Below are 1,153,433 nucleotides of genomic sequence, written 5' to 3' on the forward strand. Positions count from 1 at the left end.
TTGATTTAAAAGCAATCCCAGACATGGTGGTCTACTGAGCCCAGCAGGCCACCATTCCTGGGAGGGCCTGTCATTCCCAATGGGCTCGCAAATTGCGAGAGGCTCATTAATATTCATGAGCCTCGCAATTTGCGACCCCATTGGGAATCGCAAACAGTGTTCAACACACTGTTTTACATGCAAAATAGCGCCTCACAAATTGCGAGTCGCAAAAGACTCGCAATTTGCGAGGCGCTATTTTGCATCGTACATTTGGCCCTGTATGTCTACTAAGATCTTCGGTATAGTGGAACAGTACAGGTTGGGAGTAACACCTATAATCTGACAGGCTTAAAAAAATGAGCTCGAAGGGCAATATGCCTTTCATCAAATACTAATTTCGCAATCTTCAAAGAAAGATTAACATACCTATTCCTCCTCATAATTGAACACAAAGTAAGGGATAGGGTGACATCAGAAGCAGGATTTCAGATTTAGAAAACACTTGTACACCCCACAAGCAACATTCAAAACACTGGAAAAACCCTGGCCAAGGTGATTGTGAGGTGAGTTAGGGATCCCTGAGTCCGCTGCCATGGGAAGGGTCAAGTTGTTGTGGAATCCCTTCTCATTGATCTCTGTGGAAAATACACTTTCCAGCACATGTTTTGTGGAACAAGCTTCTGGGGCGGTGGTTCCGAACCCACCACTGGGCACTAGCACTAACCTGATCATGAACAGACAGCAGAATCAAGGAAATAAACGCTCCATTTTCCGGACTTCATTACAGGAGTCCAAGATGCTAGATAAGCCAAAATGGCTGGGGAAGCTCATGGCGGCTGAAATCAAATACACCATGTTGCAACCAGCTAAACTGAAAGTAGACATTGACAAAAAAAACATTGTTTCACTAACCCAGCTGTTGTCTCACACTTTAAAATTTTTTTTATCTAGACATGGAATACGGGGAAGGATCCTGGCTCAATGCCCTTGATAAGTCACCAGAGGAGGGAAATCATAGTGTGAATGACTAAAAATATCCAGTTGTTTGCTGTATGTTTAGGTTGTGATCCAGGTTGCTGATGAGTCAAAGGGCACTTATAGCGGTGGGAATGTCTATCCCACAAGAGGTCCTGTAGAATTAGGCTAATTCTGTCGTCACATTTGTGCAATTTACAACTGCTATGTCATAGTGCTTAGTATTTACTTTCTTTTGGAGTTTTAACACCAACAGAGGCGCTAATTTGTGATTATTGACATGTGAGGGGACTGCAATGACCCGCACTTATGTATGTATGTCACTTACTTGTTTTATTTTGTTTGTCGGGCTCTGTTGTGGGTACTTAGCAATGACAGTTGAGAGAATTGGTATGGGTGGTGGGTGTGGATGGTTGTTCTCTTCGTATCCTTTCACAACACGATTTTAGGCATGCTTAGATGTTCACCTGCAGGTGCAGTATGTGCATCCCTGTCAGGCTGTTGACATACGCCTGACATAAGCCATATGAAGTACACACTCAAGTTAGCTTCGTTGAATGTGAAAGATCTTAAAAATCACAGGAAGGCTATAATGGCACTTGCTTTACTGGACAGGTATGGGATTGAGATTGTGTTTCTTCATGAAACCGATATAGTCCCTGGCACTGCTTCCCAATTTGCCATGCAATGGTATCCAGTTTGCTACTTCTCCTCCTTTAGCACCTATGCCTACGGAGTGGCAATTTTAATATGCAAAGCTGTATGATTTAAAACACAGGAGACCCATGCTGATCCACAAGGCAGATACTTGGACTTAAAGGTTTATTGCCTGACACCCATGTCATACTGATCAACGTTTAAGCATAGAATGTGGACTCCCTAGAGGTTTTTGATGTAATTTATACTTTATGCAGCAAATATGATGCTATCTATTTGATCTGGAGTGGGGATTTTACCTTTGTGCTTGACACAATCATTGATAGATTGAGTACGACTGACATACAATTGTCAAAAGCGACTGTCACACTATCTGAGATTATAAAGAACAAAGCTTCAAGGGCGGACTGATGGTTTTGCACCTCACGCCAGTTTCCTCAAATCAAAAGTACTGCGCATTGAAAACCCGGCACCAGCCGTTATGTGGTGCCTCTGTGTCCCAGATCCTGAAAGTGCAGTTACGAGTGGGCGTGCGTCATGCAAAAGAAGTCCAAGACAATCTTGTAGTATGTAACGTCTTTATTTCCAATTCCTATTTCCCAAATATTGATGACACATTCAGCTCGGCCAACGCGTTTCGTTCTCGCACGGAGAGCTTCATCAGGGCCGAAAATCACATGTAAAAGGACACAAAATCAAAACACAACAATTACAAATAAAATACAGTACAAAAAAGCACAGGACTTGGACAGAAACCACTATGAAACATTTCAATAAAAAGCACACTTTAAGACACTAGTAATGAGACATGTGATAGGACCGAAAAACACCCTTACATAAAAAGTGACATTTAAACTGATAAAGACACATAATCCAATTATCAAAAGGCGTACAAAATGCAGACAAAAGTCACAGAGAAATTACTAATGTGATAGGTTAAAAACATTGTGCAAATTAATCACAATAGATGGTAATCATATTATGAGACAAAACCCCTCTCAATTGCATTGGCACTATTGTAAGCGTATTGTCAGTGAAAAAGCCTAAAGGTTGCATGTGCCGTGAGGCAGACAGACATAGAGTTAGAGACAGAGAGCATAGACAAAGCAGGCAAAGCAATACATTCCATGCTCTTTGCTCAGGGGAGAGCCATGAATTATCAAAGTACATTAGGACCGTGACCTCACCTTAAGTAAAGCGTAGCGAAACCTCGATAACAACAAGCAGATAGGGTCCAAAGTAAGCGCTCCTGTGTATTGCGCTGGACGCACAAGGACTAGGAAGTAGCCGAAGATCCATTGTATAAAAACAGGGGCTCTAGTTCAATAGTGATTTCTAGTAAAATTCACTAAAAACAAAGTAGTCTATTGATCAAAGTGCATTAGGACCGTGACCTCACCTTAAGTAAAGTGTAGCGAATCCTCAACAACAACAAGCAGATAGGGTCCAAAGTAAACGCTCCAGTGTATTGCGCTGGACGCACAAGGGAATCCCCAGGGCCAGGTAGTGGCCCAAAGTGAAGATCTAATTCTATAAAAACAAGGAGTCTATTTCATTAGTGGTATCTAGTAAAATTCACTAAAAACAAAGTAGTCTGTCTATTAGAATGTAATGGGACATCAAGGTCATAGGCCTTTACTGTGCGCCGTCATCACACGATAAAAATAAAGAGAGATAGGTCCCCATCATGGTCTAGTATCAAACCAAATAACTTTAACAGTGCCAGACGAAAAGTGGTCCTATTAGTGCTGGAACATAGACCATTTGGACTGCCTCCCTCAATATAATCACTGCCATCCCCTACCCCCTTTTTTAGGAATATATATTTTTTCTACATTTTCCATGATTGGTTGCCATAGTCTTACCCTGGCACACCTTTCCTGCTTGTTGTTGTTAAGGATTCGCTACGCTTTACTTAAGGTGAAGTCATGGTCCTCATGCACTTTGATAAATAGACGGACTACTTTGTTTTTAGTGAATTTTACTAGAAATCACTATTGAACTAGAGCCCCTGTTTTTATACAATAGATCTTCGGCTTTGGGCACTTCCTAGTCCTTGTGCGTCCAGCGCAATACACAGGAGCGCTTACTTTGGACCCTATCTGCTTGTTGTTTTCGTGGTTTCGCTACGCTTTACTTAAGGTGAGGTCACGGTCCTAATGTACTTTGATAATTCATGGCTCTCCCCTGAGCAAAGAGCATGGAATGTATTGCTTTGCCTGCTTTGTCTATGCTCTCTGTCTCTAACTCTATGTCTGTCTGCCTCACGGCACATGCAACCTTTAGGCTTTTTCACTGACAATACGCTTACAATAGTGCCAATGCAATTGAGAGGGGTTTTGTCTCATAATATGATAACCATCTATTGTGATTCATTTGCACAAGGTTTTTAACCTATCACGTTAGTAATTTCTCTGCGACTTTTGTCTGCATTTTTTACGCCTTTTGATATTTGGATGTGTCTTTATCCGTTTAACTGTCACTTTTCATGTAAGGGTGTTTTTTGGTCCTATCACATGTCTCATTACCAGTGTCTTAAAGTGTGCTTTTTATTTAAATGTTTCATAGTGGTTTCTGTCCAAGTCCTGTGCTTTTTTTGTACTGTTTTTGTACTGTATTTTACTTGTAATTTTTGTGTTTTGATTTGGTGTCCTTTTACATGTGATTTTCACCCCTTATGAAATTCTGTGTGAGAGAACGAAACGCGTTAGCTGAGCTGAATGTGTCAGTAATGTTTGGGAAATATTAATTGGAAATAAAGACGTTACATACTACAAGATTGCCTTGGACTTCTTTTGCCTGGCGCACGCCCACTTGTAACTACACTATCCGAGATTGTTGACATGTTTAAGTTGGTAGATGCGTAGAGGGAGCAATTTGGTCAGAGGAGACAATAGTCGTAGTACTCGACAGCTCGACAGTTCATGACTCATATTCACATATTGGCACATGCTTCCTCCCCAAAACAGAATGTTACTTAGTTGATTGGCATGGACTTTCTACCACGTACCCTCTCTGACCACTCACGTGTGGCTTTGACTCTTGTCATCCTGACTAGTGTACCATCCTGTTGAGGCTAGAAGTTTCCTAAAAAGCCTTCTTAGGTGCTGTATTTCAAGAAGAGTTACATTCCAATATTACAGAATTCTTTGACATAAATAAAGTCTCAGTAACTAGGCAGCGTATGGTCTGGATGGTGTTTAAGACCTACATAAGTGGAATTGTAATAGCAACGCATGGAGGGTTTTTGAAATCCATTAGCTACAATACACGGACTATCATGTTCCTTCAACATGGACAAGGGACCATCTCGAGTCTAGGCATCCAGACAGAAATTGTTGAACTGCTGACCTCCAACAGGGATTTTACAGAGTGGGAGGCTAACTTACTAGAAAGCGCAGACAGGCTAGGAGCTAAGGTGGAGGAAAATGACCCAGTAGAACCTTTGCATGGACAATTCGCCCAGACAACATGAGATCTATTCTCATCCATATGTACATCCCAAAATGTTAAACTCTACACTCACAAGGACATCCTTGCGGCATTTGTTGAAAATTATACACAACTATATTCCTCCAAAACAAATCTCAAAGCATATTTGAGATGTGTTAGAAGGCGACCTCAGAGGGGCCCGGAGGGGGCCCTGACGGTCCTGAGACCCACCCTCGAGGTATCATAGCCGGGCACTGGCGAGAGACTCCTCAGGGGAGAAATCTCGTATCTAGGATCGTACACTCGGCACCACACGACAAAGAGACACCACACCGAGAGTTCTTAAGAATAGATCTTTATCAGATCGGAGTTTGTAGGATCTTTATGATCAGCAAGGCAAATATATACAAGTGGAGCGCGGGCTCACAAAGTCTTGGAGGGGGGTTAGGAGGTAGCGGGACAGTTTTTGGGGATAAGGATCAGATGCAGGAGCGTACCCGGCGCACAGCTCACAATCCTCGAGCTGGGAGATACGCTGGTCGTCGTGGGGTCCGGCGGGACCAAGAGAGTCTGTGGGAGCCGCGAGTCGCTCAGCAGGGCTCAAGTACAAGTTCGGAGGTCTTACGATCTTCAGGGAGCCGCGAGTCACTCAGCAGGGCTCAAGCACAAGTTCGGAGGTCTTACGATCTTCAGGGAGCCGCGAGTCACTCAGCAGGGCTCAAGCACAAGTTCGGAGGTCTTACGATCTTCAGGGAGCCGCGAGTCACTCAGCAGGGCTCAGGTATTTCCAAGGCGAATCTGCCGGACAGTCCCAGAGCACCCCTTGTTATAGGGCGACTCCTCTTTGATGTCCGGAGTCTGTGCAGGCAGGGGTCTTGTCACCTGGGGGTCGCTTGTTGGGGTTTCCTGCCATTGTCCTTTGATCCTTACAGGGCCGGGTCGGGAGGAGTCCCAGACACCCAGCAGGCGTGGAGTCAGCCCTCGGGGAGGCCGGCGGGTCGATCGAAACCCACCTTCCCAGGGAAGCGCAGAGGTGTGATGGAAACTGCTCCTCCCTTTCTCATCCCAAGGGGAGCGCGATGTCCTCCAGCCGGAGTGGCGCCTCTAGGCCAGGGTCGCGCTGGGGCCGGGCGGCCATCTTGGTGCATGAAGTGGGCACGCGGGCCTGGGGTGGCCGAAAGGAGGAAGGCCACGGACGGGGGAAGTCCGGGTCGGGTGTGTGTGTTCTGGTGGGAAGGATCGGCTAGGCCGTGGGCTCGGGGGCTGGTGTGAGGTGCAGGGGTCAGGTCTGGCTATGTTACGAGGGCCGGGTCTAACACGCGTCCCCCCCAGCTGAAAGCCGGAGAGAACTACCCATCCTCTTGGGGATTCTCTTCGCTGAGGCCGAAGAACCGGGAGAGGCCATCGGCGTTGGCGTGGTCCGTACCAGGGCGATGTTCCACGGTGAAATCCATCCCCTGGAGGGAGATTGACCACCGCAGTAGCTTGGGGTTTTCTCCTCGCATCTGCATGAGCTATCGCAAGGGGCGATGGTCGGTTTGGACCTTGAAATGGGTGCCGAACAGGTAGGGGCGTAACTTCTTGAGGGCCCAGACTACGGCGAACGCCTCGCGCTCGATGGTGCTCCATCTCTGTTCTCTGGGCAACAGCCTTCGGCTGAGGAAGGCTACGGGCTGGTCTAGGCCTTGGTCATTCACCTGGGAGAAGACTGCCCCGATGCCATGCTCGGAGGCATCAGTTTGTACCACAAACTCCTTGGAGTAGTCGGGGGCCTGGAGGACGGGGGCAGTGCACATGGCCGCTTTCAGGGCATCGAACGCCTCTTGGCAGGCAGGGGACCACTGCACTTTCTTGGGCTGTTTCTTGGACGTGAGTCCCGTGAGGGGACCGACCAGGCTGCCGTAATTCCGGATGAATCTCCGGTAGTAGCCCGTGAGGCCCAGAAAGGCTCGGACCTCCGTTTGGGTAGTGGGGGGTTCCCAGGCTAGGATGGCGTCGATTTTGGGCTGTAGAGGGGCGACCTGCCCGCTTCCGACCTGGTGCCCCAGGTAGGTTACCGAACCTTGCCCAACCTGGCACTTGCTGGCTTTCACGGTGAGGACTGCCTGGCGCAGGGCGGTTAGCACCCTCCGGAGGTGCTGGAGGTGCTCACTCCATTCAGAGCTAAAAACTGCGATATCGCCGAGATATGCAGCACTGAATTTATCCAGCCCGGCCAGGACTCTATTTACCAGTCGCTGGAAAGTGGCCGGGGCATTTTTCATCCCGAAGGGCATCACGCGAAAGCGATAGTGCCCATCCGGGGTGGAGAAGGCGGACCGCTCCTTGGCTCCTTCTGTGAGCGCAATTTGCCAGTAGCCGCAGGTGAGATCGAAGGTGCTGAGGAACCGAGCAGCACCGAGCCGGTCAATGAGCTCGTCGGCTCGGGGAATGGGGTGGGCATCGGCTCGGGTGACTTCATTGAGTCCCCGGTAGTCCACGCAGAAGCGGAGTTCTGGGGCGACACCGGGGGCAGCTGCTTTTGGGACCAGGACCACGGGGCTGGCCCAGGGGCTGTCTGAGGGTTCGATCACTCCTAGGGTCAACATTTTCGAGACCTCGGCTTGGATACAGGACCGGACCCGATCAGGGACTCGGTAGGCTCGGTGTCTCACCGGTGGGCTGTCCCCGGTATCCACGTCATGGACACACCAGTCGGTGACCTTGGGGACCAGGGAGAAGAGGTCAGAAAACTGCCCTAGGAGCTGGCGGCAATCCTCCCGTTGCTGGGGAGTGAGGGATGGGGAGAGGTTCACTCCCTCTACGGAGCCGTCCTTCTCTTTGGTGCACAGGAGATCAGGGAGAGGATCCGACTCCTCCTCGGACCCGTCATCCGTGGCCAGTAGGAGGCTCAGCTCCGTCCGCACAAAGTGGGGCTTGAGGCGGTTCACGTGGAGGACCCGGAGGGGGTCCCGGGGTGACTGGACGTCCACCAAGTACGTGACCTGGCTCTTCCGCTCAACCACTTTGAAGGGCCCGGTCCATTTATCCTGGAGGGCGCAGGGTTTCACGGGGGCCATGACCCATACCTGCTGGCCCGGCTGAAACTCGACCAGAGTGGCGTTCTGGTCATACCAGCGCTTCATCTCCTCCTGGCTTGCCTCCAGGTTGGCCTCGGCCATCTCTCGGAACTTCCTAGTCTGGTTTCGGAGGGTCAGGACGTAACGGAACACATCTCGGGGGGGGCCTCGGGGCGCCGCCTCCCACCCTTCCTTGACCAGGCTGAGGGGCCCCCTGACGGGGTGTCCGTAGAGTAACTCAAAGGGGCTGAACCCCAAGGATTTCTGGGGAACTTCTCGGTAGGCGAATAGGAGGCAGGGGAGCAGGATGTCCCACTTACGCCAGAGGGGCTCTTCCAAGCCCGCGATCATCCCCTTCAGAGTCCGGTTAAACCGCTCTACCAGGCCGTTCCCTTGGGGGTGGTACGGGGTGGTGAATTTATAGGACACCCCGCATTGTTGCCATAAGGACTTCATGTAACGGGAGATAAAGTTGGTACCGCGATCGCTCACGACCTCGCGGGGAAAACCCATGCGGGAGAAGATTCACATCAACGCCTGGCACACCACGGGGGCTGTGACGGTGCGCAGGGGGATGGCTTCAGGGTATCGGGTGGCATGATCCACCAGGACGAGGATAAAACGGTGCCCTTGGGAAGTTGGGAGGTCCAGCGGCCCCACGATGTCGATCCCGACCCGCTCAAAAGGGGTACTGACGACAGGGAAGGGTTGGAGGGGAGCCTTGTGCTTTCCTCCGCTCTTCCCACTGGCCTGGCACGTGGAACAGGACTTGCAGTGGGCTTCTACATCTGCTTTCATTCTGGGCCAGTAGAAGTGGGTCACGAGGCGACTGTAGGTTTTGTCCTGGCCCAAGTGGCCTGCGAGGGGAACGTCGTGGGCCAAGCCCAGGAGGAGGTTTCGGAAGCGTAGGGGTACCACCAGCACCCGGCCGGACCCTAGCTCCACCGACTTCTGCTCACTGTACAAAAGGTCATTTTCCCAATACACCCGGTGCGTCCCAGTCTGGTCGCCTGCGGCCTGGGCCTCTGCATGTTGCTGGAGCCCGACCAGGGAAGGACAGGTAGCCTGCTCTCGGCAGAACTCCTCTCGGGAGGGGCCCCCCTTGTGGTGCTACTGGGCCAATTCGGGCAGATCGCCTAACTCGGTGACCTGGGCGGAGTCGGAAGGCGGGGGTTCGTCACTGGCGACCGACCCTTCTGGTGGGGGGATGTGGGGACCCTCGGCAGGGACCATCCTATCTTCAGTGGTCGGGGCGTCGTCGACTTCCCTCAGGGGGGTCAGTCGGGCCGCCATGGATCGAGTGGTGGCGCACACCCACTCAGGGAGGCCCATCATCCCTAGGTGGGTCTTGCGCTCGACTTGTTTCCAGGGGGAACTTTCCAGGTCGTTCCCCAGGAGACAGTCAACTGGCTGGGAGGTTCTCACTGCGACTCTCAGTTTACCGACCACCACTCCCCACTCAAAAGGCACCAGGGCTACCTTACATAGGCTTTCCGTGTTGTCGGCGGAAATGACCGGGCAAAAGACGTTGGGGAGGACCTGGTCTTCGTGGACTAAATGACTGAGGACACCGGTGATGCTGGCCCCGGTGTCACGGAGGGCTTCTACTTGGTGGCCATTGATCGTTACGAGCTGCCCATATTTCTTCGTGTTGGAGGGCAGGAGGCTTCCAGGGACCATTTCTCTATCTCCTAAGGATACTAGGGCCATGGCTGCGGGTTCCCACTCTTCGGTCTCCTCAACCTCCTCCCCCAGTGCTACATTGGCTATCTGTCTAGCGGGGGGTGCTGCCTGGGTGGTGTGTGGGGCCATGGGGCATTCAGGGTCGTTGGCGTAATGCCCGGGTTTCTGGCAACGGAAACAAGTGATGGTCACCCGGTGCCCCCGTCTCAGGGGGGGGGACGGATACAGCTGGTGGAGGTGCCGGGAAAGGCGGAGGTTGGGACTTCGGGGGACTAGACTGGGACTCTCTCTGCCCTCCCTGGTCCCCCCCCCCCTCTCTGGCGGGGTGGTCCCTGACTGGCTCGGGGGTACTCTCCTACAGGGCCCCGGGAGACCCGGGTGTTGGTCCAGCGATCCGCCTCGACGGCCAGCTTTCTCGGATCCGTGAGCTTGCTGTCGAGCAGATGCTGGCGCAGTTCCACAAAGCAGTTCGCAGCCAGGTGTTCCCACAACATAAGGTCTGTTAGTTCTTCCAGGGTGGTTACCTTGCTGCCCTTGATCCACCCATCGAAGGCGCGGCTGAAGAAATTCACATACTCCACCCAGGTGGTACCCGGGATCTTCCTGCAGTCCCGGAACTGCTGGCGGTACATCTCCGGGGTGAGGCAGTACCTTGTGAGGAGGGCCGCTTTCATGTGGTCATAGGAGGTCTGCATGGAGGTTGGTAGGTCGAGCAGGGTGTCTCTCCCTTCGCTCAGGAATCGTCCCCACAACCCGGCCCCCCAATCCTTCTGCGGGACCCGATGGGAGGTCATGGCGACCTCGTAGGCTCGGAACCACTGTTGAATGTCATCGTTTTTGTAATATTCTTTGACCACATCCTTGGGAATGTGGACCTTCTGCTCCGCTGGGGAGGCCGCCTCTCGGTTCCCCGGGGGCCGCGCTTCTTCGCTTTTTGCTTTCAGCTCCATTTCCTTCAAGCTGCGTTCATGTTCCAGTTGAAGTCTCCTTCCTTCGTGTTCCCGTTGGAGTTTCTTCTCTTCTAGTTCTCCCTGCACTCGCAGCTGTTCCACCGCTAGCTTTTTCTCGGCTAATTTCAACTCGCCCTCAATTTTGAGTTTGGCTAATTCGAGTTCGTGATGGCGACTTCTTTCTCTGTCTGCGAGTTCCTCCGGGGATAGGCCCCCGTCTGGTACGAGGCCTCGCACCTGGTTACTGCTGCGTTCTCCTTGGGAGGGTCCAGCTTCGTCGTGGGGCTCCCCTGTTCCTTCTGTGCGGGAGGCTCCAGAATCCACCCAAGCTTTCAGTGCCTTTTGCATATCTTCTTTGGTGTTGAGACCAGTGGTAGCGATTCTGAGTTCCTTACAGAATTGCTTCAGTTCTTTGTGCGTGTACTCTTCCAGCTGTTCCACCTGGAACACGGTACTGGTGTCGTTTTCTGTGAGAACCACGGCGTTTCCTTCTGCCATCTTTGTCGGTAGTGCGTCAGCCGTTCACGGTACGATCTCTAGATTATGGGCCCGAATCCCGTCGCTTGCCACCAATGTTAGAAGGCGACCTCAGAGGGGCCCGGAGGGGGCCCTGACGGTCCTGAGACCCACCCTCGAGGTATCGTAGCCGGGCACTGGCGAGAGACTCCTCAGGGGAGAAATCTCGTATCTAGGATCGTACACTCGGCACCACACGACAAAGAGACACCACACCGAGAGTTCTTAAGAATAGATCTTTATCAGATCGGAGTTTGTAGGATCTTTATGATCAGCAAGGCAAATATATACAAGTGGAGCGCGGGCTCACAAAGTCTTGGAGGGGGGTTAGGAGGTAGCGGGACAGTTTTTGGGGATAAGGATCAGATGCAGGAGCGTACCCGGCGCACAGCTCACAATCCTCGAGCTGGGGGATACGCTGGTCGTCGTGGGGTCCGGCGGGACCAAGAGAGTCTGTGGGAGCCGCGAGTCGCTCAGCAGGGCTCAGGTACAAGTTCGGAGGTCTTACGATCTTCAGGGAGCCGCGAGTCACTCAGCAGGGCTCAAGCACAAGTTCGGAGGTCTTACGATCTTCAGGGAGCCGCGAGTTACTCAGCAGGGCTCAAGCACAAGTTCGGAGGTCTTACGATCTTCAGGGAGCCGCGAGTCACTCAGCAGGGCTCAGGTATTTCCAAGGCGAATCTGCCGGACAGTCCCAGAGCACCCATTGTTATAGGGCGACTCCTCTATGATGTCCGGAGTCTGTGCAGGCAGGGATCTTGTCACCTGGGGGTCGCTTGTTGGGGTTTCCTGCCATTGTCCTTTGATCCTTACAGGGCCGGGTCGGGAGGAGTCCCAGACACCCAGCAGGCGTGGAGCCAGCCTTCGGGGAGGCCGGCGGGTCGATCGAAACCCACCTTCCCAGGGAAGCGCAGAGGTGTGATGGAAACTGCTCCTCCCTTTCTCATCCCAAGGGGAGCGCGATGTCCTCCAGCCGGAGTGGCGCCTCTAGGCCAGGGTCGCGCTGGGGCCGGGCGGCCATCTTGGTGCATGAAGTGGGCACGCGGGCCCGGGGTGGCCGAAAGGAGGAAGGCCACGGACGGGGGAAGTCCGGGTCGGGTGTGTGTGTTCTGGTGGGAAGGATCGGCTAGGCCGTGGGCTCGGGGGCTGGTGTGAGGTGCAGGGGTCAGGTCTGGCTATGTTACGAGGGCCGGGTCTAACAAGATGAAGTTGCTTTGGAACTCATTGATTGAGTTAACAGACTTCCCCTAGTAAAATGAAGCATAATAGATCACCGTAAACTGGCAAAAGAGGATATTTCTGTTGACAAGGCCTCATGTACATACGGCTCAACAGGTGAAATTACTAAAACATACACAGACCAACTTGCCCCTCGTTTGCTTTTCAACTGTGACAAGAGCTCTTAACCTTCAGAATCCAAGTTTCTTTAATAGAGTGTAAATCTTTGACACGTTCACATATTGTTACAATTGGTTCATGAACACTCACAGAAATATTGAGGATGAAAATACAGCCCTCAGTTCCAGTTCAATCACGCATGCCACTTCTTACAGCCCCTGTACTAGATTGCACGCGGATGCCTTTGGTGCTGCTGAGTGATTAGGAGTTTCCTTCTCCTGTGCTTTCATCTGGAGAGGTTGATCAACTCCCCTTTTGCCTCCCAGTATCTCTAAGCTGAACCTGACTCCACACGTATGCCTTTGGCACTGTTGTGCATCACAGGAGTTTTGTCCAGAGAAGCAGAATGTTTCTCTTTGCCTCCCTTTCTGGTCACCACCACAAGAGCCTATAGCATGACCCAGGTATAATGTTACATTGTTGAAGAATAGTGTCCTGACGCTTTCTGTTTGTTTTCTGCAGCAATTACAGTGCAGCCATCTTGTCATGTATTTATTTCCATGATTCTACTGAATGAATGTTTGGAGGACTGCTCTACCGTTATCTCCTTCTTCCGAACGTTTTTTGCCTGTCTTTGGACTGGGACACTCCCGGCTTTAACAACTGTACTATACAGAGCCTGATAAAAATACTGCTCGGCTGATGATTTAATAATGTCCTGATAATGACTCTAAAACCACAAAGCAGGGTTGAAACGCCGTTGACACCTATTTGGAAAATTACTATTTCATCTTCCATTGATTTTGCTGTATTAATGCTAAGGACTGTTCCCATTTGTAGGACCAAATACGTCAAGACAATACTTGGGTACCATTGCCTTATTTGCACTATACACACATCAAGATTCTGTTTGAACTTTTTCTTCTGCATGTTGTGCTCAAAGGAACACTGAGCACATAGTATGGACAGGTAGTTCTCATTCTTTATATAAATATTGCTACGACCAAATGTCTTTGTGTTGCTGATTGATTCATTTGATTTATTCTAAGATGTTTATGTTGTGTCCTAGTCCACTAGGAACCATGGTTTAAATATGTCAATTGTCCCTGGATCCAAGTGGTTTACATGGGCTGCTCCTGTTCCTTATATTCTTTTTTTTTTTAAAACAAGGGCCGTTCGATTTTGTATGATCACAAGTAGCTGAGTCACCACCTTATTGGTTGGCTGCTGAGAGGCATTTGAAGTTAAATTCGCTACCTCATCTAGTACTTTAGTAAATCGTAGGATCTCATACCTGGATGGACCAATTCTGCAGCTTGGAGTCAAGATAGGCAAGAATAGAGCAGCTACCGAAATGTCCATCATGTCCACCTCCCATGCAGTGCAAGTGGTCACATAGCAACATATCTGATAACAGGCCTAACATAAGGCCGGCCCTTTGGAAGCCACGCATAAGCATGATTACCACAGATGCAGTAAGTTCCAATTTGATCAGATGTACTACTTTGGGTAAACAATACTCAGGAAGGACAGATTATTCTTGGAATCTCAACTTGAGTACACACAGGAAAGGGAATTGGATGGTAAATTTAAGAATAGATACATTACACTTGATCTGTCCCATAGCGATGCTGCGGTTTCCAAATTCATAGATCAGTTCAGGAGGGGAAGTTGAATAGCATGGGTCACCTGCATAACTTACAAGCCACAGTTCTTCAAATGCCCATTGTGTGTCACCTCAGAGGACAATTTCATACATATTGTATGGGCCTACCCCTCTGTACTTGGGTACGCATGTCCTCATAGATAAATCCTGCATCTTGTGGAAGGAGCAATTGCTTTTAAATCTGAACGCTGTCCGAATGAGTTACTGCCAAGCTCTAAATCAAAAAAGCAGCGTTGTAGGTTTAGCTCTATTATCCATAAAAATAAATATTGCAATGCAGTGCAAATCTCACAACCCACCAAAAGTCTCAATGTGGCAAAAGGAGTTGGTAAAATGGGTTGAAGACGAGAGTGTGACCCTGCATTGCCTCTGCAGCACGGATGGCTCTACATTGATAGTCAATGAGAGGGATACACAACTGTCCAGAGCAGTTACTCAGACCTTAGAAGGTTGCCCGTGTTCTTCTACCACAGTCAACCAAAAAATCCCTCAGTACTTTTAATTAGTGTACACTTCCGTATACATTATCCACTGAGTTCATTTGTAATGTATTAGTATGGTCTTCTGAGATTTTGATGCTCTTTTATTCATTGCACATTTACTGGGTTAGATATTCCACTAATGCAGAATGTGTTGTAATCACTGATGGCAAAGGTTGTGTGACTTAACTTCCACAAATGTCCTTAGAATGCTAAGTTGGAAGCTGCGAGGGTATTGGGACTTTAGAGGAAATCTGCTCTACATCTCCACAACTTTACAAAGTTAACAAATTGTGGCAAAACACGCAAGTTTTCCACTCGCTCATTCTGTAATGCTTCTTCCCTAACAGATCCTCAAAAAACCTAGGCCAGGAACAAACCCCATTTGGTGGCACTATAGAAGCAGTCGTTGTTCGCGTCATGGACTTTTTTTGAGTCATTGAACGGTGAGTTTGACGCGAAGCAGAGGAGAGGCAGGGGCTCGTACAGGCGAAGTGAGGTGCTGTGGAAGAACATCACGTGCAAAGTACTTAGAGGCTTGTTCACCGCTACGGCCATCTTGGAATGACCCGCTTACCGGTTAAAGTGTAAGAAACATGTCAAGATTAAAGAGCTGTAGAACAAATTCCTCAAAAGTAATGAATTAAAAGGATATCATCAGATTATTTCGAAACATTTTAACAGCGGAATTATTTTGAAACACGGTCTGATGTTTAAATCAGCATGATATTTAAAGCATTGGATTAAAATGGATCCTATTCAATTCACGTTTTCGAAACATGGATATTTGTACGTATTACAGCAAGCTTCCCTTCCTCTCCTTTATGCTCAAGAAGGCCATCGAGCTCTCAGTCTTTTCCCCCTTTTTGGCCCGCCGATGCAAGTCTTGATTCCACAACTCTGCCCCACCCAGGCTCTCGCCCGCCCCTTGCTTCATCCCCTCCTCCTCCCCTTTTGAGCGTAAAGTTTATTGTGAATGGAGCGCTGGCGGGGGTGACGTCACCCTGCGAATGTCAACAATGTAGCGATTGAGGAGCGGGCGGAAGGCGTGTTCAGCCGCCGCCGGGGGAGGGCGGCAGGGACGGGCAGCGAGAGTAACAATCAGAGAGGATCCGCACGCGCTGCGGGAGGAGCGGCCGCGCGAGCCACCATTTACACACAACAACAAGCGCCCTGCAGCAGCCGCAGCCCCTCCGTAGTGAGCGCCACCGGGGAGGCAAACAACAACAGGGGAGGAGTACCAGCCGCAGCTCTGCAGCCTCCCTCTCGCCGGCTGGGAGGGGGCATCTGAGGGCACAGCACGCACCCCGAGGTTGTAGAGGGCATGCACACGCACAGACACACACTGCCACGTGACCAGGTCTTTCTCTTATTATTAATAACCAAAAACAATCAAAATATAAACCGCCGCCGGCCATCGCCAGCCCCGCGGACAGCAGCAGGGTGTGAACAGAAAGTGAAATCAGGCTGTGTCGCTGGTGAGTACCGCCTGCCTCCTTTTATTTTTGCAGTGTGTTGTGCTGAAATGTGGGGCGTGCTGAAATGTGGGGCATGGGAATGCCGGGGGGCGGGGGGGGGGGGGGGGGGGGTTCTGCGCGAGTAGCCGCTAGAAGACAGAAATGTTATGCATGAATTTGACGCTGCTGAGCACTGCTTTCTGGTCTCGGTGGATTTTTCATGTGGGCGCTTGAAGGAAATTATGCAAGTTTCGCGGTCACCTCACTCGGTGTGTTAGGCTTCTAAACATAAAAACGCCCCGCAGTTTGGATGTTTATAGTCCTATGTATTTGATTTATAGCCCAAATTCTCTCCCCGGGCTGTGTTGCCCGTGCTTGTTTTTGTGCGGTCGCGGTGGTGCCCTAGCGTCGGGCAGGTCTTCGGAGCGCTGCTCGGACCGGGCCTGCGGGTATGGGGGCGGCTAGGGATACCCTGGCTGCTGTGCTGCATGCTGATGGATGTTTTCATGAGCAGCAGGGGGAGGGGCGACGCATTAATAACTCGGGCGTGCTCCTGCCTCCTGTTGTGTGCTTCTGGTGCAAGCAGCTGTCAGATCGAGAGACCTTTAACAGAATTGCCCCCCCCCTCCCCCCCATGGAGTTCATTGCCACCCTGCCTGCACTACAGTATGCTGATCGATCATGCTGGCTATTCATAGTCTGGGGCAGCTGTCTGATCTGTCACAACCTGGCTTGCACGGGAGCTCGTGATGGGACGGACATCCGGTGTGAAAAATCACGGTTAGGAAACAGGTTGTTGCTTTGGTTTCTTTATTCGTCAGTTTGCAAGGAAATAGACTGGTCCGTTTTTGCCCGGGTTAACAGCGTCCCACCTTACCCAGCCTCGCGCTGCTTTGTTTACATCGCCCTGCAGGTCATGTGTAGCATGGATCTCTGACAACAGCCCTTCTTCGGGTCACACTTGCCTATGGATGGCTGAAGTGCGTGGGACTGGGATCTGATACGAGGTCATAATTTGAAAGGGATCCTACACGCCGTGGCGGTGTGTGCAGTGTTGTTGTTTACGATGTCCGGACACGTGCATCGCGGACGCTGTCCCCGGGGGCAGGCATGGTGTGTGCGGGCGCATCCTTTCCCGGGCTGCCTTCAGCTGTGTCATGGACGGGAGTGCTGGATCACGGAATGAGGCTGCAGCCTGCACTGCTCTGACACCGCGCCGTCACTGCACCTGTCGCGTGCTGACTGCACGGAAACTGAAAGGTCAGCGCGGACCGCGCCGCAGCCCGCAGGGGTGCGCAACGCAGCATTGCACCCACAGACCACTCCGCTCGCATCTGAATGTACACACAATCTAAATAGATATTACGTGTACACACGCCCAAACTCAATGGGTTATTTTAAAAGAGCTATTTTCTTGCACTGCATTAAAATGTAATTTTAAGAATAGCACACTATTGTTTTGCGGATCTAAAACAGATGTGCCCGCGTTTTCTTATTTACCCTTACGAGGATATTGCTCTAAACGTATTTTTATGGGGGTGTTTTCCCTGATCCTGCTTGCCCCTGCTTACAGTTGCGCGGTATGTATGCAAGAAGCGGTTTGAAAATTGAACGTGCTGTTTGTCCAGTAAACCGTACTCGGGTCCCCGCGCTGAGCGCCCCTAAAGCCCCTGGGCGGTGCCCGTGCTCCCGGGCGGCCCTATGCACGCTAGTGGCAATGTGTGTGTGGTGTGTGTGTGCCCGCGCTCTGCGGCGGCTGACTGTGCAACATCTCATCTTCTCTCCTTTTCAGGATCAGGCTATTTTTGGTGCCTCTATCGCAGGCTCCGGTGAGCGTGAGATCATCGCCGTCCAATCCCGAAGCCGGCAGCTCGCCCCAGCCCGGGGATTACGCTTTACTTCTCATTCTTACAACCGGAGCCCGCAGCGCGCGCGCTCGCCTCCCCGCACCTCGCGCAAACACGCCGGGCGTGCAGTGTAAGCGGCACGCGGGGCTCCGCGCGTGCCTCGGCAGGCAGTGCACCGCTATCTGCACCTCGCTGCCCATACAAGGAGGTCTGTGACTGCGCTGGCACGTTACACATCAGGGACACATTCGATGATGCTGCACTCTTCGCTGCAACACGGGCTGCTTGGCCCAGATTGTTCCTGGCAGCTGCCAACGATGCATGGGTGGGCAGATGTGCGCCATATCTTTGGCGAAATAGGATTTCACCGCTCACGTTCAGTTTCGCCAGTGTGGCGCGAAAATGCGACATTTCAAGCTGAAGAGACGCAAAACGCCCTTTCACATACCAGTGTTTATTTTTATAGATTTATTTGTATGCATAGGGAAAAGAGTGCTAATTAGACTGCTTGTTTTTCCATGTAAATAACAAACTGGCACAATAGAAGTATGAACTGGTAACATATGGATTATGGGATTTTATTTACGTGGATATGTGATTATTATACGTGTTTTAATGCAGACATCTGGAAACAATCTTCCGTTACTACGTCTTTTATAGAGTAGTTAATTGATTTCCACTGGGTTCTGCAAGTATCGGTTCTCCTCAGCGCCGGTGCATGGAGTCGGCTTCCCTGGCCCCGGTTTTTTGTGTATTATTGTAGGGGACTGCCACATAAAGCTATTATTTCTGTTATTTCGTATTTGCGCAAGAAAAACAACAGCGGGTTTGCATTTTTTGGCCATGAACGCCAGAGAGGCGTGATGCGGGAAGCAGCAAGTGTGGGAGAGGGCGCGCGCAGCTCCCAGGCCTCGCGGGGCACCGGTGACCTCTGACCCACTGTGGCTGCGGGAGAGCGTGCAGGGAGCAGCTTACTCAGCGCTCCACAGGCCCCGCCCCTCCCGCCGCCTGTCACTGTTGTGTCTGTCAGAAGCGCTGGCCTTTTGCAATGTCAGGAGCTGCGCTGGAATGTACTAGATTTTAGTAGTTAAATATGAACAACATACTAGACCTGGTCTAAATCTGCGACTCTGCAACTCAGGGGCTAATTGATATTGAAGTTGTAGCTCATAGAATACATCGCAGTTGTGATTTGGCGCTTTTGTCTGTATCAGATTCTAAAATATTTAAATAAGGCTGATTAGTTTAAGTTTGTTTTAAATTGCACATCTCATTTTCATTACTTTTTTCTTAATTTCTATGGCCATGAAGACAGGTGGTTTGTTTCTGCTTTTCTGAATGCCAAACATTTTGTTATTCAAATTTACGGATGTTTCCAAATTTATGTGCAATACACAACGTCTTTAAATAAAAAAGTGCCTGCATCTGCTGCTTTAAGATTTATTAAGAGGTAACTGAAAGCAGCACATTTATTTTGGCTTTATGTAAACCGTGAAAGCTTGTTTAATAGCAATAACTGAATGTGCAACATTGTGTAATTTTGTAGCGAAGGCAGGAAACTCACTTTTGACATTAAGATGGTAAAAATATTTTTTGATTTTCTTATTTTTTTCATCAAGTGGGTGCAGCAATGCCCTTACGAAATAATAAGAGAGTACTTGCGTCCCCCCGCCTCCGGGCCTGAAGTTACCCCCTGAGTCATAATGTGTTATTCAAGTTAAACATTTTGGCGGGTACTTTCAGAGTAGAGGGGGCAAGCGAGGTCACCCCACTCAATTGACATGATTTTCAAGAATCAGTAACGAGCTGCAAAAAAAAACAAACGACTAAAAGTGTAAACTCCAAAACAAAACAAAAAAAAAAAGAATCCACTAGGAACTGAGAGAGAAACTACGCAAGGATGAGTGTATGTTTAATTCAATAAAACATGTGTAGACTTTTCAGAGTCTATCGTTTAAACTTACAACTATTAACATTTCAAAATGTAGCTCCTTGTCTACATATCCATTCTCGGGTTTCTTGGGAAACTATCAACAAGGAAAAGCCAAGCTGGAAAGTGTAACACAAACTACATAAGGGTTGTTTGTTGCCTTCTCGGGTTCACACACTGACCCATTGTAGACATTCCATTCATTGTTATGAAATTCACACCAACCAGTTCAAATCTGCTGAATTGCCCTGTAACCTTCAGTGTTTCACCACTATATCTGCTAAATACAACAGATAAAACAAGCAATACTTCAAAAACGGAATGGCGAGATCCCATTTCCCTGGACATCTTAGAAATGTGGGCCAAATGTAATTTTAAATTAAATTAACAAGGGAGTGGATACTGCTGAAAGTTAAACGACGCGTACAGTCTCACTGTTAATATGTTGTACTTGATGGATAAAACTGCTTTGTTGGTGTTCCAACAGTGGGATAGCAAGGGGTGGGGGGGGGGAATTTTGGGGGGCGACGACCTCTACACCCCTCTCTCCGCTCTTATTGCCGATACTGGGCGGCAAAGGCTGGGACCCCCACAGGAGGCAAAAGGCCTAGCTACGCCACTGTGTTCAATATTATTTTTGTTTTCTCGCTATTTTTTGGTTTAGGAAGCACGCTTGTTTACAAAGAGGCCTTAACCCTTTCGCTGCGGCGGGAATTCCGCCGCAGCGCTGGGGGGGGGTTTGGGGGCAGCGCGGTGGCGCGGTGCTCATGACGGAACCACTCCGTCATGAGCCGCGGTTGAGCTGTGCTCATGACGGAGTGGTTCCGTCATGACTCCGCCCACTGCGCTAATCGCCCGCACAGGCGGGGAATTAGCGCCGCGTGGGCGGCGCGGCCGCCAACGGCCGCAGCATGACGGAACCACTCCGTCATGAGCACACGGCGACCGTGGCTCATGACGGAGTGGTTCCGTCATGAGTGGGGAAGGGGTTAATGGTAAACACATGTAGTAGTTCACTCAGTGACCAGCGTGTAGGGCTCAAAGAGAAATCTTTGTTTACATTTTTAATCTGCTCCTCATTTATAACTTTTCTCTAAGCTCTCTTCATCTCTTCAGTGCCACCGGGTCGGCCATATAACTTCCTTGGGGTAAAAGGGGAGCAGAATGGGGGAACAAAAATCAGAATCCACTATGAAACCCATTCTTCTTTATAACTGATTTGTAAACAGTCTGGGACAGTGTGGAGCCTAATGTAAAACATAAAACAAGCAAAAATAGCTGCTAGGTTGTTGCAGTTGCCCTGTGAGGAGTAGCTGTAAGAATTTGCCGCTCGCATTAAAGTTAGTTATCTGAGCAGTACACATGTAACCTTTTATTTTTGTTGATGGTCGAGACATCTGAAGAGGAAAAATTTGTCTTTTAGTTTTTAATTTAATGGGAAAGCACTTCACCAGAAGTCATTAAAAAGTTTTTAATCTATTTTTACATGAACTATCGACAGTTTTGAGTTTTTTACGAAATCTGTGTGTGTCCCAAAAAGAGTGGCATCTATATCTTGTTAGGATAGCTTTTTTGGCAGGTAATGTGTGCTTTCGGTCTGTACTGTTCCCATGAGGTACAGGGTCAACACTGATTTGCACATGGCTGGGTCCAAACTGGAATGGCATGGTGAGCAAAAAACGATGGATTTAGGTCCAGATCTCTGTACTGGGGGTGAATGTTAGACATTGTTCAGCATTCCGCCCATGAACAGTTCTTTTTGCTTTGGTCAGATAACGGTGTTCATTGTTTACTGTCAATCTTTAAGAGTCTGATTGGGAGGGTAAGCAGTATGCATTTATTTTGCCATTAAATTGTTCAAGTTTTGAGATGGCATTTTTAACCAGATGGCTGCATAGTTGGGCTGAGCATATTCTATTAAGTAAATGTTCAGAAATAACTTTTGCCACTATCAGTTTTCAGTGGATCACAGACTAGACTGATCTTGCATACCTCACAGTTCTACAAAGGAGCATGCATAATGTAAAATTGAATCGAGCACGTAAATTATTGGCGTACTCTTGAAAATCACAGTATCATGACCCACATTTGGTATCCAAAAAAACCCCATGCCTTTGTGGCAAGATTTGTACCTTGTCCCAATTATGCAATTGAGCTATGTGTATCCATTATCTAGGGTGGTCTGGTGCTCTGTAGCCTGAATGTCCTGCAGTCCTATATTTTACAATTCTTGAATGGCGTCTTTTGGATCAAGAAACCTTTGTTGATACGTTAGTTCCATGCACTGCTCTTGTCTCTCCCAATAAACACTGCTGATAAACATTCTACCTTTGGGATTGCAATTAGCTGTTTGCAGGAATGCTTATTTATACCTGAGCCCTTGGGTTTCTCGCTCAGTAATATATTTATTGGAACACCTGCTCCTCTTAGCACACGCATGCAACAGTTATGTTAGTGAAAGTTGTACAACGTATGCGCTGTCTTTGGTTTGGCCTTGTCGCATTTTTGTCAGTATATGTGACTTTCAAATATGGTTTAGAGATTCGGTTGCAAAATGGACTCCTATTCAACGTGTGCTGGCGTGCTACTGATGTTGTGTTCAGGTGCATTGCTTTATTAGAAGACTGTGTCTTATTCAATGAGCTGCAGGTGTATTACTTTGACGTCTATTGCTTACTCAAGCTTTCGGCCTGGCCTTTGCCTGGCAGATGTAGATGTGTGTGACACTTCTGGTTCAGTGTGGTTGTGAGTACAGCAGTTGTTAACTGTATGACCTATCAGCGTTATCTTGGATGTGTGCCTGGTATTCGGTTGGTTTGCATGCGGTGTATATTTATCAATTGCTGTTGATACTTGATACCCAACTATATGGCATATCTGGACTTAGTTGGCTGCATGAAAGATATTCTGACTGATATGTTCTTTTGTACATGTGTATGTTTTGACCTAGTGGTTAGTAGTGCGTGGGCTACATGATAGCTGCCTGAAACCTCATCTGAGGAGTATTCGTTTTATGTAATGTGTTAAGGCTAAAGTAAGATGAGGGGTTTTCCGACAGTTAAAGTCACAAAATCTGAGTTGAAGGACAAAATAAGACTTTTTTAAAATATAGACCGTAAACTACAAAAGCTCTAAAGCGACTGTTTACGCCTTACTTGTAGAATTTTCAGGAAATATTTACTGGTGTCTATTTAGTGCCTCACTACAAATACATTTAAAAATGATCACATTCAAACGGAGTTCAGCCTTCATAGGTCACAATTTTACAAATATTTACAGCTCCGACACGCACTCTCCCCCCAGATCCTTAATATGGAAACCCTCCCGGATTTCCAGCCCTTGGAGGGCCGTCTATTAATGTGGGACCTCGGATTGCATAAAATCAGGCAAATTTATCAAACACTGACGACACACCCCCCCACCACTTTGGACAAGACCCGACTGGCCTGGCAGGCTGACATCCCTGAATTGACGGATGACGACTGGGCTGAGGCGATTGCCAGCCCTAGGGGCGCGGCTGTCTCCACACGCTACAGACTCATCCAGTTTAAATATCTGCACCGAGTTTACTACACTAGGGTACGTCTGTGGCGAATGGGGGTCATTCAGTCCCCAGTGTGCTTGCGGTGTGTCAGCGAGGAGGGGTCCTTCTTCCATACAGTGTGGACCTGCACTGCCCTGCAACCCTTTTGGAACAGGATTCGATCATGCCTCAATGAGGTATTGGGGTGGGTGCTTCCACTGGACCCACGGCTGTTTCTCTTACACTCCACAGATGACATTGAGGGGAATCGCTATAAACAGCATCTACTGTTCCTTGCACTCGCCATCGCCAAAAGAGACATAGCGCAGTGTTGGAAGGCATCATGTCCCCCGACTATAGGTAAATGGAAGGCCGCACTTGACAAGTGTATGGGGGCGTAGATCGCTGTTTTTGAAGCTCGGGGCTGCCCCCGGAAACACCGTAAGATATGGACACGATGGCCGACATATCCGGAATAGACTTGCCCTGAGGATGACCCATAAAGGCTGCCCCTCGACCCCCGCCCTACAACGCTCCCAACCTTATCGTATGCTTATATCATTGTCTTATTGGGATGACTCTAGGAAACTTGCTGCATCATGTACTGAATCTGGGGATCTGACCACTGTCTGCATATTGTTTTTATTTTGTGTCGATCTGCATGTTTGGTAGGGGCCATTTATTTTAGTGGTAACAGTTATCGCTGCATATGTTGTCCAAATGCTCATTTATGCCACTGTGGGGCTTCGGCCCGATATATTGAAAAATGAACAAATAAAATTTGCTGTTAAAAAAACAAACGATCACACTGCGGATAAAATGTAATAATTTCTCTGTAAATTCTCCACTATTAATCTCGTTTTGCCAAACCAAAATTAAGTCTATCTTGGCAGAGATTTGTTCTTTTGCATAATATTTTTGGGCCTCTGTTTGTTGTTTGGGCCCTGATTTTAGGTAATGGCTGTGGCAAGACTGGAGGCGCTCGTGGTGTGGAACTCTGCCCATGACAAAGGAGATATTGCTCCTTTCCTCTAAGCCATGGCTTGAGATTGATCACATCTTTTGTTAAGTTTTTCTACTTTGGGGACTACAGTTGTCATGTTGGTGGCAGAGTCCGTCAGCCTTCCTGATTTGGAAGGAGACATGAAGCTTTTCATAATTGTTGGAAGATGCCTGAATATTGTGTTCCATGTTCTGTAGCTCAGCTTTGATGTATCCTTGAGTACCACATAGGTGGATTACATGTTGGAAAGGGTAGTTTGAGTCTTTAATGTTGGTTGTGATTGTTTCTGTTATTATTTGTAGCAGTCTGGGAATCTTTTTGTTCGGTCTGTCTTCTTTAGTGCTGAAGAGTCCTAACATGGTATCTAAATGGTTTGTCTTTAAGGAGACAACGGAGAAGAATATGAGAAGTGACGTTTTCAAAATGTCAGAAAAGATAAAGGCATACCAACAGATTGATAACACAAATGGACTGGATAATCTGACACGCAATGTTGAAAAATTAAAGCACTGTTCAGGGGATGGCCGCCCAGCTTGACGATGTACATGAAAAGTAATTCATTGGGGCATGTACATTCTGTCGACCAGAACCAGATGGGATGCACACTTAAGAGATCTTGATGTTATGCTGAATCATCCAACAGTGTCTAAAACATTAAAAGTCACTAAGAGAGCAATAGGAATGTTGGGATGAACAGTGAGAGGCCGATTCAGTAAACATAGGGATGTGGGATTAACATGCTACTCATAGCAAGTAAAGTCTTAGTCTGATGTATTGTGTTAAGTTTTGTCGGCCACATTGCTGGAAAGATCAATACAGTTCAAACATGGCCAGAGAGACGGGCTAGTAAACTCCTGAATGATTTAATCCCTAAGGGCTTGCATTAGTGTTTCAGGAATGGGTGCCCACATCTCCACAACCACAAGGGCCTTCTTTGGCCAAACACTAGATTATAGCAATGCCCTCTTGAATGGTACTCCCATAGACAATATACACCAAAGGCCATTTGTCCACAGGTCAGCAGCCTATGCAATGGTTAACTTGCTTCAATGGGAGCACAAATCACCTTCTCTGAAGAAATTACACAGGTTGATGATAGATTTGAGAACTAAGATTAATGCTTTGACCTTTGTTTGTAAAACAATTTATGAGATGGACCCTATCCGCTTAAAGTGACTGAAGTTATACACTACAGTATGTTTTTTGTGTTCTGAGGAAAAACGCTCACCTGTCATCGCAAAAGTTAATATTTTTTTGGCTGGTGGCTATTCTTTTGTCCTGGGCAAATATTTTTTCCGTAACAGACTTCTCGTACAACTCAAAACCCTGTTACGAAACTCTCGGGGAAAGTAGGAAATAGCAGTAGAAAAAAAATGTTTAACATAATGAAAACGATTGGAGCAACCTCCCAGCAGAAGTGGTGGAGACCGACACAATAATTTGATTAAGAAAAGCTTCGATGAGGTCCATGACAACTTTACTGCTCTGTGCACAGTGGAAAAGTTGGAAAATATGAAGGGAGGTAGGTGTTAAGTGTATTCTGTGTTTGTCACTAGAAATATAAATAAATATCATTAATTGTCAACAGCTACTTGGCTATGCACAATATTATCCCCTGGTTTTAAAAAAAATTCTTAGTGCAATCCTTCATAAAGTACCCCCCACTCCAGGTCATCTGGTTCCATACCTGGCCCCATGGCAGGCCCTGAGTAGGATGAAATATGCAAAGCGGCTGCGTTTGGCAGTCTCGATTTGCTGCCTTATTTTGTGTTTCTTTCTGGTAAAAGGTATAAATTTTAAAGGTATAGAGAGGTTTTAATTCATTGATTTGGCTTTCCATGACGAGTGAGTGGGCAAATTAAGTAGCAGTGTAATGTTTTGACTTTTTGGAGGGGTGAGTGGTGAGTGTCCATCAAGGTCACATGGAGTAGAGGCAGCACAGTTTTAGTGTAATGTCGCTGAATCATACAATAGTAGTTAAGCTTCTGCATCATCATGCCTTCATCCAACTATGTTAGTGATGTACCAACTCTTTACCCCCTGTATCTGTCTAAAACATGCATCAAATCTGTCCATTTCTCCTTGTGCATATCTATAACACATCTAAACTGTCGAATTTAAACATATTGTTCTACATACATTTATTCGATTCATTTCTAAAGCTGTCTAACGTAAACGTTTTTGCCATTGAGTTTTGTCTTTCCTACATCTTCTTCTACCATTCAGGTTGTCACTTGGCTGCATTGATTGTCATGTTATCTGGCTGTCTGATGTCCATGTGTAATCGATGTGCCGGGGATCTTTGTTTTTGTGTGTCCTGCAGTCACTTCTCCAAGCCTGTGAATGAGTGGTATTTTGTGTGGTTTGTTGCTTCTGTTGTTGCGTCTTGGTAATGGGGTTGGATTCCCGGGATCATGTTGGGATGAAAACAATGACCGTGATCTAATAGTGAATACTGTGTGCCAGGAGACATGACTTTTATACCTTACAAGCTAAGAGCTAGCACCATGTTCCCTCCACTAGACTAACTTTTGTGACCTTTGGCAAGTCTCTTTCTTGCTCTGTGCCCTTGTTACCTTAGTTCCCAGCATTGGAAGTACTTACAAGCAGCCTAACCCCAAACCCAACAGGGAGATTCCACAGCTTGAGACAAAATAATATACAATTATTATTGTTTTCCTGGGTTTTGCAATATATCACTTCTTTTAATTCACTAAACACAATTCATTACATTTCGAAAGTGCACCTGTGTGCCCATATAGCATAAACATGGCACAAAAAATGATTCTATATATGATCTTGATTCCTGTATGTAACTCAGAAAAGGGCTTGACTTCTATATTGCACATATGTTGCCTGGAAAGATATGTTATGCTGATAAAAAGCCTTGCTGGTTGCATGCTGTCCTGGGGGTAAAGGGATTGCCTTAGGCCCCCATTCTGACCTTTTCTGCACAATTTTAGCCTTTCCCTTGTTTTGACCTAAAATATCTAGACCCAAACTATTTATTCCGGATGTGCTGCTTGCCCCACGTGAGAATCTATTTCCCTTTATATTTCTTTGAGAGGTATGCTGTATGGAACATTTTTTTTCTGGCATAAATACCCTTGCACCCATTTTCAGGGCTGTCGTTGGGGCATATCATTTCAACTCAAAGAGCCTGGGCACCCTGAGGGGAGAGTTTACCTCCATTGGTTTCTGTTGCAGGCAGGCTGCCACCATTCAGTGTATATCAATGACATGCTTTGCCAGTTAGCAATTGGGCTCTGAAACACCCCGCTGTTGAATTACTCGTGGCGATGGTCTATGTCCTTAAAGCCAAGTTATATGGTTTCTTAAAGAGGCATGGCGTAGGTGAATAGAATATGTCACTGTGGTGTATGTCATTATTTTGCAAACCTATGCAATATCCAAAAACGTTTGGCCAACATCCAGGCACACCAGCTCAGGTGCTGAAGTCAAATGACTGAAAGAGAGTCTCTGTGTGTGTGTATGTCCACATTTTTATGTTTAGTATTATTAGCTGGAAAGCATGATGGTGGCGCGGCAACTAACACTGTCTCTATTCCAGTCAGACAAGGGAGCTACATTTAATTTTCAAGTTCAATTTTATTAATGTTTAGACACTTGTCTTTAAAGCATACTTTTTAAAACAGAATAAAAACATTTAATTTATGGAGAGAAAAAAGTCACAATTAATATTTTTCCATCATCAATAAAAAGCAACATAACAAAGTGCTGCATAGGTTAAATTAAAATGGACTGTGTTACTAATAGTTAGATTAATGGTTACATTTTGGATTAGTGCAAATGTAACTGTAATAATTTCGGTTTAGGTGTTTGTATGGGTGAGGGGGGTTTAAATGGATCTTCATAAAGGAAAGCATTGTAGAGGTTTCAGTATTGCAGTCCATCTAAAGTTAATTTAAATCCTTATTTTGAGGCTTCTTCAAAGGGACTGATTTGTAAATGTGTTCCTTCGTAAATGTATTATTCCAAAATAAGTCCATGGGTAGATGTTCCTGTTTATGAGTTTGAGCTGGATGAGCCGTTGTTTGGATTCCCATTGTTTGCTGGCAGGAAGGGATGTTTCTGTTTTCTTTTAAACAAAACTTGCTAGTCCTAGAGATTTTACATGCATGAAACACTGGTTCCTCATGACTAATGACAAAACCTCGTCTCTGTAACACTCTACTGCAGACCAAGCCTTTTGTATGTCAGAATGTTATGCACAGAAATATCATCTGAAATAAACAGCATGTCTTATATATTGTTTACGAACATATTTTGTAGCTTTTATATTATTCACTGTAGTGAGGTAAACGTTTTGCTGACAATGTTTAGGTCTCTATTTTCATGTCAGACGATATTTTGACAACAATATTTTGATACCACGCCTTTAAGAGATTCTTTGACCTGCCCGCTGCCAACAGAACATTCTGGAATCAGAATAGGACATCCTCCTTCTTCTAGTTCTAAATGCAGCATAAGGTTTACAACGAGGAATTTTTTTTATTTACTTTTCTCTGGATCAGTATTAAAAAAAAATCTCCGAATCTAATTACACCTAAAGGACCTAGGGTCTTTGTTCAACACTTTTATCTATGTAAAGAGGTAGCTGGCGCATGCTCGCCCAGATCTCCCCTATTCTACATACTTTCTTTTTTGTCTCTTTGTGCCCTTCAGCAACTGAAAGACATTCAATGATGGGAGTTTTTCCCGCCTTATTTCAAAACCAGTTCATGGCCAAGAGACCTTGATAAAGATTGTGTGCGCCAAGCGAACGTCCTAATTAATAAATTTGTTTATTCATTTGTGTCTGGAGCAGATCGGCATGCTATATGGAACTTTGGTCCGAGACGTTTGTTGTGGATTGCATTTATTTTTATTTGTAATTATCTTTCAAAGGGTACGAGAACATGTAAATTTAGGCACAATAATTAGTGTTTTGAGCTCTATCTTTGATCACCAGAGATTTAGTTTGTGCCCTTATAGTGCAGGTCAAGAAGATGTTCAAGTTGGAAAGAAAGGAGCCCTTTTTAGTGTTCCTGCTGTTAGAGAATGTGCAATTGGATAAACTGCCTTGTTACCTTGTTTTAGGGCCTGGTAGAAATTTCTTACAGGCTACGTTTAGTAGCAGCACAAAGCACATAACAGAAGGAATTCTGTCCTCGAGCCTTGACGGAAAATGCTTTTCACTGAGTCACGTAAAAGCTGAGGTTCAAAGTTCTTTTACCGCCTGTCAAGAAGAGGAATTTTAAGAGGCTGGAAACAATTTAGCGTTTCCATGTCTGAGTGACAGGCGGGCCCGAGCTGGACATTCTGTTGTCTAACTATAGCAGGCCCCTTCCCCCTGGCCCCCCTTTGAAGTCTGAAGCGCCTTTATTTGAAGATTGGAGATGGCTGCCTGAGTCAAGGCGGGTGGCATGTGACTTGCTTTATGTCTAGCATCACACTACTTTCAAGTTGAAGGTGTTTGTGGGTTTTAGCTTATTGACAATCTTCTGGGTTCTAGCTTATTTATAGTCCTACAAAAACTGGATGTTAATGTTTCATTTTCTGGAGAGAGACATACAACGTATATTGCCAAAACAAAAAAACACTTTAGTCTGGTTCGATCATTAAAATCTGAAATAAGAAGAATGGCCTTTCTAAACAGAATTAAAGTCAAGGACCACTTTGTACGAGAAAGGAATTGACATCTACCACTCTTTATATAACCTGCACTCCTACTGCGTATAAATTAAAAGAGCGCCTAGAGGTTGGTCTGGTCGTGGTATGCGCACTACAGTATCCTTGGATAAATGGCTGCCATTCGGACATAACTATTAAAGTAACATTTTGTGAAACCTCTTTCTGGCGTGTTGTAGGGTGCAACTGTAAATTGTGGCTGCTATAACAGCTGTGAAAGAAATCTGCGCTCATATTGACCTGAAAATGTTTATTAACAACAAATATTCTGTGAAACAATTTAGGGAGAAGGGGATACCTCTGCATCCCATGAGGATACAAGCAGAATGCAAATGTATACATTTTCATATTCAGGACTCCAATGGAGATCATGTGACGAAACACAAACTAAGAACTTTACTGCTGGCAGAAACCGGAAGTGTGTCATAGCACAGGCTCGACCTTCAAACTGATGCTAGAATGTAAACTTTCAGAGCTGAGCATTCTATGAGACAATTCTCGCCTTAGATGCTAGACATGATAATGATGCTTTATACATCAGAGAGGGGCACAACCTGGTTGCATTGATTCAGCACTGAGCAAAGGTGGCTGCCACTACTGCAGTTACGCTAAGGCAATATCTCTAAAGTCACACAGCTAAAACAGTGTTCCCATAAGTCAATCCATGTAAAGACCGCCCTTCCTCACCTTATATAAGCCTAAATAGGAGGCCTTCAAAGTGCCAAACATCCACCACTAATATGAAAAACTAGAGGGCGACATTCAAGAGAAATTGAATGGGTTGTAAAACTAAGACCACCATCTACCCTTCTGGTCTAGAACATACATGCTGGACTATCTGCCCCCTGTCTTTGCTGGAGATGAGAATGTATTGCAAGTTTATTCTCTGCCTTTTCATGGTGGCATTGGCAGGAGTTGATATTTTCTTGTTCCTATCCAGTGTTTTTCCTTTTTAAATAGGACTTCACAATTGTGTCCAAGAGTATGGTTTTCTATCTCATCCTCAAAATATGCATGGCTTGGAGACAATGAGGAGATCCTAGCTAGTAGGCATATATTGGGAGATAATAGCGATCAGGCACCACAGGAGATGGAGAAAGTGGTATGCAGTAGTTTAAGAGGGATGAAAAGGTTGGGATGAAGGGGGTCTCTAAAATGGGTGTGGCCAAAGAAGCTTAACTAGGAAAACTTTTCAAGATCGAACATTTCACAGCATGCCACCTGACCAGAATGTGGTTGCCTCTCTGCAAGGTTTCTGTTATTGCATCCAGAAATGTCACCAAACAACCAACACATGCGAAAAACAATCTAGACGTAATGGTTGTGCCAGTGCTTGCTTGCAGTATCAGATAAATAAAAAACAACAATTGTATTGAGAATAATTGAAAATGTTCCAACTCTGAAAATCTGAGACTTTTAATTAATCATTACTGAGGTCTCTGGGAGTGTAGAGGTCTTTGGAGTGAATCGGCCACTCCAGTTCACTGCTTCACACCACTTTCTACCTCAGTATCTCACTCTGTTAGCCACTTGTGCCAATTCTCTCCCCCACACCATTCCTTACACTTTTACACAGTTGCAATTGCCACACATGCGGCCATCAGTCTGTGTGCTCAGCAGAGAGGCCAACAATTGGATGTGCATGTAGCCTGAACTCCTTCATGACTAACTCTCATGCCCTATGAGACACTTGCACAATCTTATGCCTAAAATCCACAGCTCTCACTCATGCCGTCATGAACACTCACCCACAACCTAAACTCACTCAGACGCCTGGAGGCGACATAGTTCTATACAAGAGTCAATCTTTACTTGAAAGAAAACTTCAGAAGCACATCTTTAAAAAAGGAAATATTCTTTGGGAATGAACTATGAAGTAAAACAAATGACGTAACCGAGATTGCTTTGTTGATATGGCATACTTTAAAAGTTTTTACAGTCATTGTTGACAAATAACATTTTTGCCAGTAAAGTTAAGGACACTAATATAGAGCCTGTTGGGGAACTGTTTCAAAGTTAGTTTTTAATATTTGCCGGGTTTGAGATCTAGCAAGACCCCACCCCACTTAAAGCCCTGGTGGTAGGCGCTTCTGACAGATCTGATGTGGGCGGCTAGCATCAAATAGCTGAGATAAAAGTCATTGGCAGGGCCGGACTGGCCGTAGCTGGCACCAGGCGTTTCCCTGGTGGGCCGCCAGAGTGGGGTCCGGTTTTAGACCCCTGGGGTGTCAGGTTTTGTTATTGGCCCCAGGCAACAAAAGCGGCACAAAGCTTTCCGCTAGCACCCCTGCCGAGCTCTTTTCCAGGGAAGGTTTCGGTTCCCAATCCGACCCTGGTCATTGGTAGGTACACGACTGTAAGTCTCCTGAGATGGCAAGTAAGGTGCAGGTGGTGCAAGGTTAGGCATCTGCTTTGTGGTTGAGCAGCAGCAGTCCTATTCTGGAGACACTTTTTAGACAGCTAAGATAAAGCTGGAGAGAAAAGAGGGCTTCTAGGTGCTTCGAGAGGTACGGAAGCGAACACACTGGATGGTTAGTTGTCTTTTATTTCCCTTGAAAGTACTTCTGAGAACACCACGGTGCGCACTTTTATCTCAACGAACTGCTTGTGCTCAAGATGCATAGCTCTCACTTACCTGCAGACCTCTATACTTTTTGAAATATTCTATTTTTGTGTTTGTCTACTGTCTAAAGAAAACAGCCTGAAGCCTGCATGCTGCTATGGTACCTCTGAGTCAGTATAATATATTCTTAGAGTTACCTTGAGTGGAACAGTTTATTCAATTTTAATATCAGTTTTTAAAGTACTCCTCCGTCCAAGAGCTCTACGATGCATATGCATTTCCCTTTTCTATTTATTTTGTTGGTTGCGCGAGAAAAGTCCCCTCTGAAAAAACAGGAACTGCTTTTGAGTGTGACTACGCATTAAATTGCGGTCAAGAGAAGAACGAATTCCTACGGTTTTAGGGAAGGAAACACAGATGAAACCACTTCGGCAAAAGCTACACTGCATCCTTTGAGGTTCGGACGCAGCTGCCCCTACCCTCTCGCGACTTTCCTCTTGAGGAAAAATAAATCTTAGATTCGTGATGCGTTCTGCTTTCATTTCACCCTTGAGTAGGAAAACAGGAACCGCGCGTGGAGGTGAGGCGTTTGTGCGCCGTCATTAGCATGCTCCCCGGGCTGGTGGTGCAAGGCTGAGGCGCGCGCAGCGCCGCTGGCTGTCAGCGCGCGCTCTTCTGTCAGCAGTTTCCCGCCTCCACCGCCGCCGCCGCTGCTGCTGACTCACGTGTCTGGCGCTGCCCTCGCTCTACGGTGTCCACCGGCGGCCAGGAAGCACGGGGTGGGAAAATGCGCCGCCTGCATAGGATTTCCAGCCACCTGCAGTCGCCCCACCGCGGTTCCATCTTCCCTTCCCTAAAATATCTCTCTGTTCCCAGACCATTGTTTTCCTCCCTCAGCCGAGGGAACGTTGCATCATTCTGTCCGCCGCCTGCTACCTCACTTGCCCTCTGCTACAGCTCGTGTTTTGTCGAATTCGGCGCCTTTTTTTGTTCCTCATTTTTTTATTATTAAGAGTGTCTTGTGCACTATTCACTGTTGCGTTCCGCTTTACTGCGCTCTATGTTTATTAAACATTGTCTGACCATTTGTTATAACCGCTGTAGCTGGATTAATAAACGCCATTCACATTGCAGGTGTTTCTTTTGTTGTGCTTGTTGCTTGTAAACAAACATGGGGTTTCCTTTAATCCTGATCCCTACAGGTTGCCAGCTGGCTGGGATATTCTAACAGATGTGCCTCCCCCATCGCTGTACAGCATGCTTTGTGTTGGCTGTTTCTCCAAATGTTATAAAAGCTTTTATATTTTTACACCCATGATAAATGGCTCATTTTGAATGGTAAAGTCCCCTCTAGCACCGCCACAGAGATGGCATACATACCTGTCCAAAATTGATGACAAATTTCCCTTGATCCTTGAAAAGCCCTTGAGTTGGCAACACCATGCCGCAATGGTATTTTTGCCTTTTAAAAAAAGAGTGAACTTGCTTCTATCATGGGTCAAATCTTTGCTAAATAATTGGATTCCTCAGTTAAACAAATAGTTTAAACAATTTTACTATTCTTGAACAAGTGAGTCTTCGCCCTGAGTCTCTGTGCAGAAAATTGCAAAAGCCCGTGCGGATTTACTGATTGTGTTGGAGTTGTTAATAGTGCAGGGCTTGCACATTAACCCGTGGCCTGTTATTCAACACCCTATAAAGTACCTATTATTTGCCAATGCCATAGAATATTTTTGCCTTTTATTTCCGCACACCATTCCCCCTGTAGCTGGCCAGTTAGTCGTCCAGTACAGTAACCAAATTGCTGTATCCAAAAGCCGAGTCACTGCAGCATGTAGGGCCCTATAAATCACCCAAAAAACGCGCACGTAGAGACAAGCATTCACTTTAATAAGCATGGTGTTTCTCATGACATTGGGGGTTTCTGTAACTGATGCTTTTTCATTTATACTGCCTATCATAGAATTGTAAAAGCTCTCCAGATGTGGCTACTACAGTACAGAGGTTTCTCTTTGTTTTCTTGTGTTAAAAAAAAGGGTGTTTCTACTTGCAGGCGCAGTGTAATGCGACACGCAACCTGCCCCAGCCATTGATCCCTTAGAGGGTAGTGCATGAAAACAGATGGAAAAAAGGCTTGAATTGCCACCTGGGGAAATACCTTAGGTTTATCACATCCTGCTTTTTGTACCGTGTTTCATATCAGCACAGCTAGCGTGTAACTCCTGGTTAAAAAAAAATAATACAACCAGCGTCTGATGTTTTTGAGTATGACGCTTCTGTATGGACTTTCCGTAGAAAATACACAAATGAAATCAATTGCAGCCATGTTAAGCAACTGCAAGTAAAATACATCTTCATTATAAGACCCTGTGGTTCATACTGTTGCATTTAATGGTTAAACCACGCTGCAAAAGTGTATTGGTAAAGGTACTACTTTTTGCATATTGTTTAGTGGACAAACAAAATCTACTGGTGCAGACAGGTGAGAATCAGTGAAGCTACTGCTAATTAAAACCCCACTTTTAAATAAATCACTGTGGTGTATATAGAGGAGAAATCCCTTCATAAGTTGAAAAGTAAGAAGGGTGATTTTGTTCCCCAGGAGGAGAATTTCTGAGAATCCCATATTTTACCTATCAGGCATCTTAGACTACCAGGAATTAATGTATTAACCATCTATTTATAGAGGCAATAACAGTGTTTGTAGATTGCAAAATAACATCTCATAAACCAATCAAAAATAGTTCTGCACTCATGTATCCTACTTTAGTATAAGGTGTGACCATGATCGTATGGAGAACATTTTAGAACGGCTTGTGGATTCTTTGCAACAAGGAGGGCGGGGAGAAGCTCATGGGCAAGAGAGAGCAACATGGAGTTAGAATTAGGGGAGAGCCAGAGAAGCACTGGGAGAGACAGCAGTGTGGATCTGGGAGTGGGGAAGAAGCACACAGGTAGAGGGGTGAGAGCGCAGGGAAGCACACCAGCGAGAGAGCAACACAAGCATGGGTGTGCAGATAGAAGCACAAGAGGGAGACAGCTGAAAAACGCATGCAGTCTTGAGGAGTGGTTAAGCAAAAAGAAAAAAAAATGTTAAAAGGGAGCAGTGGAATGACATAAGTAAAGAGGATATGCTCTAGGGGAGGACAAACAGAAGATGGACAATACAAGTTATTGAATAAGAAGTGAGCAAATGAGTGTGACATTAATGCAAACCAATGGAAAGTAGTGGATCTATACCTAAAAAGTGTTAGGTGAAATATTTCAATTAATCTTAACCACTGGTAAATACCCTGGGCCACGTTCTAACGAGTTATGTTTTTGCTCACGGTGCTTCTATAGATGAAGAACTAACCAGTATGGGCACAGGGTCTAGTATTCACCACCCTTTGTTATTTTCTGGCACTGGGCCTGCTATCCACTGCCTCGTGGGTTTTGTTTCTTTCCTTCCCATCAGTCATGAAGTGTATCTATGATCATCTCAAAGTGTCCATGTAGGTGAATATCCTCTGACTGGTTCTTATTCAAGGAACCCTTAACATGTTTTTGCAGACAAAGGATCCCAATGGTAAGACTAACACCTCAGGCCTGCTCCAGGGTTTATCATGCGAAAATACTCAGTTATGTGGCTCTGGTGGTAAAGATCCCAAGTTTTGTAAGAAAAGTATGGAATAAAATATGGTTCTATGTCATCAAGGGCAAAAATATAGACCCTGCAAAATATGGTAGCAAACAACAAAATATTGACTACCACTACACTACAAAGCCAGGTACATATGTGCAAGTATGGATCTGCCGTACTTAACTTTACCTCTAACCACCTTGAAGATATATATTGTTAAAACAGAGTTAGGATTGATGACAATGAATCTCTTTCCTAAGGCAGATATAATCTCTACTGTGAGGAGCAGTAGATGACCTTTATTTGTCCACTGCAATTTCCATTGCAACAACTGGTATTTTTTTCCCTGGGTGCTGGTGTGGGAAGCTGACTGGGGTAATCTGTAGTCCAGTGGAGAGGTTGACCGTTTATGAAGATCCATCATTGTTTAATCCACTCAAATCAACCCCAGAGGCAAAATGGTTAGTGGCCACTTTTCTGTGCTAAATCTAGTGTCCCACCGTCTTCGAATTAATAGGCTTTAGCAAAGATCGTCTATATCCAGACTCACTGCGTAATGATTTCCTACTCAGACTTAGGAGGGGAGTCTTGAGTCATTTCATTTGACCAGATCATTTACCCTGTACACTCACTATACATGGAAATGAGTTAATAGTCTAAGAAAGCACCTATGCACTCACTCGTTGTTTAGTTACTCAGTTTTGTCCTAGGCTGGAGGGATGGTGGCGAGTCAAGCTCTCATAGAGAGATAATTAGCTATGCATTGCTTTAATGGAGATCTATCATGCAAAACAGCAGAATCTGGCTGCTGTCAATCACTGTACCGTCACACCCACTAACCACCAAAGTGATTGTTACCTGTTGTGACATCACAGGGCTTGCAAGCCATTCCACTACAGCTCACTGGTTCCCACAAACCAGAAGGAATTTGAGAAAATGTTGCAAATGGAGATAGGACATTAGCAGTGGGATAAAGGAACCAGAGGCACTAGGTGCTTTTTCTATATTTATGGACACCCCATGATTCCTTTCCTTACCCCTTCCATTGCTTGTCCAGGTGGACAACTCATGGAGGTGAGAAAGTGGGGAAGAGAGCAAGAGAGAGAGAGAGAGGGACCATTCAAAGTATGGGAACTTTTTGCACTAAACCGTACTTCTTCCACTCTATGGAAGGGAGAGAACTTGTGATATCCTTCTCCAAATAACTTTCAAGTGCTGTGAAGTGGCTGCTTGGCAATAGACTAACTATACATGGGGGATAATATCCAAACTCATGGTACCGCGTGATGTTATCAAATGAAGCTTTCCTTTCTTCTCTGATGTCACTTGGAAATCTGCTGGAACACATCTCTTTTGTTGATACTTACCCATGTGGAATTGTAAATATTGTTCCTATTTATAACTGGGATGGTAGAGGCAGAGCAGGTGGGCAATCAATAAAGACCTCTTGTCTATTTGAGAGTTAAACTGTGGTAATCGGAATAAGCAACAGAGACGTAGAAGTACATTTCATAATGGATGCCCCCTCTTTAAATCCACTTACAAAAGTAATGAGTTGGCTAATATTCATTTCAATATGAATGGTCATTTCCTGTGCAGTTAACACTACCAACATTGCGGAAGAATGATCTTAGTTAATGCAACCTAAAAAACACCAATAGCTTAACATTAACGAGGATTCTGAGTTGGGCCAGTTTGGATTTAATAGTAGCTATGATTCTGGCGATAACACCATTTGGCTGTGGTTTATTATTTTTCATTGGTTGTCTTCCTCGTGTCCTGTTCAGGTAAGTGAAGTATTTGCTTAATTGATTGTACACATACTAAACCATAAAAACTTTGCTTCAAAATACAAGTCAGTAACACATATGTGAACCATACACTTCTCTGTAAGAGAAGACACATGAGCAGGTCCAAACGGATAGACAATGGATTAAAGGATCTTCCTTTGTTCATGAAATGGCATGCCTTGTCACTGTATGGAGGGCATCATTTTATTATCTTAGAGTTCCATAGCTCACTTCCTCTTGGTCCTTCTGAATGTCACTCTGGAGCCCGATCAGATCATTGGGTGACCTGTCTCAGCAAAAGCTGTATTAAAGAAATCCCTATGAAGTTAAGCAGAATATAAAAAATAAAAAAAAAGCAGGATGCTTACTGCTACGAGAAGGTTATGCTCTAGCCGAAGAAAAAGAAATTCAGACTAAAAGCTTGCAAAACCAAAAGAATTGTAGACAGTTCAAAAACTGCAAAGCTATGAGAGCAAGTAGTAAGCATGCATATATAGTAGGAATGTGTGTGCCGAAGCTGATGTAAGAAGATGAAGCTATGATATTTAAAAATATTCCTAATAAGACAGCCCTAAAACCGAAGCTTTGTAGTATATTTATTTAATGAAAAGGTTTTCTTATTTTACTTTGCTTTATTTTTTGGCCTGCCGGCTGCACCTTCATGTAAGCTGGTGTCCTTTAAAACCGCCTCGCTCCACCTCTTAAAAAGAGTGGAATTTGTGGCCATGTAACACCTATCTGTAGCGTCCTTCCCAGCCTGGGTACCCGTTCATGACTACGCGACACACGAAGCTTAGTATAACATGTCTTCATTAGTCTGTGTGTAAGCAGTGAACCCAACATTCTAAACCCGCATTCACTTCACTATGCTTTGACACTTAACGTCGCAGTTCTGCGGAGTCCATGAGGAGCCAAGAGGGTTCAGTCATTGCTAACTCACACAACACTGCATCTCCTCCTCTGTTAAGTAAAAAAAAATTCGTACAAATATATACAATCATAGCTCTCCGATGAGTATTCCTGGCGCTCTGATCACACTTCCCAACGTGTCTTTGGAAACACGGCACCAGCAGTCAAAGTGTGCATGATCTGCATTGGCGATGTAGGAACAACAGCAGTCAGGGGATCTTCAGTTGGCATTTCAGGCCCAGACTCTACATTGACATCAGTGCGTGACGAGGGATGAGCCACATGTTGGAAATGCGAGGAATCTTGCACAATGGACTTTCCAGGACGTTGGGCAGTCACCATGGATTCTTTGCTGGCCACAACATGAAACGTCTCTACATCAAAGGGAGCATCATATTTATATTTTCTAAACTGACGAACAAGCACTCTGTCTCCTCTAGTAAAAGTGTTGACGCTTGTCTGCATAGACCTACATTTTTCTTTTATGATCGAAGTCTCTATATGGGTTTCTTCTGTTGGTCCATTGAGGTAAATTGGTCATCATGGCTCTCCGAAAATCAAGGTTACATGCCTTTCACCTGTGGTCGAGTGAGCGGTGAAACGGTATGCTCGAAGAGTAACATCCAAGACAGTTTTAAGGACGCGCTTTTCCAATACAACACGCTGAACAGCTTTTTTGATAGTACTTGTGTGGCCAAAGAGGTGTGCTCTTCTTATCCTTCACATTAAGAGGACTGAGAAAGTCTCTGATTTCTCAACTGGTGAAAGGTGGGCCGTTGTTACATTATAGGATCTCAGGAACACCCCATGTCGCAACGATGCCATCTAATCTCTCGATGACTCTCCTGAGTGATGGATGAAAGATCTTCTATCAGTGGAAAACTGGAGTATTCATCAACAATCGCCATCAGGTGATTTTGATTGTCAAGAGGATGAAGAAGTCCACGACAATTCTTTCCTATACATGCTTTAGCAACTCTGACATGTCTACGGTGTGTTGAGTGGTTTTTGATGAAAGGCAGTTGCATAGATGACAGGCCTTCAATTCTCTATCAATTCTCTCATCGAGATGGGGAAACCAGAATCGGTCTCTAAAAGCTTATTTTGTGGCAACGATTCCACAATGTCCTTCATGAGCCACTTCCATTAGCTTTTGTCGCTGACTCTCTGGAATAACAATTCTCGTACCTCTCCTGATAATGCCTTCTTAAGAAACAGACAGTTAATCTTTGACATTTTTAAACTTTTGGTATTCACTGTCCCTGGTACGAGGTCGGGTGTGCCGGTTCTAAGACTGATGTGTAATTATGTCTTTTTGTTAATATGTCACTATATTGACTTGTGGCAATGACAATTTGTTCCAACAAAAAGGCAACTGGTGTGCTTGATTTCACCATAAAATTTATGTAGGCTTCAGCTGTCTTGGAAAGAGTACCATGGCGCTTTAGAGACACTAGTGAGAAGTTGTCTGCAGGATTTTGATCTTCCACTGGACGGTGCACGATTCTGTAGTTGTATTCTTGCAATCATAGACCCCAATGTTCAATAAGAGGAGGCATCTTGGCCTTTGGATTTCTAAAGATGGTCAACAATGCTTGATGATCCATCACAAGAGTGAAGGGCTTTCCATATAAGAATATGTGGAAATGTTCACAAGCCCACACCACTGCTAAATGTTCTTTCTCAGGTTGTGAATAAGCATGTTTAGTTTGGGACAATCTTCTGCTTGCATATGCCACAATATGTCTTCGAGCATTTGGGCACCCGCTGTGCTGTACAAGGATTGAGCCTAACCCGACTGGGCTAGCTTCAATAACAACCTCTGTATGGAGCTTTGGATCAACGTATTCCATTTTAGTAGCATTCCCAATACCTTGTTTGATTCCCTTGAAAATGTGCTCGCATTCATGTGACCGATGAAATGAAACATTCTTTTTCATCCAGTCTCTCAAAGGAGCACTTACGGTGGCAAAGTCTCGTATGTATCTACAAAAGTACCTAGCCATGCCAAGGAATGAACGTAACATGGAAATATCTTGTCAGGGATTGCCAGTTGACAATGCTTGCACTTTTCTGGATCTGGTGTCATACCCCCATCAGGAAAGATATGGCCAAAGAATTGTAGTTTTATCTTCTGAAACTCACATTTATTGGCATTCAAAGTCAAACTTGCATCTGCAAGTAAACAACACACTTGTATGAGAGCTTTATCGTACCCATTCTATGTAGCTCCGAAAACCAATATGTCATCATGATAACTAAACGCATTCATGACAGGCTGTATGAGACGTCAAATGATATCTTGAAACAGCTCTGCAGCTGATGACGCATCGAAACGTAATCCTTTGTTTCGGAATAGACCAATATGTGAAGAAACGTTGCAATGTACGTGCAGCACTCAAGTTCCAATGGATGATTTCCTTTATTCAAATCAAGGCCCGAGAAGACCTTCACGCCATTCAGTTGTGTTGTCATGTTGGCTATGTTCGTACCTGGATGTCATTCTCGTGCAATTGCCTTGTTCGCTTGATATATATCAATGCGTACTGCTCCTGTATGTCTTTTTTAAGCACTACCTCTATGGGGGAAACCCAAGGCATTGGACCAGTGGAAGGTTCAATGATATCATCTTTGAGCAGTGATTCGAGTACTTTTTAAACAGCTTCTTGTAAATGAAATGCAGCTTGTCTGTGTCTTTGAGCACGTCTTCATTAGTGTGTAATTGCACTTTCACAGTCTTGAGTTTTCCTAACCCATGAAACAAGGAAGGGAACTGACTTACTATTTTGTGATGAGCATTCATGTTCTAGATCAGTCCAATATCAGCAGCTGTGCGCAAACAGTCACTTGACGCCGTACCTTGAAGTACATGAAATGGGTGCTTTTACTTCAGTTTTCCTGTGTTTCATCGCTGCTCCAAATGAACCTTGACTTTTTAATGGCGTTGATGCAGCCCTTGCATACACTTTAGTTTTGATGGTGTAAGCTGTGGCAGCAAAGATAGCATTGTATTTCTCCTCAGGGATTTTGTGTATTGATGCACTACTGTTGATAATCAAAGTTATGATTTAGACAACGATTGAATCGTTTGGTGTTGATTGCCTAAGTTGCTGTGGTCGCCTGGCCTTGTGGGTGTGCATCGAACGTCGCCTCTGAAGCGTTCAGGCGACCATTTTGTCTTCGCACCGTGACACACTTATTTTTTCCTTTGCCTTGTAGATCGTTACTGGATGGTTCTCCTTCCGGCAGCCTTGGCAAACCTGTCCAATGGCGGGAAAATTACGGATTCAATTCAAAGCCTTGTGCTGTGTTCACAGAGCAAGATCAGGGGTCGGCCCTCTACACCTTCGTGAAATGGTGAGACCATATCAGTCAGCTCGTCCCCTGTGTTCTAGTGACCTCTCCCTGTGCACTGTCCCCAAAGTCAAACAGACACACATGGGAAGCCAGTCCTTTACATACCAGGTTCCCAAGCTGTGAGAAGCTGCACCTGGCTGACCATCTTTTGAAAACAGCTGAGGCCTGGATGTTTTGAGTCAGTGGGGCCTGGTTAGACCCATCCTGCTGCTAAAGTGCTGGGAAACCACGTGTGGGCAGCTGAGCACTTTATAAGACTTTCTAATAATAATAATAATTGCCTTCATGTGGTAACTAAAATCCACACCTGAAGCACAACTTATTTTTCTGTGGAGACATCACTCTGTGTCCCTCTTCCTTCTGGCAGCCATTAGAACTTGCTTCAGACTAAGAGTTTCTCAGCATTCGTCGTCTGAATGAATCTGATCGGCATCCGTCAACTCTGAGACATATAGCTTCCTCATCATTAAATCCATTGAACTTACAGTGTTTGAGTGTATACAGTCTCTCAACAAATTTGTTGATGGTTTCACCAACTTTTTGTCGTTCTTCACTGAACATGTACCTTTCATAAACTATATTCAACTTTTGATTGAATTTTAGAATCACTCTTCTTTGATTTGAAGGTATGTAATGTCATCATCTCACATCATTTTCTTTATGCCTTCTTTTACACCATCACCAGCTAAATTCTTATAGTGTTTGATAATCTTCTAGTTATCTTTTTCTTCTAGCGCATCAATGAAATCATCAAATGTCTCTATCCATCAGCCCATGTTTCGCCAATAGTCAGCTTTTTGGCACTATCGAATGGTGGTAGTTTCAGGAAGACTGTGGCATTGAGAGTGGAATTCTCTCCCACACTGTCAGCTGTCTGCTAGGACCTGCTTCATCCATATGATCTCTAAGGTCCTGTGCTGTTTTGGCCTTTGGGTCACCATGGACAGTCTGTGGAACCTTGACCTCTCTCTCGGTCTTCATTGGAGCTCCTCACTTTTCTGGAGACCTCTGGAGTTGTTCTGAGCCACCACCCAGCAGCTTTGGTGATGTACCACTTCGGGTACAGACAGCTCTGTAAGCACAACAAGGGACTTTGTTAGGGGGCCACTCCACCCAACGCTGTGGTATGTTGCCTCTCCGGTATGATGCCTCTCTTTACTCGGTTCTGCTAAGCAGAGAATCGTTTCTTGTATTCATTTTGCTTTGTTTTTAGGCATCTCTTTGTACTGTCCTGACACCTAGTTGATCTCTACCTTTAATGTTATATCTCTGTATGATGTATAGCTTTAGGTTGTGCAGTAGCACAGTACCTCTCTTTACGGCCTTACCAGCCGGTTCTTGGCCAACTATGTGTAGACTTCATAGTGAAGCTTTCATTATCTTCCAGTGCATTTCACAGGCTGGAGTTACGCTTCGACTCCACATATACCAAACGTCAATTCTGCACTTCGAAGGAGGGGCACGTGGCATGCACAAGCAGTTCGCTGGACCACGGCAAACTCTCTGGCAGAGCACTGTCGATCTCTTTGTCACTTATCCCCTTTTTCGTCGCCATTTGTAGCATTCTCCCCACCATGGGTACCCGCTAATGACTACGCCAGACACAGACTTTGTATAACACGTCTTTTTTGTCTGCTTGTAACTGCAAACCAAACATTCTAAACCTGCATTCACTTTACTACGCTCTAACACTTACGTCACAGTTCTACTTAATCCATAAGGAGCCAAAAGGGTTCAGTCATTGCTAACTCAAACAAAACTACGCTATATTTTTAATGTTTTTAAAATTTAAGTTTTAAGGTGCAAACAGCAAAATTTGTCCAAAGACTTAAGTGTTTGTGCATTATATTTTGTCAAATACGGTAATACTAGATCGGCAAAGATAAAGGGAAAATCACACTATTTCAAGTTCCGCAAAATCTCCACTACAAATTACTGTGAAAAAAGGGACACATTGTTGAGCTCCAACCAATTATTTCTTGTGTTACGTTCTTCGTCATTGCTGTATAACCTAAACCGAGGGACACATGCCCTCACACGGGATCCAGTCCCAGCAGATACCTCAGCTTAAAGTGCAGCGCACTGAGAGACCTAAAGCCATGCCCCCAAGTCACCAAAAAGCACCTTCAATTACTACTAAAAGCACGCCCTATTGTGAGGTAGGGCAGTTCTAGAATGTTATCAGTTTATTTATATAGCGTGAACAAGATCCCGAAGGATATCAGAGTGCTTTACATTAGGATGGAAGGAGGCCATAAATGCAATATCGACATCGAGTAGGAGTAAGAAACAGGAATGATCGCAATTACAGGGCAAATGACATCAGGGGAGTAATACTAAATTAAAATGATGATAATACAATGATCAAGTATATAGCGAGCTACGCAGGAGTGCTGTAAAGAAGAGCAGTATCGAATCATGGTACAATGGTTGTAGGATCAGTGACTTCGAGTAGGTGAACCTAGCCCAATTAAGTTAGGAATTTATTCATGAAGAATCTTTTAGCTTCCACTTTGAAAGCCATCGTTGAGGAGATTCTGCGTACTTCCGGTGGAAGAGAGTTCCATATCTTTGGGGCAGCGCCGGTGGGAAGAGTACTATATGATGTATTTTATAATGCAAAACAAAATCTGGAAATGGCTCTATTCTTAGAGGGACCTGATGAAAACTATCTAAAGTCCTATTAACCCTCTTGTATGTAAAGGCCTACGGCTGATCTGCACAGTAATGCTGCATCACCCACAGAACAGTGTCAGAACGTAAATTTGCATTTTCAAAAGCGTGCATTTATTAACATTATCTTTTTTTGCAACAAAAGTATCCTTTTTCCCCCTGGTTGTATAAACGAGTCAAAGGTTACTAAGCATCCGGTGTGCATAAAGGTTGATCTTCCCCTCTGTTTTGTTTCTCTCTCGCTCTGTTTGATGCATAGTGGTGAACAAAAAACCGCACTGAGCGCCGTGTTAGCATTTGAAGAACATGGTGTTTTCAGTTTCCGCCAATACTGGTGACTCATGAGTATCAATAGAGTCGCTGTTTCTAATAATAAAATAGTGCAAGACCTTTAACGTGTGTGGTTTGGGCCCCAGCACATGGTGAAAGGTTGGAAAATATTACTCTTCAGCTTTCGCACCTCCGAGCCTCGCAGCAGCTAGAGGGCCTTTGAATTGTTTTCATGGCTCAGCGTGACTGTTCCAGCTCTGCCTGCACTATGACAGGGCCTCTAGGCGCTCTGCCTTCTGGAGCGTAGAAAATCTGTGCACAACATTTTCCATCTATGGGGCTTTCGGTCAAACGAATGGAAGTAGTTTTTAAAAATAAGGGAAAGTTTGGCATAGACACCTCATTCTCAGTGTTCACCCCCCGCTTAATTCCATCTAGCTGAAGCGCTGGAGAGCTATATGTATATATATTTCATATGATTTGCGTGGGTGCAGGGTTGAACCTCAAGCTAAAATTAAAAGTTTGTGAACTAAAACGTGCACTGTGTAATATGTTCCTTCAATAGCATTTGTTCCACAAATATCTATTTAATCTGGCTTTTGTGCAGCCAGTGTACGACTGCCCAAACGTTTAAATCACATCTATCCATTGTCATTTTGAACCACAACCTACAAATTTGTTGTTGTGCTTCACCCATTGAATAGTAAACCATTTGCCAAAGATTGGTACAACACCAGTGGCGGCTCCTCCTCAGTGGCGGAGGAGCGTTGCCCTACTGCCTGGCTCAGAGCCAGCAAATGTAAAATAAAACGATGTTCTTGCATCGTTTTATTTTGCAGTTGCCGGCTCTTAGCCAGCAGTGTTGGGAATGGCAGAGCCTAGGCATAGGAGGGGGAGGAGGTGCGCATATGTGTTTTGGCCGGCCGTCTCAGGCCGACCAAAACACACATGTGCACTTAGGTTTTCCCCAGCCCAGCTGGATTGAGCAGCTAGGCTGGAGAAACCCCATAGACTCCCTGATCTGAGCACGGCGTCTTTCCTGCCTGCTCAGACCAATCCCCGCGTTGCTCTGCAGCACGGGGATTAGATTAGAGTCTGGGTCCCAGGGGCTGCTGAGACCCAGGAAGAGGAAAGGCGGCGAACGTGACGCAACACTGGAGGCGGCCAGTGGCAAAAGGTACGTTTTTTAAAAATAATGTATTTCTAACCCCAGCGCGACTCTACCCGACCACCCTTTGTTTATGGCGACCACTGCTGTACAGCACTGATCATGATACTCAGTATAGACCTCAGCAGGCGTGAACAGTATTATGTTCACACAGCTGGGACACCCCATCAGTCTACATTGGCACATAATGCTCTCCTGGCAAGACAGTGAAATCACTGTACCTCAGTGAAAGTGTGGCCTATTAAAGACGACAGACTACAGATTATCAATGTTTTTTTGGTCCTTCCATAAACACTCTGCATTTGTTAACCTGTGAGGAGGATGGAAACTGGAATGGGGAAGGGAGATAGAAAAGGTTAGGAGGGAGCTGGCCCAACAGGCAACTACTAGAAGTTACATTTCTCACAATTTCTCCCTTAGCCCCCAAATAATGGCAGGAGCAGTCATGGAAGGGGGAGCAGCAGCAGAAGAGCAGAACAGGCGATACCTACCTTATCCGCCCAGCCTCTCGACCCCTCCCCCAGCTCTCAAAATGCATGAATCCTACACACAGAAATGGGATCTCTACAGCATCACTGAAGGAAAATAGAATAGAACTATCAGATGTTACTACACACATAGAATCGGAGTTGCTATAATTTGAGCTAGCCACCAAAACATCATGCCTGCACCCTTTTTTAGGCCTCGCCTAAGAGCGAGCATGTGATGTCTCTTGTGATACCGTTTGTTACTTTATAGGGGACCCACAGGCCGTGTATTGCTTATCATTGGTTGACTTAATTGAAAAACCATCAGACAAGTGCATTGTGTCTCATGTGAAAACTAACCACCCTAAAGCAACAATCAAAACATACCCAAATAATAATGAACAAAAAGTGTGTTCCCCAAGAAACAACCAACTAAAAAGTATTTTTTTTAGATCCTTAAGAATAATAAGCCTTAGCCTGTTCCTGAATCAGGCTTATAAGATGTATTTGTGTATATACTGACCAATCATATACACATATCCATATCATTGCTTTAGGGTGGTTCGTTTTCACATGAGAAACAAGGCATTTGTCTGATGTTTTTTCTTTATGAATATTGTACTTATTGCATAAAATGCTATAAAATTTGCAATTTGGAGTGATGGTTTCATTTCATTTTTTGTAAAGAACATTAACAGTCCTGAAGAAAGCCTGCTGACCCAGGGTGGCACCTGTAACAGGCTGTAAAATGTCGACCCTACTGAGCTATAGATGTTAGGGGTCATTGCACTCCTAGAACATCACAGTGTTTTTAGTCCAGATAAAGGACCTTATTAATAAACAAGAATTAGGATCCTGAGGGTTTTTTTAGCTTGCACTTAGGTTTTAATAAGCGCTCCGCTTGCAAACCGCGTAGGTGCAATGGGTGAGGATCCGATGGTGAAACATGCCACTGGTGGTACTAGTGGGTGAGGATCCTACTAATCTAGCCATGTGATGCAAGGGTTGCACCGATTCACCTGGGTGCAGATCCCTTTCCACCTTGAGCCATAAATTAATTTGACCTCTTAAAACACTAGGAGTCCATCAGTTGTAAGGCTTTCCCTCTTTTGTGTACTGATTATGATGTCCCAATATGCCAAGGCACAGTCAGGCCCTCCAGCAGCCGGTGAATTTCCAATCAGGTGATGCACAAGTATCTGGAATAACGTCTGCAGCTCTAACAAATTTACTTTAACAAAAATACAAGTGAATATTACTCATTTTATCTGTACCAGAAGGGTTAAAGTTTGAGTTAAAAGTGCCATGATCTTAACAAGTGACCTCTGGGTTGGAGTCCTTTAGCCCGCCAATAATCGTATTAAATTTACATAATTATAAGCATATCGCTGAAATAGCATTATTTTATTGCAAATATCCTATGACACCATAGGGGTTTAAACGGTAAGGGCAGTGATCACCATTTTGCTTTCTTTGGTCAGTCTTATGTGATTTCTGTCTTTTAGTGTGTGATACGTTTAGGCAGATAGAAACCAAATACCTCTTGGGTGTCATAAATGTCCTATTAGAGTTAATGTGAATGTCCTCAAGCAACAAGTCTACATCTCCTGCAATTGAAATTGCATAATTATTTAAAAACATGTAAGAAACCTAGCAAACCAGTCTAAATATGTACTCGATGCCCCTGAGAGGTGGTATTGAGTTAAAAATCGACATGGCTGGCTATTTGGACCGTTCAGGTACATGTTCAAATTTGTCTTTGGCTCTAGTTAATCTGGGTGATCTTCAACTCGAACCTAAAAATGTATGATTTTTGTCACTTAGCCCCACCTGTACTGCTCTGTCAGTATACGTGGTGAAAGTCAACAATGCAGATGATAACAATGTTATGTAGAATAGAACTGTGAGTGATTTCTAGCAAGTGCAAACCTGAATAAGGACTTACCCTCAACTAAGTTCGATTGAGAAAGAGACTAGAGGTTTATCACTGAAATGAATAAATATATGCATGTGAGAGGAAGAGCAAGCATGAACATATGCATAATGTAATGTATATCAAAAGTATTTGTCCAGAATATTAAACTACCACAAGCTATGTTCAGCTTCTTCAAACCCACCAACCTCAAATTTTAAGGCAGAAATGTCTGTGAATGGAGCATTATGGATTTGGTCTCTTCTGCCTTAACGTAGAGTTGTGCAATTGCTCCTTGAGATGCTTTGGGTCTCTGTGACACTTTGTCCAAGAATGAGAGGTATTGAGATGTAAAAATTGTCTGATCCTTGCCCGAGATCAGTGAGTCCTCGGCTTTTCAGCCAGAGATCAAGGAACCAGGATCGGGGCCTTTTCCACCGAAGACTAGTAGCTGAAGTAAATGGGGGAAAATGGGAACAGGCCAATGTGCACCCCCCCAACCCCCCACCCCTTTTGGCTGCTGTGACAGAAGTCGGTGGGCAACATCGCCTGATGTAACAGTAGCACGTCTCTGTGCCAGGTTAGTTCTCTTCAAACGCAGACTCCATACAAATGTGAGCTTTTTATATTTGCTTGAAGCCCACTGGTCTGTGGTCCTCTGTAATACAGAAATCGTTGTACAAAGGAAACAAGAAGCTTTGACACAGTATTTTATTTTTTATTTATAAAGTTTTGTATGGCACGAGCGTGACCCTAGTGGGTATCAGAGCGCTTTACATGACCGGGATTAGTGTAACCTTTGGTCTGACAAAAACATTAAAACCAAGAAATACATGCGTGAAGAATCAAACAAATCATAAAGTATAACAGTATAACACAGATTCGTCTAGAATAAAGACAGTAATAGGAGGGGATAATCCCCATAAGAGTTTGCTGACTATACATTATCAGTGAGACCGGTATATTGTCTTAAGGTAAAACCTTCTTCAGTAGAAAAGATTTGGCTTCTTTTTTGGAAAAGGAGGAGGTAGAGGATATTAGGCGGACATCCGGTTCCATATCTTGGGTGCAATAGCCGAGAACGCTCTGGCACCCGTTTTCTTTTTGTGAGTACGTTGGGGTTTCAGAAGCAAGGTGAGCGCGCTCACAGTAGGTTGTGTTGTGATATGGTCAAAAGTAAATGCTGCAGGGAAGCCCTTTGGACCATTTTATGAGATTAGCGCTTACTTTCCATTGCAAACACAACATTGTGCGTGGCTCTAAAGTCAGGTACATCAGAGTGGTGTTTGAGACAATTATGCTATGATACAGCTGTCTGAAAATATTCGGTGATGTTAAACCTGTTTAGGGACTTGCCTTAAATATCTAGCTATGGTCTGGTGGCAGTGTTCCATGAGTTGCTTGTCTCGGGTTATTGAGTAGGCACAAATCCTGCCTGTGAATTTTAGGACACCGCAGCATTCATCTTTATCCCTACATTGTGTTTTTTCTCCACCTCAGAACTAAGGTAAGAGCTAAAGTTATGGACGTTTTCAGTGATGGATGAATGATCAAATAATTCAGTATAATTTTATAATATAACGCAGACCACAAGCTAAGTTGTGTGCGGATATTTCCATAGAAACTGGCAAATAATCCTGAACAGAGAAGCCTTCCCTCACTCCACCATCGGTGCTTCCCTCTGTCCAGAAGCATTCTCTTTCTGGTGGAAATATTGTCTTGTTTCTATGCCAACTCATCCCATTGCTCTTTAGCACAAAGCGCCACTTTAGGGACTAATGATTTTCAGCTGGAATTGAGATGTGACCTCTCATTTGAGGACTACATGGTGGCCATAAAACGATTCAGCTCATGTATTTAAGCTTCTTGGTGGCGACAATATTTTGTTTGGTCTAAGCCATGTAGGAACTAATTCACAAAGGTATATGCCCTGCTAAGATAAACATTAGTGCACAAACAGCTTTTATTTACAAGTGTTGACTTCTTATTAAAAAAATTTAACATAATATTGAAAATGAATTTGCTCACATGTAGGGGTACACCAGTATAATGTAGCATAAAGTCTGGGCAGATCTGCTCGAGGTGGTTTGTGGGTGTTCAAGGACTGCTTACCTACCAAAATACGTTTGGCCAACACACTTCCACTGTGTGTCCTAGGGGCGATTTACTCCCGGCAAGAGTAGGAGCTGGTCCCTGTGCAGGGTGGGAACAGGGTGGACATGTCTTCACATTTTGTGATGGTGTCAGGAAAGGGATTTTATCTCAATGGCAAAATATTTTCATCACGGAGGAACAAGAAAAATAAAATGTTTAAAGTGCATTATTTTTAGGCATGTATACATGGACACTTGTTTTATTTAAGAGTTTATAACTATCAAAGGATATGAGTATCATTAGAAAGCTGAAACAGTTACAGCTTCCCCAAAGTACTCCTTTAATTATCGGTGAACGCCCACGGAATCAGCTAACATTCTAATTTTGAATTATCTTATGTGTTTTATCAGCCGAGCAGCTGCTACCTCCCAACTGCAGTGGGGCGGGTGGGGGAGAAGGGGCGGGTAAAGGAAGTGGATCGGGTGCCAAAAAAAAATCACTTACCTCCCGGCCGGCCGCCACTTCTCCTGCGTCCTCTTCCTTCTTGGGAGAAACAGGAAGCAGGAGGCGCCAGGGCTCCCACGCTCCCCGCAGCCAATCACAACGCTGCAATGCAGCGTTGTGATTGTTCTGAGCACCATAACACGGCGCTCAGCCAGGTGCTGGAAGGGTGGGTATGTTCTCCATGCTGGCTGTAATGCAGCCTGCATGGAAAACAGGGAAAGTGCGCATGACTGTTTTGGGCGGCCCGAGAGGGCCAACCAAACAGTCATTGCGCACTAAGGAGGGTTGTACCCTCCACCCCTGCTCTGCACCCCCGCCTCCTCATGCAAGCTGCCGCAACAGGAGGACTAAATAAAATGCTAATAACATTAGTTATTATCATTTTACTTTTTCCTTTCTTCTGCTGTATCAAAGTAGTGGGGTGACGCTCCTCCGCCTTAGCAGAGAAGCCACCACTGTTATCTGGGTTTTCCATAATAAGCAAAGCAATTCCAATGCTTAATTTGTGAAAGAAACAGTGACGGTGCACCAGGCTCTGCTAAGGAGCTGGCGGCCGGTGAAATTAAATGTCGGTGCGCCAGATCCCAAGGCTGGTAGTCTTTAATCCTCCACCAGACACTCCGTCCCTTTTTCTCACTCTTGCAAACTCCTGTTTTTCTCCCTTTGTGACGGTTTTGCTCTCGTTCTCTTCCTCCGCCTTTTCGATCTGTGCTTTTGCACTCGGTAAACATCTGATGGGGGTAAATAAGGGCCGGTGGGGGCCAGTGGCTCAAATTTAAGCCCTGTACAGTGAGCCATTTAGACGGGTGTTTGTTTACCAGTGTGTGTGAGAAGTGAACTCTTTAATTGGCTGTGGCCTGGAATTGAACTGTCAGTACGCTTTTTATGGTGCTGGTTTGTTGGTACGTTTATTTTTAGAGCCTATTTTTACCACAGTTGTTGCCTGACGGAGCAACGATGCCCTGAAAAGTATGTATGTGAGTTTGTGAAGCGTGTGGCTAGGGGTGGCCCTTGAGGCTGGGCCCGGCTGCTGCCTTTTAGACCGGCGCAGGTGGTCACATAGGCGCGGCGAGGGGGGTCTTAAGGAGGGCAGAGGGATTGTTGTTGTTACAGTACAGAGGGGGCGCACCCACTTCCTGCGCCGCGCGCACCGTGACGTACTGTAAGCCACGCTCACGGCTCGAGCTTTTTCATGACCTCTTTTGCGGTACGCACTGTTCCTCTGCCTGCTTTAGGTCGAGGGCTTTTGAGTATGGTTGTTATTAGGTATGGAAATCTGAGATATGGTTTGGAGTGTTCGTGTTTTTTTATTCTCTTTACCTGTTTTACCCTCAGCAAGCCTTTTGAACATTTGTCCTTGGTATTTCAAAGATGCATTGTTTTAAAGCAGAACAAAAAAACGCGACTGTCATCTTGTGACTCATGATGGTGTTAATGGCACCAAAGAACGCACATTTAACATTTCAGACATATTGGAATTTTCTTTGGAAGCACTGTCATTACTGTCTTCTGTATTATAAATGTTATTAAAGGTGTTATTTTTTTAACTTTAACCTGTATCTTGAGTTATTTGGTCGATATTGTTTGATGCACTTAAAGTATTCAAGATGCCTTTAAAAAAAATTTTTTTTTAAGTTTATGCTTCTACATATTGAACAGGCACAAAATAAGCAGATCACCACCCTTTCTCATTTGAGCCGGGAAGCATTCATGGCAGATCCTAAAACAAGCATTGGCAAAGCCAATAAGTCTGTGTTGGGTTTTGAGTCCAGGCTGCAACGTTTAAAAAGAAAACAAAACATGATAGTTTTCTGATTACAATGTACTCATGAGCGAATAATTGGCACGATGAGTCTGTGTACTTATGAGATGTAAAATCGTCTCTTAGGCTTCACAGTGGCTAGCACAACACTACATAGGAGGGGGAATGATACACCTATCAGCCAACAGCAGGAGGTGAGACAGAAATACTCCTCTGGTCAGAGCAAAGTACCACTCTATGGGTTACAGTAGGTCTTGCAGGCAACTGTGCTGTCAAAGCAGACTTTAAAAGCTTTCCTCAACAATTTAAAAAACGCCGATCCCCATATCTCAGATTGCAAAAAAAGTGAAGTCCCCCAACTATTGAACATGAGTAAAAACTTAATATCTTATGGGAAAGGATTGAGCCAAGCTTTTTCTAGAAGTTCTGCTGCAAGAAGCAGGATCTGTGAGGTGTTATGTCAGAGTATGTTGCCTTCTTCAGAGAGTAGCAATTAAAAAAGATCTTTACCAGGTCTTCTCGTGGTAAATGAACTGACATCCAGAAAAAAACATGGTGTTTGCCACCAACACTAGCCCTGGCTTTCCATGACTACCAGTTCTTTAGAGGGGGTGGCATGGCTGTTTTATTGTTGTTCCAAAGTGACAGAATCAGGTGGTTCCACAAAAGCATCTCTGTATAGTCCAAATGGTTAAGAAGCTGAAATCTATGCAGGACGAAGAAAGGTTCAAAGGAACACCTATTCTTGTAGGCACACGCAGGACCGCTAGCTAGCCATATCTCAAGCTCACAATATCTCGAGGTCTTCTCCGTTGCCACTTGTGTGCCAAAGACAATAAATCTGAGTGACTAACATAATCTTTCTTTGGCCTGTCACCAGAATATTGAGCACTATTCGTTTAGGATCGACTACCATGACTGGTCACATCTTTGTGTGTTTTCTCTCTAACACTCTCATGATTGCTGCTTTTCCTTAATTTCTGCTTTGGAGTCCTCTATTCACCATCACCAAGGCCTGGCTTCCTTACAACTCCAGTAGTAATACCCTGACTCTGGAATTGAGCCGGGTTAAGTGGCTACCTAGGGGCCTGGATGAGAGGCCATACTTTACTTTAAAAAAGTAATGAACACATATGAGGAGGAGAGTTGGCAAGGACAGAAGGGCTGGCGTCAATATCAAGGATAAGCAGCAGTTGCTTTCAAGTGATGGGAAACTTAGTGTCCATAATCTCGAAAGAAATGCACTTTAAGCTAATTAGAGGCCGGTAGTAAATGCGCAAAGGATGTTGAAATTATTTAGGTGTTTTTAATGCACCAGTTGTCATCTTACTTCGGAGCTCTGAAGCAATAATAAAGCATCGTCAGATATACCCCATTTGATTATTTGGGGCACACTTTTTGACTTGCGTCCTTGTTAACCCGCCAGTGTGCCTCGAGCCTGCAAAAACTTTAGTTTCTCAACCTGGTTCTATCTCTTGATGTTCAATGGGACTAACTAGAATTCTATATATTGTTACCCTGGGTTCTCTGTCTGAACCTCATCCTGAATCCTCCAGGGTGCAGATCCCCTCGGAAAGCACAAAGGAATGGTTTGCATGAAGTTGATTCTGAAGATGGTAGGCTGCCAATTGTTCTGGTCTGGGATGAGAAGAAGTGCAGGTTTTGGCACCTGGGCTTCTTAAGGATGCCGTTGATGGCATAACAGATGACCACGTGCTTTTCATTGAGTTCTTGAGTAGAGACCCAACACCAGTAGCGGTTCCTGGAGGGAGTGCGGTGGGGTGGGGTGGGGGATGGGCATGGTGGGGGGTAGTAAACTCCGGCTCATGGCCAACTGGAGTAATGTAAATAAATAAATAAATAAAACGAATTTCATTGCACGCGGTGAAATGCCAAATGGCGATGCAGCGCGCGCAATGAAATTAGTTTTATTTGTTTACATTACTCCGGTCGGCCGTGAGCCGGAGTTTACTACCCCTCACCTTGCCCCTCCACTGCCCCGCCTCACCACCCCGCAGCACTCACTCCAGGAGCCGCTACTGCCCAACTCACTTGGCATTACACATAAACAACCATTAATATGTAGATAATCAAAATTACAGGTTCACCTTTGAGAGTATGGGTGCTAGGCTCAAAAAACCCGCATCTGAAGCAGACTTCTTTTGAGCCTGGACAGGATTTATAAGAGTGACTCAGAGCCCGTCATCCAAAGTGAAAAGGAACACAATTGTATGGTAGAAATATTGATTACTCACTAATAATTCATCATCTGAAAGAATTGTGAATAGAATAGGCATAGAGGTATGCAAAAGAGGTGCATTTCTGTTTCGCTCTATAGTTATGACATATTGTGATTTTGTAATGAGACAGTACCTGCCTTAGCTGTATATTTTTGTTGGCCGTGCAGTCCCTTATTACAATTATGGACGTTTTTTTGTGTTTCTGCATACTTTATGAGATGGGACAGTGAGACAATTCTGTGTTTTTGTGTGGTGCTTTTTAATTTTTTTGCACACTGCAAATGTCCTTAATGTATTCCCGCATATGGCCAGTGTAAGACTCCTTGCGAGGGTAGTGTTACCAATGTCTGTTAAATTGAAATGTGTGTTGGTTACCCCCTTTGTTTGTCTGATGCCCATTGTATCTGGCAGTATAAAGATATTTCAGGCCACCATCGTGCTAATAGCTCAAGCGTGGATTAGTACTTCTGATTGTTCAAGATCCCCTATTCATACTCCTGGAATGCTAAGATCTGCACACAGTCAATGGACAGGATTTTTAAAGCATGTGTGAAATCTGTCTTCTTGTGGGCATGCTTTCAAAGGCCCTAGAAGTCAATGCACCTCCACCTTTGGAGTCCTTTTAGGTGCCTTGAGAGAAACAATGATGTCCTCTACTAAGATGGCTTGTAAAAGGAAGGAATGTTCTTGTACATATTGTGATTAAGACAGTCTTTGAGACGCTGATGTTGTAGATTGTTTGTTGTGTTTTTAAACTGTCTATCCCTGATCGGGGCCTCACACTTCTTCTAACCTGCAGTTGTTTGCTTTTTGTAGGTCTGCATTAACACTGATTGTGTCTCTCTGTTTTTATGATGTTGTAAATAGCTGGTATGATCAGACTCCTCATCCTTGGAACCAGAATTCAGATTTAAGTGCATTTTTTTTTGTATTTATGATTTTGATAAATTGTCTTCTTTCTCTCTTTTTTCAACAACCTAATTGTTTTATAGCAACAAAACTGCGGTGTGACAGTGAATCTCACTCACAACTCCTGCAGCAGAAAAGTTCAGTTTTACAAATTCTTGAACACTTCCACACAATGGTATACATTGGGCAGAGGATGTAGCGTAGCCTTACAGCTAGAGCGGTCGACTTTAAAGCTGGGGAACCGGGATCGAGTCTTGGCAACGACGCTCAATATCCTGTGATTCAGGGCAAATCGCTTAATCCCCCCGTGCCTAACAAAACAAGCATTTGCAATGCAATAGGTCTCGCCTTTGCGAGAGTTTGAGCTATTGGCATTGTAAATGACAATGCCTTTTATTTATGTGTTTTGAAAACCGGTAAGCGGTCCGTAAACACGCAGTTTGTACTAATAGCTGGCAGTAAAAGAGGCGCAGTTGCTGCCAGCCTTGTAAGCAACAACTATAAAGTACAAAGTGTGTGTTTACACACCGCTTGCAGGTTTTCAAATTACATAAATAAAAGGCATTGTCATTTACAATGCCAATAGCTCAAACTCTCGCAAAGGCGAGACCTATTGCATTGCAAATGCTTGTTTCATTAGCACTTGAGACCATCATCTTGTGCAGAGACGTGTGATAGAGGGTCCGGTGTGACTCTGAAAATGTGAAAGTGCGCAGCGCCACAAAGAAGCTTCACAACACACTGAATTCTTTCTAGGACCAACAGGAAAACAAGCACATTTGAAACATTTATTACAGATTCCATGTCAGAGGAACCTCACAGGGAATGAGGCAGCTAGAAGGACTCTCTGCAACTGATGACACCTACAGTGATGCTGCCGACATTACACAATCAATCGCAGTATTAGGTCAGTGAAGGCAGGAGGGCAACCCATTTATTGTGATGTCACAGTATCAAGCATTGTGATTGGCCGTGAAGGCTTGGTCTCTAGTCTATTATGACATCGCAAAATCAAGCACTCACTCAGGATAGGGAAGATGGGGAGGGGGAGGATTGGCGTTCAGTGTGACATCACGTGAACACAGTCAGGATAGTAAAAGCAGAGGAGCGTTTCACTGTGGCGTCACAAACACTCAGACAGTATACTTAAAACGCAGGAGATCAAGTTGTGACGTCACATAGTCAAACATAATAGGACAGAAAAGCTTTTAGATCTTCTTGGCTATTATGACATCGCACAATCAAACATTCTTACTGGAGCGTTTCAATGTGACGTCAAATGCGCCCAGACAGGATAGTGAAGATGCAGGAGAATCCCATTGTGACGTCACATACTCAAACATTCTGATAGGCCAGGAAGGCTTGGACAGCCTCTAGTCTATTATGACATCGCACAATCAAACATTCTTACTGGAGCGTTTCACTGTGACGTCAAATGTGCCCAGACCGGATAGTGAAGACGCAGGAGAATCCCATTGTGACGTCACATACTCAAACATTCTGATAGGCCGTGAAGGCTTGGTCTCTAGTCTATTATGACATCGCACAATCAAGCACTCAGTCAGGGTAGGGAAGACGTTATAGGCTGCTATAGGTAGACACAACGGGCCATTGTGCCCCCTTTTCCCAAATAAGCCGTTATCATCCAAGGTTGAGAGAGAACCAATTATTTGTTTTAGGATATTTTTAAAGTCTGTTCCCCAGACCGTAGCATTTTATTCTGGCTTTATCAGCAGCTGGATGCCACGGAGTTGTATTTACATATGCAGGAGAGTCAAATTTTCGTCATTGATCATCACTGAACGTGCCTGCAGCTTCTAATTTGAACCAAAACGTAAAGGATAGCACCTGCCAAAGATGCTCAACAGTCACACACACTGACACCTTTCAGTCACGTGCTTATCACTTTCAGAGATTGGCAGATAATGTCTTAATTGAAACTGTGACCAAAGGGGGGGGGGGGGGGGGGGAGGTAATCGGCAGCAAGAAGATGACTATTAGCGTTTAAGAACCTTTCCGGCTTCTTCACAATCGCATACCTGCATCTTTCGAAGACGTGAAGGTGAGTGGAAATGACGGCAAACGGGTGACACACAAAGATAAACAGGCACGCCACAGTGAAAGGATAGTGAGTGCTGGGATAGGTAGCGTGAAGTAGATGACAAGCGACACAAAAGAGATGGGCATTGATTAAAAGTCACAGAGGGTTCAAGGGCCTCCTTCCTTGTTCGCCAATTTCTTCCCCCAACCCCCTAATATAACTCCAGTCTCCCCAACAATGTACCCCTAAACATGCCTCACCTTCCCTGCTGTTCTTACTGTACAGCGGTCCCCCGCTCCACTGCACAAGGCCCGGTCTCTGCAGCAACAACCGCTGCCCGAAAGACACAACCAGCGAGACACAGAGGGTGCGAAAGATGGCCGCTCGCCAAACGCCAGCATGTAACGTCACCGCACTCCCACGGTAGAAGCTAAAATTAAAGGAGGGACAAGCTAATACGCCTTTTCATAAAACATTAGACACTATACGGCCATTTTAGAGTTACATTTGTTCTCAGTGCAGAACGAGAGCTCCATTATGAATTGGGAAACTATAGGTACCTATTTAAAAATCAAATTTTGACAATGCCGTAATGCCCTAATAACGAATTATGTAAAAAGTTGCTTTATTATTGAATAATTATTTGTAGGGATTAGACTCGTAACTTTAAAATACAATTAAAATGTGTTGTTGTGTAATTTCATATACGTAAATTGTAAATGTCCGAATTTAGTGGCTGTTTTCTCGGTTGATGTAAATATTCACGTGTAGTTAGCCCCTTTCGGCAAGGCTTTGGTTCCGCCCCCCTCACCATGAAGGAAACGTTCTTCTCGGCATCAATGGGGTAGTTTCCACGGAATTAAACTGTGTCGTCGTGTAATTTCATATACGTAAATGGTAAATGTCTGAATTTAGTGGCTGTTTTCTCGGTTGATGTAAATATTCATGTGTAGTTAGCCCCTTTCGGCAAGGCTTTGGTTCCGCCCCCCTCACCATGAAGGAAACGTTCTTCTCGGCATCAGTGTGGTAGTTTCCACGGAATGGCGGCCATCAACATCGCAATAAAACGATAACAAATGCTTTTACGGCAAAAGTAAAGCAAACGAGTCTGTCTAAATGGGACGGCTCGAAAAGCAAAGCAAAAACGTCATAGACACCTCTGTTCCAATGGCAGTCCACCGTTTAGCATAAACGGTGACACCAGCCAATGGAACAGAGGGGCGTGGCTTAAAGTCCCTTACTGAAAATACCCTGCTAACACTAAATCTCGCGACTGCGCATGTCTGCGCAGCCTACGCCAGCCGAGACCTAAAAATGAATGTGTCCATCTGTAATGAAACTGGTGCTCATGTAAAGCACTCTGATACCCGATTACTCGGGTCTAGTTCGCGCTATATAAAACTCTAAAAAAACATTTAAAATTAAAGCTGATTCAATACAATAAGTCATTATTTCTAGCACCAACAGTCAACCTAATAGTGCTTTATCTGATTGCACACTAAAGTTCAATTAAGGCCTAAATTGTGTATCCAGGGTCCAATATCTTCTGCCAGTTATTGAGGTACCTTATTCTTGTGTATGTTGCCACCTCAAGTGCTGTGTACCAGTACATATTTAAACACAATGCTTCGAACGAAGGAGGCTTTAGGTAGCCCCAAAGTCATGCAAAATTCTTGTGTGTCACCAGCATGGATAGGTTACAGCCTGCGGTATCTTGGCAGGTCAGACTCTTCACAAAGAAAATATGTTCTATCTGCAGGTCCTCAACCAGCACTGACAGTGGGACTTCTGGCCTCTTCCTTCAATGACTTTGGGGTTGTGTTTGGTCCTCTTTAAGGCGGGATACAGAGCGCCAGCATTCATTCGCCTCCAACTTCAAGTACCCCATTGCGATGAGAATCACCCATGCTTCAAGGTGGTTTCTACGGCCATACTCCCTGTGAGAAATACTCAGGATATTGTTTAGTTACACCCAGTTGTGACCTGAGTTCCTTTAGAATGCAGCCACATTGCTGCTTGTGAGACTACATTTCTGTTACACATTGCTGCTGCCCGATGGGCCACCAACCCATGCTTCTGTGCTACGTTCCTTTAAAACAACTCTCCGTGGTTCTTGAGGGAAGTGCCAATAAAGAGCTCATATTTCCGTGGAAGGATAATTGAATTAATTTATTCCACCAAATATATGCAGGAAGGTCTTTGAAGCTCATTGTTCTAAGACAAATACATTACTTTTTGCTTTTAACAGAGCACCGCACCGTATGTAGTGGAAACCAGAATAGCTGTGGCTTAGGTTTCTGGTCTGTCTTCATCTAGCATTACTGAACGGGCTATATGACTGAATATTATGACACATTTAGTCATGCAAACTTTTCAAATCTTGTATACCAAAGGTTTGCCTTGAGCAGGCCCATCCCGCGCTGCAAACCACATCCCTCCTGACCTGCTGCTCTTCATTGCCTTCTGCATTTTTTCGTCCTAGTCCAGAAGTGATAGACAGCTGTCAGCAAAGAGTCTCCAGTGTGTAGGGCATTTCGCTACCCATCCCCAGCACCATGGTGCAGGAGCAGGATTTGCTTAGCGGAGAGCCCTTGTGTTCTGTGAGTGAGTTATTGGCGGTGGCGATTTGTAGATTTGCACCCTTACTAGCAACTCCGGTAGGATGGATGGATGGTGTGACCCCATTCTCTTTTCCTACCGTATTTCGGGCCTCCTGACTAAATAAGAAATGTTGCTGGACAGCCTGAAGTGATCAAGCTTGCAATTTGACAAGGATAAAACAGCAATGTAAGTGGATTCAAATATAAAATCTAGCTAAGCGTATGAAATGGTTCTTTAGTTGACAAAACATTTAGCTGCTGCAATAAAGTGTTTGAGCAGGTGGAAGAAAAGGAGAGGGCAGACCCCTATGTACCAGCACTTAAGCAGCTGCAGAGAGGGGACGTTTTGAGAATCTATATGAACTGAAGTTCTGTTTTAGAGGTGGCTAAGAACATGCAGCGCAGTGTGCTCTTCCCTACCTTCTCTCCGGTACAAATCACTTTGCCACAAATTGAATACATAAGGACAGATTGCTTGTGTACCGTGGACCACGGTTGCAGGAGATCAGAGATCCACATGAAGATTGATAGGAAATCATCAAATGCCGGAGAGCTAGAGTTTGACAGGTTTGTACCATCTTCCCAGTACTGGTGGGAGACGGGTAGAGTAAGGTCCCAGAATGTTTCTGCGTGTTGTTTAGTGCACCTTTCACACCTTTCCTACTCATGCGTTAGCCACTCACCTCCACTTTGGCTATAGATGTACACATATTGAATGTTATCATTGCCTATCCCTTTTCGGCACAGGACCGATGGGGGTTTGCTAGTGCTGAATGGAGTGTTATATTCTCTCCATTTCTTCATAGATTCACCAATGGGTCAAGAGACTGAGCATCAAGTGGAAGAAAATTGCAGTCCCTGTTTATAACTATTGGAGTTTCCAAAATAATTTCTTGTGGATGATGGTGAGTCCTTAGTGGCTAAGAAGCTACGCAGTCACACTGAGGGCACAACACAAAACGTAAACAATCATGTTTTAAGCTTGGCAAACTCTGGTCACTGAAGAGACTATTGAGTGGGCGGTATTTTTCTCTGTCCAGCCCACCATGCTAACATAAGATCAGCTGTGTACATGAAGTGCCTCTATCGGTGCATTGCAGAGCTGCAGGTGTCGCCATCGTGTCTTACAAAGCTGAACACATTCAGTAATAGTCTGCTTGTTACAGAACAACAGGATGCCCTGATAATCTCACGAGGCAAGTTTCGGGTACCCCATGCTGTTTGAAATAATAAAAACAGGTGCAATTTTCTGCCAGTTGAACAAAGCGGAAGTAAAAGATGCTACGCTGGCGGCAAGCCTGCCGCGTGCAGTGCTGTAGGAGACCTTCCGGAAGTGAAGCCGTGGTAGAACGTGACGTTTCCCCTTTGATGCCATTACGCGTAAATGCCTAGAACGTAAACACTACGCTTCATACTCACTGCTTGCACCTTGATACTGGACTGAAAACACTTGTTAACGTACTGCGGAAGGGGGGATGCGCGGGGAAGGTGGTGACATTTATAGATCATTGTGAGGAAGACTTGTTTATAAAGATGGATTCCAAAAACGGTATTTCCTGTTTGAGAGCAAAGCTCGGTAGACTTTCAGAGAGGAGTTTGGAGGTTTGTTTATTGAAGACCATACTACGGGCAGTCTGATCTTGTTCATGCCTTCCTTAGATCGATTAGTTGTCTACCACCTTGTCCGTGAGTTGAATCTAAACTACTCTCTCTGACGTTTAAATGTCTTTGTGAATTAGTCGCAACTTGTTAAAGGAATATTTGGCGCTAAACACCTGGTCGGGTGTTTCTGCTGATCATTTCGTTTTGGATGTTCCAGAGAAGGCAGATGTCGCCGAACCACAGCTGTAGAATGTCTTGCTACTATTCCTCCTCAAAATTCGTTCTCTGATGAGCATTTGTCAGGCCTCAAAGCCCATATGTTCTAGAACGGCTGCCTCCTTGCGGATCCTAGGGTTGTTACCTTTGTACGAGAAACATACCGTCCGGCTGATGTCTGAAGAGGCCCATACATGATACTAAATAGGACTTTAATCAAAATCGTAGGTATTTATTCATAATAGGACTTTTCTGCCTTGGTTTACTTCAATTATTAATCAGGTTCATTTCTGCAGCTCTAGAACACATTTAGAAGGACTTTCTATTTATATTTGCTGTTTGAAGTATGTACAGAGACGGGGGGTAAAAATACTGGCTGTAGGTAATTCTGCTTATTTTTGTGACGGCTGAGACTACCGGTGGTGGCGGTAAAAAACCAGCCAGGCGGCAAAGCTAGCTTTTCCCGGTGGAGTTTTGGCATCTGCTGCAGTGCCTTGGAACAGCTTAGTTTGCAGTTGGCGCTACGGGTTTCCAACATAGTGCAGTTTATCGCAACTATGCACACACAGTGAAACAATACAGGGGCAACGTTGACGCCGGGTTCTCAAGCTAGCCACAACAGTTAATTATTCATACTGTGTATTTAAATGAGATTCAGTTGCATAGTCCACGCCATTTGAATAGCACACATAATGCCATTGGTATGTGCTGGTAGTGTTTAGGCAGTCCATCATTTTTTCTGGTGACGCAAAAAGTTGGGCGTTTTTGTAGCCACTCATAATTGGAGCTAAAAGCACTGGTTTGAATGAGTTTTGTAATAGCACTATTTGTGGTTAAGCCATAAAGAAGGCAGATAGCCAGCGCTTTCATTATATAAGTGCTGTAAAACCCGGTGGAATTTCCACACTTAGCATTCCATGAGGTTTGCACATTTTTGCAATTCTCAAAAAACATTGATTGTAGAACAGTTTTCTTTCCAAAGCTATTCTGTTAAAGGCATATCCCACTGAATGTGAAATATTGCATTAAAGCCACTGTGCAAAAAAGTTCCCAAAATATATACATCACAGGTTTTGTGAGCTTTCCAAAGTTTGTAAAAAAGTTCAAAAAGGGAAAAAACGTAGTACACTGTTATACATGATCTTTCCACCATCACACTGTTATGCAGGGTCCTTCCATCATGTCTGTTCCAGGTGTCTTTTCCAAAGTACTGGCTGGTTTGCCAGTGCACATCAACCATATGAGGTACACTGACTCCCCTACCTAGATGACTGACAAAGAATGTTGTTTCCATTTCACAGACCACTGCTGTTTCTGGACACCATTTCACCCGGATATTGTTTCTGTTATCTAGTTCATGTCTGTTCAGTGTTTAACTCAAAGGCATCAGGCCACAGTATCGGCCTTATAGCAAGGGCTAAATTAGCTCTTTTTGTCCCTGCTGATGACCTACCACATCACTGAAGCAGGCATCCATTTCACAATATGCCGTCCACTTGGTCTCACCGGACAGTCTGCTTGATGGCCTTCTGCCTGCATGTAGCTAATGCCAGCTTTCACATGAGTGCCTGGCAGCCTATTATTGGGACACACAAGAAGATCCTGTCTTCAGCAAATCAATATGAAATTCTGTCCCTTCCTGTTTTAAGCACTGTTCTGGTGGACCCTGAGACAACCAGTTTTTTTAGTTCAATGTTGTTACATCATAGTTCTTCAAGTACCATCCGGATACTCTTTGAATGTTCCAAAGAGCATGATGTGCCTGGAGAGAGCCATTTCCTTGAGCTTCAAGTCCTTTTTTCTGAGCTAAGATGTGTTTAATCTGTTTTTCTAGCGAAAGGATCTTCATGATTCATAACATTAATGTTCAAATGTAAGGAAACAGTTTTGCAGCAGCATCATATAAGTATAAGCTATATATTGTGAGTTATTCTGTTCCGTAAGACAATGTAAAAAATATTTTAAAAAATCTTTTTTGTGTTTGAGTCCCTTTTTGTCACAGGTGTTCAACAAACAACCAAAAAGTTGCAATTCCTGAACGTTAGCTTCTTTGATATGCTACGTATAACCAATCATTCGAACATTTGCAAAACAGCTGCGATTCTAGCTTATTGGCGTCTGCAAAATACATCCAAACAGATCAACATATACAACGTAGCAAACACATGTTTCACAAGAAAAAAACGTGCTTATTCAAGGCACAAATTAATATTCTCGCTACTCACAGGTAGTTCACAGGTAGTACATCCGACCTCATTATATAGATTCTTCAGTCTTTGTCATATTATCAATATTTCACATTGAGCAGTATGGAGGTACTAATAGGAATGCTGATCACTGATGGATTAAAGGTATAGTGAGCTCCTTCTTGTGTGTCTATGGTGAAGATAGTTGTCTCGAAGAAGTGCATGAGCAAAATAAATATCTTCCCTGATACCTCAGTTCTGGTGGACCCTGAGGCAACACCTTTTTTAAGTTCCATCTTGTTCCAACAGTCTTCTTGAAGTACCTTCTGGATCCCCCATGAATGTTCATAAGCTTACATAAATGTCCAACTTCGAGCTTGATTTGGTTTGCCCCCCCCCCCCAAAAAAAAACCTGTGGGGTTGCTATTTATCTTGCCAGAGTAGAACATGCTTAGACATTTATATTAGGCTCCACCACAATGCTTGTGATGTGTAGCTACAGGAGTTGATATCAACAGGAAAACCTGTTGTCCACTGAAAAATAAATTAAGTGCTGTTATAATGTCTCCTTGTTTAGTCATGGAGTTAGCCGACTAAATGGTGCTTTTTCTCTTTTGAGGTCATATAACCCTGTATGGTAGGGTTCCCGCTCACCCCTATGATGCAAATAGTGCTTCAAACATGCTGCCTCATTTGACCCTAGTTGATCACACTAGCTTCAAGCTGCACCCGTTCTCATTTTCTATCTCCTTAAGAGTTGCAGATAATCTCCCAGCCTAAAAGACCATTTACTCTGTGCCTGAAGCAGTCAACATCAATTTTAAGGTCTTGCCTAGTAGACTGCCCAAGCTGTCTGGTTGTGAAAGACCTGTCGTAGGCTTATAAAGGACTTATGCTGGGGCTTTCAACCCACCCATTGCTTACCATCAATGGTTGGCTTTATAGTCACTCTCATTTGCTTGCTACTTATTTGTTGGCTTGTCTAACTCTTCTGGTGTTTCTTCCTCCTATCAAACACAGTCTCCTTACCACCCCTGACTGGCTTACTCGTCTTCTTCTGCCGCTCACTTTTAGGAAACGGCTGTGTTCTCTTTGGTTAAGCAGTCCATGAGAGTGAATGTGTTTTCCACCTCCCTTCCTCCTGTGCTTAATCCCCCACCTTCATACTGCTCTCTCTCTCTATCTCATATGCTTCTTCCTTCAAACTCCCCTGCCCTCTGTGTGGATCTCTCTCGCTCTGGCGCCTCTTCTACCACCCCGTTTGTTTCTCTCTCTTGTGTGCTGCTCAGTTTCTCTCTAGTGTACTTCTCCCCCAACCATGTGCTCCTTGCTATTCTCTCTATTGGTACCTATTTGCCTGCCTCCTGTGTGGCTCTCTTCCTCGTGTGCTGCTTTTCCTTACCTCCTCCACCTAGTACACCATAAAGAGGAAAATGGTGTGCATGCGTGGTGATGCATGTGTGTGCCGACTGCATGATGGGACTGGCAACAGCAGTCACTTCATTGCACATTTTTTAAAAAAAAGAATTATTCCCCGATATTGTGGCGCATCGGAAATAGCAGGTGCAAAGCTGTTAGGACGGAAAGGTGAGACCTGTTGGCTTTGCAAATGTTTGTTCCTCAATGCAGCAAACATGCATATTTTCACGCATGTATATCCCTGTAGGTATATAAAGGGAGAAACAGTACACCGAGAAAACGTGCCAAAAGGACACGTCAACATGCACTTTTTGAGCCTAAGCCAAATAATTTAGTGGTCCTATGTATCCCAGGACCTGAGTAGACCTGCATTACTTGGGTCACTAATCTGTTAGGTATGGGAGAAGAACATCTGTGATACGTGTTTTGGTATCTTGCCTGGGTGATGAAAGTGTGGACAGGCTGGTGAGCCTTGTCGGTGTCTTGGTGGCAAGTGCTACAGTGATAGGCAGTTATGCAGTTTATCTAGGCCTTGTTGGATGCATGGTAGAAACCAGTAACTCTTGCCTAAGTGAGAGAGCACACTAGGAGTTTCTTTAGCTTCCATCATTAAGAATGACCTGGATTGATTGATTGATTGCAGGATAAGATGATATAGTTGGGATTGAAGAGTTGTTATGTTTTGTTAGCCAAGAAAACCTATTATAGCCCTTGCACGAGGAAAGCTGCACACCTCCACACCTCTTACTCACGAGTAAGATGGCAGCTGTTAGAAGGAAATGAAACGCGCAACAAGCCCGGTTGGTTGCCTTGACCAAGTAAACGCCTAGCCAGACGAGGAAGGTTGTCACTCAAATCTGGTTATAGCAACTGCCATCTGGCGCTCCTGCCAGAAGATATGTCCTGCTGTGCTGTGCGGAGACCCCTAGAAGTCACAGATTACTTTCTATTTATGCACCAATTTTATCATTATGGAAGGAATTGAAACGATTACGAAATTAGAGAGCCACGCGAGGCTGCCATCTGTTATCCACTACCAAAAGTGTGAAAGTGTTATCTGCTACCTCACAGTTCCTTAATGAAATCTATCTTGGAACGGGCTCGAAACACTGCCTTTTTCATGGACCGCCAAGGCGCATTTTATGATGTCGCTTTCCATAGAAAGGATTTTAGTTGTTTGTATTGGACTGTGCTTTGTTTTTTGTACTTGGTCGAAGAGTTCTCTGCCAAATAAATTCTCCTTGATGTAAGGGACTGGGCTTGGTAAAATGTTTAAAAGTTTTCATTATAATAAAACCCCCTTTATATGTACTGTAACAGCTTGTCACAGCTCCGTGGCATAAGAACCTGCCTGTAAGAAATATCTTATTGTTTCAGAACGCACCGGGTCTTCACAAGACTGTGAATAAACAGGACGTTTTCATTTTGATAACGATAAAGGCGACCAACCCATGCCTCTCTTGTGTCTGAATAGCGTGTTTTGACTCACACCCAAACATCTTGCTGTGTGTTCAGTTCACAAAACAATCATAGTACTATATGTCTGTACCTTTTTTTAATGACTCAACTACAATTTGGGGCATTTTGGAAAACACTTGCTTTTTTGTAGTTTAACTTCTCGGTGGTGTCGGTAAATCGGTTTCAAAGTTTTCCTTTAGCTGAAAGGCACGTTTCTTTCTTACGTGCAATGCATACCAGACTTACGTACATGTCAATTCAATCCCCATTCATCGCAGTCTCATCATATTTTGTGCTGGCTATATGATCTGATCACACCTTCAGCTTTTGCCTACCAAGTAATCCCATATTAAGAAGTATATAACAAGCATTTGCAATGCAATAGGTCTCGTATTTACGTGAATTTGAGCTATTGGCATTGTAAATGACAATGCCTTTTATTTATGCTTCAAAAACCAAAACATAAATATAAGGCATTGTCATTTACAGTGCTGATAGCTTAAACTCGCGTTAATGGGAGACCTGTTGCATTGCAAATGCTTGTTTGTATGTGCTATACTGAACTGATACGGACCGCGCACTGAATTAATTAAATAAAGCAGCGCGGCCGCTAAAGTGAAAGTAGACCGCGCTGGAATAAGGAAAGACCATTTAAAAAAATAGTGCTCACCCAATAAATAACGGAGACCGTGTAACGAGCCAAGAAAACAGGTCCAGTTGTTATGGGCGTTAACCAATGCAGACAAGGCGGTACCAAGGCAGGACTAACAAGCCTATGTACAAATCAGAAGCCAGTATTTTCGAAGGACAATGACACAAGTCAATGACAAATATGGGCGGAGAGTGGGCAGGGCTTGCACTGCATAACCTAATACAGCATGCCTTGCAAAGCAAGCAGTGCATGCACGCTGCCACTAGGCTCGACCTAAAAACCACAGGAGCAACTTGTAGACGCAAGTTGGACCTAGGTAGGTATCATAACAACAAGGTCCAGCTAGGTAACATTCAATATAACAAAAATAAATCAATTGTTCATAGTAAGGGATAGTCCAAAGAAGTCTATCCCAATGCACCAAATGTGAAGAAAATGCAGATTAGGCCATAGATAGAGGGAAACATATTAGTTTTATAGTTAAAAAATAAACAAGAAACAGACTGCAGACATGAAAATTAGTGCTCAAATGTGATGGTGAACGCACAGTGTTAGTGATGGCATAAAAAGCTCATAGTCCGAAAATGTGATTAGAGCGCACATAATATAAAAGCATGTAACACAGACAGAATGTAAAAAAGGGGAATGATTGTCAGAGCGTGGTTTGAAATTGAGTACAAATTATTATAATCCTTATGCTCTCTGTTGAATGAGTTCATGAAGGACGTCATTGTGGTTGTAAATGTCAGTGGTGTTTCAACACTCCATCATCAGGACAGAGAGCATGATAGAGCACTGAGCTGATCCTGTGTCACTTATCATTCAAGCAGGAGGTGATTTTGGGAACTAGAACAACAGAAAGTCCACCTATGAGCTATCTTGAAGGAAACTGAAGGAGCATATTACATGCGGTAAATATGCTGGACATCTGCAGTGTCCCAGATGGAGATCCAAGAATTCCAAAGTCAGAACGGAATAAATCAGCTGAAGAGAGCAGCAGGTGTGGCCGCACTGTGCACCAAGGACAGTTTCCTGGTCTGGGTGTCGAAGACGTGAACAGGGTGGAGTAGGCAGTAACAGGTCCATGAGCCAAAGTTGACTTGTGTGGGAAACCTGCAATAGTCAGTAGTGGGTGCTGGAATGAAGCCAGCAAGGGCCAAAAAACGTCGTGAATCGGAAATGAGGCCTCATTCACGATTCCCTCCACGTTGAGTGGTTTATTCCGTTTCAATCCAGTAGGAGAACCTCTGTCCATTTCCCCCCTTTCTTCTTTTGGGCATGCGTTTTAATTCAATCATTTTCAACTTATTTCCATCATTATGATGGTTATCCTCAGAATCAGACTGCAAACTATCGGTTTGTTTTTCTATTTTTGGGAAATTTGGAAATGGGTCTCCCTGAAGGTCATCAAAATCTGCTGCTGCTGGTTTTATAGGAATCCATTCAAGAGTGCATTGAAACTAACTGTAATACATGAGCTATGACCCTTGAAGCAGAGACATACTTTGTGTAGCCAAGCGCATGGCATTCATGATTGCTCTGTCATATGTCACTTCTGTAATGTTGCATTGCCACACAGGCCTCTGAAGTCTCTGTTAGTTGATGTGTTGGCACTATGAAAAATTCATTTTTCCTTCTGTATCATGATTTCTCTGGCCCACTGCTCTCCCCATCTATATTTCTTCTCCCTAATTCCTACTGCCTCCTGTTATCTTCTCTTGTCCAGCTTAATTCCAATGCTCAGCCCACTTTGATTTTTGCAGCCTCCTGTCTTCTACTGTTCTTTCTTCATGTCTTGCAACTCCTCTGTGGGTCTCCCAGTGTATACTTCCATCTCCCTTGTCCCCACCTTACGCTAATTCACATTTATTGAGTTTCCCTGGACTGTTTTCGGCCATCTTCATCAATTTCACTCCTACCCCATCAACTACCCTTCTTTACTTCCTGCCTGACCCTTTCTCCTGTACTTCCATCCACCTTATGCGACCACCTTTTGGTACCCCGTAATTTCTACTTTATCCCGGAATTCTTGTGCTGTGTTCTACCGGTTTCCAAACTGCTTTTTTATTGGCTGAAATGTTAATTTAGAATGCTACACAAAATTGCTGGAAAATGTAAGATTTCTGATCCATATTCCCTGTGGTTCACCGGGCAAACCCCGCCACTTTTTGAGTAATGATTTTTAAGCTGCTAGTGCGTTTTTCAGGCGATTTATAAAGGAGGCATCATCTACTTCTCAGGAGAAGCAATATCACACAGAAAGGTGGTTTAAATGAAAGACCAAGCTCTATCACACCAGCACTTCCGCCGTCGATGTAGAATGGACGGGGTGGGGGGAGGGGGGGCGGTAAAAGTATTCCGTTGGGGGCTATAGCTGTGTTCCGCATTCAAGTCCTGTCTGAACGCAGAAGCCTCTTCGGCCTTCCCTCTGGGGTGGCGTTTCCAAAACGTCATTCGTCGCCAGATTTACATTTTCTTCTTTCAAGCAGGAACATACATATTCTTCTTTGGAAAATTGGGTTTCCTGGCGCTTTAGATCCGGGCAAATTGGATTTTCTTGTCCTCTTGGGTAACTGCTCTATGCATCAACGTGTCACAGGGGCCAGCAGAGAAAATTGGTTCATTTTTACTGTTTACTGTCTTCCGCATCCAGATTTACTAAAGTAAAAACAATATTGTGCATAAGGTAAGTCCAAGAAAAGTAAGGAATCAATAGGACTTGGATAGTCTAAACAGTGAGAAAAAAAGAGGACTTATTTATTCTTTCTGAACAGTAGATACATTGCTAAATGCAATATTTAGGCAAGGCATTCCTGCTTATTAGGCGATTCAAATACGGCAAATACAAACAATAAAACCTGTTAATCTTTCTCAAAACTTAACTTGAATCCCAGCTTTATTTGAACATGTGTATCATACTGTAATATTTATATCACATTTACTGCCCCTGTGTTTGGCGCTGAAACCCTTGCTTACATGGGTAGTATGCTACTCCAGGTAGAGTGTGTGGTTGTAAAAGTGTTGTCTTTGTTTTTTTAATTTGTGGGAAGTGTTTCCATGTTGTGAGCAATGACTACTCTGGTGCAATTATCATGTTATGGTATGCAGTGCTTACCAGTGTGATGGGTAAAGAAGTATTGGAGAGAGACATGCAGTTTATGGTTTTCAGGAAGCTGGCGGTTTTGAGCTGCCCACAAAGCTGGTTACGCACTGGGTTGCCCATTCTGAGATTTTGCTTTGGTCCTGAGCAGGCATCGGTGGGACAGAGAGGTGATCAGGAGATCTTCTGATACGAACTTCATTACAGTCATCCCTTGTATGATTGTCATAGTGAGATGTGGTGAAGCTGTCCCAGTATGTAGTTATTTGGAACCTGCCGTCATAGCCAGTGGCATGTGGCAGGTGTCTTCAGTTATTCCATGCCTGTTCAGTTGATGATAGGTGGCTTGTTGCTTTGGAATGGTACAGTATTGCCAGACATGACCTGTATTGGCTCTTCCTTATTTAAGTTTAAGCGGGTCAACAATATAAGGGCATTAATTTGCAGCTTGTTTGAACTACAGTGCGCTGCTCGACCGTCAAGTGTCATGGTATTTGTTTTTGTGATGGCTAGGAGGGTCATATATGAATTTAATACAACAAAGAGAAAACGACGGCGGACTAATGCTTCTGCACCTCACGCTAGTTTCAAATATATTACAAGTCCTGCGCAACAAGACCTGGCATCAACCGTCAGGTGACGCCTCTGTGATCCAGATCCTATGCGAAGCTGAGTTTAATGTTTCTATATCGTAAGAAAATGAAGAATTGATAATAAAGACTTTCTTTCAAAATCCAATATCAATCTCTGGACTTCATTATCTGGCGCACGCCCACCCCTTGCTTCATGTATGAATTTACCTTAATCTATAATATCCAAGCTCGACTCCGGTCAGCACTTCAGAACTTACCTTGACATAGACGTTGTTGCAGTGTTTGCCAGTAGGAAGAGACTATGATAGTTGGGTTTTCCCATATCTGGTAACTGTAGGTTTCATTTGAAGGAGTGATTGTTATGATTTCTATTGCAGGGTTATGGGATGGGGTAGTTTTCTTGGAAACAACCTTGTTTCCATCTTCTTCTGAACTGTAAATACTCTTGGATGCTTCCAATCTCGGCTGGTAGTCAGTTCCAGAGCTTGGTTGCTTGTAACTTCAGTGTGTTTTTTAGGGTCAATTAATTTAGGTCTCAGCAGCACTTTTTGGAGGGTATTGGAATAAGAGAGCGAGCGACAGAGAGTGAGGCAAATCTTGATTGAATTTGATGTAGATTGCGCACTGTTCTGCTCAATGAAAATGGATGTGCCGCTATCCTGTGCAATGTTCAGATGGCACTGGTTCTCATGTACGGGTGAGGTACTAGCATCTACCAGCTGTGCATGTCTGTTTTTACCCCAATGATACTTCACTTTGCATTATGGTTTCAGTAGACTGAAGCTGAGATTAGCCCCGTTTAAGAAATATTTCATTCTTTTGGCATTATGGCTGTATTTCTCTTTTGTTACAGATTGGACGCAGTGAATGTGATAAAGAGATGTTTGTTAACTTATTATATGTGTTATATTTGGCTTTATCGGCAGTGCAGTTCAAGGTAAATTGAGAAGCAGGAATGCATGCTAAATGGCGATTTGTGCTGTAGCTTTAATGGGGATTTCGTCATGCCAGGAGGTGTTCACAGGAGCCATCGTGGGGCAGGCGTTTGCTGTCGTTGCTTCTGTGCATGTCACAGAATTCTTTGGTAAGGCATGCACTTTCTTTTTCCAGCAGGTTTTTCCAAGCCTATTTGTTTCACATTCAAGTCATTCATTTTCTCACACCTTTCATATTGAAATAACTTCTTGAATATTTTCATTGTTAGATTTGCCAAACGAGCAAAATGTAGCCAACATGAAACAATGTACCTTTAGTTATACCCGCTCTTGATACAGAAATGACAGAAAAATATCAATTTAGGAAACAACCAAAATCCTTCAAGTAGCATAAGAGGCCACTAGGGAGAGAACTAAAACATGTGTACTCTCCCCTGAAGTGCTAAAAGAGAAAGAAAAAAGGAGTTCCCTCAGTGTGAAGCAGTAAAGGATAAAAGTCCTTCAATATAAAAGTATTGTAAAGAAGCTATGCTCCAAGGGAAGGACATACACAAGAAGAGGATGGGAAGCCATCAAATAAGAAAGAAGCAAATAGGATTGTCAAGCAAGCCAACCAATGCTAAGCAGTGGTCTGGTCCAAAGCCCACTTTAAGCATTGGCAGTGTACAGAATAGGTCTTTCAACAAAAGTGGTCTTTAGGCAGACCTAAGCATGAAAGATTATATGCACAAAAACACACTATGCATGTGGTTCTATCAAAATAATAATCATTCCATTATATTTATCCAAAAGTGACACATTTCTATAGTAACATTTCTTACATCCAAGAGCCAGTTCTCCACAGAGGGAGTTGTATCAGACCTCCACCTTTTCAACATCTGTGTTTTTTTTTCACAATGCGTCCTTAACTATCGATAAACTTCGATAAAATAAAAACTGGTGTTCTTGACACATCTGAGGACACTGATGGATCCTGATGAGCAGAATACGTAAATCCTCTTATTACGCCAGACGCAACACACAGCTGGAGTGAAATCTCACAATAATTTTTGTTTTGGGGGGAATGGCCGTTGTGCTCATTTTAAACTCAAATTCTGATAATGTAGTCCTTTTCATCTATTTAATGTTCATTACAGGTGGTGCATGACTTGAATGAGTGTTGATGTTGTGCCACGTTCTGGCATGAGGTAGATCGGAGGCCAGAGGGCACATTTTGTCCCCCGTTCCTTCACAGTATTTGGGGGTTGCTCAGTAAATGTGCTTTAAGGAGCTTATGAAATGTGGAGTAATTGAGTTATTTCCGGGGTGCCATTAGGAGATAACATAACATGTATTTGTAAAGCGCATGTTCACCCGTTGGCATCTTGATGTTGAATGACAGATGTTTACTGTTTCACAACTCAGTGGTACTGTGTATGCAACAGAGTTGCCAATATTCTAATCAGTGATCTAGTCAAAGTCAATGACCTTATCAAATATTTTAATCCTGACAAATCTTAGACTCCGCGTTTGGTATTTAGGTGACATGATGAGCTCTGGGTTTGTTAGCAGTTGTAAAAGCAAAACTTAAACAGCAGCTACTGTATACAACAATAGAAAAACAAGGGCAATAAGAAATTGAAATACAATGATGAACGAGAAAGCGCTTCTGAAAACGAGGACACTATAAAAATGTGGGACACTTAAGGATAGGTTTAGCTTCTGCTAGCACTATATTATTAACAATATGAACCAGTTTAATTTTAAGAGTCTCTGTCAACTACTTTCTCACTTCCAGTGCAGAAAGCCGTGTTTGCTCTTAATACAAGACCTAATGGTGGACAGGGTGGTTGGTGATAGGTGTCAAACTGGAAATGTTTCATGACCTTCGTCTCTACATGAAAGCTCATTCTGACTGAACTCTTCAGTTTCTGCAAAAATGTCCAAGGTGTCCACGTTTTTATTTCTTGGTTTCAGATAAAGTGGTCCAGGTGGCCGACCATTTGCACGCTGTTTCCCCTTTAGAACTCGTGTATGCAGTTACTCCATTTCGACACTGCCTCACTTAGAAAAACAAAAAGCGAATGTATGGAATGGTTGAATTAATTTCAGCACTGATAATTATTCTTGGCCACATTACAGTCCATGATTTTGTTATTTGACCACCATGCCACACTAAACAAAGACCGATCAGGAAAATCAGACCTGGTTCTAATCCAGACAGGCAGAGCTGAGACCAGTTTTAGCCTATTGTGCCTCACCAGTGAGGTACAGCTTGAAGACAATGGCACAAGGAGCTTGAGAACCATGCCCATACACCTTGTCACACTTAGGGCATCTCAAATAGAAAAATAAAAAAGTGATGGTTGGAATGTGTGAATTAATTTCAGCCACTGGTAGATACCCGGGCTACGTTCCAATCCATTGTTTCTTTCCCCCATGCCTCTTTCGATCAAGACCAGCCACATGCTAATCAGCATTGGTGCTGCTCCAGTAGGTAGGAACATTCTAGTCTGAATTTCTCAGGACGATTATCTCCATGTAGGCCAGAAACCAGTTTGGGGTTGCCTGTGTTCCCACTTAGAGGAGAGCGGAGCTGGCAGTTTGGGATGGCCTGTCTGTATTGCAGCAGGGCCAAGCCCGGTTGTCATATAGCTAGTCTCTGTTGAGATTGCAAAAGTCTGTGCACTGAAATGATGCATAAGTTAACTATCACTGGCTGGATTAATTCAAGGATGTCACCTATCACCTTCTTGTTTTCCCATTCTGGTGATTGGCATTGTGTTCCATGCATGAGCTTCTTAAATCAGCAGGTCATGACCGCCAGGTGGGAAGACAGAAGGCTGCTGGGGTCATCTTGTGTAATTTTGTTGGGTTAAGTCGACCTATCGGGAAACGGCCACTACAACGCGGCCGTTTCCACGCATAACTGTAACCACGCATGCATTACAACGCATGCGTGGTTACCACAATAGCCTTTACCACGCATACCTTTACTATGAGATACGTAGTAAAGGCATGTGTGGTAAAGGTAAGGGGGCTTGGGGTCTCCCCCCCCCCCCCAAAAAAAAAAATAAACAGGAGAAAAAAATGGGGGTTGGGGGGTCCCCCCCCCCCCCCCATAAAAAGTCACCAGTTGAAGTCGCGATGTGGAGGCAATCCACGGCGTTAGAGGAACCGGAAAGACACTTCCGGTTCCTCTTTACGACGTGCGACATGACATCGGAAGAACTTGGAGAGGTAAGGGGGATATTAGTATTTATTTATTTTTTAAAAAGGGATGAGGGGGTTGTGTAGAGAAGGGATAAAATATTAGGGTTAAAGGGAGGGGTATTTAAAAAAAGGGTTTGTGGGTGGGAATCGGAGCGGTATATGGAGAAGGGGAAGGGATCGAAGATAACCTTTAGCAAAAAAATGCAATTAACATGCATGGTTTAACAACGAAAAACGTTGTAAAAGCATGCGTGGTAAAGGCATTTTCGAGGTAAAGATTATGCGTACTAATGGCATTCTCGTTGTAACGCATGCGTGGTAAAGGCATGCGTTGCAACGGAATGCGCTGTAAAATCATACAACCCGACCTATCATAAGGGAATATTGATAATTGACTCAGGTTCACAACACTACTAAGAAAAAATGGGGTTGTGTCACTAAAATATTTGATTAGACTCTCGATAGACCATTGTAACTTGCATCTCATTTGACACACTGAACTCCTTGTGTTGGTTAATAGCTTTTAAAATATTCGATATTATGTATGACAGTGATTTGGCCTTCGAGTCCCTGTGGAACTGATTATACAGAAGCATCACATACTAGTATGAAAACCGAACACATTGTGAGTAAACCGCATCTGGACTAACGTCTAGTGTACTTCTGGTAAACGGCAGCATGATTAGACATTCATGAATGAACCCAGGTGCTTGTTTCAATCCTCCACCGAAGAAGCGGTGCAACCATGAGCACCAGCCCATAGACGACTCACTCATACAGAACAGAGCAGTTCATGAGCATAAAAAAGCTGCTGCTGTGTGCATCCGGTTTGGTTCTATGACTCACTCTAAAGTCTGCACCCTGTGTTTTTTTTCTTTCCTGGGTCAAGCTGTGACTGTCTGGCTGTCAGGAGGACACTGATTTTAGCAGGTAGTTGGGATGGGCGTGGCACTGTTCTCTGACAAATCTCTGCCAATGCTTTGGCAGGAGGCACAGTCGTTCTTGCCCTAAGAATGAGATTTAGTTTTGAATTATTTGAAAAGTGCACTAGACTGCGGGGTGGAGGGCATTTTCTGCCATAAATAAGAACAAGCATTGGCAATGCAATAGGTCTGACTTTAAAGGAATGCTGTATGGTAATGTGAAACATTACAAGTAAAAAGCACGGAAATCGATATGCATTTGTGTGGAAGTAAAGAACTATAGAATAATATTGCTGTAGGTTAAAAGATCAGGTGACAGTTGTACTGTCGGGCTAGACCTGAGAATCCATATAGGGTAAGGGCTGCCCACCTCCTATTTATGCTGCTGCCAGATAAAACCCACATAAATGATCTAGTTATCTAAGACGCTCTAATAGCATTCCAATGGCATGTGCTTGCCCCTGAAAGTTCAAGTCTAGGCAGCTGAATAAATAAGCAAAATGATCACAGCGGCGTGGAGGGCAAACACTTTTTTGGTGGAAGCACACAGCTTCCTCGAAATCAAAACATGCACTCCTGGCACCCAAATTGTGGGCAGAGCCAAATCCCCTCTCTAGTGATATTCACATAATTGTCTAGTGACAGCTGCGCTGTCAAGCGAGACCATAAAAAGCGGTATGGGGGCCATTTGAATTTGCAAAGAAACTATACCAACAAAAAAATAATCAGTATTCAAAGTATAAGCATGTTTTAAATATGAAAGCCTAATTCATACACTATTTGTACCCTATTATATGGAGGACAATGGCCTAATCTCCAAGCACGTTTGCGAAAAACTAACACGAATATGGGTTTTCATTGCATTTCTGCAGACCAGTAATAAAGCGCTAGGCATCTCATAGCAGGCAATGAATGACATCAAAGAGGAGCATTTCAGTGTCTTGAAGCAGGGCAGAGCCCATGGTATACACTATTGTTACTACTGGCATCGGAAGGCCTTCGGTACTATTTCTCTCCAGTTGGACAGCCAAGTTATTCTCTTGACTATGCTCGGTTAGCATCGGCCAACATCGATAGTTTACTTCAGGAGATGGTAAAGGATTTGGAACTTGGATAGTGTGTGACACTAGTAAATAAACTCAATAAACTCAATCTCCTGTCTGAGCTAAACCTTAGAATATGAAATGTCTTTTATTTGGAAATAAAAAAGCATAGAAGTAAACAAAAATGACTAAAGACACAAAAAACAGAAGATTGGATCACTTTTCGCAGGCTTAGCTATCCAACCCCAGACACGATTATGGTGCTTATTTGGTGAGGTGCTGCATCTGCGTGACCTGGGGCATTCTATAGACCCACCACTGCATCCGTTGTGACTGTAAAATGCAGTGTCTCTGAAACTGTAAGTATGAGAAAGGTAGTTTTACAGAAAAGACTCAGTTTGGCCTTTTCTCCACCGGAGGTTACATGCAATCATCTTCTACCAACCATCTCTCCTTGCTTAGTTGAGTGGCTGCTGCCCCATATCACACTAAGTGTGGGTGAGGCCTCAATTGGGGTGGGCCACCAGCCAGCAGACCCTTGTGCTTTGCTGATGAATGTCAATAAAAAGTCAAAGATGACGTAATGTTCCCTCCTCTTCTCATCAAGTTCAGCCATTAGTGCCCTAACCCCTTTGTCAGAATTGTCAATCTGAACACTGCCTGACCATAGTCTGAAACATCCATACGAAAGTGCAAGAAGAATGAATCCTTCTAAACATGCTCATGGCCAATGGATACATTGAAAAAAGATTGTGATTAAACTGCATGCGAGTTGACTGACCAAGAACGCGCAACTTGTTTTGAACGGAGAGAAAAGTGAATACGGGAATGCTCGCGGTTGAACTCAAAAGAATAAGAAAAAGTTCAAGCCGAACACCACCGGTGGTTGAGTTCAACCGCGAGCATTCCCGTATTCACTTTTCTCTCCGTTCAAACCAAGTTGCGCGTTCTTGGTCAGTCAACTCCCATGCAGTTTAACCACACTCTTTTTTCAATGTATCCATTGGCCATGAGCATGTTTATCTCGTTTTGCTTTATTCAACACGTCTTTGTTTTTCGTTTTGTTGAACCTGAGCACGTTGTATAATAATAGTTTGGCAGTGGTTACAGTAAGGACTGTAAGATAAAATGCCTTTTGTTCTTTTTTGCATTACAGTATTGGCATATATGACCCCTGATGAAGGGTCATGATTGGACCCGAAATGCATTGGGTTTGCAAATATTGATGCCATAATTGGATTGCCAAGAATGATTTTCGTAATAATTGGATTGCCAAGAATTACTTTTGCTTGGAGTTTAATGCACCATATTTGAGAATAAAATATTGAAGTCATTGAACATTTGCCTCAAGAGTGATTTACAAAGGTTTATTAGAATAATTGGAAGAAAGCAATACCATTGCTTTTGCAACAGTGCTCACGCCAACAGAAGGATTCATTCTTCTTGCACTTTCGTATGGATGTTACCCTAGCGACGCCTCTGGACAGGCGCCATGGTGTTTGAAGCACATCACTAAAAACGTACTATGCAATCATTTTTTTTTAATATATATCACGTGTGCACATTGGCATCTAATTGGTATTTCTACATAGTTCGAAACATGCAATATATGTGTAAAGCTCAATCGCCGATGTAGAGCTTCACATGCCTACTGCCACTCAGCAGTCCAGATACAGGATCCGTTGCACCTTTCCAGTACTGTTAAATCCTGGCATGGAGGTACGCAACATCGAGAGTAGGGACACACATGCCTCTAAATAGTACTCGGCAGATGACAGTAAGGTGTCCACTACTTGAATGACTAAGAAATAATTGATTTCCATGCTGTGTAGGTGGGAAGTGATAAAATAACTAGCATATCTTATGACACCATAATTTTGGTACTTTCTTTTCCATAGCTGTCACAGAGTTATGCTCTTGAAAAGCAGAAGAGGTAACAATGCAAATAGGGTCATCTGTTTGCACAAAACATGTACCATCATGCTGGTGGGTGTTAGATGCTGGGAAAACCCATACCAGTGTAATTTTAAGTCAGATGACCTAAGTATACACTACCGGGGTTTTCGCCTAGTTGGTGTGTATATATAGGCCATCTTATCTAATAATCATCCTGTGTACCTTTTTATCAAATAACTACAAACAGCTGCCTTCAGTAGCAAAAGGTTTAAATAGAAAGATAATCAAGCAATAAATAAAACATACAATAGCCTTCAACTGATCTAAAAAAAAAAAAGAGGTGAACCTTCTGCAAGACAGCATCCAGTTTCCACGACCATGCATTTCAAGAGTTTAAAGGTTGGGCTATAATGCATGAGAAAGACAACATCAAAAAACAATTAATTATGGGTTGTAAAATTAAACAGAATGTGAAGATGGAAAAGCAAATTTATTGAATGAATAATGTTAGAATTTTGGGGTTTTATTGTGTGTGTGCATAGTTCATTGTTTGTTAAAGCAATACAAACATTTATATTTACTGTAACATTAATTATGCAAACACCAAGGCGCACAAAGTAAAATCAGACAATGTTATACTTAAATTGATCAAAGAAACTAATAAAAATTGTCAGTTCATATTTTGGTGAAAGTATTATAATCGAAACATCATAATCATGAACTATGATTTCATGGGCATTTACTACATCCCTTAAAATAGCTTGGTTACTGCTTCACTCTGCCACATTCAAGTCTCTCTGTCAATACCAACAATGACCCAGCTAAAAAAATCTTTCCATTTAGCTTCCACTGATCTGTCTCTCTAACGAAATGTATTCAGAGATGCCACCGTAGTATTATGTAACATGTCTCATGTTCAGAAGATATGTACTCGCATGCCTCTTTCGTTCTGGCAATGCCAACAGTTCCCATTTATCATCTTCACATGCACATTCTCTGTGAGAACCAAGGGGCACTATTTATAAATCTCTTTGCAAACACATTTTTTAAATTTAGAAAAACGAGAATGCAAGAAAGCGCGCTTTTTTATAGTTGCCGGTGTCTGCACTGTTTTCTTTGACCACTTCTATGTAACGTGATCTCATTTGAGGGAGAAGGTTTCTCACACCTAGCAAAACATGGTATATTGACCATATTGTCAGATGACTCACTACTCAATCTAGGCGTTTTGGTGGTGATGTTGCTCATGTTGAGTGACATTTTTTTGCATCTAACGGAGCAGAATCAATTTTTGTCTAGCTTAATAGATTTACTTAAGCTTAAAATGCTTAAAATCACCAATGTCATTGGATAGCCCAAAGAGCGAATTTGTACTGTAGCTGAAAAATGTATGATTTACAGACTCCTGTGTACAACCTTCTGTTATATTACACCCAACCCTCCGTTCCTTCACTCCCGTCTCTAAAATGAGTATCAAAGAAAGCACGGGTCTATGAGCTGGAAATATCTAGGATTATAGATGCGTCTTGTTGTTTCAGGTTTTTTGCAAATATCAGCATTGTGAGTAGCCAATGACGAGTGGAGAATTAAAGATCATCCAGAAATATCTTCCTAAATCAATTTTGAGCAGCACCTGATCCCGCAATCATTGCTCCCCAACGCGCCAGGGCAGCGTTTGGCATAGTAATTTACGGGACCTGGGCTGCGGCCTGGAACAAAGACTTGTCCTTTAGAAACAACTCTCTACCAAGAGAAGATGGCAAGAGATTCATTCTCTAGAGCGAGAGTGTTCCATGGACTGAAGTTGAAGAATCACTCTGGTTTCTGGACTGGCTCTAGGTATTAATCTGCACCTCCTCAAGCTGCTTCTGAAATCCTGGATGCAAGGTAGCATATGAGAGAGAGACTGCCATTTTAGGTATGTAGTATTGCTCCCACCTAAGACTTTTGGTGAATCTGTAGTGCACTCTCTGTTTCCTGCATATGCATAGTAAATGATACCATGCCTTACCAGCATTTGCCGCATCATTTTTACAATGAGGGAAAGAACTATTTGTAAATACGTTTTGCAATGTATTTGCATCATCCATAGTGCAGTGCATTCTGGGACGAAAAGATTATGGGACAACCTCTAGGAGAATTTTGGTTCTAAAAGACAATCTTATGTTGTCAGTGTTCAAACCTGTGATTACTAAACCTAAGCTAAGTGGTTTGCCTTAAATTTATGAAGATTAAAGCAGTGAATAGGTGTGCTATCATTTTTACGTTCAAGATATGATAATTGTATGTGTCATGTGAAATCATGTTGGGTGCAAGTACTTGAGAAGGAATGGGCCCTTCAGTTCTGGATTTCAGAATATGATGCCTTTGCCATGTCATACAAGAACTGTGAATGGGTCACTCTATTCTATAGCAAAGCAATGGCGTTAACTTAATCAAAGGCGAGACCTTTTGCATTTTCAATGCTTGTTAGTTCCTGATGCCTCAAACTGATCATTGGAAAATTGTGTCTCAAACCTAAGAGGCGTTTTTCAAAACTGGTTTTCATTGCTAAAATGAGTAAAGATTTATTGTCTTCTACTTGGTTGCCCTTTTCAAAACAGATTATCTTTTTTATAGTGAGCATAGAGTTACTTTCTCACACTTGCCTTTTTCAGAACTAGTTCTCAATGCTTAATAAATAGAGATGTTCTATTTTGCCCTTAATTGACTTTTTAGATCAGAGCCTCTGTCTGGCATGCTAAAAACTTCTTGTGGGCATTCTGAAAGTTTCCCTAAGAATGCTCTTCACTAATTGCTTAACATTGGCTCTGTGGTTTGTAGCTCACAGTTGCTTGCTTTCTATTTGCTGGCTTTATTTGCTTTAGGTTGTCCAGCTTAGGTTTGTCCCTCCCAAGAGCATATTTTGTTTACTGTATCATTCCGAGTACTTGTTTTCAGTAAACAAGCCTTTAAATCTGGTTCTCATCTAGTCACATTTGCTGTGCTATGCGTTAAAAGACAGAGGTCAAATGGCAGGCTCTGTATTCTGAGGGAGCTTGGTGTTTACTTTTCTTTGTCTGATTTCAGAGGGAGAGAATTTATGTGAGAATCCTGCTGAGTATGCAGGTGAGAGGGGACGGTATAAGATGGTATTTTTTTTAACACCCAACCAAAAACATTCTGTGCTAATATTTCAAAATATATCAGAATTACAACAGTACAAATGAAGCACATTTTTTAATAGTTCAGAAGTGTGGTAAAAACAAATATTTGAATACGATCAAAACACATCAGTACATTAGCTGATGACATTTCCACACATTATCGTTTGTGCACAGTAAAACTATATGTCTCTGCAAATGTAATGGTAATTTCAATTGAAAATGTGCTGTCTGTAATGCCTGTAGGTTACCACTTCATGCATACTCAATACTACGCCATTCCACTTTACAGCACTGCACTATACAACACTCACCTCCACTCTATGATATTTCACTCTTCTACATGCCACTCCACTCTACGTCCCCCCACTCTAAGACTCTTTACGACACCTCCCTCCACTCCTTGTCACAACACACCGCTATACTCTACACCACTCCAATCCAAGCCCCTCTACTCTCTACCCTTCCACTCTATGCCCCCCACTCAACATCACTTACCCCACTCCACCTCACCCCACTTCACTCCAATCTACCCAAACCAATCCCACTCCACTCAAGTGTAGCCCAATCCACTACACTCCCTTCTACCCCACACCAATCCACCTCACTCCAATCTACCCCACTCCACTCCAATATATTCCACTCCTATCTACCGCATCCGTCTCAGTCTACCCCACTCCACTTCAATGTACCCCACACCACTACAATCCAGTCTAAACCAATCTACCCCAATCCACCCCACTCCAATCTACCCCACTCCTCTCCACTTCAATCTACCCTAAATCTATCACACTCTACTCTACCCCACTCCACTTATGTTCCAATCTAGCTCACTTCAATCTACCCCAGTCCACTCACTCCAATCTAATCTACCTCAATGTACTCCACTCCAATGTATACTGCTACAATCTACCTCGCTCCTCTCCAGTCTACCCTACTCCGCTCAGTCTAACCCAATCAACCCCACCCCGCTCCAACCCAATCTATCCCACAACAATCTACTCCACTGCAATCTATCCTGATCTACACCACTCCACTACAATCTACCCCACTCTACTCTACCCCACCCCTCTCCACTATCCCAGTCTACCCCACACCAATCTACCCGACGCCACCCCAAACTATTGCACGCCACACAAATCAACCCCACTCCAGTATACCCAACTCCACTCCAGTCAACCCCACTCTACCGAAATTTACCCCAGTCCAATTTACCCCACTCCACTCTACCCCAGTCCAAGCTACCCCACTCCATTCCAATTTAGCCCACCTCACTGCAATTTACGCTCCACTACAAACTATCCTACTCCACTTTACCCTACTCCAATCTTCCCCAGTCTACCTCACTCCAATCTACCACAATCTACCCCACTCTGTTCCAATCTACCCCACTCCAATCCACCCAATCTACTCCACTCCAATCCACCAAATGTACTCCACTCCAATCTCCTTCACTCTTCCCCAATCTACCACACTCCATTATACTCTACCCTAATCTAACCTAGTCTACCCCACTCTGTCTAATCCACTCCACCCCAATCACCCTACCTCACCTCACTCCAGTCTACCTCGCTCTAATCTACCCAACTCCAATCTACCCCACCACAATCTACCCCACTCCAACCTACTCCACCCATATCTACCCCACTCTACTCTAATGTACCCCATTCCTATCAACTCCAACTCAAGCTCCCCAGCTTCATTCTACCCCACTCCACCTCTCTCCAGTCTACCCCACTCCACTCCAATTTACCACAATCTACCCCACTCCAAACTACCCCACTCCAACCTATCCCACTCCAGTCTACCCTACTCCACTGTAATCTACACTGCTCCAATCTACCCCACTCCATTCCAGTCCACCCTACATCAACCCACCCAATCTACCCCACCCTGATCTACCCCACTACGCTCCAATCGCCACTCTACACCAGTCTATCCAACTCCACTCCTTCCCACCCCAACCAACCACACTCCAGACTACACCAATCTACGCCACCCCATCCCACTCCACTCAATCTACCACACTCCACTCCATCCTAATCTATCCCACTCCACCCCACCCCAATCTACCCCACCCCACTCCCATCGACCCCACTCCTCTCCAATTCAATCTACCCTAAATCTACCACACTCCAATCTACCCCACTCCACTTAAATTCCAATCTTGCCCACTCCAATTTACCACAATCCACTCCACTCCAATCTTCCAAAATCTACCCCACTCCAAATTACCCCACTCTAATCTACCCTGCTCCAATTTACCCCACTTCATTCCAATCTACCCTATATTAATAAACCCAATCTACTCCATTCCACCCTAATCCACCCCACTTCTCTCCAATCTCCACCCCACTCTACACCCTCTATCCAACTCCACTCCAACCAACCACACTCCACACCAATCTACTCCACTCCACTCCAATCTACCACACTCCACTGCACCCTAATCTACCCCACTCATCCTTATCTATCCCACTCCACTCCAATCTACACCACTCCAATCCAGTCTACCCCAATCCAATCTATCCAACTCCACTCCACTCGACCCCAATCTACCTAACTATAATCTACCACAATCTACTCCACTCCAACCTACCCCACCCCACCCAACCCCACTCTACTTCACTTCAATCTACCCCACTCCACTTCTGTCCAGTCTACCCCACTCCAGTCTGCTTTACCCCAATCTACCGTACCCCAAGATAGCCCACTCAATCTACCCCACTACACCCCATCCCAATCTACCCACATCACTTTAGTCCACTCCATCCTACTCCACTCTATCCCACTCCAATCTACCCTACTCCAAACTACCCCACTCTAATCTACCCCACTTAACCCCAATCTACCGCTCTCCTATCTGCCTCACTCTACCCCACCATACCCTACCGCAAGCTACCTACTCCATTCTACTGCAATCTAGCTTATTGAACTCTACCCCAATCTACCTCACTCCAGTCCACACCACTAACATTTAGCTATGCTGAACAGCAGCCACACTGGTGAACAACATGACATTGCCAAAGCCAATAGGTCTCAGATAGGTGAGACCTTTTGGCTTTCCCAATGCTTGTTCTAATCTGGTTCTCTTGCTGTAGTAAGAAAATGTATACCATCCTTTCACTTGATAGGTGACAATACCTGAAAGCAGAGCTCATTTTGATTTTTGTCTAGTGACGTTTTTATTTTCTCTGGATTTTTTGAACTTTTAAAAACCATATGTGATTCAGGGGAACCCCCACAAAATACTAAAAAACAAAACTGCTGACGTGAATGGCTCAATGAAGCCCATTGCCGTCCAATGCTGTTGAAACCACAGATCAGAATAGTCTTGGTCTTCCATGCTGACATTCACTGCAGTGAGCGAACAAATCTGCACAATTGTGCTTGTCTGTCAGAGTGGGAACCATTACACGGCAATGTGTTTATGTGCCAAGTCCATGAGGGAGCGGGACCAGGGCCCTCACGGGTGGCCAGATCATTTTGACAATGGGGAGGCAGCCTGAAATAAAGAAAGTGTTTGTGGTTTCCTTGCCTTAGTTGTGCTTCGGAGAGTGAAGGGAACAACAATTGCCCCAATAGACTTATTCAATCTTTGCAGGAACAACTAACAGTGTGTTCTTGTATGTGCATGTTTCTATGGGTTACTTATGTATTTTGGGCCCAGTCGACATGTGTTATGCTCAAATGGAGGGGAATCGTGTAATGGGTTATTGAACAGGAAACCACGACCTGTAATCCAAACATATATTCATTAACAATTTGAAGCTATTGTGTTATAATATTATTATTCCCAAGGTCTTCTGTATAGAACAATAATCAGGGCCGGACTGGCCATAGCGGGCACCGGGCATTTCCCCAGTAGGCTGCCAGGGTGGGGGCAGGTTTTAGGCCCTGGGGATCCGTGTTCGTTACCGAGGGGCCGGCAATATCGACCCCCGTAACAAAATCGGCCGAAATCAGCCGTTTCAAACAGCTCGGCCGCATCCCTCACCTCCCCCCATGGGGGCCGGCGTAGCAGTTTGCCAGGGCGGGTTTCGGTTCCCAGTCCGGCCCAGATAATAATCACAATAAATTCATTGTCTGAGTAACTTTTGATGTAAGAGGAGATCAGAGATAATTCAGTGTGTCGAGTGTGACACTCTCCTAACAGTAACAATTGTAATGTATCCTGGTCAGTTGCATTATCGATGTTTCAGCTCAATTGAAATAATCAAAAGTTCATCATCAGGACAGAAAGAAAGAAATGCGCACTTCGAGCGTCAGTTCTAAAAGATTAAAAAAGGGGCTAAAAATGTTTCATTGCTGTCATTAATTTAGGGACTCTATCTATTTTGCCTCCTCTATATTCTCCAGAACTCAGTGGCAGCTGGTAATTTTACTGCACACGCACACATACCAAATCATCCCCATTCATGCACACAAACACCCATTCACAAAGCTCACTAACAAATACACATATATTCAAACATACATGCATGCACCAAACATTTTTTAAAAACATAAAACTTACCTTCACTGTAGAGAAGGATGCCTCGGAGGTCTCAGGAGGGTTGGGACTGCTGCCTTCTCTCATTGGCTGATCTGAAGTCAGACAATGAGAGAAGGCAGCAGTCTCTCACTCTTCACAGAGTAGGATGGTATCAGTGAGACTGCTGACCCCACCCCACTCTGTGATGAGGTGTCACTGATAGACACTTGGCTCTGGGCACTTCAGGGCTTAAAACTGAAGCACCCAGGCCCGAGGCAATCAGTGACTCTCCCGGCGTCATGAGGGTGAGATCCAAGAGGCTTTTTTGCCAGGCTGAGGAGGTCACACATCTTGCTTGGAAATCTTCAGAAAGGCAAATTTCTGCTCAGGCAGCCAGAAGCCTGCGCATTTAGCACATCTCTTGCTCAGTGGCGGCTCACAGAGGTAAAGCTGTGGGGTGGTTAGGTGGGGCAGGCGCAGGGCGGGTGGGGGGGTTGTGGGGTTCTACATACGATGGCAAAGATTAAATTAAAGAAAGAAAGAAATATAACCATTTACCTTGTGCTCACGGCATTGCCGAGTTTGCGATGTGGCGAGCGCAAGGTAAGTGGTTTTATTTATTTACTTTCACCTTTTCCGTCGTATGTTGTACTCCACTACACCCCCACCCTGATCCGCCCCAGCCCCGCGTCACTGCCCACAGCGTTACCTCTGAGGGCCGCCACTGCTCTAGCTCCTGGCTTTCTGACCTGAATAAGAAAAGTGTCTGTCAGGCTGACCTTTGATCAGCCTGACTGACATTCTTCTTGCTTGGAAAAATGTGGGGGGTTTGGTCCCCCAGCCCATATGGACATGCCGCTGCTGCCTGGAGTATATGTAATTTGACATCTTAAAATCTGTTTGTAAATCATAACTAAACATGAAATTCTTGAAACTGGCGCTAAAGACATTCGTCTGGATTTGATATGAGTGGTCATGCAGGGCACACCTCAAACTCACTCTCTCCAAGCGCTTGTGTCGCTGAACCGGCCATATTCGCAGACCTTTATAAATGGTGCTGGAACAGACGAGCTTTAAACTTTTTTTCTATCATTGTGCTCCACAACTGTGGCCAGCTAATAAAAACTGCATTCAGCTTTGTAGGCAAAACATCATTTTAGAACTAATATTCAGTCATGGACGTGGAGCAGATCACGCATGTGTTTAAAGTTTGACTCATGTATTTTTCTGTCTTTTTACTAGTTGTGTTAAAACATGCCTAGGATTTTACTGACCAACTGCAGGTCTTGTGGTGTGAGTTTCATTTTCCAGCGGTTTATTTTTTTTTGTAATATAAGCAACTATATTTTTCAGCGTCGCCACATGGTTGATAGATTTTTATCCTGTTTGCTGAAAACAAAGTCATTGTCTGTGAGGGTAGGGAGATCTGATTTGACTTCTTCCAGTTGTGACTTTGGTCACGTTGACACATTTCGTTTCACAAATATCTCACTGCCCCAATTTCAGATGCAATAAGAACCTTTATCAAGTGATCTGGATTTGCATGCCTTAATGGGTTACTTTCAAATAAAGCTCTTTCATCTGTGAAAATGTTCGTGAATGGCACTGCAGTGATTTAAGGTACACAATAAAAATTATTGTTGAGAGAAGGTAAGATTGTGACAAACCCCATGGACAGAGGCGAATTTAGAAAGAACTTGACTTGAGCGTAACTCTGCTGTTGGTTCTTCGGGAACAAATTCACCCATATGAATGCATTGGCTCTAATCTTTATAAATCATGTACAGGAGGATTGAATAATCAACCGTGCCAAGAGCTTGTTAGATGTGGAGTCTCAGAAAGGTAGTAACATTTATTTTCAGCAGAGGGCAGAATGTCATGCCAGGCAAGTAGCAAGGCAGACAGTACCAACTACAGAAATGTGTATCGTTTGCCACAGTTCTTCTACTGGACTGTCTTTGTACCTGGGCTGAGGAAATCAATGTTGTTCTGTTTACTCACTTCATGTTTAGGTTAATTAGGATCTGTAGTGGCACTCACCATGATGGCTAGCAGAAACCTTGACGGTGGTTCTGATCCTCTGTACTAGGCTTTCGTGGGTATTTCTTCTGCATTTGATACTGTTAACAGATATGAACAGAAACATGCCTGAGCTTCTGCCTGAAGTTGGATAAGACTAGATCAGGTTAGCAATTAGATTGTATGGGGCTCATCTGTATCAGTGCAGTGCACCTATTTAATCTTTACATTTTAAAGTTTTGTTCCAAAAAATGAGTCTTAGCGTGTTGACAGACTAAAAAGCAATTAAAAACACACAAAATAAGCCCAATTCCCCCAGACCCTTCCAGCTTGCTTCCCTACTCCTGCACACCACCCTGTGTTTTGTTTGATCTACAGCCAGCACAGCTTTAATATTTATGCATTTGACATAAATTATGATTAGGGACTAGTGTGCCTGAACCCTCTCAAAATGGCACTGCACCACAATGGAACAGTTTTTGGACAGCTAGCATCATCCTCTGTAATTTTACCCCAGTATGACTGCTGTGGCACTAAACACTTTGATGGAGTAAGCCCATCGAAAGAGTTAAGAGTCAAAATACAGAATACACAGGTAAATGATTTTTGGGCAGTTAGTAGGGTTTCCAAATTATAGGAGCCTTTGGAAGCCATATTGATATATAAGATAATATAGATAATAAATTGAATTGAAAAACATGTTTTCGAGTAAAATGTTGCTCTGGTATTGAGTTGAACAAGGCAATTTGGATATGTGGCTACAAATGTGGTGGTGATACCATACATACTCTGATGTAGCTGCATTATATGAATATCTTACCCAGTGCTTAATCTGTAAAAGAATAAGTGCTGGTGCCCAAAGCTCTGCTCAGCAGGCTGTGGTCGGTGCAATTAAATGTTGGCATGCCCAATACCAAGTGTGTACCATCTTCAATCTACTCCATGCCTCTTTAATCCAATACTACACTCTCTGCCACTTTATCTAGTTCTTGCAGGTTCCTGCTTTCTTTTTGTTTGTGATGATTTTTCTGTCTTTCTCTTCCTCCGTCTTTCTGTATGCTTGTTTTTTTTCCACTCTTGCGCTTTGTAAATGTTTGATGCAGAAAAATATCTGTCGGTCCCCAAAAATGAGTGCTGGTGGCCCTCACCGGCACCCACCGGATCGAATTAATCACTGACCTTCCCGTCTCTATGTGTACCAGTGCGTGTACTGTATAGTAGCCTTCACCTGGTTAAGTGGGGAAACTGCAAAGCTTGTGTTAGCTGCGGCAATCTTCCGCAATGGATGTAATACAGTTGGAATTGGATTTGGTTGCTACATGGACCATGCACTTTATGGAACATTGTGTTGACTCTTCTATCTCTACAGCAAAACTGCATTCTTTTTCTGTGGTGATCTGTGCGGAATTGCTCAGCTCCCATCAGTTGGGAGATTGTCATAACTCACTCTTTACTACAGGAAGCTTGATGTATTTGCTGACCTTGAAGACTTTAAGATAAATGCGGTGGCTTTCTTATTGGAGGGATTGCTAGGTTATTTCTTGTAAGATATTTAAAGTTTTGCATAACAACAACATTTCTGGGATGCAAAACCTAAATATTTGGATTTGTGTATGGCTAGAGAGAGGGTTTATCAATCAGTAGGTGTCTTTCTCATTAGTTCAGGTTCCAGCTAATGAAATGACTGGTGCCTGGAAACACAAACCCAGATCTGACAAATGTTGAAGGTTTTGGAATGCAGCCCAAAGGTAGCTGTTTAAGCAGATAGGGTTTTCACTGGGATAAAAGAAAGCTGAATATACTTTGTGAGAGGCTTTTGCAAGTTTCTCAATTTTGACAAACGTTTATTGTGACTGTGAAATTGCTGAGATAATTAAATAATTGGAGCACCGATCTGTTTACGTGGTTGTAATAAACTGATGTTAAATAATTGTCCTGATTTAGAGTTCATTACCCAGTGTTTAATTATTAATTTAACATATGATTATTCTGTGATTTTATGAGTTCTGGCGTAATTAAATCAATTGCCATGGTTGGGAAGACACCCTCTTGTTACAGTATTTATCTGGTGGGAGTTAGAACCATTCTTCTGTTGATTGTGATCAACCACATTAAGGCAAATGTTTGGCGTTGAAAAGACCATTTTAACAAACGAAGTCCGAAAAACACATTCTGAGGCAACAATTTAAGACAATAAATCCACCGCTAAGATTTGTAATTTTCAGAGATCTAGCATTTTATAACATTGCAGAGCTACAGATTACATTCTTAAGATAATTTTGCCACTTGTTCCCTAGTTTTCTGAATCTTTTATACATTAAGCCTGCTGTACGGTTTTAGTGTGTTTTTCCTCCAGTATGTTTTGTGTTTCTAAGCTACGGCTGTCCACAAATTTTTAGCTTATTGGCACGTTGGGGTAAAAAAAGAAGCTCTTAAAGCACTGTTTGGTGAAGTCTATGTACAACTTAAACAAACGAGTGTTGATGTGAAGTGGAATCTTAACCTTTAGAAGACCAGAGAATGGGAAAACCATTAGAAGAACCCTAGAGCATCCTAACGTAAGCTCGTTCTTCTGAGGAACATTTTTCATGTTTAATTTGGTTGGATCGCAAATTTGTAAATAGCTGTGGTTTTGCAGTTTTCAAAGTGTAGGCTTAAGTGTTTGGCATATTTATTTTAAAAAAAACTGATCTATGTTGGAATACTTAATAAAAACATTGTCTGCCTTAAATAACTCGAACGCTTTTAATTGAAGTAAAAACTAGAACTTTAGTGGGTGGCTGCAGGAGTAGTCTGCTTCATCTGTTCTTTTTGAAAGATGGAGATCCACTCGCTGCCCCCAAGCATCATAATTTTTGGTTCATTTTGTGGTGAAAAGGCAGATTACTCTGCCCTTTACTTCCACACAACCTCTTGAGTTTCTTGCTCCGTTGACTTCCCCTGCCCTCCCTCTTAGCAGATATGCAGAAGGAAAAATGAGTTGTATCTCAGAATACTGCACACAGAAATATCATCCGACGTAAATACCATATCTTAAATATTGTCTACAAAAATATCATGCCCATTGGTGTAGGTTTTGTATTATTAACTCCAATGGGGTGTTATTTCTGTAGGTGATATCTAGGACATGATAGTATCATTAAATTATATTCTGGTAATGATATTCCTATACCACACCGGAAAATGCTGCTTTGTGGTGTTGCCGCTAAATTGGGTATTTTCTCGGCTAAAAACAATAGCAAGGTGGAAAACTTGTTTTTTTTTCCTTTCATTAATTTTCTTTCATCTTTTTGTAACGTATTTGAAAGTAATCAGAATTTTAAAGTTTAGAGTAATATCTTTGATTACAGGTGTAAATGTGAATAAGGAAATAGTAACAGTTCTTACAGGTGTTTTCCATTGTAGCCCGTTGTAGAGTCGAAAGTGGGTACGTGATTATGCCTGAATAGGTGCATCGGCTTGGTTTGAATGAACCATAATGCCTAGAAGCACTGCAGGTGCTGATAAGCAGATCCCAAGCTCAGTCCGCTAGAGGATAGTGTGGAAGCTGTGTCTAATTAAAGTCCACATTCACCAGGTACTACCTGGAAATGTGGTATCTACCCATGTCCAGAAGATACACAGTGGATATATCAAAGCCACTCCTCTAGTTACTGGCTAAAAATCAGAGCTATGAGTTTGTAACACTGACACCTGAAGACATCTTTAAAAATGTGAAAGCTTACACTTGGATCACCTTAGCATACTATACTATTTGTATGAAGTACGCTGTTGTGATTCAGAGTTTTCGTATGCTGAGATTGAGCTAAAGCAGTGACAAACTTCTATTTAGAAATAATTATTTTGCAAAGCTTTTTTTTGCGTATTTGGGACTAGTCTCCCTCAAGTTCAGTTTCTGGGTATAAGTATTAATTTATTTTACTAGACTACTGTGACTAAGCAAAGAAGCACAGAAGATAAAGCTTTCTTGCAACAAGCCACATGATAGGAGTTTCCGTTCTGGCATCTTGTTTCTCCAACCCCCATGTTGTAGGTCACACTCAAGAGTTAGCGCCAGTGATTAATGCCAACCAGTACTCCTATTACTCATCCTCTAAAGCCTGGAATTACACAAAAGATTACCCCAGAGGAAAGGAATAAGATAGGAGGGTGTCCTAGGATTGCATAGGGAAAGCTATAAAGAATTTAGAGTGTGGATCTCAAGAAGTTGGCTCTGTGTAGTTGTAATTGGCAACAAACTCAACAAACTGTGCTTCTAGTTTGCAGCTAGTGACTATGGCTGAGACCAAAAGTCCAGCGACTTATTGAAGAGATGTTCGGTATGATGACAACTGCAGCTGAGGTAAGAAGAAAAATTCAGGAAGGATGCCGACGTGCCTACGCAAGTCAAAAGGGCAAACTTGGCAAGTTGGAAGAGCATTTACTTCCTGGCAGAAGCAATAGTGCAGCAATGCACAAGAGGAAATAATTAGCAAGAGCAATTCTGAGCTGGAATCCCACACAGCTGACACTAGTAGTGTAGGTAGATTTTTTATAATATGAGTCCAACTGAATGCCTGGGTCTGATCATTATTGCACAGGAAGGGAAGAGGCAAAGCAAATTGACAGGCAGAGCTTTCCGAAATCAACACGGATGTAAGATCCCAGATGAACTAGAGAGACCTGAGAACACCAGTGGCAGAATGCAGATGCCTAGATCACTGAAGACATTTTTAAATACAAATGTTCCCATCATTGCATGATTCAGGTCTCCTTGCTTGAGTGAAGTCGCCTCCCTGGCGTATCTGCTTGAGCATAGGCTTGTGCATGTGGCAGGATAGCTTTTGTCTATGTCAGTGGATCTTGCTGCTGACTTCGTGCTAGCCACGGGAAACCGAGCCATCCTACCCATGCCATCTTCATCTGTCTGCGAATGGGTGCAGTGCTTCCTATTGCTGCTTCTTTTGGCCCATCGTGCAGGGCAAAGACCTGACTGGACAACTTGATTTTTAACCCTCTTTTTGTCTTGTGAACAACCATTTTGCCTACTGCAAAGTCCAGAGCTGTAACTGGGGACAACGCCAACTGCCCTACCAAATACAACAAAATAGACAGTCAATCGATCTGTACCCCTTTCAAAGGAGAAATAGCCATTTAAATTTTGTCCAAGTATCAAATGCATTATTATGCTTACATTTTCCTTGTTTTATTTCTATTCTTTGCACCATATGCCCAGAAAGTTACTAACATAATGTCATGCTTTATAACTTTTTGTATATTGTGATAGAATTTCTACTTTTTAAGTGTGTAAAATGTGAATGACTGGAGACATGAAGTGGCGCTCTAGGTGTTGTTTGTCAAACAGTATTACAAGTTTCCACCTTTCATACAAACATTGCCAAAGCCAAGTGGGTTCAGAAGAGGTACCACTTAGCTTGGACAAAGCTAGACCCCTTCACTAGCATATCCTACTCGGGGGTTATCACCTTGCTGGGGATTCTGGGTGCCACCCGTCAGTCTTAGACAAAGACGTGTGATAGACTAGCCTGGTGAGAGAACATAATGTGCTGATTTCTCTAAGTTCCACTAGTTACTGTAATGTTGGCCTAAGAGACAATTACTATTTCTTTAATTGAAGAAGTGCCCATACTCTGTGACACTCCCTCATATATCCATACGTTTCAAGCAGCAGCCAACAGTAAAGAATTTCAGTGTATAGAGAGATATACTGGGGTGTCATGCAGCCCTCCATTCCTTCAGCAGGCGAGTTTATGCTACTGTGTGACAGCATCATTCAGATTTGAGATAGGGTTCTGCAGTAAAAGAGTAGCTTTTGCCAGGCATAATGCGAGTTTTTAAATTTCCCGCTTTCTCACATTCCCACACTTACTACAAGAGTAGCCATTTTGCTGAGCTTCCACTATTGACCTCTGTACGGCATTGCCAGCTTCCGGTTCATAGGACACTGTGATGAGAATGGAAGAACGAAAGCATAGACCAGCTAAGTAGTTTAGCAGTAAAATATGATTGTGTTGATTGTGGAAGGGATCTTTAGATGCTGCCTCTATAAAGTTACGACCAACCCTGCTTCTGACCGGTTTGCCTACCTTTTCTGAATTGCTCACAAAGTTTACAGGTGAAATAAGATTAATCTATAAGACGCCCGGGTTCGCAGTATAAAAATAATGAATAGCTATTTTTAAATTGTACATTGTTCAGCATAGTCAGTGTTTTGTTTATACAAAATTGTATTTTATTAATGAATTTCATCAGATAACTCAATTCCAAAAAAGTCAATTTAGCAAGAAGACACAATGCCTTATTTGGTCATGATCCTGGGTTACATGATGTTAAGTATGTAAAGTCACAGTATTTCACATAATAAAAGCTTAGAATTGGGTGTGCGTGTTAAAAAAAAAAAATGTTACAAATATTTCATTCTATTCTGTTAGTCTGGCCACATTGGTCAAATGATATAAAATAGCTTTCAGACTTTCTGAATGAAGGGTCTTACTTTTGTCGTAAGACAAGCAAGTTAAAATGCCATGCATATGAATCTTGCCAATGCTTGTGTAACTAACTATGTTGAAGTCTGTGAATAAGATGTGCAGTTGAAGTGAGTATCTGGAACTGTTGTGCAAGGTAGGTAATAGATAACCCTGTCCAGTGCAAGAGGCAGACCGTCACCGCTCTCCATCATGGAGCTGGCCATGACCCTTGCTTTCGGGGTCATTTAACTTTGGGGCAGTTACCAGCTACATGAGTCATTTGATGTTACTGAGCTCACCAGTGATTCGGGGGCAAGTAAAATCATAATAGAACTACTGCCAACTGTCTCAATTAATATCTACACATTATCGATTTTCTTCAAATTGTTATTTGCTAATCTTTTTGCACACATATCTCTGCATGAGGTGAAAAATCACTCTGAGCCTACCAGGGACCTGTGTTTTTGCTCAGGAACCAATTTTAGTATTAGAGGAAACTTTGTTTTTTGGAAGATACATTAAGTTAGAGAGAAAAGCCGCCGGTCTCAAAGAGGCAGGATATTGTTTGGTCCTTACTGCCAGGTGCATTCACATTTCCGGCTTGCTGTGAGCTAAGTGACTTTCTTTTTTATGCACAGCTGAAAAAATGTTGTGATGGCACGTAAGGACGCCGTGTCACTGAATATAATTGTTTTTCAGCTTGTTTTTTACTGCCTGAGCAATTATTGCTCACATGTGCATGCAGTACTGAAACAGCACAGTCTTATCGGTTTAACAACGCTGCAGAGGTTGTTTTGTTGATGTTGTCCTGCAGCGGAAGATAACCGTGGATGTGAAATTTGCTTTTTAAATACACGGATTTTTACTATTTAAAACATGCTTTGTGGCTAGAGGGGGGTGAATGCATCCTCCATCATCTTACGCAAACAATCCAATAAGTTAATTATTCAGCAAATGTAATGTAAGCTCTTATACCTGGCTTGTTTCTATGGTAACCTGTGAAAATGTGCCTATCCAGCACACATTTCTATTTTTCGCTGCGTGGCCTTGGCCTCAGGTTGTTAAGACAGGTGAATTATTCTCTAGGTTACGTGTACCATGGTTACAGTTACTTCCTTATACACATGTCAACAAGTAATGTCGTATAGTTAATAAACACTGTTTTTGGTGCGCCACCTTTAGCGATACATGAGAACGGTGGCGACAGTGTGAATTTAAAAATATATATATATTTCTTTGTGCTGCCTCTCCTTGGGTTACTTTCTCTTCCCATGTCTTTGTTAAAATGTATGTGATCTTCTCTTTGCCATGGGGGGAGGGGCATCACCAGTTACTGCATCATTGTGCATTATCTCGGCCTTCCTATGCGCGGGTATGCTGAAGGAATCCCTGAAAAATTAAAGCGGTGACATTGTGCCCCAAGGGTTTCCCTGTGAGACATTTACAACAAAGGTATTTTCTTATCTAGTGTTTTCACTGTGCTTTCGCTTGCACCTTACTTCACACAATGTGTCTGGCAGACTAACTCCGTGTTGCTGGAGGTAGGGTTCAGAGCAGCAGTGTTTAGTGGGGCAATTATTTTAGGTTTTTTGGCCCTTGTAAGCTTTGTATATGATGCAAAGAATCTTAAAAGGGCTAAACACCAAAACATGCTTTAATGTTAACAATGTGCAATTTATTCAGATTGCATTGAATATGCTATTTAAACAACGCATTGCCTTTTATTCCTTTATAGTGCATTTTAAAGTATGCCCTGGTAAATTCACTTCTTATCCAGCCCAGTGTCCTTGGAGACTATTTTGAGTTATTTTGCTGGCCGGGATGCAGCACCACACAAAGGATGTCCTCCCCAGCAAGGAAATAAGGGTACGGCGACATCACTTGGGTGCATTGATGCCACATCTGACCTCAAGTTCACTCGGATGGGCGAGGAGACAGCACCCCGCCACCAGTAGATATGGTCCAGTACATTGACATCTAGTCCTGGCTTAACCCAAAGTCAGAGAAGGACTCCCTTGTGGCATTTCCCTGCGAGAGTGCATTTTTTTCTTTAGGAGGTGAAGGACTGGAGTAGAGGGCCTGATATGGTCCTGGTTTCAAAGTCCATTTCTTTTCTTTGCGGGGCTCTGAAAAAGCTGAGCAGTTGGTCCATACACACCCCCTTCTTCAGCCAGTAAGGCGGCTTCACTATATATCATTTATTTCCCAGCACTGTCGAGGCCGCCAGCCTCATCTGTAACCTTAACTCTTTGTTACTCATCTTCTCTCCGCTCAACAACAATGAAGTCCCATAGGATCCCATTCCACATCTGGAGCTTTGCTCAGTGCGAGCGTTGCTGCAGTCCCATCATTTTTGTAAACTGTCTTCTTGCAAGTGGATCCCGAGGGTGTCCCTTATTGTGACTCGTATGTGTCCCTTGAGTGACTGCACTTGGTTCAGAGCCACCATCTTGGCAAGCACGCAGCGTGACAAAGCATCCCTGGAAGCCGCTGCCTTGCCCACGGAATTACTCGAATCACCCTTGATTCTCAGGAAGGACAAACAAGTTAAAGAACTCTTATATTTTTCTGGTGCCAATGACATCCCATAGCTTTTCACACACCCTAGTCTTTCTTCTCCACAAACAATAAAGCTTTCCTTAATTCCAACCACTCTAGGAAGGTACTGAAATCTCTGATTATTAAACAAAAACACAACACATGACAAGCCTGAACTGATTACCTGAAACCTGACACAACCACAGCGTTGACCCTTCCCCCCCCTTTCCAACAGCCTCACCAAAAGAATAGTATACAGCACAGGACAGTCTACCTCATACAGACTCTGATGTACTGAGTTTCCCTACCAGTGACGCAAGTGGAGTATCATCCAGAATTCACTGGCTCCATTTTCGGTGGGAAACTCAGCAATGACACAACATTTGGGACAGTATTTTATTAAAAAGGCCTCCAGTTCTCCACAAACTCATTTGCTTCAGAATCCCCGATTCCACTGGTATGTTCCCTGGCTGCCTATGATTTCTTTGATGTGTAGAATTCCAATGGCCTCTGCTTCTATTAGGGTTGATAAACATTCCATTGCACCACCTGTATCGCGTTGTTATCTCACACCACTTAATCTCTTCGGCAAGACCAAACCTATCCGCCCACTCTGAAAGTGCCATTTTAATACCCCATCCTTTTTAGGTCTCGCCTGACCCAGCACATGCGCTGGTCTGGCGAGACTTATTGAGAGGGCTCCAAAAAGTGCTATCAGGCCAGCCTAGAGCTACAGTGCATGTGCGCGGGCGCTTTACCGTGATTACTTTCACTTTGGCTTTGATGTTTGATCGTTATCGCGATCACTTTCGCGGCCGCTTTGTATAGTCAATAGGTCTCGCTTTTGGGACCTAATAAGTATTTAGTTATGCAACTGTTGCATGGCTAAACATTTATAAGGTCCAAAAGGCGAGACCTATTGGCTATGCCAATGCTTGTTAACTTTATTGCAGGCCACCTTTCTGTTCTGAAGATTCCTCTTACATCGCATCTTTGTGTTCAATAGGCACCTACTGCATTGATGCAAAGTTTCCGCACTGCCCCTGGCCTACACTGCTGAACATTCAGCTGCCGGTACATCCCTATATTCATGTGTTTTACCATGCTCTTGTCATGCACCATGTTGCATTGATAAAATCTATGAACCTCTTCGTGATTTTATGGCAAGCCAGGTACCAAGATCGGTAATTTCTCAAGCAACAAGTGTCATGATGGACCAACCACACTTCCAATTATTATCATCCGATAATATTTTGCACATATCTCTGAATGTATGTATTTAAATCTTAAATGTTTGTATGCTCTATGGTTCATGCAAAACCGAATAAAGCTTTATCATAGCTGCTAAGGCTTCAGATTGCTATGTGTGACATTTTCATAATTTCAGTGTAATTATGAGTGACATTTCAACGACTATGAGTGACACTTTCTCACAAATCAAGCAATGAAGATGAGGGAAACCTAAATATCAGAACTTACACCCATTTGAGCAACGAGAAACTAAGATCTTAAAACTACTGCAAAGCACCAGAAATCAGGAGAGTGAGGCACACATTACAGCCAGTCAGGATGCTGCATTAGACTACACTATAGTACTGCTTGTTCAACCCATATAAAAGTGATTACCCGCACTCCTGAGTGGTGTCTTCCCCAGTCGGCGCACCCCTGCCTGCTGTCCAGCCCCAGATCTACCAGTAGGATGCGAGTGCGGCTGTCACACAGCTACTACAAACACCAGGCTCTTGACTTCGACTAAGTGACGCCGGCCGAGCTGAAAGTTGACAGGCACCAGTTTTGTCACTGTGCGCTGGTGCCGTCTGGGGCTCTGGAGCTCTCTTAGTCCTGGGAGGAGGCTTCTCAGGCCAGTTCTCTATAAATCGCTGTGCAGCTCGAGCCTGCATCCCACAGTGGCTCGGAAGATTGTGGCAAGTGGTTTTGTGGCCTGGCAGGATAGTTTGGCCTAGTTGTGGAGTGCGCCACTGCCTGCTGCCCAGGCCCGCATTGCGAATCGCTCCGGCGGCCTACGGCTGTCATGAGGTCACTACAAACTCCGGGCTCTTAGATGACGCTGCTCCCAGCTGTGCGGAGGGTTAGGCCAGTGCCGGTGTGATTGCCGCACGCTGCCGCTATGGTTGGGCAAATATTACGTGGAGCACTCACTTACTTGGTTTTGCTTAGGCTAGGGGTGGGAGCGGCAATTTGTGCGGTCCGCCTCATGGGGGTGGTGATTGCCTCCATGGCAAGCGCTGGCCCGGCCACGATTCTGGACCTGGCTCAGCAACGTTGGCTACACTGTGGTGTGAACTTGTGCTCTAGGCTGCTCACTCAGCCGCCGGAGACTCTGGTAGGTCAGACAGGTCCCTTCGGTTGCTGTATCATTTTTAAACAATTAACGCGGTGTGGAAGGAGCATCGCTGCCATTGCCAGTGCAGCCGCTGTTTGCCAAAACTTTATTCAATTAAACTGTATGCTGGTCGTGCCGCCGCGGAGCAGGATGTCACGTGTCCTCACCTCCGCCTGTTGTGTATGCCACAAACCTCACCCCCAGGCTGTGATTAATGTCTACGTAGGAGCCATTGTGCACTCAGACTCACAGGAATTTTATGTATCGAAATATGCATACGACCCATGGTGTTGGGTGGGGGGAGGGGTCAATGATCCTATATTTTTTTACATTGTTAACAGCTGAGAGAGCTGCGTACTCTGAGCCAGCCCCCCAGGAGGACCGCGATCAGCACGCTGCCACTCCAATTTCGGTGCTTGATTATATTGATTTACTAGCACTCCCTGATCACTCAGGAGGCGCTATGATGCGTGACTTCACATTTCAGTGCAGTGATGCGGACCACCACACTGAAATGCGTTAGTCTAATGCTCGATGCGTGGTACTTGGCAGGGCTGCTTATTTACCTACCTGCCACACTTCCAGTTACTGTTTCTTAGGAGTGATTTTTCACTCCAAATACGTATCCTTCAACTGTGAGGTGCATTTCTCATCCTTTTCTCTTCTCCCTGACAACAGCATCAGCAAAGGGAATAGCTCATTGTTTAAACTAATAGGTCTCACCTTTAAAAGACAATTGCCAAGCTATTAGTTTTGCCAAAGCCTGTCTCCATTGCTGTAAGTAAAAATCCAAAATATCTTTTGTTGCCTCACAGTGCAAGGTCAGTTTTTAGCAGGCATCTTGGAATGTTTTTTCTTTATGAGAAGAATTGTTTCAAGGTGGCCTATGATATTTTAGTCTGCAATAGTGACCATCTTGGACTGGCTTTCGTAATAAAGAAAAAACCTTCAACGATGGCCACCCGGGCATGACTATGCATTGTGATGCACCAGTGGCCATTTTGGTATTTTATTTTAAACTTATAATTTTTTATTCCTAGAAAGCCAGCAGCCATTTTAGAATAGAAGTTGTTCATCCCAAAACAAAAAAAAATAAACGCACAATGCAATGAAAAAGAAGTGAGCAGCCCAGCAGTAATGTACAGCTGTCAGGAGGGCCTCACCATAGCAATTGTTTAAAAAAAATGTTTTAAATAGATGAGCGTACAGTACAGGAAAGTGAGGGCTAGGTACCAAAGGATGGAGCAAGAGGTGGCCAGCATCTAGACAGGAGGTGGGAATGTGAGGCAGACTGAGAAGATAGAGAGAGAGCAGGGAAAACCATTTTCTCCGATGGAGGACTAAAAAAATGTTAGGAGTAGATGAATACAATTCATGCAATATCAAACGGATGGTAAGCCGTTGTCCAAGGAAGGGGCAAAATTAAGGTGGAAAGACATCAAATTAAGAGCCTATGAAGATGCCCAATCATAAAATAGGGGATTCCCTGAAGCCCTCCTTTTTTGGTCGCAGCCTACCAGACAGCTAAAGACATACAGAGGACATTCAGAAAGCTGACCTAGGATTCCCTTCCGCCCATTCCATACAATTGGGTTTGTGATTTGTGACTCACATTTTATGGCTTTCTATTTGCTGGCTTTATTTGCGTTAGGCTGTCCAGCTTGAGTTTGTATTTCCTGTTGCCCAAACATTCTTTACTGTATGCTTTCACAAACTTGCTTTCTTTTTAGGCCTTTAAATCTTGTTCTTATCTTGTCACATTTGCTGTGCATTCAAAGGCAGATGGTCAAATGCCAAGCTCTCTTTTCTGAAGGGGCTTGGTGTTTACTTTTCTTTCTCTGACTTCAAAGGGAGATAATTGATGTGACAAAACTGCTGACTATCTTTGTATGAGGAGATGGTGTTGGATGTTTTTTCCCCTAGCACAAAAAAATGAACTGTGCTGTTGTTTCAGAATATATCAGAAATAGAACAAACGAAGCACATGTGATTGTAATTCTGAAGTGTGATGGAAACAAATATTTGAATACTATCAAAACACTATGTGATGAGTGACATTTGCATACATTATCGTTTGTGTGTAGTTAAACCACATTTCAATGCAAATGTAACGGTCATTTCAATTGAAAATGTATTGTCTGCAGTGGCAGTGCTCTACCACACCATGCATACCCCACTCCACTTTGCTACAATCTACTCCAATCCTCTCTGCTCCAATCTATCCCACTTCACTCACCCAATCTACCCCACTCTACTCCAGTCTACCCCACCCCAATTTACTCACACCACCCTAATCTACCCTACCCCACTCCAGTCTACCCCACGCCACTCCATTCTACTCCACTCAAATCAATCTAATTCAATCAACCCCTCCCCTGCTCTACCCCACTCTGCTACAATCTACCCCACTCCACTCAAGTCCACTCTACTCCATTCCAATCTTCCCCAGTCCAATTTACCCCACTCTATTCCAATTTACCCAACTCTACTCCAAACTCCACTACAATCTATCCAACTCCTCTTCACTTCAATCTACCCCCACTCCACCACAGTCTAAACCCACTCCAATCTATCATAATCTACCCCACTTCAGTCTATCACAATCAACCCTATTCCACTCCACTCCACTCTAATCTACCCCACTCCACTCTACCACACTCTGCTCCACTCTACCCATATCTACCCCATTCCACTTCACTGCAGTCTACCACACGCCACTCATATCTACCCCACTCCACTCTAGCCAAATCCACCCCAGTCTACCTCTCCCCAATCTAGCCTTACTGAATCGACCGCACACCACTCAAATCTACCCCTATCTACTCCCCTCCAATCTATCCCAACCTACCCCAATCTACCTCACTCCCCTGCACCCCACTGTAACGTCACCCCACTCCAATCCAACCCACTCAATGTACCCCACCCCACTCTACCCCACTCCATTCCAGTCTCCCCTACACTCCACCCAATCTACCCCACTCTACTCTTCCTCAATCTATCTCACTCCACTACAATCCTGACTCCACTCAAATCTATCCAACTCCATCCAATTCTACTACAATCTACCCCACTGCACTCAACCCCAATCTACCCCACTCCAATCTCCCCACTCTACCCCAATCTACCAGTCCATTTCACTTCACCCACTTTACCCCACTACACGTCATTCCAGTCTATCACATGCCACCCAAATCTACCCCACTCCAGCCCAAACTAACCCACTCCTCCCCACTGTGCCCCAATCCATCCCACTGCAATCTACCCTACCAGACTCTTCCTCAACCTACCCTACGCCAGTCTGCCTCACTCCAATCTACCCTTCTCCAAACTACCCACTCCTATCTATCTCACTCCAATCCACCCCACTCCACCCCCCTCCACTCCAATCTAATCCTCCCCATTCCTATCTGCACCACTCCAGTCTACCCTACTCTGCCCCAGTCTACCCCAATCCCCTGCACTCCACTCCTCCCCAATCTACCCCATTCCACTCAGTCTACCCCAGTATATCCCACTCCATTCTACCCTGATCTACCCCACTCCAATCTACCCTTCTCCACCCCAGTCTACTCCACTTCACCCCAATCAAACCCAGTTCAGTCGACCTCACTCCAGTTTACCTCATTTCAATCTACCACAATCTACTCCACTCCACTCACCCCACTGCACTCTACCCCACTACAATCTACCCCACACCACTCCAATCTACCCCACTCCACCCTAATCTACCCCAGTCTACCCGCACTCCAGTCCATTCTACCCTACTATAATCCACCCAATCTATCTCACTCCAATCTACCCGACTCCACTCCAGTCAACCCCACTATTCCCCATTCTACCCCAATCCACCACACTCCACTCTTCCCCAATCTAGCCCACTCCACTCCAATCTAACCAAATGCATTATCTCACTCCAATCTACCCGACTCCACTCCAGTCAACCCCACTCTTCCCCATTCTACCCCTATCCACCACACTCCACTCTTCCCCAATCTAGCCCACTCCACTCCAATCTAACCAAATGCATTATCTCACTCCAATCTACTCCACTCCACTCCAGTCAACCCCACTCTTCCCCATTCTACCCCAATCCTCCACACTCCACTCTTCCCCAATCTAGCCCACTCCACTCCCATCTAACCAAATGCATCCCACTCTTCTCTACCACAGACTACCTCACTCTACCCTACTTCTATCTACCCCACACCAATCTATCCCACTCCACCAGTCTACCCTACTCCACCCGAATCTACCCCAATTCAATCTGCCCCACTAATTTCCCCAATTCTCCCACTCCCCAAACCACCCCACTCTATTCTACCCCGTTCTATTCCCACTCCACTTTATGCCAATCTACGCACACTCCACTCTACCCCAATTCCACTCTACCCCATTTCTCTCTACCCCACTCCAATCTACCCCACCCAACGTCACTGATTTCTAGCTATGCTGGTGTACATAATGCCTAAAACACATTGCCAAAGCTCTCGCATAGGTAAGACCTATTGGATGTGCCAATGCTTGTACATATTGTATTGTTCACTGCAGGTGTTCAACAACAGGCAGCTAAAGCTGTCTGTAACAAAGCCCTAAATACTGCACTGCTGTATTACCATATTTTTGCTCAATTCACATGAACCATTCTCTGCTGTGTAGACCTGCATGTCATTCTGCTCCAAACATGGCAGCATTTACTACCCTGTGTGAGAAAAGTTGAAAATCTACATCACCACCTTTTTCAAGTACCATGGTTCTGAAAGGCCCATTCTTCCTCTTGCTACCTTATTTACTCTCTTTTTTAACCATTGTATTTTTTTCTTTTCTACCCTTTATGTCCACTAAATAGCTTATACCCTTCTTGTTACTTGTTTCCCTTTTCCACCTGCATCAGGCTTCCATCCAAGATCTTAGGACAGCTAGACCTTCCAGTGGTTGCTCTTGTGTCCGAAGGTTGGACCACACCTCCCTAAGTCCACGACAACACTTTAGTCCCACAGGGACCTAAGACACTGTACTCACCTTGTAGCTTGATGGTTCAGCCTCAACTCTCAACCCACCTCTTGATGGACTATCCCTCCCCAAAAATATACCTACTGTGCATGCTTCTGTGATGTGTGTTGCCTGGTGACTTGGCATCTCAACTATCTTGAATACTGGTGGCGCCCGATTCACCCCTTTCCCCTACCAACTATTAAGGTGTCATTTCCACTGGGTCCGATCCAGCTCTTGTGGTCGAACAACTGCTTCTTCATCCCCTGATGTGCTTGGCGAAGGCCCGGGATGCTGGTACTTCTAGGTAACTTTGTGGTGTTAATGTTGCTTATTCCTAAACCAATCAGGTTTTCTTATTATTAGGTTTTCTTATTAACAGTCCAACCTTCTTTCCCTGCCTTGGAGATCCTGCATGTTATCCCAACATCTAGGGAAGCCAGCTGAGTCGGCAGCCCCGATTGCATTCTCCCTGCAGGTCTAACCATACACAGCTTCCCTTGAGGTGGTGCTTCGTGGTCAAATTCTGAAGTCCAGTGTAATTGAACCTCAGGCAAGGACTAAAAAAAGACGAATCTGTCACCGAAAGTGTTAATATGGTTAAAATGGCAAGCAAGACTACTTCTCGGGCTCGGAAGTACGATCACCAGGGCTCCACGAACTGAGTGGTCGCCCTCCCCTCCCTCACAGCTAGGCTCTTAAACACGCTGACCCCAAGTCGAAACTGCATACTTTGGTCTGTGAATTCTGACCTTGAAATATGATGTGGAGGTCCAGTCTGTTTATATCGTACCAATGGGAGCCTGGGGGGCAGCCGAGCACCGCGAGGTCTGCCGCCCGGGCAGGTTGGGAGGGGGGAGAGGGGGGCGTGGCCGAACGGCCATTTTGTAGTAAATTGGGCTACATTTGAGGGATAGCCCAAATGTAGCCCAAATCCAGGGGCAGTAGCCCAAGAGGTATATAAGTAAAACGCGCGATATCCCAGCCACCATTTTAGACTTGGTGACCTGGTGGCTGGGTGCGCTAGTGTAAAAGTTTTCCTGCGTGTATTAGTAGGTGAGAGTAGGTGTATTTAAAGTACCTGGAGGCATGTCTTGCGGCGACTACCGTGTCCTGGAGGCTATCCGGTTGTTGAGCGAGGCGGGGAGGATGGACTTGCTGGTCCAGGAGGCCAATTGGACGAAGCGCCCGGCGAGGCGCGCGTCCGCGGGGGTGGCGGCCGCCGTCGCGGCTTGTTCGCCACCCGGGAGTCCGTCGCGTGTGGCGGTGAGTGTTCGAGGCGGCGCATATGCCAGGAGCGCCGCCTCTGGGTCTGCGTCGGGTGTGGATGGGAGTGTTAGGGGCCTGGAGGCGGGGAGGGGGCGGGGACGAGCGGCGCGACCGGGGACGGCCCAGGACGCCTCACGTGAGAGGCCCAGGTCCTACGCGGGCCGCTCCTCGAGCCGGGGAGCGGCCGTTGCCATGGTTACGGCTGGGGCGAAGAGACGCTCGAGCGAGGGCCGGGCAGGCCCGATGACAGGATCGCGGAGCGCGCGGGGGCGGGCGGAGCGGGAGGAGGGAGATCGAAGGTGTGGGGAAGGCCCTGGCGAGACGGCAGCTCAGGAAGGGGTTTATGGGGCAGACACAGCGGGGAGACACGAGGCCCCGAGTTGGGAAATAGCGGAATGGGGGAGGGTGGTGGGGGGGCGGGGGGGGGGGCGGCTCGGGTCTGGCTGGGAATAGAGTAGATTGGCAGGATAGGCGGCAGGCGGCGGGGCGGGGGAGGGGGGGGGGCGCGGCCTTAAGTGGGGGGGCGATCGCGTCGGGACAGGAGGCGACAGGGGGGGAATCGGGGAGGGGCGGGGGGGGCGAGAAGGGAGCTCAGTGGGGGGGAGCATAGGGGTCAGGGGCCTGGCGGAGTGCGACGACGGAGGGTGGGGCCCGGTAGGGGGGGTCCTGGGGGGGGATGCGACAGGGGGGGAATCCCCCGTGTTATTTGAGTCAGAGGGCAGCGAGAGGGACTGGGACGGCTTGGATATTTTTGAGTCGTGGGCGGAGGGTTTGGGGGGGGCCTCGGGGGTGGGGGCCGAGGGCGCAGGTACGGGGGAGATGGGGGGGAGGGGGGGGGGAGGCGTAGGGGGTGGCGCGGTTGGGGGGGGGGGCCGAGCGGGCAGGGGTTGGGGTGGAGTGGGCAGGGGGAGTGGAGTGACGGGGACGACGGAGCTGGGGAGGACGTCGAAGTGGGGGATTTGAGCGCGGTGGGCAAGGCGTGGGTCGCGGAGTCGTCGGGGGCTGGCAAGCGGGGATGGGATGGGAGAAGGAAGATAGGTCGGCCCAGCACACCAGACCATTCATTTTCTTTGCAGGTAGCGCAGCGACAGCAGGAGCATCGCGGGGTACCGGACTTGGCAGGGCTGGGAGCGGCCTGGCGACGCCAAGGAGAAGGGAGGGTGGAGCCTCGGGCGGCGTGCCCAGTACCGGCGAGGGATCCCGCCGCGGCTGGCACAAGTAGGCCCGTGACGGGCTCGCCAGCCCCAACACCCACGGGGTCACAGCGCCCCGGGGGACAGCGCCGGAGGAACGCTGGAGAGGAAACTTTGTTTGTATCACGGAGACAGGTGGCACCACCAGCGGGCAGCGCTGAGGGTGCGGGGCAGGAGACTTTGGACTATGAGGAGGAGAGTATGGAGGAAGGAGAGTTGCGTGAGGTGGGAGACGGTAGGGACGGGGGGCCGAGTAATGTTGTGGATAGTTTCTTACAGGTGTCACGACGCCAGGCGCAGCCCACGGGTCGGACATCCAGGTGGGAAAGCAGCTCGGCCCCCAGGACTGGACGCCGGGAGGAGCGACGGACGGAGACATTGGCGCCAGGTAATGCACATTTGCTCGGGCGGCCAAGGATGGTGTCGAGAGGGGTGGGGGGGGTGGGGGCGGAGGGGGACGTAGGGGAAAGATTGCGCAAAGGTACGTATGTGGTTGATGTGGCTTTGGGCACGGACGGCGTAGGGCAGGGCGACAGCGGGCAGACCAAGAAGGAGGGGACAAGTGAGAAGGGAACAGGGGACGCAAAGGCAGAGGAGACAAAACTGGAGAGTAAGGAATTGAAGGTAAAGCGGTTACCATATATGGGAGTGACCAAGCCCTTGGGGGCGCACTTGATGTTGACTACAAAGGAACGGATCTGGAAAGGGGAGTATGTGGAGATACTCAAACTCCTGCACAGGGAGGTCAGGGCGAAAGAGGGTTCGAAGGAAGAGGAATTTGAGCTCGCAAAGAGGCCTAAGGTGCCGCTGACAATAGAAAACTGGACAGCGGCTTTTCTGATATATGCCAGCGTGTATTGCGAGAAGTTTCCGGAGAGGTCAGTGGCCATGTTCAAATACATGGACGTTATTAGGAAGGCACAGATTACGGGGGGTGGATATGCCTGGGCTCAGTATGATGAGGAATTCAGGGCACGCATGGCATGGGATGCGGAGGCAAAATGGGGAGAGCTGGACACGGATTTATGGCAGCATACCATGGGCCTGGCGGGGTCGGGGAAGACTATCTTTACTGCCAGCGGGCTGCCGCTTGTGTACCAGCCCTTTCGAGGGGGTCCCACCCGCGGGGGGGTGGGGGGAGCCGGCAGAGGGACGACAGGAGACAAAGGGGCTTGCTGGGACTTTAACAAAGGCCTATGCACGAGAGAATATTGTAAGTTTCGGCACGAATGCTCGGGCTGCGGCAAGCGACACCCGCTGGTCAAGTGTTGGGGGACACAAGGTCCGGGCCAGAGCGGGCAGCATTGGCAGTCGGGAGCCCCTAAGGCTGGAGCCCAGCAGCTGTCACAGCAGGGGGGGGGAGGGAGGGGGGCGAGAGGGGCTGGGGCGAAGGGCTCATACGCCGGTTAGGGTAGAGCAGTTGATGGGGGCGTTGGGGGCCTATCCGGACAGGGCGGCGGCGGAAACACTGAGATTGGGGTTTCAAGAGGGGTTCAGATTGGGGTACGAGGGGCCGAGGGTCCGGAGATGGGCAGATAATTTGCGATCAGCAAGGGAGCATCCACAAGTGGTACAGGCAAAACTAGACAAGGAGGTGCAAGAGGGCCGCATGGCGGGACCATTTTGCGAGTGGCCCTTGCCCAATCTGATTGTGTCACCCATTGGGGTGGTACCTAAAAAGGAGGTAGGCCAGTTTCGCCTCATTCAGCATTTGTCATGGCCAGAAGGTGAGTCGGTCAATGATTTTATTGCGGAAAACGCGGCCACTGTGTCCTATTCATCGGTTGACGTGGCCATGGCACTGGTGGTGTCCGCGGGCGCAAAGGCTCAGATGGCAAAGTGCGACATCAAGTCAGCTTTCCGGTTGCTGCCAGTGCATCCAGATGACTGGGATCTGTTAGGCATACAATTCGGCGGTCACTGGTATGTGGACAAGGCATTGCCGATGGGCTGCTCCATGTCCTGCGCACTTTTTGAATGCTTCAGCACGTTCCTACAATGGTTGTTTACGGAACGAACGGGTCACCAAGGTGTAACACATTACTTGGATGACTTCTTCTTTGTCGGCACCTCAGACTCCGCGGACTGCCAGAAGGGTCTGGACAGCTTCCATGAGATCATGGGGGACATGGGCGTGCCGCTGGCCCCGGAAAAAACACAGGGCCCCAGTACGGCACTGGCATTCCTTGGTATTGAGTTGGATTCGGTACGCATGGAGGCGCGCCTCCCGGAGGAAAAGAAACGGAACATGTTGAGTTTGCTGACCGAGGTGTTGGCACGACAGAAGGTGACGGTCAGGGACATACAGGTGTTGCTGGGACATCTCAATTTTGCTTGTAGGGTGGTCAGAGTAGGGCGGACTTTCTGCAGGCGACTGGGGCGCGCACTGGAGGGGCAGAGGCCTCCGCACCATCATGTGAGGTTGTCAGCAGGGGTGAGAGAGGACTTGCGCATGTGGCAGTTTTTCCTGCACCAGTTCAATGGGGTGCCTTTGATGAGGGAAGTGGACATGGTATGGGACGTACAGATTTTCTCGGATGCAGCGGGGAGCAAGGGATTTGGTTTGTATTGGCAGGGGAGATGGTGTGCGGAGCCCTGGCCCGGGGACTGGTTGGAGGGAGGCAGGAGCATCGCGTTTTTGGAATTTTTTCCCTTAGTGGTGGCAGTCACACTGTGGGGGGTTTTGCTGGCACACAAAAAAGTCACGTTCAGGATAGACAACATGGCAGTGGTACAGGTGGTGAACAGGCAGTCGGCGCGGGATGCGCAGGTGCTTAAGCTGTTGCGGGTTTTTGTGCTGGGGTGTTTGAGGCATGATATTGCGTTTCGCGCGGTGCATGTGCCAGGTGTGGACAATGACATTGCGGATGCCTTGTCTCGTTCACAGTGGGGGAGATTCCGTGGGCTCGCCAAGGACGCGGACGTGAACCCGACCAGGATGCCGAACCAACTCTGGGAAGTAGGCAATACCGGATGCTACAATTGGTTCTAGGTTCATTGGCGCGGTCAACGAAACTAGCATACAGGGCGGCATGGGAGGAGTTTGTTCACTCAGGGGCGAGATGGCGGGCTTCGGAGGCGGAGAGACGGGAGGACGTGGTGCAATTTATTCTGGATTTGGTGGAGAGGGGTTTGACAAGGGTGACTATAGTGGGCAAATTGGCGGGGGTGGCGTTCGTCGGCAAATTGTTGTGGGGTTATGCGCCATCCGCGGGGGAGCTGGGGGCGCGGATTTTGGAAGGCTGGGCGCGGGAATGTGGGAGAGTGGCCAGGGTGCGGAGGCCTCTGTCCTGGGAACTATTAGGTAGGGTGATAGGGGTTCTGCCAGCGGTGTGCTGGGACGGTGGGGAGGCCTTGCTGTTCGCCACACTCATGTCTTGGATGTTTTTTGGGGCGTTTCGGGTATCAGAGCTGCTGGGGTCGAAAGGGGACCGGGGTTTGATCTGGGAGGAGGTATCATTTGGGGATCGGGTAGTGAGCATTTGGCTGCGAAAGGCAAAGACAGACCAGAAGAGTCGGGGGAAGTGGATTACGTTGAAGAAAGGGCGATCTCCGGGGGTGTGTCCGTTCCGCTGGGGTATGCGGTGGAGGGCGTGCGCTGGGGGTCTGGGGGGACTGGTCTTCTCCCATCAGCAGGGGCGAGGCGTTAAAGCTTCACAATTGCTGGCAGTACTGAGGAAAGCACTTAGGACTTTGGGGGTCGAGGAAAAGGGTTTTGGCACGCACTCGTTTCGCATCGGGGCAGCGTCGGAGGCGCATGCGAGGGGCTGGGACAGGGACGAAATCATGAAGTTGGGAAGATGGTCTTCAAATTGCTACCAGCGTTATGTGCGCAGCGAGCCGGGGGGTGGGGCGCCATTATAAAAAAAAAAAAAAAAAAAACAGGCAAAAGAGGGACTTTACACAGGACAGTGGAGCTTTTTCAGAGGTTGTGGATAGGTTTTCATTCTTGTTTTTCTTTTCAGGTTCGGTTATGGGACCCCTGGCCCGAGAAATGTCTATCTGGATTGTGGGGCACTCGTTCGTGAGGAGGGCCCAATTGCAGGCGCAGGAGAGCTATTTTGGGGAACAGTTGGGTTTTAATAAAGATGTGTTCTCTGTGGGGTGGAGGGGTAGGGGGGGGATGCGTTGGAAGGAACTGGTGCCGGTGTTGAATGGGATCTTACGGGCGGGTCGGTGCCCAGATGTATTGGTTCTTCATTTGGGGGAGAACGACATGGTAAGGGAGACTGGTTTGGCACTAATGCGGGCGATGAAGAAGGATCTGGCGTTGATCAAAGAGCGATGGGCGGGTGGTTCGATTGTGTGGACGGAGTTCGTCCCCCGGAGGAGTTGGAGGGGGGCGGTGAACCCAGGTGCGGTAGATAAGGCGCGGCGAAAACTTAATACTGAGATGGTGAGGTTTTGTCGGCATTTGGGGATTGACCGCGTAGCACACGGGGACATTCGTTACGATGCACGGGAGATGTTCAGGGATGACGGGGTGCACTTGTCCCGGATGGGAATGGATCTGTATCTTTTGGAGTTGAGAGAAGTGTTGGCGCGTCTGTTGGGAGTTTATAGGCGTTAGGTCCTGCGGGGTCGCGGTGCGTGGGGGGGCAGAAAAAGGGGAGGAAGAGGCGCAGTCGCCGACACTTCCCCCCTTTTCCTGGGTGGCGGGGTGGTTGACAGTTGGCCGGGATTGGCTAGAGTTTGTGGTTAGAGGTTTGGTAATGTGGGTCCAGGGACAGGTAAAGGGTAGACAGGTTGGATAAGTTTAGATTAGAGGTTTGATAGTTACAGTTGCATTAAAGGCAGGTAGGGGTTACGGTCAGGGGAGTTTGGGAGTTGGGAAAGGCTACATGGTGTAGGATTGGGTTATATGTTGGTTAGGAATGTTATGTTGTATTTTTGGGGGATGGGGGAAATGATGGGGGGATCGTAGGGGTGGGGGGAAAACACAAGGGGTCAGGAGGTTATTGTATAGCGAGGCGTTAGTTTTGTAAGGCAGTGGCCAAGGAGTTAAAATTGTGATATGCACCTGTTTCAATAAAGCGGCCTTTTTCACACACAATAAAGTGTTTGGTGTCGGATTGCCCCCCTCTCCCCCCTTAATCTCCCAATGGGAGCCTGGGGGGCAGCCGAGCACCGCGAGGTCTGCCGCCCGGGCAGGTTGGGAGGGGGGAGAGGGGGGCGTGGCCGAACGGCCATTTTGTAGTAAATTGGGCTACATTTGAGGGATAGCCCAAATGTAGCCCAAATCCAGGGGCAGTAGCCCAAGAGGTATATAAGTAAAACGCGCGATATCCCAGCCACCATTTTAGACTTGGTGACCTGGTGGCTGGGTGCGCTAGTGTAAAAGTTTTTCCCACCCTCCCTCCCTATGGGTTGTGGGGTTTAGGGGTCCGGGTTCTGGGGGTGTTGGGGTTGCATTTTTGCGGGTTTTGGGGCAGCATTTGTTGGAACAGGTACATAGGGGCGTTTTGGTTGTATTGTCGCTTGGAGCAGGTGCAAGCGGGGTGGTTGACAGTTGGCCGGGATTGGCTAGAGTTTGTGGTTAGAGGTTTGGTAATGTGGGTCCAGGGACAGGTAAAGGGTAGACAGGTTGGATAAGTTTAGATTAGAGGTTTGATAGTTACAGTTGCATTAAAGGCAGGTAGGGGTTACGGTCAGGGGAGTTTGGGAGTTGGGAAAGGCTACATGGTGTAGGATTGGGTTATATGTTGGTTAGGAATGTTATGTTGTATTTTTGGGGGATGGGGGAAATGATGGGGGGATCGTAGGGGTGGGGGGAAAACACAAGGGGTCAGGAGGTTATTGTATAGCGAGGCGTTAGTTTTGTAAGGCAGTGGCCAAGGAGTTAAATTGTGATATGCACCTGTTTCAATAAAGCGGCCTTTTTCACACACAATAAAGTGTTTGGTGTCGGATTGCCCCCCTCTCCCCCCTTAATCTCCCAACGCTACCCCTCGTCCAAAAGCAGAACCCCCTTTTCATTCCGGTTTATTAGCACTCGCTGCCCCTTGACTTCGACAGCTGGCCAGGGCCTCCTGCGGCCGTCTCCTCTCTCGCGTCCTTCTTCGCTTGCTACTCCTCGTCCTACGCATTCACGTCGGCCTCGTGCCCCCACCCACGTCACTTAAGTGCTGTGTCGTATCTTCCGCAGGCGCTTCACATGCATTGTGATTCTGTGTTGGTGTTTCCACAGTTTGCCCCCATGTTGACCTCCGCGCACTCGGCGGAGGGTGGCTTTCACCTTGTGCTGTCCCTTCCTGGCATAATGAGCGGCAGCCTCCGCCCCACAACTCGAAGCCTGACGGAAGGGTGTGTGAGCCAGCTCCCAGATTTCCTTCTAGCAATACTCCATTAGACCCGGGGGAGGATGCGTTGCCATCTGCCAGTATGCCGTTTAACACGTGGAGCTCTTAACATGCATAGACTGTCTTCTAAAGCAGACTTCCAAGCACATGTGGGCGTTTCTTAGTAAAGGAATTTGCATATGTATATGCATGCCAGGGTTCTCTGCCTGTATCCTAAGAGATGAAAATCTCTGCTGGGGTTGCAAGCGTGCAATAATGCGTGAGAATGATCACGGGAAATGACAGAATGCTAATGAATGGGATTATCGGGACGTCCTAGACAGACAGTTAGGAACCTGAGTGGTCACGGTTTATTCAAAGACCGTTTGCAATTGCTGCTTTCGATTAGAGGGCCCTGCTATATATAGCTCTGTGACGCAAATTGGAGATTCTCCTCTAAACATTTGTGGTTTTGTTCCCAACATGGTGGTGACATGTTAAAGTAACCACATTAATCCAGGGGGAGTGCTGTTGGGCCTTCAGGGGGAACATTTTGAACTTGCCGCATTTAGCGATATGTTCTTATGGCTCTTGTTGGGAGCGGCAGGCACCCTATCAGCTACCTTCTGGAAAAAGAGTACCATGCCGTGTATGGCGCATTAGATCGGAAAGCTGTGGAGACTCTTGGCTTCAAAAAGTGAACACACGATCTGAGCCATGCAGAAAAGCAGTTTGCAGCCATATGGTCCGCGCTGATTGGGTATTTAACCAGACTTTTTTGGGGGGGGAGTTTTATATAGCGTTAACTCGATCTGAGAGTATCAGAGAGCTTTACATGAGCACCAGATGGACAATTTCATTGTGTTGGGCACGGGGAGATTACGTGATTTGCCCAGAATCCCAGGATGTTGAGTGTCCCTGCTGAGACTCAAACCCAGTTCCCCAACTTCTAGGTCGACCGATCTTGATCATCAACACTTTGCTCCACCTAAGATAAAGGGCCTTGCAATTGTTTATGTAATGGGTTGACATCTGTACCACAATTGCTTTGCTATAGGTATTTGGGCTGGGGTGGGGGCAATATGTTGGGCCAGAGCTGCCCATGAGTAGACAATATATGTAAGAGTGTACCTGAGAAAAGGGCAAAAGGGGTTCTGGGGTGGGGGGGGGGGGGGCTCCACAGAAGGGATTGGGTGTTTTCGTGTTACCCACATGTTTTATTGTTCTGCTGAAATATCAATAAAAGGATTTGAATTAAAGAAAGCAACCACATCATTATTTGTGTCGAATCACTAATACAGCACAAGCACCTGATCTAATTCAGATAATCACTGATTCAGTTAAGGGCTTCCATTTAGGATAAATGTGTGTGAAAGCATGTTAAGTGAATCGCCTGGACACCTCGAATGAAACCGGCCCTCCTATATACGTTTGGATAACGCTGATCTAATCCTACCATGGCCTGCATTCCTGTGTCAGATGCCATCAAAAGCAAGTTGCTTTCAAACAGACCTCTCCCTCTGTAAAGGTTGCTTGCTGTGACACTGGATTCAAGCTAGCCTGGCTGATGAGGCGTAATCCCCGAAACTTGTCCCAGGATGCTTGTTTCCAGTCTAGGGAGGACCTGGCCTGGCAGTTCAGTCTGGACTGTTCCCATGGGGAGAGGGTCAGGACTGATTTGCATATGGCTGGGTCCAAACTGAGGTAGTGTGGTGAGCCAAAGAACAATGGATTTAACCCAGATCGCTTGACTGGGCGGGGGAGGGGTGGAGTGTTTGAAAAGTTTCTGCACTCCGTCCATCATCTTGTTGTGTTTGCTAGTGTGTCTTTGTTCCACAAGAATGAGACATCTATTCTGAGATTCCTAGATAGGATGGATGCTTGGAAATCTTTCAGTAAAAAGAGACTTCCACCCCAGCTTTCACGAGCAGTGGGCTTCCAGCTCACATCTAAGGCAGTCTTAGATGCCAGCTTGATGAGTGAAAGTACAGAGGTGGCATTACATCCCACATAGACATAGTGGCTTCACAACACCCACCAAATAAAGAGGAGCGGTCCAGGACAGTGGTCATGTTACCTGCTGTGAACAATTATTTTACAAGCAATCAGAAGTACAGTTCTTTCAAGGCAAATAGATATGATAACTTTGACAATTGAAGGGGGAACTGCTTTGAAAAATAAAAATAATAAGCCACTGAATGGTCCCCACCACTCTGAATACCTTCCTCAGCCAACTTCGACTGGGAACTATGTTTTTGTGGCCCTTAAGAAGAGAAACCTTGCCAGTTGGTATTGACCTGTTTTCTTCTGCAGGCATCTTCAGGGCAGATGACAGTTAATAATATACAGAGATATTACCGAAAAGACGGTGTTTAAGGGACGGGGCTGTCCTAGGAAGTGGGACCATAAATGGGGGAAGTGGAACAAGTACAGAGGAAATATTTGCATTTCCCCTATGGTAGAGATGCGGAGAGAACGACAAACTTTGATGGTTCAAATGACAGCAGAGGTAGGGTCTCCTTCCCTTTCCAATTAGCTGATGTTCAGACTCCTGTTCGTGTCCTTCCCTTCGTCATGTGGTATAACCTTTTATTTGCTAATTTCTCTTGCACTGGGTGGGCCTATCGCTGGGGACTGTGCACAGCAATACCACTTGCTTACCTCAGAGGTGAATGTAAAGCTCTCCGAAACAGGGGGGAACGTTGTGAATAATGTTCTAATGTGTAATGTGTACCGATGCAATGTTGTTGCAAAACTAATAAAACGTAAAAATAAAAAAATATATATATATATATACGGAGATAGCATATGCTACACCTAGTTCGCCCTTTGGAACCCCGGCAAGTGACCTTGCTACCCCTAGCATCAGGGCTCACAAAGGCAGCATCAGGAAAAGAAAGTATAGGGGTCTCCATTTTCATGTTTAGCAATCTTTGTCCATGGAAAGCTATAGGAGGCGGAGCGTGGAGCAAAGTTTCAACCCTGGGATGTCATCAGCGCATGATGTCACTTCCACTGCTCGTATTATGGTCATTCAATGCCCAGGCCCTGCAGTGAAGTGTTGGCAGACCTCAATAGATGTAGAGGATACACTACCCCCAGCATGACTGGCTCCTGTGCTGCCTCTGAATACAAAATTCTAATGAGGTCTCCTTGGGGGGAAATAATGTTAAATTGTTCTATGATATTCCTGTATTGTGTGGGTGAGTGACTTATCTGTGGTTGGAAGAAAATGTGGCTGTGCCTATATAGAGCTTCAATTTCCAGCTCATTTTTTAATTTTGTTGAAATGAAAAAAAAGCCTTAACCACCTAGCTGACCAACACACACTTGCTAAACCAATCTTCTAACTTTTAGAAATCACACCTCCATTTGTTATTCCTCTGGAAGGGCAGTTTTTAATATCCTTTACAGTAGGCAATAGGCATTTTTTGCCAACGAGCCATTCTCTAGTTTATCTTCTAGAGTCCCCAAGGAACCCATCCTTACTCTGGCACCCTTTGGTTTGCTTCTTTTTCCTCAGAAGGCATTCCCTTTCTCAGGACTCTGTGATGCCTGTCAACTACGTAATTCATCGCGCAGAGTACCATCTTAAGTCTGTTAACTTGTCTACTGTGTGAAACTATATCTGAACGCTGATTTAACATTTTTAGGCTTAGCAAGACTGCATACTTCATTGTGTTTTTCTTGTCATGAAAATTCATCATCTTTTAGCTCACGTGTGCCATTGCATTACACCGACCATCTGATTGATTGATTGATTGATGTGAAACTTATATAGCGCAACTGTCTCCCTACGGGCATCCTGGCGCTTTAGACTGGAGAAACATACCAAGGGGACAGTGGGAGAATCAAGGGAAGGGCGCAGGTTTAGACTTTGGGATACAGCCAGGTTTTAAGCCCCTTGCGAAATTCGAGCAGGGAATTGCACTGCCTCAGATTCTGAGGGAGTTTATTCCACATGCCAGAAACCACTATGCTGAAAGCCCTTCCGCCCACCCTGGAGCGTTTAAATCTCGGGACAACCAATAGCCCAGCTGTGGATGAACGGAGCTGCCTGATGGGTTGATGACGGGCAAACTTTGCCTGTAGGGGGACTGGACCCAGTCCATGCACTGCTCTGAAAACCAGACACAAGGACTTAAAGGAGACCCTTTCCTTGACAGGTAGCCAATGTAGGTCCCTCAGTGCTCCAGTAGCCGAAGAGCTGCGTCGCCTATCAAGAACTAATTTGGCTGCAGCTGACTGGATCCTTTGCAATCCCTGGAAGATATACTGCGGGGCCCCCCAATATAGGGAATTGCAATAGTCCAGCCTGCTTAGCACCGTACTGCGTACCACCATAGCTCGCAACTCCCTAGGAAGTAAGGGTAGAATGCTGCGTAGCAGACGTAGAAGGGCAAAGCAAACGTTAGCGGTCTTATTAGCCTGGGATACCATCTGGAGGTCATCATCAATAATCACCCCGAGATTGCGTACCTTGCTGACCGGAATCAGAGGTTCTTCCTCTGGAGTAAGTCTGAACTCAGAGGGAAGATGTTTAGGTATCCTGGATGGCGAGCACAAGACCACCTCCGTTTTTCCACTATTGAACTGTAAAGAGTTCCTTCTGCAAATTATTTTTTGTCCTCCCTTTAAAGCAGCGGTCCAACATACGTTTTTTGGCCAAGCCTCACTCAGAACAGGAGCCCAAGCAGCCTCAGATATCTTTTGGCCTTGCTGGATCTGTCTGTTGGTGGCACTGGGGTGAAAAAAATAATTTTACTCGAATGCAGCCTAGAATAATTACATTTGCCCAAAATTATTTCACACATTTCATCCACTCATCATTTTCTTGTTCTTTTTACTGAGTAACCCCATTTCAAGACTTATTTGTATTTCCTTACAGCTGGGCGGCAGTCTAAAAGTTTGGGATAGTGCATCTTTTTTGGGTGTGTTCAAGGCTGATTTGCATATGGTGAGTTCCCGTATGTAGTAGCGCAGTGAACAAACAATGGCCTAGAATGCTGCCCAGAGTAATTACCAGTGGCTGAGATTAATTCAAGTTTACGAAACACAACATTTTAAATCTTCGGGATACAGCTTCGCCAAACTATAACAAACATGTTTCTGTGTATAGTCGGCCTCATTGCATGTTTTTTGCTAGGTCTCACCTGAGGCAGAGGATTCTCTCACTTGCATGACCTTTTGTTAACTAACCCTTAAATGGGGCTAGAGACAGCCCGTTACTTTAACATTGGTTGGCTAAATAGTCACTCTTATTTCCTTGGTTCTTATTGGTTAGCGTATGCCGGTTTCACTTTCTCGTCGTGTGCTTGTCTTACCCTATGCAGCATGACCAAGTACTGACTCATTTCTTTATTAGTGTCCTTCCGCTGCTCATTCTCCACTTGAGGTACTTTTTTCTTCCTTTCCCCGTTGTCGTTGCTTACTTTTTGTTCTGTGGCTGCTTTTTGTTCCATTGTTTTTGTTGCTGCTCACTTCCCTATTTATGCAGAATCAAAGCTACCTTTACCTTATAGACTATATTTTATGTTTACAATCGTGTTACACCCCTAAATGAGAATACACTGCATTTAAATAGTGCATTTCAGTGACACTGGTCTGGACGTTGAATTTAATGGCAGCGCAGCAGAGGGCACCCTCTGCGTACTATTCGTTTTTTCTAATTTTATGTAGCAAGGCTGCTGCAATGACTACGCTGTGTGGACCCACTAAGTGAAATGCTGTGCTTACTAATGTTTATTTTATTAGTTATACCGACCTATAATTCAAAGTGAGCGTGTGTGGAGCCACAGTAAATTAAACAATAAAATAAAATGTGGCCTAAATAACCGATGTAGGCTCCACTTGCGCTTTTTTTTTCTCTTGCTTTTCCCGTCATCGTTGCTGCCTTGTTTAACAAGCATTCGCAATGCAATAGGTCTCGCATTTACGAGAGTTTGAGCTATTGGCATCGTAAATGACAGTGCCTTTTATTTATGTCTTGTTTTTAAAACAGATAAATAGAAGACATTGTCATTTACAATGCCAATAGCTTAAACCCTCGCAAATGCTAGACCTATGCGAATGCGTGCGGGCCCGTGCTATAAAAATAAGCGTAAAGTATAAGGAGACAGAGTATCCTGCCTGCAACAGCAGTCAGGACAAAGCTATTTGAGAAAATAGTGCTCAGAGGCTGTATTTAAAGCCTACTGAGTAACAACACATGTAACAGGGGATGTCGTCACGGAAGGTTACAAAATGAGACAAGGCGGCACTAAGGAGGGACTACTAAACCTATTGACCAACGAACAGCCACAGTTTACAGTGGACAATGACCCAAGCCAATGAAAAATATGAGCGGAGAGTGGGTGGAGCTTCAAGTCCCTACCTGAATACAGCATGCCTCGCAGAGCAGTTCATGCGCTGCCCAGGCTTGACCTCAAAAACTGAAGTTGTCAGTCACTCTCTTCATGTACCCAATCATTCATGCCCAGCCCAAGTCTGCCCCCTTAAGAGGTTAATGTCTGTCATAATCATGTCCCATCAATCTGACCTATAACTGAAACACACTTCATTTTCCTCCACCGGACCATTGATTGCATATACAGCGGTGAAGGGGATATGTTAGTATGCCACTCTGTGCGGTGCATTATGGTGTATAATTAATTACTTAAAACGAGCTTTGGCAAAGCCGGTCTCTCCTAGGCAAGATCTATTTATTGGCTTTGTGTTTTTTAAGCCGTATTGTACAGCTGAGTGTCTGAGGTGCAGCACGGCTGAAAGTTAAAAAATAAAAAAGTGCTATATCCCAGTCAAGTTTGGCTGTTTTGTCGCGCTTATTTTTAACATGAAACTTAGAGGCGCAAGACCTATGAAAATGGCTAACTTCTACACGTGCTTTGAATCTCCCATGTACTGGGGTGAGTGCTTCAATTAAAATAGAAAACATGTGCCTCTCATTCACTTGACATGCGTCAGAAAATAATAATGTGACCGAAACATAATGGCTTTATAGGTTTAACTTTTCACCTGAAAAGTTGCATTGAAAACAATCAAATAACGGAATGATTCTGGGATTTTTTACTTTGGGCCGTTCGGTGCCCAAACAAATGTTGAGTGGAGCATCCCAATTAATGCCTTGACAACTTATGATTTTTATAGGGTTCTCTTGGTATATATTTATTTTTCTTTAAAATGTGGTAATAGAACTACATGCATACGTGTCTCCTCATTGGAGCAACAGCAGTGGTTGCCATTCTGCTGGCTCAGTGTCAGGTGCTCACTCCTGTTAATTACTGATACTATGCATCTTTGAACTCACCTTCCTGTGCTGCTTGTGCTATGTTCTTGTTTGTAAAGCATTATTTGGGAAAGAACGGGGCCCCCGAATATAGGATGAACGTACCCTGACAGGGAAAATACAACTATGGGGAACGACACACCTGGGCACGGTGAATATCATATAGAGCAGGCACATCAATTCTAAACCATCAGTATGGATAACATTAGCTTGTTAAAGACAAAACATGAACTGGTATATGTTAACTTGATCTATTTTTTCATTTTTTATTTATTTTTTTATACAAAAATATATGTCCTAATTCTAGCACTTTTTTCAAAAAATGAGATTGTTTTCTAGTATACATGTTTTTTGCACTCTGATAAACAATTGTCAAAAGATCATAAACAGTTCTCACATTTTTCATGTCATTGTTTCAATGCAAACATTTCAGCGATATTGATGACCAAATAATCAATATTTTAAAACCAATAATCAAACTAGTGATGAGCAGAGACTGGCGGTATGTTGACAAACTACACGCGTTTCGGCATAGGCCTTCGTCAGGACTTCGTCACAGTGGTTACTAAATGAAAAATAGACAACAATGTAGTCTAGAGTTAATATACCTGCTCAGATAATTATGATGCTTTGCTAGACTAACAGGTACCAAGGATTTTGTCATAAAAATACTGTCCATTGTGTATCACGTTGAAACAGTGCCTAGAGTTTAGACACAGTGCTCAGAGAATAGAAGTGATGGCCAATAGAATGACCAAAGAATAGAACCATAAATCCCATCAAGTGATTTGTAATAAATCAGTGATTTAAAAGTTATTTCTTCCCAAAGTCAGGCATGCATGCCTCTAAGATAGATCTGCCTATAAAGAGATAGCAAAGATGAAGTATAGCATCTTCTATACACCTCTTCAAGACCCTCCAGTTAATGTTTGTGCTTGAAGATTACATTTCATTAAAAGTCAGCGTACCTATTGGGTGTTCACGATTTGAGACAGACCCAGGCAGACTATAGCAGATAATGATTCTGCTGCTGCCGTGTATTTGCTGTATGAATACAAAAAGACAATCCTTTAGGAAATTATTATTTCTATTTATATAGGGTAACTTATTGTTGAAAGAAAATCGTGGCCACTTTAACTTTTATATTACCTTTCTGATTTTAATTTCCTGTGATTTCTTTCCTGCGCCAACCACGTCAACTAGCAGATGTTGATTATTAAGCCACTAACTGTTTGTAAAGCATGCACTTCATTATTTCCTCATGATAGAATGTACATCGTCTAATTTGCAGGCATCATCTTGATATTTTTTTTTGTAATTAGTTTCTCTTTCCGTTATAAATTTGATTCACTCTAACTAAGTCACAACCAATTTAATCCTTCACATATGAGCTTAATATGTCCACCTTCTACCAGTGATTTAGAGCAGTGCGTACTGAGCCTTTTTTTCAAATTTCTCGATATTCTGTTGAGCATTCTGGGATGTTGGATGAAGGGCAGTTAACGGAGTAGGTGAGGGGAACTGTCAAGTGCAGACTCGCTGTGTCTGAATGCTGTGTTATCCTCCTCTGTGTGTTGGTGATGCTCAACTTCACAAATAAAGAACGTCTTTACGGATGGATAACTACATAGGGGGTGATTACGATCTTGTTAGGAAACCCCTCCAACCGAATCGGTTTCAGAATCGTTTCCGAACGAATTGGGTTCTCTTAGTCCAACCGACCGATTACAATGCATCGTGATGCTTCCGTATACGATTCGGTCAGACTCGCATTGACTTCAATGGGAGCCTGTGTTCCAAACAAGAACATAGGCTCCCATTGAAAAAAGGGGTTGCTGAGGAAAATCGGGCACCCTGTGGCCTGCACCCCATGGTGCCTGCCACACTGTGCATGGTTGGAAAGGGGGGTCCCTTGGGTACCCCCACGGGCCCGATTCAGAAGGCCCCGAGTGAAGGGGGGCCTGCTATTTGCCCCCAAAGACAAATTCCGACAAGCATTTCGTTTCAGGCAATCTGAATCGAAACATCTGTCCAAATCGGTAATCTCTCACTCGGAAAGCGTGTCCATAGAGCTGTACGATTCGGCTCTGAAAGACTCGACCTGTCTGAATGCACGTTGAAATTTATTCTGCAAAATATATTCAAATATAAAAATAACCCTTGGTCAACTTATTTAATGGCGGCAGCAGCCACTCTTCAAATAGATCTGACTGCTCTAAACACTTCATCACTTACTCGCACTGCAGTAAAAAGTATATTGAAAAAACAGATAAAATTTCTCTCGAAAACCGCGGACATGGAAAATATCAAGTCCACACCGCCGCTAAGAGCCCTGGCAGCATCACACAACAATGACTGCCATGTTGGCCCTCAGGCACAATCTTATCTTAATTGCACAATCGGCAAAACCTGCCTAATCCAAATTCTGGCAGTAAGGATGTTGGCATTACATATTAAAGACTTCAATCCAAACTGGCCACTGCTCTCTAAGATTCCTTCCGACACAAAGGGCAACCAATGAGATGATTTGTGCTATGTTCTTGCATCTGGAATCCTAGGATTAAGGAATAGCATTGAGGCTTATGAATGGCCTTGATTCTATCTTCCTGATAAGAAGGCGTTTCCCTCTGGTTTCTATATTCGTTTTTTTAAATCTATTGACTGTGTTGAGCCCATTTGTCTGTAGATCTGCAAGGTTTTGGAGCGGCAGTCTGCAACGCTCAGTTAACAATGGGCTGATTGTGATAGGATGTTCAGGATATTGGTCACCCTTCATGAAAACAATGCTAACAATGCTAACAGTGTGTTGTAATGCTCTCTTCATTTATAGGCATTGTTGTGCTTAGAGATTTTTTAGAGGGTCAGAAGCAAGATAGACTGAGGCTTCGCTTCCCTTCGGATGAGTTCCAGAAGTCACAGCAATTCTTTTTTTCCCCCACAAATGATCTTTCCTGTGAAATATGGGTTTAAAAATAATTGCTTTTCGTTCTGTAAATGTATTGAAGCATGTAATGTGTAGTTGTAATGTCTGTGTGTATAAATTAGTATATAGGCAGATTTTCCGAGTGCAATATGCTAGCAGCGTTGCTGAGTGCGAGGGTGGCCTTGAGCACGTCATGGTGCCCCTGTCTTCAATATTGGAAATAATCTGCATGTTTTTCTTAGCGGATGGTCACATATGGTTTACTCCAGACTTCTCCAACGAGTAGCTTGGGAGCTACTGGTAGCTCGCCAGCTCCCTGTTACTACGTCTGCTGTGAGCAGCCGTCTAAATTAGACGTTTTTGCTTGATTGAATTAATGCATTCATATCAAAACTGAAAAGCATGTGTTCAGGGCCAAAATGTGTGCATTATCAGAACTCAACAGCTGATGTTTAGAGAACAATGATTGAATTCCCAAAATATATTTAAAGCAGATATTTGAGGGATAAATTGTGCAGCACTGGGGAGACTTATTACTCCTATTCTTACCTTGGTACTAACGGCATTGCAGCTATGGCCTCCCCCACGTTCAGGCATCCCAATTTGCTAACGCGTTTTCACATTATTACTGGCAGGTCTGCCTGATGCAGTGAGGTGATCACTATGGTAATCATGCCGAAGGTGGGCTCTAATGTGAATCTTGCCTGCTGTGATCACGATTCCAGCACTAATAATACTAGTAGCATGGGATAGTGTTTATTGCGCATAAGTAGCTCCTATTAGAGACAAGTTTGGAGTCCCCTGGTTTACTCCATGCTGCTGTTTCATGTGTGGAAATTTAGCGGCAAAAAAGGGGATTAATACGTTTTACTGCCCCAGGGATTACATGCGTACAATGAGACCATATCTCATCAAAAAGCCCTTGTGGTTATGGGCCCAGTGCTTTTCCTCAGCAAAATTATTTTAACCTGGGATTGTTTTTTGAGCCAGCAAATGATGTCTCAAGTTAGCTAGCTTGTATTAAACGAATGAACAATGAATTCGATCTTTGCAGTGCGATCTGAATTTGTGAATGTGTATTTTTTGAGTGATTGTTCCAAATAGTTTGTTTTTCGAGACTAGATGTATCTGCATTGGTAAGGTATGGTATAGTGTGTGTTTATGAATGAAACATACACTAAAGGTGGTTAAGGTGAGTTCAAAAGATCTCTGTCTAGTTGTCACCAACACCTCGCCTATATTCTCGAAATACCTGCTTTCATAGCATGGGTATTGTGCTGTGTGTGTCAACCATAGTGAGTCCATTTCGGTTGTTTTTAGCGTTAGAGTTAAAATGTAATGACCATGGCATGGCGTATGTTCTTTTTTTTCAGTGCTGAGTTTGGTAGTGATACATTTATGCCAGCCTCACTGCTACATTTAAAGTGTAGTATCCCTTTAAGTATGTAATCACAGTAACATTTAAAGTCCTCAAGTAAACTTTCATATCCTGTCATTTTTCCAAGTTAGCAAACTTTGGGCTAGAGTAACGAAGGCTGTTTTTGGTCCCAAAGGGCCCGATTCGCAGAATTGGGCTGTTTGCGGCTGTTAAATATACGTGATATGTAAGAAACTAAAATTTCAATTCAATATCACATTACCAAATTGCAATTTGGTTTTGCGGCTACATACCGACTCGATATTTGGAAGGGCTGTGTTTAGGGTGCCCCTACCAAATACCGAATATGATTAATATGTGATAATGTTTTGTGCCTGAAATCCGGTGGCAAAAACATTCATGCTTTACCTGCAACTAAAAGGAGGTGGTTTGGCATTCGCAAACTGGAAGGGGTCATTTTGAGAAAACATACTTTTAACTCTTAAAACATGTTATACATTTACTTTTCTTTTAAAAGCGCCCCGGTTTCGTTTAAAGCAAAATGATTGCTTTATTTAAATATGGCGGTCAGCTGGCCTGAGCAGGCCACCGTCACTGTAATGTCAGGCATTCATAGTCTGCCGCAATTTGTGACCTACCTGATTAATATTCATGAAGTAGGTTAGTTTATGGCCCACTACAAATCGGGTTCTTGCCAGCTTACCTAGCCGACTTAGTAATTAGGTCAGTTTGCAAAAACAGAATGGATTCGGTAAAAGAGCGTGCACGATCAGAAACATCTTTAGCATGTTCATTCTTTTAACATCTGGCCTTTTGTTTTGATATCCGCAGACCTAAGAACATGGAGGGGGTCCTTGTTGTGACGAATTATGGCATTTTCCTCCATTGGAGTGTGTCCTGGTGTCCTCTGTAGTGATTATGTACCAGGCATACCTCCCTATGCAAGATAACGTCTGAGAACTTTAGTCCAGCTCTTTAAACACGATCAGTCAAAGCAATCTTCATCTCCAAGCAGCAAATTAGCCTGCAGGACCTCATGACGTCTGTGGATGTTTGCAGAATATCTGCTGTTCCTGGCCAGATGCACAAGCATTGCGTATATGTAAATGCAGAAAAAGTGTTCAATGTGACCAGTGGTACAGAAACCACGCAGAAGAAAGTGACATCTGTGCATATGTAAAATTTGCTAGCTTTATGTTTTGCTGTTTTTTTCCGCAAGCCTTTGACAAAAAATAACACAAAAAATGAGTTGACACGTCTCTGTTTTGTGTTTTGGAATCCAGTCCCCATAACATTTTGCTTCCCTGACCAATCTGTGCAAAACTTTGCAGCATCGACCAAAAGTGAATCTATATTTATGAAGTTTTGTGTCGTTGCAGTTCCTGCATGGTTTACCCTGAAAAAGGGGGCACAAATAAGTAATGGTTAACTCCATTACTATCCTTAGATGCTCCTGGATTTATTGTTAAGTGGACCTTTCCCACACACCCTAAACACCCTGGATTGGGAATACCTTCAAACCAACACGCTGCCATCCTGTCGACTTCTGGCATACTACATATTTCTTGGTTCTATGCTGAGCTTCAAACTACAGGGGAAACTTCAGCAAAAGACTGACAAGTAAATGACTGGTCTTCTGAAAAAACGAACAACATAACGGGTGTTTTAAAAGGTGCAAACGCATTTGCAAAAACAAAATAAACATGATACTTTTACTTGATTCCCCATAACTTCCTACACTCCTTGCAACACCACATTAACAAGTGAAATGAAGCAATCGAACTGGATGCCTCAGGTGACTGCCAGATTTCAGACAGATACCATATTTGAACCCAATACAAATGATTCCTACATGGTATAGGAAAGCACAGGTGAAGTATGCAAGTGCTGCGCACTGCCGCACCGTGATACAACATAATGTCAGCCTATAGGAAGGCTCATGTTGTGAGCTCTGAGGCAGCCATGCTTAAGTGGCTATGGGAGCCTGGTTAAACTAACTATTGCAATGTGATTTCTGTAAATAATATGGCATACATTTTTAAAGGGGGCACATTCCTTGTGGTTAGCATATGGGATGGTTTGCACTTGCGAGGCCAGAATATGTTCTAATGTTGGCGTAGTCTAATGTGTGATCACTTCAACTTGGGACCTGTGGATTCCACTAAGTTTGCTCGTCAGTGTGTTTAGGGTTCATTTGCAGTGACCGTGTGTGATACCCGTGTGATTACTCAGTTGTTGAAGGTAAAGTGAGAGCTGCTTTCTAACCTCTTGTTCCTTTCTGTAGGTGATGCTTGGTGGTAAACTGCAGACATCGGCCTGGAGAGGACTCAAATGCAGGGCTGCGCTGGGTGTTCTGCTGCTGAGCTGGAGAGGTGCTCATTGGAGCTCAACATCAGGTAAAAACCATCGACAAAATATCGTTACGTTTGCTGCGGAACTAAAAAAAATCACACGATTCTAGGGTGGGTGGGGGCGCGTTTTTTATGTAGTCGATAGCCAAAAGGCTCTTTTTACATCATTGTATTTAAGGCGGCTTGATTGGTGTAATTAAAACGTCTTTCCACATCCTTACTGATGTCGAATATTAAAATGGCGGCTGAACGGACAATGCGGGTTTCCCATGTTTTGCATCGTGACGGCGTAGCGGGAAGCTTGTGTTGGTTTACTTTTTCCTTGGAACCCGGCCCATTCCCTTTGGTTTTTTTCGGCAGTATTCAAGCGCCGGCCTCTAAAGTGTGAACTGTTGAAAAGTTGAGACGTTCACGCTGGGAGAAGGGAAGATTGTATTCCTTTTCTTTGATATTTTTGACCGTTACGTCGGTCTGCTCTGGTTATCATTTTTTAACTGTGCCTAATTCACTCGGGGCTGTGGCTGCATTCCGGCGTGTTTTCCAGATAACTCATGCCTGTAATCTAATCAGGAGCTGTCTGAATGTCAGGTTCACTGAGAGGGGACAGTGGGATTGGTATCATGTGGTGTTTTGGGTAGAGAGCTATGTGAAGGAATCTCTGGGGAAAGTTGGTGTGGGTTTGTTTCTTTAACACTCGAGCACACTGGCATGAAGGGGGGAAACCTCTGTGGTGTGGCAGGTTGTGTTTGAGAGTGAAGCTAGCCCAGCCATAAGATGAGGGGTGTGAGGTGCTGGGGGAATTGTGGGGATAGCAGAAGTCCTGAGTAGGCGCAATGCTATGTGGGGAGTAGTAATGTTCAGGCATCTCATGGATTGGGGTGAGACTGGCTCTGGGTTGTAAGCGTACATACCTTTTTGGTTATTTGCTAAATTAATGCAGGTAGAGAGGTCAGGCCACGAGGGCACCAGGAATTTGATAATAGGCCAAAGCAATTACAACCCTCTCTGTTTTAGAAATGGGGCTCTTCTGTGTTTTTGTGAGTTTTGAACCTTGGCTTCTTGAATGGTGGTGACGTAATTTTTCTACTGTCAGGCTACTTTTACCAGGACCTAAAGTGTACACTTGTTATATTCTTTTGGCCAGATAAAACTGAAGCAAAGGTGCAGCCGTACTATGTGTCGTAAAGATGATGCAGGGAAGGGGAGAACAGCGGTGGTAGCACATTTTGTTATTTTAGGGTGGTTTGCGGGATCTTTCCTGTGGTGGGCTGTGATACGGGAGAACTTATCGTGATGCTGATTATCGTACTAAGTACATGTGATGCTCTTGTCTTCTCTTGTTTCTTGTGTTACCAGGCACCTTCACTCACGTGATAATGTAGATTCAATCACCTTCCCCCTTCTGTACCCCTTTGTCAACTACCTCACCTTCTCTATCAAATTCAAATTGTTTATGTGTGCATATGTTACCCAGTACTAAATGAGAGGCCAGGCCATGCCAGCACTTTTTATGTTGTTTTGGTAAAATGGCCGCCTTTTCTTATTCAACTGTGAGCTGCTGAAACCTCTTAACACATAATCGGTGCATAAGACTTAGGTACCCACTGTTATGTGATACTACCTACTCTGGGCAAGGTGAAGCAGCAGCAGAAAATCTGACTTACTACCCCTAGGGATCTTTCCACTGATGTGAGACTAAAGCCCAGAGACCTCATTGTACCTGCTTGTACATTACCGTGATCAACAGTATTATTTTATAAACATACGAGGCTCGAAAAACTATAGAGAAAAGGCCTTAACCCACAGAAACCCTGCAACACTATAGAGATGATAAAATATTTCACTTTATTGTCTCACTTATAATGTTGTATTGAAAGTATAGGCATTGATTCCGTCTCTACTTACCTTCTGCATACCTAAAAGCGCTGGGACACTTTTTTGAGTCGACGTGCACTATAGCAATACTTAATTCAATCATTCAAAGTCAGTGATGTCAAGGGCATGATGTAGAGGATGGATTCTTCACCACTTTGTTTGAAGCTATGAGGAAATGGCGACCGCTTCCTATAGCCACCCTTTCTGCGCCAGGTGTAACATGAGATACAGAAAGGATGCCCTCTGGAAAGTAGTTCATTAAAGCATCCGGCAAAAAATAAGCCCAAAAACAAATAACGAAATTCCTTCAAGGTGCTGGGATTCTGTTTGTAAGCCAGATCTTGCAAGGCTGAAGTTTTGGATGTGGGTGAAAACAGGGCTAAGACGGGGGTGGAGAGTCCAAATACGGGGTGTGGCAACCCACTGGAACACTCTGATCAGAGGCTCTTACATACTGGCAGAACAGGAACCACCTGACAGGAAGGGGATGGTCTCTAAACAGGAACCACCTGACTGGAAGGGGCTGGTCTCTGAAGAGGAACCATCTGACAGGAAGTGGCTGGTCCCAGAACAGGAATCATCGGATACAAAGGAGCTGTATTCAGAAATGTACATACCGAAATTGTGTTTGTGTTCAGTTACCAGGTTGGAGTGGAGTACTTATATGTTGGCCATCTTGGAATGAAACCATAGCAAAAGGAAAGATCATATGACTTTTCTTCCTTGCAGAAATGCCTGTTGCTTGCTCATAACCAGAATAAATGAAGCAGTTGCCTATTTTTAGGCTTGAAATACTGTGCTTTGTGGCATGTACTAGCTTTCCTATTGCAGGTAGACAGTGGTGTGTTAAAGTAAAGTGCTCAATTCTTCCTCTCAGAACACCACAGAGCACTAACAACAAAATCTACAACATACAGCTCTAAAATGGCAAACATCACTTAAGACAGTGACCCGTCGAGCACAAAATCCTCTGCAAGTCACTGCACTTATGTTACCCTGGACCCGATACCAAAAGCTCATGCTACATAAACCAGTCCAACATTGCAACTCGAACAAAACATAAAATGAAATATAAATCACAGAAAAACTTCCATTAAAAAAAAAAAATAGCATGAAAAACTGACGGCACCGCCAAAACTTGTTCTCACTACTGCCTGCCGCAAGGGTTATGATTTCATTTACTATGTGTTTTTTATTCCTACCTATTTTCCCTTCCCTGTTAACTAAACATTCCTAATTCTAACCAAAATATTTATATTTTATTTGCTGTGAAGTAAAATGTGTGCTGTTTTTGGAGTGGTGTGCACACTTCAAACCTACCCGACCTTTCAAGTCTCTTGTTCACGGCAGCAGAAGCCCTCAGGTGAACGATAGCTTTGTTTTTCATGGCAGTCCCTGCCTGCCCGTGCCTCTGTTTATGAAAATAGGTTTTTGAAGCCAGATGTTCAGTAAGATAATGCGAATTATCCAAAAAAAAACACAACAAGCGTTTGCAATATCTGGCCTTTTTCACAGTAGGGTGGGCAGTCATCTGAACACAACTTAAGTGAGAGCCCAGTTGAGCGAGTGATGTCGAGGTTAGAAAGAGAACAGCACGTGTAGAACCTTATGATAACTGGTTTTCGCGGCTCAGATATGTATGTAATGTTTTTTGTTTGCGCGACTAAACAACGCGTCCAGTGATTTCCTCTATTGCCTTACTCCTACTTAATTTTTCTTTTCCTGGTTTTTATTGTGGAAGATAGTTAATATTGTTAAAATACTATTAACGCCGCTCATTGTTCTGGGAAGGGTGAATGACTCTTCTATGTCGGAGTTTGAATCACTATTTCCAGATTGGACCGATGTAAGCCGCTAGTGCTTAACCCCCGGCACTATCATGCTGGCTGTTGGACAGTCGGTTTGTTTTTAGAGATCATCTTCTTGAGTGACCTACGCCGTGTTGGGTCATGTTGATGTATCAGGTTTTTTTAACACTTAGACTGGTCTGCTTGTCCAGTTGCATGCGCTTCAGAGGGCGTACAGAATGGGGTTAGGCGCTGGTCTGAGGGTAAGGCAGCAACGGGGAGAAAAATACTATTGACATTGACTAATGCTTTGTCAAGGTCGCAAGTCAAGGCAATTATATAAAAATGTCAAGCTTCCTCTTTTACATTTTAGACGAAGACAAATTGTTAATCCTGTCATAGAAGTTTCAAGTTCCAACTTCCCCCCATGGGTATCACCAGCTTGATTTTGCCTTTGAACCTGTAACGTGATCTGCTGCCTTTGAATAGATTCTTTCTATGCAAAAACCACATACATACACACATACATCAATTTATTCCTTCTGTAATAAGAGGTGTGGGTTTTATACTGTCACACTGCACTTTCTTCATTTTGTTAGATGTTAGATTCCTGTAGTTATTACTCAGCGATGGCCAATGGTTGAAGGGGTTTTACCGGAGGTGAGGCAGGTAGATGTTGTACAAGTGGTTATAGTTTATGCATTGGGAATTTTTTTTGTGTGTAATTTGATTCTGGCAAGACATTGATAACTGTTTTTTTACCTGTTTGCTGCTGTGTGCAGTCACATTCTGCTCTTGTCCCTGGCCTGCGTCAGATGCGAAGAGAGTCCGAGCGAAAGCAGCCATTTTGGCTGTTCCTATTCGGAGTGACATTTTGTTTCGTGTGCGGTCTAGTTGTCCTCAATGCCCTTAAAAAGAAGGCTGATGCATTGATGCATGCAGCGGACGTGCCAGAGGGAAGCCAGTTACACCTGTCTATGACCGCATGGCACCAGTGGCCAGGCGTTATATCTGCTTCCCCACATACAACATAAATTAGATTTCTGCTCAGTTGCATGCACTTCACCCTAATTTGGTGCCAGGTTGTAGGCACTCTACAATCCTCTTACAATCCTGGCAAGTGGGAAAATCAGTGTAATGTGCGTGACTTTTTGCTAAAACCCTGAATTAATTTTGATTGTGGCCATGGAGGCGTGAACGCCAGTTATGTTATGTCTTAATTGCCGATCCTTGGTTAGCCATAGAGCAGATATTTTTGATCTCATTATGGGCAATGGTTCTGGTAGTTTATTTGTAACATATACATGGCTTAATCCAACGGGCAACCCTGATGCAGGTCTTGTTCTTCTGGAAAGATACGGCATTAGGAGGCTGGACAGAATCCAGTAGAAGGGGCGGAGGTATAGCCATAATCTGTAAAGAGACTTATGTGTGCACGCTAGAGCAGTTTACTATCCCAGACTGTGAGAGCACCCTATTTTCTATTAGCTACTCTAAACACTTTACTTTCTCTGGAGTCCTTGTGCATCACCCCCATCCGGAAAATAAGTTTTTAGAAACCGTGGTAAAGGCTATTGCACCACACACAATGAAATCAGCCAATTTTGAAATACTTTGAGATCTATATTTACGTTTTGATTCTGGTCATTGCGCCCATTTCTCTGGTCAGTGATTTGGAAGCCATTCCGCTAATTCAGTTAGTGAAAGCGTCAGCAGGACATGCTCTGGAACCAGTCTTTTCTAACTAAGCCTCCTTGAATGTTCAGACCCATTTTCCATTAGCCTGGATAGATCATTACGCGGTCCCCCAAAGGGTAAAACAATGAAGTTACCACCAAACAGAGCAAATCAAAAGAAACCTGTCTGTGGCAATCCATCCCAAAAGGCACTGACACCAGAGCTTAAGTACATCTCACGCTTGCCATATCTACTTGTACCTTCAGCTGTGACAACTTGGAGTGTAACCTCCATTTGTGATCAGCCACCATTGAACACTCTAATAACGATCTGAAGGAGGTATGAATATAAAAGATATACAGCCTCATGCATCAAGCCAAAATCCAGTCGGTAAAATACCGATTCGCTAATAACACCCGTTAGCGAGTAAATAAAACCTAATCCCAATGCATCAACCCAAATACAAAAATCGCTATTTAAGGAATCCTTAAATAGCGATTCCTTAAATTGCGATTGCATTTAAGGAATCCCAAATTGAGATTCCTTAAATGCAATGCATGAAAGTTAAAAAATTAGCGAATTCGCTAATAGGGGGAGCAAATTACCATGAAGATGAACTGCATGGTAATTTGCTAAAAGTTTGAAAAATGCACTTTTGTGCATTTTTCAAAGTTTCATGTTGCGATGCCCTTAGAGCATGTGTGTGTGCAACATATGTGCACATATCAATTTCAGGGGTGCAATAGGGTGTCATTTTGACACCCTTGCAATTGCATGAGCAATTTGCGAGAACCTACTGGTACTCGCAATTTGCTCATGCAATCTCCAATTCATTCCTATGGGCCTGGAGGCCCATAGGAATGATTGGGACGGCATTCCTTAATTGCTACTCGCAATTTGCTAGTCGCAATTAAGGAAAGTTAAGGAATCGCTATTTGAATAGCGATTCCTACATGCATAGCCTTTTGCTATTCCTTATTAGCGATTCCTTATTTTTCGCTAATAAGGAATCGCAAATGGCATTGTTGATGCATGTGCCCCATAGTGCGGGACAGGTTTAATAAAACCAGTGTTGGTTTGGTCACATGAACTGACAGAACGTTTTCCACAACGTGCTTCTACACTTGACACAAGTATGGATTGTGGTACTTGTGGTGGAGTGAAAACGTATTGGTTTACCCATTGTACTCTACAACGAATGGTCATGTTTTCAAATTCTTCAGCAGCACATTAAAGCTAAAAAGCCTGGTAATTGCACCAAATGAGCTTTTTTGTTCTTCATACATTTGTGGCTACCCACGTCTCACGCAAGGAGACACAGTTAGCTGAGAGCAGCTTAGCGCTTCATTCCCATTGCACCTCTCCTGAATGGCACAAAAATGGGGAACGGGGCTACCGCAAGACTGGAATTGTGCCCTCTGACCATTCTGACCGCTCCTCCTGGTTAGGTCACTTAGATTGGGGCCTGGAGGCTTAACACTGAGACTTTGGTCCAGCCCCATTGGAATCCTCAGCGAGCCCACAAAGACGTAATGTGCCTCCTCTCTGTGATTTTGATTTTCTAGTTATGTGTACAGTTTTATGTGTTGCAGGTGGAGTCACCTGGCTTTCCAACAATTACGGTACTCCAAATCAGACAAGAAAATGTGCCCAAAAGAATGGGCGTCATGACAATCGCACTCTAATAATTGGGTGGGCCCCAGAGAAATCAATGGCGTCCCTATATTCCCTTAGACAGCTGTGATCGCTCCTCCGTTGGTGGTAGCTATGTTTTCCTGGACTATGGTCTTCAAGTGCGGGGTAAACCTAGTAGAGGTGAAGCTTGTTGGTTAATAAGGCTGGCAGCCAGCTTAGGGTGTATCATCCCTGGCTGCTTTTGTATCGCCAGTTAGTTAACCCATTAGCTTGTTTAATAAACCTGCAACCTAATGTTCTTCCAAGAAAGAATTATGTCTTACCCCATTATTTTATTTGTTCTGCTTATTTTGTATGCATTTGTGCAATTGCTTTAATAAGATTGGGCTGGTTGTTTGGCGATCAAACATCAGTGCTACGTAGTATGTTTATCTCTGCGTAATCTGATGGCAGGTTGAGATGTCATTTTTAAATTTTTGTTATCTTGTGCTCTTTGTGTGCCAGCATGTCCTAATTGCCACATTATCTCATCCACTGTTCTGTGGACTCGGCAAAAAACAACACTATATGGAATTCCAGATGGCAGTGGCTGCCCGACCTGTAGGGTGTCCTTTTCTTTACCAGTGTGAGTTGATGAATATCTCAAACCCTTGCCCTCCGCCCTCCTCCTCTGGCTCTCCCCTCCCCCATGATGTAAGCAGTGTTTTCCACATACATTGGGCTGGTGTTTCCTTCATATTTTTTCCCATGGCGTGGTGGCCCAGTTTTCTTCCCAGAATGCAACGGGGCATAAAAGGGTCCATTGTTTCTTGTCGACAACTAGTGCGCGCATGCGCTAATCTGGCCCGCGCTGGATTCTAAGAGTGGGTGGCTCTTGAATGAAGAGCAGAGAAAGCCTGGTTGTACGCATGAGTCATGGTTACTTCATGCTCCTTTGTTTTGTAAACAGTTCAGTGGGTTGCAGGCGAGCGGCGTTCACCCATGCTTAACGTTGTTCGTTCCTTCCAACCACGAGAATAAACACGTTTTCTACTGAACTCGCGTTACGAGGGGGACTTTCAGCCTTTCCTGGTTTTACACCTAAGGGCATTATTTTTAGGCCCTAAATATAATAGTAAAAATGTTCCCATTTTGCTCAGTGCTTTTTCCTGAAAAAACATGGCCGGCTGATTGATGTCCACCTGACTTGTGAGCTGGTTGCAGGTGTGCAGAAAATATTGAAGACGCGGTACCTTTAAACCCATAAAACGTTTGTAGGGCTCCATTAAGTTAAAAAGCTGGAACATGGTATGCAAGAAAAAGTGTACGTATGTTTAATTCCCCAGGGCATTACATGCTTAGTTCTCATCACTTAATGACACAAATTCACCTCCATTGTCACAGGCAGTAATTTATGAGTAACCTTCCCATGTGAATATTTCTGCAAAAATCACAAGTGATCTCTGTAGTAAACTGAGACAGACACTTGACCTCTGTCCATATGCTATAATTAAACATCTTTACAGCTGCATATTTGAACTGTGGAATGAGAACATCCCATGGCCAAGTAAATTCCACTGCAGATTGCCCTTTCACTGCGGGCCTTTCAATCATCCCAACCTCAGATGTATAGTGTTAAGTGCTATCGATAAGCAAGTATGCGCCATTATGCACTGCTGGCTGCCAAAACACCTCTTGTGCCTGTACCTTGGTGAGGGTTTGCTTCGAGGCCATGGTGAGACTTAGTAATGATCTGGAATTATGCGGCACGGGAGGGCCAAAATATGCGGCATGGTTGAGGAAATTATGCAGAAAGACCAGGCAAATTATGCGGCATAATGTGGCCCTTTTTTGGTAGTATGGCTTCATTGTTTTATCATTTTTTACACTTGTTAACACTGTCTGGGCATTGGGTGCACCTCATTAGTGCCAGTCTAACACCCAAATATAGCAACAAGCAGCAGAAAGGTGACCAGTCAACCTTTACAAAGGGCCTTCCATCGCACAGCAAGACGTGTCATTGCGTTTTAAGTAACCGTTTAGGCTAGAAACTACGTTTTTTTTGTTTAAATCTGCAGATTATGCAGCAGAACGATGGATTATGTGGCAAATGCAGCAAATATATAATTATGCGAAAATCACCGCACACAGTCGCGTAATTCCAGTATCCCTGATAATGATTCTTTCTCTCAAGGGAGCATCTTTATCTGCACCCAGGAGTGGCCTGTTGCACAAATTCAAAAACTCCCTCTGCTTGCAAGAAAGATTTTAGTTTTGCGGGGATGTATTTCACACGTGTTATCTATCCTTCCTTGATGTACTTTCATATACATCTTAGTACAGGGCAATTCAGAATTGACTTCCATGACATGTTCCTGACCTACTCCTAAAAGAATAATCTTGAGAAATACCACCAGTTAACTCTCCTCTTCATCCACTCCCAGCTCATTGTGGCCAATGACTTGACACAGTGCAGTTTCACACGCCTAGCCCCATGCTGCCCGATCTCACTGTGGCTGGTGACCAGCTGCAGTGCAGCCTCTCGCTCCCAGAGCCACACTGAACCAGCTCACTGTGGTTGGTTACCTGCTGCAGTGCGCACACTCACTCCCAGCTCCAAGCTGAGTCTGCTCACTGTGGTTAGAGACTTGGCACAGTCTCTTGCTCCCAGTCCCACGCTGTGCCGTCTCCCTGCGGCTGGTGACCAGCCTCAGCGCAGTCTCTTCTCCCAGTCCTATGCTGTTCCGTCTCCCTGCTTTTGGTGACCAGCCTCAGCGCAGTCTCTTGCCCCCAGCTCTAAGCCTCACCTGCTAACTGAGGTTGCTTCAGTGCTTAATTTGAGCTGATGGTTTACTGGGCTTGGCACTGGCATCTAATTGTCAGCACCAGCACTCTGGGCAGTCTGCTGAATGATGTCACTGCTTGTCTAATTGACAGATGAGCATGAGAACAGTTGTTTATTAATTCAATATACATTAAAAGAGACCATTATCTGCTGCCTGAGCCATTCTTATGGCTTTGGGGGTCTGGAATAGTCCGAATTGTCACACCTGTAGGAGGAGTGCGATGGTCATTAGTTGTCACTGGCCATACTGGTATGTGAAATGGGCGATGCAGTGGCCTCCTGACAAGGGCCCTGGCACTTATTGTTTTACAAATTAAGCCCCGAGTTGCTTACAGGCCTCAGCGCAGCAGTCTCTGTAATAACCCCTCGCTCCACCATCTCACTGGGTTTGGTGGCCTGACAGTCAGTGTTTCTCATTTTCTCGTTCCTCGCGGCGCGGTGAGGTGGGCTGGCCAACATTCCATCAATGTCCACCGAGCCGCCATTAGCGCACGGGCCTCCGGCACACTGGCGCGCGCGGTAGTGCTTTGGAAGCGAGCTCGAGCCTCTGGTGACGTATTAAGTGAGTGCAGATTGTGTCGCGCGCTAATGTAATTCATGTGCTCAGATAGAGCGCTATCAGCACATGGGAAGCCGCCCGACAAGGACGGTTCATATGACAGATCCTCTGTTTAAGCTCAAGCCCTACAATGTCGCGCGACAATTAAACAAAGCTCCTTGACCTGTTTTTTCCCTTCTTTTTTCTGCGCGTTGAAGATGATTTCTCAGAATAAATCCCTCGCTTGCAAAGCACCTTCTCCTGGTTTATCCTTTAATGAAAAATCTAACCCTTTGTTCGTGACATCAGTTTGTTGCTATGGAAACAGGTGATGTCACTTATTCTACATATTGTGGGTCCTTCACTTTGTCATTGAGGACTGTAGCAAAAAAAGCACGAGACCGGATTGTACAGATCACTTGTCTGAATGTGTGCATTGGCTAGCATTAAGTCTGGAGTCCTGATTACAGAGAGTACTGTAAATGCATCCTTTGTTGTCAAGGGGGGGCCGTTGGTGTAGACGTGGCATCTGTTCTCACGCCTGGATTGCTGTTTTGTACTGTACATTTATCTCCAAAGGATATTGTTCTCGTTGCATTCGTTTGCCTGACCAGACCGGGTAACAGGCTAGCCACAGCCCACCAACAGGCTCATGGTGGGGTGCGCCATCTTCCTTGTGTCAAGCCTTTGTGAGAGGATGAAACAGCGGGGCTCCTCGGGGTGACTGAACTAAAAGGACAGACAACTTTCTGAGGAGATCAGTGGACACAAAAGGCTATATTACAATCTCCACACACTACTCCTACCCTTAGAGCCTCTCTCTCACCCCGCCAACCAGCGAATAATAGCCTACATTCCGACCAATCGGTGCTAAACCACCTATGGCACTTTCAACATTCTATCCACTCTGGTAGGATGGTCATAGAAACCTCAAGCCAATCCACGTGGTTTGATCAGTCAAGCCACATTATTCCTCAACATTCTTTCCCTTATCTCCAGGGCGATGAAGCGCTGTATCAATCCAGGCACAAGTACCCTGAAATGTAGCTCACAACTGCCCCATGGGGTGTTGCCCACTGTGGAAATATCCGTTTTCAAGTTTAGGCAGTAAGTTGACTATTTTGTGGGAATCCCTGGCGATCAGCAATTCGCAGTGCTAGGTTCTTTTCGTGGGCATTGTCAAACCAGCAGATAAGCAGCGTCCTAGTATGTTTTACACCATATACTCGCAGAAATAATGCCAGCATGCAAATAGCGTAGCTGGTACACAGCGGCCTTCCCAAACTGTCACCCGCGCTTCTAGCAGTGACATGCCGCAAGGAGGCGCTCTACTGTTGTTGTCGACCGCTCTGAAGCTTGGCTTTAAATATATTGCTTAATGTATGCAAATTACCAGCTACAAAGAAAGCACGGCTTGCTGGAAAGCATGCCCACGGTTTACAGGGAAAATATTTGTGACACTCAAAAATAAGAATATGTTTTTTGCTCTCTAAGAAAAGATTATGCTTCAAGCTTCCAAACGCAGGGAGTAAGATATTTCCAAATCAAAACACTATCTGGCTCTGGGTATACATGTGCCGAGGTGAATCAGGAAGGGACACGAAAGGCGAAGCCCGTGACCTTCGTTGTTGGCAGTCGTTGAACTTACTATGAAGCTTGATGCTATGACTTTACTGCCCCACGTCATTTACTAGTTAGTTATGACCGGTGGCATGTCATAAAATTAACTTCTGAGGCACTGCCATATGCAAATCCTGACTTGTTGAAACATTTAGGCCTTTTAGGCCTTGAAAATAAAAGGGACGTTTGTTAAGGAGTCAACAGGCTGTGTCACAGACATCCTTTTTCATTGATATTTCTCGCGATATTTCCGAAGTCCCTTAAAGGCAGACCCTATCCGCCTTTCCATCTAACGAATAACAGTAGAAGTCCTGAACTTCAGCTATACCTTTATACACTACGAAGGTGCAGCAGGGCACAGTCCTGGTTCAGGAATGTAGGCCAGCAAGTGGGTAGGTGTAAAGTAGGGAGAGGGGGGAGTAGGTTCAATGTGAAATTCAAAAAGAGCAGACTAGCCTCAGAAACATGGACTCAGCAGAATAACTGTAAGATAATGTTGAATATTGAACACAGGCAGCATTAAAGACCTGTTTGAAGCCCTATAATCTCATTGGAACCACTACCCTGCGTGATGCAAACTTTAACATAGCACGAAGCGGTAAGATAGCGATGGGGGGGGGGGGGGCAGGGGGAGAGGGGGGACATCCACAGACGACCCTCAGGGGTCAAACCCACATCCACCAACACAAATGTCAGGAACAGCCCTAAAGAGCCTGTAACTGGCAGATGCATGCAACATTAAACTCTTCTCACATAAGAGGTGACTTTTTACATGATTCAGATTGGCGCTAAAGTAAATATTACTGCAAAATAACAACCCAGTACACGAGTTGAACCATTTATTTGTTGAATAGTACACATTAAGGTAATTTGGCCTGTACAGTGTGTGTGTATGTTTAAAGGAAGAAAGGAACTCAACTTTCTGCTTACGGAGAAAAAAAGAACACAGTGCTGTTTCACTGGTTTATTTATGATATAGAAAACAAAGAGGCTCATTGCAACTATCAAATTGGAGAGTCAAATTGAAATTTAAATAGATTTTTTTTCTCTGTGTACTGTTGATTTTACACAGTCACGGTAATGTGTCCGATTAACGCTGACCCTAGACTTTTCCTGACATTTAATTTTGATTCGAAGCTCTCTACCAAGCGAAACTCTTTCCTTGTTGACACAGCTCTTACTTTGGCAATGCCACATGGCAACAAACTCTCTTTCTAATGGAAAAGTTACTCTGAATTAGCAGATTCTTGATATAACTCTTTGAAAATTAATTACAGAAGAGGTTGCTCTAAAGAAAATCGCAGCACGCTCACTAAAATAAGCCAGCATCTGCTTTGAAGTGACACCATGAGAAGATCGAATGCATTTTTTAAATGCTGTGAGATTTGACTCCCCGCAGTGGGATAAAAATAATACTCCATCCTTGGCTCAGCGGTGAGATTTACACAATCCAGAACTGCCTGTTTAATTTCAAACCTGTTTCAGCCCATAGGTACATTATTCAGTTTTGGCTGACGCAGAGTCCCCATATTTAACTGCCTAGATCAAGATCAGCCTAGGCCAGATGGGGAAAGGGGAGGGAGGGTGATAAGAGTTGACATGCCATTCATCCATAACAGAAACACACTACACAATAATAGTAGAAGAGGATTAAGCCTGTTTTAATTAAGTTATACACAGTAGCGTATCCTCACATAGTCTTTGTTGGTGACGAGGATCGCTCAGTCATGTATCTAATTTTATATACATTGGTGGCCCAGTGCGCTTGGGTTCAGGTCGTATCTACCTGTTCGAACTGTGCCCAAAGTTAATTTAAGACTCTTACTCGTATCATTGCCCTTTATTTCTCTTTTGAACTTTCTTTTCAAGATCCTGAAATATATTCGTCACTACTTGTTGTACTTCTTTGAGCCATCCTCACTCCTTTCCCTATCCGTTCTGTTTCGAGTCGCACACTCTTTACACGCTTTTAGCCCATGAATCTCCAACTCCCGTCACCATGCATGGTAACACATACAACACTTTCCCCCTATCACTCATGCTTCTAACCCCATGGAACACCTTTCTAATCCGCATTGATGTTCATTTCTCACACTCCGTTGGTTCTTCTCCAATCTCCTCACGGTGTCCATTACAGGAAAGGCCACTCCCTCCCCTCCTCAGTATCTTTTCTTTTATATTCTTCAGGGAATTTTTGTCTTAGTCACTTCTCTTTTCTTGTCTCTTAACCCCTTCCATGCTGCGCAGATTCCGCCGCTGTGCTGACGGAATCTTGCGCGGGCGTGGTCATGACGGAACGGTTCCGTCATGAGCACAGCTCAACCGTGGCTCATGACGGAACCGTTCCGTCATGAGCACCGAAGGGGTTAAACTCTGATGCCTTTGTTTAAAATATTTCTCCTATTCCAGTACCCCTAATGCCTGTGGAGATCAGGTTCTCAAACTTACCATATTCTGTTTTTCATTCCCTTCGATTTCACATTCGTATTTTGTGAAGACCCTTTCTGTCCATGTCCCTTGCTCACCTGTTTGCTTATGCTGTCGCTGTGTCGTCCACTGCTCAGTGCCCTGACATTGCTTCAGAGACTTCCTTTATCTGGACATTTCATTAGTCTCTTAAAAACTTACCATCTCAGTCAATTTAGATAAAAAATAATCTTCCCTGACCTTTTCTCGAGTACCGCAAATCTCGAAGGTTTAATTAAATCTCACCTTCACTGTGTCCTAGTTTTTCTTCTAGATTCATCCTTGCTGTTTCCCTGCCCCACTGATAAGGCCTGCGGCTGGACGGCCTTTTGAAACCTGTCTACTCTGCTTGGATCACGCGTCCTTAGGTTGACTTCTGCCTGCTTCTGGTTTTCAAGTTTTGCTTCTCTGTGTCTTCCTCCCCATCCCATAATTTTTCCATTGTCATACACTAACCTACTCTGCTTTGATTTACACAGATTTCACATTATCTTGCACCTTCCCGTCGCCCTGAAAATTAACACTGAAGTTGTTTTAGCCAACATTCAATTTTTTCTCTTAGTTTTTTACTGTTTTGCTTTCAGCTTACACACAATGTCTTCTTCTTTCCATGTGTGCCCATTACAGCCCAATACAGCATTTCCTCAATTCGGTCTTCTTGCATTTTATTGTTATTATGTTGTCAGTCTTGAGTTTGCAGTATGTATAGACTAGCTTCGGGGTTCCTTGTTTCTGCACTCAAAAATGGCATTTAGACAACAATTACTTAAAAGGTTGGGAATTTTTAAAAATCTTTTTAACTTTTTGGGAGATGGCCTTCTCCTTAAGCCCACACAAAGCTTCCCTGGAGTGAGTGGAATGTTTCTGCCAACTTGGTGTTCCTGCTGAGTTGAAAGTATTACTTGTGCGTCATTTGTTGAATCACTTTTGTAAAGTGTAATTCATGGCTTTCTGTTGCATAGAACCCGCTAAACTGACCCCTTGACTGCAGGAGCAGTGGGGATCATGAAGTGTTCTGGAGAGCCAGGGAGCTTGTGGGTGTGAAGCACAGTGTACATGTAGCCAGCAAAACGAACTACAAAGAGTCGGGAGGGCCCTTTGTGGCAGTGTGCCGCCTTAGATTCTCATTGTAAGCTGATGTCCTGAAATATACTCAAGTACCCTGGCCCCGATAATGGACTGCATTTATTATACACTAAGTGCTATTTGTCTTCCAGTCGCAAACGATATGGAGTAACTCCATTCGGTGTTCTCGTTGTTCAGGTATGCACAATTGTATGAAAGCAAATAAGGAGAAATTTATCAGCAGCTTACTAATATTACTAATTACTTATCAGTTCAGCAACATATAGTGGAGGGGTGAAGGATCAGCTGAAAGATATGTGTTGGAGAGACCGCTAAAGAAGTGTATTTAGCTGACTCCTAGTCTTGAGGTAGATAATTCAAGATCTTTGTTCCTAGGAGAGTGAACCATCAACCTCCGACGATGCTTCTGTACTTCTTGGGACCACAATCACTGGTTTCTTTCAAGAGTGCAGTTTTTCCTATCTCATCCATCGTGATGATGGCGAAGTTTTTTCTTTTGTTTTTTTAAACGATGCCCTTCTACACTTGATGGACGTCTCAACGAGGAAGATCCTGGGATAAGCTACCTCTGTTTTCTGTTCTTCCAAGAAACTAGAAGCCCTAAACCAGCTCCCGGATCCAGATATGCAGATGTTCAGTACTCAAGTTTGACTATTAAATCTCAGTTTGACACACTAAGGCTCACCGTATCTGGAGGTCCGATCTGTGTGATCTTCCAAAGAACCATCAGTATTCTTTAATGTGGCTTTAGTTATCTTGGCTGTGAGCACTATATGTGTCCTTAGATCAATGGTACATGTTGACTGCTTGATGAAGTATGAATTTTTTAACAGTTAGAGAAAGTTGTCCCCACTTGCTGCAGATAATTTTGCCCTACAGATTGTATTGGATGTTTTTAATGGACCATAATAGTGAGTCTTTAAAGTCGTGCTACCATAGTTTCATACCAAATAAATTGACAACCAAAATATTGATAAGGTAATTACGGGATTACTATACTTACCTCCACATATGTATACCTTAACACTATAGATACATAGATGTTGAGTTAAGTGAAGTAAATCTGTACTTACTGCCTCAGTATTTTGGTCGTTGATATTTTTGTTGCAATATCATGAGAAAATATAAAAAAAATCTACATTATGACGTACAAGCAGATATTTGTAGTCCTACTCCAGAACTGGGAATTGAGAATTATCCTTGTTACCTTCTTAAATGTGCTGTGGGCAAATAAGTATATTAAATATTTATTCACGGCATATACAAGTGCATGCAACAGTTACGTTTTCTGTACCTTTATCAGTTAACGTTTTATGAATTTGTCAAGTTCAGTTTGGTCTTAAAGATACAAAGTATTAGGAATGTATTGCTCAAGTAATGTCTTTTTTTTTTTTTTTTTTAAACTTTTTTTTTATTTAGTTTTGAAAAACATAACAATGCGAGAATATCGGCTGTGCAGATTTTTAGGAACAAGTGCGGAGATACATCATTACACTCCCCCCTCATATACAAACAGCAGTTCAACATCATGGCAGCAGACCATAGAAAGACCCCCCATCCAGAGCCCACCCGTCTCATCCGCCCGTGTCCACCAAAGGGGAATGACGCAGTCAGGACACACCAACCATGTGCAGCGGGCACCCCCATCTTCGGCTCAGCTCCCCCAATGCAGCCCGCCCCGAGAGCGCACATCCCCCCATTACCCAACAGGGAGGACTACCTGAGCTACCCCACTCCCGTAGGCACTATTCCGGAACTGGCTCGCGGTGGGGAAGAGCTCGGGAGGTTAGCGATATAGGTCTTGTAGGGGCCCCAGATATCCTTGGGACGCGCCACTGCAGGGAGGAGACTGGCGTAGATCTCGCTATTTGTGCTGCAATAAGCCATAGACGTGAGCCATGTCCCGGCCGTGGGGGCCGTTCTACCGCCCCAATGTTTTGCCACCTCACGCTTGGCGTTGCTCAAGTAATGTCTAATCTCATATTGTGTATTGAAGTGATACCTTGTTTTCTTTTGGGATTGCAATTTATGGTAAATTGTGACAAATGTTGATGTGTTTGAACTGTGATACGCAATCACGTTTGTTGAGCTGTCTTGTTTGTTACACGTTTGTTGAATAGTGACATTTGTCACCCTATGTGAAGTACAATTTTTGTTTTCCAGTATTAAGATATATGACTGTGAGTTGTCCTATGTAAAGCTGTGACACTTGATGGCATGTGTTACGTTGTTCCCTTCTCATATGTTATGCTGAGATGTTGGTTAAATGTACATTGAGTTCTCATTTATCTTGACCTGCGACATTTGACGCTTACTGTTCTATATTGAGCGTTGCCGTATAACTTAAGCAATGACTTCTGTTCAGTTGGTATTTATGAAAAGCATTGAAGTGAGTTTAGAACTGCAGTGGTTGGCACTATTAATCCAGTTCTACGCAACAAAATGCATCTTAGTTACTTTAATCCTTGTTGCCCAACAAAGACCTCCAATTATTTAGTTTTCGTGATCCATATTTCCCGCCTTATTTTCTCTAATGTTTTTCTTGTTGATTTCTATTTTGGAAAAAAACTCATGAATTCAAATTCTGTATGGCCGGTTGGCTAGAATGAACATTGTTGAATAACGCCAAGAGTAGGTGTAATGATAATGGCTTGACATCAGACCCCTACAGGTTTGGGTCGTGCCAAGAACTGGTTATTACAGTGGTTCTGTAAAGGTTCTCAAAATTCAAGTGCCATGCCCTGGGAGTAGAAGTACTGCCAGCTAAAAGCTGTCCTACTTTTTCTGGAAGTCCAGTTCCAAGAATGCGAAAGGAGTATGAAGCGCGCCACTGCAACCCATGAATGTACCAAGAATGTGCTGCTATTTTTAAACACCCGGGATCAAGTGTCGGGTTGGCCGGCTAGCTTCCCTTATCTGATGCAAAGGGAGCGAGCCCTTGGCTTGTGCAGTCTACAAATAGGAATGCCAGCCTGCTCTCCTTGTTTATACTACAGCCCTGCAGCCATGCATTCTTGGGTAATTATAGCAATGGCATGGGGTAGGGTGGGCATGGTTAGCGCTCTATGAGGTAAAATGTGTTTGAAACTGTGGTTGTGTATTTGTGAATAAGTTGCTTTAAGGATTCCGTAAAGATTATGCATTAAACTACTTTGGCATACTTCATTTTTTGTTGGTCCAACAAAAGATGTAGCGACTTGGGGTGTTTATTTTATAGCTTAAGATTGGGCTAGCACCGCCAACAAACTTTTCTTTGAAACCAGTGAACAATTAAAATGGCACGCAAGAAACGTCTGGAACGAATCGGCCAGAGCCATGCATCTTGGACCACTGCAAGCTTAACCACGTTGGCCCAAACAACGCATCTGCCTTAACCATTAATATGCGTGGGTAAGACAGATGCGCTCTAGTGTTCAGGATGGGCGGGGACTTGGGTAGAAGCGTTGGAACAGGTAGCTCCGGATGCAGCTAGGTAAGTGGGTCTGGTGGTCGCTTTTGGGTAGGGGGGGGTCGAGGTACATTTGGGAAGGGGGCCGGTTTTTAGGGCTTGGGTAAGGGGTTGAGGTACTTTTAAGAAGGGGCAGGTTTTTAGGGCTTAGGGCAGGAGGTTGGGGAGTTTTAATCGCTGGGTTTGGGTAATTATTTTTAGGAATGGGGCGATTTTAGGGCTCAGGTCGGGGACCAGGGTAGTTTTTTTTTTAATTGGGGGCAGGGTTTTAGGCCTCAGGGTAGTGGAAGGTGTTGGGGTAGTTTCAGGGATAGCACGCGGGGGCAGAGTAGTGTATGTTAAGGGGTAGGGTTTTAGCCCTCTTGGCAGGGGGAGGGAAAGTGGTAGTTTTCAGGGCAGGTTTTGGGCCTCAGGGCGGGGCATGTAGGGGGTTTGTAATTTAGGACTTAGAGTGGGGGGAGTAGTGGCAAAGTTAACCATGCATACTCCCTTACCATTCATGCCTTTACAACGAAATTGTGTGGTAAAGGCATGCATGGTAAAGGAATGCGTGGTTAAGACACATTTGTGATTTGGGATGCGTGATAGAGGCACGCGTGATTGAGCCATGTGTGCCTCAGCCCTACATCCATGGTGCACAGTTTGTGATGAGTAGAGACTATGGGCCTGATTCACAAAGGCAAACGTACACTTTTGTGTAAGTTTACGAGTGCTTGCTATTCACAAAGGGATTTACGAGTACAAGTAGTATCTTTACGAGTGCTCAGTAGCGGCTCCTGGAGGGAGTGCTGCAGGGTGGTGGGGCGGGGCGGGGCGGGGAGGAGCAGGGTGGGGGTAGTAAACTACGGCATAAATAAATAAAACAAAATTAATTGCACACGCTGCACTGCCAAATGTGAAGCAGCGCGCGCAAAGAAATTTGTTTTATTTATTTATTTGTTTACTTACCTCCGTTCGGCCGTATGCGGTAGTTTATTACCCCCCACTCTGCTCCCTCCAGGAACCGCTACTGCGAGTGCGGGGTCTCCACATATAAAAACAGAGGTCTATTTATGTGCAGGGACTCCGCAATCGTAAAGAAAGTACTCATAAATCCCTTTGTGAATTGTAAATAATTTTAAACTTGCACGAAAGTGAATCCGGCCCGTATGTTGCTTTACCAAAGCGAAAGTACCTTACGTTACCTTTATGTAAATAGATTACTTGAAATAAACGGTACCTGGCAGGTTTTGATTGTAAGTATGGAACGGGGTGAATGAGAAGGCATTGGGGGGAGAGAGAGAGACGGTAGTGTGGCTAGGAAGGGGGAATGCAGTGCGCCTCACGGATGCGTATGTGGATGGGAACCAGATGGCGAGCTGGAACGCCCCGCTCCATGGCGGCGAAGCCAAGCATATGGTTAATGGTTAGAAAAAAATGTCTCTCGGATCCATGGCTGTGCGGAAAGCTTCTCATTACGGATCGTTATGTCACTGCCAGAGTGAGTGCTTAATGCCTATTGCGGGCACCCGGCACACACAGACGATGCTTAGCCCCGCGCTGGCAGTGCGCGAGGATCTGACATCATGCGGTGCGCGGCTTTCAAGGACCTCGCGCCGAAACTGCAGTGTAAGCAGCAGCGCGAGCCTGCGGAGGTGAAGCATCGATCTCTCTTTCTGTGGCGCCTTCTATACTTCTCTTCTCAGTTCCACGCCTCTCGCCCCCTCTCAGAGAGAGACAGAGACCCCACCCTCCCCTTTGTCCTTGTAATTAGCTTTATTAGGTTTTACTAACCCACAACACTTTTGTCATAAGCACCAGCTGACTGGATATAGAGAGTCCCTTCTAGAACGACCCTCAAAAGGACACGACTCCTTTGAACCCTCCTGAGCACCTTCGACATCGCCACGCCCCCAGATCAACAAAACGTTGGCTCACCCTTACGGAGCAACATGACAAGTGGAGTTCTTTTCAAAAGCATTTGTGGTATTCTGTGTGAGGTCATGAGCCGTGCGTTGGCCCGAGGGTGGAAGTGGCTCAGTTATGGCTGCGAATGTTGTGTGTGATGTTTGTCTTGCAGCCTTAGCGACCCGTCAGTTGCCTTTCTCATGTAATGTACATTTTTTTAAATTTAGGATAGTATATGTGCCCAGTATGGACCTCATGACGCCCCTTAAGCTTTTTCAATCATTTGATTTTGTGAACTTTGCATCGGTTCCTTTCCTACGTACCTCTATGCAGTAAGCAACGCTCAGGGCATAGAGCCTAACCCTTTGTGTGGTACACACCGTAGTCATGCATAAGTCATACTACACAAGGCACAACCTACACCAGTCATAATAGGCACATTCTTCAAACCTGCCCTACCTGCAGTAAACGAACCTAAGTCTATGCCCTATATGTACGGTGCAGAGCCCATGAACTCTGGTCATGACTCGTCTGCAGTGTGCATAGAGCATAGTTGGCTTTCGTGCACTGCATACGCAGGATATACGCTCCAGGCGTGCACTTTCCACTCAAATCTGGAATAGGAACATCCCTCCTTACAAGTTGTGCCCTCTTAACCCGTGTTCCTGTGACTCTTATGCTCATTCTAGTCGACCAAATAACTTATCTAAACAGTTTGGTGAAGAGTTCTACCCCTTTAAAAATGGAAATTTAGGAACATTTTTTCGATCTTATTGTCATGTGGTTGCACCAGTCTGCCTAAAGTCAGCCAGATTTGCGAATATTGTAAATGAAAACATTTCCCACAACTCCCGGAGGCATTTTTCTGCAACTCTAGGCCATGCCCCAGCCCCCTGTGGTGTTTAATATGCCATGTTTTTGCCTATCATACCTACCTCACTCATCTTTTCATATTTTGACAGGTAGATTTGACTACACAGCCTCATGTTCAATGTAGTGGACTATCAGAAGCATCTGCCAGGTTTAGCCATTTAGATGCCTTGGGTATTGAGTAGGGGATGGTCGTATATTGCAATTGAGTGATTCTGATGAACTCACAAACCACAAGGCCAGATACTGAGTGGTTTGCAAGTGTCTCCAGAACCCTTGGTGCATGGTCAAAGGCCAGTTACACTGGTTCAGTGTGAGTGGATTCAGGGCCTGGTCATTGGTCCGGCACTGTGTTGAAGGTTGAAGGCCATGTCCAACTCATTTAGGTGGGAAAGAGACTAGGGCAGGTTTGGTTATAGGCAGGGCCCTGCTTACTAATATTTTTGCACGCCGCCAAAGGCTGTGCACAGCTGATTTAGATGGGACATGGGCTGTATATCCAGGCCCTACCACCATAGCCCGGTGCACTTGGCCAACGGCATTGTGTTGCTGGTTTGGATGGGAGAGGGGCCGATGCAGTGCCTGATTGTAGACCAAGCCCTGTACCAATAAGTTATTATGCATTGCAGAATTCCTTGTGCAGCTTTATTGCATGGGAGAGGTTTTGGCACATTGCGAAGGGCTCGCCAAGAAGTCACTATATACAGCTAAAAGCAATGTGTAGTGGTTTTCATTGAAAGAGAGTTGCAGAAGGTGCCTGGCCTTAGACTGTGCATAGATGAAGGCTGATCACAGCTGTCTGGGGCTGGTGCACAGTCAGGCCCTGAACCCAGGTGTCTGACTGCATGACCAAATGGTTTGTGTTGGATTGGGTTTAAATCTTTGTATTAAGTTGCTGATCAGAAATACCAGTTATGTAACCACATTGTTCAGATTGCCACTCATTTGAATACCACATAATAATCTAGATTTACTAGACACTGCAAATAAAAGTGGTCAAAATCCTCACCCTCCCATATTTGGGAGAAGATGAGTACATGTGGAAAGCGGGAGGCATAGACAGAAGGGACACAAAATATAATGCAACATCAACAGGAAAGGAAACTTTAGCTCTCAGACAACTCATCAATCAAGTCACAGAGCCCCCAGAGTGAGTGTTGGAGTACTTCCCACATCTAGAGTCCAGAGTGTCTCTAGCAGCTTGAACAGGTGTGAAAAAGTATACTCCACAAAGAAGCTGAGTTGCTTAGGCTACAGATCTTGCTGAGTCCTTTGAGTCATTCAATTGAGAACAAGGAAATATTAGAATTTTAAAGCTCACAATGTTAGTACTGGCTCCTGGAGTCTCTCGGTCAGGGCCTCTCATAGGAATGCAGAAGAATTTGCGTATCTTTTTTTTCAAAACTCTTTTTTATTGAGTCATCAAATAAAGTAGTCACTTTCGTTACAGAGTGGCAAGAGTATAGGTTAATCAGTGCAATAGTTTTCGAGCAGGTAACTTCTATATAGCATTTATGAAACAATTTGCGTCTGTAAACGACATCCCCTAACATTACAAACGACTGTGTCTTATACCGAATAATAGACCAGAGATCGTGCCCATCAAGCCATTCCATATATGTCATAATCTGGGGTAGCAACATTTTTTGTCCTGTGACAGGTCCTCAAATGGTTTCCACTTCTGTAGGTTGTGGTGGGGGAGGCTCTAGTAGGAAACCCCTGAAGTCTGCCCAACGTTTCCATATTTTAAAGTGCTTCTGCGGGCACCCCGCGCTTTAAAAATAGGCTGTTCCTGGACCAGACAAGGCCCGACTTCCAGAATTTGCGTATCTTTAATGAGGTTCTTGGATCACTCTGGAGTACTTCTACTTTTAGGAGGCAAAAGGTTAGGGTACTCAAACCCAGGAAACGGTTAAGAATCAAGTATGCAAATTGCTGGAGCCTTCATTACATTTTAAATCATTCAGTCTCTCTCTGTTTGCAGAACAGCCCACATTGCTCCCTCCCTAAATGGTTCATTTCGTTTTGCTTCTTCACTGTGGGTCTGACCACTGGCCTTCAGAGCTACCAATTACTCTACAAGTCCCTGGACACAAGTCTTTGTGCCTGCTGAGATTCGAGTCCAAGGACTCGAGGTGACTTTCGATCTCAGACATTCTGTGGTGTGTTTCGTGTGTAGTGGCGCTTGAGACTTTCTGTAATTCATTGAGAAGGAGTTCCCTTATAGAAAGTGAGCTATCATGAGATACTCCTATGTAGGTACCTCAATCCCCTGCCTTTCTGTGTGCCCTTAAGTGTGGAATAACCTTGTTTGCCTTTTGCCTTTAATTTTCTTTTTGTGGCTTAATTACAAAGAGACCAATCTGCCCCACGATGTACGCTTAGGTATATCTTGCCTCTGTATTCCTTGACAGCACCATTCAGTCCCATAAGTTGACTAAGGTTACAAATGGGGGACATCAGATACAGAATTACAGCACTCCTGCAGGTGTCAGGGGGCAATCCCCATGGTGCTGGTTCATCCAGAGGAAATCCAGGAGTCCACATTCAGTTTTCTTGTCCCATATTGTGGATTGAAGGGAGGGACATTTGTCCATGGTTCCCCTTGTGTTTTAGGCACAGAGATGCCAGAACCGCAGTGGCCATCTTTGCAGCTATAGCAGCCATCTTAAAGAGTTATTAGAGACTGGGCTGCTAAAGCACTCGGTTTACCATCCCACTTAAAAAGTTTGCTCTGCTTATACTCCCGAGTGTCTGGTGCAAGTCTGTTAACAGGGAATCTAGAAGGTACTGTTCCTATAGAAAAGAAAGAGGAAAGCTATGTTGGAAGTGGATAATCCTTTTGATTATTCCTTGGTACCCTCACGCATCCCATTGGATGTCATGCTTCATCATAGGGCGTGCGCCTCATCGGGCCGATGATTCAGTGCCCTACGGCCCTGGAAAAGGGCTCTTTGTCAGAGATCTTTTTAGTATTTAGCTGTAATGACAAAGGTATGTGTGAGGATGTGGAATGTGTAGGGTGGAGTGAGTGCAAATAAAGTGCCAAACAAATTAAAACTGTCTAAGGGATGCCTAATTAATTTTAATATGATGGTTCCCTTGACAAAGATAAAAACGAGCATTTGCAATGGAATAGGTCTTGCATTTGCAAGAGTTTGAGCTATTGGCATTGGAAATGACAATGCCTTTTACATTCTCAGAGGTGCCATCCCAGCAGGAATGTGGGCCCAGGACAAATGACGCTTAAAGGCAGATAGTTAAGTGCCATATACCGTTAAGCACTGCGAATGGTCTAAGCAATTACTGGGCAACGTAAGGAGCATAGAAGCAATGGCCACAGTGCTATACTTACTACACAGTCCCTGTAGTTGCGGGATGAATACTGTGGTGGTGCCGTGCGAGCAGCTGCTCTATTGCTGCACTGAGGGCTCACGGCGACTAGATCTGCACTAGCCTCACTGACACTCGGGTAAAGCACTGGTGGGCGTCGGGATCCATACTGCCGCGGTGAGCTTGCAAGGAATCCGGTCTCGTATTTTTTTGATTTAGAATAGGTAGTGGTTAGATGTGAACTGTGATTAGTAGTTCCGTCGACAGTGGACAGAGGAGCAGTGGGCTGCGGTCATGGGACCACAGTGACATCTGAGGAGTGCAATAGATGTTCCGTGTTTTTAATGGAAATGTTGTTACTCATGCAACAGACCAGATGGCACAGACGACGCCTTAGTTGAAAAAGCACCGCCATGAGTCGGAAGAAGCAGCGACCTCAGAGAGCTGGTGGGGGGAGGGCATGCCCTGTTGTGGGAGGGGTGAGGTGGTGTAGGGAACGGCACGAGGAGATTAAAAGATTAAGTGATGGGCCAAGCTAAAAAAAAATGAAGCGGCAATGAAGGTTTCAGGTCAGGATCATGAGTAGAGGCAGTGCAACCACTTAAAGAGTGCTGTTGAAGTTTGGGAAATAACCGGATATGTATTAGCACAAGTAACAGGGGCAGTTCTCATGGGAGGATACAAAAGACCAAAAGGAGGGATTAGTAAGCCTATCCACCAATCAAAAGAGGGCATTTACAAAGGACAATAACAGAGGCCAATTGAAAACATGGGCGGTGCTTAATGCCCATACTTTAGGAACAAAATGCCTCACAGAGCAACGCATGCACTGCCCAGATTCGACCTAAAAATGAAACGGGTTGTCATGAGGGCTCAATGGGCCAAGATAGCCTAAGTGTATGTGTGAGGTCAACATGTTTCACGCCTGTTGGTCCAACCAGAATCTTGGCATTTCTGCAGGTATAGCGCGCAAAAGGCATTTAAGGTGAAGATAGCCTCCATAATTGTAGCCAGGTGTTCCTAATGGTGACCCTGGTGTGGGCCAATATATTGTGAGTGGACGTCGCTGCCGCGGACCAGTTGTCTAACCGGGGAGATCCATTAGTGCAACTGTGGCCCAGTATGTGCATGAGTAAAGGTGCATGCGTGATGTACGGACAACAATGTCTAAATGAAGCCGCCATGTTTGGTATGTTGCGCACATCTGTGAAACAGCCAGAGTCCCTTATGGGGACGGGGGCCGTATATGTGGTGGCTTAAATATTGAAGAAAAGAGGAGGATAAATTTACATTGGGGCGACTGTAACAGGTGATTTCAAGGGAAATTAACCGTATTGGTATAAAAGGTAATGATGCGTCATTGGTTATTGAGCAAACAATTACCTACCAAGGGGAGGGGTTATCAGTATGACTGTGGCCCAATATGCGCATGGGCAAAGACGCATGATTGGTGAATGGACAACAACGTTTGAAAGGCCGCCATATAAGGAATGTCATTTAAAAGCAGTGAAATGGACCGAGCACCATCCGAGGTGGGTTACCGTATATGTGGTGGCTCGTATGTCTGAAAAAATTGTTATTAAATATAAGAGTCAGTTTACAAAAGGGATGCAACTGTAGAAGGTGTTCCAAAGGTGTATTCCCCTTTTTGGAAAGCTGATAGAGAGGACAATCGGTGTATAAATGTATCCACATCTAAGTGGGTTTAGGCAAAATTACCCCATCATTGAAGGCCAATCAGTTCAAAGTGCACCTGTATAAAATGCACAGTATGGGCTTAAATAAGTCAAAATATATAGCAGAAGAAAAGTCAAGAAATTAATTTTTATTTGTATGTATATGCTGAAAGCACACATGATGATGCTTGTGCATTCATCACTCACCACAAGAAAACCCAGAAGGTGTTAGTGAATCAGATCTTTAAGTGGTATATGGGCTCATGAATAGCTTCACTGAAGTGGTGTTGATGGGGCAGTAGTCCATTAGAAGTTCCCTCTTTAGAGGGTTGGTTCTGCAGAAGCAACAGTGAGGGAATTCTGTCCTACATTTAGGTACACCTCACATCACGGTATATCATCATTTAGTCCCCGAGTATTGGTGGAGAGCCGGAACACCCATTGTTGCTTTCTTCTGAAGAGTGTTGTACTACTCCATTAATTGTCAGCCTCCAAATTGGGCCACCTAAGATCATCAGGGGTGTGATTGGAATTGCCGAAGTGGGTAGACATTTTCGTTGTGCTACGTTTGAAGCTGATGTTACTGCGATGTTCAATCATTCTTGTTTTTACCGGTATAGTGGTCATGCCCATATATTGTAGGTAATGAGAGCAGGTGACACCATTTTTCATATTGCAATTAGTGTGACTCCTTTGTGTCCATATCTGTCTTTGGTTCAGTTGCAGTTAGTCAAATGGCATACCCCATAAGAACGCATGGGCTATAGCCCCTGACTGGTGGGTGAGTCCAGAGAGAGTGTTTTAGTATGGGTTTGGGCCTGGGTCTAGTGTGTTTTAAACAATCCTTCTAATTCTGGGTGTGTTTGAAGGCAAAGCATAAATGTGGAATATCTAAGGACCCTGATTTCATGATGATGCGCTGTATGCAGTTGGAGTTGGGAGTGAAGGTGGTTACACAGGTCAGAACTTCCTCTGTGGGGCTAGTGTTGGTTTCTAGCACGGCCTCACTGTGGTTATTCCATGCCCTCTTGCAGGCCTTGTTGATGGTTTTAGTAGGGTAGTTGCACATCAAGATTGGCGCTCAGATCCTAGGCCTGGATGTCGTAGACCTTTATGGTACTAAAATTTCTCCGAAGGTGGAGAAATTATCCATACAGTAATTTTTACAGCAGGGCCTTGTGGTGGTGGTGGCTGTCAAACAAAAGTTGCAGTCCATGTTTTGCTTGAAGGTTTTGCTGGATAGAGTACCCTCCATTGATGGAGATCACTAGGTCCAGGAAAGGTAATTCCTGATTTGAGACAGGTTGGGTACATCTCAGAAATGGATCAGATAACTGATCCATAGGCACAATTCTTGGCTGACAGGTGTTGTCCTTCCAAAAGATAAGAATATCATCAGTGTAGCGTCACCATGACAGGATGTTGGCCCTGTAGGGATTTATGTCTGTGAAGATATGTTCTTCTTCAAAACTAGCCATATACAGGCTAGGCTTAGGGTAAACGTACTGCCCATAGAGGTCCCTTGTTTCTTATGATAATGTTGATTTTTAAACTTGAAAAAATAGTTTTCCAGTGTGATTGTCGCACACTCAATAATCAAATCAATAGGAGTGGCTGAAGTCCAGACTTCTGCTCAAAGGCTTACCTCGATTACCTCAATGGTGGGGGTGTTTGTATAAAGGGCCTCCACATCAAAGGTTACCAGTAAGCCGATGCCCCGTTGAAGGTTCAACACATCCCTAGTTAGTATCTTTTAGGAAGTCTTCGCAACCAGTGTCTGTAGAAAGTGGTCACGAACTTGCTCAGCAACAGTCTTCCAGAAGGCTGGGGGACCCCTGTGTATTTTTGGTAGAACGTAAATGTAGGGTGTCCACGAAGATGGGTTAACCAACAATTCTGCTTCATGTTTGGTAATCCAGTAATTGGGCTCCGCAGCTGTCGCCATTAATTGGATCCTGGACATGAGTCTTTCGGTGGGATCGGATGTCTATTAAACTCAAATCCCCCTTATGCCCTCAGTCAGGCTCTGCCATGACCCATCATCCGGTCTCAGAAAGGGAGCATGGCTGGATCACTGGAACTTTTGCAGAAGATTTCGACCTCAACCACTAGCTGGCTGTGCCCTTGAATTTTACGTTGGGAAAATTTACCTCTGAATACGGTAATTGTAGCAATAATATGGAATTGCCACTTTTTCTAGGTTTGGGTAAGGTGCAGGATTGTGGATGTTTGTGGGCAAAAATAGGTACCACCGACTAACTTATACATTTACAGATGTTCACATATCCTTGGACTGTAGTTTCTGGCTGTGGATACACATAAGAATTTGCTCCTGCAAAAGGCTGCAATGTGCTTTTTTCCATATTGGGTGTTGGAATGGAACACCCTAATATTCAATGTTCGGTTAGAGGAGCACCTTTCTTCACAGAGTGAACATCATTTGTTCAGGGAGAAGAAAGCTGCATATGAAGAAGTAGACTTGAACTACATTTGTGCTTGGAGAATTTCCTACCTAGTATAAATTCTGCATGAGTAAATGTTCTGTTTTAGAGTATTCTAGGAAATCTTCGATTGCTGTAGAATTTCCTGGATTACTCTCATAATTCTTTGTAAAACCATAACAAATCAGAAATCTGTTTCAGCATGAAACATGTTTCAAAATTTCCTATGAGTAATCCTTTGGGAACTGATGTCTGACTTTTCTTTCGGGCTCTTCTGAAATCAAGCTCAAAACTATACAAATGATAGTCCTAACGTCATGACACAGCTGCCACAACATCTGAACAAGTGTGGCCTTCAACAACATCTTCTATCTGACTTTAGGCGAAGGTTGCTCATAAGCAAGGCTGTATATATACCCTGGAATGCTCTCTCCTTCTTATAGAACTAAATGATGACAATTCGTTTTTTAAAGAAGGCTGAAAAGCCTGACTATTGTGCTCAGACAGTGGTCTTGTGGCGGTTTAAGACTATCTTATCCTTTTACTACAGGTGTGCAAGTTTTTTAGGCAGCCTTTCAGTGGTCTCTGCAAAATGCTTCATTGGTTTACAGTTCAAGACATCTGTGATAAAACTGTGACTCCTGCTACACTATCAGGGTGAGAGTAAGGTTACCAAGCAGAGTAAAACATTTGCGAAAGTGAAGGAAAATGTGATACATTCAGAAGACGAAAAAGCAAAAATATATAACTTTGTGGGTGAAATAACGTTTCCTGAAAAAAATGTACGAAGGGACAGGGTAAGGGTACCCTGACCCCGTGGATAAGGTGGTGGGGTTAAATATATCCTAAAATTTGTTTGGGTTGCCGCGATCTTGGGAGGCTCTTGTGGGCGCCAGCCCTACTCCCGCCAGAGTCCCGCAGTTCGGAAAACCATTTAAAACAAGTATTTGCATTGCAATAGGTCTCGCAATTGAGAGATTTTGAGCTATTGGCATTGTAAATGGCAATGCCTTTTATAATTATGAAAGGCATTGTCATTTACAATACCAGTAGGTCAAAGTTTGGCAAAAACAAGACCTATTGTATTGCAGAGCGCGGTGTCCCTGAAGCGGGCTCCGCGCTTACCATTAAATTTTTTTAAAAATTAACCAGAGCACGGTGTTCCTGAAGTGGGCTTACCATGAAAGTAAAAAAAAAAAATGAAAGCTCAGCTTAAAAGTGGTCAAAAACTAAAAGCGTCTGCCATTGTACCGTGAGTACTGTGGGAGTAGGGGGCAGCCACTTTTAAAGTTAGAGCGGCACAGTGCTCCATATAAGAAGCAGACGCCATTGCCTGTGTGGGCGCGCTGCAAATACAAGAAACAGCCGCCATTATCCCCATTATTCAATAAACAAAATAGTGCTCAACGACTTATAATGTGTAAAAAGCCAAGTAAAAGGTCCAGTCATTATGGGAGGTAACAAATGCAGACAAGGCAGTACCAAGGAGGAACTAAGAAGCCTAATAATGAATTGGAAGCCAGCGTTTACGAAGGACAATGACTCAAGCCATTTAAAAATATGGGCGGAGAGTGAGCAGGGCTTCAAGTCCATACTCCAATACTGCATGCCTCACATCAGCGCATGCGCTACCCAGGCTCGACCTAAAGAGGGAGATCATGATTATCTGTGGTGGGTTAGCCGCGTATGGGCAGTTGGCCTTGCAGCCAACCATCGCTGCAAAGGCGGTGTATTCAACCACTCAATTAGTGATTTACAAACTGCTGCAAATCACCTGTGTGGGTCTTGAGGTGCTGGTGAGTTTGGCTACTGCCTAGTGGTCTTCAATTTGAACATCCTGGTCTTGAATTCTTTCCTGAATTGCTGGAGTGATGGGGCGATCCTGAGGGCTTAGTGTGGTGTTGGCTGCCCATTGGGTTTGGGCTCAGTGGCTTGCCACAGGCTATAGGCTCTGTATCCAGCCACACGCTGCATTTGGCCAAAGTCCATGTGTGATGGAGTATTGGCTGCACGGGGGGGCTGGTTAGGTGCGATCAGCCTCATGCTTTGCAGGGCCGAAGGCCATGCATGGTGGGGGGGGTGGATGGCCACCCACAGGGGTTGAGCATAGGGATTGGCCTTGTGCCCCACCCTGTGCCCAATCCCACAATGGGCATGGCTGATGGCTGTGCTTGGGGGTTGGCACAGTTATGTATGCTAATAACATACCTTAAAAAAGCCCTCTAGAAATTTACTGAAAAAGCAAAAGGTCAAAGTGACGTTATAGTTAGGTATTGTAATGATATTTTACTTTCTTTAAAAAAAAATAAAAAAAAACTCAGAAATTCACTGAAAAAAAACAATGGTTAAAGTGACATTAGGGTTAGGAGAAAATGTCAGTTTAAATTAACATTTTACCCTGAAAAAAAACATTGAAATTCACCAGTTATAATTATTTCATGTACTATAACTCGCGCCTTCTCCATGTACTGCTTATGACGTCGCATATTATTTTACTCATGACATGTTCTATGATATCATTGATAACATCACTGATGAAATCTGGAATGACATAATTGATGACAACACTGCATGGCGATGGAGTTGAGTTATAGTTACTTGAAATAACAACAAATGGTGAATTTCAATGTATTTTTCTAGTTTAAAATGTTGCATTTAAACAGAGATTTTCGCCTAACTAGAACAGTACTTTAATCAATCTATCTATCTATCTATCTATCTATCTATCTATCTATCTATCTATCTATCTATCTATCTATCTATCTATCTATCTATCTATCTATCTATCTATCTATCTATCTATCTATCTATCTATCTATCTATCTATCTATCTATCTATCTATCTATCTATCTATCTATCTATCTATCTATCTATCTATCTATCTATCTATCTATCTATCTATCTATCTATCTATCTATCTATCTATCTATCTATCTATCTATCTATCTATCTATCTATCTATCTACATTTCCTGGTGAGGTTGGCTCAGAATGCCTGCTTTTGCACAGTTACACCTGCATGAATGAGAAACATTTGCAGTTGATGTTCCAGAAGGTTGTAGGCCGCAGCACCGGTCGTGTTGTGTGGGGGAGCCGCTGCGCTCATTCATCTGCTTTTCAAGGGCCGCTTCCTTTTATTTTTAGCCAGATCCGTCAGGCCTGACAGGCGGGTAATCTGAGCCAGAGAAAGGGCAGAGCTCCAGGTCCTTTCCACAAAGCGGCCCCTCCCCTCCCCTCCTGGGAAGGCTCCGAACTTGGCCTGCTGCAGGCAGTTGGATTTGTTGAGTCATGTGAGATCATTTACACACACACAAAAAAACACACACGGGCAGCGAGGGAAAGGAAGGAAGGGGGAGGCCAGGAGGGGGCGGCGGCCTCTGCTGGTCTGGCAGTGGCGAGTGTGGGGAATGTGCTGCGAGGAAGCTAGACAGAGGAATGCAGCAGATTCATTCTTGTATAAGGTAATGTCTAGCTCGCAGCGCGAGTGGAACAAATGTGGAGACTCAAGTTGTAAAAAAAAAAAGCAAAGCACAAAAAGACCGCTCCCAAGCGAAGGGCATTCTGCTGACAGCACAGGATTCCATTAGCAGGAAATGTGCAACTGCAGGAGAAATTCAATTGGGGTTTTCAGTGATGTAATTGGAATCCGTTCTTTTTGATGTTAGCATGAATAGAGAAGCACTAAGAGGGATTGAAGGGGGAGGGGGCAGTGCGGGGAGTGCGATGGCTGTGCACCATTTGACAGTGTAGGAGACAACATTAACTGCAAGAACTCTGAAAAGGATGAACTCCCACGATGTTTAATTGAGAGTTGAACAGCACAGCTTCCTGAACATGATATATGTATGTTACTTGAAGAAAGCGTACAATTGAACAGCAATTCAGCCATTTAAGCAGTGGTGACTCCACTGAGCAATTAAAAACAGAAAATATAAAATGTAAATAATTTAACGTTGTTATCAATTTATTTAACCCCTTCCCTGCTCATGACGGAACCACTCCGTCATGAGCCACGGGCGCCGTGTGCTCATGACGGAGTGGTTCCGTCATGCTTCGGCCGTTGGCGGCCGCTCCGCCCACGCGGCGCTGATTCCCCGCCTGTGCGGGCGATTAGCGCGAGTGGGCGGAGTCGTGACGGAACCACTCCGTCATGAGCACAGCGCGCCCGTGGCTCATGACGGAGTGGTTCCGTCACGAGCATGGTGGCGCCGCGCTGCCCCAAACCCCCCCCCCCCCTCCCAGCGCCGTGGCAAAATTCGTGCCGCGGCGAAGGGGTTAAGCATACTGGCTCAATAGGTTGTGGGGCGGGATGGAACTGGGCTGTTTAGAGGCTGGGGGAGGAGTGTTAGGCCCTTCCTAAGTGCGCATGACATTTTGACCAGCCGTCTCGTACTGGCCAAAATGTAATGCACACTTTACATTTTCTCCACCCAGGCTGCATTACAGCCTGGGTGGAGAACATGCCCAGCCTCCCACCCCATGCCTGAGCGCCGAACCACAAAAGCAACACAAAACAAAACAACTACGGTGCTCAGAACAATTACAACGCTTCTTTAAGGCAGCGTTGTGAGTGGTCAGGGGAGTCTGTGGGGCTGCGTGCTTGCTGCTGCCATGGGAGAAGAGAAGAGGACGGAGGAGAGGTGGTGGCTGTCTGGCTGGCTGGCAAGCCACATCCAGGTGTGTTTTTTTTTATTCCACCCCCTCCAATGCCTCCACGCCCGTTCAGTACCTGCCGCTATTGCATTTATTACTACATAGAAAAATTCAAATCCTGTTTTTTCCATATTAGACCTGCATCTTCTGAGTCTTCTCAATCTGGATCTTGCTGTATGTAGACCTTCAGGTTTTACTCCATGTCTGCTTAAATAACCAAAAGCCAAAATCTGAAATACTGGTCACAAAAACTGGTTGCAATTTGTGACCGGTATTTTTTTGCGACCAGTTGACAATTTTATGAACTGACTTATGTACTAAGGGGGAGAGTCAGGACCGAACAGATACCCATGGAAAAAACGAACATGCTAGAGGTGATCAATAAGAAGCCGAACACTATCTATCCCTAAGACTATCACGGCTCTGGGGACCCCATTCCTCAGTACCCATCACAATATTCAGTGGGGAGGGGGTGCGCTACGCCCCCCGTAAGCCGATCATGGGTTTAGGTCTCCATCCCCTGGGGTCTGGCATAAATATACAAGGGAAGTGGGGCACACAGCCCCCCCACCTGTCCCGTTTATGGCTCCGGGGCCAGCACTATTGTGGTGTCCTGCGGAGCCCACCCCAGGACACCGTTTCCTTGCGCGCAAAAGCATGGGCAGGGAAATCTTGTCTTCCCCCGCCGGGTGAGAGCAGACATTTGTTTACTTCCAGTGCTCTTGCGGGCAGGGAAACTCAGATTGGTTCCCTCCCGGCAGGAGCAATGAAAAATACCTGCTTCCGCCAGGCGGGAGCAAAGACGGCCCAATCTGAACCCAGCATAGCTGTGTGCGAGGAGCTGGTGGGGCCCTCCTCCCCAATAATGATAAAAAGGGCATCTCAGATGGGCCCCGGAATACAAAAATTAATAAAGAGTGGCAGGAGCCACTCATTTATTATTCACTTCTCCTTGAAGGAGTGTCCCATAAAGACTTGTGAGGGCTTTAAAAAAAATATTTTTGTGATCTTGGTGGTGTCACTAGAATAGAGAGGGGCACCACCAAGCCTTTTTTAATGTTGTGTGAGGCTGTAGGCTATGCAACATAAAAAAGATAGTAAGTCTCCTGATTCATTAAATGCATGACCTTAGAAGATTTTACCATATTTCCTCAAAGCATTCCTAGATGGAGCTTTATGCTCTTCAGCTGGGGTGCAGAGCCCCCTTGTGGTTGGGTCTACAGCCACATTTTGTAGCCTGAAAACAGTTTTAAAAAGACTTAAAAACATGGACATCATTTTTTATTCAAATCAAGCATGAACTTTTTAAAAAAAACAAAGTTATAAATGTTTTTTAATGACGATCACTTTTATTAAACATTGAACTCAGTGAATTAATGAAATATACATTTCATTATAATTAATGGTCATTTTCTGTCAAGGACAATGCATATGTTTATATTCTTTCTGACCCCTTCATAAAGCCAATTGGCCCATTTTTTATGTTTTGGTGGTCTGACCCTTTGACAAAATCAGTAGGTCTGCCTTACTTAAAATCACACTCCTTATATTTAACCAAGTGCACCCACTGGAATGTGTTTGCCAGGCCCTGCACCCATCCCCCTCTGCACATAATCCAAGCACAGTGGGAGGTTGGGCTCAGGACTGTGGCTGTGTGCAGCGGGGAGGGCTGCCCATCGGATGCAGGGCCTGGCTGCAGCCCCACGCTGTGCACCATGCGCAATGGGGGGCCAACCCCATGCCATAACCTGACTGATGTATGGCAATAAAATATTACTTTACATTAAAAGATTCTTAGGAATTCACTGAAAAAAACAAAGGTTAAAATAACATAAACGTTAGGTGAGAATTTCAGTGACAACATAAAGTTTTAAATTGAAAAAAAACACTGAAATTCACAAGTTATAGTTATCTCAAGTAGCTATAACTCACGCCCTCACCATGCACTGCTTATAAACTCACATATTACAGCACTCATAACCGGTTCAGTGACATCATTGAAAGCGTTACTGATGACAGTTGAACTGACATCATTGATGATACCACTATGCATCATGGGGGGCGTGAGCTCTAGTTACTTTAGGGTACTATTTATAGTTAATTAAGAGAACTATAACGGGTGAATCAGTTTGCAACATTACATTGTTACTGACATTTTCACCTTAGTACTATATTACTTTTAACATTAGTGTTTTTGAGAGAAGAAATGATGTATATAAATATATATCAAAACAATACCCTTTCAGGCTTAGAGTGCTGCATAAATTATGCAAAAAAGTAAACTGTGTCCCATTCTAGCTCGGCGTGGAGGGCACTGTGCTAATCCTATGATTAAAAGCTGTTCTAGAAAAACAGACATTTGCGGTCAGTAGATTCAGAGGATTGCTGGTCTTGAAGGGTTCCTATACAGGAGATGCTCTCCACCTAAACATGAGAACTACCCAGAGTTCTCTGCTTCTTACACATACAAACAAGCTTCACCTCACAGTGACCTTCGTCCCCGAGGCAGCGGCACGGGAGTGAGACCCGAAATACATCAAAACAGCTTCTGACTCCTGAGACCCGAAATACATCAAAACAGCTTCTGACTCCATAAGACAAAAGGCATGCACACTTCAATAGTGCAAATCCAATTATGAATTCTTTAGTTGGCAGCAACCAACTCAACACTTTTTGGCATGGACCACCTTGATCACGAGATGGTTAAGAGAGTGAAAACAGATATTTTAAGCGCCCAAGTGAAAAATAAACAAAGGACTGCAACTAGTGAGTCCGATATTATGGAAAACAGGGCGCCAACTTAAAGAAATTAAATTACAATGCAGAACATTCCATTGTCATGCGGCATCGGTTCATAAATAATCAAAATAGTTTGCCAACTAATGAATTTATATTCTCGATGCAATGAGGACCACCCTGACGGATATGATTAATCGCGGAACATATTGCAGCATCACTTTTCTCAATTATTCATATTTACCAATCCACACCCTGATGGTGCTCCCATGTCTAGTTACAATTAATCATACAGTACATAGTGACAATTCACTCTACATGATCCAAAATAAAAAATCACTTAAATCGTAATGATACATCATGCACAATATCCCCTCTATAAATTGCATGTATATGAATATTCTCATGGCATATCATCAAAATGATCATATGACTCACGCCCAAGTGAACAAATTTTATACATTAATCATGATGACCCATGTGCATGAATACATCAATTAGCAAGCCCAACTGGACCTAATTTCACAGATTAAAACATAATAAATTGGATCAAAATTGATCAATCAAATAATGAACTGAATGATAAACAAAATTTGGTTTCTTAGCTCAATAGACCACATATCCATGTCGCAGACAACAAAGGGAACCTGTTTGAAAACAAAAACAATTATAATTTAAAGTTCCTGCATTCTAATTTAGCGAGTAACTGCCATAACTGTACAAAATTTCAAATACATCATGGCAATATATACAAAATGATCAACCCGAATGGACAGCCAATTCCTCATCCAGGCTGAACCCTGAAGGGCACAGTGTGTTAAAGTGAATAATTTACAGAGTCTTTCACAAATATAAAATTCTATTGCCCCACAAATATTCCTATCAAACACGTAAAATTGCTGTGGACTAATATCACTTGATTGATGTTCTTCAAAGTGTCTAGCTACCGGATATTGGTCATCATGCCAGGTGATAGCCCTCACGTGTTACAAGGTCCGTTTTTTCGCTTTGTGGACAGCACTGCCTACATAGTACTTGTTACAAGTACATTTAAGGACACAATAATGATTTATATGCAATAGAGTGAATTTATTCACATTCATATTGAATCTACATGCCTGTCTCTTATCAGCATTCTGTTAATTTGAAATCATATTCTTATATAAAATATCCTTTAGTCATTTGCTCCTCCTAAAGGAGATTTTATGATGCCTAGCTAGATCTTTAGATACTAGGTCATCGGTGTGTAGAACGTACCAATGTTTTCGAAAAATCCCTCTGACCTTCTGTGCCTTATTGCTATATGTGTGATAAATCTGATAGACTCTGCTTCGTTTGACTTCCTAGTTCCCTCTACTAATAGATCCTGTCTTTTGAGTTTGTCCATTTTCTGCACTGCTTTCATCAATTTATTAGGTTTATATCCTCATTTTTTTTAAATCTGTCAAGCAAGACTTTCTTTTCTTTCTGAAATGCCACATCGCAGCTGCAATTTGAATTGTATTCTTCGGGTTATTACTTGAAGCATATAGCAGACTATTGCAGGCTGTTTTCTTTCGAAACAGCGCCTAGTCTCCAACTTAGAATTGCAAACCTCAACCTCAAGACCAAAACATTCCAATGATGTATTGTGAATATGACTTGTAAAATTCAAATTACAGTCATTACTATTCAGTTCATAGACAAAGTCCACTGCAAGCTGTTTGGATCCCTTCCATATGATAAAAATATCATCTTTGTAGTTCGCCCAGAGCACCATGTGTTCATTAAAGAGATGAATGTTACTGCCAATCCTCTCCTCCCACCAGCCCATGTAGCCATGTTACTTTAGATAACTACAACTGGTGAATTTCACTGTTTTTTGAGTTTACAATTTTACATTGTCACTGGAATTTTCACCTCAGTTAATGTTACGTTAACCTCTGTTTTTTATAGAGAATATATATATATATATAATAAACTAATAGTACCTACTGGCGGTCACCAGTACGTAATTATAGTTAGGACCTAGTTTCCATAGGAAAAGCATTTTTGACTGCCTATAACTTTGGCGCCATTAGACAAATCTTCACGAAAGTTTCCCAAAAACATTTCCCACTGGGTCTTATTGTACATAGAAAGTAGCAGGGTGATCCGTCAAGCAGGGGCTGAGAAAAAGGGGGGGGGGTCAATAAAGTGTGTTTTCCATGTTAATTCCACATGGGATTTTCAACATGACTACAGCCCAAACCACTGGATGGAATTACACCAAATTTGGCAGAAAGGTTGTTCTTGGTCCGGAAAGAACCCTTTTTGATATTTGGTGTAAATCATATCGGTAGTTTTGGATACATTAAAGAAAATCCAAAATTTGTATGTTAGGGGTTCAAATATTTTGTGAATACTCCCGAATCCGTGCAAAGATCTGATTGGCTGCCAACACTTCAACCAGGAAGTGTTGGCTGCCATCTTGGGACTCTGCCTCAGCCGAGTCCCACAAACAAACAACATGAAAATAAAGAAAAGGAGGCAGGGTATGAATACCCTGACACCCTAGCATTGATGCTGTGGTTCCCCAGGGACCCCGCCAGGGCAAAAAAGCATTTAAAAAAAAAAGATTTGCCATGAAATCGCACGTTTTTGCAGCAAAAATAGAAAAACATAAAAAACAAGTGTGGTTTCCCCCCTCCCCAGTTGTTTAAAGATTGGCCCCTGGGTGGGCCAGGTCCCATGGGCATTGCATATGTAATAAACTTTGAAGGGGGTGCACACGGCCCCACTCCTAAGGGTCTTTTGATCCCCGGGGACCACCACCTCCCCAGGGCTTTATGTAAATAATGGAGAGGGGGCCACACTAACCCCCCTCCATGTGCTCTTTAAGTGCCATGGGGACCAGCACCTCCCTGGGCGATTAATAGAAAATTGGAGGGCAACGTGCGGACCCCTCCTTCTGCCTCTAAGGGCCTTGGGACCATCACCTTCCCAGGGCCTGAATGAAATTAAAAGGGGGAGGGTGGCCGCGTGGCCCCCTCCTGGGCCATTTATGGCCCCGGGGACGACCACTTCCCCGGGGCAGGTCCTTCAAACAGAAAGGAGCCATTAATGGCCCTAGGGTCCACACCCAGGGCCGGTTCCTGCTATCTCCCGAGGTGACCACCCACAGAAGATAGCAGTTTGCTCTTGCTTGCCCGAAACTTTGACAACTCCAGCTAAGCGAGCGCAAACAGTAACTCCGCTACCAGTGGGTGGAAGCAGAAAACTGGGAGCGGAGTTTTCCTCTGTTTCCCAGCAGTAAAACAGATCACAGAATTGCTCCCACATGCAGTGACAGCTTTTTTTGCTGCTTTCTACGTGTGGGAGCAATGCCGGCTCCCACTGGTGGCAGGGAGCTGACAGAGACCACAGGGGCATTGAGGCTTCCTTTGCAGTCCCCAACGTAGTACAATGGTTGAGATTCAGGGCACCCAGGAGACAGAGGCTGAGCCTTGGGAGATGAGGTCCCCTGGGCCCTAAATTGGCCTACAAAGGGAGAGGGCATGTTCCCCCCCTCCCCCATGAATTTTGGCCAGGCCCCTGGGATGGAGCCCCAGGGCCAAAATTGGCCTGGGGAAGGCGGCCCGCGGCCCCTCTCCCCAATGGTTGGAAAAGTGAGATTTTTGTTCTGTGCCGGTGAGAGCAGAGTCCATGGTTCTCCTTTTAAATTACTACGAGTATGCAAATGTACAAATCACCTGGAAGCCCTGCCCATTTGGCCCCACCTGTCCACCTTAGTAGAATGTAAAGGTCTTCCCGCCCTCTGGCAGGATGATGGACAGCTTAACAAAAGGCCCCACAGCGCATTTCCCGCCTATTTTGGTGACATGTTCTTGATGCCGAGGACTACGAGGACATCTCCACCAAACAAAAAACTTACTTCATATAGTTACGAGGAAGGACCCTTGTTTGGTGAAGATTTACCTCTTTGTAGTCTCCAGTGTCCTCTCTGTAGAAGGATTCTTGTATCACAGATTTCTGGATAAAGATGCACGGGGAACAATCACATTGGCAAATGGCACACAAGGTCACTGGAGACATTTCCTCATGGTACATTATGCAGCTGTAGTGTAGAATACGCACTAGAAATTTACCCAACGAGGTAGCACTTACTAATTAACCTGTAGAAAGTACTCCAGTTGGGAAGACATTTTGTGCAAAACTGTGAACTCTTGTTGGATAAACGGACAGGTGAGGTTCTGTTCTGGCCCTGATGCTCATTTCACAGAAATTAAACCTCAACAGAAAGCACTTACAAATACAAACATAGCAGGTGCCCCAGTTGAAGCTCTACTTCTGTAAAGGACTCTCGTATTCCACGTTGAAAAACTATATGAAAGCCATAATGGAGGTGAATTCATCATTGATCTATTAGAGCACAATCTGATGTGTGATGACTCTGATGAGTGGTTTCTTTCTTGTTGTCTCCTGGTGAGAGCAGAGTCCATTGTTCTCCATTTGAATGCTCAAAATCCATAGCACCACTCACAAACCCACACAGGCACTCACAGACCCACACAGGCACTCACACACCCACCCAGGCACTCACACACCCACCCACTCACACATGCACTCACTCACCCACTCACGCAGGCAGTCACAGACCAACACAGGCACTCACACACCCACTCACAGGCCCATACATGCACTCACACTTACACAGGCACTCACACACCCACTCACAGACGCACTAATACACCCACTCAGACCCATACAGCCACTCATTCACCCAGTTACTGTCCCATACGGCCACTCACACATCCACTCACAGACCTATACAACTAGTCAGACATCCACTCACAGACCCATACAGCCACTCACACACCCACTCAGACCCATCCAGCCACAAACACCCCAAAACAATCACACACCCACTCACCGGCCCATACAGCCACTCGCATACCCACTCGCACACCAAAACACTCACACACTAACTCACAGACCCATACAGCCGTGCACACCTCCACTCACTGACCTATACAGCCTTACAGGGATCTTATAGTTACGCTCAGATTTTACTCATAAAAACCAGTGAAATTCAGCAGTTATAGTTACGTGAGCTAACTATAACTTACACCCCCGCAATGCTCTGCTTATGACCTCAGATATTACATCACTAATGACCTGGTCAGTAACATCACTGATGACATCTCAAATGTATTGCAGTGTATATTTTATCTCATATGTTACGTGTTTATTTTGGGTAGTTGGTTGGAAAAAGCTTTTTTAATCAAAGTGCAGCTATCATTGAGCATTGGTTGGAATTAAAATGTTTAGGTTTTGTTTACATTTCATAAATAACTTGTTAATAAAACAATGGACAACGGTGAGAGCAGTAGATTGATGCAATTCTGCGTCTACAGTGCTTATTATATAAGTATAGCTTTACTGTATTTGCTGCATTTTTGCCACATAACTTGCATAGTTTAGAGAATTCTCAAAAAATGTCTCACTCAAATGGATGAAAATAATAATACCAGAGAATGTACAGCGTAATTTGCATTTTGTGCTACATAATTTAGATAACCTTGCCTGAACTTGGTGCTCCCTGCACTGGAAACAAGCATCCTAGGACCGGTTTCGGGGTTTCACCCCTCTTCAGCCAATGATAGCTTGTGCAGCAGTGAAAAAAAGGAAAATTTCATTATAACAACGCAATGTTATTCTCATATTATTTTTCCCTGCTGCTGCAGCATGAGGGCAGGGTGGGACTGCTCTGCTGACAGAGCACGAGAGGAGTGGTAGACACACTAAGGCCGCATGATGCTTTGACTGTCTCTCTTGGGCCGGCCAAACAGTCATGCGCACTTGCCACTTGAGCATGTTCTCTATGCAGGCTGCATTACAGCCCACATGGAGAACATGCCTAGGCCCCCAGTTCCCATCTGAGTGCCGAACCACAGCGCTCAGACCAAACACACGCTGCATTGCAGCGTTGTGATTGGTTTAGGGGAGCTAATCACAGTGCTGCACTGCAGTGTTGTGATTGGCTCTGGGGAGCTTTGCTGCTTCCTGTTCGGCGGAGGAGAGACTACATGGGACAGAGCGGCGAGGAGGTACGTGAATGTTTCTTGTTGTACACTTACCCCCTTGCCCCTCCCCCGTCCCACCATGCCAGATCTAGTCTGGCTGCCACTGCGCTCCTTGCCTTCCCTTTCTGGAGGAAATCTTCAGTTTTTGCTTCCCAGAAAGAAATCGAATTGTATTGCCTATATTTATGTAAGCTTCTTTATAACACATTCTAGATTCTCAGATACGCATTATTTTCACAAGGTTAACTGTTCATATGTTATCTTTCAAGTGCTCACAGAAGGTTATCTGTACACCATGCTCGCCACACATCTGTATCTCTGTCTTTTAGAGCATACCTCAAACATATTATATTGCTAGAGACCAAGGGCTAGATGTATTAACATTACGAATTCCTAATGTATGAAACTCTTTTTAGTTTCATTAGTAATTCCTAGCGGGTCGCAAATAGACCTACCTCATGCATATTAATGAGGTAGGTCGCAATTTGAGACCCATTAGGAATTGCAGCCATCACAGGGATGGTTAGTCTGCTGAGGTCAGCAGACCACCATGTCTGTGGTTACTTTTTAATAAAGCAATCCTTTTTATTTTTAATGCAGCCTGTTTTCCTTAAACGAAAACGAATGTATTTTTTAAAAAAATGAGATTATACAGTTTTATTTTTGAGTAGGAAATGGTCTGTTTGACCACTGCCTGCTCTTCAATTTTTTTTTTTTTTTTTACATAGGACCCCTTCCCTTTTGCAAATGGTTTACCACCTGTTTTAAACTGGTGGTAAAGTTTTTCTGTTTTGTGATCGGAATTCAGTCGCAAAACAGTAATCATACCATACCGATTCAGAATTTCGGAAGAGACCCCCTTAACACGTCCCTTCCAAATACCAAATCGCAAATGCAAAATGCGATTCTGTAACAAGTTACAGGATTGCATTTTGCACATTTAAAAAAGCATTTTTTCGGTAGCAACTGTTTCCGACCGAAAAATGCTCTGTACATCTGGCCCTAAAGACGCTACTTGTGCAAATCTAGAGACCCCACCAACTTGCAACGTACTTGGCTAAATCCTAAAGTTTCCTCAAATTACTCCAGCTGTTGCCATACAGAACTATGCAAGAATTCCATAGCTGAGGAAATTACGTAAACGTCTTTTGTTTCCAGGAGGATCCATGCCAGATTTTCACTATATTACTATAAAATAAATTTACATTAAGTGATTCTTAAGAAAATTATTTTACTTAACAGTTATCCTGAATATCTGTCACAGATCTCGCCTTCCTGGACATGCCTTGGACACCCCTTTTCTAAACATATCCCCTAATTGCGTATCAAGTAAATGTTTGAGGCACTATGGCTTTTAGCACTCCTAGTCAACTCATTTAAAATACTATTACTGTAATTACCTGCTATGAAAGTTAGTGCCTTCATAAATATCTGATGTAGCACAGTCTTTCTAATTTTAAATCATTATCCAGGGGTTGAACATTTGCTATTTATAAAAGGGCATTCCTATCTTCTGCATTACTTCTACTTATGTAATTCTATATAAATTAAATGTCCCATATTCTGACCAATTTTTGAATATTAAAGGTATTAAGTATTTGACTGTTTTGCTTATGTATTCATCAGGTGAAACATTGCTCCTACATTTTTATTTTAACTGTGTGAAGTTTTTTATTATATTTGTAGCATAATTGTAATGAATTCATAGTTATAAAAAGCTCAAATGCTTTGCCAGATGTGATTGTCGATGATGACTATTTAAGAAGTCAGGAATGAATCACATGTCCTGTTTTTGCCAGTGTCTTACAATCTTGTGTTATGGAGACCCTCATTCACATTTAACTCAGGGTGCGATATATTTTGATTCTCCGCTCTATGGGTTAGGTGAATAGCATCATTATTGGGTCTTTTATCACTTGAGTGTTCATTTCTCCAAGTGATCTGCGTTCCTCCACCTGGAAGGAGACTGTCTGGTTTTTACACAGTTGTGATTAGAGAGTGAAAAATTATCAAATAGAGGTGGGGAAAAAATAAAATTACCATTTCTTTGTTCAGTCTTTTATTTACAAAGGAAGGTCAATATTAAAAACAGGTGGGTGGTGCTATGGTGGAAGTGTTAATGATCCACCGCACCTGGTGTTAGTTCATGGTAGGTCGACATGTTTCAGCCCTCATTTGCCCTGATGGGTCTGTGGGCCTTCTTCAGGACCAAAGGTGAAGCTGGCTACCTTTTAGGTCGCTTGTAATGAGTAAGTGAATCACTTACCCCTCTTCATCAGTGAGCTCAAAACTCAAATTTATATGTGTGTTATAGGTACAACTTCTGCCTATAACTTTTCAATGAGACGAATGTTGCTCTGTTACCTGGGCATGAAATACAGAGTCGGCACAAGCGCGGACGAGACATCGCATAGGGCGAATCCTCCCCCGAAAGGAGCAACAATCGTATCCTTGAAAAGTTATAGGCAAAACCCGAATGAATCTCAGCTTCTCCCTCCCTCTTTTGATTAAACAGACTCTTAAAGAAGACCACATCTGCATGGTTTTCTTTCTTGACAGGCCCTGTCTGTGCTGGTGCTTCATGAGCCCACATTTTGTGTGCATGAAGGGGATTACCAAGTTTTCAAAAGGGGGAGACAAGGAAGTCAGATTTGAAAGAAAGAAAATAACAGGCAAAACGTTTGTCGGAGCAAACAGAGGGCTTACAAATCAATAAACAATTCCAGTAAGCACAACCAAACAGAAACCACCAAACATTTTCACAGTGGATAAAAATTGTGGTACTGTAATAGAAAGTCGACGACGTTTCGATCCCAAGCTCCTAATAATGTGGGATCATCATCAGGACTAGAGTTTGAGAGGAAATTGCCTGGTATGCATAGGCAATGCCTGTTAACATGAATATTTGGAAAAGAAGGGGGAGAGAAAACAAACAAAACAAATTTGTTCCACAATTCTGTTTGACTTGCATTAAAAACAATTGTGAGGTCCAAGGACGTGCCTCATGCTTGTAGTGAGTGCTGATGCTTGTTAAAAAAGTTCGTGGTCGGGAGTGTGGAGGAAGAATTCATTTGCGTGGTGCCCAGGTCGCCGTTGATGTGGCTGAAGGTAGTGGTTCGTGTGCGTTGCCATCTAGCAAACAATTGACTAGATGCTGTTCATGCGCTGAGCATCGTTGGTGAATTAATTCCTTTTATTTGGAGGAGTTGATAAGGGCGAGGTAGAAGAAGTTGTAAGGTGGAAAACAAATTACAATTTGAAAAATAAACAATTACCTAAGGTATCGACGAGAGGAGAATTCTCGCAAACGTGCTCAAATGAGCAGGGACATCAATGGCAGTCGGTGGACACTGTGATTAGGGAGGGAGAGGGAAAGTTAGAGTATTGCAAGGAACGGGGATGGACCTGATCGAGTGGTATGTCCGCTTACCGTTTAAAAGTGGAAAGGTTCAAAATAGAGAGGGCGCGGTTAATCCCGGGTGTAGTAACCAATTTCTGCGTCTTTAATTAGGATATGCAGAGCTAAGGGGATAAAGAGATAAAAGGCGGGGGGAGATAATTAACGGGAGATGAGGACGAGGTGTCCTAGGCAGGGGATAGATAGTTACAGGCTTACCTGCTATGGTTGGCTCTGCAGGCGATAGTGCAGGAAAACGTCCAAGGGTAACAACGAAAACGTCAGCTACAATGGCTGTCCGTTACATGGAAACGAGCTGGGTGGGAAAAGATGAGCTCATTAGTGGACGTAGCTAGTGTTGGGGTAGGAACGGGTGTGATGGGCCAGTTATCGCTTACCTCAACAGAGTCTCAGAGGGACGTGTAGTGGCGTCCGGTCCTCATTGTGGAATGATCTCTGAGGTCCCGGTGCGTTTAAAAACCGCGCGAGAGTGGAAATGGAGGTGGGACTCAATGAAGCCCCGTGCAAGGGAGTGAAAATAGTAATAGGACTGTACTGGGAAGTGAAAGCAGGGGACATCTTGGAGTGGTGAAAATTAAATGTGACTGTTTGAAATACAGTTATACTTGTTACGGTCAACATTGGTAATTTGCAAAAAAAGGGGTTATTGTCAAAAACAAATTACGATTTAAAACAGCTGGGCTACCTTTGTAGATAGAAAACGGCAATTTGACAAAGTGACAACATGATCAACCATAAAAAACATTGGTCAAAACAAGTACACCCCGATTTTTGAGCACTATTAGAAACCTGGGTGGAACAGTTCAGTTATTACTTCAATGGTTATTAAAGCAGTGTAGTCCAATCTTCTGTCCTGTTCAAGCCATTACGAATAGAGTCATAGGTAATGATAGATTTAAGTTCTTCTCGGTTCAGTAGTTGCACAATGTCTCCTCCACGATGTGGCAGTTTCAGAACTTTTAAAACAGTCCAGCGAATGTCATTCTCGTTGTGATTAGCCTCTGTGAAGTGCTCAACCAGCGGCGCATTTGGAGTCCTACATCGTATTCTGCTTCTATGTTGGCAGATTCTTGTCTTCACTTTCTGTGTGGTTTGCCCAATGTAGATTTTATAACATGGGCAGTAGATGAGATAGATCACATTTGATGTGTTGCAGTTAGAAAAAGAGTGGCAAAGTGAAGTAATGTTATTAAAAGTGAAACTTTTACCCTCCACGGTGAATGCACAAACAGTACAACAACCACATTTGAAATGACCAATTACAGGAGAGAGGCCCCAAGCAACATCAAGAGTAGAGGCAGTTAAAGGACAGGGCAAGGAGGCTCGGATAAGATGATCTTTCAAATTTTTGTTCTTTTTAAATGCGAATAAAGGTTTCTCTAGTTCTAGATTGCCTACATTCAAGATCGGCCAATGGTGGAGTATCATCTTCCTCAATTTATTTGAGACTGGAGAGAATGTTGTCACACATGCTAATCTTTGTGTTTCTTTTTTCGGTTTGGGGGTCAGCAGGACTTCCCTTGGGCAATACCATGCGCGTTTTGATGCATTTTTCACTATTTTTCTAGGGTAACCTCTGGCTTTCAGTTTCGCCGAAAGGTAGTTTGCCTCTCTGAAATAATCAGTTTTGCAAGAGCAATTTCTCCTAATTCGTAAGAATTGGGAGTAGGGCAGTGAGTCCCTAAGGGCCCTAGGGTGATTGCTAGTGTAGTTCAACAATGTGTTGCGCTCTGTAGGTTTGCGGTATAGGCGTGTGAGTAGTACACCTTCATGGTGAAAAATGGTGAGATCTAGGAAGGCAATTGAATTTTTATCCGTCGTGATAGTAAAGGAGAGGCCTGAACAATTGTTATTCATCCAATGTACAAAGGCGGGCAGGGTTTCTGTGTTCTGTTTCCAAATGATAAAAATATCATCTATGTATCTACGCCAAAGGCTGATACAAGGAAAAAAAGGGTTTGAATCAGTGAGAATAACATTTAGTTCTAATTGGTCCATAAACAGCACTGCCAGATTTGGGGCAAAAATTGCACCCATAGACGTGCCTTTGATTTGCTGGTAAAATTTGTTTTCGAACCAAAAGAAATTGCGTGTAAGACAAAGTTCAAGGAGTTGTAAGATGAAGTGACTAGGGACAGCGTGTGGACGAGGACGTGAGTCAAGGGTCTTTTGTATTGCCAAAAGGGCAGCTGTCTGAGGTATGTTGGTGTATAAGGACTCAACGTCCATGGTACAAAGAGTTTCAGATGTCGGATTGTACGGATGATGTTCAATTAAATTAATCATAGCCATGGAATCTCTAACGTAGCATTGTGTATTGGGGACAAAGCCTTTAATGAAAAAATCTACGTATGCCCCTAGTGGTTCCAAAATTGAGCCGCAAGCCGAAACAATTGGTCGGCCTGGGGGGTTGGATGTGTTTTTGTGGATTTTGGGAAGTGTATAAATGACAGGAATGCGAGGAGTTTTGACATTTAGGAAATTGAACTCTTTTTTGGAGAGAAAACCAGCTTGCAGTCCATCAGTGGTTGTTTTCAGGATCAATTCTTGGATCTCTTTCGTTGGATTTTTAGCCAGAAGCATATAGTGATCTTTGTTGTCTAGTTGGCGCTGAATTTCAGCTATATAAGCTGTTTTTTCCTGAAGGACTATTCCACCGCCCTTGTCTGCGCTTTTGATGACAAGAGTGTCGACAGTTTTCAAATGGCTGATCGCTTGTTTTTCTTTTAAGGAAATATTAAAGGGAATGAATTGCCTTTTAGGCGAATGCGCCTAAAAAATCTAAGAAGTTCTGTGTGTAGTTCCATATAGTCAGGTGCCACCTGACTATATGGAACTACACACAGAACTTCTTAGATTTTTTAGGCGCATTCGCCTACAAGCCTTTTTTCAGCTACACCCCACACCTGAACAAATTTGCAACACCCCTTTTCGACCTCCATCTACCTTCTTACCTTCAGCAGGAATGATTCCACCCGAAATATTGACATTTGAAAAAATGGTTATGAAAGACCTCTCCCTAATACAGAATAAAAGGCAATTCATTCCCTTTAATATTTCCTTAAAAGAAAAACAAGCGATCAGCCATTTGAAAACTGTCGACACTCTTGTCATCAAAAGCGCAGACAAGGGCGGTGGAATAGTCCTTCAGGAAAAAACAGCTTATATAGCTGAAATTCAGCGCCAACTAGACAACAAAGATCACTATATGCTTCTGGCTAAAAATCCAACGAAAGAGATCCAAGAATTGATCCTGAAAACAACCACTGATGGACTGCAAGCTGGTTTTCTCTCCAAAAAAGAGTTCAATTTCCTAAATGTCAAAACTCCTCGCATTCCTGTCATTTATACACTTCCCAAAATCCACAAAAACACATCCAACCCCCCAGGCCGACCAATTGTTTCGGCTTGCGGCTCAATTTTGGAACCACTAGGGGCATACGTAGATTTTTTCATTAAAGGCTTTGTCCCCAATACACAATGCTACGTTAGAGATTCCATGGCTATGATTAATTTAATTGAACATCATCCGTACAATCCGACATCTGAAACTCTTTGTACCATGGACGTTGAGTCCTTATACACCAACATACCTCAGACAGCTGCCCTTTTGGCAATACAAAAGACCCTTGACTCACGTCCTCGTCCACACGCTGTCCCTAGTCACTTCATCTTACAACTCCTTGAACTTTGTCTTACACGCAATTTCTTTTGGTTCGAAAACAAATTTTACCAGCAAATCAAAGGCACGTCTATGGGTGCAATTTTTGCCCCAAATCTGGCAGTGCTGTTTATGGACCAATTAGAACTAAATGTTATTCTCACTGATTCAAACCCTTTTTTTCCTTGTATCAGCCTTTGGCGTAGATACATAGATGATATTTTTATCATTTGGAAACAGAACACAGAAACCCTGCCCGCCTTTGTACATTGGATGAATAACAATTGTTCAGGCCTCTCCTTTACTATCACGACGGATAAAAATTCAATTGCCTTCCTAGATCTCACCATTTTTCACCATGAAGGTGTACTACTCACACGCCTATACCGCAAACCTACAGAGCGCAACACATTGTTGAACTACACTAGCAATCACCCTAGGGCCCTTAGGGACTCACTGCCCTACTCCCAATTCTTACGAATTAGGAGAAATTGCTCTTGCAAAACTGATTATTTCAGAGAGGCAAACTACCTTTCGGCGAAACTGAAAGCCAGAGGTTACCCTAGAAAAATAGTGAAAAATGCATCAAAACGCGCATGGTATTGCCCAAGGGAAGTCCTGCTGACCCCCAAACCGAAAAAAGAAACACAAAGATTAGCATGTGTGACAACATTCTCTCCAGTCTCAAATAAATTGAGGAAGATGATACTCCACCATTGGCCGATCTTGAATGTAGGCAATCTAGAACTAGAGAAACCTTTATTCGCATTTAAAAAGAACAAAAATTTGAAAGATCATCTTATCCGAGCCTCCTTGCCCTGTCCTTTAACTGCCTCTACTCTTGATGTTGCTTGGGGCCTCTCTCCTGTAATTGGTCATTTCAAATGTGGTTGTTGTACTGTTTGTGCATTCACCGTGGAGGGTAAAAGTTTCACTTTTAATAACATTACTTCACTTTGCCACTCTTTTTCTAACTGCAACACATCAAATGTGATCTATCTCATCTACTGCCCATGTTATAAAATCTACATTGGGCAAACCACACAGAAAGTGAAGACAAGAATCTGCCAACATAGAAGCAGAATACGATGTAGGACTCCAAATGCGCCGCTGGTTGAGCACTTCACAGAGGCTAATCACAACGAGAATGACATTCGCTGGACTGTTTTAAAAGTTCTGAAACTGCCACATCGTGGAGGAGACATTGTGCAACTACTGAACCGAGAAGAACTTAAATCTATCATTACCTATGACTCTATTCGTAATGGCTTGAACAGGACAGAAGATTGGACTACACTGCTTTAATAACCATTGAAGTAATAACTGAACTGTTCCACCCAGGTTTCTAATAGTGCTCAAAAATCGGGGTGTACTTGTTTTGACCAATGTTTTTTATGGTTGATCATGTTGTCACTTTGTCAAATTGCCGTTTTCTATCTACAAAGGTAGCCCAGCTGTTTTAAATCGTAATTTGTTTTTGACAATAACCCCTTTTTTTGCAAATTACCAATGTTGACCGTAACAAGTATAACTGTATTTCAAACAGTCACATTTAATTTTCACCACTCCAAGATGTCCCCTGCTTTCACTTCCCAGTACAGTCCTATTACTATTTTCACTCCCTTGCACGGGGCTTCATTGAGTCCCACCTCCATTTCCACTCTCGCGCGGTTTTTAAACGCACCGGGACCTCAGAGATCATTCCACAATGAGGACCGGACGCCACTACACGTCCCTCTGAGACTCTGTTGAGGTAAGCGATAACTGGCCCATCACACCCGTTCCTACCCCAACACTAGCTACGTCCACTAATGAGCTCATCTTTTCCCACCCAGCTCGTTTCCATGTAACGGACAGCCATTGTAGCTGACGTTTTCGTTGTTACCCTTGGACGTTTTCCTGCACTATCGCCTGCAGAGCCAACCATAGCAGGTAAGCCTGTAACTATCTATCCCCTGCCTAGGACACCTCGTCCTCATCTCCCGTTAATTATCTCCCCCCGCCTTTTATCTCTTTATCCCCTTAGCTCTGCATATCCTAATTAAAGACGCAGAAATTGGTTACTACACCCGGGATTAACCGCGCCCTCTCTATTTTGAACCTTTCCACTTTTAAACGGTAAGCGGACATACCACTCGATCAGGTCCATCCCCGTTCCTTGCAATACTCTAACTTTCCCTCTCCCTCCCTAATCACAGTGTCCACCGACTGCCATTGATGTCCCTGCTCATTTGAGCACGTTTGCGAGAATTCTCCTCTCGTCGATACCTTAGGTAATTGTTTATTTTTCAAATTGTAATTTGTTTTCCACCTTACAACTTCTTCTACCTCGCCCTTATCAACTCCTCCAAATAAAAGGAATTAATTCACCAACGATGCTCAGCGCATGAACAGCATCTAGTCAATTGTTTGCTAGATGGCAACGCACACGAACCACTACCTTCAGCCACATCAACGGCGACCTGGGCACCACGCAAATGAATTCTTCCTCCACACTCCCGACCACGAACTTTTTTAACAAGCATCAGCACTCACTACAAGCATGAGGCACGTCCTTGGACCTCACAATTGTTTTTAATGCAAGTCAAACAGAATTGTGGAACAAATTTGTTTTGTTTGTTTTCTCTCCCCCTTCTTTTCCAAATATTCATGTTAACAGGCATTGCCTATGCATACCAGGCAATTTCCTCTCAAACTCTAGTCCTGATGATGATCCCACATTATTAGGAGCTTGGGATCGAAACGTCGTCGACTTTCTATTACAGTACCACAATTTTTATCCACTGTGAAAATGTTTGGTGGTTTCTGTTTGGTTGTGCTTACTGGAATTGTTTATTGATTTGTAAGCCCTCTGTTTGCTCCGACAAACGTTTTGCCTGTTATTTTCTTTCTTTCAAATCTGACTTCCTTGTCTCCCCCTTTTGAAAACTTGGTACAGGATTGTGCCCTTGTTTATTTACTCTTTATTTCCTTATCTCTATGAATACCTTAGAATAAATGTTCCTTTGTCCGGCTGGACTTAGGAAAAAGACACATAGGTCTCATTGTAGTCTATGTTGCAATACTTCTTTCTTTTTTAATTGAATTTAGGCGAAGGACCATTGTTCTTTAAATTAATTGATATACCCGTGGTCCTAAGCTACCTTAATCGGGTCCCCCTTGTTAACCTTATCGTGAAGGGGATTACAGCAAGTGACTGCCCTTTGGATATAGCCGTCGAACAAGACGGTGTGCTGTACATATAGAGAGGGTCCTTATGTCAGTTTATCGCAACCTTTTGATTGAACTCTACATATACTGTAGTGTTGTGACAGCAGACCATATCATCTACAAGAGAGCACATGTCTTCTTTTCAGTATCCCATTGTTAATCGTAACAAGATGAAACCAGAAGGCCACCAAAACATCCTCACTCTCTTGAACGTTGACAATCTAAACTGTTAACTGGCTCTAGCATAGATAGTTAATATTATTCAAAATGACAACCTGAATCGTCTATTCCTTACTGAGACCTTACCCAAGATATCTCAACCCTTCACCTGACATCCGCCTCCCAGAAAGATGCCACTTATTACAACAACATTAACGGTACAAAAAAGAAAAAAGGGGAAGAGTAGATATTATCCACAAGACCTGCTTGACCTGTTCCATCCTCAGTAATCCCACAAACAAGCCCTTCCAGTGGCTTCTTAATTAAATAAAACTCAATACCACACATCCCACTGGATTTCTCTCCCAGTACCATTGTATTGGTAAAATTCTGAAATAGGTTGAAGACTGTAAACTTCCTTATGCACCCCTTGTCCTGCTGAGACAGTTTATTTGTAGGGGATTTTAACTTGAAATTAAACCTATAAGGTAACAAACAGCCACACCAAATCTCAAAGCCTTCTTTACCTACCACAACCCGTCAAAACATTAAAAATCCCCCACAGCAAAAGGAGCCAACCTTTTTCATCTGTCTAAAAAAAGGTACCTGTGGTTTGGTTCTCTCAGACCAGTTGAAATCAGTCTGGTTTCCGCTAATGCCACAGCACACGAACAACCGCCCTGAAACATGTTGACCACATACTCCACAAGGCTAACAACAATGAAATCTACCTTCTCGTTCTATGCAATCTGTTTGCCTTTGACACAGGAAACTTAATAAAAGATTTGAGTCCAATAGAACATTCAAATTATAAACAATTCATCTTCAGAGAGGAGCTTACTAGATTGTAGAGCCTTGAAGAGTTCCCTTCTTGCCTCTGTCTGGTCCTACGCCTATGTTGAGTCCCTCATGAAATAACTCTCCTTCAATGTTATGCAATACACTTACTCCACAGAATTGCTGATTACAATAACACAAGATACGAAAACAGCTATCTTGAAAAACGTTTTATCCAAATAAAAGCTTTGTGAACCCGACACTCAAGGCTAGGTGACATCAAAGCAGAATAACTCATGCTCTCACTGTACAAGAAATGCAGTTCCATTAACAGCTGGATAAATGCCTTCCAGGGGATTGGCTTTACTCCAGAATTGTTGATTCTGCCAAATCCTTAGATTTCATGCCGGACAAAAATCTTTGTCTACACCCTCATGTTAAAAATCTATGCAAAACATCTTCGACCAACTAAACCTTCTCGAACAATAGAAGTCTCTCACTACCGATGTTGATCTTAAAATGGCAGTTCCATCCCTGGTATTCTTGCTCTTGATTGTGAAAATGAACTACTGAATAACTCCCCCAAGTACCCTAACATGCAGTTCTACAGGGTGAAGCAAACGTAGTCTGGTTCCAGGAAAAAAATATTTGCACAAGAATTCAAATCTAGATTACCGTGCCCTTGCATACGAGGCTACCCCCATTATTTCACCTTTTCAATCAGCTACTGAAAGACGTCTCCTATTCAAATATCTTGGTATGTAATTCCAATGAACCTGCAATGACCATTACCTAATCCCAACTGGTTTCCTTTGTTGTACATTTATCATATTTTATTCTCTATGCTTCTCGAATTACTTTCTTCCAACGTGGAGACGATTTACATGGGCTAGTCCTCACTTTAGAAAACGTCTTAAATAAATAGTCTAACCCAACTAGAAGGGTAGGTAGTAGTGGGATTCAGGAATTTTTATGTGGTCTGGAAGTGATCTTTCACTGTGCCTCTGGAAAAGTTATACTTTCTCTTTTGACTGTGAAAGACACCTGGCGAGAGATGGTGGAAGATGGCTCTTCCACTGTGGCTTTGTGTGAGATCTTTCATAGTGACCTCCAGCCAGCAGGAGATGAGCTTGTTAGTGCTGCAGTGTGACGGCATTGCACACATTTCATTGTGGGCCATTATGCAACACCTGTTCAGTACAACAGGTACCATTGCAGCGTTAAATTCAACCTGTTTGAACTGGATGCATTACATGCAACACGCTAACAATTGGAGGATTATTCCATACATAGGTTTTTTTTTTATATTAAATCCCTCTTTAAGGCCGTGTTTTCTAAGTCTTAGTGGTCAAAGGACATCCTTTTCATTCACTTGTTTCAGGGTTCAAGCAAAGTGTGTGACTTTGGTATGCAGAGAAGAAAATGAAGAGACCATTCTCACGGCGGCTAGTGAGGCTTGTGGTGGAATTTTCAGCGGCATGAACTTGTGCAAGTTGTAAAATAAACCACATATATTAAGAGTCTGACAAAGATATGCCTATACCGAGAAGTGGGGAAAATTCTGATCCCTGTGTAAACAAGAGCTTTCACTCATATTGGAATTAAGAGTAGTGAGATAATTACCACTCTCCTGGTTTTCCCTGTCAGATTTCACCAGCAAAAACCTGAGAAAATTGGTCTGGGGTGAATGTCTAGAAAAAAGGCTATATTTAACAAGAATCATATATAAACTGTAGATAATCCTATATGCATTTTATTTATGTGACATGCAAATTTAGAGCACATCAGCCGTAGACCTAATAGACTAATTGGGTATTCCACCATCTGTTCACGTATTGACGGTTTTCATGTCCCTGGGGGTTCAAGGTATTTGTGTATATGATATCCCTTGGGAGTTCAAATAGAATTCGTTTTTTTTTATTCAATACACCCTTATTTGGGCATGAGATCCTCATCATTGCATCTAAACAAATCTTGTAAGGTTTACATGTTATCTCACGCCTGAAGAATCTCAGTAAACTTGACTTCTCAGTGTCTCTTGCTGTCTGCTTGTCCTTCTCTGCTGAAGGCCCTCTTCTCTGCTTGCAGCTGTGAGTGTAACCTTCCAGCTGGAGGCCCTTATCTGTGCCTGCTGCTGCCAACTTGTAATTCCATCTGTAGTCTCCTCATCTCTTTTTGCTGCTGGCCTCCTATTCAGAATTGCTCCTGTTTGCTGAAAACATTATTAAACACTGTCAGTGATATGTTCGATTATTTTCTGGTTTGATACCCTCTTTTTCTTCCGTGAACCTTTCTTCTCGGGCTGGTTTCAGTTTTCTCTTGTGTTTCTGATCTACCTGTCTCCGAAGAGGAGGCCAGCCTAACTGAAGGAATGAGCCACTGTTATCTTTGAAGAAAGGCAAGAAAGCCACCACCCAGCTTGGGCTTCCCATTGTTAAGGTTCTTTAGAGTGTTACTCTTGTGTTGACTCAAGTTACACAAGAACGCCACTTGCCATCTCCCAGTAATTTCCTTGTGCTATATATTTGACCCTTAAAGTGTATGTATGGGGTATTGTTAACTTGGTGCGTATTAGGAAAAAAGGAATTTACAACTCCCTATGGTTACTGTGAAAATGGGATTATGTCCACTGGGTTTTCTGCCCTCTAGCTTCTTTACAGGGTTTCTTTTGGTTGTAATTTTTCTGACATCTTAAATAAGTGTCTTGTACTATATCTGGATGAAAGGTATATTCTATACAGCAGTTGGGACATGTTTGAGAAGTCATTATAAATTTGTTGGTGAATAAATTTACAATTAAACTTGAAAAGGTGAATTTTAAAAGTCGAGGGACAAGTGCCTCTATTTATTTACTTTTCCCCTCTTCCTCCAGTTTAAGATAGTGCCAATCAAGATTCAGGGGTGCCAGAGGGCTCACAAACAGGTTTTTTAAATGTACATTGTAAGTTAAAGCAGATTAGGGAAGCAGTAAGGATGAATGGCAACAAACACCATACTGAAGCAGTAATAAGCATCAAAATAGCAACAGCCATCATAGTCATCACGCAAAATAAAAAATGTATAGGTCCTGGAGAAGGTGGATGTGGTGGAGAAAGATTTGTTTTTCTATGCCAAAGTGTATAACAGATAAGTGACAATTGTTTTGTGGAATGTTGTGGAATAAGTGTAATTGTTTCTCTGGGAAAAAGAACCACTACGGGTGTTCAAGAAGTTGGCCATTGCACCGATGGCAGAGTATGAGAAGCACTCGTTTTTGAACACCTTGTGGGTGACTGCCGAATCACTCCAGCTCACATCTCCCTCCTGAATTTCTGAGTTTTGATGCCAAGTGTGAATCTTGAGACCAATGAAGGAGTGTGCTCACATGTGTGAACAACCAAATATCTGTATGTGTTAACCCTATCTAGTCAACTCTACTCTATTGTTGCAAAATGTTTTCGACCCCCAATTTAGCATTTCAACTGTAACAGTCTTATGATCTGCTTTCACCAATGTATGATAAGAGTCCAACGTTTCCCCTTAAACTATTGTCTAATTTTTCCTAGCCTGTCCCAAAATGCAGACAAGAACCCATTTTAGAAAGTGCTTTTCAACAACTACTGTCTTTGGAACTGGAAACCCAGAGGAAGGACTTACAATAGAGAGAGCTTTCTGGTGGTTTAGTATATTATACCTATCTTGACTGGGTTCAGTGTCTATGGCTTACTTGTAAATTGGTAACAATAGGTCAAAAGCAGACAGCTGTGCTATCAAGCCAGACCCAACGAATACACTATTAGGTGTTATCATAATTGATAATTAAACATGTGTCTCTAAATTGGCTTCATTTCTTCTTTAATTAGGAGTCAGTTCATGTTTTCTGACTTTAAAGTCTTTTCGATGCAAGCGTGCCTTCACAGGATTCATAACGAGTATGTGATCATTTGGACCAGAGAAGGTGCTGTTTTATACCCGCACTTGTTATGCAAAGTACTTTGAATCCTTCACCTTAGTTTTCTTCATTATAATTTACTAGGAGCCACAAACATTAAATGGCGAGTTAAGCAGGTGATCTAGTTATACCATAAAACAAAAATGTAAAACCCATCAAATAAATGATTAGGTAAATCGTGCTACAGATGACATGCAGCAATGTAATAATAATCTTCAAAATTTGAGCTGAGGTTTCTATGTCACACAATTTGTAAATTAGACACACAAAAGGAGCTGTTTCAGTCCTTCTGCCACAACTCTGGAACCAGCTGCCCGACACCCTCCGTAAAGAACCTGGTCTGCTTCCCTTTCGGAAACAGCTAAAAACATTTCTTTTTAGGGACACTACCTAACACTTCCGACTACCATGGAGACTACCCCCGCCCGGACGCTGTCTCTCTTCTTCCAAGCGCTAAGAGACCTGTCGGTGTACATGCGCTATACAAAAACAAAATACAAATACAAAATTGCAGTGCCTCCTTTCACTACATTTACAAACAAAGCACAAAGCTTTCGCACTATTTTCAATCAAGCAGATTTGCAAAGTATATTGAGCACTTCATAAATCAGGGTTCTCCTAAGTCGATCCTGGAGGGCTGGATCCATGCCAGATTTCAAAGATAACTACATTTATGTAAATGGGGATATGTTAAAAATCTGGATTGGGTCCGGTTCTCCAGGACCGACTTTGGAGAACCCTGTCATAAATCAACCTGACGCAGTACAATACATATTTTTGGAAACAAGGGTGGCAAACCATATGGGGATCCAACCTACAATGGCAAAGAGCACAACTGCAACTAGCGGTCTGGAAAAAGCGTAGAAAATTCCATCCAGCCGACTACCTCTGTTAAACCCCATCTGCTTTGTTCCCCACGTTACAGAGTGGAGTGTAAGAACACTGAGCAATCCATGTGCTAGTATCACTAGCCTCCCCTGACTTACCAAACGTGACTCATGCAAACGAATTGCTCTTTGTCAATATTTAGAATAAAGTGGATTGGCAAGATCGAGAAGTTGTAGATGTCTTGGGGAGTTTCGTCTCAGACTGCAGACTTTCACTGATCTGTGCAAAGGACTTTTGACTGCATTCTCTAGCCCGCGCTTTAAGCAAAATATTTTCATTATTTTAAACTGTCATTGAATTGAAACCAGAAAAACACACCTTTCGGATTCGAATTATGTCCATTCTGCATTGCAACAACGCCAATTAATGTAACAAAACTGCATCTATCAATATATCCTCTACATCCACTCTCTCATTCATCCCAAACCCCATACCACTACTATGGTCCAAAGCGCTTCGACGCCTCGTCAGGGGTAGTAAGCGCTATATAAATGCAATTAGAATAGAATACAATACAATTTGGGAAGCGAGAGAAAGACCAGCGCTAGCTCGGCTCTGGCTTGGCGTTCAAATAGAACCTCGAGCCAAGTTGGAGCCAGACGAGTGGCTCGAGCCTTCCTTTCCCCCGCCTATATCTATCATATGTGTACATATGTGTAATAGGTTCTCTTACATTAGTAGCTGGTTTTAGGCCTATTTATCTTTTGTCCTAGGTACAAAGGCCTTGCTAGAAGCCAAACGAAATCAAGATTTTCCTTTGTATTGCTTGTAAACAATTTTTCTAAATCTGAAAAACCACCATGTTCGCTTTGCATGTAAGCAATTGTTGAAAAAGGTGTAAAATCGATGCCTTGCATTTACTCCAAGCGTAATGCCTGACTGAATGGTATATTTTTTAATTGCTAGCCCATCCGTGCTTCAAAGAACAGCTTTGTCTTCCGCCCTTGGTCTGGATACACGTCTTTCCTTCCGTTCTTGGAATCGAGGCCTGGTGGCCGAGAGCCATTTAAGGCAAGGTCCGGCGGGAATAAAAGACGGTTTTAGCAGAAAGCGGGAAAGCGAATGCCGCCCACACCACCAGTGGAAAAAATATCAACAAACCCCTTCAACGTAACACTCGAACTGCCCTTGCACTCGCCCTTTTCTGTTTACAACCACAAAGGGGGTTTTAGGTTGTGGACGGCCGTAGGATAGGATTATTCCATTCTGGCAGGGGGGTGCAGCTAAAAATAGACCTGCGGATTGCAGAGCCGCCAGAGGAATGTGGAACACTTGTACTTCGAACCACGCTGATTTAGGTAATAATTTCCCTAAAGACGAGTTACTAATGTTGCCAAATAGTGAGGCTTTTAATAGGCTTAAATAATATGTATCATGCGGGCCCAGCCGCACAAAGGCACCGAGTGTAGTTCAGTCATTATGGAAAATAGCAATGTTTCCCCCTGCACTAATGTGCCTTATGAAACCGTTGCTGAGCCAACGGTAACAACTTTCGAGTTTCAGGGTAGATTTAAAATTGGCATATATGGGCGATCTTCACTTAAAGGAACCAATTTCTACGGGTCAAATTAGGAAAAATACATGAATGCCATCTGAGGTGTTTGTGTTTTTTGGAGTAGATACTCGACCGTTGGTCAAAAAGGTGTACGGTTTCATTCGTTCTCATTATTACTTCATAGGCCTGAATATAAAGGGCTGCATCGAATTGGTATATGTGGTATCTGTTAACCCAAGAACAAACAAGCATTGGCAAAGGCAGTAGTTATGTGTTTTAATCTGCTAAAACAAGCATTTTAAAGCCATACAAATATAACAAATGAAAGTCGGTCTATATTGAAAAAGCTTTGCCTTTCAACCACTCCTGTAATTGTTTCTGTGTCAAATAAAGGTCAGATGGCAAGAGATCATATATTATAGTTAGCACTCCTGGTTTTATGGTATTTTTTTTTTTTTTTTAAAGATTTCCGTCTGTATTGATTGATTTTTATGGGGTTCATCTTTTTGGTATTTATCCATACGTATTTTGTGTTTTGAAAATAAATGGAGTCGTAAATGGTATATTTTCACATTTATTTAACTGATAAACATGCACTTATACTTTGATGACTGTCCCGTTTTCGAAAATTATGCAGCCAAATATAACAAAACATCACACATCCACAGGTAAATATTAGCATAATATATAAATATATGTTAATATATGTCTGTATTTAAGGTAATCTCATCCTGTATTTTTAACCCCACATGCTGTCTATCTGCTCAGCTGTTGGCCTGAAATTCATGAAGGACAGCATGGAGAGTCAATCATAGGAAGCCCAATTTTCTGTATTTTTCAGCTTTTAAAAATAAATATAGACAAGGAAACGTCTTGTTTTTTGTCTGTGTTTATCTGTGAAAATCAGTAAAAACAGAAAACTGGAAGCCTTAATTATAGTTCAGCTTTGGTTTCTGTGACATAGAGGGCTTTGTGGAGAGCCTTCAGTACAGACAGCCTTTCGTGTCTGTGTATGTGAAAATGAAAAATACTTAACAAAAGTGGTATTACCGAGATGCTACCAGAAGGGAATAGAAGACAGGGAAACATGCAGGTACAAGAGGGAAGGTGGGAAGCAGGAACTAAAGGGAGAAGTGTGTGGGAGAAAGAGCTAGACACAAGAGGGAGAGGTAAAAGGGAGGAATAAGAGTTAGTGGCAAGCAGGAGGAATGAGGAGCGAGACACACAGGAAAGAGGGAGGGGTGGTAAGAAGCCTACTGGACCTGATACAAGAGGAGAGGGAAATGAGAGGAAACCAGCAGGAGCTGATACAAGTAGGGAAGTGGAATATGTAGGAACAAACATCGAGGAATTGACAGAGAGGCCTATCAAACGCCGTTCCTCTAGATGTCCAATAACTCTTCATGCAGTTCTGTGCAACCTCTTTATTGTAGATAGGGAGATACAACCTGACAGCATCAGATGGGAGAGAAATACTGCCCTAGGCCAAGATATGTTTGACAAAATCGTAAGCCAACATCCGAAAGAGGCTAGTCAGAAATAGGCCAACATTTGAAAGTGACAGACCCAAACCCTATTCTAAGTATATAAGAGACAGTAGGTCTCTTTGCGAACTGCACTGTCAAACACCAGACCTAAAAAGATCCAAATCTCTAATTTGGTGGTGTTGGTGTTAAGAGTCAAGAGTAGGCCAGGGTATCATGGACAGGCAAAAAAAAGGCAAACACAGAAGAATGAGGAAATGGACGATTATGGGAGGATGGGAAATGTGGGAGTAAACCTTCACATACATGTTATCAGGTCCGGTCACCAGGCGGTGTATCTGATTATGATCCAGGAGCCATTTTCTACAATATACTAATACATGGAGTGGTCTTTGGGTTAGCCTGTTGCTTATGATTTTGATGGCTTTGTCTATCTCAGTTTGGTGCTCTTAATTTGGTGGCATTCCTCCCTTATCTTGTGTTTGGCCCACCACTGAAGAATAGCTTCTGTACCAGCATTTTGATTGGATAAATTGTATAATTTCACTCCTCACATTACGGAACTCCTTTTTCTTTAGTCTGTTAGCACTCCATGGGAGTCCAATGGATTTCCTCACTCTTTAAAAAACACATGCTTTTACGTTATTAAAATCCACCAGCTGCATAAATTACTACTTGGCTGCTTGCTTCTTTTGTTATGTGCTCCTGTGCATACTTATTGTTTATTGAAGGTTTTAAAATAGCTGATGGCCATCCATGCGCACAAACGGGCGACCATCTTGCAGTGCTGTCTGCATGATAAAAGCCAATGCAAAATGGCTTTTCATTTGTGCATGTGTGTCGGGACACACTAGTGGCCTCCTTAGAATAGATTTCAAATAAAATAAAAGCATTCCCAGAAGGCCACCTCAGAGTGCGCATGTGTGGTGATACACTGGTGGTTATTTTTTTTTTCCATTTTGGTGTTGTCAAATAAAGGAATTATTAGCAAAGTATATAGTTTGGCGGTCATTTTTTAAATACCTATTGGCTTTATCAGTGCTTGTTATATATTTCTTGTACACCTATCATCAAATATCTTTAAAGTGTTGAATCCCCATATTGAAGAAAGGTGGTCAAGGTGGTCTGTATTTATTACTAGTCACTGCCATTTGGAAAACCCCTTATCAATATCATTACAATGCATTCCCACCAGACAGGATTCCTTGGTTGGCATGCGATGGTTGCATCTGTTGGGGATCGACCAGGGACGATATCTCTGGTGGCGACCAGGAAATGGGAGGTTGAATGAGCCATCCTTGTGCATGGAAGGTGCTTGTAGATCTCCTTTGGTGTGCCCATCTGTCCCAGCAAAAATATCCTTGGCTCTGTAGCAATGTATCCTATTGCTTACAAGGCAATTGATTGGCCCTCATGTCAGATGAGATCCTGCTGTAGCTTCATGATGTCAGGGCACCACTTGACCAATCGCCCAGGGTGGTGATTACACAGGAGGATGAGACATCAGCAATGAGTGCAATCTCCTGTATTCAAACTTGACAAATTTACTGTCGGTTGAAAACAGATTGCTTAAATGTAACCATTCAAAACATGAAATGTTTCTTAATTCATGAGGAAAGCAGTAAGGAAACAAAAACTGAAAATACCCAGCCAACTGCAGCAGGGTATTTCACCGAGTCATTATAACCGATTCAGCATCCTGAGTATAGCATGATTTAGGGTTGATATCCGAAAAATTACCACTGGCAACCAAAGTACACACCTCAAGACTGGCTAGTCATGAGTCCACATACCAAACAACCTGAAAAGAGGCTTGTTGGGGTAGTAAAACATGTATCCGTTTTAATGAGATGGCATCATTAGTGCTGCCTCAGCATCTACATTCAGTATTTGGAATAGACTGTTGCTGCAGTGGTCGGGAGACTTCACAGATTCTTGCACTGTGTAGTCTCTAGAGGGAGGCATAAGGGGCCCTTCCCCAACTCTATTTGTTCGCACCAACTCTGTGCTCCACCAGTAGAGCTCCTGCATGTACCAAGAGGCAACATAAACAAGCATTGGCATAGCCAATAGGTCTCGCCTTTGGGACCTTATAAGTGTTTAGCCATGCAACAGTTGCGTAACTAAATACTTATAAGGTCCCAAAATCGAGACCTATTGGCTATGCCAAGCGGCCTTGCGGCCGCGAAAGTGAAAGTGATCGCGAGGGTGATCGTGATCAACATCAAAGCGGCCTTGCGGCCGCGAAAGTGAAAGTGATCGCGATTGCGAGCGTGATCAACATCAAAGCGGCCCTGCAGCCGCGAAAGTGAAAGTAATTGCGGTAAAACGGAGTGCGCACACCAGCGCACATGCACTGTAGCTTTAGGCTGGCCTGGTAGCACTTTTTGGAGCCCTCTCAATAAGTCTCGCCAGACCAGCGCATGCGCTGGGTCAGGCGAGACCTAAGTGTTGTCTGCATAAAATGTTTAAATCTGACAATTTATATATGTATTTATCTAAATATAGATATATTGGCACACATACACAGTCAAATTCAAATAGGTCTGTGGCCCAATGTGCGCACCCCTTAACCTACTGCCCTTTCATCCTCTTTTGATCTGCCTGGCTGCAAATGTTTATGTCCACAAGGCTTGACAATTACAAGGACTAATTTAGCCAGTCCGTATAATGATAGAACTGCTGTAGGGATACAGGATGTCCGTGAACCAATTCTGACTGTACTTAATATGTCTCAGTAGTGAATACTTTTTCGAAAACGAGTGAAGCATCCTAATCCTGGATGATTGAAGCATCCGAATCTGCCGCGCAGTTCTATCATTATACGGACTGGCTAAATTAGTCCTTGTAATTGTCAAGCCTTGCCATTGTTTGCGGAGACAGCGGAGACATTAGAAGCTCCAACCTTCGTCAGACATATACCATCTACCAATCTTCAAATTCTAATTGAACATAATTAGTCCCCAGATAATGTCCTGAAGAGACCCCGTACCCAGAGAGGGTTGAAACGTCGTCGACTCCAACAAAGGGAGAGCAAAAAAGACTCGTTACACTCTTATATGCTCCTCATTGTTTTTAAAAAAAAGACCTCTTATACACTTATTTCACCTTGTAGGCTACTACTATTCGCACTGGGTTCTATTTTCACCTTTCTCACCATTTCTCCTTGTGCCTGAAAACTAAATTGTTTTTGATATAATTGTGAATTGTGCAATAAATTATTCTTGTTTTTGTTTAAGTAAATAAGTACTCCAGACTAGTTAAGTACTTTTTCCTTGGCTTGGGGATTAAATCAGCTGGGAGTATAACTTCTACTCCAAAATTGTCAATGGATCTTTGTGAATAAGTTCCTTGTGGACACTGTTCTTACTTAATAGTAATACCCAGTTCACAGGGACATATGGGTTGCTCTTGTTTGTTATAAATATGCAAATGTTTATGAACAGGTTTTGCCCGCTCATCAGCAAGTTACCTTTTTTATGACCTTTTTCGGTGAGAGTATTGGAGTGTCAACCAATCTGATCTTTACGTGTTAGTTCATCTTGAATACCTCGGCCTTTCTTAAGCAGGGTGACGGCCTCTAAAATCCCTCAGTTGGTCAAAACGTGTCTTGTTAAGCGAATGACAGTGATAGCTGCTCCTGCTGTCTGGTATGACTGTTACCTCTGCAGTGGGACCTAGCGCCTGTTTATCTACACCTGCCTGTTGTTTGACTGTGCAATCTCCTTTTAGTTTTAGCTCTTTAGAAGAGAAAGCTCCACATATGTCAGGAGTGCTGCACCCATATTCTTGACGAAGACCCAAGAGGCAGTCGGCCAAGTCTGACTAGAGATGGAGCGCAGATAAACAGTGGATTTATCCAGTGTGAGATGTCCAGGCCAGAATTAGTTTGCCAGTAACCAGACCACCGCAAGCTCAAGGGTTCATGAAAGGACACAGTAGTTTCACATATGTAGTCACTGCTGGAGCCAGGCTCTTCCAGCGCCGGGAGACTACACAGATTTCCTGAGCATGGTTTGGAAAAGAGCAGAGTCGTTCTGTGCAGAATATGGTTTCTGTCTAACTGCACCCTGCGACATGTTTTTCGTTATATATATATATATATATATATATATATATATATATTATCTACTGGCGGTCGCCAGTAGATAGTTATAGTTAGGATCGTGTTTCCATAGGAAATCCGCAACATTCTATTTGGAATAACTTTGGCGCCGATTGACGAATCCTCGCGAAATTTTCAAAATAGGTGGGGCGCTCCGCTCCGCTCCTTCCCTGAAAGTCTCGGAGGGATTGGTCAAGCGGGGGCTGAGAAAAAGGTGGGGGTCCCAAAACGCGTTTTCCCCATGCATTTTTCCATAGGACCTTTAGTCCAAGCTACAGCCCGAACGGCTGAACAGAATTACTTGAAATTTGGCAGAGAGGTAGTCCTCAGGTCAGGGATGTGCCTTTTGCAGGTCTGGTGTAAATCTGTTAAGTATTTCCTGAGAAAATAGCATTTAAAAGCATATATATATCTATAAGCGCGCACCGTGCGCGTACGGTAAAACTTACCGTACGCGCACGGTACGCGCACGGTGAAAAACCTTAAAAAAAAATATAAAATAAATACATAACTTAGCATTTAAAAAAACGTATAAATTCATTGAAAAAAACATAGGTTTCACACACGTTATAGTTAGGAATTAGCATTTAAAAAACCTTGCAAATTCACTTAAAAAAACCATAGGTTTCACACATGTTATAGTTAGCTGGACATTTCACTCGTGAAAAACCATTGAAATTCCCCCGTTATAGTTAGTGCAGGCAACTATAACTCACGCGACCGCAATCCTCTGCTGATGACGACAGATATTACATCACTGATGACATATGTGTCTTTCTGACAAAAAAATATTTGTAATATATGTATAGCTAAAAATTAATGGAAGAAGACATGGGTAAATAAGTGTCTAAATACAGTGATGTAATATCTGACGTCATCAGCAGAAGATTGCGGTCGCGTGAGTTATAGTTGCCTGCACTAACTATAACGGGGGAATTTCGATGGTTTTTCACGAGTGAAATGTCCAGCTAACTATAACATGTGTGAAACCTATGGTTTTTTAAGTGAATATATATATATATATATATATATATATATATATATAAAATTGCATTTGCCTGAATTTCTGGATATCGTTCCAGAGACGAACGGGTACGGACCGCCAATTTCTTAAGTCTTAATGAAAATCCAAGAACGAAAGGTTACTGCTTCATTTTTTATTCAAATAGCATCACCAAAGTTAGTGCAGACAAGAGGTGTTGTAGACTAAAGCACAGAAGAGTAAGAGCCTGTTGTGTGAGCTCCACTGCTATAAGGGATTGGTGTCCTGAATTTCTTTGTCCAAATGGAGGAATCCATGAATCTGAGCAACGCTCATGGGTAGGAATTGCTGGAGTCCTGGCTGAAGAAGGTTCAGAGATGGTTAGAGGGGAGAGGAACATGGAATTGCTGTCGCAACAAGGCCATCCAACTTGGCCCGGGACTCAAAACCAAGTACCGCAGGCTATGAAGATTGGTCGATGATAGTTCCTGATCTGCATTAGGAGGAGAGGAAGTTAGGTTGCAGCCCATCCTTTGTCAGCTGTCAAGAAGCAGAAAAATGCTGCAGGAAACTCTTTGGGTCTCTCCTGTATGGCATGTGTGGATTCTCAATATAGTCTTCATAGAGTGCGGCTATATTCTGCAAGCCCCCCAAAAATTAAAAAGTCTGGAAACACAGAGAAGCGGCTATGATTTGGAGACCATGCCCCTTAATCAAGATTTGAGTGGATACACAGGGAGCCTCATGCGTTAATAACAGCTTCTATGGGCTATTGGCTCCAGTGCATTTGACATACAAAGTGTTTTCACAACTTTACCTCTGCTGACAGGCCAGTGTAGTCAGGCAAACGCAACTTACCTTAAAAAGCACCACAAAAAAGGTGGGAAGAGGAGGAGAGGAAAAAGCTAGCTTAGTAGTGCGGAGATGCTCTCTCCGAATCTACATATCACAGCAGTACCGGACCCAGCCCTACTCGCCTTGACCCGTGTTTACAAACAATGTTGAAAAGTGTGTGCTGCACCTTGTCTGATTAGTGTAGCATGTACTGGATTTCTGGCCACTGGTGGCAAACAGTCAAGCCACCTAGCTGGATCCGATGTGTAAATCGTACCACGAGTCTTGTGTGTATGACCGCACCTTCAAAAACCAGCATAACTGAAAGCAGTCAACAGAACCCTCCACTTGCCTCCATCACCCAACGAATGACAAGCTGTCAGCCTCACTGTGCTTCCCTGGTGCTGGTGCCAGGGTGTTCTTTATACAATTCATCTTCTTTCGCCAGATCCTAGAAGATATATTCATTTTGGCAATAAAAGGCCCTTAGTATACTCTTCTTCAATTTTCTTTTTTTAAATTTCATTGGAGTAGCCTTAGGGTACAAAAGGGTGAATGCTTCTGAGAATCTCTGTCAGCCATTGTTTACTCAAGGCAGCTCTGCTTGCCTTGCTGGGCATTAGCAGAGGGGAGCACTCGTAGTCAAGGAGGAGTGGCTATTTGTGTTTTCTTCTTCCTGAGCACTGGGTTATCAAAATGTGTTTCATATGGTCTCTGTGATGCTTATTCATGATTAGCGCGAGAACTTTTCTCAATCAATGTTAAAAGCATGATATTGTCATTCCTTTTCTCTGACCTTATTTTCTTCAAGGAATGATGCTTTTGGTTGAGCACTAAACCCTTCTAGAGGAATGTATGTTGTAAATCTCTTTCTGCCCACTCCACCGAAACAGAAGATGTGTTCACGCAATCTGTTAATGCGCTGGGTCTTGATGGTGAGTTCAGGGCTCTAAGGTCCATGATTGCTGCAGTCGTTGCACCCATCGGGTGTCTAATGTCACAATGCGGAGAGCGGGTCGGCCTCAGGGGCTGCACACATGATGCTCCCTGCAGTTCTCACGGAGACCGGCAGGCGTGCGGGGCTCTCCTACAGCGTTGCACACCTTATTGTTGAAAGAATCTGCCTGCTGGGGATTTTCATGCACACAAGTCCCACCTTGCAAAACGGACAACATCTCCACAGCCCTTCGATAGCACATTATAGGCAGGAATGCGCTTTGCATAAGCAAAATAAAGTGCAATGCAAAATAATGTAGAAACGTAATGCACCCTGGGAGTTGTAGTTTTTAGGTCTCGCCTACGCAGCGCGCATGCGCTGCATAGGAGAGAGACCTAATGCCATCGGCACAGCTTTGGGGACAAAAACGTGCACGTGTTGCATTGCTTGCAATGGCAACGCGTGCATGTCTGGCGATTTCCTTGCAGGAGCGCGCGGCGCCATATGGTGGCGCCATATGGTCACACGCTAGCGCAAGGGAATCTTGCAGGCCCCCTCCCCTGAGCGAAAAGTAAACAATCATTGGCACAGCCAATAGGTCTCGCTTTTGGGACCTTATTAGTATGTTTACTTTTGCTATAATCGCGGCACCTAAAGCGCGGGTGCCGCGATTATAGCAAAAGTAAAGAAATAGATGTTTTTTTCTATTTCTTTACTTCTGCTATAATCGCGACACCCGCGCTTTACATGCTGCGATTATTGCAAAAGTAAATATACTTATAAGGTCCCAAAAGCGAGACCTATTGGCTATGCCAATGCTTGTTTTTATTTCAATGGATCCTTTTTTTGGACCATGGTGGCCGTTGTAAAGTGAAAGGCCGTGGCTAGACAGTTGTGATTGCAGTGAAACCCAGTTACCTGGTAAAAGGATCTCTTGTCTGGACTAAGGGGTCAGGCCGGGATGATTGCCTCACAGAGTCAAAAGTGACTGTTTGTGGCTTGCAAGAGTGTGATAATGTCCTCGATTGAGGGGCTGCACCCCCCTCTGCTGTCAGATTCCTTAGATACTAAATCGATCTTCTCAGGAACAGATGACCGTTCCTCAATTCCCTCCTGCCGAAGCCAATGACAGGTGAGAGCAACTGCCAATAACTTCAACTCGGGGGAAAGGGGAAGTGGAAGACAAAACAAGAGAGACTGCTTCAGGACTCTGGCTCCTCTTCTATTCGTCTGGAATGGGAAACCTGTAATGGCAAGCACAATACGTTAACCCTCCCAACTCCTTAGGCGGGAAATATTGTCATGTACCTTTTGCCTTATTACCTGTGCTAGTCCTGAAAACTGCTCCTCCCTATTCTGTTTTGCCTGAATTGTATTTTTTAGGTGCTTCTTGTCTTATACTTATATCATCTGATTTACTGGAAGAATTCGGAGTTTACAGTTGCTGTCTGCTTAGAGGTAGTTACTTCTTTTATCTCAATTGAACACAGTGCTTAAGATGTTCTTGAGAGATAGCCTCTAAGACAACAACAAAACTATAAATATTTCCTTCGCTGAATGCTGTTAAAATTCCTGAGTGCACACTTTTCCAGAATAGGACTTTATCCTTTTTTTTTCTTGAAAGAGTCTTTCTTGACGTTCAGTCTTTAAATAGTTTTTTCATTCCAAAATAGCAATACAGTCCTGCTCACAATTAGGAAATTAACTGCATACGCTTACTTGAAAGTTGGAACGCCTCTCTTCACAGAAGACGTTCCCTGGACCAGGCGTATTCAGCTCTCACTGCCAAAATTCTGTGACTGAAAATGAACCTGCAGTTCCTGACTAGAATCTTTTCTGTGAAAGAAATTCCTCAGGTTAGAATTATTTGTACATGGAACTCAAAAGAAAAGCTATTCTCACTTTCCTAGTTAAACTCTCCACTACGACTAAAGTTCTTTTCAATTCTCCTCAGAATTGAAACGCGCTTCAAGAAAACGTTGCTGTCCGAATTTTCTCTTCAGTTGAAGTGCGCCGCGCGAGCAGCGCGCAGGCGCATTATCGATTCAAAAACGTCTTGGGCGAGAACAACTAGACCGCGCACCTCTACAGGAAGCGGGAGCGGTCAAGTCTGATCCCGTAATTGCCGCATGACACAATTGACGCATCATACAGCGAAGAGAGGCTCTCCAGGAAGGAGTCAATCTTTTCCAATGTGGGTATCGTCTCACAAGCAATTGAAAAGGGGTAAGAGAATGTCTTTTTGACTTGATGATGCAGCAAGTAGAGAGGTTTCTGACAGTACCCCCCACCAAAAAACGTCCTCCCAACCTTGGTTTTGTTGGGATTTTTCTGTGGAATTCTCTTATCAGTCTTGGGGCATGGACATTAGCACATGGCTCCCAAGATCTCTCTTCCGGGCCAAAATTCTTCCAGTCAATCAGATAATACAATTTACCCTTCCTGACAATTGAATCTAATATCTTGTGTACCTCAAACTCCTCTACAGCATCTACTAAAATTGGCTTGGGTGATGATTGAAGTCTTACATTAGGTGGACTCTTTTTTAGTAGAGAGACATGAAATGTGGGATGTATTTTCAGGTAAGAAGGTAAGTGTATCTTAACTGTGACTGGGTTTATCATCTTGGCTACTTTAAAGGGGCCAATAAATCTAGGCTGAAACTTGCGATTTTCTTTGATTCTAAGGTTTTTTGTGGATAACCATACTTTATCGCCAGGACAGAATTTTGGACATGTTCTCCTCTTTTTATCTGCTTGTTTTTTATAAGAAACCTTTGCCTTGATTAAATTTTCTTTGGCTCGCATCAAGGAATTTTGTACTTCTTTTACAAACTCTTCCACTGCCGGGACTGGGCCTTCTTCTTTATCCACTATCAAACTTGGGTGTCTGCCATAATTTAAATAGAAAGGGGAATTCCCAGTAGAAGAGTGTTTCGCATTATTGTACGCAAATTCTGCTGCCCAAACTAACTCTGACCACTCAGCCTTTTGATCTAATAAATAGAGTCGAAGGTATTGTTCTAATTCTTGGTTGACTCTCTCAGTTTGGCCATCAGTTTCCGGATGGAAACTGGTGGAATAACGAGCATCAATTCCCAACCTCTTCGTAAAGGCCCTCCAAAAGTGCGAAACAAACTGAGAGCCACGGTCTGACACCAGAACTCTCGGAATTCCATGCAATCTCACTATGTGTTGGGAGAATAACTGAGCCAATTGGCTTGCTGAAGGCACCTTTTTTAAGGGAACAAAATGGGCCATTTTGGAGAAGGTGTCTACCATTACTAAGATAGTATTATAACCTTGACTGGGGGGAAGATCCACAATTAAATCCATTGAAACTGTATGCCAGGGATATGGTGGGGTAGGCATAGGCAACAACAACCCCTGTGGAGCCATTCGGTCTGTCTTCCCTCTCAAACATCTCTCACAAGTGGCTACAAACTGTCGTATCTGCGGCTTCATCCTGGGCCACCAAAAATTTCTCTCCACTAAGTCAATGGTCTTTTGAACACCTTTATGCCCCGCCAACAGTCCATCATGACAAGACTTCAAGGCCTTTTCTCGAAGCTCCTCAGTAGGAAGAAACAGCCGATCTTCTTGATATGGAAGGTCATTTCTAATCTCCCTGCTACCTTGCTCTTGGGCCCATTGAATCATTTCACCTTTCGTCATAACCTTCTTGATTTCTGTTGAAAAAGCCGAATTACTGGTGGTGGAAATGATCTTCTCCTTTGGTATGATTGTCTGTGGGATCATCTCGGATTCTTGGGAATCTGAATTAATTCTGGATAGTGCGTCAGCCTTTGCATTGCTGGCACCTGGCCGAAAGGTAAGCACAAAATCAAAATCCGCAAAAAACAGAGACCAACGCAATTGTCGAGCAGACAAAGTGCGAGCGGACTTGAGAAATTGTAAATTTCTATGGTCTGTGAACACTGTGACCTTATGTTTTGCCCCCATAAGGTAATGTCGCCACTCAAGAAATGCAACTTTAACTGCAAGCAACTCTTTGTCAGCGATGGAATAGTTACATTCTGGGGGAGTTAACTTCCTTGAGTAATAAGCCACTGGATGCAACTGGCCAGTATGTTGATGTCGCTGAGACAGTATTCCCCCAATGGCTACATCGGATGCATCTGCTTCAACATAAAATGGATCTTCTGTTCTTGGATGTAATAAGATTGGAGCCTGAGTAAATAATTTCTTTAGACATTGAAAGGATTCTTCGGCTTCTTCACTCCAAATGAATTTCACACCTTTCTTCAGCAATTTAGTGATCGGGGTTACTTTGTGGGAAAAGTCGGGAATGAATCCTCTGTAAAAAATTGAAAATCCAAGGAAACTTTGAATCTCTTTGACATTTTTTGGGGGGGGGCATTCTTGCACTGCCTTGACTTTTGCCGCATCCATGCTGACTCCCTCCGGGGACAGCACAAATCCTAAAAATTCAATCATCTTGACATGGAAGGCACATTTCTCCAGTTTTACATATAAATGGTTTTCAAGTAATCTGGTTAAAATGGATCTCACATGAGTAACCTGATCTTCCGTGTTCTCAGAGAAAATTAAGATGTCATCAATATAGACAACAGCCACTCGATCCAAAAATTCTCCCAAAATGTCATTTACAAAATGCTGGAAAGCGGCAGGGGCGTTGCACAATCCGTAGGGCATTACTTGATATTCAAATAAACCGTAACGGGTTCGAAAAGCCGTTTTCCACTCATCCCCTGGGGCTACCCGAATCAAATGATATGCCCCTCGCAAATCCAGTTTAGTAAACACTTTGGCATTCTTAACTTGATCCAACAATACTGAGATCAAAGGAAGAGGATAACGATTCTTTATTGTTACTTGGTTCAGTGCCCTATAATCAATGCAGGCGCGAAGATCTCCATTCTTTTTTGGGATGAAAAAGAGGGGGGAGGATACTGGGGACTGGGAGGGGCGAATAAATCCATTGGCCAGATGTTGATCCAAATAGGTCTTTAAAAAGGCATTTTCCGTCTCTGTGAGGGCATATATACGACTGCAAGGTAACACCGCCCCAGGTTCAATCTCGATCTTACAGTCATATGGGCGATGGGGAGGGAGTTTTTCTGCTTCCTTCTTATCAAACACTGTTGATAAATCCTGATACTCACTGGAATTTCCTTGGTCTCTATGGCACAAATTTGAGCGGGAAATTGAATCAATCCCTGAACTGGTGACTCCTCACTGGGCCCTTGATGCCCGCCAAAGCAATGGTCTTTACAAAATGATGAATCCATAACTACAGTCCTTTTGCTCCAATCAATGCGTGGATTATGTTCAGTTAACCAAGGAAGACCAAGAATTAACTGAAATTGAGGTGCGTCTATAAGATTGAATGCTATCTGTTCGGTGTGACCATTTAATCCTGTCAGTAGAACTCTCTCCGTTTCATGTGTGATCGGCCCCGATGACAGATTGGTTCCATCTACTGCTCGAACCGCCTCCAAAATCTTCTTCTTAACGAACTCAATTCCAATCTGCCGAGCATATTTTATATCACAAAAGTTTCCGGTTGCCCCGGAGTCAATCATCACAGAGACCTTGCTTATTTCTTGTTGACGAAATTTTATTGTGAAAGATACCACCAAATGAGGCGCTGCTGACTGTAGTGTATTTGCTATTTGCTGTAATTCTGGAGTCGACTTGACCTTCGCTTTCACCTGTGCAACCCCTTCTACAGATGAAGCTGACCTTTTCCCTGCTGAGAAGTCTTGGGTCTTTTTGGACATTCTTTGACAAAATGACCTGCCAATCCACAATACAAACAAAGCTGGGAACTTCTTCTCCTCTCCTTTTCCTCCTTGGTTAAAGGACCTCTTGTGGATCCGATCTGCATTGGCTCTTCTGTTGTGGTATTCTCTGAGGCCTTGTGAACTTCAGATTTAAACCGATCAAAACGAGGAGGTAAAGGGCGAATCTCTTTTCTCTTTTCATTGCGTCGCTCACTCAAACGATGATCTAGTTGTAATACTAAGTCAATAAGTTCAGATACTTCAGTAGGTCTTTTAGGAATTTGAGCTAAAGCATCCTTTAGTTCATCTTTTAATCCTCGGTAAAAAATTGCAGCTCTTTTTTCCTCTGGCCAATTGGTTTCTACTATGAGTTTGTTGAAATGTGCTAAGTATCCCACCAAGTCTCTATTTCCTTGTCTTAGCTCTAATAACTCATTGTCGGTTGCTTGAGAGGCTGAACGACGATCAAATATTCGCAAAAATTCAATTTTAAAATCGTCAAAATTATATAACACTGGATCGTTTCGGGTGACCAAAGACATTGACCATGCCGCAGCATCGCCGTTCAGATACGACAGAATGAACGCCACTTTAGACTGATCCTCAACAAAAATCACTGGTCTGCATAAAAAATGCAAGGAGCACTGAGTTAAGAATATCTACGCCTTTTGAGGGTCTCCTCCAAACCTCTCTGGGGGGGCGAGGGGAATTATGGGTGAGATAGCATGAATCACCTGAGTGGAGATGTCAGAAGAGGATGGCAGACTTGACTGAGATTGGGCCCCCTTAAAAAACGAACCTGAAGACACTAGCTCATCTAGTCTTTGTCTAATTTGAGTAGATTCTTGACTAGACCTCCTGACTTCCTCCCTCAAGGTTTTATTTTCTTCTAAAGCATTATTCAATTGTTTCTGCATTCCATCTAAGATGTTTGTTAGGGTCTTTAAATCTAATCCTTCCGCCATACTGCTCAGGAGAAGATCTGTAATCCTCAATCAAGAGGAAGGCACTTCAATCTGTCAGATTCCTTAGATACTAAATCGATCTTCTCAGGAACAGATGACCGTTCCTCAATTCCCTCCTGCCGAAGCCAATGACAGGTGAGAGCAACTGCCAATAACTTCAACTCGGGGGAAAGGGGAAGTGGAAGACAAAACAAGAGAGACTGCTTCAGGACTCTGGCTCCTCTTCTATTCGTCTGGAATGGGAAACCTGTAATGGCAAGCACAATACGTTAACCCTCCCAACTCCTTAGGCGGGAAATATTGTCATGTACCTTTTGCCTTATTACCTGTGCTAGTCCTGAAAACTGCTCCTCCCTATTCTGTTTTGCCTGAATTGTATTTTTTAGGTGCTTCTTGTCTTATACTTATATCATCTGATTTACTGGAAGAATTCGGAGTTTACAGTTGCTGTCTGCTTAGAGGTAGTTACTTCTTTTATCTCAATTGAACACAGTGCTTAAGATGTTCTTGAGAGATAGCCTCTAAGACAACAACAAAACTATAAATATTTCCTTCGCTGAATGCTGTTAAAATTCCTGAGTGCACACTTTTCCAGAATAGGACTTTATCCTTTTTCTTTCTTGAAAGAGTCTTTCTTGACGTTCAGTCTTTAAATAGTTTTTTCATTCCAAAATAGCAATACAGTCCTGCTCACAATTAGGAAATGAACTGCATACGCTTACTTGAAAGTTGGAACGCCTCTCTTCACAGAAGACGTTCCCTGGACCAGGCGTATTCAGCTCTCACTGCCAAAATTCTGTGACTGAAAATGAACCTGCAGTTCCTGACTAGAATCTTTTCTGTGAAAGAAATTCCTCAGGTTAGAATTATTTGTACATGGAACTCAAAAGAAAAGCTATTCTCACTTTCCTAGTTAAACTCTCCACTACGACTAAAGTTCTTTTCAATTCTCCTCAGAATTGAAACGCGCTTCAAGAAAACGTTGCTGTCCGAATTTTCTCTTCGGTTGAAGTGCGCCGCGCGAGCAGCGCGCAGGCGCATTATCGATTCAAAAACGTCTTGGGCGAGAACAACTAGACCGCGCACCTCTACAGGAAGCGGGAGCGGTCAAGTCTGATCCCGTAATTGCCGCATGACACAATTGACGCATCATACAGCGAAGAGAGGCTCTCCAGGAAGGAGTCAATCTTTTCCAATGTGGGTATCGTCTCACAAGCAATTGAAAAGGGGTAAGAGAATGTCTTTTTGACTTGATGATGCAGCAAGTAGAGAGGTTTCTGACATCTGCACCCAGTCTTTCATATAGAGGGTAGATATATCTTCTTTCACCCCCTCCACCTATAAGAAGCAATAATAATTAACATAAGAAAGGAAAGTGCGCCCTCAAATGTAAAACACGCCGATTTGCAAGGCGCTTCGCCAAAAACGAGGGGAGCATTTTTTGAAAAATTACGGAATAGCCATGTTTGCATTATAAAAATGCTGTATTTTTTCAATACAGAGTTAGTTTCTGGAAGTTTAAGGCCTTTGGCAGCTGGGCTGTTGTGCTATCTCCAGAGTTTCTGACACACCATTTTATCTGAGAAGTGGGTGGGGCTAGGCAGAGTCAGCCACATTTCAGGATTAAATGGATCTGAGTGCATTCTAGATATTTGAATTCTGCAGATTTATCTGTTATTAACTGGCAACAAGTCATGAAGTCACTAGCGCACACAGCCACTAACTAACACACAGATATTAGTCTAGCATTCAAACCAAGCATTTACATGGTTTATGTTTTTTTACATTGCTCAAACTCTAACAGACCCTATTGGAACGCTTTATATGAGTACCAGTTACATTACTTTACAAAATATAATTTAAAAAATAATCTTACCTCGGCGATCCGCTTCCTTGCTTCCCACAGGCCGACTCTTCAAAATTCACCCGCACGTCGCTGCCTGGCTTTACTGAAGCCCCGAGAATGCCGGCACGGGAAACTAAAGCATCGCACATCTCAGCCAATGAAAGCACGACTTTCATGCTGTTTATAATAGTAAACAGCATAAGAGCAGTGCGAGTATTGGCTGCGGCAGATCAACATAGCTCTCCATCCGAGACAGATGAGGCGGTGCCTCTGCTTTCCGGCTCACTTACTGGGTAAGCCTGAACTACGTATGTCGGGCTGGCCTATAGCAAAATACCGGCCAACCTGACATGCGCAGTTAAGTTACACAGCCCCAGCTGGTTGGTGCAATAAACAACACCTAGAGCAAGTTACAGTTCCTGGTACCGCCCCGCCTCAAAGGAGAACAAAAAACCACTTGTGGTAAATAAGGTATGTGTATGATGTAATGGCTCGCAGGTAGGAGGTCATCGCCCCTACGCTTCTATGGAGTCTTTTCTTTGTTCGCAGTGTTGATGTCATAATTTTGCAGCCTAGTCGCTCTGCAGTTGTTTTCGTAGGAGATTGTTTCAATAGTCCTGTCCTTTCAGCACAGTTGTTTAAGTCCCCTTAAATGGAAATGCAGTTCTATTGTTCCTGATTCTGAGATGGATGCTTCTACACACAGGTTTCCATAGTCTCATGCTTCGTAATCCGTCAGGATTTGGTTACAGATGATCAACACTGACACACTCTAATTGAGTCGGAGAAGTGCACTGCAAATAGACAAAAAATCAGTTTCACATGCATATAGGGCTGAAGAAGATAGTCTAGATATGCAGCTCAGCGTGTTCCTATGAGCATAAACAAATAAGTTAACGTGTATTGGTTGCAAGTAATTGCGGGCCTCTTTACAAATTAGGATAAGAAAGGTTAGTCCAGTACTCAGGCCACTATTCTTGACTGGTGAATGAAAAATATTATGTGATATAATTCAGATTATAAGTAAAACAGAAGATCCCTGCTTTGACATTTTAAAGAATTAATACATTGAAGGGATATGTTCGATGATATATCCAAGAAGAATATGGAAATTAATTAATGGATGACTCATCGATTTATTGGAAAACTGTATTCGTGTCAAATTCTCTTTACTCACAGAAAGAAACAGTGCCGGAAATCCAGAGCAGATACAGCCAAAGCTATGGGAAGTGATGCCATTACCCCCCGCCCCGTCTCATAATATTATCATGTCTCTTTAATGTTTTTGCAAAAAAGGTAATTTAGAGGTTAGTGTTTGAAATGGACCTGCCTGCAATAAAGTCATTCCCACTACCAACATTTTATTGATTTTTTTTCCAAAGGTATCAAAACAACAACTCCAAAGTAAAGAGCACCATAACAATGTTGTGTTCTGCTTGTTTTTTTGCCACATCTGCTCCCTTTTTTAGGGGAATCACACTTCCCCAAACCGCCCTTTCTATCAGCTTAGTACCATCCTTTTTAGGTCGCGCCTGCGCTGCTTCACCTTGGTGAGATCTATTGTCGTTGCTTTTGTGTCCGGCTTCTGTGGAAGTGGGGTTGGTGTCCGCCCTGTCGGCATTAGGCCCCGCCCACCCGGGCTGGAGATTTCGCTCGCGCACGGCGTCTCTTCCAGACATGCGTACCGGAGGCTGCTTCTCCATGTTCACTTCTGGACGGCGTCTCGCGTCTCTTCCGCCTTGTTCAATGCATTCCTCTGCCTGCCTGTCTCCCCCATAGATTAACCCTTTCTGCCTCTCAACGCACATTGTCTCTTTAGAGGTCGTCTCTCTTCTTCTATCAAAGCTTACATCCCGGTTTCTCCTCATTCCCCGTCTGTCTCGAGTGCCTGTCTCCTCTTCAGCCATTATTTCGCCAGTCCTTGCCTCTCTCCGATGCCTGCCTCCTCTCCTCGCATTCTTTGTCCACCGGGTGCCCGCACCTCACGCCCGCCCTGTCCTGCCTGCCTCCTCTCCTCGCATTCTGTGTCTACTGGGTGCCCACACCTCGCGCCTGCCCTGGCCTCAGCTCTGCGTGTTCTGTTTATGCGTGCGAGCCCGCAAAGCGCCTAGAAGCGCCTCTATGTGGACACATGGACACCCTTCCCACGTTCTCTTCTGTCAGTCACCAACCTCTCCACCCAGCACCTCTGTACCTCTCCACCCAGTGCTCTGTACCTCTCCACCCAGCGCACTCTACCTCTCCATCCAGCGCCTCTGTACCTCTCCACCCAGCACCTCTGTACCGCTCCACCCAGCGCCTCTTTACCTCTCCACCCAGCGCCCTGTAACTCTTTACCCAGCGCTCTGTACCCTCTCCACCCAGCACCTCTGTACTTCTCCACCCAGCGCCACAGTACCTCTCCTCCCAGCACTACAGTACCTCTCCACCCAGTCCCTCTGTACCTCTCCTGCACTTTGCCTCTGCCTTTCTCTAACATTTGCATCCCTCCCACCCCCACCACTACCTCCTTTCCTCCACTGCCCCGCTACTCAGTCATCTGCGCTGACCCCCTCTCAAGCACCTGTCCCCGGACCCATAAATGACTCTCCCACCCAGGATGGGAAGTGATGTCAGCATCAGAATACTTTGTTGTGTCAGCGCCTTGAAGAGAGCCCATACAATATTACACATTTGATAACCTACCACAATAAGTTGCATGCCTCTCCGCTGCCCAAACGTCCAATCATAACTATAAACAACCAGTGTTAAAGGGCAGCGCTTCGTCTTCGCCGACGAATCGGCAACTGGTTGGAGGGTTAGTTACAATAACACCGCAGAGGCGCCATACAAGATCATCTAGGAAGTAATGCTTTAGGAACTCAGTGCTACTAAGGTCCTCTGGCGATGCTTCTGGACAGAAGTGCTGCACCATCAGCAACAAGCATTTGCAATGCAATAGGTCTCGCATTTGCTCAAGTTTAAGCTATTGGCATTGTAAATGACAATGCCTTTTATTTAAGTTCTAAAAACCAAAACATAAATAAAAGGCATTGTCATTTACAATGCCAATAGCTCAAACTTGTGTGAATGCGAGACCTATTGCATTGCAAATGCTTGTTGTGTAGTGCCTCAACTCTCTCAATTTCGCTTACTCACACCAGTTGTTGGCTTTTAGGGATTGTCGGATCCCTGTTTTTTCAAGGACTGTCACTTCACAAACACTGTGTCATGACCATCAGCCCCTTCAAGTATTTTCTAGTAGCAGAAACCCTTCCTAAAATGTTCCCAAATACAAACATTTTATGCATATTCAGTTGTAGGTCTGGCATTAGACAAAGCCTTTAGATTTTACTAGAATTATAAGTGTATTATACTTACTTATAGGGGCTTTTAGCCAGCCCTCTTCATTCATTGGCCTTTAATATTGTCATTCATATTTTTCTTCCATGCACTAAAGCTTACAGCAAGGGGCAGGGGATCAGCCCAGTTCAACCACTGGCTAACTTCACTGTGAGTGACAGCATTCTGCTCTCTCAAAAGGTGCAACTCCACAGAAAATGCCATCTCCTTCTGTTCCAAGGTCTGATATGCAATGCACGCTTTCTGTGAACTAAAGAATATTTTTGCTTCCAGCTAATGTTTCTTTAAGTTTGCTGAGGGCTCCTTAGCTTTGCAAACAATAAAGTTTTGTAAATCCCGGCAAAGTAAAACAAGCATTGACAAAGCCAAAAGACTGTCAGGCAACACTGGACCTACTGGCTTTGCCAATGCTTGTTTATGTTTGGAGAGAAGCTGACAATGTAGTGCTATGCTGCTTTGGAATATTTAGATGAATTGTAATATATTGGGTATGACCTCAGGAGCAACCCTAAAACACACTACTTATAGTAGACTCCTCTACCAGCACCCTCCCTCGACAATACACAACAAATGGAGTAACTAGTTATTTGAAAGTGCTTTGGTGACTTGACAAGCTGTAGTAAAGTGCCATAGAAATGCTACAGTGCAATCCAGTACTTAAACAAGGACTTTTACTGAACATTTTTGGAGCGTAATAGAAAAGTGACAAACTCTAGCTGTGTGGGAGGATTTGTTTACTGATAATTTAATGGAAATGCTTAATATGAGTATATGTAGGGATATTAGCACGCCCTGAGACTCTCATAGTATAGCAAATAATCAGAATTCATTCCAAGTAGGTGTACCAGTTATTTATATATTACTAAGAAAAAAGTGCACACATTTTCTTCAGTAAAGACCTGGCTCTTCTCTCAAGAGTAAGCGCCCTTTCCACTCTTCAGCGGCCAGTAGTCTCAGAGGAATTAGTTAGCGCCAGGACACCCCCGGGTATTTGTCGCGCTCTACAAATGTCATTAACATAACATTAATTATTGATAGATCTCCCCGACCTATCAGTACTCCTTCCCCTTGATAGCTATTTGAAGGTCTGAATTAGAGTCACCCGGATGTAGCCTGACCCACACTTTTTGCCCTTATGCCTCGCCTTTTGTTTTTAGTTGTTATTTATGTTAAATCTATGTATCCTGCTTCCCTAGGACTATCCGGAGCCATGTACGGGGCTGGGCCCCGGGAGTCTACTACTACCTTAACAACTGTATGATCCTTTCTGAATCTAGCGGCCGGCCCTGGTGGTTGTAGGCCCATGCTTGTAATTGACTTATTGTTCAATAAAATTTCATTAAAAAAAAAAAAAAAAATTATTGATAGATCTAATTGGATTTCATTTTGACAATTTGATGTGATATGAGAGAGACCGTGGGGTGCTAGGTTTTCTAAACCACCTTGTATAAACTACCGAACTAGGTTGGAAGACTGTGACCAGTAGAATCTAGAACTGTTTACAACCTCATCTATCCTAATCTTGAGGATGTGCCAGCTTTCCTGGGCAACACTGCACCCTAATTTGAAGAAGTATATTCACAATAGAATGTTTCTTACTACTTCATTTGCCTTTGATTGCACAGGGGCTACCATGCCATTTCTATCCAGCTCCCATTTTTGATGGTCTTGTATTTACCACTTGTTACTGTTCTGCTTATGTTTTTGTGGGGTGGAATCAAAGCTTTGGTGTTCATGGGTAAAGTCATGATTTTCGGATAATGCGGTTTACAGTTGCCTACTGGTCCCTAGCTTCGCGCCTCCATACGTATGGCATTTGTATTCTTTTCAGTCAGACCCTACTTATCAGAAAGTAAGCCCTCGCGGTGCAGACCGCCGAGGTTGTTTTGTTGTACGTAGCTGATATGACTTCCAAGAGGGGGTGGAAAGCGAGCTTATTGTTTTGGTCAAAAATGCATACAGGAGGTTCTGTTTTTGTAGATACGACCACCTGTTTTTACCTGGTGCATCGCTACTGTAGCTTTGTTATAATCCGCGTCTACGTTAATTTGCATAAAATCAAATGGGTGTGTCTTGAGCAGGAGGACAATTCCTCCGCCGTGGCTGGTGCAGATAGGCCTCAACAACATGTTTCATCCGCCTTGCTCTAGCTTTTACCTGCCTGTGTGTCACATCAAGAGTCCGCAAGGATCTTGTTCAACCACAGAACAATAATGTACCCATGTACTGGGTGTAAAGAGTTGTAATTTATTTTATAGGGAAGGATTTTAATTATAGTGTGAACAGTTTTACAACTTAATTCAGAGATCATACTTTCGCAGCCACTCTCAAAGTTGTATGCCCAGTTTGACAGAGTTCCTAGAAAGCCTTCGCGTCTCTGGGCACTACACCTTTTCAAGAAATCTCATTAATAAACATAGTTACCCTAGACTAATTTCGTAAACCTTTTTTGGAACTTGATTTACAAAAGATGCTTTCAGGTTTTTGTGTTACCCAACTATCACCCAGCAGATAGTTGCGGTGCTGCTGGTTGCAATAAGGAAAGTTGAGCGTAAGGGACCTTACTTCTTGCTTTAGTTGCTCCGACTATGTAAGGATGCACGAAAGAGCTGATGTGGTTTTCATCAGATTTTGAAAACCCTATCACATGTGGACACAGTTCGAAGTAGCAGGAGGTCCTCATTGGAGCCTTCACCACTCCCATGTTCTTCACCTTCTTCAAAAGAAACCAAGCCCCTCCTCCCCCATTGATCTGGCTGGTAGACAATGTTTCTTCAGGTTGGAGGGCCTCAAGACCCCTCCTGCACTGAAGAGCAATGCCAATATTAACTAACACTCGCCTTCACTCAACGGAAGGCAGTGCTGAGTGGGCGTAATTGACTTTTGCGCTCAGTTTAACGGCATCTGCTGTTGCCAAGTAAGCGATCCGTAGTGATAGCCTCAGGAAGAGCCCACGACAATGGCCCTTTCTGTGCAGGATGAAAGCACAGATGTTTGAAGTCTGAGTCCAACTGTCGATAACCATTTGCATAGCTTGAAGGAGAAACTCTCTGTCTCTGTTTCATAGTTTCTTATAAATACTCCATTTTGGTGTACTGCAATGGTCTGCATGGATGTTTTTGCTGCTTCTCGTTGCTTCTGGTCGGAGGTTTTAGTAATACTATGCTGTTATTGAAAGAGATGGCATTTTCAGTCTCCAGGATATTACGCAGAGTTGTATTTTGGTTCATATCTCATATTTTTTTTAAATGAAAAATGGTAATGGGCATAATGTATCTTACGAACCATTTTAAAAGAAAACATGTACCATAAATGTTTCAAAGGAAGGTAAGCTAAAATATTTATTTTTTATTTTTTAGAAACCGATATGAAAGCAACACTTAGGAGTTAGTACCATAGAATCTTCCTTAAAGAGAAGACTTGCCAGTTAATTTACAAACTATAATTTTCATGACTTAAATTAAATACATGCCTCTTTATTTCAAGATCACTCCAAACTCTCGAATTTTTGTTAGCTTTCTACTTTTTCTTCAAAGCGGTTTCTAGAAGAGACCCAATTCCTGAAACTTGCTTCATTGGTCAAATATTTTTTTCTAAAAGAGGTATTGCTTTCAAAAAGGACATTTGCATATGATTAAACATTTATTTATTTTTACTGTGTGATGTCAAAGACCTATCTGGGTGGTCCAACTCCTTTATTTATCTATCACTTCAAACCAAATAGGGGTTGTGAAACGCTCCGATCCAGGGACCGCTTATTCTTGGGCCATGGGCAAGATATATTTTGGGGCCCTCAGTTTGGCACAACTTTGAATTTAGGACCAAAGCCCTCATGATCCCAAACAAAATTTAACTATACCTTAAACTTTCGAAAAAGGGGCACATAAAAACTGCTAAAAACTGAAGCTGTCTGATATCTGCCAGCCCAACAGTACTAAAGAAAGCTTAAGCAAGCATTGATAAAGCTGTTTCCGCTTCCATTTGGATCTAAAAAATTTTTAACTTGCAACAATAATATTTTACATAGAATTCAGTGTCTAACTAGCCAGTTCCTTCCATTGTACTGAGGACAGGATAAGGGTAACTTGAAGGATGTTTAGTGTACTACAGAATACTTTTAAAATAAGTCATATGAGCATAGCACTTCAAATGTTTGCTTTAGTTGCCAGATATTCATAATGACAAATAAATCCTCCTTCACTACAAGTGTTCTAGCTGACCCAGTGCAACTCAAAGCTCTGCTGTGAAGAGTTTCACCACTGCATAGCGTTAAATCTGATATTTTTCTCCTTGTTTCTCTTCCTCTGTCTTGTCCCTCCTCTCCTCTTTCTATTTTTGCACTTCACTGGCTAGATATTTGCCCCAGACTCTACTGAATAAGAGAACCAGAGGGCATAGGTGATAGGACAAGGGCAAAAGTGTAAATAGAACAGTTTAGAAAAAGAGATGAAGGAGAGAAGGGAGGTGGAGATAGAGACCAGGTAGACAGATAGATAAGTAGAGAAAGAGAGACAAAGGGTAAAGAGAGAACAATGAGGTAGTCAGAGGGAAAGATACAGAGTAAAGGTAGAAAGGAAGTGGTAGATAAAGAGAGGTAGAGAAAATTGTACGGTTTTAGAGTTAGGCAGAAAGGTAGAAAGAGTTATAGTCGGGGAGAAGAAATGGAAGAGAGGAAGAGAAGTATTGTACACCAAGGGGTGCGGTAGAGAGAGGATAAGATAGAAAGAGAGTTGTGTGGACACGGAAGTGAAATAATCATTTAAAAGTTGTGATGTTGGCAGAGAGCTTTGAGGTAGACAGAGGTGCAAAATAAGAAAAGGTATTAAAATGTGGGTCAGATAGAGACAGTCAAAATGGGCAGAGATATAAAAATATGGGTCAGCTAAAGAGGAGCAACAAGAGAAGAGGTATATAAAGATGGGTCAGGTATACAGATTAGTGAAATGGAATAATGAGACAGAGAGAACTAGAAAGAGAGAGAAGGGTAGAATAAGAAAACAGGTTTAGTGTAAAAATAGTCAAAGTAGAAAACCAGATTAAGTAAAAAAAAATTGTGAGGTTCATAGATATAAAGCAAGAGAGAGGGTGAGATGGAGACAGGTGTGATGTAGATAAAGAAGTAGAGAGAGAAAGAAAAAAAAGAGGTATTGAGATGTATAAAGGAAGGGAAAGGGTAATGATAGACGTGAGTGACCGAGAAGTGGTAGTGATAGGTACAGAAAAGAGATAGAGGAAGTGATAAAGGAGTAACTTAGTGAGAGAGCGGAATAGATGGAACATAGGTAAAAATAGACAGAAGCGGGAGCCAGTGAGATAGCAAACGAAGGGCAAGGTAAATTGTGAGGTTAGGGAGTGAAAGAGCTCCAGGGTAGAGAGAGATGAGATAGGGAGAGGGATTTTAGGTAGAGAGAAAGTGAAACATAAATATAAGAGATAATGGAGAGTGATGAGGTAATGGCAAGGCTGAAAAATATGCGGTTTAGAGAGATGTAATGATTGATAGAGAGGTGGTGTAAAGAGGGATGTAAATTAGAAGGAGGAGAGTTGCAGGGAGGTGGGATAAAAACATGACAGTAAGAAAAGAGGGTAGAGTGATGTAGAAAAGATGTGAGGCAGAGAGGAGGAATAGAGAGTGAAGTATATAGAGCTAGCATGGAGAGTGGTAGAGAGCAAAAGGCCAATGATGTGATGAGAGAGAGGTATATTGAGAGAGAGAGAGAGGAGATTGTCAGGTTCCAGACTGGACTGTAGCTTCTGTCTTAACATCAGTACTGGCTGATGCTTGCACAACTACTTCCTGGATCCACTCTACCCCCATGCAGAGAAAACTGTGCATGGTAAGGTGCCCTCAAGAAAAGTCACACAGACAGAACAAATAGGCAGATGTAAGATGAACTTGAGAGACACAAATCAGATGTTAATCCAAAGATGAAAATTGGGATGCTAAACTATTTGGGACAAAGTAGTGAAGAATCCACAATCGGGAGTCTTCCAGGAGAGACTTGAAGAAAGGTATTGAATCCAAGGAAAATCTGAAGGTAAAAACAACTGGGCGAAATTCCAGAAAAAGGGATGAAGACAAATACTATCAGTTGGATTGCAGAGCACCTTACTCTGAATTCAGCTGCCTTTTATACTAAATGTTAATGTTAATGTTATGGATATTTGTAGAGCGCGACTGTTACCCGAAGGTGTCCTGGCGCTGTTGGAAGACCTAAAGAAAGGCATAAGGCATCGAGTAGAGTTTCTGAACTAAGTTAAAAATAGCCGTGTTTTTAGTCCTTTTTTAAATGCCAGGAGGTTTGTCATGCCTCTAAGATGCAACGGGAGGTCATTCCAGGCCTTAGCCACGCTGACGACAAAACTTCTTCCTCCCCAATTGGCTTTTGTTATGAATGGTACTGATACCAACTTTGCCTCCTTAGAGCGCAGTGTTCTCTTTGGGATGTACCAGTGAAAATGTCGTTTAAGATATTCGGGTCCAGCTCCTTGCAAGGCTTTATAGACCATGCATAGCGCTTTGAATTGGACCCGTTTCCTTACGGGCAACCAGTGGCGTCTACGGATCTCCGCCGATACTGATGCATGTTTTGGTATGCCCGTAAGCAGCCTAGCGGCAGCCTTCTGCACACGTAGCAGTCTATTCATAAGTCCTTGAAGATTGATGAAGAGGCCATTGCAATAGTCTAGTTTGGACATGACTAATGCCGTAATCACTTTTCGTTAAGTGTCTTTGGGTAGGAATGGCATTACCTTTTTGCAAGTTTTAAGAATGTATGAAGATGACGAAGCCACCATATTTACATGGTCTCTGAAGCTTAGTTTGTTGTCTATCCAAACTCCCAGATTTTTTACCTTTTTACTGGGAGTTGGAAGTGGGCCCAAATAATCTGGCCACCAAGCTGGGGACCAAAAGCTGGGGTCGTTCCCAAACACCACCACCTCCGTTTTTCCAGCATTAAGCTTGAGGCAGTGTTCTCACGGATGTCATACACTCCTCCATCTTTACCCCAGTTTCTGTTGCCCTTCCTGGTCTTAACGACACCACAATTTGGGTGCCGTCAGCATAGGAGGTCAGGCTGAATCCAAATGATTCTATCAGAGGTGCAAGTTGAGACACGTAAATGTTAAAAAGTCTCGGGCCCAGGAACTAGCCCTGAGGGACTCCACAAGGCAATGAGATGGATTTGGCCGAGAATTCACCCAGAGAGATTGTTTGCGTTCTATTTGAAAGGAAGGATTCTAGTAATCTCCAGCCACTGCCCTGGACTCCAATTTCCTGTAACCGGTCCATCAGCAATCCGTGATGGACCATACCAAAGGCCACCGAGAGGTCAAACATGACCATTACAGCTTTGCCTCCCTGGCCAATAATCATCCTGATCTCTTCTGTAGATTTAAGCAGGGCCAACTCCGTGCTATGTCCCCCTCTAAAGCCATACTGTGATTGATCCTATGCCTGTATTTCTTCCAGAAATGCATTAAGTTGACAGTTCATATTTTTCTCTGCGATTTTTGCAGGGAGTGGGATCCTAGAGATCGGTCTAAAGTTGTTGGGATCCTTGGGGTCCAGACTTGTTTTTTTTATTAGAGGCTGTACTGAGACTTTTTTCCATGCTTTAGGAAAATACCCTTCATTATACATCGCATTTATTATAGTGACCAGTGCAGCTATGACTGGCTCCGGTGCTTGTTTTAATATAGCAGCTGGGCATGGATCATATGGGGAGCCTGATTTAATTGCCCTCAGAAGGTTCTGAATTTCTGGAGCTGTTATAGAGTCAAATTTATCAAGCTGTAGTGGAGAAAATGGCCTCTACTTTGTTCATGAAAAATTCAGCAATTTTATCACATAGTTCTTTGCTAGCTGTGATTGTGGGAGGAACTGGGTGCATAAGGGATGTTACTGTTTTAAATAGTTCTTTAGATGAGTTTTTAGCCGAGTTGATTTTATTCACGAAGAATTCTTGTTTTGTTTTGTGAAGTATCTGTTTATACTGGCCTAAGCCCTTTTTATATTCTATCTTTTTGCTATCACAGTATTCCTTCCTCCAGTTTCTTTCGAGTTGTTTGCACATCAGTTTTTGGTCTTTGAGCTCTTATGAATACCATGGGGCAGATGGGCGTGCCCTCTCGGGGTGAAGAAGTCTTTCTGGAGCTAACCTATCTCTTGCTGCTTCTTGCCATTTCGTGTATGTTAAAGTAGCTTCATCCAGATTAGAATGAAGCTTTACTGATGAAGTATTTAACAGTTCCTGAAAACTGGGATAGGTATTTCTGCCATTCCTTGGTTTCAATCTTGTTCCATGCTCTATTTACCACCCGTTTCCTCATTGGTTTCCTGGTGTACCGTCAGGTGGGATAAGGTCAAATAGCACTGCCTTATGGTCTGATCATACTACCGGGAGAATGCCTGTAAAGATGAGCTGTTCATTGTTTGAGAAGATGCCATCTAATGTGTGTCCGGCCTGATGTGTGTCACCTATCACTAGTTGTTTTAATTCAGCATTATTCATCAGTTCGCAGAGATTTAGCGTGTCAGAATCTGAGAGTGCTTCCAAGTGGAAGTTAAAATCTCCCAATATCGTGTGTGATTTAGCGCTAAGATCGATTTCCACCATATTACTAGCTTGGATTAGAAATTTGTTACTGGAGCCTGGTGGTCTATAAATGAGAGTACCTCTAAAAGTGCAATGGGGTGTTAGATAAAAACAAAATTCTAGAGCTTCACAGTCGTTATTGGGCAGAGCGTTGAACGATGCCTTTATGGAGTTATGATAAATAACTGCCAAACCACCTCCTTTCCTAATTTGTCTATTTAGCGTAAAGCACAAATAGTCTGGGGGTGTAGCTTTAACTATATCCGGACCGGATGCATCGTCCATCCAGGATTCGGCAAAAAACGCAATGCTTATTTCCTTATCCTTGATCAGAGATGCACTTTCAATGCTGTGTTTGACCAGGGATCTAACGTTAAGGAGAACACATTTCCAAGGTTTAGTGCAAGAAAAACCATTCCTCTCCCTGCTGCTATCATTCAAACTGTCTGGTAGTTGGAATAATAGCTCAGGTAGATTGATTCCACAGCAGGGGCATATCTTCTGAGTGTTCCAAGACTCATCATCTTGATTGATAATCGTACATCCTGTCATGGCGTTTCTAAAGGCATGCAAATTATTGCTTGAGAAGCTAATGAGACTCTCTTTACCTGAGTAGCATTGGGCAGGGAGACTGTCACTAAGCGCGGGCCGAGCGCGGACGGGCGTAGACGGGCTTGCCTTAGGCACGCCTTTGGCGAGCCCACTGCTCACGTCCGCTGCGCGTCCTTGCCAGGTACATTTTAAATACAGTAAGGGAACCGAACAACTAGTCCGCTGACCTTCCTTCCCCCCCAATATGGCGGTCCTGCGCTGATAATGTGGACCCCGGTAGAGAATAGCAGTGAGTGCAAATAGGCAAGTAAAAACGTGAGAGCCTTAAAAATCAGAGTTCAAGTTCCTAAGCAATTCTAAAATCATGCGATCAAGTGTCTAAAAATTATAGTATCGTAGGTCGACTCCCGGATCAGGCCTCAGGAGGACTTCCACCAGCGTGTTCACCCCAACCTCTACTTAAATAGCGTAAGGGAACCGAACAACTAGTCCACTGACCTGCCTTCCCCCCCAAGATGGCAGTCCCACGCTGATAATGCGGACCCCAGGAGAGAATAGCAGTGAGTGCAAATAGGCAAGTAAAAACGTGAGCGCTTTAAAAATCAGAGTTCAAGTTCCTAAGCAATTCTAAAATACATGCAATCAAGTGTCTAAAATTATGGTATCGTAGGTCGACTCCCGGCTCAGGCCTCAGGAGGACTGCCACCAAAGAAATAGGAAGTGACATCACATGAAATACAGGAGCCATCTTGGATTGGGAAGCAGCCATAGGAATCCACTGCATCCACCGTCTTGGAATGAGAATAATGATATAGACATACTTTGCCTCTTTCTTGAGTGCTGTGGAAGAAAGGTGATAACATAAGGGATTCTAGTAGGCAAGTATATTGCTTACTGAAATAAATAAGGTTTCTCATACACCTTTTCTACCTAAGATGCCCCTTTCAGAAGTTTAGGCTTGCAAACTAACACACCAAATCCACTAATCCGGAATGCCATTCAGGCATTTTTGGCATCCTCGAGGCACAACAGCGGTAGACATAGGTGAGGTAGAGAGAGTTGTATTAGAGAGATACAGGAAGTATATACATGAAGGTGTACAGATTGCGCGAGAGGCAAGACTAGATGAATGAGGAGAAGTAAGGAGAAGTAAGAAGTCAAACAAGACACTGAAATATTATTTTTGATTTCATTGTCATCAACCTCCTGAATGTGTAAGATTGGGCAGACAAGGAAAGCACATTAGGTTTCTGTTGTAGGCATGAACCATGCCCAGCTGTGAAATAAAATATAATCAGATGTTATGTACAATGTTATTATAAAAGGACTTTTCATTATCCTAAATGCTTTGCCAGGGAACCGCTTGGAAGGGTGGAGACCCTAGGCAATCGCCCACTTTGCCCTTGCCTCGAAATGTCTATGCCCAGAATTGCATTTGGTCCCTGGGTGCCCTTCGTACTGCAAAGTTGAAAGGGGTTTAGTAGGTTGGCCTAGACTGGACATATTTAGTGAGGTGCATATGGCTCAGTAACATGGATTAACTACGGTGCGCTGAATGTTGTTGTGCATAAGCATGGGGTGTTGAGAAGTGTGTGAGAATAAATACAGTCACACATGCAGGTACTTGCAGTTTTAGGGACAGACAGTGTTATATGATGGGACCCACATTGATGTGGCTTAGGAAGGTCCACTAAAGTATATAGATAGAGCATAAGTATATGGGTACAGCATCACAACCCATTCTATTAGAGGCACTGATTACACCACCAGGAAGTACTGTCTGACGTCCACTCAGGAGCAACAGGGGCATAGCCCAAAGTAAACACTGTTAAATTGTCAGGGAGTGTTATGTGCGGTCCGCAAGTAGCCACCAGTGGGCCACATAGAGAGCCTGTCTAGTAGCATCAAGACCCAATCCATTGGAGGTGCTTTTAATCCATTATTGAGTCTGTCTAGAAGTGACAGTGGCCAACCCACAGTGGACAAACCAATAGAAAGCCACCAGGGAGTATTAGATGAAGTACACCATGGAACAAGCATGGGTTTCAGGGAAGAATAGCTTCCAAAGGGAGGTTAGAAGCGTCAAGGAGAACTTTGATACAGAGCTAAACCTGAGTGAGGAAAACAAGCAATCTGCAACATCATAAAGAAAACGGCACATGCATTTAGTGAAACTGTGCTAACAGCACACAAGGAGCCTTCCTACAGCAACACTGAAAATCAGTCCAACATTCTTTTCACTAAAAGACGTTTTTTCATGTAAATATTGCTATGCCCTGTCAGCCCATGTTTTAGACGAAAAAAACTCTGTCTTCCTTTAATGTAGTACATTTTGTTTTTGTGTTAGTCTGTATCATTGCCAAATATTGGCTTGGAAATGGACGGTGTACCTTGATTAGCCACTATCGACCTCTAACGCTACCTAGCTGCAAAGGCCAGAAAACAAGGGCAACCTGATATGTTACTATGATCATGAGCTTATGCCCACTGAATTTACATATTGTTAAAGCAGAAGTTGTGTTTTGTGGCTTTCCTACTCTGTGTATTTACAAGTTAACATTACCGCCTTTGAATACATGTAGGGTTCCAAATTGAAAATCATGTTGTCACCATGTCCGCACTATAGAAAAGTCCTCCTCACTGTACGTCATATCTGCTAAGCTTAGATCTTCATATGTTCATACAGATGATGACTCCCCTGCTTTGATGGCAGTTCTTAGTGGTTCCAGTTCTTGGACCTTAGATTACAACTAAAGAAGGAAGGGAGCACAGTTCTCAATCAACATGTAATCCAAAAGTCCTGGGTGCTGTGAGCTTGTCATTGGAGTAAGAGGACCGGCACCAAGCTGCTACTAATAAAAAAGTAGTCATTGCTGCCGTGGAACTCACCCTGTCGCCTACTCCTTGAAAGTCCAAATGATTCCAAGTTTAAGATATTAATGTAATTCGATATTGCCTCACCTTCATGGAATTTTTCAAAATATTTTTCTAATTTTGGGAAGGTTTGTACTTGTAACCTCAGTCTTAAACATTTCCAAAAGTTCAAAATGTTCTCAATTTTTTGCAGTAGCTTTCACACCAGGAAGAGTTTGGACATGTTGGATATTTGTTCTGAGTTGTGGCCGGGTTGTAAGTTATCTTCAGAATTGAAGTTGAGAAGAAAGCTGAATTTTATTAGGAGCCTTTATCTCTTGGAGTGTCCTTTAGGTAAAGCTAACTTTCTATACAGTGCTTTCCTTCCCAAATAATGACCCTGTCCATCAGAAAGAAAGTACTTCACTAAGTAATTTGTCTTCGCCAGTAGATATGACTTGAGTTGGCTTGACTTTCAATAACCCATACTCTAGATTAGGGTTTCTCAAACTTTTTACTAAAGTGACACTTTTTTCCCGGGTTATACAGTGTTGGGACCCCAGTACCAGTTACATGGTGTTGTGACCCCAAGACCCCCATTTTTAGCATGAGCAAGTTATTTATGATTTATTGATGGATTGATCTAAGTGCATTATTGATCCCATTACAGCCGTCTGCCCACCACGCGAAGCCCCTGACTCGGGGGTTTGAGAACCCCCTCCAGCACCCCGTGCTCGACAGTGGAGCCACTCTCACTGTGGAGCTCTGTGCAGTTACATAGAGGGCAACAAGATTTGAGCATGAGGATCATGGGCCACGGATAGCACTTTAGTAGATTGCCTTGGATCATAGAGCTCTGTTGCCATTAGGTCATTGTGCAGAGTGCAGCTGTGCATATTACGCTTCTTGTGCATAAAAACAACCATGCATCGAAATGAGCATGAGGCAGAATAAGAGCGTGGGTGCAAACTTGCCACAATATTCTAATGGTCTGCAACCAGCATACCAGACTAAAGGAGTAAGTACCTTTTCTATCCTGGACTTCGGAACATTTTTTACTAAGGTTCAAAACAGACAAGAATATTTTTTTGCTGGTTTTATGTTCGAACTACGAGATTGCCAAGCACGACTTCCTTAACAACAAGGTCGCAACCACGACGTGTCTAAATCACGATTTTTTTTATCACGCATTCCTTTTCCACGATTTTTTGTGGTAAAGGATTGCGTGTTAAAAAAAATGCTTCCCATCTAGTTCCCCGATCCCTCCACCCCTTAAAAACGAATTACGCCACCCTAAAAATAAACACGATTACCCACACACACTAAACTTATTCCTCCACCCTAAAAATATACAAGATTACCAACACATCCTTTTTAACAATCTCGATCACCTTCACCCCCTAAAAACGAACCCCCAACCCCTAAAACTAACCCCAAACCCCCCAGCCCCTGGATACTAACCCCGCACTCTAAAACCTTATTGCCCCACTCTTAAATTATACACTATCCCCGTTAAACCAAAATTACTAATTCCTCCACCCTATTAACATACACGTTCACCCACACACCCCTTAATAAACGTACTCAACCCCCATAAAACTAATCTCCCCCTCCCTAAAAAATATTCACGATCACCCCCACCGCCTTAAAACGATCTTCACACCTTTTAAATTAATTCACCCACCTTTTAAATAAATACGAAAGCCCATACCCCTAAAATCTAACCATAAACTCCCCCACCCCCTGATACATAACCCCTCTTACCTGTTCCTCTGCGACACTCCTCCGAACTCCGCCCTGCCCGTACACTAGACCGACTCAGCCTAAACCACTGAGTCGTTGTTCGGGCAAGTCATTGTTCGGCTTGCGTGACTCCGGAGTCGTTGTTCAGGATGTTTCCCGTTTTGGCTGTCAGAACTGCCTATTCATACTGCCTTTGGTATATGCCTGTGAATCTCGAAAACATGGCGGGTGCACCTGCCAGCTGCCTGGAGGACACGGTGTTCTCTGATAGAATTGGAACAAAACTTCTGAAGCCTTCTGAACAGTTAATGGACACCTACTAAACCTCAGTGGCCTCATGTGTCTATCGAGTAGGTGCACACAGTAGCGTTCGTCTACTTTTAAAAATTAGAGTGAAAGCTTTGCTGAAATACACATTTAATAACATTGTTTGGAGATTTTATTGAGCCGGATTTACTGAGTACGATAAGCTCCATATAATAATTTATGGTGTTTGTGGAGCGAAGTATATATTCTGTTTGCAATCATAGTGCCGCATATCCGTGGTTCCTTATATTATTCTTAACAAGGGGTCGGGCCAGTTGTAAATGTGTACCAGTGCACATTGAATATATTTTAGCTTCATTGTATTGATCAGCAACCAAGCTCCCTGGCTGCAGGGTGGGAAAGATGCAACATTCCAGACACGTTGTGTGTATGTTTTTAAGTTGGCCTTGAATTGGGAAGCTTGGCCAACTTGGAGACGTATACAAACTGATAAATGATCTAAAACTGAAAACTGCCCCATGTACAAGTCAGTCAGTCAGTCAGTCCACACGTAGACGCATCTGGTGTGTTTGAGTCTCTCATCTCACTTGACAATTCGAACTGTGTGTGTCCTTTGCCTGTCCTCACGCCCTGCTTTACTAGGCTGTCTTGGAACTACAGCGGGCATAAAGGACTGAACTACAGAAAAAGTGAGGGGCATAAGGAATGGAAACTTTACTCGCCTGGTATCAGTAGTCGTCATTACATTGACCAGGATTTTAATACAGCTCTTCGCATGGGCTTTGGTGTTGCCCGTTGCCGAACGGCACCAGTTTGGCAGACAAGACGCGTATTTGCCACAGAAAGCAGCATTTGGTCTAGTTGGTTTAAGGGGTTAGAACATAGGTCTTCTAGTTTTGCTGCTCTCTAATGAGGGTGAAGTCAGATGTTTTAAGAGGGGATCCCAATTCGTGTGTCAGGATTGGTGAATATGATTAGAAAGAGGGTGAGTTGGCAGGTTGAAGCCCCTAAGCTACACCTCCGCCCACTCTCATCCTTCTCTTTATTGTTAGATTTATGGGTCTGTGTCGAGAGAGTGACAACACATAGGGTACATAGTGATTTCTTTTTTTTAAATGTAACTTGCAGCTATTTTCAACGGTAGATATATTGACACCAGCGCGACTGCGTGGAGTGGTAGCCACGTCATCGCATAGTGGTCAAGTACAAAAATAAGAGGAACTTGAGCGATTCAAGAGGTGGACCAGCGAGATGAGGTTATTGCGATCCATCCTCAAAGAACTCACTGTCTTGATACGTTTGATTGGAGTACTTTAAAATGATATGCCAAAATTGTGTAGCGCATATACTTTCTTTTACGTACGTATGGCAGCGTCAAATTCCTCATGAGAATAAGAGCAGTCTTGGACACCAAGCGACCTCATCAGGCAGCTGCCTGTCCTCCTGGCTATTTTTTTTCTCCATCAAACTTCAAGCATTTCTTCCTCCTGGGCTTGGTGTTGTCAGTTGAACAAAAGCACAACAGGCTGATTTTAAGTATGAGTAGGCAGGGCCTTTCTTCGCACATGCTACTTGACCAATAGTCATCTAGTAACCGCGCTTCTGTCATGCTTACTGAAGGAATGCCTGAAGCCTTTTCAAAGTGAACATATAAAAGTTATATTTAACGGTCTATAATAAAGCAAATAACAGTCAAACCACTACAACTATGCACATGTGACTGCATTGGAGTGCGAGGTAGCAGAAACGTGTATCCAAGAGTTGCAGCCTTCAGAGCAACCTGCCTAAATGTCAGATCCTGTGTGAGCAGGAAAATAGATCAGCCTGCCTCACAGATATATTCCCCATGAGCGTATTGCTGCACCAGTTGTGGGATGGCCTTATTGGAAAACAAGTATTTGATCCATTTACACAGTGGGACTTGTTTGTGCCTTTGATTCAGTTGCCGGATTTGTGCTGGCTTATAGAAAGTATTCATAAACAAGCATTGGCAAATCCAATAAGTCTCACCTTTGTGATCTGTTGGCTTTGTCAATGTTTTTAGCCATGCTGCAAGCATTCTCAATACTGTGCAGCCTGGCTAAATAGGGGGAAAAAAGCCTATGATACAGCTATTTGCCTCAGTTTGTATGTGCCCTCACAGACGTGCATGTTTCAACAAAATGTATTTGCAATCCAAATTGGATCAGCAAATAAAAATAAACAAATGCACAAAAGCATTTTTTGAAATACAGTAATTGGCAACACAGGGCGCAGGTGGGGAGGAAAAACAATGGGCGCAAGACCAACTTGGAAAGGGTGGGAGAGAAGAACAGGGGTGAGAAAATTACAGTGAGAGGACACAAGAGCGTGCAGAATATGGAGGAAGTGGGGAGAAGCACACGGGAAACAGAGAGCAACACCGAATTCAGGGGGAGAGAAGACCATGAGGGAGACAGATGAGAAACACATAAAATCCCTTGGGATTCTTGATCTAAATGAAAAGCAAGCAGTAAAAGCATAGAAGCCAGCCAATCAAAAGGCATGGTGAAGAGGCTATGATCCATGAACGAGACAAACCCAAGACTGACAAAGTGGGACACGAATAAGAAGCAGGTAAATGAGAGTGACAGGAAGGCCAACGATGTAAATAATGGGTCGGTTGCAAGCCCTGTGTGTTCTTTGTAAGGCCACAATATGTCTTGCGCATACAGTCAACTGTGCTGTCTGGTAGGCTCGACCTAATGAGTACAGCACCTGTGCATTTTTTCCTCTGCTAATTTCCAGGAGTCACAGTTGAAGGAGCAAAAAAAAGACCAATAGAAAAAAGGTGCCTTAAGTGGAGACTGTAAATTGTGATCATGGAGCCTTTTTTATGACCCTGCATAAGCAGAACTTTCTTTGCTGTTAGAGATTCTTGTTTTCACAGAGTGTTATTTGTTTAACCCATGAGTTTCGGCCTCTATGCATGTGTACGTACATATGTAGAGGCTACAAAGCATAGGTATAGGACGGTAATGGTGATGCCTGCTGAGCCTAGATCCATCAGTTATAAGTCATGAGTGAGAAGGCCTCATGACCCCAAAGCACCAGATTGCGTGGTCCACGCTGTGATTTAGCAAAACATTGGGACTCATAGTCAAGGTGGGTACATTGTGAAGCTAGAGTTCAGCTCCCAAAAAGCACTGCTGTGTTTATTGCTAGAAACCCTGTCTTCTGGATTATCTGAGCACCCTACTTCTAAACATACTAGTTATGTTTAAAATGGAGGTAGGAGGAATCAGTAGAGTCGAGCTCAGTGACAAAAAGGAAAATATAGTCCCGTCAATGAAGGGTTTCAGAGACCCTTACCGTTACCATAGATTTTCCCAACCATCAGCATGTATCCCCTCCGGGTGTCGCTTTGCATCTCATTTACATTTGAAAAGGGCCTTTGTGACGCGCTCTTATGGGTGTGCAAATCTCAAACTGACAAGTTATTGCATCTCCGTCGATGTGGCTTAGCAGCATGCCTGTGGAGCAGCATCCTCCTGGTATGAAGAGGTTGCATTGAAGCAAAAGAAGGAAATTACTTGGGGTAGAAAAAGACAATTCTATCTGCCCTAACCCACACATAAGAACTGAGGGCCCAATTCACAGAACTAACTTAAGACAAAATCCTAAACTTATTACTTTTGGTATTCACAGAAGTTAGGATTTTGTCTTAAGTTTGTCTTAAGACAAACTCAAGACAGATTTAAGACAGACTTAAGTTAGGATTGTGTCTTAAGTCTGTCCTAAGTCTGTCTTAGGTCTGTCTTAAGTCTGTCTTAAGTTTGTCTTAAGACAAACTTAAGACAAAATCCTAACTTCCGTGAATATCAAAAGTAGTAAGTTTAGGATTTTGTCTTAAATTAGTTCTGTGAATCGGCCTCTGAGTCTATATTCCTGGCCTTGGGAAGAATATATGAAAGCCCAGCCAAAGAGGAGCGCTATTTATTTCCCCCTGCTGCACAGTTGCTAAACATATGCATTAGATTTAGCAATTGGATGTGTGCGGTGTTGGCATGCTGCACCAGCCAGCAGCACCACGGGGTTCAGAAGCAATCGCAGAAGCCCATCTGCGTACATGACAGTAGTGCAGCAAGCACGTTAGCCCTTTAGAAATAGAGGATTGCGTTGTGTGGTATGAAAAGGATGCCTTCAGAGTTTTTTTTGGTCCTACTCACCCCTGCAAAATGGAAAACCTTATTTATTAAACAGTCATTGAGGCTGACTAAGCAACTTACCACACTTTATAATGTAGATGTGAGAGGTGTTGCTGTCAAAAAGGTAGAAAAACTACATCCGACATTTGAAAAACACTATATTTTTGCGTAGTTTAGGCCTCGGCCAAGTCTCTTAAATAGACTTCCTCAAACCTTTGCTCAGTGGAAAAACAAGAAGCAAACCAAGAAGAGAAGTCTGCAGAATGTTGTGCTTTCTTTGCCATATTTCGATATTCAGCCCTCTGTCACCCCGCAGTAAGCTCCCACCTTCCTTGCAGGACAGGACAGAAAGGAGGCGGGTTAGGCAATTGTGCCCTAGGGAAATGGCGACACTAGCTTTGGTACCAAGTCCTCCCTCTTTCCTGCTGTTCGCGTTTCAGATTTATGGATCCCTCTCTTGCCAGTGTCAGTGTCTCTGACATGGAGGCCTCCCCTGGTATTGGGTGCTTCAATAGTCAATGAAGTCCCAGGAGATGTAGAGAGAGCTTGACGAATGTTGTTTTCATAGCGGTGTCTCAGAGTAGGCCCAACCATAGCGTAGAATGTCAGAACACTGGGTCCAGAGTCCTCATATGAATGCCTGCCGTGTGTTCTTTACCACTAATCAGCCTGTATAATTCTATTAATCTTCACCTGTACCGTTTCCTGTGGCTAAGACCAGATTGTGTCTGAATGACTATCCTTTTCCTCCAGTGGGAGAAGTGGCTGCCCTCACTGATTTCTCCCTTCGGCCCCAGTTTGTCCCCGTTGAATCCATGTACAGGTTGGAGCACAAGAGCCTACAACCTGAGGCTCCACAGAGTGTAGATGCTCAGTTTTCCCCACATGGCAAAACCTAAGAACAGAAACTAAATAGCAAAGGCGGAAAAAAAGCTATAGGGCTAAAAACTACAGATTCGTCTCCACATCCATGGTGGTGTAAGTACTACTGTAATAGGAGTTGGGAGAAAGCGTGAAATATTAAATAAACTGAGACCAGGTGTTTCTTGAGCCCCACCAGTGGAGTTATAGACATTGAAGACACTTAATAGTGAGCCATTTGGTGTAAAACTATCAGAATGAAATGAGGGCCACAACATGGTGGTTTAGTATGAAGGCGGGACGTGTATTGTCTTTGTAGACAAAAATGGAAATCTCTTCACCAGTTGGTCGGGGTTTGCAGCAATAGAGAATCTTTTAATATGGTCTTTGTCACTACAGTCTGGTTGTCCTAGCAAAGCATGCTGGCAAGGGGGCCTGAGTCCTTCCCAAAATGTCCGATCTCTGCATCCAAAACACCGATAGAAGTGATGGGTTACAAGCGTGGCGGTTTGCAGTATGTTTTCAGTGGCACCATAGTAAGATGAGAATTCAGGGTGAGCGAAAGTGAGCCGCCACTATGGGATATGTAGGACATTCAATTTAGAGTGATGGAACAGGTGGGATTCTCCAAAACAGAAGAAATAACCACATACTTGGGGACTCATTCAGATTGCTTGAACAGGATGCTGGTTGGCCATTTCTGACCCCCACAGAGACTAGAAGCATTAAATGGGCCTTGGCCTCTATCCAAGGAGGCCACACTTGCAGAGGCTACTATACTGAATAATGAAATGCTGTGGAGGATAATGAGGTGTGGGAATGGAGTGGGTGACTGACCAGGAACCTGGAGAAGCAACCAAGGTTCGAACTGCAGGGAAAAGTATAATGTAAGGTGGCACTCAGGAACAGGCTCCTAGGCGAGAAGTAGTTGAGGCATGGGATACAGTACATCACTGCACTAGAGGTAAATGTTATAGGGTTATGCAGAACCAATATGGATTGCCTTGTGGTGGATTCTGGGCCTTGTCTCAACAAGTGCTTCAAATGACATGTTGTGTCACCCTCTTTCATGTAGATATTCTGTTTGACTAACTGGGCCACATGAGCATGTACCCAGGATGGCACTGTTGACACCTGTCTGTGGGAGCCAACAGGTCCCACAAGTTCCTCCATGCTACACCATCAGGCAGGTAAGAACGGTGACTGGTGGCCATGAAACTGTGTGGTGGCAATAATCCTGACTTTGTTTGTTTGTACATACCTGGAATTTATCTCTGTTTAGACTCTAGAAAATACTCTTTCCATGACTATGACGGGAGCTATGGCAGCATCCGTGGCTTTCCATGGGCATCTTGCATAGTTTGACATCCTCAGGGCAGAAGCATGAATTTAACGTTCATGCAGCATCTGATCTTGTCTTCGAGCCAGCTTGCTTACTAAAAGAGTAGCTAGGCATTTGTTGTTTCCACTCCCAAATTGGAAACAGGAAAAGATATATCTAAGAGTAGAAGGTCTTTGTCCAGAGGCTATCTTATTCTCTTCACCTATGCTCCATTTGCAATTTAATCTGTTCTGACAGTCGTGGTGACCCTCCCTGTATTGTCTTGACGTGCTGCCATGCAGGATCCTTAATAACCAGTATAGCATAACATATGTAATCTAAAAACTCACTGATTTGCATCGGAGCAGGGTCAACTCAGCCTCTCACCTTTTCACAGTCGACGCAACCAGTACCATAGTGTTCGGTAGTACAAAAGGCTCTTGATACATCTCTTTAAACTGGAATATTAAAGAACTACATGAAGTACCGGGTATTATTATTATGATACAAATTTTATTCATCATTATGTGCAATTTGCAAGGGAAAGCTAATCAAGATATGGAGTTGCAAATAAATTAACTTGCGGGTTCCAGGCATGACACGGTTGGAGCGGCCTCGTGGAAAACCAGCACTTGCATACGAAATGCTCACAATTTACTTGTGCTGAATGCTTTCAGGTTACTCGCAAGAGAAACCGAGCCATGCACTCGCATAAAAAAGTTATAGAGTTATTGGTGCGAACTCACGCTCGCAGGAAAAATCTACGCGAGTGTGCAGGCGTGGGGAAAGCAGGAAAGAGTAGGCCAATAATTGGGGGCTCTGCAAGGGTACGTTGGCATATTTAAAACCTCACACAGCCCTAAGAATTGCCGCGTCTCTGGCCTGGGTTGCCACTTGCACAGTGTTATTTTCCGCCTTGACCAGTATGTGTTAAGACAGGTAGAAAAGTCAAGAAAACCGTTAAAATCTGGTATTTTTTCCCTTGATATTGTAAAGCTGAAACCCGCAAATATAAGATATAAACACTTCAAATGAATTGTACTTTTGTTTAGATTCTTCCTAGATGAGGATTTTTCATAAACTCATATTTCAGTACTATCACCTGGCCCTTGCAGAGCCCCAAAACACACCAACACGGCCAGTATTTTTCTGAGAAAGGTGCCTCTAGACCTATTGTTTACAGCCACATCAGAATCTTGGAAACTCGCTTTTGTGCGTCAAACCAGGGAGTCCTGTGCTGCCGAGGATGCAGGGCGCGTAACCCAGCCGTCACTGCTCGCTCGAAGCATTCTCCTCAGATAACAATGGCGGACTGCACTGCGCGCGCGCGGGACTGCCGTGAAGCGCCATGAATTCAGGTCTAAAAATAGCAGCAAGCGGCACTCCCCGGACCCTCAGGCTGTGCTGCAATGTGGGCAGCTGTAAAATTACATGTCACCCTGCAGAGCGAAAGAAATGTCTAGCTACCCCATTTCACGAGCCAGCCACCCAAGGCATTACCCCGCTTTAATTAATACTTGAGTCACAGTGTGACGTCAAGAAAACAGCAGGGTTGGTTTAGAAAAGGTTCTCCACCTCCAGGGCATAGCTCCGTCCAGAGGCGCAACTAGAGTCAAATTTCGGGGGTGGGGGGGCTAAGAAAAAATTTCGGGGGGGTGGGGCTGATTCTTCAAGCAAAAGGCAGAGTGGAGCTGCAGGGGCTCTAAGCAGGGGTGAAAACCATTAAAGCCTCATTAACAAGCAAAAGGTCTTTTAAAGACCTGTGAAGTACTCGGGTGCGGCTGTGTGTGTACCCGGGAAGCTGTCTCATCACGGGCTGCCACACACGAGGGGGGCGGGAGGGGGGGGCTGAAATCCTTTGAGTCCAATGGGCGTTGCGCGCCTGGCTCCGTCCATTACTAAGTTAGTAAATAAAAAAAATAGAGAATTACAGAGCTGAAGTCCAGCGCAAGGCGGCTCTAAGATGATAGTTACCCCTCTATCACAAATACTTTTGAAAGGTATATAAACAAATGAAAGCAACCCCTAAAGTAAATAATCCATACTGGAGTTCCTCCTTAATGTCATACATTTACATTAAAGAATTGAATGCCTTTGTGCGATAAGCGTGTAGTCCATTTAGAGGTATACAATGATATGACTGAACTATAAACCTTTTGTACTATTGTGATCGAACTAATTTTATCATTTTTATAGAACAAGTTATTTTATCTATCAGATTTTTTTCAGATTACAAAGCGTTTTGCACAATCAGGCAATAAGAATTCTGAACAAAGTATTTACTAGTACAGTCAGTACAGTAATAACTTATCACCCTACACAAACGGATATATAAATGTACATTTAAATGACGATCACAGAACAATAAAAAATATTTTAGTATATTAAATTCAGTGGTTCCCTAGGAATGTATTAATGGTTGTTTTTGCTCTAGTTTCTTATAGTCTTACTATTTCAGCAAGTTGCAAACGGGAAGAGCTCTTGAAAATGACATGATAAATCTAGATTTAATACCAATTATTTCTAGGGCTGTCCAGATATAGATGGAATTTCATTCAAATATTCAATAAAGGACTGAGGGAAAATTTAAGTGACAAATTCATACAGTGTATAATTATTGATAGGAGGAGCAATAGAGAAAATTCTCCACCAAGTATGACTGGAGGAGGAAACCCGTTGCCCCGTAGAAGGACAGTCTTAGTTAGTTCTTTTATCAAGGACAGTATTTGATCTAGTAAACAAAATAAAATAGGCTAAAATGACAGTCCGCAAAGAAATATACTAAAAGTCTGAATTCAAAGATTACTCCAAAACATAGTATCAGATGACAAAGTAGAAGTTAAAATGACAAAAAATGTTCAAACAAAAGTTTGAAAAAAGGCGCACTATCCACCTGCCCTATGAGGTGCAACTTAGTAGATCTATAAAAGTAAACAAGTGTATTTAGTACGTCACTCTATTAAACAAAGGTAAAACGAAAAGCACCTATGGTGCCTATTTAATTCAAGTTATAAACAGCATCTTGAGTGAAAAATAAAGTAAACTATACTATAGGTATGTTATGAAACAAATTTGACAATTGCAATTGAAAAAGAGACAGTAATGGTGAAACTTAGAGACAAAACAGTAGTTTGTGAATCTTCATGAATTTCTGAGATTCTTCTTTATTTTCTTAACGTATTCAAAAAGAACGTCAGGTGTCCCAATGCATTTCGGTGTGACACACACCTTCTTCAGGGGAATACTGTAACAATATATACATATAAGTATATAAGTCAATTCGAAATGAAAACAATACTAGTATCAAAACCAACTTATATGTATGTCCAACTGTAACATTAATTTGCATTTTATAACCCTTAGTATCCAGTGCTAACCAGCCATTGTGCAGCATGCAACTGCCGTGAAACTCGTTTTTTTAAAAAGAAGCGAGAAAGGAATGTGAAGAGTAAAACTAGAAAGAAAAGAAAAGAAGATTTTAATAAAGTTTATTGAAGATTGACAACCAAAAAAGTAAAGCTAAGAAATATCAGAATGACACCAGTGGGTTTTGAATCGTGATGCCTATCATGAAACGGTTAACTATCTCAAAAAGTGCCCGTCAAAGTGAAAAGTGGATTCTGGTGCATTAGGTGCTCAAGTGAAACCGAAGGAACCACCGTAACCAAACCATAATAGCCTGCGGAGGACTCACCTCCCAGCGTTCAAATGAAAAACGACACGCAAGAAAGGGTCCAGATCGTCACTCACACGACCTGTATTGCGGAAATAGAAAAGGGCGTTCTAGTGTTACCAAAAAATAGACTCGTGAATTAAACGGAAGGGGAACAGTGTGCCCAAATTTAAAGTGCAGCTTACTTCGCCTCATCCATAATGCGTATACATCCAACTTCAAAACGACTTGAGCGTAGCGATGAACCTTGTCCGAAAACGTCTAGGATTAAAAAATAGTGCACAAATGGTACCGTTAGCTAAATGCGTGCCGTGACCAAGATTCAAAGTGATTAAGGTTAACTGTGAAAAACCCATAAGTTGTCACTACTACACATACCTTTTAGTACAACGTGCTGTGCAATCTAGAAATGGTCACGTCTTCAAATAGCAAAGATTCGATGTGGCTAGAAGCGTGCAAGTGCATATTTAAAAGCTATGGATATCATGTGACCAAAAGGAAACTTGTGAACATCGAAAGAGGACTATATCGGGCGCCATGTCGGAACGGGTGCCTAATCATAAATACGGTCCCAGTGAAAGATAAAAGTAGACAATAGAGGGTAAAGAGAACGTGAAAGAACAAGAAAGAGAACATGAAAGAAAAAACCGTTTCAAAAGTATCTGAAGAAGTAGATGGCAAGAATGCCATGTAAGAAAAATTTACTGGAATATGCACGCCAAGTGCATAGATGAAATCACATTAACAAGCATGAAACAAATGTTAAACAAATATGAAAAAAATGCAATCTTCAATATTTAACAGTGAAACAGCTGTGAAATGTTGTTATCATGCAACCATACTTAATCACAGAAAATGTATCAGTTCTATTTTGTCATTCAAACCCCCAGGGCTCATGGTCTGTAAAAAACGTATCCAGAATGTTTCTCTTTGAGCCAAGTGCCTATTGGGGTCAGCATGTAAGAGATCGGATATCTGCTCGAGAACAGTGAAACGAAGTTGGGGTATGGTATGCTTGAGTGTGTTCCAATGTATTGCTAAACAAGATTTCTGATTAAAAGTGCGAATAGCACTTTTGTGTTCAGTTACCCGTATTTTTACTTTTCGGGTTGTTCTCCCCACATAAACTTGGCCACAGGGACATTTGATAGCATATACTACCATCGCTGTGTTGCAGTCTGAAGAATGTTTTAGCTTAATCGATTTGCCCGTATGTGGATGTGTAAAGGTATCACCCACCATGACATTCCCACAATGACCGCAATTGTAACATTTACGCATCCCTGAGTGTTTGAGCGTGTGTACATTGGAAGTTCTTTTGGCCAAAATCTCTCTGATGTTCTGAGATCTAGAGAAGGCGAAAATGGGTTTGGCATGAAAGACATTCGTGAAATCATTTTCTTGCTCTATAATCTCCCATCTCCTAAGGATACTCCGTTTAATCGCCATAGCTGATGTGGAAAATTTTAGAACACAAACTTCACGTTTGGACTCAGGTTTTTCAGTTTTTTTCAATAATTGCATTCTGTCCATACTGTACGCCTTATGCTTCGCCGAGTCCAGAACAGGTGCTGGATAACCTCTGTCTAGGTATTGTTGATACATAATATCGGTGTCAATTTTCCCTTGGTCATCATCAGAACTGATTCTGCGCACCCGAATAAACTGAGATAAAGGTAAATGGTTTTTCAGGGATTGTGAGTGAAAACTCCGAAAATGTAATGCGTTATTCCTATCGGTTGGTTTCTTGAAAATCCTGGTTGTTAATGTAGAATTGCGTTTTTCAATCTGAATATCCAAATAGTTGATGGTGGTGTCATTGATGGAATGTGTGAATTTGATTTGAGGATGACAGTTGTTCAAGCTTGAAATTGCATTCTCCAAAGCTTCTTTGGTACCCCGCCATAAAACCAAAATATCATCAATGTATCTGAGATACAATAGTAGATGTTCTGTCCAAGAACTGTTGTTCAAAACATGCTCGTCCTCAAATTTGGCCATGAAGATGTTGGCATACGTGGGTGCCCCAGTAAAACCCATTGACGTACCAGTCTTTTGCAGATAGACTTAAGAATCTGAAAGTATTGTCAATAATCAATTAATTAAGTAACAACTACCCTAAAAGGCCACACATATACATGCTTCCCAAGATGCATAAGAACCCGACAGACCCCCCCTTTCGCCCCATTGTGGCAGGTTGCGGTTCGCTACACGAACCATTAGGTAAATTCATCGACCATTTTTTACAACCGTTGGTTCAGAAATGGGTAACTTATGTACAAGACACCACGGATTGCCTCAACAAACTTCAAAAAATCGTGCTACCCAACACAGAAGATGTGCTCCTGGCTACCATAGATGTCACAGCCCTCTACACCTCAATCCCCCATGGGGAAGGAATTGAGGCGGTTGAATGGATGTTGCTTCGACATGACTACGCAGAAACCTTGAATATTTTTCTGCTTGAGTTACTTCAATTCAGCCTATACCACAGTTATTTTTCTTGGAAGCAACAGTTCTATCTGCCAAAGACTGGTACGTCAATGGGTTTTACTGGGGCACCCACGTATGCCAACATCTTCATGGCCAAATTTGAGGACGAGCATGTTTTGAACAACAGTTCTTGGACAGAACATCTACTATTGTATCTCAGATACATTGATGATATTTTGGTTTTATGGCGGGGTACCTAAGAAGCTTTGGAGAATGCAATTTCAAGCTTGAACAACTGTCATCCTCAAATCAAATTCACACATTCCATCAATGACACCACCATCAACTATTTGGATATTCAGATTGAAAAACGCAATTCTACATTAACAACCAGGATTTTCAAGAAACCAACCGATAGGAATAACGCATTACATTTTCGGAGTTTTCACTCACAATCCCTGAAAAACCATTTACCTTTATCTCAGTTTATTCGGGTGCGCAGAATCAGTTCTGATGATGACCAAGGGAAAATTGACACCGATATTATGTATCAACAATACCTAGACAGAGGTTATCCAGCACCTGTTCTGGACTCGGCGAAGCATAAGGCGTACAGTATGGACAGAATGCAATTATTGAAAAAAACTGAAAAACCTGAGTCCAAACGTGAAGTTTGTGTTCTAAAATTTTCCACATCAGCTATGGCGATTAAACGGAGTATCCTTAGGAGATGGGAGATTATAGAGCAAGAAAATGATTTCACGAATGTCTTTCATGCCAAACCCATTTTCGCCTTCTCTAGATCTCAGAACATCAGAGAGATTTTGGCCAAAAGAACTTCCAATGTACACACGCTCAAACACTCAGGGATGCGTAAATGTTACAATTGCGGTCATTGTGGGAATGTCATGGTGGGTGATACCTTTACACATCCACATACGGGCAAATCGATTAAGCTAAAACATTCTTCAGACTGCAACACAGCGATGGTAGTATATGCTATCAAATGTCCCTGTGGCCAAGTTTATGTGGGGAGAACAACCCGAAAAGTAAAAATACGGGTAACTGAACACAAAAGTGCTATTCGCACTTTTAATCAGAAATCTTGTTTAGCAATACATTGGAACACACTCAAGCATACCATACCCCAACTTCGTTTCACTGTTCTCGAGCAGATATCCGATCTCTTACATGCTGACCCCAATAGGCACTTGGCTCAAAGAGAAACATTCTGGATACGTTTTTTACAGACCATGAGCCCTGGGGGTTTGAATGACAAAATAGAACTGATACATTTTCTGTGATTAAGTATGGTTGCATGATAACAACATTTCACAGCTGTTTCACTGTTAAATATTGAAGATTGCATTTTTTTCATATTTGTTTAACATTTGTTTCATGCTTGTTAATGTGATTTCATCTATGCACTTGGCGTGCATATTCCAGTAAATTTTTCTTACATGGCATTCTTGCCATCTACTTCTTCAGATACTTTTGAAACGGTTTTTTCTTTCATGTTCTCTTTCTTGTTCTTTCACGTTCTCTTTACCCTCTATTGTCTACTTTTATCTTTCACTGGGACCGTATTTATGATTAGGCACCCGTTCCGACATGGCGCCCGATATAGTCCTCTTTCGATGTTCACAAGTTTCCTTTTGGTCACATGATATCCATAGCTTTTAAATATGCACTTGCACGCTTCTAGCCACATCGAATCTTTGCTATTTGAAGACGTGACCATTTCTAGATTGCACAGCACGTTGTACTAAAAGGTATGTGTAGTAGTGACAACTTATGGGTTTTTCACAGTTAACCTTAATCACTTTGAATCTTGGTCACGGCACGCATTTAGCTAACGGTACCATTTGTGCACTATTTTTTAATCCTAGACGTTTTCGGACAAGGTTCATCGCTACGCTCAAGTCGTTTTGAAGTTGGATGTATACGCATTATGGATGAGGCGAAGTAAGCTGCACTTTAAATTTGGGCACACTGTTCCCCTTCCGTTTAATTCACGAGTCTATTTTTTGGTAACACTAGAACGCCCTTTTCTATTTCCGCAATACAGGTCGTGTGAGTGACGATCTGGACCCTTTCTTGCGTGTCGTTTTTCATTTGAACGCTGGGAGGTGAGTCCTCCGCAGGCTATTATGGTTTGGTTACGGTGGTTCCTTCGGTTTCACTTGAGCACCTAATGCACCAGAATCCACTTTTCACTTTGACGGGCACTTTTTGAGATAGTTAACCGTTTCATGATAGGCATCACGATTCAAAACCCACTGGTGTCATTCTGATATTTCTTAGCTTTACTTTTTTGGTTGTCAATCTTCAATAAACTTTATTAAAATCTTCTTTTCTTTTCTTTCTAGTTTTACTCTTCACATTCCTTTCTCGCTTCTTTTTAAAAAAACGAGTTTCACGGCAGTTGCATGCTGCACAATGGCTGGTTAGCACTGGATACTAAGGGTTATAAAATGCAAATTAATGTTACAGTTGGACATACATATAAGTTGGTTTTGATACTAGTATTGTTTTCATTTCGAATTGACTTATATACTTATATGTATATATTGTTACAGTATTCCCCTGAAGAAGGTGTGTGTCACACCGAAATGCATTGGGACACCTGACGTTCTTTTTGAATACGTTAAGAAAATAAAGAAGAATCTCAGAAATTCATGAAGATTCACAAACTACTGTTTTGTCTCTAAGTTTCACCATTACTGTCTCTTTTTCAATTGCAATTGTCAAATTTGTTTCATAACATACCTATAGTATAGTTTACTTTATTTTTCACTCAAGATGCTGTTTATAACTTGAATTAAATAGGCACCATAGGTGCTTTTCGTTTTACCTTTGTTTAATAGAGTGACGTACTAAATACACTTGTTTACTTTTATAGATCTACTAAGTTGCACCTCATAGGGCAGGTGGATAGTGCGCCTTTTTCAAACTTTTGTTTGAACATTTTTTGTCATTTTCTAGGGCCTGTGTAGGGGTTGCACCGGCCACAAAAAGGCAGCACCTTTGATTAACTTATGACTACTGTCAGTACTTCTTGCTTAATTCTCATCTAAAACATAGGTGTGCAGTTTGTCTAATCTGTCATTAAAGTAGAAGTTAAGCCATAAACAAGCCTTGGCAGCGGGAAGCCCAGTGAAAAGGTACTGGCACTTCATGGGGTCCTGGGGAGTGAGGTAGCGGCCTGAAACTTCATGGCGGGCAGGACTGCAACTCCCACAATGCACTCGACCATCTGATTTCGGCAATCCCACAAAGGGCCCGATGGCCAGCGATTCTTCAGATCTGGTGAGTGTTTTTACCTGAATTTTGCAGGGGTCATGCTTCACTAGTCCTGGGGAGTCTGAGGGTGTTTTGGCTTCCACAGGAGTCCCTCTGCCAGTATGTGCCAAATTTTAGCCAAAGACGAAGCTCGATCAAGCAGTGCCAAGGCTGTTGCCACAGGGACAAAAGATCCCTCTTTTGCATTGGTGCTATGGGCAAAATACTGTTGTCACCATCACTGGTCTCCTCTTGGTCCTTCCTTGATGCAAGTTATTCAGAACCAAGGTTCTGGTGTCAGGGGGTCCCTTAAATCCTAGATTTAGGGGAGTTAGGAGTGTGGGAGCTAGTAGCCAATTGCAGCTGGTTCCTGCAGCTAGTCCGCCCCTGAGGTGACCACATCCGGAGGTGTGGGTCACCTTTTCTACCCAGAATCCTCTATTATGCCATCCCATATATGGCAGACATGAAATTGTAGTGTACAGACCAGGTTGTTAATTTTCTGCCTACCCGAGTGCAGATGTGCCTGGGGTAGGGGAGGGCTGTTTCTTCTATGGGAATCAGCTCTGATACATATCAGAGGTGGTGCAGCCTTTGAAGCTCACTGCCTTGATATGCCACTTCACTAGCCTGCTTGGGAGAAGGGAGGTGGGACCTCCTTCATGCTGAAGCATAGGCACTGGGGTCTGTTAGCAGACTCCAGTGAACAATCTGAGTCATGACCATCAGCATTTGGAGCAAAAAGTGTGGGAGGTGTGACCATACAAAAAGGGCACTTTCACACAATGATCTGTAGGCTAACACTAATCCCAAACCTGGGGCTAATGAGAAGGCTGAAACGAACCCTAGCTCTGGCCCGAAGTACAATGATAACCTTACAATGACACCGTACCTTGTGTCGTGATCCAATGACTAACACTAACCTTGAGCCAAAACCTAATCTTAACCTTGAAACTAACCCTTGCTCTGACCCTAAGTATAATGCTGATGTTAACCTGAACCTAAAAGAAATGCTTACATTGTTTTAAATTGTAGCAATTGTGGTAAAAACTGACTTACTCCCTGGTTTAAATGTCGTCAAATAAAAATATTTGTCTTTGAGGAATTTATGGGGCAATCAGTAATTCAGGTCCTAATTCCCCCCTGGTGATACCTCATTTTTCCCCAGAGTTTCAACAGAAGTCTCCATCTGCTTTCAGATCTGCATTAGTTACTGTAGATCATGTCATATTCTAAATTCTTGCAGTGAGGCCCTAAATATGTGTGTGCTATCTGCTAAGATTGAGCAGGTTCGGACCAACAGGGCAATCTGGCAATAGCCAAAGGGCTGGTCTGACAGGTTAGTGTGTGGGCCTGTTTTGTGTTCTGTGGGGCCAATATTTACTGTTATTTACTGTTATTTTCCCTGATATTACTACAGACATTTCCTGCCGCAAGCACAAATACTTAGTGTCCCACACTTAGCAAAACACTTGTACATGCATGTCCTTACAAGTTCAAAACTGCCCTGATTTGCAAACGTGGGCCACTTTTTTTTAGCTATCTAATTCATTAATGTGGCCACTTCGGTTTTGGTGCCTGGGACTATTTTCTGTCCCATTCCGACGTTAAGTGCAGGCAACCCTGCCAACACAACAAATTAATGCGCTTCCTCGAAAGTAGGTCAGTCACCGAGCTCGCTCCCAATAGCATGAGGCAGCAGTTTGAAGCACCGCTGACAGCTCAGCTGCAGCACACCTGACTGCTGCACCGGAAGCTTGCCACGGTGAATGTAAACACGTTACTTCCTGTTTAGCATCTGTATTTGTAGAACGGTAGGTGGTTGCAGTGCTGTGGAGAGTGAGCTGTTATGCTTCATGCGTGATCGGGCTTTGCAGATGTTACAGTGCACACCCGGAGCGCGGAAATTATTGTGTCTAAGGCATTCAAGAAATCAAGCTTGCACGATTACTGCACAATATAACCGCTGGTCTTAGAGTACTCGGCTTTCCACTTTGGCTATGCAGGGGGTGCTTTTTTTTAACCAGTGAAGTTCCCGATTTTTTTTCACACATCGCATAGTTGTCACAGTTTTCCAGTTCACCTTTACCTGAGCAGTTTAATTTTTACCACATTGTAAGAATTTTCCTCATGTGGCGAAATCATTTTCGCTCCAATGAAACCCAGACAAGCTGAAAATTGCAAACAAAACTTTTCTCCGCAAATGTTCCCTTTGTGAAACTTATCGATGCACAATAGCAAACGTTTATCAGCTCTGTTAGTTTACCTTTTTTTCAGAGCTTGTCTACTCACATTTGCTTTACATAGGAAAAGAAGACAGCCCGTTTCCTGTGTAACGCATCTCATGCGGAACCATCTTGTTATTGTTAAATAAAGACATGCAACAAAGAGATGCAAAGGTCATGATTTCCATGTGTAGCTGGCAAAGCAAAACATTTTGAAACCTCGCCGATGTTTCAAAGATTTCCACAGTCCTTTGAGAATGTTGCAACAAGAAAAAACATTTTACTGTTTCTTTTGGAAACCAGCTTCTTGCCAAGATAATTAATCTCTTCTAATGACATTTATTTTTGGAATTTATAAAGTGCATCGTTCACCCGGAGGTACCTTGGTGCAAAAACTCATTTGTGACTGAAAATATTGCTACCATAAAATGCTGCTTTATATTACGGCACAGAAAAACCCATGTTTTCAGTACCTTTCTGAATTTAAAAAGGTTGTTTCTTTTCATAAATCAAAAGGCAAATTATTCCACCTTTTTGCAGACTCATTTAAATTTTCAAATATTGAAAAAGAACAGCTCTTCAGACCTCAGAGACTGTCTGGATTTACAGAAGGTGAATATTCTTACTAGAAAATTGCGTGGGAGTCATGAAGCGTCACAGGGCATAATGATTTGAACTTAGCTCTTTGAGCACCTGGAAGCCAGAGTAGATTTGTCAGTGCAGATCCCAGTAAATCAATTTTTCTTAAATTCAGTGTCATTCTAACTGGAATATCTTGCACACGTTGGAATTTCTGTCCTGTTTTGGCAGGAAGTGTGAGGTACAATGCGTTACAATAGTCTAGTTTTTATTACACGAATGCATGCATTGAAGATTTGAGTTCTCTGATTTGTAGATCTTTTATCCTTTTTAAGACTCACATCTGAAAAAAACATGAATTGACAAAGAATTTACTCGGCCTTCCATTGTAAGGTGATTATTTGCGTGAACACCCAAACCTTTCACCCCGTACAATGGTTCTGGTTCTAGTGATGCTATCCAGAAAAGATGGCTCCAGATTGTAGTTTGCTGTAAAGGTGTCAAGATTCCTGTCTTTGAACCATTTAGCTTGAGTTGGTTTTGGGTCATCCATCTTTGCACATTGACCATGCAGTCATAACATTTATCGGACTTCAGTTTTGGAGGACTGTAAACCGCCTAGATGATCTGCCTATCATCAGCATAGATAAACAGTGTGAAGCCAAATGATTGAATTTAATGTGTCAGTGGAACCATATAAAGGTTAATAGAAAAGGGTGATAAAAGTGATGATGGAACTATATTAAGGTTAATAAATAAGGGTGATAAAAGTGATGATCCCTGTGAGTCCTCATTCAACACAGGCTTTAGATCTGACACATTGGGAGACATTTTAACCTGCATCCAAGTTAAAACTTTTAAACCAGGACAAGACTGTTCCAGTGATATCAAAGCCCATCATTCGCTTTAACAACACATGATTGTCAGCTGAATGAAAAGCCTGGAATAGGTCAAGTAGCACTAAAGCTGCAGGCATATTCTGTCCAGCACAGTAGTGTAGATCCGTGGTTCTTAACTTGTGGTCCGGGAACCCCTAGAGGTCCGCAAAGCCTACTCAAGGGGTCCGTGACTGCTTAGAAAATTAAATAATGTTAACAGATTAACAAAGTGTATATAAATTAAGAAACTAAATGTACAATTCAAAACTTCAAAATGTTCTGTAAATGTGAAGAAATTTGAAACTGGAGACTAAAAGATAAGTTAGTATTCTCAGATTGATTTGTGGGAGCAGCGCAAATGCATTAAACAGAAAATGATAGGGACAATGAGTGGCATCTATTGAATTTAGAAATACTGCAACCCTCCTATTAAAATTTCAGTTCTGATTTTTGTGATATGTGTTTGAGAATTAAATAAATTATTTAATCATTTGTGTCTTTGTTTTCTGAATGCTTGTTTCGTTATTGTTTGTGTATTGTTTTGCGTTTCAAATCATTGAAAATGCTTAGTCTGAGTTCCCTGGCATCCAGTAATGGCTTAGGAGTGGTCCCTGGGTTCCAATAATGATTCAGTGGGGGTGCCCAGGTTTCCAGTAATGATTAATAGGGGTCCTCAGAAGTCAAAATGTTAAGAACCTCTGGCGTAGATCATCTATATAAGCAGGCCTTCTCTGCTGCAGCCAGCACGAAAGCAAACTTGCACCGTGTGAAGTATTTTTTGAGGTTGGGCAAACTGGGAACAGTGATTAAACACTGCCCCCCTCAAGTAATTCGGATAGGTAGAGGAGTTGTGACACTGGTCTGTAATTGTCCAGACAATCCGACTAAAGAGTAGATTTTTGTTTTTTAATTACCCTACCTGAGCTTTCTTCAGATCTCTTGGCACAATACCAGATGTTACAAAATAATTAATAATGGCCTAAACATGAGATTGTAAAGCTAATAATAGTTTTTTATGGAATTGTGCTGGAAAGAGATGAAGGGTTGAGCCTTAAGCTTTACAGATCTTTTTCAAATCTTTGTTATCTTGCTCCTGTAAGGGTGTGAACTGGGTATACCCCAGAAACCTATTAGAGGTGGAACCACAGATAAGGGAATCTTTGCTAGTTTGAATTTTAACCAGAAAATAATCAATACATTGGGTGCAACAGAGAACTGATCCAGATTCAGTTTGTTGTGTTGCCTTTACTTTGAGCTAGTTTATTACTGAGAAAAATGTCTGATATGTTTGGCGCTGAAATGATTGTCTGTGAATAGTAAGATGCCTATGCTGTTTCAAAAACATTTGTTATAGACATTGTTAAGCTTTAGCTGACCAGGAACACTACAAGGGCATCGAGGGTGAGCAAGGTGGGAGAGGCGAGGCATATATTAATGAGGGAGTGTCACCAGACACCCTCTAGTAAGTAATATTGTATTACCTTACATAACATCCACGTCACATTCGTAACACAGCTCCAAGCAATATAGTTGGCAAAGCCTTTGCTGCATTAGCAGCACAGCATAGCACTATTCGTTTCGGACTTCACACTAAACCAATTGTAGGCATTCAACACAACATCTGACACCAGCAGGTGCACAGCACAGCACAGCCCTCTGCCCTTCTCTGTTACACGTCCACATCTGCTCACAATTCTATATGCCACCATCGCAGAAGACCTTAACATAAATATATCACTAAACAGTACTACCCTCCAGCCAATCTCCAATGTGACCGTCCTCGAAACAATGCGAAACAAACGGAGTGGAGCATAACTTTACCACTTTGACTGCACTCAACAAGTATCCCAGAAAGATTATTAAACACCTGAATTCCGAAAGCTTTGCGGGACTGTGCAAATGGGCCTAAAGAGATATCCAAATGTACATGAAATGTGAAGAACTATAGTTTGACATGAAAATAATATAGATGGCTAAAGGAGAAAGCGAACTAGATAATGCCCCCCCTGTGGAGTAACCTCAGTCCATACCTGTGTGTAAGACCTCCGAACCCAAGTCTTCTTTCACTTTCTTTGAGGGTCCATTGCTAGGTAGAAGTCACATCATGAAACAGGAAACTACTCTTGATAGTCCTTCATCATGAGCCTCCACCCTAAGGCTTCCGTTCTTTATAATGTATATCACACTTAGATGGGAGATAGAAAAATAAATAGTTAAGCATGTTCTTGGTGAGATTAGAGCTGAGTCTTAAAGTCTCAACCTTCACTGGAGGATTAGATGTTTGGTGTTGATTGTGGGAGCAGCTTTTTTGGTGATTTAAAGCACCCAGGTCACATATCAACTGTGATTGTCATTGCTGGTTCCAGAGATCAGTCAGAGGCTCTTCGAACGCACTTCAGATTCCCCGATGGATGCCGCTTGCTTGGAGGACCTCTGAGGCAACAGGACCACGAGCAGAGTAATCCTCAAAGATAGAATTATACATTTCTTCAGCTTTTGGTGTTTGCTACTAGAGATCATGTCATAAATGATTAAAAGAATAACAAAAAGAAATATAGGGAGAGGGTATTTGGGTAAGCCCACTTCATCCATTACCTTTCTCGTATTTTTCAAGGATTGTCGTTGCTTGGATAAGATGTCTGTCAAGCAAACAGCATTTCGCGTTGATGTACTTTGTTCCATTGAGTTTCTAATAAGGATTTGGTGATTGGGCATAAAATGTTTGTTATAGCACTTGATGAAATAACCGCACCCTCTTTCCTCATGCTACTGCACCCATATTTCCTCACCTATGCCAGAATCCCCATACACCGCCATTGATTTTGATAATGCCATGCGCTCCGTTCCATGCCGTGTGACTTGCTTCTGTGGCAGGTTGCGGTTGCTGGGGATGCCAAAGTCCAGTTCCTTTAGTGGTAGTGTTGTTCCCATTAGAAGAATGACACTTTGGGATACAAAGTAACCACATTTGTTACTCCGGCAGCTTGATTTCTTCTGCTGCCAAGTCACGGATAAGATTCACGATACCAAGCAGTACCTTCTCTCTTGCTGCTGGGCTGCTGCTAAAATACAATTGCAGGGTAACAGATGGTTCCTGCGATGTTATACCGAGACCTATTGACTTTGCCATTGTGTTTACTCTTTATAATAAGGGGGAAAATGCTTTAACATAAAAAATAGGATGTGATGGAAAACCTTTGTGCCCAGACCTCCTCCTGCACTGCCCTACAAATGTGCCTGGGTCAGTTAGAAATGAAGAGGTGTGCCACAAAAAGGTGCTCTAATATTGTTGTGCCAAAATGCCTGGTTGTTAGTTTAGGGACTCTTCATCTCTTTTTGTTTTCCTTTGCTGTGTTGCGGTACAGGTGTACAGTAAAGCGCCGGGACACTCTTTGAGTAGCCGTGCGCTATACAAGACAAACATAACATAACAAATTGAAGTGAGGCTTTAATGTGAAAAAGACCCCTTATTACTTGCATAAGTTGCAAGGTATAGAGAAAATGTGAAAAACAGCATTGAATATTCTTCTTAGATAATACTCGATCGGGAACAAGAATGGCATTCATACAGCTTAAAAAAATCCCTTTGCTCTCACCCTCTCCAAACCTGAAGCAAACTACTCCTCATTTAAAACCTTTTCTGGAGCAGTAATTTTTTGTAACTAAAAAAGGGCAAAGTTCACCAATGTTCTTTGGGAAACCCTGAAACATCACTCAGTGTTAGCATTCAACAATCATAGGCTGACTCGCATTCTCAAATATAAACGGACCCACCACAACAATTACCCCATAGTTATGGATCAGTGTTATATCAGATTGATGAAAATACCAATGTGAGGCTTATACTATCACAAAAATGATAACCGCCTCATGTCGGCCTTCACGCCTCATTCTTAGGCCTTCATTGGGACATTTCGTACAACAATCAACAAACTATGAATAAGCGTTACTTGTTGAAAGTTGTACAGTAATGGACAGAGATGATAATTTTCATGTTTGTTTGTGATCTCTGGTCTCCGTCTACATTGATTTATGCAGTATTTACTGAAGAATCAAAGTTGGGAAGACCCATTACCCAAGGATGGGACTAAATTGGACAATCAAACGTTTAGAAGAAATAATATAAACCAATCCAGGAAGCTGGACTATGATTTAAAGAAGTGAATACTTTGTACAGAGTCCTAAATCATATCAAATCAAGTTGTACTTAGATAAGCACATTGAGGAATAAGAAACTATGACCTAGGGTTTTTCTTCTGAAGGTCAGCTGAAAGTAGTGCTTGATGCAACAGCATTAACTCATTATTGTCTGACTATTTCTATGCATATAATTACTGGTAGTCTTTGGGCGCCCGATCCACTGATGGATTTCAAAGACTTGAAACTTAATAGGCTTGTAATGGAAATGCTGGCACCATACAGATGGAGTTGGCAGCTTGAGTGGCGCCGGTGCAATAAAAATAATTATCGCTTAATTCATGGTTTTCTCTCTAGCATTTTTATCAGCGAACAGCTCGATCAATAAGTAGTTTCAGTCGTACAAAACCGGGTATGGTTGCAAAGCAATTTGCAGCCCCATGAAGTCAAATGGGCGGGCTCGCACTCTTGCTTCCAGTTGCCAGGCTGCTGGGCTGGGGCCAGCGGAAGAGGATGCGATCAGAGGTCCTCTTAATATTTATAACCCCTTGATGACTTCTTTCACTTGATTGTTTTGCATTTGGAGATGTAATCTAGACTAATTGAGCATGGGTGATATCACTTCAGTTGGGCTTGCTGATAATGTCCTCCCAGCAGGCTGCATGACGTAAGGGTATAGAACACTCGCTAAGTAGCCGTCTCAATGTCTCTGCCTCGCTTCCATTTAATTTCAGAGAGTAATCATTTACATTTCAGGGAACACAATAAAAGATCTCAAGTGCTGCAGAAATAAATTGATTTTCAGCTACGCGTGCCTCTCACTCATCGCTCTACTTGCCATGTGTGCTGCTGATCTTGGCGCGCAGGTCGTGTGCTCTGCAAGCAATCCCCAGAGAAATATTACTTGATGTGTGTCTGTATTGTCTTAGTTGTATGGAACTATCATGCTCCCTGATAGGTTGTTTGTGTCCGTGTCTGTCATTAATTGTTTAGACTCTCGTTATCTTTAATCATATCCAGTTTAGCTTTTTTTGTAATCTACCACTCCTGTACATACATAGTTCCAACAGTTTGTTTCCCATAAGGGCAAAAAATGTGCACAAACTAACTAGTCTAGTCTCTTCCTTTCCATCATGTCCTTGGTTTATATTTGAATTTTGAGACTTGCTTGATTTCAGAGCTGGCATTTGCTTAGAGGGCGTCCTGTGCGAAACCACATTTTGTCCCCATCCCACACTTTTCATTGGACCTAATTGTAGGAAGGCTGCTGCTAGGAAGCGGTAGCGCCCCTCTTGAGTTCGCGCCCTGGGTGTGGACCCAGCTCAGACATGCTAAAGGCCAGTTCTGCTTTTTAATTTTTTTTAATTTATTGCAGTTTTTCAAGAAATATCAGGTAAGGATTGACAAAAAAGAGGAAGGGAGAACAAAGAAGAACCACACAGGGATATCCAAAATTACACATTAGAGCTTCAGTATTAGCACCACTATTAGTACTAAACACATCATGGTCAGTATAGGGGCAATTCGGCTATAGTCAAGAGGGAAGGGTTACCAAATGTCATGTCTCTATGGAGGAGTGCGTATAAAAGCAAGATTATCACATCATACAGTATAAGGCTTGCATTTCACAGCTTGAGATCACATTTATACAATTTCCATGAACATGTATATATGGGCCAACATACCAGATCTAACCAACACACGTTCATCCCGTCTCCTCGGGATGAAGTAATAAATAAGCAAAGTGGCTGCCAGATATTTTGGGGCCTGGAGGTGAGTGCTTGCAATGCAGCATAAGTATCGCTAGTGGTGTCACAATACATTAAATCTCTCATCCAAGCCTTAACTGTTCGGACTGTAGAGCCGCCCCAATGTTTCGAAACTTGCCTCTTGGCGAGGAGCAAGGCGATGGCAGTGAATCGACGAACACCAGCATTCAATGACTTAACATAACCTAACCAAGCCATTAATGGGGAAGGGGTTAACTCAGAGGCAGTCTTCAAAGCGAGAAGGTGAAAAACGTCCCCCATATGCTAATATTGGTGCGCAGTTCCCCGCTAAATGAGAGAAAGAAATCTGCGTGCTCTGCTGCGCATTTAGGGCAGCGGTGAAATTTAGAGGGGTCCATCTAAGGCCGCCTCTGCTTGATTTGTCCCAGGCTGCTGGAAGGCAGATGTCAATTAATATGTAGTGGTTTTTCTTCTTCTGAGTCTAAAACCACACATCCTACTTGGTATTCAACTTGGCCATTGTTTCAGGAGTGCTATTTATTGCCTTAATGACGACTTAGCGACTCCAGCTTACTCAGTATAGGTTTTGCCGTAAAACAATATAATGCGTATCTGTGCAAGACTATATTAGCGAAAAACACATTTGCTTTTTGAAGGACCATCTAAATATGTTATGGAATTCACAATGAACTTATTTTATATAAAAAACTTCAGTGGCACATTGGCTTTCGCAGTCCACACAGTAAAGCCATTTCTGTTTTTTTTTTTTTTAAAGGGGTCGGGTCAAGTCAGCTTCAGGGCTATATTCAATATCAACTTCAGAATCGGAACATATTTCCACTATCTTTTGTTATTTGCCAACACTGTTTTCAGTAAGCAATGAATCATCACAGATAGTCATTGTCCATGATATATGGATGACAGTGTGCACATAATACTAATTTATATTCACATGTACACACTGAGAAGGGCGTTTCACAGTTCCATAGCAGCATCGTGTTGAGACTAATGGAGCAGGCTTAGATTAGTCGGAATCCGGACCAGGACATCACTACCACCTTCTTATACAATCAAGTGTCCGCTAGACTATGATATTCACCTCATAGTCTCCAAATCTTCGGTCGGGTACCTTCATATGTTTCTTCAGCCATACACCAGTCCATATTGAGTTTACACTCATCTACTTTGGGGGAACATGCAGCTCCGACAGTGGTGAGCGACATTACGTTTCTCTATCATCCGGTCTAAGTTACATAGGAGCTTCACATAGTAGGGAGGAGCATCTTTGCCCCCAACTTCCAGCTGGAGAAAGATTGGCAATGATGCTCATGGAGGTTTCTGCCCCCTATGCCAAGCCACATCTGATCCCCTCTCAGAAGGGTTGTAAGCAGGTACACTACCACAGAGTGTTAAAGTAGATTCCAAACTGACTGAATAACCTGGGGCAGAGGTCAGACAAATTTGACCATCTGAGTTCTCATATGGTAAATTCTGTGCAAAATCGTAATTTAGGCAAGTCTAAAACTTTACTTAACTGCCATGTTCTTTGGGCACAGAGCAGCCTTTTCCCAGTCCAAGTCCTCCAGTTCACCGACTCATTTTTTCCTGAGCTTCCTCAGTGTATTTGGTGAGTATCTTTTTACTTATGTAGGCTTTTTCTTTTTTGTACAATGGCTTTACTGGTATTCTGTCCTCTACTGGGAAGCTATCCCTTAGTATGGTGTTGTCCAGACCATGGACTTCCAGGGCATGCCCAAGTTGCAAATATCAAACACTACGGTGTCCGCTAAATATACTCAAACAAAACAATCCCAAGCCAGTATGATCCCACACATCACCCAGACTGCTGATTCTTATGACATGACATGTTTAAAATCCTTACAATAGTCAAATTTATTAAATAAGGTTTATTTTCCTTAGTGGGGTGTACCTTTTGTCAGCGTGTTATATATGGTCAGATGCCCATTCATGGTTTTCCATGCCTTAACCACTGCCAACATGTGTTTGAGAATTTTAAATCCTTTCTTACACTATGACTGGAGATTCCTATCATGCCTGTCAATTCTCAGGGAGGGTTCATCTTTGGTGTACAAGACCTATTCATTTGCCATCACTAATTGGGCCAGCAAGTATTTTTGTATAAATGTCAGGCAATGCTATCCCTCCATCATACAGCCTTCTACTTACCGTCCAGGCAGATATCTGCAAAATTCCACAATCCCAGACCAGCAGGTGAAAATCAACTACTGACTGTCTGAAAAACCCCTCCAGGGTCCAGGGCTTCTTTGCCAAGGAGAGAAATTTCTTCCAGTGGTGCACATCTTCTCAAAGCGTATCTAATGCCATATATAGGTTGCGGTCAAAAAATACTTTTTTTATCGCAGGTGATATATATGCCAAGATATTTGAAGCCCTTTTGATCTATTACGAGTTGGCAACCGTAGTTCAGTCCCGGACATCAGTCAGACAGTGGATAGAGTACAGATTTCCCTCAGCTAATTCTGATTCTATAATATTGTCCAGAAATGCTAAAGATCTTCAGAAGTCTATGCAAGGTATTATCAGGCTCAACAATATAGAGAAGGATGTCATCAGCATAAAGCAATATTCATCTATCCCAGTGTCCTCTGATCTCAAGCCCTGCATGAAAGCATCCCTCCTGACTCAACACATCAAGGACGCCAGTGCCAGAGCAAATATCATGGGAAAAAAAGGGACACTCCTGCCCCAAAGGGTTCTATCAGTATGCCATTTACCTTGACCCTAGGTCAAGGGCGGTCATCACAGGCCCTCATCGGACCTTTTCTGTTTCCTAAATGCAGCCTTGTCATTGGCTGCATTTACATTGCTTTAAGCCATGACAAGTTCTCTGACCCAAAACCAATTTTAACCAAGATTGCAAATATATATGTTCATTCGACGGAGATAAAGGCTCTAGTCGCATCCAAGTGCAGGATCAATGCCAGTTCAACAGCCCTCTCTGCATTTACCATAACATCTGTACAACCACCTGAGATTCAGTGTCTTGCCTTTTCTGGTATGAACCGTGATTTGTCGGAATGTATGAGGGTTTCAATGGCCCTATGCAGGCAGGTGTCCACCAACATTTAGCAAATATCAAACTCTCTACATTGAGGAGAGAGTTGAGTCTGTCTGATGAGCACTCATTGTCACATTTCCTGTTTTTGTCTGTGACTACCGCCATGGCTAGCTGCAAATCAGAAGAAAGTTAACCTTCATCCTTTGCGGTCTCAAACAGTGCCAAGGGGTTATGGAGTCAGTTTGACACAGACTTTTGACAAACTGTGCTGGTAAGCCATTAGGCCTTGGGGCCTTCACTGATTGCATCTTCTATCGCCTCTTCACAAGTGAGGTCTGCTTATACGAATGGAAGCAGAATTAAAAAGAGACATGAGCAATGAACTCTGCAGAAGTGTTAACCCATTGCAATAGACTGAGTGAGGGGAAACATAAGCAACCTGGCCTCACTCAAAGAGGAAGGGACAAGGAACTGAAGGAAAGTGTGAGACATGAGGGGGGAAATGAATGCAATATACAAACTTAAAATCAACTCCTTATTTTGAATTTCTGATCCAAATAAGGAACACATATTCTACATTTAAATTGTCAGTTGGTCTTTATAGAATTTGGTCGAATAAAAGGTCTCCTATGACAGTGTTTTGTTTTACTTGTTCAGTATCTATTCCCTTGCCGAAAATGAATTTCTGTCATGTCTTTGCGAGCATAGTCTTTAAAGTCATGAATGTTTGGATTTCTTTGTCTAACCAGCTGGCTACTTTAATTGAAAGTAGAGGGGAGCCTGCAGCCTAGCACCATCAGAAAATAAAAGGCAAGCTATTTGCCCTGAATTATACTGCTAACAAATGTAAGCAAAGCAGAGGTGAGAAAAAAAGAACCAACAAAAAAGATTGTACAAGTTCACTTTTGTCAATCCATTCTTTAGTTTTGGTCTGAAGGTGTAAAAGTATTTTTAAGTCTCATCTACAAACAGCTTTTATCTGACGTTGTCGAGGACCTTTTGCAGACAGTTCCAATATTTGCAGTGAGCTTTGAGCCAGTTCATTGCTAGCACTGGTTGGCTTTCTTGTCACTCATGTTCTTGCTTCTAATTCAATAGCTTTCCTCCTTCTTGTGAGTGTCCCTTCCCTAGAGCATGTTTTTTTTTGTATGACTTGTACACTTTCACTGCTCACGTTCAAGGAACTACTTTATACTTTTGCCTTTTGCACTCCATGGAAGTGCATGTTTTCTTACTCTCTTTCCACTGTGCTACTTTACCGCTCACTTCTCCACCCACCTACAAATCCCTGAGGTTCCTGCCTCCTCCAGCCCCACACAAGTTCATCCATTGATTCCCTTACCTCTGTACATATGTACTTTTTAAAAATGTATTCTATTAATTCTTTACTGCCCCTTGCCACTAGGCAGTCTTTACTTGTCCTGCACCCTGCCTCACCTTTGTTGTTCATCTACCCCTCACCGTTGCCTCACTATTTTTTTTCTTAACGTTTTTATGTCTCGCCTGTCCCAGCGCATGCGCTGGTCTGACAAGACTTATTGAGAGGGCTACAAAAAGTGCTACCAGGCCAGCCTAGAGCTACAGTGCATGTGCGCGGGCGCGTGCACCGCGCTTCACCGCGATTGCTTTCACTTTCGCGGCCGCTTTGATTTTTGATCGTGATCACTTTAACTTTCGTGGCCTGTTGCAACTGTTGCATGGCTAAACACTTATAAGGTCCCAAAGGCAAGACCTATTGGCTATGCCAATGCTTGTTAACTTTTGCGCAGGACTCGGTAGTTGCAATTTGCTACAATTATTTTTGGGTTATGTTCACTCGAATTTCCGTTTATTCCTTATCAAGACTGAATGCTTATCTGTACCAAATTATGCTTTTGGCCAATCCGCAGTCACGGTATAGTAACTGACGGATCTCTGGTCCAGTCAGAGCATCCACTGAACAGATACCAGAAGAACAGGGTGGTCAAAACTTGGCATCTAGTAATGCTGCATGAATGCACTCACTTTCACTCATTAGATTCATTAATCATAGCTGCTTCTAAGATTTCTAAGGGCAGCTGTTGACTTATTACAGAGTGTCAGTCGTTTTGGTATTTTCCTGGAGTGGCTCGGAACAGGCCTCAGATGTATTATTCTCATCCAAATATCACTGCAGAATATTTGAGTGCTCTTGTGAAATGGTATTTTTTTCTTAAAACAATATGCTTGTTCTCTATGTAGCACTCAACACCACACGTCTGCCATTTTAAAGTGCTGCACTTAACAAGTGTGAATTTTACCAAATTTAATGGTTCTCAGCGTACTCGCTTCCAAAGGATGGACGGCTAAGCAGACCTTATTGGGATTCTAACTTGGGACTTGCAGATCAAAGTATAATTCACAGCCATTCTTGAACTTACCAAGTCATACTGCCTGCTTATGAGTTATTCATTAAGTCTTTATTTAAATGGCTGAACTCAGTGGGAATGAGCTCTTTGAAAATACAGAATTGATATCCACAGTTTCCCTGATGAACAGTGCCAGGTGGATTCTAGCATTTCTGTTCTAGGTGTTGTGTGCCACCATTGGCTCACCATGTTGATATAGAGAAATCTCTGAAAGGGATAACCATAACTGGTATGTACATACATTTCTCACTTAACTAAAGCGTGCTAGTCATAGTGCAGTGTAGCAAAGTTATGTTATGCGGTAATTTTAGTTCTTCTTAAATTTATTGAGTTTTTCCAAGTTTTGGGCAAGAACCTTTGAATATTAATAGTTGTTTGGGCCAAGACTGTAGTGTCGGCTACTAATGGCACTCATTTGGTTTTATTCACCCTTCTCCATCCTTTGGAGGTTGTTGGGCAGATTGTCTAGCTGATTGATAAGTGATTCTGCCTATTTGTGAGAACACGCTTGAGTAAGCACGGTCCTTTGTTTTTGTTGAAACTGCAAATTGGAGACGACAATTTTGGATGATGTATGCTAAAACAATTTAGGCAAATTCTGTTGTGAATAGGGAATCGAAACTTACCTATGCAGCCAGTCTGCAGACTAGTATTGCTATTGTTCGATTTCTGTGTGCCTTTCACCCGGAACTCAGAAAAAGAGCTCCCTCTCTGGCTGAAAAATGCTGGATGCACCTCTCTGGTTTCTACATTGTTTTGTTCTTCAAAGGATAAGCCACATTGTTGGTTCACCACTGATACACATATGCTCTGCACATGTATTTAGAGGAAATGACGTACCTCAGAACTACACGAAGTGGTCCACGTTAGTACACAATCTGTTGGTGATTAAGCTCTACCAGCTGCAATGCCTTATAACATTTTTAATTATTTGAGGTATGCAGAGAGCACACGCACAGCACCCATAATTCAGAGACTGACTCATGCATATCTCTGAGCACTTCTCAGCAGCTAAGATGTCTGCAAGGCTAGCACTGATCCCAACACCTCTGGATCTTTAGCAATGCTTTGGCCACATTTCTAGCTTCCCTCGAAAGCATTACATGTTAATCTACTTTACATTGTGCATTTTACTCTGGTTTGGTTTTATGTAGTGTTGAGTGCCGTCTTTGCTGGGCGTTTGGGGGAGGTGGAGTGGGTTAGTATGCAGAACCTTTTTTGGCTAGGAAATGTGGGATAGTGAATGCAGATGCCCCATTGGTGGACCAGCTTTTGAATATTTATTGCATTATGCAGTATATAGAGGCTTTCAAAATGGGACCATTGTGTGATTGGAAATTAATATAGGGAATTTAACGCATGGGTAATGTGGTCTGAGGTCTTTAGTCCAAAGATCAGCCGGGGTGAGTGGTTCTAATAATGGTTCTAGGGCCTCTGCCGCTTGTTCATTGTCATGGCAGTGAGGCCCAGGCAGATGGCATCATAATAGTCCAAACTTGAGATGAACTTCTCGAAGATCAGGATGGTCCATTAAGTCATGAGCAGGAGTTAAAGCCTGTGCACCAGACACAAGTGCCGAAACTCGTACACTGAGTTAATATGGGTTCTCCTATTGCATTGGATACTTCAGATTGGGAGCTAATTGGGAAATCTCATAGATTACTTTCTGACTGTAAATTACTTGTCACCTTATAATAAAATGTCATTCAAATCCAAGCTGTAGACATGCCCATCCCTCCCTCACCCTGTCCCTCCCTGTTGAATCCATTTAGACATGCCTCAGTTACTCTTAAATTTTAATGACTGGCGTTATAGAAAAGTAAGCGTTGGTGACACCAGTTGGTCTGCTTTGACTGCCAGCCATTTGATATGTCAGTGCTTGTTTTGTCAAGGTTTTTGTAAAACTGTACTTTTGCAGGAGGCCCTTGCCTATATAAAAGAAAGACATTGACTGAAAGGAAAACTGCTTTGGGAGTTTAAAAAAGTACACAATGGCTTAGTTGTCGCTGATGAGAACTAATCTGTGTGTGGGTTTGCACATTGTGAAAGATCAGAATTTTTTTACTAACAGTGAAGTTGGCCAGCAGCTGAATTTGGCCACTGGGTCTTCTGTATGCTGTAGAGTGAAGAGGAAAAATGGGATTGACACAACTACCGCCCAGTTAATGAAGAGGGCAGCTGGAGCACCGATAAGTAAATACGTTATGTATATCATTTTAATAAATCAAAAGATTTTGGCCAACACCAGACCTATAATCAATATAGCCCTCGACAGAGACGGGGACTGTGGGAGAGTATTGTTAATCAAAATGTTATGGACTGAGGGCCACATGTATCAACCAATATTGTGTTCGCTAAGGGGCCGATTCACAAAATAAAATGATGACAACATTATGTTATTTTCATTTTCTTTCTTTCTTTCTTTCTTTTGCTGCTTCCTGGGAGTGGGGCTCTGCTCCTCCGCCTGTGTGGAGATTGCTGGCACACACCATCTTAACATCCTGGCTCTAATCTGGCAGAGGGTGATTAACAATAAATGAGGAATGCTATCCACATGGACATGCAGTTGAATGATTTGCATAGTTTTTTGCATTTTAGTCATTTTCTACAGCTCCACGGATACACCAGGGAAAAGAAAGACTTATTTGTAATTTCTTTGCCTTATGCCTGTGAGCTCTAATTCTGCAGCAAAGCAAACAATTCACAGGTGTAGGGTTGGGTCAAAGGTGCAATCACACTTTCATATTTTCTAACAAAAAATAGTTTTCCACGTGAAGAAATCCCTTCTTATCCTCCTCCAACGTGGAAAAAATGGCTTTTGTGGCTCTTTCCCATGCTTATTGCGTGACTACAGCCAAGTTTAAAGGTGGAATGTTAGTATAAAGCTAAGTGTGTGTCTATGAGAGAGAAAGAGAGAGAGTGTGTGTGTGTGTGTATGTATGTGTGTGTATGTATATATTATATATTCACTGAAAAAATCATAGGTTTCAGGGGCGTTTTAGTTAGTCGGACATTTCACTCGTACAAAACCATCAAAATTCCCCCGTTATAGTTAGTTCAGCTAACTATAACTCGCGCGCCCGCAATGCACTGCTGATGACGTCACATATTACATCACTCATGACATGTTCAGTGACATCACTCATGACATCACTCATGACATCACTGATGACATCACCCAGTGAATGTGGGTTTTCCTGAAAATAAATATGTTTTATATATGTATATCTCAAGGTCGATGGAAGAATAAATGGGTATGTAAGTGTCTAAATGGATGATTCTTTTTTGTAAAATTAATTGTATGACTGATTATCTTAGTGAATACATGGGATAGTGAGTAATGTTTAAATATGTAAATATCTGTATCAGTCTCACTTTGTGTATAAGTGGCTGCATGGGTTGGTGAGTAGCTACATGAGTGTCTATATAGGTTATTAATTGGTTTTTTGAGTGTCAGTATGAGTGTCTGAGTGTCTGTATGGTTTGGTGGGGATGTTACGTAGCGCATAGATGCATGAATGAGTGACTCACTGTTTGTATGTGTTGAAGACAGCATGTGTGCAGGACTGTATGGGTGGATGAGTGTGTGTATGGGTGTGTAAGTGAGTGAATGACTGTCTCAATAGTGTCTTTATGAGTAACTACATATGTTTTAAAATAGAATATGTGAGTATTGTTGTATATAAGTGAGTATATGTGAGAGTGAGAGATTGGAAGAGTTCCTGTAGAAGTTAGTATGTGTTTTTCTACAAGTGATTGCTTAAGAGAGTAAGTATGTGTAAGTTTCTATAGAAGTAAGTGTGGTGGTGTGTGTATAACTGTATATGCAAGTAAATGGATGTTTGATACTTTGTTTGCATGTGTGACTATGTGTGTGAGTGACTCTATGGATGAATGTCGGTTTGTAACAGGATGTATAGGTGTATGAGTACATATGATGAGTGACTGTATAGGACTTGCTGAATGAGTGGATGTGTGTGTAGATCTTGGAATTACTGAATAGGCATGTTGTAACTGGTATTGGTGTGTCCATTGTTTTGAAAATGTTAGTTTCTATTTTTGAGTGTGTGTATCAAAGGTTATATTAGGGTGAGAGGAGGTCTGCCACTCTATCGCAAGGATGATGTCATCAGTGATATCATCAGTGATGTCATTTGAGATGTCATCAGTGATGTCATGAGTGATGTCACTGACCATGTCATGAGTGATGTAATATGTGACGTCATCAGCAGTGCATTGCGGGCGCGCGAGTTATAGTTAGCTGAACTAACTATAACGGGGGAATTTCGATGGTTTTGTACGAGTGAAATGTCCAACTAACTATAACCCCCTTGAAACCTATGTTTTTTTCAGTGAATTTCTAAGGTTTTTTTAAATGCTAATTTCTAACTATAACATGCCTGAAACCTATGGTTTTTAAGTGAAATTGTAAGGTTTTTTAAATGCTAGTTTCTAACTATGCCTACAGAGGTAGGACATGTGAAGAAAGAAGAAAAAACGCGCAAAAAGAAGCAAAAGAAATGCAGAAAGAAGCAACAGAAGTCCTCAAAGACGAAGAAAAGTGTAGGAAGAAGCAAGACATGTGCAGAAAGAACCAACAGAGGAGCAGAAAGAGCCTTGTTACAAAATCATTCTGTGCCCACAACCTTTTCAGACGGGTACTGGTGTTAACTGACTCTGACTAACCAGGCCTAGAGCCAGTGGTATGCTAAAAGACACAGTGAAAACACCTTCATACACTAGGGAACACTATGTGTTGGGGTACCTCTGTGATTAACATGACCTCCTCTGTAAGTCCCTAGTTCATAATAGGGCAGGGGGATTAAAACTACCTCTTAAAACGCACCACGGGGTGCGTTTGCACACTGGTGAAGGGAGGGGGGAGCCTGAGGTGACATGTGTGCAAACGCCCTGTGGTCGTTTTAAGTTGGGGGATAAAGTCCCCTTGAATCCCGAGGGTCCCTGGGGTCCACCTAGCCCACTAGGTACCTCCAGTAAGTGCCACAGAGCTGCGTTGCAGAGTGGTGTAAAAAGGGGCACAGCCTAGACCACCTCTCTGCAACGCAGCGCAGTGGCGCTTACTGGAAGCACCTGGTGGGCTAGTTGGCCCCCAGGAGCCCTCAGGATTGAAGGGGAATTATTTCCCCAACTTAAAACGCGCCACAAGGCGTGTTTGCACACGTCACCTCAGGCCCCGTCCCCTCCCAACACCACTGTGTAAACACGCCCTGTGGCCGTTTTAAGTTGGGAGATTAAGTGCCCTTAAATCCTGAGGGTCCAACTAGCCCACTAGGTACCACCAGTAAGCGCCACAGAGGTGCGCTGCAGAGAGGTATAAAAAGGGGCACAGCCTGGACCACCTCTCTGCAACATAGCACAGCGACGCTTACTGGAAGCACCTGGCGGGCTAGTAAATAAATGTCCTTGTATTTGGGAGCAGCAAAGCCAAAGATATAATTGTAGTACTGTAGTTTGATTCAGTCCACTTGCATATTTACATTGTAATTCTCTGATGGAAAATATATGCTTAATTTAAACTGCAAATGTACGTTCTAGTCAGCTTTTTACTTTTCATTACAGAGTAGATAAATACTACCTGTTTACTGCGGAGCGTATCATGAGCATCAACAGTTTTAATAATGTTGAAAATGTGATAAATTGTAGCATAAATCATGATTTTTACACTGATGTAGTGAAGCAAAAAACTTTACAAATAGCATTAAGTTTCAAATGTTTCCATTGAAGTCCACTTGAACAGAGGTTCTTAACCTGGGGTCCATGCACCTACTCAAATAATAATAGCAAATTATTGAAGCATTTACACTAAGAAAAAGCAACTTTGAAAACGTTTAACACTCTGTAAATGTGAAGTAATTTTAAATTGGAGACTAAAATTTAAATAGATGTCCTTCGCTTGGTTCATGGGAACAGTGCAAGCACAGCAAACGAAGTCTAGTGCGGCCGATTGGTGGCCCAATTCAACGAAAGTAATAGTATGCTCTGACAAAAAGAGAACATGCATTAGGAGGTCAAATGATAGCGATGGCTGGAATCTAGCATATCCTAGCAGTTTGAAAAGCTCCAACCTTCCCATTAAGGTATCATTTTTACCTTTTGCATACTTTTATACCTGAATTGCATAACACGTTTCAGACTTTTTGGATTTGTTTGATGTGTACTTGTTTCTGTATTTTTGTGCATTGTCTTGAAGTTCAAATCGTAGAAATGTCTTAGGCAGTGGTCCCCGGCTTCCGTCATTCAGTGGGAGTACACAGACGTCAACAGGTTAAGAACGGCCGTCCTAGTGATTTCACAAGCCACCTCATTTCTAATACTTGTCAGACACCCAGCACATAATCTCTGGTTGGCAAGTTTTCACAGAAGGAAACCTTGCCAAAAAAAGATAGGGATAAGAAATATTCACAGATAGGTGCGAGGCCTGGGAAGTGATGGTCAAGTCATTTTTAGGTACCAAAACAAACCAAAACATACATTAGCATTGTGACCTATGGCGCTTGATTTCACAGAGGCATAAGCATCTCTTTTTTGGATGCTCAGACCTAGACATTAGGGGTGTCTGCAGTCAGGAACAGTAATATAAATCTTGTTAAACATACTTAATTCATTTTGCAGAGAAATCTTAGCCATGATGCCCAAATGTTTTTTTTTTGTTGCAGTTTTATACAGCGTGGACTTGACCCGAAGGTATTGAAGCGCTTTACATGAGCACCAGTTACGTACACAAGGACACATTCATTTTGGGTAGGCACGGATGATTTAGTGATTTGCCCAGAATCACAGGATGTTGAGCCAATGCTGAGACTCGAGCCTGGTTCCCCAGCTCCAAAGTCGGTTGCTCTGGCCATTACACCATATCCTCTCCCCATAGTTTAATTACTGGCAGCAGATCATACACAGAAATACTGTTACTTGGGAATACAACTAACAAAACTATCACTCACATAGTGACTACTCTGTTGACCTCATTATTGACCATGGACAAATAAAAGACACAACTATTCAGTCCCAGCCCAGTGGACTGAAGGCTAAGGGTGTGAAATGTTGTCATTTCTCCCCCTCCCCCGTACAGTAATCATTGAAAATGACATAATTTACCCAAAATGTACTTTGAGGTATCTTGAATGAAAATTATACAGGAGTGTATACACGCATTCAATAGCTGCCTGAGGTTCCAGAAAGAGAGCTAGTTCATAGAGAAAATGTGTCATGTGACATATTTTACTCTCGCGAGACATTTGATTTCCTGCTGAAACCTGTACTCTGCACTCTGCTGCAATAAAAGTGCAACATTTTGCACTTTCATAATATTGGTCAATTTGTTAGATTTACCCATTGTGTGATTTATGCAAATTTACTGACAATTTTGGATAGACCTACTGCGGATTACACTGCCAGAGGAGAAGGATATGATGGTATATACTTGACCAAACAGCAGAATCGCAAATATCTTGATATATGATCTTCAGTTCGTTGCTTATGTAGACAAGCAGCACACCAAAGTCTCCTGGTCACCCAAACACCTACAAAGTTGGTTGAGTGGAGTCTGCAAGGAATACCTTTATATATATATTTCTATTAAAGGGGAGTCACTTTTCGCTAGTGGGTCCACATTCCACAAACCTGTCGATTTAAAGGGGCACAATAAACACCAACAACATCAATTATATTATACATCATGCGATTTAAAATTAACTTTATTCATGAGGGGCGTGTGAATAAAAATGATTCTTAATTGTATGCATTTATATAGCTGGAATCAAGCTACTAAGTGGCGTCTTATCTTTAAATGTAATGTACAAGTAGCAGTAAGAAAATCTGGTTTTTGCAATGATGGTTTGGAGTCATTCTGTAAACCCTCCTGTCGTCATTGGGTTTCTCTTCCCGTTGTGCTTTTTTACACTGTGGTTATTGCAGCTTCCTGGTAACTTGATATCATATGAACCACTCATCTATATAGAAGCACTCAGTATTTGTTACTCATACTTTAAGACCTCTAGAGAATAAAATGGATGGTAGCAGGGGGGGCTGGGGGCTGACAGTCCCCAGTGAAACTGTTGTTAAGTTTCTAGTTTTGCATAGTGGGAAAACGACTCTATTTATAGTCTCCACACCACCATCCTACACTGCCTACATAGAACACAACCACAAACACTACTCCCTACATCACCACCTAAAGCCCACATCACAAAACTTCTCTTAACCGAACAACACTACTACTTACATCTTGTAACCATTTACTTCCACTTGTACACCAACTACATCCTGCTCCTACACACTCCAGACATAAAATAACATGTGCATCTGTAAATCACACGTTCACCGAGAAGGGTATCTTGGAGCTGAATAACTGATATTTTTGTTACCCAACTCAATGGTACTCATTTTATCGACCCCAGATGGATGAAAGGCTGAATGGACCCGCTGAGATTTGAATCTGTGACCATGAGGTCGAACACAGGCCCCTATAAAGGACACATTAGTGTACTAAGCCACTTCTGGTGAGACTTCGGTGGAGGTGTTGGCCTCTGCAAGCTAAAGCCGTTAGTGATCCTTTAAAAAAGTGTTTCCTTACTTGTGTGTGTAACAGGGGCATTTAGGATATTGTTTTAGTTTCTGATTTGAAATACCTGTGGGGTTGCGACCAGGGCCTGTTAGAGCCTGTTCTCTCCGTTGGCGGCCATCTTAGTGTACACCGCACTTAAACGCTCTGCTGAGGGAAGTTTGCTAGTGTCTGACACTCCCTCAAGCAGGATGTGCTTACCCCCAGGATTTAAACGTGCCCAAAAGTGTTAGGCTCTGGGTTGGTGGGACAGTGGTGTACCTCTTCATCCAACTGGACCATTGGGAACCCTAAGGTTGGAGAAGCGCTGACTCCAGAAGTTGCTTCCTCCAGGAGTTCTCGGGAAGAACACACTGGGGGTGTCTCAAAGACTAAAGAGGCCCTATGCTGTGCATCAGTGAATGCACACTCCCTGATTAAACACAGCTTAGAAATTTCGAGTGATGATTGAGAAAGCCCAGTTGGACCGTTCATTCGTCACTGAGACCTAGGCCAAGGAGGACTCTGGCCAAGATTTTACAATCGTCACACCACCAGGTTATGGGGTGGTGAGACTTGACAGAATTGCATGAAGGGGGGCGGCCTAGCCATTATTTTAGAGAACAGCTGAGCTGCACACTCGAGTCCTCTAATACTGCCATTGAAGTTTGTGAGGTGGGGCATTTTAAAATTAAAGATAAACATTCAGTGATGTTAGCAGGACTGCTGACCTACCGTCCACCTGGTTCCAAAAAGCAGCTTATTGCTAATTGGCACCAAGTGCTTGAGCCCTGTATTTCTTGCAATAACATCACCATTCTGGGAGACTTTAGTCTCCACTTGGATGAAGAGTGTGAGCTGGACACCAGGGCTTTCCTGGATCTCATGCTCCGTTTCGGTGTGAGTCAACGGATCAATATCCCGACTCATAAAGCCGTGCATATACTAGATGGAATCTTTTCTAATCAACAAACCTTGACGAAAGGGAATGCATGCCAATAAGCTGGTCTGACCAAAGTGTGGTATTGTTTAAAGTCTATAAGGCACGGTTGGTGTAAAGCAGACGGAGCACCTCTAAGAGCATCAGAAACTGGGGGAAAATTGAGGAGTGGGAGTTTGCTAATGCCTTGGAAAAATTTAAGGAGAAGGACCTTTGGGGCTTGGGCTCATCTGCAGAGAATTTTAACAAATGAGTCAGGTCGGCAGTAAAAGAGGTTGGCCCCCTGATGACAGCCGGCTGCAGGATAGGAAGACAACACCTGCCCGTGGTTTTCAGGGGAGCTCAAGGAGCTCCAAAGGTAGCGTAGGAGGCAGGAGTGGAAATGGAGACTGGCTCCTAAACTGGAAGAGAGAGTCAAACTCAGGGAGCTCACTGTTAAATATAAAAGTCTGATTAAAGAAGCAAAATAAGTATACTTCTCCCAGAGGTTCAGGTCGGCTAATAACGGCTCGAAAGAGCTGTTCAATACGGTGTGCACTATTATGTCACCTCCTATTTATCAGTTGGTTGAACACTCAAAAGCTTTCTGCAGTAACGTGGCAGAGTTCTTCAAAGATAAGCTCATGAAGATCTATGCAGACTTCCCGGTTCCCATGGACGAACTCGTTGATTCTGGGATACAGTCACCCTGTTGCCAGGAAGATACGTCTTCAGAACGACCTAACCCCAGTTGCTTAGTCAGGTTCCCTCCGCTGCCTGAGCTTAAAATCAAGACCCTGCTAGGTGACACCACCTTGGGCTCACCTGACAAACCCTTGTCCACCTAGGGTCCTGCAGTTGGTTCCAGACCTTATTGTGATGGTATCATAGGCTACAGCATCTGTAGTGATAGCGGCGCTAACAGGAACACATGCAGACTCATGAGCACTGTAGTGGGCCGGAAGTCACGCGCGACCTCTGCCCGTTTATTTAAGCTCACTGGCCACTCCTGGCCAGAGAGTGAAACAATGTGTGCTTGTCCTTCCGGGCTTGGGGCCCCTTTCTGCAGGGACAACTAGACCGTTACATTCCATCCCAAGTTGATATTCAAAACCTTAACAAGTGATTAGCATACAAAGTCTGCCAGTCTCTGGCTCGGTCTGGGATTTGGTCTGGCCACGCCACGCCGGGCCAGAGAGTGATAGAATGTGTGCTTCTCCTTCCGGGCTAGGGGCTCCTTTCTGCAGGGACAACTAGACCGTTACATCTGTGGCAGAGGCCATGGAGAAGATCTACTCGGAGGTCCTGGAGTCCTGGGTGTAACCACAGGGCTATAAGGTGGCAGTAGTCATCCTTATGAAGACTGAAGGAGACTTCAGTGATCTGAAAAACTCGTACCCGATCTCTTTGTTGCTTGCTCCTGCCAAGATCTTGGAGAAGCGTTTAATCTACAAATTAGCCAAGTATCTCCTAGATTAAGAAACCCTGGACCCTTCTCAGAACAGGGTCAGAAGGAATAATAGCACCAAATCTGCACTTATAGCTATCGCGGATTCCATTCACAGGCAAGTTGACCAGGGATGCCTGGCTATCCTGGTTTTGCTTGACCTGTCAGCAGCATTTGACACCAAATCTCCATCATTGTTGGTGCAGAGGCTGCGGCAGGCCGGGTTGAAGGACGCGGCCCTTAAATGGTTTGCATCCATCCTGTGGGATAGAATGATTACAGTTAGCTGTGAAGACATCAGAGCAGCACCCTTTCAGTTCCCCAGTGGGATTCCCCATGGGTCTTCCCTAAGACTATTTCATTTGTATATTGCCCCTCTGGTGAAACTGGCGCGCTCTTTTGTTTCCAGATATCATCGATGACACCCAGATCATAGCCTCCAGCTCCGATGACTGGGAAGAGGTGGCGGGCAGGTTTAGGGCTTTTTTTGCAGGAGAGTAGCTGGTGGATGAGGGAGAACTGGCTCAAAATGAATGAGGATAAAACCGAGATCATGGCATTCGGAGTGGATAGCTCAGTTTGGGCCAACTATTGCTGGCCAGACACATGTGGAACTTTACCCGCTCCAGCGGCAAAAAACCTTGCTGTGATTTTGATAACATCTTGTCACTCAGGTTAATAGAACAGTGAGCTCCTATTTCTGGATGACTGGGATCTTGAAGAAAATACTGCCTTTACGCCCGAAAGAGCTCAGGGTGTCAGCCGTCATTGCACATATCACCTCTCACCTTGACAACTGTAATGCTCTATATTTAAATGCCAAACAATACTCTTTAAATAAGCTCCAAATCATTCAGAATGCTGCTGCACATTTTGTCCTGGGAGTACCTAAACGCCCTTCCTATCAGGGAAGGCTTGAGATCCTTCATTGGCTCCCAGTTAAGAAGCGGGAGTCCCTTAAAACTCGCTGCTTGACACACAAAGCTCTTCAATCTCCAGGGTGGAGTTATCCCAAGGACGTCCCTGAACTGGAATGCACCAAGGAGGCCTCTGAGATCAGCTGGATGATATATGGAGGTGATTCCTCTATGCAAGAAATTCAGGTGGGGGGAATGTCCTTTCCCAGTGGTGGCTGCCAGGCTGTAGAACTCCCTTCCTGAACAAATCTGGATCCTAAATTTGCACCTGATGTTCCATAAGAAAATTAAAATCTGTTTTTTTGCAGATTAGTCCCCTCTCTTAGTAATTGGATTGCTGAGGGTCTTTCTGCTTTGGGCTGTCACCGCTCAAACTGTTCTTTGCCACTCACAGCACTTTGATGTAGAAATACTACTAATGCTGTGATACTCTACCACTTCCTGCACCACTTCCTACACCACTATGTACACCCTTCACACCGCATCACTAAAACAATCACTACTCTGGCCCTCCACCTACACCCTAGCTTACACCAGACCTTCCCATGCACTCCACACCAGCACCTGTATAACCAGCTACAACACTTGATTGAGCCTACGTGCCACTTGCACACAACTTCATGCTTGTCCCAACATCTTACTGCTGTCCACTTCATTTCATCTCCTTTAACATCTTGTTTCCTTTCCATCACCCGTAAACCACCACTGCCACATGCACCCTCATGCCTAAATTCGATTTGCCACATGCATCCACACTCACTCTGACCTTATGTTCACACCCAACAAGTATATCATAACTTACATTTCTACCTACATAACCCTATTCCAACACCTGCATCCCCCACTCTTCGATTTATACAACTTTGTTTTGTGAAATATATACATTTTTCAAAGGGTAAAAGTACATTTGAGAGAAACTCAAGGAGGATGATAAAAAAAGGATAATCTTTCAAATTGACTTTCAAATCTTGCATGCTGAAAGATGATTTCCTAGGTAGCTTCTGAAGCACTTTCCTAATCTGCGGGAGGTCTGCACCAGTCATAGATCCCTTGGTTCTTTGATTAGTGTTTGCTTTGATTCTGTGGGGGACTAGTGCTGCTGTGAGATGTTGAACATTACCTTTGAGGCTTACTGTGGTTGGTGCTTGTGGCCGAGCCGGGAATAACATGATTCCACGGTGATTGCCCTGGACACGGACCACAATTGCTGCTCCACTTTCTTCTTTTATTGAGTTGACGGATGTGCCATGCAAGGCCATCGCCTCTCCATTGAGAACGCTTGAGAAGGGCACATTGTGACTTGCCTGAGGCTGGCAGTGATCAAGTTGTTCAGTGTCAGATATCAGAATCCCATCTAGGTTCTGTTTTCTTTCTTTGCATTCTGGAGCTCTTGGTTTTGCATTTAAGACATGTGATAAATAACACTACAAGGACCAATCTTGAAAGAACAGAACTAGCACCAAATACATTACTCAAGTCTGACCTTGAAAAGATGGAGCCCTTTGAAATGGACACCTGAAACACTGGCAGAACGTTGTTCCTTCTGGTAGTGAAGGGTGGATGACCGTGCTGCTAAGAACAAACTCGGGGTGCTGCCAATCTGCCTCCCGGTGTCCTTCGATCTACCTGTGCTTTGGAGTAGATTGTGGAGGAAACCTTGACTATACTTGAAGGTGTCTTATGAAGAGGTTCTTTCATTGGCTGAACTGCTACTCTGTCAGGACAGGCGCTCACATGTTATCTGATTAAGCCCACGTGGGGCTATTTATATGAAATTGGCAAACCCGAGCCAGGCCAGGAGTGTGAAAGAAAGGGCCTCCTTGGATTACGCGCCAAAAAGCAGAAGAACAGTATTTTTTGTGAATCAGCCAACACTTCTTTTAGTAAAACTGTAGCAAAATTATAAAGGAGGTGTGGCAGGAAAGGTTCATGTGAGGGGTACAAAAAGTGATGCTAATCCCCTGGAAGATAAACAGATTTACTGGCAACACCTCCTTGTCGCTGACTTTTACTTTAACAACAACTATAATGCTTGCAAGTATATTAGAACCTTCTAGAAACAATTAACCCTTCCATGGATACTGCCATCACCAAATGAATGACATAAATCAAGTACAAACACAGCCATCATGCAGAGCAAAGTCACCCGAATGGGGGTCAAATATACAAAAATCACATGCTTGGATGGTGCTTGAATGAGAGGTGTGACCACCCCTCCCCTTATGAAATACCTTTTGTATTCCCCACCTCTGCTGCGTCAGTATCACGAAGGATTGTCAGAGGACGTCTCGAGTTGCACTTTCACGGTTGACTCTCAATAAAATCTGCCCCTAGGTTAAATTATGGTCGCAACTAAAAGTGAATATTCGAGGTTTACAGTTTGCTGTTAACGAGGAAGTTACAACGAACACTTTTTTGCCATTGATAGACCCACAATATAAAACAAAAAACAAGGGAGCCAAAATGTTTGTTTTACTTTGATCCATTGTAACTTCTCTCACTTTCTGCAGAATTTAACAGCCGAAAGTTGACTCTTGACTGTGGCTATTTTTCTCTCATTGACACATTAGAAGTAGAAGGGAGGCATATGTTACTTTGTTCCTTTAAGTGGAGCGCTCACGCCACAATAACAAAATAACAAAACACACAGATACATAATAAAGTGCTTCTCTGCCACTTCAAATGTGTGTTTACCTCTTGACCCTGGTCCATGTCTCTGATGCTCCCCACTGACCCATGAGGGAATAACTCATCACCATTCATGGCGGAAAAATGTGTGAGAGAGCAGTCATTGTGGAGTGGGGGCGTTTTAGAAACTCACGAGGCAGTGGTCATTGTCGAAATAGGAAGTACGTAGGAGAATTCCCCTGCGTGGGCTATATATACTGTTTTGGCGGGGGTACCCCGTATTATCTACTAAGAAAAACAGTGTATAGGCTTTTGGAAGACCTGTCATTTAGTGGTGCCACAAACCTGATGGTTATAGTTAGATTAAGTACTTTACAGTTCTGAAGGTGCTTGTAGGGATGCCACAGAACATCCTGGGACCCTATGGCGTCAACACTGGAGATGCTCCACGGAGCTGAATCTTTTCCCAGATGAAGCGATTACTTAACTTGATGCTCTCCTTTAGGGTTACAGTGGAGTTAACAGCTCAACCCTATGTCTTCAGAGTGAGGGGACCAATCGTGGGGTGTGGGACAAGATCCGCCTTGTAAAAACATGAAGGCACCACAATAAGAAGTTGCCAAAGATTTAGTAAGGCACTTGGAGACCACTGTGCAGCCACTTTGCTGCTTTACGTACACACCATATAGCATTAGCATCACAAGGATACTCAAAGACATCCGCACTCATGCCAAATTTGAAGTCTGAAAATGTTTATTATCAAAACAAAATGGTCAGTGGATCACATAGCCAAGCGATAAGGGGTCCACTGGCACGCTGTGAGCATAAAGTTAAAACACATTCTCAGAATACAAATGTACATGTCTTCATTTAAAGGACTCAAATGTAGGTCATGTGACGTAACTGAAAGAACAATACAGATGGACACGCCGAAATCATGGGATAGTACCCAAACTACCTTAAAAACTGATATAAAATGTAAACTTTCGAAGCTGAGCAAGCTATTTAGGAATTCTAGTGTATGACACCAGGTGCGAGAGTGAGGCTGTACACGTAAGATACGGCACAGCTTGATAGTATTCTATAAGGATTCAGCAAGAAACCAGTTCAGGTTATTACAGTTATGCTCACTGAGTGTTTCTAAATGGCACAGGTGCTTATTGGATTTCATGTGTGAGAACACGCCCCTCTGCCACTGTTACTTTCCCCTCCTATCCCCGCACTTGTTGCCGACACTGATTGGGTATGTTTTCTGTTGCAGGCGGAACCTTCATATATTTATTTTGAAAAAAGTGACATGATGTCTACAAGAAATGTCTTAAGTGAGGACAATAATGGTACATGGTTACGTAGGCATGATGGAGCACTAAAACCAGAGCAGTGGTAGAGGTGTTGAATAGAGAAGCTGTTCTGTGATGAGAAAAAAGCAAAACACCAATAGAAATAAATCAATAGTAAAACAATTATGGATGAGATCGTTGCATGGTAAAGCTACTTACAAATTTGGTGTGTTATGTGTCGTCAACCTTGGAGTGCAACCTGGCTTTACGGTCTCTACTGTTTACACAATTGCTCAAGTGTTTGGTGCTATGCACCTATGATGTGTAGATTGCATTTCAGATTAATTCGGCTCGCTGTTTATCATGGTAAAAAATGAAGATGGTTGTGAGGTCAAAATCATTCAAAGTAATTAGCAGTGAGCCGATTAAAAGTTGTTAATTGCTGATCAGCGCTCTGGTTCTTGGCAGCCAGGCATATATTTTCTTATTTCCTAACTGAAAGGCAGTGCTTAATTTGAGCCGGTGGTTTTTAGTGCTCAGCACTGGCAGTTAATCATCAACACCGGCACTTTTCATGAGCAGCAGTTAAGGACACATTTATTTATGGTAGGCATAGGGAGATTAAGTGATTTGCCCAGAATCACAGGATGTTGAGCCGACGCCGAGGCTCGAACCTGGTCCGCAAGTGCCGAAGTCACCAGCTCTGGCCATTACGCCACATCCTCTCCCCGCTTTCATAGTTGTATTTTAGGCGGTGCTAACAGGAGAAACCGGCCTGTGCAAGCAGTCTTCTGATCAGAGCACCAGCACTTATTTTTTTTTTACTAATTAACCACAGCTGAAATGTGTGCATTACTGTTCTGCCATGCAAATCCTGACAGATAATTTCCACTATCTTCAACGATATGTAACAATATGTAGTCTTAAAATACAGCAGTAGCTAAACAAACCCTCCCTGTCTAGGTTATTTTGGACAGTGCTTGGACTTTGGAAATGTGAAACTCGCATGGCTGTGTTTGAAAAGAACCAGCATACTGGTCTGGATCACAGAAGGCTTTCCATCGTGAAAAAGCAGGATAAAGCAACATGCTGACTGACAGTGAAAACAAACACATACTCATGCACATCTCTATCCTCATCTCATTCCTTCTCTTACCACCCCATGGGTAGGCGTGTCTGGTTTCAGGAAGATGGCCTCTACCCCAAGGCCAGGGAGCTTCTTGGCTCTAGAGTGCAGATGCCCTCATACCTGTAGCCATTCTAAAGTGAAACCAGCCTTTTTTCTCACCCCTTCCTCCATCTGATGTGGGGAATGGTGACAGAAAACTACTGGCTGATGAGAAAACCTTCTGTCCCTCCTGGCCCACATTGACACACTAATGCCTTCCCTACACCCTCGTTCCTAAATCTACCAAGCTCCGACACCCACTAGGGTCCTGACGCGTTCTACAGAGACACAAGACAAGATCAACCTACACTGCGACGGTACACAAGCCACACGTGATCACGGTTTGCATGACCTTTCGTTTAATCATCCTGAGTGGGCTGGCCTACCTCCACACCATCTCTGATCAAATAAAGTGATGAAAGGCCAAAGGAACGCATAAATCATTTTCATGCTAGCAGCAGCGTGGTGTGATCTGGAGGTTTTTCCTGTGCGATGACAGATCAGCGCCTCTAAAATAGTGGGTGGATAGGTGCTAGGTAAATAGTTTGATATAGGCATAAGTTATGCCAATTCATTCATTGATGCCAACCCAAGACATTTTCTCTCTGTAGCCGACTTTGTCAGTGTAGTAGCTATAATCCCATTTTAACTGATTATTTTTGATTATTTTTTCTCCATATTTTCTATTTTAAAATGTCTAACCTTGTTTCATTTCTTGTAGGTGCTGCAACATCATTGAACCTGGACGCCGTGACCAAGTCTTCCATGAGCCCACAATGACGTCCAGGAGCAGACCTTTTCAGAAAGAAGGCCATCTCTTACATGAGTAGCATTTCTTTGGCTGCAAGAAAATGTTTACTAATAGAGAGAGGCACCATTTAAAGGTAACATTTCATTCTGTTCGCCTGTCCTTCCTTGCCTTATAATCTGATGTGTCTGCTTTAGATAGAGGTTCATTAAAGAAGTCTGAACATTGACAAATTGGGGTCCTAGCTTGCCTTGCACATCTTGTAGAATTTGTATAACTTGTGTATATCACAGAAGGGATGCATTACTAGGAAGCGGAAGAGCCTCTTCTGGAATCTGTGTACACCAGCACGCCGACCACCTAATGTCTTTAACACGGCACTCAATGGTCACAAGCCAGGCGACTAACCCATTGTTAGTTATTCCTGCCTCACAACCCTCCAAAGATAGCTCTAATATAGTGGTGTTTACTGGCTTATTCACACACCCATAATGCAGTTCACCTCTTACTCCTTTCGTTCCTTTTTAATATGTCTGCGAAAGGATGTGAGGGAACAGAAAAGAAATGCCAAGCGTAGACATTGGATAGCATAGTTTCTGTCTTCATGCATATCCAGTAGGAGCGAGCAGTAACATGCTTGCTGCCAGACAATGGTAGGCACGCTCCATGAATGCCGTCGCTGGCTAGCAAGTGAGCATGCAGTCAATTGGTAGCATCGGGCATGCATTATAGATTCTTCAAGCATGATTTCATTAGGTCCTCTCGCCTAGGCTTTTTGCCAGCTCCCTCTTCTCAAACTGAGTTTGAACCCAACGCGGATTCCATCCTAATAAAGTATAAAATATTCTGCCCTTGACAGATTAAGGCCACAGTGTTCTCACAGAGCTCATGCTACATCAAGCCACTGCATCCATTTTATTTTGAAAATTTTTCATTTTGCCATTCAGTGTGATGATACTCCATTATGAGATGTCACCTACCACAACAACACAGTAGCTACTTTGTGTGCCTGTAAAACTTTGCTAATGGATGCACGAAATAGCATCGCTGCACGATCACTGCGCAGCACTTACTGAAGGTAATTAGATTGCAGAAGGCTCTTACATGAGCATCTCAGGATGCATGTCAACGAGAAGAGCGAAAGCAACCGCACTTGTCAGGGGGACTAATAAGTGAAACGAGCAGCTCCGCCACCTCGTGTTTTCGGATTTCCGCTTCTTTTCAGGAATGGGTTGCGATTAAGGCTTGTTGAACGCCCTCCGATTTATTTCGAAAGCTCTTGCCATGTTAAGAATTTCAGATGCCGGAACTGGCTTTCTAGAGTTCTGACTCAGAATGGTAGTCTGGTGTTTGTGATCGTGTGCACATGTGTTTGTGCGCATCAGTGGCGATCTGTGCTACAAATGGTTTCTGGGAAATTGTGTGGCCAAAGTAGCCCTCAAATGAAAACTCGCCTGCCACAGTTGCCGCTGTCTCAGTAGAGCGCAAGTAGTGTTTTTAACTGAATGAGGGCCCGCTGCCATCAAATTGGCGCCACCATTTTTAAGCTGCGCGTCATTATTGGTCTGAGTCATTCTGGATCCTCTGCCTCCGGGGTTGTGACTCAGAAAGCGATACATGGAGGCCCTTTCAGTTTAGCGGCAGGAAGTGACAGCTTCAAAACAAGAAACACAAAATCATATGCTGACCACAAAGTCATTCTTTTCCAATTACCTCCAAACAGCATTTATAGGTTTTATTTTTAGCTTGGTTTGTCCCGTCCCTTTGATCAGAATGGTGCTCGCAGAATAACTCTGCCACTGAACCTTGTCAGAAGTGTCTGGCACCTATAATTTCTGGATCAGGACCTGAATTCCTTGTGCATGAGTTCATGGACGCAGGTTCCTTCTGATCTTGCTGTGATGTTTGATAGGACTTGTTGGAATAATGAGGTGAGACAGGATGTCGGTAGTTGTGAGGTCATTACACCAATAAAAAAAAGGAAACATTGCTACATTCCCCCGTGGAATTATCCTAAACTACACTGCTGGCTTTGTGCGCACTAAGCTGTGTTTGTGGTTAGGAGAGCGGTTCCCGCCGCACAAGTCGCTCTTTGTCAGAGGCTTTCTGCGCGTGACTTGGGTATCTGAAGGGCCTGTTGAAAGTTAGGCCTCAGGTGTTTGTTTTCCGGCTCCCAGTTACTTCAGGAGGTGCTGGGATAATAGACTACTTTCTCTGTTCCAAACGTAGGCAAACAAAGGTACTAGTATGCATTCAACTCTCTGTTTCTGCACAGGAGATACATCACTGGTCCCACCCGCGCAGAACAGCGAGGAGACAGCCTTGAGTGGATGGTGGTGTCGGCACAGGGGGTAGGCCTTTTGAGCCTCTCTGTAGAATCAGTGCACACAAAATCGAGTCCTCGAAGTCAGTCAATGAAAAGTGCATTTCACTCACGTTGAGAGCGTAATCTTGATAAGTTACCCTGTGCAAACGTTGCCGTAAACCCTGAACTACTCTGCCCAAAGCTGTGGTTGGCATGAGGGCCCAAAGCTGTCACGCTTACTTCAAGTGTCAATATTTTTAGTGATGATGTTCAATTTGATTTTGTTGATGTCTTGTTGAATTGATTAATACTGATTAGTTTTATGCAAGATATTTAAATGTAATTTTTGCTCACAGACGTAGGGCCTTTGCTTTTTGTACGTCCTTGCCATTTTCTGTACGATGGCGAATAAGTAATGTCGAGGGAGCATGCACATTGATCAGCAGGCGAAAAAATCCTGATAAATGGCTTCTCCATGATCTGTCCTGTGTCGCAATCAAAGAATTAAAGGCTCAAGTAGAAACATGGGTGGTCACACAATCTTATGATTTTAACAATCTATAACACACCGTAGAAGAAGCAGCTGGCAGTGCTGCAAGCAGAGCCTAAGAAGGGCCTGTACAAGGACTGTGGATTCCAGTTTTGCACTTTGACAATGTGTGAATGCAGGAACAAAAAGCTGTTCATTTTACAAAAATGCTCCTCGCCACAAATATGTGTTTACCACTCACATGTATTATGCTTGGAGAGTGAAGTGTGCCTCCGAGGACTTGGCACTCCTTTTTGATCCACCGGAAATTAAGCCAAGAGTGGGCGTAGATGAGTGTGAATGGCTACTGGCAAGATGTCTTTGCTGCTGCTGATGCGCAAACTGATGCATTGATTTCAGGGCCGCAGCGGTGATATTGAAAGAATAAATGAGTGATTAGAGTCAAAGACTTCAGTTGAAATGTGCACTAATGCATCCTGTTCAGCTCTGCTGTGGCAGGTCAGGTTCACAGCATGATGTTTATGCAGTTACTGATTTTGCAACAAATAACCCAAGAAAGAATCTTCAAGGAAGCATCAATAGGTGACCAGCAAAGCCGGAAATGACCATCGCCACACGAGCTTTACACTTGCCCTGATTTTCACCATTGGCTACTTTGAGCAGACGAGTAAAAATAGATTGAAGACTGATGGAATAGGTCAGGGATCTCCAAAATTTTCTGTATTGAGAGCTACTTATGTTTAATGAACTTATTGAGAGCTTCTAATATTAGCATAGTAATAGTGGCCACCATATGCAAGGTTCCAGCGGTTTACTATCCGCAATCGCCTCAGTTCATCAGCCGGCTTTGTCAGTATGAAATGCCTCGACATGCGTAATACATTACAGCCATAGCTGCAGTGCCTCTATTACCAAGGTAATAATATGTGTAAAATGTCTCTTCAATGCCACATGATTTATTATGGCAATATCAGATTTAAATATATTTTGGAAATTCAGCCATTTTCCTTAAAATATAAGCACATGAGTTCTGAAAATAAACACATTTTCATCTCAAATACTCACTCTCAATTTTGGTATCCGTAAATTATTTTAGCCAAACAATAACTTCTAATTTAGTAGGGTTGTCTACACACAGGAGTACTACTTCCAGGTAGCTGGAGAGCTACCAGTAGCTTATGAGCTGCTCGTTGGAGAAACCTGGAATAGGTGTCTCGGCAAATAGAATGACAAGCAGATTAATAACACAGAGGTAGCATGCGAGATAAGTGGATAAATAGATGCATTGGTAGAATGGTAATGAGAGAAAGGCGCTAGATAAATGAATATATATTGATAGTTATATAGATTGATAGATATAGATAGGCAGGTAGGCCGATAGTCGATAGTCAAGTTCATAGGTTGATCAGTAAGAAGGAATTTTAATTGTACTGATTGATAATAATAGCTAAATGGAGAATGTTCTGAGGGATAGGTAGCTAGACAGAGATTGATGACTAGATGGAGGTATGGCACCAAGAAATCTATTTGGAAGTGCCACACAGCACCATCAAGGGTACGCAAACACAGTTGTTGTTAATGTAGACCTTATGTTCTGATTCAAAGAAACTGTAGTCAACATTAGACTTCACTCCTGTAATGGGGTGAATCCCATGTAATCATTCCACAGCTACTCACTGAACATAGTGCTTACGACTTTCACAAGCGGTTGGATAATGAATCTGTTGTCAGTGTCATATGGATGAATGAGTGACGAGGACACAGTATTCTCAGTACCACTGCGGATGCTTGGTTGAGCACGTATTTTGTGCCGCCTGTATGGGTTATATCAAATTATATGTACTTTTTTAAAATACATTCTGAACAGATCTTTCTACAAACGTTAGGGTGACCCATACAAAGGTAAAAGGCAAGGCTGTGAGCTTCTTCTGGAATATAAAAAGCTCTAATTCAGTTTTCGCGGACACTATGGATGGTGAATTTGTAGTTAATCTAAATGAAGCAAACTATTCCCGTGAATATGTCAGTGAGTGACTTGCATCACTTTAAAGTGTATCCCAGATGGTCAAGGCAGTGCGGCTGGTTCCAGTAGACGACCAACACAGGGCATGTGTGCATTATCGGTGCTGTCAAGAATCATAGTGTGCAATAATCAAGCTAAGCGCCAGATTTCAAGGTAATAATAAATGTAGTCAGCGGATCAGAAGATGAGGGGTCTAAGCAAGTAAAACCAGTATAAAGCTTTGTAGAAAATTCCAAGGGAATATGGATGTTTATGGGGAAATAGGATCCCAAATGTTAGCTCCTTTGCTATGCAAGTCATCCCTAAATCTTCTACCAGTTCTGCATAGTGTAAACAGATTGCGTAGCTGTCTCAGGGAGAGGCACTTACAATATTAAATATGTAAATGTGTTGTGCTTTTCATTTGCAGCGTTCTTCTTGCTCGGAATTAAAAAGGGTTCCTGGCAATACAGGCTTGGGCTTAGGTTCCCCTGCTTGCTTTTGAAACAAATGCGATCTGCAGAATTAGAGGCAAGCTTAGCATCTAAGTGGCTGTAGGTTTACACCTGCAAGTTTCACATTTAGTTTGGTAGGATTGACTACATTTGAGTGTTCACACAGCCATACCCTTAATTTGTAAAAAAAAAACAAGCACAAAAAAAAAGAGCCAGGGCTCTTGTCAGGAGGCCACTGCAGATTGCACCACACATTACCCCTGCCAGAGCTGCCAATGATAGTAACGTCACAACTACTAACCGTCAAACTCCTACAAGTGTGACAATTCAGACTATTTCAGGCCCCCAAAAGCTGTAAGAAAGGCTTGGGCGACAGGTAATAGTCATTTTTATGTATATTGAATTAATAATCAACTGTTGTTATGGTCATCTCTAAATAAGCCAGACTGCGCCAACTTTTGGCAGATTGTCACAAGCGCCGGTGTTGACAATTAAGTGCCGGTGCCGAGCACCATAAACCACAGGCTCAAATTAAGCACTGCCTCTGAGTCACAGAGGAGTTTCAGGGTCAGAGGTAGCTACTTCAGGGAAGATATCTAATGTAACCAAGATCTTATCCTTATGCTGAACTTTTAGCAGTTCTGCTACTTTAATCTAACATGGCCACTAGTTGCGATGTCATTAGAAGCCTGGGTCTACTTGAGGGTTTATTAACCCCTTCAGCGCGGTGCGGATTTCCGCGCCACGCTGAAGGTTCCGTGCGCGGGCGGGGCCATGACGGAACGGTTCCGTCATGCGCACAGCGCAACCGACGTGCATGACGGAACCGTTCCGTCATGCGTGTCGAAGGGGTTAACAAATGATCCTGTTAGGTGATTGGGGCAGCTGAAGTATGTGAAAGTAAAGTCTCATGGGATCTGTGCATATGAAGTCTAAAATGTGGACCACACTTCAAGAGTCAAAACGTCTATCAGCAGAGGTAGCCAGAGAGTTTAAAAAAAAAAATATATAGCAAGCCATGTGCCGAAGAGCCTTGTGCATCATTGACCCATGATTGCAGAAATTGCAAACAGTTACACAGCAATAAAATGAAGGTTACTTCTTCTAGTGGTTGGTTGCAGAAAACATAGGTACATCTGCAATAGTCGTTATGAAACCATCCATGCACGAGGACGGGAGTTCAGCCATATCCACTTTGGGTTCAACAATCTATGAAGACTAGGCATTACTTCCTGATCTATGACCACCTCCACTCTCCCACTAAGTGGTTATTCTAGTTATGTGATGAAATGTGAGAGAGAAATTCAGAGAAGGTTCAGTTTAAAGACGATGTTCCTGGGTGAACCATTTGCCATGCATCCAACCAAATGAATATGCATTCGCGGCTCATAATATAGGGCGGATTTCCCCCTTTCTTTGTAATATGTTTTCCTTTGAAACCTCTTCGACGCGAGTGCCCATTCACTAGTACACTGCTAGGCTAGCAGTGCAATATTGCAGGTTTCCTTTCTTTCCTCTGGGGTGGCGTACTCCAGTGGCGTAACAGAAGCCCCTGAGCTCCATGGGGCTCCCTGCTTCACTGTGCACGGGCGGGCCTGAGAGCACTTGACTGAGTCCGGAGTATGGGGGCCCCCTTCATGCACTTTGCAGGAGGGGGCCTCAAGTTTCGTTGCGCCACTGGCTTACACTTTCACGTAGTTGTCTTACTTTGCATTGTCTCCTTGGCACCATGGAACTAGATATCTGAGTGAAAGGAGCTCCCATTCTCTGTGGGAAAGGTTCCTTTCGAACCAGTCTTAGCTCAGGCTTCACACGTCTTTACTTGTCGCATCCTTCACCTCGAGCTGCCCTTTGAACTCTTGCGATACGTGCAATGTTTCCATTGCCGCCTCTGCAGCATTGTGTACACCCACAGTCTTGCTTCCCCTTCCTTACTTGCACCCACATCCTAAACCTCTCGGTACGAAAAAAAAGTTATTTTGCTCAGAAAATATCCTACCAAGCCTGTGAAGGAGAAAACCAGTACAGTATAGATCAGGTGTGTCCACAATGGCCCAAACCATGCCAAAAATCTGGATGACTACTCACTATGTAAATGATTCTTATTTGGATTAGCTGTATGAAAATGCATTTTGTCGATGGAATGAAAATTTGGAGCAACAAGGCAATGCCTAAATGTTTATTCAGAATCACGTTCTTCAGTGTAAGCCGAGAGGAGCGCTGCACTCCCTGAATTCTTAAAGCAAGGATGTATCTCCCTAGTTTTTCTGCCTAAGCAGCCAGATATTGGAAGGTGCTCCCTGACAAGCTGAGCTCTACTGCTTACCCGAGTGTTTCCTGGAAGGTCCGAAAAACCAGATGTTTCAATTTTGCCTTGAATGGCCCTGTAACAGTACATAGTAATTTAACACAAATGTTTTCTTTCAAAGGGAGGCCGTGGAGTGAGAGAAGGAAATTAAATGCGTGGCAAAATCTCAGGGCACCCAAATCCCTCTGGGCTGCCTGGTTTTGGAGAAATCTAATCCCCGTTAACAGATAATGTAGTAAACCAAGACAGACTGGATTGGTGCAGTCAAGCATAGAGCCTATAGTAGGTGACACGGCCAATCTTTCCCCATCTTAATTAGATGACGTCAATCATTCCTTCAAGTTCTTCATTTGAAAGGCCCCTGTAGATACTGCTTGTGAGATTAGAGGTTAGAGAGGAACAAACTGGAATCTGTTTTGATGCACAGATTCCTTACAGCATCGACTGGCACAAGAAGGCCCTCATTCCCCGTGGTCAGTAGACATCTGTTGAAGTGTTTATGGTAAAGGCTGGGGGTTTCCATAGATATTGGGACTGAAGCCCTTCATTATATGCCAATGATAGGGTACTTGGAGATTACTGACTGCTTTAAAAATATAGCGCACTGAACTCGAACAAGACTGAGGTGCTCAATTTTTGGCGTGTTCCCAGTAGCCTCCTAGTTTTCCTCAGCTTTTTCATTAGTGATGTTGCGTCAAATCTGATACAGATCCACCCATTGATGTCAAGCATATGAGGTTCAGGGGCGTAACATAGACCCCGCAGTGCGGGGGGGGCCCCAAGGTCCAGGGGGCCCCTCAGCACTATACAGACTGGCTTAACTCTGGGACCAATTACCTTCCATATTAACGTGCTGTCACTGTCACGGCACGCACCGTTTGGCTGGGCATGGTCTCCGAGGCAGAAGAGCATTTTAATAATGATAAAGGCCTGCCGCCCATGCACCGCAAAGGCTGGCTCTGTGCACGCGTGGCAGCAGGAAACTAAAAGCATATGCTTACTTACAGGGGCCTTTACTTGAGGTGGACGTGTTCCTGCCTCTGGGTTAACTATTGTGGGCTCCGGAAATATCTCTGAACATACAGAAATATGATTTGTTCCTGGGATAGTTGAGCATAACAGGTCCTTGCAAGGTAGTCTGTCAGTTTCCTCCAAATCACAAATAGGGAAGAAGACATTTGCCGTTTCAAAATTGTATTCTGCGACAGAAGGGTTTTTTTGGTCTCCAATTCTCGCATGATGGGTGTCTGTGTAAAACAATCTTGAGGCCGGCAGAAAAACTAAGAGGAAGAGTCCTTATGCTATCAACTGTTGTGGGAGTTGACTACAACTGTGTAAGAGGTGACTAACAACAATAGTGTTCCTAAAATTAATCACAATACACCCCCCTTACTTTGTTTTGTCTTAAACCCACCAAAGGCACTCTTCTGGTCATGATGATCGATCCCGTTGCCATAGTGTTGGTTAAACCGATGCCCCACTATGATCCTTCTTTTTTTGTCAGCGGAGAATCATCTGTTTGCTGGCTAACAGACGTAACCGGAAAACAGCCATTAAATATGCTATGACTGTTTATAGGTCTCTGAGCCTTGTCAGGTCTAACTGCAGTGCTCGGAACACCTGGGGGGGGATGCCAGAAGCATAAGTGAGGGGCGGAGCCTCAGGAACCGAAGTGGGGTGGCTAAGATTTTGTGCTTCTAGCCAATCTTGTACCAAGGTAATTTCAGAGTTTATCACACACATTGCATTGGTAAGAAAATGAGTGAAACAAGATACTGACTTAGAGCTCTTAACCTGGGGTTATTTGATTTCCTCTTGTCCATTTCGTCGGTTATTCACAGTTTCTCCAATGACTGCCACAGGTAGACAGCAGACTTAGATTTCTTATTGCTTTACAAAGAGGGATGGCCCAGCCCATCCTCCTCCAGACTCTGACAGGCACAGATAGGCCTGCTCCTGGTCCAGCCTTTGCCCAGGCCGCGCCTGCTGGTTGCATCTCGTGCACATCCCACACTGCAGGGGTGAGGAAAGCACAATAAGCGCTGGTGCTCCTCCCTGCAGCCCACCTTCAGCAACACCCATGGAATTCTAGAGGCTGTAGTCGCCCTGGGTTAGCACTCGAGCGCCCGGTGCTGTCGGAGTGAGGATAGTGCTATAAGCGCTGGTGCTGGTGTTCCTTCATGCAGCCTTCAACACCCAGGAACTCAGTGGCGTAACACAGGCCCCCGCAGCTCCCGTGGTGCAGGGAGTGAGCCCCCTCAGCACAATACTATCGCTGGGGAGCTCCTGATTGAGTCTGGAGGGGGCCCCTCCAAGTACCTTGCAGGGAGGCCACCTCAAGTTTCGTTACGCCACTGATGAGGTTCACCTAGTGTGGAAAGTATCTGACATTAGTACAAAGAGGTTTAACTGATCTACTAAGAGTGGAGGGGGTGGAGGTTGCAGAACAGACATATTGTGCGCATACGGGTAACAGCATAGGGAAGATATGAAGGGTCATTAGAAAACGGTGTCGTTCATTGCCAGGTTCAAAATATCTGCATTGTGCCATTGTATAATCAAAGGGCAATAGAATTCTGATCTAATAACTTCATTGGACATGCTAATTCCCTGTACAACTTTATTGGTCTTACATAGACCTTTGACTCTGTCTGAACCTAGTGGGTAAAGCTAATCCTTTCATGTTGCGGTGGATGATTTGTCGTTTGGTAGATAAATCCTACTGTTGCCAAATTGAGCCAGTGTCCAGAGCGGATTACCTGGGACTTTGACTGAGATTACTGATACACATTTGTTATCCAGATTGGCATCAATTGTTTTTTTTTTATTTCTTGCATTTTAAATCTTCAGCTGTTTTAAGTTATTGTTAAATAAGAGGAAGGAAGGAAGTGTGGGTACTGGTGAAAGGGTTCATGGCAGTGGTATTAATGTGGGGCAATAACTATAGAGAGCAAGTAAGAACAGTGGAAAAACTAACACTTTACAGGTTATTTTGGTGTCTTGAGTTTCCATGTCACAGAGAGGGATATGAGATTTGCCATCTCATCTGAAGTACAGATGATGCAGATTAGGGACTTTTTAGTTTGAATGTCAGTGTTTAAAAATAGAAGTAATTTGCTTTCAAACTGTACTCTCCACGGGTACCCACTTCTGCATCTGTTCAACTCTGAATGTAAAAAGTTTGAAAAGGGTGTAAGCAATATCACATATACTCATGCCCTCTTCAGCTTGGGTCTTTACTTCATGACACTTGGACCAACTTCACTTCAGTTTATTTTGTCCCTACTGAAATGGTATAACAATATAGATCCTCCTCAGTGCTTTCATTTTACCTTTGTTTTGGGTTCCAATTAACCCTTTTGGAAAGCTATTTTCCAGCAATGCAGTTCCTTCAATACTCTAAAACGTTTTTGGACAGTAGACTTTCAATATTTACTGGCAATGTTCTGTCTTTTAAGTGGTGTTGCTCATTGTTGCACGCACAACGTTTCAAGCAATACTCCATTGCACCAAATTTTTTGTAGATGCCCCCTTCAAAATTGTCAGACTTGTCTATGTCCCAATTACTGGTTGCTGCATCTTAGTCGCACCCATGCGCTGTTTAGAGAGAGAAAACAGGCCGCAAGTCATAGTATAGCCTTGTTTCAGCCATCTTCCTACAAGCAATTTGCTGTAAAGCAAAAGGTCTTTTTAGCTGCTGTTTCTGTAAGCTGTAGGTCATGTTTGGGCCAGAGACTGCTCTGGAAGGACACAGATAAATGGAACAAACGTCTGCAGCCAGTTACTAAAGGTTTTTCTAAATTTGTATTTGTTCCTAATGACAAAATTAACAATTTCACCACACATACCATGTTTAGCCAACTTAAAGTGCTCACCCACACCGGACCGAAATGTTATCCAGTAGCGACTGCTACACACGGGTGCGGGGGGACGTCGGGGGAGAGGGAATTGAAAAAAAACAATAAATCCACATACCTGGATGCGGCCAGACGGCCGCCTCTCCTCAGTCCTCTTCTCCCGGGGCAGCAGGAAGCACACAGCCTCCCAGACTTCCCTGACCAATCACTACGCTGCCTTTCCGCAGCGTTGTGATTGGTTTGAGCACTGTAGTTCGGCATTCATACAGGGCCTGGGAGGCTGGGCATGTTCTCCACCCAGGCTGTAATGCAGGCTGGGTGGAGAACATGCAAAATGCGCATGACATTTTGGCTGGTCCGAAATGGCTGGCCAAAATGTCATGTGCACTTAGAAAGTGCCTACCACTCCTCCCCCAGCCTCTAAACAGCCACCCGCCCCCAAACTAACTGAGCCAGTACGCCTAGATAAAATGATAATAAAATTAAGTTATTATGATTTTATTTTCCCATTTTTAGTTGCTCAGTGGGGTGACGCTCCTCCCTCCGCCTTAGCAGAGAAGCCGCTACTGATGGTATAGGACACACTACAAGCTACTTACCCAGTCCACAAAACGATTAATCTCTCTGCACAGCATACCTCACCAAAATTGTAACACATCACATGCTGGGCATGTAACTTATAGTAAACTATAAAGAAGGGTTTGTAGTGATGCGGTATGTGATGGCGCCCACTCGCGTGTAGGTTCGTTTGAGGCAATGTAGGATTATAAATGGTGCCACAGGCGGGGGAAGGACCCTGAACCCCCCAAGTAGACCAAGGTCTGTGATTGATTGAAAGCAAGTGGCCTGTGCACACGTGATACGTGTATTACAGCATAAATGCAGCACGTAAAAGTTTAAACAACCAAATATCGTAACAACAACAGTAGTCCAATGTGATGTTTTTTCTTGATTTAATGTAGATCCGATGCCCAGCCAACACGTGTTTCGTCAGGTTATGAACCTACGACTTCTTCAGGGCTACAAGGATGTACAATGGCAATATATCAGACATTGTTACATATCATTCCAGACATAAATAACAGATATGGGCGAAGACTGTGACTGAAGTGCAACCGCACCCCAAGTGACAAAACCACTCCCTAAGTAATGATCAGAAGAATAATATCAAAAAGTTTCATGATCACCACGGTGCCAGTACGGTGTGAGTGTGAACCAGACAACATTATTCTAAACAAAATCTTCTCGAAATATAAACAATTACAAAGTGAATGAATGGGTATATGGAATCTATATACCGCCGTGTGTAACATCTCACGTGAGTTGATGACCAGTACAAACTAAAATACAAGTTGCCATGTGATATTGGCATATGACTCAAAAGAACTTCACTGGATCATTAAACCATATGGTTACGTTTAGTAAATGGACAGAACATGATCCATGGCAAAAGAAAAACAGAAGAAGTAGATGAAAGAGAAGTGAAGGAATAGAGGGAAAAGAGCAAGGAGTGTGAGATGTATCGTCTAGTATTCGATAAAAAAAGTCTTACTCCTAAGAAAGATATACAATATTAAGTATTCTTACCTATTGGACTGATGGAAAGAGAGGAGTAATCTGTAATTACAGAAATGTGTGATAACCTAGTGAGTAAAAGCGCCGACTATAACTCTTAAAAAATGCAAACTATACATCAGTAGGGGTTTTGAGGCTCACCTCTCCGCTGGTTGTACTTCCATCCCGGCTGCACAGGGTGAGCAACTGTGGAAGACGTGCTTCAATTTGAAAAGTGGTCAGTACCACACAAGAAAGAGTGCACTGTAGAAAAAGGGCGGAACAGTACATGTCAGGAAGGGGGGAAAACGTACGTTTCCTGAGATGTATACAACTAAAATGTTAGTAGCGCAAAGCAAACCCTAATAGTGTTGTTACTCTAAAAGGTAGAGTCGCCACTCCAATCAACGTATAAGGATCGTGTTAATCAACTACAAGGCAAAACATATGTGCCAGAATATGCCTACAATCGCTACGTTACACCCAGCTAATACTTAAACCCTTCTGGTGCTATTAATCCAAAAGGGGAATGTGGCCACCCCGATCGATGAAGCCCATGTTAATTAATTGCAAGGGGGATATGAGCCAGAGTAACAGTAGTCGCATAATATAACACAAGAGAAGGCGATCACGTGTACTTGTCGCAGCACCAACAAGGTCTACGAGTGCGAGCGCCTAAAGCCGGCAAGTAGCCTGAGCCATAGATGGATGTAAGAGTATATAGGCGCAGCGTGGCATCGAAAGGGTCCACGCCAAAACACAAAATCTGTCCATCGTTAAGCGAAAAAGTCAGACCGGTAAGTATGCCGTACGCGTTAAGTGAAAATCAAACCAATCAAACAAATATAGTATCAGGGAAAGGATAAGTACCTTAAAGGCGTGTAAGCCGAGATGAGCGAGTACGCTGTAGAATCCCTTGACCTGCGAAAAACCGGAAGTGATCTCCGCATTTTGAATCGTCTATTTGTACTCATATCCTGAAAGCTAAAATGTCATTTCCGGAAGGCAACCCGGAAGTGAGTATGCGGTAAGCGCGTCCACGATGTGTGTTCAAAATACTTAGAGACTGAATAGTCAAGGGGGAAGCATGCTGAAAACATTCTGAAACATGCCAGCGCGTCTGTCGGGTAAAGGAGGACCCGTAAAGTTAAAAAATATCAAATAGAAAGGTGATCTCTGTCGAGGGATTGCAGTCAGTCGGTAGTGACAGTGCTACCAAAATGGTTCAGCAGCTACGGGGAGGCGTATGGCAAGAGATATGACAGAGTGAAAGAGTAAGAGAGGCACAAGAGTATGCACAAAGATGTGATCATCCAGCAGAGATATGCTATTTGCATGATATCTCATACATATATTTGTGATTAAAATTACATAGTTCAATAAAAAGCGCTAGATCAGAAAAAATATGTATACAGACAATACATGCAGATCATAACGCAAATTCAAATTTATACAATTCTGTAAAACAGCTAGGCGCAGTAGGTAAACAAACAATCATCATCACAGCAAAGACAGCGTAATAATAATGTGTACGTCAAAATGCATATATATGTCATATATGCAGAGCGGATATGAACAATGGCTGGACAGAGTCTGTAATCTTGTCTACCAGTACACATACTATATTACACTAGGAGTAAAATGACATGTCTAGTCACCTAGGAAGAATTGAAGCTCATGGTCTGTGTTGATACCTAGCTCAACCGCTTTAAGACGCATTATCCAAGTTGCTTCTGCACGGCGTAAGGGCAATTCCCTGTCCCCGCCCCTGTGATGAGGTGGGATCTGTTCTATTCCAAAAAAATGTGAATTGTTTATATGGTGCTTGTTTGCTACAGCTGTTTGCATGAGTGGCCATGGGGTATCTGATGCCACTTTGCTTGAGTGCCCTAGCATGTTCGCTGATGCGATCTTTAAGCATCCGAATCGTGCTACCTACGTATTGCATACGGCATTTACACACAATGATATAAATAACAAATCGCGTCATGCAATTTATGTTTTGCTTGATCTGATATTCCCTCCCATCCGGGCCGCGGAATCTTTTGGTGTCATGCGCAGCCCATCTACACACCCCACAGCTCCCACATTTGTGAAAGCCCAGTGTGCGTGTAGTGAGCCAATCACTCCTGCCAGCAACTTTGGGGACAGTGGGACTCAAGATAGTCCTCAATGTAGTGCCTCTCCTGTAGGTGACGAGTGGCCTATATGATGTGAAAGTCTCTATGGATTTATCTGCTCTTAGAATGTTCCAATGTTTGTGCATGCTCTTAGTCAGAACATCTGCTCTTTGGTTGTGATTGGTAATGAGTCTTACCAGTTGAGTTGACGTGTTTCTGGGCCCCTTTACCCTAAGTGTCTCTGTGCGTGGTAGACCCAATATGCGTTTTTCTGCCCTATCCAGGGTGGTCTGTTGATAGCCTCTAGCCTTGAACCTCTTTTTCATGGTGTGTATGCAGGAATGGAATTCTTTATCTTCACTGCAATTTCTTCTTGCTCTTGTGAATTCTCCAAAGCGAATTGCCCTGATTTGATGTATGGGATGTGCACTGGTCGCATGTAAAACAGTATTGTATGCATTAGGGTTGCGGTGTAGTTTGCTGTGTATTGAACCTCCTTGTATATAGAGCTCTACATCCAGGAAGACGAGATGTGTCCTGCTGTGCTGATATGTGAATTGTACTCCAAGTATGTTGGTGTCTAAGTATCTGTAAACTTCGTGTAGCTTAGACTCTGTTCCTGACCACAGTAGTAAGCAATCGTCAAAATATCGCCCCCACAAAGGCATTTCAAACCCAATTATTGGGGTTCATCTTCAGGACAGTGGTGAGCAAGTTGAAAAGAAATTAAAACTGCCCGTTAAGTTACGGTGTAGTTCCTGGAGGCAGTGCTCCAATGTGGGAGGCAGGCCGTTGTTCACGGCCAGCCCCAGCAGCAGCAGGACGTCTCTGACTGCTCGGCTTCAGGCACCCATTCACTGCCCTGTCGCCCTTCAAAAGAAATGTATTCTCCAGGCAGATCTCTGCACTGCCCAGCTGCTCTACCCTACATTTATTTGTCTTTAACTAATTCATCTGGCTCTTTATTAATACAGCCGACTTGAAGCCCCTGCCTCCCTCATTGGAGCACTGCCTCCAGGAACTACACCGTAACTTTACGGGCAGTTTTAATTTCTTTTCAACTTGCTCACCACTGTCCTGAAGATGAACCCCAATAATTGGGTTTGAAACGCCGTCGACCACCCCACAACATGAATTCCGTATAACTTGTTAAAATCATTTATGAAGATCAACTACTTTCTTTTTGTCAATGCGATGCCTTTTTAAATCCACTATCACTCTTTCACACCATGCTTTCTTATTATGTGAGCACTCTACAATTGAATTTGTTTTGAATAAATACCTGTCATCTTTTGACCTACATGACCCTTTACGTAGTTTGTCTCTTGCTCCCTATTGAATTGATTTCACTTTTTAGAAAAAGCAGTGCCCCTCTTTGGGTCACCCCTCTTGCTTTGGGACCTTTTGGGCCATACTTGAACCATTGTTCTTAACTATTCCTTATCACCCCAGGTTCACATATCGGGGTGCCCTTGTCTCCTAAAACCCCGTACCACATATTATATGCAAACGTTTTTTGTGACCTAGTATAAGGGACTCCTCTGTGATCCTATCCACAGGAGCCATTTTGATGGTATGGTTGCTTGCAAAAGCGGCTAATTCATCTTCCTGGCTGAACTGCTTAGAATTTGAGGTCATGTGCATTTTCTTCCTCATTTTTACATCTGTTCTTGAAATAGCTTTGGCTGTCTAGCCAGCCTCATGTATTCAGAAGAAAAGCTTTGAGTCAGCCCTCTCCACCCATTGGCCTGTTCAGCTGTCATTCACATTTTGCTACCGCCCACCGTAGCATACAGCATGGAGCAGCAGTGGGTAGGCTTACTTCAGCTATTGCCTCTCTTGTCCTTTCAGTGACTGCAGTTTGTTTTTATGCATGTGCACATACATCAGCCTAAAATGAACTGCACTTCAATGCAGGGCTGGTAGACTAGACCAATACTTCACTTTGCCTCTTTTAGTCATTGCTTTGTCGTTAAACTATGTCTTCAGCATACAGTCAGAGCCAATACTACCCTTTTCTTTGTGCCAATAAGAATCATATTCTTCTGCGACGTGTATAAAAACTCAGACGGAGTTCTTTGCCTGCATTAAGTAAACCTCTGTTCTAAGAAGCACCCTTCCTTTTCTATTACATTGTTTTGAAAGTTTTTTTTAAAGTTTTTATTGCAAGCATATTGGAGCCACATTTTGATAGGATTTTTTTACTTTTTTGATTCAAGCTTGCAGTAAAAATATATTTTTTTTAATCAAACCATCGCACCTGCTCACCAAGACCAGGCTTGTTTGCTTTGCCATTGTGTTTTGAGTATGTATTTGATAATGGTAGGCATACCAGTTTTCCTGGGCGGGGTGGGGGGAGGGGGGCAGTTGTGAGCAGAGGAGGAGCGTAATGTACTAATGCCAGCACCCAGCGAGTAGGCACGGCCTGGGTTTCCCTCTGCCCTCGTGTGAATCTGTGCCTCGTGAGATGATGGCTGCCCCCTCCGTTGATGGTGTGCCCACGCGCATATCCGGTGTACCGCAGGGCTATCTCCGGAGCAGAGGGAGCAGTCTGGGGGGAAGATGTCAGAGGATAAGAATGACATGTTAGGGATGTGGTCCCGTGCTTTTAGCAGCAGCAGCAGCCATCAATCACGCCTTCCAGGAGCCGAGCTCCACGGAAAATTGCACACTTTCACTCTCCCTCTGACCCCTCCTCCCCCGCTCTTCTCTCTCTGTCCCCATAAGTTTATAAATCCTGTTCAAGCTTTGTGCCTCGTGCTTTGGAGTGCACACCTTTATTAGCTGTTGTTTGGTGTGTTATGCCTGGATTTTGTATGTATTCCACTTTAGTCTATTGTAGTGCCTCGAGCCTGTGACATTTGTGTTTACATCTGAGATGGCCTGTACTGTGTATTGTTTCCTGCACGGGAGTCTACTCACGCCCACACACCTTTCTATGTGACACACCGTCTCCAAAGAGATGCTCTCTCTGTTCTTAGACTTGCGTGCGCATTATTCCCACCTAGCCAGCCTTCCCATGACATAGCACGGTAGTCTGTTGCTTCACTCATCTTTCAAATCTCTGTTTCACTCAAATGCAGGGATTGATGTAGCTGTCAATAGTGCTGCAGGAACAGCGCTACCTGGGCCCTAGATTGTGAAGCACTTTTCTTACCACAATTATAAGATGGATTTTACTACCAAATTCTGGGATGGGTGCATTTTTTCTTCCTTGCACTAGGGCCCATGGGACCTATCGTACACAATTGGATGATAAAACATGTTTATTTTGATAATGTTATTGTGTTTTTTAGGTGGGACCTGGAGACCACGTTGGATCACTTGTTTGACCGATGGTGTGATGGATTTGTGTTGGTTTTCCATGTGTTGGCAGTTGTGAGGACTGCTGGAGTAGTCTTCTTGAAAGTTGTCCAGTGGGTGGTTAGCTCCCGGTCATTCTTGAGTACATTTGTTCACTGGATGTAGGTGACAGTCGCAGAGTCCAGGACGACCTGGCCTTTGAAGCAGGGGTGTGGACCCAGTGGTTAATTTGGAAAAAAATAAGTGTCGGGGCTCTCGTCAGGGGGCAGCTTGCACCAGCTCATTTCTCCTGTTAGTGCTGCCTAAAACAGAGCCAACTACTGACCACCACTAACCATGAAAGTGGGGAGAGGATGTGGTAAAATGGGCAGAGCTGCCGACTTTAAAGCTGGGGAACCAGGTGCGAGTCTCGGCATCGGCTCAATATCCTGTGATTCTGGTCATATCACTTAATCACCCCGTAAATTAATGGGTCCTTAACTGGTGCTCATGAAAAGCAGTGGCGTTGATGATTAAGAGCTCGTGCTGGGCACCGGAAACCACCGAATCAAATTAAGCACTGTGTACACCTCTTGTTTCAAGCAAAGGACTGTCAGAATAGGAATGCTGTCGGGTCTTTTCTGGACAATCAGTGGATCAGTTGTCTTGCACAGCAGGCTTTGTCAGGGTTGTTCTGATGCGTCTCCTGTATTCACGATTCTTCCATTAGCATCGATGTTAAAAGATGAAGGAAGACTGGCTGTCGGGGGCGTTCCGCTGGCCCCTGGGGGACAGAGGGGACCCTGCCTTTCAAGGAGCCCCCCGTTTACCACAGGCCTATAAATATCTGAAAGATATGGGGGGCTCAGGGGCACCATACCACAGTGTGCAGGGGGGGCATCATTTTGTGTTACGGCCCTGCTAGATGGATCTCAAATTCCTGGTGGGTATGTAGGCCTGCTTTTGGAGATAGTAGTGTCCGCTGCCCCAGAAAGCCTGTGTAAAGTGTTAACAGCTGAATGCTCTTTGGTGTTCTACCGGATTCCACTAGAAGTCTTTCTGGTACATGCATGCTTGTTCAGGTACATCATTTATTTATTTATTTATTTAATTAATTTATATGGCGCGTTATAACCACAGGGGTCTCTAAGCGCTGTCTGACCAGATTTACGTGAAAGATGTTACATTCACTTGAAACCAGCTGTGCACCTAAGATCTGCTCCATACTTGTTTGAACAGTACCGTTTTTAGTTTTTTTCTGAAGGAAAGTAAGTTACTTTCCTTCCTGAGCTCTGGATCCAATTTGTTCCATAAAGCTGGGAGCGTGTTGGAAAAAGCACGGCCCCCCACTGTGGTCAATTTAAAGCGGGACTGAGACAGAAGAGTGGCGTCCGACGAACGCAAAGTCCTACCCGGTGTGTAGGGGGATAGTCGGGATTTCAGGTATTTTGGTGCTTTGCCATACTGAGCCTTGTGAGCGATACACAGTCCTTTGAAGACAATTCTCTGACGAATTGGCAGCCAGTGCAGCTCCTGCATCAGGGGAGAGGCATGGGCAGTCCTGGGTTTTTTAAATATCAGCCTAGCTGCATCGTTCATAACTCCCTGTAGTTTGTCCAGCAGCCGCTGTGGCAAACCTAAATAAAGGGAGTTCCCGTAGTCCAGCCTAGCCAGAATTGTGGCTGAGACCACGTGTCTCAAAGTAGGGAATGAGAGTAGGGCAGAGATCTTCCTTAGTTGTCTTAAGAGGCCTATACTGGTGCCTACTACAGTGGCAACTTGTTTTTCCATGGATAATTTATTATCCACATATAGGCCTAAGCTTTTGACTGCAGCTGCCGGTTTTGGTGGTGCGCCCAGCTCCCTAGGCCAAAATTTCTCACTCCAAGGGTTACCCGAGATGGAAATGGGCAATACTTCCGTCTTATCCGGATTAACTTTCAAGGAGTTCTCGGACATCCAATTGACTGTAGTTTTCAATATGTCCTGTAACCTAGTGGATGCTCCTGGACCATCATCCAGCCGGATGATTATCTGGGTGTCATCGGCATAGTTGTACACTAGGCAGTCCATCCTGTTCAGGAGAGCAATTAGTGGCTGCAGGTAGATGTTGAAAAGTAGGGGGGACAAGGCAGAGCCCTGTGGGACCCCGCAGGTAATCGGAGCAGGGGTGGAAAGTAGATCCCCCAGCTGCACTCGTTGTGTCCTACCCTGCAAAAATGATGTGAGCCATGCATGTGCTGTACCCACGACGCCAAAGGATCTCAACCGCGACAGAAGCTGTTTATGACACACGGTGTCAAACGCCGCGGAGAGATCCAGTAGTACCAGGGCGCTCGGTGTTTTTACATCAGCTCGCATCCTTAGCTCATCTAGAATGGATAACATAACTAGTTCCGTGCTGTGATTAGCACGGAACCCTGCCTGATTGGTCTCCAGCAGGTTGTTACTCTCTAGATGGCCCGATAATAGAGCTAACACGTGCTGCTCAATTACCTTAGCAAGGAAAGGCAGCTGGGAGATGGGCCGGAAATTTTTCAGACATTTTGTGTCTGCTCCAGGTTTCTTCAGTAAGGGGATCAGGCGAGCCTCTTTAAAAGCTAAAGGGATCTATCCTGTATGAAGAGAGGTGTTCAATAGGTGCAGAACCTCTTCCTCTATTCCTGGCATTGCCATCTTGAATATGTCAGGAGGGCAAGGGTCCACCAAGGAACCTGATTTAACTCGGCCTATGATTTTAAGTAATTCCTGTTTGGAAATAGGGGATAACTCAGCTAATGGTGGAATGTTTAGCGGGGCAATAAGGTCCGGTATGCGCGGACATTCGAGGGGTGCGGTTTCCGCAATTTCGTCCAAGATATCAGATATCTTCTTTACGAAGAAATCCTGGAACCTCTGACAGTCCTCCTGGGTGAACTCGGGACTTTGCTCCTTGTTCACCCTGAGCTCGGCCAGGACCCGAAAAATTTCTTTTTGCGGATTTCTTGCAGTAGTTATTCTTTCCTCAAAGAAAGCAGCCTTCCTTGATTGTATGGCTAGTTTGTACTGGGCTAAGGATGAAACATATTCTTGTTTGGAGATGGCGTCGTATTTTTTACGCCATGCCCGTTCTTTCTTCCTCACCCCGCGTTTCATCTCCCTAAGGGAATCATTATACCAAGGCGCCCCGGCTCCTCTCGCCACCTTCTTCATCCTGCGAAGAGGTGCCACCACATCAATGGCACTTCCGAGTTTATGCTGGAGGTGTCCACATAGAGCATCAAATCCTTCTTTCTCTTCCCGCTGCATTTGTTGAGCTTCTACTTTAGGTAGACCCATTTGAAGGCTGTTTCAGTAGTCTCATTCTGGAAGGGTAACTGAGATTGGCTCAACATTGTGGTGAAATCAGAAATCGTTTCAAGCATGTGCATTGTGAATGTTTGCTTTTCCTTGTCTCTATCTTCAAATTTATGTTGTTTTTTCTTAATTGAATTTTAATATTTTTCTCAGTTCTTACCCCTTATGTTTTCAGTCTTGAGATGCAGAGGTCGAAGTGGGCAGAATTTTTTGTTTTATAAAAAAACGTTCCCCTGCTTTTTCTAAAAAGACAACTGTCCCAGGATGGTTAATTCCGATAGTTTAAATGCTTCCGCTGAATTCCAAGGCCGAGCAGATAGTTAAACAAATGTTCCTGCCTGGGTGCCTGCTTGTCTGAAAAAAATGCAAATGTGCGCAATGAGTTAATCTAGAAATGTAAAGGGTAACCTGCAAATGTAAAGGATGCCTGGGAGCCGGTGCTAGCATTAAGCGATATAATCACTCATGTGATGACAAAGATTTATTCTTTTTGAGTGGTAGTGCAAAGAGTGAACAACTGAGCTGTGAAGTGTGTGCTTTTAATTGTAATTGAATTTATATAGCGCCTCCTACCCCTGACTAGGTATTGAAGGGACAGTTATGTAAAAAATATTGCATTAAGTACAGTCTGGGTATTGCTAAATTCTATGTTTTAGAAGCACCATTTTATCTTAAAACATTTTACGCATTTTATAGGAGTCTGTCTTATACTTTGTGTAATGCAAGTTTAAAATAATGTCTTCCATATTTACAGTGCTTTCTGCCACAGTCTATGATCTTGTAGCACTAAATATACACAAGTCACTATTCTCAACTGCACCAACCAAGATTGAATTCTATGGCTCACTGGCTACACACAGACCTCTGCAGTGCATTAACTAATTGAGGTTTCATAATGCACTAAAGGGCATTTCCCAATGAGTAACAACTTTTTTAAATGTATTTTTCATTTAAGCTGCGCATTATGTTATATGTAGCTACCTGTTATTGAAACGACAAAAAAAGTACAGAATTTCTTTTTTTTTTTAGGCACACCTTTAACCCCGCCCCCAAACTTACTGACCCCCACCCCACTGCATACAACATCACAGTTCCCATATTATTTTTAATGCACTTTGACCACTGTCGAGATGTGTGTGTTGTAAAACATGTTTAAAATAGCGAAAGTGAACTGCCTTTGAATATTCAGTGTTTAGTTCCATTTAGCTGGAGATGGTCAGTTTTGAATGGAATAGAAACCCCACATTTTCGTTTTGACCCTAACAGTGATTGGGCATAGCCCAGTTAATGGAACCATGTGAAGTGTAGCGCTACTTGGTTCTTTACAGTAGTAATCCCACTGTTATTACTCTGTTGAGAAGTATATACCAGCTCCATATGTTTCAGATATTTTGATATACCAGTCCATGACTCAGGTCCATTTCATAGTTGGCGGTTGTTGTCAGTGTCATCTGTGTACATGCGGAACAGGAGGTGAAGTAGCCTGGAACCCAGATGCAACACAGAGTACATTTATTAAGCAGAACAAACTAGTCATTGTGGCTAGTCCACTGCTCCTACAGGGCATTCTCCAACTGAGTAGCATTTAAGTGAAAGCCAATTATGTAGGCATAGTAAGAACCAACTCGGTTTTTATTAAAAAAGTAATGCAAGCTAGATATAGGCAGCTAGGCTGCATGTCCCGTAGTTTCATCTGGGTATGTACAAGTTGTTTAATATATTAGTTCAGCTATCTCGGGTACTTACCTCTCATTGCTCACTTGATGTCTCTTTTAACCCCGCGTTGGAAAAGAAGCTTTTTGTTGATGGTCGGCCATTTGCAATTCTCTGTTAGGTGAGGCTTCTCTGAGCCGTTATTGTAAACACTGGTTTTGAAACCCAGTTATTCATTGCTCAAATGTGAGTACAATGAAAAAGAGATTTTGTTTTTTTCTTTTCTCTGACATAAATGCAGCAATAAATGAACTGCCTCTGAGAGGCAGTGCCTAGGAGGATGTTGATCAGCCGTCTCTCCCAGGGATGCAATGACAGGAGGGTAGTATCGAGGTGGAGACAGTGGCGTAATGAAAGTTGAGGGGGCCCCCACGCCGGATTTAATCTGGAGGTCTAGGGCCTGAGTACTGTGCTGAGGGGGCCCCCTGCAGCTCAGGGGCCCCCCGCACCGGCTGCGGGGGCCTGTGTTACGCCCCTGGGTAGAGAGGGTGTATGGCAAGACAACAGGTACTTTTATTTGGAGGAGGAGAGGCCAGGTTACTGCTTAAGGTGGTCGAAAGGGTGCATTTATAGGTAATGTGTGGGCAGGAGATTGGGAGAGTAAGGTGGGACAGGATGGCAGAACACCAAGTGTACATTTTGGGAAGAAGCTTTCTGGAAAGCTGGGAAAAAGGGTTCTGGAGGAGGTTGAGGCCATATTTGCATGGTTCACCCATGACTTCTCTACTCCCACCCTGCTGATCCATGGGATCATCTAATAAGAGGAAGAGAATTCTGAGGACCACAAAGAACTTACAATTTTACATGGGTGGCTATCAAGAGCATCAGATGTTCAACCTAAAGGTTCCAAATCACATTATAGACATCTCAAGCTTTGCTCTAGTTTAGTACCTGATTTCACTTGGCACCCCTCATGGAAAAGAACCCTACCATTGACTGCTGCCCATCTTCAATTCTCTATATTATTTTATTGATCTTGCACCCTTGTTAAGTCATTTGTAGCCAACGTGATTCGTTGTCAGTGTTTTGGAAGCATCAAAGCATCTACCTCGCTATGACCTATTGAACGTGGTTTTCAGTCGTTACGCTGCTGGTGACACTTGGGTGCATCAACATTAATGCTCATTTAGTCATAAATGGGCACGAACGCCTCAAGTTAGATGGTTCGTTCACCTTGTCAAAGGTTTCACATTTATGCCTTCTGTGCCATACCTTCTTCATCTTCAAGACCTCAAAGATATGTTCTAGATCGCGTTGTACAGGCCTACACTCTTGCTGGCCATGATGGCATTAGTAGAAGTAGCTCATCCAGTACAGGAACAATGCTTCTATCTCCCCTACTTTGCAGTTTCAAAATTACCTACAAGATTTGACCCTTTTTTTGGATCTCCCACACTTGAAATAATTAATCTACCCCATATCATTTAATCCATTCCGCGATTAAGCTGAGAATGCTCTGTGTATTTGAGAAGGATATGTTGCTCTAACCTTGAAGAATGGTGGTTATAAGGAATTTCCTGACGCTGGTTGAGGGACACATTTGTTACATACCACGATTTCCCTTAATTCTCCTTTTTGATTTATTGAGATGGAATCGGCCACCTATAAACAGTTGTGAAGATCGGTGCAGGTCACTGAGATGGCTAGAAGGGATTAGCATTGTATCCATGCCTTTAGAATTTAAGATGGTCAGATTCCATGCAGTGAGGCAGTAAATGTATCTGTCTCGCTCTTTGATTGTTTTAAATCTCAGAAGCTTGTTTATATGTGTCTATCTATACTTTGGTTCATCTCGTCAGCGTTACCTCCTTTTCCCAGAAGTCCCCGAAAATGCAGGCCTTTTTCCCTGATTCAGACCCCCTTTGCTGTGATCGTTCTTCTGGAGGCAAATGTAGGTACTATGGTTTTTTTGGCAAGGGGCACAATTATATTTTCTGTATGCTATTCATTTGCTGGGTGATGGTTTCTTGTGCAGCGTTGTTGAGAGTGGAACTCCATTATGCCAAAGGGTCTCACAAATTGCTCCTTCTAAAGTTACTTATCCACGTTCAGCTTTGTGTGCAACTTCTGTACGATTGTGTTTGAAGACGTGTTTAGTCTAAGTATAAATAGGTGGCCTTGTGGCCAGCGCCACGATTCTTGAGTCATGTGGATACAAGGTGCAGAATGTCACAAGAATACATTTTAATTTTAAAAATCGCAAAAATGTGTGATTGCAACAATTTTGAGAAGTATTCTACCAGACTATTGTATGTTAAATATCATGTTAAACGTATAATTGTCAAAATATTGACTATCACAATGATATGAAGGTAAGTAAGTATAACTAGGTACCTATAGATATACTAATCTAACCTTAATGTACTGTGATGATATATCTGAAGGATAGTAAGTCTATAGTCAATATTCAGCCTACAATGTTTTTGTTGAATACTATTCTTGTAGTCGATATGATGACCCATGATCGTTTTGAGAAATGGAGGCATACGAGTGAATGAATGGTTAGAGAATTGGGGGCGCCTAGTTAGTTTTACAGACCGCTTCTACCTGAAGGCTTCATGTCATTGGTCCAACACTCTGTCCCTGGTGTGCTTGGTTTAGCAAATCTGCCGAATGGCGAATGAGTCTGGAAAAGCAGCTACAACCTGTTTGTTTTGCCTGCGGGCCTTCACGTTTTACTCCACTTATGCTTTTCGATGCATGAACCAGGAAAAGAAGCGTCAGGGTTTTTGTGTTGTTTAACTGCCTTGATTAAATCTAAGCTGGGGTTGGCAGAATGTCAGGGTGAGCTGAGCCGATGGCTTATTCGAGGCCCGGTTGATCTGCTTACAGTCATTCAGGAAGTCAGACACATTTCGGCTCTCAACAGATGGATCCTGGGTTTGTCAGCAGAAAACGGGAGTGACGCCTTGCTCGAGCTCGGCGGCTCCCTCTTTGTTAGGACAGACACAGCGTGTGTGTTGATTCTGCAACAAAGAGAGATTAGAAAGTGTACTACTGTGATGGTGCAAGTTTATTTCTTCAACGCAGGGTGTTGGACAGAACGAATGAGTCAGGCCAAGGAGCCGATTAGAAACACAATGAATGCCGGCAGCGCGAGTACAAATGAGTGACGTAGAACACCACGCAGTGCCAGACGAGGGCACGCGGGCGGAAGAGGAGTGCTGCAGCAGAAGTGCCGAACTGCCAAAAACATGGGCAGTCCTTGACGTATCAACAACTCCATAAAACCTCTTTACTCTAGCCTAACCCTCCCCCCCCCCCCCCCCCCCCCCCCCAGCTTGTGGTAAACCAAGCACTGGCAAAGCCAATAGGTTTGGAGGTGACTGCTAACCTTCCAGCTTTGCTACTGTTACGTTAATATTTTGTAAAGTGCTCAAATGTCAATCAGCGTCTTGGCGCAAGTGTCAGTCATGAACCTTAAGGAACACGCATTGGCATTGCCAATAGGTCTCGCCTTTGAGGCCTTATAAGTGTTTAGCCAGAGTTCTTGACTTTGCCAATGTCTTTAAGCTGTGCTGTAGAGAAGTGTGGCTGCTGTGCAGCGTGCTGAAAAGTTTTAATAAAAAAGTGTCAGAAGCATTTTTGTTACCTTATATATGACCAAGATGGCATTATGTACAACTGAACGACCATATTAAAAAAGTATTTACAATAAAAAATGTCTTCAGTTTTCTTTTGTTCTTGCAACCCTGGCAACTTGTTTCTGCCTATACCAATGGTTGTTTGTTAAAGCTTTTTTTTTGAGGGGGCATAAACAAGCGGAGGGTGAAGGTTGGGAACTAGTACCTGTATTATAACACTAGCAGCGGCCAGACGATAGAGAAGAATCAATAGATGCCAGATTCCGAGAGCAGGCTGAGGTGGTGCTGAGGGATGCTGAGGCGGAAGTGGTGGTGACTGGTGCGGAGACAATGCTGAGGTGATGCTGAATGATACTCAGGTCTTGCTGAGTGATGATGATGTGGTGGTGTACTAGTGCAAATGTGATGCTGAGTGATGCTGATGTGGTGCTGTGGTGGCGCTGAATGATGCTGTGGTGGCCCTGAGTGATGCTGTGGTGCCCCTGATTGATGCTGTGGTGCCCCTGGTTGATGCTGTGGTGGCCCTGAGTGATGCTGTGGTGGCGCTGAGTGATGCTGTGGTGGCACTGAGTTCGTTACACTGTTCTTAAAAACTGTTGTGTAAGGGCAGCTGGTTTCCGTGTGAAGCTCTATAATGCCCTTGGTTGAAGTTTGTGCTATAATTATGCAGGACAGGCAAGCGGGTGTGGCCTAATGTAATGTAATCAGGCAATATCAGGTGAAAGCACTACATATTCACAGCTCAGGGAGTGCTTCTACTTATGAAAAAACTCCTAATATCACACCCGTTGCGGCTAGGGCTGCGGATGTTAGAACTGGGTAACTAGGTTAGAATCTCGGCTCAGGCACAGCATCTTGTGATTCCGTGCAAATCGCTTTGTTACACTGTGCTTAAAAACTGTTGTGTAAGGGGAGCTGATTTCCGTGTGTAGCGCTATAATGCCCTTGATTCAAGTTTGCACTATAATTATGCGGAACAGGCAAGCAGGTGTGGCCTAATGTAATGTAATCGGACAAGATCAGGTGAAAGCACTATGTATTCACAGCTCAGGGAGTGCTTCTTCTTATGGCAAATCTCCTAATATCACACCCGTTGCGGCTAGGGCTGCGGATGTTAGAACTGGGTAACTAGGTTAGAATCTCGGATCAGGCGCAGTATCTTGTGATTCCGTGCAAATCGCTTCATTACACTGTGCTTAACAAGTGCTCGCCATTATCTTGTCCTCCCCGTGACCGCGTGCGCCTCTGAGCTCCTTGCCTGCTTCACAGCTGTTGTGAAGACTTTTCTTATTTGCTTGTTAAATAAACAAGCAGATAAGAAAAGTCTTCACGACAGCGTAAATCAGGCGAGCCAGTCCTGCGAAAAGCCAAAGGGAGGCAACGAAAAACCCTCCTTTCCAATGGGAAGCCAGCGTTCACCATAAACGCTGACGCTACCCAATGGAAATGAGGGGCGGGGCTCTAGTCCCCTTCTCGAAACTGACTACCTTACTATAGCTCTCACAGGCGAGGAGCGCATGTGCGCTCCAACGCCAGGCGAGACCTAAAAAGGGAGCAGAAGTAGCGATTAGGCAGTGAAGAGGGGGGTGGGGTGCGGCTAGGTTTTCAATTGCTTTCTGAATTTTAGGAGATTTGGCTGTGCCCCGAGGTGGTCAGGCATCGCATTCCACCATTTGCTTATGGAATGAGATACATTTCTTCCTCCCCATTATGCCTTCTTTATTCTGGGGATGATTACCGGTTTCGCTGTGCTAGACCACAGGGTTGGTGGAGGTATAAACCTTCTGAAAGAAGAGAGGGCCTTCCTTGTGCAGGGTCTTGTGAGCCCAGCACAGAGCTTCAAACTTGATTCGCTCCCTGATTGGTAACCAATGCAGATCGTCATTGGTTTGAGAGATTGGAGAGAATTTAGGGAGATTCCTCAATACACAGCTGCTGCATCTTGGAGGGTATGCAGTTTATTTTGTAGGCGAATTTGGAAGCCTACATATATGGAATTGTAAAAGTCTGGTTTTGAAATTACCAAAGCAATTATAACTGTTTTCCACAACTCTATTGGAAGAAAGGGAAGAATTTTTTCCAGGAGTTTCAAAGTAAGGAAACAAGACGAAGTTTCCTGCATAATATGGTCTGTAAACGCTAACTTGAGGTAGAAAATAACCCCTAAATTCTTTGCTTTTTGGACTGGAGGTGGTAGCGACCCCAGATTAGGGGGCCACCAGGTAGTATTCCAGAAAGAGGTGGTGTTGTCAAAGAGTAATACTTCAGTTTTTTCAGGACAGAGTTTCAAACAATTCTTCTGCATCCAATCAGCAATGTTTCCCATGCACACATTGAATTGTTTGAATACTTTTTCTGGTTTGGAAGAGACTGACATTACTAATTAAGTGTCGTCAGCTTAGGAGAATGCTGAAAAGCTGCATGATCGATGAGTTTGATCAGAGGGGTAATACATGCATTAAAAATGGTGTGACTTAGCGAGGATCCCCCGCAAGGAGGCGTAAAAGGGAATATATGACTTTACAAATCAAACCATCACAACGCATGCTTTTACAACGCGGCTTTTACATCGCAACTACCATTACATCGCATGATTTTACAACGCGTACCATTACAATACATTTTTTAAAACTACCATTACAACGCATTCCATTACAATGCATACCATTACAATACATAATACTTTTAGTGCAACAGTAGGGTAAGTTTTGGATAGTGTAGGGGTAAAAATTAATATTCCCCCTCCAGTGAGTTCAACAGTAGGGAAAGTGCTTCAATCAATTACAGTGTACTGCATGGGGTTATGGTACAGTCCACATCAGTCTTTAGCTCTCTTGCCCTGTGAATTACACTATTTTTTTTATCACATGTGCACATCCTCCTGAAAATGAGTGCTCTTCAGTCTCGGGCTGGTTGGCTTGAAACTGAAGTCCTTTAGTTTTCAATTTTCTCCTTTTACAGTTCGTCTTTCAGTTATTTGTTTCTCCTATTTTTCATTTTTCTTAAGAGGATATTACAGCTTCCCACTTACAGCATCACAGGCAGTCCTACTGGGCCACTTCCCTGCCGCTTATTTCACCTGCAATGCACTCTAAACCAAGCGGCCATTGTGGAAAGCGGTTGCCCATAGGATATGTTTGCTTTACCATTGCAAGATGGCCAACGTGTTGGTTCTAAACTTGGTGGCTAAGCTGGAACTTTAAAAACAATGAAAGTTTATGTACCATACCATTACCATGTTTATTGTCGTTATTGCAAGCATATTCCTGCCATGATTAGACTGCAGTATGTTTTCTTTTTTCTACTCTATTCATTTAATTTAGCTTGCATATGTTGTTGATTTTGTGTGTGTTTTACTGTTATTGTATCATAGGGTGAATTCAAGGAAGAATCAGAGGATGGATGAAGGGATGCATGAATGCAAAGATGAGTGACAGGGCGCATGTTTCATCACTTACTGAGTGTCTAAACCCATCAATGATACAAAAGGAACTTTCATTCAAATATTGCTCAGTTACCTTATTGGATGTTGAAGGGAAGGATTAATGGAAGAAACATTTTGGAAGAATTGGTTGTCTGAGATCTCTTTCTCCAGTTATTCATGTTAAGCTTATATGCTGTTTGGTCTATGGGTGCAAAGCCTTTCAGGGTAAAACTCTTAGACTGATTGTACCCAATTCGATGTAACAGCATCAATTATAATTCAGTATTGCGAATTCCTCCATTCAAGTGCTGCTCCAGCTTGAAATCTATTTACAAAACCTAACCCTAGCTGGTGAAGCTTGGTTTATAAATCATGCCATATAATCAAAAATTTGAAAGACAGATCTTTGAGGCAACAGATATGGTATGAGATCATTAAGGCAGGGGGTGAGCATATCAACCCCTGGTTAAGATGTCTACATGCTGCCCTCAAAAACCTAGAAAGTGAGTAGGAGTGGAATGCAGAAACTAATTATGTATCCCTAAAAGATTGTTAGTAACTTGGTGTTGAAGTCTTTACTGGTCACTCTAAGCGTTAGTCTTGCAAGCATGCTCACACTGTACTCAAATGCTATACAGAGGGGATTTTATCGTGTTACCTTCAAGAGTCACTGTCTCCTCTCACAGGACATGCATTTCTATGGCAGGGTTTTCTTAATACCAGCACTGGAGTTTCGGAAGCCGTGGAAAGGTCCATAAGAGGAAGAGTTGTAAATATAGGTGTAGGAAAGAATCCTTGGGACATGCTTTGTGCATGTGTATAGTTTTTAGTACAGCTCTTAAGTACTGCGTAAAGTGTGTGGTTTTGTGGTGGGTGTCCTTACCTGTTAGGAGACTTTTATATACTGCCTTAGTGGGATAATTACATATGCTTGCAAGACCACTTGAATATATGGACGTAGTATATAAAAATGTCTATCCATTTGTATTTACTAGCCTTATTATTACTATGAACTCACGTCGCTTTGCTTGTGCTGCCTGCAAGCTTTTACATTGACCATGCTAAGAAAGTTTGAAGAAATTGAGTTCTTCCTTTGTTATTTGTGCTATTTTATTTCTCTCTTGTGTCTTCAAGAAGTCCATATTATGGTCTAAAGTGGTTTTTAGATTCTGTACATGAGATTCAAACTTTCAGTAATTGAAGTTCAATCAACAGTTTTAACTTGCTTGATTGCCAGGACAATTATGGGTATAGGTAATTTATAATAAACCTATTCGAATACTTACTTTATTTTAGATTGCACATCCCAATTGTGAAATGTGTTTCTTGTGGTGTGATTTGGAAAAATGTGCTGACAGAGCTCACAGGCACATTGTAAATGCATGGCAGGTTAACAAGTGGTGATAATGAAGACGTAAACAAGGAGGCTGTTCCAGAACAGCTCCAAAAAGATGGAGATTTTCAAATTTGATTGTATTAGTTCTTCTGCCTTGAGATCTAAGAGGACTTCAGTTTTTGCAGCAACTCTTAATCGAATTCTTATTAGTGCCAAGGCACTCTGGCAACCAGGATCAGCAGTTCAGCTTAGATGGCACCTGAAGATAGATTTATGGGTCATCCGCATAGGCCTGATGCTCAAGGAGATGGTCAGCAGTTAAAAAGACGAACCATTTATTGTGGTCCTAGAATGCAAATTTTAATAGGGCATTCAGTGACACGATAATAGATCATAAATCCAAAGGCCGAGTGATTTGCAAATGGGAGCAGAGCAAATTACAAAGTAAAATAATATAGGATTTCTATTCATTGCAATCTGTAATTCACATGATTGTATAATTCTAAACATATACAGGGAAATAATTTACAGTTTGGACATCATTCATGTGAAATATGTTTTGTGAAGTAACTGCGGTTTATGAAATTACAGTAGCAGCCAAACGTGATATTGTTCGCCTGGGGATTATTCAGTCTTCATGTTGTCACTTGTATCTCAGATTGAAATGCATCCATGAGCGAAGGGGAGTGTATATATTGGTGAACTCTGAATTTGGTTCTTCTTGCCTTATCTGAGGGTTGTGATTGTGAATTTTTTTACAACTTCAGATAGGTTTTTAAGGTCAGAAAGGTCCCCATAACAAATTAGTTGCAGAATGCAGGGCATGTGTGGGCGGGCAGCGGCATACAAGTTCCCCTCCTTCAGCTGGCAGACAGGATGTTGTGCGTGGGAGAGCAAGAGAATAAGGGAAATATATTTTATTGTAAAAATAGCTAAAAGACTGGGTTCTGGTTTCCTCCACCCTCCCTCCCTTTCCACTGTTAAACGGTGTGGAACAGTGTAGGGACACCACGCTTTTGTGTGCGGGAGTGGTGGAAGATGTGTCACACTTGTGTCAATAGACTAAATATCAAGGTGTACTAGGATTGCAAGAGAGATATCTGGTAATGTCCCCCTACTGATATCTTGATGACTCCACACAATACATGTTGAGAACAACATCACTTGTAATTTACTTTAAGGCTTTCAGAGTCACATGGATGGGAAATTATTAGTTTTGATCAGATAACAAAGCATTAGTTGATCAAAGCATGCCACAATGCAAAATTGTTTTGGGTGGATGTTGGTTTTCATGATTCAGAAAACCATCTTTAAAATACCTTCATGTGATCCTAAAGCTTTTGAACATATGTATCGTCATTGTTGGATTTTTCTTCTGCATGAGCATTTGTTTCTCGACACCACTGCAAGTTGATGGGATAATCTAAAATAAGATCTGAAAAGCCTTATTCAGGAAGTGACCATATGTGTAGTTTTATATCATTTCCAAAGATGGGCATTGATACCACTTAATAGATGAAACCTTAAACCCTTCTTTAGGAGGTTTGAAATTAAACAACTCTGACTTTGTTCTTCCTACCTCTACGTACTTAACACAAACTCTCTCGTTCATTGTTAATTTTGGAGACTGAGGATGTTGATAACCACACATTAGTTCCTTGCTTGCAGAAGCTACCCTAGGACATATCTGACAATCAGCACTGATGTTCCATGGGTTTTCAGGACCATTGCAACAGGCTAAATCTTGCTTCATCTCATAGGCTGTGAAAACCTAGATCTACTGCTTGCTTCCTGGTGACTGTTGCTACCTTAAAGTATTTTTCCAGATGGCACTAAAGTTCAAGAGAAGTAAGCACTTTGGACAGTAGATAAACAGAGAATAAATTTAGTGAGACCAAGACGCAAGTATGCTTGGAGGCATGCTTTGGAATGTATTTAGCACACGTCAAGCTTTATAACAACATAGAACTGCATATAATTGAACAGCTAGGGAATGAGTTTGGATTGTGTACAAAGCAGTGCTGGGGAGAGGAAGAGTTGTCTTCACAGTACTGCCTCTAGATCTAAATGAACTAGAACTTACTTTTTTGGTGTTTTTAGTTGTCTTCTGATTTGGAATAATGAGGGAGACGGCCTGATCTGTGATGAAATGCTCTAAATTCTGGGTGCATAACTTGAGATAGCATGTTTTATTGTCCTTTCCTTTTTTGCATTTCTATGCATGCTGCACTGGCCACCTGGGATGTTGAGTTTTTCACTACTTAGTATGCTGTGCGGGTTGGGAATGACTTGTAGATAATGCAGAAGGAAGTGAAACAAGCGTTTGCAAAGCCAATCAGTCTCGCTTTTTGGATTTGCCAATGCAGACGTACTGGCTTCGGCAGTAGTTTTTGTCAACGTTGATTTTATGTCCATGCGTGGCGATTATTATCAATTTTTAATTTACAGTTTGAAGATGGCAGCCCCTAATCCTGGGAACTGAATTTGAAAAGTAGGTGCAAAAGCACATGAAAAAGGAAGGAGCAGTCAGGTAGCAAATTGCAGCTGCTGGCCCGCTGAAAAAAAAAAAAAACACACACTTTGATAGTAGGATAGGTTATAAAGCGGACTGAGGTGAATATAACTGCACTTTTAGTTTTTTTACACACTCACTCGAAAGTACCTAAACACAATACCGGGACCGGTCTTCCTAACACATTAGTCCTCACAAAGATAGTGTTTGTCTGCTTCTGTCAGGGTTTAACCACGCTATGAGAACCGATCTGGTCCTCACAGCATTATATATATATATAAAAATGTGTGTATATATATATATATATATATATATATATATATATATATACACACAAACACACATATACACACTTTTCTTTTTAAAGATAATGACAAGTAGATACAAGGTAGTGGCAGAAGGGCATTAAGGTGTGAGTGGTAGGACCAAGTCTACACTGTAGAGCTGCTGGAGAAGTGGGAAGGGGAAGCAATAGACATGCAGGGAGTTTAAAATTTTAGGAAAAAGCTGTACAGGGAAGAATGGGAGAAGCAACAGAATAGCTGAGGGAGAAGGAGGGAGCAACACACGGGGGCAGAGTTGAAGGGAAGCAAGAGAGAAAGCAAAAAAACATTCACTCACATGGGCCGCTGCAGGCAAAAGAAAAATGTAGTTCCCTAAATGTAAGCAATAGAAGGAAGCAAGTCACCCAGGGAAAAAGAATGGTAAATAAGTTATGGTCTGGTGAAGTAACAAACACAAGAAAAGGCAGTAAAGCCTTCAAATGAGAGAAGCAAATTAAATTGACCAGAAAGCCAACCAGTGATAAGCAATGGACTGAGCCAAAGCCCACACTCTCGGTCATTTAAAGCTGTCGGTAGGCAAGACCCAAAAGCAGCCTATTGATTTAGTTACTCAAGACCCCAACAAAGCATTAGCACCAGCATGAAATCCAATAAATTTGTTTGTTCCTGAACCGCGGCAGTTGTCTGCTTAGACACGCCTTTTTTTAAAATTGAGGTTTTCCGTGCATGGGGACCTGATTGATTGTTTTTATCCTTTCCATTATTTTGGACAGCATCTATCTCAAAGAGAGGATCGTTGCACATCTCGACCGCAAGTGTTGATAGAATCTCGAACCACATTTTTTAAATATCGAAGCAGAGACGGGAGATACTTTCACTTATTGGATTTCAAGCCAGTCGAACCCTACAAGATATATATATATATTTTTTTTTGTGCTAAATATAAGAAAGAGACACCTATCCTGGAAAGTCCTGATGAAGGTGGTGCAATATTTGGCAGCACACCGAAACGCGTCAACGCCCTTGTTGTCTTAAATTCGAGGAACTATCGGGTCTGGAATTTCCTATGTGGCCATGACTACTTAGTAATAGATTCAATCGAATTAATGTTTTTATGATGCTTTTTTAAAATATCACGCGCCATTGTCTCTTGTTATATTTTTTATTAGGATTTATTGTACTTTTGTTATATGAACTTGTGTTTTTAATGATTTGTATCACTAATGAATGTTTATTATAATGGGAAATGAATAACATTTTCTTGACATTTTAATATATTTCAATGTAAGTCCATAACTATGCTGGGTTTCTCTCCTGTTGATACATATTTGTGAGTATGATGCGAATATTGGATACATGATTGTGGTGTAAATGTCAGTTCATTCCAAGAGAGAATTTCTCTTATAAAGACCAGACGTGGACATCACACCAAGATGACAGAACAAGCACTGTACACAAACTATGGACCCCTCCTCCACATAGCCTTACAACGCTCTCAATGCATGGATGGGATATAACTACCCCATCCCACCCTTAAGATATGCCTACCCACTCAGTTGTAGAAGTATCCGCTACCACTCAGCACCTGAAGGCCTGCTTTCTGACTAATGAGATGGAGTATTCTAACCTTAGCCCCAATCACACAACAAAGACTAAATAAACACTGTCTGATGAATCTCATTCATCTAGCTGCAAAATGGAGGACAGTAACTCTAGTCTTCCTGATGGTTCTCCCAGCCTCTGTCTGATATAATCCATGTCCCCATATATTATCATACACCGCTTCACTACCGGATTCCTCGTCATCAAGTTTAGGCAGGAAAACAAGGAATGGAAGTACCTGCGGAAATTTTAAGAACCAGAAACGGTGCAAAGAGACCTATGCATGGATCAAGCCTTGTTTGATTCGGCACAGTGCAGAAGTAAAAAAATAACAGTTTCCCACAACGCTATCACATTTGGCGTCACATGTGGGACATTTGGTACATAATAATGAAGAAAGACTAGAATCATAAGTAATGTAAGGCAAATGAATAAATATGCAGCAGGAACTTTACTAGCAACTGCAGGGCATGGAATTAGGCTCCACCTGCCCTCTTAACTAACCACTGAATACTAAGCAGACAGGCCTGCAAAGACCAAAGAGGTTTGCTGCATATTACCAGTCCAGCGAGGAAACCAATAGTTCATCCTGCAGCTCCAGAATAGTCACATATTCTGAGCACTGACATCCCACAATGTCAATAAGAGAAAGGATGATTACAGTTCATATTATCGAATCTCTTTATTCAAAGTGTCATACAGGCAATCGTATAAAGAAGGGCTGTAATGTAGTCTATATGGGCAGATCTCTAAATGCCCCCTCACGCTTTTTCCAAACTTGTCACCTCCCCCGGGTCCATCAGATCTTGAAATAGGCTAACCCCTGCAATAGCCAGTATAGAAAATCGGATTGAGGACATAGAAAGAAAATTGCCAACACAAAAAGGGGACCCACAGAGCTGCCAGCATACCACAAGCTATATAAGAAAAGTGTATTTATCTCTCACCTCCTCATCCATCACACCACCGAGCACTGCATCCCATAATATGATAACCATACCTTGGTGATCAACACATACGACAATAGAAATACGCCCCTCTAAACTACCCCAAACCCCCACCCCTAAAAACTACCCTGAACCCCCACCCCCTACAAACTACTCTGAACTCCCCCACCCCTAAAAACTAACCCAAACGCCCCACTCCTTAAAAACTACCCAGAACCCCCACCCCTAAAATCTATCCCAAACCCCTCCACCCCTTAAAAACTACCCCTACCACCACCCCCTAAAACTAACCTGAACCCCCCTACCCCTAAAAACTACCCGAACCCCAATGCCCTAAAAACTACTCTGAACCCCCATCCCCTGAAAACTACCCTGAAACCCCTCTTACCTATCCTGTTCGCTTTACGACGTTCCTCTCTCCCCACCCATCCCAAACACTAGCCCGATTTGCCTTAACCACACACATTAATGGTTAAGGCAAAGTTGTTGAACGGGCAAGTCTTTGTTCGGCTTGCGGCCTTCCGGAACTCGTGGCTCTGGCATTGTTGTTCCAGATGTTTCCCACTAGAGAGAGATCATAGTTTTGTCCAGTGGAAGTTTTGACTCATCATAAGGTAGTGCAGAGGGTTAATATGCCTGCCTCAAAGATCAAAAAAGTGCTTTTGAAGTAGCTAGTTCAGTGGGTTACTGCTTTTGTCAGAGAGATACTTTTGTTACTTGCAGTTTATAGGTTACAATCCTTATATAGAACAGTTAGCTTTTAACAGTCATCAAAGAGCTGCATGCAAACTGCAAGGTATAAGTTGGAAAGTTTTGATTTTTCCCCAGTTTTTCATTATCCTAATGTTGTACAAAAAAAGGGTTCATTTGGGTAAACATCAATTCCTATTAGTAAAGTAAACCTCCTACCATGGTGTTGCTTTTTAAATTCTTAGTTTGGGCTTCTCCAGACCAAGCACTCAAACTATACTATATACCAGCATGAATGACATGTGACTCCTATACCTTGTAGTCCTCTGTCTGATGTAACATCGACTATACACTGATTTACTCATGTATGATTCATTGTCTCTGTAAAGTGTGTGTGTGTGATGTAAAGTTCTCTGACACCCTACACTGGTATAAGTGGCGCTATAAAAACAAAAGAAATGCATGTGAGAGAGAGTGGGTTTGGAGACTTAAGAGGCACTACTAAAGGGTGGTTGTGGTGAGGGAATCCGTGGAGGCGTAGGTAATTGGGGGTGCCAAAAAACATTCTTGCACGGGGCACCACTAGAGCTAAAGCCAGCTCTGTGTGTGTGAGATGTGCACACCCCTTTTATAATATCATCACTAACATAATAGTGGAATTTCATGGCATAAAGTGAGTATCCATCCATAGAACAGCACCCAGTGATAATGGTTGTAATTCTGGGCATTTATAGCAGGAAGTTGGATTTTACAGATATAAAAGGCAGAATCCATTCTTAAGTGGCAGTAGTAGAAGAATAAAATATGATGCCATGAAAATAATAGGTCTTTTGAAATTGCCTTTTCTGAGCTGCATGTCTCATTTATGAATTTGTGGGCGTTGTGTGCTGAAAATGCATAACTTTGCCACCGTTAATCAACATTTTCATGCCAGTAAACACTAAACACTCCAGAAGGAAGGTGGTGATGAGTTTTGCTTGGCTCCCTATCAAATAATTTGAATATCTCTTAAGTATCTCTTAGCTAGTGCTGCTTGAAATAATTTATGTGAATATTGTAATGCACTATTTTGCCCCATGTTTTAAAACGTTTCTAAAGGGGTATGGGAGAGCTTCACCTTCGAGTTCCTCAGCGAAGGCCCCAAAGAGGGAGCAGGAGTTGTTCACTTTACTTTCTGACACAGTGTAATTTGGGGTGGGAATTTATACACCACCATATTGTTAGATCACTAGCTCTAGGGCAGACCGGTCTTGATTAATCCTTGCAGAGTCAGATTTGTGGATATACTCTAATTTGTTGCCTGCCTCATTGATTCCTGATTGCCTGGCTCTGCAAGGTCACTGCATATGACCTTAAAAATGAAATTGAAGCCCTTCCAAAACATTAGCAATTTGTGCCTGGCAGGTCTGACTAATCTAGCAAAATGTGTATTAGAGCCTTAGAATGTCAGGAGTGCCAATGAAGGCAGCGAAGCAAGTGAGGGCCGATAACAGATGGCATAGACCTGCTCCAACATTCTAATACTTGTTTTTGTTTCTCCCTATTTATGTTAGAATGTTGTATCCTCTGTGAATAAAATGTTCTAATAGCATTATAGTCTTTCTGGCTTGGACTATGCAAGTAGTTAAAGGCCCTCTCCAGTGCTACAGGCCCACACCTGCAGTTTAGGCCTATAACTTTGGTTCAGGGCCTTTAGCAACCGTTACAGCCTTTGGCAGAGTGCTATAATGTTTAATTATTATTATAGTTCTAAGTACTTGTTGTAATTTATGTTTATCTGGTGCCATAATTTGCAAGAAAAATGTGCAAACATGAAAAAACATGTTCACCCATTGAAATGTGTCAAGGAAAAAATGGTGTACGGTGCTGTCCTGTATCCTCGGTCGCAGGAATAGATAGAGTCTTATTTCCATGGTCAGAAAGTTGCAATCAGTTGTGCCTAGTTTCCCATTCTTCATTTCTTCAGAAGAACTTGAGATTATCACATGAGCAATATTGTAGTCAGTGCTGAATTTGCCCAAAAAGAAATAAATAAATATATAAATAAATAAATAATTACAGGGGACAAATCCTGAGGCTGCCAAATACAGCTCTGCCTAGTTTTGATTCCACCTTGTGTCTCTACCTCCCACAACGGTACACCTCCTGTATCTCTATGTCACTCTTGGAGTTTCTTTTTAATCTCTATTCTTTCCCTGTGTCTCCATTTCCCCATATTTCTCTTCCTTCTTCTTTTTCCCATTTTGTCTTTCTTTCTGTTGCTTGGGGTCAGAGTATCACAATGAAAAATAGATCCCAGTCGCCAAAAATGAGTTTTGATGCCAGCCACATAGGTTCTTGCACACATTAACCCACATGTGTGCTGCTTTTTGGGTCGAGCCTGGGCAGTGCATGCGCTGTTTTGCAGCATGCTGTATTGGAGTATGGAATTAAAGCCCCGTCCACTCTACGGCCATACTTTTGTCATTAGCTTGTGTCATTGTCTTTCGTAAATGCTGGCTTCTGATTCCTTAATAGGCTTGTTAGTCCCTCCTTAGTACTGTCTTGTCTTCACTTGTAACCTCCCATGAGGACTCGCCCTTCTACTTCGGTTGTTACATGGTACATCTTTTTTAGACTGTAAGCACTATTTCCTTTAATCAGTTTCTCCTACGGCAGGCATGACATGCTTTCCTGCAACATTCAGGGCACCATGCGCGCTTTCACTTTCAGGACGATGATGTTGGCTTCTTTGCATAGGTCTCGCATTTACAAGAGTTTGAGCTATTGACACTGTAAATGACAATGCCTTCTATTTATGGGTTAATTAGCAGAACAGATCAATAAAAGGCATTGTCATTTACAATGCCAATAGCTTAATAAACTCTTGCAAATGCGCGACCCATTGCATTGCAAAGGCTTGCTGATACCGTGGGCAGAGTCGTGCATGATGCTCAGCTCTCTTTGCCATTTATCCTCTTGCATTCTCCCTTTTCTGAACCCCTCTTTTCTGTTACGATTCAGGCTGAGTTAATTGAGGGCTAGATCCCTGAGAGCATACTTGAAATGCAACCCTTTAATGTTTTCTCCACAGTTATGGATTCATTTCCACATACCAAGCGTTCATATAATTACACCTGGGAATGAAGTCACTTTAGCGATTGTGTGTGCAGGGTTTAATTTTTGCGAAAGTGAGCTTATGTGCACTTAAAAGCCTCTTCAGCTCTCGTGAGGCTTAAAGGCAACAGCTAAACTGAGAGCCGGAGAGAGTTCTGTCGGCTGCCAAGAACTTGGCGTTCATCCTAGGTGGGTAATTCTGTGTACGACCGGAAACAACTTGTAAATCTGTGTTTACAGAAGAACTATTCCTCACGGGTGAAGATTTACTATTTTCCCTCAGTTAGAAATAACTGTAGTAGTAGGCTTGGGAGCAGGAGCGGCGCTATGGGCGTCCTGCTGAGTTTGTGACATGTTTTTTTAAGGGGTGTTATTTCCCCAGCGCTAAATTGTACATAGTGTTTAATGTACAGCAGCTCGATGTGCAAAGGCAGATTTCTTTTTAATTGTTTTTGCCTCACGGGGGAAACATTTTTCCTTGTGGAGAAATCCTTTCCCCTAACTCCCCTCCAGGTTTTGAGCTGGTCAGTTTCCTTCCCAGCGTGGGAATAGAGTTCACTCCCACCCTCTCGTGTAGTAAAGCAGTGCCACATCCAAGGTGGTAAAGTGTCAGATAGGAGCTCCAGAATGCTCCCAAACTCGCAAGTTAGGGGGCTTTCACAAACAGACAAGCCAAACCACGCCATTTCCTTCCCAATCGCCATCCCTTGCTTTGGGATTACTACTGCGGGTTTGCATCCACTTGTGTTGGAGAATTACACAGTAGTAAAATCATTTACACCTGACAGGTATCCTTTTGTGTGTTTGCTACACTGAAGTACACGTGTGTATCAAAGCTGAAAAGGCATATAAGAACAGGCACTTTTTAATATTTTTATATTGCTGTGGCCACCGTGCCTTTTACTAGCGATGAATTTGCCCAAAGGCACATAAAAGCCTGCTGTGACAGTATTGTTTTTTATTTCTCGCATTTCAAAATCATGCCTGATGGTGAGCGGATAGTGTGCCTAAGGGCAAGCTATGCACTTCTTCCGCACCAACACACTGCTAAGAGGGAGGGGGGTGAACAACCAAAGTCAGAAAACTTTGTTGCTATTCTCAAGCAGTCTCAGTGGCTTTGCACACCCAATATTAACTTTTCTGCTAAAAAATCATAACTAAGTGTGAAAATTCGTGTGAATAGGTCTGCTACATCTACCAGCATATTTTCGGGGATGTGCGTAAGGGATTTCCCCACATGGAAAAAGATTTTCAGTGTGGGTTAGCAAAAGTCTATAATGCGTATTGCCGCAATAGACACTGGAGCTAGAAGCCTGCAATGATGCATAGATTACTTTGTTTTTTGTGATTCCCCGTGAAATGCCCACTGCCCCCCCTTGTAAGGACTTGGAATACAGTTCTCAGCAGGCCTATCTCTCTGGTGCTGCCTTATAAAACTGTGCTCCCCTTTTAAGAGCCCTTATCTCTGTCAACAAATCTTGTATGTATTAGGTGCACAAAAATGTCCATAGGAATGGACTCTTTAAAAATGTTTTTCCTAGTTTTTGTTAAAAAGGCTAGTCTGTGGTTCGGACTTCCAAATGTTGTGCACAGAAACCGAATTTATATTCATTCCAGCTCGAACTGGCTGGAGTTTGCGTAGCAGGACATCCGAAAGAAAAAGTCAGATGTTCCTGGGCCTTTTCTAGAGTGCCTTTGGCGTTTACGCACTGTTAATCACACAAACATGAGTTCCGCCAATTTTTGACAGGTGCCCTGCATCTGCCCAACTCTAAATTATGCCTTTTTATTAAAAAAAAAATTGTAATTTTACTCCAGTTTGTTTAACTATTTAATGTCTAACCGAGGAGCAGAGGGAGTTGTTTTTAAATCTCTGTAAATGTAACATACGACTTCTTTGTTAAAGGTAGATTTTTCTCATTTATTTTGTCCGTTTTGGTTTGCGTACAGGTTTATATGTTTTTGTTTAATTCACGCGTCATAAACATTGTAATGAACTAAAACAAAGACAGTTGCATGGACTCGAGCCTGGAGCTAGCTCAGTAATCCATACAAGTTGAAATAACAAATTTAGGTAGCGCTTTCCCTTTAGCTGTCAAGTTTCCCAGGTCCTTGCGTGATGTGCTGGTCCCGTCCAGGTTTTTTCCTTTGAATTCTGGGACGTGTAGTCTTGTTTATTTATAATGCAATTAACAAGACTACAGGTCCAAAATTCAAAGAAAAAAAACATCGACTGGAGCGGGGACATCACGCATGGACCTGTTAAACTTGGCAGGGCGGTTTCTCACTTGGCTGGAGCTCAGTCAAGAGGCAGAGTTAAAAATAAAGTAGACCCGACCTCTTTAAGACGTGTAGAAAACTGGGCGAAAACCTACTAGAATAAAAACATATCAGCTAAAAACTGGCACGCATGGCCGCCCTAGCATTGGTTGCTATTGTAAACAAAAAGCCTGTGGCATTTAGTATACGTTGTTTTTGCATTTCAGAATTAAATACTAGTCTTGTCTGCCTGTGTTTTGTTTGGAAGTGCAGAGAAAGAAACAAACATTTCATCACAGTTAGCAATGTTGTCTTGGGCAAGCCATTCGCGGATTGAGTGCAGGAGCATTGGTTAGTTTCTGCTCACTTAATGACTCTTAAATGGGTGAGTTGATAAATATAAAGGTCCCTTGGAACAAAGGAGCAGAGTTATGGTCTCATTAGTAGTTGCTGGATTAAGGGTGCATTAGGCTAACATCCGACCACTTTGTCATGGTATCTTGGGCGGCTTACCACCTCTCCATGGGCCGTGTGTATTAATCTTGGAAATGGGAGTGATTAGAAGCCTGAGCGCTCTACAGCAAAGTGTGGCTCTCCTCACATGTTCCTTTCCTCTGAATATCCTAACAGCGTGAAAAAGGGCCAAAGAAGTGACTCATTAAAAATCTTCTTGCCTATTGGCCCTAATCCCAAGCTATCCAAAGCTGTTTTGGGGTCTAATTGTCATTTGACCTGTTTGCAGTTTAAATGTATATGCCCATGCAGCAATTACTCTTTCCGTGTGAGAGGTATGACACAAGCTGAATGGGCTTTAAATAGATCAAGTATCAGGTCAACATTTTCATTGTGTTTTAACTATTTTTAGGCCCTAGGCGCATTTTACCAAGAAGTCCCCACTCCCACTGGTTCATATGAAGATGTAGCTGGTGTCCACCAATGCCACTGGAGCTTTGTTTGAATAACCCAGGGCACCCATACTCTCAGCCAGCAAGGGAGCTTTGGCTACACCTCTTGGTTGCAGCTTCATGAACAAGTCGCAGCAGATTGTGCCTCCCCACCAAAAATAGTGTTTGAACATTAATCCTCCCTACTGTATCAAAATGAACTACTGCCACTAGTCCACCACCCCAGACAAAATCACTCAGGTCCCTGAATTGGTGATGGAGGGATTCCCCCAGTAAGTTCTTCCTTATCTGGCTAATTCAGATCAACTTCCCGGGAGAGTTCTGCCGCGGCTCGCGATCTGCCAAAAACAATGCACCCTAAAGGTTACAGAATTTAATCTCCACTGTTTTCGAGTGGACAGCTCCCAGATATCGCTCTGAAAAGACCATTGCTAGACGCCTACAAGAAACGTAAGTTCCCCATATCACAACTTACATCCACTAAGTAACCAGGGATCTATTGAAGTGTTGGTGCTTCAGCCACCCAGGAAGAATGTATGACGTTACAATGCATACATATACAATGCATGCCTTTACAACGCAGTTTTTACATCGCAACATCCTTTACAACGCATTCTTTTACATCGCATGCCATTACATCGCATTTTCAGAAACTACCTTTACAATGCATTCCATTACATCGCATTATACCTTTACAAAGCATACCATTACATCGCATTTAAGGTAAGTGTTGGATAGTATAGGGGTAAAAATTACTATTCTAACTCCAGTGAGTGCAACAGTAGGGTAACTTTTGGATTGTGTAGAGGTTAAAATTACTATTCTAACACCAATGAGTGCAACAGTAGGGTAAGTGTTGGATAGTGTAAGGGTACTATGGGTTGTAATGACTTGCGATGTAATGCCTGCGTTTTTAGTGACATGCGTTGTAATGACATGCGTTTTAGTGACATGCTATGTAGTGGCTGCATTGTAATGACATGCAATGTAAAGGGTGTTGCGATGTAATGACTGCGTTGTAAAGGTTGTTTCCCCCCAGGAATCCTCAAGTAGAGATTCATCCTTGAGGCCTACAAGCAGTCTCTTTCCAATGACTATTCAAGAGTGCCTTGAAGGCCCGCCACATCTATTCCAAGCACCACGATAGCTAAAGACTAGAGAAGAGAACCATTCAGTATCAGGACTTAAGTGACTTAATTATCTTTAATTTAACCCCTCACTGTGGAATATAACCTAAGAGCTCTAAATGGTAGGTCACCTTCTGACCGGGACGGAGCAATGACCTTCAATAGGCTTAGTGGCCCGTCCAGAATTGATTATATTTTACTGGATGTCACTTTGTGGCGTGACCTAATAGATATGGAGGTGGTCCCATCGCAGGATAGTGATCACAACCCCCTATGTATGAAGCTAAGGTGGGGTAATCTAAAAGGAGATTTGAAGAGTGCCCCCTTGAGGCTAACAAGTGAGGTGGTCCCTTATAATGGTAACCGTAGGTTGAAATGGGACAAGGTCCATTTACAGACTGACAACCTGGCGAGGATTAGGGCGCATATAGAACAGCTGACTGTAGAGTTGGCGGGACTTGATTCTGGAACAGGTAGTGCCCAGGAGCCCCTTTTCGCCCTGGTCTATAAGAATGCAATTGAGGAAGTTGGTAAATACTTTCTAATCCAGGGTAAAAGTGGCAGATTGAGTAAAAAACCGCCCAAAACCAGTAATCCATGGTACTCTGACCAGTGTAAGGTAAAAAGGAAGGAGTTAACCGTTGCCTTACGCAGAAAGAATCAGTTTCTGGTCAGAGTAGCCAGGAAGGAGTATGCGAAGGAAATGGTGCGGGCTAAAAGAGAGTGGGAGGAACAATACTGGCAGGACCTCAAATGTGCATCTAGTAGGAAGGATGCATCGCTTTTTTGGGATATGATTAATAAGGCCAGGCAGCGCACCAAGCCACCATTAGTTAATCATATAACCAGTCAACAATGGTATTCGCATTTTTCTGCTCTGTATGGCGGAGGGGAGGAGATGAGCCCTTCTCTTTCCCATTCAGTTAGTAGGGTCTCTCCCTTACAGTTGCTCGAAGAGCCATTTTTGGCCTCTGAGGTAGTATCTGCTATTCGACATCTGACTCCGAAGAAGGCTGCTGGCCCCGATGGAATCCCGGGAGATCTTCTCCTGGAAGAACCCGCAGCCTGGGCCAAACTTATTGCCTTAATAATGAATTTGATCTCCAAGGGACACCCAGTGCCAGATTCGTGGAAGGGAGCAGAGGTGATAACCGTGTATAAAAAGGGTGCCAGAGATGACCCTGCCAATTACAGACCGATCAGTCTGATTGACGTGATCCAGAAAGTGGTTGGCAGGGTCATTATCCTGCGGGTGGGTGCCTGGATGGAAGAGGAGCACGTTCTTTCTCATTTCCAAGCCGGCTTTCGTCAAAAGGTGGGCACGATGGACCAGGTCTTCCGTTTTTTTGCGATCTATTGGAAGTCTGTGACCATCAACAATGGTAGTCTCCACCTGGCCTTCATAGATCTCAGGATGGCGTTCGACTTGGTCCCTCGAGCAAGGCTTTGGGACATTTTAGAGAAGATGGGCTTCCCAGGACCACTCTTGGATTTTATTGTGAGGCTTCATGAGGGGAACTACGCGAGGATCAGATGGGGCACCCAGGGACAACTGACTGAGAGGGTGCCCATGAGGAGGGGAGTTCGTCAGGGATGTGTTATGGCACCAACCCTGTTCTCTCTCTTTGTGAATGGTGTGGTGGACCATCTGAGAGAGGAACCGGCAGATGCGCCCTCCCTGGCAGGGGTAAAAACACCTACCCTACTCTTTGCGGATGATACTATTTTGATCTCTAAATCCCCAGCAGGCCTCCAAAAGCTCCTGAATCGTTTTAGTGTGTTTTGTAGTGACAGAGGTCTTACCATCAATACCTCTAAAACTAAGCTTATGGCCCTTTCACCCTCTAAGAGATTCAGGAATAATCTCTTGCTTAATGGCGAGTTATTGGAGATGGTAGACTCCTTTGATTATTTGGGTGTCAGGGTAAATAGTCGGATGAGTTGGAGTCACCATCTGGCCAAAATGTCACTAAATTTTAAAAGAGTCTCAAGGACGGTCTTGAGAGAACAGCGGGAGTCATTGAGTAAACCCGCGGCACCAACTCTCGCAATTTACGAGGGCCAAGTATTACCATCCGCCCTATATGGTTCTGAACTATGGGGGTTCGAGAACATATCGGAGCTAATTACCTCAGAAAATAAATTTTTGAGAGACTTGGTAGCTTTACCTGCTTCCACTCCGTTAATTCCATTACGTCTTGACATGGGTAGGCGTCCCCTCAAAGACTTAGTGCGCCTTCGCCCATTACTTTTTTGGGTTCGATTGAGAAGGACCGGGGAGCTTAAAAATTACGCAGCTGTTTTAGATGAACTTATTCTGCTTAACACAGGCAATAGGATCAAATGGCTGAGTAATTTGAGGCAGTTGGTTGTGCAACTGGGCTTGAGTGACACATGGAAGAGCCAAACACCGCCTCCCAAGCTAGTCATTAAGAAGCTGTACTGGGACTGGGTTCAGATGGAGGATACACGTAGAGGTGAAGGGGGTATACTCACAGAGCAGTTCTTGGAGTTTAAATGGTTCAGGTTACTCGAACCGCTCCTTGATTTCATAGAGAAACCCCTGGACAGATCACTCTACCTAAAAGCCAGGTTTGGGATTCTCCCAGTAAATGTCTTCACCTCCGGGTGGAATAACCAAAGAGGTACAGTGAAGGCTTGCCCGGGTTGTGCAGCCCCTAGCGAGTCCGTGGCGCACCTCTTCTTTGCCTGCCCCGCCTACAGGGTGCCCAGGAGGATATGGCTAAAACCTTTATGCAAGGGGATGGGTTTAAGATGTCATAAAATGGCTCCTGCGGGTTCTTTGCACCGACATGACCTCTTCAGCCATGGTGTGTGGAGTAGCAAAATTCCTTGGTAGTGCTTGGCTGATACGTATGAGAAGAACCAAGCCCTCCATTACTCAACCCACTGGCTAGAGGGTTCCTGGACATGAAGTATTAATGGTATTTGTTAGCTGCTTATGCACACTTTCATTAATCTGGTTATTGTGCATACATGATGTTGTACGTATAGTAAGGCCGGTGGGTTCTTGTTAGTATTTTATTAGTATTGTATTGTATACTTTCATGATGAAATTGTTATATGGGAATTAGTAGAAATATTTAAATGGTCTTTGTATATAGATGTTAAATCGTGTGCCCGGTCTTTATCAGACTAAAACGCTGCTAAGTTTTGATTTATACTTAGCAGTGATCAGCTTGTTACAAGTGATTTGACACCGGGCTACTTTTAATCGATACTGCCATTGATTATTGTGCTTTTTTTCACATGAAATGTTTTTAAGATGTTCTCTTTTATGGCTGGTACTCAGCCGAATAAAGAATATTGGACTCTTTAATTTGTAACATAATGTGCTGGCATTTTAAGACTGGTGTTTCCACCAGTTGGTGCCAGTGGAGACAGGTTCTTAATGCCTTGGGTTATACTTACCAATAAAGTACATATGTGACTTACTCATTTGTATATGTTGGCCCATACTTCAGAGTGGTGAAGAGGAGAATCAGACCATTTTTGAAGTCGTCTGTCTGTATTCCAGCCCATGTAGAGAAGCTAAAATCAAGGGTATTCACTTGGTGCGCCAGCGTTTCTTTGCGAGAGTTCCAAGAAATGATTGATGCCTGCAAAGTTGGCGCCAAGTTTTGCACCTTTCTCTAAGCACCACATTTAGCTCCAGATTAGCGACTGATTAAGCAGTGGAATACAACTGCCCCCATAACATCTCTGCTGCCATTTTGCGGCCCAGTGAAACATGAGCTTTTAACTGTCATCACTGTGGTTCAGAAACCACTACAGGTTGCTGCATGAACATGCATGACACACAAGTCAATTGCTGGAAGACGAGCCAAATATGCCTATTTTAGCAACTCTTTTGTATCAGAAGATGTACTGCGTTGGTGCCACAGTTTTTGTGTGTGTGTGTGTGTGTGTTTATATTGCATGATATTTTTTCTACTCTCATCCTCTTCACACATTCTGAATGTCTCCCCATAATCTGTCTCTGTTTTTGTAGCACTTGTTACTAAGCACAATGCTTCTGGTAGCATTGCTTATAACACTCCTATGCTAAAAAAAGTATGATGGCTACCCTCTCACTCCATTGATCCACAAGACCTTTATAAATGCAGGTGCTTCCTGGAATGTGAATTAATTCTGAAGTCCCCAATAGGGATTTGATAGATCACAGTCCCAGGTATTAAAGAGTGCAGGACCACCTCAGGTTTTTGCCTGTGCACACTCTCACTGGGTGCACCTGGTGCAGACAAAGGGCTGTGCTCATGATTACCAAAAATGTGTGTGCCTGTGTGCGTGCGGGTGTTAAAGCCACTGGTCTTGTCTACCCCTTCCTGTTTCCATTTAGGTGACTGTCAACCAATCAAGAGGAACTCTTGGGGGCCCCACAAGACTGGATGCAGTCAAACACTGCAATCGCCCTTTTGGGAGCCTTCAATGCACCCCTGAATAGCTGGGGCGAAGGGTGCCACTGTAAAGAGAATTATAGCGTGGCACCAGCAGCACTGTTAGTGTGTTTGCAAGGGTCCCAGGCCTACCTTTGGAGGGAGGCTAAGGACCACTCCTTGTGGGTACAGTTTGTGAGTCGGGTGTCTGCATCTGAGAGAGCTGAAAATAGATACTATCAACCTTTGTCCACTTAAGGTTCTCGGCTCACAAGCGTTCCTGACCTCTTTATTCTGGACAGGCCTACTGATGCTAAGTCTACTTCAGAAGGAATTATTCGTTAATTTCTGAGCTAACTTTGGAGCACGGATACCTGTGTTCTTCAAACATGAAGGCCTGAAACACAGGGGTTAAAACTGGCCTTTGTATAATTATAGATCCAGGCTGGATTTTGGCTAAACTCATTAAACAGCATCAAACAGTCTATGGCTTTATTCCCTCAACTCCGGTATTTTGGATCAGTAATCTGCACAAGAAGGAATCTCACGCTTGATCAGGGTATTTTTGTGGCAGCCATGGAGTTATCTAGAAACACCAGTTGACAGTGCATGTCCCAGAGAGGAAGGCGATCTGAAGTCGCAGCACCATCTGGTCAAATTTGTGGTACCTGTACAGTTTTCTAGATATCTTACGCATTGATTGTCTAGTATCTCCATCTAGCTACTTATTGCTTTTCAAATTGTCGCCTGATGCCCGAAAAGTCTCCCGTTGTACTCCCTCCTCTGAGACATGGTGCCAGAAGTACTGCACAGGCATCTGCCTAGCTCAGTCTGTCCTCCTTTTGATAAAATTACTCAAAACCTTACACTTCAGACAGCACCTGAGATCCATGTAACCCCTCACTCTCTTCCAATGTGCCGGCCTCCTGAGCCCAATGGTGTGTACATTCCCTCCTCTTCCATTCATTGCAGATTTGTATTCCCCTGACCCTCTTAATCCAACCTGGTTGTACCACCCCGCCACCCTTCATTATGAGGCCTGATGTTTTGGTCTTTTAAACTCAGAGCACAACCTTAAAAGATCATAGTACGAGCATCCCTTCTTAATCCCTGTAAAAGGACGTGGGCCGTCAAGCAAATACAAGTTAAAAGTAAATTCTTTCAGTTACCGCACTCTCGCTTGGTGGAGCAATAAGAGTAAACAAAAAAGCAACAGGAACTCTTAAATAACTTCCTTTGTTGACTAGCTTTGGCTCCCTGTCCTGTTATTGTGACGAAAATATCTGCGCCACTTGGATATACTTCAAAGGGTGTCAGGCACGTTTTTTGGCGCGCGGTCGACAACGTGATGTTGCATGAGCGCCATGTTTGTGCACACAAGTTAGAGGAAGGCGAAGTCAGGTCAGTGTCTTTGAGCAGTCTGCCACAGATGTGAATGTTATGCCATCTTTTGGCAGAAGTTTTGCACGCTATGCCTAGGGAAAGAGTGGTAGGAAGGCCTGTGTAAGGCGGGAAACAGCCTTTACAATGCAGCATTTACCATGCAATCACTATATTCATTCCTCCAAGTTCCCACTCCCTGGACTTGTGACACTGCGGCACCAGAGCCCACAGTATTCCTTTACGGGTGCTAAGATTGATTTATTGAACAGTTTGCATGTAACTCCACCGGGTGCTTCTGACTCTTCACAAACGTGCAAAGTTAAAGGAAATCATTTCTTGCCGACGCGTTTTGGTATTATGCCTTCGACAGGGCATATATATATGTATTTTCTATTTTAGGGATTAGGGTACGGGTGTTTTTAGTGTTTAGGGATGGGTAGGGGTATTATGTGGTAAGGGTGTTAATATGGTTTAGGAGTGAGTAAGGGTATTGGGCGCTAAGGGTGCTATTAGGGTTATGGGGTGGATGAGTTTAGGGATTAGGGGTTGATAAGGGAGTATATATATATGTTCGAGGCATGTGGGCTGCTGAATTCATATCTGTGCATAGATCGCCGCCTAGTGTTGGGTCCGGATGTTTGCACGTTGTTGTCCTGGAAGAGTCTTCGAAGTATCCTGGGATAGGTGACTCCTCCCCTGGACTACAGTGCGCATGGGCATCCTCTCCATCCTCAGATTGGTTTTTTCCGCCATTGGGTTCGGATGTGCTATCTTGACTCAAGTTAGGAAAATCTTTTTTCAGGCCAAAAGGCCTTTAGTTCGCGTCGGTACTGTTCTCGATCGGTATCGATAGTATCTTTGTTAGTTTACTAACTTCCAGAACAAACTTTCGCATCTTACCCGACCGTCGATTCGACATCAACGATGGAATCGAGGACACCATTCAAGAGGTGTCCGGTATGCAATGCGAAATATCCCCACGTCGACGTCCATCCGGTGTGCAACAAATGCCTTTCACCGGATCACGACGAATCTACATGCATGGCCTGTGCCAGATTTCGATCCAAGAAGACTCTACGGAATCGACGAGCGGCGAGACTCGAGGCGCAGCAAGCGGCACCGGCCCCGGCCGACATCTTCAACGCCGAGACCGAAGATGTCGAAGAAGTGGAGAACCTACCCTCCAGTCCCGTTTCCGAACATGACTCCGGATCGGAAGACGTCGACGAAACACTCTTTCGCAGAGATGAAGACGACACCGAGGTAGGAGACTACAATGAGGCCTTAGGGGCCGAAGAGAGTAGCTCCGGTGACGAGCAAGGCCTACCCGTTCAGACTGAAGAAAGCCCAGTGCAACAGTCTATGGCTCCGGTCGAGGGATCGCCTTCGGGCCTTACCCAAGACCTATCCCGCAGTTCTTCGGCCCCGCCCTCGGGCCCGGCCTCGGACATTCAGCGGCAGCCATTAATGCCAAAAACGGCTGGTTTCCCTTCTTCAAAACCGAAACCGAAAGCTGTATTGGTTCAATTGAAACCGAAACCGAAAGTGGCGCTGGTCGGATCGAGGCCCTCCACACCTTCGACGCCAGCAAAACACATCGGCACCAAACGAGACTTCGGTGCCGAACTCGAAGCGGCCGACGTCGGAGTCGACATAAGGAAGAAGGCCTTCGGTACCACCAAACCTGCTCGGCTCCCGGCACCGACGCAATCGACTGCGACCCCAAAGGTCAAACAGCCTACTGCGTCTCACACCGCTTCCACTGCGACGCCAAAGCCACACTCATTGAAGAAGTCGACGGCCATTCCCGCCCCTCGACTCGATGACCCACCGGCGCCGAAAAAATCCACGACCGCCTCAACAGAACCGGTCGGTGCAAAAGACTCGAGGGCGCTCCAGACGCGACCCATTGCTGCGCAAAGCACCAAAAAGAAAGTGGTCCTCCAGGACACGTCGGGCTCCGAACCAATTAAAGCTCCAGCAGCCTCTTCGACACCAGCCAACATTACTTTTGGCCTGCCACCATCCACGGCCCCGTTCCAAATCAGGACACGGGTGACCCATACCACGATCACGCCTGCCGAACGCTCTGCGGGGACGTCTCCGTCGCATCTAATCGACGCCGACACCGGCAGGATGATTATCCACAAACGGAAAATAACTTCGGGGCCGGCTTTGGACTCCTTCAGGATTCCACTTAAAAGAAAGCTGCCTGTGGCTTCAGAACCAGTTCTTTACGAACCTTTCCACTCACCCTACCAGGATCCACAATCCCTCTCTCCCACACACTCCGACACGGATGCGTTGGTGGACTACATGGGTGACCAAGTCCCCTACCCCGGAGACATGGACCCTGACGGCCAACAGGACCCTGATCAAACTTGGGATGACCCTGTGGACCCAGGTGCACCTATGGATGCACAAGACCCGCAACTCTATGGAGCAAAAACATCTCCCACAGAGGACACGGCAGCGTTCAACGCTCTAATTGAACGTGCTGCGGCCAATCATGGGGTGCAACTTCACTCGGACACCGTCGAGGACGACTTTCTTATGGATACTTTTGCATCCTCAGAAAGGAATATAAAAACTCTACCCATGTTGAAGGGTGTCCTCAAACCAGCAAAGGACATCTTCAAGGAACCCACCAGGGCAAGAGTGATAAACCCCAGGATCGACAAGAAATACAGATCAGCGCCTGGGGACCCTACTTACATCAGAGGCCAATTACCTCTGGATTCCATTGTCGTTGCGAATGCTCGCAAGAGGGCACACTCACAAACAACAGGTGACGCTCCTCCCCCGGACAAAGAGTCCAAGGTGTTAGAGACCTCTGGCAAACGGGTTGTCGCCCAGGCAGCCAACATATGGCGCATTGCCAATACTCAAGCACTCCTCGCTCGCTACGATAGAGCGCACTACGACACATTAGAGCAACTAATACAACATCTCCCTGACCAATTCAGAGAAGGTGCAGAGATCCTCATCAGAGAGGGACAGCTCCTCACAAACGCATCCATCAAGTGCGCGCTGGATGCCGCAGACACAGCTGCCAGGGCCATAAACACTAGCGTCATGCTGCGACGACATGCCTGGTTACGAATCTCCGGATTCAAACCTGAGGTGCAAAACAACATACTCAACCAGCCTGTCAACCCCGACTATTTATTCGGCCCGGAGGTTGACACCACACTAGAGAAAATAAAGAAGGACACGGACACTGCAAAGTCCATGGGGGCTCTCCAGACTCAGTCCTTTCGGAGCGGCTCCTTTCGTCGCCCCGGAAATAGAGGAGCGGGTAGAGGACAGGCGTCACAGCAAACATACAACAAGGGCAATACACAAACCACCTACGATAAAAACACCCGGGGTGGATATCGTGGCTCCAGTACAAAGGGCAGAGGACGCGGCTACGGCAACACCAGGTCCTCCCCCAAGAACAAGCAGTGACGCCCTCTCCCTTCCTCCCGACCACATAACACCTGTCGGGGGAAGGCTACAAAGGTTCCTGTCCACGTGGAACTCCATCACCACGGACAGGTGGGTCAAAGATATTGTCAAATACGGTTACTGTCTAGAACTAACCTCCACTCCACCCACAATACCTCCAAAAAACCGTCCTATGTCCTCAGAGCACTTAACGCTCTTACAGCAGGAGGTGCAAAGTATGCTTCTAAAAGGCGCAATAGAGGTCGTACCCGTCCACGAGCAAGGTACGGGGGTGTACTCCCTGTATTTTTTAATACCGAAAAAGGACGGGTCACTCAGACCTATATTAGACTTGAGACCCCTAAACAGATACATTCTTTCCGAGCATTTTCACATGCTCACTCTACAGCAAGTCCTCCCGCTGCTCAAGCAGGGAGACTTTCTAGCCACACTGGACCTCAAGGATGCGTATTTCCACATACCCATTCACCCATCACACAAAAAATACCTCAGGTTCACTGTTCAAGGGCAGCACTACCAATTCAAAGTCCTTCCCTTCGGCGTGACAACGGCACCAAGGGTGTTTACAAAGTGCCTAGCTACTGTGGCGGCACATCTACGGAGGCAGCACATACACGTCTACCCTTACCTGGACGACTGGCTCGTTCAAGCGAAGTCAGCCCAGCAATGTGCCAGCCACATGTCCCGCACCATTCACCTCCTTCACAGTCTGGGGTTCTCACTAAATTACCCAAAATCCCATCTACAGCCCGCACACGTACAACAGTACCTAGGTGCGACTATAGACACTCTGGCGGCCACAGCTCAGCCAAATTTGGTGAGAATCAACAGCATGCAAATGCTGATTTCAAAGTTCAAACCACAACACTCCCTTCCCGCGCGAGTGTTCATGCAGTTGATAGGCATGATGGCCTCCTGCATATTCATAGTCCCCCACGCGAGACTACATATGCGCCCGCTTCAGGAGTGCTTAGCACGTCAGTGGAATCAGGCTCAAGGACAGTTGAAAAACCTAGTGTTAGTGAGCGGTCGGGCATACAACTCTCTGCATTGGTGGAATCCACAAAACCTTTGCAAGGGCCGACCGTTCCAAGAGCCTGTCCCACAGATGATACTGACGGCGGACGCGTCTCTCCAGGGATGGGGAGCTCATGTACTCCATTACACAGTGCAGGGACTATGGACACAACAACAAAAGAAGATGCACATCAACCTTCTAGAGCTGATGGCAATCTTCCTCGCTATGAAAGCATTCAAAGTACACTTGTGCAACAAAGTCGTGTTGATCCGGACGGACAACATGACTGCCATGTACTACATACAGAAGCAGGGAGGAACGCACTCTCCACAGTTGTCTCATCTGGCTCAGAGCATGTGGAAGTGGGCCATTCAAAGGAACATGTTCCTCATGGCAGAACACCTCCCCGGCAAGGACAACCAGATGGCGGATCTGCTCAGCAGACACAGCCACCAGATGCACGAGTGGGAGTTACACCCATCAGTACTCCAACCGTACTTCCAGCAGTGGGGTCATCCAGAGATAGACCTATTCGCGACAAGCGAAAACGCAAAATGCCAAAGCTTTGCCGCCAGGTTCCCACATCCGCAGTCGCAGGGCAATGCGATATGGATGAACTGGTCCGGCAGATTTGCGTACGCTTTTCCCCCAGCACCACTGATACCGCTGGTGGCACGCAAACTGCGTCAACACTCACTGACGCTCGTCCTGGCTGCTCCAACGTGGGCACGCCAGCCGTGGTACACCACCTTTCTCGAACTTTCCGTGGTGCCGCATCAAAGGCTGCGGATCAAACCCGAGCATTTGACGCAGAACCATGGAGAGATTCAGCACCCAGATCCGCAACAGCTGAACCTGGCAATCTGGCTCCTGAAGTCCTAGAGTTTGGCTACCTCAACCTGCCACCTGACTGTATGGACATCATTAAGGAGGCCAGGCGACCCACTACCAGAGCTTGCTATGCAGCCAAATGGAAGAGGTTCGTCATTTATTGCAATAATAATGACATTAACCCGCTAGATGCATCCATCCAAAACATTATTTGTTACCTATTACACCTATACCGATGCAATCTGGCGTACACCTCTATACGTGTCCATTTGACCGCAATATCAGCCTATCTGCAGACCAGGCAGCACCTCTCTCTATTCCGAGTGCCTGCCATCAAAGCATTCTTGGAAGGACTCAAACGAGTCATTCCACCAAGCCACCCACCGGCTCCGATGTGGAACCTCAACTTGGTCCTCACACGCCTGATGGGTCCACCCTTTGAACCTCTACACTCATGCGAGATTCAATTCCTTACCTGGAAAGTAGCTTTCCTAGTAGCGATCACTTCTTTGAGAAGAGTTAGTGAACTCCAGGCACTAACCGTTAAAGAGCCATTTATACAGGTTCACGCCAACAGGGTCGTACTACGTACCAACCCCAAATTCATGCCAAAGGTGGTATCGCAGTTCCACATGAATCAAACCATTGAACTGCCCGTTTTCTTCCAAAACCCACAAACTGTCGCAGAAAGGGCACTCCATACACTAGATGTCAAGAGGGCCCTCATGTATTATATCGACAGGACCAAACCCTTTAGGAAAACACAACAACTTTTCGTTGCCTTTGCCCCACACCACAAAGGTAACGCTATCTCCAAAGCAGGAATAGCCAGATGGATCGTTAAATGTATTCAAATTTGCTATCAAAAGGCTAAACGCACTTTAACGATTCCCCCACGAGCCCACTCAACACGTAAGTTAGGGGCCTCAATGGCTTTCCTAGGAAACATTCCTTTGCATGACATATGTAGAGCAGCCACCTGGTCCACTACACATACATTTACCAAACACTATTGTGTAGATGTGCAATCAAAACAGCAGGCAGCTGTAGGACAGGCTGTTCTCAAAACTCTTTTTCAGACCGCTGCAGCTGGCACTGGTAGCCGCCGCTAATAAGAGGGCACTGCTATATATTCTATGCACAGATATGAATTCAGCAGCCCACATGCCTCGAACTGAATATGCTACTTACCAGTATGCATCTGTTCTTGGCATGTAGGGCTGCTGACATTCATATCGCCCTCCCTCCTCCCCGGCGCCTGTAGCAGCTGCAGCTCTCAGAATTACTGTAAGCATGGTCATCACTTTCTGTATCTACTCCATCACTGCCACAATGGCGAAAAACAATCTGAGGATGGAGAGGATGCCCATGCGCACTGTAGTCCAGGGGAGGAGTCACCTATCCCAGGATACTTCGAAGACTCTTCCAGGACAACAACGTGCAAACATCCGGACCCAACACTAGGCGGCGATCTATGCACAGATATGAATGTCAGCAGCCCTACATGCCAAGAACAGATGCATACTGGTAAGTAGCATATTCAATATATATATTGCTTTTAAAAGAAGTAATCTTTTGTGTGATATATATTTCACTTACCTGATATATACTTACCATTTTGTTGTAAAGGCGTGCATAGTAAAGGCATATGCGTGGTAAAGACTTGCGTGGTAAAGGCATATGCGTGGTAAGGGCATTCGTTGTAATGGCATACAACCGTGAAAGACTTGGAGTGCAACTGATAGATGTCAGATGAAATGGTGACAGATATATGTATGTTCATGCGAGTTGTTTACCGAGTGAGATCTTTCACCACCTTTCAGCACTCTGACAAAAATACCAACAGAGCTGAGAACACATGTATTTATGCCTTACAACCACTGACCTCTAGCTCTGTCCTTCAGTTTCACAAGAAACTCAAAACCTGGCTATTCAACAGGGTCTCAGCCAGGACCCGGAACATCTGTTGGTGCCAGGATGTCCCCTGGGAGACACGTGCGGCATACAGATACTTTTTACAGAACATAACAAGGGTTAAGGATTTGTACTAAAAAGAGTTGGGAGGAATACAGTCCTTGTGCTCCCTTGGTTTATGTAAACGGATCTCTACACTTTAGCTTCGTAGTTGCTAGTCTGTCAATGGATATCCATAATCCAGTTTCGGCTTACTCAGCCTTCAACTAGGTCCATGCTTCTGGGGCGTGAAAGGTTAGCTCAAGACTGGCATTCCTTTCTTCCATTCTGTCATTTCTGTATGCAGATATTCAGAATCAAATGCAATCTGATTTTTCCTTATTTGAGATTCTCATAATGAGTTATTAAGGGCCCTAATTACAAGCATAGGAGCTTTTGTCAGACCTGATAAATAACAATACCACATGGTATGTTATTTATTGAGCGAAATAAATAGCACCTATTACAAGTTTGTGGGGAACAAAACTTGGATTTTGGTGTTTAACCCACCAAAATCTGCATGGTACGGTAAATAGCGGATGCCTTTTCCCTGTTAGATTTCGGTAGCTTTGACCTGCCGAAATTTAACAAAGGTTGATGTATTTAATTCATCTGATAATTATCGGATGTGTTAAATACAAACAAACTTATAATTCTGACCCCTGAGCAAACGGGTGTAAACGACCCACTCATAAATCAGGCACTGGGGTGGTACACTAGGGTCGTGAAAGTATCATAAGGGGGAATCAAGAGTAGGCAGCTTTGGTTTTCAGCAACCCAGGCAGGGCTTTAAGTGGGCCAGGTCCTGCCGGTAATCAGCACCGGCAGTAAAAGCAGGTGCTGAGAAGGGTCACTATCGGGCTCTCCAATTTTGCCCTCACTCTCAGGGTGAAAAACAAATCTTTATACTGCAGCAGGACCACTGCTCAAAGCCTTTGACATAACTCCAAAGAGACTTGTTTTAGTTCTCTCACAGTCTCATAATTGCAGAACTGAGGCATTTTCAATATTTTATGCAGCAAAGCCATAGTTGTTGCTTATTTATTTTGTGCAACTAACAACCATTGGCAAAGCAAATAGCCCTGGCTTGTTGTAGGCCATTATTTATAAAGTTTTGTATAGCGCGAACATGATCCCGAGAGATATCAGAGCGGTTTACAATTGTGGGGAAAGGAAGGTAACAGTTGCAGTACATGTGTCAAATAGGAGTACAGACAGAATCACATATCAAAATGAAATTCACAGGACAAGAACAGTTAAAAGTACACAGGGTCAGCAGAATAATAAGAACATAAGTGGTACGTATTGAGATGGAACAGCATCCAGCGCAAGGGCTTAAAGGTGTAAGTCCAATGCATTAGAGCAGATGATCCATCAACCTATTAAGGTAAGAACTTGTTTATAAGGAATCTTTTTACTTCCAATTTGAAGGCATCCTTGGAGGAGATTATATGTATTTCCGGTGGGAGAGTGTTCCAGATCTTTGGAGCTGAGCCAGAGAAAGCTTGGTGGCATGTTCTCTTTTTGCGAAAGATCTGAGGTTTCAGGAGGAGAGAGTTGGCACTCCTAGAGGGTCTAGTCCCTCCGGATAGTTCCAGTTTTTGCGCTAGATAACTGGGGGGTTTGAAATGGAGGGCTTTGTGAGATAGGCAAGCAATCTTTACCTGTATTCTTGCTTCGTAGGGCAGCCAATTTAGGGGTTTTAGGACTGGGGATATGTGCACATTTCTTTTGGTACCCATAACCAGTCTGGCGGCCGCATTTAATGAGGCCCTTAGTGAGGCCAGGGTATATTTGGGGAGACCACAGAGCGAAGCACTGCCATAGTCAAGTCTTGGCATCACAATCGCTTGGACCACTTGTTTGAAGTCAGCTTGTGGGAGGAAAGATTTGAGCTTCCTGAGTATCCTCAACAGGTGGTTAGCTCCCTTGCATACATTGCTAATATGAGTCTTCGTGTTCAAGTGCTTGTCCAGAGTGATTCCAAGGGATTTAGCTGAGTCGATAATGAGGGGGGAGCAGTTGAAGGCGGTGAGGTGATTCATCCAGAGGTCTAGTTTAGGGGTGTGATGAGAAGGAATTCTGTTTTGGAGGTGTTGAGCAGGAGGTGGTTCACAGTTAACGAGTTTTGAGTAGTCAGTAGTGTAGTGTTGAGTGAGGTGATGTTATCTAGGGAGGAGATTTTCAGATAGAGTTGGGTGTTATCTGCATACATATGGAAGAGAATGTCCATGGAATTTAGTGCATTAGCTAGTGGTTCCAAGAACAAGTTGAAGAGTATGGGAGGCAGGGCGGACCCTTGAGGGGACACCCATGGATACTGGAGATGGCTGCCAGAGAGAGTGATTCGCCTTCACTCTTTGGGATCTTTGATGGAGGAAAGACGAGAACCATTGCAACACCGGACCAGACAGGGCCATCCTGTGCTCTAGGATACTTGTTGTTTCATATATATGGATGCAATGACAGAAACAGCAAAATACCAGTCGGGCGGCACACAATGCTAAGGGCAGATTTTTTGTGTTTTAAGCCACGCCCTTAATTACATCGGCCATGCCCCTTTGAGAGACCCCTCCCAATTTTTTCATCTCACTTAAAGCCCTTAACTCAGGTTTTCTGCATCACTGACAGCAAGCACTAAAAACAAGCATTGGCATAGCCAATAGGTCTCGCCTTTGGGACCTTATAAGTGTTTAGCAATGCAACAGTTGCATAACTAAATACTTATAAGTTCCCAAAAGCGAGACCTATTAGCTATGCCAAGCGGCCGCGAAAATGATCGCGATCAAAAATCTCAAAAGTGAAAGTAATCGCGGGCGCGCTTGCCCGCGCACATGCACTGTAGCGTGCATTTGATGTTTGATCGCGATCATTTTCGCGGCCGCTTGGCATAGCTAATAGGTCTCGCTTTTGGGAACTTATAAGTATTTAGTTATGCAACTGTTGCATTGCTAAACACTTATAAGGTCCCAAAGGCGAGACCTATTGGCTATGCCAATGCTTGTTTTTAGTGCTGGCCTGGTAGCACTTTTTGGAGCCCACTCAAAAAGTCTCGCCAGACCAGGTCAGGCGAGACCTAAAAACTCTGTGGGTCCCCGTACATATTTTTTTTTTGTGCAAAGTAAGCACTGGTTCAGGCGCGCAACACCCATTGGGCTCACCGGGCTTCAGCCCCCCCCCGTCGTGTGTGTCAGCCCGGCTGAGAGAGCCTCGTGGGCTGGCGTCCGTCTAATTGCAGCCGCACCAGAGTACTTCACGGGTCTTTAAAAGACCATTTACTCGGTAATGAGGCTTTTGTTGTGTTTTCGCCCCTTCTTACAGCCATTCTGCCTATGGCTGGAAGACTTAGCCCCCCCCCCCCCGAAATCTTTTTCAGCCCCCCCCGAAATTTGGCTCTAGTTGCCTGCCTGCACTGGTTCCCTTAGGGCTTGCTGAAGTGAAGCGCCTAACTCCTTCCTTTTGGTGGGCGCTACCATCTCACTTGATGCCGAAGCCAAAAAAAATGCACATTTGCTTCAATGTTGGATTAGGTTTTCTACTTCCCGTGTGAGGTGTCTGGCAGTCGGATGCGCCACACTGTCTACCTACACTCAGTTTATAGGAAGTCAAAACGAGCAGCCAGCAACTCCGCGCACAAACAAAAACACGACTGTTTTGTCGTACGCGCTCATTCAGTAATGAATCATGATCCGTGCATCACGGACTCAGTCAGTCTGTCTGTCTGCTTCCTCTCTTTGTTTTTATAAACATAAAAAATGAAAACCTTTTAATCTATTTATTCTTTCTTTTCCCTGGGTCGCAGCGCACTGAAGGCTTATGTTCACGGCACCTTGACGTTTTCTAAAAACTTTTCTAAAGTAACATTTATACGATTCTAGACTCACCTGGCCCTTGTGCTTTGTGTTTTTTCTACCCTATCGATAATTGGACGGCGCACTTGTTTATCGCAGTCCTCTGTACCCATTGTCACTAACCCTCACAAGCAATCACTGCTAAAACCGCGCGAATTTCCGATTTTTGACGGCAATCTCTTCAGCGGAAACGGCAAATGCTTGTTTTGTGTGGGGTGCGCTCACGGCGTGTTCTGTGCAGGTGGGTAGAACAGCGGTACTTGGAACAGGCACGAAACGGAACATGAGATGAGGCGAAAAACAACCGAGCTCGACGTGCGCTTGTTAGGCAGGTATCAAAGTAATGAAGGCGCTCGGTGAAAACGGCGGCGCTCTCCGCCCACCTGCAGTACTTTCCTGAACAAGAATATTTGTCACGCGCCGAAAATTACATACCTTGAACATTATTTATTGTCCTTAAACTGTAGACATGGCAACGCATGCCGCGGAGCGCGAGCGCTTCTCGGAGGTTGCGCGTGATGGCGCACGACGCTTCCTTTGAGGGGGGCCGCGTGGCCAGCAGCAGACCCGCAATCACGGTGGCCTGATAACTGCTGGGCGCGGTGCAGTGACGCAGCAAGAACGCCAGGGGCGCAAATGCAAGCAAGGAAATGGGCCCCTGCCTCCTGGACGGATAGTAAAAGATGGATACATTTTTGACCAGTTCTTAAAACCAAGAGGGCCTCCAGTACCTGGTATTTTGTACCTGAAATGCCCCACCCAATCTTTTACCAAAAACTAGAAAAGTCTCTGCTACGGATGCTGTTTCTCGTCTGGTCTCGTGACTAGCATAGATCACCCGCTGCACCGTTTTTTGTCTCAGAGGCATGCGACATGTTCAGTTTAGGCCATAGCCTTTCACCCTTCGAGGGCAATGAACATAATAGAGCTGGCTGCTTACGATTATATTATTATTTGAGGGCAAAGGCATTAGTACGTTTTTTGTGTGCACTATATGCAGTAAATAGTTAATGCTAATATTGTACAGTAATTTAATTAACAAATAAGAACAATTGATGGACGGAATGCTGAACTTTTTGCAGTAATTTAATTAAACAAATAATTCCCTATTGAACAAAACCACAGTAATGTAGATAGCAGGACGGGTTCTGATTTAGGAATGGGAGTTAATCTGTTGTGGGCAAGCTTTCTGTGTAGCTTTTATTTTTGTGACCAGTGTACGTTTTTTATCAGCCAACATGCAAATTTGCCTGGTGTAGTACTTTCTTTCCTTTTGCAACATTTTTGTATTTTCTCCACTCGTTTGCCTTGCAAGCGCAATGTTCATGGAAACTCTGATACATTTGTGGCTTGGCATTTCTATGTTGTTTTGACTGTTCTGCGATTATTTAAGAGCAATTTTGTGCAGCTTTCCTAATGCAATATGCTTGGTAAATTAACAACATAACACTGGTATTGTTATGCAGTGAAGGAACTGACGTTGAGAATATTGAACTGTTGCCGCAGTGTTATCCTTAAAAAATAACAAGGTGATGGAAGGAATGCTTGAATTAATCTCAGCCCCTAGCAATCACTCAGGGCTGCACTCCAGTCCATTGTGCTTCACACACTGTGCCATTATAGACAGAGACCTTCCTTATGCAAATCAGTCCTGGTCCTGTCTATTTTGCAATATATGCCTGAAATGTGGTGTCCCATGCTCACTGTGGCATAGGGCTCAAGCTATACGTTACTGATGAGACCTAAGCAGTGGTCTGGGGTAGCATGGTCTCTCATCTGGAGGGGACATGGCTTGGCAGTTCAGGTTGGACTGATTCTTTTTGTGCTGATTTGCATAAGGTCAGTTCCTGGCTAGAATGGCAAAGTGGGTGAAAAGTGATGGTCCGGGATGCAGCCTGAGTGATTGAGATTAATTCAAACATTCTTTCCATCACCTTGTATTTTGCAGTTGTATCCTAATCATGGCTTCAAAAAAGAAAACATTACCTATTTAACGCACCTGTTGATGATAATATACTGCTTCATGATCAAATATCAAGTGAGAAGCTTATGTATCGTAAATTACTATATGCCAACAGAATGAACTCACCTTCCTTGATGTCTTGGTTAGAATGAAGGTCAAACCAGAATTCAGCTCCAGCGTCTCACCACATTGACACTGTTAGTAACATTTCAGTCTGTCTTTTATGTTTACACCACAGGAGCTTTCCAGGGTACAGTTGCTATGGCAGCTAACATGTCTAAAGCTACTTTCTGTCACTTATTATCACAGGCAATTGAAGCAAGGTTAATAGTGTTGAAGGAATGGATTTGTTTTTGTGCCATAAATGCTGAATCGAAAGCCGTAATGACAGAGTAATATACATTGGCATCTTTTCTTTTTTTTAATAACTTTTTAAAATTAATTTTACAGCTATATCAAAACAACTTATTGCAACTTAATGGGAGTGGCACATCATAACATGACACTTGTATCTTACGTTGCTATCTTTTCTAAAATGCCTTTGGGTGGATAGTAATTAAGGAAAAGGGGCTGCCCTTTACAATACCTAAAACCCGTGGCATATGCTAGACAAACAACAACGGTTCCATTTGATAAGAAATGTGTTCTTTTACAGATTTCAACAAAAATCAATTGATTAGAATTTTGAAATTTCAAAACAATTAATGAAGGAGCGACTCATAAACAAGTATCCAAATTTTGTACTGCTAAACAAACAAAAATCAGTGTTCATGAGTCTTCACATAGTGAGAAATGACAAACAAATGACACAGCGCGTACACAAATAAAATGGCCAAAGGAACCCAAAGAGTAGATAGTTGATGTTCATTAAAGTCCATTCAATTCTCGGTCCATCAATGGATACAATCATATAGGTTCCACTCGCCCTTTATGTTAATGACATTTTGTCCCTAGCCTTGTTATGGGTCATCAGTGCTGGCTTTAGGGTTGCGTGATTGGTGCATCCACATCCTGAGCTTGGGAGAAGGGGCTGTGTTTAACCTTGAGGGTTTAAAAGCACCTGCTGCAGAGTTCCCTGGCAGTTTTCAGGCAACAATAAAAATGTAATGATAACTCTGGTGATTAATGTTCCTGCTGGAGAGAGGGGGAGTTATGCCTAGTGGCAGATTTGACTCATCATACAGTAGTACACAGGGTTCATGACTGCTGCAAAGAATGTGGACCATGCAGATAACAAAAATGTATTTTAGGTGGATGGATCAGTGGGTTACTGCTTTTTCCACAGAGATCTTTTTGTTATGTACGGCTCTCATAGAGAGCATCTACCATTTATTTCAGTTTCTGAAAGTCATAACTCCTTGCTATGACATCACAACAGTTATTCAACTGTTAGTGAACTTGTAATGAATGTTACTACTGCTTTTACTACTCAGTATGCTGCAATTCTGTAAAGTGCTCTGATACCCGCAAGGGTCATGTTTGCGCTAAAAAAAATGATTAAAATAAAAAAATAAACAAAATTGGTTATCAACTGTTGTGATATCATAAGGCCTTCCAGGCGAGGTGACAGGGCTCTCCGAGAACCTGTCATCACAGCACAGCTCTGCTTGTCTGCTTTGACTGAAAGCACAAAGTACAGCTGCAAGAGGGGGAAAGGAAAGCAGGGAAAGTAGTGGGTTTTGGTTAAGCATAGCAGGTAAGATATTTATTTTTCACATCTGCATCAGGAAAGAGAGGGAATGTTCGTTTATCTCTCCCATTATCCTCTGCCCCTGCGCAGTAGTTGAAGGCAGGAGCAAATGATTTTGGGGGCTAAACATAACAAAAAATCATAGATGGGTAAAAAGTGAATTACGGGGATGTTTTTCACCACGAGGTACTTAGTGACGTCAGAGACAACTCGAGCTTCTCTCTCGTTGTCTATTTCATGTCGCTCAGAACCCCTTGGTGGAAAACATCCCCATAATTCACTGTTACCCATCTATAATTCTTTATGATACTTGTAGTTCATAAGTTACATTACTAATATAGCTTAGTGATCTATGAGCTGTCATCAAAGAGCTGCATGCAAGCTGCATAGTATAGGTTGGAACACTATTTTTCCCCAGTCTTTCATTAGCCTAATGTTGCTAAAAAGGGTTCATTTGGGTAGAAATGTATTCTTATTTGTAAAGCCAATCCCCAACCACTGTGGTTTGTTTTACATCCTGCATTTGTGTTTCTTCAGATCAAACACTCTTAAAAATATACTGACTGGTAGTATGGATGACATGTGATTCCTACTCCCGGTCATCCTCTTTATCTCATGTAGCATTTCCTACACACACATTTACAATGTATGATTCATTGTCTCTTTATAATGTGTGGGTGATGTAAAGTGCACTGACATCCTACAAACAAATGAAGTGCATGTGAGAGAATGGCTATGGAGAGATGACGAGCACTGTTGGAGGGTGATAGTAAAGGAATCCGTGGAGAAGGAGGTAATTGGTGGGTAGGCGCCAAAATGGATTATTGCACCAGGCACCACCAGCATTAAAGCCAGCCCTTGGGGTCATCATTATAACGTTCAAATTCACACAGCACAGCAAGCCATGAGAATACTTGGAAACAAAAGAATTTTCTTTTTTTTAAACGTACCTGATCGCCGCCTCCGCCGTCCGCTCCATCCCGCTTTTCCTGCATCTGGGACAGGCTCCCAGACAGCACTGCCGCCAATCATCACGCTGCAGGAAAGCAGCGTCAGGATTGGCCTGAGCAAGACAACTTTGCGCTCCCAGGCAGACTGGGAGCCAGTGCCTGCTTTCTCCAGCCTCAGCAATGTAGCTGGGGCTGGAGAAAGCTTCACTGCACATGAGGTGTTTGGCCGGCCTGAAACAGCTGGCCAAACACCTCATTCGCAGTGAAGACATTCCCTCACCACAGTGTCATCTCCTTGATCCTGCCCCCAAGACTCCTCAGAGTCCTGGTGGCGGGTCCAGGGGTTATTGAAATAAAAAGAAAATAAATTGGGTTAGAAACCCGTTTTATTTGCGTCTGGTGGCAGGGGTGGCTGCCGCTGGCTTTCTCTACACTAAGACAGAAATTGGCTACTGGGCTAGGGTGGCTGTCTCGTCTTCAGTCTGATTAATCAGCTTACCAGCTATATGTGTGTTTTTTGGGATTTGTTTTTGTGCACTGCATGCCAAAGCTTCTTACGTCGATGCTACACCTGTAAAGTACCTATGACATTAAGTACAATAAAACACATATTTTAACACAATGGTAAGTACATTCAGCATAAATTCAGGCATTTCCACACTTCTGGACAAGTTCTTATGGACATATCAATGAAGGTATGTTACACTAAAGATTTGTTTATTTTTGGAGAGTCAAGCAAAGTTTGAGTCAGGTTCAGGCTGAATACGTGGCTGTGGCCCCACCAATGTCCCATGAGGACTGCAAGCCCTAACAGAGCCAGAACGGCATTGCAGGTACAGTCCTGTTCCCAACATCATTCAGTTTTTAAGAATATTAAAACTGCTTAGTACAAATGTTTTTTTATGGTCTGGCTTGACAGCGCACCTGTCATCAGACAATTGCGTGAGCATCACTAGAGCAGGGCTTTTCTTTGCCCACATGTTGGGAGCCAGGAGTGCATGTTTTGATTGGACAGAAGATGTGTGCTTCCACATAAAAGTGCTTACCTTCCACACAGCTGTGATCATTTTGTTTATGCAGTTTCCTGAGCCTGAACTTTCAGGGGCACACACATGACATTGTAATGCTATTAAAGTGTCTTAGATAACTAGATCATTTATGTTGTTTCCATCTGGAAGCAGCAGCACAGATGAGCGGAAAACTGCAGATAACCTACATGGATGTTTAGGTCTGGCTTGACAGTGTAACTCACCTGACCTTTTAATCTACCCCAATATTATTTTACAGTTGTTTGCCTCGACAGACTAAGTTTACATTCCCATGATATTTACTAATAATGCTTCACATTACGAGCCAACATTCCTTTACAGCCAGACCTATTGGCATTGCTAGTGCTTGTTTATTTGTTCAAACGCAGAACATGGGCCTAAAAGTCATACAGCTGCCAACCTCTTCATTGCACTTGGGTCTCACTTAAGACCTGAAACTCAAGAGCAAACTCGGGGCTTTATTTAGAGTTTGGTGGATGCGGGACGTCTGCCAATAGATAGCGGTTAACCCACCTGCCCTATTTAGAGCATGTATGGCTTCTCTGTAACTAAGTAGAGCAGATAGGACATCCTCCACTTTTGGCAGATGTCCAGATGCTAAATTAAGTCTTCTGGCTCCAAGATCTCTTTGTTTTGATAATATATGGATTACTGTTATTGATGTGTTCATCCCCTTCTGCAATCCTTTTATGTATTCCGTCAGAAGAAGTTGGCGATTGAAACAAAAAAAAAGGTGCTCCATCAACTTTGTACTTCTTACCTGAAAGACTTCTTGTGTCAGATTGGTTTAACTTGTAATATGCATATTTATTTAACACGTATTAGCTGCTTGATGAATTTAACCCATAGCATTGTCCTTTGGGGTTACACTGGTGAAGGAATATGTCCATCGAATGGTTACATATTGTACGAAGGAAACCTGGTCCATAGCTTGGCTTCCCCACTTAGCCAAACTGCGTCAATCTGAACAAACCACTTAACTTCAAATTTTTCTTTATTGACACTTTTGAGAGCACTTTAAATTAATTCACTGTAAGATATACGCCATAGAAACTCCCTCTTGTATATGGTGCGATGAACTATGATGTTGCTCCATCTTTAATAACAAGAGCGACACATTAGAGGGGAGAGGAGTTGGCCTAATGGCTAGGGTGGTCGACCTCGAATCTGGGGAACTGGGTTCGAGTCTCGGCAATGACGCTGAACATCCTGTGATTCTGGGCAAATCACTTAAACTTTTCATAAATGAATGTGTCCTTATGTAATGCAACTGGTGCTATGTAAAGCGCTCTGATACCCGATTTGGGTCAAGTTTGCGCTATATAAAACTCTGTAAAATAAAAATAAAAAATGTGTTAGGGGGTGTGATTGACCTGTCTGTTGAGCCATTAATCTTCTGGACGAGGTGGGGAACTCAAGAATATTTTTAAGTTCAGGTTAAAGTAGAATACCACTTTTAATCATTTTCTCTCAGTTGCAGTGATATAATCCAATACAATAAATTGAATCACTGCCAAATTGTAAAGTAGAATACGTTTTTGAATTTTAAAGCATATTTACAATATTTTGACATGAAGTTTGTTGAGCGTTTTGCAGGACAAATACTTTGATGACTCGGCTCCTACTTTGGGTTTTAGGACCAAGCCTTTCCCATGCCTTAGCACTACTTATTAATTTGCTGACTTAACCACATCTAGTTTCTCAGTTCAGTCCTCCTTGGCAGAACTTAACTTTATTACAAAGAACGCTTACACGTAGATGCTCGTGGTACACAAAGGGGTCTTCCTGGTACTCAGACCAGCGATGCAATAGAAGCCAGACAAGTTTATGTCGGAATTGGAATTGACGGTCAAAGAAGGAGAGCAGAATTAAGAATTTCCTGCCATTGTCATATTGTTGCATTAAAAAATATAATTGTCACAAACATAAGTATCATATTGAAAATCCTTTATTACAAAACAAGTTCCCGCCCTTACTCTTGTGAAAAAAGTGCATTTATGTACTTTCTAACGTAGTGCGACATTACAAAAACATGCAACAGACGTACTGTTGCCCATCAGTAAGTGAAAGGACATCACTAGTTAATAACTAGTTTAAGGGTCTGTGTATCGCACACAAAAACCCTGCATGGGACGGCACCAGACTACATCAAAGACCCGATGAAGAGTTACGTGCCAGGACGTTGACTCAGATCGTCCGAGGCAAGCCTTTTGTCCTTCCCACGGTTTGATAAAGTCATTATGGGGGTGCCGAGCTTTTTCGGCTGTGATCCCCCAGCTCTGGAACAAGTTGCCGGGAAATCTGCGAACGGAAGCCACTTTACTCCCCTTTAGGAGGAAACTAAAGACCTTCCTGTTTATACAGGCCTTTGGACAAGCTAAGCCCTGACTGAGCGGGCACTGGGAGGGTTAAGCCTGGTTTTGCTCGATGTTTCCTCACAAGCGCTTAGAGACCGTTGGTGATTTTGCGCTATATAAATGGCAGTTAACATAACATAACAATAAGGGTTTGTGCACTGTAGTGCTTGATTTCAATTGTGATCAAACAGTACTTGCTGACAATACCTAGGATAATTTGTAAGCACATGTGGAGTTCCTGTTCATGAAGAGCGAGGAAGACCACGGCAAGGGGCTTGGATATGCCGGAGACTTGCTGTTCATGCAAAAAGGGTAGTCCCGAGCAGTGCTTCATTTGTTCAAAAGTAAGTGCCAGGACCTTTCTCAAGAGACCACTGCAGCTTGCACCACCCATTGCCCCTGCCAGCGCTGCCAAAGACAGTACCAACACAACTACTAACCCCAAGACTATTCCAGGCGACCCACAGGTATAAGAATCCCATGGTCATCAGTTATTATTAATTTTTAAGTATATTGAATGATTAAACAACTGTTGTGCTTATCTCAAAAATAGCCAAACGGCTCTACCATGTGGCAGACTGTCAAAGGAACCAGTGTTGAGAATTAAGTCCCGGTGCTGAGCACCGGAAACCAGCAGCTCAAATTATGCACTGTTCCCAAGACATGGAGTGGTGGAGACCTGCTGTTCATGCAGAGTGGATAGACTCACAACAAGTTGGCATGGAGTGACAGAGACCTGTTTTTCATACATGGTGGGTAGGCCAACAGTATATGGGCATGGAGTCATGGAAACCTGCTGTTCATGTAGGGTGGGTAGGCCTACAGTAAGCGAGTGGGAAGTGATGGAGAACTGCAATTAATGCTGGGTGAGTAGGCCCATAAAAAGCGGGATTGGATGTGCCAGAGGCCTGCTGTTGATGCAGGACGATAGATCCATGACAAGAGGCGGATGGTGCCAGAGACCTTCTGTTTATGCGATGTTGGTATACCCGTGACAGGTGGGCAAGTAGTGATGAAGAGCTGTTGTTCACAGAGGATGGGCTGGCTCACAATAGGGCCCATGTAGCAGCAGAAACTCGCTGTTCATCTGATGTAAAGTAACTGAAGCCTCGTCCAATATCTCCCCAGATTTATTCTGGGATTCACTTACATTGAACTCACTGTCTGTGTATTGGTTTGGAAGCACATCAAAAACATTTTGAAATGTTTGGGTTTTATGTGTGCTTTTCTTTGTTGCAGAAGCCATTTGCAAGGCTGTTTATGAGCCTGTGGGATTCAAAGACAAGCAAGTCCCTTTCTGGAGACCCTGGTCTGTCTGGTTATTTTCCTGCTTAGCATCTTTATTAATCGATATTGCTTCAAATATGTACTGAGTAGGCATAATCCATTCTCTCTTAAGCCAACTGCATCACCATGTAGTGCAAACTCACACTCCAGTGCTGCCTCGACTCCACCTAGCTAGGACTTCCGGGTTATTTTTATCTTGTCTCCACGTCATCCGGAATTTTTACTCTGAGCTCATCTTAAATGTTCCACCCATGACCTGCATTTCTTCCCACCTGAAAGATCTTCAGTTGACTTCCTATCAAAAAGTGATCCACTCCGGAACGATCTTCTACTCACTCTCAAATCTATCCCTTGCCTTGCTACTTTAAGGAAAGAGCTTCCAACCTACTGGTTCAATAACTACTTTCCTCCCTCTGTAGACCTGCTTTTCCCTCTCTATTCCCTCTCCTCAGTGTCAGGATGTCCTTCTGGGTATTTGTTGCGCTTAACAAATTCTTAACATAGCATAACAAGTAGTGGACAACTCCATCACTTACGCACTTCTTTGCTGCCCTTGCTTGTGCTAAGACGTAACAATGAAAGCACAAACGTAGTTTCCAGAGACGCTATTGGGGTTGCGCTGCACACAGGCAAAGTTTTTGCAGCGGGTTGCAGATTCATCCCTCATTCAATTAATACATGAATATGCTAGTACAGCTCTTGATTATTTATTAGGGGGGGGCAGTGGTTGACACTGTACTGCAGTGTTTATTGTACTGAATTTCCACAACTCCGTTCTTAAATACTATTGGTGGGCGAGCCACTGAAAGTTTGTGCCAGGCTCGACTAAAGCCTCGCTCTGGCTCAGCTTGAGGACCTTTTGAACCTGCAGCCCAAAATGAACTGAGCTTTCTTGTGGCTTCTGCATCCCTCCCTCTAACCGTAATGTGGTCTTATGATCAGAGCTGCCGACAATGCAACTCTGAACCAGGTTCGAATCTCAGGGTCGGCTCAACATCATGTGATTATAGGCAAATCACTTACTTTCCCCATGCCCATAAGCAATGCATGTGACCATGTGTTGTAATGTAACTGGTGCTCTTGTAGAGCACTCTAATACCTTCAGGTCGAGTTCACTCTACATTTAAAAACTGTTGAAGAATGCACTAAGAGTTCAAAACAAATCCTTATCATAAGGAAAGGCAAATAGATACCTATTTACTGGCTGATTTGCACACAAAGAAACCAGAAAACCTCAATAAATCATGGCTTCCCTGCTTTAATTGTGTGATTTGAGACAAATACTTTATTTCACCAGAACACTTTTTCTTCATTACCGCATGTGAAAGCACTTTTAAACTACCATTGAACAAAACTATAACGTTTAACCAGTTCTTCTTAGTGCCGTTCTATAATGTTCCCTATTAGTATCAAAGCTTCCACATGTTAAATAAATACACTTATTTGAACTTTGATGAGACTTTATCATATTTTACGTGGTTTGTTGTATGATTCACATTATACATATTTTCAGGGCTCGACTCGCGCATGGGTTCTAAAGATGCGAGCCAGACCATTGGCCCGGCTCTGGCTCAACTCTCCCTATTAATGTGTTGTCTCTCTCACTTCTACTAAATACACTATCTTGCCCGGATTATCTTTTAGGGAACTTGACCCCACTTTGGGGAGTGTTGTCTTTATCAGCAGTTTGTTTCTTTGGCCATAGAACAGACGTTGTTCCAGTGATGCGTGCCATGTACCAAGGGTGGTGAAGCACAGGGAGGGGGATGCTAAAAATGTAAAAATAAATAAAACACTTGCCTTGAGGTGCGACACGACCTCCTCCTCTACCAGTCGTCCCTGTTCAAGGCAGGCTCCAACGCACGAGAGCTGTGCCAGGATTGGATAGAGCAGGCTCTCTCAGCGCTCGTACGAGCACTGGAGGCCTGTGCTTTCGCTAACCCTGCTGTCTAAGAGAGCTATGTCACCATGAGCCGACAGGTCAACGCCCTCACCTCCAGCTGCTTCTACACCCTCCGCATCCTCCGCAAGACCTTCAAGTGGATCCCCCCTGAGTCAAGGAAGACAGTCACCCACTCACTCATCACCAGCAGACTGGACTATGGAAACACACTCTATGCCGGCATTAATAAGTCCATACTCCGCAAACTCCAGACAATACAGAACACTGCCGCCAGATTCGTCCTCGGCATCCCCCGACACGAACACATCAGTCAACATGTACAAAGTTTCCACTGGCTCCCTGTGGAGAAAAGAGTCCCTTTCAAAATCCTCACTCACGCCTTCAAATGCCTACACAGCAACGGACCCAAATACCTTAACAACAGAATCAACTTCCACGTACCCAAAAGAAACTTCTGATGTTCCAACCTCGCACTGGTCAAAACCCTGCGCATCCACAGAGCCAGAGCAGGCAGAAGATCCTTCTCTCACATTGCAGCCGAGACCTGGAAGGAGCTACCGGCGACATCAGAAGCGCCCCCTCCCTCAACACCTTCAGGAAGACCCTCAAGACCTGGCTCTTCGGCTAAACAGATCTGCGGACCCCCCCCCCCCCCCTCTCCCTCAGGGAATTGTAAGCGCGCTACTCACCCGCTAGGGTGAGTAGCGCGCTTACAATTCCCTGATTGATTGATTGATTGATTGAGCTAGGTTAGAGGACATTAAAATGCGGGTGTCTGGCCGGCCATTGCAAGACAGCTGGCCAAAGAGATATGTGCATTTGAAAGCATACAGCTCTCTGCTGCTGCCCCTCAGCAGCACTGGTCCCGCCCCGTTCTGTCACTCAGTTCAGGACAGGTCAGTTCCTGAAAAATAAAATGGTAATAATTAAAGTTTATTACCATTTTTTTACAGCACTGCCTGTGGGGCGACACTCTTTCGCTCAAAGGAGCTTTCCTGATTTTGTTCTACATTTTTTCCTGCATATGCGGATTTGCAGGAAAATGAGGGACTTCTTCTGAGGTCCTTCAATCTCTGTTTAAACACCAGCACCCTGATAACTCTGCCCTTGAAGGTTCCCTGCCCTAGGCTCTCGATGCTGGCTACCAAAATAGAATCGAAAGAAGAAATACCTTCACTTGCACAAGCAGCGGCGAGATTGCTGGTGACGAAATGTCAGGGGAGATCAGCAGGATGGTTGAATAATTTTACGGATTTCCCCTGCTGCGTGACAGCAGCAGTGGGCAGCGGGGGCGCGTTATGCAGCACTAACACGCATGCGTGTATTCCATCCTGTACAGAGGTTTTTGTCTGGAGGTAGAGCTTGTATTTTACATCTTCTCCTTCAAAGCCTTTAAACTACAATGTCACTGTCCTATTTTTGTTTTTTTTTGTATTTCAATTCTTTATTACATTTTAGCAATAATAAACAACGATCCGTAAACAAATATCTGCACAAAAACAGAAAAGTGTCAAAGATACACTATGAAACATAAGCAGAAGTAATACAAAGAAGAAAAGGAATACAGCAGAAGTAAACTTTCGTCCTATTAAAATTTCTCATACGATGCCAAACTGCAGCAATTGAAAACTTGTTATCCTGTGAGCGTGCCTATGTGGGTGCACATTTGTAGGGTCTGTAGTCTGACTAGTCACCTTGGCTCCACAGTCGTGAAAAGTACACGCAATGGTGATCATGTGGAAAGCAGAGAGTCCTACGCAGCAGTGGCGTAACGATAATTGAGGGGCCCCCCTGCAAGGTACCGTGGAGGGGCCCCCTCCGGACTCTATCAAGAGCTCTCCAGCCGAAGTGCTGTGCTGAGGGGCCCCCTGGAGCTTGGCCCCCCCCTGCACTGCGGGGGGGATGCGGGGGCCTGTGTTACGCCCCTGCCACGCAGAGGTCGAAGTGGACAGGATCGGAGGGACACAACCCCATAGTTTTTAATTATTAAAAATCGTTCCCCTACTTTTTGTGAATAGACAACCGCCCTGGGGCGGTTCATTCCAAAAGTTTAAATGCTTCGGCTGAAGTTTGATTCAGGGAGTCTCCTGTGCTGTGAAACCGAGGGAGGGGCAGACAGTTAAACAAAAAACAAGCCTTCCTGCCACAGTACCTGCTTGCCTGGAAGAAATGCAATTGGTCAATCTGCAAACGTAAAAAGTGCTTGGAAGCGGCACTTTCTTTAATTGATGGAATCACTTGAAGTTTTGTGAGGACAAAAATGTATTATTTTTGAATGGTAGTGCAAGAGAGTTACCAGCTGAGCTGTGAAGTGCGTGCTTTTAAGGGACAATTGTATTTTAAAAAATTGTATTATGTACAGTCTGGGTATTACTAAAATCTATATTTTGGAAGTACCATTTTATCTTTAAACATTTTGTGCATTTTTTTAGCATTCTATCTCATACTGTGTGTAATGCAAGTTCAAAATAATGCCTTATGTAGCCACAGTGCTTTCTGTCACAGGCTGACCTCGTAGCACTAAACATACACAAGTCACTACTCTCCACAGCAACAACAAGGATTCAGCTTTGTAGCTGTCTGAGAACAGGCACAGAAATCTGCAGTGCATTAACTCACAGAGGGTTCATATTGTGCTATTGTGCATTTCCCACTGAATAACTTAAATTTGTATTGATATATTTCTCATTTAAGCTTTAAATGTAGCTACCTGAAGGTAAAGGTCCAAGAAAAGTCAAGAGTATTTTGGGTTTTTTAGCCACACCTTTGAGCCCACCCCGACGCGTACTGACCCCACCCCCATTATATGCAGCATCACAGTTCCCATACTTTTTTTAATGCACTTCATCCGCTGGTCGCACATCTACATTTCTGCCAGATGGAGATGCGTGCTAAGAACGCTGCAGGCATTCATAAATCTGTGAGAAGAGGAAAACACCGAAAAGCAGTCGGTTTAAAGAAACGAGAGTGAAATCCACTTTCTCTAACCCAGAGCAGTGAAAACTTGAAGCATGTCTCACCACATGAAGGCTGTGCTTTCGGTGATACGCCTGTTCCTGTCTGGTTTTGGCAGCGCCGTACAGTCATCCTGTCCATGTTTGGGGGCGGTGTGGCATATTGCACTGTCTGCTGTGACCCATTTTATTCATATTAACCAGGAGCCCACGAGTTTACAGGACAGATCAGAGATTTGTTTGAGATAAAATAAATATACAGCTAGTGCTCAGCACCTCTCCTTGGGTGTACCAAGCTTCTCAGAAGGTGGGTCTGTGAGGTCACTCCATCGAAATGTCACAGCCATCACCTTGGTGTTTTTGCAGTACCAGGGAGCACAGGTAAGAGAAACACTCATCTGTCTTGGCTACTTGGGTTGTATGAAAAAGCTCTTGGCAGAATGCACTTTGCTTGTATTGTATTGCAACATTTATATAGCGCTTGCTACTGTTATGCGGTGCACTGAAGCACTAACTCAATGAGGAGCATTATGCACTATGCACGGTGTGTGGTCGAAAGGATGTTGTCTTTGATTTTTTCATCCTATGATGAAATTGTTTCCATGTTGTGTGTGACGGCTTGCAAGGTGCTTTTATCGTATTGTGGAATGGTGGAAGTGTTTCCATGTCGTTCGTGACGGCTTCCAAGGTGCTTTTATCATATTGTGGGATGGTGGAAGTGTTTCCATGTTGTGTGTGGTGGCTACCAAGGTGCTTTTATCGTATTGTGGAATGGTGGAATGTTGTGTGTGGTGGCTTCCAAGGTGCTTTTATGGTATTGTGGAAGTGTTTCAATGTTGTGCGTGATGGCTTCCAAGGTGCTTTTATCGTATTGTGGGATGGTGGAAGTGTTTCCATGTTGTGTGTGGTGGCTTCCAAGGTGCTTTTATGGTATTGTGGAATGGTGGAAGTGTTTCCATGTTGTGCATGACGGCTTCCAAGGTGCTTTTATGGTATTGTGGGATGGTGGAAGTGTTTCGATGTTGTGCATGACGGCTTCCAAGGTGCTTTTATGGTATTGTGGAATGGTGGAAGTGTTTCCATGTTGTGCGTGGTGGCTACCAAGGTGCTTTTATTGTATTGTTGGACGTAGCACCTTGCAGTGTGTTGGACGAAGAGGTGTGAGAGATAGATGCGCAGTTTGAGCTGGCAGCTTTGAGCAGCTCTGCAGCGCCTTCATGGTATTTCTTATGGCCATGGCGCACTTTGCTAGTTGCTGCAATGGGTTGTCCAACCTGAAATATTTGGTTAAATGTTTATGGCCTTGATCAGGTGTTTGAGTACCTACATTTTTTTTTTTAAGAGAGTACCTGTAGTTCTCAAAAGAGGTTTAAAACTTTCAATAAGAGAGTACTAGCACTTTACAGAATCAAATAGATAACCTGTGGTTGTGAGTACCTACACTTCTCTGTTTTCAATTTAGGGACTGAGTATAACCTATTTTATGCATACAAGAAACACTTAGTTCTTTCTTTCAATCAAGGAAATATTTTTCAGTCCATTGCAAAATCATATCATACTGAATTGTCACTATCGAGTGACAAGTTTTCTCTTTACTTGATACAGCACTTAAAATACTTTAGTACATTAGAGCCATGCAAAAATGGTGCTGCTGAAATATGTTTTTGCTGAGGGCACGTTTAACTTCTTGTCGTGGTTTGTGGGCTATACATTCAAACTGTGCTTATATATATTGAAGATACTTACTACCAGAAGAGTTTGGAATTAATTCCAAAATTATTCGGGTCGAGGAGAGAAAACCTTGCATGGTCTTCTCTTTCTTGAGTTTTTATACTTGCTGTACTTGCCCTCTTCCCCGGAGGTGTGATCTTGTTCTATATATTACATTTCATTGTGTACGTGTTCTTGTTTCCATTTGGCATGGAATCAACTTGGGATCATTGAGGAAATTATGTTCAGGGCAAGTAGAGAAAGCCGAAATTCTCATTGGACATGGATGTATCAAAACGTGCACCATCACCACTCACAGTCAAAACCTTGTATCTCATGAAGTCCAACAGGGATCACCATTCCCAGAGACTATGCCCAGGATACGAAGGATGTGCCAACCTATTTTTCAAAAATATAGGCTACAGTAGTTTCCAATACTAGTAAATCAATCAATCAATCAGTGTCTTGTAGAGCGCAGCTACTCACCTGTGAGGGTCTCATGGTGCAAGGTGGGGGGGGGGTCTGGGTCTGTGGTTCAGTCGATTTGGGAGTGTAGTAGGAGAGGTGGTTGTTAAGGTATGCAGGTCCAGTGTTGAGGACGACTTTGTAGTCACGTATTTATGTGCAGCATCCCAAAATCTATCAACGCATTGCTCTTCAGAACGCAATCATAATGAGTAGTACAGCACCCGATAAGCGCCTCATACTCAACATAATTGTACACTTTGCCATAATACATTCAGTCACCCCCAACTAAAGTAATGGTTCATTTTACATCTGTACTGATCAGATATAGACCCGGAATGCAATTTTGGGCTAGAGAAACCTCACTTAAGTTTGAAAATATAATCACCTGTGAAAACTACAGATCTATGTTTTTCTACGAAGTTATTACATTGTTTCCAGAACAGCAATACACAGCAATGGGATTTTTCAACAATATCGTGAGTAAACACTACAGACAGTGCTATTTATGTTTGTGAGGTGGGAAGTGTGTGTGTGTGTGTGTGTAGGTTCTGATACATGAAAATGTTTGTGTCAACACTGTTGACGTTAATAGTATGATAAATAAGTGCATGTGTAGGAAGAGAAGTATCCATCTAATTTTACTTTCACATTTTGAAGCTTTTCAAAGCACACCACTATATTTATTTTTTTCCTTTGTCTTTATTTTAGTTTATCTTTTTTAACTATTTTGAAATATGTTTAAAAGAAAGGCAGAGCCAATATTTTATCGAGTTTTCCAGTTCCTAAGAATTATTTATGTATATAATTCATAAAACGTCACATGGAATTATATTGAAAGCAAAATGTCTCGCGGTCCATCAAGCAGAGAAGACTGGCATGTCTCTTTGGTTCATTCAGTACTTCATTTGAGCAGGTGGTTGCTGGTGGACACCACCGGCACTCATTTTTGGGGACCAGCACTTATTTTTCCTCATCAGACATTTCCTGAGAGTAAGAGAGGGGAAAATGCACAAAGAGGAAAGAAGGAGAAAAAGAAAGATGGAAAAACAATCACAAAGGAAGGAAGCAGGAACCCGCTAGAGTGATATAAAAGAGAAGTGATTGTCTCGTAGTCGATTAAATAGGCATGGGGTGGATTCCAGATTATGCAGCCTTAGTATTCCGGTCACAAGCTTCCGAGCAGAGCTTTGGGCACCAGCACTTAATATTAAACAATGGGTACATCTGGGTGGAATTGCACAGAAAGAATGAGGCAGGCTTTTACACTATTGAACAGGAGCATATTGCTTAAGTGGTGATACCCCCTATATTTCGAGATTTCCAACCATACCTCAGGATTCCTCACCACACCTACTTCTCCAGGATTCTTCCTCTCTGCCTTACCTTGCAACTTAGATCAATAAGCCACTTCCGGGAGTCTGACGCCTTACTCTTAAGGTTCATCTTAAATCAGTAATCCACTACATAGATCGGGATTTCTCTGATCCTGTTACCATTGCCCACTCTACGTAATGGATGAGAATTTGTCTGCTTCTATCCAAGTCCCTTCTGCGATCAGAAATTGAGAACTTCTACCAGTTGATTGATTTCCCCTTACCGGGGGATTCTCGACATCAGATTGCGATTTATCTCCTTAACTAAAAGAATTAATTGCAGTGATTAGGATCCCTTCTCTAAACTCCAGAAAAAAACTTTTTTGACATGACTTCCCTAGCTAAGGGTTTATTGCCTAGGTTAGAGTTTGTCCTTTAGCTCTGAATAGTTCTGGATTTTATCCCTTGTAGATCTGCACCCCTGATATCCCTCATTGCTGAAGATGTGTCTCTATGAATGAATGAAATGCCGTGGCTCTTCTAGCTAATCAGACTGTAGTTGCTTTACGGATAGAAATTCTGAAAGCAGATCAAATTTAGTAAAGATCATTTTTTCCTGAAGCAGACGCGGGTGCCTTCAGATTACAATTAAATGGCACCGGTGCACATCTTTCCCACGCTGTGCTGCGGCGCACAGGTGGGATCACCAATGCTACACCTGCTCATGTACTCCTGTCCTTCCTATGGTGTCGACAGAGTAAGCGTGAGCCCCATCGCTGGCATGCCAGCGCACCTGTTATGAATGTGCTCAGCTTACCGTGCATATTTCTATTCTGCTCTTGTCAACCCCCTGTGAATGCTAAGGAGACTTTTGCTTCTGCAACCCACGGTAGCTGGAAGGCTGCCGACTCCACCTAACGGCGGCTCTCATTGAGTAGAGATGGCAGTGGGGTTAGATCGACGGGCACAAGGAAAAACCTGTAAAATAGCGTAGTTGATTAATGCACATGCTGCAAATGTCTCTGGGCAAATTGTAGATTTGAAAGGTTGGATGTCTCAGCATTCCAGCGTTCTAGGGTTGTAAAACCAAGTAAATTTGAGTTGGATGTTAATAACACCGGTTATTTAGAGTGCTACACTACAGCAAGACTTCAAGTGCAAAGGCCACCTAGAAGCAAATTGATAATATTAACAGACACGTGTCCTATAATTCTTCTAGTGATTTAAATAGCATTCTACCTCCAAACATAAGAATATTGGGTAGAGGATCATGAATAGCACCCATTATGCAAACTCGTAGTATTATTTTCAATATAATGCCAATTTTATCTGTTTTTTCAGATGTTGCTTAATGCCACACAGCTGCCATTTTGAAACGGAGTACTACTATTCCCCAACTTTTGATCCTTAAATATGGTAATTGCAAGGTGCTACCTTGTTATCGTTGTTATTGTTCGTATTGTTGCTGTTATGGTTATTACGTTATAATTTGAGTTTGAAAGAAGAGCAAGGCAAGGTAAAACTCACTGCCGAAATGCAGGATGGATGATTAGATTTGACATAGGTCTACCCAACATTGGCAAAAATATTGAAAACTCTTCACGTGAGACCCACACCACTGTAGAAAGACGAGAGTTTCAAACCTCTCCAGGTAGTGGCCATGCACCAATGCTCCTGTTACGGACCACCGCAGGAGAATTTGATGCCATTGGCCAGGATACACTGCTTGATTGGCTCAATGGATTATCGACCCCCACTTGAACCAGAAGGACAATCCTCTTCCGTCCTGAAATACAACACACACAAATGTAACTGGACTCGTTCCTTTCCATGACTATCATCAGCTGTTAATTAATTGCCTCTGTTTAATAGTCTTCAACGTTTACAAGGTGAAGTTGTCCTGTATCCGTGGGGCCTAAAACATTGACTATCACATGTTTGCAGATAATACCATCACTACCGGAGGGATCAAATGATCCAGTGTAAGTGGCGATCTGTTTGAAACATATTGCAATAACACTTTTTCTACCTTATTGGCTAAAGTAGGAACTTCTACTTATACGTCTAAAAAGCCAGCAGCTCTTCTGTTGGACAGAATATGACTGAACAAAAGATATGAAGCCTGGAATCAAGGCCAGCTCTAGGGCGGTGCGGCCACTGCCACCACAATGGGCAATGACTGGGGGTGGGGGCATCATGTTTGCAAATATATTATCGTTTTTAAAGCACCTGCTGCCCCGTTCCTTGCCTCCAGCAATTTTCAGGCTTCAATAAAAATTTCAACATTACTGCGGTGATTAATGTTCTTCCTAGAGAGAGACCAGAGTTTTTTCTAGTGGAAGTTATAATTCATCACAAGGCAGCGCGGAGGGTTAATGCGCCTGCTGCAAAGAACGTGTTCCATGCAGATCACAAAGTGCATATAATGTAAATAGGTCAGTGGGTTACTGCTTTTGTCAGAGAGATCCTTTTGTTACTTAAAATCATAATATAAAATAGCGAGCTATTAACTGTCATCAAAGTGCTGCATGAAAACTGCAAGGAATGTATTAGAGCTATGTTTTTTTGCCCCCATCTCTCATTATCCTAATCTTGCAAAAAGGGTCCATTTGGGTAGAAATCAATTCTTATTATTAAAGAGAATGCCTGACAGTGGTGTAACGTTTTAAATTCTGAGTTTGTGTTTCTCCAGACCAAGCACTCTTAAAGTATACTGTCTACCGTTATGGATGACATGTGACTCCTACACCTTGTAGTCCTCAGTCTTATGAAGGTAGCATTTCCTCTATACTGATTTACACACGTATGAAATGAATCTGAGAGAGTGTGCTTATGGAGACTTGAGGGGCACTGTTAAATGGTGGTAGTGAGGGAATCCGTGGCAGCGGTGGTCATTGGGGGGGGTCAACAAACATTGTCGCACCGGGTCCCACACTCCTGACTGGAGTAACATGTGACTGCAACCTCTCCTTTCCACTTGAAGTAAACGCAGTCCTCAACAATATATCCCACCCTCTTTTTGTTGCGGAGGGACCTCCACTTCCTTCAGCTACCTCAGAAAGGGCATGATCCTTGCAGTGGTTCACCCGGTTAGATTACTGTAATCCTGATCAAACAATACTTTTAACTAATGTACTCTCCTAGCTCCGAAGAGTTCAGAGCCATGCAGCCTGATGAACACCGTCTGTTGTATTAAGTAGTCTGTCTGCTTCCACCCCCCAAACGTCAAACTCTCTGCGGACGCACTTATACGTGGTGTTCTTACAGAGGCAAAGGTGTCATCCTTCTATTAGTTTATTTTATCTTTTATTAAATGGTGTGTACTTTGGTCAGCGTGGGATTGGTAACGCGGGCACTCGGGCAATACCCGAGGGGCCAGTATCCGAATTCCAGCTGTGGGCTGCTTTTTTGAGTAGCCTGGGGGCCGATTTGGACGTTTTCTGCGTTGTTCGATGCCACCAGCGGCCCAGTGGGGTGCCCGAGTGGCCTTTCTGGATGTAGATGGGCGTCCATTACCTCCCTTTCATCAACGGCAGAGGTGTCACTCCCTTTTCTCTTGCTGGGTCGGCTCTTTAATATATATGCATATTGAGCGGGGGCAGGGGGCCCGAGAAAAAGTGGCCTCACTTGTCTTCAGGTGTCTTTCGCCAGTGTAAACGAATCCGTGCATTTTTTGTATCTCCCCCCCCCCCCTCCCACTCCCTTAAATAAAATTTCGCCGATGCAAATGTGGGCCACTTTTTTGGGCGTGCCCGGGTCGATTTTAAATCCCAATCCATCCCGGACTTTGGTGCACGCAGAATATCCAACAAAACTCAAGACTTTCCAACTTTCTCGCTCCCGTAATTCATTGTTTAACTTTTCATAGTCCTCACAAACGCCCCTGATGCAGCATACCTTAGAGAATTGTTAATGAAATGCAGCAGCATTGTTTCTGTAGGGTGCAGGCAAAGCATAGAAACGCGTAAAAGACGGGCAGGGCTTACAAAATGTCGCATTTCCAGCCTGAACAGGAGCGGGTGCTTGATAAAGGGAAGTCCCCTGGCTGGCTCTCAGGACCAGCGTTGCAAATTACCCCCGTGGACGGATTTCCCGACGCGCCACTTGTGCTGACAGAAGTCCGAAGTCTGGCAGACATCAGCCCCTGCCAGCTTCCCGCCTTCGCCGTTTCCGTGACGGAGCGCCGCAGTCTGGGCGTCAGACGGGCAGAGGCCACCTCAGGAGAAATCAATGGCAGCCGGAGCGCCGCAGACGGGGCCGTGGCGGGGGCTCGCGGCCTCCGCGGTGCGCAGCGATGACCTTCGCGGCCTGGTATCGACGAATCAGGCAGAGCGAAACTAGAGAACTCCGACTTCCTGTTGTGTTTTTTTTTTATTTTGTTCTTTTTGTGTACAGTGGCAGTGCTGAGTTCTGCTTCAGCGACCCAGAATTCTAAAGGAACGCTTTTTTTATTATGCCACGTCATACGATTTTATTTATACAAAATGATCAATGTATCTTAGTTCGATGCTTATGCGTTAAAAATGTTATCTGAATGTTGATCATATTATCAACCTCAGGAGGATAAACCAATTCTGTCTCTCGTTCTGTAACAGACCCTCACGCGAAACGAATTTGAACGTCTTATTTATATAGAATGAGCAATATTTCAGGGGAGCCAGCAACTTCGATCTAGTTGAATTGTTCATGTTTTTAATTACTTTGATTCCAGCAGTGTCAATAGCGGAAGCGTTTGCAGCAAAAAAGTTACTGACCATTTCAGTGGCTACATTGCTAAGCAGAGTAATACACTTCCTGTTAGCTGAGGGAAGCGCTCTTCGGCTTCCGGGTTATTTCCTTGCTTCAAGGCCATCTGCCTCCTATGGCCAGTAACATAGATCTGGAGTCGCAGTTTTCCATCCGTTTGAAATCAACTTTAATGACACAGTAGCAACTTGGAGGTGTGTCTTACCTTTATGAAGATCGCCTCGCTGTTTGCCGACCCTACCTGCTGATACTCCGCGTAGAAAGTGCTGCAGGTTGTCTTGTTTTGCTGTGCCAGTTTTTCCAAGAGGCCAGGTGTACCGAGAGCCTGGACACACACTGGCCTTGCTGTGGCTCTGTGAGGAGCAGAGAATACTGTTCCTCTCATTATTAGGCTAAGTTGGGGATTGCCAGCCTCAGCAGGGAGTGTCTAAGCCCTGAAATCACCATTCGTAGAATTGTTAATGAATGGAGGAATACTTCATCCCGAGCAACATGCTCACCATTTTGAAAATATGTGTTGTCTTTTTCTAGCGCTCGGCTCTTATACACCTGCATGGGTATTGTCTGGTTCTGGGTAATTGAAAAATCAGCCTTTTTACGGTATATTTACAGTTCTGGATGACAAAATATCATCAAACAGAAGAGGAGGTGGAGGAGGCCGAGGTTTGGGCGTAGAAGAGGGATGTGGGGTATTGATGAGTAGTCTGTGATGGTGACACAGCTGAGGGATTGCTCGAAAGGGATGTGGGTGCGGGGGGTGAGTAGACTTGTGATACAGATGAGTGATTGCCCTGGAGGTATGTGAGGGATCGGTGAGTAGACTATGATGGTGATACAGAAGTGATGCTGAGGAGGTATACAGGGCATGGGCAAGTAGACTATGGTGGTGATGAAGAGGAGGGATTGTTGAGGTATGTGGGGGATGGGTGAGAAGACTATGGTGGTGTACAGAGGAGGGATTACTTAGGAAATATGTGGGGGATAGGTGAGTAGTAATGTGGTGATACAGTGGAGAATTGCTCGTGAGGTATGTGCGGGATGGGTGAGTAAACTGGGGATTCAGAGGACGAATTGCTCAAGGGCTAATCGGAGGAGTACTGCAAGTGGGGTGAGAAGACAAGCTGTAATCCGGGAGAAGTGTTGGTCATTGAGCTGTGAGTGGTGGTGGGAAGTAGTGTGTCAGGTGCGTAGCTTCTATTAGGGTCGGGGAGAACTGAGATTCACACAAGATATTGTTTAAAGAGGAGCATCTTTAGCTCTTTTCTAAATTGGGGGAAGGTTGGGTCCGGCAGATTGGCTTTTGGAAGACATTCTAGAACCTCAGGGCAGCGGGCTTGATCTCTGTCAGTTTGCATGCACACGATGAATGGTACAATCTGGATAACTGTCGTTCTTGTGGGCAGTATACTTGTTGGGGTCAATATACATTGACCCTCTTGGCTCATAAGTCTGTTATGAAGTGTAAAATTTCTCTAATGAAACAATTCCCTTTTTACACAACAATAGCTCATCCTTTGGCCCAGCCAACATAAAAGTTGGGCTGTACGGCTGTGGCAGGTGATCTTGGCGGCCTTGTGGTGGTAGTGAGGGCTGACCGCTAAAGAGGCCACACCACTCTGGGCCCCCACTTTAAAGAAGCCAAGCCCTGCCCATGCAATACCCCTCCTGCTGGAAGCATAGCTTGGCCTTTTTAGTGGGCCTGGAATCAAAGGGCCTGTCATCTCCAGCTCCACCGTCTTGGCATACATCCTTCCTACTGCCACCAGAGCCCAGCCTTGATGTTAACACCTCAATTCTGAGGGCACCTAGTGATAATCCTTCGTCATAACGAACACTGTGCTGTAGAGCACTTTTCGACTGGCTATTATTACGCTTGGTTATGACAGTAGCATACTGTAATAGTTTGCAGTAGCAACATTTTTGAAGCACTATCTTATCTTCTAACTGCTATCATCAAACTAGTTCACATGTAGCCATCTTTTGCATAACCTAGGTAAATGATTTGCCTCCTGGATTCTGGTACCAACTGGCATGTGGGCAAAATGCGTAGAAGATGAGCATAATGCAGAATAGCGAATCTGTCTCTGCTCTTGTTGAATATTCACTATGTAAAACGAAGGGCTGCAGATAATGGGAGGGAAGAAAGAGCAAATGCCATCCAGTTCACAAATTAAAGGGTTTTACTCAGGCTCGCATAGTGTTACCAGTAGTGGGATTCACTCTAGGATGTAGAAGGCGCTTAGGGAGTGAACAGCAGCACAGCTAACAGACATGTTTTATCTGTCACCAGAAAGTACCCATTAGACTGGAAAAATTGGCTGCATATTGTAATTACTTAGAATAGATAGAAGTCTCCAAAAGAAATATTAAACCTGTGTGTAATTTTCTTGTAGCAGTATAGTTGTGACATCACTAGTCATCGGTAATAAGAACATAACTTTGCTGCTGAACTGTAATACGTTACTACAGTAGAGTTTTGACATAGCCATGCTTACTGCCCGGGTGAGTGCTTTAAATGGACGTCTACTGCCGGTACTGAGTACCCGCATTTCTTTGATTTGAAAGGGAGAGTACCTGCACTTCTCACCACTGCTGCAATACATTTAATAGGTGCACCAGCACTTCCTGAGAGCAAACGTGCTTGGAATAGTGAGTATCAGCACTTCTATCAGTGCTTAATTTAAGCTGGTGATTTCTGGTGCTTGGCACCGGCACTTAATTGTCAACACCGGCTCTTGTGGCAGTCTACCGTGGCAATGTCTAGCTAATTTAGAGATGACCACAGCAACAATCCATTATTAATTCAATATACATTAAAATGACTATTACTTGCCTCCCAAGCCCTCCTTATAGCTTTGGGAGGCTCGAACAGTCAGAACTGTCACACTTGTAGGCTTATGATGTTTAATAGTTGTGTTGTTGCTATCATTGGCAGCATGGTAGAGGCAATGTGTGGTGTAAGCTGCAGTGGCCTACTGACGAGAGCCCTGGCACTTATATTTCTTAGGTCTCGCGCCTAGCGATGCAGTGCATAGCACTGCTCGCGCAGCGAGAGTCCTTTTGTCCGAGGTTCCGAAACGGAGTGTGGAATTGTACACGCTCGTGCGTGTGTTTTTACTTTTGTGTCCTGCTATTGGCCTTTGACTGCGTGTTTGTTTTTAAGATAGCACGCAATAGGCCAAAGGCGGGCGCATTGCTCCGCCCATGGCCTATTGGTGTCTATTACGCGCATTGCTGCCATATGGTTTCAATTATCGTGCCCAGACACAGGCGAGATAATTGAAACCATATGGCTCGCTGTGGCGCGCGTGCGCACACCACTCGCGGCTTTCTATGTTTCCAAAAGCGATCGCTTTCAGTTTCACAATCGCTTTACTTGTGGCTTTTTGTGTAATATGCCTGGATGCAATGATAGAATAATAAAAAACTCACAGAGAGGCAGGCACTTAAAAAGTAATTGGTTTTGACTTACGAGACCGTCAAAGTCAGAAATGGCTAAATTGTCTCAGTTTCAATATAAGTCAAAGGGAAAATAAATCACCAGTTTTTTCACTATCTCCAGCTTTCCTGTTTCGAAATGTTGCCATGCACGGTTTTACCCCCAATCACCCTAAATATGCATCTTTCCTGCGGAGCGCGAGTTTCCACACACCGCCCCCTTTGCCTCCTTCCTGAACAGTGAAGGTGGAGCCAGCAGCTGTACACTAAGCTCTTGGCTTTCACTTTCACTTTCTCTGGAATAGAAACTTAACTCGATCGGTGGAACATAGAGACCCGGAGACGACGCGGGAGCACCGGAGGAACAGCAGACCAGGTAAACGCATCGCCATACAACAGAGTCAGGTAGGAATGGAGAGAAGGCTGCCTTGGGGATCAGCACGGGACACCCGCAGGAGCTGAGTCGATAATAATCAGAGGTCGTGTGTGTCGTCTGTCAGGACGGTTTCACAATTACCAAAACAAACAACGCACGATATACCAGTCTCTGGAATTTCAGTTTTCCAGGTTCAAATTCTTAATTTAGTAGTAGTGGAAATAGAACTGAAGCAGATTTTACTCACTCATCCACCTTACCTGCGCAAGGGAATCCAAGAAAGTCCATACAGCACAGAGGAGGGGTGGGGCAGTGGTAAAGGGTGGCCCAGCTTCAGTACAAACAACCAGGCACTGGACCACTGGAGCGCATTGGCATTGGCGCCATGTAACTCCGTATCTTATGTGGCACCTTCATATCCGCTAAATCGTCAAGTGCAGAATAACTCCGCCGTAGTATTTTGCTTAAAAAACTAGCGCCTGGACACTCCTCGGAGCATCTGCACGCTCTACAAATCCCATTCATCAAATCTGAAAATCTTTGCTTCAAATTCCTCACTTTTATTAATGTCTTCCATGGGAAATGCGTGTGACATCATCTCTCCCTCACTTGTAAACTGTGCCTCTGGCGAATGAACAAAACACTGAAGTACAGGGAAGCACAGATGGGCATGGAAGACAGAGTGATGGATAGCTTCTGAGAAGCAGAGAAAAGCACAACACACCAGGACTGGACACAGTGCTCTAACGAATGTTTGCTATCTATGTCTTACTAACTGTCTTCAGTATTGCCTATTCATAGCACCAACATCGCAGGGAGCTACAGGGGAGCCCATCCGTAGGGGCCAGGCAATGATGTACAGACACAGTGGAGTACAGAGAAGGCATCATGCCCTCTGCAGCAAACACCCATGAGCCCTTGGGGCCCTGCTGCCAGAGTCCCTCGGCCTATTGATAGCTTTTATCCACCTAGTCTGTGTCTGTCCTAACCTGCACAATCTTCGATCAAAATTATTAAACAAGCATTTTTAGTACGTGGCTCTGACACCACGGGCTAGATACCTTGTTCAATGCGAGGCTGATAGGCCTTTGTATGCGTCACACTCGGCCCATTTTTCTCTTCTCACAAAGTGATAATGAGATCGAGATTTAAAAGTAGGGTACTAGTGGGTGTTCCGACTGGTGCAGCAGGTGTTGGTTCCTTTGCTTGGCTCAGGGGGCGGATGCTGCTCTGGTCCCCCCTGCACCTGCCTAGGACAGTGTATTGGTCATTTTGGAGGTTGATCCAGAGGGTTTATGCAGTTTTGTTTTGTCCAAAGAGTTATCCATTGCAGCTCGCCTCTCCAGCAACTTTTCATGCTTATTGAAAATCTCTTCTTAAATGGTGAGCAGAGAACTCATGTCCTCGTTTTTGTGGTGCGATGGACACCTGCAGGAAAGGCTCACTTTAGGCTGCAGTCAGAAGCGCCAAGGATTTTTTATTATTATGGATTGGTTAAATGTTGAATTGTTAGTTGTTTGATACCTCTTGTCCTCCAGTTCGACCGTAAATGCTGACCTGAGATGTACCTTTTCGTCGTGGAGGCACCAACAGGGTCCTCTTTTCGAACCACCATATTTGGTGGATGTTATATTTCTGATGATGAAAACAATTTTACTAGTAGCACTAGCATCCGCCAGACATCTGAGAGAGGTTTAATGTCCATTACGGAGGGAGGCTTAACTGGTAGCTCAGCATTGGTTACTAGTGTTAAGGTCAGATCCAGCATTCAGGCCTAAGAATCTTTCTGCTTTTCTCTGACCTAAGGAAACCATATTGCCTTTGTTTTTTTTGCAGAGTTGGTTTATTTGGAAACAATGTAGGGGATTCAAGTAATCCCTTCATTTCGTTTGGGAACTTTGGACAAAGCAGAAAAGCAACAGATATCTGATCAAAGTAGATTACAGCAAGGTTTCATTAGCATGGTCAATGTTCCGATGGTGCCATGGACATGTGTACCTGTTTTGCAAAAGGTGCAGCAGATGCATGTTTGGCCATTTATGTAATACAGATAGTGCTAGCGCCCATATAGCTCCAGCCTTATATTAAGGTGGCTTTCTCTCATTTGAATGTGACATGGTCACTTTTCCTCTGCCCCCGTGCCATATAACGAATGCAAGTCCAGAGGCAAAGAGGGTGTGAGGAGGAGCACCGACTGTGCTGCACTAACATGTGCTTCTGGTGCTTAATTTGAGGCGGTGGTTTCCCGTGCTGTGCACCAGCTCTTAACTGTCAACACCGGCATTTGTAACAGTCTACCACGTGGTAGCTCTGTTTGTCCAATTTAAAAACAAGCATAGCAACAGTAGTTTATTAAAAACAAGCACAGCAACAGTTGTTTATTATTTCAATGCACAGTAAAACAAGCATTTGCAATGCAATAGGTCTCGCAATATTAAAGTTTGAGCTATTGGCATTGCTAAATAATGCAACACCAGTAGCTCAAACTTTAATAATGCGAGACCTATTGCATTGCAAATGCTTGTTACAAATTAAGCAATGACTTCTGTGTTCCTAGTTAACGTACTGGCCAGGGCCAAGAACTGTTAAAAGTAGGTATGGAGCAGAATTACAACTGCTGTTTAAGCAGCGAAAGGAAGACCGCGCTTCTCAGCTCCTCTGAACTATTCTCTCTAAGAATCAACAGTGTTTAGCAGATAGAGGGATATTTACAGCAGTATATTATTTTTTTTATTCCAGGAGTTCTATCTGCAGCTTGCTAATCATTCCGAATTACAGCCATTTTAAAAAGTAGATTACATTAAATGCCTAAAATAGTTTTGCAGCAAATTACTAACTGCATACGGTTCCATATTTATTCTACGTATCTGCAATAATATTATCCTTTTCCTGTTGATGAGCAAAGGACAACGGTTTTAAGATGCTTGACAGGACTGTGATGGGCTGACAATATTTTACGCGGATACAATAGCAGCTACCATGCAGCAGAAGTATATTCCAAGTCACCTAGGAGCTCCAGGACCTTTATAAAGGAAATTGATTTTCTACTACATTCCTCCGTATGGTCATGAAACTCCTTGGTGATTTGCACTTGCAGTATGTTCATACTGTAAGGTAGAGGGTACTTTATCCTATGTAACATAGCATAAACAAGCAGAGCATCACTAAGCTCAACACGATTTGAAATCTTAAAATTATGTAATTTCCTTTCCCTACATTCCCTCACAGAACCCTTTAAAGAGCACAGGGTCACTGTGTAATGTCACAAAAAGCCCTATCAAAGCAAGGTCCACTGTTAAACTTGGGTTGACACTAGCCACAGTGTTAGATTCTCCCCACATCCGTCTGGACCACTGAACTTAGCTTCAGTGACTTCTCCAGGCCCATGCTAACCAACCTGTTCTTTTTACAAAGTGCTCCTGTAGTAGGAGAGCACTCAGCAGTGTGTCAAACATAGCTTGATAACACATTTTTCTAAGCATGTTAGAAGACACAAGTCTCTTGTCTACCTTCATTCCTGTTTTTGTACAGGCAGAGGTTGCTTCTCCGAACAGAGATTCATATACCTGAAAGCGTTTTCTATGCCTAGGCATGTACCAATCCCCCAAAAAAGATGCTGTGATAGGAAATTGAGAGCGTGCGAAGTGATTTTGGCGTGAGTTGGTCCTCATATTGTAACACGTAAACCAACATTGATATTCAAACCATTTGGCTCCAGATTTTCTGATTTGTTTTTTAAAGTTTTCCCAAAAATGAGTGCAGCTGAATGAGTCAAATGTTCCTCTTACCTTTGCAGCACGAGAGATTGCGCAAGGCAATGGGGGTTACGTAGAGCTGTTCCCTTGAGAGACCAGTCATTTTCACTGCTTTAACCAGCATGATAGATTTGGGAACTGGCGTGAAAGTGCCATCTCGATTATATGAAGCGCCGAGGAAAGAAGACAAAAATCCTTATTAAGAAGGAACTCAAAATAGGAAATTTCTTCCTGTGCTGAAGAAAAAGCAGACAAAGAATGGGCTGAGGCCTGTAATCTTATTAGGGTTATACCCAGCACTGCTACATTTAAGTTGTTCCAGTTTGATAGGTCACGCTCTCTCCTTGCTTAGGCTACACAGAATGAACAGTGATAAAACGAATAAATGCCCGAAGTGTGGACATCTAGAGATTGCTTTCTACCACACTGTATGGACATTCCCAGGTATTGTTGAAGGCTGGAAAGCCACTCTAACTAGAACTGTTTACATGACAGTGATACTGCTAGTGGTCACATCTAAAGCAAGTGTACTCAGAATATCCACGAGAAAAACTAAGTCTCGAACAAAAAGAGCACAATGGTACGGCTGTTGATGCCGGCTAAACGCAGAGCTGTTGTGAAACGGGTGAGCGTGGAATCACCAACGTTGCCTCAGTGGTTTAGAGCCCTTAGTGAATGGTCTACAGGAGAAGGGATCTATCTCACTGACCTATAGACATCTATCAAATGTTGAGAAGGAGAAGGTGGAGAAGTGTGGCTCAATGGTTAGAGCGGCAGACCCTGATGCAGAAGTCTGGCCCGGGACCAGGGTTCAATTCCCGCCTCGGCGGGTCTTGGGCTCCATTTCCTCGGACCTGTTAATTCTCGCCTCGCTGCCTACTCTAATCATGGGTCCCACTCTGCAACTCTGGGCAATAGCTTGCTTAATCTCTACAATGGCCCCAACAGCGCTGGGATGCCTGGCTTCACCTTGGGGGTGCCCAGGAGTGGACATTTCACAGGGAAAAGCCAGGAAGGGTTTCACAGCGGTATGAGTACAGCGCCAGGTCACCCTAGGGTAACAGTGCGCTATACAAGTACAACACATTTACATTTACATGATAAACTCATGGAAGAATAGATCACCTTTCTCCAGTAACTTTTGTATCCACAGGATACTAGACTTCCTTGAATAGTTATCATGTGAATTGTGTGAAAAAGGCTCGGCTTGTTATTGGATGAATAATACTCTTGAGGCATACAAATATGGCACCAACAATAATGTGATTGGAAAAAAACAAGAACGGGCACGGACCTTAATGTTGTGTCGCTCTTGTGTTACTTGAATATGTTTAGTGGTAACAGCTGATTGGTGGACTGCTGGCTTTGTGAGGTTTCTCTTGACCGCTTTAAAATGACTGGGCAGTGATAACCTTTTCCTGTTTTTGTAATGATTTGAAAATAAAACACTCTTTAAAAAAACTTGGCACGTTAGCACTCAGTATGTTTTTTCAGGGCTATTGTGATGCGGAATCCCTTCACGTTCTGTTTGCTTTCTTTTCACGACCCCTCAAATGTACTTTTTTTTTATAGCCGATTTTCTTGCTTAGACATCTGTGTTCATTTCTGTACCTGCTGCTCGCGCACAGCTGGAGGGAGTTGATGGAATCCCTTGAGGTGCCAGCGGCTGCCATTCCATAGGGGCTGATGCTGTAATTCTCAGCTGCGCACAGACAGCTCTTTCTTTATGGAGACCGCGTGGTGATCAGCTTGTTATGTCCAGGTGCCACGAAGCAAGCGTATGCTTGTTCTTTTTGTCGGGTGGTGCCCTTGAAAATGCAGAAAGCCAATTAATGTATAGCTGATGAGAACGTAGGGTGCAGTGTTACGTCAAATAGCCTCACTGGCCTTGGAATGGCAAAAGGGACTTCAGAGGCCATAATATGCATTATTCCGTGGGATGCGATGGGCGTGTGCAGTTGCTTTGTGTGCCCCCGGAGGGCAGTGGTATTACAGAAGGGGCCACAGGCGCTTGTGCAACACCTTCTGTGATACTGATCGCGCTTTGCTTCTCTGTTTTTTTGTCATATTTATTTGCATGAGTTACAATTTACTCCTGAACAAAATGAGAGGCAGCAGTATACATTCAGTCACAACAGTGTTTGCCAGAATGGATAGAGTGGAGTAATGCATATCAATAACAGGAGACACAATAGCATCTCCAAGAACATAACCAATGATTCCACAGTGCCCATCTTGTCGATCTCAATCCAGATGAGCGTAACCTGGACAGGAGCAAAAAAGAACATGTCTATACAAACCATTCAAACTATTGTGTATTCACTGAGGCCATCCAGCAACCCAGGGATCCCAGTGCAATCGGGGTTACAATAGAATGCTCTAAAGAGACTAGTGTGTATTCTGAAGGCGGGTCATCGGACTCTGAATGACCAACTTAAAATGGGCTAACACAGGTGGTGCAAAGAACAAGCCGAGGTTATGTGGGAAGTGCAATGCAGCGAGTGTGGGTGACATGGGGAAGGAGTAAGGAAGATCTGGATGGGAGAGTAAGCATCCTATTATACCCAGGGCCCCCAAGGCAGCACAAGTTCACAGCTTCCCTGGGGCTGTACATTGATTGTAATAGAGTGCACCGTCTCTGTTTGCACTCGGCGCACCTGCTTAAAGGTGCATTTTGGCGCAAACAGCAGGGACTGTGCATCCATTACATGATACGGGCCCCGGGTTGCCATAACCAGTATTCTGAGAGTGGGGGAGGACACCTGACTACTTTGCGATTTCAGGGCATCACGGAACTGATCGCCAGTGGCGTAAGACAAGATGATGCCTTCTCCCCTGCAGAATGTAGTGAGAGGTCTCAGAGACTCCCACGTCTCACAGATCTTCATAAGCCATAGGCTGAATATAGATGGGGCACTGGAGGTTTGGGTCCCCCTTCGCTGCTAATTGCAGTGGCAGCGGAGGCAAGGGGAAGACAGAGTACCTCAGAATAGCTCCTATCTTATGGGACATTCTGGAGAAGGCCTTTGTGTTATTTTACGCACAGACACCCATGCACCCACACACCTTCTTTCTCTTACCCCATGCATACATATGTAAGTGGTGTACAATACAAATGTCTGTCTGCCCAGATGCTTATAAAGACACGTGTCCGCTTTGCAGATTTTCCTGCCTTTAGCAACCAGTGTTTGATGTAGTAAGCATCTTTGTGTATTTAAAGTGCCTGAGAGTGCCATCTTGCATAAGACAGTGTATAGATTGGAGCCAGCTCCGCTCCACTAATGGGCAGAGCATGATTATGTAGATTATATCGATCACCATATTGCATGTACTGTGCTCTTGAAGGTTCTTGAACAATGCCAGCTATGCCGCCAGACCTTTGACTAGTTCATTGGAACGCTGCAGTGCTATGGTAAATTCCACTTAATTATTGTTTGCCAAATAATGTATAATCCACATTATTTACATTTTGCAACAGCAAAAATCTCTCTGGCTCAAATGGATTGCATGTTACTAAGAACATTAAGCAATGCAACATAGCTCCTAGTAGTTTGCAAAATTTAGGTCTCTTTTTACCTGTTGATTACTGTATCAGACACTACAGAACCCAATGTGTATTTGTAAACCTTGTGTTCATCCATGGGTACCTGATGCTGAATAACTAATTTCTAATATTACTTAACTTAATAGTACTCATTGTATCAACTTCAGGAGGATGAAACACTGACTCTTGCGGATTCAAACCCGCTTGCCTTTTGGTCAGACACAGATCCCTGCAATTAATGCATTAGTCCATTGAGCCATCAGACCCAAATATTTCCGGTAGATTCAGAATTTCAGATGTCATGAAGACGACAGTTATGCTGGCAGTCCCAATCATACACCATTTTGGTAGTCTAACCTGGAGAGATTTGTGTTTGGGCTGTAATTTTATGGATGAAAGTGATTTTTTTTGTAAAACTGCATGATTCAGTCAGTGTGTTTACTTGTGGTAGTATAGATAGTGGACCCTGAAAAAGATGACATTTTTAAGTCTAGAGTTAGCCAACACCCTTCTGATTTCACTAAAATTATATAAATAATATACTTATTTTTATGGGCTTTCAGCCAGCTCTCACCATCCATCGGTCTGTTGTTAAGTCATTCACATTTTTCTACCACCCTACTATGGCATGGGGCAGTAGGTCAGCCCACTCGAGCCATTGGCTAACTTCACTGTGATTGGCGGCATTTGCCCTTTTACAAGAAGCACGACTGCACACAAAGTAGTTTCATTAAGTACCAGAGACTACTATGGCAATATGTGCTGTTTGAGACCCAAAAAATATTTTAACTTCTACAGTTTTGTTAGATTTACAGGAGCGTGGCAGCTTTCCCAATAATAACGTTTTACAGAAACCATGCAAATCAAAACAATCATTGACAAAGAAATCATTGACAAAGCCAAAAGGCTTGCAGGCAACCCCAGAATTGTTGGCTTTGCCGTTGCTTGTTACATTGGTAATTAAGACTGAGCAGAGATTATTGATGTGGATCAGAAAATAGGCGTTCAACCATCAGATTCTGTTTCCCACTGCCATTTTATCAGTTTTAGATTTCAAGTATTTAGTTTTCATCTATTTACTGACAGCATTAAGGCAATCATTAAGTCCTAATGCAGACAATCTCTTATGACCAACAGCCCTAATGATGATCTGGTATTGCTGATGTGAGTATAATAGAAGGAGCTGCAGGAAGCAGAGAGCATGCTCAGTTGTCGGACATAAATATTAACCCCTTCCCTGCTCATGACGGAACCACTCCGTCATGAGCCACGGGTGCCGTGTGCTCATGACGGAGTGGTTCCGTCATGCTGCGGCCGTTGGCGGCCGCTCCGCCCATGCGGCGCTAATTCCCCGCCTGTGCGGGCGGTTAGCGCCATGGGCGGAGTCATGACGGAACCACGCCGTCATGAGCACAGCTCACCCGTGACTCATAACGGCGTGGTTCCGTCATGAGCACGGCGCCACCGTAGTGCCCCCAAACCCCCCCCAGCGCTGCGGCGGAATTCCTGCCGCAGCCAAGGGGTTAAATAAGAACGAGATCATAAAAAACCCTGTGGACTTTTCCCCTATACCAGTGATACTCAAAGTAAGACTCGGGGCCCGCATGTGGCCCTTCTGACCTCTACATGCAGCCCCCTCATCAACAGCAGAACTGAGCTGCTGTTTACTCGACTCCACACTAACACCAAAAAGGTGTTAAATAAACAGGCAAGTGTTTATTTAAAGGTTCATTTAAGTTAAAGAAAGGAAGTAACCAGGGTATCTTGCACTACTTAACTTAAGAAATATCTTGCAGCAAAAATTTTAAAGTAATATAAAGTTTGTTTAAAAGTCAAAAAAATGTATTTCATTCACATACAGAACTGTTTTACCTTAGTACATCAGATAAATCAGTGCATTGATAAGTCTATTTTAAAAGAATGATAGTTTTCAAACATGAATTTAGAAACACTCATTTTTCGCCCACCCTAACAATAAATGGCAACAGTGAATTAAGAGGCAAGTCAGTGGCATGTGTTTCTATTATACATGAACAGCGTTATAGTTTATTACATTAAATAGAGGAGATGGTTTTCGTAAAGTGCTCATCCTCAAGTCATGTATTTTGAGGTCCTCATATGTGATAAGGAAGAAAAAGGAGGAAGAGTGAAATAAAACAATTGACTAGGATCAAATTTGATTAAGTGGAGAAGCCGAAATTATTCCCAAAATTCTGGTTTCACTTTGCACAATTCATACACTAGATGTATATGCTTCGCTTTCCCTACACCCCAACTTAATGCCACTCCCCCCTCTTCCCCACCCCCAACTCCCAACCACCACCCTGCTGGCATCAATGCGGCCCTCAATCACATCACAGACCAAACTTTGTGGCCCCTGGGGAAATGTTTGGGAGTACCCATGCCCTATAACATTCTGATGTTCGAGACTAATTGCTCCTTCCAGCATACATCCAGATGCAAATAATGCAATTCAGTCAGGGAACCGCCCACTGAAGTCGACCCACTAGAAACAAATTTAAAAGCACTGTGTGAATTAAGGGCCCAACCCGGCCGGGCTGGTAGTCTAATGATGATTGACTTGACAAAGACGGTGTACACTGTTGTCAATCGATATGCTTGTCTTTGTATAAAAATCTAATAAATGTGTTAAAAAAAAAAATTGTGACTTGGTAAAACCCGATCACCCATAAGTATACTAATATTCACTATCAGGAAGGCCAAGTCCCAGCATCAAAACATCTCTCACCTGTTCTGTCACCGCTAATTTGTGTTGCTTAGTAATGTAGAGCAGATTGCCAATTTGGCAGAAACTCGACGAGTATGCCCTTAAGACCTAGCAAAGCTGTTTTTCAACAGTGAGGTAATTAAGGTGCGTTGGAGATAGTCTAGATTTAGAATCACCTCTGTCACCAGTGAGAGATTGGAGCTCGTACAGAGCCTCTGTAGAGTTGAAGAGGTAGTGGTTTGTATTAACAAATAGAGTGAACCACCCAAGACCGGCTTTTGGCATGGGTGAGCTAGGCGCAGGGTAGATACAGGCAAGCTAGGCCTACTGTTTGATAGGCGCACACGTAGATCACCTCCCGAGCTGCCATTAATAATGCTTTCATTCCAGGCCGCCCTTCTGTTCATTACCTCTCAAGTTCAGGCTCTATACATTCGAAACCCCTTCATTCTCCCTCACCTCCTCCACTTGACCCTCACCTCCTTCCGTTGACCCTCACCTCCTTCCGTTGACCCTCACCTCCTCCCATTCTCCCTCACCTCCTCCCATTCACCCTCACCTCCTCCACCTGACCCTCACCTCCTCCCATTGGCCCTCACCTCCTCCCATTAGCCCTCACCCCCTCCCATTGGCCCTCACCCCCTCCCATTGACCCTCACCACCTCCCATTGACCCTCACCCCCTCCCATTGACCCTCACCTCCTCCCATTGACCCTCACCTCCTCCTATTGACCCTCACCTCCTCCCATTGACCCTCACCTCCTCCACTTGACCCTCACCTCCTCCACTTGACCCTCACCTCATCCCATTGACCGTCAACTTGTCCCATTGACCGTCACCTCGTCCCATTGACCGTCACCTCGTCCCATTGACCGTCACCTCGTCCCATTGACCGTCACCTCGTCCCATTGACCGTCACCTCGTCCCATTGACCGTCACCTCGTCCCATTGACCCTCACCTTGTCCCATTGACCGTCACCTCGTCCCATTGACACTCACCTCCTCCCATTGACACTCACCTCCTCCCATTGACACTCACCTCCTCCACTTGACACTCACCTCCTCCACTTGACCCTCACCTCCTCCACTTGGCCCTCACCTCCTCCACATGGCCCTCACCTCCTCCACATGGCCCTCACCTCCTCCCAATGACCCTCACCTCCAGTTTAGTAACTGAACAGTTGATTAAGGTGAGGTGACAAGGGACAAATGTGTGCTAACAGACTGTTCACTGGTCTGGGGTATTCAGCCAGGACTGACCAGTGGGCGCTAAAGGGCCCCCACCAGGATCACCAATAGTAGGGCGGCTGAGGGAAAGGGCGGGGGAGGTGGCTTGTGTAGGGCGCCAAATTCAGTTTCCCTCGGGTGCTGTCTGAGGATAGGCTGGCCCTAGATCCACCTCAGGTTTTGCACAGTAGAAGCTGCTTGTGGCTGAGGTCAAACAGTGTATTTATTACTGGCACTGTGAAGGCTTTGGTTATAAAATTCCTATCAGTGAAGAAATATTGACATTCCCTTTGTTAAGTCTCGGAAGGATCCCAAACAGGGATACAGCAATTTCTTGCCACACCAAAGAACACTAAAATGTTCATGCCAATAGGACCCCATATTTCCAGGCCTGTGATTGCATTTAACAAAGCAGTTTAAAGTATGAACTGGGAGCGCCAATTAAATCAGTTGGACTCGCACACCTGATGGCAGTGTTTTACAAAACGCCATCTTCCTGTCTGGTAAAATGGTGTCCTGCTAACATGGAGCCGTCTGAAATGACTAGGGTGTTTGCATTACTCGATTACTCAGAAAAAAATACATTTGCAGCAATTAACCCTGCGTGGAGGTGTACTGTGTATGAGGAGTATTATTAGGGGCGTACTAGTGAGATGCTAGTGTAAGAAATATTATGCAGGTTTTGCAGTCAGTCGCTTGTTTGATCTTAAACTGCCAGAGAAAAAAAACTGCATTGCACGAAAAATAGGAATCGCCATGACAACCGATCTTTAAAGTGAGAAAATAAAATGACTTTTTTTTTTACACACGGTTTCTTATACAGCAGCTAAGTAAAGTGAGTTGGGAATTGTATTCTGTAAATTCTTGTTGGGGGAGGTCTTTATTAAAAACATTCTGGCAGTGCAAAGGGTTATGGAAATTCCCTTGTTACAGCACACCGAGGGATATTAGTCGTGTGTCTTTTTTGTGCCTTTATGTTTCCTCAGCCCTGAGGCAACGTTGCTGTTCCTCTGAAATCACTGCCAGTTTATTTCTCTGGGCGCCCTCTCTCCTACAGTTGTCCTATTCATCACTTAGATGTGCCAGAGATCTAAAGGCCTAAGGTTTGTTTTGGAATGGCACGTTAGGAACCCAGATAACAACTTTTTAACAGAAAAATATTATAGTTTACAAAAATAAAACTACATTTTCTGTCTATAGATTGAGATTGGCAGAGTGAAGCAGAGTATCTTGGTACGAGGCGCGCGCACCCAAAGAGGGAGCCTTAAATAGTCTTGACAAGGCCACAGCTTCTCTACGGATGACTCCATCGGTTTTAATTCAGAAAAGGGCCAGGCGCGTGGCTGCCTCTCTGTGGTAGAGGCGCGCGCCGGGGCGGGCGGCGGAAGCTCGGGCCTGTCGTAGACTCGTTATGACTTCATCAGAATAATGCAAAACATTGACGCTGGAGATTGGCTTTAAGCGCGTATTTTGGGAGGCGCGCGATGCTTCTGTGCTGCGCGAGCTCACCTGGCCCAACGCGTCAGGTTTATTGCTCCAATTGCTCACGTCTTTTAGGAAATTGGCTGCGGCGCGCGGCACCCAGTTCTTGGGCCGCGCGCCGCAATTAAGGGTGAATGGAGTAAATGTGTGCACGAGCTGTTCAGAAGGGCAGGATGGAAGGTGAATCTGCGCGCTCGGCAGGGCGAAAGCCCCATGTATCAGTGTCGCGCCATGACAGCATCGAGTATAAATGAGACTGCCACTGAGTGCTGCAGAAGGTACCCAGGGAATTCCACTCCAGTAAATTACATTACTTAGACAGACCCGAAGGCATTGTGTTTGAATGAGTGCAGGAAGAAAAGGTTGTCAGCACAAAGCCGGAGATATTACAGTACAACTGGCTGCAGGCTTGGAAATGCGTGCTTTTTCGGTAGGGGTTGACGAAGGAGCAAGGGTGCCTGTCTTATCGTTTTTTTATTTGTTTACTCATGAATTTATTTAGCAGCTGATGGAGTTTTGAGAGATTAGCACCACTGAAGGACTGACTGCTGGGGGCAGTCATATTGTATTGCATGAGAAATAATTGCCGTTATACGTTCGTAAATGTGTTTAGTTACTGTAATCTATTGATTGCATCCTTCCTTTGAGCTGGAGTTAGAATGCAAAGAAATTCCCAGAAGTGGATACATTATGACCACCTGGGCCATCACGAATTCTGAGAATGTTGTGTTTTTGCAATTTACAGGGCAACCCGAGCATCCTATATGTACCTATATGTGACCCACATGGAGAAATATAGTTTATTAGATCAAACAACGCAGGTTTTTGCATCCCACATGGTGAAAGTACATATTTGACATTGCTCTTTCATGTTATCAGGAAGTAAGCTCAGTGAAATGGAATTTTCGCCTAGGATCACACAATATGTTAACGCAGGAAAGCCAGGATTGATCCCAGGGTATCTAGTTCCACATTGTGCAATTCAGCCACTAGATGGGCATCTCTTTCTGTGTCCTTCGCGCATAACATTATGGCGTGAGTGGCATGCAGAAGCCACACGTATGCTTGACTCGTTTTCGGCTTGAGGGTCCGAGAGGATCTCGAGTTGAGCAAGACATCAGGCTTGAACCTGGCTCGAGCCTTCTGTGACTCTCCCACTTCTAAATATTTACACAAGAAATCTTTTGTACGCCTCATATCACATGGTTTCTCTCATGTAATTGCAACTGAAGCAAAAGACAGAAATAATAGGTGAAGGGGAATGGATACATGTTTAAAGGATTTAATGTATGCGTGTTCTAGTCTAGCCGGAGATTAGATAGTGCCTGAAATAGACTGCGCATGCGTGGTATGAAGGACGTGCAGCCTCCTCCCAGGCTCAGCGGCAGAGTTGGACTGTTCAGCAACATTAAAGACTTTGGGGCTGGTTCCACGACGGTGTAGAGCTGATGCCCTGAAGATTTAGGGTCGCTGCACTTTTGGTGTTCACGTTTCTTCTCAACACCTGTGAAGGCTAAAATGTTTTCCTAAAGCCGCTTTTTGCAGGACAGCATTTATTCTGTAGCCTCTCCTAATCACCTTGTAAACAAACACTGGCCCCTCAAAGACACCCCAGCACTGCTCATGCTCACAGTGTGCAGAACTGGGAAAGCAAAAACCAAAGGAAATGATGGACGGAGTGTTGAACATTGCAAGCACTCACCCCCAGGCAATTGATCTGGGTTTAATCCATCACCGTTCTGTAGCCCACTCTGCCACCCCAGTTCAGACATGGCCATATGCAAATCAGTCTGACCCTGTGCCCTCATGGGAACAGTCCAGCCCGAACTGCCAAGCCATGTCTTCCCTGGACCGGAAACAAGCTTCCTAGGACCGGTTTCTGGCATTTCAGCCGTCTTCAGCCAGGCTTGCTTGAATCCAGTGGCAAAGTGAGCAAGGGACTCACATCTGAGCATACCCTGCCAACTTATGGCGAACAAAGCAAAAACCAAAGGAAATGATGGATGGAGTGTTGAACATTGCAAGCACTCACCCCCAGTCAACTGATCTGGGTTTAATCCATCACCGTTCTTTAGCCCACTCTGCCACCCCAGTTCAGACATGGCCATATGCAAATCAGTCTGACCCTGTGCCCTCATGGGAACAGTCCAGCCCGAACTGCCAAGCCATGTCTTCCCTGGACCGGAAACAAGCTTCCTAGGACCGGTTTCTAGCATTTCAGCCGTCTTCAGCCAGGCTTGCTTGAATCCAGTGGCAAAATGAGCAAGGGGCTCACGTCTGAGCATACCCTGCGAACTTATGGCGAACAAAGCAAAAACCAAAGGAAATGATGGACGGAGTGTTGAACATTGCAAGCACTCACCCCCAGTCAACTGATCTGGGTTTAATCCATCACCGTTCTTTAGCCCACTCTGCCACCCCAGTTCAGACATGGCCATATGCAAATCAGTCTGACCCTGTGCCCTCATGGGAACAGTCCAGCCCGAACTGCCAAGCCATGTCTTCCCTGGACCAGAAACAAGCTTCCTAGGACCGGTTTCTGGCATTTCAGCCGTCTTCAGCCAGGCTTGCTTGAATCCAGTGGCAAAGTGAGCAAGGGACTCACGTCTGAGCATACCCTGCCAACTTATGGCGAACAAAGCAAAAACCAAAGGAAATGATGGACGGAGTGTTGAACATTGCAAGCACTCACCCCCAGTCAACTGATCTGGGTTTAATCCATCACCGTTCTTTAGCCCACTCTGCCACCCCAGTTCAGACATGGCCATATACAAATCAGTTTGACCCTGTGCCTCATGGGAACAGTCCAGCCCGAACTGCCAAGCCATGTCTTCCCTGGACCGGAAACAAGCTTCCTAGGACCGGTTTCTGGCATTTCAGCCGTCTTCAGCCAGGCTTGCTTGAATCCAGTGGCAAAGTGAGCAAGGGACTCACGTCTGAGCATACCATGCCAACTTATGGCGAACAAAGCAAAAACCAAAGGAAATGATGGACGGAGTGTTGAACATTGCAAGCACTCACCCCCAGTCAACTGATCTGGGTTTAATCCATCACCGTTCTTTAGCCCACTCTGCCACCCCAGTTCAGACATGGCCGTATGCAAATCAGTCTGACCCTGTGCCTCAAGGGAACAGTCCAGCCCGAACTGCCAAGCCATGTCTTCCCTGGACTGGAAACAGGCTTCCTAGGACCGGTGTCTGGCATTTCAGCCGTCTTCAGCCAGGCTTGTTTGAGTCCAGTGGCAAAGTGAGCAAGGGACTCACGTCTGAGCATACCCTGCCAACTTATATCGAACAAAGCAAAAACCAAAGGAAATGATAGACGGAGTGTTGAGCATTGCAAGCACTCACCCCCAGTCAACTGATCTGGGTTTAATCCATCACCGTTCTTTAGCCCACTCTGCCACCCCAGTTCAGACATGGCCATATGCAAATCAGTCTGACCCTGTGCCTCGTGGGAACAGTCCAGCCCGAACTGCCAAGCCATGTCTTCCCTGGACTGGAAACAATCTTCCTAGGACCGGATTCTGGCATTTAAGCCGTCTTCAGCCAGGCTTGCTTGAATCCAGTGGCAAAGTGAGCAAGGGACTCATGTCTGAGCATACCCTGCCAACTTATGGCGAACAAAGCAAAAACCAAAGGAAATGATGGACGGAGTGTTGAACATTGCAAGCACTCACCCCCAGTCAACTGATCTGGGTTTAATACATCACCGTTCTTTAGCCCACTCTCCCACCCCAGTTCAGACATGGCCATATGCAACTGGGAAAACCAGCTTCCCAATAGGCTGTTTGAGGCATCCCGTTGGCTACCTAGAAACTTTCCAGCCTGCTAGTGTTGACCAGACTGTTCTGCCAGAGCTAAATTGAATCCCAGAATTGATAGGGTGCAGTAGAGCCTCCACAGTCTGTGGGAGTTTCATGGTTTGCATCCAGCGCTTGGTAACATGGCTGTACATTTTCAGTATCTGCACTTGGAAGCAAGGTGCCCCCGTCTTTCTCTCGTAGCCAATGTTGCACCTTTAGGATTGATAGCACAGTATCTTTCGTCATGACATATGCACCGTTGGTCCAGCTGTACCACATACTCCATATACTGTCCTTGTCAAGGTTACTCTCTGTGGGCCCATTATGGACACAATTATAACAAGTTTTATGTTTCACTATTCCCTGTCTCATTACCTTTTCATCACACGCATTCTGAGTTGTCAACTGCTTAGGCGTTATTCCAGTTTGCTCACCTGGGCTTTGCTAGCCCATGGGCCCTGAATATATATTTCTTTATGTTCTGTAACCTTACCACTTTGTTGAATATGCCTCTCTCGTGTGTCTTTTAACTCTAATACTGTGTCAAACTGTATTTATTTTTTGTGAAACGCTGTTACACTCTACGTAAGTTTGAGACCAAATATTCGAAAACTAATAAAATTAAATTAAAAAAAAGAATACAGCAAAAAAATTCTGATTCACTAAAGCTTATATTTGCATAGGGAATTGACATTGGTTTATAAATCTGAATGGAAATACTCTTCCCCAGGCCTGCATTTTTTGTGCTAAATGTAATTTTGGAGTGCAGTTAAATTCCCCACCTTTTATTTCTCAATTAGAAATGGACATAGGGTGAACTGAGCACATATATAACACCCACCCACACTCAAAATTGTTGGTCTGCTAGGTTTGCTTTGTTGCGACTGTTTTTATGCTCAAGAGAGGCAGCGGACTGATTGATTGATATGAAATAATTTGGCAAAGTACGTATGGCCTACAATGTGCTTTGTCGATGTTCAGTCACAAAATTGTGTCATTCTTTTATTTTGATTGTGGTACAACGTTTTAATGCAGTTAAAAGCTATATACACAAACTTGTGGTGGCTGTGTCTATTTGTGTTTCACTTATACACAAGAGAGTGGGGTGTAAATCCATGTGACCATTATGACACAACCCTATTAGTGGGGCTCTTGTGCCAATCATATGCATTTAAAACACTGCTTTCACAACAGGTGCATGCCCCTGGTATGAAAGCAGTGCCCTCAGTAAACAGCCAGTGACCCGATTAGGACCACCCGGGTCACTCGCGACCACCTCTCAGCCGTCCATACAAATGAAGAGTCGGTCAGACTGTAGAGAATACAAACCAAGTATATTTTATTCAGGTACACTCGAGCGGAGTCCAGTCTGACCAGCCTCCTAGGACTGCTGCAGAGGGACTGATTTCAACAAACAGAGAGATACATTATGTACGTTTCTGAACCGAGAAAGTCCCGCCCATAATGGAATTCTACTAGCAGGTACAGATAAAACAAAGAAGTACAAAAAGATGAGTTTCAACTCTGAGGCCAGGCACACATTATCTTTATGCCAAGGTCGTTCTGTTTGTATCTACCGCTAGGCTAGTGGGAGAAAGCCTCTATCTGTAGGAAAGGAATGCATTAATAAGAACAGTGTATTCATTAGCAAAGTAAGGCCTAACCTTGGGTAAATGGGACTTTCCGCAGCCTGCTTCTCGAGAAGGGAATACGCAACTGACGACATGATTCAAAATGGCGGCTAAACATAAAATGGTACCGCGAATGCTAACTTAACATAAGAACAAAGCACAAGCAAGGTAGCTAAACATATTTGTTTCATCACATTCCTGTTAACTATGCTGCTACATTAGTAACAGTTATTTAAAAAGTGTCCCAGTATGAATGTGAATGTCGAGAACATGTGGCTGTGGGCAGCAGGAATTATGGTGGGACTGTGGAAATCTGAAATAATTTCCGTTAGCATAAGCTGAAGCCATCTTGGTTGTGGCATCCATTTTGTTAGCTATGTAATTCTTCCGTCTTCACTGTTGCTTGCTCTTCTATTCTGCTTCTGTCATCAGCTTTAGTTAACTCCATCTGTACTGAGCCAAAGCAATGTACGTGCTGAGAAAAGGCCTGTAGCTGCTAAAATGCACCTGGTTAAAGATGCAACTGTCAACTATTTTCTGCTGTTGTAAACAGTTCTGTTCCCCCTCCCACTTTGCTGACTAAGTGATCACCCATCTGCCCATGTTTGTCGGTAACTATTTCTGTGTAGGCCAGTACCTTCTATTTGTATCTACATGCTTACACTGCAACAAAGTGTGTATAAAAGCCCCATGGTCTGTGTACTCGATGTACTACCTCCTGCAACACTTGAGGGTGTTGTATGGACGTGGTCCTACTCATGAGTGATTAATAAACTTGTTATTTGAATTCCAGCTTCAGTGTCAATCTCTATTTTCTTGGTCTACGGACCCGTGGACAGAGAAGGGTGACCCCTGCACCAGTGTGCTCATTAAAATGCACATTTCCATGGACTACTGAATGCCAGAATGTCCTACCTCATTAACACTTTCATTCAGATGTTGCACCATACACACAATGCTACGAACATTACCAACTGCGTTATTTGTTTGGCTTCACTTTGAAAAATAGATCATTCAAATTCTATAGAGCTCCACAAGGATATACAAAGAGTCCTAGCTTTATAGTCCGGCATTGAAAAGGCAGCTTGATTCTTTTCCTATACCGAAAGGGGTGGCTCTTATTCAAGATGTCGATGACATCTTGTTGGCTGCCGATACCGCTGAACAGTGTAAAGAAGGAACACTGTCATTATTATCCTTTTTTGCCTCTCATCATCACAAAGTCTCTTGGAAGAAATTGCAATTTTGTAGACAGCAGGTTACCTATTAAATCACCTCCTGTCTAAGGAGGGACGTGCACTCACACCAGATCGCATTCAGACCATTTTAGATACTCCTGTGCCCCGTACTCAGAAGGGCGTCCGTGCATTGATTGGCCTTACTTCCTTCTGTAGGCAGTGGATTCCTAGCTTTTCGTACATTATTAAACCCTTGTTGGCCCTTTTGACTAAAGACACTCCGATGCCTCTCCCATGGACTACTGAATGCCAGAATGTCCTACCTCAATAACACTTTCATTCAGATGGTGCACCATACACACAATGCTACGAACATTACCAACTGCTGGGTATGTGGAACGATGCCAGCTCATCAGAAAAAGGGAGGAAAACCTTTTATTCCTTTGCGGTTTTCACATAATGGCTCCTGCAGAGCCTGGTTCGCACTGTTGTGGGCATCTGAAGTTGCTAATATCACTTATGCTGATGTAGGAAGACTAAACGCTCAGTTGAATAAAGTTTGTTACCCTGTTGAGGAAGGAGATCCACAAGCTAAAGGAACTGTATGGGAAATGGAGGAGTATCGTCAAGGAAATTCCTCCGCGCAATATGTTTTCCCTAACACTCGAACAACCAAGGGAAATGGGCCTCCTATTATCGTTGTTACTTGAGCTCGAGTGGATCTCTGCGTGAGCAGTATTGGCAATATTCCTGTGGGAAAAAGTGACTGTACTTCAGTGTTGAATATTACTGGAATGAACAATAGCAGTTTTTTGTCCTCACACAACACCTATTTCATTTGCGGAAGTAAGGGTTATTACCACCTACCTATTGGTTGGTCTGGAAGTTGCTACGTGTCCTTTTTGCTTCCACCTGTGTTTTTGGCACCTGCATCCTGCCATACAGACTATAAACTGTATAATGAAATTTCTAAGAGCAGAATCAAAAGAACAATAAATAATGATGAGGTGGATCAAACTGATACTGCACTACAGCAGTATATTGACTTTAATTTGGGACTATTCTTCTCTGTTGGTGCGGCCTTAAACAGTAGAAAGATCAGACGCTTAACACGTGTTGTAGAGGCTGTAACCAATCAGACAGCAATGGAGCTTGGAAATATCACAGAAGAACTACAAATTGTGAGAATTGTAGCGCTCCAAAATAGAATGGTCCTTGACGTCATCTTGGCTGACCGTGGTGGAGCATGTCGCATCATCGGGAGCAGCTGCTGTGTATACATTCCTGACCATGCCCCTTCTGTTTTTGATGCAATTTCCAAGATGCACAAAATAGCCACTAAAATCCATCAGGACTTTGACTGGAGGGCTGTGGAACATGTTTACTGTATGGGGCTGGAAACTATTGTCAGCCCTATGTATATTCCTTGCTATTCTTTTCACTTGTTGCCTATGTATTCAATGCGGCCCGGTTCCTTGTTCCCTTTGTGTTTCTACTTGTACCTCGTGTATACCAACTAAACAGAAGGTTAAAAATGTAAATGCCCGACTTGTAATCAAGAAATTAATAAAATGATGCAGATCGATGTCCATGATATTTTTCGTATTCCTTCGAAAGCATAAGAAAATGCCTTCAGCATATGCTAAAAGGGTCGTCTGTGGAAATCTGAAATAATTTCCGTTAGCATAAGCTGAAACCATCTTGGTTGTGGCATCCATTTCGTTAGCTATGTAATTCTTCCGTCTTCACTGTTGATTGCTCTTCTGTTCTGCTTTTGTCATCAGCTTTAGTTAACTCCTCGTGTACTGAGCCAAAGCTATGTACGTGCTGGGAAAAGGCCTGTAGCTGCTTGCTAAAATGCACCTGGTTAAAGATGCAACTGTCAACTATTTTCTGCTGTTGTAAACAGTTCTGTTCCCCCTCCCACTTTACTGACTAAGTGATCACTCATCTGCCCCTGTTTGTCGGTAACTATTTTTGTGTAGACCTGTACCTTCAATTTGTATCTACATGGTTACTCTGCAACAAAGTGTGTATAAAAGCCCCATGGTCTGTGTACTCAATGTACTACCTCCTGCAACACTTGAGGGTGTTGTATGGACGTGGTCCCACTCATGAGTGATTAATAAACTTGTTATTTGAATTCCAGCTTCAGTGCCAAACTCTATTTTCTTGGTCTACGGACCCGTGGACAGAGAAGGGTGACCCCTGCACCGGTGTGCTCATTAAAAGGCACATTTCCACAGGACAATGGAGAGGGTTACATTTTAGACATGAAGTATATTGCAGTATGTACGGTAGACATATTTTAAATATGCCAGTAATTTTTTTCCTACACAAATGTCCCTCCATGCATAACTTTTCTTTTACACCTGCTCATTCTAAATGCCTTTTTAAAATTCAAAGTGTTTTTAACAACATTGGGTCGATGGTAGGACTCTCTACAGAAAGGATTTTCATTAACACGCTGTACTTATGTTTCTGGAAAAAGATCCAGAACTACTAACTAATATTGTCCATAGTGTGATAGGAATTATGTTAGTGGCCCCATATGCTAGATTTCCAGCAGTGATCACCTTAGTGCATCTGACAGGCTTGCGACCAGTAATGTAAAAAAAAAGACTTATACATTGTGAATGTTTTTGAATAGGTGATACATAGCCATAACTGGAATGCCCCTGGCATCAAGATAATAATATTAGTAATACGTCTTCCCAGCGCAGCATGATTTATCATTCAAATATCAGCTTTAGATATTTTTGGGAAATGCAACCATTTTCTTCAAATCTAAGCTGATGAGTATTGAAAATGCACAGGTTTTAGTCTAGAAGACGTTCTTTGTAATTTTGGTATACATATAAGACTCCATCCAAGCCCACGCTTTGAACTAAGTAGGCTGGGCTGCATATTGGAGACCTACTTCCAGGCAGCAGGAGAGCCAGCAGTTTCCCAGGAGCTACTCATCGAAGAGGACTGCTCTACGGAATGCTGGTATTGGGTTATGGAATAAGAAGGCTAAGAATTCTGGTGTATTGATCAGTATTGTTTGTGTACGTTCACGCACATGAATTATGGGCGATTTGTACATGTGCGGATGAAGTGTCGGTTATGGGTGCTGATAGCTGAGGTGCACTTGTGTGGCTGGAAGTTAACTGCTGTGAATTACCTTCCACCATAAATTTGCCGTATCCTCTTGGTTCCTTAATTGTAAGGCAGGCAATTAACACCGTAAGTGCCCTGAGTAGAGGAGCAGTTCCATTTATTTATTACTAACCTTCCAGTTGCTGTCCCATTATCAGAACTAGAGTGATGCCAATTTCCCTGTAAGCTGCTGGATCCATTCTTTGCTGCAGTGCTTTTCAATGCCATACTAGGCACTTCCTTCCTCAGCTCTTGCCCTTTCTGCTGGGATCAACATTGCAAGATTGCAACTCCAGAAGAATGTATTGGAGTTGCTGTACCATTGGAGGAGACCGGCCACTGCTGCATTACAGCTCCTTCCAGTGGCTCCATTGAAGACAGCCTTTGTCTAGTCCTGCCTAAGTCATAGGTCTGTAAGATGAGTTTGTGACTCTTTATTAGAGCCTTGTTTGATTCCTTGCATCAAGCATATTCTCTGTGTGCTATATAGTGCCGGCCTATATGCAGTGTGTCCTACAAACATGGAGTCTTCCAGATGCAAGTCCCTACATTCTTGCAGTGCCTTTCCCTTCACTGATCAGTGGCTTCTTGTTTGGACATTCCAGTACCTTTCGTCACAGATGACGCGCCCCTCCACATTCAGAACACTAGCAAAGCAGGCCGACTCTGGACATGAAGAGTATGATAGCTTTTGAGGATACCAGAAGACTTGCAGATTCTGTGCGTAGGAGCTCAGGTTGGGACTACATCAGCTGATGGCTGCACATCAGCATTTGTCCCCTTCCTTCATCCAAAGATGCACAAGTGAGTGGCTAAGTGATGCCTTTTGCCTCAGTACCTGCAGTCTCTTTTCAGGGCCAGAACCAAGAGGAGTTGGCATAACGAGTAGGGCGCTCGACCTCGGACCTGGGGAACTGGGTTCGAGTCTCGGTAATGACGCTGAACATCCTGTGATTCTGGGCAAATCGCTTATTCTCCCTGTGCCTTAAAAAAAAAAAAGGAATGTGTCCTCATGTAACTTAACTGGTGCTATGTAAAGCGCTCTGATACCTGATTGAATTCGGGTCAAGTTCGCGCTATATAAAACTCTGCAAAAAAAAAAAAAAAAATCACTTCAAGATAACAACTGCTTAGGCGTTCTTCCAGTTTACTCGCCTGGGCTTTGCTAGCCCATGGACCCTGAATATATATTTCTTAATGTTCTGTAACCTTACCACTTTGTTGACTATGCCTCTCTCTCGTGTGTCTGTTAACTCTAATACTGTGTCAAACTGTATTTATTTTTTGTGAAGCACTGTAACACTCTACGTAAGGTTGAGACCTAATATTCGAAAACGAATAAAAATTAAATTTAAAAACGAAGTAGTTCCTGAACGCTATGAGTGCAGTGACTTTGGTGTTTAACAACTTTTACATATTTAATCCTGCCCTGAAATGAGTTTATTTATTTTAATGAACTGTGATGGTTTGCGCCGGAGGCTGCCTGCGGACCGTTTTCCTACATATTAAAATTATCGGAGAAGCCATCTCGTGAGCATTTGTGATAGCTTTAAATGTGTTATTTCAGTACTGTTAGACAGTTGACGGATGCCTACAACTGCCATTTGCATGAAGTTCCCCCTACTGCAATAAAAGGCTCTTTTGTTCCGACATAGTAGCAAATATGCAAATACCCGTGCAGCGTATACTTTCGTTTGAAGATCTGCTCACCAAACAATGCCTTCCCTTGTTCATCTTTGACATAACCATCTAGTCTTCAAATGAGGGTCATTGTGAAGCACTCGTCGCGCGCTGACATTTCAAAGTTCTCTCTCACAAACAAGGCTGAATAAAATACTTCGAATTAAATATCGAATATGTGACTGGAAGCCAGCTGAAGTGGTGCGAGGAACAACAGGCCTTCTCTGAAAGTCTAGAACATATTTTGGTGTTCGATTACAGTGAAATGCAGAGCACATATTTTAAGAGTATTTATTAATTTATTTGTTTTGGGAGGGGTAGTAATTGCTACAACCCTCCTAACAGTAGTCTTGGCACGGTAGGGATCGGATGAAGCCGTTCAGCGTACAGGTGATGGACTACATATAGATTAAATAGAGCCCTTGACCACGAGATGACCGACGGTAAAGTCTTGGTAGAGTGAGTAAGAAGACAACGTCATATAAGGGGCAAAGGTTGAAGCTGGACTGGGTAACGTTACGGTTTAGGGGGGATTCTGTCTTAGAGGCATTCAGGTAGTTAGGCCTCAGATGAAGCATGAGTCAGCTAGGGACAGGCTCACTGCATTAGAATACCCATATGTCTGCCTGAATATATGGGTTTTTAGCAACTTTCTGAATCTAAGAAAGCCAGTTTCCAGCCTGAGGTGCATTGGGAAGGAATTCCACAGATATGAACCTTGCACGGGAGTTAGTATGAGAGCGCTCCAAAGAACGATAGAGTAATTTTGTTTGCATGTTATATTACTGATGCAATAGTGATTTTTTAGGGATTTACAAGGTTCGTTCCACGTGACTTATTAATCATGGTCGTCGTCGGTCTTTTTTCATGTTGCGGCAGGAGAATGTCCTGTCTCCATTATCTGTCACATGACACAGTGCAGCAAATGAGGTTGCTAAAAAGGCATCTGCTCTAGACCCTACTCCAAAGGATGTCACACTCAGCAGTTATGCCTGTTTTAGTTTTCACTTGAGATGCTGTAATCACAATGATAAAGTATAGGAGGTTCTGGGGTGTGGGTGGATCTCACCAGGTTCGTTGATTCTCTGGGCTCTCATTCGAGCTCCTTTTCTGAAGGGGATTAATTTTCTGTGCCTCCCGTTGACAATATCTGGACCTGTTTATTACTAACCCCCTTTACACATGTGACAATGTATTGGGAGTGTCTTCATAATGTGTTATTGATTTGCATTGTATGTACATGCCTCAGCCACCTGTGACATTGTTCTGATGGCTGTTTTCTCTTGTTTTCATTTCCCTCCTGTATATTCTTCTTACCGTCACTGTGTTGACATTCTCCGTTCCCTCTTGGGATTTGTCTGCTGTTCTTATGGGTCTCCAATTGGCTCCCTTTGAACCATTATATTCATGTCCTTTGTCCTGGTTGTCTGCTAAGACTTCTTTTCTGGTGACTATCATGTCTACTAAGCATTTGGGTGAACTAGGGGCTCTTCTTTCCTCTTCTCCCTTCTTGCACTTTTTTTCTTCTTCCCATTTGAATCAGGAGATTGTCTTGTCAGTTTTTCCCTCTGATGTGGAGGGGGTTCCATCTTCCCTGGACGTGGGTCGAGCACTGTTTATCTATTTGTCTAGGACCAAGGAGTTTTGCAAATCCGTGAGTTTGTTTGTTTCGTTTGGTTAAGTCAATCAGAGTACCAAGGTTTATTCCCAGTCTATAGGCGGATGGATCAGACAGGCTATCATTCAGACTTATAGTCCTGCGGATGAGTGTCCTCCTTCCAATGTTCAGGGGCGTTCTACTCGGGCAGTGGCAAGCCGCTCTCCTGGGCTGAGGCCGGTGGCTCTTCTATTCAGATCTGTCATGCTGCTACTTGGTCTTCCCAGCTGACCTTTGCATGTCAGTATTGTCTTGATTTGTCTGGGGCTGAGCATTCTTTTGGAACGTCTGTTTTACAAACGGCAATGGAGTAATTGTTGTTTTTTTCAATAAAGGCATTTGTATCCGATTTTGTGTCAGTGTACTTCTTGCTTGGTATATCCTCACAAGTTAGGACTAAAACAAGTTTTTTTCTCGGACAGGAGGATGTGTGGGAGGTGAGGGTCTTTATACTTCTATCATAGAGATAGAAGACCGCTTAAGCAGAAGGGATCGATAATCCCTGGCGTGGAAATCTCTTGTCAGAGGTGGAAATGCCTCAAAAGTTAGGACAAAGCAGTACAAAAGGGGGTGGTGATGGACGGAGCATCAGAACCAATCAAACACTCACACCCAGTCAACAGATCTGGGTTTGATCCATCACCGTTCTTTAGCCCACTCTGCCACCCCAGTTCAGACATGGCCATATGCAAATCAGTCTGACCCTGTGCCTCATGGGAACAGTCCAGCCCGAACTGCCTAGCCATGCCTTCCCTGGACCGGAAACAAGCTTCCTAGGACCGGTTTCTGCTCACTACGCCACTGGAGTCAAGCTATCCTGGCTGATGACGGCTGATAGCCAGAAACCGGTCCTAGGATGCTTGATTCCGGTCCAGGGAAGACATGGCTTGGCAGTTCGGGCTGGACTGTTCCCATGAGGCACAGGGTCAAGACTGATTTGCATATGGCCATGTCTAAACTGGGGTGGTGTAGTGGGCAAAAGAATGATGGATTTAACCCAGATCTCTTGACTGGGGGAGAATGTCTGCATTGTCAGCATTCCGTCCATCAATTGTTTGTTGTAACGCTTTTCGCCCTAAGTGGGATGGGTATTCCCAGACGTGGGACCCGTGCTCACTACGCCACTGGAGTCAAGCTATCCTGGCTGATGACGGCTGATAGCCAGAAACCGGTCCTAGGATGCTTGATTCCGGTCCAGGGAAGACATGGCTTGGCAGTTCGGGCTGGACTGTTCCCATGAGGCACAGGGTCAAGACTGATTTGCATATGGCCATGTCTAAACTGGGGTGGTGTAGTGGGCAAAAGAATGATGGATTTAACCCAGATCTCTTGACTGGGGGAGAATGTCTGCATTGTCAGCATTCCGTCCATCAATTGTTTGTTGTAACGCTTTTCGCCATAAGTGGGATGGGTATTCCCAGACGTGGGACCCGTGCTCACTACGCCACTGGAGTCAAGCTATCCTGGCTGATGACGGCTGATAGCCAGAAACCGGTCCTAGGATGCTTGATTCCGGTCCAGGGAAGACATGGCTTGGCAGTTCGGGCTGGACTGTTCCCATGAGGCACAGGGTCAAGACTGATTTGCATATGGCCATGTCTAAACTGGGGTGGTGTAGTGGGCAAAAGAATGATGGATTTAACCCAGATCTCTTGACTGGGGGAGAATGTCTGCATTGTCAGCATTCCGTCCATCAATTGTTTGTTGTAACGCTTTTCGCCCTAAGTGGGATGGGTATTCCCAGACGTGGGACCCGTGCTCACTACGCCACTGGAGTCAAGCTATCCTGGCTGATGACGGCTGATAGCCAGAAACCGGTCCTAGGATGCTTGATTCCGGTCCAGGGAAGACATGGCTTGGCAGTTCGGGCTGGACTGTTCCCATGAGGCACAGGGTCAAGACTGATTTGCATATGGCCATGTCTAAACTGGGGTGGTGTAGTGGGCAAAAGAATGATGGATTTAACCCAGATCTCTTGACTGGGGGAGAATGTCTGCATTGTCAGCATTCCGTCCATCAATTGTTTGTTGTAACGCTTTTCGCCCTAAGTGGGATGGGTATTCCCAGACGTGGGACCCGTGCTCACTACGCCACTGGAGTCAAGCTATCCTGGCTGATGACGGCTGATAGCCAGAAACCGGTCCTAGGATGCTTGATTCCGGTCCAGGGAAGACATGGCTTGGCAGTTCGGGCTGGACTGTTCCCATGAGGCACAGGGTCAAGACTGATTTGCATATGGCCATGTCTAAACTGGGGTGGTGTAGTGGGCAAAAGAATGATGGATTTAACCCAGATCTCTTGACTGGGGGAGAATGTCTGCATTGTCAGCATTCCGTCCATCAATTGTTTGTTGTAACGCTTTTCGCCCTAAGTGGGATGGGTATTCCCAGACGTGGGACCCGTGCTCACTATGCCACTGGAGTCAAGCTATCCTGGCTGATGACGGCTGATAGCCAGAAACCGGTCCTAGGATGCTTGATTCCGGTCCAGGGAAGACATGGCTTGGCAGTTCGGGCTGGACTGTTCCCATGAGGCACAGGGTCAAGACTGATTTGCATATGGCCATGTCTAAACTGGGGTGGTGTAGTGGGCAAAAGAATGATGGATTTAACCCAGATCTCTTGACTGGGGGAGAATGTCTGCATTGTCAGCATTCCGTCCATCAATTGTTTGTTGTAACGCTTTTCGCCCTAAGTGGGATGGGTATTCCCAGACGTGGGACCCGTGCTCACTACGCCACTGGAGTCAAGCTATCCTGGCTGATGACGGCTGATAGCCAGAAACCGGTCCTAGGATGCTTGATTCCGGTCCAGGGAAGACATGGCTTGGCAGTTCGGGCTGGACTGTTCCCATGAGGCACAGGGTCAAGACTGATTTGCATATGGCCATGTCTAAACTGGGGTGGTGTAGTGGGCAAAAGAATGATGGATTTAACCCAGATCTCTTGACTGGGGGAGAATGTCTGCATTGTCAGCATTCCGTCCATCAATTGTTTGTTGTAACGCTTTTCGCCCTAAGTGGGATGGGTATTCCCAGACGTGGGACCCGTGCTCACTACGCCACTGGAGTCAAGCTATCCTGGCTGATGACGGCTGATAGCCAGAAACCGGTCCTAGGATGCTTGATTCCGGTCCAGGGAAGACATGGCTTGGCAGTTCAGGCTGGACTGTTCCCATGAGGCACAGGGTCAAGACTGATTTGCATATGGCCATGTCTAAACTGGGGTGGTGTAGTGGGCAAAAGAATGATGGATTTAACCCAGATCTCTTGACTGGGGGAGAATGTCTGCATTGTCAGCATTCCGTCCATCAATTGTTTGTTGTAACGCTTTTCGCCCTAAGTGGGATGGGTATTCCCAGACGTGGGACCCGTGCTCACTACGCCACTGGAGTCAAGCTATCCTGGCTGATGACGGCTGATAGCCAGAAACCGGTCCTAGGATGCTTGACTCCGGTCCAGGGAAGACATGGCTTGGCAGTTCGGGCTGGACTGTTCCCATGAGGCACAGGGTCAAGACTGATTTGCATATGGCCATGTCTAAACTGGGGTGGTGTAGTGGGCAAAAGAATGATGGATTTAACCCAGATCTCTTGACTGGGGGAGAATGTCTGCATTGTCAGCATTCCGTCCATCAATTGTTTGTTGTAACGCTTTTCGCCCTAAGTGGGATGGGTATTCCCAGACGTGGGACCCGTGCTCACTACGCCACTGGAGTCAAGCTATCCTGGCTGATGACGGCTGATAGCCAGAAACCGGTCCTAGGATGCTTGATTCCGGTCCAGGGAAGACATGGCTTGGCAGTTCGGGCTGGACTGTTCCCATGAGGCACAGGGTCAAGACTGATTTGCATATGGCCATGTCTAAACTGGGGTGGTGTAGTGGGCAAAAGAATGATGGATTTAACCCAGATCTCTTGACTGGGGGAGAATGTCTGCATTGTCAGCATTCCGTCCATCAATTGTTTGTTGTAACGCTTTTCGCCCTAAGTGGGATGGGTATTCCCAGACGTGGGACCCGTGCTCACTACGCCACTGGAGTCAAGCTATCCTGGCTGATGACGGCTGATAGCCAGAAACCGGTCCTAGGATGCTTGATTCCGGTCCAGGGAAGACATGGCTTGGCAGTTCGGGCTGGACTGTTCCCATGAGGCACAGGGTCAAGACTGATTTGCATATGGCCATGTCTAAACTGGGGTGGTGTAGTGGGCAAAAGAATGATGGATTTAACCCAGATCTCTTGACTGGGGGAGAATGTCTGCATTGTCAGCATTCCGTCCATCAATTGTTTGTTGTAACGCTTTTCGCCCTAAGTGGGATGGGTATTCCCAGACGTGGGACCCGTGCTCACTACGCCACTGGAGTCAAGCTATCCTGGCTGATGACGGCTGATAGCCAGAAACCGGTCCTAGGATGCTTGATTCCGGTCCAGGGAAGACATGGCTTGGCAGTTCGGGCTGGACTGTTCCCATGAGGCACAGGGTCAAGACTGATTTGCATATGGCCATGTCTAAACTGGGGTGGTGTAGTGGGCAAAAGAATGATGGATTTAACCCAGATCTCTTGACTGGGGGAGAATGTCTGCATTGTCAGCATTCCGTCCATCAATTGTTTGTTGTATCAAAAGTTAGGACAGCAATGAGGAGGATTCCGAATTGGGGTAATGGAAGTACTGGTAAGTAATTGCCGTTTTCTTTGCCATCACTGCAGCATATTCAGAATAGGGGTGGTTCCTCTATCTACCCTTAGGACTATGGTTATCTGTTAGTCAGTATCTTTGGCGACTTCATGCTGCAGTCTATAATAACCCAATGCATTCAGAGGATTGTAGTCTTAGTTCATAACCATTGAACGGATAGGACAAAAGTTGCAGATTACATTTGTTTACATAGGAAACTGTAGGACTGGATCATTGTGTCCCCTCCCCCCTGACAAGAAGTCATCTAATAAGTAGAGCTGGGCGAAATCATTTTGTGAAACAGAAATAATCCAACGGTTTATTTTAAATTCTTCTGCGGATTGAAATTGGGCTGCAAAAACCGAGGTCCAGGATGAATCACCTGAACTGCCAGTTCATGTTGTTCTCCCGGCACAGCGGCGGTTCACCCGTTTTTTCTTCCCCGGTAGAGGGAAGCCAGTTTCTCAGAATTTTATACCGGTTCACTTATGCATAGCTAAAAAAAAAAAAAATCAAATTACTCACCTATACTTAAGAAGACGATTTATCTAGTGTGTAAAGCTCCGAGGGGAGGATTTTTTTTTGTCTGACAAGATACTGTAGTCGAGCATCTGCAATAGCGGAGAGGGGTTTTAATTTTCATAGACTGTGCCACTCCAAATGTGCGGGCAACAGCTCATAGTGTGTGTGGATGGTGGCTTGAGGCATTCCCGCTGTGTGCCACATTATCAGCCGCAGTTAATATGAACCGGTGGACTTGGGTAGTTGTGACTAATCATTGATGCATGCTGGCCTTTATAGGCATAATGATCACAAACAGTTCTTCTTAGGTGATTGTACACCACAATGTTGAATAATAACCATGTACTACTTGTTCCCTTTTTAGGAACGGTGGTCAGTGGTGGCATTATTAGTTACAACTAGGAGGAATGGCTGGGCATCGCTAGCCTTCTGCTAGTGCAGTATTGGCTTATTGAAAGTCGTATCGGATAGTCACTTCCTTGGGAGGAACCAGGCTTGAGTGCGAGTTGGGTAAACTGTATATCCACTCATAATTTATTAACTTGCATGAAGAATTAAGTTACAGTGGGAGTTATAATCTGCATAAGAGTAATGTGCATGTCAGGCCAAAGACCTCCAGCCCCACTTGGCCCCCTCACTAAAACATTATGGCACTGGCACATTTGGCATGGCCAATGCTTATGGAGGGCTCTGGCTTGCTATAATATGATAACATCAACAGTATTACTTGTATTGCTAATTATAATATTTCAATAAATCGACTTTCTTGTCAATTGTTTTTAGTTAAAAACATATTGTTAAGGTGTAGTGTATCCCACATCCTGTGTTGTCGATTATACAAAATGATTTTACACTTGGTTTCAGGTCTATCCAGTGAAGTGGTGCGCTTGGGGCGCTCCTGGTCACCCTATTACAACAGCACAATGACTTGAATCCTACTTTTTCTGCTTTATAGTTCAGGAAAATGAAGTCATCCGTTATTTTCTCCATTTTCATTTTCTCACTGGATGCGGATGCTAACAGTAGAAGATAATGAGGGTTGCCATTTTGAGGTGCTATTTCTCCAGTTTCAGTGACTTCTGGGATTCTGTGCTTTGGTACTTCTGCTTGATTTGAGCACAGCTTTGGCCATCCTGTAGTCCTTGCTATAGGCCAAGAAAAGTACGTCAGATCCTGTTCACCTTACCTTCCAGACAATTTCCTCTAACTGAATGCATACCAGTTGTTCCGGCCAGCTCTATTAAGAGTGGACACGCACTGGCGAATTAAATTGTTGATAACTTCTACTGACATCTACTGTTTTGCAGACTGTGATGATCAGATCATAGATAGTTGTTGAAACAGTAAGCGTAGACACTGCTGGACCTTCAAAGAAGTCTCAGTTTCCAAGTTATGGAGATAATTTAGGTAAAAGTGGTACTTACCTTGTACTGTAATAGTTGTAAGCAACAGGAGGTTTAAATGGGTGGAGCCAACAGGCAACAATGTTCTTCTAATTCTTTTTACCTAAAGAAGAGCTGTTCCTCATTTCATTACATCTCCTCCCACTAACCCAGCAGGGCACACAGGAACACTCATTAATTAAACAAAGACACAGGCTCCCAGCTCGATGTAGTCACACCACAGAAATAGACTGAAGAAAAGGTGAATGAAAATGTACAGCTTGTGCGAAGCGGCCATTCTGCTTGGTATGTGTGGTGGGAGGAGAAGCAGGTGGCGATGTGCTAGTATAGGAATGCTGACAACAAACAATGTGTGTTTACTGGTGAAGGAAATTTGTTTATGTTGCAGCGCCTTCATTCTTATGGAGCGGTTCAGACTTGTTATTATGATTAAAAATGAAGCAGAAGTCTTGCTGTTTATCTAATACCCTCAAACTTAATTTCCATCCAAAATGATTCCTGTTTACCAAATTTTCTTATGGTTTTCTTCTCGTGGTAACGCTTCCTTAACCTCCCAAATCAGAAACCAAATGTAGTTGATATTATCAATTGCTTATATAAAATACTTAGCAACTAGTAATGTCAAATTTTTACCCTGCTGTTGCCCTTATGTTCTGTTGTATTTGTTTTTGTTTTTCTTGTTGTCTGTCCTAAATACCAGAGTACACATATGAGGGGATTTAATTAACATCAAGACTTCTTATAGGATTTGAGAGCAAATGTGAGTATCTCCCTAAGAAGGGGGAAAATACAATAGATACAGACAAAATACTTTGCAGGAAAGCTAGTTAAATGTCAGTAGAATGCCTTATTAGGAAACCAATATGTTAGATGAACAAAAGAAGCATTTCAAAATTACTACCTGAGGAAACGCCTGGGTGGATAGAACTGTGTTTTTTTATAGCGAGGAGCAATCAGAAGCACAGGTTGAGAGAATCGAGTTAAAAGAAATAATGACTTGTTGCTTTCTCAGCATTGAGGGTGAAACTATACAGAAATATATCTTGATCTCATGAAGGATGGGCATCAAATTTTAGGGGTACTAAAAAGTAATATCGTCCATTTTGGAATTGCATTCTGCTTATCCATTTGTCCTGCTCCACAGAAGGGTGAAGAGGAAGGGAATGCGTATTCAGCTCCAGTTAGTAGTGCTGTGAGTAGTAAGCCAATTTGATTAATAAATGTCAGTATATATCTATCTGAACTTTTATGTGATTGTTTTAAGTGGGAAAAGAATGTTATTTTCGAATTTCTCCCTCATGAGGATGAATGAGGACAACATAGCAACATATTATTTGAGGACATTTCCTCTCGTACGTCCTCTTTGAGAGGTAGCGGACCTTAATGAGGAGCACATACCTCAGCTTTTCACAAGGAAAGGCAACATGAAATTCTGTTGGCCTAATGCACGAAGCAAGTAGTAAATCTAACTGAGTAGAAACAAGGCTTCTCTTGTCTTGGATTTGTGATTTTCTTGTGATTCACCATGGGTAGAGGCCACATACCAGCTCATTCTCCATTCTCCAGCCTATTTAGTGTAGAGACTAATGTGCAAGCAGGCATGGTCAAGAAACTTTTCCATAGTTTGATGAGTCAACCCACACCGTAAGTCGGTGGATATTTTTGGCATGACATAGCTGACCAATCTTTGATTTTGCGATTTAGCTTTAAATATTCCCAAGCCATATCACGGGGGTGGGTAAAAGGGGAAAAGTCATACTCTGAGATGCTCTTCCCAGGCGTTGACTCTTCCATTGCAAGAGCACATATAGACACCCCATGTCAGCTATCCTATTTCAGCTCATTTGTGACACAGTTGCTCTTAGAATCTCCTTGAGGATATCCTCCTCTTCATTAATACTTTCAGGAATATTTCTTAAAGTAACCCAAGACAAAAGTAAATTACCTTATCCTTGTTGTCATTGTTTTTAGTATTCTTTAAATGACGTTCGCCGGCATGTTCTCGGTCTGCAACGGCATGTCTCCTATGCTGGCAAGTACTAAAACAGACTTTCTGTTGTGCTTCTATTAGCGTTATGTAGAATTCTTAGCTGGTGTCTATTGTTCCAGTCAGTGCCACAAGATAGCAGGCAAGCAAGCGTGAAATGTATGTTTGTTCTTTATTGCAGTTTTCACACAAGAGATCACAGAGGCTTTGAATGTGGAAATTCTCCAACATTTAACACAGGTTCAATGAGAGAGATTGAAGAAATTTCAATGGCACTCTTTGTGGAGAGACAAAATGAGCATGCAATGTGGTTTATTTTAGGATAGCCAGGCATATCTGTGCTTCATGCAGGTGCTACATAATTCCCATGTCTTGCTAGATTGTCTCGAGTATGACAATCCAAACGTATAGCCCTGTTTGGATAATTTATAAGGTAGCTCTGTTGGCTAGACTCTCGTCTTCTGCCAACACTACCTTCTAAATGCAGGCCATGAGTTTACAGCCAATTTGGTCAGATTTGAATTGAAAATATCTTAGCCTGATGCCTCATTGTGTTGCCTAGCCTCCACGGACCAACATTCTTTCACTACGCAATTTGCCCCAACCCGTTGCATATACGTGGACCTTACATAAGAGGACTACTTGTTGATCTAGGTAGTCTTGACCCAGTCGTGGTCCTATAACACAGCTTTGGATCCACCTTTCTGTAAATCCATCTGTCTGATGAAGGAACTTTGAAGTAAGGGAAGTGTGGGCCTAACTGTGTTTTGGCGCCAGGAGTTCAATTATGTGGTTTTGAGCTGAAAGATCAGATTATGTTGGGGACCACAAGATGGCATAATGTCCAGACTAGTTGTGAATCAAATGGAGGCATCCAAGTAAGACATCAACTTTATGAAAGAGGTCAAAAGACCACTGTCCAATCTCTTGTTTGGTTATTAAAGAAAGTCTGTAGGTCAAGATTTTGAATGAATTTAACTCAAATTTTCTTCATAGCATTTCCATCACTGGGAAAGTAAGGAAATGATGATGTGGATTTAGAGTGCGCATTAATTACTGATAAACAAGTTTTGTTGATTATATCCTGAAATTCCTAAGACGACAATGAAAATGAGAACAGACCCGTTGGTTTATTCTGTGGACCAGCGATGTGTCTTCTTGCGTGTTAAACTCGCATGAATGCATGTGCGTGCTTTACACTGCATCTGTTTGAAGCACTGTGCACCTCCTGCTGGAGGTCGGAAATGAATCACTATGCCTGTATTGTTGTAAATTTGTAGAGTTACCAAGGTCGCTGAAAGCAGCCATGTCAGGCGCAACTATAAACGGTACGGCAAGAAAATATTTCAGCGCTCTGGGTCACAAAGTCATAATGTGATCATTAAGTTGACTCAGTGGTGATATAGCATGTCAGAAACCCTCTATATTTTATAGGCGTTTTAATGAGATTCAGCTTCCATTCTGACCATATCTCATACCATGTCTCGCTGCATTACTCTGTTCTTTTTAGATTGGCCGGTGCCCGTTCTTCGTACCAAGGAACCATTATGTGCTAAAAATAGCCCTTTGATGAAAGGTTCTCCCTGAAATGTGCTAGGTCACATGGGTCCACACACGATAACTAAAACGTTTTGAACATTCAATAAGTGGATTGAAGGACAAATGGAACCAGGAGTAAGATTCCTTAATGTAAAGTGTTGGAACAAAACAAGCATGCAGGGTAAAGAGCAGTTACATTTGTGCAACGGGAGATACAGGCTACCCTTTACTGGTGCTGCACGTCACTTGTTGGTGTCTACAGACTGGATAGATAGGCCATATCCTTATTGCACACTAAACTGACTTGAACTTCAAAGAAGTTGGAGTTTGCAAGTAGAGAGGACTCCATCGCTTGCATGCTTTACAGACCGGAGACATGTTCACTAAAGAGTGGCTGTGCTTCTTTTACATTTGGAATTAACAAACCGTGGTCTGTGAAGCACCACGTTTTAACTGGTTGTCATTTTGCTTGTTGCGGTTGATGCTTTGCTACTGTCGCTTGAATAAGGCCAGCACCATCATTTGGGCTGCAGACAATATTTTGAACACGTCTTGGCCTGCACTGCATATATCATGCTTTCTTTGCTGTCCATATATGTACTTTCTCACAGGTTGAATTGAACTTTAGTTGGATGCCCTTTACTGGCAAGGTGGTTGTGCCACCTGTGCCTCTTATGCTGTAAGTGAGGGACCACATTGCTTGGCAGCATCATCTAGGGTGCAGCGAATGCCGCCATCTTTGAATGCACATGAGTTTCTGCTTATCTGTTCTTCAATGTGATTCGCTGATGGAGGAGAACAGCATTACTGTTACATGAATGCGAGAGAAAGGTCGAAGCCACATCTCTGTTGATAGAAAGGATTGCATACCCATAATTGCTTAGCACAAGTTTATGCTAATATGCATAAAAAAATGAAAGTACGGTGTGTTAGGTCGTGGATAATTATGCATACACCACCTGTCGGCTTCACACTAACACAGTAAGCTGCTCTATATAGCATCTGCCTTCGAACGAAAAAGTTCTTGACAATGACTGTTCTATACTAGCAAACCCCATAATGCACTGTGAAATTCTGAACGTTCTGCTTACCACCCTCCTTTCTACTTCTTACTGTAGAAAACAATATTGCTTTGTGCACCTGTTTGCATTTTATTTCATACGGGTTGTATCCCTTCTTGAGATGTTTTATCCTTTATTCTTTGCAGTCAAAGCTGATGTAAAACACACTGTATTGTTTTAAAGTTCATCCATGAAAGTGTCATTATCCTCATTCGCTGACATTTGATTTCTGAGAAACTGTCTCTCTATCCTTTGTAGTTGGATGTTTAACAATGTTCTCAGGCTAAAACCCGTGTTAATTCTTTTAGGTCGCCAATACCATTTGAAATTTGATCAGGTGTGTTATCTGATCTTCATTTGCATTGAAGACTTCACCTCAACTCTCACCTCTGAGGAAAAATCTTTGGGATTCTGTTTAGACCCACAGCTTTCCATGGCATCCCATATTCTAAATACCCTACGGTCTGCCGAAAAAAATGCAATCCTTTTCTTTTACCCGGTGACATTTAGCTGGTAGTTTTAAGTATTCATCTTATCACGACTGGATTTCAAAAATGCCCTCCCAGGCTCCCACCAGGTATTGGCAAGTCTGCCTTTGTACAAGTTAAGGCCATACTGAACTCTGCCGCCAGACATGGTAGATGAGCAAGATATTCTACCACATTACACCTACCCTTCAAGGCCTACACTGGCTCCCTACAGAAGCCGGAATCATATTCAGACTCGCGTGCATCACCTTTAAAGTCATCTATATACCTGCTATTCTCAAGAAATACCTACAGTGGGGGGAAAAGTCTCAAAAGCAGATATATTTAGGCTTGAAAGAATTTTAGATCTCATCAAGCTAAATTAATGTCCTTCTCTGGTGTCGCCACTGCCCGTGAAATTCTTGATTGGCAGATCTCTGATAATAAAAAGACCTCATACAATTTCATTGAAAAACTTATATTTTCTTTAAAGTCTACGAAGATTCATAAGCACCTTATGGGCCAGGCCGCAACATGTCACCTTTCTTTTCCACTTCTTTCCGCATCTTCCTAACTTGCCTTACTTGCTGCTTCGCCCTGTTTGTTCCTTTGGCAGCGTCTCCTGCCTCCTCACCTGTTTTTCAGCCCTTCTTCTACTTTCTCTCCATCCCCCATCTTATCTCCCTTTATCATTCCTTATTTCTTCTATGTCCATTGAGCTTGCATAAATGCTCATTGTAAGACGTTCCTCTTCCCCCCGTGCAGGTCATTTCCGTAAAGCGCAGTCACACCTGCTTTTAGTGCAGATGTGCTACATGAAAATGTAAAATAATAAACCATCCTACCTTACAACAACCACTGGCGAGAGTGAAAGTTTACAAATTCCAGAACCGAATAGGTACAAGCTTGTCTAGACAAATACAGTCAAGAGCTTTTTATGGTGTTGTACAACTGTAACTGGCAGCCCTTTTTATTATAAGTTAATAGCCCTCTGTGTGTGTGGCATGCTCAAGGCATCTAAAATGTTTCTCACAGAGAGTCCATCTCTCTGTGCTTTTAGTGAGTGCTGCATGGTGTAAGCCTTTGTTTACTTTTACGGGAAGGATGTGTTACCTTCCCTGATTGGTTGCCCTCTGCGCGGCTGCTCTTATTACACAAATTCACAGGTTAGTGCCTTGGCAGAATGTTCTTTTGCCCCAGGCAATGTGGCTTAGTCTACTGTCGTTATTGAACCACAAGATGTTCCTGTAGTCGAGAGCTTTGGGCACTTCATAGTGGTCAAAGTGCCAAGTGTCTTGGAAGAATTTGAGACAGATCGAAAGCGTTACTACTTCTTCTCCTCTGGCCTTACAGCACCCCGTTTGCCACACTGCTTGGGGCTTGCCAGTGCTGGCAGCTTCACGTTGGGCTGGCGTGGTCCCCAGACTGGGCAGTCATCTATAGTCGAGCGAACTTTTGAAATCCACTCCCCTCCCACCCCCCCTTCCCACCCAGAACTTCTTCAGTGGGCCCTGCAGCATGCAGTCACACTAAAATTCCATATCCAGCTCAGGAAGCTTTACTCCAGTCGAGCTGTAAATACCCTGCCAACAAGGAGTTCACTGAAGGTTGCCAGGTAAACGCCATGCCCTCTCTGCCAGGGCTTTTTGGAATTTGATTGTTTGAATACCGAAGATACTGTGGATTTTTACAAATCCATATTTAGAAGGTATTGCATGCTGTGCAAAATGCTAACTTGGGCTTTAAGGAGAATAGTGTATCTTGCTAGCTGATAGTTTGTAGAAAAAAAAAAGTGGCTGGGGCACTTTGGATGAATGGAAAATTGTGCGAAGTAGGTAGTTATGGAAGCAAACAGCAAAATAGGCTATAACGTATTATGGAACACTGCAAAGTGTGCTCGATGAACCATTTTGGAACCTTGTCAAATTAGAAATTACTACCTTTGGTTTCAGCGAATTTGCAAAGTGTGTGTAATGGGGACATAATGTAAGCTTAGAACTATTGTACGCTAACTAGGCCATTATGAAAACTTGCAGACTGTGCTGATACTTTATTGTGTTAGCAGCGGGTCTAACCTTTTCTATCGTGAGAGCTACTTCTGAATTCTGAGCTACTTATGGATAGTACCATTGTTACAATAGAGACCATGTCCAATACGATTGCAGCTGTGACCCCCTCATGTGGGATTATTGTTAGTGACCACCATCTGCAGTCAAGCGACTCGGCTCTGGCTCCTGCTGACATTCTTCTTTCCTCACCCAATGTTCACTCACTGAGTTGGACTGATAGAGTGGGGCCTACAACTTGACCAATCTCTATGCAGATTTACTAGATTGAGAGAGGACACAGGTGGACATATTGCAGGCCCCAAACCCAGGCTGCGCAACGTGTGTTCATCTGTTAACATGAGCCCAGTCGTTGGTTCGGCTGGCTGCGATTCCAAAGGTCCGCAGAAGCGCAGCATCAATTTCTTCAATATGCCAGGCCTTATGTATGATCTGATGGCCTGGGCTTCACTTCCCCAAGTTACTTCCAGTGAGTTGGCAAACTACCAGCAGCTCCTGATTTACACGTTGGCGACCCCCGGTGTACAATCATCTAAGTGGTTGGCAGCTTTTATCAAGTTTTGTAAAAATCTGCAATTTACCACTAAACTATTGAAGCATGTCTTAGTGCAGAACTGGAAACCACCCAATTAAAATAGTATTCAAATTCTACCAGTTTTATTTTTACAAACGTCGCTGCCTTATGGCTCCCTTATGGCACTTTTATGTGTGCCACATGGCGATCGAAGATTCTTTATGGAAAAACCCCTGATCGCCCTTAAAATTTGAATTAAAAAGCAACACTTCTAAACCAGTGTTAATTGCATAATGTACCATGTGTCATTACACTTTCCAAATAATCGCTGGGGAAGGGCCATAAACCCTTTGTAAAATGATCTTTAAGTCCTGCCAAGTTTTCACCTTTTAGTGGCCACACGTTTTAAAAGGCACCACACACCACTAATCTATAAAACAAAATCCCACACCTTATGCTAAGAGGACTTTACACTTCTATTAAAATAAAACATATGTTACCGAAATGATAATGTGCTTGAAAACACATCGACGACCACCAATCTTTGTTTTTTTAAGTCCTACCATGTTTTGGACAAATTTATTGTGCTAATCTGCATTTAAATGGCCTATTTTATCCTAAATCGACCACAAAATTAATGGAGTGGCAAATCTCAAATTTGTGATGAAATGGTCCTAAAACCCTCACAAGTTTTATTCACTTTTTCTGACCCAATGTGCTCATCATCCACATGTGCAAGAGAACCCCCTGCTCCGCATCTGACCTCGATATGGTTAACACTGAGAAAGCCACCGCTGTCAAAACAGTGTTCTAGTAGGAAGGTGTCACCTTTTCTCAGCTCTTTTCCCAAGAAAGGAGTAGTTGGAGTCACTCAAATGTTGACAAGAGGGGCGATAACTTGTTGTTTATTGGTGTGTGATTCACCAGGAAGTACTGTACATAGAACAAGAACACACATATTAATAACAGAGAATGTTGCTAAATAAACTTAATATTAGATTTTGTTATGGTGTGTCATGGGACAGTATGCTCTTCAGTGGTTGAGGCTCAATGTTCTTGAAACTGGTGGATTCCTCATTGTTGGGGCACGAAGGCATGATCAGGGGACGAGGGCCTGGTAGCAAGGAGGAACGATTATACCTTAGCCGCGCCACAATACTCTTTGAAAACTCATAAAGTTGAACTGTGTGCATGCCAAAATGTCTTTTTAATTGATAATTGCACGTTATTGCAACCTTTGAAATTTTGTGTGCTATTAAAAAAATGTAATTTCACATTGAATATCCACATTTCCCAGAGGATGGTCTTTATCTTTTCTCCCTCCACCCCACTGTGCCCACCAATGCTCAGAGATGTTTTCAATTCCACGGTATGGATTTTTTGTGAGGAAAAAAATTCAGCAGAGCACACAATTTCAAGACTTTTCTTTTAAGGTACCTACCACTCCCTCAGTTTCCGTGCAATATTTTATATTAACAATAGGTGTCAAACTCAGCAAATATGAATGTGTCTAATTGTTTGGAATTAATTTTCCCTGATGTCAACCAGTTGATCGAAATGAGTAATATTTTATATAGAATTTATGAGCACATAGTCATATAATGGGGATTAGAGACTGTGGCTAAATTATTTTGCTCCAGTTTAGCTCAGCATAAAAAGTTTGAAAATCATTGCTCGATATATAGGAGGTGTGCCTTTAGTGCCATTTGGAAGTTGTCGTATTAAGGGGGTGGGGTTTTTTGTTCCATGATACAGACATTCTGGTGGAGTGAGGCGGGAAGTGCGTATTATCTGAATTCGGGTTGATTAAGGGTTTTTGGATTATAAATGGGTGTTCGGTGAGGGGGTGCAATGAGTAGCTGGGGGCGCAGATGATAAGATTTCAGGGAGGTAGGAAGGGTCTAGTTCATACTAAATAGCTTTGTTTACAAAAGTGAGGGTTGCGTGATGTTTGCAGAGAACTGGCCTTTTGGGTGCCTGTGAGAATATGGGATTTGTCGGTCTGGGCCATAATAGTAGTAGTGGTAATAATAATAATGATAATAAGGGTGACAGTCTTGCATTTCCAGTACTGCTGTTTCATATGTTGAAGGACTAAATCTGTCATGCTGTGATTAGAACTTGTGACCTGCAGCTCACGCACAGCTGCACCACTGAACCCTTGAATCACCGATCTGTCAGACTGTAGACTGAATAGGGTGCAGATGGTCAAGTTGAGCACTTTTACATGTGGTGGGAGTCTGAGATGGAGTCAAGTGAAACTGTCAAGTTTATTTAGATCAAGAGCTGAGCAAAATAATGTTGTTGAACATGTTGGCTGACTTGAATGGGAAGTCGGTGCAGGCTGGTTTTATGTTGAATGCATGTCAGGTTGCAAGAGTGATGATGGTGAATGGGTGCATTGTGCAGTCGTAATGAACTCCCAGATTCAGGGCCCAAGGAGGATTGTGTCCGTGTGAATATAAATGAAGGAAGCCATTCTAGTAACTATGAGGCAGTCAGTATCCCTCTCCTGAAGTTGAGGGATGAGGATGGAATGTGTCATTAGAAAATGGTGGCACAAGAACAGGAATGAGGTATTGATGGCGCCAAGAAGAGTGTTGTGGAGAAAAAAAGGGGAAACTAAGCTCTGATTTCTAGGAAACTCCTACTGAAAGGGTGTCCGTGGCCATATTGCTGAGCACCAAGACACATTCTATGACTGATAGGCAAGATAGAATGAGAGCCAACAGCATTTATTTATTTATTTGAAAAGTTTTATAAAGCACGAACAAGACCCAGGCGGCTATCAGAGCACTGTACAGCATAACTAACGTTGACATATTGTTCCTTTAATACCAGTGGCGGCTGGTATGGAGTGGGAGGTCGTGGGGCAGGGGGCGTTTAAAAAAATAAAGAATACTTACCTTAGTAAGGCCGCCGACTCTCCTCAGACGTTGTCTCTCATCCGCTTCTCTTCCGGAGTCAGTAAGCACACAGGCTCCCCTAAGCCAATCATGACTCTGCTGTGAGCATGACAGCAGCGTTGTGATTGGTCTGAATGCTGTGGTTCGGCTCTCAGACAGGAAGTGGGAGCCTGTGCATGTTCTCCTCCCAGGCCGTGCATTACAGCCCAGTGGAGAACATGCTATGTGCACATGACAGTTTGGCTAGCCCAAGACGGCCGGTCAAACCGCCATGCGCACTTAAGTGCACATATTTCCTTCTCCCCCTGCTGGCTGTGATAATAGCCAAGCACCGCCCCAAAACCTGCTTCAGCATGGAAACTTAAAATAAGACCATTGTGTTGTTGTTTTATTTTTCCTTCTTTGCGCTGCTGAAAAGCAGAGGGGCGACAATCTTCCGCCTTAGCGTAGGAGCCGCCACTGTTTAATACACAGGTTTTATGCTGTTTGAAAGATGGTATTAATATCAGCAGTGTCAAAGACTGTAGACGGGTCGAGCAGAATGATGGTTGAGTAGAGGTGAATGCGATATACATGGTTTATTTTAGTGATGCGTTTGATTTTAGTGAACTATTCAGCAATGGTTGTACCAATGTTCTTTACTCACAACATTCACATCACCGCTTTAACCTTTCTGTTCTTTTCAAAATACCTTCCTTATAGTCACAGTACAAGCCCCAAAACCAAGATGAAACAATTAGAACGGACAACATGAAACAACAACATGTGTCTCCATCCCACACTAAAGCCCTGTGAATTGCTGGCCAGAGGGCCACCATCTTAGTCACTATCATGTCTGCTTGCTTACCTGACTGAATGTGTGTGTGTTTTGTTCTTTATTTGGCTCCCCGTACATAGAGGTAGAGACTTGGTTGATGGGTCTGACCTTAGGATCAGACAGGGATGAGAAGTCCCAAGAGTGGGACAAAGCGGAGAGGGAGTTCCTTTGTAACCTGGTGAATAGGTTTGCATATGTCTCTCCATGCTCCGAGCATGCCACTCATGGAGGCCTCAGTCTCTGTTCTTGTAAGGTGAATCTTGGGTTCCCTGTTGGTTTGTATATGTGAGTTGTTCAGTGCTGTAGAGCACGTGTCCAAAGCTAACTGAGCAGCAAAGGAGCGTCAGGCTTGTCCAGCCTTAAATATATATATATACCTGCCTAAACTGGAAGCACACTGCTTCTAGCGCTGGTACCCTAACATGAAGCACAGTGTAAGTTGCTGTATTACTCCCCCCAACTCCTCCCCACCCAGTCCCCACCATCAACCTGTTGTGTTGCCAATTAGAGTGTTAATGAATGTCTTGCAGGTTTGCTCACAGACCTCTGAGCTGTGACAGGTAGGTGGGCTTCAGGGATGCAACACCGGTCCCTGCAGCCCCTGCGCTGTAAGAGTCCCCCCCACACACACACAGCTAAGGCATATGAATATCTGTGAGATATGAGAGCCCAAGGGTCTCCCATCACACTGTCCTGGAGGCCCCCTTTGTTTTGTGTTACCCACTGGTGGGCTCTGGAATGGACTGTCTGTGAGGCCGAACCCTCATGACGGGGAGAGCACAGCAGTCCATGGCTGAGGATGGAAAACGGGTCTTCGAATGGGGTGAGGTAGGGCTCTGATTTGCAGACCCTGCACCTTTTGTAGTACTCAATAACCGCAAACCTTCTGCCCTAGACACAAAGGCCGAACTAGAGACCCTGCCAATTTTTGATTATTTAGTGGTTTTGTGTACACTTGGAGGCCTTTTAGCAATAGAATTAGTTTGTACTTATAGGTATTGTAAGATTGGCTATCAAACAAGTTACAATAGTTTCAGTTGTTACCTCACTTGGATGCAGGGTACATATACGAGCCACCACTTACTTTTGCGGTGGATTTCTGATTGCTGTTTTACAAATCCTGCCCTCTTTTTGAAAAATTCAAGATTTTTGAGTATATAATACCACAGCAAAGAGATACGGTCAGGTTCGGATCAATCCGCCATGCATTAAGAGGCAAAAAGACTTTCTATGTGGAGTTTCATTAAATCAAACCCGTGGTTTAGTCGTGACGTTTTCAGACCAAAGCGCGATTTCTCGCCTGCCCTGCTTACATAGAAAGTAGTTTCTTGAAGCTAGCAGTCTCCTGTGATTTTTGGCTGTCTATCCATTCAAAAATTCCAATTAAAAAGGAAAATGTAGCGCGGAACAATCCATGGAAAGACAGACTGGAGGATGGTCGTGTAACTAGGGGTTTTACAGTGTTTTGACACACATGCACGGAAGATGGAGGCACTTGAATGTGCGGGTGTAAATCACTGCCTCGTCTTTGGGTTCAAGGGCGCGGGAAGCGGCGCACGTGCTCCCAGAGCTGCCTCCGACGCGGCTTCCTGCGTTCATGCGCGTGCAGCACGCTACCCATTCTAATTACCCGCCATGACACCGGCAGCTGCAGCCTGGCGATTTACGGCTTGAAAGCCGCGAAAGGAATGAACTTGAACTGTTTTATTAGGGGACGCTTGTGAACTGTCGTTCACCCTGTGATGGACTGTAAAGCATTTTATCATCTTTACAAGAGGAAGAGCTACATCCGAGGAGAGACCGCGGCGCTAGCGAATACTGCTGTTGTGTGGAGAGATCATTGGTGGGTTGCCAGGCATGTAAAGCGCTTTTAAGGTTTGGCATTAGCCAAGACCGTTTGATTTTGATAAACTTCTGTATGTAAAATAAACGTACCTAGAGGGGGTTTCAGCCAACTTTATTCATCCCTTGCTCTTGTTAGTGTGAAACGCACGTTTTTGTTCCACCTACTTCAGCATACAGTGTGTGGTAAAGGGTCAGCCCATTTCAGCCATTTATATCCCTTTCTGTGAGTGACAACATTCTTTTCTTGCGCAACGTGCACGTACACATAAAAGTAGTCTCCTTGTGCAGTTTTACAGAAAAAAATACAGTTATTGGCAAAGCCAAAAGTTGGCTGCCAATGCCAGCAGACCTATTAGCTTTGCTTGTTTTGTTGTGGTCAGAAAAACACCAAATATAACATTGGTATACCATTTATTTGCTTAAAATATCTGTTGCTATCTATTTTGAAGGTCTGTTGAAAGTAGTGGATACCCATTTTGTAATTAAAGATGCATGCTTGTATCACAATAATCACTTAATCATGTATCTTGGTGGTCTTTATGCCACTTCTGGAACACGTGTTACATATAAAGCCCAAACAAGACCAGTGGTCTTCTCCCTACACAGCTCTCAGTATAACTTGCTCCTTTCATCTGTGATAGAATATACCCCACAGCTGTTTAATTATCACAGGTTCTAGTCTTGCCAAAGCACTGTAGCCCTCCTCTCATGCAGTAAAAACACTTTCAGAATGGCCATAAACACTCCACATGCTTCTGTAACCTCACAAGTGGATTATCTGTTCCCTTTTCCCATGTCCCTTGCTTCAAAAATCTCAGAGGCCCGGTCCGCACTCCATAAATTCTGCTCACCATGAAATTCAAAAAAATAATCTTCAAATGAACAAGCACTTGTCAAGTCAAGTCAAGATAGCTTTATTCGATTTCAGTATAAAAACCATAAAAGCAACATTTAAAATACATACATATTAAAAAAATACTACATTAAGAAAAAAGTGTTACAGCTTTATATACGGCTTAGTCGAGTTACTCAACAAAAAAACAGGCTCTGCCTTAGTTCATCGACAGTCTACACCTAATAGCAAATTTTAAAAACTTAGCTAAGGCATTAATGGTTATTTCATCTTGGAGTAAGAGCAGTTTCAGAAAAGCAGGCCTACACTGCCTGAATCCCCAGGACTTCAGTAGGGGCATCAAATATAGCCTTCTTCCCCATGAATAAAATTTACAAAATAGGACACAGTGTATTTGCGATTGTGTTGCAACATTATCACAGGGACACTTAATTAGATGTGAAGACCAATCATTTCTAGCTGGGAAAGTTATTAATCTAAAATAAGATCCAACTCTCAGACGGGCTAACAGCATCCTGTCATAACTGGGAAAATCGGGGGACAGGTACAACTGTAGACCAGGGGCCTGTAGCAGTGAATTATGTTGGAGTACTGATTTCTTGCTTATTTCATCACACCAGCGTCGATTTTCCAGGAAGTCAAGGCACCTTTGTTTGTAATCCTTCCTGGACATCGAGTTTAATGAACCAGGGTTTTCAAAGAAGGCTGGGTGTCCCATCTTAATCATAAATTCTTTTATGTAAGCAATCCAGGGAATATCCATGCATCTTTCTAATTTAAGACAGTCAATCAAAATAGATCTATTAAAGACAGTTTCCTCTTTAGTCCATATCTTGTGCCATAACAGTAAGGGGCTAACTTTAATCAAATCTGAAATGTATGGCAGGTCTAATTCTTTATGACAGATATATGTGGGGGACGAATTTGGGACCGCCAAGAGATAGCGCAGAAAGGAATTTTCTCTTACTTGGATCTCTTGACAGTCAGCAATGCCCCATAGGCCAGAACCATATATTGCGGTTGAAATGCATTTGGCGTTATAAATGTCCATTAAAATGCGTGCAGGCCTACCCCCCAATTTGTTGGAAAACTGTTTTACTGCTCCTAGTGCACGGGCGAAAGCAAGGTTTCTACTCCTAATCGCTGCTTTCCAGGAACCTTTTTCATTAAAAACAACCCCTAAGTATGAGAAGGTACTTGTAAGAGCTATCTTGGACTTTTCGATAAAAACATTACAGGGGAGTTTTTTCTTCGAGGAGCAGCACATGGAAAAGGTTTTCCCAATATTTACTTTTAGTCCTCTAGTACTCATAAACAGTGTAAAACAGGTTAGAGCTTTTTGGAGGCCCAATTGGGTTCTCGCCATGATAACTGCGTCGTCCGCATATAGTAAAATGGGAACCGCCGTGCCATCAATTAAAGGATAGTCTACATTTTGTGTGGTTAAAAATTCCGCCACACCATTTATGTATAAATTAAAAAGAAATGGTGCCAGGATACACCCCTGTCGGACTCCTTTGTTTATTGGGAACTTAGTAGAACATTCTCCTTTAATTCCAAATCGAACCTTTGCACCAGCCCCCCTGTATAATTCTTTGATGAAATTAAGGATGTTTATATCAATACCCAAGCCTGTCAAGGTATCCCATAGTACCTCATGGTTCAGACAATCGAAAGCAGAACTTAAATCAATGAACGTCATAAAAAGATTACCTTTTTTTGCCGTCATGTATTTGCCGATAATTAGGGCCAGATTTAGTCCCTGTTCGATTGTACCTAGGCCTGTTTTGAAACCATATTGGAACTTGGAAAGGATAACCTTTTCCTCTGCCCAGGAATTTAATCTGTTTAAGATTACCCTGCCTGCCACTTTCATCAATGTGTCAAGTAAGGAAATAGGCCTATAGCATTTAGGGTCGTTTCGATCACCCTTTTTAAAAATAGGCACAACTATTGCTTCTTGCCAGGTCGATGGAAAGCCGATAGTATTAAAACTATTTAAAACATTGGTCAAGAGAGGAGACCATAGGGATAATGTATTTTTATATATATCAATAGGGACTCCGTCCGGGCCGGGAGCTTTATTTCTCGAACTTTCTAATAGTGCCAATTCTACTTCCAGGACAGAGAACGAAATGCTAATAGGAAAAGAAGTGGAAGGGGCAGGGTCAGATGAAAGCTGATGATTGTATGGTATAAAGACTGTGACGGGAAGAACATCTTCTTTATATAATTCAGTGAAATGTTCCACCCAAGTTGGTCCGTCGATAGCAAGCTCTACCTTGTCTGATTTTCTATCTACAAAAAAGGGAGCATTTACTGCTTTCCAGAAGGCAGTGCTATCTCTCAACTTGCTGGCCTTTGTTAGGGTCTCCCACGCAAGCTCTTTCAACTCCTGTTTCCGATTTTTCAGGCAGGTTCTATAAGCTAATCTCGCAGATCTGACTGCTGGCAAGTCTTTCGGTGTTTCCTTTAAGATCCGCTTTAAAAACGAATGTGCTTTAGTGCAGTCAGAATTAAACCATCCCTCCGTTTTTTCTCTCGTCCCTGTCCGAGATGTTCCTGTCAGTTTTTCACTAATGTACAGAGTAATCTGGTTAAAAGCATTTGCAATCATGTGCGGGTCGGGATTTTCCTCCAAACATGTCTTGATATTGTTATGATGTTCCTTAATTAAATTTTGGAGAAAGTTTATAGGATCTACTTTATTCCATTTTAATACATAGCCGTTTTGTCTCGCCAAAGAAAGGGCATGGTGATATAAGTTTTCGGCTGCGTTATTTCCCGATCTAATACACAGCTCAATATCAAAAGTTGTGCTGATCGGATAATGGTCGCTCATCACAGTATCCAGTGTTAAGAAAGACCGTACAATATGGTGGTGAAAAGTAGAAATCAATATATAGTCTATTACAGACTGTAAACCACGCCCATTAAATGTAGGTTGAAAAGCAACCGGGGGCTTACAAAGTTCATTTGCGAACCCCATGTTCAAGTCAAAAATTAGGGCATTAAACAAATTTCCCAAAGAGGTATGCTCAAAATGTGTGCATGGTTCGCCAGATAGGTTAACCATACCACAAATACCTGAGTCACTTAGGGGGCATAAGTGACAGTTAAAGTCGCCCAGCAGTATGATACACGTATCATTTTGTTTGTGGTTAAGGCTAAGCGAACGTAAACAGTCAATTAGATCTTCCAAAATTTTTTGCTGTGATTCCTTTGGGATATTGTTATACAAATTCACCACAATAAAAGATCGTTTCCCGCCTGCCATTAGGCTGAGAACCTGAAAACTATTGTGCCCCGGTGTAATGTGTTGTTTAATGGACAGAATAGTTGTATTAGAGATATAGGTGCAGAGGCCCCCAGAACACCTGCCTCTCCGTGACTGAATGGCGGGGGTGAAGTATGTTCGATAGCCTGAGATATGGGTCTCAGTTAGTTCCCAGCATTCCTGAAGACAGATAATGTCATATTCCGCAATTAAATCGCGAAATATGGGGTCATTTACCTTACTTGCTAATCCCGCTATATTCCATGAGAGGAAAGACAATTCCCCTCTTGGTTTTTCCCCTTGGGGTTTTAGATTTTGGGGGTAATCCAGAGAGGGTTCTATTTCACTCACGCACGGGTTATTTTCAAAGTCATTATTTAATAATGGGCTAGGTAGTAGAGATACTGTTTGGGTTATTAAAGGCTGATTGTCCCTTAACTCATCAGTTTCCACTAGGGAGGCAGATATCCTGGGGTTAATATTAATGTGTGATTTGTCTGTACCAGGATAGTGGACGTTAGAGCCTCGGTTCTTCTGAAAAAGTCAATCCACCATCTCCAAACAATCAAATCTATTAAAAGTTGGTATGCCTTTCCAGGTATCCCTAGATGAACAATCTCTGATGTGCTGCCTTTCCCAACGCCTATTGACTATACCGCAATCCCGAGTGCCACCCTAATCCAATTTTCGTTGCTGCGAAAATGATGGTAGGGAGAAGTGGGTGGATAAAAGAAGGAAAGGCGTTTGGGTAAGATACCCTCGTTGCTTAAATTGGTGTCCCAAGAGCAAATATAGTCGACTGTGTCTGGGTTATCAAAGTTAACCAAAACACAGTCGCCCGATATCGATTTACTTCCTGGACCCACCCAGGGTACCCTACGGACCATTAAGATCTTGCTATGTCTATTAGATGGTAAAGGTCGGTTAATATTTAACCAGTGTTGAGCTTTATTTTTTAATGATCCGGTTGTCTCTTCATATTCCTCCTTCAATTCAGGGACTCCTGTCAGTATTACCACATATGGTGAGGCTTCTGGGGGTAAACTAATACTTGGGTTTCCTAGATTTGCTCCCCAGGTAGGATGTTTGGCAGTATTGGACTCCTGTACCAAATTTGTGGGGGCGTTTTTTTTAATAGCCACATTTATTATATTATCTGTCATAGTGGATGTCGATTTAGTTACCTTTCTTTCAGGGACCATTGACTTAAGAATCGGGGGGGTCGGTAAAGATGATTTTGGGCGGGTTAAACTTTCGCTTTCATTCTGTGATATCACTGGATTTGGCTGGAATTTTGAGGCTTTAGACAAATCCATTAACTGTCCCTCAATCCGTTTCAACCTGGTCTCTATAGGAGAAAGAAAGATTTTAAAAAGCTCCTTAATGTGTTCGGCTAAATGGTAATCAGGTTCAAAAATATCATGGTTTATGTCAGTTACAAAAGAGGCCCCCCCATTATTCGGCTCCAAATTGACTACAGTTTCTATTGGACATTCTCTTATGGGTAAATCCTTAGACTGCTGTCCTTTGAGTGCTGCAGACCTGAGTGAGAGTTTACTCTCCCCTTTCTTCGCTATGGCAGTAGGTTTTTTTGATGTCTTGGACTTTTTTGTGGTATTATCCTTTATCTTGTTCCGAGGGTGTTTTGGTAATTTTGTCGTTTTTAAACCAGCTCGCTTACTAGCATCTCGCGACTGCTCAATTATCGAATCCTGGGATGATAAATCAATACTCAATAACTCAGAAACAAGGAGTGGAGATCTCTCTAATTGAGTAGGAGATAATGAGTCCACCATTGATGGTGAAAGGTCCACGGTATTTGGGATGCTATGTAAATCTACCTGTATTACATTCGTGGTTACCTTATTGCTTTGTGGAACGGGAGTTTTAACTGTAGCAATGTGTCCCATAGACGAACGCCGTGCTAATAAAAGATCTTGTGAGACTCTCCGTTCCATAATTGCAATTCCTTGATCAATTACTGAGTTTGCTCTAACAATAAAATTATCTATGGGGCCAGTAATGTTTGATACATCCACATTTAACCTACTCTTGTTCCCTCTGGTATTTGCCATCTATAACAATGAATAAATATACAGCTATCAAAAGATAAGCACTTAGTCCTGGAAATAAATTTTACCCGTAAATGTTACTGGTCAACTGGACATTAGACGTTAGAGGGGGGGCCCGGTCCGGTCTTGCTCGGTCTGGAACGGGCATGAACGGGCCCGCCCTTGGCCCGGGCTTCGCCCGGCGCGCGTCCCGCGCGCGTCCCGCGGTGCGTCAGCGAGTTCCAATTGTATAGTGCAGGTAGGCGGGCAAACAGGCGAGGGGGGAGTGTCCGGGAAGAGGCAGCAGCTGTTTGAAATCTTCACGCTGCAAGCGCCTCGCAGTCCCTCACACCCTTTCGAAGCGCCCAACAAAATCCATACACAAAGGGTTCAAGAATCCTGGCACGAGCGGCACCCGCGGAGCGGGGGCCGCGAATCAGCTTTCAAAGACAAAGGGTTCAGGAATCCTGACACGAGCGGCACCCGAGAAGCGGGGGCCGGAAGTCAGCTTTTAAAGACAGGTAGGCGGGCAAACAGGCGAGGGGGGAGTGTCCGGGAAGAGGCAGCAGCTGTTTGAAATCTTCACGCTGCAAGCGCCTCGCAGTCCCTCACACCCTTTCGAAGCGCCCAACAAAATCCATACACAAAGGGTTCAAGAATCCTGGCACGAGCGGCACCCGCGGAGCGGGGGCCGCGAATCAGCTTTCAAAGACAAAGGGTTCAGGAATCCTGACACGAGCGGCACCCGAGAAGCGGGGGCCGCAAGTCAGCTTTTAAAGACAGGTAGGCGGGCAAACAGGCGAGGGGGGAGTGTCCGGGAAGAGGCAGCAGCTGTTTGAAATCTTCACGCTGCAAGCGCCTCGCAATCCCTCACACCCTTTCGAAGCGCCCAACAAAATCCATACACAAAGGGTTCAAGAATCCTGGCACGAGCGGCACCCGCGGAGCGGGGGCCGCGAATCAGCTTTCAAAGACAAAGGGTTCAGGAATCCTGACACGAGCGGCACCCGAGAAGCGGGGGCCGGAAGTCAGCTTTTAAAGACAGGTAGGCGGGCAAACAGGCGAGGGGGGAGTGTCCGGGAAGAGGCAGCAGCTGTTTGAAATCTTCACGCTGCAAGCGCCTCGCAGTCCCTCACACCCTTTCGAAGCGCCCAACAAAATCCATACACAAAGGGTTCAAGAATCCTGGCACGAGCGGCACCCGCGGAGCGGGGGCCGCGAATCAGCTTTCAAAGACAAAGGGTTCAGGAATCCTGACACGAGCGGCACCCGAGAAGCGGGGGCCGCAAGTCAGCTTTTAAAGACAGGTAGGCGGGCAAACAGGCGAGGGGGGAGTGTCCGGGAAGAGGCAGCAGCTGTTTGAAATCTTCACGCTGCAAGCGCCTCGCAGTCCCTCACACCCTTTCGAAGCGCCCAACAAAATCCATACACAAAGGGTTCAAGAATCCTGGCACGAGCGGCACCCGCGGAGCGGGGGCCGCGAATCAGCTTTCAAAGACAAAGGGTTCAGGAATCCTGACACGATCCTGACAAGCACTTGTATATATAGTACTTGCAACCAGAGTAAACAACAATGAAATGTAAATAGTGTTCAGAAATTTTAGAGTTATAGTGTAAAAAGATAGCCACTCGGTTCTTAATTATCCCAATTTGTAACTACCTGTGTTATTTGTTATCTTCAGGTGATTTCTGTCTGACAATTCTGATAAACCCAAAATGGCTGCCAACGAAGGGCCAAATTGGCATCCTCGACTTGACAGTCGGATATTCTCCCGTTAGTGTAAATTAATGAGAGAGTGTCTGGTTATTAGTATTTTTAATACTCTGGACTTGTAGAGAATGCCTACACATGTACAAAGCTGCTCCTGTCCATGGTCATTATTGGATTTTACACTCCAGAGGCAGACCAATTGTCCCAACAAGTAGAGTGTAACAGGCAGTAATGCTGTTGTGAATGAAGCAGGTTTGAAAGGGATAACTTCGATCCTTTTGGGACAGGAACGTCCCTTTCATGGCAGTAGACGTGAACTGTCGCTCTGTGTACCCTAACTGCGATGATATCTGGGTCCTTGGTGACAATTTCTGATCATGAACGAGCATGGACCATGCATGTGTGCCAGAACTTAGGCCTGTCTCATGGATTGCAGTCTGATTAGACCTAAATGTGTGCACTACCCTCTATAGTGTGGTGGAGGGCTACCATCCTCGCGGAGATATGAGGACCAGAAGCAAGATGGTGGCAGCATTCCGTTTTATCAAGTAACATGGCCAGGCCTTCTGGCCTCTGTCATGGGAGTAGGGCCTACGTCCACTCATAGATGTTTCACTGATGTGTGCTCAGCTCATCCTTAGCCTACATCAGGGAAGATGTGGGGACAGAGCATGCATCTGTGAGTGCACCACACTGGAATGTGCATGAGCCTATGAGTGCTACTGTTCATGGGGACACTGCTTGCAGGTGTGAGTGCACCATGCTGGTGTGTGTTGGGCCTGTGAGAGCTACAGCACATGGAGACAGTACGTATGGGTTTGCGTGCATCACGCAGGTATGGGTACCGTGCAGCGGTAAGGATGCAAAGTTGCCTGTGAGGAGTGCAGTGCATGAGGGCCTGTGGTTCCCCTGTTGGGAGCCCCAGGGCTTGCAGGAGGAACATGTGGAGGTAGAAGAGCTCCTAAGAAAGATTTGTAGATTGCTGCTTCACGAGATCTGGTAGGACACACACACTAGAGGAAGGAAGAACCAGGCTCTTCAGTACACTTCTGCTGGACTCCTTGATTTTCAAAGAAGTCACTGGTGAAAGGGACTGGACACATCTCAGGAAGGAGATGGGGCTAATAATTAAGGAGAAGGACTTGAGGCTTTTGTAACCTTTTGATACACATATCACTGAGGCTGACATTCGAGTCTCATCCTCTTGCCACTCCAATGGCATATGTTTCGGTCTATCAAGTATGGTAACTCTCCACATGTGATAGATGGCTCTCTGGAGGAAGAGCACAACAGAGGAGTGGGCACTTGAAAGTGGGCAACCCCCAGAATATGTACTTCAAGGACAGAGACACTAAATCACATTTGTGTCCATAAATGGATTATAAAATGGGGAGCTTGAGACGCTCAAATTGTCAAACTGAAGCTGTACATCAGCGCGGAGAAGCTCAGCACAAGTTCTGCTGGTGGTGACTGGGACTGAGGGTCTGCAGCTCTCTCATTCTGAGTGAGGGGTCATCACCCAGGAGAATCAAGAGCACTCACCTGGAGCATCAGCCTCTGCCTGACCCAAGACCAGAGGGACCCTATAAGGAGAAGGACATTGCCTGGAGGGAGCGAGGTCCAGTGGGGATCCTGCTAAATGGATCCCAGAGCACAGTGTTAGATTTTGGTCAGGCAGGTGAGCTACTCTAATCAGGCCACCCACCTGTGTTCGTGGAATGCGACCCCACATTCCAGGTGGGTGCCCCTGTGAATCTTAAGGACCATCTCCTTGGTGCAGTGCTGTAGTGAACATAGGGGGGGGACATCCTATTTACCGATGTGACCCAGCGAGGGGCGACGCCTTGAGTGCGTGAATCACTACCCCCGTATCCCAGGTAGCGATGGAAGCTGAGGGGCGCTGCCTGTTAACAGTGTGTAACTGTGTACTCAGAGCTGATTTGTTGTCATCAGAACTCGAGCTGCAACCCCAGGTCTGTCATCGAAGGCAGACTGTACTTACCATGACAACGGAGGAGCACATTGAGATCTAGACCCCATACCAGCGGTGAAAAGATTACCTCTCATCGCCTTCACCAGCTGACGTCGACCGCAACCTAGGACCGCCGAACACTCCTGCGTATTTCATCTTACTTTATCTCCAATGGGAGTTGGTAAGACTGCACCTCGAGTCACAGAGCCTTCGTGGGGGATCTGCTCTGATTGAAGCACTGAAGACGTTGAGATACTTTGAATAGCTGTTGGGAATTTTAAGACTTGTACTCTCTAGTTGGGATTAACCTGGATGTAGCTTCAAGTAAATAGGGAATATCCCCAATCTGCAGCTAGAAGAGCAGAACGCTGGTACCTGTGCTGATAGTGTTAGAAAACAGACCTTATGGAGAAGATGCTATAATTTAGTTTGTACTATATTTTGCTTTGTGTGAATATAAATATTTTATTTTTGATAAAAGCAAGTATTTGCCTGGACATTCATTTATTGAATTGAGTTGTTAGCCAGTGTTCGTCCTACACCTACCTCCTCCCTGAGACGCCTTAAACTACTCAACTCACGCTATCACTCATAGTCTAGGGCAGAAGCCCATATAAGGCCAGGTCTGTGAAATTAGCAGTAAAAGCCTCAACCACGACGGCTGGGTCTAGTAACTTGTGTTGCGCTGTGGCCCTCTGAAAGGGGCCCTGACACATCCATATATAGAGGAAATGGCTAAAGGATGGTGGAAACAGGTAGAGTGCTTTGGTTTTGCAGAAGAGGGGATATAACCAATGAAATATTAATGTACTTAAATGCTGGGCGATGCTTGTTCCTTTGGACTGTGGTCCTTGTCTGTTCCAGAAAATAGCAGAAGGTCAAACTCTCTGAAAGTTATTGATTTTGTTAGCTGTACATTGTGATCTTGAGAAAAAAGTGCACTTCCATTTTTGGGGAGAAGGGCTGAGACTGCAATTTACTATAGTTTTCCAACATTTTCTCTTGCTTCCACTGCTGTAATCTGTAATTACAGAAATCAGCGTGAGCCCTGCCGCACTGTACAATTATCCTTCCTGAAACTTTAGTGAGCAATGAATTATTAATCAGAATCAGCTCTGTAGTGTTTTGCAGGCATTCACCAGAATGATGTGTAATTAAATGTCATTATTTCTCTAATTGTGCTAGTGTATTATGCTTGAGTAATTGATAATAAATTGGTTTCCAAAAAATCCTGAGAAGCTTCAGGTTCCTTGAAAGCGCTGACTGTGCTGCCTTGTTAAACTTTGCTGTGATTGTGTGTAGTTTCTTTTAGGGAGCTGTGTGACTCATTGTAAAATCTGCAGAAGGAGACTTCTGGAACCGTGAAGCCTTCTGTGTACTGACTGTGCCAAGAAGTGGAATGATTCTTTTGAGTTATATCTATGCGAGTTATGTTGCTGGAGCAATATTGTGTCTGCTGCTTTCAACGCAGACGGAGATTCTGTACCTTCACGTCCAGCTATACTTTACTCTTCAAAACAGATCTGGATGCTACATATGTGTCTCATATTTAAAATAATTGGATTAAAGAATTCTGCCAGGCCTTTAAGCCGTCCAACATAAATCCCATATACTTTTGAAATTGTGTGTCAACAGCAAATTTATTTTAGAGATGTTCATTTGTACCTTTGGGGAGATTGAGGAATACGTGACTTTTTTAAAATCACTTTTGTCAAATATTGCCTTGTCTATTCCAGGGCTGAATTTCCATCACTTTGAAGTCTGTAGATTCTATCCTATAATTAAATTTTTTTAAATATTTATTTTGCTAACCCTTTGATATCAGTTTGGTTCAATAAATGTTTTGGTTCAATAAATGTTTAATTAACAGAGAGATGTCATGTCCTTTCTTCTTGTTGACATTTAAATGAATATTAATCACACCACTGGTATAGATGTTGGAATATGATTTTAGGGATATATAGATTTGTTTGAAGTCACACAACCATACATGTTTTGTGGTAATTGCTGACTTTTTAAAAGCTTTTGTGTTTTTTCAGCCATTCCTTTTTCTAATTTCACCTGGTTAGTGGTGGCAGAGACACTGAACTGACCGAGTCTTTCTTCAAATAAGGTGCTGGACATTTGTAGCTATTTATAGCCCAGGTCTGTACAGTAGGCGGCTTCGAGTTTGTAGCAAAACCTTCCGGTATGGGGTGTTTGGTTTCTGCTGAGCGGCTTGGCAGCCGGGGATTTATAAGCAGATTGGAGAATAAGCAGATGCCTCCACCCTAACTTTTTAAGTGCTAATCGGCAAAACTCTAAAGGCTATAAAAAAGAATCATCGGTAAAGGAGCCTCAGACCAAAGTAGGTGATGGATAATTCTCAGTACCCTTATAAAATCGTAGATTTCAACATGCACCAAACTTAATAGCAATGGGAACCATCTCCGCTCTGAAAAAATAAGGAGACAGCTCAGGCACCAGCCTTTTAATTTTTTTATAAAATCCAATGTCACATTCTGCGTTTCAGTGGACTTTAAAAACAATTAAAATGAACTTGCACAGTATACATACTAACATCACAAATGCATAGTTTGACAAATTATTTCGAGCACGATTGAGCAGGAATGACAAACACATCACAAACCATAAAAATTACGGCCAGTATTTAGCCTAACAGGAACCTCAAAATACTTAACACATTACGTAAAAGCACACAACCCTTAATCATCCTCTTAACCTTTTCCCTTAAATCAATCAATTCAATATCCTGTTCTCTATAGACTATTAGCCACAATCTATTCATCCTAAAGGTCTTCTGCTCTCAGTTATTTACCCAACCCTCTGGTTAGTCCCATTTACTTCCCTCAAAAACGGTTGTTATCAGTCTCCCCACTCTCCCGCACCAAGCTGGTTCACCTGATCAGTAGTGAAACCAACTTGCATCTGAACCTTATCCTTCTAAAAACCTGCCCTTTCTAAACTTAACAACAAATCAACTCACCTGCTCACCAGCAACAACAATAACAAATATTCCTATACTAATGAAAAGACAAAAGCACTCCTAATTTGTATACTGAAGAGTATAATGGAAGATGAGTCCACCTTTGTACTGAGTATTGGGTGCCCGCGGGTACCGCCCTCTGATCAAGGGACCTTGTTTCAGCAAATGTCTGTTTACTTCTGACCCAAGATATTTGAGATGGAACCACACGAAGATACACACTAAATTAAACTGCATGCTGACGCCGCTCGACAGAAACAAAATCCCACCAAAAAGAAGAACAGAACTAAAATGACATTGGTCTCAAGTTAAGAGAAAACCCAAGGTCCGCAGGATGTATTCCCCTGAAGAAGGGCCAGTTCTGAAATGCATTGGGATGATTGTTTCATGGGATATATGATTTACATAGTGTGATGACCCAAAACTATATGTGATCAGAAGAATTATTTCCAATAAATGAAGTTATAACACACCAAGTATCTAGGCTATGTGATTAATTGACTAGAAGAAGTTGAAGAAATACCAGAAAAATTGGATGATTTGTACGAACGTGTTCCAAAAATTCTGTGGAGTACACAGTGGTGATGTTTGTCCCTCACAGGAAAACACAGCTACCTTTAAGTTAAATAGCTGTCCCATAAAAAGCCTTTTCATCAAGTTAATGCACTACACTGCACATCAGCTTTATCTGCCCCCTACCCAACCTACTTATTCAAGCCCCACCCTTCCATATCCAATCCAACGTTTGAAGCAAAACAAATCCCAACTAGAGAAATACTTATCAAAAGGTGGGCAATGAACTCCTGACCTGAGTGTGACCAATGATCAGCATGGGAGGAGACAAGGCCTCTAACCTCCTCATGATTCCCTGTAACCTTTATGCCCCACCATAACCCATGAATCACCCAATCCCCTCCCACCTGCTTGCATGAACACACTGCCTGCCTGAATTGCCTGGTGGTTCAGTTCTCGGAATGGCCTTGCCCCAAGCATCATCAGACTAGAAGGCGCAAGTATAACAGGCTGTCAGTAATGTGTTCAATGCCACTTTAACGTGACAGGTGTGCATTATAAACCATAAGAACAGTGGCCAATCTTTACATCCTAACAAGAACCTCACAACACGTAAAACATACCTCGCCAGTCCACACCCCTTGAACCTCCCCTTAACCTCTCAATTGATTTAAACAGTTCAACATCCTGTTCCTATGAATTTCCCAAATGCTACGTACCTTACCCAAATGGAACTTCTTTATCCAATCTGTCAATTCTAATTTCCATCCTTCAAAGAAATCATCATTGTCAATCTCCTGTTAACCTCCTTCTCGTACTTTCAGCTGGTTGGACTATTAATGGAAAACCAACCTTCAGATGAACGCTGTCCTTCTAAAACCTGTCCCTCAGAAAATCCTCTTCTGATGAGTTTTCCTGCCCCACATCCTGTTCTATGTTCACCGTCAAGCCTTGTCCCTTAACAGCCTTGTCAATCTGTATCCCATTTCTATTAACTATTATAACTCCATTGCCAAATATAAAAAAATGGACCCTGTCAGAATAAAACAAATGATAGTCCTCACAACATAGTTCTATGTGTGGTGCTCTTTCAGACCATTCATCTGCAGAAAAGTTCACTATGCAGTTCACCTTCCATCAACCTTTGTCTGTCGCTTGTGGCTCTCGTGCTCCCGGCCACAACTTTCTCAGAATCAGTTTGGTCCATATCACCATCGTCCCTCTCCACAACCATTTCAACTCTTTAGGACCTGTTTTCATCTCCAGCAGGACAATCCTCTCTAACTATACAAGGTCTTCCTCCCCTAAATAAATCTGCAAAACATTCCGGCTCCCTCGCTCCTTAAACAGGTGAGTTAATGTTGGAAGTAAGTGCTCACTTTCCCCATCACTGAACCTCTATCCTAGTCGAATCGAAAGGTTGTAATTCCCCCTATACCCTTCACATCTGCCTATCCAGCTGCGCCAGCTGTCCCCTTCCCCCTTGCTCCCATTGAAAGAGATACCATTTTTCTGAATGAATCAAGTTCTGGCAGGACATAGAGAAGAAAGCCAGTTCTATTTGGGCTGGCATATAATGAAAGTTACTCTGTAGCTGTACCTCACACTTGGATAGGATGGTCATCAACTAACCGTGGAACATGTTAGATTTTGCATTCTTGAGATACCACATTCCAAGACTGGCACTGCCAGTGTCAGGTGTCCCTAACTGTACCCAATACAGGTTTCCTAACATCTCTTGACACTGGAGGAAAAAAATATAATGCAACCCTCCCCACAAGCCACTTCAAAAGCTTACATGCTACCTTACCAGCTAGGGAAACATCGCCGGAAAACCATCTCCCACCAGAGAGTTAGAGTGAAAGGTGCCCTCTGATCTGAGGCACACAGGTAGTGATACATGATACATGGTTTCGAAAATGCAGGGCTTCCAGAAAAAAAAACATATTCTTACTGTTCAGTAAACGTACTCCAGCATTGGGAGATTCCTTGTGGCAGGACAGAGTGGGGCCCCCTCCCTAACGGAAAACATTTACGAAAGACTTCCTCAGCTTTGAGACACAAGTAACTACTCTGGCTGGCACCTGTTTTGGCCTGCTGAGAGGATTGAAGCCTGTTATTGGCCTATTTCAACCTCCTATTCATCAGATGATTATTCAATCTCTCACTTTTTCTCTCCTGGACTACTGTAACATTCTGTATCTAGGCAGTAAGAAATCAATCTTAAAGAGGCTACAGTCGATCCAATACGCGGCGGCCAGATTGCTGTTTTCCCTTGCTAAGCTCTGTTCTACTTCAGGGATTCTTCACAGGCCCCATTGGCTCCCTGTTGACAAACGCATTCAATTTTAATCCCTTAGTACAGCACATAAGATCATGGCGGCCATCATGGTTCCCGACAAAAAGAGCTGGGGGCTGCTTCTTTCGAGTTTTAGCTCCGGTCCTCTGGAACAGTCTGCCCCTCGAGCTAAGGAATTTTCAGAGCCATCTTCACTTTAGGGAAAAGTAAATAACCTGGCTCTTTACTTACTAGAGGCTCTGTATCGCTCTCCTCTCTCCTGGGTAGCTTCTACTTGTTTAAGTGGGTCAACAGGGCATCTATACGCTATACAAATTTTGTTAACATAACATACTAAGCAAAGGCTTTCCTAAATGTTATTTACCCAAAAATGCTTCTGGCTTGCATGAACCCCTTTTTAGGTCTCGCCTAGCGATGCAGCGCGTAGCGCTGTCGCTAGCGAGATCTATTGTTGTCGACTTTCGTTTGGAAGGGGATAGGAGATGTGCACTTTCCTCCGGACAGGCGAAGTGCACGCTCACGGCGTCTGTTTCTGCTTTGGGCCAGACAGCCGATGTGCATGCGTAAGGCTTGCTGTGTTACCACAACGCGTGGCGATGTGCACGTTCACGGCATCACTTCGAGCGCAAGCTGAGATCGTCTGCGGACAGCAGACGTGCACGCTCATGGCGTCTCTCGTCTCCTCTCTGTCGATCTCAGCTCACGGCAATCACCGCAACAACACGGGCGTGGCAGCAGCGCAGCGCAGCCCCGTCATGGAGCACATCAGGACCACCATGCTACCGAAGCAGCAACCACCGGCATCAGGTGAAGGGGGCTGTCCAAGCTTACAGCTTCAGGGCAGTGGATATATTCAAATGTCATCCATATTTCTGCTGCATAACTTCCGTCATCTGGTTATGATAAACGTGACTCGCCAACCGTGCACACATTCCGTGAACGTCCGGGCTGTGTGTAACTCGCAATGCAGGCCCTCAGCGAGCTCTGCAAGCCGTGTGTGCCCCTGGGAGTATGCGTGCCACTTCATGGTCCCAGTGTTAACCTGCCAGTAGGCCCCACTCACGTGCCCACGTCACCCCCAGGCCATACCTCGCTCCCAATTCAATCAGCCCAAGATCACAGGATGTCGAGCAACTCCAATATCAAACCCATTTCCCGCTCCAAAATAGACAGCCCCCAGCCAAGGACCCCCTCGCTTTTCCCCCTCCTCCCCACCCACCACTCCAACTGTGCACCACTCCCCTCCCTCGCAAATACCCCCCACCTCTACAGCGTAGCACCAAATTGCCCACCATACTCCTCCACGCTCCTGCGGAACCATCTAAAATGTCCCATGTGGAGTCGCCAAAGTCACTACACAAATGTCCACCACTTCTGGAGGAACCCCCCATCCACTCAATGGCACCATGACCCGCGCTGCGCCCCCCCCCCCCCCCTTGCGCTCCCACCCCCACCGGCCCCTCTCTATGTTCATGCTCACCACCAGTTACATTATTCTGTGCACCTTGGTTCTATTCAAAACTGCAGTGCTGCTTCTGTGTTTATGTAATGTTCCAGTTTTTAAACTCTTGTAGCCCTAAGCAATGTGCACAGACCAGAAGTTGTAAAAATTACACTCTCCAGCGAAAAAAAAAGAATATGTATGGGGGGCACACGGTGGAGTGCAAAGATGAGGGTTTGAAGGGGTGGACGCAGAGGACACATATGGTGCTGTGTGCCAGGGCAGCACACGGTGATGCACACCTAACAAAAGCCTTGGGTGTTGTAGCTCATTTGAGCGCTGTGTGTTGTGTATCGGTAGAGCACTGAGTGTTGGGCATCAGGGGAATAATGAGGCCAACCCAGCTTCCTTTTCGTTAGCAAAAGCAGGCATGTTGCAGGACTTGGAAAGGAAGGTCTGACTTAGCTCATGAAGGCAATATATAATTGCTTCTACTGCAATAAAGCACACTACTGAGCATTCTTCTATAGTAAGTAAGTACAAATTGTGCAGTTAATTAAAACCATTACAAACAATCTTCAATTTACACAATTTCATGCTAAAACAAGCATTTGCAATGCAATAGGTCTCGCATTTACACAAGTTTGAGCTATTGACATTGCAAATAATAATGCCTTTATTTTTGTTTTAAAAACATAAATAAAAGGCATTGTTATTTACAATGCCAATAGATGAAACTCTCGTAACTGTGAGACCTATTGCATTGCAAATGCTTGTTATGACTGTTGTCTTCTCGGTCACCCAGAGAATAATACTTTGTCCGTAGTTTAGACAATGTAGCACTCCTCACTCCTCGTGTGATAAACAATATACCTACCTCAATCTGTGCATCATAGCTATGTTTAAAAAAAAAAACACATGTTCTTGTGCTTACTATTTGGCTTATTCTGTGTTCACGCTGGGTTTTCTCAAGAGACCAGACTTTAATTAAAAGAGGCCAATGTTTGATAGTGCCCTCGTGAACTGCTTTGAAAAACGTTGGTCAGCTATAGAGAGGGAGGCCTTTGCTGTGGTGTGGGCCCTGAAGAAGCTGAGGCCATACTTGTTTGGCACTCACTTCATAGTTCAGACTGACCACAAGCCCCTCCTATGGCTTAAACAGATGAAAGGTGAAAACCCAAAACTGCTAAGGTGGTCCATTTCCCTACATAGACCTGGGACCCAAAATGCCAATGCAGATGGACTCTCAAGGTATTTCCACTTAGGACACGAAGACTCAACTGGTCAAGGTTAGTTTAGTGTCCTTGTGTTGGGGGGGGGGGGTTGTGTAGGTTGTGTAGGAGAGTAGGATCTGCACTTATGTTGCCCCCACTTTTTTTTCTGATGTTAACACTGGTTTCTGGCTATAGGCTGGCTGGGTCCCTGCCCATCAAGGCCCCAGTCTCTCTGTTCTCTCTAAACAACTTGGAGTGCATATTAGATGCACTGGTGTTGGATACTGTGGTACCATATGAGCCCCTAGTATATGGTATCTTAGGTACCAAGGGCATAGGTACTTCACAGGCCTACCAGGGGCTGAAGCATGTATTATGCCACCCCTGGGAAGCAGACTAAATCTGACACCACAGGCCTGCTACTGCAGCCTGTGTGAGGTAGTGTTAGCACACCTTACTGAGATATAGGTTCCCTATATCTCACCTTACACACACACATATAAACCTATCAATGACCTATCAATGACCCCTAAGGCAGGCCCTATCAATCCTGAGGGCAGGGTGCTTGGTTTACAATGTGAGGGGGTGCCTCTGCATGAGCAGGGCCCCTCTGCAGCTGGCAGAGTCTATTCTCTGTGGCTGTTTGTGGATGCGGTTAAACCATATACTCTTAAGTGCATTATAACCTAGCGGTAAATGCTAACTTTGGGATGGCTGCATCAAAACATGTCGTGTTTGGTGTCAAACGCCTTGGAATCATACCCCCACACCAGTAACTGGTGTGGGAGTATGATCCCACCCTTCTAGAGGGATAGACATGTACCTACTAGAAATCTGAAAGAGCCTGGCATCACAAAATGGATGCCACCAGCACAGACACTGGGCTGCCCTCCTGCTGCTGACTGAAACTCGCAGTGGAGGAGGCCCAACAATAGGCATCCTGTCACAGGGAGGTGTCACCACCTTTCAGACAGGATTTAGTGTATTGGGGCTGGGTGGGTCCACTCTTAGAGTGCTTTGAAGTCCTGCACTGGGGGAGCAGTAGGCTCCTCTGTGCATATGCCAGCTCAAACTACCTGCTACCTGCAAACTACCGGCTACCCGCCCCTGCTCTGGCGCGAAACTGGACAAAGGGAAGTGGGTGTGACCCTCCCATAGGAGTGGTCATAGAGCTAGTCCCTCCCTTTCCTTTAGTATAAGATAGGGAAACCTTGCCATTGCAAACTAGATATCCCTGGACGACGCTCTACAAGAAGAATCCTGGACCTTCGATGTTCCACTACCTTTGGAAGAATGAAGAATCTCCCTTGGAATCAAGGAGTGACTCCCCTGCTTGGCAGGCACCAAAACTTTGAATCAACGGTCGCAAACTTTCCCGCTCCCGCCGGAGTCCGAAGTCCCTGCAGCCCCGGAAGTGGATTTCCTGACTTCTCGACGACCATTGTGAGTCCCCAGCAAACCTGAGGCGAGTGGGCCCCACGAGTGACAAGGAAAAGCAATACCCAGGTACTGTGCACTATTGTCGAGTGCAACCCCTTCACGACGTTCTACGAACTTGTGCATTGGACCACGTGTGGTCCAAGCCTCCAGCAGGATTTCCCTAGATAATCAGAGGCCTACCTCGTCCCGAGTAACCGTGGGCTCCAGTGAAGTGAATCCTCATGAGGCGTCTTCGCGATCCCTTGCCGGCTGGCTTGTGGGTCCCCTGAAGACTTTTCTACTGAACCAGAGGGCTCCCCTGGTTGCTCCAGGCCTGCCCTGACTTAACCTCGCTGGGTGAGTCCCTCAGACCTTGCTGGTCTGCACCGCTGACTTTCTTCACTTTCCGCAAGACTTGCTGTTGCCAAGGCTTGTTGGCTCCAATACGGTTGCCGACACCTCAGTAAGCTGCAGACTTCGTGGGACACTCCAAATCCAGCGCCTGGTCGTCGTCGACGCCTCCTGGACCTCGTGGCTGAAGAGTCAAGACACCCGTGAATCACCTGAAAACACCCGACTACCGTGGGCATCCATCTTCCTGGCCCCGGGTCACTGGCAAGTGACTTTGAACACTGTCCCTTCTGCTTTCAGGTCTTCTTTCTTCAGAATCCAGCCTTGTATTCCACCGGACACTTCTCCTGTCTCCACAAGCAGCAAGTCTTCTTTGGCTCCCATTGAAAACGACGCCGCGACCCGACACCAAAAGACACCTATGCACCCGGCTTCCCTGGGTGAGGTAACTCGTGCACTCTGGTGCTCCTGTGTGTGTTGGCCCTCGAACTACTTACCCTTTAAGTGACTTGCTTGTAGACTCTTCCGAAGTACCCTAAAACGTTCAAATTCGAACCGCGACTTGCTCCATTAAAGTCTATTGGGATCCGCGGCTGTGTTTTCACACTGCAGGCTTCTCCCGTGGGTCCTTTACTTACCTGCCTTGGGTGGATTAGTGAGGCCTCAGCGCTTCTGAAGACCATAGGCCTTCTCCCTTCTCAAGTCGTTCTTATACCTCTTTTTTAGTATATGGTCTGGTACACCCCTAGGTCCCCAGCCATATAAGTGCTTAATTTATTGTGAAACATTGATTTGTGCATATGCTCCTGACTTCTAATCTCATGAAGAGATTAGTAGAGTGTGTCTAGAAATAAATACATATATATTTTATATATATTCCTGTGTGGTGTCCTTTCATTTGGTAATTCAAGAGATTATAAGGTAAAACAAGCTGCTTTACATTACTCTGAGACTTAGCCTGAAGGCTGCTCTCCACAGCTACCACTAGGATAGCTTTCTTTAAAAGGTTGTCTTAAACCTATCTACCATAAGAGTCGAATTGGACTGGTGCAAGGTGGCCACTTTAACTAGTGACCAGCATATGCCAGGCCAACTTCTCACATGTTGTCTTCTCGGTCCACCAGAGAATAATACTTTGTCCGTAGTTTAGACCATGTAGCACTCCTCACTCTTTGTGTGATAAACAATATACCTACCTCAATCTGTGCATCTTAGCTACGTTTAAAAAGAAAACATGTCCTTGAGCTCACTATTTGGTTTATTCTGTGTTCATGCTGGGTTTTTTCAAGAGACCAGACTTTAATTAAAAGAGGCCAATGTTTGATAGTGCCCTCGTGAACTGCTTTGAGGTGTGATGTAAACACGAATTGGCATCAACCTGACAATGAACGAACCATTTGTTCCACCCTGTTTGGAATCTATTTAATATGTAAGGTTTTCTTACCTGCTATGGACGGAAGCCCCCCCCCACACCAATCTATTTATTAGGGATTTTACGAACACCCATGAGAAAGTTCCAGCTCTTTAGTGCCTTAGTATAGTACTCAGCTAGTAAAAGTCGAATAGTTGACAGTTGCAAAGCACCACGAGTTGAATTTAATTTAATCTGCAACATTTTTGTAAGTTGATTTGAGTGAGCAAAATGCACTTTTTATTGCAATCTGCAGAAGACGTTGCAGATTACAAATATAGCAAATCAAGAATTATGTGAAAAGCAGTTTGTTTGAGGAAACCTATATCTCCTTCGGTCCTGGTTATTATTTTTCTTTACTTGTGGCATATCTTTGGAGGTGGGTGGGGATCTTTAGACCATGACCCGACAGGTCAACGCCGTCGCCTTCACCTGCTATAACACCCTCCGCATCCTCAGAAAGACCTTCAAATGGATCCCCCCTGAATCAAGGAAGACCGTCACCCACGCTCTCATAACCAGCAGACTGGACTACGGAAACGCCCTCTATGTCAGTATCAACAAATCTGTGCTCTGCAAGCTCCAGACCATACAGAATACCACAGCCAGATTTGTCCTTGGCATCCCGCGACACAAACACATCACCCAACACCTGCGCAACCTCCACTGGCTCCCCGTCGAGATACTCACCCACGCCTACAAATGCCTCCACAACATCGGCCCCTAATACCTCAACAACCGAATCTCCTTCCACGTACCCAAGAGGAACCTCCGATCAGCCAACCTCGCCCTTGCCGAACCCCTGCGCATCCACAAAGCAAGAACAGGCGGCAAAACCTTCTCCTACATCGCGGCCAAGACCTGGAACGAGCTCCCGACCTACATCAGAAGCGCCCCCATCCCTGCACATCCTCAGGAATACCCTTAAGACCTGGCTCTTCGACTGCCCGCAGCTGCCCCCCCACCTCACTCCCAGCTCCTTGAGACCCTCAAGGGTGAGTAGCGCACTTGAAGAATCCCCGATTGATTGATTGCTTGATTAATAGGGGAAAGGCCCCTTTTTGGAAATATTTCAAGAACTCATGGTGGAGAAGCCTTGACATCTCCAGATAGTTTCTTGATAATTCTTCCATCTGCATTTATGTTGCTTTTCTTTAAAATAAAAAAAATAAAAACTTGCACCCGCTCACTCCAAACCACATAATCTTTGGACTTCTAACCCTTCGTCAAATAGACCCATCTATTTTTTACTAGCACATTGCCACATATTTCGTTTCCACACCACAAACCTTTTGCGCCTTCCATAAAAGATTGCAGCTCCCATTCATGACACATCATCCACATACTGCTGCTGCCCATACAGTTTCTTGGCGCTGAAATAAGCAACTACCTGGGAAGGAGGGGGGAGGAAAGAGAGGGGAAAAAAGGGAGAAGCGAAAAAGGAGAGGAAGAGAAAGAGAGGGGGATAAGTAGTAAGCAGAACGGAAAAGGTGAGTCTTGAGGAGAGATCTGAAATGAGTATAGAGTGAGGCCAATCTTATATCCAGGGGGAGGGTGTTCCAAAAAGAAGGGGCAAGGAACGAGAATCTGAGACCGCCCCATTTCTTGAGCTTGACTTTAGGAACTTTGAGAAGGGCCAAGTGGGCTTTTCACAAGAATACAATAACAAAAACTAAAATATATATTCCCTATATCTCAGTACACCCATTTTCTCAGTAGTAGTAAAAATGCAAGTTTTTGGGAATTACATTTTCTCATTTGTGACTATCTAGTGATGAGAACTCTATAATTCTATTTGGGATTTTCCTATATTCATCTAAAAAAGTTTACTCTTTCTCATTTAAAATTAAATGTATACTCCTCTGCTAGTGATCATGTAGCCCTAATGCTGTGATGTTAGACCTCAGATGCTGTATCATCCTTGTTTTGATTTTTCTGCAATGTCATTGTCATGCTATTTCTCTTCCAGGGTCTAAACGGAATGTCGGTAGATGAGAAGACTGAATCTCCCATGTACGTGTATGAGTCAACAGTCCATTGTACCAATATCCTCCTGTGCCTCAACGACCAGCAGAAGCAAGGCATTCTCTGTGATGTGACTTTGATCGTGGAGGGAAAAGAATTCCGGGCCCACCGGGCAGTACTCGCTGCGTGCAGTGACTACTTCTTTCAGGCTCTTGTTGGACAGATGGAGCTTGACCTGGTTGTGAGCCTGCCTGATGAGGTATGACTTCATTATGAGTGGAACTAGAGGATGTGCTGTATTGTTTGAAATATAGACCCTTTCTGTACTCAAAGACGAATGATCACAGTTGAATAGAATGCCGGTCTGTGGACGGCCAATCAGAATCCTCAGAAGATGGTCCATTACTTTTATCCCTATACTTCCGTTCATGCCCAGGGCAGTACTTCCACCTCTCGCACAGGGGCAGGGGATTAACTTACAGTACTGAAAGTTATAATAGTGTGTCTAAAATAGAAAATCAACCGAGGAACATCTCAGACTGTTTTACTTTTGCATATCAGGAGGTGATCTCCTTTTGCCTCTAACTAGGAATGTGCTATTTTATATTGGATTTGGGAAATATACAATTTATGCTAGCCTGGTCAGAGTTGCATCTTGTTCTATCTCTCTTCATCTGAGCTTTGATGGTGTCCCTGCACAGTGGCAGACTGTGCAGGCAGTTTTATAGTTGTGACTGATTATGAGGAAAGCTTGGCCTGAATATGTGTATCTATGGAAAGCCACTCCATGAAAATTAGCAGGCTGCGAAGAGGCTATACATATACATTACACAAAAGTGTTCCAGGGAGAGTTATTTGAAGTATATTATTTAATGTAAGGAAAGCAGAAGCCATAGAGACACCCTTGATTGCATACAAGAGTTGGGTTAAGAAATCCCTCACCTCTATCCCATCCATCCTAGTAGTTCTCAAACAGAGGATGGTGTAATGCCCGTTGTGGCATCATAAACAGCACACATCTAAGTAGGCCAGCACTGCAATAATCACACAGTCATCCAGTCCGAAGAGACAGACCATTTACATCCCAAGTGCTGTGTATGGCTGTCAGCTGTTATTCCTCAAATACTGTAAATGTGAAGTTGCCAGCGTTATTATGAATTTCACTTAGCATATGAAGTTTGCTACTGCTTGGTAAGTTTAGATTTGTGCAAGTGTTTTTTAGGTCGAGCCTGGGCAGCGCATGTGTTGCTCTGCGAAGCATGCTGTATTCAGGTAGGGACTTGACACTCCACTCACTCTTCACCCATATTTTTCATTGGCTTGTGTCATTGTCCACTGTAAAATGTGGCTGTTCATTGGTCAATAGGCTTAGTAGTCTCTCCTTGGTGCCGCCTTGCCTCATTTTGTAACCTCCCATGGTGACACCACCGTTACAGGTGTTGTTACTCGGTGGGCGTTAATTACAGCCTCTGAGCACTATTTTCTCAAATAGCTTTGTTCTGGCTGCTGTTGCAAGTAAGACACTCTCTCCCCTAACGATTTTTTGTAAATGTTTGTAGCACGGGCGCCAAACGCATTTGCAATGCAATAGGTCTCGCATTTACGAGAGTTTAAACTATTGGCATTGTAAATGACAATGCCTTTTATTTATCTGTTTTAAAAAAACACAAATAAAAGGCATTGTCATTTAGAATGCCAATAACTCAAACTCTCGTAAATGCGAGACCTATTGCATTGCCAATGCTCCTTTCATATATTTAAGAGAAAATCAAAAAATCTATTGCATTTTTTTCTAATCATGGAATGTTGAAGGAAAGGCACAAGTATGAAGAGTAACTTGGGTAGTGGGTATAGCTCAGCAGGACAAACGTTAACACAACCAAGGAGACCACTTCACCTGGACTGTGTGTCTTCAAATCTTCAGGGGTGTAACTTTCACCTGCAACCCCAGCCTTTGTATACCTGCCAAATACAGGAATCACAATAGGTGGTTGCTACATGTAAAGAGGGGGAGCCATTTTGTGTTAGGTTATTGTTGCTCTTGTCTTAATGGTAGTAGTGATGCCTGTGGGTTTGAAGGAGTAAAGCATCACATACCGATATATGGTTTCACCTCTAAATATTGACATGGGAGGGATTTGGGACTCTTGTTTTTCACATTTATTGCGTGTTATTTTATTAAAGCGATGCAACCATCTAAACATACTCTGGTAGGGAACCCTTGACAGAAATAGGAGCCGTCATGAAATGTGTAACAGGAAGATTTCTTAATATTTGGAAACTATCTCTAGTTGAATTGGAATAAGCTGATATTAGACAAGACAAGAAACCTGTATTTACTGTAATCAGGATAGTATAACTTGTGTTGGGTATAAATGGATTTTCTCCATGTAACCTATAATTCTCCTACTAACTGTTGAAGCAGGAGTTGCCAATTGATTATTTTTTTTTTTCCAGTATTTTTTAAAACGTTTTTTTTATTATAAGGGAGATGTGTGTGAGTTGTTGCTGACTATCAGTTGTAGTAGACGTATAATCAAATTTCCATGTTATATCAAAAATATGTTTTCTGATGATCGGTATATCCTTTAGATAATAATTATTTTAGTAGGAATGTAACATTTACGGGAGTGTATAGTAGGTTTTATTAATATGAACGTTTTCATATGATGATATGACTTGGAAACAGGGCAAATGTTTTACCTTGTGCAATGGCTGTATTGCTTTAAACTAAGGTGTGCCCTTTAATACTCTTATGCGCCTAAATATAGCACCCCAGAAATGTTTTTAAGGAGTTGTGAAACGTGCAGCTGAGGTGCCCTTTATCTCGATGGTCACTGATGGCCTCTGCAATTGGGGTGTGATGACAGTAGTACTGATGTGCACTGGCTATTGCCCAGTTGTTGCTTGAATCTACAAGATGAGTCAATCTCCTTGCATGACCTTGAGTTCTGGTTTAGCATGGTAATTTATTTTCCTTTGTTTTTAGCCGGGCAACAGGACTTACAAAAGCAAAGGCACAATCAGGTCAATTTAATTGCAGCTAGAACAATCCAGTTTAGCATGCTTGACAGTACAAAAGCAGGGATATAGTCTCAGCTACATTTTTTGCAGCATAATTGCTCTGTAACCATGGTAACACCACAGCAATGCCATTCCCTGTAATGCGTCGGCTCTGCATCATTGCCCTGGGGGCCAGTCAGCACATTCTGCGGCACATATGAAGGAAGAAGAGGAGGGACCGATGGGGACGCGTGCCTTTACTGTGAACATGCACACACAATACATTTTCTGATAGCCTCCGTTCGGCTGAGCTAGCTAAGCGCCCACCTAAATTCAATTCCAGATTTTTTTTAAATGCATGCAATCCTATATACTGGCTTCTGAATGACACTGTAGAGTGGGCTCTTTGTCAATCAAAGACTTCAGATGCTTCTGCTGTTACCAGGATTGCTGTTCTCTTCCACCCCAGCCCCTGTGACGCGTCTGCGACTCTGCCCTAAAACATAGTAGGACTCCAGAGAATAAACAGTGTTTATGGGGAGTATGTAAGTTTGTTTTGGTATATTGTAACTTGCCTCTAACGTGCATTTAGGCTGTACTCTGTGCTACCCTCCTTTCATGACATTGTAAAAAATCTTGAAAATCTTCAGGTACCAGCAGTGGCCCGTCCTTAAGGGCCGAGACCTCCCCACCCAACTTTTTACAGGTATGAAGAGTGTCTGTCACGCTGAGTTAAAGTCAGCCTGACACTCGTTATGTTGAGCTCAGGCATCCAGGCACTATACATGTCCTAAATACACAGGTGTCTGGCTACCTGAGCTGAAATTTACAGCACTGATAATTTCACAGCCCTGTGGGCGTAACCTCTTCAGCCCGGCAAAGTGATTAGTGGTCCTCCCCCCTCATGATGAGGGGGCCCATCACAGGTAGACTCAGACGTCGGCACTTTAGTTTTAAGCCCTGAAGTCCCAGGGCTGACTGTCCATCAGTGACGCTCGTCGCAGAGTGGGTTTGGGTCAGCATTGTCACTGACCCCACTCTGTGGCGAGTAAGGGACTGCTGCCTCCTCTCATTGGCTGATCCATAATAAGGCACATGAATATAGCTAAGCGAAGTCTAATTATTGGCTTTTTTTAAATTCTATTCGGCAGTTCAATATATATAGTTACGAAAATAACATCCCAATATGTGTATATACCAAATTCATCATTTGTTGTGACTATGCACAGGCAAAGGAATGTTGTGCTAAATGCTGTTGAAATCACTCGTGCCCTCCACTACATCAACAAATCCAACAATTGTAGCAGCCAGAAAAGTTCAGATTCGGACAAGTAATGAAAAGCAACAATGGGAGATGGAAATGGAAAACAAACGTTTCTAAATCAGAAAGCGCCTCTCTCCTGGGTGTAGCTAAAGGAGCTTGGCATGGCTTGGACTGGTTGAGGCGGAGGACCGTCGTCAAGCCTCCTCATATTTTTCTCCAGGTTGTCTTTTCTTTGGGTTGACAATAATTCCTCTTCTATAGATGTTTACACGTTTCAACCCCACACTGTTTTCAGGGGTCTCCTTAGGACTGGTTGTGAGATTATCTGGTATTTATGCACACTTGAAAATGAGAAGAAAACTCATTTGGATATTGTGGCCAGGAGGCCTGGTGAGGCGGGCAGTCTCATAAGGAGATGTATCAGTGTTAACATGGTGGCCCATACGTTTTGCGAGAAATAAACAAGCATAAAGTAGACTTTCTGATCCCACATGAATAACAACCACAAAACAACACGGGCCAGGCACGTGGAACAATTATCAATGTTTCTTTGTTTAAGAGGCGGGACCCTGTGTAGGAGTACGGTAAACTTGCAAGTGAAGTTTCACCAGGTACAACAATACCTGCACACTGTGCTTCTGTGCGCGCCAGCTGTGACGATGAGCATGATGGTGTGCTCTGGAAGACAAAGGGGCAGGAGGAAGGGCAAGTCCATTGATTTCACGGCAGCCCAGAACCCCATAGGCTGGGCTTTAAGTGGGCCGGGTCTCACCGGTGCTGAGCTCCCGCAGTTTTTTGAAGGGTGCCTCGAAACGGGTCTCTATCGGGCTCTGTTTTGTGACAGGTGGACTGCAGTGCTAGCAGCCACATCGATGTGCGCTGCTCATACTGATCACCTCTCACTAGTGGAGAAGTTACGGCAAGACGTCATACCAGGTGAGCCTTGTAGGGAAAGGGAAATCCTTTCAAGAGAGTCATTTTCTCTGGATTTCCCTTCTCTTTTTTAAACTGTGGAGCAGCAATATTGTCGTGGTGTCACCAGGGCTTTAAGAGGAAGCTTTTTCAATAATATTCGAACCATAGTTGCTGCTTAGTTATCTTATGCAACTAACAACCATTATCTGCAGTGGACAGCTGGCTGCGCCAGGAAACAGTTGTTGCCTGGAGGTTGCGCAGGAGTGCCATAACGTATTATGCTGGCGCAATCCTGCTCAGCATATTTTGATTTCCTGGTCCGCCAGCCTTTTCATGGCAAAAGCCCCGCCATGAAAAGACTGGCGGTGCAGGAACAAAGGGGGTGTTACAGGGTCCCATGTCCCCCCCCCCACCCCGTCATGCGGATACATTCAGGGGACACAACCAGTGTCCCCCTGTCTGTATTCCCCCCCAGTTCCAGCCCGGCATGGATGTCACCATCCATGCTGTGCTGGAACTTTTTGGCCGTTCCTATTGCGGTGCCTATTTTCAAGGCACCACCATGGGAAAGACAAAGGACCCCCTACCATATTACGAGTTGTACTTTTACAACTCCTAATACGGGCGGCAGTCCATGCACGGGTTTGGCACAGCAGACCCGGCACCACTGGGCCAAACTCATAATCGGGCCCTTGGAGACTCATAGGGTGTCTGGCAGAGGCCAACAGCAGGGTCCAGTCCCGGTCCAGTTGCCTCTGGTCAGCTGGGCAGTTGGAGGAAAGGCCTTTTGTAGCTTGTATCCCTGTAGCTTGACGAGGTCAGCCTACTGACCCTTGGAATCCACTTCTTTGTCCTGGGTACAAGAGAGGGTAGACGCAGTCCTGCAGGACTCATCTTTGGTCAGAGACAGCAGGTTCAGTCCTCAGTTCATCCCCAGGTCCAGGAGTGTTTGGAAGTGGGTGCCTGGCGAGGCCAAATGTCAAGCAGCATATAACATCCACACTTACATATATCTATTGGGAGACTCTTGTCATCCAAAGAGAGGGCATATTGTCCCCAATAGGGGGCATGGTGGGGCCATCTCTGTAGTTGAAGAATCTTCAAAAGACCCAGTCCTCGCTCTCACCTTTTCGGGATTACTTCAACACCTGCATCTTTTATGACGTACCACACTCACCTGCTATGTGCCCATTCTACAGTGCACCCAACCCACTTTTGCTGTGTGCGGCTGAGGTTCATTGCAGGGCCTCCCTGCCTTGCACTAGGCCTAATTTCCTAGCTTCTGTATTTTTTAGAGATTCACCAATGCCATAATATTGAGAAAACCAAGAGTGGGCTACTCATGATAAGTTCTAAACCTTTGTGCAGATCCATCAACCGATAACAAAGTTATCACTAAATCACAAATATTTTTCACCCCCGCTTAAACTTTGACTCTCTTTGGAATGTCACAAAATCTGAAATACATGCTCTGCGTGTAGTTTGGTAATTGCCTACCACATTTGATGCAACTTCACTATAAGCAAATTAAAATGTTATTGACCCGCCGACACCCCATTTGATGGATTGGCTCAAACCTTGATAAATGTTTAGAAAATGAATCCTATGAAGCCTCTGCCAACATTAAGCAAATTAACACTTGCCTGCCTAACTTTTTACTCTGACCCTGCTTGATGGAGCTGCAAAAATTAGAAAATATCAAAAGTAATCTCAACATACTAAGTGTCTGCCCAATTTCATGCATATTGGTCAGTCCTTGTTAAAGTTATGAGCAAATCAACAAATGGTTTTTCATCTGACAGGGTATACAAAATGTGTAACCCTTTCAAATTCATCTGTAACTTTTTCAAACACTAATATCTCAAAAACTAGTGAATAGATTTACACCAAATTAACAAAAGCAAGCTTTGTGAGTCAAGTTGAACATCCATGCCAGGTTTAGTGTAAATCCAATGAGTGATTTGGGCTATTTGTGCAAACAAAATTGCCTATGGGATAACACATGTTGTTATGACCCTTGCTTTAACTTTTTCCCGTTTACAGAACTGCATGAAATTTGGCATACTGGACCTTACTTGACCATGCTAAGCGAATGTGAAATTTGGTGCAGGTACGTGGATGGTGTCCAAAGTTATAGGCGACTCAGAATGTGCCTTTCTCTATTGAAAAGTGAGATTTAACCCCAACTTCACAGTGGTGTCTGCATCTGTGTTATTATATAACGGAGATTCACTGAGATAAACAAAGGTTAAAGTAATGTTATAGTTAGCTGTTTAAATAATACAAAAACTTAAATGTAAAAAAGCACAATAACTCTAAAATTCATCAGATTTCGTTTACTGACCTAACTATAATTTGCACTCTGCCATGCAATGCTTATGACCCCACGAATTACATCACTCATGACATGTTAAAAGACCTAATTGATAGCATCTTTGATGACATCTCAAATTTCATAATTAATGTCATCACTGATGATGTCATCCAAGCTACTGCTCAAACAGTATGTGACTGGAGACTATTCTCATTTAGTATGGTAAAAGTTATAGTTGCTCCCTTTCGTTATCATCATCCTTCCTGCAAACCACTTAAATCCTTGCTGTCTTCCTCTTTAATATGAAGGAGGAAATATGGTTGGAAACAAGAATAAAAGCGGGCTCTAATGTGAAATTAAACGCATCAAAAAAGCAGTTAGTAATTTGTTGCAAGAGGATATTTGAATCGATCTAATGTAAGTCGGATTTAAAAAGTGAGGCTTGGAATGTGTAGAAAAAGGAAGGGATGAGTATGCAAAAATGAACACACTGCCATAAATATATTTCTTCTCTTCACTGTTTGTATTTAGAAAAAAGGACCATAAGAATGGAATGCCGGTTTTTGTATCTGTGCCTTGTTGAAACTGCAGCTGCAATTAAGCTTTGTACCCTGTTTTGCATCTTGCCCTGGCAGTAGGCATTATGATGTCAGAACTCAACTGTAATACTGTATTACAGCTGAGCGGCTAGTCATTTCATTATTACAGGTGACCAGATACATCAGAAGAAACCAGATTTTTTTCATTCAGGAACTGCAGGCTCCCGTGCATTATATTACCTTTCGGGACAAATGTACCCGCTTGCATCCTGGTTTTGGTTAAATACATAAAACAAATTTGTATGAAAAAATGCCATGGCACAAACCATCAACGCAGATGTGCAGAGGGTAATATGCTTTATATAATCATTGAGGGGCACCATGAACTATTCAAAGTTTCTCCTCTCTTTAGTCATTGTCCAATTCATTTAATGGCATGAGCTGGTGTACAGTATTATCAGTGAACCTTTAGCCCCTTTTTAAAATCTCTCTTAAAAGCACACATTTGTAACACTTCCCAAAATAGTCATTGTTTCCCACTTTTAGCATGTTTGTTTCCGGAATTTTTACAACAACTAACGCTTTCCGAGTTCCATAAAAACGAGCGCCTCCCAAAACATGTTAGAGGCGACAAAGTTATTCATTTGATCAGTATTCATGCCTGCGATTTCGTTTTTATTTAATCACAGAAACCCTGCCTTCTTTAACAAGGCACTTAATTAAGCTTCTAATTCATGATAAGAAGTTAAATACCACTTGGGAGATTTTTTTAAATGGTTTCCAGTCCCCATCCAGATTTTTTTTAAAAGGTGTTAGCGCGCAGCATATGTGGCGCTCAGCCAAGGTTATTGTAGGTCATGCCAATATTAGCTGTCAGCGAGCCATTATCCAATTAGCGTCGTTTCATCATTGCAAGTAATAGCTCTTCAGTAGATGATCGGAGTCACTCGTGGTGTAATGCTGCTTCACTCGAGGGAGAGCCACTGCTTCTCAGAAGAGCTTTTCTGTTTTTTTTCTGCTGTTACATGCCATATATTTGTCAGGAAATCTGAATCGTAGTATGCCGCGTGCAGCAAGACACTGAGCCCAAAAGAATGGGAAGCAATGATTTTCTCTCTGGTTTCTGCCTTCTTCCTGAAAATAGAGAATCCATGAAAGAGGAGAGCTCAGGGGAGCGGAGAGCCGACATGCGAGGTGAGCCCACCAGCCACTCTACCAGCCCTTGGCTCGTGGTACATCACAAAAGGGCTTGTGGTAATGCAGGATGCAGAATTTAGTAGGGTTTATGGAAGGCTTGAGGCCGACTTACTGCTTTCTTTGGAGGTGGTCATGGTATTTGTTCACCAGCAGTGGTGATCATGTCCTTGGTGGTGATGTCATATACCCTAACCACCTTCTGGGCAGAAATCTTCAGTCTGGTTTGGGTTCCTGGACAAGGGCGTGGCGTTTCATCTCTGCACAGCTGCCCATCAACCGCAGAGAAACAGTAACACAATGTAGTCACGGAACCGTGCCAAGGAAAATATCTATGTGGCTTACTATACCAACTAATATGAGGGATGCAGTCAACAGCAATAACCACACTGTGTTTGTAACAGAAATCAATAATGACTGGGCTATTTCAAAGTGAGCGCACATTGGTGTGCATTTTAAAGGCAACCACTATATCATAGTGAGGCTGTGTATATAAACCTCTAAAGGAGGAACATCACCCCCAAAAATAGGCCTGCTTATTATTTTCTGTGAATTTGTCAATGTTTATCACTTGACAGTTAACAAATATTAGTGTACTGTGTAAAGGCATAAAATGTACACTCCAATTTGCACATGGTGCATGCAGCTAGAAACAAAATGTTTAGTATGCATAACCAATCCCTTTGGTTTCTCTCTCTCTCTATATATATATATATATATATATATATATGACTTGAATAAATGGAGGGCAAATGCTGGCAGTAATGTTTGTCCGTACTGGAGAGCAGTTGGCTTTGAAGGGCGTAAGCCTGAAACGCGTCGCATTAAACTGCTGGTCAGTGTGTTTTAACATTTCAGTTCCTGAGTCTGCTTACTTCCTGGGAGTGCATCTCACAAGATGGCAAACCTTTTCAAATTATATATATATACATATATATATTAGCCAGTAGTTAGTTATAAATAATTAGGACCTAGTTTCCATAGACAAAGTGTTTTTTGTTTTGCCAATAACTTTGTTACCGTGTGACGAATCTTCACAAAATTTTCAAAACTAGTTTGCAACTCATTATCCAGTATTAGGGTATCTTTCATAGATTCACATGCCTGAATCATTCCCCGTCGTCGAGATGGGAGTCCCCGGTACATAAATAAAGTAATGTCTCACTAGACATATAGAGTAATAGGCCAAGGGCCTCACCTTAGTAACATATCCACGTCCTTTTGTAAAAAAGGACCAAACTTTGGAGAGTAGCCAATCAGCTACCACCACCCTCTAGAACCTTCCTGGAAGGAGCTCTAGTCCCTCAGATTTTCTACCGCACGTCGTGCTAAGGGAGTCTCCTCTGAGCTCTGCTCAGCATTCCTTCTTTTTGGATTACCAGTGCTTCTTACTTCAAAATTCCAACTTCGGGGTGAAGTTCTCCAATTCTTCATGGCAGATACTCCAAAGAAAGGCCTTTTTAGGTCTTGTGCTTCCTGTGGAAAAAAGAGACTTCATGTGGACGATCAACACAAGGACTGTTTCTAATGCCTTTATCCGAATCACTCTTCAAAGAACTGTAAGGTATGTCGTACCTTTTCCTCCAAGACCCTCAAAGATTGTGAGGGACGCCTCTTAATTTGGCTGCAGAGGCTTAAAGACAAAGACCAAGTGCTGTCTTCTGAGGAAAGTGAGGGCTCTTCTATATCTTCGCAGTCCTCTCAGAAAAGACCAAGGGTGGCTTCTCCAGGCCCTTCGTCGCAGCCACCTCAAAAGAAGGCGCATAAAAAGTCTTCAGAGGTCCCTCCTAAGGCTCTTCCAGACAAGGTTTCTCCTCAGGAAGTTCTTCGTGCCTTCGAAAAGCCTTCTTCCACCCCGTCGACGACGGCCTCGTCGACGGTGGCTTCGACGACGAGGAAATCTCCATCTATGGCATTGAGTGTGACCTCGTCGACGCCGACAGTTTCAACTTCTGTCGCGTCTCATTCACTATCCACGTTGACGACTCCATCGTCGACGGCTGGTAGGTCTGTCTCGTCGACGCTAAAGATAAAGAAGACATCGTCGACGTCCAAATTGCCGTCGACGCTGCGTTCGCCGACGACTGTGTCGACGACAACACCGTCGACGAAGACTGTCCTGTCGACATCTACTTCATCGTCGACGGCGGCTTTGTCGCCGAAAACTTCATCATCGATGACGACACCGTCGACAACGGCTCTGATGACGGGACCTCAATCTACCATGGTACCCATCGACGCTTCAGCGTCGATGACTATACCGTCGACGGGACCGCCGACGACCGCATATTCCAACCTAAAAATTACATACGTACATCTAAAAATCACAAAACGTACGTTGACGCCGGCCCTGACCTCCCCTAGTAGGGTCCAGCTCTTGCCTCCAGCACATCTTTTGGAGGAAGAAGATTCTGATGATGGCAGTATGTTTAGAACGGCGACAAGCCCATCTCAACTTAACGTTCAGTACCAAGGCAGTTCGGACTATGAGGACCAAGTGCAGGAAGATCAGGCAGTTTATCCTGAAGAATGCCATCCGCCTCCAACTCCCATGGTTTGTTTGCCTGCATCTCTAGTTTCTGATCTGCAATTCCTCATTTCGGACTATAAGCAGAGATTTCCCACTTCTGCAACGTCTCTGTCTCCAGTTGTGTCTCCACCGCCAAGACCGCGACCTCCACCGTTAAGCTTGCAGTCTGAGCCTGTCCCATCACCACCTCCGCTTTCTACAGACGATGAGGAGGAGGATCAACATGAAGAAGGGGAACTCCAAGATTCCCAATCTACTCGTGATGAGTGGGACGATTACATACGCCTCTGTCCAGCTTCCCCAATGCCCGCTCCAGCTGACTCGCCTCCTGAGGACACTGGAGGATTTTACAACATAGTGGAAAGAGCGGCTCAGCGCTTTCATATACCTATGCCTTCACACCAGCAGGATTGCTTCCTCTATGATTTTAAAGAGCCGTTTAAAAAATCCATCAGGTCTATCCCTATTATAGATTACATATGGGATCAGGGTGTTAAGATAATGCAGAACCCTTCCTCGGTGCCTCCAGTATTACCTCGTCTGGATAAAAAATACAGGGCTCCAGATACTGCTCCAGCTTGCCTAACCAGCCATCCTAAACCAGACTCAGTAATAACACAAGCTGCTCAGCGGAAATCAAAAAATTCTTCCGCTCTGCTGACCGCTCCTCCAGACAAAGAGGGTAGACGGCTCGACAATATCAGCAAACGTTTCTCGTCCATGTCCGCACTGTTAGGACGCTATAACAGGCAGATGTGGGCAGATATTGCTCCATGTCTTGCGGCCTTGCCAGAGGACTCAAAGGAAGAAGCAAAAAAGATCTTGCTGGAGGGCGAACGGTCTGCATCCGAGATCATAGACTGTGCGATGGATATCGCCTCTACTGGATTTCGCCAGCTGTACTACGGCGCCAGGGTTGGTTGAAGGCGACTTCATTCTGACCGGAGGTACAAACAAAAGTTTTGGACATGCCCTATGATGGTCAGCTTCTATCTGAAAGAAACACGTTAGTTAGATTCCTCACCTTAGAATATCCCCAGGCGTCAGACTGGATCCGGAAGATTTTTGTAGCAATACCCCTTGCGCGTCGCTAGGCGTCGTCTGCGGCTCCGCGTCCGTCGTTGGCGTCGTGCGCCGGAATGACGTCATCGGACTACTTTAGACGCCGCCCTCGCGCGCTGACGTCAGTTCCTCTTTTTTCCGCACCAGTAAGCGCCGATCTGGGAGAGCTACCCCTTTAGTCATTTTTTGACTAAATATTTTGACTCTTTTTGGTCACTTTCTCGACTTTGGTGCCGGTAGGATGCCTGGTTTCAAGGCCAGCGACGACTGTCACCGACTGATGTCGGTGACCGATCATCACCGCCGGTGCCTGTACTGTTTGGGGCTCGACCACGACGCGGAGTCGTGTTCCGATTGTATGGCCCTGACCTCGAAAGCTAGGCGGGAGCGGTCCCGTAAGCTTCTCGAGCTTCGCCACTCGGCTCTGCGCCCCTCTCGATCCCGGTCCAGGAGGAGGTCCAAGGATCGGTCGCGGAGCCGCACTCAACATCATCGCTCGTCTGGCTCGAAGTCTTCGGGTAAGTCGAAGCGCTCCAAGAAGTCCAAGAGGCGACACCGCTCTTCGGACTCCCCTCGCCGGTCGCGCGACTCGGCCGAGGGTCAGGGTGGTTCCACCCCCGCGGCTCCGCCGGAGCCGCAGGCGCCGCGCACGTCCCCATACCCGCCGGTCCCTGGGACTGACGCGACGCCGGCGGAGGTCAGTGCCTTCCTCTCGGCCATGAGGAGCCTGGCCCCGCCGTCGACGCCCGCTGGCGCGCCTTCGGGCCCCGCGGACTCGACTGGGCGACCTTGCGCGTCGGCGGCTCCGGCGCCGTTGGAGGCTCCGGCCCCGACGCCGCAGGTCCCCGAGGGGCCCATGCCTGGGCCCCCGTCGACGCCGGTTGACCTCATCACGCCTCCTCCACCGGCGTCGACACCGGTGCCACCTCCGAAGCCGACTCCGGTCGGCGTCGATCCCCAGTTCAGCCCCTGTCCGGACCCGACGCCGGTGCGGCGCCGCTCGACGCCGCATCCGACGCCGTTAGAAACACATTTTGTCTGTCGTCCGGCTCCGATCATTCCTCCTGTTTACCAGGAATCGGATGACGGGGGCGAGTGGGAGGGGTCCATGGACCCTTTGGCCCTTCAGGGCCAACTTTCGCAGGACTGGGCAGAGGAACTGGGGGAGGCCAGTGGTTTTGATACCTCACCGGACACTGGATTCATCTCTCCTCCGACTGTGGCTTCGGAGGAGGGTGCAGCTTTTTCTGTGGTGCTGCGCAAGGCGACCGCGGCCCTTGGGCTTGAGCTGCCTGCCGTGGCTGTGAGGACTAACATCCTCACTGAGGTGCTTCAGTCTGCAGCAAGTTCCACTGAGCCTCTGCTGCAATTCAATGAGGCCCTCATTGACGTTCTGCAGGGCACCTGGTCTAGCCCTCCACAGTCCCTCCTGTGGATAGGAACGTTGCCAGGCGCCACCGCCCTGCTCCGGGCGACCCCGGTTTTCTGTCCCAACACCCCACCCCGAGAGTCTGGTTATCCAGGCCTCTACCTCCCAATCCTCCTTCCCGTCCGCTCCTCCGGACCGGGATTCCAAGAGACTGGAACAGTTCGGTAAGAAGCTGTTATCCTCGCTCAGTTTGGGCCTGCGGTCTTTGAACACCGCCTGTCTCTTGGACCGTTATTCCCACTCTCTGTGGGATACGGTGGAGGACGTGCTGCCCCTGTGCCCGGAGGAGGCCCGCGCACAGCTTTCCTCAGCTCTGGCCGATGGGAGAGGTGCAGCGCGCCATGCAATCCGATGTGGACTCGAAATTATGGACTCGCTAGGTAGGGCGATTTCTACCACGGTGGCGCTTCGACGTCACGCCTGGCTGCTGTCCACGTCCTTTTCAGGGGATGTCCAGAGCACTCTCATGGACATGCCTTTTGATGGCACTCGCCTTTTTGGTGAGAAAGCGGACAGTGCGCTGGCTCGCTTCAAGGACTCTCGGGCTACGGCCAAGTCCTTGGGCCTCTCGGCCCCGCGGCTACAACCGTCCGCTTTTCGCTCCTTTCGTGGCCAGGGAAGGGGCACCTCCTCACGTCCGCCTAGCCACTGGCCGCAGAACCAGCCTGCACGCGGTCGCGGACGTGGTTTCCGCCGAGGGGGTACTGGAGGACAACGCGATCAGTCCACATCCACCCCGGCAGCATCCGCCTCGAAGCCTTCCTAGTCCGAGCTTTCTGGCCCATTCCTCGCCAGTGGGGGGCAGGGTTCAACATCACCTGCTCCACTGGCGTACCATTACTTCGGACAGGTGGGTGCTGCAAATCGTCCGAAGGGGCTACTCCCTCCCCTTCGAGACGACCCCTCCAGCCATGCCACCGCAGCACCACCGTATCTCGGAGGATCATTTGAATCATCTGCAAGAGGAAGTTTTGGCCCTCTTGGCCAAAGAGGCCGTCGAGCGCATTCCGAGCCCAGAAGTAGGTCGTGGTTGTTATTCCCACTACTTTCTGGTTCCCAAGAAGGGCAAAGGGGGCCTACGCCCTATCTTGGACCTCAGGAACGTCAATGCCTTCCTCTGGAAGGAACGGTTCAAAATGTTGACTTTGGCTCAGGTTCTAGCTGCCCTCGACCCTGGAGACTGGATGGTAGCGTTGGACTTGCAGGACGCATATTTCCACATCCCCGTCCTGCCGGCCCACCGGCGTTACCTGCGGTTCACGGTGGGTCAGGAGCACTTTCAGTTCACCGTGCTCCCCTTCGGCCTCACCAGTGCCCCTCGGGTGTTCACGAAAGTGATGGCGGTGGTCGCAGCTCATCTGCGCAGATCAGGGGTTCCAGTCTTCCCCTACCTCTCAGAAGCTCCTCTTCATCGGAGTGGTTCTCGATTCGGCGCAGTTCCGGGTTTATCCACCGGAACAGCGGGTCCGGGATATACAGGCCCTGATTCCCATCTTTCGGCCTCTATCCTGGGTTTCGGTTAGGCTAGTGTTGCGGCTTCTGGGGCTGATGGCCTCCTGCATCCTACTAGTGCATCACGCCAGGCGGCGCATGCAGGCTCTGCAGTGGGACCTGAAGTTTCAGTGGGCCCAGCATCACGGCAACCTGTCCGACCATGTCTTGCTCTCGGAGGGCACTGCCTCTCCCTACCGGAGCATGTCGTAGTGACGGATGCGTCCCTCCTGGGATGGGGTGGCCATATGGGAGAGGCGGAGATCAGAGGCCTCTGGTCTCCGGCGGAGTCTCGCCTCCACATCAACTTGTTGGAGCTGAGAGCTATCCGACTTGCACTGAAAGCCTTCCTTCCCTCTGTCTGGGGAAGTGTCGTGCAGGTGTTCACAGACAACACCACCGCCATGTGGTATTGCAACAAACAGGGCGGGGTGTGGTCGTGGACCCTTTGTCAGGAGGCCCTGCGCCTCTGGACATGGCTGGATCACCAGGGCATCACCCTAGTGGTTCAACATCTGGCGGGCTCTCTGAATGCCAGAGCAGACGAACTCAGCCGCCGGTGCATGATGGATCACGAATGGCGTCTGAACTCAGAGGTGGCGCAAGGTCTCTTTCAGCAGTGGGGAGAGCCTTGGTTAGATCTATTCGCCACCGACGAGAACGCGCAATGTCAGCAGTTCTGCTCGTTGGAATTTCCAAGGCGGCATTCGCTCGGCGACGCTTTTCGTTTCAAGTGGAGTTGCGGTCTGTTGTACGCCTTTCCGCCTATACCACTTCTGCCCAGAGTGCTGAAGAAGATCAGGCACGACCGGGCCCAAGTCATCTTGGTGGCTCCGGATTGGGGACGAAGGTACTGGTATCCCGAGCTACTCAGTATGTTGACCGATCCTCCGATACATCTGCCCCTTCGGGAGGATCTTCTGTCGCAGCAGCAGGGGACAGTCCTCCACCCGAACCTGTCCAGCCTCCACCTCCATGCGTGGAGACTGAGCGGCGGCAGTTGATGCCATTTGACTTGCCTCCTGAAGTCTGTGATATCATTCTGGCAGCCAGGCGTCCCTCCACAAAGACGGTATACGCCTGCCGGTGGAACAAATTTATGGCATGGTGCACAGCAAAGGCTGTGGATCCCCTTTCCGCCCCTCTTTCTGAGGTTCTCCTCTTTCTTCTTTCTTTGGCCCTCCTCTTTCTTCTTTCTTTGGCCCAGCAGGGCTCTGCCTTGGGCACCTTGAAAGGTTATCTTGCTGCCATCTCTGCCTTCTTACGGCTTCCTGATCAGCCTTCTCTTTTTAAGTCCCCTGTAGTTTCACGCTTTCTTAAAGGCATTACTCACACGTTCCCTCCTGTCCCTTTCGTAATGCCTCAGTGGGACTTGAATCTTGTCTTAACATTTCTGATGTGCGCTCCCTTTGAGCCTCTTCACAATTGTCTTCTTCGTCTTCTGACTCTTAAGACTGCTCTCCTGGTAGCCATCACCTGGGCTAGACGGGTGAGTGAGCTCCAGGCTCTATCGTCCAAGCCTCCTTTTCTATCTGTTCATCCGGACAAAGTTGTCCTTCGGCCTCGTCCTTCCTTTCTACCGAAAGTGGTGACCCCTTTCATCTTGGGCAATCTGTCACCTTGCCCACCTTCTTTCCGCCTCTGCATCCTTCCAAAGAGGAAGAGCGGCTCCACCGTCTGGACCCAAAACGTGCGCTCTCCTTTTATTTGGACCGCACGAAACAGTTCCGGGTGGACGACCAGCTTTTCGTTGGCTACGTGGGTGCTAAGAAGGGGAAAGCTGTGCACAAACGTAACATCTCCCGGTGGGTCGTTTTGTGTATAAAAACCTGTTATTCCTTGGCGAAAAAGGACCCTCCTGTTGGGTTGCGAGCCCATTCTACTCGGGCCACAGCGGCTACTACTGCTTTGGGACGGGGAGTCCCTTTGCAGGACATCTGTCAGGCGGCGACGTGGGCTTCGCTGCACACTTTTGCCAGGCATTATTGCCTAGACAGCCAAGTCCGGAGGGATGGCTTCTTTGGCCGTTCTGTCCTCCAGGACTTTCTGGTGTGATCTTGGTTCGCAGACCCACCACCGGGGTTGGTATTGCTTGGGTATCTATTCTAAGGTGAGGTATCTAATTAACGTGTTTCTTTCAGATGAACAAGTTACTTACCTTCGGTAACGATGTATCTGTTAGAAACATTAGTTAGTTAGATTCCTCACCGACCCACCCATCCTCCCCGTTCTGCGAACTGACATCTAGGGTTAAGGCTATCCTTTTCAGGGCCCTAGATTTTTTGGCACCAGTGTCGGTCTCTTGCATGGCTCTGCGTTCCTGGCGCGGAAAGCTATGTACAAGAACTGACGTCAGCGCGCGAGGGCGGCGTCTAAGTACTCCGACGACGTCATTCCGGCGCATGACGCCAACGACGGACGCGGAGCCGCAGACGACGCCTAGCGACGCGCAAGGGGTATTGCTACAAAAATCTTCCGGATCCAGTCTGACGCCTGGGGATATTCTAAGGTGAGGAATCTAACTAACTAATGTTTCTTACAGATATATCGTTACCGAAGGTAAGTAACTTGTTCTTTTGGAACACACATCGATGAAGCTCTGCAAGGTATAAACAAAGGATACTGACACAGCTAGGGCTTTTGGTACCCTTCAATTCAAGAACCCATCTTTTCGAGGCTCAAGGGGAAGAGGTCAAACATCTGCCAGAGGTGATTACCAACACCGATCTTCCTTCTCTTCCACTCAGCAATATCGGCCACAATACCAGCAACGTCAACAGCAATCCAGCTACACTAAGTCTTCCTTTCGTAGCAAAGGAGGTCGACAGAAAGACGCTGCTCGGCGACAATGCCTTCCCACTACCGCCAGTCTCCAACTCCTCTCTGCCTTCCATGGTTGGAGGAAGAATTTCCCACTTTCTAAACAATTGGAAGCAAATAACAACGGACCGTTGGGTTCTGCAACTAGTTCAATTCGGACATTCACTAGAATTCATCCAAATTCCTCCCCAAACCCCTCCCCGACCTATGCTTCACAAAAATGTACGTGCTCTGCTCCTGGAACTTTCACTTATGCTCCAGAAGGGAGCTATAGAAAGAGTTCCACTACGTCAAAGGGGGAAGGGATTTTACTCCCGTTTTTTCCTAATACGCAAAAAGGAGAAGAAATGGAGACCGATATTAGACTTGAGAAATCTCAACAAATTCTTGAAAAAGCAGTCGTTTCATATGGTTACCATCCAGGAAGTACTACAGCTACTCAATGCAGACGACTACATGGTGTCTTTAGACCTTCAGGATGCCTATTTTCACATCCCGATCCACCGCAACCACAAAAAATTTCAGAGATTCGCAGTAGCGGGCAGGCATTACCAATTTTGTGTCCTGCCGTTCGGACTCAAATCGGCGCCACGCATTTTTACAAAATGCCTTTCTCCGGTGGCCGCATATCTCCGACAACAACACCATCAGGTCTTTCCATATCTGGACGACTGGCTCGTCAAAGCACCCTCTCTAGAAGGCGCGTCCAGGTCTTCCGACGCCTGTCTAAGGCTTTTCAATTGTTTGGGGCTTACTCTCAATCAGGACAAGTCCATCCTTCAGTCTTCCCAGCGCATAACTTTCCTGAGTGCTACTCTCGACATGCTCCAGAAGAAAGCGTTTCCTTCTCAAGAGCGAAAAGACAAGCTTCTTTCCTTGGCGCTTCGCATACGCTCCAAAAAGTCTCTTACTGTGCGCCTTTTCAAATCCCTGCTCGGGATGATGTCTTCCTGCATTCTACTGGTTCCACACTGCCGCCTTCAAGAAGCGCTTTCAGCTCAATGGGTCCAATGTACGGGGTCATTCGACAATGTCATCCAGGTGACCCCTCAGATCATAAAGGCTCTAGGGTGGTGGATTTGCCCTCAGAACCTTTCTCAAGGCTTGCCTTTCTTGCTTCCTGCTTCTCCACATACCATCACAACGGATGCGTCCCTGGAAGGTTGGGGAGCTTTCCTCCAAGAACTCCAGATCAGCGGGAAATGGTCCCTTTCCGAAAGGAAACTCCACATAAATCTCCTGAAGCTACGAGCGGTGTATTCCTACCGCGAATCAGAAATTCTCTAGTGCTTGTACGGACCGACAATACCACGACAATGCACTATTTAAACAAGCAGGGAGGGACTCGTTCTCTAACACTCTCTCACGAGTTGCAAAAAATCTGGAACTGGTTGCTCCTTCACAACATTTCTCTTCGAGCAGAGTATGTTCCAGGAACACACAGCGTTCTCACCGACTCTTTGAGCAGACAACAGACAACATGTCATGAGTGGGAGTTGAATCAGCGGACTCTCAACCGCATATTCTCTCAATGGGGCACCCCTCTTCTGGACCTCTTCGCTACCAAGCAGAACGCCAAATGCCAACACTTTGCAAGCTGGCATCCCCAGAAGGGATCTCTAGGGAATGCGTTTTCTATCACATGGTGCAACGTCTTTGCATACGCTTTTCCACCAATTCCCCTGATTCCCACGGTTCTCAGGAAATTGAAAGCGGAACCTTGCACGCTCATCCTGATAGCTCCAGCTTGGCCACACCAACACTGGTTCACGGAGTTGCACCTTCTCTCCCTGGAACCACCGATCCGGTTGAAACCGTTTCCCTCTCTTCTCACTATGAACAACCAACAAGTCCAGCATCCGGATCCAGCATCTCTCAGATTATCAGCTTGGCTCCTGAGTTCAGAGAGTTCCATGGTCTAGACATACCTCCGGACTGTAGAGCAGTTCTGGCTCGGGCTCGAGCAGATAGTACTACCAAAACATATTCCTTAAAATGCAAGAGATTCTGTATCTGGTGCAAGTCAAACAAAATACACCCTCTTTCATCCTCTCCAGAGCAAATACTGCCTTACCTTCTTCAACTGGCGAACTCTGGTCTCGCTTATGCCTCCATTAAAGTCCATTTGGCAGCAATATCCCGTTTCAAGAGATCCTCTGCAGGCCCTTCTCTGTGGTCTCATCGGTTAATTAAACAATTCCTTAAAGGCCTGTTTAGAACATTCCCTCCGGTAAAGACTTTACCTCCTTCATGGCAGCTCAACCCGGTTCTGGCTCAGCTTATGAAACACCCTTTTGAGCCCATACACAGAGCTGATCTTAAATATCTCTCTTGGAAAACAGCACTCCTTCTAGCTCTTACCTCGGCCAGGCGAGTGAGTGAACTTCATACTTTCTCAATTCAAGACCCTTTCCTTAAATTCAAACATGACAGGGTTATACTACGCACAAATCCGAAGTTTATTCCTAAGGTTCCGTCAAACTTCCATCTCAATGAGCCTATAGTGTTGCTCTCCTTCTTTCCAAATCCTCAAACAGTGGCAGAAAAGACTCTGCATTCTTTGGATCTTAAACGCTGCCTGAAATTCTACATTGACAAGATAAAGACGTTCCGCAAATCCAACCAGCTCTTTGTGCCTTACAGTCGACCTAGGAAGGGTCTCCCACTCACTAAACAAAGTATCTCTCGCTGGATCTATTACCTTTTGTCACCAGCAAGCAGGGCAGCCCCTGCTCTCCACAGTTCGAGCCCATTCCACGAGAGCAATCTCTACTTCAATGGCACTTTTTGCAGGTGTCCCTATTGCGGACATTTGCAGAGCGGCAACATGGAAAACGCCGCATACATTTACCAAGCATTACTGCCTGGATACGGAACTTATGAAAGACGCTACAGTGGGTCAAGCGGTGCTCCGTCATCTATTTCATTAGAGGTGAGCCCTTCCTTTCATCCCACCATCCTTTCTTCTATACGCACATTTCTCTATTGTGTTTTATTCCTATGCTATTTCATTGCTTTTTGGTACTTTCTATTTTCACGTTGATATGTTGTTATCTGGTGAATTCATATATACTGTACCTTTCGAAATATGCTTATCATTGCTTACTACTCTGATTCAGGCATGTGATTCTATGAAAGATACCCTAATACGGATAAGGAATGCGTTACTTACCTGTAACTGCGGTTATCCAGTATTGATATCTTTCATAGATTCACATGCAACCCACCCACCTCCCCTGGAAGGACTCTCTTGGGTCTCTCAGTGATACAACTACTTAGCACTGTGCTTACGAAAATCTGAGGGACTAGAGCTCCTTCCAGAAAGGTTCTAGAGGGTGGTGGTAGCTGATTGGCTACTCTCCAAAGTTTGGTCCTTTTTTACAAAAGGACGTGGATATGTTACTAAGGTGAGGCCCTTGGCCTATTACTCTATATGTCTAGTGAGACATTACTTTATTATGTACCGGGGACTCCCATCCCGACGACGGGGAATGATTCAGGCATGTGAATCTATGAAAGATACCAATACTGGATAACCGCAGTTACAGGTAAGTAACGCATTCCTTTCAGCTGCTGTCTGGAAATTTTCAGGGTGATTCCTGAGGTGGAGGTTGAGAAAAAAGGGGGTCCCAAAACACATTTTCTCCATGGAATTTTCCATAGGGAATTTAGACATGACTATAGCCCAAACTATTGAATGGAAATACACAAAATTTGGCAGAAAGGTAGATCTTTCTCCAGAAAGAGTGATTTTTGTAATTTGATGTAAATCCCTGCTAGAGTTTTGGAGTTATTAAAGGAAAAATAAATTAGTATATCTAGGGATGTGAATCCTCAGCGGATCTGACAGATCTCATGCTTAGATCTGATTGGCTGCCAGCACTTCAACCAGGAAGTGTTGGCAGCCATCTTGAGACTCAGGACTCTCCCCGAGTCCCAAAAAAATATGCAAATATAAACAAAACGGGACATGGTAGGAATTACCCTTACTCCCTTGGCCTGGTGGTGAGGGCTCACTGGGAACCCGCCAGGGGCCAAAACAGTTTTGATTCCCAATTTTGCCGCAAATTCTCGGAGGATCCGCAAACCCACGACAAAATTGGAAAAAAACAAGCGTGGTCTCCCGCGCTTGCTTTGTTCCCCGGGTGGGCCAGATTTGGGGTAAACACCTTTTATATTAAGGGGCACACGCGGCCGCCCTCGCCAGGCTGATTTCGGCCCCAGGGACCACAACTCCCCTCCCGGGCTGATTTTGGCCCCTGGAACGCGACTCCCCTGTGCAAGGAAATGGGAGGGAAGGCCACACAGCTCCCCTCCCGGGCCGATTTCGGCCCCGGGGACCTCTTCCCTGGGGCCTAACTAGTGTGAAACATAAGAAGAGGGGCCACGCAGCCCCCCCTCTCGAGCCGCGATCGGCTCCGTGGACCCCATCCCACAGGGCCCTGCCATGCATTGCAAAGGGAGTGGGCCATGCAGCCCCACTCCCTGGGACCCAACCCCCGGGGCCCAGCCATGCCATGAAAAGGAAGGGGGTCTTCTCAGGCCCCTCCCGGAGCTATAAATGACCCAGGGGAACCCATCCTCCAGGGCCGGGCTCCTGCTATGTCCCGGGGCGCCCACCCCTGGGACATATTGTTTCCCTGCTGGCCTGTTTGCTGTTTCTTGGTGGGAGCAATTTGAAGCCCTTACCAAGTCAGAGCAAACAGTAAGTCTACTCTGGACGGGCGTGGAGCAGAAAAAATGCTCCTGCGTGCTGGGAGCGGACTTTTCATCTGTTTTCCTGCCTGCAGTGAAGCGGGCAGGGAAACTGATGAAGTACTTGCTCCTGCACGCAGTGGCCAGCATTTTTTGCACTCCCTGCGTGCAGGAGCAATGTCGGCTGCACTTCTGTAAAGTACAAATCATCCTAACTTCTTGGGCTTGACGAAGACAAAGCAAGTGTTTTTTCTTTGCAATTCCACCTTGAAAAACAATCTGAAATCCTTAATGGAAGTGAATGCATAGTTGATCTATAGGAAAGCAATCTCTTCTGTAGTGCGAATTGGTTCTTTCTTGTTGTTTCCTGGTGAGAGCAAAGTCAATGTTTCTCCCTTTAAATTAGTATGAGTATGCAAATGCGCAAAATCACTAACAAGCTCCACCCATTTGGCCTCACACCATCCACCTTAGTAGTAGGCAAAAGACTTCCTGCCTTTTCTCAGGTTGATGGACAGCTTACCTAAAGGCTCCACAAGCGCTTTTCCCAATGATTTTGGTGGTGCGTGATGAATATGAGGACATCTCCACCAAACAAAGAAGCAGTTACTTCATATAGTTGAAAAGAAGCACACTTGTTTGGTGAAGGTTCATCTCTTTGTAGTCTCCTTTATACGAGGATTCATGTTATCGCAGATTTATGGAAGAAGACGTTCGAGGAACAATCACATTGCCGAAATTAAACTCACACAAGGTCAACGGACACACTTCCTTGTAGTCCATTACACAGCTGTAGTGTAAAATAAACACTAGACATTTACCCAATAAGATAGCACTAACTAATTAACCAGTAAAAAGTACTCCAGATGGGTAGACATTTTGTGCAAAGCTGTGAACTCTATTGGGTAAATAGGCAGGTGATATTTCGTTCTTGTGCAATCAGTCCTTAGCACACGCCCTTTTTATCAAACATAAAGTTATTTCGTGTTTTCACAATGACAGTACAAATCAGTAGGCAAAAGAAATAGATTAGTCTCCTCTTATGGGTGGTTTTTTTTCATTAGGTGTCTTCCGTGCGATACACAACATCCAGCCAACACGTGTTTCGTCGCAACAACGGAATGTAGTCCCGCGACTTTTTCAAGGCTATTCTTTGCTTGGTAAAGTATTTTTATTAAGTGGTGATAATTCCATACCACCTATGGTTTCAGTAGTAGTGGCATCAATTTCTTCCTCAGTATTTGTTCAATGGTCAGGTTCAATAAAGTTATTTTTAGTACTTATTAGACTTATTAGACTGTAAGACGAGCCGGAATAGTGCCCGTCACTGGTTTCCCGTTCGAACGGGAAACCAGTGACGGGCACTACTACATTCCCTTGTTGCGACGAAACACGTGTTGGCTGGATGTTGTGTATCGCACGGAAGACACCTAATGAATAAAGAACCACCCATAAGAGGAGACTAATCTATTTCTTTTGCCTACTGATTTGTACTGTCATTGTGAAAACACGAAATAACTTTATGTTTGATAAAAAGGGCGTGTGCTAAGGACTGATTGCACAACTGTTTAGAGCTAAGGCTCTTTCTTCTGGGAAGTCAGGCGGTACTTCCCACCTTTTAGCACCGTCATACTACTTAAGCAAATAGATAACGTATGCGAAGTTTCCCTGTGGCGCCGTTACCTAAACCCAAAACCCCAGTAACAGATATTTCGTTCTTGCCCTGGTCATCATTTCACAGAAATTAAAACTCAAACGATAAGCACCTACAAATAAATACATAGCAGGTGTTCCAGTTGAAGCTCCACTTCTGTAAAGGACAAATGATCCTAACTTCTTGGGCTTGGCGAAGGCAAAGCAAGTGTTTTTTTTTTGGGCAATTCAACCATGAAAAACGATCTGAAATCCTTGATGCAGGTGAATGCATCGTTGATCTATCAGAGCACAATCGTCTCTGTAGTGACTGTGATGGGTGGGTTTAAAGGTTGCAGGGATGTTATAGTAAGGAATTATTTTTTTTTTAAATTAGAAATTCACTGGAAAAAACAAAGGTTACAGTGACATTATGGTTAGGAAATAAAATTTCAAAAGTCTTAAAAATTCACAGAAAAAACCCCAAAGATGACATTACTGATGACATCATACACCAACGTAAACTTCAATATAATTTATAAAATACCATTACATTGTTTTTAAAAATAATGAATAAAAAAGGATGACAGACATACAGCACAGGGTTCACTGTACACTTAACAGTTACTATAATCAGCTAGTACCCAGGAGAGAGTTGTTTGCTGATAGTCCTTTCTCTTGAAATTCATTGCTCTAATAACTAATCAACAAAGTAACAAATCACACCATACAGGTTACTCTATCGCAAACCAGAACACCATCATTCATCAACATGGAAAGCGGTTTTAGTGGATATGTCAGTTTTACACATAGCACTACAACACACACCTTTAGGTCTTAGTGGATAAAGCACCACGTCACAAAGTACTAGTAACCTCATTCTTGATACTAGAGAAAGGTGTGAGGGGTGAGGTAAGTCTTTTGCAAAAGTCTACTACACTAAGCCACCACCCTACAGAAAGGTCTCAGTAAAGAAATTATTTTTTAATAAGCTACTACTACTGTTATTCATCACAAAGGAAGCAGGTCTAAGGAAACTAGCCAGTATGTCATAAAACCGAACTATACTGAGCCACCACTATAGAGTGAAGTCTTAATGAACATATTAGACTGTTGCAGCATACTACCATAGACACAGAACACCAGGACACACGTCAGTGTACAGACTAGTCCACTGATAAATATTACACCCACTTTATAAGCAAAATTATACTTAATATACTATATGTTAAAAATACTAAAACTCATTAGTATTGCACAAAAAATATGAATTTATTTATGCAGTGCGTCAGTATATATTATTCGGTGTGAAAATGTTTTACAAAACACTCACTCACTGGATGATGTCATCAGTGTTTTCATGTAATATGTCATCATTGATGTCATCAATGATGTCACTGCCCATGTCATGAGTGATGTAATATGTGAGGTCATAAGCAGTGTATTGAATTCTTTGTTTTTTGGCAAGTGTTGCATGGAGTGTGCACTGTTCTTAGTGAATACTATTTAATACTCTAAGGTGTATTTCTCATGAGAGTATCACTGTCTGTAAATAATGTGGGATAGACACAGTGTCCCCTTTTCGACTCGTATCCACTTCATTTCTCACTGTAGCTTCGCTGACTGTGAAGGGTTTGATATAGATAAAGACTATCCATGGTAGGGCATTCGTTATGAAACAGAAGTTGAGTATCTGTAGAAACTTGGTTTTCTCAGAACAGTTGTATACAGTTTGAATATGTGTGAAATATATCTGTGGTTGGTTGTTAATGTGAACTAGGCTACTCATGAAGTGTATGGTATAGGGTCAATATTACACGATTGCTACACCTAAGGAAGTTGTATCTGTGATGGCATTAAGATGCTGCATAATTTTCGGAACTATTTTGTACTTACTTTCAGGCCTCCAGTGCAACACTAGAAGTAATGTTTACAAAAGAAGCTTGAGTGAAGTCATCAGTGATATAATGAGTGATGTCATTTAGGAGTGTGAAAGGGGAGATCACTGGGAGGCTGGTGAGATAAAGAAAACAATGGGAAGGTAGCAGCCAAAGCCTAGCAGGAAGCTAATTAAAAAGAGACCCCCTTCATCTGCTCACAAATAGCATGCAACGGTTTCAGAGGGCAGCTGCAGCACAGGGGCTTCTGACCACATGAAGGAAGCCACATTTGGCTATAATACATATTCTGGCTTTTGCCAAGCCTGATGTGACAAATAGAAAACATGTTCTAGACCCAGACACTCTGGGTTTCAATGATCCCAGAGCATAAGAAAACACCTAGCCCCAAACTTGTTTCACTACCTACTCTCAGCGTGCTCACCTATGGGTAAAATCGCCCAAGCGCATTTGCTGCCTTTTAGGACAGGTAGGTAGTGATGCCGGGGGATTCAAAAAATAACTAGCCAAGGATGGCAGCACAAGGGGCTGAAATGACTCATGCACTCGATGCAGAACAGCATTTAAATGAAAATTTAAGGGAGAAAGGCATACAAAATGGATACACTCATCAAAACAAGTTTGTTTTTCAAGGTAGAGGTCTTAGTGAATGTGTCATAACATACAGTGCCGTCTTTGGGACTGGGGAACCAAGTTTGAGTCTCGGAATCGACTCTCCCTGTGAACAAACAGCACTGTACCAATTCAAGAACAAGCCAAACTAACAAAAGAGTCAGTTGAAAACAACCTAAATGCACACAGGAGAAAGAAAACATGTGAAAGGGCCAGTCGTCATGGGCAGAAACAAAGGCAACAAATACGGGACAATTGGGGCAGTTTCTCCACCCAAAAGAAACGGAGTTTAAAAGACACACAAAAGCACCAATTAAAAGGATGATGAAACCCAGCAGAATAGATACAGCATGTCTCGAATGAGACAACGCATGTTGCTTAGGCGAGACCTAACGAGTACCACAAACACACTATTGATGTTACATTGTATTAACCAATCAGACTCTGGACTGTGTCTGAATCCTCAAAATCACAGTGATGAGCTAATGGAATCCAGGGGCACTGCAAGACCATATTAATTATAGAATGCACACCACATAAATACCTCTAAGATGACGTATTCACACAATAGCTGGCAAATAGAGTTCTTTTCCTGGACATATAATACGGGGGGGCAAAAAGTTTTCATTCTTCTGCTTTTGAAACCGAGATGCTCATAAACAGAGGTTCTTGTAGCAACTACTGTCAATCTTTCAAGCGCTTTGAAGTGACCAAAAGGTTAACCTAGAGCGCTATACAAAATGCATACATTAAATTAATACATATAATGATATAGTAAAGAGTACGTTAACATAGTTTTGAACTATAGGTTTTCTGGGGGGCTTTGGACACAAAAATCTCCAGATGATCTCTCCACACAGTGCTTGTAGGATTTTTGTATTTATTTTTTAATAGTGTATAACCTTGGAATGGTGCAACTGTCTGTATGTCAGTAGGGGTGAACAACTAGGAATGAGTTCAACCCAACAATGCCTTTTCTGTCCTCTGAATCACTTATATAATGCAATTATCTTTACGTATCGGAATAAAATATCTGGTAGTGGATTACAATGAGCATTCAGCAGAACCTTTACAAATGGAAACAAAAGCTTTCCTTTCACTCCCTCATTGCCCCACCCACTTCTTCAGGTCGTCGGGTGGGAGTCGGCATATGTATTAGGCGTTCCCTGCTGCATTTTCCTGCATGTCGCTGGAGGCACAGGCCCCTTCTACTCATTATGTACGAATGGAAACATGCCTGTCCTGATCTGTATTCACTAGCAGGCGCTAGGCTTCTGGCTAACCCCCTCCCCCCACCCATCCTTGTGTGTTTTCAGGGTCTTTGTCGGGAACTCCGCACTTGCTGCGCAGATTTCTTTCTGATCTGTTGCGCGCCTCTGGTGCTGTTTTCCTGCCCAGTAATGGTATCAGTTTTAGTGGCACCGAGGAATACACTCTCCAACCCAGAAGCCGGCATTAGCATAAAATGGCCCAGTTCTGTCAGTTTGATTAATTTGTCTCTTTGTCTCCACTCTATATGATAAGTGCTATTAATGGTAGCAGCACTTCATATGCCAGTCTTTCGTCTTAATGACTTGGAAATGTGCTTTATCCCCCCTCCTCTCTGTGCTATTTCCCGGCATTTAGTATTCCGCGCCAGTCGCGGGGCGCGCGGCGCTCTTTCATTATCTTCCTGGTTGCAGCACTGGAGTGATTGCATATGGTGCTGGGTATGCGTAAAGATGTGATCCCAGGAGCAACAGCTGCTGATGCAAGCTGAAAATAGAGCCAGCGAGCGCTCAGCACTTTTCCCAGAGGTCTTCTATTTATTAGTGGCAGGCTCGCGCTGGCTTTTCTTAGGACAGCCTGCATCCTCACTCAGTTAGCAGGCTGGCTGTGTTTTTTTGCCTCTCACAGTGTAGCACAGTGACTTTGCTCAATTTACTGACTGCTGCGTAATTTTTTTTTTGGGTTGTCCTCGTGTAGCTAGTCTATGAGCTTTACCCGGTCTAAATTGTAATGCAATCCTGATTCCTAATGAACTCGAGCAACGCCGAGCTATGTCTGAAGTAATGACGCTTGACAGATCTGAGGTTTAAATTAAATAATCCTATTTGTGAGGGAGCTTGCGAGCTCGATGCAGGGGTTTACATTGGACTCTGCAGTCCTCGCCAGCGTATTCCGACGCTGTGGGTCTGCTTTGTTTTACTCTACAATTATTCACTCTGGGGAGGTTGTTTTGCTGTTAGCACTTTCCCTATGGACATCACCATGCAATGTGGGGTGAACTACTTAGCAGAGGATGCTGTTTATTTTCTTGCATTATACTCCACAATTAGTCGATGATCATTTTCAGCTTGCATTCAGACAAGCTTTTATGTCTGTCATCGAGTGGCAAATTGTGGACAATGCCAAAACCTGACAGTGGGGCTAGGGCCAGCCTATTGCTTACCAGTCATTGGGTTTCTTGTCAGTCTCCTTTGCTTGCTTATTTGATGGCTTTCTTTCCGCTGTTTGTGGTTGCCCTTTCCCCTCCATTGTACATAGCTTCGTTTCCATCCTTTTGATTGGAAGACTTTTATCCTTCAACTGCTCACATTCATGTAGTTACTTTGTTATATTTCTTTCAGCATGTTTTCTTGCGCTCTCTCTTGTGTACTGCCCTCTGTGTGCTGTGAGTTGATGCCGCCTCCCCCACTCTCCAGCTCGTCCAGTTCTGCCCCAGCCCTCTTCAGTATTCATTTTGCTATTTTATTTTTTTCTCTCTACTCACCGCAAACGCTTCCATTGCTCTCCTGCCCCTCTCCACTTCCTTTGCATTTCCCCAAAGCACGTCTACGTTGCTCCACCTGCTCCTATCCTTATCCTTTCGTCCTTTAAAAAAATATATTTATATATTTTCAGAGGGTCTGACAGCTGCCATTTCCTTCCTATTCGATCCTTCAAAAGCACTTTTGCACACTTCAACTTTATTTTTTTACCACTTCCAGATTAGCATTCACCATCTTGGCACAGTGAATTATATTTAAAAATGAACAAAATGGTAGATGTATCCTGCTGTATGGTGTGGTAATGCATGTGCGCTCATACGTCTGTCTACAGAGACTAAAGGCTATCTATGAAGACTGAACCCACCAGGAGGTGCTTAACAGGATCTTAGGTCAACATCTATATAATTAATGTCAGGGCATTCACACTGATCACGCACGAAGGAAGGGCCATGGAATATTGGGTCTATAAATTGTAAAATCCACTGAGCCTAGATCTGAGTGCAGAGCCCGTTTGATGCATTTCAAGAACATCCTTGTTTGTGGTTTGCTTTCAACTTGACCTTCTGCACGTGGGAACTGAGATGAAGAATATTGGACTGGGATGACAACTAGTAGCTTTCTAGAGTTACCAGAATGCAAGACAAAGTTGTGGACAAAATTCTCCAACAAATAACTAAAAAGTTGACCCTTGCCCCCTTTGTAGATTGCTGAGGTTCTTTGAAAGTGTGGGTGCCAGATTGATTAAGGGCCTGTGTATTTGACTGAGTGTTATCTTCTATTTGGAAACAAGTGGCACAATCCATTTTCTTTTTGAAAAATGCAAGCAGCTGAATGTGTGAATGACTTCTTGGATATGTAAGTGGCTGAGCGCGTGGGTATCTCTCGGAAAGTGTAGATGACAGAATGTGCACAGTAACATTTGCGTTTGTCAGTTTAGAGGAGTAGGTGGCTAAAAGTGTGAGGAGGTCTTTGAAAATATGGGTAGCTGAATGTGTGAATGGCCATTTAGTTACTCGGGGATCTATGATCACCTCGTGGCAAATCGTGACATGTGCTAAAATACTGGGACCTATTAGTAGGTGTCTGGAACAGTCTTCAGGCAAATTGTTGGTTTCGTAAGATCCAGTTTGAAGATAACTTGGTGGCTTTATTTTATTAATTCCACAGTGATACAGACTGTAGAGCTTTGAATTCACATATACTTTATGTAGGGTTTTATGTACATCTTAAATCTCCTGAAGTCTAATGATGCCTGTACAGAACTTGGAAAGGGTTAATGCAAGGAACTTGTTTATCAAGCCATCTATGGATTCTTATTCGGTGGTGGAGGAGCTGCACAGTTGTCATTATTCAGAATTGTATTCCGGCTCATCTGATTTAGCATGTGGTTTGATTTGCATAAGGGCTTCCATGCATGTGAAATCCTTGGAACAGGCACACACATGGAACTCACTTTAAGTAAATTATTAGTTTCACGGATCTTTCTGTGTGAAATCAATCATAAAAGACACCGAATTGTGTAAATCGAACAGTGTTATTCAGTGAAGATTTGTAAGAAAAATAGTAGCACTGCCAGTATTTTTCTAAGAAACTACAGTTCAGCCGAACCAAATTTTGTTAAAAATTATTTGGACAAACAATATTGTGAGTGTTTGTTTTAGGACACAAACTAAAGAACAAGTAGAGAATAAGTAGACCCCAGGTGTGTAAGCAAACCAAAACCGAAATCAAAAAGGAAATGGTGAAATAAGAAATAGACATTTAAGGTGTATTGGTTGATTCATTAGAGAGACAGCAGTTTCTACTCGTACATTCGATGATACAGAGAATTAATCATTGTATCACAGTTCCAATTTAGAGTAGATGCTAGCTCACCTAGCAGGATTGATTCCGAATCCCTCAATGGTTTATGTTGAGCAGCGCTTCAACAATCTCAGTCAACCCCAGGCAATTTTAGTCCTGAGGAGACCCTCCAATCCTTCTAAGGGTCAAAACGTCATTGACACAATTACAGAGACAGACAATGTTCCTTAAACTGTGATACAATGATTAATTCTCTGTATCCTTGAATGTACTGAATAGAAACTGCTGTCTCTCTAATGAATCAACCAATACCCCTTACATGTCTATTTCTTATTTCACCTTTTCCTTTGTGATTTCGGTTTTGGTTTTATTACACACCTGGGGTCTACTTATTCTCTATTTGTTCTTTCCTTAATGTTCTAAAAAACACTCACAATTTTGTTTGTCCAAATATTTTTTTAAATAAAATTTGGTTCGGCTGAACTGTAGCTTCTTACAAAAAATACTGGCTTTTCTACTTATGTTCTTACAAATCTTAACCAAATAACACTGTTCAATTCACACGATTCTAGGTCTTTTCATGATTGATTCCACACAGAAAGATCGGTGAGACTAATGATTTGCTTAAAAATTAGTTCCATGTGGACGCCTGTTCCAAGGATTACTGCATGGACATCAGGGTTGCTCTTGTTTTTATTTAAATATTCCTTGCACATGAGGCACCGGTCATTCCTGATCAGCTTCTGATGGCCTACCAACCTGTCCCTCCTGTCCTATATCGTAACCTTTTCCTTTGGTTGTGTGGGCTTGAAAGACGAGTGTCTAGAAGGATTCCCCTACAGAGGCAGTCACAGAATTCTTCCTGACTATTTTGGAATTCGAATACACTTAATTTCCAGCATTATTCTGGTAGGAATAAGAGTCAGATGGGTCCATGCCTTGTAATAAATGATGCAGGCTTGATTTTCCCCGTGCCTCTTTGCTTATTCGATCCAGATAGTCTTTTGCATTTTCATACATGTGTAGTTTAGTGAGGCTGTCTTGTTTAATTGATGATCAGAAGTCTACCTATGCTGTGATCCTGAGTCCTATAGGTGACCCATTTATTTGCCTCTGGCCTTACTGTGGTTGATTTTTCATCTGCCATCTGTTGAAACATTGCCAACCCTGTGTCTTTGTTGGGTCACCTCTGTATGATATTTATTTTGCTCTCCGTGGGACTCCCCTGACCATCTGGGATTGCTTATGATCGCAGGTTTCTTGAAAATACCCATATCCAAAACCAGTTCTTTTACAAATTCTTTCTCATCTAACCTCATCCTTCGTCGCATGCTCCTAGAATATGTGTTGTATGTGACTTGCTGATCTAATTTCGGATGAGCGAGTGTAAAATTCTTATCAGGAACGTCACACCCTAACGGATTCGAGGTAGATGCCCTGTGCCCCCCCACCTCTGCCTCTAGGTATGACATTGCAGCTCCTTCAGCTGCTTGTCGGGTCTGTGGGAAGTCAAGAACCTTTCTCAATAATAAGGAAGTAACATACAAGAATCAGACTTCACAGAGCGGGACTTTCAGCATTATAGACTCAGTTTTGAAATCTCTGAGAGAACTAGATTCTGTGAGGAGTAACTGGGCCCTTACATTTCTATGCAATCATATGACCTAGGGTATGACACTTCGAATATCTCAGTTTTGAGCTAAAAGCCAGGCATGCAGCTGTACCTGAGAAAGAATGAGAGAGAAGAACTGGACATATAACAGGTTTCACTTAAAGACTTGTTCGCACCCAAATCAAGCCCCCAAAATGCAAATCATAGGCTCATGAACTTTGGGATATTCAGAATATCCCAGCAGTAGAGTTGCCTTCACTTTGTGCTTTCTCCTCTTCAGCTGCATCTGAACAGCACACATAATGTGTAATGTGCTTACTATACCAATAATGCTGGATTAGAACGTAAGGACCTTTGGCCCACTGCCCAGACTTAGAGCTCAACACTCAAGGATCTGGATTGCCTGGTGGGATCTTGCAGCATCCGGTTTAAATCAGACCCTCCTAGCTCGTCATGCACTCCAGCGGCAGTGCTGCCTGTCAGCCTCCACTTTTCTTCACTGATTTCAAACAATCTGCTAGAAATGTGTAATTCTTGCATGTTACAACCACAACCAGCAGCACTTGCTGAGTGCATCTGGGAGGTCACTACAAGCTGCACCACTTGCATGTGTGGACCTGCTTGACTTGTGCATACCTTTGACAGCTACATCTCAGTGTGGACTCCTTGAGTTGCTGTTTGGCATTGTATAAGTCACAGTGCATTCATGCTATTTGGAGTGTCTTTGCCGAATGTTTGTACAAATGCTTAGGTATTAAGGTCACAATTTCTGTGGATGACTGTGGAAGAAAAAGCACCCCAATATTTTAGGGCACCCCAAATTTCAGGAACCCCAAATTTGACCTCATAGCCCCCACTAAAAATAATTGCGCAAAAAGGCACCCTCTCAGACATCAGTTTAGCAGAGTATGAAAATAAGTATCTGGGACCACTCAATAATTTAGTTCTATATCTGAAGAAAAAATTAAATGTTTTTTTACAAAAATCTCAAAATCAAGCGGTACAGATTAAATCCCACAAAGGTTTAAATGCAGAGTTATTGCAGGCCAGTCACAAATCAGAAATCATTCAACGTTCCAAATAAGCAGTACAATCAGAAAAAGGGTTGGGCAGCATCTCAAATAGAACAGGAAAGTCTTCTCTAAAACCTGAAAATTGGACAGTGTTTCAAATAGAATAGGAAATTCTTCTTTAAAAGTTTCAAAGAAATTGGTCAGTATCTCTGGCAGAATGGGAAAGTCTTTTCTAAAATTCCCAAAGAAATTGGACAGTATTTCTAATAGAATGGAAAGGCCTTCTGGCTCGCCCCACCCCCAAATCAAGGGGTTCATATACACAATTCTTGGATTACAAATTAGCTAAAAGTCCAGATTCACCATAGCATGATCATTAGTAACAACGTTTTAGCAAATCAGAAGAAATAACTTCAATACCTTAACACATTAACACTATCCCATTCTGAAAAAGCACCCAGCATTATCTGTGCTACTGCCAACTAGAGATGTTTGAACAAACTATGAAACATTTCAAAGTATCAGTTCACACAAATGTATAAAACTTATTTATCCAGCGGAACTATAGTGTATGGACCTTGGATGTTACAACATATCAGGAACACTAGAAATTTTATTGAAAAGCCTTGTATTCTTAACAGTGGAAAAATACATAATGTCTTCAGTTCTACAGAACTTGTGAGGAGAGAAGATGCGCAGGAGAACATGAGGGAGGGGATGAATACAGAAATGAATGACAGAATCAGCACCCATTTTTCAACGGAGTTTTACATAAGTGTGGCACAATTAATTTCTGTTAATAATCTCACTTCTATACCTCATATCAATCTCATTTCAACTATAATCATATTAACTCATCATTTGCATCTTGGATCCTACATAGAAATTATTAATATTCCTTATTATTTACGGCACACAAATATAGATTTTAAAAAACGCTTCCACAACTGTATGGATGGTCGTGTGGTTTTCTCAATACTGGATGCTGAAGAGTATAATTTGCTAGTTGTATTTGTCAGCAGCTGAAGTTGCCAGAGACCGAATTCTGGGAAGGCTACTTGGTAAGGCTTGTTAGCTCAATATGTGGACGTGCATCGGAAGCACAGGTGACTTAATACGTGAGTAGCTGAAAGGTTTGGGATAGCAACAAAATGCAATAATTTCATGCATCGAAGGTGTTCATATGTTAACTGCAGCTCAGCTCAAGGAGCGCATTCTTTAACAGCAGATTCCTAAAATGTTGTCATTATTAAGTATACCTGTCCTTCAGCTTAATGGCGCTGACAGATACCCTTATGCAATCAACTTTTAAGTTTCAGTTTTGTTCATTGGTTAAAAGCCCCGCAAAGGGCACTTACGAAGAATTCTCACGTCACCAACATATGGTATTTCAACCTCATTGCAATCTATTAGGAAACAACTCACAGGTCAGAAAATCATTTGAAATCCCATAAGCAAATTAAGATCTAAAGCCTGGGATGAGTATGGATGGAGAGGCATCAGAGAGAAATTGGAAGAAGCCAATACTAACAAAGGAGTTAGCTTCCCAGCAGGCAGCCGCCGGAGATCTAGTCTAGTCAAATTAGTTCAAAAAATGGGCTAACCTAGAACTAATTGCAATACAATTTCTGTGAGTGGATTGTTACTGAAATTTTTCCGCAGAAAACGATGGTGAAAAGTCTACCACTCTATCATGACGCGTTAATCCAATATGGCGGATTTTTCAAAATGGCTGCCCATTAGTAGAGATATAGGGTATAACTGTTTATATGCCCATGTGTGGTATTATTTAATATGTTTTTAGGGACGGGAAAGTAAAAAATAACATCAAAAATTGTTTCTGATGGCCGTAATATCAAATTGGGATTAATACAATAAACAACGATAATTATATGTTAATATGCCAAACATAGTTTTGACATTTTTTTTTATTTACATTTTTTTAACATTCATTTGAAAAGGATAAACAAATTTCAGCTAGATAATATAGCACTTCTCAATATGACACTGACAAATGAAAATTGTTAAAGAGATAAATTCAAACAGCACTCCTCAGTATACGTATAGTATGATTTCAATCATCGTCCATGTCCACTTCCATGGAATAGCAACAGCTTATTCCTTGACAATCCGTGCACGTATCTGTGCACACTATTCCCTGTCTTTTGCATATACATTGCAGAGTCGCACATTGACTCTTGCTACAGCCACATTTCACAAATTTTAATAAATGATCTGGTGCTGGTGCTTGAATCATTCTAATGGGAGCCAATCTTCCATCTTTCACTTCCAACGCAGGTTGCTGTCTCGCTCAAAAACATTGAGCTGTTCTACATATACCAGTACTTTCTGTGCACTCTCCTTTAACGCGTTCAATTCTTGAACTGGTCATAGTAACATGTTGCTCACTTGCTGCATGCTTTACTGAAGCAAAGTCCTGCATGCATTCATTCAAATGGGCGCAAATAGGGCGTGACATAACCCAGACAAGCTGCTGCTGTTCTGTCATACCTTTTCCATGGGTCATTCCGCCGAATCCTTTTATATTCTTCATTAGAACTTGTTCAATTACCAAATCAGTGGAAAGGCCACCCCAAAACCTATCACTTCTTCGGACAACATGCAGACCATTTGTAAATGCCGTATATACATCAAGAGCTTCAAATTCAAGCGTAACCATTCTCTCATAATACAGTCGTGCAGAACTGGCATATAAATTATGGCCACATGCTGCAAAAAAAGGTAGCATCTCCTTTACCATTGCAAGATGTAGATGCCAATTTCCTGTTCTTTCAGCTTCTAAGAATTGTTTCAGGATGGTGACCATTTCCAAATATTGCAACCAAAGTCGAGGAGTCCTGTAAAATTTAAGTTCATCTTTGGCCTTCAGCAGTTTGGTTGCAAGTTTGAAAACAGCATTAGGTGTAACATCCTCAACAGAAGGCTCCCCATTAAGAAGATTATTAAACAATGATCTCGCTGCCTGTAAATTGTCGTTATCATCTAGGGCTTGCGTTGCTAAAATCGTGTTGAAAACTGATGATACAATAAGATGACCACGAATCGCTCTTGCAATAGCTTTACCAGAAAGCATGTGCTTTACAGCATTTCCTGCATATATGATCTCAAGTTTATCAACCAAGCTTGCTCCACTCATCAAAAAACCGATGCATCCAAGAAAACTCATGATTGTGTGCAGGCCTCCTAGTCTCAGAATGACCTTCTTCAAAGGACTATTCTGTGATTCATTGGCTATGATGCTAAGTGCTTTGTGGAAAAGAGGCTGGTCGAATGTTATAATAGGGGTCTGGCTGTATCTCTTGGCATGGTCAGAAACAAAAAACAGTGTTGAGAGAATACACGTCTCATTTGTTGGATCCATGTTAATCATTGGCAGAAAGATGACAGATGATACACTGGGATGGTTACCTTTATGTAGTAGTTGGCATACTCCTTGCCATCCTGGAACACTGTTGCTGAGTAGATGTGAGATGTTCAATAAAATATCCAGGTTTGCAGATGGGTCACTGTACGCGATTTCCTTAATGGTATTATACTTTAAGAAACGCATCCCACTGGCCTGTGAATGTTATGTTTTTATTGGGATTTGCCCCAACCTCCTCAGTTCTTCAAATGAAACTTGACGTTTCTTAATGAACGTTGAACATTTTCCAGTTGGAGTTACAGTGGAGATAATGCCCATCCCATGAAAAGTACCATGGCCATCTATTGTAATAATATTGTGATCAATATTATCAGCTGCATATTGAACGAATTTCGGAGGACTTTCTGAAGGTTCCACAAGGACAGGTATAGTATTTCCTCTTTCTGCTGCAGCTGAACGTTCAAAACGAAGAACTTCTGAATAGGAGCTGCAGAATCCCATATGATTTACTGCTTCAACTACAAATCTCGAGCTTGTGTTGTCATGTAATTGAACTGCCAGCCCTAACTGCAATGGTGCAACTAAGACTCATGGGCGCACAGCTTGCATAATTGCCTATCCTATAGAAGCTACTTTTCTCTCTCTGTTGGTTTTATCAGTAACAAAAACTGATAATAAGAGCCTTAACGAATCGGGAATATAGCTCACATTATAGTCAACACTACTCATGTTTTCAATGGGTAGATATGTTTCTGGTTCTACAGGGATGTCTTTAATATCATTTCTTATTATTTCAGCAGCTGCCATAAGGAGATTGTTTCGATCCTCTTCAACATCTTCATGGCTATGACTGTGGTACTCTTGCAATACATGAGCAGCTGTACTTTTAAAAGTAACGACATCAGCAGTCCCTGCAACTGTTCCTATGAAGATTTCATCTTCAAAATGCTCTTTGAGTTTTTGTTTCATATACTTCGAACTGTATGGTTCGCTATCTTCTGGCAGTAATTCTCGCATTTTATTAACAAGTTGCTTAACAGTAGTTTGTTCTTCATCATTTGCCTCCATGTATTTAACTACTTGAAGAAAAGTTTCCTGGCGAACTGAGTCCTGTGGTCGACCTGAAGAATTTTCCAGTATAAAAATGGACGTAACACTGTTTGTGGTAGCATGCATCTACAGCATGTAAATCAGACATTTTGGATACGTCTCTTAACTTTATCTGCCCATTCATCATTGCGTTCGTTGCATTTTTGTAAAACTGATGATTTGAATTCAACTGTTCGTGCATGAAACCACGCATTTTTGTCCTCTCCCTGAAGTATAAACTTAACTCAGTACCACAGAATTTTTTTTTTTCTAAAGTCAAACTGGGTTTCACACGACCGTAGAACACGAGAAGTTGTGGGATCTGATTCTTTCTCCTGGAACAGAGTTTTCAAGTTAACAAAATGCGCTCTACATTTCTTGTGAACTTTCTGCCCAACACAAACGTGAAACTTAGATATTTTTCTCTCCTTGCATGTTTTTTGAATTCCAGGCACTCCTCTTTCAGTGAGTGCAGATACATCGTCATCGTCTTGAAACACCACATCACAAATGAAACACTTTTCTACTTCCATTTTCACTGTATCTCACAGCAACTCGCAAGAATCTGTAACACATAAATGAAACATTTTTGATTTTAACAAAAAAACAAACAATAACAACAAAGTTACAAAACAAAACACAAACAATAGCAAACTTTTTATTTCAAAAGTTAATTGTAATATTTACGTTCCTTCACACTTTGTCATATAAGTCAACGAAAAAATTATACAATCTTTGTCTATCTGACATATTCCGCGATTATTTGATATTATGGTCATCAGAAACAATTTTTGATGTTATTTTTGACTTTCCCAACCCTAAAAACATATTAAATGATACCACACATGGGCATATAAACAGCTATACCCTATATCTCAAATAATGGGCAGCCATTTTGAAAAATCCGCCATATTGTATTAACGCGTCATGATAGAGTGGTAGACTTTTCACCATCGTTTTCTACGGAAAAATTTCAATAACAATCCACTCACAGAAGTTGTATTGCAATTAGTTCTAGGTTTCCAACAAATTGACTAGTCTAATCAAGAACATGACATAAGTTGCACCACTGCGATGATGTACGCCCTATCAGAAAAACAGTCTAATGTTCAGCTGCCTCATTGTGCTTCAAATAGTATTGTTTACACTGAGAATGAACTCTCAACTTCAGTGAGCACATGTTGCCACCACCCTCACAGTCAGCTCTCCTTTAATTATTTAATAACACTTTTTTCTCTTTAAGTTTTTTGAACAGAGGTCTGGAAACCAAGGCAGGCATAATTTTTATCCCATTGTTAAACTCAGCGTTTCTTAGTTTGTTTACCTCTGCATTCTTCTTCACAAATTTGGAATTCTGTAGGCAAGCTATTGACTCTGGCTATTACCAATATCATTCGGGTCACACAGGAGCAACAGTACGCCCCAACAACTGTCAGCCGCTCCTGCCCAGGGATCCAAACCAGCAGGCATTGAACAACTTCTGTTCACGGTAACATCAACATAAGCCAAAATGCAGCAGAGGACCTTCAACGGAAAACATTATAAATTTGTCACCCTCACTGTCAAGGGAAATGTCTAGATTCCTCACTGACTGAACTGGCATGGCATTGTGTCTCTTAGCAGAGGGCCAGTTAATGGATAACTAAAGCAGGACGAGAAAGTCGGTCAAACCATCCTCAGTTTTGCATTGATGTTGCTTGAAAAGCTGACTGACATCCAGCAAGTCACTTTTAGGCATGTCTTAAAAGGAGCAGCTAGGTTCATGAGGAGTGTCCTCTACTTACATGTAAAGCCACAGTCTGGGACAAGACAATCCAGAGGCTGGTTTGCAAGTTGCTAGTAAACGATGGGGGGGGGGGGGCAGTAAGATTGCCCCATGTTGGGCACCCCATTTCAACTTAATATGGGGGAGGCTCAGCCTCCCCTACAATACAGCCTCTGAGTATGGTCAGTAAGAAATGAAGTAATCCATTCTAAAGCCAGGACATGAATGCCAGGGTCTGAATGCCAGTGTCATAAATCATTTTGGTTAGTAGGAGGCGTTCAACTGTGTCAAAAGTGGCAGAAACCCCTACACTATCTTCATCTACCTCCTGTTAAACATCATCCAAGACTTCTAAGCCACAAGATTGTTGCTTCCTCTAGGTCTGAAACTTCATTGGCAATGGTCTAGGATATCATTATCCTCAACAAAGCTTTTTAGCCTAACCATTACTGCTTTTTTTCAAGACCATGGAACAATTCCCGGTGCCAAATAACAGTTGAATAAAAATACATAGACTTATGGAAATAACAGGAGCCGCAGCTTTCTAAAGGTGGGCTGGTGTAGGGTTATGTCTTTAAGGTATGTTGTAATGGAACGTGTCATGGTCTTTTATGGGATTCTGGTTGGGAGGTTCCAGGGTTTGGCAGTTGCTTCCAGGTTGGTTGGTTGGTTGTGGTTCTACGGCTCTTCTCTCTAATAAATTATGGCTGAGACCTAGTTTCTCAGGTTTCACTTAATTTGATTGGTGAGGAGGACTGAACGTGGGTCACATGGTGAGAGTGAAAGAAATTGGGAAGTCTCAGAAAGGCTAAAGCAAAATGTATGCACCAAGAAGAGTAGCAAAGGTGAAAGATGATGTTGTGCTGGTTGATTCCTGACTGGAACGAAAAGTACGTTATCTCTGATGCCAAGAGGAGTATGTGACAATGGGTGTGAAAAGTTTGGTTTTGAAATTAGAGTAAATGTTGATGAAGATAATATGGACTGCCTTCTGCATGTTTCTACACATCCAGTATATTTAGAGCATACCATCCTATGGTATTGCACTGTTCTTCTATTTTCGCTCTGTACTTTAGACGTAAGTTTATTTCGTGTTAATGTTACTGCTGTCTTAGCCGGTACTTGCATATCATGGTACATCTGTTTTATTTATGGGTAATGCCTTGTTTGGTATTGGGTGGCTGAAGGAGGATGTGGTGTCTTTAATGAATGTTGTAATCGAAGGTGCTCATGGAATCTTTCAAGGAATTCTGGCTAGGAGATTCCATGGTTTGGCATTTGCTGGCCGTTGGAGATTGCCTGTGGTTCTACAGTTCTTTTTTCTAATAATTTACTGCTGTTACTTGATTTCTCGTTTACCAATTCCTTTCAGCCAAGCAAGGCTTAGAAGGTAAACCAGGTGGGCCAAAGCAGAAGTTTCTTGTACAGATGTAGAATGATATTCCTCTACCACAAAGGATGAGACGTAGAGGCTAAGGGGGGCTGCGGATGTTCTGTAATTACATGGACCACCCTAACATTAGCCACTTTGACTGTGTGCAAGGTCATCGCAGCTGTCCCCATTTGCGACCCTGGAAATTGCTGTCAGAATGGCGCTCTGCTGATGAGAGAAAAGGCGCAGTTGCCACTTGCACTGTGAAGAAAAGCTGTGAGACGCTGCTAGCTGGGTGTCATTTTGCTGCCTGACTGCTAGCCGTAGCCAGTGGCTATGTTATACAAACCAATAAACCCGACTCAGGCGGGACACTCCCGATTTCGATGCCAAAAATGGCTTTATTTTGGCTGTCTCCCTCCTGAAATTGTGTCTGAGGCAATAGAAGTCAATAGCAGACATACATTCTTTTGATATATATTTTTTTTTAATCTCCCACTTTCCGCTTCCAAAATTCTGGTATGTATGTGACGTCCCACAGTCTGTTTGCCTTATATCTTTTTTTCCATTCAGTGCGGGAAAATCGCATGCTATCAGTCGCAACAGTGACTTTACGCAGTAAGCCCTGAACAATTGCTGCAGTGGGTGGTGCTGTGGCTGAGTTTTGAGACAGTTGTTTGCTGTTGCCATCGTAAGGGTTTTATTACATGAGGACACATTCATTTTTGTTTGGCACGGGGAGATTTAAGTGATTTGCCCAGAATCACAGGATGTTCAGCGTCATTGCCGAGACTCGAACCCAGTTCCCCAGATTCGAGGTCGACCGCCCTAGCCGTTAGGCCAACTCCATACACTTCTTACTTCATTAATTTCGGAAAAATTATTTCTGTCTATATGTAGATATTGGTACTATTTATATAGTTTGGACTGATCTCAGAAGCCACAAAGTGATGTACATTACTTGGAGCAATAGGGGACAATCTAAAACAGTGATACTCAAAGTGCAGCCTGGGGGCAGCATGCGGCCCTCCTGACTTTTAAATGCGGCCCCCTGGTCTGGGCTGCTGTTTACTCGACGCAGCACTAACATCAAAAAGATGTTCAAAACATTGTCGCTCATTGGATCCTCTCTCTGCAGTGGGGAGGTCTGCAATGTGCGTAGCGTTGGGCCAGTATTGTTAGTGCCTCTCCCCCTGCTCTTTCTTGGCCTGCGCAGTGACGGGGGATCGGTGGCATTATCGAGCCGCGACGGTAGTGGCGGTGGGCCGTGCGGGCATTGGCGGCCCCTGGGGTTGCCTGGGGCCTCTCTTCGGGCACAGGATTTCCATCTTCCAGTCCTTCCAGGCTGTTGGGGACGCCCGTATCGGCAGTGGGTTGGACCGTGGGGCAGACCCTGGTGTCATCGCGGCTGGTGGGGACCTGTGAGCGCCGGTAGGGGAGTGCGGCCTGGAGAGGCAAGGACTGAGGTGAAGTGCAGTGGGGCCCGAGTGGACGACGATGACGGAGGGCTATTTTTCGAGTCTGCAAGGGATTCATGCACTGGTGGTCGGAGGGGCCATGCGGGCGCGGCTAGTGCATTCCCTTAATCATTCTGTGCTGCTGTGGCCGTTGGCTTGCTGATTGACCTTCATCTTGGGGCGGCCCTATATAGGCTCCCGTTCGGCAGCAGAGTCAGGCCGCGGGAGGCCATTAGTGGGGGCTTCTCACCTCTCGCCTCTCTCCTGATTTTCCCGGCACTACGCGAGGAGTCGCAGGGGTGGCCATGACGCGGGACAAAGGGGGCAGTGGCCCGCCTAAGCAGGGCCCCATTGACAAATTCACTGGTCTGGGGGCGACGGCTGGAGCTTCCGGAGGACAGCAGGGGTCCATGCCGGATAATGCAGCCCTCATTGCCGCTATCACCCAATCTAGGGATATGTTGGAGGCCAAAATAGGGGCGGTTGGCTCTGATGTCATGCTTTTGAGGCAAGACTTGCATAATGCGGTGTCCTGCATTACAGAGGCCGAGACTCGGATCTCTAGTGTGGAGGATGATGTCAACGTGTTAAAGAAAACGGTGGCTGTTATGGAGGCTGCCCAGAAGGGGCTGGCATTGCGTGTGGAAGATGCTGAAGGGCGGGCCCGACGCAACAACTTGCGCTTCGTGGGGTTTCCAGAGGGATGCGAGGATGGTAACATGGAACGCTTCCTCACGCAATGGTTGAAAAGTTGGCTCCCTCCGGACGCCTTATCCCGTTGCTTTGTGGTGGAGCGTGCCCACAGGGCACTCATGCAGAAACCCCCGCCTGGAACCCGCCTGCGACCGGTGATAGCAAAGTTACTGAACTACCTGGACCGCGACATCATATTGAAACAGGCCCGCTTCAAGGAACCCTTGATATATGACAATGTGCGTATCTCATCTTTCCGGACTATACGCGGCTAGTTCAGCAACAGCGGCAATCGTTTATGGCAGCAAAGGCCCGTCTGAGAGCTCTCAAGCTCCCCTACGCTCTCCTGTTTCCTGCCCGACTGCGAGTTGTTTATCGCTCCCTCACGCACTTTTTTGACACTCCGGAAGAGGTTTTCAAATGGACAGATGAGACAGTACGAGTGCGGGCGCACACGCCGCCGGGAAGGGAATCTGACTCATCAGGTGATGCAGTTCGGAGGGGTCCACGGTGGCAGCCGAAGGGTAACCGGTGGTCGCGGTCACGGCGCCGCTCCCAATCATGTGGCGCTTCCTCCTGGAGGGGTTCCGCCGCCGGGCGGCAGACATTGTCTGATTGACTGATGAGTTTATGAGGGACTGTGGGGCTCTGTATTAATCAAGGCTAATTGATGAGACTCTGATAAGGGCCGGCACCTCCACCGGGCTTCTCCTGGCTGGGGGTATGTCCTGGAGACATGGGCTGTAAGTTGGGGATCCATTGGATGGGGTGGCTCTCGTCCTCCCATTGGGGGTCTGGGTTCAACCCCACCGCGACAGATGCTACAGAGTTTTTGAGGTATGGGGTGGGGGGTTTGTTGGGTGGGGGTTGTTTATGGTTACTGGTCGCACGTTTCCTGTTGCACGTACCAAAATGTTTTCATCCTTTCAGTAGAGATAGACACGGTCACAGATGGCTAGTACACCTACTAGGGGATGGACGACTCCAGGTACTCTTCGTATAGTTAGCTGGAATGTGCGTGGTGCCTTGGACAAAATCAAACGGGGGGGCTATTCTTTAGCTGGCTAAATGGGCCGGGCGGATATTCTTATGCTATAGGAAACCCACCTTATGGGTACAAAGGCCTTATGCCTACAGCGGTATGGGTTCCAACAGGTCTTTCATGCGGGATTTACGAGGGGATCCCAGGGGTGGCGATACTGATACACCGTAGAGTCCTGTATACACATATCAGACAGTGGGTAGATAATCAAGGGCGTTATTTGTTTCTTCAGGGTAAGATTGGAGAGGATCTGCTTGTATTGGGTAGTGTCTATGCCCCCCCCCATTGCAATGGGCCCTGGTGGAGCTGCTCATGACCCTATGGGCGGACATACCAGATGCCTTATCCATTGTTGGTGGAGACTGGAATAATGTAATGGACCTAGTTAGAGATCGTCCCACAAAATTGCATTCCCTGGTGGCGGCGCTTGATTGGGTGGATGTATGGCGGCACCTCCATGGGGATAGACGGGAATTCACTTATCTCTCCACAGTTCATGACTCATATTCTAGGATTGATTATCTCTTTGTTCCCCGGGTAGCAGTTGGCAGGGTGGTATCTTCGGAGATTCTCCCACGGGGCCTGTCGGATCACTCCCCGGTAGCCCTAATGCTCCAAATAGGAGGACAGAAACAGCCCTTTAGATGGCGCCTTTCAGGGTGGCATTTGTAAAATGAGAGTTACAGGGAACACATGCGTGAAGCCATACATCAATACCTGATGATTAATGTGGGATCCGTCCCTGGTGCTGCGACCTTGTGGGAGGCACTAAAACCAACACTGAGGGGGTGGACATCTCCTGGTGTACGGCAGCGCGTAGGGAGCGCATGGATAAGCTGTTACATTTGGAGGCGGGCATTGAGGCGTTAGAGCGCAAGATTTGGGAAGCGGAGCGTATGCCGCCCTATTGATGGATGAGGCCCGCCAAGCCTGGTTGGCAACACGTATCAGAGTGTATCAGTGGGGGGACAAGTCTAGCAAGATGCTACACCGACTCTGTCAGGGGACGTTCCACTCTCAGAGCCTGCCGGGCGTCGTGGGCCCGACGGGTGACCTTCTTACTGACCCACAGGCCCTGGCTGACAGCTTTGCCGCATATTATGCGGATTTATATGCCCTCAAAGAATGCCTACCTACCGCCACAGTTGACAAATTCATAGCTGATCTTCCGCCTAAAACTGTTACTGACGAGATACGGGAGCAGTTGGAGCTACCGCTGATGGATGAAGAGCTGGGTACGGCCCTGGGGGAACTGAATCTGGGAAAGGCGTCAGGGCCCAATGGGTTCCCTAGTAAATTTTTTTAAAAGTATTTTGTGCAACTGGCCCCCCACTACCGATCCATTGTGGAAGAGGCCCGCGAGCCTCGGGGATCAGACGTGTGCGGGTGAGTGGATCTCCTCTGTCTGAAATACCTTGGTGTGTTCTTGTCGGATGTGCCGGCTGCCTCCTGGGAGCGTAATTTGGCTCCGGTGTGGGAAGGAATCCGCAACGACATTCAGTCTTGGACTCGAATGCCCCTATCGATCTATGGCAGATTGGCCATCTTTAAGATGGTGGCGCTCCCCCGGCTCCTTAATCAACTTCAGAACCACCCGTATCAGATCCCAGCCCGATGGTTTTGACAGGTAAATGCAGCACTTGGGCAATTTTTATGGGCCGGGGGAAGGGTGAGGGTAGCCCTGCGAACCTGTTTTTGGCCCACATACTGTGGGGGTCTAGCGTCCTCAGATATCTTGTTGTATAACCAGGCCTCGCACCTGCTGGTCCTTAACGAATGGTGGTACGGTGACGGGGGGACCCAGCTTACGCGGTGGAGCGCCAACTTATGGGCTACCACTCGCTCCATACATTACTGTATTCAGCGTCGTTGGGGGGCTCCCTTCCGCCGGTTACGTGGATGGTGTTTCAGAACTCGAGACAGGCGCTGCGTCGGATGGGGTGGTGGACAACGCTGACCCGGGAGACTCCCCTTTGGAATAATTGGCGCTTACCACAGCTGGCTGCCCTACAAGGGTTCCGGGGATGGAATAACATCGGCATTTTCAGTCCTGGGGGATGTAATGAGGGGGCCGATGCTCAAATCCTTCCAGGACCTTCAGAAAGAATTCCACATGCCGCGGTCCCAATTCTATCGATATCTTCAGTTTAGACACGCCTTATCTCCCAGCCTACAGGGGTTGGAGTCCCTGCCAGAATTCAGCCCCCTGGAAGCAAAAGTGTTTATGGGGGACCTCATGGACCATAAAATCTCCCGGATATATCAGACCCTGGTTACACATTGCTCTTCTTCGCTCCAGAAACTCCAGGGGAATTGGGAGGGAGATGTGGGTTCACTGAAGAAGGAGGACTGGACTGAGGCATTGACCGCTCCACGTGGGGCAGCCATAGCCATGCGACTCATTCAGTTCAAATACCTACATAGGGTTTACTTTACACGAATGCGTCTGTGGAGAGCGAGGCTGATAGCCTCCCCTATGTGTCTTAGATGCGGCCATGCGGATGGCACATTTATCCATACAATATGGCCCTGCCCTTCTCTATACCGGCTCTGGAGGGGAGTATTTACCTGCCTCTCGGAGGTTCTGGGGTGGGAGCTCCCCCGCACACCTCGGTTGGCCCTGCTCCATGTCATGGAGGGCATAGGGGGCAAAATATACAAACGACACCTGTTGCAGTTGGGCCTCACTCTTGCGAAAAGGGACATTGCCAGGGCATGGAAGGCGGCGCAGACACCTCTGGTGACCGTGTGGAAGAATGGTATGGACTTCTGTAAGGGGTTGGAACAACCCATTTTTGTTGCCTGGGGGTGCCGCCACAAACATTACAAGATCTGGAAACGATGGGCAGATTATCGAGGCCTGTTGTTAGATCCACCGTCACCAACGGGGGCACACCCATTGGGTTGACTTACATGCACATGTTTGGAGAATGGAGGTGCAGGGCGGGGGGGAGACCGAGGGGGTAGGTCCTCCTGCTATAATTATAAGATAAGCTCAGGAGTGTTGGGATTCAGTGCGACCGGGGGGGGGGGGGTGTTGGGGTAACCTGTTACGTTATTTCTTATGTTTTGTTGTATTTGTGAGAACATAGTCAAAGCAAGTGCATTAAGTATGGTGTGATTATGCAGTTGTCTCTGGAATGCAGAGCCCTGTAATATATGTGAACCTTGACAAATAAAATATGTTTAAAAAAACAAAAAAAAGATGTTCAATAAACAGGCAAGACTTTATTTATAAAGGTTAATTGAAATTAAAGAAAAGAACTACCTAGGGTGTCCTACAACACTTGACTTTAGGAACACCATCGTTTTTAACAACATCTTGCAGCAGAAGTTTAAAAATATGATAACGTTTCTTCAAAATTCAAAAATGTATTTAATTAACATGCAGAACTACCTTTTCCCCTTAGTACGTCAGATTGTATCAGCACAATGAGAAGTATTAATTTAAAAGTGATAGTTTTCAAACATTAATTTAGAAACATTAATTCTTCCCCCTCCCACCCTGACAATTCCAATGCAGAACTAAAGAGGAAAGTCAGTTGTTATGTTGGGTTGTAGCCCGTACCGTGACTAAGCATCACGGTGCAAGGGGGATCCTCTATGATGAAGCATGCCACTTATGGTGGCTGAGGGAAATAGTCCTTTAAAAGGGATACTCCACCACGGCCAAGTCAAGATTGTTTTGTTTGTTAAACCCAGGAGTTTCAGTTGTGGCCTTTGTTTTGTGTTTAATTAACAATGTGCAGAATACATTTTCACACTCGATTTCATGTGTGCATACTGAAAAAGTACTATTCCTTTTGGAACTAATTTTTCATGATTAGTAGAATTGCTTTTTTCCGATATGTTAATTAGGCCACATTTTTGTACAAACTCCATCTTGTTCAAAATAGAAGTCATCTCTGGCACTTATTCTGTGCTTCCCCGCCTGCAGACCTACTCTCCTCACAGGTTCCGGAACAGTTCAGTTATAAGCTAAAAGATTTGCAAGATCCTTCCATTTGTTCACTGAGATCTATTCATTCACATAACACGTTATTGTTAATGTATTTGGTTTGAGCATGTCTAGATGACATTAGCATAGACGGTGCTGAACAATTATTCATGTAGTGGATTAGTTCTTATTTGTTAAGGCAATGCGACGTTTAATTTTTATTGTACTCTGATATGCTGATGAAATGCTACATTTGCTCACACCACAGTGAAACTGTGAATCCTGTAATTTTATATGCAAGAATAATATATGAAACTCCCTTCATTTTGAGGGTGAGCCAGAAGATTTTTCTCATGACCTGTATGCTGCTAGGGATGCTGTACGTGTGTTTTTCTTTTGATTTTGCTGCTCATTTGGGGCATATAATACTTTCAGATTACTGCATACTCAGTAAACCTCTGCACTGAGTGCCCTTATGGCATTGACTCTGTACTACTTTCTGTAATAAAAGCCATTTAAGTTTTCGTTGATCTAGAAAACAGTTTTGAGAAGGCCTATCCATTTACTTAATGAATTGTATTTTCTAATTTTTATGCTTTGGGAGGTGCCTTAGGCTGGGGACACATTGCCTCATGGAATTGTGGTTTAACACTGTCACTGATCCAGTGAAATGTTGGCAATCTAATTGATGTAAATTTCGGGGTATCTAAATTTTGAGTTACCCGCTTTATGCTCCCACACTATGTTTAACTAATGTATTGATTTGGGTTAAATGAAACAGAGTAGTTGGAATAGGGTCATTGCTTTTGTTTCCATGTGGCAATAATTTCTGAATTTTCTTTAGCCCTGATCAAAATCATTGTGGGAACGCAGACTTGTAATTCTGGTAAATATGTATTACATTGTTGTGTAGTGCACATACAGTTGATGGCCATAGAAATCACAGAGGCTCTTTGCTGTTTTAATGTTTTCCATGTCAGAATCCGCATCAGTAGGCTGACGTCATGTCAATGCTTACACATCTAATTTCCAGTCATACACACCTCATTAGGCAAACATAATGTGATCACTGCCCTAGTTAGTACAGTTTAACTGGGCTCTGGCTAAACACCTTTGGATTTTCATAGATTTCGATAGTTGCCTGCAGTGGTCTGCCACAGTAGTGACAGCCCATAGTGCAGCAGTTTGTGGTTCAACATGTCAAACGGTAGTAGTGCCTTCTCGCGTTCTAGATCCACCTGACATCTAAACCAGCAGTAAGCGGAATCAGCAACTTGCAATTCATCTTCCATTTCTATACCATGAGGTTGACGCTGTTGAGATAGCTGTCGCAGCTAGAAGATTTCCTCATTACAAACGTTTGCTTCACCCTGTTACACTCATCATTTTAGGTACCGTGGAGTGGCAGGAACGCAACATGCTACTGTTATGTAAAAAGTCTTAAAATACGTTTTTGCCCACAAAGCTTCTGTTAGCCAAATATACATTCACTGTCAATGATCGAAAGGATATCATTGTCATCTCATATCTGCCATGTCCTTTAGATGACTGAAGGTGCTTTTGATTGCAAGTTCATCTCTTAGATGTTTTTGTGGTGTGCAGTAGAAAGTCTGCAAAACAGCAATATTCCCTCCCGCTGAGTACCATTCAGCATCCTTTTCCTGCCACGGTAGTGCTGTCTCCATCACGAGAATCTCAAACACTGAACAAAATAATAATCTTTTCATAAAGAAGTCTTCCAAGCCTGGAGACTAGTGGCTTGATTTTTTTTTTTTTTTAACTGACAACACATGCAGAATATTCACTGACATGAGCTGTATTCTCATTTCAGAGACATGAATTATTTCCTATTTTCTCTGTTTTGTTTTTTGCTATCAGACTGATTTGATCACTCACAGGGTAGGTAGGTTCATAGCAGATTTTCTTGTAAAAAAAGACACCTCACAGCATGCTGAGCAGGTACGAAAACTCACTTAATACAAACAACGATTTTTCTCCCTGGTCACACTTTGTAGTGTCAGAAGACCAAATCTGGAGTCTGTTCCCGGGTATGTCTGTCTTATGTCTTTGGGGCAGTAATGGGTCTTAACGTTTGTGGCTAGAAGTGCCTATTGTCCTTCACCACAATTATCCTGAGGCGAGTTGGCTCCTATGAGAACAGTATAAAATACTGCACTATGAAGCAACATTCACAATTACCCGAACCCAGTCACAAGGGCTACCAGAATAGGGGCGGAAAGCCCAAAATCTAACCATCTGTAGAGGACTCAAATGTATTGCTTCACCAGGTTGTTTCTAAATTCTTGCTTTTGCATGTCCTTTTCAAGAAAATGCAAGTGGAAGATATGCATAAATGAAAAGAAACACTACATGCAAGGTGGCTTTTGTAAGTGTTGGGTAAACCAGGAGAGTTGCTGTGACTCACTATTCAGTGCCATTATTTAAATTTTACTGTGGTATCCACCAGTGAATCAGGACATCATTTTAGAACAGATATTAAACCAACGCGGAATGTGTAAAGCTTGATCGACTGAGTTTGGTCCGCCTGAAGCACGGTAGAAAACATTGAATGTCCATAAATTTCCTCATAACTTGCAGCCAATTTGCAGACCTACTGAGGGATTGCAGCTCGGACTTTTTATTGAAGAATATAATTTTTATTGGCCTAAGTGGTTCCAGCAAAAGCTAACGTTACTATCCCAATATAAAATGTGACTTTGCAACCAAAGACAGACAGCTCATAAAACCTTTTAGCAATCTTTCACCCAGAAGTAGAACAACACATGAAACACCAGCCCTTTCAAGCAGTGATTTCTAGTTAAGGCGAGAGGCTGCTGAAATGAGCAAAGCTCTTCCATCCCTTAAAAATGCCTTCTTTAAATTTTTAATTTTGAAAGGATGAATTGAATTTATTATTCGATGTCCTTACAGGTATTTAAAACCTGCGGTAGCAGGGAAAAGACTAGTGACAGCAGCATGGTTTCAGGAATCACAGTGGGTGGCAAATGCGACAGGTTTTGCCTTTGTCTTCTGGGGTGGCAGTGTACACTCCTTCCACATAGACTAAATTGGTTGGTTAGAATGACTGAAGGTCAAAGCTTGTGTTAGCCAAATATACATTCACTGTCAATGATCAAAAGGGTATCGTTATCATCTCATATCTGCCATGTCCTTTAGATGCCTGAAGGTGGTTTTGATTGCAAGTTCATCTCTTAGAGGTTTTTTGTGGCGTGCAGTAGAAAGTCTGCAAAACAGCAATATTCCCTCCCGCTGAGCACCATTCAGCATCCTTTTCCTGCCACGGTAGTGCTGTCTCCAGCACGAGAATCTCAAACACTGAACAAAATAATAATCTTTTCAAGTCTTCCAAGCCTGGAGACTAATGGCTTGATTTTTTTGTAACTGACAACACATGCAGAATTCACTGACATGAGCTGTATTCTCATTTCAGAGACATGAATTCATTCGCATGGAGAGCCCTCAAATTCCGATGATTTTCAGTATTGTGAGTGCTCTCATCAGGTGTCTTGGGTAGCTCTGTCTTTGCATATGAATGGGTACAACTTCCAGTGGTGTTTATCCTAGAGTGTCACTTGTCACCTCCGGCTTCACTCACAGGCCAACTACTAGCCCCTTTTGAGAATTCACCTGTCCCTTTCACATCCCATATTCTGATTATTTCTGTGTTCATTGGTTCTGGCCCAGAAAGATCTCCTCTCCCCGTAAGAAAAGGAAGCAGAAACTGTCCTTTTGTGCTCAAGGTTGAGTTTAGGGTTTGAGACCAGGTTGAGGCAGTGGTAGGTTTGTCATAGGACAAATAATGTCATTATAATGTTATCTGGCTACTTTGCATATAATCACTATTTTTAGTGTGGAATGTATCTACATTGCTCACAAGTTGTACCTTAACTGTGCTTGTACCAGTGATGCATTAATGTTCCCTGCTACTGTATAAAGAGGAGAAGCTGACTGGTCCGGACCACCTGCAGTAATGAGTGAACAGTTAATGGGGGTAATGTTTTTTTTTTATTCAGAAGGAATCAGAGGGAGAACGAGATGTCCTGGGCACAGATGTTTCTATCCAAAGAATGAACTAGGATTACATTTATTATGCAGATTTTTTAATCTGAATGAAAGCATCGAATCCTTTGGCGCAGGACGTCAATACTTTGAGCCTGTGTGATGATTCCCAAGGTCACTTATGCACCAGGTCCTTCATTATTCTGTGGTGCGTGTTCAGTTAGGGTTCTGCGGGTATCTCTGTTTACCACAACAGCTCATTTCACTCACACCCCTGACCCCCATGACCCTCTTGATTATTTTGTATTCTGTGCCATTGATCAGTTTAATATGGATTGTGAGTCTTGTGCTCTCAGCTAGACTGAGGATAGGTTGACCCGAGCTCTTCCAGCATAAGAACAACTATTAACCCCTTTGGTGCAAAGGATGGAATGGTTCCGTTCCCCGCCAAGGTGCTGGTATGCCGAGGACAGAACCGTTTGGTCCTCTTCACGCGACCACCAAATCCCTCTGCTGTAAACAGCAGAGGGATGTCCTTTTTGTTTTTGAGCCTTTTTTGAGCCTCGGGCGCTGAGAAAGAGCTTCCTCAACCTCCCGAGGTATTTGTTTTTCATGCATGGCGTGCTGAATTCATTCACTGAAAGTGAAAGTGAGATGAGCCGATCGGCTCATTTCATTTTCACTGCTTCGGTGCTCACGGGGCTGTCTCAGTCCCCGAGCTCTGAAACACAAGGGAGAGGTATTGTTGGAAATGGAAGAATCTCCCCTTTACAACGGTGCCCTTCCCTACTGGATCCCTGCTTGGGGATCACTGCAGGAGGGCGATCCCCAAGCAAGGATCCACCACTTGACACCAGGGAAGGGGGTTCGGCCCCTTGGGCAAGGGACTTTGCTTCCCTCATATTTATATGGGCATATTCATTCTCTTAGCCCCCCTGGGGGGCAGATGGGGGCAATAGCCCACACTCTACCCCCCGAGGAGGCATCAGAAAGCACACTAGGCACCAGGGATTTTTTTAGTTGAAAACGTAGGGGTGGGGGCTGCCCAAAATGAGCTTGCCAATGCACCCACCTCCTCAAAAACAAAAGGGACAGTCTTTCTGCCCCCCCTTGGGGGCAGTTGGGGGTTATTACCCAAGATCTGCCCCCCAGGAGGAGCCGAAAGGCCAGTAGCTATCAGGGATTGTTGTCGTTTTTTATAAACAAGGTGTGGGGCTGCCCACAATGAGCATGCTAATGCCCCCACCTAAAAAAAAATGGGCTCAGTCTTTCTGCCCTCCCCGGAGGCAAATGGGGGCAATAACCCCCGATCTGCCCCCTGGAGGGGACAGAAAGCCCTCTGGGCACTAGAGACTATTATTTTCTTAGTGTAATGGGCACACTCTTTCCATCCTCCCCCACCCGCCGGGCAGCATATCACGGCTATAGCCTCCAATCTCCCCGGGGGGTGGGCAGAAAGTCATTAGGCACCAGGGAAAATGTTATTTCCTTGTGCAGTGGTGGGGGCTGCTGCCCCCAACTCCCCCCCCCCCCCAACAAAATGGGCACAGTCTTCCTGCCACCCCTCCCCTTGTGGACAGATATGGGCAACAGCCCCTGATCTGCCACTAGACACCAGGGGCAATTTTTACATTAATTAGGGGTTGGGCTGCCCTGAATGAACATGTCGATGCCTTCACCCCGTCCAAAAAAAGAAATGGGCACAGTCTTACTTCTACCGCCCCCCCCCCCCCCTACTACACCCGATTTGCCCTCCCCCCCAACCGGGGCGGGGGGGGGGGGGGGGTGGCGTCAGAAAGCACACCAAGCCGAGAGAGACCACTGCTTCTAAACTCCACATGTTGTTCCCATTTCGGAAATACATAGGTTTTTTTGATACCTATTTTTCTGCCTTTATATTTTACCAAATGAATTGCTGTATACCCGGTGCACGATGAAAAATTATTGCATGGTGCTGCTCAGTTAGTGGCTCTGGGTACCTTTGGTTTTTGTGAATCTACAAGTCCTATATATCCCCGCAAACAGAAGGGTCCAACGGACGTAAAGGTATATTGCTTTAAAAAATCTGCCATACTTAGAAGAAGTTACAGGTGAAAACTTAGGCAAAAATGGCTGGTTTTTTTCACCTCAATTTCAATATTTTTGTATTTTAACTGTTACTTTCTACAGGTAAACCTTGAAGGATCTACACAAATGACCTCTTGCTGAATTCAGAATGTTGTCTTCTTTTCCGAAATATATAGCTTTGCGGGATCCATTATTGGTTTCAAACCCATTTCTAACACTAACTGGAAGGAGGTTGAAAGCACCAAAAATAGGAAAAATAGGCTATGTCCCAGTTTAATGCCAAAACTATGTAGAAACCTTTGATTCTCTGTCAAAGGTGGGGAGTTTAGCACCGCAAAACCTTAGTTAATACAATTTGCAGGGAAAAAATCAGACGCTTTCTTCTGCATCGCTTTTTTCCCACCTTTCCCAAAATAAACAAAACAAAATGTATCTGTATTTTGGCTAATCTCTCGGTCCCCTCCCTGGGAATCTACAAACCCTGGGTACCTTTAGGATCCTCAGGAAGTTAAAAGACAAGGGTGCAAAATTGGCATGGATACCTTATTGGGACAAAAAGTTGCAGTGCCCAAAGTGCGAACTACCCCAAATAGCCAAAAAAGGCTTAGCACAGGGGGGGAGGCCTAGCAGCAAAGAGGTTAAGAGGGTAAATTCTGCTCAAAGCATGAGCACTTGTAAACCAGGAGAATTCTAAATATCTCATGCCTTCATCCACAGTGATGTGATTCTAAACAATATCGAAGATTGTGTACAAATGCATATGCAAAAATTAGCAAGTCTCTTTTAAATTACACTGTATACGGACATAGCAGCAGAGTAAACATTAATATTTAAAATCACAACACTTATTTAAAGAACGTATAAACTAATATTTAAATTCATTAGCCTTGTTGAAAAAATAAAAGTAAACAGTTTAATAAATTTCAATTGCTCTAAAATATTATATGTGCCAACCTATTACTCTAATTGCAATTTTATAGTTCAGTCAGTGTATTAAATCAACACATATTTGCTGTTATGCACATCTTCTAATCTTTTGTGTGTATTTCTCTCTGTGTTTAAACAATGTTTCCTTGCCATGAACACACATACACCATGTAGGTTTAAATATTAATATTCAAAACTTTCTCTTTTATAGCCTGGTTAATCTTGAAGTTTGACTTTCCAGTCTTAATTTAATTTATATTGCAGTATATAACAAATAGCTTGCAGCACAGCACTGGTGCCCAGTTGAGAATTTTCTTTTATGCATACTTCAAAGCAGCATTTAACCCTTCTTTGTGAGAATATTGCCAAAAATAGCTTTTTATTTTCACAGTTTGAGCTGTCCACCATGGTTTCAAATTATTTAAAAAACCAGGCTTTTCAAAAACGTCCGAAAATACAAGATTTGCATAGTTCTTACCTACTTGCTTGTCTCTGCCAATTGATCGCTATTCCCGTCTGTGTGTTTCCGTGGTCCTTGACTTGTCATGCTGTGTTAAAGATTGATTAGTGTGCTTGTTTTGTCCATTGGACTGCGGATGATATCCAGAGGTTGGAACTTGAGATATTGCTAAGAAACGACAAACTGCTTTCCAACAGCCAGAAGTATATTATATTCTGCAATGTGAATTAATCACAATGGGAAAAGAATGTAGACAAAAAATTTCACTCAAGAAACTATGTCCCAATTCTGTAGCTGCAGGCTGTGCCATTTTTTAGAAGGTATCAACAATTAACCTGATTACATTATAACCTGAAGATGAGGCTATGTCATTGATGAACTGAAGTGTACTTCAGCTCAGTAAGCACAGACACAAGATATAATAATCTATATGATATCTTCTTTGTTGATTTGTTCTGAGCACAAACAGCTCAAAATTGAACTTACTTTTCAACATCATTCCGCACTGTAGGCCCTAAAACTACTGAGACAAAATCAGCAAAGTGGCTCGACTCGGCCAGCTACAGGAAAGCCATGGAGCCAAGTCTCTTATTTTTGTAGCTCACTGGTTGGTAAGGTTATATTTCTCTGCTTAAAGTATAACCCATTGATTAAAGTCAACAGTATCGTAGTTCTTAGTTCCTATAGATGCTTGGTTTATTTATCAGTAAAGGATGTTTTGATTTTCTTGAAGACTGACTGAACCAATCCAACAGTCTTGGCGTTTTGAATGATATTGCAGTGTTCTGGTTCTTGACCCTTTGGTCAATGTCTAAATAAAACATCAGTGGCAACATTCTTAGATTCAGGAATATAGGTCACATATAAATAATTCTGGGAGAAAAATTAGCCAACCATGCCTGTCTGCTGTTTCTGTTGTGAACACTTCTTAATTCCTGTAAATTATGATGATCCGTCCTAATTTCAAATGGCTCATTGGTTTCATTTAATAAGGGTCTCCATTCAGTACAATCATGCTTTACAACTAACAATTTCTTCCAATTATTGGATACATCTTTTCATAAGAGATTACAGTGTTTGATAGGTAAAGCACTGGATGTGTCTTTCCATCCTGTTGTATGGTTTAACAATTATTTTAAAAGGGTTAGACTACACAGCAGATATTCTGAGGATGTGGTTGTAAAAGAATTGGAGCAGAAGTAAGTGTCTTCATAAAGATCTTGAAGGGTCTTTTGCCTTTTTGATTCCAAAAGGTGCATTATATTACAAGCATATTGGGAAAACTTTAGAATGAATGGCCTATACACATTTCAAAACCCTAGGACATGATCTTTTCAATTGTAGATGGCAATGGCCAATTTAAGAAAGCTTCTTCTTTATAGGGATCTATATATAATCTAGTGGTAATGAGTAAGAACCCCAAATACTTGACAGAGTCTTTATCATTTTTACACTTTTCTGGTTTCACGGATAGATAAATGTGAACGAGGTCTGCTAAGTACTTCTCTTACATTCTTTTGATGTATCTTTTAACTTGAAAAAAACAAGATATCATCTAAACAGATGATGACAAATTGATTCATATTGTCAGAAAAGATGCACTCCATACATTTTTGGAATATATAACACAAGATCTTGTGTGTTTTTTAGGTATCAAAAAACAAGAGAGCTACTACTGGAGAACAGGAGTGTACAATTAAATCAGTAGTGATATCATCTTTAAGATATTCATTTACAATCTGCCTTCCTACATCTGACAAAGAATATATTCTACCAAATGGTATTACTGCATTGGGGTCAGTCTCTGAAGCAGGATCGTATGGTCTGTGCAGTGGAAGCAAATTTTCTGGAGGTTTGACAAACACATCGGAGAATCCATAACATGTTTGAGGAGTGACGATAAAGACGCTATAGGGCTCACATCCAATTCATTTTTGTCTTTGACAGCAGTTTCTTGAGATCCCAAGAGGCTACCCTTTTTAACACAATGGGTATAACAATATTGTGCTATTGTCATAGTGATTGATTATGTCTCCATGTTAGGTAGATAGTGACCCTGGAGCCAATGTATACCAAATATAATTTTGTAATTGGAAGTGGCAGTGAAGTCAAAATGCAGAATTTCCGGTCATTCACTGAAAGCAACCTGCAACAGACTAGTTTGTTTCAACATAGCTCCAGACAACAAGGGGAACCAATCTTTACAGTCTTTTTAGGGTATCTGGTCATTCAGTTGTTATTAGCCCAAGACTGATCTTTATACATGCCTGATGTACCTCAATCCAGTATAGCAGGGAGTTGAACAACTGGATGAACTTCAGTAGTAGTGGTTACTCATAATCATTCATACAGCTGCTCTAATGCCTGTTGAACACACATTTAAAGCACGCATTCTTCCTCCCTCACCAAGGATGGGCTTTGGAGTTTACCATCCCTTTAAGGGACATACTGGATTCATTCTGATTAGATGAGCAGCTCTCCACAATAGAAAGACAATCCTTTGTTGCATCTCTTATACCCTTCTGCCTCAGTCAACAAGGTCTGAGCACCACCAGTCTGCATAGGTTTCTTTTGGAATTTCCACCATGAGAATTTGTAGCAGCCACTGATCATGCTGGACAAAAATGGTTAAGCGTCCCGTTCTCTTCTCCTGTTTCCTCTCTATTATCTGATGGTCAACCACCAGAAAAGTCTCAATCAAATCTGAGAACGTGGGAGGGCAAGGGCTCATATAAGTTCATCCTTTATGTCCTCTTAAAGTTCTTGTTCGAACAATATTGTCTGTGTTCAGTCTACAAATGTGTTTGCAGCCATATGTTAGAACATCATTTAGTTCTCGATGAATATCACTCAGGGCTTCTTTTACAGAAAACTCTAGGCTTGGTCTAATAAACATGTTTCTAAAAGCATTTAAAAAGCCATCATGATTTTCGAGGCAAGACTAAGATCACATCACAAGTGGTGGGGCCCAGGCTAAAGCAACCGTTGTAAAGGACACAGTATGTCACTGTCCATACAAAATTGTGTGTAATGAAAGGCAAAGTGCATTCAGAGAGAAGAACTCCTGGGAGTATTGCCAGTAAATCAGTGGAAAATCTAGTGGTGAAGCAGAGGCTAAATATATTCTTAAAGCAGCATTCTCACTTCGAAATTGCAGTAATTGACCAGTCTGCTGCTGGACAGTACCTTGACCCTGTGTAGGGTTGTTGAAAGAGGTCGACGGAGAGGATCTCCCCTGAGAAGCTCCCGGCTAGGAATTAATACTCATTGTAAAGCCTCAATTCAGCCCAGCCATCCATCGCTCTTTCTGACATCTCTTTGACCAACAGGGGCCAAACTGTGCAGGGCAAGGCATTTCTGCCAACATTTGGACAACAGACAAGAAGTTTATTGGCTCAAGCCTTGCTTAGCCCCCGAGACTGTACACGCGTGGTGGTGAATAGGTGAGCCACCAGCCAGGGATCGCTCCACAGAGGTAAGAGCTGCTGTGCCACAGCATGAGAAAGAGTCATGAGATCACTTGTCAAACACCAGCAAATTAGTTTTTCTTGGGCAGCTGCCCAGCCACTGCTGTTGACCTCTTCGATGATTGCCGGCAAAACACGTCGCAGCTCTGATGTGCGCAGACCAGCGCTGCATATTGCTTTCTGGAGCGTGCACGGCTTGTTTATTGACCTGGCCAAGGACTGGACGAGCCGTCTGAAGGTTGGTGAAGGTGGCCAAATGGGCTCATTGACCATCTAACTCCTAATTTGAAATTGCTACTCCAGCCCCTCGCTACACAGGCCACTTGGCCCGGAGAGGGGAACCCTACCTAGGAGTCATGAGCTTGAGTGTGGCTGGGGTGCACTAAATCACTGCTCCGTCGCCACTCTGACTCACAGAACCGTGCTCACTTGGGTAGGGATGGAATGCGGAGTGCCTATACCTGAACTGCTTTGCCCTGAATATTGTGCTTCACGGCAGGAATGACGCTGCTGTTGACACAGCCCTATATGCAACATATTTGTACATTTCTCCTGTTCCTCCTCAATTGTGTTAAACTGGGAAGTGAGGAGCACTAATGGGCCAGGGATGGGAGCTTGGGCCCCAGGAGAAAATGAAGCTGATGGGAGGAGGGATGCTTCGCCCTCCCACAAGTCAAAAACAAAAGAGGACTTTTCCTCTAAAAGATCTGTATGAAGACTACCAGACAGTAGTTACTGTTGGGAGGCGAGCCACTCCCCCCTCAGATAATTTGATAATGAAAGAGGACTTCCTCCAACTATAGACAGAAGGAGGACTGCCTGAAGACTCCCACCATAGAGAGAGAGGAAGTGACTTCCTCCAACCAGAAATTAAAAGAGGACTACACGAAGGCCCCCACTCACGAGAGCGGAGGAGTGAATTCAAAAGAGGCCTGGCTGAGGGGCTGTCATTTGATATTTTTCTCTCCAGGCAGACTCACCACACAAAGAGCTACCGGTTGCATTTGGCATGCATAACTCTGTCCAACTGTAGACATACTGGGACGCGTTCCCACAGCCCAGTCCTTTGTCTCTCATATTCATCACCACTCACCTGCAGGTAGATCCATTACAAATCTCCAAAGCAGCTATGAAAAGGTTCAATCAAAAACCTCCTCAAACACCTTCCAGAACAACTAATAGCAGACATCGACTACAGCACCAACAAGGGTATTCAAAAGACTGATTTCATGTTCTACTCAAAACATCCAGTGAAGTCGAGAAATCGTATCTCTGCTTATCTGCAAGTAACAAACATAACCAAATTCCCTACGGAACCACTTAATATTGCCCCTCACTGAGCTTCAAAGGATATGTTGTCATATCCATCCTCATAACGGGAAACATTTTAATCCAAGCAAGGAACCAACACCTCTCTATCTTTCGATGACATTTTCCGACAAGTAAATCAGTGGAAACTCTTGTGGCTACAAAAGAGGCTAGCGATATTCTTAATGCAGTATTCTCACTTGGAAATTGCAGTATGGCCTGTCTGCGGCTTAGATGCAGTAGCTAGATCCTGTGTAGTGTCCATGACTATCTACTGACCAAAAGTCCATTGGCATTGCAACCTGTCATGGGCAGAACCCGGGAGTCTTTCATTGATAATGCTGATTCCAGAAGTGAATTGTGAATTGAGGCTGCTTGCAATATACCTATGCATTTCCTAAAGTGAGCTGCTGCCTGCTCCTGCTGCTTTTGGTGATTGGCGGTCCAAGTTGGACTAGTGCAGCACAATCCAACACTTGCCTTCTGTGTTCAGGTTTTAACAGCCCAAGGATGGCTGGCCCAGCACGATCCAACTGCAGCTTTGCGTTTTCTGTCGGGGTGATGATACCAGGTTGCTTGTCTAACTTCCCTCTCAATCTTTCTCATTAGTTTAGGAACTTCATTCTCAGATTCAGTTTTTTTACTTGCCCTATGCTCATTAGACAAGTTAGCTATTTTTGATTGGAATCCCAGTTCAGATGACTCACAGTCAACCTACATCTGCACCGCCATCACAGGGTTATCACATGCCTGTTCAGTGAATAAGGTTTTCATTGCTGGTGGCTCAGGTTAATTGAAATCTTAAAGACCTCAACGAACATATTCAATTAATTATCCTGTCTTGAATTTTCATCCTCTATCTGATCTTTAATCTTATCAGTTTGCCTTTTACATCTTTCCCTTTGCTTTCAGCTGAGCTGAAACTGGTTCTACTGTAGTACGTAAAATATTTGTCTTTTTTTCTGTTGTGAATTTGTCACCGGTGGCTCCTCCGCTAAGGCAGAGGAGCATGGCCCCACTGATCCAACTGCAAACTCAATACAAAAAAATAAATAATTATGCTACGTTATTATCATTTAATTTTTGGTATTGAGTTTGCAGCTGAAGCGGCGGGGCTGGGCTCCCTGTATCACAGAGAGGAGGAATGGTGGCTGCACCTTAAGTGCGCATGTATGTTTGGACGGCCCTCTCGGGCCGATCACACTTAAATGCACACTTTGCATGTTCTCCACCCAGGTTGCATTACAGCCTGGGTGGAAAACATGCCCAGGCTCCCATTCCCCATCTGAGCGCTGAACCACAGTGCTCAGACAAATCACAATGCTGCATTGCAGCGTTGTGATTGGCTGGGAGCCTGGGTGCTTGCTTCCTGGTTCCTGTATGGAGGAAAGGCAGCAGCTGGCAACCAGCGCGCCCAGCAGGTAAGTTTTTTTTTCTTTTCTTTTTTTTCCTTATGCATATCTGGTAATATGATCCTTGATCACCAGAATGTTATGATTCATCAATAACGATACAAGGTCAGTGTACACAAGGTCAATTCGCCCTGAACTTTACAAGTAGGTACAACCTGGATACTGTTTTTTCTAAGCAGCAAATACATTTTTTGCTGTAATCTTACATACTTCTTTCCAGGTATGGCCAGTGGAATTTCCTTTTTATTATTAAAGAGTCTTGTCTATTCCTAGATGTCTGTTTTAATCATAAGGTGTTATCAAGCTTTGCCCAATGATATAAATCCGACCCGCTCTCCGAAAGGATGTTTTCCTAGCAAAAACAACTAACCTAGATGTGAGGTTAAGATGGAAAGGGAAAGAGACACAGGAGCCGCTTTCAGAGTAAGAAGGTTCCGTCCCGGAATCTTCATATTAGTAGCCCTCATGGTCTTTGTTAGCACACCACAAGAAAGGTAGCACAAATGTAAGACCGGATAAGTATCATCCATAGGCATATTACACAGGAAGCAGGTTTCATGACTTACCAAGCTCCAAATTGGATGAAGCACTGATGAGCCTTCACACTAACTAGGAACTGGCAGATAACTAGGCCTGGGCATGAAATTATGCTCTGCTTGTGAAGTTTGCAGAGTTTTCCCCACTCTGCACTCTGCGTACCGCACAGAGTTCCAAGAAACTCCTCTCCATAGAGCGAAGTTTTTTCCTTGCTCGCAAGGAAAATCTCACACCAGACCAACTCCTGGTGAGATTTCTCAATGCAGGCGGCGCGGATGGCCTCTATTGCTCGGGTTGAGAATACTTCTGTTCACTTCGAGGAAGCTGGCACTCTAGTAGAACCTCTCCCAAGCGGCAGAAAGAAGCAGCACCCTCTTGTGCTACGCATGGTGCCGTTCGCACAGATTTTCCAACCCTTGACAAACTCCTGCGCTAAAGATCAGCAGGAATGGCCAGACATAGTGCACTCCGCCGCTTGCAGACCTCCACATAGCGCAGCAGAGTTTTTTAGTCACTTTGTGGATTTCCGCAAAGCGAAACTCCTCGAACTCCGCCTAGGCCTACAGAGAATCCCAAGACTCCGAGGAGCAAAGAAATTTAACCAGGAATAAAACCGTAACTGTGAAAAATCTGCTAATATGTAGCCTAAGCACCTGTGGGTACCCAGGAGTGGTGGAAATAGTGTAAGAACAGAAAGCTGGATGACCAACTAAACAGGAAGTTGACCAATACAACAGAGTGAATAGTTGCTAGATAGCTTCTTCGCTGAAATGAGTGATTTAAATACTTTATCTGTCAACCCGAAAATGAACACCTAACCGGGAAGTATATCTAAACTAAGTAGCAGCTTATTCTATCTTCCCAGCCTCCACTGCCCAATGAGAGAGAGAGAGAGAGAAAGAGAGAGAATGAGAATGAATATGTATGTATGGACATACATAAGGGGAGCATGGAAAGTCTGCTTCCTGTTTTGCAATATGTAGTTCTTTCCTTTAGTCCTGATAGGGTGATTATCCAAGGAGGAATCTTATGCAAAGAATCAATACATTTTTTGACATCTCTTAAGAGTATGCGTGCTTTTGAAATTGTCTTTTCACTGCTACTGCTGGGTGTCTGTTCTCCTTGGCACTGAGCAGTTTAGTTATTCCTGGATCAGACATCTGTTCTTGTTTGATGCGTAGTTCTGTCATTTCGAGGTATACAGCTTTGCAGTATACATCTGGTACTGCTTTCGATTTTATTGCCAAACAGTCTAGGGCACATAGCTGATTATTAATTTTTGTCTGTTTCTGATCAGTTATTATATTACAGAAGGATAGAACTCCTTATTCAGATAGTAAAGCCAAATTCTATGTAGATGTATGTGGATGCATTTTCCTGGATAAACCATTAGCCTCAATCTATCATTTGATTAAGTCTTATGAGGGCAATACTGTATGTGGATATTGGACAAGGATAAAGCAGTTAGCCGTTTGCACCCAGTTGCACCGAGCTTAGCTGTCTTCAGCACATATGTCAGTAGGTTATCACTTCTGACTATGAACATAGATTCCCAGAGGTCATCTTTGGCCTTCTAAGTTTGTGTTGGATAGTTCTTTCAAACGGCGATCCTCTATTTGTGGAATCATCTGGTCTTGCTTCCTTTATCTTGTTACAGCACATCCCTAGTCCATCGTGACTTACATCCACATATAGGATGCTTGGTATACTGGGCCTGTCATAAGTTTCTGGGCAGCTGATTAAATTATTGAAATCTTGTTGACAATATACAGTCCATAATATAACAAAATGTAACTGCATTTATAATGAGGTGTCAGTTTTTTGTTTCAAATTTCATTTTCTTTCTGGTAGGTGGATAACATTTTGATAACTTTGTTGGTGATTTGCATATTTCCAAAAGTCAAGGTGCATTGCTTCTTTAGTATCCACAAAATGTAAGAACATTTTGGTTCCTTCAATGTTGTTGATCTTGGCCATGTCATGAGGACTTTTACTTTTCCTTGGGTCAGCAGCTATTCCTTCAGCTGATGGAATATGTCACTGACACTCCTTCAGCAAAACTTTCAGTCTAACACTCTCAGTCATCTGTTTTTGTGTTCTTCCTGAGTCTTTTGAAATGCAATTCTTTCATAGAAATACATCTACACCTCCAAAAGATTGATAGCTCCCAATGACAATCTTTTCCACTAAGCATTGGAATGTCCCTAGGGTTTCCTATATGCCTTAGGAGACACATATTAATACATAGAATCCAAATAGACAAATGCATTCAGTTTACCCTCTTTCTGGACTCATGAGAGTCTGCTAGTATACTCTTGTAGAGTCTAAAACAGAAAACGCATTGCTTTGTTCTATTGTTAGATCTTCAATAGTCAGTGGAAACTCTCACATCACTGTTCTCTTCATGCAAACAACAAGGACTTCTGTAGGCTTTGATAAATGTTTCTCAGACAGTCTAATGTTCTCTTCCACACCAGGAGCCTGCCTAACGTCCCACTCACATGTTGAGAATATATCAGCTTTTTAATAAATGTAGGCCTTCTAATATCACTTTTTCGTGTATGTACGATGGAACATCTTCAATGTTCAGTTTTATAGAATCTGAGGAAATGCATTTTCCAAGCTGGCAACTGCAGCTATGGTGGAAATGAGAAGAAATCCATTTGTTTTGATTCCGCTAACCAAGAAAATATGAAGTCAGACATCTTTATATCTTGAGGGTGAGAAGGTTCTTTTCACCAGTAATCATCCATGCAAAATATCTCATTCCTGTGCTTCCCTCACCGGTGACTTAAATGTAGGTTCCTCCTAATACCATCTTCTCAGTCTCTGTGACAGCTATTCCGTCAGTGATATTATTTGTATCAATTTTCCGAAGGGGATTTCTTTAGATACTGATCTTTTTCTATCTAGAACTTCATTTGACCTCTGGTGTACAGATGATGTGTTAAAAAAAACAAATATTGTCTGTCATGTAGCCTGAGCCACCACTTCCTCGCACTCTTCCGTTATCAGTAGATTTGCTGCAGGGGGAAGTATGGAGTGGTTGTGTGTCAATATATTTTAGCTGGCCCCTGTCATTGGAAGGCCCCCTACCATTCCTCTCGTTCACCCCTGACAGGTCTCGGGGGTTAGACAGAAATGTTTGGGCAAAAACTAAATTGGGCCACTATGGCATTTTTCACTTGCTTTCTCTTTTTGCCTGGTTCCTTCACTCATGGAAATAATATAATGTATGCACGATTTGTGCATTTGAAGCTAGGGTTTTTGTTAATTTCTAATTGCTAATGACTTCCTATGACATAAAGATCACAGGAGGACAAACAGGAATGAAATTTGAGGCTTTCCATTGGCAAAATACATCTCTTCATAGGATCTGTACCATTCCTTTAAAGAGAACAGAAAATGTCCAGAAATGTTCCTTCTACAACTCTACAGGAAGGTATAAGACATTCTGTAAAGCTTCTTTGCTTGAATACCCATGGCCACTTCTTCACTGTGCTTCTGTGAACCTACAGCCAGGACTTATCTGAATAGAATCCACCTGATTGCTGTTCCATAGTATATCAGTCTGCCAAGTCGATGACTTTTGCCTTGTACAAATTATTGGGCCAGGTATTGTGAATCATTGCCACAGCTCACACTGCCACAGTGAAAACGTGTTTAATCATTCTTTGAAGTTACCCAGAAGAATCCCCTGTGCTTTCTCCTTGAATCTATGCTTTGGGATTGGCTTTGATGGATCAACGTTGCTACCTTGACCTGGTGCTGCACAAAACAACCCTTAAAGGAAACATTGAGGAAGCATTTATCGAGAATGAGGGCTTTTGCCCAAAAATAGCTGCCATTATCTGGCTAGTTTAGATGAAACTTGATCCATTTTGGGGTGAGTGTTCTACTCAGTTCATCACCACAGTAAGTTTGTGCTCAATTAGACAGAATTCAGATCCTTTCTGAAAACACGGCACATTGAAGGTACTGACTATAGAAAGTGAATGCCTTGAAGATAAAGGAAAAGGGAGCTCCATGTTTTTTTTTCCAGGCAAGCAGAAATTTGGTACTACGAGATCTATGCCGACGTGCAACAAATCACTGGTGAAATCAACTCCGCTCAATGAAATCAGAGCATTGAGAGTGTCTTCATTCCAAGGCTTATCCTGCTCTGAATATTCCTCCTTCAAAAGCAAGTGATTGTCCCTTCTGGAGTCCTCCAGTGAAATTGAGTCCCCTTTGGTTAATACTCGTAGGCTTTGATTCCGAGTTGGCATTTTTCAACTCCTGAGAAAACCACTGAATGCACTGCACAGTGGTCAAAAATCCAAGTTGGGTGGTATTTACCATGCCCAGTAATTGCGGGGTACACCAAATTCTTTAACCTTTGTAAAATTTCAGCAAGTCAAACCTGCTGGAATATAATGGGTGCAAACAATATGGTATTTACCGTTTCATGTTGGTTTTGGTATGTTAAATACCAAAATCTGCATGTTATTTGCCAACAACTCGAAATAGATGTTATGTGTAGCGCTTGCTTAATTCAGAACCCCTTGGTGTTGGAATTTGCCATGTGTGATAGCACCTACACTCGGATCCCATGTGTTTGGCGCAATCAGTTCACCATTTTGCATTCTCTGACAGAGATGGCATCTTCTAAAGTCCTGTTTTATTTATTTCAATGGCCATGAGACCCACTAAATATTTTTCTACTGGCTGTTGACTTCTTTTTTTCTTATTTCCTATCACTTATCTCGAGATTTCTGGTTTATCCTCATTTACAACTTTACAACTCTGACAAAGATAAAAACATAAAATCTCCAGAAAGGGCATGCTCCTTTCTTGGTAGCTTCTTGGATGCAAAACAGAGCAATGCTGGCTGCTTCTCGTCTCGCTGCCTATTCCAGGCATGTTTTATATTGCTGTAATCATAGCCCCGGGAAGTAGGGAAAGCTGAGCGAAACCATGAATATTTCACCAGGCTTGGAGGGAACGTGAGAATCCTCTTTGTTTCTCCGTGGAGAGGGCGATTACTAATGTCTTGAACGTGCAGGCCGGCTAGTGTTCGATGAATAAAGATGGTGAGAAGGTTCTCTGCACCAATATTTTTTTTGTACTAGTGATTTTTTGTTTGCTGATCACGATCCCCATCCCCATTTTAGGGCAAAGGTGATGAAGTATGGTTGTTGGAAGTACAGGTCTCAATTCGGTTTCCTTAAAAATAAAGCCCCACGTCTGGGCGGGGTGAAAACATCTGCTCGTGGTCTAGACAACAGAATTGCCAAGCTGCTCTTCGTCCAGTGGCGCTACTTCCTCTAGTGCCTTTATTGATTTTGGTTATTGCATTTTTCCATCCCCTATGATATTGCCAAAGCCAGTCGACCTGGCCTTAGTGTGCTGAAGCATGCACGAATGCTGTTTCCAAGTATTACACGCTTAAATGCCGTTTGCGATGTTGAAGCAAGACCGATTTACTTTACTGGGGGGAAAAGCAAAACATGTATTTTTTCGGAATTGAATGTGACAAACACTTTGATGATTTAGCTTGCTTTTCAAATGTAAAATAGTACATCATGCATTTCAGTGGAAGCCGGAATGATACACTAAACGGCCATTAGGATAAGGTGAGCCGCTTTAGTCCTGTGGGTGGAGACAAAGCCCGCTCTCTATATATTTTAAAGAATTAGTAACAATAGTTTTTTTTTCATAAAGCTGCTCTGTCAAACCAAGTTTAAAAAAAGTCCGAGATGAATTAGTCACAACTCACATGAGGGACAATTCGTAATATCTGGGCGAGAGTAGATTCCCTGCTCGTTAATTCTTGGCTGCTCTGTGGCTGCGCTTCTATGGAGGGTGCCAAATAGTAACACAGTTGGTGCCTTTATTAGAGCCTGGCTCGTTGGTAGGTGTAACATGTTCCTACAGAGGGCACTTGATCTGATTGTTTTCAGAGACTGCACCTGCGTGTTTGGCAGTAGAAATTACCTCTGACATGCACGTTTTAAAGTGCTCGTGGATTTACGTGCCGCAGTGTGACATATTTCAGGCGAGTTCGTGCTCTGCTATGTTGTTCGTCTTTCGATGAATTAAATATAAGCAGCTACACAGCGGAGTTATCCACTCTGGAGCACAAATCAATATTTAGGCAGCCTCTGGCTTCCGAGAGTCTGACGGCGAAACCGCTTGCCAGGGACATGTTTCACGCAGTTGCAATCAAATGGATTGCTCTTATGCTTGCAAGCCAGGAAGAGCCCCGCCTTCACCCAGGCTTCAGGCGCGTGCACATGGCTGGAGCTACTTCAGATGCATCCACTCAGAGGCCATTTTTTATGATTGGGGTAAATGAAAATCGCATTACTAGCAATTTTAATAAAAGCTAGCAGGGACCTAGGACATTAATAATTTTTTGAGTAATGTTTGCGTGGTACGATGAGGCAGCGGCCCCTGATGTCTTGGTACCCAAGGTAAATTGTGGTGCATTTGTTTCCATCATCCTGTGCTGGTTTGAAGAATGAGGATGTGGGACAGGCAAGGAAGTATATTTCAGAGACATGAGCCCCAGCAGGCATAAGCCAAGCCATGCATTGAATGCAGTGCGAATAACAAGCGTGCACAATGGTCACATTATGCCTCAGTTCACAGCCTGCCGTTTGGGTCAAACAGGGACATTTATTAACAGAGTGTACGGAAATGTTGCTGACTGTTTTAAGAAGTTCTTCCCATTTCATACGACGAGGCCTTAAAAGCTGGAGTGGTCTGAAGGACTGCATTGAAGAGAGTTGATGAACGTTGAGGGATTGAATTACAGGTGTTGGGTGATGTGGTACAGATGCGTGGCCGATGGGTGGCCACAGTGAAGCAGTTGTTAAAAAAACCAACACAATCTTGGTCATGCTTTCTTAAATGTCTGATGGTCTCTTCCTTATATTTTGGAAATAGTATATACCACATCTGGATATTAATTCCAATTTGTATCCTTGTGCTCCATTTCACACTCACTTTTTAGTGAGACGATGTCTGTACTCTTTTTACTATAACGTACCTTCAACCAGTCGTCAGGTAGCACTTCATGTGTTGGGTAGTTTAGAATGGCAGTGTTTTCGTTTTCTGCTTCTCTTGGCACAGGGGTTTTATAGTGCGAGCTAGTTGAAAATTGTTTTTCATTTTAAAATTAAATTTAAAAAATCAGTATCCTTACAAAATGCCATCAAAACAGTGATTGTGTATCTCTCTCTCTCTCTCTCTATATATATATATATATATATATATATATATATATATATATATTCAGTGAAAAAACCATAGGTTTCACACATGTTATAGTTAGCTGGACATTTTACTCGTAAAAAACCAATGAAATTGCCCCGTTATAGTTAGTTCAGCTAACTATAACTCGCACGCGCCCGCAATGCACTGCTGATGACGTCACATATTACATCACTCATGACATGGTCAGTGACATCACTCATGACATCACTGATGACATCTCAAATGACATCACTGATGACATCATCCAGTGAATGTGTGTTTTTCTGAAAATTAAATATGTTTTATATATGTATATCTCAAGGTTGATGGAAGAATAAATGGGTATATAAGTGTCTAAATGGATGATTTGTTTTTTAAAAATTGATTGTGTAACTGACTGATTAAGTGTATCATAGTGAATACATGGCTTAGTGAGTAATGTTTAAATATGTAAATATCTGTATCAGTCTCTCACTTGTATAAGTGGCTGCATGGGTTGGTGAGTAGCTACATGGGTGTCTATATAGGTTATTAGTTGGTTTTTTGAGTGTCAGTCTGAGTATCTGCATGGTTCGGTGGGGGGTATTATGTAGTGCATAGGAACATGAATGAGTCACTCACTGTTTGTATGTGTTGAAGACAGCATGTGTGCAGGACTATATGGGTGGATGAGTGTGTGTATGGCTGTGTTAGTGAGTGAATGACTGTCTCAATAGTGACTTTATGAGTAACTACATATGTTTTAAACTAGTATATGTGACTATTGGTGTATATAAGTGAGTATATGTGAGAGTGAGAGATTGAAAGAGTTCCTGTATGAATAAGTATGTGTTTCTATAAGTGATTGATTAAATGACTAAGTATGTTTAAGTTTCTGTAGAAGTAAGTGTGGTGGTGTGTGTATAACTGTGTATGCAAGTAAATGTATGTTTGATTCTTTATTAGCATGAGTGACTATGTGTGTGAGTAACTCTATGGATGAGTGGCATTGTGTAACAGGATGTATAGGTGTATGAGTACATATGATGAGTGAGTACATGTATGAGTGACTGTATAGGACTGTTGGTGAATGAGTGGATGTGTATGTGGATCTTAGAATTACTGAAGAGGTTGTTGTAACTGGTATTGGTATGTCCATTGTTTTAAAAATTTTAGTCTCTATTATTCAATGTGTGTATCAAAGGTTATATTAGGGTGAGAGGAGGTCTGCCACTCTATCACAAGGATGATGTCATCAGTGATGTCATTTGAGATGTCATCAGTGATGTCATGAGTGATGTCACTGACCATGTCATGAGTGATGTAATATGTGACGTCATCAGCAGTGCATTGCGGGCGCGTGCGAGTTATAGTTAGCTGAACTAACTATAACGGGGCAATTTCATTGGTTTTTTACGAGTAAAATGTCCAGCTAACTATAACATGTGTGAAACCTATGGTTTTTTCACTGAATTTCTAAGGTTTTTTAAATGCTAATTCCTAACTATAACGTGTGTGAAACCCATGGTTTTTTCAGTGAATTTGCAAGGTTTTTTAAATGCTAATTCCTAACTATAACGTGTGTGAAACCTATGGTTTTTTCAGTGAATTTGCAAGGTTTTTTAAATGCTAATCCCTAAATATTTCGTTTTTGAAACCTATGTTTTTTTCTGAGAATTTGTATGTTTTTTTATATGCTAAGTTATGTATTTTTAATTAAAGATATTTTTTTTTATTTAAATAAAATTACTTTATATTCATTTATATATTATCTGTATTTTTTTATAAATTATTTTTTTAAATAATTCAATTTGGATATTTTTTTTTTATAATTTTTTAAATTATTTAATGTCCTCTTTTTTTTTTTTATTTATAATTTCTTGGGGTGCGCGCTCTGAGCGCGCACCTAGTACTATTTCGTATGTTTTTTATGAATTCCGGCGTACGTTATTTACGTACGCAAATATACTTGTTGGTGCGCGCTGGGAGCGCGCACCCAGTACGTATGCGTACGTACGTACGCACGCATGCGTCCTACGCCCTCGACGCGGTTTACTTCCGCATACGCTAAAATTACGCGCAATAACGGTCGCGTATACGCGTGTTAAACGTATGCGCGCTAGGTGCGCGTATATGACGTATGCACCTGCGCGTTTACGCGTTCGTGCATACGTCATCACGGGGTGCGCGCTCGGAGCTTGCTCAGTGCGCGCACCTCGGGTTTATACATAAGAAAACAACATTTCTTATTGGTTATCATTACTTTCAGTTTCTAATTGTTTCAATACCACACCCAATCCCCTCATGGCAAGTCATGTGATCAAGAATCATCACTTTTGATTGGTTTGAAGTACTTTCTGTTCCAGATTCTTCCCAAACCACACCTACTCCCCTCATTATTAGTTCTGATTCCTTTGGAGAAGGAGCTATTCTGTTGTTGAGAGACAATGGCTGAACAGCAACCTACTTCAGACAGTGACCAGGACACTCTTGAGAGGCAGAGGAACAGGAAGCAGAAAGACAGCTTTATATGGCAGTTTTTCACTTTTCCAGAGAATGAGAAAAAGGTAAATGCACCAAAAGTTACATGTGTACTTTGTAACAAAGTCTTATCTCGTGGGAATCCTAACAAGAAATATTCTTTTAGCATTCACACTATGTTAAGACATGTTGACAAAATGCACCCAGTATCTTTTCGTCGAGCTTCTGAAGAAAACTCTCCACCTGCTCAGCCGACGACATCAGCAGCAGCTCAGCCGAGCACATCTTCGGCAGCTCAGGGGAGCACTTCAGCTGCGATGGTGCCTTCACCTGTTTCTTTACCTCTTGTTGGTCCACCTTGTTTGGCGAGGTTGTCTACACGGTGCACTGATTGCGGTTCACTTATTTCTGTGGGGGAGACCAGTCTTGATCTCCTTCAGAGAAAATTTGATGCGCATTCATGCACTAGGCCATAGATTTTTTTTCATTTTTTGCGTTTTTCTCTTCCTGTTTCCCTCCATTAACTCAAGGGCTCTTTTAAGAGCCACTTATAAACTTAACCAAAAAAATTTTTTTTTTGAAATTTTTTTGGGAAATTTTTTTGAGGTGCGCGCACCCTGCGCGCACCCAAGGTTTTTTTAATTTTTTTTTTTTTTTTTTTTTTTTTTTTTGAGAGACTCCCCCTTTTTCCTACTAATGCAACTGTGAAATCACCAGAGGAAAACGCAACAAATCTCTTCCTGTAATTCCTATTTGCACACAGAGTCATGTTTTCACATTAGTCACAAAACGAAAAATCTTTGCCAATTTGAATGCACACTTACTGCTCTTTTTTGTTGGCAAGTGAAAATTACTTTTACAGACTGACACATTATGAATCCACTTTTCAGATTTTTTTAAATGCACATGTCCAGACTGCATTTTCAGACCACAAACCATGTGTATGCTGGGTGACTGCCTACACTCCAGCAAGGGCAACCAGCCTTAGTGATGCTGAATGTATTTGCATTACAGACTGAAACCTCAAAACCCCACAGCACATTATCAGAGCCAGGACCTTTGTTCTCTACACCTCTCTCCACTCAGCAGAACCAGATAATGGCAATCTTTCCCTCTATTTTTCCACACATATAGATGTTAATTTCAAATCACACTGCTTCCCCCTTTTTTTCAAATGTAATCACACATTTCTATTGCTTGAAAACCAACCCTTTTCCAAATGTACCCTTCCCCCAACTTGACTTCTGCCTAGTACCCTTCCCCCAACTTGACTTCTGCCTGCTACCATAGCAACAGCTCATGGAACACTGCTGTGTGGAGTTAGGTCAGAAGTTCGCCACACAATGTTTCAATTCCACAGAGCAAGAGTGCTTGACTTTTCAAACCTTACAGCAAATCCATAGTACTGTTCTTTGGTAACACATTTTTCTGAACCAATACAAAACATGCTTCTATTAATTTACACATACAGCCTAGTTTTTAGTGTAGAATGGTATGAAACAGCCAATCAGTTCTTTTTTTTTTATAAAAAATATGTATGCCTCCATTTCCAAACTGTCTTTCATTTCTTTTTACCATTCTACTGAATTACACCTCCTGAGTGCATCCAGATCTCCTTTGAAGATGTTCACAGTGTGGATTGTAGGACACAGCTATGTCTTCTGGAGTGAAAAATTTGCAGAGAAAAGAGGTATGGTGAGAGACCTTGCTTTGCCAAATGTAGACATCAAGTGGATTGGTCAGAGAGGGTTAAAGTGGCACCAATTAATGCCTTTGGTGAAAACCTTTCTACATCTCCCACAGCCTAACCTTATTATTGTGCACTGTGGTGGTAATGATCTAGGCACTTTAACTGGGGTAGGTTTGGAAATGCTTATTAAGGACACCTTTGTGCAATTAATGTCGCTTTTTCCTCAATCTGCCTTTGTATATTCTAACATATGCCAAAGGCAAAAGTGGAACTGGTCCAACCAATTTTGTCCGCAGATTGACAAAGCAAGGAAGCACGTCAACAAATCTGTTTCTGCTTTCCTCCGTGACTATGGTATGGGTTCCATTTACCACAACAACTTGCGTTACGACATGCAAGACATTTATAGAGGAGATGGTGTGCACTTCAATGATGAAGGGAACAGAGTCTTCCTCTTGAACCTCAGACTCTGCGTTGGTACTTACTTGTAGGTACCGAAAAACAAACAATAAACACAAGGGCTCTTTTTAGAGCCACCTTATATCTAAACACTTAAATGCAATTTTTTTTAAATTTCTTTTATTATTTTTTTTTCCGGGTGCGCGCAGGGTGCGCGCACTCGGCGATATTTTTTTTCAAAATATTATTCTTTTTTTTTGCCCTACAAGGTCCTACTTTGACCCCCTTACAATGCCTACTGGGTCTATTTCTACCCACTCTGCCCCCTTTTCAAGTGCTCCCCCTTTGTTTATCACCCCCTCTTTATGCGATAGACAAAATGGCGGCCGCCGCTTCCTGACTTCCACCGATTCGAATGTTTACTAAGATCTAACAACCAATCAGAATTGCGCTCGCGCACGGCAAGGTGCGCGCACTCTGCGCGCATACAGATATATATATTGATTCAAAGGCTATTTTCTCAGAATCTACTGAACAGATTTACACCAAACCTACAAAAGGCACTTCCTTGACCTAGGGACTACCTCTCTGCCAAATTTTGAGTAATTCTGTTCAGCCGTTCGGGCTGTAGCTCGTTCTAAAGGTCCTATGGAAAAATGCATGGGAAAAACGCGTTTTGGGACCCCCCTTTTATCTCAGCCCCCGCTTGACGAATCCCCCCGAGACTTTCAGGGTAGGAGCGGAGCGGAGCGCCCCACCTATTTTGAAAAATTCGCGAGGATTCGTCGACCGGCGCCAAAGTTATTCAAAATAGAATGTTGAGGTTTTCCTATGGAAACGTGGTCCTAACTATAACTACCTACTGGCGACCGCCAGTAGGTAATATATATATATATATATCTCTACTGGCGGTCGCCAGTAGATGGTTATAGTTAGGACCGAGTTCCCATAGGAAATCTGAAAATTCTATTTTGCATAACTTTGTCGCCGGTTGACTTATCTTCGTGAAATTTTCAAAACTAATGGGGCGCTCCGCTCAGCTCCTACCCTGAAAGTCTCGGGGTGATTCGTCAAGCGGGGGCTGAGAAAAAGGGGGGTCCCAAAACGCGTTTTCCCCATGCATTTTCCCATAGGACCTTTAGTCGCAGGTACAGCCCGAACGGCTGAACAGAATTACTTGAAATTTGGCAAAGAGGTAGTCCTCAGGTCAGGCATGTGCCTTTTGCATATATGGTGTCAATCTGTTCAGTAGTTCCTGTGAAAATTGCAGTTAAAAGTACATAAATAGCTATATGCGCACACGGTGCGCGCTTGGTGCGCGCACCAAATGTCCGCGAGCGTAATTCTGATTGGTGATTAGATGTCAGTCAACATTCCAATCGGTCGAAATCAGGAAGTGTCGGACGCCATTTTGTGTCTGACAGTGAAAAAGAAAGGTGGAGAACGTGAAAAGGGGGCAGGGTAGAGAGTTCCTGACCCCCTAGCCTTTGTCAGGGGGTCCCTGAAGGACCCCGAAGGGTGAAAAAAACATTTTATTTTTTTCAAAAAATCGCGGGGTGCGCGCACGGTGCGCGCACCGTGAAAAACCCTTAAAAAAAAATAACATTTTAAACTGTTTATAAGTTTATAGAAGATATTAACTATGCTGTTCAACTTTATCCAAATAAAAAAAAAAAAGAGCTGAGCCATTCCATATTACAGGATACAGTCAATCTATAACTATATACATAGGTAGTTTATTGTAAAATAAATATATAAAAAATATAATAATACATACATAAATTAGCATTTAAAAAACCTTACAAATTCACTAAAAAAACCATAGGTTTCACACACGTTATAGTTAGAAATTAGCATTTAAAAAACCTTGCAAATTCACTTAAAAAACCATAGGTTTCACACACGTTATAGTTAGGAATTAGCATTTAAAAAACCTTGCAAATTCACTGAATAAACCATAGGTTTCACACACGTTATAGTTAGGAATTAGCATTTCAAAAACCTTGCAAATTCACTGAAAAAACCATAGGTTTCACACATGTTATAGTTAGCTGGACATTTCACTCGTACAAAACCATTGAAATTCCCCCGTTATAGTTAGTTCAGCTAACTATAACTCGCGCGACCGCAATCCACTGCTGATGACGTCACATATTACATCACTGTATTCACTAAGATACTGTTAATAAGTCAGTTATACAATTAATTTTACAAAAAAAAATCCATTTAGACACTTATTTACCCATTTATTCTTCCATTAACCTTTAGATATACATATATAAAAAATATTTATTTTTCAGAAAGACACATATTCACTGGATGATATCATCAGTGATGTCATCAGTGATGTCATTTGAGATGTCATCAGTGATGTCATGAGTGATGTCACTGACCATGTCATGAGTGATGTAATATGTGACGTCATCAGCAGTGGATTGCGATCGCGCGAGTTATAGTTAGCTGAACTAACTATAACGAGGGTATTTCAATGGTTTTGTACGAGTGAAATGTCCAGCTAACTACAACGTGTGAAACCTATGGTTTTTTCAGTGAATTTGCAAGGTTTTTGAAATGCTTATTCCTAACTATAACGTGTGTGAAACCTATGGTTTTCTCAGTGAATATATATATATATATATATATATATATATATATATATATATCGCAAACAACACTCCTTCCACTTCTACCAAAGCCTTGGCAGCGAAGAAAGAGAAACGAACCACTTCTTTTTTCCAGGCAAGATGTTTATTTAAAACCTAGCAGCAGTCAACAGATGACGCGTTTCGGGCTTAGGCGCCCTTGTTCATATAAAGGCTGTGAGTGGATTTCGCCATTTTAAGTGATATGCCCTTCCCACCAAAGTCACATGTTCCAAAAGTTAATGGAGAACATAGTAAACAGACTACATGACTCGAATATAATCAATGTAATGTCCCTACTCGTTAGTGCCAAAAAATCATAATGACAAAACCCCAACCGCATTTCCCATCATATTATAACGGAAATGTATATTGTTGTCGGCTGGAGAAAAGCAAAATAAAACTTTTTTGAAATTACAATATAATTCCAAAATCAAAAGACTTCATTTTGGCAATCTAAAAATCCCTGGATAAATCCAAATACACGTTATAAACAGTGCAAAAATTCATTATAACTGCATAAATGCATGTAATCATTAACAGACTTGCGACTTTTTAGTTTAGAAGGAAATGTGCAAAGAAGATAAAGTGCATAGCAGAGCTAATTGTAGAATTATTTTACAAATATACCATGTGCAAATTGATGTGGTGTTTAGTGTAGATAATGAATGTAAAATGGTTACAAAATAAAAAATGCATTTTGCAACCCAAACTCGGCTGAGACATTACACAAAGTGAAATATATTATGGGATGGCACCAGCTTTTGTTTGGAAAGTTATATTGTAAACTTAGACCACGTCCAAGTTTAACCATTTTTTTTAAAGACCAATATATGCTTTCCCTATAATACAGTGTCTCTGCCGAAGTGTAAATGAGTGAAACACACAATTAATCACCGTTATAAAACGTTAGTCCAAAATCACTGAACATTTTTTTCGTGACCACGAAATTTACCAATACCAACACACTCAAACAATAGATCATCTAGAACCAGGTCAAAAAACAAACTCAAAAAATCTGTACGATATAAAGCACACTGCTCAGGGTAACACACAGAATACCTATTTACAAGCATGTGTACATATCTTCGGTGTTGTTCAGACCATTTGGGCATTTGCTATCGAAGTTAAGAATAAATTTGGTTTCCAATCTCCTGAGCAAAGCCTCTCTGTTCCCTCCTCTGCGTGGTTTAGGGACAGCAGCTACCACATAGTATTTTAAACAAGATAAATTGTTACCATGAACTTGTTTGAAGTGGCGTGCCACTGGGTAATTGGGATCACTATGCAAGATGGCACGTAGATGTTGAAGGATTCTCTCATGTACCTGTAGCTTTGTGCTTCCGATATAATTGAGCCCACAGGTACAAGTGAGAACATAAACTGCAAAATCAGTTTTACAGTTATAGTTTCCCATTATCTTGTGTGGTGTAGGGCTGAATGGAGTACAGTATTCTGTTGTGTTCACCCCGAACTTGCACGCCCGGCAAGATGAGCATTTATAGAAACCATCTTTGGGTTTTAACCAGTTGGGTTTAGTTCTTATTTAAGGGCTGGTAGGATCTAACACGGCCCCCATGTTTCTGGCTCTACTGAATGTTATAGTGGGGCTAGATGGCAGACTCATTCTCAGAACGGGGTCAGTGAGTACTATTCTCCAGTTTTTATTAATGATGGATCTAATTTTGTGTTCGTTCTCACTGTATGCTGTGATTAGTCTAGGACATTGGGCCTTATCGGTTGTCTCGGGAGTAGCTGGTGAATCAGATAGAACCTCCGGGACAGACTCTTCCGCTATGGGAGCTGGAAGTAAACTGGCTCTAAGTCTGGACGATGTTTTAGTTAGAGCTGATGTTAAGATCTTATCTGAATAGCCTCTAGCTTTCATGCGACGTATGGATTCTGCCGCACAAATGTTAAATTCGGCATCCGTGCTGCATATCCTTTTTAGGCGTAGCAATTCCCCATAGGGGATGCTCGCAATCAGATGCCTAGGATGGGCACTGGAGGCATGGAGTGTGACATTGCCAGCGGTGGATTTTCTGAAAAGGGTACTTTCTATTCTACCATTCGCTACATACAGTTTGACATCCAGAAATTCCAAGCTGGAATTGTCTATGTGGTGGGTAAAGTGGAGATTCAAATTATTGACATTGATGTTTTCAATGAATTCCAATGCTTTATCTTTACTACCATGCCACACGATGAAAATATCATCGATAAACCTGTAGTAGTGCACAATGTTTTCTTCAAAGATGGAAGAATAGTCCCTTTTAAGCACCTGCTCCTCCCACCAGCCAACGTGCAAGCACGCATAGCTGGGGGAGAAGCAAGCGCCCATGGCCACACCCCTTAGTTGCTTGAATAGCTCCTTTCCAAATAGAAAGAAGTTGTTGTTAAGACACCAACTCATCATGCTAACTAGGGCCTTGTTGTGCTGATAGAATTCGCACGGTCTTTGGTCCAAAAAGAATTTTACAGCTGATAGTCCTGCCTGGTGATCTATACTGGTGTACAAGGATTTAATATCTAATGAAATTAGGTACATCCCATCTGACCATTGAATGTTCTTGATTTTACCCAGAAAATCACCCGTATCCTTGATGTAACTAGGCAGTGTTTTTACATGATTTTGCAGAAAAAAGTCAATATATTGGCCCACCTGTTCCGCTGCACTTCCTATAGCGGAAATGATAGGCCTACCAGGAATGGGAGAAACACCTTTATGCACTTTCGGTATTAAATACAACACGGGTACAATTGGGTTCTCATTGTGCATAAACTTGAACTCATCATTAGAAATAAGGCCATCGCTACGTAGTTGCATTAGCAGTTTCTTGAGAGAATCTGTAGCCCCTTTATATTTTTTGGTGTTAGATGGCTCATAACAATCACTGTTATCCAGTTGGCGTTTTGCCTCCTTGATATAGTCTTCTCGGGGCCAGATTACTAGGTTGCCCCCTTTATCTGATTTCTTAATGATGATTTCATTGTTTTCACTTAGTTTTTTCATTAACTGGGCATAGTCTTTTTTCTTTTTTTCAACATGTTTTCTTTGTTTGAATTTTTTGGACTGTACTTGCTTATTCAATTTTTTAATGTCTTCAACCACACAGTCGTGGAACGTGTCTAACGCATCCCTGGGCATCATGGGGATGTATTTGGATTTTTTCTTGAAGGGGCTGATCCCAGCACCTTTTTGTAGCAGATTGATGTTATTGAATCTAGTTTGAGTTGAAAGATCACAGTCAATCTCGTCACTTGCTGCCTCGCCAGTATTCAAATCATGTAGGTCTAAATAGATTGGAATATCAGCAGCCCTGATGCCTAAACTTTCCACATAATTGTTCATTCCTTGTTGCAGCTCTTCGTCTTTATCTTTTGCGTTTTTCAAAGAGAAATGTTTTTTCAATTTGAGCTTTCTAACGAATCTAAAGATGTCAATCCTCGTGGAGCTATAGTTGAAAGTTTGGCCAGGGCAAAAATTGAGACCTAAAGACAGCAACATTTTTTCAGCATTAGACAAAGGCACTTTGGACAGATTGATTATGGTTTTATCCAAGTCTACTTCTTCCGTGTCCAATTGCTCTTCTTTTTGTTTTTTCCTCTTTTGTTTATTGATTTTTCTTCTTTCTTTTCTTCGTCTGTTTTTTCTTGTGTTTTTTGCTGTTGTTTGCTGTCCTTTCTCGGTCTCAGTGACCGCAGTCTCTCTGCTACTAAAAAATCCAATTCCTCTCCTGCATCAAGTACTATAGCTGGTGTGGGCCTCTCTCCGCTTTCTATGCTGGATTCACTTGAGATGGAAATTGAGTCAAAACTAGCGCTGTCTGCCGCTGCTCCTCCTGTTGCGGCAGATTTCTGCACATTGGTCTCAACATTACTTTTACCCTTCTGTTCCCCAAATTTTTTGCGGTTTTCATTATCGTATTTTCGGGCGAATGTGAAGATTTGCCCGTTGTTATAATCTGCTTCGTCCCTGGCAAATTTATGTGCTTTACGTTGTTTTATTTTTTCTTCATGCTTGCGCAGTCTTTCTTCAATGGCAGTTCTAGCACTTTTGATATAATCAATTTTAGCAGATTTCTTAAGCTCCTCTTCGATGTTTTCTATTTTTTTGATTATATCCACCCGGTCTATTGCTGCATATTTAATTAAAATGCGGACTGAGGTCATGGAAGCTTCCAGGTTGTTTTGCGCCCACTCTTTTAACATTGCAGGGTTGGGATTATCATAACTTGGGGCTAAAAGGATACGTAGACCCCTCGGGACCCGTCCAACTTCTGCATATTTGGTTAATGAGCAATGCTCCCACCACTTGGTGATTTCCAAGCGCTTGTACTTTTCCAGGTCTTTTAATAGCGTCTTTTCACTTTCATCCGCCCCTGCCGATGTGCTCGCAGTGGGTACAGTGTTTGAGTTTGCTGCTGGTCTTTTGCAAAACAATTCTTCCGCTGCCGCTTCACGCTGGCGTACAGCCTCGTCTGTCATGCTGACTGCTAGGTTTGTATTACAAATGTAACCCGAATCTTATCTCGGGTTAACTCGTATGCGCCTGTTATCTCCCCACCTCTGCCACAATGCCGTCGTCACTCACCGGATACAGTTTCTGCTTCGCCTTCGAACCAGTTCGGTTCTACTCGCCGACCAGTATCCCTTTGCTCTCCTGTGACGCGTGGCGGCGCGAGGGGGCTGCAGCCAATGTTTCACCACGAACATCCAGCTTCTTCGACTTCTAGGCGGCAGCCACTTCCGGGTGAGAGGGTTCGTTGGACGGAAGAAAGTCGGACCTCCGTGAATTCCAAATCGCAAACAACACTCCTTCCACTTCTACCAAAGCCTCGGCAGCGAAGAAAGAGAAACAAACCACTTCTTTTTTCCAGGCAAGATGTTTATTTAAAACCTAGCAGCAGTCAACAGATGACGCGTTTCGGGCTTAGGCGCCCTTGTTCACATAAAGGCTGTGAGTGGATTTCGCCATTTTAAGTGATATGCCCTTCCCACCAAAGTCACATGTTCCAAAAGTTAATGGAGAACATAGTAAACAGACTACATGACTCGAATATAATCAATGTAATGTCCCTACTCGTTAGTGCCAAAAAATCATAATGACAAAACCCCAACCGCATTTCCCATCATATTATAACGGAAATGTATATTGTTGTCGGCTGGAGAAAAGCAAAATAAAACTTTTTTGAAATTACAATATAATTCCAAAATCAAAAGACTTCATTTTGGCAATCTAAAAATCCCTGGATAAATCCAAATACACGTTATAAACAGTGCAAAAATTCATTATAATATATTATCTACTGGCGGTCGCCAGTAGATAGTTATAGTTACAACCTAGTTTCCATAGGAAATCTCAAAATTCTATTTTGAATAACTTTGGCGCCGGTTGACGAATCCTCGCAAAGTTTTCAAAACTGATGGGGCGCTCCGTTCAGCTCCTACCCTGAAAGTCTTGGGGTGATTCGTCAAGCGGGGGCCGAGAAAAAGGGGGGGTCCCAAAACACGTTTTCCCCATGCATTTTTCCATAGGACCTTTAGTCGCAGCTACAGCCCGAACGGCTGAACAGAATTACGTGAAATTTGGCAGAGAGGTAGCCATAAGGTCAAGGAAGTGCCTTTTGCAGGTCTGGTGTAAATCTGTTCAGTATATCCTGAGAAAATAGCATTTAAAAGCATATCAATATCTATACGCGCGCACCGTGCGCGCACTCTGCGCACACCCTGCCGTGCGCGAGCGCAATTCTGATTGGTTGTTAGATGTCGGTAAACATTCGAATCGGTCGAAACCAGGAAGTGTCGGACGCCATTTTGTCTCTCGCAGTCTGAGGGGGTTAAAATAAAAGGTGGAGAACTTGAAAAGGGGGCAGAGTGGACAGTTCCAGACCCCCTAGCCTTGGTCAGGGGGTCACAGAAGGACCCCCAAGGGCGAAAAAAACATTTTTATTTTTTTTAAATCGCGAGGTGCGTGCACGTTGCGCGCACGCGGATCCGTGGGTGCTCGGTGTGCGAAGTGCACCGAGCGCCCACAGCGCGCGCACGATGCGTGCACGGTGAAAAACCTGGAAAAAAAAAATACATAACTTAGCATTTAAAAAACCGTACAAATTCACTGAAAAAACGATAGGTTTCACACAAGTTATAGTTACGAATTAGCATTTAAAAAACCTTGAAAATTCACTTTAAAAACCATAGGTTTCACACATGTTATATAGTTAGCTGGACATTTCACTCGTAAAAAACCAATGAAAGTCCCCCGTTATAGTTAGTGCAGGCAACTATAACTCACGCGACCGCAATCCTCTGCTGATGACGTCAGATATTACATCACTGATGACATATGTGTCTTTATGAAAAATAAATATATATATATACTACATACGAACATGGCAGTTGCTGGTGTGCTTCCCGAATGACGGTGGTGCCACTGTGATGGAGCGACCACCTCCAATTCCTTTCAATCTACAAAAAGCTTTACTCATACATTAAAGAACGGCACTCAGTATATGGTGCAATATAGTTTATTCCTGCATAGTGCTGGTGACAAGCATCAACGTGTTTTGGATGGAAACAGCAATGGATTTGATCCAACATTTTTCTGGGCAACACTTTACTTACTCTTGATCCTCCTATGTACCTTTTTAGTCGCACTGTGGAGAGAGAGAATTAGTATTTCATAACGTCAATTTCATTCATATTACAGTGCAACCCATTTGGCTGCACAATGAGGACCAGGAATCTGTAGCCAAGTTTAAGAAGGTTTATTACAAATTAATAATCAAATTGAAATAGATCACTTTCAATACCATGCTATAAAGTTACAGTATTACAACTGGGAGTCCAAGCCTCCTAACAAAATTGAGGCAGACCAGAACTAAACAGAAAAGCAATTCAGTGGCGGCAATGCAGAATAACAACATCACTATCTGATTCTCAGAAAACAATCTTAGGTTCTCCCATCTATACATTAGTAATCTAAATATCCCAAGCACAGTCCAAAGGATAAGGATGGTTCAGTAAATCTAAATAGTCTCAGAATTCAAAGAGTTCCATGTAGGATACCGGGATTGGGCAAGGTAAATTAAGCAGAACAACTGTTAGCATCTCGGAAGCTCAGTCAAGAGTCTTCAGTGTGTCAGGGATAATGGTTAGCCTTAGCCACATTTAAGGTAGAATCCGGAAGAAGCATAGAGGTCTAAACCTCTCAAAGTCCATTCAAGGGGTAGGGGTAGTGGGGAATTATGAAAAGGGTCTGCAAGGGGTCCAAGAAGAAGTTCTACATAGAATCTTCAAAAAGGAGAGTTGAGCAAAGAAATCCGCAGAAGGTTCAGCAAAGCTCTGGAGAGTTTCTCCAAAGAGGTCTGGGGCAGTTCTTCCTCAGCCAGGGTGAACGGTATATTATCCATAAAGTCCATAGGTGACAAACCCTTGGTCACACCATCATAGAAAGTCCATTGTCCATGTTTGTTTACACACTGCAGACTACAACATGTGCTAAAGGTCCCACACTAGACATGGGAACAGCATCATCTTCTCACACCCTGGTCAGGAAAGAATAGTCCTTTCATTAGTACTACAGTTTCCCATGTGCTGTCATCAAGGTCTGCTTCTCAGGCTATGTATCTAACTCTAGTACAGAAATGTATCTATTCTAAACTATCTTTGTCTTTGTCATATCTTTATTTCAACATTTTTTCAGTCATAAAAGAGTACAGTTAAAACGGTTAAAACATGTATAAGACCACAGAAGATAAAATAAACATTACATAAAATCAGATTATCAAGCAGGGTATGCAGTCATAGTATGCAATCACCCCCGGGTGCCGCTATGATGAGAGAACATCTCTTGGACCACATAGCTAGCAGGAACTTTGAGAGTGCGAAAACTATGTGCGGTGAAGTGTCAGTTTTAAAGACTCTCATTGCAACAAAACATTTATCAAAGCCCATGTTCTTGCACAAAGGTACCAACCAGTACTTTCTGGCTTTTTTGTAAGCAGGGCAAAAAAAGAGGATGTGCAGTTCATCCTCCTTATTCGCACCGCATCCAGGGCAAGAGTTGCTTGTTGGTGTAGACCACTTGCTTGTGAATGCCCTTAATGGTAGTGTTCCGAATCTCCATTGGATGTATAACTTCCTAGCTCCAACTGGGTAAATGAAATTCAAAAACTCCTCAAAGGCATATGAATGTTTAAATGTTAAGAAGGTTGTTGTCAGAGGGCCAGCTTTGGAGTCATGCAACCATATGTTTTGTTTGTAGTCCATAAAGGACTTCGCAAGCGTTTTGCATGAAACCCCCCTGCATGCCTGTTCTGGCTCATACCAGAGGTCCGATAGTCCCATTTTCCCCAATTCCTTTTTCACAAATGCAAGCCAGGGGATTTTCGCTGCACTACCATGGTTCAACACATCCTTTAATTCAAGCCTATAACTGGACAGTTCTGGAGTTATCCATAGCCTGCGCCAAAACCTAAGCGGTTTCAGAGCTAGCTCATCCTGAATAAAACTCAGTCCTAAGTCCAGTCTCAGCGGAAGGAGGGGTGTGCTTTGGGGGAGTACAAGTAGCTGCCTCATAAACTTGTTGTCCACGTTAAGAATTTCGGGCCTACAGGTGTACACCCAGAGTTCCCCATCATAGAGAGCCGATGCCCTCGCCTAAACTATCAATGAGTGTGAAAACCTGCAAGAAAGCCATATTAGCAGAAACTGGAATACAGTCATTTATGAAATGCAGTATGGTGAAATACATACTTACATGATTCTATTAAGTCACCCATTCACTTCAGTAGTGCACATTTAATATGTGTGTGCACAATTAAACAAGTTCTGTAGTACATTTAGGGCCACGTCTATGACCATTTAATTTTGCGACTTGCAAAAAAAAATGTACTAATGTTCAGACACATTCAGTGATTCCCAATGGAGTTGCATATGATCTGCCTCATTAATATTCATGAGGTAGGTCACAATTTGCAACCCATTGGGAATGGCTTGTAATGACAGGGATGGTGGCCTGCTGAGGTCAGTGGACCATCATGTCTGTGATTGCTTTTTAAATAAAGTAATTTTTTTTTAATGCAGCCTATTTTCCTTAAAGGAAAACGGGATGTGTTAAAAAAAGAAGAATGAAAAGTTTCCTTATAATTTTTCAAGAGTAGGCAGTGGTCCATGGTACCACTGCCTGCTCTTATAAACATTTTCGCTACCATTCACAAAGGCAACTGGTTTTCCACCTACTTAAAGTAGGCGGTAAACTGCGATTGTTTTGTTGACCACATTCCAGGTGTAAAACAATCTTACATGCCTCTGCGAATCATTATTAGGAAGGGTATGTGTATTGTCCTAATACTTTTTTATAATGGCTATTTTGACTCTGACCATATTGCTTACCTTAAAGTGCTGTCTGATTTCATATTTGGTCTTGAGGAACTTCCAGCATCCCTGCAAAATGGCTATACGTTTATCCTTGGGGGCAATTTTAATGTTAGATTTGAGACTACACCAGTGAAAAATCCACAAACCATGTTCGATAGCCTTACCATTGGGAGTGATATACAATCCAGAGACAAGGGGGGGGCGAGGTCAGGTCTATTACCAACTTATTAAACTGTACAATCTTTGAATGAACCTGAAGTTTATGATCCTCTGTACCAAACCAAAGCTACTTTTGAGAGGGGGAGTGCTGCACTGTGAAAGATTACATTTTCGCAAGTCTGGAACTCTGCAGCTAGGTTATGGGAGCCAAATTATTAGAAAGACCCCATAGTGATCATAACCCGCTGTGTTCTGAATTATGCATCCCAAAGAGGGATGGAGGCCCAATGATCCCGACTTCGCAATCCCTTGAAAAACCAAGACGCAAGGATAGCACCTGATGTGGAGAAATAAGGATGTGGCCACAATCTTTGAGAAACTATGTTCCAACCATCTGCCCTTGGTACTAGCTTGCCTCCAGTCATCCAAATGTTTCATTCTGTGTTTACCCACTTTGTATAACTAGACTTAGTGGGGAGCAGCTTATTGACAAAACACAGCAGATTAAGGCCTGATGGTTTTAAATGGTTCAAGCAGGCATGCAGAAAGGCCTCAAACTGTCTGCATGTAGGCAAGTAGGGATCCTCATTCTAGTCAGGGTAAGGGAGTCACACCGCAACATTAACCCCTGATCACCCCATTTGGTAGCTTGGCATGAGCAGTCAAACTTATCTCAAAAGCAATGTGTAAAACACTTGTAAAAAACACACAGCAACACAGTGAAAACACTACAAAAGGAGTCAACACCAGTTTAAAAAAACAGCCAATATTTATCTGACTAAAACAAGACCAGATTGACAAAAATCCAACATACACAAGTCAAAATATCACTTTTAAAAGAATAAGCAAGTTTAGTCCATAGAAATCAATGGATGCATTTGTGTAAGCACAAAGTATCTTACATGTGTAAAAAAATCAAATATGGTGCAAGGTGCAGGGGAAGTGTGGCACCGGAAGAGCAAAGCGATGCGTCCGCTCCTTACTGCACAGGGGGAGGTGATGCGTTTGTTCTGTACTGGCAGGGGAGGTGATGCGTCGGTTCCTTACTGCTAGGCAGGGGAAGTGATGCATCGGTTCCTTACTGGCACGGGAGCCGATGCATTGGTTCCTTACTGGCAGGGAAGGTAATGCATTGGTTTCTGGACATGCAGCTTAGTTCCTTACTGCAGTGTCAATGAAGAGCAGGCAACGAAGGACGGTGCGTCGAAAATCAAAATGTGATGTGGCAGCGGTGATGCAGGCGCTGCAGCGATTTTGCAGCCGTTAAGTGGGCGCTATGCCGATTCTTCAGCTGCGAGCAGTTGCTGCGTTGGGGGTCACGGGTGTAGGTGACATGGTGCTCACGGCTCACGCTGTGGTGATTTTTCATATGCTCTGCGACGGCGAGCTGGGGTCTGTGGTGAAAGGCGTGGTCGATGTTTCCAGCGGGAACCACGCTTTGATGCAGACAGCAGTAATGCATCAATCTTTTACAGCGATGCATCGAGAAAACCGGCGCAGGGAAAGGATGCATGGATTTTCTCCTTAGATCACCAGATTACACTTCCAAGAGCCCAGGAACTTGATTTGGGACCACTTGACAAGTCAGGACTCTCAGCAGAAGAGCACAGGCACTGGTAGTTGAAGTCTTTGATGACCCTGAGACTTCTTGACAAGAGGCAAGCACTCACAAATCCTTAGAGAACCTTGGAAGCAGGATACAGACAGCAAAGTCCAATCCTTTCCCTCCCAGGAGAGAAGCAGCAAGCAGCAGGCTAGCACAACAAAGCAATTGGCAGTCCATCCTACAGCATCCAGTTCTTCTTCCTGGCAGAATGTCCTCAATCCAGAAGTGTTCTGATTTTGGGGTGTCAGAGGTCTAATACGTACACCCCCTTCTCTCTTTGAAGTTGGCAAACTTCAAAGGAAAGACTTTGTAGAGCACAAGACGCTGCCTTTCCCTGACTTGGCTCCAGACACGCTACAGGGGGTGGAGACAGCTTTGTGTGAGGACAGGCACAGCCCTATTCAGGTGTCAGTGGCAACTCCTCCCACCACTCTAGCTCAGGAAGGCTCATCAGCCTTTTGCTGGCCATCAGGATATACAAGGCACACCTCAGCTCCCTTTGTGTGACTGTCTAGAGTGAATGCACAAGGCCCAACTGTCAGTCAATCCAGACGTGTATTCTACAGCCAGGCAGAGGCACATAATGGTTAAGATAGAAAATGTTCACTATCTGAAAATATAATCCCTTAACTGCGACGCAAATTCTCCCGCCGTGCGGGAGAATTAAAGAGTGGGCGGGGTTGCGTCGGCCAACGGATGTGCGCAGCACCAGGGAGGTAGGGCCGATGTCAAGCACCGAACGGGTTAAACCGGAACTCCTACTGGATTTGTGAGACAGACGCTGTGGTCGTAGGAATAAGAAATTAATTTTCTCTATGCTGCTCAAGATGCTAAGCAAGCCAATTTATTTGTTCTCTTCTGACTCTTGAGACACCTATATTCCAGTAATTTTTCAACTTATTCTCTGTTGACCAAGGGGTCAAGAACCTACATAAGAATTATATTTGTCCTGAAGATGGTCTCAATGATTTGCTACACCAAAGACAAACATCGACAATTAATCCATTCTCTTTACCAACTGTTAAAATGTATTTATTTTTTTGTATTTGACCCTACGTATAGGACATTCTCATAACTTCACTGTTTTGAGATGGATATATATACATTGACAATTAAGATACTTTTATGTATTTAATTTATATGTTTTCTGTTGTCAATGTGATTTCAGTCTGTGTCATTGTATTCTCTGTACCCCCATATACTTGTTTTGTTGATTTAATGACAGTTTTTTTATTCTTTGGCTATTGAAATATATTTTTCTATAATTCAACACCCGGTCGTTGTAATTAATTTACAAATTTGTTTAATACAATTTTGATTTGCTCTCTGGAGTGTTATTCGATATCACTCCATCAAGACATTCTTAGAATCATTATAATTTTTTGGTTTCAATAAATCCCTTGTAGGCTACTTTACCTTTCAACACTTTCTGAAAGTGGACTTTTCAAACGCGCAATTTAAAAACCGACTTCACCAAAAAATGGATCTTTAAACTGTGAGTTCAGAGACTCCAAATCTCTATCTGCTCTCAATGAGAAATTACACTTAAAAGATATTTAAAGGCAATACCTATGTTACCCTATGGTAAACATAGTCCTTGCAATAGTAAAGCTCGAAATTAGCAGTATTTCAGTATTAGGATATGAAAAACACACCAGTACATGTCCTACCTTTTAAATACACTTCACCTTGCCCATGGGACCGCCTTGGGCCTACCTTAGGGGTGATTTACATGTAGTAAAAGGGAAGGTTTGCGCCTGGCAAAATGGCAGTTTAAACTGCACTCACACACTGCAGTGGCAGGTCTGAGACATTTCTGCAGGGCTACTTATGTGGGTGGCACAATTAATGCTCCAGTCTCACTATTGACCTCGCAACCAAAACTCCTCCACTGTAATTGATTAGATTGGAGTTTTGAATACTGTTGTAAATGCAATGTAAATTTTAAATGTCACTAAGCACCTTCCACTTCACGCACTTTCACTTTTTGTGTGAGCACCAGAACTATTACCGTAAATAACTGAATGATTCTCCATTTATGCTGTCAATAAATGTGATGTCATTCCAAAAAAAAACTTGTGTCCCAGCATACAGTCCCGTATCGAGTCCCGTTTGGACTCCCTGTGAAAGTGTTCCTTCTGATTAAAACCAAGCTCATTAATTAGTAGCCTTGGCTACACAGAGGACCCTAAGGCCTCCCCTAGACCATTGTTCTCCTCAACCGCAGTCCCACTATTAACATTTGATTTAGAGGCTCTGAGCACACCTGATGCACTTTCCAGGGACTTACTAGTAAAACAGATATGCCAACCATGGATAAGCCAATCACCAATACAATTTAGACAGAGAGGATATACACTTCAGAACTCGTTAGCAGTGGTAAAGTGCCCAGAGTCCTAAAACCAACAAAAACAGATCAGAAAAATAGGAGGAAGAAGGCAAAAAGTTTGAGGATAACCCTGCAAAAAGGGCCAGGTCCCACACCGGGTATGGCACCATATCTGGGGAGGATAGACTCTTCGTGGGAGAGAATGTTATTAATGTGTTTACGCCTAGGTTTTGTAAAATTATAAACAACAACCAAATGGCAATACTGATATCTCTTTAATCAATTATTTAAATAGGACACACGTGAACGACTCAATGTGACCCAGTAATGAACATTTCTGGATCACATCTAGTCGTTCATGTGTGTCCTATTTAAATAATTGATTAGAGAGATATCAGTATTGACATTTTGTTGTTATTTATGATTATTTGGCTCAGCCTTACTGATTAAGGGCCAAAACCCTCTTTTGTTAGTAGGTTTGGTAAGATGGCATTTGAATTTAACTCTGGGGCAGCATGATGTGGCCAGTATTGTGATATGCCTATGCGATGAAGTTTAACCTGAAAGTTTGCTCCATTTTGCCTTCTTCTGTACATTTTTCCAGGATCTTAGCAAAATGTATCTGCTCCCTCTTATCAGGAAGCAGGGCATTAATTTTCTCCTGGCAGCCCCAGGGTACCTTCAAGACCTGGAGTCTCCAACTATCTGTGTTAACTTATGCTATTTTTGAAGATGTGCTCTCAAGAGAAGGAATTAAATGTCGCGCGGGGGGGAGGGGGGGGATGTTTAATTTAAAAAAAAAAAAGAAAAGTTATCTTACCTTTGCCAGCCCAGTCCGATCCCACGTCGTCTCTGCTTTTCTACTCCTCACAGGTAGCAGGCAACCTCTCTCCCCTCCCCTAATCCAATCACAACACTGCAATGACAGCGTTGTGATTGTTTGGAGAAAAGGCAGAGTGTGTATGTCTGGTTTGGTCGGCCCTGGGGCTGACCAATCGGCTCCCTCAGAGTGAGCAAGCCACTCCTCCCCTGCCCTAGAGCAGGACCGCCCACCCCCCGCCCCAAATGAAACCCTTCTGCTTTCTCACAGTGTGAGAACCAGAAACATAAAATGGTATTTATAATACCATTTTATGTTTCTGCTTCTCGCACTGTAAGAAAGCAGTGGGGTGACACTCCTCTGCCCTCATGGAGGAGCTGGTCCTGCTTGTGAATCGTGCACTAAGTTGGGCTATCAGGACCCCCAAAGGCTATTGTTTTGTTCTCATTGCTGTGCTTGTTTGATGGAGTAATTTTTAGGTCTCGCCTAGCAGCGCGCATGCGCTGCTCTGCTAGACTTATTGTGAGGGCTTCAAAAAGCTCACCACACGCTCATGCATGTGTGGCCTATTGCTTGCGGTTACCCACACGGGCGCCATGTTTTGAATTATCGTGCCCAGACACGGGCGCGTTAATTCAAAACATATGGCCTAGTGCTCGCTCTCGCGCGCACCACTCGCAGGACGCTGCATTCCTTGAATTCCTTGTTTTAGCAGGAATTTAAAGCGAAAACAAGGAATTCAAGGAATGCAGAGTAAATGGCCCTGACCCCGGCGGTCTTTATGGTCTGCGAGCCCTGCTGTGTTCTGAAGCCACCTCCGATGCCTGCCTCCCCTGCGCGCTATGGTAACAGCAGCTGCAGGATCCACGCACAGCACCGCTGGATCCAGCCGCCGCATCCACGGTGAGCTGGCGCTCCGAGATGCGCTGAGGTAAGGCAGGAGTTTACGCTCTTATATCTGTTTGTTATACCACCACGAAAGTTCATGGAGACACATGATCTTTAATATTGGACAGTATAGGGCAATGCATCCTCTGTTTTCATTTTTATGGAGGTATTTGCGGCTGAGACTGATTATGCTCGGGTGAAATGCTTTGGGCTGTTTTTATTTGCTAGCACGGCGATACTTTGCTAGTCGTAAATGTAATGCATTAATTTTCTCAGTTCCATCTGTCGTGCTTCTATAAGTCTTTTTTTTTAATAATTACTAGGTGTACACAAACTCTTACAGTTTGTGTTAGTTAAGGGGATGCTGTAGGGCAGGTATGTAAATGTCTCACTTGCCCTTAATGCAAATCATGACAATGTGAATGAGGGGTCAGCTACACTGAAAGGTGGAATGCTGTTAACATCTGTGTAACCTTTTTGGCACTACAATAAAGGTATCCGAGCAAACATGCTTTCGAAATAGTATTCTTAAACCGTACTTGCAGGTGTGTTTAAGAAGTCCAGTGTACATGAATCAAAGGGTGATATTAAATTGTTTATCTAGGTTTAGTGGTGTGCAAGCTGGTTAGGTGTGAGGAGGATCTAATAATTCCTTGGTGTAAGGATGATCACCTGCTGTGAGTCCAGCAGTGCCATGGCCCCATCTCTCTTGGTTTTATCAGACATAAACTTTCAATATGTTTCTTTCTGTGAGGCACGTAGGTTTGTGAGAAAATGACACATTGAAACTGTTTCCAGTAAAGATGCTGTCACGGTACATTAATGTGGCCCCTACACGAACAATTAACTGTCTTTAAAGTGCATGCATCTTCAAAAGTGCCACGTCTCGTAGTTTGCAAGTGATTCCACTTGCAAGCCGAATACCCAGCCCACGGTGCACTGCTGTCCCTCGCTGGGGATGCCAGAGTCTGGTTGCCATGCCTACGTTCTGGTTTTGTTAGCAGTAGAGCACGCAGAGGAGCACATCGGGGCAGGGTGTTTGTCTGTCTGTCTTTCTGCCACACATAAGCAACTATAATCTTTTAGATGTCGTTTAAATGTGGGTGATGTTGATGGCACATTGTAGGTACTGTCCTCGCCTCATGGGAATTCTTAGGACAAAGGAAACATACTCAAAGTGCATGGGGGATTTTGTTTCTACTTTATGTAAACAGTGCAGCACAGGAAACGTAGGAGGATACTAACAGTCCCCCAAACTTTGATTTTGGGATCATTTCTGGTGTTGGCTGTTTTGATGCTTTTATTGTCTGTAGCTAACAATGGGATCCTGTTTTTTTTTTTAAAGGATTATCAACTGCTGTGCAGAGGGAAAATAAGTAAAGAGCATTGAAATCCTGGGGTGTTGAGCATACTAATGTTTCTGCATCAGTGTCAAGAGCTGTGAAAAGCTTGCGTTCCAGTAGTTATTTGCAGTGGAACTTACTGCAGATCTTCTTTGTTGCAAAGAGTTTTTCAGCTGTAGACATCGTGACATTTTGCTGTTTTTCATCTGCGGCCCCTGCAGCTTGTATGGCCAAGTGGCCCTCTCTGTGGGTGCTCCTTGTTTTTGACTTGCCCCATGATCGATCATGGTTGGTATCCTATTAATCATGTTCAGATTTGTATTAATCTTACTCTTAAAGGTCCACCTAGTCACCCGAGGCCGGTGATTTTCTTCCCTGACCCTTTGAGCATGCCACAAACTAGTGAAACAAGCATTGGCATAGCCAATAGGTCTCGCTTTTGGGACCTTATACGTTTTTAGTTATGCAGCACAATATCCTTGGTGCAACAACATTAACTGTTGCATGGTTAAACACTTAAAAGGTCCCAAAGGCGAGACCTATTGGCTATGGCAATGCTTGTTCTACATGAGGTCCTTGTCTTTGGCCCCAGTTGGCCTTAGCACGTTTTAGGTTCATTGTCACTTGTTTTCGGGCATGAAACAGAAGCCTGTTTTCTATTCATACCAAGTGCGCACCAGAACCCTCAGTGTACGTAAGCTCGGCGTGGCCAACAAGTAAAAACATCTAGGGCAACCTTCTGACGTAATTATTAAGGGGTTTGGTGCCCCATGGTAAAAAATAGACATCCGAGGAGCTGTGCTCCCCCCTGAATGAAGTCCTGAATGCTTTTGTCTTTATGACGATTTCTTCAGCCGGTCATGTTGCGAAGGCTGTAGGGGAATCTACTCGCTGCAAATCTTTGTCCACACCCCTGAGTTTATATTTGTTAGAATTATGTCATTGTTTTGAAAAAGACGTGTAAGCGTTCTGTCATATCATGCATTGGAATGCAGGTCGAGAGCTTTAGAGGTTTGGCAAGTGCGCCGCCTAGTGGTTTCTTTGGGTCGCCACTTCCATGTCATTTGTTATGTATTCGGGCAAGTCCCTGCTCCGCGTGAGCAAGACGAGCAAATGAAACTAGATATTAATGAGCTGAAGGGGATTTTTATAGCGGACCAGCAGTGCAAAATAAATATAGAGAATTCCCTGTTGCACAGCAGCTGTTAGCATTATAGCAAGCGAGGGCTGCCGAGGGGAGTTGAAACGTATTTTAGCAGAACTGCACAGATGCCCTTTCTGAACATGTGCGACACGGGGTTGCATCTCTGAGTAGCCCCACGCACGATTTAGTTCTGGTATTTTTCTTAGTTCCTAGTAACCATAACACTTTACAGAAGTAAAAGTTGAAACGTTTGTTTTTTTATTGCATCTTAAACACCTATTTCTTTCTACAGTTTTACAAACTGAGATTGCACGCTGTCTCAAAAAGCCTCCTCTGTATGCCTAAAACCCTTCATGAAAAATTAACCCTGGCTTAAAACTTTCGGTTGTTGCCTTTCCTTTATCTGTATGGAAGGACCATAACCAAATGTTATTATGTTTAATTGTACAAGCATCATCCAATGCTACACAATTATCATTTCTATAGCAGCTCTGGAGTACAATATTGAATTTGGTAGTCCTCTAAAATAACTTTTCCATTATGGGGGTATCCCATGATATGTCCACCAACTCCTCCAAATTTATCATGTTTTTGGAGCACCCCGTGCTTCGTATATTGGCTTCTCCTGATGTGCGCACCAGTCAACCCCTCTTTGCCATGACAACAGTGATGGGGTGAAGGCTACTTCCACTGGCGAGCGATATCTCCCGCTGCCACCAAACAAGCCACCCCTAAGGAGGTTCTCTCGGGACGTGGTCTTCCCAGTTCCTCCAAGAGCCACAATAGCGCTACCCGGTATCCAAATCAAAGGACCCTCTTCTTACCCTCCTTCTGAATGGCTCCTTTCTCAGATAAGTCGAAGTATGGTTGTAGGTGTGCACAATTTGCATGATTTGCTCTTGCATAAATAAGCAATTATGCATAATTATGGGAAATGCAAATCCATTATTTTTCTCTGCTAGAGCAAAGTGAATCCTTGCGTCAATTTTTTGATGCGAGGATGCATTTCAACTAAGCATCGCAAACAACAGCCACTTGTGTTCTATTGCTCTCATCCGTTTGCCGTAAAGGGTGCCATTAGCAGTACATTTTTACCATGAATGGTGCATAGCTACGCAAAGTGGCATAATGGTATAATTTCAGGAATGTCATAACATAAAATTCCTGATATTACCCAAATTATACCAGTGTAATTTAAATATCACCCATGCTTAATTCACTTTTACTGTATTTCTGCAAATCTCCTTCACCTCATTTCATAGATCACAATCACTCCTTCTTTGGAACCTTAGCCGTGCAACATAAGTTTACTTACTCTGTAGTAGTCCCACTAACCATTTGCCTAAAGTAACAGAGGCCCCATGAATGATCACGCCTAACTCCTATTAATTTAATCGACCACAAAGAAATTGGGTTGAATACATGGAATGGTTTCTTTGGGAGCACAAGACTAATCCCAGTAAGCAATAACCACTGGATTCACTACTAATATTGGGTTCCCGAGTGGCTTGCTACTCGCCGTAAAGTGCTGGAACAACTTGTCAGGGTAGTAAGTGCCACATAAGTGCAATGCAATACCATTTGGGGTTGTTTGCGCTCGAATAGGAACTTTAAGGAAGATGAAAACTATGCATTGCATCTCTTGTTTTACGTGCATTTTTATCTTTCAATGGGGCTGTGTCTTTAAAATTTAATCAATGCTCTGCCATGGAAGGTTTGGATTTACACTATCTGAGAAGCCATGGGAAGTTAAAAATATTTTTTTTAAAGTCCATGTTCTACACTTTATATGCTTAATTTATAGACACAGCATTGTGTCTATACATTAAGCATATAAAGTGTAGAATTGTGCATGCCAAGATAACGAAAAAAAACCTTTCATTTAAAACAGCAGAGAGAAAGAGATGCCATTCTAGTGGCTGAATTGCACAATGTGAAACAAGATGATCTTGGCTTCCCTGCGTGACCAAATTGTGTGATCCTAGGTGAATATTTTATTTTGCCAAGCCTCCATTTTCTTCATTATAACATATGAGACCACCTTCAAATACTTGAGTTCAGTACATGAATTGTGTAAAACTCTCTTGTGCTTGATTTAATAGACCGCAGTGGTGCTCAAATAGGCTCCAGGTGTATTCTGTCTTGCCTTTTAGTTCCCTAATGGCATTGTCATCAGGGTGGGAGGGGCATGTAGGTTGCTATGTTCATGTTTAAAACTATCTCTTTTAATAAATGCCTCTTAATGCAGTGATATAATCTGATATACTAAGGTGAAAGGCTTCTGCAGGTTAAATAAATACACTTTTTTGAATTTTGAGGAGTCTTTAACATATGTTTGCATGATGTTTGTTGCAGGATTTCCATGATAAATATCTTCAGGTCTCAGTTGATGCATAGACTCTTAGAGCCAATCCAGACCACTAGCTCGGCTTTGGCTCGGCTCGCCCTGTTAACAAGAAAGCTCAAGCAGACATGATATCATCACAGGCCCTTATTTTTGTAGGGCCATTGCAAATACTGGTTGGTCTAGTTTCTAAGGGCTCTATTACGAGTCTGGCGGTCCGGGGACCCCAAGACTCATGTGGGCTCGGTGGTGGCGGTCCAGCCATTGACAGATATCCGACTGCCCTATCAGGACTTTGGCTGTCGGACAGCCATTGCACCGCCGCAGGTGCCAGAGAACCGCCGTTCCCTGGCAGTCCCACAGCATTCTGTTGGCCTCAATATGCTTGGTGGTGCCCTGAGGCACCGCCAAGCATATTACGACTTTACTCACTGCCAGCACTGTCATGGAGTGTTTTTCCTCCAACATAAGGCTGGCAGTGAACTTGCCCATGTGCACGTCGTTGCATGCAGGGGGGCACATGTTGTGCTCCCCTGAATTTCTGCACCCCCAGTTCTTGCACAGGAAGAAATGCACAACATGGTGCATTTCTTCCTGTGTAGGAACGGGCACTGGCTGTCCCGCTGTGGTCCTGTTTCAGTCTCACGATGAGCCTTTTAAACAGCACCGCCGCGGGACCTCCATCCCGCCCACCCACCAGACTTTAAAAAAACTGATAGTATGGTGGGCGGCGGTGAGTCTCGGCAGTGCGGGGGCAGACCCTAAATGTCTAAAGGCACCGATCATGTATGCTCATCCCGCCGTATTGGGTTTAAAAGGTAACAGAAGAGGAGATACATATTTCTTGCAGGATATGTCATATAATGGCACCTCACACCAAAACATCACTTCCTGAAATGTTTGGTGGTGGCTTTCTGGAAAGAAGGGAGTGCTTCTCTGACTACAGTGGCTTAGCAAATGTGGATTGAAACTCAGCCCTTTCAAAACTGCTCTGGATGAAGTGAGGTAGAATTTAAGTATAATGGTGAAGTCAAGAGCATGGCACGGGTCTGCTTACAGGTGCCCAGTCGGGACATTCTGAAACTCTTTCCCCTACTGCTATTCCTTTCACACATAAAAAGTTCCACAGTCCTGGCCCCAAAGAGGGAACCCCACATCAAGTGTATTGTAACAGAGTATATTGATAAAGGTGTAGCTGCCACCCCTGTAGCACCCATGTCTGTTCCCACTGCTACCCGTTATTCATATGGTGCAGATGCCTGTTTGCAGAGGGGTAGTCAAAAACCTGGGGCACAGCTGTGGGGGAAATTGCTAAACATTTGATTTTGTAACCAGGTAAGTAAAAACGGAGACAAGTCCTACTTCAGCTAAGTTTGTTTGTTAAATTGTTGGAACATGTACCATTTTGTTGCATTTCATAACAAAGTTTTAGGATCTCTTACAGGTTCTTCTTTGCTCTGCTCTCCAAGGTATTAAAAGTAGACTATTCAAGAGAAAGCTGTGATAGAGGAGCTAAATTACCATAAGACTCATGGGAGCTTATCCACAAAGATATACTTACAATTTTGATGGAAGTTTGCTATTTTATTGCAATTCACAAACTACGAGTGTAGTTTTATGTGTAGTAGCTTTACAACTGTGGAGAACTCCGCACATAAAAAGATAGTCACTGAAGTGGTAAAGATACCACACGTAAAACTACACTCGTAGTTTGTGAATAGCAATAAATAGTAAACTTACACTAAAAGTGATCAGTTGTTTGTTGGTGGCTATGCATCTCATTCTTTGTTATAATAACTGTGCCTCTTATCCTTTCATGGTTTGCATGATGAATGGTTGTTTCTAAAGTGTGTTCTTTAAGCAGCATAGATAAATCACCACCCTTATAACGACCCACTTAATAGGACTTGTTGTTATCACCTTGGGGATGTTGAAATATAAAAGCAGCATCCCGTATGGAGGCGGCATTCGTTAATGTAAGTAGTATGACCTCGGCCACGATGAAGATTAGCTGATTCTTTGCAGTATTTATCTGGCACAGTAGAGCTGTCAGGTTGTCTAACTATACTTGAGGGACTTGGAACAATAGCAGTGCTGATACTAATGCTGGCAATTTCCCTCTTTTTTGCAGGTCACAGCCAGGGGATTTGGTCCATTGTTACAGTTTGCCTACACTGCTAAGCTGTTACTCAGCAGAGAAAACATCCAGGAGGTCATCCGCTGTGCTGAATTCCTGCGCATGCACAACCTGGAAGACTCCTGCTTCCGCTTTCTCCAGACGCAGCTTCTGAATCATGAGGATGGCTTGTTACTGTGCAAAAAAGACACTTTCTGCCAGAAAATGCAGGAGGAAGAAATCTCTGATGGCGAGGTGGAGACCATGGAGTCTGAAACCTCCAAAATATCTTGCCCCAGGGACAAAGTGGACCTGGAGCCTTTCAGCTCTGAGCCCACGAGCAGGTTGGCAGATAAGGAGGAGGAAATGCTGCCCAACTCCGAGATGCAGAAAGATGGCAAGGGGCCTGCAGACAAAGACCCCGTGACGCGGTACCCAAGATATAAGAAATACCAGCTGGCTTGTACCAAGAATATCTATGACGCCTCACACACTAGTACCTCAGGTTTTCCAAGCACATTAGTTGACTCGAGTCCTGGCAATGGCCTTGCGCCGGGACTGCCTCTGACCCATATTAAGACCGAACCTCAGACTGACGAGGAGAGCATAACTCTTTGCTTGTCTGCCGATGAGTCTGAAATCAGGGAAAAAGAAGGAGACATGGAAATGGACAGAAAGCAGCCCAGTCCCACTTGCATCAATAGCTCAAAAAGTGGTTCCTCACCTTCCTGTTTAAGATCATTCTTCAAGAGGACAAAAGGGGTAGACTTGGTCGGATTTCATAGTTCTTCCCAGGAGCGATTTGTCAGGAGCCCATCATGCCCTGTGGACAAGGGAGCAACTCAGGGTGACCATAAAACGGACCACGGCCCTTTCTCTGGTAATTATAGGGGGTCCCGTACACCTCAAACGGATGCAGCTAACTTCACGGTAGGGTCACCCCTCAAGGGCATTGGGTTTGAGCCGGTCTGTAAGCAGGAAGGTGAACTGGACCGGAGGAGTGTTATTTTCTCATCAAGTGCTTGTGACCAAATAGGCACCCCAGTGCAGTCCTACCCTGGTGTGAACAGCTTGGACAAAGAACTTCCTGAGCATTTGCCAAAGGGTCTTTGGGCAGGAGCTAGCCAATCACTTCCCAGTTCGCATACCTATTGCCACAGCGGATTACTCTCCGATCACTTGCCTGGAAGGATGCGACCAAACACGAGCTGCCCAGTGCCAATCAAAGTCTGCCCCCGGTCTCCCCCACTAGAGACACGAACGCGAACATCTAGCTCTTGCTCCTCCTACTCATATGCAGAGGACGGCAGCGGTGGCTCTCCCTGCAGCCTCCCACTGTGCGAGTTCTCCTCCTCTCCCTGTTCGCAGGGACCCCGGTTCCTGGCTGCTGACCATCAAGAGACGAGCATGATGGGGGACACACTCTTCAACCAAGTCAGACCCCAGATTAAATGTGAGCAATCTTATGGGACAAACTCCAGCGATGAATCTGGGTCCTTCTCTGAAGCAGATAGCGAGTCTTGTCCTACACAGGACCGGGGACCTGAGGTAAGAAATTCAGATGGCATTGCATGCACAAACATACTTCCACAAAAAAAACTAGCTCTCATTGTGCTCTACTAGCCTCATCCTCCTGTGTGTGAAGTTTCCTTCTCCGAAGCTGCCTCACATACAAAGCAAAAGGTGTGAGTGCATTTTAAACCCATTGCTTCCTCCACAATATATATATCTAGCAAGGACTGTGGATGGTTATTTAAAGTGCTTGGATGGTATTACATGTTTCAGATGCACACACCAGAAGGTTCAAAATGTTGTGCTTGTAGGCATTGTCAGCTGCATTTGAATGTGATTGTACGTGTTTTCAGTACGGTAAGTCCATAATTTGTACCCATGCTTTATACTTGTTACAAAAGAGCAACACAACAGCTATTTGAAGTGTTTCCTTTGACTGCACTTTCACATTTTAGAGACTACTTTTCAACACCGCACCCTGGATAAGCTTTGTAGTCGTCTATTGCATTGCTCCTAAGAGGACTAGTCAGTAAGAAACATAAACACAAACATCCAGCAGACCACATTAGACATCCAGCACGGCACATAGCAACGGAGATCACATTGAACCCAGCTGCATTTGCCACCAAGATATGCCACAAAGTGTCTAATAGAATGCAGTAGGCACAAAGTCTCACTTATGTAGAACAGAGCACAGGTTTGTGCATATAGTCTTGTTTCACGTTACCCCCAATGGCACTAGCCAACAAGGTGCTTTAGAAAGAATCCCTCAAAAGAGCATATTAGATAGAGCATCGCACATGCACCTAACACTGCACAAATATATACCACATTGATAGCTGCCATATGGCTCCCAATATTATTAACCACCAAAATATGATGTCCAGAAACACAACATTAAATTTCTTACTAACTTAATGCTTGGAAAACAGAACATATCACAAACATCCACCAGAGCACAGATATGCCATAAGGCGGTGTATCAGGTCAGTACTTACTGCACTATGAGTCACACACAAAATGCATTATAGAGAACGTTCAGCATATATCGGTTTACAACAAATATTGGACAGTGACAACACTAAGAAGACATAGCAGTCACAAATACAAGAGCACATTAGATGGAACATCACACAAATCTTCAGTATACCTCATACATAAAGATAGCCAGCAACACCACGGTCAATCCAGGTTATATTATGTTAAAAAAATCCAGATCACAGAAAACCATTGCAGATTTTTGCCCCTCACGATATGTCATCGGGAAGAAAAATGTAGGCAAGTCATTACAATTGATTATGTTCTTGTAGAAAGAAGGTCTATGTGTGACCCTACAACCAGTCTAGGGCCCTTAGGTCAGCCAATCTTAGTTTTTCTTATGTCCCGAGCGCGAGCAGAGCCCAAATGGGCAGCTGCTCCTTTCAGGTTCCAGCTGCCAAACTCTGGAATTATCTCCCACTCCTGTCACGCATGAGCCCTAGTGGGACCATTTTAAGAAGTTGCTTATGATCTAGCTCTTTGGAGTGATTAACTATCTGTTTTCAGGTTGCTGGCTTGTTAGTCCTGAGAAGTCTTGGTGGGGCACCCATGTGCTCTATAAATCTTTAAACATTATTATTGTTTTAGCTTCCATATGGTTTCAGTTACCCTTACTACTAGGGTATGAAGTTGGAATAGGTGTTGGGTCATTGATAATTTATGATTGTGATGAGAGTCACACTTAAGTTTAAGAGGGACAGCTGAGGTTAGACGCAAGGTTAGTTTAAGTATTTTTTGGCTTATTTCTCTGAGCACTCATGGTCCTTACTCAGAGGAACCTTGTTACAGTTGGTGTATTTGGTGAGGGAACTTCTAGTTTTTTAAAATGTCAATTAAGATGCCCATCACAGTGCATGGTGGAAGGGGGTTTGGACACATGGTCTGACCTGGCATTGTACTGCCCCTACCCAAGCTTGCAGCTCCTGCCCCCCTTTCCTTGCCATCTGTTGTCCAACTTTATGACACTGCTCCCTCATTACATCAGCGTGTGGCCATTGTTCTGCTACTGCCCTTCCTGTCTGCCCTAAACAGTTAGCTTGCTGCCCCCCACCTCCTTCCTTGCTGGCGGTGAATGCAACTCCACCCCCCCTCCCATTGATTATATTGGAGCTCTCCTGCCCCTCCCTGCACCTTCGTGGCTGCCAGTGTGGGACCCTCCCCTTGGCTCTGTGTGTCGGAGGCTCCACGTGCTTTCCGGCTGCAGGAGCACCGGGTCCTGGGGGCATGTTCTGAGGTTAGTGGAAGGTCCAGGGGTCGGTCACTTGACTCGGAGACATTCAACAGGGGTTGATACCCTGATATCAGCTTTACCCTGCCTCACCTGTGGAGTGACTGCTAACATCTGGACTTCTTTTGGGCTGAAGTGTGTATTCGTGAGCGCCCATTTTGTACGTTTATGGCCTGTTGCTATAATTAGACAGCCATGTCGTCCTCCTACCTCTGATCCTGAAGATTGCGCCCCCTTCCCGGATCTGGAGGATCTGCTGAGCATGGAAATATAAATGGGCCTGCTCCTTTCACAGGTTTCGATGATCTGCTGAGCATGGAAATAGAAATGGGCCTGCTCCCTTCACAAACTATGGTGGCCATCTTGGAGTGGTCATTCATTTTACCTATACTCACACTCCTGGTCCCTGCTATGTTTGCCCAATATCACATACTGGGTGATGTCGCCTATCTTCAAAATGGTGCCGGTCAGGCGATTTCAGGTCTACGCCCTGTGTGGTCCCCAAAGGTGAGCAGAGGGGCCGGCTGGACATCAGACATTGTTTTCTTCCTCATCTTGTTTTTCTATGTTTATTGAATTCACTAGCAACGGATCTAACTGTGATGTAACTGTAATTGATGTAACGCTGTAACACGCCTTAATCCTCATGTAAAGCGCTCTGATACCTCCGGGTCTAGCCTGGACTTCCTCGTCTCCTTGCTGTGTCTCCTACCCCCCCTTCCCTCCTTCATTCTTTGCTTGCCTCCCCTATTCCTTTCCTCTCTCCCCTGAATCTCTTTCCCCCTACCTGCTTTGTTTATCCTCATGCCTGTGCTCCACTCAATCTCCCTCCCCATCACCCTTTTACATTATCCCCTTACCCTTCTACACGCCTCGAACCAATGGATGTAACTTGTAATTGACGTACCTTCTGTAATAATGTGTAATTTGTAACCTATGTAACCCTACCAGCCCGACTCCCTATTATGGCCCCCTCTAGTATTCCCTTGCCGAAAGCACTCCTACTCCCCTTTTTGGGGATGAATCCAGCATTTTTGCCCTGGAGTCTCAGAGACCCTTTTGAGAGAGTCCACAGTGACAAGGGAATCTCCCATAGTGGAGGACCGGGATTGATCTCCCTTACCACCTCCTACCCTGCCTGAAGTCAGCCACTGTGTTCACGCTGGGTTTTCTACCCCCTCCCCCTCCTCCTCTCTCCTTCATTCTTCTAAGTGTGCCCATGACCAAAGCACTCCTCTCCCCTTGTTGGGGAGGGATCCAGCATCTATGCCCTGGAGTCTCAGCGACCCCGCTGAGAGAGTCCACCGAGACAAGGGAATCACACAAAATGGAAGACTGGGAATGATTCCTTTACCGCGGGGAGCCATCTCCCACCCAACCGGACATCAGACACAGTTACTTCTTCGTCTCCTTGTTGTGTCTCCTACCCCCCTTTCCTCCTTCATTCTTTGCTTGCCTCCCCCATTCCTTTCCTCTCTCCCCTGAATCTCTCTTCCCCTGCCTGCTTTGTTTTTCCTTGTGCCAATTCTCCGCTTAATCTCCCTCCCCGTCGCCCTTTTACATTACCATCTTACCCTCTACACGCCCTGACGGAACTTGTAATTGACGTACCTTCTGTAACAATGTGTAACTTGTAACCTATGTAACTCTCCTCATGTAAAGCTCTCTGATACCTCCGGGTCTAGCCAGCGCTATATAAAACTCAATTAAATAAAATACATTTAAAAAAAGTAAGTTAAGCATTGGGGCAAAGGTTACAGTGAAGAAGACAATTGGGGTTAAATTGAGCTTGAGTGAGGCTAATCAAAAAAACTATTGATTGCAGATTAATTTATTCAGTCATTGTGGCATTCAAGTATTATTAGTTGTAGGGTGCCATTTTGTGGGATTATTAAAGATGTGTCATACACTGTTAGGCAGTAGGCATGGCCTATGAGATGCATAAGCAGTTGGTGTAGCCATCCAGTCACTTCTCCCCAGCTTCGAAAGTATCCACCTAAAACCCAATAAGAACTGTCCACCCATCCAACATGACCATAGACCTTCCTTTCGCACATGAATCTAACACCCAACCACACACACCAGTCAACCTATACTACACCACTTTGTCCCAAATGAAGGCCAAAACAAAATACGCATGACTCTGACTCTAGTCTGTGATAGAAACTTTGAAACTGTGGAGAACGGCAGCCCCGGACATCGCTACTAATCCATGTCAATGGCAAATTGGCCCTAAATAATGGGCTATAACATAACTGCTCATGAAGTCAGTAGATATTCTGTAGATTTCGGCTCCTTTGTAGCTCCACAAGTGGAAGCCAGCTCAGATTGTTTGAATACGCATTCCCGTGTGGAAGCCAGCTCACATTGCCCTGTCACGTTTTGTTGTTGTGATTAGATGTGGGCAAAGTACAGGTTGCCGTCTGAGTTTAGCCCTTGAATGCAGGGGAAAGTTCATCACATTGATTTGTGTTTTTTTACTTAGTCCACCACCTGTTTGTTGGGTGATGCAATCCCTTTGACCTAACCTAAGGCAGTATCCTTGCAGGACATCTGTCCATGCAGCCATTTCCCTGCGCCCTTTGTTTTGAAAGAAGTCTACTAATAAAAGCCCAATGGAGAGCTGCCTCACATGTTCTACAGTGGGAACTTCAACAGGTACTAATTTCTGTCCACATGCAGCCCATCAATTCAGGTGATATAGTTACCAACCTCTTGTCAAATCTTATTTAGTGCAGGAAGTTCAGTCTTATCCAAAGTTTTAACATTGAGGAAAATTAAAAGAACAAGAAGTTTTAAGAGCTTTAACTTCCATTGTTCGGTGTGTACTCAATGCAACGTCGAAATTGAATACGTTTCCCTTTATCACAAGAACGGATATGAAAGGATAGCATTGTCACAGTGTTATTTATTTATTCTATAAAATTTTCAGGATGCCATAACATATTGCTTCAAACTCAGTGATCTGGTCATTTCGGCTCCTTAAAACACATCTCATAAATTGTGAAGTTCATCTAGGACTAAAATCAGTGATGGTCTATTTCTCAAAACTTTCTACACAAGGAAATCTCAATTATTTGTGCAAAAAAGTGTGAGGCGACTAGATTCTGATTCTGATCCATAAAATCAGGATCTACAACTTTTTCGGATTTTTTTCTTTTTTTAGTTACCCAAAAACTTTTTGTTATACATTATAGCTGCTGTTCCACACCTATCCATAGAGGGAGTCAGGCCATCAGAGCTGGGATCTGGAGCTCCCATGGCCGACTGTATGCTAGTGGTGGGGTTGCAATCTGCAATCTTATGTTGTGCCATCACCAAAAAGTGTGAGGCTTGGACCCTGCCTGTCACAGCCATGAGTGCTCAGGTCAAATATTTCCCTATGTCCTTTATTTATTTAATTGTTATGTAAATTGGTGGCTTGTGCCCAAAAAATCCACCATGTGAGTCTCTTCTTCAATGCATTAGTTTTTTAAAACTCCTGTATAAGGGAGACAAGTCTTCATCTTTTAAGATCGTGGCTTCTAAGGTGTTTGGACTTTATTCTTGTTTGATGGATGCTTGTACCTCAGGAGAAAAGGAGGCATCGAAATTGGGAATGGCAGTGAACACCTCCAAGGAGAGGCTTGCCTTAAAGTTTTGATTTTTAAATGTAGCCTGTTTTAGTTGATTCCTCAGATCTGGGCTTGCAAAGTTGTAGAGTTGTGCACTCCTAACCCAAATAGTTTTTTATCTGTGGGTGCTTTTTTTATTTTTTATTTTCAATAGTGTTTGTTATTTTCCTGCGCAGTACAACTAATCAAAAGAAAGCACCATCTTGTGACGGCATCAACTGCTAACAAACCCCCAACCCCCTGAACCTCAAATCACCACCCCTCCACCCTAGACCACTCATGCATACAGTTAAGAGTTCCATCACATATCTGTCTTCTTAGGCCATAGTCATTCCAAACCAGGAAACAATAGTGTGGTCGATAAGTCCCAAAGTCCTCAAAGATTGTGGGCAGATGAGGTCTCTGTTGTCCTTGTTTGAATGAGATCGGTCCAGGGTCTATAACCTGTTAAAAAGTTGAGATTTATCTGCTAGGTCGTGCTCTAATTTCTCATGTCCCAGTAGTCCCTAGAATTTATGTAGCAAGAGTGCATATTTTGGTGTAGTGGTCTTACCCAGGAGGATAAGAAAGTGTGTGTGGGTGTCACAAAGAGGTGGGAGATCCTTTTGCGTGCAATGGAAAGAAGTGGGAACATACCCTCTGATCGTCTGCCAAGCAGAGCAATCTCGGGCAGTTTGTCTGTGTTCTGGCTGTGAATCTGGGCGATGGCAGAGAAGACTGTGGTTTGTTAATTATCTTATTTGTTCAACACTTGTTCCTTATTTGGATCTTCATTATGCCACAAAGACATTATCCCAGAAATGTCCCAGCCAGGTACAGGACCATAGGATATGCAATAGGGATCCCACCTCAACACGACCCCTCTGACAAGCAACAGTAAGTGTGGGGTTAATGGTGTTGAGTCCAGTGGGGTGAGGTGCCATCAGAATGAGATTTTAGATATGATCTCTTTGCATAAGGCATGGCGAGCAAAATTGTTCCTCTGTTTTTTTGTTGTTGTTTTTAGTTCTACTTTGGTTATGTGATTGGTTTTTACACTGCTTGATTTCAGGGTGCCAATGGGAATGGATATCGCGAAGAAATATGCCCCTCCCAGTTCAGTCTGAACACTGTTTGAGCGATTAAATCTGAATATTATTTGAAGTTGGTCTCTCTACAAATGTTAATATAGTCTGTACCAGTCTCACTATCTGATTGTTATTTTGGGAGATGATGACATGGTGCAGTCTTGTTATACTTGTGTCGGTAAGCTTTACATCTGTAAGCACAGTTCATGATTTTGTGTTTTGGCATCTGCTGAAATGGGTGTTATTATGTGAGAGGGTCTACAGGGGGAGATAACTGTACAGTGAACTGTCATGGTTCTATGAAGGACATTCCGGAAAGTGGCAATAGGTTCTCTTGTGTTGCCTCAGGCACTTTCTCCATTTGGGATTATTTGTTAGATGATATACTGGAACCTGTTGTTAATTGTGAATGTGACATGTTGGTGGCCATTATTCAGTGGCATAATCTAAAGTGCAAATAATATGCAGATTGTACAGATTTGTAACCTATTGTAAGAGCAGTGTTGTGCAAAATTCCTTGTTGACTGATGTGGTGCAAATCATCTGGGGAGCAGAAGTGGTTAAAATGTAATCCTAACGACATAAATTGTGATTATGGTTTCACAGTGCCACGTGAGGTTGTGTTAGAGGGTGCTTAAGATGCATTGATTTATGTGGCTTGGGTTGCATTAATTTATGTGGCTCTCAAATACACCAATATCTTTAGTCTTTAGTGATAATTTCCACTTGAATTATTATCGAAGCTCCAGTACTTGCGGCATGATGCTCAGTGCATGCAAATAGATTTCTTGCTTTGAGCACGTAGATTCCACTCTACTTGTCTGCTGTGATGTCCTGTGAGGTCTTGTGATACAGCATTAGTTGTCCACTATAGCCTACAAAACGTTTGTGTTCATATAGCTGACATTTATGTGGGCCTAATTTGTCGTGCATAGAAGTTAGCAATATTTGGCCTACTCTCCGGTTCAGTACACTTCAAACACACCAATAACCCATCATCCAGCAATTGTTGGATGGGCCATCTGAAGTTCTGTGCTTCGAGTTCGGAACCCCTAGATACACCGAAAGTTTCACCCTTATATAGAAATCTATAAAAGAGTTTATTCTTTCTTTAGTCAACATTTTAATGTATGTTGTTGAAAGGTTTTAATGACACTGCAAACTAAATTCCTAATTAAATGCTGACAATATTTATATTATTTAGATTTTAAAATACTTTGATGCCTACTTGGTTGGCCATTAAAATAAAAAGTTTGATCTTGCCCGTAATACTCAAATTGTTGAGTAGGGATTTTGAAGGAGTTACTGACAAACTAGAGATGAAAGTTTGAATTTTCTCCAGCAGAGCTTTCATACTTTACAACCAGTTGGTCATAGATCGAAGGCAGCTAAACATGTACATTACAAGCATGACTTGCTGGGGATTGCGGGAATCAGCAAGCAGTGCTGTACAGCCAAGAGACGTAGAATGTAAGGCAGAAATCTAGAAAGATACCACAAAATGTGTGAGGGTAAAAATAGAATTCAACATAAAACTAGCTATAGCGATTGTCCTTGTGGTTCTTAGTAGTGGGACCAACTCAAGGAAGTAGCCAAGTTGTGAGTAAACCATATTAGTCTGTGGAAGTGTATTTATTTTAAATGAAATGTCGGTGTTGTGTTCACTTACTAGAAGGGGAGGAGGCCAGGTCACAGATGAAATCTAACGTGAGTTTGAAGTCCCCAGATCCGAGCTCAACGCAAGCGCTTAGCAAATCAGTCTCAAGATGACTAAGAAAGTCCATGTGAATGAAGGCACCCCTGTAGGTCGAAACATGATATATGGGCGCTGGATCCACTCATTGGGATTGTTGGCAAGGAGTCATGACCTCCGGGATGTTAAATGATTGAAGATTGGCACTATTTATACAAATACCTAAGCCTTGATCCTTTAAGAACCCAATGGTAAATCTCCCTACAATTAAACCATACCTGCATGTGTGAGTAAATCATGCATGAAATGCTTTACTGTAAATCAAAATCTCACTTGACTTTCACTCACCAAGAAGCATGATGACCGGCAGAGGAGTGCGGATAGGTGTCAGTAGCTGCCTCCGGCCATCTACAGGCGAGGCTCGAGTCACTGGTCAGACTGTAGAACATGATCGACTGCTATAAGATAGCTTGCCTTCCTACAGAAAAGGTCCACTTAATCCTGCGCTGATGCACACAAGACGCTTCTCTTTTTGGAATATCAAAACAAGAGAAAGCAGCCGTTTCTAGGGAAAAAATTCCAGTCTAGTGAATACCAAGAATGAGTTGCTAAAAGTTTGGGTTCCATATATTACTCAAAAATCACAAATATTGCGGTCTATAAAACGTTCCATATGTGCTTCAGACGAGACTTAATCAAATTCCAGCAGAATTAGAACAAAACTGTAGCCTAGATAGTTAGAAGCGCTTCGGATTTTTTAAATTAATTCTGAAGGCTGCTGTTTGAATCAGAAAGAAGATACGACCACATGATTGTATATTCCAAGGCACCTCTAGGACTCAATGAGCCTCTGGGCCTGTGTTACAGCCCAAGATTGTGCTATGGTCACATGTTTATTGTTTAATCTGAGACGCACACAATGGTTTGGAAAAGATGCAGAGGACCATAACCTCGCTGAGGTCAAATACCAATGTCAAGAAAAACAAAAACACCCTGGATTTATGGAAAAGGGCAGATGTTTCCCTGCTAATCTGCAAGTCTACTGACTTTGTATAAACCTTTATTTTCTCTTGATAGGAGAGTAGATTAATGCAAATTAAAAAAGGAAACTGAGTCCACCCCGCTGTTTGAATTCTGCTGGAAGGTTGTTAACCTCAGCTGTATTACTTACTGTTGGGTCAGAATTTAGGAAGACCCAAGATGTAGTAGCAAAGGCTGATACACTCCAGAGACATATCAAATTGCACATAACCCTGTTTGTGAATCAGGCCATGGGCAAAGTGGGTAATTGTCATGGGAAACAGCCTTAACAACGCGGGCTGAGCTATGCGTGCCGTTTCCATGCAAACTGAACCACGCTTGCCTTAACCATGCATATGCCTTAACAACACATATGCGTTGTTAAAGCAGTGTGCAGTCTAGATGCTGGAATGGGCGGGCAGGAAGAGGAAGGATCGGGAGATGACGCAGTCAGGTAAGTGGGCCTGGGTTTGGGGGGGGGGGATAGCTTTTCAGAGTTGGGTAGTCTTTAGGACTGGGGGGATTTAGGTTGTTTATAGGGCAGGGGGCTGGGTTTTAGGGCATAGGGCGGGAGGGTCAGGGTAGCTTTTAGGGGTAGAGGTCAGTTTTTAGGGCTTAGGGCGAAGGGGGGCTCTTGTCGGGGTATATTTTAGGGCGTGGGGTCAGTTATTAGGGCTCAGGTTACGGCAGGGGAAGGGACAGTTTTCAGGCATGGGGCACTTTAGGCCTTAGGGTGAAGGGGGCTGGGTCAGGGCAGTTTACAGGGGTAGGGGACTTTTTTTGGGCTCAGGGCGGGGGTGCTGAGGTCGGGGTAATTTTTAGGGCAGGGGGTTAATTTTTAGGGCTTGGGGCTGGGTAAAAGGGACAGTAGGTTTCAGGGCTAGGGGCAAGGGTGTGATCTTTACCACACGTGTCCCTTTACCAATCATGTCTTTACCACGAAATTGCATGGTAAAGGCATGCGTGGTAAAGAAGAGGTCGTGGTTGGGACCACATGGTTCAGGCATGCGTAGTTGAGGCATGGGTTGTACCATTATACAACCGATTGTCATGGATGCTTCTTGATCCACTAAGGTTTGTTGTGGGATCATAAGACATGTCTTCCACTGTGGGAGTTAAAAGGCCCACTGCCGTAATAGGTGGGAATTCCATCAACGAGAAGGAAATTGCCTCCACTGGCCCATAATTAAAATCAACACCAACTGCTTAAATATAAACCTGAAATTCAAGCTGCAGTATCAGTCGGTGCAGAACAGGACCGTATAATCATGCAATCCATCGTCTGGCTCAAGGAGCGTGACAATAGTGAGATCAGCTTGAAATATCATAAGTGCTACCTCTGCAAGGCCTGTTGTGGTGGGGATCAGTACCAAAACAACATGATGTTACAGCGAAGAATGCCTAATGAGAATGCCCTGAATCAAACAAAACACCGCATTTTAATGACTGTGGGCGAAGGGGCATCTGGGAGGACACTGTGCCGAAATCCAAGACTGAACTTAATATGTTATAGTGATTGCATCCGACCTTAATATCTGAAATGCCTCACATTGATGCCAGTCTTGTTTACATAATCCTTTTACCCTGAGCTTTATTAGAACTCTAATCCTCCGTAATATTTGAAGAGTATCTAAACTTCTCACGATCATCATAAATCAACTTTACTTCGGTTCATAGAAGCATAAAAGTACAATATAAAACAGGTAAAAAGACATAAAATATACAAAATAGGACCATAGTTCATTAAAGTGCATATAGAAACAATTTAAAATCATGATTTATTCATATAGAACAACTACAATTTGATATACTTCTATGCTATCTATGATACCAGAACACAAAAACCTCAATGCGAGGCTAAGAATGGACTCAAAACTGGATCCGCCATGCCATCTGGGAAGATGTTATAGGGCCTAGCTAATTGCGAAATTATTCTCATATATTTTAAAACTTAAAAATGAAAAACATAGTGTGACTGACTGACTGAGTGTGCCCTGGGCTCCTGCTAATCAGGTACCCAGGGCCTATGTTCTTTCCCTAAATCTTCATTGAGGCCTAAACCCAATTGGCATCTCTGGCCACAGGTCAGACCCTGGTAAATGGTACCACAGGTACCCACGGCACTGTGACCAGAGAAGGCCTCTAAGGGCTGCAGCACTTATTGCGCCACCCTTAGAGGTCCTGTACCCTGACACTCACACACTGCCTTTGCAGGCTGCGTGTCTTGGTACAGAGCAAAGTGAAGAGTCAACTACAGCCCACTTCCCTGGCATAGATCAGTGACCCCTCTAACTGGGTGCACTATACCAGTGGTGAGGGTACAGGTGCATGAGCCCTGTACCCCTACAGTGTCTAAGTCCATTCTTAGACATTGTAACTGCAGTGCTGCCATTAAGAGTATATGGTGCTGGGAATTTGTCATTACAAACTCCACGGTACCATAATGGCTACACTGAAAATGGCGATGTTTGGTATCAAACGTCTCAGCACATTAAACCAACTCTGATGCCAGTGTGGTATTTAGTGAAAAATGCACACAGAGGGCATCTTAGAGATGCCCCCTGAAAACTAACCCACCACTAGTGTCCAGGCTGAGGGGCTTCTTTCAGCTGCCACCACCAGACATGTTTCTGGACCCCTGGGTCGAGAGCCTGCTGCTCTCTGGGGCCTGAAACAATGCACATCCTGGGACGAGGTGCCAAGCCTCCTCCCCCAGGATGGGCAGGGTTCACGAAGGGGAAGCTTCAAAGGCTTGCCGCCTTTGTGAACTTCCGCAGGTCACTTGCTGCTCTCAGCAACTGGTTCTGACCCCCCACTTTGGGCAGGAGAACCGGTGGGAAAAACAAGTGAGGAAGAGAGGTGTGCCCACCTCTGCCAACTCAGGTGGGGTAGGCGAGGTGAAGCACCACTCTCAGTCCACGCCATCTTGAAGATGGAGAGGCTCAGCCAACCAGGGATAGGCTCATGCCCCCCTCCCCACAGGAGGGTGGCATAATAGGGGGTGTTCCCACCCCGGGGAGGGGAATCATTGGTCCCTGCCTTTTACCTACCTGTAACGCCCCTAAATCTAGTATTTAGGGGCACCCCTGAACCTTACGTTCGAGGCATATGAGCTGCAGAATTCATACTTTTGCATAGAATGCCATCTGGTGTTGGGCTCGGATGCTTGCACCTTGTCTTAGAAGAAGTCTTTTGTGGTCACAAGATAGGTGTCTCCTCCCTTGCACGATGGTGCGCATGGGCATCGACTCCATCCTTAGATTGTTTTTTTCTCCCATCGGGTTTGAAAATATCTTTAGCGCTCCGGTTCGGCACCGTGTTTTCCAAACCATTTCGGCGCGCAAATCATTGCAAACTCGACAGTATTGTTCTCATTCGCGTGCCTTTCGACGCGCTAACTCAAATTTCGATTCAGATAGTCGAACCGGGCCGCTAGGCCTTTCAACGCCATTCAGGCCTACGGTTAATGGAAAGGACTCCATTAAAAAAATGCCCCCAGTGTGGTGCTAAATTCCCACACAGCGACCAACACAAGATCGGCAACCTTTGTCTCCCGCCCGAGCACTAAGAGAAAAATTGCCAAGCCTGCACCTCCTTCTGGTCCAAGAAGACTATCCATGATCGCCGGGCTCGATGACACGTTATGGCGCAGCAGGCTGCACAGGTGCCAGAAGACATCTTCGATGAAGGCCCGAGGTTCCAGAGGCAGAGGATTCGGAGGATCTCAACATCGTATCCGAAGCAGATGACTCTGACTCAGATGAAGACATCACCCCAGGTCAACGAGTGAGTACAACTGTCCCTGCCCAACCCCACCCGAAAAAAAGAAGGCTCTGGTCAAGACTTCGCCTGAAGGCCTTAGTCGCGACCAAAAGAAGACTTCAGAAGCCCCACCCCCGGGCCTGGCTCCGAAGCAAAGGGAGAAGCCTTCCGGCGGCTCAGGACCGAGCAAGCCGCACGTCGCTGCCCCAAAAACATCGTCGTTGCCGAAAGAGGGAACACACCCTACTTCCACTGTCTCCAAAAAGGTCTCGACACCAAGCACTTCGGCACCGAAAGGACAAAAGGACTCGGATCTGAAGACTCCTCGAAAACCTTCCGATCCAAAAAAGATTTCGGACTCCACACCTAAGCCGAAGGACCCAAAAACCTCTTCTAAGGCTCCAAAACAGAAATCTAAACCGAGTTTGGAACCGAACAAATCGGCGCTGAAAGCACACACTGAAGAGGAAGAACTGTTTCTACCAGACCCATCGATCCGAAACAGAAAACACTGCATGTGGACCCTAAAACAGGCCATATTGTCAGTAGTTCCAAGAACAAAAGAAAATTGGACACCCCACACATTCCTGAGGTGCCTGTGAAGAAAAAGGACTGTACAACTTCACGTTTAAGACCCTCCTGTTCTTCCTACTAAGCCTTTCTCTCCACCAAAGTCTCCTATACTTCCTCCATACTCACCACTACCATGGGATGATGATGACCTAGGGGGTGGGGGTGGAAATAATGACCCTTTCACTCATCCTGATGATGACACTGACATAGATATTAAACAACCTGAACTTTCAGGTAAAAAGAACCTAACCTGGGGGTGTCAGAAAGACAATTGGATTCCGATAAACACCCAAAAGAGAAAGAAAGGGGCAGAACTTTTCCTTTCTTGAGTCCCCTCACTCACCAGGGTTTCCCCACAGTGACATGCTTCATCATTGGGGTCCTCTCAGTCCTCTACGGGCTGAGGCGTGCTGCAACTTACGGATTACGTAGGAGCACTTAATACAAATTATGTGTGGTGCAAGTGTAGTGATATGGAGTGGGACAAGTGAATTAAAATAATCAACTAGTGGGCCAAATAAATTTTATTCTTGCTCCTAGCTAATTGGTTAAAAACGGGGTAATACGCTAAAATAACCTACTTTTAATGGGTAAGTGTACTTAGCATATGGTCAACTAGTTTCGAGCTCGTCAGCTCTTCTTCAGGACTACACTGGGACCAGCCCAGTGCAAATACCACTCCTAGTAAACCTTATTACGGTGAAAAACAAGTGAACACGCTGTGACTAATAAGCATGCGTTAGAGATGATACATACGTAAGTATACGCCTGGCAATGTCTGTAGGATATAAAAATACAAAAAATTAAAGGAAAAAAGGATAATATGCAATGTAAATAGAATCAATGGTGATTACACTATACACCAGTGTTAGAACACTCTTTTTCTCTTTTTTCTATTCTGCCACTGAGTGGTTATCCAAGAAAATACTTGCTTCATGCAGGCGCTGTGCTACAAGGTGAGTAAAAAAAGGTCTATGAATGCACACAGTGCACATACAAAACATGCGTCTGACAAAACATAACACACACATAAAACTAACGTATGCACGACATTACATACACCTTAAGAAGCAATACTATGCCTCATGGTCAACGGAGGGGGTGTGGAATTCTCGTACACCTAGAGAGATGGTACAAGTAGTCGTTAATTGAGTGGAGCACTGTATTCTTTGTAGACCTTAAGCAGGAAAAAAACGGAAAAGATGCGATCTCCGTGATTAGGGGGAGAAATTCTAGTCTTCCCCCGTGGCGCTTCCCACTTACTTGTACGTTGAAAAACACACTCTGGCACACCTACTAGAGCCCAAGCCTCGCGGACCGCATACTGTGTGGTTCCGGGCGAGGTGCTTGTTATCTATGAGTGTTTTCTGTGAAAAGCAAAAAAGGACTTCCCGGCGGAGGTCCTTTCCGTGGCGGCCATGTTGGCAAAGGGAAGAGGTATTCTGTTGGTAACGAAGCTATATATTTAACAATTATAGCAAATCGTTACTAAATCAAGGGATAGCGCGATGGCTGTTGCTAAGAAATATAAAAGATAAAAAAGATAGTCATGCATACTGGATGTCCAACAGTTGCTAGGAAAAAAGCTGCCATGATGGAACAGTGTGAATCGGACTGATGTTCATGCTTGCAATGGGAGTATAAAATACATCGAGGGAGGTGATCATGTGATACGCCTTTGTGTGGAAGTTAATCAGGAAAAAGGGGTTAATGTCTCTACCCATGAAAAGCTTTTTAGGCTTGTATGAAAAAATATATATGCTAGTATGAAAACACATATATATATATATAAAAAACTTTTTAATGTATACCAGTTTTGAAGCCAGCATTTTTTCCATCCACTGAATCAAGCAGTTTTTTTCATCCACTGAATCATGCAACTTTATTGAAAAGTTTTTTTCCCTTGGTTATTTGTCCATCTCTCTAAGAGCAATATATATATATATATATGTGTTTTCATACTAGCATATATATTTTTTCATACAAGCCTAAAAAGCTTTTCATGGGTAGAGACATTAACCCCTTTTTCCTGATTAACTACCACACAAAGGCGTATCACATGATCACCTCCCTCGATGTATTTTATACTCCCATTGCAAGCATGAACATCAGTCCGATTCACACTGTTCCATCATGGCAGCTTTTTTCCTAGCAACTGTTGGACATCCAGTATGCATGACTATCTTTTTTATCTTTTATATTTCTTAGCAACAGCCATCGCGCTATCCCTTGATTTAGTAACGATTTGCTATAATTGTTAAATATATAGCTTTGTTACCAACAGAATACCTCTTCCCTTTGCCAACATGGGCGCCACGGAAAGAACCTCCGCCGGGAAGTCCTTTTTTGCTTTTCACAGAAAACACTCATAGATAACAAGCACCTCGCCCGGAACCACACAGTATGCGGTCCGTGAGGCTTGGGCTCTAGTAGGTGTGCCAGAGTGTGTTTTTCAACGTACAAGTAAGTGGGAATCGCCACAGGGGAAGACTAGAATTTCTCCCCCTAATCACGGAGATCGCATCTTTTCCGTTTTTCCCCGCTTAAGGTCTACAAAGAATACAGTGCTCCACTCTATTAACGACTACTTGTACCATCTCTCTAGGTGTACGAGAATTCCACACCCCCTCCGTTGACCATGAGGCATAGTATTGCTTCTTAAGATGTATGTAATGTCGTGCATACGTTAGTTTTATGTGTGTGTTATGTTTTGTCAGACGCATGTTTTGTATGTGCACTGTGTGCATTCATAGACCTTTTTTTACTCACCTTGTAGCACAGCGCCTGCATGAAGCAAGTATTTTCTTGGATAACCACTCAGTGGCACAATAGAAAAAAGAGAAAAAGAGTGTTCCAACACTGGTGTATAGTGTGATCACCATTGATTCTATTTACATTGCATATTATCCTTTTTTCCTTTAATTTTTTGTATTTTTATATCCTACAGACATTGCCAGGCGTATACTTACGTATGTATCATCTCTAACGCATGCTTATTAGTCGCAGCGTGTTCACTTGTTTTTCACCGTAATAAGGTTTACTAGGAGTGGTATTTGCACTGGGCTGGTCCCAGTGTAGTCCTGAAGAAGAGCTGGGGAGCTCGAAACTAGTTGACCATTTGCTAAGTACACTTACCCATTAAAAGTAGGTTATTTTAGCATATTAAACCGTTTTTAACCAATTAGCTAGGAGCAAGAATAAAATTTATTTGGCCCACTAGTTGATTATTTTAATTCACTTGTCCCACTCCATATCACTACACTTGCACCACACATAATTTGTATTAAGTGCTCCTACGTAATCCGTAAGTTGCAGCACGCCTCAGCCCGTAGAGGACTGAGAGGACCCCAATGATGAAGCATGTCACCGTGGGGAAACCCTGGTGAGTGAGGGGAATCAAGAAAGGAAAAGTTCTGCCCCTTTCTTTCTCTTTTGGGTGTTTATCGGAATCCAATTGTCTTTCTGACACCCCCAGGTTAGGTTCTTTTTACCTGAACGTTCAGGTTGTTTAATATCTATGTACAAGATGGAGGGTGAACCTAACTTCTAAACCTCTTTTTTCTCCCCCTTTTTTTGATGACACTGACATACCACAGAACACATGGGACGACTACAATGACCCTGTAGATCCTCCAGACCTTCCTGATCCACATGCATACCCAACAAGGCCATCTCCCCCTGATGACAACCTTATTTAGTCAGCTCATTGATAGGGCTGCCCAATATCTTGGCGTTCAAATGCATTCAGACCCCACAGAGGAAGACTTCCTGTTAGACACTTTTGCACAGTCACAAAAGACAGTACACACATTACCCATGCTGAAAGGTGTCATTAAACATAATACAGATGTCTTCAAAGACCCTGTCAGGACCAGGATTCTCAATCCTCGGATTGATAAAAGATATAAACCCGCCCCTAATGATCCCACCTACATTAGGGGCCAACTCCCCTCAGATTCCCTGGTAGTAACCAATGCTAGGAAGCGTGCCAACTCTCAGACCTCCGGTGATGCTCCACCTCCAGACAGAGTCTAAATTGCTAGATGCTTCAGGCAAAAGAGTTGCCTCCCAGGCAGCTAATCACTGAAGGATAGCTAATGCACAAGCATTACTTGCCAGATACGATAGGGCTCACTATGAAGAGCTTGAGGGCCTAATGCAGCATTTGCCTGACCAATACATGTCTAAAGCCAATGATTTGATTCAGGAGGGTAAGTTAATAACAAACGCATCCATTAAATGTACCCTCGATGCAGCAGACAATGCATCTAGATCAATCAACACTAGTGTGTTATTACGAAAGCATGCGTGGTTGCGCATTTCTGGGTTCAAACAAGAAATGCAGACTACCATCCTGAATCAGCCGTTCAATCAGGAACAACTTTTTGGCCCAGCTGTAGAGAAAATGAAAAAAGACACTGAGACTGCAAAATCTATGGGAGCATTACAGTCTCCATCTACACGGGGCTCCTTTCGTCGCTCCTTTTATAGGGGCGCATCCAAGAACATCAGCACAGAAACTGGCTCCTCTTCATACAAAGGTCCCACACAGACATCCCCCAACAAGGGATATTTCAGAGATGGGTACAGGGGGAATAACAACAAAGGGAGAGGCCGAGGTAACAACACTTGCACTTCCCCCCCCCCACTAACAAACAGTGACTTCCCTCCACTACCTCCAGACCATTCCACCCCGATCGGAGGGAGACTCTCACAGTTCCTACCTGTCTGGAATTCCATCACTACAGACAGGTGGGTAAGGCAAATGATCCAGTATGGTTACTGTCTGGAACTTACTGCAACTCCCCCAACATACCGCCCAAATATCGTCCCATGTCTACAGAACATCTAACGCTCCTCAAACAGTAATTTCTCTCACTGCATCAAAAGCATGCAATAGAACCAGTTCCTCTAGAGCATCAAGGGACAGGGGTTTACTCCCTATATTTTCTAATCTCCAAAAAGGACGGTACTCTCAGGCCCATACTGGACCTCAGACCTCTCAATTTCTACATACAGTCAGATCACTTTCACATGATCACTCTTCAACAAGTCATCCCACTGCTTCAATAAGGCGACTTCCTTGCCACATTAGATCTCGAGGACGCCTACTTCCATATTCCCATACACCCTGCTCTCAGGAAATATCTAAGATTCACAGCGGAAGGGCCAACACTATCAGTTCAAGGTTCTCCCATTCGGAGTAACCACAGCACCCAGGGTCTTCACAAAGTGTCTTGGGGTAGTAGCCGCACACTTGCGAAGACAGCAGATCCATGTGTTTCCATACTTGGACGACTGGCTGATAAAAGCCAAGTCACACAGTCAGTGTGTTCATCATACTCACCAAATAATTCTACTGCTACACCACTTGGGGTTCACAATAAACCACGCCAAGTCACATTTGCAGCCTTCCTACATACATCTGTATCTAGGGGCCACGATAGACACTTCCAAAGCTCTAGTATACCCCAATCCAGCCAGGATAGCCAGTATACAAACCCTCATCTCAAAATTTAAACCCCAACACTCCTTTCCAGCTTGAGTTTTCATGCAGCTCATAGGAATGATGGCCTCTTGCATTTTCATAGTACCTCACGCACGACTTCAGATGCGCCCCTTGCAAGAATGCTTAGCACGTCAGTGCAATCAGGCTCAAGGTCAACTTATAGATCTGGTGTTGGTGGACAGCTGCACACATCGCTCTCTGCAGTGGTGGAACACACAAAACCTCTCCATAGGGCGGCTGTTCCTGGAGCCAGTTCCACAGATTGTGCCAACAGCGGACGCATTACTCAACCGCTGGGGAGCCCATCTCCTAAACCACACAGTTCAGGGCAGGTGGACTACTCAATAAAAATTGCTCCACATCAATCACCTAGAATTACTAGCAATATTTCTAGCGTTAAAGTCATTCCAAACACATCTCCTCAACAAGACTGTCCTGGTCCGCACGGACAAAATGATAGCAATGTATTACATACAGAAACAAGGAGGAACACACTCTTTGCAGCTGTCTCATCTAGTTCCAAGCATATGGAGATGGGCTATTCCGCAAAACATATATCTTCTGGCAGAACATCTTCCAGGAGTGCACAATCAGATTGCGGATCTGCTAAGTCTTCAGACACAGCAGATACACAAATGGGAACTTCATCCTCAAGTTCTTCAACCATTTTTCCAAATGTGGAGCCACCCAGACATAGATCTGTTCGCAACACACAAACACAAAATGCCCAACTTTTGCCGCCAGGTTTCTACACCCATTGTCCAAGGGCAATGCGATATGGATGAACTCGTCGGGCAGCTATGCGTACGCTTTTCCGCCACTCCCACTTATTCCATTAGTAGTTTGCATGCTCAAGCAACAGTCTCTCAAGATGATCCTAGTTGCTCCCACATGGGCACGGCAACCATGGTTCACAACACTCCTCGAACTCTCAGTAGTTCCACGCAAAAAACTACGTCTCTCCTCAAAGCTGCTGACGCAGAACCATGGAGAGATAAGGCACCCAGAGCCAGCACATCTGAATCTAGCAATCTGGCTCCTGAAGTCCTAGAGTTTGGTTAACTAAACCTCCCACCAGACTGTATGAACATTATCAAAGAAGCCAGACGCCCTACTACTACAGCTTGCTATGCAGCTAAATGGAAACGATTCATCATTTACTGCAATCACAACAAAATTGACCCACTGGATGAGATGCTTCGATACAAAATATCATTTGCTATTTACTGCATCTACGAAGATGTAATCTAGCATACTCATCCATAAGATTACATCTAGCTGCCCTGGCCGCCTACCTTCAAAACAGACAACATTTGTCCCTGTTCAGAGTACCTGCTATCAAAGCCTTTATGGAAGCCCTTAAAAGGATAATTCCTCCCACACTGTCACCCTCTCCGGTGTGGAATCTAAACATTGTCCTTACTAGGCTCATGGGTGCTCCATTTGAACCTCTACACAAATGCGAACTACAGTTCCTTACATGGAAAGTAGCTTTCCTTGTCGCAATCACCTCTCTCAGGAGAGTAAGTGAGATCCAGGCTTTAACCATACAAGAACCATTCTTACAAATACATCGTAACAAGGTGGTTCTTAGAACGAATCCAAAATTCCTTCCAAAAGTAATCTCTGCTTTTCATCTTAATCAATCTGTAGAGTTACCAGTGTTTTTCCAAAACCCAGATTCCGTAGCAGAGAGCGCTCTTCACACACTAGACGTCAAAAGAGCTATACTTTATTACATTGATAGGACTAAACATTTTAGAAAGACAAACCAACTGTTTGTAGCTTTCTCTCCACCGCATAAAGGAAACCCCATCTCCAAAGCTGGAATTGCCAGGTGGATAGTCAAATGCATTCAAATATGCTACCATAAAGCAAAACACACATTAACAATTCCCCCTCGAGTGCACTCAACACGCAAACTGAGGCTTCCATGGCATTCTCAGGGAACATTCCCCTAGAAGATATTTGTAAGCCAGCGACATGGTCTACCACACACACACCTTCACCAAACACTATTGTGTAGATGTGCAGGCGTAGCAACAGGCTTCCTTAGGCCAGGCTGTTCTTAAGACACTTTTCCAAACCATTGCAACAGATCTAGGTGACCATCGCTAAGGGAGACACTGCTGTACAGTCTATGCAAAAGTATGAATTCTGCAGTCATATTCCTCAAACGGAAAATGCTACTTTCCAGTATGCATCTGTTCTTGGCATGTAGAGCTGCAGAATATCATACACCCACCGCCTCCCCGGACCTTGTATCTGTTCCAGTGTTATCTTACTTAGATACACTCACATGGACATCTTTTCTATTTTCTTACAAACTCCATCATTTCCAATCATGGCGAAAAACAATCTAAAGATGGAATCAATGCCCATGCGCACTATCTTCCAAGGGAGGAGTCGCCTATCTCATGACCACAAAAGACTTCTTCCATGACAACAACAAGGTGCAAGCATCCGAGCCCAACACCAGATGGCGATCTATGCAAAAGTATTTTATTCTGAAGCTCTACATGCCAAGAACAGATGCATACTGGTAAGTAGCATTTTCCTTCCTTAGACAAGAACCAGCAAGAAGAAGAAGAAGGTCCGAACAGCGGTGCAGCAGCTAACAAGAGGAAGACGCCCACTGACTTGATCCCAGCCCTACCAGCCTGTCTCCCCCTCGAACCTGCTCCTGCAAAATCCCGGTGTGTTCTGCAGCCAGCAAACTCAAAACCCCGGAGGACCTGCCTGCCTTCAACTAGAAAGACTTTGCCTCCCGTGAACACCAGAGTTGTTCATCTGCAACCTCTGGCTCCGGCTGGACATTGCGGATCCGCCCCACTCTGCACCCTGCCGTCCACGTCTCGAGCTCGAGTGGGAAAACACCACGAGGAGGTCACCCCGGCGATCCTGACCTGAGATCCAGCGACCCCTGACCTGCCTCAAGCCTCCAGCCGACGCCGGCAGTCTAAATCCAGCAGACCCCCCTACCCGCGACCAGGAGCTGGTAAGAAGATCTGACCCCAAAAGGCACCCCTGCACCCGATGCCCCACAGCCTTGTGTACCCAAACCGACGGTGCCTAACCAACCCCTAACTTCCCAACTTATCTCTCGGAGTGGTGGCCGCACCCAGAAGACCTTTTTCCCCAAACATGCAGTGTCTTTCCAAACCGGAGGTTCTCTATTGAAAACAACGTCGAAACAGCACTCTGCACCCAGCCGCCCTAGTGGCGCTGAGGATGCACCTTTGGTGCTACTTTGTTTCCCCATTTGCCTTGAGCTAAAGTCCAGGAGCTTTGATCCCACAGCCAAGTGGCCTGCTAGTCAGCAGCCACCACTGGAGGCCTCCTTTCCCCCCCATTGGATGACATTGGGCCTCAGCACTTTGCACCCGGCCGCCCTAGTGCCGCTGAGGGTGTAACTAGAGTGCATCCTTGACCCTTGAGTCTACTCCCAGAACTTCAACTCCCACTACTAAATACTTACCTCAAAACCGATAACACTATTTTCCTCCATAGGATAACATTGACTGTTATTCTGTGAAAAGTTTTCAAGTGTGGAGTTTGAGAAACTAAAGAAATTCTTTATAATTGCATAATCTAACAAAAACGATTTTACTTAACCTGTTTTCAGGAAATGTCCCAGAGTAGTATCTAGGTGTGCTACTCTGTGTAAGCCTAGTAATCTCAAAAGTTACTTACCTTCTATTTTACTAAAAAGCCTATTCAAGTTTATGTACTGCATTTACTAAGTATTGCATTTCTCTGCATCCATACTGTAAATAAAACCAAAGTGCATATACCATTATCATTCAAACTGTATTTCAATTCCATTACTACTGTAAAGTATTTATTGCTTACCTGTGCCAGGCTTGCTTGGTTCTAGAAAATAAAATAACTAAGTCTTTGAGTGTGTGAATTCATTTGCTGACTGAGTGTGTACAACAAATGCTTAACAATGTCCTCTGATACTGCCTTACTGCTCGACCACACGGCCACAAATAGAGAGTAAGGTTCTATCTAACTTTACCTCTGCCTACCTTTGGGGTTCCACTGGACTCTGTGCACACTATACCTCACTTTGGTATAGTATATACAGAGCCAGCTTCATACACATAGTGCATAAAATCGGCGAAAAACGTTAGTAGAATAAAAAAATATGGCCTTATAACCATACGTTCTCACCAGTAAGTTTCGCCCTAATATGCCAAATTGAACTTCAGTACTTTGAGATTGAGTACACAATACTGTTCCTATTATCTGACTTGCAGACACTTAGTGCATAGTCTCTGTTTGCAAGTCCAAATAGCTGACTGAGAGGAGCAATCCAATGGGCATGCTGATTTACATAAGCACTGCCGAAAAATAATAGATGTTCGTCATTTTCCATGTCGTTACATCCCATGGGACATAGGGTAGAGCCAGTAACATTTTTAGACCATGAACTAGTCAAGGAGGATATTGGCAAAACCCCTAGCCTAAATTTAATTAAAAAAAGGGCTCGTAAGGATGGCATATTAATGTAATTAATGAATTCCTCAATTTCAGGGGCACATTTTAAGGAAAGGTAAGAGTATTTTAAGCTTCCGGAAGCCACTGATGAAACTTTGTAACAAAACACTAATTCCCAATAATGAGTATTAGCAGTATCTTGGGCGCAGCTTTGGATTGTAGTAGGGGAGAGCCAGTACTCTCTCAATCCTAGCCTAGTAAACCAGGTGTTTACATACGCAAGCCAGGGAATTTTGTGTGCTCAGTGGTTAGCCAGTATCTCCCTAAGGCAATCTCTATATGGCTCTAGTACTACTATCGTCCATAGCCTGACCCAATACAAAATGGGTTTTAAACAGGCAATGTCTGAGAATTGCCTATGGTTTAGATCAAACCTTAGCGGGAGTAAAGGGGCACTCTTTGGCAGCACCAACAGGGCTTTGATAAAGGAATTTAGGCTCATCGAGATTGCAATAACGCCACAAGTCTCTAAGCTTATCAGTGAACCTTCTCTCAAACTGCAGCCGACTTACATCGCCAAACATAAATTGTTAGACCCTTGACTTTTTCTAGTGAAGGCAACAGCAAATTAACATGAAGTCTTTTTTGCTGTGCAGTAGATAGCAGGTTCTTCTGTAATTTAGTTCAGAGGTGCTCGTTTTATTGACCTTGAAAGAATGAAAGTCTGATTTGGCCCTGCCTGCCCACAGTTCTCTGGCTAGGGCACATTAACTAACTGAACCTTTTTTTTATGGATTTACAAACAAGATTAACAGAAACTCAGCATTAGACGACTCATTTTTCCTTTCTAGATCTCGGAGTCCTCGCTTTAGCAATTTCCAGTCACTGCTAAATAATGTGTCTTTATTTTGCATAAGAAAAAAAGCTCGTTTTACTAGATTAACATTTTCATACATTTAAAAACAGCTGATGGGCTCAATTTCCAACGTTAGCAACTACGGAATCCACATGAATTTAAATATATCCTGAGGGTGTGTTCTTCTTCTTGGCTACTTTCCAGCTGTAGAAATGATGACTATAGAGTCATTTTGGATTAGTAATAAACATTTACTTTTCCTAGCAGAGCATTTTAATCAATTTAAGTTTTTCCAACAGGTAGTTGGAATTTTATGTGAAGCATATTACTTCAAATAACAATGTTCCTTGAATGCACAGGGGCCAACAAGCCTCCAGTTTTCGAAGCTCTAGCATAATTTCTTAATGTAGAAATAAACTGATTTATTTTCAGACGGATTTTTTGATTTTGGCACTGAAAGTTGTTCGAAAAGGTAGGTCAGCACAGTCACCAAATACCTAAAAATTAGCAAATGTTTCCCAGCGAAAAAAAGAGCCACATCACCAGGTCTAAGGTCAATCTTCCCTTAACCACAGACACTGTTTTCTCTGGCAGTTCTTCTGACACGGTGTGCTGGACTTGTGCAAAGTCTGCCCTATTACAGTGGAAGAGTTACGTAACCTGTCTGATAGGGGAAGTTCCACAGGTGAATAGGGAATGATGCCAAAGGTCAGCGGCAGGGAGGTTGTGTAAAAGGCCTGAAGTGAGTAGACTGCTCAGACAACAAAACCAAGCTTTGTCTGGTTGCGGTTTTGCCAACAGCAGCTCAAAGTAAGAACAAAGGCATGCATGAACTCATTGTCGGCATAGATGCAAAGACCTCCCAACCTTTCAAATGTCTTTTTAAATTATCTAGCTTCTTGAACCACGTGGGTAAAAAAATCAAACCTAAAAAGGGCATTGCATTGCACCATGAAATTTCCTACTCCAGGCCAAGAGAGTCAACAGGTAACCTTTTCTTATGCGGTGCTACGTTGAATCTCCGTCCTGGCTGCTGGATGTCGAAGGACAGGCTTTTAAGGAACAGAGAAAAGTGTATGGCTGAGTGGCAACCATTGTGTTTCCCCGCAGCCACTCAGGTGACATAGGCAAAACATAAATTCCTGCATACCGATTTCCTGTCCACGTTGGTAGGACATCCGACTGCAGCGATGGGAAAAATCTTAATTAAGTTGTTCCTAGGCAAAATTAGGTAGCTATGCACTTCCCCCACAAAATTCGAAATTTCACCAACGCTGAATGATGTTAATTACAATTTCTCTCAACCCTAGTATTTAATGATAACCAAAGAAATAGCAAATGAATAGGCCTGGGCGGGGGTTTGTGGAGTTCCACCATGCGGAACTCCGTGAAGTGACAAAAAACTGCAGCGCTCCGAGGAGTTGCACAAGCGGTGGAGTGAGGTAAGTTGCGCTGCTCATGCTGATATTTAGCAACATAAGTTTGTCCCTCGCTGTAAAATCAGCACGAATGGCACCACGCGCGGCGAAAGAGGGTGCAGCTTCTTTCTGCTGCTCGAGTAGATGTTCTACTCAAGCGACAGCTTCCTCAACGCGAGCAACACAACAGATTTCTCAGCGCGAGCGGTAACAACTTGCCACGACCTCCCACATTGAGAAATGTCATCTGGAAGGAGTCTTGCATTGGATTTTCCTCACTCGCGCTCGAGCTACGAGAGAGGAAACGCTCCGCTACCCAGAGTTTTTCAGAATTCAGGGCTCTAAGCGGAGTAGGAAAAACTCTGCGAGCGGAGCAGAATATTGCATCTAGGACTACAAATTATTAGAGCTACTCACTACTGTCTTGGTGTAGTCAAAAGACTAGGTGTTATTTTGAAGGCAGCAATGTCCGTTCACTTCCAAATTCGTTTGATTATGTTATACTTGTTTGTAAAAATGGGGATGAGGTTGTTCTCTAACTTATTCTTAACAGTCTCCAGCCGATCATGGCAGGGGTTGCATATTTAATGCCAAACTGCCTTATTGTAATGCCTTTATGGACTCGGAGCACTGTCCCCCAAAATTAACCTTTAAATATTTCATCCAGTTAAGAGAGTAGCCATCGCTATGGCAAATAACTTAAAGACAAGTGACCATATCAGCAGCAAAAGTGTGATGACACCTTATTTCCTGCACGTTTCTGACAGATACACATTTCATATTATGTGCCCAGCCCATAGTGTGTTCTCGATTAAATGAAAGCCCTAATAATCCCTATACAAAATCGTACAGCTGTGCCCGTTCTGGGATTGATGGTATGCAGAAGAAAAGCTGCAAAAGTAACACTCCCATAAGAGGATAAGACGTTTTCAGACCACAATTCCAAGTTAAAAATAATCTTACTTGCTTATTCCGGCCTCATTTTTCAACTCCACCTTTCAAAGTAAATTGAAAGCATTTTTCTTGTATGACAACAATTTTCTTTTCTGGGGAGAATCACTATTCAGAGCAGAGACCAGAGATAATTTACTTTATGGAGAAAGTTTATAACCGTGTTCATCCACTCTTCCGTATTCCTCGCAGCACAGATAATAGCTGCAAAATCTGTGATGTGTTCGAGATTTGGAGTGCTAATTCCCCAGAGTGGTGAAATGGCCAAATAATGGTAGTGCTGCTGCTTCCTAAATGGGATGCATTTGAGTTTCCTGCACCCTTGTACTGCAGGGTCCTAAGTACAATCATTATTTGTGTGTATATGAGTTATTAGGAAAACCAATTACGAGAATACGAGGTATGGGAATCCAAAATATCAACAACGATTTTGTGAGAAAATTCACATTTGAACATCCAGAAACGGGGAAAAAACCCATAGAAACATCAAAAAGCTGGAATCAAATTCCATGCACAAGCCGGGGGATTGTGTGTGCTCGATTGTTAGCCAGTATCACCCTAAGGCAATCTCTATATGGCTCTAGTTCTTCTATCGTCCGTAGCCTGACCCAATACCAAATGGGTTTTAAACAGGCAATGTCTGAGAATGACTGGGGGTGAGTGGTTGAAAAGCTTCAGCGCTCCATCCATCATTTTTGTTGTGTTTGCGGAGCTCGCTTTAAGTGGCAAAAGGTAGGCCTGGAAAAATCTTTCAAATGCACACAGAAACTTACAGCAATTCTTTAGAAATGCAGATGGTTTTCAAGCGCCTGCAACATTCCTTTAACAGCGACCTTAAAAAAGAGAGGATTGTGAATGATGTACATCAGCAAAAATAAAGCTGGTGGGGGAAAGGGGCAGAAAAACAAAGCGACAGAAAGGGCTAATGTCAAGAAAAAAAGTGGTCAATGTGCAGGGAAAAGGGGTCACCCATTCCCCTCACATGCATAGACACAGAGGGAGAGCTAAAAGCACCCTGACTGGTCTAGTAGATAGAGACGCCACATTGCACACCCAAGTCAATGTGCCACAGTTAGATTTAGTACTTCGGGTTTTCTCAATGGTCAAACCCACACTTGAAGTGCTTGAGTTCCTTCCACACTCTGAGTAAACATCTTCATCGCCTCTGTAATGTAGGACAACCTTTACTGTCAGCAACAACCAAACCTAATCATTTAATCTAATTCTAAGCATCAGGTTTCTAGCAGTCTGTTCTATAACTTAACCCCTCTTCTCACACGGATAGTTTTGTTTTAGGAATTGACGTAAACGAGCTTTTCATTTAAATGTGTAATATTCTTCCACCTTTGTTCTCATTGTAAACTTGACATAGGAATGAACAATTTTTTTTTTAAGTCTTATAAAAACCTCCTCGAAAAAACAGAGCTCCAAAGGGTTGCCAAACCATAGGATGGTGGATGCTCCTTTACCTTCCACATCGATAATATTAGCTTCCAACATGTTGTGATCAGTATCATCAAAAGCAGGTGTGAGTAATTCCTCAAGGAATGTTGGAATGCACCTACTTATCCGCTTGGTGCCCCCCTGCACTGCTTTTGCTCTTTTTTTAGATTGAAATCTTCTAAAACATGTTCCAAAATGTTTATTTATTCTTATTTAATTTATTAATTTAAATCTCTGATACTCATTTTTCCCTAAATTATTAACCTCACTTTGGACATATTTGCATGACCTTCCAATGGTTTTTCAACATGTTCTAAAGTCCAAATTAGGATATTCTAACTCGGTGTTGTATGTATTTAGCTAACCAGCCCACATCGCGTTTCAAACCTCTTTACGTTCCTTTTTCAGGGGGTACAACAAGGCTGTCATTATAATTACCCACTTTGTGTAACTAAAACCAATCCATGGGTATGTGGCATTTAGTATAAAAGATTTAAACTGTTGTTGCACAAAGTCTCTTTAGTTATACCTGCATCTTTCACTGTAAGTAAATCACGGCATTTCCTGCTCCTCGTGCATTTTTGATGTAGGCTTCCTGTGCCTCATTGAGCTGTTTATAATGTCATCATTCTTATCCATTACATAACCACATGATTGACTTTTCCATACATTTCACGTTCCCTTCTTTTTCTCAATCCACTCACGTCCTGTTGAGTCTGTTTTTAAGGAAAGAACGAATAAATCGATCATTGCGCACATTGGAGTTATGCAGTTAATTGGAAAACCTGTAAAATTCGCCACCAGCGTCTCTGTTTTTAGTTATGAGTTGGCTCCTTTCATCGTGGCTGTTTAGGAGTTCGATAATTTATTCACCTTATGAGCAAACAGTCTTCCACGCGAAGGCTGCATTCTGGTATATTATTTTCCTTTTTCAAGTTTTATTTGTGTCAGTTTCCTCCTTCCAGTGCCATCTGGGAGTCATTAATTGAAATATTTTTCTAAATGATGGCAAGTCGTTGTGCAACTTTTCCAAGTCTCTCTTTCTCGAGGCATAAGCTATTACAATCTTACTTGCATAAGATTTTATGAAGATTTTAAGGTTTTTCCAAGCAATGGTAAACTTTTTTCACTGATGTTTCATTCTCAATGTCTAAACTGTTTCTTGCTAATTTTTTGGTGTTAATGTTTCATTTCCCATTGATGATTCATAGAGCTTCCATGTGTACTTAGATATGGAAGCAGAACCCAGGACGATCTTCATTTGTATCGCACCATATCTGCTACATGTTTACTTCTGTCTTATTTATGTCTGCCATTTCTAAAATATATTTGTTCCATAAAATATGGTCTACACAAGAGTAGCGGCTGTGTGCCATGGAATAAAATGCATTCTCTCTCTCTTTTGGTATGTCTGATCTACACGTATCAATCAGATGGCCTTCTGCCATCAATATCTTCCCTGCTGGCATATTCTTCTGATCTCTGATTTGTACTTGGGCACTTCTATCTAACAAGGAGTCCAAAAGAAGGTTAAAATGATGTACGATAATTATAATTTCCACCAAAAAAGCAGCCAATTTTCTTCTTGATGTGTTAGACAAAGACTTTGAGTTACTTTTTGATAGTAAATGTTTACCACTCTTATTTTACTATCATTTATATATTGTAATTGTAACAGTATTTATATAGCGCTTACTACCTTTGCCAAGGCATTGAAGTGCTTTTCAGTGAGTAGCACACTACTCCGGAACACAAAGGATTAATGGTGGATTAGTATAGGGAAATATAAATTGTTAATTTGAGCAATAAACATATGAGTCTGTTAGTTTGATTGAATAGGATAAAGGAGGCATAGACGAGGGAAGAGTCTAGATAGTGTTATTCGGGAGATCATAGTAGTAAAATGAGGTTCGAGTGAGTCAAGGAGGGATAGAGGAGGGAAGTATCAAGAAAGGAACTTAGGGAGATCAAAGTAGTAGAATGACATGTGGGATGAGTCAGAGAGTGGAAGTAGAGTATATATTGAGAGTGGTATAGGATGATATATAGAGTAGTGCATTGGAGGGTATTAAAAGGTTTTCTGAGGTTGTCTTTCTTTCTCTCTTTCTTTCCTCTGTAGGAGTAAAGTAATAAATATGTACATACATAACTACATAGCAAGGGTATACATTTATAAGGAAAATAATAGACAGATTTAAAATTGTATTGCATAAAGTTCCATATGTGCAGTCTTGAGCTGATGTTCCTTTGTTGTATGTATTTGGTGATTTTATTCCTGGATCAAAGTGGTCCTGTTCCATGTATTGCTTTGTGGGTGATACAAAGCCTCTTGAAGGTGGCTCTTCTGGCAACCGTAAACCAATGTATTCCCCTCAAGACAGGGGAGTATAGATGACATTTGTCCTGTTTTGTAGGTAGTATGTGACCCAGTCAAGTGCAGTCCCCACTATGCTGCCTTTGTAGAGTCTTTGGATTAGAGTTTCATGGTCAACTGTTTCGAAGGCAGCTGAAAGGTCCACGAGAGGTAGTTCAGTGACCCCGTCTTCTGTGTTTTTAAGGTCATCCCAGATGGCGATGAGGGCACATTCTTTGCCTCTTCCTGGACGAAATCCTGTTTACAAATCGGACGTGTAACTAGCAGCTAAATATCGTCCTTCCATATGTCTTATCATATTGATTTTGAAATTCAGCTTTTTTTATTTGAACAAAAAGATAAAACTTTTTTAGATGAATGTAAAGCAGTTGTGGTCCTCATACACAACCCATTGTATTTTAGCTTTTCTTATTCAAACTCATTGAAATGCGTTTGATACAAAATTGATAGGCTAGTACTTTCCAATGTTTAATCAAATTCTTCATTCCATTGACTTTCCATGATGTCATTGATTAAAACAAATATCTTCATTGAATTTTACACTTGAAAATTAATAACAAGCTTGGTTAGTACTGCAATTACATGCTTGCATGAGCAACTCACCCGTTGCACCAAAATAAATTCAAGTTGTGGAGATATCTCGAGCTCTCAGAAAAATAAGCTAGCAAACGTTTGAGTAGGGACCTCAGGGATGGTTCTCTCCTGCATCTGGCGAGGTGTGATGCAGGGTTGAATATACCAAGCAGCATGTCTTCTACCCCAGTGTCTTTAAATTACTCATAATAATTCAAGGCTTCAGTGTCATTATTTGAGTACAACACTTAACTACGGAAGCTTATGGTGGTTTATCTTCCAACTTAAGGCCCAGTTCCAACAATATGTAATCCTAGTTGACCACAGTTTTGTCCCTACCTGCTTTGTATCTCAGACACCTTCCATGAGGTTATTGATAACAGCTTAGTTTGACTCTCCATTTTTTTTGTAAACAGGTATCTCTGTTTCTTATCTAGCTCTGTGAAATGTTAAATTAGTCAGAAGCAATACTAGCAGTAAAAGCAAGAATAGGTCATTTATATCCATGTGTTTTGGCGGGCACTCGCAGAGTAGTTCAACTGAAAATCTCAGTTTCATCAAAATTTATCATTAATTCTTTCTCTGAGAAAATGTATGATGTAGATGGAAGAAATATCGGTGTTCAGTCCTTCAGATATTTTAGAGAGCACACTCTTTCGTTCGGGGATTATAGACGATTAGCATTAAAGGTTGCAGTTCGAACTACTGTACTTGCTGACACAAGAGGTCGCGGGAAGTTTCATGGTTGACCATCTAGAGGCCCGAAACCATGGGTGTACAAGGGAATTCATAACTCTGCAATATCAAACTCATCCATTTTCCCCAATTCCATCCCCTAAAAAACATCATCCAAAAAAAGATGTATGGTAGTGAGACAAATGGCACCATGACCTTCTTGCCCCGTTCTGGTGGAGAGATCTTCACTTGCACCCACCTACTATACTACTCACAATCACTGCAAACACCAGTCAGTCTGGCTGAGTAGGTACTTAATATGGCATTAGTCAAAATCAGAGAAACAAATACAGTTATCTTTAAACATGAACCTAATAATAAATCCCTCTGTGTTTTTCAGCTGTAGATTATTGTCACCTTCCTTGTCTTCATTTAGAACCTCTATACAAATGGTATCCACCCTTTCGGCACAAAAGTTGATGAGGGCTTGTATTCAAAGTGTATATGAGGGATGCGCAGTGCTTCCCCAGATGTGAAGTTCGGTAGGATTTACTGTTGCACACAACAACAGGATGAAGGCGAAGATCTACTTGTATTTCACTTTATGCTCATCAGGATATCAGGGAATCGGCTCAGTTGAGCTCTCTTCTGGGATCTGGAGGGTGTGACATCATAGTAGATACAAAGCATCTGTTACTAAAATGAAACGTAATCCAGTTCTCAAACTGTCTTTACTCTTTGAATTGATAAACATCGAACTTCTTTACAGTGTCTTTAGCACCTAGGTTTTATATTCATCAGAGGGGCCCACACTATGTACTCTGTCTAAGAAGTATATCTTAAATGTCCATTAACATTTGGGCAAATATCTGTAGCAGAAAGCCCCATTTTTCCCAGCCTTTGTTATCCAGAGTCAGTTCTCCAATATTCACGCTTATTGAAGGTCATCGGAAAGGACGCCTGCAGAGTCTCACAATTTCACTTTGATTTTGTTGCGCATCATGGATAAAACGTTATAAGCCTCTTTATCGTCATCCACCTTTTGATCTAGGTAACTTAACTCCGCTTTCAATTGCTTCATACATTTATTAATTTCTGACTTGATGGATTATATTGCTGATAAGATCTCGTTTTTAGTGTCAGTCTTCAGGATTGTAAGCAGCTGAGTAGATCCTCTGTAGCTATGTGTGCCCCGGTGGAACATTGGCCCCTGTCCTTAATTGTAAGTTCGCTCATTTCTGACGTCACTGTTCTTCTGCTGCGCAAACGTACCTGAGGCCGTGTTTTAGAAGTTCATAGTGCTTCTTATTCTGATTCCACAATATCATCAGTGAGTGGCTTTATGTTGCTCTATAATGTCCTAGCGTGTGAAATGAAGATTGGCCTCTTTACACTTATGCTCCAGGTTGTCCAGGACATAGGTCTATTAAATATGGGCTATTGATCACAGCAGCAGAAAAGAGAGACCCAACACAAATACCTCCTAAATCGTTTATGCAGGTGGCTCACTCACTCAAAAAAATAATAATAATAATAACTAGTACATGTTTGTGGCATTCTTCAACCCCTTGCTGTTTACAATTGCAACAGTGGTCCTCTGTTTTTGGATCACAACACTGGAGGACATTTCTGACAATAGTATCTCATTTTAGGTGATGAGGCCCTCAGACTGTTAGCAAATTATCTTTGAGTTGGAAGTCGGATTGATCTCCCCATAACAGTACAAATTCACCTGTAGACTCAGTATGGGTTCAGATCTGAAGTTTTGCCTGCAGCCCACTGGGTTAGTCCTTGGAACATCTAACTGTAGGAGCCAACAGGTCGCTGTGCCAAGCATGAGGCCTGTTGAATTCATGAGCACCTTGAGGGAAAACAGAGACCGGACCAAGCTATCCGGTGAGACACTGGACTGCCCTTATTCAGAGTCCTTATTTCATCCAGTCACTGTGTTTACAGCTTGTTCCACTCAAGACTAACTCAGCTCCAAGAATCTCCAACTTTTACTAGTTCATGAAAACTAGCAGCATGGGACTGTATCTTAAAGTGGAAGATCACTCAAGACAGATGTTTCATGATGTCCGCCACTATTTTATTTGCTGGGTACAGTACATAACATAGAGAGTCACCGTGCATTGGAGGTGTCCGGCTACTCAATTTGGAGGGCTCAATGACTCCCAGCTGTGTGGCACACCAAACGCGAGGTGGCCCCCAGGAGAGGAGTTAAGTTTCTAAGAGGCACTCCCACTCTTGCCGATTCTCATTGTCTCCTCACTGTATCTCCCAACTCCACTGTTTGGTGCCCCCTTGTTCTAGCAGCTCTCCTTGATCAAGGATGCACAGGACCACTGGAGGTTGGCATGTTCTTTGGAAGGGTGGTCTGCGATACAGGAATATCAAACGCTTGCCGCTATCTTGCTGGTTGTGCACCTCAAAGTCACCTTCATAGGACGATGAAGAAGATTGGGTGAGTCGCTGGTAACCAGTGAAGTCCTTCTGGTGATGTTGTTATGTGAACGCTTAGACATATTTGCAGCAGGAGTCTTATTGGTCAATTGAATCTTTTGGAGTGTGTTCAGGGGATAGATTCAGCGGACCCAATACCATGGGTCATTGAGAGGCCAGATCAAAGTTGGGTCTAGTGCCACAGGTCAGGATTTCTGTATTGCTTGTAAGTGGTTCATGTTAAGTTGTAATTCAGTGAACGATCGCAGGGTTTTTCAGTTGTAGTTGGAAGACCGAAAGTTGTAAGAGGATTTGGGTGTCATTTGCGTAGTTGTAGCCAGTAAAACTATATGACAGTGCAAGAAAGCTAGGGGGGTTGAAGGATATTAAAAGAGTGCGAGTCTGTTCAGTGCTGGAACGCTCTCTGAGTACCTGTGTGCAATAAAACTTTATTCATTCTATCATACAGTCATTCATAAATAGTTGAGCCCTAAGTGAGATCAATTGTTATTGGTCAGAAAGAATTGAGATTTAGTCAGATAGCTGTTAAAATACTTCCTTTTCGTTTAGTTTTGCAGGTAAAGCAGTGTGATAGTCCCTCATCAAACCCTACTATGTACAAACTTCATTCATCCTGTACAGAGGTCTTCAAGGGCAAGCCAGTCCCTCACCACACGGAAGCTGTGTTAGCTGGGAAGTTCCCTACTACACGCAGCCTTCGCCCTATACAGATGTTTTCATAGAGAAGCAATTGATGCAGCGTTTTGGCCCAACCCTCTTATCATTCTTCCTCCAATGGACCTTTTATTTTCCGCTCATAGAGGTGATGGAAGTTCACATTACATCAATCAATTTCAATTAAAAGTGTAACCCATCTGGCTACACAATGAAGACTAGGAATCGGTAACTATAATTAAGAAATGTACTACAAATTAGCAAACAAGTTGAGGTACACAACTCTTAGCACCATGCTTTAAAGATACAGAGTAACAACTGGAAAACCTAGCCTCCTAAAGAAGTTTAGGCATACCAGTATTAACCAAACAAGGAGTTCGGTCACAGCAATATAAATGATTAACAAAAGTGTCTGATGCTCAGAGAACTCTCTCATATTTTCTCTTCTATACATGAGTAAATCTAAATCACCTAAATCAGAGTCCAAGCTAAGAGGATTGTTTTTGAATCCAGAGTATCTCAAAAATCTTCATAAGGGAAAAAATAGAACAGGGCAGGAAGTTTTGAGTAGCAAGGTGTGAGCCTTTTAGAGGCTCGGTTAAGAGTCTTCTTGAGTCAGGGAATACGTGTTAGCCTAAGCCACACTTAGGAAAGAATCAATGGGAAGCATAGAGGTCTAAACCCCTCAAAATTCAAAGGAAAGTGTGGTAGCCTCAGATGGTCTGAACAACAGTTATTTCTATCAGGATCATGAGAGAAACACCCCTCTGTGTGCATCATCAGGGGTACTATTGTCTTCTTCCATTTTCACGTTGCAGACGGCAACATTTGCTAAAGATCTCACACTCGACACGGGAACAACATTGTCCTCTCACACTCAGGTTAGGTTGTAACATTGCTGAATAGGCCTTTCATTTAACGCTCTGTCTCTCCAGGTTCTTTTGTGAAGGTCTTCTTCTCAGGCCCTCTCCTTCTATCAGCAGTACTGTACTGTATATATTCTTAAACTACCAATGCATGTGAATACCTGCAAGAAATGTCATGTTACCAGAAAATGAAAAAAAGTATTTTGTGTAGCATGGTAAATAAGCCTACTAAAGACAACTTAAAGTATTAACTCAGTGGTGCACATTTAATATACATGTGCACATTTAACCACAAATTAATATAAAGTCAGTAGATTAGATTCATATTACATGTGGCATACAGTAAAATCTTAAAATGTGTACGTATATGTTTAGGAACTACATTTTAATGCAATTTACGAAACTGTAGTGTACACATTACATAAATTATCTTTGTTTCTAATATAAATGAAGTTTCATAAAGTGAAGACAGTTTCTACTCAGACATCTGAACAGTAACAATCATTTAATGTATTAAGGTGCACATTATGTTAATCGAATTCGCCTTTATAGTGAGTACATTTCTACTTAGTAAGGATGGTTTATTAATATCTCTTTTAATACAGTTTAAGGCACATAGAGTGGGTAGATTTGCTAATCCTACAGTGAATGCACTTTAGTAATAATGTCAAGTGCAACTTCTATTCTAATGTTGTTAGACCACAGTAGAACCATTTTCCAAGTGCACAATTTATATTATGTCATAGTGACATGTAAAGGTGTAGTCAAAATTGAGCTGCACCCCTGCCTCCTCACCAAACCCCAATACGGGCAGCCTTCACCCTGTACTGAGGTCTTCACAAAGAAGACAGTCACTCACCAAACCCTACCGTGCACAGCCATCTATCACCCTGTGCAGAGGTATACTGGGAGGGACACTCCCCCTCCAGACACCCAGGCCCCATTATGTGGGCTCTCTGTTCCGCTCCTCATGGAGAGCCCACTCGCCAAACATACCCACACTTCCTTATATAGCCAAAGCCTAATTATTCACAGTTAGGAATAGTAGTAATATCTTCCTTTAAGTTAAAAAACCCTAGGAAAAAAACAAAGGTTAAAGTGCTGCTTTAGTTAGAAGTGATAATAATGACTTTTTTTAAGTTAAACTAAAGCCTAGAAATTCACTGAAAAAAATGAAGGGTAAAGTGACGTTATAGTTACGTCTGGAAATGATATTTTACTTTTATATTTAAAAACCTCAGAAATTCACTGAAAAAACAAAGATCAAAGAGTCAGTTAAAACATTTTAAACTAAAAAAACTGTGAAATTCACCAATTATAGTTAACTGATCTAAATATAACTTCTGCCATGTAATGCTTATGACATTTTAAACTAAAAAAACTGTGAAATTCACCAATTATAGTTAACTGATCTAAATATAACTTCTGCCATGTACTGCTTATGACATATTTCATCACTCACAGCTTGTTCAATGACATCATTGATTACATCACTGACAACATCTGAAATAACATAATTGATAACATCACTGATGTCAGCATGTATAATTGGTGAGTGAGTAAGTCAGGAGGGGACCGATGGAGATGCAGGCGATGGAATTGTTGCAGTGCTTAATTTGTGCAGGTGGTTTCCGGTGCTCGGCACCGGCACTTAATTGTCGGCACCGGCTCTATTGACAGTCCACCACATGGTGGTGTGTCTTTTCAATTGTGAGATGAGAACAGCAGCCCTCTTAATTTAGTCAATATACATTGAAAATGAATAATACAGCCTTTCATGCCATTCTTATGGCTTTTTGTGGCCTGAAATAGTCTGAATTGTCACACTTGTAGGAGTGCGATGGTTAGGTGTTATGTGGGTACTTCCATTGGCAGCGCTTGCAGACTATGGGTGGTGCAGGCTGCAGTGGCCTTTCGAAAGAAGGCCCTGGCACTTAATTTTGTTTTGCAAATTAAGCACCGAATTGTGGCAGAGAACTCTTAAGTTGATTGAAGTAAGGGCTGATTTCTGGGGGGAGTGTGAAATAGTAGCTGGTGGGACATGGTTTCCCATTTGCCTTGTCATTTCAGAAGGTCATTGTGAGACCTAAAGATCAGTCTGGGAGGAAGGAGTGGAGGTGAAGAAACAGAAGGAATGGGTGTACAGGGGGAGATGGTGACATTTCCTTGTAGGATGTGGGCGATTGTAAGCACTGATGGCAGGGGGTCGACTACTGGAGGGTATAAAAAGCACAGGTAGTTCTAAGTGGCTTCTACAACGCTTTCTGTAACATGTACTGTGACCGGATTTTCTATCTCCCCGCTGCGTCTGACACCCTCGACTACTGTGTCCTGCAGCTGGCGTCAAACATTTCCATTTTGTTCAGTCCTGTGAAATGGGTGTGTAGCGCCACCGTGTGTTTTTGTTAAAGTAGCACATGACGGCGCTGGATTGTTCAACGAGCGAGAAGCGGTACAGCTGAGGAAAATATTTTGAGTTCTTTTCACACAGCTGCTGCATGTATTTTGAATGTGTGAAATGCACTTTGCATTTCTACTCTAATGATGTTTATGTTGTTAACGATGACCCATTTTACTGTCTCACAGCAAAAGATAGGTTGCGTACAGGCTACCACGTGCATCCAAGCTGGGTGCACCGGCAGACGTTGCATCATTTCCAGTCTGCAACAAAATGTTCTTATTAGCCTATTGTCCTATTCCTTGAGGTGTTTCCACAAGACGGCAGGCATTGGGCCGCATGACAACGAACTGTCTGATTGCTTGAGCCCAAGGAGGTGGCCTTTAAAATAAAATACCCTATCTCAAATGACACTGAGCGATCTAAAAAAATGCATCCATCCTCTGTCAACCATCCTTGCTTCTCTCTATCCATCCATACTTATCCCCATTGTTCTCTCCATTCCCCCTCTCCTTCCCATAGTCTTGTTGCTCCATTAATCCCCCCACCCACAGCTCTATCCTGCTAAAGTTTTGCACTGATGTTATGAGCTTCTTTTTAGTCACCCGTGTCTCCGGCCAAAGTCAAAGAAGTCTTAAACATCAATTTAAATGACTTATGACCCAAAGATCCGTCTATTGGCACCATAGTGCCGAACGATGCATAGCACTTTAAAGGAGAGGTATGTCAAAGTTGAACTTAAAATGCACATTTTGAGAAACTTTATTTAAAAAAATCAGATATTCTGCTTTTGTACAAATACTTCAAAAACGGACTTTAGTCTAAGCCAGGTAGTAATGGCAGGGTTTTCAAGTGCTTAGTCAGTTAAAAATCCCACAAAATCACTAATATTTAGTTTGATGAACTGAAGTTAAACTTTTGTTTATTAATAATTACTTTTTTGTCATATTTTAATTGGACAAGTTTTGTCTACAAAAAAATTTAAATAAATAGGGGGACAAATCAGTGTTTGTGTACTGCTTGCACTCATTATGTGGTGTAATCAAAATTGGAAAGCTAGAAAAAGAAATCCTGCTTTATATAAACAATTATGCTCCGTGTTGGTTTCCAGCTGAATACCCTTATGCCTCCCAGCTATTCTTGTTGCAAATCTTTTTATTTAACATTTACAAGAAATATAAAACAGAAAGTACGGAACAGCAACAATCAGAAGCTGAGTAACGATAGAACAAGCACGAAGGCCTCCGAATGTATGACATAGTCCCAAAGGTAGGAACCTACAGGAAACAATAAACAGATAATCACCCCTACTCCCACCAACTCCTAATAAGTATTTGCAATTGTTAATGACAATGCCTTTTAGTTATGTGTTTAAAAAACCTGTAATAATAAAAGGCATTGTTATTTACAATACCAATAGGTCAAAGTTTCTAAAATGCGATACCTATGGCTTTGCAAATGCTTGCTGCTTACAAGCGCCCCATGCTGGCTTTCACGTTAATAGAGGCCACACCCCTTTCTTCAGACAAGTCGTGTCTAAAGAAAGGTCCGCGGCCGCTATTAAAGTGAAAGCGCGGTATGGGGCGCTTTTACTAAAAAAAAGCATTTGGCAAGTTGGTAAACAAATGTTTTTTTTTTTTTTTGTAAAAGTGCCCTGTGAAAGCTCCCATGGCACCCTGAATGTTGCAGGAAAGCATGTTGTGCCTGCAGTAAGAGAAACGCATAAAAGAAAATAGTGCTTACGGAGTAAATAAGACATAATGTGTAACAACCGAAGTAAAAGGGCCAGTCCTCAGGGGGAGGTTACAAATGAAGACAAGGCGGTACTAAGGAGGGACTAACAAGCCTATTTACCAATCAGAAGCCAGCATTTATGAAGGACAGTGGCACAAGTCAATGACAAATATGGGTGGATAGTTGGTGGGGCTTCAAGTCCATAATCCAATACAGCATGCCTCGAAGAGTAGAGCACGTGCTCCCCAGGTTCGACCTAAAAAGAAAACAAGCAGCAAGGGAAGGATGAAACAGGGGCTAGTGATCTAGAACCACATTGTCTAAGGGGGAGGAAGGGACAAGGATTCAGCTTGAAACAAGCTGCAGGTAAACTATTTAGGTGCCTCCACTGGTAGCGGTGAATAGTTTGGGAGAGGGTGGTTGCAAAGTGGACTGTCTCCCAACTGTTCTTATGTCACTTGACCCATCTCTCACATCTATTCTCTGTGAGGCTAACAAATGCCTATTTAGTTCTGGGCATGTCGCTGCTTCTGTATAAAGGGCATCATTAGCCGAAAACTGCCTTCAGTCCCAAGGATCTTAAGATCTTTAGACCAGACGATCTCATCCTGTCTTTTTTCTAAAAGAACATGGCGGATTTCCTTGCTAATAGGCTTGCACTTAGCCTGGATTCTCGTTATCTCCTTGGCTAGACTCAAGCAGGTTTGCAGACAGAACACAGCACCCAAGGTAACATTGTCCACTGCCACTGACTCAAACTAGAGATCTTGTTGTCCTGCCTGCCCTCTTGCTGCTGGACCGCTCCACTTCTTTTGTTTCGGTCGACCTCTCCATCCTGGTCAATCTTATGATGAGGACTGTCTTGGCTGATTCAGCCTTAAATTGGTTCATATTCTTTTAATAGTGCTCTCAAGCTCTCTCCCTGACCCTATACTGGCCCAGGGCCTGGCTGGTGTGGTGAGGAGTTCAGTAAGGGTCCTCCTTCTGTCAGATTCTTTTCAACATTTATGTTCAACCTTCAAGAGAGCTGATCTGGAGTTTTGATTTTAACCTGTTGTCCTCTGCTGAAACAGCAAGATATTTGTCAAGTTTTGTAATCCAATTTGACCCGATCCCCTGTCCATCAGAGATTGTCTAATGGTTGTAAAAGCATGGATTCACTTTTTTAAGTTGGATATTGATAAAACTAAAGTTTAAATTTTCTGTGATAGTCCCTGTGCTTGGAGGGCCTCTATCCTTCACCTCTGGTTGCTCCCTAGCCCAGTGCCAACAGCATAACTTCTTCGCGCTGGTGTTACCAGGACCTCTCATTTAATATCCAGATCCAGAAACATAGACATGATCTTTTTGGCGCTAAAAGTCTCCATGACAATCGCACCCTTTCTTCCACAGGACAAGGGGACAGGAGTCATCAGCTCGGTCATCTTACCTCAACCTGCGTATGACAGAGCCCTTTATCTGATTATAATAGACTTTTAAATTGGCAAGTTGCAGAGGATCTAAACATGCCTATATGAGCCTTGTGGTTGGGTTTCAGAGATTCAGTCCTATATCTGAAGCCCACAGTGCTTTGCACTGGCTGTCGGTTAGACAGTGTATCTAGTTCAAGGTCCTCCGCTTGGTCCATGGGGCCTCCTGTCTAAGAGCCCAAAGCTCCCGTTTTCCCTGATCTCACCCTGTCTTTGGACGCAGGCTCTTTAGATAAAGATCCCTATCATTGCTCTAAAGCACTCGTTTTCTCAAGGCCCAATGAGGGTCACGTCGTTTCGGATCCTTGAGCCTAAAGATTACATTGATCTTTGCCAAACCACCTGCCACCAGATTTTTCTAGGAAAGCTGAAAACTCGGTTTTGTTGAGGTGTTTGCTATGCTATGTTTGTCCAGCTGATGTTTGCTTGTGGGTTTGTGTTTTTTCCTTCATATTTTGTGGTACTTTGCTGTCCCAGCACTAGGATGGCTGCAGACAATAGTTTGGGCGTTACCAGTATATTAATGCTTGACTCATCATCTGGGCAATAAGCAAAATGCTAAAATTGTGTGTCCAGGTCACCCTGTTTCAAAGGTCTTCTATAAAAGATGTATTTTCAGGGTTTTTCTCTCCACTTTATTGGTCGGTAGAGTTTGGCCTGTGTGTAATTTTTAATATGTGACCATAACCTCATAGCATGCATAATTTCTTGTTTACCTTATGCTATGCCAACATCATAGTTTTATCTCAAAGGAGAGTTGGTTCGAGCATGAATTTGTGGCAACTGTGAAACTGGTTGTGTTTAGCAGCTGTTAGTCTGTCAGGTACACAGGTCAAGAATGCTCACAATTAAAAGGTGAAAATAAGGGTCTTGCAAATTAAAAGTATCATGAGAGTCTCAGTTTTCACACTGATTGTCACTCTCACTGAGCATGAGTAAAATCCAGTTTTTCTTGCAGGAATTACTCTTGCTACTCATTAAAATTTTAGCCTATTCGCACAGTACTAACTAGAGCACACCTAGAAAAAATTGTTCTGAAACACAACTAACACACTTGTTGCCTTTTCCTGAAAACAAAAAAGAGAATTAAAAAGTAGGTTACAGCTTTTTTGCTGAAGGCACTTCCCTGAATAAGACAATTGTTGTTTGAGAGCCCATCATGGTGGGCGCAAAGTGCATCTTTATTTCTCTTATCTTTTTCCTGATCTCTTTTTGTGTAGGTGAAACTCCCCTTTCCCGTTGATCAAATCACAGATCTTCCAAGGAACGACTTCCAGATGATGATAAAGATGCATAAGCTGACCTCGGAACAGCTCGAGTTCATCCATGACATCCGCCGCCGCAGCAAGAACAGGATCGCCGCCCAGCGCTGCCGCAAGCGGAAGCTAGACTGCATCCAGAACCTAGAATGTGAAATCCACAAGCTGGTGAGCATGCCTTGGCCGTCTTTTGTCTCTCCCTTCCTACCTCACAGTCTTCTACACCTCCCCACATTAAGTCTGTATCTCCCGCACCTAACAGACCTCAGGGTTCCATGAAGGCAGTTTCCTAAGATTGAATATAATCTAGTGTGGGAAGAATGTGAATAAAATATTAATTTAGATTTTTAGTTTTTAATTTTTTTTGTCTAATCACATGGTGAGCCAAAGGTTTTTGGGATATGTAAATTCCACTGTCTTTTAGTCAGCCTTGAGCTGTGACATTCCTTCCCATCTAAATCACACTGTATGTACTTTGCTTAGTTTGAAGCCTTGAGTCAGGATAGGTCAACAGGACAACCGGATTATAGCGCAGACAAGTATGTGCGGAGGGGCAAATACTAGACCTTATTTGGCACTAGCTGTTCCAATTACGCAGCTACACGATGAAGTACAAATCCTGTTAGGACCTTATCCGAATGATCTTCAACCAAAGTTATACATAATCAATAAGGCCTCCCAAACCCAGCACAGATTGCAAGATAGAACTCAAAATCTTAGAACAGTTTGTTGGCAGATAGATACCGCTAGCATCCTTATAGTTTGGGATTGTAACCTGGCCCAGGATGCGGTCATGGACAGCACCGATCAAATTGATGTATCCAATAATGCGGACAGAGCCATCCTAGGAGATCTTTGGGCTGATCATGGCCTTCGCAATGCATGGCGTCTTTTGCATCTGACGGGCCGGGAATACACATACTTGTCCCCAGTTCATGGCATGCGATCACGGTTGGATTATTTCCTGATGGCCATCTCCTTGTTCCCCGTTGTCTGCAGGACTTCAATACTAAAGGGCACACTTTCAGACCTCTCCCCTATTGTCCTGCAGGCTAATCTGGGCCTGTCAGGGTCAGTTTGCAAGCCCTAGTGTCTCAAATTGTCCTGCACAACCACCCGGTGGGCAAGAACCAGCTTAAAACCCACGTGCATGCCTCCCGGGAGCCCAATTGCAGCTCGGTTGACTCTGCCTTGATATTGTGGGCGGCAGCGAAGGTGACCATCAGGGGGCAGTTGATGAGGGATGCTGCCATGTCCATTAGACAGAGGAAGGAGCGTCAAAAGGAGCTAAAGGTGACTATAGCCTGCCTCACATGGTTCTGAAGCACATGGTGGTAGATAACCCGGACCCACTTATGGAGCAAATGCAATTGGACTTTGCAAAGAGATTCCACCTGATTCTCTCACTCTGAGGACAGACTCAAAGAGTGAAAATGGTTACCCTCCCCTGATTCACATACATGTTGGGCATGCTTCCCCAATTAATACCCCTCTCAACCTTCCGACAGATAGACAAGACCATTAAGGCCTTCATCTGGGGTTCAGTGAGATTTCGCCTGGCAATTCAAAAGTTTATCGCTCAGAGATCTGCAGGGGAACTGGGTCTGCTTTCTGTGGAGCATTACTGTCTACTCCTACATTTGACACAAATGGCGTACATGCAACCCCTCCCCCCGTTATGGGCCCCGATCGAAAGCACACTCCAGGAGACCTTGTTGAGACTACTGGCCCTCTATTCTCCTATCCCCACTACTGCTGGGTCCCCCAACCCTATGCTGAAAGCCATGTATGCCACCTGGATGCAGGCTCACAAGCTCTTTTCAGTGGATGTGCATCTCTGTGACAAAGCTCCCCTTTGAAACAATACTGGTATTCGCATTGTGGGGTCCATGCTTGATTGAGGCCATTGGCACAGAGCTGGGATCCTGACTCTTACACACTTGATCTCCGGCGGCAAACTCAAGCCCTTTAAGATGCTAAAGGCCGAATTTGGTCTGCTGAATATGCAACAGTGGGCTATACACAACTACACCATTACCTGCTAAACAAACTGGGGCCCAACCCTGGACCATCCCCAGTTCCTCGGTGCTCTCTTACCTTAATACTTGGAGTCAGTTTAAAGGCGTGATGTCCGGATTCTAAAATCTCCTGATTCGCCACCTTTACTCCCAGCCACAATGGATAAAGCAGATATTTTCTTCTCATGTGGTCCCCCTTCTGCAGAATGCCCCCCCAATTCGCTTTGACTCATGATTCTTCCTCATCACCGTCATTGCACTCCACCGCACCCTTTCCCCCACAATACTGTACTTGGGCTTCGCCTGGCCAGCCTCTCTTCTCTGCTTTGTAGTTTTGCCTTCCCGTCCTTCTTTTCATTCTGTCCATCTTACCCTTGTCTCTTTACTCTCCTCCTTCCATAGCTTATTATCTCATCCCTCTTTCTTTTTCTTACTTTCTAATATATTAGTATTGTTTGTTATTGGTGCATGTATCACAGTCAACATTTGTATCTCAATATGGGTCCATGCTGGACTTGCATGCCACTGTATTTGCTGTTATGTTTCAGTACTTAATTTATGCCAATAAAAATAATTGCTACACAAAAATAATAGTTTTTTGCAGACTTCCCTATACCAGTGAATAGTTTATCCCATTTCTGTACACTTCCTAAAAAACTCTTTAGCTGTCAATGATTGCATCATTTCAAGGAATAATCCTTACATAGTGTTTGACCTTACGAACCTTCACGCTGTCTTTTCTTTATAAGCATACAATTATACTAACACATTTCTTTAACTTGTGCGTATCTGACAGAGTTAATATTCAAAGGTACCTAGAAATTCATTAGTATTCAGTAAGCTCCAGCCATCTGGTGTTCGCTATATTATAGTTTAAGACTGAAACTGATACAGTATTAACTTATGTACATGCAATTTTCAATACATTTCCATTTCCAACGTCTCATGCACTTGGGCATGTAGTTCTCTGCAGCTCCTTAATGCCCCGGAGTATACTTTTGATTAACATCTTAGGAAACTACCTGTCAGCATTTTGTGATGTACAGTCCCAAGGAAATTACATAAGCTTTATTTTATAATATATTATCATGAATAATTTGGTCATGTGAAGTTATAGCTAACTTCTTGAAGCACAGCTTTCCTATTCTTTCTTACTTATTTTAATATAGTAGCCTCGTGCCCTTGACTTAACTTGTTGTGAATCTAGATACAGGTAATATGTCTAACTTAGGGCTTCATGCCTTTCGTACCATTTCAGTAACCGGTGTTACATACGACATATTCTGTTCAGTCAGGCGCTGTTTTTTCTTTACCATAATAATGGACTATGAGAGGATGTCCTATGAATGGTCTGCTTTGTGTTTCATAAAAGAAAGTCACTCCCACCCTGCGATGTACAAATATAGGGTTTGACTAATCTAGACCACCTTCTAACCTTCATTCAGTCTTGCGTGCCAGTGTGGTATGCAGCGACTATGATGGAAAGTGATTACACTTTCTACTAATATTGCTTAATTCAAGGCTCCTGGTGGCGCTCTCTTATCCTGCAATAAGGAGTCCATCTCAGATCTTAACAGCGCCTTATTGCTGCTGTAAGGGATGGTCATTTAGACCCCTGCCAGGATTCCATACACTTGACACCATCTCCATTACTAGTAAGGGGTAGGTTTAATTAAATAAACCTCTACCTCGGGATTAATTCCATGTAGCTTCGTCTTGGGATAAACTATTCACAGCTCCTTCCATTCTTTGGGTACAATACCTGTCTCTCAGCTTATTCTCTCTCAGTTGCCTCCCCTTGCAGAGATTTTCTGTTAGGTTAAAAATCATCCAACATTCTAAGGATGACATCATTGTTGACTCATCATGTCCTAACATCAGTGTCCATGTCTCCCTGTCCCAGTGTCTTTGGCTACCTCTTGCAGTTCCTTTTCTTCTGTTTGAAAAACAATACTGTCCAATTAGTGTGAGGAAGAGGTATGCACATGTTTCCACCTACTGATCCCCTGCCTTACAGTTTGTACTTCCTTGTCCCACCTCAAAGTTATGAATTCGCACAAGTTGGTATTGGAAGGAAATGTAGCCCTTCATTTAAAGTTTGGAGGGTAATCTTCCAGGCCAGCTAGGAAAGCAGAGCTCCCTCTGTCCCCTAAGCCCACCACCACTGCCTCTGGAGCAGGTCTCCTGCTGTAGTTATAGATCCTCGCCTCCCTGTTACTGATCTCTGAGCTTTAGGTGCCTCCGCTGATCTGGTAGATGCACTTAAGGCTCAGATGATTACCAAGCGGCCGCCATTTGTGTTTTTTTCAGTCAGCTCAGCTTTTTTTCACAAATAAATCTCAAAGCTTGAATACCTATCAATTTAATTCAAGCATTCCGTCCATCACTTTTTTGCATACTTTAGTGTGTTGCCCTAAGTGGGACAAGAATGCCGTAGGTACCGTGCATACTGTGTCATTAGAACCAACCTACACCTGGCTCATGAGCTCTAATGAAGGGGAAACCGGCCCTAGGTTGCTTATGTTTCAATTAAAGAAGGACTTGGCCTGACAGTTGGGGCTGTTCTGTTCCCATTCGAGCAAGGTCAAGGCTGAATTGCATATGGCTGGCTCCAAACTGAGGTGGCATGGTGTGCAAAATAACGATGGACTAAGATGTAGCCAGAGTAATTACCAGTGGGCAAGATTAATTCAAGCATTCCAATACATCCATCACTTTTTTGTATACTTTAGTGTGTCGCCCTAAGTGGGATAGGTATGCCCAGAAGTGGGTCCCATGCTCACTATGATACAGTATGTGTACCTACAGTGACTAGCATGAGACAGCTGATCAGCAGTTGTTGAACTGGCTGTGAGGGCAGAAAACACTTAATTTGTCTACTTTCGCACCGCCTTTTCCACTGCAGGTTGCTGTTTGTTGCTGCCTATGTTTGGTACTATAGGTACCAGGTGCTTCAGGGGGATTACAGGGCTACATCAAAATCAGAAGTGCTCTCACAGCGTGTGACACCTTTTCCACAGCGGGTTGCTGTTTGCTGCTGTCTGTGCTCGAGACTATAGCTACCACATGCCTCAGGAGAGTTTACATGGTTATATCAAAGGTAGCAGTTCTCCCACAGTGCGGGACTCCTTTTCCACCGCGATTCGCTGTTTGATGCTGTCTGGGCTTGGAACTAAAGCTACCAGGTGCCCCTGGAGGATTACGGGGTACATCAAAGGTGGCAGTTCTCCCGAAGCGTGTTGCACCTGGGCGAAGACCAGGCAAAGACCTTTCTGTCTAAGCCCAGAAAGGGCTGGGCCGGCCCGCTTGGCTTTCTGCTATGAAGGTACAGTTTGGCACCTCTCAAGTTTCCTGTTTGAATGTCTCCCCCTTTCTGATTTGATTGTTCGAGATCATTCACTCATCTCGCCGGAAATGGGCAAAAAGAAACTTGTAGGGGTAATCCTGTTACCAAGCCTCCTGCAAAATGTACCTCCATCGATCGTATGCTGCAAAGAGCCATGGGGGTCATCAGCACAGAACTTGCTGCCACTAAAAGGAGGCTCTCAATGAACTTGGGTACTGCCTCCGACTGATATTGTTTCTGGCCCCCCTGTGGGTCCGCCTCTCAATTCCACCAGCCTGTTTCCATTTTTACCACTTCTACTGATATTACCAACTCAGGATCTATGGAAGCACACAATACAGATAGCGAGAGGGGTACTCGCATTAAGCATAACGCAAATACCACCAGAGCATCTCAGGCAAACTGAACACTGGTTATGGGTACAGAGGTCCGAGATCTTTCTACCTCTCCAACTTTCTCAACAGTTGTTATGGAAACCTCAAACCTCAGTCCTCAATGTTTGGAACATTTTATGGAGGGCTGTTTCGAGAAACTCAAGGCACTGTTGAGTGCTGAAGTTTTGCCTTCAATTTCACGTCTTGACTCTATTGAAGCCCAACTTGCAACCCTACCCAGCTCGCTTCTTCCAAAATTTGCTGACTATATTTCTCGCATCAGAGAGATCCCACAGGCACGGGATCCACAGCTTCTCCAGGTGATTCCTTCTATTCCTTCTCTTATCTGCACGGGGACGGCCAGAGCGCCAATCTTAGGAAACAACTCAATCAGTAAACCTGCTCTCGTGCCGCAGCTCAGCCAAGTCCTTAGATCATCACTCCGCTCAGGCAGAGAGGAAGCTGATGGTGTCACAAACAATTCACGAAGGATAGGGCATTTGAACGGTGAGCCATCTTTCATTTCCAACTAGGTCACAGTTAATCTCCCTCATGCTGCCTGCCCCTACAAGATTGTTCTTATGGGGTTCCCCCTGTGCGTATTGGGCAGAAGAAAACCAGCGAGGAGTTGTATAACAAGACCTTAGAATGGCTCGTGCGCTATAAAGACCTGCCTTACCATTTTGCCAAAGACATTTTGCTGACCAGTAGGTGTGGTTGGATTGGGCCGAGTTCAGTTGACCTACCGGGGGACTGTGAGACAGTGAACTATAGATCCCCTATTTTGGTGCAAATTCTCCTGTTTGGGTCTAGTAGTCGCACCACAGTGGAGAGTAATATTACTTTGTTCCCATTAGGCTATTTATACAAAACTAGTGTATCTTATCTTCAGACAAATGTTCACTATCTGGATTCTTTGGTAACCCGGTCCAACAGCGAAGTGAGGAATCTGCAACCTTTGCCACCCTGTTTGCAATTAGCTCCTTTAAAGGTAGGGCTGGCCCGAGGCCAGGCAGTTCTTACCCCAAATCAAAGGAATCAATTTCTAATCCCCACTGCAAACCGTTATGAAGCCCTTTCCAGCCCAGACTGACTTTTAGATGGTAATATACAGGATGTTTCAACTGTTGGCATCTGGAAACTTTGGCCACAAAGAAGGAACCTTTGGGGAAAAGTATGACTCGTCTGAGCTGGAATATCGCAGGACTTATAGACAAGATTGCCAACCCAACCTAGCTCACCTATATTGCCATGTTTGACTTTGTTGTTATGCAGGAAACCTGGGATACTTCTTTGTCATCTTGCGAGAGCTATGCTTGATATTATTGCCCCACCATCTCTTCCTCCTGTGGCAGAGCCAAGGAAGGCCTCTCCATATGGATTAACTTGAGCTTGCGAGTAGAAGTGACTACCATTGACTATAAGAGCTCCAACTTTTTAGTTTTCCTCATTCAGGATAAATGGTCTCCTTTTTATTTTTATTTATTTCCTTTTTAACATAATAATTATTCTATTTCCGTATGTGTTCATTTTACTCATTTGTTTGCTTTCCTTTCAAATTTGGGGCCCTTAGGGACTGGTTAAACGTCCCAGCCCTATTATTTTTTGTGAGGGGACTTCAATGTGAAATTAGCAGCTTACCCAAAGGTTGGAGGGCTGTTACATGAGACATCATCCAGGGAGCTATGCAATAGTAGAGGTGAGGTGCTGGTTAGAAATATAGCTGCACGTGACCTTGTCAATATGTGTAGAGGGGACTAGTTACCCATAGCCTCATACAGAGGACACGGTCGGGCCATGGGTTGGCCTATATGTTTGTGATGAGGAACCTTTCTGTCTGGTTCTCTAAGGAGGTGGTCATGTGGTCATGGAGACAGAATGGAAGACCATAATGCTCTTTTAGCTATGGGCCAGCTCCCTTTTGGTAGGATCAATTGTGCCATTAAGGTTATCTCTATCACCCATCATTCTAATGATGAACCGGGGGATACCCTGGCTACATTATTGAAGACACAATTCAGACTTTTCCTTAATTGTCTGTCAGACACAAGAGGAGACGCCCTGTTAGCTCATTATGTAAATTTAAGCCAGGGTATCAGACACTTTTTGACAACACTTTTTTGTTCTAGCCAGGGGAGCCACCGGTGGTTTGATACATTACTCCGTAGCCAACCGCAGATTAAGGAGGGCCCTTGTAGCTAGCCCAAAAGACTGGGACAAGGTTGAGAAGCTCAGAAGTTTTAGAAAGACGCCTTGAAGGCAAGATAGGATGCATTGCACAGGAGGGACTTGGAGCTCCTGGAATACGCCGTGGTAGCAAAAAATAGAATGATGTTCTGGCACACGGTCAAGAAGATTAGGTACAGGGATTCCCTGAAAAACCCACTCTTTCGCTGTAGCATCTTGGTGCCAGAGTGGGTCTAGCATTTTAGTGCCACTACCATTTGGAGGAAAAGGAGAGTCTGGGGGAATATTTGCAGGCAGATTACTATTTCTTGTATCATTACTGGAAGTGGAGGTTCCTGTTCGGCAGAGTTCAGGCGGAAAAGGCCCTAGGCCAGATGGTTGCCGATGGACATCATTTAGTGATATATTACTTTGTGGGCACCTCTGATCCACCATCGTACTTATTTTCAAAAAAGGGGATTGCATGTCGCCCAAATGTTATCACCCCATCTCCCTCATTGATGATACTGTCAAATAATTGGCAGGGTAGTTTTCAATCGCCTTACATCCTGGACCAGAGATAATAATATACTATATATAAGAAAGGTGATAGAGAGGACCCTGCCAACTACAGACCAATTAGTTTAATTGACACCATTCAAAAGGTAGTTGGCAGGGTCATTATAAATCGAGTTGAGACATGGCTAATGGATAATGATATTCTAACCCATTTCCAGGTTGGGTTTAGGCGGAATGTTGGTGCAATGGATCAAGTCTTCCGGTTTTGCGCGGTCTATTGGAAGTCAGTATCCATTATTAAGGGTTGTCTTTACTTGGCTTTCATAGACCTGAAAACCGCCTTTGATGTTATTCCACGCGCCAAGCTATGGGAGGTTTTATTAGCCATGGGGTTTCCTAGTTCCCTGCTGCAATTTGTTATCAAACTCCATGAGGATAACTACGCAAGGATACGTTGGGGGCGCCAGGGCCAATTGACAGGGAGGGTATCAGTCAACAGGGGGGTACGGCAGGGATGTGTGATGGCTCCGACACTGTTCTCCCTCTTTATAAATGGGGTGGTGGACCATTTGAGGGAGGACCCTGCGGATGCCCCCGTCCTTGCCGGGGAGAAAACCCCCACACTTCTTTTTGCGGACGATACCCTCCTGATGTCCAAGACCCCCAAGGGTCTCCAAAAATTGCTTGACCGCTTCTCCCTCTTCTGTAACGACCGTGGGTTAACGGTCAACACTTCGAAGACAAAGTTAATGGTTTTATCTCCAAATAGAAAGGTTAGGAATGTTCGTCTTACTTTGTATGGGTCCCCTTTAGAGGTGGTGAATGAATTTGATTATCTAGGGGTTAGGTTGTCCAACAACATGAGCTGGGATTCCCATATATCAAAAATGGTACTAAACCTCAAAAGGGTCTCCGGTGCCATACTAAAGAATCAGCGCCTCTCTATTAGTAGACCGGTTGCCCCTGCCTTGGTAGTCTATGAAGGGAAGGCTTTAGCCTCGGCAATCTATGACTCCGAATTATGGGGTGCTGAAAACACTAAGGTCCTGGCAACTGCAGAAAATAAGTTTATAAGAGATCTAGTCTCACTTCCAGTTTCAACCCCTCTGTTACCATTATTTTTTGATATGGGTAAAAAATCAATCTCGGACAAAGTTCAACTAAGGCCGCTGTTATTTTGGGTGCGCCTTAGAAGAACCCAGGAATTAGCCGGATATGTTCAAGTGTTGGACGAGTTAATATCCCTAAATGTTTCTCACCAAATAAAGTGGCTCAACAACCTTAAGAAACTGGTAGTATTAATAGGCCTGGGGGAGTCCTGGGCCACACAAGTCCCCCCTGCAAAACAAATTGTAAAGAAAGTATACTGGGACTGGGTTGAGGCCAAGGTTAACAATAACTTAAACCTGGGAACTTTAACGATGAACTTTCTTGACCATAAACCATCTATGAAGTTGGAACCCTTTTTAGATTTTATCCAACTACCTAGAGATAGAACTTTGTTCTTGAAATTAAGATATGGCACTCTTCCCCTTAAAAATGTTTTGGAAAGGTGGAAGGCCAAGGGGGGGTTTGATCTAAATTGCCCAGGTTGCCAATGTCCAGAGGAATCCCTTGGCCATTTTTTATTTGCTTGTTCAGCCTACAAGTTCGTTAGGGCTAAATGGTTGAAACCTGTATGCAGGGAGCTGGGAGTAAGGGATCACAGATCAGCCCTGTGTATTATTTTAACCAATACTGTTTCTATGTATACCATCTGTGGGGTTGCTAAATACCTCGCGGGTGCCTGGTTAACCCGCTCTAGGCTGCTGGGTAATATATAAACTCTCATGAATGAAGAAAGCATTGTTTTAAATTCTGTTTTTATTTTTAGTCCTTTTTTTTCGCTATTTGCTGTTCTGGATGTAATTGTAGTACTATGGATGGATTGCTTTTATGTACTTTGCATGTTTGTACTTTTATGATAAATATCTATCGAATAAAGTATTAAAGAGAAAAGAAATAATATACTCTGTCCCTTCCAATTTGGCTTCTGTTCTGGGCAGGGTATGGTGGGGCAGTGTTTTAATCTGAATTTGATAGTAAGTATACGATCGCCAAGCGCTGCCCACTGTACCTGGCCTTCATGGATCTCTCCACAGCCTTTACGAACCTCTCCACAGCCTTTGACTGTGTCAACAGAACCAAGCTGTGGCTGATGTTACTGGATCTTGTGGTGGAGGTGGCAATAGTCAACTTTTTACATGTTCTACATGAAAGTCTAGCTGCGAAAGTCTGCTTTGTAATGTAACGGGCATTTATAAACCACTCTATTACTCCGGAGAGTGTCCTGGCGCTATGCATCCGACACTATTAGTTTTGATTAAAAAGCCACGTTTTTAAATTGTTCCCAAACTGGGAGGTGGCTGAAATGTTACGTAACTCCAAAGGAGTTTGTTCCATAATGAAGATCCTAAAAACGAAAAGGGCTTGCCTCCCGTCCTGGACCACTGGAACCTTGGAATTTTGGCCAAAAAGTTGTTGGCTTTCATCTGGAGGGAACATGAAAGTCTATCCTTGTTCTAAGATAAGCAGCACTAGACTGATGTAGAGCCCTATGTACTAGCAGTGGGGTCTTAAAAATAATCCTCTTCCTTATGGAAAGCCAGTGCAGTTCCCTTAAATAAGGGAAACGTCCTTAAAGGCAGACCATGAAGAATCCAGGCTGCTGCATTTTGGACCACCTGCAATTTATTAATCAGGAAGTCAGGCAGTACAGAGCATTATCGTAGTCAAGCCCAGATGTTATTAAGGCCTGAACTACCTTTTTCCTTGCTGAGAAAGAGAGAAAGCACAATAATTTCCTTAGCACACTCAGCAGACCAAAGCAAGTCCAAACCACAGCATTAACCTGAGGCAGAAAGGATAGCTCGCCATCAAACTTAATGCCTAAATTCACCGTACTGGCCTGGCATAGTGGAGGAGGAGCATCCACCAGCCAAAAGGACTGACAGGGCTCTTTCGCCCTTACACCAAAGAAGAGTATCTCAGTTTTTTCTGCATTACATTTGAGCTGATGGTGAGTCAGCCATTGAAAGACCGTTGTTTTTTTGTGTAGATATTTTTATTGGCATTTTATGTTATTACATGTCATCTCAGTAGTTTATGAATCGAAACACAGGAGAAAACATACACCTCTTTCAGCCTCTGCATTTACATTTGTTAATTTGATATAAAACAGGTCCAATTAATATAAACAATAAACCACCACATGTAGTATGTGAGAGCATCCCCTTACTTTTACGAAGGAGGAACATGTGGGCGTCGTATTTGTGCTACAAGTGCTCGTGTAGAGAAGACTAGGGTGCGATCTGTATAATAAGAAACCTTGCCAATAAACGATGTTGAGCAATGTGAGTAAACGTAAATGAAACAAACCGGGGGGGCGCATACATAGGAAACTATCAGGCAGTATTTAGTCATCACATTTCCAATGTCTAGGTGTTTGGGTCCCCTAGCGGCCAGGCCATGCGCCCTCTGGCTGGGAGCCCAAGGGTGGGAGGGTTCTCCAACATCTTCGAGGATGATAAGTACTATCTGGCTAATGTCCACCGCATGGTATGTGGTGCACGGAAGTCCCTCAACCTCTCTGCTGTCAGCCTAGGTCATGTGTGAGGGGTCCCTACTAAGGAACGTGAAAGTCCCCTATTACTTCAAAGTCTCCCCGAGAGACCACTGTTAAGCAGGTTCTGATTTTATCTTCAGCAAAGGAAATTATTTTTGCTCCTCGGGCCTCTGCCAGAAGAGCAAGGGTGGTGAAATAGATATTAGAGAGAGTGGCAATCCCACTTGCAGCTCACTAGCCCCCGACGAACAAAGGGGGCAGCATACTGCTTGACCTTTTTCTCTAGGAATGAGGCTAACCAGCCCCATGCAAACCCCTTAATTCCAATAGCTTGAAGGCGGGCCAGCAGAGTGGAGTGGGGTACTGTGTCGAAGGCCGCTGACAGATCAAGCATAATACGCACAGCTCTGCCCCTAACATCGAGGGCACCCCTGATGTAATCTACCACTTCCGCTAGTGCCGTCTCTGTATTGAAACTGGGGTGGAAACCACATTGGTTGTTACTTTCCAAAAACTGGGAGAGCTAGTAGTTAACATGCTTCTTCAAAACGTTCGAGAGAGCAGGAAGCACAGAAATCGGTCTGTTATTAGAAGGTCTGCCAGGGTCCGTCTGGGGTTTCCTCAGAAGAGGCAGAATTTTTTCCTGCTTCTAGGTACCCAGCTCTACAGCTGATGACAAAGAAGCATTCCAAAGTTTGTTAGCCAGAGTATTGATGACACCCGCCCCTAAGGCCAAGAGACTGGGGATACACATGTCAGATGGGGAGCCGGACGTAAGGTTACAGATTGCTGCAAAAGAGTCTTCCATGGAGATCGGGTTAAACCTATCGAGGGCCCTAGAGGAATCAAGCTGTGGTTTAGGGTGTAACAAGCTCCCCATGGTCTCCTCCAAATGCCTGGAAGGAGGCTGGCTTGAATATTCGCAATCTTCATCTGAAAATAGTGAGCCAGTTGTTCTTACCATTCCACTGTGGGCACCTGGCAACCTACACTGGCCTCTGGCGACATGTGCCAGCTTTGGCCCGGCAAGTGAAATGTCCGATGTTTTTCCCTTGTGCTAGGGGTGCCACAAGGGTGCGTTCTGGCCCCATTACTTTTCATCATTATTTTTGTGGAAAATTTGTAACCCTCTTTTTCTGTGTTTTCTTAAACCCTTATTAAATTCTGTAGGGCATCGGAAATGTAGGAACGCGTTATTTCACCTTCAGCTGTTAAATAGCCCTGATGTTTGTATCTGAAAGAAACACGTTAGTTACATTCCTCACCTTAGAATATCCCCAGGCGTCAGGCTGGATCCGGAAAGATTTTTCATCAGCAGTACCCTTGCGCGTCGCTAGGCGTCGTCTGCGGATCCGCGTCCGTCGTCGGGATTGCCGGGATGACGTCGTCGGAGTACTTAGACCCGCCCTCGCGCGCTGACGTCGGTTCTTCTTTTTTCCGCGCCAGTAAGCGCCGATCCGGGAAGAGCATACCCTTTTAGTCACTTTTTGACTAAACTTTTTGAACTCTTTTGGTTCTATTTTCAGTCAACCTCGACTCTGGTGCCGGTAGGGATGCCTGGATCCAAGCCTTGTGACGCCTGTCTCCGACTGATGTCAGTCACGGATCACCACCGCCGGTGTCTCTATTACCTTGGGGCTGACCACGATGCCGAGTCGTGCCTCGACTGCCGGACCTTGACCTCGAAGGCTAGGCGGGAGCGGTCCCGCAAGCTGCTCGAGATCCGGCAGTCGGCTCTGCGCCGCTCAAGGTCCTGGTCGAGGAGGAGATCGAGGGACGGGTCTCGGAGCCGCAGCCATCACCGCTCGTCGGGGTCAAAGTCTTCGCATTCCAGTAAGTCGAAGCACAGCAAGAAGTCGAAGAGACGACATCGCTCTTCTGACTCCCCTCGCCGGTCGCGCGACTCAGCTGAGGGTTCGGGCGGCACCATCCGCTGCAGGAGTCCCGTCCTACCCCATACCCTCCGTTCCCTGGGTCTGACGCAACTCCGGCAGAGATCAGAGACTTCCTCGTGGCCATGAGGAGCCTGGCTCTGCCGTCGACGCCTGCCGACGTGCCTTCGGGCACCGCGGGCTCGACTGGGAGGCCTTGCAAGCCGACGGCTCCAGCCCCGGTGCCGTCATCGACTCCGGTCACGACGCTGCAGGCCCCTGCGGGATCCAGGCCTGGATCCCGGTCGACCTTACGACCCCTCTGCCGGCGCCGACCCCTCCGGTGCCGCCCCCGGCGCCGCCTTCGGATGACACCCAGTTTAGTCCCAGTCCGGGCCCGGCATCGGAGCGGCGCCATCCGGTGCCGTCATCGACTCCGGTCCCGACGGATGACGGAGACAACTGGGAGGGGTCTGAGGACCCTCTGGCACGGCAGTGCCAGATATCTCAGGACTGGGCAGATGAACTGGGGGATGCCAGTGGTCTTGAAACCTCCCCTGACACTGGCTTCATCTCTCCTCCATCTGTCGCTATGGAGGAGGGTGCTACGTATTCTGTGGTGCTGCGCAAGGTGGCCGAAGCCCTTTGGCTGGAGCTGCCTGCTGTGGCCGTGAGGACTAATCTCCTCACTGAAGTGCTTCAACCGCCGGCAAGCTCCTCGGAGCCTCTGCTGCAGTTCAATGAAGCACTGACCGACGTTCTGATGGGCACCTGGGCCAAGCCCTCCACAGTTCCTCCTGTGGACTGGAACGTGGCCCGGAGCCACCGCCCTGCACCGGGCAACCCCAGATTTCTGTTGGTGCACCCCACACCCGAGAGCCTGGTTATCCAGGCCTCTACCTCCCAGACCTCCTTCCCGTCTGCTCCCCCGGATCGGGAATCCAAAAGGGTGGAACAGTTTGGGAAGAAACTGTTCTCCTCCCTTAGTTTGGGGTTGTGGTCTATCAACACTGCGTGCCTTTTGGACCATTACTCCCACTCCCTGTGGGATACGGTGGAGGATGTGCTACCCCAGTGTCTGGAGGAGGCCCGGACACGGCTCGCCCAGGCTCTTACCGAGGGGCGGGATGCGGCACGGTATTCAATCCGATGTGGACTGGACACAACGGACTCGCTAGGCAGGGCAATTGCGACCACGGTAGCGATTCGTCGCCACGCCTGGCTGAGGTCCACGAGTTTCCCCGGGGATGTCCAGAGCACCCTCATGGACATGCCCTTCGATGGCCGTCGCCTTTTTGGTGACAAAGCGGGTAGTGCGCTGGAGCGCTTTAAGGACACCAGGGCTACAGCCAAGTCCTTGGGCCTCTCGGCCCGTGCCCGCAAGCTTCCGCTTTTTGCCCCTTTCATGGCCAAGGAAGGGGCGCCCCCTCACATCCGTCTAGCCACATGCCGCAGAACCAGCCCCAACGCGGTTACGGACGTGGATTCCGCCGAGGCAGAGCAGGGGGACAACGAGCCGGTCTGTCCACATCTACCCCAGCAGAATCCTCCTCAAAGCCCTCCTAGTCCGAGCTTTCAGGCCCATTCTACGCCAGTGGGAGGCAGAGTTCGCCATCACCTGCTCCACTGGCATACCATCACATCGAACAGGTGGGTGCTGCAAATCGTCTGAAGGGGCTACTCCCTCCCCTTCGAGGCGACCCCTCCAGCCATGCCACCGCAGTGCCACTGAATTTCAGGGGATCACTTGCAACTTCTGCAGGAGGAAGTTACGGCCCTCTTGGCCAAGGGGGCCATCGAGCGCGTTCCTGGCCCAGAAGTAGGTCGTGGTGGTTGTTCCCACTACTTTCTGGTTCCCAAGAAGGGCAAAGGGGGCCTACGCCCTATCTTAGACCTCAGGAGCGTCAACGCCTTTCTCCGGAAGGAGAAGTTCAAGATGCTCACCTTAGCTCAGGTTCTGGCTGCCCTAGACCCTGGAGACTAGATGGTAGCGTTGGACTTGCAGGACGCTTATTTCCACATCCCCGTCCTGCCGGTCCACCAGCGTTACCTGCGGTTCATGGTAGGCCACGAGCACTTTCAGTTTACCGTGCTTCCCTTCGGCCTCACCAGTGCCCCTCGGGTGTTCACGAAAGTGATGGCGGTGGTCACAGCTCACCTGCGCAGATTAGGGGTTCCAGTCTTCCCCTATCTCGACGACTGGCTGTTGAAGGCGGGCTCACCCCAGGCAGTTGTCTCCCACCTCCAGACTACGGCCGACCTCCTGCATTTGCTGGGGTTCTCCATCAACGTTCCGAAGTTGCATCTGAGTCCCTCCCAGAAGCTTGTTTTCATCGGAGCAGTTCTGGACTCGGCGCAGTTCCGGGTCTATCCTCTGTAACAGCGGGTTCGGGATATTCAGGCTCCGATTTCGATCTTTCAGCCTTTGTCCCGAGTTTCGGTCAGGTTGGTGCTGCGGCTGCTGGGTCTGATGGCCTCCTGCATCCTGCTGGTACATCACTCCAGGTGGCGGATGCGTGCTCTGCAGTGGGACCTGAAGTTCCAGTGGGCCCAGCATCGGGGAAACCTGTCCGACCATGTCCTGATCTCAGAGGGCACTGCAAGGCAGTTGCAGTGGTGGCTCATGGACCGAGATTGGGTCAGTGGCAGATCCCTCTCCCTACCCCAACCGGAGCACGTAGTGGTGACGGATGTGTTCCTCCTGGGATGGGGGGGCCACATGGGAGAGGCGGAGATCAGAGGCTTCTGGTCTCCGGCGGAGTCCCGGCTCCATATCAACCTATTGGAGCTACGGGCGATCCGGCTTGCACTGAAAGCATTCCTTCCCTCTGTTCGGGGAAGTGTAGTGCAGGTGTTCACGGACAACACCACCGCCATGCGGTATTGCAACAAACAGGGTGGGGTGGGGTCGTGGACCCTTTGTCGGAGTCTCTGCGCCTCTGGGCATGGCTGGAACATCAGGGAATCACCCTCGTGGTTCAACACCTGGCAGGCTCTCTGAACGCCAGGGCAGACAAACTCAGCCGCCGGTGCATGATGGATCACGAATGGCGTCTGAACTTGACGTGGCGCAAGGCCCCTTTCGGCAGTAGGGAGAGCCTTGGTTAGATCTATTCGCCACCGAAGAGAACGCGCAATGTCAGCAGTTCTGCTTGTTGGAATTTCCAAGGCGGCACTCGCTCGGAGACGCTTTTCATCGCGAGTGAAGTTGCGGTCTGTTGTACGCCTTTCCGCCTATACCACTTCTGCCCAGAGTGCTGAAGAAGATCAGGCGCGACTGGGCCCAAGTCATCCTTGTGGCTCCGGATTGGGCACAAAGATACTGGTATCCCGAGCTACTCAGTCTATCGATCGATCCCCCGATTCGACTGCCTCTTCAGGAGGACCTTCTGTCGCAGCAGCAGGGGACGGTCCTCCACCCAAACTTGTCCAGCCTCCACCTCCATGCGTGGAGGTTGAGCGGCGGCAGTTGATGCCATTTGACTTGCCTCCTGAAGTCTGTAATGTTATTCTGGCAGCCAGGCATCCCTCCACAAAATCGGTATACGCCTGAAGGTGGAACAAATTTGTGGCATGGTGCACAGCAAAGGCTGTGGATCCCCTTTCCGCCGCTCTTTCTGAGGTTCTCCTCTTTCTTCTTTCCCTGGCCCAGCAGGGCTCTGCTCTGGGAACCCTCAAAGGATACCTTTCGGCTATCTCTGCTTTCTTACGGCTTCCTGATCAGCCTTCTCTTTTTAAATCCCCTGTTGTTTCTCGATTCTTTAAGGGCATTACTCACATGTTTCCTCCTGTCCCTTTCGTAATGCCTCAGTGGGATTTGAATCTAGTATTAACCTATCTGATATGTGCTCCCTTTGAGCCACTTCATAATTGTCCCCTTCATCTTCTGACTCTTAAGACTGCTTTCCTGGTTGCCATCACCTCTGCTAGAAGGGTGGGTGAGCTCCAGGCTCTCTCTTCTAAGCCTCCTTTCCTTTCTGTCCATCCGGACAAAGTTGTTCTCAGGACTCGTCCTTCCTTTCTCCCTAAGGTGGTAACTACCTTTCACATGGGCCAGTCTGTTACACTGCCCACCTTCTTTCCGCCTCCGCATCCCTCGAAAGAGGAAGAAAGGCTCCAACGTCTGGACCCAAAACGGGCGCTGTCTTTCTATCTGGACCGCACCAAACAGTTCCGGGTGGACGACCAACTCTTTGTTGGCTACGTGGGCACTAAGAAGGGTCGGGCGATGCACAAGCGAACCATCTCTCGGTGGGTCGTTTTGTGTATCAAGGCCTGTTATTCCTTAGCTAAAAAGGAACCGCCTGTAGGGCTGAGGGCCAATTCCACTCGGGCCACAGCGGCGACCACTGCCCTGGGTCAGGAAGTCCCCTTGCAGGACATTTGTCAGGCAGCAACGTGGGCCTCGCTGCACACGTTTCCCAAACATTATTGCCTGGACAGCCAAGACCGGAGAGACAGCTTCTTTGGCCGTTCTGTTCTCCAGGACTTTCTGGTGTGATCTTGGTTCGCAGACCCACCACCGGGGTTGGTATTGCTGGGGTATCTATTCTAAGGTGAGGAATCTAACTAACATGTTTCTTTCAGATGAACAAGTTACTTACCTTCGGTAACTATATATCTGTAAGAAACATTAGTTAGTTAGATTCCTCACCGCCCCACCCATCCTCCCCGCTCTGGGAACCGATATCTAGGGTTGAGGTCATCCCTTTCAGGGCCCTAGATTCTTGGCGCCAGTGTCGGTCTCTTGCATGGCTCTGCGTTCCTGGCGGGGAAAGCTATGTACAAGAACTGACGTCAGCGCGCGAGGGTGGCGTCTAAGTACTCAGACGACGTCATCCCGGCGATCACGACGCCGACGACGGACGCAGAGCCGCAGACGATGCCTAGCGATGCGCAAGGGTATTGCTGATGAAAAATCTTTCCGGATCCAGCCTGACGCCTGGGGATATTCTAAGGTGAGGAATCTAACTAACTTATGTTTCTTACAGATATATCGTTACCAAAGGTAAGTAACTTGTTCTTTAGGGTCAGTTCATTTCTCAAACTTGCGGTGAGATGCTGGAAATCCATGGAAGGTTAGTTCCCCGGGTGCGGATTGTTCTTTTACATTGCTATAAGCAAACTGTTCCAAGACAGTGATTGTAGGCTTTATCACTGTCAGATTTTGAGTAGCAGTTTTATTCCTGCAACAAAAGATTGCATTTTATCTCAAGACGTTTTTTGGCTAGTATTGTACTGTACTGGTTTTGTATTGTTTGCAGAATGTTTGTTGTGTGTTTTAATTGGAAATTTTAACTATGTCTGGATATATTTTATGGCTAAATTCGGCCGAATAAAGTTTTACTGACTGACTGGCTGATTTTTAATACAGCTGGCAGAGAGTTAGGCCTATGCAACACCATGATTCATCTCAGGGGCCTCCTATGCTTCCACACTCCAAAGCCTTGATATTCCACAGCATGGCAACTACAAACAAGCATTTGCAATGCAACAGGTCTCGCATTTACCTGAGCATGAGCTATTGGCATTGTAAATAAAAAGGCCTTTTATTTATGTTTTGGTTTTTGAAATATAAATAAAACGCATTGTCATTTACAATGCTAATAGCTTAAACTCGCGTAAATGTGAGACATATTGCATTGCAAATGCTTGTTGTTACCAGTCATTGGTACATGCTTTTTCATCCTTGCCTCATCTGTCGACGTTCCATTAATAACCAAAAATTATTCCACCAGTTTATCTACTCATGTTCTGTATTTTCTGTTAACTTAGCTATCTGACACATGCTGGTGATCCAACATCCTTAAAATTATTAGCTGATTTTGCTTCAACCACAACCATAAATGTTTTCTTAATGAGCATTACTAACCCTAATGCTGCCTAGGCGAGACCTAAAAAAATATGTTTTGTGGTGCTAAGAAAGCAGTTTATATTCACTTTATGCTGTGTAAAAAGCATATTTGAGGAAGGTTGTTAGCAATGTATGGTTTACCACATTTTGGAAATCAAGCATTGGTTTTGTAGCCATGAATACAAATTAGAGACTGAATATTTTTTACATTTTGCATTTTTTCCATCAGGGAGCAATCACAAGGAGGCAGTGCCACCTATCGCACCACCATAAGTTTAAGATGTGGTTATAAATATATGGATCTCGGGAAAAAGAGTGTGTGTGTGTGTGCGAGAGAGAGAGAAAGAGCGAAAGAAAGAGAGAGGGGGAGGGAGAGAGAGGGAGAGAGAGAGGGACAGAAAAAGTGAGAGGGATAGAAAGAGATGGAGAGAAAGAGAGAGGGGAGAGAGAAAGAAAGAAAGAGAGAGAGGGGGAGAGAGAGAGAGAGTAGAGCGAGAGGGAACGAAAGAGAGAGAAAGAGAAAGGGAGAGAGATAGAGGGGGAGAGAGAAAGGGAGAGAGAGAGGGAAAGAGAGAGGGAAAGAGAGAGGGGGGAAAGAAAGCTAGAGTGGGAGAGAGAAATAGAGAGAGAGAAAGAGAAACATAATGAGAGAGGGAATGAAAGAGAGGGGAGAGAGAGGGAGAGAGAGAGAGAGGGGGACAGAGAAAGAGAAAAAGAGAGGGAGAAAGGGAGAGAGGGAGAGAAAGAGAGAGAGAGAGAGTGAAAGAAAGAGAGAGGGAGGGAGAGGGGAGGAGAGAGACAAAGCACAGTGGGACAGCAAGAAAGATGGGGAAAAGTCATCATGGAAGAAGCGAGGGGGGAGAGAGAGAGAGTGGGAGAGAGAAAGAAAGAGAGTGGGAGAGAGAAAGAGCGAGAGAGAGGGAAGGAAAGAGAGAGGGAGAGAGAGAGAGAGAGAGAGAGAGAGAGAGAGAGAGAGAGAGAGAGAGAGAGAGAGTTTACATCATTTAGAATTGCTCCCAAGTGTGTTTTAAAAGGGAAAATGCAAAGGATGCTTGAGAGGTTAGCGACCAAAGTGGCCCTGCTGCGAGGAGAGCCTTGAAGTGCATGGACCCACAGTAACACACTCAACTGGTGTCAGACACGCACATAGGCCGTCGCGCCAGCGGAGGTGTCCCTTACCTGAAGGGAACCCTCTGGTCCGAGGGAGGCCCTGCGGGCCCTGGAAGTAGTGGTGGATTCTCCACAAGTCACCTCAGGGAAGCACAACAGCACTCCGTGGGGCATGACTGCCTGCCAGTGTGAACACCTCGCGCAAGCCTTTCCAGCACAGAAGCCAAGTTACGCAAGGCGCCTGTGCTGTGCCAGTCCGCGCGCTTTTACCGAGCCTGCCTTATGCGCACGCTGCTGACATATTCCAAACTGGTGCGTTTCCATGTTTTGTTGCCTCCCGGTGACAAACACCGGATGCAACAAACATTACTAAACGGCGCTCGTCTGTGGCTACACAAGCCGTGGCCGCGCTCAGCGCCTGTGCCACGGAGGCCGTCAGTCAGTGGAAGCCACCGGCCCTGAGCGGGCCAGGAATGCGGCAGCCGAGCTCATTGTGCGCCACAATGGGCGCGGGCCCCCACCCCCGGGCACCGCGCTTTACTTTCAAGTCTATTGTCAGAGCAGCCGGGACAAAGCTTCCCCTGCAGCTAGACAAAATATGTGCGCCAAGGAACAGAGCTCTTCTGTCCGGCTTCACGCAATGAAAGGTGCAGCGCTGGTATTCTAGGCGCCGTGACGTGCACCCGCTCCCACGGCGGGGCCACCTAGCTCTACACACGTCCGTCAATATTCACTCTTCGTGTGAAAAAGCACGACCGCTCTTTCTGGATAAGTTTTACCGGCGCGATAGAGGCGTTTCCACACTACAGGCGGCGCCTGGTATCCGAAGTGAAACACAGTAAGAATACTCTTGAAGTAATGGGACTTCCTTAAATGCATCAAAACTCACTTCTGACCAGGCCAGATCTGCTATGCTATGGCAGCCAACAAAACATGTTCATGTGTTTATAAAGCATGTATTACTTACAAATGATATTTCCCAAACATACTCCCTTGATTGTTTGCTATTTGTTTCCGGAGGCATGTTCATGAACAACAAACCAGCAACAGAAACACAATTTACAATTCTGCGTGTAAGAAGTTACTTCTTTGTGGGATGTAACTATTTTGAGGCTTTACAAATTAATCTTAAGAACATTTTCTTCTCTAAAACGTAGCCGAAAAAATACGCTTTTAGAGCTTGTTAAAGTGCGGCCGCGAAAGTGAAAGTGATCAAACATCAAAGCGGCCGAGCGGCCGCGAAAGTGAAAGACAACGAGTGCTTTCAGGCTGCCAAATGGTGCGCGCGCCCGGAGCACATGCACTGTAGTTGGCGGCCTGAAAGCACTCGTTTGCACTTCCAAAAGTGCTTACTATAAGTCTCGCCAGAGCAGCGCTAAAGCGCTGTCTCAGGCGAGACCTAAAAAAGAAGACTATGAATGAAGCCAATTCAGATATATCCTGGAAGACAAAAGTGGCATTAACATCAGCACCTACAAACACTGAATGTGTGTGTCCGCCTCATAAAAGGGGCTTGGACACAAACACCACATGTAGCCACTAATGACAGAGGTAGAAAAAGAAATAAGCTGGGATAGGGAGGTTTTAGTTGCATTTTTTACTGCCTTCTTCTGTTGACTTATGGAGAATTGTTCTCTGGACTCAAATGTCTGCTCTGTTCTGAGGAAAATCTACCATGCCTTATATTCATGTTTAAATCAAAATGCGTGATAAATTTTACATGAGCTTCATGAGCTAAGACGTTTTGTCTGTTTGCCAGTTTTAACTCTGCATCATTGAAATTGCACACCATCTGTATATTAGCTCTAAGGAATCAATTTCTGCAGGCAGCTTGGCTTGTTTCACAGAAGTGTTGCAGGCTACCACAGATGAGCAGTTCTTCCTGGTTCCTTGGATGGGATTTTAACACTTTTCTGTATCGCCATCACTGCCATTTTGGTTGTGTGCAGGCTGTTTATCTACCACAGTAGGTTGTGTTCAGTTGCCATGTGTCGGCCACAGAAATCTATCCATGCGTGGTGTATAGCCTGTGGCCCAAAAAGGGCTAGCATTCACTCAAAAACGAAAATTGAGGACAACCTATTTTCCTGGTAAGCCTTAAGGAGAACAACAGTTTGGTGTTTTTAAGTAGAAGTCTGTGAAGTTTATAAAAACAATTTTTTTGGTGTGCCAGCAACATTGCTATCCTAAGTTCCTAATTGCCACGTACCATAATGATTCTGAAATGTTTCAGTGTAAACTCACCTTTGCCCCTGATACTTTTTGGTGCACATTACAAGATAGTTTTCACTGCACTGCAAGATAAATTTCACTCTAATGAAACACAATCAAGATTGAAATTTAGTGCATACTTTTTCTGTGTAAGTTTACGTTTAGCAGAGTTTTTTTACAGACAACATTTTACTTTGCTGGTTTACTTTTTGCGAATAAATTCTTGCAAAAGATTCTCACATGTTGCAGTAGTTAAAACATTGCAACTCAATGAAGTTTAAAAAAATATTCAATAGAACTTTGAGAGAAAATCTTTACACACCATGTTGTCAAATATATAGCGAGTCAAAGAAATATCCTTTGGACTAAATGATTAAGTATATGTAGAAATTATCACACACGTATCCTGATTCAAACCCAGTGATATCATTCATTCATCCAAAACCAAGGAGGATTGTAATACATGCAAGCAAGAATGCATAAAACAAGACTATAAACTGCTATAAATCAGACTAAATAGATACATTTATTAATTGTTCAACATATATTGAAAGCAAAAGAATTATTACATAGAGATGATAATTTACCATCAAACAATAATAGCTAACAATAAAAATAAGCGACCTAATTACATCACAATAACTTAACCTCTTCTGTGCCCATGACGAGATAGTCTCGTCATGGAGCACGGTCGCGCTGTGCCCATGACGAGACTTTCTCGTCATGAACCCCACCCACTAATGCAACGCCCGGCACAGGAGGGGGAAAGGGCGTGGCACTGAAGGGGTTAAAAACCATAAAATATGAGAGTCACTAATATAGACAAAAACAATATGTCATCAAAGATATTACACATCCGTAGTAGCAGTATATGGGACGAAAACCTGGTACTTTCGTACTTAGTACTCGTTATTAATCGCCCATGTGAACAGATTAGTGTTGAAAAAATAGGCGTCGACGCGTTTCGATGGCTTGATTATATCTCCATCTTTATCAAGACCAAATTCATGACTCTCATGTAGTGATTTTTTTTTAAAAAACATCAAGAACTGGCACAGTAGTTGATCTGTACCTCTTCTAATTAAGGCAGGCTCGCATCAATACATTCGATCAGTAGATTCAAATTTTCTAATATAAGAATATCCTGTTGGTGGTCTGCCAAGTCTTTCATTTATTCTTCCATTATAGTGTTTAGACTGTTGTCTTTGGATTATTCTTTCTATTATGGTAACGTCCTTGTTTGTTGGGGATCGATATTCATTCACCCATAGGATGGTAGGGTCCCTTATGGAATGTCTTGACCCACCTTAAAAATTTACACACTGTGGTTGCCGCGCCACCTATACATGCTTCTTTGTCTTCTTCTCATGGACTTAATGAAACTTCTTTGTAGCGATGTCGCTGTAGTATTTCCCTTTTTATTATTAAGGTTTATTGTAGTAAAGCCCCCAGTATGGTCGGTGCAGAACGAATAGTCGGCACCAATATATAGCACCAAATATGTTGATAAATATTGGTGTGTAGGACAATATAGTTATTATTGACAATGTTATTTCGTGTGACGTTGTTAACTTTAACCTAATGCAAATAATCTCTTATTTCGGCTGTCATGTAGTTTGTTAAGTCACAATCTGAGCAAAGCTCCACCAAGATGCCGATCACATTAGGTGTTCTTTGTTTTGTGTCATGCTATCTCCTGGTCTTCCAGTTGGCCAGAATTATTTTTGGCCAAACACTCCCAAAAAAACACAGTGCAACACAAGGTCTCCTTCCTAGTTCTTTCTAGTTATTTCACTGAGAAAGTTTCTTATCCCAATCCAGACTCTTACTACATCACTAGAAGTTGTCCTGATGTGTAATCTTGTATGCTGTTAATCTCGACACTAACCCAGGTGCCCGTGTTGTTGGTGGAAAAGGTAAGGTTCTGTTGCCATGTTGTCTAGCATGGACAGCGAGTGGAGTTGGAAATGACCTGAGCTGAGCAGGTTTTGTGTCCCTGTTCCAGATTGGGCTTTATGTTAATTTCTTCTTTCACTTGAACATCTCTGTGATGAGCCTAAAGAGATGGTCTCCAGCTTGTAAAATCAGCTTTTTCGTCTTTCTAGCTGCTACATTGGCGACCAGGAAGGGATAAGAGAGTGAAGTTCTGAAAAGGCATGGGTCCTTTTCTCTGGTGTCTTAATTTTTTGGTAGGGAAGGGTGTGTTGTGGTAGGAGGGAATGCTGGGGTTCAAGTTTAAATGAGTTAGGTGAGGTGGGTGTGTAGATGGGGCTATTGCGTGCCGTCTTGTTAGAAAGTTATGGAAAGTATTTAGGTTCCGGGTGCTACCTGTAGTGCTGTTGAGTTCAGACATTTTTTTGTGGGTGATCTTTTTAATATTAATCTCCTTTCCTGTGCTTTGAATCCATGTTTTATTCGGCCTCTGTGTGCCCTGTGTTTTTAGCATTAGATGTTAGATGTAAGTCGCATACAGGGGATTTGCTGCTCTTGCCAACTATGTGGGAGAACGTGATTTGGGTGATGGCACCCTTGCAGCCGCGGTCCGTTCAGGTAACAGCGGAGGGGCCACGTGGGGGAGATTTCGAGGGACGATGCTGAGGGAAAATTAATAATTTATTTAATTTTCCCATCGAAATCCCCTCTCACGTGGCCCCACCGCTGTTGCCTGCATGGATCTCGGCTGCACCCTTGGTGAGTTTAACTAATGGCCCAATTGGTGTGACTGCCTGCAGCTGGTGCAGTCATCATGTAAAGTGGCATTTAGTTGCTCTACTCATTTTCTAATTTATTTTGGCGATTTCTGAATAACCGAACGTGTCAATGTTTGCTTGATACCTCTTAACCAAAATTGCGATTTCACAGTTTCAGCTACAAGTTCCTTGATGCAATATCATAATCAGATTTTTTTAATGATTAGATATTCGCTTGTTCTGGCAATCTGTTCCTTAAGTTTGCACTTTTTTGATAAATTGACAGTATTTTCTTTGAGTGACCGGGCCCATATATTTTTTTAATTGTCCAGGTGCATTTAGTCATGACTCAGTGCTTTTTCATTTAGAAGAATTCACAGTGTATTACAGCGGTCTAGAAAAGTCGACTGGCGCTAAGTAACCAGTTCTTCTTTAACTTTTTAGTGGCGCATGAGAGCACTGGAAGCAGGCCCGCCATTCTGTGCAACTGCGGGATGAATTCTGGGGCTAAAATCTAATAATTCGAGTTGGTTAGGCAGGGAACCCTAGAACATGGAATATTGTGCACCAGTCCTGCACTGGTGTAATTAATTATAGAAAGCAATTAGCAATAGACACATTTATGCTTGTGCTAGAGGCACTTTGCTTTTTCTTCACCTATCACCATTCTAAGGTTTTTAGAAGTGTATGCCTTCCGATCTTCGTTTAGAAAAAAGATTCATTAAACGGCAATTTGTACGGTTATTTTGCATAAGATATATGAATTACATCGTCTTACATTTTCTCCGCCACTTGATGATGACCGTCTCTAGTTTGCAAAGTGTTATTTGTTGGCTGTGGGTTTCCTATAGAAGAAATCACATGGGTAGAGGTTTGGGTTATGTAACATTCCCAAACTTCTACGATTATGTATACAACATAGTATTATTTGTTAAGCAGTCTATACTAGTCTTCTAACTTTGGATTTTCTTGCGGTGGAAAGACCTCTCTAGTGGAATTGGAATTGGATTGTGTGAGCTTCCCCATCACTGTGGGGTGGAGGTGGGGGGAAGGGGAGGGGGAGGGGGGGGGGTGGGGGTGGGGGGGTGGGGGTGTGTGTGTGTGTGTGTGTGTGTGTGTGTGTGTACACACACACACATTTACGGTTCGCTAGTACACCATATGTACAGTATAATAAGTTTCGGAATCTTTGAACGAGTGTTGGATCTTGCAAGCCTCGTAATACCCATGTATGTGTGGTCAGTGTGTCATGTAGTTATGTTAGCAGTAGCTACGGTTTTCCCATCTTGGCGCCCCTGTTGCCCTGTTTCATTTTATTTCCTTGCTTCTTTGGGCCTGGCATTTGTCTTTCTGGCCATCTAGCTTTGTCTCAATCTCCACCCATCTCTGTTCCAGTTGCCTGAATGTTGCGCCCAGTGTCTGTGTCTCCCAGTCCGTGTCACCCTCTCCCAACATATGTGACCGAGGTTCCTCGACTCTGCCATCTCTCAGTCCCACGGCCAGTATTTCCCAAAGTGAGGTTTAGTCGCTGTACGTATTTTCAAATTTATTTTGGCGAGATATGGATAACCGGACTTGTCAAGGTTTTCTTAATACATTTTAACAAAAATTGCGATTTCACAGTTCCAACTACAAGTTCCTTGACGCAATATCATAATCAGATTTTTTTTTCCTATTAGATATTTGATTGATCTGGCAATATGTCCCACTCCCAGTGGCTGAGGTCCTGTGTCCCAGTGACCCCATCGCTCTAAGTCATCCAGCATCCATGCCTTTTTGTTCCAGAGCGAGCCTATGTCTAACCTTAAGGCTGCATCTCTCTGATCTGTGTTTTGTGATGCCCTGTATACATCCCTGCATCTGTACCCATATGTCGGAATCTCCCTGGCCCAGTGCGTGAGTCCTTTCAGTGTAAGACCCCTTTGCTTTGCTCTGTCTGAAACCCTGTGTCTCCCAGTCTCAATGTTCTGCCTTGCCCCTGTCTTCCTTTTCCAGTGTCTCTTTGTCCCTCTCCAGGTGGTCATGTCCCCATCTCCCTATACCGGTCTCTCCTGCTTCCAGTCTGTCTCAGTTTCGCTTTTTCGCAAGAACAATCAGCTAACAAAATTATTCGAGAGTGATTTAAAGTTAACTAGCAAACATCTGTTCATCCCGCATAAAATAATCCAGAGTGCTACTGTAGGACTGTTATATGAATATTTTGTACAATGCGAATGGATTTCAAAACGTATACACGTATGGATCACAGGTCTCATAATATATAAAGCAATGATTTAAGTACTTTTCGGTTTTGTTATGTTGCAACTGTTGGGGCTCAGTTGTTTATCGTCAACTCTATATCATGAAATGTATCCTAGTAAAAGAGGAAATGATCATACATTGTTTTGCCTACTTTTAACAGCCAAATGTTTTCATGTGTTAAAAATGTTTTTTTTCCTTTCAGGTATGCGAAAAAGAAAAATTGCTAACAGAGAGGAACCAGTTAAAAGCATGCATGGGTGAACTGCTGGATAACTTCTCCTGCCTTTCCCAAGAAGTATGTAGAGATATGCAAAGCCCAGAACAGATACAAGCCCTTCACCGATACTGCCCCATTCTCCGGCCTGTAGATCTTCCCGCTGCTTCCAGTATCAATTCTTTGCCCTCCGGAGCCGATCAAAGCCTAGGGTCCCAAGCTCCTGCGGAAAGTATGCAGTGCTGCTCAGAGCAAGACCCCATGCAGATCGGTGCACATTGGCTGCCCAGCGATGGATCTGAACATTGTACAACAGGGCGGAGGCTGGACGGCATTGACCATGGGGCATATTTAGAGAGGGGGCTATCTCTTGAACAGAACAGCCAAACAGTGACGGTGGACTTCTGTCAGGAAATGACCGAAAAGTGTACAACAGATGAACTGCCTGAGAAGGGCTTCACCTCGTGACTACTGACCTGATGTCCCCCCTAGTCAGGAGGAGGGGGGGTACCTGCGTTTGGCCAGTGACGTGTTCATTTGTTGCCCAAGTGAACCAGTTTTGGTGCACACTACAATGGTCTTAGCAGCAATACTGAGTCTAAGTATTTCCCTCCTCTCGTCAAAGTGGGGAGTCTTTTTCTTCACAATGGTGCTATGCCTTGCTCCGGCAGGGAATCAACAGTGGCAACACTGTTAGCATTTTTTATTTTCATTTTTTGTGTGTGTTGTTTTGTATGCTAATTTCAAAACTTAACAGAGGTTGGACACAATACCTCTGAGGACCCTACAGCAGCTTTTATTCTCAGTGACCCATGTCACACAACCCTATCTCAGGAATTTCTTCTGAATGTTCAGTTTTTTCTTGGAAGACCGCTTATACACACATCAAAGTTTTATAGCTAAATTGTAAATAGTTTAAATATCTTGCACCATATGCAAAGTCCTCCATTTCCCTTAATAGTCTCATTCTGAAACTGGAATCTCAGCTGTATGGGCAATTTCTAACATTCCCTTTTCATCTTTTTAGTCTTTGATGCTATTACTGACTTGAGCAGCTTGCTATGGTTTGGGTTACTGTTTTCCACAGCTCATCAGTATCATTCGTTTTGTCCTTATTTATGAAAAAAATTCTTGTTGGATACTTATTTGAAGTTTTTGGCCCAGCTATTCGTAGGGTGCCATTTGAACATTTTGGGCGTTATTAGCTGGCAGAAACTGTACAGTAGTGGTCAGTGTTGCCACATGCACTGAGATTTTGAGTCAACTTTTTATTTTATTTTTTATTAAGCAAAGGTGTAACTTCCATGGATCAAACATTATGAAATTTGGTACTTTGTACAAAAGCATTCAATGCAACTATAACAATAGGATAGCACTCAGGAGACAGTTATTCAGTCCGAGCTGGATCTTGCCAAATAGACGGTTCCTCATACATTGCATAAACAGTCGAACATTGTCATGCCATGCTGCCATTTTTAATCCAAAACGTGACCACAGCTTTGGTTCTAGACCCTTAGTGGCAAACAAAAATGCCGTAATGATCTGTATTCCTATTTAAGGCAACCCGTCATGCCTTTTGCAGCTGTTTTGCAGGTATGGATTCCCTATTCAGAAACATTGCCCGGCTAATACTGAAGGCCAGATGGGGGGAGAGAGTTTAGCATCTGCCTTCCTTGAGGCCACGTAACCCTGGCCCTTTCTTTCCACTGCCTCCAGGGAGGCTTTTGAGGTTGCATTATACTGAAGCTAACACTGAGGACCAAAATGTGCTTGTTTTTAGGCTGGGCATTGTTCAGATGCTAGACCACTTTATAGTCTCAAGCCTATTTTTTATTTACCTCCTTACTTCTCCAAGATGCATTTCTTGGCAGAGCCAAATAAACAGGAGTGTTTCTAATGAAAGGCTGTAAGCTTCTCCCATCTTGCTGCGAAAACAACCTTTATGAATGATGCAATAGAAAGGTCTTTTGAAACTCTAAGATGCTCTAGTCAGCTCCTGAGAATCGCGGAGTAAAATATGTGAGAATCTGTCACGAAATGAAAAACACAATATTTTGTTATTATTAGGTTGAAATACAGCTATCCAGGCCCACTGTTATTGTAGCAATGGGGGCTTGGTAGTTGTTGTCATCGTGCCCTTCTTTTGGGTGCTTCTCACCGCCTGCCTTGACCTCGGCCTATTGGAAGATGAGCTGTAAGACAGCTTTTTTGCTATAGCCGGCAAGGGCAGCGGGTTCCTGTGTTTACATGAAGCCAAATTGCTCCCAGCGTTCAACCCCGGCACTCCGGGCACTAGCGTCTTCCCGTGGATGAGGAATCAGTTTCCACCCTTCAGAGATTGATTTTTTTGGGGTGAGCCGCCTTTGCTGGCAACAGTGTTGCACTGCATCTCTTCTAGCAAACCTGCCACTAAGGAAGAGAGGACCACCAAGTTACAGTATGCTTCTGCTGCCCGCGGAAGCCGCACTCTGTACGTTGGACATCATGGGAACCATACCGCGCATCTGCAGTAGAATGAAAGGAGGCCGGCCTGTTTGGTGTCCAGGAGCGAGACTTGTGTTTCTGAACGTTAGCATTGCATGTCAAAACATGTGTGATAATGGTGTTATTAGAAGGGCACCATTTAAAAATATTCTCGGTTCTTACTGAACATTTTCACGCCAATCCAGATCACCATTGTTCATTTGTTTTTCATTAGGAAAACAGTTGTTGATTTCCCGTCTCCAAAAGATAGGGAGGCATGGGAAAGGACTATTAAAAATAAGTGTATCCGATTCCACAAAAAAAGTGTTAGCAATGAAAAACGTATGGGCAGCTTTGGATTCTCTCTTAACACTTTATGCCTCAAATGTCATCTTGCCATTAACGTATTCACTAGGAGAGAAAGTCAAAAGCACTTAAACTTGTGCTTTTAGCTAAAGGATGAAGGGAAAGGGGAAAGGGGCTCGCTAAGTATCATGCTCTTAGGAAGAAATGGTTGAAAAAGCTCCTAAAAGTTAAACAAGTCACCAACTTTTTTTCTTTTAGAAACAAAAAAAGTATAAGCTATTTATAAAAAGTTGTGTTATGTTGTTTCAATGTGCTAATGATGCTAGGCTCTCCTACTGTTACGCGGGTGTTTTGTTTTGCAGGGGACTTTTAGTTTCAGTCAGCGGGTGTTTAAAGCTAGCCTCAAAAATCTAAAATGTGAATCACATCAGAGCCCGGAGTGTCGATGACGGTGACGTAGGAGACGCATGGCAGGCTTTTTATGCAGTATTTAAAATGCGTTTGTCCCTACCTTTTTTAAGCTTACCTTCAGCGGGAATCCTTGGTCATTATTTTTGTTATCCTTAACTGTAGTGTATTTTCACGGATGAGGAAAAGCCATTGCCAGCTCTCTTTTATGAATATTGATTGTCCTTCAACTCAAGTGCCAATGATAGACTTGGCCCTGTGCTGATGGCAATGAAAGATGCCAACATGTTATTCTGTTGATCACCCTGGATGTCTAGTTTTGGTGTAGCGTGCTCATGAACTGGGTGTGGCAGCTGGGCTTCCTCTGTTTCTTTGGTTGGTGGGGCCATGTATTGAGACTGCTACTTAAACTATTATTATTTTTGCATTCAAGCATGTTAAAGAACATTCACGGTGCAGTTGTTTCATGGTTCAATGTAACATTATATGTCGTTATACTGTCCTGAACCATGCATCTACCAAAACTGATACTATGGCAGCTAGAGGAAGACATCGTTGCAGAATGTGATAGAAGGTCGGACTTTGATTTGCACTTGTAGCCGTTCATCGGCAGGCCAATAGAAGGCTTAATTCCTAAACCATAACTTAGAATCCAAAAACTGAAATTTTGATTTCTGTGCCAACTTTATAAACATGGCACCATTTCCCATCGAAAAACACAATGCATTGGATTGTAGGTGCTTGGACAGTAGGAGTAAAATGATTTAGCATAGAAGACTGTACGTGTGCAGCATCTTTCATTGCCGCCTGCATCCGTAGACTGGACCAGTATTCGGTCCCCTGTGTCCCTCATCCGTTTGCTTTTGACATCTAAATTTTACAACCATTTTCACTTGAGCTTGCTTCACTTTGTGCAGTAAGCACTGCACCATCATCTGTTTGTCTTGTCTGTCTTCGCTGTTTCGAGGGGTGCCTTGATTTAGGAAAAATAGACTGAATTTCTTTCGAAACTGATTCTGGAACAAAATGGCAGCAAAACCGTGCAGTAATAATACCAATGGATCCCTAGTATTTATAATGCTGACTTTTTATCATGCGACTCCGGCATCGCAGTAGATGCTGTAGAATAAACCTTATTATTTTTTTGTATTATAGGATTAATTTATTAAATGTGTTTAGTAGGGTGTGTTATTTTGGGAAATGCACCATTGTGTTAGTTTTCCTGTTATCCTTGTGTTATTCTCTATACTGATATGATCTTCATTTGTTGGTACATACAGTTGTAAATTTGGTTGCTGTGAGTGCACCAGGATCCCTACATGTCTCCTTCATTTATTTAAATAAGTTTACTTTTGTTCATGGTGTTCATAAGTGAACAGATTCAGAAGCAAATGCAAGTTACCATGGTCGAACAGCGTTATTAGCATCAATACCTTTTCACCAACATGTGAGGGGTCATGGAAGGGACATCACACAACCTTTGATCACATCATAGGTTTGACTCCACATCTCACCTTTAGTCCAACCAGAGTCTCCTATTTGCTGGAGAGAGGGTTAGAGGCGAAGAAGGAGAATAAATAAAGTTTAAACAAAAGAGTAGGATAAGGAGCGGAAACTTCAGAAAGTAAATAAGGCTCTTTGTTTTCTCTTTTGTTTTCTGTTCCTGTTTTCATGGCCTCCCGACACCAGAAGATGCATGGTAATTGCCAGGGCTTGCAGATTTCCCTTATTGAGGCCCATGTTTTCTAAATTTTTTTCAAAGACACAGTTGTGATTCTTAATTTCAAGCTTTGAAACTTCCTTGCGAATAGTAAAATCCCTTTTAGCAATCTAATTGAAAACACGATAAAACAAATTTCATTGTCTTTTTGTGCTGTAAAGGTTTGATACAAAAAGGCTATGAGTACAAGGGTTTTTGGACACTTTCTTTTCACGTATGTAACCAGGTGTAACGTGAAGCAGCATGGATGCACCTCGTATCAGAAAAGATGAAGATATACAACTTTGCTCAATGGCCAGTGACTTTCTTCTACCTAAAGGAATTCCGGAGTTTCTTATTTGAAAAAATTTCCAAGTTTTGCTTCCGAGAGAGGCCTCTCGTCTTGTATGTCTTTCTACCATCACATTTCGTGGTTTACTGTGATCTCTTTGGATGGTGGGTGTTTTTCTATTCATCATTCTGATTCCATAGGATCATCTCCCCATTCCTTTAATCCTTATAAAGCACTTAGGCGAATTTGGATAAGCAGTACCTCACATTGTAAGTTATCACCATCATGGCCCATACTAATGAGCTTGGGGTCAAGGATGATTAGCGCATAGCGCACAACGCAAGTTAGCAATACAGATATCATCACTGTTCTCTCAATTTGCAGCCAGATAACTCTATTGTAAGTTCCACATCACCTTAACAATTCAGCACTTTTTAAAGCGAAAATAAGTTAAAAAAAATGTTTTTGTTGGCAGTGAATGCCTGAACTCTGATGCACTTTGATGCCCAATGTCCCATTAACCTAATAAACTCGGAAACTAGTAAAAAGTCAATTGATGGGATGTTTAATGTAAACATTTTAAGGTTATTTTCCTAATTTAATCTCTAAGGCCAATTCACAGAGATGTCAGTCGGAAAGGCTCTGAATCCGATTTGGAACCTATGTTTCCGACACAATCGGATACGTTTCCGACCGACCAATTACGATGCACGGAAACTGTTCGGGCTGTCCGATTCGGTTCCGATCGGCATTTAGACAGCCCGAGTCGTTCGGAGCCTAATCGTTCAGCTCTATGTACACGGTCTCATACCGAGCGATTAGGATGTCCGATTCTGACAGCCCGACATGAAACGGCTGTTGGAATCTGACTTTGGGGGCACATAGCAGGTCCCCCTTCCCCCATAGGCCTCCAGTTGGGGCCCCTGAAGGGGTACCCAAGTGACCCCTCTTTCCAACCATGCACAGTGTGGCAGGCACCATGAGGTGCCCGCTACAGGGTGCAAGGTTTTCCCCACCAATGCGAGTCCTACCGAACTATTTTCCTAAGCATCGTAATTGGTCGGTCGTACTCACAGAACCCTCATTCGGTCAGAAACTATTCCGAAACCGATTTGGTCAGAAGAGTTTCCGACCGACATCGTAATCAGCCCCTTAATTTGAGCTTTGAGGTAAAAATAGATTTGATTATATGGGTAGAACCCCATTTGTGATTTATTTAATTCACAGTGGTGGAATGAGATCTGTGGATTGGGAAACAATGCCAGTTTGATGGAAATTCTGCATCCTCATACTTAGTTTCCAATTCAATTTTGTGGACTTGGCAGGAAGGTCTCACCAGCAAACCCATATATATGCAAGTTGGTTTGTATGCACAATCAATTTGCTAGTATTTCTCACCCTGTACATGTCACTAATTTTCTCCTGTCAAAGAACAGGACTTAAGTGCACTTCCAGAGTGAGAATCGGAGGGAATATCCCCATATTTAATGGAGGCAAAAAGGAAGGGATTCCTCCTTGAAAGGCATTTTTACTGAGAAACAAAAAAAAATAAGTTAAATGTGCTGGCGAATACCGGTGTCATTGTTCCATATGTAGACTTTTCCATCTAGTGGTGATACTGATTACGTAAATTGGACACATGCATGTACTCCTAGAAAACCATAAGTGTTGTAGAGAACCCACAGAGTTCCTTGAGACTGCTATAAAAATGAAAATGTAGACTTAAACCTGTGGGAGCCAATTGTTGATTTTCCTTCACTGCCTTTTGGGAATCAGGTCTGAATGTTCAAATTCTTGACTCAGAAAGCTGTATTGTAGATTTTTAAGCAAAATGCAGACCAGTAAGCCATTATATTTCTACATTTCTCTCTCTGCCAATGAACACAAAACTGTTTTAAAAAATAATCACCAAGCAAATGACCTCCTAAAATTGATTTTCGGACCTTTACTTGCATGCGTCCTCTTTGTTGTTAGTAAAACAGACAATAAAATAATGTAGGCAAGTCTTATAAGAAATTAAAAAGTATCCATTTAAAACATCTATTAGGTATACTCCTGTAAGAAATGTAAACAAAAATGGATGTTTATTTCTCCAAGGAAAGAAATAACCCTGTCGTCTCAAGTCCAAAACACAGAATGTACACAATCATTCATTTCACACAAAACTTGTATAGTGTTACAAAGACGGTTTTTAATCTGTAGAAAATACCCTACTTTCTGTTCTTCTGTAATATGACATTCTGAACTTCAGGTTCGAATGTATGCTGCTACATTTTTTATTGTATTTCAGTCTAAAAATGTTAACCATATAACTTCGAGGAAAGAGAGAGTAGAAACATGCATCTCAATTGATCCATAGGTTTAAGAATTTTATGTTTATTTGGCGCAGCACAGCTTTTCAGCATTTTTTCGGATTTCCACCATGCCTGAATACAGTTTTGAGGTTTTTTTATAATGTGAATAGAAGAATTTCCAACTGTGTTTTTTACAAACAATTTTTATTTTATTTCCCACTATCACCTACCTAAATCGGCATTATGTAAAAATGAAGGAACCGACTGAAATTAGAAAATGAAGCCAGATGAATATTAGGAATTGTTATGTGAAGTAATATTAGTGAGAAAATAATAAATAGGGTAAAGAAGTGTTTTATGTTAATGATGATGTTTGCATTATAGTGTTACAGTTGGGTTTCAAATCTCAATAGCTTTGGAGTAAAACTCCGTGGTAGGAAAATAGTGGCTAGGGCTTCGATTAGCGCTCTGACTTGTGTTAACATTAGGTGCTACAACAGGAGTTGGAGTAGGAGTTAGCACAAGGATTAAATTGTCATGAATTTTATTTCTGATGCACCTTATGATAGTTTCTTCATAATTGTCAGTGCGGTATAAGTTTTTTTTCTTCTATATAGGCGGTTCTTCATAAAATCACTCATTGGTTGCTGTACAATATGTCTTTATTTGTGAATTCTTAAGTATCAAATAGATCCATCTAAGTTAAATTGAAGTACTGTCAAGCAATTGGGATGATTTATCAAACATTCCGATTGAACCAGTGAAAAGTTAAATTATTGAACAAAATCATTTAACAAGTGCATTCTTTTGCACTGAAATTCAAATATTCCTTTAAGCTAGTTGTGTCAGTCATGCATGCCTGAAAATGTTAATTTAGCGTGATACTTAAACACTGCTGAACTCCAGCTGTGGGTTGGCATCATGCATGCAGTTTCTCAGTGGTGTGTATGGTGTGCTTGATTACCCCAGAAAATAAAAAATTTTGACAGGACTTTCGGACTTTTAAAAAGTAATTCGTATTAGGTTTGATGGGATGAGTTTGCATTACATTGTCCAAAAACAAATGCCTTCTTTCCCACAAGATTTCCATTAAATGGACTAACTTCCTGTGATAAAGTTTTGATAGAGCTCAATGGCCACATATAAGCTGGGCTTGCTGCATCCTTTAGCGAAGCTGACTTTTTTCTAGTTTAGTCTCTAAACATTCGGCACTGCACTTGACCATGTCATGTGCACAATGTTGTGCTCTGATTCATGTTTGGTTGATGCATTTTGGCTACTATCAAGTCTGCAGAAATGTAGGGGTACGTGAATAAATTGATATAGAACGTACTGAAAACACGTTGAGGGACATAAAAGAAAAGCTTGTGGCAAAAGGAGCTTTAGGTACCTTAGGTAAAGCCTTAAGTAGCATTTATACCTACACCCTGTGTCTTAACATTGTTCCAGGAGTAAGAACATATATGAGGTAAAAATATTACGCCTGAATTCCAAAATTTGCAGAGTGGAAAATTTGACCTTCTTTTTAATATTGACTAAAAGAGTTTGAAAAGTTTCAGAGATAGTAGATGGGTTTTGCAAACAGAAATGAGCACTCATGTTGTGGTCCAGATATTACTACATTGGGTGTGAAGTTGCAGATATGGTGATGCCTATGACAAATTTGATACTTGGCACCTCATATGCCCATGAATAAATTGCTCTCTCCTAGTGATTCATTCTCTCGATTCTGATAATTAGCACTTAAAAGCTTCTGCGCCATTTTAAATACTTGTCGATAGCTCAATTGAGATGAAACTTTGTATCCATCTTCTCAATGCAGTGAGGAAGGTCTGTGTAAAGCCTTTAAAAACGCAAATTATTAAGTAGAGTCTTTGAAATGCTTATTGCTGGCAGTACAACGAAAAATGTGTTAAAAATGCAAAGTTTGCTCTTGTTATTTTCTGGTAAAATGTTGGACTCATCTCTGATTACAGTCAAATGTCCATTAAACATGCTGTGGACTTTTGAAATGTAATATGAAAATGTGTTTTTCAGTCCCTTTCATTTTTTGGGATTTCATTGCCATCACCACTCGGTGGATATTTGCACATTTTGTTCAACGTTTTGGTGATGTTAGTAGGTAGAGCAGAAGGCTCAATTACCAAACCACACCAATAGCATGCCCCATTTTTACCTTGCCATTGCTTTCTGACTTACACAGAGTCTAGACTTTATTCCTTCCACTGATAGTGAAAACGCATATTGGTTTATTTATTTATTTTTATTTTTTATTATTGGAGCCATCTTGGATCACAGTGTAATTATTTGTGGCAGTAAATCGATATATGAAAGTTGCCTGTGATTTTGAGTATAGTGTGTTAGATGGTTGTAATAGTGCGTTCTCTACACAAATGTTTTATGAATTTTTGGCTAATATGTTGCTAGATTCATAAAGAAAAAACATATAGAGATTTTTGTGCATTCGCCAGGCCCGTTCTTTTATTTGAAGTTTTTCTAACTACTATATGGTCTTCGGTGCATACCCTCCATACCTACTTGTATGAGAACTTTAGTACTAATGTAAGTACAAGTTATAGACAACCAGTTATGCATTATTCTACGTTAACCCTACTATACATTTCCATGTATGCATTGGTAGCACACTCATCTAGTTGGACTCATACGTTGGAAATTGTAGGAGGAATAATAAACACACAAAGGAAGATTGATACATGTTATGGGAAACTTCTTTCTGACGCTTCTGGCAAGATCTTTGACCTAGCAGCAGGAGGGGCAATAATCTGTTGTAGCCTTAGAAGAGCTAAACAAATTATGTTATTTTTTGACAGATAAAACCTAAAATTGGAAGCAATTGCCTTTTCTAGTGTAGCCATCTCACATTCAGGGACTGAATGCTACAGCTTTCGAACTGAGTGTGACACATTTACTGTGTCCTCACTTCCTTTCTTTAATCTAGTATACATTTTCTACCAAAACAGATCAGGATGTACGAATGGGGAACATTTATTGATGAAGGAACTCCTGTAATGACAAGGACAAGAGAAAGATTTCTGCCTGCATGCTGTGATTAAGGCAGTTGTTAAAGCCACAATGCACATTTAAAAAAACGTAAAATTAGTAACATGTCTTGATTTTAGTAAACTCAGCAAATTGTTTTGAGGGGATTTCAATCTAAATTTACACACAGGAAGGGAATGCGTATGAAGAGATTGTGGTTAATGTGGAAAATGGAGGGCTTCTAACGTCTCAGGACAGTAGCAAGTAGTGCACAGTACATGGCAAAAGAAGTAGAAGTTAGTGAGGGTAAAGTTTTTTAGTTCAACATATTGGTGTGATGTACAAGAAATGTTGTTGTCTCAGGATGTAAATATAAATTGTATACTTTTCTCTGGTGTATAAAATCATACCTCCCTTTTTGTGCATATAGTTGTTTAAAGGCCTATAGAGCAATGGCTTTGTACGTGATTAAAAACATATGATGGGTGACATCTCTCCAGAGGCTATAAGAATGGCAACATTGTAGCCCTGCCTAAACATATGTTATATGGGAAAATATGGCAGTGAGATTGGTTGTTTCCTTGCATGATCACATCTCAAAACTTTTATGAGTTACACATGTTTACACTTGCTTCATGTCAAGCTGTTTGGTCAGTCAGATTTGAGAGCCTCGTCGCCACTGTACGTCATAATGATAATGTTGATGTTTGCAACTCTTTACATTGTAGAAACACGGTATACTGTAGAGGAGGATCATCGTCTCTGTTCTATGAGAGTATGCAAGTATTTATTTCAGATGACAATATTTATTCATTGATGTTTCTAACTTTGAATGTTGTATTCAGTGTAAATAATAGACTAATTCAGTAATGATATGACCTGTTGAATGCACTTACATTTGCAATGGTATGCCGCTCTGCCATTGTCACATACAACTAATAACTCCTACAGTCTTTTTGGTTGCTCAAATATGATTTGACCACCAGGTTTTTGAGCAGGTGCACCGTTGACCAGACTAGGATCATGTCTTGCCCTGCCAAGGACATTAAAAGATAATTCTTTACGTTATAAACTGAGAAGCTTCTCGTTTGGCAAGGCAACTCCTTACATCCTTATTCCATGCCAAGTGCCTCATTTGAGGTCCTACTTCAGGTTGCCAAAAATGTATTTCAGCAGAAACTGCCAGTGCTATGCATGTATATAATGGATATGTAAAAAAATTCGTGTGTGTGTGTGTGTGTGTGTGAGTGAGTGAGGGCATGCATGTGTGTGACTGACTGTTTGCCTATAGCAGCTGACTGTCCTAAGAAGGGCAGGACTCACCTTTTCAAAAGGTGCTTGAATCCCAAAACTGATATTCATGTCAGAATAAGCGCACTCTTTCCACTTTCAAAACTCTGAATGTGGCTCTTAAGTTTCACCTTAAGAGTTTCTGAATAAAAGCTTTCTTTAAAGGAGTAAACGTGTTTTACTTTAAACACTGCATCAACTCCTTCCACTGTAGGATGCACTGGTACTAAAAGAAATTCTATGCAGTAAGGGAACGAAATATGCTGTTTAAGTAAGGGCTGACGTAAGGATGGAGGTGAGTGGTCTCACATTTAAGCAATGGTAAAAGTGAAAGCAGGGGAGAGGGTAGAGCGGAGGTAAGATTAGTAATCTCAGTTGCATAATCCTAATATTTGTCGGCCTGTTGCAGAGCTAATAGATTTAGCTGTGTCTTTCAAAGATTTACATATAAATTAGATGAGTCTGCCCAATGCATATGTACATTATAGTTTTGTTGACCTATTTTTTTCCAGCACAAAAGCTTAGTGCGTAATTTCTGTATATTTCCTTTGTCCTATCCATTGTTCTATTGTCTCTCATGAATGCTTTGCTAGTTAGAACAGACTCTGACCAAGAGCTGGCCAGATGGGGTGGTAACCTCTTCAATAATCAAGGGAGTCTGTCCTCAGATGCCAGAGGCCCCTTCCTGCATCTCAAGGGGGTGGCACTGTATAACCACCAGAGCGTTTTGCGATTATTTCATGGACTGATAGTTAATGAAGGCCCTACATGATGAAATAATAAGTTGAATAGAATGGTCCAGGTTTCAGTTTTCAAGCTATTGAGGAATCTGAGAAGGGTATATTGGTGGCAAGTCCATGCTCTGCTTTTGATTAGCTAGATGTGAGATGGCACAAGCTGGACACTGAACATTTGATTCAAAGAAAACTTCTCCTAGTCTATTTGAAATGTTTTGCTTCTGGCCATCTTCTTTCCTTCCAAATTCCATTAGGATGTCAAAAGCCATTGAGTTAACTGACTAAGGGCCTGTAGAGTTTGGCTGATGGATTACTCTGTCACAAACGTGGTACGTGTCCTGTACGCCTTATTACAAGTGCATTGTATCATATGCACTAAAAGTGCATAAGAGGTGCGGGATATCCGTCACATTTAGTATAGCGAAACCTGTCTGCCAAATAAATTAGGACATATGGCTTTACAGTGGAAATTGGATTGCCCATTGCGTACTCACTGGATTTGCCTGAAACTAATCTGTGATGCGAAAGAGTGTTTGAGATTTCAAGAATTAAAACTTGCCTCCTTTCCGCACCACCCCATCATTACATATTGGAATGCTGCTAGCTACTAAACATTGAAGCTGTTGAATTTTGGGGAGTTGGCTCCACCCTTTCTCTTTTCTATGGAATATGATTTTGATACTAAATTCTTTATTGTGACTTCTACAGAAATTAAGGACACTGTTATATGCCGGTGTGAACAAGGAGATGGCAATCATGGGCGATGTTCACTAATTGCCTATTTTTTCTTTTATCACATTTTGGCCTACTATGTCTGTTATAACATTTTCTAATGTAGTCTTCAGTGGCGTTTTGGGGTCTGTTTTCGGCAAATGCATCATTTCAAAGTGATCAAGTAGCAGTTCATGCACCCACTTTCCAGAATCTCAGATATGACTTGGAGTGCAGAAGAGGGAACATTTTTGACAAAAATGCTGCATGCACATGCTCAAGAGTGAAACTCTCCCGCGTCCAAACTTGACGCATGGTGAGATTGGTTATTTTCATTTTTTTAAATTTATAACATAAGGAGGAAATTTTATAAAGAAAACACTTTTTGCGGTCCGAATAAATTGATTGAGGTTGTTCTTTGATCCAGAAGGAGACCCCCCTATCTGTCATTGGCAAGACGAACCCCGCTGGGCGATCTCCCATTATTTTTTTACCTTCTGGTGTCGACTGCAGATTAGACCCCACCCTCAGTTTCAGGGTCAACGTAAAGTTTCTGCTTGTTTGTTCCAGAACCAGTTGTGTACAAGAGAAACTCCTCTCTTCTCTTTTGCCTTACAAGCTCCAGAGGCCGCTTTCGAAACAGGGTTCTATTCATCGTATGCAAGGGGGTCACTTCCTTCCTCTCTCTCCCCTGGTTAAACAGCACGGACAGTTTTCACACATATCTACCTGTATACTCCTCCGTACCTCTCATAACTGGTCAATGACTGTAACAGGTTACATCAGGTGTTTTTCTACATACTTTTTACACAGATTCTATGCGATTTATGTAACTTAATACAATGCATCATTTTATTGTACTAGTTCTTAAGCTTGTCTTATTTTTTTCTAGGTGACTGTGGTTTCTTGTGGTTTTTATTGTAAAAAATGAGACAGATGTTTATGCTTATTCTGTTACTAAGAGTTTTTACCTTTTTGGGAAAAAAATATGTTGCTATCAACTAATGAATTAAAAACTTCATTTATTCATTGTAAATACAGTATTGTGCAAAAAAAGATTTTCATTCATTTGAATTGCTAGTGTTAACTGAATTTTGTCTAGACACAATTTCTGTTGATGAAATAAAGACATATCATTATGTTTTGTGAGTTCATTTGCTCCACCCTGGGCCCTTCCTGTTTGTAATTTGTCTATAGATCAGCTTTCCCTTTAAGTTCTTTCATGTACTCCTTCGAAACTACATTAGGATGCCTTTTCCTCCAATTAGCATAAGAGAAAGATATTTTGAAGGAGAGGTGTTTTTCCCTCTGTTTTTTTTTTATTTTCTTTATTTTATATGATCTGTTTCCACACAGGTGTCTGCTTTGTGATTTATTGCGGGAATTCTTTTTACATCTCCCGACGTGTCCTCTCTTTCAAACTTTTCAAGTCTGGATGCAACGCCTAGAAAATCACAAATAAAGAAATATAATTTATTTAAAATATTTATATAGCACAATGCAGTAAAGGAGCCATACGGAATAGAATTTTTATACATAGAACAATTTGATTTAGAAACAGTAGAAAACAGAACTATAACTTTTGCAGAGAGTGACAGATTGAGGTAAAGAATCAATGTAAATACTGAGTGGGAGTAGGTTTGGAAACCCAGTAGAAATTGAGAGACAACAGATGATTTAAGAGAAAGACGATAGATGTTTCATAAGTTAGTAGCAAATATTTACATTTTCTTCCATTGAGATAAAGAGCAAAAGCAAAAGCCGGGTATGAGAACGGCCAGAAGCAGGTAGATATTGAAAGGAAGGAAGGAAGGATATTCAGTAAAGCTTAGGAATAGATATATGGCGTACTAACTAGGAGCATGTATTTACGTTTTTCTAGTTGGTTCTCGTTCAGTGTTGAGAGGAATTGCACAAGAGCAATTCGTGAAATTAGTAAAGTGGTGTGTTAGGTTGGTAACATTTGCATTAGCTTGGAACGGAGGAATATGTAAATCTGCAGTTGGGAAGATGGTCTGTTACATGGCGGAGGGTTGGTAAGTCAACGAACTAAGCCTGATGTAAGGCACTGCATCTAGGTAAAATATACCAGGTGTTTTAAGGTTATGGTAAGTGAGAAAAGTTGAATAATCTATTGTTGACTGCAGCAGTAAGGATATATTCTGCACAATTGACTGATTTCATACCGCAGCGGTCTTCCTCACACTATGAAATCAGACTCCACTCTCTTGGCATGATTCCCATATTCAGTGCCAGCAGTGCAGACCTCTTCACAGTTCTTTGAGAATCGGCCCAGTAGTGTCTAACTCCTTTACAACTAGATCCTTTTGAGACCGGTAAATAATCGTAATTGAAGGTAAGTTAGGCATAAAAGCTACTAGTCAAGTATCACCTTGGGGTGATTCACCATGCATGCTTCTGACGGACCCTTTCCAGAGAAATTAAGGATCAGACTCAAATGAGTAGTCCTGCAATCAGCTGTTTTTAGCATCAGCATATTTCTCTCAAAGGTTGTTGCATTTAGTATCTGTATTTACTAGAGGGTCTTACCTTCATCTACCAGACATGTCACAGTTTGCAGCTTCACTCTCCTGTAGCCTGAGCTATGGGTGCACACTCTCCCTTCATTTGGTGTAATTGAAGCACAGAGCCAATGGGCATATTCCATAGCATGGCTATTTATACCTCCTCTGTAGCCTTTATCAATGATCCTCTCATGTAGAAACGAGGTACAATCAGTAGCTTTGCATATGCAAAATTTCACTAAGCAATGCCTATTTTATAGCATCAAGGATTTCAATCAAACACTGAGAAAAGTGTTGTAACAGCAATATAAATTTAAACCGGCTTTGCCTGCTAAATACTAGACATTTCATAAATACATGCAACTATCACAGATTGCCCAGTTTAATAAGAAATAACATATTTCAATTAGTGGAATTGCATTTTTACATGACAGAATATGTTTGTGATAGAAGTTCAGCATTGAAGTACCCTTTGAATCTGTTTTTTATTTTTAGTTTTCTCAATTCGTTTCTTGATCTTGTTAAACTGCACAGGTGCTCGAAATTAGTATTTAAATACTTTTAACATCCTTCAGGATGCAGGTCTCACAGTATGATAATAGGCTCCCTTTCTTTCTTCCGGAGATGTAGACCTGAAACCTTTGTGTGGTGAGGTGCTTGTTACGAAGGTGTAATATGTCTTTAAAACAGAAAGGATCCATAGAGAAGAAATACTTTTTAGACCCTCTGCTTCCAGGAGCCTGTCTCGGGTGCAAAAAGTTCCTAAAGCTTCAGCAGTGTTTTTCTTTATTGGGAGGAGGCCAGGATGATGGCTATGATGCGAGAACTTGAAAAATCTGCCTGGCATATTGAAGCGAAGGTGGAATTCGTTGCAGGAACCTGTAGGAATTAAAGTCCAGTATGCAGAAAAATGAATGGGGCATTAGCAGGCTTGACACAAATGTTATCACCTTGGAATTTGCGGCTGCAGATACCTCATAGGGGCTGTTTTCAATAATGTGTTAATTCTTCAGTTTTTAGAGACCAAGGTAGAACAGGTGAAGAATATGATGAGGCAGCAGTGAATGTCTGGGGACTCTCAGGGAGCATCCTGTGGCTGAAGGTAAAAGCAATTTCTTCTTTGATGAAGACATTGAAGAGGTGCTCGGTAGAGATTCTGTGTGGCAGATAGAGGTGACCATCAAGCTTCCAACAAGGAGCCCACTAAGGAATGAGTCCAAGTTGGTCACACATGTGGGGGAACTGATCAGTGCCGGACATAGGAACCTGATCACAAAAATCCCAGTGAAGAGGGCTGATCTCTGGATCTCTGGGCAGCGAGTTCACCTGTTTCCAAAAATGTATAGTTCTGTGCTTCTGAGAAGGTAAGAAGTGTAGCCGAATAAAATAAGAGAACTTATCCAAGGGCTTTCCTCTAGTTTTAATCTAGGCTTAGAATAAAGCTGGGCAGGAAGAATTACAAATTTACCCAACCTGATGCTTTAAACTTACTTAGGTCACATAGCCTAGATGCTGCGTAGCCACCCCTGCATCCATAGTCATACCTTAGAGAAAACAAAACTCACTTAAACCATAAAGAGCACTGTCAGAATTTTTGGAGGCTACATTAAGCACAATAACCTTGGCGAAGCACAGCTCAAAATTTCAGCATTAGGTATGAAACTAGGCAATTGAACAGAAAGGACTACAGGTCCCTCCCAGAGTATCCCAGTTGTTAATAATCATAAGCATTATTGATACAGGGAACCAATACCAGTTGCTCAATTACTGTTGTGCTATGGAATCTACTGATGACCCGGTCTCCATGGACTCTAAAGGAATGCCAAAGATTTCAAGGTGCTGCTTGATGGAGGGAATTATTTCTCATTTATAATACTTGGATTTTTATCCATTAAGGCTGTTGCGTATTCCATGATTTTTCAGCCCTTGCCTCTGATCTGATATAACCTTTTGTCTGTGTCAGGCTGCCAGACCAATACTTATTGTCAAGAACATACTTTGAACGATTCCAAAACCTCTCTAATTCCGATGTGAGATGAGGATGCTACCCCAGATATTTTTTTAAATCATGTTTATTTGTTATTTTCATTTAAATAGCAGTTTATTTATTTATAGGTTTTATATAGCGCTAGCTAGACCTGAAGGTATCAGAGCACTTTACATATAATGCGAGATCGTTTGAAGTACATGCATATATACAAAGAAAATCATTGTGCTGTCAAGGTAGTTGCAATATGCCGACATTAGAACAGCATAAATTAAAGGGGTGAATGACATCTGAAACAATCAAACGAACGAAGCAACAGGTCTAGTTAGATTGGATGTGAACTTTGGTAACATAGCTCATTTTGCATGCATGTTAAAAGATGTGTTGAGCAGTAGGTATTTAAGGTCCCGTTTGAAACTGGAAAGGGATAGGTTGCAGCGGAGCTCTCTAGGGAGTAAGTTCCAGATCTTAGGTGCATTCCCAGAGAATGAGCGTGTCTGGGAGGATTTCTTTTTCAGTTTGGGAGCTATGAGAAGAAGTGAGTTGGGGCATCTCAGAGTCCTGGCTCTTCCTGCTTTTGAGAGTTTGGTATCTAGATAGTTTGGTTTATGAGTATGAAGGGCTTTGTGGGTGATGCAAGCAGTTATGTAGATACATCTTCCTTCGATGAGAAGCCAATTGAGGTTCTTGAGAGCCAGTGAGATGTGTTCAAACAGTTTAAAACCTGTTTGGAGCAGGCCGCCATGTTGAGAACTTTTCTTAGGGGGGGCACGATGACTCTTCGGAGTTCCTGTGAGGATGGCGTTGCTGTAATCTAGTTTTGAGAGAATTAGAGATTTCACTACCATCTTGAAATCATCAGCAGGAATAAATGATTTGATTTTCTTGAGGTATTTTAGTGTGTAAAGCGCTCCTTTTGATGAATAGTTAATGCGGTCCTTCATTGACATGTTTTTGTCCAGGGTGATGCCCAGGGACTTTACGGAGTTGGACAGTGTGAGAGAACAATTTTGGGCATTCACATTGTTGTGCCAGTCTTGGATTGGCAGAGGGTTGTTTTGGGGGGGAGAAAAGTAATAGTTCAGTTTTGTTGGGGTTCAACTTTAAGTGGATGGTGTTAAGCCAAATTTGTATCTTGCTTACTGTAGTGTTCAGATGTAGGATGCCCCTGGGTTATTTAATTTTGTAGTAGAGTTGGGTGTCATCAGCATATAGGTGATATCTGACCCTGCTTGGTTCAGGATAACAGTAAGGGGTTCCATGATGAGATTGAAAACTGAAGAGGAGAGAATTGAGCCTTGTGGTACACCATGAGGAACTAGTGTAGGTTTCAAGAGACAGTTGTTGATTTTTATTTGTTGAGAGCAATGTTGCAGGTAAGATGTGAACCATCTTAGGACTGTGCCATTGATACCTGTGTGGTTCTTGAGTGTATCGAGTAGTGCAGGGTGATTTACAGTATCAAAATCCACAGAAAAATCAAGTAGGATTATGAGGCATGCGTCACCTTCATCTAAGAATCTGTGAATGTCAGCCGAGATATTGAGCATAGCCATTTCTTTGCTACAGACTTTCCTGAATCCTGATTGGAAGTTGTCATAGAGGATGAATTTGTCTATATGTTGATTAAGTTGTAGTAGGACGCACTTCACCATTGTTTTGGCTAGGAAAGGGAGGTTGATGATAGGTCTGAGGTTATTTAGGTCAATATGTTACGCTCCTCGTTTTTTGAGTATGGCTGTGATGGGGCTAGTTGGATGGAGTTAGGTACACAGCCTGAGGAAAGAAATGTGTTAATGATTTTTGTCCACAACAGGGTGATGATATGTGGATGGAAGGGGGTCAGGGCTGTGGGATGTGGGTTTCAAGTTTGCAATTATATTGAAGACTTCATTTTCTATCATGGATTTGAAGTCAGACCAATTAGCATTGTTTTTCTGTTGAAGGATATCATAGTTGACATTAGTTTTTCTTGGGGCCATTCGAACATTGGTTACATCTGGAGTAGGGTTACCGTGGAGGGATGTGAGACAGTGGGGGAGGTTTGTAGGGATGTCGGATTTGTGACTTGGATGATGGATTGCTCAATGTTCTTGATTTTATCAGTGAAGAAGTTGACTATTTCTTTACAGGCTTCATTGGTGGATCTTACTTTGTGTGGGATGCTAAGGGTGGTCTGTCGTTTAATGATGTTGAAGAGCTCCCTGGGTCTGTTCTTAGCGCTTTCAAGTTGGTTGCAAAAGAAATCATTTTTTTCTCTAAAGATATGTTTCTTATTGGAACGTCATGCGGTTCTTGGGAGCGAGAGGTGCACTGTAGAGGGGTTCTGTTTCCATATCCTTTCTGACTGTCTGAGTTGTCTTTTCGTGTTGTTAAGATCTGAGTTGAACCAGAATTTTTACATCAGTCAGCACTGTATTTTAGTGGGTGGTGAGGTCATCAACTGTGTGAGTGAGAGGTTGATACTGTAGTTGGGCACAAATCCTAGATTCCAGTTCCGTTATTGGGGTTTGTTTGATGGTCCTAGCCCAGTGCGTATGTGTGCTGGGTGGGATCTGCAGAGGGTATTGATATTAAAGAGTATGAGATGGTGGTCTGACCAGTCAATGGGTGTGATGTATCGAAGTGAGACAAGCTCATTTTTGGTGATAATCTCATCAAGAGTGGAGCCTTTAGTATGAGTCTGCTTGTTGCAGAGTTATTTGAGGTTGTTTATTTCAAGAAGGTTTGAAAGGTTACGGACTGTATTGTCTTATGCATTGTTCCCGTGTATATTGCAGTCGACCGGGGACATGTCATTCGAGTCAGTTAGGGAGCGCCATGTTACTCTGTCAGTTAATTCTTCTGAGAAGAGGGTGCAATCACCAGGTGGGTGGTAGATGGTGTGAAGTTTGATAAGAGAGGTGCCTTTGGCAGTAAGTTCTACTCCAAGGTACTTTAAAATCAAGTATTTTGAGGTCTTTAAGGTGGAAAGATGGATACCTTCTTTGTGGATTATTGACAGTCTGCCAGATATTCTCCTTGGTCTGTCCTGTATAATGACCAGGTGGTGTGTGCAGGTCTTGTATGGGGGTCGAGTGTTATTTAGGTCAGGTTTCGGTGAGGAATGCAATATAAATTTCTTCCTCAAGTATTGCTTTGGTGATCTCTGTGGCATGTTTGACTGCTGATCTGCAGTTGAGGAGCATGCATGTTAGAGTGGTCGAACTATTGTTTGTGGTATGTTGTGTCTTAATGGTGGTGTATTGAGCAGGTGGTCTTGGCGAGGTGATCATTCAAGGGATTCTATTTGTGCCCATGGTTACTGGGATTGTGGAAAGAGGGTTGTGGACCATTTCCTGGTTCATTGTGATGTAAGATTCACTAAGAGGATCAGCTTCCAGATTGGATATGGGTCTCAGAGCTTGGCAGGGTCTGTGTGACGAACGACTCAATGAAATCGAGCTTCGATGGGTGTGTCGGCTGACATTTGGTGAACCCATAAGAGCATATATCTTCTCCATACCAGGAGTGTGATAGCAGGTTAACTTGGCCTGTATCGAGAGGTCCTTTTTTACTTTATCCAGAGAATCACGTTTTTGTTCTATTCAGTTGAGGATCTTGGTAAGTATGTCCGTGTGGCTTCTATCTCTGAAAGTTGGAGGATAGGTGGCAGGTCTGGTGCTTAAAGAGGGTGGGTGAGATTCACTACAGGGGAGACCAGTGTCATTGAGGTTGGAAAAGCAGACAGTTTCTGCGAGCTGAGTAGGGTCTACATTAGGAGAGAGGGTTGAGTCCGTAGGGGAATCCGTGTCGGATGGTCTTGATTTGGGGCTGTCGCCATCAGGCTCAGGGTGTGTGTCAGCGAGTTTAGTTACTGTGTGTTCATTGCTTAGGGTGGGTGCAATTGAATTTGTTCTCGAGAATACTTGGCAGGGGCATGTGTCCAGGAGGGCAGCAAAGTTGCCAGAGGGTGCAGTAAAGGTGCAAAGCGATTCAGTGGGGTCAAGGAGATGAGAAGGTCTGGGTTGACGGTTGGAGGGAAAGGGGAGAGGGGAGTTTGGGGCACATGGCCACGGTGTGTTATTAAAGCGGGAAATGATGGAAGTGTCAGTCAAAGATGATGAGGTGACGGTCTGTAGCTTGTATAAGTATGTTCCCCGTCCTGAAAATAAATAGAGATGGAGATTTCCCCTTTAAAGGTTAGGGAGGCAGAGTTAAGTTCCATAAGGGATTTTGATTGATTCAGTAACTTGTAGGTGGAGAAGAAGGATGTTTCTCCACTTTGCAGGGCATATTGAGTAGAAGACAAAGTCGTTTTTTTTGTTGCTGTTGCTCACGCTGTGGTAGGTATCAGCTATTAGTTTTCCCGGAAGTTGTTTCAGTAGGCTGTGTTTGAAATTTCCTTTTTGCATTATTAGAGATATTTTTAGGATAGCTGATGCTCCATGAGTTAGTGCCATATCTCTTGAGTGCCGTGGCTATGGCCTTGGGGAAGAACATAGTTAGAGATGCTCAAGGTCTGGACACAGACATCCAGCAAGTTTAGGACAGGCAATGGTTGTGCCAAGAATTGATGGCTGGTAGTGTACTACGAAGGAGTATTGCTTCACATTAAATGAGTTTATCTAATTTGAAGTGCAGGGGCACTTCAATAGTGATCAAAGCTTAAATGTCTGCCTTCAAGGAGTTAAATAGATATGGAAATATACCATTTTGCAATTCTAATTATTCTCCAAAACACAAGATAAGTGTTGCTAAATACCAATAAGGTGGGCAAAGAAGAAATATGGGTAATTACCATAAAACCTGGAGCCCTAGTATTAATGTAAGCCGTTGTTCATAATTTGGCCACTAGGTGGAGCTCCAGGTTAGGGAAGGATCAAAGTCATCTTTTAGTTTCCTTGTATGAAGAGATCTGGGATAGGGAAGTCCATTTACTGTTTAGGTAGAGATTGCAGGGAGAAAGGGAAGATGGCTGCCAAGGGGGAGAAACGAAGGAGGGTCAACAAATCCGAAATGGGGGCGACTGTCTTCTGCTCCCTTGCTCAACTTATCTCCATCTATGCAGGAATATTACAATACTATCTCCATATAACACATCTCTGCTTCCACACCAAGGGTGTTAAACTGCAATGTGAACACGCTCTCTTGTTTGTTCCAAGGCTTCCTCAGAAATTAAATATGTCACGTAACTTCAATGTAAAAAGACTGCCTGCTAGTTGACGCATGTATGCCCACAGCAGTGCCTCTTCGTTAGAGTTTGGACATAGTGTAAATAATCTGGTTTACACACGCTGAGAGAATGAGCTTCATTTTCATATAATTTGGATGCCTAGTAGCTGTAATCGGTGAACAGCGCTAACATCGATACTCTCTCACTGAGAATCTCTATTCAAGGGCTCAATTAACTTTCCAAGCGTGCCGTTGCAGGACCTTTAAGATGAAAATTCCTTTTTGGGGATACAAATTAGCTTGCAGCATTCTTTTTGCAGCCTGATCTTCATGCAGCCCTGGAAAGCCTATAACTAGCACGTTGTATTGTTAATTATTTTTCTTATGAAGCTAAAAACATTATGATTTTACAGGAGACGCACTTATTAGCAAGTGAAAGCAAGGAGTTGTTTGGTAGGTGTGGATGGATCCAAAATGTCATTGCTTCTGATCAAGCACATTGTTGTAAGGGAGTCGCAGTTCTAATTAGGAGTGAAAGTGGAATTGAGCTTAAAGCTAGACTTTAGCTTGAATAAAGTGGGCGGATAGCGATTTCATATGCGATGGGCTTTATGGACCCAATGAGGATGATCCACAGTATATTATAGATTTGGAATTGAGGCTGGCGGATATGTCAGCTCCTGCAATTGTGGGCGGGGATTTTAATGTACTGATGGATCCTGTATTGGACCGTTCAACGAGGAGGGAAGAGTGCCTCTGCGCCTAGAATTAGGAATGCGCTGAAAAGCATGATTCAGGGTTTGGATTTATTAGACGTGTGGAGACATTTGAGAGGGAAGGTGAGAGGGTACACATATCACAGCAAAAAATACCATCACTTTTCAAGATTAGATAATTTTTTAGTTGCTAGATGTCTTGCAACCAATATTAAAAAGATTGAGCATCTCCCAGCTCATATCTCGGATCATTCAGCTGTAATAATAACTTTACAAGCTCTAGGACCGCAGCCTTACAAGAGATGGACGCTAAAGCGTGCCCTTCTCTTTTGAAGGGGGAGTTGAGGCAGCTCTGAAAAAAGCTGCAGCGGAATACTTAGTTAACAATAAAGATACTGTCTCCCCTGGAATAGTATGGGATGCCTTTAAGGCATATATTCGTGGGGTCCTGAAAAGCCTTGCCTGCGCAAAAAGCAGAGAAGAAATGGCAGAATTAATGAATATTGAGAAAGAAGTCGGGATCCTTGAGGAAGCTTTGCATTCCATAAGTGTGAGAGAGGAAAGAGAGAGGTTGGAAAAGAGGTTAGAAGAGGTCCAACTAAAATTTAAAATCAGGTTAAAGTTAAAGTGTAAGGCAAGATGGCAAGCAGCGAATGTGAAGGAATTTGAGTATGGAGAGAAATAGGGAGCATTGCTGGCCTGGAAGGCTAGTGTAGAAAGAACCAGAAATTATATAAAGGTGCTGAGGGGGGATTCAGGGGAGGTGTTTGATAGTTCGGATACTATGCAAGAACATGTAGTAGCACTTTTTTCACAGCTCTAAAAGTGAGATATCATTCCAGACTCCCAAAAGTTAAGAAGTTGGCTTAGCACGCTCGGCCTCCCTGTAAGGAATGAGGAAGGGGAAAAAATGATGGAAGCTCCAATTGCGCAGGAGGAGATCAGGGGGGCAATTAAACGAGCTAAGAATGGGAAGGCCGCTGGTTTAGATGCTGTCCATTCAGAAGTATATAAAATGGCAATAGAGGAAGTATTGCCTGTATGGGTAAGTTTGTTTAATATGATATATATGGGCGAGACACAGGTTCCAGAATCGTGGAGGGAGGCCTCCATAGTCTTGATATTAAAACCAGCTAAGGACCCGGCAAAAGCAGAGTCGTATCGGCCGATATCCCTGCTGAATGCAGACTATAAGATCTTTGTCAGCATTTTAGCAGGGAGGTTGTCCAGAATTGCCCCTCGGCTTAAACATGAAGATCAAAAGGGTTTTTTCCCTGGGAGGCAGATGCACGAATTGACCCAGCAGCTAATAGGGTGTATCGACATAGCTACATCAAGGTCGGTCCCCTTGGCGGCGGTCACATTGGCCGCCGCCAAAAGCTTTTGATCATGTTTGCTGGGAGTATTTATGGGCAGTATGGGAGATCATGGGGTTTGGGCCACATTTTATAACTGCATTAAAGGCCTTGTATCACCGCTCTACAGCTAGGATTCTTCTTAACGGTGCTCTCACTAGGAGTGTTTTGATTCTTAGAGGGACGAGACAGGGCTGCCCGATCTCCCCTTTATTGTTTGATATATATATCGAAACATTTGCCCAGATGCTTCACCAGAATGAACAGTTTATAGCTTTCTGTACAGGAGCATCTGAAAAGAAAATTGTGTTATATGCGGACGACCTTATAATTTATACAGCAAAACCGGCTGTAACAATTCCCAGGGTGGAGCTATTATCGAAAAAATATGGAGCTTTCTCAGGATATTCAGTAAATAAAGAGAAAACCGGGATTATGTGTTGGAATATCCCAGACTGGAGGGGAAGTGTCCAGAGAGAGATCAGGTATCTTGGAAGTAGAATTATTAACTCATTAGAGGGAATACCCCAGCATAATCTAGAGAGGGTAGTAAAGGACATCTAGAAATCACTTACTAGATGGAAGAACCTCCCGTTGTCATTATATGGAAGAGTAAATCTAATCAAAATGGTGTTACTTCCTAAGTTGACATTTCTTTTTAACTGCGTTCCCCTTACTTCCCCCAGAGGCCTGATTGATAAAATACAGGGCAAATTGGGTAGTTTTGTTTGAGCAGCTACGGGAGCACGTATGTCCTGGAAGAAATTGAGGCGTAAACTGGCATTTCAGTTCAAGAATTGCAGAGTTCTTTTAGGTACACTGGGGCCCATGGTGTGGGGTGGGTTGTTAAAGGAGATGGTTAAGGAGTGGGGAACAAAAGGGTTTCTCTATAAATTTGGGGCAAAACAATTCTTCAAAAAAGTCGGACTGAAGATGCTTAAGGCAGCACTTACCCTTTGGGTTGGAATAAGGAACATACTGTGAATGGGGTACTATTCGGGGGGGGCACCAATATGGGACTCACCAGGTACGCCAGAATGCTTGCAAGACCAACTAAGTATCCCACTAAGGAGGGCGGGAATTGAACTATGGGGGGATCTCATGGTGATGAAAGAGGTGGTGCCATGGGAAATCTTGATGGCAAAGACAGGGGGTTCCCGCTCAAGGTTTAAATATTTGCAGTTGCTATCCTGGGGGGAGGCAAACAGGAAAGAGACTGGAGGATTATGGGAGTTTGAAAAGAAATTACAGAACGAGGCCCGAAAAGGAAGGAAGTAAGTGACTGGTACCGCACCCTGGTGTTCTTTGAAGAGAAGAAGATTAAAGCACCATACGAGATCTGGGATGGTGCTATTCAGATGACGGAGCCACAGAGAATGTGGCAACTTTCTTTTAAGCTGTTGTATAAGGTGGTCAAAGAAGCAAATCTAAAAAGAAACCACTTTTTCACAGTTAATAGGTTATATTGTACACCAAATAAAATGGCAAAATTCGTAACAGCTGTTGCCCCAAGATGTCACAGATGTGGTATGTTGAGTGCGGATCGACATATGTTTTTTTAATGCACCCTGCTACAGGACTATTGGTCTTCAGTGGAGAAGGCATTAAATGAAATTCTCTGCACCAATATAAAGATAAGCTTAACGTTGATTATGTTAGGGCTGGAGGATCAACCGATCTTGCCCTTATCGACGAATAGGCGGGCCCTACTCTTTTATCTGATTCTTCTCGCTAGGAGAGAAATTTGTAAAAAAGAAAATGGACAGATGCTGTACCACCCCAAGAGTTGGACTGGTTCCAGGCGGTCAAAACTATTTGCAAAATGGACATAGGACTAGAGACCAGTATACATTCTAAGATCTGGGAGGATTTTTTGCATTGGAATGGCACAATAAGAACTTAACCTTATGAGTCCTATGATTACACCTGCGTGGAACTAGCAACCAGGTCACTGGACGGGCTGGTACGCAGGACTATTGCGATACTGCAAATAGCCTGGGTCGGTACAGGTTGGATGTCAGGCTACAATTTGCAAACAATGGTGTTATGAGGACAAAAAAAGGAGTGAAGCTAAAAACATAACATGGAGCTCGCATGAGGTGCTGGGAAAGTTCAGCGTAGGGAAGTCTTCCTGGAATCCTACGTATAGGTCCACGAGTTCCATCAGGCGATGCTCGTCCCAGAGCACAGAAAAGGAAGGGGGTTGGGGCAACAGTCGCCGTAGATGACTTTTAGAGGTGATATGCAGTCCATTAAAGACACGGTAGGTGGTGGGCTCTCACCTTAGCAGCAGTGTCGATGCCTCCGTCTCTGGTGCATTGGTCTCCGGTTCTCCAGGTCCAGGAGCGTAGGGGTGCCCAGCTGCTGTTGTGGTGCAATCTGGATCCTCTGTCGTCATGTGGGCCGGGACCCAGTCAGTAAGACTAAGATATCCATTTGTCTTTGATTTTCTTTTGTTAATTGTTATGTTCCTTTTTATTGCTAAAAAGAAGAGTCTCGATGCACTGTGTTTCAGAGGGATTTACACAGATTGCGATCCCTGCCCTAGGATCATCCGTGGGTTGATCCTTCTCAATCAGTGGCCATCTTGTTACATGTGAGGGGTGTAATGAGGGGGCCTGGCCAAACGCCAAAGAAGTAAGAAGTGCAACTATGGTGCTCCCGGATAAGCTCTCCCAACCCATGCCATCCTGACACGGTGGGCAGATGTCACCCCCAAAATACCGTGGCCTCATCTGCTGGAACTGAGAGGCCTGAAGGTACCTGAACTGGGGAGCCACAATATGTTTGTTCCTCTTCCTTGGTCCCAGTGACCCACTTTGGAGTGTGGTGAACAGAGTATGGAGGGTGCATGCTATTGAGTTGTGAGCCCCCCGCGCCCCTTCGGGGGGGTCCAGTACAGTAGACCCCCAACAGAGACACAATGTTGTTCTGCCTCCCCAATGACTATTCCCCCCTTGCAACAACCACCACAAGAGCAGAAGCGAGGATAGGAGCTGGGTGCGCTTCCCACTGAGAGGCAATAAGGTGTGGATAAGCTGTGCCCCCCCCCCCAAGACGACGATACACAGGGGAAAACTGAGCCTTAAGGGACAGGACCTAAGGGGGTGACCGCAGCATGGGTTAATATGTTTAGGAAAAAGGATTCACAAGATCCTGCACAGTCCCAAGAGAGTCTTCCTAACCCATCGGACAGTGAGACCATGGTGCAACGCTCATACAAGGATGGACTCTTGGGAGCAACCTTGGACACTGCATTGCAAGCCATAGCAGCATCACATGAGGCACTCCAACTCAACAAAGACACCTTGTAGCAGATCAGGGCCTCCTGAGAGATGACCACAAAAGTAACCACCACAGAGCGCACGCTGGGAGATGTACAGCCAGAAGTCACTCCCTTGAGAGAATCATTGGCCACAATGTAACGCAGGGTAAAGACTTTGGATATACAAGTCAAAGACGCCAAAAACAGAGCCAGATGTAGCAATATCTGTATTATTGGTCTACCTGACCTCTTTTAGGGGCCGGGGGCAGATAAGACCACTTACCTAGAACATTAGCTCTGCTCTGACTTGCTGTGGAGAGCCCCTCCCCTTTCTTCACACTCGAACGTGCCCTCCGTGTGCCTGCACGACCCCCAAAGCCAGGTGCGGGCCCCAGACCTGTAGTGACCAAGGTTCTCCATTTTAAGGCTAGAGATCATATCCTGACTCAGACCCACCTCAAAGGGGAAATAATAGTCAAGTATTAAAGTGATGATATTTCAAGACTTCCCAAGGGAAGTACAGTTGCAACGCGCATCCTTCAATAAAGCTAAAAAGTGGCTCCTCCAGATGGGAATCAAATATGCTATGTTATTTCCTGCTCGCCTTCGAGTTGCGCACGACGACACAACCAACTTTTTCACCACCTCGACCCAGGCCTGGAATTGGCTAGACCAATTGCCCCGACAGGATGCACAACTCAGCAGAGAGTCCCGCCCAGAGTCCCACAGTCATCTGAGAAAAAAGATGAAGAGCAGGGTAACAACAGCTCCTTTCCAGTCCCTCTAAGAATGCCATAGGGTGATCGAGGCGGTATCAACCATGAGTGGGAGGAGCTCGAACCTCCTGTCAGAACGGAATGAGGCAGAACAGGAGAACTCTGACTTAGATCGTGTTTCGAATTCCTCACATAAAACAGACACGTTTCCCCCACAAGTCACGCCTGGCTCCTTAGATTAACTGATTTGGTGATTTTGAACTGGGTGAGCTGTATTGATACCTTGAGGGAGTGCTGCTGGTTTCCACGGTTTGCACAGTCACTATCGTTAAATGAGGTCAGAGTGGTGGGATGGCTAAGAGGAGGCTTATTGTTACTGTACAATGGGATGGTGTGCAGTAAAGCTAGGGGGCACCAGAGTGAAACACCTCCTTCCACTACATAGTTGTGCGAAAGAATATCACATGAAAGTTGTTAGATTGTTGACTGGCTTGTATGGGGGTTGATCCCCTTCTTGTCCTGGGGTTTGGGACTTGGCTTGTTATAGTTAAGTTTACGGGGATCATTTGCTGTATCTCCCCCTCCGCCATGGAACCCCTCCCCATAGTGAGCTGATTATTAAGTGTACATGCACACAGACTTGCACAACTGCATTGCACACGCACATTATCCTTCTAGCATGCGCTCTGTTCCTTTGTATGTGAAGTTTGGCATAATATATTATTATTTACCCCTGTGTATTCTCGTGCACTCCAACTCCTCTTTGAACCACGATTACCACTAACAGTTGGTAGATCGTACTTCAAGAAGGAAGGATGAACTCAACTGGTGTTCTATCTTAAGCTTGAAATAAACCTTCATTTACCTTAAGACGTTTCCACCATTATATTATTTCTCCCTTTTCAGACACTGAGTTAGTGGCACCATAATCGGCGGAGCGGATGCTCAGTCCGTGATGAGGCCCTGGGCATTCTGACGCCTTCCATCGTGGTATCAGGACACCGTCCCTGACCGGAGACCTGCTGTGCCTCCCTAAGAGCGGCACCCCGGAGTTGGAGCTCGCACCGGCACGTCGTTGGACACACCGGTTGTGGCAAGTGAGCAGTGAAGCCTCGGTGCGCAGGAGCTGCAATTGAGCACAGTGCGGGGGAAGGGGCTGGGGTACAGCAGCCTGGGTGCACAGGTGCAGACAAGCGATGTTGCCGTAGATGATAATATAATCTCTGGCCTCATTCATATCTGTTTCATTTGAAAGACTTGCTGGACTGCACTCTTTCTCGCGGACCCCAGCGTCCCAGACACACGGGTGATGTGAGTTGAACAGTGAGGGCTGGGTGCAGTAGGCCGACTCTCTGTCTCCTCCTCCCTCTGTTCTTTTGACTCTCCCTCCCCTTCTCCCTTCCACCCACCTGCTCTCTGTCCCATTCTCACTTTCTTCCTTTCATTCTGACTACCTTTCTTTTTAGGTCTCGCCTACGCAGTGCGCATGCACTGCATAGGACACCTTTAATCGTCGTGCAGCTCTTTTTGCAAAGCACATACTCGAACTTGTGGCGGCATGCGGCTTGCAGGAGTGCGCAGCCATGCGCCACAAGCACGAGTATGTGCTTTGAAAAAGAGCAGGATGCGCGATCACGCACCCGCTCATCGCCAGCGCACTCACTCAAGCATCTCTGAGCAACATTTGCGTGCTTTTTAACATTTTATTTTAGCGCATGCGTGCATACAACTCCTGGGCTTGTTATTTCATTGTAATTATTTTGACATTGTTAGAGCGCCTAAGTGGCGCCTTACGAGAACTTCAGGGCGCGTGCTGGTATTGCCCCTTTTCTGATGCCAGCTCATGAGCGCGGCTTAAGGCTGCCTCTGGTCTCATGCGGTGAGCCAATGTTTGTGAGTTTTAGGGATAGAAACCTCATACTGTGAGCAGGAGCCAGTGTCACTAGGCAGGGTGCCTTGGGTCAAAGGGTACGGAGCTTTTAGTCTCGTGCAGAGGGCGCTTGTTTGAAACGTACAGTGCACTGGGCTTTAAGTGGGCTGGGTCCCTCCTGGTCGTAGACCTGCCAGCAATTAACAAGCATTTGCAATGCAATAGGTCTCGCATTTACGCAAGTTTGAGCTACTGAGAATGCAAATAACAATGCCTTTTATTTTTGTTTTCGTTTTTAAAACATCAATAAAAAGCATTGTCATTTACAATGCCAATAGCTTAAACTCGCGTTAATGCGAGACCTATTGCATTGCAAATGCTTGTTCTCTTGGACATGGCACACATACTTATGTTTCTTTTTCTCTTGCAGGTTTTGTACGCTGCTTCCGGAGGAGTCCCACCCACTTCTTTCATGTTTTACTGTTGTTCGAATAAAGTTAAGTTTCCATTTATTTGTGTTGTTTTAATAAAAGTTATTTTTTTTACCAATAAATAAGTGAGTGTATGGGTCTTCTTTTTCTGACAACACTTGTCTGTAGTTTATTGTGAAAATCGGCGGTTGATAGTAGGTTATGAGGGAAAACATTTTTAATTTTGCGGTGCACCTACCAAATATAAACCAACAGACTATTACATAAATGAAGCCTGGGTAATTCTACAACGGCAAGGGTTCTATGAGTATATCACTTTATAACACCATGAGTACTGCCCGTGTGATTTCAGAACCAATAAGGCACTGCCTAGGGCCACCGAGGCTTCAAGGACTGGTGAGGCCCACCCTGCATATTTAACTAAAGCCCCAGAGGTTGCCGATCCCCGGTCTTGAGTTGGCCTCGAAGCCCCCCGAACAATTCGTAAACAATACCCGGGGAGGTGTCGATCCCCTAGTCTGTGAAACATCTCTGTGCCCTCCCGCGCCTAATTAACATGTGAGATTAAGGTCCCCAGTGCTGCAGAGACACCGCAATATAATAATAGGATTGGCCCCGGAACATTACCCACCAGTGGGCTCATTTAAATGAACGGGTGAGACCCCGCTTAATTTTTTTTCTCCATTTTTACCATACGGACCTGCTTTATTGAAGCAATACGAGGTTTTCCTCCTCTTGCTTCAATGAGGCAAACAAGAATTTACTATCACAGGGTGGAAGCAATGCTCCTGCCCTGTAATAGCAAACATAAATGTCCCGCGGATGCACACCCCGGGACATTGTACGATCTGCGCCTGGGAGGTGGCGCTCCATAGGGCCATGATGCATTGGTTAATGCATAACTACAGAATTAGTATAAACGCATACTAAGACTAGTTGCACACGTGTAGTACAGCAACCAGAGTGTAGTGAAGAGGCAGAGGAAGCCCAAAATCAAAAAATATAAATCCTACCAGGGGTAGGATCACATAGTTCGATCAGCAGACGACCCTGGGATGAGTAGAAACAGCTTCACCAAGAAAACGGGTCTTCAGCAGAACGCAAGCAAGCTCAAAATCTTGGTGAGTGCTGCCTTCTTTTTACCTTCTCCCGCTCGTCGCCAAATTTATGTAGTGAAGAGGAAGCAGCAGTGGGTCCGATAAGTAGATTTATTGCAGGAAAAGACGACAGCTTAAACAGCCACCAACAGGACCAGACAGCAAGCCAACCGTCTTCTCCAGCACCGTGTACAAACTCCCCAAGATTCCCCTCATGACAGCCCTTACATTCTAACATTACATACTTAAAATATAGTAGCATTACAATACATCTATATACTATCTATATACTATCTATATCCATATGGTTGTATAATTATAAGCACATATTTAGATCGCTCAATACGTGCTTATAATCATACTACCATCAATTGTATTATGCATTTAATGAAATGGGCGCTATTCGGTTATAACATATGCCCTTTTATTTAAAAAGGTGAATATAGGTACCATGAGGTAAATTTGTTGGCAATCAGGTCTGTCTTTTATATCCATTATAAGATTGCGGCATAATCCTATGCGACCAACTTTAATATTTGACATGGACATTATGTGCATCTGGTATTATACACAAATGTAATTTATTTATTTTTGTACATCATTATGAATTAATAATGTTCAATAGCAGAAGACATGCGTTGTATATAGATGTATTTTTCCTATGTTCACACATGGTAACCCGTATTTCTACGGGCGATTGGGCGCAGGACATCCAACTAGAAAAAAGGCTTTGCCGAAACGCGTCGTTGTTTTGCACAATAAAATTGTTGTGCTGTCCTTGTGGTGTGCCGTGTGATTCATTCTACACATTTTGGATTGATCGCTGGGATATATATACATCGAGTAACGGACCCCCGTTAACAAGAAGGACACATCTGAGACGGGCACTGAAGAAAGACAATCTATGTCTGAAACGCGTCTGCCTAGCGTTTCAGGGACCTTCTGCTCACCTACGAAAATAAAGCTGCTTTTTGTACCTCCGGAGTTGGTCACACTCTTTCATTTGGGGTGAAGAGATTGGTGCGTTGTATCGCCAGTAAAGCAGGCACTGGCATTGTGACCGCCCTCTCGTTCAGGAGCTACGCATTAAACCTGCATCTGTTGGTGTTTGCATGAACTGCAATTGCGTAGCCCCCCCGGTGCTGGATTCCCATTTGGTGATGACAGGCGCATGGGGAGAGAGGAGGCAGAATCGTTCTGCCTGATAAGGAGGACAAAGGGCTGCTCTTACCTGCTGCGTGACTGCGGGGACGACCTGAAATCACTGTTGGCAGCACTGGCTGTTTTTGAGGGCTCTACACTGGAGGAGCACAATCAGTGAACTACAGCGCCCAGCATGCAGCTGTGCAGCAGGAGTAGTGCGAGGTGCCTTACACCTGTGAGGCGAAGGAGGGGCGAGTGGTCACGTGATAAGGAGTGGCCAATGCTTTTAAACATCGAGTAACGGACCCCGTTAACAAGAAGGACACATCTGAGACGGGCACTGAAGAAAGACAATCTATGTTTGAAACGCGTCTGCCTAGCGTTTCAGGGACCTTCTGCTCACCTACGAAAATAAAGCTGCTTTTTGTACCTCCGGAGTTGGTCACACTCTTTCATTTGGGGTGAAGAGATTGGTGTGATATATATATATATATATATATATATCAACTCCTCCTTTCGCAACACCAGCCGGTGTTGCTCCAAGACACGGACACAGATACGCTGGTACAGGTATTTAGCTCAGTTTATTTCCACGCAAACTTCAATCCGGTTCTGACGCGTTTCGACCGACACAGCGGTCTTGATCACATGGTTTACACGAACAGAACGTGGTGCTTTTAAATCATATGTGAGACACCTTACGAATAGACAAACAAAATACTTAGCGTATAGGCATAGAAAAGATACTATTGCTTTGTTATGATTCTCTCACGTATGCAAATAACAGGATAAATCCTGTACTCTATTACAGACGACAATTTCCAGAAATGCAATATTGCATTGAATACCTCCATATACAATGAAAAAAAGACAAAATCAGATTGTTGCTCAAATGCGCAAAAATAGTTGGTACAATAAAATACATGAGGAGATTGACATATAAAAAACTACAATTACCAATGATGTGCAAAATATGCAATATATGTGCAAAATACGCTGAATAGAAATATATGTGCAAATACAGCAAGATGTGCAAATCCGCAAATGAAAATGTGCAAATTCGGCAATATGTATATTTGATGTACAAATACAGCTCGATATACACAACCCCCATATAATGTGGAAAATATGCAAAGCATACATAGTAAACCAACTTAAATGTCCTAAATACATTGTATATGGCACAATTATAAAATAAATCTGGAAAGAAAGAAACAAAAACCTTATACTCTTATATATGTGGTCTAATAGAGTCACAACAAAGATGGCACACTGTCAATATGAACAAAGCACGACTAAAAACACATAATGTGTAACTATATGAAGGCCACGAGGAAGTTGATAGATGAAATACCCAAAGTGTATACTCATGAAACTAAAATAAAGTGCACGGAAAAAATATGAAATGTCAAAGTTGCTATCCTCACATCATCATGACTATAGAGAATTCGTAATGATGTAACTATGCACGCAAATATTAGTAGACCAGAGGAAAACAGAAAAACAGAAAGAGGACCCATATGTACACAATATACTGATGAACCCACTAATATGCAGTACTCAAAGACTCTCATAAGAAATGGTGCAGATCTTCCCCATTGTTAAGACCTCCTGGTATACGGGTATCTAACTCCAATATATATTTACATTCCAATTGCCTAAGGATTTTTTCACGATTGCCCCCTCTCTTTTGCTTAGGTACCGAGTCTATGACAAAGTAGCTCAGACAGCTCAGATTGTTGTTATGACAGGCTTTAAAATGTCTGGCTACCGGGTACGCAGGATCGGAGTTTACTATAGCTCGTAAGTGCTGCAGGATTCTAATGTGTGCTTGTAGCTTTGTACTGCCAACATATTGAAGTTTACATGTGCATTGCAGTATATAAACCACATGATCAGTTCAACAGGTATAATGACCCTTCAAATGTATGGGCTTGTCGCTGAAAGGTGTCATATAGTGGTAAGTGTTGGTTCCAAACTTACAAGCTCTGCACGAGGAGCATTTAAAAAATCCTTTAGTGGGGGTGAGCCAGGTGCCACCTGCTGATACTTCCGGACTACTGGAGACCAGCTCGTCCCTCATAGAGAACGCACGCCTGTAGGTGACGGTAGGAGTATTGGGAAGAACTGTCTTTAGAGTGGGGTCAGTCAGTACAATGGGCCACTCTTTACAGATAATTTGTTTAATTTTATATATCCAACCAAAGAGCATGCCTACTGCAGAAAGGCCCACGCCAGGTAAGTCTGAAGCCACCATTCTTTATTGAAAGGCAAACAAGGAATGATCATTGCATCACAGGAATTAAAGTTCGCAAAGGACGACGCGTTTCGTCTAAAACTTCTTCAAAGGCAGCAAACGTCAGATGTGGGGCACGGCAATATATCGGCATCCACTTTTAAATCTCATACTCCGCCCCAGTGTGCGTGGCCCATCCCTTGGCCTGCTGGTGCTTGTAGTGCTGATTTGTACTGCAGTGAGTCGCCGTGCTCACACACCATAAATGTCATAAATTGTCCCAAGTGGGTGGTGGTGCATATGATCGAGTCCCCGCTTGCACTCTCCTTTCCAATAAATCGGCACCTGACCCTGTCACCCACAGCGTCGATTGGCGCCGCTGCTTGAGCGCTGAAGAACAACACTGGGGTTCTCTCCGCGGCTCAGACACAACTGATAGACAGACAGGCAGCATACTAGCAGTGCAGGAGAGGACCCATAAAGATTTGGTAGTGCTCACCCTAGTCGCAATGGACAGCAGATAGCAGGACCCAGAGCACATTAACCCAAGCACCATGGGGTTTGAAATGAAGATGGGTATCAATGGGAGAAAGGTTCCTTCCCTTAGGGATACTGGCACTTGTAGGACTATGATTGAGAGGAATTATCTCAACCATGAAGAGATTATAGCTGGTACTAATGACTTGGGCCAAGTGACCAATTGAAATGACATGGAACACCTGCTTGCCAGTGTTGAGACAGAGATCAACAGCAAGAAGTACATGGTCAGTCTCGGATTGCAAGAAAAGAAAAATAAGGTGCTGATTGCACCTGGGCTAGGTCCAAGGCTAGAAGCCTACAGTGCTTGTAGCATGACTGCTGTGCTTACTAGGGTAAATGTTGGACATCAGTCTCAGGAGGAAATTGTGATCACACCACATATTCAAGGTCTATTCATGTGTATTGGGCAAATGGGGGCTGACTCTTAGAAGCCACAGGCCATAGCGCCCATTGTTCATGCTGAAGATTCAGAGTCCTCAAAGTGGAACTGGTGTTGGAGTCTAGATCATTGCCAGAGCTGCAGGGTTCTTTAGCTGTTGGGGCATGATAGACCAAGGTGGAGTTCTTACAGGTATAAGGTGAGTGCCTTTTACTTGTGGGATTTCAGCAAGGGAGTGAATTGGAATCATTTTGTCGGCTGGGAGGATGCACTGCTGTACAACAAGCCTGTGAAACCTGAGCCAGAAACTAGCAAGAGTCTGGTGTCTCCCCTAGTGCACAGGAGTTTTCTGCTGTCACTGGCTCATGAGGCTCCATAAATGAGACACTTGGGCATAAGAAAGACCCAGGAGAGGCTAGACTCTCTGTTCTACTGGTTAGGTATTTGGTGGTACACAACTATTCTGTAGGACCTACTCTGCTTGCCAGGTGAGTGGTAAGTCAAGCGATAAGACCATGGGGATGATGGTGCCCTTACCTGCTGTAGGTGTGTGGTTTGACCGAAGGTATTGACATTGTTAGGCCCCTTGAACCCCTCTCTCAGGCAACAAGTACATTATGGTGGGACCATGCTGCTAGGTTCACCAAAGCAGTGCTCTGAGGAGCATGAGAACTAAGGTAGTTGCAATGATACTCCTAGGCATCTTTCCACAAATACATTTTCACACGAACATGATGTCAGATACAGGAACAAATTTAATTGGCCCATACATGAAACAGCTGAGGAAGTAAGTTAGCGTGACCCATGACTTGTCCACAGCATACCACCCACACACCAATGGGTTCGTGGAATGCTTTAACAAGACCATGATGGGAACACTACTAGAGGAACTCAGGAGGAAGTATGATCTTCTGCACTGCCACTAGTTGCTTACCAGGAAACTCCACAGAAGCCAGTATAGCTCAGTTCTTTTTAACTCATTTTTAGGTGTACTGTTTGAGTCGGACTCAATTTAGTCTGGACGATGATGGTGCAATACATAAGTAACATAAAGAAAACCCTTAAGCAAACCACAAGCTGATGAAGGGGGTGTATGATTAGAAAGTGACACTGGATAACAAGACAGTAAGGAGGTATTGGTGTTGAAGCCTATTTGTCTTACAACTTTGAAGGATATATAGCATGGGCCATACAAGATGTTCAGAAAGTGTCTGATGTCAACTGCCTGGTGGGTACAGGTGCCGTACTGGAACCTAGAATGGTGTTCTATGTAATCCAGCTGAAGAAAAATCTCCAGAAAGATTTTACTGTGAACATCCTGACAGTGGCATAGGAGGTTAAGAACAGTGAGACAATTTCTGATTTGTTGTACAGTAATGAGAAGGAGAGCTCTGCAGGATAGATAAAACTTATTCATGATCTTATTCCTAAGTGGCAATAAGAGTAGAGTGGTTTGGGAACAATTTTCCCTCCTTGTTTTGCTGACCCTAGGGTTGACACTCACTTGTTTCAATGACATAGATACAGGGGAGAGATTGCCTGTGAAAACAAGGACCTACAGGATGTCCGATCACATCCAGGAACAAATCATGGTAGAGATTGTCAAGATGTTGGACCTAGGAGTAATTAAGCACACCCGTAGTCCATGAACCAGCCCTTTTGTGTTGGATCCTAATCAAAGGTCAATTGAATTATGCATTTACATTGACTTTTGATCTCTCAAAGAGGTGAAGAAGGTGGCTCTACCCACAGTCTCCGGAGCTGAAAAGCTGGTGGGCAGGTTGGGTACTGCCAGGTTACTGAGTACCTTTGATCTGTCCAGTGGATACTGGCAGATTGCATTAGCATTAATAGCCAGGGACTGTGTTCTTCAAGATGGAGGAATTAGCAGGGCTTCAGACTCTGCACTAGGTCAGCAACATGTTGTCAGGGCTTGAGGAACTTTGTGGCCCACCTTGATTACAGTCCCATCTTCAGACATTTATGGGAGGACCTACTGGAGCACCTGAAGTAAGTGCTGTTGAGGATCATGGGGTTAACCTAACCATCAGTACAACCAAGAGCTAGGTAGGGCAGTGCTCTGTGTTCTACCCTGGAAATTAGGTAGGTAATGGGAATGTTTGCCATGGTCCTGTATCTATTGGACTGGGAACTCCCCACACAATAGACCCAGATGCAAACCTTTCTAGGTCTCAGAGGGTATTGCAGGAACTTTGTGGCCAACTGTGGGCCCAGAGGTGAACGACTGAAATGTCTGACATCCAAAATTTGTCAAGAAACAGCTCAGCAAGGTGATCTGGTCTGATCTGAAATGTGGAATGTCAGAGGCCTTTGAGGACCCGAAGGCAACACTATTCGCCTGTGTGGAATAGTCCTAACAACTGCCAGCCCTTCATTCCACAAACTGGCACTTCAAATACGGGAGTTGGAGCCATTCATCTCAAGGACAAGGGAGAGAGAGAGTCCAGTTGCAGTTATCAGTTGCAGACTGCTTCCCAGGGAACAGAACTGGCTTGCTTCGACAAAGATTGCTTTGCAATAAACTGGGCCTTTTAGAGGTTATGGGTGGATTGCAAGCTACTTGGGTGGTTGATAGCAATGCTGATAGCAATATTGTGCAAGACCCTAACTATTATCTGTTGGTCTTTTTCTTTACAATTAGACTTTACTTTAGAACATAAAGTCGGACTGCACCTCTGGAACACAAATGGGCTTTCCTATTGGATCTGTTGATCTGAGGTCTCCAACGGGGGAATAAGAATCTGGACAGTCCTATTTGGGAGAAGCCTCACGGTTTTACAGAAGTGCACCCCTGTCTTGAGTAACTTAACTGTAGTTTTCACCGGTATCCTGATTTCTTTGTCCCTAGTGTGTACAACAATCATTAGCGTCCACTGAGACTTCAGCTGTGTTAAAGGTTCTGTGGTCTTTAGAGGCACACCAAGCATGCCATCCTAGGACACAGGGCTGCTGCTCATGTCCCAGGACACAATCATGTAGCAGTGGTGGCAGCATACCATTTTCTGTAATACAGCACAGTACTTTTTTCCTGTCATTGACGAGAGAGATGGCCACCAGCCTCACTTGGGTAAGTTTCCACTACCATGATGTGCCTGAACACTATTATGATATTCCTGAATGACCAGTGGGATATATTTTTGTATTGCTCCAGAACAAAGTATGGCACAAGACGAAGGCTGTAACACACTCTATTTAGATGCTTATAAGACTTCTCTAAACTGGTGCACACTGTTGCTGCAAGGCTGACATTAAATATTTTGAAATATATGTCAGTCTCAAAAGGATTGTGTGAACTTCACTGGCTTCCCATACAGAATCGGATCACATTTAAAGCCATGTGTATTGTTCATAAAGCACTGGGGGAATTAAAACTATGCTCCAATGGTACTCCCCTTGCAGACATCTCTGATCGGCAGTTCACAACCTAGTTGTCATCCCCAAAGCTCGGAGGAAGAGATGGGGAGGCAGAACCTTTTCGGTTGCAACCGCCAAGATCGGGCATTCACTTCCCCATCATTTAACAGGTATGAAACTGCATGCGCCCTTTAGAAAGGCCTTAAAAACCTGGCTTTTCTCTCTGTAGTCTGGCCCAAGTTAATGGGCAGGGGTACTTTCAGGATCAGTATTCAGCCCTCTGGCGCCTTTGGGCCTTCACACATCTATATCATTCATTCATTTGTTTATTTACAAAGCCCGATATACAGGGCTTTGAAAAGAAAAAAAAAATATTATGCAAGGCAGCACAGAACATTGCCTTGTGTTACCATGACTCAGGTAATTGTTAGATGGGTGTTCCTGTGCATCGACCCATGTATTTTGACGCAAACCCATATTTACAAAGACTTGTAAACATTGGTTTGCACCAAAGAGCTGCACCTATCTGAGGCTGGCGTAACAAGGAGAAATATCTTAATTTCTCCTCGTTGCTTCCTTGTACATGTGTGCTGCATTCTGCATCACACATACAAAGAGGAATAAGCCTCAAAGGACAGTGTTTTTTTTGCAGAAAGGCATCCCTTTATGGCCCTTACATGGGTAACTGTAATATATTTCGTAAACCCTTCACATTCCTGCAATGGGCAGCTTTAATATCTATCTCACCACCATGAACACCAGGGGCAGTTTTAATATGGATTTCAAACCCATGTTGACGTTCGTCCAAAATTACAACCTGTTCCTGATGATGATATTTTGGTAGAAGTTCCATCCTGGACCCATGAGCTCTTTGTGGTTTTCTCAGAGACATTAAGGCCTGGATGAGACAAAGCTAGTTACATCTCACTTGAGGAGAATAGCGTTTCTCTTTGTTGGTTTTAAGAAGTGACTGACATACGATTAGATTAGCATGACCACATGGTCTCTGTTTAATTAGGCAATCTCCCTTAAAGTCAAAGTAACAAATATTTGCTTACTCCTGCATCATACTCTAAGAATGATTGTCCCAATCACCTCCAATTTGGATTCTGTTAGGTTACATCTGGTTACCCTGAGGAAAGTGATCCAGAATATTTCATGAGGCTTGCGCGCATTAGGTGGGGTAAAGTGTTAACTCATGGACCGATTCTGTGCACATTGTCCAGCTGTTTGTTCCTCTTTTGGTGCAGCCAGGGGCGTAACACAGGCCCCCGCATCCCCCACGGTGCGGGGTGCCCCTGAGCTGCAGAGGGCCCCCTCAGCACAGTACTCAAGCCCAATTGCTCGGATTAAATCCGGAGCGGGGGCCCCTCTGTGTGCGTGACAGCGGGCCCCACTTAACTTTCGTTACGCCACTGGGTGCAGCTCAACATCAGCAGCCAGGACCTGCTGCAGTGACCCAGGGCCAGTGAGCAGCGCAGTGCGGCCTACACTAGGCCCAGGTGTGTTTCAGCCGACCATGCACCAATGGAAGCCACTTTACAGCGTCAAACACTGCTTTCAGACCACCACTGTGCAGATAAGCAGGCCCAGTTCAGTGATCCACAATTTTGCACGTTTCTGTGCCAGTGACGTCAGATTTATTCCCCTGACTCAAGGAATATCATGAAGTGAGTGCTCCAATCCTGGCTTCAAAGCCTACTGCTGTTAAGAGCGTAACAACTACAGGTGGACCTTGGACCGAAGCACAATGGCAACCATATAGACAAATGGAGTGAGAGCGGATGTGGAGGACGCCAGTCATGAGAGTGGAAGGTGCCAGCAGGAGAAGAAAGCCAGAACAGCGGTGGTGGACTTACCGCCCTCATGGAAACGAGGGTCAGAGGCAGCACTGGCGAATGTCGGAGGCTCTCAGGAAGGAGAGAAGGTGTCCCAAGAACCCCAGGGAAAGGTGGGATGGACAAGGCTCTTGGAAAGAGTTGCAGCGTTAGGCAAGTAATCTGAGTGGGGACACGAGCACTAATTTAGTGGGCGGTGACAAGGCGTTACTTGGTGGGATTGTAACTGGCTTGGTGGGGAGCACCTATCGGGCGTGTGAGGGCTTGAGCGTTCCCTGTATTTTACGGTCACTGGGTGAGAGTATTTTAGTCTGTACAGAGAGGCTCTACTTTCACTTGTGCATGTGTGAGTTATCACTGTAGTGTTGTGCTGGACACGTTCTAGTGTCTCAGCAGGCACTTGTATCCCCAGCCACTCCATTGAGGGCTGGACACACTTGCACCCCACACCCATCCACCACAGGCGTCACGAGTGACGTGACTCTGCCAAAAAAGGTTTCTGGGTACACGTGCTTGAGGCCAGTGAACGAACCCTACTCTCTGTGTCTGTGTCATTCATTTAGTAGCATGTGTGCCCAGGGCCCCAAACACTACATTGGCGATGAGGGGTTCTGACCCCATGCCGTGCTGCCTGTCTTTCTCAGCTGTAAAAGACGTGGTAGAGCTCCACAACTGAATATATGTCGATACAACGCAAACCGGTAATTCGCATGCTTTTACAACGAAATGTTTACTCCGCAAATATCATTAAAACACAGGTTTTTAGTTCGCAAACAGTTAGTTCACAACTGCATAGAAGTGTATTTAAAATGCTTTTACAACGGTCTCAAATACATCGCATACTTTTACTACGCATTTTTGAATCCTAATAACTATCTAAAATGTTAAAAAGTATCCTAACCCCTGGGACAGGACGCATGGAAAATAGGGGTTTTGGGTGGGTGAGCAGCGATACCTCTGCTAAGTTTTTAAATATACTTTTTAAACCCCTTCCGTGCTTCTTCTCCTTTGCGCAATTTACCCCAATAAATATATGTCGATACAACGCAAAAAAAAATGTTCACGCTTTTTCAACGCCTTCATCATGCTTTCAAACTGGCTTTACTTTACATTCCTCTTTAATAAATACTTTCCTTTTATAATCTATACAAATACATCATACCACCCTCCTCTCACTTTACATTTAGCCGTACCTCTACTAACTTTTAAAATAAACTTTTTAAAGCTCTTACTTTGCAAAGGCTCTTCCGTGCTTCTTCTCCCTCGCGCGATGATCTTCCCTATGACGTTTTTACATATGTGCGTCTACGTACTGCATTTTCCCAAAAATAGAAAAAGGACAATTACGTCCAAAGAAAGCTATGCAAAATCTTGCATATATTTTTTTTATTATACACATTTTTATGTTAGGCTTTTTAAAAAATATATTTTTTGTTTTTAACTAAATATTCAGCCGTGCAGTTGGTAAGGGTGTGGTTGGATCAGGCTGAATCTCCTTCTAAGTCACTTAAAATTATATTCATTGTTCCGCTTCATAGAACTTTCCACTTTCCTGCTACTTGTTACCATAAATGGTTTTAAAATATGACCAGATGACCTCAAACAAATTCTTTCCTTTTACATAACATTTTTTGAGTGGTTGACTTTTTTTTTTTTTTGAAGCTGTGCATTTGCTGAAAATGTACCTACTGTTCTTTTGCCTAAAAAAGTGCTTGCAGTCAAAACGATCATCCTTTCGCATGAGAGTTCAATGAGTCATGCCGAAATGAGCCTTTTCTATAACATTCTTTGAGTGGTTGACTTTTTTTTTTTGAAGCTGTGCATTTGCAGAAAATGTACCTACTGTTCTTTTGCCAAAATAACTGCTTGCAGTCAAAACGTTTATCCTTTCACCTGATTTTTTAATGAGACATGCCGAAATGAGCCAGGTGGCGCACTTAAAAAGTGCTTGCAATCAAAACGATCAGCCTGAGAGTTCAATTGTGGCGTACTTACCCGATAATTGCGAATTAACGGTAATTGCGAAATAACAGTAATTGCATTGTAGAAGCATGTGTAAAGTACCTGCGAAATAAAAGATGCGTCGTAAAGGCAATTCGTAGTAATATCCGCATAGTAATGGTAGTTTACCCCACAACCGGCCGCTGCTGTTCGCCCGTCGTAGTAAGCACGTCGCCCCAACAAAGGGTTAAACTGCAGCCGTGCTGGAAGGAAGAGTGAACACAAACCAATCTTAAAAATTCTGCCATCTGCAGAGCACATGCTGCGACCCCCAGGTAGGACAGTGTCAAACAAGCCCTAACCTGGTGCGGTGTCCGCAAGTTGCCCAAGCTTGCTGACACTCGTTCCGGCAAGAAGAGGAGCAACCTCCCAGTAAGGCACATGAAAACTTCCAGCAAACACCTCATGTCCCAGTGGAGCTCCTGCAATGACCTCACATCCTGAGCTGCAAGCACATACTCCCAGAGACATATCAGGTGCCCATAGTGCCCCCCCTACCTGCAGAAACACTCTTCAGCGACTCCGCCAGCTGCGATCTGCCGGGAAGGAAAAGGAGGGTGAAGCGACGGCACACAGATGTCTCCTGCAGGCCGGTGCGCTAGTGAGGTATGACTGCTGCTGCCACCGGTCACCTCTGCGCACAATGGGGAAGTGCTGTGAGGGTAAGTAGTGGCATGCTTGAGCAGGAAGGTGGTGGCCAAATGGGGCCCAAGCAGGAGGCCTGTGAAGTATGCCTGCATACACTGCAGTGCAGAGGGACAATACCAGACTTTGCTGCAAACATCATGAGGCTGCACCTACCTGATGTAGGTACATCAGACCTGGGACTGCATCTGTCAGCCGCCTTGCATAGAGCTCTGAGCTCTGTGGGTGGCGTCTGGAAGAGCGATGCGAGAACAGAGGTGAGCCCCTGCAGGGCTACGTAAGCGATGGGCCCCCGCATTGTAAAGGAGGCACCGGGGGGCACACGTGAGATCTGCGAGGCGATGGGGAGACGCCCTCCAGCCATGCCTGTCTCTAAAATGACAGCGATCGAGCCCCAGTTTGCATTAATCTAAGATGGCCGTCATTAGGTTAATGTATTATGAGGAGCCTCTCAAGCTACCTAGGTGAAGGGCCCATCAAATACCAGCAGAGTCATAGAGACTCCCAAGCAGTAAAGCTTAGAGGCGGGGCTGGAGTACAGTGGATTGGGGCTTTGGTACACAGACAAGGCGAAGAAGCGCGAGCCTGCTGCTGTTATCCCCGACCAGAGCAGTCCAGAGAACTGTTGTGCCCAACCTGAGTGGCTGTTGAGGACCGGGGCACCTTGCGAGATCCTGAGTAGCCCATGGAGTGAGCACTTATTTCCCCCCCCCTCGAGTGAGTACCGATCCCAAGACCAGCGTAGTGACCAAGGTACCTTGACTGACCTTGACGATCAGCATTTCTATGTGGCCTCATGACGACTGAGGAGATTTGAGTCGACAATGCCTGACTTTACAAAGGAGCCATACCGTGCATTATTGTGATTATCCTCTCTCAACTACTGGAATCTGTGCCCTCTTCTTCCTCTTACACCGCTCTTTCTTCAGTCCTATCTTGTTGCATCAGTCCTGTTCTGAAGTAACAACCTGTTCCTAATCGCCTCACTTCCCTGTCTGCACTCTAATTCGGGTATCTTTACCCGACTTATGGAATATGTGCCCCCTTCCTGTCCTTATACTTCTCCTCACTACCGCTACCCTAGTAACACTCTTCTCTTATCCCCACCACCCTCCTCCTCCACATTTTCCCAACATGGCCACCACTCGAGTTAAATCTGGAATTAATTGCTACAAAATCATTTATCCTCCTAACCTGACTAAAGCTTCAGCAAAACGATTCAAACATAACACCATTGAATTTTTCCCTGATACCCTTTTTGTTGATCAATTCTACAATGGTGGTTATGGGAGGCTCAAAAATGATTTCATTTTTTTCACTCACGACATCCCCTCCTGGTCCACCAGCTTATATAATTCCCTTAACGTCACCTCCTCCTCTAGCCCTCATGAGAAACAGCTAAAAATATCCCCCTCTGCGTGTTTTAACGGCTCCCTCACTATCTCACTCTATAACAACGGTACTGTCATGATCCAAGCCAAAGACTCCTGTTTCTCTCTCTTTGACCACCTCTTCTCTTCCCTTCCCTACTCCCCTCCCCTGCGACCGGGTTCTCCCTTGACTCTTCATCTAGTTCCACCCATTGCTCCCTTTCTCCTCCCCTGACCCCCCCACACTCCAAGAGGCTGCACCCTCGGGAGGCGCATGTCGACCCTCTTCCCCCCTCCCCGTGCCCTCCTCTCCCATTCTTACCCCCTCACAGTATGCCCCCCCTTCATCACTTCAGCCTTACCTCTAGCTAATACGCTCCTCGTCCAATCTGCACCGTCCCGGTACTCTAATATTATCTCCTCTCCCCTATCCGCCACCCCCCTATTTAGTCCAGCTCTCCTCCAACCTTCGCCCCTAGTTAACTTTCCTTATGTTCCCCCTATTCCCTCCTCGTCTCCTCTTTTCTACCCCCTCCTCCCCTCGCTATGTACCCCGATAGCTGCTACGGCCCTGAAATGTCTTTGCTCCTTCCTAGAGGGTCGTCTCTTTCAGGTCTTTGATGGAGATGTGAGCTCACTACCCCAGCCTTTGCTATGTGGCGTCCCCCAAGGCTTGTCATTAAGCCCGACTCTTTTTAATATATAAATGGCCCCCTCGGTAGCAATCATTGCACCATTTGGAATTCAAATGGTAACTTACGCCGACGACACCCAATTGGTCGTGGCCCTTAACCAAGCAACTCACCAGACCAAGGCCCTTTATCTATGCTAAACTGAGGTCTCTAAATTGATGAATGCCTCCCAGTTGAAGCTTAACGGGGATAAGACAGAGATCATGATTTTGGGTAACCCCGCCCCAGCGATATTGGAGTCCCTGTGGCCAGCATGCATGGGCCCACTTCCTGTTTTTAAAACGGATATAAAGAGCCTGGGCATCTGGCTTGACCAGAACCTGTCATTCAAGATGCAAGCAAGAAAGACAGTGGCCACCTGTTTCGGCCTGCTCAGAATGGCTAGGAAAGTGCTTCCTCTTCTTCCTCCACTAGCCAAGAAAGTCCTAGTTCAGTCCTTGATACTTTCAAGGATTTACTATGGCAATGCACTTTATTTAGGAGCCCCAACAGCAGTCACGACTAAATTACAAAAGATCCAAAACTTTGCAGCCAGACTGCTGCTGGGTGTATCCAATCGCACCTCAGCTAAACCATCTATTCGCTCACTGCATTGGCTGACGGTGAAGGAAAGGGTAAATTTTAAAGCCCTCTGTATTGTTCATAAGTCCCTTCAAGGGAAAGGACCTCCATTATTTGTACCTATGATTCGCCCATATAAAGCTAACAGGAATCTCCGGTCAGATGACCTCCACTTGGTGTTGGTCCCTAAAGTCAAGCGGGCCAGAAGTGGTGGCCGTCTTTTTTCTCTTAATGCTGCCAAACTATGAAACGCATTGCCCCTCCAGTTAGGGAGGGAACCCAACCACCTAGTCTTCCGAAGACAATTAAAAACCATTCTGTTCCCCTAATCCACCTCAGTCCTACCTGATCTGTCATGTCCAGCGCTGGGAGGCCTCCGGGTAGCCATGCGCTATACAAATGCCCTTTCAAATTTAAATTTCTTCACAAACCCATTGCATCTCTCTTCTTCCCCCCACTCCTCCAGTAATGCTGTGCTACCCCCTTTACCCCCTTGGTAACCCTTACCCCCGGGCCTAGCAGAACCACTTTCTCTCTTCAACTTCCCTATCTCCCAACCCCCCTTACTCTGCCAGGTACCTATTCCCGCACATCCACATCAGCTAGCTGACAGGACCTCTCCAATCCCCTCCCCTCTCTTCCTCCCAAACCTCCTTCCTTCCTATGACTCCACACATTCCCCCCCTTTCTTTCCGCCCCACCGCCTCGCTCCTCACCTATCTCCCCCAAATTTTGTCCTTAATTCCTATCCTTCTTGTAACGTCAACAAAGACAACTCTCCTTTCATCTCTGATGCACCAACGCCAGCTCTCAACCACCACCTTTCCCCACCTCTGAACCCTGTACCCCAACTCCCCTCCCGTAACCCCACCTCTCCCTGCCTTCCACCGCCAATTGCACCCCCTCCTGTTTCCATCGAGTCACCCAACATGCTCTACCCTACTCTCTCTGGAAAATAAGCTAGGTTCTCTCATCACCTCCATCTCCCAACTTGAAGCTACCATTTCACTTTTAAGCTCCAAGATTTCCACCTTTCCATACACCGCAATTCCTTTGGAAAACACTCACCTTCCCACGAGATGCACCTCGCCCCCACACCCCAAAATAGCCAAACATAACTTGTCGGCGGCAAACATCGCGAACTCAAACAAGTCCTCGAACGCCACAATTCCTCCACTTTACTCTCCAAGTAACCCTACTATCTACACTATTCCGACCATCTCCTCTGACAGAACCACTCGTCCACCTAAACCCTCCCGAGCACCCTAGTATAAGTATAATATCCCTATCACCCCTCATAGCCCAAGTTCCCCCGTCACCAAAGCAGTCTCGACAGAGCTGCGCTGTCTGCTCGACAACTGCAGATCTGCAATAAAACACAAACTTGAAATCACCGACACCATCATCCTTCACAATATTGACATGCTCTTCCTCACAGCCTGGTTCTATGTTTGATCTCCTATTACCCACAGGCTATTCTATATTTAGAAATGACAGAATAGACAAAGTTGGGGGAGGTGTTGCTGTCATCTTTAGAAACTCCCTTCAACTTGAGGCTTTTCCTAACAATTCCTTTTGCACTTTTGAATGCCTATCTCTTGAGCTTCAATTGCACCACCGCTCACCCCTCAGATTCCATGCCATTTACAGCCCGCCTGGTAGCGGCCCTTCGTTTATAGAGGAACTCACTGACTTCATCAGCGACCAATACTCGCAAAGTGACAACCAGATCTTGATTCAGAGACTCTTGAGGCATGAGCCGGGAGTCAAGGTAGCGCGTTTATCTCTGTGCTCGAAATACTGCTATATCTGTTCACTGATTTGTTTATTTTAAAAAAACAGCGCCGTATTCACGATTTTAAAATCACTTTATTCCGCTTCTTACCTGTAATATCTTCTGCTGTGTGCTCTGAAAGGCTGTTTCCGCTTGTGTAGGGGTGCTGGCAGCAAAAGGTAAGCTGCTCTAAGGAAGTGGGAGGTGCGACCGCCATCTTGGGGAAACTTCAGCGAGCGCTCTAGTGGTTTTGGAGGGAATGGTATTTCTGGGGGCACTAATGCGACCGCGCAGATTCAGAGACTTTTGAGGCATGAGCCGGGAGTCAAGGTAGCGCGTTTATCTCTGTACTCGAAATACTGCTATATCTGTTCACTGATTTGTTTATTTTTAAAAAACAGCGCCGTATTCACGATTTTAAAATCACTTTATTCTGCTTCGTACCTATAATATCTTCTGCTGTGTGCTCTGAAGGGCTGTTTCCGCTTGTGTAGGGGTGCTGGCAGCAAAAGGGAAGCTGCTCTAAGGAAGTGGGAGGTGGGACCGCCATCTTGGGGGAAACTTCAGCGAGGGCTCTAGTGGTTTTGGAGGGAATGGTATTTCTGGGGGCACTAACGCGACCGCGCAGCGGGCGCGCCAAATGCGCGCCAAAGGCAAGCCCGTCTGCGCCCGTCTGTGCCCGTCTGCGCCGGGCCATCGCCAGGTGCCAGTGCCCCTGCCCTGTCTCCCTCTAAACTTCAGTGCTATTCACGCGCAGAGTTGTTGGGGCTGCAATCTAAATGCTTTCCTTTTTCATGGCACCCTTTAGCTGGCCCCGTTAAATGTAAAGTATGTGCGTTTCAACTTTCCGGGTTGATGCCAGAGCCCTGCCCCCCTAGCCATACGGACTTCAAGTTCATGAACCTGAATTGCCGATCCTTGGCGAAACATCACGCTGAGGTCTTCGATCTCTTGGAGGATGAATCCCCCGAAGTCCTCTTTCTAACAGAAACTTGGCTTACCCAAGATTCTACTACTGAATCTTGGCTGGCTCTTCCTTCAGGATTTGCTATGAAGAATTTAAATAGACTGGGGAAGCGCGGGGGGGCATTGCAATTATCACAAAAAACATCTATTCTTGTAGTTTTAATAGGGAGAATGTGACGGGCTGCGAAAGCGCCTTATTTAAAATTAGGCTGAATCACAACCTCACCATCTCTGGCTTTCTTATCTATCGCCTGCCCGGGCCTTCGGGGGCTTTTCGGGAAGACTTGGTAAACAAGACCTCGCTGCACGCCAGTCAAGCTGCGAATTTCAACATTATAGGAGACTTGAACCTCCATTGCGATGACGTTGAGAAAACTGAAATCGCGAACTTTCTGGCTGACTTAGAAGCACTCCAATTGGTCCAGTGGGTACAGGAGCATACACATGCTGCTGGGCACTTACTGGATCCTTTATTCTCTAATCTTGCCTGGTTGAAGGTGGATCCTCCAGCCCCACAGTGCTGGACAGATCATTTCTTGGTGATTTTCACACTACGATGGCTGGGTCAGCCGAGAGAGTATTGTTCGACCTCTGCTCTAAAACGACCTTTGCACAAGCTAGACAGTAGTAGGCTGTCTGCATACTGGTCTAGCCATAGGCCTCAATTACCTCGGGACATTGAGGCAGCGGATATGCGAGTCCATGACTGGGTAATATCAGGCCTGGATAGCTGTATTCCATCTAAGATGACTAGGATAAACCGGGGCCAATCCAAACCTTGGTTTAATGAGTCGCTATCTAAAGCAAAAAAGCACTGCAAACAGCTTGAACGCACGTGGAGACGCACGTATGATGCAGCTGGGAAATCTAATTACCGAGCGGCCATTAATCATTACCATAAGCTAATTCGGAGAGCTAGGGCCGAGTATGTTGGCAACAAAATCTTAGCAAGTTCTAACCCACCTAAAACAATATTCTCCCTGCTCAAGAATATGAAGAATGGTGGTGTGTCCAGGATTTCTCCTATTTCCTCTAATAGCCAATGTAATGAGCTGGCTAACTATTTCGTCAACAAAGTGGAAAAAATATATCAAAATCTCCCTCTGATGGCCAGTTCTGACAGGAAGATCTGGCCTGCTGTCCCGGCCTCCCAAAGTCCAAACAGCCTGCTATCTTTTCCATTGTTATCTCTAGCAGGTTTTGAGATCCTGTGTAGGAAAATCAAATCAGGATCACCAATTGACCCATTGGCCCCAAAGCTCTTCTGTCATGTCATGCCAACAATCCTGCCAGTATACCTGGAACTGGTGAATCTTTCCCTGGCTTTAGCTACAGTACCAGCAGCATGGAAACATGCGAAAGTCACCCCCTTGTTGAAAAAAACGTCTTTGGACCCAGTCGTGCCAGGTAACTACCGCCCCATTTCGCAACTTCCTTTTCTATCGAAAATGGTGGAATTACATGTACATATTACTCTGACTGAGTTCATGGAACAGAACGCAATCCTTGACCCGTCACAGAATGGTTTCAGAGCCCGCCATGGCACAGAGTCTGCCCTGCTGGCAGTGATGGAGGAAATTCGAGGGATTCTGGATGTTGGGGACTCAGCGGCCTTAGTTCTTCTCGATCTAAGTGCCGCCTTCGACACGGTCTCCCATGAAATTCTGTTAAAGCGTTTATATAACATCGGAGTGAGGGCTCTGGCTCTAGACTGGTGCCGTGCCTTTCTGACGGGAAGATCTTTTCAGATCTGGATGCCACCATTTCAATCCCAGAGGTGTGCCTTACAACAGGGATCCTGAGCCCCCTTCTGTTCAACATCTATATGCAACCTCTGGCCCAGGTGGCTCGGAAGAGAGGATTGTCAATGGTGTCATACGCTGATGACACCCAACTAATGATCGCCTACTCGAAAAAGAATAGCGCTAATTTAGGCAGGTTCAAGGAAGATCTGGTAGAGGTGGTAGACTGGATGGCCAACAACTGCCTGCAATTAAACGCCAGCAAATCTGAGGGGTTGTTATTTGGAAAAGACCATGACCTGTGGTCTGAACAATGCTGGCCAGACAGCCTTAAGCCAGCCCCTGTGCCAAAAGAGGCAGTTAAGAACCTTGGGTTTTGGATTGATAGCAGACTGGCGTTTGACACTCAAGCCAAAGCTGTGGCTGGGACCTGTTTTGGCCTACTGCGCGGCCTGAAGCCGATACTTGGCTTCTTTCCCCCTAGAGCTCGTCAGACCATCATCCAGGCGACAATACTATCCAGACTGGATTATAGAAATTCATTGTATCTCGGGGCAAACAAATCCTGTGTCCAGCACCTGCAAAGGACCCAGAATGCTGCAGCACGCATGCTGATGGCACTCCCGAGATCTGTGTCGGTCTCTCATGTCCTACCCAAATTACACTGGCTGCCTGTTGAGAAATGAATTCAATTTAAAACTCTTTGTGTCGCTCATAAAATTCTCAACCAACAGGCCCCTTTGGGCCTGGCTAAGCTGCTTCAACCGTACATGCCTCAGCGGCCCCTCAGATTGGCCAATCAGATCCTGGCAAATGTCCCTCGGGTTGTGAGAGCAAAAGCCGGGGGTCGTTCATTTCGCTGCCGTGCGGCGCAACTTTGGAACCGGCTTCCGCTTTCAATTAGAGAGATCCAGACTCATCTGACCTTTCGTAAAGCAATCAAGACCTGGCTTTACCCCTCTGTTGCATAACGGCTTTTTGACATGCCACCCTCCTGTGTCTCTGATCGCGCTGGGACGCCCCATTGCTGGGGCAGCTATGCGCGCTATAAGTTCGATAAATAAATCTTCGTGGGTGACTTTAATCTCCACTGGGGCTCACTTCAAGACTCTTCTGCGAATTTGCTGGCCACCTTCCTCTCTGCAAATGATCTTATCCAACACTGCACAGTAACAACACACTCTAAGGGCTCAATCCTGGACCTTGTTATTTCTAAAGCAGGCATGCTTACTATCGCTACCCCTATTCATGTAGACTGGTCTGACCACCTCCTCATCCCAATCTCTCTTCACCTATCACACTCTATAACTCTCGGCCAACCTAAGAGGGCTACTTCCTGGTTCCGTGACACTAAAAATATTGACCTCGGTACCCTCTGTGATTCAGCTTTGCTTTCACTTCCAAGGCTAGACCCGAACCTGGATGTTAACGAACTCACCTCCCAATGCCTCACAGTCCTTGCAGTCAAAATCAATAACATCGCTCCTCTTCAAAGCAGAAAGAAAAGGCCTACTCCCTCAGCACCTTGGTTCAACAAATCCCTTTATGAAGAAAGGAAGTACCCAAGAATCCTGGAGAAACAATGGAGACAAGTGCCCTCCACCGATAATTTGGCCACACTTCGTTCAGCAAGATCAAAGTACCACAAACACATCTTCCTTGGTAAAGCATCGCACTTCAGAACCCTCCTCGACTCAGCCAAAAATAGACCCAAAAAACTATTCGATCTCATCAATAATCCAAACTGCTCTCCCCCAACCTCCAAGTTGGAGGATTCTACAAAGAAAGCAGCGGAATTCGCTATATTCTTTGACGAAAAAGTGAAATCACTTGTGGATCAGGTCATTCATTCTACCCCTCCAGAGGAGCGCAAATCCTTAGCCATTTGACAGAACTTTGACCCCATCTCTGAAGATGCCCTCCTCAAATGCATCCTCGAAACAAAACCCTCCAATCATTCTCTTGACCCCATCCCTAGCACCATTGCCATCGACTTCTATACATATTCTCTTTCCTATTGGACCACTCTGGTTAACCTCTCCCTCTGTCAAGGCTCCCTTCCTGTGTCCTTCAAATCTGGGCAGGTTGCCCCTCTGCTTAAAAAACCCACCGCTGATGCGAACGACCTCAACAACTTCCGCCCCATCACTAACCTACCTGTTCTTGCGAAAATCACAGAAAGATGTGTAGTGAAACAACTCTCCCGTCATATCAAGGACTATAATCTTCTTGACAATTTCCAGTCTGGCTTCATTCAAAACTGCAGCACTGAAACTGCCCTGCTGCAAGTGATTGATGACGCGTTGCGGATAATCGATTCTGGGGAGTCTTGTCGTCTAATTCTCCTTGACCTTTCTGCAACCTTCGACACTGTCAATCACAACACTCTCCTTAACACTCTTCAACAGAGAATGGGCATGGAGGGCACTGTGCTTAAATGGTTTGCTTCCTTCCTCTCTGATAGATCCCAAATGATCAAAACAGTCTTTCATCTCCTTTGGTGGTAGGTCAAGGTGCTCCTCAAGGCTCTATACTTGCACCCACTCTGTTCAACCTCTATTTGGAACCATTGGGAAATCTCCTAAGTAAATCCAGGATCCTCTATCATCTCTATGCGGACGTCACTCAAATCTACCTCAAGGTGGCCTCCACTCACGATCTCTCCATCCTAAACTCTACTCTCGACTCCATTCAAAACTGGATGTTAACTCATCAACTGATTCTGAACTCCTCCAAAACTGAATTCCTCCTCCTCTCCTCCTCACTTTCTCCTCCTCCGGTTCAATCATGGATGGATCAGATGAATCTACTTAACAATAAACCCATCATTGTCGACAGCGCAAAATCCCTTGGTGTTATTCTCGACAAAAAATTCAATCTACTCTCCCACATCAATTCCATTGCAAAGTCTGCTCGATACCAACTGCGCCTTCTTTGGGGGATTCGTCGCTTCTTCCCGGAGCAAGACCTTAAAACCCTGGTCCAATCACTTGTTCTCTCCAGATTGGACTACTGCAATTCTCTTCTTACTGGCCTCCCCAAATCCCACCTGTCCCCCCTTAAATCTGTTCTCCATTCTGCAGCTCGTTTCATATATGGGGCCAAAAGGAGCGACCACATCACACCCATTTTATCCACCCTTCGTTGCCCGTCGAGGCAAGATCTATCTACAAGACTGCCTGTATCACCCACAAAACCTTGCACTCTTCCTCCCCTCGCTACCTGGCAAATAAACTGAAACTCTCTGGAGGCTCTAGACCATCACGTAATGCGGAAAACGTATTGCTTGAACCTCCCACTTTCAAAAAGGAAAGATCGATGGCCCAATCCTTTTCAGGTAACGCGGTGAGAGTCTGGAACTCACTTCCGCCTCAGCTCCGGACCACCACCTCTTCCCGGTCCTTCAAAACTGACCTCAAAGTTCTCCTCCTTCAAAGACACTTCCAAATCTAATTCACGCCTTCTCTAGTCTCTGAAGGAAATTCTTCCACTATAGGAAAGGCTGTACTCCATGCCTATAGAAGTGCCTTCCCAGTGTGTTCTTGTGTTTTGAGTGTCTGCCATTTATTGCAGTTTTATACCTCTACTTGTATCTTGTACACTTATGTAACTTGCACAAATGTCACTTTTTCCTCTTGTAACGTATAGTTTGCTACCTCTTCTTGTATTTTGTTTGCTTTTGATACATGCACATTTGTCACTTGCCTCATGTAATGTAACGTTTGCTTTTGTAACATGCCCACTTTGTAATTTTCTCCTCATGTAACGCTGCTGTTCCTATTGTGAAGCGCTCTGACACCTTCGGGTAAAGTCCGCGCTATATAAAAACGTATAAAATAAAAAATAAAAAATGATGTGGGACGGTGTAACGTGCAGTGCCAGAGAGAGTCTGCGCTCCCTGGCGGGTGGCACAACGCCAATCTGCGTGGGACACCGACTGGTGGTGTGACTCCCTGCCAGCAGTGGGATTGGGCCTACATGGACCGCAGGCGTCCTGAGGCCATAACTGCACCAAATGCCCCAGCAATCGTCTGCACAGCCGCCCGCGTGCGTCCGCAGCCTCAGTGAAGCTGCCCTCGGCCACAAAGGATAGTTGCAGCGCTGTCGAGTGGCTGATCTACTGCACCATCACGTGCATGCCCATACTGGGCACCGGCATCTTCAGCGTCCACGCAGCAAGTGACGAAGGTGCAGCGACCACTGCAGTGCCACCTAGCGGCATATAACAGCCTAGCAGCACCTGAGAAAACCAAAAGGGCCCGCAGCGCGAGGAAAGATGTCATGGCCCTCTCTGAAAAAGCCTGCAGCGCCACCTGGTGGACAATGAGCCACACCAAAAACAAGAATAGTGGCCCGCATTAAGCAAACCTGAGGGCATCCGCCCTACATGAGAAAGGAAGCCGGCAAGTCCTTTCAACCTCGCATTAGGCTAACACAGATGAGGATGCCAGGGAGGTAAGGTAAACCAGTTTGAGTAGCTCGCAGCTCTCACCACTCCCTGAGGACAAAAGCCAACACTCACCCCAGCCTGCCGCTGCAATGAAGACTGCCTTGGATCACTTGCAGTTACCGCACCTCAACACAGCTTGGACCTCTCCCGCAGCATCAGGAAAACTGCCGGGGATTAGGACTGATACTGCAGTGCCACCTAGTGGTCATTGGTGGTTATTACACCAGTGCGGAAGTAAGAAACTCCAGCTGAACGTCCTCTAGCACAGATTCAGTGGGTGAGGACTACACACATACCCCCTGTGGTCTGACTGTCATTTAGAGGGGAGAGAGACTGTAAAGCTCCCAGCGAAGACCCCAAGAAGTCCAAAGCACCCCAGGACAAAGACTAACCCTGGGCGTGACACTACGCTTTGCCCACGTAGTGTACGTAGCGCTGCCTGCTTCGCAGTTTTCGAAGTAGGCGAAGCAGGCTAGCGCTACGCACACGCCAGGGCGAAGCGTAGCTGCCTGCCGCCGCCACCCGCCTCTCGCCCGCCCTCCTTTTAAATCAAACCCCGCATGTAAAATAAATAAAAAGTAAAGAAACTTACCTGAAGCGCGGCGTCTCCGGGGCTCCCTCTTCCTCATTTCCAACTTCTTCTGACAAATGCGCATGCGCGGACGCCCGCGCATGTGCATTTCTTGCGAGAAATGCGCATGCGCGGGCGTCCGCGCATGCGCATTTGTCAGAAGAAGTTGGAAATGAAAGAGGGAGCCCCGGAGACGCCGCGCTTCAGGTAAGTTTCTTTACTTCTTATTTATTTTACATGCGGGGTTTGATTTAAAAGGAGGGCGGGCGGGTGGCGCGTAGTGGGGCTACGCGTAGCGCGCGAGTGTGCGTAGATTTAGGCACACTACGCGCTGCTTCACGTAGCCCCACTACGCCCATCCTTAACAAAGACTAGCTGCTCTTGCCAAACTGTGACACCCATTGCAGCACTAAAGAAAGCACTGCTCCAGCCAAGAAGGCTGCTATATGATCTGTGGAAACCAAGGGGCATATCAGCAACGAGGCGATATAAAATTATCGCCGCTTTTGCGTCCGTTTTCGGGCGAAAAGTGGCAATAATTTTATCGCCTAATTAGCAAGGTCACGCTTTCGTGTGAAACCTTGCATTAGCGCCCAGATTCTTAACGCCCAGCTTTGCATCTCTAATGAGATGCAAAGTGGGTGTTCCTGACCTGACATGACTGGAGAAATGTCGCTAAACGACATTTCTATGTCGCTAAGTGACATTTCTCCTATCATCAAGCCCCACGCTATGAAGCATAGCAGCAAGAAAAGTAGCGATAACCCCTGTTATCGCTATTTTACTTATGCCTGCTTCAGGACTGACTTAGCCATGATATCCTATGGAAGGTGAATATCATGGCTAAGTATGTGAGGCCCTATCATCAAGCTGACGCCAAACTTCGTGAGATTATCGCTGAGTTTCCAGCGATAATCTCACGTTTAGCAGTTAGCGCTAGTATTTTTATCGCTTTTGAGATAAGCGTTGCTAATAGCAAGCTAGCTCAGCGATAAAAATCCACGTTAGCCGGTGATAATTATCCTAGCGCTAAGTGCGCTTAGCGATAATTATCGCCGGTTGTTGCTGATATGCCCCCAAGTGCGCTTAGCGATAATTATCGCTGGTTGTTGCTGATATGCCCCCAAGAGAGTGAAGCCAGAGGCAGCTCCATTCTGATCCTCAAGGAGAATATATGAGCACTGCAAGGTCCTACTAAGCAGCCTGCAACACACTGAATGCCACATACCCAGCAGTGTTCTACTGCCACCAACGCATGCTTCCAGGACCTGAAAAAAAAATGGGTAAAAAAAGTCACCAGGTTCCAGATTCGCACACTCCAAGTGGCAAGCCACTACCACAACTTCCTCCTTCCCCGTGGAAGTCATTCCCAGAAGAGGGAACACTCAGAGTAGGAGTTTCAATAAGCTCCCTGAAGAGGGAACACATGAGACAAGTGGCCGGACGTCACCGAGGAGGGAGAAGAGAGGAGAGTGACGGAAGTCTCAACCTGCATGGTCCAGAGACCATTGAAGGCGTTCGGCCCTGTTGGCCTTTTTAGAAGATGGTGCATGCACCCGGAGGAAGAACTGAAAGGACAAACACAGGTGTGCTGGAGAGACCAACTAAGGGAGAAGAATGAGGACTTGTTCCACCACAAGACAAGAGTGTACCCGCAGGAACAAGGCAGCCACCAAGGCGGACTGACGTCCCTGGAGACAACCCAATGGGAGAACCAAACGCAAGCTGCAGCAAGCGCGAACCGCATCTCTCCCCAACGCTTCCCAGTGCGACTAGCAGGTCCCGAGCGACAGCTGTTCAAGTCGGACGGCATGCCTGCTCCCCACCACAGATGCCACGGGTGAAGAAAAACCTCAGCAAGGAAGAGATATGTGGCTGCGAAGTGCCTGCAGAACTCCTCTCTCCCGGCAAATCACCACCAACTGTTGTCCAGGTCCAATGGCAACAACATCATCATTATTATGTGCATGCCACTGCACCCAGCAGAAGATATGGAAGTGTGACCGACTGGTCTACACTAGGAACCTGACGATCGAACAAGTTAAGGAGGGAAAGTGTGGGAGGCCTGGGGTGAAGCGGAAGACAACTCAAGCTGCGTAGAGTGCATCCAGACACACAAACAGCAAGAATGACCTGGGGACCGCCTAGCGGGAGACCAAGAGTAAGCCACAGGCATGCACGAACAGAGTCTCTGCCTCAAGCTTCTCAGCGTGTCCATCACACCACTGACACCGACGGCTCAGTTGCCCAAGAAATCCTAGTGCAAGGATGCAGATGACTCCCCAAAGGAAATGGAAGCACCTGGCCACCCTCACTCGGAGATCGAATTAAGGACTAAGGCCTGCAACTATCACAGCAAGTCGTCATCAAGTGTCGTCCAGATTCACCACACGGCTGGCAATGCCATCACACCAGTTCTCGTCAAGTGCATCAAACACTACCATCCCTAGAGTACCGAACACGTGGACTGGAGTCCTACACCGTTGCCATACCAGCTAACTGGAAGAACCAGAGACTACCCACTAACCTGGCTTGCAGCCGAATTCCGGCAGCGAGAGAACGTCTTGACCAAGACCCATCTACCCCCGAGGTGTGTGCGAGGGACTAGGTACTGGCTCCTCGGTGGTCTTGCAGCTGCCCCCACATAGGCACACACGCAGCCCCAGCACATCCCACAAGCACATCCCACAAGCAGTCCCGTGGCAACCCAGACAAGGGGCCTCCCCCAGGCAGGAGAGTTGGACTTGATATTGCCACACCAATGGACTACAGGATATAGTGAGGTCATCTAACAGAGACTTCAGTCGATCAAGCAACACCTCCGTAAACCTTCAACATGGACTCCAACCATGCTCGCGACGCACCCTGTTTCTATGAACAGTTACAACCCACCACAGATCATCCTCAATGTCCACGGAGTGGAGTAGCTTCAAACCAACAGACAGGTTTTCACTGGTATGCTGCCACAGTGTGGCTGACGTTGCCAAGCCAGCAATCATGTCCTGAACCACTCAGGTTAAACTATGAATGCAAGTAAAGATGTCCTCTGTCTTCCCGCTGCATGATTATAGAGGATAATGGACCCTGTGGTGTTTATTTGATTGTTGTTTACTCCCACAGGTTGAACTGGTGTATGTTTTGTTGTTAATAACATTTGGGAGGAATGTAGTTTTGTGCTGGACACGTTCTAGTGTCTCAGCAGGCACTTGTATTCCTAGCCACTCCCTTGAGGGCTGGACACACTTTCACCCCACACCCATCCACCACAGGCATCACAAGTGACGTGACCCTGCCAATAAAAGGGCCCGGGTGCACATGATCGTGGCCAGTTAACAAACCCTACTCCCTGTGTCCGTTTAATTTATTTAGTAGCATGTGGGCCCAGGGCCCACAACACTACAATCATATCCCTCAACTCTTCTTATCAGTCAGTGGTGAACGTTGCTGGACCGTAAGGGTTTTGGCTAACTCTTTCTTCACATACGATCTATCACCATGGATCCTTTATCGGTAGCTGTAGACTGTTGGCCCTTATAGCCAGACAAGGAAAGGTGACTCTGGTGGTGTGTTTTGATTTCTAGTCTGACCATTATCTAAGGCTGTCCTCTGTTTTCTGCGAGGGTACAGTCAGTCAGACTGACGCTCCACAGAAAGAGGAGGTCGAGTAAAGCAATCACCGCCTGCAGAGGACTCCTAAGGAAGACATTGGATGCTATAGTATACCTGTTGTGTAATCTATTCAATAAATCCTTACACTTAATCCTACACTGGTTTGGGTCTCAATGTCATGGCCCTGCGCTCCCCGCAGCCGATTTATGAACCATATCATTTTAATGACTTGAATCTGACCCGAGTGGTCCCAACGTTGCCCCTATGACACCAAGGGCAGCTAGGGGGAAAATTGCTTTGGTGACATTCCGGTCTTCTTCTTCCAATGCGGAGGCGGTCGGTGTACAAATGACCATATCTCCCTTAAAGGCAGCACCCGCAGTTTGTTTTCCTGAACACTGTTAACTTTGAGGGCACATTGCTTTACTGTTTGCCACATCTCTAAGAGCTAACACTGCTAGCTTGCTCACGGATTGCCTAATCACTTGCCAATTAAAAGTGATTGACCACTGACTAGCAGCGTGACCTGGTACCCGCTTTGCAAACATGGGTAAACTCAAACTTGTAACAGGAAAGGACAATGCCTCCACTACGCCCACCAATTCACATTCTGGTACCACACTGGATTCTTACTTAGTCCATGCTGTAAGTGTGGTGTCGAAGGAAATAGAACTTGCAGAAAGGTGGTTGTCACTGGATATGGGTGAAGGGCTTAACTTCAGCACCACAAACACAAGCCCATCACAATTGGTACCCACAGAGGAGGTCACAGTTAGCGGTAACAATATAACACAGTCAGAGGATAGAGACTGTCCTGCTGAAAAGTCTGTGGAATGGGAGCACGATTTGGATATAGGAGCAGCTACGCTTAACCTCTCAACAACCAGTAAAGGGTAGGAGCTGCCTACAAAAAAAGGACAAAAACAGGTGTCACTTCTGGAAATGTAAAAAACAGTTGTCCAGCAGTAACGCCAAGATGTCTGAAAGAACACGTCTCCAACAGGATTTAGGAGCCAATATAAATTTAGAAATGAAAAAAGGATGGATTAACCTAACTTGGGAAGGGATACTGACTTTATTGAACTATATTGTGTCTTCTGCAAGTGCGCCTCTTGTGGAGAGGATCAGTTCCCCCGGTAAGAGGTCATCAGGGACTTATCAACTAGGGTAAAATCACAAACCCCAACTATAGATCCAGCCTTTTGTTCAAGTTACAGCCATTAATGGTCAGAGTTCCGGGGGTGAAAAAAGCATCCCAGATGTTAGAAAGAGGGGTCTCTAGTTGCAATGGTTTGCACCTTCGTCCAAATAGGGACCCTTCCTTCTAGTCAGGATAAGGGAGATACACTACTGAAATAGCTTAGCACGAGCAGTCAGGCTTATTTCAGGGGCAGTGTGTAAAGCTTTTGCACATAACTAACAGTAATAAAGTGAAAGTACTACAAAATGACACCACACCAGTTTTAGAAAAATAACAAATATTTATCTCTGCAAACAAGACAACAATAAAAGACAAACATACAGTGGTCGAAAATATGAATTATGCAAGAATAACTTTAAAATGCAGTTTCTTGAAGCCGGTAGCTCCATCTGGGGCTACAGCGGTGCTGAAAACAACAGAATCCAACAGTTACGGCCAACTGCGTCGATGCGGACTGGCGTTATTGTCTGCAGACTTGTAAACAGTACCTTTGGTTCCAGCCAACCGCGTCGGTGTGGGCCGGTCATGGCATCCGTCGCGGTTGTGATGTGATGTGTAACGGTGCAGCATGCGGTGCTCTCAAGTCATGGTGCAGGCAGCAGCTTGGTGACGGTCATCCACTGGCGTCGGTGAGACAAGGGCTGCGGTGCGGTGTAAGGCAGTGCTCGTGGCGGTGCAGACAGGGTGTTGCAGGGATTCTGCTCATGCACAGAACTATGCGCAGGAAACCAGGACCTCAGTGAATTGTGGTGTACCAAAAACTCATCTCAGTACCCAGAACCCCTATCCGACCAGCATCAGTGTCCCATTCGTTATCCGTATTCTCTCGGAGGTCCCGATGTAGAGACAACCCAGAACAAGCGACTTAGAGTACTCTCAGGAATGGTGGGAATCAGAAATACCTGTTCGTTATTATTCTCATATCAGTCCACAACAAGAGTAATCAGAGACACAGTAAAGTTTAAAAGGTTTATTTTATAAACTGCGTGTCCTAAGAGGCAGTACTTTGGCTAACATAAGCAGACAAATGATTATAATTAAAACCATGAGCATTGTTACAATACCATAGAAAATGAAGGGAGAAATCATATTACAAATGACAGTGGAATACAACCACCTTTCCTTCGCTAGTAGGCTAGTATTATTATACTAATAGAAGGTCTCTAGGCTTGAATGGGGAATAGTCCCTCGGCCCCCTGGTTCTCGGAGGAACTAAGGCAGAGTAAAAAAGCCTGTAAATGCCTTGAGTGCTCTTGGAGGAAAAATTATCACCCCCAGAGCAAGCTCATTTACAAGCAGGCTCTTAAAACCCACTTCTTGAAGGTCCGTAATGAGAAGAAAAAGTTTTTAGGAAATAAAATTGAGTCTGCAAACAACTGCAGCAAGGCACTTTTAAAAATTGTGAAAGATTTCGTTTCCCCTATTGTTACTCAGAGCCCCTTCACTCCTACTGCTGAATGGACTGTAAATATTGCTACATTCTTTTACAATAAGATTAAGTCAATTCAGGATTCCTTTGCTGTATCGCCACAGTCAAATTTAGAGAATGTTTCGGTCTTCTCAGGCGGTTCCCAGACGGATATATTAGAAGAATTTCCTCCGACATCCCTGGATGCTTCCCTAACCATTATGAGAGCATTAAAATCTGGTTCGCCTTCTGACCCGTGCCCCGCCAAAATATTAGCATCCGTTGCCGAAGTTGTGAACCCGGCTGCTAATCACGTGCTGAATTTGGCACTAAGCACCGGCACTGTCCCTGCGAGATGGAAAATGGGCAAGATACTCCCTCTTCTTAAAAAGCCCACGGCCAATCCAGTAGTCACTAATAATTACAGGCCGATCACACTGCTTCCTTTCTTTGCTAAAACTTTGGGAAAATATGTGAATGCAGTATTTACTAACCATCTAGAAACCATTAATGCTCTTCATGCAAGCCAATCCGGCTTTAGAGCAAACCATAGTACTGAGACAGCTTTGCTTGAAATTTCTGAAAGCATTAAGAACACTCTCGACAGAGGAGGCAAAGCAGTTCTTATACTGCTTGATCTCTCGGCCGCTTTCGATACCGTGCCCCACTTACGCCTCCTTCAGAGATTGAGGGAGTGTGGCCTACGGGGCACGGTTTTCAACTGGTTCTCCTCTTTCCTCAATGAGCGCCAACAATATGTTTGGTCGCCTCCTTTTTCGGCTGATATTCCCCACTTGAATGTGGGAGTAACCCAGGGCTCTGTGTTGAGCCCGACTCTTTTTAATGTATATATGGCCCCATTGGCCTCTCTCGCTGAAAAATTTGGAGCCAAGATTATAACATATGCTGACGACTCTCAAATTCTGTTTACTTATGGGAAGGATGAACCTTTCAATGAACTCTTAATTAGTGAATGTCTGTCCAACATTTTTGGATGGTTTCATTTGAACCAGCTGTCCTGTTATTCGGCTAAGACCGAAATGATCTTCTTTGGACACACTCCAGGGGACGAGTGGAAAAATTGGTGGCCCTGGACCAGCCTTCTCCACTCAGCCCCGTGACTACAGTGAAAAATCTTGGAGTCTTATTGGACTCAGATCTTTCTATGAAGTCACAGGTGAAATCTGTGACGGGCACAGGTTTTAGGCTTCTAAAAAGGATGAGGAACTTTCTTTCCCTCCTGCCTCTGTCCCATAGACAGACTGTAGTTCAGGCTCTTATTATTTCTAGATTGGACTACGCAAATGTTCTCTATCTGGGCATCCCGAAATTTCTCGTGAACCATCTGCAATTGGTTCAGAATGCTGCGGCCAAGGCTGTTGTGAGGGTCGGTCCTAGGATCCATTTGGCTAGCCTCTTCAAAACTCTACATTGGCGCAAAATAAAAAACAGAATCGATTTCAAGGCACTGGTCCTTGCTTTTAAAGCGCTTCACGATATTGGGGCATCTTATCTTAAAGAGAGAATTACCCCCTACTGCCCAGGGAGGACGTTAAGGTCTTCTACTCTTCATCTGCTTGCGGTGCCAAAATTCTTTCTAACCAGGAAGGGAGGTCGCTCCTTCCAGGTGATCGTTAGCAAGTTATGGAACTCCCTCCCTCTGGCCCTTAGAAGCGATTCTGAACTCCTTAGCTTTAGACAGCATCTTAAGACCAGGCTGTTCCCCCTATAGACTTCAATTTGTCGCAATGATAGGACAGAAAGACGTGTGTGAGCTCCTGCTGTCTGGCAGGTACTTTCAGCGCCGGGACACACTTTTTGCGTAGCCGATCGCTCTATAAATCCCTCTTTAACATAACATAACATACCGTAAAGATCAGCTTAGGTGAATCACATCACAGGATCAGCTTTGCTCTGCGCCTGGTAATGTTCTTCTCCAGAATGTGTTTCTAACGCATGCAAACAGTAATATTAAAGGCTCTCGACACCCAGGTATTTGCAGCTGTGTGCATATTATGGCTAGAGAGTGGCCAATCAACCAAAAAAACATACATTGTTTGGCGGCTCAGAGTGTTTTGCACACAATGTTCAGACCAAGGTCGCAGTGCACGTCTAGGGATGTGAACAACAGACAGTTCTCATGTGAAGAAAAGGCAAGCAAGCAGTTTTCAAATAATAACATGTCTCTGCAGTGTCGTGTGCAAAAGCAGCAAAAGTGTCAAGATGGCTTTTCTAACATCTAACGCGCTTATGCTAACATAGCAATGTATGTATCTAAATCGCTGCCTTCACTACACCACCCCTTGATCGGACCACGAACAAATAGGGATACAAAAAGGAACGCAGAGTTCAAGTTCGACAGAGTGGAACCAAGTGCATGTATTGGAAATCCAAATAAAGAGGAGTGAAAGTTCGGAAAAAAAATGTAAAAAAAAACAAAATGAAGGGAAAAAAGAAAATGGTAAGTCAATACATCATGCAAAGGCTCAACGAGCCCAGATGTAGGAACACACAAAAAAAAATGTGTGGTTTGTGCAAGGGAAGCTGGACGATAATCAAGTTTATCCATCAATGTGTAAGCACAGTATGTAGCAACAGCTTCCAAAAGGAAGTCATTGGAACGAGTTGCAAAAGTGTCCGCCATCCAGTCTAACAAGGTAAACGAACATACATGTTCTTCGACCACTGGAGCCTCTAGCACATTCAGAGGACAACTGGCATGCTCTTCCAGATAACTACTTGCCAAGAAGTCATACGCTGCCGTTCCGATGTCCCAATTCCCTAGGACTCCATGTGCCGCAACACAGGCCATAATCCTAACACCAGAACAGTCCAACTCATGAGCCACTAGTGGACTCATCAGTCGATCATAATCCAGGGCAGGAGACACCGAGTTTGACAAGCACAAATCCAGAGCCCATTCGAAAGGACAATCTAGGCAATGAAAAACAAGTTGTACGCATGTAAAGTAGGCAAACCGGAAGGCTAATTATAGGCTATGCTCAGAGTAGCCAGTGGTAAAGTTCCATAGTATTCAAGCATCCGGTTACGAAGATGGAGCAGCCGGGACAGCTGTCGCATGACACAAAGTGTGCAGCCATTGCGCAGTACGCAGACCAACAGCAGCACGCCAGCCGTGAGGGCGAGAATCAACGGGAGCCCTCCAAAGATGCTGGAAAAAGTAGATTGAGAAAAGGCCGGTATCACACCAAAAATAGTTTGGAAGGAGGTCACGAGGCCGGAGCCCACAATTTTGAAAAAATGCGCCAAGCCAGTCGTTGACGAGGCGTTAAATATAGTTTTAATCAGGGCACCAAAATGAAGTGGGAGATCAGTATTTAAAAGTGCCTGCACCTCGGTACGGGTTTTGGCTACGTGAAGGACAAATGTTTCACAGGACGAAGTCACAGCGACTTCTTTTTGAGACAATAGAGCCCTTATTCTGCTAATCTTGTTGAACTCTGCTTTCAAGGTTGGAATGGAAGGCCAGATGGATACATCCAGCCGCCCATGTGGGGGTGGGAAAAGGACATTTTTACAGCAGACTACTCTCTGTGATACAGTCACAATGTAAGGAATTCCCACTAGCATCCCACAGCAAGCCTCATTATTTAAAAGCAAATAACTACCGTTAGCTAACAACGTGAAAGAGGGCGTAATAGCTGGCACTGGAATCCCTTTCAGGACGCATGCTAAATTAGGCGCTTGCACGTTGCACGCACCATGCAATTGGATGTGCCTACAGACTACAGAGTGATCAGGTGTGGAAGAGCATTCCTCACCCTTCAAATAAACTTCTTTACCTTCTCTCATGCACCTGTATGTAAATGGGAGTGACCATACTTCATGCAGGAAAGCAGTACCCAACGGTTCATATCTGCCTAGGGCATAATGTTTCATGCACAAACTGAATTTAAACAAAGGAAATGGCAATTTGATTAACCCGTGGATAAGCCACACAGCTGAGTTTAATTCGGCCACTGAGAAAGGCAAAGGTTCTAACTTTTCAATATGCTGTAATGAGTATGTTGCATCTTTCATGGACATGAATTGTTGTTTCGCAGTTAGACAAAAAGGAAGGAATAATGATGAAGTATTCATGTAGTCCCAGGGGACTTTCCCAGCTTTTAACGTTTGCAAAGTCCATGCAAACTGCATTATAGAACGCAATTGATTCTGACCATGATACAAAACAGACACATCATCCTGCACAATATCAACAACAGATGAAACAATATTATCTAATGTGTAAATTCTGGAAGAAAGGGTGTCAATGCTATTATCTATAACAGCTAGCACTTTTTCCATATTGGCTTGATCAATAGCTCTCAATCTGAAAGCAGCTTCAATTTGTGATAACTTCCAAACCTCGTTATAAATAGCATACACCCATCTTTTGGACCTGCCACCCACAGGACCTTTAACAAAATCATTCAAATCGATTTTGTCTTGTAATTTAGATAAATGAACTTTAACAGATGCCAAGGTGGAATGTTGCAGCCAAGACTGGCAACTTCCCAACTGAGTAGGTAGTCACAGAATGAGAAGATTCAAAGCGGGGGTCTACGCGAACCTGTGTATACCCAGGCTGCAGACCCAAAAAACGATGTTGACAGGAATCTGAGCTTGTCTGCCAAGTCAACCATCCTTCCGAATTTAATTTGGAAATATTGAATGATGTGTTAGTAATGTATGACTGCAACGCATGAAGGGACAGATCTGTATGATTACCCCAATGTGGATAAGCACCCAGATCTGGAATAGAGGGGGAATTCAGCTTTTTAGAAGTAGCCAATCCAAAACAGGTGGTCTGAAAAATAGTCGAATTCAAAAACAATATGTGGTTCGGGATGAGGCAGGCACGATGCAAAGCTTCTGTTCCTTGTACCTGCCATGGTTTAGAACCCCAAACAGATTTAATATCAATATATCTTTCCACACATCATAACCCCTGACCGCTAAATCATCCATAAAGGATTTGGAATACAATAATTTAGTGTGTGTCAGCCTAACTTTCGAGGCAGACTCCGCTGCCATTTTAAAATAAAAGGCGGCAGGTTTTGAAACACTGAAATCAGTAAAATAGGCAAATTTGTTCACCAATGTGCTGGAGCTGCCTAACATTGTCGTTGGACAATGTTCCCATTGTGTATAATTTACAAAATTACGAAACGTATTGGCTTTATGTAAGAAATGATTGCCATAATGTTGATAGCAAAACAACTCTCCGTAATTAGCAGTGTCTAAATACAAATCTTCAGCATCAAAAGCGGCATAATATTTCAAATCAGAAAACAGTGCTTCTATGGCCTGAACGTCCCAATCATCAGAGCGGATGTTTTGTTTAACCACATCACCCATAGAAACATGAAATACATTCGGAACATTAATAACCTCAGTGGGTCCATGAATTTGAAATTTAACAGCATCCCACGCAATCCCATCTAACACAGGCCAGGCAGTAATATTAAGTGGGGGGGCCAAAGTTCCATCAATTAGTCTAATTGTAGATCTTTCTTTTAGGTAGTGTCCGTTCACAAGACGAAAAAATACCACCACAAATCCGATGGACATAAATAAAGAAATACATATGAGCATTAGCCAAATGTAAGTCCAAGGGGGAATCAAAAAATGTCTTTTAAACCAAACAGCAAAAATAGAAACTTTTGATGGGGCCCTGGAAGTCATAGAGTTAGTATCAAAGGAGAAACGTGACTGGGTAACAGCGGTTGATTGTAAAACAGGTAATGTTACATCTGCAGGATAAGCATACTCAGTATCTTCAGGTAGACCACCAGCCGGTGGTAGCAACAAAGGATCAGTAACTGTATGCATCTCGATGGCAACATCAGGCATGGTGGTAGGAGCCGGAGCCAAAACAGAATTTCTCAGCATCGCAGGGCAAGAGACCGCTGGAGTCATACTAAGAAGAATCGGCCACTCGCTGTAGTTTGACATTGTCAATGGAGATGTACCTGATATCCTTGCGACCAGGAAGTGGAGGTAAAATGACTGTTCTTGTACCCTGGACGCCAAGCACTGGAACCGGGGCACGATAAGAGGGGCCAAACTCCTTCTTGTTCTCCACCTTCTCACAGACCAGGTCACCAACTCGAGGTAGGCAGCCGACTACCGGAATCTGAAGTGCAGCATCAGATGTGGAGGGCATGTGTTCCTTCGCGAGACTATCTCTGGTCTCTTGTAGACTCTGTAACACAGCACAGTGATCATCTACGTCAAGGGTGCGGCAGACGCCGCCATGTCTAGACCATCAAGGTCCGGGACAAACATTTTTATACCAAAGAGCATCATATATGGGGTCCGCCCACCCAGAGACCTTCTAGGGAGATTATTAAGTGCACGTTAAACGTTATAGAGATGGGCAAACCAGTTCCGGCCAGTGCCTAAAACCCTAGCTGTCGAGGTCTGCTTTAAGTCACGGTTCATTCGCTCCACTACACTATTACCCTCAGGTTGGGATGGAGACGAAAATTTGACTTGGACCCCCAAGTATTTCATGGCTTCTTTGTATGCCTTAGAGGCGAACGCAGGACCCTGATCAGAATGAAAGGTACCACATGCAAAACTTCCCACAAAGACACGCAAATCCCTAATGACAGTGCGAGCATCATCACTCCTTTGTGGCCATACCCAAAGAAAACATGTGCACGAATCCACTGCAATTAAGATATACTTGTACGAAGTATCAGAGGAGAAAGGACCGCAGTGATCTAAATAAACACAACCAAGTGGTTTATTAGATATGTACAACTGAGTTTATGGTGGGCGCGCAGCAGTTGAAGGTTTAATCTGCTGGCAAATGTCACAATCAAGAACATAAGTGCAAGCCTGTTTGTATAACCCGCGCCACCAGTAACGTTGTTGTAACAGGGTAACAGTTGCTGCAACGCCGGCATGGGCAGAGGCTATATATACCCTCATGAGCAGCTGTTATCAAGGATGGTCTGCAGTCCGCGTTGGGAATCAATCTGTCACCAACTTCGTTAATTCTCACTAATGGGACGTTATCAGGACTTAAGTGATAATGGTAACGAGAAGGGAAACCTCTCGGATAATTACTTCCTTTCTCTGTTGCAGCGATAGCTGCCAAAATGTCATCATCGATCTTACTTTTGGATCTTGTAACTGCTGCTATTAGATATGTCACCACTGCTGTTTTCGCTGCCTCGTCAACCAAGCTGTTGCCGACAGCGTGGACACCAACTCGTTGATGACCAAGAGTGTGAATTACATTCACGAGAGGCAGATGTTCTTTAAGTTCTGCCACTCGAACCCAAAGCATTTTATGCTTAATTGTGCTACCTTTGGAATCACGATATTCATTTTGAGACCAAAAGGATAGATTGTCATTAAAAGACTGAACACAGTAAGACGAGTCACTCACTATAAGAGTAGTAACCCGAGGATCAGCAAACTCCAGTGCAAGCACCAGAGCACGAAGCTCCGGCAATTGTGCGGTACAATCACCCAATGACTGCGTATGCACGACATCAGACTTGAATTCTCCATTCTCTAAAGTACCTGCAACAATTGCGCAAGCTGCTGAATAGGCGTGCTTCGATTCCATCGCCGGTTGCGCCGAACCGTCAGTATAAATGACACAATGGTAATCTTCAAGCAGGCGCAAAGACAGAGGAGCCGGATGAACGAATTCATATTGCAAGTACTCCTGCGTCTGTAATGAGGCATCAAAGATAAGTGTCATCTGGCGATGTCAGAGAAGTTGCCCATTGTATCCAACGTGGATGCAAAGCTTTTGAATTGGGTACACTGGCTTTCGTCACTGCCTCTAGGGCAGGATACGGTGGGACCACCAAATGCGTTTTCCTTGCGACAGCGCTCGTTCTTTAAGAATCGCCTTCTGCATCGCAGTCAAAACTTTCTCAACTGAGGAAAAGCGCAGTTCAGCTGAAGTGTACAAGTGTGATTTGTAGGCAATGGGGACTGTGTCGCCCTCATTGAACATTAAGTATGTGAAACCCACTGCGCCTGGTACTATTCTTATCACCAGGTTAATGTGGTTATCACGTGTCAGTAAGTATTTTGAAGCAAGATCAGCCTGCAAAGATTGCAAAATAGCTGAATGCTCTGGCAGCCTGCTCGATTTGGAAAAAGTTGGTTGTACCAAGGCATATAGCAGCTTGATACGCTGGGCATAATCGGGAATGTACGTATGACCTAAATTCAGAAAGCCCAGCAAAGATTGTAATTTTTTCAGTGTTGTTGGAGCACGCAGACATGCGCACTTCTCCAGAAAGTGAGGAGCTAATCCTCGACCCTCATTGTTGAGCTTGTAGCCCAAAAACAACACTGTATACTCTGCAATGTGAGACTTCACAAAACTGAATTTGTAACCAAAGTCAGCAAACATAACAATAATGCGATCAATGCAATACAGATGCGGCCACAACTCGTCGTCCATGAGATAGATATCATCAACATACGAGTACGCATCTGGATCAATGCTCTCTAACAGAGAGACTACAGGCATGGCAAAGACGCCAGGGCTGTTTTTATAGCACATGGCCAATCTTTTAAATTGTTTGTGCTTGCCGCCAGAAGTAAACGCTGTCCACTGACTACTAATAGAGGACAGGTTATGGCTGTAAAAGCCATTGGATATGTCAAGTGTGGTTTTAAACCTTTTACGCACAAGACTATCAACGAGGGCAGAACTGTGGGTATTCTGTACGGCGCACGTCTGGCAATGAGAGTTTAAATGCCGGTAATCCAAAACTAGGCGGTACGACCCATCAGGTTTCGTTACAGTGAATAAAGGATTATTCATTGGTGACACACATGTTTCAATAACTCCCTGATATTCCAATTGCTCAAGGATGTCCGCGACGTGAGATCTAGCTTCGCGACGCATGGGATATTGGGGTTGTGGTTGAGGCATAGACCGCAAGGGAATCTCATGGCTGGGGGACAATTTATCCCAGCCTACCTGAGTACGATACAAAGCTGGTGCAAGCACCTGAGCCCACTCTTCTGCAAACCTTTCAGCGTGCTCCCTTGGCACTGTGTGCGCAAAGGACGGGAGGATTACCTCCTCCCCTCTAGGAGCATCTAAAATGAAAGCCGGGGGCCAGTCTGCCTCTGCCAAGAGAATGTCATAGGAAGAGGTCAGATTATCCCAAAAAATCCCTTGTATTGTGCGTTGTATGTCACCTTCAATTAAGAGTACTATGTCATATAGTCTGTCAGGGGGAGCCACTCTAGTGTCAGCAGTTTCTACAGTAATGAACGTGTCAGTTGCGGTCGCCTCCAGAAATGGACGCAGTGCTTGCCGCACTACTGTAACCTCCGCTGCACTGTCAAGCAGCTTTAGTGCCCTTGTCAGGTTCCGAAGCTGCGTCCGCACTATCTGTGGCATACCTCGCTGTTAGCGCAGCCACCTTCTTCTTCTGAAACGGGGGACGTTGACGCGCAAACTCGTCTTGCTTGCCTTTACCGTCAGCCTGACGGGGTTGCTCACGTCTTTGTTGGGCACCCCGACCCTTGCCACGTTCTCCGCCACCGGACTGTGAGGCCGATGTTTCCTGTGAAGAACGAGGAGAGCGTTGTTCAGTAACCTGAAATCTATCAGGTGACCTAATCCTAGTGCGATCGTGCAAATCGTATGTGCGTTCACTAGTCGGCTGTATGGGAGACGTAGGACGAGACCCCTGTTTCTGTTGCTTCTTTCCCTGTTTCTTTGTTCGCCAATTTTGCTTTGGAAAAGTTGGACGATCATCTTTAACAGACGAACTCACCTTAGTGTGTTGTATTAAGTCAGGAATGACTATAGTTGGTTTAACCCCTAAACTACTGCGGCCAATAGTTCTATATGCTTCCGCAATAATTTTAGGCAACTCTTTGGCAACTCTTTGGGCTTATCGAGCTCATCGACGCGGGCTAAGCCATTAGCCACTTGGAACTGTACTGCATCTCCCTTGAGCTTACCAAGAACGAGAGAGGCAACTACGTCGAACACCCCGACCAGCCGCATTCCCAACTCAACAGCCACCTCCGGACAGTGGTTATCTTGAACACGCTTAATGACGGAGGGAAGCACAGCCATAGACGGAGTGCCAAAGCACTTCGAGTAGACCGCGACAACACCCTTACCCCAGTTATCACAATCGGACACTTCTGGGATCAAATCTTTTGGCAAACTAATGGTGAGGATCCTGTGTTTCTCAACAGGAGTAGAGTGCGGAAATACTGCTTCCAGTTGGTCAAATTTATTGGCAAGCCAATAAGGTAAATCGTCCTTATTCTGGGGGCGCTTGCCCATCACCGAATTAACAATGACGGGGCTAATAACAACCGTCGGAAGTCCCGCAACAGCAGGTGCCCCCACCTGCACGTTGCGTGAAACGTATTGCACTAAAGCCCTATATACTGCAATAAGGGCTGTATGGAGTGTACGCAATTCATCCACCGGAACAGTCAAATAGCGGGGGGTGAGGCGTAAATCCGGCCAGCACCAGCCATGTGGCCCCTGGAATCGAAAAAGGGCCCATTCTAGCAACCGCATGGGGAAGGGCGCCATTAAACCAAATGCTATGCTGCCAGGCTGAAAAGGGAATCTCTTGCGTCCTATATGGTGTATAAATTGCTGGGACCCGCGTGTGAGTATATGAGTGAAACGTTTTATCATCCGCATTCACAGCCGGCAGCGTCACCCAAGAGTAAAACAACTCGTAGGGGTGTGACGCATCGGAACTCACCACAAAAATAACGGCCATACCATCGGCCGGCACCCCATACTGCGTCAAATGACGCCGCAAAGGTCTACGGCTATGCGCTGCAATATCGACCGCCATAAGGACACAGAGAAGAACAATGGATTTTACAGTAGCACCAGGGTTCAGAAATATAAAAACCTTTTTAATTAACAAGCTTGTGAGAACCTATTAGGATACTAGCAGGTAGGTGGAATCCGTCACTCCCGTTATCCGGAAACAAGAGTGAGGGTGTTGTGGACTAATATAACGACTACTAAGGCGTTTCAAATCAAAAGACCAAACGTTAGGTGCGCCATGTTGCAGGGATTCTCCTCATGCACAGAACTATGCGCAGGAAACAGGACCTCAGTGAATTGTGGTGTACCAAAAACTCACCTCAGTACCCAGAACCCCTATCCGACCAGCATCAGTGTCCCATTCATTATCCGTATTCTCTCGGAGGTCCCAATGTAGAGACAACCCAGAACAAGCGACTTAGAGTACTCTCAGGAATGGTGGGAATCAGAAATACCTGTTCGTTATTATTCTCATATCAGTCCACAACAAGAGTAATCAGAGACACGGTAAAGTTTAAAAGGTTTATTTTATAAACTGCGTGTCCTAAGATGCAGTACTTTGGCTAACATAAGCAGACAAATGATTATAATTAAAACCATCAGCATTGTTACAATACCATACAAAATGAAGGGAGAAATCATATTACAAATGACAGTGGAATACAGCCACCTTCCCTTCGCTAGTAGGCTAGTATTATTATACAAATAGAAGGTCTCTAGGCTTGAATGGGGAACCCCATACCTTAAAGATCAGCTTAGGTGAATCACATCACAGGATCGCTTTGCGCCTGGAAATGTTCTTCTCCAGAATGTGTTTCTAACGCATGCAAACAGTAATATTAAAGGCTCTCGACACCCAGGTATTTGCAGCTGTGTGCATATTATGGCTAGAGAGTGGTCCGATCAACCTGAACTCAAAAACATGCATGGTCTGGAGACTCAGAGTGTTTTGCACACAATGTTCAGACCAAGGTCGCAGTGCACGTCTAGGGATGTGAACAACAGACAGTTCTCATGTGAATAAAAGGCAAGCAAGCAGTTTTCAAATAATAACATGTCTCTGCAGTGTCGTGTGCAAAAGCAGCAAAAGTGTCAAGATGGCTTTTCTAACATCTAATGCGCTTATGCTAACATAGCAATGTATGTATCTAAATCGCTGCCTTCACTACAAGGGCATGGTGCAATCAACAGTGCAGATTGATTGGAACAGGCATTGGTCGGCCCAGACTGCGGTGTGGGACAGAGCGGTGCATCGTGTTACTTACGAGCAGTGCCCCAAACCACGGTGCAGTCACGGGTGTCGAGGTCAGCGTGCTACGTCGTCCTCTGTAAGACCAGGGTGGTGGAGTGAAGTGAGGCAGAGTGCGGTGCCCACAGGTTGCGGTTCAAGCAGCAGCTCGGTGGCATTGGTGGTTATAGGTGAGACCAGGGTTGCGGTGCGAAGTGCGGCAGTGCCTTCAGGACACCGAACCCACAGCAGTGTCCGTGACGGTGCCGGCTGCTCTGCCCCTCTGTGGCATCTGCAACTCACAGTTCCAGAGGCGGAACCCAGAGATAAGTGAAGTCTTTGCTGTCCCTGAGACTTCATGAACAGGAGGCATGCTCTATTTCAAGCCCTTGGAGACACACAGCGAGAAGCGAAGAAAGTTTAGTCCAGTCCTTTCACTGCCCAAGGCAGAAGCAGCACCTTCAGGCCAACCCAACAATGCAACAACACAGCAAAGGGGCAGAACTCCTCCTGGCAGTTCTTCCAGCTCTTCTTCTTGGCAGATTCCTTGACCCAAGCGAGTTCTCAAGTTTTGGGGTCTGGGCCCCAATATTTATACTCAGTATCTCTTTGTTCTCTCTTGGGCAGAGAGTGTCTGTGCTCGGTGCAAACCAGTTTGGTCCTCTCTGGCCCAGTTTCCCGACAGGAGGTGGAGACAGCATTGTTCAAGGCAGACCAGGCCAATTCAGGTGCAAGGAAATCTCCTACCGCTAATTTAAATGCAGCCCAGGTCTATTCAGCCCAGCCCTGACTCATCCAGGAAAGGCAGGACACACATTGACCCTGCCAGTGGCTGTCTGAAGAGAATGCACATCCCCAGCCCCTGTCACTCCAAAGCCAGAGAGTCAATCCACAACCCAGCAGAGCCACACAGGATGGCTAATAAAGAAAATACCTACGTTTTAAAAGTGGTATTCTCAAACACAGAACATAACAAGCATTTGCAATGCAATAGGTCTCACATTCACGTGAGTTTGAGCTATTGCCATTGTAAATGACAATGCCTTTTATTTATGTTTTGGATTTTAAAACATAAATAAAAGGCATTGTCATTTACAATACTAATAGCTTAAACTCCATTTCTCCATCTTGTCCCAATCACACTGTATTTTACTATCAGGACATGTCACACACACCAATACATGTCCTACCTTTCAAATACACTGCACCCTACCCATAGGGGTACCTTGGGCCTACCTTAGGGGTGACTCGCATGTAATAAAAGGAAGGTTAGGGCTTGGCAAGTGGGTGCACTTGCCAAGTCGACATGGCAGTAAAAACAACGCGCAGACACTGCAGTGGCAGGTCTGAGAACCCTTTGAAAGGCTGCTTGTGTGGGTGGTACAATCAGTGCTGCAAGCCCACTAGCAGCATTTGATTTACCAGCCCTGGCACTCTCAGTGCACTTTACTAGGGACTTACCAGTAAATCAAATATGCAAATCATGGAAACACCAAACCACAATACAAATTACAATAGGAGCACTTGCACTGTAACACTGGACAGCAGTGAGAAAGTGCGCAGAGACACTAAACCAGCATAAAAAAGAGTCAAAACCAGGAGGTCAGAAAACAACAAGACAGGGGGAACACACCAAAAGATGCCAGGTCTAATACCAACCCAGAGTGCAACAGCTACGGGAGTCGCCCTGGTCCGTGTTGGAGATAACATGGCAAGCAGCTCTATGTACGTCCCTGTGTAAAAGCATGTGTTGAAAGCACGCAAGCCTGCAGGAAGCCACAGATGACAAAGGCCTCCTGGACCCAGTAGTATTCGTAATTTGCCTTCCCAGTTTAGCCTTGCAAAAGCTCAACAGTCTTTAAATTTACCACCTTAGTTTAGACAATATGTGGCGGTACTGGAAGGGGTTCCACCAGTGGCGTAACACAGGACCCTGCAGCCCATACGGTGAGGGGGGCCCCAAGTTCCAAGGGTCCCCCTCAGCACAGTACTCTGCCCGGAGAGCTCCTTAATGAGTCCAAAGGGGACCCCTCCACGTACATTGTACGGGGACCCCGTCAAGTTTCGTTACGCCAGTGGGTTCCACCTGCCCCAGCTCACAGAGATGAGACACACACCGAGCTAAAAAAGAAAGTTTGCCACTGGCTCTTTCGAAATACCACCATTGCAATCTGGGAATATGATGATATCTCTTTGGTGAGGAGAGTTGGATGGATTGGAAGTTCCCCAAAATCAAAAGAGGGAAACTGCATCGTGATCAATTGTAGGAATTCAGACTTGGCGCAACGCTTAACAATTGGCAACAGACCTGGTAATGGGGTTGCTTTAGCAACCATAGGTATTGTTCCGTTGGGGTATTTAATCGTCCCTGCTTTCAAGGTCAGGAGACAAGGGGTGGTGCCTTTTGTCCCCGAGTAGATTCATAGGGAGTTCCCCTGCTCCCAACCCATAATAGATTTCTTCCACTCTCAGGATTGGACTCTAATGAGTGACTTACCCACCCCCGTAGATCAATTGAAGAAGCGTAGTCCATCAAGAGAACAGAAGGAGGGAGCTTTGTCAATGCCTCCCTTGAGAACTCAAGCTGGCATGCATCCATACGAGGGGGTAGGTGATTTTAACGACCATAAGGGAACATCCAGTTTGCGAAGCCCAAGGTTCGTCGGAATGGGATGGACTGTGCCCAGATTCGAAGCAAGTATTACTGATAACAACCAACTCATATGATAAGTGAGCATGACCAAATCCTGCTAGTATACGCGGGCTGCTTGATGAGGGGCCACATGACTCTTTGGGTTCAGAATTGATACCACCCTGCCACCATAGACCGAGCTGTTCTAACCCTGCCCTAGAAGCCTGGACACCTGGAATAAAAAATCCAAATGTAAATTATGCAAGGGACCTACCTCTCCTTTCTTGGACCATGGCAGGAATAAGCTTGAAATAAAATAAGGACTGGTTGTCTTTCATTGATAAGTTTGACATCATCTACTGTCAGGAGACTTGAGCTTTTGATTGTGTGGTTATTAATGGGTTTTCATCAGGGCCAGCTCAAGGGTGGTGCGATCGGTGCCACCGCACCGGGCGCTTACTTAGGGTGGGGGTGTCAGTTTGCGAGTATATTCTTGTTTTAAAAGTACCTGCTGCCGCTTTCCTGGCCTCCAGCAATATTAAGGCATCAATTAAAATGTTAAGATAACTCCGGTGATTAATTGTCTTCCTGGAGAGAGAGCTGAGTTTTGTCTAGGGGACGTTTTGACTGCTTGTAAGGTAGGTCAGAGGGTTAATATGGCTGCTGCAAAGAACGTTTACCATTCAGATCAAAAGTGCATATAATGTGAAATATGTCCGTGTATTACTGCTTCTGTTAGAGAGATCCTTTTGTTACTTGCAGTTTGTAAGTTAAAATCCTAGTATAGAACACTGAGCTATTAACTGTCAAAAAAGAGCTGCGTGCAAGCTATATATTAGAGCTATATGGTTTTTTGCCAAGTCTTTTATTATCCTAATCTTGCAAAAAGGGTTCATTTGGGTAGAAATCAATTCTTATTGGAGAGAACCCCTAACAATGGTGTTAGTTTATAATTCTGAATTTGTGCTTTTCCAGACTTAGGACTCTTAAACTATACTGCCTACCATTATGGATGACATGTGACTCCTATACCTTGTAGTCCTGTCTGATGTAACATTCCCTATATGCTGATTCACACATGTATGATTGTGCAATGGGTAAGAGTGGTGCTATAAAACCAAGTTAATCCGAGAGACAGTGCTTATGGAGACTTGAAGGGCACTGTTAAAGGGTGGTAGTGAGTCAATCCATGGCAGGGGTGGTCATTGGGAGCGAGCGCCACCAAAACAATGTCGCACAGGGCACCACCAGTGTTAAAACCGGTCCTGGTTTCCATCCTTCTGTTCCCCTGCTATTCCGTCCAACGCAGGCAGGGAGGTTTCTAGGTCATGGTCTGTACCTTAGTAAGGAATGTGAATGTTAAAGGCTGAGTTTTAACCCTTATTACCAGATTTTTAAATTGTGTCAACCTAGAGTGTGTAACATTATCTTGATCAATTTTCAATATAATTTTTTTTCAACACAACCTGTGGGGATTATCGAGGACTTGGAAAGTACCATCATTGATTTAACAAGCAGGGAATTCTCCAAAAATTCCCCAATCTGAGCGGGTGATTTTAATATTGTCAAATGTTCACATAGTGGGTTTTGGTTCTGTGGAATTATAGATGGTCGGGGATCGCATATTTGTCACTTACCACACTCAGTATATGTGGAAGCTCGGCCAAGATAAAAAAAAATTGATAAACAGATTTTTTTGAATTATATGCAAAGAAAATTTAGAACACATCAACACATTTAGCTTGTCAGATAAAATTACATAGTGCTATCACAGGGCACTGGCATTCAGCTGATACAATACATTGTTATAAAGCAGCAGCAACAGACACTACCGCCCTCAGGCAGCACCATAGATTTACTGGGCTAACCACTTCCACCATACTCAGTCGTGCTTAATGGGGCAGCTCCCGGACTCACAGACCGGCTTCTCCTGCAGCACACATAAATCCACCCCACGGCGCCATTGTGAAAAAGTTGGATGAGAAAGGGACTTCCATCAGGTAGCAATGTCTCATTTAGCGACTATAAGGCTGTCCTTAAGAATGACCGGTAAACCCTCTTACCCCTCGAGCCTTCAAGGACACCCAGCAGAAGCAGAAGCTATTTCAGGACCTCAGTTAACTCTCCGACCACAGCAGACCAGAACGTTTGAATTATAGGACACAACCAAACCATATGGTAAAAATCAGCAGGAGCATCACCACACCAAGGACATGTAGGCTCAGGAAGCAGTCTTGCTCAGTGGAGCCTAGTTGGGGAGAGATAAGCGCTATAGAGGTAGTATGTTTGGACCAGCCATATTTGGAAGAGGTTGTGATCACCCTCGGTGCCATCAGTGCGTTGCATCAATAGTCATCCTCAAGAGGTCCCAGCCATGTTTCCCATCGGGCTCTAAAGTAGTCCAGGGTGCTCGGTGTATTAACTATCAGGGTTCGATAGATTTTAAAGTCTGCACCCTTGCCCAAATCACTCATCAAAAACTTACCCTCCAGCGGACTGAACTCAGGCAGTGAGGCAGTCTGGGAGAGATGCAGCAGAAGTGCGTGTCTCAATTGAAGGTATTTATAAAACTGTGTATGAGTCAGTGCATGTGTGATTTGAAGTTCTTGATATGAACACATGTGTGTCCCCAACCAGACATCCCAAAGTTGTGAGATCAGATAAGATCCAATTGTCCAAAACCCTGTAGAGACATCACCTCCTTCAACCAGGTACCATGCCAGAGACATTTGTGTTGTGTGAGTTTGGTATACCAGCAAATGTGTCCTAAAGCTGCCCTCCAAGCTTGTAGAGCCACTTTGGTCACTGAGGGTGTGGAGTTAGGAATGGGAGAACCATAAAGCATGGATAAAGTAGGGGGAACCCCAAAAGAGTTAGCTCTAGATGATAGGCAGGGTCCGACCATCCCCCATCAAACCAATCATGAATTACCAGGAGGTGTGAAGCTAAGTGGTACAGGTAGAGGTTGGCCATCCCAGTCCACCATCATAGGGACCCCATTGGGAATGTGCAAATGCAAGGCGAGGCCAAGAACCATGCCAGAACCATGCCAGAGAAAGGAGATCGCAATCCTATCCGGGGTCATGAACCACTTCCGCGGTATAAGAAGTGGTAAATTTTGAAAGGTATAAAGAAAACGAGGCAGGATCATCATTTTATAGAGGGCGATACGACCCATTGCATTTAGCGGGAGGGATTGCCATTTAACAAGGTCGGCTTTGGCTTTCCGTGTCAGGGGCTCTATGTTAAGAGACCAGGCAAGCTCGAGGTGCAGCGCAACCCAGATGCCCAGGTATTTTAACCTAAGACAACGGATGAGTATGTTATCCTGCCAGTCAAAGCAGTCTTGGGATGGGGCCAGGGGCACCAATACCGATTTAGCAGAGTTTACTCTAAGACCCGATGCTGCCCCAAAGCAATGTAAGAGGTGGAGACAGCGGGGTCTGCTCTGTGTGGGGTTCGCCAAATAGTAGGACATGGTTGCTGTACAGGGCTATGTGATCTTCATGATCGTCGCTCCATCTCCATCCACATGTCTGCGCATCTACTCGGATGAGATGTGCCAGAGGTTAAATTGTGAGTGCGAAAAGCAATGGGGATAGGGGACAACCTTGCCTGGCCCCTCGGGCTATGGGGAAAGTGTGGGAGTTGACTCTAATAATTTGAACTCTCGCCGTTGGATTGGAGTATAGTGCTTGGACTATGCCACTAAACCGGGCACCGACCCCGGCTCGCGCCAGCACCAGTTGAAGGTAGCCTCTGTCCACCATGTCGAACACCTTTTCAAAATCAAAAAAAGCATACCCAAATCAGGAGATACGAGATAAAAGGGGGCCATGGCCACGAGAAGCCATCAAAGGCAGTGTTGTGTGCTATGGGTCGGCATGAAACCACATTGATCGGAATGTATCAATGTGGGTAGGACCTGTTTGAGTCGGGTAGCCAGTAGGGTCACACAAATCTTAACTTCCCCATTGATTAGGGATATCAGGCGATAGTCGGTGCATGAAGTAGATGGAGGTTGTTTTTTGGGGATCACCACGATCATGGCAGTATCTAGGCCTGCAGGAAAGGCACCAATTTCCCCCACATTCTCACAGAGGGCTAGGAGATGCGGGGTCAGGATGTCTTTAAGTGCCAGTTAATATTCCACAGGCAAACTATCAGGACTGGTGGTCTTCCCAGGTGCCACCACAGATAAAGCTGCCCCTACTTTTTCAACTAGAAGGGTTCTTCTAGAGCCCGACTCTTGGCCTGAGAGTGGCGAGGAAGGGGGAACGTCAGGGAGGAATTGAGCGGAGAAGGCCATGTCTCTTCTGATAGGGCAGTGTATAAGTGATGGTAGTAACGGGCAAATCCTTGCGTAATCTCAGGGAGGGATTGTAAGAAAGTACAGTGTTCGTCGATGATCTCCAGCACAATCCTATTCACTTGATGGTGGTAGGTCAGCCAGTACAGCAGCTTCCCCAATCGTATATCCTGGCCCTTGTGGCCAGGGCCAGACAGGCCCGAGCGGGCACCAGGCGTTTTCCCGGTGGGCTGGGCCAGGTTTTTTGTTCAGCGGGGGTAGTTTTTGTTACTGGGGGCCAATTTTGCAGCAGTGCTGCAATTTCGGATCCCAGTAAAAAAAAGTGCAGCAGCAGTGTTTCTCACCAGCACCCCCCCCCCCATTCCGGGGCCGGTCCGAAGTAATTGGCAGGGCTGGTTTGCGTTCCCAGTCCGGCCCTGTTTGTGGCGTGCCATAAATGTTTGGCAACCTCTAGGGATTGTATGCAATTACCTCATAGAGAAGTATCACCACCAAGATCTGCCTCAAACTTACTATCCAAGTGAAGGGCATGTGCCTCTAAGTGAGTGATGTGCAGAGACTAGGCGTGTTCATGTATGCGGATTCACTCCTTGGCAAACCCCTGTATAGTGGCTTTACTGGCAGCCCAGAGAGTACCAATGGTGGCAACCGAACCCTTGTTATTTATTTATTTATTTATTTATTTCTGAAATTTGTACATCGCATAGCTGCACCAGTAACGGGGTGTCCCAGCGCTACCTAAGCACAAGTGCCAATGGACGACTCCAGCAAATGGAAACACACTACTCTGGAAAAAGCCAGGTATTTATAGCCTTTCGAAATGCCAAATGGTTCTGAAGTCCTCTAATTGAGATCGGGAGGGAATTCCAAAGGTGCGCCGCCTGCACCTTGAAAGAGCGGCCACCTGCTCTGGCTCTTTGAAATCGGGGGGTACACACCGAACCAGAGTTGGCAGAGCGCAGAGGACGATTTGGCACATATTGAACTAGCAGATCCGCTAAAATCGGCGGGCCTTGTTGTGTCAAACTTTTGTGGCCTACACACAAAGACTTACATTGAATTATTTTAGCTATCGGCAACCAATGGAGCTTAAGTAGAAAATTCGAAACCGAACAAGATTTAGGAAGTGCTAGCAGGGCGCGAGCTGCAGCATTCTGGATTCTTTGGAGGCGAGAGATACACGATTTATTGGCGCCTAAGTAGAGGGAGTTACAATAGTCCAATCTCGCTAAAATTGTAGCCTGAAGAATATTTTGGCGGACCTTAGGTGCAAAGTAGCCAAGTAAAGGTTTCAACCCCCTTAGGAGACCAAAGCAAGATCCCGCTAAGGCCTTGGATTGTGTGTCGAATGAAAGCTCACTGTCTATCCAAAAGCCTAAGTTCTTTACTGCCTTTTTTGGCAGAGGTGCAGGTTTTAGTTTGTCAGGCCACCACTATTCAGACCAGAGAGCACTGTCTCTCCCCATCACGAGAATTTCTGACTTGGCAGCATTAAGCTGTAAGCAATTTGCTGTCATCCAGTCAGAACTAGCTAAAAGGTCCTCTTTAAATTAAAAATGACACTTTTTTGAGAAGACGATAACTAACTGGGTGTCATCGGCATAAGAAACCAATGACAACCCTCTACTTCTTGCCAACAAAGCTAGGGGTTGGACATAGATGTTAAAAAGCGCAGGGCTCAATATAGAGCCCTGTGGGACCCCATGTTTGATAGCGTGCATCTGTGAATGGTAAGGTGGCACCACCACTTGAAAAGTTCAACCTTCCAGGAAGGACCGGAACCAAGCCAAGGCCGACCCCCTGACCCCCTGACCCCAATATCGTGTAGTCTGCCTAGGAGAATATCATGGGAAACAGTGTCAAAAGCGGCACTTAAATCTTAAAGAATTAAGGCCGCGGTGTTCCCAATATCTAGGCTGCTACGGATATCCTCGGTCACCGCCAACAGCGTCGATTCGGTGCTGTGGCGGGGACAAAAACCGTTTTGTGAGGGGTCAAGAGTTTTGTTGTGCTCCACAAATTCAGCCAAGACTGAGTTAACATATAACTCTGTAGCCTTAGCTAAGAAAGGGGGCTGGGAGATCGGACGAAAATTACTCGGGTCCGACGGCTCCAAGGAAGGCTTCTTTAAAAGAGGTATAACTTTTGCATGCTTCCAAGTTGCAGGCAATAATGCAGAGAACAGTGATAAATTAACCAATTCACTAATCGCTGGAGAAATTGAGTTGAGAACTTGCCGAAGTTGATCTGGTCTCAGAGGGTCAGCCGGAGAGCCTGATTTAATTTTAAGACAGAGAGATTCAATCTCAGAAAGCGAAAGTAAGGGAAAAGAACACAATGTTAATTTAGAGAGATTTAACCTGTCCTCAGGATCAACTTTTCGGTTGGTATTAGAGATGGCTGCAGGGAGACAGATAGTTGACAAGTTGTTATAAATAGTCTCCACCTTGCGCACAAAGAAATCTGCAAGTTCCTCACATTGAATGTTAGAAGAGATTGGGGGATCAGCTTTTTCGTTAGAGTGTTGCATCTTTTTAAGAAGGGAAAAGATCGTTTTGGGAGGGTTATTACTCTCCAAAATTTTTGCCGCAATATAATCCGCTCTGGCTTTCAGAATCAGCCTGTGATATGATTTAATAGAGTCCCGATATTTATTTTTAGCTTCTATATCATAGGCACGCCTCCAAGTTCATTCCAATTGCTTACAGGCCTTTTTTGCTTCAGCCAGGGTTTCATTAAACCAAGGGTTAGAAGGTCTAAGTTTTTTCCTTAAACTACGTTTTTAAGGAATACAGGTATCTAGAGCTTGCGTCAGCCAATCCTGAAAAAGAGAGTCCGATGCCACTATTTCCCAGGCAGCCGAAGGGAAAAGGGGATCAAAAAATGGTCTGTCCAGACCAGAGGGACCGAGGGTGACACAGTTAAAGCACCCAAATTAGAAAAGATAGGATCCAACAAATGCCCGTCACTGTGTGTGCTATCTGCCACACATTGTATCAATTGACAGGCCTCCAAATCGGTCAGAAAACAGGCAATGTCTATTTTATCACTGTCTTCTAGATGAAGGTTTAAATCGCCCAGAATAGTAAAGTTTGGCGCTTTACTCGCAAGTAGGGTAACCCTATTCACTAGGGCTTCCCTCCATTTTTTTGATGGCCCTGGAGGCCGATAAATAATAAAAGTATGTTTACAGTTCTTCACCTATGGCTAGGACATAAGCTCTGTCTTGTAGATACCAGGCACTAAGATGCCACATGGGTTGTGGACTCTCCCTGGGGGGATCGAGGTGGAGAAGGATAGGAGAGTGATCAAATATGCTACGAGCAAGAATCTGGAAATGGGAAATTTGGCGACAATCCGGGGCTGACAGGAATACAAGGTCTATACATGAGTGGGAGTGATGTGGAGCCAATGTGTGCATGTATTGGCGGCCTCTCGGGTGCCAGGTTCTCCACACATCGCAGAGTTCCAAGGCAGTAGCCCAGTCAGAAAGGCAACTGGCACCAGGGTGCCTAAATGTCAAAGGAGGTCCGATGGTGTCAGTTTCAGGGATGGGGACCACGTTGAAGTCCCCACCTATTACTGCCAACCCTGTGGAAGATCTAGGAGGGCTTGAGACAGACCATGAAAGAAGGTACCGTGAGCGGCAGATGGGGTGTAGACACTAACCAGATTGATGGCCTGACCCTCAATCGTCCCTGTGAGGAAGCAGTTCAATGGATCATGGTTTTTCTTGTAGACTGTTAGGGGAAAGGAATGCCATAGCAGGATGGCCACCCCACGGGATCCATGACAATACCCTGCATGGAAGAACCTGTAGTATCCCTTACATGACAGGAAGGGGTAACGATTACCCAAGAGATAAGTCTCCTGGAGCAAGAGAACTGCGTGTAGCTATAGGTGGGCATGGGTTAAGACCGCTGTGCATTTCACCCGGTCCAAGAGCCGGTTAACGTTCCAGGACAAAGTATGAAAGGACGCCATCGCAGGGGGCAAGTAGTGAAGTGTTTAGCAAGGAAGAGATGAGAGGGAGGTACCCCTTCTGATATGAGGACAGGAGCGCAGGTGCTGTGCTTGAATGGGGGATGGACCTTGATGTGCATCACATAGCATATGCTGTGGATGTGTGTCAGTGTGTAGCTGAAAACAAGACAAACATCGAAACAAATTAGTGGTAATAGTCATAGCAAAAACAACATTGTACTAAAACCCCACCTCCCAACTCCCACCCCATACATCCATCCTAGAAGCATCTGTTGCCCGGAGAAAGACAACTAGAAGGGATATTAATATTTTAAGAATGGAATCGGGGGAGGAGCCTAGCGCGCAACCAAGATGGCCGCGTAGGTGCGAGGCTCCCGAGGACCTCCGCGACCTCCTGAATTAATCCTGGCTATATCCTGTCCTTTTTGAGGGGACTGTGTCGGTGAACCCGAGCTGAGGCGCCACCCGTTTTCCGTGTTCGAATCGGACCCCGAACACCGGCGGGAGCGCCGATCGAAGGTTGCGGCCTTCCCCGTGCCGGCCCCCCGGATTGGAGTAGTGGGGCGATCCGGGGACAAAGTGAACAACAGCGGCGGGCACGGCTGGGCGACTCGCGTACCCCGCGCTTTCACTTTCACTTTTGCGCCCTCCTCGCCTCCAGCGAGGTAGGGTCGCGAAGCGGGGTGCGGTGGTGTGGTCTTGTCCAGGTGCCCGGCTGACCCGCCTGCTGTGGATCGTCCTGCGGTGCGGTGGCCGCCCTCCCCCCCCCGGACCCCGTGAACGGGTCTATCGGCCCTTTTGAGGACATTGGCACGACGGTGGGAAAGCAAGCATGTCCATCAAACAAGATGGCGACCGGGCGAAGGTGAAGACGACCCGCCGTGGCCCGGCGCACCAATCCAACAGTATGGACCGCTACACTCTCCAGAAGGGATCTCCGGAGACATCGCGCACGTCCCCGGCGGGCCTGACGGAGGCGCCTGCCCAGCCGGTGGACCTGACCCTCCGGGACGTCATGGGCGCCATCGCGGAGATGAAGGCCTCGGTGGACCAGCGCTTCGACACCCTAGCGCAAAAAATAGACTCGGTCCTTGTGGATGTGAGCCTGGTGAGGGCCGACCTGTCTAAGACGAATGACCGGGTCGATTCCCTGACCCACACCACAACGGGCCTCGAGACAGATGTGGCGGCCCTCCAAAAGGAGGTGCGCCGGCTTGGCCAGGCGAGCGCCCTGATGGACCGGCGACTGGAGGATTCCGAGGGTCGGGCCAGGAGGAATAATGTTCGTATTGTGGGGGTGCCGGAGGGACGAGAGGCAGAGGCCGCTGACCTTTTTGTGGAAGATCTAATCCTTACCCATCTGCAGCCCCGGGGCCTGAGTAAGCTTTTTGCGGTTGAGCGTGCTCACCGGGTCCCTGGGGGCAGGCCGAAGGCCGGTGCCCCGCCGCGGCCTCTCATTGCCCGGATTTTTAATTTTCGGGACAGGGACGCTATCCTGCAGACCTCCAGGCAACAGGGACCGGTCAAGCTTGACAACATGGATGTGCGTTTCTACCCAGACTTTACTCCGGTGGTCCAAAAGCAGAGACTCAGTTTTCTCGGTGTTAAACGTCGCCTGCGGGACCTGAACCTAAAGTACTCAATGCTCTTTCCAGCTAAGCTAAGGGTGGAGGTTGAAGGTCGCACGCACTTCTTTGATCGCCCCGAGGCGGCTGGGGACTGGTTGGACACTCTGCCTGATGATCGGGGCCGGGGGGGTGGGGGGGGTGCGGGCGGTGGAGAGGGCCTGCCGGATCAGAATTAAGGGGTGAATAATAGGCCCTGCTCGGGACAATACTTCTTTACCATTTCTCGATCGTGTATGTTCCCCTCCTATGGAGGTCGTACGGGGTCTGTTGGGGGCTTCCTTCCTCCTCTGGGGTACTAGTTAGTCTTTCTCTATGGGGCGACAGGCACACTGCACTTTGGGGGGGCTGACTGGGCTCATGCAGGGGTGCAGGGAGGGGGGAGTTCTGTTGGGATGGGGGGGCGGGGGGGTGTGTTGTTTGTTTGCACCGCAAGGCAAACCCTTTACTGTATTACTGTTCTCGAAATGCTCTGTGGGGGACGACTGATTGCTTCTACGTATGATGGGGGGTAGGGACTTGGCTGTGTTGTCCTGGAATGTTAACGGCCTGGGGGATCGGATTAAGCGTGGTGTGGTCCTGCAGTTCCTGAAACGTATATCGCCAGATGTTGTCTTCTTGCAGGAGACACACCTTATAGGTAACTCCTTCCATGCCATGAATCGGCGGGGCTATCGTTTGGTGGCCCACTCGGGCTTCACTTCGGGGTCGCGGGGGGTGGGTATCATGATCAAGAACTCGCTTCCGCTGGAGATTGATGAGGTGCGCCATGACGAGAGGGGACGTTACACTGTCCTGGTGGGTAGAATGGAGGGTAGAGTGATTGTTTTCATGTCAGTGTACGTCCCGCCTGGGTTACAAGCTACTACATTTGCGGACCTGGGGCGCCTCCTCCTGGACCTCCCGGGTGGCCTGCTGGTGGTTGGGGGGGACTTCAATGCGGTAGTTTCTGGGTCTATGGATCGTCACCCCCCTAGGGACCTCCCCCGGGCACAGGCGTGGCTGTCCGGCCTTTTAGACACACTGGGCCTGGTGGATTGCTGGCGACTAAAGCACCCTACGCAGCTGCAATACACTTTCCACTCGGGCGCCCATGGTAGCCTCTCGCGACTTGACTACATCCTGGTCCCGGCGGCCCACGCTGGGAGGGTAGGAGAGGTGTGCCATCTGGCGCGGGGTATTTCGGATCACTCCCCATTACTGTTACATTTTGATGTCTTCCCGAGGGGGGAGGGCAGGGTGGCCCCAATCAATGCATGGTACTTACGAGATCCCACTATTCGTGCCGACTTGATTAAATCCTTACAGCGCTATTTTGACGAGAATGTGGGGTCTGTCCCTTCGGCCATCTCCCTGTGGGAAGCCTTTAATGTAGTCCTCAGAGGGGAGGCCCTCTCCTTTATCTCCCATGCCCGGAGGCGTGAGCGGGAGGAGGTGACCCGGGTGGAGGCCGAGATTGTGGAACTGGAGGGTGACCTGGGGAGCGGGGTAACGGATGCCAAGTTGCATGTTTTGCACCTCAAGCAGGCGGCCTATAGGGCCCTCGTCACGGAGGCGGCCAGGGGCCTCAGTAGAGAGCAACAGGGATTGTATGATGTGGGCGATAAGGCGGGTAAATTGATTGCGTGGTTGGATAAGAGGGAGAGAGCGAGTCGTGTGGTTCCTTTGATTGAGAGGATGGATGGTACGCGTGTCACCGAGCCGGAAGCCATCGTCTCCTGCTTCGCGGATTACTTCCGCGAGGTGTACTCCCCGGTTTTCCCCTGCTCGGAGGAAGATTCCCATTCCCTGCTTAGGGACATAGCGCTGCCCTCCCTTTCGGTGGAGGACAGGGATTCGCTGGACGCTCCTCCCACCTCGGACGAAATTGCCCTGGCTATTCGCTCGGTCGCGTCCGGCAAGGCCATGGGCCCTAATGGTCTCCCCATTGAGCTTTACAAGCTGCGCCCGGATGTACTAGCGCCCCACCTGCGCGCGATGTTCCTAGCGGCCCACTCGCAGGGTTCCCTCCCGCCGGACCAGCGTCTGGCCACGATTGTGGTGATACACAAGGAGGGGAGACCCCGTGAGCGGGTCACATCCTACAGGCCAATTTCGCTCTTGAACGCGGAACCCAAAATCCTCGCCAAGGTGTTGGCCAACCGGTTGGTCGGTGTGGTGGGCGACTTGGTCCACCAAGACCAATCTGGATTTATACCCCATCGCAACACGGCTCTTAATCTGCGACGCTTGCACGGGGTGCTCGCGCGTGTCCCGTTTGTGCGGGAGCCGGCCATCTTGGCATCCTTAGACGCCACCATGGCGTTTGACACGCTTGAATGGCCATACATCTGGGCGATGTTGGCGAAATTCGGATTTGGCCCGGGGTTCATTAGCTGGGTCAAATTGCTGTATTCGGGCCCATTGGCGCAGGTGGTGGTGAATGGGCGAGTCTCGGCCCCATTCGAGCTGGGGCGGGGCACGCGCCAGGGTTGCCCCTTGTCGCCGCTCCTGTTTGCACTGGCCTTGGAGCCCTTGGCGGAGTGGCTACGGTGGCACCCTTCTATCCGTGGTCTCCGCTGGACCCCTGAGTATGAGGACCGCGTGTCCCTCTACGCCGATGATATCCTTTTGTATCTCGCCTCCCCGCGCAAATCGCTGGTTGTCCTGGTTGATGTTTTGCGCTCCTTCGGGCGTAACTCAGGCCTTGTCATCAACTGGGCGAAATCCTGCGTATATGTGCTTTCCGGGGAGGCTCCGGCCCTACCGCGTGACTGCCCGATCCAGATTGCCTCCCAGGGGTTCCGGTACCTGGGTATATATATCACTCTAGACCCGGAGGCCCGCTATGAGCGGAACTTGTTGCCCCCCCTCCAGCGCTTGCGAGAGGATGTCGCGCGTTGGCGGCGTCTTCCGCTCTCGCCACTTGGCCGAGCGGCCTTGTTTAAGATGATGTCCTTGCCGCGCTTTCTGTACGCCCTCCAGAACACTATGGACTTGGTACCAGCGCGCTACTTCCGCGAGGTGGAGGGCCTGCAGCGGCGCCTGTTCTGGGACGGGAGGCCGCGTATTGCTCTGGCCAAATTGACGCTCCCGTGGTACGATGGGGGGGTCGCCCTCCCGGACATTAAACGGTATTACTGGGCCTCCCAGCTAGCTGCAATCAATCATGGCCTTTACGGGCCCGCCTTGAACCCGGCATTTGAAATGGACAGGATGCTCCTGCCCGGTGGCGATTATAATCGAGCGCTCTATTCTGGCACGCCCGACTCCCGTCTGACGGGACCGACGCGTGTCATGGTGCGTGTATGGCACGCGGCTAATGCAGCTATGGGGTGGAAGGACCGTTTGACCCGGGCGTCACCGCTATATGCGTCTGAGAGGTTGGGCTCCCTGTGGACATCGAAGGGCTTCGAGAAGTGGGACACGATCGGAATCAGCACGGTGGGAGATCTCTGGACGAGGGGGGGTTTCAAGACTTTTGAGATGCTGCAGACGGAGTTTCAGCTGCAAGGCAGTGAGTACTTTCGATACTTACAAGTCCGCCACGCGCTGGCCTCCGTCTTCCCGGATGTTGCGTCCATTCCGGAGTCTTCCCCCCTAGAGGACAGGGTGCTGGATGGCCATGTACCAGACAGCACGATCTCCCTTATATATAAAAAACTGATCAATGACAGATCGTGCCTGCTGACTGGTCTCCGCGAGGCCTGGGTTGCCGATGGGCTGGAGCTGGACGACGAGGATTGGATCTCCGCGGTGGCCTCTCCGAAGGAGGTGGCCATCCCGGCTCGCCTTCGTTTCGTCCAGCTTAAGATCCTTCACCGGGTTTACGTCACGGGGCCGAGGCTTCTACGTATGGGCTTTGCTGGTGACGGATTGTGTAAGCGCGGCTGTGGTGCTTTGGCAACTTTCATGCATATACTGTGGGAGTGCCCGAAAGTGGAGCGATTCTGGCGTGGTGTGCATGAGGTTTTGCGTGTGGTTACGCGTGTTGCACTGCTGCCTGAAGCGAGGAGATGCTTGCTGAATGTGTGGGAACCAAATGATTATTCGGTCCCGCAGACGCGGTGGGTGACTCTGGGATACATGATAGCGAAGCGTGACATTGCCCAATTGTGGGGATCCCAGAGGCCCCCGGCGGTGTTGGCCTGGAAAGAACATATGGATTGGTGTATGTTTCGTGAAAAAGTAGTGTATGTGGCGAGGGGTAAGCCTGGGGCGTGGGTGAAAATCTGGAGCCCCTGGAACGCCTACCGTGGGGGTATTTGTGAGCCGCCACTCCTACCGGCAGCCTCGCCAGCCCCATCTCCTTAGCCGACCCCCTCCCTCAGCCGTGGGCACGTGGCTCCCCAGTCCCTGCTATACTCCCATTCCCCTCTTCAGAGTTTTGCTGCTGGTTAGGATCCCCCATTTACGGAGCATGTACTGTCACTTGGATCGCGGGTTGCCTTGCGGGTGTGGTTTTTTTTATGTTGTTCTGTTTGACAAAAGGAAACCGTATTGTGGGCTAGGAGTTATGCGGCCTACGCTATTGATATCACCTGATTTGCCAATCTGCTCCGCCAAGAGACTCTCACTATATGTATGTTATATGCCTTTTGCTACTCTAGCGGCCGGCCGGATGGTTGTAGGCCCATGCCTGTAACTTTTTCATCGTGCAATAAACGGTTTCAAAAAAAAAAAAAGAATGGAATCATGCATGTTGGTCCCCTCCACAGATAAACCGATAGCCGGTAGCCATCGGGTAAAGGGAAACAGAACACAATTGGGAATGTGACCAAATCCCATGGACTTTGTACAATAGAGATGTCCCAGTGTGGGACTCTGAGAAAGATCAGTATCTGATTTATTCTCAGCGTGTGATAGAGGCGCGGAGCCCAGGAGAGTCCGTTCATCCATCTCTTGTTCCTACTCACTGGAGGCCTGGGGGTGATGTGACAAAGAAGGAGAGGGTTCCCACACTGGAGGAGAGCTGGAGGGTGATGTGGAATAGTTAGCAAGGTGTCTCTTGCAGGAACGGATGCAGTATCTTCGTGGTTTGGGTGCATTACCAGCTGGTCTTGCAGTCCCGGCCCACAACGAGAGGAATTTGCACAATCTCGAAGGGGTCGCTCCTCTGTGAGCTATAACCAGGCCGATTCTGGAGTCTCAAAGAAGTAAGACTTATTGGCTTGGATTACGCAGAGCCTGGCAGGAAACAGGAGATGGTATTGGAGGTCCATTGCCCTTAGTTTCTGTTTTACCTCAGTGTACAAAAGGCGTTGTTGCTGCACCTCACATGTGTAGTCAGGAAAGAGGAGGACTTTGGCATCCCCACAGCAAAGTTCTGTTTGAGAGTAGGAGAGGGAAAGTCAGCACGATTGATCACATTCTTTTGTCTGATGACCTGGCCCTCCTGCTGGAAAAACATACGGTGTACCCATCGCCATTTAGTGACAATCATCCCATAATTGTTAGTCTCGCCCTCCCATTAGCAGCTTCTCAAATCTGCAAACCAATCCCTCTTTAACCTATGCACCTAAAGGGGGGTATGAAGAAAATGGATACATGTTGATCCTAATATGGTGTTCAGATACCTTAATTTTAATAACCAGTCAGAGATCTTATGTTGTCTCCCAGATACTGCTGACACAGTGAATATAAGAGGAAGTTTTGTCAAGATATGTAAATCGGTCTCGGAAATAATAATCTCAGATAATCCCCAGATGAATCGCCATTGGCAATTCTGGTTTAACTCCGAATGTACTAATGCTTATAAAACATTAGAAAGAATTACTAATGTAGTTCCAAGGGACCCAGTTGCAGTCAAAATAGCTAGAAAGGAGTATTACCAAGCTATTGAGAAAAGAAAAGAGGAGATTAGAACAAAAGTTTAGGAGGACTTGGAATGTGCGGCTCGCTTAAAAGATAACTTTTAGGGAGATTGTGAATCAACCCTTCTTTCCAAAAAACACTTACAGTTATAGAATGCCACATATTAGAACAGGAATGGGTTGAGCATTTCACACATATATTTAACCCTACCAATGGCAATATTAAGCCCCATGTCCCAACTGGCTCTCCTGTCTCGCCTCATGATCTTGTCGAATTTAGTGAGACTATCACGGTAGGCGAAGTACGTAAAGCAATCTCGAGTTCTGCGACAGGAAAAGCACCAGGATCAGACGGGGTCCCAGACGAGCTTTTTAAATACAACTTCGATTTTTGGGCCTCCTTGGTAACAAATGTTTTTAGAGCGATAGTTAAGTAGGGAGGGGCCTATAGAGAAATGTAGGGAATTAATCACAGTCCCTATTTTTTAAAAAGTTGAAAGAACTTCTCCCTCAAATTACAGGCCCATTGTGTTGCTAGATGCCTCAGTCAAAATATTTAGCAAAATTAGAAGACTGGGCGGCAGAAAAATCTTTTTTCACTGAATTCTAATACGGATTTCACCTCGGCCTGGGCACTACAGAGATTGCCCTAAATTTGTCTCTGATCCTAGGTAAATATGTCAAGGCCATGAGAGGAGCCATACACATGGCTTTATGGACCACGCTTGTGCCTTTGACTTAGTACACAGAGACATACTAAGGGACATCATGGGCCGGGCAGGGGTTGATCCCTTTATTGCATATTTTAAAAAGCATACACCAAGAAACCCACATGAGGGTTTGTTATAGTCACTGTGGCGATCACACACCCCCTATTTAAGTTAATTGAGGTGTTAGACAAGGCAATATATTGGTCCCTTTTTTATTTTTAGTTTACATCAATGCCCTGGACACCTTTTTAACTTCTTGCACACGTGATGTCTCTAAAATTGGCTCCCCCTTATTCCCCGTACTATTTCACGTGACAATGTGGTTTTAATAGCACACACAGCAAATGGTTTAGATGGTTTTAATAATTTTATGCACGGGTTCACGCCCCAAAAAATTCCTACATCATGACCTGTGGCCTGAAAAATACCCGATCGAAAAATGGTTTTGTAGGGAAACCCCAATTTTAAAGACAAAGGATTTTAAGTTTCATGATCTCATGTTTAATGAGAATTTGTGGTGGGAAAGATTAATAACCCAGAGGTCCCAGGGTATGGAGGCCTATTGCGAATCAATTTTTAGGTTCGCCAGGAAATTAGGACACAAGCCCATAAAATAAATGATTCTGCTTTATAAAAGCAAAACCCTCAGCGCAGGGAAAATATTGGGCGGGTGTTGGGGCACACAACAATAAAGGCCCTAAAGGGGGCAGAGAATACATTTCTAAATAGACTGTTAGGGACTCCTGAATCTACCCAAAGTTTCATTAAAAAATGGGTATAGGCTCTTTGAAGTTATGGTTTGCTTGGCTCCTATTTGGTTTATGAAAGTATTGACCTGAAAACAGTCCAATCATATGTGCCACTGTCAACTGCCAATGGCATTGAGCCCTATATAACATGGGTAAAGGCGCCAGAGCTTTAATTTTATCTTGCACGGTTCAGAAGGAATAAGATACATTTTGTAGTGGCCTTTCCTGTCACAGGCACTTTGTTTCCCTCATTACCATGTTGTCCATGTGAAATGAAGTTACACCAGTCAACCAAGTACTTTATCCTCTTCTGTACCCTGTATACCTCATTTAGAATACGGTTTTTACGCCCAATTCTTAGTGAAATATCTTTCACTAATCATCAGGAGGGTTTGCTTTTTTTCCAGCGCCTTAAGTCTCCTTTGATATGCAGCTCAGTCCTCAATTTTTTTACCCAAGCACTTAAATTGGGAAATAAATATGCATTGTGATTTAAGGAGTGATAGTGTTTTTAAACATGAACATTTGTTTTTGACTGCCTAATATTTTTTTATTATATAGCTCTCGCAGCCTGATTGTGATAAAATTCCATTGTAAAGTTATATTTTTTGATGAGATTGTATTATGAACATCCTTTTTGACTTTTTCTCAAAACATGGACATATCCACCTGACTGTTTTGATATTTGATAAGGGTTTCACAGCAACTGCAACTGGATTTCAAAATTATTTTATTTTAATGTAGTATTCCCCAAATTAGATTTTTTATTTTGCTTTTATGGTCTAATGACCGAATAAAGTTGGTGGCATGACTTGTGTGACATATTGATCTCAAGCAGTACATCATCTAGCTAGGTTAAACACACAACATGCATGTCTACCAGACATTTGATCTAAAAAAAATATGATCCTCTCTTAGGCCTTTAGAGGATCCCAAAGAAATGCCTCTTTTTGTATTGTGGTCCCGATTTATTTGTAAGTAATGCTGCTTTTTAAAAAAAAATTCTGGGCACTGGAACTCTGCTAACCAGACCCCAGTGCATGTGCCCTGACCCCTCAAACATGGCAACATTTGCTACACTTCTGATTGCCATATTGAACTTACCTCTAAATTCCTAATATATGGTTAAAAAAAAATTGTACTGAGGGCATGTAAGTTAAATGCACCAGAGGACTGCAGGCATATCATGCCAACGCTAAAGTGAGATTGCAAACCATGCACTCAGGCGTGCTGTTTTAAAACTGCCAATTCGACCTGGCAAAATAAACCTTTTGCCAGACCCAAACCTTCCTTTTCAATACTTGCAAGTCACCCTAAGATAGGCCCTAAATGTCCATAGGGCAGGGTGCATGGTATTTAAAATGCAGAACATGCAAATGTTATGTTTTACTTGTCCATAATTAAAACAGCTTATAATGCCTAACTTCAGTTTGGGAGTATCTGGAAAAATGATTCAAGGGCTCATTTAATCATAATTTCAAAATCCAACTTAATAGTCAAGTAAAATAGTTCATATTACTATTTTGAAAATGACACTTTTAGAAAGTAGTTATTTTACTGCCTGAGGTATATGTGCCTTTCTTCTAGGGGTGGGCGGAACTCAAGGAGGTTCACTTCGCAGAATTCCGTGGAGTTACATAAATATTCAACGGAATGAATTCCGCAGAGTTCCGCCCAAGGGCGGAAAATATGCAGCTTGTACTGCTCCCGCTCCAATTTAGCGCCGGTAGTGCGCACAGCACAAAAAATCAGAGCAAATGTCACCATGCATTGTGCAAGAGCGCACTGCCATTCGAGTTGATTTTACTGCCACTCGAGCAGCAGCAAATCTACTCGAGCTGCAGCCCTCTTACCATGACCACCTGTCCGTGTTAGAAAACCTCACAAGGGGATGGCAAATCTTGCTCGCGTTTTCTAGAGCTTCGCTGGAGAAAAATTCCTCCACACTACGATTGGTGTAATTTGGTCAGAACTCTGCGTTAAAGAGTAACGTGGAGTGACCAAAATACCATAAATTGTGCAGGTGGAATGAAACATTCCACCCACCTCTACTTTTTTCCAGTGTTCAGTGTCACCCTTGATGAGGTGTGAAGTGGCTCCCAGAAATGAGAGAAGGGGACAGGGGTTGACGTCCCCTGACAGGATGGCCATCTGGGCTGTTTCCATGAACCTAATTAACTTCAAACGATGCCTACCCTGTCACTGGCTGATGTAGGTCACACCAGGGCCTGTCCCCTCCATTGCCCTACTTGTCAGCCAGGCACTACTCCCAGTGGGAGAGGAGTTAGCACCTGAAACTAGTTGTGAATGACTGCACAGGGGGTTTGGTTATTTCCCTGGCCACACCTCTATGGTGGGCACAAGTGCTCTGCACAAGAGAGGGAAGGTTCTGCCATCTTGGTTTTAGGTAGAGAGGGGCACAGTGGGATAGTGTGCAGTAAAACATCAAAGGAAACTTGTGCCCCTAAGGGCAGGACCTTCTCCCACTTGTACCAGGACTGAGAGGTGCACTGCAAGGGTCATTTGACTGGCCTCCTGTTCTTCAGGTACACAAAAGCTACAAGAGGTCCACTTGCCTGATGAGCCTAGCTGACCAGTTCCAACTGGACCTGCCCTTCACCCTGCTGGTGGTTTCTACTGCTGTGAGTTCTGACCCCTGAGTGGGCCCTTAGATAAGAGTGTACTCCTCCAACCTAACCTAACCTTTAAAACGGGGACTTAGAAACTTGTTCAACTTACCAAACCAATCCTCTGAGGGTGCATCATCGGTAGACCTGACTTTGCCGCAGGAAAAACTGTGATTCCACGAGCCTGACATTGAACTCTTACTGGCTACAGCCTGCAGTCTTGCTCCACTGATGGAAACCAACTTCCAGAATAGAGACAAAGGGCATAGAGGTGCAAGGTGCAAGAGCCTTGTGTCACTCTTGCCCCACACAAAATTTTGATGAGATTTACCAAGCCACGCAGGCCCACCTTGCGTGGCCCTGCAGTGCTTCATAAACATAGAATAACACAAGGCAGCTCAAGTCACTGCCTTGCCTTTCTCTGACCTAGGGAGGCATTCCGTGGGTGCAGTGTGGGTGTTCTCACGCATCCCAGATTTACCATGAGTTGTTGATCTGGGAATGTGCCTTCCCAGGGGAGGTGCAACAAGGAGAAATATCTTTATTTCTCCTTGTTTTTTGCTCTTTCTAAGTGTCCTGCATTCTGCAGCAACCGTAGAAAGATGAAAAAGCCTCAAAGGTTTCTTTTTGTGCAGGAAGATGCCCTTCCTACACAAAACCAATCCTACCTTCAACACAGTCACCCTTGCACCATAGTGCAAGGGTGCCTGTATTGGTGCTAGGCAGCCAAAAGGGCATCAATGCAAAAAGAGAGCAGGAATGCACCATATCTTAATATATATGGTGCATTCCTGACCTCTCCCTTTTACACAGTGCAGTGTAGCAAGATGTCTTGTTGTACTGCATGAAACAATTATAAGTATGGCCCTAAGTTCAACGATAGAAATCTTCACAAGGCCCAACACGAGCAGCATCTGATCGACGGTGACGGCTTAATTGCCACTAACTCTGGATTTTTCTCACCCAGAACTTTTTCTGCCTTTCTGCCTTCGTCAATGCTTCACTGAGACCTTTTCCTTTGTCAATCCATTTTCGATGAGCCCATCTTCGGATCCAGCCTGCTGCCCTGCCCCTCTGAGGATCTACCTTCTCAGAAAATGTCTAAGTCAGAAGGGAACTCTTTGACCAAGACCAACCTGGGGCTCGTATGCAACCTGCGCTCCATTGCGGTCAGCCTTAAACCGTAACTTTGTCCCAGTCTAATGTGACTAGTTGACCCTGGTTGATGCTTTGTGCTTTTTGGTGCTAAGATTTTATTTAACCCTTAAAAATGAATATCTCTGGTTCCCCTTTAACAGGAACAGTGACATTATTACTTGTGTTGGATTGCTATCCATTCCAACTAATAATCCACTTTCTTACAAATCCAAAATACAATTTAAAATCTTATGTATTATTTTTGAACATTGAAATGATCTGGACACACAATTCAGACAAAATATCGTTGAAATGTGCCTTCCTGCTAGAAACCTCAGATCCTCTGGAGAGGAATTAGTTGCTCAAATGCCCTTTAAGCTCTTCTCAAATTATGGGAGTTTTGCTGCGGTATATACCCCAACCCCAGTAATTACAGAGCAAAGCTAATTTAGATTGCGGCAAAAAAAAAACTGAGACCTACCTTTTCTAATCCTTCTACTACTGCAAACTCTGACAACAGCCACCGCCCATATAGGGCGTGCCACCGGGCAGTGACGTGGGGCTGGGGAGGGGCAGGGTGGGGGGTTGTAAAATTCGGCAAACGGACGATTTCAGGTAACTAACGGAAAAAATAAATAAAACGAATTTTGTTGCACGCGCTGCATCGCATTTGGTGATGCAGCGCGCGCAACGAAATTTGTTTTATTTATCTTTTCTGTTACTTACCTGAAATCGTCCGTTTGCCGAATTTTACAACCTCTCACCCTGCCCCGCCCCACGTCACTGTCCGGTGGTACGCCCTATATGGGCCGTGGATGTCTGACAATGCAGTTCAGTGCCTGAATAACACCCTGTTATAGTGTGCACAATGTTATAGATCTATCCATTGATCTATCTATCCTATCTATTCATCCATCCATCTATCCAACTGTCTGTCTGTCTACCAATGGACACATTCTTTAGCACACTCTGTTGCTGCCCTATATGAAGCTTAGCCACCCAGTCATCTTGACATATTGTTACCAAGTTACTCGTCCAAAAGCACCTGTTTTCCAAACCTACTGTCCCTGCTCATGCAGATATCTGACTGCTGAATAGCAAAATAGGAAGCGGCAAATGGGTAACGCTGGATAGGAACATGCCTCACATCTTGGTCAGACCCTAGCTGCCCTTTAAACAAGTTAAATTGTCTGTTTTTCCTTCCTTTCTCTTTGATCACTTACCTGCTTCAACCCCCACCCTGAAGGCCAACGACACAGCTCCAGCACCCCAAATCTCAGACATCGGTGGTCTACCTTCATTATCGAGTGCAATTACCTTCCAGCGGTGTATAATGCCAGCACATCTTTTGTCACATCCTCATGTACTCAGATATCTAAAGCTTGGATTTAAGTGCAGCGAAGCATGCACGAGTGACTGCAAAGTGACATGGATGGTACATGAAGAAATATCTATACCTCCTGGATTCTGGATTATAGATACTTGTGGGAATAATGATGAAAATACCTAGGGGTAGATTTACTAGAAATTCATGCATCGCACTCCAGCAAGGCAAGTTGCTGCACTGCGTTGCGTGAATGGGAGAGAGCTGAGAGTGCCATATTTACAAATATATGGTGCTCTTCAGCTCCCTCCTAGTGCTGGTGCACTTGTGGCTGCCCAGCTCCAACACAGGCACCCATGCGCCATGCTGCAAGGATGCCTGCGTTATAGGCAAGATTTTTTTTTGTGCAGGAAGGGATATCTTCCTGCATAAAAACAATCTATAAGACAATTTCCTCTTTCGGTGCATGATGCAGACTGCATCCCGCACAGAAAGAGGAAGCAACGGGGAGGCATAAAGATATTTATCCTTGTTCGCCTCACTGGGGAAGGTGTAGCATTTTTACACATTTCCAGGTTTACTAGCTTTAGTAAATCTGTAATGTGCCAAAATCCATAGGTGGATGTATGGAAACGCCCATGCTTCACCCATGGAACGCCTTCCAGATACAGTGTAATGCAACACGCATAAAGGGCTCTGTTGTGTTACATTTCCTTTATCAAGGCACCTCAAGTTGGCCCTTGCATGGCTTAGTCAATGCCAACTAATATTTTGCCCAAAACCTTAGTAAATCTGGGCCCTAGTGTATATATTTTTGGGGCAGATTTATAGAGCGCAAACTCGACTTGAAGGTATTGGAGCGCTTTACATGAGCACCAGTTACATTACACAAAGACACATTTTTAATTTTATAGGCATGGGGAGGTTAACTGAATTGCCCTGAATCACAGGGTGTTGAACCAACTGCGAGACTCTAACATGGTTCCCCAGTTCCACAGTCAGCAGCTCTGGCCATTAAGCCACTTCCTCTCCCCGGTATCTGGAACTTGGAGGAACTCTCACCAAGTGAGTCAACCCTTAAAGGTCTTTTCTGAAGAAAATTGTATATATCCGAACCATAATCAGGTTATACACTAGACAAGAATAAGAAATCCGTGTTCTCAACGGCATACATCTCACTTGCTGTATGCTTGTATTTATAATAATAAAGCATTTTAAGCAAAATAATGCAGGAAACCTTTTTTCTTATTTTGAGCATAAACTACTGGTAGTAGATATCAGCAACACAGTAGAAAACATCAACAAGTAAACTAGCATCCCACATATGTTAGCTAGAGTAAAGTGCATTTTATTGAACATGAGCAGGAAAAGAATAGGTTGTTGAGGGAAACCAAAAAGCAGGAAACTACTTCACAAAGGTCCTGTAGCATTTGTTGTAATGTACTTGAACGTTTCACAATTGAAACCGAGCTATCAGAGTTGAACCAGCAACAATGAACCATACATCTTCAAAAGACGTGTGTTCTGCTTCACACAATGGCTACCAATAATGAACTAAAGGCTGGACACACTGGTAAATTATGTGGAAGGGGATTTGTTCGCACGCTTATAGTCCATTATGACTATCCTACATTCTTGTAGTGTATAGAGCCTATTTCTGGCTCTTCAATGCATAACGAGTTGCAGTCTTCTGAAAAGTTTAAGCGGTGCATCACTACATGTTATTTGTCTAGTAAACATGGGTAGTAATTAGCTGTAAATTTCATACAGAGCATCTTCCAGAACAGAACTGGCCCAGTATGCAGCGAGACACAGAAAGCTTTCTGTTTCTAAGGGCATTTGGCCTTGTTCTCATAGGTGCCCGTATAATTAGAGGGCGCATAGGGTTTACGCAGCAGAGTCAGGCTTTCCCTATGGAGTTGCAGCTGTGTTCATTCCTTTGTTTCATCCTTAATGCTGAAACTTACTTTTTCATTATGGAAGATAGTTCTAGAATCATACTCTGCAAGACATTAAGAAGAAAAAAAAAGATTATTTAATTATTATGCAACATTTGAATAAAACTCTAATTGACAAACAGTTTGTAAAAAAAAAAATAGAATGGGGCATTGCATTTATCTAAAAGAACAGAATAATTTACTTTTTGACATAAAACGATCTTAAAAAGTTAGTGTAGTTTACCTTAACGCTGAGCAAAAATGTACCAGGTTTCCTAAAAATCATCCATTTTGATTTTCCTCCCTCTTCCCTTCTTACCTGTGTGACAGAAAGGGATTAGTGTTGGCAACTCCCAATCTCAAAACAAGCTGAACTGCTTGTCAAAAAAGTCCAAACGAGATAAAGTATCCACATAATGATGGCATTTGGTTACTATATTGAATAGTAGATATAAAAGTGCAAATTCAACCCTTTGGTTTTATTGTGTCAGAGTTATATTTTCTATTGTTCCTTTTTTTAAACAGTACCCCTTTGGTCCCAATCACCCACACTTAATATTTGTCACAACAAACACTTGCCACTTTCAGCACATCTAACACTCAGAACACTTCACAATCAGTAAACCTGACACTTAGCACAACCTGCTTATATAATTGCTGCAGTCACCACACACAGCATAGGTGACATAAATAGCATATATAGTACATACTATATATAGTATCCAGAACATACGCTGAGCACTTAACACTGACAGCACAACCACTTCTTTCTGCACGCAATATTCCTCAAATAATGCACAACAGAAAATCAGCTGTCAACACTACAGGTCTTTCCTGCTTCACAGTACAGAGGTACAGTAAAGACCTCCAATGAGATAAGAAAGTAGTAATCACACTCTTGTACAACACACGCAAGGGAAAAATAAGAGCTAGATGTGACTCATTCAGCTCACTTGCGAATGTTCCCGCAGTTGGCAGGAGGTAGTCAAACACATCACCTTCTTCCCTCCCAATCACACTTTTGAAAAACTATCCAAATGTCTGGCAGCAAGGCAAAAATGACCGTACTGAGCACGCATGCCATTTATGCATATCTCCCTAGCCACCCCCTCCCAAATCGGACTCAAGCGCTAATCGTTGGCATGTAGTGCCCCTTTTCACCTACACATTCATACATACATATCAGTCAGAGAGTAAGGATCTCCACCTTAAAAGTCCTACATCCACATAGCAGAAACACATAAACAAGCAAAAAGTCACAAGACACAGTCAATGAGAAATTGGTATGTGCCAGGACATGTTCCATCTCACAAAAGCTAAAGTATGGAGTCACTAGATGTAATGCCTCAGTCAACGTGGACCAGCAAAACTCTACCTTGAAATGAAATTGGCTTAATCATGAATTCATAAACCTCACCCTTTCCATCCAACTTTCAAACAAAAAACGAAGGCCCAAATTTCCTATGACTTTGCATTGGTGTTGCGTCATTTTTTGTGGCGCAGTCCCATTGCAAATACATTTTTGCCATTTACTAAGCCACCGAATGCCACTTTGCGTGCCTTTGTTTTAGTAAATACAAAGCAACGCAATGCATAGCACTGCCTTGTGTTTCTTTGCGTTGGGTAGGCGTTACATCCGTGGAGCATGGGCGTTCCCATGCATTCACACATGTATTCGGACAAGATCCCAGATTTAGAAAGACTTATAAACCTGGGTTTGTCGAAAGATTGTGCACCTACCTGACGGAGGCATAACTAGGAAAAATTCAGCAGCACACATGGAAAGAGGAATATTCCTCAGGGGATTGTTTTTGTGCAGGAAGGTGTCCCTTCCGTCTGTAATTCAGGCACTCTTGCACTATGGTGCAAGGGTGCCTGCATTGGTGCAGCACAGCGCACAGTGCACCTGCACAAGAAGAGAGCAGAAATGCTCTATATCTTTGTGAATATGGAGTATTTCTTCTCTCTCCCTTCCACACAACACAGCAAGTGCCTTTGCTGCTCTGCATTGCATGAAATAATAGTAAATGTGCCCTCTAAACAACAGAGAAGCCTTGGTCTTTCCCAAACTAAGAACTCACACACCCAAAGAGAACTCATGACTGTGCTTGGAGCACTGGTCTTCGCAGAGCACTCATGACGTCTCATACAGCAGAAAAAATACATGCTGCCCATTAAGCCATTACAATAGAACAGACCCTAAGGCACAATTACCTTTCCTAATCTGAATACCATCTAGAGTTAGATTAAAATAAACAAACGATATCTATATAGACATTGCTCCCAACTTGAACACTCATAAAATCTAAAACCATCAAAGTATAATTTTCTTCATACTCAAATCCTGTATGCTCGAAAAATGAAAATCAAATATGAATTATACAAAATTAATGTACCCCACGTACATGCAAAAGTGCTAATAAAATATCATTAATTAAAAAACGTACTTATCACGCAGGGACAGAAGGCACGTGCCTCCCCACACACCAAGAAACACAGAATGCAGTAGAAAACAAAAAAAAAGCTAATCGTTACATTTTGCTTATGAACTTTAATACCTGCACAACTACCTAGAAACTAGCTATCAGAAACAACTAGATAAACTAAGAAAACATTCTGAAGAGAGAAAAGCAAACAGCTCAGCTGTCATATATAATGCGCAAGATAAAAAGTCCACTCGAACTTCTTGGTTACATGAAGAGTATCTTCTTCGTCTTGCTACTCCAACATCCAAACCATTCTGACTTAGCGTAATGCTAGACACACGACCACGAAACGAGTCGATCATCATTCCCCGGCACCCACCAACTAACCTGTCCCTAGCATAGTGGTCTTCAAACGTTTTAATGCAGCGCCACCGTCATGTAAAAATTCTATTGCCTTCCCACAAGGATGACAAACATTTTTCAAATGTTTTCTATAATATTGGAAACTCTAAACATATTTAATTGTTTAAGCATTTCAGTAATGCTCAGTTATCCATTTTAAGAATTCATAATTGCCTACATGCTATGGTCAGCCTGAGCTCTCTAAAGTTTAAAAGTATCCACAAAGTGATCCTTTAGGAGAAATGGAGAGTAAGGACTGTAAGGGTTATTTCAAGTCCCCTCCTTTGACACCTACTCTGAGACAGGATATGAGTGACAAAAGATTTATGATGGCCCACTACAGAGTGTCTCACCGCCACTCATTTCCAAATACACAGCACTGTTTTCTGCATGATACTGCTCTTGGTAAGTGCCTGGAGCCAGCTGTGGTCATTTCAGGCCCTCCAAGAAGGCCCACCCCCCTAGTTTGAAGAGCTCTGCCCTAGGATACTCAATTTACAGGCCCAACTGTGAGCCCCAGAAAACCAAAGCTGACCATCAAAGCAATCGTGGAAAAAAGTACAGAAGCACATGTAAAAGTCCAGTGTACATGATCTCTCAGCTAATCAGATATAAGGGTGATCAAGAGCTGTTTTTATTCTTCGAATTTCTCCAAAATCTTCGTTTTTTATGGTACAACATGAAAAGAAAAGGAAGCCGACACATGTTTCGTCCCACAGACTTTTTGTACTCACATCATTGTGAATTATGATGACCTAGAGGTAGCCAACATATCTATTGCTTATCCTTCTTTAGACTGTCCATTGTACCATTCCATCCATAACCATATCTGACTCCATAGAGCCATTTAATTGAGTTAAACATAGTGTACTATTAACCCAAGCAAATGCCTGGATATTTCTGATTCTCTTGTCTGATGTCTTGGTGACAAGAAACGCTGTCTCCAGGTGACATATTTGGATCCCACAAATGCAGTGGTTCAAACGAGTGCTGATATCAAACGTGGATGTTCTACATTTCACTCTCAGGGCTGTTACTCTGAATGGTGGAATCATCCAAAGGCCTTCCCTAAGGAAATCCATAACCACCAGTTGGGTGAAAACTAATTTGACCTGCTCTTCTCCTTTATCACGTAAAGCTACCAGATGCATTCTAGCAGGTGCATATTGGAGGCATGGTTTGGTAAGGCTCAACAAGTTTGTTAATACTGAGACAGTTTAAGGCATTATCAGCAGACCGATGGCACAAACATATCTACTTCTGGCCATATGTGAACAGTGGAGATGCAGTCATAAGCCTGATGGTCTGAATCAATGTCTTGCAGGAGCAATGTGTATCCCAACTATGCATTCCCACTCAATCTTGCCCAAGAGGTGACTAACCACAAGGCCAATAAGAGTAGGATGGGGAAGTCAGGAAGATGGATCCGGGTCTCATCCTGGTATTGGTCTGTTGGGCTGAAAGGTTCTCCTAGACTGAATTATAGGCCTGATAGCAGTGTTTCTAAGCTCATTTCAGACGCTGAAATATAAATCCCATTATATCTATATCCTATGAGATTTATATTTTGGCGGAAGGGATATCTGTCACCGTTGTGATAGAGTAACATGTCTGCCAAGAACTAAATTTGGCTCTAAGTCAGGTGCAGCTGTGCTATGCTGAATGGGAAGTACATGGAACACAGGCAGGAAATTAACTATGACCTCTGTCCTCCCAAATATGGCCTCCAATAGCTCATCTAGCGATCACCACTAGGTTCCCACTTATACGTATCTAAACATTCGCTGGAAACACTTAAAAGCACACAGTCAGAAGAGGTAACTAAAGGTAGAGGTACACCGCACCACAGCAAAAGCAAGACAACTGTTATCCAAAGGAGAAATTTATAGAAACAGTGACAATATGCAAAACGATTTAAAAAAATCTAATTTATACATCTGTCACATGTACACCTTTCTGGAGGATGATGGATTTTCTAGAGGTGGGTTGGCCTATTTATGCATCTGTTGTCTGTTGCATCTGTGCAATAGGATTCTCGCTCCTTTGTAGGAAGCATGGGAGATCTTTCACATTGAGAGCGATTTGTCCCCTTTGCTGAAGAACACTTAAAATATAAGCAGTGATTTTTTGGGTCTTCAACATCTGCCACAGTGAGAGCTTTTTGTGTCCCCCAAAGAGGTAGAGAGTTTCAAACACTGAGGCAGATGGGCCAAGTGGTTGAAGAACAATTTACCTGTCATTGATTGAGAACAGAGACCTGATATACCTAATAGACATCAATATCAAGCCGCAAGAGCCTGGGACAGATCCGCCCAGTTGAACGAGTGAATGACCTCTGTTGAGGATGCATTTTGACCATGTGATACATAAGTTGTAGCCTTACTGATGAATAAATCTGTGGATCCTATCTTGCCAATAAACTTCTAATAAACTTCTAATGCCGCCCAACAGCACACTGGTGTATGTGAAATTTAATGTTTCTGCTCAGAAGACACAACACAACTGTTATTTTATTTTTCTTGATGTCCATTTGCATCATTCAGCCTTGATCCCATTATCCATCGTCTCTCTTTGACATCTGCATACTGTTCGAATCCTCTGCCGGATGGGCTAAATGGGTGGGCTGAAGAGAGAGGGATGGTAAGTGCTTATACTCTGGGTATACCACTTCCTACAACATAATAACAAACCAGCACTGTCTCTTCAGGAAGGGCGTCAGCCATTTTAAGGCAAGCCCTCCGTGATTTAACTTCTAATGTTTTTTCAAAAGTCAGTGGTAAAAGGCAGCAAAAGAATACATCAATATAAACATTAGGGTATGGCCATGGGAATACTAGTTAATATGATGTGTCTCTTGATTATTCACTTTTACAATCTATGAATATCTGAGTTAACAGAAATTATAAGATTCTGTTTATGCTTCAATGAACAAATTCAGCCAATTTAGTTGTAATTTGATTAATTGTTTATTGAGTACAGTGCAGTATGGCTACAGTAGACAAGAGAAATTGCAAACAACTACACATTTCTCCAATTAAACATCAACCGTGATACAGGTTCAGTGCAAAGCGCACAAGAGCCATGGCCACAGTGCAACTATAGGCGAGTTTAACCATTGAATATGGGAGACGGTAAGAGACTCAACAAGATAATCAACCGGGGCAAGGAGTTACATTTCCTGAAAAGCATTTCTCACAAGCAGGATGGATTGAAATTACCAAAATCACTGTCAAGATCAGATTTCATATGAAGTCCCCTCTCCAGACTGGATGGACATAGCTCCTTTAACATCACGTAACTTGCCTTGGTTGATGAATTCCAGCTAAAAGGTCTCAGGGTTTTAGACTTCTGCAATGTCCTTGCAGTTACTCGTTCCAAAATATGTTTCTATGTCCTCTAGGAGTGTTAACGCTACTCTCCAGCCTGTGTGGGTGTACTCAAGTGCATAAGTGTCCATCGTAACCAGTGTGCACTGTACCAATATTTTATTTGTATAACTTTTTTGTCTTTCAGGATTGTTTGTTATTGTCTTTACAGCATTTTCAAACCATGACAAAAGAGAGACACTACAAAACTGCTTTTTTTTTTTTTTTTTAGTAAAGATCATGGTGATGTCCGCAAATCACGTCTCCACTCAATGCTGATATATGCAACCACCTGTCAAACATACCAGTAAAATTTCAAAATTTTTTCAGTACAAAGTAGAAGATATATATGCTAATACGTCTATTATAGCCTTAGAGTCCGACGTAGCGGGCGCTACTGGTCATTAAAGGCCCGCTCCAGCATTAAAGGCATGAGCCGAAGGCGAGGGCCTTTAACAAGGGAGTGGGTCTTTAATGGCCAGTAAAGCCCACTACGGAGGGCTCTAAGGATATTAGAACATTCCACCCCTAGAGGGCAGAATGTTCTAATTAGAGAAAACAAATGCCTCTCAGAGCCCGAGGGGTCTTAAATCCTCTCGGGCTCTGATAGGCCTTGTTCACATCAACAGCTGTGAACAAAGTCAAGCATTGGAATGTTGGAGCTACAGGCTTCTACCAGGCATTAAAAGCCCAGAGCACTCCACTGTTTTCAATGGAGCTCCCAACATTCCAATGTTTTAATATGCATCTATGCACAACCCACCACACACCCATCAGATACTAAGCAAAGCAAGACGGATCTGTATGGTTTGAGAATCTCTGTCAGATTTTCTCTATAGTTCGTTTTTTCTTTATCTTTAGTTTTCCTTGTTATTGCATCCATAGATTTGTTGTTTTTCATTGGTAGCTTAATCTAAATGGAACAATATTTTGTTTTGCATTTTACAAAAAACGTGCACTATGTAGCTACTGGTCATTATTTATCTTCTGGAAACATTGACCTGCGGTGGGAAGATAATTCACATAATCTGGTTTCTGACTTTGGGTGATCTAGTCTCAGCAGGTGAATGATCGAAGAATTATGTACCCCTGGGCACTTGACTGTCTACTTTCAGCCAGAGCCAATACATCTGCCATTCCCTGCCAGTGACGGTGCTCTCCCTCAGAACACGTCAATGATGCATATGAAAACAAATTTTAATAAACACTTATTGAGAATTATGGGCAGTTTTACATGGCGCGAACCTTGTCCGGGACATAACTTATGTCATTGAGCAAGGTTTGTGCTATGTAAAACTCCAAAATAAAATGTAGATTCAGCGGAAAAACCCTTCTCGAGACAAGAGACACTTGCGGTGTCAGGAGGTTTGCCACATGATGAGCAGAGGCCGGGATTCAAACCTGGTCCCCCATCACACATGCTGCTTAATTTGAGCCAGTAGTTTCCGGTGCTCAGCACAGGCACTTAATTTTCAACACCAGCACTTATGACAGCCCTCCACATGGTGGTGCTGTCTGTCTAAATACGAGATGAGCACAACAACAGTTGTCTGTTAACTATATATGTATTAAAAAGAACTACAATTTGCTGCCCAAGCCATTCTTATATCTTTGGGGGCACGGAATAGTCCTAATGGTCACACTTGTATGATTATGTAAGAGCATGATGGTCAGTAGTTGTATTGGTATGACATTGGCAGCACTGGGAGGGGCTGTGGTTGGTCCAAACTGTAATGGCCTCCTATCGAGAGCTCTGGCATTTATTTATTTTCTAATTGAGCACTGCATGGTCAGCAGCTGTAGCCATGCGGCCACATGAAAGCTCAGCTTGTGTGGGCTCAAGAAAGGTGTATAATCAAGTATTTTGTTTATTTTTAGGAGTCGGACCAGCACAGGATCTGATCAAACGTGAATCACTGACCTCAAGCTGAACATTGGGCTTACCAAACTTGTCAACAAGGCGTCAAAACGGTTGGGAGACACCAGTGCCGCCAAATCTCCCCTACCCCAGCAGGGCGGCATTCAGCCTGTCGGCTCAACAACAGAACCATAGACTACTAATACTAGCCGATCCCTTCCTGGCCTCCCAGCTGAACATTATCTGCCCACAATGTATTTGAAGGTTTTAAGTAACTTACAAGTTCTGTATTTCTTTTTAACCAGTGTTTTTTTCTTTAAACAAATCGATTGTGTTTCCTAAGTTGACCATTATCTGTCTACAATGCTATTGAGGGTTTTTACTCAACTGTCCTTTTTATGAATGAATTAAACAAGTTTTTAAATTGTAATGGTTTTTAACCAAACAATAAAGTCTATTACTTCCTTCCTCACTGATCTCAGAAACTGTTTTCAGACACACCGGAGCCTCTCAAAGTTGAGTTTTTCAGCTCAACAGACACAGATAAACTGCCTGATGCTCCTTCTGACTGGTAGAAACAGGATATGCATGCATGTCGTTGATTAATGGGGGTCTTGGCAGAGAAAGGATCTCGTGACTTCAGATTACTAAAGATAATTGTGCACACATATGTTTTACACTAAAGACCAGCACGTGAAGCTTAAAGCAAGATCTGTGTGTTACGGGAACCGGTATATACAGGCACAGAGGTGTAACTAATATCCACCCTTCTGTGCATAAGGTGGTAAATAACACCCTCTTGTCTGGAAGAGGTGCTGCCACTTAAGCGCTTCCATCAAGAGGGCAAACATTGCATTAGCCATTTAGGAATTAAAGTCCAATCTGGTCTTTAGGCAAGAATTCAATTGCGTGTTTTAACTGTGTGTCCAAAGGAGTACCAAGATGTATTGGCTTTCGAAAGTGCCTTTTCAGAATTTCTTTATAGATAAGAATTCATTACTATCTAAAGATACCCTTTTTTAATTAACCTTAGACTAACTAAAGATTGTGGCAGAAAACTATAAGGTTCTAAATCTATGCCCTCCAGTTTGCATGCAGCTGTTTGGATGCTCGCTCACAGCTCACTATCCTATATGAGGAGTGTAACTTGTGAGCTGCAGCTAACACAAAAATTATCTCTGTGACAAAAGCGGCAACCCACCGAGCTATCTATATAAAATACAACTCTATGATCTGCATGGCACACGTGGGGTTTTGCAGGAGGCATATTAACCATCTACCCCTCTTGAGGATGAGCCAAAACTGCCACTAAACAGAACTCAGATCCATTAATCACTTGCGTTGTCTTGACATTTTTAGGTCTCGCCTGAGCCAGCGAATTTTGGAAGTGCTACCCAGAGGCAGCCGGCCACCAGCTTGCTGTTACGCGCACAAGCACGCGCAGCCGGCAGCTTTCAGCGCCCGAGGCGCCATCTGGACCCTGAATTACTTTCACTTTTGCCGCTCGCCCGAGGCGCCATCTGGACCCTGAATTACTTTCACTTTTGCCGCTCGCGTGTTTACCGTCGCGCAGAACGACTTTTCCTTCACATCCCCCACTCAGTTATTATACCTTTGTTTCTGATGTGGTTCTTTGTGTTTAACCACGCATCATACTCCTTGTCTAAACCATTAACACCATTTTGCCCTGCTGTTTTCTTTCTCCCCATTGTGCCTCTCGCCTACCCGTGCGTTTCAGCGCCCCCCGTGTTTCTCGTTGCGTTCATGTTCCGTGCACTTTTCTTTATTTGAGTTGTGCACTTTTACACAATTTCAAGTTTGTCATTTCTCTTCTGCTTTTTGTATCTAAATTCACTCCCCATTAAATGTCACATACCTTTCCCGTCACTTCCTGTCGGGTCCCTTTCACATCTCCACATCCATTTCTACTCCAAGTACGTAAACAGTGCCTTTGTTATTTACTGTGTTGTATTCTTCCCCCTTCACTCCCGTTTTCATTTCTGTTTACATTTTCCATGCTACATGCATTTACAGTGCTATAGTCCTCTCCCTATCAATTTCTTGTACTTTTCCCCCTACCAGTTACCATGTTGCAATCCTCTGCCATTGTTTTTAATGATGCCTCTCCATCTTTGTGATGCATGACTCTCCCGTGTCAGTGCCATTCCCCGTCCTATGAGCCACTCTCTACTAACTTGTAGTGCAGCATTTATGTAGGGCTTACTACCCCTAAGTGGGGTTTTGGTGAGCTTGCCTACATGAGTAACACTACACAGTGCAGGTTGTGTGCTTGGAAGTATGTTGTCATTGGTGTCATTCTATGTGGGAATTGTTTACATGTCATCCCTGATGACCACTGAGGTTCAGTTATCCTGTTATTTATGGGTCGCAGCGCTTACGGGGCACTGCGGGGCACTGGGGCAGCATACACACCATGTTTGGTGTGTGGTTGGAAATGTTTTCTTTGTATTGATCCTATGTGGTAAGGGTTTCCGTGCTGTCTGTGAGGACCACTGAGCTGCATTTATTATGCCATGAGACACAGAGCACAGTAGTGTGATGCTATGCTGCAGATATTTGGCATTCTTCTGGTTCCCATAGCCAATAGGTCTCGCCTTTGGGACCTTATAAGTGTTTAGCCATGCAACAGTTGATGTTTTTGCACCAAGGATATTGTGCTGGAAAACTAAACACTTCTAAGGTCCCAAAAGCGAGACCTATTGGCTATGCCAATGCTTGTTATTATCGGCTGGGAACATAAGGAATTCTGAAACATCAATGGGTTAAAAGGCATCTGTAGCAAACTGCAGCTGCCCACCCAGCACTGTATCCTAAAGCCACACTGGCTGCATCTCCAGCCATCAACCAGGCATTTATCATCCTGCAGTGGTGGCTGGTGGAATTTGAAAGAGGTGGGGTGCTTTTTGTATGTTTTTGACTTGTGGGAGCATTTCACTTTAGTACATCAGTTAATTTCTCTATATTGGGAGACATTTATTAACAGTTTTAATAAATGCCTCTCAATATAGTGATATAAACCGGTGTACTAAAGTAAAACACCCCGCATGATAAAAGCACACAAAGGGATCCCTTTTAAATGCATGAGCTCCGGGTGTGCGCCTTGCTGTGCCAGCCTGCGGTTTGTTTTTATTGTTTCAAAAACAGTCAAAACGAACCATAGGCTGGCAGGCGTGATGTAACGCCTCCATCCCCCTGGCCCTACACACCTGCAAATCCTGCGCATTGACCCGCAACAGGGTGTGCTGCTGCTGGTCCAGTCTAGGATAGTAGGCTTGAGAGTGCCAAGCATGCCCTCTCGACCTCCTATGTATATACTTATCAAAAAAACGATACTCTACGCATGCTAGAGCATGCACAGTGTATCTGTTTACAGTGTACATGTGTCTCGAGGACACAGAGTCTCATGACTCTGTGTCCTCGATTTACATGCCTGCAATACTTCACAGACTGCAAGCAACACCCTTTCCCAACATGTCACAGGTGACAAGTTGGGAAAGGGTGTTGCTTGCAACCTGTGAAAGTGATTGGCAGGCGGTCCCGAGAACACAAGGCTTATGCCCTTGACGCCCAGGACTGCTTGTAAATACAGGACTGCTTGCAAATATGAATCTGCAGGTGTCATGAATGGGAGGTCTCTTCAGACCCCCAAACATTGCAGGCCAGGGCTGGGGGGTTCGGTCAGCTCTTAGCCTGCATAGGGATTTTTTTGTAAAAAAGGGAAAAGCTGATGGACACATGCTCACTAGACCTAATTGGGACCTAAAGGTGTAGATGTGTGGAATGTGGGTCACTACACTGGCAAGGATTAAAACAGGAAGTAGAAGTCCAATCAAGACAATTCTAATGAAAATGGCTCCTAACCTGATTAAAAAATAGATATGGCACACTCCTGTTGTAATGCTACAAGATAACGCGCTCTATAAAGTGGTTGACATGTTTCATGCCATAGTGTCAGTTTGACGGCAATTCTTCAGGACCTAAAAACAGTCTATCTACACTGGTTGTGGTTGTCTAGTTAGGGAACAGTGATAGACCACAAACAGCACCCTAAATGTGGTTCCTGTAAATATGGTGAGCTAACCTAATAAAACAAAAAACAATGATTAGATAAAAAAGGACCCTGTTCAATTCATAGTATGCATCCCCTGCAAGGTTTCGCCATACACTGTGCACATGATGCCACAATAGTGAAACATTCATGGTGTCAAAGGACATGCGTCATGCAGTCGTGGCATGCTCCTGCGTGAAGTGGGGAACAGAAATAATTAGTTAAAAACAATGGGTGTTAAGGCCTGTAGTAAAGTGGCAGCTGAAAAATAGAGGACTCACCCTAGTTGGGTTTGTGACTCATATTATCGACTCCTGGCAGGTAAAGACTCCTTGTTATACAGTGTCCTAAGAAAGGTAGGGGTCAATGTGGTGTAAATGTTACACAGGGAGTGGGATTGCACCTGGTAGTGTGGTGCAAGCACCTAGAATAGTTATGGAAGATTCACAACACACTTATCTCAAGGTGGTAGTCTAGCTAAACGACGAGTCAAAAGCAGGGGACACCATGGAACCCCAATGGTATGCCATATGTGTGACATACACCCCATAGGATACAGTGCGGCCCCCTTACCCCCAGTGTCGCAAAGCACTGTGCTTAAATAAAAGCACCCGGTATATGTGCATAGTGGGGTCAAGGCAGTCGTGTCATCCAAATTACTTTGTCACACCAGTGTCAATCCCATCATGGTAGTTCCAGGTGTGTCCGTTGCCTCGTGATTCAACAGGCACACATTCACCTCTTAGGTGAAAGTAAGGGAAGCCATAACGCATGTACTCCGAAAGGAGTCAGTACTTACGTGCACTCACCGCAAGATCGTCAGTGGACCTACCCAAACGCTGCCTGGACCGGGAGGTACTGACCATCTTCCTCTTGGCTCAGTTATGCTCTTGGCTGCTGGCAGCGGGAGGGCGGGGCGACAGAGCGGCACAGGTTGGTGAACTGGAGCGCCAACCCTCTTAACGAAGCACCGCGAGGCCGCCATGTTGGTTGAATAACAGGTGACTAATGACCAAATGAGGCGGGCGGAGTCACGTAAATGTACGTAACACCCAGGAAGGAGGGTATGTGGATACCTAGTGAAACCATGGGATACCATGACGCCCCTTAGAGGAGGTAGGCGGGGTGTGGGCAAATCCTGCGGCTATCTTAGAATGTGTAATCGCCCGGGAAACTGATACCACAATAGTGAGAACAGTTAGACAACAGAGTGATGGCTATAATTAGAGAGTTGACAAGGTTGAACAAAATGGGTCAATTTGTGGCTAAATGCCCAGAGTGTATTCGAAAAGGTTCAAGGACGCCCCAAAAGAAAGGTGGGTGGGTTACTCTTGCATACTACACTCACCAGGGCGTGTCTGGTGAGGTAAGTCCAGAACCCGGGGTGGACTGGTAGACTAATGCCGGCCGGGGGTATGATGGTGTGAGGATTTCCCCAATGATAGTAGCAGTGCTCAACTAAAATGCGTGAAACTGCCTAAGTGTTCATAAGACAAAGCCCGAAGTTGGTTCTCAGCCATCATAAGTAGGTGGAAATGGGACCCCATGGTCAAGGGTCCTCTCTAGGGGATTCTTATCCATTTAATGTATTCCATGGGATAGCCTAATTGAGGATATCCCATGGAATACATTAAATAGATAAGAACTATCATTGGGGTAATTCTCACACCATGTGATATACTTGTGCATGCAGAATAATTTGACACTATATTTATGACTGCTTTTCTTGATTAGGGGTAACTGTGGGTGGGGGATTGGTGTTATAGTTTTATTGTAGACCTAAGATATGTATGAAATATACAGTAGTTGGAATATGCTTGAATGCTTTTGGATGCATGTCATATTAGATATATTTATAACACTGTTAATCTGTAAATTATAGTTATCTGGGTATTTCTCCTTTTTAACCCAGATTTTGATCTATTTATTATAATTATCTGTGTACCTTTTTAAAGCAAATCACTGTATATGTAGTGCACATCATTTATGATCTGTATTATATGCCTGTCACTATTGAACTAAGGTCTAATTAATTAAACTAATAAAAATGATTTAACCTAACTGCAGTACTTCTGGTATTAAACATTATAATAGCCTAAATGAGGAAGACATAATATGTTTGTTTTCTTGACAGTGGATACAGGTACCGTACTGTAAATTATTTTCTTCATGAATAAGACAGCCTCAGGATGCACATTTAGAGTAAGGTGTGCAAAGTTTTTTTTCTGACAGAGACATTTTGCAAGTTTCCTGATTTCCGCCCTTTACAACTTTTATGAGGTTTCTCGGTTTAACTTTGCCACGTTTTTCTACCCATTGTGAGGTCCTTTTACTGCATTATCACAATATTTTCACTCTGATTCAAGCCACCCAAATTGGAAAATGCATGCATACTTTTTCTGTGCAAGATTTACTTTTTGTTGAGTTTCTCTTTTCACAATTTCAAATGAATGCATAATTTTTCTCTGCAAGTTTACCTTTTGCAACATACATTGTCATAAAGATCATGATTTCATGTAAATGTAGCCAAGTGTAAAACTATGCAACTTTCTCAAAGTTGGTAAGATTTTCTTAAAGTTCCCAAATGTTGCAAAAAAATGTTTTACAAATTCAGCTTCACACTCCCCAGGTTAACGGATCCACTCCCTGTGTCTTTCTTTAAAATCACAGATGATTAAACAATAGATACAATGTAGCAATTGGTTTACCCCCACAGTGGCTACATTTCTTTAAGGGCGCAGTATTCCAGCCCTGGTCTTTCATTTCACAAATCATGCTTGTTCCAGATGGCTTAGTTGAACTGGACCAGTGGAAGTGAACCAGGACAACTATTTCCAGAAAGCAGGGCAGTGATACCACACCTTTGGCTGGTAACCTTAGTGTCAGGGAGCATGTCAGGCAGATGGTGGGGACACACTAGAGATCCAGAAGCCGCGCAGTGACATTGTCAATGGATCAGGTTTGGGTATATGGGACAAAAAGCATCCCTGGAATACCCTGTGGTCTGTCAGGCTACTGCCTATGCTGTCCTTCTTGTGTGTTGGAGAAGGGCTCTTGCCCTGCTGCAGCATATGTAGCACCGATTCTGTGTATGGGGTGAGTTTTCATTGCTGTTGTCTCTGCTGCACCTATTCTGTGTGTGCCAGTTGCAGCTGCCTGTGCTATTGCTGTTTCTCTGCATGTGAGTGGCTTGTACTGCTGCTGCCTAAGCTCTGGCTATTCTGTGTGCTGTGTAAGGAGTGTTTCCACTGTTGTTGCCTGTCCTGTAGAGGACATCTGACATTGCTGATGTTTGTGCTTTATCTGATCTTTTGTGGGATGGAAGTTTCCATTAGTACTGTCAATGTAATATGCATTTGGTTTGTTTTACTGAAGTGGAAAAAACACTATTGACAATAAAATAAAAAACTTCAAAAAGGACTGACTTTGTCAGAGCTTCTTGGTGGTGGGAAGAAGCATGAAGTGAGACTGCCAGATGACTAGGTGTGGTCAGGGACAACGTGGTCCAGTCTGGGATATTGTTTATTAACCCGATGCATTCTGGGAGCAGTTGTCCAGGTTTCCCTCAATTGCACTCAATGTCTAGACTACAATAATTTGGTATTGATCTGTAGCTCCTTCTTTCTCACTAGTACCAGTACAAAGCGCCCCCATCAACCGCTGAGAGGGAAGGGAAGAAAACACACCCTGTCTGATATGTTGACTACACTGGTGAGATGTAGAAAATCACTGCAATAGGTTTCCACCACTCCCTGTTCCCAAAGCAATGTCTCAGTGTGCCATGGATGAGGCTGGTTCCCCTTCGAAACACAATTTTATTGGTGTGCATCCAGTTGCGCTTATTTATTAGGGCAGTCAGAAGGGGAGCACAGATGGGACTACTTTCCCTGGGCTCCTTGCTTTTTGGGGCCCTGGGCTCCACGCTTTTTGGGGCCGTGTGCGCCGGTAAAAAAAATTTGTTCATGATGTGATTTTTTTATAAAGCAGGCCTGAGATGTGATGGAATACAATACCTTATGCAGCAACAACACAAGGTATTGCCAAATGCTCTGGTTTTATTTGTTTCCCCAGTGAACATTTTGTGCCCAGCATTACAAACCAGAGAGGGCCACTGCGCAAAGATTTTATCCCGGGGCCCGCAAAAATATATCCGACAAGCCTGCTGCTTATAGCAGGGAAAAGAAAATAGACTAGGAGTGTGTGAGCTGAGATAAGGAATGACTCACATACTGTCAAAACAAGAGGTAAATGGCTACAAATATAGGTCTGCCTTGCTTGTACGCCCCAAAGTAACTGATTTAAGAAAGCACCACTCTCCTAGTCTGACTGACATCTTTACACATTGGTTTCTATATGGTTTGAGAGTATGATTTTGTGGCAATTAACCCAACTACAGCAGCATCTCATTCCAACCTGCTAGATCACAACTATATATACGGGACACACAACTGTAATGTGGTTACTGTAAAGTAAAGGGAGAAGCCAACTTTGCTGCTACACAAGGAGCCTATAAAGAGGGCTAGGCTTAGACTGCCAAGCTTTACTTGCCATCGACAGTCTGCGTCCGGGGGCGGGCGGAGGTGTGCCTGGAGGACTCTCTTCTCGCCTCTTAATTTCAGACCCAGAGCCGTTCCTAGAGTCTGAGCTCTCCGGGTCACTGGCCAGCTTACCATCCGACAGTACTCGCGACATGAAACTGGTTTTCCGTGAGGCATGACCATTAAGTGCGCTGTCCAGTGAGTCCCGGCGACTTTCCTCCAAGTCTTTGCAGCTGCTTACTCGGCTGTACTTTCGCAGGGCAGAGGAGATCTCCACATGGCTGGAGTGCAAGCATGACTTGTAGGGATAGGCTGGGTTCGATTTTGGTTGGTCGAGGGACTGTTCACTCTTGAGGCAGCTTTTTGAGCCCAGGCTCGTCTGCTGCGTCTTGTTGTGAGAGTCTTCGCTGCTGGAGGACAGATTGCGATTTTGGAGGGTAGGCATAGACTGCTCCCTGAGCTGCCCATGGTAGCGTTCATGAGGGTTGTGGAGCCTATGGCATTGGCCTAAGCCCTGTTCATGCTTGCCGTGAAGGTGGGGCTGCCCTTGCGGTTGATTGCCGTTGTTCTGGTCCCCACTGAAAAGCTTTCTATCGTGACCGAGCCCATTTCCACACTGACCTTGCTCACCAGTTCCCTGAATCACTTTAAAGCCTTGCGTTGGGGGCAGATAAGCGGGCAGGCCGCCTTGGTCCATTGGCGGACAGTAGCTGGTGGGAGACAAAGGGATCGTCTTTTGTGGGGATGAGTTGCCCATGACACAAACATGCTGAATCATTGAGCTTTTCTTAGATTTGCAGATGCTTATGTCGTCTTCGGTCAATTCGCTCTGTGGCCTCTCATACAGTGCTTGCCGTATCTTCCTTATTCCCAAGTGAAAGAATTCTAGAATGTTTAAGAAGAGGGAGACTACCGCAATGCTGTGCATGAAGATCATGAAGATAGTCTTCTCGGTGGGCCGGGACACATAGCAGTCCACTGAGTTTGGGCATGGGAAGCGGATACATTTGTAGAGAGCATCCAGTTTGAACCCGTACAGTGCGTATTGGCCAGCAACAAACCCAACCTCGAAGACAGATCTTGTTAAGATATGCAAGACATATGTGCGCAGTAGGGACCCTCTTAGAGGGGCCTTGTTGAGTTTTTTTTGCTCTTCCAACTTTCTGAGCTGCCTCTCTATGCGCCTTTGCTCTTCCAAGATGGGTTCCAACTCCAACTCAGCCCGCAGATGGGCCCTCTTCCTCTGTCTCTCTTTCTCGAGAGCTCGAAGTCTATAAAGCGCATGGCCCATGTACACCAGGGATGGCGAGGACACAAATATGACCTGCAGCACCCAGTAGCGGATGAGCGAAATGGGAAAAGCTCTGTCATAGCAGACATTCCTGCAGCCGGGCTGTTCGGTGTTGCAGACAAAATCAGTTTGCTCGTCATCCCATACGTCCTCGGCCGCTACGCCCAGGACCAGCATCCTGAATATGAAGAGGATCGTGAGCCAGATTTTGCCCACGATGGTTGAATGGACGTGGACTTCTTCTAGAATGCTGCCCAGGAGGTTCCAGTCCCCCATTTTCAGAGGTTCATTTCTGCAAAACAACAATGCATGTGCTTTAGTCACAATGGGCGGCAGACATCAACACTGACTTCCACAGGACATTACTAAATGTACTTCAACAAGAAAATGGATGATCTTACACGTTCCTTGACAAAACACAATTGGTGGTGGCAGCAGCGCTTGTTCGGCATGCAAAAAATGGAATGTTATTGACACATCACGATAGTTATGTCATCAGCAGTCCCAACACCACGGGTGTCCATCCTAGGTTTCAGGGGACCGCATCTAAGCCTTGAGATCGGATTATGGGTTCAATTTAGATTCATTGACACGATTCAAAGGCATTTAGTTATAGCTGCAGACAGAAATGTCTTCATTAAGCCAGTCAGGGATGCACAAAAAGAATCCTCGCATGTGTAAATGGATTTACTATTGCATATTTCTGGATGAGTGTGGAGAAATGCCCAGTAGTAAGTTCCACCCAAGACCTGAGGAGTGGACAGAACAAGGATTCACTGGCTATTTTAACTTTGTGAATGCCCACAAACGTGCTCATTTGTGAACATTCACAAACTTGGAACCGACCCTTTGTCACCCTGGGAATCGTTAGAGGTTGACTCCAGGAAAGGGTTGGGGGTAATTGTCCTTCGAGGATGGAAAGGCAAACGGATCACCTCCAAACGTGGAGACGATGTAAGGGAGGAGGGTTTCCATGGGTGTTTTTTCCCCTGTGTAGAAAAAAAAAGAGAAATGCACAGATAAAATTCTGTACTGGGGAAATAGGAGCCGGGGAATGTTTACAGACATTCCCAGTAGTACTCAGAGGCTTCCAGGCATACTATAGGAAATGCTAGTATGTTCCAAACTGTAGTAAACCTGCATCCATTTATTTATTTATTTGATGTGTTTTATATAGCGCTGGCTAGACCCGGAGGTATCAGAGCGCTTTACATGAGGTTCGTAGGAGTACTCTTACATGGGCAGATGTACAATTTTTTTTAGACTTTACATTTATCTTATGTAATTATCTTGAAAATCTGAGAAGGATCTTGCCCTTTGAACCCACGGTGGGTGGGCACCACATGAAGGTGCATTCACACCGACCGGGAATTCCACAACAGGATCAAACCAGCTCTCTACAAGCTTCGCCCCTTTATTCCCTGGGACACTTTTTCCGCTCCTTGAATGAGCTCGTCATCAGCACTTTAACCGCCCAGATGAACACGGAAATATGATGTAAAGTCACTAGCACACAGCCAGCAATTAAAGTTTCAATTAAGCTCAAAGAATTTGCTACAAATTGAAACCTAAGATCCCGCAACCCACCATTTCCTTTTTTTTTTATTTCAAATTGTTTTCATTGTTTTTCAAAATTAAGTCACAGTAAAATAACATAACATAAATAACAAAAATACAGACATATGATGAAACTAAGGAAAATTACAAAAGAAGATGAAAAGGGCATGTTATCCAAGTGCGTTGCAATAGGGAATGCAGTTATGTTGGAAAGGGTGGACTATACAGTCTAAAAGCGCACCATTTCCTTTTGTAAATGAACATCCGCCGACCAATGCTGTCCTACGCATGTCTGGTGCCACTTACCTCCTAAACAGATGCCACGGCTGTCAGGCCGCTCGGGGCATGGCAGGGCGTTATTGCGGTTGCATGGTGTGGCCCAGCCACTCTCTGGCGACACAAATGACGACTTTCTTTCCCGAGAGACAGATATATGGTATTTGAAGGGAGGAAAAAAAGCTTCGGCCTCGCAATTCCAGGAATTCTGGAGCCGGTATTGACGGGTGTCGCTATAAAAACCAGGCATCGATCAGACAGCGCCTGCAGCCTCTGTTGGGTAATTATTTCAGGCATCAGTGAGTCCTAATCAGACGGCGCGCGAGGCTTGGCGTGAACTGCAGGCTGTTCTGTAATGTGCCCAAATATTAGGACGAGCTGGGCGACCGCGTGCCACTTCGTGCACCCTACCCAGCCAGGTATACGGAGTGCTTAGTTGAAGAAAAAAAAACCATGTACACACTTCATTGTGGCCAACGCCGACAGTTCTCCCAGTCCCGGGTCGGCTTAATGTCCGGACCCAATCAATGCCCCCGAATCAATCGGTCACGTCCGATTTCATGCTCGGCTGTACTGGCGGGAACTCGTCGCTCTGGTATTGGCTAAACAGCGATCGGTGCCCATGCGTGGCGCTGGGGGACCGCACTGTCTGCCTGATGTGATTCTTCAGTCCAGGTTTTTTCCTTTGAACTACGTGACTGGGAGTTATTCATATTCGATTATTCAAGAGGACTACAAGTCCCAGAATTCAAAGGGAAAGAACAGCTCGTCATGCACGCGGACCTAGTAAACTAGGCAGCTATACACTAGCCCCTTTATTACACTCTTCCCAAAACCCACGCTGGCATCTTTCAGAGGAAGACGGTGCTTCTAGATCTCAGAGCAACACTGCCTGCCTGCCTCTCTGTAGAAGCAGATAAGGTGTAGGAACCCAGGCTTTCCTTGCATTGTCCAGCAATGCGTTGAAACTGACAACTAGCCAGGTGCACAGAATTTCGTAACCATCTAATTCCTGATTTTAAGAAATCGTCACGGGGGGCGTGGCTTCGGAGCCTTTGAAGATGGCCGCTACTCCCGGGAGCTCCGGCGAGCCGTGAGGGAACGCGACCTCTGCGGGCAGCATTTCTTCGTTGAAATCGCCGAATTTGTTCATTCTGACAATCGGAACTGCAACTCTCCAGAATGATACCTTTATTTTTTCATAGGGTGAGGCCGGAAAGTTTATTTTAATGTTTTTTCTGTTACCTCACCGTCACGGCCGCCATTTTGTTTTTTCAACGATTCTTTGCTCCCTGCTTGCGGTTGTGTGACGGCGCTGATCCATTTTTGGCTGCCTTTTTTGCTAGCAATATGTTCTTTCGTCCTTTTTAAAGCAGCATCTATATTACTTGATTGATGGTGTGCCTGCAGTTACTGTTCAACAATATTTCTTCGTTTTTGCTGGGCTATTTTCCTCCAATTTTGACTCTGCTTTCTTTTGAAGGACTCTCAGTATATTTTTTCTCAGAGCATCATGCCTCGCGGCAGTTGTAATGCCGCCCGTTCCTCCACTGAGGGCAGTTTAGAGGTTTTTAACCCTTTTGATGTTTTACAAGAACATACTGATGATAATACCAAAGACTATGTTGGCGCCAAATCTATTACTCCGTCTACTCCTCGCTCAAGTGCTAAACAAAATACCAAGATACCCTCTGCGTCACCGTCTACTTCTGGCAAAAGGGTGAAGGCGAACCCGCCTTCTCCCACTAGTTCATCATCCCCGATCTCTATGGAACTCCTTCTTGATGAAATTCGTGCCCTTAAACCACATATGGAGGAAACGAACGCCAGGCTTCAGAATCTGGAAGCTAACTGGTCTCTCACTGAGAAGAGAGTTGGAGACCTGGAATTACGTATTGATTCCGTTCAAAATATCGCGGCTCAGGTTCCTCTCATATCTCAGGAGGTGGCTCAGCTTAAACAACAAGTTGAAATGTTAGAAAATCGTAATAGGCGTAATAATCTGCGCATTTATGGCTTATCTGAAGGTCTTGAAGGGGCCAATCCAATCTCATTTTTCAAAACTTTTTTACCAACTCTTTTGGGTCTTCCAGAAAGTCCTTCATTAAATATTCAAAGGGCACATCGTTTAGGTCCCTTAGCTCGTTCTCCTTCATCATCATCTACTAAGCTGAGAGGAGTCATCTTATACTTTCTGGAGTACACAGATCTACTCAGAGTCCTGCAGGCTGCCAAACAACGCGGAAAAATTACTTGGAATGGTTCTGCTCTTTTCTTCGCCCAGGATTATGCAAAGCCAACTGCTGATCGTCGGAAGAAATTCCTAGACATGAGACCTGCACTACGCAGTTTAAATGCACGCTATGGTTTATTTCATCCATGCCTTTTTAAAGTAACTTATAACAACAAAACTACAAGTTATGAAGACCCTGCGCTGCTCCAGCAATTCCTGAACAGCTGCAGAACGGAATCCATGGAAGTACCTCAGTCATGATGGACCTTTTCATTTTAGCGGTGTCTGTTTGCCTCACCATTAATGATATTTAATTCTCCCCTCTTGTATTTTGTATCGTTATGTTGTGCTAACGTGTTCCCCCTTTTCTTCTCCTTCTCAGGTAGCGATTTTGTGGTTCCTCATCGTTCCTTGTTCTCCTCAGCTTGCCTAGCGGATGTCCCTTCCTTCATCGTCGCTGTAGAGTCCCCCGTTGTAGTGTCCCATCTTCCTCATGTGGCTTCACCAACCCCGTTCTTCACTATTTTTGGTGGTATGTCTATTTGTTCTTCTTTGTTTTTATTACTTTTGTCTGTCGTTTTATGCCTTTGTTTTTTGCAATAATTGTTTTTTCTCCTCTTTCTCCTTTTCTTTTTACTTTCTTCGCTTTTATCTCTGGTCATATCTCTCCTCCAGTTGTTTTTCCTCTTGTTTATATTTGATCCTCAATCCTTTCGCTTCATGCCTTTCTACTTTTAATCTATCTTCTCCAAGTCTTTCTCTTATTTCATATTTTTTCTCTTTATTTCTTAGCTACTCCTCTAGCTGCAATAACATTTTTTCTCCAATTTTTACAAGATGCTTTGTATTTTATCACTATGTATATATTTGACTTCCACATAATTTCTTTGGTATAATTTGTATTTTTAAATGTCGTTAAATATACTTACATGGAATGTTAAAGGATTGGGTTCTCCCATTAAACGGCAACGTGTGTTATTCCATTTAGCAAGCTTGAAAGGGGATATTGTGTTATTACAGGAGATTCATATAAAAGAGGTTGAAGTTGCCAAGCTACGTCGTAATTGGGTGGGTCATGTTTTTGCATCGCCTGGTTCAGAGAAACGTAATGGTGTTGCTATTCTTTGTCATAAACGCTTAAATATCAAAGTTATACACCAAGCCAATGACTCTGATGGTAGATGGGTGAGTGCATCTTTGTTAATTAATAACATTCCTATAACTATTTTCAATGTGTATGCTCCTACCACTCAGGACAAACTATTTTGGCCACAGATGCTCACCTCATTGATGCAATCCTCTGATGATTATCTCATTTTGGGAGGGGACTGTAACACAATTGTAGACCCCCTTATTGATCGTCACTCCAATTGTCATTTCTCTCCTTCTCTGATGCACACTCAATTTACCTCTACTATTTCCCAACGGTCTCTTGTTGATTCCTGGAGACTCTGCCATCCTACACTTAGGGAATACACATTCTACTCACCAGCCCATTCCTCCCAATCCCGGATTGACCACATTTTTATTTCTAAAGCCTTGATTCAACATATTACCCATTCTGAAATAGGTTCTATTTTAATCTCTGATCACGCTCCAGTTTCCTTGCACCTAGACTTACTTCCACCTGTAAAAGGCACTAGGAGATGGCGGTTTAACAACTCTCTTTTATTAGATCCCAAATTTACCCCGGCTTTTCTTGAGTTCTCTTCCTTGTTTTTTACCGAAAATGAATCTCCTATGATTTCTCCTCAAGTGTTATGGGACACTTTTAAAGCTACCTCTAGGGATTTCATTATTTCTTTTGTCTCTCATAAAAGGCGTGTTGCTTCCCAGTCTTTACAATCGATTAACCTACAAATCAAACAATTGGAGCATTCCTATTACTTGACTAAATCCCCCTCTGAATTGGACAAGCTTCTCAAGGCTAAATTTTCATTTAATAAAGCTTCTACTGAAACTGCGAATTTATGTTTACTTAAATCCAGCGCCAAATATTATACTGCTCAGAATAAAGCTGGCAATCTTCTTGCCAAATACCTTAAAGTTAAGAGAGAGCGCACAAGAATTGAATCTATTGTCTCCTCATCTAACGTCACACTCCATAAAGATGAGGATATTCTGAAGGAATTTACAAATTTTTATCAAAAACTTTATACTCCGGAATCCCCTCCCTTGTCAACTGATATAGATCAATACTTATCCTCTATTCCCTCACCTTCTTTTCCAGACGTTGACTTTGCTCCCTTGGAAGCTGATATAAGTCTTAAAGACATTCAGGATTCCATTCAAGTGCTTAAAAAAGGCAAAGCTCCTGGGCCAGATGGTTTTACAATCGAATTCTACTTACATTTTTCCAAGATGCTTGTTCCTAAGCTTCATCAACTGTTCTCCTTCTTTATATCTTCCAAAAAATCTGAAGGCTCCTTTCAGGAAGCCTTAATTTGCCTCCTTCCTAAAGAGAATAAAGATCATACCCTATGTAAGAATTACAGACCCATCTCTCTAATTAATCTGAATTACAAAATCTTTGCAAAAATTCTGGCGCTCCGTCTTGATAAAATTTTACCTCACTTGATTGGTAGGGAACAATGTGGTTTCGTCAAGGGTCGTCACCTTTCTGACAATACTCGACTCTTTTTTAACGTATTAAGTAAATCTCATTCCTACCCGCACTCTTAAGCTGCTATTGCGCTGGACGCCGAAAAGGCTTTCGATAGGGTTAATTGGCAGTTTATGTTTGCAGTTCTTGCTTGGTTTGGTTTTGGTCCGAAATTCCTTGCGTACATCTCTTTATTATACTCCTTTCCTAGATCCTTTATATTAGCTAATGGCCTTGTCTCTTCTTCATTCCCCCTATTTAGAGGTGTCCGACAAGGTTGTCCCCTTTCTCCTCTTCTTTTTATTTTAGCATTAGAACCTTTTCTGACAAAGCTCCGAGAAAATAACAGTATCACCGGCTTTCCATATGGGGATAAGTATTTGAAACTTTCGGCCTATGCGGATGACATACTTTTATTCATTTCTAATCCTAAATCCTCTATTCCATCCTTTTTATCTGAAGTTGCTGAGTTTGCAAAGGTGTCAGGTTATAAGCTAAATGTGGACAAGTGTGAAATCCTTCCGCTAAATAAATTCTGTTTCCACGCAGATTTTTTGACCTCATCTTTTCACTGGAGCCCGACTCAGATTAAATACTTGGGTTTGTGGTTTAAACCCTCTATTAAAGAAACTGTCGCACTTAATCTTAAAAATTTATTAGCAACTCTAAAGGATTCTACAGCTCGGTGGCATCCCTTGTTTTTATCCTGGTGGGGTAGATTAGATTCTATTAAAATGATGTTAGTTCCGATAATTTTGTTCTACTTGTCTAATCTTCCAATTAATATACCTAAATCCTCCTATAAAAATATTTACTCCATCTTATCCAAATTCCTATGGCATCATAAAAAACCTAGGATGTCTTTTGCCAGACTCAAATGCCCTAAGCAGTTAGGTGGAGTTAATTTTCCGGATTTTGCGACGTATCATACCTCATTTTTTCTCCAGCATTCTGTTTCCCTTTTATCTGATCATAAATCTGATACCCTTTCTCAGCCTTTGTGGGTAGATATTGAGTCCTCTTTCTTTCACCTTTGAAGAATTTATATCATTGTCCCACATTCCTAAGGGCTTTTCCCTTCCCATTCTTAAAAATTCTCGGAAAATGTTTTCCCCTCTTTTTGTGGACGGTTCTGATGATCGCTCACGTTTCTTACGTTCCCCCCTATGGTATAATCCTCTTATTAAATTAAAAAATAGGACGCTTTTTTGGAAGGACTGGAGAGATCTTGGTCTTAATTGGACTCACCAACTTTTTCATGAAGGTACTTGTGTCTCCTTCAGTACTCTTCAATCTCGTTTTTCTTTACCAGTTTCCTTTGAACCGAAATATAATCTCGTGCGTGTGGCTGCACAGAGTAGCTATGATTCCCTTTCCTCATCTATCACTCACACTCACTCTTCTCCTCTTCCTCTCCCTTGTTTACTTGCTTCTTCTTCTGCTTCCCAAATCTATAGAAAATTGAGAGAAGTTCCTGCTACTCAGGGTAAATCCAAAGTAGAATCTGATTGGGAGTCAGACTTAGAGGACTCTTTCTCTCCTACCGTGTGGCAGAAAATTTGGATCAAAATAAGGAAGTCGTCTCGAGCAGCTAATACAACCCAGACGTTATTCTTTATCTATAATAGGCTTTTAATCACTCCTGCTAAATTGAGCGTGATTGACCCTTCTGTGCCTTCCACCTGTTGGACGTGTTCAGCCCCACTAGCAGACCTTAAACATATGTTATTTACATGCCCAGTGACTTACAAATTCTGGAATGACGTGTGGCGGCAGATCAATAAAATATTTTCAACACACTTCCCCTTTACTCTTTCACATATTTTCTTAGGTAGTCTCTCTGACATATGGTCTTTCTCCACTACAGACACTTCCATTATTGACTTGCTTATAGCTGTGGCGTTTCAACAAATCACTAAGTCTTGGAAGGATGCCTCAAATGTTTCTTTTCAGGCTTGGTGGTATGGGGTTTGTTACCACCATAGATTAGACAGGGCCTATGTATATCCCATTACCCTTGCTATTAAACGCGATATATTATGGGTACCAATCACGAACTTTTTAAATGAAGCTGCACGTTCTCTACCATTACACAATCCTCGTACGGAAGAAGTTCCCAATCCTCCTTGAACATATTTTTGTTGCTTTTAAGCATCTATACATATAAAATGTTTGTATTTCTAAATATTTCATACTTTATGACTAGAGAAGTCTTTCTATACCCGATTGTACTTTTATACCTCCTATGCATGCGTTTTATACAGTAATAATAGTTATGCTTTTTGCATTTCTATTTTGTTTTAATATTTGACAGTCACTTTTTCCTTTTTGTTCCCTTCCCTTACTTCTTCCTTTCCTCCCCTCCCGTAGGACAATATCCTTTTTGTAATTGAATTTAGCCATGATGTTTTATTACAATTCTGTTATATTTGAATTCTCAATAAAATGTCCTTTAAAACTCAAAAAGAAATCGTCACACCAGGAAGGGGCCAAGATTGGATTTGATCGTCTTGCAAAGATGAGACAGTATTTAGATATGTGCAGGAAGGTCTTGCTACATCCCCCGTGGTTGCTATCCATCGTTAAATCCTGGGTAAAAACGACAGTAACAGGTACCTCAAAAGCGTACCGGTCAATAGCAAAATCATTGGAAATGCAGCTCTTTTAGTCAACCAAATCCAAATTTGAGACTAATCCTGTCATGGAAGTCCCCTGTTATGGTGCGTAAAAGGAAGGCAGAGGCTGATCACTTTTCATGGCATGCATGTAGGTCCACCCAGAACTATAGGTCGATGTCACGCCATAATAAATATCCCAACAGCGGGTTAAACTACCCATGCCCCAGTCACAAAGCTCTAAACACAAACTACCTGCAACAATAACAGACCAGTCACTACCATCCGACCAGGCCACTGCTTGAACTTTCAGCAGGCCATCTGAGGAACAAAAGGAAGCAGGGTCGGACTGGCCTTTCGGTCACCCTGACATTTCCCGGTAGGCTGCAGGCTAGGCAGCTGCTTTCAGAGCAGGATGGGCTGCCTTAACCCAACCATGCCCTCCTGCTCCTTGGCCCCATTCTAGCCGCTGCCCCCTGCATCATGGGTTAGGTTGAATATTTTTTGCCAGGGCTTGTTTTTATATCAGTCCGGACCTGGTGGGAAGTAGTGGAGGTCGAGACATAGCAAAAGGAGGGAGGGAGCAGCAGGTTAATACTTACATCTGCTTCGGTTTCAAACCAGACTAACACTCAACACCAAATACGCATGCATTGAAAACTTCACAGAGAAGGAAAATGACATACTACAAGCAGCTCTTTCAAAGAGTGAAGTTTCTGATGCATGCCCCAACTGTAAAGTTTCCACACCACTTTTACTCCCTTTTTATACCTTAAAATAATATGCATCGTACTCCACAGCAGACAATCTGTACGGGTCAATTTTAGCTGTGGATCAGTCATAAAGCTACACATGCACACTAGTAAAGACAATGCTATCCAAAAGCAAACTTCTACCTGGGGGTCACCCAGGATAATGTTACCGCCTTCCAGCACTTTTCAGAAAGGCAGTTCCAGATGGGTACACCCATTGCAGAAGCAACAAACTGGATTAGGCTTTTAAAGGGGCCATCTTGTGAGTGATGTCACAATGTTTCCCAAGATTAAGTCATCAAACAAAGGAACATTGTAGAATGCTTATATATGGGTACTGTAAGCATGCCTGGGTGGAGAGTATGTGCTATTAAAGAATGGATTTGCCAATTAGCTGCGCTTGATACACCAGCCACAGATTTCCACATAACTATGCAGATTCACCACACCAGTGATCTAAACCAGTGTTTCTGTCACTCCCATTTTCCATTGACAAAACTCTCTCTTCATTCTAGGTGAAAGTCCAAGTAGACTGCAGTACCACACCCGCCCAACAGAGACAGACTGGGCATTCTGCCTCATTGCTATTATCATGGTAGGCTGCAGGATAAGGTGTTATTTTAAGAGTAGGATTGACTATCATCACCCAGCCATGCCACAATGGCCCCATTCTAATTGCAGCCTCCTGCATAGTGGGACCAGTTTGAACATTTTTGCAAGGGCTTACTTTATTTTCCAGCAAAGCCATGCTGCCTAGTCCTCTTCCTTAGTGACCAAACAGGGGCACAAACTAGCACAGTTTTCATGAGGATTACGCTAGGAAGATTTGTATTCCCGCCAATATAATTATAAGTATTTGAAAGGTACAAGAACCCCACTGGCCCATAATTGCATCTTGTGTTTCTGCTGTCATTCTTAAAACAAGCATTGGCTAAGTCAATAGGTCTCACATTTAGGACATTTGGGGTGATGTTGTACAGGAGTGCAAAGGAGGGAGTGTAGCTAGGGGAGAAATACACAAGCAAAGGTTTGCAGTATGAGGGAGAGAGCAACACGGAGCACCTGGAGGGGCTGGTATTTTCCCAGGCGGTTAGAAACACACGAGGGAGAGGGCTGGAAAAGACATGTGCTCTCATGGAATTCTTTAGCAAAAAGAAAAAAGTAGTTCCCTAAAAGTGAGAAGTAGAAGGATAGAAACCACTCAATCAGAGAGATGGTAAAGAGGCTATGAGCCAGGGGAGGGACAAACATAAGATGGACAAGTTAGGGCAAGGAAAGCAACTCAGTAAGAAGCAAGCAAATGGGAGTGACAATAAAATAAGGGGACTTTAACTTATGCTTAGATCCAGGGAAGGTTGATTCTGAGGTTTTAGATATGTTAGAATGTTACGGTATCCCCAACGCATATTTCCCAAAATGTGAACAGTCCAAGTCTGAAAGGAAAATGGTGAGTTTTCTCTCTGAGTTAGGGTTTGTATGCCTGAATGGCAAAGAGAATGACCTAGCAGCCCAAACGTTTCTACATGGGAAACAGCAGTGCCCTATTGATTATGTATTTATACAGGCATGGTTTTTCAACCTCTGTATGGAATTCAAGGTGTTAAGATTAAAAGGAAGTGATCATTGGGGGCTAAAATAGGCCATAGAGGCAGCACCGATATCGAGGGACCAAGTTATCCCAATGGTAGTATATTTCCCAAAATGTATAACAACAACAATAGATGGGAAATATATTGATCAATTGATGCAGTATCAAATCCTTCATGAGATGGGCCGCGATAGGACCGTAGGTAAGCCAAATGCTGTATGGTATGCAAAGACCATTACAGAGGTTGTAAATCGATTGATACCAGTAGTAAGGTTATGCAATAAGGAAGTAAAAAAAGGACCTGCCCTGCCAGTATTCTTCTTTTTTTAAAACTGTTTTTATTTCTATTTGAAATAACAAAGATACAAAAGATATCAAAACAATCTTCAGCAGGTAGATCTCTTACATCTCCCTAATATGCGGAGTAGATATTGAATACAATTGGTGGGAATATGGAATATACGACTTTACATTTCACTACTTCTAGGTCTCTTGTACAGTTCTCCCCCTCACAATAGCTATCACACACCTCCCTCAATAGACTCATGATCTGGGGCTTCACATGTTTCTGTGAAATCAATTGCAGGATGTCCGTGCCTTCATTGTCTATCTCTAGACAATAATATCTCAGCCAAGGTTACCAAATCTTCCAGAATTTCCTGGGACACCCTCTTGCCTGGTATACTGTCCTTTCCGCCCCCATGTACATGTCCCTCCAATCTTTCATAGTTGGCGGGTCTGCTTTTCCACAGTTCCTGGCTATGTCGCATTTTGCTACTATTAATCCTAAATTACTTAGCAAGAGGTTATATCTGGGCAAGTCGACCTCAGTGTGTATGCCCAGCAGGACGTATTTAGGGTCCACCGGGATTTGTGTCCCAAGTATATTAGTCAATTCTTGTACTATCCGTGTCCAGTATCTATGTATTATTTGGCATTCCCATTAAGTGTGGATATAGGAGCCCTTCTTTGTTTTGCAGTCGTAGGCACTCGAGCGTCTCAGCTCGAACCATTGCATGAAGTCTCGCACTGTCATAGTACACCCTCTGTAATATTTTAAACTGGATAAATCGCAGCCTGAGTCTTCATGCCAGTATTCTAAGCAGCAGTGGTTTGATAAAGAGTGTGTACTCGCTAGGAAGGAGTTAAGGAAGGTACGAAGGGCAAGGCGAATAGGCAGCCCCCTAAAGGCGAATTAGATCTATTGCCGGTGAGGTCCGGGGTGCGGCAGCGCCGACCCTGGGGTGCAGCCCGGATCGCTGTGGGCACTGCGCGGCGCCCTGGGAGCCTACATCGAGGAGTGGTGCCCTCTATCCCTGACTGGCTGGCTGTGGGGCTGGGAGCAGAGTGCTGCTGAGAGAACCCGCCGCTAATTCCTCTGGACCCGCTGTGAGTATATCATTTCGCCGGGGGCTGAGCTGGGGCCCTGATTCCCGGATGTGAGCGGCACCGCAGTGAAGACAATACCACTCCCTGTGCCCAGCGACAGTCGAGTGGCTGCAGGACTGGTGATTGTCGGGGTCGGTCCGTGGCCCCCGGCGGTGAGTCGCCTGCCGTCCTCCCCACTTCTCCTGTGACCAGCGTGGGGCTCGGCCGAATGCGGGGCTATCAGCGCCTTGGGGCCAATCTGTCGTACTGTTGGGCGTACCGGGTGGAGACGGCCCCGGACTGCTACGCTAGGCCCCAGGGGGGCTGTATTTGTGACTGGGGTTTGGCTCTTGCGGCCCTTTGTCCTTGAGCCTGCGCAACCTGCGTGTATTTATTTACTGCCCGGAGGCCTGTGTGGGCCCCCCCCGGATCTGGGGTGCATGCTTGGTGCATGGGACCGGGGGGTGCTTCCCTCTCTGTGGCCTATACCTCCCCCTCAGACAGATCCTCTGGCCGTGCCACACACATATTTCGGGACTGTGTCTCCCCGGCCTGGGTCCTCCTGGTTCCATCTAGTGGGGTGCCCGCCTGGTGGGGTGAGCTCCTCGCCCCGGGTCCACTACACGGTCCGTGGTCACGTATCCGGATGGGCAAGGGCGGGCCGGGTGGGGCCAGCCCCAAGCAGGGCACCATTGACCAGTTTACCACGGCCACCGGGGGTGCCACGGGTGGAGATGGGGGCAGCTCGGCTCCGGATAACGCTGCCCTCCTGGCAGCAATCAACAATGCCCGTGATATGTTGGATGCAAAAATTGGTGCGGTGGGGTCTGAAGTATCCTATTTACGCCAGGATCTCCGTAAGGCAGTAGACCGGATCACCGAGGTGGAAACAAGGGTCTCGACGGTGGAAGATTCAGTAACCTCACTTCAAAAGAAAGTCAACAAGCTGTCTTTCGTCACACAGGAGCTTGCCTCTAGAGTAGAGGACGCGGAGGGCAGCACCCGGAGGATTAACCTGTGCTACGTGGGCCTGGCCGGAGGCTGCAAAGGAGTATCCATGACTAACTTTATTACAAAGTGACTCAAAGATATCCTACCTCCAGATCTGCTATCCTCTGCCTTCATAGTAGAGCGGGCACATAGAACCCTGACGCGGAAGCCTCCTCCAGGTGAGGCCCCAAGGCCTGTTATCGCCAAGATCATGAACTACGCCGACAGGGATGCTATTCTGCACTTCGCCAGGACACATAAAGACTGCTTCATATATGAATCCAGCCCCATCCTGGTCTTTCCGGACTACACACGTTTGGTCCAGCAACAACGCCAGTCTACCATGGCCGCAAAGCGCAGACTTAGAGAACTGAATATACAATATATGCTGTTATAGCCGGCTCGAATGCGGGTAATCTATAACTCCAAGTCACATTTCTGTGATACCACAGAGGCGGTTTTTGCATGGTCTGATGAGCGCCCACAGCTCCGAGCAAACTCCCCATCAGCCTTAGAATCAGGCTCCTCCCGCAGTTCCAGAACTCAGCGGCCACGTCACAATAAGCCCCAGAAGCGACGAGGCCCAGGGTCAGATAGAGTCTCGCCGAGTCCTGAGCGACTGTCCTGATGGCTCCATACTGCTCCACTGGCCTAATAATGTCTCATAGACAACGTGAATATTAGAATTCTGTTTTAGTGATGTTGTCCTCTGAGTGGGCGTGGGACCCGCTTTGCGGACTGCTAGGCCCAGATTGCTTTGCACTCTCCATTTCCTTAGGTTGTAAGGGTGGGATGGGAACCTTTGGTGTGGTATCCGGGGGCCTCCCGTTGGGGGTCCCCTGCCATCTACACCGCGACAGATGCTCATTGTTTCTGGTAGTGTCGGGCGGGGGGGTGGAGGGGTCCGTGTTTCGGACATGTTGGATTATTTTGTTTTTGTATGGTTAACTCATGCAGATGGTACACTCAGATACATATTGCCTCCGATGCAGATCCACTTGCTTTCTAAATCTTTTTCCTAGAGCCCAATGATGTCTGGTGAGGCACATCCCCTAGGAGACTTAACAGTGGTCTCCTGGAATGTTCAGGGATTATTAAACAAGGTGAAAAGAGGGGCTACATTGCGACAGGCAAAGGGGTATGGGGCAGATATCCTACTCCTGCAGGAAACCCATCTACTGGGCACGAAGGCCCCATGCCTCGCCCGCATTGGATTCTATTACATCTATCATGCGGGGTTAACAAGAGGTTCCAGGGGGGTGGCAGTTCTTAGAGCAGATCCCGGGGGCCGATTCCTTTTTGTCACCGGCAAGGTACACGGTGAGCAGATCGTTGTCTGTAGCATTTATGCCTCTCCACCTCTGGGTTCCAATTTTATCGACAACTTATTGGGGGCCTGGGGATCACTCCCGGCTGGCTTGACCCTGATGGGGGCGACTGGAACGGCAACATGGGGCCTTCTGATAGACAACGCACCTTGGACACCCCTGTTACACATGGCCCGACCAAACTGTTTACCTTTTACGACGACATTAGACTGGGCAGACGTATGGCGCGAATTTCACCGTACAGAACATGACTACACATATCTGTCTGCAGTCCATGGATCACAGGCCCGGTTGGATTACTTTTTTGTTCCCCGGGTTTTTCTCCATAGATTCTCTCAGGTGCAACACCGGCCTCGTGGTTTGACGGACCATTCCCCAGTCATGATGCGCTTCCACAAGTGCTCACACAGGCCTCATTTCCACTGGTGCATGTCCCCTTGGCACCTCCGCAGCCCGGCCTATCTGGACATGCTCAATGCAACGATCACTACATACTTAGCTGACAATGGCCCCTCCTCCCCCTCGAACACAACCCTCTGGGAGGCCCTTAAGCCGACCGTCCGGGGTTCCGACATCAGCTACCGCACACAGGAGAAACATAAGCGCCGTGAATACCTCGATACCCTGGAAACGCGCCAGGTGACCCTGTCTGCCCAACTCAGTGCCAATCCTTGTCTCGGTATTCGCCATAATCTACTCCTCGCACAACAAGAACTACGTCAATACCTCCTGGGCGAAGCCAAGGAGATCTGGGAGGCATCAACATCGGATATATCAGTGGGGGGATAAGTCAAGTGAAGTGCTTCCTAGACTGTGCCAAGCTGACGGCGCTCCGGCCGCCACGCCTATGATCCAAGGTCTAGATGGCTCCATGTACTCGGCGCCGATGGAGGTGACAGACGAATTTGCGAGACACTTCGCATCTCTCTACGCCTGTCAGGAGCAGATCTCTGCCGAACTTATAGCGGAGTTTCTCACAGACATCCCACCTCGCCGGCTCCCAGATTCTGTGCGGGAGACCCCGGAGGCACCCATTACCTTAGAGGAACTCGCCGGTGCGCTCAGTGTGATCCAGGCGGGTCGCGCTCCGGGTCCCATTGGGTTCCCCATGGAATTCCTTCGGTCCCACATAACCCTACTAGGGCCCAGGACTGGCGACATGCGGGTATAGTGTTTTTTCCCATCCTCCTATCGCCCCATATCCCTAATTAATTTTGAGCCCAAGTTGCTGGGGAAGGTCTTGGCTGATCGCCTTTCGGGGGTGCATCACCGATATGATTCACCCTGATCAGTTGGGCTTTATGCTGCAGAGGGCTACGAGGCATAACATCAGACGCATCAACAACGCAATCGCAGCAGGCCCCTACTCTAGGCCGCCCTGCTGCCTTGTTACTAGCCGATATTGACAAGGCGTTTGACTCCCTAAGCTGGGTCTATCTTTTTCAGCTGCTTGAAGCGGTCAACTTTGGGCCCCGCTTTCTGGCGTACATAGGTCTGCTGTATACGAACCTGACGGCATCAGTCCGAATTGCTGGACACCGCTCTTGCCCTTTCCCTATCCAAAGGGGTACCCGCCAGGGCTGCCCGTTTTCGTACATACATCTGCTGTATACGAACCTGACGGCGTCAGTCCAAATTGCCGGACACCGCTCTTGCCCTTTCCCGATCCCAAGGGGTACCCGCAAGGGCTGCCCGCTTTCTCCATTGTTGTTCGCCCTGGCGGTTGAGTCCCTAGCGGCCTGGGTGAGAAGTGACCCGGTGCTCCGGGGGTTCGATTGGTCCCGCTCAAGGTCAGACCGCACAGCGCTATACGCAGACGATGTCCTTTTTTTCATTACAGACCCGTGGTACTCCGGACCCCGCATCCTATAAATCCTTCGGGTATTTGGTAGATCCACCGGTCTTCACACAAATCCCACCAAATCCATTCTCTTCCTGGTGTGCGAAACGTGGTCTGCGCAGCTGTCCCGGGCCACAGATGGGTTCAAATATCTGGGGATTTACATCTCCCCAAGCCCCAAAATTTCTTGGGCACACAATATCACCCCATTAACGGCTAGCCTCAAGAATGAGACTGCAGTATGGTCTGCTCTCCCATTGTCCCTTTATGGGCGTTCAGCCATTTTTAAGATGGTGTCCTTGCCTCGGATTTTGTATCGCCTACAAAATTTCCTATATCCTATCCCCCTCATCTGGTTTGCACAAGTGAATACCATACAAAATAATTTACTGTGGGGGGGCTGGGCAGTTCGGGTGGCACTCCGCACCTGCTCTCAGTCATCGTACTGTGGAAGGATTGCGGCGGCTGACATTTATTCCTATTATGTAGCATCCCACATCCTTGTAATCAATGAACTATGGTATAATTCTCCCACGGACCCGGAGTAAGCTATTGAACATGCCGCCATGGAGCATGTTCCCCTGCTCCACTTATTATACAGCTAAACGGGGCTAGATCATCTACCGCCGGTTAGCATACAAGCTATACAGCTGTGGCGGGCCAAGACCAGGCAGATGGGATGGAAAGGGAGACTAACTCGACAAACCCCACTGTGGCAGGGCACATGCCTCAAGACTGCGACCACACTGAGTGGGTTTCGGGGCTGGGACCTGGTGGGGATCTCGACCCTGGGCGATGTTATGAGGGGCGTCATATTAAAATCATTTCAACAATTACAAACAGAGTTCAGCCTTCATAGGTCACAATTTTACAAATATTTACAGCTACGACACGCACTCTCCCCCCAGATCTGTAATATGGAAATCCTCCCGGAGTTCCAGCCCTTGGAGGGCCGTCTATTAATGGGGGACCTCAGATTGCATAAAATCAGGCAAATTTATCAAAGTCTGACGACACACACCCCCACCACTTTGGACAAGACCCGGCTGGCCTGGCAGGCTGAAATCCCTGAATTGACGGATGACGACTGGGCTGAGGCGATTGCCAGCCCTAGGGGCGCGGCTGTCTCCACACGCTACAGACTCATCCAGTTTAAATATCTGCACCGAGTTTACTACACTAGGGTACGTCTGTGGCGAATGGGGGTCATTCAGTCCCCAGTGTGCTTGCGGTGTGTCAGCGAGGAGGGGTCCTTCTTCCATACTGTGTGGACCTGCACTGCCCTGCAACCCTTTTGGAACAGGATTCAATCATGCCTCAATGAGGTATTGGGGTGGGTGCTTCCACTGGACCCACGGCTGTTTCTCTTACACTCCACAGATGACATTGGGGGGAATCGCTATAAACAACATCTACTGTTCCTTGCCCTCAACAATCGCCAAAAGAGACATAGCGCAGTGTTGGAAGGCATCATCTCCCCCGACTATTGGTAAATGGAAGGCCGCACTTGACAAGTGTATGGGGGCGGAGATCGCTGTTTTTGAAGCTCTGGGCTGCCCCCGGAAACACCATAAGATATGGACACGATGGGCGACATATCGGGGAATAGACTTGCCCCCCCTGCCTGAGGATGACCCATAAAGGCTGCCCCTCGACCCCCACCCTACAATGCTCCCAACCTTATCGTATGCTTATATCATTGTCTTTTTGGGATGACTCTAGGAAACTTGCTGCATCATGTACTGAATCTGGGGATCTGACCACTGTCTGCATATTGTTTTTATTTTTTGTCGACCTGCATGTTTGGCTGGCGCCGTTTATTTTATTGGTAACAGTTATCGCTGCATATGTTGTCCAAATGCTCATATATGCCACTGTGGGGCTTCGGGCCGATATATTGAAAAATAACCAAATAAAATTTGTTGTTAAAAAAAAAATAATTAAAAATAACTGAGGCCTCTCACCTTTCTAAAGCAGTATTAAAAATGTCCTGTAAAAAAACAGAGTCCAGGTTGGCTGACATGGAGTATATAAGGAACAGACCCTCTGAAAAGTATATTGGAGATACTTGGGAAAATAGGAATGCATTTCCGTACTAATAAGCACTTCTAGACACCCCGTTACGCTTAGCACTATAAAAATTTCAGGTATCGTTAAATGTGCGATATATAAGAGCTGAAAAATTTGACGTTTTCTTAGATTCAAAGAATAATTGCAAATGGGGATTGTGTTTTCAAAATTGTAACGTCCGTTGATTGCCGTCATTTTATTAGGCTTCGTTGTTTGATTTTAACCCACTTTTTAAAAGATATGACATAAATTGTCGCAATGATGCACTTTAACTTTTGTTAAGTATGGAATCTTTTGATGTGCCATGCGCGCTGGCAATTTTTTTTTAAAACATGTAATGGGCTCAAGTGTCGGGGGAATGGAGATTATATGCACTAAATGACTGCGCATTGGATATTTACCTGGTTTACAAATAGGGAAGAGGGGAGGTCCTTTTTTTCTTACTCTCCCTTTAAAAACAAGATCTTATATGGTTTTAAAATGTATATTTTAAAGACAGTGTCTAAATATTAATAAAGTATGAACTGACAACCAAGAGTAAGCAACGGGTGAGCTGTAAACCCATGTAAGTTCTTGGAAAGCCCTCAATAGGTTTTTTGCAACCAAACAGCTTGTGCTGTCTGCTAGGTTTGACCTAAACAAGCATTGGCAAAGCCAATAGGACTAATTTTGTTTATCAGCCTTTTGAATTCAGCAATGTTTGTTTTGTCCTGGCATGGTTTTGGTAAAACTTTAGTGTTGGAGAGTAGCTGAGCACTAACAATATAAAAAAACAAATTTGGCTATAAGCTAAAAAATGTTTGGTCTCAAAAAGCATACCTTGTCAGAGCATTGCCATGGCCTGAAATGAACTACTTTGTGTGTGGATGTGCTCCTTGTGAAAGAACAGGATGCCATCACCTACAATGAAGCTGGACAATGGCTGAAGTGGGTTGACCCTTGCTGTATGGTGTATGCTGTAGTGGGTGGAAGAGAAATGTGAATGACACAACAACAGATTAACATACGAAAAGGTCTGGCTAAAAGCCCATATCAGTAAACATATTGTATGTAAGAATTGCAATGACATCAAAAGGTCTTGGCTAATCAGGGGGGTACTGGTGATAATTTCATTATGAAGAACATGTACATTCCCACCAATCCATAATCATAATAATGCTTTCTGTCCCAGTCACACCAAAGCAATCAAAGATCATGCACCCAACACCTGGGTATATTCTGTGAAGTTTGATCATTTGTAGAGGATCTAATTCTGGAGAAATAGTTGATTGTACGTTTGCTTGAGAAAGTGAAGCACACAACCACAAATTATGCGTAGATGCTGTGATATCATGTTTCGAGGTCTTCGAATACTCAGAGGAGACAGACACTTCCTAATAGTTGATTATCAATACATTTTACAAGCATTCTTTATGTGGTTTATGGCCACGCCTGTTTCACTTTGAAGCGCGTGTAAGTTGTGTGGCATGCATGTAGGCTGTTATTCGAAGGGAGATACTCTAGCTGTAGATGCTGTGCTGCTAAAGTTTTCAATTAGGGAAAACATTTTCACAACCATCTGCTCGTTTGTATGTCCCTTGCTTCAGAGTACAATGGTGGGTGGGACACAATGGAGTAGGGTGAGGACAGACAGGCTTTGCATTGCTTTTGGCTTGTTTCTATCTGTGTTCTGCAGAAAATGACGTATCCGTGTTGGCTGCAGACTATCAGCACAACGCAGAAAAATGAGACAAACAATTTATTAAACTACCCATACATCCAAGTGTGAAGCATGTACTGCTATGGCATAGGAGAGCATGGGGGCAGAGTACAAACCATGAACTGCTGTGTCACTTAAGAGAGCATACTGGTCCACAATGAAAATCCCCTGTACTGAAAATATATGTTCCACAGGACCCGACAACTCCATGAAGGAGGTGTGGAGGCCCAGAATTGAGGAAGGCACGTGTAGTGATCTTCTGCACTGTGAATAGCAGAAGTACTTTAATCACAAACAATGGGGAAAGAGGAAATCCTAGGGCACACCCTCCTCTATAATTGACATGGAGCAAACAAAGGTACCTTAAGGAACATGACTCATAGTAATGAAATATTCAATTTTAAAGGACGACAACCTTCACCCACGCGGAGTTGGCATGCTTCATCATAGGGCTCCTCCTCATAAAGGTGGGATGCCACCAAGGTGGGCACCACCTCGTGGATGCAGGGGAGCTCTTGAGGATGGGACAAGGGAGAAGTAGCGATCAGTGCACTGTGTGGGCATATGTTTTAAGTGTGGTAGAAAGGGTAACTGTTAAAATTATCTTCTGGTGGACAGAAATTCTTTATTACTGTCACCGATGGATAAATTAAAAATGAGCCGGGTAATAGTTCGAGTCCTAAGGTAGGTCAACATGTTTCAGCCTCATTATTGCCCTTGATTGGTGCACTGGGCTTTCTTCAGCCCAATGATGAAGCATGCACCTATGGGCAGTGCTTGAAATGGAAAAATAGAAGTGCAGGTACTCTGTACCAGAGTACCAGCTGGTCTCTGAAAAGTGCTGGAACTCTCCAATTAAAAATATAGCATTTCTCTTGAGAAGTGCCGGTACTTTCCCTCTAAAAATAAAAAAGTGCTGGTACTCCATACCGTACAGTACAGGCCCATTTACTATGGGTGAATGAAAGCTCTTGCCTAAGGTACCTTTTATTTAGGGCACTCTTTTTTTTATTTTTTTGCTTGAGCCTGTTTATTGAAAGGTTTTTGCTTTTTTTCTGCATACAGTATAGCAATTACCAATCAACAAATCACGTTATACAGCAGAATACGTAGGCATATGAAAATCAAACAGAATAGTGTAGTAGTCACTTCACAGACATTTCGTATATGTAACGTAGTAGTAAAAGGGCTCTCTGTCGAACCCACATGACAGGGTATACAAAAAATATGATTGCAGTAGTAGAACACATGTCCACCAGGTATCATTTTTAGCACTTAAAAAGACATCAATATGACACTCCCCATAGTGAACCATCTTAAATGGTGTGACATACAGATCGGTATTTTTGAAAACTGTCAACAGTTAGAACTAAAATTTAATAACATACCAGACCACGCTGCTTTACAACCCAGGGCTGCTCATTCCACTTTCCTCCTCTGACAAATGCAGTATAGAGCATTGCTTTAAATGGGCCAGTACTCCCCGGAACTGAGTTTAGGCACTTCTCAGTTTCCTCCCCCTGAGTACCGGAACTAATTGTTGGGCAAGGAGAGTACCGGTACTCCTAGTAGCAGCAGGGTTCAGGCTCTGAAGGATGGGCACGTGGAGCGCAAAACCTGCTGTCAATAAGCCTTTCAGATGGAACCTGACTATGTGCCGCTTTGGCAAGCAACAGTGTAATCCGGCAATCGGTTGCTCCTGCAGTGTTATGTTCCACTTGACATTACAACAAGAATGAAGATGCGGCCAGAGCTGCCGGCTGTGAAACCGTGGAAGCAGTTTCGAACCCCAGCATCATAGTAGAGAAGTTATGGCATGACCTCATGCTAGGTGAGCGTTGTAGGGGAAGGAAAATCCTTTAAAGAGAGTCCTTTTCTCTCTAGACTTTCCTTTTCTTTTTGAAACTCAGGAGCAGCAACATTGTAGTGGTGTCACCAGGGGTTTAAATTGAAGCTTTTTCAATATTATATACAAGCCATAGTTGCTGCTTATTTATCTTATGCAACTAGCAACCATTGACAAAGCCAATAGTCCTGACTTGTTGTAGGTATGATGTTATTTGTTGTATCAAATATATCTGGATGCCATAGAGAACACACCCCGGCCGCCATGGTGGCGCTGCGAGTTTCCAGTGGCGCAATAGTACACTCCAGAGCTGCTATCCTGCAGGATCTGCAGCTCTATCTGCAGACTGTGTACACCGCGGGTCCAACGATTCAAGCGGACTCCTATGCCTTATACTTGCAAAACACGCACCTAACACAGCTCCCCACACAGGCCAAGGAAGAATTTGAGGCTCCCTTTGCACTGGAGGAGGTGCAGACCGCCCTGTGGAAATCTAAAATAATTTCTGTTAGCATGAGCTGAAGCCATCTTGGTTACGGCATCCATTTTGTTGGCTTTGTAATCCTCCCATCCCTGCTGCTCGTCTTTTTCCCTGCCTGTGCTGTCTATTTAAGTTGACTTCCTGACTCAGTTAAAAGCAATATGCATGCTAAAGAGTTTGTAGCTGCCAGAACACCTGGTCTCAGACTCAACTGTCAATCTCTTAGTGCTGCTATAAGCACTCCTGCTCCCCCTCCCACTTTGTTGACTAAGTGATTTCCCATCTGCCCATGTTTGTCTGTAACTATTCCTGTGTAGGCCTGTACCTTCTATTTGTAACTACATGCTTAATCTGCAACAAACTCTGTATATCAGGTCTGTGTTCTGTGACTTCAATGTACTACCTCGGGCAGCACTTGAGAGTGCTGTGTGGACGTAGTCCCACTCATGAGTGATTAATAAACTTGTTATTTGAATTTCAACTTCAGTGCCAATTTTTATATTGTTGGTCTAAGGACCCATGGACAGAGAAGGGTGACCCCTGCACCGGTGTGCTCATTGAAAAGCACATTACCACAGTTGGCGCCCGACACGTGGGTCTTCATCGGAGACGCAGCCGTCCAAAGGAGTGGTCTTGATGGAATAGTGGAATATTGCTGAGGAGACGTCCTGCATGAGGTGACCCTTGTCTTTGCAGCCGAAGTGGTTTTTCCGGTTTTCTTGATTTGACCCTCCAGGTGTTGGCTGGTCCCGACTGAGGTATCCTTTGGCGTTTTTTTTCGACCAAGATATTGGCAGTCGGAAGTTGGAGACTCTTGTTTGGTAAGCTAAAGCGGCACTCTTGATTTGCTTGGCTAATATTCTGGTTTTGTTTGTTCTGATTTATCCTTTGCAAAAGATAAAGGCAGGTAATGTGAAGATTTTTCTCTACTTTGGCATATCTTGGAAACGTAATATTTTACAAAAATTTGGTAGCATGCCTGTTCCTAGCACACTCCGTAGGTTGTGTTCCTGTCTTGGTGGTACCAAAATGGATTTAGAAAGAAGTCAGCCGGCTCCCCCAGAGGGGACACCTAATAGGCATATGTACATTAAATACGGTATCTCTTCCATAATATATAGTACACTGTAGAACAAATATACGAAAAAGGATCCTGATCTACGATGGCCAGTGAATGGGTCATTTGATTTGAAAAAGATTCAGTATGTAGAGCAGTGTTTGTTTAAGCATAAGAGTAGACAAGATTTGTTTGATTGGGTGCGAATGTGGGAGAAAGAAGTGCAAGAGAGAGTGAGGAAAGAAGAAGCTATAGCAGAAAAAGAACAGCGTAAAACGATATATCAAAAAGCATTGGAATTAAAAAATAAAGAGATGAAGGCAATAAAAGAAAAAGAGGAAAGGGAGCGTCGTTTAGAGGTAACTGGCCAGTACCCTATTAGGTGCCCCATTTATCCCATACTTAATAAACCTCAGGATGACTCAATTTTGTTAGATAGACCATCTTTCTTCAGATGATAAAGACTTAGATAAGCAAGATGGGCGGCAGACTCGCTCTACTTTGACTGTTGATGAAATAGCCACTATCAGATCCACTGCTCGCAAAGAAGCTCATGGGACTACTTCTGCCCCAGACCTTGTAGCAATGGTTCAGCAGTGGAAGGATTCAGAGCAGCTATATTTTACAGAGAAGTTTACCTGGGAGGTAATACTTGGTTTTAGAAACGTTTCTAAAAACTTAGAGCCCACTGATATCAATTCGGATTATAAACAATTAAATGATGGAACTTTTCTTTTTTCAGATATACCTGATTTAATTAGGCTAGTAGTTAAATTAAGACATGATACACCACGTTTAAAAGCGAAGCAAAAATCAGCTGGTAAAGTTAAAACTGCACAAACAGTTCAGACCCCAGTGCAGAAAGAAGAAGTTTTGGGGACAGACAATGATCCTAGTGATACTGTGGTTACTGTAAAACCAATGCGTGAAGCTGCGCCTCTGTATGTTCCTCCAAAGGGTATAGGAACAAGTGCTGATAAAGTTTCAGATGATGCAAAGGGATATTTTGTCTATAATTGGGTCTATACTCCCTGGAGTAGACCAGATGTTATGGCTCTTAAAGCTGCTTTGCCTGATCCACGGAGAAATCCGGCCGCTTTTTATGAAGACGTGGAAGGAGCTATTAGCTCCTGTACTATGACTCTGCCAGATATTGACATGTTTTTTGGACATATTTTGCCCCCTGATATGTGGAGAACAACTCGGAAAATAGATGATAATGTAGCCTATGGTGATATTTGGATGCATTTAGAAGAAATAGATGAGGTTAGAGAGCCGGCGCAGAAACCACAACAGGAGATATTATATCTTCCCAAAGCTATTGTAACTAAGTTGAAAACTCTTATACCCGCTAAGAAAATAGATTGGACTACGTTAGTGTCTTGTAAACAGAAAGCGTATGAGTCAGTTTCTGATTTCTTTACTTGATTTGAAGAGACATTCCATGACTTTAGTGGACAGTCATTGACAGATGACACGGGTAAGCATCTGTTCGTTGACAAATTCGTCACTAACATGTTGCCAGAAATAGCTAGTCGCCTAAAGGCCAGCGAGAATTCATGGTCTACGTCTTCCCCATTCTCCCTTTTGACTATGGCCCAGTATTATGAGCATCAGGAATTAGAAGCAAAAGGCAAAGAGGATAAGAAGGTAAAGGAGTTAAAAACAAAAGTTATGTTGGCTCAAGTATATGGTCCACCATTCAGAGTTGGTGGTAAAGGCGGACGTGCAGTATATACCTTGATCCTATTAGATCTGTCTGCCGCATTCGACACGGTCAATCACAGGGTTCTCCTGGAGCGGTTGAAAGGAGTGGGGGTGACTGGTCTGGCATTGAAATGATTCCAGTCATATCTTTCGGATAGAAGCCAGGCCGTAGCTCTACCCCCCTTTCAGTCTAAGTTCACCAAAATCCAGCATGGTGTACCGTAGGGGTCTGCAATAAGCCCCATTCTGTTCAATGTCTACATGCGTCCCCTGGTGGATATTATAAAATCTTATGGCATAGGCTTGGTAAACTATGCAGATGACACCCAGTTGATTTTATCACTGGAGGGAGCGCAGTCATCCTCACTGGAGAATTTTCATGCATGTATGCAGAGTGTGGCCTGCTGGCTGAGAACTAATTCGCTGCAATTTAATGCAGACAAAACTGAAATCCTTTGTACCACGGGCGGGAAAGTATCCTTTTCCCTCCCGGTCAACTTCTGGCCTCTTCCCGCAGACCCCCCATTACGACCTGCTGGGGCAATTTGGGAGTTATATTTAATGAAAAGCTGTCTTTGGAGTCACATGTTAACAAAACTCTGGGGACCTATTTCTCTCTTGTAAGAATCTTGAGGAAGATTCTCCCCCAGCTCCCAGCTCAGGTTCGCCCCTTGGTAGTTAGTAGTGTGATTCTGAGTAGATTGGATTATTGTAACTCATTACTGCTGGAATCCCCTCGATTTTTGATCGGGAAATTGCAGCGAGTTGAGAATATGGCAGCCAAGTTGGCACTGATGCGCCCCCGTCACTCTTCCTCCACTCAGGCCCTTGCGGAGCTGCATTGGCTCCCCATAGCACAGAGGATTTATTTTAAGTCCTTCTGTGTCGTGTTTAAGGCACTGCATGGTCTGGGTCCCATACCATTGCAGAGTAAATTTCGCTGGTATACACCTTCTTGATGCCTTCGATCCTCCACAGCCTGCTGGGTGGGAGTACCTCGAATTAGAAGAACTAGGCTTGGGGGTCAAGCTTTTAGTTTCGCAGCTGCGAGACTATGGAATACTCTGCCCCTGGAGCTGCGCCAGGTGAAAGACCTCATGGTCTTTCGTAAACAACTTAAAACCTGGCTCTTTCCAAAAACGTAATACTCCTCTATCCGTTTTTTAATTTCTTGCTTTTCCCTCTTTAGCGGCAGGATGCTCGCTGAGTTGCAATGTGCTTTATAAGACATTATTACATTACATTACATTACCCCCGGTGTACCCCCTTTCTCTCGATCAACTTTGTCTTCTGATCAGTGTGCTTATTGTAAAGAGATTGGACATTGGCGTTCTGAGTGCCCCCTTTTGCGAGGTCAGAAGTATCAACGGGGTCGAGGAAGCATGAGAGGATGCCCCGGGAATACAGGAAATAGGGGAGGAATAGGAACTCGTCCCAGGTTTGAGGCAGTTGAACATGGGCCAAATTATTCTAATACTTTTGATAGACGAAATCAATATCAAATGTCAAATTATTCAGCTGATGGTCTTAGGGATTCTGATTATGCATAGGAATGCCTAGGATGGGGTAAGAAACCGGTTGAGGTCCCAGTAGATCAGAAAGGTCCTTATGTTGATGCAAATGTTGTGGGCTCTACTGATCGGTTTCTGGTTGTTACAGGAGCTACTCGTAGTGCTCTGTCTAAACAATTGGTTCCTAGGGCTCCCCTGTCTGGCGCAATGATAACATCGATAGCATTCAATGGGACACCTACATCTAGCCCACTGTCACAGCCACTTGCATTTAGTCTTGATAAAATCACTGCAGCATGTCCATTTTTGATTTCCCCTACCACGCCGGATAACATTGTGGGTATCGATATGCTCAAACATTTTCGTGCTACAAAACGTTGTTCGCCAGAAGGTGTGTGTGTTATCTTAAATGAGAACTATCCAATGCTTGAGAGGTCATTTTTTTTTAAAATGTTTTTTTAATGTCTTCATAAGCCTCTTTAATGGAAAGAAAAGACTATAACTTTCTTCCATTTGCACATATTGATGGACATTCGTAAACCTGAGCTCATGTGCTTTTTAGCAGGACGGGTAGGCTAGGGTAACGGACGGAGATCGTGAATCTATAAGACCCACAGACACGGCCTCCGTCAACCCTGTTTTCTCTTTGTCTGTCTCCTCCCTCTCACTTGCCAGCCAGCAGACTAGACAGCAGGAGCCTGATTCCAAGACCTGATGAGGCTAAAAAGGCGTAATCATAGGACCACTGAATCATTCCTGTTGGTATTTAAAACATCACACCATTCAAAAAAAGGGAACCAAAAGTTGACATCTCTAGAGTTCTTCTTATCTAAAGTCGCTATGTATTTAATGGAACATAGCTAATTGTCCAAACTAGGGGAGAGGGCTGACACCCATAACTTACAAATCTCACTCCGTGCCAATAATACAGCATAAAAAATAAGCCTTGCCTGATTTTTAGTAATTTTGACTTCAAGTTCCATCTGTCCGAAGAGAACAAGCAAAACGCTTACCTTAACATTAAGCTCCAGCATTTCAGACAATGCCCTACATACTTAACTCCAGAAAGATTGCAATTCCATGCATTCAACAAACATCTGGACATCATCCTCTTTTATATTACCACACTTTGGGCAGGGAACTTCACCTCCTCTCCCAAACTTTGACAGTTTCAGAGGTGACCAATATGCTCTGTGAATGGAAAAGAGATGATTTCTCCTCAGGTATGCAGGCTTGACTATTTTAAAAAGCATAGACATGGATACTTGCCAGTAATTCTCCAGCGATGATTCCGGCAAAAAATTTCCCCATAATTCTGCAGGAACTGTGAAATCTCCATCCTCGATTTCCACCAGTAACCAGTAGATGGTCGCTAACTCCTTCTTATTGCTTGACTCTTGCTTCAGTTGTGACTCCAGGTCGTTTTGTTCACCTATCTTTATTAATGGGCCCTGGAACCAATTTCACATTTGAAGGTATTTAAGCCTAGATAGGCGAAAGTTTGTTTGTTGGCTACAGTCTTCCCAAGAAATAAGCTCGCCATCCCTTGTTATCTGATCCCATCGTGTGAGGCCTCCCTCTACCAACGGTTTAGCAAGAGCATCCTTTGTCCACTCTGGGGAGCCAGGACCATCCCAGATAGGGGCTAAAAAACTAAAATAAGGAATTTTAAAAATTTTCCTGACCTTATACCATGTCTCTACTAGCCCACTCAGAGTCTTTAACCTGACCTTTTAAAAAAACATTGGGTCAGCATATTTAAAGAGAAACCCCTCTTTGCCTCCTGGCTCAAGATTTGAAATTGTAAACCACAGGCCTCCTGTTGTGGAGCAACTTGTGAGTTGAAAAGACACTTCCCATTTTTTAAAAGGAAATCCCAAGAATAAAAAAGTAAGTCCGGCAGGGCTAATCTCCCTTTCTCAACCCTCCTCCTCAACTTTTTCCAAGCTATCCTTGGTCCTTTAATGCCCATATAAAAGTACCTAGCTCACCTTGTAACTTCTTAATCCAGTCTGTCTTGATAGTCAAGGGAATAGAATCAAACAAAAAAGTGAGCTTAGGGAGGGCTACCATTTTAACTAAGTTACTCCGTCTGTAAAGCGATAGCTGGAGATGGGACCAGGTTTTCAGGAGTTTCGTGATCTCTTTCCGGGCTTTCTCAAATTTCAGTTTAGCTATTTTGTTGATGTCATGCGCTATCATGATTCCCAAATATCTGATTTCATCTTTTCCAGTTGCACCCTCAATGTTCCAGGTCATGATTTCGGTCTTATCACTGTTGATCTCGTAACCTGAGACCTTCCCGAAATCTGTCGTTATAGCCATCAGACAGGACAGAGTTGTCTGTAAATTTGTGGTATATATCAAAATATCATCTGCATAGAGCCCTAGTTTCCTTTCCCAACCATAACAATTAAAGGGTAAGATTTCGGGGTCCTCTCTAATCTTCCTTGCCAACGGCTCTATATAGAGGTTGAAAAGCAAGGGCGACAGAGGGCATCCCTGCCTTGTCCCTCTAGATATGGTCACAGATTTAGTTAAAGAGCCATTAACTAACACCCTGGCTTCTGGGGCTCTATAGAAACCAGCAAGTGCATTGCAGAAGTTTGTACCTAAGTTCAGGGAAGCTGCTACCGCTTTCAGATAAACCCAGTTCATGCGGTCAAAGGCCTTGGTGGCATCCAAGGCCACCAGGGCCAGTGGGAGAATATAGGCGGTGGCAAGATCAATTGTGCCAACTAATGTAAAAGTCAAATCTTTCAGAAATCTTCCCTGAATAAACCCTTTCTGATCATCATTTATCAGCTCAGCCATTAAACCATTCAGCCTATCTGCCAAGATCTTTGTATATATCTTGTAGTCGCTGTTAAGCAAGGAAATTGGGTGATACGAATCACATTTCTTGGGGCATTTTCCGGGCTTCAAAATTAGAGAGATTGTAGCTTCCTTCCAGGAGGTGGCAGATCGAGACAATTAACATAAAGATCATTAAAAAGATTCACTAAAATGGGGGACAAAGTAGCTGCCAAGACTTTATAAACCTCTTGGGGAATGCCATCACTCCCCGGGGCCTTGCTATTCTTAAACGGACTAATTAGCTTTTCTATTTCGGTGGCATCTATATCTCTATTAAAAAAATCAGATTTTTTTGGTGCCTGCGGATTTCCAGTATCCTGACCTAACCATGCTTTCAGGTTGTCTTCCGATGGGTTGAGCTCCTCTCGATAGACTTTACTAAAGTAGATTTGGAATATTTGCTCAATCCCACTGCTGGCACCAATTAGGGTCCCCATTTGTTCGCATATGACCTCCTCGATTCTATTCCTTAATTGCTCTTTCTTTGCCTTCTAAGCTAGAAATTTACTGCACCCTTCACTATATTCAAAGTGAGCCATCTGGCTGGCCTCCCATCTCTTTCTTACCCGATCTTGCAGTATAATTGCTAAACTAGATTTTGCCTGTGACAATTCCTGCATTCACCCTATCCTACCCGCCTCTCCTGACCTTGGATCAATTAATTTATCTTCCAAGGAGCAAACCTTTTCCTCCTGCATCGCTAACTCCTTATGATAACTTCTCCTCTTTTCTGCAGCCAGTGCCCAAAGCCTGCCCCTAAGAAAGGCTTCATAGGCATCCCATGTCACCCCAGGAGAAGTGGACCCCCAATTATGCTCAATAAATTATTTTGTCTCTACTCTAAGTAACTGAATGATTCTCTCATCCTGCAGTATTGTGCAGTCAAGGGTCCATCTAGATTGGGTGCCCACCTTGCTGACCTTCAATGTAAGCATGACTGCCGAATGGTCGGACAGATGGACTCCTACATGATCAATCTGCTGTACTTCGTCTTTTAGCTTACAGTCGATGAGGAAGTAGTCTATTCTGAACTGATGTCTATACTTCTTATTATAAAAAGTAAAACCTTTTTGTGACCCAGCTTTTTGTCGCCATATATCATGCAGGCCTAGTTGTTCCATCATTTGTTTTATTAATCCAAACATTTTAGGATTAGTCTGTGCTCTGCTATGCGAAGACCTAGCTAATGCATGATTTAGCACGACATTGAAGTCACCAGCCAGAATAATTGGGTCTGAAGAATTAAAAAAGTTCAGCCATCAGTTCTCCTAAAAGATTTACATCGTCGTGATTTGGGCCATAATAGCCCGCCAGCGTGTAGGGCCGAGATTTTTACTTTAGCTACTACCCATCTTCCAGCATTATCTGATACAAAGGAGTCTAGGTTCACTTGTAGTCCTCGTTTGATTAAAATTGCTATCCCTTTTGTCACCGCTGATTGGGCTGTGCATGCAGCATGGACAATCAATTTCGTTGACTTGAACAGTTCTACTGCTTCCTTCTCCGTTAGGTGCTTCTCCTGTACTATTACAATCTGGGCTGGAGAGTCTTTTAAATACTGGAGTATTTTCGCCCTCCTACCCCTGAGACTAAGACCATTTAGGTTCCAAGACAGGATTTGTATAGTACCTTCCTTCCTATCACCCATCATCAGTGGCCGCTAAGTAAAAAGTCTGCTTCTGAAACAATAAAAGAGACCTCAGAGGAACTATTTTTTAACTTTTTTTCCCACTGCTCCCCACCCTGTGCACCCCCCCCTCCCATAGAATGGTTGCAAGGTCTTGTCTCATTAGAGAAGATATTGCTCTGGCATCTTTACCTAGTACTTTATGGGCTATATCAGATACCGATGTGGGACAAATGGTTATTTCACCAGTGCATAGTCAAGTGACGAAATGTGCTTCATTGCCTCGATTGCCCCAATATAAAATATCTCGGGTAGGCAAAGAAGCATTGACGCACATTGTTCAGGATTTGATTAAGGTGGGGGTTGTGGAAGAAGTCACTTATAACATTTGTAATAGCCCTATCCTTCCTATTTTGAAATTAGACACTGACACTAACATTTACAGATTCATTATTGATTTACGAGAGGTTAATAAAATTGTGGTGCCCCAATACCCAGTAGTCTCTGACATCACAACACTCCTTACTATGGTTCCTCCTACTGCCACTACATTCAGTGTCATTGATTTAATGAATGCATTTTTTTCAATACCTATTCACCCTGATAGCCGTTATTTGTTCGGCTTCACTTTGAATAATAGATCATACAGATTCTGTAGAGCTCCACAAGGGTATACAGAGAGTCCTAGCATTTATAGTCAGGCATTGAAGAGGCAGCTTGATTCTTTTCCTGTACAGGAAGGGGTGGCTCTTATTCAATAAGTTGAGGACATCTTGTTGGCTGCCGATACCCCAGAACAGTGTAATGAAGGAACACTGTCACTATTATCATTCCTTGCCTCTCATCATCACAAAGTCTCTCGGAAGAAATTACAATTTTGTAGACAGCAGGTTACCTATTTAAGTCACCTCCTGTCTAAGAAGGGACTTGCACTCACACCAGATCGCATTCAGACCATTTTAGACACACCTGTACCCCGTACTCAGAAGGACGTCCGTGCATTTATTGGCCGTACCTCTTTCTGTAGGCAGTGGATCCCTAGCTTTTCATACAATATTAAACCCTTGTTGGCCCTTTTCACTAAAGACACTCTGATGGCTCTCCGGTGGACTACTGAATGCCAGAATTCCTTCCAACAGCTACGTCAAGCTCTTTGTTCTGCACCAGTATTAGGAACTCCAGACTACACTAAGACTTTCACACTCTATGTACGCGAGGGGGAAGGTTGTGCCCTTTCGGTTTTAACACAGACACACGGTGATAAACAATGTCCTTGTGCATATTTCTCAGCTGTCCTTGATCCAGTTTCTCACGCGCTGCCTGGTTGTTTCCGAGCAGTAGCAGCAGCGGCTGTGTCCATACGTCAGAGTGAGGTAATAGTCTTGTCACATAGATTGTTTGTGTTAGTACTTCATTCAGTCGATGCCTTGCTAAAACAAACAAAGACACATCATCTGACTAGTGCTCACTTGACAGGATATGAATTGACACTTTTGACCCCGCATATCACGTTGAAAAGATGTTTGACTGTGAATACTGCTACATTATTGCCACTTCCAGCTATCCTGTCTCAGCCACAAGAGCTACATCACTGTATATCCCTTACTGAAGAGCACACAAAGGGTTGTGTTGACCTACAAGATACACCTCTTTCTAGTGTTGATGGGGAATTGTGGGTTGATGGATCCTGCCTGAAATTGTCTCATGGCACTACATCTGCTGCTTATGCAATTACAACACTTCAGACAGTAGTTGAGACAGCTCGTATCCCACAGAAGTCAGCTCATGCAGCTGAGTTGATAGCAATGACAAGAGCATGTGAGCTTAGTACAGAGTTGCTTGTTAACATTTACACTGATAACCAATACACCTTCGGCATGGCTCATAACTTCGGGCAACTCTGGAAAGAAAGAGGCTTTCTCACTTCACATGGGACACAAATAGTGCATGGGTAATTAGTACATAATCTCCTTACTGCATTGACCTATCCTAAGAAAGTAGCAATTGTTAAATGTAGCGCACACAAGAAAGTGACCGATAAAATAGGGGCAGGCAATGCCTTTGCGTATCACACAGCTCGAGAGACTGCAATGCAGCGAAGTACCACATCGATGTATGTAGTCAAATCACAGGCTGAATGTTGGCATGATGCCAGGCAAGAAGTGCTGGACATGCAACAATATGCTTCTGTTGAAGAATTAGACCAATGATCTAAGGAGGGAGCATTGGATGATGAGGGCTGTTGGAGGAATAAAGAAATGACAAAATGGAAGTTACCCACAGCCTATTTACACCCTATGATTCACATGGCACCTGCATCCTACCATAAAGACTATAAACTGTATAATGACATTTCTAAGAGCCGATTCAAGAGGACAATAAATCATGATGAGGTGGATCAAACCAATACTGCGCTACAGCAGTATATTGACTTGAATTTGGGACTATTCTTCTTTGTTGGAGTAGCCTTAAACAGTCAAAAGATCTGACGTTTGACACAAGTTGTAGAAGCTGTAACCAATCAGACAGCAATGGCGCTTGGAAATATCACAGAAGAACTACAAATTGTGAGAATTGTGGGGCTCCAAAATAGGATGGTGCTCGATCTGATCCTAGCCGACCGTGGTGGAGCATGTCGCATCATTGGGACCAGTTGTTGTGTGTACATCCCTGACCACGCCCCTTCAGTTTTTGAAGCAATTTCCAAGATGCACAAAAGAGCCACTGAAATCCATCAGGATTTAGGGACTTGGACTGGATGGCCATGGAACATATTTTCTGTATGGGGATGGAAGCTGTTATCAGCCCTATGTATATTTCTTGCGATTCTTTTCACCTGTTGCCTATGTATCCAATGTGGCCCGATGCTCTGTTCCCTTTGTATTTCTACCTGTACCTCATATATACCAGCTAAACAAAATGTCAAGAATGTAAATGCCTGAACGCAGAACCCAAAATCCTGGCTAAGGTATTGGCTAATCGTCTGGTTCGGGTCGTGGGCGACCTGATTCATCAGGATCAGTCCGGTTTTATACCCCATCGGAATAGCGCCCTGAATTTGAGGCGGCTGCACGGCGTGCTTGCTAGAGCGGAGTTTATACGTGAGCCGGCCATCTTGGCGTCTTTAGATGCTACTATGGCGTTCGACACTTTGGAGTGGCCGTATATTTGGGCCGTGTTAGCGAAATTCGGGTTCGGCCCTGAGTTTATAGGTTGGGTAAAATTACTGTATGCTGACCCATTGGCTCAGGTTGTGGTGAATGGTAGGGTGTCGGCTCCCTTCGCACTGGGGAGAGGTACGCGGCAGGGTTGTCCGTTATCACCCCTTCTTTTTGCACTTTCTTTGGAGCCTCTCGCCGCTTGGTTGCGTTGGGAGCCGTCGCTGCGGGGTATTAGATGGACGCCGGAGTTCGAGGACCGTGTCTCCCTTTACGCGGATGACATCCTTCTGTATCTTACCTCTCCCCGACAGTCGCTAATTGTATTGGTGGATGTATTGAATTCCTTTGGTCGCAACTCTGGCCTGGTTATCAACTGGGCCAAGTCATGTGTTTACGTCCTCTCGGGCGGGGCCCCCCTCCTACCGCGGGATTGCCCTATCCAGATTGCTACACTGGGGTTCAAATATTTGGGAATCTTTATCTCTCTGGATCCCGCGGTCCGCTATTAGCGAAACCTTCTCCCTCCCCTCCAGCGATTGAAGGCCGATGTCGCAAGGTGGCGACGACTGCCGCTCTCGCCGCTCGGACGGGCGGCATTGTTTAAAATGATGTCGCTACCTCGCTTCTTATACGCTTTGCAAAACACTCTAGATGTCGTGCCAGCCCGTTATTTTCGTGAGGTGGAGGGTCTTCAGCGCCAATTGTTTTGGGACGGGCGGCCGCGGATCGCTCTCGCCAAGTTGACGCTCCCTTGGTACGATGGGGGGGTTGTCCTCCCAGATATTAAAAGATACTATTGGGCGTCTCAATTGGCGGCGGTAAACCACGGGATATACGGTCCTGCCTTAAATCCGGCCTTCGAGATGGATAAGTTACTGCTCCCGGGTGGGGATTATAATAGGGCGCTGTATTCGGTGACCCCGGATGCGCGGTTGACAGGACCCACGCAGGTCGCGGTACGTGCGTGGCATGCGGCGAGTGCTGCGATGGGGTGGAGGGATCGCTTGACTCGGGCGACGCCGTTGTATGCCTCCGGGCGGCTGGGTTGTTTGTGGAAAACGAAAGGCTTTGAGAAATGGGATATGATTGGTATATGTAAGGTGGGTGATCTTTGGGCAAAGGGGTCTTTCAAAACATTTGAAATGCTTAAAACCGAATACAAATTAAATGATAGAGAGTACTTCCGGTATGCACAAGTCTACCATGCGCTGTGTTCCGTCTTCCCGGACGCTGCTGCTATCCCCGAATATTCCCCGCTGGAGGATAGAGTGTTGGATGGCTATGTGCCTGACAGCACTATCTCTCTGATCTACAAAAAACTCATTAATGATCGCGCGGACTTGCTGATCCGTCTCCGGGAGGCATGGACGAGCGATGGCTTGGAACTGGACGATGAGGACTGGGTATCGGCGGTGGCCTCCCCGAAAGAGGTGGCGATCCCGGCCCGCTTACGATTTGTACAGCTGAAGATCCTCCATAGAGTGTATGTCACGGGGCCCGGTTTGCTACGTATGGGTTACTCGAGGGATGGAATGTGTAAGCGTGGATGTGGCCTGTCGGGCACCTTTCTTCATATCCTATGGGAATGTTTGGAGGTTGTGCGATTTTGGAACGGTATCCACGCCGTAATGGAGGAGGTCACGCACGTTGCTCTGTTGCCAGAGGCTAGGAGGTGTTTGTTGAATGTCTGGGAACCGAATGACTATAATGTGGCACAGATGCAGTGGGTGACTCTGGGGTACATGGTGGCTAAGCGTAACATAGCACAGCTGTGGGGCTCCCCGAGGCCGCCCACGATCGCGGTATGGAAGGAGAATATGGACTGGTGTATGTTTAGGGAAAAGACGGTGTATGTGGCGAGAGGCAAGCCTGGGAAGTGGACGAAGGTATGGGGTCCATGGAATTCATATCGTGGACATATCTGCACCCCGCCTCTGCCGTTAGAGGTCGATATTGCTTTGTCCCCCTAGCCACGCATTCTGCGGGATTGTGTGCCATGTTTTGTCTTCCTGTTGCCCCGCGCTGCCACTTCCTGTCAAGAATTGCTTCTGATACTGTACGTTGTCCCCCGTCCTGGGAAGTGCACGCTGCTATTTCGGACTCTCATTGCCTTGAGTGTGTTTTACATTTGATAGAAAATGAAACTGTTTTCTCCGATTGCTCTTGGCCTATGGCCACGGCCTGTTGCATGTGCTCACGAACTGCCGGGAGCTTCGCTTCTGGTTCATTTGAATATGTGGCGTTGCATTGCGGGCCCTCGGGCTCTGTAGCGGCCAGCCTTGGTGGTTGTAGGCCCTTGTATGTATTTTATTGTGTAATAAAGGTTTCTTTAAAAAAAAAAAAAAAGAATGTAAATGCCCGCCTAGCAATGGACCAGGAAATTAATGAACTCATGAGAATAGATGTACATGATATCTTCCATGCTCCTTCCAAATCATAGAGATGTCTTCAGTCAATGCTAAAAAGGTCGTCTGTGGAAATCTGAAATAATTTCTGGTAGCATGAGCATAAGCCATCTTGATTATGCATCCATTCTTTTGGCTTTGTAACTCTCCCATCCCTGCTGCTCGTCTTTTTCCCTGCCTGTGCTGTCTATTTTAGTTGACTTCCTGACTCAGACTAAATGTAATATGCATGCTAAAGAGTTTGTAGCTGCCAGAAACCTGGTCTCAGACTCAACTGCCAATCTCTTAGTGCTGCCATAAGCACTCCTGCTCCTCCTCCCACTTTGCTGACTAAGTGATTTCCCATCTGCCCATGTTTGTCGGTAACTATTCCTGTGTAGGCCTGTACCTTCTATTTGTAACTACATGCTTACTCTGTAACAAACTCTGTATATAAGGCCTGTGTTCTGTGACTTCAATGTACTACCTCAGACAGCACTTGAGAGTGCTGTGTGGACGTAGTTCCGCTCATGAGTGATTAATAAACTTGTTATTTGAATTCCAGCTTCAGTGCTAATCTCTATTTTGTTGGTCTAAGGCCCCGTGGACAGAGAAGGGGTCTAAGGCCCCGTGGACAGAGAAGGGTGACCCCTGCACCAGCGTGCTCATTGAAAAGCACATTTCCACAGCCCTACAGATGCTTTCGGCCTCTAAAACGCCGGGGGGGGATGGATTCCCCCCTGAATTTTATAGGGCCTACGCTAGCATGATAACTCAGCCACTCTTACAAGTATATCAAGAGGCCTTTGATAAAGGGGCCCTCCCTCCTACCGTGAGGCAGGGTGAAATAGCCATGATTCTGAAACCGGGTGGGGATAGTTCTGAACCCTCTTCCTATCGCCCTATCACCATGCTCAACACTGATGCGAAAAGTAAGCTCCTTGCTTCCCATTTGGGCCCCCAGATGCCACACCTCGTCTATAAGGATCAATGCGGCTTCATTCCAGGTAGGAAAACTGTAATGAACCTGCATCATTTAACGCATGTCATGCAGGAAGTGAAACATCGGGATGAGGAGAGGGTGCTTGTATCGATACACCTAGCTATTGATACCCTCAGTCAACGATACCGTTGATTGGGGTTATCTTTTTCAGGTTCTCCAGGCTGTAGGGTTCGGGTTCCGGTTTTGCCGCTGGGTCAAAATACTGTACACGGAGCCCAGGGCGTGGGTTAGATTGGGAGGGGCACACTCTGAGGAATGGACACTGGGACGGGGAACCCGTCAGGGGTGCCCGCTCTGGTCCCTCCTCTTCGCCTTGGCTATTGAGCCACTGGCGGCCCGGATCAGAGCTGAGATGGAACAGTGGGGTATCCGAGTGGGGAGCACGACTCACATCGTCTCCCTATATGCGGATTATGGTCTTTTTTATCTGGCACACTCCGTGTGGCTGATCCGGAACTCCTCCGTCACCTCAAAGCGAATTTCGGGGAGGTGTCCGGGCTCCGCCTCAACAGAGCTAAATCCCTGATCTTCCCCCTAGCGACGATGGCCGCTGACCCATTTGAGGCCCTTCCAGAACTGAGATGGGAGCGAGCTCACTTTCAGTACTTAGGGGTCCAGATTGCTCTAGATGATGACATAGAAAAAAGGAGCTAAAGGGGAAAAGTACAAGACTGGGTCATCCCCCACTCAAATCAGTTGTCCAACAAAAAAGACCCAATCTATTTAGTCCAGAACTACTTTATACACTGTGTAAAGAAGGAATTGAGAAGTATCAAATTAACCTCTTCAAAACCACCCCCCACCATCTAGACTTGTGAGGTGGATTCCCAATTTACCAGAGTCTGTACTGATTTAAAAAAAATGCAAGAACCCTGGACCAATGTAGCAGTCACTCTGTTCAAAAAAATCAATATGTGAAAAAAGCAGTTTAATCACAGGGATGTACAACCCACACCGTGAATATCAGTAAGAAAATATGTGCAGAGCAAAGTAGCACCACACGTGCGCAACACCACAGCGGGCTGACACTGGTTAGATCATCATCAGTACTGCCACGTTTCTCATCATAGGTTGCTACCTTGCTCAAAAAAACTGGGTAACTCAACCAGAAAAAATCAAAAAGGTGAAAACGGATCATATGTCATAACAACTGGCAAACAGTCACTTCTTGATTTTTGATTGGTATCCAATAGAGCGCTGCGTGGTGTATTCAAGGCTCTTTTTCTCACAATTTTTATCACCTTTCTAGGATACTGTCTTTGAATCAATCTATCACACAGACCCTCAGATTGTTGCATGAAATCCGCTGTGGATGCTCTAGATGATGCCCAATTGATAACTTTAAACCTTGATAAGGTACTGATGGCCTTTAGACACTCAGTGGCATTCTGGAACACCTTACCGTTGTCCCTGATGGGTAGACTCGCAGTGTCAAAAATGGTGATGTTACCCGGGTGCCTATATGCACTACAAAATATACCATGCCCAGTTCCAGCACGGATTTTTCAGCAATTGAACAGAATTCTTATTTCACTTATGTGGGCTGGACGACGTAGCAGAGTAGCTCTCACTACACTGACGCACAGATACGAGGAGGGCGGACTAGAGGCTCCTCGCTTTGACTTATATTACTTTGCAGCCCGCTGGATGGGAGAAGGGGACAACTGGAAAAAGCGGCTACTGGCTGGCTGCGTGGACCCGGAAGACCCACTAGAGGCACTGATGAAGGAAAGGGCAGCCGATGGGGTTTTACCGTACCTGGTGCGCCACAGTGCGGCTATTTGGCAGCAATTTGTCGAAAGGGAACTGAGAAATGTGCCTTACCACAGAGAGCTACCCATCTGGATATTGGCCCCCCCTTAGGGACATGAGCACTCATATGTCTTTTCAGCCCTGGAGGGAGGGCGGGTGTGAGGTTCTCACGGATCTATACCCAATGAGATGTTCTTAACATTTGAGCAAGCGTGTGAGAGTTTTACACTTGGGCAGGGTCACTTCCTTCAAAACAGATGGATCCAGAGAATTACCTGGCCCCAATACCCAGATATCCCCCAGCTGACAAACACTCTGGATTTGCTCCTTACATGTGGCTCTGGGCGCAGACTCATATTGCTTTTGTATAAGGCCATGAGACAGGACTCTGTCACTTGGTCCCCCTTCTCACGGGCAGCTTCGGAGTGGGACCTCAATTTTGAAATAGAGGATGGTACTTGGTCGTCTATTTGTGAACTCACACATACAGTATCCTGTAACGCCAGGTTTAAATTGGTCCACTATAATTTCTTACACCCCACCTATCTCACCCGGGTGAAGCTGCGACGTAGCTCGCACAAAAATGACGGCAAGTACCCTAGCTGTGGGGCAGACGACGCAGATTTTCTGCATTTGGCGTGGGCTTGCCCTGGGAGGCAACAGTTCTGGGCGCAGGTCGTGGAAAGGGTACGAATGAGCACGGGTTTATCCATCCGAGAAGAACCAATCCAATGTTTGTTGGTCCATGTACGCAAACCTAAAAAACGAAAAATAGCATACAAACTGTTACAGTTCATGGTGGTTCTGGCCAGACGTAGAATAGCGATAAATTGGATGGGACAGAGATGCCTGAATATCCACACATGGATACAGGATGTTAGGGAATGGGCCCTAACCGAAGAAACACACATGAAGTTAACTCGCAAAGATGATAACTTACAGGCAGACCTCATGGAGTGGCTCCAATTGTGTGGTGCGGCCCTCAACCCGGGAGGTGACCAGAGTGATTCAACATCTAGTGGGACCACCTCGGAAGGAGGGAAGGACCGTGATGGGGTGGACTCGGGAGATTAAGTGTGGTGAGTGCTATTTACAGTGCTCTAAAGTGATGTACATAATGTGTTTCTCATTGTCGATTATAATATAGCTCAATCTGAAACGTTACCCTGTTTGCTTCTGGGGTCATGCACAAGATGCCAATGTACTATTGTATGCTGTAATGTTGGTTGTTTGAATAAGCAAAAAGCTAAAAATAAAGTAAAAAAAAATATATATATATATATATATATATATATATATATATATATGGATGCAATAACAGAAACAGCAAAATACAAGTCAGGCGGCACACTATGCTAAGCACAGATCTTTAGCTTACGAGTTTTAAGTCACCCCCTCAATTACATTGGCCACGCCCCTTTGAGAGACCCCCCCAGTTTTTTATCCCACTTTAAGCCCTAATTGAAGGTTGCCTCAAGTGCGGTTCTTGGATATATGTGTATGAGCCTATCCTTGCTGTCACAGTCACAGACGTAGTGACAGAGTTGGAAGAGACAGGCAGGTACTTACTCCTGCTTCTGCTCTCTTCCAAAAGCAAGGGGGGTTAGAATGTGCGTCTCATGGTGACACAGTTTACAACTATCTACAAAACTACAGCCTCTAAGCAATGTTAAATTATTTAATCTTTTTGTTGTTATACGATGTTCAACCATCTCCAACTTCTGACAGACGCCAAAAGCATGTTGATATTGTTAAATGCCTGTCTCACAGCCACGCCCCAGACACACACCTAACTGCTCCTCAAGGCCCACCCAGTCTAATTCGTGAGTACCAGCACTGCTTTTTTCCCATTTAAACCACTGGTGTGGAATATCCAGTACTAAGAACATCGGGCATGGGTGTATCGAGGTGGGGGCGCCATGATGATAAAGATAACAAAAGATTTCAGTCTGCAACCGTCGTTTACAGGTCCGATGTTTCTGTTACAGTGTCAATGTTTAGGAAACCACGCACACCAAAGTTAATGCAAATATTCACAAGATGAAGCGTGCTATAGAGGTAAACGTCACCTAAACCAGGACGTGTAGATAAATGAAAAATGCACTAATCGAATCGAGTAGTGTCCCCCTAAGCACAGCCAAATAGCACGGGTGCCATGTAGGTGCTTTTGGTCTTCAAACCACCCAAAGTGTCGACAGGTTGTGGTTGAGGATCAGTCAAAACATTGTCAAAAAAGTGTCTGAGCCTTAGGGAACGCATGAAGCGATAGAAGCTGACTTCAGTTTCCAGTCGATTGGACGAATGGGTGGGCACAAAAGATGATCCTTTTTGGAGCAATTTGATCTGTGGCTCATCAAGAGGTACTGACGAGATGTTGATGACCAAGTTATCATGCTCAGTTATCGTTGACTTCTTGTAACTCTCTTGTCCAAGGATGGTGCAATTGGTCTTCCGTTTTTTGCCCCTCCTGGGTCTGCGTTGTCTGACTGGCTTGTCCCTAAAAAAGGAACCGCAGTTGAGGAAGTAGACGTGGATGGTAATTCGGATGCTGATTGTATTCCTGTCGAAAGTTTCTCCGATTGGCTACTGGGTTTCGGTCTGTTCCTGATGTTATCAGAATCACTGGAAGCTGGTGATGTGTCCGTGTCTGAGGTTTTGCCAAAAGGTCTATTTTGTCACCTGCGTGCATAGATTTCAGCCCAGTTATAGACCTCGCCTAATTTGTAGTCTATGGTGTCCCTACGAAACTTGCGTAATTTCCTTTCGTTAATGTCTTGCGTATGTCTTTTAAGTTGTTCATTGATGTCTGCTAATGTTTGTGTGAGTTCCTCAGCAGACATTTTGGTAGATAATTCCTGTTTGAGTTGACCAATCTCCTTGTTCAATTCTTCCAAAATATTGGATAGTTCTTCAATTATCAAAAGGATAAGGTCAAGTGAGCACTTATTCAAAATGCCGTACCATCTTTCAATGAATTTTGGATCATTCTTACACAATGACGGCTTCAAAGAAATTCTTAAGCCTCTTGGAATGCGTTGCGCACGATGATATTGTATGAGGGTGCTAGCATGTAGTCTCTGATTAATTTCTCGTTTAGTAAGATAAAGAAGTTGTTTTATGTTGCTCTGTGCAGTGCCGGTCCCAGAAGTGGTCGATTCAATCTCTCCAATAAGTGAATAGATTCTTTGTGCTTCATCATCGCCAAATGCAAACGTGTCGGCACGTTTGTCAGTTAAGTTCGTGATATCTTGGTAAGCCATGGTGAGTTGGGTGCTGTGGTAGTGGTTTAGCGAGCGAATTAGAACAATGTTTAGGAAACCACGCACACCAAAGTTAATGCAAATATTCACAAGATGAAGCGTGCTATAGAGGTAAACGTCACCTAAACCAGGACGTGTAGATAAATGAAAAATGCACTAATCGAATCGAGTAGTGTCCCCCTAAGCACAGCCAAATAGCAACGAAGTTGCAGGATAAGCAATGTTCCAACTCAAAAGTGAATTGACAATACATTCTTCATTGTTGTATTCCTCGTTTTATTCACGGGAAATGTAGATTATGGAAGTAGACAAAACAAGGACTCTTAAATGTACTCAATGCATTTCGGGTTATAAGCAACACTTCATCAGGAGAAGTCCTATAAAAATACACAAAAAGGAGAGATGTATCGGCCTGTTATATCATACAAGCAGTTATATTAGTACCTGGTGGGTTGTGAACGTGATAAAATAACGGTAAAAAACCTAAAATAACGAAAGTGGTGAGCAAGATAACGGGGTGAAAAGACGGTATATCGTCAAGTGATTATTACTGTGAAATGATAGAACAAGAGATAACATGTTTAAAGCCAACGGTACCCCAAGGACCAAGTTGAAAGAGTTGATCAGGACAAAGGTATATAAATTAAATAAATGTTTACACCTTACACCACTACGGCAAAAAACGCGCTACTCCCCAGTGCGTTATGATAAACCAAGATAGCGTGCGATGTGGCGCGACATACCTGGTTAGTTTGAAAGATGAAAATGACTAAAGTTTCAACGCGTGCAGAAAACAGTCAACGTGTAATCGTGCAGTACAACTCCAACGAGTGAAGCGATAAACGAAAAGTAAGGAGAAACCTACTAATGTCCAAAACGGGATAGTAGAAAGTGAAAAAGGGCCGGATTATATCAAAGAGTCTATACGGCGGCCATATTGTAATGGTGTTCACAAAATAACGATGGTGATATTTATGCAGTAACTAATGGATAATGACAAATAAGATAAATAAAACAAATAAAAAAGATAAAAAAGATTAGAATGCCAGAAGGATACAGATAGGAAAAGACACAAGAAACGGCCATGTTGGAAACGTGAAAGTCGTTGTGTAGGCGGAAAAGAGTTGAGAGAGTTAAAACAAAATAAAGTTAGATGAAATTCAACGTATTGACAGAAAAAAAAAACAACGTAAGAAGTAAAATAAAAAATTATGAGGGGCAGAGGAAAAAGATGAATGGTGATAGGTGAGCCTTAATGGCTGAAATGATGTAAGCAATTAAATGAATAACAGTAAAGGTAATCAAAGGAAAAGAGTAAAGGAGGAAGTTCAAAGGGATAGGGTGCACAGAGCAATAGTTACAAGAAGCAACTCAGTTCAACGCGGTCATTGAGTCTGTGTGGTGCCAAGGCATTCATTTTGTAAATCCATGCAGTTTCTCTCTGAAGAAGGTATTTGCGATTGTCTCTGTGTTCTTTGATCGGTACCATTTCACAAACCAAAAATCTCAATTGGCTGATGTTGTGGCCTTTAGCAAGAAAGTGCGTTGCAACTGTTGATTTAGTGTTCTTGTTGCGGATGTTGCTTTTATGTTCTGTTAAGCGAACCTTTATTTTTCTCTCAGTTTTGCCTATGTATACAAGGCCACATGGGCATTTAAGCATGTATACAAGATTCTTGGAGTCACATGTCGCCGTGACATGCAACTTGATGTTGAAACCTTGTGTTGGATGTTGAGTTGAGTTACCTTTGATAATGTTGTTGCAATGCCCACAGTTATGACACGGTATGGTCATTTTGTGATGTAAAGCCGAATCACTGACGGGTTGAGAACGCAAGAGTTCCATCAAATTCTTGTGCTCCTTTCATATGCGAAAAGAGGTTTATCCAGAAATATATCCTTGAAATCTGGTTCGATCTGTAGCATTGTCCAGTGTTTCAAAATGGTTTTCTTGATATTAAAGATCTCAGTAGAGAATTTGGTAACTATAACTGATCGTGACGTGGACTTCTTGATGTTACTGGTCTTTAGCAATTGTGATCTGGATTTGAATTGAACCCTTTCCAAAGGGTCTCAAGGTGCGGGGGGGGGGGGAGGGGTGTTGTGCAGCTCTGTTCAGTCGAAGAGGCAGGTCTTGAGCATCTTCCAGAAGATGTTTATTGCCATCTCTGGGGACTAGGCACTGCCTTCGATGCCTTCACTTGGCCCTAGAAAAACCGCCAATCATGAACTCCTTATCTAGCACTTCTCTTAATTGAAATCGAGAAGGCCTTTTACTCTGTGGATTGGCAATACTTGGAGGACGTAATGGTTGAGATGGGCTTGAGCCAACATTTCTGCAACCTGTTTAGGGTCTTGTACTCTCGACCTTAAGCACGGGTGCTCCTCAATGGGGCAGTATCGGAAATGTTCCCCATAAGGAGGGGAATGAGGCAGGATTGCCCCCTCTCACCCCTCCTCTTTGGCCTGGCGATGGAGCCCCTGGCATGCCTCATTCGGTCCGACGACCGAATTCAGGGATGGAAGTGGCCAGATTCAGGGGAAGATAAAATCGCCTTGTATGCAGATGATGTCTTGCTCCTCCTCACGGAAATGGCTCAGTCTGGCCCCCACTGCTTCCGGGCGTTGTGCTTCTTCGGACAGGTCTCCGGCCTGCGACTGAACCCAAGAAAGTGTTTCCTGGTCCCTCTACACATATCGAGAGATTGCTTCGATTGGCAATCCTCAATACCTATTAGCAAGCAATCGTTTCAATACCTGGGAATCTAGGTCACATTGATTCCTGACCTTGTCTGGTCATTCAACGTTACCCCATTAGTTAAGAGAGCCAAAGACAACCTCTGTAAATAGCAGACACTGCTGCTTAACCCCCTAGGGAGAGTCGCTCTGTTCAAAATGATGATCCTCCCCAGATTCCTCTACATGATCCAAAACACCCCATTCCACTTCCCACGGACCTGGTTCAAAGAACTGGACAGTCTAGACACTAAGTTCCTTTGGCATGGGCAGAGACCTCGAATGGCCTTATCACAATGCCGCATCCCACCCTTTGACGGAGGCATGGGCATGACCAATCTATATCTGTACTACCTGGCAACTCACCTACTCACACTGCATAATTGGTTTAATGGGGGTTGGTCTGACCCAGCAAACAGAATCAAACTGGGCGACCTGGGCCTTCCAAGGAACCAGACGATGATGTGCGGAGGACCTATACCCTGAACTCTGCCTGTGGTGACACGAAGAGTTCTCCTGGCCTGGTGCGTTTCCTTACATCATACCCAGTGGATGAACAAACTGACCCAAAGCACACCGCTCTGGCAGGGCACTTGGCTCAGAGAGGTTAGCGAATTGGAGGGGTTCTGGGTGTGGGACCTCATTGGTATCTCTCAGTTGGGGTAAGTGTGGGCCGGAGACCATATGCACACTTTCCATGATCTGCAGGCCCGATACTCCCTACACTCATCACAATTCTATAGATATTTGCCATTACGCCACACCCTCCATGCACACATACCCACCGGTACAGCACTGCTAGAGTATAGCCCTCCGGAGGCACAACCATGATGGGAAATCTGGGGAAGGGAGGAATCTTCCCTAACCAACAACACTCCAACCACGCTGGACCGGCTTAGCAGTCAATGGGAGGGCTGGTTGGGACACCTTGAGGAGGAGGATTGGAGGGATGCACTAATGGCACCGAAAACAGTCATCACCTCAGCCAGGCTCCATCTAGTCCAACTGTACTTCATGAATACGGTCTACTTGACCTCAAAACGCCTTCATAGCGCTGGCCTGAAGCAGACTGCATCCTGCACTCGCTGTGAACAAGACCAGGCAGATTTCTTTCACATGGTGGGGGCCTGCCGCCTCTTAGCGCAATATTGGGAGACCATAGAAAGGGAACTCACAGAAGTCCTGGGTTGGGAGGTTCCACACAACCCACTGAACATGTCCTGGGGATCACAGATGGGCTAGATGGGTCCAGAGCGGATAAGCTATTCCTTAACACAGCCATGGTGGTAGCTAAAAGAGACATCGCTGCCTACTGGAAAAAACCTATCCCACCTAGTATAACGAAGTGGCGCAGAGGGGTGGATTAGTGTGCTACGCAAGAGAAACCTCTGTACGAAGCCAGAGGATGCCGGGCTAAACAGCGCAAGGTTTGGGGCAAATGGTTGGGTCAGATAGAATAAACATGCTCCACTCCACTGACTATATATTGTATGTGGCCTCATGTGATCATGGACTGAAGAGTACACTATTATTCAAAGACATAGTATGGTGACGACCTATCATTACTGTAATGTGCTGTGTTTGAATTTTCAAAGGTGTTTTCTTGTTCAAAAACCAATAAAATTGATTATAAAAAAAAATAGAGCAATACCAAGTAACCACATAATCTATTATTTCCTATCTAGCATCACCCGTCACTTCTTCTCGCTATTCACCACCCACACAAACTCATATGTTTCAACCAGGAGAGTATTCAACCAGTATTCCCACTTTCTAATCCTGCATGGTGCTATGACACTATATGGTGACATGGACACTATAGACAAACCCATGCTTCATACTCCAATGTTGGCATGGTTGAATAGCAAGAAGGGCTGGAAGAAACAGGTTATAGGTCTGAGATCATTTGCAGGTGGGTATCCAGCATTTCTGTCACCACTCACAGCCTCTTGACCACCATAATTATTTTGAGGATGTGTGTGAACCTTGTGTGCCTTTCAGCAGTAACTAAAAATGCATTCTGCTGACTATTGCTTACTGTTATTATATTTTGTTTTATTGCTGTACAGGGACTGGGTCAACTCTCCTGCGGTCGATTTTACCTGCGTTTTTATTTTTAAGGTGTGCTCATAGGAGTGCTAGCTCCAGCTATTCTGTCTAAGCCCTTCTAAGAAGAAATTCAGTCATACACAGAACTCACCTTCCCATTGTGAAGACGCAAGATGGAAAAATGTGCATTTGATAAATGATGGGTCATTTAATGTGGAATTGACAGATTTCTTTTACTCCCTGTATATATGCAGCGCTTTACCAGGGCCGGACTGGGAACTGCACCGGCCCTGGCAAACTGCTCGGCCGGCCCACCCAAGGGTGAGGGGTTGTGCAGCCGAGCTGTTTGCTGGGGCTGGTTTCAGCCGATTTTGTTACAGGGGGCCGATATTGCTGACCCCCAGTAACAAAAACTGCCCCTTGGGGCCCAAAACCGACCCCCACCCTGGCGGCCCACCGGGGCAACGCCCAGTGCAGCCAGTCCTGCCCTGCTTTTTACCCAGTTTTGAAGGAAAACTGTGATGAAAAAGCTACTATTTTGCCACCATTATATTTTTATAATTGTCCTTGGGGAAGTTGAGCTCCAACATGCTGACAGGGAGTTGCACTTGCATGGCACACCACAAAAAGCACTGGACTATTTAATTCAGCACCTTTGGATTTGTAGCCAATCTATGTAAACAACTATACAGTAAAATACCACATTTGGCCTTGCTTTTTTTCAAACTGTTCTTGTAGGACAGATCCTCCTGAACCCCCCTTAGAGTGTTAGACTTGCTTGCTTGCTCTGATTTCAGGTACATATGTACACACCACCTTTTTCAAATTTCACAAGCCACCACTGCACTGAATGCTGGCAAAAAGGCACATTTTGCGGAGCGTGGCTTGCCGAGCTGCGGAATGGCTGCTCTTGCGTTCTTCACGTCTTTGAAGATGCCTAACCTGTGGCTACGATCGGTGTAATTTTGGGCCGGATTCGCCACTGGATCGCTGCGTTGGGAGCCCCGAGGTGCGGCGCGGTAGCTGAGGGGGATTGCGGCTGGAGGCGAGTGCCGGCTGCCCTGACTACTCTGGGCCAAGGTCTGGCCGCGGGCCTATGAGGGCCTGAAGTCTTCGATTGTTGCTGACGCTGCCGTTTACTGTGGGGAGGCGGGCTGAGGCCCTCCGCTGGTGCTTGCAGACAGGGGTCGTGTCCGATGAGGAGCCGCAATGCTTGTAGGTGATCTGGGGAAGACGCAACCCGATTTGTGCGGTGAGGCGCAATCCGCGCTATGCTGTGACATCGCCTGCGTCAGTGTCTACTGTGAGGTCGGCATCGGGCTCGACGGAGGGGCCATCCAGTCCTGATGTGCTGCGCTGAGCACACAAGTGAAGAGGTTTGCGGGCCTGCGCCCACCACCATTGCCTGAGTTACAAAGTAGGTGCAGGGCGAACTGTTGATACTGGATTGCACCTGGGGCGCCATTGTTGGTGGACTGTGCATTTTTTGGTTATTCCACTGGTTTTGGCTCGTGACTGGCGGTGAGACCCCGAGTGAGCGTTGGTGCAGCAGTCTTTGTAGATTTTTGTGGCACCCTCTGGTGAGCCCTGTTGTTCCCCGGTCATTCTGGGTCTTGAGGAATCGCACTCGTAGTGGGTAGCCTGAATCGCCTGTGGGGGGTGCTGACTGCAAAGCACCTATGGTGCGAGGTGAGGCTGCCTGCACTGCTTTACCATGGGCAAACACGACTCTAAACAGCCCAAACTCACGTTTGACCAACGTCGGTCCACGAGACAACAAGAATCGGACTCGGAGACCACCGCAGGGGGGTCCGCGGATGGGCAACGTGAAGACCAGGGTGAAGATATGCATGCACTCATGCTTGAGGTGCGTTCGAGTTTGCGCACCATTGATGCCAAATTAGATACCTTAACATCGCAGATGGAGTCGGTGAAAGCACAGGTCGGATCGCATGAGCACAGACTGGATGTTTTAGAAAACAGACATACCGACCTACACGAATTTCAGGTGGAAACCAAAGAACAAGTGTCTCAGATGGATAAACTCCTCCACGTAATTCCCGCCAAGAATGAGGATTTAGAAGCCAGATCGCGTCGTAATAACCTACGCATTACGGGAGTGCCGGAGGCGACGGCGATCACAAAGATGGAAGTCTATGTGACGGATCTGCTTCGAGAACTGTTCGCAGTGCATCTATCACCGGTCTTTGCGGTGGAGAGGGCCCACCATACTCTGGGAGCGCGACCTCCGGTGGGAGCTCCTCCACGTCCTATATTGGCTAGAATCTTGAACTATCAGGATCGGGATGTGGTGCTGCGGCAGGCTCGCACGCTGGGCACAATTACACACCAGGGCAACCAAATCGCATTCTACGCGGACTTCACCCCGGCGGTACAGGCTGCTAGGAGAGAATTCTTACCGCCAAAGAAGATCCTATTGCAGGCACAGATACCGTACTCTCTGCTCTACCCTGCCAAACTCAAAGTTTCCTATGATGGCTCGGTTCACTTTTTCACGGACGCCAAATCCGCCTTGAAATTTGCCAAACATGAGGGTGGCAAAATGAACAAGAAATGCTCAAGTCCAGCTGTGGCAGAGGAACGGCAGCTAAGTGATAATGACTAACTAATAGACATTTGTATTACTTATGTAACATGTGTGTGGTTTTTTTTCCCCTACACAAATGAATTTCGCAACCTGACATTTTGTGTATTTAAGGTTACAGAAATCTGCGACCCGCTTTTCTATGCCACACACAGGTGCATTGAACTTTTTATTGTTCTAATAATTGGCAATGGTTCATAAAGTTATGGATGATAGATGTCAGCGGCGCCCACACCGTATGCCTTCTTACCTTAGCGGGGCGAGACGGTTAAAGAGGGATAGATGACCGTAACCGCATGATGAGAGATGGTTATAGTGCATATCGCCTTAAGGTCACATGTTTTGTTTGGATTGATGCAGTGTAGGTTTGATCTCTTGCAGTATCTCGGCTACCCTGCTACGGTAGGGAAGTATGCCGGTACTCATACGTTCCCATGGGAAGTTACCCTGAAACATTCAGTTTTGTGTATCTTTTGGGAGGGGATTTGCTTCAACCTAATTGGGGGGTTGATGTGGGTGGGGAGGCAAGGGGGGGGTCTACGTTTGGGGTGTTTGTTGGTGTGTGGCTGTCGATTGTCAGGACTGATTCAGGAAGTAAAGACAGTACTGTTTATACAATGGGGCGGGTGGGGGATGCGCATGCACCTTTGCTGACGATCATGAGACTACAGTTAATTGTTTAACATGGAACATAAGAGGCCTTAATGACAGTAAGAAGTCGAGATTGGTACCTGCGTATCTTGCTCGCCACAATGTAGACATATGCTTATTGCAGGAGACTCCTCTCCGATCCCAGCACTCGGCTAAACTCAGACATAGGCGATGGGGCTCTTCATATGTGTCAGTGTACTCAAATTACTCTAGGGGAGTAGCGGTGCTGGTGCGGCAAGGCATAGATTGGAGGGAAAGAGAGACTTATACTGACCCTGATGGCCGGTATGTAATACTCCTGGGTTATTTGGGTGGCACTCTACTGACAGTTGTGGCATTAAACAGCCCCAACACGGATTCTCCTGGGTTCTTTCAGGACGTTTGGGCCAGGGTCAGGGCCACGGGTTGCACCACGTCCCTGTGGGGTGGATACTTCAATGCCATTTTAAGCGATGACTTGGGACAGGCAAGGCACAGCTAGGACACATCACCCTGCGGCTAGCAGGGTATTAAATGCCCTGTTGGATGAGGGGGATATTGTGGACATATGGAGGCTTCGCAATCCACTGACTAAAGAGGGCACATGCTTCTCAGAACATCACCGGGCCTGGTCTAGGTTGGACTATTGGCTGTTGTCCAGAGATGTGGCCAGCTGGGTGGTGGACGTTAAGCATCTGTCGAGAACCCTCTCCGACCACTCGCCATGCTTGCTGACCCTGTCCCTGCCCAACACTACACGGACAGCATTCTCTTGGCGGCTGCCCCCACAGCCGCTTTTAGATGAGGCATTCAAAGAAGAAATACGCACTGACATTATGGACTACTTAACACGGGGTCAGTCGACACAATGTCCTCACTTTGGGAAGCGTTTAATGTGGTCATTAGGGGGCATTGTATTTCTCGACAGGCGGGCGTCCTCAAGGCTATTAGAACAACCTTGTGCAATATTGAGACACAAATTAAGGATTTAGAGGTGCGTATACAAATGGATGGGGAAACTGCCCTCTTGGCTGAGCTGAAGGGTAAGCTGCTGGAGTATGAAGAGGAAGCACGGAGGGAGGTAAGGTTTCTGGGGAAATATGCGGAGGCCCGGAGGTATGGGGAGGGGGATAGACCGGGGAGAACACGGGCTAGTATGCTTCGTGCCCCCCGCTCCGCGGCCTTTGTCCCGGGAATCAGAAGTCCGCACGGTGACGTTGTCAGGGGCCCCTCAGAGATTCTATAGGTGTTTTTCTTATTTTATGCAAATCTCTACACAGCCACACAAACTGCTTGTCCGGAGGGTATGCAGGAGTTCCTGGATTCGGTGGCACTGGTGTGGTTTAATGACAGACACAGAGAATATATGCACCTACCGTTCTCAGTGGATGATGTCAAAGATGTTATTAATAGCCTGCCTTTGGATAAGCCCCCGGCTCCGACGGTTTGACGACCGCATTCTACAAAACATTTGCTGAAGAACTGGCGCCCAAACTCCTTGCTGTATATGAGGAGGCGCATGAGACGGGTATTCTGCCTCAGTCAATGCGTGAAGCTGTCATTATTACCTTACTCAAGCCAGGCAAGCCAGAAACCGAATTAGACTCATATAAACCACAGTCACTTATAAATGTGGGCGTTAAAATCTTGGCAAAGCTGTTAGCGAATAGGCTGCAACCTTTACTTCCAATGATAGCGCTGCCGGATCAATCAGATTTTATACCTGGTAGATCCACATCCCACAACCTTAGGATGGTTTTCTCAGTCTTACATTATCTGCAACCTGATGTACAGGCAGCGGTGGTATTCCTGGATGCTACAAAGGCATGCGACTCGCTCGAATGGCCATACCTCTTCCGAATTTTGGCACGAATGTGTTTTGGCCCCCTGTTCATTAAATGGATAGAATTGCTATACACTGAGCCATCGGCTAGGGTGCGAGTGAATGACATAATCTCCGCCCCGTTCCATATAACGCGATGCACCAGGCCAGGTTGTCCTTTGTCTCCTTTACTTTTTGCTATTGCAATGGAGCCATTGGCAGCTCGCATCAGGCAACACCATACAGACAAAGGCATAGGATTTGGGGCTAGGAGACTTTTGATTTCGCTGTATGGCGATGATATTACGCAGTATATTTTGCGCCCTTAGTACAATCTGGATGTAGTGCTAAGGGAACTAATCAAATTTGGGGTTCTCTCGGGAGTAAACATTAACTGGTCTAAATCGGTCATATTTCCACTTACCAACAATACTAAGGCGGTTACCTCGGACTACCCGTTGCAATGGGAAAATGATGCTGTGAAATACTTGGATCAGCAGGAATTTACAAGACTTATGGAATTTAAATTATGGAAAAGCCACTGCCTAGCTGGAGGACAGGGTGAACCTGTGGGCTAAACTTCCACTTTCGCTGGTAGGGAAAATTGCATTGACTAAAATGATTGTCCTCCCTAAATTTCTGTATTTATTCGTTAATCTCCCACTTATACTTACTCAATCCTTTTTTAAGACACTGCGTTCTCTGCTAATATCCTTGGTATGGGCTGGAGGCCAAGCCAGAGTGTCCTGGGAGCTTTTATCCTACCTACGAGGCAGGGTGGGCTGGGGGCCCCGGACATGCAATTATATGCGCTCTGTGCACAGGCGCATTTCTTGCAGTACTGGGTCCACCAGACGCCATTTCAGCCTCATGTGGCGGTTGAGAAGGATGCGGTTGCGCCTGTTCCACTTAAGGTGGCAGTGTATCAAAAATGTAAGCGTCCCATCGACTGCATAGACACCACTAAGACCCTCAGATGGGCCTGGGATGGACTGCATAGAAGAGCAGGCACACAGAGTTTATACGCACCTTCAATCCCCTTGATGCAGAATCCCATGCTTCCCAATGTCAGGGATGAAATCACGGCCAAGGTGGCGCAGGCTATGTCGCTTCATACCTTTGCTGATCTCTACCCAGACGGAGTATTCAGGGATCCCCCAAGTGCCGTAGATGGTCAGAAGATAGCTTTCGGAGTGACGTTTTTATATCATAAACTACGTGCAGCCTGTTGGGAGTTACATGCTGATTTCCCATCCCAGCCTGCCCCACTGACTGCCCTAGAAAACTTGCTGGTCACGCCATCGCCGCGCAAGCTTATTACCCGACTGGATACTCATATGCAGAAAGACGCACCTGTGACTGTTTTTAATGCTTGCCTTCAGTGGAATTCTGAGTTAGTTCCCCCTTTGTCTGAGGACCAATGGAAATACTGTTGTGCCCAGATGACGGAGTTATCGCCTAACTATAAACTAATTCACTTCAAATTTATTCATCGTTATTATAGAACGCTGAGTAATTTATTTACAATGGGATTTAGGGATGACGACTGTTGCTGGCGCTGCGGAGCCCACAGGGCCTCCCCTTCCTCCATATGGCGGGGGCATGTCCGGCTGTCGCCGAATATTGGTCTCAAATTTTTGAATCCATAAATCAAATTTTAGGGCTGGCACTGTCCCCGGCACCCTTGCTCGGACTGCTGGGGTATGTTAGAGACACATGTGAGGAAACGCAAATTACATGCGCTGTTATTGCTATTTGCCAAACGACAGATAGCGCTATGCTGGGGAAGGAAGAGGAAACCCACAGTCGGAGACTTGGTTCGGGGAGTCACATACGGTCAGACTCAGCTTGCTATATTTTGGGAACCAATGCCTCCTACCTCCAGACCCAGAGATATATGGGAACCGTTTCTCGACTGGGCTCGTGCTAGAGCGACTACCTCTGTTGCTGGTTCGGTAGCTGGAGTCACTGTTGGTACTGGGTGATTTATTGTGTACATACACTGGGACATTGTCCTACAAGGTGTGATGGAAAGGGGCAACCTTTTGCAGTACCCGTGGCCATTGGGGTAATCTATTGTATATTACTGTTGAATTCTGTGTAGTCTCACATGATCCTTCATTTGCTGGCAGAGGCTATCTGCGTCTACTGTACGGTGCAGCGCTGAGCCCACTGTGTCTTATTTTGATGTCCAAGTTTTTGGAGACAATGTTCTGCTATATGATCAGATTGCAAGAGTGGCCATTTAGACACCACTGTTTTGATTTGATGTCTTTGTCAATGATTTTGGTTTGCATTGTATGAATATTGAAAATCAATAAATAAAATAAAAAATAAAAAATTAAAAACATTTTTTTTTTAAAGAAGGCACATTTTGCTTTGGCAGGAAAATGACAGCTTTCTAAAAATTGCATCTTGAAAATAGCAATTTGGCCATTAGATTCTATTGTAAATTTCTATAAATGTGAGTTCTTGAATCATTGTTCTGGCTATTCCCAAACTGCAGGTATAGATTATAAGGTGTTGTAATGTAACCCATTGCTTTACTATTGGAGAGCCAGCCTTGCAGCAGTAAAACATTATTTTGGAGATTTTTCACTGCCAGGTCATGTAAAATGTAAGTACACATGCCCTACTTGTTAAGAACCATGCACCCTGCCCTATGGGTATTGAATGCCTACCTTAGAAGTGACATATAAGTATTAAAAGGAAAGTTTAGGCCTGGCAAAGGGTTTATTTTGCCAGGTTGAATTTGCATTTTCAAAAATACACACCCCGGCTGCAAGAGCAGTACCGTAGACATGTCACTCTAGTGGTGGCACAGTAGGCGAAGCAGTCAATTAGTGACATTTAACTTACAGGCTCTGGGTACACTAAATACCATGTACTAGGAACGTTTAGGGTAGCTAAATGTGGCAAACAGAGTTTTTAGCCAATCCCGCAAGTTTATACGGGTCAGGGCACATGCACTGAGGCCTGGTTAGCAGGGCCCCAGTGTACAGAGTTCAAAAGACAACAGCATCAGTCCAAAACTAAATGGAGGTGATCAGGCAAAAAGAGCCATTTTCTTACAGTAAGCCTCATAAAACATGCTTGGGGGCCTGATGTGGTCGGGAATGGCAGAAATGGAGAAGCTATTTAGAACTCAGATGGTTTGGAAAAAGTAAAGGCCCAAGACAAAGATCTGGCGAAGGAGGCTAGAGTGTATAGGAATTGAACACATACTAGACTCATACAGTCAGACAGTAGCATTCACCACGGTAATAATCATGGATGACGGGCAGTGACTCGGCCCTATGTGGCTCAGTTATCCAGTTTGACTGTTTTAGGCATAATTGGGGGCTTTCAGGCAGACCTCACATTATTGGGCAAAGGAACCAGAGGTAACTGGGTAATAAAGGAAAACAGATGCAAATTAAAGTTTCAAGCTACACTTGTTGAATGTAAGAGAACTTAAACATCCCACTAAGAGGACTATGGTCTGGAGATATCTTAAACAGCAGGAACTTTCTCCAGGACACTCACATCCAGAGGGGCGACCATATTCGAATGGGGGTAGAATATACCCATTCCAATTCTAGTTGTCCATAAACATGAAAACAGCAAGGGTGGCCTTCTTCTGCAGGAGATACTTGGGTGCAACATGGTTGTCTGGGAGCTTGAAGGTTGATACAAAGCTTTTAGTATAAAAATACGGGGCAACAGCTCACAATAATTCATACACACCCAATATGCAATAAGAACAATTCCTGAAAAGAGTGATTCTGAATCAAGTGGGTAAGGGTGAAGGTACTTTAATATTTAGAGGGAATCCCAATAACATGTGGAACCAGAGTTTGGCTAGAATGTCTAATTTCTCCCAGAAAGCCAAGCCAATATCTAAAATAATATGGATACCTGTAACGGACCAGGGCCTCACAGATAATTGGTGCTTCCTCCACTCGGCTGTGAAACATTAATCCAACTATTTGCAGGACAATAGATCATATACGAGGATTGATTACCTTTTCTCATCCAGACCTCTCATTAGATAATTGGAGAAGGCACACATTGCAGTTATGTCTGTTGTGGACTACTCCCATGTGGAGACAGAATGGAGGGGGCAAGGAAAAGAGATGGAGTTTGCACATTGGACTTCTCATGGATCCAATCAATAATAGGACAAAGCTAAGACACTCCCTTTAACACTCAATGTGATGCCCTCAAGGCAATCACAGAGACTGTCCTCTCTCTGTCATCTAGACCCAGGAGAGAGGCAAACTTACTGGGGTCTAAATGTGCAAAGTAACTACAAGAGGGGGAGAGAAAGAAAACACAAGAGCTGGACAGCAAGGAAACATAAGAGGGCCCCTAACTGCTAGGATAAAGAGAGGCAGAAGCAGGGGAAACAAGCAAGTAACAACAAAACAGCCTGCCTACTCTTCTACTTAACAATGGTATAACTCAAATATATTTTTTTACTTCCGAAACCCCATTAGAACCACAATATTCAATAGCCCATTCAACTACATGGATATCATTTGAACAAAAATCATTTATTCCATTATAAATTTCTGGTTCTTTAAATTTTTTGTTTAACATATGTTAATGTTATACTTGAAATGTACATATATTTGAAATATATGGTTTAAATAATTTAAATACAAAACAACAAAATATATGAACAACTTCTCTCAAGGCGCTTGTTGAAGTTGAACCTGAACAACACAATATCTTTGAGATAAAATAAAGAAAATCAGAAGAAGATCCCCAATGTGATAAATTGCTATCTGGAAGACTATGAAAACCTAAATGATTAATAGACAGATACCTTTCTGTATAGATTAAGCAAGTAATAATTACCAGACAAATGCTTCTGTGTATACAATGTTGCTGTTGGTCATGGGTCTTTACTTTGATATTTTAATTTGATTAGTTTGCATGATGTATTCTTGAACAAATGAAGTATGAATGGGATATGATTGTGTGTAGGTTCAGGCTTTAGTATGTTTGGGGTGAAGTTAGAGTTGCATTGGGAGAAGTTGTTCATATGTTTTGTACATTTTTATCTGTTTGAGTTATACCATTGTTAAGTAACAGAGAAGGCAGGCTGTGTTGTTCCCACTAGACAGCAAGCCATTAAGGTAGAGATAACTTCAAGCCCTAAGAATCAACAGACAAGAATTAATCCTAAAGCATGTAAGGCAGATGTTCTATGAGAATGGCAAGCTCCTAGAATTGAGGTTGAGAGTTTAGAGGTTCATGGCTTTCTCTGGCAAACCTAAGTCTCCAGGTAGGAGCTTTATAACAGAGAACCAGGCGAAATAATAACTACTCTTGTCTGTTTATAGGCTATAATACACCAACAAAGATGTAAATATAGAGGAAGTAAAAGACTACTTGACCCAAGTGCTGATGACCTCATTCCCCCCTTGGCAGAGAGAGGAATTGGAAGAACCTATTGAACCACATTAGGTGCTTTCCACCATAAAGAGTATGCACCCCAACAAAAGCCTTGATATTCTCAGAGATGTCTTCAATAAAGAATTATCTGAGCACCTTGATCTGTCTGCTAACCAGCCACTTTGAACTTAATCCTAGACATCTCTGGAAAGAGTCCCATTACTAATGAAGATGAAATCCCCTTCATATCCTAGCCAGAAAAGACCAGGAGGAATGAAAATCATACAGGCCTATAGCACTATTAAATGCATATGTAACATAGTTTTCTACAGTATTTATAGCTAGGCTTGGTAAGGTGTCGCCTTCCCTATTGTACCCCAACCAGGTAAGCTTTCTTCAAAGTAGACAGGGGCAAGATAACATTAAGAAAGTGACATATTTGCCAATACTTCGACGAACTGGGCACGGGTCGCCATCTCACCAAATGGTTTGCAGAATCGCTCAGACTTCATACACTGCGGCAATAATCCGCTTTGCGGGACCACTGGGACACAGACCTACCACAGACAAAGAATGGGGGGGCATACTTGAAAGCCCAACACGGATTCCTCGCAATGCAAGGTTCCGACTCATTCAATACTATATAATACACAGAGCCTTCCTAACATCAGAGAAAATAAATAAGTATTTTGCCCACGCAGACCCCAAGGGCGCACGATGCAATGAGGCAGGGGCAGACCTCATACACATACTGTGGTCGTGCCCAACTATTCAAGCGTACTGGGGGGTGGTCACTACATGCCTGGCCCAATGTACGGAACGAACGCTGGACTGGACATGGGAGGTTTGTATACTGGGAATCTATCGCAGGTCCAAAAAGCACAAGATGACGTCCAGATACGTAGATCTGGGTCTCATAGTGGCTAAATAGCTGTTTACGCACCGATGGAATTCTCCCACTCCCCAAGCGACAAAAGCCTGGTACCAATCCCTGCTTTGCTGGGCGCAGGCGGAAAGTGTGACTCTTCGGCGGGAGGATGCTATTGGATTGCGGAGGCAGCCACGGGCACCGTCATGGGATGCAATACTAACAGAGTTTCACACGACCTGGCAGGGGGGCCCGGAGGCAGCGGCATGCACACTTCTGCGTGATGGCGAACAGGCGTCATCATAGGCAATGCGGCTCTAGGCCTCACTGGGCGGACCGCCTGCAACACTGAGCGGCGGCGGGCAAGGAAACTCATAGAACACGCTACATGCGACAGAGGGGGTGGCCGGGGTGGCAGGTGGATACGTACGGGGTGCAAATTACAGTTGCTATAGATGCATGATATGTGTGATTCATGGTAGATGGAGTACAATCTATTCAATTTTGTTGCAATGTTGAACGTAGTTCAGTTTCGAACACCAAGCAATTCTGTTATGCAACTGCGTTCTGTACTAGAAGTTTAACAGTTGTCAGTTATGATGTAATAATGATCTGTACTGTAATGCATTGCTTCTAAAAATTTGATGTATCGCATGACTATTAGTTCGCTATCATTATGGCTCTGGACACAGAGAAAGAATTTGACAAGTTGGGATTTCTGAGCGGTGGTGCTGAACAAAAGAGAATTAGGAGGATGGGAGCACACTGCCTCACATCCCAAAACTCAATTTTCCTCAATGCATCATGGTAAATGCCGTGTATGATAACACTTACTTCAGTAGTAGTCTTTAATTTTCAACCTGGTTTGTGCAGCCTGTGCTGTGTAACTCTAGACATGTGTTTCTGAATTCATTCCTTCATTAGTAAAGAGCAGAAATTCGTTTTGGGGGTGCTGGAAACTCTGCCCAAAATCTTCTCGGATCTTTGCACCACTCACTAGGGGCACATGTGCATCAACACAAGCTTGTCAGGTCAGTAGCTCAAGGGAGCCTTTTCAAACAGGAGGAAGGTGGGAGCACACTGCCTCACAACACTCAATTTGCCACAGTGAATCATGGTAAATGCAGTGCATGATAACACTTACTTCAGTAGTAGTCTGATTTTTTTACCCTTGTTGGTGTGGCCTATGCTGTGTAAATCTAGACACGTTTCTGGATTCATACTGGTTTACTGGCAAAGAACAATACACCAAGCCCTTATAGCCAGTAGATTGAACTATGGTAATGCCCTTCATGAAGGTATGGCAAATTACCTATTCACCCAACTGCAGGAGATTCAAAAGGCTGCCAAGCTTGACTGCAATATGGAAAGATACAGCATTAGCCTGCCTGGCAACACTGCACTGGTTGCCAATACGCACAAGAACCAGCTTCAAACTTCTCTGCCATACACACAAAGCACTATATAACACTTGGCCTGAAATTCTACAACCCAAAGTGGAATTCTATAATCCAGTGCGCGATCTGAGATCACGGAACCTTACACTAGCCAAAGCTAAGCAAATAAAAAAAGTGAGATCAGGTGCTACTCATTTTCACACTTGGCCACTGGAACACTTTACCCCTAGATCTCAGTCTTACTGAACATCTGTAGGTTAGGAATAAACTAAAAACATGTTTTTTTTTAAAAGGATAAAGTAATTTATCAAGCTATCATGAACTCATCTCAGTTTCACAGCTGAAAGGCTAGGAAGCATCTTAGCGCAGTGATATCCCCTTGGGGATAAATGTTACACTCTACAAATCACATAAATAAATTAATTTTTTTTTAAAAAGGCCCTGGGGGATAGGGTCTCCAGGATCAGGCACTGTGGCCAAACCCTGCCGCGTACAGCCGAAGGCAGTGTGCAGTGTAGGCACAGCTGCATTTGGGGGTGGGCCACAGGGACTGCCCGCAGACCAGGTCTTTTTGGCAACCCCCCACCGCACACAGCCTTACATAATGTGCGATTGGTTGCATGAGGGGGCAGTTGTATCTGTGATGGCAAAAATTATGCCTCATATTCTTTTGAGCGATTTTGTACTTACTTTCAGGCCTCTACTGCCATAGTAATTTATAGGGAATATGCAGGAAAATGAAGCTTAGATGATACCATCAATGATGTTATTTGAGATGTCATCAATGATATCATAAATAATGTAATGAGTGAGGTAATATGTGCGGTCATAAGCAGTGCATGGTGGAGGCACAAGTTATTGTTAGCTCCGCTATCAATAACTGGTGAATTTCAGTTTTTTTGCTTTCTGTGTTTTTTTCAATATGTATATGTTCATCCACCTCAGCTCCTTCCTAAAGAGTTTCGGTGTGATCTGTTAAGTGGAGGCTGAGAAAAAATGCAAAATCCTCATGTATTTTCCATAGACTTTTTTAGACAGGGAATTAAACCAAATTCGCCAGGAAGCTTGATTTGGTGTAAATCCGTTCAGTAGTTTTTGAAAAATTAAGGGATAAAAATAATTGTATATCTGAACGGTTGACTCTGCGAGAGGCTCAAGAGAATCTTGTGAGAGCTCCAATTTAAAAAATAGAGCGTTCTGCTTGGCCCAGGGAGCTTTATTTCCCTTGGGCCATCTCGCTCCAGTGGAAGTCGGACATCTACGGGAGCGAGCATTCTGACTGGCTGCCAACAACATGAACATTTTTGCCGGTAGCCATTACAAGACTCGGGGACTTAGTCCCTTGACCTGAAGTAAAAATATAAACACATATATATATATATATATATCTGTGAGCAAGGGCGGATGCCCGAAACGCGTCAGATTTTGTGAAGACTCGGCTTTGAAATAAATCAACTATTGTGCCTTACTTTGGATCTGCGTGGTTTCTATCTTCTCCGTGGATACGGATTTTTGTTGAGACTGCAAACGTGGGATATATATATATATATATATATATATCCACACGAAAAGTCGTCTTATGTCTCAAAGACAACACGCCTTAGCCCATACCTGCTTCAAACGTGAGATTTATTTTCATGGAAAAAAGGCACCCAACGCGTTTCGAAGCGTCCGCTTCTTGTTTACGAGTAGTGGGCAAATGAAAAACAATAAAGTTATATACAAAACCATGTGACATTCAAGTTAACGAAAAGTGAAAACAGATTCCGCTTTCAATGTCTCAAAGATTTTCTGAAGGGTTTCTCATAAATAAACATGTGTCATGCAATACGGAGTATGCTGTTTATACCCTCAGATGCCCATGTAACAAATTTGACATTGGGAGTACAATCCATAAGGCCAAAAAACGGATTTTGGAGCATCTGAGGGCAAGAACACACAATGACAGACAGTATCCCATCGCACGTCATTTTCATTCTACCCATAACCAGAATACCAGTTTACTGTCATTCATTGTCCTGGATTCTGTCCTGAAAAGGGAAAGGGGAGCAGACAGAACTAAAGAACTCAAACGTCTCGAATCCAAAATGATTATTAAATATCACACTATACAGCCTGGTGGCCACAATAGTGATGAAGCATTAGCAGTGCACTTACGCTGAGATTATCTGTAGCGTTAGTTTACTTAATATGATGAACTGGAATTTTAACTGTTGTTTTTATTCCCACTATCTCTGAGTCAATATTTTTTTCCATGAAAATAAATCTTACGTTTGAAGCAAGTATGGGCTAAGGCGTGTTGTCTTTGAGACGTTGTAAGACGACTTTTCGTGAGGATTTACTAGGGTTGGCGACCCTGCCACGGCCCGCCGTTGTAAGCGGTACGGATCCTTCGCCACTACTCGTGTTGGATATATCTATACATACAAATACATACATATGGGGTAGGAAAAAGAAAACAGCAAAAAAATCTGCGATCCAGTGGGAGTCCAGCAGAGCTGCATTTATAAAGCGTATGCCCCGAGGAGCCCACCCCCGGAGCTGTACTCATAAAGGGGAGGAGAGCTGAGAGGCCAGAGGCCCCGAGGAGTCAACCCATGCAGCAGATTACTTTAAGGGGGGGCACACAGCGGGCAGGTGTAATGCAGGTGTAATGCTGGCTGCATGTGGGGAGCCGCCTGGGTCTGCAGGGGCCGCGGGGCTTCTCCCGTGGCCCTCTTCTCCCTCCCGGTACCCAACAAGAGTATGGTGGGTGTACTTAGTGGGCACCAGTGCACCCGACTTTTGCAAATGTGGGCCCCCGGGAATAGGATAACGGTTGGGGAGGGGTAGATGCGACCCCCTTCAATTTATTTTTAGAAATGGCCCTGGGGTATTGGGACCCCATGGCCCACAAAGCTTGGGCAGGGGTGCGTGGTACCGCCCCTTTTAATTAACCCTAAGGAATGGGGTACCAAGAGAATTATCAAGCTCAGGGCGGCGGGATGTGCAGCCCCCTTCCCTTTAATAGTAATAAAAAAAGGCCCGGGGGGATGGGGTCACAAGGTATAGTCCCTATGGCCAATCCCCTACCATGCACGGCCGAAGGCTACGTACCGTGTGGGATTCCCTGCCTTTCGGAGAGTTGGCCACAGATCCTGGCAGCAAAGGCCCTGAGGAACCCACCCCTGTGCCAAAACTTGAGAAAATGGGGAGGGGGCCACGCGGCCCTCCCTCCATGAGCTGTTAAGGCCCTTGCAGAGCCCACCCAGGGGCCATTACTTTATGGGAGAGGCATGCAGTGGGCGGGAGTAATGCTGGCTGCATACAGAGTGCTGGCTGTGGCCTTGGAGCTCTCTCCGCGGTCCCCTACTTCACCTGTAACCAACAAGAGCATGGTAGATGTCCTGGGTGGGCACTCACATTTTACAAATGAGGGCCCGGGGGTATGGGGTCCCCTGGGCCGATAACAGCTTAGGGAGGGGGAGATGGACAAAGCTCGGGCATGAGGGGTGCTTTGTTCCCCTCCCTTTTAATTAAAAAACAAATGGTCCCGGGGGATGGGGTCCCAAGGGCCCTTTTAAACAGATTAAGTCTGGCGGTCTACATAAAGGAGATAAGACTAAGTTACCAAATCACACCAGGCATAAGAAACCCCTGGGCGCGAAAAGCAAAGACCTTTGCGACCAAAAAGGATTTCCATCAATTACCAATGTGGTCAGTGTCATCATTTGGATATCCTTCCTTCCCACCACTACACCTCCAAATCCCGGAGAAGAGTCATGTGGATCGGGTATCGACCAGGTCACCAAAATCACAAAGGGAGGAAGTGAGAAAAAAGAGACCACTTTCTTACATAGTGTTCAACCTCAACATTGAATGATGAAATTATAGGTGATAGAAATTATGTGCAGTGCATGAAAGTGAAGTTAAAAAGGAGTTAGGAGAGAAAAACCTTTATTCCAGGTATCTCTGCTAATCCTAATTAAAAATAGTGCAGAAACAGCTTTGAACACAATACGGTCGACATGTTTCAGCCTTATCGACTATTAGTCGTCGGCTTTCTTCAGGACCTCAACCAATAACTGTATTGCTACTGCATCAATAATAAAGTGAAAGTGAAAACATATTTCTTTTGAAATTAAAATAGATACAATCTTATAGGTTCGTTCCTCTGTACAAGCAGAATGCTTATGTCACCTACAATAGAAAAAACATTGTACCTGTGGTGAAACGGTAACTCAATTACAACCACTCCCAAGCTATTTCTTATCTTTATAGAAAAACCTCAGTCACCTATAACTATAGGTTTAATAGCAATATGTTTCATTGAGCTAATGCGCTTACCTGTCTTGTACGAGGAGAAAACCTCACCTCACCCGGTCACAACTCAGATAAATGGAGGCCTGCCCTAAAAGTAGAGGGGAATTATTTTATATGAGGAGAAAGGCAGGAAAAAACTTATTCAATTCTGTCTCTCATATTGTTTCTGTCTTGTGGATTTTAACAGTGATGTGATTCGGAGCTTAGACTAGACACAAACTAAAAACAACTAAAAATAACCAGAATAGTGGAAAAAACGCGCCATGTCTACTATGAGAACTTAGGTGGCAGAGCTCTCTGTAACCAATGAGCTAAGCACAACAGGTAAACAGAACTCGTCTAAAATTACCAGAACTCGTCTAAAATTACCAACTCGTCCCATGAATTATATCTTTTTTTATATTTCTAGGAACAGGACACCAGAACACCTTTTTAAATATATACGCTTGTTCTTTGATGCGTAATCAATCTTCGCGCCGTCAGGAGCCTTATAACTGTTTAATTATGAGACAAAAATGCGCTTGTGTTTGACCATAACTGGGTGTTAGAAAACCCTCTAGTTGTTAGAAAGGAAGGAATATACTGCCCAACAATTATACTTTATTGTATGCGCTTCTCTTAAATGTGGATTTGGGAAAAAGGGGGTGGTGATGGACAGAGTTTCTGAATGATGCAGAATACTCTTACCAAGTCAAGAGATCATGGTTTTAATCCATCACCTTTTTTTAGCTGACTGCACCATCCCAGCTCAGAACCAGGCTACATGCAAATTAGTCTGTACCTGTCCCAGTGCATGATGGGAACAGGGCAAACCAAACTACCAAGCCAATTCTTATACTGGGAAGGAAACAAGCTTCCGGGGACCGGTTTCTGGCATCACAGCCTTCGTCGGCCCGGCTTGTCTGAATCCTGATGGTGCAATGAGCAAGGGACTCACGTCTGAGCATACCCTCCCACACTGAGTGTGGATAAAATCGATATGGGAAAAAGGGGGTGGTGATGGACAGAGTTTCTGAATGATGCAGAATACTCTTACCAAGTCAAGAGATCATGGTTTTAATCCATCACCGTTTTTTAGCTCACTGCACCATCCCAGCTCAGAACCAGGCTACATGCAAATTAGTCTGTACCTGTCCCAGTGCATGATGGGAACAGGGCAAACCAAACTACCAAGCCAATTCTTATACTGGGAAGGAAACAAGCTTCCGGGGACCGGTTTCTGGCATCACAGCCTTCGTCGGCCCGGCTTGCCTGAATCCTGATGGTGCAATGAGCAAGGGACTCACGTCTGAGCATACCCTCCCACACTGAGTGTGGATAAAATCGATTTGGGAAAAAGGGGGTGGTGATGGACAGAGTTTCTGAATGATGCAGAATACTCTTACCAAGTCAAGAGATCATGGTTTTAATCCATCACCGTTTTTTAGCTCACTGCACCTTCCCAGCTCAGAACCAGGCTACATGCAAATTAGTCTGTACCTGTCCCAGTGCATGATGGGAACAGGGCAAACCAAACTACCAAGCCAATTCTTATACTGGGAAGGAAACAAGCTTCCGGGGACCGGTTTCTGGTATCACAGGCTTCGTCGGCTCGGCTTGCCTGAATCCTGATGGTGCAATGAGCAAGGGACTCACGTCTGAGCATACCCTCCCACACTGAGTGTGGATAAAATCGATTTGGGAAAAAGGGGTGGTGATGGACAGAGTTTCTGAATGATGCAGAATACTCTTACCAAGTCAAGAGATCATGGTTTTAATCCATCACCGTTTTTTAGCTCACTGCACCATCCCAGCTCAGAACCTGGCTACATGCAAATTAGTCTGTATCTGTCCCAGTGCATGATGGGAACAGGGCAAACCAAACTACCAAGCCAATTCTTATACTGGGAAAGAAACAAGCTTCCGGGGACCGGTTTCTGGCATCACAGCCTTCGTCGGCCCGGCTTGCCTGAATCCTGATGGTGCAATGAGCAAGGGACTCACGTCTGAGCATACCCTCCCACACTGAGTGTGGATAAAATCGATTTGGGAAAAAGGGGGTGGTGATGGACAGAGTTTCTGAATGATGCAGAATACTCTTACCAAGTCAAGAGATCATGGTTTTAATCCATCACCGTTTTTTAGCTCACTGCACCATCCCAGCTCAGAACCAGGCTACATGCAAATTAGTCTGTACCTGTCCCAGTGCATGATGGGAACAGGGCAAACCAAACTACCAAGCCAATTCTTATACTGGGAAGGAAACAAGCTTCCGGGGACCGGTTTCTGGCATCACAGCCTTCGTCGGCCCGGCTTGCCTGAATCCTGATGGTGCAATGAGCAAGGGACTCACGTCTGAGCATACCCACCCACACTGAGTGTGGATAAAATCGATTTGGGAAAAAGGGGGTGGTGATGGACAGAGTTTCTGAATGATGCAGAATACTCTTACCAAGTCAAGAGATCATGGTTTTAATCCATCACCGTTTTTTAGCTCACTGCACCATCCCAGCTCAGAACCAGGCTACATGCAAATTAGTCTGTACCTGTCCCAGTGCATGATGGGAACAGGGCAAACCAAACTACCAAGCCAATTCTTATACTGGGAAGGAAACAAGCTTCCGGGGACCGGTTTCTGGCATCACAGCCTTCGTCGGCCCGGCTTGCCTGAATCCTGATGGTGCAATGAGCAAGGGACTCACGTCTGAGCATACCCTCCCACACTGAGTGTGGATAAAATCAATTTGGGAAAAAGGGGGTGGTGATGGACAGAGTTTCTGAATGATGCAGAATACTCTTACCAAGTCAAGAGATCATGGTTTTAATCAATCACCGTTTTTTAGCTCACTGCACCATCCCAGCTCAGAACCAGGCTACATGCAAATTAGTCTGTACCTGTCCCAGTGCATGATGGGAACAGGGCAAACCAAACTACCAAGCCAATTCTTATACTGGGAAGGAAACAAGCTTCCGGGGACCGGTTTCTGGTATCACAGGCTTCGTCGGCTCGGCTTGCCTGAATCCTGATGGTGCAATGAGCAAGGGACTCACGTCTGAGCATACCCTCCCACACTGAGTGTGGATAAAATCGATTTGGGAAAAAGGGGGTGGTGTCTCTTAAATGTGCGCATATCGATTCTCCATGGGAGAACAAAGCGCTAACTATCCATGTACTGCCGCTCGCCATGAATTGAGCCCGTGCGCGCCTTTCCTTAGTATGCACCTCTCGTTCAAAAAAGACGGGTAAGGGAAACGCCGATTAAATACAATAGCTACTCCGTTCTTATCCCGCCTTCTCATGCGCCATGAAAAACAGATAGAAGAGCGTAAGTTATCGGAGACTTACCTCTCCGTCGGTACCTCTGGCTCTGACTGAGCTGTATGGGTGGTGCCCACGCTGATCTGCTAATTATTTTTAAGCCGAACTCAAACAATGGATGAACTTTCCGGCGTATATAGATGACGTCTTTTTGAACTACTGAATGACGTCTCTTTACCCGGAAATAGTAGTTCTTTTAGTCGCGGTGCTAGGGCTTGTAATTTAACTCTTATCGCCATTTATTACCAATTGATACGAACAAATATTTTTTGTTACCAGAAGTATATTAACTTAATTTAGGTATAAAACAGATGTCTTCTCTAGTGTTCACTCTAAACAACAAGATGACATCAGCGTGATAGGAAGCAGTAGTTTAAAGTGCACACATTCACTATCGACCACATGGGGCTAGCAACTATCTACCAAGTTGTATCAAGCTGTACACCTTCGTCAGCTCAACCATCAGGAGGTCAAAAAACTGACACATCTCAGGAAGACTGTACTTGTTATTCAAAATATGCCCCTGGCTATTTCCATTGCGATGTGGGTTGCGATCAGTCTCAGCTTAATCTCATTCGAGGGATATCAAGGGATATCAATCTGCTTACCCTCATCAACACGGCATAAGAAGGGGGGTAGCTGTGTAATCCAAGTGAGAATCTTGCCCCTCATGGCTAATTCACATATTGATGTAGTCTCCACTTGACTATTAATCACATTGCAGCTTCAACTAATGTAAGAGAGATTATATGCTTTGATGCCTTTTGTAATGTTGGTTCTGGCTGGTGTTTTTATCTATCAGGATTGCCTATAAACAAAGGTTCATAGGGATGTCCATGGTATAACATCATTAAGGCCTGATGTATCACTGTGGAGTTTGAACTCCCACTTTGTTCTTTTGTAAAAAGAAATTTGGCCATATCGCTCACATGAGGTGGTATATACGGTTTTTCTAAGACCGTCCAAGTGAAATCATCAGCCTGGTGATTAAACTCGGCAAAATGTCTTGTCAGTTTAGTGTTGGTTTTTTGCATCAAAAAGTGCTTTTGTGTTCTAACATTCTCAATTTAACTTTTCAGGTCATCATCCCCACATACTGACATTTGCACGGGCACTGTATCAGATATATCAAATGGTCACTGTTGCAATTAGAGAATGTTCTTTGTGCCCACGGTCTGTTTGTTCCAATGTCGATGTTTTTTTAATGTCTTGTCTGTGGACAAATCACACATACTCTACAGGGATAGTGTCCCTGAACCGCTGGTAGGTCCCAGAGTGTTCCAACTCTCCTTGGACTTTGCTCTTTTGGTTGGGTGTGCACCAATTTGTCTCGTAAATTCGTCCCTCTCTTCAATGAAAACAAGGGGAGTGGAATTTTATCTTTGCAGCTATTCAGAAGTCGCCAGTGTTTCCTAATGCACTTCTGAATACCATTTGTTAAAGTGCTAAAAGTATTAACATAAGTCAAACGGCCCAGAGGTGGTTCATCAACCGGAGGTTCCAATAACGCCTCCCTGTTATTATTGGTAGCACGTTTGAATGCACGTTTGATTAGTCTTTGAGGGTACTTCTTCTCTGTCAGTTGTTGAGACAGGTTACGGGCATGTTGTTTGTACTCTTTCGGAGTGGAACAATTCCTTCTCACCCGTAAAAATTGGCCGTACGGCAAATTATCGCGTAGCACCTTCGGGTGCTGGCTATCATACCTGAGAAGGGAATTTCGGGCCATTGGCTTATGGTACAGTTCACTCTTCCACCCTGTTGGTGTAACAAGAATTGATATATCAAGAAAGGCTATTCTGTCCTTATGTGCCTCTACTGTGAATTTCAAGAAATTGTTCAGTGTATTCAGCCACTGTAAGAACTTTAAAATTGAGTCAAAATCCAAGCCAAACTACAAGCACATCGTCAGTATAGCGCTTCCATAGTCGAATTGACTCATGGAAGGGATTATCGGAAGTCAACACATGTTCTTGTTCAAATGTGTGAACGTATAAATTCGCCAAGCTCGGCGCGAAAATACTTCCCATACTTGTGCCTGAGATTTGGAGATACACTGTTTCTTCAAATTTGAAGAAATTCTCTTCCATCGCCAAATGAGCAAGTGTCATGATAAAGTGGACCGAAGTGATCGAGTCCAGGTCAGTATCATTCATGATGGAGGCAATGATGTCCAACGTCTCATCTTGAGGGATGGACGTGTACAATGATTCGACATCGAAGGTGTCTCTCTCCGCGTCGAATTCCACAGTTGGTAAAAGAAGTAAAACGTCTTTTGTATCCTGCAGATACATGGGCATCTTCTTGACTAAGGGCCTCAGGAAGTGGTCTACAAAAGTAGATAATGGCTCAAGAATTGAACCTAACCCAGAAATTATGGGTCTCCCTGGTGGTGATCGTTGGGTCTTATGTACTTTTGGTAAAGTATAAAAATATGGCATCACAGGGTGAGGAGTTTGAAGGAATGCAGCCTCTTGTGGTGTAATCCAGCCTTCATTGTTGGCTTCTTCTACTATTTCAGTGATGGCTTTCCTGATTCTCTCGGTCGGGTCTTCTTTGAGAAGGCGATAAGACCTCCCATCTCCTAGTTGTCTTAGACATTCATTTCGGTATGCCTCAGTCTCTAAGATAACAATTGCTCCGCCTTTATCTGCGGGCTTGATGGTTATTTCATGATCTTGAGTGAGGGCTCGTAGAGCTATTTGCTCCTTCTTCGGTAGATTACTGTAGTTACCTCCTTTGTTTGTGCATAGAGCCGTGATCTCTTCTTGCACTGCTCTCTCAAAAGTGAGTACTTGTGGTGGTACGCTTTGTAAAGGAGGATTGAAGGTAGACCGTTTCTTTAGACCGGTATTAATCCTATCTGTAAAAGGTTGTGTGGAGTTTCTATCCTTGAAAAAATAGTGTAAACGTATCTTGCGGAAATATTTTGCAAGTTCACACTGAACCTTAAAATCATCTCCGTCAATCGTTGCTAGAAAGCCAAGGCCTCTATTAAGAACACATTCCTCATCATTAGTCAAAATTTTCTTACTCAAGTTTATTATTAAACTGCTTCTGCACTCGTTCCCGGTAAGTTCTTCTTGGATTGGCTGCGTGTGCCTATTTGTTAGGTCACTGCTAGCGGTTGGTTCCAATGCACTTGAGGTTGTCGACTTCTTCTTCTGCCTCGGGACCTGCCAGGACCAAACCCTAAAAAAGATGGATTATTAGGATCTTGTTGGTACATCTGGAAAGGGCCTGGTGGTGGTTGGAATTGTTGGGATGGATATCCCCATGGTGTAGGAGGCCACCATTGTTGAAAATGAGGTACAAACTGTCCTCTCCAGTTAGATCTTCTCCCTCGGCCTCTGAACTGTCGTCTATTAGTTTCAGGGCGTTCAGTGTCACTTGTACTGTCTTCGGAGCTACTGCCCGAGTAAGTCGAACCGTATCTGCATCCCTTTCTGTTAAATTTGGGAGGGGTATAGCTGTCGCTAGTGTAGGGATAAACCACCTCATGTTTGAATCTGGCCAAATCCTTCTTGAATTTCTCAATTTTTGATACAAGTACAGAGTCTTTAAACTCTTTATTCGTTTTGTTTGATTTTTCTTGGTTCTTTTTGAAAAGGGTGGCCGTAACGGTAGTTTTAATTTGAGCTTCTAATACTTGTATCTCAATTAAGATGGCATCAGCTACCCGTTTTGCCATGCTTATTATTAAAATTAGTCAATCGCGCGTACAGCGCCAGGCTATTAGGGACCAATCCTTCAGAAAAGCTTTATCCTGGAGAAATAAGCGCGGGGCAATAGTGAAAATCAACCCCGAAGGTGCACAGTTGCCCCGCAAATATTCTGCCATTATCGCACCATGTATCATGGTCCGAGAGTGAGATTTCTTCAAAAACAATACTTTACCCCAATCATCAACATAAGGACCTCCAGAGCTAGAAATGCTCTCTAGAATACTCGGTGTATTATCGAGTATAGATTGATAAATGCATCATCGTACGCCAAACCACTGAATTCTGCCATGTCAAAAAGAACTGCTTCCAGTCTATCTCAAGTGTAATAAAATATGTCTAATACATAAGCCCAAACACAAGACAACTTGCGTAACTATCCAAGTGGTATAGTGAGCAAATATTCATACAACCGGACCCGCAGTCATCAGCTGCACAAGAACATCTTAACCGATTAACATAGGGAAGGGTCCTAGGGAATGTTTAAAGACCAAACACTTACCAAGGCTTGGGGAGGGGGAGGGATGCACGGTCCTCCTCTCATTTAGTAAAAAATATAAAAAGGACCTGGGGTCACCAGGGCCAACCTCCTGTCGTGCACAGCCGAAGGCCATGTGCAGTGTGGGGTTGCCTGCCTTTGAGGGTTTGGCCACAGGACCTGTGGTCACCCCCTGGCAGTGCACAACCAAATGTCCTGTACAGTGTGTTTTTGCCTGCCTTTACAGGGTTTGGCCCAGGCCTTGCAGCTAACCCCCCACTGCGCACAGGTTAAGGGCGTGTGCAGCGTGGTGTTGGCTGCATGTGGGGGATTGACCACAGGGGCTGGCCATAGGCCATGCCCTGCAGCCAATCCCCACCACCATGTTCATGAGCGGCGGGTGTTGGATTTACATATCATAATTAAATATTACTTTGTTAAAAAAACCTAAACATTCTCTGAATTTTTATTGAAAAAAAATTTGTTATAAAAACCTTAGAAATTTACTGGAAAAAAAAAAAGGTTATAGTACAGTTATAGTTAGGTGAATTTGACAACATTAACATTTTGAGCAAAAAAAAGCCACAGAAATGCAGAGCAAACTATAATTGTGCCCCAGCTATGCACTGCTTATGACTTCACATGACATCACTCATGACATGTTCTACGACATCATTGATGACATCTCAAATGACATCATTGATGACATCACTGATGACATAATCGAATGAGTGTGTTAGTTTGTTTTAGTTTTCATAGTGGAGGGTAGCTACCATATTACTTTTCTACCTGATTTTGTACAGCCTGTGTCAAGCTAATCGGTTTAAGTGATTACAAAACACATGAGCACCTAATGGAACATAGTCGTGTAGAGGTATTGAACATGTTCTAAATCTTTGTATTGAAGAGTAAATCTCTTTGCAGGTGACTGTTGACTAGTATTCATTATGTTCCACACAAGTTTTTGGTACTGCAGAAAATGTTTCTAGTAGGGCAAACATTCTACATACTAAGTATTGTAAGCACCCTAGAGTTATTAGACAGAATCGTCTCTAAACTTTAATGTTGTCACTGACAAATTCACCTAACTATAACGTTACTTTAACCTCCGGTGTGTTCAGTGAATATATATATCAGACTGCATCCTGAAACTTTTTTGTGAGCAGTACTCCTGCGCTGATAGATGGTGTTGATTGGCTCCGCTGGCGTCGTATGCTCTGGATGTGACATCTGTGGCACCTACATAGGCGCCACTCATGTGCGCTGATGTCAGTTCTTTTCTTTCCATGCCAGCCAGTGCTGATCCAGAGAAGGGCTACCCAGTCAGTCACTGTGTGACTGGATTAGTTTTTACTTTCTGTTGACTTTTTTTTAGGTTTTTTGCCTCCTGGTTTGGCAGGGATGTCCTCGTAGAACGCCGGCTTCAAGTCCGGTAGTGCCTGTCATTGCGAATGTCTGTGACTGACCCGCATCTTGTAAGCATGTGGTGCCTCGAGCATGACCACGACCTGAAGTCGTGCTCATTGACTGCCACACCATGAATCCCACGGCCTTACAGGAGAGATCCCTCAAGCTCATGGCAGCTCGTGGGCAATGTCACAATTTTCGAGGTCCCAGTTAAGAGGAAGGTCCCGGAAGCGGTCACGGAAGCGGTCACGGAATCTGAGATCTGCATCGCACTCCAAGTTGCCAGGACACTCGGGTAAGTCCCATCACAAGAAGAAGGAGGTCTTCGACTTCTACTCGTCCGTCGGCCGACCAGACGAGGGAGCGTCCTCATTCAAGGCCTGGTTCCCTGACTTTCTGGGAACCAGAGCAACCCCCTCCCAACTGAGTTTTATCAAGCAATTGGCCCCATATTTCGGCAGGCTGAACCCTCTGTTGCACCTTCGGGCCCCATCTGGTTCCGCACCGGGTACTTGAAGGATCCATTCCTGGATCTGAACCCAAGCCGGTCGTAGCAACTCGACTTTCCCAAAAGTTGGTCCTGATGCAGATGTTCCAAGAGCTGCTGGCACCCACCGGTGGACCCATCCCCATTAGGATTCCTGACTCCAATATAGAGCTGGAGGACCGTTGCCAATTCTGTATCCAGTGCTGACTGAAGCTTTGCCTCCTAGATAAGAGGCTGAGCTCTATTCCCTTGGGAATATCCCCTCCCACTCAGGGAGGAATGGGAGGGGTCACTGGGCCCTGAGGAATACCAGCCATATGTAGACAACCCTAACATGGACTGGTGTGAGGAACTGGGTGAAGCCAGTGGTATGGATACCTCCCAAATACTGGTATGCTTTCTCCCCCTACTGTGGCTATGGAGGAGGGAGCCTGTTAAGCAATGATGGTGCGAAGAGCAGCTTAGGTCCTTGGCTTTCGGTTGCCCTCAGTGGCAGTCAAAACTAAAGTTTTGAAGCAGGTGCTGCAGCTGGGAGTCTCCCCTTCAGAACCACTACTCCCTTTCAGAGGCCCTCAGGGACATCCTTTTGGGTATTTGGTCCAAACCCAACACAAGTGCTCACGTGAATAGTACGATGCCCGCTGCCACCACCCTGTCCAGGGGATCCAAATTCCGTCAGCCAATACCCTACCACGGAGAGCCCGGTGGTCCCAAGCCTGACATCCCATGTAAATTCTGGCGCATTCCCTACTGCTCCCCCGGAAAGGGAATCCAAGAGGCTGAACTCTCTGGGGTAAGATGTTTTCCTCCGCCAGCCTGGCATTGCAGTCCGTGAATACGGCATGCCTTTTGGGCCATTACTCCCACACTCTGCAGGACACAGTTGCATTGGTACTGTCAACAGTCCCGGAGGAGGCCCGGGCTGTACTCTCTCAGGCTGTTGCAGATGGGAGAGATGCAGCAAAGTTCACTATCCGTTGTGAACTTGACACAACTGGGCAAAATGGTTTTGTCAACAGTGGCCTTGAGGCGCCACAAGTAGTTGAGGACAACTGTTTTTTCAGGGGATGTTATTTTATTCTTTCTTTATATTGCCATTGAATCAAGAGTCACCACAAGTTGCGAAAAATACAACAAATATTTTCATAAAGTGGACGAACAGACACATCTCATCATGCATACATTGACAATATTCTGGTAGCAAATCATACAATTATATGGAGGGGTAGCGAGTCACAGTGGAAAAATAGGATACTAACTCAGAGGGATGTAGTGCACCCTGTCTTCTAGAGGAGTAGCCAGTGTGTGCATCACCAGCGCCAATAGACCTTTTTGGTGGATGTGCCCTTAACAAGTGGTCATTAACATAATATTACAAAATAAAACAAAACAGTAACTTTTGAGACCCTCTGGCTGACGCTGCCATGTGCAGCTAATTGGAAGTGCAGTAACGTGAGTGGCAGGTGTATGCTACAAACATGGGGGATATAGTCAAGTAGTTGCACCAGGGGGAAAAAGAGAACGGGGTGTGCCTCTACGTAATCTACCCCAGAGAGCGCAGGATCCCCAATAATGACCGGTGAGAATGTATGGATGGATGAATGAGTGGGTCACCCAGTGGGTCAATCTGGTTATCCACATGGCACACCGTGGCAGATTCTACAGCCTGGGGGGGGGGGCAGATGAAGGCTTTCACACAATTTGAGAACACAGATGTCCCACATCGTAGCTGCAATCATGTATCATGGCGTCCGCTTATGGGGGCGTGGCTTGGACGCCGATCGGGATGGCGGCGTGAGCCTGTAGCTCCGAGCCTGATCCCGTCATTACTCCTGATTTACCTGCCGTAAGGGGCTGCTAGTAGGACGGACTGCCGGTGCGGAGCACCAGGGCTGCAGAGGCTGCTGGCGGAGAGACTGAGGAGGGCCAGGAGCGGTGCTGGAGCCCGACACCGGGGCTGCGGAGCGCGAAGACCAGCGGGCAAGATGGCGGCGGCCTCGACCTCGGAGCCTTGAGGGCGGAGGACGGAGGACCGGGGCCGGAGGGAGACGGGGACTACCCCAGCTGGGCTGAAGGAGGACGGCTTTCCGGTGCCCCTGGTATCGCGGGCTGGGGATCGGGGCTCCTCTTGCTGCGTGAGGCACGGAGCGCCGGAGCCGCCCCTCCCCCCACGTGGAGAGAGACGACTGCCTGGAGCGTGAACGGTGTTACCCGGGAGAGACCACGCCTGACCAGGCGTTGTTGGACCGCGCGCCCGACATCGGGGCGGGCTGACGGTCCCCGCTGGCAGCTCCGGAGTGGTGTGGGTCCCGGCGCTGGGCAGTGGCTGGCAGTGCGGGGACTGAGGAGTGCTGCAGGCGGGCGCGGAGGGGCGCCCCCCCCCCCCGGGACACAGTGCTGACCCCGCTGGGCGGATAGCCCTGGGCTGATTCGATGGGGGCTTAATGACAAGGAGGTCCGGAGCGGCTGACGACGCTGTGGGGAGCGGAGGAAGGCCCTGAACTGCGTGGCCCTCATCGGCGGCTGGAGGGTGGCGAGTGCTGCTGGAGGGTGGAGGCATCGACCAAGGAGTGGCCCTCTGGCTGACTGAGTGAAACACACGGGCTGCGATTGCGGTGGCCCTTGTGGGTGGCGGCCGCGCCGGGCGGCGGACTTTGGCACAGTTGAGCGGGGGACCCTCGCGCTCACCCTGATCGGGGGTTCCCATCGAGCAGATGGCGACTAAGGGTTCCGCGCCGCAGATGCCGGTGGGGCACAGCCGGGGGCCGGCGCCGGCCGCGGATGGCGGGGCCCAGGCTGACCCGGAGGGCTCAGCGCAGGAACGGCGCTTGAACAAACGGCTGGATGGCATCCTGGAGGCGATTACGGCCACCAAGGAGGCACTGCACAACGATATAGCGCAGGTCACCACTGGGCTGGGTCTCTTGCGGGCGGACCATGCCAAATTGTCGGACCGAGTTAAGGACAATGAGATGCAGCTACAGGAGCTCAGGCCAGCGGTGGTGGCCGCGGACCACAAACTCGCGGATATCCTGAGCCGTTTGGCGACGCTGGAGAGACGGGCGGAGGATGCCGAAGGCCGCAATCGAAGGAACAACGTAAGGGTGGTGGGCCTTCCGGTAAACAGTGAAGGGGGGGATGCGGTGGCATACATGGAGAACTGGTTTAAAACGGTGGTGGCCCCGGAGGGGCTCTCCCCCTTCTTCTCCTTGGAGCGAGCACATAGGGTTCCGGCCCGCCCGCCGCTGCCGGGCCGCCCACCCAGGCCGATGTTGGTCAGACTCTTGCATTACAAGGACAGAGATTTGCTGATCCAGAGGGCACGATCGGAGGGCCCATTTCAGGTGGCGAACAGCCCGTTAACGGTGTTTCCTCACTATAAGCAGGAGGTCCAGAAAAATAGGGCCTCTTTTTTGGCGGTGAAAAAGGAACTGAGGGCCGAGGGTTTGCAATATTCCTTGCTTTTCCCGGCGAAACTAAGAGTGATTGTGGACGGAACGACTCACTTCTTCCAGACTCCTGACGAGGCGTGGGCATGGCTTGAGTTGCATCGCGCTGGTACGGACCGCACGGGGAAAGGCGCGAGGGCGAAGAGCCAGCCGGTGCGGGTGCGGAAATCCCAACGCATCCGCAAACGAGATAACCTCAGGAGAGGGGTGCGGGACGACCAGATGGCGGATGACAGGCGGGGAGCGCTGGCGGCAACGGCGATCATAACGGGCTCCTCGCAAGAAAGGACATCGGTGGGTACAGAATCTGGTGACGATGGCGAGCAGTCCGGTGGTGAAGTCTCGGAGGCTGAGAGCTCAGGGAGGCCGGCGGTCACCCCACAGACGGCGGATGGTCTCTTCAACGACTAACACTGGGAGTGGGGGGTTTTAATCGCAGCCCCGAGTCCGGAGGGGCGCCCTGGTGCTCTGCGGTTTGGAAGGTACTGTGTTGAGAGACCTGTGGGATCGTGGGCTGGGGGCGAGGGCTGGGCCTGCCCCGGGTCAGCTCTGAAGCACCCCCTCGTGGCCCTTAAGGCTTTCTGTGGTGACAACCACAGCGTAGGGAATGTTTGGAGGGTTGCAGGTTTGGATGGGGGCTGATATAGCGTTATTGGGTCCTGTTCTGGGGAGAGGGGTGGGGGGAGTTTGTTGGGGTGTTTTGGTTAAGGGGCAATACTGCATGGCTGGGGGTGGTCACTGGGCACTGGGTCATTGGTTGAGGACTGGCTACAATGGGGACATTACCTAATTAGAAATGCCTCACGTGGAATGTCCGCGGACTCCGGACCATGACGAGGAGGTATAAGGTGCACGCCCAGCTAGTGAGGCGAGGCATCCAAATTGCAATCCTACAAGAGACTCATTTAACCAAGCAGGAACATACTGCGCTGCAGAGGAGATGGCATGGCCAGGTGTTTGGCACCACGTACTCGGCGTTTGCCAGGGGAGTATTGGTGTGGGTGAGAGCGGGGGTCCCATTCCAGGCTACGAATCAGTTGGTAGACCCTGAGGGTAGAAATGTGGTGGTGGAGGGGCGGTTGTATGGCCAGGATGTGGTTCTGTGCAGTCTCTATGCTCCTAATGTGGATCAGGCGCGCTTCTTTGCTGGCCTGACGGGATCGCTAGCGCACTTCCTGGCGGGCCCCATTCTGATAGGAGGGGACTTTAGTTCGATAACTGATGTGGCATTGGATAGGTCGCATCCGCCCCTGGCCGACTCCCCGGTGCGCCGGTTAGCGGCGCACAGGGCGGACTGGCAGGAGAGGTGGGGATTGGTTGATGTGTGGCGGGAGCAACATCCTGGCGATAGGGACTATTCCTTTTTTTCCGCTTTACATGCGCTGCACGTTAGGATAGACTCCATTCTGTGTAGTGGCTCCCTGGCTCCCAAAATGGCGCACACGGAGTATTTAACTAGGACCGTCTCCGATCATAATCTGCTGTTGCTGACGCTGCAGTGGCAGAGGCCGAGGTCGGCAATTCCGACGTGGAGGCTACGGCCAGAGACATTAGAAGATCCGGTGTTTAGTGATGCTGTCCTGCAGGGCATTGAGCTCTACTTTAGGGAGAATGAGGGGTCAACTACCACAAGAGCGATTGAATGGGATGCAATGAAGGTGGTGACCAGAGGCGTTTGTATGGGCCGGTTTTCGAATGTGCGGACGACAGTCCTGGCTGACCTGGCGAAGGCGGAGGGGTTGCTGCGGGACTTGGAGCGGCGCAGGCCTGAGCGACCGGAGCTACAGGATAGGCTGCTAGAGACAAAAGAGCTGGTTGCGACTGAGACGGAGCGGCTGAGGTGCTTTGATTACAAGCTGTATGCGGCCAGAGTGCATGCGGAGAGGGATAAGGTGGGAACGCTCCTGGCCCGGCTGGCTAACCCGGAACCTAGAGGTTGCCCGGTAATTGGCATTCGCACGGAGGCAGGGGAGGAAGTCTACACGCAAACGGCAGTACTGGAGCGCTTCCGGTCGTATTACACGGGCCTCTATGAGAGCCAGCGGGGGGCGGAGGGCCGTTCACTGGCCGACTTACTGGAGACTACTCATCTCCCGAGGCTGGAGGCCGAGACTGCGAAAGAACTGGGTGGACCTGTCACGCTCTCGGAAATCAGGGTGGCTATCAAGCACATGGCTAGAAACAAAACGCCAGGGGTAGATGGCCTGCCGATTGAATTTTATGCGCAATATGTAGATGTACTGGCGCCCAGGCTCCTGCTGGTCTATGCCGAGGCCTTGACGCTAGGGAGATTGCCCCAGTCGATGAGGGAAGCACTAGTGGTACCGCTGCTGAAACCGGGCAGGGACGCTTCTGATGTGACTTCGTATAGGCCATTGTCCATGCTGACGGTCGACTATAAAATATTGAGTCGCATCCTGGCTACTAGATTGCTCCCACACATGACCCGGTTGGTTCATGAGGACCAAGCTGGATTTATCCCCACTAGGAGCACAGCCATGAATATTCGGCGCCTGGTCCGCATAATGGCCAGTGTTTGGGACCCTACCCAGAAGCCGGCAGTGTTATCTGTGGATATTGAAAAGGCCTTCGACTGCTTAGAGTGGGGCTACCTTGATGCGGTACTGGAGCGAATGGGTCTGGGGGATGGTTTTGGGCGGTGGACGAGGGTCCTTTATTCCTCTGCTTCGGCCCGAGTACGCCTGGGATCGGTGGTTTCCTCGGAATATCCGGTGCGCAGGGGCACGAGACAGGGCTGTTCGTTGTCTCCCCTGTTGTTTGCCCTGGCGATGGAGCTGTTGGCAACGCAGGCGAGGACGGGGTCAAGGTACGGTGGGGTCCGGTGTGGGGAGACGACGCACTATATTTCGTTATACGCTGACGATCTCTTGCTGTATCTTGAGAATTCAGAGGAAGCCCTGGGGGGGGCTATGGAGTTGCTGTCGGGCTTTGGGGGGCTGTCGGGCCTCAAGGTAAATTGGACTAAAACTTGTGTCTTCCCGCTGCAGGCGGATGTACCGTACCCCCCACTCACTGTGGAAGTGGTGTGGGAGGCCACGTGCTTCACCTACTTGGGGGTCCGGATCTACCGCGACGTCAGGGACTTGATGGATGGTAACATAGGGCGTGGTGTGCGGGCCCTGAGGGGATGCATGACCTTTTGGGCCTCCCTACCGCTGTCGGTGCTGGGCCGGGTGGCACTGTTGAAGATGGTGGCCCTACCACGGCTGCTTTATTATTTCCGCACCCTGCCGGTCTGGGTCCCCCAGCGGGTTTTTGCAGAGCTGAGGACGCTGGTTGTAGGCTTCCTGTGGGGGAGGGGACGGCGGAGGGTGGCCCTGGCTACTTTGGTGCGACCCAAACTCGAGGGAGGATTGGGGGTCCCTGATTTTGAATTGTACTACCTGGCGGCACAGCTACAGGTTTTAACGCAAAATGTCGCTAAAGTATTTAGAGGCCCGGAGCATGAGAGGGAGTCCGGTATCCAGAGACACGTTTTATCCTACATAGTTTTGCAACAGAAGCTGGACTTGAGAGACCTCTCTATAGAGGAGAGAACCCTCCGGCAGTGCTGGCACAGGAGCATGAGGAGAGCGAAGGCGGCACGCCCATATGCGCCGGAGATCCCGCTGGGGATGCTGACAGCATTGCCACATGGCGGTGACTGGTCACCGTTGGCGGAGTGGGAGGAGCTAGGGCTGCAGATGGTGGGAGACCTGTATGTGGACGGGGCGCTCGCGCCCTTTGGGGTGCTGCAGGAACGGTTCGGCCTCCCAGATGGGAGTTACCTGCTGCACGCGGCGGTGTGCGCGGCGGTACAAAGGCACTGGAGGGAGGGACTAGTGGAGCCCGCCGTGGTTCAGACATGCCAGTATGTGGTGATGGCGGCGGGGAGAGTCAAGGCGGTCACCTGCATCCACTCCCGACTGCTGCGGGAGGGTTTGGAGCCGCTTACGGGACTAAACGAGAAGTGGGAGGGCAGTATAGGCAAACCCATCCCGGATACCGTGTGGAGTCATATTATGCGGAGGACATGGAAGGGGAGTAGGAATGCCCGCTTCCAGCAGGTACACTTCTTCGTACTGCATAGGGCCTATCTGACCCCGGGAAGGATTAAACGGTATTTTCGGGTGCAGGATGCGGCGTGCCCGAGATGTCAGGAGCTTGGAGCGGAGCTCGACCACCTCTTGTGGGGGTGTCCCCGGCTGGGGACGTACTGGGCTGAGGTGGGGAAGCTCTTGAACGCGGTCACGGACCGTGAAGTGGAGTTCGACATGGCGGCCTGTTTATTGCTCTGGTTCCCTCACACAGTGAAGACGAAAGTGACGAGTAAATTCATTGACTTGGGCCTTATGCTGGCCCAGAGAGAAATCACATGGCATTGGAAATCCCGGGAGGGTCCGTCGTATGGTAGATGGATGGCTGAGTTGCTGAAGTGGGCTAGCTGTGAGAGTGTGCTTAGGAGGCGACAGGCGACCAGGGCGGGGGATGAGAAGGGATTGGAATGGGTGAGGGCATGGGACCTGATAGTGCAGGCTCTGAAGGACTACCGGCTGGAGAGCACAGAGCAGGAAGACCGGGAGGGCGGGGTTCCACGAGGCCGCGAAGCTACAGGCGAACAACCGATAGCAGTAGAAACAGTATGCTAGACCCCACGATCGGGGCCCACGCCAGCAGTAATGGGGGGGTGGGTAGGGTGGGGGGGGGGAGTTATTGGGGTGTTGTAGCAGTATAAGGACGGATGGCTGGGGACTGAGGCGGTTGGGTAAAAAGCAGATATTAACCTGGGAGGTCGACCAGCTCTTCTGTGACAGGATAGCTAGGATACTCAGAGGATTGTAGCGATGTGCCGCCCGGCCTCCGGGATGTGGGCTGAATGGCTGTGTACAGCACTACAAAGATGGGGGGGCTCTGAGATACCTTGTGAGCACAGGTCGCTATTATGGAGTTCTTATTCTTAATTCTGCAATAAAAACACATTTAAAAAATAAAAAAAAAATGGCGTCCGCTTATGCCAGAGCCCATTTGTGAGTCACCTGAAGCCAGCACTTGATTGTGGGCAGATGAGGGGACTTCCAGGCCATGGCAATTAAGCACTTAGAGGGGACTGCCAGATCGACTAGCTTCAGGTAGTGTTTGGTGCATTTAGTGCGTTTCGTGATCCCCAAGAAACAAAGAATGGTCCAGTGGCAGCTGGATATCTATTACTGTTGACACATTCCATCACCTGGATCCATGTGCGCATTAGCGGTAGGCATTTCCATACCATGTGTATAAACGTGGCAACAGCATGGCCACATCTCAGGCACGCCGGGGACTCTGTCAGAAATATTTGTGGATGCGGTGCGGCGTAAGGTAGGTTTGATGCAAGTAGTTGAATTGTGTGAAATTTAGACTGGCATTGCACCAAATTCGCTTCACCCACTCCAAGGCAAGGTCCACTGATTGGTGGTCAATTTCATGCCCAGGCAGATCTCCCATTTAGGCTTGTCCCAGGTTAAAAATTCCTTGCATCCCCCCTGCAGTGCTGTGTAGAGTGACAAAACCACCCAACGGCCTAAATCGTGTGTTAAGAAGCAGTACAAACCCAAGTGCAGTAGCGGCTTGGCCTACCCTCGCGCCCATGTGTGCCCAATTGCTGCCATAATTGCATTGTATACAAGAAAAAAAACCTGCTCCAAGCTCAGAGTTCCTGCAGGCCCTAGAAGGAGAACGGAGCACCGTATAGATCCAGACCTCGCCATGGAGAAGGATGATGGACCCCAAGCAGTTTTCATGGCTGCCACGCTCCAAAGGGGAAGCTCTGTTGCAAAAGTGTATGGTGTGCATCTGGGCTGCATATATCGAATCCAAATGAGCTTCGCCACACGTGTGAGCCTACCCAGTCCTCTAGCCAGGCCTCCCAGCCAGAGCAGCCTTTCTAGCATGTCCATGGCCTTCAGATCCGTCCGAACCAGGCTACCCTCTGCCGTTCCATCTCTGGCTAGCCAGCGCATAGGCTACTGCTGTTGAGCGTCTTCGAAAATACAGCTCCAGGTCTGGGACCCCAAGACCCCCTCCAGAATGGGGCGTTAAAGCATGGGAATTGAAACCCGTTTCCGAGCGGGTCCTCCAAACGAGCTCAGACTCTAGACTCCATAGATTCCTGAAAAAGGACCCAGTCTGTCTCACTGGCAGAGCTGCAAAGAAATATAAGAGCCTCAGAAGAATAAAGCATCTTTACTACTACTGGCCTGCCCAGAGGTGAGAGGGGTAGTCTAGTCCCAAAGTGTCTGGATTGGCAAATGGAAGTCAGGGCTTTACCATGATTACCATCTAGCAAGTCGCTGTCTCTGTGGTAAACATTTACTCTGAGGGGAGGCACCCAACTTCCGGCACTTCTCAACACTCCAGCTCAATCCAGCATACAGGGAAGACATTTGACTTACCCCATTTCACATTGAGGCCTGCAATCTCCCTGAAAAGATCAAGTAGGTCATAGAGGGCCGGTAGTGTGCAGGCATGGTCTCTTAGGTATATTAACACATCATCCGCATATAAGGACAGTGTGCCAATCTACTCCCACCTTGATACCCCAGACAGGGCCCCTGGCACGCAGTATGGCAGCAAGCGGTTCCATAGATAGCCCGAAAATCACTGGAGATAAAGAGCAACCTTGGCAGGTCCCTGTACCTATGGAAAAAGATTGAGAGATCGGACGGCCTGTGCGGACCCTCGCCTGCGGGGTAGTATATAAGAGGTTGACCCAACCAAGTAAGTTAGGATTCATCCCAATCACCTCGAGCACCTGCAGCAAATAGGACCAACTCTGCGTATCAAATGCTTTTTCAAAATCCAAGGAGACTACCACCAGAAGGTCAGAATCCCCCCCCCCTCCCGAACATCGCATCCATAATGTAGCACAAGCGCCAAATATTGGGAGTGTTTCACCCTTTGAGGTACAAACCCAAATTGGTCCAAATGAACAAGAGGGCTAAGCATTGTAAGCAGCCTATTAGTAAGGAAATTACTCAATATTTGTAGTCAATGTTCACCAATAACAACGGGTGATAAAAGCTCACCTCAAGAGGGTCCCTGCCCTGCATCGGAAACTCCACTTTAAGGGTGTCATGAAGAGACCTCGGAAGAACACACTGGTGATGCACTTCCCGGTAATCCTCCAGCAAGCGAGGAGCAAGGGCAGCCCAAAAAAGCTGCATAATACTCCACAGGAAGCCGGCTTTTGCCCAAGGTATTGCAGCACGCCATTTGGCAAATTGCCAGGTTGATCTCCTCTATCTGGAGATGTTGCTCCAAATACAACAGCTGTAGCCGGGTCCAGCTGGAAGTAACTCCACTTGTAAGTATTCCCGCAGGGTTCCTGTGGGGAAGAATACTTCTATTCATAATACTGAGTGAACACTTAATTAATGACTGCCTGAGTATTTCTACGTGACCTGAGCTATCACGTATGGTGCCCATCAGGGTCCTGGGAGTCTCTGATCGCAGCAACCACACCAACGTTCGCCCCAGGTTATCGCCATCAGCATCTTGGCGTGCCAGGGAGGATTGATAATCAAGATCACAGAGTTATGGGGGCGTGGCTAGCAGCCAAACAAAATGGTCGCCGCTCCGGGCCCCCCTCAGACATCTCCGACAATCAGTCTAGTTAGCTGCACTTCTCCGCTCTCGGTTAAGCGGAGATATCGGTGTCAGAGAGCCCCGGGCACCCTTTGAGCGGCCCACAACAAAAAACAGACCTCCGCAGCGGCACCAGCATCGTGAGCACTGTTAGCGGCCCACACTCGGAGGTTGGGCCAGGACCTCAAGTACACCACGGACCCGAAGCCGGGGAAGTGCCTCACCCGAGAGCTCCACCAGTGACGTAGGACGCCGACCGCAGTTCACGAAAACTCCCAGGCAGGCTGAGGGAGTAGGCTTGCAGCAGCAGTTTGATTTATCTGGTGGACGGATTGGTCCCGTTCACAGAGGCGCCTGGAGGGTCCAGGGGGACAGCACCGCACTGAAGAGCGTAAGTAAGTGAAACCACGCGGCCAGCGCGGCAGTTAATGGACATATCGAATGGCGTGGTGCTGTGTAGGAACCCCCGCCCCCCGCATGAAGGCCACTGATCAATGAACGCTGCACCGACCGCAGCGAACGAACAACCATGCAGGGGCGAGGTGGTATTGCATGCTGCATCGTACTATACGTTCTTTGGCCCAATACCACACAGTCTGCCTGGCACTGGAGGGGCAATAATTTGCAGCAAGGCACTGATCACAGACAGCATGTGATAGTACTCTGTGGTCTGAGTGTCAGGCTTCCTATGTTCTATAGGCAACAGGGTAGAGATTCTCTCGCCCCCCTCATCACCACAGCCTGGGAACGGTGCAGGACTGGTTAACACGGACAACGTCAAAAAGCCCCAATACGTCGCTCTAGTGACCACCGGTCTAAGACCTGGGTACAGCGGTGACCACACCCAGGAGTAGGAAACCCGACAGGCCGCAGGTAGCAGAGTGTTACCTAGGCAGGCGGCGGTGAGTACTGCCGCCCACGTGGTTACCCACAGCAAAGCGCAAACTAGACAACCAACGATGGGGGGCCGGGGCCATTGCATCACGCAGCAGAGTAAATTGGAAAAATACGCCTACACTAAAACCCAGCAAGATTCAACAGACCAATCGACCGCGACAACATTGCACACAGCCTCAGGGGAGGAGTCAAGTTCACGCTACAGGACATACTTACCACCTTAAATAAAGTGCATACAGCTCTGGACTCACAGATAGGCAAGCTGTCAGTAGAACTCTCCCTGCTCAGAGCCGACTTTCAAAACATGAGCGCAAGAATCACAGACGTCGAAGCCGCCACGGGTAGCTTGCGCAATGAGACCAAGGAACTTCAATCTCAAGTGCATCACCCAGAAGCCGAAAGTAGAGTAATGGCTGCAAAGTCAGATGACGTTGAAGGCCGATCCCGGCGCAATAATGGTCGAATAATTGGTGTACCGGAGGGGGTGGGGAGGTCAGCAATGGACTTGTTCGTGGAGGATCTGATCAAGCAATATCTCCAGCCCAAGGGCCTCTCACACTACTTCTTGATTGAACGAGCACACCGAGACCCAACCCGGGTGCGCCGCCTAGGCCGATCATCGCTTCCATTTTCAATTTCAGGGATCGTGACCTTATTCTACAAACAGCGAGAGTGGCTCCACCTGTGCGCTTTGAAAACAGTGCGATTACTTTCTTCCCTGACTATACAGCTGCAGTGACCACTGACGCAGCTTTCTGGACGACAAATAAGAACTGAGAGATAGGGAACTGAAATACTCCATACTATTCCCAGCAAGGTTGAGAGTCGAGGCAGAGGGGTAAGCATGGTTTTTTGCCACACCCGAGGAGGCTCAGGAGTGGCTTGATGGATGGTGTAAAGTCACAAACGCCGGAAAAACACATAGTTAACAGCACCGAATGCAATGGCGCAACCAGAGACTGAAGCTACAGGGCAGGCAGAATCGTTGGAAAGACGCTGAAGGGGCACAGATCCAGCCAAAGATTCGAACCGGAAACTACACAGACTCTCCCATCTAATGGACAAAGGCGCCTTTCCGATCAGCGACTCGTTTAGAGGACTGGAACTTTTCCTCGTGGGACTACCGTCTGCTGAGTACATGATAATTCATCGTAACGAATGACACCGATACACGCTTACTTATTACAGCAAATTTCACAATTCTTTAGTGTTTACTATCATAGAGTAATGTGGTAGAGATGGTCTGAGGGGACTGATGGAGAGACTAACCCTCCCCCCCTACAAAGGTAACCGGGAATGGGACATAAGCACTCTGCATTGTTGGGGAGGCGGGAAGTTTTAAGATCGTTGTGCAGGGAGGGGGGTGGGACTGAACACAGGGCTTGTTAAAAGTTTGTTCTATAATTGTTCATTGTTTTATTTTACTGAAGGGGCGTGGCTTGGCGCGCGGAGAAATGGCGGCACTGTAGTGCGGCTCCGCCGGCTGCCGTAATTATATGCTGAATTCTCCTTGCCTGCTGGGGCCCTCCCGCGAGCCTGATGCGGCGGAACTGCTTCTGAGTGCCCAGGGACCACCCCAGCCGAGATAGCAGCGAAGCGCGACTGCCCTGCCGCCAAGACTCAGACCGAACCTCGGACACCGCGCGTAGGCAACATGGCGGCGACCTAAGGAGGTGAGCGGCTCTGAGGATACAGCAGCAGTCGCGGGACATTGACCGCGGTGGGTCAAGTGCATTCGGATATTACCGAGGTGCTGAGAGGCCCCCGCTGAAATAATCGGAACTGTGTGGCCCCGCTGCTGTGCCGGCACCGGATGCCTGTTCCATTGCCGTGGGCAGACGATACGCGAGCGCCCGGCTCGCGGGGACACGCTAGGCCGCATGGTGTTGATCGACGGCGGCGGAGTGCCCCGGTGGATCGGAAGGTGACATTGTTGCAGTAAGTGGCTGGAGAAGGAATATTTGTGACACGATCCCCCCCATGACTATCTTTTGAATGCTGCTGCTTGGGGGCCGCCCTACGCGCTGGGGATCCTGTGGGTAACCTGCTGCCGGTCTCCCTGTGGTCTCTGCTCGCTGGATGCTCCCCGGGTCCCTCTCCAATATCAGGTTCGGGACATTGGTGGTGATGCTATCTTCTTGTGTGGCTGGATGCTCCCCCGGGGGCGGTGGTATTGCTGCTGGATTGGCTTGCGCTACTTGTAACTGTTGGAGGTGCGGAGCTGCCATCCCCGAAAGTAGGGCGGCTATCTGCGGCGCAACTGGGGGAGTACTGGCCTTAATATCACTGGATGTGCATGCCTGACTGTGGAGATCGAGGAGCTAAGTGGACTATGATTGGCTACTACCCGTCCGGGCCTGTGACTTCTGGAGGCGCTGTGACGCTTCTGGCCCGGTGAGGTGGCGGGCTGTGCCCGGTGTGTGGACTAAGAGTGCTACCTTGTTGATCAGTGAAGCGGTTGGCACTTGGTGGGTCTGCTGTTTCTTGTGTGCTCTCGTGCCACACGGCGCGACAGAGAATAACTGGCAAGAAAGAACAAGACTCTAAAAAAATGGGGACACCTGATAAACAACAGCCTCGTCTCAACTTTGAGTCGCGCAAGTCTAGTAAGGCAGCGCGCGCCATCGGATGCGGAGATGGATGCAACGGAGCAGGTCCCCACGGCGTTGGAGAAGACTCTAGCGGCAATTCAGACCAGCTTGCAATCAATAGACGGCAAGATCGAGGCGCTCAACAGCCACATGGACAGTATATCAGCTAAATTGGATAAGCAGGGAGCGAGATTGGGGGCGGCTGAGCAGACGATCTCAGGTGCTGAGGATGGATTACAACACGTAGCTGCCAAAGCAACAGACATGGAAAAAATACTAGCGCTACTCAAGGACAAGAATGAGGATATTGAAGCGCGTTCGCGGCATAATATCCCATTATAGCGCGCCTTCTCAATTATCAGGACAGTGATGCGGTGTTACACGTGGCACCCCAGAAGGGAAAGCTACTCTACAAAGGAAATGAACTCTCGTTCTATCCGGACTTTACAGCCTCGGTCCAGGCGGCGAGAAAAGAGTTCCAAGGTGTCAAAAAAGTGCTGATTCAGGAGCAAGTGCCGTATGCTATATTGTATCCTGCGCGACTACAAATTGGCGAGGATGGCGCAACAAAGATTTTTAATAATCCGAAATGAGCTATGGAGTATGCTCGGACTCTGCGGCGCAAAAAACATACACCTGGACACACTTCTGATGTAGAATAGTACCTATGTATCAGATGTCCTGTTTGGTTTCTATTCTTCCCTGCTCTCCTGGCTCATGAACCTGTGGAGGTATAGTTGAGGACAGGTCTTCTAAAGGGAAATTGGGCTCATGTTGATTGCCCACAATTTATCACATGATGGAGATAATGACGATGTAGATGTTAGAGGTTGTGTGATCTTTCTGCATTGTGTGGTTGCGGGTGTGATATGGTCTTGGATGGGGATACATGGGAGGGCGCTGTCCCGCACTGTGGTATATTATGCGTTGCTGGGCGGTTGGGTGTTTCTTGGGCCTAATATGTTGTCGCTGGGTGTGGATCGACGAGGAACCCTGGGTACTCGGATAATGTTATGGTCCATATGGGCGCTGAAGGTCGCGGGGGAGTGTGCCAGCGGTGGTAGACTGTTGGCGGCCCTCTCCCTTTCAATAGGGGAGAGAGATGTGCGCCACTATGACTCCCCCCATGGGAAAACCCCAACTCAATCTTGCGGTGCGTAGTTCTTTGTTTGTTGAGACAGTTATAGCAGGGATTGGCTTTGGTGTATTGGGGTTGCCAAAGTGGGTGGGGGAGGGCTCGGGTCTTTGGTTGTGGATGTTATGTTACATGTGATGGCAGCGGACACCGATCTTTTCAGGTGGCTGAGGTGTATGTCAGTGTCGATGATCGCAGGCAGATTTGTGCGAGGCAGCTGAGACAATGGGTGAGAGCTATAATTGTGTGACATAGAATATGCGCTGACTAAACAAACCGAAAAAAGTTCGGCAAGTGTTAGCGCATCTAGATAGGCATAAAATTCATATTGCTCTATTGCAGGAAACGCATTTGTCCAAGCAGAGTGAGTCTAATGTTGCACGTAGATGGGAAGGGTACCGCTTGGCATCTTCGTTTTCCACGTACTCCAGGGGGGTACTACTAATACTGATAAAGAAGGGCATACCATTCTCCCCCATGCGGTCGCAGACTGACTGCGACGGGAGATGGGCCTTAGTGCATGGCAAGCTAGGAAATACACTGATTACACTTATTAATATGTATGGACCAGTGGTAGACGACCCACAACCTTATGTACAGCTGCTGGATGTGCTCCGGACGTGGCAACGCTATGGGGGGGGTGAGTTCAATACTCACCTCGACCCGGTCCTTGATAGGTCTAACCTGCAAGGGGCGCGTACAGTGAAAGTGGCGCAGTGTGTGCGGAATGCTATGGCGGAAATGGGATTCATAGATGTATGGAGGTTACGAAACGCTGCTGAGAGAGTGGGTACGCATGTGACGCCGTCGCATCAAAGTTGGTCCAGGCTAGACTACTGGCTACTGAATGAAGGTGCTAACTGCTGAGCTATAAATGTGCATAACTTACCACGCACGCATTCAGATCACAACCCAATACTGCTTAAAATCCTCATACCAACTAACGTGCACTTTCCTTTTACCTGGAGATTCAGAGCTGAGGCATTACTAGATCCGATATATGATGACACCATAAGACACGCAATCATACAATATTTCGCACAGAATGAGGGGTCAGTGGACAGTGCCGCAATCTTGTGAGAGGCATTCAAGGTCACAATTTGGGGGTGTCTGTATGAGCACCACTTCGGGGATTTTGAGGGACCTCAGACGCCAGTTGTCGAAGATTGAAGCGCAGTTGGGTGAACTTGAGGAGCAATATATTGCGGACCCGATGACCACTCCACTTGACAAGATTCATGTTCTGCTGAAAGAACACGATTTAGCGAGCACAGATACGTTATATATCGAAGCGACAGGTGGCCAGGGCTTATGGTGAGGCTGGGCGCCCAGGTAGGAGGCTTGCTGAGACTATTCGATCTCGAGCTAACTACCAGTATATTCACAAGATAGTGTTCTCCCCCATTCTCGTCTACTATCAACCCCAGGACATAGTGGAACAATTCAAAACTTTTTATGGTGACCTATACGCTTCTAGGGGCGTATGTGATGACGCAGCTCTGTCCGAATATCTGGAGGGAGTTGCGTGTGTTTTGGTTTGCAGATGGACACTGCGCATACCTTGGACGGCGTATAGAGGAGTCGGATATTAAAGAAGCCATTAAATCCCTAACTAATAACAAGGCCCCTGGCCCAGATGGGCTCACTTCGGAATTCTATAAACAATATATGGACATTGTCGCCCCATACCTCTTAGAGGTATATGCAGAGGCGCATGAGTCCAGGACGCTACCGCCCTCACTTCAACAGGCGCTTATTATCACACTTTTAAAAAAAGATAAAGACCCGGCTGCGTGCGAATCGTATCGACCCTTGTCATTAATAAACCTAGATGCCAAAATTCTTGCGAAAATATTAGCTATTAGACTACAACCGTTGCTCCCTGTCATGGTGCTTCCAGATCAGGCTGGTTTTGGTCCGGGGCGCTCTACTTCCAATAACCTACGCACGATATTTGCCATGTATCACGTCCTTAACCCTGATCTCCAGGCTGCTGCAGTCATGCTTGACGCCGCTAAGGCCTTCGATTCCATCGAATGGGGGTATATGTTTCACATATTGAGGAGAATGGGCCTTCCAAATGTTTTTTTGCGCTGGCTGCAAATCCTATATACGGACACCTCGGCGAGTGTGAGAGTTGGTGGCCTTACCTCAGACCCTCTCCGTATAGATCGGGGCACCAGACAGGGGTGCCCATTGTCGCCTCTCCTGTTTGCTCTTGTGCTCGAACCACTGGCCTGTATAATACGTCAGCGTCACAGACAGACTGCGCTTAATTTTAATCAACGCCCGGTCGGGAAATCTATGTACGCGGACGATATGGTCCTCTTTATACGAGAACCGCAGACCCACCTATCGCAGGTGCTGCATGAGTACATAAAGTTTGGTCTGTTTTCTGGCCTCATGATCAATTGGGGAAAGTCAGTGATTATTCCATTAACTTTAAATACGCGTCCCACCCCCCCCTTGAAATGAAATGAAGGGGTTTTGCTGCCCGAGGGCGTCCAAGCGCTAGGTAGAGGGAACAGAACTCTGAGGGACAGGGGGAGAGATCCAGTGGGGGAACTAATTTCTGAAGAGGAATGTTTTTAACTCTTTACGGAAGGACGAGAGAATAGGGTTGGACCTTAGTGAGAAGGGAAGGGAGTTCCATAATTTAGCAGCGTTGAGCGTGAAGGACCTGCCTCCTGCTCTGGACCTTTTGACTCTGGGAACTGCAGCAAGGAATGCGTTCGAATGCTTAGAATATCCTTTAATCTGGACGACTGAACCAGTCAAATATTTAGGTGGCTGGGTACATCGGGACCCTGAGGTGGTTCTCAAGGAGAACTACGGCAGAGCGCTGCATCGACTGGAGGAGCAGGTGCATCTCCCTCTGTCCCTGGCAGATAGGGTTGCGATACTCAAAATGGTAGTTCTGCCTCGATTTTTGTACTTGTTCTGCAATATTCCCTTCCCTTTAACCAGGCACATTTTCACAATGGTCAGGTCTCAACTTTTAAAATTAGTGTGGGGAGGGAAGCAAGTGAGAATCAGCTGGGCCACGTTGATGCTCCCGTATGCCAGGGGAGGGTTCGGAGCACCCGATTTATACATTTATTATTTATGTGCCCAGGCTCAATACGCCTATTATTGGTATCGACCACATGATTTTACCCCTCACTTGGCGGTGGAGGACGGAGATGCATATCCCATACCACTGTCGGGAATACTTACTCATGCGAAAAGAGGTACACCCAAACAAGAAATTACGGGAGGGTTCAATTGGGTGCTCTATAACAAAAAGCGTAAATTAGACTTACTAGGGCCAACTTCACACACGGTCCACCTTTGGCACGCAGTAACACGATCCCTGGGACGGGCAGACAAATTGACGCAACAAACGCCGCTATGGAGCACAGGCCAACTGGGCACTCTGGGCAAGAGTAAAGGATTTTAGAAATGGGAAGCAATAGGGATTTCACCACTGGGCGACCACTGGAAAGGGGGGAGAGCAGTCACCTTTGCTCACTTACTAGCGCAATACGATATGGCCCCCTGAGTTTTTTCGCTACTTACAGATCAAACACGCACTGGAGGAGCCATCCCACTAGACACGATCCTCCCTGAAGTCTCTCCATTAGAGGACAGACTCCTGACAGACCACATGGACAAAAGAGCGATCTCCCTGACGTATCAGAAGATCGTCAACAATCACCCACTGCAAAAGCTTAGGGCACAGTGGCAGATTGAAGTGGGCGACCTGGACGATACAGATTGGCAGGAGGCAATAGAATCCCCGAGGGTCATTGCTGTTTCCTCTAGGCTACGTCTCATACAGTTCAAAGAGCTGCACAGGACCTACTTTACTAGAGTGACATTATTATACAAGGTAAAACCACTGATCAGTACTGCCTGCGCCAATGCGGTGACGTAGGCACCTTTTACCACACACTTTGGGAATGCCCGGTAATCAAACAGTACTGGATGGCAGTAGCGAACACCATTACCGAGGTTAGCGCTAATCCTGTTCCACCTGAACCTAGGCACTGTCTCCTGAACATCTGGGAGCCATCAGACCTGAATCACAAAGCCCGAGCCTGGGCAACCCTTGGTATGACAATAGCAAAGCGAAATGTGGCCAAGCATTTGGGGGTGGGGGGCTGTTACCCCACTCCTTGAAGAGTGTTGCAGGGATATGAATATGGTCATGGCGGCCGAAAAAGCCATGTATGTTCACAGAGGATGCCCTGAAAAATGGGAAAGAATGTGGGGTAAATGGAATAAATTCAGGGGAGGTATCTGTGCCCCTCCGACAACAGGTCTAGTATTAGACGATGAGGAGTGATGGAGAAGTGGGTTACTCAGTACAAACTGTATAACGCATGCCAGATGTATGATGTAATTAAGTTACCGACAAAAACGATGGAAACTGTAATTATATGTACGTGAGAACCAGCAAATGTCAAGGTTGCAAGTCTTTACTCGATAAAAAGAAGGAAAAAAAAAAGATCACAGAGTTGCTTTACTCTTCCATGTTGATGCAAATGTCCTGTATAGACACACCAGCGGACAAAACTATGGAAGTCAACTTATCTTGTAGAATGTGCTCTTAATTTACTCTACGAAGTTCTTTCAGCTTTTTATTGGCAGAAATGCATATATCCAACGTGTTATACTTTGCGGTAAACCTTTCCTGGGAGCACTGTCACTAGCAGTTTGTGTGACTTACGAACTACTGTTTTGTGGAGATAAAACTGCAAACATCTTTTAACACAAAGAATGTAATGTCCTTTTGGCTACATCTTTTGGATTTGGAAAGAATGTTTTCAAAACAATCAGTTTATTTAAATGAAATTCTGATGGCACCTTCAGATTGAATTTAGTATTTGTTCTTAGGATTACACAATCAATTCTGATGGCACCTTCAGATTGAATTTAGTATTTGTTTTTAGGATTACACAATCACTCCTGAAGTGAAAAAAGGTTCTGGGGTGGTGAATGCTTGTATTTCACTTCCTCTCCTTGCCGATGTTAGTGCTAATAAAAATGCCTTTTTCCAAGAAAGAATTTCAAACTCTGCCATGTGAATGGGGTTGAATGGGCTTTTCATTAACTGCAAGAGTGCTGTATTCTATTGCCAGAGAAGAGGAGGAGGCTTTATTGAAGAATAAACCCTAAAAAGTCTTTTGAGACACTCTTTGAGAATGTTGTTAGACCATAGCAAGTGTGTCATATAAGATAATCTGAAACTTGATACGGCTGCCAAATATAATTTAATCGAACCATGAGCGAGACCTGTCTGTGCCAAGTGCAACAGGTAAGGTAGTATCTCCTCTGGTGTTATTGCTATGGGTTGTATTATTGACTTTGAAACCAGAGACAAAAACGCTTCCATTTGAAACTTTAAGTTCTGTTTGTACTATCCGCTCTGGCTAAAATTTCTTTAAATTCCTTCAGGATGTTCAAATATGCAAATTAATTGGGTTCAGGAGTCAAGCTGGCAAGTGTAAGGAGTTCCGATTTGGATGCAGTACTTGGCCTTGGTTTATCGTTAGTAAATGAGGAACTGGTTATAATTGGATGTGATGTTTCTTGGATAGGAGAAGTAGCTCTGTGAACCAATGTTGTCTTGGCTATTTTGGTGCTATGAGAATTATCCTGCACGTTCCCTCTTCATTTTGCTGGGAAGCCTCAGCAGTAGAGGTATCAGTGGGAAAAGCGTAAGCAAAGATCTCTGCAAATCCAGACCTTATTGCGACTCCTTAAAATCGGAAATGCTGGTTTTATGCAAGCTTGCATCCACAACCAGGGTTGTGGGTGGATGCGTTTTCAACAGCATGGTTTGGTTTACCCATTGGAGAATTTTTTTTCCAGGATCTCTTGGTTGATTTTCCATTTGTGGCAGCTGTTCCTCATTCTCCTTAATGTACATGCACACATGTTCTGCTTTGAGTGTTATCTGATACTGTGTTGATATCCCATATTTTTGGTACTCCTGAGACAATGCTAGAGATTTGGTGCCATCTGGTCTGTTGACATAATGTATAGTTGTAGTGCTGTCCAAGCGTATGAGCACTGCTGACTTTTATTCATGGGAGGAACACCTTGAAACTTAGCTCTACAAATCTGCGCTACAGGAGATTGATATGCAGACTTAGTTGATATAACTCCCATTTGACGCTGATTTCCAAATCTTGAAGATGCGCTCCCCAACCATCTGGGGAAGCATCTATTGTAATTACAAAATGCGGGACCTGAGGCATAAAAGTCAAGACTGTTGAGAGATTTGTCTCTTGGATCCACAATGAAAGTGCTGTTGGTATCTTTGGAGTGTTGTCAATTGTTTGTCGAAAAATCATCGAGTTTGGATCCATTGCCTATATAGTTCAGCTTAAAATTGTCCCATTCGAAGACGGCAAAATGGTACTACAGGAATGCATTAAGATAGAATCCCTAAACGGGATTTGAATAGAACTGAAATGGACTTTCTTTGTAATGTACTTGTCGAATGCATTAACTAGCCTTTCCTTTGATGGGTATGCCTTGTCTTCTACCATATCTAGGGTAGCAAACAAAACAAGTTACTTACCTTCGGTTGGGTGGGGCAGTAAGGAATCTATAACTACATAGGTCTATTACAGATACATCGTTACCGAAGGTAAGTAACTTGTTCATCTGAAAGAGACTGTAGTTCTAGATTCCTTACATTTAGGATAGATCCCCCCAACAATAAAAACCCAGATGGTGGGTCTGCGAACCAAGTTCACACCAGAAAGTCCTGGAGAACAGAACGGTCAAAGTAGCCGTCTCACCGGCTCTGACTGTCCAGGCAATAATGTTTGGTGAACGTGTGCAGAGATGCCCACGTGGCTGCCTGGCAGATGTCAAGGAGTGGGACTCCACGCCCCAAGGCAGTAGTAGCTGCCGTCGCCATGGTGGAGTGGGCACGCAGTCCCGCTGAGGCTTCCTTTTTTTGCCAAGGAGTAGCAGATTTGAATGCATAGGAGAACCCATGGAGAGACGGTGCATTTCTGCACAGCCTGACCCTTCTTTGACCCCACATATCCAACAAAGAGTTGATTGTCCACCCGGAAATCTTTTGTGCAGTCGAGATAGAAAGACAGTGCACGTTTTGGGTCCATACGGTGGAGTCTCTCCTCCTTGGAAGGGTGTGAGGGTGGGAAGAAGGTGGGCAAGGTCTGTCCTATATTGAAAGAGGTAACCTCTTTAGGAAGAAAAGAGGGCCTTGTGCGAATGACTACTTTATACGGATGAACAGCAAGAAAAGGAGGTTTTGAAGACAACGCCTGAAGTTCACTCACTCTGCGAGCAGAGTTGATGGCAACAACGAAAAGTTTTCAGAGTGAGGAGCCTGAGATGACAGTTGTGAAGAGGCTCGAAGGGAGCGCACATAAGATAGGTTAAGATCAGGTTTGAGTCCCACTGGGGCATTATGAACAGAGAAGGAGGAAAGAGGTGAGTAATGCCCTTTAGAAATCTGTTTATAAAAGGGGGCTTGAAAAGAGAAGGCTGATCAGGAAGGCGAACAAAGGCAGATATGGCTGAAAGTCAGCCTTTAAGAGTGCCCAGGGCAAAGTCCTGCTGGGCCAAAGAAAGTATGTGCAGGAGAACCTCCGAAAGAAGGGCTGAAAGGGGATCAAACAGCCTTTACTGTGCACCATGCCACAAACTTGTTCCATCTGCAGGCGTATACTGTCTTAGTGGAGGGATGCCTGGCTGCCAAGATGACATTACAGACTTCAGGAGGAAGTTCAAAAGCTGTTCACTGTCGCCGCTGAATCCCCACGCAAGGAGGTGGAAGCTGGACAGGTTTGGGTGGAGGACCCACCCATGCTGCTGCAACAAAAGATCCTCCCGAAGAGGCAGTGATTGATGGCCAAGCTCAAGTGCGCTGGGTACCGGACTCTTCGTGCCCAGTCTGGAGCCACAAGAATGACTTTGACCCGGGCAGAAAGGCGTACAAAAGGTCGCAGTTCCACTCACGCCGAAAAGCGAGGGAAAGCTGCCTTGGAAATTCCAACACGCAGAATTGCTGACATTGCGTGTTCTCTTCGGTGGCGGACAGATCTAACTAAGGCTCTCCCCACTGCTGATAGAGACCTTGCACCACCTCAGAGTGAAGAGGCCATTTGTGATCTACAAGGCACCGGCCGGCGGCTCAGTTTGTCCGCCCTGGCGTTCAGAGAACCTGTCAGTTGTTGAACCACCAGGGTCATGCCCTGATGTTCCAGCCATGTCCAGAGACGAAGAGCCTCTTGACATAGGTTCCACAACCTCACCCCACCTTGCTAGTTGCAGTACCACATTGGGGGGGTGGTGTTGTCTGTGAACACCTGCACCACCTGCCCTTTGAGAGAAGGAAGGAATACCTTCAGTGCCAGACGAATTGTCCGGAACTCCAGCAAGTTGATATGGAGCCCGGACTCCGCCGGAGACCAGACACCTGATTTCCGCCTCTCTCAGATGGCCACCCCATCCCAGGAGTGACGAATCTGTCACCATTAGGAGGTCTGATTGGGGAAGGGAGAGGTATATGCCCCTGACCCAAGCTTGGTTTGTTAGCAAGGACTGCAGTTGGTGTGCAGTCCCCCTCGGAGATCTGAACATAGCCGGAAAGATTCCCCATGTGCTGCGCCCACTGGAACTTCAGGTCCCACTGCAGAGCCCGCATATGTCATCTGGCAGGAGCTACCAGCAGGATGCAGGAGGCCATGAGGCCGAGCAGTGTTAGCGTCAGTCTCATCGAAATCAGGGATAGAGGCTGAAACATCGGTATCATAGCCCGAATATCCTGGACTCGCTGTTCGGGAGGATAAGCCTGAAACTACGCTGTATTATAGAACTGCCCGATGAAAGGACGACTCTGAAAGGGAGTCAGATGCGACTTCGGCACGTTAATAGTGAACCCCAGCGAGTGCTGGAAATCCATCGTAGTCTGGAGGTGGGTGACGACAGCCTGGGGCGATCCCGCCTTCAACAGCCAGTCGTTGAGATAGGGGAAGACTGGAACCCCTGATCTGCGCAGATGTGCTACAACCACCGCCATTACTTTTGTGAACACCAGAGGGGCGCTTTTAAGGCCAAAGGGTAGCACAGTAAACTAGAAATGCTCGTAGCCTACCGTGAACCATAGGTAACGCCTGTGGGCTGGCAGGACGGGGATATGGAAGTATGCGTCCTGCAAGTCCAACGCTACCATCCAGTCTCGGGGGTCGAGGGCAGACAGGACCTGAGCCAACGTGAGAACCCTGAACTTCTCCTTCCAGAGAGCCCTGAATGCTAAGTTAGGACCCAGGCCTTTGTCCTTCTTAGGTACCAGAAAGTAGTGGGAGTAGCAACCACGACCTACTTCTGGCAGAGGGACCCTTTCGATAGCTCCCTTGGCCAAGAGAGTTGCAACTTCCGGCCGGAGAAGGGCCAAGTGATCCTCTGACATGCGATGGGAGGAGGGTGGCATAGCCTTGAAGGGGAGGGAGTAGGCTCTTCGGGCTACCTGTAACACCCACCTGTCCGACGTGATGTTCTGCCAGTGGGAGCTGGTGGCCCTGAAAAGTCAGGCTAGGAGGGTTTGGAGGCTGCTGCAGGGGGGTTATGGGTGAACTGGCCCGCCCGCTGACCCCCAGACCCGGGTCTCTGGGTCCCACATCTGTGGCCACGCAGAGGCTGGTTAGCTTTCATGGACCGGTGGCTGGCCTGCGTCAAACATGGTGGGGCACCCCTTCCGTAGCCACGAAATGGTTGAAAAGCAGACTGCATGGGGCGAGAGGTGGCCGCGAGGCCCAAGGATCTGGCTGCAGCCCTAGAATCCTTGAAGCGATCGAGTGCAGTCTGCCTGGTCACCGAAAAGGCAACAACTATCAAAGGGCATGTCCAGTAGGGTGGACTGGACATCTCCAGAGAAACCAGACGTCCTCAAGAAGGCTTAGCGCCTCACGGTTACGGACGTGGAAACCGTTCTGCCCAGAGTCGGTGGTATCAACCCACACCTGATGGTGAACTTCGCTGCGTCTCTACCCTCTGCCACCCGGTGGATGAGAACGGCCCGGGCCTCCTCCTGGCACTGTGGCAGCACTTGCGCAACCGAATCTCATACCATATGGGTATAACGGCCCAAGAGCCATGTGGTGTTCACCAACTGCAGCGCTACGCTGGCGGAAGAAAATATCTTCTTCCCAAGGTGTTCCAGCTTCTTGGATTACTTATCTGGGGGAGCAGTAGGGAATGTGTCCTTAGAAGATGAGGCTTGGACAACCAAGCTCTCCGGGGTAGAGTGTTGTGAGAGGAAAAGTGGGTCACCCGGAGCCTGGCAGTCACGCAGGCAATTATCCTGTCCACAAGAGCCCCTGTGCTGGACTTGGACCAATTGCCCAGAAGGACATCGGGGACGGTCTCATTAAAAGACAGAAGGGGTTCTGAAGAGGCCGCTGTCGGTTGAAGCACCTCTGTCAGGAGGTTAGTCCTGACTGCCACCAGAGGAAGCTCAAGGCCTCAGCCGCCCTACGCAACACCACTGCAAAAGAAGCTCCCATCTCTGCATCCACGGTAGAGGGGGACAGCATTCCAAGGTCTAGGGAGGTATCCAACCCACTAGCATCACCCAGTTCCTCTCGCCAGTCTGGCTGGTCAGCTAAAGGGCCCACAGACCCCTCCAAGCCCTCCTCTGGTTGCCACTCAGGCCGAAAGGGAACACCAGGAATGAACAGCGGAACGAAAGTACCCTCCAGCGCCAGTATCGAAGTTGGTCCACGCCGGGGGTGAGGCTGGGGTCGACACCGGTTGGGGCACAACCAACGTCGGGGGCATCGTCACTGGAATCTGCGCCAGGGAATGTACCGCGAGGTCGACCAGTGCTGACTGGGATCCAGGCCTGGATCTTCGTGGCCCTCTGGTTGCCCAAAGATACTGTGCAGAGCTTCGTAAAACAACTGTGTTTGTATTCTTCATTGTCTTAATGCCTTCCTCCCATTTATAATCCATAATTGGAATTACTCTTACTGTTTTGAGAGAGGTTTCTTTGAAATCATCAAATGCTATCGGATTGTTTCGCGTTCATTGGTAATTCAAACCTTTTTTGCCACTCTTTCTAAAAGGTTATGAAACCCTCCTAAATCCTCAAGAAGAGAATCAACGGGTTGTGGCACTTTTTATGTAGTGGGCCAATGTAGGGGCACCCAATGCGAAAAGTCCAGATGACCCTCATCGGTTTAAAGGGGCTTACTTTAAAAATCCCAATGTGCTCTAATTGTGGTAGTGTGGTCGAGCAGCTTAGGCTTATCAGAGGGGAGTGTTAAGCATTTGATGTACATGAGACACACAAGAAGAAATCCGAAACCAATTTAAAAAATAACAGATTTTTATAGGAATTTAGACACCAAAATCTTCGGAATCAGGTAAGTACTTTCGGAGATATCGATTTTACACGAAAAAACCCAAAAAAGTTTGAATAACGCTTTTTGAGGTATGAGTATCGAACGCGGTAAACATACACAGCAAACATATTTGCAGTCGGTGTTCAGAGGTGACCTTTAGGACTTAAGGTGCTTAGGGGCCAAAGTCCAAAGAACCACCAGAAGTTTGGGTTTACCTGCCCTGGGCTGTCGAGGTGCTGGTCTAGATGGTAGCCTTGGGCGCTACACTGGTAAAGTCAATGGTGCCTGAAGAAAAGAGACTGCAATGGGGGACTTGGGGACATATCCAGGAGAAACCAAAGGGGAGGTTCAGGTCGTGAGAGTCCCTAGGCCAAGGGGACGCAGTCAGGAGCTGTGAATCCGGGCTGTGGGGCTCGGGTGCAGATGTGTTTGGCTGGATGGCTCCTTGTGCTGGAGTCTCTCACGGTTCTTGGATCAACTGCAGAGGGGAGGAAAGGAACAGCAGAGGGACAGCAGGGCCACTCTCGTCATGGGACTCATCGGTCCTGAAGTCCCTTATCATGCAGGTCAGTTTCCTCAGCAGTGGTGTTTAGGCTGGGCACAAAGAAGCCTTGGTTGATGCAAGAGTATTGGTGCAGGGGGGCTCCTGGGAAGACCTAGCGTCTCAAATATTGGCCGAGAGATGGGGCTGACCTTTTAGAGAAACAAAGACTTCCTGCTGAGGTGCTGCTCCCTTAGTGGGCACGATGGCCAACAACATGGTGTAATAGACAAATGCAGTTGGTGCCTGAGGATGCAGGGGTATGGCTCCTCCATCCCAAGGGAGATGATAGGCGAAGTGCTGGACAGTCTTTTAGGTGTTGGGGAGGATGCACAGCTTTTGGACGAGTCAGGTCTTTGCAATTGTTGAGGTGCCAGCAGTCAGGCAGGGTTTTGGGCCAAGTTCGGGCTAGATTCTCAGTTCTCACACTGACGGCTCTTCTTTGTCCTTCTTCTATTCCCAGGTAGACTAATCCGTCTCTCTGGTGTCAGTGGAATACTCAATTTAGGGGCGTTTAGGGGAATATTTGGTAGGAGCCAATGGGCTAGCTACGGCTAGTGTGACTACACCTTCTATATGAATACTTTCTGTGAAGAGTGCACATAACCCTGACCCAGAATTCTCTAATTTCATCAAAACAAGATGGGGATACCCTTCTCTGGCTGTCCACTTCAGGTAGCCCACTTTAGGGGTGTGACTAGCCTGTAAGTGAAACACCCCTCCAAAATATCTCATTTACCACCTGCTCTGATAATGATAAATTTATAAAGCACGTCAAATACCCTAAGGTGTCTAGGCACTGCCCTCAGAACGTACGAGTTGGACTGGAGTGGGATAACATTTCTGCCTTGAAGAGCCATGTTTTTAAGCCCTTTCTCAATTTTAGCAGGTTAGTCTCTTTTTTGAGCAAGGTTGGCAGAGAGTTCCACAGCTTGGCTGCTGTTGTAGTAAAACTCCTGCCACCCTACCTGGCCCTACTTATTCTAGGGACATCAAGACTTCCAAGCTCAGCTGAACTAAGGGACCTTGCTGGGATTTATGGCTTAAGATAGTTTGTCAACTGTGTTGGCCCCAGATTGTTCAAAGATTTAAAGGCTATGCAGAGCAATTTAAACTGGATCAGTTTTTCTACCGGCAGCCAGTGCAGATGGGATAGGGCTTTTGAAGCAGAAGCGAATTTAGGGATTCCTAGGAGTGCTCTTGCTGCTGCATTTTGAGCAATCTGCAGCTTTTGGATACTGGGTTTAGAGGCGCTGGTGAAAAGAGCATTGCAGTAATTCAGTCTAGATGAAATAAGTATGGATACCACAGTTTTCCTGAGATCCATAGGGATTAAGGGGAGTACTTTTTCAAGATTTTGAGGATAAAGAAACAGGCAGAAGCGATAAAGTTAATTTGTGCTTTAAATGATAGTTCAGTATCGAAGAGGACTCCTAGGTTTTTGGATTTAGACTCTGGTGTCTGTAAAGGAGCACATTGGACAGGCCACCGACTATCTGTCCAGATGGAGGGGTTGTTTCCAAATAAAAGACCCTCAGTCTTGGAGGAGTTTAACTTCAGACACAATTATCTGTCATCCAGTTACCTATACGACTCAAATTGTCATGAAATCTGGTGGCTGTGGAGCTGGATGAACAGCTCACCAGCACAATTATCTGACTGTCATCTGCATACGATACTAACACAAAGCCATAGCTTTTTATCAATTTTGCCAGGGGGAGTGACAGAGAAGGGAAGATCCCTGAGGAACGCCACAAGGTAGGGAAAAGGAGGGTGAAACAAATGGTACCAAATGGGCCTCAGGGTAGGGGGTGGCGTTCCACTGGTCTTGGGGGGGGGCACATATCAAAGGCGGCAAAGGTTTGGGAGCCTCTGGACTTAATGTGCTAAATTTGCTAGCCAATCTGCTGGAGGAGGTGTCATCACCTTCTACTAGGCAGGCATTGTTCCTAGTCTCAGAGCGCGGGCTATCACCAGTAGGGGGTCAGAAACTCAACTGTGGTGGTAGGCTGGACAATACCAATCAACCAACAAACTAAGTGAATAGTTGGTATACAGGGGGCACCTCTAAGATGACCTCTGTGTGCATGTCTTCATAAATCCAATTATGACATCAGTGTGGATTTATTAAGACAAGATGTTTGATACCAAACATCAATATTCTCAGTTAAGCCATTATGTAGCTGGGTAACTCGTAATGACCAGTGCCCAGTACATACCTTTAAAATGGCTTTCTGATCACTTGCAATGTCTAGCAATGGCACTAGACATCACAGAGGCATATCTGCTCAAGCAGATGTGCTCACACATGTAATATAATGCACCCTGCCGTAGGTCTATAAGGCCTGCTGTAGGGTTGACTTACATAAAGTACATGCAGTGTAATTGGGTTTTGCACACAGGGAGTGGGCAATGTTGTGTTTACGAAATGGCTTGCACCATTTCAAGCATTCTGCTTTGCAAGATGCATGCAGTTTGTATGTAGGTCCTTTTGGGTGGCATACCATGCTGCAGCCCTCAGGGACCCTCTTTTAGTACCCATGCCCTGAGTGCCAGGGGTACCATTTACCAGGGACTTACAAGGGTGCTAAATTCCTTGCCAATTGGGTTACAATTAAGCATTTGCCTTGTTTTTGTGAAAAGAGCACTGGCACTGGGGCCAGTGCACTACCCATCAACAACATCATTACCAGTGAGCAAAAAGTGGGGGTGACCATGTCAAAAAATGGCACTTTCCTACAATCCAGAAGCAATATTTTGTCTTTCTATTACTTCTCCTTCCTCGCTCTCCTCACCCATAGACATAAAATCTTCTGGAAGAACTTCAGATTGTGGTGTGTGCCTTTGGGAGGAAGTGGTGGACGGTAAATTACGAGGAGTTTGCAGAGTTGATGGTTGTACTTGCGGAGATTGAGTAGGTACTGGAGCTTGTCTAGGCGAAGTTGTCAAAGGAGTTGGGAATCTTTTGTAAGAATTTGTAAGCATTAGCCTTAAGTCTGTGACTAGTGCTTTTGGCACACATAACATGTCCTCTTGGTATTGATGTTGTGAATAAGACTGATACTCCTCCATGTACTGTACTCCTTGTACCTCTGGTTGAGATGAGTAGTATTCTTCGCTATAGTAATCATCTCCTTTGTGATCACCTTGTCGGTATCTGACATGCAGTTCTGATGGACTATGTGCTACACCAAATGGCCTATCACCGTAAGTCATCCTCATTAAAAAGGTGGGTAGTGATGATGCAGTACCCGAGTAGATGGTGTGGTAATTTCAGATTGAGATTTTTAAAGGAAAATCCTTGTTTCTTAGGCTTATGAGAGGGTTTTTAAAAATGCACTTTTTTCAAGAGCCATGGTGGGTCTTTTTCAAACCCTTTTTTGGAGGTTCTTGAGGCAGTTGACTTTCTAATCTCTGTTCTGAAACTTTTTAGTAGATGTAGAAGAACCTTCCTTAGAAATTAAGGTTTTGGAGGAAAATATACAACATAGTCTACAATCCTGTATCGTGTGAGATGAGTAGAGACAGTATATGCAGTCCTTATGCTGGTCTTCAGAGTGTAGTCTTTTCCCCCAAAGATTCCACATGGCCTCAATAGTCCATTTTTAGTTAAGTCTGACATTGCAGAGGTAAGCTGTTGATAGTAGAAACTGTACTACTGGTAATTCTTCTGTATTTTAGCACACGCATAGTTCAACTGAGCATAGCTCAGGGGAGACACCCTTCACACAGTGTGTGGGTGAAAACCTGAGGGAAGGAAGCTCTGACAGAAGTATTCTAGACCGTGCTGCAGTCTGATAGTTTGGAGTTTGGTTCTTCTAAAAGATAGGGGTATGTTACTAAAAGGAAGGTTCTCTGGCCTTTCTAGGCTATGCTGAACATTGTACTGATTTCTTGTTTTACCATGGGACACCCAATTTGACAAAGCAGAATGACTCAAGCATGTGAATCTATGAAAAATCCAATACTGGAGAACAAATTTGTCAAAATGTTATGTCTCCTAAAAGCGTGAAAAATATTTGCACCGGCCGAAAACTTAAAAAAAGGCACAATGGTGAATGAAATAGATTTATGGGGCGGGGTGGGGGGAGGCAAAACCATCTTGCTAATTTTTGTTTAACAGAGCATGCGCTGTCTGTTGTAATACACTGTTAAGACTGCACTGGGTTTAGAATCCACCCATTGCTTACCAATGGTTGGCATCATGTTGCTTCTCCCCACCTAAACCCTTCATTTTGCTTCTGACCTCCAACCCCGTGTCACTTCCACTTCTCTGCCTAATGTTGATCTCCCAGTCTAGCTTTTGACAACAACAAAAAACCGAAAACATAAAAGAATTCTGACTTTTTTTTTCTTTTTAGTTACAGATCCAACTAGGATTAGTAACTAACAAGAAAAGAAGGCAGCTAAGTCACTTTGTGGGTGCATGCCTACAAAATAACCAGCCAGGCCAAAACTTTATTTATTTTTTAATTCTTTAAACTTGAGGCACAGCTTTGCTGATATTATGCCCCATGGCCAAAAGAACAAGTTACTTACCTTCGGTAACGATGTATCTGTAAGAAACGTTAGTTAGTTAGATTCCTCACCTTAGAATATCCCCAGGCGTCAGACTGGATCCGGAAGATTTTTCGTCAGCAATACCCCTTACGCGTCGCTAGGCGTCGTCTGCGGCTCCGCGTCCGTCGTCGGCGTCGTGCGCCGGAATGACGTCGGAGTACCTAGACGCCGCCCTCGCGCGCTGACGTCAGTTCTTGTACATAGCTTTCCACGCCAGGAACGCACAGCCATGCAAAGACTGACACTGGTGCCAAAAATAAAATCTAGGGGCCTGAAAAGGATAACCTTAACCCTAGATGTCAGTTCACAGAACGGGGAGGATGGGTGGGTCGGTGAGGAATCTAACTAACTAATGTTTCTTACAGATACATCGTTACCGAAGGTAAGTAACTTGTTCATCTGAAAGAAACACGTTAGTTAGATTCCTCACCTTAGAATAGATACCCAAGCAATACCATCCCCGGTGGTGGGTCTGCGAACCAAGATCACACCAGAAAGTCCTGGAGGACAGAACGGCCAAAGAAGCCATCCCTCCGGACTTGTTTGCCAGGCATTATTGCCTTGACAGCCGTGTGTAGCGAAGCCCACGTCGCCGCCTGACAGATGTCCTGCAAAGGGACACCCCGTCCCAAAGCAGTAGTAGCCGCTGTGGCCCGAGCAGAATGGGCGCGCAGCCCAACAGGAGGGTCCTTTTTTGCCAAGGAATAACAAATTTTGATGCACAAAACGACCCACCGAGAGATGGTCCGTTTGTGCACAGCTTTCCCCTTATTAGCACCCACGTATCCAACGAAAAGTTGGTCATCCACCCGGAACTGCTTAGTGCGGTCCAGATAAAAGGAGAGCGCACGTTTTGGGTCCAGACGGTGGAGCCTCTCTTCCTCTTTGGAAGGATGCGGAGGCGGAAAGAAGGTGGGCAAGGTGACAGACTGCCCAAGATGAAATGGAGTCACCACTTTCGGAAGAAAGGAGGGACGAGGCCGAAGGACAACCTTGTCCGGATGAACAGAGAGAAAAGGAGGCTTTGAAGATGAAGCCTGGAGCTCACTCACCCGTCTAGCCGAGGTGATGGATACCAGAAAAGCAGTCTTAAGCGTCAGCAGACGAAGAGGACAATTATGAAGAGGCTCAAAGGGAGCGCACATTAGAAATGTGAGAACAAGATTCAAGTCCCACTGAGGCATTACGAAAGGAACAGGAGGGAACGTGTGAGTAATGCCCTTTAGAAAGCGTGTAACTACAGGGGACTTGAAAAGAGAAGGCTGATCAGGAAGCCGCAAGAAGGCAGAGATGGCAGCAAGATAACCTTTCAGGGTGCCCAGGGCAGAGCCCTGCCGGGCCAAGGAAAGAAGAAACAGTAGAACCTCAGAAAGAGGGGCGGAAAGGGGATCCACAGCCTTTGCTGTGCACCATGCCACAAATTTGTTCCACCGGCAGGCGTATACCGTCTTTGTGGAGGGACGCCTGGCTGCCAGAATGATATCACAGACTTCAGGAGGCAAGTCAAATGGCATCAACTGCCGCCGCTCAATCTCCACGCATTGAGGTGGAGGCTGGACAGGTTCGGGTGGAGGACCGTCCCCTGCTGCTGCGACAGAAGATCCTCCCGAAGGGGCAGACGTATCGGAGGATCGGTCAACATACTGAGTAGCTCGGGATACCAGTACCTTCGTGCCCAATCCGGAGCCACCAAGATGACTTGGGCCCGGTCGTGCCTGATCTTCTTCTTCAGCACTCTGGGCAGAAGTGGTATAGGCGTACAACGTGACGAAAAGCGTCGCCAAGCGAGTGCCGCCTTGGAAATTCCAACGCGCAGAACTGCTGACATTGCGCGTTCTCTTCGGTGGCGAATAGATCTAACCAAGGCTCTCCCCACTGCTGAAAGAGACCTTGCGCCACTTCGGAGTTCAGACGCCATTCGTGATCCATCATGCACCGGCGGCTGAGTTCGTCTGCTCTGGCGTTCAGAGAGCCCGCCAGATGTTGAACCACTAGGGTGACGCCCTGGTGTTCCAGCCACGTCCAGAGGCGCAGAGCCTCCTGACAAAGGGTCCACGACCCCACCCCGCCCTGTTTGTTGCAATACCAAATGGCGGTGGTGTTGTCCGTGAACACCTGCACGACACTTCCCCTGACAGAGGGAAGGAAGGCTTTCAGTGCAAGTCGGATCGCTCTCAACTCCAACAGGTTGATGTGGAGGCGAGACTCCGCCGGAGACCAGAGGCCTCTGATCTCCGCCTCTCCCATATGGCCACCCCATCCCAGGAGGGACGCATCCGTCACTACGACATGCTCCGGTTGGGGAAGGGAGAGGCTCTTGCCCGTGACCCAATCGCGGTCCGTGAGCCACCACTGCAACTGCTGTGCAGTGCCCTCCGAGATCAAGACATGGTCGGACAGGTTGCCGTGATGCTGGGCCCACTGAAACTTCAGGTCCCACTGCAGAGCCCGCATGCGCCGCCTGGCGTGATGCACTAGTAGGATGCAGGAGGCCATCAGCCCCAGAAGCCGCAACACTAGCCTGACCGAAACCCAGGATAGAGGCCGAAAGATGGGAATCAGGGCCTGAATATCCCGGACCCGCTGTTCCGGCGGATAGACCCGGAACTGCGCCGAATCGAGAACCGCTCCGATGAAGAGGAGCTTCTGAGAGGGACTCAAGTGTGACTTCGGCACGTTGATGGAAAATCCCAGCAAATGCAGGAGATCCGCCGTAGTCTGGAGGTGGGAGACGACTGCCTGGGGCGAGCCCGCCTTCAACAACCAGTCGTCGAGATAGGGAAAGACTGGAACCCCTGATCTGCGCAGATGAGCTGCGACCACCGCCATCACCTTCGTGAACACCCGAGGGGCACTGGTGAGGCCGAAGGGGAGCACGGTAAACTGAAAGTGCTCTTGGCCCACCGTGAACCGCAGGTAACGCCGGCAGGACGGGGATGTGGAAATATGCGTCCTGCAAGTCCAACGCTACCATCCAGTCTCCAGGGTCTAGGGCAGCTAGAACCTGAGCCAAAGTTAACATATTGAACCTTTCCTTCCGGAGGAAGGCATTGACGTTCCGGAGGTCCAAGATAGGGCGTAGGCCCCCTTTGCCCTTCTTGGGAACCAGAAAGTAGTGGGAATAACAACCACGACCTACTTCTGGGCTCGGAACGCGCTCGACGGCCCCCTTGGCCAATAGGGCCGAAACTTCCTCGTGGAGAAGATTCAAATGATCCCCCGAGATACGGTGGTGCTGCGGTGGCATGGCTGGAGGGGTCGTCTCGAATGGGAGGGAGTAGCCCCTTCGGACGATTTGCAGCACCCACCTGTCCGATGTGATGGACCGCCAGTGGAGCAGGTGATGGCGAACTCTGCCGCCCACTGGCGTGGAATGGGCCTGAAAGCTCGGACTAGGAAGGCTTTGAGGCGGATGCTGCCGGGGTGGATGTGGGCTGACCGCGTCGTCCTCCAGAACCGCCTCGGCGGAAACCACGTCCGCGCGCAGGTTGGTTCTGCGGCTGGTGGCTAGGCGCACGTGAGGAGGCACCCCTTCCTTGGCCACGAAAGGCGGAAGTTTGCGACCGCGGGGCCGAGAGGCCCAAGGACTTGGCCGTAGCCCGGGAGTCCTTAAAGCGATTCAGCGCACTGTCCGCTTTCTCGCCGAAAAGGCGAGTGCCATCAAAGGGCATGTCCATGAGGGTGCTCTGGACATCGCCCAAAAAGGACGTGGACCGCAGCCAGGCGTGAGGTCTAAGCGCCACTGAGGTAGAAATCGCCCTACCCAGCGAGTCCGTAGTGTCAAGCCCACGTCGGATAGCATGTCGCGCTGCATCCCTCCCATCGGCCAGAGCCTGGGTAAGTCGTGTCTGGACCTCCTCCGGACACAGGGGCAGCACGTCCTCCACCGTATGCCACAGAAAGTGGGAATAACGGTCCAAGAGACAGGCGGTGTTCAAAGACCGCAGACCCAAACTAAGGGAGGAGAACAGCTTTTTGCCGAACTGTTTCAGCCTCTTGGAATCCCGGTCCGGCGGAGCGGTCGGGAAGGAGGATTGGGAGGTAGAGGCCTGGATAACCAGGCTCTCGGGGGTAGGGTGTTGGGACAGAAAACTGGGGTCGCTCGGAGCAGGGCGGTGGCGCCTGGCGACGTTCCTGTCCACAGGAGGAACTGTGGAGGGCTTGGACCAGGTGCCCTGCAGAACGTCAGTGAGGGCCTCATTGAATGGCAGCAGAGGCTCAGTGGAGCTTGCTGCAGACCGAAGCACCTCAGTGAGGACGTTAGTCCTCACAGCCACGGCAGGTAGCTCGAGCCCAAGGGCTGCGGCCGCCTTGCGCAGCACCACAGACAAAGCAGCACCCTCCTCCGAAGCCACAGTCGGAGGAGAGATGAATCCAGTGTCCGGAGAGGTATCCAGACCACTGGCCTCCCCCAGTTCATCTGCCCAGTCCTGTGACAGTTGAGCCTGAGCGGCCATAGGATCCTCGGATCCCTCCCATTCGCCCCCATCATCCGATTCCTGGTATGCAGGAGGAAGGATCGGAGCCGGGCGATAGACAAAATGTGTCTCCAGCGGCGCCGAACGCGGCGTCCATCGACGGCGTATCGGCGCCGGGCCCGGAGCGGGGCTGAACTGGGGCTCGACGCCGAGCGGAGTCGGAGGTGGTACCGGTGTCGACGCCGGCGGAGGAGGCGTGACGAGGTCGACCGGCGTCGGCGGGGACTCGGGAACGGGTCCCTCGGGCGCTTGCGGCGTCGAGGCCGGAGCCGTCGACGGCGCCGGGGCCGGAGCCGCCGGCAGGCAAGGTTGCCCAGTCGGGTCCGCGGGGCCCGAAGGCGCGCCAGCGGGCGTCGACGGCGGAGCCAGGTTCCTCATGGCCGAGAGGAAGGCACTCACTTCCGCCGGCGTCACGTCAGTCCCAGGGACCGGCGGGTATGGGGACTTGCGCGGCGCCTGCGGCTCCGCTGGAGCCGCGGGGGTGGAACCACCCTGACCCTCGGCCGAGTCGCGCGACCGGCGAGGAGAGTCCGAAGAGCGGTGTCGCCTCTTGGACTTCTTGGAGTGCTTCGACTTACCCGAAGACTTGGAGCCAGACGATCGATGATGACGTCGGCTGCGGCTCTGCGACCGATCCTTGGACCTCCTCCTGGACCGGGATCGAGAGGGGCACGTAGCCGAGTGGCGAAGCTCGAGAAGCTTACGGGACCGCTCCCGTCTAGCCTTCGAGGTCAGGGCCTTGCAGTCCGAACACGACGCCGCGTCGTGGTCGAGGCCCAAGCAGTAAAGGCACCGGCGGTGATGGTCCGTAACCGACATCAAGCGGTTGCAGTCAGCACAGGCTTTAAAACCAGGCATCCTACCGGCACCGGAGTCGAGACAAGATCAAAAAGGATCGAAAAAAGTTAGTCAAAAAGTGACTAAAGGGGTAGCTCTCCCGGATCTGCGCTTACTGGCGCGGAAAAAAGAAGAACGGACGTCAGCGCGCGAGGGCGGCGTCTAGGTACTCCGACGACGTCATTCCGGCGCACGACGCCGACGACGGACGCGGAGCCGCAGACGACGCCTAGCGACGCGCAAGGGGTATTGCTGACGAAAACTCTTCCGGATCCAGTCTGACTCCTGGGGATATTCTAAGGTGAGGAATCTAACTAACGTGTTTCTTTCAGATCCAAATGGTCCCAAAGGTGACGCCTACTGGATTTGCCAATGCTTCTTTGTAAAGAAAGCATCCTAATTTATGATATATTTTTTCATCACTTCTGTATATTCAAAATGGGGCAACAGTCACCAACTAATACAAGTTAGCAAAATATTTTAACCAAAGGTTATCAATTTAATTAATTTGAATAAAACTATGCTTGTTCCGTGGCTAATCCTGAGGCTTGCCTTCAATTGTATTACAAACATTCAACCAGATCTTTAATTACTCTGGGAAGGCGCGAGAGACTTTTGGGGAGAAATAGGATACTTTCTCCCAATCTATACCTTTCACAATACAGGTATTCTACACCCACATGGTATCAGCCTACTGGGTAATCCTATTGTAAGAGATCCTGCCTTATTTTTGTTCACCCTCGCACACCTTATCGGGGTCATGCTTCATCATCAGGGCTTTATCATGTTCAAGGAAGCACTATTGATATACAACTCTTAGATGGGGTCTACTATAGTTTGGTTACAAATACCTAGAAGACCTCAAGGTATACCTATATTCTGGCCTCTGGTATGGCTAAAAACAGGTATTATATCAGGTGTCTAGATAAAGAGTAATATCTTATAACACCTTACTTAACCAGACTGATTAAGTAGGGTGTAATAAGATGTTACACTTTATCCAGACAAAGACCTCTAGTTTTTTTAAAAATCTAAACTATAGTAGACCCCATCTAAGAGCTGTATGTCAAAAGTGCTCCCTGGAACATGATAAAGCCCATCCTGGTGTAAAGGAACCAAAATGAGAGCGTGTGGAAGGCTAAATAAAATGCAGGTGCACTCACAGTCGGATTATTACCCAGTTAGCTATTTGGCTGACACCATTTGGTTGTAGGATACCTGCTTTGTGTAAGTTTGCTTCCAATTTTCAAAGGAAATTATTTACAGATGTTGGTAAAAGATTTTCCTGTGGTCACAGAAAGCCAACAGCTAGCAAGCAGGAAAATGGCATTAAGGCCAAAAAGACAGGAGTAATGGTGTGAACTCTCTTTAATTTTAAATAGTCAACAATTAAAGTGTAACACAATAAGTGAATCTCCGTTTCTTTCTTCAATTTAATATTCATGTTCTCATAGTAAGTTTGCAGTCTTCACAGTGGTATCCAAGCCAACACGTGTTTCGTCGCCTCTAGTATTATTGTACATGCGACTTGTTCACGGCTGAACACTGTTTAGTTATCAATCGTTTATGTATGACGGTAATTCCAGGTCATACAGTACATCGACGGGGGGGCCCAATCCTTTTAAGGAAGACGTATTTCATCAGTAGTTTTGGAGCCAGACGCGGTTGGGGGCAGTTGCGGACAACGGATACACTCTCTTCTACTCGGAGATGGGAACTTTACACTAATATTGAGCACAGCTACTGATGAAATACGTCTTCCTTAAAAGGATTGGGCCCCCCCGTCGATGTACTGTATGACCTGGAATTACCGTCATACATAAACGATTGATAACTAAACAGTGTTCAGCCGTGAACAAGTCGCATGTACAATAATACTAGAGGCGACGAAACACGTGTTGGCTTGGATACCACTGTGAAGACTGCAAACTTACTATGAGAACATGAATATTAAATTGAAGAAAGAAACGGAGATTCACTTATTGTGTTACATGTTTTAATTAACGCATTAATTTTTGTAAACTTTATTTTTGCGTGTGCTTGGGTACCTTTGTTGTTGACCTTTGTGGCTCTGACCACAATCCTTTTGGGAGGCTAGTGGTTCTCCCCTACCCTTGAGCACCGCCACTAAATTAGGACGTCACTAATATCAGGTGTACTCGCTACAAGCGCCTAGTCTCTATTAAGAATACCACTGCCTAGTCTAAAACAACAATTAAAGTGCCATGGTTTAATTGTCTGACTATTAACAAGCCAGTAACAGTTTATAACCTAGTATATTTTCTCATTAAGATGTCTTGAATATCTAAATTGACTTAAAGTCTTTAAAAGCCGAACAGTGTATTAAAGGGTGGTCTAAACAACTGAGGACTCGGACAATTCTCACTCTGGCTTCACACCAACAAGCTTAACTCATTGAAGTTATGTTTAACTCTTAAGTAAAATGTTCGGGTAATATTTATGGAAGAGGAGAAAACAGTCTAGAAGCTCCTTAGTTCATATTGTGCATATTTTGACATTATTTCCCATGCAATTTCTGTCACATGTGGACAGAAGTTTACAGTACAAAATTACAAATGAAATAAAACCTACTAAGAAATCACTGACCGCACGATTCCAGAATAATCAAAAGGAATTATTTTTTTTCTTTTTCATCACCACTGCAATAAGCAAACACACTGTTCATACAAAATAGACAGGATTCAACTTTCTTTTATACAATATAAAAAATATTTCAAAAACACCTATATACAGGAAATAATTTACAAAAGGGAAACCTGTACAGAGATTTACAATAGGAGATGCAAATAAACACGTTTGAATTGCAATTTACAGTCACATAACACTTAAAGTGAGACATAAAACAGAAACAAAATACAACAAGACATTTCAAAGTGAGGAAGAGGGAAAATTTAAAGCGCAAATCTGCTTTCATTAGTCCCGGATCACTGAACTTCACAGTGTGAGACTATGGGAGAGTAGCTCTTAGATTCTCAATGGTCTTTCATTAAAAAGTGCTGTTAGCATAACATAGCTTTCATAGGCAGAAAAGGAGAAAGATGGCTACAAGTCATTCTAAAACAGCACAACAAAATAGAAAATTCATAAGTAAACATTTCACAGCAGAGGGTAGCGAGTGGGAAGGACACACTGAAATGAACAATGAAGATGTAATATGCTCAACAAGCAAATACAAGGGAAATGCAACTTTTTTGAGAATGGAATTCTAACTGGATGGTAAAAGGGAAACCACCTACTTCAGTCCAGAATGGAATCATAGCAAAAGGCTACAAACTTCTGCAAGACAAAGCACGGAGAACAATTGCTAACGATACATATGTTTTTTCAGGATATCAGCAGGTCCAGTCTTCACTGTTATTGAAAGATGCATCTTCTATTTGCGGTGCACATGGTAAAATGAAGAGCACTTTTTCAATACACTGGCTCGAGTAACAATTGTTTTTACTATGAGTAGGTGTGACTTATTCTTGTAGTACTTTTGGCTTAGTCCTGAATGTCAGGATTAAACCTGGCTTACTTAAAGCTTACTTATGGAATTCAGGTGGAAGTCAGGAGTACTACAAGGGTAAGGCACAGTGAAATCCAAGTAGATCAGGCCCAGTGTCTGGATGTCTATCTGGGAATGCTGCTCTGAGTGTGTCCCATGCTATGTCCCATGGTGAGGGGCAAAGCTTTGATAGAAGGGTAGACTAAGAGGAATGGGGTAGAAAAAGTGACGAGGATAATAAATTAAGTTACCTTTTTCGATTGAGTTGGCTGCTTTCTTCTAATAATCTTTTAAAATTATGTTAATACATATGTAAAACTTCACTGCTGTCTCAAAATAGAACATCAGGCAACAAAAATGTCAATAAATGATGTTTGATGGGACAAGCCCCTCAGTACCTTCCACTACCCATGTTTCTGCCACTTGATGGCGGTGCAGCTGCTCCAAGGTTTTGAAACCAGAAACTCATCTTACGCAACAAACATTTATATAACCATTACTTTAACAGCGGTTAGCCATGTGGCCAGGTGAAAGTTCACATGTAGCAGCCTTCCATACCAGTTAAAATAACCACCAGCTGTTTGCTTAATCTCTTGATTAATTGCAATCAGGGAAGCATGTTTTTAAGTACAATTCGTGTTATGGTATTCCGAAGATCATGCACTGTAAAACCCCAGGATAATTAAGTTTTTAAGATTAGATAAGATGCTTTGGGAGCAGTACTTCTTTCAGGTTCTTATGCAATATCAGTGGATGTGAACTAGGCACAGTTTATGTAACTTTGTTGAACCCCTTGCGTGTACACACAAGTGTAATTTTCAAAAACTTTAATTTAGTGTAGACTTAATGTCTTGCATTGTATGCGATTTCCCAGGATGGGTATTATGTGTATCGGAGAATATGTTTAGGTTATGCCAATCAAAATTATTTAAATTGACACAAAAAATGTTTTCACTGTTTTTTATGCTATTGATAACAATGAACCATTCTGTACAGGCTGCAGAACTGCACAGACACCTGCAACAAACGTGCAGAGACATCGATTTTTTCCACCTTTTACAGAGGCTCACTATGTAAAGAGTATTGGACAAACGGGCGACTGCTTTGATAGGCTAAGGAACAATAAGATACATAGATGCACATGTGTGACCCCAACATTCAAAGTACAATGATACCGAATATCTGTAGTATACGGGTTGTTTTACTTCCATTCCTTCCACTACAACAAATCCCATATCTCGTCGCCAAATGTTATGCGTTTCCGTCAACAGAAAATGGCACTCGAGGGCAAAAAACACGTCCTGCTTCTGGGAGTAAGGTGCGGGAGAATACACAATGGCCCCACCAGTCATTAGGGCTGTAAGAAATGTCAGTTTTAAATGTCTGTTGGAAAACTTTGCAACAAATCCTACAATAAAATAAGTGCTTTGACTTCTGTGGCCAGTGGATATACAGGTCTTTGATGCTCAGTGTGCTCACATCTCTGCAAACCGCACAACACATCTCAGCTGCTCGTATTTGCAGATTTTTTGAACAGCTTCATTAACAAATTGAATCTTTCTGAAACCTGCATAAAAGAAAAGACACCTTTAAGATAACTGAGCAGAACTATATTTTTGCAAAAACGTCAACCTTTCTAACTTTAACACACGTTAGAAAACTAAAATGTTGTATAGCCTTCAGAGATTCCTCCAGTGAAGGTTTTCAATAGTAGACATGTTAAGGCTTTGGCCCTTCTCCAGAAATATTTTTTCAAGAAATTTATAATTTGCTTAATGAGAAAAACTGCATTAGGACCTGAAAACGGCAAATCAGATTCCAGACATAATATTCAAGGTATCATTTAGCTGGATTTTTTAAAATTAATTCTTGTAATACTTTAAACACATGAAAATGGCACAGACATTAAAACAGATCTTGTATGAAAGAAACTCAGATTTTAAAAAAATGTATTTGAATTCCACATCTAACAAAACTTTCACTAATGAGCCATTAAACCACTTTTTTCATCCATAGTAATTTGCAGTATGAATAACAACATTAACTACTACCTTGCAGCAGTAATCGTACATTTTCTGCACCTGGTCTCAATTAAAATAACATCCAAAAGATCAGGGTACTGTCTAGGTGAACTTGCTTTTTTATTGGAGCGTTTGCATGAAAGAGTGGCTTAATGTGTGGATGGATGGATGAATGATAGCCTGAAATGTATGGAAAATTAGTATGTAAGTATATGTAAAATAAAATAAAAACCTCTAATAACTGAGTGGGGGTGGATGACAGGTTGAATGAGTGACTGGGAGTAGGGATGCATACAGACAGGCAACATCAATTTTTAAAAAAACATCCTCAGCAGAAGTAACAATTAGAAAAAATTGGAAGGAATTACAAATCACATGTCAATGCAAGGATTACATAAGTGATGCACACGAAGCCAACAATCAATCAATCAAAAGATCTCCCCCCCCCCCATGCACTGCTGATGACGTCACACATTACATCACTCATGAGATGGTCAGTGACATCACTGATGACATCATCCAGTGACTGTGTTTCTGTAAAGTTTAAATATGTTTAATATATATAGGGAAAGGCGTATTGAAGAATGAGTGGGTGTATAAGTGTCTGTATGGATGATTTAGTAGGTGCGTGACTGACACTATAAGTGAGTGATTAAACTTATCTTACTGAATGCATGGGTTAGTGAGTAAACTGTGTGAATGTCTGCATCCGTCTGTCTGTTGGTGTGTAAGCGGCTGCATGGGTTTGCGAATAGCTACATGAGTGTCTATATGGGTTATTGATTGGTTGTCTGAGTATCTGTAAGGGTGCCTGAGTGTTTGTGTGGGTGGGGTGTGTGTGTGGGTGGGGTGTGTGACTCTATACATAGATGTGTGAGTGGGTGATTAACTGGGTGCATGGTTTCAAGAGTGCATCTGTGATGGACTGTATGGGTGGGTGAGTGTGTGTACGGGTGTGTTAGTGAGTGAATGTATATCTCAGTTGTATATGTGTGAGTAACTACATATGTGAAAGGTAGTATACATGTGTGTTGGAGTATATAAATGGCTATACCAGTGTGTGATTGTGAGAGTGGCTGTATGGATGAGTCTGTGCTTGTATCAGTGATTGTATAAGAGCGTAAGTATGTGCTAGTATTTGTATGAGTAAGTGAGCTGGTGTGTATATAACTGTATAGGTGAGTAAATGGGAGTGTGATTAATTTTTTACATCACTGACTAGGTGTGTGAGTACCTCTATGGATGAGTGGCGGTGTGTGAGTGTCTATATAGGTGTATGAGTGCATATGATAGTCCCGTACTGAGTGACCATAAGTATGAGTGACTGTACGGGTGAGTGAGTGGATGTGTGTGTAGACCTAAGAAACAGTGAGTGGGTATCTAGTTATTGGTTTTGGAGTGTCTATGGTTTTGAGAATGGCAGTCTGTAATTTAGAGTGGGTGTATCAAAAGTTATATTAGGGTGTGAGAAGATGCATCCAATTATCACATGGCTGATGTCATTTGAGATGTCATCAGTGATGTCACTGACCATGTCATGAGTGATGTAATATGTGACGTCATCAGCAGTGCATTGCGGGGGCGTGAGTTATAGTTAGCTGAACTAACTATAACGGGGGAATTTCTATGGTTTTGTACGAGTGAAATGTCCATCTAACTATAACTTTCCCTAAAACCTACGTTTTTTTCAGTAAATTTCTAAGGTTTTTTAAATGCTAATTTCTAACTATAACGTATCTGAAACCTATGGTTTTTTCAGTGAATTTCAAAGGTTTTTTAAATGCTAGTTTCTAACTACGCCTACAGAGATAGGACATGTGAAGAAAGAAGAAAAAAGCACAAAAAGAAGCAAAAGAAATGCAGAAACAGGCAACAGAAGTCCGCAAAGATGAAGCAAATTGCAGGAAGAAGCAAGACATGCAGAAAGAACCAACAGAGGAAAAGAAAGAGGCCTTGTTGCAAAATCATCATGTGCACACAATTTTTTCTGACGGGTACTGGTGGTAACTGACTGACTAACCAGGCCTAGAGCCAGTGCTATGCTAAAAGACACTTAGAATACAGTGAAAACTCCTACATACACAAGGGAACACTATGGGTTGCGGTACCCCTGTGATTAGTAGGACCTCCTCTGTAAGGCCCTAGGCCCTAGTACCTTCATTGAAGCGAGAGCAGGTTTCCCTGCTCTCGCGTCAATGAAGCAAAGCAGAGTTTGCAATGACAGGGCGGGAGCCGCGAGGATGCCGCCCTGTCACTGCAAACAGCAGTGTCCCGGGGGTGGGCACCCCGGGACACTGCAGGAGCCGGCCCTGGGGTGTGGCGGCCCCCAGGGCCATGAAGGGCTCCAGGAGGAGGGCCGCGTGGCCCCCCTCCCAAAAATTGCACAGCCCCGGGGAGGTGGTGATCCCCGGGGCTGGGGGTCCATTACGGACCCCCGAATTTAAATACTAGTGCCCCGGGGAGGTGGCGGTCCACGGGCGTGTGGGGGGAAGGCTCGAGCCCCCCCCCCCCCACCCCCACAGGTCTATTATTTTTTTTTAAAAAAAGCCCCTGGGGTGGCGTTCCCCGGGGCTTGGGGGGGCCTTTGAGGCCCCCCATACATAAAAAAAAAAAGCCCCGGGGGTGGCGGTCCCCCTCCCGCAAATATTTTTAGAAAGCCCCAGGCGGGTGGCAGTCCCCGGGGGTCCCCATGGGCCCCCGCAATTATTTTTTGCCCATGCCCCCGGGACTTGGCCCACCGGGGGCTAATTATTAACGAAGCGCGGGAGCCCGCACTTCGTTTCTTTTATTTTCGCGGCCGGATCTGCTGATCCTCCGCGCATCCAGCGATTTCTTTTTTTGGCCCTGGGGGTCCTTGTGGGACCCCCTGAGCAGGCCTAGGGGGTCGGGGTGATTCTACCCTGCCCCCTTTTCTTGTTTTGCGCATTTGTTTTACTGTGGAACCGAGGCACAAGATGGCTGCCAACACTTCCTGGTTTGGAGTGTTGACAGCCAATTAGCATTAAGCTCGTGATCGGGAGGGTGCGCGGATTCACCGCGGCCATAGATCACTATCTTTATTTCTTAATTTCTCAAAAACTACTGAAAGGATTTAAACCATTTAAAAAAAAGTTGTTTTCTGAGCCAAGCAGTACCTTTTTGGCAAATTCCGTTCAGCAGTTTTTGCTATAACCGTGTCTCAAGTTCCCTATGGGAAATTGACTTTTTAACCTCTATGTTTTGAATTTCTCAGGAACTACTGAACGATTTTCTGAACCAAGGGCTACCTTTTTGCCAAATTTGGTGTAATTCCGTTCAGCAGTTCGGGCTGTAGCCGTTTCTAAAATTTCCTATGGGAAATAACATGGGTAAAACGCGTTTTGGAACCCCCCTTTTTTCTCGGCCCCCACTTGACGAATCACCCCCAAACTTTTAGGATAGGAGCTGACCAGAGCGCCCCACCAGTTTTGAAACGTTCGCGAAGATTCGTCAACCGGCACCTAAGTTATTGGGAAAAGAATGTTACGATTTTAGTATGGAAACTAAGTCCTAACTATAACTACCTACTGGCGACTAGTATATATAATAACTGGACTTGCCACACAGTAGAAGCAGAGCAACACGAGTCGGAGGACCCGTGGAACTAAGCAACACTGTCGGTAAGCCTTTTTGAATTGGTAATATACAGGTGGGGAGGTGTGCTTCATATTTTGTGCTGGCCGATATTTATGGATTTGGAGTGTATAATTCTCCCTACGTGCAGCACTTGACAACACAATCGAACATGTTGGATGATGCGCTGCGAGAGAGGGAACCAGCAGCACATGAACTCTTTGACAATTTACCCACAGCCATAGACAACAGGTGAACCAAAGGACCCCTAAATCAGTCTATGGACAGTGATGTCAAAATCACGTTGAAGACCTTAGAAAAACATATGATAAACAAGATGACGAAATGGTGGGAGCAAAAGTCCCTACAAAAGTATGAAGAAGAGGGTCGTATAACTCGTGGGTTACGCATAATGATAGCCCCCAGCTTCGAGAATCCAAACCCAAATATGCTCAAAGAATGGGCTGGGAGTAATCTCGAGGCATCTATGCTCTTGGTTCGGATTTTTATCAATTATGCACAAAGTGACCGTGAAGTAATTCTAAAGGAAATTGGAAACATCAACATAGAGCTTGGCAAATCGGATTTAAAGGACTTAATTCCAAAAAGTAAAAGCGAAATCAAGGGCAGAATTAAAAAACAAGACAAGAAAAGCTTTTAAATTAGCTAGAGACAAATTGGACTATGAAACAGGTCAAATCTTTACTCTCAAGGAAATACGATTTCATCAAACGTAAAAACATTATACTAATTCTAATCCAGTGGGACATAATGCCAGATCCGATAATCAAGACAGTGAATCCTAGACTACGTTGGCATCAGATTTGAGCTCAGTTTAGAGTAAAACTGATTCTGAGGACAGCAATAGGGTAATGGACAACAAAGGAGAAGATATGGGCAAGCTTACCCTAGCGGAAGAACTTGATTTTTTACGGCAGGACCGCCGTCAGACCCTAAGGCGCGGAATCCCTGACAACCACAAGACAAAGGCGAAACCAGAGACGGCACGCAAGGAGGAAACACAACGAAGGCGAAAAACAGTCCGACAACAAATAGAGGAGAAAGTAAAGTCTTGTGATAACACTGTTGTCAATGTGTCCAATATCGAGTTGAATCAAGCAGAGGTGCAACTACTGTCGTTGGGTCTCACATTCTGCCCAGAAAGTAATTTCAACTATGCTCAAACAAGAATTCACGTTTTCAAATTTATTAGAAAGTTGAAATTTATCAAATACTTTGCCATTAAGAAATCTAAAGATGATTTAACACCTAAAACCCCTTCAATTACATCAAATAATGCTTACCTGCTAATATCGGATGTTTCCACTCTACGGACGTTAAGATGATTTAGTGAATGATAAAAATGATGAAGACGAGGCGGTTTATACCCAGTTATTACTCCATAAAGCATACATCAATCCACCGGCTGCCACCATTAGCCCATTTAAACCTATCTTGACGTACATCCCTATGATGCAGTTGATATTTTTCATGATTGTATGGTCGAGGAATTAAAAAAACTGCACAGCAAAATTCAAGAGACTGCTCAAAAACAAAAATATAGCGACAAAACGTACAATGATTTGATGAGAAAACTCCAATCTAATAATGATTTGGTGATTAATAAATCTGACAAAGAAGGTAACATACTTCTGTGGCCAAAAAGTGACTATCTAACAGAAGCCTATAAACACTTGAATCATACGACATGCTATAAAAGGTCTAGCCTGAAACATATGAAGCTAGTCAAAGAAACATTTAAACAAAATCTGATAAAATGTAAGAGAGATGGGCTCATCTCCAACGATTAATATCTATTTTTGCACTATGAATTTCCTGTGGCACCTGTTATGTACTTTATTCCAAAAAGCCAAAAAAAGTCTCCCTCATCCCAGGCAGACCTATTATTTCAGCCAACAATGGTCTCCTAGAAAAAGTGTCTCAATATGTTGATTTCTATCTTCAAGATTTTGCTGTGGATTTGCCATCTTACATCAGAGACACTGGTGACTATCTCCTCAAACACATCACAGTACCTTGGTCTGAGAATTGTCTTCTGATCATTCTAGACATTACATCTTTATATACTAGCATCAACTACATGGATGGTCTAAAAGCAGTAGAGTATTATCTGCGAAAAAGATCTATTAATATGTACACTCACAATGCTATTGGAAATGATCATTTTTTGTTTGTTTAACAACTACTTTCTATTTGACAAGGAAGTGTTCCAGCTACTAAGGGGTGTAGCTATAAGGGCCTGCGTCTCCCCCAGCTACGCGTGCTTGCACGTGGGGTGGTGGGAGGAGCAGGTTCTCCAGGTGACACACAAAGTTGAATGGGAGGACCATGTAATGAGTTGGATGCGATACATCGATGATGTATTTGTAGTTTGGAAAGGTTCTAGTGACAGCGCAGTTGCATTGGTTGACAGTATCAATGACAATTATTTGAATTTGGAATTCAATGCACAAATGGATCAGAATGCTATCGATTTTTTAGATGTGCACATTCATGCTGTAGATAAACTGGAATCGACCCTGCATCGTAAAAGCACTGCAGGAAACACAACTCTACACACATCGAAGTTTCACCCTAAACATCTCATAAAAAGCATACCATATGGTGAATTCTTAAGATTGCACAGGATTTGCATTACTGATCAGGAACTATTGAGATGCCCCAAAAAAAAAAAAAGATTCTATGAAAGGGGTTATGATAGTCATATCATTGAACAAGCTTAGCTAAAGCCAAAAAGATCACTAGAGATAGCATGCTGTCACTTAAACCTCTCATGAATTATGACACATGAGATTTGGCTAGGGCACAAAAGGCTGTAGTCAGAGACCCGACTTATAACTACATATAGTCGACAACAGAGGCAAATAAGATCCATTATCAATAAGCAGTGGCCAATAGTCATGACTGATGCAATTTTGGGAGAGCACGTACCCTCCAAACCCACACTAACTTTTAGACGGGCTCCATCGATGAAAAGTGCTCTAGTCAGGAGTAGTCAAGAGGTAGTACCCAGGAACTCTAAAAAGAATTGGCTTTCCTAGTAAAATGGCTTTTACTAATGCAGCTATTGAAAAGCGTGCAAGTTTGGGATCAATACATTTGAGTATGTCTCTGCTTTCAGTCCCAGATCCATAGCATTGAATGGTGTATACAATTGCAGAACGGATTTTGTGATATACGTCCTGATAGGCACATGTGGACTCCGTTACGTTGGGAACACTAAATTACAGGTGCATTTAAGAATAATGCAGCATTTGAGGGCAATAGTCAACACAGATCCAACCTATCCAGTGGCTAGACACTTTAAAATAGAACATAATGATCTTAAATGCCTTAAATATTTTGCCATAGGAGCCGTGCCACCCATGAGAAAAGGTGGTAACAGGGAAAAGATGCTTTGATGCTTGGAGTCCAAGATCTTTTTGGAATTGGATTCCTAATCGCCGGATGGTCTCAATAATGGGGAAGATTTAGACAACTTCATGTGAGTCCTCGCACTCGATGTTGCCCTGCACTGGTTATCAGCAATCAACTTGAGGATTACTACCACAACTAGTACGTCCAGTAGATTGCTAGATGGACTATTGCCTTTATGTTATAGGTTTTTATCAGTCAGTTACAGTTATGCGCACAGATGCTGTATTGATATAAGAGCTTTTTTCCCTCAGTTGTTTTCTATATGAAGTTACACTACTATGCACCTTGGGTTTGTGACATCTTAGCAGTTTAGTCTATTCAGCACTTTATTAACAGTTTTTCAATATTTGTAATTAGACATTTGAAGGCTTTATTTATGTATTTATACTTAATTTATTCAACTGCTCTTAATCATCTGTTTTATGCAGAGTTTAATAAGAGTTCTTATTAACCTTGAGCTATTTTACTGGTCACCTATGTATAATGGATTATATTTCATTATTGACATTCATAGCATCTGCCAAAATGTGCTCCGATGCTTTTACCATTTCAATTCCAATATTTTGCCCACAATAGTACACAGTTATTACAATGCATTTAGGTTTTTAATATGGTGAAATGCTGTTTCTCTCAGTTCCTGTGTACATTTGGAATAATTTTATAAAGAGTTTAATTAATGTGGTAAAGAAATTCTAAAGATCTCGTTATCAGTTTTGACCAGTTGAGGTATTTATCTACACAACCAATCGAAATTTTATGCATTAGATGAGTATTGTGGGGCAGTCTGTTTTTCATGACCATACGCAACGTCTATCACGTGGTGTCTTTGTTAATTTAAATATTTGAATACAAATTGCAACTCATAATATATGTGATCAAGGCCACATGTGGTGGCCGAAACAAGTCTTATCAACATGTCTGTGTAAATAAACTTTTGAAATCAGCACATAATTCTGGAGTCTGTGCCCTTTTCGATGGAATCAGTGCATCTAGGACTGTTCAACAATATATATTACTACCATTATGTGAATGCAAGGTTTATGTAGCAGTGGACTTCATCAAGTCACTGACGATAAGAATATGTCAAACATTATAGTCATTTTGTCCACATTTGCCACCATATAGACTTATATGAACAGGTATTGCTATGCCAGAAGCAGGTACCATCGTTTCATGGGTCTACAAAGTATGAAAAGAACTACTACCATTATTCGGGAAACTACATTAGGCAATGGCTGGTCACTATCAAGACAAGGATATCATGTTACGCCAATGGTAGGTAGCTTATTTCTTTTGTACTGGTTACAATCAACAACACGAATGCAAGCATTGAGGTGTTACCCACCGCAAACACAAACCAAGCACAGACTATAAGATTAATTTTCCACATATCACACAAGGAGTAAAGACACTATCACCTCTCCTTTCTAAATAGAGAAAAAGATTACAAAATCATGGACCTTCCTTCTAACAGAGTGCCTAATTTACTAGGTCTTTTGAAATTGCACAATGAAGCTGAAGCCTAACCACAACACAATACAATAATACACCAGTAAAATACAACAATAAAACACCAGGACTTGAACAAGTGCAGGATTTGTGTTGACAATAAATCCTGGTAGGGAAAAAAACAAATACAATGGGTTTTTGTAGTCTACTTATATTATATTAGAGCATGTTTCTCTATCCGGTAGTAATCAATAAGGAAGCACACTGCTGCCATCAATGAGCATTTTGCCAACACTCTTGGGCCCAAACTGCGAGCGAAATAATTTCACCTGGAGCGATAACTTTGAGTGGAATTTCACCAGCTGTGATTAAAAGAGTCTCCGGGCTAGTAATTTTCTGATCCACAAACTCTGTACCCAATAATTCTGGGCTCTGAGACACCAAATCGAACTCTGATGCTGCAGGCATCAGCACAGCCGCTCCAATGCCCTGCAGTAGCTTGGGGGAGTGGATGGCGGAGTAGAAATGCTTTCTCTGACAGCAGCCTGCCCTGACCACCTTCACTTCCAAACAAAGACAGCCAGTCCTCCTGCAGGAAAGTTTTCATCTGCTCAGAGCAGGCATAATATCTGCAGTTTTCTCCCCAGAATGGGGAAAAGGAACAGTAAAGGGTTCTAGTATTCCAGGGAGAATTTGGTACTGGGATACTGGCAAGAATCTTAGATTCATCCCAGGAATAGACTGGCCGTAGCAGGCTTCGGGCGTTTGCCAGGGAGGCTTGTAGCGTGGGGTCTGGTTTTGGAGCGGTGGGGAACGGTTTTGGTACTGGGGGTTGGTTATGCAGCAATGGTGCAAGATCGGCACCCATCAACAAAGGCAGCAGCAATTTTGTTACGCAGCAGTGCTTCACTCTTGCTGCCCCTTCAATCCCATCGCGGGTAGGGGCTAGTTCGACAAAATTGCCAGGGCTGCTTTGGGTTGCCAGTCCGACCCTGATTACACCCCATCACCCAATTATCCCCACACTAAATTCTATTCAACTTGTAATAAAAGCCTTGGTGCTTTTCTTCTACCAAATGGCAGTATCTTCATGCAATTTTCTTTTGCAGCGGTTGCTTTAGGATATGCAAGCTTGAGTCCTACATCCTAAATGTTGATGGATATCATGATGTAGTTGTCTCCTGGCAAATTAGGACTTCAGAAAAATTTTGTGATTTTGAATTTTTGCCTTCAATGTCACTGGTTCTGCGTTCAGAGGTCTAAAATTCGTCTTCGTGTGCCAACTTCTCATCCTCTTTCTTTTGTTAGTATTTCATATATATAGTTCCTTCACAGTACAGAGTTCACCACTTTCTTTGGATATAGTTACTCTTCATAATATTTTTTGTAGAAATGTTCATTGGTTTCCAGTTAAATAGTATGCGATATCTAGTCAATATTATGGCCTGCACTCATTTGTCTGAAATAATGGCCATCCATTGGTATGTAAAAGCCCGAAGGGGTCAATTTTGTAGTAAACGGTTAATGAAAATGGTGTTGTGTGCCTTTAATGGGGGGTAGGCTTTCGAGGGACTAGAGAAGGGCTTAAGGCTGAAGCAACTGCCTTTAAGACATATTCTACATAATGTTATGCAAAATTCTGAAAACACTCTCTCCTGAGGCCCTGATGGTTTAACATAATCCCAGTAGAGGGTCCACTTTTGCTCCAAACAGTCTAGGGCCATCGAAGGGTATGTCCATTAAAGATGGTCAGAGGTTGGAAGAGAAGCCTGTGAAGCACATCCAGGTTTGGCGCCGGAGCACCACGTTGGTCCAGATTGCTCTACCCAGATCAGTTGTATCCAAGCCAGACCCAAAGGAGTACTTTGCTGTGTTCTGACCATTTGTGATGAGACACTGCAGAGTTGTTCGGATGTCCTCCGGGACACCTGACAAGTTGTCCACCACTCTGTCCCACAATGTATGCAAGTACCTACCCAGGAGGCAACTAGTATTAACTGAACTAAGAGAGTAAGGCTGACGGGGAAAACCAAACGTTTGGAGAACGCCTCCATACATTTTGACTCTGTCAGGGGGAGTTGTAGGAAACCCATTAGGGTTAAAGCAACTTCTGGACACCATAAAACTAAGCTCTATGGCGTGGCGTTTAGAAGTCAGCGGACCTGGACTCTGAGACAGAGCAGGCCTCGAAGTGTCAAGTGGGACACTCAGCAACAGGAATGGATCTACCAGTGGTAACATGACTGGTGGCCATCTCGGATCCTTTCAGCCCAAAGACAAGCCAGAGGGATCTGGAGATGTACCCAAAACTTTGCCCAGTGCCAGTATCACCCAGCTACTGAAGTGTCATTAATGGCTTGTGAAAATCTAGGTGCATTAATCAGGATCAGTTGCAGAATCAATTCTAAATAAGGAGAATGGCTCCATGGCCTGGAGGTGCCAGGGACGTCACATGACTCCGAATGATGGGAGCGGAAAGACGGTCTGTGTTTTGACCCTCTTGTGCTTCTTGAATTTTTTGGGGCTTACCTGAACTTCAGGACCTCAATGGTGAACGGTTGCTAGATCGGCAGAGATCAAGAGTCTGCCCTCACCTTCGACTTAGATCAAAACCAGGCATTCTTCGAATTCCTTCGAAGTTCTGCAACAGAAAGTTTGCCTTTGTAGTCGATGATGTCCTTGTTCTTATTTGTGCAGCAGTAGTTGTACACAGAGTCATGCCTGGAGCTGAGACATCTGAGACTGACATTGTGGGAGTCTGTTAACAATATTCGACAGTTACGGCCCTACGAATGTTTAAACCCTGTGATTTTTGGAGGAGACAGGTCCCTTGCACACTGAATACATTTTGAGGGAAGGAATTTTGTTGTACTGGCAGGATTTGATGGCGCTCTGGGTCCATATCGGAATGCATTGGCAGAAAGGAACTTACAAACATGGAGATGGTGCAGATACGGTGGCCCCAATGTCACATCCAGAGCAGGACGAGTCCAATGTGGAGATGCATGATGCCACCTATCGACGTGTGAGGACACAGCTATCAAAACTCTTTGGATCCAGTCTGGAACTTGGGGAAATTTGAGAGGTGAAGAATCCGTGGTTCTATCAGAAAAGAAGAATTATTCTCTGAAATCTCGATCATATCTTGAGTGAGAAATCAAGGGAAGGAATATGCTACTTACCAGTATGGATCTGTTCTTGGCATGTAGAGCTGCAGAGCCACACACTAAGGATAAGATCGCCATCTGGTGTTGGGCTCGGATGATTGCAGGTGGTTGTTGTCTTCGGAAGAAGTCTTTGGTCACAAGATAGGTGACGACTCCTCTGGACAACAGTGCGCATGGGCATCCACTCCATCCTCAGATTGTTTTTCGCCATGATGGGAAATGATGGAGTGTATAAGAAGTAGAGAGAAAGGATGTCCATGTGTAGTGTCTAATTAAGACAATGCTGGAACAGATACAGGTCCCGGGGAGGCGGGTGGGCGTGTGTGGCTCTGCAGCTCTACATGCCAAGAACAGATGCATACTGGTAAGTAGCATATTCCGTTCGAGGCATATGAGCTGCATATCACACACTAAGGATAGACTATATAGCAGTGTCTCCCCTAGCGGTGGTCACCTGTATCCGTTGCAGCAGTTTGGAATAGAGTTTTTAGGACAGCTTGGCCTACTGAAGCTTGTTGTTTGGATTGCACATCGACACAGTAGTGCTTAGTGAAGGTGTGTGTAGTAGACCATGTGGCTGCTTTGCAAATGTCTTCTAAGGGGATGTTCCCAAAGAATGCCATAGTAGCCCCTATTTTACGCGTGGAGTGCGCCCTAGGGGGAACTGTAAGAGTACGTTTAGCCTTTTGGTAACATATTTGGATACATTTAACTATCCACCTGGCTATACCCGATTTGGAAATGGGGTTGCCCTTATGTGGTTGCGCGAAAGCAACAAACGGTTGGTTTTTCGAAAAGGTTTGGTTCTGTCGATGTAATAAAGCAAGGCTCTTTTAACATCTAAGGTATGAAGTGCCCTCTCGGCTACTGAGTCTGGATTAGGGAAGAAGACTGGCAGTTCGACTGACTAGTTTAGATGAAAAGGGGAAATGACTTTAGGGAGGAATTTTGGGTTTGTCCTAAGAACCACTTTGTTACGATGTAGTCGTAGGAAGGGTTCTTCAAGAGTTAAGGCTTGTATTTCACTTACTCTTCGCAGGGATGTGATTGCGACAAGGAAAGCTACTTTCCATGTTAGGAACTGCAGTTCGCATTTGTGCATTGGTTCAAATGGGGGACCCATGAGCCTTGTTAGAACAATATTAAGGCTCCACACTGGTGAAGGTGGTAATCTTGGAGGAATAATTCTTTTAAGACCTTCCATAAATGCTTTAATGGCTGGTACCTTAAAGAGGCACAGGTGTTGCCTATTTTGCAAGTAGGCTGCTAATGCCGCTAGATGGAGACGTATAGAAGAATAAGCTAAATTGCATCTTTGCAAGTGTAGCAAGTAGCAAATGATGTTTTGGATGGACGCATCCAGTGGACGTATATCATGGTTAGTGCAGTAAATGGCAAATATTTTCCATTTTGCTGCATAACACGCCCTAGTAGTAGGTATTCTGGCTTCCTTTATGATATTCATACAGTCTGGAGGGAGGGGGGCGTGGCCAAGCCGCGGGATGAGATGGCCGCGCGGTGTCGAAGCTCCGTTGCCGACTCAGCGCTAATACTGTCTTTCCCGGCCTCCTGATGCGGGCGGTGGCTGCCCAGACCCGGCGCTGAATCTCCTGTGGCCCTGGAGCGATCCGGAGTGGCGATCTGGACCCGGCTGCGCCCGGAGCGACCGAGTGGACCTGAGGCCCAAGATGGCGGCCTGACTCGGTGGCCGGGGAGGTTAGTGCGGCGGCGGCGGCCGGTCGTGAAGCGGGTGGCCGGGGGGGGAGCCGGGGGGGGGGGGGGGTATTGAGCGCTGGGGCGCGGTCTGGTGGGGGTCTGTTTCGCCCCCCTCGCCGCTGCTGGCCAGGAGCCGACCGGGTGTTTGGCTGTTGCTCTGCGCCGCGGTCGCGGCCTCTCTCGTTGTCTCCTCTCGGGGTCCCCGGGCTATTTTGGTCTAGGGGCCTGGGGGGGGGGGCGACCGAACGTCTGGTTGGCGGCGGGGGTGGGCTGAGGGGGCTCTGTGCTGGTCCTAGCGCCCGGGCCGCCTCTGCCCCCCTTCCCTGGGACCTCGCTTGGTGGCTCCTGTGATTCGCGGGCTGCGCCGTCCGGTCTCCCTCTCCCCGGCCCTGGGTCGCCTGGTCGCATCTGCTGACGCTCCACTGACCGCCCTCTCTGCTTGGTCCGGGGCTCGGGCCCCCGTGAAGGCGCTCCCTGGTTTTGGGCGTGGAGAAGTCGCCTTGATACAGCGCAGCCCGTGTCGGTGCCCGGGCCTGGTGTGCCACGTGGTTGGGGCTAGCCGGAGTCTGCGGGGGCCGCTGCATCGCCCGCACTACGGGCCAAAGAAGTGGCGGATCCGTCCATCCTCCTGAGCCGTCGTCACAGCGCCTTGAAGCCGCCTTGTGGCCTCCTACCCGCGATTCGCTGTCCGGCCGTGCGGGGGCATGGGGCGGAAGGACCCAAAGCAGAAGACTCTGCCCTTTGAAAGGCTACCCGATCAACCGGCGGAACATCGCCCGGACATGCCGGCTCCTGCTGGGGGCCCGTCCTCTGACCTGGCGGCCGGTGCTCCATCCCCTGACTGGCTTCAAGAGATGCGTGCTGGATTCAGGGCCCTCGATGGACGCTTTGATGCCCTGAACAAAACGCTAGAAACGATGGGGGCCAAGATCCAGGCCCATGATCAGCGTTTGGTGGAGGCTGAGGCTCGAATATCGGCGGTGGAAGATGGCGCAGTGCAGGATACCAAGCGCTTAGATCGACTGGAGCGCATACTAAAGGACGTGGCCATCAAGAACGAGGACTTGGAATCGCGCAGTCGGCGCAATAACGTACGAATCACTGGGGTTCCGGAATCCACGGCTACCGGCAGGCTGGATGTTTTTGTGGAGCAATTGTTATCGGACATTTTTGGGAGAGACTCCTTTACACCAGGCTTTGTGGTCGAGAGGGCGCACCGCTCCCTGGGGCCGCGACCTAATCCGGGGCTCCCGCCTCGCCCACTGATCGCCCGGATTATGAACTTCCGAGACCGTGACACAGCCCTGCGGCTGGCCAGAGAGAAGGGCGAGATCACCTGGCAGGGCTCGAGACTCTCGTTCTACCCAGATTTTACCGCCATGGTCCAGGAGGCCAGGCGTAAATATGTTGGGGCGAAGGCAGCGCTCCGCAACTTGGGCCTCAAGTATGGTATGCTTTATCCTGCCCGGTTGCGGGTTGAGATTGATGGCCGAGCGCGGATCTTTGACAATCCTACTGCGGTACAGGAGTTCTGCCGATCATATAAGCCACGCAGGGGCCCTTCGGGGGGTGATGAAGATGGACGCTCTCCTCCGCGCAGTGGATCTGCGATTAGCCAGGACCTGTTTTCCGGCTCTGGGCCTGGCTGAGTCGGTGCCCGCATCCCAGCTTTAGACTTCTTTTTCTGACTGTTTGCAATGGGGAAGTTTGGGACACTCTTATGTCATTGCTTTTTCTGTGGTGCTGGGTCGGCGGTGGGTCGTTGCCATTCCCCTTTGGTTGACACCGCCGGGAACGCTTTTGGTTTAAAATGCTTATTTTTTGTCTCTTTGTACACCATTGGTATTGCTATTTGGAGCTTCGTTTTTTTTCCACAGGTTGGGGTTTGCCTCACGTTTGCGTGATGTGGCTGGGTGGGGGGAGGGGTGATGGGGTGGGGTGTTTTGATATTCTTGACATGGCTGGTCAGATTGTAACTTTGCGGATACACGGAGACGCTTCTGATTTCTTGCTCCCATTGCTAGTGGTATGGCATCGTCGGTACACATAGGCTTGCATGAAGCCCCCCTTGGCCTTTCACTCATGTCTTGGAACGTCAGGGGCCTGAACAACCAACGAAAATGCAAGCAGATACTACACTATTTGAATCGGCACAGGATTGACATTGCCTTTCTTCAAGAAACGCATTTACACTCCTCTGTTCCCGCGCGCTTTGCAGCTTCCTGGGGCGCCCATAGATACTTCTCTAATTTCAGCAATTATGCCAGAGGCACCGCGGTGCTGATTCACAAGAGAGTCCCGTTTCACTGCCAGCTGTTCAGGGGGGATTCAGAGGGACGCTACTGCATAGTACGAGGGGTGTTAATGGGTCATGCGATCATCCTGGTATGTGTGTACGCTCCTAACACTGATTCCCCGGAATTTTTTCATGCGCTGGCTGCCCAGCTTGCAACTCTTGAACCGGCGGGCCTTATTCTTGGCGGCGATTTTAACTTATTGCTGGATGCTAGTTTGGACAGCACGTCGGGGGCTGCTCCGTCCAAGCCCAGGGCGCGGCGCGCACTTCTGGACCTATGTCACCAGTTCTCTCTAGTTGATATTTGGCGCAGGCGCAACCCGAACACCACTGATTATACGCATTTCTCAGGACAACACAACACTTGGACCAGAATTGACTACTGGCTGCTGTCCCCGGGCCTGTCCCCCTGGTTTCGTGGGCTACTTACTCTCCCTAGAACGTACTCAGACCACTCCCCTGTGTCGCTCTGCTTGGATGTACCGCGCCCCGAGGGTTTTGAGCGTCAATGGCGATTCCCTGGGAGAGCGCTGCTGGACGACTTATTTGTCCACGAGATTTCCGAGGCGATTGAGGACTATTTCACGATTAATACAGGATCTGTAGACTCTCGGGCCATGCTTTGGGAGGGGTTTAAGGCCTATATCAGGGGGATTTGCATAGCTAAACATGCTGGGGTCCTAAAGGCGCTGCGCACGACCATTAAGCAACTGGAGACACAGCTAGAGTCGATTGATGCTGAAGCGCAGCGTGAGCCTGCTGGTGACGTGTCCGCTAGGCGGCTCTGCCTCCTGACTGACTTTCGGGAGGCAGCGGACAGAGAGATTCTGTATCTGGGGAAGTACCAGACGGCGCGTAGATATGGGGAGGGGGACAGGCCGGGACGCACGCTGGCTCAAGCTTTGAGGCCTCCGTATGGTAAGTCCTTAATAGTTGAGGTGCGGGGCGTAGATGGTTCGCTCCGCACAACACCCGCCGAGATCAGAGACGAATTCCTGACCTACTTCTCTGAATTATACACGACCAAGCTGGGGGAATCCCCAGTCTCTCGTGCGGCCTACTTGTCGGAGATCGCGCTTGTGTTCCTGGACAAGGGCATGCAGGAGTTCATGGCGGAGCCTATCACTGTGGCGGAGGTGCGCGGGGCGATTAAGGTGCTTCGCGGGACCTCAGCCCCCGGCCTCGATGGCTTCTCCGGGGATTTTTATAAGGCCTTTTCTGATCTGCTGGCTCCACAGCTGATAGAGGTGTATGCCGAGGCGCTGGAGCGCGGATCTCTTCCGGCGACCCTTAGCGAAGCGGTAATAGTTCTGCTCCCAAAACCAAACAAGGACCCGACGTTGTGTGGCTCGTATAGGCCCCTCTCCCTTTTAAACTTTGATTACAGGATCCTGGCCAAGATAGTGGCCAACAGACTCTCCCAATTGATGGAATTCATCATTTCGCCTGTCCAATCGGGCTTCGTCCCGCGTCGCTCTACGTCTTTGAATCTGCGGACGCTTTTCACGGTTCTGCATAGAATTAATCCGGCCACGCCTGCTGCGGCGGTCCTCCTGGATACCGAGAAGGCCTTCGACTTCCTAGAATGGCCTTTCTTCCTTTCCGCCATGCAACGTATAGGCATGCCGGAGAACTTCCTTGCTACCACGCGGCTTTTGTATACGCGTGGTAGCAAGGAAGTTTTTTTTGGTACGCGGCAGGGCTGCCCACTTTCACCGCTACTGTTAATTTTGGCCATGGACCCCTTGATCCGGCATTTCCAAGAGCGCCATCTCCACAGGGGTCTCCAGTTCCGGACGGGTCCCTTGCTTGCTTCCCTCTACGCAGATGACACTATACTGTATGTAAGAGAACCGCAGGACAACCTAGCTCCCCTGATACGGGAGATCCTTCGTTTCGGCGCCCACTCCGGACTGGGCATCAACTGGCACAAGTCCGTAATTTTCCCATTGACCAGCAGCACCTCCCCATGGCAGTGCGAGTTCCCGTTGGAGTGGTGCTCTGACTCGGTTCGGTACCTGGGCATACAGATCCATCTGAACACTGACGAACTCATCCGCCTCAACTATGGCCGCGCTTTGGACAGGCTGGAGGCACAGGTGGAGGGATGGTTGAGGCTCCCGCTATCCATGTTGGCCAGAATTGCAATCATAAAAATGATAGTTCTCCCTAGGTTTTTATATCTCTTCAATAATATCCCTGTTCCTCTCACCCGGGCCTTTTTCTCCACACTGCGGTCCCAGCTGATCAGGCTGGTGTGGGGCGGGAAGCACCCCCGGATCGGTTGGAGGACTCTTACGCTCCCCCATGATAGGGGCGGCTTCGGAGTACCTGATCTGTATTTATACTATCTGGTTGCTCAGTGTGCGCACGCCTATGCCGGGTACCACCCTGACGCGCGTATTCCGTTCCTTCGTCCCGAGGCGGATTTCGTTCTCCCGGGCCGTTTGGCGGCTGTGTTGCCCAAGGGGGTTGCTCGGGACCCAGTAGATATTCAAACGGTGTCCACCACCAGCTGGGCGTGGCATCGCCTTACTCGCTATCTAGCCCAGCCTCTCCTCTACTCCTCTTCTCTTCCACTCCCCAACCCCGGGTTGCTGTCTGGCACGGGGGAGACACTTGTGCAGCGTACTTTAACTAAGTTTCATCTCACTAGGATCGGGGACCTATACCCTGGGGGCCACATATTTTCTGTCTCGGAGGAGGCGCGCTTCAGTGAGGCCACGTTCATGGACAAATTTGTCTTACGCCGGCTTTATTGTGCGGCTCGTTCGGACATTGCGGGATTCCCTCTCGAGCCTCCATCCTTCGAGCCCCTAACTCTCCTCATTGACAAAGACACAGGTGCCCATATGGTTTCTAAGCTTGTGTGGATGGCCGATTGCGAGCGGCCTGGGAGACAGACTTGGGTAGGCCGATTACGGATGAACAATGGACCGCTTGTTGCAAAGTCACTAACGCGATATCACTCAATAGTCGACATAAGCTCCTCCATTATAAATTTCTTCGCCGCTGCTACATGACCCCTGACAGGCTCCACACCATTGATCCCGCGCGCCCACACACATGCTGGAAATGCTCTGCACCACACGCTGACTTTGCGCACCTGTCCTGGACATGCCCCAAACTGCAATCATATTGGACGCAGATACACGAGATCCTTGGCGTTATGTTGGGGCTCACACTGGTTCCCACTCCTGAGGTTGCGTTATTGGGCTACACAGTAAATTTCCCTAAGAATGTTCGCAGGCTTGCCTCCCTGGGCCTGCTACTCGCCAAGCGGGAGGTGGCAAAACATTGGGGCGGTAGAACGGTCCCCACGGCCGGGACATGGCTCACCTCTATGGCTTATTGCAGCACAAATAGCGAGATCTACGCCAGTCTCCTCCCCACAGTGGCGCGTCCCAAAGATATCTGGGGCCCCTACAAGACCTATATCGCTACCCTTCCGAGCTCTTCCCCACCGCGATCCAATTCCGGAATAGTGCCCACGGGAGTAGGGTAGTCTGTTTGGCGCCGGCGCTGCACCTCTGGGGTGGGTGTGAGAAGGCCATGAGGTTCTGGTCTTCCTCCCTATTGGGCGTTAGGAAGCTGTATTCTATAGGTGTGGGCTGGATTGGGGGATATGGACCGAAGATAGGGGTGACCACTGAGCTTGAATGGTGGGTCCTGAATGCGTACTTTTCATTTACGAGTTCAGGCGGATGAGGGTGGTGGGCTCTTGGTAGGGGTCTTTCTATGGTCCGATGCCTTGATAATGTGCTGTTTTTTGTATACGAGAGGGGAGTGTCATGTTGTATCTCCATACTGGCTATTAACTGACTGCACAGCCGATATTTTTATATTGTTATGCTCTTCAAAACTAAATAAAGCTTTAAAAAAAAAGAAATACAGTCTGGAGGGAGGTTGAGGTATCCGAACTCTAAGACTTCAGGAGCCAGATCGCCAAGTTCAGAGTTTGAGGATCTGGGTGTCTGATTTCTCCATGGTTCTGGGTTAATAGAGCCGGGGAGAGACGCAGTTTTTGATGTGGAACTAGAGATAGTTCCAGAAGTGTGGTGAACCAGGGTTGGCGTGCCCAAGTGGGAGCTACTAGGATGAGCGTTAGCGACTGTTGTTTCAGTTTGCGTACTACAAATGGAATGAGTGGGAGAGGCGGAAAAGCGTACGCAAATCGGCCTGACCAATTCATCCATATCGCATTGCCCTTTGACTGCGGGTGTGGAAACCTGGCGGCGAAGGTTGGGCATTTTGCGTTTTCTTGTGTGGCGAACAGGTCTATGTCTGGTTGGCCCCACTTTTGGAAGAACGGCAGTAGGACTTTGGGGTGTAATTCCCATTCGTGAATTTGCTGTGTGTGTCGACTTAGGAGGTCGGCCACGTGGTTCTGAACCCCTGGAAGGTGTTCTGCTAGCAGGTAGATGTTTTGGGGAATTGCCCATCTCCAGATTTGCTATGCAAGTTGGGACAGTTGTAGAGAGTGTGTCCCCCCCCTGCTTCTGTATGTAATACATTGTGGTCATGTTGTCCGTGCGGATGAGGACAGTTTTGTTTTTTAGGTGCACTTGGAAGGATTTCAGTGCTAGGAACACCGCTAGAAGTTCTAGGTGATTGATGTGGAGCTGTTTCTGTTGAGTAGTCCACCTGCCCTGAGTGGTGTGTTGAAGGAGGTGGGCTCCCCATCCTGTAAGGGATGCGTCGGTGGTCAGCACAATCTGTGGAAGAGGTTCTAAGAACGGCCGCCCTTTGGACAGGTTGATGGTGTTCCACCACTTCAGTGAACGAAGTGAGCAGCTGTCCACCAACACCAGATCGGTAAGTTGTCCATGGTCCTGGTTCCACTGTTGTGCTAGACATTCCTGTAGGGGACGCATTTGAAGGCGTGCATGGGGTACTATGGAGATGCATGACGCCATCATGCCTAAGAGTTGCATAAACACTCTCGCTGGAAAAGAGTGTTGTGTTTGAAATTTATTGATGAGATTTTGTATGTTGGCTATCCTGGCTGTGCTGGGATAAGCTATGGCCTTGGATGTATCTATGGTGGCTCCCAGGTATTGGTGTACGTGTGAGGGTTGTAGTTGAGATTTGGGATAGTTGATTGTAAATCCCAAGTCGTGTAGGATTTGAATAGTGCGGTGAGTGTGGAGAACGCATTTGTTGAGAGTATTAGCTTTTATGAGCCAATCGTCCAGATAGGGGGAAGACATGGATTTGTTGTCTCCTGAGATGCGCTGCCACTACTGCTAAGCATTTGGTGAATACCCTGGGTGCCGTTGTTACTCCGAATGGGAGAACTGTAAACTGATAGTGCTGACTGTCTACCACGAATCGTAGATACTTCCTGTGCGCAGGATGCATAGGGATGTGAAAATATGCGTCCTTTAGGTCCATTGTGGCATCGAAGTCGCCTTGTTGGAGTAATGGAAGGACCTGCTGGAGAGTGATCATGTGGAAGTGGTCTGATTGTATATACTGGTTTAGTAGTCGGAGGTCCAGTATGGGTCTTAAGCTCTTGTCCTTTTTGGGAATGAGGAAGTATAGAGAATATACTCCTGTGCCCTGATGTTGGAGTGGAACTGGTTCTATTGCGTGTTTTTGAAGCAAAGACTGAATTTCCTGTTTGAGGAGCGTGAGGTGGTGAGGCGACATGGGACGGTGTTTGGGTGGTATGTTTGGGGGGGTATTTATGAGTTCGAGGCAGTAGCCAGATTGGATAATTTGTCTTACCCACCTGTCTGTTGTGATGGAATTCCAGACAGGTAGGAACTGTTGAAGTCTTCCCCCGACCGGAGTGGAATGGTCTGGGGGGAGTGGTGGTAAGTCACTGTTTAGTGGCTGTAGAGGTGCGGGTGTTGTTGTTGCCCCACCCTCGGCCTTTGGTATTGTTTCCCCTGTAACCTCCTCTAAAATATCCTCTGTTAGGGGATGTTTGTCCTGATGTTTTGAAGGTGGAAGAGGTGTCTGTTCCCACATTTTTGGAGGCCCCTCTATAAAAGGAGCGACGAAAGGAGCCTCTGGCTTGAGGAGACTGTAATGCTCCCATTGATTTGGCAGTTTCATTATCTTTCTTCATTTTTTCTAATGCAGTGTCTACTGTGGGTCCGAATAGTTGCTCCTGATTAAAGGGTTGAGCAAGAATGGTGGTTTGCACTTCCGGCTTAAAGCCGGAAATGCGTAGCCATGCGTGGCGTCCAAGTAGTACACTTGTGTTGATTGCCCTAGAGGCGGTGTCCGCTGCGTCTAATGCACATTTGATGGAGGCATAGGATATTAGCTTTCCCTCTTGGATGAGGTCATTGGCCTGTGATTTGTATTGATCAGGCAGGTGTTGCAAAAGGTCCTCCATTTGATCATAATGAGACCTATCATAGCGAGCCAACAGGGCTTGTGTATTGGCAATACGCCAGTGGTTAGCAGCTTGTGCGGCAACCCTTTTGCCGGAAGCTTCTAAGAGTTTAGACTCTTTGTCTGGGGGCGGTGTGTCTCCGGTTGTTTGGGAGTTTGCCCGCTTTCTGGCATTTGACACGACTAAAGAGTCTAAGGGGCGTTGCGCTTTGATGTACGCAGGATCCTGTGGTGCCGGTCTGTATTTTTTTTCAATCCGGGGGTTAAGAACCCTGGCCCTAACAAGGTCTTTAAAGACCTCAGTGGCGTGCTTTATCACCCCCTTAATCATGGGTAGAATGTGAACGGTTTTTTGCGACTGCTGAAAGGTGTCGAGGAGAAAATCTTCCTCAGGTGTGTCTGTGTGCATGGTGACGCCATGGAACAGTGCCGCCCTGTTTATAAGTTGACCGAACCCCAAATGGTCATCAGGAGGGGAGGGTTTTGAGGGGTATGGAGTGGGATCAGGCATGTCAGGCATAGGGTAAGCCCAGTCATCTATGGGTGCCGTGTCTGGGAGTGTAAAGGGATCATTAGGATCAGTGGGATCATTAATGAAATCTGGATCTCCCCCTCCCCCTAAATCATCATCATCCTGTGGAGATGGTGTGTGAGAAGGAGATGGTAGAGGAGAAGGCGGTGGGGGGGATGGGATGGGAGGTAAGATAGGAGAGGAAGGACAAATGGGTGAAGTGGCACAGTCCTTCTTCTTTGGAGGAGCTGGAGGAGGTGGTGTGTCCAGCTTCCTTTTCTTGTATGACACCGCAGTGACATGTCCGGTTTTAGGATTGATGTAAATCCGTTTTTGCATTGGATCTGGCCGAAAAAGTTCCTCGGTGTCCGAAGGTGGCTCGGGCGCCGACGTTTTGGGTTCCGATCTGGATTTTTTGAGATCGGCAGGTTCTTTGTGGACTCTTTTCGGCACCGAGGATGTTTTAGATGCGGAAGAAATTTTCGGGTCCGATGGAGTTTTCGGTGCCGAAGAACCTTTCGGTGCCGAAGGACCTTTCGGTGCCGACGAACCTTTCGGTGCCGGTAGGGACCTCGGTGCCGAAGAACGTTTCGGTGCCGGTGCCGAGTGACGTTTCGGTGCCGATGGAGATTTCGGCCTCGGAGCCTGCTTCGGTGCCGAAGGTGTTGTAGGCACAATAATATGAGGTTTGCTCGAGCCCGAGCCACCTGCAGGCTTAGACTTCTTCGGAGCCGGGCCCGAGGGCGGGGCTTCTGAAGATGATTTTGGATCGCGAATGGGCCCAGCTGGCAGAGTCTTGACCAATGTCTTTTTTGTTGGGGTTAGGGTTGGGGAGCTGGTACTCACTGGCTGCCCCGGATCAGAATCCTCGGCCACGATCTGGAGGTCTTCGGAATCGTCGTCACGGACATCCTGTGCAAAGATGTCTTCTGGTTCCGGTACCGGTTTGGCCATGATATGGCATCGAGCTCTTCGGTCCCGGATAGTTTTCTTCGAACGGAATGCGGCGCAGGCTGGACAGCTGGATTCGTTGTGGTCTGGCGAGAGGCACAAATTACAGACCTCGTGGTGATCACTGTGGGAGAACTTTGCTCCGCATTGGGGGGATTTTTTAAAGGGTGTCTTTTCCATCAGCTGCGTCCGGAGCCGGTCCAATGGTATTTCGACGTCGAGTTATGAAGTATTGAGAGTTGCTGTGATTGCTAGAAGTTTTCTGCTGGAGCGAAATAGGTCAACCGAACCCAATGGCGGAAAAAAACAATCTGAGGATGGAGTGGATGCCCATGCGCACTGTTGTCCAGAGGAGGAGTCACCTATCTCGTGACCAAAGACTTCTTCCGAACATAACAACAACCTGCAATCATCCGAGCTCAACACCAGATGGCGATCTTATCCTTAGTGTGTGATCTGCAGCTCATATGCCTCGAACAGGAAGTTCTGCTCTTTTTCTTCCTTAAAAGTCCACAGCCACTACCATGATCATGCGTATCCACTAGTTAAAGTCTTACCAGGGGGAGACAGTTTGATTGACAACCCTCAAGGGCATCATCCAAATCATATTTGACTATGTACTATGTGTTGTCTTTGTGTGGGACAAACTGCTTCTGTCCTTGTCCCTGATCGCCAATATCCGAGTCAGTGTGTAAGCCTGCCAGGAAAAAGAGCTGGAGTCTGTGGGATGGCTTCTTAAGCACCTTGCTTTATGTTCACTTTTTGCAACTAAGTAACTCTGGAGAAATGGCCTCTTCAAAGAAATTATTTTCTTAGTGATCTTTAAGGTAGAGGTGTCTAGCTCTTGGGTAATATCTGAAAGGGTATTTGTTTTACGTAGCTACAATATATCCTAGGTCTTAATCAAAATAAAGTAATTTTTGACACACACGTTCAGTATCCTATCTGTCCTTGTGTAAATGTGTCTAGGATTTCTTCGACGAAGCTTTCAATGTATTTTCTGAATTTAGCACCCATTTCGGTCAATCATTTCGAGGCAGATATTCGCTCAGTTCTGAAGGACCGTTTGGAGCTAGTGTGCTTTTGGTTTTATATTTTCAAGGCTGAACAGCTGCCGATTATTGCTTTCAGGGCCTTGGGAATCGATTGAGAATTTCACATTACCTCAGATGATCATTGGAGAGACATGGGCTGAGTTTGCACTGTATCATTTTGCATGTGGACTTTGGCCCAGTTGCCAGCCCTCTTCAGGCTGTGCTTGAACTATTTATTTTGAGAGTGTGAGGTAGAGTCTAGGTACATTTGATATATTTCAGGGATGGTAAAAATTTGACAAATGATCCTTTATCAGAAGGTTGAGAAGCTTGCACTTATATTTGTCCTGGACGATTAACCCCGAAAGTCTATTAGCCTCTTGCAAAACATCACGCTCTTTTTAATCCATACCTGCATACGAAGGCCCACCGATGATCACAATGTAACTGAACTGTTTTCTTAGACTTAAAGTGCTTATAAGCCTGACACTGCTGTTGTGGTGATCTCAAGAAAAGCACAGAATACATCTCCAATTCTGGTCGGATTTTGGCAACTGAGTATGACACCGAGGACAAATCTAAAACTTTGTCCTTTCAATTTCCCACCCCTTAAAGACATTCTGATACAACTTTGAATGCATGAGGATGATTGTTCCTGATGCAACGCCGAGTGATGCCTCTTCTCTTTGCTTGGTGCTCCATGCTCCCATTATGCATCAACAATGAGGCTTTCCAGATCTCATTTCAGCAGTGATGCAGTTCAGCAGGTGGAGTACTCTACTTCAGCTCCAAATCAGATTATAGAAAAAAATTAAGTGAAGTGGAAACTGTGTATGTACTGGTGCACTGTGGGTTTTGGTACACGATCAAGAGCCCTTCTTGAAGTTGAAAGGAAAGATTTTATAGAAAAACGACTTATAATATTCCACAGGCAAATTTAAATGGCAGGAGAGTCAGCAGTATGTGATTTACCACACACGCTGGAAACATACAAATTATTGTTTTGACACTTAAAAAAAAAAAAATCACAGTACCATTAGTGTATCGGTGAGGAAATGCCTTTGTTGACAGAGAATAAAGTCCTAGCCCCCATCACAATTCCAAGACACGTATGGTGTGCAAAGCCATACTTGCCTGTATATCACAAAAAAAATCAGCAAATTTGAGCAGAAATAAATCTTAACACATACCTGATCTGCGTCTTTTTTAAGTTTGCCTGCTAAGTAGTTAAACGTTTCTTCCGTTGGTCCTTGCTTTTGACACTCCAAAAGAATTTGTCTATCATCGTCTCTGTGAAAAAAGTTACAACATTAAACATCCAAAAAGCCTGATGCGTACACCAGACATTACATCCAAAGTGACACCAAAACAACTATTTAAGATTGGGATCATAATAACAGAAACAAATGAATAATATTGTAACAAGGAAAAAAACATGATGATAATAATTAAACCTCACCCCACTGTTGCAGAAGCTAAACCACCTTCATAAACTGGCCAAATAGAGTGCAATTAAACTGCAAAACTTAAACATGAACAACGGCGAGGCCTAAGCTAATGGTTCAATACTAAATCATTTATTATCTGTACACCCAGCCACTGTTTTTAAGGGGTGTCTCAAATTACTGTTTGAATAAGTTTTTTTTAAAGTGCTATGATGTGTTAAATGTTATAAATGTAAAATATATATACACACACACACACACATATTGCTTTTAACCATGCAGCACAGCACCACAAAGCTGTACAGCATGGCAAAGAAAACATTCCAAATCTCTCTATTTGGATTTATGTTTTCAGCCAAATTGTACAGCAGTGTGACTGCTGTCCAGCATGACAAAGTAAAAATCAAAAAAAAAAAAAAAAAAAAAATCCAAATCTCTCTGCTATATGCATTTTTAAAGGCATGCTGTACAGCTGTGTGGCTGGTGTGCAGCATGGTTCAAAGTAAAAAACAAAAAAAAGTGCTAGAACGCAGCCTGCATTCACTTTAAGGTACCCAATATGGTAAAACACTCGTATTAGCTTAAGGAGGGTGTTACAGGGTGCAGTGTAGAGACAGGATTTTGAACGAGTATGAATTGTCCGCATTGAAGAGAGGACTTTCTTTTTGTCCAGATAGAAGGTGTAACTTTACAGATTTACAAATTGATTAATTTAAGTTTGCTAGAAGACTTACATTGAAAAGTTTTTTTGCTACTGTTGAAAAACCTGATAATGCACAAAAGGGTTTAATAAAAGAATCTGAACCAACAATTACACATATGCGTGATATACAACTGCTTTTATCCTTAGCTGAAAGGGAAGAGGATGGGGTGGAGGATGTCACAGCAATGTTGAATATTCCTACTGATTATGGGTGCACTAGTGGTTTGAAACCAACTTCCAAATTTGTGCCGCAAGGGCAACAATTTGCAGCAATGGACTTGTTTGTTAAAAGGACTATGAGTGAACTGAATAAATTGGAGGATCAGGGAATTGGGGGAAAGAACAGCTATGTCAAAAACAGAAACATGTCAAAAGAGGAACGTTTAGCTTTAGCGGAATTGAAGAAAGATACAAGTATAGCAATGAAATTAAGAGACAGCTCAGTGCTGGGACCTGTGATAAAAAGCTGAGAGGGAATCCAACAAGGGAAGCTGGAAGGTACATCACTGAAAGGCTGAACTCATGGAATGAGCAGAGTCTACTAGATGACCAAGAATACAAGTATCTGAATAACACTAGTCTGACTTACCAGTTTATATATACACTTCCAAAAATACACAAATCTATGCCAGATCCCCTGGGCAGACCCATTGTTTCAAGCATAGGGAGTCTAACTGAGAACCTGTCAGAGTTTGTCTATCTGTTTTTGAAACTTTTGGTGGTTAATTTACCCTTGTACATTCGAGATACTATGGATGTACGGAATAAACTACAAGATATTGTCTGGGATTATAAAATGAGTTTCGTGACACTAGATGTGGTGGGACTGTATTCAAGCATTGAAAATGAGAAGGGACAACAGGCACTCGGTCCCTTTATGGGTATCCAGAGTGCTAGCCTGCATGAACATACAAATATGATCTTAGAAATGAGTGACATGATATTGAAGAATAACATTTTCTTGTTCGAGAGGGATTGGTTCCACCAGATCCTGGGTACCACCATGGGCTCCAGGTTTGCTCCCTCTTATGCCAACCTGTTCATGGGATGGTTTGAGAGGGAGCATGCCTGGAACAAGAGGGCAAGCAAATGGATGGACTTGATCCTGTTCTGGGGCAGGTTTATCAATGATATTTTGTGAATTTGGAGGGGAACTGGCCAGGAATTGTCTGTTTATTGTGAATTTTTGAATGTGAACCATCAAAATGTGAGATTTACTATGTGCCACCATAAGAATCATATTGAATTCCTAGATGTGCAATGGTACATAGTGGAAAATAGAATACAAAGAAGGTTATACAGGAAGAAAACTACTACCAACTCGATCTTGAGAGCGGACAGTGCACATCCTCCTGCTGTAACAAGGGGGATTTCCTTCGGAGAAATGGTACAAACCCGTAGGAACTGCAGCACAGAGGAAGATTTTGAGACAGGCTTGACTGAATTACAAAGAAAACTGCTAGCAAGGGGTTACATGAAACAGAGTATAGCGAAGACTAGGAACTGGGTACGGGGAATCAAGAGAGAGGATACACTCATACAGAAACAGAGGAGAGAATCTAAAGAGAGAATGGAATTTGTCTCCACCGTTAGCACACAACACAACCCGGTTTACAGGATTCTATGCAAAAACTGGAATATGTTAAAAGGTGTTCAGGGTCTAACTAATTGCATTTCAGACAAACCAGTAGACACCTATAGAAAAAGTCTGACCATTGGGAATTTGGTCACCAGAAATTACCTGAAACCTACATGGGAGGTAGGGGGCAATTGGCTACCCAGTCAACCTAAACGTTTTTTCACTTGTGGATCGTGCAGCATCTGTGATTGGGGCATGAGTCGCACCAAACATTTCAAATTTAATACTAACAGATTGTATTACATCAACTAGTTGTGGGGTTATTTATGTGATCATCTGTAAATGTTGTAAAGTATATGTAGGAAGCACTAAAAGAGCATTAAAAATCAGGATTCAAGAGCACCGACGTGCTATATTAATGAAGATGTGAGGTCTCCGATCTATCAACACATCAAGGATAAACACCCTGCCCTAATGAATATGAACTTCCATGGTATACAAAGAATCACTCCCAAAGTGAAAGGGGGGGATTGGGCACTGAAACTGAGGCAGGAAGAGGCCATGTGGATCAGCAGGCTGAGGTCTGTAGAACAGGGTTTGAACAGTGACAATGAGTTCCATTACTTTCTATAGACAGGGAGTGTTCAACGATGTCCAGTGTGGACGAAACGCGTAGGCTGGATTGACTATTGTGATGTGATCTGGATTTATGACATGAAAGTTGTGGATATATATGAAGACTGCCTATGGACTTTCTTTGAATATGATTACTATGAAGCAATAAACTTGGGAAGACTATTGATACAGGCACGCCTCTTGGATTGAGGTTATTGCTTGTGGGTACTCTATTTCCATATTTTCTCTGGTTTAAAAGCTCCTTCTGCAGAGTTTGGGCATGTCCAGCAATGTTTAAACAACACTAATATTGGCACAATAACTCTATAATTAATATTTCTGCTGGCGAGAAATCATAGTTAAATCAAGTATTTTTAACTCACAATAAAGTATTACAGAGGTTTAATATGCCTGCTGCACAGTACGTGTAGAGTAAATCACAGACATGCATTTTATATGGATCGCTTAGTGTGTTTCTGCTTTTGTCACAGAAATCCTTTTGTTACTTGGAGATCATCATATGCAATCCTAATGTAGCACAGTGAGCAACGAACTGCCATGAAATACCTGCTTGCAAACTGCAAGGTATAGTTTTTTGTTTTCCACAATACTTCATTATGCAAATGTTGGTAAAAAATGTTTTTTTTTGTTTAGAAGTACATTTATATTAGTGAACCCAACTCCAAACTCTATACAACGTTTCAAATCCCGAGTCACTACTTCTTGAAACCAAGCACTTTTAAATATAGTATCTACCAGTATGGACTGCATGCGACTCCTATATCCTGTGGTCCTCATTGTTTTCTGTGATTTACACGTTTCAACTGAATCTGCTGCATTAATGTGCATTGCCTTTTTTGTCTTTTAGTTTTTACATTTATTTTGTCGGTGGCATTCTGTAGCAATCGCTGTAACAGGAATTTGGTGCGAATGAGCATGTGAAAGGCAGGCTAAGGCTGTGAAAGGTAAAGCTAGGCAGTTCTTGATTAGTTAATTATTTTTACTGTAATATAAAAATGTTACTTCAGGAAAGTAAGTGTGTGTGTGTGGGCATGCATAACCCACACTATGGGGACCGGTCCGGACCTCATAGCGTGGGTAAACCTGACCAACACTATCTTTATGAGGACCGGTCCCCGTAGTGTGTTTAGGTACTTTCGAGCGAGTGTATCAAAAAACTAAAAGTGCAGTTAGGTTTGCTTCAGTCTGCTTTATAACATTCCCTACTATCAAAGCCCGCGTGGCGTTAGAATAGTAATTACACACTTCATTACGGTGAGGGGGAGGGAGAGAGAGAGAGAGAACACACACACAGGAAAAACCAAAGGTTACAGGGAAGTTATAGCTAGGAACTGAAATAAAAAGAATAACTTAGAAAGTCACTGAAAAAACCAAAGGTTACAGAGACGATATCGTTAGGCTCAGGTTTCACTTGTACACAACCAGAGAAATTCAACAGTTATAGTTAGCTGCGCCAACTATAACTTGCGCCCCCGCAATGCACTGCTTAGTACCTCACATATTACATCACTCATTATGATCTCACATATTACATCACTCATGACATCTCAAATTAAATTACTGATGACATCATCCAGTGGCTGAGCGTTTAAAAAAAGTTACGAGTGCTAAATACATACGTGTACACAGATATATGTGTATGTGTATCACACACACACACACATCAATATACACCCCCCCCCCCCCCCAAAAAAAAAATTACTGGTGAAACAGTTGGTGTTTGAGTGTCTGTATGGATGATTCAGTGCATGTGTGACTTACTGTATTAGTGCATGATTCAGTGAATGCAATGGTGAGTTACTGGTTGTGTCTATCAGTCAGCTGGTGTCAAAGTGGCTGTATAGATGTGTTAGTGGGTACGTGAGTGGCTATATTGGTGAGTGTTTCGTTGTCTGAGTAACTGTATGGCTGTCTGAGTGTATGTTGGGTGGGTGAGGGGGCGTGTGACTGCCTGTATGGATGAGTGAGTGGGTGGGTGAGTCAGTGTCTGTATGGGTTAGTGATTGCATGTGTGAGGGGCTGTATGGGTGAGTGTGTGGATATGTCAGTGGTATATGGGTGAGTAACTGGGTATGTGAAAGGCAGTATAGGTGAGTGATGGGGTACACAAGTGACTATGGGTGAGTGAGTGACTAAGAGTGGCTGTATGGGTGAATATGTGCTTGTGTCACTAACTGTCACTGTATGAGTGAGTGTGTGTGCATTTGTATGGGTGCATAAGTGGCTGTGTTATTGACGGTATGGGTGAGTGAATAGATGTGTGAATAGCTTTATGGGTGACTGACTCACTGTGTGAGTGGAAGTATGGGTGCATGAGTGGATATGCCATTGGCTGTATTAGTGAGTGAATGGGAGTAAAAGTGGCTGAAGAGGTGAGGGCCACCAATGGCTCTTGGAAGGAGGCCAGGAGCCCCCCCCACCACTGATTTTAGCCCTGGGGACATGATCCTCAGGGCCGTGGGTCTGCGACTGACCCCCTTCATTGCTTCCATTTTGCCCCACATTCCTTTACTATATTTAACCCCTGGGATGGCAAAGGACCTCCCCTGCAACATAATTATGTGACTGCCCGTGGGAGGTGGCGGTCCCCGGGGAAGCGGGGGAGCTGCAGTCTCCCCTGCATATAATAATGTGAAAGCCCTGGGGAGGTGGCAGTCCCCGGGGCTGCAGGGGGAGCCCGTAGGGCCTTCCCAGCATTATCTTTTATTTACATCTGTGCCTCGGGGAGGTGGCAGTCCCAGGGACAGCGGGGGAGTCGCGAGGCTCCCCCTCATATAATTATGTGACTACCCCGGAGAGGTGGCAGTCCCCGGGACTTTGAATAGCCAGAGGAAAGGGGCCCCATGCACCCCCTCCTATATTTCCACAACGCCCCCGGGATCTGACCCACCCGGGGGCAGATTTCAAGCGGAGCGCGGGTCCCAGCGCTTATTTTTTTTTAATAAATTCGGCAGGTGTCGCTAATCCATCACGACTCCCGCCAAAAATTTGTAAAACATTTTTGGGGCAGTGTAGGGCTCTTCCACCCAACCCCCCAGAAGCCTAGGGGGTCACTGTGGAGCGTTCTACCGAGTCACCAGATGGCTCCCAACACTTTACTCCAGTCGCTCCAAAACCACTAAAAAAAACAACAACCCCCCCCCCCCCCCCCCCACCCCCATTGGCATATAGAGTGAGAAATGACATCATATCACACTTACACCTGTATCATTGTCTGGTGGGTGCATCTGGAAGACCAGCAAGGACTCACTGAAACACACAATAAATGGGAACAAGGTGGTAGTCACTAAATATCGGGCAAGAATGATGAGCCCATTTGGAAAGCCTAAGAATTCTAGAATTGGCTTCCCCAGTCGCTCCAAAACCCTAAAACACCCAAAGCGCAGTCCTAGTATATTTAAATCTGACAGAACTTGCATAATATAAAATAAATTATATAATTTGTTGTTAGGCACATCATTGCTGCTGTATTAAAAAAAGGAATATGCTACTTACCAGTATGCATCTGTTCTTGGTATGTAGAGCTGCAGATCTACACACTGTGCATAGATCGCCATCTGGTGTTGGGCCCGGATGTTTGCACTTGTTTTTGTCTTGGAAAGTCTTTGGAAACCACAAGGTATGTGACAACTCCTATGGATCATAGTGCGCATGGCATCGGCTCCATCCTCAGATTGTTTTTCGCCAGCAGGGAAACGATGGAGCTTAGTAAGAAACAGGAAGATGCCCATGTGTGGTGTACCTAAGTAAGATAATACTGGAACAGATAAAGGTAGCCGGGGAGGCGGGTGTAGGTCTGCAGCTCTACATGCCAAGAACAGATGCATACTGGTAAGTAGCATATTCCGTTCGAGGCATATGAGCTGCAGACTACACACTGTGCATAGATTGTAAAGCAGTATCCCGTCCTAGCGGCGACCACCAGTATCTGTTGCAGTAGTTTGAAATAGTATTTTGAGTACAGCCTGGTCCACACTAGCCTGTTTAGTTTGCACATCGACACAATAGTGTTTTGTGAATGTGTGAGGTGTAGACCATGTAGATGCTCTGCAGATTTCATCTAAAGGAATGTTCCCTAAAAATGCCATTGAAGCCCCTATCTTTCTTGTAGAGTGGGCTTTAGGCGGAACAAATAATGTACGTTTTGCTTTGTGGTAACAAATCTGTATGCATTTGACAATCCACCTAGCTATCCCAGATTTTGATATGGGGTTGCCTATGTGTGGTGGTGAGAAAGACACAAATAGTTGTTTGGTCTTACAAAAAGGTTTTGTTCTCTCTATGTAGTATAGTAGTGCTCTTTTGACATCTAATGTGTGAAGAGCTCTTTCTGCGACTGTTTGTGGCTGCGAGAAGAATACAGGCAGCTTGATAGAGGTGGAACGGAGAAATGACTTTAGGGAGGAATTTAGGATTAGTTTGGAGAACAACTTTATTAAGATGCATCTGCAGAAAGGGTTCTTGAATGGTTAGTGCTTTTAGTTCACTAACGTAGAGAAGTAATGGCTACGAGGAAAGCAGTTTTCCATTTTAAGAATTGTAGCTCACATTTATGTAGTGGTTCAAATGGAGGCCCCATTATGCTTGTGAGAACGAGGTTTAAATTCCACACAGGCGAAGGTGGACTCTGGGGAGAATTATTCTCTTGAGTCCCTCCATAAAGGCCTTTATGGCAGGTACTCTGAAAAGTGAGAGATGCGGTCTATTTTGTAGATATGCTGCTATGGCAGCAAGATGCAGTCTGATAGAGGTATAGGCTCGGTTGCATCTTCGGAGGTGTAGTACGTAGCCTATGATGTGTTGGATAGACACATCTAGGGGATTAGTGTGGTTGTCATGGCAGTATACTACGAATCTTTTCCACTTGGCTGCATTGCATGCTCTAGTGGTAGGCCATCTAGCTTCTTTGATGACGTTCATACAGTCAGGAGGAAGGTTAAGGTAACCAAATTCTAAGACTTCAGGAGCCAGATCGCTAGGTTGAGCTGAGCTGAGCTGGGTCTGGGTGTTGGATCTCTCCATGGTTCTGGGTTAAGAGGCGTGGAGAGAGGTGTAGTTTTTGGTGAGAGTTCCAGCAGTGTGGTGTACCATGGCTGTCTGGCCCAAGTTGGAGCAACTAGGATGAGCGTTATGGAGTGTTGCTGTAGTTTGCGCACCACTAGCGGAATGAGTGGGAGAGGCGGAAAAGCGTACGCAAATCTGCCTGACCAGTTCTTCCATATCGCATTGCCTTTGGACAATGGGTGAGGATACCTGGCGGCGAAGTTTGAGCATTTGGTGTTTTCTTGGGTGGCGAAGAGGTCTATCTGTGGTTGCCCCCAGATCTGAAAAACGGTTGAAGAACTTGTGGATGAAGTTCCCACTCATGGATTTGTTCTGTTTGACGGCTCAAGAGATCGGCTATTGTGTTTTGAACTCCTGGGACATGTTGGGCTAGGAGAAAAATGTTCTGAGGTATAGCCCACCTCCATATGCTCTGTGCGAGCTGAGAGAGCTGCAGAGAGTGTGTCCCGCCTTGTTTTTGGATAGAATACATGGCTGTCATGTTTTCGGTGCGGACTAAGACAGTCTTGCCTGATATTTGTTTTTGAAATGCTTTTAAGGCTAGGAATATGGCTAGTACCTCCAGGTGGTTGATGTGGAGTAACTTTTGCTGAGTTGTCCACCTGCCCTGCATGGTGTGATGTAGTAGGTGAGCTCCCCAGCCGGAGAGCGATGCATCGCTGTGATGACTATTTGAGGAACTGGCTCGAGGAACAGTCGCCCTTTGGAAAGGTTCTTGGTGTTCCACCACTGCAGAGAGCGATGGGTACGACCGTCTACCAACACCAGATCTGTTAGCTGACCTTGAGCCTGGTTCCATTGGCGTGCTAAGCACTCTTGGAGAGGACGCATCTGGTGCATGAGGCACTATGAATATGCAAGAGGCCATCATCCCTATGAGTTGCATGAACACTCGAGCTGGAAGAGAGTGTTGCGGTTGGAATCTGGTAAGAAGAGCTTGGATGCTCGCTATCCGGGCGGGACTGGGGTAGGCGAGCGCTCTTGAGGGGTCTATTGTGGCACCGAGGTATTGTTGCTTGTGGGACGGTTGCAGCTGGGACTTGGCGTGATTTATTGTGAACCCCAGGTCGTGAAGTTGTTGGAGAGAGGCGTGAGTGTGTTGTACACACTGATTGTATGAGTTGGCTTTTATAAGCCAGTCGTCTAGATATGGGAAGACATGTATGTGTTGTCTTCTTAGGTGTGCTCCCACCACTGCTAGGCACTTGGTAAACACTCTTGGTGCTATGGTGACTCCAAATGGGAGTACTTTGAATTGATAGTGCTGACCATCCACTACAAATCTGAGATATTTTCTGTGAGCACTGTGAAAGGGAATGTGGAAATAGGCGTCCTTGAGGTCTAGAGTAGCAAGGAAGTCACCCTGGGAAAGCAGAGGGAGGACCTGCTGAAGTGTGACCATGTGGAAGTGGTCTGAGTGTATTGATAGGTTCAGAGGACTGAGGTCTAAAATAGGCCTTAGAGATCCGTCCTTCTTTGGTATGAGAAAATAGAGTGAGTAAACTCCCTTGTTTTGTTGGTGCAGGGGAACTGGTTCTATTGCACTTTTTTGTAGGCGGGAGATTACCTCCTGCTTTACCAGAAACAAATGTTCTTGTGACGTTGGACGGTGTTTGGGTGGTATGGGTGGGGGGTAGATGTTTGTTCTAGACAGTAGCCCGATTGAATGATTTGGTGGACCCACCTGTCTGAAGTGATGTTTATCCAGGCAGGGAGAAATTGGTGGAGTCTTCCCCCGACTGGAGTGGAATGGTCGGGGGGAAGTGGAGGGAAGTCATGGGGTAGGAGTGGAGGCAGAGCGGGAGTTATTGTTTTTGCCTCTGCCTTTGCTGTTATTTCCCCTTTGGTAACCTCTAGTAAAGGTGGATTGTGCGGGAGCTTTGTAAGAGGTGGAGGGGCTATCGGAGGAGTAGCCTCGATGGGTGCTTCTGAAGGATGAGCGTCGAAAGGACCGTCTGGGAGCTTGCGATTGCAAGGCTCCCATAGATTTGGCGGTGTCTGTATCCTTCATTTTCCCAAGGGATACGTCTACATTGGGGCCAAATAGGTGTTGCTCATCAAAAGGCTGATTGAGTATAGAACTCTGTACTTCTGGTTTAAAACCTGATATACGTAACCAGGCATGCCTGCGTAAAAGGACACTGGTGTTTATTGCCCTTGAGGCGGTATCTGCTACATCTAGGGCACAACGGATGGAGGTGTTAGTGATGGTTTTACCCTCTTGGATGAGTTCACTGGCCCTGTTTTTATATTTATCAGGGAGGTGCTGCATTATGGACTCAAGCTCGTCATAATGTGCCCTGTCGTACCTGGCTAGGAGCGCTTGGGTTATTAGCAATGCGCCAAATATTTGCTGCCTGTGACGCTGTGCATTTGCCAGTGGCGTCTAGGAGTTTTGATTCCTTGTCTGGTGGTGGTGCGTCACCTGACGTTTGGGAATTTGATCTCTTCCTGGCATTAGAGGTTACTAGGGAGTCTAGTGGTGCAGGGCCCTTAATGTATACTGGGTCAGTAGGGGAAGCTTTATATTTCTTTTCTATTCTTGGGTTGATGACCCGAGCCCTGACGGGGTCTTTAAAGATCTCTGTTGCGTGCTTAATGACCCCTTTAAGCATGGGCAGTGTTGAGGTGGACCTTTGTGTGGTATCAAAGGTGTCCATAAGAAAATCCTCCTCTACTGGGTCGGTATGCAGGACCACCCCGTGGTATTGGGCAGCTCTGTGAAGGAGCTGGTTGAATCAGATATTGTCCTCTGGGGGGGGGGGGGGGGGGCCTGGAGGGATAAATATCATCCTGCGTGGTGTAAGGGACATCTGGGACACTGTAATCATCCCAGGGGAGCCCGTAGGGGTAGGGGAGCCAGTAGGGGTAGGGTCCCCAAGGTGTTGATCGTCTGCACCTCCCCCTGCATCATCTGAGGTGTTGTCATCATCATCATCATCTTTTGGGGTAGGTGATGGTGTGGGAGAGTGGTGTGGTGGGGGGAGGAGGAGGAAGAGGAGAAGGAATCCTTAATGGAGAGGTAGCAAAGTCTCTCTTCTTTGGTGGCGGTGCGGGCGCAGGCATGTCTAGTGGACTTTTCTTGATGCTGAGCATTAAATGACCAGTCTTAGGATCCTTCATTAAAGTCTTTTGGGTAGGATCTGGACGAAACAGTTCATCTGTGGGAGCCAGAGTCGAGGGCTTCGGTGCTGTAAGTTTTTTGGGCGTCGACTCTGTGGCGGTCCTAGGCTTGGAACCATGTAGTTTTGAAGTGTGTTTATCACTTGGAACCGGTTGCTGCTTTTTCGGTTCCGAGGTCTTTGGCTTGGAAGAATCGGGGCCTTCGGTGGGCGTTTTTTAGTCGCCTCCGAGGGTGTTGTCGGTACCGAGGAACTGGTGCTAGCCTTCGACGCCGAGTGCTTCGATGTGAGAGCAGCGGTTGGCGTGGATGAGGTCGAGGACGCCTTTTTCTTCGGTGCCGGAGTTTGCTTTTCGGTACCGAGGGTAGGTTGACTCGAGCCCAAGTCGCTTAAAGGCTTAATAGGCTTCTTTACCGGGCCCAAAGGCGGGGCACCTGGGCCCGAAGGTAGAGGTGGTACCGAAGCCTTTTTTGACAGTGTCGAGGGGGGTGTGGGTGGGGGTCGACATCTGTACTAACGGCCCTTTGAGCTGGAGTGATGTCTTCGATGTCGGAATCATCTGCTTCGTAGGCACTGATGATGGCTTCTTCGACTCGACCCTGCTCTGGAACATCGACGCCCTCTTGAAAGATGTAGTCGGGGATCGAAGAGGACGAGCGCGCCATTGTTCTTCGAGTTTGTCGGTCCCGGATGGTCTTTTTGGAGCAGGAGGAGGCACAAGCTGGACAGTCTGGCCTCGTGCTCCGGTGAGAGGCAGAGGTTGCACACCTCATGTAGGTCGGTGTGGGGAAACTTCGACCCACATCGAGGACACTTTTTAAATAGCGTTCTTTCCATGAGCCGGAGATGAGGCCCAGGTAGGCCCGAAGCCCTTTGCCGACGACCGGAATCGAAGACTTCGAAGCTGAAGGGTCGCGTGTGGTTGGAAAGCGCGATCGAAACAATACCGTCGAGAAGGGAAGGATTGCGTGTCAAAAGAGAAAACCGTTAACGGTTCCGAAATAGAACGCGAGAACACATCCGAGTCCGATGGCAGAAAAAAACAATCTGAGGATGGAGCCGATGCCCATGCGCACTATGATCCAAAAGAGGAGTCACATACCTTGTGACTTCCAAAGATTTTACTAGACAAAAACAAGTGCATACATCCGGGCCCAACACCAGATGGCGATCTATGCACAGTGTGTAATCTGCAGCTCATATGCCTCGAACATATATTTATTCTATTGGTAACTATAGATGCCTTTATAAACGAATGCAGTGGTGATTTTACCAGCGTAACATAGATGCCAATACACACACATTATACACTTTAGAATAGGAAACATCGCTCCAATATGGCCCCCGCGGTTGAGCAGGAAGTGTGTAGAGCACAATATGGGGTGGGGTCGTAAGCAGGGCAAAGGATGTTGACCTACGAAACAATTCCGGGTTACGTTTTAGAAATGAATGTGCTAACGCTATGGGAGACGTGACTGAGCACCAGACAGATGTACGTGATCGTGGTAAGAGTGAGCAGGCATGAATGGGGGTCGGGAAGATGCCCTAATATTTCAGAGAGCGAGTACGCAATCTCGCTAATTCGGAGGAGCTTATTCAAGAGGGTGGCTAAGTTGAGTGGGGGAGCTGTGAGAGACAAGAGACAAATACATAACTAAAAGGCATCGATCACCGCCACTGTTGCAATGGTGAAACAATGGCTCTGTTGAGGTATGGTGAACTCACTAAACAGGGTGAATATATGGATGAGAGAGAGCAAGGTTGTGAATAATAACGAGGCTTGTAAGGAACACCTAGGAGAGTAGACTAGCGTTTACTCATTAACATATGTACATATATATATACCTACAGGTTGATGGGTGGCAAACTTGATTATCTCCAGGGGATGCGTGGCTAAAAGTTGTGGGCACCCCTCAATGGTGTGTTGTGGGTATGAAAGCGGACAGCAACCACCTGGTAAATATGCTAACTCCACAGGCTTGCACGTGTTTACCTTTTGGCAAAGCTGTAAGTTACTGACTTTTATGTGTTTTCAATGGTTGGCACCATCTTTCTTTTATCGTTTGTCAATCACCACAGGCTATGCTTGAGGTACCAGTGAGGTGAAGACGGGTCCCCAAGCCCCGATGAAGTTGCTGCAAGTAGATTGGCAACTAAACATGTCGGCCGTTCCTAATTGAAATGGTCAAATACATGCCGTTCTTTTAATGTGAGGGTACTCATGGCATCCAATAAAGTATGTACATTTGCAAGTGAGTCACACCTCATTTTAGCTTGGGGAAGTAAATTTCTTTTTCTCTTTTCAGAACGGGGTCCAGTTGGCATAGAATGACTTAAGCACTTATAGTGCATTCTTATACTCATCACTTCCTTCTTTTCTTCACCTCTTAAATTATGACACTTTTTTTTCTTTATGGTTATGAAAGTTACCAATGATGATAGCGTGGGCAAACTGGTTAGTACCAACCAGCGGCTCCCTTGGTGATGCTTTGTGAGGTAATTTCTGACCTTTTACACATTTTTTCTTCTTGGCTATATTTACAAGATGAAATGCCGCCTTGTGCATTGACAAACAGTGAAATTTTAACACTTGGATCTGGAGGTGACTGGCAAAAATATTTTAAAATCCAGCCCGTGGGCAGAGATATTGTTAAAACTGCTCCTGGTATCCATTAATAAGTTTCAATAACTTTTTGCTCGTGAATAATCAGGTTTTTAGCATTTGCAATTTGATGACTGGGGGACAACCGGATGATTATTTCACTCTTATGCTCCTTTTTGTGTTTGAAGTGTAGGCAGCCAATCAGATTTCAGGACAAGATTGGGAGAGGTCGCGAATCAACAGCGTCCCTATATATACACACAACTGGAAATTTCTTTAAATGTCTCCGCAACTACTGAACAGATTTACACCAAATCACAAAAAGGCATATTCCGGAACCTACATCTACCTTCCTGCCAAACTTGGTGAAATTCCCTTTAGTAGTTTGGGCTGTAGCTGTTTCTAAAGGTCTTATGGGAATTAACATGGGGAAAACGCACTTTTAGGTACCCCCTGGTTCTCTGCCCCCGCTTGACCGATCACTCTGAAACTTTCAAGATGGCAGCTGAAGTGAACATCATATTAGTTTTGAAAATTTTGTGAAGATGTGTCAAATGGAGTCAAAGTCACTGGCAAAACAAAAAAGGTTTTTCCTATGGAAACTAGGTCCTAACTATAACTATTTACTAGAGACAGACAGTAGGTAATACATATATTTGTGTAATCCTAAAGGACATCTGGTAGTTAACAAAGGTTCCTGAAACAAATTATATAGGCTTGAGCTGCGAGTTAGTAAGTGCATCAAGGTCCTTTGTGGAACGAAGGGTATCCTTGTGTCCCAAAAACAAATCAAACGGCAGCAGTAATTTGTTTTCAATATGTTGTTGATTCCAAACTGACCTTGTGTGTATTTGTAATTGTTGAGAGCATGTGGTGAGGTGTACGTAGACAGAGTGTCAGGCAAAGTGTTAAAGGAGCCTAAAGGCAGATTGTGAAGCTTTGAAGTTGGAAAGGTAGAGGGAGTGGAGCCTGGGGGTGTTTAGACTAGTAGATCGGTGAAGGAGGGATTCTGAGAGTGGTTCTAATATTGTGGTGTCTATTTGTTTACAAGTAGCAGGAAGGTAAATGCTATAATTTGTGCATAAAATCACAAATGAGTGGAATTACTGTCTTGGAGCCAGTGGAATTGCTGCCTGAAAAGAAGTTAGGACTTTGTAAAAAGCATGGGGAGTGGGGAGGTGAGTCTAGGGACAGAATAGGAATATGTAGATGCGTGAGAAGAAGTTGTGGTTTATGTTCATTGTGTTTGTGTTGGGCATGGTGCCACTGTAACTACTGCACATATGTAATGTCTGATCTGGTAAGTCTAGTTCAGAATGACAGATAGAGAGGTGTGTTGTGTGTGCCCTGAAGCAGGGTGAAAGATTGTGGTGTTAGTAAATAGTAAGAATGTCAGATGTGTTGGTCTGTCCCAGTATTTGCACAAATAACAATGTAAATACTACTATTTTATTTCTTTTAAAGCACTACTCATCCCTGTGCAAGGTGAAAGAGCACTTTACATAACATACTTTTTTGTACATTGACAATAAATCATGCAAGTATGTAAATCAATGTACAAGATGTCTGTGTATAAAACAGTGAGGGTTACAAGGTGCAAAAGTCACACGTCCTTCATACCTCACTGTGCTATATTAGAAGTATTACAATGTATTAACTGCAAGTAACAAAAGGATCTCTGTGTTAAAAGTAATAAGCCACTTACCTATCTACAGAAAATAATATCTGTCATCCGCAAGTTACAAGATGTGCTATTTAAGGGTCATCTTACAGCCTCCTAAACTGAAGCATAGGAGGGGAGTGAGTGGTCTCCAAGGGGAGAATACTCTACATTCCTCTTTCCTATAAACGCTACAAATGTGTAGTCCGAGAAAGAAAAGCAAACTTCAAGATCCCTCTGAAGACACAGCTTGACATTTTACCTGAGATAAATGACTAGCAAATGTGGCAAGATAAGAACAAGATGTAAAGGCCTTTGTACAGAAATCGAGTTGGTGGAAGAATACAGTAAACAAGGTTTGGGCAACAGGTGGGATGAACTCAAGCGAGACAGCCTAAAGCAAATAAAGCCAGCAAATAGAAAGCCAGAAAATGTGAGTTACAAACCACAAAGCCAATGGTAAGCAACGGGAGAAATGCATTCCTAAATCAACTTTCTGAATACCCCCAAGATGTCTTTAGTACTCCAGCCAGCTGTGCTGTCTGGTAGGCTGCGACCCAAAAAAAAAAAAAAGGAACTGGCAACCTGAAGTCGCACAGAATGGATGTGCGCACAAAAGACTATTTCATTGTGAGATCAGATCTATTGACAGGGGGGGGTGGTGGGGGGGGGGGGGTGGGGGGGTGATGGAATGTTTGATTTGCTCTGCATTCCGTCCGTCATCTGCGTCTCTTTTGCTTTCTTGATCAATCCAGTCATCTAGTTAGGGGAAGACATATGTTCTCCCCACGCCTCCCCTACTTAAAGTGGGTGTCACTGCTTGACCTTAGTGACTTTGAGGGGCAACACTTTGAATTAGTAATGCTCCACTTATCATGAAGCACAGATAGCGCCGATGAGCCAGATGGACTGGGATTAGGAAATAAACAACCTTCAGGTCTAATATAGTAATGAAGTCGACTTGCTCTAGCAGGGGTATAATACTCTCGCGGGTGACCATATGGAACTGTTATAACAATGTACCTGTTAAAAGGCCTGAGATCGAGGATTGGCCTGAGTGAGACATTTTCTTTGAGAATGAGAATGTAGAGGGAGTAGACACCTTTGCCCCGGTGTTGAGGGGGCCCTGGCTTTATGGCCCCTCTGAGAAGGAGCACCTTAATCTCCTCTTACAAGAAGAACAGGTGTACTGGGTTGAGGGTGTGTGTACAGAGTAGGATGCTTGGTGGGGTTCAAATGAGCGCAAAGCAATAGCCATTAATATGGTGGATAGAACCACCCCCCTCCCGGTATGTGATCATCTCCTTCCAATGCGGAAAACATCTCTGTAATCTCTCCCGACAAGTATAGTATGATTGGGGAAGGGGATGTGAAGCAAGAGTTCTTGGAGGTAGAGGCTCTCTTGGCAGGAGTGCCTCTGAACCAAACCTTGAAACTGCTCACTCTGAAGGAGACCCCGCGAGTAACCTCTACCATCTTGCTGGTGATAGCAGAGTTGTTGCTGTTGGTAGGACTGGGTTGGTTTTAGGGAGGTAACTTTGGACCAGCCTCTTGTTTGTTGCCTTTAAAAGGAGATCCTGACAAAAGGAACTCGAAGAGCCCCCATGGCCTTAGCTGCATCTGTGTCCTTTTTTCCCCCCCAACATGTCATCAATCTGCAGATTGAACAGGTGTTCCCCGTCGAAGGGCAGGTTGATGAGATGATGCTGCACCTTAGGTTTGAACCCATACACACACAGGAGTATCAGCAAAAGATGAGAGGTATTCACCCCCCTGGCAGCTGTATAGGCTGAATCTAAAGCACACCTGTAACATTGGAGATGGTTTTCCCTTCTACTCTTTTATCCCTCCTTTTGCAATATTGATCAGGAAGATGTTGAAGTAGAACCTCCATCTCTTCACACAGAGAACTGTCCTACTGAGACAAGAGGCCTATAGGATTGGCAATGAAACAATGTGTGGCAGCATTGACCACTACCCTCTTGCCAGCTGCGTTGATACACTTCCTCTCCTGGTCAGGAGAAGGGGCGTCGCCAGTGGCCTAGGAAGGTGCTCTTTTGCAGGAGGTGGAAATGACCAGGAAGTTCAGTGGGATGTGACCCCTGGCGTGGAATAGATCGGAGGGTGCCGGCTTGAACTACTTTTCAATGCCTGGGGGTTTCCACCTGGGACTTGATTGCTTCCTTAAGATCTCATGGGCAGATTTTACCAAGCCCTTAAGCATGAGTAAATACTGTATTGAGTGCTCAGTTCAGTAGATCATTTACAATAAGAAGTCATCATCCTCTGGGGAGATGTACATATCCACCTTGTGATAGGCGGCTGCATGTTGGATACACCGTGCTACGCTGTCATGTCATTTGGAAAAGGCGGAAAAGCTGCTAACTGACACCGACATCACTGGCTGTCTTTTATGCGCGTATGCTGCGTGTGTTAATTTTCACTTTTAACGTTGTGCTGGTTCTTATTTGTAAAAAATCCTCCTTTATTATTAAAGCTTATTTGCACCGTACTTTTTTTCATGGTGCTCTGTGTGTAATTGACTACTTTGACTGTTTTTATAAAGTACATTGTGTAAAGGAAACAACTTACTTTCACCGCATTTCCTCCCCGTTCCACCGCAGCCTGTGCTGATTGAGTGGAGGGAGCCTTGATGTGATCAGAGTTCTTCTTTTTCCTCACTTCCGGTGGCATACTCTGTGGCAGCCATCTTGAGAAGTGACGGACTAGTCTTTCCCCGAGCTCCCGCCAAACAGCTATAAATATAGTAATGGCGCTGACGCGCAGAGGACGCGCCGGTGGCGCGCCAATGGCAAGCCCGTCTGCGCGCTGTCCGTGCACAGCGCCAGCCACTCTGCTGATTTTGGAAAAGATCCACCTGCTGCTCCAATTCTTAGGTACTCGAGTACTTTTCTACGGGCAATAGGTGAGCAGGGTGGTGTTGGGGGGGGGGAGGGGGGGAGGAGGGAGCACAACAAGTGGCTACGGCAGGGACTGTAGCCAACCTCATTGGAAGGAACTCCTTAAGATGTGGTCTGCTTAACGTTGGGTCCCTCTGTAAACATTATCTGGAGACACAGTTGCTGTTAGAGTCTCATGACTTCGATGCCTTGGTGGTGACAGACCTGGACTCACCCCGGCTCTGATTTGGAGCTGGGTTTGGTGTGTCCTCAGGGCTATAAAGCCTTCGACAAGCCACGTTCTAGCGGTAGAGGTGGAGGGGTTGGGATTTTGTTTAAGGAGGTGTGGAACTTCTCTCCTGTGGATATCTACGTGGTCGAAGGGGTCGAGCTTTTGGGCTTCGCTCTAAAAGACCATGGGCACCAGGTGCTGACGGGTATTATTTGCTACAGGCCCCCTGGGGTGGCCAGCCTCCATCAACAGAAAAACCTGATTGATGTGTTTAGTAATATGGCTCTCTCACATACCAGACTCCTCATATTAGGGGATTTTAACTTATGGGCCAACGGGAGTATGGGCCCAGGGTACAATAATCTTCTACAATCGTGTATGGACCTGCTCCTTCCACAATGGGTGGTACAGCCTACACATACGGGGGGCATATTTTGGACCTGTTTTTTGCTAGGGAAGACTCACTGGAAGTGGTGAATATTCTACCAGTTGGCTGGTCTGATCACCATCTGATTACATTTGATGTGTTTAATATCAAGCAGAATGACCCTGCTACGAAGGAAACAAGATGCTTTCCTAGCAGGGGCTGGAAAGGTCTCCTGAGGAAAGCTAGTACTTCCCCAGTATTTCACCTTGAAGGTTTCTTTGACGCTGGCAAACAGGTGGAGGATAACTATGCCACCTTCTGCTCACACATTAATGACCAACTTGACCAGCTTGCCCCTCGAAAGATGGTCAAAAGAGTTGGCAATCTCTCTGCGCCCTGGTATAATGCGGATTTACAAAATGTAAAACTTGGCTGTAGACAAGCCGAACGGAGATGGAGGAAGGGGTATTCTGATACAGACAAAGCTATCTGGAAAGAAAAAATCCTTAGCTATAAGAAAAGTATTGTCTCTACTAAAGCTGAGTATTTTGCAGACGTAATCCTGAGGGCCCCTAATAGCTCCAAGAGCGTTTTTAAAATATTGAATGATATTGCTAGCCCCGCTTGCACTAAAAATAAGGTTATCCCCACCCAGGAACTTTGCAATAGCCTGGCTGCCTTTTTTGCTAACAAAATCTGCAACATTATTGAAGGGCTAGAGGGGGATAGCACAGCTGATGGGTCCATTGGCCCCTCACAGGATAGGCAGGTGGACTGGAGGGTGATGAAGAAGGCCTCGGTTCAGAAGCCTCTTCTAGATCACTTTGACATTTCTTCTGTGGAGGTTTTTGATCAAACAGCTCTTGGGGTTTCCTCTGGTTCATCATTGGACCCTCTTCCCCACAGGGTCTGGAAAGTGTTAGGTTCCGAACTGTTTCCATTGTTAAGGCAGCTATGTAATCAATCCCTGTGTAGTGGGGTGGTCCCATCCGGTTGGAAGCAAGCGGTTGTCTTCACCCTTATTAAAAAAAAAAACTTTGCTTGACCCTGCCTGCCTTAAGAACTACAGGCCTATCTCACTCCTTCCATACCCGGTGAAGATCATTGAGCGCCTAGTAAGCAGGGCACTCTCCCAGTTTCTGGAGGCAAATGATATACTGGATGACGTACAATTCGGCTTCCCCCAGGACATGGGACGGAGACTGCCCTGCTGACTGTGTTGGACGATCTCGTTTGCGTGCAGACAAGGGTCAACATGCCATCTTGATCCTGCTAGACCTGTCTGCCGCTTTTGACACAGTCAATAACAAGTTTCTCCTGGAACTATTGGAAGGAGTGGGAGTAGTTGGCCAGGCACAGGCGGTGGCTCTTCCTCCTTTCCAGTCCAAGTTTACCAAGATCCACCATGGTGTGCTGCAGGGCTCTGCAATAAGTCCTATTCTATTTAACGTCTATTGGCGTCCCCTGGTGGATATCATTAAATCTTAGGGCATAGGCCTGGTAAACTACGCGGATGATACCCAGCTGATTCTATCTCTGGAGGGAGAACAGTCGTCCACATTGGAAAACTTCCATGTCTGTATGCAGAATGTGGTTCACTGGTTGAGAAACAACTCTCTGCAATTTAATGCAGATAAAATAGAGATCCTCTGTATTGAGGGTGGGAGAGTGCCCTACCCCCTCCCAGCCTACTTCTGGCCTATTCCTGCCAATCCCCCATTGGTACCATCCAAGTCGCTTCGCAATCTGGGAATTTGTTTTAACGAGAAGCTGACCTTGGAAACTCAAGTTAATAAAACCGTGGGGAGTTGCTTCTCCCTTATCAGGACTTTGAGGAAAATCCTCCCCCTGCTCCCTGCACATACACGCTCTCTAGAAGTAAGGAGTGTGATTATGAGCAGGCTTGATTACTGCAATTCTTTGTTGCTGGAGTCTCCTAAGTACCTAATTGGGAGACTGCAGAGAATCCAGAATATGGCAGCCATGTTGGCTTTATCGCACCCTCGCCAATCATCCTCCTCTCAGGCCCTCATGGAGCTGCATTGACTCCGTATTTTGCAGAGGATTCACTTCAAATCCCTCTGTGTCGTGTTTAAGGCACTGCACGGTCTGGGGCCTATACCATTACAGAACAAATTTAGCTGGTATGTCCCCACCCGTTCCCTTCGGTCCTCCTCAGCTAATTGGGTGGAAGTACCTTTGGTTACAAGAGCTATATTGGGGTGGGCAAGCTTTCAGTGTTGCTGCTGCAAGACTCTGGAATAAGCTGCCCACGGAGCTGCGGCAGATGAAAGATCTTTTTGTTGTTGTTTCGAAAGAAAATAAAAACCTGGCTCTTTCCCAGATTTTAATGCCTACATTTCTCTGTTATAGGTGTCTCTTCCGTCTCTTTAGCACCAGGATGCCCGATGGGTTGCAGTGCAAGTGTACATTACATTTGGAGGGGAAGCCCTTACAGGGATTTGGTCACGGTCAGGGTCTCCCAAAGGTTCCATATCATAATCCTTCCAAGGATCATAAGTGGGGTGTCGGTAGAGTGGGGCGCCAAAGTTCTCTGCCTGACATTCGGAGTTAGCGCTTCCTCTGTACGAGTATGACTCCGCTGACCCCTGAAGAGAGCTTGTAAAAAGGTGAGGGAGGTGGTGAAGGAGGAAGGAGAGAAGGTGGAGTAAGGGGTCACAATCTTCTTCCTAGGCCTTTTGGAGGGAGGTAGTCGCAGTCTTCTCCGAGGCAGATATTTTGCCTGTGTGTGGTTAGATGTGTGGGTAGATGAGGATGCGTTTCTGCCTTTCATTCAGCTCTGTTGGAGCTTTTCATGATAGACTTCTTCTCAGAGTCGGCTGTCGATGGCCTCTGAACTGACTGAGGTTTTAGCATCAACAAAGGCATCGGCTCCAAGACTTCGACACAGACACATGGTCTGGGACATGTAGGTCGCTAAGGGTCGGTCGAGGCTCTTGGCTGGATCCCGACTGGGCTTAGACGTCTTGCTTTGGTGTCAACCAAAGACCAAGGATGGTGGTCCACCTGAGAGCAGCTGAGGCATGGTCACGGTGCTCTGCTTCAATGTGCAGCTGCTTCTGGGTCTTAGAAGAGGTTTAGGTGTCCACCGTGCTCAAATTTCTTGGCATGGTCCTCAGATGAGGTCCAGCGTCGACTGGGGTAGATGGGTTCTTCTTCGGCGCTGAGCGGGTCTGCCGAAGATGCCTGAAATCTCAGAGGATAACTAATACATTTTGTTGTATGCTCACTGCTGCTGAAAGGTAATTTTGCTCCTGAAGGCGGAGCAAGAGTTGCAGCAGGTCTTGTCGGTTTACGGTGAGAAGCACAGGTTACAGACGACGTGATCGTCTTAGGTGTACTTGGAGTGGCACTGAATGCATGTTTTGAAAGATGTCCATTCAATTACCTTCTGCTGATCCTCAATCTCCTGCGTAGGTAAAGAGAATACGCTGCCCAAAGGGTGGGGCCCTCGGTGGGTGGGAGGCCCAGTTGTTCAATGACATCTTAAGCGGGTGAAGTGGAGGACATCGTAGGAACAGCAGATCAGTAGATGCATTGAAAAATCTTCTTGGTGACGGGAAGGAAAGGCAACATTTTCTGGGGCCATGGCGGTCAATGTCAAACATGTCAAGAGCGGGAACAATACGGATACACGTCAGAACCCGATGGGGGAGAAATAATCTAACAAAGGAGTTGGTACCAATGCACATTCACGACCAGAGAAGTCAAGATCTTGCAACTCAAAAGACTTCTATGAAGATAAATAAGTTGCAGCGGTCCAAGACCAAAATTGGACGACAGGAGCATGCACAGCATGCATATCTACAGTCACACATGCTAAGAACGTATTGTTGTCTTGGATTGTCTCCACTTGGCAATTATCCTTGGAAGTAGGGTAAATCGGAATGGATCTGGTCTCTCAGAGCCTAAATGCAAAGTGTCAGCATTATGCATTCTATACTGTAGAGAATAACGTTATATGTCGAACTGCCCAGGCTTTAAAGATGTTAGACAGAATATCAACATTTAGCAAGGTGCCATGCTCCTCCATGAGGTGTCTGCTGACTTTGTCTCCCTTCAATTCAGAGTGCCTGGGGAATGGAACACCATAAGATTATTGTTCATTGGTAAAGACCAGAGCTAGACCACTTGAGAGCCTATGTGCATTTCTGGGGTGTACCAACGGATTTAGCAAGTGAGGAAAATCAGGAACTACCTGTTCACACCTAAAAGGCACCTCATTACAAGGACCAGTGATTATAGCAATGGTATGTCCTCAAAGCTCAATCTTGACGATGGAAGACTGTTCCAAAAAGCAAATCTGTGTGGTGGAGGGCCTAGGGGGTAGAGTGGGCTGAAGAAATTAACAAAAAGTAGTATGGTCACTTGAGGATGTTGGTGTATGCACTGCTTTCAGGAACAATCTCCCACCATGTTCCATGCTGCATCAAATCAGACAGTAGAAAATCGGAGTATAACGTAAATAAAAAGCACTCTATATGAATCAGTATTGTAGCGCACATGATCGAGACAGTGGTGCTTAGCACACAAGCATCAGACAAAAGGGTCAACAAATAATGTCAATCTGCTTTATATGGCATGGATGAAGTTGGGGAAGTCATTTGAAGGAAGGCCTGAAAGAACAGAGCTGTGGGAGCAAGTAGGTACACAAGCAGATAGGGCATTTGGGGCACATATTATCTGCTCCAAAACCTTTAATGTTCACACCGTGCCTTTGAGTATTAGTGTGTGAGAGGAAGAGTGGACGTGCCTACAGTTTTCATTAAGAACTAAAGAGGCAATTTTTGGTTCCCATACTGTCATGAGAGTTCTTATCAACTGATAACGGGAAAAGTGGGTGAACACAAGAATAAAGATAAATGCCATTGTACCTAAAAATATAAAGAATGCTTACAGAAAAGTAGGAACTACTTGCTCAAGCCCGAGAGTACCTCAAAACATGGAGCAGTGAGTTTAGGCAATGGTATTTCTTCAAAGCTCATTCTTGATGTTCCAAAAAGCAAGTGTGTGTGTGGGGGAGAGCCTCAGGAGATGGAGTGGGTCGATTAACAACTGGTAATCGGAAAAGTGGGTGGACACAGGAGTAAGTATAAATGTCATTTACATAAAAATATAAAGCATGCTCACAGGTGAAAACGTAGATATAATGCATCCATGCTCATTTGATTGTTTGGAACTTCTACGATTTCATAACTGGGAAAAAGAGTGTGCCCCAAGCAGAAACAAATCATCCTTCTTTTTCTAATAGGCTTATTGCGCCAAAGTTAAAAGTAATAGTCTAAAACATGCAGCTATTGATGTAGCCATGGTGTGTTCCTTTCTTTAAAAAACATAAAACTCAAACTGTCAAATAGTGGTTTCTATGCTTACCTAGTCCAGGCAACAACCACCTCTCCTTTCTTTTTAATCAAATTCTTCGCGGAAAGGCTTTGTGGAGAAATTGACAAAGTCTCTGATTGACCATCCACTTTCTCCGGGGTTGCCTTCTTGCTAGATGACTTTCTTTTAGTAAAAAACTCACTTTCCTCTGCTTTTCTGCTTTTCTTCCTCTGCCGCTTTGTTTCAATGACTAGATCATGGCTACCCTTTGACTTTTTCCGACAGGTGACCCCAGAAGCAGTTTCCTTTTTCCTCTTACTACCAACATTCTCAAGGCTCACTGTCCCACGTTCTAAATTAATGGTCTCAAAAACTGTCTTTGGTACAGACTTGACCTTGTCCTCTTTACTTCGTTCATCATCAGTCTCTTCTGTCAAATCCACAAATGTAACATCAGCAGAGCTCACGGAAGCTTGTCGCATGGAAGATTTTAAATAAATCGAACCACAGACTGAAGCTTCTGTAGCATTGTTCAAGGTTTCAACAACAACTTCCGGTGCCTCTAATTCCTGCACATATATCAGCTCCGAAGAACCTTCAGTAGTTGTATTAGCACTACAGCTGCTCTCCAGTTCTGAAGAGTCTCCAGATGTTTCTGGAGAAAGGAGGACTTTCGCTGTACACTCAGGAGGTGGAATGCTAGGTTCAGAAGGGATAGGGGTTCTAGTTGGCTGCAGTACAGCAGCTGGCAAGTTAGATTCAGGTGGCTTATCCTTTGAATGAGTCAGACAGGGTTCACATGAAACATGGTATAATTCGGTCAGACGCAAGTCGGATGCTTCAGGGGGCAGATTTGACTTATGAGGTAGGTCAACGGGATCTTGTAATTTTTGCACTGGGTGTATTTCAGAAACGCTGGGGAGACCTGGGGCAGTTTCTGATGGCACAGGGTGATTAGGTGATGACTGAGCTGGGAAAGATTCATGTGGCTCAGAGGGAGATGTGGCAGGTACCGATGACTCTGGAAAACAATTGGATGAATGAGCAGGGCATTGTCCAAGTGACTCTGAAGGAGAAGCAGTTGCAGCAACCGGTTCAGTTGGAGTGAATTGATTATTAGTAGGGTAGTGATTGAGTGACTTTGGGGAGCGACAGGAGGATTCAGACGGACAAGATGCAAGAGACTTAGCAAGAGCTGATGCACCAGGTTGAAGATGGGTTGGGTAGGGTTCACGTGGCTCTGGGGGACGATGGAATGAATGAGAGGGGTATGGTTCAAGTGGCTCAGGAGGAGCTGTGGCTAGCCCTGGGAGTTCAGATGATTTGGTCACATCTAGAGCAGGTGTCTTAACACCTAATCTAGAGAGCCCCTTGCGTCTACGTGCCATCCTAGCTGGATCGGAGGATATATGAGCTGATTCAGTGAGATCACCCAGAGGCAAAGGTCCTGTGGCTTCACGAATACTAGGAGGTACTCCAACGATTTCAGGGGCTGTAGCAGCATGTTTAGTAAAGACAGTGGATGTGTGTGGTGATCCCTCTAAATCAGAAAGAGCAGAAACTTCCTGAGCCAGAGAGAAGTGTTTGTTCTGGGTCGCAGAAGACAAAGACTCTGCATCAGTCAAGGATGTCTCATCAGTGTCTGTGGAAGCAGCAGGCAATGCTCTACGTATTTTAACTATGAAGTGGTCATTGGATTTCTCCATTATTACTGCCTGCATTGGTTCACTGGGGCAATACTGAAAACTAGGTGGCGGAGCCTGATTGGCCCACGAGGAAGAACAGCTAGACTGACTGCTTGAATTATCTGATTCTAAAGCTAAATGAATATCCTGCTCTGTGGCATCCTCTCCATCCAGTAGGGCATCTTCACTATAATGAGCATTAATAACCCTTTCTGGAGTAGAAGTTGCTGCGGTCTGGGGCCGTAAAAAACTTAGATGACCATCAGACTTTAATGGGGAAGGGACTGTTAAGGAGACAGCTAGATCTTCCATAAGTACAGAAACATAGGATTTATCTCTTTCTTCACAGAATGTATGGTCTCTGCTTGAGTACGAAAACATGGGTACTTCCAGCATGCAGCTTTCATCCAAAATATCTGGACGTACAGGCATCCGAATCATGGAGGATAAAGACTTTTCAGAGAGAGACACTGATGAGGAGGAACCATCTGGTATGTCTAACTGTAAAAAAGTGTCTTGCTGAACTGTTGTTGCTTTAACAGATGTACACATGTCATTCTGCTCATCTCCTGCGATCACCTTTTCTGGTGTCCCAGGTTCTTGCTGGCTTTTTTCTAGACTGGTAGTGCTCTCTTCTAGGGTATTCTGATCTTGCAGCAAGCTTTTAAATACTTCACCCATGTGAGCATCATTCACTAAATTGAAGGTTAAACTGGACGACTGCTGGTCCATAAGCAACTCTCTGCTAAGACCAGTCTTCTGCAAATCTTTGTGTTTCTTGAAAGCCCCTTCCTTCTTATGGTAAGCATTGGGGAATTTGCCTGAGCTGCCTTGACCCCGATCTACTTCAGACGGACAATTACTGGTTGCGGATTTTTCCATCAACTTCACCGAAGGCTTAATTTTATCTGTAACAGTTTTTGATAACTCTTGCTTTTTACTATTTTGACAGAGTGGAATTACTCGTTGACAAACCTCAGACTGTAAGTCTCTAATTATTGATTCTTGCAAGGAAATTTTTTCACACTTTGGAGATTTGGTTTTCACATAGTTTTTAGAGAGCTTCTGCAAATTGTCCGGAAGGGTAGAGGAGTGCTTTAGAGGTGACTCAAGACTATTGTCATCACTATCAATTTCCCCTTTTGCTATGTCACAGAGCTTGGTCAAAACATCTTTCATTTTTTCAAACAAATAATCCAGTTGATCATCCACAAACTTCCACAACTTCTTTTTCATATCATGCACATGCTGTGCAAATATTCGATCCACAATGCCATTGTTCTTAACTTGCCCTAACGTACGTTCTATTGTTTTGCAGAGTTTCTGGATCAGGCAATCTGGAGATGTACACACCCTAGACCAATCCAAGCCTTTTATAAATGATATGAAATTCGCACTTGAAGTTTCTATAATGCCATTAAACTGCCTCTTTGAAAACTGGACCTTGAACTTCATGTATTTCTTTCGGATGTGATTCCGGATTACTCTTAACATCTGCATAATTTCATGTACTGTGGAAGGCATTGCCAGTTTTTCCACTTCTTCTAGACCAGGGCTGATTGCTTTTTTATTATCATTATCATTGGGGGATGTTGAAATCTCCTTTGCTGTAATGGTTGCCCTGGTCTTGCGTGTAGGACTTTCAACACAAATCATTGTTGGACTTGCCTCATCTGAATTTGATCGCTTCCTCTTGTTCTGCTGATTTTTGACTGAGGTATACCGGTTAGGAGGCATGTTTATTTTAGAATGCATTCTTTTCTCTGCACTTTTACAGCTCTTGGTAGCTGTTTTCACTTTAATTGGTGTCTCTTCACTATCATCACTACTAATGATTTCCCCTTCCTCTAGTTCTTCGGACGGCTCCAGAAGAGAAATTGCATCAGGACACTTTCCAGGTACGTTAACAGGATTTTGATTTTCCTTGTTTACTTCATTTGAAATAGTTTTAGAGGTTGTTGCGCCACTCAGACTGGCAAAGCATAAATCTATAATACAGAGAAGAAAAAAAAATTATTCCATGCACAGAGTACAAGGGAAAAAAAACATAATTTCAGAAAACAACGATAATCTACCATCCTCCTTCTGCAATAATGCAACACGAACAATAAATCTGCTAAATACTGCACGAGGCGTGTTCTCAGAAACCAATGGCTCTTCTCTATCCATATATGGACCAAGTTAATGTAATTTGCTTTAGAGCAGAAGGCTAAGGAGAGCAAATGTTTTGCTTTCAATAGAGTTGGTGAGTAGAGATGCTTGAATGCAAATAGTTCACAGATGTGGGCTACCACCAGAACCAATGCACTCAATTACACTTTCTATACAACAGTTAAAATCGAATTCTGTCTCCTGCCCTATTTCGGGCTCCACCAGTCCCACATGGGTTACACTACAAACAGGGTTTGCGACTCAGTTGAAAACATTAGAAAACCGGGGCACATTTGAGTATTTGCGGCATTTTTACCAAATGCTCTACCTCACTGACAAGGTATGAGGAAGCAAAACCTGCCTGGGATGCTTGTATTCCCATCTGGATGGGCCTAGGTTGACATTTTGGGCGAGGCTGTTCCTATTAGACCAAAACCAAGGCTGATTCACGCAGGAATGGGATCCCAACGAGAATAGCATAATTGCCAAAGATTAATTCAGGCATCTCAACCGCCACCTTTTTGTTTGATTCACATTTTCAGTAGGGTGCATGAGGAACTATTTTATGAAGTGCAATCAAGGCAGCCTAATAAACAGAATATTGGCAATATTCATGTGGTGGGGCAAGGGAAGGATTAGGAGCATGCCTTTTCACCCAATTGAGTTACTCCTAGCGGGGTTCGTGAACAGCAGGGAAAATATGATAAAAGAAATGGAAGATTTTGCCTATGAAAAGGCAGTAACTATCTGTCACAGAAAAGCAGCTGTTTCACACTTACGGTGAGCAGCTGGAAAGCTGAACCTTCTTCTGAAGTGAAACCGACAGGTGAAGAAAGGTTTCTGCAATGTCTGGGAGCTGTGGAGTTCAACGAAAGGCATCACCTTCCAAAGCCAAAAAAATAGCTAAGATGGTGGTATTAGCGGTCTGCCTTGCAGGAGAAACACCCAGCAACAGACCAGAGATTGCAACTTGACAGACACTAAAAAGAGTCACACACCATGTCATCCAAGCAGTGAGGGTGCTTGCAGGCAATCAACATACTGCAACAACCTTTTTTTAACCTCCTGTAGTATGTATGCATGAGATATTTGTAGTGCACGAATCTTGCCAAAATGAAGCGGGCAGTCTAGAGAGCCAGAGACAATTGTAGTCAGTGAGAGATAAGAGCAAAATTGCTAGGTTCTGGGAGCATAAGTGTACAGTTACTGCATTGTGATGTAGTGTCCTTTAAAGAGGTGCATCTTCAACATTTTTCTAAATTGGAGCAGGGTTGGGGTGATTCGGTGGGATACGGGAATGTTGTTACAGAATGTGGGTGCATAAGTGCATGTAGTAGTTAAAAACCACAAAGAATAGTGCATAACCACCATGTAATTGTAAAGCACACTCCCGCTAATACAAATTGAGGGCTGCACGCAGTAAAGACCAACATCTCTGGGCCCTGCTATATTTCAACAACTCACTGTAACAGATGACAATGAAACTAAGTTCTTGGCTAATTGAGACCCTGGACCCTTAAAAGGTTTATGAGGAGGCACCGATTGTACTGGCAACAATCATTAGTTATTTCACTCTACATATAAGAAAGGAACCATCTGAGTAGGGTGTAAGGCACCTGTGCTGCTGCAAGTGGTGCAGACTGGCATTAACAAGAGAGATAGATACTAGGAAAATAACCCCATGAATAAAGAAGACAGCACAAAAGCGAAGGAAAAAAAAATAATAAGCCCGGTAGCTATACGTTTGCATTTAGCATTATAAAACAGTAATATAACCTCGTAGCAAAAGACAAAAAAAGGGATCTCCAAGTGTGCTTGTGAATAGCCACTGAGAGAAGAGATGCCACCCACATGCAAAATCCGTATAGCTGACTGGAAAATACGTCCATGGGCTATCTGAGAACTACTTACAATAGAAACATTTAAGCGCTAGAAAGGAAAAAGGCTACAATATGGCACTGCAACCCAAGAGCAGACACTAATCTACAGGGTGGGGGAACCTCTTTTGAAATAAAGTCACTACAGAGTCCATCTTTTTCCTGAATGCAAAAACTGAAACAAATGTTAAAGGCGGATTATCACTTATACCAGATCTACACATGGTCTTGATAAAGGGGAAGGAGTGGAGGACAAGGTATTCAGCCTGAAGGATACAATCACTGCTCTGATACTACAGGCCCACTGCTAGCAACTAAAACTGCTAAATTGGATAGGAAGACAGAGGACACTAAAGAATGGTATTAAAAAACTAAAACCAGGATAGTGTGTTCCGTCGAAAGAAAGAAAAGAGCAGAATGGCACTCTCCCTTATGAACTGGAGAAGTTTTGGGGGCCCGATTTCTTTTATCTATGCATTTCAAAGACGACTGTGATAAACTCTCTTTGTAATAACAGTGATTGGATGCTGCAAGCCACCATAACTATTGGACTAATAAAAGCAAATAAACATGGTAATTTAAATGTTTTAGGATTACGGGTAATTGAGCAAGGAGCTCATATGGAAATTTCAAAACAGGAGCCGCAAATATATGTTATTGCTTCATGCTAAACTGATTGTGATTTATAAGGATGAAGCCTGAATCCTTCACAATACAGTAGGAGGCATATAAGTGGAAATAGAAGAGTGGCATTAATAGGAAGGGAGGCGTGATTCACAGTTCTTAAGCGGCAATGAGGTAGAGAGTCCATAAAACAGAAATAAGACAGAGGAGAGCACAGATGCTATGAAGGTACTGGGTACAGGAAAATAGCAAGTAAACCATGCAATCCCAATAAAGTAGATCAACCAAATGTGATACAAGCTACCCCAAGTACTGACAGAGGAGCCTTAATGCCTAAATGTACACAACGGGAGGTTTCAACGCGAACAGGCTTTCTGGTACCAGAGGAAAAAGCATATTAGAACAATACTACTTTGCTACCTCAACAGCAGGATGGGAACCCTAGATAAGGACTGGTTGCAGAAAACATGTACTATTACGGATGAACTCACACATCTCACGTACAAAATACACGATTGCCCCAATCGTACAGAAATCCTTCATGAACTTAATTTACAGGACCAGGGCCAATGCCACAAAAAGGCGACATCACATGCCCCTACCCGAGACCCGGCACCAGTGATAAGAGTATTCCATGAATAAAGACTTGTGCACTCCTCCCCTTTCTACGTGATGCAATAAAAAGATGTACCTAACACCCAATTTCACGATACTTAATTTATAGACATTGAACAACAGAAGGCTTTATCAACCTTACCAGGATATTAAGTTGTGACCAGCAGAACACTGTAAATCTCATCAGCAAGAATTTGCCTCATTGAAACACCCTTTACACAGGATGTAAGAGATCGTACAGGAAACACATGCTTCAGATATCTTTATGCCATTGAGTACAACTTTTTTTAAAAGAACCCATGAACCTAAATTATCATAATAGCCTCTAATCTTGAATCTGTTTAGTGAGACAAGCAGGTTGGATCCTCTGCTGCCACAGTGGAATAAATAAAGGGGCTGGGCTAATTACACAGAAGAGCTGAAAGCAATGGTCCAGCGTAACATAGTAGGAACTGAAAGAAGCATGGACTAACAAACAAGGTGACCAAGCCAACTGTGGGTTAAACTCTCAGCAAAGGTAAAGCAAGAAGAAAAACAATTTAATTATGGAGGGAAAGAGGCAGATGATGCAAAAATAGATTAATTCGACAGTGACAAAAAAATGCATTAATAAATGGACAGATTTCAGGGATAGTGCCAAATAAACAAAGAGAGAAATATCAGATTTTTAGAATAGCTCAAATAATCATGCCTCTGCTACTCATAGATTGAGTAAAGCTATAGAAGAAAGCCACACAACTCTGTTACTTCGAAGACAAATTTAGCAGGAGCAATGTGAGGCTACTGGGACTCCCTGAAAGAAGTGAAAAAGAACCAACCTAAGAATTGCAGCAACCATTCAAATTATTATATACATCCCCCCAAACAGGCACATGTCACAATGTTATAAAGCTGTAATGAGGCAGAACTCAAAAAAACAACCCATGGAACAGCACCAGAGCTGACCGTAATCAACCTTTGAAGATATAAATACAACGGTAAAATGCTAGTGGAGGTGTGGAGACAAGGGGAGATACTGGAATAGATGGACAACTTTGCCATCCCTTTCTTCATCCTTCATACCACAACACAACATTGCATCAGACAATTCAAGAGAAGAAAAAAAAATTCCTCCCTTCAAAACTCTCTTATGGACACCCATAAACATGGCAAAATCCATCTAGACAAAATCTGATGGCAACACACTTCTCAAGATAAACTTTACAACACTGATAAACCTTGTAAAACGTACCATATTAAACATGTTCTTCCAACCCTTGAGCATCTTGGCACATACTAGAACTCACCAAGTATGCCTTGTGCATACAGGAAAAGACAGTGAGAATAGCCAGTGTACCAAATGACCAAATCAAAGTACTCCCCGCTGTATGCAGAGCCCTCATCATCACAACCAAAGTAACCTGCTATAGATCTACCACCAAGGAACTGAGTAACAGAAGCAAATCCCTTTAAGGCCATCACGCACTGCATCCAGCCAGTCCCAGGCCCTAACATCACTCAGTCAGTTGACAAGTGAAAGGTCATAAATAACTTCTTTACCGACTGGAGTGACAAAATCAGATCCCGCATCAACACCACAAAAACAAATCTACATTACCTCCTATCCACTCTCACTAATATTAGGCTATTACAACATCTTGGGGTTGCTATAAATATTAAGAAAACAGAAGCTCAGGGTTACACTCAGAATTAGGCCATGAAGACAAGTCCAGGTTTCCTCAGACGAGTGGCCAGGAGGCCTGTCTCTATCAAATGCATAGACATAACGTCTCCTTAGGAGACAGTATTTTGCTGCAGAAATAAAAAGAGCCAATCTTTACTGGGTGTCTATGAATAAAGAATAAAGCATTTGCAATGCAATAGGTCTCGCATTATTAAAGTTGAGCTATTGGCATTGCTAAATAATGCAACACCAATAGCTCAAACTTTAATAATGCGAGACCTATAGCGCTTTCCGCCACCCTATTGTCAACATAAAGATGATCAGTGGGGCTTGGGAGCAGGAGCATGGGTCCAAGAGAATGCAGAAGAGACAAAATAGAGGGAATATGGGGGAACCCTTTGCATGAAATGGTGATCCCTAAAGGCTGGTATCTCACCAATGGAACGAAGTGCGTTGAGGACAGTCATTCCCAGGAGTCTGATGGGCAGGGAAAAGAATGCGCACCTGGAGATGTGGTGAGGATGTCAATCAGGGCGTGACAGAGAGTGTGAAATTATGGTGAAGTGGATGAGAGCGTGAAGAGCCCCGTGGAAGACAGGATACTCCCTCCTCTCCCCTCTACAGTCCCTGCAGTCAAGCCTCTCGTGCAGCCTCCCCAGTGGTGACACATTTGTCTGTGCCTGCTCAGGTAGAGAGGGAAACCTTTAGACTGCTCTTTGTAGTAGCCACTCACACACTGGGAGGTCAGCAGCGCGGAGGATGCATGACCAGGGAGCTTGAAGGTTTGGACTCTGACTCTCCGGCTCTGGTCTCTCTCTAAAGCGTCACTGTGGGTTCTCCAGCTGCTTGTTCTGTGGTGTCCCAGCACTTTAGGTGTATGGTGGGCTGGAGCTCAGATTTGACACATGTTCAGCATTCATCGAGGGTGCAGAAGTTTTGAGGCAAGCGTGCGAAGAGAGGTTTGCAGCGCCTGTGCCACCATGCACTCTGCTGCGGCAATAGTAGAAAGCCTGGTTTTACAACCCAGCAGCTGGGCTACTAAAGTGTTATCTTGTCTACATGGACTTGCGAGGCTGTCTCTTGGAAAATTATGCTTTTCCTGCCATGGATCTGCTAGTGGGCTTGAGCTGAAATCAATATCGCCCTCTCAATGTCCAGTGTGGTCCCTGCACTCCCAAACACATGGGATCCCAAGCCCACTGTATAGTTCACAAATACCCCCTTCTCCTCTGTGCCAGTACATTTTTGGGTAGTTTTAAATAGCACACTCGACCGGAAGGTATTGGAGCGCTTTGCACGAGCACCAGTTACATTACGCAGGGATTTTTGCAGGCACAGTGAAATTAAAGGATTTGCCCAGAATCACAGGATGTTGAATCGAAGCTGAGACTTGAACCCGGTTCCCCAGTTCAGTGCTGGCCATTACGCCACATCCTCTCTCTTACATCTGTCATATGAGGTGTGTCTGCGTTGTTTTCTAGAGCCGCATACCTGCCTTCGATGCCTTTTTTGGATTGTCTCGAGTGTGCATTGTTTGTGTTTATTGGTTGACTCCGCTGTATTCAGTTGTGCCTGTCCTTGATCTTCAGAAGCTGTGCTCCCCTTCTGCCTGATACCAAATGAAGAAGAAACAGAAGATACGTTTGGAGCGGTTGTTCTTACCATGCTCTCTTAGTGAACACGATAATTCATCCATAATATGTGGGTTAAAGGTCAAACTGTAAAGGGTTTTTTCAAGTCACTAGGGTCTTCTTTGTCCAAGTAGAAGAACAAGGCGAAGGCTGAGTGGCTTCCTAAAGTGATGCTCATATGATGGGGTATTTGTAATAGATGGTGCAAGTCACTCCTACCCCTTCAATAATCAATGCCACAGCCACTTTCCTTGAATCCATACTGTGAAGTGAAAATAAAATACAATGTATCCCATGGCTATGTCTGTCAGTGGTGCAGCTAGTGCAGTGGCCCCAGGACCCAGGGATGACAGGAGGCCCATCGTATCTTTCATCAGTAACAGTTTATTTAACTGAGCCGCTTGTATTTTTGCCAGCTCCTCTGCTGGGCCTGGCTCTATGTTTGCTCTTCTCCGTGGGAGCTTTGGTCTGCAGGTCACGAACACGTAGCAGGTCAAAGGGTTGCTACATTTGATGGCACAGCACACTCTGACCTCTTGGGAAACCCTGAGATCCGGCTTGAGCCTGCAACCCCCGATAGGCAAATTTTGGAGACACAGGTCTACCTTTTGTGGAGGAAGAGAAACGGCGCACAGAGAGCTCAGAGTCAGAAAGAGGAATAAACGAGAAGGCAGAAGCAAGCGGCAGGGAAAGCGATCGCTTTCACTTTCGCAATCGCTTCAAAAACAAAGAAGCCCGCCCGTGTCTGGGCACGATAATTGAAACCATATGGCAGGAATGCGCGTAATAGACACCAATAGGCCATGGGCGGAGCAATGCGCCCGCCTTTGGCCTATTGTGTGCTATCTTTAAAACAAACACGCAGGCAAAGGTCAATAGCAGGCCACAAAAGTAAAAACACACGCACAAGCGTGTACAATTCCAGGGTCCGTTTCGGAACCCCGGACAAAAGGACTCTCGCTGTGCGAGCAGTGCTGCATCGCTAGGCGCGAGACCTAAAAAAAGGGCTAATTTTCATTGTATGCATTAAGTCTGTATATATGCTGTCAAGTCTTAGAAATGTTTCTAGCATTATTATTATTATTATTATATATGAATTTGTTAAGCGCACAGCTACCCGTGGGTTTCCCGGCGCTGGAAGCACAGAAGTAAGGAGAGCAAGCAGGAGTGCAAAGAGCGGGATTACAAGGAAAACAGCCAGGTTTTTACTCCTTTGCGGAATTTAAGATAGCATGTTTCAGACCGCAAAGGGATGGGAAGCGAATTCCAGAGCGAGGGCGCCAAGTAAGCAAAGGAGCGCCCACCATCTCTAGCACGCTTAAAACGGGGAACAGAGAATCTGCACTGAGAGGAGGATCTGAGAGTGCGGGAGGGACAATATTGATGAACTAAGGTGGATAAATAGTGAGGGGATTTTCCAGCTTTAATACGGTGCATAAAGCATAAAGCTTTGAATTTGGACCTAGATTCTATGCGTAGCAAATGCAGGCTGCGCAGAGAGGAGGAAACAGACGTGGTTCTAGGCAAATTACAGAGTAAACGGGCAGCCATGTTCTGGACCACTTGAAGCTTGCGGGAGACCTCCTTGCTGGCACCCAGGAGTAGAACATTACCGTAGTCCAGCCGCGATGTCACTAAGGCATGGAACACTGACTTCTGGGTGTCGAGAGGAAGCATCCATGTGATCTTCCTCAGCCACCTGATGATGGTAGTACAGGTGGCTGCGACTTTCACCACATGTTGCCTCATAGATAACTGAAGCATTGAAGTCTGAGTCTTAGACAATTCCCTGACTGCAAAACACAGATACTGCATGTACAGATCCAGATGACAGGGCCATAAGTATAGTTTTGCAACTTTGCAGGGGTCATACATACACATCTGAATTTCACAGGGCTAGCTGTCCTTAATATAAGAATCTCTCTCAAACATAAAGAAAGATTAGCACACTTGAGTTTCTTCGTGGACAACCTAGTTTCTAATGCACCGCGGAATCTGTTCTTACCTTGTATGTAAGAGAATAGATATTGCAGGAGTTATAATTAAGAGCGGCTGAGACTTAAGACCGTCCAAGAGTGTGTGGACCAACAGCCTTTTAGATCAATTGGTGCACCCATCACACAAAGTGCAGTAAATGAGACTTAATAGGGGTAGTTCATTTTAGTAACTTGTTGCACTCAACTGAAACTATAACCATAGAGTGTGTGTAGCATCTGTCTCTCTATGGTGCTATATGCCAACTATTTAATGATTGATAACGAACATGCAGTGTTGGATATTACTTGTTCCAAAACTGGCATATTGAGGTGTTCATCTGTGTTTCATTTATTTGATAAATCGAATTTGGATTTTCCTGGGCTGACCACCATGCTTTGTACATCTGTATAAACTACTTCGTAAGTCTTACAATTCAGAACAGGTGAATGATGTATTCTTTCTTATCACATAGTGTCATCATATTATACTCTAGCAGAGCTACCAGACGTCAACTCTCAAAGACTTGCAAAGATGTCTTTATTGTAGAATACAACCAAACACATTGAAAGATTTAAAATCTTAAATGGGAGTATTTCATATGTTCTTTGTATAAAGAAAATGCTTATGAAATCATATGAAGCATATGCTGTGGGAGTGTTTACATAGATAAACCTTCTGGAACTGAATGCTGTCCTTAATCAAATTGGTAATAGGCACGGAGTTGCCACTCGACTTGGTGGATTTAGTGTTCCACTATTCAGGGGCGGAAAGTATATATATCTATCCACAACACTGATGCAAACATTATTCACACACTAACTCATAGCAGCCAGGCTCACTACAGCTCATACATAAAAACCCCAGGGTGTTCCTGGTATAGTCTAGTGAACCTACAATGGAGAAGTCGTCCTCTAGGGTAAATTATAGGATACAAACATTTTTGAAAATCTGGCGATGGTTTAAGACTTTTGTCAAGAGACACACACAACATGTATGCCTACTGTGTTGCACACTTCCACCTTGTGCAGAATCACATTCTCATCTGAAGGCCTCAATGTGGACAATTCATCCCACCCGTGACAATGTTTTGTGCTACAGTACGTCTTCTGACAACACTATACAACATGATACCTACATGTATTTTGGATATGTTTATTCTGTATCCTAATACTACTACTTTTGGTTTTATTTTTGGCAGGTCAGTCCAACTCTTTCTAATACAACTTATATAAAGTTGCTACATTTTAAAGAAAATATTTACAAAAGTGCAGCAAGAAACGATAACAAGATATTACCTTTATTCAAGCTTCTCACGACTGAAGCCATTGCAGGACTCTCCAATTTATGGATTTTTACCACTGGCCTCACAGGGCTAGTTAGTGGGCTAATCGCTTGTGGTATATTCCTTAAATGATTGAGATCAACACTGACTACAGAGCTTTCATCTCCAGAATCCTGGTTCATATCATTCTTCTGATTCCTAAAGTCTACAGAACTTGCACTTGATGTTGTTTCTAAATTGATCTCGGAATCAGGTAAGTTTGGTTTTAAATGGAACTCTTTATCAGCAACTTCCAACGTGGGTTGTTGGGATTTTATCACAACCTCTTCACAGATGCTGATATTTTTGTCAACAGCGTCATTATCTGCAGAGTCGTTCCTTCTGCCATTCTGAGAGGGAGAATCTAATTGAGAGTTATCCTCATCCACTACGCTATGGGTCTCAAGTTCTTCAGAACTAACAGTTTCCAACTCAGCGTCCATGACAGTATATAGACAACAGTCTTCGTTTTGCACGTTTGAAGGTTGGACAGTTTCTTTAACATCTACTGTCTTTGCTGCACGTAAAGGAGCTTCAAATTGGGCAGCTGTTTCATGTTGCAGAGTATCCAACGGAGTCTCTTCTAAAGATTTACTTTGACTGGCAGATGCAAGTATGTCCACCTTTTTTACCAAGTTTGTTTCCTCAATGCCTTGAGGTTGAACTGTGGATTTGGTCTGCTCTTTCGGATCATTAATATTGTATTGAGTAACAACTAACTTTTGTGGCCATTCCTGCACCCTTGCAGCACCTTCTTGTCTGGCCTTAAGAAGAGCAGCTTGGAGTTCCTCAATCTCAGCAAGAGATTTTCGCTTTGTTGGAGAGAGAGTAAGATTTAACTTTTCCATGAAACTTAATTTAGGATCTCTGCACATACTTTCCTCATTCTGAAGAGACTGGATAGTCTTACACAGAGGTTTGGTTGGCGAACCATGTGCTGTGGGTTTTTTGGCTGTTTTAGAGCTCTTGCTTGATTTCATACTTTCATTTTCTGCAGGCAGTTTTATTTCATGTCTGCTTTTCAGTGAATCATCAATCATTCCCTTTCGTTCACCTCGATGATCCCTTTCGTCTTCTCTCCTTTCTTCTTGGTTTTTGTTTTTATCTTCACTTTTGCGCTTTTCTGATTTTTGCTCACTTTTGTCATGTTTGCTTCTAGTTTCCTTAGATGACGTGGGTCTATTCTCTTTACTGCTGCTAGATGTAGGCTTTTCTTCTTTAGTACTATAGTCTAATGACCTCCTTTCTCTTCTGTGCTCTGCTTCCTTCTCTCCTCTAGAATCACAGAGAAGGCTCTTGCTCAAGTGCCCAGCGGTCTTAGAGTCACTCTTTGAATTAAAACTGTTAACTCTACTAGATCTTCTTGGTTCCTCCAGCTCCTTTTCAGTGGCTTTGTTTTTATGTTCAGCCTTTTTTACCTCTTTTTCATGTGCTGCAATGTCTTTCTTTTTAATTGCATGTGATCCGTCAATCCTTTTTGTTAATCTTTGCTCTGATGGAGACTTTTCCTTCACTGCTTTTTGTCTTTCCCGAGTACGCACATTGGTTTGGTCTTCTCTCTCTGAGCTGCTGCTAGGCTTTAAGTTTCTAGTTTCCAGATTCTGCAACTTATTTTCTGCTTTGCCATAATTATCTGATACCTTAGGCTTACGGTCCCTATTTCTACATTCACTGTTCGTATGCCTTTCTACATACCGGTTGTCCTTTTTGTGTTTAAGAATCTCTTGACTGTAAGGTTCAGCTATGTTTGACAATCTAGTATCCACACTATTAGTATCAGTTACATTTGCCAGTCTTTCTTCTTCAGGAGGCTCTTGCAAAGCTGCTGAATTGTCCTTATGTGTGTTTGGCTTCTCTCGAATGTGGCAACTGGTTTGGTTTTCGACATCTGAACTGCTCCGTGACCTCATGCTCTTATTTTCCTGATCATTTGACCTTTTTTCTGCTTTGTTAATATGCTCTGGTGCCTTACATGTATTGTCATCCTTCCTCTGTTTACCGCCTGCATTTATCCCCGCACACTTGCTTTCCTCTTTTTTGTGTTTGCTTACAGTGTCCTGACTCTTAGGTTTGCATGCATTTGCTAGTTTTTCCTCTCTGTGGAGCCTCTCCGCAGCAGATGAATTGTCCATACTTTGCCTTGTAGACTCCAGAGTACTTATTTTGGGCTGGTTTTCTCGATCTGAGCTGCTCCTCTGATTTATGGTCTTACTTTCCTGTGAATTTTTCCCCGCTTTCTCAGTAGGTTCTGGTACTTTAGGTTTATGTTCTTCAGTTCTGCGTCCATCTTTTTTATGCTTTTCAACACACTTGCTTTCATCCTTTCTGTTTTTGGTGACAGCCTCTCGACTGCTAGTTTCTGATACTCTGGCTGACCTAGAGTCACGGCTGTTAGAATTCATTGCTTTTGCTGGTCTTTCCTCAGCTGCTGAATTTTTCTCAGTAGTGATTGGTCTGACCAGATTTTGGATAGAGCTTTGATGTTCACAATCTGAGCTGACACTTGTTTTTTTGCTCTTAAATTCCTGATCCGGTAACTTTTTTTCAACTTTTTCAACATAGTCCGGCACTTCATTTGTACGATCATCATTTTTTAGTTCACCGCTTGTAGGTTTTTCCACACAACGGCTTTCCTCCTTTTTGTGTTTGGTGAAAGTTTCTAGACGGTTAGATTCAATGACCTTGGCTAATCTTTCCTCTTCCTGCTGGTTTGGTGATTTTTCTTTTATTGAGCTTTGACTCTCCTTAGAGCGCACATTGGGTCGGCCTTCCACCTCAGAACTGCTGTTTGGCTTTATCGTCTGGGTATTCAGCTTTTGTGACCTCTTTGCTGCTTTGTCAGTATGCTCTGGTGCAAGAGGTGTAAGGCCTGCATTTTTCAGTTCACTGCTTGAATTTTTTTCTATACACTTGTTTTCGTCCTTTCTGTATTTCGAGCCAGATTCCTGGATGTTGGGTTCACCAACATTTTTTTCTTTTCTTGCTCTCTTGCTGGCCTCATCTGAGCCAGATTCCTGGCTGTTGGGTTCACCAACATTTTTTTCTTTTCTTGCTCTCTTGCTGACCTCATCTGAGCACTGTTTTTCGTGGAAGTTTTTAGATGAAAGTAAATTGCTTTTTTTCTCATGGTCAATTCTGTCCTTTTCTGGATTTTGCTGTAAAGTGGTGTCATGAACTTCTTTCGAGTGGGGAGCTTGCTGCCTACAGTCAGTCTTCTCATAGTTGATTTCCCTTGATGTGTTCGGTCTAGGCATTGATACTTCAGGTGTACTTGAATTAACATAATTCGGTGGAGGATTCCTGGTATAGTTGCTTCGAAACCCCGTCATCCTATTTTGTTTCAAACAACAAAAGAAAAGACAGTAAAATTGCCTGTGATGCAATTCAAACCAAAGCATTTCTGTTTAAACTACATATGAAACAAATACAGAAAGGCCACTTAATGAAACCTAAAACGACTATCTCTAGTTTCATGTGAAATTAATTTATCATGATAGGGATGTTTAAATATGTGACTGGTTAGCCTATTTGACAAGGATGAGTTTATATCAATGACAAATATTCAAATGTATTTTACTTTTGACAGGAATACACCTTAATGAAAATACTAGAGCACACAAAATAAACGTCAGTGTGTTGGATATTGTTCCTTTTATTATCTTAAAGTTGTTTTATTTTCAAAATGTACATGAAAAGGATCAACACACCATAGGCTAGTCAGAGAAGGTAGCAGGCATCCTCATGAAACGTCCTTCCTTAACTTTAGCAAGAGACTCACAGGGGTCCTCAAATGAGCACATCACAGGTGAGTAAGTATTTATGGAGCAAAAGGTTGCAGGATTAAAAAACGATACACTCATTACAGAGTACTTTGAGAACTGCAGAGCGAATTACTGTGCAAATAAATGTAAGTACAAGCGTCGAAAATAAGGTTTACAGTGGAAATTTCAATTCCATAATCGTTAGCTCGACAGCCATCTTGGTAGGCTACCTGGAGTATAAATAATATGGGCTCCTCCAGGCTGCTCGTCGTGCTCACTATTCCGCTGAATCTATGTTGACCTGACAAACAATCCTCTAGGTGGCAGCTACACATAGCAGAGAGCGCTTTAGGAGCCAATGATTGGACCTACTCACTGGTAAAAGTTTAATTGAGATCGGATTCCGAGAGGATTCAAAGGACTACAATGGCTTTCTGGTAGAAGCGCGGACTCTATTTTCTATATTTTACTCGAGAAACTTAACCTCTTCTGTGCCCATGACGAGATAGTCTCGTCATGGAGCACGGTCGCGCTGTGCCCATGACGAGACTATCTCGTCATGAAACCCGCCCACTAAGGAAACGCCCGGCACAGGCGGGGGAAAGGGCGTGGCACCGAAGGAGTTAAGATAATCAGTAGAGAAAAGGTAGATTTTTTTTCATTTAACAGTAGTTAAGTAATGAAATTTAAAAAAGCATGTTAGGGGAATTGAAACACGAATGTAGGTTTATACATATCTGCTGTAACATAAAGATTTGAAACCTAACAGGAAGGCGTTTCGCTTGGGATAAACGAATAAAGCAAATAAGAGACGCATGTTTCTTCATTGGTTCTGAGAATTTTCCAGTGGATGACGTAAACCTGGAAGAAAATATATATGGCCTTTATATGATGCTTGGTGAACTGCAGAACTTTAAATAGTGCTTTGTTTAGACCGCAGAATTGTGTAATCTTTGGAGACCAAATTGTTGCGTATGAACTAATGTTCAGATACAGCCACTCCTAGAACAGTATTGACAAGAGTGCTTGTGTGTGAATAATGATCCATTTTACCTTTGTAGGAGCATACTTGATTTTATCGTTCACTCAAATTGAGACTCAACAGTTACTCCACTGGTCTCTGGTCTGGCTGTGGAAAATCAGGAATCTGCATATTAAGGTACAGCTAAATCCACTATTTATTTGGAGCCCCAAAAAATTGAAATCCTTTAGTAACACTTTTTTCATGTTTGTGTCTTTCAAATCGCCCTCCAGCCGTTCCCCTGCCCCATTTGCCTTCCCTTTACAGAGATACTTTTGATAGATTTGGGCAAAGGAAGAACCTGCTTTAAATCGTGCAATCATCTCAAATTGTCTTAAACTGGATTACACAATAAAGATACCATGGCTCAGTTATATAAAAACACAGTAAGAGATCGTGGGGCTGGCGGACTGCTTTCCTAATCAAGCTAGTATAGCAGAGGTCCCAAAAGCTAAACTGAAAAGGGATCTTTTAAGTCGCCCATACTCAACCAGAGGAAACACAGAGATTGCGAAAGAGTGTGTCTTAGAACACTCGCTTCTAGTTTGCTCGTTAGGAGTTGGGCCCTATCTTTCCTTTTACTTCAGCCACGCTAAACTGTTTTATCTCATAAGATTTAGGTTTGGCATCTCACACTTGTTGGTTTCCTATCCCCGCAAAACCTACTGCGATGCCAAACTGGATTTGTGTCCCTGTGACTCTAAATCTATCCAGTGCACATTACATTTTATGTTTTTTTTGTCAATGTTATAGTGAGCCAAGGCGTGATTTTATCACCCTTCTTTTAAAGTTTTTGAACATTAGGAAGTGTTGGGCAGCAGTACATCACCTCCAGCTTTTAAAAGTTGAATTCACTTGTTTAATGATTTATAGATATATTTCCTCGGCGGTTCGATTACGTGACATTGTTGGCAAGTGATTTTATCTTATCTGTTTACAAAAAAAAAAAAAAAAGGATTATCTCTGGGTTTTACTGTTTATTAGGCCAATGGATTGAAATGCATTTATTTATATTCTGTCCCTAATTTATGCTGCTACCTTGTATTACTATTATTAATCATAATTTTGATCCTTTAACAGTGAAATCATTATGGTCTTTGAAACACATTATCCACTGTCTGTATCTTTCTTTTTAATTTGTTTTAAATGTCTTCTGATGCATTCTTTTATGGCTGATAGCCAGCGGAATAAAGATATTTTGCCTGACTGACGCAACTAAAGAAGTCTTTCTTAACAGAACCAAGAGATGGCATGGGACTGGACAGAGCAGAGGGACAAGGGTGCAGGGGAAGGGATGAACTAGTTGACTAGGCCTAGGTGGAAGAGGCTCATCTGCTGACCGAGAAACAGAGAATCCAGTCTTCAGGTGCACAGGTCCACTCTACCCATGACAAGACAGGCAGAGGAGGATAGAAGAGAGAAGCTTTAGGTGGTGGCAATTTATGCTCCTGAATAAGCCACCCAGCTATGGACTCAACCGGACAATACTGCAACATTGAAGATAAACTGTCATCCAATCACAGAATGAGTACGGGCACATGACTTCAGGTCATGTCCCCAACTGTTGAAGACATAATTGGGTGACAACAGCAAGAAATGCTATGTACATCATTTTTGTTAACGGGTGACGGAGGGTTGAATCAAGGGAGACAAATGCTGAACTGAAAAACAGATAGGAGACAGTGGGGTCCTCTTGGGCTCGTGCTGGAAATGAACTATTACTCTCCGGTTCTTTCATCCTGTGAATACCTAGGTCTAGACATCACTAATAATAACTAACCAATATGTTCACTACATTCATTGCACCCACCAGGGAATAACCTCACCTTCATCGAACACCTCATGGATATCCTAGCCACAAATGTCGGACAACAAAACATTCAAATATTCCTGGGGGACTTTAACCTCAACTGGAATGACCCTGACGACCCATAAGTCAATAGCCTCAAAGCCTTCCTATCCGAACTTAACCTGTCGCAAATCTGTGACAGCTCCACCCATGAAAAAGGCTCAACCCTCGATCTAGTAATTTCCAAAGCGGACTCCACCCAGCATGAATTGATCCTCCCCTGCGACTGGTCTGACCATCACTTTTCAAATCAATAAATCAGTTAAACTACTCTCTGTCCAGTCCACAAGAACGAAAATCTGGACGAGGAACCTAAAAAACGTTAGTCCCGACTTACTCGCAAACCTATAGTCCCAACTTCATGCTTCCACCGGAAGGATTAGACGAGGTACATGATCTGACTAATCATTACTTCCACTCTATGAACATGGTATTAGACAATCTAGCTCCCCTATAACTGAAAAGAATCACCACAAAAGACTCAAAACCCTGGTATGATGGTAGGCTAAATGAAGACAGAAGATCACTAAGAGTAATTGAACGACAATGGAGATCGGCACCATCCTCTGACCACCTCAAGTTACTAAGAAGCACGAGAAACTCCTATTACAGAAAGATTAGACGATCAAAAGCAGACTTCTTCAGTAAGCAATTAGACCAAGCCAAGAATCGCCGGAAAAAGGCTATTCGAACTAATCAAATCTCAATCTAAGGGTGTCTCCCACTCCCCCAAGTTAATCCAGACATACTGTCCAATTGCGAGAAATTTGCCTCAGTTTTCACAACAAAGACAGAGAACATAAAGACAGACCTGCTTAACGATCTATTATCTCATACCGACCCTCACATGATCTCGTCACTGACACCGCTTGTGACCGCTCTTAGTTGTTCTGCAAAGCTCTACCTGAAAAACAACGCATCCTGGGCCTCCTTTAACACCTACAGCGAAGTAACTATCCTAAAAACGCTCACAGCCCTGAATACCTCCAATCACTTTACAGACCCTTTTCCAGCAAACTACTTAAAAGACTTCATTTCAATGTTAGTGACTCTATGGACTAGTATTATAAACACCTCTCTCCTGCAAGGAACTATCCCAGACATCCTTAAAGCAGGTCAGGTATCCCCCATCTTAAAAAAGCCATTGGCAGACCCGTCAGACCTGAATAACTATTGCCCAATACCCAACATCCCCACCCTGCCCAAACTGCTAGAAGAACGTGTTCACACGCAGCTTTTCAACCACATAGACCACTTCAACCTGCTCAATCAATTCCAATCAGGTTTCCATGCAGGGCACAGTACTGAATCAGTCATGACCCACATAACAGAGGACGCATTAAAAATCCTTGACCAAAACAAAGCCGGTTTACTAATCCTGCTTGAACTATCCTCGGCCTGCGACACCGTCAAACACGACAACTTACTAGATCTCTGAAAACACAGAATGGGACCATCTGGATCAGTCCTAAACTGGTTCACCTCCTTCCTTCAAAATAGAACACAAGGATTCAAGGTCAATCAATCCTTATCCAAGCCCAGCCCAGTCACTTTAGGGATACCACAGGGATCATCCCTCTCCCCTACACTTTTCAACCTGTTTATGGAACCACTCACCGATCTTCTCAGCTCCTCGAATGTCCACTATCACATGTACGCAGATGACACACAACTTTTCATAAAGATCCATTCACTTGAGGAAATCAAATATCTCAATTCAACGCTCCAAAAAACGCAGACCTGGTTGGCCAAAAAAAACACTAAAAACTTAACACCCTCAAAACCGAATTCCTCTGAATCGCTCCCGCCAGCCAATCTACCATTATCCTTGAGCGGAAGAAGCACCTAACAGCACTCAACTTTCAACCTCTAATTATCGACTCTGCGAAATCGCTGGGAAAAACTCTGGACAATAAGCTAAATATGCAGAAACACATCAGCGCTTCGACAAAAGGAGCAAATTTTCAGATGAACATCCTGAGAAGACTGAAACCCTTCCTGCCCGCAAATGACTTCAAACAGGCAGTTCAAGCTCTAGTAATCCCCAGAGTGGAGTACGGGAGTGTCGCTCTCTGCGGCCTTCCCAGATCGGCGACGGCCCCTCTAAAAGCCTCAATTAACGCAGCTGCTAGACTCATCACAGGCTCGAAAAGAAACTGTCACATCTCCCCGACATTCGTGCCCTCAACTGGCTACATTTTGAGGCCAGAATTAATTTGAAAATCGCCTGTATGACGCACAAGGCATTAATCACAAAACCCCGAGGTATCTAGCTGAGAAATTGGTGCTAATGGGTGGTAACGGAAACACCAGGAGCTCCTATAATCTTCTACTGAAACCAAAACGATTTACCAAGAAGAAAACATACAACCGGACCTTCTCAGGAATGGCTCCCAGGATTTGGAATGCCTTGCTCCCAGAAACGAAACAGAACCCGTCCACTGCATTTTTCAAAAAAGAAGTGAAATCGATTATCATGGCCAATTTCACTTGAACTATTTATACATCCGTGTATATATATTTGCTAATCTGTAATAGTTACTACTTTTGTATTATTCTAACCTATATTATTTTTATGCGTATTTCTGTCACCTATATTTGCCCTGTAAAGTGCTTTGATACCCGCAAGGGTCTTGTTCGCGCTATACAAAACCTTCAAAATAAAAATAAACATGTACTTCAGACACACCACCACCAAAGACACTGAACATTAGGGAGCCAGGGGGCAAGGAGAGAGGGGGGTGGGAGGGGGGGGGGGGGCGGAGAGATTGGGGAGGACTGGACCAAAGCAAAGTACCTAACCACACACTACAGGGCACCCCCTCCAGGTATAAGGTCCTGGTGGAGTTAATGGTGGGGGTAGTTTTTAGTGGGTAAATTTGAACTCAGTCGTGATACTTTCACAGAGGCATGTTGTAGGAAACTAGCTCTATATATACTACACCAAAATGAGGTATAGTGTGTATAGAGTCCAGGTGACCCCAGAGGTAGGCAGAGGTTAAAGTTAGATACAACCTTACTCTCTATTTGCAGTAGAGTGGTCAAGCAGTAAGGCAGTATCAGAGGACAGTGTTTAAAAAAAAAAAAATTTTAAATCCTCATATGCCTCAAGAAAAGATAACCAGATTCCATTTGCACACCTAACTGGACATAGCCGAGGCCCTCTGTGCTTGCGTGCTGGAAAAACCAGAAACAGGAAGGGGAGGAGAGGATGTTCTGCTCCGAGGCTTTATGGCCCGGGTTTTTTGAGAGCGTCACAGTCCACCTCACCTTCCCGCTTTTCTCTCCACCGCATTCCCCCAAGCGCCTGAGCACTGAATGGGAAGCATCAAATGGAGAAATGCCAAGGTAGCCGGACGAGGCTTAGCAGGCGTAATCATCGGATATTAGAAAGTGTTTTGCTGCTCACACCACTCCAAAGCCGGAGACCAGAAATGGTGATTCTTAAAAGCTCTCATATCTAGCCCAGCCACATATTTGATAGAAAGCACCCAATCAGAGAATTTAGGAGGAAATGCAGCTAGCCATTGCTTACAGATCTCTCTGAGTGCCAATAACATGGCGTAAAAGAACGACTTAGAATTATTAACCGTGACCTTTTCCAAGGAGTCCACACATCCGAAGATGACCGTCGAGATGCTTACCTTAATATTGATGTCTAGCATCTTGGACAGAGCACTACTCACGTCTTTCCAAAATAACTGGATCTCGGGACATTCTAGGAACATGTGAACATCGTCTTCTTTCAGGCTCCCACACTTAGGGCATGCCACATCAGAGGACAGTGTTAAGCATTTGATGTACACAGTCAGCAAATAAATTCACACACTCAAGGACTGAACTCTAGACCAATTGTTTTTGTATAAAAAATATACTGTTTTATTTTTAGAACCAAGCAAGCCTGGCACAGATAAGCATTAAATACTTTACAGTAATAAGTTGCTGAATGTAGAACAGTTTGAAAATGCAATAGGACTTGTACTTTGTTTGATTTACAGGGGATGCAGTAGGTTGCAATACTTAGCAAATACAGTACATTGAAATTAATAGGCTTTTTCAGTAAATTACAGGTAAGTTACTTTTTATATTACTTTTCTAACTCCGTGCTGGATACTTAGATTCAGCACTGGGACATTTCTTGCAAACAGGTAAGTAAATACGTTTTAGTTATTCGTGCAACTTTGAAAGAATATTTTTAGATTTCAAAACTCCACACTTAGAAACTTTTTGGAAGAAAATTGTCAATGTTATCCTATGGAGGAAAAGCAGGTTATCGGTTCACAGGTAAGTTATCGACTGTGGGAGTTAAGGCTCTGGTGTTGGCCTCAGGGGTCCCCCAGGGTCAGTGATGCACTCTTGTTGCACCCTCAGAGGCACTAGGGCGGACGGGTGCAGAGTGTTGAGGCCCAATGTTATCCAATCGGAGATAGGGGGCCTCCGGTTGGTGGCTGCTGGCAAGCAGGCCACTGAGTTGTGGTAGCAAAGTTCCTAGGGTTTAGGTCAGGGCAAATGGGGAAACAAAGTAGCACAAAAGGTGCATCCTCAGCGGCACTGGGGCGGCCGGGTACAGGGTGCGGTTTCGAGTTCGGGTGACCTGTTTACAACGGAGGACCTCCGGTTTGCAAAAGCACTGCAGGCTGGGAGACGAAGGACTTCTGGTTGCGACCACCACTTCGAGAGGTAAGTTGGGAAGTTAGGGGTTGGTTAGGAACCGTCTGTTTGGGCACACAAGGCCGTGGGGCGTCGCGTGCAGGGGTGCCTTTTGGGGTTGGATCTTCTTACCAGCTCCGGGTCGCGGTCAGCGGGACCTTCTGGATTTAGGCTGCAGACGTCGGCTGGAGGCAGGTCAGGGGTTGACGGATATCGGGTCAGGATCGAAGGAGTGACCTCCTCGTGGTGTTTTTCCACTCAATGTCGGGCTGGGTTCGGCAGGTGCAGAGTGGGCTGGATTTGTGGTCTCCGGCTGCTGCCAGAGGTTGCAATTGAACAAATCAGGTGTTCACGGGAGACAGTCTTTGCAAGTGAAGGCACACAGGTCCTCCGGGGTTTTTGAGGTTGCTGGCTGCAAGACACACCAGGATTTCGCAGGAGCAGGTTCGAGGGGAGACAGGCCTGTAGGGTTAGGGCCAAGTCAGTAGGTGTCTTCCTCTTGTTAGCTGGCTGCCCAGCTGTTCGGTCCTTCTTTTCTTCTTGTTGTTTCTGGACCTGAGGAAGCAAGGCTCAGGGTGCCCCCTAAATACTAGATTTAGGGGCGTTACAGGTAGGTAAAGGGCATCGGCCAATGGGTCCCTTCCCTGTGGTGGGTACACCCCCTATTGTGCCACCGTCCAGTGGGAGTAGGGCAGGAGCCTGTCCCTGGTTGGTTGGGGCCCCCTGTCCACAAGATGGGAGTTGTGCTTCACCTCGCCTCCCCCACCTGCGGGGTGGAGTTGGCAAAGGTGGGCACACCTTTCTCTCTCACTTGTTTTCTCCGCTGATTCTCCCACCCAAAGTGGGGGGTAGAACCAGTGAGGACCAGTTGCTGAAAGCAGCAAATGGTCTGGGGAGGCTCACAAAGGCGGCATGCCTTTGAAGCGTCCCCTTTGTGAACCTTGCCCATCCTGGGGGAGGAGGCTTGGCACCTCGTCCCAGGATGTGCATTGTTTCAGGCCCCAGAGAGCAGCAGGCTCTAGACCCAGGGGTCCAGAAACATGTTTGGTGGTGGCAGCTGAAAGCATCCACTCAGCCTGGACACTAGTGGTGAGTTAGTTTTCAGGGGGCATCTCAGATGCCCACAGTGTGCATTTTTCATTAAATCTCACACTAGCATCAGTGTGGGTTTAATGTGCTGAGAAGTTTGATACCAAACTTCAGTTTTCAGTGTAGCCATAATGGTGCTGTGGAGTTCGTAATGACCAGCTCCCAGCACCATATACTCTTAATGGCAGCACTGCACTTGCAATGTCTGAGAATGTACTTAGACACTGTGGGGGTACAGGGCTCATGCACCTGTACCCTCACCACTGGCATAGGGCACCCAGCTAGAGGCACCAGGGCAGTGGGTTGTAGGCATGGCACACAGGGATGTGTGCCATGTCGACTCTTCACTTTGTTCTGCACCAAAACATGCAGCCTGCAATGGCAGTGTGTGTAAAGGTACAGGGCCTCTAAAGGTGGCACAATAAGTACTGCAGCCCTTAGAGGTCTTCCCTGGTCACAGTGCCCTGGTACCATTTACCAGGGACTGACCTGTGGCCAGATATGCCAATTGGGTTAGTTTTGGGGAAAGGACACAGGTCCTGGGAACCTGATTGGCAGGGACCCAGGGCCCAACAAGAAAAAGTGCATCAGTAGTCTGGCAAAAAGTGGGGTGGTTACTGCAACAGAAACCCACTTTCCTATATATGTGGGGTGGGGGGTTACAAGCTCAAGAGAATGAGTGCTAGAGCTCAATATTCAAGAGCTGGCAGCACAAAGGAGGCGGTGGTTTTACCTAAATAGGTCAAGATAAACCAGCACATTACATTTAACATGGAATGTCCGGAGGCTGGGCAATGTTGTCAAGAGAGAGCAGGTGCATACACATTTGAAGGGGGGGGGGTGATACACTTTGCCCTGTTACAGGAAACTCACCTCCCCACCACAGAGAAGAACATAAGCATTTACAATGCAATAGGTCTCGCATTGACGCAAGTTTGGGCTATTGGCATTGCAAATAACAATGCCTTTTATTTTTGTTTTCTTTTTAAAAACATAAATAAAAGGCATTGCAATTTACAATGCCAATAGCTCAAACTCGCGTAACTACGAGACCTATTGCATTGCAAATGCTTGTTCTCTTTTGTGCGTGCATGGAAAAATTTCCAACAAAGGGTCAAAATACAAAAAAAACACCCTATCAACAACGCACCCTACACAGTGTAACATGCTGCCCGTGTAGGCAAGAGCTGCAGCACCCCACTTACAGGTAATAAGACCCATATGAATGTTCCAATACAATACACACTTACTGTTGATTTCGGCACTTCCATGCTCAACATTCAGCATAGTAGAGGCACTATTGGGTGAAAAGTTGCAACTCTGTCTAATTTAAGAGAAATTTAACTTGGGAGCAGAATATCAATTGACCCAAAAAAATATATATATTTTAACAAACGGTGGATGTTGAAGGTTTTAAAAATACATTTCAATAAAATTAAATCTTTGCAGGTGAAAATTGCAATTGTAAATTATTTTCTGTATTTAAAGTCCTGAAAATGTTTAAATGCTTTCAACTTCGCTATTTAATTAGTCAGTACTTGGTAGCAAGGTACTGTCCTTTCAAATCATCCGGTGAGGGGGTGTGGAAATTATTGCCTCCTAAGAAAGTCAAATACTTGCCCGCAGGTCAAGTCATTGGCAGTAAATGTAGTTAGTTTTAGCAGCCAGTGTGCTCGGCAGGATTATTCGTGCACGTGGTGGATGCTATCTTATCTAAAAGGCCTAAATAGCCGCGTCACCTGGTGTTTCATGTCCAGCTGATCAGGTACACATGCCAGAGACGTGCTCGTGTTTCATCACCTTGGGCACAACAAACCCAGGCCAGCATGTCTTTCGTGAAAGGCGTGGTGTTTCCAACGTGGAGTTTCAGAAAGTAAATGGACCCCTTGGGGTGATGTGTGGTACTTGTGCAGTTTGAACTTAAGTTTCAAGATCGCGTTTGTTTTTTGTCATGTCAAAAATCCGGATAAGGATGTAAACCCCAAGCGTTTCTGAGTCTATTGTTCATAAACACCGTGGCAGTTAAAAGCAAGCACTGGCAATGCGAATAAATCTTGACTTTGGGGTCCATGATTTTTAGTCCTGCTGCACAGCATCGCTTACAAAAAATAAAGGCTTTAACATGAACGGCCATATCATTTTGTTGACGCACGCCACCCACACACCAGCCTACAAAATGACCAGAGTGATTCTTTTTATTTGTAGTTACCCCTGCGCACCTCTCAAAGCCAAGCATCTGCATCCCAGGGACAGTCATTCGTGTATTCCACCCTTTCCCCGGCTACTGTTTGCACGGTATGGCAGTTTGCGCATAGATGTGCTGGGAAAGGCAGCTCGGCAGTACTCTGGCAGATTGCTTTCCCAATAAGCCCTATCGCTTTGTGAAATTGGCCTGCCGGAAAGCCACTAGAGGAGATGGCCTGGAAGCTGCAATCCATTACATTAACAGGCTCTTGAACGGATCTCCATTTTTGCCAAGGCCACTTTAGTTTTTGAACACACTCCCTCCTGAACTTCTCTGAGCCACTTTGTGTCACACGAGTAGCCATCACACAGGTCCGTCTTTTACATCGCATTTCCTCTTTAAAAAAAATAAATGGTACGGCTCGCAGCCCATGTCGATAACGGATTTCCATGCGTCCCTGAGACCAAATGTTTTCAATTTTTTTAAGCTCCCTCTTGGGGATCCGCCTGGTAGGGGAGCTTGCAAGTTTTTTTTTGTGCTAGTTTGAGAGCTAAATGATTTAGCACATGTCGCAGATGGGAAAATAGACAACATATTATGATAAGGAATGGGTACAACAACCCTCGCTGAGATGATGTTTGGTTTACTTAACGTCTCGGTGCCTTGAAAGTCTTGCGAGGTTGGCTATTTACTGCTCCTTCTCGTCTCTCCCGCCACAGTGCCTCCGCAGGGCCCATTCTCATGACCCGAGGGTCTGTGGCGGGAGCCAGAGGCCGGTCTGCCGCTCTTCCCGCCGCTTTCTCACAGCGCTCTTAAGAGAGCTAGGAAGTTCACCACAGACCGCGCTCGCGTCGCCCTGGCGCAACAGAGCTGCGCCGAATTCGGGGCCCAGCCAAGGACTCTTGGGAACCTCCCATGGCAATTCAATCAATCCGGACCGAAAGGTGTGAATACTGTACTTTATTTTTTGAAACCTTCGCAGAGTCCTTGTAAATTTTTGCCTAGCTTGCAAGCGACGTTTTTCGCTTTGCCACTTGTGCCTCTAAAATCTGAGCAAATGGTAAGCTTGCAGGAAGATAAAATCAACAAACATTTTCCATTCTGAATATGAAAGAAAGCTTTGCGAGACGAAATGTTAGAGAAATATTCTGTACACATCTTCAAGCACTCTAGAGTGGAAATTATATCACTGTGGAAATTACAATTCAGATTACGCGCGCAAAGGTATGTTATTAAACTTGACAATATTTGCAGAGTGAAGATCGGGAACTTCGCATGCAAAGGAAACTTCGCATCCAGAGTGGCCAATAATACATCTTTCCAGATCAGGGTTTATGCACGGTTATAGCACACAGACATAAAACAGATCAGTTTTTCTTTTTTCTTTCATTTTCCTTTATGCCTTTTTAAACAAGCGCTCGCCAGGCAGCCGCTGTTTATTTTTGCATCGCGCTTTCACTTTAAAGTGAAAGCGCGGTGCAAAAATAAACACGCAGCGCCCTGTCTCCTTTTGAGACGGCCCATCCAGACATGCTCTCACGGCGTGTTTATCTAACACGCCTCCTAAAGATAAGAAATTGCTTTGCAACAGAGACCGCAAAGCAGACGAGCCAGTCCGGATGGGCCAGACCAAAAGGTGAAAGGGCAGCAACCGAAAACCCTCCTTTTCAATGGGAAGCCAGCGTTTAACATAAACGCTGACGCTACTCAATGAAAATGAGGGGCAGGGCTTCAAGTCCCCTTCTTGAAACGGGCTTCACGACTATAGCTCTCGCAGGCGAGGAGCGCATGCGCACTCTAACGCCAGGCGAGACCTACAAAATAGCACAATTGACAGAAGCAGTTGTTTGCAACGTGGAACACTGCTTTTACCAGGGATTTTGGTTTGGATTCATCTGGGGGTCCCCTTTCAAGAGCTACACCATCAGGTTGAAACGCTAGTTATTTGTGGGTATTGGTTGTTAAGAAGACCGGTAGCTACAAATACTGACATTATACCTTCCTTAAACAGGACAAACAAATATTACAAGGGCTTCATATACAACTGTCCAAGAATCCATATATATCAGAAGTAGTCCACTACTAGCTTGGTAATGGACATACACAAGAATAGATTACACCCTCCCATCCCATGACCAGTAACAATGAAGACAGCTGAGACACTATAATTAGATTTAAACAAGCATTGGCATAGCCAATAGGTATCGCTTTTGGGACCTTATAAGTGTTTAGTAATGCAGCACAATATCCTTGGTGCAACAACATGAACTGTTGCATGGTTAAACACTTATAAGGTCCCAAAGGCAAGACCTATTGGCTATGCCAACACATTTAAAAACAGCACCCTTTGTGGAACTCATTTCTGGACTTACTCATTTCACTATTTATAGCTGGAGACCAACATCAGAGTAACCCAGATTAAAGTTGGCTGAATCGTGTATCATTTTTGATTTGATAATGTACGGCCCCAGATTACTCAAGCTTCTGCTAGTTTTAGAAGAATGAGGTGTGTGTTCGTTAGTAATCATTGTTCATGAGCATGCCTCAAGTTTTCAAAATAGATGGTTAAATCTAAATTATCTGTCTTCTGGATCAAAATGCAGGTGATGTAATCCAAGTGCTATCCCTTAGATTTAATTACAATGACACCAGGGAAAGATTGACAGATCAATCAGCTACATTGTGTGGAAGACATCTGCTTGCAGCATTCACCAATGTTACAAAATTTCTACGACCAAGTTTTGTAAATCTTTTTCTGTGGGTACAAAAAATGGGAAAATATCTTGCAAAAATTCACGAAGCTTAAAAAAACTACATAAAGTTTGTTTATAACAGGTTTGCAAATCAGCATGACCCTTGTGTATTTTCCACACTTTGCCACTGCTATAAAATCACCTTGTTATGAAAGTCAGGTAGCGGTATGTGAATCATGCCCTATAGTTTCAATAACAAAAAACACCAATTCACTGCGTAAATTCGAATGCCGCTGGAGCGTTGTGTGCAAAAAAGTGCCCAGTGTAAAATGATTTGTGCCTGCCATTAGGTTACTTATTACAACCAGTTACAGATTTTGTGGCATGAAAATGCGAATAAGGGTCGGCAAGCGTCTATGTGACCCTGTTTGCCTTCAGAATTGCCTTCATTGAGGATGCGGAGGAAAGTGCCCATAAAAAATACCCCTGTATAGATGCAAAGTGGAAACCAGAAGCTAAAAACTACTGCATACAATTAGGGACTTTGCAACCAACTCTCAACGAAGGTCTCTATGTGCTAACTTTGTTCAATCCATTTCAAAGCTAAGCTTTGTTATTTTTAAACCGAACAACCTTCATCGCTGCATTTTATTTCAAGGGAATTCGGGGGTGTAGAAATTAGAATGTTCTAAAAATGTTCTTTTTGTACATGCTTTTCTGTACAACATGTAAAACAAGTGGCCGTGCGGCCGCAAAAGTGATCGCGATCAACATCAAAGCGGCCGTGAAAGTAATTGCGTCAAAAGCGGCGCGCGCGCCCGCGCACATGCACTGTAGCTCTAGGCTGGCCTGGTAGCACTTTTTGGAGCCCTCTCAAAAAGTCTTGCCAGACCAGCGCATGCGCTGGGTCAGGCGAGACCTAAAAAGGAATGTGACAGACAGTGGCACAACAGTAATCGGTAAGCAAGAGCAAAACTGGACGTAATGGTGAAAGACAGAAAAAGTCTACAGGGAATGTTTCTTGGAGAACTCGTGTGTTGTCTAATTGCGTCTTCTAATACTGCGTAGTTTCATGAGCAAATTTAATTGTATTACAAACACTTTAATCTTATAGGTGCACATTTTAATTTGAGAGCCCAATAAAAAACGATCCTTTACTGAATATTAAAAGAGCATACTTGAAACAAACAGTGCAAACATGTTTATTTCTGAGGTTTTTTTTTCAATAGCGCGGCATTTAGCACTGGGCTGCTCCTTGTACAAAAAATATTAATACATTTAAACTGTCAGAAAAAAAGTCGGAAGGGTTCCGAGAATGACATGGGGCTAGTGTACGGCTGCAAGAATCTCAACACCAGTAGCTCGCTACGCTTGGCCTTTCAGTTAGAGCTTTATTATGCAGGTCACATGTCCCACTGCGGAGACAAATGTGCTCCCCTACCACACCCACAAGGTACTCCTCCTCAAGGACATCCATGAAAAATGGGTAGGGCAGGTAGTACGGGGTTCACACACACTGAGCTAATACAGGCAGGCAAAGGCTGAGTAGAATGACAGATAAACTTGTCCTTCCACGTCAGTTGCGCCGCGGAAAGAAGCTGCAGTCGAAGAGTGATGCTTTAAGGTCAAGTATGTGGCTCCGAAATGCAAAGCCTCCCCCTCACCCCCGTCACAAAAGACTATTCAGAATCATTTCGGAAAGAAGAAAAAAAGGGAACCAACGTGAAAACTCATGACTACAGCAAAGCAGTGATAGTTGTGCATGCAATGGGGAGCCCAGGGCCCTGACATTTTGTAGAGAGAAAGGGCCTTACTTGTGTTACTTCCTCATTTGTAGGGCAGCCGACACAGGCTACCTCCCTGCTCAGCAAGTACGTTATTTGAAAAAGCGCCACTCACTGCGATGTTTTTTGGGGCATTTTAGGGTCGTGGTGCTGACAGTCGTCCAGAGAGCTTAGGGTGGCTTCCAATTTTTCACAACCCCAGCCATACTTTTCTGCCCTTCGCAAATGTCAACATTTAACTATGTCTGAATTGGAGAACTCATTTGAGCTTTTGATCTGACGCCTAATAGGTCCACCTGGTCGCCCACCCAGCCGTGACAGATGAAGACACTGCAGGCCAGCGTCTTCCCAAGGACTGCCCCAGGCACGGTTCTATACTGCTTTCACTAAGAGGATATTTACTTTTCAAAAAATTGCCTCACTGTATACGTCCGGAGTCAGAGAAAGTGGAAGGTAATTTCAGTCCTGGAATTACTGGATGCATTCCCAGTAGGTTAGTCCTGCGCTAGTTATTATTTTCAGGCCTCTTAGTGATCTGTAACGTGTGTGTCTTTGTCATGTGGTGGGACGATAAAACGTTGTTGCATTTGCGACTGTCACTCAGAGGATTTCCCGAGACCTAGTTTCAGCATGTTTTATTAAATGGCAAAAAGTGCTGTCAGACTGAAAAGGTTAATAAACAAATGTGCTTTCTGTGCGAACCATTCTTAGGACAGGATCCGTTGCTGGATCAATAGTTTCAAACTAGTCACAGACAGCAATAACATATACGAACGAATCCATAACAAACATCTAGTTACAAACTTCAAGTCTTTAAAATACTAGAACGATGCCACGTAAAGATCCTTAGTCGAGTCATCGTGAACAAAGGCAGTAAGTATAGTTTAAATACTAAAGCCCAACACCAAAAATAACACTGTCGTAAATCATGATTCACCTCAAGGCATAAACAGGACAAAATAAGAGAGAACTTGAGGCCAGATGTATCAAACGTTTTACCGTTCCCCAACGGGCCGATGCATCATCCCAAAAGGAATTCCGAAAATAGGGAATCGCAATTTTTGCAATTACCCATTTTGCAAATGCCTTTAGGGAATAGCAATTTCCAATTCCTTAAATGCAATGCAGGAATCAAGAACAAATTGTGACCTTGCTTAAAGGAATCGCAAATTACCACCAACTTCAAGTTGGTGGTAATTTGCAAGTTCCTAGAAAAATGCAAATGTTTGCATTTTGTGAAGTGCCATGAGGCGCGTACACATGCCCTTAGCGCATGTATCAGGGTGGCCTTTTGGCCCCCTATCACCCTTGAGATTGCATTAGCAATTTGCGATTACCTATTTGGTAATCGCAAATTGCAAATGTCTTCTCATTCATTCCTTTGGGCCTCTAGGCCCATAGGAATGAATGGGAAGGCATTCCTTAATAGCGAATCGCAATTTGCTATTAAGGAATACGTAGGAATCCCAATTTTATTTGCGAAACCTACATACATTGCATTTTGCAAGTCCATAATAGCGAATCGGTAAAATTTGCTATTAAGGACTCGCAAAATACACTTTTTTTTTTTTTAAAGAAATTTTTATTGTTTTCACAAAAGTTATAACAACGGACACGAAATCAGACCGTATACACATTAAAGTAGACAAAACACCATACATAATCATCATTTCTCCAATTAGACCTAGATCGGGCCCTCTGAGGACATCATTATCAACCACCCTCCCCTTCTTCCCTTCAGTTTCTCTAGTCATCTGAGTCAGAAGACTCCTCATCAGAAAGAGGCGGTGGATCACATATGTTGCCCCTATATTTGTTCCATGCTCCCCACACTTTGACCCATTTTCGAGGACAACCCCGCCTGATAAATATAAAACGTTCAGCAAACATAGCCCCATCCATGTCCTTTTTCCACATTGACAGTAGCGGTGTTTCCACCGCTCCCCATTTTTGGGCTATGATCCGTTTAGCCATCATGTTCCCTACTGTCACCCAGCCCTGCGCCTGGCCATTAAGATCTGTGGGCTCCCACACATTCAACAGACAGCGTCTGGGTTCTGGCAGCAGTGATACCCCGCACACCTGCGACATCGTTCGCAGCACTCGCCTCCAGAAGAGTTGAAGAACCGGACAGTCCCAGAGCAGGTGATAGAAGGTCCCCTCCTCCCCGCAACCCCGCAGGCAGAAGGGATGTGGTGCTCTGCCCAGTTTGTGCAATAGGCTTCTGGTGAAATATGAGCGATGTAGAATACGAAGTTGCACAAGACGCAGCCGTGAGGGTATACCCGCCTCGCGCGGTGATGCCAGCGCCTCCCGCCAATCTGGGTCATCGAAATCGCCGACCTCGTCAGCCCATTTCTCCCGCAAGACCCCCATAGGGTCCGGCAAATTGTTGATCAGTTTGCGGTATGTGAAAGATGTGGCCCGCTTAGGCATGTATTCGGTCAGCAGCCTGTCTTCCAGTGGAGATGCCTCTGGAACCTGCACACCTGGGGTTAATTGTGTCGTTAGGGCGTGTTTCATCTGCAGGTATCGGAACCATTCTGAGGGAGCCAGCTCATACTGTTGTTGCAAACGAGCGAATTGAACAACCTCCCCTTTGTGCCACACGTCGCCTATCACCGAGATCCCGATAGCGTCCCAAGCGGCAAAGCCCTTGCTGTCCCTGAGCCGTCCCAGTCGCTTCGTGTCCCAGAGAGGCGTAAGCTGCGTCAGGACTCCGCGCCACCCCAGCCTGGCCTGTGCCACGTGCCAGAGAGACACAGTCTGACGCAGAGGGCCAATCAGCTGCGGGGCCAGCCGGGCATCATACAACGGGGCAAGCATACCCCTTTCGCCCAGTATATCCCTATCTGCCTTATACGCTGGATCGGACTGCAGCGCATGGAGCCATTGGTTGATCACCTTGAGCTGCGCCGCCCAATAATACAACTGGATATCTGGGAGAGCAATTCCCCCATCATACCACCCACAGACCAGTTTCGCCTGTGCAATGCGTGCTGGTTTGTTGCCCCAGAGTAAATTAGAGACTTGCGCTGCAACCGCTCGGAAATAAGCCGGTGGCACCGGATAAGGAGTATTTTCCAACACATAGAGAAACCTCGGCAGGGCCATCATTTTAAAGAGCGCCGCCCTCCCCACCAGGGTCAAGGGCAACGTTCCCCAGTGCCGCACATCTTGCTTGAGGCGGTCCAGTTGAGGGCTTAAGTTACACCTGAAAAATTCCATCTGATCCAAGGCAACATGTATCCCCAGGTATTTGAACGACCCCTTCGCCACCTGTATCTGGCAGCCCTCCGACAGTCGAGGGGGGGGGCCCCTCAGCACCATGAGGACCGACTTCGACCAATTGATCGTATAGCCGGATGCCCGGCCAAACACCTCGCAAATATTAAGTAATGTAAGGATGGATCGCCTCGGAGATGACAAGTAAAGCAGTATGTCATCCGCGTATAGGGAGACGCGGTCTTCCCAGTTCGCCGACCATCGAAGGCCTCTCATCATAGGTTCCCACCGTATCCATGTCGCGAGGGGCTCGAGTACTAGGGCGAAGAGCAGCGGCGAGAGCGGGCAGCCCTGTCGCGTTCCCCGCCCCAGGGGGAAATCCTCCGACATGTGCCCGTTGGCCGCGACATGGGCCAGCGGTTTGGTATACAGGAGTCGGATCCAGGCCCGGAATTTCGGCCCAAACCCCAGATGAGACAGTACTGCGAAGAGAAAGGGCCATTCCACCATATCGAATGCCATACGGGCATCAAGGGAGAGAATAACAGCGGGTTCTTGAATTCGGTCCACTCGGGCCAGCACGCTATGTAAGCGCCTCAGATTGTGGGAGGTGCTCCTCCCGGGCATAAAGCCCGACTGGTCCGGGTGCACTATGTCAGTCAAGTGTGGCGTGAGTCGGAGGGCCAACAGTTTCGCAAGGATCTTGGCCTCTGCATTAAGCAGAGAGATGGGGCGATAGGAGGCGCATTGGTCCGCCGGCTTACCCGGCTTTGGCAGTACCACGATGGTGGCCGTCCGTTGGTCCGCGGGGAGCTCCCCCATCTCCAGGCCATGTTTGTACATATTCAGCAAGTGTGGGGTCAGCATCTCGGGCAGCCTTTGATACAGCTCAATCGGGATGCCATTAGGACCCAGTGCCTTGCCAGGTTGTAATGCCGCAATAGCCACCTGCAGCTCCTCGACCGTAAGATCGGCCTCCAGGGACTCCCTGGCTTCAGGGGAGAGCTTAGGCATCTGCAGGTCACTAATGTATGTCAGCGCCACCTCTTCCGACATGGAGGAGTTGGAGGAATACACACCACGAAAGTGCCCCGCCAGGGTGCGCACTATTTCTCGTGGGTCTGACGTTGTCGACCCCTCGGCCGTAGCTAACTGCGCTATCCATCGGGCTCCGCTGTCTCGCCTGTCCAACCACGCCAGTAGCCTGCCGGTTTTATCGCCGACATCGTAGACCGTATGCCGTGAGGCCTCAAGTCGCTGTTTAACACGGTCTGCCAGGTGCTCCCTGTGTTTTACTTGAGCCACTCGTAGGTCATGGGAGGTTTCACGGGAGGGGGTTTCGGCCTGACGAGCCTCCGCAGCCCGGAGCTCAAGCTCCAGCGTCTGCAACTCAGGCGTTTGCAGGCGCTTATGTCCTGTGATGGCCGCCATCGCCTGGCCTCGCAGCACCGTTTTGTACGCTTCCCAAAGAATTGTGGGAGAGTCAACCGAAGCGGCGTTCTCGTGGAAGTAGAGTTTCGACCCCTGTGTGATGGATTTACTAATCTTCGGGAGACGCAGGTAGTTGGGGCGTATCGGGTAAACGCGGCGGCGCATCAGGTGGGAACTGTGGTAGTGCAGGAGGATCGGGGAATGGTCAGAGATGCCTCTGGGTCTAATGTCAATACTTTCAACGTTATGGAGGCATCCGGGGGAGCCCAGAAAGTGATCAATGCGGGTTAGACTGTTGTGCACCCCGGAATGGAATGTATAGGAGCGTGTCTCTGGGTGGTGCCAGCGCCAAAGATCTGTGAACCCTAGCGCTGCCACGAAGCCTGCTAGTCGCGTTGCGCCGCTACCCTGTGCCCGAGGCGGAGACCGGTCAATGTGATCGTCCATCACCGCATTAAAGTCACCCCCAAGCAGCACCTCTCCCTCCGGTAAGGTGAGGAGAAATTCACTAAGTGCCGGGAACGCCGTGGCATGCAACCCAGGAGGGATATAGACCGACACTACATTATAAAGATGCCCTTCCCATTGTATGTGAGCCGCGGCAAACCGCCCGGCTCCGTCCGTGTGTACATCAAGCACTATTAATTGGGACTGTTTGCGCAGCCAGATGCCAACCCCTCGGGACCCAGAAGTAAACTCAGAGTGGACCACCATCTTATATCCCCATCTGTCCAGCGCTTTAGTAGCTGTGCCGGTGAGATGGGTCTCCTGAAGCAAGACCAGCGCCGGGGCGCACCGTTTAATACTATGCAGGACCAGACCTCGTTTGATTTTGTCTCCTAAACCCCGTACATTCCAGGTCAGTAAGGAGAGGGGCTGCACCGGGGTCAAGTCAGTGTCAGAGGCTATTGGAGTAGCCAAGTCTGACTTCACGGCGGGTGGGAGAGGAGATAAAGCCATAAGCGGGTAGAGCATAGTGTGGCCCAGGTTGTGCGCAGAACATGTGTATGATGTAAGTCAAAGAGCTGTGTCCTATCAAACCAAAACAAAGAAACAAAACCAAAAAACATACCCCGTCCCCCCACCCCCCTCCCTGCCTCCCTGCCACACGGACTCAGAACTGCCCGCCACCCCAACTTAGCAGAGTGCTCAGTCCCTTGAACCCCGAACAGTACTTGCGCTTTTTAGGGAGCGTGGAGTCCGAGGGGGACCCGGACATCCCCCGTCCCCAGGTCTCATCGTTCATGTCCACCAAATCAGTATGCGGACACTACAACAACATCAGTTCCCAGCGGGTAGTCTTGAACTGCAGTTCGGTCAGGATGCGAGCCGCCGCATCAACCCATGGGTTCCTCCTCAACCTCCTCAAGGCGCTGTTCATGTCCAGTAGGATCGATCTCACTCCCGGGACGCCTTGTCCCTCGGCTCGAACGCCCTGCGCCACCAGCACGGCGCCACCCCTCCAACCAGTCATGAGCCTCCTCTGGTGTGTCGAAGAAGAAAGTTTTGCCCTCCGCCGCCACCCGGAGACGCGCCGGGAAGAGCATTGCATATGGAAGTTCGCGAGCCCGTAGTTTCTTCTTGACCTCCACAAAGCTCCGCCGCTGCGCCGCCACTGCAGCCGTATAGTCCGGAAAGAAGGACACCGTGGTGTTCTGAAGCCGAATCGGCGGTGCCACCCGCGCCGCCTGTAGAATGGCATCCCGGTCTCTAAAATTAAACAGGCGGGCCAGGACAGGCCTCGGAGGCGCCCCCACCTTCGGGCGCCCTCCCGGTACCCTATGTGCGCGCTCCACTGAAAAGAATGTCGAGAGGCCCCGGGGTTGCAACTTGGACTTAATCAACTCTTCCACATAGAGGTCCATGGCCGGGTGCCCCTCACCCTCGGGAATCCCAATAATGCGCACGTTGTTGCGGCGAGAGCGCCCTTCTTGGTCGTCCAGCCTGGCCGCCATGCGTTTGTTCTCCGACTCCAATTGCGACACTCTCTGGAGGAGGCCTTTGGAGTCCTTCGTCAAAGTCTCCGTTGCCTGCTCCACCTCTGCAACCCTGGCGGACATCTTCTGGAAGTCTGCGCGGAGCAGGGATACGTCCGTAGAGATTGACCCCACTGTGGATTGCACCTGCGTTAAGGCCATCATGATGTCCTCCAGCGTCACCTTCGGCGAGTCGGTGTTCGTCGCCATCTTCCCGGTGGGGCCGCCGCGGTCCGACACCTCGGAGTCCCTGGTGTAGGCGAACTTAGCAAGCTTGCCTTGGTGGTGCCCCTTGGTTCCTTTCCCGCTCATGGCGTTAGCGATACCTCCCAAATGTCACTCCCGCAGAGCAACGGGGGAGCGATGCACCAGGGGCCCCCAGGCCGGGCCCGAACCCTTCAGGCAGCTTAGGGAGCGATCCCCGTCTCTGGTCGTCCCCGAGAGAGGGGGGGGGGGGGGGGGGTCGGCACGGATCGGCAGGGGCCGGCCTCACGTCTCGGCGGGGCCCGATGCAGGTCCGGAGCGTAGTCTCCTGTGCAGCGCAGGCCCAGGGGCCGGCAGCAGCTCGCTTGAGCGCGGGCAGGCCCACCGGATGGACAGCGGATCCTTGCGCCTCTCGCAGGCCCTTCGTCCCGGGCCGACGGGGGTCGTCCAACGCTCGCCTCACTCCCGCCTCAGCCACTTCAGGTGTCGCCGTCGCCAGTGTTTGCCGCAGGCGTCCAGCCTCCGCCACCGCCGCAGTGTAGATCTGTTCGGGCACGCCTCGCCCAGGGCGCCCCGTCACTCGAGGCCCCGGTCGCACACGCTGAGGTAGGCCGCAGAGGTTCAGGTCTCGCCGATTCCGTCGTGGGCGTTCGAGAGACCCCGGAGTTGGACCGGGGTGCAACGCTGTGTGTCCGCTGCACGATTCCAGACCTTAGGGATCGGATCGTTGCCCGGATATGTGACGGATGAGGGGGGGTGTCGATCGTTCCCCCGGAGCCCAACTAGGCTGCGGCCATCTTGCTTGGCTGCCGCAAAATACACTTTTGATACATCTGGCTCCATGAACCTATCAGAAATGGAGTGGTAAAAGTAATTCCTCAATGCCAGTGTAGGCACTAGATGCCCAAAGCCCCCAAATGCCACAATTTGGCTCCCACCCCCTCCTACATCCCTGCTGTCCAAGGTTGCCATTCAAAGAGCTACAATAGGGCCCTCAAAACAGCACACCAAGGTGTTCACACACTGAGTTTCTAACACAGTTAGCACTGGTGCAGGTGACCATGCACCCGCGGAGAAAGGCGTGAGGGGCACATATGCGCTGGAGTGAGGAGGGGGTCGCTTCCCTTCAAAATAATAGCGAGAGGTGCAGCACTCACAACAGGAAGCTCATGGCGGCAGTCGGGTCCTCCTTTCTTCGTCGCTTAACTGCACACCGAACGAAACAAACTCAGAACGGGTAAAGGCAGGGGAGCCTGGAGCACGGCAACGACTTCCGGAGCCAAAGACAACGCCACCTCCCCGCCAACAGCAGCGGAAACTGGGGCGAGAAACAGAAAAAGGACACGTTCGCAGAACCCACATTGACCACCACGATCTGCGCAAGTCGACCAGCGCGAGGTCTTTGATCACCACTTTGATCAGTATATTTTTGTTATCATTACACTTATGCACCTTAGACTGTGCGCAGGACTATCCGACGGCTCGTAGCAACTGTACACTCACCACCGTAGATTATATTGACCTACGATCGTAATTGTCAGTTACCAGGAGCGCAAAAATACAGTGCTGCAAATGTTAACTCTGTAGGCTATAAATCAAACCTTATCAAAGCATATAGGTTGCTCATTATAACGAGCGAGCACTAAGCCATTTATTGGCTTTACAACATGTAAAGTGATCGCAATCGCGATAAAACATCAAAGCGGCCGTATGGCCGCGAAAGTAATCGCGTCAAAAGCGGCGCGCGCGCCCGCGCACATGCACTGTAGTTCTAGGCTGGCCTGGTAGCACTTTTTGGAGCCCTCTCAAAATGTCTCGCCAGCGCATGCGCTGTGTCAGGCGAGACCTAAAAACTGGGGATCGGTCGGCGGCTGGAGGGTGTTCCATCCAACAGAACACAAGTATTGATACAATATTCCTATCTCTCAGTATCCGAGTTACTTGGGATGGCACTGAATATCTATCTCATAACTTGTCAGACCACAACCCTTTAGTATGCACTAGAAGCAAGGGGGGCGGGACGGGAGATGCCCATCAGAATAGCGATCTGACAGCTTCAACCTCGGATGTTGGAAGACTAAGTGTTGAAGACCACAATCATTGACAAAATTAATTTGGAGTTTAGTAGGTGACTTGTTGACACAATGAGAGGCATTTAAGGTCTACACAAGGAGGTGCAAGCAACACTGCAGAACCAGTTAACTAGTATCAAGGACAGAATGCACATTTTATCATGCAGTGGGCTCAGAAGAAAGATGGCAGGAATGGTTAATAATGAAATGTGAGCATAAATAACTGAGGAATAGGCTGAACCTGCATAACTATAGGGAACATGTAGCACAACACGAAGATTATAAAGCGGGCATCTGTTGGCCCACTTGGTTTAACTGGAGGAACAACAAGCAACCATGGGAATATGGCCAGCACTTATTTACACAAACAGAAATCCGCTATTCCAACCCTATTACCAAAAAATTATATATAAGTAAACTAGGCACGAATAGTGCTGCCTGAACTCATTATGTTTATCAGAACAAGCAGATGAATCAGATGTCCCTCTGACAATTGATCAGATATAGGCAGTTATGATTCAGCTGCCAAGACTCCCAGCAGCAATGCTCTCCCAGCTGAATTTTATAGAAAATATCGCTCACAGATGGCATGTCGGCTGCTAGAAGTATATACAAAAGGCCAGCGAGCGGGGAACTCTACCTGGGCAATTAACTGTTTTATAACAGACCATAGTATTGAGCCTAAATCCTGAAAAAAGAATTTAAAACTTCCTAAATTCTCTACAGGCATAGAATATATGTGCTTCAAAATATGGAAGAGCTTCTATGAGTTATTATAATGAAGTCTCAACTGATCAATTGAGATTCTTCAATGGTGTGCACAAGAACTTCTAGTTAGATGCGATGTGTACAATAACCTATGTTCTCAAGTGATTACTAAAGTACGAATGTCAAATAAATCCAACTGCCTGGTCCCTAGTTTTCCATAATTCACCCTATACACTTTAGAAAGCATAAATTGATACAACGAGATTGTGTAATACCTTTGGCTGAGTCTGTTGATTTCATCATCTTTACGAGTGATTTCCACTCTGGCTGTTTTGATAAGTGCGGAGATGTTCTTTTTCAGGCATAGGTTCTCAGTCTGCAGACCTGAATTCTGAGATATATAAAAGCAATCAGGGGATACGTAATCAAATAATAAAAATTCAGTAACTGGAGAAATCACAAAGATAATAAACAATGCAAACTGTAATCCCTTCTATAGATTCTATTCACATATTAACTATAATACTGAAACATCCACACATTCATTACAATTCAATACAAAAAATGACATTTGAATTAGTTGGGTGTTTGACCTCCTTACCTTTAGCAAAACCTTCACAAACCACTAGCAGATTGTTGCACTCAGGCACAGACATATTTGCTGTTCCCAGCATGTAAAGGGAAGTGTGTCTATTCATAGTTCCAATGATCTGCTTGCCATAAATATGTGCACAACTCAACCCCATGGAAAGAGTCTCACACCACAACCTCAGCAAAACTGTTAACACAGGTTCTCTACGATCTATTGGGTTCTGTAAAGACATACCTACTCTTCACTATACTATTCAAACAGACTCTACAAACTAGGGTACATTTTTAAGTGCGCTTGAGGTACCAATTGTCCCAACTTACAGCAAACATTGGAGCGACTGCATCTACATATCCTACTAACGAGCACCCACAAATGTCAGCTTTCTTTCTTGATGCACTGCGACATCATCCAAGTGCTTAGCCAACTCACGCCGCTTAGAGGGAGAACCAAGAGACTTAGTACGTGGGCATAGCATTGATTGCGGAACAATTGTTTTTGGTGTTATTTTACAATGCACATGGCAAATATATGTGTAATTCATAAGAAACAATAAGATAGTGGAGAATCTCTAGCAGAATAACATTTTCCTGATACAATTTAGGTACATATATGTAATGTTGATAATTAACATCCACATTGCGATAGATTTCAGGTTCAGTCTCTGAAATCTTTTGATTTTTTGAATGAAGAATACATAGTGAAGGTGCATTTGTTGCTTATGTCTAGGGAATTTGGTGTGGTGAATCACAGGTGTCACCTTGGATGAAGAGGACGTTTAGAAGAAATAATAAGGATGTGTGTAGTTGCATAAAGTTAATGCGGCCATCGAAGATGAGAATGGGAATGACCCAACCAGACCTTCTTTGGAATCAATTTCCAGAATCCTTGCAGTGCTGCAAGGCTCTTTTGCACCAAGACAAGTAGCTATTACCATGGCTGTTTTTGGCATGCAGAATGTGAGAACAGGTCATAAACTTATCAGTGGACATGTAAAGAGGCAGGATGATACTCAAAATGGTGTGTGAATTTACATGACAAATAGAAAGTCTAGTGTTCAGTCACACTTACTGACTAAACCACTGTTCATTTGCTTTAAGTTAGCTAATGCAGCCTCATCTGGCCAAATATGTGGTAATATCTAGAATTGTATGATGTAACTGTGATGCAGTAGAACTGCACCACAGCTTAGATTCCAGGAATAACCAGTATTGGATTGTATTGCTGAAGGTTAATCTACTTCCAAATAAACCTACTTTAAAAGACCTTTTTGGAGCTGTCTAGATTACTACAAATTATGGCGACAAGGATGGGATACAAACCCACGCGTGCAAATCACAATGGATTTAGCATTTCTTTTTAAAATAATACAATGAGCAAACCCTTTCAACATGTCTAAATTATCAGAAAAAACATGAGAATACTTTTCCATTAACATCTTTCCCCACCCATTGTTCATATCAACATTGGTGGATACATTTTCTACATTTGGTTCAATAGCCATAACTGGTTCCACAGCATTAGGATTGAGTATAATGTTCAAATCTTTCTGATGTCGCCACCCTAACAAATATGATCCCTCTTGTGTGACAAACTCTTCTATAAACCCCATTGTTTTTGAAGATGATATTCATCCATTGCATTCCTAAAATATTAATTTTTGATTCACTGTACCCAACAGCTCTTACACCTGCTTGTAGAAGATCATTCATCTTTCCATCCATTTTTTCTGGGAAAGTTGCCTTAGAAAAGTAAAGAGTAAAAAGACTACCAGAATCGGCCAACAATCTTACTGTCCCTTTTCCCAATGTGATCTCACAATGTGGTTTCTCCAACTTTTCAGTACTCTCTCTTTTTAAAATCATACAGTTGCTGTCTATATTCACCACAAAATCTGAATCACATTTTTCCACCGTTTCCACTACTTGAGATGCATCTAATTCCACCCCTTCTATAGTTAGGAACAATTCTTCATTTTCTTCTTCCTTGTTTTCCACTTCCTTGACACTAGTAATTTGAGTACTTCCCTTTGATCTGCATGCTTTTGCTAAGTGACCTCTTTTCCCGCATGCTCTACATGTAGCATTTCTTGCACAACATGCAAAACTTGAACTTACATGACCTGGACACCCACACCTATAGCAAATAATGGGTCGCCTTTCCCCAACTTTAACTGGTACCTTTCAGTACTTTTATTCGTTGCTTTCTTGAATTCTTGAATTCATACAGAGTTGGTGTTTGAGGAAGGTGATTGGGTTGTGATAAAAAGATTTGGATTTGTGAAGAAAGGAGAGACCAAGCTTTCTCAGCCACATAAAGTGATATCTGTCAAGGGTTCTGTAGCTCAACTGGATGATGGTAAGAAGTGGAGTTTTGTAAATTTGTATAAAGTATCTAATTTATTAAATGTTTTGCTCTAAAATGTTGCCTTCTTATAATATTGTTTAATAGTTTTATTATCACTTCTTATACTTCAATATGTTTCATGTTTCTCAAGTGTTTTTCTTTTTATTCTTCAGATTCTATAGAGGGGAAAGATACGTGGTAATATCTAGAATTGTATGATGTACCTGTGATGCCGTAGAACTGCACCACAGCTTAGATTCCAGGAATAACCAGTATTGGATTGTATTGCTGAAGGCTGCTGCATGTTAATCTACTTCCAAATAAACCTACTTTAAAAGACCTTTTTGGAGCTGTCTAGATTACTACAAAAATCAACTTGTTCCGGGCTATACAGACAAAAATAAATAATGTGAATGTTACGATGTAGTTAAGAAAAAAATGGCAACGTCCTAGAATACAATTAATCGGAGTTGAATAATTAAAACAAACTCTTAACTCATACGAGAACAAAGTCTTTCCATGTCTTCTCTAAAGGACAGAGAAACCCCACCACTACAGCATAGATAATGGAGTCTTATTCTATGAGATGTGCATCAGTACAATCACAAATGAGCATTCCATAGTTTGCATGGTGGTGTGGTCCACTGTGCAAGTGCACCAGCACTATATTACAGGCACAAGGGGGGAGGGGGGGGGGGGGGGCAAACTATCAGGAGGAGCACTGACTGGGTGCTTCTGTATAGCACTCTGTAGACCCCAAGCACGCCCCAGGAACCAAGGTCCTAGGGCCCACCCAGACATCCTTCTTCAGACGGGTGCAGTAGCTCAATGCATGCTTATACTGTGAACCTCATGTTGACTTTAAGAGGGCAGCTTTCCCAATCTGCAGCTAGCTCAGGGCAGACTGGGACACTGCGACTTCTCTTATAAATAGTGGCAGACCTTATAAGACCCAGTAGATACTATCTATAATCATTACCAGCCCCTGTAAGCAGTAGAACCTCGACCTTGCTGCAAAATGTATCTAAATGATATAGTTACAAATAACAATTCACAGCCAATAACAGTAAAAATAAAAGTACCTGGGTTTGTAATTCCTTCAGCTTCTGGACCAGGTCTTTCAGTTGTCTCTGGCTCTTTTCAAACTCCTCGTGTAACTGGAAAGCAAAAAAATTAAAAATCTCAAAATAGCTAAAATAAAAGAAAAATCAAATTGCTAGGAAAAAAGAAATTAAACAAATGACAGAGGCCATCATAAAAACAACTATAAATATATATACAATTAAAATGTTCCCCAAACTATGTAAACCCGTACATGGAGCTATCAGGGTACTTTTCTAATTATGTGATAACTTCCTTTACTTTTCCACTACTACCAACCATAGTCTAACAATGTCCCATGAAACAAATACAAATCAATCAATTTATAATAGTGTACTGCAAATACTGTATTCAGACCTCATACACACCCTACCCACTTCCCTATTCTGCTGTTGCCAAAGCAGCTTACCGTTCTTTCTCTGTTCTATTCACAAAGTAGTATTAATATTTTCTTAGTTGGTTGGAAATTTCAAAAAAAGTTACATTGATATAACTATGTTCAAATTACAACATTCACAAGTGGTTTTAAAACTTTTAAGTAGCCATGGTGAGGCACACTTGAACTATAAGGCTAAAATCATTTCTGGAAAGGAGCAGATGTTCTGTGAATGGTATTACACACCAACGTAGGAATTGAGTGCTGGGTGCTATGCAAGTGATGGGGGTGGAGTCACTAGTCCATATATATTCTGTGCTGTCCCAAAATGATTACGTGTCAGGAAAGTGAAATATTAGACAAAGCGCTGCCAAGGACTCCGGCCTTCTGATGCTCCAGACAGACTTGAACTTCAGAAAAGGGAAACTGATGAAGGATATTTTGTCAGCGGGGAATACGCAAATGGCATGTACTGGGAAAGATGAAACTCCCAACAATACATGGTAGCACCCACTAAAGCACTTGCAGGCCATAACCAGAGATAGAACAGTTTTGAATTGCCATGGGCATCACCATCAGAGTTTCTCTCTCAAACCTTTTGAGAGTTTCCATGCCCGTGATACAAGATGAAGATAGTGGCACAGGACTGAAGATAGGATCAAGGAGGCAAGATAAATCAGTGGTGACAATGGAAAAGATAAAAAGGAGGTAGCTTACTCTTGTTGTAGAGGCTCATCAGGAACGCAGCCCTGGCTCAAAGTTGATGAGGCCGAAAGTGACGAGGTAGGAAGCGTGAGGTTTCATATATTGGTACGATTTACACATACAAAAAAAAGTAATACAATCCTATTTTGCAAGCAGTTATAGAGTTACATACATTTTTATACGAAGTTTCCTTTGCAACGCCTTCTTCAGTTAGAAGCTCCTCATAAAGGTCTAAATCTCTGGATGGTGCACACTGTTCAGATGCATTACCTAAGTAAATACACAAGGATTAAATCAGGATTTTAAGGCCATTTAATATAAAACACTCAGAAAAGTAAAGATGTCAGAATGCTAATCGAAACTGAGAAAAGGTAAAAGAATACAGATAAAGAAAGTAAATGGTTTCTTTCAGGGCCTATCTACTTAATTGACAATGCACACATTCTGCAGCGTTGCCAATGCTTACACCGTCCCAGTGCTCTACTTTGTCTGCGACAGGCCTTTTACTTACGTAATATTTTTGTTTCAACCACTTATGCTGGAAGTTGTTCCCTGAATTTTCTACACTTTAAGGGATTTCATTTTCTTATGTTCAACTCTATCCTGAGCATTCTAGAAGTTGTTCAGTTTAGTTCAATGTTATTAATGTTTAGACACTTGTCTTTAAAACATACATTTTAAAATACAGAATAAAATATGAATATAAACAGCCCCGCCACTCTCCCCCTTCGTGCTTCTGAACCAGACTAACCCAATACACCAGCCTTCCTTTAATACATAAAATCTCCATTTCCTAACATCCCGATTCCAGAGTAACTAACTAATACTCGTGGCCGAGCCTCTTACATCACTAATACAAACATTTAACAAACTTTAGCCAGGGCACAGGCAACATCTAAATACTCCATGTTCAACAAAAGTGCAAGTGCTTCATTGCGATGATTTATGTTGTATTTTATAAAAAGCAACTTTAAAATCAAACGGCGATGCCTGTTAAAATGGCAACAGTCAATAAAAAAATGGACATTAAAATTTTGGGACTACAAACCACATGTGCAATTATTCTTTGCATCTAAAACGTCTTCAAATTTTTCAGCCCTTATGGAAGTTGTTTTGCAATTAAAAACGCTGGCTCGGTGCACTACGTTCTTAAACTCTTAGAATGTCTAAGTCTCCACCACTCCTTTATTCTTTCCTACTATTCATAAATGCTTATAAGCTTGCTCTCCAATAGTAGGACAAGTGCTCTGAACACAACCGTTTACAATCAGCCTTTCTGGACTACAGGATCTGACAAAGATTTGTATTCTGATTTCAATATCGAATACACTGAGGTGAAAAGCTAATTAAATTAAGTTATAATGAAAAAAAGCTCCAGAGTGCGTGGTGATGGGAGCAGGATTAAAAAGGAAAAGTTAAATTTAACTAACTCAAAAAGTGGAAAACCCCTAAAACAGTCACTGGCATAGAAACAGGTCTGGCTTATAACAGAAAATGCCTTTTTGGTTACTGGTGTGTTTAGGTACTCAATACTGTATCATACATGCAACTTGTCACTCATCATTGCATTCATGTACACATTTATTCATCCAACCAGTGACCCATTCTCACATTTATACCCTCACTCTTCCATAATAATGCACACAAATACAAGCACATGCAACATACATAAAAAAAAAAGAATACAAGTAGAAAAAAGTGCTACCCCAGAAAGGTATGCATGTGCTTGCAGTTAAGAAAAAGAAATGTCACAGGCAGGTACTTGAAATTAAGAATAAGTAAAAAGTCATGCCCTCTGACCATGCCCTGGGTGTGGGTGCTTCTAATGGGCTTTAAATATTTGAGTCTTCTTTACCGATGATGGGCGTAGGGGATACGATTCCAACCTCAGTTTGATGGTCTTATCCAAAAAGGTCAAGTTTTGGTAATCTCTCCGGCTGTCCCTATTGGGTTGCTCAGCCATCTTTAAGATGGTTTCCCTGCCCAGACTTCATCAGCTCCAGAACTACCCATTTCCGGTGCACCAGACCTTTTTTTAAGGTCAACGCTCTGATGTGCTTCTTGCTATGGAATGGGGGATTCCCCCGGATTTCCCTCGATAAATGTTGCCGGCATACCTTTGACAGGGGAATAGCTACCCCGACATCCTGCTCTACTAGAGGGCTGTACACCTAATTGTGACTGATTGGCGGTTTGAGGGGGTTTAAGAGGATCCGGCCTATGCGACGGAGGGGTGACTCATGGGTTGTAGCAACCTCTCTCACTTGCTTTATAGGGGAACTAGCTCACCCACATTACTAAAGTAGTGCTGAAGAGCCGAGTGGATGCGGCGAAATTCATGGGATGGGCAGGTAGACTTACCTTGGAGACTGTGGACAGGGGCTCGGATCGCACAGGTTGTAGCCCTCCAGAGTTTCTCAGGCTGGGACATACCAGATATTTCCTTGCTGGGCGACGTGCTTCATAATGAGTCCTTGAAGTCCTTTCATCATATCAAATGCACCGCACCCAGTTTTTCAGTACCTTTAACTCCGACATGCGGTAGGGTGTTACTTACAGTCTGTTGTAGCCATACAAGAATCCTGCCCCTTGAAAAGCGGAGATATTACTTACTAATATTAAGGAACATAAATTATCCTTCATTTATCAGACTCTACTTCGTAATCAACCTGATCCGATGGTGAGGGCACTGTAGAAGCAGGACCTGGTCCACACGAGGACTAGAATCAAGCGGTGGCTGCCCCCAGGAAGGCAGTGATAGCCTCACAGTTCTGCTTGATTCAACTTAGACTATTGCACCGTATATACTACACTAGAAAATGTCTACTCAATATGGGGCTAATTGTGACTGGAAATTGCTTGGGCTGTAATGACCCCGATGGCGATTTGACACACATATTCTGGCACTGTCCCGCTCTTTCACTTTTTTGGAATGGAGTGCTAAGCACCCTAGAAACAGTACTGGGTTGGGCAAATCCCAAAGAGCCGAAATTGATCCTCCTACATATCACAGATAACTTGGAAGGGAATAGGTATCAGAGGGTGCTGCTCTGGCTAGTCCTGATGATTGCTAAGGGAGACTTCACACAGGCTTGGAAGAGTACGGAGGCCCCCCTGTTAGTAAATGGGCCACGGGAATGGATGGGTTTGGAACGACCCATCTATCTGGCAAGAGACTGTCCTCAGAAACATCATAAGATTTGGAAGGACTGGGACGATTACAGGGGGATCTTGCTAGTACCTTGCCCAGCAGGCCATGGTCCATGGATGGAGACACATGGTTGCAAGGTACCGATTAGAATGGTTGTTGGGATGACTGGGTCTTGGGAACTGAATGTTCGGGTCTTCTGTATAATTTGCTTTCCAATGTCATGCCATTAACATTAGTTTTTTTTCTCTTTCTTGTATATTGCCACAACAATTCTTGATTTAATGTTTCTGTACCAACAGTGGGAGATTTGTAGTTAAAATCAATAAAAAAATTTTTTTTTTAGATAAGTAGAACAGAAAAAACCTAAACATAGCATTTAGCGGCCACTTTGAAATAGTATTGTGCATAAGGATTAATTGCTACACAAATCCAAAATTGCTGAAACGTTTCTTCTAAATGAGGCGGTAATCTTGGAATACTAAACTAATAAAACACCATGGCCAATACCCTTCAAGGTGGCCACTTGGTATAGAAGTAGTGGCCATTCAAGGTGCGGTTCACTGCAGATGAAATGAGCAGTAAACATGTGGCCCGGTAGCACTTTGTAGGAAACTACTAGCGATCAAAATAAATAAATAATGGGGAAAAAAGGTGGACTGATAAAAAGAGAAAATGCTAAACTAAACTGACTGGTGATCTCCTCCTAAAACTGAAGCACACTCAAATTCTGGCAGATGTCGATATGTGTTTCTGCAAAATGCAGTTACTTAAGAGGGCATTAGATCCAAAGGCTGAAGTGGGCTTACCCATTTTCCATACTAAATGTTGTCATGGGCAGAAACATATTGTGAATGACACTCAAAAATAATAATGGCTGAAGAGGGCTGACTTGAAGTCACTCTACATAGGTATGTAGAGGTTGAGATCAGCGCTGCAGACTCTGCGCCAATCTCTACATGCACAGCAGGATCATGGGTGGAAGGGTGTATTCCCTACACAGTGCAAAAACAACAGTTGATGGACAGAATGCAGATCAATTTCATACATTCACCCCAGTACAGAAATCTGGGCCTAAATCCATCGTTTTCTTGCTCACCATGCCATTTCAGTTTGAACCCAGCCATATGCAAATCAGTCTTGACCCTGTGCCTCATGGGAACAGTCCAGCCCGAACTGCCAAACTGGTCTAAACTGGGGTGGCATGGTGAGCAAAAGAATGATGGATTTAACCCAGATCTCTTGACTGGGGGTGAATGTTTTGATTTGTTCTGCATTCCGTCCATCAATTGTGTGTCTTTTGCTTTCTCGCCCTAGTTGCGCCAGGTATGCTCAGACGTGAGTCCTGGGCCCACTGTGCCACTGGAATCAAGCTATCCTGGCTGAAGAGGGGTGAAACCCCGAAACCGGTCCTAGGATGCTTGTTTCCAGTCCAGGGAGGACCTGGCTTGGCAGTTCGGGCTGGACTGTTCCCATGAGGCACAGGGTCAAGACTGATTTGCATAGCCAGGTCTAAACTGGGGTGGCATGGTGAGCCAAAGAATGATGGTGTTGCACTTCACCCAAGGAGGGAGAACCCTCTCCTCCGATTTCCACAGGAGCGAAGATGCTGCTCCCCCCCCCGCTTCCAGAAGACAATTCTCAGAGGGAGACAGAAAATACTCTCTCAAGAGCTCTTGTCAACCAAAAGTGAGGGGAATACCCAATGAATGACCAGCACTCTTCCCCTGTGTTCGATGTGTGTGCCAGGTAAGGAGGGAAGTTGATCAGAGACCACCTGGAAAGGAATACAAGGAGAATTTACAATACTGTGCACAGTATAGCATTAATACAAGTCCACTCTTCTCATGGTCCACTTACTTAGGGTGAGTTCGTAGTAGGTCCCGAAATAGCTGTGTTTCTGGAATCCACCGAGAGCGGAGGTACTGCTGGGGATAACTCTCTAGGGTGGGGTAGGTCTGGAAGGGGTTAATCCACAAGAGAAACCTTGCACACTCACTCACACACTGGGGTAACGGTAGAAATAAAGATGGTATGTTCAAGAATCATTGCAAGAATATCTGGGATTAGAGAAGGGAGGGGAGTAGCATGAGAATCCTAGAAGGGGAGTAATTCAGTGTTCTCTCTTACTGCTATTCGGTTTCTTATAGGTGTCGACAATCTTGCTGCCCCGCTCTAGCCGTCATCAGAAGAGCCGAGCAGCCCAAAACCTGTCTAAAAAATGCTGCGTTGACCGGCTCCTGTCTCGAGTCTACAGGAACGGAGCAACCACAAGCACAACCCTGCTCTCGATTGTCCAGGCAGGAGCGGAGCAGCCGAGGTTCTCTCGCTTCCCAGAGGACGCGCTGCGCTGACCGGCTCTGAAACTAAGCGGCGAGCGGAGCAGCAGCCAGACGCGCTTACCTGGGAAGCTGGTGCACCTCTCTGGCCGGCATTGGCCAGGGCTAATCGGACACAGGGGCGGACGCTCCCAAAAGGGAGAAGACGCGGAGTGCGTGGCCTCAGCGAATTGGTGTAAAAGACCAGCTCGGGAGAAAGAGCAAGGGAGAAATCCTCTCTGAGATATCGTAATGGGGAAACACTGGAACAGCGTAGATTTGAGGGACTTCAGGCGGCGAAGCAATACCAAGGCGAGGAGCTGGAAAGTTGGGGGCGTGGTCACCATTCACACGACGGATCAGTAAGCCAAGCACGGATTCGTGGAAGCTCCTTCGGTTTAAAGGAGTTAGGAAGCGTCTCAAAAGCATGTACCCTCCGATCTAGGGATCTTATCAAAAGGCCATACTTTCGTCTACCGAACTCATGAGAGAGTGGTACATGTCTTAACGTTGTCGTCCCTCGTGGCTTCAGGGGGAGTTAACAGGGAACCCTAACAGATGGATTTAACCCAGATCTCTTGACTGGGGATGAATGTTTGATTTGTTCTGCATTCCGTCCATCAATTGTGTGTCTTTTGCTTTCTCTACACAGTGGCACTTCTGAATCGGGAGTCCCTGTCTCCCCCCAAATGCTTCTTTCCCACCACAGTACAGCCACAATCACCACCATTGTGGTCCAGACATCAACAATGGGAGCAAATATATAAAGCTGGGAATTCCTCCTGTTTTCTAATCTGGAAAAGTGAAAAAGGACTACAGTCAAGTCTTCAGCAATGAGAGCATAATTTACAACTCCAAATGTCAAATTCATGGCTAAACCTGCCATCAATCCTCTCACTGACAAATTCTCCAAAACTGATCCCAGCTCTTTCAGAATATTTACCCATAACATCTCTAAATGAACTTCCAAGAAATTTAAACACAAACTCTTTAGAGAATTACCGGAAGCATTATTTGTGAACCACTACTATTGCGGATGTAAAGAAAGTCTGAAGACAGAATTTCAACCCAGCTGAAAAGGCCTATTGGCTTTAACACATGCTTTTCGCAAATAAGTCAAGCCTCCTGCTTGTGTTGTTTTTTTCACAATAAACATATCTGGCTTATAGAATCTGACAAACTTTTACAAGAGAACCAAACAGGCCCTTTGTCATTGGCTTGTCAAAATAACCAACTCAGTCCTACTGTGTTCGGCATAAGCTTTCAAGGCATCAGGTCATAAAATTAATAAAAATATGTACAAAATTGCAGCTGGAAAACCATATACAAGTCCTCCTTAAGAAAGCCTAGGATTTTCAGAATACGAATCTTCCACCCTCAATGTTTGTCATAAAGCATAACCAAAAACAAACCCCTATTACAGTAACTTGTGAGAGTTCATGGAAAAAAATACCAGTCTATAGGATTTGACACAGTGGAACAGCAATCCATCCTTAAAAATCTATAGCTTTAACATTTGATTCACTATAAATAACTCAGACCAGACCTTCAGCATCTGACAAATGGCATCAATGTTTTGTCACCATAGCCACTTCAGACCTACTTTATATAGTAGTTCCACAAGTCATGGATTGTAGTACAAGCACTCTTTTGAGTGAAAGCAAACGCCTGCCCAATAGAACGATGTAGTTCAGAGAACCAGCATGCTGATGGAGCCAATGTCCCTCTCCAATAGTGATTCTTAAAGCTTTTTTTCCTGTTGATCAATAAAAAAAATTGTAGGTACTTTGGGGTCTTGCAAATGGTAGGAGCCTTCACAGTTTAGCATTCAGTAATTTATTAGAAGCACAGGAATTTTACCTATTTTTTTTTTTATCTAGCACCATGTGACCAGAGTCAACACAAGACATGAAGGGCCCCATACCTGAAGCCATTTACTGTGAACAACATAAAAAGGGCATTGCAAGATCAAACTCGGGCTCCACTGCCTCGTTTGAGCCTAATCAACCTTTTTATATATAATGAAACATCATGTGCATATTTGTTTATGAGGAGTGTTGAATCCCATACTCGAGTTAAGAAGTCATCTGTTGGGTTTTGTCTACAGCTGCAATAGCTCTATTGTGTATTAAATAAAATGTTAGAGCCTTCCAACAATCGGTCACTAATATTGCTAAATAACATAGTGAAGTTATTGCCAAGCTACTATTGAACAGAACTGACGCCTGGCTAGAAGTGGCATACAATATCACCCCGTGACAGGCAGGCTCTAGATATGTTGTAGTGACCATCAAATCATTTTGTACACTTCCATTTAGGACTGTAAAATATAAACTTCAAAGACTATGCCCATACACAGGATATTTGATGGATGGTTAGCTCATCTGGTCCATTGAGGCAATTCCTTAAGTAGGAAGGTCTGAATGGTAATATAATTAAATTTTTGCAACAACTGCAACTCATGCAATAATCAGTTTGGGGCAAAGCAAGAGATGACGAATCCTTTAAGCACTGTAGGACAGAATGTGACAGGGACGAATACTGGCATCAGCGTTTTGTCTTCATAATAGACCCGAGCAATTCTTTATTGACACTTAGTGAGAGGTCCTCTGTGTCAGGTACAGGCACATTTGTGTTTTTTTTGTAGATAGTGCAGTGTTGTATTTATTTAGTATGTTTTGTATTACTCTAAGCAGGTTGCCTCCTGACCATTCAAAGGAGAAATGGAACTGCAGGTCCACTCTTAATCAGTGATATACAATAAAGTTAGTTCATGGATCACTAACCCCTGAAAACGATTGGTTTATAAGAATAAATTATGTGACGGAAGCAATTGCTCAGTGGTAAGACAGGTTGCAAGGTTTTAGGGCCATCGAGGTTCAGTCCAGACACTGGTATTTCAAGTTTATCTCGAAGGATTTGATGTTTGTCGCATCACCTCGTAGGCAAATCTTTTCAAAACAGGTTAGTGGGACAGTGTGGTTTCATTGCTACAGCAAAATCTGTGATGGGATAGTGGAGTTAACGGGCAGATTTCTCCTCTAAGTCTAGTGGTCATAGCTATAATTTTTGCTTCCGGATTACTTACTTTCTTCACATGACTGTATACATGTCTTGAGTTGGAAATGTGGTCAATGAAATTCTCTAATATACTTAAACTCTAAATACTAAATGTAAATTTCCAGTATTTGTAAAGTGCGAACAATTACCCGAGAGTGTCAAGGCGCTGGGAGCGTTGGGGAGATTAAGCGAGCTATTGCCCAGAGTCACATGGTGCTGTGCTGATCTGCCGCCGGCACCAGGGCTCGAACTGTGAGCCCCCCGGTTCCGGAGTCAGCTGCCCTGTCCGCTGCACCACACCTCTTCCCTTCCTTAAGAAATACTGGGGAGTATTCATAAATACCTCAAGATGACAAATACGAAATCAAGATGGCGGCGATTGTTAAGATACTTTTTATTGACTCACCCTCTAACTTTTCTTCGATAACGTAAAGAACATACAAAACTCAAATTTGAAAAATATCACAGCGAATTCCACATTTTTCATTAAGTTATTCGTTGATATATTATATTTTCTTCATATGTGAAGATAAAAAGTGTTATACTACATTTTGACTCAGTATTACAAATGACTTCTATGATAGCAGCTGAGAACAATGGCAGAAAACAATGCAAGAGAGAAGCCCACAATAGAGAAAAGTAAAAACACACCAGATAAGTAAATCAGGAGAGAAGATAAAATAGAAGAAGCAAGAATAAAATTCAGACAGAGCAATTTTTTATAAACATGTCTAACTGATCTGATCAAATAAATCCAACTAAAGGTGTGAGTCAACTTACCTGACACAGATGGAACACAATCTAAACCATCATATATGTCCACTGAATTGTCATCATCACCCTTATAAGGAGAACCTGCTAAAGGAAATCAAAAAACCTGTTTTAATGAATGTGTGTCTGAACCTCAGATATGACCAGTAGGATCATTTGTACCACTCTAAAAAATCCACTCAATGAACAGCAACATTCCAAATACAAAGTCATATCACACATGAACAGATAAAAACAGGCACCATGTGATAACACAATAATAAATATGATAAAGAGCGTGGCCAAGCAAGACTGCGTACATAACCCCGACCACTCCTGCAGGCTCGAATGAAAACCCGCTGGCCAGAAAGTATACCATTGGGGAGGACTCCAGGCAATCCTCTGTGCGCCGCCCGACATGTGGATGCGCTACAGCCGCAACATTCAGCGGCAGTGGGATGGCAAGAGCAAGGCCTCATCCCTGCCTGGGTCAGGTGGCTCGAGGGATGACTTGGGTGCCAGTGAGCTCAGCGGTGTGGTTTTTCCAGCAAGGTCTGGGGAATCCTGTTTGGCTGGGACCGCTCCGGATTGGTCATGATGGGTCCTGGAGCAGGAGTCGCGGCCTAGGTGGGGCTGGACCGGAGACTTGGCCCTAGTGAGAAGTGGGGCCCAAGGCATGGGGACGGGGCTACTGCCCAGTGGGGAAGCTGTGAGTGCAGACCCATCAGCAGGGGGGCTGCACTGCTCCCAATTACCGGGAGGGGGCGGTACCCAAACTGCCAGGGACCCTGGAGGCGGGCTTGGCCCAGAGAGGCACATGAAGTGAGGCAAAAGAGGCGAGGCCAAACTGCAGGGAGAGAGTGGCATGTGTTGGAGGGGTCGAGACCCTGGAACACACGATGAGAGTGCAAGTGTTGCTGCGATACCTGTATCTCAGAGACTAGCGGATGCTGGCTGTGGTTTGGGCACGGACCCCTGATTATCCTATGGCGTGCCTGAAAGAAGGAAGACCGTGAAGAGCCCTTTGTGCCACCTGGGTAATGACAGAAAATGTGGCAGTAGAAGGTCGCAGAGGATTTGGGGGCCTGATGCCCAGAGGGAGAGGTCGCTCCTGGCTGTGGTGAAAGCCTGAGAGGGGGGGACACTGCACTCTGGGAGGACTAGTTGGCCCGCAGTAGGTATGGTGGCAAAGTTAAACACGGAGTGGCCACAGAAGGTGCGGGAGCCCTGTAAGGTGGAAGTGGGGCCCCAAGGCATAGGTGCATGTGCCCCGCAGGACTTCCCCTAGAGAGGCTGTATCTATGTGGGGAAGAAACCTGGAATATTGGTCTCAACACAGACTGAAATGCAACGTAATAACTGGGGGTCACCGTCTGCTACCTGGAGTAAACATGGGCAAGTACAGGCAGCCTAAATCGCAACAAACACAATCATCCAATATATGGACCCCACAGTGTATCATAACAGTCTGGGACCCCGGGGGGGGGGGGGTCAGGAGCAGGGGAGTGCCCGAGGAGCCCTCTGGAGCTGAAATCCTTTCAGCAATACATCGCTCTAGAGAAGCACTGGAGGAAAGGATAGCAGAAATCACAACTGAGGTGAACTTAGTACGCACAGACTACCACAAAGTGGCTGAGAGGGTTCAAACAGTGGGAAGCTCGGTGTCCGATCAACAAACTGAGATGCAAGTGCTAAACACTCAGGTGACCTCTCTGCGCTCAACGGTCGCTCAACTGGATGAAAGGGCAGAAGGTGCGCAAAATCGATCCTGCCAAAATAATATAAGATTTCTGGGTCTCCCAGGGAGAGCGGAGGGGGCTGACATGGTGCCCTTCTTGGAGAGATGGATTCGCAATGTGCTGAAACCAAAACGCCTTTCTGAGGTGTTTACCCTGGGGCACAGGATCCAGTCCGTGGGGCCCTGACTTTGCTGCCAATGTCATACGCCCACAACAGCCCCCAGGGCCCCGATTGTCAGGTCCTCAATTAAATGGATCAGGACTGCATTCTGCGGGCAGCCAGGGAGGCTGGCCTATTGGTCTTCAAGAAAAATGCTATCTCCATCTATGCAGATTACACGAGGAGAGTACAAATGTAACACAAGTCCTACATGAAAGTGAAAGTCAAACTTCAAGCACTTAATCTTCGTTACATGTTATTCCCGGCCCATCTCAAAGTGATCTTGCAGGGCAGAGACCACTTCTTTGACATTCCAGACAAGGCATGGGTGTGGCTAGAGGTGTTGCAAAAAACTGGAGCGGGGAGCCCTTGGTGGCCGGCTCAGCGTAGCAGTCGCCGGAGACAATGTAGATGCCGGAAGGAGGCCCGGACGAGATCTCCCAGGGTCACGATTTGCTCGGAGGCACAATGTGGAGAACATACTACTATGCACCAGAGGACCTAGACCCTGCAGACCAGAACACTAATCCTGGCCGAAGGCAATTTATAGGAAAGCATACTGAAGAGATTGAGCCCTGGCCCATGAGTGCCACAGACACAGAGTCTCACCCCTAGTGAGAATGGGGGAAGGCCCCTTGTAGCCAGTGGGAGGGGTGGGGGGGGGGGGTGGGGGGGGGAGGATGTAGCTCCTGGACTCTGCTGTTGGACGGAGCGAAACATCATGCATGATGAGGCATTGGCGGGACAAATGGGGCTGCGGTGGCAGGGAAAATAAGATGCACTATGACCCCTAGTTATCGGGGAACATAGTGGCACAGTGGTTGAAACTGCGCTGGTATGGAATCTCCCTATAAGGTGGGTGGAGGGAGGGGTGGGGGTCGATGGGATGAGCTGTAAAAGTTGAATTAGCATTAAGTTACAAGAGGGTGGGATGGAAGTGGTACACAGGGACCCATATTTGGCTTCCTAGATGTTACACTCGAGCGGGACCCCAGTCGGGGATGGGGGTAAGTCTGCTCAGAGGGAGGGGGTGGAACGGGAGGGTTTGGGGAGGTCCATTGGAAGAACAGTTTACAGTTTGTCGGGAATAGCACTCAAGGCTCATTGACTGTGCTCTGGAAATACTAGGGGAGGGAGATGGCAACCCCCTTGCAGGAGGACTATTCCCCAACTCCAGCGGAGTAAGATGAACAGAACAGCAGTAACATGGAATGTGTAGAGCCTGAACAACTGTACGAAGAGGTATCGTTTGTACTCCTATTTGCAGAGGTACACAGTGCAGGTGGTACTCCTCCAGGAGACACACCTGCTGTAAGCTGAGGTTCAGCACCTGGGAAGGCGGTGGAGAAGATACCTCTACGCAGCCTTGTATTCAAATTATGCCCGTGGGGTGATGATCTGGATTGCAACAGGGGTTTCCTACCTTCAACAGGAGGTGCCTCAGACCATAAGGGAAGGTATGAATTGTTGTGGGTGTACTGGACACAACAGACACCTGTATAGTAAATCCCTATGCATCTAACACTGATGAGAAAGAGCTCTACCCAGAAATGCTGAAGTTAGTGGTCCTGTATCTCTATGTGCGCTTGGTGTGGGCAGGCGCCTTGACAGGGCTTCTTCCCCTCCCATCCCACACAAGGCAGGGCCATAAACCCCTGATGGTGGCCTCCCCGATAGAGGTAATGGAGAGCCTAAACCTAAGTGAGATTAGGGCTCACCATCACTCAGCTGACAGCAAGTTTTCCTAATACTGCCCTGAAATGAGGTTCACAGTGGGCTAGATATGGTATTTGGCAGGGAAAAGGATATAGACATGTTTCGACACTCAGCGTATCGGTTATTGAACTGATTACTCCCAACTTTTGGTCACACTACTTTCCAGGTAGATGAGACAGAAAATTCCACTTTGGAGACTCCGCATGGAGGCGCTAGAGGGCGTAGAATTCAGAGATCATGTGAAACACTTTACTAACCTCTTCTTCCAGGAGAATGAGCATATCACTGAGAGTGGGAGGCTTACAAGGTAGCGCTGGGGGGTGGGGGGAGTGCATCGGGTACATCCATGGGGTGCAGGTGCAGCTGGAGTGGGAGTTCACAGACTTAGAGAGACAGCTGACAGAAGGAGACAGTCACATTAAGCCAGACCCTGAGGCCTGCAGACGACAGGCGCAGTTAAAATGGCAAGTTCGAGACACCTGGACCCACCAGGATAAATACTGCCACACAAAGTATCGGCAACAGCACTTTAGGGTAGGAGAGAAGACAGGCAGCATACTGTCTTGGCTGTTAAAGAGGGAATAACCACAATCTCATTCTTTCACTGCGGGGGAGGACGGGATGTGCATAGTGGCGTGTGATCGGATTAACATGGCCTACACAGAGTTTCTGCTGAAGGGCTTTATGCAAAGGCCACTGGCAGCTGTGGGGAAGATAGAGGAGTACTATAGGAAGCTGCCTCTCTATATAGTGTACTAAAATGAAGTACACTGGGCTTAGAGTCCAGTGGGTCCCCAATTTGTTTACAGAGGCTAAAGTAGACAATACTAACGCTCTCTTTTATGTTAGTGTGGGCAAGCAGTTAGGCTTACCAGAGGATAGTGGTACGCATTTGTTGTTCTCGCAGAAGGAATAAATGAGACACTCACTCAAGGAATAAATCTGAGACCAATTTAGAAAAATAAAACTTTTTATGTACATTGCAAGCTCAAGAAATTCGGTTCAAGGTAAGTACAGTTCTCTATATGAATATTGTTGGAAACAGCCCACTCCCACTCCGCAGGGTGGTGGTGGACTCCCCGAACACACTGTGGTAGCTTGGCTCGAGTGGTCAGGAAACAGGCACCGTGCTAAGCATACAATATACCCATACAATAACCATGCGTGCATCCGTTCCAAAAACGACTCTACACCGTAAAAATTATGAAAATATTCTTCTTTATCTTTTTCTCTCAGTTGCTGATTGGAAAAATAAATAAGACAATCACAATATACAAATTTAAATAGTGCAGGTCAAGTAAATACTGTCTGGAGATTCAATAAATAGGGATGATCATAACTACAAGGGACATAAATATAAGTGCAGGTAATACAGGCAATTAAATATTCTGAGGCATTAAATACTGAACCAATAAATATTGTACACCAACAAGTCCTGTAGACCAATAAATATAGTGAAGCAATAAATAGGTTAACACAATAAATACAGTGCCCCCAATAAATAATTAAAAGTATACAGCAGCACTCATGTAATCAGATTACTTTTCAATTCCTAAGGGCTGATTTGGCCCAGGCACAGCTTGTAGGGTTGTGGAAGGCTTGAGGGGTACTACTCCCTGGCTGGGACAAGGCTGAGGCCTAAACTGAGGTAGATCAAGGGGGGAATACCAGTGCCCTGGCTTTCTCTCTCCACACAACCTCTCTAGGTTAGTCCCAATTCACCCCTGGCACAGTCAGGTTGGTTCCAGCACCTCCCTAGCCCCTTAGAGCAGTCTCTCAGGTCTCCACAGGGCCTTAGGCGCCCTCTACTCCACTTACTGCCCTTTTTCTGTTGTTCCGACGCCGCTGGAGTCGTGTCGATGCCGTGAGGCGGTTCCGGTTCGGTCTCGGCGGCCTCGGCACAATGTCAGTTCTAGACGACGCCGGTAGGCGGTTCCGGTCCGATGTCGGCGGCCTCGGTTCGATCTCGACCTCCGATTCGACGGCGTCGGGCAGTCTCTACTCGGTGTCGACTTCGGGCGGCTCCGGTCCGATGGCGCTCTCGGCTTCGATGACGTCGGCCGGCCTGGCCTCGATGTCGACTTCCGGCGACTCCGGGGTGCGATCCTCACCCCCGACCTCCGGTGCTCCTCCTCTCAGGCTCCGGGCGACTCCGGAGTGCGATCCTCACTCCCGACCTCCGGTACACTTCACCTCGGTCTCCGACGACTCCGGAGGGCGGACTTCACTCCTCCGATGACGCCGCTCACTCGACCTCGGTTAACTTCCTCCTCGACCTTTGGTATTCCTCACGACCTCCGTCGGCGCCCTCTCACGACCTCAGGCGGCTCCGGGTACGACGTCTGCTTCTTCAGTCAGCGCCGCTTCTCCACCTCGGGCTCCAGGTCTTAGGCTACTCGACGCCGGACTCCAGGGAAACCAGTTTCCAGGTCAGGATCTTGCTGCTTTCTGCTTCTAAGGCCTGTTCCTGCTGTCCAGGTCCTTAGGATGAGTTTTTCTGGCTTCTTCCCACACAGGGCTACAGGCTGGGATCCATCAGTAGGGACTAGTATCAAGGGTGGGTTTATGGACCCCACTCCAGGCACAAGTTTCCACCCCTGCTGCTTCACTCCTTCCTCCTTCACTGTTGTGCTGCTCTCTCTTCACCAGTCAGGTGCCAACTGCCAACTCCAACTGCCAACTCTCTCTCTTAACTCCCCAACATTCCAAACCGCCTCCAACTGTCACAGGGTTCTGGAATGTTCTGGAAGGTGCTGGTAGGTTCCAGTGGATGCTGGTGATGTCACAGGTGGCCACCATTTTGTGCTTCAGGCCCTCAGACAGAAGTTTCAGGGGTAGGTAAAATGGCTCCCTGAATCTGCAGCAACACTAAAAAGTCTGGTGGTTCCCAAAAAGGAAAAATTCAAACAGGGTTTGAGGCAAAAGTGGGACAAAATAAATAATGATGAGGAGGGACCACCCAAAGGGCTGACAGGTCTAACAAATATTCACAGGTAAGAAAATGTTCAAACCTGTGCGCTTTTACACACATTGCAATCCCATGGGAGATAAAGTCAAAGATGCATAAAGGTAGGTACAGTCGGTTGCAGAGGTTTACCTTCTGGGATCAGAGTAGTAGTGGGCTAAGGTTCAAAGTACTACCAGCAGTTCTTCGAGAACCGCCCGGGATCTACCGGGAGCAGGGTGCTGGTGCACTATGGAAAAGGGGGCCAAATGAAAAGATACTATACATACATAGATGGTTCGCTTTCGCCCTCGGGGGTGGGCTATCCTCCCTTGTCTATCCTTTCTCAAGCAGACACCCCTGTACGGGTTAACCAGCAATGCTCATGATCTAGTCAATTTGATTGCTTATTACTTATATCTATTTTTGTTTGGTAATGGTGGCAGTTGTGCAAACATACCAATGTGTGGGGACTGTGTTTTGTTTGAGGGTTTTCATTCATTTCACATGTACAGGTAAATGGAGAGAGGACACTGCATTTGCCATACCATCAATGCGCTTGTTCCTTCAGCTTTTATTTTATATTATGTTAATACAGTGATTTCTGCTTTGCAGTTCAGCTTACTTAATCACTGTGATTATGACAGAAAAGAGCGTGACTGTACTGGATTACATGCGGATTTTCTTTTGAACCGTATTTAATGCATATATTTTGTGATTTTGATTGAAAGGCTGTCCTACCTACCCAACTCTTCCATCTACTAGTTTCTGTTGGACACTAGGAGATATCAGGTTTTGTTAATTTTATCACCAGATTTCTAATGGAGAGGACTGTATTAATCCACTGATGCCCACTTGAGCTTGTATCTGAACAGTTACCTTTTCACACTTCAGTATCAGATCAGGGACCTGCTGAGGTACATGATAAGCCCACTTGGGCAAGATTGACACATGGGTTTACAAGGCGGGCTTTCTACTTGCTTTCTCGGACATGTATTTCTGTTTATTACGATTTGTTTATAACACAATGCTTGTTTTATGGCAGAGTACTGCCAATGTAGGATATAGTTGGAGGCATATTATATTCCTACTTGGGAACAATATGAATTTATGCCATTCGTTTCCTTTGTTGCTTTTTTGTTACTGCAATATTATGTTTAAAGAAAACACGGTAACTTTCCAACATATCGCTCAATGTGAAGAACTGTGTAAATCCTCTTTCCATTGTCATTGTGTACATTAATGGAGGTGGTTTACACTTGAACCAGTGTGCGTGAGCAAGGCCTGAAACGCATTGCTAAGCTGTTTGCAGTTGTTTTCCATTAATAAGGTATTTTCACAGTGCTGCGTGCGCACCTGCTACATCTGACAAGATTGCGTAATTGAAGGATTGATTTAGCCGGATACCACGCGACACCCCCCCAATGCAAGGCAGCTAAAGAGAATTTTAACCTGATATATATATGCAAGAACAGTAACTACAGACATTCAGGGTTTCTACACCTGTATGGTGTGTAAAGCTTGCAAATTCAGTTCAAATGTGAAAAGAGTTTATTACCCTATCACAGATGAAGATAGACAAGTTAAATGTTTCTCAATGAGTCTATCTGACTACTGCATATATGTACTGAATTGCCCTTGTGCCAAGAGATACGTAGGAAGTACTATGTTTGCTGCCAAGAAACCAATCTTGGAACACATGAGGGCGATTCAGAATAAGGACAAACTCTCCCCAATAGCACGACACTATGAGGAATTCCACAAAAGCAACCGCAATTTGTTGAAATTCTTTGTAATTGACCGAATACCGGCAACCATCAGGGGGGGAGATAGAATTCGCAAGCTACGACAACTTGAATCCCATTATATCTTAGAACTCAACACCAAGATTCCATGGGGTTTGAATTCTGAAGAAGAATTAGCCTGGTTTCTTGGTGAATAGCCAACTCCTCAATTAGGTTGTTTGCAATATGTACATTATGTGGATTTTGACTTTTAACACTTCTACAAAGACATCCATGTTTTTAACAGTTTTTTTCAATTAATTTGTAATTGGCCCAATTTATAATTGTATCCTATTTTTGTTTACTTTTCTAGATGGTGCAGACATATGAAGGTTTACTGCTTAATCAGACTCAATATAAATTTTTGCCTTAAATCTGGTATGATGTTCATGCTAAGGAGTCCAATAACCCACTGGGGTTATATAATGCATTAAAAATCAAAAAACACAAAATGCATTAAAAATCAAAAAACATAAATCTGAGTATATTGAAAAAATGGATAAGCATATGGTTGTTACAAAATTGCTTAATCACTTAATATTCACCCACTGGGGTTTTATTGTGCTGTTACACCGTTCACATTCTTGTCTTTAATGCTGACATGATGTTTATGCAAAGGAATTCAATAACCCACTGGGGTTATATAATGCATTTATAAACTAAAAAATTACAAAATTTAGAATTTATCTGAACACATTGCACAAATTGATAAGCATATGAATATTTCTTTTTTGCTTAATTTCTTAATGCTTACCCACTGGGGTTTTCATTTAGTTGGCATACCTCTACACATATGAAAAATTCTTATTTAATATTTCTTCAAATACTTATTTTCACCCACTGGGGTTTTATGGAATCATAATATTTTTTACATATACTCTTAATGAGATATGTTTATCAATATATGGTGGAGGATAATGATGCTTTATCTCTGCAGTAATTTCTGCCTTGTCATTTGCAGCATTTCGAAAGTGTTTACTTTGACATTATGATATTTTAAGGTATTCTCGTGAATTTCAGTATAAGCCAGAAATTTGTACCTAGCGTTTCAGGAATGTTTACTGTAGCTTTCCTGTGACATTATTGTATTTGCAATACCTACTAAAGTGATGTCTGTTATTTACGATATGCTTGCACTTGATTAGAGGCCAGTACTTAGAGAGTAGGGATTTACCTAGATTTCTCGCTCTTCCTCTTTCTTCAGTAGAAACTTAACTATGTTCTATTCATAAGCAGCGCTTACTGTTTGTTACTACTAGAAATAGTAATAAAGTTGTGTTGAAAGACCCAAAACCGATACTTATCGTAAGGCAGCTGTTAGTACTCTCACACATAATTAAATTATGCACAAGACATCTCTGAGACTTGAGTATAAAATACAAGCATTTAGTTCATAACACGTGCGAGCTTAGTACATATTATATGTTTACGATCTAAGGTGACGACAATTACTGATGTTATGCGCAGGTTTTCAAATTATTGTATTTATACATGGATGAATGTTTAGAAGGGTCATTAATAGAAGAACTATTATAATTTTGCAGTTCTTTGTATGTAAATTGCACCTCTTCGAGATGGCTGACAATTCAGGAACTATGAATTGAAGTTCCTATGTATACGTCCTATTTCTGTTTTTTTTATTATTTTCGTCACGTTTTTTGTTTAAAATCTGTAAAGCACTAAGCGTGTAACTACCCGTGATCAAGGCGGTTACGCCGAAACGCGTTGGGTAAAAGTGGCTTGATTTTGATGAATAAACCACCGTGAAGCCGCAAGACTGTGTTTGGACTTTCATTGGGAAGGAGTGCATCGGATGCGTTGTTGCATTGTGGAACTCAATATATATATATATATATATATATATATATATATATATATATATATATATATACACACACACACACACACACATATACAAATATGTATTTATTTTATAATGTATCTACTGTGAGAGATATACTCAGGTGTCACACTATATATCAAAATTCAAAAGCTTCTACCATTTTATAGAGTATGCCTTGACTGCTTTACTGACCTATCCTCAGACTTAAGAGTACAAAAGGGCACTTGCTTATCTTTAAGGATGTAAGAGTACTGAAGAATCTATGGTGAACAGCAGTGGCCATCAAACATATCGATCAGGAACCAACCACTGTACCAGAAACCCAGGATAAATGCCAATTCTTGGGTCCCACTTTGTGAAAAATGTAAGTTGTTAAATTACAAAACACAACCGCCAGCAGAGTTCATAACCAAACATTAGGAACCATTCACACACTGGAACATTATCATGACATTTATCAGAAGGTGGAGGTTAATACTAATTCACTTTGTCCATTTTCAATGATTGAATTATATGTTGCTTGTGCCAGGAAACATCTGAACGTGTGTTGAGATTATTTCTTTTTTTTTTCTTGCAGCTTATATAGAAATACATTACCAGTGAGACTGTCGAAGAAGGTCATATCACCATCATCTGCAGCCATAGTATCCATCCTTTACAATTGTTCCATCGCTGGAAAAAAAAAAAACACTTTGAGAAATGACTGCAAGGAAAAACACTATTCACAAATTTTAGTCAGACTTTGGGAGCTAATTTACAATTGAAGCATCATCTTTGTTGGTAAAGGCAACGCTCAATTGAGTTACTTAAATAAAGACGCACTGGAGAATACCTGTTTTATAAAGAAAACGTTACCTGAAACATAGTTTTTCTTGTCATCACTCAGTGCCACTAATTATGCTAACAGAATAAAAAGACTATTCCATCCCACTGTATGGTTCTGATGAAGCAAATGCAAAAACGACAAAAAACAAACGCCCACAAAAATTAGAAAACACATTCTGCATCAAGAAAAAACACTAATGTGGTCACAAAAATGTAGATGAGTATGGTTTAAAACAATATTTCCTTTGTAACAAAAGTAAAAGCATAAGCTCCGACAAACCAAATAATATTGTGAGAAACTGCTATGAGAGGCGCACATTTGTTTAGCCTACTGAAGTACTGAGGCTTTGCTTTCTTAAATCTGTAGTACAAGAGTAGTTTAGAAATGTACTAAAAACAGGAGACTGTAAAAATATTAAAAGTGATCCATAAATATTTCAACTTAATTCAATCAGAATTTTTCACACAGCTTATATCATTGGTTGGACAATAATGATATGACCCTCCGTTTTGTTGCACTACTCAGTACATGACCCTCAAACTCAAGCCATCACATATTGTGGTGTTATCTTGCCAATATCTTAAATTATCAGGGGTATGGAATTTAATAAAATATCTACTTATCCACGGGGCCAGTTGCTTCCTAAATCTACTTGTCCTGTAACAAAATCCACTTGTCCCTTTGGTGCCATGTAATGCAGCGACAGACTGTGGCAGCAATCTCATTATAAAAGAGCGCAGATATAACCTCACTGATGCCAGAGCTCATCTCATAGTAGCATTTGAATACTAGCAATTCCCTTCTGTTGCTGTGTTTCTGTAGATATACATACTGGGGCTGAAGGCAGTGGTTAGCAATAGTTCCAGGGTTAGAATGCCATTCTGAGTCTGTGCAAACCTACTAACGTACATGTTTAAGGGTTTCACCAACTCTCCTCTAATCTTTCCCTATACTGAGAAAGCTTGAAAATGTACTCCGGACAATGACAGATGTAAAACTTCTTCCAGGCTAGGGAAAAAAGTGGTTCAAGAGAAAGTGAACTTGCAAACACTCAGATTTTTGCATGAGCAAATCGGCATGTGTATATTTGCTCATGCTAAATTGCAGTTCACAAATATTTTCAAAGAGTACGATGTCTTGGCCTACTTCTGTAAATTCTTGCGAATTCACAAATGCCGTACATTTGCACTTAACGCAAGGACATATACCATGGGTGCACTTTTGAGACTCTGTAACAATTAGGTCTCTAATTAGGTTTGGCTTTAACCATGACCTTTTGTGTTTATTAACATTCTTTCTATCGGCTGTCTTCACTGTGAGTGACAGCATTCTGCTCTTTCACAAGGAGCATATCGGCACACAAAGTAGTTTTGCTCAGTGCCAGGAACTAATGTGGCAATGTGTGCTTTTTGAGACCAAAAACTATTATTACTATTGCCAATGTTTGTTATAATGGTGAGGGCCCAGCAGCTCCCACACCAATAAAGCTTCACAAAAACCATGCCAAAACAAGCCACCCACTGACAAAACCAAAAGGCTGACCACCAATTTGAGACCTATGGATTTGCCAAGGTTTGTTTATTTTTAGGTTTCCTATAATCTTATTGAAACTGGCTTCACTTATTTTTCATTATGAATATTTTTGGGACATACTAGCATACATCAACACATTTTACTAAATGATGCCGCAAAGGTACCTAAACATTTACAGTACGTTAGCTAAATGATTTTTTCCTACTAGTATTTTTTTTGTCAACATTTTATTTTGAAAGCAACAAATCATCAATCTTGCTTTTAAGCTTCTGCAAAAATTTGCATCGTACCAGAGAGCATTCTGGGAGCATTATACATAGCCTCATATTGGTAAGCTTTTAAAATGTGTGTACACCTACAGAACCGCTGTCAGTAGTGCAGTCGGAGCTAACTACATTTACTTTAAGTGCTCACCCTAATAGTAAAGGCTTTGCATTAATGAACCATAAAAACAAGCCTGAACAGCAATAACATATGGATACAAATACTACCTTAACTAAAGACAAGGATCCATAATGCGGTACTGTAAACTAGCAGCCAAAGGGTTTGTGCTGTAGGGGGTTGGGCCTACTTGTCCCGAGGACAAAATGCACATGAAAGCTCGTTGCCCTTCACCCCAAACAATATGTCCTGGGCATCGGACAAATTACTTTTTCCAAGACTGATCCTAAATAGGTGGTTTGACAACAAAGTACCTAGAATACCATAGACCAAAAGTAAGTGTGGTGCATACCTTCATTATGCCCAATTCACCCAAACTAACAGAAGAAGAAAAGAAATTGATTAACAGCCAGATAGTGAAAGAGGAAATAGCTAATGCAATTAAAAAGCTCAAAGTAAAAAAGCCCCAGGCTCTGACGGGTATCCAGCACAATTTTAAAAACATTTTCCACCTAGGTTATCCCTCCAATGTTAAACCTTTTTACCCACTTTGCCAGTACAGGTCAACTCATAGGCCCCCCAGTGGAGGCCTTCATAACATATGATCCTCAAAGAAAGGGAAAGATGCAATGCTACAAATACATTGCACACCAATCTCATCGGTAAACGTAGATGGCAAAATGTATGCTGTGATACTTTCCTCCAGACTACAAAAATTCATATCTACACTCATTCACCCATCACAAGTGGAATTCCTAAAAAACAGAGTATCCAGCAACAATACAAGAATACTTTGTCACGTCAATTAGAAAGCCAAAATCTTAAACACCCCTTCAGTTGCAATCACACTAGATGCAAAAAAAGCATTTGACAAAGTAGATTGGTACTATTTAGAATCGGTCCTTAGGAAATTTAATTTGGGTGAACAATTGATCAAAATGCTAATGGCACTATACACGGTTGCTAGGGTTAAAGCAGGGGGAACGATTTCCAACCTCTTTTCTCTAAACCAAGGAACCAGGCAGTGTTGCCCTCTTTCACCCTAACTCTTCCTCTTGGCCCTAGAACCATTTCTCCATAACTTTAGAGAAAATACAGACATAGATGGTGTATTATTTGGAATTATCACCATAAAAATAGCTGTTTATGCAGATGATAGTTTAACTATCCCGGAAGATGCCCCCCTCTTCCATTACTGCCTTCATGATATCAATCAGGGGCTTCTCAGTGGTATCAGGTTATTTGCTAATAAACACTAATCTGAGGTTGAATTTCTGAATAATCACAGAAATAAAGAAATATTATGAAATTCCGTCCTCACATGGCAGTCTGGTGGCATCAAATACTTAAGGATCGAATTGTCCAATTACCTAATTACCATCATTAAGCATAATGAAAAGACCACACTCAAACAGATCTTGACGATTAGTCACCAAAATTTCTTTTGTGGTGGGGAAGAGCAGAGTACCTTAAAATGAAGATTACTCCTATAGTCAGCCCTTTAATCAGTATACTCCCACTAGCAATCTTTAGCTACTTTTTATCCAAAATTGACACTATCATTAACAAATTCTTATGGCAAAACAGAAAACCAAGAATTTAACTAAAAAAATGTAGGCTTCCTGAGGACATGGGGGTTGTGTTAGCCTCCCTAACTTTAGGAACTATCAAACAGCATTCTTGTTAAAACAAGGCATTAAATGGTTCATTGTTGAGTCAGACTACGCGCCAGCATGGGTGGTTTGGAAAAATCGCTACTGGATGCTAAACCTATTTGCTCATATCCAACGATGAAATACATTTACCCACCATTCTAAATACAACATGAATAATACTAAAAAAAAAAAAACTATACTGAGAATGGACTACCATTCAAAAATAAGGATCCACAACTCCAATCAGGCATCCATGTGGATCAACCCTAAAATTATAATTGATGGACAATCACTTATGTGGATAGACTGGTAAAAGAAAGGAATCAATCTGGTCAAGCACTTATTTGCCGGGACCTCTCCACTCCCTTTCTCCAGTTTACAAGAGCACTACCTCTGTTGGAAAACCTCGACTTCTACAAATTTCTAAAACTTAAGGTTCAATTATTTAAAAGACTCAGTTCTAAATAAAGACCCATCACTACCTAACCTTATTGCTAGCTTATGTAAAGCTGGCCATTTGGTTTCCAAAGTATACAAGCTACTCTTGACAAAATCAATGAAACTTCACACACGAAATGAAAAAAACTGGGAAGCAGAACCACGCGAAAGCAACAAAGCTTGATTGGAAGAATACTTACAAATCTCCTTTCATAAATAAGTAGGGCTCCAGGTGTTATGACATTTATTTTTTTAACATTTTCGTCTGTATTTATCGATATTTTTTTTCTTTCTAATTTTATATTTTATAAACATTTTGTTTTGTCGCAAGCAAAAACAGAAGATGAAGCTAGTATTTTTTCACATTTATTTCAATAGTCAATGCGCGCTCGGTTGTTATAGGTTTAGCAAGATTTATGCAGATGGGTAAATGGGTTACTGCTTTTAATAAAAGTGTCACGTGGCCCATAGTGACATTGTCGTCTTCTCTAAGTTAGCATGAGCACACTACAGACATTCCGCTGCTTTGTGCACGTCACTACACAAGTTTATTTTGCAAATGCGTTTGATATTTTCACATGAGGACCTATCGCTGGGTTCACGCTTTGCATGTTCCTGGGATTTAGTCTGAACATCGTGAACAAGGTTGAGCAACAATGCCCCTTGTTATTCTGTTCTGGTCAGGCCCTAGCACCTAAACAAAACATACAGATGCAGCTGGTGTTTGGGAATACGTACTTTGGTCATATTGGAATACATGGATAGGTAGCACACACGGAGATGGACCTTTCCAGGAAGAAGAGCATAACAGCACCTATGAAGTCGATCTACCATCTATAGACTGAGGTATGAGGGTCTTCAGATAACACCCAGAGATCTTCTAATATATAATCATCCTGCTTTTGTGCAAAGGGAGGGAGGTTAGTCTACGCTGTCACTCACTACGACAGCTCCTTTTATAATTTGTGGACTACTTGCTATGCAGACCGTATTTGTGTTATGCATTTTTCTGCTTATTGTGGCACGTATACTGCACATTAGAGCACGTTCGTTAAAATAAATATTTTTTAAAAGTACAGGAGTACAAGAGTGTGAGCAAAAAGGGTGTGTCTTGTAACTGCGATTCCTGAGACAGTCGGGAGTGTTGTGTTCTGAGGTGTCTAATCACTTGTTCCTCTGTGAGTGAGTAGGATGGGCAAGTGAGGCACTATAGCTAGTCGGTCCTGGGCTCATGGGTACTAAGGTGGTAGTCCCTATGTAGTAAGGTCTCCTAATCCTACGTATAGTTCTGTGTTTGCGCAGAATCCCTGAAACAAGAGACCCTTTTGTTACTTGCAGTTAATAAATTGCAGTCCTTCTATTGCACCCCTCGCTCACTCATGTAACACATCACATACATTGATTTACACACACATGATTTGTCAATGTATAATATAAATCACTCTGACACTTTGCATTATGATGAGTAGGGCTATAGCGCTATAAAAGAAATAAAACAAAATAGTGGAATTTAAATTATTTGTGTAAATACTGGGACAGACCAACTTATCCAACATTCCTGCAGTGCATGCATATCTCTTGGCTCCAGGGACTGAACAAAGTCACACAGCAGGCCTCTCTTAAGTACCTGTGAAGTGATAGGTTGTGTGTATTAGTTTTCCCTCAATTGCTTTTAGGTTAGTCCCCCTCCTCAACGCCCCCCACCCGACCACCCCATAGCCCCCAGCCAGGACACTTGAACAGCAACACAGCTTTTCTTTCTGGCAGAATGTGCTTAATCCAGAAGTGTTCTGAAGTGATGTCACAGTCCCAGTACTTATAACAGTTTCTGCCTTTGAAGTAGGCAAACTTCAAAGGAAAGTCTTTGCAGTACACAAGACCCTGCCTTACATGATCTGGCTCCAGATTCACTACTGCTTTGTATGAGGGCAGGCACAACCCTAGTCAAGTGTCAGGGGCAACTCCTTAACCGCTCTAGCTCAGGAAGGCTCAAAAGCCTGATGATGGGCCATCAGGATATGCAAGGCACACCTAAGCTCCCTTTGCGTGGCTGTCTAGAGTGAATGCACAAGAGTCCAACTGTCCTCCTCACCCAGACATGGATTTAACAGGCAGGCAGAGGCACAGAAGGGTTAAGCATGGAAATAAACCAACTTCACCAAAAGACACTTTAAATTATAAGTTCAGAAACCCAAACTCCAAATCTCTATCTGCTCCCAATCGGAAATCGCACTTAAAAGATATTTCAAGGAAATCGCCATGTTACCCTATGGGAGAGATAGCCCAATAGTAAAAAACTAAATTAGAAGTATTTCACTATTAGGACATGAAAAACACACCAGTACATGTCCTACCTTTTAAATACACTGCACCCTGCACATGGGGCTGCCTTGGGCCTACTGTAGGGGTACCTTACATGTAACAAACTGGAAGGTTTGGGTCTGGCAAGTGGGTGCACTTGCATCCACTTGCCACAGGCCCACTAGTAGCATTTGATTTACAGGCCCTGGTGCACTTTACTAGGGACTTACTATTAAATCAATTATGTCACTATGGATAAACCAATCAGCAATACAATTTACAAAGGGAGCACTTGCACGTTAGCACTGGTCAGCCGTGGTAAAGTAAAAGACAATTGATGGACGGAATGCAGAACAAATCAAAACATTCACCCCCAGTCAAGAGATCTGGGTTAAATCCATAATTATTTTGCTCACCATGCCACCCCAGTTTAGACCTGGCCATATGCAAATCAGTCTTGACCCTGTGCCTCATGGGAGCAGTCCAGCCCGAACTGCAAAGCAAGGTCCTCCCTGGACTGGAAACAAGCATAGGACCGGTTTCGGGGTTTCACCCTCTTCAGCCAGGATAGCTTGATTCCAGTGGCACAGTGAGCCCAGGACTCCCGTCTGAGCATACCTGGCGCATACCAGCCGTGGTAAAGTGCCAGAGTTTCAAAACCAACAAAAACGAAATGCAGCAGACAAAAAAAGTGGTGCGAAGCAAAAAGACAGGGGAAATCACACCAAAAGGTGCCAGGTCTAACACATGTCTCCCTGGCTGAAAGTGGGGAGAACCACCCAACGTCATGGGAGTTCTCTTTACTAAGGCGGAAGAACCTGGACAGACCGTCAGCGTTGGCGTGTTCTATGCCAGGGCGCATTCTACTATAAAGTCCGTTCCCTGTAGGGAGACTGACTACCTCAGCAGTTTTGGTTTCCCATTCCACATTTGCATCAACCATCTGAGGGGTCTGTGGTCTGTCTGAACTTGGGAGCGAGTCCCAAACAATTAGGGTCTTAGCTTCTTCAGCGCTCGGACCACAGCAAAAGCTTTTCTTTCAATAATGCTGCACCTCTGTTACCAGGGAAGTAACCTCCTACTAATGAAGGCTATGGGTAATCTAGGCCCTCTTCGTTCAGCTGTGAATGCACGGCCCCCATACCATGCTCTGAAGCATCAGTCTGCACCACAAACTCCTTGGAGGAGCCAGGAGTCTGGAGCACAGGCACCGTGTACATGGCCTCTTTCAGGGTGTCAAAAGCGGTCTGGCATGTCTCAGTCCTGCTCACCTGACGTGGGTGCTTCCTTGAAGGCAGCCCTGTCAAGGGGGCAACAATGGTGCCATACCCATTGACAAATCTGTGTTAGTACCCGGTGAGGCCTAAGAAGACTCATCTCTGGGGGTACCCAAGCCAGAATGGTGTCAATCTTGGGTTGTGGGGGCGCCACCCGCTTCCTACCTGATGTCTCAAGTATACCACAGACCTCTGCCCTATCTGGCCTTCAGAGTGAGACCTGCCTTCAGCAGGGCCTTCAAACTTTCCCAGAGGTGTAAGTGGTCCTCCAAACTGGAGCTGAAGACTGCAATGTCGTCAAGGTAGGCGGCACTTAAGTTCTCCAACCCAGTCAGGACCCGATTGACCAATCTCTGAAATGTGGCGGGAGCATTCTTGAACTCAAAAGGCATACCCCAGAACTGGTTGTGACCTTCTGGCACGGAGAACGCTGACCTCTGTTGTGTCTCTTTGGTGAAGTCAATCTGCCAGTACCAAGACTTTAAATCAAACGTATTGAGGAACTTGGCAGCTCCCAGCCGATCAATGGACTCATCAAATCAGGGGATGGGGCGCATGTCAGTCTTGGTAGCAGCATTGAGCCCATGGCAGTAGATGAAGAACCGCAATTCAGGTGTGGCACCGGGCACAACAGCTTTGGGAACAAGGACCACTTGGCTGGTCCAAGGACTGCTAGAGGTTTTAATCACCCCCAAAGCCAACATCTTGGAAACCTCTTCCTTGTTGCTTGCCCTCACTCGGCCAGTCAACCTGTACAAATTGTGCTTCATAGGTGGACTATCCCAATAGCAATGTCATGAGTACACCAATGGGTGACTTCTGGGGTGAGTGAGAACAGAGTAGCACACTGCCTCAGCAGTTGGGGAGTGTCACTGTACTGTTCTAGGGTCAGACTAAGGGTGAGTATCACACCCTCTATTGACCCATCCTGCTCCTAGGCAGGCAGGAGGTCGGGGAGAGGTTCAATCTTCTCTTCTACCCCATCACCAGTAACCAAAAGCATTGTTACCTCAGACCTCTCAAGTGTGGTGTGAGGTGGTTTACATGTAGGACCCACAAGGGGTTCCTACGAGAGTACAAATCCACCAGGTAGGTGACATCACTCTTTCAATTAAAGCAATTAAAGTGGTGATCCATGGGGCTGCTATTCCCACTTACGCCTCATGGGCTCCAAAAGGCCCCCAATCATGCCCTTCAGGGTTCGGTTGAATCTCTCAACCATCCCATTACTCTGGGGGTGGTGAATTTGTAGTTCACGCCACACTCCTTCCACATGGCCTTCATGTACAGTGATATGAAGTTGGTACCCAAGTCAGATCCCACCTTCATTTGGAAACCCATGTGGGATGAAATGTCAACTTATCACAAGTGGACTGATAAGAATGTTTGGAATCAGAAATTCATGTGCAATGGTCTAAAATAGTGGTTAGACTGGCTTGTTAAGAATAAGTTGGTGGAGTGACAACATTCTCATTCAACTCTGCTGTGCTGGCCCCCTTCAAAATCCTGATATGATCCATCCAATAAGTCTTCATTTACCCTGAAACCCCCTACCCTGAAACCATCTGATATCGCAACCAACTACCTACTTTCTGGCCGCGAGAGGACTTGAGACATTGGGGCTGCCGCAGCAGCATCTGGAACCTGGGTAAATTAGGCGGCATGGCCTCCCAGGTACTGCTCTCTTTGGCTGAGCAGCTGGGGACTCTGGCGATGCAGCAGAGACCCGGGCAGATACACTGCCCAGCACCCTGTCGTTCTCTGCCCAGGAGGACATTGGAGGGCCGAAAACACTAAACACTGGTTCCTTCTGCCATGCTTTGAATCGTCAGGGAACTTATTACTTGGAGCAGACCCTACGAGGAGAGTTACCTCTGTTGCCAGCTGCTTGGTTTGGGTGGTGCTTCATGGTATTAGGAGGCCCCTGGAGGGCACCATGAGGTGGAGGGTGCCTGCAATAGAATTCTGACCAAGGCTGAAGTAAGGGATATGCAGGTAGTGGGGCACCTCATCTGTTTGGGTGTAGGCACCACTCCATATGGTGTGGCCCCTGGGCCAAATAGTGATTGGCAAGCTAGTGGCGGAGTGCCCTGGAGCATTGTGCTTGAGCGGAGGCGTCAAGACTTCCCTTGAGGAAAAGGAGCATTCAAACACGGCGCTGCCTTCTAGATCCCTGTACTGATCTGTTGACCCTGAAGCTGTATTGTGTTTGGACATTCAAGATCTGGGTAAGCACCTCGCTGCGTGAAAATAAAAGGCACTGCCCCACTGATGCCGGCACGACCTGACAGGCAGACAAAGAGGCAAGAATTAACCCCCAAAAAAAAGGGTTGCCGATAGAAATAAATATGCGTAAGACCCGGGATCAGGTTGGGTGCTACCTACTACAGGTCATGTGGGACTCTTCAATCCAGGGGATCGATCCTCAATGGAAGAGGATGCCTCACACACATTATAGTGGCATGCTTCATCATCGGTATCCTCTCCCCACCCTGGTAAGATGGTACTACCAGGGCAGACTCAACTTCCACGAAGACTTGGCGGTAAGAGGGAGTTCTTACATAAAACTTACAGGACAAAAATGGGATCCAGTTAAATTAAAAATACCTGCGGGTTCCTCGGTTATTACCTTTATTAGTGAGGACCCTGGGAATACCAAAAACCGATCAAGTGATGGAATTCGTTGAGTACAATGACTCAAGTCCATCCCTAACTTGCCAACATGTTTCTGCCCTCAATAATAAGTCTACTAGGTCTGGAACATCCATCAGGGCTAGTGGATCCCTAACAGAAAGATACAGGAGTCCAAGATATTCTAGATACTACTGTGAGAAAGAACAGCTACAAGTTAACCCAAGTGAGTCCCACCTGGGATACTACCTGCCGGATTCCGTAGTTAACCTGATCCGGGACAACCACAAACACAAAAAACGAAGAACAAGACAGTCTGCATCTATATGTGTTACACAGGGGTGAGATAATCCAACATCCAGATTTACCCCGATTATAGCAGGTGTGTTCAACAAGACAAGACATCCTTTGAAGTAGTAAAGAAAAAACTCCAGAACCAACCTGGGACTGGCTTGAGACGTGGGGTAGCCATGAAGGAAAAGAGACGTGGGGGGGATCACACCACTCGTGGCGCTCCACTGGCCATACCCAACACAGAGAAGAGAGGAGGAGGTAAGGAACCGTACGTCCTCCTAGAGGTAGACTATAGACACAAAAGGCTAATAAGACGATTAGTGTTTATACCTTAGGGACAAAATTCAATACATCTTTGGACCAGCAAGGAAGATATAGTACTGAAAACTGAACGAAGGGAACAACAGTATTGAGACATGCTTCATCATCAGCAACCTCCTCCCCCACCCTGGAAAGATAGTACCACCAGGGCGGCCTCAACCTCTTGGACTCGCCACTGAGTGAGTTCTTAGATAAGAGCTACTGGACAGTAGGGGATCCAGGTAAGTGAAATAAAAATACCTTGATGTATCCCGGCTATTTGCCTTCATTCACGGGTACATGTAGGTACAGTTAAAAATTGTGAGGTAGTCATTTGAGAGCAATGACTCACCCAACCGTAGAACTTAGGCAGACAAGTTTCTGCCCATCATCAAAGCCCAGGTCTGGGGCATTCCTCAGGAACAGGGATCCCTAACTTTTTCCAAAGAGGCACATTTGCCTCTTCTATAATGTCATAAAGAAAAAGTTTTAACAAAGAAACTCAGGTGAGTCCTACAAGTAAAGCACAAGAAGAATCACCCTAGATTATAGGGGATACCGGCTCCTTAGACAGAGATTGGGATGGTGTCCTTTGTAGTCACACTTTCTTCAAAAGGCCCACCATACCGGCAAACCTAATCGGTACCCCCTCTTCGCTGCTGGTACTCCACTGGCCTCACAACACAGCCTGCAAGCAGTCGAGTGTCTGGAGGAATCTCCTCGGACTGAGGTTGCCACCGATAGCTCACTGGTCACTAAATGGTTGTACCTCTTAAATTGCACCCAACCTCCTCAGGATGATGGTCGACTGGCGACATATATGGTTTAAAGTATTGTTCCAAATGTGATTACTGCTATATATCCTGACAGACACTAAGCAGGGCATAGAGATGCCTCCCTCCTCATATTGTTTATACATTAGACTTTGCCGGATGGCACGAAGGCTATTAAGGCGCAGCGTCTCGGGCACCACTGTCGTAGACAGTCAAATGTAGTACCATGCTGCCCGGATGGTGGGAAATGATGGTACCTTTCTATATCACTGTTATTGCAGGCTGAGTTTACTTGTTTGGACAAGTTTGGCTCGGATAAGGGCATAATAGACAAGGGCCTGGATAGAATCCGACATAGTTCAAACAATGCGTGTTAACTTTTCTCTCCGTCGTTATTTCTTTGAATCTGTATAGCTTATGTGGACATTCGTTTGCGTTGATTTGCAAAGACGATAGGTTCCACTTAGAGTCCAATGGAGGGGAGTCGCCGGTAAAGTTTGTTTTGACATGAACACCTATATTAGAACACAATGCACTTAGTACACTGTGTGTACCGACACAGCTGCAGACCCCGTCTGGTTGGCGCTAAACCAAACAACATTTTACGGAGATTCTCTTCACAAATAATCAAAGCTCTATGCAGGACAACCTTAAACTGATGTCTTGGTATAGTTCTTAAGACCCTGAACATTGCAGGAGGAATGGGGTCTTTTCTTGTAGCGGACATAGTTGTTCTACAGGAAACACACTTGACTTCACAGGGAGACTCTAAATTGGCTGCCAAAGTGGCAGCTGTATTCAGCTGTTTACTACTTTAATGCTCGAGGGGTCTCCTTTTAGGTGGAAAGCAAGGTCCCATGTATATTCTTGGAGGTGAATTAGGACCAGGAGGGGTGATGCCTTATTATTAAAAAACCTTGAATGGAGAACTAATCTGTCTACCCAATGTATATGGCCCTAAAATAGAGGATCTTTCTTTATAACCTGGGCTCCAGAGGCTGATACTCCCCATTCTGGATATACCAGAGATATGAGTGGGAGATTTATACTGCGTTATGTTCCCTACACTGGATAGATACGCACAGTTCAGATCTCTATACTAACAACTGCATATGGTGGATATTTGGCCTCTCAGGCACCCGGGTGACAAAACGTATTTGTTTTGCTCTCCACTGCATGACTCTTATGTTGGACTACTAATCTTCCTCCCTCGAGAATTAAGCCCCGATTGCCTGGAGATTACATATATGCGCAGACTTCTATCAGATCATTCCCCTTTGGTATGAACGCTCCAACAGGGAGGTAGACACACATGTATACTTGCATATTAACTGTGGGCCCAGGCCTCACTGACCGAGTTTGCCACCTCTCATCTTTTCTAACAGCAACAGACTAATTTGAGTTAAATTAGGAATCCACAACTAAATGGCCCATAGAATGGGAAGCAATTAAAGTTGTGATCCATGAGGCTGCTATTCCCAGAATAGTGGGGTGGTGGGGCACCTTCATTGGAAAAATATAGTAGGTGAACAACGACTGATGGAGGCAGACACACAAATGCTTCACTCTGGGGACACTCCCAAAACAGTGATGGATTTGAAACATCACCTTAGCCACCTCACAATATAAATACACACACTGGACTTTCCGGCAACTAATACACAGCCGGGGGGAATCAGGGACGATGCTGAGCTGGCTGCTTCGAACGAAGCTCATCAGGCCTAATATATTATATATCAAGATGGAGAGGACCTGAAACACACAGATGATTACAACTGACACACACACAATCACTGGCCATGTGAAGAGGGTAGGCCTATCTAGGTTGTCCATGGATAAACAGGAGGAACTAGACACACCCATAACCGGTGAGGCGCTACATGTGGCTTTAGACTATTTGCAAAATGAGAAGACCATGGGCACAGACCGCCTGACACCCCAATGTTATAAGGTAGCCACGCTATCTTTATAGAAAAACTCCGCTAAGTAGTGGAAGAGGCCTCCTGCCCACAACGAAGGAAGCCCTAACTGTCTCAATCCCCAAAACAGGCAAAACCCAGAGTGAGACTGGCTACCATCAACAATTATTAATGATCAATACAAATGTAAATATTATTGGCAAACTCCTGGCCCGCAGATTGCATGGAGTGATGGTGTTACCCTTGCACAAAAATCAGACTGATTTTATCACCCGTATAAGTACAATAGTCAACCTACGAAGACTTGAGCCCGACACATAGAACCCCAATGGTGCGAAGAACACGCACCCTCCCTGATCTCGGCAACCACACACGAGTGACAGGGAGGTTTGTAGCGGTTCTAGCAATTGATATCCCTAGAGGGAGTGAGGAAGCAGTCGGATGACGAGGGTGAGGTTCAAGGCAGAAGGGGCACACAACACCACACACCTTGTACTGTTGACAACTAGCCGACCAGAGGAAGAACCAGTAGTCCTAGCCCTTGTGAATACTATACCATAAAAACTCTGTAATAGACACAGAAGCGGCAAGATCATGCCTAAGGGAAGGAGTGGTTCCCTTATCGAAAGACAACATTGTTATACAGGGATTCCCAGGTACGATTCAAGGATCCCCTTCACAAAACCCTTTGAACTACAGGTAAGAGGGATTCAAGTAAGAGGACAGTTATTATATTCCTCCTCATCCATGACTAATCTATTAGGACGAGATCTGCTGGCCAAACTAAGAATGATCATCCAGTTTACTGACGATGGGACCATGACCTGCTCTTCCCCAGTCTCTACCACCCTGGTATCCGTAGCATAGAAACACCCCCTCATCAGAAGTATACCAGAAAAGACACCACCTACCAACCAGACTGCCTTCGCTGAGGCAGTTTTGGCAAACATGGAAGGGCTGTAGATGAACTAATTCAGCACTGGCACGTCGCGAACACTGCTGCCTAGTTGAGACAGCTAAACAAACAAACACGTTTACAATAGGGTAGTTAAGGGGAAAAGAGTCGCAACTACACATATACACGCATCCACTGGGTCCCCAGGCACAAAGCGAGAGCAGGGCATGTGGAGGCAATGGCTGTAATGGCTAGATCCTTTTGAAACAGAGCTTAGGCAATACCACCGCCATCACAGCCCCACTGCGGACCTCGTTGTGGGAGGGACGAGGCTGTCTGGTGCAATAGGGTGCATCTGCCTTGCCTAAGGACCCCTCTTGGCTCTCACGTACGATACCTGAAGGCATAGCTATCGTAAAGAATGCTGCGCACAATGAAGACAGAAACCCACTGCGAAGAAACGTTCCCGCTGATCGCAGGGAAAGGAAGGCTGAGACAAATGGAGAGACACACACACATCCCCCACTCGGCAACCCAAGAGGACCATCCCCAAAACAGGAGCAAGCCCAGAGAGACTGCTAAATTAGTCTAACAGAAATTGAAAGAGACTGCCCTTGAGGGGGCCGCATTGGCCACTAAAGTGCAAATGGCACCAGTCTTAAAGGGGTTTGAACCCCAAAAACCCCAGAGGGTTTCATTCTAGCTATAGTGGCAGAAGCAAGGGAGGTTGGTAGCAACCAGACCTTAGGGAAAGTTACTACTGCCAGAGGATGAGCCACCTAGCAGACCGATGCCGGTTAAAAGCATATCACGAACGAAGATGGATGGGCCAGAATCAGCCACCAAAAAATCCTAATCCCCCAAATAAATCTCAGTGACACCCGAATACACCCTAGATTCAGCCGCAGGGAAGCCAGTCAGCCGTCGTACCCTCACAACAGAGATTAGGCAGTTAGACAGACATGTGGCAACAGCAATCGCAGACAGGGAACTCAGTCCAACAGGGACCGGTGCCACAGCCTTGGCAGGGAGGGGTAGCTGTCTCGGGAGGAAATACCTTCACACAAACACAGAATCCAAATGTGCAGTAAGATACAACCCCAGAGTAAAATCCCCACCCCGCCCCCACATTTGCCCACATCCCAATAATTAACTATACCAAAAGCCAAAAGAAGGACCAATGAGACAACGTTGGGAATGCAAACTTTTACATGCATCTGGGGTTCAGGGCTGCTACATGTAATCTGCTGATCAGGTAAAGTTCGCCATTAAGGGTCCCTGCGGGAGCTAAGGAGCCACTCTGCTGCTGATCCCCCAGGGTGGGGTTGGCTGGCCACGCCCCAGGGAAAGGGCAGTCTGACAAGGGGGCCGGGCGGCTCCCAGACCAGGCACTTAAAAAGTAAGGCACCCAGGTTCCAGCATCCAGAATCAAATTAGACAGGTTCCAATAACAAGCTCAAAAGATACCCATTCTCGGGCACTCTACCTGGGGCCCATGTTTCCATCATGGTGTGTAATTTAAATCACGCCCCCAAAAACTAGAAGCATTGGACAAGATGGAAGCCCCCTTTCAGTTCTAAAACAAGGCTGTCCTCAAGTGATGGGACCCAGGATTCCTGTACTCCTGGGAAAGTGAAGACTCCACAGCACACGCACAAGAATAAATAATTTGCGGAGGGCCCTCACAGCGTCAGGTCCATCGAGAGGTTCATCAGGTCAGCCAGAAGTTCGGAGTTGCAAGGCAGTCCCGGTCCAGTCATCATCCTTAGCCAAAGATCGACAAAGATTATTGGCCTTAGCTACGGGTCCTCCACATTCTTATGATCGTGCCGATGCATTGTTATCTCCTTCGGGTTTTTTAAATATCCGAAGTTCAGTCACTGTGCCATACCTGCGGCACGCCTGTTACTTGCAAGTCCCTAGCCAGAAGCCAGGACCCACAGATCCAAAAACAACTGAGCAGACGTGGTCCGAGGGAGAGGAGGGTGCCTGGGAGAGGAAGGCCGCAAAGTTCACCACAGCGCAATACAAAGAGTAGAATTCAGACTGTGCTCACCCCCATTTCAGGCCTAGCAATTGTCTAATACACCAAGCCTCATGCAAACGGAGAAAGCAGGAATCCCCGACCTCAGACACCACAAGACGGTGATCGGAGGTAGATGGGAGCCACGGAACGACTATCCGACCCTCCTTCGTCTCATAATAAGTGAAATAGCAGATCGCACAAGAGCTAGGGAAGCGCCCTAAATCCAACATAAATTGCCCAAAGTTAGTCCAAAAAAAAGAGAAGCCTCTGGAGAACGGGTGGAACTGAGATATCTGGCACCACAAGAGATACACATGATCTCAGGGCATGTTGCAGCCACCACACAAGACCCAACAATGACACACCCTCTTCTTAAACAGTCTCACACACGTGTAGGTTGAAAACAACCTGCACCAATGGCACCCCAAGGCACACATCAGTTGAGACAGGGCAGGGCTCAAAAAAATAAAGAAATTGTAACTGGACCTGCAGGTCTAATAACTGTAAAAAAAACACTCGACCTAACTGTAATGCACTTGACCTCTGAGAGCAAATGTGACAAGTTAAAGATTTAAAGGCATTTTTCTTGCTCATTCACTTTGAGAGCTCTCAAGATGCCTTTAAATCTTGATTTCTTGTCACATTTGTTCTGCCTTCAGAGACAGAGGTCAAAAGTCAGTTTCTCTTCCTACTGGACAGAAAGGGCGAGTAGGACCTAAAAATAGCTCACCCTAATTAAATCGGACTCGCAAACGCGAACGAGTGTATTTTATTAGCCCTGCAGGGTTTCAGGAAACTGGTGAAGCCCATAAAACCCTGGATAAAAACTGACTGATCCATCCCCATAATCACAAGGACACGCCATAAAACACTAATCCAAACCCCCCAGTTAGGTACAAGGACTCAAAGTTGATTAATCTGCCTGATTACCCATAAGGCAGATTTTAATCATCAAAAAGATACCAAGACTAGGGCCACCTTCTGGTGCCTCACTAAAAAGTTGCATAAATGGAGTGGGGAGAACATATCCCTGAGGGAAATACAGGAACCATGAGGGGAAAAAAAAAAATTAAACCACAGCGCACATGCAATGTGAATTACCAAACCATGGTCTTACCCAGCATGCCTGCAATCGAACCACCAAGTACACCACCTTTCAGCTGCCACATTACCACCCAAATGCGCATCTAAAGAATGTGAATCAAACTTACGAACTGTACTGTAAACTTTTTAATCAAACTGTTGAATGAAAACACCAGATAACCAGAGGGCCACAGACAGTTCCCCCTGCATCCATATCCGAGATCTACAATGCTCAATCTCAAGTTATGTACTTTTGCACTTTTATGTACCAGCCGTCTAGTTTGGGCGCTACTGCACTGATTTGTTGCCAAAGAGCAATCTGGTCAAATAGAGTTTGTTCAGAAATAATCACAACGCTACCGTGGGGATCGCTCTCATTTCACTTATAATTAAACCGACCCAAACACTAACACTTCTGAGTAGGGCTATCCAGCTTGATGACACAAAGGAAAACGGGTCTCATAGAGGATGGCTGAATGAAAGCATAGACACCCAGTAAGGAAATCTAGAATACGGAGGTGGGTGGATACACTTGTGTAGTGATCAAGTCCACTCAGTTGAGATGTTTCAAAGAGATTTATTTCAAGTTGATAAAAGATCACAGGTAGATTATAAGTAGATCAAATCAAGAACAAGTCTAAATCAGATAAAGACCCCACCAGGAGCAGCCAGCAGGCAGCTCAGCCCAGTCAACTGTCCCTTCTCTGACAGACTCCCCAACATTCTGATAGCATCATCACATTAACATTCCACTAGTGATTAAATAACATTGGATTGACATTAGCAGGATAGAACATATCTCCCTTTCTTATACGGGAAACAAGAAAAACTAGAAATATCAGAAAACGAGCAATATGAGAACAACCATAGAAAAGGAGAGCAACCAAGAGAAATCAAGGAACAGTAAAGAAAAGTAAAGAAAAGAAACATAGAAACCATCATCCCTTCTCACACAACAACGATGAAACACAACAACGTTAGAGGATATAAGAAAGTACAAAAGACTTCCCCAAAACGCACCCACTGGCCAGAACAGGAATGAAAAGGGGCTGAAAATGGAAAACCAACAAAACAGAGTTACAGGCTGCGTCAACACAGAGGAAGAAAACCCGACAGAAAAGCAAAAGAAAGTCCAGAATCCACAAGAGACAGGAAAAGAAGACCTCAGAAGGAAACAGAAAAGAAGAAAAAACAAGGAAGATGAGGAAAAAATAAGGGCGATCCTCACCTACATGAAACACCATCATCAATAAAATCTTTAAAATATAATCTAAAGACAACAGTGTATAATAAAATTCTTAACTAGATTCAAGTGTTTGAAAAACCAGCACAAATGCAAAAGGACTGTAACCTTTGCATGGGTACACCCTGTAGACAGGTACATTTGAAAGTATACGGGTAAGAACCCGCAAATTGATTCATGCGAAAGGACTGTAACCTTTGCATAGACGCACCTTGTAGACAGGTACATTAGAAAACGTACGGGTAAGAACCCGCAAATCGATTCATGCGAAAGGACTGTAACCTTTGCATAGACACACCTTGTAGACAGGTACATTAGAAAACGTACGGGTAAGAACCCGCAAATTGATTCATGCGGAAGGACTGTAACCTTTGCATAGACGCACCTTGTCGACAGGTACAAACGTGCCAGCTAGAATTGATTGAAGATAGATGAGGTTGAAGTAGCAGGTTCTTTAAGTTCAAATCATCGCCAAAATTCTGTAGTGATCAAGTCCACTCAGTTGAGATGTTTCAAAGAGATTTATTTCAAGTTGATAAAAGATCACAGGTAGATTATAAGTAGATCAAATCAAGACCAAGTCTAAATCAGATAAAGACCCCACCAGGAGCAGCCAGCAGGCAGCTCAGTCCAGTCAACTGTCCCTTCTCTGACAGACTCCCCAACATTCTGATAGCATCATCACATTAACATTCCACTAGTGTTTAAATAACATTGGATTGACACTAGCAGGATATAACAACTTGTCTAGAAGGGAAGGGGCAACTCCTAATTGTAAGGAAACTTAGACTGTATTCCTTAAGTATTAAAGGTAAAAGAACGCATCCACTCTTCACAAATGAAATCTATGGCACGATCCTGCACATTCTGGATATTCAATGGGGCACCTCCACGCTGATGAATATCTACTGGCAGTGCGGCGAGTTTGCCTACACTCAGCTCGTCTTTGGATGGCGTGGACTTTGCTCTTTTGTCACCATACACGCCCCTAACCTGGTCATTCCCGAAGAACTATTGGACTTGTACCAGCACCAGCTAAAGAAAAGGACAACCTTGCTGCATCAGGCTCATGAAAAAAGAACTGCAGATTATGTTGGCTGGGCTCAGTACAATGACATTCCAGGAGAATTTAGACTATTCTCAGACTCACAAGTATCGGTGGGAGTGTCCATGCCCTTCTTTACCTTGCAGACGAAAGCCAATGCCCGCTTTCTCCAGATTACCAGGTGGGAAATGCTTAAAGTGATGAACAGCAATGAACTCTGCCTTAATTTGATCAAAGAAGAACGGAGAGCAATTCGCCTCATGGTGATGCAGCATCAGTATGTGTTAGACTTAATGTTCGTCACGGGAGGGTGTGGGGGGGGGGGGTTGTACCAAGATTGGTGCATCCTGCTGCACGTTTATCCCAGGGTATGAACTGCATAGTTGGACACTGACTCTTGCAGTCCCAAGTACTGCACAGTTTACGCAGAGACAACCGTGAGGAGGGAGGTGACCCTGAGCAGGAGCGGTGTTTTTGCATTGGTTAACCTGGCTCTGGATTGTGCACGTCAATGCTACTTGTTTTCATTGTGTTGTCGTTTATGTGTGGCTCCATGCAATGTCCCTGCCGTAAAAACGCACTCCTCAAATTGGCTAAAATTCAAGTAAATAGGAAAGTAATATTTGTCAGAACCAAAGAACAACAGTCTCCCAATAAAGTAACTGTAATGAAGTATGGGTTAGATAGTGTAGTTGAAGGTTCAACTAAAGGGGGGGGGGGGGGGGGGGGGGATGTTAATATCGAGAAAGTTGATGTCAATATAAACAACAATGCATTCATATATAAAAAAGAAAATCGCATCTTTATTGATTAATACGCACATTGTGACCTTCACATCAACCCCAAATCAGAAATATGTGGTTAGGCAGGCCCGAGTTTACTGATTGACAGATCACAGGTGGGGGTAACACATAACCAGCATATAAACGCAAACAGTAAATCACAGATCGATCTCACAGAGACTCAGCGACACCACAATGGTCCAGGAAAATCGGCCCCGATAAAGCACACATTGGCGGAGGGATGCACGCGTTGCCAAAACGCCATAAAGTCAGATGTCATATGAAGTTAGGAACACTTACCCAATCAAGACAGCGCACACAGTGAACACGCACTCCCCATGCCGGACATCTGGACACATTACCCCCTGGCCACATTGTGTACATGCAAGGTCCTCATCCAATACCCTCATGTATGGCTCCAAAGACAGAGGTACATATCCCATACCAAAAAAAGGATCATCTGAAACATTTTATTAAATTCAATAAACTGTATAAAAGTCTGTCCGACCGATTGCAAATTGAGACAGTCCTCAGACACTATGCCTGTGACACTACGCCCGGCCACATTGTTTAATTAAACAAACTGTTCCTGTTTTGCCAAACGACTCTAGTCTCGTTTTTTTTTTTTTTAAGGTATTTCATGTTCAAGCAACATCCTCATAGAGATCATAAACATAGATAGAAATTTGAGACAGTACATATTACAACATAAAGGCCCGGCAATATTAAAGACTGTGCAAACACATACACAAACAAAGGCTACAGCAATTACTACTCAAACAATAAAAGCAAGTAATGCAGTGATGCACAAGAAAAAGGAATTTGGGTTAGCAATTAAGACCCATCAACAAGTAGCGGAGTTTCTTTAATCTACTCCACATGAAATACACTTGGGGGCCGATTCTGATCTTGCTCGGAAGGGCTCCGAACGCGATCCGGCCAGAAAAGTACGAGTCGGACGTGTGTTTTCCGACTGACTCGTACAGCTGTACGAGCGAGCAAGTACAATGCGAGAAACGCGCAATCGCCGACTGAATCGTTTCCGGGTCCGAACCGCTCCGTACGTCTCGTCCGTAAGCGTGCCGTGCAATGGAGACTATTTTCGACCGAGCCTGTACGATGCACGATTCGGACATCCGGATCGAGTCGGAGCCTCGGACACAAACGCTCCAGGAAGTGGACTTCGGGGGTCCGCGCTTGACCCCACTTTACCCGTACCCTTACGAGTCGATCACAAGGGGGGACCCTTGCATGCATGTACGGTGCGGGTGGCACAGACGCGTCCCCACTACAGGGGGCGGCCTTGTGCGCAACGTACCTTTTTCGTCAATGGGAGCCTATGTACGTGTCGTACAAGAGGCTCCCATTGACATCAATGGGGCTCCGAGCGACCAGTGTCTGTCAGCGCTTGTTCGCATTGTACTCGGACGCTCGGAGCCCGAGTCAGTCGGAAAGCCCTTCGGATCCAAGTCGGACGGAGCCTTCTTCCAGCGAGATCGGAATCGGCTCCTGAATGTTAAATATGTGCTTACTAATGGGAAAGGTACCAAATTTACAGAAGTGTCAGTCATGGTGTAGTATATTTGCTACTCTTAATGACGATGCATGGCATGTCTTCAATTGTGGTATTGTCAGAAGTACAGAAACAAGTACAGTAAGAACATAGAGCTTCACCCGCAGAAGATTTATGGATGAAACTTACAGAATGAAGACACAGTACAGGCCTTGAAAAATCATTAAGATGATACTAGACCTGCTGGTCTAGTGACTTGAATAATCTATTCGACCTAACTGTAATGTAATTGACCTGTAATCTGGTCTCAAATTGTGATCCTAGCGATATTTTATTTTACAAAGCAGCCATTTTTATCATCACATATGAGCGCACCTTCAAATATGCAAGTCGAATATTTCTGGTGTATAAAAACTATTCTGTTTGATTTAAAACACAAAACTTTTGCTCCGTGTCTAATAAGAATGTGCCCCCATATTGGGTACATATAACCCGTAACTTCCTTTTAGTTCCATAAATAGTATTGTCATCAGGTCCTGGACAGGAATGTTTCTCAATTCATGTTTAAAAACTCAATTAATAAATTTATTACTAAAGCATGATTTGGTAGGTCATTGTCATTTACAAACAGGATATTTTCCATTGAAATGGCGACAAACTTTCCTACTAACATGCAATTTTACTGATAAAACTGTATAACTCATAAAACAATCTGTGGAAATAGGGTTTCAGCAAAAATGTTTATCATTTGCACATCTCCAAGTAAAGTGTTCTGATATGTTTTCATCCTATTAAAAATCCTATTATAGCTACTAAAATATATTCTGAAGTGTTTTAACAGTTCATTTACAAACTATATGTAGTATGTTTTAAAAAATATCTGACATCCTACAGCCTTTCATTTCACACTCTTTCTGCAGCAAGATTGTCAGACAGTTCACTTTACAAAATCCTCTAACTTTGCTGATTATTTTATCCTGGAGATTGCGTTTACGTTTCTTTCTCCGACTGCAAAATGTAAAACATAAGCCAAGACTGAACCTCTGTCTCTGAACACTGAGCAAATGTCACAAGAAGAAAAGATTTAAAGGCATTTTTTATTGTTCCTTCACTCTGAGAGAACAGAACACTTGTTCTTTATCAGCTCGCCAGAAGGGGCCATTTGGCTCTAAAAATAGCTCACCCTATTAAAATCTGACTCGCCACAGGCCTGCAGTAGCTGTATTGGCAATATTAAAATTAAAGAGTCACTACTGGCTATTCACCAAGGATACAAAAACGACTTCACAAGTCCGGAAAGAAGCGGCGTTGCCAAGAACAATATCTCAAATCTATGTACCCATGGGGAGAGATACCTAAAGGGGTGAGACCACAAAGACTACAATTTAAAAATAGAGCAGAGAATGAAAATATTCCAAAAGGGAATTACAATGATCCTGAGGAGAGTACAAAATTCCAGGGTGAATTTAAAAAGAAACCACAATTTTATTGCTTAGACGAAGAGCAGGGAAGATATAATCTTACAGGTAGGACAGAAGTAAGAGCTCAAGTACCTCCTTTAAAAGTTTATCCCCATGCCACTCCAAGCATTCCCTCCACCCTTATGCTGTAGGTGGCCCACCATAAACATTCTCCTCAAACCAGAACACTTCTAGCACCATGAGTTGGTCTGATACTTTCCTATTGCCTCTGATCATGATCCCTAACCTACACACTACCATTTTCTAGCTACTCAAACCTAAGGCATAGCCTTTTAGAGTTACTTTATTCCTCCTCATTGCTATTCAACTAACCCAAACATCAATTCAGGTAACTTCTTTTTTTTTTTTTTTTAACGTGTACGTCTGTAACCTTGGAGAACACGTGAAACTGGCCAGAAGATAGCATCTTTAACCTTGACATTTGAACTACAGAAGCCTTTGCACCAGCCCCCTGAAATTTTGGAATCAGAATTTTAAATTGCTTAAGTCTGCGCGTGCTGTCTGCGATGTCCTGTCTGTGTGTATTCAAAATGAAAATTCATTCTGTGCTGAGAAGACTTATGTCACTTTGGGTAATATTAACTCAAGTCTGTAATTTGCAAAATTAACTAAAATTGTATGCAGACATTTGGCTTGAATTAAAGCTTGAAAGGGAACTCTATGAGCATGCATTATTGAGAGATCCTATGGCTATTCTGGGTGTGCATGTGTCCTTATCAAAACTTAAAAAGACGATACAGAAGAATATGGTTTCAACTAATAGTGTTTAGGATGCAAGAGGAATATGTGGTAAATGTACTTGGTCAGATCATGCCATCAGAAAGAATACATCGCACTTTAATTATAATAACGTTTTGATGTTGTCGCACTTTTACACAAATCTCTAGACTATTAAATATATATATCTAATTTGTAAACGCTTTACTCTTTATTATGAGTTTGTATTACAATTCTTAGAAAAAGTGAATTGAATTATTCGTATAGGTTTAATCCAAATAATGAAGATGAAGTGAGGACATATAACGGTTCTGAACACACCTAGTAGAATACTTGAATAATTGGCAGATACAGTGGAGATTTTTTCCCTTACTGCCAAAGAGATAAATAATAAAAGAAGAGTACCAGTGACTGAAATATGTATCTTGGCACAGTCTATTTTGTTTGCTTCATGGGATCAAAAATCCCTTGGCTAAATTAAATCAGGAAGCTTACAACATGGACTGGATTGGAGTGCTTCTTCTCTATAGGGGTGGCACATGGGAAGGGGTTGCAATCTTTATCACTATGAATCTTGATAAAGATGCATACCTGACAGCACAATAAAGGCAACTTGTGTTGTGTTGATTCGACTATAGCATCAACTCATACAACTCTAGATTCAAAGCCTCAATTGAGGGCAACCCAGAACTATTCATTGCACTCTTTCAATTGCTTATCTCAACCCCAGGGAAAACAGTAATTGAGGAGATTTTAATGTTTTGCAATCTCCAGCCAAAGACACTACTATTTTGAATAAGTAGCAAGTGTAGCCTAAAATAGCATGGGTAATGAGTATGTATCAGAAAAATCTAGTGCTGATAGATCCATGGAGATTGATCTTCCCGAATAAACTAGAATGCACTTGTGTGTGAGCCAGATCTAAATCAGCAACTCAGTGACTTTTTTTTTTTTTTTTTAACCACTTAGACAATTAAGTTTGGCCATCTTCGAAGATTTCCTAATGGATTTTCGGATCATTCAGCTCTTGAACTGCAGTTAGTGGGTCTTAACCCCCCTCCCCCCGAAGACGGGCTTTTAATAAAATATACATAGAAAACAGATTCTCGTGGAAAAGCTAAAAACCGAGATTATGCAATTCTTTCTAAGAAATAAGGTACCGCCGCAAAAGATATGGTGTGAGATGCGTTTAAAGCATCTGTACAGCCACTATTAATCTCACAAGTCTATATTTGCAGAAAGGATAATTGAACAGAAAAGATGGAGCTTGAAATTCAGGCCAAAACAGCATATGAAAGTATTTTTTTGCATGATACAAAGGAAAATAAATTAGCCATTGAAAAAGAGATACTATTTTACATTATTATTATGACACAAAGAGTTATCTAAATAACTCGGCTTATTTACAGAAAAAAATTCATGCTGGATGATTTATGGTTTGACTGGCCAGGGTAGAAACTCCCAAGAATACCTTTACTACTTGAAGCTGAACAAAAATTGGAATGTGCTTATTTACACATGAGCAAATAAAAATGCTCCTCTGGAGTACTCTAAGCAAATATATACTTAAACCCAAGAAGTGGACCAAAAAAATGTGAAGAGTTTTTATGCAACTTTCTATCTGCAGGTTAATTTAAGAAGATAAAGGAGTCTATATCCAAACCATTAACAATGTAGGAATTAGTAGAAGCAATCACTAGTCTGTCTTGAGGGAACGTATGTGGCTTTGATGGTTACCCGGCAGAATTCTTTAAAACAATACAAGTATAATGAACATTAGTCTATTAAAAATCGGTCTAATTTAATCCTAGCTGGAGGTGCAATTCCCTCTTCCTTAAACACTGGGATTGGCGTGAGTTTTTTTTCAAACGTTAAAAATCATGAAGATACAAATTTCTAAATTCATAACAGCCCATTTCTCTTTTAAATTCAGATGATGAAAGTGTTATGAAGCTAGAAGTAAATAGATTTAATGGTGTAATTAATAGTTTAATACACCAAGAACAAAATGGTTTTATACCAGGGCATCGGTTGCATATTAATTCAAATTAGTTTTTGAAGCCCTGGATATTTTTAAATATAAAACATAAATGAGCAATGTTATTTTTTACTTGATGCAGAGAAGGCTTCTGACCTAGGAGGCATTTTTTTTTTTTTTACATTTTAAAAAATTTAGAAATTCCCACACAGATCATACATAGTGACAAAGGCTAAACGGATTATAAATTCTACGGATGCTGGCATATTTAAACTCTAAAGAGGTACTAGGCAAGGGTGTCCTCTCTAATCAATTTTATTTGCTCTTTTTATAGACACTAGCTATTGATATTCGAAGAGACAGTAGAACCTATCCACCCTTGCTGCAAATGGTACTGATTAAACTATATGCAGACAAAATAATGCTGTAATTAAGGCCAGACAGTGCTTGCCAAGAAAGTGTATTTGAAATCTTTTCCTGCTACCAGAAATTGAGCAGTTACAAAAGATGAATAAACTGAAATAATATTGTGTAACTTCACATTAGAAAAATTTGTGTCTGAAATCTAAAGATATTACAATTATTGTACTAAACATCTTGAGATTACGATTTGCAAACAAATATGACGATCTCTGTCAATTAATTTATAAGCCTCTATTAAATTACACACCACTGCTAGTCCAAGTTAGAACGCTGCTATTAAAATGGAAATCACTACCACTTGTGCTTCTTGATAGAACTAGATAATTAAAATGACAAAAATTATCAAGGTTAAAGTTTTCTTTTTCTGAGGCACCTTTATCCTAAATGCAGGGCCAATGGACTTATGCCAAAAATGCCACAACTATTGATCTGCCATGTTTCCCACATAATCCATCATCTGCTGCATAAACTGTAGATTTGAATTTAAAAATGTGTTTCTAGCTCAAATAATGCAAAAGTTACTAAAAACGCTGGGTCACGTGTTACAGAGCAGTGAAAGGCCCTTTTGCAAAGGTTCACTGAACACCTTTGTTGCTTATTGCTATGTTTAGTGGCTAAACTGGTACTAATGTAATGAGGTGCAACCTACCGACAATGTTAAAAACTGTCAAATGTCAAAATAATGAAGTAATAGTATCAGAAAACGTGCAGCACAATTTAGTCGACCTGCAGCATAATGTGGCCTTCTGCTGCCAGATACTTCAAGGGGCACCTCCTATATTCAACCTTTTTAGGGAAATAGAGTTTATGATTTCATCATTTTAATGGCAAGATACTAGTGCTCAATTAGCACAAAGCACTTTATACTGTTCCATTGTAGAAGGACGAGGAGCACTACCACATTTTAAAACATATTACTATGCATATTTTGCACATTTATCAATTATATATAAAATAGCATATTATTCAAATTTATATCACGGTGTTCAATTAATTGAGATTATGTTAGAGGATAACAAAGTTAGGATAATTTCACATTAACATAAATAAAAACATTTTTTTTATTATATGGTTATTCAGTGGTTCCTGAAAAGGAAAGCTCCGTTTTATAAGAACTTTGCATTTTCACACATTAATGTTACAACTCATTAGAAAGACCCGATATTTGAAAAACAAGTGGTCATTGTTAAGGTAATATTAACTAGATGGAAAATAAATAGCGTCTACAAAATAAATAATTTTCTGATTGGGGATAGACTGAAAACTTGTGGGGTAGGGAGAGACAACAATCAGAATAGGCAAGAATTTGTTTAAATGGTCTTAGAATATTATATAGCTTAACCTTAAGATGATCTCTTGTGCTTTGGTATATGACCACGATTAATTAGTAACCGATAAAATAGAAAATTCAGTAATTAAAACAAGCAGGGAATTGCATACAATACCCGACAAAAGTTAAGAAAATAAATCTATTTTTAGAAATATCTAATAAATGGGAGAAACAGGAAACATTGTTTTACCACCATAAACATGGAGCACAATTAAGGAGCTTAATTGTTTTGTGCTAAGGTGTTCTAATTTCCCCAAAAATCAATTTTATTCTAAATAGCTGATCTATCATTACAGTTTATTTAAACAACAACTACCCAGAATGCTCTATAAACTGCTTTTACATTGAATCTACAGAAGTTGCTAATTGGTCACTTGTTATTTGGTGGTGTATTAGATTAAATAACTTTTAGCACTCCCTATTTGAATATCTAGAAATGTTATCTCAATTCAAATTCCTCAAAATTCGAGTATACAATGGATGGGGGTATTACCCAATTTTCAGAATAGATTGGAGGTATCATTAATTGGATTTATATTTCAATGATGGTAGCACATTCACTAATATTACAAAAATGGAGAACCAAATGAATTCCTTTGTTTATCGACTGGCAAAGGAAAATGTGTTCAGCACAATGATGCAAAGGATTAAATGCAAAACAGGCATAAATCAGAAGTATTTTAAAATATGTAATCAATAGAAAAGCACTATAGCACTTTAGTACTTTAGGACCATATCCTGATATTTACTAGTGGAAAGACTGATAATGACAATTTATAAATATATGCAGATCGATAAGCATAATTTTGTATTTATTTAGCTCACTCAAGTACTTTATATTTTTTTTAAAAAATTGCGATTAGTCCAATTATAAATTACTATATTGCTTAAGTGTATGCATCTTTGCTCAATGCATTTAAGAAAGGTCAGTTGATTTCGGTGATAACATTTGTTTATGTACCTCAAATTAAAAAAAACAGCTCAAGAGAATTATCAATCCTCTGATGAGCGCTATTTTTGTTATTCACAGGATCGTGGAAGTAAGAAAGTAGAATCAAGCAAAGGTTCTTCCCCAGGACCGGACAAGCATTTCAGCAGGAAGAAGAAGAAAGGGGCAGCTGCAGCAAAGAAACAAGATGCCTCACAGAAAGAGTTCTATTGAGGAAAAGAACGTAAGAATTGGTTATGCTAAACAGAGCGGCGGAAATACTCAAAAGCATTCAGATGGCCAAACCCTCCTGATCGTGGAGGAGATTAATTGCCTGATGGGTCTAAATGACAAGGCTTTGATTATAAAACTCAAATACAAATTGAAGGAGATATTGAAAGAACAAAATAGATTTTGTGAACTCATTTGACTGATTCCTGTGACATAATATGTGCAGAAGTGATTGGCCTTCACAAGTTATAACTGAGGCTCCATTAGGTGAGGAAGTTATAATGGGAGCACTTGCTTCATAAGTGCACCAGTCACTTAAAGACCAGTATACCACACAAATGGCATTACAATTGGCTTTGGCATTACAGAACAAGCATTTTCAATGCAATAGGTCTCGCATTTACACAAGTTTGCGCTATTAGCATTGTAAATAACAATTGCTTTTATTTATGTTTTGGTTTTTAAAACGTAAATAAAAGTCCTTGCTATTTACAATGCCAATAGCTCAAAATCTTGCAATTGCGAGACCTATTGCATTGCAAATGCTTGTTGTCTAATGCCCTCATTACAAGTGGCCCTTTCATCCCGCGGAGGCAAGTAAACACAGTTAGCGGGGCCATCGGATTTTATAAATATAACAGGTACACGCCGGTGAGTGGTATTGCATCAGGGGACCTCACCTGCTGCAAGAGCCTGAAGTCTCCGGATGGAATCCCGGAAAATCATGCGGGAATTGGCCTGGGAAGGTCAGATTTCCGCAGGCTGCGGCCCAACTAACGATAATCCTCATTGTCATCCACCTCCAAAGTTACTGGGAGCCCTGCTAAGGGCAATTCAGAGTGGAATGGAATTCCAGGGATTGTAACAGGCCACAGGGACATTTTAAGGATTTTAGGGGCCCTCGGCTCAAACATATTTTGGGGGCCCCTCTTCAGGACAGCTTTGAATGTATGGTCCAAATTTAGCTCGTTCATGCTCAGTTCCCCAGCTCACTTAGAGTGCACAGGAACACTCATCCAAAATCAAATGTGTTTACTTCTAATGTTCAGGGATAGTGGTGTATGTTTCCAATTTTGTAACACAACAGCAGCTCACTAATTTTAATGCAAATAATCTCTATGACCCCCCCCCCCCCGCTTCTCATGTGTGAGGTCCTGTTTAGATCTTAAAGAAACTTTTTTTAAGGATGTTGCATATAACACAAAACATTTCTCTGCAAAATGTCTGTAATAGACTCCACACCCACATTAAAAATAACGGATAAAGGTATTTAAAACTATCTGTTTAAGAATTATTTGCAGCAACCAGGGCGAGACTCAGCAGAGCCGCTCTGCTAGCTCTCTGGGGGTGGGGGTAGGGGAGGCTGAAAGGTAGGCCCTGTGCCAAAGCCCACTTTGCCCATGCCTTAAAAAGTCTCTACACGGGTAATGGGGGCCCAGGAGTGTTCCATGCTCAGCCAAGGCACAGGGCCCCAGGGGTGCCAGGGCAGGTGAGCACCGTCATTGTGATTGGAAGTCCCTTCTCTGCTGAGGGGCCTATGCACTTGTGCACCAGACACCTGTTCAAAAGTGTGCACGGGTATTTTACAAAGCTGGCAGTGACAGTTCCCTAAACATTAGCGCCTCATGCCCATATTATATACATGTCATAAAGCCATGAACGGCAGGACAGCAGGAAGTACGAAAAGAATGAGAGGGGGCTCAGCATGAGTTACTTTTCCTACCTGCACCCCCTGACCCCCACAGGGGGTAGGCAGCTGCTGTGTGCCTCCAGCACCCTGCCCGGCTAGAGCTAGTGACGTCATGGGCAGACCAGTCCCAGAATCCTAGAGGAAAATACACGGAGGAGCAGCAGATACGAGAAGGGTGAGAGCTGAGATTAGAGAGCGAGGAAGACAGTGTGAGCGGAGCTTTAAAGTACTTTCCTCTAGTTATTGCAGCATTGATTTGGAACTTTTGTGGCGTAAAAAGGAATTGTTGTTGCACACAACGGATTTATTGCGGCCTTTTTGAGACAAGTTTAATTAGACTATCTTTTTTTCGTCTTATTCATCTTTTTTGAGATGGCTCAGTGAGCTATTCCTTCTCAATATGTCCATTGTGAGAGCCCTGAAGCCCATGGCCCCTCCCACAAACCCATGTACCAGGCACACTGCTTCTGCTCCCTGCATCCCTTCTTCTACCTCTTCCTTCCCAAAAGAGTGTGCCAATTTTCGAGATACTGGTGTAAGGGCAAAAGTCTGCAGCACCGACTGAAAAGCTGTGCATGTTTCTAGCTATTCCAATGAGCTTGACGCCCTTTCCTTGCTGTTTGACATTCAAGCGGTAGCTGGGTGACCAGGGTACCTCCGCGTGGGCTCCCCAATCCACCACAGTACAGCATCAGCCCCATCACTCCAAGTGAGGCGGTTATTGGGGGGTGGTGGCAGCGGGGTGGGTGCATGAATAAACTTCTAAAGTGCGTGCCCAGAAGCCTGGTTCGGCAGGACAGAACCGTTTCAGATAACCTTGTAGAAGAGGAAAGAAGATGGTTCTGTAAAGAACCCCCGACGAGGAGAGACCCTTGACTGGGCTGCTGGACCGGTCCCTCCCATGACCTCTCTCAGCGAGGTCCTTTGAGTTATACTACGAGTCATTAACCTTCATCAGCAAGTCACTTATTTACCGCTCCAGATGTCACTGCAATTTCTCCCACACCAATCACTCCAGTTAACCCCTTCAGGTACTCACGAGATACACTATCAGTCAGTCTGCTTACTCTCTTGCTGAACGAAGTCTGCCACCTCAACAACCACTAAGCTCTGTCTGACTCGATGGCTCAGTTTATTGTCCTCAACTTGATTTGCCCCCAGGCGGATAGAAAACACGCCGCTTTGGGCGCCTCCTTGTCCAGGGGCTGCATGCACCGACTATTAAAAATGTTCTAGTAGTTGCGGTCCTATATAACTACCTTAAAATATACAAATCAATCAGAGCACCGGTGAAAGGATGTGGCTTAACGGCTAGCGCAGGCGACTTTGAAGCCGGGGAGCTAGTTTCGAGTCTGCGGAGGTTCAAACGACCTGTGATTCGGAGCAAATCACTTAATTCCCCCGAGCTTAAAATGAATGTGTCCGTCTGTAATGCATCTGGCGCTCACGTAAAGCACTCTGATACATTGGGTTCCAGTTGACGCATTATAAAACTGCGAAACAAAAAGCGCTCGCCGCATCGCGCAAACCTGACAACAAAACGTAGAGTTCAAACTCAGCAAAGAACATGCTGTGACAAAACAGTGAGACACTATTTAAAGAGCAACGTCTACAATCAACCCCCTCCCTGTTACTTTCTTTCTCGGGGTGTTGAATGTGGGTGGACGTGCCTTAGTAAAAGATACAACTAACAAGTGTCCACTGGACCCGTGTCATAAGAGTACGTTGCAGTCAAGTCGTGTCTCTTTAAGACAAGGCACTACGCATGTTGGGATTTGTAGCCCCAAACTATTACTGTGACAGTTAAACGTCAAGCCTTGGCATACATGGACGGTATTGCTGGTTGAAAACACATTATTCCAATGAGTTTGGCTTGACGTACATATGAAGAGATGCTCGCATGCCTGCTGGTCAGACTCCATATTTACCGGGGCACTGTCTGCTGGAGAAGACAATTGGACACCCATCATGTGCATAAAACTCAACAGTTTGCCATTTCAAATAAATAATACTTTTAGAAGAAGGTTTGATATGAAAGGCAGTCATTTTTGCTAGGGGGGTGGGTTATTGGCAATTTTGTGAGAGGCGATTGTGATGGCACCTTGACCGTCATACCCTGGTTGCTGTGAAGGAAGGTCTACCAGTAACTAGAGTCTAGTTTAAAGCACCTACACAGGCTATGTTCTATACTTCTTATAAGGGGCAATAGTGCCCCCAAGCGGTCATGTAGAATATGGCGCCAACAATACTAACAATCGCGCGGTGGGAGCATGTGAGTCAGAGAGGAGACGCCGTGCGCGCACATGGTTTGTCTCCCTTCGCGCACCAAACCGACAACAATAGTCTTGCCGAAGGCGATGCAGCGCATGCGCTGCTTTCGTTAGGCGAGACCTAAAAAAAAGGCGGTTATGGATAAAGTTGCAATACCACAAGAGAGACAAGACAACGTATGACCTAAGTAATCTAACTGTTGTTTCCCAAATTGACACTTGTCAGATCTGATAGTCATGCCCGCATCATTCAACTTGGATAGAACACAAGTAAGATTTTTCAGATGTGTTTCCCAGTCATTTGCAAAAACCAGTATATCATCTTGATAAGCTTGGACACCTGGCAGATCTTGAAATAAACTATCCATAATTTTTTGAAAAACACTGGCTGCAGATGCCAGGCCAAAAGGAAGCCTAAGATATTTATAGACACCAAAGGGTGTGACAAAAGTGGTAAGCTCTTGTGAATCATCTGTTAAACAAATTTGGTGATAGGCTGAACGAAGATCGATTAATGAAAAATATTTTGCACCCCCTAAACTAGCAAGAAGATCATGAATCCTTGGGAGTGGGTGACAATCAACTAATATGTTTTTATTTAAAGTGCGCAAGTCCGCACATAGCCTAACCTCGCCTGATTTTTTGCGGACGATAACGATGGGAGAAACCCATTCTGAAGAGTTACAAGGTGCAATGACCCCATCATCACACAATTTTTTAAGTGTAGACTTGAGTTCATCCCTAGCACTAAGTGGTAAAGTGCGAACCTTATGTACAAAGGGTTGAGCATTTGCTTTTAACTTAATCCGATGTTGGAAACCTTTGACAGTGCCAAGTTTATCAGAAAACAAGTTAGGAAAAAGATCTAGAATCTTTCTGAGATCATGTGATTGATCCGTGCCATCAACACAATCTACTGAGCTTAGTACATCTTCTGTCCATCCGACTGGGGAATAACCTTGGGGTGGATCACCCCGCATAATGGGATTATCCCCCCCATTGAGATATGTACTATAGATTCAATAACAATACCCAATAAAACAGGAAGCACAAAAAGATCTTAAACGCATAACAGGTGAATGACAGCATCCGGGAATTGCAATCTCATGCCCATGAACGATGAATACTCCTATTAACCTGATTATCAATCCTTTTAAATCTTGGAGAATTGTGTTAGACTATCTCAGCTTAAAGGAACATTGCACAATATATGTAATACAGAATGCAAATAGCAGTGGATTAATGATGAAATTAACATGCAAAATAATAAAATCACTTTGGATATATATTGAATGGATGATCTTTTGCATAAGGATTGACTCCAGAATCATACTATTTTACCTCTTTTACATTAGATGGGGTTCAATTTGGTTTTACAAGACTCCCCCAGGGTAGGAAAACAGTCTAAGAGTATTAACTGCTACAATAATTGAATTACTGAAAAGTTACTGAGTCATCTTGTCGTTGACGTATGAACAGGGCCACTGGAATTAAGCGATTGTATGGCTGCTGCGGTTCTGGCATAACTATAGATTTTCTGCATTTGGCACATAATCCATCATCTGGCACATAATCTGCAGATGTTAACAAAAAACAGTGTAACCAAGTTTAGAAATAATGAAGTAATACTAATAAATGTGCCGCATTATTCAGCGTAATTAGTTTTTTCTTGCTACATCATTTACTCAACCCTGCCACGTAATATGGCCTTCTCCTCCCACGTAATTCCAGTGGCCCTGCGTATGCATTACAGATGATGATTTGGAAGAACACTTACAATATGTTGACAGTATAGTTACATTGCTAACTGAAGCAAGCTATAAACTAGGTTTCAGGAAATCCAAAATATGTATTTTGAATGCAATATTTTTAGGATACAAATTATCTAGGAAAGGGAAAAGACGTGTTCCTGAGTACTTAGAAAAATGTGGGATGTTTACCCTCCCAATTCCCTGAGTGAATTGCAGGAATAAATGGGTTCCTAAATTTTGGCAGAATGTATTTGCCGCATTATATGGAGTTAGACCCTTATATCAGATGATCATACCTACATTTGCCACAAATGATTGGAAACAGCAACGTGTGCAAATACTCAAGGCTTATAGAGAGACATACTAACAACAGCGCCTGGATACCCTCAAGTGATAAGCGCACTCTACAAATCCACATATTATAGCAGCACATTTACAAATAAAAAATAAAACTCTTAATCCAGTGGTCAGATTAGTTACCAGCCAATTAAAGATAATCACACGTTTTCCAATGAAAGGTAAACCGTATCAATTGCATACAAATCACATTTGTGCACTTCAGCGGAGGAGCAATTTGCTACAATACAAAAAAATACTCTCTGCAATACAAGCGGCAATTATTAAAGTGCGAGCCACAACCCAAGTAAACTAATTATAGTAGCACCAATACCATCCAAGGAGCAACTAATTAAGCATAACAAATTTAGGTGCATTATAGATCCACTGGATACAATAGACAGCAAGTGAGGCCAGTACTGGTGTATACTACATTAAAACAATAGCATCAGGTAATTCCTGAAATCACATTTGTATCTGATGTTTCAGGACAGCAAGCAACAGCAACGAAACAATGGTATTCTACGAATTGTGCAACAGTACAAAGGAAGTTTAGGGTTTAAAATAAGAAACATGCATCTAAAGCTCTTGGGCATATCCACTGCACAAATTACAGAATTAAATGCATTCCTCCTGGCCTAGCAAAAAATTGACAAATCAGTTCCTACCTTAATTAGTCCGGAGGAAAACGATGTTGTTTTATAACATTGGGAAACCAATAATCACAAAGATTCACAGGAAAAACAATAAAAGATAAATAGCTTTGGGATCGGCCAATTGCCTTCATAAGACAGCTTTCACTGAGGTAAATTTGCACAAGCTGATACACAAGAGTGAGGAAATTTACTCGAAAGGCAGTTCAGTCGCAGATCAGGCTCCAAATCTGACGGACAAATGCAGGTTTGCAAAGTAGCAGCGATGGCCAAGTCAAACACTAGATCAACCTGGATACATACTTAGTAGACTAATTGTCAAAAGATAAAAAGTTTAAGCCTGCTGGTATTTCGTAGAAGAACAATAACTTCCAGGGACAAAATGGGATTCATAAAGTTACACTCGAACTGTGGATTCTGTGGCAATTTTCCAATTTTCAGAAACCGAAATTCAGGTGTGCTCCCATAAAATGCTGCAGTATATTTAAAACCAGGGATGGTAGTCAATTCGGATCAATAAAGATATTTCAAGAATATGGCAACACTTCAAAATGTCATTTTCAACATTCTTACGCTTGGCTACTTATAACATAGAACTGCACTCATGGTCTAAATTCGAAATAATGCACTTTTAGCATTCTTTTCTTAAATCCCACACAGGAATTGCTGATTTACAGACTGCCTGCGTGATACGTTTGCAGTTTCAGAAACCTAATATCAAGTTAGCGTGGGTCTTAAAATGAGGGGTTATTGTAATTGCATTTATATAGCTCTTACTACCCCTGACGAGGCGTCAAAGCGCTTTTCAGCGAGAAGCACGCTACTCTAGAACCCATAAAGAATTAGTGGTGAATTAGTATGAAATATGAAAGAAATTTGAGTGGTGGATATGTTAGTCAGTTATTTGGATTGGAAAGGAACGCAGAGGGAAAAGGTTTGCATTTATATAGCGCTTGCTACCCCTAATGAGGTGATTGAAGCGTTTTTTTCGGCAAACAGCACACTACTGCGGAACCCATAATGAATTTGTGGTGAATTAGTATAGTGAAATATGAAGTAATTTGAGCGGTGGACAGGTCAGTCTTATTTGGATTGAGAACGATAGAAGAGGGAAAAGGTTTGGCATTTATATAGTGCTTGCTACCCCTGATGAGGTGTTGAATCGCATTTTGGGCAAGTAGCACGCTACTCCGGAACCCATAAAGGATTAGTGGTGATTTCATATGGTGAAATATTAAGTAATTTGAGCAGTAGATGTTTTAGTCTGTTATTTGGATTGAGAAAGATAGTGGAGGGATAGAAGAGGGAAGAGGTTTGCATTTATATAGCGTTTGCTACCCCTGATGAGGTGTTTAAGTGTTTTTCGGTGAGTAGCAGGCTACTCCGCAACCCAAACAGGATTAGTGACCCCCCACTCGGGTATCACCCCATAAACGACAGGCTGCGATGGGAACACGATTTGGGCTTTTTAATAGATTTAAAAAGTTCATTTATGCGCACCTTATCGGATGGCTGTTTAAAATGCAAAAACAAAATCTGAAAGTAGTAGTAGGGTGCTGGGACCAAATATACAGTTCGGGCCACTGGTGTAAGCAACCACTTAGTTATGGTATTTTTTAGTCTATTAACAATGTTCGTTGTGCGATTTCATATAATCACCGATTGTCAGATGGAGATGTGCAATATTTTGAAAGTGGAGGGGATTTGTCGGCGATCACATTCATTTTTTATACGAGATCCAATCCTGTATTTTTCACGCGCAATGCTTGGGCTTTGCGTGCAAACACGCATTAAGGAAACATATCGTTAAAAGCCCAGGCACTATGATACATATTAAACATGACTGTTAGCCTTTTAAAGTTAGTGTGAGGCGGTCTGAGCTAACTGCATTCTGTAGCCAGGCCACACTGCGACAATTGTCCTGCATTGCAAATACCTAAAGCGATCACTCCGAGTGCTCAATATCCACGCAGCTGTGATCCTTAAGTGTTTTGGTTACGAGACTGTGGCTTAGGCTATTGAGTCGGCTGGTTTTGTTAGCAGTGGTTGAGTTGTGCATCAACTGTGAAGAGCATTCCTTAGTGAACGTCCTGTTCTCCACAGAAAAGAAACCCGCCATACTCGCAGTGATCGAGGAACAAAACTGCTGTTGCTGGCCGCCCCTCCCCTCCTCCCCAGTGCATTCCCCGCAACTAGCCTGGCACAGGGCTATACTACACGGGAAGCCCGCATGCTCACCCGCTCTGAGCCAGCTTTCGTTGTATATGATGACGGAAGGAGCAGCGAGGACAGTCCGGCAAGCCCCGCTGCTGCTCTTCCACCGGGTACCCGATGGGCGCCAGTCGCTGGGCCTCTAGTTTTCCCGGGCTCGGGCTCACAGGCTTCACTCCACAGTCTTGCCAGGCCAGGCTCTTGGAGCCAATCAGCAGAGGTGCCGTCGCACTCACGTGACGCGTCCCTGCTATGTCAGGGGAAGGGCGGAGCCAAAGTCTACAGGGCAGACTAGGTGCCACTGTTTTGCCACCCTTTCCATCCGCTGAAGTGGTTTCAGGCCGTCCTCTCGTCCCATCCAATCTACTGTAAAAAGCCAACGGCAGCTATAGGCATCTGGGGGGGGGGACACTTACATCAGACCCTTCACGTAGAGTGTAAATGCGTGCACTGTATGTGCGTTTCTTAAAATACAAGCGCTCACATGTCGTTATAAGTCACTCTCTTTGTGCTCAAGCGCTCAGAATGACCTAAATGGCGTACTGAGCAGCACAAAACCTCCTAAATAAAGCACTCTGAACAGAAACCAGCAAGTTTATGCATACCAAAAACGCACAGATTCCCGGTCCGTGCATCACTTCCGGTTTCAGTGAGCGTACTCTTATTTGCTGTGAACCAGTATTACATCATTCAACTTCCGTTTTGAAACCTCAATACAATAAATGTACACATGAGAATAATATAAACTCGTGCTGCCGACCTGCCGTAGTTAGTAGTGTGGTCCGTCAGGTTTCTTCGCGTTCGTACAGTTTAGAGGACAGTCCCAAAATCCCTATTGTACATCTCGGATTGTACAACTTCAAGTTCTTAGCAGAAGAGTGCTGAAAGGACGGTCGACGTCACCAGCTGCCCGGTTTCCTGTTTGTACGCGCGGCAATATTTCAAACTCTAGTGCTTCTCAGTTCTGCTCCTCCTCAGCATTGCTCTTGATGGGCATCTTTTGAAAGGTTTACTTACCAAGTAAATTTATTTTAGCTAAAACTAGAATGTCTTACTCTACTAGCCCTGCATACTTCTGTGAATCCAATGGTTACAAATCGAAAATTCGAGTTTTAAAGGGTTTCGTTTATATTTGTACACCAATCTTAACAGCTTTATTGTTGTGACTCTGTTCTTTCTAGTCAGACCTGTTGAAATATATGTGTTATTAATTCTGTCCCTATATTGGCATCTGATAAGAGTCCTCTATTACAATGTTGAGATGTAAAACGGAATGTAACAGGGCCGATCTGGAGAACAGTCAGTGTAGCATCTGCTCCTGCTCCACTTGTGCCAGGACTTTTCTTTGGTAATAAATCAACTTTAAAGCTTAACTGTGTATTGCCATTACTATAATTTTGGTGACGATCACCCTGACAAAGGAACCTACACATTGGACTCCGCTAGCCAGCGCTAATACAGCTATCTTATTCATGACTTCCCCGTCCTGCAAGGATTCATAGTACTGGAGCATTTGCTACCCGTGGACCTTCGCCATATAAATGATTAGCTCAGCTTCAGAAAAAGGCTCACAACATGGCTTTTTCCTGAGTAATTGTTTTTCTCTCTGTTTTTTCCTCCTGTAAGATAGTACCGTACCGTAGAGACGCCCGAAGGCCATTACTTAATTCTGTTCCGATAAGACAGAGACAAATATAATTTACGCTGTAGATGCCGTGAGTAGGCCCTTGGCAGGATAGCCATATAGGCAAAACACGTGTCGATTTTTCAATTCTTGCGCCATTTCGATCACTTTTAAAAATACATAAAATGATGAATTTTTGTGCATCACCCCTTGAATCTGACGAATTTATTCCAAGAACCTATGTATAGCCAGCAGGACCTGTCTCCTTATTGACATTTGTCTTCCACCTCGTGGACCTTGGGGTGTGACCACCGGACAGAATTTCCTGCATTCACATAACGATTTAGGATCTTATCTAGTTGCACGTGAACCCCTATCAGCTGTACACCCCGCAAAACATTATCTGTAAATAAATAAATGGCATGAGCGAGACCAGCTGTACGATGTCCGAACAGAAAAGACTGGCACCTGGAGTAATGCTGCTGTAGTATGGGCATGAGGGATAGAATGCCTCACATACTCGGGGAGTAGCACTTATGCTAACACCAGCAGCCAACAGAGCTCTGATTGGATGGGAAGCCCACGGTCCCAGAATCATCACAGCGATCAGCGTTATCCAGTGCAATGCAACAAAGGACAGCAAAGAAGAGGAAAAAGAACAGTTTTACAACAGACTCCAGTCCATCCTGGTGAAATGCCTTGAGCGAGACATCACCATTTAAAAAAATATATATTTGTATTGGTTTTTACTATACAAACAACATTAGTACGTGACATCTTACAGCAAGAGACAGTAGCACTGGACAAGAAGGTCAGTATAGTTGTGCCTGAGTGCCTTAAAGAAGCCATCAACGCAGTACGCATATAGGTACAGAGGTCCGTATTGTCCTTGGTATACGCTGAGCTTAACCTGCTGCAGATCAGCATTGAAGCGCAACTGGAAATGAACGGAGGGGTCTGGATGGGTGGCGGGAGGGCATGGTAGTGATTGCAATTTGTAGAGAGTGTTGTGGGCAGCATGGTGGGGGCAGGCGAGTTGGCATGTGGGGTCATGCCAAGTGTGCGAAAGTGAACAAAGGACTACTGTGGGTAAACGTTAATGTGGGTTTCCCCGATTAGGGTGGTAATTATAGCGTATGCGTGGAGCGCATAATGCGTTTGCATGCGTTCATTTCCCACCTCTCTGGACGTGTGTAAGCAGGGTGGCCCACTAGGGGGGGGATAGGTTATTTGCGCAGCTGTTATACCTCCTGGTGACGGAGATGTCTTCTGCTGTGCCCCATTTGCTCACTACTCCCGCCATACATCCACTGCGGGTGCTGTGGCAGAGCACCAGTAGAGTGTGATTGTGCCTTTGGGGAGTCGAAGTGCTAGGGCCCCAGAGTGGCTGCGTTTTTTTCTGTTGTTTCTTACGCTTAAATATGCATAGGGAGCATGCTTCCTATGTGTGAATGTCTGATAGTTTTATCAATTTGCATAGGGTGGTGCGGATTGAGTGCCAATAATTCTGGAGGACAGGACAAGACCACAGCACGTGCATGAGGTCCGCGTCAGGAGCTCGGCAAAATGGGAAATCAAACTGCCTTCCGGGAAAGTAGCAATATAGTTGAGCCAGGATTAAAAAGGCCCTGTGGAGTAGGAAGAATTGTATGTTTTTAAATTGAGTTCCGAGGGATATTTTTGGGAAACTCGAGTGTCCAATCTCATTACTGTCGTGTAGCATCTTCCCATTTTTGTCGCAGTGCTGTGCGGGGGATGGTCGTCAATTCACGTAAGGTTTTATATAGCCAGGTTCTTAGGTGACGGCGGGTGCCCATAACTAGGATGGTCTGTTGAATTGGATGCGTGGCGGGTTCCCCCTCCGAGTGGTCCCAAAGGGCGTGACACATGTGACTGAGCTGTCTGTGCAAGAGGACGGTCCTGGTGGAAGGTCATGCTCCTTGGCAAGTTGGTGGAAGGGGAGGAGATGGCCTTAGGCAAAGAGGTCACACGCTGGAAGCACCGAGCAGTCTGTCCAGACCCTCAGGTCTCCGGTTGTGTAAAAAACCAGGCCACGAGGGAGACCAACTAGAGGTAGAGAAGGCGAAGGGAGCAGAACTTTTAGAAGGCAGAAGCCTTAGGTTGTTGATATCGACAGGGGCCTGTGTTTGGTGTAGGTTTTGTCCAAATAGCGCCCAGCCATTCATCAGGACAACCACTGGAGCTGTGCTGCAAGAAAATACACCTCGAAGGAGGGAGCTCCCTGACCTTCCCATTCTACCGGAAGCTGCAATTTCGTAAAAGTAACCCTCCTGCGCCTGGCACCTCCAATTAGTGTGCAGAGTAGAGAGTCTAGTTCCTTAAAGAAGGAACGTGGTAGAATAACCAGGAGGTTCGTAATGTAATATTAAAGGCAGGGTAAAGTATCTTAGCCAAGGTGACTTTGCCTATAGGGGCAAGAGGAAAGGACTGCCAGAAATGCACCAGGGTTCTAATTCCCACCAAGGCTTTGCAGAGGTTTCCTTTGTATAGGTCCCAGGGATTATGGTAGAGGTAGACCCCTAGGTAACGGATCACCTAAGCATTCCAACTGAGGCAGGTGTCGCCGAGCTATATATCACACAGCAGATCGGGTATATGTCTGATTTTACCCAGTTGACTCGGAGTCCAACAGCGGAGCTTTAATCTGCTAGGATGTCTCCAAGTGGCGTATGGTCCGCCATTATGTCTCGTATGTATAAGAGCAGGTTGCCCGCTTATAGGGACATAGTGTGTGTCCAGCCAGCGAGTGGGATGTCCCACTCCTGACCCTCCCCATGCAGCTGTATTGCAAGAGGTTCCATTGCAAGCACGAACAGTTTCAGGAAAAGTGGGCATCCCTGTCTCGTTCCGCGGCCATCCAGGAAGGAGGTCGATATGAGGCGGCCCAGGCGGATCTGTAAGATCGGCTTGGGGTACAGTAATTTGCTGTAGGCTAGTAGTCTGAGCCTGATCTCCATGTGAATTGAGTACTGTGAAAAGATAGTGCCATGTTAGAATGTCAAATACTTTCTCCAAATCGACAATGACAAGATGGTAGTTGGAACCGCCCCTTTATTTGATCCTGTAAGTGAAAGAGGCAACGGATATTCTGGGATACCGCGGCCCGGAACATAGCTATTTTGGTTCATGTGCACTAGTTCTGGGAGAACCTGGGCGAACCTGTCAGCTAGGATTTTGCCCAAGATTTTATAGTCGGCTAGAGAATGGCTATGGGCCTATAAGATGTCAGCTGCATGGGATCTCTATCTGATTTAAGGAGGGAGACCAAAAGGGACTCTCAGAGCGAGTGCAGGCGTACCTTTCCACGAGACGGGGCGCCAAGAGTGACGAAAAAGCACTGTAATATTTCAGGTATAGACTGTCTAATCCCGGTGTTTGTTCCAGGTGAGGTCGCGGATTGCCTGCGTCACATCTGGTGGCATGATTGCCGGATCCAGGGAGAGTCTGGTGGAGGGGGAGCTGCGCAGGAGGGAAATGCACATCAAGAACGTATTGCAGGGATCCATCGCAGCGTCTGGTGGTGCCCTGTAGATGGCCGATTAGTAGTCATAGATGGCCTGTAGTATATCAGCTTGTGTACAAGCAGTGTTGCCTGCAAGGTCAATCACTTCGCTGATGGGGCGGGATACTGGCTCCTGTTGGGGTAGCCAGGCCATGAGTCTTCCGGATTTATCCCCCTTCCTTGTGAACGCTAGCTGCTTGGGCCATGAAATTAAAGTGCAGTAGATCTTCTAGGGAGACAGCGTAGGAGGTTTTTGCCTCTGAGAGTTGGTGGGCGAGCTGGTGTTAGTATCAGCTGCTTTGCCCAAATCAGCTAGGTTCTGCTCGGCTGTCACTATTTCCCTCTCCAGGGTTCTGAGGACTCCAGCTATCTGTTGAATATAGATTTCCTTGTCACCACCTTAAAGGCATCCCACTCAGGCGCCCTGCAGAAGGCTGTATTATGGTTTTCAGAAAAACAATGTCAGATGTCATCTACCTGCTCTTCCCAGAACACCGGGTCTTACAGACAATCACGTAGTAGCTTCCATGTAGGAGTCGGCGAGGATAAGGGAGCCCATCTGAGGGCCATGATATGTGTATCATGCTCACAGCCAACGCGTCTCGTATAATCTTGAGTGTTGGACAAGGGACACCAGTAAGGTACAGCAAAGGAAACGGTCAAGTCGAATATGTAAAATGTGGGGTGTGGAGTGAAAGGAGTAAGGCCGAGATCCAGGATCTCGGGATCGTCATGCATCCGTAAGTGGCCAGTGGTGTGCCCATCTCAGGAAGTGTTCCACCTACCCCTGTGGGGAGAGCAAGGTCATGGGGGATGGGACCTATTCAGTGCCAGATCGAGCACACAATTGTAGTCGCCACCCAACACCCATTGAACCGTGGTTCTATTGGCGAGTATGGTGGAGACGGTATCCCAGAAGGCCCCCTGCTTAGTTTTTGGTTCATAGATGCTCCCAAGAAGTAGTGGCCCACTGTCGAGGCAGCTCTCAAGGAGCAAGTAGCGGGTCTCCTTGTCGATAGTCATACTTGTTTCCTGGAAGGGGACACCAGGACGAACCCATATCAGGATGCCTTGTGCATATGCCGAGTAGATGGTGGCGCACATTTAGGCCCCTCCAACACCTGCCAAAGCGCTCTAGTTCACCTGCTGTGACATGAGTCTCCTGGAAAAAGATAATCTGCTCTTGCTGGTGCAAGATATAGGAATAGACTGCATAGCGCTTTCTAGCGGTGTCAATGACTTGAATGTTCAAGGTGAGGAAATTAATGTCAGCAAGGAGGGCAATGACGATGTGAGGGTGGAGTGAGCAGAATGTGGGGAGTGGGTCATCCTGAGGCAATGCCGTCTCACCATATCACCCAGCCCGTGTCCTAGAAACCACAGGAGGCCCACCCACAAAGATGGAGCAAGAGTGGAGTGAGAGGGAAGTTATATTGGGTAACTGTGCCAACCTCAGGATTTTAGTATCCCAGTTCTGGGGGCCTACCACAACTAGTAGTATGCCCAAACAAAGCATGTTTGATGAGCCCTAGTGTATCGTGGGGGTGAGGCTAGTCGACAGAAAATAACGGAGTAGCCATGATGCCCTTGGCGAATTAAGGAATGGAGAAGGCTGGCTCCGGCAGGAGGACACTGGGGTCTTGCACGATAACAGCACTAGGATAGAGGCTTTCGAGAGAGGGAGAGAGGGAAAGGGTGCAGCATGGGGAGCTTGAGTGTGATGGAAAGATGGAGAGTGTCTCCGCATCAGTAGTGGTGCGCATAATGGTGGATTGCTGACTAATTCAAACCAACTGTCAAAGAGCTCCATTGTTCAAATAAGGTTGTTGTAGGAAACTGGGATTTTGTTGCAGTTATCCCCCCACCTTTTCCCCCTTGTTAGCTACTAGATGCTGATTTTCATCTCAGACAGTGCACTGAAGCCTGCTAACCAGACCTCAGTGCCAGTGCTCCTTCCCTAAAACAAGGTGAAGTCTAATTGTTTTACAAGTGGCTAAGGACTGTAAGTCCCTAGTAAATAGGCATGGGTACTAAAGAGGGCTGCAGCATATCTTATGCCACCCTAAAGGACCTACATACAAATTCCATACAGACTGCCATTGCAGGCTGCATGATATGGTGCAAACCATGAGTGAAAACATGGCATACTCCTGTGTCATGCCGAAGTGACTGTAGCTAATATATGTAAGTCACCCCTACAGCTGGCCTTTGAACCCTAAAGCAGGGTGCATTATATTTTATGTGAGGACATATCTGCATGAACAGATATACCCCTGTGATATCTAGTTCTATTACTAGATATTACAAGTGAACAGGGAAGCCATCTTAAGGTATGTACAGGTCACTGGTCAAAACGAGTTCCAAAGCTCCATAATGGCTTCACTGAAACATATGGTGTTTGGCATCAAATGTGTTGTATTAATAAACCCACCCTGATTCCAGTGATGAATTTAGTAATACGTGCACCCAGATGTTACCTTACTCCATAAAACCTACCAACTACTAGTATTGACTGGTTTCATCCAGCCTGCCACCAAAGACGAGTTTTTGACCCCTAGGGGTGAGGGCCTTTGCTCTTAGGAGGTCAGGAACAAAGCCTGCTCAGGCAAAGGGTGTTTTACACACACCCTACCACAGGATGACCTGCAAATTAGCATTCCAAGGCAAGGACCTTCAAAGATCCCACCGCCTTTGGTTTGCAAATCTGGCTTTCCTCAGAGGTGAGGGGATGCCCAACCTCCTGTCCATGGCCCATTTGGCTCCAGGATATATATATACATATTTATTTAGCGTGAACTCGACCCGAAGGTATTGGAGCGCTTTACATAGCACCGTATTTACATTACACATTCAGGCAAGGGGAGATTAAGTGATTTGCCCAGAATCACAGGATGTGGACGCGACCTCGAGGCGTTACAGGTAGGTAAAGGGCAGGGACCAATGGGTCCCTTCCCTGGGGTGGGTACACCCCCTATCCTGCCACTCTCCTGTGGGAGGGGGGCAGTAGCCTAGTCCTGATTGGGCAGGGCTCCCCATCTTCAAGATGGCGAGAGCCCGGAGATGTGCTTCACCTCGCCTCCCCCACCTGAGGGGTGGGGTTGGCAGAGGCTGGCACACCCCTATCCTCCCTTGGGGTTTCCCGCCAGTCTTCCCGCCAGAGTGGGGGTCAGAACCGGTAGGGGCCAGTTGCTGAGTACAGCAAGTGGCCTGGAGAAGATCACAAAGGCGGCATGCCTTTGAAGCTTCCCCTGCCCATCCTGGGGGAGGAGACCTAGCACCTTGCCCAAGATGTGCATTGTTGCAGACCCAGGAGAGCGGATGGCTCTCTACCCAGGGGTTTAGCAACATGTCTGCTGTGTGGCAGCCTAGGCAGCCCCTCAGACAGGACGTGGATTGTAGGTTAGGTTCAGGGGGCAACTCTAAGTTGCCCTCTGTCGTGCATCTTACATTAAATCCCACACTGGCATAAGTGCGGGTTTAATGTGCTGAGAAGTTTGATACCAAACGTCTCAGTCTTCAGTGTAGCCATCATGGTGCTGTGTTGTTCGTGTTGACGCTCTCCCAGCACCATATACTCTTAAAAGGCAGCACTGCACTTACAGTGCCCATGAATGGTCCTGGGTACTATAGGAGCACAGGGCTCATGTACCTGTACCCACACCACTGGCATAGTGCACCCAGCCAGAGGGGTGGATGAGGTATGCCAGGGCAGTGTGTGTTGTGGGCATGGCACACAGGGATGTGTGCCATGTCGACTCTCTGTTTTGTTCTGTACCAAGACACTCAGCTTGCAAGGGCAGTGTGTGTGTGTCAGGGTACAGGGCCTCTAAGGGTGGCACAATAAGTGCTGCAGCCCCTAGGGGTCTTCTCGGGTCACAAGGCCCTGGGTACCTAGGGTACCATTTACCAGGGGCTGACATGTGGCCAGAGATGCCAATTGGATTTTGGCTGTTAGGCAGTTTTAGGCAAGGAACACAGGTCCTGGGCACCTGATTGGCAGGAGCCCAGGGCACACCAAGTCAAAGAGCATCAGTAGTCTGGCAACAAAAAAAGAACAAGCATTTACAATGCAATGGTCTCGGCCTTGGTAAAGTTAGAGCTATTGGCATTGCTCATGACATTATTTTTGTTTATGTTTTTGTTATTAAAACATTTAAAGAAACGGCATTGTTATTTACAATGCAATAGCTTAATTACTCTCAAATGCGAGACCTATTGCATTTGCACCCACACACAGAGCCACCTACACACACACTGATTAAGCTATTGACATTGTAAATAATAATGCCGTTTCTTTACATGCTTTAAAAAAACATAAACAAAAATAATGTCATGAGCAATGCCAATAGCTCGGATACCTTTGGGTCTTGCCAGCACTATATAAAACGCTTAAATAAAATAAATAAATAAATAAGGTGGTTCTGGCGTTTCTTCGAGTCTCTTTTGGAAATAAGCCCGCACTTTAAAACAGCCCCAAATAAATAAAACAAAATGTATCTTACCCCAATAAGACAATCCAGTAAGATAGCTTACTGCAACATCTATGGCATACATCCTTAAATGGACAACATGAGAACCATTCTGCTACAAATCAGCAGGTAATTAAAGTGCCTAGCGCCAGCCATGTCTGTGGGGAGAGATGTACGATTATTACGCATCAGAATTAAAAAAAAACCCCACAAAGAATCTGCTTGTGGTTTTGCATTTCAGCATCAAGCATTGCTACAGGTATAAAAAAAAATACAACAAAAAGTACAATTTGGCGGCAACACTTGACAAAATCCTTAGTCCAGTACCCATAAAAGAGTCCAATTAGGTAGGGTGGTTAGTCTTTATGTTAGATAAAAGCGTTTCGTTTATCGGATGGTTGCAAAATAACTAACAATATGGTGCTGAGGCTACTGGACCAAAATGCATTACATTCACATTGCTACCAGCACCCACGATCGGGTCGAAGTTCGGGGATTTAAAAGTGATTTAACACGTAATACATTGAAAACATGCCACTTCATACACAGTAAACTTGACGAGCTAAACTAACATAGCAAACGTTTTTCAACACAACGGGGATCGACACCAAGACACGGCTGGGTCTTTAAGAAGACGTCACCGTCCAACGTGTTACTAAGGCGGAAGTGAAAGCACAGTTCCTTTTCACTGGCCTCACACGCCCATAACATTGCTAGTCGGCCCGCTACACCGAGTCATTACTATTAGAAACCGCATCCGTCTTTAATCTTACATTTTACAGGGTTTTTTTTACACGTACCCTCTAGACGGTGCTTCCGGATAAATGCCTAAATATTTTTTACAAAAACGGGTTAAAATTGATAACGTTTCCACGGTGGAGGATAGATTATTATTATTGTACAATTGCCTTTGACAAAATAAAAAAACAATGATTTAAAAAAATACTCTGTCGCTGCCTATACATGCGTGCTGCAAACTCGAGAGGTGGGGCCTCCAAGTAGACACTTCTCTGCGGTTGCTGGGGGATGGGTGTGGCGCCCCTAATCTGGTTGTGCCCGAGACTTCCAGTTTACACCTAACCCAACTCGAAATATCCAACGGGCTGCTGGTTCACCCCCTGCGTTTTAGTCCGCGGCGAATAGTTTGTATATTTTTTTTACCTGCGTGGTCACTTCCTCCGGCTTCCAATGTGGCCTCAGCTCCTTAAGCAGCCGCATCGCTCCTTCGCGGCACCCGCGCTCATCTACAGTCAGGTTCATCCTGGGCACATCGGGGGAGCCGGGAGGGACGTGAATGTAATGTGACATGGTGGGTCTAAAGAAGCAAAGCAGGGTGGCGCGGGCGAGGCGGTTAAATTTGAAGTATTTCTGGTTTTAAGGGGTACAAAAAATGTCGCCTGCTTTACTGTCCGTGTATTACCAGCTGCCCGGTGTGTGCTCGGCTTCCTGTCCCCTGGCAGAAAACAAGCACACCACTGTTTTTTGCAACTTTTCTAATTATCTCCTCCAGCCAATGGCAAGAGGAGAACACGCCCCCGAATCCGAAATCGCCGCTGCCTTTCTCCGAGGCATTTCTGCTTCGCCTCGGAGAAAGGCAGCGGCGATTTCGGATTCGGGGGCGTGTTCTCCTCTTGCCATTGGCTGGAGGAGATAATTAGAAAAGTTGCAAAAAACACGCCCCCGAATCCGAAAAGGACGGGAACTGTTCGGAGTGACGAACCTCTTCTCCAATGGCTGGCCAGCATTCAAGAGGCCAGCCAATGGAGAAGAGGGGCGGGTTCAAGCCCCTCTTCTCCAAGTCATTATCTCTCGCGAGCGAGACTGCGCAAGCGCAGCCTTCGCTAGCCGAGACCTAAAAAGGGGGGGATTACTGCAACAGAAACCCACTTTCTCACAGTAGTCAATTGCCTACTACCAATCAGATCTCACCTTAGTTTCTGCAGGAGCGATAGGGATTAAAAGAGGTAAGTTCCCACCTTCACCCATCACTGACACAGCCCAACACTAGTCAAAGCAATTCTAGGTTAAATGGGGGAAGAGGGGATGGAAACAGAAAGAACAAAGGTCCCACGGAGTCAGTGCACAAATGTATGTGTTTTTTTTGTTGTTGTTTTTTTTGTCCTCATTTGCCTTACCCTCAATATTGGGAGAGCCAACCACCCTACACCACACATAAGCACGGTATGTTATGATGGTAGCCTATTTAACCCAACACAAAAGGGACTTTGCCAACTCCATCTAGGTATTTTTTCAACCTGGAGGACCATACGTGAACCTAGGCAAGGACCCGGTCCAGGGAGTATTCGAAGGCATAATCATAGGACCCGGGGGGAAAAAAAAAACCCGGATTCTATCGCCAATTAATCAGCAGATTCCAAAAAGCCAAATTGAACACTTCCAAAGCCAACACTCGTCTTTGCCGTACACATTGCTCTGAGTGTTGCGGGGAAAACATGGCGGCCGCTAGCTAGAGCGGCTCGCACGCTCCTACCAGCCTCCCGCGATCTCCGCCGCTGCTATGCCGACAAACACACGGCTTAGGTGAGAGAGTAAGGTATCAAGGGCTCAGCAAGCTATTACTACCGTCACTACTGTTACCGTCCTTCCAGGCACTGGTAAATGTGTAAACCGGCGATTCCACCCGCTTCTGCTCCGGCTCCCGTCCTTCTCCCGAGTTGGGGGCGAGCAGCCGTGGAGTTTAGGCGCGGCCGTGCGGCCGCTGCTCGCGGTGCACACACCGCGTCTTCTCTCGGCAGAAGAGCAGGAGGAGAGATCTCGACACCGAGGGATACCGTGCTGCGAAGGTTTCGCCTTGTCATCAACACATCGGAACTGGAGACAGATCAAGTGGCGGCAGACTTGGCAGACTTAGAGGCATCAGGGGACCGTGAAGTTTCTGCTCCAGGTGAAAGTAAGGCATCCGTTCTTACCAGGGGGCAGAATGAGATAGGTATTAATAAAAGCAACAGTAATACCTTTAACTCTAGTCTAGGTGCTACAAGAAGTAAGACTTAGAGTCGGGACAAGGAGCTTAGGCTGGATCACAGTAAACCACAACTCCCAGAGTGCATCTTGAGGGGGGCCCCAAAGTCAAGGCTGGAACATAAAAAAAGTTTGGGCGAGTCTAAGGGGGGTCCTACCAAAGAAGCTATTAAACATACTAGACAGAAAAAGGCAAAAGATAGGAATTTGAATGCTCCAGGGGATATAGCTCCTTCATTGTGCTCATATTTTAAAGCGCTACCCCAGGTATTGAAGATTACGCAGGATATGGCCGCATCTGGGGGAGAAATTTCTCATAACACGAAACAACAGCTCACACTAAACGCCACCCCAAGTTTAATCTCCTCTCCCAGTCTCCCTACTAACGTGGCGATGTCTGAGGGCTCCTCAGAAATTACTTCGCCAGACTTGGGTGCGGTTACGGCCGTGGTGACTGCAGAAACTGTTACCCCAAATGATCCCTCTAATCAACAAGTCAAGTTGTTAAATGGAGGGGTATTAAACCCAACTGTGCTAGAAAAAGCGGCGACGGTGGAGGAGACTGAGGAGGTAGTAGAGGCAGTAGATTCGGGTCAGGAAGCTCTGGGGGTGGGCAATACTCCTGAGGCCCTAGTTAGCTCTATTAATGCAATGAGGGAAGAGATCCGACATGACTTTGCAGTTTCTAAGTCAAATCAGAACGATATAAGAGCAACTTGTGAGCTATTAGGCCAAAAGGTGAAAGGGTTATGTGAAAGAACTGGTATACTGGAAAGCTCTGTAGGTCCTTTAACAACTGATCTGGAGGTTGCTAGGTCCAAAATAAATACTCTTCAAAGAGACGGGGAGTACATGAGAGAGAGGGTCGAGGTTTTGGAAAACCATTCCAGGCGTAATAATATTCGACTTCTAAAAATTCCTGAAGGTAAAGAAGGTTCGGACCTTAAAAGCTTTATAATTCGGACTTTGAAGGAATCCTTAAATCTTGTCGAAACAACCGAGGAACTAGACAAGGATATCCAGCAAGTACACAGAGATCCATTCCGTCTGAATCCAGCAAGATCTAAACCCAGGAAGGTTTTAGTTAACTTTTTGACTTACGCACTCAAGGAAAAGATCCTAAACCTCGCTCTGAAAACTAGATCGTTTAAGTGTTCGGATTTTTCCTTTGAGATACGTTCTGACCTCTCTAAAACCACATTAGACAGACAGTGGGAGCTGGGGCAACGTATGGACAAATTCAGGTCCTTAGGAGCCACTGTACAGATGAGGTTTCCAGCATTCCTACGGATCATGCACAATAACAAGATGTACAATATTCGCTCTACTCAAGATGCTGACGACCTACTTGATTCAATTCGGAAACAGGACCAGACTACAAAATAATCGAATGCGATCATCTCCGCACGGTCTCTTTGCGCTCTGGGCAGTTGTTTGCCCTTGAACTTTGGCCTCTCTTCTCTGGGCAGCATAGGTTAGCTTAAGTTTATACGAGGATGACGCTGTCAACACATTGTCACTAAATTTTTGACACGTAGGAATCATAAGTTCATTATAAAAATAAAAAAAAGGGGGGAAAAAAAAGGGAAAGGGAAAAATAAATAAATAAATAAATAAATAATTGTGTTTCCATACTTTCTTTTCTTCCTTTTTACACTCTTGTTGGGTCATCCTTTTTACACCCATAACAGTACATACTACAGCAGCGGGGGGGGTTGACGGGTAAGGCTGTGGGTGGGCGTAAAGCTGGCCAGAGATCAGGCTAGTTTAGGTAGGGGAGGGTTTTCCAGGGGGGTGGTGGGGGGGTGGTGGTGGGTGGGTAAGCTATTGGATCAAAAAAACCTAATTTGTCTACCTTTTCAAGCTAATTTTTTCATAACCATGATTTTCCATTGCGTTAAAGTTAAAATGCTACTATATGGGGGACCAAATAAGGAGAGAGTCGTGATAGTTTATATAGCATGACATTAACACACTATATCTCCTGGAACGTTAATGGTCTGCAAATGAGAGGCAGACGAGACTGTATTTTACAATATTTGAGGGACTCTCAGGCGCAGGTCATAGTTCTTCAGGAGACGCATCTCCTTAAATCAGAGGCTACTGCCTTGTTAAAAAAACATAAGTGGATCGACAAATTCTGCTCAACAGACCATAACGCTAATATTAGGGGGGTTATATTCATTTTTAAAAAATCTGCTAAAGCACAAATTTTGGAATATAAAGAAGATCACTCGGGGAGATGGTTATTAGTGAGAGTCTCATTGGATGCCCAGATTTTTACCTTAGTTGGCTATTATGGCCCAAACTCTGACGATCCCTCACATCTGGACGCGATTAGGAACCATCTAGTTCTAGTTCAGGACCCAGTGATCTGGGTGGGGGACTTTAACATCGTTCTTAACCCCAGACTGGATAAATCTGTCAAATCTAGACTCTGTAGTTCCGTCAAATCTAGGCATACCCTCGTAACTATTATGACACAACTTGGTTTGGCGGACGTATGGCGTGAAAGAGCGGGTAAAAAGTTGGGTGTTTCTTTTCGGAACAGTCGCTTTAAACATAAGTCTAGAATCGACTATGCGCTTTTTAGCTACTGTTTAAGGGACTCTCTACTTATGATAGACTATTTACCTTCGCATTTGTCAGACCACTCTGCTCTAGAATTTTCTTTTAAACTTGAAGATACCACTATTTATCCATCCTGGTGCTTTGATCGGACCCTCCTGCTTGAAGAGGATGAGGTGAAGTTCTTGGCAATAGAGTCCTTAGTATTTTTTGACATCAACAGAGATTCTGCAAGTTTGGCAGTGGTCTGGGAGACTTTTAAGGCCTTTCTAAGAGGTCAGATTACCAACAGAGCTTCTTTTAGGCGTAAGATATATAGAGAGAGGGTGGCTAGCCTTGAGCAAGACATGAAACTCCTTGAGTCAAAGATTGACTCACCTTCAGGAATACCACAGCTTCAGGATAAATTGGTCGAACTGAGGTTACAACTGAATAATATCCTACAGGAGAGAGTAAATAAAAGATGGGAAGCATTTAAGACTTCCCAATTTGAATTTGGTGAAGCTGCAGGGAAACTGCTAGCCTGGAAAATCAAATCCGATCAAGCTCTCAAATTCATTAAGGAAATTAGGATAGAAGGTGAGGCAGAGACAAGATCTACCAAACTAGACATAGGTAGAGCCTTCTTTGACTTTTTTGAAGATATATATAGGGAGGTTCTCCCTAACGACCAGCAGGCAAGAGACAGTTGGCTGAAAACCATCACGCTTCCAACTCTGTCGATAACACCAAGTAAGGCCTTGGAGTCTGAGATCATAGAGGCTGAGGTGATCAAAGCTATCAGACACCAAAAAAAAGGGAAGGCGGCTGGGCCTGATGGTCTCCCGGGGGAGATTTATAGATCTTTGGAAACTGTCATAGCCCCTTTGTTGACGACCATATTTAATGCCATCTTAATAGAGGGTGAGTTGCCACCTAAATCTTGGGGGGAGGCGACAATCGTGCTTATTCCAAAGCCTGGAAAATCTCCCCTGGACTGCGGGTCATACAGACCAATATCATTATTAAATAATGATTATAAAATCTTTGCAACAATTATGGCGGCTAGATTGGCCAGTGTTATGGGTGCTATAATTCATCAGGATCAAAAAGGTTTTATTAAAGGCCGACAACTATCCGACTTAACACACCAACTGATAGGAGCCATAGACATCGCCTCTGCTTTCTCTCTACCTTTGGCCACTTTAACTTTAGATGCAACTAAGGCTTTTGATAGAGTAAACTGGCTCTATCTTTCTGATGTACTTACAAAATTTAATTGTGGGATTGGCTTCTGCAGAATGATAAAGCAGCTCTATGCTGCCCCTTCGGCCAGACTGCTGATTAATGGGGTCTTGACAGAAGCCTTTGATATAACCAGAGGTACGAGGCAGGGCTGCCCGGGCTGCCCGCTCTCCCCCCTCCTTTTTAACTTATATATAGAACCATTTGCCCAGCTTTTGCGGGAGGAGGCTAATATTCCATCTTTTAGCTTTGGAGAATGGGAAAGGCGGGTAGCACTCTATGCAGATGATATTTTGATTCTTACTTCTGACCCAGTTAAGGCATTTCCTGTAGTTATCAAACGGGCAGAAGAGTTCGGTCTTATCTCTGGATATGATATTAACTCGAGTAAGAGCGAAATAATGGTCTGGAACCTCCCCGATATACATCCATGCGATATCTCGGCATAAGAGTAACCCAAGAATTGGATAGCATTGGGCAATCCAACTTGAACAGAATTTATATTGAGAGCAAAAAGCTTTTAAAATCCTGGACTCATTTGCCTCTCTCCATAATTGGAAGGGTAAACCTCGTAAAAATGTGTATTCTCCCTAAGTTTACGTTTATCTTTAACGCAATTCCCTTGGCATTTGAACCTAAACTAATTGAAAAATGTCAGCAAGATATAAAGACTTTTATATGGAATAACATACCGACCAGAATAGCATGGAAAAAGTTGAGGGGGAGAAGGGTGGGCTTGCCTTGCCGGATTTACTGTATTATGCATGGGCATTCTTGTTATCGCACTCCAGGATGCTTTTAAAAATGCCATCTATTCTTCATCCAGGGTCAATATATAAAGCAATGTTAATGGGGGCGGAACTAGTAGCAGACGGATTTATGTTCAAATTCGGGAGTCAGAAATTTTTCAGAAAAATTAAATTAAAGATTTTGCAGTCATGGACCAAAACTTGGTCCAGCATAAGGAAGAGATTGGGGCTGTCCTATTATTCTAATTTCTCTCCAATCTGGGACTCGCCGGGTCTTCCTCCATGCCTAAATGATAGTTTGTCATCTATCATACAACAAGCTGGTATCATTAGATGGGGTCAGCTATTTAAGGCATTAATAGCCTGGAATGAATTATATGACCATGTTGGGTCAGGGCTCTCCAGATTCAAATTTATCCAAATGGAAAGTTGGGCTAGATCCCAAAAACGTAGGGATCCCCACCTAGGGAGGGCTAGCATTCTGGAACAATGGTTAGTAGATCGTCCAGGGGGTGAAAAAGAAGTAGCCATATGGTACTGGCAGCTGTTGGAGGAAAGCGACGGGGAGTTTCTCCTTCCAGACCAGTTATGGGGGGGGTGACCGGCCTTCAGTGTGAAGATCTTTGGCTAAACTCCTTTGGCCTACTCCACAGAATTGTGAAACCATCTTGGCTAAAACGAAATCATCTATTCTCAGCACACCGTGCATATATAACTCCGCTAAGACTCTCCAAATTTCTCCCAGATAAAAAGTGCAACAAATGTAACTGCATCGAAGCTTGTGACGTTCATATGTTTTTGGAATGTCCAGTTATCGCTGGTTTCTGGGAAGAAGTGAAGAATACCTTGAACTCCATCTTAAATGTATCCTTGTCAATAACTCTACCACTTGTCATCTTTGGGTTGGAGGATAACATCATTGGTAAAGCGAGGTCCTTCCTCTTCTATGCAATTTTGTTGGCTAGAAGGCAAATCTGTATTTATTGGACAGAGAAAACAGCCCCATTACACTCTGGGTGGCTTTCGTCTTTATATGAAACATCTAAAGCTGACCTAAACAAATGTATGTGTTACCAAGATATATTCTATACACCTCCTAAGTAAAACAGAAAAGAAAGTGGGAATCAGTGAATCTGCTATAATGATAGATCCTATACAGCATATGTCTATATTGGTTATTAATGGTGTAAGAATACCAGAGTAAATCCCCTCTTCTGTTAAGTAGTCAAATGACTGCATGTATAGAAGTATCATTCAATCTAAGGGAATAAAAATAGAGAGTAAAGGTTTATGTGGCAGCAGGAATCTAGAACACCATAGACCCTATATACATGTGTGAGAGTTAAGCATACCATGTAGCTTTCTGTTACGGGTGACAACAGAAGGCTTAAACTATAGAATAGAGAAGTAGAAAAAGTAATCAAAGGTGAAACGAAGAGGGGGTGGGCAAGCAACATGGCCACCAGGACGTGAACCTCTGAGCTCCAGGTCAGTCCGCTACTAAATCCTGCTGAATTCTCCTGCCCACTACATGCAGCACTGGCAAGATGTGCTCGGAACCAACGTTCGCTTCGAGGAGAGAGTTTGATGCAGAATCCGGTCCCCCTTGTGTCAATTGGAGCCTTGGCTGAGGGGAACTGCCTGCGGGTGGAGATTGGCCCTGCCAGGACGCTGCTGAACCCTGCTGGTGCTGCTGATGGGGTGGGGCCCCAGAGACCTTCACACAGAGGAACCCTGAGCGGTCGGAGCGGTCCGGAATGGAGGTCATGAACGGGCCTCATTGCACACCACTAGAGCCATACCTAAGAGCTGAACGCAGGGGACCACAGAAACGGAAGGAGGGGGCCCTCTGAAAGCACTATTGTGTGGCGGAATGCCCAGGGCCTAGAGAGTCCTGCTTCTGGACCCCCCACATCATGCATCGGGCCCTGACACCATCACACGCACAGCAGTAAGTGGGACATGCTGACTACAGGGATCACCTTTTGGGGGGTAAGAAAGGCAAGGGGACTGACCCCCCTGTGTGTCACTACTAAGACTACGAGATACAGGGCCCCTGCCCTAAGACTGAGCATTCCTTGGTAGTTACGGCCGGGGCCTCGGTTCACTGAGCTGTGGTGGGACAGCAAATACCAATGCAGAGGGTCTGTGGAGAGTGAGTGGAAACCGCCTGGAGGAGAGAAGCGGTGGCCCTGGAAAGACTGGCCATAGAAGTGCTCTGCTGTGCTGACTTACACCCCTAACCATCATATATGAGTGGTGTGGTGAATGGACTGTGTGATCAAAGTCAGACTGGGGAAGGCCCCAGTGTGATAGTGGGGGCCCGGCGGGTGGATCGGAAGTGGTGCTGGAGTTCTTGTGCGGTGTTGATTAACGGAGGATACATGCAGCTGGCATGGTCGAAACTATTCCTGTATAGTAGTACGGATTGCTGAGCATGCATGTCACTCTGGTGAGTGACCACCTAAAGCATAAGTTCCACCGGCACCTGCCTGGTTGTGGCACAACATGGGAAAAGATAAGGCAGCACGCATTGCATCCACCTACACTTTCACCTATTATATAATACCACGACACCCAACTCAGAGAATCACGCTACAAACAGGTCTCAATGATGAAGGAGAAGTGGACAACCATGCGGAGCCCTCTCGTGTGGACCTAATGGCAGCTATAGTGGGCTCCAGAACAGCTCTAGAGCATGTAATACAGACAGTGTTGATAGATGTCAATTTGTTGCAGGCTAATTTACGGAAAGTGGTGGACAAAGTAACGACGGTGGAGGGCAACATCGGAGAGCTACAGGGAGAGGTGGTCACCCTCAAGCAGCAAATGGCCCAGAGGGCCATGGCCACGAGGGCCCTGGAGCGGTGGGCAGAAGACGCTAAGGGCAGATCCCGACGCAGCAATATCTGTGTCCTGGGATTCCCTGAACAGGTGGAGAAGGGATCAGCTGAAAAGTTCCTAGAGAGCTGGATACGTGCTGAACTCAGGGCCTATCTGAATTCTTTGTCATGGAGAGAGGGTGCTCATGCGCCACCCAGGGCCCCACCAAGGGCTATAATTGCCAAAATCCTGAACTATCGAGCGCAGTTTGAGAGCAACCTGCCCTTACTTGTGGAAACGCTAAGGTCACCATATATCCGGCTACACCAAATAGGTACAGGGCCTCCACAAATCCTTCCTAGGGGTGAAGCAGAAGCTGCGGGCCCTCCAACTCCAGTATATGCTCCTGTATCCCAATAAACTGAAAGTACTGGCACAGAGCAAGGCACATTTCTTTGAAACACCAGAGGAGGTGTGGAAATGGCTGGAGATACGGGTAGACACACTGCCCTTGCACACCCTGCGTAGTCAAAGGCAGACATGGGGCACCTGCGCCAGACGGATGTCAAGGCGTCATGGCTTGTCCAGTGATGGTCCCAACAATGTCCCGCAGAGGCTCACAGTCAGTGAAGACGGCACTATGCAGCTCGGCAAAGTGGAGACGCAGGAAACTGAGCAGGCAGAGAAACTGATGCAACACTAAACTCTACTCCTGAATTTGTGCCAGACACACTGGTAGCTTAAGATTGGGCACTGCTGAAATATGAGAAATTGTGAGCTCTTTCTAGTATGGATGGTATGAACCGAAGTAACAGTTTTTGGCATGGAGGATGAGTCCACGACTGAAGGAAGTTATTGGAATGTGTGACTGATGGATGCAAATCTAGCTTACGTGGTCCCAGGGTATGACTGGGAGGAGATGGCCTTATAGGGCATATAATTGCTCAATACACAATATTGTTATGTAGGTATAACAGACTTAACTAGGCCATGCAGAAGAGTGTGACTGGCCAGGTAGCTGGGTATGGTAGCGAGTTAACTGTCCCTGTAGGATCAATTGGGAAGTTGTGTACGTCCTGGCACAAGCTTGAGGTGGGCATTAATAGTCATGCAGTTGTACTATGTATGTCAGTGGGTGGGAGAGTTATGGTTAAGAGTTATGTATTTAAGTTATTTAATATGCAGCAGGCAGACGATATGTGCGCGGGAGGGAGGGACGGGCGAACACTGATGTCCACTCGGAACCAGGATGGTGAGGGATCTTAAAGTCCTGACCTGGAATGTCAGAGGGCTGGGTACATACACTGAGAGATATAGCGAGCTCACATTTTTAAAGCGGCAAAAGGTCTCTACAGCCTGCCTACAGGAAACACATCTGAATGACACTGGCACAACCCACTAGGCCAAAAAATGGTGAGGTCAGGTATACCATTCCTCCTATTCTACTTTGCAAGGGGCCCATTGATATGGGTGGCACCTCCCTTTTATCTCACGTATATGGAAGCTGATGTGGGTGGACACTTTGTTTTACGCAAGGGTGTGCTAGATGGTCGGGACTTAACTATTCTAAATAAATATCCACCGAATATACAGACAACTCCGTATTCTACCACAATATGTGTGACTTAATAGTCCATGACACAGATGCGCCAATCTTGCGGGTAAGCGACTTTAACCATACATTGGATCCTAGCCTAGATAGGTCACCACCTAAATCAGGCACAAAACCTCAGATGACTAAAGTACTACAAGGGGTAATGCGAGACCTGGATGTTCATGATGTCTGGAGATTAGGCCACCCTACGCAGCGGGTATACACTTGTCACTTGACACAACATTCTTAGTAGACTACATAGGATACTTATGGCAAGATTTCTTAGGATGGAAGACATTGTGGTGACGCACATGTTGTGATTCTTGTTCGATCATACTCTGGTCATTTGTGTTGTGAGATGGGGACAGCCGGAGCAGGAAGCTCACTCCTGGAGGAGGGAGCTTCCTACGGAGGTCCTAGACGGCCTAGATGGAAGGGAGGCCCTATTGGGTGCATTGTAGGAATACATGACGCTCAATCGGGGCTTCACAACTAGCAGGGCCACGGAGTGAGAGGCATTGAAAGCAGTGATGAGGGGTGCATGCATGGAGTTGATGTTTGGCATCCGCAGCTTCAAAGAGAGCTCTGCGAGGAGGAGAGGGAATTGGCTAGGCTGTAGGCAGGGTGGGGGCACACCCACCAAGATACCCACCTCCGGGAGCAAACATTGCATAGACGAATCAGTGATTTCTGGGACTGGCAAGATAAATGTACTCTCAAGCAGTATAGGCTACACCTACATAAGGAAGGGGATAAATCAGGCCGCCTATTGGCTTTGATACAACAGAGGGAGCAATCCCCACCATTGACCACACATCTGGTGGCTGCGGACGGTACCAGGGCCGGTACGAGATTAGGTATAGTGGAAGTGTTTCAGCAACATTTGCAACGCATATACACTGCGGGCCCTGCTGTTACACCAGACCGATACGTTCCATTCCTAAAGGGCTTACCTCTCCCAAATTTGGAGCCACTGATCGTGGAGGCCCTAGATGCTCAATTGAGCTTGGAAGAATTACGAGAGGCATCAAAGGTGCTTCTGAGGGCAAAGACACCGGGCGGGGATGGGTTCCCGACCGAGTTTTATCAAACCTTCTGGGAAACAGTGGCGCAGGGACTCTTGCAGGTTCTAATAGAGGCATGTCGGACTGGTGTGTTACCCCCATCGATGAGAGGGGGAAATATGTTATATATTTAGCCAGGTGGCGAACCATCAAACCCTGTCACCTGTAGGCTGCTCACTATGATCAATACAGGCATCAAAATATTTTGTAAATTGCTAGCCAATCGCTTAGCGCCACATATGCCGCTACTAATACATGAGGACCAATGTGGTTTTATTTCTGGTAGGCACACTGGCATGAACCTGCAGTGGTTGGCCATCATACTTCACGAAGTAAAGCACAGAGACGAGGAACTAGCTCTGGTTCGATGAACCTGGTAAAGGCTTTTGATACTGTGGATTGGGGTTATCTGTTGGAGGTACTGAAAGCTGTAGGACTGGGCCCACACTACAGGCACTGGGTTCAACTGCTCTACACGGACCCTTGTGTCAGGGTGCGAGTTGGATGGGGTCGCTTAGGGACATGGCCAGGAGGCCCCCTGTCACCGCTATTATTTGCTTTGGCAATAGAACCCTTGCGATCTGTGTGCGTCGGGCAATGGCACAATAGGGTATCCGATACTACCCATGTGATGTATCGTTGTATGCAGATGATGCCCTCTTCTATATAGCTTCACCACGAGTGGCGTTACTGGAAGTGTTGAGACTCTTGGATTTTTTATTTTATTTTTTACAACAGACTTTATTGATTTTTCAACGTACCACAAGGGCAGAGCCCAGCGAGCAAAATACAATCGGAATGCAGAATAGAGAGACCTCGGGTACAGTATAACTCCCACCCCAAAAGTCTGCAGAACATCACACCACGAGAAACACCCATCCCCCACCCCCCATGAGCGCACCATACATAATTTGATAGATTTTTATACACAAACCAAAGGAATTCCCGTCCACGTCTTCTTAGCAACAAAACTTTACACAGGTAAATCATTCACCACGAGTCGTTCAATAGGGTCCCTGGTAACTGTCTGAGACGTTAAGGACAAATCCATACCCCTATACTTGGCCCACCTAGACCAGATCTTCCCATGCTTCTGAAGGCACCCCCTCGCCTGGAACACAGCAACCTCCGCTGACATGCACCTATCCAGGGCCTTTTTCCAATTGGTAATACAGGGCGGGGACGTATCCTTCCAGTGCTTTGCTATGTCCCGCTTAGCCAGCGTGAGCCCCAAAAACAATAGGTGTCTTTTATACCTGTTCCCCCCGATGTCTTCTGTACTGTGTAGGAGCCCCAATCTAGGGTCTGTCAGGACATCCCACGCTAGTACCCGCCCCATGCAAGACAACACACCAGACCAGAAGTGCTGCAATGCCCCGCAGCTCCACACCGTGTGTAGGAACGACCCCTTGTCTGCGCCACATTGAAGACAAATAGGGGACTGAATTGCCCCCATTTTCCAAAGGCGGAGACGCGTGTAATATACCCTGTGGAGGTATTTAAATTGGATTAGTCTGTATCTGGTGGAGACGGTCGCGTACCGAGGAATAGCCAGTGCCTAGGCCCAATGATCGTCCGTCAGAGCTGGCAGATCAGCCTCCCAAGCCATCCGGGTACAGTGAATAGTTGTCTTGGAGTGTGTAGTGAGGGTTTGGTAAATTTGTCGGACTTTGTGGGCCCCAAAGTCTCCCATCAGTAAGCGACCTTCTAGCTGGTGGAACTCCTGTAGCGACTCTAGTCGCCGGATCAGGGGGGTCAGTGCGTGACGAAGCTGCAGATAGCGATGGAACGGTGATTTATAAAGGTCAAAATCCACCTGCAGCCTTTGAAAGGATTTGAGGATGGTCCCCTGCATAATATATCCGAGCGTGGATATACCGATATCATCCCATCTACAAAATCTCACCAGCGACGAGACGGGCCGAAGATACGTTCCCTGCCAGAGGGGAGTGGCGCGCGTCAACTTACCCCACCAACCCGTGGACCGCACAACCTGTCTCCATGCCTGAATAACTACCCGGTAAACAGGGGGAAGTGCCTCCAGGGGGGAGTTACTGTATAGTAGACGGAGCAATGGGGTACCTGCCATGGCTGACCGCTCCACGGCGTAGGCCGGGTCCGTCTGAGAGCCATACCACCACTCATTGATCACTAGGAGATGCGAAGCCCAACAGTTGGGTATCAGATCCCTTGCAGCAGCCAAGGCTTGTTGTGTGTAGTCCGAGCACCAACGCCGAGGAAGACCGAGCTGCACAAAGATGGACTTCAGGGACAGTGAAACCCACATCGAGAGTGGCTCAGCTGTCCTGTTTGCCTCCCTCTGAAGAAACCAAAGACAAAGAAGTAAGTCTGCGACCGACGCCATCTGATACCTCAAAGCACCTATGCGCCTGTGCTCCGCAACCCGTGTACAAGGGAGGTCAAAGTGCCAACGGGGTCACCAGACCCACAAGAGCTAAACCCATCCTTGGGTTTTCTCAGACTGAACTTCCAGTCGTCGCCTGACGCCTCTTCCTGCAGGCACCCTTCAACTGCAAGAAAGTCCAGCACCGGATCCGACACAAAAAGACACCACTGTACCCAATCCCCACAGCCTGAGGAGAAATGGACCAAGGGTTTCCCTGTGTGCCCGAGAATCTCAAGGGTCCCACTCCCATGTGGGTTTCCCCAGACTAGTGTCCCAGTCCCTTCTTGTAGTTTCTTTGCAACCGAAACGCTCTCCCAATGCAGTGAATGGGATACCCGACGCGTTGACACCAGGATGCTCCAGAACCTCCCGAGGTGATCTGTTGGTGTGGCCTTGGACCTTGCCCCATACTCACCTTAAGTACTGAAAAACAGTCATTTAAGTCGCTGTTACGTGCCCGAATAAAATGCATGTTTTTCCTCCATAGGATAACATTACTGATCCAGAAATTGTAGTGTGTCCGTTTTTGAAAACTATAAAAATTCATAACTCAAAAAGTACTTACCCGATTCCGAAGATATTGGTATCTAAATTTATATAAAAGTACATGTTATTTTTTTTATATTGGTTTTGGATTTCTTCAATGAGTGTGTGTCTCATTTACTGCCTTTGTGTATGCAATAAATGCGTAGCACTACCCAGTGATATGCCTAACTGCTTGCCCATACTACCACAAAAGAGAGCATTTTGGGTGTCATCTGTGCCTCTGTAATTCCTTTGGGGCTTGCCAGGAGTCTCTGTACAGTGTTCCTCATTTGGTGCACTATATAGAGAGGAAGCTTCCTACAGTTGTCTGCTGTCTGTGGCTTTACCAGTGGGGGGGTGCTGCGAACCATTTGGCGAGTCTTCAGAATGGAGAGTGTCATCTGCAGAGGAGAAAATGTAAGTGCCCTTATCGTCTGTGGTCCCAGTGTTAGGCCTCAGGTTAACAGCCGCCTGTAGAGCGCCCCTGCTGTCTGCGATTATCTGGTCCAGGTTAGGAGATCTAGTTGAAGATATCTGGGATGGGGACTCGCAAGTGGCTTACCCACTCGCCAGCAGGTGTCTTGGTGCAGGCTTGGTAAGGGCTAGTGTTGACCATGATGTTGGTCGGTCCAATCCCAGGCTTCCTTAGGGTCGGTGAAGAAGACATTGGTGCCGCCAGACGTTATCTTGAGGCGGGATAGAAACAAGAATGAGTATTGCACCCACAGTTGGACAGGGACGTCTTTTGACTTCAAAGAAGGAGGAGCGCTGACGTTGGACCTCCTGGGGCAATCTGGAAACAGCATGATGGTTTTGTCCTTAACCCAGAGCGGGCCTGCCTGTCTGGCCGAGTGAAGGACGGCATAGCGGCCCTAAAGTGTTAGAGTTTTGCTGGCATGGGGTGAGGAAGGGACCCCAGCAATAGGTGCATGGCTGGGGCGCAGTGTGACCTTTCCAGAGAGTAGAAGGGGGTGAGGTTGGATGATGGGGTGAAGGTTTTAAGCCAAGTCTCCAGATATGCAAGAAATCAGTTCCCTCAATCCCTTCCATGAGCCCCAGGACATGGATGTTGCTCCTATGGGAGCCCCCCTCCAGGTCCTCCGGTTTGTCCTCTAGGTGTAGTACTCTAAGTCCTGGAATGCAGATTGTTTGTCCACTACGAGCAGTTGTAGGACAACTAGGGTTTTCTTGCCATAAGAGACTTTGTTTGCAAGCTTACAGTGGTCATTCCATAGAAAGCTTATTTCCGCAGTCAGGATTCCAAATCTGATCTTCATGGAGACTTGGGAGTGTTCTATAGCCGCCAGCAGCCACTTAGGGCAGAGGAGTGCCCTCACATCCGAGGCAGCCACAGGACCGCCTCATGCAGGATTGCTTTTTTCACCTACGGGGTGCAGTACTCCCACACGCCTCGATGGTGATGTCGAAGCAGGGGAACCACAAGCCCTCCTGGTCAGGGCCCTGGGGGATACCTGCTCCCTGCCGCTATGGGGTTTACAGGGACAAACCATGCTGGGGCGGCTGCCGCAGCATTGTGGGACTGGCCTCGTCTGTTTTGGAATGGAGGCCCAGTTGCATCTTCCCCCACCCCATCGGGGGCACGCCCGGTTGCAGTCCTGGGAAGGAAGTACCCGGAGCAGTCACTGCCTCTTCTCCCCCAGCGCGTTGCTCTCCGTTATGGGAGAAGGCACCACGAAGCTCACATCCTCTCCTCACCTAGGTGCTTTGGTGGCACTGCTGGAGGCTAGGCATGGGGAGTCAGCCTTGTAGATCGCAGCCGACACGCCAGGTTACCAGCCTGGATGTCAGACGATGTTCAGGCCGGCAGACGGAGTGATAGCAGGTTGGTTCCACCATCTTGGCTGGTTTGGCCACGCCTCTTTGAGCAAGACATCACCGTACTCATAGGGGACCTCAATGCCAAGATTGGAAGCGACAATACTGGTTACGAAGAAGTCATGGACAACCCTGGCCATAGTTACATGAACGAGAATGGTGAAAGGCTTGCAGATCTCTGTGACCTGAGCAGTCTGGTGATAGGCGGTAGTGTATTCCCACACAAAAGAATACACAAGGCAACATGGGTGTCACCAGAAAATTCAATCGAGAATCAGATCGACCATATCTGCATTGCCAAGAAGTTATGGAGGTCTCTGCAGAATGTGAGAGTGATGAGAGGAGCGGACGTGGCATCAGACCATCACCTTTAGCCAGGCTAAAGCTGAACAAAGCATAGACGGAACCAACAAACCAACGCCATTGTTATATCACCACCCTCCTCAAAGATGTACAGAAACTGAGTGAATACTCCTTCACCCTCAGGAACAAGTTTTAAGTACTGCAAAAACTAGAGGACAACAGAGATCCAATAGAAAGCCAGCGGGAGAAGATCAAAGAAACAGTGACATCAACCCGCTAGGAGATAATAAGTCCTAAGAACACCAGCATAAAGAATGGATCTCCAACAAGATTATCTGCAAAATCTAAGCAAGAAAGGGTAAGAAAGCTGCAGTCAACACCAGCCAAAGAAGAGCAGTAAAAGCAAAAGCTCAAGGTCAGTGCACCATAATCAACAAAGAAGTAAAGAGAAGCTTAAGAGCAGACAAGCAAATATTAATAGATGGTCTTGCCACAGAAGCCCAGGTAGCAACAAGCCATGGAAACTTGAAAGAACTCTACGACATAGCAAGGAAACTCTCTGGCAGATACAGCAAGCCAGAAAGTCCTATTAAAGACAAAGCTGGGAAGACAATCATGGGTACTGAATCCCAACAACGTAGATGGGTGTAGCACTTTGAAGAACTGTTGAACCAGCCCGTGCTGCAGTCTCTACCAGACATACAGTCAGATGACAAGGACTTGCGAATCGATGGCAGCAGACAAACTAAGGAAGAAATACGACAGGCCATCAAACAGCTGAGAAATTGGAAGAAAGAGGGACCAGACAACATTATTTCAGAGACACTGAAGGAAAACATTGAAACAACAGTAGACATACTCTACCCCATACTTGGATGGATCTAGTAAGAGGAAACGGTACCAGAAGGAGGGATATCTTATCAAGAGCCCCAAGAAAGATGACATGAGTAACTGTGTAAACTACAGAGGGATATTTTTTTTATCAACCGCAGGCAAAGTGTTCAACAGAGTCATCCTGAACAGAATGAAGGAACAAATCAATACTTCCGCAAAGATTGATCCTGTACAGAACAGATTGGAATACTGCGCATCATCATTCAGCAGTCAAAGGAATGGAACCCCCCCCTCTATGTCAACCTCATCAACTATGAGAACCCATTTGAGACGTGGACTGAGAGGCCCTTTGAAAACTCATCCACCGCTATGGTGTGCCAGATAAACTTGTAAGAATCATCTGGAACTCTTACGAGGGAATGTCCTGCAAGATAGTCCATGCAGGACAACTCACGGAAGCCTTCGAAGTGAGGACCAGAGTCCACCAGGGTTTTTTGCTCTCGCCTTTTCTCTTCCAGCTGGCCATAGACTGCATCATGAAGACATCCATAGTAAGGAGAAGAAATAGGAACCAGTAGATACCTTGGACGCAGATGACCTGACCCTACTCTCCCATAACCCATCTGCAGATGCCTGAGAAGACCAACAAAGTGGCAGCCACATCAGCAAACTTGGTCTTAACATCCACACGAGAAAAACAAAGTTGCTGAATGCTAACATGGCCAGCACAACTGCAGTAACTCTTGCAGGCATGGCACTAGAAGAGGTAGAGGCTGCAAACCAAGATCAGGCTTTTTAACATTACCACCATCTGTCCTTCTGTATGGAGCAGAAACCTGGAGGACAGCAGGGACCACCACCAACAAAGTCCAGACCTTCATCAATACCTGTCTGAGGAAAATCTTCTGTATCCGCTGGCCAAACACCATCACCAACATTGACCTATGGCAGCAGACCTTCCAACGTCCTGCTCATGAAGCAAAAACACTTTACCATTGCTAACCAGTGACAAAGTGATTGTGCTCTCTCCTTAAAACATAGCAGAACTGTATTATACCCAATTGGCATATTTAATTTAAGTGCCCACGTTCTGTATATTAAATGCTACTAGTAGACATTAAACATGTCTCAGGTCTGACATTGCAACCTGTGTTTGCAGTTTTAAACTGCCATTTCAACCTAACAAAAGAAACCTTTTGCCAGGCACAAACCTTCGTTTTAATACATATAAATCACCCCTAGGGTAGGCGATGAACAGCCCAGTTGGCATGGTGCAGTGTATTTCAAAAGTAGGACATGTACTTTTGTTTTACATGTCCTGGTAGTAAAGAAAACTCAAATTTGTTTTTCACTACCGCATGGCCTTTCTTTTTCATAGGATAACATTGGAGCTACCTTATTACATTTAATAAGCTGTAACTTTCAAATGGGTACAGGTAACCATTTCATTTTTGGTGTCTTTGGAATGGTAATGAAAAATCCTCTTATAGTGAAGTTGGATTTTAAATTCCATGTTTTGAAAATGCCACTTTTAGAAAGTTGGCATTTTCCCGCCCTAACCATTTAGTGCTTGCAGCCAGTCTCTGGGTCACATGACTGAGTGTAGCTGACAGTTGCGCTTTGTGTATTCCTCCTAGACAGCCACTGACAACACAGAGCTCAGGTGGTACTGAATGGGCCATCACTGGTAGGATGGAATGGATGAGCTGGGCACAGCCCCATTTACACTTGAATAGGCTGTGTCCTGCCGCCACACAAAGGGCTAAACATATCTGTTGTTAGTCTAGAGCCAGGGGATGCAGGAAACCTGTGTGCTTCAAATGGAACCTGATAGAAGCTTCTGCCACTTCAAAGGAGGCATCTGGTATGAATATTAGACTTCAGACACTAACTCTTCAGTACACTTGTAGATATGTGGAGACTCTGCCAGGAAGGACTGCTGTGCTGCTGAAAGGACTGCCACTTTGCTGGACTACTGCCTAGCTGGACTGCTGTTTTGCTGCTCTCCTGCCTCAGTCAGAAGGATCTGGAACTGCACCTGAACCCAGGAATCCCAGGGTGACTTCAAGGGCTAGTCTGCTGGCCTCCTATTCAGAGCCTCAAGGACATAACAGGCTCCCAACTACCTGAACCAGCACCCAGATCCAGCTGGAGTAAGCCCCTCACCCCCAGATGGTGCCCCTCAGGTCCTAAACCTTTGGTGTGGTCTCAGTGGAGCTGAATTGAAGCTTTTGGGCTCTCTGCGAATGGGCCCGTTGATGCACAAACCTTGTCGCTCGCACAACCCACCAATGCAAACTTCTGTTAACCCGACCGACACTTCGTGCTACAGCATTGACCGCTTGCAGGGAACACAAACACAAACTTCTGGCCCAGCTGCCCGTGACAACAGCAGAATCATCATGTGACAGCGACGACTGTCTGCAACGCCATGCCTGCTCTTCACATTACATTGACAACCATCCCCAATGCACCCCTGCTCCTTGCCACCCCCTCCAGTGTGAAAGAGGCGAGACGCCTACGGGTATTCGTTCGCGCTCTATTAATGCTAAAATTAAATTAAATTAAATTAAATTAAATTAAATTAAAGACCTCTTTGCACTGGACTGAGAAGGCAACTTTTCAGCGTGACTAACCTTTGTGCTGGACTGAGAAGGTAACTTTTCAGCGTGACTAACCTTTGTGCTGGACTGAGAAGGTAACTTTTCAGCGTGACTAACCTGGTCCCTGTATCCAACCCGTACTCCATCGCGGTCAGACTGAACTTGTGACTTTCTCAGGGTCTTGCACAACCAGATAACCATAAGTAGTATTTTGGGCACCTTAACGCTATTTACACTTAAATCTTTAAAACTGTTTATCTCTCACCCTGTTGATTTGATTTATTCATTAAATTGTGCTGTATTGTTTTTTATTGGTGTGGGAATTTTCTTGTGTTGTGTTTTCACTTTATTACTACTTGAAATGCAGCATAAATACTTTACACATTGCCTCTAAATTTGCCCGCATCGCGGCGGAATTGCCGCTGCGGTAAACAGGTTTTCTATTGAGTGGGCGGGGCCACGTCAGCCAACGGACGTGCGCAGCACTACCGAGGTAGTGCTCGCGACGGCCGTTGGCCGACGGGCGCATCAAAGGATATAAGACTGACTGCTTTGTGCCAAGCTACCAGAGTGTTGAGCACAGGTTAATTTGGGGTTTGCTTATGTCTCACCCTGACAAGGAATGTGGTTGCTGCTTGAGTAGCGTTTCACCCCCTCCAACAAGTAACCCATATTCTCACAATGGGCATACAGGGTTGTACCTTCTCCAGTTATTCCAGGGTATTTCTTTGGCAATAATCAACTTTAAAGCTCAATTGAATGTTGCCATTACTATTTTTATTTTCTTGTCTATTGATCATTGTTTTGTAAAGCAATACTATCAAGACTGTGTTCATCACAGGTGCTGCAAGGAATGACCTAAGGTAGGGATACTACTTACCCATCCCATATCTTTTTGGATATATTTTTGTTAATTTTTTTCCAAATAAAAATAATATCTTGTGCCACCACAATTCCGTATTTTGTTCCAAAGTGGTCTCGTCCATTATGATGTCACCAATTTAATATAAGACCCTGGAAATTGCAGACCTGGCAACTGTCACGGTGCCCCAGCGTGTCACATGATATCGGCTCCTTTTGCACAGTGAAGAGGTATCACACGGTTACAGGGAAAATAAACTAGAAACTAATGCATAGAATGGATTTCCAGCTTGTCTTTCCAGGCTTTGAACAGCCAATGTCCACCAAAGGGTGAGAAAACACACAAGGTCTTCGGCAGCAACCTCAGCAAGCGTTTTATTTTCGGGGGGTGGGGGTGGTTGTTAGGTGGAAGAGAAGAGGGAGGAGAAGTGCCTCTTAGGTACTTCTTGGCACAAGGCCCCACCTTATTCTTACATGGTGATATGTTTTTTTTAGGTGGCAGGTGCATGTGCAGGCCTTCAATCTCTTGACATGTTTGTGGCATGTGTGATCCCAGATTCTGGGAAAAAATATTGATGACAAGGTAGGCCTTGCCTTCTGCGGTGCAGATAAGATACCCTGGCAAGGCCTCCTGGTGACTTCGAGAGCTCTGATGAGTCGCTTCACCCATCTTATTACAGAATCCCTACTTGTGTGTCCTAGAGTGACCTCCCCCACCCTTTCATCACTTTACTATAAGTTGATCGTGTAACGTTGTTCTTTTTTTTTACAACCCATTTATGGTTGGCGTACCCATAGAAACTCCATTTGGTCCTGAGCAAGGCGAATAGACTTACTGTGTGCTTTTTGCGGCGCCTAAGTTTAGCTCCCCCAATCCGAATAACTGCAAGTTCTGAGCAGTCTTTTCCATTCCTTGACTGGAGGGGGGCATCATAGGACACAGCAAGCAGATTGGCACGCAGTCCAACCCTAACTACAAACGTTTTATTCTTACACAAGCAAAGCAGTATGCTAGGGAGCCCATTAATATTTTTACCCATCTGGGTGAGTTGGCAGGTATGTACAGACTTGCTGACCAGGAGGAACAAATTTGTTTCCCAGTTCATGCCCATATGAACACCTTGCAGGGGGGTAAATTCTGGGCTGTGGCTGTACATAATAGAAAATATATATATTGAGAGAGAGAGCGCAAAGGTTAAAGATTTAGGGCAAAAGATTCATTTTAATGATGCATCTGAGAAGGTCAAGTAAGATATAAAAGTAAACATATGGCTGACACACACACAAGACAGATTAGGGCAGTGAATTCCAGCCTGCCATAACTTTGCCATCACTCACAGAACAGTGAACCACAACCTGTGATACGGTGCACCACATGCCAAAGCCACTGTGCACAACTCGACAAAATTAAGCACTTCCTTCAGCTCAGATAATGCATTTGAAAAGCACATTCTTTTCTTGGGTCAATAAAGATTGTAAACTAGTAAAGATAGCACCTCTGTAAGCTATTAAGAATAACGATAAGGACGACATTAAATGCAAAATGCACCAGTATAAAACCTCATTGAGAAACAAAACGCGAAGAGACGGTATATAGGCCCAGAGGCTGCCCGCACAAATACAACAACATCTGGGGGCAGTGGAGAGAGCATTATGATGTACCATGACCCGGCCATTGGGAGGGCGAGCTCATGGGAGGGGAGGCACAATTCTAAATCTGGGATATGGTAACAGAGGTTAGAGCTAGCTTGATCAACAACAAACTAGCTCTAGCACAGTAATTGCAATGACTGGAAGATGGAGCATATGGGGGAGGGGACAAGTGTCGGTAGTGTGATAATAATGTTTTGTCTGACAGTTCTGTTGTTGAGAATTGGAAATTACAATAAAAATAATTTAAAAAAGAAAGACAAAAAAGGCACTGTGGGAACATAACAGGTGGCAGGAGCTGTTGGGGGCAGTAACAAAAATTTAAAAAAGATGTTCTGGCATATATCTCATGATGGTAATTCACACACGATGTCCAGGCCAGATCTCCACATCAGAGAAGCCTGTTGACGTGCTCATTTCTCACTACTCAGTAAAAGTTACACAAACTGCTGGAGATTAATGTACACAAACTGCCGGAGATAAACATCTCTTAGCTGCAGTATTTATCAGCAAGGATATAAATATCTAATTTAAAAAAATTAAGTCGGGGGCGTGGCCAGCAGCCAACGAAAATGGCCGCAGCCTAGGGAAGCTCCGGACCTGAAACCCACCCTCCGAGTAATCCTGGCACAAATCCGGCGGAAACTTAGATGTAATACAGCGGAGACAATCCTAGAGCGGCCTCGGCGGTGACTGGGAGCAGCTCACACCCCGTGCGAACATCAGAAAGAGATGCGACGGAGCGCAGCGACTGAGGCCTAGTTGCAGCACAAAGACCGGGGCCTCGATTTCACGTGTGGGGGCGCCGAGGAATGCGGAGCGCTCGTGCATACGAGCGCTGACCCCTGCGATCCGTGGGATCTGGCGGAGGTAGGGCTGTGGCGGCCCGGAGACTAAGGGTGAGATTCGTGGACAGCTCTGCCCTTATATCCTTACGGACGAAGAAAGCGCGGCTGAGGCCACACGGCGGCAGGCAGGCCGGGGCCCGATCTAGCGTAAACCTGGGGAGCCGCCCAGAACTGAGAAGATCGCACACGCACCCATCCTGACTCCGGGAGCCCGCGAGCGGCATCTGCCGGGTCTCCATAGCCTGTGCGGGGGCAAAACTACAGAGAGCGACCTGCCAGCTCCCCGGGACAATCTATGGAGAGGTGAGGAGGATCCCGCGATGCCCTGGGGAGCGCGTTGCACATAGGCCTCTCGTTGAAGGCAGCGCCGTTCTCCCTCCCGCCCCCGTGGCAGGCTCTATTGCGGGAGAAAGTCGCAGGGGACACACGCTGCGAGAGAGTTCCCCATGCCTTGTTGCCATATATAGAGGCCACTAACTGCAGAAGTACCCATCCATATATAAGACTAAGGCACAGTGTTGCTGTAGACAAGGAAACATGCCCCCTGCTGCCTGGACCCCTGGGTTTCGGAAGCACCACCAGAGGAGGGATATTCAAGGAGCTCCTTGGGGGACGGACCCATAAGGCCTGATGCACTCCCGGGGCCCCCGAATAAGGCATGGAGGCAAGAGATACCACCTAATTGTGTCCATATATGTGAAGGAGAGGGGCCCCCTAAGGGATGGTCGTGTGGAACACACAAAGACGGCCCCGGGTGCAGATTGAGACTGTGTGAGACGAGCGGACACTAATCTGCTGTGACCCTCAGAAAACCTGTTAGACAGGGACCAGTAAAACCGACAGGCCGTGCGTGGAAACTTTCCCGTGGCAGGCGGCGGCGACTGCTGGCTCCCCCCTTATCGGTGATCTCCCTGGTGTACCGGATCTCGCTTTTCGCCCGCTTGCTCGTAATGGGGGGCAGTGGGCAGCGCACGGTGTCTCACACCAAATTGGACAAATACGCATATCGTAAAGGGCGCGCTGACGCGTCGTCGCCACACGCGGCCGATGGTCCAGATCCGCCACCCGAAAACCACTGGAGATCACCCTCTGGGATGTGATGACCGCGCTGACTCAGATGCAGGGAACCATGGGAACAGTCTCGACCGATGTCGCACTGCTCCGTGCACATATCTCCAAAATGAACACACGAGTTCAGGAGGTGGAAACAACCACCGAGGCTCTTACTAAAGAAACAGCTGCCATCAAAAAACAGATACAAACATTGGAAACAGTGCAGAAACAATTGCTTGACAAGCTGGAAGATCAGGAGGGAAGGTCCAGACGGAATAACATACGCTTGGTGGGCGTGCCGGAGAGCGTGAGGGGACCGGCCCTAGACCTCTTTGTTGAAAAACTTATTATGGACCAGCTGCAGCCTCGTGGCTTGTCTAACTTCTTCTCCGTGGAAAGGGCTCATAGGGTACCCGGGGGACGACCCCGTCCAGGAGCCTCCCCACGACCGATCCTGGCACGCATCTTCAACTTTTGGGACCGGGATACCATCCTACAGAGGGCACGCATTGCCCCCCCCTGAGAGTGGACAACTGTACTATAACACTATATCCAGATTACACTGCTGCGGTGATTAAACAACGTCGCGATTTCTTGGATATAAAAAGGGAACTCCGCAGCCGTGAACTCAAATATGCAATGCTATACCCAGCAAAATTGCGAGTAGAGGCAGAGGGAAAGACATGGTTTTTTACTACGCCTGAGGAGGCCTCTGAATGGTTGGAAGGCTGGCGACCAGTGAAAGACTCGAGACGTGCAGATCCTGCACACAAGCAGCGGTCACAGATATCGAAATTCTCAGGTGACACTGGCCCAGAAGTAACAGATAACACACAGCAGAATGAAGCAAACACTTTAGACTGATTCACAGATGCTGAACAAGCGATGGATGAAGAAGATGACGGAGCCTGGCTGGCGTGTGGGTCCTGCATACATTAGCTCTGCAAGAGACTCATGCATTTAGAACTCTAGGTTTCTCGCACTGACCTACGATGTATCCGGGGAGTGGGTGAAAGGCAAGAAGTGACTCTTCCCCCCACGCAGTTATAACGTTATGGGGACTAAGCGCTCTGCTGAGTTGGGGTGGCGGGTAGTTCTGAATCCGCCGGGCAGGAAGGCAGAGAGGGGGGAGGGGAATGGGTACAGTGCATGATGGTTAATATTGGTTTCGCCTTTGATTTTGTGATGAGACATAGGATAATAACAAATGACATTTATGGCATTGCTATAGGGAATATTGTACACATCTTACAGTTTTACATTACAATGGATGACAGACGAGATGCGAAGTCAGACCCCAATGGTTGAAACAGGTCCGAACATACAGACTCTCCGAGCGCCCAACCTCCCATTTAAAGTGCTGTCTTGGAACGTGAATGGCTTAGGCGATAGAATAAAGCAAGGGCTGGTCTTGCAATACCTCAAGCGTAAGACTCCAGCTGTTGCATTAATCCAGGAATCCCATCTGACAGGCTCGGCTTGTAGAGCACTAGATAGGTGGGGATTTAAAATGGTGGTACACTCTGACTTCAAATCAGGTTCACGAGGAGTGGGTATACTGATGAATAAACGTTTCCCATTGGTAATAACTGATTCCCGCAAAGACGATCAGGGATGTTTTGCGGCAATGTGCTGCCAATGGGAGGGGAAGGTATACAACGTAGTGTCAGTATACATCCCTCCAACACTGCATCAGACTACCTTCCGTGCATTGGGGGAATTCCTCCTATCACTTCCGCATGGAGAACTAATAATGGGAGGGGATTTTAACGCGACGATGGACGCATCCATTGACAGAATGCCCCCTAGAGACCCCAATACTGCCAATCTTAAACTATTAGAATTCACGGAGGCTCTCGGACTAATAGATGTATGGAGACTCAGATATCCGAAAAAACGACAGTATACATTCCATTCGGGGGTGCACAATAGCCTCTCTAGGCTGGACTATATTTTCACACTGGCGATCGGAATGATGGGTGTTGCAGAGGTGACACACCTCCCTAGGGGCATCTCTGATCATTTCCCGGTCCTTATCACATACGCTGTTTTTGCCCCTCAGAGACGTAGGATGTTCCCACTGTCTCCCGAATACCTCAAAGTTCCAAAAATTGCCAAAGCGCTTCTGTTAACAACTAAACAATATTTTGCGGAAAACAAACATACAGTTTCATCCCCGACGATATTGTGGGAAGCCTACAAAACGGTCCTTCGAGGACAGGTAATCTCGTTGGTAACAGATCATAAGAAGACCCAGCAAAAAGAGGTAGATAGTCTTGAACAGAGAGTGTCACGGGCGGAGGCGGAACATGTGTTACATATAGACGAAAACACAACGCACCAGATGCAACTGGCACGACAGGAATATAAGTCCTATGTCTGGGAAAGAGCGAAAAACAGGCTCACCGCAACGCGACACACTATCTACGAATTAGGAGATAAAGCGGGTAAATTATTAGCATGGCTAGAACAAAAAGAACGGGCTACTAGATTGGTGGCGCAAATCCAATTAGATGAGGGCACGTCTACGACGGAACCTCAGTGAATAGCATAAGCGTTCGCGATGCATTACAAGACAATATATACCCCGGAAGCCACAAACACCATAGAGGAAAATTTGGACTTCCTCAAAGATATAGCTATGCCCAAACTAGCCCCATCCGCGGTGGAAGCCCTTGAAAAAGATCTGGCTCCTGAGGAATTGACGGCTGCAATAGCCACACTACACACAGGGAAAGCAATGGGACCAAATGGAATACCAGTTGAGCTATATAAAAAGCAACAACGCAGATTGTACCACAGCTCCTAAATATGTACACTGATAGCTTAGAGAAAGGGATCCTACCCAGAGATCAGAGACTGGCCACTATAGTGGCCATCCATAAACCCCACAAACCTCCGCATGAATGCGCATCGTATAGACCAATCTCCTTGATCAATGCTGAGGCAAAGATCCTGGCAAAACTGTTGGCAACAAGACTGCAGACGTATCTAGCCACCATAATACACCTGGACCAATCCGGATTCATGCCAAACCGTAATACCGCCCTGAACCTGCGGCGACTACATGGGGTCATTGCGTGCCAATCCATTATAGACGAAGAGGCCGTCATCCTATCACTAGATGCTAGAATGGCGTTTGACCTGGTGGAATGGCCCTTCCTCTTTGCAGTCCTTCAACACGTGGGATTTGGTCCGAAGATATGTGCCTGGATCAAACTGCTTTACACACGCCCACTGGCGCAGGTCGTAGTAAATGGCCATATATCGCCCACCTTTCCGTTGGGAAGTCGAACAAGGCAGGGATGCCCCCTCTCACCACTTCTTTTTGCGTTGGTACTAGAACCATTGGCGGCCTGGATCCGCCAAGATCCGGTTATCCGTGGCCTGAAATGGGTAAGGGGCTTGGAAGACCGTATATCTCTATATGCGGATGATATCCTGTTATACTTAGCATCCCCAGCGCGCTCGACCAACTGTCTCTTAGACATATGTACAGCATTTGGTCGGGCTTCCGGATATACCATTAACTGGGCAAAGTCATACCTTTATGTACTCCAGGGTCCCCCACCACGGCTTCCAAGGGGATGTGTGATACCGATAGCAGAGGACGGGTTCAAATATTTAGGGATATATGTCACAGCTAACAGAACACAATTCATCAAAGAGAACCTCACACATCCCCTAATACAGCTCCGATGTGACGTCAAGCATTGGCGCTCCTTACCACTGACACTACAGGGAAGAGCGGCCCTCTTTAAAATGATGGCACTCCCCCGATTCCTATACGCACTACAGAACACGCCTTTCCCAGTCCCCCACACATACTTTACAGCAATAAACGCTGAAGTGACCAACCTATTATGGGAGGGGAAAACATCACGAATAGCACTTCATAAATTAACAAGAAGCTGGTATGATGGAGGCATCGCCCTGCCTAACATAAAAACATACTATTGGGCCTCGCAGCTCGTAGTTATAAACCAATGGCTTCACATATCTGGAGATGACCCAGCATACCGTATGGATCGGCACCTACTGGGCGAGGGTGGAGTTATGGGAGCACTATATAACAAGTTTTGGAGACACAACCTCAGAGGCCCGACGGCACACACTATACAAATATGGTTTGAGGCACAGCGGGCGTTGGGGTGGGAGGGAAAGATAATGCAGGCTATGCCATTGTGGGACACGAAACGACTGGGTATGTTGCGTAACACTAAGGGATTTCGGCAGTGGGATCTGATAGGGATCTCGCGAGTCGGAGACCTCTGGAAGAAGGGGGAGGTACTTACATTTGCCCAATTACAGACTACATACGACCTGGCGCACACCGAAAAATTCCGCTATACACAAATAAGACACGCACTTATGGCTGAGATCACACCGGGCACACGGCTGGCGGACTCCTCACCGTTGGAGGATAGACTCCTCACGGGCCATCTCAACAAAAAAGCTATATCTCAAACGTATCGCAAAATCATAATGAATCAGCCAGACTCCCTAGCAGTCCTCAAATCTAAATGGGAAGCAGAAATAGGAGACTTCGATGACACAGAATGGCAAGAAGCCCTTTCGTCACCCAGGGAGGTGGCAATACCATCAAAACTCAAACTAATACAACTAAAAATGCTACATCGCACTTACTATACCCGAACTCACCTATATAAGCTCAAGCGGACAGACTCGCCGCTATGTCTTCGACGCTGTGGAGAGGAAGGGACTCTCTTTCACACCCTATGGACGTGTCCCATGATTGTCCAATACTGGAGGGCGGTAATGCGTACACTTTCTCAAGTTACGAAAATCACGACTCTCCCAGAACCAAGGAGATGCCTCCTTAACATATGGGAACCCACAGATCTTAACTGCACAACGCAAACATGGGTAACATTAGGCATGATGATGGCAAAGCGAAACATAGCACAGAGATGGGGATCCGGACAGCCCCTACCCTCCCCCAGTGGTGCAGGGATATGGATACTACAATGATTGCTGAAAAGGCACTATATGTACATAGAGGATGCCCCAAAAAATGGACTCAGATATGGGGGGGTGGAACAGGTATTGTGGGGATATATGCGAGCCCCCGAAAGAAAACTCAGAATCAGAAATGAGTGATTAAGAAGTTGAGGGACGGTTGAGGGATAGGTGGCGGTGTTAATATCCTCGATTGGGCGCTAACTCGGAGGAATGGTATAAGATGTGATCATATCAATGTATTACTGTGTCAGATGTTAACTGAATATACATGTATTTCTGGAATGATCCTCATTATAAGCAATGTCAGAGATTGTTATGAATGCTCTTGAAATATCAATAAAAAGTGTTTTAAAAAAAATTAAGTCATTTAGGCAACTAATAAGTGTAAGGAGATGGGGTTTGCCAATAAAATCTGCTTGGATGTTTTGCTTTTTGGCCACCTGCTATGTGACCTTTTTTCTGTGGGTGAGCCCCACCACCGGAGACTAAACCACAGTAAATGGACTGTGAGTGTTTACCACCAGTTTCCGCCTTTTAAGATAAAGCTGCTTCAATGCAGCAAATACAAGGGGCACTTGGCTGGTTACACATGTGAGGTCTGTGTGTGTGAGGCTCCTGTCGTGCCCAGTAACTGCGTACAGGTAGCCTGGCGCAGAGGGGACCCTGCAGGATTGGATATTGACCTGGGGTAGGCCTCATAATCTTAGTGTACACTTATATGGAACGTCAGTGTGGTTTATTGTCTCGTCAGGAGTGACACTCCATTATACAGCTATGGGGAAGACTGGCTTAAAGTGCAGCTTTGCTTCCCTTTGGCCTACAGAGACCAGTGACATATTGAACTCGGGTGGAATCTGTATGCCGAATATGAGTTTAAAGAAAATATCTGTACAGTTTATGGGTCATCCAGTATTGTCATATTTCTCAGGATCAGCTCAGGATCAGAGCCCAGGCCTGTTGTCACCCTGCTGTGCCAAGTTAATTACATTTGTCTCCAGCAGCAGGAACACAGGCCTTCCCACACAAAGGGAGCCATTAAATATGTTTCACTCAGCTCATGAGAATGAAAGGGGTGGGAATGAAGGAGCTACATCAAACAACCAGCTGTCACACTGTACCAGGGATTTGCCAGCCCAAGCCCACTGAACAAAAAGAGGAAGCCCAGACAACTGAAGCCAACACAGTAGGGGGTTTCCCTTTGAGGTTTTAGTGAGAAAGGCCTCAGCAGTGATGCTAGCAAGTGGCGGAGCTGAGGCCCCCAGAGGAGATTTGACTAGTGACTACTGGGTGACATCCTTTTGAATTGTCCCAGCATGCTGCACATGAGGGTTGGGACGGGGCAGAAAGGTGATGTGGCATCCCGGGATAGGCCAGAGCTGCCTTGCTACTGGAACCTTTCACCCCCACTTAAAAGGTCTTGTACAAGGAACGAGCTCACTCTTTGTTGTTTTATTTCTGTAGGACACTGAGACTGCACGTGGCAGCCATGGATACCGGGGCCAGAGATATGACTAAGCAAAGGATTTGACCTTTGACCCTCCCGCAGCCCAGCCATGGAGCAAATGGAGCTCTGCAGCAGGGGGATTTCCTACCCCTGTGGTGGGCCATGGCCAGGTGTTTGCAGCAAAAAGGGTTCACCAACACTAACCCTAGGAGGGAGAGTGCACGGGGCACCCTTCCTAGAGATTCAAGGGCATGGGGATCCCAAACCCCAGGCAGGATTTCATTCATAGGGGCCCAGGACCCCCAGCTCCTGGCCTCCACCACCGTGCAGAATGGGGTGAGTGCCACCGAGGATCAAGTGAGGGGCCTGGGATCCCCAACTCCAGGCCCTTTCAAAGAGAGTTAGGAAGGGGGAATGTTGAAATCCTCCCATCTGTGGCAGACCGACCCCATTTGGAATTGTCCCAGCATGCTGCGCAGGAGGGATGAAACAGGGGCAGAGAGGTGGCGTGGCACCCCAGGGTAGGCCGGTGATGCCTTGCTTCAAGAACCTTACACCCCACTCAGAAGGTTTTGTACAAGGGGGGAGCTCTCTCTTTGTTGTGTTTTTCTGCTGGACACTGGGACTACAGGTGGCAGCCATGGACAGCTGAAAGGAGGTACCCCCCTGATATCCATCTGGATTAGGGACTCAGACTACAGATGCCCCCACAACCAGTGGGGCTCTTCCCAAGACTAGGGAAGCAAATCCCCTTATAACCCTAAGGACTAGTAGAGGGAAGGACTATACTTCTGTGCCAAGGACAAGAAAAGCTGCAAAGAAAGAACAGGAAGGCTGGCACAGGGAGTCAGTGGAACCACTCTGGAGCCAGGAGGCCTGCGGAAAGTGTTCCAGGTGGCTAGGGCTCTCCACCAGGAACTCATTAAGGACAAGACGGAGACAAACAGCCCCCTCAAAACAAGGAAGGAAAGTGCACGCTGCGTGGCTTCATCAAAACAAGAAGCCAGAGCTGCTTATCAAATATGCACGCTTCTTGGAGGGAGTACCCCCATAATACCTTGTGGGGCTGGTTATTGTAGAAGCAATTTCTGCTGATTGTGGTGGCTCCGCGACAGCGAACCACCACCAAAATGGCAAAGAAAGCACAGGTAAGCTGCAGAAGAACTGCAGCTCCCCCAAGGAATGTGCTGACCCCAAGTTTGCAGGGTCGAAGGAAATATGACTTACCTGGGATTCTATTCCCTTGCCTAGCACTCCTCAGGCTGGAGCTAGACCTGGGAGCACAATGCCCTCTAGGGGCTAAGTCCATGGCTGCCGTTACTGTATCCTGAAGGTGTCTAAAGAAAAGTACATGTTGTACAACGCTCTCTAGGGACTACGTTTATGTATGCATATTATGTGATCAGAATGTAATGCCCTCTAGGGGCTGTTTTTATAATTGCATTTTCATGGTTTGACAGGGTTTAAAAAGCACAGTCAAGTTTGATGTTAATTTTAATGCTTTATTGCTACAATAATGTTGACAGCGTTTACTGATCAAAGTGCATTTGCTTTACTAACAGTAACAAGTACATTTACACAGGGTTACTATTGATGATAGTAATTATGTACAAAATGAAGTCTTTAACACGTTTGTTGATCTTGAGCCTCTGACCAAGCCTACAGACTTACCTGATGTGTTTGTAGGACCATTTAGGGGGGGTCAGAGGTGATTTCACAATGACAACTATGGTATTTTCCATCTACTTAATGTATATATTTGTAAATTAATGCATAGTATTGAGTAGTATGTGTGTGTAATATATGTACTTTTCCTTTTTCTAAAGAAAAAGCACAGACTGGACAATTATTTATTCAGTGTTACACCGTTCCAGCAAATGGTGAATTACTAGCCCACACCAGCTCTCTTGAGCAGGCATTGGATTGCTCTGCTACCCTGAGAAACTCAAGTGCTGCAATGGGGCGTTTGGTTCCCAGTGGAGGATGAATAATGACTCATTACTTGTGTATGCCACACAACTAATTGCCCGTTTTCTTACAATAAGCATATACAGGTCAGAGCATCTGGTCCGAAAAAAAATCCCAGCAAATGTATATAAATGTAATCATGTTTTATGGTGGAAATACGCTGTATGTCTGAGCAACGCCTTCTTGAGATGGGAACTTATCCCTCCAACTTGATTATATGAAGAAATATTGCCCAATTCAAAAAGGTGACAGATATAATCCAGCCAACTACCTTCAAATAAGTCTCCTTGATAATCTCAAAAAAATCGTTTCATGTGTTCTACATCAAAGACTAGAAAGCTAGACAGAGAAAAGTGAGATTCTATCTCAATGTCAGACTGGATTTAGGAAGACCAGTACGCTTGATCAGGTATTCAGATTCTATCTACTCCTTCGGAAGTAAAGTAATACTAAGGAATGAAGCTTTATATATGGTATTTGTAGACCAGAGGTCTGCTTCTGACAATGTCCCAAGAAATCTTTTATAGACATTACTGCCTGTCCAGGTCATTGCACCAAAACTGCTGAATCTGTTGATTACGTTACATTGTGAAAACACAGCTAGTAAGCTGGGGTCCAGCAGGTAAAACTGCAGTTCCACTCCCTGTTGAAATGGGTGTGCCTAAGGGCTGCTCACTAGCCCCTAGCTACTATTTTCTGTAAATATTACCCATGTAGTGGAAGCTGTGGAAACATATTCAAATGACACACAGAGAATTGGGCTCTCCAAAATATGTATTTTACTATTTGCAAATGACCCACTATTGGTCTCCAAGACATCAAGGGGCATACAGAATGTACTGGATAGGTTTGTGGGTTTGGTACAAAAAATGGGATGTTTCACACACACAAAGTAAAAAAACATCAACTTTAGATTGGACACCTCTGGTATTGTCAAATGAGAGAATTTACCTACCTGGGCAGTGATATAATGTAAAATAGAAGAGGCACCCGCATACGAGTAGTAATCTCCTTACCGCATGTGGAAGCAATCTTGCAGATTGCAACGGTAGAAGACGGCCACTTGTTTTTTCCCGCTATTTGGGTTTATAAAATAAAAGTCCAGAATGCAGCGCTGAATGGAGCAGAGATCTAGGACTGTTCTGAAAGAGCATTTCTTAAACATCTATTAAAATTACACAGAAATTAGAAAAATGTTACACATAAGCAATACGAATCCTTGGCAGCTATGAAACGAGGAGTGGACCACTGGAAGCCACTCCCAGCACCAGAAAGTAAGTATATGTTCTTTCTTCGGCCCCACAGCCTAGTGCGACAGTCTACAATACCCAGACTCAGTTAAGTACATTGTGGTTCTTGCGTTGGATATATATATTTAATTCTATGTCAGGACAGGAGGCTCCGATTATGCTTTCTCATTTCTTTACTAGAAATGCTCAGCAGCCAATAAAAACACAGTAAAACGAAGAGAAAAAACTACAATACCCATAAACACAAGGGTATCACGTGAACAACCATAGAGACCACAGTATAAAAGGTCATATAGAAAGTACAACATCCTCTTTCTTTGCTGCTCCGCAGCCAGTTAAGTGTTTCTTACTTTTCCTATTCATACGCTTGTTACTGTTGCAATTTTGCTGTATGCTTTATTGTTGCGAGTGTATGATTCAGTGTGTTTCACGCTGTTGTTTACTAGGTTGCTATGGTTCCCGTATCGGGTTTTTGGTCTTCGCTCGCCGCTGTCGTCTGTGCGGGGAGCGTGAGGTTTGCCACCTTCCCTGAGACGGGCGCTTCGAAGGAGACAGGGGCTGGGAGGCTCGCGCTTGAGTTTGCGAGTGCTCCGTTTTCAAAATATACCGGGCGGCCGTTACCGCGCGTGCGCGGCGGCCATCTTTTATTCGGAAACGAGTGATTTCTCCTCATAGAAAGGTCGCATTTGCGCCCAGTGCCCACAGCCTGTATATTTCGCCCCTTCTGACGCCCATTAGCACATCTATATCTTTTGGGCTGTACAATTGATCATAGGCTTTGCCTAGAGTGACAGTTTTTTCTGCCAGCAAGCCCTCCCTCCACATTTCAATTTTTTTTATAGAGTGCTCAGATTATATAATCTACACTGTTGGCTTGATGTGGGGTTTTCTTACTCCCCTGCATTGTGCCTTTGGCCATTATTGATTGTTGTCATCTCTGTGGGCTTATACTTTGCTACACTTTGTGTCATTATGGAGGATTACTATGAAGATGACTATTACTATGATGAGGATCCTTCTGGCTCTTTGGAGCATGATTTGGTGGAAGCGCTGGATCAGGGAGTACGGCAGTCCGTTAATAAGGCGGTTGTTCAAGCTATTAATCCCTTAAAGCGTCATTTAACTCGTTACTCACAGCAACAGGGTTGGGTACCGGCTGCTCGTGCGTCTAAATCCCCTGTCAATCCTCATAGGTCTGATTTTAAAAAGTTGGCCAAAACGCTGTCTTCGGACACGGCTACTGCTAAGGGGTCGGCTGGGACCTCGTTTTCATCCTTCCCAGATACGGATGCTGACGAAGCTCATTCCTCCACTTCTTCTGAGTTTGAACCTCCTCCACGAAAGAAGGCTCGTAAGGAGCACTTCGTGGACGCCCCCTCTCATCCTCCCATTCTCACTTTTGAACCCTCTGATATTGTGCATCCACATTCTTCATCTTGGTTGCCATCTCCAGCAGTGGCGGACTATGTGCAGTCTCCTATTCGTCAGCCGTTTGAAAAAGATGTCAGGGCCCGCCTGAGATCCGAATGTCCACGTCCTGATTTGGCGGACCATTTGGCCGATACCCCAGAGGTGGATCCTACTATGGTCACGTATCTTAAAAAGTACGCCAGAGACCCCAAGAAGGGTCTTGACAGGTCTTGGCGTTCCTGCCAAGATAAATTGTTGGATTTCATGGTCCCGCTCACTAAGATTTTAGATTTGGGTGTTCTTGCCAAAGAGTCTTCAGCTCTTGTGAATCCTGACGAACTCATTGAATGGTCCCAGAGGGCCATTTGTCTGTTGGGCAATGTCAATTGCACAATTTCCTGTGAGCGACGCCGCTCCATTCTTCTCCGACTTGATCCTAAGCTGGCAGAGCTCTCGTCTTCAGAGTCCGGCCCCTTGGCTCAGGGACTCTTATTTAGTCAGCCGTTCTTGAAGGAGCTTACCCCTTTTGTGTCCACTTTCAGTGGCCTTGACAAGGCCCAAGCCTCGCTGCAGCGGGCGTTTCGGCCGGTTTTTGCCAAGGCCGGACGTCTTAGGGGACGCTCGTTCGACCGTGGATCACAGCAGAATTCCCAGAGAGGATTCCAGTCCCACAGAGGGGGTGGTCAAGACTCCGGCTTCTCCCCCCGTTCCAGCTTCTATCCCTCCCGCAAAGGGAAAGGACAGTTCCGAAGGGGTCGCTTCGGTGGACATCAAGGAGGTCATCAAGACTCCAACAATTCAGGTGAGGTTGATTCCAGTTTCCGAAGTGGTTTTGGGGGGAAGGCTCCAATTTTTTCTCCACAATTGGCAGTTAATCTCCAACGATGCTTGGGTGCTGGACACAGTTCAAGGTTACAAGATAGAGTTTTACCAGTCCCAACCCCAGCCCCAAACCCTCCTTCCAACCCCGTTGTTTTTCTCTCTTCAGGATCGGGAGATTATTTCAACAGAAATAGACTCCCTTCTTGCAAAAGGGGCTATTCTTCGTACTACTCATCATCCAAGAGGTTTTGTGAGCACTGTGTTTCTGGTGCAGAAACGAGGGGGCGGATCCCGTTTGGTCCTCAATCTCAAAGAGTTCAACGGAAGGGTGGTCTACCGCCATTTCAAGATGGAGGGGATCCATCTTTTGCGAGATCTTCTCCGAGAGGGAGATTGGATGGATCGCCTAGATCTCAAGGATGCTTATTTGTCGATTCCGATCTTCAGCCCACATCGTCGGTTTCTCCAGTTCCAATGGCAAAGGGATTGGTTCGAATACACGGTCCTCCCGTTCGGCCTCTCGTCAGCTCCCTGGTGCTTCACGAAGCTTCTGAAGCCCGTGGTGGAATGCTTACGCGCTCGGGGTCTCCGCCTGATTATTTATTTGGACGACATTCTGATCATGGCAGATTGTCCCCTCAAGTTGATTTCGCATCTCGAATGGACGATCGACCTCTTACAATCTCTGGGATTTCTAGTGAATCCTCAGAAATCGGTTCTCATCCCATCTCAGGTGATAGACTTTCTAGGCTTCCAGATCAATTCTCTGACCTGTCAGCTTCTTTTACCCAATCAAAAGATTTGCTACATCAAAAGGGAGTTGGTTTCGATTATCTCCAAACAGATTGTATCATTGAGATCTATAGCTTGTGTAGTCGGTCTTTTGGCGTCGTCAATTCAGGCGATTTTTCCGGGTCCTCTGCATTACAGAGCGTTACAACGGTTGAAGATCCGTCATCTCCAACACGGCCTTCGCTATTCCGATCAGATTCCTCTTTCAGAGGAGGCGAGGTGCGAGATGCAGTGGTGGTTGGACCACATGGAGGCCTGGAATGGTCGAGCCCTGTTCGGTTCTTCCCCGGAGTTGGTGATAGAGTCCGATGCCAGCCTGTGGGGTTGGGGAGCCCGGTGCGGTCCAATATCAACGGGGGTCGGTGGTCCCCTCAGGAGTTGTCTCTCCACATCAATTGTCTGGAGCTCCTGGCGGGATCCTTTGCGATCCGGTGCTTCACTCCCCTTCGGTCCAACTGTTGCATTCTTCTCCGCATGGACAATGTGTCCGCGGTTCGTTATGTCAACAAGTTGGGCGGCACGAGATCCAAGATATTGGCGGAGATCGCCAAAGATTTCTGGCACTTTTGTCTGCAGAAGAAGATCACTGTTATTGCCGAGTATCTTCCCGGCCGCAACAATCAGATTGCGGACTGGCATTCGCGTCACCTTCGCGATTACAGCGATTGGAGGCTTCATCCTCGTGTTTTCCGCTCTCTCCGTCGGATTTGGGGCCAGTGTCACATCGACCTGTTTGCCTCTCGCCTCAACACTCAGCTTCCTCGGTTCTTCAGCTGGAGGCCGGATCTGGAAGCCCTGGCCACGGACGCATTTCTCCAAACCTGGCCTCCCCTTCTGTGCTACGCCTTTCCCACGTTCATGATGATTCCGAGAGTCCTGGCTTGCACAAAGCGTTATCAGTCAGAGCTGATTCTGATTGCCCCTCTGTGGAGGGCTCAAGCTTGGTTCCCAGTTCTCCTGGAAATGTGTTGTGCAGTGCTGATCCTTCTTCCCCAGAAGTGGAATCTCTTGCTGGACCCTCTCGGCGATCCGCATCCCCTGATCCAGTCAGGCTCTCTCCGTCTTCTGGCTTGGCGACTTTCGGGGACCGTTGGTCGGTCCCAGGCCTTTCCCGAGACGCTTGCAGTGGATCTTGGGCACCCAATACTCACAAACGCTACTCAGGCTCTTGGAAACGATGGTGTGATTGGTGTGTTCAACGGGAAGCTGATCCCGCTGCAGCTGATGTATCTCTAATTGTTAACTTTTTAGCGTCTCTTGCTTCCTCCGGTTTGGCTTATCGGACGGTTAATAATTTCCGTTCTGCCATTTCGGCAGGCCATGTCCCTCTTGATGGTAAACCCGCGGGTGAACACCCTTTGATTTCTAAATTGCTTAAGGGTATACGTCTGGCGACTCCTCCATGTCCTAAATACGCGTCTTTATGGGATGTATCCGTTGTCTTGAAGTTTTTGGAAGCCTGGCCTCCCAATTCTTTGCTCTCCCGCAAACAATTGTCAGCCAAACTGACCATGTTGTTATGCCTAGTTTCTTGCAGGCGGGTGTCTGATGTTCGTGCGTTGGACTTGGCGGGTCGCAGTTTTACCCCTGAAGGTGTCACTTTTCGTCTTTCTCGACGTACCAAAACAAATACTTACTCAATTACCTATCCTTCTTTTCCTGACCATCCCAATCTTTGTGTGGTCCAATGCGTCAAGGATTATGAGGTATGTACTGCCCCTTTACGTTCCGATATGCAGGGTCAACTGTTGATTGCTTTGCAGAAGCCTTTTCGCCCTGTTACCCCGGCTACTTTAGCTCGTTGGGTTCGATGGCTCATGTCTGAGGCCGGCATTGATGTTTCCATTTTTGGTGCTCATTCGGCACGTGGGGCTATGGCTTCTAAAGCATTCTCTATGGGTGTTACTTTGTTTGACATTATGAAGGCCGCAGATTGGTCATCTCATTCTAGGTTTAAAACCTTCTATTATAAGCCAATTGATCACCTTGCTTCAGTGGTGGTGGATAAGCTTTGAACAAGCATAATCGGAGCCTCCTGTCCTGACATAAATTCAAAATTTGCGAACATACGTGACAAGAATTTTTAATTCTATTAAGGACAAGGAGGCGAGGATTATCCCACCCATTGTTATTGTTATGTACATATTTTGCATTTATACTGTTGCTTTTGCATATGCATTATATTTCTTTTAATTCATTGTTTCTCTAATCCCCCCCTATGATGTTTATACTATCTGTATTGGATGTGTATTACGGCAGTCTGTCTTTTTTCAGGTTCTGACCCGAAATGATGGTGTTTCTGTTCCATTTGGTCTCTCCTGCATCCGATGTTCTTCTGCTTCCAGAGTCATGTGGCCTTCCAGTGCTTCGTTCTCCAATATGGTCTTTTGCCGTTGCTGATGGTTTTTTCTCCCTGATGGTCATCGTTGTTCTTGGACTGATTTTATTTAAGCTGTTCTCCTCACCATAGAAAGAGGATGTTGTACTTTCTATATGACCTTTTATACTGTGGTCTCTATGGTTGTTCACGTGATACCCTTGTGATTATGGGTATTGTAGTTTTTTCTCTTCGTTTTACTGTGTTTTTATTGGCTGCTGAGCATTTCTAGTAAAGAAATGAGAAAGCATAATCCTCGCCTCCTTGTCCTTAATAGAATTGAAAATTCTTGTCACGTATGTTCGCAAATTTTGAATTGTTCAGCCCAAATGATTTTGGTTCGCAAATCCCCAAAATCCTCAGCCTTAGCCAATTTCATAACAGAATTTTTTTAGAGCCGGGCTTTTTTCCATATTACTTTGCAACTGTAATCGTCCGTCCACAATATACAGCAGCATCATCCACATTAATTCGAAGTCTTAATCAAGATAATATATTAAGCCCCTATGCTAATAGAAAATACCAGCCTCTCCACAAGCTTAACCAACTGGAGTATGTTTGGGAAGCGAGAACAAGGTGTTCCTTGCTCGGCTACCTGCGCCGCTTGAATCCCTACAGAGCCTACTCTTTCGTTGCAGAACACTCCAGCGTTGCTCAGACTACAATTGCTTCACCTTCAAAACTCGGAAAGTTTTGAGTCCCGTTCAGCGTATACAATAAAGCGAGTACAAAATATGTGAAACCTTGCGAGTTGCTCCGTCTCCAGACCGACCACCCACATGCGTCACTTCCGGCTTTACTAGACAACAACGCATTGGCTGGGTGCTCGCAACACGCCTACTTTACTTCTGGTTCGACAGTTCTCTCCAGGTGGGCTCAAAATTAAGACTTCGGGGAAACTAGAGCACGGCGCCAGACTCACCTATATCAAGAAGAGTGCGCCGTCCAGCCTGTATTATAGTACTCCAAGTTTCAGCCGACATATTGACTGCTCGCGCTGAGTTCAGCTGTTGCCCAGAATGTTCTAAGACCTGCTGACGTCAGGAGCTGCCCAGTTTCCTGTCTGTAAGAGCGGTTACATTTGAAACCGTAACCTGTTCGTTTAGTCCGAATTTAGTGCTGGGCAGGGGAGCAAGTAGACTCGAACTGCGGGGGCAGGGGCTTGTACGGCAGAGCTGGAACCCCCATATTCTCAGAGCTAGTATAAGAGCCAGGCGCGCAACACCCATTGAACTCAAAGGGCTTCAGCCCCCCCCCGTCGTGTGTGGCAGCCCGGATGAGACCGCTTCCCGGGCAGACACAAAGCCGCGCCCGAGCACTTCACAGGTCTTTAAAAAGACCATTTGCATGTTAATGAGGCCTCGCTGTTGTTTCACCCCTTCTAAGAGCCCCTGCAGCTCCACTCTGCCTAGATTCAGCCCCCCCCACCCCCTAAATCAGCGCCACTCTGCCTACTGTTTAAAGATTCAGCCCCCCCCCGAAATTTTTGCTTGGTCTCCCCCCCGCCCCCCCCCCCCGAAATTTGGCTCTAGTTGCGCCTCTGATAAGAGCACACATTGTGCCGATATCGGCAACCCTCCCCCGAAGCATAGTAAGGTACTTAGTACACACTGCAGTAATCACGCCACAAATTTTTTGTTCTAAAACAGTTTGCTGCAGGTTTATTTCATACATGAAGTCTGCCAAGTGGTGGGTTAACTTATGGGCGATCCAAGGGCAGGCAGCGCTGAGTAACCTGAGCTGTCCACCTGCCCGAGGAGCCAGTCCCAGTCAGTGGAGCGCAGTGGATGTGCCAGAATGTGGTACTAAGGGGGCCGCCCTCTTAAAAGGGCACACTGCGTGCGCCGTGGACAGCTGCATAGTGCCGATTTTTTCGTACACAGTGCAATAAATAATCACTTCACACAAATTTTGTTAGAAAACAGTTTGATGAAGGCCTATTTCATACATGAAGTATGCCAACGTGGTGGGATAACTTATGGGTGATCAAAGGGCATGCAGTTCTGAGTAACCTGAGCTGCCCACCCGCCTGATGAATCAAACAACACTGTGGCCAACCCAATCGGTGCTACCATATATCTGGGGATTTCCTCCCCTTACAGACCGTGGACCCCCAGTCCAGGACTTTAATCACACTTTTTGAGGGGCGGAGCATTGCAAGGTAAGCCCCTGCTTGCTCAGGCTTACAACCGCCCGAAGGACCAGCAAAGTGCCAACGTTTCCATCCCAGATCCTGCCATAAAGACTCCTGAGGTTTGGCATAGAGCACCCCTGCTGTGCTCATTGAGAGGGTACCCCTTAGTACCAATCAGCCTCCGGATCACCCTGTAACTCTGCCAACTCCCTGGATTTTGCCGCTGTCATATCTGGCCCCACTCCCCCCACCATGTCATGCTCCATAACCTCCTGCAACCTGCAGTTACCAGTCCTGCTAGCCGTACCAAGTCCCTATCCACCTCTGGTGTACCCTGTCCTCATCGGAGTACCCTGTGGTGTTTGCACTAATGAGGCCATGCCCTATTTAACCAATCCTTCATATTTTATTTGATTTGATCCAAGCCCTTCTACTGGGAGAGCTTGCACATGGCTTTATTTATCCTTCTGTTGGAATGTTCGATGGCCTCCCCGGACCTAGCTTTAAACCATACCCTGTGCAGGCTAATGTCGCCAAACAGCATCTAGGGACCGCCATATATCACAGTGACACGTGTATTGCTGGTTTCAACCAAGGCAAACTTCATTGATTTAATTAGCGTACAAGGCCCCCAGTGAGGTGAGGTCATAGCCACCCAGGTGAATTTCGAAACTATAGGGTGGGGACCAGCCCCACACTAGTTTCTCTTGCAGCTTTGTAATCAAACTGTGCCGATGCATGCCGGGGGGAACTAGTCCTGCTGTCCGAGTGCAGGAGGAGCCTCAAAGTGTCATAAGTATGTGTGTTAAAAATGATCGCTTGTGATCAACACCATTCAGTTATCTTCCCCAATTACTGCCATTTGCCGCTTTATCTGCAGACCCCTAGGGACCAGTTGGGAACCTACTGTTCTCTTCTTTAACCACAGTTCTGTGTGATGTCCCTGTGGTGCCCTGTGTGCCAGCTTGTGCCTTTCTGATTAGGGATGGGTATGCCCTGTATTTACCTCACACTGCCCAGGCCCCAAATTCAGGGTTCACTGGTAACCATATGCAAACCGGCATACTACCAAAGTGAATTACTAAAATGTGGGGTGGAGAACCGCCTCCGCTGGTTCCTACTGCATTTTGGTGAATTCCTCCAAGGACATGAGTATATTTGTTAATATGTTATTGTCTGTGGTCAACACAATTCAAATATCTTTACCCGCTTACCTCCATTTGCATGGGAGTACAGCATCGGCAAGAAATAGGACCCCTTGTGGATGATAATTACCTTTCATGATTAGAAGAGAGTAGGGTATTTTGCCTGATCATACCCTTGCATCACTTGAACGGGGGCTTTAGGCCTAGCTCTATCCAATCCTGGCCATTTGTTAACATGTCCGACGGTGTTGGGGCTGTGTCATGCCCTTTCATGGATGCCCAGTGTGCCTTTACCACCTAACCCAAGGCAAGGGTGGACCTGAGACAGGGGTGTGACCCGAGGTTCCCATAATTGCACCTCTAACGCTTTGCTTCATTTCATGTTCTCATTCTGTATGGCAAACAATTGGTCTGGTTCAGTCTTTGAGTGTGTGACATCATTTCTTGCCCGAGTGTGTACACAAATGCTAAACACTACCCTCTGATAAGCCTGTCTGCTAACCATACTACCACAAAAGAGAGTAAGGTATTATCTACTTTAGCCTCTGCTATACCTCTGCGTACTCACTGGACTCTGTGCTCACTATACCTCTTTTTGGTATAATATATACAGAGTCAACTTCCTACATTTCCTGGAAACCAACCCCAGTCTAACTATTGTCTTTTGATGATGTGTTGCCATACTGATGAACCCACCCTAGCATGGTTTGCCCAGCGCCAAAATTCTGATACAGATATTGCCGGGATGCAGACTAGTGGGAAAGCTTTGTGCTGGAGAAAACGTTGGGTAAACGGATGCTCAAATCTTGCCTTCCCCCTCCCTAAATTATAGAAATGTGAATTGTTTTTAATAAACTTTGTCAGCCATTAAACATGTGTTCCCAACATTTTGGGAATCCTGCCCCTCTTTCCAGGGCAACCACCCCTAAACCACCTGGCTGTGCTGACCATAGGGCAGGCAGTCGCTAACTTTAAGTGAAGCATCCTGTGGCACGCACTGTTATTTGACTGGTTTTGCTGAGAGCACATTTCCGTTGACTGGCCACTAAGTTTGCACCTCACACCGTTTTATTGATGCAACTCCATTGAACCAATATTGTGTCATAATCCAGTTTCATGTTTGTCTTTTGAGCATCACCAAGTAAATCCCTTGCTTTCTTTAACCGTATTCAAATATTTGCGGTTTCTATACACTTCCTTTTCTTTCTCCGACTGCACCATGAAAGGAGTTTGTAAGCACCAGTCCCAGTGTTAAAATTAATTGAAATTTAAGCAGGATTTGTCTGGTGGCATGTCCTCCAATTCAACCCCTGCATTTGAAGTGCAGTACTCGGGCCCGGTGAAATACAGAGTTTAAAGGCATGTTTAATTAGCTCTGACCTATATGCCCCATCCTTTAATTGATCCTATTACATGGAGGGGTGTAGTGCCTCCCGCAGTCAGTAAAGTTATGGCTGTGCTCAGAAACATGAGTTGTAACTTGAGGGACCCAAGCTATTGTACCAATCTCATCCCGCAATTACACCAGGCACGTTATTCGCTGGCACTGCCCAATTGTACCCCTTGGGCTGGTTATGAATTACCCCGCCGCTTTATGATGATCCGCGGTCACCTGTTTCTCTAAGCCTCCTTAGTATAAACTCCTACCCAATAATAGTGGCACCTTGTATCCTCCAACCAATTACTCTTAACAGGGATCTGAGCCTTGCCCATCCTTCAGAAAGGTTACGCACATTAAAGACAGCACTGTTCATATCAGGGACCCTTAAAATAGGAGCCCACCGACCCGATGGGAAATATATCCCCAGTCTTTCTAAATTACACCTACTTGTGCCCAACTGCGCTGGTGAAAGCGGTGTATACCCCTAATGTTTCCTTTTAAAATCATAATTTATATACTCTCATTGGCTTGCCCCAATTATTAACACTGTTATTAGACAATGATTAATTGATTATTATGGCATAACTTATCACGATCTGTTACCAACCCCAATCTTACAACTCGGAAAGCCGTCTTGAAAGTAAAAGTGCTGGGAGGTGTGCCGAGTTCTCCTTTTCGATTGACATTGTGCCAGCTGGACCACCCAGCCAAGGATTCCTATTGTTATAGGAGATTGATAGCCCCATCTCTGGTAGCAAGCCCAGTGTAACCTGTAAATGGTGATGTAACCCGCCTAACTACTGCACTGGGGGGAAGCAGCATTCACTGCTACATGTGCCTCTGACTAATCGGCCATAAAGGCCCCAGCAATACTGCATGGTCAGCAAATCATGCCCACTGTTGCCTCTTGTGTCACACGTCCGCATAGCAATTTAATCCTATCTGCCCCCAGTTGTGGGTCATCCCATACTACATGCTAACCAGCTGTGACCATGGTTGTTGAATCTATGAATTAGACCTACTTCGATTTGTTTATCCAAATAATTAATTGTGCCCCACCAGAATTCAAGACCTCCCTTTGTCATTGGGATACTTTCTAGTAATTCAAGACTTTGAGTACATCTTTGTTTTGTAAACTGGGTGTCTTGTTGCTCATGTTCAGTGTTTTGTCTGGTGCCATTTATTGATTCTTCCATCCCAGGGCATACCCCCGGAAGAACCAACTGGCTCATAAGATGACTGGATGTCATAGTTCGCTAAGGCGATTTGAGGAGTGAAATTCTGTTAGTTATATATGGGTTCAGCATGTTTAATCCATAATTCCATGGCATCCCAATTTCCCCTTATGCCAGGTTTACAATCTAGTTTATTGATATATTGTCAACATTTGGCCTGATTATGAAGGCCGAGGAATGAGTATATGTGCACCCATTCCTTTTCCAAGTATTTTGTCTTGACAATCCATATTAACTTACAGTGTGCCTTCCTTAGTGTAAGGATCCTTTGTTGCAGAGTAACGTTGTCTCTGTTTGTTCTGTATTCCTTCTGGGCTGTCCTTAGCACTCTGCTACTTTTCTGTACCTCTGTAGAATGCCATACGTTGTTAGACAGCCCTTGAGGAGATTTATATATGCATTCACAGCTGCCCCTTAAGGCTTGGTACAGAGTCCATTAAATGGCTCCAAGCCGCTGTTAATCTTTGGCCTGGATCATGTCCCAGTTAAAGGACTTTTCCCAGTGGTTGAGTCTTGATCCACAGATCTTGTTCCATTTTATCCATTTGGCATGGCAACCGCACACACAGGCTCTACAATGACAGGGCTGAGACATGGTTAGAGGGATATTTAAGTGGATGGCACAAGCAGTACTACAGGCCCACTAGTGGCATTTAATTCACAGTGCCTGGGTACATGTAGTGCACTTTACTAGGGCCTTATTAGTAAATTAAATATGCCATTTGGGGATGAAGCAATATTACCATCTTTAGGGGAGAGAGTACAAGCACGTTGGCACTAGTTAGCAGTGATAAAGTTTGCAGAGTCCTCATACAGCAACAATGAGGTCAGAAGAGTGGAGGAGGAAGGCAGACCACCATAAGGTTGTCAGGTTTAACACTCCCAGATTCAGGATCCGACTGGATCCCCCTTGTAGGAAATGGCCATCTTTTGCATGGTTTACATCAAGATTTTTGCACTATTTGGTTCTGCTGGCTGTAGAACTCAGTGCACTTTACCCTGCTAACCAGTGGTAAAGTGCCTGTGCTCCTGCTTTCAGAGTGATAAAATTGGCATACCACTAACTTGCATGTTTAACTTACCTAAAAGTCCCTAGTATATTGCACAAAAGTGTACCCAAGGCATGTTAGGTAAAAGTCACTTACGGACTACAGCACCCACTGTTCCACTCACAACAGTGACAGTGCAAACATGACTGAAGGTCTACCATCACAGCCTGGTTGTTGTAGATATAAACTGCAAATTCAACCCGTCAAAATAACCCTTTTTGACAGGCATAAACCTTCCTTTTATCATTAATAAGTCACCCCTAGTTAGGCCTTCCTGCCCATAAGGCAGGAAACTGAAGTTTATTTGCATAAGTTAATTAAAACCATTGCATTACAATAAAACAACATTAAAAGGACCATAGTGTCTGCACTTGGCCCTTGTATCAAGGTTAAAAAAAAAAGCAAAATTACTTCTGTTTATGTGCGGGGAGCTGTGCATTGTTCATTGTCAATACTCCCTCTCTACTGCCCTCTCCCTTTAGCAGCCGGAGTTTTGCCTATAGGCACCAGCTCTCTGGGAAGGTGCAGGGGCTGTGTGCCGTCATAAAGTCCAGGACTTAAATTTCCTGTTTACAGTTGCGCATTCCTTTACAACCAGCCCCGGTAGAATATTGGTTCCCGTCTCACTCATCTGTTTTCCGGTTCTTCCATTCTTTCCTTGCCCTTTAACGCAATGTGTGCTGTCTTTGATCCTGGTTCTCTGATTAAGTGCGTGTGGTTTGCGGCTTTGTGAGGTTTACAACAGTCTTTAGTTAGATGAAATTTCTAGGAGTCCCCAGCCTCTTTTGTACTTCATTTTGAACAACATCTGAGTTCTACCTGCGAGTTGTGTAGTCCTTCTGCGCATGTGTCTTTCAGAGAATATGAACTTGAGTACTGGGTTTTATTTCTAGTCGGCGAAAAGTCCATCTCCTGGCTTCTATTTGAAGTAATCCAGAATCTGTTTTTGGGTTATGCGTGGGTGCTATGGAGGTTGAGAGCGGGGCTGGAGGGCATCTCTAATTGTTTTTATACATTTTCCACAACGTGCCAGGGTAGAGGGCTCCGTTTTGTGAGAAACATATTGCAGAAGCCTCTAGGCAGGTGTTTGCAATTTCCCTCTGGTATAGCTCCCTGAGAAGAATTCTCCTTCAGTTCATTATGGCCGGGCAACAGCACAAGAGGTGCAGCCATGATTCTCGTTTTTAGTCGCATAGTCTGCATGCTCCTCCAGTTTTTTGTTTTGCCCAGGCCCAGGTAAAATCCACTATCGGCAGTGCCAGCAATCGCATGTACATGATTTCTCTTCTGGTTTTAGGAGAGAAGCATAGAGGTAAGGCTGGGTTTTAGTTACCAGATATAAGGCATTTAGCGGGGCGAGGAAAGGAGATGTTTTTAGAGTAGCTAGGTCTTGCTGAAATCAGGCTGATTGCACTTGTTTATTAATGGACATTACCCAGATTGCGTATGTGATACTAGACAGGGCAAGTTCTGCTTGGTTTATTTCTGTGGTGGCAAGTGCCTTTGTAAGCTGAATATTCCTTGGAGATCCTGTTTTTTCAACTATATCTCTAAGGAATCATATTAAGGATTTTTCCGTAGATTTCAAAGTACAAATGTAGTATTTGAGGAGGTCGGCATCAAGGGTTAGTCCTTATTTAACCAGTCCGAGCTCCAGCACGAGTCTCGCCCTGAGGAGGTATTTTGGGAGTTTGAAGATTTTTTTATAACCCATGCACTGCGCCTGCTCCAAAATTTCTGTGCAGGTGCCAGGGAACGCTTGATGACCATATGAGAGTGCTGGATGGAGGGATGCTTGAGTGACTTTACTTACTCCCTCTTCCAACTGACTTTTTAGCTTGTTTGATTAAACTGTAAATGACAGCCGTCGATTTCTTGGTCAGATCTTTTTCAGCCCCCCAGGTACTTGTTTTTCGGGGCAGATTTGATGGTCATGGAGCCTATGGTACAAGCAATTTGTTTTTTGTTCTTTTGGCGTCCGAGTACAAGGATCTTCGTCTTGTCTGGGTTGATGGTAAGGTGATTCATTGTGCTGTATGTGTGTAGGCTGGTCAGTGCACGTTGAAGTCCCTTTTTGGAGTGGTCCATGAAGACTCTATCATCCGCGTATTAAAGAATGTGGAGTGGGCAATGGCCTAGACGAGGCGGAACAGAGCTTTTCCCAAATCCGCTGTGTATAGATTGAACAGTTAGGGTGCCAGCCTTGTTTCAGACCTCCAGTCATAGAAATTTTTGCTGATAAAGATGTCGGGCCCGTTTTCACTCGTATCCAGGTTTCCGAGTAGAGGGACATTATGGCCTTTAGGAGCGAAGGTGGGATTCCCCATTTTGCTAGTTTTGCCTAGAGGGTCTGTCTGTTGACCGTATAAATTGCTGCGGACAGATCAACAAAGCAGCAATAAAGTGGGGCTTAGTTCTGCTGGTTGGCTTGATGGCAGAGGACTGATAATGCTATGATGTTATTGGTTGTGGAGGCTCCTCGACGGAAGCCTGTTTGAAAAAAGAGGAGCAGCTTATTTTTTTCTGACCACGCTTCCAATAACTCCAATAAGATTCGGGCATATGCTTTTGCTTCCAGATCTAGCAGGGCTATTAGGCGATAGTTGCTTACTTTTAATGGGTCGCCTCTTTTAAAGATCAGGCATAGTATTGAGCCTCTCCAAGATTCCGGTGTTTTATCAAATGTGTAAACGGTATTAAATAATGGGGTTAGTAGCACGGCCCAGTCATCTGGGGCGGATTGAAAGATCCCTGCTGGGAGCCCATTTGGGCTCGGCACTCCGCTAGCCTTCATGATTTTTATAAATGTTATTATTTCCGAAGATGTAATTGAGACTTGATATTCCTCTACGTTAGGCCATATGAGCATCATAGCATCTGTATGTTTATGTGCAAGGAACTGGCCCCTCACGTACTTCTCCCAATCTGATGCTAGAACTAAAGCAAGTAGGTTGTTAAACTGACCTCATTCGTTAATCGTTTGCCCGACATTGTGTCAATGACCTAGGGATTTGGTGTTAAAGTCCCCTGCCAGCATGATTTAGTGAGAAGGATATGCTTCAATGATTTCTTTTATGCTCGAGGAAAAATAGCCCATGGAGTGCACCCTTGAAGATTTACATGGATTAAAGTAACAATTGATGAGAAGCAAAGAGTAGACCTTCTGACCAATTTTTGACCCTTCGATGGATAGGGCTTGTAGGTCTCTTTAGGTTTGTTTGGGTGAGGAGATCAATAATATGGCTGATTGCTTTAAGAAGATCGAGAGGCCCCCCGAGGGCCGCCCAAATAGACTTGTTTATGTAGCTGGATGAAAGACTTCATAGAAACCATGTATTGCCGTGGGATTCCATGACCACGTCTCCTGAAGACATAGGATGTCACTACTTTTGAGGAATCTGCTACCCTGATCAGATCGTAGCATTGAGGCCAGCTCCGCCACATTCCACGAGATGATGGAAAGTTGGTCTTTTGATGCATGTTTTCTCATCTGGAAGAGCAAAGAAGAAGAAGAAAGATCCGTATTGCTAGGTGGCATGATAGTGGTCGCTGCCCCTGGGTATTTTCTGCTGGGTTCGCCCCTCGTGATACACGGCTGCAGGTTGCTAGGGAATGATCCTATCATTAGTGCCACAGTGAACTATCAAGGGGTTGGATACCAGAGTGGACTTTACTAGCAAGGTGTGGGTTGTGCCCCAAGCTCCCTTCAATATCCTTCCTCTCTTGGGTGTTCTATGATCTTCGATTAGAAAGTATGGATATTTACGCAGCTGAGTGGGTTCGAGCTCGATGCCCCATTCCTCAAACTTAGGGGCCTCCTAGAGAATGGCGTCTCTAGTTGTTTGAGTCCAAGTTGGTGATTGTGGATTCAGATGTCCTTGTACCAGGGATATGGGTGAATTTAACTGAGTAGAGATCGGCTGTGGTAAGGTGCTTCAGGGACGGTATATGTTGGATAAGTCTTAGAAGGTTCCCACTGTTTAAAATGTCCAATGGACCGCTTGAAACGTAGTGGGGAGTAAATACTAGGCCAGCGTCTGGGTTTTCGCCCCCGTTTTGGCCTGCTGTTTTTAGGTTGGAGTATGTAGGTTCTCCCGATTGCTGGATTGGGGGTCCTGGACTTTCTCCTTCTGGCAGACCTGTTTGTTCATTGTCTCTTGCTGCTGTGGCCCTATGAGCTTGGTTGTACATGACCCTCTCGTGATTGTGTTGCGAGGAGCTACTACTGTTCCCCCATGTGTCCTTGTCCTCAATTGAATATTTGCTGGGTTGGGGTGGAATGAATGATTGTTTGTTCTTTGGGGTTGAGCCCTGTGGGGTGATTCTGGTGAATTCCCGTGTGATCGCGCTTCCCCTCGTCGAGTTATCCAGCACCTGCACGTCGTACCTCTCAGGGTCATCTTTGGTGTTCCCCGTTGAAGTACGATTTGAGTAGGCATCGCCAATATGCCGGAAGATGGAGGCAGCGGGATATTGGTGATATAAGTTCCATTGGGTGGGGACAATCTTTTTGCATTAGGGGAAAAGCTGAGTACTGTAGTTTGGGTAATGCTCTGGCGCAGACTGGAATAATCATGTTCACTCTGACCGATTATCCGGTTTTCTGTGCAGGACTTGTGCTTGGAGATATTTTCTGCTGTAGGCCTTGGCCTGTCCATTTTTTGAGGGGGAATCGGTAACGGAGCACATAGGTTGCCGGAATCTGGTTTGTATGTGTTTGGCTTTCTTTGGATGACCTGTTTGTCTCCTGGCTCGAAAGACTGTAGCTTTATCAGGTTACAGGCCCCTGTGACATTTGCTGATGAGTTATTTACGTTCAGATGTATTGCTTGATTTGTGTCTAGTTAAGGAAGGAAGTAAGACATGTAAAAATGTGATGTTAAACATGTCCTTACTAGTAATGTGCTGCTCTGGGGTGGACTTTAGTGCGATGGGGGGAGGGTTTGTTGAGTTATGGTTTCTTTGTCGGTTTTTCATTTGTATTGCTCTCCATTTTTCCTTGATTTGCTCATGTAAACAGTCAAAGTCATGATGATATACGTTTCTTATGCAAAAGTTTCTGGGGTACAGAGCTCTGCTCCATATGTGCTATTTGACGAATAAAATCTGTTTTAAAAGAAAAAAACATGTCCTTATATTGAAAAAGGTCCAAAAGCTATTTTCACTGCAGCAAGGCTGGCTGTTTCATTGGAAGCATTGGGATGCACTATTAAAGTTATTAATATCATCTCCAGGCAATGACTAGCTACACATATCATTCTTGGACTGTTTGAAATATTTATTAAAAGTCCGATTCACTGGGGAAGTTACATTTTTTATAAATATTTTGGAAATTGTTCTTTTAGAGAATTAACTTTTATCTGCCTAAAACCTCAGGAGGCTCATTAGCAGGAGCTCCAACTGATACCTGGCAGCTGAAGATTCAGGTTGCTCCTGTTCAGAGCTTTCCCACAGCAGCAAATCCGATTCAGCATGACCTGGTATCTGGCCTTGTGGAGCCGTCTTTGGCTACAGCCTGCAGCTTTGCCCCACTGGAAGAATCCCAGCTCCAAAAAAGTGACCAACTCTGAATGTAAAAATCTTAATCAGATGAAGGCGCAAAAAGTACCCATCCTTCGAAGGGATCTTTCTTTTTTTTAAATTTTTTTTTATAAGAAACCTTTATTACACATTAAAAAGATACAAACAAGGGCCTACAACCACAAGGGCCGGCCGCTAGAAAGCTCGGGAGCCAGCAAGGCAACGCCATACATTCAAATGAGCCAGAAGCAAAAGCTCCCGAAAGTTCGTAAGCACATATAACAGGCCGCGGCCACAGTCCAAGGGCGATCAAAAAGGATGGTTTCATATTTTCTATTAAAAAACAAACAATAACACACAAACAAGGCAATGAGAGTCCGAAATAGCGGCGTGCGCTCCCCAGGACGGGGGAAGATCCACGTTATCTGGAATAACTCTTGACAGGAGGTGGTAGTGGGGGGCGGCAGAGAAGAGGACAAAGCATACACAATTGCGTAGAATGTGCGGCTAGGGGGACAAAGCGACGTCGACCTCTCGCGGCAGAGGCGGAGCGCAGATATTTCCACGGTAGGAATTCCATGGACCCCACACCTTAGTCCACCTCCCAGGCTTGCCTCTCGCCACATACACCGTCTTTTCCCTGAACATACACCAATCCATATTCTCCTTCCATACCGAAATCGTAGGCGGCCTCGGGGAACCCCACAACTGTGCGATATTGCGCTTAGCCACCATGTACCCCAAAGTCACCCACTGCGTCTGCGCCGCATTATAGTCATTTGGTTCCCAGACATTCAGCAAACACCTCCTGGCCTCTGGTAACAAAGCAACATGCGTGACCTCCTCCATTACAGTATGTACCCCGTTCCAAAATCGTACGACCTCCGAACATTCCCATAGGATATGAAGAAAGGTACCCAACAAGCCACAGCCACGCTTACACATTCCATCCCTCGAATAACCCATACGTATCAAACCAGGCCCTGTGACATACACTCTATGGAGTATCTTCAGCTGCACAAATCTAAGGCGGGCCGGGATCGCCACCTCTTTCGGGGAGGCCACCGCCGATACCCAATCCTCATCGTCCAGTTCCAATCCGTCGGCCGTCCACGCCTCCCGCAGATGGGTCAGCAATTCCGTACGATCATTAATAAGTTTTTTATAGATCAGAGAAATAGTGCTGTCGGGCACATAGCCATCTAACACTCTATCTTCCAACGGGGAATATTCTGGGATAGCAGCAACATCCGGAAAAACCGAACACAGCGCATGGTAGACCTGTGCATATCGGAAGTACTCCCTATCATTTAATTTGTATTCAGTTTTGAGCATTTCAAACGTTTTGAAGGACCCTTTCGCCCAGAGGTCACCCACCTTACTTATACCAATCATATCCCATTTCTCAAAGCCTTTCGTTTTCCACAGACAACCCAAGCGCTGGGAGGCATACAACGGCGTCGCTCGAGTCAAGCGATCCCTCCACCCCATCGCAGCATTCGCCGCATGCCACACGCGTACCGCAACTTGCGTCGGTCCTGTCAACCGTGCATCCGGAGTCGCCGAATACAGTGCCCTATAGTAATCCCCGCCCGGAAGTAATAACTTATCCATCTCGAAGGCCGGATTCAAAGCAGGACCGTATATCCCGTGGTTCACCGCCGCCAACTGAGACGCCCAATAGTATCTTTTAATATCGGGGAGGGCAACACCCCCATCATACCAAGGAAGTGTCAACTTGGCGAGAGCGATCCTCGGTCGCCCGTCCCAAAACAGTTGGCGCTGAAGACCCTCCACCTCGCGGAAGTAACGGGCCGGCACGACATCTAGCGTATTTTGTAAAGCGTACAAGAAGCGAGGCAGCGACATCATTTTAAACAATGCCGCCCGTCCGAGCGGCGAGAGCGGAAGCCGTCGCCACCTTGCGACGTCGGCCTTCAATCGCTGGAGTGGAGGGAGAAGGTTTCGCTCATAGCGGACCGCGGGGTCCAGTGATATGAAGATTCCCAAATATTTGAACCCCAATGTAGCAATCTGAATAGGGCACCCCCGCGGCAGGAGGGGGGCCTCGCCCGGTGGGACGTAAACACATGACTTGGCCCAGTTGATAACCAGGCCAGAATTACGACCGAAGGAATTCAATACGTCCACCAATACAATTAGCGACTTCCGAGGAGAGGTGAGATACAAAAGGATGTCATCCGCATAAAGGGAGACACGGTCCTCAAATTCCGGCATCCATCTAATGCCCCGCAGCGACGGCTCCCAACGCAACCAGGCAGCGAGAGGTTCTAAAGAAAGTACAAAGAGGAGGGGCGACAACGGACAGCCCTGTCGTGCACCTCTCCCCAGCGCGAGGGGAGCCGACACCCTACCATTCACCACAACCTGCGCCAATGGGTCAGCGTATAATAATTTTACCCACCCAATGAATTCAGGGCCAAACCCGAATTTCGCTAACGCATCCCAAATATACCGCCACTCTAAAGTATCGAACGCCATGGTAGTGTCCAAAGACGCCAAGATGGCCGGCTCACGCATAAGCTCCGCTCTAGCAAGCACGCCATGCAACCGCCTCAGGTTCAGGGCGGTATTACGATGAGGTATAAAACCGGACTGGTCCTGATGAATCAAGTCGCCCACGATCCGAACCAGACGATTGGCCAATACCTTAGCCAGAATTTTGGGTTCCGCGTTCAACAACGAGATAGGCCTGTAGGAGGCACAGCGGTCTCGCGGCTTCCCCTCTTTATGTATCACAACTATGGTGGCGAGACGTTGGTCAAGGGTAAGGGAGCCCGCCGCCCGTGCAGCGAGGAACATGTCACGGAGATACGGTGCTATCTTATCTGGACGCAACTTATATAGTTCAATGGGGAGACCATTGGGACCCATGGCCTTACCAGAAGCGATCGAGCGAATGGCCAAAGCAATCTCATCCGGCGACAACTTCGCCTCCATCAATATGCTATCAGCCTCCGAGAGGGACGGCAATGCAATATCTCTAAGCAACAGATGAGAGTCCTCCTCCGAACGCCCAGAGACCGGAGAGTATACCCCACGGAAGTAATCCGCGAAGCAGTTAACAATTTCTACCGGGTCAGTCACACACACGCCATCCACTCTCTCCACAACCGGCACCACTCTACTCGCTCTCTCCTTCCTGTCCAACCAAGCAATCAACTTTCCAGCCTTATCTCCCACATCATACAGTCGTCCTTGTTGCTCTCTACTCATCCTTTTAGCAGCATCCGTGACCAGCGCTCTATAATCTGACTGTTTAAGGCTGAGAACGTGCAATTTCTCATCCGTAACACCCCGCTCCAAATCCCCCTCCATCTCAGCTATGTCAGTTTCCAGACGAACCACCTCTTCCCTCCCGCACCTCCTAGCATGGGAAATAAGAGACAAGGCATGCCCCCGGATCACCGTTTTATAACCTTCCCATAGGGAGACAGCAGACGACACTGACCCTACATTATCGTCGAAGTAGTGATCAATGGACTTAACCAGTTCCGCGCGAATATTAGGGTTACGTAAATACCAGGGGTTAATTGGCGCTAATCTTCCCTCTGCCCCGGGAACAACCTCCATCTGCAACAATAGAGGGGAATGGTCAGAAATACCTTGGGCCAAATGACGCACCTCCCCGATCATTCCAGCCTGGAACGCCGGCATAAGTATATAATCAAGTCTCGAGAGACTCCCGTGGGCCCCCGAGTGGAAGGTGTATTGTGCCTGCCCCGGGTGCATCAGTCTCCAGCAATCTATAAGTCCTAAAGTATCTAGAAAGCCACCCAGCCAGGCCTGGGCTCTAGGGAGATCCCTGGGGGGGTGACGGTCCTCTATACCGGATACAACAGCGTTAAAATCACCCCCTAACACCAGAACCCCCCCCAGGGAGTCCCAGGACCAAATGCCCCAAATCAGCAAATGTAGCCGTCTGCAATCCCGGTGGCACATAGACAGCAACGAGCGAAACAGTTCTACCCTCCCATCTCCCCACCAATGCTGCATATCGCCCTCTATCATCGTGGAGCACCTCGTCCACCTCCAACGGGAGAGAGGCCCTGACCAAGATACCCACTCCCCTAGAGCCAGAAGTGAAACCAGAGTGAACAGCAAGGCGATAGCCCCGCCTATTCAGGGCATGGAAGGAGTTCCCAATCAGATGTGTCTCCTGCAGGAAAACAATGTCGGTCGAGATCCGTTTCAAAAACTGCAACACCACCCCGCGCTTGATCCTATCCCCCAGTCCGTTCACATTCCACGAAAGTATTCTCAAACCCTTACCCCCCACCCTGCTCCTGTGCATGATGCCCACATCCCGGAGAACACAACCAGGACAAATCAGCAGCTAACCTCACATTGCCTTGTGAAACAAACAAACAGTCCCCAACACTCCCCCTCCCCCACAATATCCAAACCACAACTCCCCCCTCCCTGCACCCCTGCTTGAGCCCAAACAGCCCCCCCAACTTGCAGTGTGCCTGTCGCCCTAACATATACTGAACCACAAAAAGAACCCCTGAAGGAGGAAAGGGCCCCAATATGCTCTCCACAACCTCCGAGCATTTGAAGGGCATATTGCACCAAACTTGAGTCCCATAGAGCTAAGGTACAAAACGTCACCAGCCTAGTCCATCACCGGGAACCAAAGTTCTAGTCCTGTTCCGCCGAACCCTCGCCACTCTCCGCCGTCTGACCATCCCGACCTCGACTCCGAGGCAGGGTATCCAACCAGTCTCCAACCGCCTCCGGCCGGTCGAAGAAGTGCGAGCGATCCTCGAACTCAACCCGCAACCTGGCCGGAAATAGCATCGCATACTTCAACTCCATGTCCCGCAAGCGCCGTTTGACGCCCAAGAATCCCAGTCGTTGTTTTTGGACCGCTTGCGTAAAGTCTGGATAGAAGCTGACGTTAGAGTTGTCAAACTTCAGCGGCCCATTCACCCTCGACGCCTGGAGAATAGCATCTCTGTCCCGAAAGTTAAAAAGTCGGGCAATTATAGGCCGCGGGGGAGCACCCACTTTCGGAATTCTGTGAGCCCGCTCCACCGCAAAGAATTTGCTCAGCCCCTTGGGTGCGAGATGGTTGACCACCAGATCCTCCACAAAAATGTCAGCAGCAGGGTTCTCCGATCGTTCCGGTACCCCAATTATACGAACATTGTTCCGCCTGGCCCTGCTTTCGGAATCCTCAAGTCGACGGTCAGTTAGGTCACTGGCCAGCCGTAACCTACGAACCTCCGTTTGCAGGGCGGCCACGTCCACAGTTAGGCTCGACGCTGTGTGGTTCAAAGCATTGACCCGCTCATTCGTTTTAGACAGATCCGCCCTGACCAGATTTACATCGATCAGGACCGCATCCAGTTTACGAGCCAGGGTATCAAACTGCTGACCCACTGCAGCCTTCATCTCCTCAATGGCGCCCATGACGTCTATCAAAGTCAAGTCAGCAGATAGGCCCGAGACATCCTTGGACCTTTCCGGCGATTTATGCGACCCACCAGGGGATCCCTTTGTCTGAGCATAGCGGTCCATGTTATTAGCCTGGGTGTAAACTCCCCGCCGGGTATTCTTGGGTTTCTGCTTATCTCCGTCCAGCCTCGCCGCCATCGTCCGGTGACCACTGAGATCGGCACCTGCCAGCACAGGAGTAGGGACCAGACAGCTAATTCAAGGGACCACAGCCGGACTGTAGCTTGTGTAGAGTCCGAGATCCAGGCCAAACACTCCACCATCCACGCTCCTCTGGAACATCAAGGTCCCTCAGCCGATGTCAGCAAACAGGTTCGAAAACGAAAGTGAAAGTGCGGGGTACGTGACAGGCCAGGCCCTGCATGCCGCTGTTGTTCACTTCATACCCGGGCACCTCACCAACTCGAGTTCGGGACCAAGGCAGGAGCAGGCCGTAAACTTCAGATCGCAACCATTCCGGTTCCCCGAGCCCGATTTGAATTTGGAGAACGGATGGCACCTCAGCTCAAGCTCATCAACAAAAGCCCGTCGACAAAACCAGGATTAATTCAGGATAGACGTGGGAGGTTGCGGAGGCCCTCGGGAGCCTTGAGCCTACGCGGCCATCTTGGTTACGCGCTAGGCTCCTCCCCCGAAGGGATCTTTCTTGAGTGCGAAATTAAAATGTCTTTCGATCCTTTCCTGTTAAATGTCAATTGCTTCCCTGAGACCTCGTCTATCGGCTATCAGACGATGTGGAGCCCTTTTCAGTCACAGCCTTCAGATTTGTGACTTGCATTTCAGAGACTAAATATAAAGGTAAAACTTCGGACCGGATCAAACCTGGTTTCTGTATCTGACCCAAGCTCCATCACGGCCAGCCCGGTGAGTGAGGGGTCTCTAGAAAAAAAGTATTTTTTTCTAGTAAGGTGATTACAACAAACCTTTGTTGAATCCTAGTTCCCTGTAGGTTAGGTTTTTTTTTTTATATACTCGAATTTTGTAAACTATATACAGTAAGGAGGGTAAACCTAGCCTTAACCTCTACCTCCCCCGATTTTTTTTGTTGCAGCCTTAATTTGTGCGTAGGTACTGGTTAGGCACAACCAGATGACCGTGATTTTCACTTACCAGTTTTTAGGGCTATTTTGAAACTTAACCTTTAAAAATTCATAACTCTGGTTTCTCTTATTGGATTTTTGCCATATTTTTAAAGTTACTCTAAATTAGCTTTGGATTTTTCTTCTGGTATATTTTGACTATATCACTATTTTGGTACTGCATAAATACTTTACACGTTGCTAAGCCTGTCGGCTCTGTGCCTTAATCTCCAGGAGATTTAGTTCAGGTTAATTTAGTGACTTTAGTAGTTCACCCTGATGAGAAATGTGATTATTGCTTAAGGTGGGTCACCACCTCCTTTAACTAATACCCCCAATTTCTTACACCCCTCATTTCCTGCACTGCCCAAACTATACCCTTTGTTTGCACCTCAATGAGATCTGGAGCATTTAACCACTCATGACTGAACACTGGTGGCAATGATCCATTCCTGTGTGCGAGGGTGTACTGTATCATCCACTGACCTAGTGGTCATGAGTGAGTGTTACATTTAGAAGATGCACACTGGTAACGAGACACTGGAAGCCAGCAGGTAAGAGGCACAAGTACTTTATTAAGGAACAAGTTATAGGTACAGGAACCTCACCAAGGGCTATGATGTAAGCAGCCCAGCCCTAGCTGTGGACTGAAATTTCAGTTGACAGGGGTAGAACAGACACACTAGTCTAGATTGCCAGGCTAATCAAATTCTACAGATCGTCGATAGAAAAAGCAAAATCAAAAGATCTCTGCTTTTCCACTACACATGGGAGTTTCACAAGCTCTTTAAAAACAGATTACGGGAAAGTAGTTGCTGCTCTTGATAAGTACTTAAATCCACAAAACAATCCTAATCATAAAAGAGTCATCCGGTGATAGGCCAAACAAAGAAATAGCGAGTCCTTCAAAATTTCAAAGCCATAGTATGTGACCTTGCCAGCACCTACAGAGATATTAACCTAACAAAAGAATTCCATGCTTAAATCATATGTAACTCCTCATTCGTGATTAGCCATGGATAAGTTTAGGCACCATTTTGACGTTTGCTGCTTACAAGAAATGCCACATACACGTGTTGCTTGAACATGAAATTCCTTGTAAAAACAAGAGGCGTTTTGCAAAACAGGAACGTTTGTTTAATTAAACAGTGTGGCAGGGAGAACAGTTACAGGCATAGGGTCTGAGGACTGCGTCATCTGACAATCGATCTGACATGGGTTTTTATACAATTCATTGAAAGCCATAAATTAGTTCAGGCGAGCCATTTTAGGTAAGGAATGTGAACCACTGTCTTTGGAGCCATAAATTAATGTATTTGATGAGGAATCCATGTGAGTCTCAACCTTGCATGGACACAATGCGACCAGTGGGTAACGTGTCCAGATGTCCGGCATGGGAAGCACGTGATGACTGTGTGTACCCTGTGTGCTGTGTCCTGGTTGGTTATGTGTTCCTAGCTTCATGTGGCATCTGACTCTATGGTGTTTGGGGAAAGCACGTACCCTTCCATGTGTGCTTTATTGAGGTCAACTTCCCTGGACCATTGTGGTGTCGCTAAGCCTATCTGTGGGATTGATCTGGGGTTTCTTGTTCGCGCAAATGTCTGTTGGCTACATGTCACCCCACCTGTGACCTGTGAATCAGTGACCTCAGGCCTAGGTGGCAGCGCCCGCATGTCTATGTATTTCTGAGTCGGGGTTGATGTTATGTTAGAGTAATTTTGTAGAGCGCACAGCTACTCTCCTAGGGTTTCCCAGCGCTAAAAACTGACAGAGAACAGAACAAGAGAGAGCAGGTTATTGATTAAACAACCAAGTTTTTAAGGATTTTCGGAAAGCCAAGAGTGAGGTTTCATTGCGGATTGCGATAGGGAGAGAGTTCCAAAGCACAGGACCAAGGTAAGCAAAGGAGCGACCACCAATTCTTTTGAGTTTAATGCTGGGCACCACAAATTTTCCTTGGGTGGCTGAGCGAATTGGGCGAGAGGGTAAATAAGGGCAAACCAAAGATTGTAAATACTTTGGGGAAGAGCTGAATTTAATTTTGTGCATGTAACATATAGCTTTAAACTTAACTCGGTTTTCGACCCTGAGCCAATGAAGTTTATGGAGAACATTGGAGGAAGAGGAATTTCTTGGGAGGTGGCACAGTAACCTGGCGGCGGAATTTTGCACTACTTGCAGTTTCCGTATGACATCCTTATTGGAACCCAAATAAAGGATGTTTACATAGTCCAGTCTCGAGGTCACCAGAGCCTGGACTACGGTTTTCTGGGTGGAACCGGGAAGCATCCAAGTGATTTTCTTAAGCCACTTCAAGATGGCAAAGCAGGTGGCAGCCACCTTTACAGCCTGTAGTCTCATAGATAAATTAGCATCGATCAGAACTCCCAGGTTGCGGACACAAGTGGAAGGCTGAGGGAGAGGGCCCATCTCACATGGCCAATGCCGAGGGCCCCAAAGATCCTTGTTCTTCCCCAAGATGAGAACTTCGGTCTTATCGCCGTTGAGTTTAAGGAGATTGGCTTTCATACACGATGCGATGTTAATTAGGCCAGTCTGAAGCACCGAAGGATCATCCGGCTGATCCGAAGAGAGGGAGAAAATGATCTGGGTATTATCGGCATACGGGAACAAATTCAGTCCTGAGTTCTCTGCTATTATTGCCAAGGGTTTAATGTATAAGTTAAATAAAATAGGACTCAAAATAGAGCCTTGTGGCACCCCGTAAGAGGAGGGATACGTTTTAGAGGTAGCACTAGAGGAAAAAACCTGAAAAGTCCATTTAGCAAGGAAAGACTTGAGCCAGTCAAGTGCTGTGCCAGTGATACCAAAGGACTGCAAAGATTCCAATAAAATAGTGTGGGACACCGTGTCAAATGCAGCGCTCAGATCGAGCAATATAAGAGCTACGGTGTCCCCAACATCCAAACGTTGTCGTAGCATCTATGAAACTCCAAGCAAGGTAGTCTCCGTGGAGAAGCCTGCTCGAAAACGAGACTGGGAAGGGTGTAAGAGATTCGCAGAGTCCACAAAATGAGTAAGCTGCTGATTGATATGTTTTTCCAAGACTTTGAAATAAATAGGAAGCAAGGAAATCGGCCTAAAGTTCAACAGCTGAGAAGGATCTGCGTTGGCCTTCTTCAAAAGAGGAAGAACCATTGCATGCTTCCAGTCAGCAGGGACAACAGCTTCACGAATCGAAGCATTAAGCAGCTGCATAATAAACAACAAGGGGGAAGAATCCAGCTGCTGCAACACAAAAGCAGGGATCAAATCACGGGAAGAGCCAGACTTGATACTATTTAAGATTTTTTTAAAGGAATTAAAATCAAGTGGCAACCAGGATTCTACACTCATAGGGTTATTAACTCTATAAGCGGACTCAAGCAATTTAGAGTTCATAACAGAAGAATTTGTCAATAAAGATGCAACTTCGATACATGAATGTATCGAAATTCATATTGACTTTCTCAATATATATTTTTTAAATAGTATTTATTAATTTTCGATATTGCTTACACAGACCCTTGGGCAATGGGAGTCATACATATAATCTTAAGGCAATATGCTGAAGAGCATCCTGTAGCATGTAATATAAACATCATTCTAATACTAATGCTGCTACCGGATTCTGTAGTTCCATAACACATCATTAACATAACAATGACCATTTTAGCATCTGTCATGCACCACGAGAAAGCTTTGTCGGACACTAACGTTGGACGTATCATTATAAGCCCGATAATATGAGCACCTTTTGGTAAGCCGGGGAGTTCAGAACTGTCCGAGTCTATGCGTGGGACTTTTTCAATATTAACACATGCATCCTGCATAGAGTCTTAATTTGCATGTGGCTGGAGCACAAACAATCCGAAGATATATAGCCATAGTAGAACACATCGCCAAGTCCATGCAGCCTAGCACAAACAATATTGGACAAAATGACTCAAAACCTGAATGGAAGAGGAACAAACCATTTCAGCGCATACTCAATTAACATGTGCCAGGCCAGCGAACAAGAATGAGCTTCCTATTGGTGCAAGAACCATTTTGTGCATGTCTGTCACACAGCATACCACAACAATGATGAGTGAGACACAGGTAACAACTGAGAAAATGTGAAAGCTGTGGCTGAATTTGATGATGTACGAGTGACATTCACAAGCCTTCAATCATCCAATGACTCTGGTGTATAAAAATAAGAATACATCTTCCTAATATCCCTAATGGAACATAACTTCAACCCCAGGTGATAACATCCAAATTGCAAAGTGTGTATCCATAGAATAATGCATCCATAGAATAAATGTGACAACACTTTTTGACAACAAGGCATTTGTGAATGCAAGGGACTATGAACAGTTCCAACACTTGGATGTTGCACCCAACCAGCACCAAGACATCTGCAAAAGTTTGGAACCACTTTCTTTGGGTAGTACCTTTATCTTGCGGGTAACACATAGAGCTGACAACATTAATACGAAATTCTTCATCACAAGATGGGACATTGACACCCTAATAAGCTTCTGAAATGCTGATGATCTGAATTAATACGGTTTACTATGAACTACTCATATGTGAACTAAAAATCCTCACTGAATACAAAAACATTTTAGTGGAGTTTGGTTGTATGAAAGCCAAGCCAATAAGCCTCCACCTTGGCAAGACTGTTAAACTTATTTTTCACACAGTCACAAGAGTCCCATCATGGCCATAGGAAATAGTTTCCATGGCCATGACTGCTGAGGACTCACAGGCAGCTGATGCGGGTGGTGCTGATTAGAGTTGTTATTGTTAGAGGGCAATAAAGAGACTTCCGTCTTATGCTTCAGTGTCTGTAAACAGATATCGCTGAACTCGTACCATGGCCAATAGTATGCTACTTGGTGTTTTTTAGGTCTCGCATAGAGCAGCGCATGCGCTGCCTCTACGAGGCATCAAGTAATTAGTATTACTACTGAAACTCCACCCCTTTTTTTCTCTTTGTTTTATTGGTTGCCATTGGTGGAATCTTGGATTGCTGTTGTTATGTCGCTCATTGTTGGCTGGTGGTCCGATACATCACTTCCCTTTTCTTCAGTTTCTGGAGGAAGCAGCATGGACCAACTACAGTTAGCTTACGCTGCTGGCTGTTATCTTTTAATTTAGGGACTACTTTTGTTCTTTGCTGCTTGCATTTCCACATCTGGCAGCTTCCTGCCCATATCACAGGCCGTTTATAAATTTAGGTTTAATATACACGAGTATCTCGGTTTATTTATAATTAAATGATGCTGTCCACGCCAAGGCTCGAACTCTGTTCTCCTGCTCCAAAGGCAGCAGCGTTATATGTTGAGCCACCTCCTTGCACCGTTTGTATTACTTGGTTTTAGATGCTAAATTTTTTTTCATTTAACGGCCGCTCCCCCACCTTGACTAGAGCTGCTTTGGAGGTCGCTTTATTTTTTAGTGTAACCCTCCCGTTTTTCGTGTAACCCTCCTGCCTTGCTGGTTATCAGGGGCCTATGCTTTGTGTTCAGAAGGGCTGGGTGAATACTGTTTTTTTTTAACCTGCCGCCGACCAATTAAAGCCCTGTGAGTTGTTTATATTTTTCTTTGCTTTTTTTATATAGCGCAAGGTCGATCAGCAGATATTGGAGTGCTTTACATGCATACATTAGAAAGAACACATACATTTTTGGTAGGTGCGCGGAGATTAATTTATTCATGATGTAGGAGTGGGCGGAGCCAAGGCTGCTCTTGTTACTCCTCAGTGGTTGGTTTATGGGTCTGTGGCATCCATGTTCAGTGAATGCACTTACCCAGGGGCATTATCCGTTGTGCGCCGCTATTACTGGGCAGCAAGATCTTCCCGCAGTGGCGATGTTTTGCGCAAACATGTCAATTGACCTGGCACAAGCCTGGCTTGTCTAGAGTGGTCGGTGCTTCTTTTCGTCGAGGCTGCCAAACGAGACAAGCGGTAGGGAGTATTTGCAAGGATCGCCCGTGTGCACCTAATGGATCTGTGTGGGGTGCTTCCTTAACCTGGAAACACTGATGTTCACAATTGCACTCCCTAACTAGTGATAGTGAAAGGCGCCAGTATTTGCTCTTGTGGATATGGCAGTAAGATTTAGCTGGGAGGAGAGGAGCGTCACGTTTCTAATGATTCACTGTAACATCTGTTGTATTTTACTTTTCGTACTCCACGAACTGGCAGTTATGTCGTCTGACTGTTTACTTTTTTACAGCAGCGCACAATGTGGCAGAGAAACGACCAGGGGAGCTGTAGTAATGTCGTGGCAAGCTACTTGGTGTTTTGTTTATGCAATTTGCACGTTTGTCGCGAAGTCAGTTGTGGGAAGCGGGTAGAGTAGCAGAAAACAGGTAGATGAATATTAATTACTTAGGCGATGGAGCTTAACAATGTTTTGAGTAATTATTGGAAAACAATTTGAAAATAAGTATGCATTTTCCATTGTTTCCCTTTTCAGTGATGAGCTTCCTGTGCGAAGTGAGTTCAACCGTACATTTCTGCAAACTAAAGTAGGCCCAGGGCACACTTTGCAGTGGCACGTAGTGAGTGGTTCGAGTTCAGCCGGGGGGCATCTAATGTTTCTGCCCGAAGGACCTGTAATTTGCCTTCTTGCACTTCTACGGAGTGTGAACCCAAGATGCTGGGTCCCTGTTTATGCGTTTGGGAGACTTGTGCTATAGCAGGCCCATTCTCCACAATGCTATCTGTGCAAAACGTTTCTCTTCCTAGAGGTTTATTTGATAACCTGATGTATTCTGGGTGTTGTAGTTGGTTTGACTAATTGTGCATCTGCAAACTCTGATAAGTAGCACAGTCTGACTGGAATCGTAGAGCTATGACAAGGAGTGAGGTGCAAATTCTAGTGTCTTATTCATAGAATTTGTTTGTGATGTGTTATTTATGAACTTTTTTGTTGCAAACATGGCAATGCCTTAGATGGCAATCATTTTGTATCGTCTTCAAAAGTTGTAAAAATAATTCAATAAGATACACTGGTTTGTAAGTGCCAGACCTCTTGGCTTTGACATGGCCTGTTTGTTATAAGTATTTGCCTGATTTATAGAGAGGAAACAAACCCAGCTGGCTGTTAATTTGGGGGCGGGTGTTTGGCAGGGTGGAGATAAATGGCCCTTGTTCTCTCAGGAGGGGGAGAGGCTGCTCATAGATTTGATCTGGGTGGCTTGAGCTTGACCTCCCTGGGATTTTGGCCTTTTGAAGTCTGATGGGATACTTGTCCTTGAGTAAAGTGTGGGGCAAAGGTGACATGGGGTTGTTTAGTTTGTGTTTGCGGACAATCCGTTGTATTAATGAGCTGTTAGTTTCAGTGCGCTTCTGGCCATCATTTGTTTTAAGAGGCATTGTTGTAGGAGTAGATAGGCCGCGTACATCTGAGACTTTCGTAAGGTGTTAGTTACACACATGATTTTCATGCTTGTTGACCTGTGAACAGCTAAGTAAAATAATCCAAGAAACACTTTTTTCACCCTGAGCCAGCGCGAGCTGCACTGATGAGCACACCGCAGGCTTAAGATAATGCTGCAGTACTGAAGCATGTGCTAAGTAAAAATATCTTAATATTTGCCGCAGCCGAAGGGCTTCGACCTACTGTCCTGTAATTCATGAGGGGGTCTCCGTAACCTCTCTGTTATACTTCCATCGTGTTTTTAAAAATGTCCGCAAGGTTCATCGTTTGCTTTGCATCTGTAGTATGTTTTCAGAGCCTTTTATTTGAACCAAGCGCATCCATGGCCCCCTACAGCTGATGATCACTTGGATAATATTCACTGTATAGAATTTACAAAAATTCATTTTTCTAGGGGCGCAGTGCCACTTTACTAGCATAAAGTAGCATTCTCACCATGCGTAGTGTTTGTTTGAGTTGCAGATTCTGAAACAGTCGTTTCCATTGGCTGGATGCTTGGATGGGTTAATACAAATGCAAAAGACTGAAATCGTGGTTTAAAAAGCTTTCCCTATGGGCATCCATTCACCAAAATTGTAAGAGTAGTGTAAGTAAAATCATGCAGTTTTTGAGGAACTGATGGCATCAAAGGTTTGACCTTTGGACCACCCTTCAGTGATTTAGATTTGCTTCTGAAGCATGAAGTTGAAGGAGCTAAGCCACTGCCTTTGTGACTCCTGGGTGCAGAAGAAATTGGAGTGCAAGACATGCCAAACTGCAAGCAGCTGCTCCCCCTAGTTAACTTTTAATTGACGTGCATGGGTCTACCATTAATATTTTTTAAGCAAAAAAACTCTTGACTTGTGATTGCTAGAGCTATGTTGTGGTTTAGCCTTTTTCCAAAGCCTTGCCTTCACGCACCTACTCTTCAGAATAGAAGCAAGCATGGCAAAATTCTAAGCAAGCATGGCTAAATTCCAAGCAAGCATGGATGTGCAAAAATCTTCTTCAGAGTCATTTTTCTCTTTAAAGTAAAATTGCTTGAAATGCACATATTTTTCTATTAACAAAAGGTTCCCACCAGTGGCACCAAATTGATGCGATGTCCAGTCATGGACAATAATGTTTGCTAGGGCGGAGAAATGAGGAGTTGGCATTCTTAACATTAGGCAATTGTAAGGATTGATTCATTGTGGAAGTCCAGAGCCTGGTTCTACAGTGAAATTAAGCATTGCCCACCAGTCTGATACTCCCTACCCAGGGTTACCCAGGCCAGCAAAAAAGACCGAACATATTTGACGTGGTTTTGAATTTCTTGATAGGGAAGCCCAACCCCCTGTAGCCAAAAACTTTCTATTGAATTCTGGAGTGTGCTTTCATCCTCTATACAACAATAAGATCACGAGCCACTAAAATCTATGTCCTAGGTTCTTATTGGATGGAAACCTCCCTTTCCCGAATTTATATGAATGTATCACATGGTATGACTAGTATATGACGGCAAGTTGGACTATGTTATTATCACATGGTATGGACCATCTCTACTTTAATCCAGCAGATATTTTAGTCAGATCCTACTTAGCTGGGATATCCATTTTTAGGTCTCGCGCCTGCATTGCAGTGCAGAGCACTATTCGCGCAGCGAGAGACCTCTTGGATGGGGTTTGAAAATGGACCTAGGAATCGCACACACTCGTGCGTGTGCTTTTCCTTTTGGCCCACACTATTGGCGTGCGTCTTTTTATGAAAGACAGCACACAATTGGCCAAAGGCGGGCGCATTGCTCCGCCCATGGCGTATTAGTGTCTATTACGTGCACCGGCCGTCATGTGGTTTCAATTATTGTGCCCAGACACGGGCGCGATAATTGAAACCACAGGTCTCGCTGTGGTGCACGCGCACCACTCTCGGGATTGTTCTTTTTGGGATCCATTTCACAGGGAAGCAACTAAATGAAAGAAGGAAAGAGAGGTGGGCATATATATTTTTAATTTCTAGTTCATATTTTGTGACGGGGCAATTTGATATTCGTCGCAACGCGCACTCAACTCTACTGTATTAAAAACAGGCTGTATATGTTCTTCGTAAAAAAATGTGTCTGTTTTGTGGCAAACAACGTTTTTTGTTGTTTTTTTTGGGTATGATCTCGTTAGTAGGCGCTTTGCGAATGCTGCATTCCGCCGCTTGTGTGCACATATAAAAACTATCGCTAGAGCACATACAACATATGCATATATCATACATGGAGCCTGGCAGCCCCAGGCTGCTTCCAGGGATCGCTGAAGGCTGGCGCTGTGCTGTCTCGGGCTGCCCTGGCATGGGCTGGCGCAGCTGTGCTGCACCAGGCTGCCCTGGCACGGGCTGGCGCTGTGCTGCAACAGGTTTTCCTGGCACGGGCTGGCGCTGGGCTGCCCTGACACGGGCTGGCGCTCTGCTGCCCCGGGTTGCCCTTGCATGGGCTTGCGCTGTGCTGCACCGGGCTGCCCTGGCGGGGTATGGCGGCAGCTCCAGAGGGCCTTTTAAATTTCGCAGGACGAGTTCCTTGCAGGCCGGGTCCATTCTTTGGCGGTATTTGAAAGCTAGGTTTTCGGCGTGTACTGGGGGCCCCTGCGGGGGCGGGCAACGCCCACAGGCAGCAACAACACAGGAATGTCATGGACTTGGCTTCAGTGAAGGGGGCATTCCTGCGCCAGGGCTGTGGTGCCAGCCAAGGTCAGTGATTGGCTGTGTGTCTGTGCGCAGTGGTGCCAGCCGAGACCACCCCTGCCTGTGCCTGGACACACACTGCGGGGCCCCATGCTGTGGTGGCAGCCGAGACCACCCGTGCCCGTGTCTGGACACACATGCTTGACCGCATGATGTGGTGCCAGCTTAGACCCCTAACCCTGCCCGTACTTGGGCACACACTGAGGGACCTCAGTCTGTGGTGCCAGCCGAGACCACTAACCTTGCCCGTACCTGGCACACACTGAGGGACCTCAGATAGTCTGTGGTACCAGCAGGGCTCACTCACTGACACTGTGCTCCTGTTCAGGCACCAACTGCGTGACCTCAGGCTGTGGCATCTGTGGAAACAGCTAAAAATGTGCGAGAAAAGCAAAACTTTCCCAGGCTGTGGCACCAACAGGGGAGGCAGATCCTCGCCATGTTTGCACACAAGCTTCAGGCCCTCGTGCTGTGGTGCCAGGAGAGAGAGCCCCATGCCCCTGTGTCAGGGCACACAGGGGAAGAGCTGTTTTTTCTCATAGTGCGGGAATGAGCAAAAGGACAGTAAACTATCCCTAGGCCCCCTCATGCTGTGGTGCCACCAGAGGCAGATTAAACTCTCAGCATGGGCACAGACTGCAGCTGATCATGCTGTGGTACAACCAGAGATAGATTAAACTCTTTGTTTTGGCACAGGCCGCAGCTGATCATGCTGTGGTACCAGTGGAGGGACAGTACTCTCTCACAATGGGCACAGACTGCAGCTCCTCATGCTGTGGTGCCACCAGGGGGACAACAAACTCTCAGCATGGGCACAGACTGCAGCTCCTCATGCTGTTGTGCCAGGAGAGGTAGAGTAATCTCTCCTCTTTGGCACAGAGTGAGACTTCTCATGCTGTGGTATCAGTGCTTTAAGTGTAAATATAGATGAAGCATTCCTGTTTGATCTTTAGAAGTTCCAGTACTCTCCAGTTAAATGTATTGCACTAGGGCTGAGAAGCGCAGGTACTCTCCCCTTCAAGTGAAAAAATTAAGTTTGTTGCCGCTTATGCACGTATTTGGCACGCTAAAGACATTTACTGTGACGTCTATATTTCAAATATAGCTAATATTTCTTAAAGAGCGCCGAAAAGTATCTTAGCAGGTGAAACGCGCAGTGTTGAGGGGTGATTGTGCAAGGTTGATTTGTGTGTTACATTGTATAGCGCTACAACCAAGGAACCGGCATTCAAGCGCTTGCTCGCTGGCAACATATCTAGTAGCTTAAACAATGCGCGCTGGCTTTTAATCTTCTCCCTTCCCTTCCTTCTAACATACTGTTTACATCTCTAGCACTCAGAAGCGGTCAGTCCATGGAGTATTAGCGCTATACCGATAAATAAATACATGTGAATGTAGCCTTCAGGTCTCGAGACCGAATCATGGAAGTGTCACTTCAGGTTTCTTTTTTTCTGAGATCATTAACGCCCTCACCCTCCATGAACAGATACATCTTAACTCTGCGGCAGTGCCACTGCTCACTGCCTTTAAGATAACTTCTAAGAGACTCGTTATAGTTCTTTCACAGTCTCATAATTTGAAATTGGAAGCATTTTCAATATTCTGTATGCAACGAAGCCATAGTTGCTGCTTATTTATCTTATGCAGCTAACAACCATTGGCAAAGCCAATAGTCCTGGCTTGTTGTAGGTGTAATGTTACTTGCTGTAGTATATATCTGGATGCAAGGATAGAAACAGCAAAATGCCCGACGGGCGGCACACTATGATAAGCACAGAGTTTTTGCGTGGGTATGTTTAAGCCACGCCCTTAATTACATTGGCCACGCCCCAGAGACCCTCCACAGTTTTTTCATCCCACTTAAAGCACTGTGTAAAGCTCTCCAATACTTTCGGGTCGAGTTCACGCTGTATTAAATTGCAATATACACTGCTTGCTGACAAGACCTGGCTTTTAAGTGCTCTAGTAGCAGATGCCGCAGATGCGGCTATTTAAACAAATCATTTGTACGGTGGAAGTGAAAGGTTGAGCCAGCCGTGGCAGAGCCTGAGGCCTGTACTATAAGCGCACAGCACTGCAGCATGTGCACAAACCCTCTCAAGGTCCTTACTCCATGTCAGTATGTTAGTATGGGGGCTAAAAAAAAAGCATTTGCAATACAATAGGTCTTGCATTACTGAATGTTTGAGCTATTGGTGTTGCATTATTATTAGTAATGCCAACAGCTCAAACTTTAATAATGCGAGACCTATTGCATTGCAAATGCTTGTTTGTATTGTGCTGGCATAGCGACGAATCTTGTGTGCTCATTCCTGGCAAGTGGCTCTCCTGCTTTGCGTGGTATTGAGGGTAGTCATCCAAAATATTTTGGTAGTCACTCTTTCCCTCACTTGTGAATATGTAGTGGAATTCTCAAAAGACATAAGCCTCACTCTTCTAAAGGCTCTTCTCATTCGGCAGGCTCACCACGGGACATGAGCAGGTTTAGCACTTCACTGGTGTTTGCGGCTCTTTTCGTTTTGAGTCGGCGGCTCTTCTGGATGGACACAAAAAATGAGCAGTCGAGCTTCATTATTTACATTACCTTAGGGGGCCCTCAAGAATCAAAAGGGTCTCCCACTATCAGATGCAAGTTGAATTCAACAGTGATTCAGCATGTGTTGAAGCAATTAATATATCCTCATAACTGAAAAGGCCTTACTTTGTTTTTGTCGGGAAACAGCCTTTACCACGAAGCATTTTCTACGCGTTACGTTTACCACGGTACACTTACCTCGTAAACGTCTTCACAACGCGTATTGCTTCAACGACGTCTTTAGCACGCAAGCAACGTCATCACGGAAAAACGTCTTCCTGGTCGGAAAAAAAAGCGTCAGTCCTTCGTTAGTGTCGGCGAAGACCTAAGAGAAAGGGAAAAAAAAGAAGAAAGGGGGCTTAGGGGGGTCTCCCCCCCCAAAAACGAAAAAGCGGGGTAAAGGCAAGATCGAGGTAAGGGCAATGCGAAGAAAAAACATTCCGTTGTAACGCATGCGTGGTAAAGGCATGCGTTGCAACGGAATGCGTAGTAACGACATATATTCGTTTTTGTCTTCCTTTTTCACGTAGACTCTTCTGTGTTATATTCATTGGTAAAGACAATTTTGAATTTAATTCCTGGGGAAACCCAGCAGGTTATTTTTAGGGATGATACTGAGCACCAAATAGGACTTCAAGATTAACAAGCTTTTGCAATGCAATAGGTCTCGCATTAACGCGAGTTTGAGCTATTGACATTGTAAATAACAATGCCTTTTATTTATGTTTTTAAAAAGAAAACAAAAATAAAAGCCATTGTTATTTGCAATGTCAATAGCTCAAACTCGCGTTAATGCGAGACCAATTGCATTGCAAATGCTTGTTCTCAAGCATGTTATTAGTTCTTAATAATTCCAGGTGGTATTACTAGCATTGTATGTATGCCATTGCCAGAAGAGGTAGAATGAATGCTTGAAGCAAAAAAGGTGGAATGTGGTTTACTACAGACGCATCTCCAATACAGCCCCTTAGCCCTCCATCCCTAAGACCTCCTCACTCACCTTCCTATCCCATCCCAGAGTAACCAAGGGCTTCCTGCACACAGCTTCATACCTGCGCGCGAGTGACAGGATGAAGCCTACGGGGAGGTTCATTTAACAGCATTGTACTGCACTCAGGTGAACTCCGATTAAGAAATCGTTGTAATGCTCAATTTCACGGAGATGTTCCTTCCTGCAATATCTATTTTAGTTTCTGCCATCTAAAATTGATTTCGCATTATTTATTTTCCCATGTTTAGTATACCCCAGCTATATTGTTTTTATTATATTGCATGGCAGTAATACCATATTTACTACATCTACTTCCACTATATTGTCATGATAAGTAGATGTGGAATAGGAAATATATTGGTGTTATAGTGGTAGGCGATGTAGTGGATGCAATAAAACTGTAGGTCGATACTTTCGACCTCAATAACTGTTTAACAACCTCATGTTTTAATTCTTACTTTCTAAAAGATCGATGTCTGAGCTAATTACAAAATAGCATTAGTTTTAAAATATCTCATGAACATTTCTCATCGGCAAAGCAACTCCTGAAATCGCGAACTAAACCAAGAAAATAAAAATTATGATCATTAAAAAAAAAAAACTGTTTATTTTGTAAGTTACCACCAGGGATATGCAAAATGTAGATTTTCCCTTGCAAAGGTTTGAAACGTTCTGTAATTTTGCACCGAATACAGAGCTTAGAAACGTTTGTTAAACTTCACTCGCTGGTAACAATTCTAGCAAAAAAAAGTTGTGATAGAAACGTTTTCCTGCCAAAACTTTCGGTGCAAAAACAGTTTATAGTTTGTGCCTAAGCCATGGTAACCTGCAGTGACTCATTAGGCAGACTTTTAGTACAGCACGGTACTCTTAGGGCAGCCAAAAACTGTAAGGCTTGTGATGAACGGCTAGTGACGTCCTGCTGTGATTTAAATGTACCCCGGCACCTTGGTGACCCCAATACACCTTAGAATGATTCTTACATGTATGGGTTCGAGGGCTGCAGGCTGACTGATTCCTCAGCCATCCCCTCGCCAATGGCATTTATTTACATCTGGGTTCAGCTGGCCGCCTTCTGGACTCCCAGCTGAAACGCAGCTTAAGTTCCCAATGACTCAGACTTACTGCTTTGAAGCGCTAAAAGGCGCCGGGGCAGCGTCGCCCAACCAGGCGCTCAGAAGAGCAGCGCGAAGCACTTTGTGCTCTCAGTTTAACTGCTTTTATCTCTTCCCGCGGCTGGGGCACGCATTACCAGCGTGGCAGAAGCGGGGAGGCTCGCATCTTCAGTGGGGACTAACAGCCCACCTGGGGACAGCTCCGGGGTCTTGTCACACTTTAACGTGCTCATAATCCGCTCAAAGGGGCGAGCTCGCGAGCAGCCTGAGAGGAGAGGGGGAGGAGGGACACTTAGGAGCATCCCGCGTGATCTGTGAAGCTCCCAGTCCTGACCCGTAAGTACGTCATCAGGGAGCTTTAAAGTTAGGAGCACGGGGCCTGCCTAAATGAATACAACTAAATAACCTGTTTTTATTAAAATTAGTAAAAAATAAATGCAACTTTGCTTCCATTGATCTTCATGGGTGTAAAAGGGAATCTTGCTCCATATTATGTAAATGAGTCCATTGTGACAGCCTCTACGGAAGCACCTGTAAAGTGCATGCACCTTGCACAGTAGGGTGTAAATGTGCATCAATGTGTTGTCTAAGTGCACCCTGGTGACGTGTGCTTGTAGAGTAAGACCCTCTGCCTACGCTCACAAAGTGGTGGTGTTAATAGCTACCCATTCACAAGAGGCCGGGCACCCGGCGATGGGGGTCCCAGGTGCAAAAGAGCGCACAATGAACCCACCCGAGACTGAACGGGGGTCTCAGGGGCAGGAGACCACACACTGAATCTACCGAAGGCTGAACAGGGATCCCAAGAGTAAGAGACCGCACAGGGGTTGGAGAGAGGATAGAGAAAGCGAGACGGTGAAGGAGGAAGAAAAGTTAGGAGAGGCAGTGAGAAAGGGGAGATAAATAATAAGGAGCAGCGAGGTAGTGACTGTAAGGGGGAGGACAGCGCACAGAAAGTGAAGGATGAAGGCGCGGAGAGAAGAGATGGAAAGGAGCTAACTGTAAACTGAAACTAACAAAAGGAAGTCTCTGACTGGGTAAACAAGCACAAGCCCGGCGGCGGTAAAAGGCTTGAAAAGTTTGTAGCGGCGAAAGTGAAAGTAATCGAGCAGAGCATCAAAGGGCTGGGTGAGAAGGGAGGGGGGAATGCAAGGGTCAAAGCGGCTAAAGTTTTGAATAAAAAGTAGACTGGAAAAGGATAGCACAATAATATCAAGTATTCCATCTTATGGTAATGCTACAAAATACGATTACGCAATAAGCAATTATTTATGACATAATTAAGAGCTGTAATGTATGAATGAGAACGCGTTTTAGCATCATGCCAAAACATACTACCGAAGGACGAGACCTAAAAAGCGCAAGAGGAGAGCAGGTCACATGACAAGTGAGGGATGATGTTGATGATACACACGGTACCGGGTACACTCTTATATAATTGCATAATCTATTTCTTTTACGGTGTCTCGCAATTACACCATCGGAGCTAATTTAATAAAGAGATGTGGATGCTAGATCCAGCCCCCATTGTACTAGATGTTCGATGTGATAACACGATGTTATGTGACGTCTGGGGCGTGTTGTTTTCAGTAATCAGTACTTGAACCAGTCATTCTGTCTGGCAGTTTCTTACGAGGCCGGTAACCCGTACATCTCCAAGAAGAAGGTGAAAGGTTGGATAGCAGCACATTCCTTCCTATAAGATGTGTGGTGGGGGGGAAAGGTTCCAGGCGCTTTCAACAGTGTAAGCGGTGAAGTGGGACACGATCGGAATCAGCACTGTGGGAGATCTCTGGACGAGGGGGGGATTCAAGACTTTTGCGACGCTGCAGACGGAGTTTCAGCTGCAGGGCAGTGAGTACTTTCGGTACCTACAAGTCCGCCATGCGCTGGGCTCCGTCTTCCCGGATGTCGCGTCCATTCCGGAGTCTTCCCCCCTGGAGGACAGAGTGCTGGATGGCCATGTCCCAGACAGCACGATCTCCCTCATATATAAAAAACTGATCAACGACAGATCGTGCCTGCTGACTAGTCTCCGCGAGGCCTGGATTGCCGACGGGCTGGAACTGGACGACGAGGACTGGATTTCCGCGGTGGCGTCTCCGAAGGAGGTGGCCATCCCGGCTCGCCTTCGCTTCGTCCAGCTTAAGATCCTCCACCGGGTTTACGTGACGGGGCCAAGGCTTCTACGTATGGGCTTTGCTGGTGACGGAATGTGTAAGCGTGGCTGTGGCGCGTTGGCAACTTTCATGCATATACTGTGGGAGTGCCCAAAGGTGGAGCGATTCTGGCGTGGTGTGCATGAGGTCCTGCGTGTGGTTACGCATGTCGCGCTGTTGCCTGAAGCGAGGAGATGCTTGCTGAATGTGTGGGAACCAAATGACTATTCGGTCCTGCAGACGCGGTGGGTGACTCTGGGATACATGATAGCTAAGCGTGACATTGCTCAATTGTGGGGATCCCAGAGGCCCCCTGCGGTGTCGGCCTGGAAAGAACATATGGATTGGTGTATGTTTCGTGAAAAGGTGGTGTATGTGGCGAGGGGTAAGCCTGGGGCGTGGGTGAAAATCTGGGGCCCCTGGAACGCCTACCGCGGGGGTATTTGTGAGCCGCCACAGCTACCGGCTGCCTCGCCTGCTCCGTCTCCCTAGATGGCCCCCCTCCCTTGGCCTTGGGCACGCGGTCCCCCAATCCCTGATCTATTCCCATTCCCCTCTCCAGAGTTCTGCTGCTGGTTGGGATCCCCCACTTATGGAGCACGTGCTGTCATCTTGGATCGCGGGTTGCCTTGCGGGTGTGGTTTATTGTGTTGTTTTGTTTTGATAAAAGGGAACCGTACTGTGGGCGTGGAGCTATGCGGCCTGCAACATTGATTTCTCCTGTTTTGCTAATCTGCACTGCCAAGAGACTCTTACTGTATGTATGCAATATGCTTTTGTCACTCTAGCGGCCGGCCGAGTGGTTGTAGGCCCATACCTGTAACTTTTTCAAACTGCAATAAACGGTTTCAAACAAAAAAAAAAAACAGTGTAAGCGGTACTTTCTTCCGTAGGTGAAACCTTTAGAGTTGAATGCACAACATACAGTTACAGAAGTGTAACGGCGAATAACGGGGGGAATGACTTTGAGTCCCAAACACAAAATACCCTGGTCTCCTCCCCTTGCCAGTCACCGTCTGTGCCTTCCCCGCGCCCCACCTGAACCCGTGCTCTCTGTGCTGACGGGTTGTCAGAGAGGGAGAGCCCCGTCAGCGCTGCTCGGAATTCTTTGATGATATAGCGACAGTGGGAAACAGCTCCGGTTTTCTACTTTGACTGCGTCACAGCAGTGAATGAATACCCAGGGTTAGAATCTGGTTATTCACGCTACAGTGAAGCCATACATCACAAAACCACCAAACCGCAGCACACAAAGTGGGGTGACAAACACCAGTGTCCGACGTGTGAATAGATATATGTTTGGTTAAAGCTGTTTTTAGCACAAGTAGAACGTGGCATAATCTTCTTATCGCACGGCCTCACGAGGTTTCTCGATAGGGCCTGAAGTGTGAGGTACATAAACCTGTCTTGTATTATTACGATGCACATGGGAAGGTTAGTCTGGTGTATAATATTACTCAAATATATTATGTAATCTTAGAGATAACGAGAAGTGCGCGGAGGTGTTGAATGAGTTCCTGGAAGCAGCGGGTGCTGTGCTCGTCTTGGAGTCGGAGGCGAGGCAGCCTGGGCGGAGGTGTCGAGCAGCTGAGAGGGCCGTGCGCCGGCCATGGCGCCGCTTCAAGGGAGACGGCCAATAGCTCTTATCTGGGAAAGTGAAAGTAATCGAGCAGAGCATCAAAGGGCTGGGTGAGAAGGGAGGGGGGAATGCAAGGGTCAAAGCGGCTAAAGTGAAAGAAAGCTATAGAGAAGGGAGGGGGGAGGGGGAGCAGCTGTGCACGTGCATGTGATCGTGCACTAAAGGTTTAGGCCAGCCAAAAGACTGTGGGTAGCACTTTGAAAATCCCACATACAAAATGTCTCTTCGAGCCTTTGGCTCACGAGACCTAAAAACTATTAGCTCAGTATTCAGTGGCACTCAAACAAATGATGGACGGAATGCTGAACAAATCATACATTCACCCCCAGTCAAGAGATCTGGGTTAAATCCATCATTCTTTTGCTCACCATGCCACCCTCAGTTTAGACCCAGCCATATGCAAATCAGTCTTGACCCTGTGCCTCATGGAAACAGTCCAGACCGAACTGCCAAGCCAGGTCCTCTCTGGACCTGAAACAAGCATCCTTGGAACGGTTTCTGAGTATCACCCTTCATCAGCCAGTCCAGCTTGAATCCAGTGGCACAGTGAGCAAGGGACCCACATCTGGGCATACCTATCCCACTTAGGGTGAAAAGTGCTATGCAAACAAATGATGGACGGAATTCTGAATAAATCATACATTCACCCCCAGTAAAGAGATTTGGGATAAATCCATCGTTCTTTTGCTCACCATGCCACCCAGTTTAGACCCAGCCATATGCAAATCAGTCTTGACCCTGTGCCTCATGGAAACAATCCAGACCGAACTGCCAAGCCAGGTCCTCCCTAGACCGGAAACAAGCATCCTGGGACCGGTTTTTGGATATTACCCTACATCAGCCAGGCTAGCTTGAAACCAGTGGTACAGTGAGCAAGGGAGCCGCGTCTGGGCATACCCATCCCACTTAGGGTGAAAAGTGCTACGCAAACAAAAGTGAGCATGACTGTTTGACCCCAAGACAGCCGGCCAAACTGTCATGCGCATTACAGAGTGCCCACAACTCTTCCCCCTCCTATGTGAGCAGAGCAGACCAGCCCACCCGCAAAACTGCCTCAGCAGGGAAAAATAAATTGATAATAACATTTTATTTTTCCTTTTTTACACTGCTGAAAAGCAGTGGGGCAACGCTACTGTCAGTATTTTAGGGACAGTCTAAGCCTTAAGGACTGGCTTCCGACAGTATTGAATTATTCCTGTGCATTGAACAGAAGGCACCTGTAGATGTGAGGATTATTCTTTACTGTTTTAACTGTTTCAGGTATTGTGCTTATGCATTTACGCTTTCTTATATCTGAGTGGAATGTCTACGTTGTGTAGTTGGGAGTGTCTTTAGGTACATTCAACACGCCTATTTAGTAATTTGAAGCTTTCTAAAGTGGCTTTGATTGGAAGGGAATATGCAAAATGAAAAGAAGACCATGAGGGAATGGTGTAGGAATAAAAAGAGGATGGAATAAAACAGACAAGACGGAAAACAGAGTAATAAAAACTTTGGCTTTTCATAAAAAAATTATTCTCCTGACTTCTTTAAGGCACTCAATAGGGGAAATATAGAAAGGGGCATTGCGTGCTTTTTTTGAATAGGGACACGTGCTGAGGGCCTGGTGTCATAATACACGTTTTCTTTTTGACATACAGGAATTTGCATTGTGGGACTTGTAGTTTTCTCTTTAAACAGAACTGGAAAAGAAGAAAATAAACTTCAGCATCCCATAAATTGAGTCACGATGTGGCATCAAAAAATGAGTAGTAACGAGTGATAGAGTCATGAGGAGTGAACTCTGACAGTCAACTTCTGCATTTATTTTGTGTAAAAAAAAAAAAGCCATAAGGAAATTGCAAGATTATAAAACTGATGGTAAATGTAACCAACCTAATTGGTGGCATATAGGCTTCATTTTAAAATACCTTATAGGGTTTAAGCACCTGCTGCACAGATCTTTATGTAAACAGCAAATTCCATTGCATGATAATGGTGAGATAACTGGCAGTTAATGCACTTGTTGGAGAGATGTATGTGCAGTCTAGTCGCAGGCCTGACTCATCATAAAATAGCATAGATGGTTAATGTATGTTAAAATGGCAAAACAGTGAAATATCACTGCCACAGATCCCGGCTCACCGCAATTAGTAACTGCTACTGGTTTGATTACTTTTACCGCCGCAAATTGTATTTTAATTAAGGCTCCCAGTTTTCAGTTTTTACTGATTTTTACAGATAAATACAGACAGAAAGCAATATGTTTCCTGTCTGTATTTATTTTTAAAAGCGGAAAAATGTAGAACATTTTGCTATTGACGGACTTTACATGCTGCCAGCTGTGAATTCCAGGACAACAGATGAGCAATGAGACAGCATGGGGAGTTAAACAACGAGTTAAATACAGGCATACGTTAATATATATTTCAAGTAAATTGCAAATAATTACCTGTTTTTGCCATATTTGCCTGCTAAATTTTCTAAAACGCAACAGGCATCACAGTATGAGTGCATGTTTATAAGTTAAATAAATGTACTATTTTTCATTACATTTACTAGTAAGAGGGCCAAAAAAGAAATATGGCTAAATACAGACGGAAAGGTTAAAAAAATAAATACCTTAGAAACGGGAGCCCTAATTTTAATCCTATTTTGGGGTCTGTGTTGGGTAGATGGACTTTAGCTCTTTGGTTTCTCGCCACTTCCCTCTGGTCCACCATAGCTTCTCGTGCTGCTTGTTGGCATGCTTCAGGAAGTTTTAACTTACTTCTTGTTGTTCTGTACCGCACCACATATTTGGTGGTTAGTGGTACCTCTGGTTTCTCGCCGCTTTCCTCTGGTCCACAGCAGTTTGTGCGGAGAGGGTATTGGTGTGCTTTAGGAAGTTTTAGCTAACTCATTTCCTACTGTTCTGTACCGCAGAGCCACGTTGGTGTTTAGCAGTCTAGCCAGCACAGTGTATCGGTCCATTTCACCTATCCCTACATAAGGCGCATGGCAGTGCGGAGCCGCGGACGCGCTGCAGATCCCGGCTCCCTGCAGCAGTTAATACTTTTAATCACCCCAACATGTATTTTAATTTTGGGGTCTGTGGACTTTACCCCTTTGGTTTATCGCCACTTTAGTTTTATATATATATATATATATATATATATATATATATATATATATATATATATACGTAAATCGCCACTGTCGATGCCTTCCCAAGACACAAGAGACGAAGAGCGGACCCATATATATATATCCAATCCTGAATTCCAAAAACATACAAATCCAGGCGCTGACTCCGTGGGATGATGAATCAAAGAAATATTTTATTTCGCAAGGACGCCCAGACGCGTTTCGACGGGAAAACCGTCTTCTTCACTACATCTGGTCCCTCTACAGTGTTTGTTTTTATCACTGAAATGAGGCACATTCCACCATGGTTGCCACAGCAACTCCGTACATAGACATAAAGAAAATATCAGGTATGTCTAAACCATATAACAAAAAATGCAATGCAGAATTAAAATACACTTCGCATTTAAGCTGTATTGGGAAAAATTAATGCATTTTAGCCAAAAAAAAAAAAAAGGCACCGTATTTTAGTTTAACTTTTGCATAAAATACTAAGATCATTATAATGCACTGTTGTGTGAAATACACTGTGTCAAACTGATTTGATGCTTTTGAGTGAAGCCCAAGTGGGCAGACAACCAAAGTGTTGAAAATAAATAATATATGGTGAAGGTGTATGTGCCAAAAGAAATTAAAGAATTATGAAGAAAAGAAAGAACCACATGTTGTGGATCGGAGTTCAAGAGCGGGATACGTACACAATAGGCCTTTCGTAATTTTTAGAGATGTACATTAAGTGCTTCGTCAGCATTCATCCCATTGGGGATCTTGCTGTCCAGAAGTATAATGTATTTCGATTCCAGTCGTCTCAGACTTAATTGTCTGTTCCCTCCCCTTATGTTTTTCGCAATGCTGTCAATGACAAAGTAGGATATTTCTTCTATTCTGCCCTCATGATGTAGGTTGATATGCCTCGCTACCGGATAGGTCGGGTCATCATTTGTGATGGCCCTGAGGTGTTGCAATATCCGGACATGTACAGGATGTATCGTACTCCCTACATACATTTTGTTGCAGGTACAGCGGAGGACATATACTGCAAAATCCGTTTTGCAAGAAAAACTCCCTCGGATTTCAAAAGGGGTTTTTCTGAGGGGAAGAGAGATGGTTCTTGTGTTCACACCATGTTTGCAGGCTTTGCATTTAGAACACTTCTGAAAGCCCCTCTGGGGTCTGAGCCAAGTTCCCCCTTGTTGTGTACGGGTGCGTTGTTTACGAATTCTTGTTGCATGCTCTTGGCTTTTCTAAACGCCAACTGAGGGAATTTGGTGCAGGTTGGTCCTATGGTGGGGTCATTCCGTACTAAGTGCCAGTGTCTGTAAAGAATCTTTCTTAAATTTTTGTGGTAAGTGTTGTAGCCTGTGATGATTCTAGGTGTATTGTCTATTGTCTTCTGTGTTTGTTGTTTGCTGTCCTTAAAAATAAGTTCTTCCCGTTTGAATTTCTCACATTTTTGTTTTGCTGATCTAAGTGTTTTGGTATTATAACCTCTGTTCTTTAGCCGTGTGAAAAGACTGTCTGTGGATGTCTTGAGACTGTCTGGGGTGCTGCAGTTTCGTTTCATCCTCAGGCATTCTGCGTAGGGGATGCTCTCTATGAGTTTGCGAGGATGAAAACTGTCAGCATGAAGGATAGCATTGCCTGACGTTTGTTTCCTAAACGTCCTAGATTGTATTTTTTGGTTTTCTATGTACAATTCAAGATCTAGAAAGACAATAGATTTTTTACTGGTAGTACATGTAAACTTAAGGTTAAGAGAATTATCATTGATGTCAGACACAAAATCAATTGCACTTTGTTCAGTGCCCTGCCATAGGATAAAAACGTCGTCTATATATCTTTTATATAGAACGACATTGTTGGAAAAATGGCTTGCATATTTCTTCATGAGTACCTGCTCCTCCCACCAGCCCATATGCAAATCGCCAGTGTCCCTGATGTACGCGGGAAGTTCCTTGACGAAAGGTTGCAGGAAATAGTCCACAAATCTGCTGGTGTTTTCAAATAGGCTGCCAATTGCAGATATAATTGGCCTGCCAGGAGGAATTTGAGCATTCTTGTGTATCTTTGGGAGTAGGTACAATTGGGGCGTAATGGGATAGTCATTTTTCAGGAAGTCAAATTCAGCTTTTGAGATGAGACCACCACATCTCCATTCATATAGGCACTTGTGGTATTTTTCTTTCACGCTGATAATGCCCGTGGCACTGATGCGGTTGTAACATTCTCTGTCTTGTAACTGACTTAGCGCCTCCTTGTTGTACATTTCAATGGGCTAAAGGACTACATTTCCTCCTTTATCAGAGCAACGTACTACAATGTCTGTTCGTTCTTTGATTTTCTTCATTACATTGGCGTATTCCATTCTGACATTGTGTTTTGTTTTGATAAAATCACTGCTGCTCTTTAATGACAAATCTTTAAGATCTTTTATCACCCTTTCTGCAAAAATGTCGATACCATCCTTTGGCATGAGCGGTGTAAACACAGACTTAGGTTTAAAAGGCGTTGGTGCAGATTCCAAGATGTTTAGATCAGATCCAATTGCTGCTTGTGTAATAGTGAATGAGCAGCTTTCTTGTTCAAATGCCAATTCAGTGATGTCTCTGAGGATATTCATATCGGCCACATTAAGTCCTTCTAATCGCGAAGCAGTTGGTATCTCCTTAGTGGCTTCAGTATTACTGCTTGTGCTGTTGAAGAAATGTTTGCGTAATTTCAGTGTGCGAGTAAAATTATACAGATCAATCCTGGTTTGTGTGTAGTCAAAGTTCGTATTAGTACAGAAGGATAAGCCAAGGGAAAGAGTTCTTTCTTCTTCATTTGTTAACGCCATATCGGTTAGATTTATAACTGTGTTTTGGCTAGCTGTGTCCATATCTATCTGCGTCTGTTTCTCCTGTATGCAGGGTTGCCTGTTCTTTGTGTTACTTTTGCCCCATCTCCTGTTTTTCCTTCGTCTCCTTTTGGATTTTGTACTTTTGATGTTTGGTCTTGGCGCATTGGTCTTGATCTTAGACTCATTATGCGCTCATGTCATGAGTGATGTAATATGTGACGTCATCAGCAGTGCATTGCGGGCGCGCGAGTTATAGTTAGCTGAACTAACTATAACGGGGGAATTTCATTGGTTTTTTACGAGTAAAATGTCCAGCTAACTATAACATGTGTGAAACCTATGGTTTTTTCACTGAATTTCTAAGGTTTTTTAAATGCTAATTCCTAACTATAACGTGTGTGAAACCCATGGTTTTTTCAGTGAATTTGCAAGGTTTTTTAAATGCTAATTCCTAACTATAACGTGTGTGAAACCCATGGTTTTTTCAGTGAATTTGCAAGGTTTTTTAAATGCTAATTTTTTTTTTTCTTCTATTTTTTCTAACATATTTTTATTTTAATTTTCTTACCTTTTATAAAGACTATGATTAAATTTTTAAAATTCTTTAATATGTTTTTTTTAATATATTTTTTAAAATAAACATGTACAATTTATTTGCAGTACTTTTTTTCTTTTTTTTTTTTTATTTTTTTAGTACGCGTACCGTAAGCTCACGGTAAGCGTACGGTTTACGCAACGTCCGTAATTTTCCTACGCTGCTTGCGTATAGTTACGCAATTTGCGTAGCCGCGCGTACTCCGCGTGGGACGCGTACGCGTGTACGCTACACGCGCACGTTACGCGGAAGTGCCGGGAGTGACTGTTATGCGCATGCGCGCAAGCGCGTGTCTTTTTTACGCGCATGCGCACTTTTGCCGTAAGCGTACCGTAAGCGTACCGTAAGCGTACGGTAGGTCATGTGATCATGAAACACAACTTTTGATTGGTTGAAACTACTTTCAGTTCTAGAACTCTCCTACACCACACCCATTCCCCTCATTTCTGCTTGTGATCCCTTGGGAGAAGGAGCTGGTTTGTCTTTGGGATACGATGGCAGAACAGCAGAGCTCTTCTGAGAGTGAGGCTAGCACTAGCAGCACTGTCTTGAGGCAGAGATCGAGGAAACAAAAGCCCTCTTATGTATGGGATTATTTTACTTTTCCTGAAGGCCAGCAAAAGGTAAATGCACCCTTAGTGACTTGTAAGCTGTGTAAGCGTGTACTTTCTAGAGGTAATCCTAACAGGAAGTATTCCTTTGGGAATCACACCATGAAGAGACACCTCCAGGATGTACACAGAAGGACACATGGTCATCTTTTTGGAGGTAACTCTTCAGAAAGACAAGCCAGTACATCCACAGCAGCTCAGCCTGAACCATCATCTGCAGGGCTGACTCCTTCTTCTGCAGGTCAGGTGAGCCCTTCATCTGTGGGGGGAGAATCTCCTTTTGCTGGCCCTCTGGAAATCAACCCTCGATTTCGGAAGGTTGATATTCGATGCACATTTTGTCAAGATCTAATTTGCTATAGGGAGACCAGTGTTTCCCTAGTGAACAACAAAATAGATCAGCACATTTGTCGCTTTGAATAATTTTCCCATGCTTCCTTTCCTCTGTCCCTGCATGAACACAACGGTTCTTTTAAGAGCCAACCTTATCTTTCATCTTTTTTTTACATATGTTTTTAAAAACTTTTTTTTATTTTTTTTTACCGTACGCGTACGGTGCGCGTACTGTTTTTTTTTTTTTTTAAAAAAAACACTAAAAATCAATAAACACATTACAAGGTCCTTGAGAGACTACAATTATTATTATTGACTTACCATACTCACTGAAAAAATATTTATTCATTTGTTTTTTTTAAAAATAGTTTTAAAAATGTTTGTAGTTTTCGAAAATTTTCTATATCTATCTGGAAAAAAAGAAAAAAGTATTAATATTTTTAAAACATTTTATAATACAGTACACATATTTACATTTTTTTCCATAAAATATTTTTGCCTTATTTTTGCTGTTTTCAGAATATATTGCATTTCACTATAAAATAGCTGCCCCTTTCCTACTAATGCCAATATAAAATTACCAGAGTAATACGCAATAAATCTCTGTCAACAATTCCTCTTTGCACACAGAGTCATGGTTTGATATTAGTCAGAAAACGAAATTTCTTTGCCAATTTGAAAGCACACTTACTACTCTTTTTTTGGCAAGTGATAAACACTTTTACAGACTGACACATTTTGAATCCACTTTTCAGATTCTGAAAACAGCACATGTCCAAACTGCTTTTTGAGACCAGCAACATGTGTAACCTGGGTGACTGCCTACACTCCAGCAAGGGCAACCAGCCTTAGTGATGCTGAATGTATTTGCATTACAGACTGTAACCTGAAAACCCCACTCGCTTGTAAATACTGTGCATGATTATACATGGCAAGCACATGGGTGTGTGCTAAGAGTCTGCTTCTTCCCCCAAAAATTCGCTCCCCCTTTCCATCTAATGCAACTGTGAAATCACCAGAGCAATACGCAATAAATCTCTGTTTTTTCAGACCACCACCATGTGTATTCTCGGTGACTGCCTACACTCCAGCAAGGGCAACCAGCCTTAGTGATGCTGAATGTATTTGCATTACAGACTGAAACCTGAAAACCCCACTCGCTTGTAAATACTGTGCATGATTATACATGGCAAGCACATGGGTGTGTGCTAAGAGTCTGCTTCTTCCCCCAAAAATTTGCTCCCCCTTTCCATCTAATGCAACTGTGAAATCACCAGAGCAATACGCAATAAATCTCTGCCTATAATTCCTCTCTGCACACAGAGTCATGTTTTCACATTAGTCCCAAAACGAAATTTCTTTGCCAATTTGAAAGCACACTTACTGCTCTTTTTTTTTTCGGGGCAAGTGAAAATCACTTTTACAGACTGACACATTATGAAACCACTTTTTTTGATTTATTTAAATGCACATGTCCAAACTGTTTTTTCAGACCACCACCATGTGTATTCTCGGTGACTGCCTACACTCCAGCAAGGGCAACCAGCCTTAGTGATGCTGAATGTATTTGCATTACTGAGTCCAACCTCAAACCCTTAAACTATTCTTTTTTTTTCCAGTACACCTTAATTTATTGTGAAAACATACTCCATATTATTTTACATGTTCCTCACATTTAAATTTCTCCAAAAACAGAAAATGATAAACGCAACTACAACAAAAACAATTTCCATTTCTATTATTCATTTCTTAAGTTACCACATACATCCCCTCTCAAACTGTAAACTCACCTTTAAAATTAGTTAGTTGTGAAAGAAATGTGACACTCAAACAGCAGATTATCAGAGCCAGGATCTCTGTTGTGTTCACCTCTCTCCTCTCAGCAGAACGAGATAATGGCAAACTTTCCCTCTATTTTTCCACACATATACATGTAAGTTTCAAATCTCAGTGCTTCCCCCTTTTTTTCAAATGTAATCACACATTTCTATTGGTTGAAAACCAACCCTTTTCCAAAAGTACCCTTCCCCCAACTTGACTTCTGCCTAGTACCCTTCCCCCAACTTGACTTCTGCCTGCTACCATAGCAACAGCTCATGGAACATTGCTGTGTTGAGTTAGGTCAGAAGTTCGCCAAACAATGTTTCAATTCCACAGAGCAAGAGTGCTTGACTTTTCAAACCTAACAGCAAATCCATAGTACTGTTCTTTGGTTACACATTTTTTTGTACCAATACAAAACATGCTTCTATTAATTTACACATACAGCCTAGTTTTTATTCTAGAATGGTATGAAACAGCCAATCAGTTCTTTTTGTTTTGAAAAAAATATGTATGCCTCCATTTCCAAACTGTCTTTCTTTTCATATTGCCATTCTACTGAAAGACACCTCCTGAGTGCATCCAGATCTCCTTTGAAGATGTTCACAGTGTGGATTGTAGGGCACAGCTATGTCTTCTGGAGTGAAAAGTTTGCAGAGAAAACAGATATGGTGAGAGACCTTGCTTTGCCAAATGTAGACATTAAATGGATTGGTCAGAGAGGGTTAAAGTGGCACCAATTGATGCCATTGGTGAAATCCTTCATGCAAATCCAACACCCTGACCTCATAATAGTGCACTGTGGTGGCAATGACCTAGGCACTTTGACTGGGGTAGGTCTGGAAATGCCTATGAAGGACACCTTTGCACAGCTGTTTTCTCTTTTCCCTAAAACTGCCTTTGTGTTTTCCAACATATGCCAAAGGCAAAAATGGAACTGGTCCAATCATTTCTGTCCACAGATTGACAAAGCAAGAAAGCACGTCAACAAATCTGTTTCTGCTTTCCTCCGTGACTATGGTATGGGTGCCATTTACCACAACAACTTGCGTTATGACATGCAAGACATTTATAGAGGAGATGGTGTGCACTTCAATGATGAAGGGAACAGAGTCTTCCTTTTGAACCTTAGACTCTGCATCGGTACTTACTTGTAGGTACCACTAAAAAAATGACTTCATAAACACAACAGCTCTTTTTAGAGCTCCCTAATATCTAAACTCTTAAATCTGCTTTTCATTTATTTATTTTTATTTTTTTTACCGTACGCTTACCGTAAGCTTACCGTACGCGTACCCCGTGATTTTTTTTAAAAATCAATAAATGTTTTTTTTGTACTTTTCTGTCCTTCTTTGACCCCCTTACAAATGTTAGGGGGTCTGTAACTCTCCTCATTGCCCCCTTTTCTTGTTTTCACTCTTTTTTTTCAGAGTGAAATACACAAAATGGCGGCCGCCGCTTCCTGGTTTCGGCCGATTCGAATGTTTACTAAGATCTAAGAGCCAATCAGAATCGCGCTCGCGCACGCCACCGTACGCTTACGGTAAGCGTACGGTAAGCGTACCGTAAGCGGGCTCAGATATATATATTGATTTAAAGGCTATTTTCTCAGAATCTACTGAACAGATTTACACCAAACCTACAAAAGGCACTTCCTTGACCTAGGGACTACCTCTCTGCCAAATTTCGAGTAATTCTGTTCAGCCGTTCGGGCTGTAGCTCGTTCTAAAGGTCCTATGGAAAAATGCATGGGAAAAACGCGTTTTGGGACCCCCCTTTTATCTCAGCCCCCGCTTGACGGATCCCCCCGAGACTTTCAGGGTAGGAGCGGAGCGTAGCGCCCCACCTATTTTGAGAAATTCGCGAGGATTTGTCAACCGGCGCCAAAGTTAATCAAAATAGAATGTTGCGGATTTCCTATGGAAAAGGGGTCCTAACTATAACTACCTACTGGCGACCGCCAGTAGGTAATATATATATATATATATATATATATATATATATCAGAAATTAAACCGTTTTGGGCAAATCCAATGTAGGAGAGGGCTTGAGTATGTATGCAGCAGGGTAAAGTGTTTGAGAGCTGGGATGTGTGTGTGAGACTGCGCCTGTGAAACCGATTTTTAGATCTCGCTGAGTCAGCGCATGCGCTGCTCTGCGAGACATTTTGTAGTGTGATTTTAAAAGTGCTACCCCAGGCTTCTGCTGGCCTAGTGCTTGCGTTCATGCGAGCGTGCACGCGTGCAGCCACCATCTGCCTCCCTTCCAGCGCGATCACTGCTGCACGCGCACCACTCACGTGCTTCGACAAAGCGCGTCCTCGCGATCACAAGCGCTTTGGTCGCGATCACTTTCGCTTTTACGGCTGCGCGGCCAATGCTTGTTATTTAGTAGAATCTTGACTATTCAAGTCCGCCATCTGCCCTTCTTATCTCTTCCTATGCCATTACTTTCACTTTCGAGGCCGCACGTTTTGATATTCTGCAAGTAGAGATTGTGCTGTCTTATCGCATTTGCATTGCTGTCAGGCAAGCAGTGGAAATCGATTCGTACATAAACAAATATATATATATATATTTATTTGTATTTTATTTGGGGACTGTTTGGTGTTTGCGGTTATGCTCCCTTCATTACCAGTATGCCTTCAGTCTTTCTTGGTTGTTTATTCCAGGGACTGAGGTCTGCATTAGAAGTGTTAAGCTTTCCCGCCAGGCGGCTTAATTCGCCTCCACATGGCCTTGCCTTCTGTGCAGTGAGGCTGAACCAGTGATAGAAGTGAGCGGGATCGGAGAGGCACGGCGTTCCCCTACTTTTTAAATGTAACACAGTCCGTTCCCCTACTTCTTTACTTTAGACATGCGTCCCAGGAACGCAATAATAGTCCCAATTTAAACAATATTGCATCATCGCCCAGCCCTGTGAGTTGCACATTAAGGAAGGCGTGTGCAGTTGCCACGACTTCCTCCCCCTTCCCCTCTGTGTCTGGGGGCAGGGGCCTGCAAAGCAACACTGTAGGAGCAATCAATCAGCAGCGAGAACGGCTACCTTTGGTGGCCCTGCAGCTTGAGTGCGATTTACACCTCATTTAGTGAGGAGGCCCCCTGCCTGCCCCCACTGTGACCAATACAATAGTCACAACAGGATGAATTTCAGGCACCACCCTTGACCTCATCTGCCCTTTATGTTCGGCTCACACAGACTGACTACGCCAAAAGGAAAGGAAAAGCACTCCGTTATAGAACTCCTGGCAGACTTTGCCCAAACCATGGCGCTTTAAAAAACAAGTATTTACAATGAAATAGGTGTCGTATTTTTAAAACTTTGACCTATTGGTATTGTAAATGACAAAATCTTTTATTATTGCAGGATTTTTAAACATATATAAAAGGCATTGTCATTTAGAATACCAATAGCTCAAAATCTCGCAAATGCGAGACCTATTGCATTGTAAATGTTAGTTGAAGTTGGTCATGGTGCAGAATAGAAATGAAGTGCCAGTGCTGACATTTCTACCAGCCAAAACTGATGCACTGTGGGATGGAAACCTCAGACCATTTGGAAAGTCGTCTGTGGCCACCAAAGCTCTACAATGCCATATCAGTGACAGATAGCATAGGCAGTCACAGTGATACCGGTTCCATCTATATTTGCTCTGTGCCCCCACATGCCACACTGGGACTGTATGCCCGAATTATGCCCTCGTTGGAAGGTATGTTCAGATCTCTCTCATAAGGTGTGTTCCCAGGAATTTCATGTAGATGCTTGGAACATTGCCCAATAAGGTGTGCAAGTGTGTGCGTCTCCCATCACATATTATGCTTTGTCTTTTGTTTCCCCCAAACCACTTATTTTGGTCTTCCAGTCTGCTTGAGCCCCTTTTGTGGAGCTCTCGCCTTGCCAACCTGTGGGTATTCATCCCTCTAACTTCATTCTTCAGGCTTGAGAACTCACCTACTGACAACCGATAACTTGGGAATACCTCTCTTCCCTCTTACCAAACTGTGCGTCAGCAGGAGCAACCTGTAAATATGTAATTTACCCGAACGGCATGTTTCCCATGTTCGCCTCTCACTCACCACTTATATAATGTGTTTGAATGCGTGCAACTGATAAATTTAGTAAAAACCCAATTTGGCACTCTGGCCTGCATTGCCCCAGGGAACCAACAAATATGAATCAAAATACAGAGCAAAGTTATAGGAGCTGGCATTATATGCACAAGTACATCCATGAAGATAATCAGGTATAACATTTGAGGTATGTTTAACACTTCAAAAACAATAGTTTTGTAAGTATAAAATAACATGAAAAAACTGCCGGTCAACTCGAGAGGGGCATCAGAATAGACCTAGTTTATGAAAGGTTTAAGGAGGCGTGGGGAGACTGATATTAAGTGAGGGCGTGCAAATGGGCCACACACTGAAATTCTTTGCGGACATTTTGGGTTGATTGTTCTTTATTCAAAGGTTCATATGCATAGTATTCCACGGATCCCATTAAGGTTGTAATCCGTGATTTTCCTGATTGACCCACAACCGTCATGTGATCTGTCTGCCCACTTGCAGCTGTTAGGATCTGGGCATAGATTGCAGCTACTTTGTGTCCATAGATTGTTGGGCCCCTACTTGGGTTGTGTGGAGTAAAATTCCCTTTAACGTGGGTGTTTATCTGCTAATTACAAACCAGGTAAAAATGTACAGATCTGTATATGGGACTGTGTTCATTCACCGTGGGATATAGACAGGACCACTGGAATTATGTGACAATAATGAACCAAATTATGCAACTGGGTTGACTAATTTATGCAACAAGAAAAGGGACGTTACGTTATGCGGTGTAAAACGGCACATATACATTATTATGTCTTTTTGTGCATGTTAATACTTGGAAAAGGTTCCACCTCCTTCCTAACAGTGTAGCACTCAAATACTGAAATAGACAATTAAAAGGTGACCAGTCAACTTTTGCGAAGCCCCCCACGTACGCCAACACGTCGCGTGTTTTTTTAGTACATTGTGATGCGTTCCCGATAGAAACAGAATTTTGTTTTGATAAAATCTGCAAGTTATGGATGATGTGGCTAATCCATAATTATGCGGAAAAAACACCCCCACAGCATTGCATAGTTCAACCTGCCTGGGATATAAAGTCGAGGTCAACTACATTACTACTCAATCCAGTTCATTTTTGCTGGCTACTGGAAGTATGTGATTGTGCTGCTGAGGAGATTTCCCTCATAAATATGAATATGCTGCACTTGCATAATAATTGACCATCTCAGGCATGATATACAGCTGTGACCCAAACAATTTTGTTTCTAGCTCGAGCCGATGTAAGATTCGTAAGAGAAAGCGCCCAATGTGGTGTCGTTAAGTGTTAGACATCTTGGAAAGCTTAACCAATCAACTTTAGTTACTGATTGCAGCATTCGGATTATATTACACTGGTATTAACTTGGTGAAATTTACACCCTGGCAGAATTCATTAGTGTTAAAATAACAGCATGGGAAACTAATAATGTCACAGGATGCACTGTGTTATACCGCATAATTTCTAGTTTTAATTTAGACAAGTATGCTTTATAACACGTAACTCCTTCGCCCTTTTACGCTGTTGTATCACCATAAATCAGATGAGTGACATCTTCTGCTGTCCTTCTGGGACACGCACTGCTTTCCTAATGCATCTTGGCCGCGGTTTGCGACACTCATAGTCACCCTCACTTGCTTAGGGAGACCAGCAGTAGCCTGTAATCAAATATATTTAAAGGTAGGCCCACCGGGAAATAATGGTAACTAGTCCAGCTGCATTAGTATAAACAATAAGTGCATTCTGGGATCTGTAGTGCTAGCATTAGCACTGCAAATTGGGTCTGCTTGTAAGTTCGTAGCGCGTTGTGTCTAAGCTAAAATATGGTCGGTGGAATTTCGGTGCCGTTTTACCTGAAACTCACTATTATTTATCATCATAAAATGGTATTGATCAAATCAATGTTATCTTCTTCAGCCCAGCTGTGAAACAGGAATACATCGAAGCCAAGAAACCTTGCACGGAGTGCAATTTGCAAAATGTGCAGATAGAGTAATGTGTAACATTGTAGCGTTTATATAGCGCTTTTATCACTCTGTGTGTGTGGGGGTGCTGCAGCACTTGCCTGCAGGCACGCCTGGCAGGCTGTGTAGCTGATAGAGTGTGATCTCTGTTTTGATCCCACGTGGGAAGTGCTTCCTTGTCATGCTTCCTTGTCATGCGGTTACCCAGTTATGGAACGCAGGATTCAGCAGTGTGTCTAATGGATGAACAGTGAGAGAAAAGTAGCTTAGCCAGTGCCTGTTTTTATTCTGATGTTAAGAGTTTTGTTGTCATGAGTCAAATTCCTGCAAGTATACCAAACTACGGGGGATATTTACGAGGACCTTGCATCCTGTTTGCACCACGGATCGCGGTAAATGCAAAATGCAAATCTCCAAGTCATATTTATGAAGCTACTCATAGCCACTTTGCATGGCTTTGAATGGTTTCATAAGTATGAGTAATGCGACACAGTGTAAATTGCCGCTTTTCCTTCCTCTGCACAGGGGACGTGTTGTAGTGGGTGATCCCATGCAACTCCTGTGGATTTTGATGCTTTCCTAGATTTACAATGACTTGTAAACCTGGGAATCTATCAAAATCTAATGCCTCCCCAATGGAGGCACAACAAGGAGAAATATCTTTATTTCTCCCAGTTGTTCTCTCTTTCTATATGTGCAGCACACATAGAAAGAGGAAAAAGCCTCTCAGGATTGTTTTTGTGCAGGAAGGTGACCCTTCCTGCACATAAAAAAATCCTGCATGCAACCAGGTGCCTGCATTGGCTCTAGGCTGATGAAACGGCGCCAGCACAGGGGGAAAAGACAGAAATGGACAGTATTGGATAAATACGGGGCATTCCTGCCCTTTCCCTGTGACACAGGGCAGCATAGCAAAATAACTGCTGTGCTGCCCTGTGCCACCATTCCTGTATATATACCTCTAAGTTTGCAAACTTCACAGTCTCTCTGCTTCATGCACAAGCACTTTTAACATGTGCTGCCTGCTTTGGGGCCACTGCAATTATGCTGCAATGGAGGACAAAATTATGTTGCAGTGTTGGCTAAATTATGCAGCAAAGAAAGGCTGCTGCGTAATGTGTGGTACATTTTCTGATACTTTATTATTTTTACTTTTTTACACATTCTAACAGTCTCTGTAAAGCTTTTGCCTCATTAACACCAGTTTAACATACAAGTGCAGCAGTGAGAACGGTGACCAGTCAACCTTTGTAAAGGGCCTTCTACTGTGCAGCAACACAAGTCACGTGTTTTTATCCATTTGTTGTTGGGGAGAGGAGTTGGCCTAACGGCTAGGGTGGTCGACCTTGAATCTGGGGAACCGGGTTCGAGTCTCGGCAATGACGATTCACTTAATCTCCCTGTGCCTAGCAAAAATTAATGTGTACTCATGTAATGCAACTGTGGTGCTATTTAAAGTGCTCTGATACCCGATTCAGGTCAAGTTTGTGCTATATAAAGCTCTGTACATAAAAAAAATGTTTTAGTTAAAACCATCAGATTATGCGGCTGATGATGTTTTATGTGGAAAATATGACAGAGCTATTATTATGTGGAAAACATTTGCAAACTAGGGTATTTTGCGATTCATGTTTGAACTTCCTCATGCAGTCTATGTTGGGTGGTATTTCTAGACATCTGCAGTGCTCGCGGTTAGACAAAGGATGAAGGTGTCTAATAGTGATGTCAGAGAATGGTAGTCTGAAGAGGAGAAAATAACTGACTGAGATAATCCGAGGAGCACTGCCTATTTCTGACTCTAGCAATGTTTGAGTCTCATAATTTCAGAATTGATGCATTTGCATTTCTCATTGCTAACTAACTTGAATAATAATTACACAAACTACTAATATAATAATTGTATCTCATTCATCTGATATTGCTAAAAGCATCTGCAAAATCAACACGCCTAGGTTGCTTTAGGTGTATATTTTCATTTTTGAGTGCTATTTCTAGATACAATAACAGGAAACCAGGAGGCATCTAATGCAGGCTTCATGACATGTTGCATGAAGCACAAAAAACGTAGGACTACAATTTTGCATGGACCGAGGGGCTCAGAATGATGTACTCAACAGTGCTTCCCAATATGTGGGGCCTCCTGTCATAACATTTAAACCCAAATTTTATGTTTAGAAATGGTTAGAAAAGGGAGAAGTGCTGATGAAAGAACCCTCATGAGTTGGAGACAAATGGCACTTGGTTCCACTTATAAGCGTATTTGGGACATTCTGTGATTGAAAACGTATCCCACATTGTAAATGTATTTTAATGTCATAAACTAATATATTAAACCTCAAATAAACGTGTATCCAGTGGTTGTATTGACTAACGTTATACGCTGTAACTGGTCAATGAAATGTCAAACATACTTAAAATTGGTATGTTTTGCTATTTTTAGCCACACCTCTGACTCCGCCCACTGACCCAATCTTCTGGTTATTCCCGCCTCCTGATGCTCCACCCACAGTTCCCCTACTTTTTTTCCCCCACTTCGACCACTGGGCTGAACTAACCCTAATCACCCTGCTGTCCCGGTGCCGCGTGCCGTGCATGTTAACCCACATTCTGCCCTCCCGGAGACAGCTGACAGCTTGCAGGGTGACTCACCACGTATGTGAAGTGGTGAGGCAATGCTCTGTGAGCGGGTGATTTCATCCCCCCTCCGCACCCCTCCCCCCTGTTTCCCCCCAGCATGCCTTCACAGACCCAGGGCTTCAATGACAAGCGCCCTCCGGCACCCTCATTCAAAAGGATTAGCAGGAGGTAATCTCGTCCCCGTGTCTGACTCATTAGGGGTTGAAGACAACCCACCTGTAGCGTTGCGCTCTAGTCTTTCTGAGCGCCGCGGGGCATGCTGGGTAGAGGCGCGAGTTTGCGGCATTTAGCCGCGAGCGGGCGGACGCGTCCCGGCGCTCGGTAGAGTGTTAATAAAAGTGACCTCAAGAGTTAACGTGCAGTGTCCTCATTTATTGCGAGCTGTACTCCTACAAAATGGCAACGAGGATGGGATAGAAGCAGCGAGGAGCACAAGCAGCCGGAACAGAACACTACAGAGCGTGGCAGAGGTACGTCCACACCGCGGGGACACAGAGCAGATAGTCCACGGGGGCAGGTATCCCGTGGCGCGGCAGGAGCGACAAGAAGAGCGCCAAACGCACGGACAGGGCAAGGGCCACGGAAGAGCCACCAGGCGAGACCGGCCTGCCCGGGGTGAGCACAGCCCAGCGCCCGCATGGAAAGGGGCACCGTCGAGGGGTTTCCGACCCAGAAGTGACCACACCAGACCGGGCCGAAGCGGGAAGACTCACCACAGCGCCCTGAAGGACGCGAGTAAGCGGGGAAAGCGCGACAAGAAGGGGCCACGTGGCAGACCGCGCCAAGGAGGGCGACGCGCAGCCTATCAACCAAGGTAACGACCGAACTGGCGACCCCAGGGGCGGCGAGGGGACAGCAGGGCAGCCCCTCACCCACACACTCGGACGGAGAGGGGGGAAGGCGAGCCCCAGGGAGTCCACCGGACACAGGAGACAGGCGAAGCCCAGCGCAGCGCGGAAGAGACAGGATGTGCGCCCAAGCGACGCCCCTCAGCAACCTGGTGCCCTTCCTGCCCAAAGGAGGAGACCCAGCGATGCCATGGGAGGACTGGAAGCGATACTTCCTGGATGCCTTGGAAGAAGAAGGCGAAGGGGAGTTCTCGAGCGCAAGAAAGAAGAAAATACTTTTACACAACCTTGGCCCGGAGGTCATCAGAGTGTACGACAGCCTAGTGAAACCAACCAGACCAGTGGGCGACGCAGAAGTGTTCCAACACGCGCTGGACGACCTAGATGCCCACTACCGGCCGGTGGTGTGCACAGCCATAGATAGGTGCAATTTCTTCCAGCGGAAACAGCGCAAGGAGGAATCGGTTGATGAGTACGTATCAGCCCTACAGCAGCTGGCGTTGACCTGCAAATTCGGCGCACTTCATGATGAACTAATCAGAGACCAGCTCATCATGCACACCACCCACACAGCCATACAAGAGAAGCTATAGGTCAACGGGGATGCACCGCTGAAGGAAGTGGTGGCACTGGTCAAGAAAGCGGAACTATCCATACGCTGCGCGGAGGCAGCCAAGCGGGAGAGTGGCGACAAAACACCGGTCTGCAGGGTGACAGACAGGAACAAACCAGAAAACCCAACGCAGAGCACGACGGCCAATGCAAGGTTCCAGAGAAGATACCCGCAAAGGCCCACGAGGAACCCTAGACCTCCAGGTGACAGCAAGACCTCACGCTACAGGTGCGGCAGCCAGGCGCACCAAAGCAACGACAGAGCCTGCCCCGCGTTCCGAGCCAGGTGCGCATACTGCGGCATAATGGGGCACTACGAGAAGGTGTGCTGACGCAAGACCAACAGGAAGGAAGTGAAGTACGTGGCGCAAGACCCGGGAGGTGACGGAGAACCCCAGGACGAGGAAGAGGAAGACGAGGAAGTCCTGTGCATCGACGACCAGGTGTTGGGGGTGAACTGCACGCGCACCAAGAAGCCGGCGCTACAAATGGAGATCGGTGGGGTAGAGGTGGACATCGTGGCAGACTCAGGCTCCCCGTACACGATCATCCGACGGGCGGTGTGGGAGACTGACTTCACGCCCAAAGTAGGGGACGACCTCTTGCCGACCGACATCCACCCAGTCACGTTCACAGGCGAACCCATACCCATGGTAGGGTACCGGAAGTTGCTGTTCGAATTCAAGGGGCGCAGCGCGGAAGGAAAGCTGTACGTAGCGGAGAAGGGACCGTCGGTGTTAGGATGGATGGACCAAGGGAACTTGGGCATACAACTCAATCCGGGAGCACCCACGCAGGTGATGTCGATTGACGCCAACCAAGCACATAGAGGGTGCAGGTGGAAGACAGCTTACCCAGAAGTGTTTAAAGGAACCATCGGGAAAATGACAAAATTCACCCACAAAATTCGCCTCAAAGAGGGAGCGAGGCCAGTCAGCCACAAAGCCCGCAACATCCCGTTCAGAAGCAGGGAGGCTGTCCAGGAAGAATTGCGGCGGCTGGAGAAAGACAGAGTCATAGAGGCGATCGAGAGCGCGGAATGGCTCGCTCTGCTGGTGGTAGCGCAGAAACCAAGTGGGAAGGTACGCCTGTGTGTGAATTTGAGGGAGCTCAACAAGAACATCCTGGTCGATCAGTTCCCCTTGCCCCGGATCAACGAAATGTTGGCAAAAACGAAAGGGGTAACATGGTTCTCAACCGTAGACCTCACCTCGGCGTACCACCAAATCGCGCTACACTCCTCCTGCAACCACCTAACGTCCTTCATCACCCCCTTCGGGTGCTACAAGTTCCTCAGGATGCCGTTCGGCCTGGCTGCAGCTGTGTTTCAAAAGCTAATGCACAGGTTATTCCAGAAGGTGGAAGGAGTGCAATACTTCCAGGACGACATCCTCATCATGGGGAAGTCAAACGACAAGAAACTGCACACGGTGTTGACGATTCTTGGCCAGAATGGGCTCACGGCGGAATGGCAGAAGTGTCGATTCGGAGTGGACTCGGTGACCTAGCTGGGCCACGAAATCAGCGGGAGAGGAATCGAACCAAAGAGAGCCAGCATGGCGGCCATCAAAGACGCAACCACGCCGGCAAGGAAAGAAGATATCCGATCCTTCCTCGGGATGGCGGAGTTTTACAGCAAGTTCGTCCCGCACTTCGCGACAAAAACGCACCATTTGAGGCAACTCCTGAAGGAGAAGACAGTGTTCAGGTGGACACGAGAGGAACAAACCGAATTCGAAAGCATCAAACAAGACATCTGCACAGCGATCCCCCTGGACGGGTTTGATCAGGAGGCCTTAACCATCTTAACCACAGACGCCAGTGACAAAGGCCTAGGGGCAGTCTTGATGCAAAGGGCAGAGGAGGAGAGGTCACCACAGTCAGCTTCGCCTCGCGATCCTTGGCGGCAAGTGAAGAAAAATTCAGCGTTATTGAAAAAGAAATGCTGGCAACAGTCTGGGCGATGGAACGGTTCAGGCAGTTCATATGGGGCTCGAAATTCCTGCTCCGTACCGACCACAAACCGTTGGTAAAGGTCTTGACATCAAGTGGACATGCGCATGCGACTCCTCGGATCGCGAGGATGAGCCTAAGGCTTTTAGACTACGTATACGACGTGGAGTACATCCCGGGATCCAAGAATAGAGTAGCGGACTTCCTCAGCAGAGCAGCCGCCATGGAACCCGCAGACAGCGGTAAAGCCTCGGAATGGGAGGAGTACATGGTAGCAGTCACGCAAGACCACGAAGGAGCGGTCAGCGCCCAGGAGTGGGAGCAGGCATAAACAGCGGATGAGACGTTGAGCACAGTGAAAACCTACGTGACGCGAGGATGGCCGGAGAAAAGGCACCTTGACAGCGAGCTCAGGAAGTACTGGGAAGTCCGAGAAGAATTGTCCGTTGGAGACAACCCAGCGTTCCTGTTGAGAGGGGACAAGGTGGTCCCGCCGTCGACCTTAGTGGGGCGACTGCTCACTCTTCTGCACGAGGGCCATCTGGGTATCACGAAAACTAAGGCAAGAGTGAAGCAGGCGTATTGGTGGCCAGCACTGGATGGGCAAGTGGAACGGCACTTTAGGATGTGCGAGCAGTGCAACAGGGTGGACAAGTCACAATCAGTGTTACGACCATCACTGGGAAAATTTCCAGGCCCGTCCAACCCGTGGGAAATGCTGTCGGTGGACATATTAGGTCCAGTTCTGAATGCGGAAGGTACACCCAAGTACGTAATAGCGGTGGTGGACAGATACTCCAAATGGCCGGAAGTGGTGGCAGAGGACACAGCCGACACGGAGACCGTGTTAGCGTTTCTCACGGCCACGTTCGTAAGGGAAGGAATACCTAAAGTGCTGATGTGTGACAATGGCCCACAGTTCGTGTCGGAGAAATGGAACGCCTTTATGGCTAGGAACGGGATTGAAGTGAAACACACCCCAATCTATCACCCAGCGGGGAACGGACAAGTAGAAAGGTTCAACCGGGTGATAATGGGATCCATACAAGCCGCGATAAGCGCGGGGTTAAACTGGGAGAAGGAACTCCAACCCATGCTGTGGGCGTACCGCATCACCCCGACCAGCACGGGGTACAGCCCGTTCAAGATCCTACGAGGGCGAGAACCGTTCACAAAGGACAATGTGGCATGGAAACACCTACTGGTGCAAAGTAAATGGTCGCCCGCAGTGGTGAGGCGCAACCTGGACAAGGCACAAGCCGTGTATACAGAATATTACAACACACGACACAACACCAAGGAGGTAAATCTAGAGAAAGGAGAATGGGTAAGAGTGAAACATGCTACCCTAAAGAAGAAAGGAGAGAGCAAATTCAGCCCCCCCCTGCAAGTGGTAGAGTCATATGCCAGGTCGGCCCTGCTGAGCGATGGTAAAGTGTGGTCGCAGGACAGAATGGCTGTGAGAAGTTGGCCTGGTATATGATGTTCACTAGTTAAAGTGACCACCTTGTACCATGCCAAGCAACCCTTATGGTGTGGTTGTAAGTCAACCTTTTCGGACTAGCTGCCCTAGTGGTAGCGTAGGCTAAGCAGTCTTTGAGTCTAAACTCGTTAAAGCGTGTTAAGCAGGCTGTTTTACCAAATGTAACCCCCCTTTATACCAATGAAAGGACACCACACAGATATATATTGTAAATATATATGTATTTATTTCTCAAAGGATCCCCTAGACTCTTTATGAGCACAGGAGCACAAATCGTTAAACAAGACAACGTTATAATATACAGAAGTTGCACTTTATATGGATGGGCCCTGGTGGCCACTCAAACCATATACTAAAATAGTGGTATAAGTACCACGAACAGGAAAGGGAAAAGGCCTAGGGCCTCTAGAATCGCTGGGCCTACAAAGAGCTAACTTCAGTTAGTGACCAGGAGGTCCACAGGTCGCGTGTGCAGTGAGGAAAGTTACACGCGGGCTCCCATAGGTTTTCAATGGGTGCGTAAAAGTTACAAAGTTACTGCAGAAAGGGTCTTCTGGATGGACTACGATCTCAAGATTCAAAACACAGACACTAGAGATGTTTCTTTACACTCGGGCACCGGAGTGCCAGCTTTACCTCACCCACAGGAAGCGGGGGCATAGGGCTCGCAGTGCGTCGGGTTTCTTCTATCGATTCAATGGAGCCTGATGACAAAGATGCTGCAGGCTGTCGGTCCAGAAGAGCTGCGTTGGATCCAAGGGTGGATCGGAGTTGTAGAAGACCTGAAAGCAGAGGGGACAGTGTTCACAGTCACTAGCCAGTGACCGGCGTGGCACCAGGTAGGTACCAGGCGATGTCGGGTGCAAACAGGTGGTGAAGGGTAGCTTGTCTCCACAGCCACGTGGTCCCTGAAGGTCGACGACGTCCAGGAGTCAAGTCACGAGCTGTCCCACGCAGGCTCTCGCTGTCGGCGGTGTCGGCGACTCAAAAGAAGCAAACAAGCCTTGGCAAAGGCAGGAGTCGTGGAAAGAGAGGAAAGCTGATTGTTCTGACCAGCAAGGTCAGAGGGGCTGCTCTTTTGGAGAGCAGCTAGGGCCAGTCTGGAGCAACCAGACCAGCATCGTTGATTTCAAGTTTCGTCGCCAAAATGGCCACTAGCCAACGGGCCAGGGACCGGGCAGGCGCGTGGAGATGCAAAATGCAGAGGGGCCCCACGCAGATCGTGGAGATGCTGGAGGGCTCACCTTTGGTGCAGATGCTGCTCGGTGGTTGGGCTTCTCAGGACCCAAAGCACAACTTGGAGGGAGCCTCTGTCGCTGCGCTTGCAGCTTGTCGTCGGTCTTTCAAGATCGCTGGCTCCACGTGTCTCGGTGCCTCCACGGGTTCCTTCTTTTCAGGGACTGTGGATCGGGCGGTGAGAGGTCTGGAGGTCCAGGTCTTGTCGGGCTCTGGGCTCGGGCTCCGGCAGGAGGCGGCGGCAAAGCAGACGTTCAATAGCTGGTTGGTGCTTGCGTTAGCAAGATGGTCACTCCCTGACCATAGGGGAGATTTCCTTCAGTCCTCTGTGCAGCAGAGCGTCTAAGTTCCCGTCTTCTTCTTGTTGTTAAGTTGATTCCAGGATGTCTGAAGTCTTAGGACACAGCTCCTACCTTTAAGCGGATTCTAGGGGCCGGACTACCTGCTAGGTCCCTCCCTAAGGGTGGGACCAGGAAGGGGGGTGGTTACACCCCCAATCCTTTGTCCAGCTCGCCCCAGGTCCGGGGCTGGTGTGCCCCAGGACCGAATTGAACTGGCATATGCACCAAGGCTCCTTGTGAGCCTCAGGCATGTCTGGTTTCTTTCAAGCCCTACCTGACCAATACACAAAATCCTGTCTGGGGTGGTGCTCGCACCTCCCCTGGCAGGAAACCCTTTGTCCACGTCTCCCAAGCTGGAAGGACTCCCAGCAGCAGGAGGGCAGACTTGTGTCTGTGGTGGCAGCATCCTTTTGTGGAGCTGAGGCTATGTCTGATTTTACCCGGGTTTCAGGTACTGTACATGTCGTGTCCCTCTAGAAGGGTGGAATGCTAACCCCGTCGCCAGAATTGGCGAGGGGTTAGTATTCCAATTCGTATGACACCTTACTCGACATGTTTTGATAAAGCCAAACCAAAGATAGCATTTAACCGCGAGGTTCATAATGCACTTAAGAGTATATGGTATGACGATATCTGGAAACGGTAGAAGGAAGTTGTTCCGACCACTGCAGACAGGCTCAGCTCATGCCAGAGCACCATCTCACATGGAACCAAGCACTCTGCCTTCAGGATTGTCAAGGCCTGCCATAGGAGTGACTTATAGGTTAACATGTGTCCCATTTAAGGTTAGGTATAGGTATACTACACCTAAGTAAGAGGTGGTTACACCAACTTACCCCAGCTGAGTGATCAGCCAGTTGTGTCAAATTTGTTAGGCCAAGCCTGGGGTGGCATAATACATGCTTCAGCCCCTGGCAGGCCTTAGATACACCAATGCCCTGGGTACCTAGTGTACACTGGTACAGGGGCTCACAGGGTGATCTACTTCCAATTGGTTATGCACCTAGGGCGCATAGTGTCAATTTAGTTAGAGAGAACAGCAGGCTGGGGGTCTGATTAGCAGGCCCACAGCCTCAATATGTCAAAAACCAGTGAAGCAAAAAGCAAAAATTTGGGGTGACCATAGGATAGCAGACCCTACTCTCCTACAATGGTGAAATGCAACAGAATCATGAAATGGGAAACTCCTGAGGATGGAAGAACGCCTGGCGGAGACGACGGAGGTGAGATGGAAGGAGAAGAAGGCCCCGAGGTCGAGGTACAAGGGCCAGTCTCACCTAGAAGGAAGGGAGAGAGTCAGAAGGTTCCGATGGGGAGCGCTGAAGGGGAGATCAACAGACAGACTCAATCCATGAACGCAACTGCCCAAGGCAAGGACGAAGGTTGGACAGGAGAGGTGGGAGCCAGAAGAGAGTCCCCTGCGGGAGGGACAAGAGAGGCTCCGGAGCAAGGACAATACCGCACGAGGGCAGGCAGAGTGATCAAGATGCCTAGAAGGTTTGAGGACTTTGACACGCAAAGCAAGTAAGACTGTGCAATATTGTTCCCTCATAAAGTTTTGTGTTGGTAAGGTTAAAAGGGGGAGATATGTAGCGTTGCGCTCTAGTCTTTCTGAGCGCCGCGGGGCATGCTGGGTAGAGGCGCGAGTTCGCGCCAGTGAGCCGCGAGCAGAGCGAGCGGGCGGACGCGTCCCGGCGCTCGGTAGAGTGTTAATAAAAGTGACCTCAAGAGTTAACGTGCAGTGTCCTCATTTATTGCGAGCTGTACTCCTACACCACCGGTCCTTGAAGGCAGGTTAATGATGATATGTGCCATTGATGACTTCCTAACCACAGTTATTCTAATTGTGTACTTCTCCTCAGCATCGGTTACCATTTTACCCAGTCTCGTGACATGTGCATTACATTAGATATATGCATTAAATATGTAGCATGGCTCTTTGTGATTAAGCGCTTAAAACTCTCGTCAGGGGTAGAAAGCTCTAAATAAAACGATGCAATACAATTAATTAATTCCCTCATTACGAGACATTGCGGCACACAATGTCAGATTTCCCCTGTCAATCATTTGTTTTCTCATGGCTCGCTGATCGCATTTTGGTGTTCCATAATGGATTGCTCCCCTCGGCTATGCGCTCCCCCTGAGCATTTGCGCATGCGTATCTCTTTGCGCAGGCGCGTATGCAGCCACAAAACTTGGAGGCTATAATTATCTGCTCCCCAGCGCACAAGTCTACGCGCATGCGCAAACACCGGCCCACCGCTTCAATGTATCACCTGCCAAGAGCAGGTTGTAAATGGAAGCTTGCTTATCCCTCGAACGGTGAAACCGCCAGCACTTTTGGGACTCGTACGCGTGAGTCTGCAATTACTCCCAGTTTCAGCGGCAAGTCGTTGTCACAGCCAGATGTATGCGTGGGCCAGCCAGAAACGGTATTCCAGGCCACAGGCTGCCTCCATAATACATCTGCCCAACTCACATTCAGTGCCATTGAGTGGTGCGGTAATTCACACATTTGTATTACCACACCATTACCAGTTTGGCATTGAGGAGTGAGTTATCTACGGATGGTAACAATGTCTTATTACCTTCCATAATACATCTGCCCAACTCACATTCAGTGCCATTGAGTGGTGCGGTAATTCACACATTTGTATTACCACACCATTACCAGTTTGGCATTGAGGAGTGAGTTATCTACGGATGGTAACAATGTCTTATTACCTTTTATAGAAAGAAGAACAGAGTGGATGGTAACGTAAAGGAAGGCAGCCCAAGGCAAGAGAGGGATACAGCTGTGTACAGTAAGTTCCTCTGATCCCATGTCTATGTTATCTTGAGTGCCGCGCAGCTCTCCTTCTGGGTTAGAAATTGCAGATCCACTTGGTTGAGGCTGTCAGGAAATTTGTTCATCTTTATCCTTGAGAGTGACTCGTTAGTAATAGTGTCTGAGCAGTGTCTCGAGGCTTGAATATAAAGCAAATGCCGTGTCCACCCACCTCAGCTTTCTCCACATGATTAAGAGGGCTGCCTCACACCCCACTGGGAGTAAGGCCCTTGTGTGTTGTTGCTCTGGGCACTTGATTCACGGTAACAGACCCACCACCATTACCGATGTTTGTCAGTTCTGTTTGATGGCCATGTGAACCTTGTCGGTTTCACAAAAAGTCATTAGAAAAGGGCCCTAACACTCTGGTACAAATTTCCCAGCGCATCAGAAATAGTTAAAATGTGGGTTCACTAAACCTGCGCTAGAGGAGTACATTTCCAGGACCCAGATCAGTTTGGGGAGAGGAGGTGGCGAGAGAAATTGTTTATGTGGTGGCCAACCATAGCAAGCAGCAATGGGAAATGTCATGAGGGGAACATCGTATGGAAGAGTTATGAGAGGGGCAGAACTGTCCCTCAGACGCTTTTTCATCCAGAAAACAAGCAAATGGCCACTGTGTCTGGATTTGTGGCATGTTCATCAAACTCTAATTCAGGACGTGACAGGTAAATCAGATTAAAAGGGAGGACAGGAGTATGGGAAGTCAAGAGATGGTCAGTAAGAAAATAAATGTCCTCTGTAGTCGGGCTGTTGCTGTCCCCGGCATAATTCTACCAGAAGGCTGGAAGTAAAGCAATCAGTATGCAAAGTGAGAGGGCACAACACAGGACATAAATGCAACCAACTCTGACGGAATTGACAACTACTACCTCATGTAATGCTGCATTTTATTTTTTTGTCTTGAAAGTCCAGCTAATTGAGTTTTTTTTATAAAAGATTATATAAAACTGAACCCCACAAATACCAAATGAGTTCGCATGGTTTAAAAGACAGTATCATAAACAAGAAATTGGTGATTTAGTTACTTAGTGGAATAATAGTACTCATAGATTAAAGCTCCGTAGGGTAGATTGGATTTAGCAGACACTCCATAAGCCAGAACAGGAATGTAAAACCTTCAAAGGGTGAAAAGATCTTGCAATATCTAACTATGGGACTGCTTTATATATGTATCAACTGGGGCTATATCTTACTGACCATGTGTGAGAAGTTGGCCTGGCATATGCTGGTCACTAGTTCTAGTGGCCACCTTGCACCAGTCCAATTCGACTCTTGGTAGATAGGTTTAAAGACAACCTTTTATAAGAAAGCTATCCTAGTGGTAGCTGTGGAGAGCAGCCTTCAGGCTAAGTCTCTGAGGAATGTAAAGCAGCTTGTTTTACCTTATAATCTCTTGAATTACCAAATGAAAAGACACCACACAGGTATATATATGAAATATATATGTATTTATTACTAAATATACTCTACTAATCTCTTTATGAGATTAGTCCCAGGTAAACATTTAAAAGATCAACATTTCTCAACAAATTAAGCACATAAATCACTGTAGCCCTAGGGGCGTACCAGACCATATACTAAGTAAATGGTATAACAAATTCGACAAGCAAAATGAAGAGGCCTAGGGCCTTGGGAATCGCTGGGGCTTCACTGCTGTAGTGTTTTCAGGTAAGTAACTAGCCCACAGGGGACGCGTGCAGTGTCTAAACACGCACGCGAGTTTCTCATAGACTTCAAGGCAAAAATGTCGCGATTTGTATTTCAAAGTTGTAGGGCACTTCTGAGTGGACAACAAGCACACAACTTACAGGGTAAGTATTTCGATAGCCAATGCACACTTGGGCACCGTAATGCCAGAGTTACCTCACCCAGGGAGTCCGGGTGCACAGGTGTCCTTTGGTGTCGGGTCGCGATGCTGATTTCAATGGGAATCGAGGTGTTCTTGCTGCTTGTGTCGTCGAGAGAGGTGTCCGTTCGGTTCCAACGATGGATTGGAGTTGCAGGCGACCTGGAAATTGAGGGGACAGAGTTCAGAGTCACTTGCCAGTGACCGGTGGCCTTCAGGATAGATGACCACAACTGTCGCGTCGCTTTCGTCGCTGATGGTGTTTTGTCTCTTCGCCCACGCCGTCCAGGAGGGATCGATGATGACCAGCAGCTGGAGTTGGAGGGTCCCACGACGTCTGCAGCTGTTGGCGGTGTCGGCACTCGGATTGGAGCCAACAAACCTTGGCAACTGCAAGTCTCGGGGAGAGTGAAGATGGTGGATAGCTCAGACCAGCAAGGTCCGAGAGACTTACCCAGCAAGGGTAAGTGAGGGTAGGCCCAGAGCAACCAGGCCAGCCCTTGGAATAGTCAAGGATGTCTTCAGGAGGGCTACTAGCCAACGGGCAAGCAACTGCGAAGACGCCTTTGCAGGAAAACTTCAGCAACAGCCCACGGTCACTCGGGACGGGGTAGGCCGCTGATCTTTGGTTCAGTACCTGCTCAGGACTTGGACATTAAGTGGTCCAAAGCCCAGGTTTGTAGTTTGTCGTTCAGGGCTTGCACTCAAAATCAGTGCACGGTTCCCTGGTATTGTCGTTCCTCGTCACTCGTGGGGTCCAAACGCCACAGCTTCGCTGGGGACTCAAAATGGCCGTAGAGAGGTCAGGAAATCGACTTCAGGGGACGCAGGGACTTCGGGCTCCGGCGGGAGCGGTAAAGTTTGCAACCGTTGTTCAGTCCTTAAGGTGCCTGCAAAGCAGGGGAGCCACTCCTTGGCTCCAAGGGAGATCCTTCGGTCTTCTAAAGGTAGTAGAACGTTGAAGGGACCGGATTCTTCTTCGTAGAGCGTCGTCCAGGTGTAATCTGAATTGCATTGGCAATATTTGGTATCTTATACTGTAAAGATGGGAGGGACTAGCTCTATGGCCACTCCTCTAGGAGGGCCAGGGTAGGGGTGGTTACACCCACTTCCCTTTGTCTAGTTTTCGCGCCAGGACAGGGGCAGAGGCCCCTGAACCGGTTTGAGCTGGCATATGCACAGGGGAGCCTACTGCTCCCCCAGTGCAGGACTTCAAAGGCACTCTAAGAGTGCACCCACCCAGCTCCAATACACTAAATCCTGTCTGGAAGGTTGTGACACCTCCCTGTGACAGGAAACCCTTTGTTGAGCTCCCTCCACTGCGAGTTTCGGTCAGCAGCAGGAGGGCAGCCCGGTGTCTGGGCTGGTGGCATCCATTTTGTGATGCCAGGGCTCTAGAAGATTTCTACCGTTTGGTACAGTGGGTACATGTCGTCCCCTCTAGTAGGGTGGGATCATACTCCCACACCAGTTACTGGTGTGGGGGTATGATTCCAAAACGTTTGACACCAAACACGACATGTTTTGATGCAGTCATTCCAAAGTTAGCATTAACCGGGAGGTTATAATGCACTTAAGAGTATATGGTTTAACCGCATCCACAAACAGCAGCAGAGAATAGACTCTGCCAGCTGCAGGGGGGTCCTGCTCAGGCAGAAGCACCCACTCACATAGTAAACCATGCACCCTGCCCTTGGGATTGATAGGGCCTACCATAGGGGTGACTGATAGGTTCATATGTGTGTGTATGGTGAGATATAGAAACCTATACCTCTGTGAGGAGTGCTAACACTACCTCACACAGGCTGCAGTAGCAGGCCTGTGGTGTCAGATTGAGAATGCTTCCCAGGGGTGGCATAATACATGCTGCAGCCCCTGGTAGGCCTGTGAAGTACCAATGCCTTAGGTACCTAAGGTACCATATACTAGGGGCTCACAAGGTACCACAGTATCCAATCACTAGTGCATCTAGTATGCACATCAATCATTTTAGGGAGTAAGCAGATAGGCTGGGGTCCTGAATAGCAGGATCCCAGCCAGACTAGTCAAAAACCACTCAAACACCAGGAAAAAAGTGGGGGCAACCATATAGTCAGATTCCACCTTCCTACACCATGTTTAAAGTCAATCAATCAATCAATCATTCAGGGATTGGTGAAGCGCGCTACTCACCTGCGAGGGTCTCAAGGTGCTGGGGGGAGGGAGGGGTGGGCAGCTCCGGATCAGTCGAAGAGCCAGGTCTTGAGGTCTTTCCTGAACATGTGCAGGGTCAGGGCGTGCCTGATATTCACGCGGAGCTCGTTCCAAGTCTTGGCTGCGATGTAGGAGAAGGCTCTCCCACCTGTTCTGTTTCTGCGGATGCGGGGGACCTCTTCCAGGGCGAGTTCGGCAGAGCGGAGGTTCCTTTTGGGTACGTGGAAGGATACTCTCTCGTTGAGGTATTTGGGTCCGATGCTGTTGAGGGATTTGTAGGCGTGGGTGAGGAGTTTGACGGTGACTCTCTTCTCGACAGGGAGCCAGTGGAGGTCTCGTAGGTGTTGGGTCATGTGCTCCTGGCGTGGTGTTCCTAGGACGAGTCAGGCTGCGGCGTTCTGGATGGTTTGGAGTTTGTGAAGTAGAGCTCTGTTGATTCCGGCGTATAGGGCGTTGCTGTAGTCCAGTCTGCTTGTTATGAGTGAGACTAGGCATGGGTCTTTTCAGCATTATCTGCATCATCAGTGTGCCAAGTGATGGAGAGATTTTTTTCTGCTTCAGCTAGGACCATAGGGAACCATTCTTTATCACTCAGTCTTTTCCACGCATGCCTTAACCACGCAGATGCCTTTACTACGCATGCCTTTAGCATGAATGGTAAGTATGGATAAGGTAAGTATACACACACACATATATATATAATTATCTCCCACTTTTGCTTCTAATACATTGCCCACATCAGAATCTTTCATGAAAAGTACCCCATTCAAAAATAAATCTAAATTCACTCCTATATCAGCGAGAGAACGTCTTGATATTTTCAGTGACAATGTAATCAATGAAATTAAAAAATTGAATCACAAAACTTTAAACATCAAGAAGAAAACTAACAACAAAAACAAGCAATATTACTCGCTTATAAATAAACTGCAAAAAGACAAAAATGTCATTATTAGAAACTCTGACAAAGGTGGGAATGTGGTGCTGTGGGCGCTAAAAGACTATGTGGAGGAGACCATATCTCAGTTGAACGACAGAACCTGTTATAAGCTCAGCAATGCAGTGGCATCAAGGGAAACTTCAAACAACTTTTATGGAAAACGGGTGTCTTGGAAAAGTGCTGGACTTTTAACAATGGACGAATACCAGTTCATCAGAAAAGATCATCCAACCGTTCCCAACATATACTTTATTCCAAAGATTCATAAAAATGCATTAACGCCACCAGTTAGGCCAATAATATCCGCCAGGTCAAGCCTACTAGAAAATGCTTCCAAATACATTGATTTTTTCTTTCAGGAATGGGTCCAGGGATTACCCTGATACATAAGGGACGCAGTTGATTTTATCCCCAAATTGAAAGATTTTAAATGGAACAGCAATTACCATCTTTTAACTTTGGACGTTACCTCCCTGTACACTTGTATTAACCACAAAGACGGACTGCGTGCTGTAGAGTTTTTTCTGGGTAAAAATAAGGCTACACGTCCCCAACACAATATTATGTTGTTAAACATGATCAGTGTTTGTTTAAATAGCAATATATTCTTGTTTTATAAAACACTCTATCAACAAATGCAACGAGTCGCAATGGGAGCCAGCTTCTCCCCCAGCTATGCCTGTTTGTTTATGGGCTGGTGGGAGGAGCTGGTTCTCATGGAGACGCATAAACGATATACGAATGATCATGTCAAGTTGTTTTACAGATATATTGATGATTTATTCATTGTGTGGGAGGGGACCCAAGAGGAAGCTATGAATTTTGTCTCAGATATTAATGAAATCAGTATCAATCTGAATTTTACCTCTAACATCAGCAACACCAACATCAATTTTTTAGATGTAGAGATATACCCCAATAATGCAAATTTGAAACCAGGGTATACAGAAAGGAAACTGCTGGCAACTCCGTGTTACACTTTTATAGCTTCCACCCAAGGCATCTAATTCAGAGCATTCCCTATGGGGAAATGCTGCGCCTTAAAATAATTTGCAGCAACCCCGCTGATTTAATGAAAGCCCAACAAGACAGCAAGAGGAGATTTTTATCTAGGGGGTACTCAAGGAAAACCATACAAGAAGCTATCAACAAAACACAAAGGTGCCGATCACGATCCGGTAAAAACCGGGTACGAACCGTCGGACGGAGCAAATTCTCTGTCCGACGCGTACCCGGTCGTCAAAATTTACAAACAAGGAATTACGATTCGCACGGAACACCATTTCCGTACGATTCGTAAAAAAGCCCGACCGAACAAAATAAACCTACCAATGTGATCCGGGAAAGGGCCGACCTGACGTCGGGACGCTCGCAGCCTGCCATTCACGAACCAGGAATCACGATTCGCACCGACGTCATCCCGCACGTTGAATATTTTCCGGCTGCCAAAAACTGCCAGGAAATCAGGACGACGCGAACAAGGACCACCACTACGCGACGGACAGACAGGACTCCGCGATCAAGGAGGACCAGTACGTGACGGACACACAGGACGACGCAAACAAGGAGGACCCGTACGCGACGGACAGACATGGACCCGAACCTACGTGTCATCCCGGCCCTCATAGCAGTCCACCTCCTCTACAGGTTCCGACGCAGACGCCGCAGAAGGTCAGAACAACTAAGGGAGGGGGGAAAGTGAGGGGGGTGGGGGTGGCAGGACCAGGGCAGGCCACAAAACCCCCACCATAGTCACACACCACACATGCCCAGGACATACCTGACACCCATGCCCTGGTCACTACGAGGGGGTGGGGGCGTGTCCAGCTAAGCCAGCGACCGCCACAACGGAAGTCCGTCACCACGCGAACCGGCAACACAACCAGACCGGTACGTCCCGTACCCACGCCTCAAGAGCGTGGGTACGAGACGTACCACGCCCACACCCACGTCACCCCAACAATGGCGGGACGGATCGTACCCACGTGGCAAAGGCCTGGGTACGGCCCGCACAAGCATCACATAGCGTGGGGACGGAGATGTACGGACCCTACCCCCACCCCCCCTATGCATGGAACGTACACCCACCCCACCAGTGTAAGTACGACTCGTACCCTCACCCTCGTATGCATGGAGCGTAACCCCACCCCAACAGTGTAAGTACGACCCGTACCCTCACCCGCGTATGCATGGAGCGTACCCCCACCCCAACCGCGTATGTACGTACCGTACCCCCACCCCAACAGTGTAAGTACGACCCGTTCCCTCACCTCGAATGCATGGAGCGTACCCCCACCGTGTATGTTCCAAGCGTACATATCCAGAAATAGGAGGTGTGTGTGCAGAGTCCTCCCAGCAGTGCCCTGAGACAGGAGGGGTGGGTGTGGAGTCCTCCCAGCAGTGCCCTGAGACAGGAGGGGTGGGTGTGGAGTCCTCCCAGCAGTGCCCTGAGACAGAAGGGGTGTGTGCCTATCACTCCCAGCAGTGCCCTGAGACAGGAGGTGTGTGTGCAGAGTCCTCCCAGCAGTGCCCAGACGCAGGAGGGGTGTGTGCAGAGTCCTCCCAGCAGTGCCCAGAGACAGGAGGGGTGTGCGCCTATCACTCCCAGCAGTGCCCAGAGACAGGAGGTGTGCAACACATGTGTGTGAGGCTGGAAGTACCCACATGCATACTGCCTACAAGGGAACATGTCCCCATGAACTCATGTCAACAGACTCCACACACAATTACAGTGATCACCAAGGATGCCACGAATGTTGCAGGTGGAGACATGGCCCTGCATGCATGGCCAAAGTAGAAGGGCTCCATCACACACACAGCTCATGTAGACACAGCTCTGCGCTAAACATTGGGAACACCCTGCAGGGAAGATATCAGGGTACACAGAGGAAGGAATACACCCTGGGACAATTGCACCATGCAGTAACTGCTTACATGAACAAAGAAAGTTAGCTAACACCTTGTGATGGCACACAGATCCCAGGGTCCCCCCAATGAGCAGCACACTACTACATATCCCACACACCCAACACATAAACACCACCCAAAACCATGTAGCAGCCCCACCAACACCAATACCAGCATAGCAGTAGTGTTATAATGAAAAGAAAATTAAGCTTTATTCAGCATGAGCACAATGTCCGTGGATCGCAGGCAGTTCAATATTCACAAAGCCCATAGGGCAGTCAATGAGTCTCAGCTGGATGGGGGACACAGTGGGATGCGTGTCCCCTACCTTGCCTGCACAGTTACATGCCATCGTCTTCCACAGGGGTGAGGGCATCAGGGGGGGGGGAAGCAACAGGCACCGCAGGGACATCAGGGCAAAGGGGAGGCGTTGTGGGTGCAGGGATGGAGGACTCCACCACAGGGGGTGGGGCAGGGCCAAAGGCGGAGGCCAGGATGGCACTACACACCTTTGCAAGGTCCTCCAGGGATTCCCCTGCACCCGAAGGATCCACAGGCCCCAAGGAGGGGGGGGTCAGAGGGATGGGTCGCAGCGCCACCGGGGGAGGGTGTAGACAGGGGGGGAGAATCAACCACCCTGACCGAGGACTTCCTTGACCGCTTGCGGGGTGGTGTCACTGTGGGGCTCAGGGACAGAGCGGCCATGAAGGAGTCCTTGGGGGAGATGTGGCCAGGAGAGCTGAGGGGAGGGGATTTGGAGGGAGTGGACTGGGTGGAATGCGGACTCCCACTATGGCTGCGTGTCACACGTTTGCCCCCCGACCCAGTGGGTGTGCCTACCTCACCCTGTGTGTGCGTGTCAGGAGGAGTGCGGTGGACCTTCCCTGCTGGTGTGGTGCCTGTGTCTGTTGATGTGGGTGCATGCCGACATCTGGGTGTACGTGGGACAGGCATGGGAGTGTGAAGTGTGGATGGGGCAGGGGTAGGTGGGGGGAGGTCGCGCTGCAGGAGACCCACTGCTGCAGTCAGTGTGGAGTCTATGGACCTCAGCAAGTTGCGTTGGTCAGCCTGCGATGAATGAATGCCCTCCAAGTATGCCTCGATGTTGTTGAGGGTTTGCCCGTGGGCATGGAGGACATTAAGGATCGCAGCCTGACCAACCTGCAGTTGCCACTGGATGTCCACAGACTCAGCATTGGCGGCAGCAGTGGAGACAGGGGCAGGGGGTGCGGTGCCTGGCATGAAGTAGACATGCGGTGACCGGGCACGCTGGGAAGGGACACAAGCAAGTGGGAGGCGGCTGATGGGAACTGAGGGGGCGGTGCGAGGTGTTGTTCCGCTGTCAGCTGCTGGTGCAGCCTCCGCCCACTCGGAGACATCCTCCTCGGACCTGTCAGCTTCGTATTCTGATGTGCCAGTCGACAGGTCCTCGGCCGCACTATCCTCCGCCTCTGTCCCACTCGATGTGCCAGCCCCGATGTCACGGCTGGCACTGGTGCTCGGTCCCTCCGCCTGGTCTGTGTCCATGTCTCCCTCTGTGTCCCCCGACGATGCTGTGGGCAGGGTGGAGAGACAGAAATTAATCAGACACCTGTACACATCTGTCACATGAGTCCAATCTACATAGGTAACATTGCATAGCCTGAAAAGGAAGATCCCTAACATCTACTAAACAAGGTACCGATGTAGGGCATGAAACACACAGTTGGTTGAGCCACCATGCCACTGAAATACCATGGAGAGCATGAGACAATAGCTAAAGACAGGAAACGGAGTCTGACATAGCACCCAGGCCCTGGGGACAATCCAGCACTGCATCTGCACCACACAGCGTTGGCGAAAATACCGATGACCAGGGACCATATCCATGAACTTGAGACACATGCTGCATAGGTAATGCTGAAAACATGCACAACATGACTCGGCCACTGCACCTTGCGTGTGTGTCCAGACAAACATCACACACTGCCCAGACCCAGCAAGTAGAAATCTGGATTTGACATATAGGCTTTGCCCGCCCCAACCACCCCCTACACGAGGCAAATAGTTGAGACACAGGTGGCACCAACATCTCATAGTCTGGGTGATAAACACAGGGGCAGGCAAAATGCAAGATTGGACGCCAAACAGCCAAGGTGCGCCTGTACAAATAATGAGGTACCAGTGCCCATCCTCAGATGAGTATAACAAGACACACAGGCACTAGCAACTGTGAGTATGAAGAAGGACATTCAGGTCAGGCTGCAGTGGACACCTGTACAAAATAGCACGTCTATATACATGGTGCCAGGGGACAATGGCACAGAGCACAACCTACGCTGTAGACACTGAGAGTGTCCACGTTTATGATGACACATACAACACCGATGAAAAGGTGCCCCAGGGGACAGTAGTGGCCACGCAACTCCATGCTCCTGAATGGTAATGACTGCAACCCACGCCACCATCCCTGCACTATGCGTATCGCACACTCATGCACATCATGTCACAGGCCACTACATAGGACATGCGCGCTGTAAGGCATGACACATGAGAGACCAACTCCCATGTCTGGAGTCAGCATCAGTGCCAACCGACATGGAACCCACATGCAGTGAACTTGACAGGGCACAGCCAAGGTCCCAAAGCCTGTTACACACCACCCCCACACATGATGCTACAGGCATAGTTCTCGTGGACAAAGCGCCAGCCTACATTACCTTGTGAAGGAGTGACTACACACAGACCAGGCATTACATTGCAAGGAGGGGAAGGGTGGCAGGGGCGCAGCGCTATACTGGGGCAAAATGGATCTGCACAGCACCTTTAAACCCTGGCAGTGAATTCATGCTACTGTGCCCTTACAAATGCCGGTGACACACAACAAACACACATGTACCTACCCCCTTCCGGCTGCTGCTTCGCCTGTAAGCGCCTATCCAAGTCTGGAAAGACCACCGGCAGCACACGCCGGTGGAGGTGGCTCAGCACCGGATATCCTGCCAGCGTTTCCTCACCTGGGACAGGCTCCGCCTCCGACCATCCACACCCCTCACGGCACTGACGGCGGTCAGCCAGATCTGCTCCTTGGCAGTGGCGCCTACCTGTGAGGAAGAACAAGTGACACCACATCAATACACCAGCCACATGTCACAGAGAGACATTTGATGACAAATTAGCTGGTAACAACAAGGCATGTCATGCAGCCAACGCATTGCACCTTTGTCATAGGGACATGATCCTCTGGTGAGGGAAAAAGCAGTACGTGCCATAGTGGGTACACAGGTGGAATGATGGCAATGTCACAATCAATGATCAAGGCTCACACTGTGCATCACACCCACCCCTCCTGTCTCAGGGCACTGCTGGTAGTGATAGGCACACACCCCTCCTGTCTCAGGGCACTGCTGGGAGCACACTGTACCCACCCCTCCTGTCACAGGGCACTGCTGGGAGCACTCTGTACCCACCCCTCCTGTCTCAGGGCACTGCTGTTAGTGATAGGCACACACCCCTCCTGTCTCAGGGCACTGCTGGGAGACATCAGGCATCCCCCCCCCCTGGGACCCCCCAACAGTACATGGCATGTGTGTCACACCAGGACACAATGCCAGAAGTCACAGTCACAACATAGGGACAGTCTGTGCCAGTGGCCTATGCACTCACCTGATACCCTGGTCGCCCATACAGCATGGGGTACTGTGGGAGGATCACATCCAGCAATGCCATGTTCTCCTCCAGGGTGAATGGCTGTGACCTCTCCACAGCCCTTGACATGGTTCCAGGGAATCAGTAGCAGCAGCTGGGTCGACGAATTCAAAGATGTGCAGGCAAGTACTCCCTCATGGGACCTGGCTGCCTTATATGTGCCTTTCTGCCCTGTCTCATGCACAGGAGTACAGAGTGATTGGTCACTCACATTTGCATCCTATGTTTCCACCAATCCCTTCAAACCTAGCAGTCTGTGTGTACTCTATCGGTTTCATTCTCCTGCATGATGTCAGCTCCACAAACACATTGCAACAAAGTATTTTTATTCAAACTGACTTCTGCTGTTCACCTTCCAGAAGAAATTCGAATTTTGAACTTGGTCTCCATGACAACCAGCATGCATGTAGGCCTTAATACTTGTCCCTCATGTGTCCCCTATGTAATTTTGAGCTCCACACACAGGTACGGTGCGTTCCGGGGCCCTAGGGCACCCCAAATGCATTGCAACGGCCCGTACACGCGTGACTACGTTCACTATCAGTATGGGTGGCCTCGCGTATGCGTACTCGTAGTGGTACGGGCCGTACACACGCCTGTACGCTCCCTATCACTACGAGTACGCATACGCGAGGCCACCCATACTGATAGGGAGCGTACAGGCGTGTGTATGCTCCCTATCAGTATGAGTGGCCTCGCGTATGCGTACTCGTAGTGGTACGGGCCGTACACACGCCTGTACGCTCCCTATCACTACGAGTACGCATACGCGAGCCCACCCATACTGATAGGGAGCGTACACACGCCTGTACGCTCCCTATCACTACGAGTACGCATACGCGAGGCCACCCATACTGATAGGGAGCGTACACACGCCTGTACGCTCCCTATCACTACGAGTACGCATACGCGAGCCCACCCATACTGATAGGGAGCGTACACACGCCTGTACGCTCCCTATCAGTATGGGTGGCCTCGCGTATGCGTACTCGTAGTGGTACGGGCCGTACACATGCCTGTACGCTCGCCATCACGATGGGTACACATACGGCAGCACTCCCATAGTGATATGGGAACGTACACAGGCCCTCTTTGCAGCAGTACAGCGGTATTCACACATCACAGTGGTGACAGGCGGCACACAGGTAGGGATAGGGCGGACATACTTGTCCATGGATGGACATACTTGTCCATTAATTGACATCGAGGCATCGTCTGTGCATCACTACATGTGTGGGGCACAGGTGTGAAAGGCCTGTGATGTGGAACATTACTCCTGAGTCGAGAAGGCACCAGATGTATGATGAGATGTGTACAGATGTACTGTGTGATGGTGCGATGTGTGCCAGGCATGCCCTTGACTCCTTTGACATGTGTGCATGTCGTACTGCGCACTTGGGGTGAGCGTCACTGGCATGGCACGGACACCAACACACGGAAGTGTCCCCTGATGCCCGGTACAGGGGTTATGACACCTGACTTGTCACTATCCACGGTGCACAATGTGACTATGTCATGTATGTGTGGGGGCTTCCCATCAGGTTGATGTTGGAGCACCCTCAAAAGCTGCAGCCGTTGCAGCAACCAACATGTGTCTGTGTGTAGATTGTCATTGCACACTGTTCCGCACACCATGCCACATGTGGTATCGGATGTGAGGTGCACATGTATGCATGTGACACGGAGTAGCGTGACAAGGACATGTCAGCATCCTCACAAGGTATGTGTGGTGAGTCATGACATGTGCACCTTCATGGCAAGGTGTGTGGGCTGGCCTAGTGTAATGTCATGTGACCTGTGGCTCCAGTGTTCCGCTACCAATCTCTGCAATCGGCATCCTACTGCTGCTGATGTGTGGGCGTATGTCACTCCTGTGTTGCGTCTGGCTGTTCACTTGCACTGGGACACAGCTATTCCCATGGCGTGGCATGGGGAGGTTCTCAATCTCCGTGTGTAGCTGGGTCTTTGAAGGAGTGTCACCTTGCATCCATACGTGTCCTGGCCATGTAGCACATACCTGACTCCCTATGTAGCATGTGTGTATTGCCAGATTAACATGTGCTCAGTACACATGAGTTGTTGTCGTAGTGAACTCACTCTTCGTTGTCACTTCCAAATTACTGCAGAGCGCCGCCTCTTGCCCGAAGAATTCCAGACTTGGCTGCCATGCAGGAGAATGACAGCATCCGGCTCTACCGCTTCACCCAACCGTTGATTCTGGAGTTGACGGCGAGACTGGCACCACACCTGCAACTGCAGCACAGGTATCCCACGGCACTGACACCCCAGCTGAAGGTAATGGCTGCCCTACATTTTCTTGCCACGGGTACCTTTCAAAATACCATAGCTAATGTTGGTGGCATGTCCCAGAGCACGTTCAGTGGTGTGCTGCATGATTTCTTAGAGGCCATGTTGATTCACCTGGATGACTTCATCAAGTTCCCAACCCCTGAACAGATGACTGAGGTCAAGCGTGGATTCTATGCCCTGGGAGGGATGCCCCATGTCATTGGGTCCATAGATGGGACACATGTAGCTTTGGTACCACCACACGCACGGGAGGTGGCGTACCGCAACCGGAAGCACTACCACTCCATCAATGCCCTTGTGGTGTGTCTGTCCAACATGGTGATTTCACATGTCTGTGCTCGTTTTCCAGGATCAGCACACGATGCCTACATCATGAGGCGTAGCGGGATGCCTGATATGATGATGCAGCTGCGCAACGAACGGGCATGTGTTGTTGGTGGATACAGTCTGTCTGTCCTGTATTCAGTATAGCCTACCAGCACGACCGCTTCACCACTTCTAACGATGACCATGTGCTTTCCATGTAGGGGACGCTGGCTATCCCAACATGCCTTGGCTGCTCACACCTCTCCGCAACCCCATCACGCCGGCCCAGCTCCGCTACAACACCGCCCATGGCCGGACAAGGCGAGTGATAGAGAGGACGTTTGGCATGCTGAAGAGCCGATTCAGGTGCCCCCACAAGACCGGCGGCGCACTCCCATATGCCCCGGCGAAGGTCTGCAAGATCGTCATGGTCTGCTGCATGCTGCACAACATGGCAGTTGAAAGAGCAGTGCCACTCATCCTGAATCAACATGACGAGGACCATCCACCCATGGAGGACGAAGGGCTTGGCAATGGGGCTAGTGATGTGGAGGATGTGGAGCCGCAATAGGACATCCGGACTCGGCTCATACGCGACTTCTTTGCATAGTGGTGAGTACCAGTGTCTGAGTGTGCACGCATTGGTCCCCGTGTGGCATGCATTGTGATGTGTGTCTCCACCTGCATGTATGGCACGTGAGTCAGAGGTGTGTGTGGATGTGTCACTGGAGTGATGGTGCCAGTGATGGTTGTACTTCCTCAGTCATAATTGTGACCTAGCATGTTGTCATCCATACATGTGTCGAGTAAATGCACATGCAAGTGGCTGTGCTTTTTGTGGCTGACTTCTTGTGTGTCTCTCTTCCCCAGGTACCTGCGCATGCCGTCTGCTGGTTGCATTGTTGTGGCACTGCTATTCCTCATGGACATGACATCGTGGGCTGACTTAGCGTTACAGGCACGGACACGTTTGGAAGTCTCCATGGGGTAAGGGATGCATCTGGGGTGTATTGGGTGTGGCAGTTGTTCACGATGTGTGCACACTGCCCCTGTCGGTGTTTGGTTCCTCTGCAGCCATGTCGCATCCCCATGGGACACGACATGCAGCTGTGTACACCTGAATAGATGGTCTGCCTGGTTGACAGTCATCAGTGATGGGATAGGGGATTGTGATGACGGCATCAATGTGTGTGACACTGCCCTCGGACACATTCGGTTAGCATTGGCTTGACATGGTGTGGGACTTCGACATCCGCGGATCTATGGTGTATGGCAGGCTCTCCGTGTGCAGCTGTGGGTATTTAGCTGTTAGCCGACGCTTGTGTGCCAGTTCCATGGCGAACACGCATGTGTGCTGCTGAAGGGGGGTGCCAGTGTTGGACCCACATGTTACTCCACATGATGTGTTCATGTGTACTTCGAGTTGCCTCTGCAATCCCGAATACATGACTAATAAAGGTGTCCCTATGCCTCCAAGGTGCCTCTTCTCAGTCAATTCTGGTGTGTTGCCACGGTGCATCCTGCTTGTCTGGCATGGAATTCCCTGATTGTGGCTATGTGTCAATGTGTCGAGTGGCAAGATGCAAGCTGTGTGTGTGGGCTGAGACTGTGTATTGGGCATGATGTCCATGACTGTGTGGGTATTGTGACATGTGCCATCCCCATGCATCCAACGTTGGCCAGGCCCCCATTCTCTGCATCCACCAGACTCAAGCTTGCAGGACATGTTTCTGCCACCTGTCTACACATACCTGGGTGCCCCCCAGGACACTGGACTGGATCCCTGACCTCTGCGCATGACTGTTGCTGTACTCAATGTGTGTGTCAGCACGGTTGTTCGGTAACCCCCTCAGCTGGTTGGGCCCATCACGGGTGTGTATGGTGCTCCATGTCTGTCTTGCCTAATACACTGTGACCCATGTGTCCTGTGCCAGACTCAGGCCCCAGGGTGTGGGTGGTTGAAGACAAAAGATGACTCAGGCATGTTTTGACTTTACAAGACACATGTTAGGTAATAATGCTACCAGCAGGCATCTACTCTTCATAGTGTGATTTATTATTGGGGGGGGGGGACAACAAAGTGAGTGTCTTTCCGGGAATTTGGAATCCAAAGCTCAGTAGGGGAGTTGGTGTCCTTGCCATTGGATGTCCTCAGAGTCCATGCCACAGTCTTTGTCAACATTGGTCAGCCAGTGACCAGCAGGGCCATGTGGCAGAGAATGTCTCTTGATGCTGTGATGCTGTTGCTCCAGTGGGCCAGGTGCCAGGCCAGGTGTCCTGGGAGATGTTGATGTAGCGCCGACCCTCACGGTCCTTTCCGTGGACGACCCGGCCTCCTGCGGGGAACCTCAGCAGCAGGCCGTGACGACATCTGGGATGCTCCGTCGGATTTTTCCTCCTCCTCCTCCTCCTGATCCCTCCCTGTGGGTGGTGATGTTCTCCGCCTTCTGGCACAGGGAGGGTCGGCCATGTTGTCGGCCATCCGACGGAGTGTAGCGTGAATCCCCTGGAATGCCGTCACTTGCTCAGCCTGTCTGTCCTCCATCCTCCGTTGGTGTACCAGTAGACAGGCATGTAGCTCCGCATGTTGCTGGGCCTGCTGGGTCTTTATCTCATCGAGGCTCCCCTTGATCTCATTGAGGGTGGACACAACCTGGGCCATGCCCGTGGTGTCCTGCCGGTATGAGTCCAGGATGTTACGGACATGGGAAAATACCGGATCCCCAGCCAACTGGTCAGGCTCGTGCCTCCGCCGTCCTCCACTCCCACCACCCCTGCCCACTTGCGCCTGGCCTGCCCTTGTGGGCACATCGGGTCTCCGGGACCCCTGAGGGGTGGCATTGGCGTTGTCGCCTGCCTCCTCCTGGGTGCCCGGGACACCGTGTCCCTCCTGGCCAGCCTGGCTGCATTGTGGTGTTGGGGCAGGGATCCTGGGTGTCTCCTGGGATGTGGCAGGAGTGGGGGTGGTGGTTGGCACAGTTGTACCTGACGCAGGTGCTGCAGGCGGTTGGACACCAGAGGGGCCAGGTCGGTCGGGGTCGTCCACAGAGTGGTGAGAGTGGTCGCTGCCGGTGGGATCGGGCTCCTGCAGATCCGGGTCCTGTGAGTGTTCCCCCCCAGTGTTGGGGGGTGCACCACGACGTTGACCTGTGTGTGAGAGAGACAATGTTAATTTTGGTCCATGCAACATCCATGTTTCATCATTTCCAAAGTTGGCACATTTCCTCTTGGAATTAGGATCTGTCTTGCATTCCACTCACAGTGCACTTGTGCATGGGTGTGTCCCTTGGGCACCACTTTGGCCCCTTTAACTATGTGTGGCACAGTCTTACTTGCTGCGAGCATGTGTAAGTCGGTGCTTGCACCACTTACAACATAAGTAAGGTCCCATATTTATAAAGTCAATACACTTTAAAAATTTAAGTTACCCATAGTGCAGGCTCTTCAAATCCTAAATTTATTCTCCATTAGAAATTGGAGGTTGCCATTGCATGAACCGGACTACCCTACAGCCTATCTAGTCTATTCACCAGTGTGGCAAGTGAATCAGTGATTACGACATATAGAGTGACCATGCTTCAATAAGGGTTAAACAACTCAAAACAGTTATTAACAATCGATGTAAATTTTTGAAACCAAACATGTTGGATTCATAAATCCACACATGTAAACATTGTTTGATGTATCTTTACATGAACGTTAAAGCTCCTCCCAGGACCTTTGTTATAGACGTGTACAGCAAGATAGAACATCTGCCGCCCAAAAACATGTTTCTCACATCCTGCTGTAGAGCCTAGCTTTCTTAAGGGTAAGGCAGAACCGAATATATCCTGTCACAGTGAGGTATGAACACCACCCGATATTATTTATTGTATTGCGTTATGGTGGGGTCGCATGGCAAAAACACTGCGACTAATTAAACGACACAATTGTTGCCTTCCCAGCATACTCCAATTTGCAACTACTTCATGGTGACCTTGCCTACCACTCTGCCGTAAAACTGTACACAGGACATGGGAGTTTTTTTCCCGACGGTCTACCCCATCTTTTTAGGTTTTTCCTAGGCACCTTATGCCCTGGCTCTGCGAGAGATGCTTTATACAGTGTACCGGGTGAAGCTAAGCCCACTTTCAAGCCATAACTTTGATTGCCTTGGATAAAAAATCTTAAATAAACACGTTAGTTAGATTCCTCACCTTAGAATATCCCCAGGCGTCAGACTGGATCCGGAAGAATTTTCTTCAGCAATACCCCTTGCGCGTCGCTAGGCGTCATCTGCGGCTCCGCGTCCATCGTTGGCGTCGTGCGCCGGAATGACGTCGGAGTACTTAGACGCACCTTTGCGCGCTGATGTCAGTTCTTCTTTTTTCCGCGCCAGTAAGTGCCGATCCGGTAGAGCTGCCCCTTTTAGTCTTTTTTTAATAAGTATTTTGATCCCTTTTGATCACTGTCTCGACATCTGGTGCCGGTAGGATGCCTGGTTTCAAGGCCAGCGATGACTGTGACCGCTTGATGTCGGTGACAGATCACCACCGCTGGTGCCTCTACTACGACACGGAGTCGTGTTCGGACTGTAAGGCCCTGACCTCGAAAGCTAGGCGTTAGCGGTCCCGTAAGCTTCTCGAGCTTCGCCACTCGGCTCCGCGCCCCTCTCGATCCCGGTCCAGGAGGAGGTCCAAGGATCGGTCACAGAGCCGCAGCCGACATCATCATAGCCTGGCTGGCTCCTCGACCAGACCACTGACAACATGACCGCCCTCAAACACGCCACCCGCAAGCACCACCAGCTCATCCGCACCACCAAGAAGACATCTCTGAAGGATCGACTGGACAACAACGCCCACGACAGCAAGGAACTCTTCAGCATCGTCAAGGAGTTCTCCAACCCCAGCACCGGCAACAACGACATCACCCCCTCACAAGATCTGTGCTACTCCCTCGCCTCGTTTTTCCACCGCAAGATTGCCGACATCCACAACAGCTTCGGCACACCACCCTCACACCCAAGCGTCAAACCAACGCCCCCCACCGCCATCCACCACACCTGGACCACAGTGACCACCGAAGACACAGCCCACACGATGAATACCATCCACTCCGGATCTCCGACTGACCTACCCCTGCCCCCACCACGTCTTCAACAAGGCCGCCTCCACCATCGCACCCCAACTCCGAGACGTCATCAACACCTCCTTCAACACCGCCCCCTACCCGGAGAGCTGGAAGCATGCCGAGCTCAACGCCCTACTGAAGAAACCAACAGCAGACCCCACCGATCTGAAGAACTTCCGCCCCATCTTGCTCCTCCCTTTTCCGGCTAAAGTCATCGAGGATCGCCAATAGACAGCTTGCTGCCTTCCTCGAGACAAATGGATCCCTCGACCCCTCGCAGTCCGGTTTCAGAGCCAACCACAGCACCGAGACCGCCCTCATCGCAGCCACCGACGACATACAAGCCCTGCTCTACAACGGGTAAACAGCGGCACTCATCCTCCTGGACCTCTCCGCAGCGTTCGACACTGTCTGCCACCGCACCCCTGTCCAACGCCTCAGCAACACTGGTATCCAAGAGAAGGCACTGAAGTGGATCATCTCGTTGCTCGCCGGAAGAACATAGAGAGTCCGCCTCCCCCCTTTTCGATCAGAGTTCACCAAAGTCATCTGCGGCGTCTCGCAAGGATCATCACTCAGCCCCACCCTCTTCAACGTCTACATGAGACCCCTCGCTATCATCGCACGCCAACACAACCTCAACATCATCTCCTACGCCGACGACACCCAGCTGATCCGCTCCCTCAACAGAGACCCCGATACCGCCAGAAACATCCTACACGAAGGGATGAAAGACGTCGCCGAGTGGATGAAGAACAGCCGCCTGAAACTGAACTCAGACAAGACGGAAGTCCTCATCCTGGGACCATCACGCTCCGCTTGGGACGACTACTGGTGGCCCCCAGACCTGGGCACCGCCCCCAAGCCGACAGACCACGCACGCAACCAGGGCTTCATCCTGGACTCCTCCCTCACGATGACCAGAAAAGTCAACGCCGTCTCCTCTTCATGCTTCCACAACCTCAGCTTTCTCCGCAAGATCTTCCGATGGATCACGACCGAAACCAGGAAGACGGTCACCCAGGCCCTCGTCACCAGCCGACTGGACTACGGTAACACCCTCTACGCTGGAACAACAGCCAAGCTTTAGAAAAGACTCCAACGCATCCAGAATGCCTCCGCCCGACTCATCCTGGACATCCCCCGACGCAGCCACATCTCCAGCCACCTGAAGGACCTGCACTGGCTCCCCGTCAACAAGAGGATCACCTTCAGGCTCCTCACCCACGCACACAAGTCTCTTCACGACCTGGGCCCCAAGTACCTCAACAACTGCCTGACCTTCCACACGCCCACCCGCCAGCTACGGTCTGCTAGCCTCGCCCTCGCCGCCGTACAACGCATCCAAAGGGCCACCGCCGGAGGCAGATCCTTCTCCTACCTGGCAGCCAAGACATGGAACTCCCTCCCCATCCACCTTCGGTTGACCCAAGACCACCTCGCCTTCAGGAGACAACTCAAGACCGGACTGTTCGAGCAGTAGCAGTCCCCTTCCCCCTAGCGCCTTGAGACCCTTCCGGGTGAGTAGCGTGCTTTACAAATCTTTTGGATTGATTGATTGATAGATTGATGTATCTGTAAGAAACATTAATTAGTTAGATTCCGCACCGAACCACACAGCCTCCCCGTTCTGCGAACTGACATCTAGGGTTAAGGTTATCCTTTTCAGGCCCCTAGACTTTTTTGGCACCAGTGTCGGTCTCTTGCATGGCTCTGCGTTCCTGGCGCGGAAAGCTATGTACAAGAACTGACGTCAGCGCACGAGGGCGGCGTCTAAGTACTCAGACGACGTCATTCCGGCGCACGACGCCAACGACGGACGTGGAGCCGCAGACGACGCCTAGCGACGAGCAAGGGGTATTGCTGACGAAAAATCTTCCAGATCCAGTCTGACGCCTGGGGATATTCTAAGGTGAGGAATCTAACTAACTAATGTTTCTTACAGATACATCGTTACCGAAGGAAAGTAACTTGTTCTTCATGCTTTTTGTTTTTTTATTGGTGTCTTAGTACCGCCTACTGACTGCCATGGCGTCATTTTCCCTCTTCCCAGTAAATCAGCCCCTTTACTACTAAAACCGTTTTGCTTCTCTGTCTCTCGTTGGTCCCTTCCGCTATCTGATAATTGTTGTACCACACCTACAAACCCTTCCCCCCCCCCAAAACATCACATCCGTGCCTTCTTTCATGATGGCACTTCCATTTAAAATTCCATAGGACGCATGGAAATTACATTCCTATTGCATTTTCAGTCTTTGTTTGTCTCGTGATTGGTTGGTGACTTTTCACTATATTTTGTGGGGTGGGGTGTTCTTTGTAGTTTGGGGTATGTGTGTTGTTTGTGTTTAATGTGTTATCCGGAGGTTTGAGTGCATGCTTAGTATATTTTATAGTGCATTGTGTGGGTGTTTGAGTGAGGAGAATTTCTTGTGGGATTTTTCAACGCGCATGTATTCTGTAGTTGAGGGATGGTTGCTTTGTCATGGGCAGGGCGCGTGCCTTTGACGATAAGGATGACGAGGTCGGTGAGCTTTGGAGGTAGGATGCTTTGCCTACGCCTGCTATGCGGTTTTAGCTGTGCAGCTAAAGTTAGAGGAGACATGCAGCCGGAGTGGCTGTCTCCTGTGGAAATATGGATTTTTATGGTCGGTTATGTCCCCTATCTTGGACCCCAACGGCTTCATGTATAAATCACAAGTACATGTATGTTCCCTCCAGTTCCAGTTATGAAGACGCAAATACATGTGCGTCCACCATCAACATGTCCTCTTTCAGATCCGCCATGAATGGGCCGGATATTCTATTCCTAAGTATGAAAGGCCACCGGCTTTATATGGTTCATTTATCTCATTTTACAGTCCAGGCGAGTAGGCCCTGATTCCGCCACCAAGCCTTTTCTGCCTTCTGCCTCTGAAAGCTCCAGTCTGAGCCTGCATCTGTATCCATGAACTTTGTCCTACTCCCTGCGCGGCTAACGATGACTGACTCGGCCTGTCTGCCTGCCAAAAACTGTATTTCACCTTCAAGATTATCTGCTCTGCTCCGCTCCTCATCCAATGCATTCCTGTCTAGTAGTTTAGGTAAACATTCCTCCAGCTACCGTGCAAAGGACCAGGCCTCGCTGTCCTCATGCAAGTAATTCATAGCCCTGTTACCATGGAATATTCCTACCCCCTCGCATCTAGTGTAGACACTTAGACGCTTGTACACCCACTAACAGTCAGTATAGTCAGTATAGAATAAGATTCTATCCTAAGAGACCTCTCTTTTTGGATAACACAGTTCTTTAAACATAGGATATTAGATATGATTTGGGATTAGGTTGACATAACCCCAGACTTTTGTCTCCACATGTAGAGCTAAATGTCAAGCCCCTTTCTCCTTCTAGTTGCACGTCAAATCACACATCATGCTGCTGCGCGCGCATCTCTGCCACATATTTCTGCTGACATTGCGAAATTCTTTCATGGAACCACCCATTTGTGACATCATACCTAATGACGTTCTTTAGTTACGCCCAGTTACACCCATTTTAGTTACGCATGTATGTCTTTATCTCTGTTATCAACTGTTACGCCTCCTGCATCTGTTTTACTGTAATGTATTTTCTATAAAACTGCCTATCTGTCAATAATATATGTTCCTTCCTTCCTGAACTTTCGTGGTGATGGAATAGAAGGCCCATAATTCGAATTATGTTCCTTTGTATAGGAATAAAGCCCGTTCCGAATCTCTAATACCACGGATTCTGCCTCTTATTTTACTGAGCTATTCTTATTAATTTTCCGCATCAAATTAAGTACCGGTAATTAAATTATTTACCACACTCCTTCCCATAATCATCCTCACATTTTGAGATTCTTCTGTTCCCAGAAAATCTTCACACACACAACATAAGGCACAAGAGCCGTTTTCTGCAGAGAACAAAGTTGGCCCGGCAAACCAATGCAGATATGACTCTCTGCACAGCACCACATTTTTCACATTAAATCAGTTTGAAAACGAAAAAATGCCGTGAAATACACAATAGTATGTGAGTGCTTTTTAAAAAAAAATGCAGTTCTCAGGAACACAGCTATATTGAGCCGCTGACCTCCTCACCTTGCCGGGGCACATTGTGCCCTGGCATTTGCAAATCACCTCTGTCGTGACATAGAGATACCCTACGACTTCAAGATCGAACCAGTAGCGGCACAAATCATTTTGTGTCAACAGGCATTTATCCAAATTGAAAGGTCTCAATATTGTTGCTGCGTTAGCTCGGTTAAGTAGAAAGCAGTCAATCTTCGTTTTCATAATTGAAACATGTTGCTTTGTGAGGGTGGGCTCCTCCCCTTGTGCCAGCCCTGGTGGTCAGTATCCCAACTTTGCATCATCGTCACAAGACTTGTGCACTTCTTTGGCATGTGACCACTTTCACAACAACATGCGATGTGGCCGCCCATAACCATTCCACAACATCCGATACAAACACAGCTCTTTCTGTTTTAGCACCCAAGATGATATGATGCATTGCTTAAAACGTTAAATTTCCCAAAGGCGAAACCCGTTGCATTTCAAATGCTTTTTTTTTGAGGGACACTGTCTTTATCACAACCATTTATCGGTGGTACTTAAAGACTTATTGGAGGTTGGGTCCATGGAATCTTCATGTGCAAGATTCAAATAACATACCATTTCAGTTGCGACCATCTGTACACTCTGAACTCCGTTGGACATCACTTAAGGAATACATAATACAAGAGGGGAGATTCATGCTGCTCCTGGTATCGTGATCTTACTTGTCTTTTTTTCTGCAAAGTCTGTGTCTGTGCTCTATACAAGTTATTGAACATGCCTGTGGTTATCAAACACACCAGAAGTAATATCCCTTGGAGAGAAGGAGTCAATTCAATGCATCTCCGAAAACATTAACGCTGCTGCAAATTTTGCCAATTGTGGGCTCCAATGCACTCCGACATGCTGAGTAACACAGATTATAGTTCAGCATCACTATCGAGGCATGCGCAGTCTTGACAATAACTTTGAGGCCTGTTTCACCCATTGGAAACCCTTTAACAGAACCCCTGTCCAATGAGTGAACTTGCATAGGCTGCTTGGCTCTCTAATCCATAGATCTTCAGGCTCAAATAAGTTACTAACTCCAGCATCCTCTTCTACAAAGATCTCCGACCCCATCACATTATCTGTAATTTGTGTGCCTGCATCTCTTGGCTAGAGGTCCTCGTGCTACTCGTGTTCATTCGGTCCGTCACTTGTACCAAGGGTCAGGTTACGCACCTGTGTGCTCCAACACTTACATGTTGCCTCCTCCGACTCACATGCATGTGCGGAGTCCCTTTGACCTTGCTGTTCTTGACACTGCTTCCTTCTTTTTTGTTAACCTCATTGTTTTTAACTGGCAACGCATGTGTGTTTTCCTGTCGCACAGTGACTCCTTTGTGCTCAACATCAGAGATTGGGACAGCTCGTATCCGGCCCCTGGTCGTCTAAGGCGTCTCCTCGTCCACAGAGCTGCTACTTAAAGGACACCATCAACATCTCCTGCATTCTGATATTGTTGGACATTCGTCTTCAGTGCCTCATGTTCACTTTTGAGTGTCTTAAACTCTGTAACCTTTGCTTGCAGGTACCTCTTAACTTTCTATCAGCTTTGGGTTCCACCGGTCTCCTTCATTTTATTATCCAGTCTTTAATTTTTAAGTCATTCATTTTTGTTCTATGCCTTTTTAAAAACGGCACGTCACAGTATCCGTAAAAGAAGCATATCAGCTACAATTCTCTTCACAACTCCATCCACGGCTACGAGACGCACCAGCTTGCAACAGGTACGAAAAGAGCAACAAGCAGCGTGTACGACACGAACACATCTTTAATCCCATTGCACAGGCCAAAGAAGTACTCTACATCTATGACCGGATCAGGAACCGACGCCAACAGCGCAGGCGGTAAGTCAGACACCAACCACACAAACAAATGACACGTACCCGCAATCTGGACTCTGATGTTCACTCGCGCGTGTTTCTCCGCTTTGTTCGCGCTGACTTTCATACGTGTCGGTTTCAGAGATCTCTATTACTTGTGTTCCCGGTTATCTGTGCGTGTCGGTTATGCTGCTTGGGCTTTGTGCGAGTAGATCAGGGTTTACACACATTGCATCGTACAGCACAGATCGGACATCGCGGTTAGTTGTCGGTCGGGTTCATTCCAGGATTGTGTCGGTTGTTGCAACTAGCATTTGTTTTCCAGCCAGATCATTGTTTTCCCTATGGCTCGGTTGTAAGGCTTGTATTCCGTACATGACGTTTGTAATTCACACGCGTTGCATTGTACTGCACGGGTCATAGGGTGCCGGTCCATGTCTGTTTGTTTCTTGTCCGGCTCCATGTCAGTCGGTACGTTTTGTGGACGGAATCTGAATCGGCCCCTCTGTGTGCTTTTTTTTTTTTTTGTCACTTAACCTATACTATATCATTTTGCATTGTGAACAAAAGTGCTTTATAGTCCTTCTCGACTAAACATGAAATCTGTTCTGCAAATCTACCACTTATAGAGCTTTGTAAAGTTGTTTTTGAAAACTGGAATCACCAAAAGTGTTCTCTCTATTGGTGCACGATGCTACACTTTCATAAGTGAGAACCATATACCAAGCCAGTTTTTAAAAGGGTGGATTGTAATATTAATCATACAAAAAACTTTTTATTGTGGTTAGTACTGGGTTTTGCCATGTGGCACGACCCTACACCCCTATAAACATACTTTAATAAGGAATAGTAAACATTATACATGGAAACATTACAGTCTAATTTCATAATGAGGCATAAGAACTATTGTGAATAATTTTGTTAGTAATTGTGTTAAATTTACAATTCATATGAGGTTATATTTATGTCTATAGAATTGAATTTAATTTAATGTTCTATACCTATGTTGATACAAACAGATATTTTAAAGTAAAAATAACATTTAGTTATTGCGTTTGTCTTTCTGAGTATGTTTTTACAACAAATTTCACTTAATTCACCACAGGTATTGAAACCTCTTACAAAGAAAATTTTACTCTATGACTCATTGACAACAAATCCCCAAACTTACGAAAAGTTATTGACTAATTGGAGGTACCCTTTCCCCAAAAATATTTGCTTTTTCTATTTTGTATTTGTAAGATTTCTTTAAAAAAAAAAATCATGTAATGTTGTTTTTCCATTATAACATTATTTGAGACCATGTTTTTTTATTGTTTGTTAAGGATTACTTCAGATGGAAAACCAGTACATTTGTAACATCTTAATTCATATGTCTCAAAAGCACTTTCCTAAAGGGTGTGAAGCGTCCAGGCTACCATGATTGGGATTTGGTGGTACAATGTACCCAAAAGCAAAGAGACGTCTTCAATTGCGGTGTTTTTTGCATGATGGTAACGAATTTTCAAGATATTATTAACCTTAACTGGTGTTATGAAATGTAATAGTGGATAATTGTAAATTAAATAATAACTGATTGCATTGAGTTTTAGTAATAATTTTTTAAACAAATTTTATAAAATAGTCACAAGGGCTTTTTCTGAAATAATTTGCAGGAGAGGGAGAGTTCATTGATGATAAAAAGCCAGCGTCATGTAAAAACACTTAAAGACGCATTGATCCGGATTACGATGTCGGTTTTGAATCGCATTAAACCTTCATGATTGCGTAAGCCGAACTGCCAACAAGGAGTCCAAGTTCATATTTTCAAATTTTGAATCTGATATCTGAGTTTGCTGTGTGATACAGAATTTTTTCAATTGCACCTTATGCTGATCTTCGCAGCACAAGCCACATTAAAAAAATGCATAGTTTAATGAACACTGCACAGTCTTGCAGGCTTCTTGAGGTGGCAGCCACATGTGGCTTGTATTTGATGTGGCACTACATGTGCCCACAACTACACAATGTGGAGGACAAGGGGAGTATGCAGCCCTGTTAGTGGTTACCAAAGTCATTTTTCAAAAGACTTTTAATTGGTGTTTGGCCATTGTGAAAGTGCTGGATAAAAAACAAAAATGTGCCTTCAAAGTGGAAGCAAGGCTGTATCGGTTGCCTTTCCGAGATTAGATTGCTGACGGCGGCACAGACTAAGTTAAATCGGCCATTGGAAGCAGGTTGGGATTCCAGCTTGGGTATCAACAAAACCAAAAGTAGTGTAATAATGTGGTTTGATTGAGAACTCTGATGTTGTTCCGAATAACGGAAATAAGTTGTATGGCTTTGAAAATGACATCCTATTAACACAATATTTGTTTTTACGCACAATAATGTAAAACATGATCTTTTTAATAACATAGACAGTTTACTCTAAAATTAATTAAGGAAAGTAAGAATTTCCAATATTTTCTTAGTTTGCAGATCACTACCTCAGTCATCAGTCGCTAACAGAAATTACCCAAAATCCTAAATGTATGGATGATTTAAGAATCAAGATTGTGCTTGATCTAATGGAGTCATCAGGTTAGAGTTTAAAAATGTATATGTCTCTTTTTGGTTTATATGTAATCCCTTTGTGGCAACTGAATGTTTTGATTCCATTGCTAATTATTAATAAATTTAAAAGTGTGAATATTATTTAAAATTAAATGTAAATGTTTGAGTATGTTAAAAAATGTCATTTGTCTTGCCATTAAGTTTTGAAAAATTATTACACCGTCAAAGAAGTATGTCAAGTTTAGAATATAAAATATATATTTTTTTGGTAATTACTGAATATTACCTATATGATCTGTACTTAGGGGCTGATTTAGATGGCAGTCGGACATAAGTCCGCCCACCATAATAATGGTGATGGGACCGGCAGCCAGATTTCCGGCAGTCCCAACAGCCCAATTCGGATGCGCCCCCCATTATGGCAGGTGCATACTGGCCATTTAACATTGCGAACGGTGCTGCAGGCAACAGCACATTCCGCAATGTTAAAAGGCTCTTATGTGCATTTTAAACGTACAAAGTATCAGGCACAAGGTGGTGCATGCCACCTTGTTCATGGAAAATATTTGTGTGTACCTGTACACCCCAAAGGCACAGTGCGACCACACAGAGTGCTTAATAAACGTGCACCAAAATAGACTATCAGTCTGTCTCTTTGGAGGCTGGATATCCGCCGCAAAAAGACATATGGACGGGCTCATACTAATAACTAGGGCGGTGCGTGTAAAGCACCGTAGCAATGAAGACCTTTTTAAGGGTTACACAAGTCAGACAGAAAATGACCGACTTGCAAGACACGCCGTGTAAACAATGTGATTTCCACCGCCATCCGAATTTTGGGGTGGTTGAATCACATTGTGATGGTGGGAGGATCAACACCACCGGCACGGGGGTGGTGATCCTGCTGCCATCATAAAGAGCCACTTTTTTTAAAAATGGATGATTAGACTTGTAGCAATGAATCCGTTAATGTAACAACAGACATGGTTCTCTCTTTACATGTATTACTTGGTATGCATTTAAACATGCACATTATCTGCCATCATATAATTCCTTAATATGTGGTTAAACCTTTCATTTTTTCAAAATTGTAATATTCATTATTTCCTTGATTCTAGACATATGCAAAAAAAAATAGTAATTTTTATAAAGTTAAAAACATGTAATTGAAACATCAGATAAGTGTAATTTCTATTTTATTTTACTATTAAGATGTTCTAATTTAACTTAATATTACATCTAGATTCTGTTGACGAGTTCAGCGGGGTCTGCAACGAAAAGAAGTCACCTGAAGATGAACATCAATTTCTGGTAATTTTTTATTTTTTATAGCAATAATATTTGTAAATATGTGAATAAAAATACCTTGGAAAGCAGAATAAACTTATTTTTCAGGAATCATTTTATTAAATTTACATTTTACATAATGCACCTAAATTTTTTTTAACAGATCTACAGTGTTCGTTCCCACAAATAGTTTTTGATAAATGTGGTAAATTGTTAATGCTCCTGGTAATTGGATGACCGGAACACTTGTGTCAGCTTGGGGGTGGCTCATCTACCCAATGCCTCTCAGGCAGTGCGAACGAGAAATTACAACTTTGTCACTGGAGCATCACTGTGACTGCCAGCTCTTCCACCACCATGAAAATTATGGTATAAAGGAAATGAATGAGGCATTGCAGAGGCCCCGTGCTTAAAATGCATGTGCATGTACACCCGGTGTGATTACTTTTGCCCACCTGTGCAAATGTTGATTGGTTCATGGACCACATGGTTTTAGAGTTAATGATGTGCATGAAACATGTAGTGCAGTTCTATTCCAAAGAGGCACCTCCGTGGGTACTCTCTGAAAATTTTGCAGGAATGGTTTTGCATAGATTTGAAGTGCAACGCGTCCCCTCAGTCCAATAGTAGTCATTAGAGAGCTCCAAAGCGGAGGTAGACTAGCGGTCCATGACTTAGATGTAAGTTATATGGCTTGCCACTTGTCCCGGCTGATGCAGTGTCTGTTGTTGGAAAAAAAATAAAAAAAGGTAACGTAACACGGATCCTCCAGATGCCATAGCTCTATCAAAGATCCATTTACTGTTGCGGCAGAACATATTTGAAGACACAATGTAAACCATGTTGGTGGACAGCTTCTGAGCTATAAAGATGAGATTGCTCAAGACACCATACTCCATGGACCTACCTATCTCAATACTAAGTGGTCTTACACAGTGAGACTAGTGGTCGGTGTATGAGTTCTGGGTAGGGACGGGTCAGAATTTAAATAGGGGACTAATACCAATATTGTACACTGCTCACATTCAATGTAATACAAGCAGAATAATACTTTCGGGAATGAAACTTCCTGACGCATGTGGGCATTGCCAGAAGAATTAGAAAACAGTGGGGATTGAGAGGCATTGAGCCGCAAATCTCAGACGTCTTTAGATATGTTGCTGTATCTGCTTTGAGGATGAAGACTGTCTCCTAGTTCTCAAAAGCAATGAGGCAAGAAATGCAAAGTACGGGTTGGAAATTACAGTGAGAATAAGACATGTGGATGCAGATCCCAGATGTTGAGTCGGTGGAAGATTCAGTAGCGTAACCTTAAAATTATCTAACAATACACAATTATAGAAAATCAAAATCTAAATACTGGATAGAGCATACCTCACCACGTCATGTAATATGAGGTATTTTGTGATGGAGGCAGCAGCATGCCAAAAATGGGGAGAGAGAGAGAGAGTGACATATAATTAGTTTATTTGTGAGCTGCAGTAAACAAAAGTCCTTTTGGGAGTACGTGTTTCAACAGAGTGTTTTCTCCACTATTGACGTATGATAGTGTCCACACATGTTTCTGGATAAACTTATGAAATTAAAAAGGAAAGAAATATAACGTCATTTCTTATGGAGAAAATATGAAGAAAAAAATAGAAAAACCTTTATATTGTTAACAATAACGAAGCCAAAGGGTCTTTGTGGTAAGAAGGCGGATATTGCGCTGGGTCGTTTTATGGACTCCCGGGCTACAGGCAAGTCCTTAGGTCTCTCGTACCCACGGCAGCAAACTTCTTCCTTTCGCACCTTTTGTGGCCAAGGAAGGGGTGCCTCCTCACGTCCGCCGACCCACCGCCCAACAAAACAACCTGCATGAGGTCAGGGGCGTGGTTTTCCACAGAGGCGGTATGGGAGGACAATGTGCCGGTCATTCCACATCCACCCCGACACCATCCGACTCAAAGGCCTCCAAGTCCGAGATTTCTGGACCATCCAACCACAGTGGGTAGCATGGTTTGCCCTCACCTGCTCCACTGGTGGTCCATTACTTAGGACAGGTGGGTGCTGCAAATAGTCAAAAGGGGCTACTCCCTCCCCTTCGAGACAAACCCTCCAGCCATGCCACCGCAATACCACCAAAAGTCGTAGGATCACTTGAATCTGCTGCGGGAGGATTTTACGGCCCTCTTGGCAAAAGAGGCCGTCGAGCGCGTTCCTGGGCCTGAAGTAGGTCGTGATTGCTATTCCCACTACTTTCTGGTTCGAAAGAAGGGCAAAGGGGGCCTACGCACTATCTTGGACCTCAGGAGCTTCAACGCCTTGCTTATGAAGGAGCGGGTCAAGATGCTCACGCTAGCTCCGGTTCTGGCTGCCCTCAATCCTGTAGACTGGATGGTAGTGTTAGACTTGGAGGACGCTTACTTTCACATCCCCGTCCTGCCGGCCCATCGGTGTTACCTGCGGTTCACTGTGGGTCAGGAGCACTTTCAGTTCACCGTGCTCCCCTTCGGCCTCACCAGTGCCACTCGGGTGTTCACACAAGTGATGGTGGTGTTTGCAGGTCATCTGCGCAGATGAGGGGTTACAGTCTTCCCCTATCTCGACGACTGGTTGTTGAAGGCGGGCTCGCCCCAGCAAGTCTTCTCCCACCTCCAGACTACGGCCAACCTCCTGCATCCGCTGGTGTTCTCCATCAATGTGCCAAAGTCGCACCAGAGTCACTGCCAGAAGCTCCTTTTCATCGGAGCCTTTTTCGATTTGGCACATTTCCGGGTCTATCCACTGGAGCAGCGGGTCTGTGATATTCAAGCTCTGATTCCCATCTTTCCGCCTCTATCCTTGCTTTCGGTCAGGTTGGTGCTGCGGATTCTGTGGCTGATGGCCTCCTGCATCCTGTTAGTGAATTACGCCAGGCGGCGCATGCGTGCTCTGCAATGGAAACATAAGTTTCAGTGGGCCCAGCATAGAGGCAACCTGTCCGACCATGTCTTGATCTCGGATGGCAATGCGAAACAATTGCATTGGTGGTTCACGGACAGCGATTGGGTCAAGGGCAGATGCCTCTCCCTAACCCCAACCGGAGCATGTAGTAGTGACGGATGACTCCCTCCTGTCTTGGGGGGGCCGTATGGGAGAGGCGGAGATCAGTGACCTATGGTCTCCGGCTGAGTCTCGACTCCATATCAACATGATTGGAGCTGAGAGCCATCCGACTAGCACTGAAAGCCTTCCTTCGCTCTTTCCGGGGAAGTGTCGTGCAGGTGTTCACGGACAACACCACCGCCATGTGGTATTGCAGCAAACAGGGCGGGGTAGGGTCGTTGACGCTTTGTCAGGAGGCTCTGCGCCTCTGGACATGGCTGGAACACAAGGGCATCACCATGGTGGTTCAACATCTGGCGGGCTCTCTGAACACCAGAGCAGACTAACTCATCCGCCGGTGCATGATGGATCACAAATAACGTCTGAACTCGGACTTGGCGCAAGGTCTCTTTCTACAGTGGGAAGACCCTTGTTTAGATCTATTCACCAACAAAGAGAACGCGCAATGTCAGCAGTTCTGTGTGTTTGAATTTACAAAAAGGCACTCGCTCTGAGACGCTTTTTGTCGCGAGCGGAGTTGCGGTATGTTGTACACATTTACACCTATACCACTTCTGCCCAGAGTGCTGAAGAAGATAAGGCACGCCCGGGCCCTAGTCAAATTAGTGGCTCAGGATTGGGCACGAAGGTACTGGTATCCAGAGCTACTCGGTATGTTAACCGATCCTCCGATACGTCTCTTCAGGAGGACCTTATGTCGCAGCAACAGGGGGCGTTCCTTCACCAGAACCTGTCCAGCCTCCACCTCCATGCGTGGAGTTTCAGCGGCAGCAGTTGATGCCATTTGACTTGCCTCCTGAAGTCTGGGATGTCATTCTGGCCGCAAGGCGTCCCTCAACAAAAACGGTATACGCCTACAGGTGGAACAAATTTGTGGAATGGTGCACAGCAAAGGCTGTGGATCTCCTTTACGCCCCTGTTTCTCAGGTTCTCCTCTTTCTTCATTCTTTTGCCCAGCAGCGCTCTGCTATGGGGACCTTTAAAGGTTATGTTTCTGCAATCTCTAAATTATAGAGGCTTCCTGATCAGCCTTCTCTTTTCAAGTCCCCTGTAGTTTCACATTTTCATAAAAGCATTACCCACATGTTCCCTCCTGTCCCTTTTGTAATGCCTCAGTGGGATTTGAATCATGTCCTGACATTTCTGATGTGTGCTCCCTTTGAGCCTCTTCATAATTGTCCCCTTCGTCTTCTGACTCTTAAGACTGCTTTCCTGTTAGATGTCACCTGGGCTAGACGGGTGAGTGAGCTCCAGGCTCTATCATCTAAGCCTCCTTTTCTGTATGTTCATACGGACAAGGTTGTCCTCCGGACTCGTCATTCTTTTCTCCGGAAAGTGGTGACACCCTTTCACATTGTGCAATCTGTCACCTTGCCCACCTTCTTTCCTGCTCTGCATCGTCCAAAAGAGGAAGAGAGGCTCCACCGTCTGGATCAAAAATGTGTGCTCTCCTTGTATTTGGACGTGATCAAACATTTCCGGGATGAGGACTAAATTTTAGTTATATACGTAGGTGCTAAGAAGGGGAAAGCTGTACACAAGAAGACCATGTCAAGGTGGGTCGTTTTGTGTATAAAGATCAGTTAGTATTTGTCTAAAAAGGACCCTCCTGTTGGGCTGAGAGCCCATTCCACCCGGGCCAAAGCGGATACTACTGCCCTGGGACGGGGAGTCCCCTTGCAGGACATCTGTCCGGCGGCGACGTGGGCTTCACTGCACACGTTCGCCAGGCATTATTGCCTAGATAGCGAAGTAAGGAGTGATGGCTTCTTTGGCAGTTCTGTTCTCCCGGACTTTGTGTTGTGATCTTGGTTTGCAGACCCACCACCGGTGTTGGTATTGCTGTGGTATCTATTCTAAGGTGAGGAATATAAGTAACGTGTTTCTTTCAGATAAAAAAGTTAATTACCTTTGCTAACGATGTATCTGTAAGAAACATTAGTTAGTTAGATTCCTAATCCGACCCATCCTGCCTCCCAGTTCTGGAAAATGACACCTAGGGTTAAGGTTACCCTTTTCAGGCCCCTAGACTTTTTTTGCACCAGTATCGGACTCTTGAATGGCTGTGCGTTCCTGGCGTGGAAATCTATGTACAAGAACTGACATCAGAGCACGAGGGCGGCGTCTAAGTACTCTGACTACGTCATTCCTGCGCAGGACGCCAACAACGGGCAAGGAGCCACATTAGACGCCTATCGACGCGCAAGGGGTTTTGTTACAAAACTATTTCCAAATACAGTCTGATGCCTGGGGCTATATCTAAGGTGAGGACTCTAACTAAATAATGATTCTTGATGATACATCGTTACAGAATGTAAGTAACTTGTTCTTTAACAGCAAACAAAATCGGTTTCTGTGAAAGCATCATGACCCTGGGAAAAAAAATAGTGGCAGTACAATTTCAAAGTTCACTTGTAAAATACTTAATGAAACTGTAAAGTGCATTGTCAGATGTGCGAATGTTAATATGCTATGCCCTGGACTGTAATGATCCCTGCGGTATGTGATATAAGGCATGTTGTAAGGCTGTTTTACCAATATTTCAGTTTACTCTTTGTGCAAAGAGTAAATAAGGTATTTTTCCTGATGCTTTTAAAATCTTTAATTTTGTTTGCAGTATTTAATGCCTCCTCTATTGGGAGTTTGTGTGAGTTGATTCCAAACTACCATTATGGTGGCACAATGCAAGGTGTTGTTTAAAGGGACCCTTCTTAATACCAATGCTCTAACAACCAGGTTTTATAATTACTGAAAACTTTGAGAGGTGAAGCGCCAATGTGATAATAAGCATGCATTGACCATGTTTTGTGAAAACCACAATAGCACTAAGGTACTAGTTTTGATGAACCTAGTGATTATCAGGAAAAGTTGCATCACGTATCGTTTTAAAAAAATAGTTTTCCTTTTTAAATTGGGCCCGGTTACTATGCATATTGTTTACAAACGTCAAAAATGTTAACAAATGTTAGCAAAGCTATAACATATTTACCAGCATACAATTTAAAGGAAATAACATTTATTTATTCATTTCCTTTTCCAACAGCCGTTTTGTGATGAATGCGGTCGTTGGATTCATCTTGAATGCATTGAAACAGATGCATCATCCTTATTGGCGATTGATGGTTTTAGATGCCGCAAATGCTTATAATGCTATTTATTTGTGCAGTGCTGTAAGAGTATTAGAAACACTACCTCTGTGATGTGAAGTGAGATTTTTAGATGCATATAATTGATTTTACATTTATTTTTAATAGTAATATAGGCGTTTAATTTGTTCACATATCATATGTATTATGTAAAATTATATGTAATATTTATTTTTCGTAAGCAGAACAGTGTTTTGTACTTGAGTGTAAATATATTTGACAACATTTGAAAAATAAAAATTTAATGGTTTGACTATTTGTAGTCTTTGAAGCATTATTCCAAGCAAGCATGGACAAAGTCTCTTTCCTTGTCATAACATGACAATTATCTTTTTTGAGAACATGTATCAATGGGATATGCAATCCAACATATTTCCCCCCAAAAAATAAAAAAGGAATTATTGTTTTTTTGGACAATTCCTTAAGAGTTACAAAAGATCAATGTTAAATAACACATGTTGCAAATTTCTTTGTTAAGTAGATTCCCAGTGTAGTTTCAATATGTAATCCATGACCTGAATCTACTTTGTGTGTGAGAGATACAATAGCTATGTACAAATGCTAAGAAGGTTGGGCGAGTTAGTGTTCTAACCATACTTGTCATAATGCATCCTAAGCAATAAAGACACAGTTCTTGTTTTAATTTGTTTTGGGGACAAAGACTTTAAGAGTTATGTGTGAACTTTCTTCTTTTGTTACATTTTTGTTAGTGTGGTCTGGAAATAACATACATGATTTAAATCTAAAATTTTGTCTTACGTAATACAGTATATGTGTTCATAAACTAAGATTCTTAATGCAGTTACAGCTGTAACTGCATAGAGTTCCAATGCATGATAAGTAATGAAGATATATTAAAGTCCAAATGTAAACTATTAAGAAATATGAAATTGTAAAATTTTAAAACAACCAACATAAAGTTTAAGTTACCTACCTTATGTAAGGCATATTGTGATAGAGACAGGACCTATCCAAATATTCATTAATTTTCATTTTCCAGACGTCATGATAGATATTTAAGATGATTGTTAATGGAACCCCTGTGTGACGTAACGGGTTGCCAGTCTACTACGCGTGTCATCTTAGGATTTTTGTCCTGCATCATTGTGACATTTGCATTGTGTATGTCGCCAACTCTAATTTGCGCTTTTCTCATGACTTTTCACTTCTTTCCATGCTTTAAGCGCCGAGTAATGAAGTGAATGGCCGTGGAGTGTTATTAATTACAACTATTGCCCTGAAGGGCCTTTGAACCCTAAATAAATCAACAGTGTTTTGAGTGAAAAGTAGGTCTGTAAGGAATCTGCTGCAACATAATGTCTGACAGTTGATGCATTACCAAAGTGAGGGTGACTTGTCTTACATGATTGAGACCGATACCTCAGAAATTACTTAACTTTTGAACAGATACACAAGCAATACCTTCCACTGTGGTGGTACCAAGGAAAATTAAAAACAATAAATCGTGCCAAACTGACCTGTCAAAATGGCCATCCATGCAAACATGAAATATAAAGAATGAAATGTACAAAGGACGTGTACTAGGATGTAGAAGTGGCAACTTAGTAGTGTTCTTTAATGAGAATACAATGCATGATACTTGTGTTGGCTGCCTTTGCCCTGTCATAATTGTCTGAAAGACCGTAAAAAGGTTTTATCTTTGCTAAATTGTTAAGGATATTGATCCAGAGGATGAGCATGCAGGATTAGGTCATCTTTTAGAAAATCTAGCCCCTTATTTGCTACAGGCTACACTATATAGAATTTAAAGATTATCCATGAATAATGTATTGAAATTGAGACAGACAACGCAAGTTTAGGTTACAAACAGTGGTGACGTTACAATAATATGGAAGGTCCTCATTTGGCCTCGGTCTCTCTTCTCAACACTCGCTCTGCTGTTAAACACCAATTGGAGCTCTTTGACTTTATCAAAACTTACAGTCCTGAGATTTTGTGTTTAATGTAAACCTGGTACACTGCCAATTCCATACCTGATGTTCTCACTTCTCCCCCATACTCCTACTATATCCTCCGCGCTGACCGCCCTGAGGGTAAGATGGGGGGCGTAGTGGCTATGATTGTTTGTTCAAACCTCCTATTTCAACCTCTTCCTCAACTATCTATTCCATCAGTCGACCTCTTGGTGGTACGTTCTACCAATCTCGAGTCCCCTCTCACTGTTGTACTGCTTTATCGTCCCCCTCAATCCATGTCCCACTTTATCCCAGCCTTACAGGATCTTCTTGCCACCCTGGTCGTTAACAACTCCTCTATTTTGTTATTAGGTGATTGTAATTTTTGGCCAGGGGACTCACGGAAGACTCTATGTCTAAAGTTTTTTCTGACACCCTCCATAGCATTAACTTCATTCCTCATATTTTTGTTCCCACAAACATTCACAATGACATTCTTGACCAAATCTGGAACGTCAATCTTCCCATTTCCATACCTAATATATCCCCTTCGGTTTGGTCTGATCACTTTTTGATCATTTTCTCTGCCCCTTTGCCAAATGACAACCTTCAACCTTGTACAAAAACACTTATGCTCTAAATTGGAATACAGTAGATACCGTCACTCTAGGTCTTTAATTAGCCCCTTTCGCTCCTACTCTGAGTGATTACCGTTTAAATAGGCAGGTAACCCTTATCAATACCTGGCTCTCTGAAGCATGCAATCAGATTGCTCCTCTGAGATGTGTCAGAATCCGTCGCCCGCACGATCCCAACAGATGGTTTTCCAATAACCTAAAATCTCAAAAACTAGCACTTCGCCAGGGGGAGCGCCTCTGGCGCCGTAAATACTGTCCCGATTCAAAGCCTCACTATTTGGCCCTGTTGCAGGTGTCCAAAAAGTGAATTATCTCCGCATAGCAGGAATATTTCAATCCGAAAATTCATCGGGCAACTAATAAACAAAAAGAGATCTTTAGAATTGTGCACGAACTCTCTGGCTCTAATAGTGCTGACTCTAGGCCCATCCCTTGTCAAACCCTGTGTAATGCTCTCAACAATTTCTTCATTGAGAAGATTGCCATCATAAAACAGAATATCCCTTTGGCACCTGCCTCCTTTACCTGTCCCCCACGACCCCAGCCATCCTCCTCCATTGATCAATTCCATTTGAGGTCTTCCACTATATCCTGGGAAAAGTTACTTAGGGTTACCCTGCTGATCTTTGCCAAGCACACATCTTAAGAGCGATTTTCTCCCGTTGTCCGGCACCTCCTATTACTCTTCTTAATACCTCCATCACCCTCGGTTCTGTACATGACTCTTTCAAATCTGCCACCATCATACCCATCCTTAAAAATCCCGGTGCCGATCCAGCGGTCCCTTCAACTTTCAGACCCATCTCATTGTTGCCACTCTTAAGCCAAATTTTGGATTGTCACATTACGACTTCACTCTCCAACAACATCGAAGCCCATCACCTCCTAGCAACCAATCAGCCCGGTTTTCTGCCAGCTCACTCTACGGAATCTGTTGTCCTCTTGGAAGTAGATGAGCTCAGGCGCAGCGCCGATACCAACTCCCCCCAGGCCCTAGTCAACCTCGATCTCTCTGCCGCCTTCAAAACGGTCGATCATTCCATCCTTCTCGACCGTGTCGGAGGTGCCGGCCTGTGGGGTTCGGCCCTGGCCTGGCTCACCTCCTTTCTAACCTGCCGCACTCAGGCTGTTCGCCTGGAGGGCTTCCTTGCTACCATCAACCCCGTTACCTGCGGAGTTCCCCAGGGCTCGTCACTATCTACCCTCTTGTTTAATCTCTACATTTAACCCATTATTGTTGCTTTACAGGATATGGAGGTCACGGCGTTTAATTACGCCGATTACCTCAAGCTCATCTTCAATCTCTCTGCCTCACCTGATGGTATTCTCAAGGTGCACTCCACGCTTACGTTCATATTCAACTGGATGAACTCCAACCAATTGAAATTGAACCCCGATAAGACCGAGCTGGTTCTTTTTGGTGGCCCATCCAACCCCTGGTCTTCTGCTTTCTGGCCCCCTAACCTTGGTTCCCCTCCCTCACCTTCTGCATCTGTGCAAACCCTGTGCATTAAATTTAGTCAAGACCTCTCCATGCGCCCTCAGATTAGTTCCGTAGTGTCTTCATGTTTTTTGGCCCTAAGAACCATTAGCAAAAATTCACGATACTTTTGAGTTGAAGCTCTTAAACTCATCATTTTAGCACTTATCTTGTCCCGCCTGGATTACAGCAATGCCCTTTTCGTAGGCATTCCTGCCTATGAATGTCGCCGCTTACAACTCATCCAGAACCAAGCGGCCCGCCTCATCTATAGGCTTCCTAAATCTAGTCACATTACGCCTGTATTAAGTACTCTGCACTGGCTACCCATCCGGGAACGATCACTTTTCAAGATAGGCTGCCTGACTTTCATGTCCCTCACTGGTACTGACCATGCTTTAGTTGGATCTAAAATAATAGCATATGTCCCCTGCAGAGACCTTCGCTCTTACACTCTGTTCCTTCTTGAGGTGCCACGTTTCCGTAATAAGAAATCTGGTGGCAGCAGATGTTCGACTCTTGCCCATTTTTTCTGGAACTCTCTTCCTCTTGCTATACGTTCCACCCCTTCTTGCTTAGATTTTCGAGCCAAACTTAAAACTCATTTGTTCTCCCTAGCCTTCCCTTTGAAAACTCTTTCATCCCCGTCTTTTTCTCAGGTTTAGTCTCCGGCCTACAGCGTCAAGAATCCGCTTGGTGATAGAGCGCTATATACATTTTTTTCAACTTTCAACTTTCATTTATTTTAAAAGTCCAAATCATAAATGTGTTAACACCTTACAATGCAGGGATGACGTTTTGTTGAGCACTACCTTGTCTGCAAAGCTATGTGTCTGCAGCTGACTCATCCTACTTGCATTGGTTTATTACCATTAAAACAGATCATTTGATAGTGAGCAACCAAAGAGGAAAGTTGCCCATTTTTAAATATGGTGTTGATAAGAAAGTAACTGTGAACCAAAATAATGTACAAGTAAGGTATAATAAATGTTGAAAAGATAAAATACTGGATTAACACATTCAAAAATATTTTTTCCAAAGGACACTTAAAAGGGGTGACTGGTCGTGCTGTGAAGGGAAGATGAGAGGGCCAAAAAAATAGACATTCAGATTTTAAGCAGAAGAACACTGGATGGACAAAGAAATAATTAATAAGACAATTGCTGGAATACAGTAAGATAGGTGGTTGACAGCCCATTGTGTACAATGTTTAGAATTGTTGTCACTTTTGCAGTCATATACCAATTTTGTTGCGGGATCTCATGTTGCCGGAATAATTTCACAAACTCTGAAAATAGGTTTGAAACTTGACATCTGACAATGACAAATCACCACGCAAGCAGACAAAGGTTGTACTGGTTCTGGCAGAGATTAACAACACCCGCAATCTCTGCTGCTGCAACAGAACATCCTCCATGAGTGGCAGTCGGATTGCAGGATCTGTGTTTATTGACATCAGTTTGTGGTACCAGAATATCTAAAGATTTCTGCGCCCCTAGAATGACTTTTGGCCATTTTTTCTGGAGCGTTTGTAAGACTCTTGCCAGAAGTGGCATGGCCGTTAATGATTAAAGGAGGCGTGAACTATACTACCAACGAAAAACGTTGCTGACAAATGTTCTTCAAATTCAATATTCAATCTTCCAAAAGAAATACATTGATATTTATCATCAGAGGCAAAACGATCTAATACATTTTCTTCCATACGCTGAAAGAGTCCTTTTGCACGGATGGTGAATGCAATGGTGTTTTTCAAGGCACCGTCAGCTACGTTCGTCCGCTGTGGTATTTACTAAACCTATACAGATGTTAGGCCTACAGGGACATGACATGTTGTCAAAGCCAAACCTAAAGGCACATGGCCTCTCCACACAGGGTTCACCGCCCAAAGTCGCCCAGATTATTGCAGTACAACATGACGGTCAAGTTGTATGTGAATACAAGAACCAGCCTACCATGCAAAAAGGCTTTTCTAAACAACAATATTGTGAGGTGATCCAAAAAGGTGATATGGAGGTTGTCTTCCACCGGGGATAAGCATCCTCTGCAAACCAACTCTCACACATGGCCTCCACATGCCATAAGGTAAGCATCCCAAAATACTGTGACATATGGTTTGTGAAATAAAAGTGTTCTGCGTCTGACCAAATAGCAATTTCTTAACAGACTGAACAGGTAAAGAAATAACATCAAATCAGTGATCCAGGTTGGTGTTTTTAGACAGAAGCTGTTCCATTTTGAACGTAAGGTCACATTCCTGACCCTAACTGTGGCATTTGGCATTGTACACAAGCTGGATGCAGGAGAATGAACAGCACGAGAATCATTATCTTTTAAATCCAAGATCAATGTTCAAAGATCAGTATCATAGCCAAAATATCCTGTAATGGCTGATTTGTACGATAAGCCTGAAACTGCACAGTGTGCCGAACTGCTAGGATGAAAGGAAGCGTCTGAGCGGGAGGCAGTTGCGACTTCAGCAAGTTTATAACGAACCAGACAAAATGCAGGAAGTACAGGTTTGTCGGAAGGTTGGAGATAGCTATGGATGGTCCCATCTTCAAAAACCAATTTTCGAGATGATTGAAGACAGGAACACTTGTCTCCATAGAGGAGCTGCAATCACCTCTCTCCCCATAGTGCATTAATTAACACAAATTCACATTTGACTATGTGTGCTTGTGCTGAATACTGTGTACGCACGTAGAATAAAGTATCATACCTAGGGGCATATTCCAATGTCGGACATACTCATGTACGTCCAACATTGGTCATGAGCCATAACCGACCAACCTGCTGTTGTCAATTACAGCACTGCTAGTAGGATGCGGCAGAACAGGGTTCGCTTGCAATCGTATACAACACAATGCATGCATGCATTCCGAGCGGAATGGAATGAATTCATGCATCTTTAAAAGCAGGGGAGCAGTTCATCCATGCACCATGTGTTCGGCAACCCTAAGGTGCATGCAACCAGTTACAAAGATCCACTGAGGTGCACTTTATGTGCCCCATTAGGCAGGCTCACACACAAAGACAGTTCTCGACTGCCTTTTTGTGCCTCAAATCCAAAAAATAAAAATCTGAGAAAAAATGCCATTGAAATCCCTTGGTTGCAAGAGGCGGCAGGGGTAGTACTGAGGGAGTTGCAGACGGCATACAGGCCGAGGCTGTTGACCACAATCTGGAAATACGTGTGGGATTCCTTTCCGATGGAGCCCATCGGAATGGCTTGGTCAGGAAGGAATCCGCACGACACGATAATAATCTGTCTGTAGGGCTCAGACAGTTGTTCTAAGCCGATCACAACGAGATCTAAATATGTCCCTTACTTGTGAGTTTTGAACTGCACCATGTGTGGTCACATCCTATTTTATTTTTTTATAACCAAAGGTATTTTGATGG

General features: G+C 44.9%; 3 protein-coding genes across 6 annotated transcripts; 1 reads left to right on the forward strand and 2 right to left on the reverse strand.

Moving 5' to 3' along the window:
• Window positions 1-15,802: 15,802 nt before the first annotated feature.
• Window positions 15,803-603,105, forward strand: BACH2 (BACH transcriptional regulator 2). The gene is made up of 7 exons (XM_085611154.1): window positions 15,803-16,215; window positions 128,869-128,980; window positions 271,700-271,862; window positions 429,098-429,352; window positions 529,183-530,715; window positions 573,721-573,927; window positions 601,966-603,105. Exons 3-7 carry the CDS (start codon window positions 271,830-271,832, stop codon window positions 602,443-602,445), a joined length of 2,508 nt encoding a protein of 835 aa, XP_085467280.1. The 5' UTR covers window positions 15,803-16,215; window positions 128,869-128,980; window positions 271,700-271,829; the 3' UTR covers window positions 602,446-603,105.
• Window positions 603,106-703,105: 100,000 nt separating this feature from the next.
• GJA10 (gap junction protein alpha 10) lies at window positions 703,106-724,060 on the reverse strand. Of its 2 annotated transcripts, XM_085609226.1 has the most exons (3): window positions 723,471-724,060; window positions 720,327-721,899; window positions 703,106-703,723 (listed from the first exon to the last, which is right to left on the reverse strand). In XM_085609226.1, exons 2-3 carry the CDS (start codon window positions 721,881-721,883, stop codon window positions 703,685-703,687), a joined length of 1,596 nt encoding a protein of 531 aa, XP_085465352.1. In that variant the 5' UTR covers window positions 721,884-721,899; window positions 723,471-724,060; the 3' UTR covers window positions 703,106-703,684. The 2 variants fall into 2 exon arrangements, with proteins under 2 accessions (XP_085465352.1, XP_085465351.1); XM_085609225.1 differs by lacking the exon at window positions 703,106-703,723 and having other exon boundaries at window positions 720,223-721,899.
• Window positions 724,061-836,527: 112,467 nt separating this feature from the next.
• On the reverse strand, window positions 836,528-1,046,813 carry CASP8AP2 (caspase 8 associated protein 2). Of its 3 annotated transcripts, none has more exons than XM_085611156.1 (10): window positions 1,046,710-1,046,813; window positions 956,885-956,959; window positions 946,132-946,209; window positions 936,998-937,095; window positions 935,726-935,800; window positions 931,984-932,099; window positions 903,035-906,390; window positions 889,568-893,189; window positions 865,054-865,153; window positions 836,528-838,908 (listed from the first exon to the last, which is right to left on the reverse strand). In XM_085611156.1, the coding sequence occupies exons 2-10, from the start codon at window positions 956,937-956,939 to the stop codon at window positions 838,846-838,848; spliced, it is 7,563 nt and encodes a 2,520-aa protein (XP_085467282.1). In that variant the 5' UTR covers window positions 956,940-956,959; window positions 1,046,710-1,046,813; the 3' UTR covers window positions 836,528-838,845. The 3 variants fall into 3 exon arrangements, with proteins under 3 accessions (XP_085467282.1, XP_085467281.1, XP_085467283.1); XM_085611155.1 differs by lacking the exon at window positions 1,046,710-1,046,813 and adding an exon at window positions 995,229-995,458; XM_085611157.1 differs by lacking the exon at window positions 1,046,710-1,046,813 and adding an exon at window positions 995,229-995,402 and having other exon boundaries at window positions 946,132-946,206.
• Between the last annotated feature and the right edge of the window lie 106,620 nt (window positions 1,046,814-1,153,433).

The sequence above is a fragment of the Triturus cristatus genome, chromosome 6, assembly GCF_964204655.1.
Source record: "Triturus cristatus chromosome 6, aTriCri1.1, whole genome shotgun sequence".
Lineage (NCBI taxonomy): Eukaryota > Metazoa > Chordata > Amphibia > Caudata > Salamandridae > Triturus > Triturus cristatus.

Excerpts from the sequence above, each read along its gene's own strand:
- BACH2 (XM_085611154.1), top strand. The coding sequence starts at position 271,830 with ATGTTTACTAATAGAGAGAGGCACCATTTAAAG. Across the intron at positions 271,863-429,097 it reads GAGAGAGGCACCATTTAAAG|GGTCTAAACGGAATGTCGGT; the intron begins GTAACATTTCAT and ends TTTCTCTTCCAG. Across the intron at positions 530,716-573,720 it reads CACAGGACCGGGGACCTGAG|GTGAAACTCCCCTTTCCCGT; the intron begins GTAAGAAATTCA and ends CTTTTTGTGTAG.
- GJA10 (XM_085609225.1), bottom strand. The coding sequence starts at position 721,883 with ATGGGGGACTGGAACCTCCTGGGCAGCATTCTAGAAGAAGTCCACGTC.
- CASP8AP2 (XM_085611156.1), bottom strand. The coding sequence starts at position 956,939 with ATGGATACTATGGCTGCAGATGATGGTGATATGACCTTCTTCGACAGT. Across the intron at positions 946,210-956,884 it reads CTTCTTCGACAGTCTCACTG|CAGGTTCTCCTTATAAGGGT; the intron begins GTAATGTATTTC and ends GATTTCCTTTAG. Across the intron at positions 932,100-935,725 it reads TGAAGGAATTACAAACCCAG|AATTCAGGTCTGCAGACTGA; the intron begins GTACTTTTATTT and ends TATATATCTCAG.